This window comes from Galleria mellonella, unplaced genomic scaffold (assembly GCF_026898425.1).
Source record: "Galleria mellonella isolate WM207_F2 unplaced genomic scaffold, CSIRO_AGI_GalMel_v1 utg96, whole genome shotgun sequence".
In the NCBI taxonomy this organism is placed as follows: domain Eukaryota; kingdom Metazoa; phylum Arthropoda; class Insecta; order Lepidoptera; family Pyralidae; genus Galleria; species Galleria mellonella.
Window position 1 is genome coordinate 3,751,121 of NW_026442179.1, and position 1,153,433 is coordinate 4,904,553.

General features: G+C 34.5%; 19 protein-coding genes across 33 annotated transcripts; 8 read left to right on the forward strand and 11 right to left on the reverse strand.

The window, feature by feature from the left end:
• Positions 1-99,932: 99,932 nt before the first annotated feature.
• LOC113523597 (calumenin-B) lies at positions 99,933-110,076 on the reverse strand. The gene is made up of 8 exons (XM_052902792.1): positions 109,941-110,076; positions 109,686-109,814; positions 109,291-109,521; positions 104,758-104,917; positions 103,698-103,824; positions 103,479-103,600; positions 102,863-102,978; positions 99,933-102,133 (listed from the first exon to the last, which is right to left on the reverse strand). Exons 3-8 carry the CDS (start codon positions 109,506-109,508, stop codon positions 101,908-101,910), a joined length of 969 nt encoding a protein of 322 aa, XP_052758752.1. The 5' UTR covers positions 109,509-109,521; positions 109,686-109,814; positions 109,941-110,076; the 3' UTR covers positions 99,933-101,907.
• A 149-nt stretch (positions 110,077-110,225) lies between these two features.
• Positions 110,226-116,603, forward strand: LOC113515337 (ubiquitin carboxyl-terminal hydrolase 46). Its single transcript, XM_052902821.1, has 8 exons — positions 110,226-110,519; positions 110,721-110,801; positions 111,408-111,624; positions 112,311-112,391; positions 113,235-113,428; positions 114,300-114,557; positions 115,023-115,166; positions 116,292-116,603. Exons 1-8 carry the CDS (start codon positions 110,475-110,477, stop codon positions 116,400-116,402), a joined length of 1,131 nt encoding a protein of 376 aa, XP_052758781.1. The 5' UTR covers positions 110,226-110,474; the 3' UTR covers positions 116,403-116,603.
• A 2,724-nt stretch (positions 116,604-119,327) lies between these two features.
• LOC113523427 (60S ribosomal protein L21) lies at positions 119,328-231,593 on the reverse strand. Of its 4 annotated transcripts, XM_052902744.1 has the most exons (4): positions 231,273-231,535; positions 224,323-225,670; positions 120,259-120,395; positions 119,328-119,706 (listed from the first exon to the last, which is right to left on the reverse strand). In XM_052902744.1, exons 2-4 carry the CDS (start codon positions 225,563-225,565, stop codon positions 119,356-119,358), a joined length of 1,731 nt encoding a protein of 576 aa, XP_052758704.1. In that variant the 5' UTR covers positions 225,566-225,670; positions 231,273-231,535; the 3' UTR covers positions 119,328-119,355. The 4 variants fall into 4 exon arrangements, with proteins under 4 accessions (XP_052758704.1, XP_026765203.1, XP_026765204.1 ...); XM_026909402.3 differs by lacking the exons at positions 224,323-225,670; positions 231,273-231,535 and adding an exon at positions 120,595-120,742; XM_026909403.3 differs by lacking the exons at positions 224,323-225,670; positions 231,273-231,535 and adding an exon at positions 120,546-120,610.
• Positions 121,538-129,554, forward strand: LOC113523408 (uncharacterized). The gene is made up of 8 exons (XM_026909370.3): positions 121,538-121,768; positions 121,852-122,258; positions 123,479-123,547; positions 124,147-124,272; positions 125,204-125,381; positions 126,611-126,730; positions 127,513-127,766; positions 128,368-129,554. Exons 1-8 carry the CDS (start codon positions 121,685-121,687, stop codon positions 129,467-129,469), a joined length of 2,340 nt encoding a protein of 779 aa, XP_026765171.2. The 5' UTR covers positions 121,538-121,684; the 3' UTR covers positions 129,470-129,554.
• On the reverse strand, positions 130,936-133,871 carry LOC113523384 (nitric oxide synthase-interacting protein homolog). Of its 2 annotated transcripts, XM_031907631.2 has the most exons (3): positions 133,694-133,871; positions 132,901-133,608; positions 130,936-131,727 (listed from the first exon to the last, which is right to left on the reverse strand). In XM_031907631.2, the coding sequence occupies exons 2-3, from the start codon at positions 133,590-133,592 to the stop codon at positions 131,541-131,543; spliced, it is 879 nt and encodes a 292-aa protein (XP_031763491.1). In that variant the 5' UTR covers positions 133,593-133,608; positions 133,694-133,871; the 3' UTR covers positions 130,936-131,540. The 2 variants fall into 2 exon arrangements, with proteins under 2 accessions (XP_031763491.1, XP_026765138.1); XM_026909337.3 differs by having other exon boundaries at positions 132,901-133,870.
• On the forward strand, positions 135,875-188,892 carry LOC113523594 (uncharacterized). The gene is made up of 21 exons (XM_052902748.1): positions 135,875-136,315; positions 140,446-140,678; positions 143,745-143,933; positions 144,536-144,799; positions 145,285-145,472; positions 156,200-156,382; positions 169,047-169,182; positions 174,772-174,901; positions 175,548-175,680; positions 178,095-178,096; positions 181,279-181,466; positions 182,373-182,549; positions 183,146-183,320; positions 184,117-184,295; positions 184,698-184,765; positions 184,843-184,929; positions 185,329-185,477; positions 185,937-186,093; positions 187,839-188,082; positions 188,391-188,492; positions 188,700-188,892. The coding sequence occupies exons 1-21, from the start codon at positions 136,156-136,158 to the stop codon at positions 188,835-188,837; spliced, it is 3,282 nt and encodes a 1,093-aa protein (XP_052758708.1). The 5' UTR covers positions 135,875-136,155; the 3' UTR covers positions 188,838-188,892.
• On the reverse strand, positions 189,497-191,353 carry LOC113523633 (growth arrest and DNA damage-inducible proteins-interacting protein 1). The gene is made up of 3 exons (XM_026892341.3): positions 190,951-191,353; positions 190,399-190,634; positions 189,497-189,767 (listed from the first exon to the last, which is right to left on the reverse strand). Exons 1-3 carry the CDS (start codon positions 191,252-191,254, stop codon positions 189,564-189,566), a joined length of 744 nt encoding a protein of 247 aa, XP_026748142.2. The 5' UTR covers positions 191,255-191,353; the 3' UTR covers positions 189,497-189,563.
• On the forward strand, positions 191,916-194,307 carry LOC113523617 (phosphatidylinositol N-acetylglucosaminyltransferase subunit A). The gene is made up of 2 exons (XM_026909614.3): positions 191,916-192,119; positions 192,292-194,307. The coding sequence occupies exons 1-2, from the start codon at positions 192,105-192,107 to the stop codon at positions 193,582-193,584; spliced, it is 1,308 nt and encodes a 435-aa protein (XP_026765415.2). The 5' UTR covers positions 191,916-192,104; the 3' UTR covers positions 193,585-194,307.
• LOC113523618 (clathrin light chain) lies at positions 193,614-196,700 on the reverse strand. 2 transcript variants are annotated; one of them, XM_026909616.3, is made up of 6 exons: positions 196,412-196,700; positions 196,115-196,258; positions 195,773-195,884; positions 194,929-194,940; positions 194,152-194,340; positions 193,614-193,892 (listed from the first exon to the last, which is right to left on the reverse strand). In XM_026909616.3, exons 1-6 carry the CDS (start codon positions 196,572-196,574, stop codon positions 193,886-193,888), a joined length of 627 nt encoding a protein of 208 aa, XP_026765417.1. In that variant the 5' UTR covers positions 196,575-196,700; the 3' UTR covers positions 193,614-193,885. The 2 variants fall into 2 exon arrangements, with proteins under 2 accessions (XP_026765417.1, XP_026765418.1); XM_026909617.3 differs by lacking the exon at positions 194,929-194,940 and having other exon boundaries at positions 196,412-196,697.
• On the forward strand, positions 196,761-209,832 carry LOC113523595 (alkylated DNA repair protein alkB homolog 8). 2 transcript variants are annotated; one of them, XM_052902746.1, is made up of 9 exons: positions 196,761-196,927; positions 203,226-203,369; positions 203,730-203,970; positions 205,038-205,361; positions 205,827-205,986; positions 207,008-207,278; positions 208,598-208,753; positions 208,946-209,110; positions 209,404-209,832. In XM_052902746.1, exons 2-9 carry the CDS (start codon positions 203,274-203,276, stop codon positions 209,812-209,814), a joined length of 1,824 nt encoding a protein of 607 aa, XP_052758706.1. In that variant the 5' UTR covers positions 196,761-196,927; positions 203,226-203,273; the 3' UTR covers positions 209,815-209,832. The 2 variants fall into 2 exon arrangements, with proteins under 2 accessions (XP_052758706.1, XP_052758705.1); XM_052902745.1 differs by lacking the exon at positions 196,761-196,927 and adding an exon at positions 202,707-202,776.
• Positions 210,392-216,199, reverse strand: LOC113509139 (TBC1 domain family member 19). The gene is made up of 11 exons (XM_026892442.3): positions 216,016-216,199; positions 215,801-215,935; positions 215,534-215,708; positions 215,355-215,442; positions 215,209-215,269; positions 214,730-214,963; positions 214,211-214,348; positions 213,167-213,329; positions 212,512-212,621; positions 212,023-212,114; positions 210,392-211,415 (listed from the first exon to the last, which is right to left on the reverse strand). Exons 1-11 carry the CDS (start codon positions 216,115-216,117, stop codon positions 211,160-211,162), a joined length of 1,554 nt encoding a protein of 517 aa, XP_026748243.2. The 5' UTR covers positions 216,118-216,199; the 3' UTR covers positions 210,392-211,159.
• On the forward strand, positions 216,527-218,435 carry LOC113523393 (protein yippee-like 5). The gene is made up of 3 exons (XM_026909350.3): positions 216,527-216,751; positions 217,378-217,537; positions 217,917-218,435. Exons 1-3 carry the CDS (start codon positions 216,634-216,636, stop codon positions 218,002-218,004), a joined length of 366 nt encoding a protein of 121 aa, XP_026765151.1. The 5' UTR covers positions 216,527-216,633; the 3' UTR covers positions 218,005-218,435.
• Positions 231,594-231,793: 200 nt separating the features above from the next.
• On the reverse strand, positions 231,794-233,004 carry LOC113523596 (uncharacterized). Its single transcript, XM_026909590.3, has 2 exons — positions 232,660-233,004; positions 231,794-232,134 (listed from the first exon to the last, which is right to left on the reverse strand). The coding sequence occupies exons 1-2, from the start codon at positions 232,855-232,857 to the stop codon at positions 231,895-231,897; spliced, it is 438 nt and encodes a 145-aa protein (XP_026765391.2). The 5' UTR covers positions 232,858-233,004; the 3' UTR covers positions 231,794-231,894.
• Positions 233,005-233,351: 347 nt separating this feature from the next.
• Positions 233,352-244,407, forward strand: LOC116412731 (uncharacterized). The gene is made up of 9 exons (XM_052902747.1): positions 233,352-233,491; positions 233,983-234,243; positions 235,237-235,513; positions 237,299-237,471; positions 238,158-238,206; positions 239,503-239,620; positions 241,096-241,252; positions 243,210-243,391; positions 243,783-244,407. The coding sequence occupies exons 1-9, from the start codon at positions 233,462-233,464 to the stop codon at positions 244,222-244,224; spliced, it is 1,689 nt and encodes a 562-aa protein (XP_052758707.1). The 5' UTR covers positions 233,352-233,461; the 3' UTR covers positions 244,225-244,407.
• Positions 244,408-245,216: 809 nt separating this feature from the next.
• LOC113523315 (arylsulfatase B) lies at positions 245,217-262,003 on the reverse strand. The gene is made up of 12 exons (XM_026909233.3): positions 261,770-262,003; positions 259,117-259,276; positions 257,726-257,885; positions 256,217-256,311; positions 254,948-255,021; positions 253,977-254,130; positions 252,760-252,917; positions 251,837-251,985; positions 249,159-249,301; positions 247,688-247,838; positions 246,694-246,813; positions 245,217-245,428 (listed from the first exon to the last, which is right to left on the reverse strand). Exons 1-12 carry the CDS (start codon positions 261,863-261,865, stop codon positions 245,263-245,265), a joined length of 1,626 nt encoding a protein of 541 aa, XP_026765034.2. The 5' UTR covers positions 261,866-262,003; the 3' UTR covers positions 245,217-245,262.
• Positions 262,004-267,627: 5,624 nt separating this feature from the next.
• Positions 267,628-286,915, reverse strand: LOC113523292 (calnexin). 2 transcript variants are annotated; one of them, XM_026909185.3, is made up of 13 exons: positions 286,757-286,915; positions 286,367-286,465; positions 285,468-285,632; positions 284,382-284,531; positions 280,603-280,811; positions 278,758-278,965; positions 277,845-277,965; positions 277,171-277,313; positions 274,004-274,120; positions 273,152-273,292; positions 270,942-271,064; positions 269,968-270,129; positions 267,628-269,215 (listed from the first exon to the last, which is right to left on the reverse strand). In XM_026909185.3, exons 2-13 carry the CDS (start codon positions 286,463-286,465, stop codon positions 269,147-269,149), a joined length of 1,707 nt encoding a protein of 568 aa, XP_026764986.1. In that variant the 5' UTR covers positions 286,757-286,915; the 3' UTR covers positions 267,628-269,146. The 2 variants fall into 2 exon arrangements, with proteins under 2 accessions (XP_026764986.1, XP_052758740.1); XM_052902780.1 differs by lacking the exon at positions 270,942-271,064 and adding an exon at positions 272,114-272,239.
• A 481-nt stretch (positions 286,916-287,396) lies between these two features.
• LOC113523549 (N-acetylgalactosaminyltransferase 6-like) lies at positions 287,397-310,214 on the forward strand. Of its 5 annotated transcripts, XM_026909536.3 has the most exons (15): positions 287,397-287,536; positions 287,865-287,920; positions 289,564-289,770; positions 294,460-294,511; positions 296,371-296,682; positions 298,006-298,194; positions 298,845-299,022; positions 300,506-300,623; positions 301,916-302,026; positions 302,570-302,728; positions 303,593-303,655; positions 304,831-304,967; positions 305,268-305,379; positions 305,996-306,190; positions 306,747-310,214. In XM_026909536.3, the coding sequence occupies exons 3-14, from the start codon at positions 289,567-289,569 to the stop codon at positions 306,188-306,190; spliced, it is 1,830 nt and encodes a 609-aa protein (XP_026765337.2). In that variant the 5' UTR covers positions 287,397-287,536; positions 287,865-287,920; positions 289,564-289,566; the 3' UTR covers positions 306,747-310,214. The 5 variants fall into 5 exon arrangements, with proteins under 5 accessions (XP_026765337.2, XP_026765336.2, XP_026765338.2 ...); XM_026909535.3 differs by having other exon boundaries at positions 305,996-310,214; XM_026909537.3 differs by having other exon boundaries at positions 287,407-287,532; positions 305,996-310,214.
• A 5,372-nt stretch (positions 310,215-315,586) lies between these two features.
• Positions 315,587-677,838, reverse strand: LOC113523541 (teneurin-m). Of its 4 annotated transcripts, none has more exons than XM_052902788.1 (20): positions 677,604-677,838; positions 601,444-601,488; positions 563,444-563,650; positions 406,585-406,623; positions 337,274-337,435; positions 335,487-335,786; positions 333,609-335,405; positions 332,968-333,245; positions 332,434-332,650; positions 331,563-331,967; positions 330,638-330,973; positions 330,353-330,560; positions 329,829-329,855; positions 328,660-328,876; positions 326,352-326,528; positions 325,017-325,425; positions 324,136-324,397; positions 319,959-323,745; positions 319,505-319,876; positions 315,587-319,132 (listed from the first exon to the last, which is right to left on the reverse strand). In XM_052902788.1, exons 1-20 carry the CDS (start codon positions 677,635-677,637, stop codon positions 318,776-318,778), a joined length of 9,636 nt encoding a protein of 3,211 aa, XP_052758748.1. In that variant the 5' UTR covers positions 677,638-677,838; the 3' UTR covers positions 315,587-318,775. The 4 variants fall into 4 exon arrangements, with proteins under 4 accessions (XP_052758748.1, XP_052758751.1, XP_052758750.1 ...); XM_052902791.1 differs by having other exon boundaries at positions 335,247-335,405; positions 677,604-677,837; XM_052902790.1 differs by lacking the exon at positions 601,444-601,488.
• A 154,477-nt stretch (positions 677,839-832,315) lies between these two features.
• Positions 832,316-833,185, reverse strand: LOC113509897 (uncharacterized). Its single transcript, XM_026893323.2, has one exon. It carries the CDS (start codon positions 833,183-833,185, stop codon positions 832,316-832,318), a length of 870 nt encoding a protein of 289 aa, XP_026749124.2.
• Between the last annotated feature and the right edge of the window lie 320,248 nt (positions 833,186-1,153,433).

Sequence of the window (1,153,433 nt, forward strand, 5' to 3'; positions counted from 1 at the left end):
GTTTTAATTCCATTCTAATTCTAGACTGTGCTTATGTTACGAGTATAAATTAAAGTGTCAATAAATTAACAAGCAAGGCGCACTAAAATAAACGTTAGAATTTATGGTTGGTGCAGACAATATTCGTATACTGGTTGTACATTAGTTTACATTTTGATTTATATGCAAATAAATTTGACTACATCAGTCTGCGGCCGGACTATAAATGAGATGGTCGTGTCAAGCCAATAAAAATAATCGCTTTACAAAGTGGTTGTTGCTCACGCGACATCCTTTATCCGGAATTATTTGTCTCTGTAACACAGTCGTCATTCGGGATAAGCACTTCTGATCGTCGTAATGTATTTATTACCAACAGGTAGTACCTGTTTCCTTCGGTCTTACCCTCGTGACTTATGATAAAAGAACCTGTGTTAGTCCATATTGTAAGCAGATACCTCAGAAAATATTGCGAGAAAAAGTTTTTATGTATGTGAGACTGGTCAGTTATAATTTATTTAAAAATATAATTACTTATAAGTAAAAATAGGTACGTTCTAAATTCAAAATTTCCCTCCACATTTTTTGCGAGAAAAGTGTTTCTAAAACTGGTTCAGATGCTTCATGCATTTGTATAGGGGCTGGTGGAGAGTACTTTGAAAAGATGTAATAAAAATATATTTAATTATGGAACATTTTTTAGTGTCGCAAATTTTCTGAGTGTCCCAGGGTTTACCACAAAAGGTTCAGTTATGGACCCTGTTGGGCAGAGCAAGTAGGAGAGTGGAGGACAACACTTTTTTCACTTTAGAAATAGTCTAAGGATCTGTTACAATATTATCCAGTCATTGAAATTGTATCACGATAGCTACGTATTTTCTTATTATTATTATTATTCATTATTTAAGTATCGGTGTGTATCTATTCATATCGTAATTGTTATTAGTATTATATAGTTATTTAATATATTCTTTCGTTTATAATTATTTATATTCATATTGTAAAATTAATTAATAAATAGTTAATTAACAAAATTTCTGCAATGTCATTTTTAGCTATGTCTTAAATCATTATCAATTTATAATTAATTATTTATATTTATAAATTACAAGACAAATTCTGCTATTATATTGGTATTAGGGATTACAAATTCCTACGCCGCAATTACAATTCTCAATACTGTAATTACAATATCGGATATTGTTATTGGAACTGTGGCCGAAATGAGCCCTTTCTTTCTTATATCACGTAAGTAGTTACAATAAAATCTCCCGTATTGTTTGTTACGCATTTGGGATTCCGCAAAGCAATGCAGCACAGAGCGTTCCGTTATACTAGAGTTATACACAGTGCCGGCTCGAGCAATTGGCAAAATTGTTACATTTCGGGGCCCGTATATTCCCATATTTTTAACTGACTTCAAAAACGAAAACAGCCTCTCATTTTGGTTGTATCTTTCGACCGGTTTCTTTTTTTATGTGTGCGTCTCCATAACTTACATTAATTGGGGGGAAAGGGATTGTTAGTAATGGAGACTAAGAATCCCATTGCTAACAATATACCCAACCAGGTCGACCTCCTCGCGGTTCCCCCTGGTGGACCAACTGACCTGCATTCATTCTCACCTATCATCTTTCACTGGTGCCTCGTCGGTGTAAACCGATAGCGTGGGCGGGGTTATCATTCCATTCTCACTCATTAAAAAAAAACTTACATTAATTACAAACCGATTTGCAAAATTATTTTTTTGTCTAAACAGATATTCTTACAGATTGGCCCCGTAGAAAGTTTATCTAAATCCGTTCAGTAGCTTAGTTTTTAAATCAAAATTAAAAGGTTTTATTACAAATGAATTCAACTTTGTTTTGGAATACAATTTTATATTTATTTATTTATAGGTCCGGAGTGTCATGTTACACAAAGTGTAACATGTATTTTATAATTACAAATAACGTAGGTGAAGTGTCAGAGGTGAATTGTAAAGGGCCCCGACCCTGCAAGTTAACAGGGCCCGCTGCTATTTAATACGAGTACGTCCCTGTGTATACGGTTGCGTTTTATGGCCAGTGTTATAGTAATCCGGCGCATATTTACTTTTATTGCTGCCTCCGAACGCCGTATTTCTTCAAGAGACTCGCGATGGAGAATCGCTGACTGCGTTTGTCCCCCCTTTTTTGCTAGAAACAACGTAAAAGTATAATAATTATTATAGTTCTTACTAATATGGTTTATATATGACTGCGTATATTCTATTTCAGATTTACAGAAAAACTCTTATCTTTGAAAATATATTTTTATTTTTTCATTATGTTAAATAAATTTTATAATATACACTATATTCTACCAGAAAGAAGATATAATGGTCTTCGGAATTGTGCATGGAAAAGATGCATTATGAATGCTCAGAATGTAAGAAATATATGTAAAATTAGTGATCTTTTGCAATCGATTCTCTCTCTCTCTCTACCCCTCAAGAGTTTTGAAGTGAAGATAGATAGACAATTAAATTACCTACGCATATATAATTAATTATTTCAATTTGAAATACTGTTAAATAATTGATATTTAACTGATATTTAATTAAATAATATGTAACTCTATAATTAACTACATTTATATAAAAAAGTCAGAATTATTATAGAATTACTAATAAATTATTTGGACTATAACAATAACACGAAATTACCAAACTATTACGACTTTAGAATTATGTTTTCAGCTATAAAGTCGATCGATTAAAGGGACCTTATAATCGAATTACCTGTTCCGTCACTAAGGTTGGCGCCAAAAAAAACCGAACGTCAAAAAGGAACGTGCGGGAAAATCTTCATTTATACGAGTGTATTGCGTATTAACCCTCCAAAGCTTACGTATCATGGGATTAGGATGGACGAGATAAGAGATAATTCGATACGGGGATTAGTGGCGCGACACTAAATACAGATTACTCTGACGTATGGACGAGCCAGTTTGGGGCAGAGATTTAATATATTATAGTAGATACGTCCCTATTACATGAGTGACACGAATTAGATTAACTTTATGAGGTAAAATAAATAACATATATTTCCTAAATAGAATTCTTATGAAATATTTATATGTAGCAATTTCATCGTAATAAAAGTAGTTAATATTTAAATTGATCTGTACCTGAAGCTTAATACACTATGCTTTAGTAATTCAATCAATAGCCGAATAATTTAACAAAATTGTTTGATCAGAATTATTTTGTTTAATTCCGCTACAATTAGTTTGTCTTCTACTGCTGGCAAGTTACACACATACCAATACTAACGGTAGCGGAATTAAACAAAATAATTCTTATCAAATTACCAGTTATATATACCGCCGTGTATAGGGTAAGGAAAGGTATATTGGTGATAAAAATGAAAAAAACTAATTTTATAAGAATTTTGCAACTAAGCAAAAAGTCACTTTTGTTTTACTGCATTATCTATTATTTGAAGTAAATATTAAGAATAGTTTTAGCAACAAAAATCTAATAACTTTAAGAATAAATCTCAATTTAGTACACAAGAAGCCGAAGGTAAATACATTTGGTGATACTGGGTAGGAAATTTGGTGATAGTATGAAAATCTCTTATAATCAGATATTTTGAACTTAAAATATAAAGTATTTGGTACTTTAATGAATATTATTCCATGCAACTATCACACCTATAATACAGCTGTTCTTCGGGATCAGTATCTTCGATGGGTGCCCAGATCTCGTAGTATGGCGTGAGGCAGTACGAACACTGGATCCATTGCTCCATTTTTTTTTTACATCACATTTCTTGAATTTTACTTTTTTTTGGAGCATCTGTAGGGTTATTGCTCATGTACCTATTCATGCTGTCACGCCAGTAACTTTTAAGTGGCTTAAATAGACCCACGTCAAGAGGCTGCAATAGATGCGTGCAATGAGCTGGGAAAGTAAATAGATAAACTTGGTTATCTTTAGCAACTTTAAGAACGTCTGGTCCAATATGTGCTGAATGTGAGTCCATTAGAAGGACCACAGGATGTTCGGGTGGTATGGAAGTTATATTGAACCATTCTAAAAATATTCCGAATTGATCCATCCTTTGGGTGATAGTTTGATTAATGCGTTGGGAAGAACATCATTTTAAGTGTATCGTTCCACCTAACACTTTTAAATATTATCATAGGAGGAATCCATGTTCCATCTGCGCAAATGCATGCCAACATTGTTTGATTTTGACCTCGTTCAGCGTAGTATCTTTTATAAATATACTTTTTATCAATACCAGTAACAACTTTAGATGGTTTCACTACATAGGACAAGCCAGTCTCGTCACAGTTCCAAATTAGATGTGGTTTGTCCTTGATAGCGAGATTAGTAAGAACATCGTCTAGTTTAAAAAAGAAGTCTTTGATCATTACCTCATTAGCCATAGAAGCCTTATAGGCTGAAAGATTTTCTGGTACACGTAAGCATAAATTGTACCTACATTTAAAGCTGTTCCACCACCATTTGCTTGCAATGCGATTAGCTGGTGGCAAGAAGTTCTCCCGACCAGCCACCTCAGCAAGATCGTAGGCATATTTTCTAATTTGATAAACGGTAAGTCCAAACCCCAATTCTTGCATTTCTATAATATACTTGTAAAGCCTTATCTCTAATTCACAAGGAAATGCATAAGGCCTTCCCATTTTTCTTACAGAATCCTCTTGATTCTCTAGGTATCGCTTTAAGGTGCTCCATGGGACGTCTGCTTCTTTGGAAGCTTTATATATGGTTTTACCTTCATTTCTTACTAAACTGATGGCTTTTTGAAGTTGCTGCTGATTAAATTTTCTATATTTACTCTCTTTTTCCATTGCCAATCTAGAGATATAACAAAAATAGGTTATTTAGTGATATAAAAAAATTATGTATAGGTAATTTGGTGATAAAAAAAAATATACTCAAACTCAAAATAAAGCACATTCACAAATTCCTCAAAATAATACCTTTCGAACTCTATATTAGACTTCCCTAGTTTATTTTTAATATAAGCATAAAATACATCTCAAGTTAACCTCTCAAAAATGTATCCAAAACTTTGGCAAAAACACTAAGAAACAACGGCCACAACTTAAGAAATAAAAACTCACCTTAACTGTGTCACGACTTCACTACAGTTTTTTTTCAATAATCATTAGTTTATTGAAAGATTTTAGTAAGTTTTTACACTGATTCACTAATTTATTTCAGTTAATTTTAACGAAATACATAACGTAGCGCAAACTCAGTAAATAATAGCGCCACTGATGCACAATCAACATTAAAGTTTGTTTACTAAACGCAGGAATCGTGTATCGAAACGGGTAATATATATATATCTTTCTCACTCTCGTAACAACTTGCTAACGCTGCCTCTTGAATGTGCTTGTACAGGTACACGAGTGGTATTCTTTCTAAAAACTATCACCAAATTACTTATATCACCAATATACCTTTCCTTACCCTATATAATCTCAGGCATGGGACATCCCTTTTTTTCTCCTGAGTATTGAGGTGACTAAAGGAATTTAATATTAACTGCAGTTGCCAACCCGCTTGCCAAGCGTTGGGGGAGACTTACGTTCAGCAGTGGACAGTTAACGGCTGATTTGATGATGATATAACCAGTTATATGGACTTTCGCAAGATAACATTTAGTTCAGTAAAATAATATAGTAAATCATACTCGATTATTTATTATTTATTTATAGTTAAAGTTTGTTATTCAAAACGTTTAGTTGTTAAATTTCTTGAACTCAATTACATTAAAAAAAAACAAGCATTAATTTGGAATTTTTTAAACTACTTAAGTTGCTTGCAAATAAGTTGACTGCGCACCTGATGGAAAGTGATAACCGTCACCTATAGATATAAACAGTACCATGGGCTCAACAGAGCACACTATATCGCCCATGATACCCCTAATGCGTTATTATTCCTAAGGACTAAAGTGTTATGCCTCTGTACCCTGTAATTTCATTGCCATATCCCACCCTTCAAACCGAAACACGCCTCCAATTTATTATTTCGCAAATTTTATTAGAAGTAGACATTGCTATCCGTTCTCGGCAAAACAAAATTGTTATCGTGACAATATGACATCTATGATCAATAGTGGCATTTTTAAAACATTTAAAATGACATATGAACTGACGGAAAGCGGTAACTGTCGCCTATATCCGTAAATAAAAAAAAAAGTGAAAGATTTGTAAAGTTCATTTTGCAACAAGCACAAATTTGCTGTGTAATAAAAAGCAAAAATAAACTGCGTTCAATAATCACAAAATTACTATAGGATAAACATAAGAAAAAATCATTATGTTTTGCAAAAAGATAGATAAAATCGATTTAATATGAATGCGTACAAAGCTACAAGTTAAAATTGTCTTACAAAAAAATGTACTTCAATTGTTGCAAACCCCGTTATTTTGATTTCATAACTAAACATAACTGAACCAATTTTGATAAAATGTCATTGGAATCAATGTATAAGTATATCCTTTCAGATAAAAAAAAAACTAACAAACATTTACTGGGTACAGAGGAATAACACCTGAGTCCTTAGGAATGGCAACGCATGGGGGGTATCATGGGCGAAACAGTATAGTCTGTTATGTCCATGGCACTGCTCATGTCTATAGGCGACGGTTATCACTTTACATCAGGTGGGCCGTCAGCTTGTTTGCCATTCTAAGTTGTATAAAAAAAAACACACCCGAATTAAGAACTTGCTTTTTTGAAGTCGGTTAAAACTGCAGATGAATTTACAATCTTATTTTTTTAAAACTCATTGTACACGTAATAATACATTTATCTATGCCGTTGTTTACATTTCAAATCAAAATCAGAGGCCCCACGCGACTGCCGCATGCCGCCGCACGGTATCGGCGCAAAACCCTAAAGACCTAAACTAACAGTGCAAAGTAAATTAGTTAATATAAATTAAAGCGCCGTATATCAGCAAAGCTGTAATTATGCAACCGCACGGCCCATTAATTAATTAGCGAGCAACTTCTCTGTGCACGCGGTAATGTGATATTTGCCGCGCTTGGGGAATCTATATACGACCAATATGTGCTGTCTATACCTGCGTTCTAAATTTAAAATATACCTGTACAGAAAAGAATATGATCTATGTTTTTAATTTTTTTTATTTTTAATTATTAATCTGCTTGCCAGTTGTACAAAGAATATTATGCATGTTTTAAAAATCGAATACGAGTATTTAAAAATACACAGAAAGAACTGTTGAAAACCATATAACGATTATAATGTAAATAAAAAATAATATAAATTTACTAAATATAAAAAGTCCTTATCACATTTATCAAATATTATGGTCGTTATCAAGTACAAAACATAAAAATTAAGTGTATTTCTTAAAAAAAAAGGTAATTTAATGTTGACAAACATAGTATAGAACTGACAAAGAAAAATAAGAAATAACCTTTTATTCATATAAAAATAATCATCAAAATCTATTTAAAATTGGTGTAAAATATGTAACGTATCTACATAAAAATTTATTTCAGTTATTCATATTTGCAACGTAACATGCGAGGTTTTATTACCAATAAGATGATAAACAAGCATACAGCCCGTCTGATGGCAAACAGTTACCGTAACCTATGGACGCCTGTAAGTTAGGGATGTCACGTACGCGTTGTCAACCCTTAAGAAACTTTAATGTAGTATTTTTAAAGAACGCCATACTGTAGTCTCTATCGAAAATCTCGGGAGGGAGCTTATTCGACAGCCTTTGTTTACAAAACGGACTCCAATTATGGTAATTAATACCAACTCTTTTGATTATAGAAATCATTTTTTTTTAATAGATGATAATGGAATTGTAGCCCCACCCGCGCTATCGGTATACACCGGCGGGGCACCAGTGAAGAATGATAGGTGAGAATGAAGTAGTCGTGACGAATTCAACAGGAATTGTTCACGACGGTTTCCAGGGGGAACCACGTGGAGGTCGACCTAATAAGGTATATTGCTAGCAATGGGGCTGTCAAACTCCATTGCTAACAATCCCTTTCCCCCCTATAGAAATCATTATAAAACCGGTATCATAAACAAAACTGGCCGAAACATTGTGTGACAAATAAAAACAAACAAATTCAAATTGCGAACTTTTTTGTTAAGGCGGTTGCAAAGATAAAACCTCACAAGTCCCCCTCCTTTGGTTGCATTAGGGAACTGGAACATTCCGCGATGCAAACGGGTAGCGTGGGACCACTACAGCGAAGTTTAGCCTAATAAAGATAACAAGTGCGTCATCAACACACGCGAGGTATAATTTAAAATGATCTACGCACTCTCCAGTTTTTAGTGAGTCGGAGTTTATAAATGGCATCGGACTCGGGAGAATCTCCGCGTTGCATATACTTACTGACGCTTAAATACAGCGCTTGATGATTATTACGACAGATTTGCATGATTTTTTTTTTTTAAAGAAATGAAATGATATTTATTCGTAAAAAACATAACTGTAGTTTCTTAACTAATATTAATATTATAGTTTTATAAGGGTACAGTAATTATGGTTTTAGAACTGGGCTCCTAAATAGGTTAATATAATAACCTGTGTTAAGGGGCCACAGCCCCAACCCCCTTTAGTATTATGGGAAAAATAATATTGATTTTTTTTATACTACTATGGTGACAAACAAGCATATGGCGCATCCGATGGTAAACGGGGTTACCGTAGCCTATGGATGCCTGTAGCACCAAGGATGTCACGCACACATTTTCGACCCTTATAAAATCTTATTACAAACTTTTTGAAGAACCCCACACTGTAAGCTATAATGTCTAAAAAACCCTCCATATGAAGCTCATTCCACAATCTGAGCGTTCACGGGTCTTCTGAAACCATATGTGAACATTTTGGTTCCAGAATGTGTCATGCGATTGTGAAAGGTAGATGAAAGCATTATATCGGCAAGCTCTTCAAGACACAAGGCGATAGAAGATGCAAAGAGAAGCAAAGTCTCGTCTTAAACTAATGGCTCGATACCAGCTTGGGAAATTGTAATATCTGGGAAATATAATAAATACAAAATGATCATTATTGTCCTTTTAAAAGAGTATTCTCCCAGTATAGAATAAATATTTCCCCCTAAGAAACGAAAAAATATAAAAATAGCAAAAACATTTTAACCTCTTGTGGAAGATGTATGCATTGTATGCATTATATTTTAATATAATGCATTCCACTGTCGAGTTAATACGGATATTACGTGTATGTAAAAAGTGTTTAATAATAACATCATGTTAATTTGGTGAATTAATATAAATAACAGATACCAATAATAATATTTAACACAAAAACTTCCGCTTAGTTCTCGATCTAGCATATTTGCCACTTATTCAATACGAACCACAACTCTTGGGGGGAAAGGGATTGTTAGTAATGGAGACTGAGAATTCCATTGTTAGCAATATACCCAACCAGGTCGACCTCCTCGCGGTTCCCCCTGAAAACTATCATGGTTAGTGATGAATAAATTCATGATGGGCAAACTGGCTTTTCATTCTCATCTATCACCCTTCACTGGGGCACCGCCGGCGTATCCCGTTAGCGCACGCGGGGTTACCATACCATTTCCACCCATTAAAAAAAAATACGAACAACATTTGTCCAGCTTGCGGCCCTAATTCGGTCCCTGTTTAAACTTTATAGAAATAACCGTCACATTCCTTTTAAACTCGAGAATACAACAATTCTTGTGCAAACAGTTTAACGGGCGGTAGATGAATAACAGTCGTTAAAGAAATTTAGTCGATAAAACAACTAGAGTACAGTACATAAAGCTTATTACAGCGGCTGTAAACTTTGTAAAAGATACCTACTCCAATTGTAGTTGATAGTTGTAACTTAATTAATCTTTTAAGGCCTTGTTAGAAGAGGATATCCTTCGAACAGTTTTATTATTACAGTTAATAGACTTGCTAGTTCAAAGTGAAACTTAATACTCGCTTGTCCAGAACAAAATAGATAGGTAAGTTTCAATAAGTTCGCGTTTGAGTTTGTGAAGAATCCTTCAATTTTATTAATATAACTATTAAACGGATTAAAATTTTTCTCCGCAAAGAATATAGCAACTCTTATATCCTGAGAAATTTTATACGAAATTAACTCGTAAATTTAAAATGTCTTACATTTATTATGTTATTATTTGTACATGATACTGTAATTATGTCCCATATAGATACATGGTGAGATTGAAATTATTAGCATACTTATAAAGGGTATTCTATCATTAAAACAAAATATTTTGCTCAAAAAACTATATATTTGTGCACAGCTGGATGCGACGTGTAAGTTAAGAGGTTCAAGGTTTTTCAATTCAATTTTTCAGGTTTGAAATTTTTTATTTTAGACTCAACACAAACACAGTTTTTTTTTTCTTATTATTATGGTACACTTAATTAAACTAGGTGTCATGTCCTCACTAATTGATAAGGGCAATGAGACACCCAATGTGAAAGAAAAAAATATGGTGCATGTGTGTTTATTTTTTTTGGAATTACCTATAATATTTATATATATTAAACAACCCTCTAAATGATTTTATTGATGTGAGGTCATAGGTTGTGTTAATCGTTGCTTTTTTATTATTATTATTATTATTTCAGCTGTTAACTGCCCAATGCTGGACATAATCCTTCCCCATAAGGGGAGATTTGCCAGTAGTTGCCACGCTTGGCAGACGGGTTGACAACTGCAATTAGACTTTAGAGATGTTTTAAAAAGGACGCTGCTACCCATCCCTCGCCCTCCCTTAGTCGTCTGTTACGAAACCCACATGACGAGTTTTCGTTGTTATTCTCATCTGTATAATGTAATTATTTCCAATTATTTAATAATTTCTATACGAAATTGTTTATATTTCGACTTATTATTCGTCATTAAATTGCTGCAGCACATACTGAGTGGTAACCACGTTGGCCATAATAAATGTAAAGTTTTTTTTTTAATTCATAATTTATGTAACTTTTTGTTGTTATCAATAAATGTTTTCTTTCTTTTTTTCTTTATGGTAAATTTATTTATTTATTGTAAAATTAATTAGTAACTAAAAAAAAACTATTCATATAATTTGCCTGCTTATTAGCTGAATATGGAACTACTTATTAAATGAAAACTTTGTATCACCTATTCAGAGCAAATTAAGTATTCTATTCTAATAGGTAGTAAAATTAATTAGTGGTTTAATTAATTAGTTATTAGTACCTATAATTGATAATTTACATAGTGTAAGACGAGTGTAAGAATTATAAACACGTACAGTTTTCATCTTATTATATTTTATTTTATATGTCACATAATAATTTAGAAAAAATAAAATAAAAAGGTATATAAAAAGACTGTTGGTGCCGGTGTCAGCTACAGCGAGTTCATTTGAATTTTATTCATTTACAAATGATATAGAATATTAATATATATTAAAGTTTTACCTACACATTCATATCAACTGTTTTTTTTTTTTATACAACATAGAATGGTAAACAAGCTGACGGCCCACCTGATGGAAAGTGGTAACCGTCGCCTATAGACATGAGCAGTACCATGGATATAACAGAGTATACTGTTTCGCCCATGATACCCCCCATGCGTTGCCATTCCTGAGGACTCAGGTGTTATTCCTCTGTACTTAGTAAATTTTCGCCATATCCCACCCTTCAAATCGAAACACAGCCATGCAAACAACTGCTTCACGGTTGAAACACGAATAGGACAGAGGTACCCAAGCAATCGACTTTAGTACAAAGTCTCCCCCTGGTTATATAGAGATGTTATTGAATACTATATTCAAATGCGATTCGCGCGCTCTCATTGTTCTATCATTTATAAATCGCCACACATTATATCATCATCATCATATCAGCTGTTAACTGTCCACTGCTGAACATTGGCCTCTATTTTTCGCCAGTAGTCGTCACGCTTAGCAGGTGGGTTGACAAACATAGTTGACAAACAAAAACAGCTTTGGTGACTTTTTAAGAGCAACGCTGCTACCCATCCTTCAAGCATTATGTTCCCGTCGCCTTTACAAAACCCGCGGATAATGAAGGGGTTGCCCATTCTATGTCGGGACCATACTGCCATTATATATATAGGTATATAAAGTAATAATGATAATCAATCCAACTCACTGCAGTTGGCGTGAATTTACTGGGTACAGAGGAATAACACCTGAGTCCTCAGGAATGGTGACGCATGGGGGGTATCATGGGCGAAACAGTATACTCTGTTATGTCCATGGTACTGCTCGTGTCTATAGGCGACGGTTACCACTTTCCATCAGGTGGGCCGTCAGCTTGTTTGCCATTCTAAGATGTACAAAAAATAAAATAAAAAAAATATATGTGTACTTCGGAACGATTACACCTATTTAGTTAATTCTTCTTTTGTCACGTTTTTTTCTAATGGATGATAATGGAATGGTAACCCCGCCTGCGCTACTGGTATACAGTTAACCCACCGTCACAAATCTAACAATAAATCAATCACGATTGTTTCCAGGGGGAACCACGAGGAGGTCGACCTGATATATAGTATATTGCTAGCAATAGGGCTACTAATCCTCATTACTAAAAATCCCTTATTTAGAAATAACAGAATTTTCATCGTGCCTCCTATCAAACTGTTTATAATTACTCCTCTCCATTCAAAGGTTACCTGGAAGAGATCGCTTTTAGCGATAAGGTCGCCCATTGTTTTCTCATTGTGATTATTTCTTGTAATTGTTTATATTTATAATAAATTTACTATTGTAATCTTTTGGAGGAAACAATAAAGAGTATCAATCTAGCTATCTATCTATCCCTTCTCCCCCGTACTTGCGTGCGTAATTCATCAGAACTACATATTTATACAAACATGAAAAATATGTTAGAACAAAAATACACCCACGCAAAACCGTGGCGAATTAGTTATAATTAAATATGAACTAAAAAAAAGTCACAATTCAACCTAATTCTACAACACTTAACTATAAACTATGTAAATGCCACAGTTCAGTTTAATTTTGTTTGATCTTAATATATCTTTTAAAAAGTTCGAAAACAATTTCAGAATAAAACACCTACCTGTCCTAAATCATTTTTCTTAAATAATACTAAGTTATTAAAAAATGTATTAAGACTATAAACAAATCCAACGGTACGTGGGTGTGATACACGCCTATTAGGTACTTTATGTAAGATAAATCTAGAAACTTCTCTTGAAATGTAACATAAACCGAAATAGAAATACTATGTTATTAAAATATAAAAATCATATTTCAAAATAATTAAAAAAACTTCGATGTTCTAAAACAAAATAAGTGTCACGGCTTATTCTCGAAATTTCTTTGTAAACCTGAAGATCGCTTCTACTTCGTTTAGGTATGTGTTTTTTTTTTTCATATTTAATTAATCCAAATTGATCCCATATAAAGTGACACAACCAACTTTATTTGTGGCAAAATCAATTACTTTCAATTAAAAAACCCCACTTAATTTGATTTAAACAATCAAACTATTGCATTTTGATAAAATTACTATGGAACTAAACTGAGAGTAGACAAAAAACTAATTATCCTTTGAGATGAAAAAAGAATGGTTAAAATCGGTTTACAACTGGCGGAATTATTAGGTAACAAACCAAGGAAATCACCGTGTAGATCCTGGCATAGAATGGGCCACCCCTTCCTTTCTCATGGGTGACGTATGAGGCGACTAAGGGAACTTAATTATAAAGGGATAGGCAGCAGCGTCCCTTTTAAAACATTACTAAAAGCCTAACTGCGGTTACCAACCCGCCTGCCAAGCGTGGCAACTACTGACAAATCTCCCCTTATGGGGAAGGCTTTTGCATTGGGCAGTAAAAGTGCCAAGTGTGTGTGTGTATGTGTGTGTGTGGCAACTAGTGGCGAAACTCCCCTTCTGGGAAAAGCTTATGTTTAACAGTGGACAGTTAAGAGCTGATATGATGAAACATAAAAAATACCACCGAATTAAGTACCTTCTTCTTTTTTTAAAGTCGGTTGAAAATAGAAACTAAATAAGTATGAGTTTAGGGGACATCATCTGTGGCATACAGTACTCTGTCTACTATTCTAAGCATACAAAGATTATTAGTTTAGTATTCAGTTTATGAAGACTGAAATAAAAACTATCCTAGACTCTACTGTCACAGTATAATGGATCAAGCTTTTATTTCCCAAATCCCATTTTAGCATTAAGTAACGAAACGAAATCGCATAGCATCTGTCGAGTCGCTCGGCTGATGAAGCAAGTTACGTAAACTTATTCGTACATATCACTTAACTTGGCCAGAATGCCAACACAGTTTGAAACTTCCTTAACTTCCACACGTTGCGAGATAAAACGGTTATTTTTAAAGTGCTCCCGTAAAAACATTTTGCATTCCTGTTTACTGTATGGCTGCCACGTTAATTTTATTGCTATTGCCCAAGTTTGTTCTTTGGCGTTTAGCGTTTTACGGAGTTCGGAGAGATTTTGAATATTCTATACGCGAAGTTTTGATCAGATTTCGTGTTTTTCATGAATCATCAATTCGGGATTTGATAGCACTTTTATGTGCTTCTATCGAAAATATTTTTTATTGCAAATGCAGTTTTCAATTTTAACTGACAAGGAAATGGGCAGTTCGTATGTACGTTAAGCCATATACTTGTCAATTTATAATGAACTAGCGACCCTAGCTTCGCGTGGATACACATTATATCACATCACATTAGAAACTTTTAAATTTATCAGTGTTTCTCTACAATATTATGCATATATTATACATATAAATCTTTCTCTTGAATCACTTTATCTATTAAAGAAAACCGCTTCAAAATCCGTTGCGTAGTTTTAAAGATTTAAGCATACATAGGGACGGACAGACAACGACAACGACTTTGTTTTATACTATGTAGTGATTTTGATGATTTTTTTTTATCAAAAAGATAAGTAATTTTGTGAAGGTGAACGTACATTTTTCATGGAACCCAACATACTGCTAAAAGATACGAGTTGACTGAAAGTACATCTTTACATGCATCTCTTAAATCTGTATTTAAATCTTCTGTCCAGAACTAATGTTGTTTTAAATAAGGAAATACAGAGACAACGTAGTTATACCACAAAAGTGTATAATTTCAGTGAAAATTGAATTGTTCGCGCATACTAATTACCTGTCTTTCTCATGAACGCCCCTTAGTTTTCTAAGAAACATCATTACGTTGAAACTTTGTTTTACTTAGCTTTTAACACTTGACATGTTTTAATAAGAACTTTCCAGAATTTAAGATGTAATAAACAATTTTAGAATAAGAAGATTCATCAGAATATTAAAAAGTTAAATGTATTATAACTTATTATTCTTATACTTCGACGAACACAAAAAGAAGCGTCGTAACTTGTGTTTATTTTTCGAAATATATAATTATATAACGTCTAAATGAATTCTAGTTGATAGAAGACGTTTACTCTCTTGGCTTCAAACCTCTGGGGGAAAGGGATTGTTAGTAATAGGGTCAAATAGCCCCGTTACTAACAATATACCTTACCAGGTCGACATCTACGTGGTTCCCCTTGGAAACCTTCGTGGCCAATTCTAGTCGAATTCGTCGATGGAATCGACATTGCTAGCGAGCCCGTGAGTTAGAATGAGTTATCCGACGTTGCTTTCTCATTCTACCTCACGGACCCGCTAGCGATGTCGATTTCATCAACGAATTCGCTAATCACTTGTCTAAAGAACCTGTAGTAAACTTATTATAAACTAGCGACCCTTCCCGGCTTCGCACGAGTGGACATTTTTACATTTTAAAAAGTGGCCATTAAGGCTGCACACGCGGCAAAAGCTTAAAAATGGAGTAACTTCTCCCGTTTTCCCAACATTTCCCTTCACTGCTCTGCTCGTATTGATCGTAGCGTTATGAAAAGTATACTATAACCTGCCCAGGCGTATGAAGAATAATTGTACCAAGTTTTGTTAAAATCCGTCGAGTAGTTTTTGTTTCTATAACAAACATACAGATAGACAGACAAAAATTTTACTGATTGCATTTTTGGCATCCGTATTGATCACTAATCACCCCCTGATAGTTATTTTGGAAATATATTTCATGTACAGAATTAACCTCTCTACAGATTTATTATAAGTATAGATAAATACAAACGATTTCAAGTAATGTTCACACTAAGAAAACAATGGGCGATACACATTACAAGTACTAACTTAAACCATACATAAACATGAAAGATGATGTAATTTTATGTAACTTTTTAGCATTCATCATCATCATATCAGCGGTTGACTAACCACTGTTTTTTTATGCAACTTAGCTAACTAACAAGCTGAGGGCCCACCTGATGCAAAGCGGTAACCGTCGTCTATAGACATGAGCAGTACCATGGACATAACAGAGTATACTGTTTCGCCCATGATACCTCCCATGCGTTGCCATTCCTGAGGACTCAAGTGTTATTCCTCTGTACCCAGTAAATTCACGACATATCCCACCCTTCAAAATCGAAACACAGCCATGCAAACACAACTGCTTCACGGTTGAAACAGACACGTTAGAATGTGATAGAGGTACCCAAGCAAACGACTTTTGTACAAAGTCTCCCTCTGGTAACCTGTAAAAGTTGTAAGTCTCCCTTTTGTACAAATTCTTCAACATAGAACCCCTATAAACTGCCATAAGGAAGTTAAAGCATAAAATTTTCACGGAATCCTAAAAATGAACAAATCACATCAGATCAATACAAAATTTTCCACCAGCGTTATTGAATGAAGAGTCCCACGAACTTACACATACAATATTCGCGCACAGAGGTTTTATTATCAACCATTTGTCATATCTAGGCCGCTCCAACCATTCATTTGGGCCGGGGTTGGAGGGCCAATAACAGTATATCACAGCGCCCTCTTGCGGTCACTCCCGTAACTGTATCTTTGCTGGGTGGTAGCGTATATCAGCCCTGTATCCCTTCCACTGAATCATTGTTGATGATGCCGCATTTATTCCAAGTGGTCGTAGGCGAGAAATAATTTATACTTTAGTACATACATAACCTAGGTACAGTGGTATCTTTAATATGTAATTACTGATATATTGTTAGTCCCGGTATCTGATAGTTACGGAATATTGCCGAGGGTTTGCAATTTACGGACATGTACCTATATATAGTTTTGGACGAATCTATTTATAATTAAACTATTCAAAATAGATATTACATACCTGTCGAAAACTATGTAGATATATCGCCATAGTCGTAGAAAAATTAAAATTAAAATTTCGTTCCACAAAAAAAACTCAACAACTCAAATTGTAACTTTATATGGAACTGATATGATAATTTATAATATGGATTTTAAAATGAATTACAAAAAAAATCGCTTGAGAATTGCAAACTCATCACGTAAAATACATACAAACACATATGGATTTAGCAATCGAGGAGTATGTATGTATTCTCAAAAAATCTTTTATTAACCTCTGCCTTTATGGATTTTAAAATGAATCAAAAAAAATCGCTTGAAAAATGTTACACAAACATCCGTTTTTTATTCTTTTTTATATATAGTTCATATTATGAAGTAATAACACCTTTGGCCCAAAGTCATATTTTCTCAAATAAAAACACTTAATGAATAATTTATAGTTAGAACTGTCCAAATAAAAACAGGAGACTAGTGATTGACTATTGATTTATTCTTTGCTCTATTATACAAATAAAAAATAGTAAAAAAATATATACATTGAGAAACTTGTGTTTTAGAATGCCTATTGCAACAGGATACCCTGTAACAGTGGCATCTAGTGTAGAGATATTTATTTATTTATTTTATTCTTTATTGCACAATAAAACTTTGTACAAATGGCGAGCTTAATGCCATATGGCATTCTCTACCAGCTAACCATTAGGTAAAAACAGAAAGCGTATGAAGGGCAGATGTGGTGAAAAATATGTGATATTTTATTATATTCTGTGGCATTAATTTAAAATAGTCACCAGGACCCGATCTAGGGGTGGCAAATTGAGGGCGGTTAACCGGAAAAAGGGCGGCACATATTATATTTTGCCGAAACGGCAAAATTGTTAAATCGTGCATCGCTAGTCACTCCGTTATCTAGAATGCAAAATGAACTTGTCATCGCAAATCGTAATTTTAAATCTACCCCCAATTATGTTTTATAAGCCGCATTTACTTTAATTAAATACAACATGCACACTTGTTTAATTGCTTTAAAAGCGGCAATTATTAATCAGATAAGTGCTGAAATCATGCGATAAGGCGCCGCAGTTAGCGACACGAAGCGTTATTTTCCGTATTTACTTTATAGAACAATAGCCCGATTTTAAATACAACATTTTGTGGGTCATTCCGTTTGGTGATTATAAATAAAACAATTACAATTAATTGGAGATTATTTTATTTTTTTATTTTGAGTAAAAATAAAATATACCATCAAAACTCGTTCGTTTCAATTTTTCGTACTGGTGAACGAGTGCCGCTTATAAAACCTGATCCGCTTATGGTTACTTTTTTTTTTATACCACTGAGGTGGCAAACAAGCATATGGCCCACCAGATGGTAAGTGGTTACCCTAGCCTATTTACCCCTCTCTTTACCTCTTTGCCTCTTTACCCCCCTTTTGAAGAACCCCATGCTGTAGTCTCTATAATGTGTAATAATCTAGTAGTTACTATAATGTTGTGAGTATACACTTTAAATTTATGCATGCTTTTTAAAATTAATATATATTTAAAAAAAAAAAACAGCATTTCGTATCTATTATATGTATTTAATTTTCCCAATCATAAACTGAGGGCTTGCCATGAAATGCTATTCAATTTTCGGGACCGAATGAAAAACAAATTTAATTTTAAAATTACATAATACATATCGTTACAAAAACATTGAAAATGTTTAAATATCATTCCGTTGGACTTTTATGGTAGGATTTATGACGAACAAAATGTTAAGCTCCGTCTACTGGACCGATTTCGGTATGAACAAAAACACGAAATTAAGTTCGAAAATTCGGAATTTTATTTCATGGTAGATCCCCTGCTTTTAATAATTCTTTTTATAACCGATAGTGTTTACTTCCATGTTAGTAACATATTAATTATATTACAATTAAACTCGCTGTTTCAGACGAATATTTATATAAACTCCCATTATTATATTACGGAACTCTGATTTCGAAGTTCCCAGTTGGAGTTTTCCATTATTTTTACCGGCTTTATTCTTGGAAATTTATTTAATTCGTAATACAGTATTGTAGCAGTTATTTTTAATTTACATACATGGGCTGGCATTTTAATTGAAAGCGGGTAAGCTCAGTGGATTGTCAGGAGTCTTCATTTTTGTGACACGAAATTGCGAGATATGTCGAAGGCACCGATCTAGTTTTGATAGAAATGACATCTACTGTACTTGCATAAGGCCTTGAATACTATAAATAAAATGCCATAATACAAATGCCGAATGGTTCGTGATCATTCGCAACGCTTTCTGTTATATAAAGCACAAGTAAGGTCATATGTGGTCATGGATGACTCCGCTCCATACCTTCTACACAATGTCGATGTTCTGCAGAGACAAGCCAGTATCGTGGAAGATGCTGAGGTGAGCAAAATCCTATATAGTCTACAATTACGAAGAGATGTAGCCTCCCTGAGTGTCTTCTACCACCTATTCCATAGGGCGTGCTCAGAAGAACTTCAGTCCCTTATTCCACCTTCCCCGTTCCGACATCGCATAGCAAAAAATAAAAGCTAGTGACTGCATCCCTACACGTAGAACACACGCGCTCATGTACAAATAAGTTTGGAACTCGTAATATTGTGAAACGGCCTTTCCCTAAATCTTTTAACCTCGAATGCTTCAAACATGGTGTGAAAAAGCACTTAATGCATCGGCATAGTGCGGCCAACAATAGAGAGAAATTATAGTTCCTTATGCCTGCTAACCGAAGTAATTCTGTCGTCAGTTTAGTTTGTCACCTGTTTAGGGAACAAATTATTTATTATTGTTAAAAGTTTCGTAAGCACTTCGTATTCGTAAGCACATCTACACTAATATTATAAAGAGGAAATATTTGTATTTTTGTGTGTATGTATGTTTGTAATGAATAAACTTAAAAACTACTTCGCCGATTTCAAAAATTCTTTCACCATTAGAAAGCTATATCTACCTTAAGTAACATAGGTTATATTTATTGCTAGAAAAGATTAGGGATCCTTACTAAAACTTTAGTAACGTAACTCAAGGTGTAAAGAATGCTATTAAATATCTTTCGTCGCGTGCGCTGCGGAAACTATTGGTGATAGAACAAAAGTATGATCTACAATATTGAAGAAAATATTAATAACTACAAAAAACTTCGCGATATAGTATATGTCCAACTATTATCGTTATGTCACTATTGTGATAATTTTTTAAAATGTTGTAAAAATGCCGGACGGGCCGCTAGTATTTCAATGTAATAACTACCAGTTTAACTTACGTGTAATGAAATCGAGAAAACTCGACTAGTTTCGGGATCAATTCGTGATCCTTAATCATAGGTAAATCATAGTCGAGCTTTCTTGGTCTAATTATACTATTTATTATTATGCCGATTCTAGTATTAAGAATATAAATTCCGTGTCCAAGGCCTTATATAAAGTCTAATTATGACATTCCACTCGCTCATACCGCGCAATATTTTTATTAAGAAATACGTGTCCTGCTGAAAATGCCGTATGAAATTACAGAATTCTTTCACATAAAATGAACCTTACCCCAAGTTCCCATCCTTTTGATTGGGTAGCGGACTGCCGAATTGAATATATGAGTCGTCAGCAATGTTAGGAGGTGAACACAATACACTTGTAATATTTACATATAAGGGTACCCGAAGTAAGGGTACTCTTACATGTAATATTTACAAGTAAGGGTACCCTTACTTGTAAAATAAACTTTACAAGTACGTTTATTTTAAACGAATTTAAATCGAAGAAAATTCTCAATTCAAGTTATATTTATTACGCGGCATTTTCACCAATATTTTTAACCAATTACGGTGAAGCGAAAAGGCGAAGTATGATGATAGTTATTCTAGCAATCGACAATCTATTCCCTTATTGGCTCCATATTAAATTAATGACGATTTTATTCCTTATACGCGGCATAGAATTGGGCTACCCTTTCCTTTCCCGTAGTTGTCGTAAGACATCAAAAACCAAACTGCGGTTATCAATCCACCTGACAGGCGTGGTAACTACTAACTAAATACCTCCAATAGTAAACTACCATAAGAAATGCTCCTGTTCCTTATAGCAGTCCCGTCTATGGGAGAGGCTTATATTTTCCAGTGGATAGTAAACGGCTGAAAAGATGATGATGATGATGATCAAATTATTCCTTCCAATTTTGCATACAGGACTCATAATTTGTATTGTTCTCTCATACAGGCAGGTACCTGCAAATATAACCAATTATTCACTCATAAGGAATTCTAATAGTGAACTTATAATGAAATATGTACACCTATGGAACAATCGCATTATCTAACGAGTGCCTACAACGATGTATCGCGAACGCGCACCGCCTAATTGATCAGCTAATTTGCGTCGCAGGTGTGCGCGCGCCCTTATGAATAACAAACCACTATATGTAATTAATAATTAGAATTATATTACTAAAGTTGCATCCGAGATTATTAAACTATTAATTATGGAAATACAATGTTATTTGCTTGTTCTCATCAGTAGAATTTGGTAATAGTTGAGGGAGCGAAGCAGCAATAATAAACTTAATGCCGCATACAAATACAAGCGAAATTCTAAAAACCGCATTGGAATTAGCAGAGTTACCTTTATATACAGCATGATTATTAACGAAATTCATTCCTTTATTTATTAATTAAACTTATTATGTTTATATATATATATATATATATATATATATATATATATATATATATATATATATATCAATTTTATCAAAGTACTCCCCCTGTGACATAATGCACTTGTGCCAATGCCGTTTCCACTGTGAGAAGGCTCCTTGAAAGTCCTCTGGTTGTAGGTTTCTACTGCCCCGTCGTAGCTTTTTTTATCTCAAATATATAAGTCACACGGGGCCAAATCCGGCGAATAGGGGGGGTGTTCGGTCACCGTAATGGAATTTTTACTCAAAAACTCACGGACAACAAGAGAGGTGTGGGCAGGGGCATTGTCGTGGTGAAAACACGCCCCTCTCGCGCCAATTCTGGACGAACTCGTGCCACACGATTTGAGGCGTCTGAGCACATCGACGTAGAATTTTCCATCAATGTGTGTGTGTGTGCCCTCTCTGAATCTTTTTAGCCACTTGTATATACAGCATCATCCCCATAAACTGTTCTGAGATCGGCAAAAATTTCGGTATTCTTGCCGATTTTATTACGCGCTGCTCTTCAACGGAAGCGGGCTCCATGCCGACGGGGTTTCGTTATAACTTCACAGATGGCGTGACAAGCCAGTTCGCACCGCACGGCGGTCAGACCAGAACTGAAGCATTGTTAGGGACATTAATGGCCTCCCCACTCCTCTTTCTCGCATTCCAGAACACTTTTATACGAACTTTCCGGACAGACCTCGTATATATATATATATATATATATATATTAATATTATATAAAAATATATAAATATATGTATACATAAAACACTAACTAACTATATTTGTATGTTATGTGTGTAAGTATAGTAAGTTATAAACGCTAAGAAACGCACACTACCCACTGCTATTAATGCTCCACTCAGGGTTTTTAAAGTGAAAAATAATTAAATTATATTTTAATATAAATAAATAAATATATATTTTTAATATATGTAATAATGTAATTTATTATACATATTACATATAAATATGTGTGTATGTGTGTGTGTGTGCAGTATGTTATAAACTGGAACCCATAGTTTATCTCCCTAGCCCTCTCAACGTTATTTGATGTAATCAAATCAAAGTATACTCTAATAACTGAACAACCATTAATCTCGAAATAATAAGACCTCTGTCATATCATCTTCGTCTACCCGCATGTTATCGGACGTCATTATATAGACACTAGCTTTCACCCGCGACTTCGTTCGCGTGACTGGAACATTTTTTACTGACCATCGTGATTGGTGAAGACGTTATAAAAAAGCAGTGATAAACAAGTAAATAAACAAACTTTCAGCGGTCTTATAGTTAGGGCAATCTATTACAGATATCCTTGGGGTACATATTAAATGTTGTTGAAGTAGCTAGGCGTGATAATAATGTCTTTATTATAGTAATCTTTTATTAGTAACCAACTGCACTTATATAGAAAAACATTAACAATAATATAACAACCGCTCTTTGGAATCAACTTCCAGAAGCAGTATTTCCGAACCGATACGACAATATAACCTTCAAGAAAAGAGCATATTCCTTTTTAAAAGGCCGGCAGCACACCTGCAATGCCGCTGGTGTTGTGGGTGATCATGGGCTGCGGTAGTCACTTACCATCAGGTGAGCATGCATGCTCGTTTCCCACCTGATTCTAAAAAAAAATCATCAATATAACATTTACAATTACAATCCAATTGTGAATAAATTATAATCTCTAACGATTTTACCAATTATTTGCCTTAGTGCTGTACAAAAGTACCCATCGAATGCTCTTTTCCAATGATTTACTTAATCCAAAATATGATTACTGTATTCTAATTATGGCACTGTTTTCCTGCCCCGGGGCTATCCGTCGGGGGACCCGGCGAAATAATTTCCCCAAATGACGTTTAGCAAGGAAAGCGACGGGAAACGCCCTTAATTGCCCTCTCGCTATATAAATTGGCTGAGTGTGTAACCAGTAGTGGGATGGTTTAAGCGCGTACCATTAGTTCTCGATTTTACCTACGCATCTAGCGTGTGCTAAGATTTATTAGGGATTTTATTGTGTTCTTATATGAGGTAATTTACTTCGACAATTTTCGTTAGTTTTTTTTTTTTATAATATAGAGGACAAACGAGCATGTGGCTCATCTGATGGTAAGTAACTAACTACCACCATCCATGATGACTCCCGCAACACCAGAGGCATAGCATGTTTAAAAGGAATATACTCTTTTCTTAAAGGTTATGATGTCGTATCGGTTCGAAAATACTGCTGTGGAAGTTGATTCCAAAGAGTGGTGGTACATAGAAGAAAGTGCCTTGAAAACTGCACGGTAGAAGACTACTACTCATCTAAAGTCAGTTTTTAGGTAATGACGAAGTTATACGTAAAATTCACTCTAATATTATAGTTTAGTTTAGTAACTAGTTGTATAACCAAATTCATGAAAATCTGTTCAAAACGAGCGAAGATATCGACTAAAAGACCAACAGAAATAATTACACTTTGCAAATTCAAAGAGACGATTGTCCTGCAAAAAACGAAATATGTTAAAAAAATATAGCCAATGTCACTCAGGATAATGAAAGGATTCTAACAATATCCCATTCCTGAGAACTCAGGTGTTATTCCTCTGTACCCTGTAAATTCACGCCAAATCCCACCCTTCAAACCGAAACACAACCATACAAACACAACTGCTTCACGGTTGCAACACGAATGGGACAGAGGTACCCAAGCAATCGACTTTTGTACAACGTCTCCCTCTGGCTATAGCTATTTAGCGACATAAACATCAGTGGGACAGAGATCCATAAGTACACGGCTTTTATACAAATCTGTTTCATGTAAATTCCAAAGAATTACAAAATGTCTACAGAATGCCGAAGCAATTGCTTTTCCAATTTGGCGTATGGAGAACCTTGCCTTAATTCTGATCATAAACTACTTGAAATATATCTGTAGAGAAGCCGTGTGCCCTTACCATTGGGTTTTAGTAATTGTCTAATACAAATTATAAATAATATTAAATTAATAGTTATTAATTAAAATAATAATTATTATTTATTATTAATTAATAATTAATATTAATTAATAATTATTAATTTATTATTAAATATTTTTTTATTACATAATAAAAATTATTATTAACCTGTACTTATAGAAACTGCCGTGTGTGCCCCGGCATAGGATGGGCCATCCCTTCCTTTCCTGTAGGTGTCGTAAGAGGTAACGACAGGAAAGCAGCAATGTCCCTGACTGGATGATGATGAAATCAATAGATATAGATAGAAAAGGAACGAAGACCACACGTTTTGCTAGAATATTGGAAAATTATTTATTTATTTATATCTTTGCACACATTAAAATATGTCCACAGGGCGAACTTAATGCCTAAGAACTCAATGCGAGCGAGTCGCTAGTATTAAAAAAAATATCTACTTATATTTAATTTTCGTCTTTGAATCATGTTTATTGGAATATAGGTAATTTTGTGAAAACATATAATAAACCAAATCGAGTTGCAAAAGTTGTAGGAGGCACTCCTGCAAATGAGGTTTCCTATGAAGCGGGGAACGACCGCGCAATTACCACGCATCAGCGGGGCGCCACACTCGATCGCTGCTCAGGAATTTATAGTCGCTGCGTGCCTGCATCTGAACTCATTCAAACCGAAAAACCTTATCCTGTAAAGATCTAAAGAATCCAACGTAACTAAAGCTGCTATAGAAGGTTAACAAGTTAATTTTACTTCGTAAAAATTAACTTTAATATACAATGTCAATAAATGGCGTAATATTTTAACAAAATGGTAAATTATTTAATTACCATTCGTTGTTATTTAATGTTTATATATATACATTATATTAGTCGTTGTAATATTGTTATTATAGATATATATGACAGTAAATTTACAGGGTAGATAGATATAATTCTTCTCAACTTAGTCCTCAGGAATGGCAACGTATGGAAGCTATCATGGGCGAAACAGTATACTCTGTTATATTCATGTTGCTATTCATGTCTATAGGTGACACTTTCCATTAGATGGGCTGTCAGTTTGTTTTCTATTTTAAGTTTCATAAAAAATAAAAAATACATGACATTAATTACCGGAAAAAAATTATCAAAATCGTTTCACTAGTTTAGATTTTTAAATAAAAATAACTAGTATTGTCACTTTTTTATGTATTGGATTTTTTATTGTTTCTTGAAACACAATCTTAAATTTTTTTTTTTTAATTTATGACAAACATAGATAGATAGATACTCTTTATTGTTTCCTCCAAAAGATTACAATAGTACACTTATTATAAATATAAACAATTATAAGAAATAATCACAATGAAAAAACTATGGGCGACCTTATCGCTTAAAGCGATTTCTTCCAGGCAACCTTTGGATGGAGAGGAGTAATTATAAACAGTTTGATCGGAGGTACGATGAAAATTCTATTAATATGTAGATGTGATATATAGATTTTGTTTCTTATTAGACAGAAGAAAAACGGCAGCTTCAATCATGATTACATTGGGACCGACACGGAACTCTCTCGACTGCAAAAATAATTGTGAAAATTGGTTCAGAATTAGTAACCTAATTGTGTAATAATTTTGTGGCTTGAAAAAAAGATTAAATAGAAAAATTTCTTCTTTGGAAAATGTTGTAAAAGAAATACATCTGTTATTACTGCTCTGCTCTGTTAAATAGATGTCTAGATTTTTATTCCGTAGTCAGTAGTCATATGTTTGAATAATTTAAGAGATTACACGTTTAAGAAATCCATCTTTGTGTCAAAACCACTTATATATATATATATATATATATATATATATATATATATATATATATATATATATATATATATATATATATATAATCATCATCACCTTCCTACCCTTATCCCAAATATTATTTAGGGTCGGCATAATATCGTTTTATCCATATTACTAAAGGATTTGGCTTATAGTTTTACGACCTCCCGCCTGCCTGACGTCAACCCCCTTTGGGAATATATATATATATATATATTTAAGTAAAAAAAGAATTTACCAAATCGGTTCATAACTAACGGAATTATAAGGTATCTAACATAAAAAAAATACAACCAAATTGAATAGGTACCTTCTTTTTGAAGTCGGTGGAAATAAAAACGTTTGCACAAACGATATTCTATAGACAAACAAATAGTTTTATAGTGTAAAACACCACGCAGTTGCGTAAACAAAATATTGTTATTTCAGTTTCATTTTACCTATTATTCAATAAGTTTACAGTTCAAACTTGAATAGAAATAAATATTACACTTATCTCGCTTAGCACATTCCAAACTCGATATAACTTACAAATTGTAAATCGCAATAAATCCTAGAGAAATAAATTTATCTACATTCGTTGAAGTCACGGCAAACGCTGTCAATAAATAAGTTAATATCGCACGTAATACAGTTTGGTAAAACTTCCAATATTGCCCGAATTTCCTGTTTGCTGGCCTGACATTTTAATATGCCGGTGCAGGTGAGGCTAATGCATTTAACCCGACTGCAAGAAGCTTACTTATACACTCGTATTTAAATAAGTTACGGTGGGGGTAAAGAGATTGTTAGTAATGGAGACTGAGAATCCCATTGCTAGCAATATACCCAACCAGGTCGACCTCCTCGCGGTTCCCCTGGAAACTATCATGGTTAATTCCTGATGAATTCATCATGAAGGGCTAATTGGCCTGTTTTCATTCTCATCGATCATCCTTCACTGGTGCTCCGCCAGCGTATCCCGTTAGCGCAGGCGAGGTTACCATATCATTTTCACCCATTAAAAAAAAAAACGTTACGGTCAGAATCTATTCGAATGTGCATTTGTGTTTATTTTTATGCAACTTACGAGTAGAATGGTAAACAAGTCGATGGCGAACTGAAAGGATATACTTACAGGTTGGTCCCATAAAAAACTTTATCAAAATCGCTTCAATAATTTACTTTTTAATAAAAATAACTAGTTTGTCACAATTGAAGTCAATTTCCAACTGAATGCCTAAAAAAAAGGTTCTTAATTCGGTTTTTTTTATGTTGCCTCATAACTCCATCAGTTCTAAACCGATTTGGGAAATTCTGTTCTTATCTAAAAAGATATATTTACATATTGGTCCTATAATAGTTTTATCAAAATCGGTTTAGTAATTTAGTTTTCAAATCAAAATAACTGGTTTTACCACAATTGAAGTCGTTTTTATTTTGACTTTGATTTTAACACAATTTTAATTTACTTTAACAATAATCATTAGGAACAACAGTGATATAAAGGGGGGAGGGGGGTGAAGGATTGTTAATAATGTAGACTACAAGTCCATTGCTAGCAATATAGTCTATCAAATCGACCTACACGTGGTTCCCCCTAGAAACCATCGTGCTGAATTCCTGATGTATTCATCACGATGGACTAACTGACCTGCCTTTTCATCTCACCTATCCTTCACTGGCGCCCAGCCAGCGTGTACCGTTAGCACAAGCAGGGTTACTATTCCTTTATCATCCATAAAAAGAAATGATAGCATGACTTTTTAACGCGTATAAAGTATTCGATTATTTGCAAAGCAAAGTCATAATTGAGATTAAAACAATAACATTTGTAAATAATATTTACATTTATATCAGCAATCTATACATATAATAGAGAGGTCAATTCTGTACATGAAATATATTTCCAAAATAACTATCAGGGGGTGATTAGTGATCGATACTGATGCCAAAAATGCAATTAGTAAAATTTTTGTCTATCTTTCTGTATGTTCGTTATAGAAACAAAAACTACTCGACGGATTTTAACGAAACTTGGTACAATTATTCTTTTCTCAATTATCAATTCTCTTTATACTCCTGGACAGGTTATAGTATACTTTTCATCACGCTACGATCAATAGAAGCAGAGCAGTGAAGGGAAATGTTGGGAAAACGGGAGAAGTTACTCCATGTTTAAGCTTCCGTCGCATGTGCAGCCTTAATGGCCACTTTTTAAAATGTAAAAATGTCCACCCGTGCGACGCCGAGACGGGCCGCTAGTTATTTAATAAAATTATAATATCTGATAATATTGTAATTATAACTTGACCCCCTATTGAAGTGACTTCAAACGGCGCAAAAGTTGAAAACTAATTGCGGACAACATATTATGAAAACATCTCTGAGTAAAAGTCAGCAATCCCCGAGCTCCCTCAGGGTCGCTCCATAATTTCCTATTCATTGAACTTTGTTAAGGTAACGCTCCCATAGGTGGTGGCCTATTTCTAAAGCAATTTTTGGATTTTCGCTTCGAAAGTGACGCTAGTGCACGCATCATAATAATTGAAGTATTTCGAACTCACTTTCTATTTCATAACAAAATTTTTGCTTTATTTTTACGACCCTTAAATGGAAGGATTTTTTTATTTAAAAAGGTATACACAACAGGTTACAATGAATAACATAAATATTAATAGAAAGACAATAGTATGAACTAGATTGAGACCCAGATAGGTGTACACGCAGTATGCTTAAAGCATTTATTTATTTAATTATTTATTGCACAATAAATAATTTGTACAAATGGCGAGTATAATGCCATATGGCATTTTCTACCAACTAACCGTTAAGTAAAAACAGATTTTTTTGTGTCTTTTTGGATTTTTTTTACATTACGCGATTACTTTGCTTTAATAAATTACCTGTCCAGTTAAAAATTATACAAAGTCTCAATTCTTTTAAGATTAAATTACGATCCCTTTTATTGGAGAAATGTTGCTACTCCGTACATAACTTTTGTACTGCTGATTAATGTAAATAATTAAAAGTGAATTTAACATATATATAATATTACGATGAAGTTGACACTGTTTATTGCAGAATTTATTTATTATAATTTATTATTATTATTATAGTTATTGGATGGTTGTAATATTCAAGTTAATGTAATGATTTTTGTATGTTTATCCCTTATTTCAGACACAATGTACATTGTTTTTTGAATAAATTATTAATGACTAAGTCTTAGTTGATTTAGGTAATAATTGTTTTTACAGTGTTTTAAAGTGTTTACACACATGTTAGATCCATATTTATCTTGTGACGATTGAAGACGGCATTTTTCTTTATAACGCAAAGTGCAATATATTGTCCACACTTGATGCATTGAAAAAATTGCAACTTCAATTCTGGCACAACTTGTTGTTTTGATTAAAAAATTAAACTACTAAATCGATTTTAATGTAATTTCTATGGGACCAACCTAAAAGTATCCATTCAGATAAAAAGAGGGTTTTCCAAATCAATTTATAACTAACGGACGGACAGAGTTATGACGTGACAAACAAAAACAAAATACAACCGAAACGAGAATCTTTTTCACCGCCTTCTAAAAAAGAAGATTAACAATCTCCTTGATTATATTTTTTTATGATTTAATTATATTTTTTTTTTTTATGTTTGTTACCTAATAACTATGTCAGTTGTAAACCAATATGTAATTATTTTTTTTTTATCTGAAAAATATATTTACAGATTGGTCCCATAGAGATTTTATCAGAATTACAAAAAAACTAAACTACTAAATAGTTTAGTTTTTAAATAAAAATAACTGATTTGCCTCAAATGAAGTCGATTTTTTTTTTTGTGGAATATATTAATAGAATTATATATTCAATAGAATTTTAAAGTCGCTTGAATATTAAAACTTACTAAAAATAAATAAGGGAATGCAAGAGTATCTAGCATCAGACCGTTATTTATTTTCAGCAAATTGAAAGGAACGAAAGAAAATTTTATCATTGTCTCTCTAAAATTATTACAACTACAAGCTGAAAAAAATTCGTTTCTCGTATGTAAAACTATGAGTCTACCTGTCTATGGAATATATTAGGTCGGGAATTAAAAATTCAATAACTATAATATGGTAGGTTTTTGCCCTTTACTTCATACGCGTAATCCAATAAAATTTCCTTCTAGATTCTGTACAAAATATATTTTTAAGCAATTTTTAAGTTAGACCTTCATAAATAAAATAGTGAAAAACGCGTCCAATTAAGTGCAGTAGTTTTTGCGTAATACCGAAATAAAACATACAGACAAGCGAGTTTTCTGAAAATTTTTGTTTTATCATCTACTATTATTATAGTTATATATACCCGTCGTATTATTTTTTCTTAAATATCTCCTATGCACAGATATCGACTTGTTACAATTTTATTATATTTGTAAGATTCGGAGTCTTCCGTACTAACTTAACAGCCATGTCATGAGTTGCTCAACATGTTTCGAAGTTTAATTAAGAAAAAAATTCACTCCCATTTGACAATAATTTAGGCATCAATTCACATGAATAAATCATTTTTATTTCTCTTGCTATTAAATTTGAATCATGTTCACATATTATTAAAATTCGATATGAAAATATATCGTGAACATGTTGCAATCAGACAGCGCTCCATGCGCCCCCACTCGGTTATAACCCGAGTCCGGATAATCAAATGGAACGTACACGATATGCTAATTCGATGTTTGCTAAATGTAGTGTTGGAATTCAATTCTAGTGGAGCGACTGCGATATCTAGATGGTAGATGCCATATGTCATTTTAACATAATTCTTTGATTCTTTGACGAGCATTACGCACACGTTTGTAGTCAATGGCATGATAATAAAAGAACATGTTTCCTTCTTTTTACAGCTCTCAATAAAAATCATCTTTATATAAAAGTACTAGTTGCTAGCCCCGGCTTTGCATTGATATACTTATGAAGAAAATTAATCCAAATCTTTACTTTATTTTCTTTCAAACAAACCTTGTCCTAACAATTATAAATACGACAAATAAAGAGATAACCAAATTGGTACCGCCGTTCTGAAATGATGCGTTTACAAACATTCGACGTATTCGGTGATGGATTTTAATTGGAAAAAATGGGTTCTAACAGCCCCATTGCTAACAATACACCGTATTAGATCGAATAATTGCTGTGGAATACGTAACGATCCTCACCTATCACCTCTCACTGATGCGCTGCCAGACCAACAGCGTAAACGGAATTACCGTTCTATTCTCACCCATTTTCTCTTTTTTCATTTAAGAGTTTCCTCTTGTCGGTGCAACTAATTCGTGCATCTTGTTCCAGCCAGTTCTATCCCAGGCCATATCCTTAACCTCCCTATACGACATGACACCTAGTGTTTCTTTTATCTGCCCCATGTAGTTATTCCTCGGTCTTCCTCTTACTCTTTTGCCCTCTATTTTTCCTTCTACTATGCTCTTAAATAAATCGTCATATAATGTCATATAAGGTGGCCCAGCATTTTGCCTCTTCTATTCTCTATTTTTTTAATTAATGTTCTTTTCTCGTTCACTCTTTTCACTCGTTCTCTCTTCTCGCCCATTAAACAAATAGATTTTTATTTATAATTTTTTTTTTTATTAGTAAGGATGACCTTAATTACATCACATCACATCAACCCTTAGCTGTCCACTGCTGAACATAGCAACATCCCTCTATTGGGGGGTTTTGCCAGAAATGCTACGCTTGACAAGCAGGTTGGCAACCGCAGTTAGGCCTTGGAGGTGTTTTAAGAAGGACACTGCTGCCCATCCCTCGAATATTAAGTTCCCTTAGTCGCCTCTTGTCTGTCTGTCGCCTCTAGTCTGCTATCGGAGGATTCTTGGATACTTCGGTCATGTTGCTCGACGACAGTCCGACAATCTGGACAAACTAATGGTTGTAGGCAAGATAGAAGGAAAAAAGACCACGCGGACGATCACCTAATCGATGGTCGGACCAAGTAACCGCCGTTACGGGACTGTCAATTGCAGCTGCCCTGCGAGTGGCTGAAGACCGTGCGGAATGGAATAACATCATAAGAGAGGCAACAGACACCTTTCAAGGATACGACCTTCAGTTAGAAAGAGGACGAAAAGAGAGAGAGAGTCGCCTCTTATGACACCCAAGGGCGGTCTATTCTATGCCGGGACCACACGGCAATATCCATAATAGGAATTGATTATTCGGAGCGCAGACTATTGGACACCAGCAATTTTCCAAATAATTGAGTTGCGTGCCATTTATGCAAATCCGTTAATTCATATGTGCTATCAGCAATATTACGGTACTCAGGTCATTCAATTTAATTGTACTGCTGCTACTAACCGTGTCACGGTGGCGCCATCTGCCGTTCGAATTTCTGGAATGTTGTTGTCATCGCTTACCAGATGTTGACTCTATACGCCCTTTAGTGAAGCAAATAATATTTAATTATGAAAATCATTTTATTATATAAAAAAATAACTTGTGTATTTAATATATATTGAATCACAATCAAACTGATAGTTGGAATATATAATATTGTGATATCCCTCATACGTTGCCTATCCTATAAACTAAGATGTTCTGCCTCTGTATCCGGTCTGGTCCGGTATAATTTCACTGTCGCATCCCTCCAAATAAGGGAAATAATAGATTGCTAGTAATAAGGACTAGCAATCCCATTGGGTGGCACTCAATTCTTCCTAGAAAATATTATAATTCATTATTTTGCTGTGTGTGTCCCAGCATAGAATAGCTCACCCCTTCCTTTCCCGTGGGTGTCATAAGAGGCGACTAAGGGATAGCGAGAGACGGGTAACAGCATCCCTCTTAAAATACCTCTAAAAGCCTGACTGCGGTTGCCAACCCGTCTACCAAAACGTGGTAACTACTGGCAAAAATCCACTTATGGAAAAATTTATGTTCGGTAGTGGACAGATAACAGCTGAAATAATAAATAAAAAAAAAATACCATTTCATTATCATTTCTAAAAAAAACCTCCAAACCGTAAACACATGTTTGCATGTCGCAACCAGGTTAATGACAAAAATATAAATCATCCATCAAAAAAACCTTCATAAAAACTCCTTCCAGTAAAACACTGTATAACAACAGTCGGTTATTTCATACATCAGCCATATTGTAAATTAATAAATCAACGTGACGATGGAATATTGTGCACTATTACATAACCGCCATTGTCGTACGTGTATGTAAACAACCATAACTACACATACCATACATACAGCGCACTTGCTAAAGGCGTCGCTTGATTGAAATTTATCGACCTAAATTCTCATTTGTGCCTCCTTGCCTGAACATGCCTGAACCATTCAGGTCTCTGGCCTCGATTTAATCGAAATGTTCCGGTTTAATTTAACTCAAATTAAGGTATATTGTAATAGTAAAAATTAAAATAAAATATTTCACTTTATACAAATTTATTTTATTTATCACATAACATCGATGTGTGGTCATTCAAATTAGTTATTCTTTAGGCGTATAACGAGTCTTCTTTTAAATTGTTTTATATGTTTTGTTCCATTTGTGTTTCAACCGTGAAGCAGTTGTATTTGCATTAAACTTAATGAAAATATAACTCTGTTATGTCCATGGTACTGCTCATGTCTAAAACCAATCAGGTGTGCCGTCTGCTTGTTTGCCATTCTAAGTTATATAAAAAAAAATGTTATGCTTCGATTAAATTTAATGACAATATAAGATAAAAAAAATACAATAAATTGGGTTTCACAAAACAAGAGAACAACAACACGGATGCCTTATAGCACAAGTGTAAAACCTAGTTTAGGTATACAGTGTTCTCACTTTTCAAGGTTGCCTGAAAGAGATCGCTATTTAGCGATAAGGCCGCCTACAGTTTCCTCTTTATCTTATTTTTTTTTTTATTATTTCAGCCGTTAACTGTCCACTTCTGAACATAAGCCTTCCCCATAAGGGAAGTTTTGCCAGTAATTGCCATGCTTGGCAAGCGGGTTAGCAACAGCAGTTAGGCTTTTAGAGGTGTTTTAAGAGGGACACTGTTGACTATCACTCGCCGTTCCTTAGTCGACTCTTACGACACCCATGGGAAGGAAAGGGTGGCCCGTTCTATGCCGGGACCGCACGGTGGCTCTTTATTTTGCTTTTATGTAATTAAGTTTAATCGTTCATTTGTTTATGTACAAATTTTTAATTTTTATAATCTGTATCTTTTTTTTTTTGGAAATAATAAAGATGTAATAGATCCGACCATAGACAATCTACTGATATCCAAAAGTTTTATAGTAGATGGGAAAGGAATATTAGAATGCGGCCAAACAGATCTATTTGCGGTTCCTCAATAAAAACCATCCTGGCTAATTCCTGTGGAATTCGTCACAATGGACTAACTGACCTGTTTTCATCCACACCTATCATCTCTAACTGATGCCCCTCCAGTGTGTACCGACAGCGCAGGCGAGGTTAACATTCCAATTTTTTATGCAACTTAGAATGGCAAATAAGCTGACGACCCACCTGATGGAAAGTGGTAACCGTCGCCTATAGATATGAGCAGTACCATAGACATAACAGAGTATACTGTTTCGCCCATGATACCCCCCATGCGTTGTCATTCCTGAGAGCTCAGGTGTTATTCCTCTGTACCCTGTAAATTCACTGCCATATCCCACCCTTCAAACCAAAACACAGCTATGCCAACACAACTGATTTACGGTAGAAACACGAATAGGACAAAGGCATCCAAGCTATCGACGTTTGTAGAAAATCTCTCCCATTAACACCCATTAAAAAAATAGTATTATAGTATAAATGAAAAATCAATTTATGGATTGAATATTTCAATTTATTATTAATTTGATTTAGAAAATATTTCTATGATAATTTCAACTAAACTTGGTTATCTTTTCATTCATATCAACTACTGTACTAGCCATTTAAAATAGACTAGTCACATAACTCGAAGAACAGACAACCGATAGGGAAGAAGGTTCTTGAATGGAGACCCATTACGGTCAAACACAGTGTATAACAACCTCCAACTAGATGAAGTGACGACCTTAAATGCATTACAGGAATTTGGTGGTTGCAGATGGCTCAGGATCCTATAGAGTCTATTAGTCAGGCCTATCTTCAGCAGTGGACAGATAGCGACTGATATAATGACGACAGATATGATGATACTAGTCATAAATACAAATATTTAGCTATTGTTATCCTCACTAGCCAGTAGCCATCAAGTTCGTACCTGCAAATATCAATTTTACATGAGCAAATTTGATTTACAGAACCAGCTGCGCATAGAAGGCACTTAATTCATCCGAGATGCACCGGTCGGCTCATTAAGATTTATTGAACGCTCCGAGATTAACTTCAGCTTCATTACACGAACTCTGTAAATAAATCAGGTCCAAATAAATGGTAGTATGAATAAGAAATAATAAAATTAACCTTCGCTCTTCTTAGAGATTCATAGACAATTTTACACTACGAATAGACTTTGTATTGTTATTAACCGCCGACGCAAAAGAGTTGTTATATTATTTATTTATTATTTTTGAGAGAAGCTTACAGCTGTAATGACTTAATAATTAATTATACATAATAACAATAAGCTAATTAGAAGCTACCACATATAATTAACGAAAATTAAATTACTTACAGTCTAGATGATAATTAATAAATGTGAAAACACAGGCGAAACGTTGTTAAAAACAATTAATGAATAATTTGCGATGGTTTTTGTTGTATAACTGCTGTTTCTCTTAAATATTGTTAAGACATTACCATGCCCAAATTATTATTAAACTTTGTACAAAAATCGATTGCTTAGGCACCTCTGTCCCATTTGTGTTTCTACTGTGAAACAGCTGTGTTTGCATGGCCGTGTTTCGGTTTGAAGGGTGAGATATGGCGTGAATTTACTGGGTACAGAGGAATAACACCTGAGTCCTCAGGAATGGCAACGCATGGGGGGTATCATAGGCGAAACAGTATACTCTGTTATGTCCATGGTACTGTTCATGTCTATAGGCAACGGTTACGACTTTCGATCAGGTGGGCCGTCAGCTCGTTTGCCATTCTAAGTTGCATAAAAAAATAAAGAAAATATTTAAAAAAAACTATATTAAGAGTCTTAATAGTACCAATAGATACAAAAACGATAGATTTTACTAATTTTGTCCGTTTATCTAGCTTTATATTTGTTCCATTTCGTTCCCAAGTGGTCCAAGCATAGAATAGGCCAATCCTTCCTTTCCCGTGGGTGTCGTAAGAGACGACTAAGGGAGGGCGAGGGATGGGCAGCAGCGTCCCTTTTAAAACATCTCCAAAGCCTCACTGCGGTAGTTATTAATTAATACTTTAACTATTGTCTAAATGTTAGTATGAGTTAGTTTTGTTAATGGATTTGAACCCCTCCTCGGGTGAAGGCTTCCTCCAGTTCTTTCCACTCACCTCTGTCCTTGCCGATAATTTGCCAGTCCTTTCCTGTAAATTCGGTTATGTCATCAGCCCATCGTCTTTTTTGTCTTCCTACTGTTTTTTTTCAATGTTGATAACATATAAAAGAGGGGAGAAAGGATTGTTAGTAATGGGGAGATTAGCCCCATTGCTATTAATATACCTTATCAGGTCGACCTCCACGCGGTTCCCCCAGGAAACCATCGTGACTAATTTATCGTTAAATTCGTCACGAGGGACTAACTGGCCTGCTTTTTCACCTTCACCAATCATTCCTCACTGGTGCCCCGCCTGTGTATACCGATAGCGTAGGCGGCGTTACTATTCCATTATCGTCCATAAAAAAAACGTCTAAAAAAAGCGCAATGATTTACAGTTGTTAACATCATTTTTTATTTAAATTTACATAATACATCAAAGGGCAGATACCTCGCAGACTCAATTTGTAACAACAAACACCCACATACACTTTCCATACAAATTCTCAAAAACAATTCGTTCCACTTGCGCTGTGTTGATTCGACTCTCCCTGTATTTGTACTCTTCGCGAGTTCTTTTGACAAATCTTGCTGCTTGCGTCAACATGTACGTTCAAAAGCTTTGTGAAACAAATAGATTAAGACAGTAGGACTATGCGGGCGGCATATGCCCTCACTGTACGTTCTACAGCGTTATAATTCTAGCAAATTTGTCTTAATGAATTTGTACTAATTACCTTCAATAATATACCTATTTCATTATAACAAACATGGTTATTAATAACTACCTTTGTGCTCGCTACTTCGTATGCATGGTTTTTTTTTATATGCAACTTAGAATAGCACACAAACTGACAGCCCACCTGATGGAAAGTGATAACCGTCGCCTATACCATGAGCAGTACCATGGACATAACAGAGTATACAGTTTCGCTCATGACATCCCCATGCGTTGCCATTCCTGAGGACTCAGATGTTATTCCCCCGTACCCTGTAAATTCAATATATATCTCACCCTTCAAACCGAAATACAGCCATGCAAACACAACTGCTTCACGGTAGAAACACGAATGGGACAGATGTGCCCAAACAAACGACTTTTGTCCAGTCTCCCTCTGGTAAATACATTTGTACTTAGTACATTTGTACAAAGTTTTATTGAGCAGTAAAGGATATAAAAAATTAATAGAAATTTATATGATTGTTTAAAATGTATTTTACATGTATTACTGATATGCCTTGATAAATAAATAAATAGATTTCATTACACCAGTAAAATGAGCGATGATAGATCTAGTCTGATTACATTTGCTTGCGGTCCCAGCCTAAACCTTTGAATTTTTATATTTATATATATTGAAGTTCTTTTAATATTCTTTTGTAGTAATCACGATTTGACAACAAGTGTTCTCTGGAGAGAAAGAGTTAGTTAATAATGAAGTCTAACAGCCACATTACTAGCAATATACCCTATCAGCTCGTACTCTACGCGATTCCCCGTGGAAACCATCGTGATTAGTTCTTGTTAAATTCGTCACAATGGGCTAATTGACCTGCTTTCGTCCTCATCTGTCCTTCGTCACTAGTGCCCTGCCAATATATACCGCAATGCAGGCAAAGTTACCATTCCAATTACACCCATTAAAAAAAACGAGTGTTCCCTGATCTCTGAGCACTGATGAACTTATTTGTTTTAAGTTAATCTAATTTAGCTAAAAATTTAAAAAATAATAATATTAAATGAATAATAATAAATAAATACGTCTGAAAACATTTCTGATATTTTATTGTTAAAAATTTTTGTAAGCGCACATTATATTTTTACGTAATAACTTTCTGGTTTAACTTACGTGTATTATAATTAGATCAAGAAAGTTCGACTAGTTTCAGAACTATTTCATTTTTTTTATGCAACTTAGAATGATAAACAAGCCGACGGCCCACGTGACTGAAAGTGGTAACCGTCACCTATAGACATGAGCGGTACCATGCACATAACAGAGTATACTGTTTCGCCCACAATACCCCCCATGCGTTGCCATTCTTGAGGACTCAGGTGTTATTCCTCCGTACCCTGTAAATTCACTGCCATATCCCACTCTTCAAACCGAAACACAGCCATGCAAACACGACTACTCCACGGTTAAAACACGAATGTGACAAAGGTGCCCAAGTAAAGGACTTTTGTACAAAGTCTCCCTGTGGTGAAAATTTCTGATATTTAGTAAATTTTTACTTTTCTAACATTATAAATAGCTCGCATTAGAACTCGCCCCTCTTTTTACATTTAGAGACTTTTCAGTGGGACCGTTATTTATGGCATAGAATTGGATAAAGCATTACATCATATCGATACATCAGAGGAGCAAGTCATAGACGAATGCTGGTAGTCGTAATGGCATTTCTCTCATGATTTATATCCCCGTCGCACTACCAGGAAGTTCGCAATGAACGACCCGGCCTTTGCAGTGCAAAGCACCGGCCCTTTGTGGATACAAGCATTCGTAGTTTTAGTTGAATTCATGTTTGTACCATGAATATTTTGTTGGTGATTTATATTGTGACTAATTTATAGTTTTATAAAACTAATTTTAAATATTATTCATTAGTTTATTATTAGTAAGTTAACACCTACTTGAAAAGTGAGAAATACACAATTTGTCACACATGAGTGTGATTTTTATTTTTCGATTACAAGTATCATAAAGTGATAAAAAAGTGGAATAGTGATTATATCCATGCAAACGACTTTATTATTGTATTATTATTGTTATTATAGCCTTTATTCTGTTCAACTTGGCCTAATAACAATGCTTTAAAACAAATATAAAATTTAAAAAAAATAAAAAAAAGACAAAAAAACTTATTCTAGAAATTGTTTCTTGTTTATTTTCTGTAGATCCAATCGGCTAAGGCCTCATCCAATCGTTTTCATTCTCGTCTTTCTTGAGGCACATTATCCCATCTTGTGTGGGGCCTGCCTCTTTTCCTTTTGTCTTCCCTGGGATACCACCTTGTTACTTTCTTACTCCAACAATTAATCATCAATCTCATTGAAGTAAACGTCTTTATACAAAATTTTAATTTGTAAGCTACTTCAAAATTAGTTCTTATTTTGTATTTATTTTCATATGTGTATTTTTTACTAGCATTTTCATTTCACAGTTGCTTGATAAAGTGGCTGTATGGTCCCAGCATAGAATAGGCTACTCCTTCTTTCCCGTGGATGTCGTAAGAGGTGAGTAAGGGAGGGCGAAAGATAGGCAGCAGCGAATATCTCTAAAACCTAACTGCGGTTGGCAATCCGCCTGCCAAGCGTGGCAAGTACTGGTAAAAGCCCCCAAGGGGGAGACTTATGTGACAACAGTAAACAATTAAAGGCTGATATGATGATGATGATGATGATGATGATGATGTGAAACAGTGATTTTTACCCATACAAACATTGTACAAAAACCTCTTGTTGATATTACGCAATACAATATTTTGTTAATATCATATTTGCTCTATACTAGAGTTTATATGTGGCCTACAGCAATTTAGATAAACAATAGAAGGTAATTGGGGGATAAGGGTCTGTTAGCAATGGAGTTTGACAGCCCTATTGCTAACAATATTCCTTATTAGGTCGACCTCCACGTGGTTCCCCCTGGAAACCATCGTGAACAAATCTTGTTGAATTCGTCACGGTGGGCTAACTGACCTACTTCATCCTCACCTATCATCCTTCACTGGTGCCCTGCCGGTGTATACCGATAGCGCGAGTGGGGTTACCATTTTATTATCATCCACTAAAAAAAAATAGAAGGTAATTTCGTTTTTAATCAACCTTCGAAAGGAGGATTGGATTATATTTTTTATAAAACCGATATTGATTGTTTTTTTTATGACACAGAAGGCAAACGAGCATGCGGCTCAGCTGATGGTAAGTGTAGTCCTTTACCATGACATGGTGGTGGTCCACCACCCATGATCACCCGCAACACCAGAGGCATTGCAGGTGTACTACCGGCTTACTAAAAGGGAATATGCTCTTTTATTGAAGATTACTGTGTCGTATCTTAATATAATGTAAATCTACATGGTTTATTTATTTATTTATTTATTTAACTCTTTATTGCACCATAAATAAAAATATACAATGACAAGTGAATAATTCAAATGAAATACAGTAACATAAATACAGATTGAAATATACACATAAAGGTACAAAAGGCGGTCTTATCGCTAGGGCAATCTCTTACAGACAACCTTTAGTTAAGGGAGAACAGATAGAAAAGGGCAGGTGGCGCAAGAGTGAATCAACAATTTTCGTGCACAAAATACAAAAACATGTAATGCACAAAAATATCAAATACTCATATATAAGTTCGTCCTGTATTAATTTTGTCACTTTTGAAACCTTCATTTCTTCTCCAGAGCAAAATTACACTTGGTGTTCAAAATTAACCTTTTTATATACTTTGACAATTGTAGTTTTTTATAAAAAAGAATATTTAAAAAACAATTGAAATAGAACAAAAAATACATAATATACTTCAAGTCAACAGACGGTGATTTTATTTACAACTAATATAATAAATAATATAATTAAATACTAAGAACCAGCACATATTACAAACACTTGGCATATCTATTTACATATCTGAGATTTTATATACAAGTCAGTATCTGAAATTTCAATATATAGATTTCAAATGTATATATTTAAGAAACTCTTAATTTGGTGCCAACAAAAGTTGATAATAGTTGTTCTGATCCCAAATTCTATAGTAAATCTGTTACTTATTGACTCACAGATGCAGTAGTATGTGTACAACGTTTGCAAAAGTTTCGAGAAGCGGTCTGCGAGCCCGGGAGAGTTCACGAGACCAATAGACTACATACCTCTAGATGGAGCATCAAATGTTAAAAAGAGCTCAAAATACAGTCAGCCATAACTGTGTTTTAAAGGATTCATATTTTTTGAAGGAAATAAAACACACCATTTTTCTGTGATACAAATAATTTGATTGAAATTAGTCTTTTTTTAATACAGTTTTTTTTTTATTTAATTTCTCGTTTATTGTACGTATATATTGCAAACAAATTAATATATACGTAATAATAAAAGATAGCAGCCACTTTTAACGATTCTAACAATGAATGTTTATATTTAGAGTATATTTATCAATATTTACATGTCATTCATAGTAATCGGTAAAGTCACGTATCATTGTGAAAAACGCATGATCTAACTCTATCCTACTTTTATACATATAGACAAAATAATAAAATAAAACAACACATATAGTGTTGTTTTATTTTTCAACTTAACTTTACACTATACATCTGTCTCACTTATTAGGAAATAACTACTCTCTAGTATCCCCATTCTAAGTTGGCAAGTTTTCGCCAAAACGTTTATTTTAGGGGACTCCATCTAGAAGTATATGATCACTAGACCAACCATATTTAATTTTGCCGTCCCAGCGGATTCGCGTCTTCTCAGACGCGGCCCGATTGCCACAACTTTCATACACCAACTTAATTAGCTGACGGTGACTGCGTATGACACGGACTTGCCCTTAATTTTTAATCGCTGACCTAAAAAAAAAAAAGTTGCGTATGTCTATGGCGTCGTAACTCCTCCAAATATGAGTGAACCTATTTGATGACAAGAATGAAGGACTTCAAGTATAAAAAAAATTATGAATGACCAGCAATCTCTTATTATTACAATAACTTTATTAGCACTCACATTAAATGGTATAAAAACGTTTAACAAAATGTTCTTATTGTATAATTAATAAAAAATAATGGACGATGAGATATTCCTTAGGGCCAAGTGACCTGATTTCATTCTTACCTATCATCTCTCTCTGGTGCTCCGCTAGTATACACCGAAAGTGCGGGCGGAATTATCATTTCATTATCATCCATTTAAAAAAACACAAAACTAAGTAAACGCAATATAAACCTTATCAATTGTAAATATATACATTTAATATTCCGTCCAGAATTCAAGAAAATATCGCCAATCATAGATACAAAAAATACATGCGACATCAGAGGGCCTCAATTTCGTGTTTTTGTTCACACCTAAATCGGGCCAGTAAATGGATCTTGACATTTCGTTCGTCATAAATGCTACCATAAAAGTCCCTAGGAATAATATTTTAATATTTTTAATGTTTTTAAACGGTAAGTATTATGTAATTTTAACATTAAATTTGTGTTTCATTCGGCTCCGAAATTTCGGAAAACATTTCATGGTAGGCCCTCAGAATCTTATTTTCGACTCTCATAAAATTACATTTTCCAATTCCATATTTGTATACGGAAGCCAAATAAACAAATAAAAACAAAAATATATTTAACCAAATTACAGTGAACATGTATTAATTTTGGCTAGTAATCATTTTCATGGTACCAACAGCTTGTAACTCTTCGGGGTCAGTGTGTACGTACATATAATATATCAAACGCGAGGAGTTTATGACATAGCTACAATTAATATCATTAATCAACGGCTTACGGCCGTCAACCGTACACGTGTTAGCGTAATCACATAAAACGTTACGAATCTTTTATGAGAATATTAGTAGTGCATATTGGTATTGCAGACGTTCATAGGCTACGGTAACCGCTTACCATCAAGTGGGCCGTATGCTTGTTTGCCACCTCAGTGGTATAAAAAAAATCAGTACTGTATCTGTAAATTCAGTTGTGTGACTGAAACAAAAAGTATTCCGCGTCCTTATTCATTCCAAATAATACGTATATACCAAATACTAAGGCATAACCATAAATTAAATGGTTAACGTATCAAATGATAACAAAGAATCCATACTTACCAGAGGGAGACTTTGTACAAAAGTCGTTTGCTTGGGCACCTCTGTCCCATTCGTGTCATGCTGTGTTTCGGTTTGAAGGGTGGTATATGGTAGTGAATTTACAGGGTACATAGAAATAACATCTGAACCATCAGGATTGACAACGCATGGGGAGTATCATGGGCGAAACAGTATACTCTGTTATGTCCATGGTACTGCTAATGTCTATAGGCGACGGTTACCACTTTCCATCAGGTGGGCCGTCAGCTTGTTTGCCATTCTAAGTTGTATAAAAAAATATTACTTTCATATTCACAATACTAGTTTTTATCTGCGATTTTGTTCGGATAATAGACCAGGATAAAAATAGCCTATGTTCTTCTTTATTCCAAGTACTACTTGTGCCTAATTTCATGACATTGACTGTGACAATATATAAATGACACTACATAAATGTCCATGTAATCAGTATGTAAAGTATCCTATATTTTAAGATACGAAATAACCTATCCGTGTACCAAATTTCATTTAAATTTGTTTAGTAGCTATTGTGTGCAAGACTAGCAAACATTCATCCATCTATTTATCGATCTTTATAAACTTTCGCATTTTTAATTTGTGAGAATATACTCCTCACAAACTTTCGAGTTTATACTATATATATATATATATATATATATATATATATATATATATATATATATATATATATATATATATATTTAATAAAAGGAGACGGATACCATTTCCCTTCTTAATAACGAAATATTTTTAAAAAGCGAAACTAGCACTAGATACAGATTTTACACATAAGTAAAATCATAACCTTATGTCAAATAATTAAACAACTATAAATCAATACAGCGGTTAATTTATTAAGTTCACAGTTTATGTAATTTGAGTTCCAACTATTTATTATGAAAGTGGCGCCTCGCGAGTATAACTTTGATGCACATAATTCATAACGTCTCAACTACATCAACTTCTGCGGTTGTTACATTAATATTTGATGAGATAAGCCCTTAATGACGACCTTCGGGAGAAACCTTCTCAAAGATATATGTATTAACTTCTTTCAAACTACAGAAACTTGCAAACAAGCTAAATATAAACTACTAGAGATCTGGCCCTCGATTAGACTAGACAAATGGCAAGCGAATCCATCGATAGAATCGATATCGCTGGCGAGTCCGTGAGATAGAATGAGATAGCAACGTCGGATGTCGCTTTTCAACTCATGGACTCGCTTTCGGTAACGATTCCATCGATAGATTCGCTTGCCATTTGTCTAGCTAGGGAGCTGCCTTGGAATTCAGCAGTTTTTTAACCGACTTCAAAGAAAAGGAGGTTCTCGATTCGCTTGTATTTTTTTATGTTTCTTTTTTATGTTGCCCATTACTCCGTCAGTTGTAAACCGATTTAGAATATTCGATTTTTTTTATCTGAAAGGATATATTTACAGATCAGTGCCATAAAAATGTTATCAAAATATCATCAGTTTAAAGTCAGTTTAAAGAAGTTTGCTTTTTAAACAAAATAATTGGATTTGGCACAATGAAAATTAATGTCTTTTTTTATTGTGAAAGACAAGTATTAGAAAATAAGATTATAGTCTAGACACATATTTTGGTTATATTATCACGTCATTAAGTAAATGAAACTACACTCAATGCTGCTATTTCGGCAACTACATTATTTATACACGAACAAAACGTTGCAGTTGTGTGGAACGTTGCATCTGAAGCTGCAAGACATCGACAAACATTTCAGTCAAGTGAAGCCTGAACAGAATCAATATTAACAATGAATGTGGGGCAACAACTATCAAACAGCAAAGCTATATTGCAAATATACGGAATCTGTTGTAGAAACTCCGATTTCATGTAAATATGTAACAATACCTGTACACTATGTTATGGTCCTTCAAACCGAAAGAAAACCGCATCAAAATCCGTTTCGTAGTTTTAAAGATTTAAGCATACATAGGAACGGACAGATAGCGACAGCGACTTTGTTTTATACTATGTAGTGATGATGATGATTCAAACGGGATTGCCTGGATGCCGCGCTGACAGGGTGTACTCCTAACAATAGGAAGTAGAACAAGGTGGAAATAAGTAACAATCTCTTTTTCCTCCTTAATAAAAGGTGAAAGATGAGATATCAGTCATTCCTGTGATACGAGCTTCGCAGCTGAGTACTGTGACCGGGTCGTGGGTTGCCAGTGCGAGGGCGGCCGGCCGTCCGCGCTATCTCGAGACGCCAACTTTTCTCGTTTAAACTTGCTCCCTTTTATCTAGCCGCGAGGGAGCGAACGCCCGTTCGACTTATCGTACACTTTATTAAATTACTTGATAATTTCAATCCCTAACGTCTTGCGTGGCGTGCTGTTTATTCTTTTCGGTGCTCCGAAAACTTATCCAAAACATAAATTTTAATATTTTTTAGTTTAATTAAATTTCAATAACATTTCATTGAACATTATAATAGAAGGTAAGATAGAAGGAAGAAGGGGGAGAGGGAGACCGAGACATAGTTACATCAGGCAGATCAAGGAAGGAGTTGGTGTCGTGTCGTATCAAGAGGTGAAGAGACTCGCTGAAAATCGTAGTGAGTGGCAAGAGCTCCACCGATAAGAGGGCAGCTCTTAAATGGATAGATAGATAGATAGATAGAATTAAATTTCATATGGGATGTGTTTTAGTATTTTTGTTTATTAGACAAATTGAAATTTTTTGCCCAAGTTACTTTTTCATTTAATTTTTAATTTGGATGCCAAACATTCATCCTGCTGTATGAGAAGCAAACAATTTTATACTTAAAATTACTTATTTGTAAAGAAAAATTTGCCGCCTACCTCCATTTTTTTTATTAATACAATAATTATTAAAATATGATGTTCATGTTTACAATAATATTTATATTTATAAAAACTTATATTAAGAGAAAATTATAAGAAATATTAGCAAACCGCGTATACAAGAATTTTAAGAATCTCCAAATCCGGCATGTACCATATATATGAAAAAAGTTATGAAAATGGATAAATCAAAAGATGTTACCAAACAGTTAACAATTTACATAGTGTAGTGGCAACTACTGGCAAAACTCCCCTTATGGGGAAGGCTTAGGCTTATGTCTAGCAGTGGACAGTCAATGGCTGAAATAATAACAAAAATAAAAATAGTGTTAAATACCCGCGCTTTATGAAAAAGTCTTAATCGTAATTGTTGTCTAGTGTTGTCCAATATTTTACTGAATATTATATTTCTTTATTGGCCCGTATAAGATTCACAACAATAGTAGATATGACAAAGACTCCATGATGATAATAAAAAATGTGCCTTTGTCTGTCTCGAAAAAAATTTCTCTCGACCTATATACGAGTACTGAACAGAGGGCCTACCATGAAGTATTTTCCGAAATTTCGGGGACGAACGTAACAGAAATTTGTTGTTAAAATTACATAACACATGCCGTTTAAAATTATTAAAAATATTAAAATATCGTTCCTCTGGACTATTAGGATAAAATTTATGATGAACGAAATGTTAAACTCCATTTACTGGGTCGATTTTGATACGAACAAAAACACGAAATTGAACCCGAAATTTCGGAATTTCATTTCATGGTAGACCACCAGAATATATTGTGAAGACTCGGTCGTTTTTGTGTCCGTGTGTGTACACTCTACTCTACATTTGAATTACATGTATCTGAATTATACTTTAAGGGATAAATCCGCCTGTGTACATTTTTTTATATAACTTTATATCTACAATATATAAAAGTAAATGTGAAAAAGCATATAAATCAATAAATATCTTTTTCAGGGTTCCGTACCACCAAAGGGAAAAACGGAACCCTTATAGGATCACTTCGTTGTCCGTACATCCATCCGTTTGTCGGTCTGTTAAGACCCATTTTTCTTGGGTACGCGTGAAGTTATCAAGTTGAAATTAATATCACATATATTTAAATCTGCAATCTCTTATATCACTATTACAGGAAATGGATTATATAACACATAACCATTTTTTGGAATCAACTTCCAGCAGCAGTATTTCCGAACCGATACGACATCATAACCTTCAAGAAAAGAGTATATTCCTTTTTAAAAGGCCGGCAGCACACCTGCAATGCCGCTGGTGTTGTGGGTGATCATGGGCGGCGGTAGTCACTTACCATCAGGTGAGCCGCATGCTCGTTTGCCCCCTGTGTTGTAAAAAAAAACATTACATAATTTTACGCCGTGTGGCCCCGACATAAAATGGAGATCCCTTCCTTTCCCGTGGGTGTCGTAAGAGCCGACTAAGGGAGCTTAACGGTAAAAGAATGGACACCAAAAACAAACTACGACTGTCGGCCACGCCTGTCAAGCGTGGCAACTACTTGCTAAACCTCCCTTATGGGGAAAGGCCTATGTTCAGCAGTGGACCATTAACAGCGGATTATAATAATAATAATAAACATAAATCTACTTACATGCTACAAGCACGTACTTAATACACCAGTATTTTAGTTTTTTTTAAGCAACTTAGAATGGCTAACAAGCTGACGGCCCACCTGATGGAAAGTGGTAACCGTCGCCTATAGACATGAGCAGTACCATGGATATAACAGAGCATAATATTTCGCCCATGATACCCCCCATGCGTTGCTATTACTGAGGACTCAGGTGTTATTCCTCTGTACCCTGTAAATTCACTGCCATATCCCACCCTTCAAACCGAAACATAGCCACGTGTAACCAATGTACGGAATATTGGCATGCAAGATAGATAAGTAGACACTAATTAAAAAATAATGATTAACTTTGAGATATATAAAATAATACCAAAAGAAGTAAGTAGTACAATAATAGAATATCAGTAATATACGATTCCTCGCTAAATCATTTCAACGTCAATAATATAACTCCGATAAGTAAATCCTACGTCAAATGAGATATCGAGATGAAATTTTATCTTGAGCTTTGAGTACTTTATAATATCGGATCGTCCCTCCCACTTTATCCGAAATCGAATAACTGTCTAGTAATAATAATTTCAGTGCTATCACTAATTTTTAATCCTGCCCTCGATTTTACTGTTTCTTTAATCGATATTTTTGCTAATTTCAAATCGATTTTGATAATGCTTTTTGACAGTTGACATGGTTTTCTCCAGGTACCTATTGATCCTATATATGTCTATCACGATTGTAAAAATATTTATTTTTGCGAAAAATGTGTAATTATCTTGAAGTGTTTTATTTATTTAAATGTAAGCATATTTGTTACTAGCGTAACATTTCAAACATTGGTTATGAAATTTGGATTTTTTTTGATGGGTGAAAATGCTATGTTGACTCCGCCTGCGCTAACGGGATACGCTGGCGGGACACCAGTGAAGGGTGATCGATGAGAATGAAATCAGGCCAGTTAGCCCATCATGATGAATTCATCAGGAATTAACCATGATAGTTTCCAGGAGGAACCGCGAGGAGGTCGACCTGGTTGGGTATATTGCTAGTAATGGGATTCTCAGTCTCCATTACTAACAATCCCTTTCCCCCCTGAAATTTGGATTACTCGTAGTGGTTTGACGGCCATAAATTACCTAGGCTATTGTCCCGGTTTCCAAATTAATATATCCCAGTCACGCAGATTAAGTCACCGGCCCAACTACTATAATCTTACGCTTTGATTACGTTCCTAAATCTATTCCTATCAAAATTTTGTAGAAACTGCAAATTTAAATTTCTATTCTAATCTATTCTAAGAGCCCGAAGCGTATTGTTTCAAAATAATGAAATAAAATATTCAATTATAGAACAACTCGAAGTTATTTTAAAATAATAAAACAGAATATAATATTTAAATATGGAACAATATCACAATTCATCATTCATACCTTTTCAGACTGAGACCCTCAGGGGCATACACGGTAGCTACAGAACAAAAATGTTTTATACGAAAACATCACAATTCATTTCTTTCAAATGAATTTCCACATAACTTAATCGTCATACATACATTCCCACGGTTACTACTCATATTCCCAAACAAATATCCTACAGAACAGAGGGCAAATCAAATTATACATTTTTTCAACTCGGTTTTTTAGATGGAGCCTGTCAGAAGCGTCGGATAGTAAAATTAGAGCATGCCCCGTAATTGTTTGAAGCGAACCCGTCACTTGCAAACACTTGATTACGGGATAACAAAGAAAAATCGCACCTGTTTCTTTGCAATAGATGTGAAAGTTGATGAGTTTTTAAGTTGGCGCTGGTAAACGGAATTAGAACAAAGGGTTGTCACCGGTGGAACGCCGCTCAATAAAGTTTAATCAGGGACGACAACCAAGTGTCGGTACGTTCTCTGTATTTACTACGTACCTACATCTTGTATGCATGTCTCTTAAAGTTACTCTTACGTTACCAGTGGGTTTTAGACGTTCTTTTCAACTTAATTATTTACATACAGGTATTTATGGAAAGTGTATTTCTTCGAATCATTTTTATAACACACGCATGATTACTTGCTCTATGAACACAGGGAGCCATCAAGTATGCGTGCTTACATGATGGGAAGTAACTACCTCCGCCCATGATCACCTGCGACATCGGATTAATTGTAGGTGTGCTGCCGGCCTTTTAAATAAGAATATCTCTTTTCTTGAAGATTACGATATCGTATCCAGTCAGAAATAGCACTGCTGGGATTTGACTCCAAAGCGTGTTTATGCGTGGAAGAAACTGTCTTGAGAAACGTACAATGGAAAATACTCATTCAGATGGTGAGGATGTCAGTTTACGACGGGTTGTGCAATGTTGAAATTTGAGATATAGACTTTATAAATGAAAAAAGGTATTCCTGACAGAGAAAGAATTTACTCGAAGAAAAATCATTGTCGTGGTTATCATTTTCGTAATTTATTTGTTTGGCATACTTATTTCTTTACATACATTGTCATTTTTCGACCTAAAATACTCCCATCAAAGGACGCTAATTTTCACTCTGATTTCACGTATAATACAATCTAAAAACGAAGATGTGATCAAAGTAGCATGCTTACCAAACAGCTAATGCAACCACATCAGATATGCACAAAGACTGTCATCGGCCAACAAACGTTTGGTTCGGTCTGCGGATGTCTGCGTGTCGGCACTAAGTAAACACTGGCCGGCAAATTGACGCTTCGTGCTTGCTCGATACACTGTACAGTTGCACCAAACCGTTCCACTATATACAAATATATATATGTACCTATAGCGTGTCTCAATATGTATATTACTAACTGACCCGGAAAACATGGCTTTCCTCCCTTCCGTTATATTTTAGGATTCTGAACCAATCCTTGAGAACAATTTATTAAAATCACTCGAGATTAGTGTAAACGAACATTTTGTCACGAGATTTATACCAACGTCATGATGTAAGCCATTTACTATCCACTGCTGAACATAAGCCTTCTCCTGAAGAGGAAATTTTGCCAGTAGTTGCCACGCTTGGCAGGCGAGTGTGAAATCGCAGTTAGGCTGTGGTGATGTTTGAAGAAGGACGCTGCTGCCCATCCTTTGACCATTATTGACATCCTCTTAGGACATCTACGAGAGAGGAAGTGTTGTAATAATAATAACGGCAAAAAATGCCGTGACCACACAGCTAAATTTATATATTTCAAGATACTACTAGTACGGTAGATGTAGTATCTAGACCAGAGGGAGACATTGTACAAAAGTTGTTTGCTTGGGCACCTCTGTCTCATTCGCGTTTCTACCGTGAAGCAGTTGTGTTTGCATAACTGTGTTTCGGTTTGAAGGGTGGGATATGACAGTGAATTTACAGGATATAGAGGAATAACACCTGAATCCTGTAGGCCTGTTGCCTTTAGATACTGCTCGTATCTATAGGCGACAATTACCACTTTTCATCAGATGGACAATCAGCTTGTTTGCCATTCTATTGTATAAAAAAAGGTCACTTCTTGACACACTATCTAGTTGACCTTACTCATTTCTATGCAAAAATATTATTAAAATTTTAAATCGTTCAAACAAATATATTTATACATTATTCTCTGCTAGAAATAACCACATCAATGGTTCATACACACATAAGATTGAAATTATTTTAATATTTAGATAACTTACAAGCAGATTTTCCTTCTCTAAATAAATCAATTTTTTGCTCTGCAAAGAAAAATTACTGCTACTATGGTCTTAAAATTAATATGAAATTTTCAATCTGTCCCTATCTTATCAATTTTCAAAAGAAATTATCATAATCAAACTCTAACTACCTAATGGTTATACCATGACTACAATTTAGCCACAAAAATACAAAATAATTATATATATATATATATATATATATATATATATATATATATATATATATATATATATATATATATATATATATATATATAAAGAAAATATAGCTATTACAAAAAAGTTCCAAATCTATACTGCCCTTTTTTACTACAGAGGTTAATAATAATATAATATCTATAATATACTCGTATATCATAATATATTACATTTTACCAAGAAAATTAATTATAATGCAAATGATAACAAAACTTCATTCTCTACGGTATCTACGGCAGTCGCAGAAGCAATTATTTTTATCATAATACTTTGATAGCCGATAATTCCCACGAATCCACCCCAACCGTCAGTTTCCCCTGAATGATCAGTCCCGTCCCATTTGGTTCACTTTTCATTTCACACTTTTAAATATATTCATAAAAAGGAAAAAAAACAAAGAAATAATTTTTATTAAGGTAAACTTTTTCAGCATTTTTGGATAGTCATTTTTATGATTCTACCTTTTATTCAAAATGCAATTTCAGGTAAAAAGAACAGACAAAATACTCAGTTGCAAATTTTTTTTAAATACTTGAATTATATAAAATCATGAATTTGTCTAAGCACCAACTATCAAGCAGCAATAGATATTACTATAAAATTAAGATATTAGCATAAAATTAAGATATTAGCATAATTGTAAATAGAACAAATTAATAAAACAAACAATCAGTAACCAGAGGTAACAAGTCCTTATAGGCAACACTCTTTTACAAGTATGACGGATAAGCCAGCCATCATTGCGCTCAACCATATTTTAGGGAGACTCTGACACCTATCTTAACACCTATATAATTTTAGCTAATATTTACATCTACGAGTATCTCCTTCTTTCAAATTAAGAATTTAGCTTTTAAATAAATTTTGACTACCTTGGAAAATACTAATTTAGAAACTACAAAATTAACAAAATTGTACATTTAATCGAATACATTTCAAAGACGGGAATCGTAAAAATAATTTACTTATTTCAAAGTTAATTTTCTACTCTAAAAGTTTTAAAAATAAAGTAAATATTTCATTGTCAGGAAGGAAGCCCTCTTCATCTTGATTAAGAATAAAATATAATCAATTTATATTTAAAAGAATTAGCAACACATTAACCAAATTGAAATTTATGATTACAAACCGATTTTTGGTCTAACGTAATCCGAAAATCAAATTATGCTTTTTCAACCTACTAATTTTCGATATTGTACCACAAAAAAACAATTATCGTGACTAAATATGTAAGTATGGTTCCTACACCATATTCATAAAAATAATCAAAATATGTTTGGTATGGCATAACCATTTGAATGTCGTAAAAATGCAACAAATAGGGTTTAAAAATCTCCAATTATTGAAGTTCTTAGTGCAAAGAATGTACTTGATACATTCTTCGCATATTCACTTCCACTTTTTGACATCCAATTATGGTACCCTGTATTATATTTCCGATGAAAGTTCTCTCAGCTTATGAAAGGATACAAAATGGGGTTCACCAAACGGTAAGGACCCTGGAGGTCGACATTTCACGCGCGAATCGTTTTCTAATTTTCATTCATTGTTTGAGAGAAATCAGTATTTGATTGCTTCGCAAACACGGCTCACCTTCATTTTTAGTTAATACAGAAGGTTTCGATTCGATGAATTTGTATTAAAATTTTAATTATCCGTTTCGGAGACTCCTTTGATTAATATTAAATGTTCCATTATGAGAACGATTAGCATATACCGCTTTGTCTATTTATGGATGGATATTCATAAATTTTACAACGATAAAAGTTTGTTTGAATCACTTAGTTACGTACCAGCACAGATAATATTATACTATACTAGTAAACCCAAAACCTACGATATATCAACCCACTGCTGGACTTCGGTCTTTTCTTTGAAAGGAAAAATATTTTGACCTATTATTATAACTCTAACTTGGCTTGGAATAAGGATTTTTTAATGTGTAATGGAATAGTAACGATAGATGCTGCACTATGGGAATACGCTAACAGGACACCAGTAAGGAATGATAAGGATGAGGATGAAAGTAACATCGTAACAAATTAAACAAGATGTAACCACGATAATTGTCAGGAGAGGGGAGAGAGCACGTGGAGGCTTTAGTATAGGCTTGCCCTTTAAGAATCATTAATTTTCTATACACTATTGTAACGTAGATTCTATCTTTTTTAAGTCGGAAATACTTTCTAATGAAGCAAGTGACTCCTATAAAACTCAGACCACCTATCTTTCTACCTTTTTCATCTACATATTCTGTTATTTAATTATATGTTTATATTGCTGGAGAAGGATGGAAAAAATTAGCTGGAGGGATCGAATTAGCAATGAGGAGGTCCTGCTTAGGATTAAGGAAAAAAAAAAACAAATTATTAGAATTATTGAGGACAGAAAGGGAAAAATGTTGGGACACTTGATACAATACGACGAACTTATGAACATTATAATAGAAGGTAAGATAGAAGGAAGGAGAGGAAGAGGGAGACTGAGACATAGTTATATCAGGCAGATCAAGGAAGGAGTTGGTGTCGTGTCGTATCAAGAGGTGAAGAGACTCGCTGAAAATCGTAGTGAGTGGCAAGAGCTCCACCGACAAGAGCGCAGCTCTTAATTAGGATAGATAGATAGATAAATCGTATCAATATATTAAGTAATACTATATACTTATTTCTCGGTTTGCCCAATGATTGAGTGGTAGAAAACACCGTCCGGTGTTAAGTCCGCCAAATATACATAAAATTTTATGACATATTAAACATACATACATATCTGTCACATTATTGGAACGCCAAATGCTTCGATTCAAACAAACCTCTTTCGCTTCTTCCACATTCATCAATCTTGTCATACACGCTCGTCGGTTACGGGTACTTTTAATTTGGCCCTTCTTCAGCACGTCGCCTATTTGGTCGACTACCGACATCTCCATTCATTCTTGCTCGATAAATCTCTTTCGTAATTCTTCTTTCATCCATCCTCTCCAAATGACCAAACCAACGCAACATTCCTTTTTCGATTTTGGTCACTACATCGACTTTCAGTCCACACTTCTCTCTAATCACACTGTTTCTTACTCTATCTTTTAAAGTTAAGCTCTCACCTGTACAGCATTTATCTTACTTTCATGCTTCTTCTGCCATACCACGATTCGCTTCCATACATAGTGTTGGTGTCAAACTCCTTGAATTATAGCAAGGCGAGCTTTGCTCGATACATTTTAAAGTTTAAATAAATAAATAAATATTCTAAACTAAGCCTAACTTTTACCCTTAACCCTTATAGTATGTTAAGAACGAAACAGAAAAATGAACAGCGTCGTTCAAGGGGCAATTTTCTTGAAGGAAAACACGCAAGGAGAAAAGTCCAAATAGACGGCCCACACATGTCAGTAGGCAGCCCTCGTCCCCGTCCGGTTATACCGAAATTGTAAATAAAGTGTGAAAATATTTTCGGTCCCGACCCCCGTACGGCGTGCGATGAGGAAACCCAAACCACTATATGAACAAATATACCTATGTATATATAAACACTTTGTTCATAGTTAACATATTTTACTAAACTAAGTGTATATTTTGCGGAAGTCCATATCACTGGTTATTTGATTAAAATTATTTTGTTTAATTCCGCTACCATCAGTATGCGTGTGACTGTCAACACTGGAAGATTGACTACTATTATTATTACCAAAAGTTTTACAACCTTCCATATGAGCCATCAATCTCTGATTTCCATTTTGTCCATGCATATTTTGCTACACGCGTTTCGCCTCTAAACTAGGCATTTTCATTTAACTACAAATTTTCGCAGTTTGAAAGCCGAATTAACACTGAGCTCCGAGCAGCAATCTATTAATTTGTCTGAAGATGCCTCGTTTAAAGGTAAAATACGTATTGCAAAATATGCGTGAACAAAATGGCAGTCGGAGATTAATGGCTAATATGGAAGGTCGTGAAATTTCCGGTAGTAATAATGGTAGTCAATCTTCGTGTGTTGGCAGTCGCACACATACTAACGGTAGCGGAATTAAACAAAATAATTCTAAACAAATAATCAGTCATATTTTAAATGCTTAAATTATGAATAAGAAGTCCTGAAAATTATTTGTGTAGGTTACGGTGGGCGTCATCCTGTATTCTATTATTTTAAATTGTGTATTGTGTTTTGTTCTCCTAGTTGCTTCTTACAACTTCCTGAAAATAAAATAGAATGTTGAAATTTTATCTTCATCTTCCTTTAAATAAATATACATTAAAAATATAACTAAAAACATTCTGTAGTAGGTATATATGTATTTGCAGATAAGTTTTCTAACATAATGACAATCTATTTAGTTGTAAGTTTTCTTGACAAAAATAAATAAATAAATATATAACTCATCCACATATTTAAAAATATTATTTAAAATACTTATGCATTATTGGCTGTAAAGTGTAGGTATTTATAAGATACTAGCTGCTACCCGCAGCTTTGCACGCGTGATGTTGTGTTTTCCATTTAAGTTGAAATATACAAAAAATCGTTACTTAACAAATGCCTACTTTATAAAATAAATTTATATTTTAGCTTTCTAAACTTAATAGACATTTGTCTGTGAGTTGATAGTCAGGACAAACAATTATTTTAGTGTCGATTAATAATGTAAATTATTTTGTCGCGGATTTTTATTTCATTAAAGAAATAAATAATTAAAAAAATATATATTTAATTCCACTATTTTAACTGTAAAATACTGTAAAAGTATACCACTGAATTACATAATGTAGGTTATCATCATAAATAGATTTTACTAAATTACTAAAGTTAGCTAACTCGGAATATACTGGTTGGGCCCATCTGATATCTACGCTGAGATCGGGGTACACTATTGTCTTCCAGATTGGCCTAACCATATAATTTCAGAAGCTTATTGTTACGGTTTTCACAGTAGGAAGGGGATAGCTTTTAATTTTGGCAAGGTTTACATGCTGCTATTGAACGATTTTCACTCCAACTGCATTGGTATTTATATTTATTTTTGCATTTAATATTTCTATAATGAACAGTACGTATTCTGTATACATTTGACTTCCTGGCATAATAAAATAAATAAATATCATCATCTTTATTTCAGCCATTATGTCCACTGCTGGACATAGGCCTCCCCCATAGACTGCCATAAGGAACGGTTCTAAGCCACCTGCATCCACTGACTCACAACATTGCATTTGAGATCGTCACTCCATCTAGTAGAGAGTCGTTCTACACTACATTTGCACGTACGGTGTCGCCACTCAAAAACCTTTCTTCCCCATTAGTTGTCGGTTCTTCGAACTCTGTGACCAGCCCATTGCCATTTCAGTACTTCGGTTCAGAGCTACCTGTTAAAAAGCATCATTGAGGTCATTGTCCATAGTATTCAAATCCTCTAAGGATTCCGCCATAATTACTATGTCATCAGCTTATCGAAGGTGAGTGATTATTATTAGCCATTGATGGTTATAGCGTAATTTTAATAATAATATGCTAGCTGATCCGAATGACGTCGAACCCTATCCAATTTTTTATTTCTTTCGACTTTCCAATTTTGTTACCCCTATTTCAATAATATATTTACATTTTAATGATTTCTCATCTCCATAAATTCAACTTCTGCTGTACTCTGCTGGTTAATATATTACTGATGACAATGACGATGAAATAAGATAGGTAATAATTAACAGTGATTGACGCTAAAGCTGTGTAAGGGTCAAAGCTTTTAGTATTCAAATACTACTTTTTCCGTAAGGAATCTAAAGCAAAAACATCTTTTATCTTAAACTATTAAATTCTCAGGTTTTAACAACGGCACGTCGACAGTCTATTGAAAACTACAGCCCAACTCCATTACCTGATTACTTTTGCCACTTATACTGTTACCACTGTAATTAATTTTAATAAATTACATTTTAATTTCCAGAAACGTCGACTGTGTTTTTCGTCCACTACACATAATTCGTTTATTTAAATAACTTCATTTGCAATATACCGCGAATGTTTTTCGTTTCGTTTTTATTTTGCAAATTCCACCGCATACAAGTACACTGTGCTCCGCATCAGTGTACAAGACAACGACTTCAATTACAACAAAACACACCGATTTTGTAGACACATTAGACTGTAAATATTTAATAAGTTATATCAAACCCTTATGTCTTAGGAGAGATTTTGCCTCACTCTGCATGTTCTACCGCTTGTACAACGGATTGTGCTCAGAGAAATTGTTCAATATGATGCCCACAGCCACTTTTTACCATCGTACGGCTCGCCATCGACAGGGAGTTTACCCTCATACCCTACAGTCTAAATGGTAGCGTACAACGCGGTTTCTGAGATGTTTTCCCACGAACACTCAGGTTACGGAATGAGCTCCCTGTCGAGATTTTCTCAAGAGACTACAGCATGGGGTTCTTCAAAAGGGGGGTAAAGAGGTTTCTTCAGGGTCGGCAACGCACCCGTAATACCTTTGGTATTGCAGGGTTTATAGGCTACGGTAACCGTCTACCGGTGCGCCGTATGCTTGCTTGCCACCTCAATGGTAAAAAAAATTTAGTTTAGAACACTAAATCGTCTATTTACGAGTATATATAAAGTTTTTCTCGTAGCAAGCAAGTAAAACGGCGGCGTTGATCAAAATGAATATGGAACCAATGAGAGAGTAAAAAACAAATTATGGCATAATACTTATAAATGCAAATTAAATAGAATTATTCACAAGCTCTTTGCAGTCGCCATTTTTTATGATTCTCCTGCAGATGTAGCAAAAAAGAAATTATGAATTGAAACCTCTTTTTTGAAGTCGCTTAAATACACACAAATATTCATCATCGCGGTCCAATAAACATGAGAATAAATTAATACCGAGTTGTGATGTAAAGTTACATGAAACATTGCACTTGCCTAAGATGATTTTTAATCTAAATTCCTTCGGAGCCCTTCCTTTGTGCCCTCGAGAGATCGCTCGCCTCTGATCGTGGTACCTACATTATATTGGATCTGAATTTATTCCACTCGAGTTATCAGCTAGACTTTTAAGAAATTTGGCCCGTTTGAAGGGTTGGAGAAGCATTCTATTTCATTACAAATAAAAAGGGGAAAATTTACCTGCTATTCGAAGTTCTTTCATTTTTGAAATTATATACGACGGAATTGTTCTTACGATTTTTTTAAATTATCTATTCTATTATTCTTTAAGGTATATAAATTTGTCTTTACTTTCAAAAGTGTAATTCTCATTCTGGTTATTAAACAAAAAAATAGGTTAAGTAGGTAAATATAATAATCTGTATAAAAATACTGGTAACCTGAATAATTTAGTAATCATACATGGCATGACGAAACTAATGCCAAGCACAAAGTCTTCTAAATATAGACCAGAGGGAGACTTTGTACAAAAGTCGATTGCTTGGGTACCTCTGTCCCATTCGTGTTTCTACCGTGAAGCAGTTGTATTTGCATGGCTGTGTTTCGGTTCGAAGGTTGGGATATGGCTTGAATTTACAGGGTACAGAGGGATAACACCTAAGTCCTCAGGAATGGCAACACATGAGTGGTATCATGGGCGAAACAGAAAACTCTGTTATGTCCATGGTACTGCTCATGTCTATAGGCGACGGTTACCACTTTCCATCATATGGGCCGTCAGCTTGTCATTTTAAGTTGTATATATATATATATATATATATATATATATATATATATATATATATATATATATATATATATATATATATATATATATATATAAGTAAATAAGTCTTCTAAATATCTTACCTTACCTCATATTCGATATGACTTCGCAAGTAGATTGATAACAATTGATAACAATCAAGAATATATCCTGGAAGGTGATAAGCAGCTACCGCAGTTTATAGACTCCCAGCACCAAGAACTTAATATGAACATACAACATACAAGAAGGAAGAAAGGGGTTTTTTTTATGGATGAAAATGGAATGGTAACTCCGCCTGCGCTAACGGAATACGCTAGCGGAGCACCAGTGAAGGGTGATAGATGAGAATGAAAACAGGCCAGTTATCCCATCATGATTAATTCATCAGGAATTAACCATGATAGTTTCCAGGAGGAACCGCGAGGAGGTCGACCTGGTTGGGTATATTACTAGCAATAGGATTCTCAGTCTCCATTACTAACAATCCCTTTCCCCCAGAAAGAAAGGGTGTTACCCTGACAACCATCGTGATTAATTCCTGGTGGATTCATCACGATAGACTAACTGACCTAACTTCATTCTCACCTTACTGACTCGCCAGCCTAAATCAATAACGCAAAACTTTTTTAAACTATAACGTACAACTACTTTACCTACTTATTTATGTAATATACAATTTTATATATTACATACATACTACATTTCATAGAAGGGTCACCATTTAAGACGATTTCGTTTAATTCTATACAATGTAGAGTAAAATCCAAAACGATACAGTGCTTACTTAGTCCTTTCAGCAGTTCGCTTTACTGTTTAGTTTTCTTGAGCGAACGCTAAACTCCAGCACTCCGCTTGGGAGAGGTACAGATACACCCAAAAACACAAATGTTTTTTTTATAAAATACGACATATATTTTTTACAAAAACCCCTACTTTAATTTTCATCACCATCACCATATCAGCCGATAACTGCCCACTGCTGGACATAGGCTTCTCCCATAAGAACGTATTCACGACTTTAATTTTATCAAAATTAATATGAAATGTATAAAAATAAACCTATTAGAGGGCATAGAGAAAGGCAATTAAACATAGACAATAAACTTCCAAACATAAGAAAAACAATCATCTAAGTCATTGACAAAATAAGGAAAAAAACGGCAACCCTCATATGTGCATATCAGTCATAGAAATTGTTGCTAATTAATATTCTTTCCAGAAAGAAAACCAAAGTCAATTAATAAAATCATAATAGGACCAATACAAGTATTTTTTATATAAAAAAAGTAATCATAAAATGAATTTACAATTAAAGAAAATATGTCATCAGTAACGTAGGTAACATATAAACAAAACATTGTCAAACTGTTTGAACTGAGAACCACATTTTAATATAGATTAAACAAGCAATAATATGTATTACTATGTCACCTAATAATACTTATAATTAAAGATTGTGTCCCAAAGGAAAACCGAGTTCAATTTTAGCAAACCAGTTATTATAATAATATTTCTATGAGACCAACTTATAAGTATATCCTTTTAATAAAAGAAGAATTTTCCAAAACGGTTTAAAAATGTCGGAGCTTTGAAATAACAAATATAAAAATACAACCGATTTGAGAACCTCCATCTTTTTGTTCAGTTGAGAATACTATACAGTCAACTAAAAATACCTATAATACTATCCTAAAACTGTATTTAGCTAAAGCACTCTACTCTGGTGACAAGCGTGACAAAGTTAACACGTGATAAACAGTAAACAAAGCACGACAAGACTATAATGTGGACCATTAGCAAATGAGTTTTGTCGCCGAGTGTACTCGCTAAAATGGAGAGAGGGACAGGTGGTACTTTACATAAATGTTTGTTCTCAAGTAGTTAGAAAACATGGGACACTGTGTTGATCTTGGACAGTTCTAGACGGGATAACTCTTATTGAAAACTATGCTTCTTTTATTTGAATAATAACGTGAAATGTATTTGATCTATGTTTATTTCGCACACAAACTGTATTGCTGAATATTTGATGCACACATTACATGTTCTGGATTGTCTTTTTACAAAATTCTATGAAATTAATTAAAGAGAACAATGTTAGTTTCATTAATTTTTTGTATATGTATTTTTTTTTTTATTTAATGTTATTTATGTTTACAGTTTCCTAATCACACATTATATTTAATTTGTATCATCATCATCATGTCAATCTGTGACAGTCCACTGCTAAACGTAAGCCTCCCCATAGTAAGTCTTTTGTTGCCCGTCCCTCGCCCTCCCTTAGTTGTCTCTTGTGACACCCATGAAAAAGGAAGGAGTGGCTTATACTATGCCGACACCACATGAAAAAATATATAAAAACTAAAAGATAGATAATAATAATAAACTCTTTATTGCGCACAGTAGAGATGTATACAAGGAGTATTTATACAGTATGTGCATATACAAAAGGCGGCCTTATCGCTAAAAGCAATCTCTTACAGGCAACCTGGCATAAAGAATGGATAAGTACAGAGAGAAAAAAGTAGATTCAAAGTATCTTTCGGTATCTAATTATAACATTACTGAATTATAACTATTGAATAATAATAAATGAATGAATGAATGAATGGTTTATTTTCTCTTCACAAAAGACAGTATAAGATGTAAGTAGTAATAGATTATATAAAAGAATTTTGTGAGAGACTGGTGCTTGCTATATAATAAGTTTAGTGTATAACTTTATTATTTAAAGTATTAATTTTGCACCTTATACGAGTATGTTACACCTTTTATGTTAACTCTATAAATACCGTCTCCTTCCGGGTTCTAGAGGTTGACTGGAAGAAATCTCTTTAAAGGATAAGTCCACCTGTGTATATTGTGGCATAATCTAATATCTATTTTATAAGTGAATGTATAAAAGCATATAAATAAATCAATAATAAATAATTATATTACTAATTGTGACCACGGTCATTGAAATCTGATTGAAACATTGCAGTAATCCTAAATTGTTATATTTTACCTGAATTATTATAACATTAACCCAAATTTCTATAACTCGTAACTATTCAATATTAATAGTAAAGTCAATATCAAATGTAGCTTACACCCGATACTGTAACTTGAATATTGCAGGGCGTAGTTCACTGCACGAAGTGAGCCCTGAACGTACTAATACCTCAATAAACTGAATAAGCAATAATATTCTTACTATTATAATATTATAAATATGAAAGTGTGTTTGTCTGTTGCCTTATAGCACCTTAATGGCTGCACCAATCATTATCAAATTTGGTATATGGAACGCACTATATGGAATAGAAAAACTTACAGGTTACTTTTTTATCCCTGTCAATAAACATATTCTGATCACGCGATCGACGTCGTGGGTAAAAGCTAGTAGTAAATTATATTTTTGATTTTCCACAATAATAAATAATTTTTATTCATGTAAACTTAATAATAAGCATTTTTGAATAGTCATTTTTTATAAAACTACCGCCTAGTTTAGAATGCAATTTCAAATGAGAAGAACGGGTAAGAAACACAAATTGTTTTTTGATATCATTGCATTTGCAATTGCAATAAATATAAAATAAATGCTTAATCATAATATTACATCCTTACTAATATTGTTAATATCTTTAATTCGTTTAATGACATTTAATAATTTAATTTCATTTAATGTATGATTGCTATTCTACATGTATATTTATATATACATGTATAATAGCAAACAAGCTGACGGCCCACCAGATGGAAAGTGGTAACCGTCGCCTATAGACATGAGCAGTACCGTGGACATAACAGTACACACACATACTGTTTCGCCCATGATACCCCCCATGCGTTGCCATTCCTGAGGACTCAGATGTTATTCCTCTGTACCCTGTAAATTCACACCATATCCCACCATTCAAACCGAAACACAGCCATGCAAACACAACTGCTTCACGGTAGAAACACGAATGGGACAGAGATGCCCAAGCAATCGACTTTTGTACAAAGTCTCCCTTTGTTTTAATATATTTTTTGTAGATGATATAGAAATTGTATAGGTCCCGGCATCGAATAGACCATCCTTTCCTTTCACGTAGGTGTCTTAAAAGGCTACTAAAAGAACTTATGGTGGAAAGGTGGGTAGCAACATCCCTCTTAAATCATCGCCAAAAGTAAGTGCGGTTGCCAACGTGCTTGCCAAGCGTGTCAACTACTGGCAAAACCCCCCTTATGGAAAAGCATGTGTTCAGCTGTGGCCAGTTAACGGCTGGCACGACAATGAAATGGTAACTCGACCTGCGTTGTTGATATTCGCTGACGGGGTATCAGTTACAGATGCAATGAAAGCAGGTCAGTTAGCCCGTCCGAATCAATTCAAGTAGAATTAACCACGACGGTTTCCAGGGAGAACCAAGTAAAGATCGATCTAATAGGGTATTTACACACATTTATTCATTTCCCCAAATTAGATGAAAAGAGATTGTTAGTAGAACACGTATTTGAAGCAGAAACTTCTTTTTAAGTGCTTTATTGTTTTATACAACTTAGAATGGCAAACAAGCTGACGGCCCACCTGATGGAAAGTGGTAACCGTCGCCTATAGACATGAGCAGTACCGTGGACATAACAGAGTATACTGTTTCGCCCATGATACCCCCCATGCGTTGCCATTCCTGTGGACTCAGATGTTATTCTTCTGTACTCTGTAAATTCACTGCCATATCCCACACTTCAAACCTGTTATTTAAATGAAGAATTTAAAATGTTACTTAATATTTTTACATTTCTGAACTGATTTCGATAATTCTTTTTTGCAATCAATAAGGGTTACTCTCTAAAGTCTAAAGCTAGAAAAATATATAGCTATATTAATATAAAATAAAAATCGGTAAAAAAACTTTTAAGTTAAACGGTTTTATTTTATGTGCACTGAAAACTACAAAATAAATAAATAGTTACTTACCTATCAACCTACGTAGGTGATCTCGGTCATTAATATCTCTGATGGTAGTGGTTGTCATAACATGAACCATGTCAGCGGCCGAAAGGCAGTTCATGAGAGAACACTAACACCAGGGTTTGCTTGGTAGGTAAACTAAGCAGCCCGCACTATAACAAGTAGGTATTTTGACCTTCTAGTTCAGAAATATTTTAGTACTAGGCAGAATAGCTTTTAGGCATATTAGACTAAAATAAAAACGTGGGGCCCATTAACTATTTCTGTATTACTTTCTACTATACTAAGTGTGGATTGCATCGACTTATTATAATCGTCATCATCATCATCCTAGCGGTTTATCCCGGTCGCATCCGAAACCTCATAGCTCCGGAGTCCAGGGTCCGCTGAATCGACTTACTATAATCGTAACTGGAGGTTTTGACCATCAATAACCAGCCGTTACGGCTTCACCAGCGAACGCCGAGCTCATGATCTACCAAAGTATAAGATATGCTCTGCTATAGGTATGATTTCAGAGGGGCCCCACGTTTTTATTTTAGTCTAATATGCCTAAAAGCTATTCTGCCTAGTACTAAAATATTTCTGAACTAGAAGGTCAAAATACCTACTTGTTATAGTGCGGGCTGCTTAGTTTACCTACCAAGCAAACCCTGGTGTTAGTGTTCTCTCATGAACTGCCTTTCGGCCGCTGACATGGTTCATGTTATGACAACCACTACCATCAGAGATATTAATGACCGAGATCACCTACGTAGGTTGATAGGTAAGTAACTATTTATTTATTTTGTAGTTTTCAGTGCACATAAAATAAAACCGTTTAACTTAAAAGTTTTTTTACCGATTTTTATTTTCTTGTTTTTAGTATTTAGTGAAATTGTTTACCGAATATCCTCATTTTATTTAATTCATTCAGTGCATCATTATTACATGGTTTCTTACCTGATAATTTAGTACAATCTAATTCCTCAATACATAGCCCTTCCAGAGACTTGACTCGACTTAGAGCCACGTATGCTTGTCCTTCCTCAAACCATTTTGAGCCCAAATATACTACTGCATGGTCGACGGTGCTGCCCTGCATTTTATGGACGGTGAATGCTCATGACAAAACTAAGGGCAACATCCTTTTTTCAGCCGTACCATAATTGAATTTTGCTGGAAACTGTATGGCTTTAGGGTAAATAACGTGCATGCCGTCTGTGCCAAAGTCAATTAAAACTGATGATATATCTGTTTCGTACATTTGGGTTCGACGGAACTGAGGCCAAAAAGGTGTCTGAGTGTCAAGTGTCTGAGAGTCTAGTGTCTGAGTGTCTTGTATCCGAGTGTCCAGTGTCTAGTGTCTAGTGTTTAGTATCTGAATGTCGAGTGTCGAGTGTCTAGTGTCTGAGTGTCGAGTGTCTGAGTGTCTAGTGTCTAGTGTCGAGTGTTTAGTGTCTGAGTGTCGAGTGACGAGTGTCGACTGTCGAGTGTCGAGTGTCTAGTGTCTGAGTGTCTAGTGTCTGAGTGTCTAGTGTCTAGTCTCTAGTGTTTAGTGTCTGAGTGTCGAGTGACGAGTGTCGACTGTCGAGTGTCGACTGTCGAGTGTCTAGTGTCTAGTGTCTAGTGTCTGAGTGTCTAGTGTCTGAGTGTCTAGTGTCTGAGTGTCTAGTGTCAGAGTGTCTAGTGTCTGAGTGTCTGAGTGTCTGAGTGTCTGAGTGTCTGAGTGTCTAGTGTCGAGTGTCTGAGTGTCGAGTGTCTAGTGTCTGAGTGTCTGAGTGTCGAGTGTCGAGTGTCGAGTGTCGAGTGTCAAGTGTCGAGTGTTGAGTGTCTAGTGTCTAGTGTCTGAGTGTCTAGTGTCTGAGTGTCTGAGTGTCGAGTGTCGAGTGTCAAGTGTCGAGTGTCGAGTGTCGAGTGTCAAGTGTCGAGTGTCGAGTGTCAAGTGTCGAGTGTCGAGTGTCGAGTATCGAGTGTCGAGTGTCTAGTGTCAGAGTGTCTAGTGTCTGGGTGTCTGAGTGTCAAGTGTCTGAGAGTCTAGTGTCTGAGTGTCTAGTGTCTGGGTGTCTGAGTGTCGAGTGTCGAGTGTCGAGTGTCGAGTGTCGAGTGTCGAGTGTCAAGTGTCGAGTGTCGAGTGTCGAGTATCGAGTGTCGAGTGTCGAGTATCGAGTGTCGAGTGTCTAGTGTCAGAGTGTCTAGTGTCTGGGTGTCTGAGTGTCAAGTGTCTGAGAGTCTAGTGTCTGAGTGTCTTGTATCCGAGGGTCTAGTGTCTGAGTGTCTAGTGTCTAGTGTCTAGTGTTTAGTGTCTGAGTGTCGAGTGACGAGTGTCGACTGTCGAGTGTCGAGTGTCGAGTGTCTAGTGTCTAGTGTCTGAGTGTCTAGTGTCTGAGTGTCTAGTGTCAGAGTGTCTAGTGTCTGAGTGTCTGAGTGTCTGAGTGTCTGAGTGTCTGAGTGTCGAGTGTCGAGTGTCTGAGTGTCGAGTGTCTAGTGTCTGAGTGTCTGAGTGTCGAGTGTCGAGTGTCGAGTGTCGAGTGTCGAGTGTCGAGTGTCGAGTGTCGAGTGTCGAGTGTCGAGTGTCGAGTATCGAGTGTCGAGTGTCTAGTGTCTGGGTGTCTGAGTGTCCAGTATCTGAGAGTCTAGTGTCTGAGTGTCTTGTATCCGAGGGTCTAGTGTCTGAGTGTCTAGTGTCTGGGTGTCTGAGTGTCTAGTGTCTGGGTGTCTGAGTGTCTAGTGTCTAAGTGTCGAGTGTCGAGTGTCGAGTGTCGAGTGTCAAGTGTCGAGTGTTGAGTGTCGAGTGTTGAGTGTCGAGTGTCTAGTGTCTGAGTGTCTAACGTCTGGGTGTCTGAGTGTCAAGTGTCTGAGAGTCTAGTGTCTGAGTGTCTTGTATCCGAGTGTCTAGTGTCTGAGTGTCTAGTGTCTAAGTGTCGAGTGTCGAGTGTCGAGTGTCGAGTGTCGAGTGTCGAGTGTCGAGTGTCAAGTGTCGAGTGTCGAGTTTCGAGTATCTAGTGTCTGAGTGTCTAGTGTCTGGGTGTCTGAGTGTCAAGTGTCTGAGAGTCTAGTGTCTGAGTGTCTTATATCCGAGTGTCGGAGTGTCTAGTGTCTAGTGTTTAGTATTTGAGTGTCGAGTGTCTGAGTGTCTAGTGTCTAGTGTTTAGTGTCTGATTGTCGAGTGTCGAGTGTCGAGTGTCGGGTGTCGAGTGTCGAGTGTCGAGTGTCGAGTGTCGAGTTTCGAGTGTCTAGTGTCTGAGTGTCTAGTGTCTGGGTGTCTTAGTGTTAAGTGTCTGAGAGTCTAGTGTCTGAGTGTCTTATATCCGAGTGTCGGAGTGTCTAGTGTCTAGTGTTTAGTATTTGAGTGTCGAGTGTCTGAGTGTCGAGTGTCTGAGTGTCTAGTGTCTAGTGTTTAGTGTCTGATTGTCGAGTGTCGAGTGTCGGGTGTCGAGTGTCGGGTGTCGAGTGTCGAGTGTCGAGTGTCGAGTGTCTGAGTGTCTAGTGTCTGGGTGTCTGAGTGTCAAGTGTCTGAGAGTCTAGTGTCTGAGTGTCTTATATCCGAGTGTCGGAGTGTCTAGTGTCTAGTGTTTAGTATTTGAGTGTCGAGTGTCTGAGTGTCTGAGTGTCTAGTGTCCGAGTGTCTAGTGTCTGAGTGTCTTGTATCCGAGTGTCTAGTGTCTGTGCGTCTAGGGTCTGGGTGTCTGAGTGTCTAGTGTCTGAAGGTCTAGCGTCTGAGTGTCTAGTGTCCGAGTGTCTAATGTCTGGGTGTCTCAGTGTAGTCCTATTATTTGATACCCATATTGTGGTGGTTGTGGAAAAATATGTACCTAGTCCGCCATATTGGAACGGCGTCCATCTTGAATTTTAAATTTTGACATAATCATCGTATTTTACTAGTGTAGCCCTTTCATTTGATACCCATATTGCGGGGGTTAAGGAAAAATATGTAATCCGCCATTTTGTATCGGCGGCCATCTTAGATTTATAATGTTATTGATTTTATTATATTGTATTGTCATCTAAATTAAATGTGTGTACCAAATTTCAGATCAATCTGACAACGGGAAGGTGCTTAAATTCCAATTTCTAATTTTGACCCAAATAAATAAATACCGTACAGGTCGAGCTAAATAAAACCGTTTAAAAATAGAATATTTTCAACTGACAACCGAACCTCGAAACAGAGGTTTGTCAGTTGGGAGATTATTTTTTATCAGTGCTTAATCGAAATAAATCCAATACGAACATATATCAACATTACACAATACAGTAATGTTATATTACAACGGTTCCCGAATGAATTCACCGTTCGGTACATTAACTTTGGATAATTTGTAACAATATTTACGAACCAAATTGTAGAGACCATTAAATGTATTTCCACAATACAGCGTTGCGAATTCAAAATCTCTTATTTAATATACATGCTAGGTTCCTTACGAGATTGATAGAAACATAACGTTAACGATTTGTGTCCTTGATACATTTATACTTTTATCTTCGTTCTTCTCAAAGAAAGAAAAGTTCTTAAGTAATGACCTCGTACAGGCAAACGCAGTTGTGGAACGACCCCCAACTAGATGGAGATACGATCTCAAATGCATTGCAGGGAGTCAGTGAATGCAGATGATTCTGCCGTTCCTTATGGCAGTCTATGGGAGAGACCTATGTTCAGCAGTAAACAGATATTAGCTAAGATGATACTTCACGCCATATCCCTTATGGGGTAGGCGAGAATCAAAAACCTCCATCCTTACATATGTACTCCTGCTTCGTGCAATTTCATAACTTGTCTCATGCATAATCGATGCTGGAGACCCTTGACTCCTCTTTTAGAAAGAACACAGTCTGTTCGATCATAATAAATCTAAGTCTACTCTGGTGCCTGTATCTATCCACATTTGTATTGTATATCTGTTCTTTCAACCTTTCTGCTAAGAATACTAAAATTATTGTATATCTATAAAAAACGAAAAAAAAACATGTTTTTCCTGTTTTTTTTTTTTTACAATCATATTCCAGAAAGCGTTTGAAACTATAAAAAAAAAGTTCTAAATTTTAGATATCGATGAATAAAGAGAAAATGTTCCATTTTTTTAACTCCAATACGACCATTATTATCAAAGTTTTTTTGAAAAACCGCTAAAAATTTAAATCTTTTTTTATTCCTTAATTTTTTTCCACTAGTGTACGATATAATTGGTTATGTACCTAAATATGTCTAGTTCTGTTTGTTTGTAAATTGTCACAATATAACACCGGTCTGCCCTCTGACATTGATACTTCTTTCCACTTTGGAAGAGAACTCCTGTAATGTTAAACTCGCTTTTAAACATTTGCTTACCTCTGTCATATTTCTTATGTGTTATTAGTGTATACAATAAAATATAAATAAATTTGAAAAAATCAATTATGATATTATGATATATATATTTAGAGATATATTTTAAACTCGAAAAATCTCTCTCAAGACTGTTCTTTTAGAGCAAAAACTGTCAAAAACTATCAAGTGTCATCCTGTGACGGTTCGCCTATAGTACAATAGGTTTAATACCATATAAGTACATAGAAAAGAAACAGGGGTTCCTATGGGTGACCGCTGCGAAAGCTGAGCTATTTAATATAAACAAACTTTAAAGTCAAGGTTCACAATAGCGTACAGAGAAGACGTTACCATATATGAAATATTGACATACAAGGGAAACTTCTTTGATGTGTTTCCAAAGTGTAGTGGATGTCACAAGAAAATTAAATAAATTAAACAAAAATATATTATATTTTATATATAACCAAATTATAGTTTACCTTTTTATCATCAGGTGTAAAAAAGATACATACAACACAGTTTAATAAGGTTTATGAGAGTCTTTAAAGTTTTATAAATTCGATAATCAATTTAATATAAAATACCAAAATACGTTAACATATAATTAAATTGAATCTAAAGAAAAGTTCAGTTCGAATAATAGGCTAAATCTGATTATTGAAATATCTACCCTTCGGTGACATAATCTATGACGTTATTAGAGAAAGAATAAAAAAAAAAAAAGAGGAGGAGAGACGGCAGATCGGCGGGCGCGCGGGAGTCGCTTTTTAGGAATTGCGCAAGAAAAGAAAAAAAAAAAAAAAGGGGACGGAAAATGGCGCGGGAGTCGTGTTTTAGGGATTGCGCAATAAAATAAAAAAATAACTGGGATAGAGAGCTAGGAGTGACTGGATCTATGAAGGGGTTTAAGATCTTAGTGTATCACTATCGATTAAGTGTGTGAAAAGAGTCAATGGAAGACTGGAGAATCCGGTGAGCTTGTTCCATTTATTACTACGTAGTTAGATTTTTGACTGTGATCACAGGCAAAGTTTATACTTAATATTTTTCCCAACAACTATTAAAATACGTATTTAATCGAGTCCATATACCTTTAGGTAATGCGTATATCGTTAAATGCAATCACATTTGAACAAAGATCTACATCAATATAATTTACGTAATAATAATACATACTTACGTTATTCTACTCATATACAAAATTCAATTATATAGCTGTTTGATAGAAATTCATCGATTTGACTCAATATTCTAATTGTCCAGTTTTGGCAAATACTTATTGAATCAACTATTAAACTATTATAATACTAACTAAATTCATATCTAGTTACTATAAATTATTTATTTATTGAGGATAAATAGACTGAGGTGGCTGTGGTCTGGTCTCATTGCTGGGGAAACAACCATTGATGAGACAGAGGGGTTATTGAGTGGCGACTCTGTATATGCAAGTGTGGTGAGGGCTGCCTCCATTGGTTGGGGTGACTGTTTTATGTGTATTATGGGGACTCGGTGGGTGCAGGAGTTTGGGGCCGTTCCTAGTGGCAGTCTATGGGGAATTGCCTGTGTTCAGTCGTGGATTGGTGATGGTTGAGACGATGATGATGATGGAATAGTTGTATTTATTACACTATTACAGTGTTGATTTGGAACACCTGCTCATGCTTAACGTCTCATGGTAAAGTGTTTTCATACCATTGCTCGGTCAACTGTACTAATGATTCTTTTGTATACTTTTAATTACCCATGATTACATGTGGGAATTTGTTTTACACCAGATGTACAGAGAAACAGCTTAGCTGTTGCAGGTGATTTTATGTGAATGTATTACTTTTAATACATTAATGTGTTAGTAGATAAATTCATGTAACGGTGGGATGTTTATGGTAAACAAGCCTGTATTGTTTAAATAGATATTTTGTCTTGATTTATTATAAACTTTAATATTGATTTTGTTGTAGTAAACAAGCTGATAATAACAATTCTGTATGTATTACTGGTTTCTAATAATATTTAATTATGCTGATATTATGGGTGTGGATTTATTTCCTAATGGTAATAAATGTACTAAAGGATTCTCTGACTATAGTTAATTTTAACTAGGTATGAGATACAGTATAAAATTAGTACTAAATGACAAGTATGAGTTATGTATTTTACTCATATTTAGAAAGGAAGTTGTCCTGGCGATAAGGTTTGTATGTGTGTTGTTTGTTCATGCTATATTGACTAAACAAGTTCAGACAGGGTTAATATTAGTGAATATTTACTGGATTTATATTTAATATACATGTTTTGAATATTTTATGGGAATAGTATGGAGATATACAAGTAGTAAAATATAATATTAGTATTTTATAAATTTAATTATTGAGATATATGTTTATGTCGGACTGTGTCCAAGGAGATATTATCCTATTAATATCAAGTTAGGACAATTACTTTAAATATTAATAAAGCAAACACTAACACTGATTATTCACTTCTTTAATAAATTTACATTAGAGGTTAGGAATCAAATAGATAGCATATTGGGAAAATCTTCACCACACATGTATTTGAGGAATGTTCTTGATAATTAGTACTGTATGTATATATTATTGCAAATACAATTGCAATAAGAATGTTAAACTTCTAATCTTCTGTTCATTCTTGAATTTGAAAGTAAGCTTGGTTACTGATATGAATATAAAACTGCAGCATTACTGGATACTATTAATTATTTCTGGTGTAAACCATGATTATTTATGTCACTGATAATTTAGTTGTATATTACGGTTGATATATGATGATTTTATATTTAATTATATTAAACAAATACAAATAAACAAACTTGCTAGTATTTGTTACGTTGACAGTTGTGATAGATAATCAAAATTCAATTCAATTCATCAATACGTCATTCAATACGTCATTAATGTGACAGATGTCAAACGAAAGGAGATTATACACGTTATGATTCTATATCTAAGTCTATAGAAAATTTATACAATTTTCTGTTATTTTATAATAACTGTGGGGGAAATATTGGAATTATTTATATGAGAAATTTCACTTAAATGATATGATAATTATTTAAAGACCTAATTTCTTAGGGATTTAATCATGATGATTTAAACACTAAAACATTTGTTTATCTGAGAAATCCTCTTAGTAAATAGGTTTACTAAGACACTAAAAGGAAGTAGATATAGTATAACTATAGTACAGCTACAATAATTGTATGGGACTTACTGTCCTTTCTATACAAATATATATTTAATCTATATCTTTCACATTATAATTATGCAATATATTGCCTCTACTACTACAACATACACAAATAGGACTTATTGTCCTTCCTATATACCTATATATAATAATTGACCTGGCACTTTAATGTGTAATTTATCAGTACTTATGACAACAACCAATTAGGACTTATAGTCCTCTCTATAAAGCTACATAATTATTTAATCTGATTATTTCACTATGTGATTAATCAAACCTCTACAAATATTACAAAAGATCTCTATTACTCTCAACACAATAATAGCTTGTTGGACTTAGTGTCCTCAAACTTATAGAAAACCCAACTGGTTATTTCACGAGACGTTGTTAACTTGTGATTAATCAGTGTCTTTTAAAGGACTTATAGTTCCTTTAGATATATCTCTCTGAATAAATAATTGGTTAATTCACAATGTGGCTAATCAACAATAATATTATATATAATTGACTGGACTTATAGTTCATTCAATAGCACTCATTACTTTTAGTAGCTCTCGACCTATGGGTTGGACTACTCATTCTTAGGCTCCGGCCTAATCAACAGATTTAACTTGAACCTTGAGTATTCTTGGTATTAAGTAAATAATATTAAATTGACAATGCTATGTTATGATATAGCAATTATCAACATTATATGGCTTGGCCAATTCCAGGGTGTGGAAGGTATCCCCTATCACACAAATCTTCATCTCTATCGGACTGTCTTTACAGGTGATCTCTAATGTCACATTATAGGGCCGAAGGGTTATGTCCCAACAAAGTAAGTTCTGGTGTCTGGGTGAGCTCGCTTCTTGGTCTGATCTCTTGTGGAGCCGAAGGGAAACCCCCATTGAGTAAGCTCGTAACAGGGTGACGCTGGGAAACAGTTTCGTACTGTTAGTGGGTGATCTCTATGTCGCCATATAGGACTGAAAGGGTCATCGCCCATGAGTAAGCTCTCATGTCGGAGTGATCCTGGGATTTCAGTTCCGATCCTTTTGCCTCTGGCAAACACCAATTTATACTGGAAGCATCGTGGGGCTGGTGGAGCCACTGTAATGTTGAAGTAAATGTACTTATGTTTGGTTTGGAACTGAGAATACTCATTCCCTTATTACCATCAGAGTGCATTAATAAATAGTAATACCCTTCCCTACCTTTTTGGAGGAAGAGTTATAGATAGTTGGAAAGTCTTCCACTGGTCCGGGCGTGTGAGGGGCCCGACCGCTCCCCCATTTTTTTATTATTACAGTTATTCTGTAATTTACTATTAAATTAATATATTATATTCTAACTTCCTAGTTACATGAATTATGAGTATAATTCATTAATTATTCTTAATCCTTAAATATTTATCAATTATCTTCATTATTTAACTCCTATCATATACCAATTAAAGAACCTTTTGGTTATTACACACACAACGGGTCCTACATTACTAGACGATCACACATTTATTTATCTGGCCAAATGATCAAGTGTTCTACTATAAGATCTGTTCAATATTATATGTTTATTGTAAGGATTTATATGATTCATAGGATGTTTAGGGTGTATAAGGCAATATAGGTATGGGATTATATTGAGGGTGTTAGACCATTCTTTAGGGTAGGTTTTCATTATATTTTCATAGATTTCATTAGGTAAAGCCTTCGTAGGCTTTTCTTAGGCTTTGTAGGTTTTCCACGTGTAGGTTAGTTTAGAGGGTAGTTATTATAAGGGGTGCAAAAAGAGGGGACCATCACAATTGGTGCCGTGACCAGGATATAATTGGTTCATGGCTATTTACATATCAGATCAATAAGAACACTTGGTCACAATTGGAGCTTGTGACTTCAGGGATTGGTTATTAAAATATGAAGGAGTATAAAGTTAAACAGTAATATCTGTTAATAGTATAACTCAAAACAACTTTGATGATTATGACTAAATAATTATACCGTCATAGATCTAGGATTTGGACCTAATTTCATGATTTCATGTCTATAGGTAAATAGCCTATTTAACTGTTATCTCATGTTCTTAGAATTTAATTTACCAAATTCATTCAGTGGTTACCTATTGTAGTCGATTATACAACCAATTTACATGATTTGGTTTATATTTTATTTTACTCTATATCAATTGAGTAAATAATATTAAGTATTACACTCATAGGTACATAACAATAGTAGTGAGGATAGCTTACTAGGTTATATTCAGTTCACATTGATCTAATTTTATGCTATAGGACACATTTATTATTCTTTTGCTTCATTAATTCTCAATACTTACTGAACTATTAATTTAACATTATATAAATTTTATAAACAATAATTATCCTATAATGACTTATACATAAAATTTATTAATCTCATTTTATTATTAAAGAAATAATTTAAGATGAATTAATGACATTATTTATTTATGAGAAAATGTCCAATTGACTTTTATTTCATAAACTTTTATGATGCAGTGAAAAAAAAAATATATGATTTGATTTTGATCTAGGATGTTTAAATAGCTTATATAATGTTTTATAGGGGGTTTCAAATTGAAAGTTAAACGTTTCATAAAATATCATTAAGGTTAATTAGGGCCTTTAGTTACTTTATTTGATTACCTAAGTTTGAAAATTTAATTAGGTGTTTTCATGTTGTTAAATTTAATTCCAACAATTTATTAGGATGCTATTATAATATTTTATTTATGGTTCTATACATAATTTCTTTATTCCACTTTACAATTATATTTCAGATTTTATTTGATTATTCGCTTATTTTGACTTAGACACTTATTATAAAAAAAAAAAAAACTTTATACTTATATCACAGGGAGATTTTGTAGGTTATTTATACATATACACTCTTTACATGCCTAAGCATTTTACATACTTAGATGTTGCGCACACTTAGTTTATTTTGCTCTTTGTAATTCCACATAACACAAGACATTTGTATCTTTTTAAATGATAATTTATTGTACAAAATAAATTAATTGATGTATCTAATATAGTTGGTTGTATTTATGTTGGGTTTGCTGTTGTGATCTTTTGGAGGAGGCGGTGGGGGGTGTCTATCTACCTATCTAATGGGGTTACATAATATTTTATTATAAAACTTATTGATCATGTTATTTCTGAGAGTATTAAGAAATAGTCATTGGTAATTTAAGTATATTAAAGGAATTTCTTATAATAAGAGTTTTAAACTATGGGGGCCGTTTGTATTATTTTATGCAACATATTTATAGGAGTTTTAAAATTGGGGGGCCGTGCAAAATTTGTCAGACAGGGGGGCCGGTGGTGATAAATTATTATTTATATAAGCTTTACTTCTATGATTAAAATTAATAAATAAAAATTAAATTAATTTGAATTTTGTTGGGGACTATTATTTTTTATTCAATGAACACTAGGTTATTTCTTAGATGAAATATGTATTTGTGGTTACTTAGACGCTTCATAAAGTTTTATTCGTATTGTTTAAATTTATTTTAACAAATTTATTTGAACATCTTCATTTTAATATTTAATTAACTTGGGATTTTATCTAATCATTTAATTACACTTAGACAATTATTTTATGATTCCTTTTGCATTTATTACATTTTAATGCTTAAATTATTTCACTTCATTTCGCTTTAGGTTTTTTACTTAGGCTCTTTCGCTTGTTGATATGTTATACTCATACATTTAAGCTTTTAATTATGAACTTCCATTTAGATGTTTTAACTCGTATCTTTTAAATAGATACTTTATCTAAATTTACTGATACAAATAACGTATCTATTAGGTTCTTTACTTGAAGCTCTTCACATATTTAGGTTTTATACATTTAGACTCCTCACATACTTAGGCTTTTCATACATTTAGGTTTTATAGACTCCTTTACACACATTTAGGATTGTATATATCATTTATACTGTTTATGACATTGTAATTACATGCATTGAATTTATTACATATAAATAAACGAGTATAAAAATTTTAATTATAAAATTTAATGGATTCACTCTATCATTACAGCGTATGCAAATTAATTATAAATAATTATTTACTAATCTATTCATAAATAAATATTATGCTTAATTATTAATATATTGAGTAGAAATTTTAAGGCTATTCATACACATAACATTCAACAACACATAACTTCGGGTTTAAAGATCTTTTTAATACTTTATTGTTTTGAGTCTTAAGAATGTCAGAGTGTTAGGCTAGTATCGATGAATCAATGAAAAATTTAAATGATGATCTTAAGCTCTGTAAAGTTAAATTATATACACATATGTGAAGTACATTTTTAGGGTTGGAAAAAAAATTGTAACAATAAACTTATCTTGTTGTAATTATCAATCCGGTAAACTCCTTGATAATTAGGGGGCCGGATGTGACGGTTCGCCTATAGTACAATAGGTTTAATACCATATAAGTACATAGAAAAGAAACAGGGGTTCCTATGGGTGACCGCTGCGAAAGCTGAGCTATTTAATATAAACAAACTTTAAAGTCAAGGTTCACAATAGCGTACAGAGAAGACGTTACCATATATGAAATATTGACATAGAAGGGAAACTTCTTTGATGTGTTTCCAAAGTGTAGTGGATGTCACAAGAAAATTAAATAAATTAAACAAAAATATATTATATTTTATATATAACCAAATTATAGTTTACCTTTTTATCATCAGGTGTAAAAAAGATACATACAACACAGTTTAATAAGGTTTATGAGAGTCTTTAAAGTTTTATAAATTCGATAATCAATTTAATATAAAATACCAAAATACGTTAACATATAATTAAATTGAATCTAAAGAAAAGTTCAGTTCGAATAATAGGCTAAATCTGATTATTGAAATATCTACCCTTCGGTGACATAATCTATGACGTTATTAGAGAAAGAATAAAAAAAAAAAAAGAGGAGGAGAGACGGCAGATCGGCGGGCGCGCGGGAGTCGCTTTTTAGGAATTGCGCAAGAAAAGAAAAAAAAAAAAAAAGGGACGGAAAATGGCGCGGGAGTCGTGTTTTAGGGATTGCGCAATAAAATAAAAAAATAACTGGGATAGAGAGCTAGGAGTGACTGGATCTATGAAGGGGTTTAAGATCTTAGTGTATCACTATCGATTAAGTGTGTGAAAAGAGTCAATGGAAGACTGGAGAATCCGGTGAGCTTGTTCCATTTATTACTACGTAGTTAGATTTTTGACTGTGATCACAGGCAAAGTTTATACTTAATATTTTTCCCAACAACTATTAAAATACGTATTTAATCGAGTCCATATACCTTTAGGTAATGCGTATATCGTTAAATGCAATCACATTTGAACAAAGATCTACATCAATATAATTTACGTAATAATAATACATACTTACGTTATTCTACTCATATACAAAATTCAATTATATAGCTGTTTGATAGAAATTCATCGATTTGACTCAATATTCTAATTGTCCAGTTTTGGCAAATACTTATTGAATCAACTATTAAACTATTATAATACTAACTAAATTCATATCTAGTTACTATAAATTATTTATTTATTGAGGATAAATAGACTGAGGTGGCTGTGGTCTGGTCTCATTGCTGGGGAAACAACCATTGATGAGACAGAGGGGTTATTGAGTGGCGACTCTGTATATGCAAGTGTGGTGAGGGCTGCCTCCATTGGTTGGGGTGACTGTTTTATGTGTATTATGGGGACTCGGTGGGTGCAGGAGTTTGGGGCCGTTCCTAGTGGCAGTCTATGGGGAATTGCCTGTGTTCAGTCGTGGATTGGTGATGGTTGAGACGATGATGATGATGGAATAGTTGTATTTATTACACTATTACAGTGTTGATTTGGAACACCTGCTCATGCTTAACGTCTCATGGTAAAGTGTTTTCATACCATTGCTCGGTCAACTGTACTAATGATTCTTTTGTATACTTTTAATTACCCATGATTACATGTGGGAATTTGTTTTACACCAGATGTACAGAGAAACAGCTTAGCTGTTGCAGGTGATTTTATGTGAATGTATTACTTTTAATACATTAATGTGTTAGTAGATAAATTCATGTAACGGTGGGATGTTTATGGTAAACAAGCCTGTATTGTTTAAATAGATATTTTGTCTTGATTTATTATAAACTTTAATATTGATTTTGTTGTAGTAAACAAGCTGATAATAACAATTCTGTATGTATTACTGGTTTCTAATAATATTTAATTATGCTGATATTATGGGTGTGGATTTATTTCCTAATGGTAATAAATGTACTAAAGGATTCTCTGACTATAGTTAATTTTAACTAGGTATGAGATACAGTATAAAATTAGTACTAAATGACAAGTATGAGTTATGTATTTTACTCATATTTAGAAAGGAAGTTGTCCTGGCGATAAGGTTTGTATGTGTGTTGTTTGTTCATGCTATATTGACTAAACAAGTTCAGACAGGGTTAATATTAGTGAATATTTACTGGATTTATATTTAATATACATGTTTTGAATATTTTATGGGAATAGTATGGAGATATACAAGTAGTAAAATATAATATTAGTATTTTATAAATTTAATTATTGAGATATATGTTTATGTCGGACTGTGTCCAAGGAGATATTATCCTATTAATATCAAGTTAGGACAATTACTTTAAATATTAATAAAGCAAACACTAACACTGATTATTCACTTCTTTAATAAATTTACATTAGAGGTTAGGAATCAAATAGATAGCATATTGGGAAAATCTTCACCACACATGTATTTGAGGAATGTTCTTGATAATTAGTACTGTATGTATATATTATTGCAAATACAATTGCAATAAGAATGTTAAACTTCTAATCTTCTGTTCATTCTTGAATTTGAAAGTAAGCTTGGTTACTGATATGAATATAAAACTGCAGCATTACTGGATACTATTAATTATTTCTGGTGTAAACCATGATTATTTATGTCACTGATAATTTAGTTGTATATTACGGTTGATATATGATGATTTTATATTTAATTATATTAAACAAATACAAATAAACAAACTTGCTAGTATTTGTTACGTTGACAGTTGTGATAGATAATCAAAATTCAATTCAATTCATCAATACGTCATTCAATACGTCATTAATGTGACAGATGTCAAACGAAAGGAGATTATACACGTTATGATTCTATATCTAAGTCTATAGAAAATTTATAAAATTTTCTGTTATTTTATAATAACTGTGGGGGAAATATTGGAATTATTTATATGAGAAATTTCACTTAAATGATATGATAATTATTTAAAGACCTAATTTCTTAGGGATTTAATCATGATGATTTAAACACTAAAACATTTGTTTATCTGAGAAATCCTCTTAGTAAATAGGTTTACTAAGACACTAAAAGGAAGTAGATATAGTATAACTATAGTACAGCTACAATAATTGTATGGGACTTACTGTCCTTTCTATACAAATATATATTTAATCTATATCTTTCACATTATAATTATGCAATATATTGCCTCTACTACTACAACATACACAAATAGGACTTATTGTCCTTCCTATATACCTATATATAATAATTGACCTGGCACTTTAATGTGTAATTTATCAGTACTTATGACAACAACCAATTAGGACTTATAGTCCTCTCTATAAAGCTACATAATTATTTAATCTGATTATTTCACTATGTGATTAATCAAACCTCTACAAATATTACAAAAGATCTCTATTACTCTCAACACAATAATAGCTTGTTGGACTTAGTGTCCTCAAACTTATAGAAAACCCAACTGGTTATTTCACGAGACGTTGTTAACTTGTGATTAATCAGTGTCTTTTAAAGGACTTATAGTTCCTTTAGATATATCTCTCTGAATAAATAATTGGTTAATTCACAATGTGGTTAATCAACAATAATATTATATATAATTGACTGGACTTATAGTTCATTCAATAGCACTCATTACTTTTAGTAGCTCTCGACCTATGGGTTGGACTACTCATTCTTAGGCTCCGGCCTAATCAACAGATTTAACTTGAACCTTGAGTATTCTTGGTATTAAGTAAATAATATTAAATTGACAATGCTATGTTATGATATAGCAATTATCAACATTATATGGCTTGGCCAATTCCAGGGTGTGGAAGGTATCCCCTATCACACAAATCTTCATCTCTATCGGACTGTCTTTACAGGTGATCTCTAATGTCACATTATAGGGCCGAAGGGTTATGTCCCAACAAAGTAAGTTCTGGTGTCTGGGTGAGCTCGCTTCTTGGTCTGATCTCTTGTGGAGCCGAAGGGAAACCCCCATTGAGTAAGCTCGTAACAGGGTGACGCTGGGAAACAGTTTCGTACTGTTAGTGGGTGATCTCTATGTCGCCATATAGGACTGAAAGGGTCATCGCCCATGAGTAAGCTCTCATGTCGGAGTGATCCTGGGATTTCAGTTCCGATCCTTTTGCCTCTGGCAAACACCAATTTATACTGGAAGCATCGTGGGGCTGGTGGAGCCACTGTAATGTTGAAGTAAATGTACTTATGTTTGGTTTGGAACTGAGAATACTCATTCCCTTATTACCATCAGAGTGCATTAATAAATAGTAATACCCTTCCCTACCTTTTTGGAGGAAGAGTTATAGATAGTTGGAAAGTCTTCCACTGGTCCGGGCGTGTGAGGGGCCCGACCGCTCCCCCATTTTTTTATTATTACAGTTATTCTGTAATTTACTATTAAATTAATATATTATATTCTAACTTCCTAGTTACATGAATTATGAGTATAATTCATTAATTATTCTTAATCCTTAAATATTTATCAATTATCTTCATTATTTAACTCCTATCATATACCAATTAAAGAACCTTTTGGTTATTACACACACAACGGGTCCTACATTACTAGACGATCACACATTTATTTATCTGGCCAAATGATCAAGTGTTCTACTATAAGATCTGTTCAATATTATATGTTTATTGTAAGGATTTATATGATTCATAGGATGTTTAGGGTGTATAAGGCAATATAGGTATGGGATTATATTGAGGGTGTTAGACCATTCTTTAGGGTAGGTTTTCATTATATTTTCATAGATTTCATTAGGTAAAGCCTTCGTAGGCTTTTCTTAGGCTTTGTAGGTTTTCCACGTGTAGGTTAGTTTAGAGGGTAGTTATTAAAAGGGGTGCAAAGGGGGGGACCATCACAATCCGCACCAAGTCATGAAGGGCAAAATGTAACAAACCCTAACTTTATTGCATATTATACCAACTTAAACTTATTTGCTAAACAAATAAAAAGTTTTACCCTAATAATGACAAAATGTGTAACTTCCAAATTGGAAACCCAATTCAAACCTTCTGTACACGAGACAAAGTTCTGAATGAAGAGTAAAGAAACTAATTGCCAAACCTTGACCATCGAGACAAATAGACGAGATGTAGAACGGAATACCAAGTGAGGGGTCGCTTTCTACGAAAAACGATGTCTTGATTAAGTTGCCTATGTATCTACTAAAAGGTACTACTGTACTTAATATGTTTAGTGTCGAAATTATATATAAAATTAAACGCTTTTTTTTATTTGCTTAAAAAATAAAGTTCGAACTAAAAATTAAACACGGTTTCGATGATGTATTTCCATATACATTGGCAACAGGGATAGCTATCAAGCAGTACGCAACTGAAACGATCAGTTGTAACTCTTTATTATCTTCAAACTACCATAAAATATCCATGTGATAAAAATTATACCATTCTGTCAATATTCATTCAAACATAACTAATACATAATTAAAGATTGTGTTCCACAAAAAATATACTTCAAATGTGACAAAACTAGTTATTTTAATCTAAAAACTAAACTGCTTAACCGATTTTGAAAAAAAAAATCTATGAGACCAATTTGGAATTATGTCCTTTAAGATAAAAAAAAGAATTTCCCAAATCGATTTAAAACTAACGTATTTATGAGGTCAAAACATAAAAAAAAAACGAATTGTAAACTTCTTTCCGAAGAACGTCCTTATTACAATTTTTTGGTATAAATATAACATGAGAACATCTGACGAAATATAGAAACTTACAACAACAATCTAGTTGTACAGAATTAACCAGAACACTTTCAAGAGAAAAAGATAAAACTGGACAGGCTGGAATAACTGAAACTGTTGAATTTATTGCCGGCAATAGTTCTCGAGCCAACTCATACCAGTGACAACGTGACTGCGCGCCTGTTACTTTGTAAGTACGTAGCTACCTAGTACCTAGTACCACACTCGGCACTCTCCTCTAGTGAGAGACCGAATTAAATTTAATTTGGCGCTCGAGGTGTTTCGTAAACATTCGGCTCTCGCTCTAATGAGTTCCTAACTTTGCCTCTTTGTAAGATTAAGCCAAAAATTGTGGAAAACTTCTTCGTCCGTTCCGCGGAGTGCGCCGTTTGACATACATAATATCTAGGGCCAATCCCTACCGTCAAACTTCGCCTTACTTTTTCGTCTGTTTAAGTATGCTTAACGGAATTAGGTCTGGATATTTCTTTCTCTAGTAACCGTGACTTTTAAATCGATTATAATTATATCAGTGAAATAATTTAATTTATCTTTTTTATTTAGATGCTTTTATCCTATAAGGATATACAGCCCCATAATACCATAATCTTAAAAAGTATTTCTTTCACATACTTAATACATTAATACATAAATAAATAATAAATAAAACCTTAGTAGTCTATTTTAGTAGAGGGAATCATTAATACAAAAATATAACTATTAATGATTTTGCCATTTCGCAATGTGGCTCTGCGAGTATATTTGAAAATAAACTAATATCCTGTCTATAAAGATTAAATTTCTGTATCAATGCTTTCCTTTTTGTTTTGTATTTTTAACATTCGGATATCATGTGTTCAACATTATTCAATGGGTTACAAACATCACACTTTGGATTGTTAACTTTTTTCATAAGATATGCGAATTTTATATTTGGGCAATATTTTGAACGTAATCTAAGAGTTATATGTTGTACCTATGTTATTATATTATATTATCAGACAAAGTTCCATAAAGTGTAATACTTGTTTTTATTAATTTTAAAAATTCGAAAGTAAGGTCCAGGATCCTACGTAATAATATTACGATTATAACTACTCGATTGACCTCAATAAAATTTGATAGATATAAATAAATAGTACATGTACATGATATCGTTAAATTTAAAAAAAATAAACTCTAAAAATAATACTCGTTTAATATACGTATACCTCATCATCATATCAGCCGTTAACTGTCTGTTGAACTGCTTGAACTGCTGAACACAGGTCTCCGCTATAAAGGGGGTTTTGCCAGTAATTGCCACGCTTGACAGGCCGGTTGGCAACCGCAGTTAGGCTTTGATGATGTTTTAAGAGGGATGCTGCTGCCCATCTCTCGATCACTTAGTTCCCTAAGTCGCTTCTTAAGACACTGGACAATGGAGTATCGCAGACAAAACAATATTATGTCTATGGTATTACTCATGTCTATAGACGACGGTTGCCACTTTCCATAAGGTGGGCCATCAGCTAGTTTGCCATTTTAAGTTGCATACAAAAAAAAGCCACCGGGAACACAAGGAGTGGCCCATTCACAGCCGGGACCACATATACGTATACCTATTTTGTTTAAATTCCAAATAAAAAAACAATTATGATATATTATTCAGCCAGTGTTTCATAAAGTGCCTCTTCAGTTATTATCTATTCATTCATTCAAATGGAATCCTAAACAATTTTCAAATTATATTTCTATTCAAACTATTCATTCTACAAATTTGTTTCGCCGTCGCGTCTCTTACTTTAGACCAAGTTAAGTGCATTGAATTTTATATTGTAAAGATAACTTTCCACAACTGCAATATCTTGGAGAACTGCAAACAAAAACAACATTTTATGCACAAAGAGTCATAGAGTAAAATACGTGACTAGATAATAGTAGCGACATTGTCCGCATAAATATTTCTATGACCTCACGTTAAAAAGTTTTAAAACCATAATCAAAAACAAAAGTGAATCAATCTCTGCATTTGGATGTTATAATGAAATAGATGCACACACAAACTGAGTAAAAATATGCGAGTTTACTAATCCGAGTACTAATTATTCGACTGAGCAATTAATTCGGATTATTCTTATGATTTTCAAATCATTCGACTACTAGTTTGATTCGACTGTTGATGTCATCCGACTACTAATGTCATTCAATTGCGAATTTCATTCTCTATACGCTTCTACTAATAGCTAAAATCATTAATTAGTAATTGTTGATGTACGACTCGGTACGAACATAGCCGAGTCGATCCGATCGCTGGAATGTCTTTTTTTTTTAATGCGCAAGAGTGTTAACAATTTATATTTAGTAAAAACTAGCAAATTTCGATAGTCATAATTAATGTAAGTAGAAATATTAATAATAATTAATTATTAGAAAAGGACATAATAAAACCGCGTGTTTTTTTTTGGTCGTCACTTGTTATCATTTATTGTAAATGTAGTGGTATGGTAGTAGTGGATACTGAAAAAGAACTTTGTTTAAATTATTCTGATTGATTACTAATTAAGAAAATTATTCAAATTATAAAATTAGTAATTATTCGAATAACAAATTCATTCGGATTCACAATCGGATTACATATTTTTGCTACAGACTTTATTCTTTTATTTCAAATATCGGTATAGAATTTTTTACGACTTCAATTGCATTTATTGTGATTAATTATTAAAGATATATATATATATATATATATATATATATATATATATATATATATATATATATATATATATATATATATATATACGTACGTAGTTCCCCCTGGAAATCATTGTGAACAATTCTTGTTAAATTCGTTAGAATGGGCTAACTGACCTGCTTCATTCTCACCTATCACCTTTCACTGGTGCCCCGCTGGCTAACGGTATAGCGCGGGCAGAGTAACAATTCCATTGTCATCCATTAAAAAAAAAACCCGAACATTCAAACTCACAGACATTACCTCTTTATACTAATAGTATACAATATAATACTATGTATATATGTATATATTGTTCGTGTACTTGTTGAGGCCTATATTGTAATAAATTTCCACATATATGATGGATAAATAGAAATGTATTTAACAATTATCGATAGACTAATTAAAATAGCTGTATGTAAACATATTTAATTAAACATCAAGCCAAAAATACATTATGATACATAACCAGTTAAATCTATTTTAATATTTATCAGCAATTCAACGAGATAACAAAATTACAGCGGGCCGTTTTAAAATCCTTCAGGCGAGGCAAATATTTAACATTTACTGGGAAAATTCATTAAGCCAGTACTAATTAAAGAGCAGTATTGTGGCAAAATTTCACAGCAAGCGTTGTAAATGCGGCAAAACAAATTATAGAAACATATTCGCGCGCTCGTTGTCGAAATGAAGGCGTGAGGCTGTTCATGCCTGATAAATATATTCGTGTTTTCTTTATAAAAAAAGACTAGCTGCTTCCTACGACTCCGTATGTGTAGTTTTAGTAGTTCTGTATTCGTAGGTCTGTTTAAATCTCGTAACATATGAAATTAAATTCGATTTCAAACATTCATGTATCAGTACAAAAGAGCGCGGCCAAACCGAGTCAAGATTCTTCTACCAGAGGGAGACTTTGCACAAAAGTCGTTTGCTTGGACACCTCTATCCCATTCGTGTTTCTATCGTGAAGCAGTTGTGTTTCCATGGCTGTATTTCGGTTTGAAGGGTGGGATATGGCAATGAATTTACAGGGTACAGAAATATAACAACTGAGTCCTCAGGAATGGCAACGCCGTATGTGCCCCGGCATAGAATGAGCGACTTCTTCCTTTTCCGTGGGTGTCGTAAGAGGCGACTAAGGAAGGTCGAGGGATGGGCAGCGGCATCCCTCTTAAAACATCTTTAAAACCTAACTGCGGTTGTCAACCCACCTGTCAAACGTGGCAACTACTGGCAAAACTCTTCTTATAGAGAAGGCTTATGTCCAGCAGTGGACAGTTAACGGCTAGAATAATAAAAAAAATACGTCGTAGGATTTCTTCACATGTAGGTACACGAAACACATTATTATCGTGATCATTTTCAATAAAAACTACGAATTAATGCAGTATTATTTAAACCTCTTTGTTCCCAAAAAAGTACAACCTTGGACTCATTAAATCGATAGTAAACAAGTGTTCATCAATAATAAATCAGGCCTCTTCATTTAAGGTCTTGCCATCATTTTCCGTCAATATCCAAGTACACCATATAGTAAAAAATACATAAAACCATAAAGAACCTCAAATAAAATCCTATGAGAATCCAAACATCTGGTCAAAGTGATAACAGGTAAACAAACATCCTCTTCAGGAAAAGACTCGTTCCTAATATGTAAACACGAACCACGTACATACATACATACATATCTGTCACGCCTGTCTCCCATTAGGGTAGACAGAAACAATGGAACGCCAAATGCTTCGATTCAAACAAACCTCGTTTCACGCTTCACCTCGAACCACGTTTCGTATTAAAAATACTTAAAATACACGATGACAATGTAAACTTAATTCTCAAAAACGAGTACACTTGACAAAATGAAATATTAAACTGTAAATACAAACAATGGTACTGTGGCTTTTACAATCATGTCTCCGTGCGACTGTAGCTAATTTGTGGCGACAGAAACAAATACGAACACATAACTCTTGTAGAAAAATGACGTTGATACACCGCGACGCGAGGGGAGAATTTAATTTCGGAGCCGCTTAAAAACGTGCTGAACGTTCCCAACAAAATGCTATAAACATTCGATAGCTTTTTTTTAATGAATGATAATGGAATGGTAACCCCACCCGTGCCATTGGTATACACCGGCGGGGCACCAGTGAAGGATGATAGGTGAGGATGAAGCAGGTCAGTTGGCCCATCGTGACGAATTCAACAAGAATTGTTCATGATGGTTTCAAGGGGGAACTACGTAGAAGTCGACCTGATAAGACACATAGCAATAAGGTTGTCAAACTCTATTGCTAACAATCCCTTTCCCCCCTAATTCGATGGCTTTTATTATGTTGTTTTCGAAGAACAATGTATTATTTGTTAACATCATAATTGTGGAAAAGAATTCATTTCTTTGTTATGTAGGTCAAGTCCAATTCAAGTTCAAGTCCCATTGCTAGCAATATACCCTGTCAGGTCGACCTCCATGCGGTTTCCTCTGCAAACTATCGTGCTGCGTTCCATGTGTATTCATCACGATGGGCTGACTGACCTGCCTTTTTTCATTATTCACCTATCACCCCTTACTAGTGCCCCGCCAGCGTATACCGATAGCGCAAGCGGGGATACCATTCCATTAATCGTCCATTAAAAAAAAAATACATGTCTCTTATGTAGATATTATAAATAAATATAGATAGTTCTGAAATAGCATATAAGATACTTTTGTACTAATTTATAAGGATAAAATCACGAGATATAACTTAGAGTTAGACTACATTTACACTTTTTACACAAGTTCTATCCCTACCATCTGGATAAATGAATCTCCACCGAGTGTTTCTGAAGAAATCTTCCGCGCACAACCAAAGTGTGGAACCAACTTCCAGCAGTAGTATTTTCGAGCAGACACGACATTGAAACCTTTAAGAAAAGAGCATATTCTGTCTTAAGAGGCTAGTAAAATACCTGCGATGTTTTTGATGTTGCGGGTGCCTATGAACGGCGATAACCGCTTAAAATCAGTTGAACCGCATGTTCGTTTGCCCCCTATATTATAAAAAGAGCGTTCATCACTGAAAAAGATTACAGAAAACTTAAGGTGTTAAAAATAGGTTTACAACAATGAAGTTAAAATCTAGAGCGACAACAAACAAATTGAATCGCTGCGAAGCAACGAAATGCACTGCACAATTGTACGTACTTAAGTTGTGCAGTCCGAATCACATTTACTTACTAGACATAGATACTAACTATGCCGAGAACGACCTAGTTGTAAGTTTCTTTAGTAGGTACTTCATATTAATAAAACTCTGAGTAATCTATTTTATAATACTGAGATATAAAACTACAATGAATCGAAATAGCAACAATTCCGACCATAAATTTGGGATCTAAACAAAAAATAGACACTTGACATTGATAATTGCTTTTTCTCTACCGTAATACATTAACGAAAATAAATTTGATTAACTAATATTATTGAAAATCTTTGTAAGTTTTTTTGGGGTTAATGGGTGATAATGAAATGGTAACCCCACTCGCACTATCGGTATACACCGACGGGGCACCAGTGAAGGATGATAGGTGAGGATGAAGCAGGTCAGTTAGCCTATTGTGACGAATTCAACAAGAATTGTTCACGATGGTTTCCAGGGGAAACCACGTGAAGGTCGACCTAATAGGGTATATTGCTAGCAATCGGGCTATCAAACTCCATTGCTAACAATCCCTTTCCTCCAATCTTTATAAGTTAGAATATACTTATATTACTTCCGCAGATTTTGCTTAATCTATAGAAATAATTAGAAATGGCTTAAGACGCGGGCAACATGGGATACGGTCTCGCGGCCAATTTAGATCAAAGAGACCGATTCTGAGGTGTCATTTTTCTAAATTTATCTCTAAACTCAATCTTAAAATGTAAAAATTCTCCCAAATTATTGTTTTATAGACCATCATAAACTAAAATTATAAAAATCTTGATTTAGAATCTAGTATAAAATTTGTTTCCATGTCCTTAAATTTGTTTTTTTAAATGTCACTTCAGAATCGTTCCCTTAGCTCGCCACTGAAAATAACACAATATTAAAAGTTCAAATCATCTTTATTTAAATAGACTTGTTTACAAACACTTTTAAATTGACATTTCTTTATTGATGCAGGGTTCGAAAAGTTATTATCTGTTGAGAAGAGGCCGCAAGAAACTCAACAGTTACACATTTAAATCTCTGTTAACTTTATAAAGATGAATTGCCTCCATCAAGCACTAACAATCTCCGACATCAACAGAATGATTGCAAATGTCTTAAATACTTAAAATTGTAACAGATTTAAAAATTCTACTACCCGATAATCGACTACTTCAATATAATACCAGGACCTGATTTTAACCTTGTTTTCTTACAAATTATCATCGCGGGTTTCAGATACTGATCTAAAGTGAATACCTCTCAGTTGCCATTCCTGAGGTCTAAAGCAATATACCTCTGCACCTTGTAATTTTACTGACAAATGCAACAAATGAGTGACAATGGCCATCTAACTGTCCGCATTAACCGCAAGTAATAGGTGGCTGTACTCAAGAAGTTGCTCCCAACACAACTGAGACCAACTTCACACTCCCTCGAAACGTTTACCACCTGAGAAGTCGCTCTGCAAGTTTTATTACTTAGAAAACTTCAACGTGAAAAATATAAAGGCAAATTGGAAAGGACTTTTCGTTGGTACATTAAATGCTTTGTACTCGTACAATGAGTATTTCTTTTATTATTATCATACTGTTAAATATGAATATGTATTCTTTAGTATATTTAATAATAAAAGAATCTTAGAAATTATAACGGCTACAATATATTCTGTAATGACCATGGTGCAGTCCATCTCTTACCACTTTCTCATCTGTTACCACTTTCCATCAGGTGGGCCCTTAGCTTGTTTGCCTAAGTTACTTAAAAAGTACTCGCGACTCCAATTTCTAGTGGTGTATGATAAATAGATAGATATGTAGATAATTTTCATTTTTCCTTCAAAAAATTACAGTCCATTACCCTAAGGTTGTCTTGTAAACATTGCTGTCAGCAATAAGGCTGCTTTACAGTTCTTATACAACTGTATCGTTATATTTGTTAATTGTCTTGCTTATTTCCTATATTGTATAATGCAAATAAAGTATACTTATTCATTCATTCATACAGTAGTAAACTTATTATAGATACAAACAATTACAAGAAATGTTCACATTGAGAAAACAATGTGCGGCCTTATCGCTTAAAGCAATCTCTTCCAGACAACCTGTAGTCTGAGGACTAAGCCCTGGTGGTATAATCCTCCGAGTATTCTATCAGGCATTAGAGTCGTGAGTTTTTTACAGCACAATATTAATAAAAATATCTCTTTATATTTGTCGTAAATATATATATATAACTATACATATATAAATATATATAATTATATATATATATATATATATATATATATATATATATATATATATATAAATATATATATATATATAATTGTCGTAAATAAACATAATACTCGGTTTGTTCGCCTTTTATCTTTCATTTTTTAGCAAAATATATTCGTTACGTAGACAGGTGATAAAACATTTGACCTACATGCATAACAGTCGTTAGGTTTCCCCGGTACATATACTTTACTGGTCTCAAGGGTACCTTCGACAGGCGGCTGCTCGTTAAGCCTCTATTTACTGATATTGATACAGCCAACAACCGCTACGATGACAATTACGTGCCTCAGACGTTCGCTGTCCCACCAGAATTATGACTGGTGGAAGAGATAAATTTTTGCTATGCGATTTTAAATTTAGCACCAAGTGTTTCAACTTGATTTCTTCATACGAAGACCTCTGACGTGACTTACTGGAAGTTGGCCTTTTTAAAAAATGATTATGGAAACGTAACCCTGCTTGTGCTGTCGATATGCAATAGCAGAGTACCAACAAGGAAGGATAGAGAGGATGAAATCAGAGAACCTACCACGAAATGGTTTTCCGAAATTTCGGAGTTGAACGAAACAATTCGGTGTTAAAAGTACATGTTGCAAACCATTTAAAAATATTGCAATATCGTTCCTTTAGGCTTTTACAGTAGGATTTATGACAAACAAAATATTAAGCTCCATTTACTGAGCCGATTTCGATATTAATAAAAACACGAAATTAAGTCTAAAAATTTGGAATTTCATTTCATAGTAAATACCCAAGTCAATTGGCTTATCGTAACGAATTCACCAAAAAATAACCACAATGGTTATCTGCGGGGGGAAGGTGGAACGAGAGGTTTTTGTATAGAAGTTGACTCGATCATGCATATTGCTAGCAACTAGCCGCCCGGATAACGACTTTACGTGGTCTCCAAAGCAAAGAGGAAGTAAAAATCATTTTTAAATGATCCGAACATTAATTTATAATTCATAGTTTTAGGGGGAAGGGGGCAAGATTCAATCACAGGATCTAGGGCCGTGAAGGGGATCCAAAAAGAAACAATAGAGTTGCGTGTCAATTTCGAATTTGGCAAATAATAATATAAAAACTATAAATAATATATGTGACCTGATATTTATTTATTTTATTTTTATTACAAACTTTTATTCGCAATGTACGTTAGTTTGTTTAGGTCAAATATTGTAAACTGTATTAGAACCACTTCTTGATATCCGGTTGGTTGGTTGAAATTTTTACCTAAAAATGCATGCACTTAATATTACTTACCTAATATTGTAAATATTTTCAAAATGTGATGGATGGTGTTTATTCTACCAATCATCTTAATTTGTAAATAAATAAGCTTAAAGAATAGGCAACGCCAAAACAAATGGCATAGTGTAAAAATTATCGCAGCCACAAAACGACGCGTATCACGATATTAAGGTTTAAGACATTTATTTCTCTAAAGATTTATAAATAAACCACTTAAATTTTACTAAGTATTATGACAAAATTTGTTTCGAACAAGGTTTTTAAACAGATTTCTTGTATGTATACAAGAAACGAGATTACAAGCAGATAAGTGTATACTCCGTCGACCATATATAAGTGCGGGCGTCGTCGCCAGCTGGCAGCACCGTCGCTTCCAGCCGCCGCGCCAACATCCGCGTCCCAATAATACGGTCGCGACACAACCGCCGAATTTCCCCAGAGCGCTATCCACAACAAGCCACGAAGAAGTATAACCGGAGTGAATGCAAAATGAAAATTATCATACAAATTCTCTTTCTTATATGAACCGAGGTATTACTGTCACAGTGTAAGTATGCAAAAATATGGAAGCAGGACTTCTTTGCCTTTTAGATGTCGGGGCGAAAATACGCGACGGAATATTGGCTACGTATTTCGCACGCGTAAATTTGAAGCATTCGTAATTTGCATTTGTTATGTAAATAATTTGTGGATCCTTTTGTTGGTACCGCTTTCCATTCGGGTAAGATGAGATTTTTTTTCGTGTTACTTCTCCGTTTTAATACATTCTATCTAGCTGTCGATTTACAGTCCTATAACGAGTTAATGCGTGCGACAAGTAATTCGTAATTTCCGAACCGATACGACAACATAACCTTCAAGAAAAGAGTATATTCCTTTTTAAAAGTCCGGCAGCACACCTGCAATGCCGCTGGTGTTGTGGGTGATCATGGGCGGCGGTAGTCACTTACCATCAGGTGAGCCGCATGCTCCTGTGTTGTAAAAAAAAAATTATACGGAGAAGACTGTATCGATATATTTCGTTTGTGCAAACGAAGTCGCGAGTTAAAACTAGTACATAATATGTTTTTATTATTGACTTAGTAGAAACATATATTTTTGTATTATTTTATAGATAAGTAAAATGTTTATTACCTTGTTCAGTTGTGTGCAAAAACAAGCTTACGTGAGTCCCGTTCCCGACGAGCGTCGAGTGTGGCTGTGTGGCGACATGGTTGGTTTCCCTCGTCTAGGGTTATCAAAAGATCTCATAATAATAATTTCTCCACTTAAGGAGTAACATAAGTACGTACTTGTAATAAGTTTATATAATATAATGTATAATATATATAATAAGAATATTTTGACAAATATATTCATGTCTATAGGCGACGGTTACCACTTTTCATCATGCCATTTTAAGTTGTATAAAGATATGTATATATATGTACGTGTGTGTGTGTGTGTGTGTGTGTCTCTCTCTCTCTCTCTGTGTGTGTGTGTGTGTGTGTGTATGTGTGTGTGTGTGTGTATGTATTATGCTATGATTTATGCTACATTTAAAATACCCGCAATTGATAAACGTGTGTAAGAAACATTGATAAATATTGAGGAAGCGAGAGAGGTCTGTTTGAAACGAAGCATTTGGTGTTCCTTCATTTCTGTCTATCCCAATTAGAGACAAACAATACAGATGTATATGTATGTATTTATCATAATAACATCCAGAATCCAAATAGAGTCGAAAGTCGCAAACATTTTAAAAGACAGCCAGTCAAGACTACTCCATTTTCTTTGTTTTTTCATACAGTAGAAAAGTCTGAAATAATACTTATATTTATAATTACGATTACTTATTAGGAGATAAAGACAATTTTATTCCTGCCAATTTATCTCTTCTGGATATCATTCAAAGGCAAGCACAAAAAAAGTCATGCGTGTTACCGTTATGGTATAAAAAGTGGTAATGCCTTTAATAATAGAAACTTCTGACAATGAACATGATCACTGAATATAATCTATACTAACTAATACTACAAATAGAAAATATTTGACTTATTTGTAGTATGTTTGTTTGTTTATTCAAAATCTACTCAATCGATTTTAAAAATCCTTTCATATAAAGAAAACTACATTATCAGCGAGTAACACGTTACATATCATAGTTATAGTATTGTTTACAAAAAAAATTAGAAATACATTACGTACGTACGTAATTACAATAATGTGACCCAAAAATATATATAAATATTAAATACTCATATAAAATGCTTATTACTATACCGGAACGGATCGCTAATAATTAATAAATTAAATTACAATATTGTAATAACAAAGAATGCATGTAAGTATAAGAGGTATAAAATTTTTCGAGTTTAAAATTATTTATTTATTTATTTCTTATTGCATTCCATAATATACTTAGTACATATCATTTCAATTATGGACCCTGTTGGGCACAGCAAGTAGGAGAGAATTTCATTTTTAGTCAACTCGTCATGATTGGGACCTTTAAACTTTTTGGCATTTTACGATCTGTTTCTTTAGAAAAAAATATTTGGCCTTACTGATAGAATATTACTTTAATAGGAATGGAATATTTCTCAACTTCATTTAACTGTCCATTGCTGAATATGGGCTTCCCCCATAAGGGAGGTTTTACCAGTAGTTATCACTCTTAGTATGCAAGTTGATAATCGCAATTAAGCTTTTGTAATGTTTTAAGAGGGACGCTCGACCTTTAAATTAACCAGAGGGAGACTTTGTACAAAAGTCGTTTGCTTGGGTGCCTCTGTCCCATTCGTGTTTCCACCGTAAAGCAATTGTGTTTGCATGGCTGTGTTTCAGTTCCAATGGTGGGATATGGCAGTGAATTTACAGGGTACAGAGGAATAACATCTGAGTCCTCAGGAATGGCAACGCATAGGGGTGCGGTTTGAAAGGTGGGATATGGCGTGAATTTACTTGGTACAGAGGAATTGTTATTGTATTTTTAATGAATGAATGAATGAAGGAAAATGTATAATAATAGGACTCAGGTGTTCCTGAGTCCTCAGGAATGGCAACGCATGGGGGGTATCATGGGCGAAACAGTATACTCTGGTATGTCCATGGTATTGCTCATGTCTATAAGCGACGGTTACCACTTTCCATCATGTGGGCAGTCAGCTTGTTTGCCATTCTAAGTTGTATAAAAAAAACCTTAGTCGCCTCTTAGTGGTGAGACCGTACAACATAAATAAATAACTGAATTAAAATATTCTATTGGTAAGTATGTGACAACCCTAGTGCAGAGAATAGGAAATGAGCGGGAAACCCGATAGCGAACTGATTCAATGAACACACGGAAAATCTTAACTCGCCAATCGTGCTTGCGCTCCTAATGACCAGCCTCGAGCGGCGAACTGTGAAATACTAGACCTGAAAGATCAAGAGTCTAGCAAACTTCGACCTACCTATAACCTGTGCTAACTTCACTATAGTTCGTCACTTCGAATCTTTAATTGATCTTGCAACTTATGTTATCCGGATAGTAATTTCTGTATAGTTTCATTAAAAAGCAAACTATTATTTTTGTATGTAACTTAGAACGGCAAAAAAGCTGACGGCCCACCTGATGGAAAGTGGTAACCTTCGTCTAAAAATATGAACAGCACCGTGGATATAACAGACTATATGCCATTAAAGAATGCTCCGTTGTCTATAGATATAAACACCTGCCTTCGTCATCATCATTATTATATCATCTGTCCACTGCTAAACATAGGCCTACTCCATAAAGGAAGGTTTTGCAGTAGTTGCTACGCTTGGCAGGCAGGTTGAAAACCGCAATTAAGCTTTTGGCTATTCTAGTTTGAAGACCAGATAACTAACGTAATTGTATGACATGTAGTATTATAAAAATACAATTATTAAAAGAAATCTTTAAATATCGTTTTAAAAATTCCAATTATTTAAAATTTAAATCATAATGTCAATATAAAGTTAATATAAAACCCACAAGATGTATCTTATAGATTGCGTTCCATGAGCGATACCATGGACATAACAGAGTTTATGTTTCTCCCATGATACCTACCATGCGTTGCCATTCCTGAGGACTCAGGTGTTATTCCTCTGTAGGTACCCTGTAAATTCACGCCATGTCCCACCCTTCAAACCGAAACACAGCCATGCAAACACAACTGCTTCGCGATAAAAACACAAATGGGACAGAGGTGTCCAAGCAAAGAAAAGAAAAGATCAAAAAAGTTGGTTAGGTTAGATTTGGTTTAGGGAAAGATACAAAAATGATGTTTTATTTTATAAAAACCTCACATTTACCAAATCACATTGATAAATCCTGAGAATTACTGGTGAAACTTAAGATTTATCAATGTACGAGCTTTTACAGTACCACATACAATCAATCTATGCGAAGCCGTGGCGAGTCGCTAGTATTAAATAACTCAATACACGTCAATCAAATACGCTGATTAGTATAAACCGCAATACAAACGTTGGCTTGCAGTAGTATTTATTCTGCGGTTAGGTGCCAATCGACAAACTAGTGCCTCTATAAATAGATTTCCCGTTGCAACTTATTCCCTGTGCAATAAGGTAGAAAATGCATCTGTAATCACGATATGAAACTGCAGGCTTTTACACAGAGAGTTTGGGTTAAATTAATTAATAGGCAGCGTGTACCATTCAAGTATTTCTATAATTTATTCATTTATTTATCATGGATCTTCATGTCGTGCCAATATAGAATAGGCCACCCCTTCCTTTCCCGAGAGTGTTGTAAAAGGCGACAAAGGAAACTTTATGGTCGAGTAATGAACAGTAGCATCCCTTTTAAAACATCACCAAAGGCTAACTGCGATGCCAATCCATTTGCCAAACGTGGCAACTACTAGTAAAACCTCCCTTATGGAGGAGGCCTATATTCAGCAGTGGACAGTTAAATGAAGTTGAAAAAATATTCCATTCCTGTTAAACCAATATTCTACCAGTAAGACCAAATATTTTTTCTCAAAGAAACAGGTCGTAAAATGACAAAAAGTTTATAAGTTCCAATCATGATGAGTTGTCTTAAAATTAAATTATTTTAAAATCGAAAAATTTTAAACCTCTGATACTTACATGCAGTGGCGTGAATTTACTGGGTACAGAGTAATAACACCTGAGTCCTCAGGAATGGCAACGCATGGGGGGTATCATGGGCGAAACAGTATACTCTGTTATGTCCATGGTACTGCTCATGTCTGTAGGCGACGGTTACCACTTTTCATCAGGTGGGCCGCGTCAGCTTGTTTGCCATTCTAAGTTGCATAAAAACAAAGCTGTGAATTATATAGACAAAATATTCTTTGAGAACAATATTCTGTTTCAATGATATACCACTTATAAGTATGCTAACAATTTCGATCTCACCATGTATATGGTACATAATTACAGTATCCTTTACAAACAATAATATCAACGCTGGAAAAACAATCGTCTAAAAACTATAGATTCCGCTGCTGATTTCTGCAGGTTTAAAGTTTTTTAATACTTTGTTTCAAGCAAAAATATAAGGCAGTGTACCACAGTTACCTGCTCTTCGTTAGCCGCAATCTAGAGTTATTAAATGACAATCTATACTTGCGGTCATTTTTCAAGTGTCAAGTGATGACGATACCGGTAAAAGATAGATAGATAAGGATAAATTCAGCTAAGTTGGCTCATCGTGAAGAAATCACAATGGCATCCATTGATTTATGAATGTTATACTCTAAATTCGTCATTTTATCGGTCGATCCGAGACTACGAAACTACTTGAAAAATAAGTAAAACAAAAGATGCAGTCACTCACCTAACTCAACCAGATAATCCCTTATTTCGCTTGGTAGAGCACACAGCCTCTCTGATCTGTGGCTATAAAGTTCTATTGGATGCTTAATTATCGTGTAAGCTCTGGATTTTTATGCTGTCACCGAGATACGGAGGGACAAACAGACTTTTGCGGATATCATAAAAACTACATAAAACCCAAACCGGCCCATAAGATACAGAAAGCACGTAAACTGAGATATTTTTATATATAGCTAGTTAATGTGATCCCATCAATAATATGGTGGATTTATACGTTTCACTACACGTTTATTATTATATAGATTAATATTAAAAATATTGTCATACAATTGTTTTCGATCTCCAACAAACAAAATAAAATTATTTAAAATGCTAGAAATTCTATCACATGTTAGATTCACTAGCGTAATATATAGCTAGATTATCGCGTAATATTTATTTGTTACTAACTTTTATCAACGACTTCGTCCACGTATCTGAGATGTTTACTGACCACGTTAAAAAATACCCTACATCCTTCTCAATCCCATATAGTACGTAGATACCACATTTTAATAATTGATTTTTTTTATATACAACTTAGAATGGCAAACAAGCTGATGGCCCACCTGATGGAAAGTGGTAACCGTCGTCTATAGACATGAACAGTACCATGGACATAACAGAGTATACTGTTTCGCCCATGATTACCCCCATGCGTTGCCATTCCTGAGGACTCAGGTGTTATTCCTCTGTAGCCAGTAAATTAACGCTATATCCCACCCTTCAAACTGAAACACAGCCATGCAAACACAACTGCTTCACGGTTGAAACACGAATGAGACAGAGGTACCCAAGCAATCGACTTTTGTACAGTCTCCCTCTGGTGATTAAAAGTTAAGTCACTATAAGGTAACATACAAACTCACTTTCATATTTCTAATATTACGAGTGGTAAGGATTATAACTGATTAATACGCAAGTTTTAAATTTAAAATATATAGTTCCTCTAACACTAGGTGTCATATCGTATAGGGAGGTCAAAGATATAGCTGGGAATAGAGCTGGCTGGAAGGGAATAAATGAATTAGTTGCACCGACAAGAGGAAACTCTCAAACGAAATAAGAGAGTTCCACTATAAATACTCCAACCAATATCTGTGAATGATGGATGACAAATAAAAAACATATCTAGTTAAAAATGTATTTATTATACTAACTAAAAGTTTCCTATGTTAATTGTACTGGAGAAAAAAAAAAAAATTTAGTTCGGAAATTATAAATTGATTTTAAATCAGTAAGTACATTATTAAACGCTATACATATGATATAATATAAAATATATTAATCTTAAACAATATCTTAATTTTAGAATCACAAATAGAATTTACATTTGGCCATACGTGTAGTTTCCACGGTACCAATATGGTCTAAACATTGCCACTTTCCATCAGGTGATATTAGTGGCTTTGCCTCTCCTTCTGATACTATAAAAAAATATAATTTCTCAGTACAATAGATAAGTAGAGTAGTGAGATTTTAACTGGAAATATAGCTTTGGTCTTGAATGTTAGTAACTAATGACTTACATCTTATTCTATAGATACAAAACGTAAAACAGAAATTCTACAAAACAGTATTATGGCAAGTGTCAGTTGAAATATAGCTAAGTATGTAATGTATTAGCTAAGTATATAATAATTAAATTTAAAATTAATAGAGTACTATTTTATTTGATGCTGCCATTCATTATTTAAACATTATAGTAGACAAATTACAGCTTAAGTATTATCTGAATGATAAATTTGTCGTCATTTCTCATACATACATAAAACGCATACATTCAAAGTATTGTAGTTAATGTATTTATGATTTTTATAAATGGTGCAATAGTTTAAATAAATAAATAGATAAATGATAAAATAAATAGATAAAAATAGGTCTTGATGTATTAAAATATATGAAATATTTGTAAATACCCGAGTTTCTGTTTAAAACAAAATTAATATAATTCTTCCATTATACAGCAATTCATTTATATCGTTTATTGATATATTATCTATTAATGATTTAAAAAATTGCACTCATACAAATTAGGCTCAGTAAAAAATTAAACGCACTTTGTCTTTTCAAATGTACCTATATATAATCATTTCTCATACAATTTATAATGGAATTAATTAGTTCTAAAAACGTCAAAATTATCCAGTAAAAATGCACATTAGAAAATTAACTTCAATAAACATACTTAAGTTAAGTAAAGAAAGATGTGGCATCTGTTTTAAAACACAAATAATCAGATCGATGTATATAGCAAATAGCATATAAAACATTACTTATCAGTCAAATTAATATGCCCACCATTTTTACGCGACCATGCCCACTGCAGCTAGCTTATGCCTATTGACCATTTCCGTCTGTTCTTATAGAAATGTTATTAGAAATATATTATTGTCAAATCCAACCTCAAGACACGATAAGTAGTTAATATAACAATAATAAACAATTACAACATTAATTTAATTTTTCTTTTTAATTATTAATTTTAATAAATAGGGAGAGCACAGTAAGTTAGCTGCCCCTTTTAAAAATTAAAGAAACAATTATGAATATGTATGTTTTTAGTATTATTAATTTATAAAGAAATTTTTACAACTTTTAATTGAATTTCCCAGTAAGAAATGTCTTTATACACATGTATTTTGTGTGCATAAAGTAATTATTTATATTGGCCTTATTCATATATCAACAATGGGGTTGTTCAACTAGTTTCAATTCAGAATGACTCACGATATTTATTATCCCCTATTGTAATTCAATTTATTGCAATTGATATTTTAATATTTCTAATTTATCAACGTTTAAGGAAAAGCAATTTATAACTGAAATTATTGTATTTTTTTTTTCTAATTTCCATATCTCCTTTTCTATGTTACATAAAGAAATAATCGTTACTTGAATGTACTAAAAATTTATCTTAAGATCAAATATGTTTTGATTTTATCGTATTTTGAATAAATCGTGAATGATTTCTTTTTTCAGTAGATACTTATAATATTTTTTTCTGTTTTAGCAGATGTCGGCGGTTAAGCGTAGAATTATCATAAATTCATATAATATACTAACAGAACAGACGGAAATGTATATTAACAATAACTAAAACGGAACTAGAACTCGTCGTGACGAGCTAGTGCTTCACCAAAGTCGGTGGCCTGCGAGCCGACGAACAGGTCGTACTTGTCGAGGATCTCCGCTTTAGTAAGCTTCTCGTCGGCATCGGAGTCCGCCTCGAACACCAGATGGCGCGCTTCGGCCTCCGCGTGGTCGAACTCGGGAGGCGCGATCCACTCCTTCACCTCTCCCTCGTCCATGTACCCATCCTTGTCTGTGTCTCTGTGGATTTTTTCAAATAACAAGTTTAAAAACAGTTTTAATAACAAGCTTTCATAATGATCTCCGCCATCTTGTGATATCAGCCATTTTAGAATGACTTCATATATTTTATAGTTGCCTACTCTTCAATTTCTTTCATTTGATACATAAATATTTTATTATGTATATTCTATTTTCACATCAAGGCCCCTGCAGGATAGATAGAGTACCAAATAACAAAATCTCTCTCTATCCTTATCTATCTTCTTTAAAAATAAAGAGGATGAACCTGATTCATAACTAGACTTATGCACACAAATGATTCTTGTTAGGTTATCTTCAATAAGTCAGTTTATATCCTCTTTCCATACATTGTGATCCCAGCATAGGATGGACCACCCCTGCGGTTATCAACCCTCCTAAATCCTGTAACACTACTAATAAAACACACCCCAAAAGAGGAAACCTATGTTCGACAGTGGACAGTTACCGGCTAAAATATCCCCCCCCCCCCTGTACTGGTGCCCCGCCAACGTATACCAATAGCATAGGCGGCAGGCGGGGTTGCCATTCCATTGTCGGACATTAAACATCTACTTACGCATTATATATGTGTTTTATCAACCTTTCATTTGATTTCATTTGATGTGATAAACACTATCAAAGGCATAATAGACACCTTTGATGTTCAGACATGTTAAATGTTAGTCATTATTAACTTTAATCGTTAATAAATTAATGAATGCCCACCTGTATCCAGTGAACTGCTCCCTTTCCTGCTTGACCCAGTCGGGCTCCTCGCCTTCCTCTCCATCCTCGGGCTTGTACATATCACCAATATACTCCTCAAGAGATATCTTACCGTCCTGGAAAGAAGACATGGTTCTACTAAGTTTTGTTATTCTATCTAAAATGGGGCAGATTTTGAGACATGATTTCTCTAAACGTAGGGTCTACCATAAAATGAATTTCCAAATTTTCGGACTCAATTTCGTGTTTTTGCTCACACTGAAATTTGCCTTGTAGATGTAGCTCGCCATTTCCTTCATCATAACTCCTACCATAAAAGTAGGTTTGTTAGTAGTGGGGTCTAATTTCCCTATTACTAGTAATACACCCTATCAAGTCGACCTCCACGCGCTTCTCCCTGGAAACTACCATGGTTAATTCTTGTGAAATTCATCATGATGGGCCAACTGACCTGCTTCATCCTCACCTATCATCCCAAACTGTTGCCCCACCAGTGTATATTGATAGCTCAGATGTAGTTATCATTTCATTATTACTTATTAAAAAAAACTGCCATCACTAGTATTATTTTTGTTTATTATTATATTATAAAACATTAAAATTCATATGGTCCTACCTTATCCTTGTCAATGTCTTCCAAGGTCTCAAGTACAACAACAGTGTTCATTCCAGGATAATCCTCGGGGTGTAAGAACGCCGCAAACTCTGTCTTGTTTAATGCCTCGTTCTGATCAGCATCTGTAAATGTTATAATTTAGGTATAATATTATGTTACAAAGGATAAACAGAGTTCACTTCGAAATATAGTTATATATATGCTAAAAAAATCTCTTACCGGCATAATGCCACCTCCTCCTGTCTCGTTTCAGTAGAGCAGAATAAGCGAAGCCCTCACTGTCCGGTGATTTAAATTCCTTTTGATCCATTTCATCCAAGAAACCGTACACATTTTTCCTGTATGCCTGTTAAATGAAATTAAACGAATTACAATTTAATCTATCTTCACGCACAATTAATTTAAATATCCACTTTACAACAATCGCAATAGGGGGTAAAGGGGTTGTTAGTAATGGAGTTTGGCAGCCCCATTGTTAGCAATATGCCCTATTAGGTCGACCTCCACGTGGTTCCCCCCGGAAACCATCGTGAACAATTCTTATTGAATTCGTCACGATGGGCTAACTGACCTACTTCATCCTCATCGATCACCCTTCACTGGTGCTCCGCCAGTGTATCCCGTTAGCGCAGGCGGGGTTACCATACCATTTTCACCCATCAAAAAAAAAAAACAATCGTAATAATATTTATTTCACACTAACTTGTTGCCCGTTACTCCGTATATGCGAATACGTACCGGAACAAATATACATACAGACAGAAAAGACTACTAAAAATTATTTTTTGGCATCTATTGGTTTTATTAAGACAACCATTGTCTAGTTATAATTTTTTTTATGGGTGAAAATGGTATGGTAACCCCGCCTGCGCTAACGGAATACGCTGGTGGAGCACCACTGAAGGGTGATAGATGAGAATGAAAACCGGCCAGTTAGCCCACCATGATGTATTCATCAGGAATTAACCATGATAGTTTCCAGGGAGAACCGCGAGGAGGTCGACCTGGTTGGATATATTGCTAGCAATGGGATTCTCAGTCTCCATTACTAACAATCCCTTTCCCCCCAATTTTATTATATTAGGCAGATGTAAGATTATTAGTCAATGTCAAATATCAAATTTAGTTAAGATTGGTACCACTGTTTTTTTTTTCATTTTTTAATAAAAAATATACTTATATTCCAAGTATGCTAAGAAAAAAAAATAAGTTCTAGCATTTTTTTTACAATTTTACCTCCCAATTCGGAATTTGCTGTTGCTGTGGACTGATTACTTACATCCCAGGTGATGGACTCCTCGTTGTTGGGGTTGTGCTGCCGCCAGTGGCGGTCCACGTCTTCGTCGATGTACCGCTTCTGCGTGTACCGGATCCAGTCCTTCAGCTCCACCGGCGTTACGAACCCGTCTTTATCGGTGTCGATCTTGTCCACTATTACGCTAAAATTAAAAATAGTCATTTATTTAGCATTATATACACAGCAACAGATTGGGGGAAAAGGATTGTTAATAAAGGAGGTCTCAAAGCCCTATTCTCTAGCAATATAAGGTATATTGCTAGAGATAGGGCTTTGAGACTAGAGATTAGGTCGGACTGTCCCATTCGTGTTTCAACCGTGAAGCAGTTGTGTTTGCATGGCTGTGTTTCAGTTTGAAGGGTGGGATATGGCGTGAATTTACAGGGTACAGAGGAATAACATCTGAGTTCTCAGGAACAACGCATGGGGGTATCATGGGCGAAACAGTATACTCTGTTATGTCCACGGTACTGCTCATGTCTATAGGCGACGGTTACCACTTTCCATCAGGTGGGCCGTCAGCTTGTTTGCCATTCTAAGTTGTATATAAAAAAAAAGCTTTTCCCCTTGGAAACCATCGTGATTAGTTCTTGCTGAATTCGTCACGATGCCGTAAGCCAACTGACCTGCTTTCACCCTCACCTACCATCCTTCATTGATGCCCTACCAGCGTATTCCGTAAATACAGACGGAGTTACTATACCATTTTCATCCATTAAAAAAAGTACATACAAATAATGGAGTATTATTATAAAAATGCCCAAAAAGTCCATGCATAAAATGCATAAAAATTGAAATGGTCTCCAATCAACATTAGCTGCAGTCTACTGTTAAATTGCAAGTATATAACAGTAACACAAAAAAAAAAAACAATAAAACGGATTGAACAAACAGGTAGATCAGATTTTCCGTGACCTCAATTACCTAATAATTTCATTCCGAGTTCGATTCTCAATCGAGTCAATTTAGGAATCGAACTTTACCAAATCGAGTCGAGCGTGAGTACTCTGGTTTCTTGTAACATAGAGTGTACTCTAGCTTCAAGGCTAGGCAATCAGAAACCATCTCCTATCAAGTTTTACAGACAAGTCAAATAAATATTATAAATGGAAAATTCATAAAGATGTTTAAACGATTGGAAACGGATTTCAATGAAAAAACACAAAATCTCGGTCTTTAAGTCGATTAAAAAAAAATAACACCAATAAACAAAATTAATCCTTACATACATCCTTATTATAAATGTGACAATGAGTTTGTTTGTTTGTTACTTTACAACTCCTTGACAGCTTAATCAACCACTATGAAATTTCATATACACATACATATATGGTATGGGATACACATAGGATACATTTGGAATGAAGAAGGATATAGGCTACTTTTTACCCCGGTAAGTAAACATATTCCGATCACGCGGACAAAGTCGCGGGTAAAAGCTAGTATTCTATATATCCAAGCTATAACAATTGAAGTACGCAATCATTATCATCAATAAACGTCGCCCACACACGAGATCATTGCTGATAACCATATATTAGGGCGTTAAATTATAAATTTAATGGGCGTATAACCGATGTGTTGATCTTTTATTTATTTTTTTATTTTTTATTTTATCAGCCGTTACCTGACCACTGCTGAACATAGCCTCCCCTATAAGGGGAGTTTCGCCAGTAGCTGCCACGATTGGCAAGGGAGTTGGCAACCGCAATTAGGCTTTCGTCATGTTTTAATGCTGCCTATCCCTTGACCAATAAGTTCCCTTAGTCGCCTCTTACGACACCCACGGGAAAGGAAGGGGTGGTATTTCTAGGCATAGACTGGGCCAAACGCCCCCTATAGTGGAAATAATCTATTCTATATCCTACCTTAACATATAGAATATTTTATATACTGCTCCATAGGCAAAACCGCAAGATATAGCTAGTATTTCCAATGTGAAAATGAGTTTGTTTTAAATTGTATGGTATACTCTTAGTATTTGGAATGGAGAAAGACATAAGCTGATTTTATTTCCGTCAATCAAAATATTATCTCGATTACGCAGACAAGTCGCTTAAAAAAATAAGTAATTTAATATTTATCTAAACTTCTGACAAGTTCGGGTCAACAGCTCGTCGCGTATAGAACATTCCAGGCCCAGTTTTTGCAGCGTGTTGATAAATCAGTCGGGGGATATGTGTCACTTTTTAAACTTTATCAATATGCTCATATAACAGAGATAAGAGTCACTGGATAAGACAAGTAATTTAACTAGCTTTTAATAATTACTATCTCAACAATTTGACAATAATTTAAAATCCTATAACTGTATATTTTATCATACAAAAACATATTAAAAATTAAAATTATTTGGAATTACAGTCGTGAACATACATTTTTTTTTTTTTATAAAATCTATAATCAAAGTACATAAGCACATTCAACTCTAATCGAGGCACATCACTATCATGTTCAGCACTACACTAGTTTACTTAGCCCACATTCTATAGCGCGTGGGCGATAAATTCACAGGATACAGATAACTGTCTTAAGATGACGGAAATTTATAATGTAGACATAGAGATAGTTCCATAATCTAAATATAGATCTTACAGAGTTCATTGACACTATAATAATGTTGATGAAGCAATCTCAATCACAAAATAGTTTAGCGCTAGTTTGATAAATGTAAATTGAGGTCAATTCTCAATAATCATTCTCTAAGTTTAAAATGAAAAAGAGAAATATATTCACGGCTGTAATTTGAGATGGGGTTGATAGAGAAATTCTTGTAATAGGAACATTTAATGAATAAGGCCTATTATACACTATATGATTACATACAAGACAAATATGCCTAAATAGTAAAAATATAGTGCATTGGATATTTATTACGTACATTGCGAATTAAATCTGACATATATCTGAATATTTTTTGTTTGACATTCAATTCAATATAATATTTACAATAATAAACCTGATTTGTCTAATGACTTAACTAACTCATGTGCTTAGTCTACATATGGTATATGAACTGTAAAATTATAAAAAAATAGCTATTTAAAAGTGCTTGTAATTAAATTTACTTGAATAAAAAAATATAATTATTATTCATTTAGGACTTTACTATGTCCATATTTGCACAATGCATAATTGAACAGAACTGACAGTGACTGTAATGGCGCTTTATTATTCTTATCACCAGAGAATCGCTCGGAAATTTTAGACTACAATAATCTATAAATTAATTTTTAAATAATAATCTGAAGATATTTCTGAAAACAACAATAAGATTGATCCCAATTAGTATATTATCTGAAACCTAAACCCCAATTATTGGTGAACTTTTTTAAGTTCATCAATTTTTTTTTTGTTTTTCCAGTAGGAATTTCTTGATTCATAAATAATTTAAACAAACTAAGCTGTATATGTTTACTTCCTCCACCAAATATAGTATAATATCCTTGTAAAAAAAACTGTAATAATATTGAAATAGATGGATATATCATTGAGGTGCAATTTTCATAATTGTCCCAATATTGTCATAGGATAATACTAAAATAAAGTGTCTACTGTAATACAAAAAATAATATTACCTGTTTTTCAAAATTTTACACTACAATTTTCATGACTGTACATTCATATATTGGTTTACAGCCTTTGTATTAATTATTTCAAGGTTCATATTTCAGTAATTTCTGATAATAATTTATTGTAGACATATATTCCACAATCAACAGTCATTGTCTATTATTTATTCAGCTGTTCCGAGTTGATTATTATATTGATGAAATTTTTATGACTACAGATCCAAGCAGTAGAGTTGAACAATAGAAAAACATTTATGAACTTGAAATTCCAATTCTGAGTTTTAATCACCTTTACATTCATAACATATACAAAAAGCATTTAAAGTTACATTTAAAACTTACCAATTAAAATTCTAAAAAGTTTATAGTCAATATAGGACAAGGTATGAGAGCATTACAATTCCTACTAAATTTACAAACTATTATTACAATTTACAATTCTTATTTAAATTACTTATATAAAACCATATAAGAATATATAAAAACTTTTTGTTTCTTTAGATATTATATATCAAGCTTTTTTATTTAGTACCGAAAAGTAATAAATCAAAAACTAATTTTCACATCAAATAATACTGCTGGTTAGACATGAACAAGAATATATAAAAACTTTTTGTTTGTTTAGATATATATCAAGCATTTTTATTTAGTACCAAAAAACTCACTTTCACATCAAATTTATAATACTGCTGGTTAGACATGACTTATCGACACTCTATTTTCACTACTTCAATTGTAGATCCTTATTATTGGTATTTTCTATATACCTTATGTAAAGAACCATTTTGTACAACTTTACACATGCAAACATTCATCTGTACCTACAAACACACGGAGTAAACTAGCCATCATTGAAAAGCCAGTTTATTATTTCCCTGCACAATTTGCAAACCCTAGTAATATATTATAATAATAACAATTAAATAATATTTGAAATACTTACCCTAGCCTTCTTTTACTTTCTTCAGGTGGTAACTGATCAAAAGTCTTAGCTTGATCCTCCCCCAAGAATGCGTCGTGGTCGAATTGCTTATTGTGGTGTTCATTCTTGAAGTGTTCCACATCAGATAGGTGATCCATCAGTCTTTTCGTCTCTTCATTAGAAGGCACCCCGGCGAAAACCGCTGACACGGCCAATGCCACAAACAACGATCTCAACATATTTAGTGTTTGTCTGTAAGATAATTTAAATACTTACTTAATTAAATGAAAACTACTGCAAAATATTATAAATACTCAAATTGGAGAGTAGCAGCTAAAAGTGTTTAAGTTCTAAACATTCAATAAAGTTCAGTATAATAAGTTACAGAAAGAAATGTATTATATTTCAATTAATACCTTCCAGAAATCGCCACGTCAACACAGTACACGTAAACTTCCTTCTTCCCGAATACAAACAAAGGAAACGGGGACAAACGAGAGGCGGTTCGCGGGAGGATGCTGGAGCCACAGGAGATGAGGACCGTTCTGAAACAGAATTTACCAGCTAATTTTAAAATTAAATACGAGCAAATGTAATGTGTTACAATTTTAAACACCATAAATATAAAAATAATGAAACTATAATCTTATAAGCAATAGTAAAGTTATTACTCTATATTTAAACTCCAAATGAAAATTAACACAGTCGCTATAAGTTCAGGTTTTCGAATTTTCTGTAAAAGTCATAATATTCTGAACATGTTAGCCACTGACAGCCAATTAGCAAGCTAAACGACAATCTGCTAGTTAAAACATAATGACAGTTGAAGCTGACATTTCTAGATACATAGATTGAGAATAATAGAAACTTTCTGCAGCATTCTTTTCATGACAGAAAAAACCTGTACATAATTATACTATTCTTAAACTATAAATTGTGTGTCCTATCGGGGTAGCATTACTCTTAAAATTGTATGTGATCGTGTAATCATCGCCTAAGATTATCATATCAAGATCCAACACCTAATCAATGTCATTTGACGTCACTAATCTATGGCAATAGATGTTGTGGTTGTTTTGCATATTACCAAAAAGAAATTTTAATTATGTTCCCACTATTAGCTTCGGCATCATTTTAAATTAATAAACAACGCATCCACAATTTATTGCGTGTTCTGTGTATAAGTCGCCAGAAAGAGATTGCCAATGTCAATATGTCAGGATCTCGGCCTTAATTTCCAACAGAGAATGGTGAGAGAAATGCATAATAATTTCTTGCTAATTTCTAATTATAATCAACACACAAACCTCATTATTAATTAGCAGTAAATATGAAATAAGTTCCAAAAAGTTTCGACCAAATTTCGAATCGTTACACATGATCTCTATTGACCTAATCAAAAGCGGCATTTCTAAGAAAAGCATATGATATGAGTTTTGCAAAATTTTCAGGGCGCAAATATATCACAGTTGGAAAGAGATATTGGGTCAGAACAGTTCCCACCAAATGAACATTATTTTGGATTAGTCAATGTAAGTTGTATGACTTTGGATTCATTTATTTTTTATCTTCATCTAGTTTTACGATAAGTAGATAAATAATCGAACATAAATATAGTTGGCGAAATAGATTATCGAGATAAATAGCATACACTTATTCCAATTTTTAAAGAAAATTGATGAAAAGTTTAAATCTGTTTAATAAAATAAATTGCTGTTAATTTGTAAATGCATTAATTAAAAATAGGTGAAATTTTTTTTTAATTGGACTTGTTTTTTGCTAAATACTAAATTGCTTACTATTATAACATTAACATCCACATGACATTCTACTTATCCACAAAAATATTAACAAACTATTATTGAAACATTTTTAAATCAATTACTTTTGTGTTCCATACATAGTACATACTAGGTTGCCTAGTTTTGTAGGTAACAATTATTTATTATAGATAAATATTTTTTCTAGTACAGATAATCTTACATATCCTATAGATATCTTATATTCAGTCAATAAGTGCTTTGATTAAATTTATTACACCTCAAAAATATTTCTTTAAGATTTTATTATACATAAATATTTACATGTCTCGTCTTACTTTTTATGTACTCTTTGTAATAATATTATGCATTTTTCAGTTTGGAAATACTTGTTATAGCAATTCAGTATTACAAGCACTATACTTTTGCCGCCCATTTAGAGAGAAAGTACTTGAATATAAGGCTAAGAATAAGAGAACTAAGGAGACCCTATTAACATGTCTGGCAGACTTATTTTATAGCATCGCCACACAGAAGAAAAAAGTGGGCTCTATTGCACCTAAGAAGTTTATTGCTAGATTAAGGAAGGAAAAAGGTAAAATTGTGTTATTGAGAATATTAAATATACAGAATTAAGTTCATTTATTAGTAGCAACCTGCCTTTGCATATATTTTTTAAATACAGTACTACTTGCTGATAATGTTACTAACTGTAAGGTGAAATAATTTTTAAAAATATATATTTTCTTTTTATCTGTTACAAACAATCAAATCCTTCCTCTTTATGATATTAATTTAGATTATATTTAAAAGCCACATTTCATATGTTAAGCGCCAAGTTTGATTCTTAATCAGACCATTTTAAAAATAAACATTTATAAATATTAGATTTTAATTGAAATGAATGCCTTAAGATATTTGTTGTCTTTCTCATTACACTGGTAATTTATTTATTTAAATAACTTTATTGACTAAAAGGAAATATAGTACAAAAGGTGGACTTAATGCTAGTAGCAAACTCTACCACACATCCTTTAGGATGAATAGTGTTTTATTATTGGAATAAATAAAGAAAATAATAGTTAATAATGTATACTTATACACAATAAATAATATATACATAGATAATGGATTATTCTAATATACATACATAAATATAAAGGTCATTTTCTCTGTGATTACACAATTGCTCTGTGAATTAATTAATTCTGATTATATGGCATATGTAAGTTTATTATTATTGTAAGCACAATAAAAATGTTGATCTTTTTATATTTGCAGAAGAATTTGACAATTATATGCAACAAGATGCCCATGAGTTCCTCAATTTCCTCATAAATCATATTAATGAGATTATTTTAGGTAAATACATTTTTATTATATAATAAATGATAGAATTAAAATCCACTGTCACAAAAGACATTAAAAAAAGCTTATCACATATTAATAATTAAAAAACATATTGCACCTTCATAAGACAACATACAAAAAATTGCAAAATGAATTAAACATGAAGAAGAACAAAGACTCGCAGTAAATACGGGTTATCGTCGCCAAATAGCATTAGTGTCATTTTAGATGAATTTGGTGAATAACACAACATTGAATGTGAAAAAAAAAACATTAAATGGCTGTCCTGTAAAATCACAAAAAGTACAGTTGTACCCTTGTCTTACTGAAGGTGCGATATCTTGATTATTAATATGTATTTTTTTTATATTCCAATTTCATTATTATTATTTTTTTTTATTTTTACTATAAATGCAGGACTGTTTACAAAGTTTGCCAACTTTAAATATAATAATATAAATATATACGGACAAATCACACAGATTGAGCTAGCCCCAAAGTAAGTTCGAGACTTGTGGTATGGGATACTAACTCAACGATACTATATTTATAATAAATACATATATAGATAAACATCCAAGACCCAGGCCAATCAGGAAAAGATCGTTTTCCATCATAACCTGGCCGGGAATCGAACCCGGGGCCTCCACGTCGCAGGCAGGCGTATTGACCGCTGCGCCACGGAGGACGACAGAATTTGTGTATTATTTTTTTTACTGAAATTGTTATTATTATTAATTCGTTGATTGTATCTGATATTGTTTATATGTGAAATTCCTATCATACCTATTCGACACAATGTAATATTGTTATGAATAAATTGAATTGAATTGTAATACTTAATATTTATTTCAGCTGAACGCAATCAAAGTACACTTAAGCTACAAAAGAATACCTCAGGGGAGAATGTGACATGTAACGGCACGGTGCCTCAGAGCGCGGAGCCGACGTGGGTGCACGAGATATTTCAGGGAACGCTCACCAGTGAAACTAGGTGTTTGAATTGTGAAACTGTTAGCAGCAAGGATGAGCATTTTTTTGACTTGCAGGTATGTTGAAACTAGTGACTTCTTTTTTAAATGAACTGGTCCAAGATAGTAAATTTACGAGGATTTAGCTAGGATGATATCCAGAAGGGGTCTTGCAGAGGTCAAACTGATAATGTATATAGCAATGGGGCTAGTTAGGTGGGGTTGGGGGGATTGTTAATAATATGTGCTATGTACAGCAGTGTACCATTAAAGGCAGATATGATGAAGTAAAATATTTGTTCACTTCTAATTAAGAACTTTTACGTGTTTGGAAATGTTATTATATTTGACGTCTTTAGTGGCATAGTTGCTTGCCGTGAGGACTAGATCATTTTAGTAATGTAAGTATTAACATAGTTTTGATGTACACTTCCAAGTACAAAAAATGGACCGAAGTTGTCTAAAATAAATAAACAGTGGTTCAACACCTTATTTCACCTAATGTGTGAACTCAATAATCTATTTTTTTTTATACAACTTAGAATGGCAAACAAGCTGACGACCCACCTGATGGAAAGTGGTAACTGTCGCCTATAGACATGAGCAGTACCATGGACATAACAGAGTATACTATTTCGCCCATGATACCCCCCATATGTTGCCATTCCTAAGGACTCAGGTGTTATTCCTCTGTACCTAGTAAATTCACGCCATATCCCACCCTTCAAACCGAAACACAGCCATGCAAACACAACTGCTTCACGGTTGAAACACGAATGGGACAGAGGTACCCAAGCAATCGACTTTTGTACAAAGTCTCCCTCTGGTATTTGTGTATGTGGTAATTTTTATATATTTTCGAATTCAAAGTATTTAATTCTGTTTATCTGTTCTTCAGTATATTTAAAAAGCAATATAATAGGCATTCTTTTGTAACAATTTCTTCCAGGTGGACGTAGGACAAAACACAAGTATTACACACTGCCTAAAATGCTTCAGTGACACTGAAACGCTTTGCAACGACAACAAATTCAAATGTGACAACTGCAGCAGCTATCAAGAAGCACAGAAGCGTATGCGCGTCAAAAAACTGCCGCTCATCCTCGCGTTGCACCTGAAGAGATTCAAATATATGGAACAGTATAACAGGCACATTAAGGTGTCACATCGAGTCGTGTTCCCGTTGGAATTGAGGCTGTTTAATACCGTAAGTATGGCATCAATGTCCCAAGTTACCAACTTCATAAAATGAAAACCTATTTCCTTGTAATCTTTTGGCGATACTTTGACCACGTAGACTAAGTTGTCCTAAGATTTTTAATTCAATTTGCATCTTCTTTTTTTATTAATATTTTACAGCTCCTATTTAAATTTTGGCAAAATTATAGGTCAGTTTTTTTTTTATTTTAAATATCTACAATATATATATACACATGTATGTATATATTAGTAGTTATATAATAATCCTATCCTTTGTCTTTTTCTCAATGTCATCTACCTGAAGGTTGTCTGAAAGAGATCGCTTAACGATAAGGCCACTTTTTGTATCACGTCTCATTAAAATTGACTGTATTTATTATTTTTATAAATGGTGCAATAAAGTGTAAATAAATAAATGTGGGTTTGAAAGAACAATATTCATAAGTGAAATCCAAAGGTGTTTCCATTACAGTCGGATGATGCTGTGAACCCAGACCGCCTGTATGATTTAGTAGCAGTGGTGGTACACTGTGGCTCTGGTCCCAACCGTGGCCATTACATCAGTATAGTGAAGAGTCATGGCTTCTGGCTGTTATTCGATGATGACATGGTGGATGTGAGTATTATTATTACTCTGCTACAATTTAATATTATACATATATAGTATATTATTACGGCCACTTCGTGCCCCTGTTTCTAACTAAAGGTATCAGATAGATATATGTATATTAATTTATTTGCATCATTTACAGCACACAAATAATATTAGATACATATTTAAAGAAATAAAACAAAACATATATAAAAAAAAAAAAAGAACAAAAGGAAAGTACATAAAGAGTTTACACAATTTCTCATGAGTGCACCACAGTAACGCAAAATGGTCACAACTCAGTTTAACACCTTTACTCTACTTACCCATTGGCTTGAGTATTGTTTTTAATATTATAGATTTTTAAGTTTCCTTTTTATTGTAAAAATTAATAAAGATATATTTGAACCAACTGAAATAAGAATGAAACAACAAAAACACAGTGTTTTTTTTTATATAATTTAGAATGGCAAACAAGCTGACGGCCCACCTGATGAAAAGTGGTAACCGTCGCCTATAAACATGAGCAGTACCATGGACATAACAGAGTATACTGTTTCGCCCATGATACCCCCCATGCGTTGCCATTCCTGAGGACTCAGGTGTTATTCCTCTGTACCCAGTAAATTCACGCCATATCCCACCCTTCAATCCGAAACACAGCCATGCAAACACAACTGTTTCACGGTTGAAACACAAATGGGACAGATATACAAAGGGAAATTTGTATATATATACACTTGAAATAAATTCCTTCATTAGCCATTAAAAAAGAAGTGGATCGTTAAAGCTTGATATGATGATGATGTTTATTTATAAAAATTAAAATAATTATATAAATGATAATATAGTGAGTTCTTGGGGTTACGGGCCAAAGAAAACTTTTTTTTTTTATTGGGGGAATATACTTTTACTGGAGGTAACCATATAAATCGTATCAAACATTGTAGTACACAAAAACATGGACAAACTCAAAATAATCTTACAGACAGTACAGTGTAATTAATAGGCAGAGACAACTCATTCGCTAATCTAGAGTATACAATCATGGTATCGAGCTGGGAGGCGGCGCTAGCGGCCTCTGCTCTCTCGATTACCGAGAGTCTGTAATCGAGTGATTGCTACAATAATAATATCAATTTATTTCAGAAAATCGATGCCTCCGCAATAGAAGACTTCTACGGCCTAACGTCCGATATACAAAAGTCATCTGAAACAGGATATATATTATTTTATCAATCTAGAGATGCTAGTTGTTAAGTTTATTAATATAATAATTTATATTATTTAAGATAGTCACTACGTTAGATCATGTTACATTAATATGCCGCGAATGTTAAAGTTGAAAATGGCATTTATATTATTCTAAAATTGTTTGAATTCATTATTATTCAATTTTTAGATTTCAATCAATTGTAAATACAATTCATTTCAAAATACAAAGTTGTGATCATTCTTCAAGTGGCGTGTCTTGTATTTATTTACCCGAATTTACCCATTTTTCAATTTGGAACAATTATTAATTAGAGGATAAGTACGAACTTTTTATTTAATAATTGCCTCGAATGTAAATGATTTATGTTCCAAGAAAAAAAAGCGACTTTAATTATGGCAATACCAGCTATTCTCTTTAAAAAAACTAAATTAGATTCGATCGATTTAGTAAATCGATTTTGATAATATTTCTATGCGACCAATCTGTAAGCATATTCTTTCAGATAAGAAAACAATTTTCCAAATCGCTTTACAACTGACAGAGTAAGCAAAAATGAGGTAACAAACAAAAAATAAAAGCGAATTGAGAACCTCCTTTCTGAAGTTGGTTGAAAAGTTCTCTGCTGTCTGGATGTTCATTCACGCTAATTTCCGAAACCTCAACGGATTTTAATATCATTTTCTCAATGTGTATTATATGCTCCCAGGTCTAACATAAAAGGTACAGGGGGGAAGGGATTGTTAGTAATGGGGTCTAACAACCCCCTTTCTAACAATATCCTATTCTTTATTTTTATTGTACACAAAACATACTGTTAATTACAATTCATTATAAACATAATGTACAAAGGCGAGCTTATCTCTAATAAGAGATTTCTTCCAGCAAAACCTTTCCATGTTAATTGTGTTATTTTAAAAATAAAAATAGGCAGTTATACGATATGCATATATTGTATAAACGCATAAGTTATGTATACACAAAGAATAATACTAATTACACATTATAAATTACATAAAATACCTTGTAAACATACACATATATTTACACAAACATACATATACACATATATATAAACATATATAAATATACATACACATATACATAATACGTCAGCATAGTGATAAGTAATGCTCTCTTAGACGACGCTTAAACATGCCTATACTTGCTATGTACCGTATAGGTATGTAATATACCCTATCAGGTCGACCTACACGCGGTTCCCCCTGGAAACCATCGTGGTTACTTCTTGTGGACTTGTCACGATGGGCTAACTGACCTGCTTTCATCCTCACCTATCACTCATCACTGGCGCCTCGCCAGCGTACACCATTAGCGCAAGCGGGATTATCTTTCAATTATCATCAATAAAAAAAAAATAGGTTTTAAGTATTTGAATAAACCACGTATCAAGGAACGTACCTGATACTACTGGATTTTAAAAGTTAACACGATACCCAATGGTCAAACCGGTCATCCACTGTCTGTGGGATCATCTAATTTTATTTTCAGCGTAAAAATGGTAACCATAAATATTACAAAGTATTCTATGTAATGCGCAGTACTATATTCACAATTTTTTTTTACTGGGTGGAAATGGTATGGTAACCCCACCTGCGCTAACGGGATACGCTGGCGGAGCACCAATGAAGGGTGATAGATGAGAATGAAAACAGGCCAGTTAGCCCATCATAATGAATTCATTACGAATTAACCATGATAGTTTCCAGGGGGAACCGCGAGGAGGTCGACCTGGTTGGGTATATTGCTAGCAATGGGATTCTAAGTCTCCATTACTAACAATCCCTTTCCCCCATATTCACGACAATTCATAAAAACAAAGATTACTGTTTCCTATCAGATGGGCCGTCAGATTGTTTGCCATTCTAAGTTGCATAAAAAAAATTATTAAGACCATCAGGTGTTTTTTTTTTTTAATATCTCTTATGTACAGACATGATTTAGTTACAATTTTATTATATTAGTAAGTTTTAAATATAATTCGTATTATATTTGAACAGTATTAGTAGAAAGTACTAACCGTCGCCTCTATATATGAGCAATACCATGGACATAACAGAGTATACTGTTTTGCCCATGATACCCCCCATTTGTTGCCGTTCCTGAGGACTAAGGTGTCATTCCTCTGTACACTGTAAATTCACTGCCATATCCCACCCTCCATACCGAAACACAGCCATGCAAACGCAACTGCTTCACGGTAGAACCACGAATGGGACAGAGGTTGGTTACCTCTGTCCCATTCATGTTTCTACCGGATAGCAAACGACTTTTGTACAAAGTCTCCCACTGGTGTAATTCAATAGAATACAATATTTTTCTGAAATTTTGTCTATCTATATGTGTAAGTTCCAGCATCACACAAAAACTACTGCACCGAATCAGATGTAGTTGCCACAGTTATATTTCTAAAGGTACTAACTTAAAATCTGATACATCATGTTCTACCTTGATACACCACCTAGAAGTAGTCTAATTGGTTTTCCTACTTTAGAAATCAACGCGTACAAAGTAACAGGCAAAAGTTAATTCAAACTTTTTCTAAGGCTCAGAAAAAGCTGTTTTATCATGTTTTCTTTTTATGATATACTATGTCTATGAGTAAATATGTCCTAGTGAAGTACAGTAGTATATAACAAATTTTATGTAGTATTTAAGATCCTCTGAATAAATATTATAAACATAAGAAAAAAAAAACAAATTTTATAAGTTTAAAAGAGTCTAATACCTAATTCAATTTTTATAACTATATATCTTAATCGAACTTTGATGTAGTTTAATATGAATAGAATGAAGGTAATTTGAACCCTTAAAAAAGGTTGGCTTCTTTTCTATTCAACCTCATAGGATGGAATGGGATGTAAGTTTTATATAAAAATCGAACATTAAATAGGACTAAAGTTTGGGTTAAATCTAAAATTCGAATAGTAAAAAAAATAATAAAAAATATATATACTTAAAAGTAATTTATTTCAATTTTTAAGCTACAAACTCATATGGGATGGGAGCCAGTAACACTGGTTTCTCTGCACCACTGACGATGTGAGCAGCTTTGGGGGGAGCAGGTTGTCTCTTCAACTTGACGACTTTGTTGGCAGCTTTTGCTTCTTTGAGGAGCCTCTCATTCTCCTTGACTCTCTTCAAGAAGTCCTGTCTGCACTTGGAGTGCTTGACGTGTTCAATGCGGATGTTAATGCGTTTGGGGATGATTCTTCCTCGCACCCTCTTGTTGACAATGACTCCGAGAGCATGTGCTGTTACATTGTAAACTCTACCAGTTTTACCATGATACACTTTGTGTGGCATACCCTTTTGGACTGCACCATTACCCTATAAATAAAAAATTGTATTAATTTCAACTTTTTTAAATTTACCTTAGATCTGATTTACCTGTCTTTTATAAAACATTTATATTTACATTATTTTAATAAATCAATACATTATTCTATAAAGCAGGATCCTATTTATTTATTTAATAATTTATGACTTAATTTCATTTCTGATTTACATTTGTCCCAAGTCAATTATTACAACAGTTAGACTGAATTTGAATAAAAATAACAAAAAAACTGAAATAAAAACTTAAGGCCAAGGTGTCTAGCCAGCATAGTAAATAATAAGCAATATTCTATTCAGAACATTGCTATGGTAATGACAAAGAAACAGTATTATATAGGCAAAGTATTATATAGTCAGCAAAGGTTGTTTGAACTTTATTATATATTATTACTAATAAAAATAAAACATTATCTTGGACTGATTGGGAGAATAATGGATCCCTAGTAATTATACTAATAAGTAAAACTACTAGGAATCCAAGTTTTATTGAGAGGCTCGAACCTAATAAGATCAAATTAGTGTGGAGTGTTCATAAATACACACCCTAATGTCAACGATGTCGCCAATTTTGTACACTTTCATGTACGTGGCGAGAGGAATGGTTCCATGTGTGCGGAACTTGCGGGCGAACAAGTCCCTTGTACCGCGACGGTAACCCTTGGAATTTGTCATCTTCGCGCCTGTAAGAAAAGCAACACGTTACACCAATGTACCATTCGCCACATGTATCCATCATTCATGAAATAACACAATGACCAAAAATATAGAAGCAAACTATATTGCTATATTTTAATTATGGTACAGTACAACTGCAAATACGTAAAACATACAATTTTATTGTATTTTTCACAATTTTAATTATTTTTCTAGTATAATCACCTTGTGTTGCAAAGCTTGACGGATAGAAAAAGAGGTTAGTTTTGGCTAGTGATGTACCAAAGTCGAATCATGCAAACTTGAATTCAGTCTCAAATATTTATAGATACGTCACAATACCCGACACACATGATTTAAAAATATATTTGCGCTAATCGTATATTACAGTTTATTTTAATAAAATTTAATGAAAAAAATTGGAATTATCAGAAAAATACACTATCAACTAATTAACCGTTTTTCGTTGCACTACTATTGGACATTAGCAATAGTTTATGATCACGTTTAACAAGTTTTATTAAAATAGACTCTAATAACATGTTTATCTTAAATATATGTCTTTTTTTATCGTTTCATTCTTTTTTGAAAAATTATTAAATACGTAAAGATTTATTATTTTAAATATAAAATAAGCTTCAGAAGCCAATTGAGAAAATTTTTGTTTCAGATATATGAAGTACGTGAATAACTTTTCAAACACATTAGTACTAATGTCAGTCTTAGAATCGATATAAAAATTATTATTTTTACAAAGATTTAAAATCAGTAAGACGCACATCACTGGTTTGTTTAAGGCCAAAAAGGAAAAGAAGTTGCCAATTTAAAAATATATTTATGATTAAAGGAATTGTTCACATGTAAACAAAATATCTCTTTTAAAATATAAATTTGGTGATAGTGATTAAAAAATAAATTAAGTACATGAAAATAACATGATATTTATTCATATGAGTTTTATTATGAGCTTATTAAGCTATCCTTATATTCAATTACCTATTTTGCTATGCTATAGCAACTTGATTTAGTATAAGAACGACATTGCAACTTGCAAGATAAACTGCATAAATGTGAGTTTTTCTATAATTATGATTCATAGACTAAGAAGAAAAATAATGACATCATAAAATTTCAAATATGGTAACACAAACTATATTTGTGTGTGCTTTAGATCTAAGTCATTATTCTTATCTGTGCTGTGTGTCAATTTGTCAATAGTTATTGTTTGTCGTATAATTTGTAGTATTTTTTATAAATTATCGTAATAAACTGTATTGAAATGCATTTCGGTAATTAAATTAGCAATATATGAAATATGGCTACGTCACAAGAAAATATCGTCATTGATAGTTGTCAATATACACCAGTTTATTTGGTACAAAATCCTGGCGCCATACAGGTAATTATAGCATTTTTGTTTATCTATTTATTGGAGGATCAAAAGTGTTCATACAAATTGATTAATTATTGTTCAACTTGCAGGGGAGGTCGTATGTTGTGACACAAAATACCATCGAAGAACAAAAACCAGTCAGCGATAACCTAAAAAGATTTTACGAGAACAGTGGTATTTTAGAAAACAACATTGCAAATAATGTTGTCAATATATCCAAACCTCGGATTCTCAAGAAACAAGATAACAAAGTGGGGAACAACTTGAAATTGGCAAGTTTCTTGTTGCCTAAAAATGTTCAGACAAACAAACAATATGTACCAATCAACAACATAGTGTTCAAGCCGGTGACGACGACCCCCACTGCTGTTACTACAGTAGTAAACACGGTGCCAAAAGTGACAGTTGAAAGGAAAATAGTTAAAATGAAAAACTTCACAAATGCTCTCAAACCTCCACAAGAAAGAACATTGTCAAAGATAAAACCAAAAGAGAAGTATGTTGTAACTTAATTAAATCATATAGTTTTAATAAGTAACTAATCTGCAATTGTAAACAATTAACAAAAGCAGAGGATCCATTATTCATCTAAAAAAGGTGAATGATATTTACAGTAAAAATTATAATTGCTGTGATATGAATGTTGTATGTAATTGTATTAAAAAATAAAAAAAAAATGCAGCAGTATGTATTATATATGTTGGCTTTTCTCATATTTTAAATTCAGGTGTGCCCAACTAATTTTTGAACTTAATACGAGCCCTTATTCATGAGCACTGTCTATAATTTAATTTAAAACCCGAGTAAAGCTAACATAAATATTTAATAATACAGTATGACTCATGGTAGTTATTTTTCAACAAAAATGCAGCTATTTGAAATTATAGCACACATGTAGTGATGGGTCTAATGGTACCCAGCCAGTTTGGTCTTTCTTTAACACTTATGTTTCATTTTACTATTTGCTTCTTATAAGTTCTTTTAAATGAACATGTGTGTTGTATTGTATTTATTACTCACAAATTGTTGTATTCAAACAAAATATAATAGATTAATATTTCTATGTGTTTAATAAGTAAATAAATATTATGTGTAAAGTGTGTTGCCAAGATTGAATCTTGGCAAAATTTGTAATTATGTATAACTTTTTAAATTAAAAAAAAAACACTCAGTCACTTATTATAAATATTTTTTTAAACGAATGCTAATGGAATGATAATAGGTGGCCCCTGCATTAATAGTATACACTAGTAGTATGGATAATCACATAGACAATGCATTGACATAATTTGTACTCAACTCACTATAAAGCCTTAACTGATGGTGGTGTGATGGGCCAGGTTGTTGAGTTCCCTAAAATATGGTTGACCACTATGATGACTGACTCGTCCATCATACTTGTGAACAAGTGCTACTTGTGTGTGCTAATTTAATGCTAATTAAAATCACAGTACAAATACAAATGTAAAATTATCTTGTAATTAATAATTTGGAAAGAGTAACTGCTGAGTTTTTTACGACTTTTTCTTAGCAGATAACAACATCCCAAACCCTGCAGTACAATCATAAAAAGTTGACGATTTTAAGGTTTAAGGATGAGATAAACAAGTTTATTTGAATAAAGACTATATCTATTCTATGCTAATCCACAGGGATAATTAAAAATTTTCGATTTTAGTTATTCCTAAATAAAATGTAATCTAATGTATTTTGCAGCACACCGAGCCCCACTCCGCCTAAACACACATCAGTTCAGTTATTGAAACTAGGCGAAACATATCACAGGTAAATAAATAATTTATTATACAATATTCCATTGCAGCAACATGAAGTTTAAAATCAATACCATATTCTACTAGTGAAACTGAACATTTTTCCAAAAGAAACAAGGATTTAAAAATAACAAAAAATAATATGTAATTGATTAAATGGATTATTTTCTGGTTTCTTTGGAAAATTCATAATTCATTGTACACAATATTCTCCTTTTGTGTGTATATACTTTATAATACATGTCTAAATATAATGTCCATTATTATGAAAACCCCAATTAGGGTAAATTGAAGTTTTCTGTATTTGTTTGTTTCCTACATTCAGAGTTGTAGTAAATGTTAACTAGACATCGAATTAAGACGTGTAGTACACAGTACTCATACTCATACATGATCAAATGAACCTTGAGTTTGATTTGGCAATAGCCCCAAAAAAATAGTATTTTTTTTATAAAATTCTTAAATTTACCAAACTCATTTTGCGATGCGTATTTTATTTCTATACAAGACACCTTTAGACAAATTAATAAATCACTGCTTTGTGTGTCTGATGAAGATGTAAGCAAATACTTAATGCAAAATGCAAAAAAATATTGTAATATCATGTTGCAGCCTTAATCAACTGAGCGATGAACAGATGAAGATGGTCAACCAAGCGTTGAAAATATTTAGTGATCCAGAAAAAATACCTGTAGAACCAACCTATGATCCAGTAACAAACACACGATTTATATACAAGTAAGTATGTAGTAATTATAGGTAACATCATAAGTATGTTCAGTAAGAAATAAATATTCTTGTTTTACAGGCTGCATTTAGTACTATACTATTATTTGTTTACATATCTTTTACAGTTTAAATACCACAGTGTAAAAGGCTTTCTCCTACTGGGTCCCACAGACATACAAAAAATAGATAAAGCAATTGATTATTTGATTGTTGTTGTAGTAATTCAATTTTTAAAACTAAATTTTTGTTTTATATAAGCAATAACTGAGTTTCTTGCCCTTTCTTTGTAACTGAAATTGCATTCCAATTAAAAACTATGTAGATTCATAAAAAAAATAATGTCAAAGATGTTTATAATTAAATTTAATGAGTGTGCTACACTGGTTGTTCCTTACTATTAAATTCACCGACAACCATACATCTAGCCTGATGCTAAGAGCTTACTATATGATGTAAATACAGAAAAAGTTTTACACTTTCAGTTTTTCTTTTAATTATACAAGTATTATAAAGAGGAAAGATTGTTTGTTTGTTTGTTTGTAATGGATAAATTCGAAAATTGATTTTAAAAATATTTTCACCTATAGAATGCTACTGTCGAGTTATAAGTATAATAATATACAGCCTTTGTGACTATGTATTAATTTAAAAAATTCTACCTACTCATGCCACCCCATTGCTAACTATATACCCAGCCAGGTCGACCTCCTCGCGGTTCCTTCTGGAAACTATCATGGTTAATTCCTGATGAATTCATCATGATGTGCTAACTGGCCTGTTTTCATTCTCATCTATCACCCTTCGCTGGTGCTCCGCCAGCGTATACCGTTAGCGCAGGCGGGGTCACCATTCCATTTTCACCCATCAAAATACAAAAAAATACCTACCCCTGCAAAGCCTAGTGGGATAGTTATTAATAAAATTCTTTAAATTATTTTAGAGTTGTATCTCCAAAAGATTTAACAGTGGTTGGCAAGAATAAATTTGTTATTAAAAATAAGAAGGATGAAGTCAAGAAAGAAGTGAAAAAGGTGCAAAAGATTACAATCGAACCAGAGAAGGAAGTACCGTTGCCCACACAAGAATCAGAAGAAGAGGAACATGGGACGCCAGTGGAAGTGAGTATTTATTCAATGAAAGTCAAGTATTTATTGAATTGAATATGGTCCACCTGATGGTAAGCGGTTACCGTAGCCTATGAACGCGTTGCCGACCCTGAAGAAACCTTTTTACCCCCATTTTGAAGAACCTGCTGTAATCTCTTGGAAAAACCTCGACAGGGAGCTCAATCCATTATATTCCATTGAAATTTATCTGTTAAAGTTGCTTATAGAATGTTTCGTATTATTTTACAAAACGTGTCCATATATTAATTACATATACATTACATACATACATACATTACATTAATGTGGAAGAAGCGGAAGAGGTTTGTTTGAATCGAAGCATTTGGCGTTCCATTGTTTCTACCTACCCTAATGGGAGATAGGCGTGACAGATATGTATGTATGTATGTACATTACAAATATGTTTTACTACTCTATTCTGCTGTTTACATTAATATAATACTTATAAGAAGTGCTTGTCACTATCCAACGCAGTGTCATACTCGCGGCAAATCATCCCCTCCGGTAGCACTAAGGTCATCTCTTCATACGTTTCACTTATGGTGTGGCTGGTGGAATCCTTCACGGGTGGACGAGCCTCGTTCTGATAACTAAGAGATAGAATAAAATATTTTATTATAAAACAATTTTTTTTTAATGGGTGATAATGGAATGGTAACCCCGCCTGCGCTATCGGGATACGCTGCTGGGGCACCAGTGAGGGATGACAGGTGAGGATGAAAAGGCAGGTCAGTTAGCCCGTCGTTACGAATTCCACTAAAATTAATCACGACGGTTTCCAGGGAGGAGGTTTTTCCACGTGGAGGTCGACCAGATAGGGTATATTGCTAAGAATGTATGAATTAGACCCCATTAGTAACAATCCCTTTCCCTCCAAACAAACAATTGTAATCCTTAGAAATATTATAAATGAAAAATGTGAAAATGAGTTTGTTACAAATGTTATGAAATTTTGTATCATCATCATCATCATATCAGCCGTTAACTGTCCACTGCTGGACATAGATCTCCCCACAAAGAGGATTTTGCTAATAGTTGCCACGCTTGGATTGGCAACCGCAATTAAGCTTTCGGTGATATTTTAAGAGGGACTCTGATGCCCATTTTTCGTTCTCCCTTAGTTACCTCTTACAACACTCACGGAAAAGGAAGAAGTGGCTTCTTCTAAGCCCAGACCTCACGGCAAATTTACTATACAAATGTCTATTATATATTTACAGACCAAAGTTACAAGAAGTGGCAGAAAAGTCAAATTTCCAAAGCAAATAGTGCCCGAGAATGCACCACAGAAGCCGAGGAAAAAGAGTGGCACTGTTGTGTCTTGCTTCCAATGTTCTACAGTAAGTCACTTCAGGTCAAACCTTTTACGGAGTAGTGAACAATGTGCCAAAGACATTTTGCAATTGGCATATTTATGATTATTTTCGAGGGAGGGCCAGGACCCTTGAAATAGGCGCATATGTACTATCAGACATGTCTTTACGAAGCTTCGCTCGCACGCTAAGATGGGCACCAGATGATTCTGGGATGGCCACGGCCCGTACAGTCCAACTGACTCCCCCTCTAAATACATCTAAGCTTTTTTTGTTATTGTTGTAACTTTAAGCTTAACTTAACCTTAAGCTTAACTGTCCACTGCTGAACATTGCCTCCCTCATAGGGGGGGGAGGGCAGTTGCAGTTTGACTTTTGGTAATGTTTTAAGATGGTCGTTGCTGGCCATCGCTCCACCATAAGCTTCTGTGGTCGCCTCTTATTCTATACCAGAACCTACATGGCTTTTTGTATTATTAGTACATGCTAATCTACTTACGGGAGGGCTATGCTCGGAGTCTCTGCGTGATAGATCCAAAACGAGGATATCCACAAAAGAACCAAAGTAACCGACATAGCCCGAAGGACAAACAAGCTGAAGTCACAATGGGTTGGTTACATAGCTCGAAGAACCAATAAGCGATGGGGAAGAAAAAATCTTTGTCAGACATGAAGCGATTTTGATGATTCTTTTTTAAAAAAAGGCGGTTATATTCATTATAGTCCTATAATAATTAGATCGAATGAAGCCGATTTTATCATTAATAACACATTATAATACACATGCTATATAACTGTTATTGTTGCAGGAATTCTGCAGTTTGTACAGACTACAAAAACATTATGAAAATCATCCTACCCATATACCTGCTAAGATCCACTCCAACCTATTCCACTGTCTACTGGCCATCATCAAGAGTGGGTCTGAAGAAGATCAAGCTAACATCTTCATTCAACAGTTGGAGCAGCTTATAGAAAAAATCAAATCACTGCTGCCTTGTTTGCTCAAAAAGATTGACGGTTGCGAAGGGAAGTTGTGTACAGTCAATGACGATATTGGCAAGTATGTATCACCAACATGGCTGTACTAAGCCTACTAGTTGTAATTTGTAACTTTACCTGCGTTAGGATATAGGAATCGTATATTAAATCCCTTCAACTGTTTGTGTGGGGGGAAAGGGATTGTTAGTAAGGCAGACTACCAGTCCTATTGCTAGCAATATACCCTGGCAGGTCGACCTCTAAGTGGGTCCCCCTGGCAACTATCGTGCTGAATTCCAGGTCTATTCTTTACGATGGGCTAACTAACCTGCCTTTTCATTGTCACCTATCATCTCTCACTGATGTACCCCCAGCATATACCGTTAGTGCAGGCGGGCTTACCATTCTATTACTATTCATAAAAAAAAACTGTATAATTAACAATCATCCATTTTTTTTGTTAACTATCACATTTGTGACATATATATAGTGATATGTATGTTTTTATGTTTATAAAGATGATAATTATCACTTGCTATTAGATCAAGTCCATCAGCTTGTTTACTGGTGCTGCAAAAAATCAATATGGAAGGAAAGCACAGGGATAATAAAAAAATGTATTAAAAAATATTATCAATAGAAATAATACTATTGAAATTTAATTAATTGTTAATTTTTTTCAGGTTATTTGGCATGAACCCTGGAAAATACAACTTTACAATGGACGCACTCACTTGCGTGAAAGACAAAGATGGATTTTGTAGGCACAACCCTCCCCCAAAACCGAATCAATTCAATGCAGACCTAAGCAAGCCTTCACAGCTTTGGCTATCAAAGCATAATGAAGAAATTGCTAATACAGAGAATGAAGTTGACGACTGTGCAAGAATAAATGCAGTTGATAAATGGCCCACAGCCAGTAAGCGGATATGGAAACTGAAACAGCAGAAATCACAAGAACTAAAAGCAAAAAGAATAAGAATGTCTTCAGAGAGTGATACAGTTATCGAGTTGGGAATGGAAGATTTCATAAACTATAATGCACCAAATGAACAAAGTGCAATAAGGATTTCTCCTAAATCTATAAATATATTAGATAATAGTAGTATAAGCAATGATAAAAATAATGATGATACAGTCCCAAAGGAGTCCAATACTATAGTAGATATGAAAAATAAAAAAGGTCTCCACACACAGTTTCATAGCACACATTTCGATATACGGTCGTCACCTATAAAGCCTTCAGCGGCTGTGTTCAATAAGTTTCAAATTGATCCTGAAAAAATTGCCCAATACAGTAGAGTACAAATGATACGACCTCTAGATCTAGATAAGGAACAAAATGAGACGACCCAACCACAAGATATTGCAATGCAATCAAATGCAGATGAAAATTGTGACCTTCAAGACTTATTAAGGGATGATAGTTTTATAGAGTTATCATGTAAAGAGCCAGTTGTGACAAATGATATCAATTTTCATACAGCTAAAGATTGGGTAATGGATTCTTCGGATGGAAAATCGGACAATTATATGAAATCAGATGGTCTAATAGAACCAAGTTTAATACACGTCAAAGATGATCATCTAGATAAATTGCCTCTGAATAGTGTAAGCCAAAGCGACCACTTGTCTAGTGACAATCGGTTACAAACAGACCAAGGTCAATCAGTATTGAACTTTTTGGAGTCCTTAGGTAATGAGTGCCTATCCTACCCTGAGACTGATATTAAAAATAATACTGTTGATTTTCAATTAGATTTATTTGCATTTCATAATTCATAGTAAATTGAATAAATGTATTTAATTATGTATATGTATTATATTTAATACTATTTTTTAATTAGAACAAAATATAGATATATTATCATTTTGTAGTTTTTGTTTACAACATATATAAATAATAGAACAGTAAAATTCTTTATTTTTGACCACTTCCTATCATCGTACAGCCCACCATCGACAAGGAGTTCAGCGCTTAGAGCCTAGATAGTCACGTACGACGGAGTTTCAGAGATGTTTCCTCCCGCGAACGTTCAGGTTATGTAGTGAGCTTCCTGTTGAGGTTTTTTCAAGAGACATCTTCAAAGAAGGAATAAAAAGTTTTTTTTTTAATGGATAATGAAATAGTAACCCGCCTGTGCTAACGGTATACACTGGCTGGGCACCAGTGAAGAATGAAAGGGCAGGTCAGTTAACCCATGTGATAAGTACACCTGGAATTCAGGCACGATGGTTTCTAGAGATCGATCTGACAGTTTATATTGTTAGCAATGTGACTGATCCGCATTACTAACAATCCCTTTCCCCCAAGGGTAAAGAGGTTTCTTCAGGGTCGCAAACACACGCGTAATGCCCCTGGTATTGCAAGTGTTCATAGGCTACGGTAACCGCTTACCATCGGGGGGAAAGGGATTGTTAGTAATGAAGACTGAGAATCCCATTGCTAGCAATATACCCAACCAGGTCGACCTCCTCGAGGTTCCCCCTGGAAACTATCATGGTTAATTCCTGATGAATTCATCATGATGGGTTAGCTGGCCTGTTTTCATTCTCATCTATCACCCTTCACTGGTGCTCCGCCAGCGTATCTCGTTAGCGCAGGCGAGGTTACCATTCCATTTTCACCCATCAAAAAAAAACCGCTTACCATCAGGTGGGCTGTATGCTTATGAGCCACTTTAGTGGTATAATAAATAAAAGGAAAATTCTGTAATAATAACTTTGGACATATTATGTAGCCCAATCTAGTTTCAAACTTAGCAGACCAAACAAGATATAATTTATTATTAACTAGCCACCCGTCTTGACTTCGCATGCTAGTACAGCATATATGCTTACATACTTAAAATCAATTTATTACGCTAAATATGAATAAGATGGGTATGCAATTAAGATTTAAAAATAAAGGGATTCATCTGAAATGCCATTTAATAAAAACATATATAAGTAATATTTATTTTCAAAATGCATAATGAATTTTATAAAAAGAGAATCAAATGTGGCAATGCTGATATTGGAAAGTTCTGATTGTCGATAGTGACAGAATTATAGGACTTAATTTACATAATTAAGTATAAGTGTTTTATCAGTTTATAGTTTAATAATTTTTACTTACAAAGACTAGTGGCATGGCATATGGCATGCAAATATAATTACCAAATCAGAAGGGTTTTATTTTATTTTTAGTGTTTCCAGTTTCTAGTCTGCAGTTGTAATGATGGCAAATGATTAAAATTATAAGAAACAGGTAATTACAATATTGGATTTATTTTTGCAGTAGTAAGGCAATATGTGTCACATGCCACGTCATTCAATTGTTTTGTCTTCCCACGACCTCTACTAACATTTGAACTTTATGGTATGGTATTAAAGTTCAAATTGTCTTTTAAGTGTCATTATGAATCGTTTGAATGGGAATGTAGAATTGTTGTTTTTAGACATTTTCAGGCAATTTTTAAATTTTTTTCTATGTAAGAACCATCTTCGTTCTTCTAGGAATATTCTTAAAAAAGAATTAGTGAAATCGGTTCTCGAGATTTGCCTTAGCAATACATTCAAGGATTCATTTTTATATTATAGATAATTTAATAATGCTAAAATCGCATTAAAAAGATAAAAAAGATTGATGTTAATTAATTCTGAATTTTTCCAAAATAATTTATTAAATGACCTAATTTTTAACACCAGACACAAGATCAAATTCACAATCTTGTGATAAATATCCACTACTCTCTTAAATTCTCATCATGTCTCACACTTGTATATTCTTAATTAACTCCATTGCACCTTATCATTAACAAAATAAGATCCATTTCTGTTTAAAATTATTAGACTATCAGGTACTTAAATAACTTTAAGCTTGTAAAACAGGCCGTTCATTCTTCCCTTCTAAATTCTGGTTGGTGAGGGCATAACCAGTGCCTCCTCGTTGCATTGGTATGATGTCTTTCTCCTTCAGCTTGTCTCCAGTCAGAGGATGGAGCCAGTCCTTTTTTATGATCTTCTCGACACATTCCATTGTGACAACATGGCCAGTTGTTCTGAAAATTATATATTTAATTTACAGCTTTCTTAGTGTGTGTGTTTGTAGCTAAGAATACATTATGCATCTGTATTAAAGGGCTTAGCATCCTGAAAATTAATTTAATATTGCCCTGTGGTATGGGCCACCCTTTACTTTCGTGAGTGTTGTAAATGGTTACTAAGGGAACTTAATAGGCAAGAAATGGGCAGTAGCATCCCTCTTAAAACATCACCAAAGTCCGACTTGGGTTGCCAACTCATCCTCCAAGTGAGGCAACTACTGGCAAAAACCTTAAGGGGGAGACCTATGTTCAGCAGTGGACAGCTATTAGCTGATAGGATTGAGATTGGGATGCTAATGGTTATCTCTTGGTAAATAAATGGTTCAACTAACAACACCTTAATCCTTAGGAATGACAATGCATAACCCTTTCAGACCCAAGATTTTTTCTTTCAGATTAAATATATTTTCGTGTTTTGGAGTCAAGCCATATTGCCGGCACGCACGAGACTACTGCACCACCTAACTGCTAAAATGATTTCTTATTGGCTGGTTTAAAATCTCACTATCATGTTATTTCAGCTTCGTGTGTAAAAATGAATTGCCTGTGGTTTTAGAATTTTTTAAAGTTACAACTCACACCCGTATCGTTCAGGTCTGAAAGGGATAAGGAGTAGCATGAAATATCTAGTGTTCTATAACATCACAGTGCAGTTCATGTGTATAAATTATAGTCTAAGAGCCCATAACTGCCAGACCTTAGTTATTTTATAAAAGCTGAAAATCTCTTAGTGCATGCTCCTGACACAGGTAGGAATGATAGGCTACTATTATTTGAGACATTATGGCTTTGACAAGTATCAAGTAGCAAAGGTGTATAAAATACACACTTAATATTATTATACAGCATATTAATAACTATATCAGGTATAAACTAAAAAACAATACAAATCTCTTGCCATATGATTATGGCATAGAATAGGTTACCCCTTTTTTCCCATAGGTGTGGTAAGAATTGACTAAGGGAGGGTGAGAGATGAGCAGCAGCGTCCCTATTAAAACATATCTAAAGCCTAACTGCGGTTGCCAGCCCACCTGCCAAGTGTGGCAACTACTGGCAAAACCCCTTAAGGCTTATGTTCAGCAGTGAACAGTTAAAGGCTGATATGATTGATGATATTTATCTCACCTGATAACAGCACAAGGCACTGCATTACTCAAGATGTCATGTGTCACAGGGCACATGTATCTGTTCTCCTTGGCTATAAGTGATTTCTTGTCATCAGGATCATTTACTAGAGTCCATTTCACTTCTATTAGATCCTTCATCTTCAATGGCTTACCACTAATAGGACAGTACACTGTTGAATCCGGTTTCTCAAGTTTAGACACCTTAGCATCAGGAAGCTGAGATGGCACCCAAAAACTAGGAAGTTCCTTGTCTTTGCCATTTGCCAAATTGGAAACCGAGTTAGAAGTGGACGGAGATGCCGAAGACTTAGAAGTGCTATTAGAGGATATATTTTTCTCTCTATTCATGAATTTAATCAAATTTGCCTCTTTCTCTGCTGCTGCTAACTCAGCTTTCTCTGCATCCTCCTTCTTCAATTGTTTTTCATAGTTCTTCAACTTTCGCGTATATTCTGTCTTCTTCGAAACTATGTATTCCAAGATAGCCTCTTTGTCAAACAAGTAACCTTCTTTAGTGACGACTGGATTCCTGCAAGGTTGTAAAGTTAAGCTGCAACAATCGAAGTTCTTCACGGAATCTTTGCCGACTCGCTCACTCTGTGTTCCGTAACCAGAGGCTGCAGCGTCCTTTTTCTTCTCATGGTAGGTGTAGACGGCTCCAGCTGTACAATTCCGTGCATGTCGAGTCATTTTGTTTTACAATTACCTATAATAATGCTTATCCCGTTTATTGATAAATATAAACTGATATATTATTGTTCGAATTATTGCAAAATGATTATAATACCTACTATTAGTTCAGTATTATATTATCGTAATACATTAAGATCCAATTTTAGCAAACTCGCACACAAAATTATGAATAAAAATTCTAACAAAATTTTCAAAATCACAGACTAAAGAAACTGGTTAAAGGCCTATTTAGCCATCATAATATGTGGATTCAGCAATAAATAAAGCAAGTAATTTACAAAAATCGACACTGCCCTTATTTTGACAATACTGGAACATGATCCTATGCATCCACCTTCAAATATTAACATAAAATAAATGAATATTTATTGTTAATGTTAGAAATAAGTTTTTTTCTGTAATTGCTCTTGTATCTCTATCGTACTTTTTATATTGTGTTTATCCCATTCCCTTTCACTATAGAAATATTAGCTGATATCTCAAGCTAAATACCAACAGTTATATAAATATTTAATAATTTTCTATCTATAATTTGGATATAGTTGGCTATTATTAAAGGATTAGCTATTTTACTTATTTGTATAAGTTTATTGTACATTTACATTTGTGTTGTATCAGTCGTTAACTGTCCACTGTTAGATATAGGCTTCCCTCATAAGGTACATTCACATTTAATATAAACTATGTTTTCTTAGTATGTGTTTGTGTGCGTTGCATATCATAAAGGTGACGCAGGGTCGTTCCTTATAGCAGTTTATGGGGGAAATCTAAAGTGTTTAGATTGTGTGTAGATGTTAAAAGTAAGAAAACCATTGAATAAACTATTTATACATATATCAATTTTCAAATTAATTAGACATTTAAGACGAACACGCTACAAAAATCGCATCCAATTTAGTGCAGTAGTGTTGAGAGCGTCACAAGGTATCTATAAATTGATTGCTTTTTTTTTTTTTTTATACAACTTAGAATGGCAAACAAGCTGACGGCCCACCTGATGGAAAGTGGTAACTGTTGCCTATAGACATGAGCAGTACCATGAACATAACAGAGTATACTGTTTCGCTCATGATACCCCCCCTGCGTTGCCATTCCTGAGGACTCAGATGTTATTCCTCTGTACCCTGTAAATTTACGCCATATCCCACCCTTCAAACCGAAACACAGCTATGCAAACACAACTGCTTCACGGTTGAAACACGAATGGGACAGAGGTACCCATGCAATCGACTTTTGTACAAAGTCTCCCTCTGGTGACTTTATATATTTTTGTATTCGTACCTTACAAAGGGATTAATTAGGTTTACGTAATGATTTGTGCGGATTTGTGTGATAATTATTGTTGATTTGTTTTAATTCATACTATGTAGATGGCGCTGTGTTTTAAAACACGCTATAATTTAATCCCCTTAAACTCAGGTTCAAGTATTGCAGATTTGAAATATAAAAACTGAAATAGTGAATTTAGACCATTATTCTAACTTGAAACCCAGTTGAAATTTACGGGAAAATTTTAATATTGTTTTTCCTGTTTTTATTTTCATTTAAAATCAAGTTTCAAGTGATTTATAACAATATGTAAAGAAATAATAACATTTTATAGAGAAATACTATGAAATATCAAAAAATAGCAATGTCATATTCGTATTAAAATCCTACATCATAATCGTATTAAAGTGTGTGTGTGTGTGTGTCAACGCCACAAGTGTACGAAACTACCTACGAAGAAGCTCCGTCGAGTGTGTGCTGTGGGTATTACGCGTCGTGTGTATCGTAAAATTTCAAACACATTGCGCGGCATCAAAACTAAAAATCATTAATTAGATAGACTGTATTACATCTCCGTTGAGTAAATAATCTACCATCTGATTCAGGTTATTCATCTGAATCAGCTGTTTTCATTTTAGCCAACCTGTCCTTCTACCCTGTATACAAAACTTAAATATAATTATAAATAAATATACATACACATATAAATAAATATGGATGTGCATAGAATAATTATTTTAATTAATTATGAAATGTATTGTAAAATCTTCTTTGAGCTATTTTATGATATAATATTTTCAAATTCAGTAAACTAATTGCATAGGATTTATACAATCGCTTTTTGTTCAATGTGACGTGCCGCGAGCAGGTTTGTTAAATACAAAGAACAGATTTATGATTGACATATGACTTCTACTAGGCACTTGACTGAAAACATTAACAATTACTTGACATTTCAACCATGCTAACTATGTTCACTGCTGTTCTGTTAAAGTTGTCATCACAAGGAATCAAAATATAATAAAACAACAACAACGACTACGAAGATAAGACGTGTGCTCTGTTTATTATTATTTTTAAAAACCTATACGGGTATCGAGTTATAAATAATAACAGTTTATCACTTTGTGATTATTCTAATCTTATCGTGTTGATTTATGAATACCTATAATTTTTTTGCATATTAATTTGAACTTCTGTCGTGTTCGTACTATCATTCAAACGTACGTAAAAGAAGACGGTCGTGTTTACCTTATTTTTACGTGAATGTTTTGATGTGATATAAATTATAATGAACTTATCGTTCGCTGGTTGTGGTTTCCTCGGGATCTACCATGTGGGTGTAGCAGTGTGTTTTAAAAAATATGCCCCACATTTGCTACTGGGAAAAATATCTGGCGCCTCTTTTGGCGCTCTCTCTGCCTGTTGCCTATTGTGTGATCTGCCTATCGGTATGTTATTTTTTTTTTACTATTTATTGTAGTCACATACTTTATGTAGAAATAAAAATAAAAGATGCACTATTTTATATTACAATAATGAAAAATGTAGGTACTTGTTGATTTCTCAAAGGTTCAATATTATTGTTTTTGTATTTATAAGGGTTGTATCTTATTTATATGTTATATATTTAAACTATATTACACTAAATTAACATAAACTCTCTAAAAATATCAAATCTACAAACTATATATTTTTCTAAGAGTCCTATTATATAATCATCCATTCAACAAAGGTTTGGCGAAATTTGTATAAAAAAATGAGATTTTATTAATATTTTTAAATAGTTTTATATAATTATGAGATTAAAGTATTTTAAAATCCTGAGATATTATTTTTATAATATAAAGTAGCAAATATTACCATAGCTTGTTCTCTAGTAGCATGTAATTTAATTTAAATCCTTTGTTCTATCTATTCTCTTAATTTGAAACGAACTTTTCTTCATCTAAGATGATCAGCGCAAGATATTTCTGCATTGTTTCATAATTCTGTTTATTTTTTATTGCAAGCTTATTTATATATTAACACTTTATTGCACCGATCTTATTGAATGATTTTCAATAAGCATAGTGTAGTACAAAATGTGGTCTTATTGCTAAGCAATTTGTTTTTGTGGAATTAAACAAAAAAAGTTAATGCAATAATAATATTGAATACTTTTTTTATTACTAATTAGTAATTCATAATTGTAAAGTCATTATTAGGTATACTATAAATATTATATTTTATTCAAATTCATATCCGAATAACAGCTGCTAGTATAGGTAGGTAATTATAAATCTTTTGTTTTCAATGTTTGATTTAATTATAAAAAAAAAATAGTATACTTGCTAAGTTTGAACAATAATAAGTTAAGATTTGTCATATAAAGGAGCCGATACAACAGCTTTTTTATATAATAAATTAATTTACATATAAATTTTTAAAGCTATGGAACACTGGGTAAATTATTTATATTTTAGGGAACTTCACATGAATGTTAGTAAACAAAAATTATTATGATACTTAAATGAGATTTTTCTATTGATTAATTATTTTTGGTCTTATAAATTGTTAAGTATTTTGTTATAAAATAACAAATTTTATTATTGTGTTATTATATACTTAAATAAAAAAAAAAACAAGAATAAATCCTATCTTACTGATGAAATTAAAAACTGATGTAGGTATAGTTTATTTTGTTATACCATCAAAAATATCATTGGGTCTATTTCTAAAATCTATGCAAATAAAGTAGCAGGCAAAAGGCTAGTATAAAAATATAAATAAAAAGATATATATTTTTGAAACCACACCAGTTGTGGTCAGTGCCCTAAGAAGTGGTTTAATATTATTAAATTAACTTCTTAGCAATATTTTTAATAAACATATTTATGCAGTATATATATGATTAGTTACAAATTTCATTAATTTGTTGAATCACTCGAGACTTTTACAAAACCCACTTTGGGAATTGCTAACACAGTACAGATTGTAATTACTGTAATCATACAGTAAATCAAAACTTAATTTGTAGTTATTCTTTAAAATGACTCGACAAATTAAACAAAACAAATCAGGATTTACAACTTTATTTTTAAAAAGATAAAAGCTAAATACCTTGTATAATATGAATAAAAAAACATATTTCACCGACCCCAGATAGGGCATGAAGATGATAATAATTTTATGATACCCATGTATTAACACTAGCATTACATCATCAATTTATCCTGCCAATCAATAAACATGCATTTTGAATGACAGATGTTATAAATATATCTCACTTGTGCATGACACTATAAGGTCATAAATGGTTACATAGTCCAATTATTATATACTCAATGCTAATTATTATAGCTCTTACAAATTGTCCAACTGATAAGCTAGGTAACTGACATACCAATATCTGTGTGAACTTGAAAATATTAATTGATACCTACTTACAGCATTCAACTATATATATGCAGTAATCTAATTACTTTGATCAATTAATTAGTCACATATTTAAGAGAATAATAAACCAGAATAAGCTGGTAGTTTAAAATTAGAACACTGAGTGCATTATGTTTTTTTTTTTTATTTTCTATTCAAATGTCACAGTTCAGTATTCACTTAATAAAAAAATATATTCACAACTCTAATCTCTAATAGAAAATCCAGAGGCATTTGTGAACTGTTGCCATAGTAAACAATTATGATTTCTAGTAAAAGGGATGATACCCCATATGCTGGAGGGAAATGGATTGTCAGTAATGACGACTTGCGGCCCCATTGCTTGAAATAATCCCTGTCAGGACTTCCATGCGGTTCTCTCAGGAAATTTATGTTTTCAATTCCTTATGTATTCATCACGACAGTCCAACTGACCTGCTTTCTACCTTCATTCTCACCTATCATCCCTCACTTGTGCCACGCCTATATAAATCGATAGCGCAAGCGGTGTTATAATTCCATTATCACACATTAAGAAAACCCACAATCCAAAGGGTTTTTCATCCATCTTTTCTATCTAAATATAATAATAATTACTAGACGATATTGCCATGTGGTCTCGGCATAGAATGGGCCACCTCTTCCTTTCCCGTGGATGTCGTAAAAGGCCACTAAGGGTATTTAATAGTCGAGGGACTCTTTAAATATCACTAAAAGCCTAAATGCTTTTGCCAACCCTCCTCCCAAACGTGGCAACTACTGGCGAAACATCTCTTTTTGGGGAACGTCTATGTTCAGCAATGGACAATTAACTGCCGCTATGATGTTGATTATGATGATTAAAATTAGTGATCTTCAAAACTAAAAATGCACTCCTAATATAATGTGAAGTACATAAATGAAAATGACATAATAGACGATTTCGTCGCCCTTATGTCCTTATGTCGCTCTATTGTCTTAAGTGATGCATTGATTTTGGGGCCTTGGTATTCTACCATCGAAATGTAACATTTTTGAACATGCAAATTTATACTTTTTTTTTTATATTATCTAGTGTTGATAGTATTAAATATTCTATTCTTATAAATTCTGAATTTATATCTTACGTATTGTAAGTTCTTATTTTAATGTGCCTAAATTAAGCTAAATAATTCTACGTTCCTTGTTTTTAACACGTAACATTCGGTAGTCTCCTCCTGCCAAGTAAACCTAGTAATCCTAATAGTATGCAAGTACAATAACTGGTACATAAGGACGTATAGATTTACAGACATTGAATTTATAAGGGCATAGAACGCGAGAAACGCTCATGTTTTCTAAAAGGTGCCCAGTTATTTACAACGTATCCGATCTCAACGGCCTCTATCTTTATGTACATATTATGCAGTCCATCTTTGTACTAGTTACAAAATTCCTTTATTGCATAGAAACCAGTTTCGGTGACTGCTTTTTTCAAATTTTGTAAAGCGCAAATAAAAAATGAATATATACAGTAGGTATAGTGTAATAGCTGAATGTCAATCATCTACAGCGATAAACCATACCTGCGCCTGAAACACCTTATACCTATCCTAATTTGACCGGGGAGACATAGGATTGTGGGTAATGGAGACTAACAATCCCATTGCTAGCAATATACGCTATCGGGTTGACCACCACGCAATTCCCACTTGGAAATTTTAGTGATTAATTATTGATGAGTCAACTGACCTGCTTCCATCTTCACTTGTGACCCTTCAATGATGTCTCACTACCATTCCAATACCATCCATTAAAAAATCCTAATTTGACCCAGTTGAAAATCGAAGCCAGGCTAACATAACAATCATTGCGCCACCCAAAACTCTTATTAACAATAATAAAAATCAACGAACTATCTTTTAAGGATATGAAATCAGAGTGGAAAACGAAAGGATAATGACATTTGTCTACTTATTTCTGGTCTTCTGTATGTTTTATTGAAAGCCAGAGATAAATAGAGACCGTACGTCCGTCCATCGTGACATGGCGTGGAACAAATGACTAATAGCTTTTTTAAATGAACAAAATACGTATTTGAAAAATGCAGTAAATTGGGTTAGAACTTTTAGATTACCCAAATGTCTTGCCGACAGAGTCGTCACCGATTTTATGATACGTATTTACGTTAGAATATTGTTTTTAGGTGAACTCACAAGTGATGTCTTGAGAGTTGTCGGCGAAGCGAGGGCAGGCTCACTCGGGCCCTTCAGCCCTTCCTTCAACATACAGAATGTCCTCCTCGAGGGCTTGGAGAGGTACCTGCCACAAGATGTCCACAAGATCGTCAGTGGCAAGCTTCACATATCACTTACGAGGGTGTACGATGGACAGAACGTCATCGTTTCCGAATTCCCGACCAGGGAAGATCTCATGCAGGTTTGTGGTTTCATTTATTACACACATTTACTTGAGAATGACTATAGATACAGAATTTAGCTTGGCACAATTTAATGACTGTTGACCAAGATTTCGTCATTTAGGATAGAAAAAAAATAGATAAAGCACGCACGGGAACAATTTGTAACAGTGACAGTTTCGTCAACGTTATCAAGTCTGTAATTGTGTGAAATTGTATTAGGTACCTACCTACATTTGGTTGCAATCACGTTATGTCTTAACAATAAGAGTCTAGACTAGTACCAATGGTATAGAAAATTCTAGAGTCTTTTAGGGATGTAGCACACACGATAATTTTAGCATCTGAGACGTGCAATTTAATTGCATTTTAGAAGCTCGATGGTGCGTCCGATTACTTAAATTGGCTTGCACGATGAAGTCACTTTTTGGGATTTTTTCAGTGATGGAATCACAGATACGTGTGTTTTTATACCATTATGGAGTAGACACAAAATGTCTATGTTCAGCAATGAAACGTTAGACAGTTTATCCACAGATATCCAGAGATTTATATCTATAACATGGATAGATCAATCGAAACAAGTCTTCAAAAGGTCGTGGTATCGCAATCACTTAGATTATATACATAGATAGAGTGTCTCCATAGAATTGCTTCGAGAAAAGCAGGTCAACTTTTTCATACAATTTTGTGTGATAAATAGTTATGAGTGATCCCTTTATAACTTCTATATTTATTTTGTCTTATAATTTCTGCGTCTTTATAATGCGTAAACACTCATTTATTAAATAATATGTCAAGATACATTTATGCGTAAGTATAATGAATACTTACAAAAAAAAAAAAACGAGTCAGCTAATTTGACAATTGGCTGACAAAAAGTTGACCCGTTTTTGAGACTCGTTGCTCTATTTATATAATCTAAGCCTATCACTACTAACATTGAGTTTGAATTTTTGTTTCCTATTTAGTGATGTATTCTAAATAAATGAATTGCAAAACTAAACGTGATGCAGCATTAGATACAAAATAATTCGACACTTCATTCGATCGTTAAAATCACTTATGCTAAAAACATGTGCTGTGTATGTCTCTTATTCAAGTCCTTGAGAATGTACTCAAAAGATACATTACGACAAAGAATACCTCATGATGACCGGAACATATTTATGAACTTGATTACTGTAATGAAATTGTCACGTTATGATCCACGTGCTCCCTCTTGACGATAACTATTGTTTTATTATACATATTTTTTTATATACAACTTAGAATGGCAAACGAGCTGACGGCCCACCTGATGGAAAGTGGTAATCGTTGCCTATAGACATGAGCAGTACCATGGACATAACAGAGTATACTGTTTCGCCCGTGATACTCCCCATGCGTATACTACTATATATGCAATATACTAGTTATTCGGTACGGCTTTGCACGAGTAGATAGAATTTACGAGGATAATACATAACCTATGTTAGGGGCTTGTAATGTATCTGTCTACAAGTGAAAGATTTTTTTATAATCGGTTATGTTGTTTTTGACTTTGTACATTACAAATGAACAATAAAATCTTACCTTATTTACTATTTCCACTGTTCTATCGATAAACATCCCACTGATGGGCATTTGTGTTAACCTTCTTAATAATAGTTACAATTTTTTTTTTTATTATAATGGCCATAAATTTGTATATTTTATAAAGATTTATGAAAGAGTAATATATAACAAATTGCTTTTGTTTAATGTGAAAGAACTACAGTGTTGATAAGGTTACGATATCTGAAACATTGTTCGCTACTATTAAATATTATCTATTTAATTGTGACGTTTCGATGACCTCGTTGACCTTGCACCAAGAATGTTTTCTTTCAACTTGGCCGCCGTTTCGATCCCCGGGTCGAATACTGATTGCATTTAAAACTTCCGTATTGGAAGTTGTCGAATTTTGTGCGTCATATTTAATACGTACTTACAACGCATATGATCGTATGACACTTGCATAATTAAAAACAATAAAGTTTATTTCGACCAATTATCGTGGGAATGAATTAAAGTAGCTACAAATTTTATATTAAATGAATAATCAAAATTGGCCAGACAAAATTTTCTTTATGCAACATTTTTATTATTATTATTTTTTTACACAACTTAGAATGGCAAACAAGCTGACTGTCCACCTGATGGAAAGTGGTAACCGTTGTCTATAGACATGAGCCGTACCATGGACATAACAGAGTAAACTATTTCGTCCATGATACCCCCCATACGTTGCCATTTCTGAGGAGTCTGTGCCTCTGTACCTAGTAAATTCACGCCATATCCCACCCTTCAAACCGAAACACAGCCATGTAATCACAACTGCTTCACGGTTGGAACATGAATGGGACAGAGGTACCCAAGCAATCGACTTTTGTACAAAGTCTCCCTCTGGTAAATAAGCTGACCCACCTGATGGAAAGTGGTAACCGTCGCCTATAGACATAAGTAGTATCATGGACAGAGCATACTGTTTCGCCCATGGTATCCACATATTGAACGTTATACATAAGTTTACGGTTACATTCGGATATGCTTCCGCCTAGACAAATGGCAAACGAAATTAAGGATAGAATGTGACATTATTTTTATTATTACAAATACACAACAATTTGACATTAATTTTACATTGGACATACTGTTATGGGAGAATTTGGAATAATGGACTTGTAAAACAATATATTTTCTTTTCATTTTCATATATGCACCCTTATTCGTGCAATAAATGATTTGAATTTAATTTTAGAATCGTAATTGCTACAGAGATAGAGTGAGATGGCAACGTGCACTGTCTCGTTCTTTCATCTGTGACCACTGACCCAAACGATTCTATCAGTAGATTTGTTTGCTACTTATCTAGAAGGGATCGTAACGTTAACAGTCAGTTAATTTGGTACTGGCTGGAAACAAAGACTCAAAACCTAAAAAATAAAAAAAAATGAATACGTAAAGCAATCCTTTATTTAGTATCAGTTTAGGCATTATTACTGAATATATTCCTATCAATCAGTCAATTCCCAATATTTTTAATATTCTTTTTTTTTAATTAGGCACTGCTAGCGTCCTGCTTCGTGCCAGTATTCTCTGGGATGCTGCCGCCTCAGTTCCACGGCATTAGGTACATGGATGGCGGTTTCAGCGACAACCTCCCGGTATTAGACGAGAATACCATCACAGTTAGCCCCTTCTGCGGGGAGAGTGATATCTGCCCTAGAGATTTAAGCTCGCAACTGTTTCACGTGAGTGCATATTATTTTGTTTCTTATATTTACTTTTTTTTTTATTAAATGGCGAGGAGGGATCATTTGAATACGTTAGCATAAAATGGCGGAGTGATAAGGCAAAATCTTGTCAAATTTTATATCAAGTTTTTTTTTACCTCTTATTTCCCTAAAGTATTTCAAATATTTACCTCATGAATAAAGCTCACGTAAGGTGGCGAAATGGGTATAATCTCCATGCGTAATTTACTTGATGTTCCTTGTATTTCATAATGTTACACTATAGTTGGTAAATATATAATTTTAAACATTTCCTATCTGGTACAGTTTCTAAGAATGAGAAGAATTTATTACAAATACTCACTCATAATTATATTTCCATTATGACGTAGTATATAATTAATCTGTAATAATAATAAATGTAATACCGTTAATAAAAACAGATAAAAGATAATTTGTAATCTACTAGGTAAATTTAACCAGGATATTATGTTTAATGCATTTAGATTTATTGATGTATGTATGAATGTTGAATGTACTATGTACTCTTATTGGATGCCTAATGTTATAATTATATAATATTATATAAATTTATATATAAGTTATAAATTTTTCAACAGGTAAATTTAGCAAACACGAGCATAGAACTATCGAAGCAGAACATCAACAGATTCGCTCGGATCCTGTTCCCCCCAAAGCCAGAGGTGCTAAGCAACATGTGCAAACAGGGCTTCGATGACGCCCTCCGGTTCCTGCACAGGAACAATATGATCTCGTGCACCAGATGCCTGGCGGTGCAGTCCACATTCCAGTTGCAGGATGTACTAGATGACACCACGTACGAGTATGATCCGGATTGTGAAGAGTGCAAGACTCACAGGCAGGTCGGTTAACTGAATGTGTAACACCATTTATAGTTCACATTATGGTCCCAGTCTCTCTCTTCATTTAAGAGTTTCCTCTTGTCGATGCAACTAATTCATGCATCTTCCTCCAGCCAGCTCTATCCCAGGCCATATCCTTTATCTCCCTATACGACATGACGCCTAGTGTTTCCTTTATCTGTCCCATGTAGTTAATCCTCAGTCTTCCTCTTTTGCCCTCTATCTTGCCCTATTTTGCCCAGTATTGGGCAAAAAATCTTGGAGATGTTTTAAGAGAGAGGCTGCTCTCCATCCCTCGGCCTGTCTTAGTCGCCTCTTGCGACACCCACGGAAAAGGAAGGAGTGACCTATTCTATCCCGGGATCACACCGCAATCCGCAGTAGCATGGTGTTAAGTAATTGATGAATTAGGCAGAATCTTATTCGACAGTATTTACTATTGTATTTCTGAAATATGAACAAAAATATTTATAATTTTGCTTTAGGACGCACTAGTGGACGACCTACCCGACACGGTGATGACAATATTCCAAAACGCCATAGACTCGGCGAACAGCGGTATAGTCAACTGGGTGATGAGACAACGAGCTGTCCGCTACCTCTCCCCGGTGCTGCCTGTGCTGACGCTGCCGTATCGTGTGCCCATCGACGTTATGTATGCTACATTCACCAAGTGAGTGACTCATCCATCTTACTTTTCGTTCTTTGTTATAAATATGTGTCATTTACACCAGAGGTCATCAGTGAGTTCAGTCGTATAATGTGAGGGTACATGGTACTGGATAATAATGGACGGAGGATAATTGACACATACATACACACTCTCACACAAACAATAATAATATACACATAAATTGTTTTGTGCTATTGTCAGAAGAAGCAAGATTTTCACGTCCTATTTGTGTACCTATTGATGTACCGTTTTGTACATCACATAATTTATGATATCCCGTGATAAAAATGGGGGCAGTTGTTTTCGTTTTTATGTTTTTTTTTATATTTTAATATTATAGTCACTAATTAATAAAAGAATTATTAGAAACCCGATCCTAGCTGACAATGACACGGGGCACATCGGGACCATCAAATCTTAATATATATTGAAGTAAAAAAAATGTTTTTATAGATTAAATCTGAAAAATAAAGCAAGACTAAAAACATGATTACTACATTTATAATTTGAGTAGCATCAGTGCCGTAAACAATAATTTTAATTTACGAGGCCGCCAAATTTAACTGCTTGGATCGAAGAAACTAGGCTCGGCGTAGAGGACAGTTTATAAATAGGCCAGGATCTTCAAGGACCTGTGACGTCACTATACAAAATAACTACACAGCAATAAAAATAGTGTATTACCCATTATTTACAAGCAGCGCCCGTTATCGTAGTTGGTAACGCGATAGCGTTTGTTTGTTGACCTTAACACGCGCGGTTAGCTGTATCATCAACACGACTAACACGCCGTCAAACAATAAGGCATTCCTTTATCTGTGTATGTACTAATTATAATTATTATTTGTATATTGTAATAAATAACAATAGGTACCTATTTGTTCACCGTTTTTAATGCAATATTTAGTAAAAAACCACCTTTTTTAATCGATTTAAAAAAAAGAAGGAAGTTTCCAATTCGGTTGTGTTTTTTTTACGTTTGTTACCACATAATTCCGTTAGTTTTTTTTTTTAAATGGATAATAATGGAATGGTAACACTGCCTGAGCTAACTGTATACGCTAGCGGGGCATCAGTGAGGGATGATAGGTGAGGATGAAAAGGCAAGTCAGTTAGCCCTTTCAAGACGAATTCACTTGGACTTGAAAAGGATAGTTTCCAGGAAAACCGCGAGGATGTCAACCCGACAGGGTGTTTGCTAGCAATGGAAATACTAATCCCCATTATTACCAATCCCTTCTCGCTCCAAACGTAACTTCGTTAGTTATAAACCGATTTTAAAAATTCTTTTTTTAACTGAAAGGATGTGTTTACAGACTGGTCCCATAGAAATTTCATCAAAATCGGTTCAGTAGTTTAGTTTTTATGACAAAATAACTGGTTGTGTCACAGTTATAGTCGATTTTTTTTTTGTAAGATACAATCTTTAATTATTTATATAATTAAATTAATTATTTGATTATCAAAAAATGTATGACTTAATAAATTAAATCTTGAAATCTGATGAAATAGTTAATATTTAAATATTTCGAAAAAATAAATAAATACGTAAACATTTGGATTTTCTTAATATTATTAAGCCTACTCAAATCTGTTTCTAAAATATATTATTCGACTATTACTCACTTGAACAAAGTCGAGTAGATTTTGGATTTTGGTACTCTAAAACATTAGACACGACTGTTAGTCAATCAGACAAAGGGCAGTGATTCTGAAATGTCGTTGTTTAATCTTTTTTTAAAGGATGGGATTACAGTTGTTGAACATTTAGATAAACGGTTGCAGATTCAGGGAGCTAACCATGAAATGAAATTCCGAAGTTTCGAACTCAATTTCATGTTTTCTTTCATACCTAATACGGCCCAGTAAATGGAGCTTAACATTTCGTTCAACCATAAAAGTCCAAAGGAATAATATTTTAATGTTTTTAAACGGTAAGTATTATGTAATTTTAACATCAAATTTGTGTTTCGTTCGGCTCCGAAATTTCGGAAAACATTTCATGGTAGGCCCTCAGTAATGTCGTTCTTTGAATTTTTTTTAAATATCAGGTATGATTTTTAGGTATATAAACAAAAGGTGACAGATTCTGTAATGTTCTCTTAAGTTCTTTTTTCCTGAAATGTCTAAAGACAAAGACTGCACAAATAATAGAGATTTTGTACATAGACAACATTTTTTTTTGTGTGATTTGTATATTTTCACAACACCGAAGTTTTTTGTCGAACCTAAGGGGACTCGTAGACGAGATAAATAATTAGAAATACTACCCGTAAATGTAATGTTCCTCGTTTGTGGAGGCCATAAATGAGATTGTGGTTGTGTCTACTGTGTATATATGTACATTATATGTACACTACCTTATCAGATAGATAAAGACAAGAGCTGGCTTGTTCTGAAATATCGTTTCTCCAAAATGTGAGATCTTTTTATCAACCGACTTCGAAAAGTGGGAGGTTTTCAATTCGGTTTTATTATTTTATGTTCATTACCTCACAACTCCCACAGTTATAAACCGATTTCGGATTTTTTTTTTATCCGAAAGGATATACTTACAGATTGGTCGTATTGAAATTTTATTAAAATCACTTCAATAGTTTAATTATTAGACCAAAGTAACTTGTTTTGTCTCTATTAAAATTGTTTTTTTTCCGTGAGACAATTTTTAGTTATGCAACTTAAAATGACTGACAGATCACGTGATGGAAAGTGATAACCGTCAATTATAGACATGAACACCACAGACACAGACGTCACACAATACTCTATGACACCCACGACACGCCTTACGTCATGAGACATGGCCGAATCTGTTAATTAAAAAAAATATTTACAAAGTTTAACATTGATATGTATGTATACATACATTATTACACTAAGCTAAGCCTGTTTTATAGAAAACTAGAATCATATTACCAAAGACTTTAGAATTTTTTTTTATTAATTTAAAAAAAAAATAGATTTTCTAGTAATAAAGAAATACCTCTAAATGTTTACCTCTAAATTTATACAATAATTAAATGAACGGCTAAAACAAATATTAGTCGAACTAATTTTGAAGACGATAGCTCAAGTGCGTTCGCGACATCACGGGTTTCCTTTGTTTTAACATGTTATCACATGTTTGTTTGTTTGTATGTACATACATATATGGTACATCAAATGTTTACATGTCCTCAACATAATCGGTCAGTATTGTTGATTGTGTACTTAACATAGGTACATTTCGTTGTATTACGATTGACCCTAATTCGTGCTATTTATAGATGCTTATAATCTTTACAATGTGTTTATTTATTATTCGAGTATAGTTGATTAATTTTCGTGCGTTCTACTATTTGTGGATATATATATATATATATATATATATATATATATATATATATATATATATATATATATATATATATATATATATAACTCTAGTAAGACATATTTTCCCTTTCTATTTATTATTATATATCTCTCAATTCGGTGTGCCTCCTGGCATAGGCCTCCTCCAGCTCTCTCCACTGAACTCTATCCTCCGCCACTCTACTCCAGTAAGGCCCTAATGTTTGACGGATGTCGTCTATACATCTTGTTTTCGGGCGCCCCTTTCTTCTAGTGTTTTCTCTTGGACACCATAAAGTTACTTGTTTACTCCGTTTGTCAATTTTGCAACGCAGCATATGTCCTGTCCAACCCCATTTCAAATGCTCTATACGTGTTAATATATCTGTAACTTTAGTTGATGATTATCTATCTATAAATTAATAAATAAATAGTGCATGATAGTTCGAATTCCTACAGGAATAAATTGCTGAAACACTTTGTACAATAATCAAATAAAAAGTAACTCTAATTATATATATATATATATATATATATATATATATATATATATATATATATATATATATATATATATATATATATATATATAATTAGAAAAAAGAAATATGAATTCATTATTTGTATATGTAACTGAGTACAAGGATTTTATATAATCGCATAATAGGTATTATATTTATTTTAAACTAAGTATTTATTTAGTATTAAGATAATTAAATATAGCTAATGATTCATATACAAATCAGCTTACGTAATTCAGTTACAGACAAAAGTATATTCAGTATCGATGCAAGATTAAAAATAATTATATATTATTAGTATAAATTATATTATGTAATTATACCTACCGCTTCCAAAAATCATCAACAATATATGTACATACAAGTCATCTGTATGGTTTCAATAAAAAAAAACAATTGGTCTAATAATCGTTTTGTATGTACAAAGTAATAATTTTTATAAAAGACTTTGATTTGAAAAAAAAAGTTGCAAACTCATGAAGTTTAAGAGGGCGCTTCGCAATGTGAGCTATGTGTCATCATAATACGGCACCATATCGTGTACTATTACCATTATACATATCATCTATGATCAGACACATCATCATCTCATCATTATCATCATCTCAACCATCCACTGCTAAACATAGGCATCCCTCATAAACTGTCATTAAGAACGGTTCTGAGCCACCTGCATCCACTGACTTCCTGCAATGCATTTGAGTTCGTCGCTCCATCTAGTGCGGGGTAGTACTACACTGCGTTTGCCCATACGAGGTCGCCACTCATGAACCTTTCTTCCCTATCGATTGTCAGTTCTTCAAGCAATGTGACCAGTATATTGCCACTTCAGCTTGCTTATCCTTCGGGCCATGTCGATGACTTTATGTGTTGGAGCTATATGTAAAAACCCACAATTTAATTTAAAATACAATTAAACAATTTTGAATAGTTTCTAATTTATTGAATTGATTTTAAAAATAATGTACTCGTAGCGACTAAAAGTCTTAAGACAATGTCCTATCTAAAAACCAAAAAACTTTCCAATGTAATTCCAAAAATGTTTATCATTGTCATAATAAAAATATTATTATGCGAAGAAAAAATAAGGCATTATTGCACAATATTTATGTTATAAACACTAGAATTGTGTGCAGAGTGCACTGTAGGTAAATAAACAAATCATTAGGTATATTTATTTACTCTTTATTGCACCACTTAAAGTATAATACTAAACAATATTTATATACATATATGTATATTACATATATATATTATAGTACGCATACTGCCCGCTAATAATTAATGCTGCTTTCCACTCAGGGTTTGCTGGAAGAGAACTCTTACAGAGTTAAGCTCGCCTGTTGTACATCTTTATTATATATATATATATATATATATATATATATATATATATATATATATATATATATATATATATATATAATATGTTGTAATTTTTTGTGTACAATAAAGAATAAATAAATATATTACACATATGAAGTACAAAAGGTGGTCCTATCGCCAAAGCAATCTCTTCCAATTTATGGTTAGATGAGAAAAGAAAATGGCGGTAACTAATAACTTACACCTATCATTATAACAACATTTTACTTTCTCAATCGTTACTCGTATCCTTACTTGCTGTTTACTGTATATATTGTATTTTTTTTTTTTTTTTATTATTATTATATTTTGAGATTACCAAGACACGATGGTTTACAAATATAAATTAGTGAGCCAATTTTACGGAAACAACAAGTTAGAATGACATATTATATATATACAATATTATTATTGCAATAACAGAATTCGAAAAAGGAAATATATATGTTTTTTTATCTTTATGATGTTTCTTTTTGCCATCAGTCATTAAATTAGGTACATCAGTCAAGTGTCAGTCGTGTTACACTCAAACACTTTAACCTCATTATCGTGCATTCAATTAGTTTTATATTTTCGAAGTGATAGGATGATATTACGTCAATGCATTATCATTTTTGTTCTCATTTCGACATAATATTATATTTTAATATTGTGTATATTATGAAGTTTATATATTCACGACTCGATAATTAGGTCACGGCCCGTATATTACGAAATAAATACACTATTGATATGCAGTTGTTGGTCACTTGATGTTGTTTTTTTAATTTTGGAACTCACCATAAACAATTTTGTTTATTCTTATTGAATGAGATCTAAGAAGAAATATGTACTGACAATTATTGTCGCTTTAATTATACATAAATAAAAAATCTGATGAAATAAGATTTTTTTAAATCGATTCACAACTGACGGTGTTATGAAGTAACATATATAACAAAAAATACAACCTCCTTCTTTTTAAAGTCGGTTACTAATACGAAGTCTTTGTTGGCCATCTGGCGCAGACGAGTCGTATAAAAGAGACCTATGGCCTTACATTAGATATGCAATAGAAATGTTTAATAACAATTATAGTGAATAGGTACTTTGTTCGACCTTACATTATGATTACATTAGTCCACAGTGACGTAGAAACCAGAGAAATAAATAAAAAATCTATACAGATGCCTACTCGAACCAGAAGGCGACGTAATTTTCGATAAAAAAAAATAAATAAAAAACAATATAACCATCGATTGAGACGTACAAACTACGATCTTATTTTAATAATACATAAAGGCCTTTGTCCAGTAATTGGAAATAAAAAAAAAAAAACTTTATTTTAATTATCATTACTAAATGAACAAATCATAAATCTTATGTCAAAGGCCAGAAGGTTTTGTTTGCTGATTTCATGCGAATCATAATCAATGGATGTGCTTATCACAATTCGGTCATTTATTAATTTTATTTTGCAGTCGATCTATTCAATGGTGTTGCCAAGCGGGTCCGAATGTAGATTTAGTCTGTAAATGTCAACGGATTTTAAACTATAAGTACTATATTAAAAAAAATGTATATGTACGCTTTTGGTATATAACATATGTAAATGCTTCATCGGTCTTATGGTTTGCGTTTCATTACAAAATCACAAGGTTCAATTTTCGGTCCGAGTATTTTCAAATCAAATTTGTTGTCTTTTATTATTTTATTTTACATAAGTACGTAAAGATTATGTCAACCATCATTGTGGTGAACTCGTGATTTTAATATAGGATATCTTTTCCTACCCGCAAATACCATGACATGAAAAATAACCATGCTACTCATTGCTTTAGTAAATTACTATTATCTCGTTAATAACATTATATTTACCACATATAACATTAAATATACCATAAGTACAATTAACATGAAATGTACTCCAAGTACAAGTAATATTAAATGTACCCCAAGTACAGTTAACATTAAATACACTCAAAGTACAATTAATATTAAATGTACCCCAAGAACAATTAACATTAAATGTACCCCAAGTACAATAAACATTAAATGCATCCCAAGTACAATTGACCTTAAATATACCTCAAATACAATTAACATTAAATGCACTCCAAGTACAATGAATATCAAATGTACCCAAATACAAGTACAAATAATATTAAATGCACCTCAAGTGCAACTAACATTAAATGCATCCCGAGTAGAATTAACATGAAATGTACCCCCAGTAGAATTAACATGAAATGTACCCTGAGTGGAATTAACATTAAATGTATCATAATTAACATTAAATATATCGCAACGCTTTTTTAGTTATGTTGGTGATGTTAAAGTAGAGAAGCATGCCCTGCAATACAAAGTGGTTGGGAATGTGTTCGTGCTTAGGAAGAAGTGTGTCCGCCACAACAACATAATGACTAGGTTAGTTTTGCATACTTTACGGGCTAGCCGGTGGTGGGTCATTGTTTAGGGCATTGTTCACAATCCGTAGGGTTGCCACGCGTATTTAATATTAAAATAAATATCAATTGTCATTACTCAGGGTAATTCTATATAAGGATATGAGTTGGAACAGTAAAATATGCATATATACTTTTTTGAACAAAGTTTAATACGAAATTTTGAAAAACAAAAAAGTTTATATGTTTTTGTATATTTAGCAGACAACGCTTTACTAATAGATATTATAGACCGTACTAAATAAATAAAAGTAAAAAGGTATTACTTTTTATATTGATGAAATGTAATATTTTCAACATTTAACAAAAAAGAATTACCAATTATGCCTGTAAATTTATCGTTGTAAAAAAATAAACAAATTTAGTCCTTTTCTATCTCTAATAATACGTATATACTAAACAAGGATGACTAGATGAACCGTTACGTCGAAACTCAGTTTCACACATTTATACTATACTCGCATATATACATATATGTATAGTACAAAGGTGGCAACCCTAATCCATAATGATGGTGAATGATGAATTTGCTAAAGCCGGTGATGGATGTTGTGTAAGTTTATTTTAATGTGTATTTTGTTAGTACATTATCATAATTCATATCATATCATTAGTGTATTGTAAAAATTTGTTCATAAATTATAAATTACATTATTCCGTGAACACTTCAAACGCAGTCCATTGCTGAATATAGGTCTTAGGGTTCTGTTCTTTGTCAGGCCTCAGATATTCGAGATGTGTTCAAATATATTTCATAATACATAATCGTAACTCAATAACGTGTAATAAGTAACTCCAAAAACTGTATCTTTTCAATCAATGGAATCTAATTTAAAAATAATTTAACTTTAAAATTAAAATTTTGAAATTGATATCACAATAAAATCTTTATTTTTAAGGATATATATGAAATAAATTTCTAATAGATTTAATGTTTTATTATGTTATTATAAAAACAATGGTGTGGTCTGTCCACTCCTTCCTTTCTTGTGATTTGAGGTGATTAAGGAGGTCAAGGGATGGGCAGCAACGTCCCTCTTAAAATATTTGCAAAGCCTAACTGCGGTTATCAATCCACCTGCCAAATGTGGTAACTACTGGTAAAACCCCTCAAGGGGGAGACTTATGTGCAGCAGTGAACAATTAAAAGCTGATATGATGATGATGATATTTATTTTCTGCAACTTAAAATGGCAAACAAGCTGACGGCCCACCTGATGGAAAATGGTAACCGTCGCCTATAGACATGCGCAGTACCATGGAAATAACAGAGTATACTGTTTCGCCCATGATACCCCCACGCGTTGCCATTCCTGAGGACTTAGGTGTTATTCCTCTGTACCCAGTAAATTCACACCATATCCCAACTTCAAACCAAAACACAACCATGCAAACGCAACTGCTTCACGGTAGCAACACAAATGGGACAAAGGTGTCCAAGCAAATGACTTTTGTGCAAAGTCTCCCTCTAGTATAGTAAAAATATAGTCAACGAGAATCATGCCACCCAGAAATTTCCTTTGATAATGCGTTATGTAAGCGCAAATTAATGATTGACGTATTTCTTTAAAAAGTTATCGCACCATTGACGAGACTATCTTATATCGGTTTATTTCCCTAATTCTGACGCAGAAAGAGACGGTTTGTTATAAAATATACTACAATCTTTCATTACAATAACATTTATTATTATAATAACAATGGATTTAATCTAGAAATCCTATCTACGTGTGGCGATACTTTGTTTACATTCGGTCAAGGTTTTGACGACATTATATTAATAAAAAAAAAAAACTATATAATTGGTTTTAATTATTTTACACAATCTACTAACAATGTTTTTGTAGTTATATTTATGATATAACATTTATTTATTATCTATTAGGTATACTTTTTTGAGCATTTATTTAAATGAAATTATTTATTAAAACTATCCGGGTCAAAGGACCAGAAATTCTAATAAATGCATGCATAATATTTGAGCGGTTGTATAAGTTGTTATATCGTTTACGTGCTGTTTTTGTCATGTACATTCATAATGACCATCATTTATAATCGTACAATCATTGTTCTCATTTCGAACGATGACATTGAATCAAGTCAAGGTTACAAGTGCTTCATTGTTTTTAATAATTAAATATTAGTACGTGAATAATAGAAATATGTGTAGTTCGTTTCGTATGCTATTTTTCTAGTATGTTTTTGTAGCGTCTTGCAAAATTTTCTAAATTGACAGAACAATGGAAAAGTATGCGCAAATCTTTGCGAAGATGGCGCCACCTGTTATAAAGTAAACAATAGCAAGTAAAGTTATTGATTAAAGAGATATTTAAAATAATCCATTATGGATTATGAATGAATGTATGAAAACTCGTTATTGCTCCCTTCAAATAATGATGCAGGTTATAAATAATAACAATATGTACACAAATAAAATGAGTATTTAATTACAAAAACTTATTTACATTATGGATTATTTTAAATATCTCGGGAAAATAATGTTTTTAAAGTTTTCTTTTCCTATTAGCCTAAAGCAGAGATTGTTTATTTATGGTATAACACAATGGCGTCCATATCTGCACAAATTGGTTGTGAGTTTCCCTATGATTATAAAATACAGTTGTTAATGTCTTACAACAAATTACAATCATAATAAATGTAATGTAAATATACATACATGTAAATACACTAGTGGAAAAAATTAAGGGATAAAAATAAAACCTAAATATTTGGCGATTTTTCAAATAGCTGTATCTTAGATAAAAAATGGTCGTATTAGAATAAAAAAAGAAGCAATTTAAAGCTTGAAGTTTCACATTTTTGGATCTTAGAAAAAAAGTTCCAAGTAACACGTATCGCACAATCTGAATGAATATTATGAATATTACGCCAAAAATTTTGGCTATTTTTTTTTAATCGTTAATTTTTTTCGGTAGTGTATTTACATGGAAACAAATTTACGAAAAAGATGGGAACTCGAAATAAATATACAGTCGAGCACATAACTACCTTTTTTTAAATTTAAAAAGTATGTAGAGTTTACTGACAAGTGTTCCGTTTTTAGGTTCGTAACATGCACACCTAAGATGAGCAAGTCATTATGGAGCCTCAGCTGGAACCTGTTGCAACAACTGCACGGGTTCGTGTACTCGGCCCAGGACAAGTCGGAAGCCGCCGCCAAGATTTACTACAAGCTCACCATGGACTCCAAGAAGGAGACCAACGAGGGCTACCAGCTGGACAGAAGGTCAGTTCTATATATTTATGTTATCACATAGGTACTAATTGACCCGGCAAATCTTGTCTTACTACCGCCACCTACCGGGTACTTTTTTTTTCTTTTCTGGATAAAAACTATTCCATCTCTCAAGTTGAGGCAATTAGTACACACTTTTTTAAAATTTCATTAAAATCATTCGAGTGGTTTCGGCTATTAGCGTGTCTGAACATCGTGACCCAGGATTTTTATATATCAAAAATTTTAGATAGTGTCAGTAGTTTTATTCAAAAAGGAGATTATAAATTTGAGTATATCTTTTCGTTATCAATTGAACCAATTTTTATGATTCTTTTCGATGAAAGTGTATTCTTATTTGTCATGGAGATGGACCTAACTTTTTACACCAGTTAATCAAGATTAGTATATCTAAGTCACAACGACGAAGTCGCGGGTAAAAACTAGTGTTGTATAAAATAAAGTGCGTATGTATATATTTATTTATTTATTTATTCATTAGTACAAATATGTGTACATGGCGGACTTAATGCTAAAAGCATTCTCTCCCAGTCAACCATAGGGAAGTGTCAGAATACTCGAATGCGGTACTACTAATTATTGATATACATACATACTAAAATTACATATATAAACGAATAAATGTATATAAATAACAAATATACTTACACATATGTATATGACATATACTATATTATACACGAAATTGAGAATAATATAAAGTACTTACTGCTCGGATAAAAATAAAAAGTGAGCGTGAACGCTTTTTTTGAAAGACGGTTTAGTCGGTAGTCTCTTAATGGCATCAGGAAGCGCGTTCCAGAGTCGTGAAGAATGTAGGAGAAAAGAGTTTGAATATATACAGTTTTATTATGATAATTTATGCTATTATTTTTGCAAGCCAATAAAGAGATTATGCTAAAATCCTATATAAAAAGATATATAATATAATATATAAGCTCGAAAGATAAACTTGCACAATCTAACTCGGATTATTTTTAACGTTGTGTAAACCTTGACTTATAATAATATATGACTAAAATTTGTTGGTTAGTTGATTAAAATTATTTTGTTTAATTCTACGTGCGACTGCTAACACTCGAAGACTGACTACCAAAACTATTATCAGAAGTTCTGCAATCTTCCATATTAACTATCAGTCCCCGACCACTATTCAGTCCACACACGTTTTGCGACAAGTCTAATCAACTAACCAGCGATGTGGACTATCGCAACATAACTACTAGTTCAGTAAGATTAGTAAAATTTTCGTTAAAATATGGGGTTTTTGTAGTTTATTTCTAGAACTGTTGACCTGATAATGTCACTGCTCTAACCACCCTTTAAATAGAAACAGCTATTCAAATACAGCTGTTTAGTGACAGAAATACGACATTCTGCCTGCATATACATATTTTCATATAAACTCTCCCTCTGGTTAAACTACGATCTGCATATGTAATTGTTAAAAAAATTACAACTGACTTTAAAAAGACTTTTTTTGATGAGTGAAAATGGTATAGTACCCCCGCCTGCGCAATGGAATTCTCAGTCTCCGTTACTACTAATCCCTCCCCCCCCCCCCCGATGTATATCAGTTTTATCTGGAAGGATATAAAAGGATTGCGGAGTGAAGCAAAAACTTTATCAAAATCGGTCTACTAGATTGGTTTTTAAATTATAATAAATGTTTTTACCTTGATTGAAATGTTAATGAAAAAGAAATTTGCATATATCCTATCTGTTTTCTGTTGGGTGAAAATGGTATGGTAATCCTGTCTGTGCTAACGAGATACGCTGGCGGAGCACCAGTGAAGGGTGATTGATGAAAATGAAAACAGGCCGGTTAGCCCATCATGATGGATTCATCAGGAATTAACTGTGATAGTTTCCAAGGGGAATCGCGAGGAGTTCGACCTGGTTGGGTATATTACTAGCAATAGGATTCTCAATCTCCATTACTAACAATCCCTTTTCCCCCTATCGTATCTGTTGGAGTCCATATTATTTTATTGAAAGTTATTAATTATATTATCTTGGTATTTTCAACTTGTAATTACGATATTAATCCATTTAATATTCCTGTTACGTCTTCTAGGTTTTCGTAGCCAAAGTGATAATTTCATTATGTACGAAAATGATCTGTCTTCAAGGCCCTTACTTTGGTATTAGAAAGAGTCCGAAGACAAAGGACTCACCGAAAGCTTTCACAATGTCATAATTTGCATATTATTGTATGGTTGACAATCAACGTCTTTTTTTTTTTGCTTTTTATTTTTGTGTTTTTGCTAAATTTACTATTGTATCCTTTTCAAGGGAACAACTAACAGTATCTGTGGGTTTTTTCAAAAAAATCTCTTTGTAATTTCCATTCAGGTAGGATTTTTTCTAAAAAAATATTTAATCTGCATTTGAGCTGTTATTTTTTTGTGTTTTTATTTAATTTGCTGTTGTATGTAATATTTTGAAGGAGACAATTAAGAGTATCTACGGGTTTTTACGTCCCTCTTAAAACATCATCAATAGCCAAACTGCGGTTGCCAAGCCTGGCAACTACTAGCAAAATCTCCCTTATGGGGGAGGCTACTTTCAGCAGTGGAATAATCCGAGTTAACCACTATACAACAAAGGGCTTTTACAAAAAAACTCCTTGAAATTTCCATTTTCAGATAGGGTTGTATTTTTCTAAAAAAAAATCATCTACACTCGGGCTAATAGGCTATCATCTAGCGGTTATCATATGAATAATTATTTGATTAAATTGTTTGCTGAAAATTCGCGATCTTATCTTGTATGGGAGGGTTCCGGGTTCTGACACTGCCAATAAATGGCAAGATAAGAGTTTTAATAATACCTACATAGATAATCTGCAAACTTCGATAATATTATTAGGTATTGCGATTTGTTAATATTGTTTGCTAAATGTATGATGTTTCCTTGATTTATGGCTTTAATTTTCTACGTCTTTACACGTATTTCTCCTATTGAGAGAAGGATATAGCTTACTATTTCTCCGCGGGTCAGATGGTTTAGAATAGGGATGGTTTACAGGCCACAATATAATAATTTTTATAACAACGAAAAAAAACTTGGCAGTTACTATGTCACTTTTTGAGAACGTTTAATTTAGTAATATCTCGCAGGTTACGATGCCACTTTTTTGGGAATGTTCATATGCCAATATCTCAGCAGGTTACCGTGCCACTTTTTTTTTAAATACAATTCGATTGACCGTTATTATTTTTTGGATATATGCATATCGAGTACTGGCGTTATCTTGAAAATTATATACTTCATTTATATAATATTCAGTATTACAGTCATATCAGCATAGGCCTCACCCTCGGGGGTTTTGGCAGTAGTGGGCACACTTAGAAAACGAGTTGGTTTTTTTTTTCTTTTTTTTTTATACAACTTAGAATGGGAAACAAGCTGACGGCCCATCTGATGGAAAGTGGTAATCGTCGCCTATAGACATGGGTAGTACCATGGACATTACAGAGTATACTGTTTCGCCCACAATATCCCCGATGCGTTGCCATTCCTGAGGACTCAGATGTTATTCCTCTGTACCCTGTAAATTCACGTCATATCCCACCCTCCAAACAGAAACACAGCCATGCAAACATAACTGCTTCACGATTGAAACACGAATGGGACAGAGGTATCCACGCAAATGACTTTTGTACAAAGTCTCCCTCTAGTGGTCTTGGTATCCGTAGTTAAGCTTTGGTGATGTTTTAAGAGGATCGCTGTTGCCCATCCTTCAGTCATTAAATTCCATTAGTCGCGTCTTACGAAACCCACGGGAAAGGAAGGGGTGACTCCCATACCACCCTTGCCGAGTTTAGTATTCGGAAAGGGTCCTTAAACGACCAGATTCTATAAAGCAGTTAATTTAGTGCAATTATTAGCAAAACTCCTTCCTTTCCCGTGGGTGTCGTAAAAGGCGACTAAGGGAGGGCGAGGGATAGACAGCGGCGACCCTCTTAAAACATCTCCAAATCCTAACTCCGGTTGCCAATCCGCCTGCCAAGCGTAGCAATTACTGGCAAAACCTATCTAAGGCGAGGCTTATATTCAGCAGTGGACAGATAAAGGCTGGTATGATGATGATTAGCAAATTATGGCACGTCTATCACAAATGATCACATGCGAAGTACACATAATAATACGACCTATTCGTAGCTATAAGAGCGTATAAGAGCTAGTTGTGTGCCAGGACAAAACGAGCAGTTTTCTCTTGTTTTTGTAATTGAATGCCGATAAATGGACGCGGATGTTGTGTGTCTGTATTGTTTATTTTAGAAATTATCTAAGATTTATTACATCTATGGATATATTCTCATAAGACTGTGCTTGATGATAATAATACATGAATAGGTATGTTCGGCTGATTATTTTGACCTTACAACCGACTTCAAAAAGAAGGAAGTTCTCAATTTGGCTATAATTCCATCATTTTTAAACTGGAAAGGCCCCCTACCTTGCCTGGTCTATTCTGTACAGGGACCACACGGTACATTATACATATAAAACTTGTCTAATGCATAAAACCAATGTTACTTGGTAGATAGAAAGGTCGTTAAAGATACGAAATCGATTCTCGCGCAACTTTCACTACGCTTATAGCTATAACCGGTTGATTGGGATAGGTACTAATTCTGCATCGCATTTAATCGCTCATACAAAACTTGCTTAAGACTAAAATCAATTGTTTGTATAGATAAATGTGTTATTTGTTACGCAATTTTTTTTTATACAACTTAGAATGGCAAACAAGCTGACGGCCCACCTGATGGAAAGTGGTAACCGTCGCCTATAGACATGAGCAGTACCACGGACATAACAGAGTATACTGTTTCGCCCATGATGCCCCCCATGCGTTGCCATTTGTGAGGACTCAGGTGTTATTCCTCTGTACCCTGTAAATTCACGCCATATCCCACCCTTCAAACCGAAACAAACACAGCAATAAATGGAAGCTTCGATCATTAATTTGGATGGCTATTGTACAGGCATTTTCTTTTTATTTTATTTTATCATAATTTTTAAATCATGCAATCAATAAAAAAATTAAAAACATAGGAAATCAATGGTGTTGACTAGGTTGAGATTAGCCTTGCTAGATCAGATTGGTTTTAAATCGGTACATGAGGTCAAAAAATCGGGATTTTGGGTTGCAGATCGGGACAGTAAACAAAAAACAATGATGATGAACACACATCGATAAATGCCAAAAGTTTGGAGAAAAAGGATTGTTAGTAATGTAGATTGAGAATCCCATTGCTAGCAATATACCCAACCAGGTCGACCTTCTCGCGGTTCTCCCTAGAAACTATCATGGTTAATTCGTGATGAATTCATCATGGTGGGCTAACTGGCCTGTTTTCATTTTCGTCGATCACCCTTCACTGATGCCCCGCCAGCGTATACCGTTAGCGCAGGCGGGGTTACCATTCCATTTTCACCTATCAAAAAAAAAACATACAATACAAAGTAAATAAATAAATACTTGTGTACTCTGTGATGTCTATGATGCTAATTCATCTAGAATGTGTTTGCTTCCAATTTCAAATTGTATAAAAAAATGCATTGCTATTTTATGCAAATGTTGGTAAGACGATTGTACCTACCAACGCAGATGAGTCAGAAAAACTTATCTCTTTTTTTAAATTAACGAACCTGACTTATCGGTGTGTTGTTATTGGTAGATTACAAGAAGGTTGAAGCAGGTCGTGGTATAATTACTATGTGATTATCGGTCATAATCAACATGTTACGTCGTGAGATATGAAACTGGAATAACTGGTACCCGTAATCAGAATGTTACCCGACCCCGTAAAAAGGTTGTGTTTTTGCATATATCTTTACAGTACTAATACAATTATTGTTTTAATGCTTAATAATGGAATTGTATCCTCGCCTATACTATATGTATATCCTAGCGAGGCATCAGTAAGGAATAATAAGCGAAGATGAAAGCAGATCAGTTGGTCATTAGTGGCGAATTCAACAAGAGGGAGACTGTACAAAAGTCGTTTGCTTGGGTACCTCTGTCCCATTCGTGTTTTAACCGTGAAGCAGTTGTGTTTGCATGGCTGTATTTCGGTCTGAAGAGTGGGATATGGCGTAAATTTACTGGGTACAGAGAAATAACACCTGAGTCCTCAGGAATGGCAACGCATAGGGGGTATAATGGGCGAAACAGTATACTCTGTTATGTCCATGATACTGCTCATGTCTATAGGCGACGGCTACCACTTTCCATCAGGTGGGCCGTCAGCTTGTTTGACATTCTAAGTTGTAATAAAAAAAATTAACCACGATGATTTCCAGAGGGAATTGCGTGGAGGTCGACCTAATAGGGTATATTGATAGCAATGTAGAATAACTTCCCCATTACTAACAATCCCTTCCCCACCCCTTAGCAATGGGGTTGTTACACCCCGTCATTAACTATCCTTTTCCTTCCATACATTTACTGTTTACAGTAATGGTACATTGTGTTTCGGGCTGAAGGGTAAGGAAGCTAGCCAAGAATCTAAAAACTTATTTCTCAGTCTTATAATTTTGAAACTTTGTTATGTAGATTAATGAGTCGGTTCATGGGTGATGGTGGGGTTTGTATGAATGGTTCATACATTTATTTTCATCCTAATTCGATTCGATTAATATTCCTTTTTGCGAGTTTAGCGTTTACTGGCGTTTATATTTAGAGCTGTGTACGGATTCCGTTAATTCTTTTATATGTAAGAAAAAACGTGAGCTTATCTTAATCTTAAGATCTTATTTTTTTTAAACATGTGATACGAAAAAGCTATTTATTAAGGTATTAAGATTTTAATTTAAGCTTAAAAATTAATTTTAAAAATAAATATGGACATAACAGCGGTTCAGAATAGGCTTCCAACACATCTAGAATAATGTTTATACTTTGTCATTTGTAAAAAGTTCCAGTGATATTAAAGAATTAGTCATTCGACCTGGTCGATAAAGGTAATTCAAGATCAATGGGACGCGCCAATCGCTCGCACTTTATTTACCTTTCTCACTATCGCGACGGTATGCACAACACTCGTCTGCCACACGCGGCCACGTGCCATCAGTACTGACCTCCCCAATGCAATTGTAAAGTAAATAAATAAATGTCCGTTTGTTTTTATTAAAGACAGACTGTATAAAGTCGTATTAAAGTGTTGGTCTGACATATATTTCTTTCCAAATGATACTAGAATGTATAAATATTTCTTTACTCTGTTACGAAGTATATACATAGCTATTAATAATTTACACTAATAATTCACATATGCTTTATATACAAACCCTATAGACACTTTCTCCTTTCAAGTTCTCAAGGCTGGAAGAAATCCCTTTAAGGGATAAGTCCGCCTGTGTACATTTTTGCTATAACCTAATATCTATACTATAAGTGAAAATACAAAAGCATATAAATAAATAAAAATAAATATAATTGCTGGAAGAGATCGCTTTTAGTGATAAGGTCGCCCATTGTTTTTTTATTATGATTATTTCTTGTAATTGTTTATATTTATAATAAGTTTACTACTGTAATCTTTTGGAGTCAACAATAAAGAGTAACTATCTATCTATTCTAATCAAAATGGCTTACCTGTGGCTAGTATTCTGAGTAATACTATGCAAGCGCTGAAATGGCAGTGAAATTACTGAGTCTTTGATAGTGTTTATTGAAATGTATTCTTATCAAATTTTACTCATCGAAATTGAAGTGGAAACAAGCAGCTGTTAAATTATAGATAAACAGACAAAGGATGCAACATAATGCCCCCTTTACATGTTTACTTTAGCGGGAAATAGGCATAATTGTTTGATAAGCGAATTTATTTAATAAGGCTATTTATTCACGTGTCAACTGTCATTATATTCGTAGAACGAGTCATGCTTAGTTTTAACCGAGGCGTTGTGAGATATATCCACGGCTATTATTGGTTCAAATGGGAATTAACGTCTGTAGTTTTATGGAATGCAATTAGCTTTATTCTTGTATTATAAGAAGGTAGTGCTGCATTTTTTTTTAATGGATGACAATGGAATGGTAACCCCACCCGCGCTATCGGTATACACCGGCGGGGCACCAGTGAAGGATGATAGGTGAGGATGAAGCAGATCAGTTAGCCCATCGTGACGAATTCAACAAGAATTGTTCACGATGGTTTCCAGGGGAAACCACGTGGAGGTCGACCTAATAGGGCATATTGCTAGCAATGGGGCTGTCAAACTCCATTGCTAACAATCCCTTTCCCCCCCAGTAGTGCTGCATTTGCGTATGCGAAAAAAAGCTGTGAAAATACACAATTTCACATTGTTAATTTTCATTAAACTGTTTTTGCCCCCACATAATAAATTAGTAAAGGGACCTATCTCTATAAATGTGTGCGTAAAATAATACATGCGCAGTGCGTAAAAAATCGCTTAAAAATATAATATTTAATATGCGAACTTCCTCGCGATTTTCTTCTCGTATTTGTTTAATTTCATACATTATTCGCAAGTTACAGCAATCTGTAAAATAAATAGCCCTGTAAATTTGCGCAAACGCGGTTTGCACTATAACAACTAGATCAGTAAGTGATTTTAAATACCGTTATTAGTATTGGAGACAAAATCAGTATAAATAAATTAACAGCAATAAACCGTCGTCAGAGGTGAAAAAGGTCACTTCTCACAAAACTGACAACTGTTGAAATGCTCTCTGATGATGCAGACGTTGTTTCGCTACGGTAATAACTTGCCATCAGGTGAGCCGTATGCTTGTTTATCACCTACGTCGCTTATGCTATCAGGCGATGATAAAGCCTGACGTTGTCTAACTAGATCCGGGGTTGTATCGATAAGAAATGTACGTAGGATATTATAGTTTTTTCTAGTTATCTTAAGTAATTATTTTTAAACACATATTATAGGTAAATGATGGTATAATTGTATGTTATTATACCGACATCCGTTTCGTCTTGCGACAAAAAATTGTGACATACATCTTGATAACTAGGTAAATAGTACTGAAACAGTTTCATGTACTCGATATGCTTGATATATTTTTTTACTTAACTTAAAATGGCAAAAAAAAAGACGGCCCACCTGATGAAAAGTGGTAACCGTTGCCTATAGACATGAGCAGTACCATGGACATAACAGAGTATACTGTTTTGCCCATGATACCTCCCATGCGTTGCCATTCCTGAGGGCTCAGGTGTTATTCCTCTGTACCCTGTAAATTCACTGTCATATCCCATCTTCCAAACCGAGGGGAAAGGGTTTGTTAGTAATAGAGACTGAGCATCCCATTGCTAATAATATACCCAACCAGGTCGACCTCCACGGGGTTCTCCCCGGAAACTATCATGGTTAATTCCTGATGAATTCATCATGATGGGCTAACTGGCCTGTTTTCATTATCATCGATCACTCTACACTGGTGCCAGCGTATACCGTTAGCGCAGGAGGGGCTCCCACTCCATTCTCACCCATAAAAAAAATTGTTAAATAAAAAAAAATCAGTTGTAGAACGATTTGGAAAATACTTTTTTTTTTTATTTGACAGGATAAGCTTACAGATAGGTAGCATAGAAATTTTATCAAAATCTATTTAGTAGTTTAGTTTTTAAATCGAAATAACTGGTTTTGTCACAAATGAAGTCTGTTTTTTTTTTCTGGAACACAATTTTTGTTATTGTCAATTAAATAGTAGTCGGCCAGTCTTCTAATTAACCTATAAGGTCAAGAGTTATAATTTCATTCGTCCGTTACTACCATCTTATGTTAATTATAAAAGCTTACGTTATTCACAAAAACAAGTTGGGGAAATTATCGCATACTGTTTGATCTTGGCCATAAATCAGTTCCTTGATGTTCTATATCGTTATTTTTTTAATAATTATTATGTTCAGTGCTGTTCTATAATTTTTTTTCTCTCTCTTTTCATTTAAGAGTTTCCTCTTGTCGGTGCAACTAATTCATGCGTCTTCTTCCAGCCAGCTCTATCCCAGGCCATATCCTTGACATCCCTATACGACATCACACCTAGTGTTTCTTTTATCTGTACCATGTAGTTATTCCTCGGTCTTCCTCTCCTTCTTTTGCCCTCTACTTTTCCTTCCACTATGCTCTTAAAAAAATCTTTGTCGTTTATTTTTTTTTACTTGTCACATTTTTCTTTTTATCGAAGTAACAACGCATAAAGCAAACAAATTAGTTAGATTAAATTTCTTTTTTCTAATAACTAATTTGGAAATAAACATGCCAAGATTCTTTTACGAATGTGCCGAGTATAAAAACGCTGCAATGTTTTGTCAGATTTGTAATGTCACCTTTTTGTTATTTGATTAGAACTATTTTGTTTAATTCCACTAACATTAGATGTATGTGACTTATATATATATATATATATATATATATATATATATATATATATATATATATATATATATATATATATATATATATATATATATATATATATATATATATATATATATATATATATATATATATATATATAATATATATGTGTATATATATATATATATATATATATATTTTTTTTTTTTTTTTATATATGGCAAACAAGCTGACGGCCCACCTGATGGAAAGTGGTAACCGTCGCCTATAGACATGAGCAGTACCATGGACATAACAGAGTATACTGTTTCGCCCATGATACCCCCCATGCGTTGCCATTCCTGAGGACTCAGGTGTTATTCCTCTGTACCCAGTAAATTCACGCCATATCCCACCCTTCAAACCGAAACACAGCCATGCAAACACAACTGCTTCACGGTTGAAACACGAATGGGACAGAGGTACCCAAGCAATCGACTTTTGTACAAAGTCTATCATATAATATATGTATATTACTTTTTTATCTTATTCAACAATAAAATAAAATAGATTAATTATATAAATTGGGATTGATTAACTATTGCATGTATTTATATTTTACTTAAACATGTTTTTTTTTTTCTAAAAAAACTTTAACCTAATCATTTTTAGTTTCGAAATTCTGCATTTATCATGGCTCTCCGTATTCGTGTTCTTTTTTTATTTATTTAATTGTAATATTAGAATAATAAAATTTAGTAAAATCCTGTGTAATTGAAACGATTAATTTATTTAAATGTGAACAATGAATTCACTATAATTCTATTGACATCGGTTTCAATTCATTGACAGCTACTTGATTTACTTCGCTTATCATCGATATTATGACCTCCTTAGCGTTTGAACAACATGTTGTATTTACTTTAGAACAACAACTAAAGCAATAATATATTATTCTTTTGAAATGTCAATAAATGGTAATCAAATGTGTATAGTTTGAATTTCGTACCATAAAAATTTGTATGACATCGACAGGCGAATAATCCGGTCGATTAAGAAAATAATCTTTGTAAGAATTGCATTAAATTCACGAAGAGATCGCGTAACATTAGACATAAAAAATATGCTTGATTTAATAAAAGGATATTTTAAAAGACCAAAAGGTCTTTATTTTTGAATGTTTTGTATTGGGTGATAATGGTATGGTATCCCCGCCCGCGCTATCGGTATACGCTGGTGGGGCATCGTGACGAATTCCACTAAAATTAACCACGATGGTTTCCAGGGGGAACCGCTTGGAGATCGACCTGATAGGCAATGGGTCAATTAGACTCCGTTACTAACAATCTCTTACCCCCCAGTGTGATGGAGTAACAAACATTCATTACAAACTTTCACATATATATATTAATTAATAGGATCTAATTACAATATCTAAGTGTACCAACCGTGCAGGCACCACGAACTCCGGCTTACAGATAAGAACAAAAGTGCGCAGTACTGACGTCATTGTTTATAACTAATATTTTATTGCCGATAACGTTTTCTCCCAGGGTGAGTAACCCCGGCCGCGGTAATTAGTTGAACACTCAATTCCCCTGTTCACGTTATGTTTGCCCAACGTTTCCTGTTCATAGCAATTAGAACGGAAAATACAAGTGGTTACGATGCAAAATCAATTAGGCAATTGTAATTTGCAGATTTTATATGCTGTATTATCATATTATGGACTAGTTTTTAACCGCGGTTTCGTCCGAGATGTTTCACTTTTGCATTTGTAATATAGATATTAATAATATTATCAGTTCGTACATTATAAATCGCTAAGGTCATTTGATTTATTTAATGTAAAATGTTGAAAAATGCCCAATAAAAAGTGAAACATAAAAATATTATAGAATGACATTCTAACGATACATTTGAACTTTTCTATAACAAAATCACTGTAATAAATGTTTAAATTGTATGAAATTGACATAAGCTAGTTATTTTCAATAGTTATGTCAACCATTTTTCAATTACATGTTTTTGTATATATATATATATATAAAATATGCTAGCTACCAGTTAATTTCAATAGCTTATATAGCAACAGTGCGTCAATTTTATACATTTTAACTTTTCTACTATGAATATCGTTAACGTTCCTGTTAACGGTAGTAGAATAGTAACATAGTAGAAAAGTAATAAATTTATTTTCCTTAGATGAAGATATTAATTTTTATTCACTAAATTGTTGCGTATCGGATTCTCCTATCCTTTCTTGTTGGTAAATAGGTTTGCAAAAATATCTAATTATCCATATTTTACATTTCAGACGGGCCAGCCAGCTCCGTGTGACGTACAGCGACCGGCCCGCGCAGGACGACTCTGAGACGTTCGACCATATCCTCAACGTGACGTCGCAAAATGACGCCCTTTTGGCATACTACTATCTGGACAGCGATTACAAGGTTATTATTATAATCTGTCATTTATTATATTATTAGTTTACCGGGCAAACGTTGTTTTACCCCTAACGCCATCTACCGGGTCAATTTGTTAAGGTTAAAGTGTTCTATCCCTCTAGTTGGAGCAAACGATGATGTATTTACAAAATTTCATTAAAATCGGTGGTTTCGGAAAAAGAGTATGGATTTACATTTATCAGAGGGGTACTATGCAAATGTCCTCTGCTGGCATGTCTCTCTCTCTTGTTTTTTTTTTTTTTGTTTTTTTTTTTTCACAGCTATTCAAATTGCCATAAATATTATAATATCGTTTGTCCTCGTTGTAATGTTTTAGATTACAATAAATAACTTGCACCCTGCACTATTGTTACCATCAATAAGACAGTTGTAGCCGACTATGTCGCGAGTGCATACCACACTTGACTTGACCCTCACTATCTGCCGCCAATCGCAAAACAAGTGCTTACGCACGCATCGTGTGATCACTCCCACACACGCACCGTCGTGTGGCTCTCAATGTTATCGGGAACGATATTTTAAACGTCTCTCGTAGTTCGCGTCGTTTCAGCAAATAATTGGTTACTTTTCAATGGTCTTCAAAATAGGTGGAGATTCTTGTACGCACAACAGCCCAAATGAGAGGCTAAGCGCGGAAAATAGAGTCCAATTTACATTTACAAGGAGGAGATTTGTTACTTCAGATCTCCTGTCATTTATTAATCGATTTGGAAAATTATTTTTTTAATTGAAAGAATATACTTTCCGATTGATCGAATAGAAATTTCATCAAAATAAGATTCAATTCATGGTCGCAGTCGTATCACAGCCACTCATGATTAAGGATCACGAATTGATCCCGAAACTAGTGAGTTTTCTCGATGTAATTATTACACGTAAGTTGAACCGGTAGTTTTTACTTTACAATACTTTAAGAATAAAATAAAATCCGTTGATTAGTTTGGTTTTTGAATGAAAAAACTAGTTTTGCCACAAATTGAGTGTTTTTTTTTTTCTACAATATTTATTATTTTTAATAACAACTCACAGTTCACCTGATACATTCCCAAAGAGGGTTGACGTCAGGCAGGCGGCTTGTCGTAAAACTATAAGCTGAATCTTTTTGTAATATGGATAAAAAACATATTACACCAACCCCAAATAAATAGGGATTATGATAGGAAGATGATGGTGGTTCACCTGATAGAGAGTGGCAACTATCCCCTTTATGCATGTACAGCAAAGAATACTCTGTGAAGCCGATAATTTTCCTCTTACTGAGAATTAAGGAACACTACCCATTGTTATCTCTCATACCCATATTGTTTTATACATATTTATCGAAATTGGAAACCTGCAGAAGGAGATAATTTATCCGTCGAGAAAATATCCTTCGTTTACGCTTCATTAGACAGTAATCCTTCGTTATTTTAACATCAAGGCTCTCGTTTTCGAACGAACAATTCATTAAAGGATGTCTGCTGTCTATTTTTTCCTACCTAATTATACTTTTTTTTTATGCAACTTAGAATCGCAAACAATCTGACGGCCCACCTGATGGAAAGTGGTAACCGTCGCCTATAGACATGAGCAGTACCATGAACATAATACCCCTATGAATTACCATTCCTAAAGACTCACGTGTTATTCCTCTGTACCCTGTAAATTCACTGCCATATTCCACCTTTTAAACCGAAACATAGCTATGCAAATACAACTGCTTCAAGGTAGAAACATGAATGGAACAGAGGTGCCCTGGATCTGATCGGATGAATCTGGAACTGTACATGAGCACTTATTATTGAAAATGTTTCTCGACTGTACCTTTGATCGCGATGATGTGTTTAGGCTTATCTGATAAAAGCATTACTATCCATGGGCAAATCCCTCTTATATAAAGATAATAACATACTTAATTCAATATTAACAATGCCTCTATCGGTGTTTATGTCTTTATCGTGTCTCTTATAATTTTAATCTATTTTTGTTTATCTGGATATCTACTTCATGTCCTTTACACGTGGTAACGTTTTGTATGACTAATCAGAATCTAATCGACTGGCTATAAACGATTTCAAATGATAGAATTGTCAGTCATGCTTCGAGAAAAACGGGTTAACTTTTTCATATAATTATGTGTGATAAATAGTTATAATTCCTTCATAACTTCTATATTTATTTTGTGTTATAATTTTTGCATCTATTTAATGCGTAAATACTTAGTTTATTTATTAAATAATATGTTAAGATACATTTTATGCGTAAGTATATAGAACATTGATAAAAAACGGGTATGCTAATATGACAATTAGCTGACAAAAATTTGATCCGTTTTTTAGGCTCGATCTTATATAATCTAAGGTCTATTTGTTAGTGATACAAAAGGCGGCTTTATCTCTTTTTCGCTATCAGACTTTTTTAGTAACATTATGAAATATCTCTAATTATTCCAGATGCCTTTTCAAAAGAATGTAATGATTTTTTTTTAATCATAAAAGGTTTTCAGTGTAGTGTCTTTTATATTACACAATATATTGAATAATTTTTATAAAGTACATCGTGACAATTTCACGTTAATTTTATCATGATTAAAGTGTAACTGATTGCTAAATCAAATCTAAAATTACTTCACAAATATTTATTGTCTCTGCGCAAAGGTTAGAAACATAGTAAAGGTTTTCAATTTAGATCATCTTTTATATTAACAATCTAGAACGTGACAATTTTTAGATCATCAACTGCATCACTGTACTGTATTAATTAATTTTGTCATGTTTGAAATGTAACCTTTTGCTAAATATAATCTAAAATTATTTCACAAATATTTATTGTCTCTGCGCAAAGGTTAGAGTACATAGTAAGAGGCACTTTCACCTCTAGATCATCAAGTGCGTCAAGTGTTAACAGTGCCACGGAACGTGACAATGTCGCGTTTAGATCATCAACTGCACTGCACTGTACTGTATTAATTAATTTTATTATGTTTGAAGTGTAACCTTTTGCTAAACAAAATCTAAAATTATTTCACAAATATTTATTGTCTCTGCGCAAAGGTTAGAGTACATAGTAAAAGGCACTTTCACCTCTAGATCATCAAGTGCGTCAAGTGTTAACAGTGCCACGGAACGTGACAATGTCGCGTTTAGATCATCAACTGCACTGCACTGTATTAAGTATGAGTAATGCGATCTTAACAATATGCGTATGTACTGGTATATTATTTATTCCTTGTAAATATGATAGCGGTGCTTTTGTTTATTGCGATAGCTCGGTGGGTGAGATACGAGTGTACAGTAATTAAATGTGCATTATTCAAGACTCGATAACAGATGCATCTATTTACACGCGTCCAACCCATATCGGACATTTGCACAATTCTATTCTGTCATAACTATAGATAGATTTATGTTCTCATAGTTACGTCAACGTTTGTTGTGATTGAGCTACTTTGTCTATTTGTTTTCCTAGATAGATTATTTCTTTTAAAGTTTGTCAATATTTAATAACACCTTGATTAGTAACGGCGTAGTGCGAATAACAGTTGAGACTAGAATATTCACAATCTTTTCGATTGATCATATTCATGGACTATATTGTCCTTGTGTTCGCTTAGAATGATTTTTTTTATACAACTTAGAATGGCAAACAAGCTGACGGCCCACCTGATGGAAAGTGATAACCGTCGCCTATAGATATGAGCAGTACCACGGTCATAACAGAGTATACTGTTTCGCCTATGATATCTCCCATGCATTGCCTATCCTGAAGAGTAAGGTGTTATGTTTCTGTACCCTGTAAATTCACTGCCATATCCAACCCTTCAAACCCAAACACAGCCATGCAAACACAACTGCTTCACGGCAGAAACACGAATGGAACAGAGGTGCCCAAGTAATCGACTTTTGTACAAAGTCTCCCTCTGGTAAATACTTTATACTATAATAATAGAAAAATTGCTAACAATAGGGCTGTCAAACTTCTTTGACTATTATTATTTGATTGTTAACAATATGCCCTATTAGGTCGACCTCCACGTGGTTCCCCCTGGAAACCATCGTGAACAATTCTTATTGAATTCGTCACGATGGACTAACTGACCTGCTTCATCCTCACCTATCATCCTTCACTGGTGCCCCGCCGGTGTATACCGATAGCGCGGGTGGGGTTACCATTCCATTATCACCCATTAAAAACAATCAATCGTCCATATATACATCCTGACGAACTTTTCTTTCCACGCTAGTATTTCTGGTGCCAAACGAATAAGTACTTGTATTATAGATTTGTGCATTGATACGTCAACGTTGGTTTTTTTTTTTTGATGGATGATAATGGTATGGTAAACCCCGCCTGCGCTAACGGTATACGCTGGCGGGGCACCAGTAAGGGATGATTGGTGAGGATGAAAAGGCAGGTCAGTTAGCCTATCGTGATGAATATACTTGGAATTCAGCACGATGGTTTCCAGGGGAGACCACGGGGAGGACCTGTTAGGGCATATTATTAGCAATGGGACTGATAATCCGCATTACTAACAATCCCTTCCCCCCCGTCAACGTTGGTTAGGTTTATTTAGCTTTGTTTATTTGTACTGTATATTTTTTAAAAACAAATTTACACTTGTTAAATATTAACATATAAGAATACGTATTAAGCATTAGAAAGATAAGAAAATGTTTATAGAAGTGGCTATTCTAATAATCTATTTCTAGTAACACACTTATCTCTCAAAGGAATAAACATGTCATATATTTATATATTATTTATTTTTTCTAGTTTCCTCAATGTTTACCGTATTATCGGTTCCTGTAAAAATATCTCGTGAATTCGTTGTATTTATATAGACATTCGTTAGTCAATGACATGTAAGATATACCAAACTTAAGGCAAATATGAATAGGTTATTCGTGGACTCGTGAGTCTTAGACAACATTGTCGCTTTCCATCAGGTGAGATCGTGATCGCGTAACTCTTCAACAGTAAAAAAATATACAATAGGTTATTCGTTGGCTCACGAGTTCAGTCTTAGACGATATAGTCGCCTTCCATCAAGTGGGATCGTGATCAATCGCGGGATTCTTCAACAGTAAAAAAATATACAATACATTTCAGTTGCTAAAAAAAAATGCCAAATCGATTTCATGTAATGCATTTATCAATGCATAGTGTATAATTTTTTAAAGCAAAATCTTTTGCATCTTTTTAATAGAGTGTTTAATCTGCTATACGGCATTTTTTTGTCATTTTTTCAGCTATGTTTCTAGGAAAGATATTTTGTTTTGTCGGTAGAGCAAATTTTCTTTATTATCCTTTAAATATCATTAATAATATCGATTTCACTTATTATATGTAGACGTTTTAATATTTGATAACTAGCCGATCTGACAGATGGCGTTCTGTCAAAATCTATCGAACTGTGACAGTCCGTTAACGCGCAAAACTGTTTCTATGAGACACAATTTTTTAGGCAATTTTTACATTTTTTTTTTTCATTATAAAAACCTTACCCGGAGCTCAATGTATATTTGAAAAAAATACCAGCCGTATCGGTCCAGCAGCTGTCTTCTTATTTATAATTTATTTTGTCTTTTCCAGATGAAAATGACGGAAATATACGACGTGACGGAGGCAGACACGGACGCGGTGCAATCGCCAACGGAGCGCGCCGTCAACAAGCAGCTCGAGTTCGACAACGACTGGTCCGCGGAGCTCATGGCCGACAATGGTGAGCCACCACCGATAAAATAAATAACCAAAGGCAAATATCATCTGTTACAAGTGTAGTCCCGGCATAGAGTAGGCCTCCCCTTTTTTCCGTGAGTATCGTTAGAGACGACTAAGGGAACTTAATGATAGAGAGCAGTGCCCCTTTGAAAATATCTCTAAAAGCCTAACTACAATTTGGGGGGGAAGGAATTGTTAGTAATGGAGAGGTTAGCCCCCATTGCTATCAATATACCCTATCCGCGCGTGGTTCCCCCTGGAAACCATTGTGACTAAATTCGTCGCGATGGGCTAACTGACATACCTTTTCATCCTTACTAATCATCCCTCATTGGTGCCCCGGCAGTTTATACCAATAGCGCAGGCGGGGTTACCATTCCATTGTCACCCATTAAAAAAAAAGCCTAACTGCAGTTGCCAAGCGTGGCGGCTACTGCCACAACTCCCCTTATGTTCACCAGTAGACAATTAAAAGCTGAAATGATGATGAAAATACTCTATGATGAAATCTAATGTTAAATGTTTGGTTTCTCATAGTAAGAAGCTTCGCCCCTATACCCTTTGAAATAATAAAAAAAATATTTTTTTAATATAAAAAGGACTATTATAACCTTTAGCAAATACTTAATTTATAATTTACATCACAGATGACTTAAACTTGGACGACGATGACGAACTCGACGACAGGAACATCTTCTCTGATCCGGAAAGTGAGTGGACCGGCCGCCATTCGCCGAGCAGCGTCGAGAGCGACGGCGAACAGCCCGAATCAGATCAGAGGTATCACCAACAGATTACCACTATCACATACGCTGATTAATAATATCCGAATTACATTCCCGGAGTGACCCAATGTTAAGAAGAAAATACAGTATAAGACTACATCACAAGCAAACGGACCGCCTGAAGGTTAGCGGTTACCGTAGCAATTGTCTGCAGCGCCAGAGCGTCGGTGATGGCTTAGAAGGGATCTTTTCACACCCCTCGATGATGTCAGCGACGTTAAATGGTAAAATATGGCAAATGTTCAAACAAAGGGGATTTTGGTGCTAAAACTTTAGGCTGATGATTAAATCAATTTGATAGTTGTGATTATTGTCAGTCGTTAGTTGGAGAATAGATATTTCGAATAATCAATCAATTCAACTTTTACATGTAAAAGTGACGGCGTTTCTTTTGAACAACTTTGTGATACTAACAAAATCTTGCTTATTTCTTATTTCTACTAAACAGCTTTTAGATAGATGTATCACGAAAAATAAATAAATAAATAACAAGTTAAATGTGACGTCATTGTAGCTACTGATAGGTGTAACGATATTTTAGTAATTAAAAATAAGATCACTTTTGCTGAACAAGTTTGGAATACTGATAGATGTAACGGAAAAGTGTCTTACTTGTTAAAGATTACATCATATTAGTTAAACAACTTTGTACTAGTAATGAATATAACAAAAGTGTGATCCTAATTAAGAATAATATCACTTTTACTTTACTAGTCTGTATCTCTAATAGAGTTAACGGAAAAAGTGTCTTACTGATCAAACATGATATCACTTTAGCCGAACAAATTTGCTCTACTAACAGATGTAACGGAAAAAGTGTTTGCAGATGGCATCACTTTTATTGAATAGATCTATTAACGGAAAGAAAAATTATGTACTAATTGAAGATGTCTACAAAAAAATATTATCCCAATCATAAATAAACCGAAGGACCAGTAAAATACTTAAATTGAAGGAAGTTGGCGTAAGATTGATTATTTTTAATAATTATTTTTAAGGCACCTAAAATCTCGTCAGACGAGTGTTTTATACCGTTGCTTAACTATTGTATTATTTTAAAACTAAATAAAACAACGGATAATAACGCTCTCCACTGATCTATTGAGTATAATTATATGATTAATCGTACAGACAATAAATGATGATGTGAAAATCCAGACTAAAAAATGCCATAAACAAAAAGTTTTTTTTTTTAAAGGTTTTTATTTTCTTAGGTTTGTAATTTTTTTCTACTAAACAATGCAATTAATTTAAGTACTCTTAACCGGTGTCCAAAACAAGGTATTTTAATGAATTATTACATGAATAGGCATAGGTTTTGAACAATAAAAAAAAAACGATTGCGCCTTTTGACTTTAAAAACAAAAAAGAAATATCAGAAATGGCAGACATATTTATATTATTAATTCAAAAATATGTCTAACATAATCCTTTAACTAAAAGGTCTAAAGTCTAATTTTACATCATAATTTAATACATATTTTAACAAAAATTTTAAAAACTCAAAAGCACTCATATTTGCCCAGTACGCACATACGTTTGATAATATTATAGTATAATAGCTCTGGCGCAATCGGCCAAAAATAAATACCTCTTCATTGATCACCTAAGAAAATAAATTACAAGGATTATAAAGTGATAGTGAAGTAAGGCTCATGGTATATTATTATAAACTTGATATGAAAAATCCCTTACTTATAAAAATCATGGTACACGGTCTAAACATTACCCCCTTATTTATAAATCTATTTTATCTATGGAAACGCTTTGTCTTTTTCTTTTGCGCTTAATTTGAAAGTTATAAAATCCTCTAATAGTTTAGGTTGGTTTGTAGGAGGTTTTATAAATAAGAGGGTAAATCCCCTTATTCTTAAAATTGTCAAACGTCTAATTATAATTGTACGTAATTTCTGTCTTTTCTTTTGAACTAAATTCTTACCCCCCTATTCATAAGGACTAGAACTTTTTACGAATCTATTTTATCTATTACACTGTTTTGTCACTTTCTTTCAAATTGGGAATTTAACTTAAAAGAAAGAGACAAAACAGTTCAATAGCGAAAAGTAGATGAGAGGTTTGACGTTTTATGAATAGAAATAATTTTAAAGATATGGGTTTTCTTGTATGAGGGGTAATTTACGATCGGATGTACTTATTTATCGTTTATAAGTAAGGGGTAAAATGTACTTTATTTTTTAACTATGTGATATCACAATATAGATAGCTAATTATTATTTATAAGGAAATTCATCTACGAACAGATTAATCTTATTGTTTATAGATAAATAGAAATATTTTTGTTACTGTACTTATGTTGTTTGTTATTATATATCAAATAATATAATAAACCAATCCCGCGCTTTTTCCAATCCAAAGATAAATTAATAATAAATATTTTAAGTACTTGAGACGTACTTAGAAAGTTCTTGTTTTTTTTTTTTAGACTTTACGAAGACTTCTATTATTGCGGCCTTTACTGAATATCAGGCTGTATGGCCTAGTTCTTTTGCCTTTCCCGTAGTGGATAAATCAATATGATATTAAAAAAAAAGTATGCAATAGTAGTAATTATTGCAAACTTTTTTTTTTATTTAACATACGAAAGAGCAGAGGTCTAATACTTTTCATGCTTTAAATAATGTTATTACTCTTATTTCCAGTGTTGCCAACATTTTTCCATCTTCTATTCTCTATTCATATTGTTCTTGCCATAAAATCGCCTACTATGTATGTTTTATAGTATTTGTATTTCTTTTTATTTAATGTTTTTATGTACAAATACTTAAATACAACATTGTGTGTATGGCATATCATTTTTAATATGGAAGTCTTCTTAATTTACGATATATAGAATATTTCTATTTATTTCCTAGTTTTAATATTTGTTACCCTTGAGTTACCTTATTGTTTACATTATAATTATTTTACCATGTTGTGAAGGGATATTAGTATTGTTTGTTGGTTATTTACATCGTAATATTTAATGCATAGACTATGTTTAATTTATATTGTATCGATTGATTGGATCGAGAAAAAAAAATATAATCCCATGTGAATAAGTCATGAGCATTACACTTTATTCCAAATACAAATTTCTATTTTAAATTAATAATATTTTGTTGGTAAAATTGAACCTTCATTCCAACTTATATATACCTGCACATATATACTCAGGTCCTTTGTGATTTGTAAATATATGGCTTTAAATATTTTTTTTTAATGTTTTGTATACATACCAAAATTTAAAACATGTGTCTGTCTTGCCAAATTGATTTTATAACACTACATTTAGAATATTAATTTTACAATTATTTGACTTTACAACACGGTGATCCAATCACACTAAAACTAATTTGTATCCGACACGAATGTCACAAAATATTTAAATAAACTTTTCGATATTATAACTTCTTTTATTTTCACTATCATTCCAGAAATAATATGTAGTATTATATTTGGTTTGAATAAGGCAGTTTACTTATATGTCAACCAACAAGCCACGATACGCTTGAAAATATTTTGAAATGCATGATTCTGTAAGCTTTATTTCGATGGTGCACCTACAACAGTCTTACAGTACCGACGTGCTTGGTCCTATTAACAGCAATATTTTACACTAATTATGTATTAATCTTGTACTGTGTACCCTGTAAATTCACTGTCATATCCCACCCTTCAAACCAAAATACAACTGCTTCACGATGGGGGGGGGGGGGATCGCGGGAATCCACGCGATTCCCCCTGGAAACTATCGTGACCAATTTATCATTGATTTCGTCACAATGGGCTAACTGACCGTCACAACTAACTGACCTGCCTTTTCATCCTCACCTATCACCGCTCACTGGTACCCCGATAGTGTATACCGATAGCGCAGGCGGGGTAAGCATGCCATTTTCACGCATAAAAAAAAAAGAAAACTGCTTCACGATAGAAACACGAATGGGACAGAGGTGCAAAAGCAAACAACTTTGTACAAAGTCACCCGAAAATAATAGAAATAATATAATAAAAATCCTCACTAATATTATAAATGTAAAAGTAAGTTCATATATTTGTTCCTTGTAGCATCTTAATCGGTCACCATGAAATTTGTTATATACGTACTATAAACGATGGAGTAGGTTGTGTAGACTTGCGATCGAACTTGCGGATAAACGCTAGTACGATAAAGCACCTCTATAGTTTTGGTGGCTTAATATATTAAAAAAAAAAAAGACAACGTCAATGTCAAACAGATTCCAAATTTGAAACCATCTGTCACTGTATTTTAGAGCTTTATATCATCAAAAATCACATTTATAGACAATTTTTTTTCGCTAACTAAAGCGTACTTACCGACGTTTTCTCGCGATTCAACGTTACCAAATAGTTTTTCGATTTGTTTGTTTTTCATGTTAAGATGGTTGGCAAAGGAATCGAACCGAAAACCAGTCGTATATTCCATCAATGCTATTTGAAGTGTTGCAAATTGCAAAACCTAACTCCCTTGAACAATGTCATCCCATCTGGTAATGGAAAGGTGTTAGACTTTTGTGTGGATAGGATCAAGTATGTTGATTGGCCGCCGATCTTGAATGCACTAAGTTGCGATTTGAGCTTGCATTCTGTTTCAATTAGATGTCGACAGCAGGTTAAAACAGGTGAGAATAGCATTAGAAAACTTTTCTATTTAAAACTTAAACTACTATTCAAATATTATTAAATGAATGAACCTATTTGTGCTATACTTTGAACAACTTATATAAAATAAGGCTGCTTTGATATTGAAAACAATCTTTCATCGGTAACTTTAGCGGTGTATGGTTTCTTTGATGATATGGCAACATCAACAATATTTAATTTGTAATAAAATTTTACTGTATAAAATAATAGCGGAAGAAAAGGTAATGTTTCCTTTTATGTGTCTATGTATGTGTGTGGGGGTAGCAGGCCACAAAAGTAAATTATAGGTATACATATATTTTTTTCTAAACGATATAAATATATGTCACGAACTATAGGAATATCTATGTTAAAAACTATTTGGATATTGTACCAGTGTTGCCATGCAGTCCCAGCATAGAATGGGCTCTTTTCTTTCTCATGGGTGTCGTAAAAGGCAACTAAAGGAATTTAATAGTCGAGAAATGGGCGGTAGAGTTCTTCTTAAAGTATCATCAAAGCATAACTGCAACTCGCTCGCCAGGCGAGGCAATTGGAAAACTCTCCTAATGGGGAAGGCTTATGTTCAGCGACAGACAGTTAACGGCTGATATGACAAAGAAGTGGGCCCGATACCCACATCTTAGAATTATGATGGTTCAAAGTTAAACCTGACCGATTTCCAAGTCTAGTTTAAGCACTTTATATATTTTATCTATCTATCTATCCTATTTAAGAGCTGCGCTCTTGTAGGTGAAGCTCTTGCCACTCACTACGATTTCCAGCGAATCTCTTCACCTCTTGATACGACACGACACCAACTCCTTCTTGATCTGCCTGATGTAACTATGTCTCGGTCTCCCTCTTCCCCTCCTTCCTTCTATCTTACCTTCTATTATCCTTCTATATTTTATAGAAAGCAAAATATTGAAGTAGAATATTTCAACAGTACTGGAACATATAGACTGCGAAAGGTTGGCGAAAACGGTGAATAAGCGCGCGGTGATTCTGACAAACTTTATGCTGTCCAACCTCATGGAAGCGACCTCACAGTTGTTGTCAAACACCACACTGCTGTCTGTACTGTTGTTGGAGGGCCTCCCATTGAAAATTCCGTACTTAAACCCACTGTGCGAGGTAAAATATTTGATAGTTATTTTTATACTACCGGGAATATTGTTACTCGTATGAGTATATACGTGTTGACATTGGAAGACGGTGGTTATTATGGGTCATAAGAATGTTTAACATACGGTCCGACTGATGAATAATGGTAACTGTTACCTATAGACTTGGCAAACACCATATGCACATCCATGTATTATCACTCTCGACTTGGAGACTAGTGCTTTTGTAACGGATAAAGATCGTTAAACTTTCTTATGCAATACATAAAATAGGTTGAGCTTCACGACAGAGGCTTTAAATAAAACCTACACTGGCGTAGTGTAAAATGATTTTGAATAATATTTGAGAATATGCGAACTTCTTCTTCTTGCTTTCCTTCATATACCGTCGGTACAGTGGCGTAACAAAGTAGTGGCAGGGCTGGCAAAATGCAACGGGCCCCCGACCCAAAAGGGCCCCTGAATAAAGATAAAGATAAAGATAAAGATAAATTTATTTGCAAACATGTGAAGAGGCCGCGAGCTCAGCCTTACAAAACATATTAATATTTTGTGAAGATTATATATCTAAATTTTTTTTTTACTTTATACCTGAATACTTTATTTAATTTGAAAAGTTTTTTACCGATAGGGCCCCATCAAAAGAAATTTGCCGCAGGCCCTGTGACATTCAATCCAAACATGGATCTTATACATCTTTTTTGCATCTTAAAAGCCATATCTTTATGGTATAGTTATGCCACTGCGTAGGTATGAAGGGAAGTTGATCGAAGTTTCAAAATATTTGTTTCCAAAAACATCCTTCCTAATTTATAACTCTTTGAATACACCGGATTGTTTTCTTTGGCCTTTCAAAGGAACTTGAATGTTAAAATTCTATTGTATGAGGTGAAGTTAACTACCAGCATTACTACAGGCATTACTAGCTAACAACTCTCTACAACATCTGTATCTACCTCGATGCCTGATCGGCGATGCGGGTTGTCTCGCCGTCTGCAAAGCTGTCAGGTGTCTCCCAAATATATTGACTCTGGATCTCAGTGGGTGTGAACTGACTGCACTCGGGACCGGTTATATAGCTGATTTAATTAAGGTAATGTGTTTATTTAATTTTCCGGTGATTCCAATTCGAATTCCATCTCGTTGGACTAGGTATTTGTTGGTGTCACAAATGCTTTTAAGTTTTTAAGTGATATTTCTAGAAAAACTTGTGAGAATTGCGAGCGCGTGTGTTTGGGTACAAAGTTATTCTCGTAATAGATCTCGGACCTTCAGCCAAGTCATTATTCCTTTTAATCACAGTTCACACCAAGGTGAAAATAAAAAGCATTAATGTTTTTTATTTAGTTAGTTTACTTAGTTAGTACTTTAGTTAACTAACAGAATTTTCAGTATTTTTAAGTAAAAATGTTAAGGATCACTCTGTTCCTCTTAATGCCGCCACTCTTTTTCAACCTCAATGTATCATATCTAAGGAACAAAGTAAAAAGCACCTATATATAGAAAACTCAAAATGAAATCAAGGTAATAGTCTGCTATTATCTTTCTTTTATTGGCAGAAATAAAGATCTTTGCCCAATGGTACAATAATAGCTGTTATAATAAACCAGATACCAGGTACCAGTAAGTATTAGCTATTACTTTAAGAAAAAAATAATATAAAAAAAAACAATCGACAAATATTTTCAGTATCAAAAGATTCACCGTTATAGTGAGAACTGGGCGCACACGCTACGCTATCGACTTCCCGAATTGGATGCGATGGCGGGCCTTCGTCGGATCACTCTCTGCGGTAACTGTCAGCTCGGTGACGTGGGAGTCAGTAGGCTATTTGATGTGCTAGCTGATGACTTGTGGATCAAAGGTGTATATCATAGACTATCAACATATTGCATACAATTGTGCTATCGTTATTAGATGGATTTTTTTTGAGTTTCGATATAAACTTTGCATATATGAGTACTCGTATACTAAATAAGAGTATGCTATAAGTATAATGAAAACAACCAGTCCGATGCCTCCAACATATCCCGAAAATGTTATGAAAATTCGAGACTGCTTGTCTATACTGATTGATAGGGTGGAGCTTTTTAGATAATGTTCTTGTTTAAAATGTAAAGCTTTTTTTTATACAACTTAGAATGGCAAACAAGCTGACGGCCCATCTGATGAAAAGTGGTAACCGTCGCCTATAGACATGAGCAGTACCATGGCCATAACAGAGTATACTGTTTCGCCCATAATACCCCCCATGCGTTTCCATTCCTGAGGACACAGGTGTTATTCCTCCGTACCCAGTAAATTCACGCCATATCCCACCTTTCAAACCGAAACACAGCCATGCAAACACAACTGCTTTACGGTAGAAACACGAATGGGTCAGAGGTACCCAAGCAATTGACTTTTGTACAAAGTCTCCCTCTGGTATAAAAGCTCTTCGAATAAAATATTATTTCTATGATATCACTAAAAGATTAAAGAACTACAATTGCCAACCCGCCTGTAGCAAAATTCCTCTTATTGAGACGAACGATGGAACGGCTGATATGATCATTATGACAATAGTTTTTATGAAAATCTTAAAAGACACATCGGTATTTCCTAACATATCCAATTTTTTATAAGGAAAAACTGATTTTGATACATTGTACTTACCTTAGCATTGGACGTACAAAACTGTGGTCTCCGAGAGCAGTCAGCCATAGATGCGCTGGCAATGATGCGATCTAATACGACACTCGTCGTTTTGGACTTAAGACATAATGCTGATATATCAAACGAATCGCTGTCAAAAGTGAGATCAGCATTAAGGCAAAACGAGAGGGGACTGAGTGGGCAGGTTGGTATCGCAGATTTATTGTAATAAAGAGTTGGTAATGCGGTTATTTTACATTGTGGTTACTTTTTTCTAAGTTCAGAACGAATGATTAGAGGAATACTCGTAAGTTATGGCAAAGTACGTTTACCATGACATCGGCTGTATGCTAGTGACACTTTTTATGCCACTTTTGTTGTATAAAAAAAAAACTGTTTTATATTAGCTCGGTCCCGAGTTGTGCCCCCAAATGAGGGAAAGTCTGATTTAAGTTTTGGATATATCACGAAACAGGATTTAGTTTTGGAGCAGTTAGTTGGCGTAATATTATGAAATTTATTATTAAAAATTATTTAAATAATATTTTTAATACCTAATACTGATATGAAAAGCAATGTTACTAATAAAAGTTATGGCATATTGCAGTACTCGTGGCTTGGTAATGTTAGTGGGATTTCAAGCGATGGCAGAACGGTAAAGACTTTCGTATGCAAGTAAGGGGCATAATATATTTAAAACATAAATAAATATATAGCACCATGAAACTGACTTATATCTTTTACCTGTACAGGAATGGTATGAAGGATAGGATACCGTCCATATCTAAAAATACATCCGTTAAATATACGAACAAATCAAGCAGCGTTAAGAAAGAAAGGTAACTAATTCCGCACAAAAGCGATTTGAAACATAAACATTTTTCTTCGTAACGAGAACTTTTATTGCTCCACAAAGATAAAAGCTCCTTAATTCAAGAATGCACCACCTACTTATTTCTCGGTTTGCCCAATGACTGGTAGAGAGCACCGTTTGGTGTTAAGTTCGCCATATGTACATAGTTTCAATGTGCATTAAAATTTAAATAAATAAAAAAAATGGCAGTTTCAATTGTTATAAAATTAAAATTGGACTAATACGGGAGCAAACCTTATCTATAGCAAAAGGAATTGGCGATATAATCGTGTTACATAGTCACAATAATATTCAGACGAACTGAGTAGCTCCTTTTTTTTTGGAAACCTCTTAAAATTGGATACTAATTACCTACCTGCACTAGAGACTACATGGAAGTGTTGGAAGAACAACTTCAGGAGGAAATGTCGCATCGGCAGCAGTTGGAGGAGCTGAATTTGCAGCTGGTAGACCAAATGAAGCAGTTGAAACAGCAACAGATACGGCTGTGGGCAAACGGTGCTACCTCTTCTGGTATATATTGCAAAATCGAATTGTTGCATAGCCAACTTTACTAAATATAGTAAAAAGCTTTGACTATATTTTTTGATCAACAAAATCTGGCAAACGACTGTTTAATACCTAAAATTTAAATTACTAACTTACTTAAATTATATCACAGTATAAATAATAGTGCTAAAGTAATTGTGTAGAAAAATCTTAAAATAAGAATTCACAGAAATCCCTATAATAATAGTAAGTTTCCAGTGTCAAACGAGGAAGTCTTAGCGGAAAGTAAGAATTCCAAGCGGTTTTTATAAATGAAAAACATACAATGTAACTGATTTGCCTTATATCGGGTAAAAAATGTCTATCTGAAGCAAATGTCATATTTAGGTATATTTTGGTGTTGTTGGATTGTAGCACGTAATCGAGTGTCCGAAATTGTTTTAAATTTTCATATGTCGAAAATAATGAGTCGTATTTCTGCAGGATCAGAGCAATCATTCGAAGCGAGTTCCAGGTCCGGGGGTATATCTAGCAGTTCGGGCTCGACCAGCTCAGTGCCCATCGACCAGAATACCCTTTCGTATATACAACAAGCTTTCAAAGATATTTACATGTTCATTAAGAATAATCAATGCCATGGGTTAGTAAATATTTTACTTATTAATTTTTGTGGAATATAGGTTGGTGTAATAAATAATTCCTGGAATATCAAGTTCGTTTTGAGCAGGACAGTCATGCCCACTACCCTAATAGACTCGTAATATCACACTTTCACGATTTTTTCAGGTTGATAGACTGTATATTTGTATCCAATGTATATTTTTAATATCTACAGATTTAATAATTGATTAGTGTTCGCTTCAAGATTTTGCCCAAGTGGAATTATACACCGTACAAAATCTTGGTCTGGGCATCATATATTTTTTCAGTGTGCAATATCGATGATATCACGACATAATTCAAACGAAGTTATTAGTGAAGGCAATTTAAATAAATTCGGTCACATTACGTCAATGGAAGGCGGAGGCAGCTGCGGTGCTATTAATTAGTTCAAACACTATATAAAATCTTGGTCAGGGCGTCATATATTTTGTAAACATCTCCTTTGTAGGTTGTTTTTTATTATTATTATTTCAGCCATTTTAAGTGTCCACTGCTGGACATAAGCCTGCCCCATAAGGGGAGTTTTGCCACTAGTAGTAGTAGGTGCCACTCTTGACAGGCAGCTAGGCAATAGCAGTTTTTTTAATGAGTGAAAATGGTATGGTAACCCTGCCTGCGCTAACGGGATACGCTGGCGGAGCACCAGTGAAGGGTGATAGATGAGAATGAAAACAGGCCAGTCAGCCCATCATGATGAATTCATCAGGAATTAACCATGATAGTTTCCAGGGAGAACCGCGAGAAGGTCGACCTGGTTGGGTATATTGCTAGTAATGGGATTCTCAGTTTCCATTACTAGCAATCCCTTTCCCTCAGGCAACCGCAGTTAGGTTTTTAGAGATGTTTTAAGAGGGATGTTGCTGCCCATCCTTCGCCTTCTCTTAGTCGCCTTTTATGACACCAACGGGAAAAGAAGGGGTGACCCATTCTATGCCGGGGTACACACGTTTGTAGGAATGCGCTATATCAATCATGGACGAGTTCAAACTTCGACTCGCACTTGACCGATTTTCGGGTGATTATGACCACAACCTTTTTTAAGGGCTGGATTCGTTTGTCTGTTTAATATTTTACACATGTATCAAGAGAATATTTTTTTTATACAACTTAGAATGGCAAATAAGCTGACGGCCCACCTGATGGAAAGTGGTTACTGTCGCCTATAGACATGAGCAGTACCATGGACATAACAGAGTATACTGTTTCGCCCATGATACCTCCTCCCTATTCGTTGCCATTCCTGAGAACTCAGGTGTTATTCCTCTGTACCCAGTAAATTCACGCCATATCCCACCCTTCAAGCCGAAACACAGCTGCTTCACGGTTGAAACACGAATGGGACAGAGGTACCCAAGTAATCGACTTTTGTACAAAGTCTCCCTCTGGTAAATACTTTATACTATAATAATAGAATGATACTTTCTTTAATAAAAAAGGTTTTCTCTCTCGTTGGCCCCATACCGTATCTTAACAAGTCGTTCTTACATCGTAATGTAATACACCTGGAATTCATTCATATTACATTCTGTCATCTATTTTTGTCATAGGTGTATTGTTTGAAGGTTCAACATTGTATCTTTGACTAGAAGCATAATAGGCAGCTAGTATTTAAGTGTCAATAGAGCTAGAGCTAGTTCCTAGTTTTAGAATTGACAAATAGTCTGACTATATAAAAAAACATTCAATATATGAAAATAAATAAATATACGTGTCTGATCCCAGCCAATGCCTCCATGAAGTAAAGAGAAAAGAAACAGAAGAAGAGCAACTAGACACGACCGATCTGACAGGGGAAAAAGAAGTGACAGCGACGGAAGACTTGGCAAGTAAACTCCGCATCAACATCGTGCCGAAGAAGGCACAGAGCGCCCACATGAAGATATTGGAGAACGTAAAGATGAACAAATCAACGAAGAGTGCACATTTACTTGGCGACTCGCAGCATGGTGTAGATAATCTAAAGATGGTACGTATTCATCAGTAGATGGTAATGGTATATTTTTGTACAAAAAACAAAGAAAGCTATACTTTGGTAAAAATTTGCTTCAGAGTTTGACCTTTATAATAAAACAGTGTTTTTGGATTTAGACCTAAGTAAATTTAATTGTACAATAATTTTATACCTAATACAGTTTGATTTTAGTAAAACAGGACACGATTACGACTACGATTGCATATTGCTATTACTATTGCTTATTATTGCTTCTAAGCAAACTAATTTTGTTCACATATATATTAATATTTTTAAAGCTTGTATACAAATGTTTTTTTCAGAAACCAGAAATGTTTGAGAGGCAAATAGGTGATACACAAAATTCTCATATTGAAGAACGAAGTGTGATCGAAGAAATGATGGCCCAAATAAAGTCAAAGAAAGTAAGATTACTTCATTAATCGTTATAAAATTGAAACATCAATACACTCATTCGCATAATATTATTTGCATTAAATACTGTATTTATAGTTGATTTAAAACATTTTTAATATAGCGATTCACAGTTAAAATGCAATACAGAAAAAGGATGGGTTTAAAAATTTTATAAATTATGATTTCCCGCCAAATATTCGTAACTTTTTTAACAGAGTTGCATAGACAAGAGCAGCCCGTGCAGTAGCACAGTGAGCGACTCGTCGGCGACGCTAGTGTGCTCGCCGCGGCGCCAGCCTGATGTCAACCCGCGCGACGTGCTCTACTCCTCCAGCGACGACGATAGCTCCTGATCTTTTGTACATGTTTATTTATAAACAACTTTATGTAGTAAACAAATTGTTTGTACGGACGACTTTGTTTTTGAAATGCCCAACACGTGTTACTTTTATTTTTAACCCTTCTTTGATAATAGTGGAAATTTCCATCATAACATTGAATGCCCAAAAATTATATAAAAGACCAATTTCACTTTACGTTGATCGTGTCTGGATACCTTTTTAATCTCCATTGCAAAAAACAAAACATAGCTGTCAAATTTATTGTTTTAACCATTTTTCTTTAATTTTGAACATGAATTATATCACCTTGATTTATTTCACCAATAAAAAAAATCATGCAAAGAAGGGTTAATAATTGTATAGATGACGATAAGTTTCCTAATCTAAAAAAATTTAATAAAATTAAACCGCTTTTTAAAGATGGAATTAAAAGTGATCCCGTAAATTATAGGCCCATTTCCATTCTTCCCGCACTAAATAAAATTTTTGATAAAATTATGTTGAACCAACTAGTCGGTTATATTAATTTAAATTAATTAATTCACGGTAGTCAGTTTGGTTTTTCTATTGTTTGTAAATGAATGAATAATGTTTGTGATAGCTGCACATCACTCGAGATATTGAACTTTGGATTTGACATATACCAAAATTAGTTTTTTAATACACAAGTAAAAAGTATTAACATCTTTATTTATACACTATATTATCTAACAATTATATAAATTATACAATTAATTACTACTTATTTGTTTGTATTTCAGCATTTTTCTGTTGTAATTTTGCAAGCAACATTTTATCTTTAGCTTCTTTACGGGCTTGCTTCTCAAGTTTCCTCTGTTCTTTCTCCCTCTTGGCCAACATTTCCTGGAACCTCTCATCACGAGGGTCAAGTTTAAATCCAAAGTGCCTTCGAACCTCTTCCACAAGACGCTCTTTCTTTTCCTGTTAAATACCAAACATAAATTTTTGTATGAAAACCATCAAAGAAATATTAAGAAGAAGATATAACAAATTTATGGTATACATACATAGAATATAATTTAGAAATAGGTATTTTAATACAGATAATGAACACTAGTAACCTAGACCATATGCTAAATGATAGATAGTTTTGTTTATGCTTTTATGCCTTATTTCTAAAATAATAAATACAACAAATAAAATAAACATTTAACTAATAACTTAATAGAAATTTTGTGCTGTTTTGTAGTTAGTATTGACACAAATTTATAATTATAAAACCAACTTTTGTTTGAAAAAAAAAATAGTTGAGTTTGTTTACACATTCTTCTTAGCTAAAATTACTTTCTGAATAAAAATGATTCTTTTTATTACCACATTGATATGTTTGTAAATAATGCTGTACTTGCATAATTGTTTTTGTTTGAGATATGATGTTATAGTTAATTAATTGTTAATATTTATTATAAGTACACATTAATTCTAAGGAATGGCAACATTATGAGAATCATAATCTATATTTCATAATTTACTTAGAATCAGGTGAATCTTCAGATCGTTTTTTACTACAAAAAAAAAAAAAAATTAAAAAGTTTTTATTACAACAACTAACCTTGGCTGCTTGTGCTTCAGCAACCTTCTTTGCTAACTTATCTTTAAGCTCTTTCTTCCACTGATCCAACTTCTCATACTTGATGGCTAATTCTTTCTCCCTCTGTTCTATTTTCAACTGTTCTTCTTTTCTCTTTTGTGTGGCAGTTTCTATCATCTCTTTGATTGTGTACGGGAAGGCTACGGATTCATATTCTAGTTTTTCTTGTATCTCATTCTTTGTAGGCCAACATAGACCTGTAAATTAGAGAAACAAACCTCATTTTTTTTTATTTTTATTATTATTTGACAAAAACACAAAGTTACAAATACAAAATACAATGGGCCCCACACTAGGCGAACCTGTATCGTGGGCACCCGACAAAGATTAACAAATCACAATGTGTTATTATAAAAAGTACACACAAGAGAGCATGTTAATACAATTTTGATAGGGAATCAATTTTGTACTTTTATAATAGGTACAAAGTATATAGTTTTTTACGCTACCTACTTTTTGGTAATCACCGATTAGTTAGTTGAAGCAATTTAAGTTTATTGAAAACAAACTTACTTGGATTGACGCCACTAGCGCTTCCATACTTTCCATATACTTTTCTATTGTATTTCAGAGTCAAGTGTGCTAAACTTTTAGGGGTTTCGTATGGTCGACGGCCATTTACAAGGTTATAGTGAGCACTAGACAGCCGAGAGATATTTCTTTTTTTCTCAATCTCGGCCTCCCTAGCTTGCACATCGTCGCTATCGTCTAAGAACACTTGATCATTTTGTTCAATAACTTCAGAAGTTGTAGAAAAACGGCGCAAACTATTAACCAAATTGGCTCTTATAAATTTCGTTGTTACACACAAATTCATTGTTAATTATTTGCAACTACTTTATGGAAAAATATTTTTAGGTTATTTAATTATTTTGACATTTATGGATCTATCAGTGTACCAACCAATGCTACAAAATAAGTAATCACTTACGTATTTTAGGAGACATCAGTATTTTTATACTGACAAAATTAGCAAATGAATCTATGCAACCACCGTTTAATACAATAAAATGAATAAACAAAGTGTTCTAAAACTATTTATGATATACCTCTGCTCAAAATATCAATATGGATCATAAAAATAGAAAAATTAAAAATAGAATTAAAGTTACCAAGAACTGAAATTATTTTTCTGAGACATGGTTTTTTTGTTAGAAGTGACCTTAGAGAAATATTACGGGAGTTATGAATATAAGCAGAGACCGAGTCTCATGTGTCACTATATAAAATAAGTATAGTCGAACAATTTTGCGAATATTAATTTATTTTGCGTTGTCTAGGTGGATTCATTATCTAATTTCGTCAATATAAACATAGTGCCACCTCTTCACTTGCTCCACTACTCAGGCTGTGGCACAGCTGCTGCATCTAAGAATTAAAAAATGTCAGATTGACATTTGACAGAGTTATTATCCATTCCAGACAAATTATCTTCTTGAAGACTGACATTTGACAAACGGAACAAACGTACTAAAAAAAAAAAAAAAAAGTTATTATCCTTACAATCCTTAGACTTATGATTATTCATTGTAATATTTGATGATAATTTATACATTTTATTATTATAATTATTTTTTAAATTTATTCTTTTATTACTTTCTTACATTAATGTTAACATCAGTGATATCACGTATTTTGTATATTTAAAGTTAGGGCAATTTAAAAAGATGCCTACAAGAACTGTGAGTTTCATAATTAAGTACTTACATATTTTCGTAAAAACAGACTACAAAATCAAGTGTCTACTCGTTTATTTCGATTAAAGAACGAATTTTATGAAATTATCATAAAATTCGTTCACTAAGTTCATTTAAAAAATCGAGACGTAATAAATACATCATTTATCTTTTTTAGGAACCGCCAGAAAAGCGGCACGTTATATGCATGGCATCAGATTTCTTTTATCCAAACACTGGGGGTGTGGAAGAGCACATTTATAACTTATCACAATGCCTTATGAAGCGAGGACATAAAGTCGTCGTCATCACACATTCCTATGGTCAGAGAGGTGGTATCCGATATTTGACTGGTGGGCTAAAAGTATACCATTTACCTCTACTTGTAATGTATGCACAATGTGCCCTGCCTACTATGATATGCAATATAGCTCTTATTCGATACATTTTAATACGAGAGTGCATAGAAATAGTTCACGGTCACTCTGCTTTTAGTGTTTTGGGCCATGAAGTATCAATAATAGGCAAATTAATGGGCTTAAAAACAGTATTCACTGACCATAGCCTGTTTGGTTTTGCTGACACATCTGCCGTACTAACCAACAAGTACCTGCAAATGTGTTTATGTGAGTGTGACCATTGCATATGTGTTTCACACACTGGCAAAGAAAATACAGTATTGAGGGCGAAAGTTAAGAATCACAAAGTTTCTGTCATTCCTAATGCTGTTGATGCATATAATTTTATACCTGACCCAAGTCAAAGGGATCCTAATTTTATTACCATAGTTATTGTTTCAAGATTAGTGTACAGGAAAGGTGTAGATTTGATGGCAGCAATAATAGCAGAAATGTGCCCAAAATATCCTAAAGTAAGATTTATTATTGGGGGAGATGGACCTAAAATGTGGCTTTTACAGGAAGTGAGAGAGAAAATGGGATTGCAAGATAGTGTGACATTACTGGGAAGTCTGAAACATTCTGAAGTTAGAGATGTTCTTGTAAAGGGGGATATTTTTTTGAACACGTCTCTAACGGAAGCTTACTGCATGGCCATAGTTGAAGCAGCTGCTTGTGGTTTGAAAGTTGTGTCAACTAAAGTTGGGGGAATTCCTGAAGTATTACCAGAGAGTATGATTTATTTGACAGAACCTAATGTGAGCAGTTTGATTGAAGGAATTGAAAATGCTATGGAAGATATAAGAGAGGGCAAAATCTTATGCCCATATAAATGTAACAATATGGTCAGAACAATGTACAACTGGATGGATGTGACAAGGAGAACTGAAATAGTGTATAATAAGATATCACGAAATAAAAACAACCCATTAGGATATCAATTGCGAAGTTACTTAACAAGTGGTGTTTGGCCATTTATCTTACTTATAAGTTTAATGTATTTACTGCTACAACTTGCAGAAAAAATATACAAAAGGAAACATATTGATATAGCAAGGGATTTGCAATTATAATAAACCAAAGATAAAAAATACACATTCAATATTCTTTTTTGGAATGTTTATTAGATACTATGATCAAAATAAAAACAATTTACTCCAGCTAGTCTTAATGTTAGCCATATTTTTAACTTTAATAAAATAGAAAACAATATTTATGTAATAAACAGCAGTTACATTCCAATATTGCAGATTATAATAATAAGATTATTTTATAAATTATATTTTTATTAGAGAGTACACAATAAGTATATATTTTTCTATGTGATTTTCTCTAAGACTGATATTTATAATATTACCATCATCAACTCTCCATTCAAGCTCTGAAAAGAAAAATACACAAATATAATATAAACAAATGATCTTTTATTGAATTTTTTAAAATATATTTGACCATAAAAAGGGTGTAATAAGGTTTTTTTTTAATTAAGCAACCTTGGTTGAACTAGGGAACAAAATTGAGGGTACAACAAAAGTTAGTAGCCTAAATTTCCCCGATTGAGAATCAAAACCGGGAGCTCATTACAAAAAGCAATGTGTCTATTGCTGCATTATGGAGGTTAACTATAGTAGGAAACTTACACTTTAGTAGTACGTGGGGGGTGTTTGGGTCTGACGCCAGACTGTTTCAGTTGCAGGACGATGGAGCGTAGGCGCGCGACGTCGCGACCTCGCCTAGGCCCGAAGTCGCACAGTTCCGCCACACGGGTCCACTCGTTGCCGTCTTCGACATTCCCCTCTGAACCGCGAGCTAGGGCTCTCTCAGCATTCCTATATAGTCAATGATGTTAGCAATGAAATATTGAATTTGTTAAATGAAATTTTTTACCATATAAATAATGCAATGATATTGAAAATCCCAATGAATAGATGAAAATGGCTATGTTCCATGTGAGAACAATGCTTGCACTGGGGTTGAAAAAATTTGGTATTCTGAAAGTAGAACAAGCAATAGGAATAAGAAGTAATCATTTGCCTTGGTATAACCATATGAGGACCAAGGACAATTTTTGTCTTTGGTCGTGGTAATAGTGAGAAAAGTATTAAGTATGAATATGAATGGAGGTATGACATTGTCAGAAAAAGTGTGAATGCTGAAATGACCAGAAATATAGATGATTGGAAGACTTAAAAATTATATTAAATAGATATTAGATAAGGGACAGAAAGGGAAGTTGACGAAATAAAAACTGGTAATGTGAACAATATAAAATAAAGATATATGTATATTGTAATTCCCATCACCTATCAGAACAAAATTATATATTCTTGTTTTTTAAAAAAAAAATCACAATAGAAAATCAACACAACATCCCTCACCAACCATAGTTTAAAAACACCATTTTATTAAATACTCACTTAGCAGATTCCCTGAGAGTTTGAAAAGAAAATAGAGAAAGATTAATTTATATTGTACACTGGAGGATGTAAGAAATATACAAAATATATGTACAAAAAGATCATTGACAGTATTTTAGAAGATCAGTACAATAAATATTGCTCAATTGATTAGATTCTGAATTGCCAGTTCTCTAAACCTATCTAAACCTTTTAATTTAATTTTAATTTGACAATTTTGTGAAATTACCATTTTTTGGGCCATCATAGATGAAATTAAAATAATTTTCACTTAAATCTACTAGAAATTTAATTCATATTGGTTCTTAGAATAAAGATTTTGGTGTGGCATCAAATTGAAATTTTTATTGCTCCTCCAACTTAACTGTAATATCGTCATAGTCGTAGAATAGTGACGGATCTTTATATGTAATCTTCGTCAGATCCGTCAGAATTCTACGACTATGACGATATGTGATTTTGTATGTGTTGTAACTATGATACCCATTTACATTGGACCCGTTTAAAAGTGTATCTCATGATAGTAAATATCAGGAAAAAAACTAATATTTAAAAATTGATACAGTGCATACATATAATTTATCAATTAAAGAATTTAAATTGTGAAAAGTATCATGACCCATAATAATAATTTGACATAATTAAGTGTAGTGACCTATATATGAGTAGATCAATCTTAACTATTTAAATAATCATAAAAAAGGTACAGAATAGAAAACAAATACAAAATAATAAAGTCAAAACTGCCTCTATTTTAAATTGGTTTATAAATACTTATATTTTACAAATCAGTTGTATAAAAGCCTATGTACATATATTAAAAAATATATAAAATTCATATTACCTATTAGCTGCCTTTGTCTTTGCTATCTGCTCTTCATGTGTCTTGTACCAATCTTCTAGTTCTTTCTTTGCCACCTTCAACATTTCTTCCTTCTTCTTTTCTTCTTCAGCATCTTTATAAAGGAACAGTTATGCAATCATTACTTGATTGGATATCCTATTATAATTAAGAGATAGAAATAAAGTTTCTATTTAAGTATATTGAACAATATATTACATCATTTCCAAAAAAGTAGTTTCATATATATTCTGAAGTTAGATTAACATTAAAGTGGGCATTGTAAATTTTATAAGGGCTATATCATATTACATTAATTATGTACAAATTTTAATTAACGCATACCCTTCTCTTCTAATCTCTTTTTCTGTTCCTCTCGCCAAATTCTGATTTTTTCTGGCTCTTCTCTTTCTTGCCTGAATACTGGGGTTGGTGTAGGTTCTTCTTCCAACAGACCGTTTGAATCGAATGCTGCAGCACTGGGCACTTCTGTTTAAATAATAAATAATCACGATCTTATATATTACTATAATGCAGGTATTGATTAATGACGCATCGGTTTATTGTTTTTACCGTTTTTAAAGAATGTTTTTACCGTTTTTAAAGAAATTCTTCAGAATATAATTTACTAATCGTACAAACCTACAAAATCATCCAGTCCATTAGTAGTGGATGAAACTATTGGGGGCGGAGCACTAGTTTCCAACTCATCTTCAAGACCTGCTAATTGGTTTTGCTCGCGAGCTAAGAACTCTGCTGCTGGGTCTACTTCGGGCTGTACAAAGTTATCGCCGAAATCATCCATTTTATTATATATTTAATAATGCACGAACTGCAATTATGAAAGTAAAAATTAAATTAAAGTGATGAGAATGAAATCAAACAAGCAAGCGAACAGATCTCAGAATGACGTAGAAAATGTACTATTTACTCTATGGGAATGACAAGTCCACATCACAGATCAATTTAAGATTCTAGAGTCTATTTAGTCGATATTAAACACTTCTTACACAAGTGCAGTGACGCTGATTCATAAATTTTTAAACCAATTTAGAGGCTTGTAGTGTTTGTTTGTACCATAAATATAAAATTAAAACCATTAAAGTAGAATTTTAATACTTACATAATGAGTTTTCTTACATTTTATTCGCATTGAATGTAAGTAACGAATTCGTTATCTTTGCTAATGGCTGTAGATATTTTCATTTGAATACATTCACCTCGAAAACTTAAAAATAAATAAGAAAGTAGATGTCGGTCACCTCGGAAAAAAAGCGCGGGAAACGTTTAAAAAAGCGGGAGTGTTTTTTGATCTTCTTTAAATTAATTTTATTTTTATTTATATAAGGATTAGTCTTTTTTATATATTGTGTATTAGATTGTATATTTAATTGTATATTTTGTAGTAATAGTGTTTGTTGCTGTAAATATTGGTAAGTAAATTACCTATATTAACATTATGGATCCACCTATAGACCCTGGGGGGACAACCCCCAGGTGTCTGCAAATATAACTATTCCATTCAATAATAGTTTTGATATATTGGGTGAATCTAGTATGGACACAGATGGTTCTAGCGTTGCAAGTTCTAAACGTAAGCGAGTACGTGGTGAACGTCGCATTTGCAAACATTGCAATAAAAAACGAAGGAGGCACACCAAGGGTCTTGAATCTAAAATTAAAGATAGTGATTGTCAATGTATTGAAGATGAGAATCAAAATCAAGTATCAATACCAGTTGTAAACAATACCGAGTCTGTTAAACCTGCTTCTCCACCCAGTACTTTAAGCAGAACTTTGTACAATGCCGAGGATATAGCACCTTATGTCGTTCATGTACAAAAAAATGAAACACATCCTAATGATAACACTACATTACATCCTATTGCATTTGGTCGCTTTTTACACACTAATAAGATAAATAATATAGTGAATGGTAGCCTCAAAAGAATAGGAAGAAACCGTTTATCGCTTTCTTTCTCAAATTTTGAAAATGCAAATGCATTTTTAAATAATAGTAACTTAGTGACACATAATTTTAAGGCATTTATACCTTCTTTCCATGTAACCCGTATGGGAATTGTGAGGGGTATTCCTAAAGATTGGACAGAAGAGGAAGTAATCCAAAATATATCAGTACCGATAGGTTGTGGGAAAATTCTAAAAACCAGAAGAATAAAGAAAAAGACAATTAATGAAGGACAACCAAGTTTTATTAATACTGAAACCATTGTTATTACTTTTGATGGACAAATATTGCCAAAAAGAGTATTTATGTTTTACACATCATTAACTGTAGATTTGTACATTTACCCTACTATCCAATGCTATAACTGCTGTAGGTTCGGACATGTCAAGATGCAGTGTCGTTCAAATCCTCTGTGTTATAAATGCAGGCAAAATCATACAGGTGATAAATGTGAAGTAGATGAGGAAAATGTTTCTTGTATCTTGTGTAATGGTTCTCATTCAGCAATTAGTAAAAAATGTCCTGAATATGCACGTCAGAAAGCCATTAAAGAAACAATGGCCCATAGTTGTGTTTCTTATGCTGAAGCATCAAAATTTCATCCTCCAACTTCTAAACTATATTCAGATGTATTAACATCATCATCTCCTTCCAATAAATCTCATTTTCAATCTTCTTTCCTTAAAGAGAAATCATCATTACCACATATACAATCATCATATAAAAAAACAGTTACACTTAAACCACGCTCTCCTCAAAAAATACAACAAGGATATGATCGTTCTGCCCATGAAGCCATAGTTAAGGAATATAATATTCCTGCTCCCTCTAATGGTTGTGCATTATCATCAAATAATATTGACAATAATCAATCCATCATTGATATTATTCTCATGCTTATTAAAGTGTTATCGCAATCAAAAATGATACAAACAACTTTACCACCGTCCAACGATGCCATGTACAATGTATTTTCTCAATTATTAACTTCTCACAATGGATTACAAAGTCCAAATAATTCAGTGGAACTGTCGTAGCATAACAAATAAGAAATCAGACTTATTTTATTTGATTAATAAATATAATCCTTTTATAATAGCTCTACAAGAGACTTGGTTAAAGCCAGGATATCCTTTTAGGATTTCAGGCTTTACAAGTCTCCGTGATGATAGAGCTGACGGATATGGCGGTGTTGCCATATTGGTCAAAAACTCCCTTCTTTTTTCTTCTTTTTCGCTTCCTGTATATAGCGGCATTAATGCAGCTGCTATAATTATAAATGGTATCTGTTTTGTTACTTTATATATTCCTGATCCTACATGCCAAATATATTCACAACTAGAACAATTATTTTCAATTTTACCTAAACCTTTTCTCGTAATGGGCGATTTTAATGCTCAGCACCAATCGTGGGGCAGTTCTACTTCTAATTTTTATGGTGGAAAACTCCTGACGATAATTGACACTTACAATTTATGTATTATTAACTCAGATGTACCGACACGTAGAACTGCACCGAATGAAGGGTTTAGTGCTCCTGATATTTCAATATGTTCTTCTGATTTAGCTTCTTCACTGTCGTGGTATCCTCATTCCTCTACCTTCGGAAGCGATCACTTTCCCCTCATTCTTTCTTTTCCAATTTCCATTCCCTCAAGTCGAAAGAGTGGTCCTCGACTTAAATATAATTTATCAAATGTAGACTGGAATATTTACAAACAATATTTAGATAATAAAATATCGGAGTTACCTATTGTTTATCATGGAAATGAACATCAATGTTGTAATGACTTGATAATTAATATGAAGGAGGTTGCTGATTTATTATTTCCTGTTAAAAATAGTGCTTCAGGGAAAATTCCCTCCCCACCTTGGTGGGACAAAGATTGTACGGAAGCAATTAAAAATCGTAAAGAGGCTGAAAAAAATTATAATAATTACATGACATCAGAAAATTTTGAAATTTACACCGCAGTTTTACGTTCTACTCGAAAACTACTGAAAAAAAAGAAATTGGAAGGTTGGAGAAGATTTTGTTCTTCTATCTGTCCAGAAATTAATTCATCAGTCGTTTGGAATAATATTAAAAGATTCAGATCTGCCTTTAGTGATCATACATCACGTTCTGCACTCGATTTAACTTTAGCGAATAAATTTTTAGATCGCCTTGCTCCTAGTTATGTGCCGGAATGCCTTTACAATATTTCTCTATCCGTCTCTGACGAATTATCCGAACTTGAGTCTCCTTTTACTCTTGTAGAACTTAAAGGTGTTCTAGCTTGTATTAAAGACTCTGCACCGGGAGAAGACGGTATACCGTATTCCTTTTTTAAAAATGCTAGCGATGCGAAATTAATTTACTTTTTAAATATAATTAATTCCATAATTATTTCGGGAAATATACCTACTTCATGGAAGTCTCAGATTATTATACCATTTCTAAAGCCTCATAAACCACCTTCTGAACCGTCTTCATACCGTCCTGTTGCACTTTCCTCTGTCTTACTAAAGCTAGCTGAACATTTAGTGAAGAACCGTCTAGAATGGTTTTTAGAAAGTAATAACTTACTATCCCCGAACCAGTTTGGTTTTAGGAAAGGTAAGAGCACCTTAGATAATGTGAGCATTCTTATTTCAGATATTCATATAGCTTTCTCACAAAATTTGTCAATCCTCTCAGCCTTTTTAGATATACTCATAAATTCTGCCTATGATAATGTAATAATTTCTATTTTAAAAACTAAATTACAAGCTTTAAATGTACCGGTAATGCTTTCTAATTTCATTATTAATATTTTATCAGAAAGAACAATACATATGGATCTAGATGAAGATACCAAATTATCTAGAACAGTATGGAAAGGCCTTCCACAAGGATCTGTTCTCAGTCCAATTTTATTCAACATATACACATACGATCTAGAATCATTCCTTGATAAATCCGTCAAAATTTTACAATATGCTGATGATCTCTTATTATATTTTATTGCGAAGTCCATAGAATCTGCTTCTGCCAAATTATCTGATTCATTAGATTTGTTAAAAACGTGGTTAGATGCAAATGGTCTTAATCTTTCTGTAACCAAGAGTAGTGTAGTTTTGTTTTCAAGAATGAGATCACCGCAACAAATTAAGGTGCTTTATGATAACTCATACATTCCTATAAAGACTGAAATTAAATTTTTAGGTATCGTGCTAGATAATAAATTAACAGGTCTGTCCCACTGTAATTATATTTCCACGAAATGTGAGCGTAACCTCAACATTCTTAGGTGCCTTGCTGGAGTTTGGTGGGGAGCACATCCCGTTTCACTAAAACTTGCTTATAATGGTCTTATAAGGAGTGTCATTGATTATGGAACTTTTTTTGTTAGCTCCAGGAAGTTCATTTGCTTTTAAGAAATTGGATTTAATTCAATCAAAGGCCTTGAGGATTATCTCTGGAGCAATGAAATCAAGTCCAATCAATGCTTTACAGCTCGAAATCGGTGATCCACCTTTGGTTTTAAGAAGGCAATATTTATCTGATCGCTTCTTTTTTCGTTGTTTACAATTATCTGATCATCCGCTTATTCAAAAGTTATCTCAACTATATATCTTTATTTCGTCTTCATCTTATTGGAAACATAAAAAACCTCCATGTTTAATACAAAGTTATGAAAAATATAAATCCATAGAATCTCCCACTTTTACATCGTCCTGTTTTCCCATTTATAAATGCTCATATCAATCTTTAGTTTTATCTCCTAATATTAAATATGATTTTGGGTTATCAAAAAATGATTCAGAATTGAATGCCAAATTTATGTTTATAACTGACATTGAATGGAATGAATGGCACTACATCTTTACTGATGCATCAAAACCAGACAATAGCGGTTGTGTAGGTGTGGGTGTGTTTCATTCACAATTTAATATCGTTCAAAAAATTAAACTTCCACCGGAATCTTCAGTTTTTACCGGGGAATGCTATGGTATTTTAAAAGCTGTAGAATATATACTTTTAATGAAATTACATAAGGCAATAGTTTTCACTGACTCTATGAGCTCTTTGCAAGCTCTAGCCAAATATCCGTTTAAATCAAAACCAGTTTATCCCATTATTTGTGACATAAGACAAAGTCTTTATCTTTGCATGTTGAGAGGGTATTCCGTTTCTTTTGCCTGGTTACCAGGACACAGTGGTATTAGCGGCAATGACAAAGCTGACCTTATTGCAAGAGAGGCTGTAACTTGTGGTGATATGTATCCGTATCATAATTACTGTAGTGACCTAGCTTGTCTCCCAAAAATATATTTAAGGTATGCCTGGAAGGAATATTGGGAAAAAACAAGTACAATAAAAGGAAGATTTTATCGCCTTATACAACCCGATATTCCTTTCAAACCATGGTTTTGTAAATTAAGCTTGGAAAGACCGCAACAACTATTATAACTCGTATGCGTCTAGGTCACGTATGCACACCTTCTCATTTATACAAGCTTGGTATTGTACAAAGTTCGTCGTGTAATTGCGGTGCTGAAGTGGCGGACTTGAATCATATATTCTTCTCATGTTCTAAATTTGACCACACCTCCCTTTTTAATCATCTCCGATCCATCCGTGTTCCATTCCCAACTTCTATTCTTACTCTACTTTCTTCCAATGATCCTATTATCTATAAAATACTATCTTCATATATATATGATAACAATATTAAGATTTAGTTATATTACATGAATACATTTATAGTTGCATCAATTGCTTTTCCTATATATTTATAAGTATATTCTCATATGTACAAGTATATCCTTCATATCCTATAAATATCCTAGACCTAATCCTTATCCTTTCTAAATTCGTTTGTGTTAGGTATTTTTATTACTATTATCGTTTCCCCGTTTTGTTCTTGGCAAAATACCCTAATATCGGGGTGAACGCCACAAAAGAAGAAAAAAAAAAAAAAAAAGTAGATGTCAAAAGTGGTTAATTTTTTTTTATCTTTATATGTTTTGTTTGCTTTTTAGTATTTTTTCCTTAATTTTTTGTATAAAATAGGTAAATTAAGATTTATTAATAAAAATAAAAATAACGAATCTGCTTAACTATACCACATTAAATTAACAGTGCCTACATACATACATAGTTTTCCATTAATTGTATCTTGGTTATTTAAAATTTGTATTTGTTTCAAAAAGAGTATTCTGTTGTAAGGCATTCTTTTAAGTCTTAGATCCAATTAATTATACTTTGTAAAAGTAAAATTAAAATTTCCTCAACTTATTATTTCTAAAAAAAAATCTTTTTCAGATTAATACTTAATAAGGTTTTCAGAGAATGAAATTTATATAACATATTTTGTAATTTTGGGAACATTTAAAATGTTTGTCAAAATATTAATTTTAATTTATATATATATTTCAACAAAACCTATGTATTAAAATTGATATGTAGATTGGCAATTATTTATTTTTAGATATTAATTCATATTGTTTTGTCTTTTTCAGCTTCTACATTCTCTGGTGTATTATAATAGAATAGATAAAGTATAGATTATGAATGAAGAAAAGAAAGTTGAACGAAAGAGAAAACGGTTTTCTGCACGCCTGAAAAGCTCAAAAGGGATTATATGCACTGATACACCCGGCCCTGTAAGATTTTTTTATTTTTGAAATTATTTTTAGTATGTAACCCTTCATTCAATAATATTATATAATACAAATATTATTGATTTACTAAGTAGAAAGTTATTATTTCAATCTGTTAATATTTTTTTTATCTTATTTTTATCATATCTATTATAGTCTAATATTTTGAAATGTAGTATATTTGTCTATAACTAAGGTCAGAAGGCGGTGTATATAGTGGGTATAACTTATTTTATTAATTTTTTATTATTTATTTTATTATAAAATTTTTATTAATAAAATTAAATTAATTAAGCTGTTTATGGTAGAAATGTACTACTTCTTAAACAGGATTATTTTATGCTATTATTAATTTATTTTCAGAACATAGTATTATGTAATTCCGGTCAAGCCACCGGCTTGGAAAAATCATTTATAGTTAAACTCATCAAGAGTTTGTCATCTGATATACAAGTTCCTAAGTTCATAGCTGAGAAAGGAGAGTCACACTCATATTTACTGTTCAGCACAACTAAAAATGCTATTTTATTCTATAACACTTTTAATGGCAAAGCCAAAATTGATGAAAATGGTACACCTCTCTATATGAGCTTTGTTGAAAGAGGTAAGATTGTTGTGGTTATACTAATGATTATTGGCACTTGGTGGAAATTTGAACATACATTGATATCGTGAAACACCTCTACTCTTCTGCTATCATTGTGTGGTTTCAGCATAGAATGGGCCATTCCTTTCTTTCCCATGGGTGTTAGAAGATGGGACTAAAGGAACTTAATGATTAAGGGATGGGCATCAGCAGATTTAAGAGGGATCTTAAAATATTACCAAATCCTAACTGTGGTGGCCAAAGCGCCTACCAAGTGTTGCAACTACTGGCAAAATCCTTATGGGGGAGGCTTGTGGTCAGCAGTGGACAGTTAATGGCTGATATGATGATGATGACTTGTACTCTTCCATGATTAATTGTTGTCAAACTGGTCCAGTATTTACTGTAATAGATTGAATTGGAAGGATGCAAATGTTATTATAAAAATATCACATAAATAAATAATTATTATCTATTGACCCTCCACCATAACCTCTCTTCTTAATTAAAATTTTGTAAGAGTGCCAAGCTTCATAAAGTCTTATGAATTAATTTTATAATAAAAATGACACAAGTTGGTGGCCCTCCTGATGGAGATTTTGTACATAAGTTGATTGCTTGGGTACCTCTGTCCCATTCGTGTTTCAACCGTGAAGCAGTTGTGTTTGCATGGCTGTGTTTCGGTTTGAAGGGTGGGATATGGTATGAATTTACTGGGTACAGAGGAATGCGTTGCCATTCCTGAGTCCTCAGGAATGGCAACACATAGGGGGTATCATGGGCGAAACAGTATACTCTGTTATGTCCATGGTACTGCCCATGCCCAGGCGACAGTTACCACTTTCCATCAGGTGGGCCGTCAGCTTGTTTGCTATTCTAAGTTGAATAAAGAAAAATTAGACTTATAGCCTCAATATATAACACTACTCTTAAATTACAACTTCTGAGGACTAAGGTCTCTTGATTATATTGCTCTGAAAATATTGATAATTAATAAAACCTGAAATTTTATAATGCAAAAATATATTTATGTTTATTTAGATTATTAAATATGTTATCATTAATTTTTTCATTAAACATTCCAGTACCAAATAACGAATTTATATGTCAGCATGATAACCCTCAAGGGTTGTTTCTATTGGACAACTTTATTTCAATAGAAGAAGAAGAGCATTTGATAAAATACTTTGATTGGGATGAGGATATAGTGTCTAGCAATCTGAAGAACCGCCAAGTGAAGCATTATGGATATGAGTTCAGATATGGCACTAATGATGTCGATCTCAACTGTCCTCTAGCAGAGAAAATACCAGATGTATGCGATGTGCTCTGGACGAGATTAAAGGAGCATGGGTTCGATGTTGGTGTACCTGATCAGTTAACAGTCAATAAATACAAGCCTGGACAAGGTAGGATCTTTAAAAAGTAACTATTTTTTTTTATTTATTCACATGATTTTATAAAAATATAAAATAATATAACAGTGGTGTCTGTATATATGTTTGTGAAAGTGTCCTGTTCTAACCATATGATTTACTTTTTCATTAAGTTTACATGCTAATATTGTCTAGAAAGCTCATATATACTTTGCATATAATAGTATGGAGTGAATTGGTGGGTCACTAAAACCAATAAAAATTTACTAAATTGCAGCTTACAGATTCAAAGAAATATTGGAGCCTGAAAATGTATTAAGTTATGAGTATTGGATTAACTTAACAAGTTAAATACTCGGTACAGTTGTTTTACAGTAAAAATAAATAATCATTGTCATACACAAATTGCTGTGATGCTCAGTACATAAATTAATTGTTATTTCTAAGTAGAACTTATCATCAGAAATAAAAACAAATGCATAATTTATAATTATACAGGTATACCGTCACATGTGGATCGTCACAGTCCATTTGGCGATACAATATTGTCGCTCTCCCTCGGCTCTGCAGTGGTGATGGATTGGAGACATCACAGCGGCAAAACTGTGCCTGTTTTGGTGGAGCGGAGATGTTTATTGATCATGAAGGATGAAGCCAGGTAATAATGGTTGATAGTTTTTTTATATTATTATATAAATTTATTTAAATTAATTATAACTTATTTATTTATTCATTAGTATATGTGTGTATACAAGGTGGACTGAATGTTAAAAATATTCTCTGTCAGTCATTTTTAGGGAATTGTTAGAATACTTGAATGCAGTACTAGTAATAATTGATATTCATAGAGACAAAGAGAGAAAGAGAGAGAGAGAGGAGAGAGAGCCATATAAATAAATAGAACTAATTATATGGAAGTATAGTGTTGGTACAATCAATTAAGAAACCAAAAAAATTTACAGTTGTAAGAAAATATGTATACAATCGTAAAATTATAGATAGATTTTTTTATTCAATTTAGAATAACAAACAAGCTGACGGCCCACCTGATGGAAAGTGGTACCCGTCGCCTATAGACATAAGCACTACCATGGACATAACAGAGTACACTAATTCGTCCATTATACCCCCCAATGCGTTGCCATTCCTGAGGAATTAGATGTTATTCCTCTGTACCCTGTAAATTCACTGCCATATCCCACTCTTAGTTCCTTAGTTCACCTAGTTCATTATAAAATCCTTAATAATTATAAATGCGAAAGTGAATTGTTTGTTACCTTATAGCGGCTTAACGGCTTAACCAATAACTATGAAATTAAGTATACACGTAGTATATAGGACGGAGAAGGGTATAGGCTACATTTTATCTCGAGTGCGTTTTTCAAGGCACTTTCTTCCACGCACAAACATTCTTTGGAATCAACTTCCAGCAGCAGTATTTCCGAACCGATACGACAACATAACCTTCAAGAAAAGAGTATATTCCTTTTTAAAAGGCCGGCAGCACACCTGCAAGGCCTTTGATGTTGTGGGTGATCATGGGCGGCGGTAGTCACTTACCATCAGGTGAGCCGCATGCTCGTTTGCCCCCTGTGTTGTTAAAAAAAGAGTTAGTGAACATATCCCGATCACGAGAACCAAGTTGCGGGTAAAAGTTAGTATATAATGTTTTTTTACAGGTATGACTGGCAGCATGGTATACAACCACGCACATGGGATCCCATCATCGAAACACGATCAGTACAAATGGGAAATAATGACAAACTCATCAAAGTGGTCACTAGTGATACGGTGGCGAGAGAAACTAGGATATCCTTAACGTTCCGATGGACTAGATCGGGTCCATGCCAGTGTAACTTTAAAACATTATGTGACAGTGTGGAAAAAGGCAATTCTAATGATATAGAAGATGAATTAGCGTCAAATTTGGAGGAATTGCATGTACATAAGGTATGTATAATAGTATGGTAATTTTTTTTTTCTATTTGACTGAGTCAAACTGTTAACTCTAGTTTTTTTTATACAACTTAGAATGGCAAACGAGCTGACGGCCCACCTGATGGAAAGTGGTAACCGTCGCCTATAGACATGAGCAGTACCATGGACATAACAGAGTATACTGTTTCGCCCATGATACCCCCCATGCGTTGCCATTCCTGAGGACTCAGGTGTTATTCCTCTGTACCCTGTTAATTCACGCCATATCCCACCCTTCAAACCGAAAGTAGTAGTTTCGTTGTACAGTCAGCAGTATTAAATCAACCACAATTTCTTACCTCCCTGCCGCTATGACTAGGGTACTGTAACATCTTTCTTTTCATTGCGTGTATGTAAGCTTTTTTTACTTCAGGGAGGGCCCGACTCAAGCTCTTCCCTGGCAATTGCTAGCAATATACCTTGGCAAGTCAGACCACGTAGTCCCGCCTGGAAATCGTGCTGAATTCCTGATGATTACGATGGGCTAACTGACCTGTCTTTTCATCTCGCTTATCATCCCTCACTAGTGCCCCGCCAGCGTATACCGTCAGCGCAGGTGGGGTTACCATTCAATTATCGACCATTAAAAAAAATCATAGTAGCAGGGTAAACAAAACTTCAATAAAACATATTTTGCAAGTATGATCGTCGCCCCTGTCATTAGAGACTGTTGATAAGGCTGTGTACTATTACCGCTATTGTAGAATATGTATAGTCTTAAACGAGGTCATAATAGAACTTATTGGGGGAAAAGGGATTGTTAGTAATGGAGACTGAGAATCCCATTGCTAGCAATATACCCAACCAGGTCGACCTCCTCGCGGTTCCCCCTGGAAACTATCATGGTTAATTCCTGATGAATTCATCATGATGGGCTAACTGGCCTGTTTTCATTCTCATCAATCACCCTTCACTGGTGCTCCGCCAGCGTATCGTCATACCATTTTCACCCATCAAAAAAAAAATAGAACTTACTGAAAACGGCCTCTATACGATAGCTTATGTGAAAATTCTTTGAAGCCGTAAAAAGGTAATTTAAAAAAAAATTCTAAAAAGAAACTCGTGGGTCGTTAGACCACTCAGACAGTAATGCCAATGAGCCTTATTTTACCTGCGCTTAATGATATTAAAATGTTATATTTTCGACTACACTGGTATTATAATGCAATAAGAAATAAATTAAAAAAATATATATATTATTGGTATTATTTACAAGAAAAAAATGTTTGCTTAGTGAATAGTGTTCAATCATTTATTTGAGTAGCCTACAAAAGAGCTCATTCACTTCACAGGTCTACGAACAAATAGCGGGCCACTTTAGCACGACGCGGCATAAGCCATGGCCGAAAGTAGTGGAGTTTCTAGAGGGTTTGCCCCCGGGAGCTGTGTTGCTGGACCTTGGCGCTGGCAACGGGAAGAATATATTGCGGAGAAATGATATTTTACAGGTAGAATACGATTAATATTGATATCAGTTATTAGCTATTTTTTACGCGATTTTGCTTACGTGCATTGGTATATTTTTCATGTATTTTACATATATTTAATATACTTTTAGAATTTGGTACTATTTGCTTGTAATCGCGATACATTGAGTCTTGGAAATAAATTTGGGAATTAAAAATAAATCTTTATTATAGATAGCCGGCGAGCGTAGCAGTGGTCTTCTTAATGAATGCAAACAGTATACGCAAAGCATCCCTGGTGCAGACTGTTTGCGTCTCGATTTGTTATACCCCGGGTTAAAGCATTCATGCGCGGATGTCGTCATATGTATCGCTGTTATTCACCATTTTAGTAGCAAGGTAAGTGTGCAATTTACTAAAATAAAATTATTTATTGTTTATAATTATCCGACTCGAAGGACCATAATAATTTTTCATCATCATCATTGACTTTAGCTGTATATTGGCTTTTCGTCAATTATTTGTATCTAATAGTCTAAAGTATGATCAGGCTCTATGTCATATTTCATTGCATACATGCATTGCATGCATACTTGGCCTTATATGCATGATTGAGAAATAAATGTTCAAGATACTGCAATACCTTCATTATGTATAATTTTAATATGATACCTATTTCTATTTCTTTTCAGGCGAGAAGATTACAAGCGATTTGTGCAATATCCAATCTGTTACGGCCAGGCGGACGCGCGCTTATCACCGTCTGGGCGAAGGATCAAACTAGGTCAAATTACCTTTGCAAGTCCAAACAGAGCCAAACAGAAAACGAGCACCTCATAACAGTTGGTGGTTTAGACTTGCCCATCCACGAAAACAGAACCCAATTCCAACATAACGACTTACTAGTACCGTGGAAACTTAGGAATATTAGTGGAAATAAACTTTCGGACAAGCCGGAAAGCACATTGTTAAGATATTATCACGTTTTCGAAGAAGACGAGTTAAGTAACTTATGCAAAGAAGTACCAGGCTTGTATGTGATTAGTAGTTTTTATGAAGAAGGCAACTGGTGTGTTGTATGTGAAAAAAATATAACAATTTAAATATAACATTGTACTTTATTTTTTTTTAATTTAAAAATACAATTGATCTACAAAATTAAAAAATAAAACGGTCTCTAAAAACACTATACAGAACAATGTGTATAACAATTGTCGCTATAATAATCTGCGTGGATGCTGTATAGACGCTCACACACGCATGCAAAATAGAATGTAATTGTGCGCAATCGCTGTTAGCGAGGTAATTTTGGTCTTTACAGCCTTGTGCTAAAGTTCATAATTGATATTCAACTTTTCATATCTACAGCCACACAATATTGTGCTAGTACTAAATAATAACTCGGTTGTCATTGTGAAATATCTATAAATATGTTTTTTTTTTCTATTTATCAATTTGGTTGTTATGGAGGCAACAGAATCATCTTGGTAAGCACATCTCTATTTTTAAAAGGGTTTATACCGGAAAAGTGGCAGTATACTGCCACTATGCGGAACTATAGTTCCGCCTGCTAAAATACAGATATAATTTAACAATATAAATATTACTCTATGACAATTTAAAATATTAATCATGCAATAAAGTTCACATTGAACTACGACTGTAATTTTGTTATTTGAATGTCCAACCAGAGTTTTACAAACGCGATATAAATGGATATTTCAAAACTCGCGCTCTTGTCGATTTTAAACTGTTATATTACATGTGAATGTGAATCAATATGGCGGACTCAAAATCTGTGCGTCCAATTATCTTTGCTTATTTATTTATATATTTACATCGGTACAAAATACATAATAATATGTAAAAATAAACATTTATTCTGCGTGTATCAAAATATAGCAATAATTTAATAAATTAGTACCTTGTTCTTAAATATTAGTACTGTTGCTTTGTTTATAATCAGATATGATGAAAATAAAAAAAAAATAAGTTTTTTTTTTATACAACTTAGAATGGCAAACAAGCTGACGGTCCACCTGATAGAAAGTGGTAAACGTCGCCTATAGACATGAGCAGTAATATGGACATAACAGAGTATACTGTTTCGCCCATGATACCCCCCATGCGTTGCCATTCCTGAGGACTCAGATGTTATTCCTCTGTACCCTGTAAATTCACGCCAAAAGTACAGTTGACGACGAAATTAGTTGATTCACTTTTGAAATTATACATTATTATTTCACTTTTTACTGAACGTGTCAATCCAATTTTTATTGGGGAAATATACAAGCTATTAATCTACAAAGCTTTGGGGTTTTTTACATACTCTGTCTACTGTATTATATTTACTTAGTTACGTACCTACAGTAACTACGTATTGTCAATCATTACCCATCTCTGTGTACCATTGATGTATTAAGAACTGAATCTAATATCAAGGCTAAACTATGCTTTCATTAACGCCAACTGTAGTAACGGTATAACAGATATAGTAGATAAGTCCGCCAAAACAGCGTCCACGTTTTGCAGCGTGTTCACTTGAAAGATATTCTCCTTTCTGAAGCTGAGTATCGCCAGAGCCAATAGTGGTAGAATTTCTAGACAATCGTAACCGAGGATCGCGTCCCATAGTAACAGCAACTGATCCGGAGGTAGGTGTCCGCTGAACGCCCTCATCAGCCATTTGAATACTACTCGAATACTGAAAAAGTATTTTTTTTTAATTACAATCGTGGGTCTCAGATACGAGAAATGGAGAGGTATACAGTTGGCATGGGTTGACTTTAAAAACTGGATAGATGTCTTCAAATCAAAACTATGTACTGCAGTTTTTGAAAACCAAGGTATTTAACCAATGTGTCCTGCCCATACTCACCTATGGTGCGGAAACATGGATGCTGACCCAGCAAAATATACCAGTTATATCTATACCAGTTGCGTCTGCGTATTGAATTGAAATAAAACATTCTAAAACACATTAGACTTTTAGAGGTTTCTTCAGAGTCGGCAACGCGTGCGTAATACCTCTGGTATTGCAGGCGTTCATAGGCCGTAAGGTACAGACGTAACCGCTTACCATCAGGTGGTATAAAAAAAGAGTATACTTGTTTGCCACCTCAGTGGTATAAAAAAAAAGATTAGAGCTTCATTGTGTTATCTAGAATATCATCTAATTAATTAACAAATTTCATTAAAATCCGTTGAAACGTTTAAATGTAATTGAGTAATAAACTTTAAAACAACGAAATTTTACATATTAGCTACATAGCTTATATGTCACATACTAGGTACATAGCTCATATACTTACGGATTGATATTAATGTTTCTAAAGTGAATCCACAATAAAGGCTCGTTCGCTTCTAATAGTCTCTCATACAGCAGACACAAAGAAACGATACCCTGAAATATGCGAAAAATATGAATCGCTGAAGTCATGACGCTGTATATGTACGAATAATAGTTTCAGATATTTATTTAGATTTTGCAACTTATTTAAACAAGTGTAAAAGTGGTAAATGAATCTATATGATTATATATTATTATTGTAGGTATACTAAAATCTATCCTTAATATATCCATGCGTTAGAACGAGACAGCAACATTCGGTGTCTTGTTTTCTCTTGCATATTTAGTGGACAGTGCAGGATATTTCTATATTGAAAACATTTAAAGGGTAACCCCTAATAATAAGTTTTTCTCTATCATATATATATATATATATATATATATATATATATATATATATATATATATATATATATATCCATTGTACGATAATGGAGTGTTACATACGCACCTGTGGATGTGTGGAGATATAGTGTAGACGGTGCCAATACCGTATATAGAACGCTCGGAAAGTATAGTACAATTGAGCCGGGTCGTCATATAGGTAGCAGAAGGGTGTTGCTGTAACATAGTGGAACGACAATAAAAAATTCTCTTTTAACTAAATTTTTGTTATAAATAAAAATTTGATAGTAAACACATTTTATTTTTTATGTAACTTAGAATGACAAGCAAGCTGACGGCCCACCTGATGGATAGTGGTAACCGTCACCCATAGACATGAGCAGTACCATGAACATAATAAGTAAATAAACTATGTGTGTGTGGTTTCGGCACAGAATGGGCGATCCCTTCCCTTTACATGGGAGTCGTAAGAGGCGACTAAGAGAACTTAATGGACGAAAGATGGGCAGCAGCGACCTTTGAAACGTTACCATCACCATCAGCATATTTGCGGTTGCCAATCCGCTTGCCAAGCATGGCAACTACTGGCAAAACCCCTCAATGAGCAGTCTATAGGGGAGGCCTATGTTCATTAGTGGATATATCCTTATATGAACTGTTAATTGTTCACAAATGATGAGTTTAAACCGATACAGGAATATATAAATGTTTCTATTGTGTGGAGATCGAAGTCGTCGCGACTTCGGAAGGTAAATACTCACCATACATGGTAAAGCCGTGGAAGGGGATAATGCCACTGGGTGGGAACACAGTAACGCTGTCCGCCGACGTCTGCTTGCCCTTTATCGTGACAGTCAGTGGATTGCCAATGCTCCCTTTCAGACTTTGCATTACTTCACAGTCCCTCGAGAAACATAACATAACCTGGAAGTATTGGGGGGAAAGGGATTGTTAGTAATGGAGACTGAGAATCCCATTGCTAGCAATATAGCCAACCAGGTCGATCTCCTCACGGTTCCCCCTGGAAACTATCATGGTTAATTCCTGACGAATTCATCATGATGGACTAACTGACCTGTTTTCATTCTCATCTATCACCCTTCACTGGTGCTCCGCCAGCGTATCCCGTTAGCGCAGGCGGGGTTACCATACCATTTTCACCCATCAAAAAAACCTGGAAATATTTGTACGAATTTCAGCAGTGTTTTTGTTGCAACAAAAAAAAATTAGGATAGATTACTAAAGATTAAATAAATAAAATAAATTAGTTAATCACTAGGTATTCAATAGTCTTAAGTTAGTAATAGTTCAGTATTTTAGTTGTAATAAAATTTAATTAGGATATTCAGCTAGTTTTCCAGACATAGTTTAATTGTTCGGAAGTCAATATCACTTAGCTTTATATGTACTAATCATAGATGTAATACCACAACGTGAGATATTTGTTGTCGTAAGTTCCATTCTGGCTGACATCAAAAACTGTTTGCCAATTTAAATTTCTGATTAACTCTCCGATATTAGGGACCGTTTATACCGTTAACAAATCAAATCAATCCTAGTAACAGCTCTAGTGTTGTCTACTGCATGTTGAATTCTAATGTTCTCGGGATAATGTAAGCGGCTTTTGTATTACGTTCCTTAGGACGGTAGTTGTCAATAGATGTCTCTGATTGGGGATTATAATTAAGAGCTTCGGTACGTTTGTTTTATTTCTTATATAGGTATTTAGCCGCGTTATCCTGTGTAGAGACTGTGTAAGCAGGCTAAGAGCTTTTTTTCAAATCACATTCTAATTTTGAAGTCACCTGATAGAGCATATCTTCAAAAACAAAATATTGGTCGTCATTAGAGGCGGTCAGCTGTACATCTTTGAATATTAATTTGTCTATCATCAAATCAACTTCCAATACACTTTTCTTCAGTTGATTGAAGTATGTTATTTGCTAAAAAGTAAAATACTATATATAAATAGTTCGAACATCGCAAAATTTTAAAAAAATATGAGGCCAAAAACGGGAACAATTAAAACAATTATGAAAATCAGAATTATAAAAATCCGTCTCTTTGGTAATTAGAAATACTGTTAACAAGCCAAATTAATTCAAATGATTGCTGCTACATCCAACTAATGGTTTTATACTTGTCACATTCCAATCGATGGAATGTAAGCATGTCGAATGTCACGTTCACCATAATGGCAATAGTCGACAAATGACTCAAACTATACCATAAGGGATCAAATTGACAATTCTTGAAATCAGCTTCAAATTGGATATATAGATATTACATATAGACACGTACGCACATATATGTGCAATGTGTACCTGTGATTTAACATCGGCGCCGAGCACTTGTGACCAAAGTTTTGCTCGCAAACACTGTGGACTTCCCTTTTTTAGGTATTCCTGTATAACTGGGGCGTATCCGAGTGCTGCTACTCTTTCACCCAGGCCTATACGCTCCGCCTCCAGGGTTGCAAAACCTGGCACAGTACTGGGCATATTTGGATTCACGCCTAGTAACGGCTCGCCGTTAGACCATTCCACATATAATTTACGCTAAAACGACAAAATAAACATTTCATTTTCAATGTAATGATTGAGTCTGTTATATTTAATAATAGACTGAATAATTGGTTTTCTTTTTTTTACGACATACTCAAGACAATAATCCTTCGAGCCGGATAATTGATGTTTAGCATAATTTGCTTAGCATGTGTAAAAAATATATAAAGCTGAAAAATGACTTATTTAGCAGAATTGTGTAAAACTGTATATTATATTTATAACTAATTATTGCTCACCAACTGATCTAATGTTTTGACTTGTAAGGGTAAATGCGCAAACTCCCATTTGGGTTCGTCTCTGAAACATTTAAGTCAAAAATGATGTCAGTTAAAAGATTTATGAACTCCGTAAGTCACTAAATAGAATTTACTTCAAAACTTACTCTCTTGTATAAGGTACGTATCCAGATAATGTTAACAATACTTCCAAAAAATCTTTCGGTGCATATACTGGTCTGTATTTTGATAAATCTGAAATTCATAGTTATGTAATAATGCAAGAATGAATATCAGCGACTTCAATACTTTATCTATTTTTTAACATTTAAAGTTAAGGACTTACCTAGATTACAAGTACTAAGTTCATTCCATTTTTCAGCTAATTCTTCTTGTTCACTTTGTACTCTAATTTTTGCTAATGAAGTCTCAAGATCTGAGCACATTGAATTTAGAGATTTGTGAATTCTTTTTTCCCACTGTGCACTTGCTTTTAGTAACGATGTTAGTGGGTCTAATTTCTAAAAAAAAATATATTTTTGTAACTGGGAACTATAGCAAGTTACATATTGTATTTCGAAATATTTTGATTATTATTAATTATGTTACTTACACCTTGTTTGCTCTGTGTTCGTACCCAGTGGAATACAGTGTTTCTAAGTTTCGTATCTAAACCTTTTTCTTTCATAGCTTGTTGTAAAGTTTGCTTAAAATCTTCTTTTTTTACGTTTGGAGATGAAACTAATTTCTAGGAGCACAAAGCATTTGGTGTTATGTAATAATACCATAAGTGGACACATTAATGATATATGCTTACACTCGACTTACCTGAATATCGCTATAAAATGATTTATATATGGACAGATTTTTTATTTCTTCTGCTAATTTCAGAGCTGTGTGGTGTATGGCTTCTTCTTTTATTCCTTCCATAATAACTAGTTAACAAGATATGTATTTTAATTTTGTAATATAAAGTAACAGGAGAGACTATGTTTACTTTTTATGAGAAATCATACTTAAATTGTGAATTAATGGCTGTTGCCTAAGTAACGTATAAACAGCAGTTCAACAACTGTTGAGTGCTGAAGTAACATATAATTTCAGCAGCTCTACTGTGTGATTAGGCATTGTACTTATTTTTAATGCCCAAACAATATAAATCCAATTTTAACAACAATAATCACATTCAATTTTTTTGGCTGATTGCGGTGTTTCTTTTTCCTATTCACGTATTAAAAAAAAGTTAAAATCCTTTTTTTTTTAACATACCAAAAGGCTAATGTTACTGCCACACGTCACAAAATGTGATATTCTCGTATATATAATGTACTCTGTGATATTGCCACTTACAAACGCCAATGTCAATTGTCAAAGCGCCAGTTGTGAATTTACTTTCATATTGTAAATATTTGTGTTTTGAAAACAAAGAAATCGTATATAATCAAAATGGGCAAAATATTCCTTGACCACATTGGTGGCACTCGATTGTTTTGCTGTGCAGCGTGTGAAGTTAATCTCACTAATCGCGCTGAACTGATTAGCACACGATTTACTGGAGCTACAGGTACGTACAGTCTGATTGACCTTTCTAGAGCCATGATCTACGCAATCTTATATTTACTTTGAATTCAATACCAAATTACTTATTATATCTAGATATATAGATTGTTCTGTTATCTACATTCTTCATATTTTTTATAAATAATAGAAATAAGGTATGTTCACTTTAATGACTATTAAAAACAATCGACTCAGTATCCAAGTACCCCATCTGGGATTTCAGATGGGATACTTGAATCGTGCATTTTAAATCATAATAATCGTACTAGCATATGCCCTGCCACTGTGTACTTCAATCATAGCTTATTCAAGATAAAAAAAAATATACTGTATCTATTAAAATATAAGAATTATACACTTTGTACATTACAGCAAGGTTTCACATGTGGTCACAGTATTAGTACACTCGACATGTGTAAGCTTGTAATATGTAGAAAATATGTAAATCCCACATAAAATATCTTGTAAATGAATCATATAACAAAAATTTTAAAAGAGATTTTCTATCTACCCAGCAAGTGAACTAAAAAAATATTGATTATTTATTTTTATTGCAAATATTACTTTCATTTTACTGGACGACCTGGTTTATATATTTGTTTGTATTAACTATACATTGCTTGTTGACAGGGCGTGCTTTCTTGTTTCACAAAGTAGTGAACCTAGTATACTCGGAAGTACAGGACCGTGTGATGCTGACCGGCCGCCACATGGTGCGTGATGTTTCCTGCAAAAACTGTGGCACAAAGCTTGGATGGGTCTATGAGTTTGCTACAGAGGAGAATCAAAGGTTTGTAAATTTTTTACTTGTAAAATAATTGTCATTCAACTGTACTTTTATGTATGCATATTATTGTACAATGTACATTAACATAAACTTTTTCTAATTTATAATCTTTTTATGTCAATTTGATTGTATTTTTTTTATTTCTTAGATGGTATCTTGCTGATACAATTTTTGTACCCAAAATTAATGTTATTTTTCAATTAAAAAATGTACATTAAAATAGTCTCATTGTTATTTTATTAAAATTAAATTAGTTTTAATAATATTAAAAAAAATATTAGTAAAATGTTAAAAATCATAATAATTTTATTAATGGTTCTATCTTTGATATTTTTTATTGTATGTATAGAAAATAAAGTATATATAATGTAACTTTTTTCAGATATAAAGAAGGCCGTGTTATTCTAGAAAGGGCTCTGGTCATTGAAAGCGATGGTATTGAAGAAATTCAAGTCAATAATGATGATTGATTTTTAAAACACTGTTTATAATTATTTGTTTAATATTTGTTAGTGAACTGACATTAACGAAGTTGTAACATTCAGAATTGTTACTATGGATCCTTCAAGTTATGAAAATAGACCCTGAAGTCTAACTTAAGACCAAGTTAAAAGTTTCACTTGAAAACAAAATTTAAATATCAAACTAACAAAATCTAATTATTGTTTATTTTTTTTTTGATAGAAAATGATTTTGTATAGTGGCAGTTTTATATGTAAAAAATCGTTATATATCCATACTGTGTAGGTATTAGTGTTATTTTCTATATGGTCAAACATTTAGAAAAAAATCAGCAGTTCAATTTGAGGATAAAAAAAAATTGACTACAGTCTCTAATGGGGTATTCAGAGGCCTTTGTGTTTTTGTTTAAAATTATAGTAAAAGAAAGGTAAATTGAAAAGATGTTTTTTATTCTTTGAGTTTTTAGGGGCCCTCAGTAAATCTCAGTTTATTAATTTTCAATCTAAAACGAAGGTTCTCAATTCGGTAGTATTTTTTTTATGTTTGTTACTCATAATTCTGTCATTTCTAAACCAATTTGGAAAATATTTATTTATTGAAAGGAAATGTACTTACAGATGGGTCACATACAAATTGGTCCCATAGAAATTTTATTAGAATTTTTTTTATACAACTTAGAATGGCAAACAAGCTGACGGCCCACCTAGATGGAAAGTGGTAACCGTCGCCTATAGACATGAGCAGTACCATGGACGGTTGAAACATGAATGGGACAGAGGTACCTAAGCAATCGACTTGTGAAAGTGAAAATCTGATATAACGATGATGAAACAATGACTTCATAGATAAATATAATACAAAGGCCTAACCTGGCATGGAAATTTCGTTTGTTTTCATTGAAAATAAAATATAAAGACACTAATAGAATACCATTTATTTTATTTATATAGATAATAAATGAAATTTATAAAGCAGCATAGTTCTATGAGCATAGCTAAGGGCGTGTAAATATTGATTACCACTAGTAAATGTAAAGTAGATCTCACTCAATCCTATTATAAATTTATCTTACCTACTTTAGCCTTTACATATACATATAAGCATTTTCCCTGTAATATCGAACTAAAATAAAAAAAAAAAAACCCTCTGAATCGTTTCCAGTATCTGTCCGCTAATATCAAATAAACCACAAGGCTAATGGAAATATATCTTATCACTTAGGTATTTGAACAAAGGCGTGTTTTAATATATCCAACGACATAGGTAAGTACTATGCGCTAAATAATTGAGTAGGTATACTCGTATTATAAAATCCTCACGTTCCTTAGTATTTATGGCGAAGGCGCATTTTGTATATCGGCATATCTTGTTCTATATATATGTATATATATATTGAATTCTGTTTTGATGGGTGAAAATGGTATGGTAACCCCGCTTACGCTAATGGAATACGCTAACGAGGCACCAGTGAAGGGTGATAGATGAGAATGAAAAGAGGCCAGTTATATTCAATTCTTCATCCGCCCTTGATAATATTATAAATATGACACTATCAAAAGTTTGTTTGTTGCCTTATAGCTCCTTAACTGTTTGATCACTATGAAATTTGGTATACACGTAGGTACTATATATGATGGCGGGGAAATATAGGCTGTCTTTTATTTTAGTCAGTAAACATATCCCGTTCAGGTGGACAAAGTCGCGGGTAAAAGCTACTAAATTATAACATCGAGTATTGGCTTGAAGGAAACCTCGATATCGCCACACAAGAGGGCCTACCATGAAATGAAATCCCGAAGTTTCGGACTCAATTTCGTATTTTTGTTCACACCTAAATCGGCCCAGTAAATGGAGTTTAACGTTTCGTTCGTCGTAAATCTTACCATAAAAGTCCAAAGGAATAATATTTTAATAATCTTAATGTTTTCAGAACGGTAAGTATTATGTAATTTTAAAATCAAATTTGTATTTCGTTGGGCTCCGAAATTTCAGAAAACATTTCATGGTAGACCGTCAGGTTGCCTGGTCTCCAACTGTGACAATGATCAAATAGAAAAATAGAAAGACATACAAATAAATATCACATTTTATTTATTATTATATTGTAACACAACATATATCTTCAGCAGATAACATAAAAACTTCCTTCTATTCGTCATGCAATTATTTAAGCTCAGCTTTACAAATTGGAATACAGTGAAAATAAAATGCCAACAATGTAACGTAATAACGTTTGTCTGTTTGAGCGGTGACCATTGTGTATAACTTCCAATTATCACATACAGTTTATAGTTAACGTGGAAAATTAAATATTAAAAATGTCAAAAGTCAATTATAAGACAATATTCAACGATATATTATATTATATATTCTTTATTGCACTTGAGTAAAAGGTACAGCGATTAGTTTAACTTGTTGGCAAGGGTGGGGTTATCTCTAAAAGAGATCTCTTTCACACAATTCAATGCAGTTAGAGAAAATAATTAACGGGCAATCTAGAGCAGGAAAGGTACAGGTAAAAAGGTATACAAGGTAAATAGAATACAAATAAACATACACATATTGTTAATAAATACATATACATATATATCACATATAATAAGTAAGTGCATAGTATTATTATGTATTAGTTAAAAGGTGAGATTTCAATCTTTGAAGGGAGTAATGGAAGGAAGTATGTGTGAACCTGTGAAAGTAACAAAAAATGAAATGTAATTAATAGGACTTGCAAAGATTTCCATTGTTACCATTCATGATGAGAATGCATGACGTAAATAATATTTTAGTGATATAAATAAATATTTGTCAAATATACTACTTACTTATAAGAGAAATGTAATATATCACTAACGTGTGAAGGGTAATGGTCACTATTCAAACAGACCTTGTGTACAAATGTACTGTCATCTAAAATTTGTTTCATTATTAGTGAAAAGTATCAATATAGATGAAAGTATAAAACTAAGTCATTAGGTCAGAAATTTTGGCGACTGTACACAATATATCTCCTAAGCATATAAACAAAAAAAAAAAATCAATAAAATATCGCACCAAATAGCCCACGATAGCGGGCCAAATACTCCACATAAAGCACCTCATTTTTCATTTTGACAAGAATAGAAAAATCTAAAAACATCTCATTATAAAAGATATTAAATATAAAAAAAAAAATAAAAAAAAAGAACTAGAGATAATTACTCGCAGGTAAAATGGAAATATTTTTTTTTAACAGAATACAAAAGACACTGGAAAGAAGTACAATAATACGTTTGATATAATTGCGTGTTAACATTAGATTTATCTGAATCTTAATTAATTTTAAGGAATCATTGACCAATTTTTTTTTTTTTACTAAAAATGATTATAAATCACTGCCAAAGCTCATAGATTTTAAATTACTTCAAAATAAATATGCATTACATTATCGTTTGGTCTTTGTCTATTTAACATTTTTTACAGATACAGGGTGCAAAAGTTAACAAAGTACGAAAATTTATTTTTATATTATTTCAACCTATGTTCCTTAAAGAAAACTTTCCCGTGTCACAAATATGACCTATGGCTTGAATTTGGAATATTACACCCTGCATATTAAGTAGATACGGTTGCCAGGTTACACCATTTAAGGTAAAAAAAATACCACGTCTAATGTGATTGCTAGCGACCTCTGTACTGCAATGGCTAAATGTATTTAAAAGAATTTAAGTCCCGGTTTTTATATGTATTCGGTTGAAATTTGAAAATATAATGCAGTATGGGAATAGGCGAGCTATGACAAATGACATGATATCCTTAATACAAAACCGAGCTAATCTATTCCGCACATTCGTGCCAACAGGTGTTATTTTTTTTTTAATTAATTAGGATGACAACACCTAGTGATAGGCGAAAGCATAGGCGGATAGTGCTGATTGTAAAGCTGCGACCAAACTAGTGTAATTTGTAGGGTAATGCAACGCGAATAGTATGGAAGAGTATCGTGAATGACCTTGTGTTGGAGCAAACCTGGCGTCTAATGGAACAGTACCAGCGTTGCATGTACTGTTCACGTAGAACACACACTACGAATTACACATGTCTGAACGCACCACAAAATACATTTTAATTTTGACAATTTAGACCAAAGCAACTATTAGCACTCCCAATACTGTTCGCTTCACTCCTATATGCACTTATTTCATGTACAATGTCACAAAATAGATAAGAAAAATATATTGCAAGACGCTTAAAACCAAATGGATATTGTAGTATTATTCAGACAGACATTTAAAAATATACATGAACTTTGTCGTTTCCTTCTAACTGCTATTTCAGTCGATAAAAAGAATATTTACAGTTAGCGTTTGTCTCCATTTTAATACATTACTATATTCATTTGGTTTTGGCTATCTATGTTCCCTTCAGTTGTGTTAGGTTTTAAATTCAAACCATGTGTAAGTAGCGAACAATTATTTGACACATTTAATGTGTACACTGAAGTGTAATTGTTACTTACACATTATATTACAAGTTTTGTTATGGTATTTAAAAAAAAGTTCTATAAAAACTTTATCGAGAAGATAAATATAAATGTGCATGGAGTGGATAGATTATTCCTTTTGTATATATTATTGTGCAGTTTTCTTACTTCATTTTGTCACCATTTAAATAATCCAAAATAAACAGGATATAAGGGAAACATTTTTAGTAAATTGACAATCAGACAGGGATTCGGTTATTCTTTGACTCTGGTTATTTTTTTAAAGTTTCTTAACGTTTGTGTACAGTTTTTCACTATTCTTAAACGTTTCCATTACACCCTTTTTATCATTGCAAGCACATTAAAAATTGTTGAGTAATAAAAAATACATTCTGTCAAATTCAAACTCCATTACGAGATCACATCGAAGCCACCCCCCTGACCTCATGTAGTACCAATTTAAAGCAATAATTTGAAACATTATATCAGGTCTCCATTTTGTTAGAATAATTTAAACAATAGTTCTCAACTATCAACAACTATTATCATTTTAACAACATATATAATTTTCTTTCACTTTGTAAAAACTACCAGTGTGGCATATTCCAATAAAATAATGTAAAATTTATATTTTGAAAATATATGAAATAAAATATTCACATTATGAATGGATCGCTTAATCTAATTAGGGCCTCATTAAATTATAACTACATATACATAATATACTATACAACGATAAAACACCTCATACAATGTAATCACTTTTTTCGTTTTGCATAGGAGAACAAGAGATCACCGCTCTCCTGCATCCTATCCATGAAATAGAAAATATATTTCATTTCATTAAATATATAAATTGATGATTTAATTATTAATAGTAACAGAGATTATTGAAATTTAACAAATTGACTGGCAATAAATTTCGTTTGCAAAATAAATAACTCATTCTATATAGGAGCGTATTGTTCTATGCAAACAATATTTCATTACTTATTTTGGTTTTTGTTTGATAAACAATTCATAGAAATAATTTACGTTTTAAATGATTTATAATAGCAATTTCAAAATCTGTTTGTTATTTTTAATATTACACTATTCAGGTATTTTTTAAAACCCTATCAACGTACCCTACATATTCCCGTTAAATAAAGCTTCTGATATAAATATCTTTTCGCTCTTAGCACGATTCATAAAAACGGCACGATATGGGAGCCCCGGATCCGCGTCGAATCCTGGGCCGGCTCTGGCCCCAGGCCAATCCTCTGTTTCACCGTCTGTATATATTCTAGTACCGCCATGTATATAAATTTGTACTGCGCCTCGTTTTGAACCATACCGGAACGTTGATCCCTTACCATTTGCACAGTGCGGTGTATGTCTATCTCACAGTCGAACCCTTCTTTCCTAATTTGGTCCAAAATCATGTCGATGACGATAAAGGTTCCCGTTCTTCCGATACCCGCTGAACAGTGCACGCACACGACCGCCTGTGCCGGAGGATCGGGCCCAGTCATTATCTGCTTAAGCCTGCAGTTCACGTCTAGCAAAATGTTCAGAACGCGATCCGGTTCCGATGGCACTCCGTGATCAGGCCAGGCCGTGAAATGGAAATGATAAATTGTTCGCTTGGTGTTAGGCTCATCTTTCTTTGTTACCACGAAACGCCGCAAGGTGTAGTCCTGGGTCGAGGACTCAGACTCGTTGAATATGGTATACTTTTTTATGACCTCCGTTTTGTTCAAGTCTGGCCAGTAGCGCTCGCACTTCACTTTACCGCGCTCGATCTCTTTTGTTGTCATTATAATGATTCGAACATCCTCCTGCCATATCATGGACCAGAATTGGTAAATAGTAGTCGATAGGCAGCCTTGTGTTGCTATATAAATTTTATTGTAAACGTTTTCAGCAATGAGACTTTCAGCTTCGACTGGCGACTTTGGAATCGTAGTATTAACATAATTCGGATTTGTTTGCAGGATCGGTTCAAAAGGCGGAATATGTTTTTGGATCCCGTTCCCGTGAGTTTTAGAGCCATCCTTCATTTTCTCCTCCGTTACTACTACGCTCGAATAGATTTGAGATAATGTTTTATCTTTACTTCTACATGGCGTGCTATCTCGTCCAGGCGGTGAGCCGTTTTCGTTGCTACCGTTATTGGAATCCTGGCAATCGGAACTCGAATCGGGTATGTCACATCGAATGTAGTTTGCGTTGATATAGTCAGAACCCGGTGGTCCGTCACTCGGTATATCTTTTAGTACAACCCGAGTATGGTCAAACGGTATGATGTTCTTATATCTGTTTTTTCTAATATTCTCAGGTTTTGAACCTTCCATTCTGTCAAACAGTTGTAAGTTCTCCATCATTTGTAATGTTTCAAACTCTTCCCAGAAACCTTGTTTGTATGCCATGCTCTCAATTGGACCCTCGTTTTCTTTTTGAAGTTGTTTCACGCGTGTATGGAAATGGCGAACTTGAATTCGTGTAGCGTTGAAAGGCTGGATAAGTCGCAACACTTCCCCGGTAGTTTCCACCATGGGATAGTTCCGATAATGCTCTATGAGGCTTACTAAATTATCAAACTGCTGACCTCCACCTACATCGTACTTATTATCATGTCGGCGTATTATCACATGTGTAACACGATCTCTTGTGCGTACAGACAAAACGAAGTCGCCGGGTTGTCGCTGCGACTCTCTGACCAGAAATGAGCCGTTCTTTCCATTCTCTAACATTATTCTCTCCGCTTCTTTGGCGGTCAGTTGTCCGTGGTACCAGCGCTCGGTGGTGGGGTCGGCGCAGTTCAGTGGAGTTTTTAGCCTTATAATATTTCCGTTTTTCTCGCGGAGTTGTCCTTGATTGTCCATATAATACTGCACCAGTTCAGATAGAGTTGCAAACTTCTCGCCGCCGTAAAGGTCGAGGAACTCGCCATTATTTTGAATTTTAATGTGAGTTACCTCGTTTCCTCTTCGCACGGATAGAGTGAAGTCACCCTTGTTACTCATGCTAGGCCTCGCTAAAAAGTATCCATCGCGACCGCACTCCATCAACAGCTTCTCCGCGTCCATACCGTTCAGCGAGGGGTGAAACCATCTTCGGGTGATCATCTTACACTAACAAAAAGCACCAAGTTGTTACAATACCTTAAGTATCTATCAGATTAATGTTCTTCCGTCTTGGTTCTCAACACTCCATACATCCTCTCCACTCATCTGAAAATAATGGAAAAAAAAATAAGTTATTAGATTGTACAACACAATGAAAATATATATGGGAATAAGACTCTAGACGAGTAAAAGGAATAGAAATGAGAATACGTGTGATGAAATATTTGTATGTGTGAATACAAGCGCTCTCCCTGGATACTGCAAACTAAACAAGCACATGGCTCAACTAGGCTTATACCCAAAAAATTTTTGCAGATTTTGTCACAATGAGGAAGAAACGTCGCAGCATTCAATTTGTGGCTGTAGTTCACTCATACATAAACGATATATCTCCTTTGAAAAAATATACTTTATATCCTAGGGAAATAAAAATCATTGCTACAAAAAACATCTTAAAACTCCTATCACTGACAGAAATTAGCAGCGAACTTTAAAAAAAGGGCGAGCACTAAAGATCATAGAAAGGTCACAGTGTCACAGGTTTTTCTTCCTGGATAAAGTTCATCTTTCAGTAATAATAATAAGTGTGATGAATAAAAGAGATGTAAGACACAAGTGTAAATTGGTTCATGAATGATTTGAACTTGATTTTACTGAAAGTGTTAGGAGTAAAAAAAATAGTTTAAAAATTAAATATCTTACGAATTTCTGCCCACGACCTCCCACATAATAGTACATAAGGTTTTAGACAATTTGTTTATTATCTTATTTTGACATTTATTACGCTGTACAACATATGAGTTCTAAGTGGCTATTGTTTCAAACAATAAAGATATTCTATTCATAGCACCAGGAAAAGTTTGTGGCTTTATGTATGTAGGTTTAATAATATTATCATCTTATGTTTCTAATTAACATTATGGTAATTTCGTTGAATTTGTTATTGTGTTAATGAAGATTCATAGGAATTTTTGTTTTATTTTCACAAGGTACCTAAAGATTAAAATACTCGACTGGCCAAGTAGATCGAAAGGGGGCGAAGTGCGAAATGAGTGAGGAAAGTAAAACATTATAGGTAAAAAGAATAAAAGAAATAATATTTAATATTTAACAATATAAATATAAATACCATGTGATAACAGAATAAAACGTGTCACCAGTTCTCATCCTCAGAATGTCGGTTACAACATCGATGAGGTAACTAAGGGAATGCACAAAGATACATCAGTGCAAGAGGAAAATTAAACCAGATTAAAGCAAAATAAAACCCTATTGTAAACTGCCTGGCTAGCGTGGAATAACGCTTTAATAACGCGGTGCGAAGATACCAAGAATCATACATTTTGGTCAGAAGTAGTAAATTACAAATAAAGGGAAAAGTTTAAAACCCGTAATTTTGTAGTTACATAAAAAAAATACAAAATATTTTATAAATTTGTAATAAGGAACCTTTGGTGTGCGAATCTGACTTGAATTTGGCTGGAATTCTTTTTTTTTTTTTAATTAATAGCGTTCTCCAATGTTAGATTCACATTTTATCATTATTCAAGTCAGTTTTTGCGGAGTATAAAACAATTTTTTTGCTTCGCGGAGCAACATACTGCAGACATACGATTCAGTGTTCTAAATTCAAATATTTTCAATCCAATAAGTCTAAATATTTTTTTTTTATTTTGTCTAAGGGCTTTTATTATGCCACTAAAGTATATGTTTAATTACTCGTTTATTAAGAAATAGTTTTTGTTTTTGCATTGCAAAGTACATTTGTTAGAGATTCATCCTATTCCATCGACTGCACACGGTAGTCATTCGAAGCCTTGCATTGTATCATATATCATTTAGTCATTCAATGATGTGGAACTACTATGTAACAAAAGTACGTAGATTTTAATTACTAAACGTGTCACTGAATAGGTAAGTTGACAATAAAATTCTATTAAATTTTCTGTATTTATTTGTTGTCAAAATCCATTAGTGACGTCAAGTTTGCAGAGCAGTGATTTTATGGATGTTATTTAATTTTTTTTTATTTAACAAAAAAAAAGTCTTTATGGTGAAATACGAAAGGTTAATCCAATAGTAAACAATAGACAGGTTAAAATGATAAATATGATTCATTTTAGAGGTTTCGTACCTCGAATGGAAAACGGAACCTTTATAGGATTTGTTTGTTCTATTTATATCGTATATTATGATATTCGGAAGGAAAATCAAAATCTATAGGGTACTTCACGTTGACCTAGAATCATAAAATTTAGGAAGAAGCAATGTCATATAGCAAAAGTAAAGGAATAAAGAAAAGGAAAAAAAGTAAATTTGTGCAGTTATTTCACACAAAAAAATTGATGATTTTGTACGGAAACCTCGTTGCGCGAGTCCGACTCGCACTTGACCGACTTTTTTATACTGTTCCCTACTTCATAATAATTTTGAGAATTCAGAGATTCAGCAAATTAACTCTCAATTCTTACGATTATCTGTATTTTGTAGTATAGATATTTAACACACACACACAAACACACAGAGAAATTATAAAGGCCTGCACATACGATGGACTTTTGTCTGCGGGAAAAAATTCTCATAGTGTGAGCAAAATTACGAATGATTTGTAGAATACAATTTTAGAGGTTTTATTATGGCCGGACTAAAATTTATGGCCAAGATTGTTCGTTGTCGGATTTAAAGAGGCACAAACAGAAAATTTACAGACAAAACGTAGCTTGTGTGTTACATGCATATTATTCATATTTATTACAAAACCTACACAATTTATTAAGCATACTTATTGTCCGGTAGACAGTTTGAGAAGTACTGTTCTGTAGTCACTACTTTCCATGTATTTGCTGGGAGAGCAAGTAATGCTTGCATTGCATAACCAGGATATTTATTTATTTATTTAACTCTTTATTGCACCATAAATAAAAATATACAATGACAAGTGAATAATTCAAATGAAATACAGTAACATAAATACAGATTGAAATATACACATAAAGGTACAAAAGGCGGTCTTATCGCTAGGGCAATCTCTTACAGACAACCTTTAGTTAAGGGAGAACAGATAGAAAAGGGCAGGTGGCGCAAGAGTGAATCAACAATTTTCGTGCATAAAATACAAAAACATGTAATGCACAAAAATATCAAATACATATAATTTATTAAACTACTTACTATAACAATATATATACATACATACATACACATACACATACATATATATATATATATATATACATACATATACACATATAACATACATACAAAATACATACAAAATACATAAACATACACATATAAATACATACATAGCACACACAAGGAAATATGACAAATCTAGTCCAAAAATTACAAAGGAGTGGAAAAGAGTAACTACAGTGAAAGAAAATGTGATTTGACTTGTCCTTTAAACGAAGCCAAGGATTGCGCACTCTGTATAGAGGATTGTGAGTCGACAAGACAAAAGGATCGCGTTATCTACATGTCAATGCAAAGATACTGATATACTTTTTTATTAGGGCGCGTCACACTGTCGCGTTATACCAAGCGAGCCAATAGTCATTGGTAACAGTGCTAGTGGGAAGTGCAATGTTTCCTAGTGTAACCTCAGACACAAGATAAAAAAAATATCTGTTAGAATAAATAATCTATCATATATCCTATACAATATTTAATCTGTATTCAACACTGTCCTTTCTTATCTGTGCCACCCGCTCTCTCTCTTCTCTGCAAACTATGGTGGCTTCCATTCATAATTATAATATTATTAATAAATTATTAATTTGTATATATGAAAACATAATAATAAAGTTGTGGGCTCTGTTGGTGGTTCTGGGCTCCTGCTACTGTTAAACTCAACAATATCCACTACATCTAACTAATGATCTTTAGAATGTAACAGAAAAAATAAATATTTTCACTACACATTTTCTGGCCATTGATGCTAGATGCAGTTTAACAGAAAATATTGTAGTTTTTTTTTATATATTTCTATCTTGAAGACAAAATTATAATGAAACTTATAATGGTTTAAATCCTGCTTTGAACTTAATTTAAGACTGGGCTGAAGGGGATTTTAGCCATCATCAGTCCACTGCTGGATTTAGGCCTCCCTCAAAAGACTGTCATGAATGCCTATACTGAACAGTAAAAAATGGTGATTTTGACATACAACACAAAAAGGTGAAAGTATGTAAAAAAATGCTTTCAAGATAACAAATGTTGTGCTAAAAACAGTAAAGAATAAAGTCATTCTTCAATTGATTGCAAACAAATGTAAATAAACCTTCAAAAATTCCTTAAATGGTGAAGCTAGGTATTTATTATAACAATTGTGTGAAAAATATAAAGAGTATTTCGATTTCTGAATTAATCAAAATTATCATCACATAAATATGCATCAATTAGTAGTGAATTGAATTGGAATTTACAATAAGCAATTAGAATTTCATAGTGATGAAGTATGATATAATAATTTTGTAGCTAAGGACAAAAATAATATATACCAGCTGGGTATTAAAAACATAGCTGGCTCATTTTGTCATTTTGAATATTGGACCACTTACAATATACATACATAAGTAATAAATTAATAAGAATAAATAACCCATCTTGATATAAAAAATAATAATTAATTGTTATTTTGGCAAAAAGTTATACCAGGATATTTACCAAACAAGAGAAGTAGAAAAAAAAAACACACACACACAGTATAAAAAACAAAAAAACATATAGGAATATGAAGATGAGTATGGGAAATATAGGAAATATGTTGTCAAGTGTTTGGATAATTGAGAATGGACCAATTTTATTATTATGATTTTGCAGGAATAGAGCTGGCTGGAGGAAGATGCATGAATTGGTTGCACCGACAAGAGGAAACTCTTAAATGAAAAGAAGATTTTCCAGAAGAGGGAAGGCCTATATCCAGCTATGGAAAATGAATGGCTGAAATTATGGCAATGATAATTTTGGAACAACAGCAAATCTATTAATGGTTAAACATGAAAATATAGTATTCCCATTTAAACGAGTATGGCATCATGTTGTTTATCTTAAGGGGATGCTGTGCTTGCATAGCTCTTTCTATTTGAAGGGTATGGTAGTAAAATAACTGGAAAGTGAGGCATAACACAAAACCTTAAAAAAAGGCCAAGGATGAAGGCTTCATTACGTGATATTGTGATGTGTGTGATTCTAGGTATATAGGTGACAGTTATCACTTTCAATGACATGGGCTATTAGTTTATTTGCCATTCTGAATTACATAGAAAAGTAAATTGTATAAATAATTTGTTTGGGACTTTATGTGATGACAATTAAGTTATGGTATATTAATGTCATATTTATTGAATATTACCTATCTATTAAAAATACACTTAGTCAGACTTTCACTTTATCTTAAATTTACTTGAGTATAAAATATGATTAAACTTACTTTAAAAAACAATTTTAACAAGTATTATGTGAAAAATTTACAACAATTACACTATAATTAAAAATATGTATAAACAATGATACTTAAATACAAAAACTCAACACAAAAGTTTGTATTTAAAATAATTGTATACAATAGTTACTACAACAATATGTATGGATAGGTATATCTATGCACTCGCGTGAAACGCACAAAGGGCCTATCAAGCATAACTCTGGGATAAAATAAAGTAAAATAATGTTGATTACTTTACTAATGACACTCAAAACTTACCTCATAAAGGCACCCGTACTGCGGACTGTACTTCTTACTCTCTAAAATAGGAATTATATGGATCGAAGTGCTGTTGCTATGCTGACTTAAGATTTTTTTTGAAACACGGTTTTCAAGGGCGTATTCTTTACTATTCAGATACACATATACTTTTAGTTAGAGGTAAGGGTCCAACACAAGATTTAATAATGTAATGTAGTGATTAATCAAAATAATTTGAAAAACTAAATTATTTTTGCACAAAAAGGTGAAAAATTAACACGGTCCCTAAGTGCCTGCGGTAATGTCACAAACTTATTTCCATTTGCCTGCCGTCGACTGTCATTTCTGTCAAACTATTCGTGCTGTCAGTTTGACAGCTTTGTACGTACAGAATATTAAAATTTCTGAATAGACAGACATAATAAAGAAGCGCACTATGCTAAACCGATCTCAACCACACACAATATATTATTATGATAGTATAGTGTAACGTATTACATAGTAATACTTCATAACTAAGTATAAAAAAAGGCTGTTAATAATACTTGCTTTTATTTTTAATATAATAATAATATAATAACAAATCCTTTTATTTATTTAATATAATAATAATAAATTAAGAACATATACATGTTAAATATTATTTATTTTCTTCAGGAGATAAAGATTTTTGAGATTTTCCAAAGTAATTTGACAAAACTTTTCTGACTACAATCCTTTTGTTTTGGCCACTTGAACTTTCGCCCTGTGCATTTCCTGATTTATTCCAATGTTCAGCAAAACTTTGCCGTCGAAAAATTTTTCCCAAGGACTGCCATTTTTGCTCCGGAGTGACATCTTTATCTTCGAAATTTTCTTTGCTGCCAGAAGGAACATCTCCCTAAAATTAATACTTTTTTAAAATATATTTTTCTAGAACAACCGAAAGTTAATTTTGTTGAGACACATGCAATGCTGTTTTCTTTATGAAATGGTAACAGACAGAGAAAGGCGTTAGATCAGGATGAAAGGAAAGTTATACTGATCCATTGTGATAAATTTTACAGAAATTAACAACGATGGTTTTTAAATAGAACAGTGTGAATGTCTTGTCTTGTCAGCTTGATAGGGCATCTCCATTGTTAATAATCTTTTCCCCCCTCCGAATGTGGAAGACACATACGTAAGTACTATTGATAAACGCTGGCTAGGCACAGTGAGAGAATGGGTGAGGTGAAAGCAGATCTATTAGAACATCGTGACGAATTTCACAAGAACTAATTAGGGGTAACCGCGTGGAGACCTATTATTAGTAATATACCTTATATGGTATATTACTAATAATAGGGCTGTTAAACCATCCCATTTCACCCACACCTATATAATAAAATATAAATAAGGTATATAACAAAATTATTATTCTTACATCGTTTGATTTAGTTGAACGAAGTTGATTACGAAAGAAGTTAGAAATGGATTTTTTCCATGTTTTTGGATTTTTATACGAATTTAATTCCAAGCTACCAGCACCTTCCACGTGATGTTTTCGATTTTTCTTGCGACATATCTCTTCATCTTTAGTGACATTTTCTTTAACTGGTAACTCGCCATCCGGGCACAACATTTTAATATTCTAGTAAGTACTATTCATAAAGTTTTTACATAAAGAGTTCAAAATGTTTTAAAGTTATCCAATGTATTATTTATTACAACCATAGCCAGCATTTGTTCCAGATGTCAAGTTTGAATTTAGAGCTATGGCTATTTATTTTTATTTTATAATGGACAAATACATTTAGGTTTTATTAATCTAGTTGTAGACCCGTATCACATATTTTGTGAGATTTACTCATCATAAATGAAATTATCTCGCTATGTAAGAATTTAATGTAAATTATTTTTAAAGTAATAATACTTATATAATATTACTGAAATTATGGCCCTCTTAAAACTTTCAAAACGTTACTTTCATAATTATAAGGTAAATGCCAAAATGTAAATGAAGTAAAAAAAAAGTCGAGGAAAAAAAATACATGGAACTAGTAAGATTAATTATTAATATTTTTTACAAAGGCAACACTACTGCAAAAGCGCGGGAAAATAAAAACTAGGTAGTCACATAGTTTGCAGCAATATTTAAATTTATTTATTATTTTACTTTAATTAATTTAAAAGTATTTTTTTTAAATTAGTAGGTATCTAAAGTGATACTAATATTTTATGGTAAGATGACCGCGGCAATGACTTCGGTATCACAAGTAGGTTTTATTTTAATAAACAATGCAAAGGCCTATAATCTCTGAGCTCGTTTCTGTAGTGTCTTTTAATAAATTCATTTCACTAAAATTAAAATTGATAATTTTAGTAAAAGTATTATGTGGTATAACCAGTTTAAAGTATAATTTCACTGTAATACCTAACTGAATTTTAGTTTTCGTAGTGGGTACCTATATATAAAGAAGGCGTTCAGAATCGATCCCACTGACCTATAACATACCACTTATATCAAAACAATACGATATCTATTTCATGTCAACATACCATTTGTGTAATAAGTACAAATGTACTTAAAATTAAAATATATATATTGCCCATTGTTTTCTCATTGTGATTATTTCTTGTAATTATTTATATTTATAATAAGTTTACTATTGTAATCTTTTGGAGGAAACAATAAAGAGTATCTATCTATCTATATATACGAGTTATGGAAATCCGTAATATCTATTACGGATTTAATTCTTTTCAGGCTCTATTAGAGTGGACCAAGGTATTTCCAAAGCAAGTAACTGAAAATTATACTAGTTCCGTCACATTTATGAAACAGCTGACCGTGGTGGCTATCAGTACAATAACTTATTTGAAAAATGCATTTCCTGAAGACAGCTATACGTTGGAACATTTCGGAGGTCTCAAATTAAGAATATTGAAGAAAAAATGTAGAAATGAGCTCGCTCATTTCTTGACTACGGCACTCACACAAGGCTTTGAGGCATTTGATAAGAAATATGTATGTTTCCAAATATTTTATAACATCATTTATGTCTATCATTGCTTTATTTTTTTTCTACCGACTTCAAAAAATAGAAGTTTCTTAATTCGGTTGTAATTTTTTTGTATATTTATTACCTTCTAACTCTGTCATTTGTAAATTTTTCCAGATTATTTTTATTTATCTGAAAAGGCATATTTTCAGACTGGTCTCATAGAAATATTGTTAAAATTGGTTCAGCAATATTAATTAAACTCGTTTTTTTTTAAAGAAAATCTTAAATTTATTAAATTAGTACCTATTTAAATGAAAAACCTTTCCCTGTGAATGGTTACGAAGGGTTCGTATTCTAGATTTCACATGTTCAGCGCAGAAATGAGAATTTACCTTCCATTAGTTCTCGGAAGCCAACATTAATTTGATGTTATGTTGAATAGAAGAATATATATATTTTTTTTATACAACGCAGAATGGCAAGCAAGCTGACGGCCCACCTAATGGAAAGTGGTAACCGTCGCCTATAGACATGAGCAGTACCACAGACATAACAGAGTATACTGTTTCGCCCATTATACCCCCCATGCGTTGCCATTCCTTATGACTTAGAACTCAGATGTTATTTCTCTGTACCCAGTAAATTCACGCCATATCCCACCCTTCAAACCGAAACACAGCAATGCAAACACAGCTGCTTCACGGTAGAAACATAAATGGAACAGAGGTACCCAAGCAATCGACTTTTCTTAATTCAGTACTTAGTTTCTTTTATGTTTGTTACCTCATAGCTTTGTTATTTCTAAACCGATTTGGAAAATTCTTTATTTATCTGAAAGGATATAGTTACAGATTGGTTTCATAGACTATAATTTAGATTTTTTATATTTTAAGTGGTTTAGTTTTAAAATTGAAATGCTTGATTTTGCTACAATTAAAGTTGTTTTTTTTTTTATTTGTGGGACACAATCTCTAGTTATAGATATATGCATTTGTGTTCTATATGTCTAATTACAGTTGCATCAATTAGCACTTTGCTTCTACGAAGGGGAATGTAAAAGCGATAATTTAATAGAATACCACATATTCGAGTACTTGTATCACAATGATGGGGTGAGCATGAATGTACACTCAAAATGTCGGGACAGCGCGAAACGTACCACAAAGTACACTTTGGACAACATACGAGAGAGGACTGTCCACTTGATAAGGGCGTGCGTGGTGTTAATGCAGACGAGTCAGCAGGATCTCACCAGTGATTATGATGTCAGCCTGCGACTTTATTATAATGATGGTACGTAATTGTAAATTTTAATATATTTTTATATAAAATTTCTTATTATTTATTTAAACCTTGTTTTTTTAATTTTACAACAAACTTTTGCTGTATCCAATCGCAATACAAATTTGTATCAGCAAATAAACACAAGTGTACGCCAAGAACAGAAGAAAAAAATAATAGCGAAACAAATAAGTTATATAAAAAAAGACATGTTGTATAAAAACTGAACTTTCGTCTATTAATAGATTTCTCTGTAATCTATACCTAATATAATATCATAATATAATAATTTATTAATTCATTTGTAATGGATAAACTCAAGCACTACTGGGGGGAAAGGGATTGTTAGTAATGGAGACTGAGAATTCCATTGCTAGCAATATACCCAACCAGGTCGACCTCCTCGCGGTTCCCCCTGGAAACTATCATGGTTAATTCCTGATGAATTCATCATGATGGGCTAACTGGCCTGTTTTCATTCTCATCTATCACCCTGCACTGGTGCTCCGCCAACGTATCCCGCTAGCGAAGGCGGGGTTACCATACCATTTTCACCCATAAAAAAAAAAAAAAAACTCAAGCATCACCTAGCAGATTTTAAAAATTCTTTCATATATATATAGAAAGCCATATTATCAGTAAGTAATATAGGCTACATAATAATTTCAAAAATTCTATCTGTGCCAAGTCGGGCCGGATCTCTAGTTCGACTATAAGTTTTTTTGTAATGATTCGAACGATATTTGCTATACCTACAGATGAATCACGTCCTAGATTAACATATAGGATTTTTTTGCCTTCTCACGTGACCGAAGTCTCGGCGTGGTGTCCACCACTACCGACACTATACTTGTATTTAAACAGGAACTTACTTCTATTTATATTATATGATAAAAAGTTTAAAAAGAACCTTCATGATATGTTAATAAATAAATGTTATTATAGCCTAAACGATTATATCAATGATAAAGATAAATAGTCATCATTTGTAAAAAATAATGTCTCATATAAATATATTTTGTTTCACTGTATAACTTTAAACGTTATGTTTTATATACTGTTAACTGTTCCATATATTGTACGCTATATATAGCAGGACATAGAGATACTATTTAATTGATGTAATACCTTAATTTGACCTATGATCCACAATAAAGTCATTTGTATTTGTATTTAAGTATTATTTGTCCTTTGCTCACTGAAAATATGTTGGACATCCTACTATTGTAAACCGAAATGGTCATACGTCGTATGGCTTTTTTAATGGATGATAATGGAATGGCAACCAGTGGTACTGGCGGGGTACCAGTAGGGGATGACAGGTGAGAAACAAAAGGCAGATCAGTTAGCCCATCTCATTCGTGTTTCTACTGTGAAGCAGTTGTATTTGCATGGCTGTGTTTCGGTTTGAAGGGTGGGATATGGCGTGAATTTACAGGGTACAGAGGAATAACATCTGAGTCCTCAGGAATAGCAATGCATGGGGGGTGTCATGGGCGAAACAGTATACTCTGTTAGGTCCATGGTGCTGCTCATGTCTATAGGCGATGGTTACCACTTTCCATCAGGTGGGCCGTCAGCTTGTTTGCCATTTTAAGTTGTATAAAAAAAAGAAAGCCCATTCTGATGAATACACCTGGAATTCAGCGCGATGGTATTCAGGGGGGACCACGTGGAGGTCGACCTGACATGGTATATTGCTAGCAATGGAACTGGTAGTCAGCATTACTAACAATCCCTTCCCCCTGCGCCGTATGGTATGATTCTCGCAGTCATATCACAATTCTTGCCAATTAGATGCCCCAGAAGGCTACCAAGCGCCAGGCTACGTCGCCGAAGGGGAAGACCACTTGCAATCCTCTGCGAGCCTCGGGGAGATTATCCAGCTAGGTTGTGTGGAGACGCCGTTTCACAGCCTCACAGCCAGTTCATTCTTCAGAGACAACATCCGCGCCAGCCATGAAGCTATTGTGAGCAGATTTCTTACTTTGTAGCTTCATAAAAAAAAAATAGTAAAAATTATCAATTGACCGACTGTAATTAAAATAATTTTATTTAATTATATTTTATTGCGTACTAGCTGATGCCCGCGACTTTGTTCGCGTGGTATTTGTTATTTCTGTTTAGTATATATCGATGTATGTACTTACCTATTTATTATGTCTGAGAATACTGGACCAAAATTAACAAATGACGTGTCGTTCTCACTCTTTGTCTTAAATCAAAAAGACTTTACTTAAATAGGTTGTGTACTAAGTTGTATAAGTTACTATAGTTCTTAACTATCCTATGGGAATTATTTAATTTTCCGTTATTAAAAATATCTAAAATTTTGTCTGGCGATATAAGGTACCATCATACAAAACTTCATTTAAATCGGTCCAGTAAACAGTTTCGGAGATTATAGCCCGTACAAACATACAGAAAATAAAAAAAAAAATTAAAAAACTGGATATCTTCTATTTCACTTCTAATATTCCCATGACTCGGTCTATAGCGTTTTTTTCCATGTACAGACATTCTATCTGTACAGTTTTATTATATGTATAGATTTTTATTTAATGTGGAGGAATAAAAAATGTCAAGTATTATTCTTAGTACTCTAAACATAAAAATATACAAATCAGAAATAAACATACCTATGAACCTTTTCCAGCCTTCACCTAACCCGCCGGTGATGACCCAGACTCCGTACGATATTAATGGTAAGCGTATGTTTCTCCAACAATAAGTTGCTTGTTTTTACTTTGAATGAATGAATGAGTGTACTTTATTTGCTTTATACAATAGGTATTGAACAATTTTTAAAGTTCTATCCAAATTAATACTATCGCCTATTCCATTTGTGAAAGATAAAAAAAATATGCAACAGGGTGACGTATGTGACTCAATATGCGTCATTCTATGGTCATTGTAAGGTCGCCAAATGACTAAATAATGACGGCAATAGGAGTCTATTATATTAACATACCGTGCTTCCCGAGAAGAAGATTAGAAGCCAGTAATAAACACCAGTGCAATTATAGTCTGCTTCAATGAATAAGTAACCATGTTACAGAAATTACTCTCTAAATGAAATCTTACTAATGTAATGAAACTGTATATAAATGATGTCTAAGCATGGGAGACATTTGTGAAAATCAATATGAGGTCTCTTAATAAGACCAATATATGCTAAAACGCTATTTTTTAGAAGTTTCGTCTGTTCGAATGAATGAATGAATGAGTATATTTTATTTGCATTATACAATACAGTGAATAAGCAAGACAATTAACAAATGTAACGATACAGTTGTATGAGTACAGTAAGGCGATCTTATTGCTGAGAGCAATCTTTTCAAGACAACCTTAGGGTAATGGACTAATTGTTGTTCAAGTAGGTTGTAGTATCTTGCATATGAGTTCCGGGTTTGTGGTCACTTAGCTACGTTATTGCTGAATATTGCTCAAGCGAGTTATATCCTGCCATATCCCACCCTTCAAACCGAAACCCAGCCATGCAAACACAACTGCTTCACGGTAGAAACACGAATGGGACAGAGGTGTCCAAGCAAACGACTTTTGTACAAAGTCTCCCTCTGTCTGGTAAGTTACTCTCAGACACGTCTTTGTGAAGCTTTGAGTAATTTTGGAGTGATATGTTCGCTTTATCGTCGTCGAGCATGTTAGAATTTAATACGACAAAGTGTGTCTCTGCTGCAGCCACTCGTATTAATTTGGTTTCATTTTTTTACAACAGGGGGTAAATGAGCATGCAGCTCACCTGATGGTACTACCGCCGCCCATGGTCACCCACAACACCAACGGCAATGCAGGTGTGCTGCCGGCCTTTTAAAAACAAATATGCTCTTTTCTTGAAGGTTATGTTGTTGTATCGGTTCGGAAACACTGCTGCTGGAAGTTGATTCCAAAAAGTGTTTGTGCGTGGAGGAAAGTGCTTTGAAATATGTACAATTCTTGTCTTTAACAAAATAAATAATTAAAAAACAAATTTATTATAGATGTAATGCAGAGTGAGACGACTGTATTGCTGTCGGACACCAGCGAGACTTTACTGCGGTGTTCGTGTAACAATTACGACGGGCTCGATGTACACGACACACCGCTACTCACCTGTGTGTAAGTGAAGCTTTTTATATAGGAATGAAACATGCATGTACGAATGGTGAAAGGTAGGGATGGGTAATACTCGTAGGGGGAAAAGGGATTGTTAGTAATGGAGACTAAGAATCCCATTGCTAGCAATATACCCAACCAGGTCGACCTCCTCGCGGTTTCCCCTGGAAACTATCATGATTAATTCCTGATGAATTAATCATGATGGGCTAAGTGGCCTGTTTTTATTCTCATCGATCACCCTTCACTGATGCCCCGTTAGCGTATTCCATTAGCGCAGGCGGGGTTACCACTCCATTTTCATCCAATAAAAAAATACTCGGTACACGAGTATATAAGGAGGAAAGGGATTGTTAGCAATGAAGTTTGACAGCAATAAGCCCTATTAGGTCGACCTCCACGTGGTTCCCCCTGGAAACCGTCGTGAACAATTTTTGTTGAATTCGTCACGATGGGCTAACTGACGGTGTATACCGTTAGCGCAGGTGGGGTTACCATTTCATTATCACCCATTAAAAAAATACTCGTGTATAGCAATATCTATGTATATATTTTAGTTACAATACATATACACTAGTCCAATAACGTATATGTTAAAAGTCTGTTATCCAAAAAATAACGATGCATAACAGACTTTTAACATATTCCAAAATAGATATCCGATCGATATGGGCGATATCGAAATGGATGATGACCTTTTTTCCGCCATCAATGTCCAGAGGAATCTAATATATAAATGTTGGATCGGTATCCATATTAACTATGCAAGATCATGGGTTTTTCACGATCCTGTAGAAACTTTACCATGTCATTCTTATAAAGTCATCATTCCAAAAATCATCTACGAGACACAAATTCCTGTTTCCTTATGTTTTCTCTGTGAAGCAGCTGTACTTGTATGGCCGTTATAGTTTGAAAGGCGAGATATGGCAGGGAAATTACCGGGTACGTGAGCATAACGCCTTGGTCGCAACGTCATCACTCCAAAAGCCATCTAAGAGTCACAAATTCCTGTTTCCTTATGTTTTCTCTGTGAAGCAGCTGTACTTGTATGGCTGTTTTAGTTTGAAAGGCGAGATATGGCAGGGAAATGACCGGGTACGTGAGCATAACGCTTTGATCCCTGGGTGTGGCAATGTATGAGGGGTATCGTAGCCATCATTGCGTATTTTGAAAACTTCATAATGCTTTCGTGACGCCGGTTAGTACTTCTATCAAGTGGGCCAACAGCTTGATTCTCATTTAAATATAAACATCTCTGAAACCGCATTGTACGCGACTATTTAGGCTGTAGGATATGAGAGTGAACTCCCTGTCGATGGGGAGCCGTAAGATAGTAGGAAGTGGCCGTGGGCATCATATTGAACAATTTCTCTGAGCACAATCCATTGTACAAGCGGTAGAATACGCAGAGTGAGGCAAAATCTCTCCTAAGTATACTTATTACTATTCCGTTGTTTCTGTGTAAATGAACACAGTTACTGCAACACGCAACAGCACGCGGTGTGTTTCGGTATACTGGGCGGGGAGGTGGCGCGATTCCGTCGGCACTGCTGCTGCGCCTGCGCAGACGACGACCGCGCACGCACGCCCACAGATCCTAAACTCGTCCATCTCTCCAGGGTGAAGAGGGAGGTAATGGAATTTATCAATAGAGATAAGATGAGATTTTATTCGTAAAAAACTTAACTGTAGTTTCTTAACTAATATTAAACTATAATAAGTTTTAAAAAGGTACAGTAATTGCGGTTTTAGTTAACAGTTTTTTTAATAAAAACCTGATAATGACACATAGGTAGGTATCATTGATTGCAGTGACATAATACCTTAATGGTATCTCATAAGAGACACCATGGGTGTGTAGCGTCTGTAAATAAATATTGTACATATTCATGTCATCGCCGTGTGTGTCCCGGCATAGAATAAGCCATCCCTTCCTTCTCATGGGTGTCGTAAGAGGCGACTAAGGGAGGGCGAGAGATGGGCAGCGCCGTCCCTCTTAAAATACATATTACTAAAAGCCAGAGTCCTCAGGAATGGCAACGCATGTGGGTATTATGGGCGAAACAGTATACTCTGTTATGTCCATGGTACTGCTCATGTCTACAGGCGACGGTTACCACTTTCCATCAGGTGGGCCGGCAGCTTGTTTGCCATTCTAAGTTGTATAAAAAAAAGCCTAACTGCGGTTGCCACTACTAGTAAAACTTCCATTATGAGGAAGGCTTATGTCCAGCAGTGGACTGTTAATGACTGAAATAATAATATTCTCATAGCCACTTGTTATTTCCTTTTCCATCAAGTAGTTTAATTAAATTGTACATAAATATTACGTCTCTTTCTTTCGGATTGGCCAAACAAATATGACAGCGACGTTTTCCTGTTACATTTATTTTCGCTGTCATCCTCTCTCTATCTCGATCGTTCGCCTCCCGCACTCCAAATTTCTGTTTTCCTATATTATTTGCTGTATATTTATTTTGTAAACCTTCTGTATATAATATAATGTAAATAAATAAAGCTAGTTGTTATTTTTTTATACAACTTAGAATGGCAAACAAGCTGCCGGCCCACCTGATGAAAAGTGGTAACCGTCGCCTATAGACATGAGCAGTACCATGGACATAACAGAGTATACTGTTTCGCCCATGATACCCCCCATGCGTTGCTATTTCTGAAGACTCAGGAATGGCAACTTATTTATCCTGAACAGGTATCTCGGACTAAATCTTAATAATAGTTAAGCAATTGTTGATTTCCTACTGTCTCGATTGAAATTGCGACCCGCGTCAACATGAATGTAGATTGAATAATGGATCGAGATTAATGACTAATAGCGAAGGTCATAGAGCTTCCATTAATAGTAGTCAATCTTCAGTATCGAATAATGGTTCGCTATACCCATAGCAATGATAGTCTAATTGAACAAAATAATTTTAATCAACTAACCTTTTTTTTTGCGAAACATAATCTAAAATGTCTGAGGACCTACCATGAAGTGTTTTCCGAAATTTCGGAGACAAACGAAACAGAAATTTGATGTTAGAATTACATAATTTATGCCGTTTGGAGATATTAAATATGTAAAAATATTGTTTCTTTGGACTTTTATGATAGAATGTATGATAAACGAAATGTTAAACTCCATTTATTGGTTAGATTTTGGTATAAACAAAATCACGAAATTGACTCCGAAATTTCGGAATTTCATTTCACGGTAGACCTGCAGATCACGTACTATTTTTATACCACAATGGACAACAAGAGATACAGACATAAAAAAATACTGTTCCAATGTAGTAATCTCTCAGTGCAGAGTTGCCCAAGAAGGAATATATTTTCAGGGTTCATGTATATTTTTTATATATTACTATATTGCCAAATAAGCATACGGCGCGTCTGATGGTAAAGGGGGTTGCCGTAGCGTATGATAATATTAGTTTCATTATTTTACCAAAATAAGTTCTAAGTGCTTGGACAGATACCGATGTATATGGTACTGTCAGCTAGCATCCTTATCCCGTTGTGACACTGGCTATAAATTATGATACAGAAGTCGTGTATTTTTTTTTTAAATATTATCTTGCTTCAGAGTATGTGCATGTTCCGTCGAGCGCTGGCATGGTGCAATGAGTTGGTGGCGGATGCAGGCGGCCTGGTCTCTGTGAGCGCGTCTACATTGACGTCTCAGTTGGCCCTGAGACCGCTATACGGTCCCAAACTCCTGAAGCTATTCGCCTCCTACGGAATCCTTGCACATCAGCCCGAATTAGAGTATGTATAAGAGCTACACAATAACACCAATCATCCTCAAACTAAGATGCTCTGTTTAATGAGAATCTAAGTAATGAATATCTGGAGACATAACTAGCACACTCATACCAGAGCTATGCAGAAAAGTTTGTTTCCTAAAAATCCCGACCGGGAATTGAATCTTGGATCTCATTTATGCTAAGTTTAATTATATTGCTCTGGGCATATTTCGACGGAGTTTAATAAGGAAAAGGTTCATAGTATATTTTTGGATTTATGTTATTTTAGTGAGATTTTTGATATTTGATAATATTTACTCTCAACTTGATCCCAAATTAATAGTGTCGTATTTCGATTTTTATGTCTTAACTGAAATTTTTGATTTTCATAAAAACTACTACTGCATTTACAGCATTTCTACACCGAGGCAAATAAACCAGGATCAACTGAAATTAACAATGGAGAAATTCTTCGACAGCCAAGGTAACATCGTGGATCGACTTCTAGCCGAAACTTTCGGTTCTCAGGAAAGTCAACCGGATCCAGTTGGGGAGGTTCTTGGCCCTTTAGAGAAGGTGAGTCTACAGAATGCCTCTAAACTCGGCAGGGTTATAGACAATCCTATTGATTCACAGCCAAAAGCCGTGGAAAATTCAACCTTGCTGCAATACAAAGAAGCTCTCATATCGAATTACGAAAGAGACAAAGAACTACCTCTGAGCGGCTCCCATAACCCAATAAAAGATGTCGAAAGTCTTGGGAAAAAGACTTATAAGAGAAAATTGAATGAAAACGAAGAAAAACCTAAGCTCAAATCGGGTGTTAGAACAAAGAAAGCCAAGAATAGAGGATGAATGTTAACTGAGAGCTTGTTTTCCCTAAATAATTCACTTTGTTATTTGTTGTTTGTATTGTTCTCCTTATAAGGACATTTGATAACTACTGTTTATTATCCATTTCAAAATGTAAATGTATTTTACTGACCTATTATACTAACTATAGTAGGTAAATAATAATAAAATAATAATATTATTGTAGCATTATTTCCTTTTAAAATACCTACACACGAGTACATCTACTTCTAACTTTACAACGTGTTCCAGTCCGATCAAAGATTCAATACCTATTTCATTTTTACAATTATCAATCTAAGTGCTCGCCAATTATAAAAGCTTATAATTAATTAAATTATTGTTCTCTTATTGTCTCATTGTCATCATCTCTTCTCTTGGTCTGTCGAGGATAAACTTCTCCATTTCAAAATCACAACTTTGCTTGGACTCGTGCGAAGAGCTCGCGAGAAGAACAAAAAGTTCTGTTTGCTAAATATAATTGGCCTAGCTAGATATTCTTTATTACAATATTAAACTTATTATTTTCAAGGAAAGATTACACATATTGGAAGGATGAATGGCAGATTGCATGTAATCATATCAACATCTATTGGAGACAACTGAGTAAGCCAAGGATTTCTTAGAAGCACCCAGCGAGTCTTTTATTATACTAGCTAGGCGATTTGGTGTAGGATTTTATTTCAAATTTGCGTTTCAACTGTTTATTTTTTTTATAATCTCTTGAAACGTACCTTATGGCAGTTTATGGGGGAGGCCTATGTTCAGCAGTGGACAGATAACGGCTGGTATGATGACGACGTTGATGACGAATCTCTTGACTGTACCAGAATATTACGTTAATGCAAAAGAAAGTAAACTCACAATAATAATTGTTTTGCCTTCTGTTGGTACAAAGCAAGTCAGGCGGAATTTTAGAGTACTTTAGTAGACCAAAGCTGTTATAGTAGACTGGGACGTCTAGATGGTTTATGAGTAAAAGAAGAACCTGAACGCAGTTTTTACAAATTTATTATTATGACTGTCGTATTTGTACTATTTTTACAATTCGATAGTGCGAGATCGTTCATAATCACCAAAGTTTACAAATATTCTACTCCAAAACTTGGGATCTCCGTTTAAGTCTAAAGGTTTGTTATTCGGTGGTACCGCTGTGGCGTTCAACCGGTTTAGCTCTTTGAGTAGCCTTTGAAGTACTTCTGGATGTCTGTTGAAAGAAAGAAACCAGGTTATTGTTGGTAGGGAAGTTATTTTCGTCTATTTTTAGTAGTAGTCTGGAAATAAGAACAGCCTCAGCATAGAATAGGCCACCCCTTTCTTTCCCGTGGGTATCGTAAGACCCGACTAAGGGAGGGCGAGGGATGGACAGCAACGTCCCTATTAAAACATCTCTAAAACCTAACTGCGGTTGCCAACCCTCCTGCCAAACGCCGCACCTTATGAAGAAGGCTTATGTCCAGCAGTGGACAGTTAACGGCTGAAATAATAATAACACATGGCGTATCAAAACAAAACATACATCACTTTTAAAGTCATACCTGCAGGAAAACAGCATCCAATTTGGTGTAAAAATTTTTGCGTAACGTCGAAACAAACAAACAACAATTCTAAAAATTTTTGTTTTGGCTTCTAAGAGTACTGTTCTTATTAAGACCTCTCATATAATTTTTTACAGATGTCCACTATTTACAACAGGATTTAATTTTGTTTTTTGCCTTCGAGTTTATAATACACTCTTAATTAAAAGGGGAGATAAGGATTGTTAGTAATGAGATCTAACAATCCCTTACTAGTAATACACCGTAATAGGTCGTCTTCCACGCGGTTGCCCTTGGAAACCATTGTAGTTAATTCACCACAATGGGCTAACTGACCCGTTTCATCTTTACCTATTTCCCCTCGCTGGTGATCCGCCAGCGTTTATCGTTAGCGCAGGCGGGGTTACCATTTCATTATCATCCAATAAAACAATACTCCTGATTGAAACACAATGTCCTATGTATACTATAATTAATACTTCGCAATAGAAATATTTATGAAGGTACTTATTTTAGGATCACGTCGCCGGGTAAGAGTGGGTACCGAGTACTGATTTTTCCATATTACACTGGTATCCTACGACATTAAATATTGTAAATATGATAAAGAAACAATAATAGGCATCATTCATTATCATTATCATCAATTCAGATTATTCATATCGATTTTTGTCATTTCCATTTAAGTCATTTCCATCCATTCAATGTAGTATGTAGGTAGATATTATTTTTGACGATGATATTTTTGCTATTTTTTGGGGGCAGATCTACAGCGCGTTTACTTGTCAAGTATTGGAAACATTTACCCAAGATACTTTAGTACAGGTCTAAAATAATACATAAATTTGAAATTTTAACAGAGTAATATAAAAAAAGTTTTTTTTTTATACTACAGTAGTGGCAAACAAGCGTATAATGAGATAAAGGATCTTACTTATCAGCCAAATTTCTTTGCTCACATGGATCTTCCTCTATATTGAAGAGACATGGCGCTTCCAAGGGCTTGCATTCTATTGGTGAGGCGGGCTCCTTACATTTTACAGTCGCTGCTTCTCTATAACATTAGCATAGGGGATAGACATCCAGCACCAATGCTAGGATTGTAACAATCGATTGACGTACAAATATGTCATAATAGTAGATCTCGTCTTATATGGAGTTTGAAAGCCTATTAGGAGTCACTTCTACTCAGATTGTTTACTCTTATGGCATTGTTTTTAAAACTTGTTTATTTTTTAATTTTATATATATATATATATATATATATATATATATATATATATATATATATATATATATATATATATATGTCTCGCATGAGACGGAATACTGTGACGCAAAGCGCCCTATGACACCAGAAGATTTCTGGACATGTCCGTAGTTGTAGTGGGTAGCATTGAAGGGCAATGCCCTACCTTAAAAGGCCCAATGCTCTACCTTAAAATGAAAGGCTCCAAGAAAATGAGGTGCATTCGCTTTTTCGACTACCAAAAAGTTCTTTTGCCCTACTTTAAACTTAGGTCTAGTTACAGACTTGTTCCCAGTTCAAGTCGGAACAATTGTCGGACTCATGAAGGACACAGATACATATAAAAAGAGAGGGGCGTGAGGACGCAGGCCAAATATAGCCTTGCTTACTATGATTTATTTAATTATTCAAATTTATTTGATCAAATTTTCCTATTATTTTCTCATTGTAATTATTTCTTGTAATTGTTTATATTTATAATAAGTTTACTATTGTAACCTTTTGGAGGAAACAATAAAGAGTATCTATCTATCTATTATTATGGTCTAACTACGGTTGCTAACCCGCTTGCTAAGCGTGGCAACTACTGGCGAAAATCTTCTTAAGAGGAGGCCTTTGTCCAGTAGTGGACAATTTACGTCTGATATGAATGATGAATGAAAATGTCAATAAAACTTACCGCAATTCTTTAATTTTTTCTTTATCCGGCATAAGACCTAATTCTTGTATTGCTCGGCCGGCTAGCCCGTTGTATACGAGCTCGACGTCATAATTGCCTTCCCTACCGTCTGGACCGTACCACGAGTCCCACTTACCGTCGTAATTTGTACCTGAATTATATTACGCAATAATCAATATCTTCTTTTTTATGCTTACTCAGAGTAACAAACAAGCTGACAGTCCAACTGATGGAACAGTACCATGCACATAACATAGTATACTGTTTTGTCCATGAAACCCCCCATGCGTTGCCATTCCTGAGGACTCAGGTGTTATTCCTTCGTGCCCTGTAAATTCATTGCCACATCCCACCCTACAAACCGAAACACAGCCATGCAAACACAACTGCTTCACGGTAAAAATACAAATGGGACAGAGGCATCCAAGCAAACGACTCAAACGACTTTTGTACGAAATCTCCTTCTGGTTTGCGTACGAGGTTTGTCCGGAAAGTACGTATAAAAGTTTTTTAAAAATTTTATTTTACAATTATTCAGGTAAATCAATTTTATCCCCTTCAAAGTACTCCCCCTGTGACATAATGCACTTGTACCAACGCCGTTTCCACTGTTAGAAGGCTACTTGAAAGACCACTGGTGGTAGGTTTCTCAGCTGCCCCGTCGTAGCTTTTTTTATCTCATTTATGTCCCCCAAATGCCGCCCTCGAAGTACCAATTTGGTTTTTGGGAACAAGAAGAAGTCACACGGGGCCAAATCCGGCGAATAGGGGGGGTGTTCGGTCACCGTAATGGAATTTTTACTCAAAAACTCACGGACAACAAGAGAGGTGTGGGCAGGGGCATTGTCGTGGTGAAGAATCCAACGCCCCTCTCGCGCCAATTCTGGACGAACTCGTGCCACACGAGCTTTGAGGCGTCTGAGCACATCGACGTAGAATTTTCCATCAACTGTCTGGCCTGGAGGGACGAATTCTTGATGGACAATCCCCCGAACATCGAAAAAAACAATCAATATTGTCTCGGCCCTCTCTGAATCTTTTTAGCCACTTGTGGACGGTTGGTTCCTTCACAGCATCATCCCCATAAACTGTTCTGAGATCGGCAAAAATTTCACGGCCATTCTTGCCGAGTTTCGAGAGAAACTTGATTACGACGCGCTGCTCTTCAACGGAAGCGGGCTCCATGCCGACGGGGTTTCGTTAAGAGGTAACTTTTGACAAGCCAGTTCGCACCGCACGGCGGTCAGACCAGAACTGAAGCATTGTTAGGGACATAAGGAAGGGGTCCTTTAAACACTTTTATACGAATCCGGACAGACCTCGTATAAGAAGCAGAAGTAAATAATACTTAATTAATGCAATACATTTTGCATCTTCCAGAAAGTTTTTTTTATAGTTAGTTCGTTTTAAAAGAAACATAAATATACATTATATATATAAGTAAATTGTAGGTACATTTACTTTCATTTACCTGTAACAACCTTCCACTGGTCGACAGTAATTGCTCCATTTTTCCAAATATCATCAATATTATGCAACAATGTAGTCCGCTCCGACTTGGAATCTTTAGACAGTGCCTCCCACTGGTCAATGCCATCGATATTTTTAAATACACTGCAAATAAGTACTATTATATATTCTGCGGTAGACAAATGATATATCGAAAAACCATCCAACCAAATTATTAGAATGAAACTACATAAAGCTGTATGAATTGGTGCCTCGATTCACGTATCATAGACATAAAAAAAAAAAAAAAAAACTTAAAAAAGAACCCATCAAAAACAAACAGTAATAGGGGAGAGTCGGATATATTGTACCATTTTTCAGTATCAGCAAAATATCTCGTTTCGCTATTAATTGAGTCAAACTATTTATCCAATGCCAAATTGTTTAGAATCTTGTTTATCATATATCACAAAGTCGACCCCATACTCTTAACCGATTTCTCAAAATATGCGTTTTTGTAAAGGCTTCCGTTTGGAACAATTTACCCGACTAGTCGGTTTAAATGTACCATAGGTGAGGTAAATTGTACCACTAATAGGTAAGGGACATTCAACCATGTTAAATGTTTAATTATTGTATAAAATATTATTAATAGTACACAATATTATTCATGATAATATTTTATTTATTATAAAAAAGTAGTATCAACAAATAAATTACTAAATGAATGAATGTTACTAAGTAACATTTATAACTTAAAAAAAAAAAATTAAACAGAAATATCAAAAACAAAACAAGTTTAAACAATCATCAAACTACCTTAAAATTAAAATACCTTCTTATTTATAAAATTAAATGATTTCTTTTATGAAAACGAAGAAAAAAAAGACAGTTTTAACTTAAAATTTGGTCAATCACTAATTATTTTGTATCAAAGTCTTTGCTCAATTTTACCCTGATTTAATTTAAACAATTGTCACAAATATCTGGATTTGAAGCCCAGTTTTGTTGAAGTAATGACCCTAATAAATAGAACAAATATTTCCCTTATCATCATCGTCGTAGTCGTCTGCCAGCTCTGGAACTACATCCCCAAAAGCTGTCGCAGATTGACGTAGAAGAGATCTTTGTATTTTCTGTTTTTCTAATCTTTTTCTCTGCAATTATATTTTACTTATTTTGTGCTATTCTAAAACTTATTACTTTTTATGGTTTCTTTGACCTGTCGAAAATCTGCTTTCATCGACATTAAATATATTAACAGCTGTTAGGCCATTTACATCAATTATCTTTTCTAGAAGATCATAGAAGCTGTAAACATTTTGTTTATTAAAGCCTTTTACTGTATTTATGAATGTGCTATGCAGGTAAAGGTCTTTAAAAGCGTAAAACCAAGCTTTTCCAGCTATTTTTCTGTTTTTGTTAAATTTGTAAGAAATGTTATGTTTTTCTGTTATATCAAATGCAAATTTTCGGACGTCACTGATAGTTAATTCAAACAATTTTTTTTCTCTGTCAGTCAAAACAGTCTGTTTGACTAGCATATGTTCTAATTCTAAATCGAATGTAGTGGGTCTCGCTTTATGCACAGTTAAACTATAGGGAATCTTATTTTTTGACATGACGTAAAATAGTAGGCTTTAGAACAGAATATCTTGCAGAAATCTGGTTCAAACTAATTTCCTTTTTATATAAAGTCGACAATGCCTTTTCCAAGTCCACTTTATTCCATTTATAATATTTTCTTCGATCACCGTCAATCTAAAAAAACAACTCGTCGGGTAAATTGTACCAGTACAATTTAGATAACTACTAGTAGTACGATTTATAAAACCAAAAGATTTAAATAATATGTATTTATTGCAAAATAATCTCAAAATCTAACGCGTTCATAACTTTATAGTTTGAAAGGTAATTGTAGATATATTCAATAAAAAATACAGCAAAATTATAACTTACCTTTCATCATTGAGTTATATGCTTAGAAACACGCGTCAAAATTTACATCAAACACTAACCAAATCGTATTTTTTTTTTCTTAAATACAATGCAATTGTCAGACGTCATTACAAAACGAAAAGAAGTTGAGGGCACTGTCAGTGCTTAGTTTCGTTTTATCAGAAAAGAAAAATAGTAATGTTTAGTAGGAAATTTTGACATGGTACAAATTATCCGGCAGTACAATATACCCAACTCTCCCCTACTTTGTATATCTGTTTTGGATCTGAACATTTTTGGCGACGTAGTTCTGTTAAAATTGTACGATTAAATTTATTTTCATACATGTAAAATAAAACTAAACAAGGAAATAAATGAACTTTCTGTTTGTTTCATCATATCAGCCTTTAACGGTCCACTGATAAACATAAGCGGTCTCCCTTGGGGGGTTTGCCAGTAGTTGTCACGCTTGGCAAACGGATTGGCAATCGCAGTTAGGCTTTAGATGTTTTAAGAGGGACACTGCTGCCCATCCCTCGTCTATCGCTCGCCATTCTGTTTGTTTAGTTCTATTAAAATCATGCTGCAAATACTAGAACTAAACGAATAAAAAGTTCGTTTTGTTGCCTGCCAAGTGTGGCAACTACTACAAACTACTAAAAAACCCCCCAAGGGGAGGCCTATTTTCAGTAGATTTTTTCTATTTAAAACTATTTAGCAGGTTACTAACTATTTAGCTGGTTAACTATTTAACTATATTACCTGGTGTTCCCTCCCGCTGCACTGTACAGGGTGGGCAGCCAATCAGAAATGTGTAGGAGTTGTGTTGCCACTCGATTCTTGTGCGTCAGCAACGGACTCCATAGAGCACCCGCTCCCCGCAGTCCACCCTCCCATAATGTATTTTTCACCTGTAGTATAAATCAACCCTTGTGAATGTGAATGTGAATGTGAAAAGGACTCCATTTTCCGCGCTTAGCCTCTCATTTGGGCCGTTGTGCATATGAGTCGTGGCTAGTGCAGCCAACCTAGCTCTGCCCAGAAGCGCAGAAGCTTCCTGGGTTCTTCACAGGCCTCACGGAGCGACCTCACCGTTCCGAGGATTTCTAAACGTTGATGGGCCACAGCCTCACATTCCAGGATTACGTGAGCAGCCGTTTCTTCGGCGTCGAAACAGCCTCGACATAGAGGGCTAAATCAACCCTTACATAAGTAAAATAGACGTGTTTGATAATTTTAATATTAATCTGGTAAGTAAACCAGTATTTGATATGAAATACTTTTTACCAGAGGGAGACATTGTACAAAAGTCGTTTGCTTAGGTACCTCTGTCCTATTCGTGTTTCAACTGTGAAGCAGTTGTGTTTGCATGGCTGTGCTTCGGTTTGAAGGGTGGGATATGGCGTGAATTTACAGGGTACAGAGGAATAACACCTGAGTCCTCAGGAATGGCAACGCATGGGGGGTATCATGGGCGAAACAGTATACTCTGTTATGTCCATGGCACTGCTCACGTCTATAGGCGACGGTTACCACTTTCCATCAGTTGGGCCATCAGCTTGTTTGCCATTATAAGTTGTATAAAAAAAGACAATTGAAGCGTATTCCTGTGTGGCCTGGCAAAGAATGGGCCACCTCTCTGGTCTTATCATAGTACGAAAAAAATATAAATAAAAAATTATTACCCCTCTCAATGGGAAGTTAGAAGCTGCGTTACTGTTAAATCCTGCAGCGGCGCCGCCGTTATCTGTACTGAATATGATTATGGAATTCTGCAGTAGACCGTTGGACTGCAGTGAGGATACCACCTCGCCTATTGACTCGTCTAGTTTAGTGAGGACTCCTGCAACGTTCGAAAAAGAAATGTTTTAGAAATTTAAATTCTTTGTGAAGTAATTATTTGTAAATTTAGAGGTAGACTGAATGAAATTCCTCAATGGGTTTTTTTGATGGGTAAAAATGGTGTGGTAACTCCGCCTGCGCTAACGGGATACGCTTGCGGAGCACCAGTGAAGGGTGATAGATGAGAATGAAAACAGGCCAGTTAGCCCATCATGATGAATTCGTCAGGAATTAACCATGATAGTTTCCAGGGAGAACCGCAAGGAGGTCGACATGGTTGGGTATATTGCTAGCAATGGGATTCTCAGTCTCCATTACTAACAATCCCTTTCCCCCCTTCCTCAATGGGTTAAATTCGTCATTGTGTACGAAGAAGATCATTAATTAGACCAGGATGGTTTAAAAAAAATATTGACTTTATTTATACTATTTTATTTATATCACTCATTAACTGTCCGCTGCTGAACATAAGTTTTCCCCATAAGGGGAGTTTTGCCAGTAATTGCCATGCTTGGCAGGCGAGTTGGCAATCGAAGTTTTGTCTTTGGTGGTGTTTTAAGAGAGACTTTGCTGCTCATCCCTCAACCATTAAGTTCTTTTAGTCTCCTTTTACGACACCCATGGGAAAGGATGGGGTGGCTCATTTTAAATCGGGACCATATGGTGGTGTTTATACATGATTCCTCAGAAGTATTCGTTATTTGTATTAAGTACATTTGAAGTTAATTAAGAATAGGTTTTCTCACAAGACAGTCACAAGAGTAGTAAAATGTTTTCTAACGAAAATCCCAATATTATGCCTATGTTAGCATTATCATTTTCCTACCCTTATCCCAATTATTATTTGGGGTCGGCGTAATATGGTTTTATCCATATTACTAAAGGGTTTGGCTTATAGTTTTATGACCGGCCGCCTGCCTAATGTCATCCCTCTTTGGGAATGCATTTGTTGGTGGTTTTCGCCATCTATGTTTTGGAGAAAAAGATTGTGGAAAAAAGAAAGGGAACGTTGGAAATGCGTAAAGTTAGCATCTATAAGAATATCTTCAATATTTCATACCAGCGAACTTTTGCCTCTGCCGGTCCTTGATATACGAGAACTTTTCTATGACGCTCTCTGGCGCTCGTATCGGCTCGTAAGGGTTGCCGCTGTGAACAGCCGAGTGTGCCACCATGAGGAACAGAGGCTGGCTTCGATTGTGGGCCTTTATTATCTGTTCATAGTAAAATCCAAGTGAATATTCTAGTGAAATGTTCTATGCAAGCATATAGCAGCATTATTTTTTACATTGGTGTGCTGTGCTGTTTGCCATATCATTTAGTCGCTTTTTGTGATATAAGTAGACAAAATTAATCATACAAAATACTATCGTTTTGTTCTACATGGGTGATAATGGTATGGTAACCCCGCCTGTGCTAAAGGGATGCGCTGGCGGAGCACTAGTGAAGGGTGATAGATATGAATGAAAACAAGCCAGCTAGCCCATCATGATGAATTCATCAGGAATTAACCATGATAGTTTTCAGGGGGAACCGCGAGGAGGTCGACATGGTTGGGTAAATATACTGATAAATAGAGACTGAGAATCTCATTGCTAGCAATAGCTAGCAATGGGATTCTCAGTCTCCATTACTAACAATCCCTTTCCCCCCGGTGTATACCGTTAGCGTGGATGGGGTTACCACTCCATTATCACCCATTAAAAAAAATACATGAAACGATATGTAATATTATGGTCATTGTCATCTGAGAGTATAGAGGTATCTGATCTATTTATTCAAGTTATTATCAGTATATCGATAATGAATACGTTTTATGTTTGGTACCACGTAACTGGTGTCGACCTCCCCGTGGTCTCTCCTGGAAACCATCGTGCTGAATTCCAAATGTATTCATCACGATGGGCTAACTGACCTGCCTTTTCATCCTCACCTATCATCTATCACTGGTGCCCCGCCAGCGTATACCGTTAGCGCAGGCGGGGTTACCATTCCATTGTCATCCATTAAAAAAAAAAAAAAACCACGTACCTTAGTTGCCTCATCTGTATAAATATCTGTTGCATACACCCCGAATAGGTCATGAGATACCAACGCGTCTGAATCTGTAAGACAAAAAAACATCAGGTTTCACGGTGGAAATATTTGCAGTCGCGATTGTTCAAATATAACGCAATAGTAAACAAAAGCACAGCGAGTTCATTAATCTTCCGTATTTATATAGACATCGAATAAAAAAATAACATAAGTTTTTAAAATAATACCTATAATGCAGTAGAAACGCAGTAGCTCACACGTTCGATTGTATATACCATGTAGGTAGAATCATCCTGCCATCCTATCCTACCATCACAATCATTACTCTTCGAAAAAATTTTTTTTTTTTTTTTTTATACCACTGAGGTGGCAAAGAAGCATACGGCCCATCTGATGGTGAGTGGTTACCGTAGCCTTTGAACCATACCAGGTGTATTAAGTGCGCGTTGTCGACCCTGAAGAAACCTCTTAACCCCCCTTTTGAAGAACCTTTTAAATAGGCTAAGATTAAATTCAAGTCCAGTCTTATTAGTCAAGGTCAGTGAATCAGAGCGAATTAAAAAAAATTTTGGAACCCACTTTAACGAGTTAGATGCAGAACACTAGATCTTAAACCTGGGAACTGAGACATTTAACAGATATTTAAATTTAATAGCTGTTCTTTCTTATGTTATTTTAACCATAACTTAGGCGAGTACATGAAAAATAAATAAACATAAAATAAAAATTGTAACGGGTGAACACGTTATTTATTCGAAAATTATATGTATTACAATATTTAACAACAAAACAGTATTATATCATATCACTAGGACACTCATCGCCTATCTACTCTCTCGTTCGTTAGTCGCGAAATTTCTCGAAGCGCGAGAGGCGCGCTCCTATTGGTCGGTCGACGCGCCTGCGCTGTACGTTTAGATGGGTCTCACGGCGTAGGTATGTACTTACTATGCATGCGTAATATATGCTTTTCGGTGTTACAAAATTTATTTTGCTTTTATGTATTCATTGTCTTTTGCTTTATTATTTCTGCCGTTAACTGTCCACTGCTAGACATAAGCCTTCTCCATAAGGAGAGTTTTACCAGTAATTGCCACACTTGGCAGGTGGGTTGGCAGCCGCAGTCAGGTTTTTAGAGATGTTTAAGAGGGACGCTGCTGTCCATCCTTCGCCTTTCCTTAGTCGCCACTTACGATACCTACGGGAGAGGAAGGGGTGGCCCATTCTATGCCGGGGCACACATGACCAATTTCTCTTGCTTACCTCTTTTAAAATCGAAACCCCAGGATCCACGCTCCACGTTTGTGTGATCATACATGTCTATTTTACCCGTGATGAAGCCAGTGTGGGAATCGAACCTGTAAGATGTTATATTGTCTTTGTAAGCCGGAAGAACTGTGGAGTAGGGGAGCTACGGTAACCACTTACCATCAGGTGGGCTGTATGCTTGTTTGCCACCTCAGTGGTATAAAAAAAATGTTCAGAAGAACCCAATATATAAATATCGGATCGGTATTCATATTTTTTTGTGGTACAATGGAGTGGTGAACCCGCCTGCGCTAACGGTATACGCTGTCAGGTCACCAGTGAGTGATAATAGGTGAGATGGCGATGGATAGAAAAGGCAGATCAGTTTGTCCATCGTGATGAATACACCAAAACTTCAGTACGATAGGTTCTAGTTCACGTGGAGGTAACCTGACAGGCTATATTGCTAGCAATGGGAATGGTAGTTCGCATTACTAACAATCTTTTCCCTCCCCGGGATCCATTTTTTTTATGGGTGTAAATGGTATGGTAACCCCGCCTGCGCTAACGGGATACTCTGGCCGAGCACCAGTGAAGGGTGATAGATGAGAATGAAAACAGGTCAGTTAACCCATCATGATGAATTCATCAGGAATTAACTATGATAGTTTCCAGGAGGAACTGCGAGGAGGTCGACCTGGTTGGGTATATTGCTAGCAATGGGATTCTCAGTCTCCATTACTAAAAATCCCCCCCCCCCCCCCCCCCCCTCCCGGGATCCATATTATCCATGCCTACTGTGATGACGTTATACTACGTCTATGGGAAGAACTAAACTAGTTTTAAGTACCAACTATGGGTTTTGGCATAGTCAATGCCAAAACCTATGAAGAAAACCTAACTCTATGAAGAAAAATAAAAGGAAGTTATTTTATACAAGCGCAAGGCACGTAAGGTAGCACTTGCCGTGAGGTGAGCTGCTTTCTATCTATCTTTCTCGTGAACTAGGCAATCTAATTTAAAACCAATTATTTTATTATTTCAGCCGTTAACTGCCCACTGCTGGACATAAGCTTTCATCAGAAGGGTAGTTTTGCCAGTAGTTGCCACGCTTGGCAGGCGGGTTGGCAACCGCAGTTACCAGAGGGAGATTTTGTGCAAAAGTCGATTGCTTGGGTACCACTGTCCCATTCGTGTTTCAACCGTGAAGCAGTTGTGTTTGCATGGCTGTGTTAGGTTTGAAGGGTGGGATATGTCGTGAATTTACTGGGTACAGAGGAATAACGTCTGAGTCCTCAGGAACGGCAACGCATGGGGGGTATCATGGGCGAGACAGTATACTATGTTATGTCCATGGTACTACTCATGTTTATAGGCGACGATTACCACTTTCCATCAGGTGGGCCGTCAGCTTGTTTGCCATTTTAAGTTGTATAACAAAAAAAAAGATGTTTTAAGAGGGACGCAGCTGCCCATCCCTTGCCAAATTAATATTAAAACCAATATTCAAACAATGATACATACCCTCTATTATACGGCAGGTACTCTTTCTTATAGCTGCCCAAGTGCCATTTACCAATTAAATGCGTCGCGTACCCCAGCTCCTTCAAGTACTGGGGAAGTATTTTCTCTGATAGTGGTAATCCCCTGGGTTCCGCCCCGTAAATGACCCCATGCTGCATTCCTAGAAAATTATGGTGAAAAACTAGTTAGAAATGAGCGAATAAATTGGAAGAAATAGGAAAAGTACTAAATTGTTTTCACTTTATATTATATTTACGCTGTCTGCTGGTAATTAACGCTCCTTTCCATCCAGGGTTTGTTGGAAGAGAACTCTTACAGAGTTAAGCTCGTTTGTTGTACATCTTTATTTAATATATATTATAACAATGCAAATTTTGTGTACAATAAAATATAAATATAAAAGAAAGCGTTTTACTGTTAGCGCTGCTTAATTGGAACGCAGTTAATATACAAGTAATATACTGTTGGACTGTTGATAAAAGCGGTTCGTCATACTCGTGAACGGATACTGCTTGTAGAAACTCTGGTCACTGCAACTGATTTATTCTGTTTCTTAGTATAAAGCTATTGTTTTTGGTCGTATTGTTTAATTGTAAGCTAATACCCTAATTTTTGTGGTACTGCTTGGTACATGGTATACACACAAATTCATGACTTATAAAATTTGACATTTGAAAAACGCAAAAGCTGATTTTAGCCCGTTCTTCTTAATTGAAATTGTATTCCCTATGGAAGACAAAATTATAAAACGACATTGAAAATAGTTAAATAATAATAATAAATAAATAAATCTCTTTATTTTCAGGTATATACCCATAGTTTACAATTACATTATTAATTATACAAACTATTATTCTTTTTAAAAAATACACATTAATTATAAAATACTAATTTAAATTATTTCATTATAAAATCTTTCGTCGTCAGGTATGCAGTGAGGATTACAGTCTCTACAATATGATTACTTGTTGTCATTAATCTTTGATGAAATTTTGCCTTATAATTACGTAAAATAGCAAAAAAATTCATTAACCCTGTTCTCTGCAAACATGCCAGACGCACTACACCGCCATGGCAAGTTGAGCATCACTCGGAATGCGTTATCGTATTGCACACGCAGTGTGTTATAAGCTCTCTTCGTATGACTATACATTTCAATATAAGTTTACTTGAATAAAATGTTTTTTTCTTTCTTTCTTTCTTTCTCATTATTACCATCATTTCAGCCATTATCCGTCTACTGCTGGACACAGGCCTCCCCCATAGACTGCCATAAGGAACGGCCCTCAGTCACCTACATTCATTGACTCCTTGCAATACATTTGAGGTCGAAACTCCTTGCAATACACCTTTCTTCCTCATCGGTTTCATTTGATGTGCAGAAGGAATACCTGTGTGTATAGGATATTTGCCGGTCATGAGCGCTGCCCTGGACGGGGTGCATATTGGCAGCACGTAGTAATTGTGTAGCGCCACTCCGGAGTACGCCAGTGCATCAATGTTCGGCGTCGGTATCTGGTTCGATCCGTGGTAGCCCACATCGTTCCATCCCTTCAACAATAATTTATCTTCAAAGTATTCGTTTTGTAATACTCAGAATGGAAAACAAGCTGATGGTACACGTGGTGGGAAGTGGTAACTACCACCTTTACATGAAGAGTATGGTGTACAAGAATACACTGTCACGACTTGACGACATCTACCAAAATTACTACATCTTAGTAATTTTGGTAGATGTTTTTGGTAGATTTTGGGGTTCTTGTAATGATAATAAATAAATAATAAATTTCAGGATTTTTGTCTGTTTATCTATAGACATCTTGCTATGACCAGATGGAGACTTTGTACAAAAGTCGTTTGCTTGGGCACCTCTGTTCCATTCGTGTTTCTACCGTGAAGCAGTTGTGTTTACATGGCTGTGTTTCGGTTTGAAGGGTGGGATATGGCGTGAATTTACAGGGTATAGAGGAATAACATCTGAGTCCTCAGGAATGGCGACGCATCGGGGGTATCATGGACGAAACAGTATACTCTGTTATATCCATGGTACGTACCACTTTCCATCAGGTGGGCCGTCAGCTTGTTTGCCATTTTAAGTTGTATAAAAAAAACATACCTAACTATGCAAATATATAATATTTAGGTAAGTACTCACGTCATTTGATTAATTAACGGTTGCCATACGACGGTAACTTTGCATAATTGATTATTACAAGTTATAGGCGTAAGTGTTATCAATACAGGTTTCACAAAATTATTATAAGTATTTTTAGGGTTCCACATCAAAACAGTACAAAGGAACCCTTACGGTGCCACTCTGTAGGTACGGCCATCTGTTTATTGTCACATTTATTTAACTCAGGGAGTGAAGGGATTGTTAGTAATGCAGATTAATCAGTCTACTAGACAATCCCATTGCTATCAATATAGCCTGTCAGGTCGACCTCCACGTGGTCCCGCCTGGAAACTATCATGCTGAATTTCTATACATCATGGTGTATTAATCACAATGGACTAACTGATCTGCCTTTTCATTCTCACCTATCATCCATCACTGGTGCTCCGCCAGCGTATACCATTAGGGCAGGCGGAGTTACCATCCATTATCATACATGAATGCTTTAACTCGGTAACTACCTACAGTTGCAGTGGATTTGAAATTTAAAATAGTCTTAAGCATCAATGTATCACACGTATTTTAAAGGAAATGATTAAAATTATATTTTATTTACTTTGTTAATCGGTCCGAAAGTGGTATTAATTTTCTTAGAATGGTCCTAATATTTGTATTAAGGTATCATATAAAGTGGCTTCATCTGACATTTTACAACCGTTTTACAATTATTTACATATCGTGAAGTTTTTGATTTCCCCATCTTTTTCTTGTCGCTGATGTTAGTATGGTGAATAACCGAAAATAATTATAATTTATATCAAAACTAGATAGTTTATAACTAGCACATTTAAAAATTTCAAAAAACAAACTTAATGCGCTCAAAATAAAGTCCCAAAATAAAAAAATCCGAATTTCAATAATTTATATAAAATTTATATTATTATTTTATTTATGTTTAATTTATATTAAATATGAAAGACAATAAACACATATATAGTTAAGATCATTTTATCTATGTACATACATACCTACGGAACCCTCGACGCGTTACTCGTGCCTGACCAATTTTATCCTATTAACATCATAAAGGCGAAAGATTTTGCAATAAATAAGGTTTACTTTCGTTTTAATTCCATATATTTAAATTTCGAATGTTTTAAATTTGTTATCTTTTTTTATTTTTGCAAAGCAAAATTTAAAATTATTATATTGTAATGTAAGTGGTAATATAGGTAATATACGAATAAGGATCGGAGGGAGGGGGGAGAGGAATTGTTAGTAATGAGATTTAACAGCCCCATTGTTGGCAGTACACTCTGTCAGGTCGATCTCCACGCGGATCTCTTTGGAAACCATACTGATTAATTCTTGTTCATTTGGTTACTAGGGGGCAACTGTTCTGTCTTCATCCTCACCTGTCACCCTTCACTGGTGCCCCGCCAGCGTATACAGATAGCGCAGGCGGGGTTATCATTACATTTTCACCTATTAAATAATAAATATACAAGTAGGCACCTACATTCCTGTCTAAAAACATTTATACATATATATATATATATATATATATATCCTTCTTTATCTCAAATAACAAACAGTTTCATTTCATATTTAATATTAGTAACAAAATAAAGATTTGCTGACCGATCTTGTTGATTTTTTTTTTTAAACGAAACGGTTCTCTCTCTTACATTAACATATATAACATATTAACTACATACAGTCTACGTACTTCGTAATCTAACTTCAATCACGTATTTATCTTAAAAAGATTATAAGAAACAATTATGTACCTACTTAGTTAATTTTAAAATATGTATGTAGGTACTATTTATTTGTAATTTTTCATCACCTTAAGTCCCGATATTGAAAAATAATAAATATGTATGTGAAATATGTACTTACCTAAATATAATAAAAACGCTACTTACCAAATCATCAGCAAGGAATAATATTATATTCGGTCTTTGTGCATAATCATCGGCATTACAAGTAACGACAAATAAAATTGAGCACAGGAACAACATGACGCTGCTATGTTTAAAAATATTGTAAGCACTGGGGACCGGTGTCGGTCCAACGGTGAGTCGTGTCTCGTGTAGGTTATCTGTGGCTTATTAGTAGGCAATGAACACGCGCGGTCGTTGGCCAACGACCATATGAGATTAACTATTCAACTTACGAGAATTATGTAGCAGACACATTAATTTGTGTAGCTTAGCAAAGTTTGTATTGGCTATTAATAGATTTACTTACGGTTATGACTTCATTATTTTGAATTGCCCGTTCCATGGAATAGGTAGCTAAATAAGTGGAGAGAAGTAAATACAGGATTTCGAATCGTTAAATACTCGTAGTTTGTTTGTTTGTTGTACCAGAGGGAGACTTTGTCCAAAAGTCGATTGCTTGGGTATCTCTGACCCATTCGTGTTTCAACTGTGAAGCAGTTGTGTTTGCATAGCTGTGTTTCGGTTTGAAGGATGGGATATGGCGTGAATTTACAGGGTACAGAGGAATAACATCTGAGTCCTCAGGAATGGCAACGCATGGGGGTATCATGGGCGAAACAGTATACTCTGTTATGTCCATGGTACTGCTCATGTCTATAGGCGACGGTTACCACTTTCCATCAGGTTGGCCGTCAGCTTGTTTGCCATTTTAAGTTGTATAAAAAAAAAGTTTATCTATCAGCATGATGAAATGTTTTGTAAATAGAAGTTGGTAACTAACTCTCCATGATCTCTTATGAGATTTCCTCATGTTTACATATAGTTATTTTAACTGTTCAAAAGGGTGAGTGTCTCCATTGTTTTTTTTTTATAGGTGATAATGAGATAGTACCCCACCCGCGCTATTGGTATACACCGGCGGGGCACCAGTGAAGGATGATAGGTGAGGATGAAGTAGGTCAGTTAGCCCATCGTAATGAATTCAACAAGAATTGTTCACGATGGTTTCCAGGGGGAATCACGTGGTGGTTGACTTGATATTAATATCTGGCATCATTTTTTGATGGGTGAAAATGGTATGGTAACCCCGCCTGCGCTTACGAGATACGCTGGCGGAGCACCAGTGAAGGGTGATAGATGAGAATGAAAACAGGCTAGTTAGCCCATCATGATAAATTCATCAGGTGGTTGGGTATATTGCTAGCAATGGGATTCTCAGTCTCCATTACTAACAATCCCTTTCCCCCCTAACTCAGATCAGTTAACGCTCCGTTTGTGAATTATATAGGAATTTACTGTCGAAGAAAATGGGATTCTTCAAAAAGGTATATTGATAGCAATGGGGACTAGCCTCTCCATTACTAACAAACCCTTCCTCTCTCGCATCCCAGGTTGACCACTAGACAGTTCTGAGATGGGCACGGAATCAAATATACCTATGATATTTCATGAGCATTACGGCGACACGAGGTAGGTGACAAAGCCACTTTCACATATTAGTATAAATTATTCAAACGGGTATACGTAAATGAACAGAGAAATAAATATATGTATGTAGGTACCTATTACGTGATTCATTCAATGTTGACTTGTAAACATTGTAAGGGGTCACGTCAACTCGACAGCCGGGGACGTAATCGCCCCGTGCTTATTGTTAGTCGAGTTCCATTAAATTTCATTACATACATATACCTCATTGTTGCCTCTTTATATTGCATTTATGTGATGAAGTTTATGTAATTAAGTATTCATTATCTTTTTTTTATGCAACTTAAATAGAATGTCAAACAAGCTGACGGCCCACCTGATGGAAAGTGGCAACCGTCGCCTATAGACACGAGCAGTACCATGGACATAACAGGGTATACTGTTTCGCCCATGATACCTACCATGCGTTGCCATTCCTAAGGACTCAGGTGTTATTCCTATGTACCCTGTAAATTCACTGCCATATCCTATTCTTAAAACCGGGGAAAAGGGATTGTTAGCAATGGTTTTGAGCCCCATTGCTATCAATATGCCCTATTAGGTCGACCTCCACGTGGTTCTCCCTGTATACCATCGTGAACAATTGTTGAATTCGTCACGGTGGGCTAACTGACCTGCTTCATCCTCACCTGTCATCCTTCACTGGTGCCCCGCTGGGTGTATGCCGATAGCGCGGGTGGAGTTACCATTCCATTATAACTCATTAAAAAAAACCTTTAAACCGAAACAACCGCTTCACGGTAGAAACACGAATGGGACAGAGGTGCCCAAGCAAACGACTTTTGTGTACATATTGCCAATCTCTATAACCTGTATCATTCTTTAAAGGGAACAATAGGTTTCATTCATTCATTCATTCATACAAAATCATAATAAAATATAATACAAAATAAAACTAACTCATGTAGTAGAAATAGTTTTTTATTCATGTAAATTACAGTCCATTAACTTGTACCTATTCACACACATATACGCACATACGTTGCGAGAACAAAATGCATCGAATACTATAATATTTAACCTACTGGACCAGCCGTGATGCCACGTCCAAATGACGGGGGTCATGCCTCCTCCACCTTATTACTAATACGTAATATCGTCATAGTCGTAAAATACTGGCGGATCTTTATATGTAATCTTCGTCAGATCCGTCAGTATTCTACGACTGTGACGATATAATGAAAAATAATTGTTACTGATATATGACACATTATATAGAAACATATCATTATGATTTATACCTAAACAGTACTAAGACATTTGTTTTTACAACTGAATAATATTGCAATTAATTTTAAATAGTCCCATAAAAACCGACTACAATTGATTTAAAACTATACTGAATTGATTTTATTGGTCCAATCTGAAAGTACAATATTTTGGAAAAAAAAATTAAATAAATTTACAATTTTTTTTTATACAACTTACAATGGCAAACAAGCTGACGGCCCACCAGATGGAAAGTGGTCACCGTTTTATAGACATGAGCAGTATCATGGACAAACAGAGTATTATGTTTCGCCCATGATGTTTCTGCGCCGCCCATGCGTTGCCATTCCGTGAGGCAAATATTGGAGTTATGAAATATACAAACATAAAAAAAATACAATGACACTAAGAACCTCCACCTTTTTTGAAATCGGTTAAAAAACTATATGCTTTAAGTAATAAAGTACTTATTAAACGAAGCATGACCCTATATACGTAATAGGAATAGAAATAAACCGTATGATCATACAAACATGTATATTATTTATATCTATTTAATATAATTTAAACACTAAACTGAATGGGCCGGTATTTCAAACAATCTGACAACCATACCAATTAGAACAGCTAAGTAAATAAATACAGTTTCACCATCATCATCATAACAATCCCACATCATTCCACTGATGGGCACAGATGTCCCATAATAACCACATTGAACCGATCCTATTCGAGTATACTAGTTACCGTAACGCATATAATGAAATATACAAAATATAATTGCGCCGACTGTACGAAATACCGGCTCTTGTACAGTTGACAAAAAAATATTGGGATACCATGGGAATTTTTATTACAAAGCCTGGATTATGGCAACGTATCGATAATGAGGACTTTACAATTACGTTGGCCCTCGATCCCATAATTTTTTTTTAATATGTGATTCCAAAGAATGCCAACCGTACATATGAACTCCATACATTTAGTTATCTATACAAATCTTTCATCGTCAACATTCGACGAGATTACATTGAAGCATCCGCAAACGATATTAGCGCTCTATCTATAAACAATATGCGAAATGAAAAGCCTTAAACCAAATTGAGATTGCAACGTGAAGCCAAGGGATTTTTCCAAGAGACTACAGCATGGGGCTCTTCAAAAGGGGGGGGGGGGGGGGGGTAAAAAGGTTTCCTCGGGGTCGACAACGCGCGTAATACCCCTGGTATTGCAGGCGTTTGTAGGCTTCGATAACCGTTTACCATCAGATGGGCCGTATGCTTGTTTGCCTCGGTGGTATTTTTTAATACAACTTAGAATGGCAAACAAGCTGACGGCCCACCTGATGTAAAGTAGTAACCGTCGCCCGTAGACATGAGCAGTACCATGGACATAACAGAGTATATTTTTTCGTCCATGATACCCCCCATGCGTTATATGTTGCGTTGCGTTGCGTATAAAAAAAAAAAGCCATAATTAGAAGCTAGATGTGAGGGTGGCAAAAGATAATTTGCTATTATCCATTATATCTATTATTTCTGTCAACTATTTCCATCATGGACCATGTGAGCTGTGACCCTTAATGTGAGGCGAGACGCTGTGATGCAAAACGCTGAGCGCTCCCTGAAGAAGACTTTCGGATGAAGTTGAAACAATTGTCGGAACCACCAACACAAAGGAAATTAATTAATTTCGTTACATATATATATATATATATATATATATATATATATATATATATATATATATATATATATATATATATATATATATATATATATATATATATATATATATATATATATATATATATAATAATAAAACCAATTAGTTTCATTTACAATACTTCTTTTATGTGAGAGGGCGACAACCAAGCATGCAGTTAACCTGATAGTACCGGGGCAGTCGCCAATACATTGCCGGTCTTTGAAAGAGTGTTAAAAAATACATTTACATGCTTCGTGTAGACGAATGTAGTTATTTCTAGTTTTTGCAGTTTTATTCAGTATACAATAGCGAAACTGTATCTACCGATAACTTCAATTGAAATTTGTCTACAGAGCTTGTTTATGAGAAGTGACGTGTAATACGAACGCAGTAAACAGAGGGCCTACCATGAAATGTTTTCCCAAATTTCAGGGCCGAATGAAACACAAATTTCATATTAAAATTACATTTTACATACCGTTTAAAAATATTAAATATGTTCAAATATCGTTGACTTTTTATTAAGCTCCGTTTACTGGACCGATTTCGGTATGAACGAAAATACAAAATTGAGTTCGACAATTCGGAATTTCATGGTACACCCCCTGGGCCTAGATTATCAACACACATACACAGACAGACAAGCTACGTTTACGCATATCTACATATACACATAAGAATCCGCACAATAAAGCTTAAACTGCAATCTCTATTCGGGTTAGTTTTTTTTTTTTTTTTTTTTTTATCAGAACAGCTATAAGATTAAAATTTCAAGACGCAATCAAATATCTTACAACGCTTCAAAATATTTAATCGTACACTTAAAATATAAAAAACAACGCAATTTGTTCACAACATAACAGGACAGAATCTTTGGTGGAACAGAAAAGAAAAACGTTTGATAAGACTTTACCAATAAAAAGTAATAAATATAGAATACAAGTAAGAAAATAACCAAGTATAAATTTAATTATAAAGGAAAAAAAAAATGCAGCAAATTTACGCAGTTTCCTAAGTTCAATCGATAATGGACTTAGATGTGTTGCAGCCAAATTCCTAATTTGCAAATTAAATTCAATAATTAATTTAATATTATTTTAACATAACTGTAATACAAAATAATAAACACTGGATAATGTGTATGGAGACATCAATAGATCCCATAGCAGTGATGTAACTACTGGACATATCGTCCAGACAAGTGGCAGTCGATTCTCTCAATAGAAACTTTATCGCTACCATATGCACGAGATAGAATGGTGGAACAGCACGCGCTGTCTCTTTCTTTCTCATACTTTCGCTAACAAAACCACATCAATTGACAAATTTAAATTGCCACGCATCACACAATAGATGGCGCTGTTGTGATAGTAATATGGGATCTACAATATACCCCATACCAATATAAACCAATCCAATTCAATATAAATAAAATAATACTAACAAATAGAAGAGTAATAGTAATAAATAATCTGATACAACTAGCCTACAGAATGCAATGTGCATGAAACAAAAGAACTTTAAAGCAGACCGCGTCTAAATACTTTGAAAATGCAAACCAAAATGTGCTGCGTTCATTACTTCGCCGATTACGTGCCATGCCTGTTGCACATTGCTGAAAGCATATATTTATATGGCCATCATGCCTTTTACAATAAAGAACCAAAAGGGAGATAACTAACATCTTAATAACAAAACGTAACTGTCAATCTATAAGTATTTAAATGTTGAATCAAATTGAATAATAATAATCCTCCTGCCCTCATCCCAATTATTTGGGGTCAGTGAAATAATTATAAAATTTAAATTAAAAATAATAATAAGAAACTTAAACTTGACTATACTCATATTATGATAAATTACCCCCGTACACGATCATAAATGTCCTTATTATATACAGTTTAGTTTGTTAATAGTTAACCTGTACGACGCTTATCTACTGTTGACCTAAGACTCTATGTATGCTTGTTAAAACTGATTATAAGGGACAAAACCCATTATGATAAATATTAGGGATTATTTCCACCATCAGATCGTATTTTTAATCTTTAAACGATATTAAATCGTGTGCACTGTATTTAAAGTCTATATTACCAAACCACGACCACGGATGTCTTCCACAACACGCGATCGTAACTGAAAGTATGCTGCGACGCGCGATCGGCTCCATTCGTCTGCCGTTGCGTACGCTCAAAGCCGTAGCCGGGCGGGATCACTCTTTTTCTTTACCTCTTGTGTTTTATGATTCTTTAATTAATTAGTTAATGAACCAACAATACTACGTCAACTTCAACCATTTTCAAAAAATAGAATCCGTCAACACGGTAGGAATACAACTGTTTGACTAGGCTCCGAAACGGATATGTCCAAAAGCGACGATACGGAGTCGATCGTATGCATTGACATCCTGCCGGACACGATCGGCTGTCGCCGCATCCATTCGTATCCGATCCGATGTAATGCGAGTCCTTTGGTGGAAATCATCCCGGCATAGAATGGGTCAATTCTTCCTTTTTCCGTGATTCTAGTAAAGAGCGACTAAGGAAACTTAATGGTCAAGGGATGAGAAGCAGCGTCCCTCTTAAGACATCACCAAAGCCTAAGTGCAGTTAAAAAAACTGCACATAAATAATCAGCGTAAACGCTTTTCCCATATAAAAAGAATGCAAATAAAATGTTCTTTTTTATAATGAAAAAAGATCAGTTTAAAATTATAACGTTTTCAATGCAAGAGTTAACATTTCAGACCAACTTTAATCTTAGAACAGTAGTATTACTTACACTAGATGACGCTAGTTTCTATACAGGGGTAATTTAACATCAATTCAGTGTTATAATAAATATGAAATAGCTCCAGGCATGGTTACATACAACGGACGGGAGTAACCAACTGAAGAGATTGCTCTGGTTTGAACCTACTTCGCACTCTCCCTATACAACTATATACGTGGGAGCCTACTCTTTACGGGGCTTCCGTTTCCTCTGGCCGTCGCCGGCGCCCTCTGTGTCCACCAGAGGCGTCGTCTGTAACAATTTAACAATAAGAATAAAAATTTATCCATAATAACAGTAGCCGTGTGGTCCTGCCATAGAATGGGCTACCCCTTCTTTTCCTGTGATGGTCGTAAGATGTGACTATGAAAATTTAATAGTCTAGGCATGGGCGGCAGCGTCTCTCTTAAAACATCACTAAAAGTCAAACTGCAGTTACCAACTCACCTGCCAAACATGGCAACTATTGGCAAAAACCTCCAATGGTTAACTGTCATAAGGAACGCGACCATTATAAAAAATAATAGCCTAGGAAATATTCTCAGTTGTGTTTAATTTAAAAGTAAGCAACACTTAAACTACTGCATGTGCTGTAATACAGTGTAGGCACATGGCCCCCTTTGGAACCCATTGTGATTAATTACTGGTAAATTTGTCACAATAGACCAATCTGGCCTTTATCTTTTTTATCAGAGGGAGTCTTTGTACAAAAGTCGTTTGCTTGGGCACCTCTATCCCATTCGTGTTTCAACCGTAAAGCAATTGTGTTTCGGTTTGAAGGGTGGGATATGGCAATGAATTTACAGGGTATAGAGGAATAAAACCCGAGTCCTCGGGAACAACGCATGGGGAGTATCATGGGCGAAACAGTATACTCTGTTATGCCCATGGCACTGCTCATGCCTATAGTCGACGGTTACTAATTTCCATCAGGTGTACCGTCAGCTTGCTTGCCATTCAAAGTTGCATAAAAAATGTTTTCACTTCATTTAGTAAGTACATACCTCTGCCTCAGTAGCGGAGTCCGGCTGAGTCTCCGGTCCCTCCAGGTCGGCCTTGCTGGCCTTTTCCTGAGGTTCCTCCTCGGCTCCTTCCCCTTCTCCCTCCGACTGATGGGGGTCATCCTCCATCACAGCATCAGTCTTTTTAATATCCGCATCAGAGTCCTAAAGGACATACATAACACAGAAATTATTTTATGCAATTTTATTATTAAAAACAAAGGTATTTATGGACTATGGACATTATTGAGACGTATATAAGAGAAAAAGTTATTGTTAGTAATGGAAATGAATAACCTCATTACTAGGACATTCATTTTACATTCAATCAGGTCGTCCACAACGCAGAGCTAGGGAGGGGGGGCGGGGTGTTAGTAATGGGTCTATAGCGTAAACACTATATATAATGTTAACCTCTATGCAATTCTCTGAACCACGTAGGGTTTGTTGAGTTTGTCACGATTAGTCAACTGGCCACACAATTGCTTTCTTCCTCACCTATCATCCCTCATTGGTGCTCAGAGTATATAGATGGCGCAGCCGTGCAACTCATTAAAAAAGTATCCCACGCGGTTTCTGGGAACCATCGTGGGTAATTCCTGATGAAATAATGACTGACTGATCTCTGCCTACATCCTCATCTATCATCCGTAATTTTTTTTGATGACGATGAAAGCAGGTCTATTAGCCCATCGTGACGAATCTCAGCAGAATTAACCATGCTAGTTTCCAGGGGGAAGCGCGTGGTGGTCGACCTGATAGGGTATATTCCTAGTAATGGAGAAATTAGATCCCATTACTAACAATCCCATTCCCCCCATACGTCATTAGCACCACACTAGTGTATACCGATAGCGCAGGTCCCCACCTGTTACCTACCATGTCAAAAAGCGATGCCATGCTTCGAGAACAACGAATAACGGTAAGAAACTGATCCTAGATGGCGCCACCCTCACACAAATAGTAATAGTACTCACAGATTTGCCGCCGCAGCACAGGTAGGCGAAGAGGCCGACGACGAGGAAGCTGCCGATGATGACCACCGCGTACACCCACGGGTTGTCGCCGGCGAATTTGAGCGCGCGCTCCACCACCGAGTCCTGCAACGGTTAGCTCTGCTACTGCACACTCTAGCTTGCTACGTACACCACTAGCTCACTACCACATCATCGACAGGGAACGAGAAATTCTATAATCTTACAACACCATGTAATTTTAGACATAATATATTTAAATAAATATATCTGTAATTGTAATATATATATATCTGTTAACATCTGTTATATATTTGTTAATGTATATGTTAACAGAGATTTAAAAGAGTAACTGTTGAGTCTCTTGAGGGATCAGCAGGTAACTACTTTCTGGACCCAGCAATAGATTTAAAAAAAAGATTTAAAAGTGTTCGTTGACACGTCTATTTAAATAAAGTTGATTTGAATATATATATACTATATTTTTATATATTATTATACTATATATATTTAAAAGACATCAAATTAAAAGTACCCGTAACCGGCGAGCGTGTACGTAAAGATTGATGAATGCGGAAGAAGCAAAAGAGTTTTGTTTAAATCAAAGCATTTGGCGTTCCATTGTTTCTGCCTACCCTAATGGGAGACAGGTGTTACAGATATGTATGCATGTAATTTTACTGTATAATTTGTTTATTAATATTAACCATTCTATAATGTAAATGTTGACATTGATATCGACATCTTTGGTAATTCTTTAGTGCAGTTTACTAAGCTTATTAATAATATGGATTGGTAACTAGGTCTTCTCTAATTGTATAATTGTTACTTAGTATATATTGACGCTTATCTGTGAGAGCTGTATACACCTTTAATTGATGTGTTCATATGGCCTTAAGCTTGGTAGTGAGGAGTGGGATGTTTTTGTTCAAGTAAACTTAGATTTAAGCATTTTTGAATAGTAGTTTTTCACTTTTTACTTATAACATTGTACGTTGTCTGCTTAATAGTTGTGAGCATATTGTTGGTGTGTCTTTTATAAATAAATAAATAAATAATAGCATTTACGTGATTTATTATAAAATAGAAATAGCGAATTCATTTACAACACTCTTCTAGCGGCAGTATTTAATTTCTAAGCTTTAATAGCTTATTTATTTGAAATAAAATGTGACCTCTCTGGCCCGTTTGACGAGGTAAGCCACGTATATAGATATGGGGATGGCACAGTATACTCCGTATAGAGCCCACCAGCCCGGCTTGTAGTTCATGGCGCGGAGCATGCGGCCCCATAACGTTTTCTATACAAGAACATGTTATCAGTTTAACATAAATATATTTGTATGCTGTGTGGTCCCAGCATAGGATGGGTTACCCCTTCCTTTCCCGTGGGTGTCGTAGGAAGCGACTAACGGAACTTAATTGTTGAGGGATGGGTAGCAGCATCCATCTTAAAACATCACCAAAAGCCATTTGGTTGGTTGGTTGAGGTTGCCAATTCGCTTGTCAAACGTGGTCAACTATTGGCAAAATCTACCCAATGGTAAACTGCCACAAGGAATGGTCCAATTCCTTACAGCGGTCTATGGAGGAGGCCTATGATCAGCAGTGGACAGATAACAGCTGGTACGATGATGAAGATGATGATGATGTACCTACTGTCTATTTATTACTATCAACATAACAACACATTTCATTGGTGGGTTTCTGATGTTTTAGATTTTTTAAATATTTGATATGCAGTGATATAAATGTTTTTAGGCCTCGTGTATTATTCAGACTTATATTACCATAAACAAACACAGACACAGAAAATATTAAAAATAAATTTTGCCAGCTGTTACAATAAAGTGTCTCATTATATTGCTTGAAATAGCATCAGATAGTTTTTTTAAAAGTATGAAGAAGCATCTCAATACTTTTTTACTAGATTATTCAATATGTTAGAGGCTTTCTGTTTTTTTTTTTTTCAAGTTTTAGGTGTCAATAAATCCAACCAATCTACTAGGCAAAGAACATCTGGATCACAACTCACTTGGACCTGAGTTAATATAGAAAAAAAAATCGTTTTTCTAAATTGACCCGTTCACTGCACCACGGTCATTATCTTACAGTCTTTATATCTTTAGACTGTAGTCCTGTACTTATTTGCATAGTATTGTTTATTGTTTATAGGTTACCAATTTAAAATAAAATAAAAATATATTACTTACAGAGTCCCTGGATATCTTGGCGCGTTTCAGCACGAAGGTCTGCTGCGCCCACTGTTCTGCGAGGGCCTCGTCGTCGGTCACGATGAGGTTGTCGAACAGCAGGAGAGGGGACATCGACCATAATTCAAAACCGACCGCGTGCTGGTGAATGGAAATATCATTGTCGATTGTCACATCATGTATATATCAATCTAGTAATGGACACCACTCTTTTATAATGTTCTAATTTAGATAAAATTGGTTTGCATGTCATGTCACCTGTATGCATTAAGATTTTCTTATTTTATTGTTATTTACTGATATTATATATGAAGAGTAAAAATGTTGGAACACTTGATACGACACGACGAACTTATGAACATTATAATGGAAGGTAAGATAGAAAGAAGGAGGGGGAGAGGGAGACCGAGACATAGTTACATCAGGCAGATCAAGAAGGAGTTGGTGTCGTGTCGGATCAAGAGGTGAAGAGACTCGCTGGAAATCGTAGTGAGTAGCAAGAGCTTCACCAACAAGAATGCAGCTCTTAAATAGGATAGATAGATTGTTATTTATATTATTAGAATTTGAGTACATATTTTGCCACCAATTGAATCTTTGAATTAGGAGCGAGTCCATGAGTTGGAATGAGTCACCAGGCGTTGCTATCTCATTCTGTCTCACGGACTCGCTAGCGATGTCGATTCCATCGACGAATTCGCTTGTCACTTGTTTAGAGGCCCAGGTGTAAAAGCCGACTACGAGTATAAAATAACAATTTCAAGTGAAAGGAAACTGGAAATACTAAGAGTAACTTGGGTATAAAACAATTATTAAAAAAAATTTTCTTTCATAATGTTACTGTATACTCACAATGGGCGTCATTCTGAATGGGTGATCATCTTTGAAGTAGTTAGGATTGGGTATCCTGCGAGGAGTCCACTTGCCCTTGTAGTTGGGGTTCGGGATCAGCGGTGCGCGCCAAATGCCCTGTAATTTTTTTTTATACAACTTAGAATGGCAAACAAGCTGACGGCCCATCTAACGAAAAGTGGTAACTGTCGCCTATAGACATGAGCAGTGCCATGGACATAATAGAGTATACTGTTTCACCCATGATATCCCCCATGCGTTGCCATCCCTGAGGACTCAGGTGTTATTCCTCTGTACCCAGTAAATTCACGCCATATCCCACCCTTCAAACCGAAACACAGCTATGCAAACAACTGCTTCACGGTTGAAACACGAATGGGACAGAGGTATCCAAGCAATCGACTTTTGTACAAAGTCTCCCTCTGGTATTACAATAATTCTATGTTATACTTTATTTTTACCATTGTGGTCCCGGCATCGAATACAGCACGCCTTCCATTCCCGTGGGTGTTATAAGAGATGACTAAGGGAACTTAATGGTCAATAAATGGGTAGCAGCGTCCCTCTAAAATCATCATCAGACCCTAACTGTGGTTGCCAATCCGCCTGTCAATCGTGGCAACTAATAACAAAACCACCCTCTTAGGGAAGGCCTATATTTAGTAGAGGACAATAACCAACTGATATGGTGATTAAAATTTATTCTTTTTTTTTTTCATTATACAATTCTTAATATTTTACTTTATACTATCAAATAGGTAATGCAGCAAGGCAGTGATTATAAAGAGTTAATAGTAGCACATGTGAATAAGACAGCTCAACAAGTCGAATGTTATATATATGTATACGAAGTAATTGAAAAGTAAAAAATGTCTCTATTAAATTAGTTGACTAGATAATACGACATCATAACCTTAAAAAAAGAGCATGTTCCTTTTTAAAAGGCCGGCAACACACCTGCAATGCCATTGGTGTTATGAGTGATCATGGGTGGTAGTCACTTACCATCAGCTGAGCCGCATGCTCGTTTGCCCCACGTGTAGAAAAATAATAATAATAAATCATTTAGCTCCTAAGACGGACGATACCGCGGATCCATCTAAATATCGCCCCATCACTTGTCTTACGACAATATATAAGACGTTAACATCCGTTCTGAGCGCTAAGATCTCTCGTCATGTGTACGAGAATAAGATCCTATCTAGCGCCCAGAACGGATGCAGGGGCGGTAGCCGCGGATCGCCGTCCATCTGCTCCTCCCATTGATGCTGTCGCTGGCCACGTGGTCAAGCAATAAACACACACGTCGTATCCAATATTCTCCGCCGCCTGGATAGATTATAAAAAGGCGTTCGATTCCGTGCCCCATTCATGGAATTCGGAGGATACTCGAGCTGTACAAGATCGACGGTACAGTTCGAGTGTTCTTGGAGGCATGCATGAGGCAGTGGACGACGATTGACTATCCAGGGCGAGCGATTGACGGATACCGCTGACCGGATAGAGATAAAGAGAGGAATATTCCAGGGCGATTGTTTGAGTCCACTTTGTTTTGCCTGTCCCTGAATCCACTCAGTACTTTACTGGAGAATTCGGGGACTGGATTTCAGTATCGGAGAGGAGGTACAAGTGTCTCACCTTCTGTACATGGATGACTTGAAACTGCTAGGGAGCATCGAACGCCTGACGGAGCTGCTAAATATCGTAAACGATTATAGCAGCTCTATTAGGATGGCGCTCGGAATAGACAAGTGCGCGGTCCTCCATGTGCAGAGGGGACGGGTCACTCAAACTGAATTTTTATCGCCACAGATCGACGCCTCTAATATTAAAACCCTCTCCGAGGCTGAAACATACCGGTATCTGGGCATGTCACAAAACATCGGTGTGAAGGAGACGGATATGAAACAGTCAGTCCGCGAGGCTTTTTTGCGCGCCTTACAAAGTACTGAAAAGTTCTTTGTCGGGCGCCAATAAAATCCGACTTATAACGGCTGGGTCATACCCGTACTCGTATATATTTACACTTTTGGCGTGCTCAGATGGTCTCAAACCGAACTCGAAATCGGAAATCCGCACAACTATGACCCTCCATAGAATGCATCACCCGAAATCGTCAGTCATGAGGCTGTATATCCCGATTTAAAAAAAGAAAGCTGGTGGTCGAGGCTTGTTAATTTTGTATCATAGCGATTAAGACCATGCACAACCGCGAGATTGACAGCCTCAGGACATATTTTTGGAGAAAAGAGACGAGGGTTTGCATAGAGAGGTCATAGAATGTGACAAAGGATTAAACCCTCTTTCTCTGGCTAAAGAAACTGGCGAAAACCCGAAGTTTTGGGTACCTCTCAGCGGGAGACCGTATGGAAAGAGAAGGAGTTGCACGGAAGGTTCTTCAAAGCCCTTCACGGGCCGTACGTAAACACGAAGACCTCCGTGCACTGGCTACAGTTCGGTGATCTCTTCGGAGAGACCGAGGGTTTTGTCTGTGCAATACAGGATCAGGTGGTTAAGACGAACAATTACCGAAAGCACATTCTGAAGGATGGCACCGAGGACATCTGTCGAGCATGTCGCCATCCCGGAGAGTCACTCAGACATGTGCTTTCGGGTTGTTCAGCTCTTGCCAACACTGAGTACTTGCACAGACACAACCAGGTAGCCAAAATACTCCATCAAGAGCTCGCTCTGAAGTACGGCCTCGCGAATGAGAGGTTGCCGTACTATAAGTATGAGCCCCAGCCGGTCTATCGAAAGCGACAGCGTAAGGTTTTCTACTGGGACCGATCCATCATCACGGACAGGACCTTTCTTGCGAACAAACCTGATATCGTGGTGATGGATCAGGCGGGGTTACCTTTTGATGAGTGTTTTTGGTGGATGTCACCATACCGCATGACGAGAACCTCGTGAAAGCCGAAACCGAGAAGAAGAGAAAATATCTCGACCTGGCTCACGAGGTGACCGAAATGTGGGGGGGTGACATCTACCGAAATCATCCCAATCGTTATGTCGGTGAACGGTCTTATCCCAACCAGTCTCGAACAACAATAATAATAAAAGGATTTGCATATGCACACCATTTTTATATGCAAAAAATCTGCTCATAGCATGTTATTGATCACAGACAATAATGGATATCTAATAATATACGGAAAAAATACCTTGTAGTTGGGGTTGGGAATGGTTGGTGGAGTCCAAGAGCCGCAACCGGGGGCCGCAGCGCAGGCCGGGTTGTCGATGAGGGGCGCCTCCCATTCGCCGTCCATCTCCTCGTCCCAGTCCGATGGCTTCTTCGCGTCCGGGTCTATAGTTACAATAAACACACACACTTGCTAGGTATCCATCCAGTATGTTGGTGGACCATTGTTCAATGTTTTGTTATTATCAAAAAAATTGTTAGTTTAAAAATGGTTCCATCTAGAATTCGTTGATTAATTTTTGGTAATTAATTAACCCAAATACGACGATACGTACCAGAGGGAGACTTTGTACAAAAGTCATTTGCTTGAGCACCTCTGCCCCATTCGTGTTTCTACCGTGAAGCAGTTGTGTTTGCATGGCTGTGTTTCGGTTTGAAGGGTGAGATATGGCGTGAATTTACAGGGTACAGAGGAATAACATCTGAGTCCTCAGGAATGGCAACGCATGGGGGGTATCATGGGGGAAACAGTTTACTCTGTTATGTCTATGGTACTGCTCATGTCTATAGGCGACGGTTACCACTTTCAGGTGGGCCGTCAGCTTGTTTGCCATTCTAAGTTGTAAAAAAAAAAACATTTAAATGAATTCCCTCCCCTTAGGGAGAGGGAATTTATTTGTGGACGGATACACTTACCGGGGATCATTTCAGGTTCATCATCCAGCCATCCGTCTGGTTTGACAGCGTTGGGGTCCACAATCTGCGCGGGCGCATCCTCGTCCCAGTCATCGGGCTTAGTCGCCGTTGGATCTATTATCTGTAATATAATTTTTATATAAATTATGTCGACGCGCAAATACAATACGACGTCCCAATTGATTACAGCATGGGGTTCTTCAAAAGGGGGGTAAAGAGGTTTCTTCAGGGTCGGCAACGCGCGCGTACACTCTGGTATTGCAGGTGTTCATAGATTACGGTAACTGCTTAACATCAGATCGGTCGTATGCTTGTTTGCCACCTCTGTGGTATAAAAAAACTACGATCGATTATGGAGTGAGTGACAAGAGTTCGCAACCCGCAACAGTAACACAGTCTTCAGCAACCGCCACCGAGCAAGGGCGTATATATAATTAAACATACAATTAAACCCAATGTAACAAACTAATAAATTATCTTTCAAACAAGAAAAGACAGGTTATGACTCTACAAGAAGATTGACAGATCAGTTCCTAGTTGGCAGGGAGAATATAATTATTAAAACATTTATGAAGTGCATAAAATAATTTTTATTTTCAACCGATTTAAAAAAAGAAAGTTCTCAATTTGGTCGTATTTCTTTATGTTTATTAGCTCATAACTCTGTTAGTTCTAATCCTATCTAGATTTAGATTTTGTATCTGAAAGGATATACTTACAGATTGGTCACATAGAAATTTTATCAAAATCGGTTAAGTAGTTTTTAGAAAACAATGTTTTTTTATTTTTTTTTTGTGGGACAAAATCTGTGTTTTATAACTGTAGAAGTAACTATTTGTCCTGAGTTCACAGCTAAACCGTTGGACCAATTTTATTGTATTTCTTTTATAAATATTCTTCGGATACACTTTACCTTTTCCCTCTCGTCCCAATCATCAGGCTTCTTGTCGTTGGGGTCATCAATTTCCTCTGGCGGGTTGACTGGTGGGGTGAAGTCCTCAAGCAGGGATCCGGAGTTCACTTCCTTATTGTCAATTAGAATCGTGAACGTGTTGTCCGGACGCACGACCAGCGTGTAGAGATGAGGCTCCTTATCTTTGTAAATGTCTTCTAGACGTTGACTACAATAAATGATAAAATTTATAAGTTGGCATTTGATTTGGGAAACATTACTAATAAAATTGTTAATAGGTAATGGGACAGATTCCAACCTCTTTATTTATAAAAAAAATAAAATAAAAAATAAAACGCCAAAATTCTCATGCATAAACCTATTTTACAATTATAACTGTCACAAAATATATTTTGTTCCCATACATGCCCTTTGAAATTTATAAATTTTAATCATTTTAAATTTCACATTCATTCAATCTCTAATATACGCGATAGATGACAGTAATAATTTTGTAAGGAAGGAGGGGGAAGGGATTACTAGAAATGGGATCTTAAAGTGTCACTGTTAGTAATATCACTCATCAGGACAATCTTCACGCGGTTTTACTTGGTAACCATTGTGGTTAATTGTTGATGAATTCATCATGATGGGCTAACTGGCCTGTTTTCATTCTCATCTATCACCCTTCACTGGTGCCCCGCCAGCGTATCCCGTTAGCGCAGGCGAGGTTACTATTCCATTATCACTCATCAAAAATGGTAACCCCGCCTGCGGTATCGGTATAGTGTTCATCAGGAATTAACCATGATAGTTCCCAGGGGGAACCGCGAGGAGGTAGACCTGGTTTGGTATATGCTAGCAATGGAATTTTTAGTCTCCATTACAACAATCTCTTTCCCCCGGGCAGGGTTACTATTACATGTTCACCAAAAAAAAATAATAATAATAATAATAAAAAAAAGAAGTCATTTCCTAGTATTGGCTCCACTGCCATCAACATATCCTGTTAGGTCAACCTTTTTACAATCCTTCACTAAAAACATGTGGTCACTTTCTGGTATGTGCATTATAATGGACCAGATGTCCTTAATTTATCCGCATTTCCCTAATACTCCACCAATGTATGCCAATAGTGAAGAAGATGGGTTTCATTATCATCATCATCATCATATCAGTCTTTAACTGTTCACTGAACATAAGCCTCCCCCTTGGGGGGTTTTGCCAGTAGTTGTCACGCTTGGCAGGCGGATTAGCAACAGCAGTTAGGCTTTAGAGATGTTTTAAGAGGGACGCTGCTGCCTATTCCTCGCCTTCCCTTAGTCGGCATTTACGACACCCACGGGATAGAAAGGGGTGGCCTATAGTGGGTATACTATGCTGGGACCACACGGCCAATAAAGATGGGTTTACTGGTTCTTTTACATACCATAAAATAAAGTTTCCATCGTCATCTGTTTACGATTTCAAGTTATATTCGCATATGGGGTCAGCTAAGCTGTTGCACGTCGACCCATCGGGATCTTTTGTGCTTCCCCCTGCCTTATACCATCATTTCATAGATCCTTTGTGTTATCTTAACGATATCCCGCGCTTTAAAATATCTGTAGTCCCCTGGCTTTAGATAAGCCGTTCCCTGTAGACTGATACGCATGCTCGCTAACGAATCACAGTTGCACATCAAGTGTTCCATGGATTCCGATTTCTCCCCGCACAGTCTGCACAGTGTGAAAGAAGATAGAACCATCTTGTGTAGTATATGCTTTATTGGCATATGTCCAGTTAAGGCACCCATAATGAGTCTTGCCTGTTGTCTGCCACCGCTGTAGATGAGATACGATTTCAAGTTGATCAGAGAATACTTACGTGGGTTTCTTGCTGTGTTTTTCTTCAATAGTGCCATTCTTGGGATTTTTGTGTCTGAATATAAAATGTAGTTTGTTGTCGTTGCCACACTTGTCGGGTCCGAACATCACGGTATAAGGCGTTTGGTCGTGGAACTTGCGCAAGTCCGCCTTCGTGTTGGTGCCTCTCGATAGAAGTTTGATGTAAGCACCTCCACAGTTTTGACCTTCCTGTAAATATTATGATATATAAAAAAATAAGTGATTTGTACATGTGTCCATTATTTGGATGAGCTTCAAATTGGGATGTAGAGGTATAGAATTTTTTCAAAAATCTCATTTTACTAACAATATATGATAATATTGCTCATTAATTATTTATTCTCCTATAACTTTACAGAAAATAATATAGCATATAGAAGTTATCAAAGAGAAAACAAAAAAAAAGGTAACTAAGGGAACTTATTGGAAGGATGGGCAGCAGCGACCCCTTAAAACATTACTACAACCTAACTGCGATCGCAACTATTGGCAAAACTCCCTTTACGGGGAAGATCTATGTTCAGCAGAGAACAGTTAACGATTGATGTATAATAATAGAAGACATCAATATTAAAGTTTATAGATAGATAGATACTCTTCATCCTTTCCTCCAAAAGATTACAACAGTAAACCTATTATAAATATATACAATTACAAGAAATAATCACAACGAGAAAAACAATGGGCGACCTTATCGCTAAAAGCGATCTCTTCGAGGCAATCTTTGGATGGAAAGGAGTAATTATAAACAGTTTGATTGGAGGCACGATGAAGATCCTATTATTAGTAAATATGGAGATATAATATATGTAATAATGTAAATATATATCCCTACTCACATGCATATAATCATCTACATAAATAAATAAGTATATAAATACTAAATTTATCAACATAATTAAGTCTCTCACAAAGTTCGGAGGGTGAGTGATCAAAATTAAAAAAAAATTCACATAATTAATTAATGTAGGCTAAAGAGATTTTGATGGTAAATAGTTTTGTAGTCTAAGAACTATAAATGTATATATTCTATTAATACAATAAAAGCGAACTTTTTTTTTATACAACTTAGAATGGCAAACAAGCTGACGGCCCACCTGATGGAAAGTGGTAACCGTCGCCTATAGACATGAGCATATATGACATAATAGTGTATACTGTTTCGCCCATGATATTCCCCATATGTTACCTTTTCTGAGGACTCAGGTGTTATTCCTCTGTACCCTGTAATTTCACGCCATATCCCACTCTTCAAACCGAAACACAGTCATGCAAACACAACTGCTTCACGGTTGAAACACGAATGAGACAAAGGTACCCAAGCAAACGACTATTGTACAAAGTCTCCCTCTGAAAAACTCCCTTTGTAACGATGGCTAGATGTTACTTACTTTTTTAAGCGAAAACGAAAAGGATTTGAATTAAATTTGGTACTGATTTCCTTTGTCGCCTACACCTTACAGGAAAATCAGGAATGGTAATTTGAAGGGAATCCAAAGGAAACAATAGAAATGAGTGTCAATTTTGAATTCGGTAAATAATAATATAAAAACTATAAATAATATATGTGGCATGTACTCCAAAGGTAGGTTATCTCTCTCCATTGCTATCTAAGCACATAGGATACTTTATATACTAATCTACGCGGGTGAAGCCGCGGGCTACAGCCAGTATAAGAAAAATAAATAGTCCCAATTCATATGCTGTGTGTGTGTCTATCTAAATGAACTTCAATGACGTCTATGTTATATTTATAAATATGGGGATATATACAGTTCATCCGTAAAATACTGGCCGCGCGCCAACACGTCGGCATTTACGATGTTATTGTGAATAAAACATCTTTTTTTTCCACTAAAAATTTTGTAAACAGTGACACGTTGCTTTCTTTGTGTATTTTCTTTTTATGCGCAGTCATTAAATTATATTAGTATTTTAGAGTCTTTTAAAGGGCAGGCTTAATCTTGTTTACCGTCGCTTTGTGGTTTCTGCCAACACCGAAAGGATAATGAGAACTTTTTTGGTACATTTAAAAATATCTTACATTTATACAAGTAAAAATGCTTCAATGATTTTGCATAACACCGGTTCTTGCGGAGTTGTTTAGAATTCTAATGCTCTTAAAACCCTACGCAAATTAATGCCTCAAATACAAAGGAGTTTCAGTTGCACAGTAGCCAGTTTTTTTTTTAAATAGAATATCAAAATCTCAATGTTCTCAGTGACCCTATTGTAATTACTAGTTCCTTGTTCATAACTATATAAGTATATTAATCAAACAATACTGTTATTCAAATATAAAAATAGACTATAACGCATTAAAGGGAAATTATATTAATAAATAATTGGTGTAAGCAAATGGCGAACGTAAAAATATGCTAGAAATGGTCTTTAGAAAAAAAAAAATATCTGCGACGAAAATTCAAAATAATACTGTGCTACCAAACCATTATCTACAGATTCATCTAAAAGAATATACAACGAAAATTAAAAGTAAACAATAAATAAATGTATTAAAACTTTTGGTATTTGGTATGCGAAACGCCGTGACGCAAAACGCTGAACGCCCCCTGAAGAACACTTACGAATGAAGTCGAAACGATTGCCGGAAACGACAAAAACATAGGGAGTTCACTAATTTTCCATATAAACATAGATATAAATGTTACAAATAATAATTAATACGTATTTCTAATTTTTTATAAAACTTAGAATGGCAAATAAGCTGACGGTCCACCTGATGGAAAGTAGTAACCGTCGTCTATAGACATGAGCAGTAGCATGGACATAACAGAGTATACTCTTTCGATCATGTTATCCCCTATGTGTTACCATTCCTGAGGACTCAGGTGTTATTCTCTGTACACTGTAATTTTACTGCCATATACCACCTTTCAAACCGAAACACAGTCATGCAAACACAACTGCTTTACGGTTGAAACACGAATGGGACAGAGGTGTCCAAGCAAACGACTTTAGTACAAAGTCTCTCACTAGTATGATATAATATACAATACAATTATTATTTTACTTTGTCAAGTACATGTATATGACATACATGTTGGTATATGAAACCTACCTACATATAGTATCTCGCAAGTTTATAAATACTGCCTATTGAGTTTATATGTAGATACAAAAGGTATTAGTCGCGGCTCGCAATAATCTCATTAGTACGCTCGCTGTTACATTTAGAAAGCGGTAATATGTAAAGTATATTAGAATAACAATAGTATAAGTACTATTAAATTTAAATTAAACTCCCAAGTTAGTGATTTACGAATTTTGTCATTACTGTTCTTTGGAATCAGCCTTTATTTTGAAAATCTTAAATTATTCTATAATAAATATGAAAGTTTCTGAGGATGAATGGATGGATGTTACTCTTTTATTAGACATAGTACATTTAAACACACATAATGTTAACAGAGATTTAAAAGAGCAACTGTCGAGTTATTTGCTGGTTCTTCTCAACAAATAACAATTTTCCAAACTCTATAGTAGTTTCATAAAAAAATTACGAGTTAAAAGTGCTTGTCATATACTATATATATAGGTCTATTTGAATAAATATGATATGAATTTATTCAAAGAATGGATTTGAAAGAAATTTGGTACATGGATAAATTATACACTAATACATATTTTAATTTACTATTATTAAAATATTTTATATAAAGACTCCTGTAGGCAAAGTTGGGGATTACAGATACATATGAATATATTAGATAAAGATGTATAAATGATAGATGATAATACCTGCATGGTGACTTCATATTGGACTATAAGTGGTTTGTCTGTGAACTCAAAAGGCTTATCCAATAATGTTGATATGGCAGCATGTTTAGCTTCTGTAGTTAACACTAAACCTAAGTCATTCTTAAGGATTTTCCTTGATGGTGCTTGGATCTGAAATGAAAAATTAATCATTTTCACTCTAATATCTTATTGAATAAGGCTTTCATTTTGGCGCCATAATGCCATATGAATTCTTATATGTTAATTTAAGTAAAATTTGATGTATTCAGGAGTATTGTAAGTTACGTAATAGAGTTGTTTCTAATTGTGGACGACAAAGGAAACCAGGAATGGAAATTGGAAATATGTATATAATAGTCAAAGGAACTTAGAAGACTAGGGCTGTAAAGGGAAGCCAAAAGGAAAACAATAGATATGCGTGTCAATTTCGAATTTGGTAAATAATAATATAGCTATAAATAATATATGTGGCCTGTACTCCACACTAATAATGCTAGACAAGATTATATTGGGTTATCTTGAATTATTAGAATTAAAATACTTATAGAATAAAATTTATTTTTATATTTTACTGTGAATGTTTACTGCCTTATTTTAATGAGAAAAAACAAAAAAAAAGTACATATATTTATTTTTATCTAAACCTAGTTCATACATATATGACTTAACTAATTTATTTAGTTTATAACTTCACCAATGTCTTTTCTAGTGCCCTAGAAAAAAGGATAAGTAAAATTAAGTACTTATCCTTTTTTTTGTAGTGTATATTTTTTAATCTGCCCACACCTTCTCTGCACAATCACAATGATGAATAATCTCATCATTTGCCCCCAATTGTCTTTGGATCTTTTATTACCCTCTGATAATCTCAAACATCTACATGGGAGCGATAATGCTGACACTGAGATCCTATAACCTAGACACTAAATGTTAATACACAGTGATACAATCCCAAATTATGTGTTGTTCTGTTTTATTTATAGAATTTAAAATGCAAAAACACATACAACCTATATCTATCTCTAAATTACCCTTGAGTCTATAATAATGATTAAAATTAAACTAAAGATTTATCAATTCTCTTACCTCCCATTTACCATCATATTTGGCAATATTTTCGTCTACACCCTGTTTCTTTGCTTCTGATTTCACCCACTGTTTTTTGAATGCATTCTCATTATCGAAGTGCTCTGCTAGGTAGACACCTTTTCCACTTATTTGAGGACTGCTATACTGGTCTTCCTCCTCAGTCTGCCAAATGGAAAGATTACATTTTAGAAAATGCTAATGGATACAGCATTGTTTTGTTTCCTACCATCACCTTCCAAATTCATATTCTCTTATTAGAATAACTATCCTATCTTTTATGTTGGAGCAAACATACAACACAAAATTTCATTAAAATTTGCTTACCAGTTTCAGGAATTAGTAAATGAATTAGTCAATGAATATTATGATAAAAGACTATATTATTGCATGTTATCTAACATTATATTGAACCTTTTGTGACAAAGAGAGAATACATTATTCCTATTCATCCTCAGGATATTATTAGAGTCAGTTAAAGAAACAGTTAAATTATTAATACATATAGATTACCCATGCAAGAGAAGACAAAATCGAAATAAAGCCTTAGAGCATTTCATTCAGTATGGCCAAGGAAAAGTAATGTTTTATCCATTTTTTCAACAATGTACATTTTGGTCTGAGGGGTTTAATAAAATAGTAATGGTTGACACAACAGCCAAAGACATAGAATTTCTTGTGTTTATCTTTTTTTCAAATCCTTGGAGATTCATAATTTGTTACAAGTAATAACAAAAAAATTTGTTATAAGTGACTCACAGATTAGAGTTTAATTGTATCATTTGAACATATACTAATATATGATAAAACTGATCTTGATTATACATGATGGAGGTCATTTCATAAGATAAATTTAATTATTGCAAGATATGTAGGTCGAGTAACCTCCATAGACTAACCTCAACGGTAACACCGTCGTCCGTGTTCTCACTGTCGGCTTTCACAGTTCCCACCAGCACCAGTAAGGCACTTAATATAAATATACTATGACGAGCCATCTGAAAGAAATACGTGATTAAAATGTGCAATTCATTAACAGGATTGAGTTTTCACCACGTCCGTAGGAAATATATAAAAGATCACTTTCTTTCTATGTTGACAGGCAAATTACATTAGCGTGAACTGTAGCAATGTGTAACGTAATGTTAATTTAATTTAATAAAAGAAGTAAAAGTTCGACACATCGATAAGCAGAAAAAGGATATCCTCAATTTATTATGGATCGCCGGCACAGCAGTTACGATTATAAATAAAGTTAATATTTATTTATATTAATATTATGCACAAACCTTGGTTTTTTATTAAAAACTTATATTATTGTTGTTAATTATTTTAAATGCTTAATTTAATCGTACATGAAACAAGCAAAGTAAAACACCGATGTCAGCGATGATTTTCGTTTTCCTCTGAAAAATTTCAGCCAATCAAAAACAAACAGTTGTCAAGATGCAATCCAGAATTTTCCGATGCGTTCCAAAATTTACAAAATTAACTCACCATTGGAATGATTACTATGTATTTCGCACAGCTTTGCCCGCGTAATCTACTACATAAAGTATCTTATCTGTTAAGTTAAAAAATCATTTATTCATGTACGAAATTTCATATAAATCAGTCACCTTTAAGCGTAATTGAGTAATAAACATCCAAATTATTTCACGAACTTTCACATTTATAATATTAGTAGATTTATACCTATGTCTCAGAACCGAAAAAGGAAACAAATTCTAGACATTATAATTAAAAAAAATTAGCAAACTTAAATTTAAAAAGGTGAGTCGGTTGAGAATTATTGATAATAATCAAAGACTACTTAGAGAACTCCGTTATAATGATAATGAAAAAAAAGTGTAATGGCAACTCTAATTTAAATTCCACTAAAAACAAAAATCTCTAATTTGTCATATCTGTCAGTCAGTTTGACAGTTGTTGTCAAATGCATAGTCGATGTTAGGTATTAATGCTGGAATTTCCGTACGCCGGACGGACCGAATCTCTACTTAAAAGAGTTTTTAAGAGATTTGCATTAAAAATTATTTTTTAATAATAAACTGCTCATCGATGCGTAGGTATTGAAAGTAACTAATTCTGAAAAAAAAAAAGATTTTATTAGTAAATGTGCTAACAGAATAAGAAGCTGTGATATTTTAATTGCGCAAAGTAAAAATTGGTTGTTTGTGTACTTATTGGTCATTCCGTTTGATATTTGTTTAAGCAGCTGTGTATGATTTACATGTAAATATAGTGTTAATACGGCTACTTATTCAATTAATGAAGTACGTGTTTCTAAGCAATAAGTGATCACTTGTTTTGAATTAATATTTAGATAGAGGCACCGCCTGTATTAATATAGTAATTTTCAACTTCAATTTTATATTTAATTTTGAATATTTTCAGTTTGCTTCTGTGAGATGTCTTGATTTTTATCGACAACCGGTAAAAAATTGTAAATCGTAAGTATCATAATTATCAATTCCTTTTCAATTAAATTGATAAGAAAGATAGGTACCTATCTTTATATTACTATGTGTTATCAGAGATGGATATATACATAACATATTCATGTTCCAGTCATTTGATAAGTGCTATTAAATTAATGGATTTACCTATTGTTTGCTCTCAATAGGTGTAAATTAAAAAAAGATTGAGATATTAGTATATAAAGAAAATATACACTATAATTTCCTTTAAACATATAATACAGTCATAGTTGTATTAAATTACTTAAACAATATAGTGATATTTAATCTATTCTGAACTAATAAACAATTATTGCAAGTGTACCTCAAGGATACCTATTGTTGTAAGTTGTAATAAAAATTCTAATTTTACTTATTGATTAGAAATGATTGACATACAGCATACAAACTTACTTTCACATTTATAATTAGGGTTTGCAATCTTGCATTTCACATTACCATATTTTAGTGATTTTCTACATGTTAATGAGACATGCATAACTCCCATATTTATATGGTAAATTTAGTGAGGAAAATTTTTGAACATTTTAGCAGCAAGAAGGAAAATAGGATAGAAGCATAATAATGTATATATGTAACAAAAATAATATATAATTTATTCTTAATCTTTCTTAGTTAATAACTAAGAATATATCACTTAATTAATAAACACAGTTAATATGTCTTAACACACATAATCTTGTCTGTTTGATTTTTTAAATACTAAGAATTATTTATGTTCTTTTTTTTGTTAAAGTTTTTTTAGTTTTGTTAAATATAAATATTCTACAATATAGGAATTTTTATTTTTGTATATATAAAATTTAAATATATTTTTAGTACATTATATATCAAATAAAAAAAATATTACTTATTTGTAAATATGTTTTATATAATTTTTATGTTTATTTATTAGTTTAAGAATAACACAGACATCATAAAAGATTGAAATTATAAGACAGTAAACTAACTTTACTACTATAACTTTTAATAGAATAACATCTAAAAAAATATCAATTTTTTTAGTTAGTATTAAAAATGTAATGGGTTAAATTTCTTGCAGAAATGACAGTGGGATCCCCCTGTAATTGTAAATTTATAGTACTAGCTGGACATAAAAACGGTATTGCAAACTTTATTTGTAATATTAATAAGGACTAGTTGTATCCTACAGCTTTGCTTTTTATTTATTTATTATTACCTGTAGTTTACAGATGATTAAACTCCAACACACTACAGAATTATGTGAATTAGGATGAAACTATGCTGTCTATTATTCTACAATATATGTTAAGTTAATTTTAAACTTTTACATAGTTTACACATATTTTAAATACACAATTGGGACTTAACATGATGAAAATCCTTTGCAGGTATATAGCACCCACATACTTGCTTTATTGGCGATGTTTGAACATGGATTGCATCATGTCGTGGTCACTATAGGTTTTCATCGTTTAGGTCTCGATTGTATATTTAAAATATATGTTTAGTTAGTTCAAACTTTCGATTATGTCTTTTGATCTCATAATAATGCTTTTTGTGGGAACAGAAAATCATGCAGATTGGATGACTTAAGTTACTTAATGTCAATTAAGGTTTTTAGTATCTATTTATATTATTATGTATTTTTTCAGAACATGGTTGTGTTCAGGCGTCTAATATCACGTCTGCTGAGGACACGGAATCTCCTTATGTTCACAATAATAGTCATATTGCTGTATATAATCAAAACACTAGGCAATCTTGAAGTGCTTGAATCAAAGGCTAACAAACTTATAAATCAATTGAAAGAAAGCCAAAATCCCGGTCAAAATGAACATTTTGTACCAACTAGTTTAAAGGTATGTTATTTTTTATGTAAAATTAAAACAAATAAGAATTCAAGAGCTGACTCATCTGTTATTATCTAGGAAGAATTATGGGAACCATTTTGTTTTACACCTTAATCCCGCTGCAAATGTGTTATTATAGTAAAGCAAGACCAGAAGACTTAAAAGGGTACATTACTTATCATCATTAAAATATAAGACATATGTTAGTGCATTTGATTATAGTATTGAGACTGATGGCAAATAAATTAAAAGAATATTACCATAATTATTTCAGCATTCATTGTGCAACTTTATATAAGTATAGGCTTCCCCAAAAAACAGGCATGAGGAGTTACTATATCTATTGATATATCCAAGGTTGCCATCCTCTGTATTGGTTTTTTAAATGGGCGAGAATGGAATGGTAACCCTGTTTGCATTATTGTAATACGCTGGCTAGGCGAGGATGAAAGCAGATCAGTTAACCCATCATAATAAATTGCATAAGACTTAACCATGATTGTTACTAATAGGAAACTCTGTGGAGGTCTACCTCATAGGGTATATTGCTAGCAATGGGGCTGTTAGACCCATATATTTACAATACCTTCTTCCCTCCTCTAAATAGTGATTGGCCACTTTATATTGCCTTTGTCTGTGTGGTGTTACCATTAATCTATATATCTATATTTATAATAAATCTGTAGAAAGGTCAATTCTGTACATGAAATATATTTCCAAAATAACTATCAGGGGGTGATTATTGATCGATACTGATACCAAAAATGCAATCAGTAAAATTTTTGTCTGTCTGTCTGTCTGTACGAGGTTTGTCCGGAAAGTACGTATAAAAGTTTTTTAAAAATTTTATTTTACAATTATTCAGGTAAATCAATGTTATCCCCTTCAAAGTACTCCCCTGTGACATAATGCACTTGTGCCAACGCCGTTTCCACTGTGAGAAGGCTCCTTGAAAGTCCTCTGGTTGTAGGTTTCTCAGCTGCCCCGTCGTAGCTTTTTTTATCTCATTTATGTCCCCCAAATGCCGCCCCCGAAGTACCAATTTGGTTTTTGGGAACAAGAAGAAGTCACACGGGGCCAAATCCGGCGAATGGGGGGGGTGTTCGGTCACCGTAATGGAATTTTTACTCAAAAACTCACGGACAACAAGAGAGGTGTGGGCAGGGGCATTGTCGTGGTGAAGAATCCAACGATAAGAATTCTGGACGAACTCGTGCCACACGACTGTCTGACCGTTAAACGACGGTCCCCATTAACACAAGTTCGAATTCTTTCCACGTTTTCGTCGGAATGTGAAGTGGAAGGACGTCCTGAACGTGGGTCATCTTGAACGCTTTCTCGGCCCTCTCTGAATCTTTTTAGCCACTTGTGGACGGTTGGTTCCTTCACAGCATCATCCCCATACTGTTCTGAGATAAAATTTAATTCTTGCCGAGTTTCGAGAGAAACTTGATTACGACGCGCTGCTCTTCAACGGAAGCGGGCTCCATGCCGACGGGGTTTCAAGGTAACTTCACAGATGGCGTATTTGTGTGCATTGTTAGGGACATAAGGAAGGGGTCCTGCGCTTACCTGGCCTCCCCACTCCTCTTTCTCGCATTCCAGAACACTTTTATACGAACTTTCCGGACAGACCTCGTATGTTTGTTATAGAAACAAAAACTTGGTACAATTATTCTTCATACTCCTGGGCAGGTTATAGTATACTTTTCATCACGCTACGTTCAGAAGGAGCAGAGCAGTGAAGGGAAATGTTGGTAAAACGGGAGAAGTTACTTCATTTTTAAGCTTCCGTTGCGTGTGCAGCCTTAATGGCCACTTTTTAAAATGTAAAAATGTCCACCCGTGCGAAACCGGGACGGGCCGCTAGTGTTATATAATTGTATTTTACTTGTATGTGTTATGTGGATTTATATAGAACAACTTTTAAACTTAGAACAAATAGGCATTTGTGGCGAAATCACCACATTACATTGAATACCATCATTTTAATTTGATAAGAGAGATCATTTGTGAGCCTATACATGAGTCAATAGTAATGACTCATGTAAATTTATCAATCTTTCCTGTTTTAATTATATAAAATAACTAGCAATCCGCCCCGGCTTCGCACAAGCATAATATTTGTTTGTGTTACTTTTAAACTGTTCTATACATTTAGTATTTTAAGTTTACCGGCTTATTGATTATATATACATACATACATACATACATACATACATACATACATATATATCTGTCACGCCTGTCTCCCATTAGGGTAGGCAGAAACAATGGAATGCCAAATGCTTCGATTCAAACAAACCTCTTTCGCTTCTTCAACATTCATCAATCTTTTCATACACGCTCGCCGGTTACGAGTACTTTTAATTTACCCCTTCTTCAGCACGTCGCCTATTTGGTCAACATACGTCCGTCTAGCGGCCCCTACCGACATTTCCATTCATTCTTGCTCGATAAATCTCTTTCGTAATTCTTCTTTCATCCATCCTCTCCAAATGACCAAACCAACGCAACATTCCTTTTTCGATTTTTGTCACTACATCGTCTTTCAGTCCACACTTCTCTCTAATCACACTATTGATTTTATTTTATACAATATATCATCTTCTGACCAACTGCATTAATTAACATGCTGTAAAAAGTACTATAAGGGTATAGAGGTATAACATCTTAGTCCGGGGGGAAAGTGATTGTTAGCAATGGAGTTTGACAGCCCAATTGCTAGCAATAAGCCTTATTAGGTCGACCATCACGTGGTTCCCCCTGAAAACTATCGTGAACAATTCTTGTTGAATTCGTCATAATGGGCTAACGTACCTGCTTCATCCTCACCTATCATAGGTGAGGATGAAGCAGGTGCCATACCATTATCATTCCATTATCGCCATTAAAAAAATTTAAGTCCTCAAGAATTACAACGCCTGAGGGTTACCATAAGCATCACAGTGTATTTTGCGGTGTCTTTCATGTTTATAGGCGATGATTGCTATTTTCCATCAGGTGGGCCGTCAGCATATTTGCCATTTAAGGATCATTATAAAAAAACTGCATTTGTAATTGATAAAAAAAATTTAATTATATAAAAAAAGATCAAAATTATATATAAAATATTAATGTTATTTCGTAGAGGAAATAGGTATTATTCACATTTCGTTTGTGATTTATGTTATCACATTGTTGATAAGACCTGTCGACAAGCCTGCAAATAATTGTGTAAAAATGCATTTCACAGTTATGTCCACAACAGTTAAAAGTTATGTTGTAATAACAAATTACACACTGGTGACGTAATGTGTAATTAAGCTGAGGCAGCTCTTATTATTTCCCATTACGATAGCCAACGCGCTCCTCACCCTCCCTACCGCGGAATCTTTGTTAAGAGCCCACGCAAATACATCCGCACACCGCACACAGCGTCCCCGCTGGCAGGGACGAAGATCCAATGCGACACGCGGTCCGCGCGCGATTAGGTTTGCGCCCGAGTGCATTCCAACGATTCAGAGTTCCCACCACGACATACCGAACCTTCGCCGTCCCTTGACGGGGGTCGAAGTGCGGTGCCCTAAGCCGAGGTACGAGCCACTCTGGCGCCCTTAGGTGCACGCCGCAGTCCATAAGTAAGAGTCGACATCTCTGTCGCTCCCCTCTCGCGGGCTTGGAGTGCCATCTTTTTTTATTTTTTATACAACTTAGAATGGAACAAGCTGACGGCCCACCTGATGGAAAGTGGTAACCGTCGCCTATAGACATGAGCAGTACCATGGACATAACAGAGTATACTGCTTCGCCCATGATACCCCCCATGCGTTGCCATTCCTGAGGACTCAGGTGTTATTCCTTTGTACCCAATAAATTCACGCCATATCCCACCCTTCAAACCGAAACAGCCATGCAGATACAACTGCTTTCAGTTGAAACACGAATGGGACAGAGGTACCCAAGCAATCGACTTTTGTACAATGTCTCTCTCTGCACTCGCCCCTGCATACAGCAAACATATTCAGAAAAGAAAAGCTCTTATTACTGGCAAAATGTACTGATTGTTTTATTCTTGTTATTTCCTTTAACTAATTCGGTGATGAAATGACGTGCTATAAGTCTGTTTTATGGCGACCATTATCTTGGAGATAAATGCAATAAATGTCCTTAATATTATGATTTTTTACTGTAAATGTGACATTATTGGATTTCTTTGCTTTTTTTTCTTATATACATGGTGTCCGGTAATGAATGGATAATCTTGAAACGTCTTATAGTTCAACTTACCTTACGTTTCGTATTTTTTTTAGGACGGCCATAAGTTGAACTATAAGACGTTTCAAGGTTATCCATTCATTACCGGACACCTGTATAAGTTTGTGAATCTGTATACCTCCATAGATGAGGTCGATCATAGAGGACTTATCTTGTTTTGCCATCCATTGTATCACATGTATCACAAAATAAATAAATATGAATAAATACTATGTAAATGTATATTTTGCATGACCTAATCAATTATAAAATCATTTGGATAACGGCCATAAACTGGGGCCTTGAACTGTCGAGTCCCTGTATACCATTTGAGGTTATTACTATAAGCAATTCCCCAAAGACTTCCAAGTTATATGATTCAAATTAGAATCATAGAAATTGGAAATCTGTCCAAGTTACTTACTAGATAGTACTAAAAAAAATTACTATTTTTTTTTTCAGAAAATAGACTGGCATAATTATCGTCAGATCGAATATGAAAAAGCACGCGATGGTAAGTATTTTTGGTATTGTATTTTCTACATAATTCCTGTAATAAATTCACGAGTTAAAAGGATTTTCATTAATATTATTAACTAGAGGAATACTGGTTTTGTTCACGTTTTTATCTAATCCTATTGGATTTCTCAAAACACTGAGCAAACATTATAAATTTTAGTACTGTAGTAAAAATTGATGTCACAAGAGAAACCGCTCATATACGATTTAAAAGAAATTTAAAGTGTTGATATACCTCCCCATTACATTATATTTATTTATATTTTATAATAATTTGAATACAATTTCCATTATTTATATTATATTATTATTCATATTGTTAATATCTTTACTCATTTAATAATTTAATTATATTTTAATGTTTGTCAAACACAAGGCATGCTGTGGTTGCCTATAAATGTAAGAACGGTGAGATCTGAGCTGCCAGTGTATTGTATTAAAACTTAGCTTTATTGTAGCTGTATCTTATGTTGGTAATCCTGTAAATAAATAAATAAATAAATATTGTAGCTTTAGACAAATCGCGATTAATGTCTTTTTTTTTTAATTGGTAAATTTGTAATGGTAACCCCGCTTGTGCTTCGGTATACACTGGCAGAGCATCAGTGAGGGATGATAGTTGAGAATGAAAGCAGATCAGTTAGCCCATCGTGATGAATACACCTGGGGTTCATCACGATGGTTTCCAGATGGGACTATGTGGAGGTCGACCTGATATTATACTCTATATTGCTAGCAATGGGACTGATAGTTCATTTTACTAGCAATCCCTTCCCCCCTGGTATAGTGGTTTAAGACATTGCTTTATTTTTTAATAGTCTCGGGTTTAATTTTCATAACAATACAAACATTCATCATTATGATAATCAACATATCAGCCGTTAATTGTTCACTGCTAAATATAGGCCTCCCCCTATTGAAGGGGAGGGGGTAAGCCAGTAGTTGCCGTGCTTGGCAGGCGGGTTAGTAACCGCGGTTTTTTTTATTGCATGAAAATGGAGTGATAACCCTGCCTGCGCTAATGGAATACGCTGGCGGGGCACCAGTGAGGGGTGATCGATGAGGATGCAAACAGGCCAGTTAGCCCATCATGATGAATTCATCAGGAATTGACCATGATAGTTTCCAGGGGGAACCGCGAGGAGGTCGACCTGGTTGGGTATATTGCTAGCAATGGGATTCTTCGTACCCATTACTAACAATCCCTTTTCCCCCCTAGTAACCGCGGTTAGGCTTTGGTGATGTTTTAAGAGGGACGCTGCTGCCTATCCCTCGACCATTGAGTTCTTTTAGTCTCTTTTTACACACCCATTTCAAAAACTTGTATTCATGACTATTTGTATTGGTCTCGTTTATATGTATATGTTTACGAAAAAAATGTACGTCTGTATCAGTTGTCTAATACTTATACTATAAGCTTTACTTAGTCTGAGACCAGATGGCGTTGTGTAATATGTCTAAACGATATTTATTTATTAAATACTAGCTTTTAGTATGTAAAGTTAGGGCTAAAACCTTATCTTGTTAATTGGTTAAGTCGTTAAGGTACTATAAGGTAACAAACAATCTTACTTTCACATTTATATTTTTTTTAATGGATGATAATGGAATGGTAACCCCGCCTGCGCTAACGGTATACGCTGGCGGGGCACCAGTGATAGATGATAGGTGAGGATGAAAAGGCAGGTCAGTTAGCCCATCGTGATGAATACATTTGGAATTCAGCACGATGGTTTCCAGGGGAGACCGACCTGTTAGGGTATATTATTAGCAATGGAACTGATAATCCGCATTACTAACAATCCCTTCTCCCCCCATTTATAATATTAGTAAGCATTTAATAAAATGTTGTAGGAATTGGTGAACAAGGCAAACCAGCGCGTCTACCTAAAGAAGACGAGGATTTGGAAAAAGAACTGTACTCTGTGAACGGTTTCAATGGGGCGTTGAGTGACAAGATCCCTTTAAATCGTTCGTTACCGGACATACGTCATCCGGGATGCAAGAAAAAATTGTACATAGAATCCTTACCGACAGTGAGTGTGGTGGTGCCGTTTCACAACGAGCATTGGAGTACGTTGCTAAGGACAGCTTACTCTGTGCTTTACAGATCGCCGGAGCATTTAATAAAAGAGGTTTTTCTAGTCGACGATGCTAGTACGAAAGGTAAGTTGCACGTTGTTTTAAAAATAATCGTAATGTAGTTTTTAAATAGCTGTTCATGTTTTACTGATTACTTCTGTGACATTTACGTACAATTGTATGTATATTTGATGTGACAATTGATTTTTATTGATAATCTAGGCCATGAAATGAAATTACGAATTTTTGTACTCAATTTCGTGTTTTCATTCATACTTAAAATCGTCTCAGTAAATGGAGTATAAAATTTTGCTCATTATAAACTCTAAGCAACTGAGCACAAAGCAAAAAAAAATATTTTTTTTTAATATATTTAAACGACACGTATTATGTAATTTTAACATCAAATTTGTGTTATGTTCGGCTCTGAAATTTTGGAAAATATTTCACAGTATATATATATATATATATATATATATATATATATATATATATATATATATATATATATATATATATATATATATATATATATATATATATATATATATATATATATATATATATATATATATATATATATAACTGTTTCAATATAAAAATTCATAAGAACAGTAATAGTCTTAAAATATTATCCTATTTAACACAATGTAATATTGTTATCGAATAAAAAAATCCTTTTCAAAGTTACGTGTGGGTGACATGACAAATCGTCATAGTCGTAGAATACTGACGGATCTTTATACTCGTATGTAATCTTTGTCAGATCCGTTAGTATTCTATGACTATGACGATATAATTAAAAATAAATTATATACAAACTTAATTATTAATAATTAGCTATATTCCGCGGCTTCGACCGCGTCAATTCGTAAATAAAGCATCCTATGTGCTAAGATAGGATATAACCTATCAATGTATTAAATTTCATTCAAATACGTTCAGTAGTTTTCGCGTGAAAGAGTAACAAATATCCAACCATCCATCTATCATTTTTTTTTATACGACTTAGAATGGCAAACAAGCTGATGACCCACTTGATAGAAAGTGGTAACCGTCGCCTATAGACATAAGCAGTACCATGAACATAACAGTACACACACATATTATTTCGCCCATGATACCCCCCATACGTTGCCATTCCTGAGGATTCAGGTGTTATTCCTCTGTACCCTGTAAATTCACGACATATCCCACCCTTCAAACCGAAACACAGCCATGCAAACACAACTGTTTCACGGTAGAAAATGGACAGGATGGGACAGAGGTACCCAAGCAATCGACTTTTGTACAAAGTCTCCCTCTGGTAGATCTATTGTTAAAAAAATTTTCATTCATTCTATTAACTGGATTTAAGAGTTATGCATTAAAATAATTTCAAATGTATACAAATTGATTTTATTTCAGATTTCCTTAAAGCTCCACTTGATGAGTATCTAGCGAAGAATATGCCGAAAGTGAAAGTGGTTCGTTTGGCGGAGCGTAGTGGATTGATCATAGCGCGGTTGGCCGGCGCCAAGCAGGCTACCTCGGACGTCCTTATATTCCTGGACTCGCACACGGAGGCCAACGTCAATTGGTTGCCACCACTGCTAGGTCTGTGTATGTATTACTATCATATCTTACCATATAAGATACTATAATGGTCACCATTATAATATATTAGTATACTATTCCTTGAAGTGTGAGATATGGTAGTGAAATTACAGGATACTTAGGCATAACACCTTAATAGAATGTCCTATTGTGATATCTTAGAGTGTTAGAAATATAAAATAAAAAAAAAGTATAACGAAAACTTCTATACTGTAATGTTAGTTTTTTAAAAAGTAGATCTGAAAGTCCATTATGATATTTTGGAATCTTAAAAATAACAATTGATTGTCCTACTTTGATATCTTGGATCTTTAAAAAATACAATAAAAAAAAACCATGGACATAATATATTGTTTCGTCCATGATATTCCCGCAGTAAGGGGGAGGGGGGACGAGTTAGTAATGCCGAGTACTAGTCCCATTGCTAGCAAAATACTCTGTTAGGTCGACCTCCACGTGATCCCCCCTGGAAACCATCGTGCTGAATTCCAGGTGTACTCGCCACAATGGGCTAACTGACCTACCTTTTTATCCTCACCTATCATCCCTGACTAGTGCCTCGCCAGCGTATACCGTTAGCGCAGGCGGGGTTGCCATGCCATTATCGTCGTAACATATATATAATCGAGATGTGCCCGTTGCCGTCGCAGAGCCGATCGCGCTGGACTACCGCGCGGTGGTGTGCCCGTTCATCGACGTGGTGGCCTTCGACACGTTCGAGTACCGGGCGCAGGACGAGGGCGCCCGCGGCGCCTTCGACTGGGAGCTGTTCTACAAGCGGCTGCCCGTGCTGCCCGCCGACGAGCGCAACATGCCCGAGCCGTTCGCGTGAGTTTTCTTTTTTTTTCATACAACTTAGAATGGCAAACAAGCTGACGGCCCACTTGATGGAGAGCGGTAACCGTCGCCTATAGACATGAGCAGTACTATGGACATAATAGAGTATACTGTTTCGCCCATGATAGTTACCACCACCCACCCACCCTTCAAACTGAAACACAGCCATGCAAATATAACTGCTTCACGGTAGAAACACGAATGGGACAGAGGTACCCAAGCAATCGACTTTTGTACAAAGTCTCCCTCTGTCAAACAGCAGTCACCTACTTTCATTTTCAATATATATAATAGAAAACAGCGATTAACTACATTCCTTTTCAAATACATATAATAATTATTCACTAAATAATTACTTCCCCTACTTACTTTATTTATGACTATCGAAAATTGGTAATTTTTATAAAATGTAAATTGGCAACACATTAGCCCATTGACAATAATAGACTTTCCAGCGATCGGGTTAACTCGGCTATCTTCGTACCGACTCGTACATCAACAAACTATTAATGAATGATTTTAACTATCAGTAGAAGCGTATAGTAAATGGAATTGGTAATCGAATAACGTTAGTAGCCGAATGACATTAGTAGTCGGATAATTTGAAAATCATTCGATTAATCCGAATGAATGCCTCAGTCGAATAATTAGTAGTCGAATTAGTAAATCCGCGCATCGCTAGTGTAACGTATATTCTAATGCGCGGCCGCTGCCACCCGGGACGGACGCACGGCTCGACGGCCGCTCCGACACCGCATTTAAATCTCTGATATCTTCTAAGATATTAATTTTAATGATAACAGTGTGATTAGAGAGAAGTGTGGACTGAAAGACGATGTAGTGACAAAAATCGAAAAAGGAATGTTGCGTTGGTTTGGTCATTTGGAGAGGATGGATGAAAGAAGAATTACGAAAGAGATTTATCGAGCGAGAATGAATGGAGATGTCGGTAGGGGCCGCTAGACGGACGTATGTTGACCAAATAGGCGACGTGCTGAAGAAGGGCCAAATTAAAAGTACTCGTAACCGGCGAGCGTGTATGAAAAGATTGATGAATGTGGAAGAAGTGAAAGAGGTTTGTTTGAATCGAAGCATTTGGCGTTCCATTGTTTCTGCCTACCCTAATGGGAGACAGGCGTGACAGATATGTATGTATGTATGATATGCTATAAATGACAATTTTGATCTACATTAAATGCACAAAGTATCCACGGTATTTAATTGGATAAGGAATAATACTATATTGTTTAAAATAGCTTCGTAAATAACCGAATTGATTTTTTTATAATACGTAAAAGATAAAAATGCTTACTCTGGGTTATACTTAGGAGATAGACATATTGCACAATTCTGTAGTGAATTGTTTCGATCTATCTCAGTTTTAGCTAGCGTTTGTAATGAAAGCGCACAAAAATATAATTTTTGGGATATATAAATCTATTGAAAAAAAAAATATATATAATTTCGTTGACAGGAGTCCCGTAATGGCCGGCGGTTTGTTCGCAATATCGCGCGCCTTCTTCTGGGAGCTCGGCGGCTACGATCCCGGCCTCGACATCTGGGGTGGAGAGCAATATGAACTCAGTTTCAAGGTAACAAGATTCTAATTGATTTGAAGGGCATCTTGATTTAGATTCTAATCTGTTGAAGAGTCGGCAATTGTAAGGAAAATCGTGCATGAAGTAGAAGAGTTATAACAAGAGTTGATACTAAAGTTTACGGTTGGATGGTACAGAATGCCATCCAGTTTAAAGTAGGTCCTGTATACGATTTTATAGGCTAGTGCCACATTTAGCAGATCTTCGATTGCCGATCTTACGCCGCGGAATTTGTAAGATGAATTACCAACGTCGATTTTCTGTTGACTCATATTGTAAGTATTTTTTTTTTTACAATAGTTTGCTCTTTATGAAGTTTTAAATGAATACAGTACGTTTAAATAGAGTTAAAATAAGTATATATGTATATATACATGTGGCGCAGTGGAGGAATAAAAACAATAATCCAAGCACTTCTTGAATTTATTTTTATAAAAATGTCTTACACATGCGTCGTCGTCGTATTACTCCTCCTCCATCTTACTTTTTCTCCCTATCTCCCTTCCACACACGTCCGTCTCTCTCTCACTCATTCTAGTTCGTAACTATTCACATCTCATACTATCTCGCTTCTACACGTCATACTTACCTACCTTACTTACCGATTCTATCTCACACCCACATACATATTAAGGAGACCGTTCGTCAGGGGCGATATTAACACTGATATTCCGCGTAGATTTCGACAGACAGTACCCAATTTGATGTATTTCACCAGAGGGAGACTTTGTACAAAAGTCGTTTGCTTGTGCACCTCTGTCCCATTCGTGTTTGTACCGTGAAGCAGTTGTGTTTGCATGATCATGTTTCGGTTTGAAGGGTGGGATATGGCAGTGAATTTACAGGGTACACAGGAATAACACCTCAGTCCTTAGGAATAGCAATGCATGGGGAGTATCATGGACGAAACAGTATGCTATGTACGTATGGGGCTATGGAGAGGGTTATGCTCGGAGTCTCTTTGTGTGATAGAATCTGTGATAGGCATATCCGCAAAAGAACCAAAGTAACCGACATAGCCCGAAGGATAAGTAAGCTGAAGTGGCAATGGGTTGGTCACATAGTTTGAAGAACCGACAACCGATAGGGAAGAAAGCTTCTTGAGTGATGGCGACCTCCTACTAGATGGAATGACGACCTCAAATGCATTGCAGGGAGTAAGTGTATGCAGGTGGCTCAGGACCGTTCCTTATGACGGTCTATGGGGGAGGCCTATGTCCAGCAGTGGACGGATAATGGCTGTGATGATGACAGTATTCATAGTTGTGATTGCTGTCGGTTGTTAGATCTGGCAGTGTGGTGGTAAAATGCTGGACGCGCCGTGTTCCCGCGTCGGTCACATCTACCGGAAGTTCGCGCCGTTCCCCAATCCCGGACACGGCGACTTCGTTGGCAAGGTACGTTCCACACACTTTTGGATACAACTGACTTTGTACTTTATTTATGACTATTTAAGGGCTATTTAAGTTCGGTCGGATTATTTTTGTGTATGGAAAAAAAAAAGAACAGGAAAAATACTAGAAATTTTCCGATAAGAATTTACACTAAATATCAATTCAGAATAATGGTCTGAATTAACTGTTTTCGTTTTTGCCAACTTGTTCCTTATACTCTGTATAACTACAAGTAAAACCCGTGCACGAGTAGGGGGGAAAGGGATTGTTAGTAATGGAGATTAAAAATTCCATTGCTAGCAATATACCCAACTAGGTCGACCTCCTCGCGGTTCCCCCTGGGAACTATCATAGTTAATTCCTGATGAATTCATCATGATGGGCTAACTGGCCTGTTTTCATTCTCATCTATCACCCTTCACTGGTGCTCCGCCAGCGTATCCCGCTAGCGTATGCGGGGTTACCTTACCATTTTCATCCACAAAAAAAAAACCCGTGCACGAATATGACGCTTGATCTATCAATTATTTTGCTTAATGACTGCAGAACTACCGTCGCGTGGCCGAAGTATGGATGGACGAGTACGCAGAATATTTGTACTCGCGGCGGCCGCACTACCGGAACATCGATCCTGGAGATCTCACGGAACAGAAGGCCCTTCGAGAACGACTGCACTGTAAACCTTTCAAATGGTTTATGACACAGGTCAGTGTGACAATTTGTTTGTATGTAACTTTGAAAGGAAAACAAGCTGACGGCCCACCTGATGGAATGTAGTAACCTGTCACCTACAGAGGCACGAACAGCATCATGCATATCACAGAATATATTGTACCCAGGGTACCCAACCTTGCTATGGCTGTACAGAATTGCAGAATGCAGAATATTTTATTAAATTAAAACACCTCTGTCACCATGTTGTGTTAACCTAGTTAAGATGGGGGGAAAGGAATTGTTAGCAATGGAGTTCGACAGCCTCATTGCTAGCAGTATGCCCCATTAGGTTAACCTCAACGTGGTTCCCCCTAGAAACCATCATGAACAATTCTTGTTGAATTCGTCACGATGGACTAACTGACCTGCTTCATCCTCATTTATCATCAATCACTGGTACTTCGCTAGTGTATACCGATAGCACAAGCGGGGTAACCATTCCATTATCATCCATTAAAAAAACCCAGTTAAGATGTCAATTGAACTACCCACAACATGGACTCCTTATTTCATGATTTGAATCATAACGTCATAGTCGTAGAATACTGACGGGTATTTATATGTAATCTTTGTCAGATCCGTCAGTATTCTACGACTATGACGATATGTCTCTGTACCGTGTAATTTTATTGCGTTATTCTTCAAAATAAAATGCAGTAATGCATGCTACTTCAGGACAGAAACACGAGTAGGACACAGGTACCTAAGCAGATCTTTGTAAAAAGTCTCTTTCTGTTATCAAATTTGTTATAAAATCGGAAAGTGGTAAAATTAACTCTTAAATAATTTTCATTTAATCATTGTAACATATGTGATTCTATATTGCAGTAAACGTTATATTAATTTTACCACCAGGTGGCGTTTGACCTCCCTTTCCGGTATCCGCCAATAGAACCCAGTCCGTATGCCGAAGGGAAGGTAAGAACAAACTTTTATTTATTATTAATATATAACCATATGGTCCCGGCATAGAATAGGCAGTCCCTGCGTTTCACGTGGGTGTCGTAACAGGCGACTAAGGGAAGGCGAGGGATGGGCAGCAGCGTCTCTTAAAACATCTCCCAAGCTTAACTGCGGCTGCCAGGCGAATTGCCAAGCATGGCAACTATTGGCAAAACCCCCCAAGGCTTATGTTCAGCAGTGGACAGTTAAAGGTTGCTATGAACGTGTTGAATTATTAATATTAATTTATTCACAAAAATTAAAGTATATTTTAACCCGTACTACACTTATCTACAAACTGAAATGTCAAATTATCTTCATTTCTGCCTTCTACCCACATTTAATTATATATTCTGGGGAGAAGGGATTGTTAGTTATGAGGTCTAACAGCCCCATTACTAGCCTAGCCATTATATTCTGTCAGGTCGACCCCCACGTAATTTTGCCATATTTGAAGATGATTCCAGCAGATTGCATTTAATACAATTCGCTTAAATAATATTTAAAGCAATAGGGAAGGAAAATAGCTCTAAATACATGGATTGACTACATAACACGGACTTTACTATAGTTATTGTATATTATATATATATATATATATATATGTTAAATACAACACATCAATTAATTTTAACCATTCAACAAATCGTCATGGATTTTGGTATATATTGTAATGCGGGTTCCTAAAACCGCCACCGCGCAACGGCCGCGAGTAATTCCCCTTTCCGATCGTCCTCCCCGCTCACGTCGCCCTCCCGTGCGCTACCGTTAGCTTAGCGGGGAAAAATGGAATGGTTAGCATTGGAGTTTGATAGCCCCATTGCTAGAAATATGTCTTATTAGGTCGACCTCCACGTGGTTCCCCGTAGAAACCATCGTGAACATTTCTTGTTGAATTCGTCACGATGGGCTAACTGACCTACTTCGTCCTCACCTATCATCCTTCACTGGTGTCCCATCGGTACGAGTATACCGATAGCGTGGGTGGGGCTACCATTCCATTATCATCCATTACAAAAACACCGTTAGCTTAGCGGCGTCGCCGCCGCTGACAGTTACGGACCGGCTGTTGGGGCGTCTCTACGCTACGCACTGCCTACACACTATAATATGTAGTATTTAATATATATAATATAACAATTTCAATACAGATAAAACCGGCATCGAACCCGCAGCTGTGCGTGGACGCTCATCACGGCGATCAGTTGGATAAACTGCACCTGAACACTTGTTCTGACGATATACCCGCCGAGCAACAATTCGTCTTTTCCTGGCATAAAGATATCAAGTATGTAGAAATAATACTAAGTTGAATAAAAAAAAAAGAAGTCCTGTGTGTGTGTGTGTGTGTGTGTGTATTTGTGGGTGTGTGTGTGCGTGGGTGCGTGCGTGCGTGTGTGCGTGCGCGTGCGCGTGCGTGTGTGTGTGTGTATTTTCTATCTCTTCTTTGTCCATTTTCATAACCTTGTCTCGTACATAAATAATTTTCAAGATTTTGAATTCCTCACTTAGACAGAACACTGGATAATGCTCCTATATTTATTTAGTATGTAGTAAAAACATTTCAATAATGATTTGTAAATTATAGGACAAAAAAACGGAACATGTGCTGGGATCTGCCGAATTCGAAGCCCAAGAGTCCAGTTTTACTATTCGGGTGCCACCTGTCTGGTGGGAATCAGTTGTGGAGATACCATACCGTGAGTATAGTCACATATATATATATATATATATATATATATATATATATATATATATATATATATATATATATATATATATATATTAAAGTAATGCCCACTGAGCGTAACTTTAAACCTTCTTTCTTCTAACATATAGTATATATCTGGTATGTATCATTTTTAATATTGTATGAGTGATCTGTTTCACTTCTTTAAGTGTTATATTTAGGTTACATTTTCTTTACCATTTTTCCCGCGACATTCTATTAAATAAACGGATTTTTTTTATATAACTTAGAATGGCAAACAAGCTGACGGCCCACCTGATGGAAAGCGGTAACCGTCGCCTATAGATATGAGCAGTACCATGGACATAACAGAGTATACTGTTTCGCCCATGATACCCCCCATGCGTTGCCATTCCTGAGGACTCACGTGTTATTCCTCGGTATCCAGTAAATTCACGTCATATCCCACCCTTCAAACCGAAACACAGCCATGCAAACACAACTGCTTCACGGTTGAAACACGAATGGGACAGAGGTACACAAGCAATCGACTTTTGTACAAAGTCTCCTTCTGGTAAGTAATTTATAAGACTTAATACGATTCTTCGTCCATAAATCGTTTCCAGGATACGAAGAAATTAACTCAAGGCGCCGGCAACAACTGCTTAGATTGGGACCGTTCCTCGCGCGCCCTCTACATCAACACATGCGAGGACGACAGCGACACCCAGCAGTGGACAGTGGACACCGTCCATCATCACGTCATGGACAAATGGGAGCAGGAGCGGCCGCGGGTCACTGGGCCCCTACCCGATTATTGAGTGAGTGTTATGGTACCCATAAAGTTGACTTTATTTTTTTTATGTAACTTGGAAAGTTTTGCCATAAAGTGTCGATACAAAGTTGAAATTCTGAGAATATTAGATATTCTAGTATTGTATACAAAGAAGGATATACAAGAAATTAAACATTCTATTGGTTTATAGAGATCACAATTACTCTTAAGTGGAATGCATATTTTATGTAACTTGGAATAACAAACAAACTGACGGGCCATTTCAACGAAAGTTGTAATTATTGGCTATAGATACAAACAGAACCGCAAATATGTCAGTGTGATACGCATGGTACCCTTCACGAGTTGTCATTCCTGAGGATTAAAGTGCCTATATAGCTGTAATTGTATAGTTTCATACAAGTAAAGCTACAGCATCCCTTTTAAAATTTAAAAATTTTTGACGCTGCCGCCTATCCCTCGTCTGTTAAATTCCCTTAGTCGCTCCTTACGACACCCACGGGAAAGGAAGGATTAGCCCATTTTATGCCGGGACCGCACTGCAGTAATAATATAATATAATATTATTATTTTGTCCTCAGGAATGGTATCGCATAAAAGGTACCCTGGGTGCCACAGTGTATCCTGTGACATCCATGGTGTTGTTCAGTTTGTACGCTACAGTTACTTTCTATAATGTGGACCGCTAATTGGTGTTATAATAGAAAAGAAAGTGTGAAATAAGAGATTGAAACACGAACAGAAAATTGACGTCAATAAATTTAATCTTGAAAGTGATTATACTAATAGAGACATAATAGACATAACGAAATAGAGAATCAGGCTCAACAGTATTTGCTATCTCATTCTGTCTCATATTTTGAGTGGAGTGTGAGCGAGACAAAAGACATTTAAATAGCTCATACCTATTTACTTACTTAATACTTTACTTAATAACTTTATTTCCTTAAACAAAATTAGCCTGTAGTACAATATAACTATGACCCCACACTAGGCAAAGCGTGTCTCGTGGAAGTTAAATTTAGATTTATTGACTTCAAATTTATGTTCAACATTACAATATTAATGATTTTTAACGAGTACAGTGCAAGGAATCTGACATTCCAGGGCTGACATTAATTAGGCGACTAGATTTTTTAATGTTGACTATATATATATATATATATATATATATATATATATATATGTTTTTTTTAGAGATATAATCTAGTTAGAAATATCCTATTATTAGCTTTCACTGTTATTTAATATGTAGTTATATATATATATATTCATTATGTACAGTCAATACATATCAATAGGAGATATATTTTTATATTATAATAGATTGTGGTAGTTGTGAGAGGCCATCACTCTCCCAGAAGCTAGTCTGTAACGTTAAATAAGGTTTAGAGTTACGTGAATCCTAGTTGTTTATCTGTTTGTTCGTATGTTATATTATTTCTATTTTCTTATTGCATGTCAAGATAAAATTTGACATATGACTCGTAGTGATAGTTGTACAAAATGGAAATTTTTGATAAAAAAAAAATTAATTAAAATACTGAATGTTGATAATTTTTTTTACTGCGTCTAATATTTATAAGTGTTTTCAACTGCTTTTTATATGGCTTTGTACTCGGGCGAGTATGTGCCCTATTTGTTGTGACGTTAAGGTCGAAAATGGTAGCACGACTTGTGAATGTAGGTAAATTAGCTAGGCTATTTCTAGAAACTGTCTTGCAAGATTCCTAACAATATGCATTTAATTTTATTAGTAAATTTGCAATATTGCATTACGATATATGTGTGTATATGCGAATTTATTTTTATTACTTTTACTGTATTAAAATTTAACAGTACGTTTTTATTTTTTTTTGATAAAGTTATAAAAAAAAATGTATATTTTTCTTATGTATTAAAAATATGTCACTCGGTAATTAGTTACTAAAATTCATAATTTCGTCATTTGAAGACAATTTCACACGAAATAAAGACACATTAGCAGCTTTATAGACTTTTACAAATGTATAAGAGAGAAAATCATTACGTTATCTCTGTATTTTTATCTCTTTATTTATTTATTTATTTATCTCTTTATTTATTTATTTATTTATATCTGTCACCTTATACTGCCTTTTGTGAAGAGAAAATAAACCATTCATTTATTCATTCAATTTAAAAGATATTTTAAGATTGCCCGGATTCTGGACCCGTTCAGTGTACACTGTACGTAAAAGAACCAATCCAAAATATTTTCGAATTTAACACGTATTTTTCATAACAATTTTGCTTTGTTTTCTGGGATAAAAACTAACTATTTTAGTCAGCTGTCAAACGCTGACACTTATGCCTGTACCTAACACAGTGTTAAGTCATTTATTAATATAAATTAACTTCAAGGAATACATGAGGCTATAAATTATTTTACTAAACTAGATGTTATTTTGCGGAATTCCATATAGAATTATTTTGTTTAATTCCGCTACCATTAGTATGCGTGTGACTGGCAACACTCGAAAAAAACTCCAGCACGACTGAAAATAAGTCATTCTCAGTTTGGGTACCATCAATCAATCAATCATCTTTATTCATATACATCTGTTACAGATTCTTATGATACGTCAATTTATAATTATAACAATTACTATATAAAATAATATTGATTTAAAAAAACTTACAATAATTACATTTACAGTACAATTCACATTAATACAATATTCAAATCCATGCAGTTTTGTCATATAATTTTATAAAATATTAATTTGCCTGAAGATGTCTCGTTCAGAGCTGAAACATGTCTAGTAAAACTTGCGTGGACGCAATGGCAGTCGGATATCGATGGCTAATATGGGAAGGTTGTGGACTTTCTAGTAATAATAATGGTATTCAATCTTCTAGTGTTGGCAATCGCACACATACTAATTGTAGTGGAATTAAACAATTCTAATCAAATAACCAGCTATAAATTAGTTTTAATTTCCAAAATTGTGCATTAAAAATAAGTTTACCTTAGTTTTAAACTGATGTATTATTTTATTATTTCGTACCGGATATCATTGCAATTTTTGACATAATTGTCAACGCATGCGCAGCACAATGAGGTACGTTTATTTGTATGATTTTGTAATGCCTACTGTGCTTATTTTTTTTTATTTTAACAGCATATAAGTAGTAAAATATAAACTATACATTATTTAAAGTTTTAAACTGAAAAACTGGAATATATTTATATTTTTTAATTTTAATTTAATTTTTGTAATACAACTAAGTACAATAGTGTTATTAACTTAATTTGTCATAACACGAATGTGAAATTATGCAAAAATGATTTCTCGCCAACATTACAATTTATATTATGTTTATTTAATTTTTTATTAATTAAAATATTTAATTTAAACAGGGCAGCATCTGTTAGGTCTTTAGTCAACAATACCTGGATTGAAATGAAAATTAATCGACTTTAAACCTTACTGCGACGTAATTTGGTTTAATCATTATCATCATATCGGCTTAACTGTCCCCTGCTGAGCATAAGCCTTCCCTATAACAGGGGTTTTGCCAGTAGTTGCCACGCCTGGCACGGGGATTGGCAACTGCAGTTAGGATTTGGTGATGCTTTAAGAGGGACGCTGCAGCTCATCCCTCGGCCAATAATATACCTTAGTCACCTCTTATGACACCCATGGGAAAGGAAGGGGAATTTGGTTCAATAATTGGTATATACATACCTTTATATTATTAATAACGGTATTACGTATTAGTGAAAAAAGTATTTAAAATGAATGAGCTCCCTGCCGAGGTTTTCCCAAGAGATTACAGCATGAGGTTCTTCAAAAGGGGGGTAAAGAGGTTTCTTCAGGGTCGGCAACGCGCGCGTAATACCTCTGGTATTGCAGGCGTTCATAGGCTACAGTAACCGCTTACCATCAGGTGGGCCGTCCGCTTACCGCTTACCGCCGTATGCTTGTTTGCCACCTCAGTGGTATAAAAAAAGTATTTAAAAACGATTGCGTAACTAAGTTGCCTTATTAAAAACCCTTGCCTATTTTAATATATGAGTAGTATAATTATAAATTATCTGTCAAATTCTATCGATTGTTATATCTGTATTGAAATATAGACTTTTAAATTTACTTTAGACTTTACCGTAAAGCAAACACAACTGCTTCTCGGTAGAAACACGAATGGGACAGAGGTACCTAAGCAATCGACTTTTGTACAAAGTCTCCCTCTGGCATTGCCATAAGTAATAATATTATTTTTAAAACCGATTTTTTTTTAAATTCATTTATTCACTTCTAACATATTGGGTATTATATGATTCATTAATTTCAAAATATAGTCAATAGGTTGTTTAAAATATTGCTTAGTCAATCGATGTGTTTGTAAGACTTGATTGTTTTTTTTCTAATATATTTGGATTTGTATTATGTATATAGTTATATATTATACTAGCGGCCCGTCCCGGCGTCGCACGGGTGGACATTTTTACATTTTAAAAAGTGGCCATTAAGGCTGCACACGCGATGGAAGCTTAAAAATGGAGTAACTTCTCAAACAAAATGATATGATCCCGTTTTCCCAACATTTCCCTTCACTGCTTTGCTCCTATTGGTCGTAGCGTGATGAAAAGTATACTATAACCTGCCCATGTACAGAATTGACCTCTATTTTACACAGATTTACAGATTATTATACAGATTTATTATAAGTATAGATAGACGAGTCTATTTGTGTCTTACTGTATATATTTCAAATCCATTAATTTTAACCGTTTTGCTTTATGTAGATAAGTACTAAATAACAAAAGAGAAAACTCCCGTTTGTTATAGTCATTTTTTTAGTATAATAAGTAAAGTAATTTAGCATTACCAAATAATTTTTTTTTTCCTTTTAGCAATAGAATTTTACAAAATTGATATTATAATTTTCATATATTTTCTGTAGCCATACAAATCATGCTTGTTATCAGATTACGTCAAAATATAACGTGCACGCGGCCAGTAATACATTCCAGATATGTCTTTCTGTCTCTGTCTTTCACGCAAATGTACTTAATTGATAGATGGAAAGGTAGATTGATTAAATTATCGATTGTCCTTACACAATCATTCATAATAAGAGAAAATGTAAATTTATAAAAGTTTGAATTATACATTCAATATTAGCTTAACTCTTTTATATACAAAAATAATAATAATAAATAAATTCTTTAGTAAAGGTAACTAGGACCTACATAATTTTTATACAATATTTGTATTAAATTATTTACAGTTTTTTTTTTCTAGTTTAATATTACTGTTTGTGTGTAAATTACACTGTTGTACAGAAAAACTGTTACACGATAGCTTTATGTCTGTCAGTTTGTAAGTGATCATATTTGGCACACATTCATGAAAATAAAGGGCATATTACACTGTCTTCTATAGTTTAGGAAATATCTAGTGAGATGTCTATTTGTTTTCAACCACTATTTATGACCCTAATTTATTATTTTATAATATGTACAGATATCGGATAATAATTTACACATAATTATTGGATCACGTGACCGGCGCAGTAATAGTTTTACGTACAAAAACTACATCTACATCGCAAACTCAGTTGTCTATGGTTGCCTTGAACTCTAATTCATAGTATTAGCAATATATTATACTATTTTTACAATCTTGATTTATATTTGTTGGTTTGTTTGTCTTTGACGTCAGTTTCCATTTGTTTAAAAATATGACTGTATTTTACAGTTTTTGTATCAGATTTGTTGTGGGCAATCTGTTAAACGAGTTTATGTTTAAAAATACGACATATCAATAGTTTTATATATATATATATATATATATATATATATATATATATATATATGTATATTTATATATATATATATAGTAACGCAATATAGTACATATTTGACAAAAAGATTTTTTTTATATTTGACTGTATATTTTGTATATTTTTTAAACTACGTTTTTTTTGTTAATTTATTAAAAAGACAGGTTCGAATGATTATTTCTTTATAATTATTGTATAGGTTAAATAAGTATTTATAGTTTTTTGTAATGTATTTTATAATTTGACAAAAAAAATCGTATTAGTTAATTGTTTTATAAAATTAAATAAGTGTTTTTTTTTTTTTTAATAAACGTGTATTGTGTTGTCTGTTTGTATTAAATACAATTATTGTGACAAGTAAATAGCATTTATAGATTTAGTTCAAAGATAGTCCTATTTGAAATAAAGGGTATGAGCATTTATTAATTGAGGCTAAGACGCTTTTATTTGTAACTAAGCAATTTATTGTTAATTTATTTATTTAAAAGTGTATTAAAACAGAATAATTGTCGACTGTAAATTACTGTATATATATATTTGCATACTGTGTGTAAGACTTCATTATATAATAAATATATTTTCTCAAACATGCTTGGAAATGTGAGCATTATTTTGACAATCTTCTTCGAGATAAATCAAAATTGCCGTACTGGCCAGATACATGCGGGCAGCGGCCGGCAAAAGTTGTATGAAAATCCATATTTGTCGTGCCAGATAAATTACTATGTAAACTCATATCTGTCCTGTAATTTAAAAATGAAATGACCTTTTACTTCGAAACATGGCTTCCAAGGAGGTAACAAATAAAAGGGTTTATTTAAATTTCGAACTGGCTCGCAAATAGAAAGCTGTTTATTGAAAAAAAAAAGGAACATGGCGCGTGAAAAATTATAATTGTTCGTTATTCGTCATTGAACTTAAAAAGTTAAATTGTGTTTTTGATTTCAGCGCATTGTTTGAGAAAAGTACTATTTAAGCCTTGGCCAAAACTTGGCATTAATGGACTCACGTATGCGTGCCTCGGCTACGCCCCGGCCTCGGCCCACATTTGCACATTCGTCCATCAATGCCTCAGTTGCTGGCCGCTGCAGTAATGTACTAATAAAGTTAAAGCCTTCGAAGACTGGCAATTAAAATGGTCTAATTTATACGATCCTATGATTTCTTTTTATCCAGTTAAAAAATGAGGAAAAAGAAGAATTAACGATTGTTTTTTGTGTATTTATTACCAATTGTGAAATTATTGCAGTTGATATTTTTTTAATTTTTATTTATCTTGCTAGTCATAAACTGATTGATAACGATGAGAATGATTCCATACTAAAATATAAATATGAAGTAAAATTATTAAAATAGATAATTTTAAATATTATATAGGTCTCTGAAAGTTATTTCTAGTAATGGACATTCTGTATACCTGCTTAATTTCAGTTTAGTGTATTTGAAGTCAACGAATGTGAAAAGGACAAGAAATTAATTGTATTCTACGAGTCAATTGTAATGGATCCTGGTGAATATTTATTGTACTATTAATTGATAGTTATTTTTTTTTTAATGTGACTGTTTTATATCTTTTTTTTTTTAATCGTGAATAGATTTTTTTTTATTTTAGTTTAACAACGTGGTTGCAATAGTGATGATGTAATTGATTTGTAATCACAAGTGATTCCTACATCCATTGCATGTAATTTGCTATGGCCAATTTCAATTAACTTGTACGATACATGTTTTGTGGTATGCCATGTTTTTAAATAAAATTTTATATGTAATGTTAAATATATCTTTGATTGTATGCCATAGTTTATATGTTTCTGGTTTTGCTGTCAGGCTGTGTATCAATATACATAATATATGGAATAAAAATATTTTTATATTGTGACTTAGTAGTTTTTATTTATATATATCTATATCACATAGCTGAAGTGGCAACATAGCTCAAAGAATCGACAAACGATGAGGAAGAAAGGTTCTTCAGTGGCGACCGCGTACGGGTAAACGCTTTGTAGGCCGACCCCCCACTAGATGGAGTGACGACCTTCAGGTCGCCACTCCATCTAGTGGGGGTCCACTCTCCATCGTCGTTTGCTTGTGCACTGTCCCATTCGTGTTTGTTGTGTGATAGGGTGGGATATGGCAGTGAAAATAGGGCTTAGGAATAGCAATGCATGGGGAGTATCATGGGCGAAACAGTATGCTATGTACGTATGGGGCTATGGAGAGGGTTATGCTCGGAGTCTCTTTGTGTGATAGAATCTGAAATAGGGATATCCGCAAAAGAACCAAAGTAACCGACATAACTCGAAGGATAAGCAAGCTGAAGTGGCAATGGGTTGGTCACATAGTTTGAAGAACCGACAACCGATGGGGAAGAAAGCTTCTTGAGTGATGGCGACCTCCTTACTAGATGGAGTGACGACGTTAAATGCATTGCAGGGAGTCAGTGGCTGCAGGTTGTTCCGGACCGTTCTTTATGGCAGTCTATGGGGGAGGCTTGTGTCCAGCAGTGGACGGATAATGGCTGGGATGATGATGATGATGATGATATATGAAATTCATTATATTTTTTTTATTTAATCATTTCAATAACTTTATTGACCAAAATAAAATAAGGTACAAGGGGGAAAAGAGATTGTTAGTAATGAGATCTAATACCCCCTCTCAGGTCGACCTCGACGTGATTCCCCTGGAAACCATCATGGTTAATTCTTGTTGAATTCATCATGGTGGGCTAACTGACCTGCTTTCATCATCATCTATCATCCCTCACTGGTGCCCCGCCAGCGTATACCGATAGCGTCGGCGGGGTTACCATTCCATTATCACCCATTAAAAAAAATAAGGTACAAAAGGTGGACTTAATGCTAGTAGCATTCTCTACCAGTCTATCTTTGGGTTGAACAGTGAATCACGAACGCGGTACTTCATTATTGGAAAAGGTAAAAAAAAATTTTTTTATGTACATATATACATAATAAATTATATAATATACATAAACATAAAGAAATATGCATCTTATATATATATTTTTATACAACTTAGAATGGCAAACAAGCTGACGGCCCACCTGATGGAAAGTGGTAACTGTCGCCTATAGACATGAGCAGTACCATGGACATAACAGAGTATACTGTTTTGCCCATGATACCCCCCATGCGATGCCATTCCTGAGGACTCAGGTGTTATTCCTCTGTACCCAGTAAATTCACGCCATATCTCACCCTTCAAACCGAAACACAGTCATGCAAACACAACTCCTTCACGGTTGAAACACGAATGGGACAGAGGTACCCAAGCAATCGACTTTCTGTTGTTTCTTGTTAACGCAGGCGGGGTTACCATTCCATTTTCACATATCCAAAGCAGTACAATGCCTCCACAGGAACGATATACCATGAGGAGTATCATGGACGTCACAGTAAATTTATTCTATGATGTCTTGGTGCTGTTTATAAGTGACGGTGAACATTTTCCATTATCTTGTTTTCCATTTTAAGTTGTAAAAAACGTTTCACTTTCGACAAGGAAAACTCCTTAGCGATTCATTTAATACAAATAATAATATAAACGTAAGTTAAGGATCAACAGAGGGCGTTGTATTGAAACCAACATGTTTATATTTTAATATTTTATTACATATTCCATTAGAATACTTCTATAATTATTATTGTACATGCTTACATCACCTCTCGTAGCACGCACACGAGCCAAACTAACCGAGTATGACTGTAAACTATCTATACACATTCAAAGATTTCAAGCTAGCACACTGCGCTGTTGCGGGCTACCACACACTAATACAAGTTATAGTGTTAACTGAAAATTACTCACACAAGCACAAACTATTACAAAAAAAAATTAGTTTGCCTATTTTTCAGTGTACCTATAGGTCTTTTCAGGGTTATGGTTATATGGTGGGAGATAGAGTTAAGGGGTAACAGAGTGACCAGTAAAAATACCGAGTAAAATATCTACCTTAAAAAGGTATACATTTTAAGAAAACATACGAGTGTTTTACTGGTTTGGTTCTTTATGGTTATATGGGGTGATAGATTAAATGAGGTTATATTTTTAGGAAAACATGATAGTAGATAGGAAGGTACATTAGGTAGGTAGGAGGTTCTTATGTATAGATAAGTAGGTAAGTTTAATAAATTGCAATAGTTCAATGTTATCAATTAACAAAATTGTTTAAGTATATAAATAGTGGATTATATTCAATGCATATTCAAATCATAGAAATCACATAAAAATAATTTGAGCTGTTATTAATTTTTTTTTTAATATGGACAATTTTTTTTTAAATATTTTTGGTTATTCTTAATATATTTTGATATAAAACACATTTAAACAGGGCATTATTATTTCATAGTTAATTTTTATTTAAAATACATTTATTTTATTTTGTTTGTTATGATAAGTAATTTAATAATAATTCATAGTGTATATAAAATGTAATTGAGACTAAAATATAATAAATAATTACGCAACGTCACAGTGTACAAAGCTTATTGGTGTCTACGCGTCGTTATCTACAGTAGTATAAATTAAATGCAGTACGAGGAATCAGTTCTACTTGTAAATACCGTTTTATCGTGAATTCCGTATCTTTCAAGCTCTCTAAAAATCTAAAAATTGAAGTCTATGGTAAATTGTCGATGGTAGCTAAACGTACACATATTGCATTTAGATTCTGCTGATGAGTAACTCAATTCAAGACATTTTGTGAGCACTCAAATGTTCCGTTGAGTTACTCATAACATTTATATTAGAATTCAGATCTTACAATTCCAGGCTCCATATTTACTGTCGAGTTCGTGTAATAGTATTATAACCTTCCGCCCGAAACAGTTTGATATATTACATTTTTCAGTTACACTAAATTCCTTATGGGTTTACGTTAAAAATAATCAAAGCGTAAAGATATGTACAATATTTTTACAGATTACATCCTCATTAAGTACCTATTTACAAATTAGAATCTTTATACATTATAAAAAAGATAATATACTGCTCTAGTAAATATCACCGCGAAATGAATAACTACATTCACATAGATATATATATATAATATATATATATATATATATTATTAATTTAAATTAAAATACTTATAATTACTAAATAAAGGATAAGACGTATTACATTACAATGTATTGCTTCGTTTAGTCACATTTTGAAAAAATATCACCATCGCATGGGTCTACGCCGCGGACCCGGGAGTTTATATTCCATTTCCCCAATATATTTTATATTTTTGTAAAAATATCCGCTTCATATCACCAACCACTCAGTCAACTAGCATTAATAAGTAATTCTAACACGGAATAGACACCACAATTTAAATGAGACACATTTATGGACATGTACTATTATATATACTACTTTTTTTTAATTACAACTTTTTTTTTTGCTTCTCGCTGACTTATCATTAGGAAATACGAGTCACAAGTCAGCGGCTGACCGTGTGGGCAAGTCTACATCGCACGTGCTGTCTTAATAATAATAATAATAGTAAAAAAAACGTATATATTAATTATTGTTTAGATCTATTATTAATTTGTAAAACCAATTTTGTGCGAACAGTATTTTTCTGATAAAACCTAGAAGAGACTGGCTGCGATGTAGACCTGCCCACACTGTCAATATAAATTAAAAAATAATTCAGTCTCTAAGGAAACATGCGGCTTAATAAGTCAGCAAGAAGTATGACCCTAAACGGTTCAGTAACCGTATGCCCTACTGTTTGATTATTGCACAACACATGCAGAATGTACGTATTAAAGTTTCTGTAAATTTTAATTAATTTATTTATTCGTCTATTTTATTTTACGAGGCCTTGCTACTTTTACTGGATTAGTGTGTCTACTTAGAACTCTGTCGCTCCGAACAAAATCTATTGTTAGAGGGAACTGATTTGAAAATGGAATTCTGCACTCTGCAAATTTAATGCGACAAGGTTCAATGGCAGTACTAGCGAAAATAACGGTTGACGGTTGAGTCAGACGCATGTGGTTTATAAAAAATATAAAATTATTGCTTAAATAGTAATAGTATTGCGAAGTAAAAAAGACCTTAGGTCTAACATTAAAGGAACCACTACAAGAATAAAATATTATTTACAAGTACCTAATATAGAGAAAGAAATATTTGGCTAAAATATGTTTGGGTATACATGATTTTGTGTAAACAATATCCTAAGTGATGTGTACATGGGATTAAATAAAATATTTATAATAAATTAATATCAATTGTGTTTATAAAGTGTGATCGCAATTGAGTATTTTTGGTTCCATTATTATGCTTTGTTTGACATATTGTTTAGATTTATTATTACATATGTTTTTAATTATGACTCGGTACCCTGTTGTGAGGAGTATAAGAGATTCGTTTCAGTCTGACAAATAAGGAGCGAAAATTAATAAGCTAGGATAGGATTAAACATACGCCTAAGTACGTAAACGAAATGAGCTCGCTTGTAAACAATTTTGCTGTAGCCTACATAAACGTAATAAACTCTATCCGTATCATTCAGAGTCAATTTTAATTCTTTCACTTCGATACCTTCAGTTCTAATCTTACATACGAATATCTTCTGAACTACACCGATCACAAGAGCCTTTTCTTTATATTTAGAAACCGTTATCGAGGCAGACCTACGAAAACACTTCAGTCCTATAAAAAACAGTAAGAACTAAAACCCTACCGAGTTTCAGAACGCAAGAACAGCCATCTAGTCGAGTGTGGATCGCGTTTCTCACTTTCTGTGTACAGGCGTTGAGTTATGGCACGTTCAGAAAAATCACGAGCGGTGGCGCGCTCTGCCGCTCTTTCTTCGTTTTCTTCTGCCGTCGCGGACGAACACTATGTTCGCGGGATCGTCCGCTAGTTGTGGGTACTTGGACACCGAGTGGACGTCTCTGGCCGCCCACCCGTCTACGATTCCGTGGGAGATTAGTTCCTCCTTCTCTTCTTCTGTCCAAGATCCTCGGCCTTCCCAGCCAGCGGCGACTAGGGCCTTCTCTCTCTCCCATGCCCTGGCGGCGGCTCGTTTGTGAGCATGTTTTAGCAGTTTAATACGCTCTTGTGTTGGATCGACGCCGTAACGCAGAACTATGACTGCTTGGGCGGAACCTTTGCCAACCGCATGAACACGTACCTGAAAATAGAACATATATTTATAGTTCTTTATGTAAAAAAAGCCAGTTGAAGGGAGGTATTTTTTGTTTTATTTATAAAAGTTTCAAGCTACTTAGTGAGCCATGAAATATGGTACTTTCGATGTTTCTTTGCGTGATAAAATCCAAAACGAGAATATTTTCAAAAGACTAATTTAGTTAGACAAGATGTTAAAGAACTAATCACATAAAAGAACCGATAAATGAAATTTATATAGGTAAACGTAGTGTAAGGTCGCAATTAGTTCAAAACAGTTCTTTATTTCAATCGACAGAGAGTAAGACTTATGAACAGCAGTGTGAATGATTGAAATGATGATGACATTGAATAAGAAAAATACGATTATACTCACCTCCAATCCCTGGTCATTCGTTTCATCTTGTGACACATTGAATTTTCCAGATAACCGCCTTAATTCTTCCATGTCATCTCTGATCTTCAGCGAGTTATCCTTCACAAAGTAGAACACATCTTGATCGTGAATGCTAAAGTGCACATCTAAAAAGTACGAATTGTTGAAGACTGTTGTAATGACGTCTTCAACTACACTGTTGGCGCCATCCGCTACGCTGATAAATGCTTTGCCATCGACCCTCGAGATGAGAACTCCTTCACCGAATACTCCTCGCTTGTAGGACACTCTGGGCAATAGATTCCTTGTTATCGGTTCCATTTTCAGTAATGGAGTAGGCACGAAGTCTATATCCGATAATTTGTCGTTCACCTACAATAAAGTAACAATATATTATATTCATGATTACAAATATATGAAAGAAGAAAATAGGAGATATAGAAATGCATTTTACCTTTTCAATGATACACTGAAGTCCAGACATGACTCCAAAATCGGGGGCCAATTGAGAGGCAGTGACTGATGTCATCGGTTGGAAAATCATATCGGTGATATATTTCGATCCCATCATTTTGTTTAGATCATACCCGTACAGTTGTAACCAGCTTCCCAAGTTAGTCATATACGGAACATTCTGGTTCTTATTTATAGGATCGTTGTTCTTAAATCTGTATATAAATATGTCTGTCGGTAGACTCAGTTTGGTTGCAAGATGTTCCCAGCTCGGCGTCATCCACTGTCCGACCATAGGATCATATAACCTGTTCTCCAGATATATCAGGTTGGTATTGTAGTCAAATACACCGCCGTGGAAGTCCACAGGTACATAGAAACCTGGGTTAGTATCTTTGATGATTTTTCCGAAAGGACTACGTTTTATTTCTTTTACGATTTCACCATTAACGTCAAACACAACTAAAGGTGAACCATTGTGATCTGTAGCGACATAAAACCGTTGATCTTCTGTCTCAATACAAGTCAAGAAATCTCTCTGATCATATAAGAATCGAACGGTCTTCTCGGTCTTGGGATAGTGCATATGTGTTATCAGATTAGGCGTTTGTGGGTTAGTGTAGAAGAACTGAGTAATGTTACTTTTATCATCCTTCCAAGCGACAAGTCTGTTTCTATCATCGTAATAATACCACATCTGGAATTTATCCCTTTCGAACGCATGGATAAATTGACCACGTGAGTTGTACCTGTATTTCTGTTCACCACGCCGAATGACAAAGCCACGGCCGTCATAACTGCTGAATTCTATATCGCCGTATTGAACAACTCTGTCGCCAATATCGTAGCCGAGGTAACGCTTCTCTCCATGTTCGATGACACCAATCACATTACCATTCTCATCGTAAACATATTTCCAGTCGTCTTCGGATCCAACTACTTCCATCAAGTGACCATCATAGTTATAGCTAATTCGTTCATTGGACGAAGTGTCGCCAATCATCATCTTTTTCGTTTTTATCCTATTTCTCACATCATATTCCAATTCAAGGCGGAATACATCAAAGGACTTAATGTTTATTAGTACCGTCTTAATTCTGCCGTGATCGTCGTAATCTGTTATGGTAAAGTACTGCTTGCTGGTATCCTGCATGACTGAACGATTGAAAGTATTCCTGTAAATTCTCAAGTCACTCACTCCTTCAAGAATGCCAAGGTTCTGGTTATATTTCAGTCTGAGTTGGGGCATTTCTTTGCTGTTGATATTAGCATCGATAGTAGAGAGACGTGCGTTACCATCATACTGGTACTTGAAATGGGCGTTGTTGAGTCCACTCTTTGAATTGAACTTCATTTTCTCATCTTTCAGTATGCCCGCGTGATATTTGTAATCTTGTTTCAGTTCATAATCGGGATCGGTGATTTCTACATTTTTAACGAGATGCGTATTTTCGTGGTACACGTATCTTATGGCAGATGCGCCAGCAAGAATGGTTTCTAATTTGCCAGTGCTATCATACACATACAAAATTTTTCCAGACTGATGTGGGAATATTTTTGCTAAGATATGGCCATCATCATTGTACAAAATCTCATAGGGATGTCTATTCATTGGTGAGAAATATTGGTATTTGAAATACCCAAGCGATGTCATAAGGGCAAACGTGTGAATATGGCCTCGAGGTGTAGTAAGATTTTGCAGAGCACCAGAATCGTCATAGTCTAAAAGATAGTCACTACCTCTAGGTGTTGTGACTTTCAATGGCAGACTAGTAAACATATCTCTGAAAGAGTACGCTAAAGATGATCCATCGCCATATCGGATTTCGTGCAACCGTCCTGCTCTATCAAAGCCGTATGTTTCGTTTAGATCTCCCCAACTCCATCTAGTCAGTCTATTAAATCTATCATATTCGAGTTCGACTTCTGCAAATATGCCATTTCGCGGTCCCCATTTGACTGGTCTTGCAGTTCTATCGTATGTGACATTTAGTAGTTCGACTTTATCATCCATGAATACGGCGACAGTAGAGCTATCTCTATCATATTCAAGAGTGAGAAGATTTTCACCATTGACTCTTAATTTCCTGCCTATTTGTGCTACAGCTTTGCTACTCTTTCCTTTATTTGACAGGAGCCTTCGCAAGAAGTATCGCCATTCAAAACGATTTGCCAAATCACCGCCCACTTCCGTCCTTTGTTTAGCTGGTACTGGGTAACTTTCTCCCAAAATAGGGTCAATTTCTGATAGTATAGTGTAAGGAACAGTATCGGTAGATATAACATGACCCCATGGCAAACTGGAAGTAATACTGCCGTCTGTTGAGATTATTGTCTTCTTTTCAGCCTCTCCAACTTTGGTTTTTACTGAAGATCCCTTTATTAGAATTGAGACAGGTTTTCTGTTGTTTTCACTAACAAGAACTGTAGCGCCTTTGAGACTGAGATCGAATGTTAGATTGATGATTCTTCCAGTTGGTGTAACAGCTGATGTTAGTCTGCCAAATTCGTCATATTTGTAGATGTAACTTCTTCCAGTACTATCGTATTTAGCTTTCAATAAACCAGTAGTACCATGATAGTCAAATGTCACATTGAAGTTATCGGGTGTTCTAAGTTCTTGTAACATCTTCATCCTAGACATTTTAAGTCTGCATTTTTGACCTTTGGTATTCTCTATGGAGTTGACAAGACTGGAATAATCTCTGAGAAGGAATACTTTATTTCCAGCTGCATCTGTTACAGTACTAAGTTTTCCATTGCTAGTATTGACAGTGTATGAGAACACGTAGTTATTTTCGCCTGTCAGAATGTTTTTCGTCATTATATGCTGACCAAATCTATTAAAGATGTATGTCTCTTGTGTATCGGGTGAGTATATTTCATATTCTCTTGCTCCACTAGCATCAGGAATACTCGCCATGACAGATCTAATTCTGTAGTTGGCTTGGTCGGCAATATGGACTATACCATCAGGGCTCACGATTACAGCCGATATTGTATTGAATTTTGAGTTAGAAGCTAGGAAGTGATCAGCTTCGAAACAATCACAGCCTCTTTCTAAACAATTACACTTAGACTCAGCACCAGCATACAAAGATATCTTGCCATCAGTGGTGATCAATCGGACTCTATTTATTCTTTGAGAGTCACTTTCAGCAACGTACAAATCTCCAGCTGCACCGAAAGCAATACTCTGTGGCATGACTAATGTAGCATACGTTGCCAACTCCATGTCATATCCACTCATGGGTGATGGACAATGCAGAGGTCTTCCAGCGATAACTTTTACTCGACCATCAGGAGCCATTTGCAAGATCATATGATCATCGATTATATGGAGACTGTTATCCAGTGGGTTGATAGCGAGTTCTGTCGGCCATCGTAAGTGCACTTCCTCAACACTCAATGTACCCTCGCACGGGATTGGTTTCCAATGGGCTCTGTGCATGTGATTACCAATGACGGTGGTTATAATGCCGTCTCGGTCTACCATACGAATGTTTGTCCCGTCAGCGAAGTAAAGGACATTGTCTATTGAAACTGCTACACCTTTGGGATACGCGAGTTTAGCGTCCCTGGCTAATGCACCGTCACCACAGTGTGCTTCGTCGCCTGGTAGACATCGCTCACCAGAACCAACGACTGTCTCCCAGTTGTGTTCAGGGTCACTGTAGTCGTCAGTGTTGCGAACTTTGATAATTTGGTGCGATTCTGGGTCGGAGATGTAGAGGGTACCGTCCAGGGGTGACAGAGCCATATGGTATCGGTAAGAGACGCGGGTGGCACTGGAATGAAAAGAGCAATGTTTCATTAAAAATGTGGTACGCTTATTGTAATAATTTTATAATCATAAAATACTGAAAACTAAAGATTTGTATGATATATCGGTTCTCTCTGTCCATCGCATATCGCTTATTTCTATAAGGGAGCCGATATGTGACGGACAGCGAGATTATAGGTACTAGATTTCCCTAGTACCTAAAATAAAGACAGATTAGTAGATATAAATTTGAGCTCCGTTATTTACTTTGTAGTAAAATTAATATAGAAACGTATTAACTAAACAATTTCTCTTTACGCCAAGTGTCTTACGCGGTAGGCAGAAAATCCAGTTGTGATAAACTACAATGATGAAAAAGGGATTTATTTGTTTGTGCAAAATTCAATTTACTCACTTCAATTTGACCACCGTCCGTACAGTGCCATCTGTGCTGATTTTGCGCACAAGGTTAAAGTCTCCAACGAAGATTGAACCATCGGGAGCAGCGGCCAGCGCCACCGGGGCCAGCAGCCGCTGGCGCGCGGCCGGCCCGCTGCAGTCCGCGCCGGCGCCGCCGCACTCCAGGGCACGCTGTCTTCCGTCACCCATTGTGGTGATAATGAGACGCGGCTTGTGTTTCAAGTAGATATTCGTTCCATCACCCTTTTGGAGGATACCTAAAAGTGTACAGGGGATTAGAAATTTATCCTTTAACAAATCTTAACGTTCTGACAAGCCAATCGAATAGGATCTGAACCAATATCCTTCTGCTATCGGGACTGAAGGTGTTATAGCCTAGGGATGGAGGATATAGCCTATTATCACCATACTTTACCTATTTATACATTAACCTACTTTTTGAAAATGAGTTTGTAAATATATGCGTGATGTTTATGACTTTTATACTGAATAGTTGTAATTTTAATAAAATTTGGTATAGAAATAGAACAAAACCTTGGACTAACACATAGAGAACTTCGTGGTACTTTATATCCTAATTTACACGGGTAAAATTATGATATGCATAGATCTTCATAGATTATTGGTAGTAGTTTTTTTTAATGGATGATAATGAAATGGTAATCACGCCTACGCTGATGGTATACGCTGGCGGGGCACCAGTGAGGGATGATAGGTGAGATGAAAGGGCAGGTCAGCTAGCCCATCATGACAAATTCCACAAAAAATAACTACGATAGTTTCCAGCGGGAACCGCGTGGAGGTCGACCTAATAGGGTATATTGCTTGGTGGTATAATGGTATTGGTGGAAGTAGAACAATATAAGGAAAACATACCTTCATGGAAATTGTATCTGTGGTGGATATCCAGGTTCCATCCGCCGACATCAGATATGCTCATGTCATGTCCACTCAGTTTGGTCGTCTGGACATTCCAGATGATATCTTTGCAATCAGTGTATTGGTACCCGACCTTCACTAGCGCGGTGGTCACCCCGTACACTCTTTGTCTGTAAACATTCAGTCTATTCCAAGGATAGGTGAACTTTATGACTGGATCCGCTTCAAATGTCTTCTCGAAGAGTATCCCTTCAATGGTGATTCTCAAGTGTATTAAAGCAAGTGTCGGTGGCATTTTCTCAGGAGTTAGCTGCAGTTGAATGGTGGAAAGGTAGCCGGCTGCTCTTGAGCTGTGATAGACTAAGTTGAGCCCTGTACCGGGTATCTGTAGACTTTCTTGAACAACCTGGAAATAATACATTGGTAATTATAAAAGCTAATCAATTTTAGAGTACATTTTTAATAAAATTTAGTTTGTATTTGGGCTGCGTATCCAATATAATAAGATCCAGTAACAAATACTCTTGAAATTATTTTAAATGAAGAAAAACATTTTGCTGTTTCATCATCATCATCATCATTATCATACCAGCTATTAACTGAGTTGATTAGAATTGAATTAATTCCGTGCATATGCGTATGATCGTGTGACAACTGACAATCGTTAGTAGAGGCCCTATACATATATAGTACTAACTAATTGGTGATATGAACTTTCATATAATAGCAATAAAATTTAATAAAATACCTGCTTATTTCTGTGAAAAAACAACTTCAATCGTGGACACACACACACACACAAAGCAGTTTTTGTTTTGCTAATCAAAATGACGGGTTCGATCACCACAAAATTAATATGGGACTAACACTGAAAATCAATCAAATAAACCCTATCAATTAAAAAAGATTCGTGACAATTGGTTCAGAATTGGCAATGTAATCGTATAAACATACGAAGCAAGACAAACAAGCAAGTGGTTCATCATATTGTCAAATGTTTATCACCACTCATGACCACCAGCAACATCAGAGAAATTGAAAATATGTTGTCGACCTTTTGAGAATGAAAATGCTCTTTTCTTGAAGGGTTCAATGTCGTATCTGTTCGGAAATACTGTTGCTGGGAACTCGTTCCATATTTTGATTGTACGTAAAAGGAATTGTCTACTTTTTGGAAGTCGTTTTTTTATTGTTAGGGAGACAAATGAGCAGACGGCCCACCTGATGGAAAGCGGCTACCGTCGCCCAAGAACACTTGTAACACGAGAGGAGTTGCTTATGCGTTGCTGAATTGTTGATTTAAAGCTATATGAAAGTTTTAAGCAGCCTTACTTGTGATTCAGCCAATATGGCACTTTTGTCTGGACAAGCGCCCTGGAAGCCGTGCTTCCACGTGGCCAGCACCACCGGTTTCATTGCGTCGTAGTCGTGCGCCAGGCACGCCTGTGGGCCTCCCATACCGCCCTTCTCATCAGATGTCGTCATTACCACCTCATCGATGATCACAACCTGTAAAATTTTATTTCAATGTGTAAAAAATCTATGGACTCAGGTAATAAAGGCACTTAAACTAGAAACATACCAAGCCCTTATTAATATTGTAATTTTGGTTTTGTTTGGTATCTCTTAGCGCCTGAAAGGCTTAATCCAATTACTATGAAATTTGGTATATACGTACTATATGGGATGAAGAAGGCCATAGACTAATTTTTGTTTCGGTCAATCAATATATCCCGGTCACGCGGATGAAATCGCGGGTAAAAGCTAGTTAATATTATAAATGTGAAAGTGAGTAAAATGTTATACCAACTGTCATATAATTTGTCATATAGGTAGTATTTGGGGGATCAAGGAAAAATTTGGTGTTGTGTCGTATCAAAAGGTGAAGAGACTCGCTGAAAATCGTAGTGAGTGGTGAGGGCTCCACCGACAAGAGCGCAGCTCTTAAATAGGATAGATAAGTAGTATTTGGGATGGACAAGGTTCTTTGTGGAATTTATTAATTCATTGGCAAAGCGGGAGAAAAAATTATAAGTGAAATATGGAGAAAACTGGTATTTGGAAATGGACGACGATGAAAATAGGTAATAATGATTGTTGATATTTATTAAATACTGTATATTAATAATATATTTTCGTAGTTAAGTAGGTATAAAATAAGTTACAGGCTGTTAAGTGTTTTTAAGTTTATGAGTTTGTTATCAATGTAAATAAATGTTCAATTTATTACTTAGCCATTTTAGTACTTAGCTTACGAGAGATAATTTCAAGGGTAGTTACTATAAAAATGATTCGTTACACAAACACGAACATTAACTTTGCGACCAAACTCGTAATAAAGCATTATAAAGAAGCAAGTATCCACAATTTATAGTCGGAGTAAAATTAAGTCTTAAAAAATTTAACGTCTACTGCCTACGTTTAATCGTCAGATCGCATGTTTTTCACGAGGCAAAATATGAAACTGTTATACCAAGTTGGACTGAAGTTGTACGTAATAATATACGATTAGGTACTGCTACCTATTTATAACATTTATTATTTAATTGGACGGAATGAAATTATATTTTATTGTTTGTTTTTCGATAAATATAGAAATTCAATTCGGTTATTTTTACTTTACTATTGCGTAGTTTTTAACTGCGACTTTATTCGCGTGACCGAAATATATTGTTTAACCGGTATGAAAAGTAGGCTTTTCCTACGTAAATACTAGCCACATGTGAAACTTAATTTCATAAGGATTATTAATTATCTGTGGGGTTACTCTTGAAATATATTCCAATAGATCGATATTGGGGGGAAAGGGATTGTTAGCAATGGATTTTGACAGCCCCATTGCTAGCAATATGCATTAATAGGTCTACCTCCACGTGGTTCCCCCTGAAAATCATCGTGAACATGACCTGCTTTATCATCACCTATTAACCTTCATTGGTACCCCGCTGGTGTATACCGATAGCGCGGGTGGGGTTACCATTCCATTATCACCCATAAAAAAAAGATCGATATTGGGATTAAAACGTTTCGTACTCTCAAATTGCAACATTAGTGACCTAATGTTACCATCTTAGGTTTCCACACGAAACGTACCAATACAAACTATTGCAAACAGCTCCCAATTGTAACTTAATTCCTAATTCTTATTTCATGAATGCAGTACAAAATTGTCATTAACATTAGATGGGGTTGATATCGATATTAGATTAAAGAGTAGGCCTGCTGTTATTTGGGGTTAAAGTGCCAAGTACCAAACATGTATGTAGTTTAAAGTGTCAAGTACCAAATGTACATTTGGTTTAAAGTGCCAAGTAACAAACAAACAAAACACTTTCATATTTATAATATTAGCTGTGATATAATGTAAGGGTATGAATATGATAAAAGCCTAGATGATATTTTTTCCAGATTACATTTAATATTTCTATATTCTAGAATATAAAAAGGATTTCTCGAAATTTCTTTTGGAACATTTCTTTTGACAGTCGTATTAAATATTATTATTGGGGTTGGTCAGACCAACTAATGCCTTTGCTCTGCTCCAAACGATTACATGACAATTTGGGATGATTTCTATCGAGATGTGTTCCTAGGGCGACTCCTGGTAAAAACTGTGGACTTGTAATATTTTTGTACAAACCTCATTCCAAGGCACGTAAACAACTTGCGAGGAGCGTTTAAAAGGCGCCCTCCCAAAGTGTAGAGTAACTGCTCCGCCTCCGTTCACGAGCAAATCGAACCAGCCGTCTTCCCGCGTCAGAGTGAAGCCCTCGAGAGGGGTGGAGGTGGAAACCCTCACGCCGACCAGTCCCGAGCCGAGAGACGTCACAACACGCCCTCTGATCACCGCTGACCGACTGTAGATGGATCATTTGTGAGTATTTCTCATATATGATGTTAAGTTATTGAGAAGGTGGAAAATAATAAAATTTATATTTAAATCGAATGTAAAAAATATTTAATCACTTTACTTATTACGCATTATTTCTTTGAATAAAATATTATTATTATTATTTTGGATAACGTATTTGTATATTTTAAAGACAGTGAAGTAATTTTTTAAAGTTATGTTTTTGAAATATTGAAGTGTTATTTCGATTATATTAATAATTTAAGAGTTTGTTCTACAAATTGATATTAATCCTGCTAGAATGGAACCAGAACGGGATTAAAACTCGTTTGATGAAGAAAATAATCATCAAAGTCCGTTCAGAATTGACGAAGATATCACAGAACTTACACATAAAAAATATTGAATTAGAAACCTATTTTTGAATAGGTTTTTATTTGCAAACTACTAAATCTAATTTTGCTACTAGAACCTACTTATTAAAGATTAGGAATTTTATGATATTTAAATTGATGCTTTACATTATGTATATGTGAAGAACGATTCATCTAAATGCATTATTGTTGTCTACATCTCAAGTTACTAAAACAGCAACGTGTTTTTTCTTAATCTATTCGAATTCTACATAATTGGAAATTTTATTACACTAGAGACTACCTACATGACTCATATTACTCATATAGGACCAAATATTATAAATATAACAAATAAAAAGCGTATCACAAATTCACAGGACATAATGATAGGTAACTATAATAAGATATTATACATCATACACTACATGCACATGTGGGTACTTCACAAAACAAAATACGAACAATACAATTATAACAATATATAAAGAGTATTTCGCCAATTAAGTATATATATATATATATTATAATCTAATAGGAACCGCTATATATATATTGTGTATTACTAAGCTCAACACACAATCCTAAATTGTTTACAAATCTTACCTCGTGTTGAAGTGATTCCAAAACATACTGCGCAGCGTTAGAAAGATGACAGAAATGACAAAGAATGAGTAAGTACCATCATCGGACAATTTATAGTTAATCTAGAAGGAAACTTAGGGCTTGTTAATAAGAGCAGTTTAGTGAATAAGGTAGGTATTAATCTATTCGCCGATATAAAAATGATAGAACATGCAAGTGCCATTCATTTATATTATTAGTTCGATTTTGGAGTAGTTGAAAATAAATATAAAGATTTTTTCTCGTATATACGTGTGGGAGAAACAAAAAGCAACGTGGAACACTCTTGTAATGTAAATAAAACATGGGAGTTGACTGGGGCACAACATTGCGTATATCTTAATATAACAGATAATGTATTATTTTACAATTAGTACTTGATAATGATATCAAATCCAGGACCAGTTGACAATTATTGTTATGCTTTCACTAATGTCAACTGGTCCTTAGTTAGTCTTTTTAATATAATTATGTCTAACGAGTAACATCCAACATCGAAACCTCACCTTTCGTTGAAGGTCTCCTGTTTGGCGTAATTTTGCAGACTTCCTTCATCAATAAGGAATTTCATTCTTTCGAAGAACGAAGCAGTGATTGCTGGGGGCTGTTTGCGGAGTAGAATATCTGTTGGTTTTGGCGATGACACGCAAAGTTGGCTGCCTTTGCAGGCGGTACTTTGACAGCACTCAGGATCTTCGCAGTCGACTAAACCATCTGAACAAACAAACACGTGAGTATAAAATTTTAAATTAAATATGAAAGCAATGATTTAAATTGAACATTTTCAATACCTTTATCATTGTCTTTAGAATCGTCACAGATTTGTTCTTTCAGTGTAGTGCAGTCCGGTCCATCCCATCCATCGAAGCATTTACATTCCCAATGCCCATCATTTGCTACTCTGCATTGACCATGACCGGCACATCCTCGCGGGCATCCTTCTAAAGTACAATGTCGTCCGTTCCACCCAGATACACATAGACAAGTGCCGTTTTTACATTGCCCATGGTCACTGCAACGGGCATCACAGAGTTTTGAAGTGCAATATTCTCCTGTCCAACCTGGGTCACAAACACAAGATTCTCCAACGCATCTTCCATGGGGACCACAGTCTAGATCGCACACCTCTGCAAAAGAAAATATATAATAAATAAAACTCTTATTAATACTTATAAGCTAATCCAACTCACAGTCAAATTGCTGTCGAGTAATATTGAATCCCATTGTTATTTTATTAGATTGGGGCTATTATTCGTACTTAGGTTACAATAACATCTTTTCAGTAGATAGATCATCTAACTGATTGCCGCCTTATGATGTAAATAAATAATAGTTATTTTACATACAGCTATTGGTTTATTTCTTATTCATTCGTTCGTTTCAATTCTGATTGGCCCATTTCAATAGCCAAACAACTTTCAAAAGAAACTAGGTGCGTACTCTGTTAATAATTTTATTTGACAGTTACCCTACAGAAGTTAATTGAATTGCCTGACATGCAATTTCAACAAGTTAACGCACCTTAAACTGTCATAAACGAATTTGATTTATCGGAACAATTAGGAATATTTAGTATCATTATATGTTTAAATGAGTAAAAAAGACAGTAAAACTGCAAGATTTTTTCCACTGTGCAACCCGAAATTCAAAGTATTCGGGTCAGCACTATAGCGTTATGTGATAATTTACAAAACTTGTCAATACTAATAAGCTTACCTTTTGAGCAATCGTCACCGGACCATCGTACGTGACAACTGCAAGTCTGTGTATCAACGTCGAAGGTACCGTGCCCTGAGCAATCTGGTAGACACTGTAACGCATCTTTATCCATGGTCGCGCAGTCCAACCCCTTCCAGCCCTTTTTGCAGACACAAGTACCCTCGATACAGAATCCGTGGCCCGAACAAGTTGGATGTGGACAGTCAACGTCTCCACAGAATTTGCCCTTATAACCTCGCACACAGGAACATTTTCCATTAACGCAGTGCCCGTGACCATTACAATCAGGCACTTCGCATTCGTCATGTCGCAATGAACATTCCTTTCCTTTCCACCCAGGATTGCACTGGCATTCTCCATTTATATATTCACCACGTTGGCTGCATAAGACTGGGCATACACCTGTAGAAATACAAAAATATAATTAGTATTTCTGACTGTCTTGATCATTGGGTTCATTGGATGACTTGACGATTGACGTTATTTTACCTTATATTTTAACTTTATTCTCGTTTATGCTATGAAAATTTGGATTTGGTCACGATTCGAGTCAATAAAAAATCAGTCAGCTTATGGGGTAATGATGAAAAGATGTCCGTAAATAGAAGATATTTATGAAAATTTTGTATGAGGGTTCTGAACCAGTGCAATAGAAGCCAAAACAATACAGTTTTTTATTTTTTGTGTGTTCACCTGTATATGTGTTTGTTTTCTTAACGAAAAAACTCCTTCAGCAAAGTGAATGTGTTTTTTACAATTGTGTTCTCAATTTAAAATAATCTAGTATTTTATCATGATACACCATTTATTCTGCAATGGTTCTAAAATTGTTGGTAAAAGGTAATAATAAAAATAAAATTAATCTTACTTTCACTACAGTCATCTCCTCCGAAACCTGGTTGACATTGGCAATGACCCATAAGGCACTCTCCTTTGCCTGAGCAACCGTTAGGGCAGTTGTGCGTCATATCTTCAGCTACGAGAGCAATGAACGCGATCTCCTGAGGATCCCCATCGTCGTTGTACAATGACAAAAACCAGTGGCCTTGCTCCATATAATGTGTTACTTCTTTCTTGACAGATGGCTAAAATAAACCATAAAGTATAATTATATAATATTCCTTGTTTATAGATAAATCAGGTTACATCATTTACTCTAGGGAAACTTTGTGCAAAAATCTTCTGCTTGGTTACCTTTGTAACGCCTGTATTTCTGCCATTAAGTTTGTGACATGATTGTTTTATTTTGGGGGTAGACGACAGTTAAGTTACAGGAATGGCAACGCATTATGCTTATGGAGCTTTCATGTTTACTACATGGGTACTATTTTTCATCAGTTAGACCGTAAAATAGTTGATTTTCTAATTTACAAAGAAACACAGAAATATTAAGAACACTTACATGTGATGCCCTTGTACTTCTCGCTTTGAATCCGCTTAGTACTTCCAATATATGATACTGCGTGTGCGTTGGCAGTGCGTTTCGTCTCGCATAGACACCAATTGAAGCTCCTCGTGGGATCATGTAGTCGAATTTCACATAAGATGCTTCTGATTGATAGAATTGCATGTTCCAATAACTATATGGAGGGATTTCTTTTGATAATTTTTCACCTAAAGTAATTTGTTTGAATGTCGTCCCGTCTGGTGGGAACGACTGCGCGGGGAATGTTCGCGCACCTACAATACAAATATTCGATTAGTTTCATAATATATTTAACTTAATATTTCAAGATTTGTAAATCATGCAAATGCGATGATTGTTATTATTATTTTTCATACCTTATAGCAATCTAAATATACTATTATACTACTACTACATTACTTGTCTACCCTTTCTATAATAAAACCCCAGTTTCATAGCTCATGCATTTGAAAAAGCGCTAATAATGTTAAAAAACCCATTGTGATGATCATGCATATTAGTCAGTTAAAACACCATAAAATTGTTCTCGTAAATAGCTCCTGCATAGTGATATAAATGGTGTTGGTTAGTAAATTATTCATTGTTTCGTCGATCGAATTCAATTTCAATGACCTCACCTTCCAATATAAGTATGGGTGGAGGTTTAACCTTTGGACATACACATTTTGGAGCTTCTGTACTACAAGCAACTTCTTCTGTTTGAGTAGGATAGTCGGTGCCGTCGGTAGTTGTAGCTTCTCCCTCAGTACTCGTATCTATACTTACTTCGGCAAAGTCTTCAATTTCAGTTGAAGTTGAAAGTTCCGTTGTACTCGTAATTTCAGGACTTTCGAGAGTTGTACCATTTTTTGGAACCACTGTTGTTTTGTCCATATAATCTTCATAGAAATCATCAGTCGAGTTATCATTACACACGGGGCAAGAACATTCACAACTTCCTCCCCATATACTTTCAGTATCGACTACTTTATCTGATTTAGTGGTGCCTTCGACAATCTTAGGTTTATTGAAATTAGTTGGTGCGGTAGGTTCAGAGTCCATTGGAGTAATTTTTACTGTTGGAATCTCATTACTATCACCAACTGTAGGAACTGTCACTGTTAATGAATAAAGTGGTTTATAAGATGAATTTTCATTGTCATCAGCAGATATTGTTAAGTTAATCAAAACGTGTTTTGGGTTAGAAGTTACATCTGGAACCCTAGACTCAGCAGCAATATTTACAGTAGAAGTTTCATTATTAGATTTCTCTGTTGATGAATTTGTATTGGTTACCACATTGTTAGGATTAGTGACACTCGATGGTGATGATGATGTTGATCCAACATGCTCATGTGTAGTCAATAGAGTTGTAGTGGTGGAATCAGCACTCTCATACGTGGTTTGTTTATTAGTTATTTCAACATTATTATACGTGGTTGGTTTATTTGTATTTGTAGTTAAGGTAGATGTTATTGGTATGGTAGTTGTGGTTATTATTCCTGTTGAACCTAACGTAGTTTCAAGCGAACTGGCTTCAGCTTTGTAACGAAATTTATTAAGATCGTCTTCGTCATTTATCTGTATATGTAACTCTTCATTAACGTCATTCAATTTAGCTAGTAACTTTAGATATTCAAGCTTTAATAGACCGTATGAATATATCGACGGAAATGAATCACTTTGCATAGATTCTGGTTCGTATGCAATACTATTATTGTCGAGTTCCTCATTCAATTCAGCAGCATTATTTATAGAATTTAACGAAGGTTCAATTGGTTCTTCTACAGCCAATTTATTTTTTTCAGTAGGTATGCTAGTGACTGTGCTACCCTTTATGGGAATGATACTTTTATTTGTCATGACATTTTTATAAGTGGTATAAGTTGTTGAAGTTGTAATACTAGGTTCCTTAGTAACTAAATTATCAAACGAAAAGTTTTGATGATTAGTATTATTTACCATTACTTTACCAATATTAGCTGATTCGTTATTAGTATCTTTTATGTTATTGGTCACTGTTATGTTATTAATATTGCTAGACACAAAAGCCGTATTAGACCCCTTCCCATCTTCTTCATTTGGTTGAGTGATGGTAGTTTCATCGGATTGAACCGACGCCACACCATGCACTAAACTAACAGTGTTCACAGAAGGCGTAGTGATTAGTTCATGCATATCTACAGCAGTGGAAGAATCCATGGAAGAAACAGAAGGTGATACAGAAGCATGCCCTTCTACACTTCTACGTGGGCGAGAATGATTTTCCTCTTTACCTGAGCCCGAGGAAGGCGCACTCTGGTGTGGTCTTGTAAGCGATTTGTTACTAGATTCGAGCGTCGTTGCCTTCGACGCTGGAAATACTTCTGTTGATTCACCGACTAGTACTGTACAAGCTTTTGAATTCTGATATGACAAGTTGACGAAATATGAGGCTGTTGACAAAAATATATAATGTGGGTTAATTATCATAAATGTAGTATAGTATCAAACCAACTAATTACTGTTATATTTACCTGACATGTAAGAGGCGATGGCAAATAGAAGAACGAAGAGTATTATGAACACTATTGCGGTACACTTCCAAGAGCATCTAGAAGAGAGGCCTTTCCTGAAGTGGAACCGTGAGGCAGCAGGAGGGAAATGAGAGGCGCGGAGATTGTTACGAACAGGTAGGACGGGCACCGGCGCACCGAACGCCGGGTGAGACCTGTCGCTTCTCTCCATCCTCTCCAAGGTACTTTTGTCTTGTTTCCCTGGACTACTACACGATGAATTCGACTTGTAGTCCATTGACGGATTCTTTTGTATGTCCCCTGAAAATGTGATTATACATTACTTGTAGGGGGATAAGAAAGGGTTTGGATAACTCCTTAAATACTTGGATGTGTTTAGATAAGGGTAGACTTTGATAGTTAAGACAGGTTTAGTGCAAAAATACCAACCTTTTTACAACATTTAAACTGATATATTTGGAAACATGTCCTTATTTCAAGGAACAGTTTCTTACATTGTCAAGTCTACGAAAGCTACGAGTACAATCTGATAAAATATCCGATATTAAGTGATGTAGAACGTAGTTGGAGTTATTTAATATACGCTAGAGAATTTTATCGGGAACATACGTCATTTTACAAATGATAGTCGGTATATATTAATGGAAATAGTTACTGCGATATCGTATGCCATAATAATTTTATACGATAGATATGTTTATGAACGTATATTATTCGAGCATTATATTAACTATAACAAAATCGCTCCGTGTCTTGTCTAAGATAACGATTATTTACTGGATTTACGAAAAACAATATACCATTACGAGTAGTTGCATGTCAGTCAGCAATTAGTACATTTCTTAAACTTTTAGAAAATGCTTTAATAAACATAATCACTATTGTTATACCTTAATTTAAATTAAATATCCTTATATCTTTGTTTAAGGTACTAATATATCGGAATAGAATTAAAGATAACTGCAGACACCTTTTTAAATATTGAAAAAATACACTAGAGAATTTAAAATTTAAATTAACAGGGACATATTGTTCTGCGGGAAAAGACTTCAGTCATAAAGGTACCGATAAACGTCCAGATATTTCGTAGATACTTTATAACGACATTTTTATAAGTACCCTACATAGTAAATATTGCGTGTTTAAATATATAGCCAAAATTACTAGTAGTTTTTGCTTCGTATCAAGCAGTTTTATGTTTCGCAAACAAAGGGGTAGCTTAAATCGTCACAATATTGAAACGGGATTAACTCAGGAATAAACTCTAGTTTGGAAAAATAATTTTGAAAATTGGCTATGTAGATAATTGCGTAGCATAGCCACAAAAATATTCAGACGATTTGATAATGTTCTTTTATAGTAGTCGTTTAAAAACAAATAGATAGTTTGTCAGATTGTTTGACATCCTTAAAAGAATTCATCATCATCATCATATCATTTAAATGTCCACTGCTGAACACAAGCCTCCCCTTTGGGGGATTTAGCCAGTAGTTGCCATGCTTGGCAGGCGGAATGGCAACCGCAGTTAGCATTTGGAGATATTTTAAGAGGGACGTTGCTGTCCATCCCTCGACCTTTCTCAGTCGTCTCTTACGACACCCACTGGAAAGGAAGGGGTGAACTATCCTATGCTATTTCCTAAGCCTTTGATTTTTTAAATTCATGTTTGGATCTTTTAAAATGATTGTTATTTGCTTTGTACTTCTGCTGCCATCATCCAGTAAGCAATGATAAAGGACAGCAGGGCGCCACCTTCACACGAGTACTAATAAAAATAGAAGTGTTACCTGAAGGCACATAGAAGTTTCCCGAGGGCGTACGCACGAGGCATGAGGGCTCGAAGTCGGCCAGGTCAGCGGGATTGCCCGTGATGCGGCCGTTCAGTCGAGACATTGTTGGATTCCGCGGTGGCACATCAGGCGGTAACCGAGAACCCTCCAGAAGACAACCTGCAGACAATAATAGTTTTTATTTAATGTTGGTCATTTAAAATGACTTTGATTTCACTTGTTGCGATGATGCAATTATAGGTATAATTAAATTCTATTATCATTAAAATGCTAAACACGTAATAGTGAAAAAATTTTACTTCATGCGTAACAGTTAAAAAATAAATTTTATATCATCTCATATATGAATAACAAATAAATATTATATAGAAATATTATTAAAATAACAAAAATCATATTTCAATAATTATTGTTTGGAAAATTTTCTGACGCATGACGCTTGAGAAACGGTTTCAAGTTCCGCAAGCTTCAAAAACATTTCAATCACTTAATAATTACTGGAATAATGATTTTCAAATTTAAATAACATTACTACATCAATTCGTAGTATAATAATATTATAATATTACTACATCAATACGTAGTATAATATTACTACATCAATACTTAGCAATGTAACTAATCAAAAATAATAAAAAAAAAATGTTTAAATACTTTATGCTTGAAATTAAATTATTCAATAGAAGTAAAATTCTCCAAATTACGTACAATATGCTTTCTAATATCTCTTTATTAGGAGATCGATACAAAACACGCGGCGTCTTTAGTACCAACTAATCGGCATTAAATCGCTCTAATTAAGTTCCCGAGTGTTCGTAGGTGTATGTAGATGTACAAACCGAGTTAGATTTAATTGTAAACGTAATTTATCTTAATTACCTAGCTCGTATTGTTAGCGCAGCGCAACAAAATTGGAATTTCAGAAAAACTCATAAATAGAATATCTAGTTCATCACAAGATAAATATTCGGAGGACTTAATTCAATTTCGGCTTACTTCAGAAACTCGGTGGACAAAAGTTCTTAAGTTGGAAAGAAAAATAAAAATACATTTTGCCAATAAAGGAGAATGAAACAAATTACGAAGAGAGCAGACTGTATAATGAATGAACATAGTCGAGCGGGCTGCGGGCTTGTTGGAAAATCTCGCGGTATGAATAAATGTGCGTGGGCGTCATTCTTCGCTGGTGAAGGTAAAGGTTGCTTATCTTGCTCCAAAGGCCTATTGGCAGATGTTAACAATGAGGAGGGTTCAAATAGCTTCTTTACATGAACCATAATATGATTAATTTCGTATAACCCGCCATGAAATGTACTTGTGCATTAATATGCCGCTCTTTGTATAAAATGACCAATAAATTCGGCTAGGTATACAAAATGAAACCATACTAGGATTCGTGAAAAGCAAACACACTAAAATACATATTCATGTCATAATATTTATCGTAAACACAACATGTTTCGTGACATATATGTATAAGACCTGGTATAAACTCTCTATATTTCATAATCCCTAAAATTCTCAGTTTCCTGTAATAAATGTTTGGTGGTAACGCTGTGTATCGCAATATGATACGCATCCTACCCTTACATCTATTAACAGTCGAAATATATTGAGATAAAATATTGGATCAAATTACATGTCGATTTATCGAATCGTACTATTAAATATTACCTCGTTTGCATTGTTAAAAGCTACTCAGCTGTGTGCGGTTGGGCAAGAAGCATTCACAGTGGAAAAATTTAATTATTTCTATCCACGAAAATTCACAAGTTGAAATTCAATTAAGGGCGAATATTGCCCACGGTAATTGGTCGTAAACAAATAGCAGCGTGGATCGGCCCATGCAAATGGATCAAAGATCGCGTGTTCCGCTAGTTAGTTATAAAGGAAATATATTAGAACGGGGGCCATTGCTCAAACCGCGGGGCGCGCCGTACGGCTGCAGAGGCCTCTCCCATCGCTAATATAGCCTAATGGAAAATCGAAGTATTATCTGTGGCGCGCGCCCGCCGCGCTCCTCGCGTCTTGTTCCCCGCCTGGCCCACTTCAGCCAACTTTTGATCCTCGACAAATTTTAAGGATTCCTTCGAGCGTTAATTAATTTATTGTAGCGGCCGATGTAGCCGCAAGAAAACTCAATTAATTTTAAAAGGGTTTTTGTGTTGTTTTTTTCACGATCGCCCCCAGTTTCATCGCGGAAAAGAAAATGGTTCTCGATAATATCGTCAGCGGCCCTTTGTGGTCGCGCCCTTTGGAACGATTCTCTCGGCAGTAATTAGAGATTAATGATTTATATATATATACATATTTTCGTTAAAACTGGTCTCAGTGCACGTTCTATATATTAAAAGATCATAAGAAAATTTAGGTAGAACAATTAGCCTGGCAATTGAAACTTTTTCATTCGTACGAAAAAAGTGTTTAAATATACCGGAATAGGGTAATTTGTTGAATAGATCACGAAGCGAGAGGATAAATATATGGAGTCAAACCGGCGGACTAGCCGATCTATCCTGGCTCGTTCATCGCCAATGAAAAACTAAATCACCAGATCCCTCACCTAATTTAAGAGGACAAGTATAGTCATTAATACACATGTCAACCGTCGTGCTACTACAAAATGTGGCCCATTTATATCCCGTCTCGGGCTTGGGAATTATGGTAATCGGACGAGCCGTGTCTTTTGTCTGTAATGGTGGGTAATTACTGAGGCACCTCCGGGGGACACTTCGTCTCCTGGAGGGTGCCCAGGGGCCCGAGAATTCGACACTCGTTACGCGAATCGTCTCAACTTTAAAAAGGGAACGCGATTTTGAACGCCGCCGTGGGATTTGTCTGTGCGTAAAGGAACGAATTTTTTTTACATTTAACTTTCCAGAATTGCCTTTCCAGGGTCGGTCTGCTTTTTGATCTGGTTGTTTTGATAATGAGCAAGGTATGCGGCTTTTTAGAATTCACCGCCGTCATTCTGGCGTGCAGTAATAAAGTTATTTATTAGCTCCTGCATGCATAAAACTGAATAACAATCAGATAGAGACCACTACCCATATTCCGGTTCATTTATTTTTATATTTTTCCAGCCATCTGGCATCAGCTACTGCTTCCCGTTTGGAAGCCGCTATTTTCCTCGCTAGAAAAGCAAACCTCGCTTACTTATTGCAAGATAAAGGGGGTGTGTTTCGGTTCATTTGCGGTCGCGCTCGGCTCGATCAACGTGATTTCTTATTATACTTACCGTGCTATTTAAGGAAGATCTAATATTTCTCTGCACTAATTGTATTATAAGTTTACGAGTATGATCATTTTCATAGTTCTGTTTCAGTATTTACACAAAATGCAATGTTATAAAGAAACTACTGACATTAGAATGCAAACTGTCAAACATATATTTCTTTCCAGGTAGTTTCATAAGTTGAGACGTTGATGCATGAGTTGTGGAAGATGTACATGTGTGAGAGACACACCGACACAAACGGGATACATTTGGGCAATCTCAGAAGCCAAGAGACGTGGCGGCAACACGTGCCCACAATCTTAAACTCGTTATGTGAAACATTCCAGAAGCAATTTAGAATTTACCCCTTATCTTGATTTAAACATGAATGAGTATAGAGACTATACTCACTCTTGTTTTATGATTGATCAATGATATATTAGAATTCTAAAATATTTATGCGCAAAGCCACCAAACGATGTTAATAACAAAAAGGAAAAAATTTAATCGGTAATTTTTTAAACAAGAATTTTTTATATATCTTAAAAAGTGATCGGGTGCGAAGTTAAACATCAATCAAAGATACATATTTTTCTTTTAAAGTTTCCAAATACTTTTTTACAAATTTATAAATCAAATTTTTTTTGTGATAGATTAATAAGAAACATATTGCAATATTTTTTTTTAATAATTATGTACAGAATTATTATTATAACAACATATGAATATGTTACTTTACTTCGCTATGGACGCATTTAAGCCGCTTATTTCCCAATGCAGCGATAACCCAATTTCGATTTTAAATTTAGCATCGAAGTTGGACAGGGTATGGAACCCGGCGAAATATTTATATGAGAGAGCAGCACTGCGATTTATAGTTCAGAAACAATCGGGAACTTGCTCCAGCGTCGTCGTGACTTCGTTTTAATTAGTACCCATTCATCGTGGAACAATTGAGTCCTCGAACAAATCCATTATCGGGAACTTTTCGATAGTCCGAAAGAGGTGTATTCAAAGTTTGCGATTGCGAACCGATCGAATACGGTTGGCCTTTGTGGACCTGCGATTCAGATGTTCCAGCTTGTCCCCTTGACTTTATTTTTAGAAAAAAACAAATAGGCTTTCATCTCTTCATTAGTATTCATTCATTTCAGTTTAATTGTTTTTTTTATAACTTATTTCACGATAAATATCATAGAGTTTACAAGGATATACCAAAATATACAGTACCATTAGCAAAATCCGTTGCTGTTCAAAGGAAGGCCGATATCTCTCTCTTATAAGCAAAATGGTCCCGCGTAATGATATTACCCGTACATTTTAATCGGCGAATTACGGTTGGCCGCATCTGAATGCTATATACATTGATCTTATCATGCAATATGTATTTATCCTATTTATGATTCTAAATATATTAAAATGTATGTATTCTATTTCATACTGCGTTTTCATATATTCAAATGTATCAGCGAACTTTGAAATATTAACAAATCGAATGCTAGGATATGGCGTAGTTTGTTTGCTATATAACAAAAGGCGAATTAATGTAAATACATATATAGAACGAGCAATGTATCATGTCAAGACGCGGCGGCCTGCCATGCTGATAAGATTACCAGACAAAGGAAGTCCACCCATATCACTACCACCACGACCGCTAAATGCGAACCTTCATTTACTACCCTCGACACTTAAGCCAACAATCTCAATTTTAAGTCTAAAGCAGCACAGTTCACATTCTGTTGTACGGTCTTTATTAGTGTCCCGACGTCAACGTCTGCTTCGTTAAAGGACACTCAGCTTTATTTATGTTGACATACTGGCAATGTTACCTTATTTGTAGGTTGCGATCGTCATTGTTTGAATACTGAATTGCACCGTCTGCTTCTATAAATAGAGCTGAAATTGGGCTTTCCGGAGTCCGCATAGATACGTCGCCTTTCGAGAATGTGAACTTTTTCGCCACCGGTTTTAAGGTCGAACATTTCATGATAGGCAGCTATGTGGAGCGGTTAGTTGGGTGGTTTCCGGAGCACGATAAGGAGACGATGTTGCTAAGTCGGTCCGTCACGCGACCTGTCCGCTAATTTATGTTGCGCTGATTTCAGATATAAAGCTAGTGGACGCTACCCTTCCTCTAAGTCAAGTGGAGCCGCTCGTCGCTCGTACAGTAGGAAGTGCTTTTTATAGCCCGTTATGTTAATGCATTGTCTAGGAAGATGTCCGTATAAGTATAAAGTAAAACAAAGATACACTAGAAATCTGCATAGTAACCTCATTATACGACTGTATGTGTATATGTTAGACATTAAAATTATCGCATGAAACTTGACTAAAGAAATTGCACGGCATCTTTTAAAAAGAAGCCTGGACATATCTGATACTGTAGTTGTAACTCTATAAATCATAGTTTCTAATTTCACTTTTAAATTTTCAACGAGAGACTGTTGGTTTATATGGTCTATCGTTGATATGGTAAGCGAATGTGGACTACGAAGTTAGATTGTAGCTGATTGGTGATGGAAAATGCAGTGTTACAGCTCGTTAGAGGGACAGCCGCTTGCCTGCCGTGCCTTCATTAGTGCCTGTGAGTAAATAGAGAAAAAAAAAAACTTACCGACTCGGACTTGTGGATCGTGTTACCACGTAACTGAATATCCGACATCTGCTAATGGTCAAAACAACGTGGAGTTCTAACATTAATCTCACTATCTTATTGTACATATTTCTTTGTCTAAATCCATTAAATTAATTACAGCTATTTGGGGAGCCGACTCTGTATTTATTAGGCTCGTTATCATTCATTGAATCTTCCGATAGAGGAGTAGTACTGGGTAAATTGGAAGAAATGCCGAGACGCCCGCCGTGATAGATGCTCGACTTACACGTAAATGGGGGGCCAAATTAGCTGTCTACTGAAGAATGCAGTTACACTGGTGACTGATTCCCGCCGATGGATTTCAAGGGGAAGGGATTTGGAGTGCGAGCAAGATTCATAGGTGTCATCGGGTCCGACGATAAGGGCACTGAAATTGGGAAATTCCATTCGATATTAGACGAGGTGCAAACTGTGAGAGAATGAAGAACGAGCTCAAATCAACACAGAAACATAGTCGACATAGCTCGTTACGCAGCGTTGTGTCGCCAGATTGTATATACATATTGATTATTTGTCTTCGATAAACCGATTTGTTGAATGTAGCTCTATGTTTGGATAGAAGCTGACGAAAAAGTGGAGACCGATATCTTTATTAGTCGCGGATGACAATAGAAGTCCGGCGGAGCACTTTTGATTCAAGTTGAGCCTGTCAGATGTCCGATAACCGGCTTCGACCCGACTTCATTAACCTTTACCCGTCCGCAGAGGCATTAATTACGCTTAATAGAAACAAACAAAACGAACTCAACAGATAAATGGGCCGAGATAGTTATTTAATTGTCTTATCTGAAGAATGGCGCGAGTCGGCAATCGTCTCCGAAGGAAGCGGGGGGATGGAATAATGCAGATTCATTTGCCGTTTACGTCTTAACTTTTGTCAAAAGTTTCCTTTAGGTATCGGCGCGATTCCCCCTTTCCGCTAATGAACGATTCACAAACGAGATTGGAGCCGTAAATTAATGTTTTGTGTAATTGCTTCAACAACAATGTAATTTGGCGGGCGCAATCAAAGGCGGACCGGTCGCGGGGAAAATATTGATGCGTGCACATTACGGTTTTTTATCAAAAAGATTTGTATGAAGAGTGCGAGTGTGATTCGGGTGCGTAGTAGTTGTGTTTAACATTAGCCGGAATGGAGCATTAATAACCGAGTGTAGTGGACCGGATGTCGAAGACTGTACTCAAATGGTTCTTTTCTCGAAGTAGTTTAAAGGGTAAGGAAATTATTCAATGCAGGAACGTGTCGCAGCACGTGTCCATAGCAGTCATATTTTTCGTTGTCGCTTTTTTCAGGAAGTGTGAGCTCCGCGTGCGGTGATACCCTGATAGAGATTGATGATCTAGCCGCCGCTACCGCCGCGCTCCGCCGTACCCCCTCACAGGTCATTGAGCTTACGCGATTACCCGTCGACCAGAGGGGTTTCGCATATATCCAAATTACATTCGTGATGGACATTTCTTACGTGAATAACTATCAGGATTTTGGTAATAAGCTCTGGGTATAAAGTCTGGTAATCAATAGTTGGCCGGCGCTCTACATTATAAAGCGACGTCGTTTATATTGTACAAAATATATTGTAAATATGTTAGCTTAAATAAAAGCAGTAAAATTCGTGCACAGTTTTATCGCAATCTCGCTGAGTTGTTAGCATGTATGGAAGTAAAATGAATATAAAATATAGGTTGAGCAGTAATAACGTGTTAAATTTAACTTAAAATAATGGTTGCTTAATTACTTTCAGATGTGGATTAATCGCCACTTTAAACCGCATGCATATCACTCATCACGTGCGATGTGCATTTGGTACTGTGGGTAGATGCGTTGTCGCCATCTTGAACCGCGACGAGAGGTATTCGACACGGACTGAGTGGCTCATTCATAGTGCATACAAGAGCTGCCATTGCGTGAAAAAAATGTGCATTTTCTTTACGTAATTGGCCGTGAGCTCTTCTGTGTGCCATTAGTAGTAGAGCCATTGAAGCGTCGAGGCGGCGCAACGGCGTAACGTTATCTCGGGACGTATCGGGGTGATCCAGTGGGTATACTCAATTGCGGCAAAATCATATCGCGTATGAAATAAATCTGCTCAGTGTTCGGATCAGGTTACACCCTCGATTTGTGGTTATTTGCATTTCTGTACAAAATGGCCGCCGCGCCCTGGGAGTTGATGTGACGTTGACAGGTGCGCGCTGTCATGTCGCGTTTTTGTTTTTAATCGGTTTGCCGCGTTCACGATTTGATTGATTGTCACAGTTGCACCCCAGTTTTTGCATCAATATGACAGTTCGACTGGTCTTATGGGAGATAATAATATGTTTGATAATTAAGTGTAGTTTGTTTATAAATATTAAATATGGCGTAAGAATATTTTATATGAATTTCAAAACATTTATTTCATGTTCAAAGATTGGTCATTCACGATTTAAGGTAATCTGAAGTATAATAAATTTGAAATTAGATTTAACATCCATGTTTACAGATAAAAGAAGTACTTTTATAAGTTATCTACCTAGTCCTTATCTTAAAAGCAATCAAATTGTACATTAACGGCTACTAGAATATTTTCTGAAGTTTTCCCTGACGATCCCGGGCACATCCATAGGTCAAGCACACTTCGTCCCTTTATACTCAAATAGATATAATACTGTGTGCATTAGGGAGGGTTGCTTTTCTTCAGAGTTTTTTCCTCGACAAAGACGGCACGGGACCCTTCGACCACCGCTTCCGGTAGGGTTCGCAGGGATCCGCGATTAAACGCATGTCATTTTGATTTATATATGCAATTATTACACATCACACGCCCGCGAGATCGCGGTGCGACCCGCCAGCGGCTATCGACGGACTCATTTGTGAGATTTTATTCGAAGGGTCGCTTGCGTACGAATGAGATGGATTCAATTTATCTATCTATGTCCAAAACAAATAATAATTACCATAATACACGGCTTGCGTTTGCAGACAGTGCAAATATTTGATCCCATCTAATTAATTATTGCACTTTTGTTTGTTAGTTGCGTAAATATTTGGTAGGAGGATATAGAAAAAAGAAAATAAAGCGTAGCGCCAAAGGTCGACATATTGGAGCTCACCGAAAGGGAGAAAAAAAGCGGAATGGTTCGCTACACGGTCAAGCGAGCACTCGAGTTTAAAACCCATTTACAAATGTAAACCGAGCGGCGTTACGCAAACACGGGCTTCGGTCTCGCCGCCACCCATCCATCTTGCGGACCTAACGGCTCCAAATGTAACATTGACGGACGATGGCCCTTCGATATGCGAGATGACACAATGCGATGACCCCGAATCCATTCCTCCTAAGGCCCGAGTAATAGTTTTTTTCCTCACTATCCGTTACTCTCCATATTTTATCGGGCCTCCAGCTTTTTATGAGAGTTATATCGAGTAAGTGTCATGTTACGATTGGTCCTGCGGTGCTTCTATGTGCTTATGTGTACATATTTGATGCAAACGCGAAAAGGATTGATGATCCTTGTCCCATTTTTTGGGATTGACTCGACAATCCATTTATTTTCGGGTCGCGTCAGGGCGGATATGTTTAAGACGGTCCATGACGGTTTATCGAGTGTTACTGACCACGTTCCACGTACTATTCATGTTTGCATCGAACAGTCTATATGGGCTATTTTGTCGCGATCATGTGGTATTAATGACGTCATCCATCACGGGAAGCTGACAGGCGAACGCAGTCGCAATGGATCATGCTTTACTATAAAAGGGATCTTTTGAATTTGCTTTCCAAGCGAATGAACAGTTTCAAATTATAAGTATTTTGGGGTTGGAAAAAAGCTATATTTTCGATTTTTTTTCCCTTCATTTAATATTTTGCTACGTACTATGATGTTACAATTTAATATAGTGATTGAAATGAGGGTAAATGAAAGAAATTACTAAACCAAAATGCAAAATATTGTTACAAATCTTTGATAATAGCTTCAAAATAGTTCAGGAAATAAGTATAGTAATCTAAAAAAATTATTAAGAAAAGAAATATTTCACCAAACATCAAAAATTTCCAGTGATAGGTACTAAACATTATAAAAGATCAAGAATCACAATAACTTTGCCGGTAAGTACAATACAATACATGTCTTTTATTTCATATATTATAATGTGTATCGTAGAAAATGGCTAGACAAAGTCAACAGCTCCCCGGGGAAATCTAAATCTCGCCCCAAATTTAATCATAAGAATAAAAATAGGAGTACCATTAATTAATTTATTTTTTGCTAGTTTGTAAGGATTCGTTTGAGATCTCATATGGATTTAGTGTGCGTTGATATTATATTATATTATTGTGTTTCAATATCTGTTGTATCAGCAATTGTTAGTACTTAACAAAAGATAATAAATAAGGCACGTTAGAGTATTTTAGTTACTAAATTTAGAAAACATCTGTATACATCATACTTTAAAATTATTACCAAAAATATCCATAAAATTTACATAATGTAAAGGAAATAGGTACGCAGTTTATCACTAACTTATTGAGGCATGAAATTACTCGTATATTTGCTAATAAATAACATCTCAATAACTACGAGTACTATTTCAAATACTTGGGATTAATAAATTAGGGTCAAATATAAGGCAAGCAGCATCTAAGCTTATTGATTTGGCATCAAATTGGTAAGCTGAGTCGCGGCTTCGCGGCTAATCCGAATTAGTGATTAACACGATGAGCCGTTTGCCATTTCATGTGCGAAGTGTGAAATAGCTCATTATACAGAGTGAGATAGGCTGCCAATACGAACACTGAAATAAAATAAGATTTTGCTCCGCAGACAACAGCATTTACGATCGTGTCAAAATTAATGTGGGATTAACAAGAAATTGTTAAAAGATTTATCGATTTAAAATTGGCGAAGATAAGTTGGTTGGAAGAGAATACATGAATTCGTTGCTACAAGAGAAAACTGTTAAATAAAATAAAAACAATCGTGGTGTAGAGGAGACAGTAGAAGGATCTATTAATGACGGTAAATAAAAAGTTTCATGTACATGTTTTTTTATAAATTTTTATTCTGGTATACACTTATGAATCATCATCATTTTCCTACCCTTATCCCAATCATTTGGGGTCGGCGTAATATGATTTTATCCATATTACAAAAAGATTTGGTTTTTTAGTTTTACGACCGGCACCTGCTTGACTTACTTACTTGACTTACGAATATGTATAGATATATTCAATTACACCGTTGATAGCTGCAACCGTGTGCCGTTTTAAGCTTAATCTAGTGACTAAATAAAGGTGTGAGTTACGACTGTTCCTGCAGGGATTAAAAAGGATTTTTATATAAATAATGGGCAATAACTGGGCTTGGAGGGTCCCGGCGGAGAAGCATCCCTTGCACCCGGAATTTCATTTGCAAAAATTTCTTTGAGCTAAAAACTTTACGAACTGCGATACCGTGCTGTGAGTGTTCTAAATTGAATTTCTTGATACAATCGGAGGGTCATCTTTGCTCTGCTATTAACTGTTTAGTAGTCCAAGATATATTTTGAGTCATATCACACAACGCTTTTACTGAATTAGACATGTGAAATAAATAAAAATAAATCACTAGTGAAGGACACGAAAAATTCTAAAAGCCTATGAATATTAAATTGATATTCGTTAGATTCTGCGAGGGATTACTGCGTCTAAGTAAATTGAATGCGGTAGCAATAAAATTCGGATATCGAAATTACGCGTCGTCATTTTCATGGAGTATAAGTACATCGGAGGCCCTCATTCGTACGAGATTAATCCTTAGAAGCGTGGGCAAACGAATCTAGAAGACAGCGGTAAGTATCTACACGGGTATTCCATCAGGGCGCGCCGCTTCGCACCTTCGCATTTTTATGTTTTCATAAATTTCCGTTGAGATCAATATTTTATATTCGCGCCCGCACCGTCGTCGTAAATGGGGATTTTTTGCAAGTTCGCAGCGCTCCCCCGGCTTTATTTATTCGGATGTGGCCCTCGCGAGATTCGCCACTTGTACTGTTCGATACATTTTTCATCGGAATAATGTTATCACGTCCTGGTGCTAGCGTCTATGTTGTACGCGATTATGCACATTTTGAGGTGTTGTAAATTGTGAATAGCTATCTATGTGTTTGTTTAATCGGAGTGCTGCTTAGAACTTGAATCTATATTCCACCGTTTTGGTGATATAATTTGATAGCTATTTTATTCTATAGCATTGAGATTTGTGCGACAATTTGACAATTTTTTTCCTTATCGAGTCACGCCAGCGTTGTTGTCACAGGTTGGACCAAGTCCCGTCGACGGACACGCGGCCGACAAATCCAATCGTTGTGAATCCGCAGCACCAACGAGCGTTGATTGGTCGCGACAGTTTACTACCTTAGCCAGTCGGTTTACGAGCTCGCCCGGGGAGGTTTTACGTGATAAGTATTTTTATTTGTTCGAGAGCTCGGATAAACTGAGGTGGCCGAGGATTACTTTACTGTAACACAATCTCTAAGCTTTTAAGGGCACCTGTCACGTCCTCGACCTATATTTTCAGTTTTTTCACCGTTAATTTCAATGGCGTAAGGCCGTTTTTGGATTTATCCTATTACCGTTCCGTTTTGAAGTTTCCAGCGTAACATGTCTGTAAATTAGCATCGATTATTTTTAAAAAGTTAAAATTTAGACTCTAATAATATTTATTTCGATATTATTTCTACGGAGATTTTAGACTGACAGCAGGTAGATTAGATTCTAAATAAATGGGTCGTACCTACATCACGTGTAAAATATGCACTCTCATATCTGTTTGGTCATCATATAACTCGGTAGATGTATGGAAATCAAAATGAGGAAGGTTATCTATTGTTGTGTTCAATAGGATAGGCCGATTCGTACACAAAAGGAGCTTCCACCTTGTGTGAAAGGTCGGTAGCTGGATCGATAACGCTCGGCCGCTGGTCAGGTCCTCACAGAATATACCAAACGGCTGGCCCACCCGCCGGCTCCTCGCTTTGTCCACGCAAAAAATGACCCACTGTGCAACGCCCCGCTGCTAATCCTATTTACTCCAGCAAATAAATTATAGCGGGCGACCACTAATATGTACGGAGCGGTCCCACTGTGATACTAACTAGTTCGAACGTTACGTGTAGGGGATTTGTCACTTGATATAGATTTGTTATGGGAAATTTCTTTCGATACATCCGTAGACATATTCGGATCGCCAAAAACAAGTTTTCTTTATATCGGTCTAGTATCCAGTAGTCTTGATATCGATTCAGGGTCCTAAGTGGCAACATTTGTTGAGAGAAATAAATGTTGGCCAACATTTATTTATGAACAATGATAGAATCTCCGTGGAGTCTGTTTATGATATAAGTAGGCATTTTTCTTGTGGAGTTTTTTCATGAGGATCGTTATGGGTTTTTAAGTGACTTATAAAACTTATAGCGCTTATAGACGTCTACAATACTAGGGATGTAACACGCATTACGTCTTAGGTGTTGCAAGTGTTAAACATTTTTTTAGGTTTTTATTTATTTATTATTCACCTGAAACATGAGATGTAAATTACATATTAAAAGCATATGTTTCGCCATACATAGTCATGCAAATGTTGGGCCCTTAATATTTATTTATTTTACATTATTTTATCATGTCATTTCGATACGTCAATTTTTTTTAAATAATTTGCTTCATTATATACATTTACGTTTTAAAAATAGTTATACATACAATATTCAGTGTTTTAACAACATTGTAGAATTAAAAGAAATAATTTTATGAAGGTATGAGTAATATTTTTAGTCAGTCGTTTCAACATTCATAAAGATTCAAGATAAAAATTCCAATATTAAAATGCGACTATAAATAAAGAATAAAAACATACGGATCGCCGTAAAATTATGATACAGGCATCTGCCTAGTATCTAGTATGTTTGGGGGAAAGGGATTGTTAGTAATGGAGACTGAGAATCCCATTGCTAGCAATATACCCAACTAGGTCGACCTTCTCGCGGTTCCCCCTGGAAACTATCATGGTTAATTCCTGATGAATTTATCGTGATAGGCCAACTGGCCTGTTTTCATTCTCATCTATCACCCTTCACTGGTGCTTTGCCAGCGTATACCGTTAGCGCAGGCGGGGTTACCATACCATTTTCACCCATAAAAAAACTGACTATATAGGCATGTAGAATCGTGTAGCAATGACATTTTTTTTTGGTAATTAGGATATGATGAGGCTGACATATCCTTATAGGATAAAAGCCCATCATGATGAATTCATCAGGAATTAACCATGACAGTTTCCAGGGGGAACCGCGAGGAGGTCGACCTGGTTGGGTATATTGCTAGCAATGGGATTCTCAGTCTCCATTACTAACAATCCCTTTCCCCCCTAACAACGACATTATTATCTATCTGTGAGCTCAAGTCACTTGATATGTCGTTAAATGGGCCTATAACACGACTGAATGTATTTCATATTGACAGCTGTCGTATTCTGATTAGGCAATAACAATGGTCGATAAAGCTATAAATAGGTAAGTGAATATCTCTCGGCGAGCGAACTACATGAAATTGTAAATAAACAAACAATCATATGTTTACATCATTACATTAGCAGGTTATTGACACTTCATATTGATAATGCATGCGATATTTGATATTCGCTAAGAGATAATAATGACTAATTTTGATTGATTGCTATGAAATATACGATTTTGTGGAAGAGTTTATTTATTTGTTTTATCCTTTATTGCTTAATAAAAAATCGTACAAGTGGCGAGCTTAAAGCCTTTATTGAAAATTTATTAACGCCTGGCATTCTCTACCAACTAACCATTAGTTTAAAATAGAAAGCGTTTGATCAAATTTTACATACCAGATAATGTTATATATATATATATATATATATATATATATATATATATATATATATATATATATATATATATATATATATATATATATATATATATATATATTCTTTGCTATTTTTCGTAAATGTTAAGCAAAATTTTTATGTTTGTTAAGGTAATCAGAGGGAGACTTTGTACAAAAATCGATTGCTTGGGTACCTCTGTCCCATTCGTGTTTCAACCGTAAAGCAGTTGTGTTTGCATGATTGTGTTTCGGTTTGAAGGGTGGGATATGGCGTGAATTTACAGAGTACAGAGGAATAACACATGAGTTCTCAGAAATGGCAACGCATGGGGGGTATCATGGGCGAAATAGTATACTCTGTTGTGTCCATGGTACTGCTCATGTCTATAGGCGACGGTTACCACTTTCCATCAGGTGTTTTTGTTTGTTTGCCATTTTAAGTTGTATAAAAAAATGTAATGTAATGTAAAAATGGTAATTAATTAAAATTAAATTATTATAGTACTGATTGTAAACTATGGAAATATACTTGAAACAAAAAAGATTTATTTTTTATTTATTTATAAAATATTAACGCCATGATAGATATATTATATCTATTTAACTATTAAGTAACACATAGAGTTGAATTTGTTGATTCAAGAGAAAATTTATTATTACAATTTTTTTATGCAGTTTGGAATGGTTATGGTAATGGTTTATCTGATGGAATTTGATAACCGTCTCCTATATATTTGGACATTACAGAGTACCCTCATGAGTTGCCATTTCTGAGCATTAAGGTTAATATTATTGCCGCGTATTCCCGGCATAGAATGGGCCACCTTTTTCTTTCTCGTGGGTGTCGTAGGAGGCAACTAAGGGAACTTAATGGTCGATAGATGGACAGCAGCGTCCCTCATAAAACATCAAAGTCTAACTCTGGTTGCTAACCCGATTGCCAACCGTGGTAACTACTGGTAAAACCCTACATTAGGGTTAAGCCTATTTTTAGCAGTGGACAGTAACAGCTGATATCATTAAGTGTAATTATTAAGATTATTATTATTAATAAGGTTATTATACCGCCATAGCTATGTGATTTTACAGCCATACTCTTTAAAATAAATAGCCATACAAACTTAGTTGTGTGTATGCAGAAACACGAGTGAGACGGACGTACCCAAACAGACGACGATTTTGTAGTCTCTATAAAGGTTTCAGTAACAATTATACTTGTATACAAGTACATAATTAAATGAAGTGATGACGATCCATTTAAGGATTCTACAGCACCAAAAAAAAAGTAAAAATAAATAATTCGCAACAATTTCAATAAAGCCACAATTTCACAGGCGCGTTGGCGCGAACTCGCGAGTGTTACAATTTAATAGAACTTCAAAAGGGCTGCTGATTCCACCACAATTCTATCAGCTTAGCACGAGATCCCGAGTATTATGCGTATAAAAAGCGGTTATCGCGAACCGTGCCCCCGGGGGCGGCGATGGCGGGGCGCGAGCGCGGCGGGGGCGATCCGAGCTGGGGAGCGCGCGGATATAGCGCCCTACTATACACCACCTCTCACCATAACTTGTGAGTAACTTTTTCGGTTGTTCTAAGTACATTGCTGTGTTTCCAGTGTGAGCCACACCACTGCTCAGCCTCGACGTTCACTCGGACTGCATACTCACCGGCCGACGTGAACGCCGCTCAAGAAGACATGACATAAGTAATATGCGACGTTATTCTTCTATTGTGCTCAGAATTAGCGATAACACATTGTTCCGTTTCAACAAAACGAAATGAGCGTGCAAACTTTGCAAATATTTCTTACATAGAGCGCGCAATTTAGTGTGAAAATAAAAAAAAAACTGAAATGAAAATAGAGGCAAAAGAAAATGTTGGAGGTTTATATTTATAGTTTCAATTAGCGGGTACTGCATGCGCCGCTCGTTTGCTTCGCTGTGTAATAAAAAAGGAAGGAGCCGAGTTCATTGGGAAAAGAGAACAAGTTGCGAGCGGTTAAAAAATGCCAAGACAAATCCAGTAGTAAATTAACGCACGTATAAAATTCATCGCGCGAAAATTACGACAGTATAAAAGGCGATCGTCAACGGAATTTAATTCGACATTCGCAGCGGAACGCCTCATTTGAACAACAATAATCAACGCGTAAAGCTTTTAATGCGGCCACTTTAAAAAAAAAATGATGCGCGGACGCGGCGCTCTGTGCGCTGGGGAGCAATTAAAATCAAGCAATTTCAGCGCTTCTGATTTAACGGTGACTATTTAGCGACAATTACGTCGCGTCACCGGCCATTGTCCACCGACGTTTAAGTCCGGACTACAATAGCTCCAATCCGACCTCTAACGAAGCGACTTCGGCTATTTCCGTTGTGCTCGGCTTCGCTCAAAGACGCGTAATTTGCGGTCTCGAAAATTGTACTCGGTACGTATTATGGCGACGTCCTCACAAGTTCAGGAGTGCAGTCGTTTGAAAGTGGACCTTTGGCGGGTTAAGTCGAGTTGGCGAACTTTGGCGAGCGGGGCGGGGTTAATTTTCGACTGGCCGCCTGACCCTTATAATATTGGCTCCGATGACTTTTGAAAGAAAACGTCCGAAGCGATGAAGTATCGAGTCAGGATACACGGTTCGTGGAATATTAAATTTGTATTGATGTATATTTACACACGAGGAAACATTGAGTAGGTATTAAAAAAAGTTTTCTAATAAAAAATACGAAACGGAGAACAACGATGAAATATTCAGAAGTTAATTATATCTTCTCAAAGGTTAGCTTATTAGGTACTTTACACACTATTTGCAATTTAAATTACCACTGCAAAAGTAGATGGTAAACAGTAGTATCCCGATATTCGCTAGGCGTAATTACGCATTGACAGAAGCGGGCGAGGCCTTTGTCAGCCGACGCCAATAATGACGGCGTAAACTTTACTAATTTTGCAGCAGACCGCAGAGCTGCAGTACGGCGCAGTGCACACTGTTGCCGTTATTCGTAACTCCAACCAGAAATAACGATTTTAGTAGGAATAAGGAAATAAACGTTTTAAACGTTATTTCCTTATTGTATTATATGGAAATGACGGTTAATAACAAGCCTCTTTTACAAAACAAACATTTTCTTCCAAGAAATTTGTAAGACCGACAATATCAAGATATGAATGAAGCAATTTGTAACGACTTACGTATCGTAAACAAAAGATTGAAGCCGTCTAAAGATAACATTATAAACTACTGTTCCAATACTTTATCTTAAACATAAAAAAGAAGAGTTATAATAAATTTTTGTTCCAAAAACTAAACATCGACTTTAAAATTTGCTAAACCAGTTATTTAGATTTAAAATCTAAACTATTAAATCAATTTTGATTTTCTTTATGAGACCAATCTAAAATAAAATCGGTTTATAAATGATGATATAATAAGGTAGCAAATATAAAAAAAAAAAAAAAACATAAAACAATGCAATCGAATTGAGAACCTCTTTCTTTTTTTTAAATTAGGTTGAAAATTTGTTAAAACCGTCAACAACGTTGGGCGAAGGCACTACATGCATACGGCTTTACAGCGCCACTGTTTCAGATGCGACCTTATTACAAGCGATGGCAATTGGTAGTCAACCGCGCTTGATAAAATGTGTTCGCCGTTTGACAATACGCTCGAAACTTCGCTTATCAGTTGCCTCGTTAAACAACAATGAGCGTGTATGGCACGCTTTGTTGCATTACGACTGTGTGAACTTATCTCAAAGTTTAGAACTTCGTTACAAAGAAAAAAATTAATATTATACATACACATATACATACACTAGCGGATCGCCCCGGCTCCGCACGGTTGTTTTTAAAATTAAATATAGCCTGTGTTATTCGCTGATTGATGATGATGATTTTAAGGATGAAAGAATTTTAAAACAAACAAATATACAAAAAAATCAAATCTTTTCTCTTTATAATATTAATTTAGTGTTGGACAAAATACGAAATACGTCCATTGATCAAAATGTAATATTTTTGGAAAAAAAATGGCTCATTTTTCTTTTAAAAATATCAAAAAAATAATATAATTTTACAAAATTAATATATTCTTTTAAAGCGCCCTTCGAAAATAGATTCTCAATGCGCCCGTTAATTTCTTTGCTTGTATTATATTATATTTAACGTAATAACTTTGTGTTTCTGATTTGATTTTTGCAATAGATAGGGAATTGGAAATTGGGAATATTCAGAAATCTTATTTGTTGTTATGATCACATCATAATAGGAATATATACTTAGGTATATCACGTTTGTAGCCCAAATATGTTTGTGATAGATCAGTCTGTAAGAACATTGTTTTTAATATACAAATTAAGAAAGAATTTGTATCAAAACCGTTAAATTCTTTGAAATGGGGGGGGGGGGAGTGGTTGTTAGTAATGGGGATGCTAGTCCTTATTGCCAACAATGTATCGTGGGCGAAACAGTATACTCTGTTATGTTCATGGTACTGCTCATGTCTATAGGCGACGGTTACCACTATCCATCAGGTGGGCCGTCAGCTTGTTTGCCATTCTAAGTTGTATAAAAAAAATATCAGGTCAACTTTCACGTGGTCTCACCCTGGAAACCATTGTAGTTAATATGTTGTGAATATTCCTATGCCACTGTGTTAGGTTGATTGGAAGAAATCTCTTTTAGAGATAAGTTCGCCTTTGCTAACATTGTTATTAACTTATTGTTGTTACTGTATGTTTTATATATATATATATATATATATATATATATATATATATATATATATATATATATATATAATATATATATATATATATACCACTATGGGCCAACCATACCCACCACCAACCCACATGGGATTTGACTTCATCCTTGTCATTTCATCCTTCACTGATGCCCGCCATGTTACAGCATAAGCGAGAGCAACACTCCATTTTCAACTATTTTTCAACTAATTCACGGATAAAAGAGGATGAAAATGTACGCAGTGTATATTGTTTGGTTTACAATAATAATTTGCAGAGAGAATTTTATTTATCAATATTATTTCCGTATTTACGTTGTCGTTCATCCCATAACTAAGACGTGGACGATGTGTGGTTTGAACCTTAAATAAAAAATATAAAGATTGGATGGATTTGAATCACTGTAAAAGAGATAAAACAAACATGTTAAAAAACAATTATGACAAATAGCGAACTTTAAAACGGAGATTTTCCTATATTTCATTGTTATTAAACAAAATTAAAAAACGTAACATTTGTAACCAGCCAGGAATAAAATTGGTTTTATTTTTAGATGAAAAAAATATAATGTGTATGTTTGTTAGAGAGAGATAGATAGGCAAAACGAAAATTGTATTTAGCTTTATGTATTTTTTTTTTATCATTTATGTTATCTCGCTTTTTATATATCGTATGTTGTAATTTGTGTGCTGTAAGTAATGCAAATAAATTATCTATCTATCTATCTAATTATGTATATATTTTGAATTCTGAATATGTTTGAGATATATTGTGATAAAATAGATAAATTATACTTTATTAAATTATATCATTCGCTTCAAAACAACATATTGTTGACAGATTACGAAAAGAAGAAACTAACGGAACTATTGGAGTCTTAAATATGCAAATATGCTTACACTTACGTTTCAAATAAAATGCATATTAAAAGATAAAAGCAATTTGAAAAGCTGTTCTTGTTTAATATTATTTCAATAGTAGTTCATACCGTCTCTCCGCCTCAGCCCCACTGCAATTAGGGGTGGGTGCTACCCCAAAGTAGTCTTAAAGAGCCTTAGTGACAATAATTGGGATGCACCCGAACTGATTGCTCTAAAGGGTTATTAATTTTTGTCCGCCATTATTCTCGGCGAATGTTGAGGTTGCATTGTTTTCGAGACTTGTAGTAGTAAGGCGATTTCGAATATTTCATTCAATAACTACTTACTTAGTAGTTAACGATATTGTTTCAGATTTTAAAGGTATATTTATAGGCTACATTTACACAAAGACTAATATTAATTAGATAGAGTATCTCCCTAGAAATGTTTCGACATAAAAGACCTATTATATTGTTTTAAGTGACAGCCATTTCGGATATTATACAATTAGTAGTGACAAATAATACGACTCCTGTCTTGACCTATTAACTACATCTAATTATTATTTATATTTTCAGACTTTCTTATTAGTAAGAAAAGACAGCGTTTTAGGATATTTTTTTACACTCGTCGCTTTATCTAAATCTGTCTAATCATTATGCAGCCATATTTTTTTATTAAGTTTCTCATACATTATACAATACATATTATGAGAAACCTCGCGATAAAACGTAGTAAACGTTCTAGATTGAGAGCTAGGAACTTATTAAAGTATTACAATGATTGTGTAAAACATTCTGTTACTAAATCATTCCAAACTATGATAATTAAATTGATATCTATAGACATATCGTCTACGTATCTATTATAGATGTAAGTAAATTAACAGAAACGTAAATGAACAAAGCACTGGTCGAAAATTAAGTAATTAATTATATTTCCCCGTAGTCGCATTAACCTGATTTAGAATCATTAACGCTATACAAGTGTTAGTGGAAAAATAATCGATTTTTTCTTTTTTTTTTACACATACAATGTATTTATACGATTTATACTCGCCACCAACAGGGTTACAACAGTAGTTTACTATATTTATAAAACAGGTGAACTCCCCTGTCGATCGCGAGCTGTACGGTGACAGAAAAAAATAATAGGGTTAAAAAAATGCATTACACTCGTCGAGTTTAATAGGCTTTTTATAATAATATTAACGGACTATTACAGTTTCTTTGGTGGGTATAATTCGTGTAAAGAGGGCTTTTAACCCATTAAAAAAGCTAATCCTTTAAGCAGACAATGTGACCATGTAATTGGTTTTGTATAGAAGATACATTTTGTGTGAACTCATATGTACCGCAGTTTTTTTTTAAAAATTCCTGGACTTTGTTAATAACTTATTGATACAGTAGATATAATTAACCTGTATTTTCTACGTTGTGTGTATGTATTATTTACATTGTGTATGTATTGTTTACATTGTGTGTATTTATTATTTACATTGTGTATATATTATCAACGTTGTGTGTGTGTGTCATCTACATTGTGTGTATGTATTATTTTGTACAGCTTAGCATAGCAAACAAGCTGACAGCCCACCTGATGGAAAGTGGTAAACGACGCCTATAGACATGAGCAGTACCTATTTTATTTACATTATTTATACAGCATTTAAATAGTGTATGTATTATTTACATTCTACATGTATTATCTTAGATAATAATGTAGATCTACATTATGTTTATGTATTATTTACATTGCTCATGTATTTTTTACGTTGTATATATGTATTATCTACGTTATATGTATGTATTATCTATTTGTATATATATATATTATTTACATTGTGTATATGTATTACCTACGTTGTGTGTATGTATTATTTACGTTGTTTACCATATAACCCGTTGGTAGATGCCTTCCTGTAAAAGTTTCATGGACGGGTATCGATGAATTCTTTAAAAGCCCCTATCACAGTTATTTTGAGATGAAATTTCGGTCCGTGCAAAATGTACAACAATCCCTTGTTATTTCGCGATTGAGTTTCAAACCTTGACATACTTTATTCAGTTTCCTCATCCAACACCGGTATCGAGTAGCATGAATACTTATAACAGTTTTCATAATATTCTATCTGGATGGTTTCTTTTCTTTTTTTTTTGTGACTTTTAAAAGAAAGAGGTTCTAATTTTTTTTTGTGATCATATTACGCAATCATGTCGTGAATTCAGAGCAGATTTTCACAGTTCTTTTTTCAATAGATAGTACTTCCTTCTCATTTAGTTTCATAATAAATTTGTAATGATTGAAATTGCGGTTTTATTTTACGGAGAAAAAGAACTGCTAATTGCAAAGCAAAATATACCTATAACGCACGCGATTCCCCATTCTAAATTCAAATAGTTACAATGTAAGTTTACAATTTACAAGTAATTTAAAACTATTAGAAGAACGTACAATTAAATATGTCGTATGTTTAATTTCCCACAATCTTAATAATACCGTCTGCAAGGTTATTCCTCTGTTGTTTATAGAGGCCATAACAATAATTATATAGATATAGAATAATCCGTGCACTTTTTCTTATCTATGTCTGAGCTATCTGTTTCATTGTTTGCTTCTAGGAAATGCCGCAAAAGAGCAGTTTATTCCGGTTTATTCAGTATTTAACTGTAGCAATCACGGACGGAGGCGGTCACGTAAAGAAATGGCTTAGCTGAGATAGAAAGCGAGCTGGCGTTGGCGATTCTAGCTTGGCAAATGTTTGCCACAAAACATAATACACCAAGTATTAAATAGTGCTCGCAAACTATTATGTTTTCCGTATCCGCAAGTTTAATTTGTAAAATGCAACAGTGAATGCGCGTCTGTTTGTAACGTTTTGAACGCTGCAATAATTATTTAGCAATTGTTATACCGTTTCTGATATTATATAATAATATATATTATAAAAATTGGCTTAAATTTCAACAAAATTCGCAGGTGGTTTCCTGTTTTAAAAAGTAATTAAATTTGAAAATTTTAAATTTATATTAATTAATTACTTTACTAAAATTGGTACACAGTTGGTAAAGATATATCATAGATAGAAACAAAATTGGAAAAACCGTTTGAATTAGAAAAATCTCTTTTTTTTTCAAGTACTTTGTATTGATTATTGTTTCATATTAACTATTTCCTATCAATTTAATAGATATCTGAACAGATAGAAACTTAGAAACGACGTAATCCAAAATGTCACGTGAAGACACCAATGCAGATTAGGTTATAGTCACGTCATTGTATCAGTACAAAATGTTCATCAAACAATCGCTGGCAACAAGTCGTGTTGGCGACAAACATTGTATTGGTGTGTTGGCGTATTGGTGCCGAGCGTTTAGTCGGAAACTTGAGACAATAGCGTAGTTGGTACGTCGACGGTCCATAATGCTAAATAATTAATGGATATCTTGCGGTGCCTCCCCTTATATTAAAAGTAGAGACTGCCGCCTCTCTTCTCATTGAGTATAGTTTCGCTGAATAGATCTGCTTTTGAGATACGACAGTTTGACTATCAAATATAATATAACTATTAACTAGTACTAGCCCGTTGCTTCGTACGCGTGGATTGCAGAAGTACGAGTAGGAAAGCCAATCATAGAGACCATTTCTAGGTAGAGTATCAAAATTTTAATTTAGATCTACAGGAATATAACTGTCTACGCTTCGAATCTAGCGCATGACCGTGTACGAGCCTCTCGCGCGTTTAATGTTTGATTGTCAATTTTTAAATTTATTTCCGGACGATTGGCCGCCATTTTTGATTATTGACTTCCATCTTATTTTTTCATTGTCATACAGATAATCAAATAAACGAATCTAACAATTTAATCTTTATATTTTCACAAAAATGTGTTAGAATGGAACATAACTGTGAAAACTGTATCCAATTTAGTTTAATATTTTTAGCGTAATGTAACAACAAACATACACACACACACACATACACATACAATCTAGTAACTATTGTTATAATGTACTTTAGTGTAGTTTATTATTTTTATTTCCTTCTAAATTTTATAATTCTCCAGCCACGACGAATTTATATTGCTAAGTCAGTGAAAACCTATTATTGGCTTTTTATATGGATAAGTTGTTGTTGTTTTGAGCTATAAATTGTAAGCTGTTGGTTTTCCAAGAAATAAATAAATAGACAGACAGAGAAAATTTCTAAAAAAAATATTGTTTTAGCTTGTCATTATTTATTTCTTTGCTTTCATTCATGTACAGATATCGTTTGGTTACAAAATTAATCAAATAATATTATGTATCGATCGATATTCCTATGAAATATAAATATAATAAGTCGAAGTAAAAATATGTAAGACTGGAGACGCAGAAATGTGCTAAATGTCAGCACATTTCTCCATCGGCAGGATGTCATAAAAAGCGACGAGGGGAACATAATAGAAGTTCAAGTTCACAAATATAAGTTCAAGGGAAGGAAAACTCGAAATAAAATTCTACGCCAAGCTGCTTCGCAAGCAGTAGGATAATACCTTCATTTTATAGATAAACTAGCTTTTACCCGCGACTGCGTCCGTGTGACCAGGATATGTTTACTGATCAGGATAAAAAGTTGCTTGTGTTGCTATATATGTTATACGCATGAAAGAAGGAAACTGTTGTTTTATATATTTTGCTTTTTGTTTTTTTGTTGCTTTTTTATTTTTCATTCTTTTATCTCTTTTACTGTGTATTATGTGTATGTTTGTATTGTAAGTTTTTTTTATGGGTGAAAATGGTATGGTAACTCCGCCTGTGCTAACAGGATACGCTGGCGGAGCACCAGTGAAGGGTGATAGATGAGAATGAAAACAGGCCAGTTAGCCCATCATGATGAATTCATGAGGAATTAGCCATAATAGTTTCCAGGGGGAACCGCGAGGAGGTCGACCTGGTTGGGTATATTGCTAGCAATGGGATTCTCAGTCTCCATTACTAACAATCCCTTCCCCTCTTATATATATATATTTTAGACTTATATATATATTATAAGTTTGTATATCACTGTATGTACTATAATTTATATAAAGCGTAATAAATGTGAAAGTATAAGGTTTAGCGGCGCATTAGCTGATGCTAGATATCTGCGGCTTAGGGAAATAGCCGGCCTATAGTGGGCTAGCTGCCGACGGGGGCCGCCTCCCACCGCTGGGTGGCGAAGCTGCATAAATACTTTTTTAATATTCCCGAGCAATATTTTACCATTAAAAATAACAGTATTTATTATAGAAAAATATCTTATTACTGTTTTTGTTTATTAAAATCTAATACAAATATAATTCTTTTTTTTTTTTTACAAAATTCCTTAAATACTAATAACAATTAAAAGTAATCTCCCAACGCACCACACCGAGGCAGCGTACCCAAGATACTGGCAGCATTGCCTCTTTGGATTGCTAAACTTATCTTTTGGGCAAAGTAGCTATCAGCTCTTGGGTCACCAGTAACCTCGATGAGGCGCGCTGCGATCGTATTACTGTAAATACTACTATAATAATAATATTTATAGTAAGTTTAAATTAAATCGACACTCCTTTTTGTTTTCAGATTTAGTACTTACTCGTATGTATATACTAGTGTTTTAGATTTGTCATTATATTTCTTGTTTATCTCCAGGGAATTTTATTAATAATATTTTTGTATTCTCCTACAGCTCGCGCTCGCATTACTGCTGCTTACGATTAAGGGTCCCGAATGGTTCCAAAACTAGTCGAGACCTAATTATAAGTAAGTTCAAACGGTAGTAAAATAACTCTATATTTAAAACACTGTTATTGGCACTGTAAAGGTATTTTGATGTAAAATTTTGCTACATTCCCATTTAATTAGATTAGTTTCATAAATTAACTATTAGAATTATTTTAATGTAATCACTATCAGTTTAACTTGAAAGGTCAGTCAGTGAGGCTCGCGCTCGTATCGCAGTAGCTCATGACTAAGGATCACGAATTGATTCCGAAACTAGTTGAGTTTTTTCTATCTAATTGCACGTAAGTTAAACTAAGTAGACATTACATTTATAGATGTGTTTAAATTCGTTGAGTAAACATAAAATGGCGTGCTTCGATAAAAGAATAAGTTTTAAAAATAAGTTTTTAGTAAGTATACAGTTGAAAATATGAGGGGAACAAATTCAAACTTTTTTAATATCCTATATAAACTGCATTTGGCAATCGTGTACGTGAAATACTCATATCTGTTTAAGTAAACATTGGAGGATATATTTGTTCTAAAGTTTTTAGCCTAGCGTTTCTTTATCCTGTTTCAAACATGAAAGCAATGAGTTATTTTAATGATTACCAGATGGAGACTTTACAAGAGTCGTCTGCTTGGCTAACACATTACCTCTTAGAAATGACAACGCGTCAAAGTTACTGTGGGAATGACAGTATGCTTTATGACGTGCATGGTACTGTTCATATCTACAGACAACGGTCACCATTTTAAATCAAAGGAGAGCAAGTACCAAGTTGAACAAAATGGAATTTTATTTTTATTTTCAAAAACGGTCTTACGCCGTTTCTCGACGCGGACTGGCGGGCAATCGCCTGGCCACAAATAAAGGCATCAATCAACTCGCGTGGCGCGACGAAAGCCTCACCACTTATCTGATGTGGCTGTGCCCTATTTGCTTGCCTACTTATAAGTAATTTCCGTTCATCGATTTGTTTTGTCGACCCGGCAAACGGTAACCGTAAATGAAATGGCTAGAATTTGAATTTGGAAACGAATGTTTTTGTTTTTGTTTTTTTTTTTCTCTTAGTGACGCTAAATACTATTGCCAACTACACGTGAATGTTGTAACAAGCAATTTCCTGAGCTCAAAAAAGTTTTCTTAGACTTTTTTCCAGTGTAAAAAAATATGTTTTCGTAATGTCTCTGACGTTTATTGTTTTTTTTTAATTAAAAGTATTTAGTAATACCGCGGTCGAAAGCAATAAATATTTTTTCTATCTCATTGATAAGTTCTAGATACGAGTATTAACGTGCTTAAACAAACAATCAAATTTTTCCATTATATTAGTATAGATGTAAGAGATGTTTATAGGAAATAAAACAAAAAAATTAAAATAAAGCCTTATACTAGGACGCCTGCCTAACGTGGTAATAGTAGCGTGATAGTACTTCCGTCTATGGGGATAGAATTGGGTTCAGATTATTAGAGGGATCGTAATAGTTTGATGGGTATCTGGTATTATGATATATACAGTCTATCCAATTCGGGACTAGTGTTATAAGCTTAAAAATAGTGTAAGGTTCAAAAATAACATAAATCTTAAACAAGTAGACGAGACAGAGTTACCAAAAGCTCGATAACAATGAGTATAATCTTTTTCACAAATTTTTGGTAATTTGTGGTCGCTACATTTAATACTGCCGTCATATAATTTATAATTTTACCAAATTCTCGACGTTTCACTAAACACTGGGTTTTTTAATGGATGATAATGGAATGATAACTCCGCTTGCGCTAACGGTATACGCTGGCGGAGCACCAGTGAGAATTGATAGGTGAGAATGAAAAGGCAGGCCATGTACATATGAAACTTTTCGAGTGTACTCCAAAAAAAATACCCTCCTTTTTTCGACAGTCGGATAACGAATGGATATTGGGGCGAATTAATTTTCACATAACATTTCTCGTTTACCCTCAATTGGAATTTATCAAAAAAAAAATCCATATCAACATTCAGAACGAGCACTCAAAGGGTTGAATCTGTGCTCATTACGAACTTTTCAACGGTTAATGAAAATCTTATTGGAAGCTGGCAGTACGAGTGCATCGCTCCCCCCCCCCCCTCCAACCCCCTAGCGGATGGAGGGGGCTGAAATGGGCCGGCTAAGTGTATTACAGTCGGATCGCTGCCTTTGATTCGTCACATCAAAGAAGATCCGTTCGTTCGCTGCTAAATCGAATCAGAAGCGCTTTGTTTCTAGACTCCTGTAGGTAAATTTGTAAAGGACTGGGAACTGTGTCTCTAGAACCTCTCAATTTGTGCTACGCTCTGAACGTTTATATGATAGTTCCGATATCTAGTATGATGTATTGGGGTTGTAAAACTACTATGTACATTTATACGTATAATACATGAATAGCAATATATGCAATGTACTTGTGAATAAAGGTGTTCAAAATTGATGAAAATGACACTGTAACATGTATGTAATATGTATACAGCGATTAGTTTAACAACTTGTTTGTTAGCAAGGGTTGGCTTATCTATTAAAAGATCTCTTCCAGCCAACCTAATTGCAGTTAGAGAAAAAAATAATTAGTTTAATCAGGAAATAATGAAAAGAATCACAATGGTTTTCAGGGAAGTCAAACTGTTAAAGCAGTTTGTAAAGCGGTTGTGTTTGCATGGCTGTGTTTCGGTTTGAAGGGTGGGATATGGCGTGAATTTACAGGATACAGAGGAATAACACCTAAGTCCTCAGGAATGGCAACGCATGGAGGGTATCAGAGGCGAAACAGTATACTCTGTTATGTCCATGGTACTGCTCATGTCTATAGGCGACAGTTACTATTTTTCATCAGGTGGGCCGTCAGCTTGTTTGCCATTCTAAGTTGTATAAAAAAACCTACAATAATAAATGACATTATTTTCTTGAAAATAAATATTTTTGAGACTACTATGGCGTACAAGCGGTAATTTTAATTAAATATCTAGAGATCTCCATTTCGATTTATTTAATTCTAAGATAGAGTCCGTATGAGGTGTGCTGAGTCAATTGTTCTTCTTTGAAAGTATGATACCAACTTTTTATTTTTCATAACTACTATGTTATAATAATATAATATTGTCACTATAATATTGTCACTATAATATTGTCACTATAATATTGTCACTCTAAGTTTAATTTAGTTGAATGCAAGTATTAGCGATGTCACGTGCTTTAATTAAATCTTGTTTTCATTTGTGAATACCTGTAATTGACTTTTATTGTTTCTTTGTATCTTTAATGTTATTTTTTTATATTTTTTTTTAATATGAAATTTTATAGCTGTTGATTTTTCTTTAATAAAAAAACAAAATAAATTTATTGGGGATTGCTAGTTTGCTAGTTCTAATAGTGTCGTAGTTCAATTCATTTGTGGTGTCGAGTATCTAAACTCCTATTCTACTACTGTGTGATATCACTTTTAAGGTAATGTCTGCGTTTCATATGATATACATATCAACGTTAATATAACGTTAACATTTTAAAATATATGAGCCATTACAACAAACGTTGTGAATTTCCGCAACTCAATTCGGCTAGTGAATCGATAAGATAGTCGGAGCAAGTTTCGAAGCAGCAATTCACCGGCTCTATTTACCCCAGAGGCCTGTCTGCGCGGCCAATAAAGCAAAGGGGCTAATTCAGCGCCGACGCGCTGGCACCGACCGACATCGGCAGTGTTAAACTAAACCAATATACTTCTTAAAATTACAGCCGCAGCAGCGGAGGGTTATGCAAGCGCACGTGACCCGCAGAGGTTTTGGCAAGCGGCCGGCGGGTTGAGATGCACGCTGACGTCACTGCTGGGTGGTCACAATGCCCACATTGCCGTTGCACCGCCGTCATGATCAAATTTACTTTGGGCGCATTGGACGGTTTCGTGATTTATATTTTTAAATTGCATTTACTTTTGAAATGTTTACGTGGGATGAATTTATTATAAACCTGTATACAATTTATTATAAACAAGTAGTTACGCAAAAAACGACTTTATTCGTGAACGTACTTAAAAAGATGTCGGGTAGATACCTGAAAATAATTTAATTTTTGAATTTGGAATCGCGTGCCTGCAAATAAAAGTTTTGCTCTGCAAAGATATCAGCAACTTTAATAGTGAGAATATTAATTTGGGATTAATAATAGAGCAAATTTAATACACTGTAAAAAAAATTCAAACTTTATTAATATATATGACACGAGTATACGGTGTCGCCCATAATACACTTCACGCGTTGCCATTCTTGAGGACTAAGGTGTTACCCCTCTGCATCCTATAATTTCACTATCCCACCCTTCAAACCGAAACACAGCCATGCAAACACAACTGCTTCACGGCAATACGAATGGGAATATGTGGGGAACAGGCTGTATACTAAAATATATGTTTAACATATTTATTAGGTATCAATATTTTGTCATTTAAACGATAATGTTATCGCACGATATCTTTATGTACTCGTGCAGCATGGAATGATGTTGATGACGGTAATGAACTAGTTTGCCAAAGTATAACGTTGTCTGTTAACTACGTTGTAAAACAAATTTAATATTGTTATTGTAGTCATTACATCAGTATCGGATGGAATAGTAAGGTCATCCATCAAGTTTACTATTGTAATCTTTTGGGGGAAACAATAAAGAGTATTTTTTTTATACAACTTAGAATGGCAAACAAGCTGACGGCTCACCTGATGTAAAGTAGTAATCGTCGCCTATAGACATGAACAGTACCATGGACATAACAGAGTATCTATCTATCTATTTACTTTAATATTAACGCTGCGTACTACCAAGTGTATCTACTTGTAACCAATTCTATAGCGCATCCATATTAAAGTGTGGCGTAGTCGAAACGTTAAATCGCTCCTGAATAGTTTCAACTACAATCGGCTGGCTCCAGCCAAACCCTGTACGTGGTCGGACTATGAATCTTCAATGAGAGATTACACGGAGGCCTAGATCACATACCGATAGATGGAGCGGCAAGGAGAAGAACTAGTTAGTTATGGGAGACTATAACCAGCAATATAACCAACGTGGGTAATTTTTGTTGGGTCAATTGATCTCATTTTCATCTATCTGTGTTTCGGTTTGAAGGTTGGGATATGGCGTGAATTTACTGGGTACAGAGGAATAACACCCGAGTCCTCAGGAATGGCAACGCATGGGGGGTATCATGGACGGAACAGTATACTCTGTTATGTCCATGGTACTGCTCATGTCTGTAGGCGACGGTTACCACTTTCACCATCAGGTGGACCGTCAGCTTGTTTGCCATTCTATATATATATATATATATATATATATATATATATATATATATATACATATATAATGTCCTTTCAGATAAAAAAGAATTTTCACAATCAGTTTAAAACTGACGGAGTTATGAGGTGACAGACATAAAAATATAGACCCTCCTTAAGTTCTCAATTCGGTTTAAAGGACCCAAAAAAAAAAAACGACAATTCAAACTGTTAGCCGTTAGGAAACATTATTTTATAAAAGTAAAAAATATAGTATGAATAATATAAAAAGTTTTTAAATAGTAATACTTAATTTCTAGCTTTTCCCATGTAGCTTTCTTAAAATTTTGAAATTAAGAGGTAAAATTCACATACCATACATTACCATACATCTCAAAGTACATAAGATTATAGTTATGAGCCTACATAAATATATATATATATATATATATATATATATATATATATATGTTTGATTGGAATTAATAAAGGTAACTTTACTCAGTCATTCAGATAATCTCCACTATTGATAAATTACTCTAGACTGATTAATCTGATCAATGGACCTGAAATGGGTTATTTTCGTAAGCTAAATAAGGGTACGAGTCAAGCGAATCGACGGAGTAAATAGTACAGATAAGGTACAAAGTGAGGTATAACTAAATACAATTTATTTATTTATCAACCGACTTCAAAAATAATAGTATTTGCGTAAAAGAGCAATAAATACCCTTCCATCTATCCACCCTTACAAACTTTGATTGGAAGAAGTCCTTTTAAGGTATAACTCCGCCTATGTTCCATTTCAGTCGACTTCAAAAAGAATTCAAAAAGATATTCTCAATTTCGGCTTTTTTTATGTTTGTTACCTCGTAACTCTGTCAGTCTTAAACGGATTTGGATTTTTTTTTTATCTGGAAGAGCATACTTACAGATTAGTCCTACAGAAGTTTTATCAAATTCGGTTCAGTAATTTAGTTTTTCGATCAAAATAACTGGGTTTTTCACAATTGAAACTGTTTTTTTTTTTTGTGGGACATACTTTTTATTATTTAACCATAGGAACGTCGACAGATTATTATTTTTCAGATTACGATTTGATTTATAATACTTAGAATGGCAAATAAGCTAACGGCCCATCCAATTGAAAGTGGTAACCATCGATTCCAGACATGAACCACACCATAAACACTACGATATGCCTTGTGACGCCCATGGTGCCCCTCATACGTTGCCATTCCTGAGGACTCAGGTCTTATTCCTCTGTACCCTGTAAATTCGCGCCATATTCCACCCTTCAAACCGAAACACAGCCATGCAGATACAACTGCTTTCAGTTAAAACACGAATGGGACAGTGGTACCCAAGCAATTGACTTTTGTACAAAGTTTCCCTCTGCAACGCGCACGTGTCATCCTTAGTGGTGGTTATGCTTGTTTGCCTTCGTCGTGGTATAAAAAAGATTCCTTAAAACGCCATAGAACCCTGAGACTGTAGGGATAATGTTCACAATTAAAGCAAAAGAATCGCCATCGCGTCAGACAATTTGTGACTTCTATTAAGTACGCTAATGGACAAAGGGCATCGAGATTTGGTAATCGGTCTTTCTCGCTTTAATTCGACGCTCCCTGTTACAATAGTGTTTAATGGGAGGTTTGTAAGGAATTTTAAGTGCGGCCATTTTGTTTTATACCGCATTTAATTGGCACTGAAGTCGTGGTTTGTCGAATGAATTTTTAAAACGGCCATTTTCTTTTTGTTTGAAAACCTTTCTTCTTTTTACAAATATATAAATAAATACGAAATTCACTTCTTCTTGCATTTATTCTTGGCAGTATGTTTTTTTTTATACAACTTAGAATAGCAAACAAGCTGACGGCCCACCCCATGGAAAGTGGTAACCGTCGCCTATAGACATAAGCAGTACCATGGATATAACAGAGTATACTGTTTCGCCCATAATACCCCCCATGCGTTGTCATTCCTGAGGACTCAGGTGTTATTCCTCTGTACCCTGTAAATTCACGCTATATCCCACCCTTCAAACCGAAACACAGCCATGTAAACATAACTACTTCACGGTTGAAACACGAATGGGACAGAGGTACCCAAGCAAACGACTTTTGTACAAAGTCTCCTTCTGGTAAAGTCTCCCTCTGGTAGGAGTTACGTTTGTAAATTATACTAAAATGAAATAAGTAAAAAATGGTAAGTCGATTATAAAATTAGGTAAATAAGTAGGTAAAATATTTTAAAAACAATAATAATAAACTCTTTATTGCGCACAGTAGAGATGTAACAAGGAGTATTTATACAGAATGTGCGTATATAAAAGACAGCCTTATCGTTAAAAGCAATCTCTTACAGACAAATTTTATTGAACTAGGTGTTATGTTTATTATTCTATGGAAGCCCATATTATTGGTTAGTTGATTAAAATTAAAAATAAATTACATAATCGCAAAACGCGTGTAAATGAAATGGCGGTCGAAGATTTTCTATACAGAAATCGAATTGAATCATTATTAAATTCTTTTAGTTTTTAATAAATAAAAGGATAATAAAGAAAAAAAAACAAATTCCCTAACATATGAAATATTCCTTACACAAATATTTTTGCACAAAACAGTTTAAATATAAAAATACTTAGCTGTTAGCTGTACTACTTTGCCTTTCCCGCGCTTTTTAAAAAAAAGTAAAATATTACAATTATGGCGGCGGGTGAATTAGTGCACCGTTTTACATAATAGCTTGAAAATGTAAAATAGTCTCGTCAACCAATCGGCATCGTAACGGTAATGTTCACGACTACTAGCGATCGTAATAGCAAACCATTTAAACTATATTTTTCCATAAAAATTAAATATGAAACAATTTGAGGACAATTTAAATAACTCTACAACCGTTATAGCTTCTAATGAAGACGAGATATTGTCATACTGCCATATTACCATTTTCCATCAGGTAGGCCGTCAGCTTGTTTGCCATTCTAAGTTACATAAAAAAAAAGTAATCATAACATAGCTATAGAAAATAAGTAAATTACTATAGAATATAACTGACAATAAAAAATACAACTGTTGTTAAGTAATTAATATTATGTGAAGGTAACAACATGTGATGACATGTAGCGTTTAATTATATCGGAACTTCTAAATACCGGCCTGTAATATTGATACAGTCAAGTGGGGCGTTGGGTGTACGTCGTACAAATATGAAATTATGTATTAACGATATAGATATTATTTTCATATATCGTGAGTATTTTATGAAAACAATTGCTTATAGGTAACATTTATTTATTATTAAATTTAAATACTGTATAATTTTTCTTTCAATAACTGGTTGTTGTTGCTGTACGGTTTAGCGTTAGTTAATATATATATATATATATATATATATATATATATATATATATATATATATATATATATATATATATATATATCTATTTGACGTTTGAATTTGCATCAGGCACATTTGCATTAGGCGTGAATCCGTTGGCGTTACCATTTCTAATTCAAGGCTTCTTTAAGGAGAGGGGGCAAACGAGCATGCGGCTCACCTGATTGTAAGTGACTACCGCCGCCCATGATCACCCACAACACCAACGAACTTTTACAATGAATTTAATTAATTCTAAACGAAAGCACTTCGTTACTGCAATCTCAACTAAGTTTTATGGCGACTGTCACTAGGTAATGTTTGGGACAATTCAACGTCAAAAAATCGGTTTCCAAATCGGTTTAAAACTGACGAAGTTATAAGGTAACAATCGTCAAAAAAAACAGCCGAGTTGAGAGTCTCCTACTTTCCAACCGACTTCAAAAAGTTGAGGTCCTCCTTGGTCCACAATTCGGTTGCATTTTTTTTATGTTTGTTACCTTATAACTCCGTCATTTTAAATCGATTTGGAAAATTCATTTTTCATATGACAGGATGTACTTACACATTACTTGTATACAAATTTAATCAAAATTCTAGATTAAAATAATTGTTTTTTTATGAGACATAATTTAAATGATTTTTTTTAAGTTGATTGAAAAAATGAAATAAGTAAGCAAGTACATCATATTTAAAACCTATTTCTCGGAAGCCGGCGAGATTAAAGCTCAAAATGTCACAGATGTGTCACGTGGAACTGTCACAGGCAGGAGTGTTAAAGGCGGATGAGGCTACCGTCTGACGCGACATGGGCACACGTCGCGATAAGCCCCGCACTCTTCTTATCATCTCTCCTTTATATATATATATATATATATATATATATATATATATATATATATATATATATATATATATATATATATATATATATATATATATATATATATATATATATATATATATATATATCGTTTATTTGTTTGTTACTAATCACACACAACATGTACATAAGAATAGATAATACATAAAACAACATAAGATTTATAAAATTGTGTTATTATGTGTGATCTGCAGCAATACAAAAAGGTCGAAGCTCAGCGTGTAACATTGTTCAAGGAACAAAACACTGATTTTCAGCTTTAACCCATTTGAGGGCACGTGAAAATAATAATTAAAATAAAAAGAGCAATATTTTTGGTGATTGTCTGTGCAGTGTGTGTATAATAAAAATAATGTAAATAGTTCAGAGTATAATTTGATATAATTTTAACTGAGTGGTAAGGATAAAGCGAATATATATATATATATATATATATATATATATATATATATATATATATATATATATATATATATGAAATTAATTATACTATCTGTCTATATATAATATTATTGGTGTGTGATCCCGCTATAGAAATATGCTATCCCTTCTTTTCCTTGTATGTCGTCAGAGGAATTTAATGGTAACTTAGTAATGCTTAATTGTTTTAAATATTATTGATACAAGTAAATTATTATATACTGAAATCATGTTATCAAATTTCCGGGAATTATTAATGTTGTCATATAAAATAATTTTAAACTAAATTAAATGCCTTTTCATTTATTAAATACGTATGTTAAAATATTAACGTGGAACTCACGAAGCTACGCGTAATAAAATGTTTCTAGTATATTCCGAGAAAATCAAATAAATTATTAAGAAACGTAAATAGTTTTTTGATATTTTATTCTATTCTCTAACCTAATACTCAATCAGAACTAAATGCTTATCAAACTATTTGGATTGGATGATAATGGAATGGTCATCCCGTCCGCAGGGCAGGTCACTTAGCCCATCGTATTGAATACGCCTAGATTTCAGCACGATAGTTTCCAAAGGAGACCATGTGGAGGTCGACCCGATAGGGTATATTGTTAGCAATGGGACTGGTAGTACGCATTAATAACAATTCCCCTCCCCTCTTTTCCTGAGTTCTGACCCATCTGCATCTGAGGATTAGACAAGAAATTAACATATCCATGCTCATAGGAGTTTAAAAGAGATCCAGCCTTGCAAGCGAGTATGGTTTTTAAAGTAGCTTAAGTTTTAAACGATAACTTTGTAGTGGACAAGAATTTACATTGCGCCACGACGGGCCGAGTGCAGTGGGAAAGTGCACGTACGCCAATGAACATAAAGTCGATTATGTTATAAACTAGCACATCCCGGCGACGGCTACATTACGTTATTCCGTGCAGTTAACTTTTACTGGTGGTTTTTTATCGCGCCATGTTTTTTAACTCGCTACACCGTAGCAAGACGCTACGTAGCATTTGTTTCACGCCTCATTGCATACTGGAGTCTGAAATTCACAATTCTACTGGCGGGAGTAAGTAATTTTTTTTATGGGTGATAAATGAAATAGTACCCCACCCGCGCTATCGGTATAAACCGGCGGGGTACCAGTGAAGGATGATAGGTGAGGATGAAGCAGGTCAGTTAGTCCATCGTGACGAATTCATCAAGAATTGTTCACGATGGTTTCCAGGGGGAACAACGTGGAGGTCGACCTGACAGGGCATAGTGCTGGCAATGGGGCTGTCAAACTCCATTGCCCCCCGGCAGTAAGGTAATTGTAATCATATTTTACTGTCATTATATCAGCCTTTTACTGTCTACTGCTGAACATAAGCCTTCCCCTTTTTTGCCAGTAGTTGCCACGCTTTGCAGGCGGATTGACAACTGCAGTCAGGTTTTAGAGATGTTTTAAGAGGGGCCCTGCTGTCCATCTCTCGTCCTCCCTTAGTCGGCTTTTACGATACCTACGGGAAAGAAAGGTGTGGCCTATTCTATCCCGGGAGCGCACGGGACTACTTATTGACAGTACTTTTTATTGGGGAGAAAGGGATTGTTAGCAATGGAGTTTGTCAGCCCCATTGCTAACAATATACCCTATCAGCTCGACTTTCACGAGGTTTCCCCTGGAAACCATCGTGAATATTTTTTGTTGAATTCATCACGATGGGCTAACTGAGCTGCTTCATCCTCACCTATCACCCCTCACTGGTGCCCCGCCAGTGTATACCGATAGCGCGGGCGGGGTTACTACACCATTATCGCCCATTAAAGAAAAAGTACTTGTTATTAATATGTGTAATAAATTGTTGGTTGGCATGTGTTATTTAATGGGATGGAAATGGAATGGTATTCCCGCTTATGGGTATAGACACCAATGAATGGATGAATTCAACTCAGTTTTAAACACCCGTATTGGTTCCATGTGTACTTTGTGACGACTGAACACAATTATTAATAATAATAATAATTTATCGTGGTGATGGATCGGGCACTTTCAGGGGTGTTTTTGGTGGATGTCACCATACCGCATGACGAGAACCTCGTGAAAGCCGAAACCAAGAAAAAGAGAAAATATTTCGGCTCACGAGGTGACCGAAATGTGGGGGGTGGCGTCCACCGAAATCATTCCAATCGTTATGTCGGTGAACGGTCTTATCCCAACCAGTCTGGAACAACATCTCAGACGGTTGGGATTCCGAGGTGGCTCACTCCCGGGAAAGATGCAGAAAGCGGTGCTCTTAGATTCTGCCCGCATTGTACGCCGGTTTCTCTCCTTGGGGTCCTGAACCCCGGCCGACTGCGCTTCTGCCGAGAGTTAGTTTGCCATCTCCTCACCTTAAGAGAATTTTCTAAAAATTTAAAAAATAATAAAGACATTTCTTATGACTATTAACTGAAGCCGATTTTCTTTGTGGGACACAATATTTAATTATGCTAATACATAATTAGTTGTGTGTGAATGGTGATAGCGACATCGAGCCGGTATCGCTTTGTGGTAACGTCACGTAATTAGGCAATATTAATTAATAATTTCACACAACATATGGACGTTAATATCCTATATTGCATGGTGGTATGGTAATGAGTTTACAGGTATGGCGTATAGTCAGATTCATAGGTGCGGCGGCGGGTTTGATTGTCGACCCAATGTGTATGGGTGTACGGTTTAAAATGTCACGTCGTGTGTGTCCTCTCGTGTTTAATTGTAAATAATATTCATTAGTTGAACCTATGCTTACTGTTTATTATATATATTTATAGCTAACTGTTTGCCCGTTACTTCGCACGCGTGGATTTCAGTAATAAGAGAAATCATTGATACATACCAATTTAAGATGGCGTATCAATGTAACATCAGATTTTAAGATACACCTTCAGGTTTACAAATGTGAAAACCACATTCAATTTGGTGCAGTAATTTGTTTATGCAACTTAGAATGACAAACAAGTTGACGGCCCTCCTGATGGAAAGTGGTAACCGTCGGCTATATAGGCACGAGCAATACCATGGATATAACGATAACGACAGCGTGATGCTGGAACAAATATAGATAGACAGATAGACAAAAATTATAATTGTTTTGGCATTTTATTGTTTTTCTTAAGAACTTTTATATTAATTTTTCTTAAATATCTCTCACGAACAGACATCGTCTAGTAACAATTTTCAACCGACTTTAAAAAAGGAGATTTTCAATTCATTTGTATATTTCTATGTTTATTATCGCATAAATAAGTCCTTCAATTCTGAACCGATTTGGAATTTTTTTTTTATCTAAAGAGATATACTTACAAACTGGTACTTTAATAAGAACATATCTTACTACCTACAAATCTATACGTTGATTCATGTATTACGAGATGTAACACCGTGCTCAGGACAGGTAACGCATGAGTGAGGTTATGGGCGACACAGTAATATCCTGTGTCGCCCTTAGCCACTCATGTCTATTACATGACAGTTACCACTTCCCTATAGGATAGTTTAACAGTTTTTTTTTATTCCAAGTATTAAAAAACCTCACTATTATAAATGTGAAAGTGAATATGTAACCCCTTTGGGCCTTTAATCTATGACAAAACGATATCAAATTTGGCATACATACTATTTATAACAGATAAGTACATATGCTATTTTTAAATCTAGTTAATAAACAAAGTCACGGCTAAAAGCTAGCTATAAATATAAATATTGACAGAAATTGTCCAGAGTACAGAACTAAATCCAAATTGAGTTTAGTACTATTGTAAAATGAAAACGAACCGATCCAAGAGGCCACGGCTCGTCAGTGACCGCAGCCAACATCTCCAAGGAGCTCGTTAGTTGGCAGGCTGATTGCATGTTGACAGGCGGAAGCGATAGCGGAGTATTAGCTTTATGTATCACATGAGTAAACCTATTATTTTATGTATTTTATATTAATCCTATTAATATTACTGTATAAATGTGACTTTTTGTAAGTATGGATGGATCTTTCACGCAAAAAAACTACTAAATGCATTTAAATATCATTTGGTATATGAATAGGTTATATCCTTATTTAGTACCCTATGTATTTATATACGTAATACTGATTCACGTGAACAAAGCCACGGGATATAGTTAGTATTTTAATAATAAAATAATTTACATTGACTAGTAATCTGTCCCGTTTGCGTACTTAATTTTGAAGTTGCAATGAAAATTTTTTTGACAACTTGATTACGGGACACTGAATCTACATATCCAAAATTTTAATGAGATTGTACTGTGCATACCTATAAAATTTTATTAAAGAAATAATATAATGATAGTGAAACCAGTATTAAATTCCGTTGATAGTTTAGTATAAGAGAGCGGAGAAACAAACAGCTACTGTTAGTGACTTTTTTTTATAATATTTAAAGATATTATTATTCTTTATTTATTTATTTAACACTTTATTGCACCAAAATTACAGGATTTGTTGAAGAATTTTCGATAAGTAAAGTGTAATACAAAAGGCGGTCTTATTGCTAAGCAATCTCGTCCAGACAATCGTCTAGAAACAATTTGGGTAGGTATTATTGTAACAAATCACAGCTTATATAAACAGTATGTTAGTTACAAAATTTATTTAAAATTTAACTGCAAAGACTTCAATATGAGCAGTTAAAATATTATTAAAATTGTAGATTACTAAATGAAATATGAGCCGGAAATAAATGGAGTAACTTTAGTGTAAAATTAATCTTTCCGCTCTTCGAACGCTACTAAAGCCTGACCGCGTGTACGGTGGACGATGGCCGCAGACTTGCTGGCTAATGGAAATTGTTTGTGCCGTCAATCTATTTACTGCTTGATAATAAAACGCCTCTTCTGTACACAGTGGGTTAAGCCTATTTCAAATCAATACTTTACCGTGAAATAAAGTGTCACCATTATTAATATTTGAATGAAAAATTATTTTTTATAGGGTTGGTAAAAAATAATACAATTTTTTAGTTAAAATTAATCAAATTTTATTAGAGGGAGGTTTTCGTAAAATAGTCGTATGCATGGGTACCTGTGTCCCAAACATGTTTGCTCTTTGCTTGAAGTAGCTTGGCTGAAGTTTGCAGGTGGAGTAGGATTACAGGGTATGGAGGTATAATACCTAGTATTTAAAAATGGTAACATATTAGCAATACATAGTTTTTTTATGGATGATAATGGAATGGAATCCCCGTTTGCGCTATCTGTATACGCTGGCGGGGCACCAGTGAGGGATGGTTGGTGAGGATGAAAAAGTTGGTCAATTAGCCCGTCGTGATGAATTCAACGATAAATTAGTCACGATGGTTTCTAGGGAAACCGCGTGCAGGTCGACCTGATAAGGTATATTGATAGCGATGAGGACTAACCTCTCCATTACTAACAATTCCTTTCTCTCTAGAATTCCAGTTTATTTTGTGATGCCTATAGTACTGCTGAAGCTGAAGTGGCAATGGTCTGGTCACATAGCTCGAAGAACCGACAACCGATGCGGAAGAAAGGTTCTTGAGTGGCGACCCCGTACGGACAAACGCAGTGTAGGACGACCCCCCACTAGATGGAGTGACGACCTCAAATACATTACACGGAGTCAGTGGATACAGATGGCTTAGGATCGTTCCTTAGGGCAGTCTATGGTAGAAACCATAGACTGCCCTAAGGAACGATCCTAAGTTCTATGTTCAGCTGTGAACAGATAACCTAATATAATAATATATGTGATTACCATTTTCCGTCACGTGAGTCGTCAGCTTATTTGCCATTCTAAGTATCACAAAAAAAAAAGATCCAAATATTGTTTCATCTCTATATAGATACAATGTTGTTTAAATTATTATTGGGAACACAAAGTAAAAACAATGGAACATTGTCGTCAAATCCGAGCACGGCGGCTGTAACGATTTACACCGCGCGGCACGAGTCGACATAAAAATGTAGAATAGAAAGAAACTGCGCGCAGATGGCGCCACGTGAAATATTAAGTGAATTTAAAAAAGCGACCGTTTCGAACACCGACAGTGTAATGGCCCGTGAGAAATTTAGTATTGCGTTCCAGCGATCGGTTCCGTTGTTGGCTGGTTCCCGAACGGTGCAGCTCAGGTACCTACCAATATACGAGTATTTGTTGTCACGTGATAGGGAACAAGTGAGAAATCACCACGATTTGTAACAGTATTATATAGGTATGCGAGAGATTTTATCACAGCAGTGATAAATTATAAAGGTGAAACTTATTTTTTTTAAACAAAAATCATATCTCTCTTAAGGAGAGTAAATGGTAAACTAATCTCCGACAAAAGCAAAAGTACGGCCGGGGTTCAAGGCTTCAGGGAGAAAAATAGCGGCGTACTATGCGGGCAGTATCCAAGAGCACTGCTTTTTTCTTTACTGGGACTGAGCTGCCTCGGAATTTTAAACATCTGTGGTGCTGTTCCAGACTGGTGGAATAAGACAGTTCACTGATAGAACCAAGTTGAGATATTCCCTCTTCTTCTTGGTTTAGACTTTTCATATTATTATTATCTTACTTTGTTTGAAACGCCACTTCATTGTAAACGATATGTCTACACTTCACGTACTCTTCAACTGAAGTTCAAGTTCGTGGTTGGTAATAATCTAACAATAATATAAGAATTTCCGTATGATCCCGTAAAGAATAAGACACCCCTTCTTTTCCCGTGGGTGTCGTAAGAGGCGACTAAGGGAGGACGAGGGATGGGCAGAAGTGTCTCTCTTAAAACATCTCTAAAGCCTTACAACGGTGGCCATCCGCCTGCCAAGTGTGGCAATTACTGGCAAAATCCCTTAAAGAGGGAGGCTTATGTACAGCAGTGGTCAGTAAAAGGCTGATATCATAATGATGATGATGCCGATGATAATAACGAATATATGGATTTAAGATTATTAAAATCGTTATTACTATCATACCAACTGTTAACCGTCCACTGCTGGACATAGGCCTCCTCCTTAAGAGGGGTTAAGCCAGTAGTTGCTACGTTTGGCAGGCTTGTTGACAAATCGCTGTTAGGCTTTGTTGATGTATTAAGAGTTTAAACGGTTTAAATCCCTTATTCGCCTCTTACGACACCCACGGGAAAAAAGAACGGGTCCATTCCATGCCGAGACCATACGGCAATTAATATAAGAATCTAATTGTGCTTGTTGTATTACATTAAACTCATAATAACGAAATTATATAATTTGTTTTGTGACGCTTTTATTTTTACAATTAGTCCCTTCACACCGCCCACTTGTCCAACGGCGCGTCCAGTAATTGAAGTAATTCTAAACACTCGACTTTTATTTTAATATAGTGACGCAAAACGATCGAACTTCAAATTACACTGTTACTTTAAAGAGAGGGGCGAAACAAAACAAGTGTACGATATAATTGCTCCAATTTGGCGGGAGCACAGCTCGCAGATTGCTAATGACGTCACACCTCCTACTTGTCCGCGCCAAAGACGGTTTACACATGACGATTCCGAACTAATAGGGATCTCTCCTTTAGAAATTGAAATAGTTTGTATCACAGTTGGTTAGGTTTGGGTCCCAATACGCTTGTGTTAATTGAGTTTGTAAATAACTCTGTTTCAATTTATTAGAATAGTAATATGTTTTAGTTTTATGATATCATCATATCCTAAAATTTACTAACATCGTTTACTACGAATACACTTTCGTTTGTATATTTTAGTTGATAGTTATTTTGATTTAAAAATTAAACTAATGGAGTGATTTTGTTAAAATTTCTATGAGACTAATATGTAAGTACATCCTTTTAGATAAAAGCATTTTCCAAATCATTTTTTAACTGACAGTGTTATGAGGTAAACAAAAAAGTACAATCGAACTGAATACCTCCTTTTTCGAAGTTGGTTTATAAAAAAATAGAACGAATAACAAACATTCTTTTTTTGGAAGTCGTTTATAAACTGAGAACATCTTTACATTAAGATTATCTACGGTAAGAACAGAGTAAGCATATTTTTCAAAGTATTCAACTACCCTTTGAGTAAACAGAATAAAAATTAACCATTTTGTGGCTGTGTTGTTGTAATATTATATATCATGTATGTATAATCATTATATATTATATGTATAATTAGTTATGTATGTGTTTTTCTACCATCGTACAACTTGCTATTAACAAGGACTTCATCCCTATACCTTAGAGCCCAGATGTTCGCGTATAGCGCGGTTTCATAGATGTTTCCTCCCACGAACGTTCACCTTATGGAATGCTCCCAGTCGAGGTTTTTCCAGGAAAGTATAGGTGTACAATGCCCGCGTAATGCCTCTAGTATTGCAGGAGTTCATTGGTTACGGTAACCGCATACCATCATGGGCCGTACTAGGGCTGTACTAGGGCCGTAGGTACTTTATTTTAGGTGGTATTAAGATAGTTCCTTCGTGCTATTACCCATAATTTGCTTTCAGTTTCTATCCAATGGTTAGTTGATAGAGAATGTCATAAAGCATTTAGCTCGGCAATTTTAAACGTTTCATAGTACAATAGAGTATAAAATAAATAAATTTCTGAATTTCCATTTGCAAATCGTCACGTCCCAGTCTCGTTCGGTGTAAGCCGTCTTAAATGTCACAGCCTAGCCCACAATTAAGGTTCGCTTCAAGTTTTCTTCCGAGTGGAAAATAATTGCGATTGAGTTGCTATCTGACTCCGTCGCGCCACCGACGCCGCCCGTTAATTGGCGCTTACACAGCGAAATCTGCGCGCGACATTACAACAGGCGGCTGTATTGTACTAGATAGATGAACACGTTGCTTCTGTAGGCGACGGACGTCCGGTGGGCTCATTATGATTATTTATTTATTCTTTTTTTTATTTAAGAGTTTCTTCTCGTTCGAAGACAATTTATGTATTCTCTTCCAGCCAGCTCTATTGCAGACAATGTCTTTGATTTCTCTATACGACATTATACCTAGTGTTTTTTTATCTGTCCCATATAGTTATTTTTCGGTCTGCCCCTTGCTCTTTTGCTCTCTATTTTCCTTCTAGTGTAGTCTTTACAAAATGGTCATATAGTTGAAGGTAGTCCAGTATTTTGTTTCTTCTATTTTCTGTTATTTTAATTATCGTTCTTTTCTCATTCACGCTTTTTAAGATTTCCTCGTTCGTTTTTTTTCTGTCCAGTTACTTGTAGTTTATTGTAACAAGTAAAAAGATATGGCAATGTTTATGATTGTAATCTTTGATAGACAGAAGAATTTATTGACCGCAACAAACAAGAAGGCCTGAAGGTTTGGTATGACGTGTGAAAGTACAAGGTACAGAGGCATAACAGACCAAATTCAATTTTTTTTTTGTACAAAAGTCGATTGCTTGAGTACGTCTGTCCCATTAGTGTTTCAAAAGAAGTAAAGAAGTTGTGTTTGCATGGCTGTGTTTCGGTTTGAAGGGTGGGATATGGCGTGAATTTACTGGGTACAGAGGAATAACACCTGAGTCCTCAGGAATGGCAACGCATGGGGGTATCATGGGCGAAACAGTATACTCTGTTATGTCCACGGTACTGCTCATGTCTATAGGCGACGGTTACCACTTTCTATCCGATGGGCCATCAGCTTGTTTGCCATTCTAAGTTGTATAAAAAAAAGTCAGTTTGTTTGCCCTTCTAAGCATCATAAAAAAAAGTTAAAAAGAAATACAACACTAATAATCATTTCAAACGTTTGAAATGGTTATGTTTCGCAGAGCATATTAGAAGCTAACGTGTCAGGAGGTGAGCTCACCGTGGCCTCTCTCGCTAAAACCAGAATTAATAATAGTATATTCCACCACGGGGGTGTCAGTTGGGAGTTTAAATTGATACAATTGATAGGTTCTTGTGTTGCCACTTTCGACACTAACTATGATTGTTAGATTTTTGATGTTCGATTTGATTTAACACTATGATTTGTTGCATTGCAGTTAGCCAGTTAAAAAATAAAATAACAAAATCGACTTCGACCGTACTTGGTCTGTTTGCTTTTTTTACGCTTCATATATAACGCATTTGGCGTCAAGACAATTTGAAATCTGCCGATACCTTATAAATCAATCAATTCATTTGATTTTAACGTAGACAGTATCATAATATTTATAACATATTTACTTTGTATATTTGGATAAATATTTTGTATTGTATTCACGTAGAAAAGGAATTATGGAACATGAGCTCAGGAATAGCAACGCATGTAGGGTATGATGGCCGATACAGTATACTCTGTTATGTCCATTGTACTGTTCATGTCTATAGGCGACGGTTACCACTTTCCATTAGGTGGGCTGTCAGCTTGTTTGTTATTCTAAGTTGCATAAAAAATCACCACCCTCGTAGCGTTAGAATATTTATTATTACTGTAATAAAGTACACTGATGAACTGTTTTATAGTCACATTTGTTTATGAAACTATTTGAATTTAGAACGTGGAATCGCGTGTTTTATTCATTTTAAAATTAGAATTTACTTTTTTTTGCGATACTAAATTCAAGAACAAATTTAGTGATAGATATATTTTAAATGTTAGACTACACATTATTTATAATAAGTTTATTATTGTAATCTTTGGAAGGAAACAATTAAGAGTAGGTATCTATCCATATTTATGTTACGGGATTTTTTGCACTACACGTTGCTATGACAATCGCTTCCTACTTATACAGTCAGTCAATTTGTCTTTGATATTAATAAATTATTTATAGAATATTGTTTATTGATATAGGTAAAAACAATTTTGCTATAAAACACGCTGTTACATTTTATTAATATTCCAGGAAGACTTAATGGTTTATTGGTTTATCCACGCTAATTTATTGGCAACAAGTAAAGATTATTTCTGGACGTACCAGGCCAACCCAAGCGGCACTTAATTAGTAGAAAACTTTGCAGTCATAGACTTACTTTGGGGATGGAGGAGGAGTTGTGGGGGGACGGGGAGGGGTGGCAGGCGGAAGTAGGGGCGAGAGCCTTGATTCTTGACACGCTCGACGCAATCGATCCAAATGTAAATAACTAGACTAACTTTTAGATAATGGAACATTTGATAGGCCGGCCGTGGCAATATACTAGTGTTTACAATAGGGATAACCCTGTTTTTGTTGGTCTATATCTGTTAACTTAATGGTCTAAAGTTTAATTTAATGTAAAGTAAGAATAATTTAAATTAATGGTCGAGAGATGGGCAGCAAAGTTTTTCTTAAAACATTACCAAAGGCTAGCAGCGGTTACCAACTCGCTTGCTAAGAATGGCAACTACTAGCAAAACTCCCTTTACGGGGAAGTCCTGCGTTCAGCAGTGGACAGTTAATATATTTTGTTATAATCTGTAATAGTATATTAATAATATAATAATTTCTATAAAAAAATGTATTAGAGCGAAACTCAAAGATGTATGTATGTATAACGTTAAGCGAAATCATTAGTATACTTTTAACAGAGAGTTCTATCAATGATTTTTAATATTTTCCCAAAAAAAAAAACAGGCAAAGAATTCCAAGCTTCCAGCTTCCTATACGACGAGTAACGTAGCGCGTCCAGCTTTCAAGTTACTTACTGTGTAGGAGAGTCAACTCTTTTTTGTTATTTTAAAGTCCATTTTCCTTATAAAATATATTAATAAATTCTATATCATCTTTAGATAAGTGATGACGAAAGTTTTGTGAACAAATACGCGGTTAGAAGCTATAATTATAAAACAGTATTTCAAATACTTTAATAAATTCTCTATTTTCAACTATTTTTCATATTTTTATGTCAATTCCCCGCAAAATATGACGTTTTATTTTACTGGTTATTGATTTGAATTATTTTGTTTAATTCCACTATCACTAGTACTATATGTGTACACTCGTGGTAGCGGAATTAAACAAAACAATATATTCACCAAGTGTTGCCAGTTATACACATACTAATGGTAGCGGAATTAAACAAAATAATTCTAATCAAATAACCAGTGATATAGACTTCCGTAAAACGCTTAGTTCAGAGAAATCTTTCATTTTGCCAATAAGCAGGGTATTCTTTTTTATTGGTTGTGCATTTATTTTATCTCAACTAAAGTTATTATTTTAGAATAATTTGGAATTACATATTATCATAATTTCAGTCACTTTATCGGGGAGTTGTTTGTACTTGTACATTTTAATACAAATAACTTTATTTTGTTTAAAAAGTGGTATAAAGGATGGTATATAATAATTAAATATTGTTTACATTTTCCCCCAGAATCTAGCATACAAAATTTATTTAATTGTGCTACTATGCTATGCTACTACTGTTTTACTTATATCGTCATATTATATAAATGTAAACATATTTACATATCAGTAATAAATTATATATCTTACAAATTGAGGTAAATTCGGGGGGAAAGGGATTGTTAGTAATAGAGACTGAGAATCCCATTGCTAGCAATATACCCAACCAGGTCGACCACCTCGCGGTTCTCCCTGGAAACAATCATGGTTAATTCCTGATGAATTCATCATGATGGGCTAACTGGCATGTTTTCATTCTCATCTATCACCCTTCACTGGTGCTCCGCCAGCGTATCCCGTTAGCGCAGGTAGGGTTACTATACCATTTTCACCCATTGAAAAAAAAAATTAAGGTAAATTAATTGAGTCACATATTTAAGCTTTAAAACGATTTAAATATTCATCAACTGAGTAAAAACATTTTTCTATCAGCCACCTTTTTAGTTTCTTTTTAAATATATTCAAGGGTAGTGTTTTTAGTTCGTCTGTAATGAAATTTGCAGTCAATATTTTATAGTATTAAAAAATACTTGTGTATCCTGTATCAGTCGATATGCCAATATTGCGTTCTGTTTCCGCCAGATTAACAGCCATTCCTCCTATACCTACTGGGATTATTACATTTTAATCTAGACCCGGAGTTTTGATGACCCCGTAATTCGCGTCGGCTCGTAAAACCGCGGTCGCTGCCCGCACTTGCCTTCACAAACATTTGATCTGTTTGCAAATAACACTTGCGTTGTGATAATGTCTCTTTTGCAAATACAAATAAAGTATATAATTGTCTACACGTATGGGTTTTATGAGTTTTCGTAATTCTTGTAACGTCAACTAAGAATAAGAAATTTCAACTCCGAAATCTTTGATCTACACTGATGAGCCTGTTTGTCATATTTGACAAATCTTAATGTTTTTTTTAACGAATACAACCAATATGTTATAGTCTATAATTTATATTTTTAAGATCATTTTGATGATTTAAATTTCACCAATATATCAACAATATACAACGAATCAGGTTTTCAGTTTTTTTTATATGGGTAAAATAAAAATGGTAGGTGTGCTTGTGCTATCGGTATATACCAGTGAGAGATGATAGGTGAAGATGAAAGCATGCCAGTTGAGCTACCGTCATGAATTCAAGAATTAACTACTATAATTTTTAGGAGAAACCGCGTGGAGGTCGATATAATAGGGCATATTGCTAGTAATGGACCTATTACTCATTACTAACAATCCATTTTGCCCCACCCGGTTCATTCGTTTAGGAGCTATGATGTCCCAGCCAGATATTTACACAGACAGAATTGTTAAAAGTTTGAACTTATAACAATACTCTTTTTATGTCTGGGTTAAGAAACCCTAATAAGCAGTTACCTTTGCCGTAGACTGTACAAAGTTAAATTAAAATTCTGAATACCTAATATCTGATATTAGACAAAGAACGACTTACAGGAAATTGGACTTTCTATTAGTAATATATTGCAATTACCGGTAAGTGGGGTGGAATTTTTTTTATGTAATTTGGAATGGCAAATAGGCTGACGGCCCTCCTGATGGAAAGTGGAACTGTCACCTATAGACATCGATAGCATTAATGGCAATATTATTTATATTATACGTTATATTACACGCTAAACGGTTATTTAAATGACAAAATATCATGTTGTTATTTAATAATAATAATAAAAAAAAATGTGATTATAAATTAATAATAAATTATTTCACTCCTTTTGAAGATATATCTATTTATATTTCCACTAGCGAATGCTCTGACTTTGACGGATTTTTGAAAAAAAAAACAGTCCATGTTAATCTCTGGTAATGTACCTTTCTATAGGAGAAGAGATTTTTAAAGTTTGTCTGCTATTTTTTGAGTTTATTCATTACGAGCAAAAAATTTTATTTTTTCGCTTTATATTCGTATTATAGTAGACTAGCTTTTACCCGTGACTTTGTCCGCGTGACCGGGGTATGTTTACTGAATCGCATAAAAAGTAGCCTGTATCTTTCTCTATTTTTTTTATACCACTTAGGTGGCAAACAAGCATACGGTCCGCCTGATGTTTTCTCCCACGAACACTAAGGTTATGGAATGAGTTTCCGAGGTTTTCCAAGAGACTACAGCATGGATTTCTTCAAAAGAGGAGTAAAGAGGTTTCTTCAAGTTCCGCAACGCGCGCGTAATGCCCCTAGTATTGCAGGCGTTCACAGGCTACGGTAACCGTTTACCATCCTTCTTTATCCCATATATTAGGTGTATACAAAATTTCATGGCGATTTAATTAATTAAGCCATTAAAGCGCTATAAGGTAACAAACAAACTCACTTTCACATTTATAATATGAGTAAGGATTAAATATAGATATCTATGTAGAAGACTTTTGTACAAAGTCTCTGGTAAACTTTGGATTTTGCTCATTACATGTACAATGTGGTCCGATACATTGGTCGCAACAAAGCAACAATTCAGCGACTGGTATTCGAACAAAGATACCAATTACACTCGTCAACGTGAATAAAAGAGCAAGCAAAGTTTCTTATTATTGGAAATCGTTCTGTTTTAACAAAGTACGACTTGAATTGGAAAATGGACTGGATATTCGTTCTCTTCTTAGATTCCTATGCTCGTTTACTAATATGAAAGTTTTATACATGATCATATTTTGCATTGTATGCAGTAGAATTTCGATTATTCGAACATTGATTATCCGAATGTTCGATTATCCGGACTTATTCTCCACGGCTCTAATTACCGATTTAGAAATGGTATTATGTATTAAGTGGGTAAATAGGTATTATGTTATCCATTACCTTTATAGCTTGTAATTTTTTTATATCGTATTGTTTAAAGAACGCATGTAAAACCTTTTACATAATAAAAAAAAATATTTAAATTTTATTATTGTTTAATCTGACTTAGAAATTTATTATCCGGATTATCGATTATACATAATCCTTCTTGTTTTATTTGATTCGGATAATCGAAATTCTACTGCATTTGTTTTACCATGTTTTTGCATAAGTACGTCAGTATACAAGTATTAAGGTAATCAAAGTTTCATATGTGCTGAGTAAGGATGATAGCCATGTGGTCTCGGCATAGAATGGTAATTTGGAAATTTAAACATCACCAAAGTCTGACTGCGGTTGCCAACCTGCCTGCCAAGCGTGGCAACTACTAGCTAACCTCTCTATATGCATACTTTGTATTGTGTAGTGTTGCATCGTATTACAAGTTGTTCTTTTTTTGAAAATTTTAATATTTATTTTTTTATTTTTGGGCATTATAAAACTTTTTTCTAAGAAAAATAAAATTAAGACCCTATTAATGAATAGTAACATTTTTTTTTTAAGAAATAGGTTATGTTAATTAACATACTATACAGGATGCTTATTTTTTAATTTACGCGGGTAAACCGCGAGATACAGTCAGTGGAAAATAAATTGTTAGAAAACGCCATTTGCAGCAAACAAATAAAACACTATAATACTTTTGGAAGTGAATATTAAGTAGGTTGCTCAGAAATACGGCCCAATGTTGATGACAAAGCAAAATTATCCTCCAACTAATATTAATATTACTAGGCGCCTGTTGAGTTGGAACTTCTTAATGGAATACAAAGTTTCCTATGAAACCATTGGAACTCGAAACATTTTTTTTCATTTATTTTAATTTTTAATATATAATTGTATCATTAATAGGCTAAAATGATGATATTATGATATCATTATCATTTCAGACATTAATTGTAAGTCTTAATTTAACCATAAATTCGGGAGTTAGAGCGACCATTTTAAATGCATTGAAGGGAATCAGTAGATACAGATAGCTTTGGACTCTTCCTTATGGTAATCAATGACGAAGGCTTAATATATATTTGTATGTGTATAAATGCAGACTTAGCATTTTAAAGTAGGTTACTATTATAATTTTAATATAATATGCAATTTCATTTTGTATAATATGTAATTTGACTATGTATTGATTAAATCAGGCTGTATGTTTTTCTAAAAACAAATAAATAAATAAGATAATTTTCAGCTTAAGTTGATGGAAGGGACGTCTATGTTTAGTACTGGACAATTAAGCATATATAGTCTATAATCTATACAATTAACGTTTGAAACTATGATCATAGCATTGAACTTAGTTTGTCCAATAACAACGGAAAAAAAAAGAAATGTTACAAGTATAAAAAAAGAAAATTACCAAAACACAGTGTTGCTAGTATAATAATTGTAAATATACCTAAAATCTACGTAATTGTTATAAACATAATTAACTTTAAACTTTTTAATGTGAACGAAAATTTTTGCCAATGAAAAAAATGTTGCGGGTAACAGAAATTTAACTACGTATCTTACTTAGTTAATTGAAACAATTAAACCGAGCGCACGTAATAAAGAGAGGACATAAAAACTCAGTTTTAGTTCGGACAAAAACGTCACCCCCTTTTTCGAATGTAGTAAAAACTTTATACAGTTTTCGTTTAGTAGAATTCTGTGAGAGAGGGACGCGCGATACATCATTATGGCGGTAGTAAAGGACGGCGAATGGATGCCGTGCAATAAAATGTAAGTGGGAATAGTTAAAATCAGCTGTTTGTCGTACAAAGTTACACTGCTACTTACAAAGAATTTGCTATTTTCAACCGACTTCAAAAATGAGATACTTTACAATTCGCCTATATCTTTTCTACTGTTAGTTTGTAATGACATAATTATAAACATTTATAATTGTAAAATATTTTTTTGCAAAAAGTGACAGTTGAGTTTTTTGCCTGTTCTTCTCAGCTAAAATTGCATTTCAAATCAGCGGTAGAAACATAAAAAAATGTCTAATCAAAAACACTTGTAATTAAGTTTTTTTTTTAATACAACTTAGAATGGCAAACAAGCTGACGGCCCACCTGATGGAAAGTGGTAACAGTGGCCTATAGACATGAGCAGTACCATGGAAATAACAGAGTATACTAATTCACTCATGATACCCCCCATGCGTTGCCATTCCTGAGGACTCAGGTGTTATTCCTATGTACCCTGTAAATTCACGCCATATCCCACCCTTCAAACCGAAACACAGCCATGCAAACACAACTGCTTCACGGTTGAAACACGTATGGGACAGAGTTTAAAAATAAAAAAATATTCTTATTGTAAAGTTTTGAAGCGACTTATATGACTTATTACATAAAATCTTCATTACTTCTGTATCGATTTAATAATTTTTTTTTTCTTGATCGAAGTGACTGCTTTTTATAGTGTAAAATTTTTATAATGTATGAATATATATGTATAATACATGTAAACGTATAAACAACGCGATGTTTTTGTTAACTCTGAACGGATTAATTTTTTAATCGTATGCTAAAGTGCGGCACAGTTAGTGCTTAAATGAAGTTATCGAATTATTTCACGTAGTGTGTAAAGTATAAAGCGACCATTGTTTTCATTTGCAAATAATACAATCGTGTAAACAACAGACTTTAATGGCCGCCGCGAACGTTCCGAAACGGATTTCTGTATTTTTAATTGTACGTATTTATGCGAGCCAGCTCGAATGATAATATTATTTTACCGAAGTTCCGAACGAAGTTAGAGTAAGCCGAAGTCGCAAGATAAACTCCGAGTAGAAATCATTCCGATACAACAAAGTTGGAGTTTTTATTTCACCAAACCGAAGAGATTTTTGATCACTTTTTCATTTTATTGGCTATGGATTTTTTATGTGTTCCGTCCGTAATGGAATTATTGAAGTATCTTATCGATCGGCCGAGATATTTAAATGAGTTTGACAATTTCTCAGTTAGAGTCTACTTTTTTTTTATTTCCAAAGACTTTGTTTATTAACTGCGAAAAGTTTGAGTTTTCCTCCGGTCTCTAGATTAGAAAAAAACTCTTGTAATGTAGGAATAACTTTTGGTTTAAACTCATGTTGAAGCTAAAAGTTGAGCATTTTTATGGGCCGTACTTTTGTTTTAGTAATAAAACTCGTAGCTGCCAATATTTAGCACTTAGATGGTACATAAATTAGGTATTATAATTATGTACAATTTAGTTTTTTAAGAAAAGAAAAAAAAATGGAAAGGATAACGTCTATCAGAATAGCTAGTATTTTTTAAATGCCACATAATCACTTCACTCGCCTGGCCCTTAAATTTATTTCATCAAAATACCATCTGGAAGCTTAGAACACCTAGATCTAGAACTTTGCCTAGTCATCATTCAAAATACATTGGACACCAGGCTGCATGGATTTTGTCCTTAGCCTGTAAAAAGTGACCATAGACAAAAAAAAAATAGCAAGTTCAATAACCAAATGTAACAGATAACCCGCTGCCGACTGCCGATAGAGTATCCCCCCAAGAGCAGATACCAACACCCGCAAATTATAAGTGGGCGTACAGCAAACGACTCCTTGGGCGGCCATAATAATATCTTGGAGGGAAAAATGGCGCGAATACGCGGGAGGCAGGGGCGATGTGCGTGCGGCGTATGCTATAGCATGTAGCGGATTTTTAATGGACTGCATAAAAACGGGCATTTTATGTATTTTACTTTTTGTTTATTTGTGAATTTCTGTTGATGATTAAGTGGATTGACGAAGCGTGCATAATTTGCCACTTGCAAGATAAATACAGCAGATTTGTCTTTGTAGCGTGCTTGATTCATTCAAACCGTATGTTCGTTTATGGACCCCGTTAGTGATGGAATATTATACTACTAAATATACTAATGCACTTTTGATAGCACTATTCATGTAAATGGAATGCTAAAGATTATTTATAATATATAATTAATTGTATTTGAGTAATATAATATATAAAAATAAATTATTATAAGGCACGTAAAAGATAAAAGAAAGTAATCATTCAATTATATTTACAAAATTAAATACGTAACATTATAAATGTAAAACTATGTTATTCATATATCTTTACGTAAGATTTGCCGTGTAGTTCAGGCATAGAATAGGCTACCCTTTCCTTTCTCGTGGGTGTCGTAAAAGGCGACTAAGGGAACTTAATGGTTTAGGGATGGACAGCAGCGTCCCTCTTAAAATATAACTAAAACCTAACTGCAGTTGCCAAGTGTGGTAACTACTGGCTAAACCCATCTTACGGGGGAGTCTTATGTTTAGCAGTGGACAGTTAACGGCTGAAATAATAATTATAATAAACAAGAATACATAAAATCTTTTAGAAGATTGACAGATTGCACCAAGCTTCATATTTGATATCTCTTAAGTTGATTTTGTAATAATGCTATTTCGTTTCATACTTTACAACAATCTTCATGTGTCGTCCATTTAATTTCGTTCAATCCTCAGCTAGCACTTTGCACTGCGTTTAGGGGGAGGTACAATATCTCTGGATCTAAATTGACTAGCGCGAACTCTTAAATCGACTGCCGTACATTTTTGCACTACAAGTATTTGTTACGTTAATGCCTTAACACTAACTCGCAGTTCCCGTTTGGGATTCGAACGGATTATAGCGTTCTAGTCTATTTTCAACCGATTTCAAAAAAGCAGCTTCTCAATTCGGTTGTATTTTTTTATGTTTGTGACTTCGTCAGTTCTAAACGGATTTCAAAAACTCTTTTTTCTATCTGAAAGGAGATATTTACACATAGTCTCATAGACATTTTATCAAAACCGGTTCACTTTTTAGATCAAAATAATTGATTTTGTCATAATTAAAGGCGGTTTCTTCTGAGTCACCATTTTTAATTATCTATGTAACTTTATTTTGGACATTTGAGATACCTTATACCATAAGGATCCATTAATGTACTATTATTAGGCACGAAGAAGGTTTTATCATGGGATGAAAATACGCCTACCCTAATGGGAGACAGGCGTGACGGATATGTATGTACGTATGAAAATAGAATGGTAACCCCGCTTGCGCTACTGTTATACGCTGATGGGACACGAATTTAAAAAAAAAACACGATTATCCTGCCAAATACGTATGTGAATCTAAGAACAAGGAATTATATAAGAGTGATAAAATTGTCAATTCCTAGCAGGCTAGTGTATAGAAAATGTCGTATAACCTACGTGTTACGTGTACGTGTCGGCCGTATAACCCTACCAAATTCAGATACAACCAGCTTGCATACTTTCTACATAAACTGTGTCGAATATATAATTTAGTAATGTAAAATTTGCTACTGACAAGTAATTGACATATCAAACATTTACTATTACACTAGGCTGCTATGAATTGAGAAAAAAAGCAACTGATGGTGTACCTATCTTTTGTCTTCTTTTTACTAATTATATTTGCATAAGAAGAAAGGAGGCAACCATATGATTTACAGTTTTTATTTTATCATTATTTTGATCTATTTTTTTTTAGATATGAACTATTAAAAAAACATTGTCATCATATCAGACGATAACTGTCCACTGCTGAACATTGGTCTCTCTCATAAGAGGGGTCATTAAAATAATATAGCTAGTGTCTATATTTTACAGTGATATACGGACATATTTAAATCACAATTCTTAATATAGATACACATGTCTCTGTACTAGCTGTTTTCCGTGGCTTTGCATGCGCGGTCTTATGTTTTCCTATTAAGTCGAAATTTTCAAAAATATTTTCATAGCAGATGTTATGGGATAATAACGGAATGGTAACCCCGCCTGCGCTAACGGTATACACAGGCGGGCCACCAGTGATGGATGATAGGTGAAAATGAAAAGGCAGTTAGCCCACCGTGATGAATACACCTGGTATTCAGCACGTTGGTTTCCAGGTGAAATCACGTGGAGGTCAACCTGATAGGGTATATTGCTAACAATAGGACTGGTAGTTCGCATTACTAACAATCCCTTCTCCTATAGCGGATGTTTACATTATAAAATAGATCTATGTTCCAAATATTCAACTTCCAAGATTTGATAGTTTTAAATGTGTATCAATAGTCGGTCAGGTGGGGGGGGGGGGGGGAGTATTGTAATGGGGTTTGACAGCCCTATTGCTAGCAATATACCTTATCAGGTCGACCTCCACGTGGTTCCCCCTGGAAACCATCGCGGCTAATTCTTGTTAAATTCGTCACTGATCTGCTTCATTTTAACCTATCATCCCTCACTGGTGCCCCACCAGTGTATACCGATAGCGCAAGCGGGGTTATCATTCCATTATTATCTATTAAATAAAAAAAATAGTTAGGACCAACAATTTTAGATTTTTTTAATTTTTTTTTACGTTGTAGGTATTTGAAATTGCGAGAGCGAATATCGGAGTATTAATTTGAAATTTCTCTTACGTATTTCCTTACAAAACGTTAAGGTGGAAATCACCATTTCCAGGTGTCGTTTCGGTGTCTGCACAGCCTATCAGTAGCAGCCATTCGATTCAGATTTGCATGTAAATCGTTCAATTGTAATCCTCGTGAATTTCAGTAGGCGTGTAATGAGCGTTGCTTCTTGAAACTCAACTAATTAATTAGACTATACAGGATAACTTTGTACAGATCCTTCCTAATCTTATAAACATAATAAACGAGAATGTTTGTAAAATTGGATAGATGTTTGTTAATCTTTTACGCAAAAACTACTAAACGGATTTAAATGAATATTGGTACACGGATAGGTTATATCCTAAGTTAGCATATAGGATACCTTTATCATCATCATTATTGTAGCCATTATCTGTCCACTGCTGGACATGGGCCTCTCCCATAGACTGCCATAAGGAACGGTCCTTAGCTACCTGCATTCACTGACTCTTTGCAATGTATTTAAAGTCGTCACTCCATCTAGTGAGAATCGTCCTACAATGCGTTTGCCCGTACGGGGTCTCTAGTCAAGCACCTTTCTTGCCCATCGGTTGTCGGTTCTTCGAGCTATGTGACCAGCTCATAGCTACTTCAGCTTGCTTATTCTTCGGGTTATGTTGGCTACTTTAGTTATTTTGCGGATATTCTCGTTTTGGATTCTATCACACAAAGAAATTCCGAGCATAGCCCGCTGAGTCATTTCAAGCTTTAAGCTAGCTTTAAGCTAGCAATATACCATGCCAGATTGATCTTCACGTGATCCCCCTGGAAACCATCGTGCTGAATCCAAGGTGTATTCATAAAGGTGGGCTAACTGACCTGCCTTTTCATTCTCACCTGTCACCCTTCACTGGTGCCCCGCCAGCGTATACCATTAGCGCGGGCGGGGTTACCATTTCATTATTATCCATTAAAAGTAAAATATATCTACAGTAATTATAATTAAAATACAATATTCCAATGACGGAAATAAAAAAAAGTGTTAAGACGATTAAAAATCTGTAATAACAAAATGGCGCCGATATAAGAAGAACGCCCGACAATAATAAAGTAATTTTTCATTCGCAGTGTCGCCGAAGAAAAACATCCTTTAAAGGCTCGAATGTAAAACGAAAATTCACCGACCATTGTTCTGTGCAACAAAAGTGAACATCGGCCGTGTCAGCGGCGCGGGCGATAAAAAATAATGCAAATTCACTTCAGGCGCCCATCTCTTGGAATAACGCCCGATCGTTACATAGATAACGGAGTTTTTCCGTTAAATCGAGCCTGTTCCGTTCTTAACGACATTGCCCTTCGTTAAACAGAAAAGTGATTCAGGTAGTCGTTTGTGTTGAGACTCTTTTTTCATTTGTAAAAAGCGCTTTAGAGCGCTCCCGTGATGAGATTCTGTATTGTTATTACTTTAAGTTTGGACGATATCGTATTGGGATGTAACGAGCTCGTTTTGTTAAAACTCAAAGCGGGGAGTTTGTGCTGACCTGGAAACTCGTAGCGTAAGTGCCTACTCAGACGTATTTTAATGGTGATCGTAAATAATGCGACTAGCAACAATTTTTGTTAATGCCAAAACGTTTTGGTAATCTCTAGTACATTATGCTTTTTGTGATTGCTTATAAATGTAAGGTTATCGACACTACCACAGACAAAAAAAATACCTACTATTTTTTTGATATTATCTGTTACTTAATTACTTAAGGCCGAGTCACTTCGAATAAAAATCGTTTCTATGAAATCTATGCAACCAGTTCTTTAAATATGAAAACTTCATACTGCTATATAAATAGTTGTACAATACTATGAATACTCATTTAAATTATTTTATTGATACTTCCATGTAGTGCAGTTTCGTTAAAATATGTAAGGGTAGTGGTAACTCAATAAAATAACTTAGTGACAGCATTGTGAAATTAACAAAAAAATTAAAATTGAAATATTTTAAATAAAATAAACATGGTTAACATAGATATTATAGTCTAGTAAGAAACATAATAAATGTCATTTTATATAAAATACTGGACAAGCCTTGTTATATGATATATATACTCATTTTATAATGAGAAAGATTTGTTTTTTGTAATGGATAAACTCAAAAAATTACTCAAATGATTTTAACAATTTTTTCACCTATAGAAAGCTTTACCATTCCAAGTTTTATATGACTTTCGGAAACTCGTATTTACTCGAGCAAAACTAGGCTGGATCGCTAGTAATTCCTGCACAGCCCTGACGGCATATCAGGGAATGTTTTCTAAAATTTCAGGGGCCAAATAAAACACAAATTGAATGTTAAAATTATATGACACCTTTATCTTTCCTTTACACTTTTATGGTATGATTTATAACGAATGAAAGGTTAAACTGTATTTACTGCGCCGATTTTCGTATAAACAAAAACACGAAATTAAATTCGAAAATTCGAAATGTCGTTTTATAGTAGACCCCTGTTCTTTCGTATTACGATATATATTTACGTTCATAATATCGTAGTTATTAATCATATCTGAGTGCCGAGTATCTGCCGCGTCGCCATAAAAGAGATCGCTGTTATTGGGCGATTGTTAGAATCGCCGCTTTTGTGGCCCGCTTTTAAATATGCATAATGAAGGGAAAGCGTTTCTTTATATTGGAACTATGGCCCTTTAGTAATTTATTGGTTTAATATTAATATTCTTGTATGGGAGGGATTGTATATCGAACGTAATATTTGCCTTTAGAATTTCAAAGATTATTTGTATCTAACGATCATAGTAAATAAATTAAATTATTATTAATAAATTAATCATAGTACAAATAATATCTCGAACTGTGATGTATGCATCCTTTTTACACCTGATGATACTATAATTTGGTTATATATAAGATATAATATATTTTTGTTTAATTTATTTAATTTTCTTGGGACATCCACTACACTTTGAAAACACATCAAAGGAGTTTCCCTTCTGTGTCAATATTTCATATATGGGGGTGAACCTTGACTTTAAAGTTTGTTTAAAAATGCAGACTACAGTCCTATTGCTAGCAATATTCCCTTTGTCAGGTTGACCTCCACGCGCTTTCCTCTGGAAACCATCCTGTTGGTTTGCAGGTGTATTCATCACGATGGGTTAACTGGCCTGTCTTTTCATTCTCACCTGTCATCTAGTGCATCGCCAGCGTATACCATTAGCGCTGGCGGGGTTACTATTCCATTGTCATACATTAAAAATAAAACCTATTAATCACTCCTTTAGCGCGGGCGGGGTACCGTTCCATTATCACCCATTAAATAAAAATACCCCGTACGAGCAAACGCAGTGAAGGACGACTCCCCACTAGGTGGACAGACGACCTCAAATGTATTGCAAGGGAGTCGATGCAGGTGGTTTAGGATCGTTTTTTAGTAAGTCTTTTGTTTCTTGGTAGTCTATGGTGGAGATCGATGCCTAGGTTAAACAATAAACAGAAAATGGCTGAGATGATGATCATAACTATATAATACACGTAATAGTACAAATAATAATAATATACAATTAATTATATACCAGTTCTTCACAATACATTAACTTATGTAACCTTCAAAAATAAATATATTAGAATATAATAGATGTACAGCTGGTATTGTGAAGAGAATAAACTTTATTATTATTATAAAAAGAAAATTAATTTAATTTTGTCAGTTATTACAATCAACAATTGTAAAAAAATGTGTGGAGGTCTCACATAAATTTTTGGTGGAGACTGTCACTAGGTAGGTGTATATTGTGCATTATTAGGTGTCAAAAACGAGCAAGTGAAGTGACGGGCAAGTGTTAGTGAGACAAAATTGAAGGTATTAAGTAGTGAGCTATTAGGAAATAATACAGAATCAAACTAAATAGGTAAAAATTTGTATAAACATAAGATTGGACGGATAGGCGTTGAACCGTTGGAGGAAATTATATTTTATTTTATCGAGGAAATTGCAGTTTTTGTAACGTTGAATTGTCCCAGACATTACCTAGTGACAGTCGTCATAAAACTTAGTTGAGATTGCAGTAATGAAGTGCTTTCGTTTAGAATTAATTAAATTCTTTGTAAAAGCTTTGAATTGTAAATGGCAACGCCAACGAATTAACGCCTAATGCAAATGTGCCAAAAAGAAAAAGAGAAATACTTTTTTCGAACGAGTAAGATTATTTAAATAAAGAATATTATTTTCTACTTTATTCCCTTACATTAAAATATATAGATAGAGTGCCTCTCTTCAAACGCTTCGCCAAATTAAACCCAATTTTTTTTTATAAATGTGAGAGTGAATGCGCATCATAGACCATAATGTATAATACTTAAGTGAGTCAACAGTGCGTTATCGAATAATAACAAATAATTATTACTTGCAACACCGAAAATTGGCGCCAACTTTTTTAATTAAAAAAAGTTTTATAACCTTATAACTCAACAACAACTGACTAATTTGTTTTTTTTTTTGTTTGGTTTCTTGACATTGAACGTTTTGATTACAGATATATAATCTAACTCCTTTATTTATAAAAAAAGGTTAGATGTTTAACAAACCTAGACATTTGTACTATTTCTTTAGTTTAAAATGAAAGTAGCAAGACATTGAAAACTTACTAGAAAAGATATTTGAAATACTGTTTATTAAATTAATAATATTTATTTGTATTTTATATACCAAAACGTATAGATTATTGCAATAAAATATCTTCACTACATAGTATAAAACAAAGTCGCTGTCGCTGTCTGCCCGTCCCTATGTATGCTTAAATTTTTAAAACTACGCAATGGATTTTGAAGCGGTTTTTTTAATAGATAAAGTAATTCAAGAGGAAGGTTTATATGTATAATACATGCATGAAATTGTAAATATACTTTCATTTGTTTAGACATGAACAGATGTTAGACTCGTTTTTGTAGTAAGACACTTAAAAATGTATTAAAGACCTGTTTATAGAAAGTTTAATTTATTATCGTAATTGTTAAAATACGTTTAAGTGATGTTTAGCTACTATTAAAGGGGTAAGTCTTCTCATTGGTAACGTTAGACCATCAATTCTGCGTATATTAAAGAACAATTCCTTGAACGTGGCGCACATTAATTTCCCGCACCTATAAGTTTGGCGAACAAACTTGGTTTCTGGCAAACATCGAACTTAGATCTAACTCCTGCTACCGGTGAACAATTGGTAAACACATATAGGCTGACTGGTTATGTAGTAATGAGCTTGTTTCGTAGGTCTAGCGTCAATAAATAGCTGTATTGTGAAGCGAAAGATTTTAGATTGTTGGGACACTAATGACTAACACCTGAGTCCTCAGGAGTTTACCACTCCTGATGCTCCCGCATGGGGGGTATTATGGGGGAAACAGTATACTCTGTTATGTCCATGGTACTGCTCATGTCTATAGGCGACGGTTACCACTTTCCATCAGGTGGAGCGTCAGCTTGTTTGCCATTCTAAGTTGTATAAAAAAAAAACGAATGAAAGTGATTTTTTAATACGTGTTACGTAGCTAGAATTTTACATATTTTTTATTTAAACTTAGTAAAAGTACTTAAGTAGCACTTAAAAACTAACTCCCTTATTTATAAATACTAAAACATCTCACAAACCTTAGATTAGATAGATATAGTGTCCCCATAGAAATACTTCGAGAAAAACGGGTCAACTTTTTCATACAATTTTGCGTTATAAATAATTATGAGTGTTTCCTTTATAACTTCTATATTTATTTTGTCTTATAATTTCTGTGTCTTTTTAATGCGTAAACACTTATTTTATATATTAAATAGTACGTCAAGATACATTTTATGTGTAAGTACGTAGAACACTGATAAAAAAACCACAGTTAGCTGAGAAAAAATTGACCCATTTTTGAGGCTCAATGCTCTATCTATATAATCTAAGCTACAAACCTATTTTGACTACTACATTATTTTGTCATTGTCATTAAAATTAAGATTTTAGCAAAATAGAAAGAGACAAAACAGTCAATAGCTAAAATGGAGTGAAAGCTTTTAGGTTTCAAGTTTTTATGAATAAAGTGGTAAGTAAATATCACAATTATAGATACGTACTAAGTCTTGTAACAGGCTAATGTATGTAGGTTAAGGAAATGTTGTTGTGTGGCGAGCCTGTACAGGCAAATGCAGTGTAGGACGACCCTTTTACACTGCATTTGCACCGTATTAGATGGAGTGATGACCTCAAATGCATTGCAGGTAGTCGGTGGATGCAAGTAGCTCAGGACCGTTCCTTGACTACTTTAGTCTATGGAAGAGGCTGTATGTTCAGTAGCGGACAGACAATGGCCGAGATGATGATGATGATGATGAAGAAAGATCTAAATCTCGTGATTGCAGTAATTTATTTTTGTAAAAAAAGTCTTTTAATTTATCTAAAGAGCATCTAACTATCTATCTATTTATTCTATCCTGTATAGTTATGTATTCCATCGATTAATAGAATGGATGAATTAAACCCTGAAACCGATGTGGGTTCAGTGAGACGAGAAAACTGGCATTAAATAGCTTGGCGGTTGGAAACAGCGTAAGTTAGAGCGAAGCTGCTAACTTGCTCCTCGCGTTTCGAGATTTGGTGAATTATCGAATTTAGTTTGTGATAAGCCAGTCAATTCAATTAGAATTTAGATGCATAGTGCGTTTCAATCAAATTTGACGAACAATGTATAATAATGTCAATTTTATTTTATACAATCGTTATAGTGCTGTATAAAAATTAAAGGATTTTCATAAAAAATATTTCTAAGATAAATTTATTACTGTGAAAAACAATATTAAATTAGAAATTTTATTTATGTAATAAATAATTTTACATATTTGGTTTAGATAATCTAGTTTAACAGCAATTTCTGCGATAAGCTTAAGAATTGTACCGCGTGATTTTATTTAGTTCAAGCATTTACTTTTGGCGGTTTTCAACTGTATTTTTCGTATGTACGTATGTTATACGATATCTTCGCAATTCAAATTAAATCAATTCTGACAAATTTACTCTTAAAATTTGTTAGACTCCTAAAATTTCGGTCTAAATTTCTCTTGTATCAAATTAATTTTGTTATAATTATCAATTACTCGCTATAATATTAAAAAAAAAAAATAGTATGAGACTTTTTTTTATACAAGTTAGAATGGCAAACAAGCTGACGGTCCACCTGATGGAAAGTGGTAACCGTCGCCTATAGACATGAGACTGTCACGTCAGTAACATTTTCGATAATCAGATAAGTGAAAAGGTACCACATTATCACAAACACAAATAATTAAGGTAACACAAAGAAAAAGTCAATTTCAAAAATGGCAACACCGGTTATTTTGATTTAAAAACTAAACTTTTTCTTTTACTATTTATTCTGATTTTAAAAATTAAACTTCTGAACCGATGTTGATAAAATTTCTATTGGAGCAATCTATACGTACATCCTTTGAGATAAAAAAGAGTTTTTCAAATCGGTTTACAATTAAGAGGTAACAAACAAAAAAAAAAAAAACTATCGAATTGAGAATCCCCTTTTTTTTAAAGTCGCTTGAAAAAGGTCAAATATCTATCTATCTTATTTAAGAGCTGCGCTCTTGTCGGTGGAGCTCTTGCCACTCGCTACGATTTCCAGTGAGTCTCTTCACCTCTTGATACGACACGACACCAACTCCTTCCTTGATCTGCCTGATGTAACTATGCCTTGGTCTCCCTCTTCCCCTTCTTCCTTTTATCTTACCTTCCATTATAATGTTCATAAGTTCGTTGTGTCGTATCAGGTGTCCCAAAATTTTTTCCCTTCTGTCCTCAATAGATAACCTTATTTTTTGAAGTTACGTAAAAAATTAATCGGTCGATCTTTACCCCGGAAGAGGGGTAAAACTTGTGAATCGATTTTGCCGCATTGAATACGCAGGTAAGTACGGTCAGCATTAACAGTCGATTAACATTAACAAGAAGATTATATTAAATCTAAAATCTTGTACAAACCTCTTCATCTTGTACCTACGTTAACAATTACAGTATTTTGTCATTTTCATTCTTTAAAAGAAAGAGACAAAACAGTTTAATAGCTAAAATAGGGTTATGAGTTACGTTTGACGTTTTTAAGAATAGGGGGGGGGGGTAAGATTATCAAAATCCCTATACTTTTTAGCATATAAATTGTCATTGTATATGAACAACTAATTCGGATCATTTTTTTTTATAACACAGGGCGCAAACTAGCATGCGGCTCACCTTATAGTAAGTGACAACAGCTGCTCATGATCACATGCAACACCACAGAAATGGCAAGTGTTCTGCTGGCCTTTTGAAAAGGAATACGCTCTTTTCTTGAAGGTTATATACGATTGTCCATCCAAGTCTGGTGCTAATTTTGTCTAATGATTATTTCTTGTAATTGTTTATATTTATAATAAGTTTACTATTGTAATGTTTTGGAGGAAACAATAAAGAGTGTCTATCTATCTATCTATCTACCTAATCTTGCTAAGTTATATATGCAACGGTGTAAAGTTTCGGAAATCTTTACGTATTTATTTATTTATTTATTTATTCATTAGTACAAATAAGTGTACATGGCGGACTTAATGCTAAAAGCATTCTCTCCCAGTCAACCATAGGGAAGTATGAGAATACTTGAATGCGGTACTACTAATTATTGATATACATACATACTAAAATTACATATATAAACGAATAAATATATATGAATAACAAATGTACTTACACATATATGACAAATACTATATTATACACGAATTTGGGAATAATATAAAGCGCTTACTGCTCGGATAAAGATAAAAAGTGAGCGTGAACGCTATATGTGTGCATCGACTGTATTTGCTGACTGTACTTTATATGCAAATACCGTTAATTTATTTGACGAACAGTGAACGTTGCCCGACCGTGCGGGACGAAAGTATGCAATTATTTACTAAAGATGTACGTACTATAAGACTAATATATCCAGGTAGAACAGAATTTTAACGGATTCAATAATAATAATACTCTAAAGGGATGGTCTATTCTATGCCGTATAATCCTGGCATAGAATGGACCATTCCTTCCTTTACCGTGGGTGTCGTGAGAGGCGACTAAAGTAACTTAATAATTTAGAGATGACAGGGATGATAGACAGTTGTGATAGTTATATGTATAACAGTTATTCTATGTTTATATATACATATATAAACATATATATGCATTTATTTATAGTATTTTATATAGCTACTAAAAATAAAATTTATTATTTATCATATTATTTTTGCGAAATATGTTATGCTTATACAAATCCTCTAGATATTTTCTCCCTTTGGGTTCTCAAGGTTGATTGGAAGTAATCCTTAAAAGGGATAAATCTACCTGTGTATATTTTTGTTATAATCTAATACCTATTATATATAAAAAGAGAATGTACAAAAGTAAATAAATAAATAAATGAATGAATGAATGAATAAAGAAATAAATTCATGATAACCAGCCCAACTTATGTATGATCTGAAAGGATATAATTTTTTTTATATCATTGAGGTGGCAAACAAGAATACGGCCCACCTGATGGTAAGTGGTTACCGTAGCCTATGAACACCTGCAATACCAGGATTACAACGCGCGAGTTACCGACTCCGAAGAAACCTCTACCCCCCTTTTGAAGAACCCCATGCTGTAGTCTCTTGGGAAAATCTCGGCAGGGAGCTCATTCCACAACCTGAGTGTTCAACATTTACAAAGTATATAAGTGTCCCTTCCACCCAGTCCATTTTTACACCCGGTACCGTCACATCAGGTGAGTTCCTATCGAGATTCGATCGAGAAATGCAAATTTCTGGGGAACACTCGCCGCGTGCCGGGACGGCTGGATTGTAATAATTCATGATCGATGTTGTACGACGGTCAAGGATTCCAGAAATTTTGAATTAGAATTCGCATTGCCACGATATATAGTGGTGAACACGTACCCTTGGTCTAACAATAATCGAACATATGTATGTCTATTTAAACCATTTGCAAATTTCTAAATCAAAGAGATTCTAAATTCAATCGTGCACTATCTTACGTTTGTATCGTAACAAAAAGTTTTTTTTTTATACCATTAAGGTGGCAAACAAGCATACGGTTCACCTGATGGTAAGCAGTTACTGTAGCCTATGAACGCCAGCAATACCAGGGTATCACGCGCGCATTGTAGACCCCAAAGAAACCTCTTTACAATCCCTTTTGAAGAGTTATTTTGGTTCTACGAGCAATAATGATTATATTATATATAACTTATGTCTAGGTATCATGTGGCTATAGTCATATGAGTTAACTTCATTAATTCAATAAATTAATTAGATTATTAAATAAATATTAATGTACAACTAAATCGTTATGTACAGTTGTAGCTCGTACATCCTGCCAACTCAAGAGAAGAATGTGTACAAAGTATTATAATATAATATAAAATTCCTTTGTATGTTATTTTTTTTTATTGCACTTAGAATGGTAAACAAGCTGATGGCCCACCTGATAGAAAGTGGTAATCGTCACCTATAGACATGAGCAGTACCATGGACATAAAAGAGTATACTGTTTCACCCATGATACTCCCCATGCGTTGCCATTCCTCAGGATTCAGATGTTATTCCTCTGTACCCTGTAATTTCACCGCCATATCCCACCCTTCAATCTGAAACACAGCCATGCAAACACAACTGCTTCACGGTAGAAACACGAATGGGACAGAGGTACTCAAGCAATCGACTTTTGTACAAAGTCTCCCTCTGGTAGTTGGCATCATCTAGAAGTGGTTTAAATTGATTGGCCTCTTTCTAAAAGCCACACGTACAAAGTAGCGGGCAAAGAGATATATTAAAATAAAAATAGTAAGATAAAATTAATTGATATAATTGTTATCACATTTGAAGTCATTGCTTTTCCCTTGCGAAGTAAAACCTAACTTATTTCGAATAATTTTGTTATGACCAAACTATCTTCAGTACGTATTAGAATTTGGTATAAATTATTTCGAAAGTCTGAAAGTTTTAGAATCCTAACATAATTAAAATGATTAAAGCTTTGATGGTAATTGAGGTCATGTAAATATTACAAATACGTAATTTGTGTATTATATATTTGCATTCAATACATTCAAAATTAATTGATTCGTATTGCATGATCCGGTCTCGAGGTTAATCAATACGTACAATTCCTATAACGAGTGTCTGAATCTTGATATATTTCACGACCACCCAAAGTCATTCAAGAATGAAATTCTAAAAATTCTCTCATAATGCTACCATAATTTTTTAACAACTAATAATTTTAATACTGTGTACATAGTTTTTAATTATTCTATATTTTAAGTATCGATTGATGAATGTGGAAGAAGCGAAAGAGGTTTGTTTGAATCGAAGCATTTGGCGTTCCATTGTTTCTGCCTACCCTAATGGGAGACAGGCGTAACAGATATGTATGTATGTATGTATTTTAAGTATTCTTATGTTATCACCTGTATGTTTTTTTTTATTGTTTTCTTGGTGTCAGTTTTGTTAATATGTAATCGATGACTTAAGAAAATGTCGTGTACATCTGTAATTAGTGTAAATGCAAGATGCAAGCCCTGTATATCAATTAAAATTAATGTCTGTATTTACACTTTTAAAATAAATAAATAAAATAAATAAATATTCATTGGGACTCACGTTCGTGATCCGGCCGGTCGTATGTAGATCTCAGCATGCCTGTGAACAATAAAAAAATAATATTGTAATGTTTCTGTTTAGATCGTCATCATCATCATCAAATCAGACGTCATCTGTCCACTGCTGGACATAGGCCTTTCTCTATTTTATTGGCAATTAATGTTTTCACTCTTTCTATTGGGGGTTTTTGCCAGTAGATAGACAGATACTCTTTATTGTTTCCTCCAAAAGATTACAATAGTAAACTTATTATAAATATAAACAATTACAAGAAATAATCACAATGAGAAAACAATAGGCGACCTTATCGCTAAGAGCGATCTCTTCCAGGCAACCTTTGGATAGAGAGAAGTAATTATAAACAGTTTGATCGGAGGCACGATGGAATTCTATTAGATAGATATTCCAGTAGATGCCACAGTTAGGCTTTGATGTTTGAAGATGGATGCCGCTGCCCATCTCTCGACCTCAATGGTCCCTTAGTCGCCTGTTATGATACCTATGGGAACGAAAGGTATGGCCCATTCTATGTTAGGACCACATGACATTGTATTTACATCGAGTGGTCGTGGTTTTTATGGTGATAGTGGATCATCAATGAGGCCTTCCTTCGCGACTGAGGTCCTCGCAATGCGTCTCCATCTCCTTCTGCTCACAGCCGAGCGAGAGCATCCCACAATAGACTGCTGTGTGACCATTTTGATGAGGTCAGTCCATCGTGTTGGTGATCTGCCTCGAGAACGTTTGCCTTGTACTAACCCTTGGACAATTAGACGTTCCATACAATTTTCGAAAAATGTCACAGAACTTGAGAATTCGTGTTTAGATAGAAGTTCCTTTTTTTATACTACTTTGATGGCAAACAAGCCTTATGGCCAGTCTGATAGTAAACGGGGTTACCGTAGCCTATGGACGCCATTATACCAGGAATGACGTTTCTTAAGAAACCTTCTTTAATACGCTTTCTTTAAAGAACCCTATTCCTAATAGACGAATGGTGAAATAAAGATAAAATCTTCATTTAAAGCTGTGTTGAGCAAATAACTGAAGGTTTTGCATCGCAAGAAAACGGAGCTCCGTTGAGTTCGTTGATTTCTATGAAGACTCCTATACCGCCTCGAGTTTATTCGATAAAAAGTAAGATAATAATAATATAATTATTATAGATTTTTTGTGGAGCAAAAATTTACTCTTACTAAAATATGCTTTGCGGAGCAAAATTCATTGCGTCTACGCAACATCTAGTCATTTATCGGCGCGTTTTATTCATTTTAAAATAGGAATAATCCGATTTTTATATAAACAAATATTTTCTTTATTATACTATTATTTTGAAGAGCAAAATTTACTAAGTAACCATCCTAGACAAGGTATAAATAGAATCGCTTCGGTCAGTGTATGCATGAGTAAGAACAAGACAGCGCACGTTCTCCATCTCATTCTGTTTTATCGACTCGCTAGCGATAAAGATTGTATCGATAGTTTCCTTTTTTTTTGATGGGTGAAAATGGTATGGTAACCCCGCCTGCGCTAACGGGATACATTGGCGGAGCACCAGTGAAGGGTGATAGATGAGAATGAAAACAGGCTAGTTAACCCATCATGATGAATTAATCAGGAATTAACCATGATAGTTTCCAGAGAGAACCGCGAGGAGGTCGACCTGGTTGGGTATAAACGATAGTTTTCTTTGTATTTTATCTAGGAAGTTGCATTTAAAAAAAAAACACCCAATATACAAGCGTCGAATAAATTTAAATTAATAGCAGAGTCGAGTGGCAAATTAAATTTTCATTCATCAATTACGACACTTTAGTCATTCATTCATTCATCATTTTACATTCATAAAACTATGTACAGCCGACGACAAAAGCGCGCGCCAATTAGTTTGTTTAACGTGGTATGCTCCCGTTGCCATGGCGACCGGTTCCAACCGACACGTGTTAATTGCACTACTGTACGGCATTTTGTATTATTTAGCACCTTCTGTATAATCTTTTAGTACAATATATGGCTTGAACTCATTCGTTTACGGTATAGATTGATTGTTAAATTTTATTGGTGTGATAGTTGTAATAGCAAAAGGTATAAAAACCTAATTAAAATATGTTCTCACGTTTGCAGAAGAGAGGGAGTTAATGTTTTACAAGTGCACGAATGATATGTAAGTAATTATATATGTTACGATCTTCTAATCAATATGTTTATTTATTTATTTACACTTTATTGCACCAAGTAAAAAGAGAAATAACAAATACAGTAAATATTAATGAGAAGTGATACAAAAGGCGGCCTTATCGCAAAGCAATCTCTTCCAGACAACCTTTGGGTAGAGGACATTGAGAAAAAGACAGAGGGTAGGTGGTGCACTATTATATAAATATTATCACATACACACATATATACATACATACATATATATACATATATAATATATACACAATTAAATATATACATAACATACACATACTTAACAGCACACATACAACAGAAAAAAAAATGTTGGTTAGAAAGCTTAGATTTTTATAAGTTAACGACTCTCAAAGCATGAACATTTTAGTTAATAAGATCGGAGTAGGTAAAAAACAAATTTGGCAAGTGTAAAATGTCAAAATCTTAACTTATATAAAATTTTATAATAATACTTTTAGACTTTCGGCGCTGCATGACTTTGGTATATATATACATATATACAAACTATGGCAAAATCTTGTAAAACATTTGGTATTTTAATTTTTAAACTTCGCAGTAGGGTTATTTGTAATTTTGTCATACGCATTTGTTTATTTATTCTCTGTAAATATTGTGTTATTCTAGAGTACACGTATTAATCTTATGAGAGAAACAAATAGAGTGAATAAGGCGAGCATATATCAGTTAGACATATATAGTAATATCGAAGAAAATATCATACATACACATACATATATTACATACACATACATAATCTTTGACGACCATAGATTAAAAAAAAACTCAAGTTCAAACATCACGAGCATGTCTAAATTAATGTTATCTCACAATGTATTTTTGTATTTGACAATAAATACAAAAACAAGATAAATCTTAATTTTAATATTTAACACTTTTGTGTGTATATGTAGTTTGATACAAAAGAAATACGCAGATAATAGGTACAAAATATCAACAATAGAAATGTGACTTTGACGTAGAGCAATAAGCACGAATTTCACTTAGCAGAAAAAATAATGTCTCCTACATTGAAGACGAATAAATTCGTGATACAGAAATATTATTTTATATCTAGGTATAGAATTACTTTGTTTACCAATGCGTAATAATATTTTTTATGAATAACCAACATGGCGGCATAGTGCGTAGCCTGAGGACTCTTGTGAGAGAGAAAATTTGTTTTGCAAATAACATTCCATTCCGTCGCCAGATGGCGGTGTATATTATTTCATTGTGTGCGCACCATAGACTCGCTCCTTCAATATCGAGGGTGAGAAAATGTGAAAATTCCTTTTCAAAACACCATTGTATGGGATGGATTTAAAGCGCTTGTAGAGTTTATTTTTTAGCGGTTTACGGCGTTAGATTTATATGACTTCTTACACACTTTATATATATTAGTCTCTTTTCAAAGGAGTAGATAGGTAGATGGATACTCTTTAAGCTCTCCTCCATGAGATTAGAATAGTAAACTTATTATAAAAATAAACAATTACAAGAAAATATTACACTGAAAAAACAATGGGCGGCCTTTATCGCTAGGAGCGATTTCTTCCAGGCAACCTTTGGATGGAGAAGAGTAATTATAAACAGTTTGACTGGAGGCACGAAACTGTAATTCTATTATCATTCTATTTGTAACACTGGATATTTTTTCTCAAAGAGATATATGTTTAAAGATGATACAGATTTTCAATACACCTATACTAACATGATATTAACGTATTAGTAAAATACTTTTTAGTTTTATGACCTATATTTACACACACATGTACATACACACACACACACACACACACACACACACACACACACACACACACACACACGCACGCGCGCGCGCACACACACACACACACACACACACACACACACACACACACACACACACACACACACACACGCACGCGCACACACACACACACACATGTTATAAATGACACATATATAGTCACATATTGTTACACAACTTCAAGTGATGATCTGTCATGTATTCATAGTCGTCGAAATGATTTATTTTTTCCCTTTATAAATATTTATATAATATATACATTTTTGTGTTTTACACCTACAATTGGATTTGGTTTTATAAAGAGGGCTACTGCTTTACTAGATTTACATATAAACGGAATTTCAAAAATACATATCATATGTGAGGCATTATTTCTACGGAACCCTATTTATGGGGGAATGAGAAGCAGTCATAAATGCTTGAGCGATTTTTAGAGATTCTAGAACTTCAATTCTTGAAATTCAAGATAAAAGCATATTCCTTTTTAAAAGGCCGGCAGCACACCTGCAATGCCGTTGGTGTTGCGGGTGATCATGGGCGGCGGTAGTCACTTATCCCCTGTGTTGTAAAAAAAAAAAAAAACTAATAAATCGAAAAGCTTTGGATATTTAATTAATTCAAATTATAAAAGTATGAAGTGATTCAACCCTTACTACAAATATGCACTTTACGTAGTCACACACGATCGACAACAAAAAAGGGGAAGCGACAAAAAATCGCCGATATCAGTACAAGTTTGTCGTGCGCCGACGACGTCGTGATCTGTCGCACGTGTCGCTCGATCGGAAGCCGATCCGATAACTGTTTAGTGTTGTCCAATAATCGATGAGAATCGATTATCAATCGAATACCCTTACATAATAAAAAAAATCGTTGTGATATACATAATTTAATAATTGATTCATCATATCAGCCGGTGACTGTCCAATGCTAAACATAGGCGTCCCCCTAAGGGAGTTTTGTTAGTAATTGGCACACTTAACAGGTGGGTTGTTAAGCGCAGTTTTTGGTGATGTTTTAAGACTGACGCTGCCATTAATCCTTCGACCATTAAGTTCCCTTAGTCGCCTCGATTTTACTACACCACGAATCATCTGGACGAGTGGCGGGGGTTTTTGGCCTATTCTATGTCAGGTATTTCCGAACCGATACGACAACATAACCTTCAAGAAAAGAGTATATTCCTTTTTAAAAGGCCGGCAAAGCACACGGTTAATCGATTATTATGTTTGCCCCCTGTACTGAATCGATATTACGATTAAATTTAATTAACTAAAATACTATTCATCGATATCAACAGCAAACACTATCAATTACATATAAATTAATGTAATATATCAGATTGATATACAGCTGCGTCCCTCTTAAAACATGTCTAATAAAATAAATAAATAAATTTAATGATTAGTATCGATACTAGCGGTAGTTCTATCGATATTTTGATTATTCTAATCGATCATTTGATAATCAGCATCACTAATACTATCACGACATTGCGGAACGATTGTTTGATGCTATTTAGTATTCTCTTATAAGACCACGACCTATTAATATCGACGTTGCTACTTGGAACTATAATGTCACTGGCGCTCGAATTTTCTGCCGTTTGACATAAAAATAAACATGGCGGCTGTAAACCGCCATTTTGTGCATAATCTGTATCATTCTTTGAAGCGAACAATAAATACGTTTTCGTTCATTTATTTGTGGAAGTGTTAATAAATTATCAAGTTCTCTATGTAATTAACTAGCGATCCGGCCCGACTTTGTACAAGTAGATAGATTTTTGGACAATAATATACAGCCTATGTTGTAGCTGTCAGATAATGTACGCAGATATAGTAGCTTTCTTTAATTTAAAGAATTTTAAAATCGGTTGAGTAATATTTGAGAGAACATATACTAGAGGGAGACATTGTACAAAAGTCGATTGCTTAGGTACCTCTGTCCCATTCGTGTTTCTACCGTGAAGCAGTTGTGTTTGCATGGCTGTGTTTCGGTTTGAAGGGTGGGATATGGCGTGAATTTACTGGGTACAGAGGAATGACACCTGAGTCCTAAGGTATGGCAACGCATGGGGGGTATTATGGGCGAAACAGTACACTCTGTTATGTCCATGGTACTGCTCATGTCTATAGGCGACGGTTACCACTTTCCATCAGATGGGCCGTTAGCTTGTTTGCCATTCTAAGTTGTATTAAAAAAATCGCATTAAAAAAAAAAAAACAAATGATATGCTTTTGTACAAAGCCTCTCTCTGAGGAATCTGGTAAAAACAGAATATTAATTTAGTACTCCGTTAATTCTCGATAGCCGAGTAACGAAACATCAAAGCGTTTGTATACAAAATATAAATATTTGCAAAGTTATTGTATTGGCATTCTAATTACAATGGAAGTTTCAATTATCTTAATCCCTTATCGAGCTTATTTTAGGTCATAATTTTAGTCCGATCCGCCTAAGTTTTGTGGTTGAAACCCAATAAAAACAAACAACCTGTAATAACATCATTACTAAGCCTGAAAGGTTAGGGGGGAAGGGATTGTTAGCAATGGAGTTTGACAGCCCCATTGCTAGCAATATACCCAACCAGGTCGACCTCCTCGCGGTTCTCCCTGGAAACTATCATGGTTAATTCCTGATGAATTCATCATGATGGGCTAACTGGCCTGTTTTCATTCTCATCTATCACCCTTCACTGGTGCACCGCCAGCGTATCCCGTTAGCGCAGGCGGAGGCTCTTTACCATTTTCAACCATAAAAAAGAAAACATGGTAATACTGTGGGATAAAGATAACTGTAGAATTTAATGTAAATAATAAATTAATCTCTATTTTTTTAATTTAAATAATACAGTTTAATGAATATTAACTATGTGAACTAAATAAATGTTGTAATCTAGTTTAGACTCGGTATCAAATTAATTCAAACCTATAAATTCGGTACAAATAGATCGACTGTCAGAGGTATCTTAATATTAGTTACTAAATTGTCATCTCAGTTCCATTCAAATAAACAAATTTGTTTCATTAATTTTAAAATATACTAATTTTTGTTCATTTAATTTCTAAAGTATATATAGTACTCGTATTGTTTGTTCTCCATTAACTAAAGGTTGCCTGTAAGAAATTGCCCTAGCGATAAGACCACAATCTATTACATTTTATGTCCATAATTTGATATGTTCTCTATTCTATTGTATTTTAATTGAATTTTCTAAATGTCATTTTATATTTCTAGTTGTATTAGGTGTAATAAAAAGTTATAAAAATAAATAAAATATATTTGAAACGTAGTATCTGGTATGCTGGAGTATCTACCGTACTATTGTTTCTGCTTACCCAATGGGAGACGGATTAGATGTATTTTTTTTATAGGTGATAATGAAATAGTGACCCCACCCGCGCTATCGGTTTACATTTACATTGCTAGCATATTGCTAGCAATGGGGCTGTCAAACTCCATTGCTAACAATCCCTTCCCCCCGATTAGATGTGTTTAAATCAGTTAAGAATTATCAAAGTTACAGTGTCACATACATAAAAAAATTAATTAATGTATATCTTCATACTTGAAGTAGATTAAAATCAGAGAGAAAATGTATATGTATTATAAGTTAAAATACCATTAACACGTCACTCTTAAAACATCTCCAGAAGTCTAACTATGATTGCCAACTCGCGTGATATGCGTGACAACTACTGACAAAACCTCCCCAATTGTGGGAGGCCTATGTTCAACAGTCAAGAGTAAACAGCTGATATAATGATGTCGATGATTGACAAATTATTTATTAAATTATGTAGACTCAAATGTCTCCACAGAAAATAATCTGTACAATTCCTCTAAAGGCCGCGCTAAATATTTTCCTAACGGCGTCCTATCCACAGATCAACAAGTAGATAGCCGTTTCACTTGGCGTCGTTTGCCCATGATTTATAACTGTCGCGGACAAACTGACAACGGGGCATTAAATTTTTTTACGACTACACGAAACTGTTGAAAATAAGACTTTTACGAAGGTCTTAGCCAACGAAAGGATATTACTTTTCTAGATTGCGATCTTGGTATACCCTTCGCGTGATATCGGTAAGTGCTAGCCAAGATTTTGAGAGTGATAACGTTTTGTGGCTTACTTAGTTTACGCGTGTAACAACGCAGCTAGACACGCTTAGTGTCAGAATTCGACAGACATACTCTCAGGGGCATATATTAGTAATGTTTCATAATTTCTTGTATATTTATATTGATTTCACTAGCATTACAGTTTTTCGGGGTTGCCTGATCAGCAAATGAACATTGTCAATTTTATATTTCTTTTCTTTTATATTAATACCCGCCCACTATGTACTTTTTATTATAACAGATTGTGAATTGTTAATCTTTGTTGGGTGCCCACGATACAGGTTCTTCTAGTATGGGGCCCATTGTGTCTTGTGTTTTTATCAAATAATAAATTTCTATTTTCTATTTCTAAATTTCTTATTTTGTATAAAACTTTGTCGCTTTTAAAAGGACATAAAAAATAGACATTTGCAGGTAAAAATAGTACAAGTTGGCAAATCACTCGATTGGAAAGTATTAGTGTATCTAGTTTACAGACTTCATAAATTATTATTAAAAATAATTGGATATTAGACATCCTTACTTAATATTATAAATGTGAAAATTAGTTTGTTTGTTTTACCTCTTGGCGCCTAAACGGCTTAACCAATCGCTATCAAATTTGGTATATATGTACTATATGGGATGGAAACGGATATAACCTACTTAGATTTTTATCTCAATCAGCGAACACATTCCAGGTACATGGACGAAATCACGTGTAATAGCTAGTTACATTATAATGCCCATGATATTTCTTAAGTTTACTAACTCTATAATAAAGTGTTAAGTATATTATATATATTTCATATTTCTCATATTTCAGCATTTTTTATGATACTTTAAGATGTAAAAAAGTAGCCTATTTGACGAAAAATAGTTACGTCGACGTTGCCATGTGGAACCGGTATAGAATGTGTTATTCCTCCTTTTTTTCTGGGTATCGTAAATAGCGATCAAGGAAACGTAATGGCTGAGGGATGGGCAGCAGCATATCTCTTGACCCGCCTGCCAAGCGTGGCAACTACTAGCAAAACCCTATGGGGATGCCTATGTTCAGATGCAGACAGTTAAAGGCTGATCGATAGATACGTCGACTATACAAGTAAACTAAAAGTTTTTATTTCTTAAACTAAAATAACGCATTGCTGCATTACAGAAATATGAATTATTTTACGTTACTATCATTTCTTTTAGTTAGATAAGTATATTAATAAAACAGTTGGTGGCATTTAGGGAAGCGCCGCAGAACTGCCGCCAAGTTTCCGCGAAATAAATAATATTCATAAATAGTCGTATTGCTGTATCGTATTTTACATCATGTACATTAAAATAATTAATATAGGCTTGTAAAGGATGACATTATGTTGTACTAATGTTACAAGTAAAATTATACTCTACAAAGGTGGGTGGTCTTAACGGACTTACCTACATCAACACGATTTATTTAACTAAACATTAAAGCGTTAGTATTTGTACTGGGTGCACTGTACCCAGTGACATACCGAGAGAATGCGACTCTCGGTCCATATAAAGTGGCGACTGCTTCCTTAACAGGCCCGCTATATATGGGTATCACTACCAAATACGCGGCGGCGCGGTACAGCTCGCAGCGAACTGGCTATAAGTCCCTGGTAGTTGAAAGTTTTGTGAAATTTAATAGAAAACGAGATATTGTCGCTAACAATGTTAGTTGAGTGGAGTTATGAACCAGTTGAAAGCGGATTACGGACGTACTTTGCGGCGCAATGCGAAGGAATAGGGACCCAATGTCTATGGACATAAGTCTTAAATCATAGATTTACTCACACACCATTTTATATACTTAGAGATTTTTTTACGAAAACTATTGTCAAGTAGATTAGATAGATGGTTAAAAAGACAGCTTAACTCCTTTTTTATGGCAGTTTTTGTAATTTTTTGTAGCCTATATGTTTTATTATGCAACTTAGAGTGGCAAACAAGCTGATGACCCATCTGATGGGAAGTGGTAACCGTCAATTATAGACATGAACATTACCATGAACATCATAGAGTATACTGAGTCGCCAATGATGCTTTTATGCATTGCTATTTCTGAAGATTAAGGCGTCTCTATTCCAGTAATTTTAATTAAACAATTTATAATGTTAATTCATATTTAACTAAAATACTGTGACAATTTCACTACATTTTGTCCAGTCGTTTGTACACGAAACGCTAACACAAGTTTATTTATGTATTTATATATTTATTAATTTAATATATTATATGTATAATTATATGTTTATAATATAATATAAATGTATTAAGTATTACTTTTTATATTTCCTCAATTCAATAATGCACCGCCTACTTATTTCTCTGTTTGCCCAATGGTTGACTGGTTGAAAAAAATCGACTAGTGGTCCGTCATATGTACATAGTTTCATTGTGTGTGTTAATTATATGAGTTACTTTGTATATATGTCAACATATTTATTATTTCTTAGTAGAAACAACTATACTGTTTCCTCCTATTAGTGTACGCATACTGCCCGCTGGTAATTAATGCTCCTTTCCACTCAGGGTTTGCTGGAAGAGAACTCTTACAGAGTTAAGCTCGCCTGTTGTACATCTTTATTTTATATTTATTATATGTTTGTTTGTTTATTTCTTGTATACAATAAAATATAAATAAATAAAGAAATAAAAATAAATAAATAACGTTTTCAGTATCGAGTAACGAACGAGTACATGACTTCTAAATTAAATTTCTAAAAAATATAAAATATTTAATGTAGAATTTTGAGTTGGGCACAATTATATTTTATGTAAAGGTACAGTAGCTAGGGCAGTAGGGTAGACTTAAATTGGAAAAATTTACAACTTAAGATTTACGCAACTTGAGCCGAGTGCTGAGGTATTAGCATTTTAATTACAAGTTGAAAAGTTGCCGCGTTCGACCATTCTTTATAAATCACCTGAATTAACAATTTTTAACGTTTAATACTCCACAAATTAATAATAAAGCTTATTGTAATAAAATAATTACAAAATTGTTATTTGTTAAACTTAGAATGGCAAACAAATTAACAAGCTGACGGCCCACCTAATAGAAAGTGGTAATCGTCGCCTATAGACATGAGCTGTACCATGAACATAACAGAGTGTACTGTTTCGCCCATGATACTCCCTGTACGTTGCCATTCTTGAGGACTCAGATGTTATTTCTCTGTACCTTGTACATTCACTGCCATATATCACCTTTCAACCAAAACATTCATGCAAACACAACTGCTTCACTGTAGAAACACGTATAGTACAGAGGTGCCTAAGAAAACGACTTTTATACAAAGTCTCTCTCTGGTAAATATGTACAATGTATATTGAACAATCGTTACTTATATTAGAGACAAGCTATTCGCCCCAGCTTCGCCTCTAATAGAGAAAATGGATACACGACATTTAAAAATTTTTTTTCATACAAACTTTATCCTTATAAAAACAACAAAAAAATATTTTTTTTATAACAGGGAACAAACGAGCTTGCGGCTCACCTGATGGTAAGTGACTGTACAATTAGAGAAATGGTTGCAACCGCTCAGAAGTAATGCGGTTATGTGATTTTTATTTATATACATATGGCTGTTGGTGTGTATGTCACCTATATGTAAACATTGCATATTAATGGGTCAACTAATTTTGGTACATTTATAGCAAGGAGAACGACACAGGATGTGTTTATCTCAGCCTATCAACATGTTCCGGTCATTCAGATGAGGTCACAAGCAAAGGAAGTAATTTTAAATTTTTGACAAAATAAAGTTTAAACGAAATTTATTGGATCGTATTGAAATGAATATTTTCGATTGAATTATATATATATATATATATATATATATATATATATATATATATATGGCAAATAACTAGTCGTAATTAAAGATAATTAAACAAAGTACAAATATTTTATATAAACTTAATTCATATAATCGTTATAATTAGTTATATAATGAATTAATAATGAATATTATTAGTATGACTATAATTAACCTTGTTAAATATCATAATTAACCTATTTTAGTATTAAACTTCAGTCTCCCATTATCTTATGATTTCCTGGTAATGAAGTAATCTGAACAGCTCAAAGGATATATATATATATATATATATATATATATATATATATATATATATATATATATATATATAACAAATCTGTTAAATTTCTATAATTTTAGTGTTCCAACTTTATCTCTAATTAAGATTTCATAAAAAAAAGAATTCATAAATGATTTAAAAAAAACTCGGTTAAAACTAAATCGGTTTTATAATTTTTTTTCTTTTTTTTTATACAACTTAGAATGGCTAACAAGCTGACGGCCCACCTGATGGAAAGTGGTAACCGTCGCCTATAGACATGAGCAGTGCCATGGACATAACAGAGTATTGTTTCGCCCATGATACCCCCCATGCGTTGCCATTCCTGAGGACTCAGGTGTTATTCCTCTGTACCCTGTAAATTCACGCCATATCCCACCCATCAAACCGAAACACAGTCATGCAAACACAACTGCTTCACGGTAGAAACACAAATGGGACAGAGTTACCCAAGCAATCGACTTTTGTACAAAGTCTCGCTCTAGTAAATTTATACGGGATCAATTTGTAAATATATATTTTTTCAGATAAAAAAAGAATTCTCCAAATCGGTTTACAACTGACGGAGTTATGAGGTTACAAACATAATGAAACTACAACCGAATTGTGTACATCCTTCTTTTGAAAGTCCGTTGAAAAGACGTTAACATCGAATCACAGATAAGGAAGTACCTCTAAAGCATTAACACACGCGTACAGAGTACATACTAGGTATACAGGCATCTATGCTAAGGCATCTGTTAAGTATGAGTCGATGCGGCAAGTCATTTATCTCTGTCAGGAGCCGGTGTGGCCCCGGCTTTACATTAGGCTTGTTGATAGCACAGGGGTTAAGTGAAATGTCTGTCTGCAAAGTATAAATTCGCTTGAAAAAACATATGTACGACTTACTTGGTATATATTGAGGGGATTTATTTAAAACGAAACTAATTGTACCACATTCGAAGGTGGATGAGGATATAAAAGGAATTTTTATTTGTGAATTTGTATTTTTAAGAATTTTTGTCCGTATAAAAATAGCATATTCGTAGCATTTACAACAGAACAAAAAAATAATCTAATTATATGTCTCATAAAAAATGTATTAAATCGGTCATCATCAGGCGGGCCATATGCTTGTTTGGCAAATGGTATCTCCTATAAAAAATATCAAGTTGGTCAAAAACAAATATCATAGAACATTTCATTGATTTTTAGTGTTAAGAATTAAAAATAACAGGTGTTATAGTTATAAAACATTATATACATAATAATAATAATAAAAAGTGTCACACAGTGACATTAATGACTTGATTCACAAACTAGGATACTCTGAGTTATAAGAAACCAGACAACGAAAATTTAGGAGTACAACCAGAGCACCAGAGCCAGTTTAAAAAAATCATAATAAAGTAATTTCATCAAGAAATAACAGTACATAAGTGAATCACAACTGTTATAATCATTATGAGCTACCGTTTTGTAAACTAAATGTGAAACTAAATTATATTTCAAATACTTCCAACAATAAATCTACGAGTCGGTTGTAGACATCTATAATATAATTTTGAATCAATCTCGCAGCGATTTCATTTATAAGCACACACAGCGCCGGCGATGGAATCCAATTCATATTTTTCCTCCAATAACTTTTCTGAGAAATTCCTCGCCGAAGCATTTTTATTATGGCGGAGATGTAGTTAAATTTAATGTTTCCAGTAATTAACGAATCTTAAGGCCCTCGAATATGAGCGCAAGAGGCCCGGCGCTGTAATCGCCCCAGTGTCGCCGCTGGCGCGAGTTATAGGAGGACGCGGGAGCGGAAAGATAGCTTCATTTATATAAGTATATATCCACTATGTCTAAGCTCAGAATGGAAATAAGTTCTTATTACATTTAGCATATATGTACATATAAATAACATACAATACAGCAAAGTTTCCACAAATAAATAAAACATATTTAACATTGGATAGACAGAAATACCAAATACTCATTCAACAATAAAAAGTAAGGCAATATGGTAGAGATAAGGGAATTAAGTAAATACAAATACATACTTCTCAAAGATATTTTCTTTACACAAGGATCTTACAGTTTATTAGATTTATACTAGTAAATTTAATATTACAATTATTGCAACATCTGAATAAAAATTTATTACTAGCATATTTTGTTTTTATATTACTAGTATATTTTTATATTATACATATAATATAGCGTTAGTTACTTGTCAACGTTAGTTAATATTATAAAGATAAATGTTCCGATCATTTTATTAAAAGGAATAAAGATTCATTGCCAAACTTTTTTGCTGTGCATTGAGCAATTTTATTTTCCATTTTTAAAAATAAAAAGTTTTTATAAAATGAAAATTAAGCGAAAACCCTAAGTGCAGTATAAATATCTATTATTGAATTTAAAATGCGGTAAAGTATCACAGTACATATTTCTTTGCTAGAAACTATTGGTACCATTTTATATAATTTATCTATATTCAAGCAAAACCTATTGTAATTTTTTTTAAACATTTTTTTATAATAAGGTTATTCAACGTAAATTTACACGCTCTTTCTTATGACTTGCATCACAATTTTTATAGCTAAAAGTACGGGGGCAGTTTTTCTTGGATTTTTCATACTAACGGAGTGGGGGTAAAGAAAATTAGATATTTTCCTTAGCTTAATGAGGACTTATCGAGGTACTTGGCTCACTGGCTCAAGTGAATCTCACTCAATATCATGCAATTAGTTTCAACGGGTGAGTTTAATATACTTTTTATTTAAACTGTGGTAAATGGGAGATGATAAATGATAACGTAACTCAGGTACTTTATACTATTTACTTAACTATAAAATCTGAAAATTAATGGTTGTTGTAAAAAATAATTATGTTTATTATTTACCAAAAGAATTCGTCATATTGACGATTTCGTTGGCAGTGTATAAATGAAGCTCCAGGTTCGATATTGCTGGAGAGAATTTAGAAAACATTTTGGATAAATTATTGTCTGTGATTTGGGTTTGTTGTTGTTTGTTCTAGTCTGGTATGATTGCCCTTACAAATTATAATATTTTTTTTTACAACACAGAGGGCAAACGAGCATGCGGCTCACCTGATGGTAAGTGACTACCGCCGCCCATGGTCACCCACAACACCAACAGCATTGTCACCAGAGGGAGACTGTGTACAAAAGTCGATTGCTTGGGTACCTCTGTCCTCGTGTTTCAACTGTGAAGCAGTTGTGTTTGCATGGCTGTGTTTCGGTTTGAAGAGTTGGATATGGCGTGAATTTACAGGGTACAGAGGAATAACATCTGAGTTCTCAGGAATGGCAACGCATGGGGGGTATCATGGGCGAAACAGTGTACTCTGTTATGTCTATGGCACTGCTCATGTCTATAGGCGACGGTTACCACTTTCCATCAGGTGGGCCGTCAGCTTGTTTGCCATTCTAAGTTGTATAAAAAAAGGTGTGCTGCCGGCTAATATACTCAATATTATTAAGATTCTCTAATATAATTAAAGTATGTATTTATACTTTCGTACAGGATTCTTATTAAAGGAAATATAACCCACGGAATCCGTTCAAAAGGATACAATTTAAATTTAATCTAGCGAAATACGCCCTCATTCACAATATTAAAATATGATTGCGCATCGGCGGCGAGGGGGTCGCCTGAAAGCAATCAGCATCTGATCACGTGTTCCTTTTGAAATCGGCTTATCTTCGCCTAAGCTTTATCTCAGCTATTTCGCCGCGCAACCTAAACTCGACTGTAATCAAATAGGGTTAAGTAGAATTTCGATTGGAGTCGCCTCATTGAAAGGTTTTGGAGAACCGTAAAATGGCGGTAACGGTCGCCTCACCGAGATGCGTCTTCGACGTTACCTTTGAACGAGTAATTATGGAGGAATTTCGATGGAATTAATACGGATGTAAGCTGCTGTCGCAAAAATGAGATGATCCACTTAATCTCGTAAAAATGAGGTGATCGCATCTTACGCAGGGAGCTGGCAACGTTTTATTTAAAGGTAAGTACTTACCTTTTATATTATCTGAAAAATATTTAATTATCGACTTTGATTTCCACGAAGCTATCTCGAATATCTCGTTCATCAAATATATAAATTTGTAAATAACTCGTGGTAAAGTTTAGAACCGAAATGGATGTGTCTATTTAAGATAGGTACACTATTTGAGACTTTTTGGTTTTCTCTGTCTACTCTTTAAGTAAGATATTAACAATAATCCTATTACTTGGTTACAAATCTTTGTTCGTTTGATTGTGGTTAGGTTATTTATTTATTTACTATACCAGAGGGAGACTTACAAAAGTCGATTGCTTGGGTACCTCTGTCACATTCGTGTTTCTACCGTGAAGCAGTTGTGTTTGCATAGCTGTGTTTCGGTTTGAAGGGTGGGATATGGCGTGAATTTACTGGGTACAAAGGAATAACACCTGAGTCCTCAGGAATGGCAACGCATGGGGGTATCATGGGCGAAACAGTCTACTCTGTTATGTCCATGGTACTGCTCATGTTTATAGGCGACGGTTATCACTTTCCATCAGGTGGGCCGTCAGCTTGTTTGCCATATAAAAACATTCGAGCACACTAACGTCGCCGAAAATTAAATATTATGCTAAATTAATATATGTATATATATATATATATATATATACAACTTAGAATAGCAAACAAGCTGACGGCCCACCTGATGGAAAGTCATAGTAATGGGCTATCGCTTCTTTTCCCATAGGTATCCTAAGAGGCGATTACATAATGAACATAATGGCTAGAGGATGGGCAACAGCGTCCCTTTTAAAACATCACCAACGCTTGAGGTTGCCAAACTGCCTGCCAGGCGTGGCAACTTTTGGCAAAATCACCCAAAGGGGAGGCCTATCAGCAGTGGAAAGTTAACAGCTAATATCGTCATAGTCGTAGAATACTGACGGATCTATATATATAATATTTGTCAGATCCGTCAGTATTCTACGACTATGACGATATGAAGACAGATATTAGGTTATAACGAAAATGTACATAGGCGGACTTATCCTTTAAAGGGATTTTTTGTAGTCACCCTTGAGAACCTGCTATATTTCAAATTTTTAATGCGGAAATGTAGGAGTTTTGACTGAAAAGAGTCTATCTTTGGGGTAGCAACGACAAGAAACAGTTCAAAGATTAATTATTTCTATAGAGTATAAGTAAACAGAGATAGCAATCCAAACAATGTCCCGTGGACGAGCGGGCGGGCACTACAATGGCTTTAAAAAATTCACTAGTTTACTCCACCACACAACGCACGTTTGATATGGAAATGCGCAAGCCTACTCGTTGCGATTTCCCGCGGAATTTATTCAAACGACACCCCCACCGCTCCCCCGCCCCCACTTCGCGCCCCTCACGCACCTGTCTTCACATTTATATGCACATTCAATTGTCGGCACACGAGAGCGACGGACGTTCGCTGGGGACCGCACTCAATCAGAATGAAACAGCTCCGTTATCCTATTGAATCGATTGTTTACGTATTAACTTGTCAATTCGAGATGTATATCTGACGATGACTTGCATCTCGCGTGGAGGGGCAAAGTTAAATTAAGGGTGTTGGAAGATAAATGGAAAAAAAACGCTGTCAGCTGCGTATCCTTTTCATTACTGCTTTCGAAGTGTTCGCGTGCAATAATTGATAGACCATAGTGTTTTCGCTCGTTGTATCGAAGAAACCGTTGCTATTTTCAGAACGTCGTTTAAAATTATTAAGTTCTTATATACGCCATAACTTCAAGCAAATATATTCAAAGGATGGCTGGAATCACGAAAGTGAGCATGTTTTGTACGGCTAATGGTATTGTGGAAATACAAAGCCGATACTTATTACAAAACTGTCAGGTTGCAGTTCAAAATTAAAAATATATATTTATTTTTTTTAATCTTATACCGTGTCATGAATTAAAACAATTTCATTTTCTAATTCAATCATTTCCTAATAATTATTATTATATATATTATTATTATTATTATTATATCCCAGTCCTTTCCGCAACTGCAGTGTCCCCCCCTTTCGTTTCCCACATAAGTCCCTTATTCCCCTCATTCACCAATTTCCTTAACGCTTTTCCAACGTTCCCTTCCTTTTTTCTTCAATCCTTTCCTCCATACCGTAGGTGGCGGAAACCACCAACTAATGCACTCCCAAAGAGTGTTGATGTCAGGCAGGCGGCCGGTCGTAAAACTAAAAACCAAATCTTTTTGTAATATGGATAAAATCATATTACGCCGACCCTAAATGATTGGGATAAGGGTAGGAAGATGATGATATGTTTTTTTTTTATACAACTTAGAATGGCAAACAAGCTGACGGCCCACCTGGTGGAAAGTGGTAACCGTCGCCTATAGACATGAGCAGTACCATGGACATAACAGAGTATACTGTTTCGCCCATGATACTCCCCATGCGTTGCCATTCCTGAGGACTCAGATGTTATTCCTCTGTACCCAGTAAATTCACGACATATCCCACCCTTCAAACCGAAACACAGTCATGCAAACACAACTGCTTCACAGTTGAAACACGAATGGGACAGAGGTACCCAAGCAATCGACTTTTGTACAAAGTCTCTCTCTGTATGCTACATCAGTATGTATATGTATATAAATACATAAAATTAATGATGATAATTGAATATTAAAAATAGATATTGACACCGAAAATAGAGTGCATTCAATAAAATTATGTACTTATATCTAGGTAGTTAATGAATTATGTACTTATATCTAGACATAAGTACATAATAAAATTATGTACTTATATCTAGGTAGTTTCGTTGTGAAATTATATATCGATATGTATTTACTTATAAATTTTATATTATATTTTATATTATGTTTCATATTAATCTACAGATAGGTAATAAGTATCTCCATACAAATGCTGCGTTGGAAACGAATCAACTTTTTTATCCACGCGTGCCTAAATTAGGATGCTAGACATTTGCCATGCTTGGCAGGTAGTTTGGCAACCGCAGTTAGGCTTTGGTGATGTTTTAAAAGTAACGCTGCTGCTTGTATTTTGCCTTCACACTCATGGGAAACGAAGGGGTGGCCTATTCTATGGCGGGACTTCTCGGCCATATTTATTTTATAAAACAAAATATCACCAAGGAGGTATTATTGCATATTGCTAAATGAAGTTATTAAAAAAATCTTTGCAGTCCATCGGCTATGCCTCGAATAGAACGGAAGCGGTGGCGTGTAGGTTAAATATACCAATTATTGCCGGAGTCGGCGCACCTAAATGAAATCCTACCGCAGGTTTATACCTCTTAATTCCTCGTTTTAAATAACAAAAGGCTATTACAGGCGTTTTTCAGTGCCTGGCACCGGGTCGCACACCCCTCGCACCCTCTCTCGGCAAGCACCTATCTAATAGGTTAGGTGGTCGTTTGATATGAATGCTGGGGTTGTTTGAAAAAGCTTTTTGAAAGTTAAAAAGATTAGGTTTCTAATATCGATTACGTCTACAAATAATAAATATGGAGTAAATTTACCTATAGGATTTTTTATATTATATTTGTATTTACGTTAACCAATTTTATGGAGAAGGCTTTTATTTTAACTGTAGTTTATTTATTTAAACTTTAATGCACAATAAAGTTCTATGTATAATTGGCGGACTAAACACCGGACGGTGTTCTCTACCATTGGGCAAACTGAGAAATACGTAGGCGGTGCATTTTTGAAGAGAGAAAAAAGAATAAAGCAATACTTGATAAATTCATATACGAGGTCTGTCCGGAAAGTTCGTATAAAAGTGTTCTGGAATGCGAGAAAGAGGAGTGGGGAGGCCAGGTAAGCGCAGGACCCCTTCCTTATGTCCCTAACAATGCTTCAGTTCTGGTCTGACCGCCGTGCGGTGCGAACTGGCTTGTCACGCCATCTGTGAAGTTACCTCTTAACGAAACCCCGTCGGCATGGAGCCCGCTTCCGTTGAAGAGCAGCGCGTCGTAATCAAGTTTCTCTCGAAACTCGGCAAGAATGGCCGTGAAATTTTTGCCGATCTCAGAACAGTTTATGGGGATGATGCTGTGAAGGAACCAACCGTCCACAAGTGGCTAAAAAGATTCAGAGAGGGCCGAGAAAGCGTTCAAGATGACCCACGTTCAGGACGTCCTTCCACTTCACATTCCGACGAAAACGTGGAAAGAATTCGAACTTGTGTTAATGGGGACCGTCGTTTAACGGTCAGACAGGTGGCTGAAGAGCTTAATTTGGGCAAAACCGTGGTCCACGAAATTCTAAGAAACGAACTTCAAATGAAAAAAATTTGCGCCAAGATCGTTCCCAAGCTTTTGTCCCCGGATCAAAAATCACGAAGAGTTGCTTGCTGTGAGGACTGGTTGGAAGCCGAAGAGAATGGTGACTTTTTGAACCGAGTCATCACTGGAGATGAGTCTTGGTTCTACGAATTTGATGTCGAATTAAAATCCCAAAGCAAAGAGTGGAAGACATCCGGGGAACCACGAACAAAAAAATCAAGAAAATCCCGCTCAAATGTCAAGACAATGTTGATTGTTTTTTTCGATGTTCGGGGGATTGTCCATCAAGAATTCGTCCCTCCAGGCCAGACAGTTGATGGAAAATTCTACGTCGATGTGCTCAGACGCCTCAAAGCTCGTGTGGCACGAGTTCGTCCAGAATTGGCGCGAGAGGGGCGTTGGATTCTTCACCACGACAATGCCCCTGCCCACACCTCTCTTGTTGTCCGTGAGTTTTTGAGTAAAAATTCCATTACGGTGACCGAACACCCCCCCTATTCGCCGGATTTGGCCCCGTGTGACTTCTTCTTGTTCCCAAAAACCAAATTGGTACTTCGGGGGCGGCATTTGGGGGACATAAATGAGATAAAAAAAGCTACGACGGGGCAGCTGAGAAACCTACAACCAGAGGACTTTCAAGGAGCCTTCTCACAGTGGAAACGGCGTTGGCACAAGTGCATTATGTCACAGGGGGAGTACTTTGAAGGGGATAAAATTGATTTACCTGAATAATTGTAAAATAAAATTTTTAAAAAACTTTTATACGTACTTTCCGGACAAACCTCGTAATATAAACATACACATAATATATTAAATAAATAAATATATACATACAATAAATACATATAGTTTATGTGTTTATATTACGTGTTATTTTCATTAACTTAAACTGATTTTAATGATTATTTTTTTAACTAAAAGAGATTATTTTCGTGTTAGTCGTAGATCGTTGGCCGCTACTTAGAGTTTCAGAAGTAGGAAAATGAATAAAATAAACCGCTTGACAATGGCGTATTAAGATATAAAATATATACCAGATTTTAAATTAAGCCTTCAGAAATATGGGGTTCTTCAAAAGAGGTTTCTTCAAGGTCGGCAACACGCGCATTATACCCCTGGTATTGCAGGCGTTCATAGGCTACGGTAACCACTTACCATAAGGTGGGCCGTATGCTTAATTGCCACCTCAGTGGTATAAAAAAATATAACTGTGAAAACTGCATTAAATTTAGTGAAGTACTTTTTGCGTGACGCTTAATAAAACATACAGATAGTCAAAATGTCTACTTCTTTTGCTGTTATTAAATTTTCCTATATGCAATTTTTTTTAATATCTTTCATGTACAGGTAGCGTTTAGTTACAATTTAAATATATTAGATAAGATTATTGTGGAAAAAAAATAAAATGTGTTATTAAAAGAAATTATTTCAATTTATGAAATTTGCAAGAGTCAAAAGTACGTATATTGATGGTAATCTCAACATTTTATTAAAAAACAATGTTATTATGTTTTTCTCCTACGTGCGGCAGCACTGCGCCACGATCTCTTTTACTCTTTTGTAATGTGCTGTAAGCATTGAATATAATTTAATAAATTTGGTATTTTTATTAACATACTGCGACAAATTTCCCGTGTAAAATTGGCCACCTCTTTTTTTTTCCGTGGGTGTTGTAAGAAGCGACTAATGTAGGGCAAGGGATGGGCAACAGCGTCCTTCAGTATCTCCAGAGCCTAACTGCAATCGCCGATCCGTCTGCCAAGCGTGGCAACTGCTGGGAAAACTCTCCTAGGGGAGGCTTACGTTCAGCAGTGGACAGTTAAAGGCTGATATGATAACGATGACAGCGTCAAATTTACAATCCACTATTCACAACTTTTTTTACAAGTATTTGTATATACCAACAAGGAAACTGCAAGGGTGTGGGGTCCTCACACTGAACGGAGGTTCCGCGTGTAAATAGCATGCAGAAAGTTAGAAATCTAAATCTTAGGTTAGAAATCATTACATTCGCGATTTAAAAATGTATAAAAGAAATTGTTTATAACGATTTGTTAAATTTTAATACAAATAAAAAAACTTGTTTTTACAAACTTCAGGATTTTTTTTCGGCGATGGCTAAGTAGTGCGCTCTAGGGTTTCAGTATATAAATACACTCACTGTGTGCTAACTACACGCGGAACCTCCGTTCGATTTGAGAACCCCACACCACCACACCATCCTAAAATAATAATAAGTGTTAAACAAAAGCTTTTAATATTTCTATGACGGTCGTATAGTGAAACAATTTAAATGGGGCGCTGTAACTTCTGATAGGTTAACGTGTTACTCGCGTGATCTAACATTTATTTCTAGTCGCCGAATTGGGACCAAAAATATCTTTTACATACCGAAAATTCCAATCCAAATACCCATTTCGGTGAGTTACCGTCTTAATCACCCGGTCAAGAAGCGGTCGGGGAAAGCTATTCGGAATGCATAATAAAGTAGGCAAAAAAGGTGTTATGGAAAAAAATATGTTCCTTTTTTTTTGTGCCGTCAGCAATTTCACGGCCAGCGTGTTATTTTAACTTTAATGAGAGGTGTTTTATCGAGTAACCCAACGTTATGTTGAGTATCGACAAAACGTGCATACAGTGGCGTGTGATACGAGACATCTGCGCGTTCCACTCGAACGATGTAAATTCGTTTACTGAGAAGAATTTATGACAGTTGATTTTTCTTTAATAATATATTAATTAAGGGGGGAAAGGGATTGTTAGTAATGGAGACTAAGAATCCTATTGCTAGCAATATACCCAACCAGGTCGACCTCCTCGCGATTCTCCCTGGAAACCATCATGGTTAATTCCTGATGAATTACCATACCATTTTCACCCATAAAAAAAAATATATATATTAATTAATAATATACATTTATAATATTTGGCTTAGGCTTTTAAAATTTACTTATAAAGTTGTTTTATAGTCTTAGAACAGTGGTAAAAGTTGTCGAGTTATGTACAGGGCCTCTAGACAAGTAGCAAGCGAATTCGTCGATGGAATCGACATCGCTAGCGAGTCCGTGAGATAGAATGAGATAGCAACGCCGGGTGACTCGTTCCAACTCACGGACTCGCTAGCGATGTCGATTCCATCGACGAATTCGCTTGCCAATTGTCTAGAGGCTTAGTGTATTAATAGTGGCACAATGATGGGCATGAGTTCGATTCTCAGTCGGATGTATGTGGAAAATGTAACTTTGTACATTTGTAGTTTGAGACGGGTTTGTGTCTTCTGTATAATTATACTGTGTCATTCAGGCTCTAAGGGGGGGAGGGGGGTGAACTCCCTGTCGATGGCGAGCTTTACGTTGGGTAGAAAGTGGCATTATGTTAAACAATTCCTCTGAACACAGTCCGTTGTACAAGCGATAGAACATGCAGAGTGAGAAAAATCTCTCCTAAGACTTAAGGGTTCGATAACGTTTGCGAGCCTGGGATCATCGACATACATATGAAGTTAGAACTTACTTCTTTTACAATGTTGTTTTAAAATAGCGACATACTTTTTTTTTAATTGATTGATAATGAAACGGTAACTCCTCTATCGTTAACAGTATATGCTGGCGAGGCACCAATGAGCGATGATAGGATGTGTAAGAATCACCAGTTTTTTTTTTTGATGGGTGAAAATGGAATGGTAACCCCCGCCTGCGCTATCGGGATACGCTGGCGGAGCACTAGTGAAGGGTGATAGATGAGAATGAAAACAGGCCAGTTAGTCCATCATGATGAATTCATCAGGAATTACCCATGATAGTTTCCAGGGGGAACCGCGAGGAGGTCGACCTGGTTGGGTATATTGCTAGCAATAGGATTCTCAGTCTCCATTACTAACAATCCTTTCCCCCCAGAATAGCCAGTTAGTTTATCGTGATGAATACACCTGGAATTCAGCACGATAATTTCCGGGGGAGAACCACATGGAGGTCGATCTGTCAGGGTACTAGCAATGGGATTGGTTCCTAATATTAACAATCCTTTCCCCCGTATTTACGAGTATAGTTCGTAAATAAACATTAAGCCTGCTCTATATATCATGCGAAATACAAGATTGCACTCGACTGATTACAAGACCATTGTCGGGAATGGTTCACGGCGGTCCATAGTCAATAATTCCAATTACGGATACACCTACCAAGCTATGTACCTACTAATAAGTCAAATTGAACAATGGAACGACCACTAATTGCTTGCGAAGATCGATTTACACATAATATATCTAATTATATGTATATATTGGTTTCACTTTAATTCATTACAATTATAGATAATGGTTCGATCGATTTTGACCTTTAAAATTATTACTGTACAGTATAATATTTATCAGAACGAGACTGTACAGAAGTTGTCTGCTTGGCTATCACTGTCCCATTCGTGTTTCAGCCATAAAGCAGTTGTTTTTGCATGGCTATGTTTTGGTTTGAAGGGTTACGCCAATGAAGGTATAGGATATAGGGGCATAACACCTGAGTCCTCAGGAATGGTAACGCGTGAGGGATATCATGAGCGAAACAGTATACTCAGCTATGTCCACGATACTGCTATAGGCGACGGTTGTCACTTTAGGCGGGCCGTCAACTTGTTTGCCATTCTAAGTTGCATAAAAAATATTAAATTACTATGACGATAGTCGAATGTTGATTAAATGTATTTGCGATGGAACTGTACTGAAATATTTATTTGTATAAAGTGAGGACTCCCTATTCATTTATTTGATGGATGTATAAAATATTTTCTCTCTCTTTCTTTCTCTCTCTCTCTCTCTATTATATATATCTCTGTCTATAAATATTCTCTCTCTATTATTGAGTTATTGAATACTGACGATAGCCATTCATAACCGGTGGTGTTTTATCCTGATTGTATGGTACGCACGGATAAGTAATTATTATTTTTTTTATTTTTAAATAACATTTTATTAATGTCCTAGCTGTGTCCCGCGGCTCTGCCCGCGTGAATCAGTACACAAAGTATCCTATGTACTAAGTTAGGATATAAATTATCCGCCTGCGATATTTCATTCAAATCCGTTCAGTAGTTTTTATGTGAAAGAGTAACAAACAAATATCCATCCGTCTATCCATCGTTATAGACTTTTCGCTTTTATTAAATTAATAGGATTACTTATTTCACTACTTAATTCTTGAATGAGCTTTGTGTTTAAAAATGCTAAAAGTAAAAGTAAAGCCAGCAACATACCACCAAAAATAATTTATAATCTCCACGAAGATCTATGTTGTTAATTACGAATGAAATGATTGTCTACTCATTTATGAAGAAAAAATAGAAACTTATAATGACTAGGCTGTATAGGCCATGCTCTTTGTCTGTCCAATTTGGACGAATTTTAAAACAACAACAATATTTATCTATCTAAACGTCAAACTGCCTAACTTTACCTAACCTAAATTATCAATTAAGATTCATATAAAAAAAACATAACATTTGAAATTCGAATACAAACAGTTAGAACGATAAAAGTAAAAACTATTTTTATGAAATCTATGCAACCATTTTTTTCTTTATTGACCACATTATAAAAAGTGTTTGGCACAAAAGGCGGACTTAATGCTATATAGCAATCTATCCCAGTCAACCTATGTCCTTTTTTTCACTTTATGAAAAAAAAAGAAAATCTAAAAATCGTAAGACAATTTTGAGTAGTGTTTTGCCATATTGCTATCGATCTGTCGTTGCATTATTGAGTAGACAACCGGTCTGAGTCGATCGCTGCTCTACAGAAAGCCTATTTACTTGAATTTAGGGTTGTCACCTGTATCAATATTAAACATGTAGATAATGAAAAAAGTATGTATGAAATAAACATTATTAAATTTTACGATGTATTCTAACCATGGCTGTCACAATTATTTATAAATAAACTTATTTTATAAAATAGATGTAATATAATATACTTATATTAATTTAATGCAATAAATAGCTGCCTAGATGCTTTGTTAGCGTGATACATATTTGGCAGGATATAACCTATCTGTGCAACCAACTTTTATTCAAATCAGTTCAGCCGTTTAAACGTGACAGAATAACACATTAACATCTAAATATCTTTATAAACTTTCGCATTTATATTATTAAGAAGTGGAAAGAACTGAGCATAGGTACATCGCTTTTAGAGTGGTCATTTTTGAGTCACAAAGGGGGGTGAAAAAGATTCGAAATAGAAATCGGCAAGGAATGGTCATATTGCATAGACTAATAAATTATACTGTACCGAAATAGATACATAGATGCGACAGAAGTGATAAGTTTGGAACATTTGAATAGTTGGCAACCCTAGTTGGGAACCACTATTTCTGAACTGAGCTGTTTATGGAATCTTTAATAGGATAGAGTATGGGTGACATTTCACGGTGAACGATCGCATATTGTATTGTATTAAACCTTAATTCTATTAGAATTTATCGATCAGAGTTTTGTATGACTACTTGAGGTAACATTCGTGTTTCAACCGTAAAGCAGTTGCTTGCATGGCTGCGTTTCGGTTTGAAGGGTGGGATATGGCGTGAATTTACAGGGTACAGACGAATAACACCTGAGTCCTCAGAAATGGCAACGCATAGGGGGGGGGGGGTAATCATGGGCGAAACAGTATACTCTGTTATGTCCATGGTACTGCTCATGTTTATAGGCGACGGTTACCACTTTCCATCAGGTGGGTCGTCAGCTCGTTTGCTATTCTAAGTCGTATAAAAAAAAAATTAAAAGAAACAAAAATTATAAAACAAAATAAATATACAAGTTATTATTATTATTAACTATTTATCACGTAAAATTGTATGAAAATATTAACCCGCTTTTCTCGAAGCATTTGTATGGAGACACTCTGTTTATAATAATCTAAGGTAGGATACCAATTATTACGATGTAAACTATGAAATATTTTCTATTTGTCAAAAACGGCAAAGGCACGTAGTTATTGAAATAACACTGACTAAATAGCAAGCTAATATTTTCCGTCCGTACAACCTTTGACTTCATTATACAAGAATTTAATAACTCCCCTAGGATACTAGGTGATCAAGGAGAGTGTTTTCATCATGTACTCCTATGATATTATTAAATCCTTTGAATCACATAGAATAAAACTATTATAACTAAAAAACTAATAATAATATTCGAATTAAAATCCAAATTCACTGCCATATCGCACCCTTCAAACCGAAACACAGCCGTGCAAACACAACTGCTTCACAGTTGAAACACGAATGGGACAGAGGTACAATTAGCTGACAAAAAGTTGACCCGTCTTTAAGACTCTATGCTCTATATAATCTAAGTATAGTACATATATATTTATTACTAGTTATGTCTTGTGGCTATGCCCGCCAATTATTATATAAAATATGAAATTATTATAGGATTCTACAATGTGAACTATTATATATTATATAATCTTATGTACTGAGTTAGGATATAACGTATTCGTGTATCAAAATTAATTTAAATTAATCTTTAGCAGTATTTGCGTGATAGTGTAACAAACGTCCATGTATTTTCACAAATTTTTGCATTTATAAAAATAGTATTATTAGAAGCTGTGGTGTAGTGGTGAGCTTGGTCGGTTTCTATGTAAAACTGTTAAGATTCTTATTTTACATTATGATGATGATGGTGATGATGAAGAAAGATATAATTAATATAATAAAATAAAAATTAGAATATCAACTTTTTTAAAGATGGTTAAAAAAGACTGTAATTCTAAATGAAACTTATTTAAGTGACTAATTCAACAACAGACACGTGTGGAGAGTTTGAAACATAATGTCGTTAAATTATAATTTATTTGTAAAACTATTTAAATACTACTGTACTAATATATTTACCCCTTATTTATAAAAAAAAAAACTTTAAACCTTTCATAAACTTATTATAACTATGTAAGCATTTTGTCCTTTTCTTTTGCGTTAAATTCTCAGTTTCAATGAATGTGACTAAATAGTGTAATAGGGGGAAATCAATTGTTAGTAATGGAGACTGAGAATCCCATTGCTAGCAATATACCCAACCAGGTAGACCTCCTCGCGATTCTCCCTGGAAACTATCATGGTTAATTCCTGATGAATTCATCATGATGGGATAACTGACCTGTTTTCATTCTCATCTATCACCCTTCACTGGTGCTCCGCCAGCGTATCCCGTTAGCGCAGGCGTACCATACCATTTTCACCCATTAAAAAAAAAGTGTAATAGTTAAAGTGGGTTTGTAGAAGGTTTTATTGTTTATGAATAAGGGAATTATAGTTTAACAAAACAATATAATTTGAATTAATTACAATTTACGTACATACATTCAGTTTCAAATTGAAATTTTGTTATAAAAAGTTGCGCCAGCTTGAGCGCTCACGATTCAAGCGGCTATCTCTAACGAACCAGTGGTTTATAATGGTCCATATAGGTTTAATAAGGTTGGCAATATGTCGATAATTAGTTGGAAAATATCGACAATCACGTTAACTATTACTAATTAGTGCCAGAGTTCCCAAATGCCTCCAACTATAATGTACACAAAGCCTTTGCAAAACAAAATGACAAATGTTACGGGACTATGTTGTAGCCAGCCGTTTACTGTCCACTGCTGAACATAGCCTCCCACATAAGGGGAGTTTTCCTGTAGTTTCCATGTAGGCGGTTTCGTAACTGCAGTTTGGTTTTTGGTGGTGTTTTAAGAGGGGCGCTGCTGCCCCGTCACTACATCACAAGTTCCCTTAGTTGCCTTTTACGACAGTCATGGGAGAGGAAGGAGTAGCCTATTCTATGGCAGAATCTACATGGTAACATGGGACTATACCAGGGAATATTAATATTCTACATTGGACTAATATATATTCTGTGTTTGACCACTATTTTTGTATATTACTAATGTCTTCTTAAAAGTCTAATTTAAAAACTGTTGTATGTTTTATTTTCATACGCATACTGATACGCATACGATGAAAGCAAGCAAAGCCTGTAAAGAATATTTAGCGTTGCTTCCACAAACAATGATTCAAAGCATAGAAAATTCTTAAACAAACTGTACTGAGAATATAAAGAAAGATAAATATCAAACTAGAAAACGTAATACGAGTTACGATCGACAAAGCTACAACATGGTAAACGTCAAGAGCAATATATCTATCTATAAACGATTTGTTCCATTCGTGTAATCACATCGATATACGATAAATGTTGGAGGCAATTTTGTCGATATCGAGTGTTGTTGAGTACATCACTATTGACAGTGGCGTGTCAGAATTTCGCGAATGCATTACAGCCTTTTGTGGATGTAGGCCAGTGGCTGTTGCAATTACTGAATGCGCGCGCATGTACCTACTGTATAATGTTATAGTATATACAGTGCCTCCGTATATTTCTTTGTGATTTTGTATACGACTGTAGTGATGCCGGCCTTCGTACATTTTATTTTGTACTTGAATGTACATTAGAGATTAGTTTTGTGAGAATTTGTGTTAAAATAATACGTAACTTCTATCGTTATGAGCATATTTTATTTATATGAGTACCCTAAGATACAGATCCGGCTTAGTTTGGGGACTGATGGTAATGCAGACTTTTCTCGTTATATATATATATATATATATATATATGTAATATAATATAAGTATATAATTATGTTTATATGTATATGTATACATACAATTAAATAAAAAAAATAATTGGTTATGTATAATTTTAAGTTTGTATAATTCTTTTTGTTTGCAAATTATTAAAGTATTGTACACTGCTCTATCTGCTGACATTGATGCTCCTCTCCACTTTGGGTGTGCTGGAAAATAACTCTTGTAGGGTTCAACTCGCCTTCATACATTTTATTTCCACTGTCATATTTTTCTGCGTATTATAATCAAATCGGCCGTTAACTGTCCACTGCTGGAGCTCCTCCTATTGGAAGGGTTTGCCAGTAGTTGCCATGCTTGGCAGGTAGGTTGCCAACCGTAATCAGGCCCTGAAGATGTTTTAAGAGGGGCGCTGCTGCCCATCCCTCAACTATCAAGTCCCCTTAGTTGTCTATTACTACACCTATGGAAAAGAAAGGGGTGGATATTTTTAATGGATCATAGATTTTTTTATACAACTTAGAATGGCAAACAAGCTGACGACCTACCCGATGAAAAGTGGTAACCGTCGCCTATAGACATGAGCAGTACCATGGACATAACAGAGTATACTGTTTCGCCCATGATACCCCCACGCGTTGCCATTCCTGAAGACTCAGGTATTATTCCTCTGTACCCTTTAAATTCACGCCATATCCCACCCTTCAAACCGAAACACAGGCATGCAAACACAGCTGCTTTACGGTTGAAACACGAATGCGACAGAGGTACCCAAGCAAACGACATTTGTACAAAGTCTCCCTCTGGTAAATTAATTAAATGTCTCCCATAAAAAAAATCTACTTCGACTGCATCAAAATGATTTATTTTGATTTAAAAACCTAAGTGTAAATGTATCCTTTCGGATTACATTACATTATACTGCTGTAAAAATATTCATCCCTCATTAAATTCAAATTACATCATTGATTTTCATACCGTTTGAACACGCACCTTCTAATTTTCAGTATAAATAATGACGGACAATCGCCTCGAATCCGAGCTATTTACCTTTGTAATACTTGAACATCGACAAAGGTGGCGTAACGAGCTGCTCTGGGGGGCGGCTCGAATTATAAAACTTTGTTGGAGGCAAGTGGCCGCGAGGGGGCGCACCATGCGGGCTTGTTGCACTGCACCAATAAAACTGAATGTACGTACGTACCTTTCCACAGTAACGATCCGTACTAATATTATAAACTAGCTGATGCCTGGGACTTTGTCCGAGTGGTATTTGTTACTCCGTAACAAGTAGTTGTTTAGTAAGTATCAACGTATGTACCTACTTATTTATTATGTCTGGGAATACTGGATTAAAATTAACAAATGCCGTGTGGTTCTCATCCTTAGGACAAAATGATTTAAGTAGGTCGTGTACTAAGCTGTTTAAGTTACTATAGTTTTAAATCGGTCTAACAGTTTTGGAGATTAGTCCGTACAAATAAACAAACAGACGGAGAAACAAAATATTTGCGCGTGCGCGCGTTTGTGTGTGTGAGCGCGTGTGCGCGTGTGCGTGTGCGTGTACGTGTACGTGTGCGTGTGTGTACGTGCGTGCGTGTGTGTGTGTGTATCAGTTTTCCTTTAACCAAAGGTTGTCTGTAAGTGATTGCCCTAGCGATAAGACCGCCTTTTGTACCCTTTATGTATACATTTTGATCTGTATTTTATGCTACTGTATTTCATTTGAATTTTCTAATTGTCATTGTATGTTTTTTATATTTTTGGTGCAGTAAAGAGTTAAATAAATAAACAATATTAAGAAAGGTTAAAATTTGTATCATCATTTGGATATTTCTTATTCAATCATGCTTAAATGACTAAAGGATATTTTATACTTTATACTCGTACAGATTAAACGCAGGTAAAGTCGTGGGATACAAATAGTTCGATGTACACGTAGTATTTGGGGTGGAAAATGAGATAGGTTACAATTTATCCTAGTCAATTATCGCATCCCATTGACGTGAACGAAGTAGTGGGTAAAAAATTGTAAAGGTGACTTAGAGGTTCTGTCACCAGAGGGCGTTACTCTCACATGATTAATAGCACTATTAGAATTTAATTCTAAGTGTTATTTAAATGAAATACTGAATTGGTTGCGTGATTAGATTCGAAGTGAAAAATATTAGATTCAAAATTGGATTCTTAGATAAAGTTAGCTTTATGTCTGTACTTATATACGCGTGTATTTTAAAAGTTTTCTTTATATCACAAAGGTGATAAACAAAAGTATACAGCCTGTCTAATGGTAAACGGTAACTGTAGCCTATGGACGCCTATGAAGTAAGAAAACAAATGAAATAGTCAAGTTCCAGATGGCGTATCAAAGTAAAACATATATCGGATTATAAAGTTAAGACTTTCAGAAAGGCAACTGTGGAAGTCACATTCAATTTGGTGCAGCACTTTTCCCGTGATACTGGAATAAATATACAAATACACAGACAAGATACAAATACAAGACAGATAGACAAAAAAAAAATTTTTTTGGTATCCATATTTTTTTTTTATATTTTCCATGTACAGACATCTAGTTGTAATGTTATTACATTATTAAGACAAAACATATCAGCGCTTTAACAAAGTCAATTGTAAACAAAATAAAGCGGCTATCGAGTGAAGTAAAATAGAAAATATACGAGAAAACAGATTGTAATCTAAGTTTGTGCATTAAGGAGAATGGCCGACCTTGTGGCAAGGGAGCGGCTTGATTAAAAATATACGTATTAGAACCTCCGCTGGGGTTTGTGGAAAATAAAAACGTATTACGTGTATAATATTTGTTAGTTTTTTTTTGTTCAATGTACTGGGTTTTTTTCTTTTGATGGGTGAAAATGGTATGGTAACTCCGCCTGCGTTGACGGAATACGCTGGCGGAGCACCAGTGAAGGGTGATAGATGAGAATGAAAACAGGCCAGTTAGCCCATCATGATTAATTCATCAGGAATTAACCATGATAGTTTCCAGGGAGAATCGCGAGGAGGTCGACCTGGTTGGGTATATTGCTAGCAATGGGATTCTCAGTCTTCATTACTAACAATCCCTTTCCCCCTAATGTACTGGGTTTGGATTCATAAGCACTTGCTGTTGCGCTTTTGGTGTACGCTCGCATATGTCAAGGTTTGCAGTCGATTAGGTAATTATATGGGTAAAGAATTTGGGCTTCATCATTAAGTGGGTGCTGAGAGCATGACTTTTAAGATAACCTTTCTGATGCGGATTGATGGGCGGTGAGTTATCATTAGTTATATCTGTCTACTCCGCGAGGGACCAGGTGTGAAGATAATGTAACAATATCACCGGGAATTAATTATGATGATTGTGAATTTAGATAACTGCGTGGTCTATCTTACAGGGTATGGGGAGTAGTGGGGATTAGAGTCCCCACTACTATTTCTCTCCCGCTACTATTTGGTTTCTGCGTTAATTAAAAAAAGAACTAAAATTAAGAATGATTTAATAATATATATCATATTAGCTGTTAACTGACTATTACCGAATATAGGCCTTCCCCTATTTGGGGGGGGGAGGTTTATTAGTAGTTGCCATATTTGGCAAGAGGGTTGGTAATCGTAGTTATGCTTTGGCCATCTGAAGAAATATTGATAATTTTACAGGTCCATTCTATACTAATGTTTAATAATTACATTTAATGGAATAGTATAAAACAAAGTCGCTGTCGGCTGTCTGTCCGTTATGTATCAACATTAAAACTACTCAACGGATTTTTAAGCGGTTTTTTTTAATAGATAGAGTGATTCAAGAGGAAGATTTATATGTATAATACATGCATAATAGTAGAGAAACACTGATAATTTACAGATTTCTAATGTATATAATTTTAACATTGCATTGAAGCGATAAGTTTAATTATATAATTCTATGAAACCTACATTGGAGGTTAAAAAAGCCACATTATACGAATAATAATAAGTATCATTACCCTCGTATAACCTTCCAAATTAAATAGGCATCTCGCATTGAGGGTGTAATATTAACGGTGCTACCGTTTCATTGGCGGGTTATTCGAAAATCGTGAAAAGCGGTTTTTAACCTATTTGAGAGTACAGTCGTGAAGATATTAAATATTTATTTATTTATTTAATCTTTATTGCACAATAAAACTTTGTACAAGTGGCGAGCTTAACGCCATATGGCATTCTTTACCAGCTAACCATTGGGTAAAAACAGAAAGCGTATGAAGGGTAGATATGGTAAAAGATATGTGGCATAATTATAACAAAATGCTGAAATAATTAATTATACAATATTATATTGATATTTTATACTTTATTAATATTAACCAAAGGTTATCTGGAAGAGACTGCTTAGTGATAAGGTCACCTTTTGTATCACTTGTCATTAGAATTCACTATATTTATTATTTTTATAAGTGGTGCAATAAATTGTAAATAAATAAATATTATTATCATACAGTCTTAATGACTGTATAACAGTCCGCTGCTGAACATAGATCTCCCCTCCCCCCCACTCCTCCATAGGGCGGTATAACTTGTAGTTGAATTTTTATATTGTTTATCGAATAATCTCTAAATAGAAATAAAGTAGTAAGCATAAAAAATAAAGGAAAAAAAACACACACAGATTAAAAAAGTCCTCGCTGCCCATATTTATGGAGGCACCCAATTTTCTTTTTGCACATTTTTTTATCTGTAAAAACAGACGCCAAGAGCCTTTTCCGTTATCTGTAACTCAGTTTGCCCCGCCAAGGACGTCTCACGCAGAAATGTTTATTATTCTTGTGGCGAAAAGAAAAAAAAAAATTGAAATACATACGAATGAGTTTCATTACTTTGTTTTAAGCCGTGGACGAAAATTCGAGTTCTTATTTCAAATTTTGATAAGTAGGTTTATAAAAATATAAGTCGGAGAATGTCAAACGAAAATGAACTCTGTGATAGAGTTACGTTATTATTAAATTTTGAATGCAGTGATAAAATGTTGGTACACAAATCTATCTACGAGTGTAATAAATAATTAAAATGTGTTCCACAATTAAAAAAATTGACTTTAATTGTGACAAAATCGCTTATTTTGGTTTCAACAATAAACCACTGAACTGATTTTGTTTAAATTTATATGGAATCAATAAGCACGTTGTTTCAAATAAAAAAAAAATCCAAATCGGTTTACAACTGACGGAGCTATAAGGTAATATTGAGAACCTCGTTCTTTTTCAAGTCGGTTGAAAATAATATGTATGTAGAAAAGATATAAGGAAAACTTAAATGATGGGTTTTAGTAAATGCAATAGATGACAAAACACTAAATTTGCAATTTCAATGTATTTGTTATGGGAAGCCGTTTTATTACAAACTCTTTATTACAAACAAGTATACATTCCATTTGGACTAGAAGGTCAGGTTACTATTTCAAATTTCAAATCGATACGAGGTCGCCATTTAAGAACCTTTCAACCCCATCGGTTGTCGATATTCAAGCTATGTAACCAGATCATTGGCACTTTAGCTTTGTTATATATGTATTGCTGAACATATGCCAAAAAGGGGATTTTGGAGACTAAAAATCCCATTGCCAGCAATATAGCCAGGTCGACCTTCTCGCGGTTCTCCCTGGAAACTGTCATGGTTAATTTATTATGAATTCATCATGATGGGCTAACTGGCCTGTTTTCATTCTCATCTATCACCCTTCACTGGTGCTCCGCCAGCGTATCGCGTTTGCGCAGGCGGGGTTACCATTCCATTTTCACCCATAAAAAAAACGGGATTTTACCAATAGTTGTCACACTTGGCAGGTGGATTGATAAACGCAGTTTGTCTTTACTGATGTTTTAAGAGGGACACTGCTGCCCATCCCTCGACCATAAAGTTCCCTTGCTTATTTAGCTAACTAAAATTCAAGTCGAGCTCAATGTCAAAAGCAATGCACAATATATTACGTACTAGACGCAAACTGTACTAACGTAGCTGCTCGTAGTGTCGTAGCTGCGTAGCGCCGTAGCAGTGTCGTAGTCCAGTAAGTATGTTTAGTCTCCAAGTTTACGACTCGAACGCCCGGTCGTCGACGTTGTCACTGATTATATTGATAAATCTGTACAACTTGGTTGTTTGTTCAAAACAATACTGTCTCTATGGACTTGTAATTCGGTAATATGTTTATAGATAGATAGATAGATAATTTATTTATATTACTTACAGCACACAAATTACAATATAAACATACACATAATACACATTAAAAGAGATAAAAGATTGAAAATAAAAAAGCAACAAAAAAAAAAAAACAAGAAGCAAAAGCAACAATTTCCTCTTTATTTCTTTCATGATAGGCATTTTTTTTATAAAGTTATAGGCATATTTAATTCCTAATACGAGAATTAAGTGTGTATTTGTTGGTTAGTCGATTAGAATCTTTATGTTTAATTCTGCTATCCTCAGTATGTTTTTTTTATACAACTTAGAATGGCAAACAAGTTGACGGCCCCCCTGATGGAAAGTGGTAACCGTCGCCTGTAGACACGAGCAGTACCATGGACATAACAGAGTATACTGTTTCGCCCATGATACCCCCCATGCGTTGCCATCCTGAGGACTCAGGTGTTATTCCTCTGTACCCAGTAAATTAACGCCACATCTCACCCTTCAAACCGAAACACAGCCATGTAAACACAACTGCTTCACGGTCGAAACACGAATGGGACAGAGGTACCCAAGCAATCGACTTTTGTATGTGTGCGATTGCTAACATTTGTTAATTGACTATTGTTATTATTCGCAGAGTTGTTAGTATTAGTAGATCCGGTATGGTCCCTGCATAGAATGGACCACCCCTTCCTTTCCCGTGGGTGTCGTAAGAGGCGACTAAAGGAGAGCGAGTGATGGGCAGCAGCGTCCCACTTAAAACATCGCCAAAGGCTAACTGCGGTTGCCAAGCGTGGCAATTTCTGGCAAAACTCCTTTAGGGGCAGGCTTCTGTTTAGTAGAGGACAGTTAACAGCTGATATCGTCATAGTCGTAGAATACTGACGGATCTTTATATGTAATCTTTGTCAGATCCGTCAGTATTCTACGACTGTGACGATTTGTTGGTGATAATTATTATTATTAGTGCAAGTAATTTTTATATTTGTTATCAATATCCGACAGAATGTTCTGCCAATTCGAAGGCGTCGAGACTTTCATATAATGTCGTTTTTATATTCCGTTCTATATAACCCTACTTTTCCCTCCTATCTTCGTGAACGTTTTGAATCATGACGTGTCCTCCCGTTCGACGAAATCTCTTATCCTCAAACTCCCTTCACACTCATCTACGCGCTATAGTGGATCTTTTACCGTCCATGCTGCTAGATTGTGGAATTGTGGAATTCTCTTCCCATATCTATCCGTGAGAGTCAATCCCTAAATATTTTTAAGAGTAGACTTAAAGAGCATCTTCTATCTCTATGAACATATATTTATTTATCTATATGTGTAGGTATATTGTATGTATATGTGTATGTATATGTAGGTTTATGCACAGATGTAGGTATATATTTATGTATATGTATGTGTGTATTTGTACTATATAATATAATCTAATTAATTTAATTTTGGCTATTTAAAAATTGTTCTGTAGGACATTGATGCTCCTTTCCACTTTGGGTTTGCTTGAAGAAAACTCTATCAGAGTTAAGCTCGCCTTTGTACTTTTGTTTACCTCTGTCATATTTTTATAACTAATGTGTACAATAAAGTATTAAATAAATAAATAAATAAATAAATGTTTTGAAAATCATTCGAATAATTCGAATGAATCGCTCAATCGAATAATTCCCACTCATTCTTCTTCCTTTTATTTTAAATCCTTTACTGTTCAGACAGTTCGCCTGTGGAACTCTCTACCTACCTCTATTGGGTGCGCTCAAACTCTTACTAGCTTTAAAACCTTACTACCTCTCACTTTAGTACTATTTTCCTGTGTTCTCTCTTCGTTTTCCTTCGTAATTTTTTTTCTGTTGTATGTGTGCTGTTAAGTATGTGTATGTTATGTATATATTTGATTGTGTATATATTACATATGTATGTGTATGTATGTATGTATGTATATGTGTTTGTATATGATAATATTTACATATATAATAGTGCGCCACCTACCCTTTGTCTTTTTCTCAATGTCCTCTACCCAAAGGTTATCTGGAAGAGATTGCTTAGCGATAAGGCCGCCTTTTGTATCACTTCTCATTAATACTTACTGTATTTGTTATTTCTCTTTTCAATTGGTGCAATAAAGTGTAAATAAATAAATAAATAATAGTCGAGTTAGTCATTCACACATCGCTCTTAGAATGACCAATAAGCAGATTGCGTAATTAATAAAATGTGATAACTAACTAAAGCCTACCTACACCTGCACAGGACCATGGGCAGCACCGTATATACTGTGACGCCTTCATCCTATACCCGAGTTTACACTGAATGCATATCACACGAGACAGCTAATTGATCCGCGATACGTGCTAATGCGACGTTACATCCTCACCTTATAGTTGGAACAACGGAATCACTAAACAGGGTGTCCATATTTAATCGGCGAGCGGCGGCCGTATCGGTTTAATGTACGGCAGAATTTATGCATAATTCAGGACGCGGCGGTAACTTGGCGCTGCTTCGTGGCGGGTAATACGAATACGCCCTCTGTACAGTTACACCCACTGTGACATGTTGCAGTGGGAAAAATTAATTATTTGAATACATAAATTGGAGTTGCAGTGTTTATTCTTTATTCACCAGAGGGAGACTTTGTACAAAAGTCTTTTTGAATGGGTACCTCTGTCCCATTCAACAACAATGTTTCAACCGTAAAGCAGTCGTGTTTGCATGGCTGTATTTCGGTTTGAAGGCTCAGTTCTCTGATTGCTCAGCAGCCAGATATTGATATATTTAATGACAAAATTGATATATTTTTAAAAGTTTTTTGTTTAAAATTTTTATGTTTGTAAAATAAACGTATGGCTCACTACACTTTTTGGGATACTGTAGGTGTGGTGAGTAATTTATAAATTAAATAAATAAATGTCAATTGACGGAAAGTCAAATTACGTAAAACAACTGTTAAGAAATAAATTCTCAACTACCCACTAAACGCAGTTGGCATAATAAAAATGATCGTGAAAATAAATATTTGGAATTGACATCTAATGTACAGCATTAACGTGTTTTAAGAGAGATAGTTTACACAAACAAACATTTGCTAGATATAGTTGTATACCAAGTAACCCCCGTACCCTATTCCAGCCATAAATCAAAGCTTAATAATCTCGAACCACATTTTCATTTGTCCAATTCCTGCGTCCTATCAGACCCCTCTCTGGGGTCCAATACGTTAAGGTCACGCCAAGATAGTCAAGTTTTTTCGCGCCACCCAATTTATCTGCAGTCCACGTATTTAATTTGTATATTTTTTTACATTTTGCTGTATGGTTGTATGGAAAACAGAATCTCAAGGGATGATCCCTAGAGGTTTTGTTTACACCGATGACTGCGTGAACGAATAAGGGAAATGTGTAATCATGTAAGTACTTTCAAAATGAATATTTGTTTATTTTATGAATGCATCAGTATTATAAAAAAAAACTCTTATATTTGTAACCAGAGGGAGACTACAAAAATCGATTGCTTGGGTACCTCTGTCCCATTCGTGTTTCTACCGTGAAGCAGTTGTGTTTGCATGGCTGTGTTTCGGTTTGAAGGGTGGGATATGGCGTGAATTTACAGGGTATAGAGGAATAACACCTGAGTCCTCAGGAATGGCAACGCATGGGAGGTATCATGGGTGAAACAGTATAATTTGTTATGTCCATGGTACCGCTCATGTCTATAGGCGACGGTTACCACTTTCCATCAGGTGGGACGTCAGTTTGTTTGCCATTCTAACTTGTATAAAAAAAAGTTTTGTTTCAGTATGCTGATGACTGTACATCTTCCGTGTAGATTATCTAAGTAGACATCTATTATTACAATTAATACGTTTATAACCATAGAATACAATACAAACGAGCTCGCAGTTTGTTCTACATTAAAACAAACAGTTGTCAATTTGACACGCGCCCCGCCGCGCCTCCGTCGCGCCAAGATATTTGCGTTCAATTCTCCGCATATTATACGAAATGTACATCGTGAACACGGTCCTAACTCAATTTATTTAATTAATGCCATACATTACATCGTACCAGTTAACAATTCACTATAAGCATTCACACTTGCGAAGTTCCTCGACGAAATTCTACAATGTCAACAGTGGGCGGTGTTAGCACAGGTACTTTGGTACGTACATTCGTGGTGGTGAGGTGCCGAGTCGCGTGGACGTCTGGTATTTATTTTATTAATAAATATGTTAATACGCTAGGTAAGTGGCACCGCGAGTCTGCATTATTCATCGGTAAAGGTAGCATAGTTGACATAGCCATGGATAGCTAAATGCAAATTCTATTCCGGTAAGATGCGACGTGAATTATCATAATTGTAAGCGAGGTTTTTGTTTCTTCACCTGGGGGGCGCGGGAAGTTTAATCCAAAGTTTGGCGGACAATTTTAGTTTTATATAATGTCATCACACTGCCATTTGCAATTCAGATAGTAGGAAAAGGCGGACGGTGTTGCTGCCACGCTCAACTTTTGCTGCGAGATTTGTTTGAAAAATACACCCGAGTTCCGGATATCTTTTTGGTTTTTGTAATGGCTACATGTCACACGGCGGAGACAAATTGAATTATGTTGTTAATGCGGAATGGTATTGTATAAATTGCTTCACAACGCGATACCCGTAATGTGTTTGTGATGAGTTTTGTTGGATTTAGATTATCAATTCGCAGCAGTTTATCCGATACTCTTTGTGGCTTCAGCTATATGATTGCTTAGCAATAAGACCGCCTTTTGTACTACACTATACTTATTGAAAATTGTTCAACAAATCCTGTAATGTTGGTGCAATAAAGTGTTAAATAAATAAAGAAAATAAAGCTTCTGTTTTGCCAAAGGTTGACTGTGAGAGAATGCTATATAATATTAAATCCGCCTTTTGTACTACATTTTTTGTAATGTGGTCAATAAAGAATAAATAAATAAAAAAAAGCTACTAAACGTACACATATAAATATTAAATTATCTAAGTATTTGTTATTATAATGCATTCATGTACATAGTATAAAGTTGTATGTTGTGTAATGTTCCTATGTAGAGTGAATACATGAAACTATGTACGGGTGTAGCAAAATTATATTGACAGGTAGCTAATATACATGCATTAATGTCAATATAGATGTCAGATTATATTTAATTATTTTTAAATATAATTGTTTGTACTTATCGTACGTAAGATAACCTCGAAATAATTTGCATATTTTTGAAAGAGCGTTCTATCATTAAATTTGGAATATTTTGTCCAAAGAAATATGGGTCGAAAAATAAAAAAAAAACCAAATACCATTGTTTCAAATGAAAACAGCGCGTCCAGTATGAGGTAGGCGAATGATCACCTTAGATAGACCGCGATTAGTAAATTATTTACTTACCAACTTGCAAAATAGTATTACTGTCAGAAACAAAATTTAACCTAGGAGAATATTTTCTCTCCAACCTTGCTATACAACAGTACTTATAATTTGAGAACGAAATGTAAAGTGCCACACACAAGCCAAAGATGTTTAAGTGGCACTAAAAATTCTTAAGTTTATTGTATGTATTTACATAATTTGTAAAAAGGTAGGTAGGTATATTACTATTAGAAATATTGGCCATTTTTGATACACTAGAAAATACTTAAGAAACCTATAACAGTTTGATGGAACATTGGGTATTACCTAAATAGCATTACTAAGGTCATTTCAGAAGCGATAATTTCAACTATATATACTTTTTACTTAGAATTTAAGGTCTTGAAATACATTCTTATTCGGTCCACTTGTATGTAACGACTTACAGTAGCCCAATAAAAACGCTTTCAATTCGACTAGCGCGCGTTCGAATCACCATTTTTACTGTTCGTTGATTGCACGTCAATCGTTTACCGATATTATTTGACTTTTTATAGTGTCATCGCTGTAAATACCTACAGGGTGTTAAAAGGGTCGTACAATCGTAAATACGGGATGTTGGATTGCTCTAAGCCTACCGATCTCGTTTTATGTCACGCTGAATTGTCACTTGTACTTTATTACGCGATATCGTGTTGTTAAGTGGTATATAAAACTTTTTTGATTCCTGTGTTACCTTTTTTAGATTCGTATTGGTAAATGTACTATATGTTAACTTAATATGGCTGTATATATACTTTTAAATTACATAGGTTTTTTTTTGATGGATGAAAATGGTATGGCTACCCCGCCTGCGCTAACGGGATACGCTGGCGGAGCACCAGTGAAGGGTGATAGATGAGAATGGAAACAGGCCAGTTAGCCCATCATGATGAATTCATGATAGTTTCCAGGGAGAACCGCGAGGAGGTCGACCTGGTTGGGTATATTGCTAGCAATGGGATTCTCAGTCTCCATTATTAACAATCCCTTTCCCCCAATCAAATAGGTTAAACTATACTAAATAATATTAAAATTATTATATTTTTAAACAGAACAGAAATACTTTAATTATGACAAAATTACAATGAAATTAACATAAAAGTAAACAGATCCAAGTTTATTGTAAAAAGTATTATCAAAATTGTTTTTTGATGATATCAACCATCGGTAACAGTCCACTGTTGAACATGATCCGATGAGGCGGCCCTTGGCGGGTTTTGCCAACGTTGTTGCCATGCTTGGCAGGCGAATTAGCATCCGTAGTTTGGTTTTGGTGATGTTTTAAGAGGAACACTGCTGCCCATCCCTCGACCATAAACTTCTCTCAGTCACTTATGATATCCACGGAAAAGGAAGAGATAGTCTATTTAACGTCGGGCCCATACGGAAATATGAGTATGTATCCATTCGAAATTGTTTTAAAATACTCCGTTTTTTGACGGAGGACGAAACGTAATAAAAATTTAGTTGCTATTTAAGAAAGAAAGAAAGAAAGAAAGAAAAAACTTTATTTTACAAGAAATATGCGACGGCACCCACACAGGGGTTAAAAAAAAAAAAATCCATATATTAAGAATTATAATAAAGAAACAACACAAAAAAATATTTATAAAAAAATATATATATATATATATATAAAATTAAAAAAGAAAAATAAAACGATTCGTATTATAACAATTTCATCAAAAATGAGTGTGTGTGTGTGCGTGCGTCGCAATACCTGCAAAATGAGGTGCGTGCTCAGCATTATGCTGTAGTGTCAGGGACACTACAGCGCTGATTTTCAGCACGAGCCTCGCCAACCCGCGGGGTCCTAATAATAACAATAATGTTTGAAAACTTGACCAACACAGTGGTGTGCTTAAAGTGTATTGTGTAAAAAATAAAAATAAAATAAATATAATAAATTTGTAGTGGGTATATATTGAATGATAAATTGTGACGTTGTCAATGTTGAATAATAATAATCACACGAAAAACATAAAATACGTATAGAATAAGTATTTTCCTTTTACGTAGTAATACTACAGACGCTAAAGAAACTAAATATCGAATATAGTTGAATCATCCCCACATTCAATCGAGGACCACAAAAACTAGGTAAGTACTTACCTCCTTGAGTTGCAATATGCTCCTCTTGCAATATGCAATATGTCAATAATGTAATCAATAGCAACCAGTAATTAGATAATAATAAAAAATATATTATTGATTGTGTATTATATTAAAGTGAAATAACTGTTCATATATGTATCATAGAACTCCTAGCTGCACCTAATAGGATACTCATTAGAAAGTCTCTGGTAAGGAAGATCCCGGACAGAGACCAGCAATTTAATTGGCTTTTTGTTGGTGTAGATAATATTTTTAGATTACTCTTAAACGTATGTACATTTTTCAGGTTTCGAATTGGTGGAGGAAGATCATTCCAACAGCGAGTGGCAGCGTATTTGAAACTGCCCCTGAAAGCAGCCGTCCTATATCTTGGAATGCTGAGTACATTCACAATTGGACGAACAGCTTCGAACAGCAACGAATTTAAGCTATGTAATAGTACAATAATAGTCAATAGATTAGAAATTAACGTATAAACAATTACTTATTATCCACGCCATTAATTTTTATAACTGTACGAGTAACAATTCCTTTGCCTTTATCATAATATATAAAAAAAAAGAAGTGTTAAAAAGTCTCATACTGTAACGGAAATGTTCGATTTTGGAACGCGACCGCCGCCGGCTGCCAATCAGAGCGGAGGGCGCGCGGCCCGCTTATTTCCGTGGCGCGCGATTTTTTCGCGGCCTGACACGGACAAACTTGAAACATCCATCACGGGTAGTGAGCGCCGCAGAGTTACGAATGTACTGATGTTTTGAAATGTTGATGAAATATGTTTTAAAATGTAGGCACGGGGAGATTTGCGCATGTCCTCTTAAAGACCCCTTTTTGTGAATAATGATGTATATTTGTTTGGCAGTGTATTCGGTTTTCTTTGTCTGAATAAGTAAAAAGGTGTTGAGTCAGTGTTTTCATTGGATCTTCTGTGTGAAGAATCTTAGTGACAAATGCTAATAATTTGCAGTTATATTAACAACTGGAAGGAAATAATCTTATAACGAATTTTAATAAAATCTAATATCTAACCTTCAATATGCACGATGCCTCTAAGTCACCTTATATTTTAAATCTGCGAATTTTTTTTTATAATTATGATCAATGAATACTCATGTTCATTATATGACTTATGCCATTACATTGTCTATTTAGTAAGTAGGTTTTTAGGAAATTTGCGAAAAAAAATTACAAACTCTATATGAGGAATTAAGAACAATAGTATTTATTTAAAAGTAAATAATAAAGCTGATATTGGTACTTCTTATTTATTTATATATTACTTTTATTATATAAACGTATCATGTTTGTTATTTAAAACAACGAATTATAAGTGTTTTGATAATTCTACCTCGAATACTAAATTAAACCAATGTTTTTTGCATACAACCATAAAAGCCGCCTCTGTACTATCGGTTGTCTACATTTGCAGCTACTCTGTGCGAGGAATGTTTTAGCAAATGAGTGTCGACTCGGAGTAGCGAATTCAGGGTACACACGCGCGGCGTGCTAACGTTGCTTCACTCTTTCAATGTGCTGCATTTGTCAAACAGTCAATACTCGGCAGAATTAATTCCGTTTGGAGTTTTGAAAGCCTTTTTACTAACTTTACCCCGTCTTCTATAGGGCCATCAAGAGAATCCGAAACAAATTAGACACCTACTCAGGTGCCCGTGTGAAGTTACGTAATGCGCATACGAGACTCATTTACGTTATTAAAACGTATTCGAATACAATATTTACTCAGTTTGTAGTACATTACATTACATTAACGTACGTAACGTAATCATGAAAAATAAATTTACGGAAATTCATGTATTTTTTTAAAATAAGTCATCAATCAGTCATCAGTCGATTATTATCTATGATTTTACAATAATTTATTTAGTTGTAATCTTAGATTTAAAACTGAGGCAGTATGGATTATGGTCAAGGTCTGTTTAAAACGAAAATAAAAAAAAATGAAGATTTTGTCAGAAAATAATTTCTGTATTATTCAATTTAATATCTAACAGTGTAGAATAAAGTACATTTTGTTTTAATTATATTTCTCTACTTGTAATAAAATATGAGTGAGTGTATAATAAAATGTTGCACTAGAACGTAGGGCAGTGAGAACTTTATTATAAAGTACTGTTTGCCACTTCATTGAACTCTATTATTGGAAGTTACTTTTTGATTTGTGAATGAAAGTTCCGCATATCTATAAAAGGGAAACGTTTTATTAGAAATGACAGTAAAATCATAGATAGGTATGTATAGCCATAAACTATATGGCTGTATAGGTGGAATTCCTTTATCTGTCTTATGATTTTTTTTACATAGTTACTATCAAATTTGGCTTTAATTTTATTCTTTGAAAGAGAATCGTAGTTATCCTTAATCTATATTTACATTGGAGGTGACATGACTATAGCTATAAAGAGACCTGCATCACATCAAAAAATTGTTTGTAGCATATTTATGCAACCATTGAATTAAAAAAAAAAACTACACAAATTTATCGAACAAGGAAATATCGTAAGTAGTTGTGCAAACTATTGCACAAACTAATGAATATCCATTTATTGTATGCGTTGATATTTTTTAAATGGTCACATAGATAGATTTTCCAGTTTGTAGTGTCTACTCTTAAATAGCGTAATGATTATAAATTTACTCTGTAGGGATTCGTATTTTAAAATCTATAAGTTTATAGTACCATAGAAACATTAAAAAATGTTTTTTTATTAAGATTTTATGCTTTAATTTTTCATTTGACTAATTAGAGCCATATTTTATTACGAAAAGTTGTTTTTTTTTCTGTATAATACTCATACTGTTAGTTCTACTTACAAAAAGGCATATTTAAGGAATCTTTGTAAAAATATTGTATAGAACTATAATGTTAATAAATTATTGCCATAAAAGTTCTATAATATAATTAAACAACTCTGTAAAACATTAATTATGAATATTACCGATAAATCGAGTACGAACCTGTAGCGCTAATGAGGGCTCATAGAAATTTATCAAAATGTATAATTATTTATTCACAAGTCCGGTGACCGGTGTTCAGAAGAAATTAGTGGGACTTCAAATAAAGATAGAAAAGCTTTTGTGAACTTTTAATTAGGGATTAATATTAATAATATATTTTTTTTATTAAACTATATATTATATAATATAATTATATGTAGTCCTGACTCTCAGACAAGCGTTAACTGTATGTCAAGAGCCAATACTTTCCCAAGTTACAATTTAGTTACAGTTTCTTTTTTTTTTTTTTATACCACTGAGGTGGCAAACAAGCATACGGCCCACCTGATGGTAAGCGGTTACCGTAGCCTATGAACGCCTGCAATACCAGAGGTATTACGCGCGCGTTGCCGACCCTGAAGAAACCTCTTTACCCCCCTTTTGAAGAACCCCATGCTGTAGTCTCTCGGGAAAACCTCGGCAGGGAGCTCATTCCATAACCTGAGTGTTCGTGGGAGAAAGCATCTCTGAAACCGCGTTGTACGCGACCATTTAGGCTGTAAGGTATGAGGGTGAACTCCCTGTCGATGGCGAGCCGTACGATGATAGAAAGTGGCCGTAGGCATCATATTGAATAATTCCTCTGAGCACAATCCATTGTATACATATACAGATTTACATCAATTATATCATCATCATCATCTCATCAGCCTTTAACTGTCTACTGCTGAACATAAGCCTCCCCCTTGGAGGGTTCTGTCAGTAGTAGCCACGCTTGGCAGGTAGATTGGCAACCACAGTTAGGCTTTACAGATGTTTTAAGAGGGACGCTGCTGCCCATCCCTGCAGATATTCTTACGATATTCCATACATCCAAATTTATTCAGGCATTTAGGAGTTATGGAAGAAAGAAACTCATACCTACATACATGAAATCTGATAACATTATACTTCTTTTATGTACAGTCGTGTAATAATAGTTCTTTGCGTTAAAAATTGCTTTCCATTAAATACAAAATGGAAGGAGAAAACGTTACAAAGCATGACACATGAAATTCACCTTATACGTCCGGGTACGCCTTTGTATTTGAGCCCCGGGTCCGACGACCCTATCTGGCCCTTAATGGCCCACCGACGGAAGGTTAAGGTCCGGCCGAGGGCAATAATTCCAGTTCGATTCCAGTTTATTACGGAACCGGATCAGGCATAATGATGCTACTTACAGAGGATTCTGTGAATTTATCTCCGATAAAGTAAATTCAACTAAATCTAATTTCAAACATCATGTTCATTACTATATCAGTAGTGATTTCAAAATACTATGTGCTTTCTAACTTATGTTAGACCTTCTTCAATTAATATTTTAAAATGCTTCGGAAACAAAACAGATACTTAAGTCATAATGCAATAAATGTTTTTTGTTTTGTACAACTTAGAATGGCAAACAAGCTGACGGCCCTGATGGAAAGTGGTAGCCGTCGTCTATAGACATGAGCAGTACCATGGACATAACAGAGTAAACTGTTTCACCCACGATACCCCCCATGCGTTACCATTCCTGAGGATTCAGGTGTTATTCCTGTGTACCCTGTAAATTCACGCCATATCTCACCGTTCGAGCCGAAAAACAGCCATGCGAACACAACTGCTTCACGGTAGAAACACTAATGGGACAGAGGTGCTCAAGCAAACGACTTTTGTACAATGTCTCCCTGTGGTAATGTGAAACCAATTCAAGAGTAAACAGTTCAAAATCAGCTCCTTCTTGAGAACTATGGTGTTATGTGTTTGTACCCTATAATTTAACTCATATATCCCTTCATTCGAATCAAATCACAGCCTTGTAAGCACAGCTACTTGGCGGTAAAAATATGAGAGCCAAAACGGATGACTTTTATACAATATCTTACTCTGTTATCTTACTTTTATTCCATTCTTACTAACTGTGAAAGAGAAATTGTTTGTTTTTTGTTACCTCTTAGCGCCTTAATAGCTTAACCAATAACTATGAAATTTGTTTTACACATACTACATAGGACGGAGAAGGAAATAGGCTACCCCCAGGTTTTTTATCCCGGTCACGCAGATGTCGCCATTGTAAGTAAGGGATGAAAATCATTTATTTATTAATTATTATATGAACCGTTAACTATCCGCTGGTGAACACAGGCCTTCCCCATAAGGGGGAGGGGGGTTGCCAGTAGTTGCCACGCTTATCAGGCGAGTTGGCAACCGCAGTTAGGTTTTAGACATTTTTTAAGAGGTACGCTGCTGTCCATCCCTTAGTCGCCTCTTACGACACCCACGGGAAAGGAAGGGGTGGCCTATTCTATGCTGGGACCTAAACGGCAATGTTACGGAGTTTAATGCTTTATATTGCGTAATTACTAAAACATTTATATGTATTATTATTTATCAAAGAAGTACTACGTCGCAATCTGAGATACAGCTTCCCGGAAAATGGGATCCCATTCAAAAACAACTCATACAACAAAATCTCAATTATTTCCGACATCCATGTCACATACAATACGAGTCGTCGAGCGGGAGCCAATCAAGTCTCACCAACTCCGAGTAATTAGCAAGTTTTCAACTCGATCGACTCTTAATATTCGCAAACGAAAGTAATCTTATAAGCACTGTTCGTTAAGTCTTTAAAGCAACGCGAAATACACGCGTTCATGTTTTAGGCATTCGATGGGAATTTGTCTTCGGAAAGTTATTAATTGGCGGCACCGGAGCACCGGGAAGTTTAATCGATTGCTTGCTGTTTAGCGGTGCGTCAAATATACTTCATTATCGTGATTACATTTGACGGCAAATGTCCACTACTGAATGTAGGTTTTGCCTGTAGTTGTCTCGCTTGGTAGGTGGGTAGACAACCGCAGTCTTTTTTTTAATGGATGATAATGAAATGGTAAACCCCGTCCGTGCTAACGGTATATACCGACAGGGCCCATAGAGACGAATACATCTAGAATTTAGTACGATGGTTTTCAGGATTACGTGGAGGTCGACCTAGTTAGGTGTATGTAGGTTTGTAGAAGGTTCTAGTTTTTTAAGAATAATGGAGTTAGGTTAGGTTAGGTTAGGTTAGGTGATTACATTTGACGGCAAATGTCCACTACTGAATGTAGGTTTTGCCTGTAGTTGTCTCGCTTGGTAGGTGGGTAGACAACCGCAGTCTTTTTTTTAATGGATGATAATGAAATGGTAAACCCCGTCCGTGCTAACAGTATATACCGACAGGGCCCATAGAGACGAATACATCTAGAATTTAGTACGATGGTTTTCAGGATTACGTGGAGGTCGACCTAGTTAGGTGTATGTAGGTTTGTAGAAGGTTCTAGTTTTTTAAGAATAATGGAGTTAGGTTATACTCGTAATAGTCATAGCTGTATAAATAATTTAATTTTAATTTAATGAAAAAAATGTAAAACACGCCTATTATATATATATACATATATATATATATATATATATATATATATATATATATACATGTGTACTAAAATTAACTAATTTATTTTTTATTGCACAATAAAATTTTGTACAAGTTGCGAGCTTAATGTCATATGTCTAAACTTGAATACAGCTTGTAAAATCGGTCTTCTTATAAAAATCGTTTTTTAGAACATAAGGGGCAAACGAGCATACGGCTCACTTAATGGTAAGTGACTACCGCCGCCCAAGAACACCAGAGGCATTGCAGGTTTGCTGCGGCTCTTTTAAAAAGAAATATGCTATGTTCTTAAACGTTACAATGTTACTTTACGTATTGCCCCCAATCACTCAAAATAATACATATTATATTTCACTTGCAATGGCAAATAGTGTGACATTGATTCATTGCAAGCGAAAATTACTGTAGTTATTTATCACTGTTGGTAACACTGTGAATAAAAATAATAATTTCACTATATGATAATGAATTAAACGTGACAATAAATTCCATGCCTATTTACAACTAAGTTACCTGACGACCGCAGTATTTTCAAATCATCATGTTGCATTGAAATTAACTTCCTTTACCTGAAAATGAAAGAAAAAAACATTTGTTATTTCACAAGCGAGATGTAGACAGTACACGAGCAAATAAAGTTATAATAAAAATACTATTAAAATATGAAATGCATATTTCAATAAAGGTTAAGTGATTGAAAAATTTAAAAGCGAATTTTACTCGAACCCGCATTTAATAATTATAGAAATAAAACTTCCATTCAGTTTTTATAAAATTAAATATTTTTTGGCAAGTGTAAAGTGCTAAATAAATATACGATTCACCTGTTAATCATTATATTAGGTTAAATATATGTATGTATATAGATTAGATATATTGTCGATTATTGTGACAAAAAGATACTGTGTCATGGTTCACAATAATTTATTAATAAAGTTATACGCATATTTCAAATGGCGAATTTTTTCTTACGAAGAAATAAAAAATTGATCAGCCAACTATTGGCTGATGTATATATTTTTTAAATAAGTAATAAATTTAATTCTCGTACACATTTACAAAACTTATAAATGTATATTAGGTGGACTATACTTATCATAGACACCCTATAGTAACGAAAAAAAAAAATAGAAAATATCAAATTTAATAAAAAATAAGTAAAAATATTTAGATCCTAAGTGTGTATCCCAATGTATATGGGCAAAGCCGCGGGCTACAACTATACCGACCACAAAATCCAATGTTATTCTTGCTTATTTATCAATAAAACCCGATATCGAGGGTATTTGGATATAATTTCATTGCATTCACAAAAGAAAAGCGAAAGAAAATTAGGCGGTCCCATTTACGAAAGCTTTTATATGGGTTTTAACGATATTAAACCCCGTTAGCATATTAATAACGAGAAAGGGCTTACAAAATTTCATTTGACGTTAGAAAGCGAACATTTTTATTTGATTGGATTGTACAGAAAAATTGGTTTTTATGCCAAAACATTCGTGCTCACGTTAAACTTTTCTACGACTGAAAGATGAAAGAGGATTTATATCTACAAAAATCTTGATTATCAACGAGGTTTCTTTTTTGATAAAAAAAAAAAAAGTTTATACGAATATTCCGTTTATTGTTCATACTAGAACTAGCAAACTAGTGGTTTGCTCCGGCTTTGCACGGGTGATGCTTTGATGTCCATAACGAGCTGTTAATTTTCTTGGAAAAAAATATATGAGGTTTTTTTTATGTTTAAATTCTCAAAATAGCTTTTTATTATTATTATTTTTATAAACTTTAAACATTTGTTTTGGAATATCGAATTATGTATAAAGGTTAGGTATTATGTGTCATTAAATCTCTAATAATATGTTTATTGAGTTTTATATTATATCATTAATTATAGCTAGCTTTATATCAGTGTTTAGGTAACATAAAATGACAAAAAATTGACGCGCCATCTAGTGACGATTACGATCACTAAATTTAATTTTTTAATTAATTAAACTTTTTGAAAAAAGCAACAGTTTTACTTTACAGCAGGGTACTATTGAAGGTTGATAGGCGAGAAAGAAAACACAGGTCAGTTAGCCCATAGTGATGAACACGTCTGGAATTCAGCACGCTCGGTTTCTATGGGGGGACCACGTGGAGGTCGACCTGACATGGTATATTGCTAGCAATGGGACTGGTAGTCTGCATTACTAACAATCCCTTCCCCCCCTGGTTACAGTAATTAAGGCACTGTAAAGTAACAAACAAATAAACTCAGTGTCACATTTATAATTAGGATATAGTTCAGGGGTTCCTAAACTTATTTGGTCTACTGTCCACTTTGAGAATAAGTCCACTTAAAAACCACTATTACTTCGAATTACAAATCACCCCCCCAAGCATCTATACAATGCAGCCATTTTTTTTTTTGGTTTCTTACCCTTTAGGAAAGGCCCACTTTGGGAAAGGCTAATATAGAACACGATGCTTTTCAAAGCTAACCCCAAACTACAATATAAAACAAATATGACACTCATGAACTGTCAAAAAGTCCTTTCAAAGTATTTCTGTGGCATTGTCACATTTACACGTTACTAATACACAAGTCAAACCCGACATTTTCCAAATCGTTCCGATGCCGACGTCCATCATGTTCGCACAACGAATAATAAATTCACAGTTTTCTATTTTCGTTTATCCAGACCTTTGTAAAGAAGATTGCGACACTGGGAAAAGGTACTGTCCTTACTTTATAGCGGCTATTTATATAACCCTTTATATTGTAAACATTAATAAAAACACACTCTTATCGTCTTTATTTCTAAATAAATAGAGTGCAGAATATGATATTAGATGTGTGAAAAACTGGACGCGCGCTGAAATGGATATAGAGTATTTATATGAAAAGGGTACTGTTTGGCGTTGAAGAGGAAATATTTTAGTGCACTACTTATTTATAATACAGTGTGTCGGTCCGTTTGAAGGGGTTTTTTGTATGGCAGATTAATATAAATATTTATACACTCATATTGTATTATTTGACAGATATATTTGTATTTGTAATATCTAAGTACAAAAACCTTATTGACTGACCAATGTAAAAACAATACCATGTTTTTAGTTAGTTAATCCCAGATGAAGTTGCGAGTATTACTGGATATACCATAAACTGTTACAAGGATAGAGTTAACTTCTTTAATACTGTGCCACCCAAGTGACATTTCAATGCTTATGACAAAATCTATATAGTAGAGCACCTCTCGTCTATTAAGCTGAAGGTAATGTGAGGGCTTTATGACTTGTTAAAATAACTCGATTCACACTTTATGACTTAATTTCAATGATACATTGTTAGTTGGACAAAGTAATGTTAGTGGAGGTACGTAGCTAGTAAAGGGAACGAATGAGCGAACGAGAATTAACGTTTGGTGTTTACAAGCTAACTTGCAACGAAATTTAGTTTTAGTTCGTGGGTTCTGATAACCTGTTGGTTTTTTATTTAAAAATTTTATCTATCTATCTATCCTATTTAAGAGCTGCGCTCTTGTCGGTGGAGCTCTTGCCACTCACTACGATTTTCAGTGAGTCTCTTCACCTTTTGATACGACACGACACCAACTCCTTCCTTGATCTGCTGATGTAACTATATCTCGGTCTTCCTCTCCTACCTTCTATCTTACTTTCCATTATAATGTTCATAAGTTCGTCGTATCTTATCAAGTGTCCCAACATTTTTTACCTTCTGTCCTCAATAGTTCTAATAATTTGTCTTTTTTCCTTAACCCCAAGCAGGACCTCCTTATTGCTAATTTGATCCCTCCAGCTAATTTTCTCCATCCTTCTCCAGCACCACATTTCAAAGGCTCTCAGTTTATCATTTTATAATATTTCATAATTTATTTTATCACTAATACACTAGGCCTTCCATGATACTATATACTAGCACTTTTGTAATTTCTTGTATATATATTATTGCACTTGAAAAAAAAAATACAGCGATTAGTTTAACAACTTGTTCGCAAGGGTGTGGGCTTATCTCTGAAAGAGATCTCTTTCAGTCAACCCAGAGCAGTGAGAAAGAAGACGTTTAGCGGGTAGTCTATTTTACATTCAGCACTTAGATACTGTCCTAGAATAAATATTTAGAATGTTAAAACCAAAAAAAAAGTGAAAAAAAAAATAGGAAGATATGAATACCGTTCTTTAGAAAAAACTGTTATTTTACTATACTTTGAAAGGTTAATCCTTTGTTTTTTTTTTATACAACTTAGAATGGCAAACAAGTCGACGGCCCACCTGATGGAAAATGGTAACCGTCGCCTATAGACATGAGCAGTACCATGGACATAACAGAGTACACTGTTTCGCCCATGATACCTCTCCATGCGTTGCCATTCCTGAGAACTCAAGTGTTATTCCTCTGTACACTGTAAATTTACGCCATATCTCACCCTTCAAACCGAAACATAGCCATGCAAACACAACTGATTTACGGTTGAAATACGAATGGGACAGAGGTACTCAAGCAAACGACTTTGGTACAAAGTCTCCCTCTGGGAAGAACTCTTTTTGTACCCTAATATTCTAATAATATACCTTATCCCAGGATAAATATTTAAGATACCACAAACAAAAAAAAGTAAAATCAAAAAAAAAAAAATAAAAAAAGAATACCGTTCTTTAGAAAAACAGTTATTTTACTATACTTTGTAAAGTCAAGAGAACTACCACCCGCGCCCAGTAAACAAACCCGTCCGCGTAAGTGCCGATATGTTTTCTTTGCATCGTTCAAAGTGCACGGTGCCCAAGTGCTGGGCGCCGCCGCTGTGTTGTTGTAAGTTGGCGACGCATCTACGATGTTTATTTTCCATCCATCGGAACTCGGGGACAGAGCGATGTCGGCTTTAGAAACGGAGAATTTAGGTAAACTAGTTAGTCTATAGCAGCCTTTCCCAAAGTGGGTGATAACGCTCCCTTGTAGGCCTAAAGGGGGGCGGTAAGAGATCCAGAAAAAAAATGATCAATTTACACAATAATTGATTAATTTAATTTAAAGTAATAGTGGTTTTTAAGTAGGTCAAAAAATAGGGGCGCTATAAAACAATTTATTCTCAAAGTGGGCAGTAGACAAAATAAGTTTGGGAACCCCTGGTCTATAGCAAATCCACATACAACACGATCGAATCAAGCACTCAAGGAGTCTGACCAGCTGGTGTACGCTCAAATTTAATGTCGATATTAATCCAATCTATTGCCAATTGGGGGGTAGGGATTGTTAGTAATGGTGAGATTAGTCCTCATTGCTATCAATATACTTTATCAGGTCGACCTCCACGCGGTTCCCTGGAAACTATCGGGACTAATTTATCGTTGAATTTATCACGATGGGCTACCTGACCTGCTTTTTCATCCTCACCTATCACCTCTCACTGGTACCCCGCCAGTATATACCGATAGCGAAGGCGGGGTTACCATGCCATTTTGACCCATTAAAAAAAATCTATTGCCAATAACAATTTGATACTGCACTCACGAAACAACAGTTAGGAATTAGATAAGAAATAGAATGGGTTTACATTGACAATTTACACTAATATCCATCTATTAGAACAATATGGAATCGTTATGTCTCTTCCTCCAGCCAGCTCTATCCCAGGCCATATCCTTGACCTCCCTATACGACACGACACTTAGTGTTTCTTTTATCTGTCCCATGTAGTTATTCCTCGGTCTTCCTCTTCCTCTTTTGCCCTCTATCTTTCCTTCTACTATGCTCTTAAAAAATCATCATGTCGTATAATGTGGCCCAGCATTTTGCCTCTTTTATTCTCTATTATTTTAATTAATGTTCTTTTCTCGTCCACTCTTTATATCGATCTATTGGAATTTATTTCAAGAGCAACCTAACAGATCTCCATTACATGGCAATCAAAAAATAAAAAGAAAAATAGAGCTTTTTTCAATATTTTCTAATGATTATTCATTCGAATTCTACGTACAAAGAGAATGTCAGTTGCTATCTTTAGTCTATGGATTTGCACAGGTCTTTTTTAACCAAGAATTGACTTGTTAGTTATGAATATACAAGGAGATAATAAATGCAAAACTGTATCAAAATATTAATCATTTAAGAGCAATTTGTGTAAATTGATTATTAAAATTGATTTTATTAATACAATACATCGCCATTCACTCTCTCTGTTTAACGTATCTAATAGTTGACCATAGAGAATACTATGAAGCTTTAAGTCCACCCTGTCTGTGAAAATATTTCAATGTGTGAAAAAGAATAAATAAAATTGCATTTGCATGGTTATGTTTCGGTTTGAAGGGTGGGTTACGATAGTAAAGTTACAGGGCAAAGAGGCGTCACACCTTAGTCCTCAGGAATGGCAGTGCGTGAAGGAAATCATGAGCGACACAGTATACTCTGTTATGTCCATAATATTAATATGAACTATTTCAAGTGAAAATTGCCACGTTCCATCAGATGGTCCTTTAGCTTGTTTGCCATTCTAAGTTGCAAAAAAAAATTAAACAATAAATTCTTACTTTTTAAAAAAATAAACACAGAACCATTGTATTGTATTGTAAAAATCTTTATTGTACATAAGTCAGATTAAATACTAGTAAATGATTTAGTATACAATGGCGGACTTATCCCATAAAGGGATCTCTTACAGTCAACCTTTGAGAAGCTGAAAGAAAACTGTAGAATGTATAAACCATAGTAGGTTCTGTAGAGAGAGGAGTTTGTAAACAGCATTTATATAAATAGTTCCAAGCGCAAATAATTTAACGATAATTTTAAATTCGAGTCGAACAATTTAACGAGCATTTTAAATTCGAGCCGTGCAGTTAGCGAACACAACGTGCCGGCCGCGTTTCAATCCTAAATCCAGATATACTCCCACAGCAATGGTCGCTAACAATTTAAAGTTTTGTATTCGAATTAAACGCTCGTTCGTGTTACTTTATATATGCAATAAATGTAAATTATAACTCGCCGATGACTGCTAATTACATTTTAATTAAACCATAAATTAATTTATTAAAAATTTATTAATAAAAAGCTGGATGGGGGCCATATTTCGGCGGCTCAACGAGCCATTCCCTAGTAAATGGCCTTCGAGTGCCCGTTAATTTGGTTAATTGTTGTATTCTTGTTATAAATTCAGGAGATTAAGCGGTTCGCCCGCGGAACGCGCAATGTGCGCGGTGCCTTGCCACCCGCACTGAATAATTTATTTTTAAATTAAATTATATTATATTAAAAATTTATAATAAATATGTCAAATTGATTGATTGACTCGGCATCTTCAGATGTATAAAATAAATTTTCCAATATTAATATATAAAGTAAATAGTTTTTAAATAAAATAATGTACTAATATCAATATGAAATTAACACGGGAATAAACGCTATTAGGTGCAAGAAGAATTATCAAAATCGGTTCAGGATTGGCGATATAATTGTATAAAGCCGCCTAAAAAAAATTCTGCTATTAAATAAAGGGAATTATGGTAAATATTCACATATAAGATTCACTAGATAGAACTGACCTGAAATAAAAGGTGTGAATGAAACAGTATACTCTGTTATGTCCATGGTACTTTTTTTTATGAATGATAATGGAATGGTAACCCCGCCTGCGCTATCGGTATACATTGGCGGGGCACCAGTGAGAGATGATAGGTGAGAATGAAAAAGCAGGTCAATTAGCCCATCGTGATGAATTCACTTAAAATTCAGCACGATGGTTTCCAGGGGGGACCACGTGGAGGTTGAACTTTTTGGGCATATTGCTAACAATGAGACTGGTAGTGCGCATTATTAACAAACCCCCCCCTGTCCATGGTACTGATCATGTCTATAGGCGACGGTTACTACTTTCCATCAGGTGGGCCGTCAGCCTGTTTGCCATTCTAAGTTGTATAAAAAAAATGTATGTATAAATCGCCGTGTGGTCCCTGCATAGAATAGGCCACCCCTTCTTTTCCCGTAAGAGTAGACTAAGGGAGAGCGAGGGATAAGCAGCGTCTCTCTTAAAACATCTCTAAAAACCTATTGCGGTTGCCAATCCGCTTGCCAAGCGTGGCAACTACTAGTAAAACTCCCCTTATGGGCAAGGCTTATATTTAGCAGTGGATAGTTAACGGTTGAAATAATAAAAATAAAAAAAATTTATGAATGCATTCTATAAATAGTATGTACGTAATATAAATACAAGTAATTTGAATTTATACTAATACTTTGTTTTTATTACAGCAAAATACATCCCCTTTTGTTTGTTGACACTTTCCCAAATGCCGGTGCATGTGTTCAAAGCTTGCAACCCTATGTAAAAAAAAAAAAAAAAATAGAAAAAAAAAGAAAAATAATATTTCTCGACTTACACCGAAAGCGTACAACACATTCGCACTCGTAAAACAAAAATAGCGGAATTACATCGTCAAAATATTCTGAGGCGAGAGGGGAGGCTCGCCCAAAAGGATAAACACGTTAAAGGGTACTGTTGACTGTTCGCTATCCACAAAGAAAACACTTATGATTGTACGCGAATGGGGTGATGGGGAGAAGGGGGCAAGAGTCAATCGAAATTTTTGCAAATAGCAGCTGCAAGAAGACGTCGCAACTTGGATGTTCGTTACGCCAAAAGAGTTTATATTACTGTTTTCCCTTTATTTGAATATCGACTTTGACGTTTCATTTTATTGAGGGAGGGTTGGCTAAATCGGAACAATTGAACGCACTAAAGGGTAAATTACACAGATCAATTGGCGCCAAAGGATTTTCTATATTACATTGCGGACTAAATTGTGTCTTAATATTTTTTTTTTATTGTTAGAGAGGAAATGAGCAGACGGTCCACCTGATGTAAAGCGGCTACCGTCGCCCATGAACATCTGCAACTCGACAGGAGTTGCTTGTACGTTGCCGACCTTTTAAATGTTAGTAGACAAGTTTTTTTTAAACATCCCGTACAGTAGTATCTATAAATATATATGTATTTAGGTACTCAGTCGTTTTTGTCTACCCCACAGACTACCTGGCGTGAAGATATATAGATGCTGCTTCTGTTGTAAATAGCAGGATGCAGTAATAAAACATATATGTATTTGAGATATAAAATAATAAATTTAGTGAAAAAAATACGAGACATGTCTTATAAAAATCTGACATAGAACAAACTTAAAAATAATACATTGTTCTAAAAAACCTCAGTGTCAACAGCCAGTATTGAAACTTCAACAGTTTCTGAAGTTCAACTCCTTACATTTGTCTCTAAATTTTAAATTGATAGGTTTATCGATAGCATTAGTTTACGATCCATCAAGAACTAAATTTAACCTAACGAGCGCTTATCGACCGTTGGTTTAACTCAAAACTATTATAAAGTTAGTTTGTATTGGTATTTAAAATAACTATTTCACTGTACCTGTGATATGAAACTGTAATTTTTATAAGCATTATATTATACAACTTAGAATGGCAAATAAGCTGATGGTCCCCCTGATGGAAAGTGGTAATCGTCGCCTATAGACATGAGCAGTACCATGGACATAACAGAGTATACTGTTTCGCCCATGATACCCCCATGCGCTGCCATTCCTAAGGACTCAGATGTTATTCCTCTGTACTCTGTAAATTCACGCCATATCCCACCTTTCAAACCGAAACACAGCCATGCAAACACAACTGCTTCACGGTTGAAACACGAATGGGACAGAGGTACCCAAGCAATCGACTTTTGTACAAAGTCTCCTCTTAGTGATGTTTTAAGAGTGACATTACTGCCAATATCTCGACCATGAAACCTTCTTAGTCGCTTTTTACAAAACCCACGGGAAAGGAAGGGGTGGCACGTTCTATTCCGGGATTACACGGCGTAAATGGAATTGCGTAAATGGAATGGAAAATAAAATATAAAATAATGCAATACAATTTAAATATTTTTATTACACTATCTAAAAACTTACATATAAATTAAGTTCCATATAAAAATAAAATAGTTGTATAAAACATTTTAAATGTTAACTTAAATAAAACACTTCTGTAACAGACGAAAAAATAAAACAAAACGACGGAGAGGGGAAAAAGGAAAACTGTGGATAAACTAGTTTGCGTTTTAAGCAGCTTGCAGTCAAATATATTATACAGAGCTATGGAGCTGCCGCTAGCACAATCGGATAGTCTAGTAAACCTGTAAATTTTTAACATTCCATGTTCTTTTCCTCTATTCCTCACTAATAAAGAGGCAAAAGTACAAAATTAATACAGCCATAAGAATAAAAGGATAAGAGAATGTCAGTTAGATTTGTAAAATTTAACCTAGATTTTAAACTATTTCTTTATACGCTACTAGCGTTGTTACTCGTTGATAATGTGGTTTTCTCTTGGGAAAAAAATGGCGGGAACGGTGAACGGTGAATTTAAATTGAAGAGTAGTTTCAGCATATATGTATATGTACATACGTGATGGAATAATGCATAATTGTTTGTTAGGATTGATTATTCGAGTTACGAGCCTCTTATACACGACTGGCAGAAATAGTCGTAAAAATGGTGACCGAATACCATTAAAGAAAAGAAGAATGTAAAAAATGTAAAAAAATCTGCCCAGGTTGTTTGACAACGTATGAGGCCGTCAGTTTGTTTGTCGTTCTAAGTCTCATATAAGTCTCTAAAAAAAACTTTGTATATATTTGATACCATTGTTTAAAACTTTTTTAAAATATTAATCATCGTACGTAGATACGTTTTACTCATTTTAAAATAAGAATAGTGATTATAATCATTAATTTTTATACGAAAAAATTCACTTCTTGTTTTGCGAAGCAGTGAATTCACATGTTATAAAGGTTCGTTTACTTAGAACAGTTTTTGGCAACGTTCGAGACTAAATGTAAGACACAGACAGAATTAATTTCTATTTTCTAATATTAGCAAAGATGAATTGCTTACGAACGCATTTATTAACATCGTGAGAGCGAGGTGGAGACATAGTGCACCAGTATCTAAGTACTTCGAATTAATTTCAATTCAAATTTTACAAGATTAATTGCAGACGTCTTAATTTGCCAATTCTAGAGTTTGTACATCTAAAATTATTTAGTAATTGTTTATACTTTTATATTTAAATATTCATTTCTTATATTGTTATCTATTTACATAGATAAGACTAAGTTATATTTATTTAATTATATATGAACTATTTATTTTATAACAAGTACGAGAATGCTTGAGTGGCGACCCCGTACGAGCAAACGCAGTGTAGGACGACCCCCCACTAGATGGAGTGACGACCTGAAATGCCTTGCAGGGAGTCAGTGGATGCAGGTGGCTCAGGACCGTTATTTATGGCAGTCTATGGGGGAGACTGATGTCCAGCAGTGGACGGATAATGGCTGAAATGATGATGATGATGATGACGAGAAATCCGCCTTGTGGTTTCGGCATAGAATAGACCACTGCATCCTTTCCCGTTGGTGTCGTAATAGGCGACTAAGGGAACTTAATAGTCAAAAGATATATAGCAGCGTTTTTTTTTTTAAATATAACCAAAGCCTAACAGCAGTTGCCAACCCATCTGCCAAGTGTGGCAACTACTGGCAAAACTCCCCTTTATGGGGGAGGCCTATGTTTAGCAATGAACAGTTAACGGATGATATATTCCATTTTATTCTATTTAAACATGGTAGACCAGTATAGGACTCTTGCGGTACCTTTTTTTTATACAGCTTAGAATGGCAAACAAGCTGACGGCCCACCTGATGGAAAGTGGTAACCGTCGCCTATAGACATGAGCAGTACTATGGACATAACAGAGTATACTGTTTCGCCCATGATACTCCCCAATGCGTTGCCATTAATGAGGACTCAGGTGTTATTCCTCTGTACCCAGTAAATTCACGTCATATCCCACCCTTCAAACCTTTTACATTCTTCTAGATTTATATTTTATGTGTTCACTAAATGATTTATCAACAGTAATTAATTGTGTATTTTAATAACTATTAATATGTATGAATGAGATCACATGAATAATTTAAATATAGAATATTCATAGAGTAACGAGTGGATACGCTTCGGCATTGGTTGCTCATATTTCATCCGAAACAAAAAAAAAATATATATATTTTTAAAAATAGAAGCGTATTAAAATTATTCCAAGTTTGAAAAGTGCGCTATCTAAATTGGATAGGTTTTTAAACAAGCCTCAAGTAGGTAATCAAAATGCTTTCTATGTTGTAAACGTTGCAGTGTTAAAATATTAACATCTCTTATAGAAGACATGTACTAATTTTGTAATAGAATTCTAGCTTGTTAGCGCAAAACGCGCGGCGAATACATACGAGGTACGTGGTCCAATGGTGGACTGTGGGTCCGCAGTTACCGCGAGCGGAACGGTGATAGTTTTATCTTATGATTATGTCAATATGTTTTTTATGTGTATTTATTAATTTTGAATGGAAATATTGTAATAATTAAATAAATAGATACCCTTTATTGTTTCCTCTAAAAGATTACAATAGTTAACTTATTATAAATATAAACAATTACAAGAAATAATCACAATGAGAAAATAGTTACTTTTTATTTTTTAATTGTAATTTGAATTATAAAAAATACACAAAGGAGAGGCACAATGGACGGCTTTAATGCTAAAAGCAATGACAACGGAGCAATTTTTAAAGACTATTTTATTTTGAGTTTCAAAAGAATTCGTTATAAATTTAATACTTTTATCAATCACGAAAAAAAGGTAAAGTATAAATATTATATATATTGTATGATTGAATATATTTTGAAGTGTGAGATTTATTTTTTTCGAGTTGTAAACTGCATATGAGTTCTCAACGAAAAACACATCTGAAGAGAACTCTTTATTACAGTCTGCGTTGAAATATAAATCCTATTATTTGATAAATAAAGTTGATAGTTCAAATAAAACCACCTAACTGTATTATTTCGCTAATAGTCGCACCACAAAACGTGTTCACACCGCACGTACGGTGCCGGAGGCGTCCGTGTATTAAATGGATTACAGACACTGAGATGGGGATATTTTTACTCGTTAATAATTGCAATAGCAACAATATAGCGAGAATATTGTTAGGCCGAAGGTCTCCTGTAATAATTAAACTTCAATAAAATATCCTTATCTAGTTGTAGAAACATGAAGCAGAATTAAATAAAAAAAAAACATTTTAAAAATAGAAAAAATATTGTTTTCTATTTTTAAAAACTGTTTTTTTTTTTTAATAATACTATATAATAATAAAATACTACTTCTAAACATAATGGGATTAAGACTATACCAATGTTACTTGAGAGAAAATAATGATACTATCTACTATTAAAATATATATGGCCAGAAAATAAATATAGAAGCAGGACATATGATCCTCTTACCCAAAGGTGAGAAGTAGATTCATTTAAAAAATAAACCTCTACCAACCAGCTTAATTGACATTGCAAAAATGGGCTAAAATATTGGATTTATGGTAAAACCTACACCCAGTCATGGGACAATAATGAGTAGGGGGGATTTCTTTTTGCAATAAAATGTTATATGGACTTACGAAACTTTTAAAAATAATATCAAAAATAAAAAAAAATACTATTTATAAATGATTCAAAATAAATTTATTTAAACAATGTATTTTTTTTTCTTCGATTAAAACTTTTGATATTAATACATGAGCGCCTTCGAAATTTTATTAGATGACTATTGAAAATCTAGAATTATATATATTTGAATTAATAAATATACTTCCAAGAATAACATAGACAATGTGATGTGTTCACTATTACATATATATTATCTCTTAATAATAAATGTATGTAACTAGTATTGGTAACTAATATACTAGAGGGAGACAAAAGTTGTTTGCTGGGGCATATCTGTCTCATTCGTGTTTCTACCTTGAAGCAGTTATGTTTGCATGGCTGTGTTTCGGTTTGAAGGGTGGGTATGGCAGTGAAATTACAGGGTACAGAGGAATGACACCTGAGTCCTCAGGAATGCCAATGCATGGGAAGCTTCATGGGCAAACAGTATACTCTATTATGTCCATGGTACTGCTCATGTCTATAGGCGACGGTTACCGCTTCCCATCAAGTGGGCCGTCAGCTTTTTTGCCATTTTAAGTTGCATAAAAAAAATTAATTACTCAGTAATTGTAACTGAAACAAGTATTCAAATTTAAACGACATCGTAATTCTCTTTTAACTGTAATAAAAAAAATAAATAAAAAAATGTACTTTCATTTTCTAATCTAAAAGACTTATTTTTGAAACCTAATATAAGAAAGGTTGCGAGCAAACACTGACCTATGAGTAAATAATTTACTGTTTTTTATTTTTTTTTCTAATTTTAGAACATTTTGCGTGATGCCAGAGTGAGTTCTTCTATTTCAACAAGTAAGTACGTTGTATTTAGTAAAACAAATTTTAAACGACAAAAATATTTATAAAACTACTTGATAGCACGAAGAGTGGTGGTCTAAGTTATAACACAGTAGCGTTTTTGAGATACAATTCTTTTTATATTACTAATTTTTTTTTATATATACTTAGTCTGGTAAACAAGTTGGCTCTGATGGTAAATGGTAACCGTCGCCTATAGGCATGCAACAGCATCATGGACATTATGCCTACGTAGTTTCATACCCTGTGATTTCCTGCTCTATCCCATTTTATAAACCGAAACACGATCATGCAAGCATAGTTGCTGCATGGTAAAAATAAACACGAATGGGACAAATACACTCAAGTATACGACTTTAGAAATTTTCCTATGATACTAAAATTATGATAATTTGAGGTTCTAATATAATAAAACCAAAATAAAATTTTATTATAATTATAATTTTTAGCGTATTTTAATATATTATTAAGTAAATATTATTGCTTTATTGCAACGAAATCATCATGCTTATAGCTTTTAATTTAAGTCAAGCAAGAGAGACACGCACTTAAAACTTATTATAAGTAGTAGATTTATTTTGCCTTTTTCATTGTTTTAAAATCTAATATTATAACAAATAAGAACACAAATTCATTGTAATTCAATCCCCGAGAGAATAAAATAGGAATGTTGTTGAAAAAATTAATTATTCCTTAAAAAAATGACTTGTAATAATTGTTCAAAACTGAAATATGAAAATTAAAAAAAAAATAAGAAATCTGTATTTTTAAAAATGTTTGAAGTTAGTTTATAATACCATGTTTCTAGGTAGGTGGGATATGGCAGTGAATTTACTGGGTACAGAGGAACAACACCTGAGTCCTCAGGAATGGTAACACATGGGGGGTATCATGGACGAAACAGTATACTCTGTTATGTGCAACTGTTTATGTCTATAGGCGACGGCTACCACTTTCCATCAAATGGGTCGTGTCAGCTTGTTTACCATTCCAAGTTGCATAAAAAAATAACATAGAAAAATTTGTATACCTATATTGTTGCATATTGTTGATGGCGGTTCTAAAGTTTTTATTATTCAGCCATTTTAACATATCGAGTCACGGCAGCTATATTCAAGGCCTGTTTAATTATAGTGCTTCTAAAAATATACTCTTGTTAGGTAAAAAGCTAACGAAACAAAATAAATGTGAGAAACGTTGTAAAAGACTACATAACAATAAAAAAAAAATATTAAAAAATCTACGATACATGTGGAGATGGCAAAAAATCGACATTTCTAATTTTTTAATTTGTTTTTTCATAATGTTATAGACAAGAAGACCAAGAAGAAGTTATGGCATACGAGAAAAACATTAAAAATTTTAACAAGGCTCTATGAGTTCTAAAAATAAATAGAAATACGTAAGTTTATTTACAAATACTATGCTTAGAGAGATTAATTGAAGTTGTACTAACACAATTGTATTTATTCAATAAAGACGAGAGATAATATGTGATTTAAAACATCATCAATCAATAATAATAATGTTGAATTGGCACACAATGAAAGAGCATTAGCAATTAATCTACTAAGCAATATACCTTAGTGTAGGTAAGTAATCATGTAATGACAAAAAAGTAAAATAACACCGAAAGGGTTATGGCTTAAGTCAGCGTCATTTTAAACTTTTGTGGCTATAAATGAAAAATGTATATTTTGAAAGATCAGCGTAAATGAAACAAATTTTATTATATATATTTATATATGTGTTAATATGTATATATATATGTATATGTGTATGTAGGTATGTATATAAATATAATAATGAGTAGGGATAATATTTATATTATTATATGTATCACATCTCCCATATTTAGAACTAACAAAATTTTTCATCGTGCCTCCCACCAAATTGTTTATAATTACTCCTCTCCATCCAAAGGTTGCCTGGAAGAGATCGCTCTTAGCGATAAGGTCGCCCATTGTTTTCTCATTGTGATTATTTCTTGTAATTGTTTATATTTATAATAAGTTTACTATTGTAATCTTTTGGAGGAAACAATAAAGAGTATCTATCTATCTATCTATCTATGTGAACTTGCTGGATATTTATCAAGACAATCATCAAGATTAGATGCACAGTAAGCCGAGCACAGTAGGTAGTGGATATAGTTGATATAATGACGATAAAAAATATTTTTATTTTGGCAATTGCATCCACTGACATAGACAAAGAGCTTTTGGTAATAATGTCAAATATATTGTTACCGATAGCAGGGATATCAAGATTGTCATCTCCCAAGTTTTGAGTTATCCGTAACATGTAAATAGCATACATTGATATTAATCTATACAAATATAATAAACATAAATATATAATTAAGGAAGTAATACAAAATAGCAATTAAATAATCAGTGGTCATTACAAGAAACAACGATAACACTGGTCCATGAAAAGTAAGTCATCTGTTCAGTGTAGTGTAACATTTAGAAAATTGGATAAGGATCCAAAGATTGGAAAGCAAAAGCATCCCTTTAAATGAACAGTAAATATGGTTACGTGACTGATTTAGACAGTTTGAAAGGTTTAAAAATTGGTTTTAATATTTTAACCATCCGAGAAAGTTATTCAGTTTCATGAATAATTTTACACGATTTAAAAATCGAATGCCCGTTCCATTATACATAGATCTTATTCATGAATATAGGCAATTACCAGTAACGTTATATATTACATTAATATTCACTATTTCAATGGTATATTTATAAAAATGGCATTATTAATGTGCGAAATGGATTCACAAAACAGGGACATCTCCTTTAAGAATTCTCGTCACTCCACAGTGAGGTGCAGCGATCATTATATATTCATAGACGACTGACTGTGAAAGATTCCTTCGGCATCTAGACGGTTTCGTGTTATTTTCAAAAGCATTTTCGCCTTATGGAGTTACCGCAGCGTAATAATATAATGGTCTTGCTTTGAAAAGTCGCGTTTAGCGGTAACTCACTGCAGAATCGGAAATGTTGCGGCATAAAACGTTGGCTGAACCATGATACACCTGTTCAACGAACTTTTAAATAGAGGAGGTTTCCAAATCGACTGCATTTCGTGTAGTGTCTTTGTCAATTTTGAAAGGAATTTGATGATTCTTTTTAACATCAGTTTTAGTCAATTCAGAATAATTTGTCTAAGATTGATGTCGGTAGTAATGACGTTCAAGATAATAATGCAGTTATTGTTGTATTGCGACAAGAGGAAACTCTTAAATGAAAAGAAGATATTATGTTATTTTAAACAAAACTTTCGCAGTGTAGCGTTTTAGTTACAGTATAAAATAAATACGAGATATTGTTGTGAATATAATAAAGACAATGTTGATTATTTCTGCAACATGAACCATACTAAATTGCTATTTTACCAATATTACATTTCCTCCTATTTACACAAAATGATAACTTACGCGAATTCTAAGATTAAAGCTGAACTCGCGAGTAATAATAGACGAAAACATTATATCCCCGTTTCCATTACGAAGCGTTTTACTTGGCACGGATAAATTACACAGTTATGAATAAATTTCACATAAAACTCGGAACTGCACCTTTACATGTCGAAAGGGAGAGGTGTATATGTGGGCAAGGACGAGGAATAGGGACAGAAGATGGGGCGAGTCGTAATCCGAAAATTTCATTAAGAAGTCTGGCGATTCGAACAGTTCGCTGATATCTAGAATATTCGGGCATCCTTATTAAGACGCGAAGCGAAAATTTCTTCCATTCCGCCGGATGATTTTAATATAGTGCCGTTTTAAAGATGCAATTATGAGAGATATCGGTGGCGAACTTTCTGAACGTTTCCCGGTTTTCGATGAGTCGTTAGGACTTGATTAGGTACGGTACGGGCGTTTAATTTACGCTTCACTTGTTTACTCTGAATGTTTTTATTATGAAAACGGTTTTAGGTGTTCAAGATTTAATTGTGATTATTGTTGTTTGTTACCATGTTGTAATTCTTGTTCGTAACATAAAATTTGGTATAACTTTATAATTCTCATCCTCGAGTACCTTAACACTGAAAAATATTAAACCATTCTCTTTTTAGTGTAATTAGCCATTGTGAATTTCCAATTTAACATAAATTCTTAATTATTTCGCTCCATCGTGAAAATGCCTTATCACTCCTTTTACAAAGATCCGCAGGAAAAATTACACAATGTAACACCCCGCCATTAATTTACGGATATAAAGTAATTTTTTTTCGGTTAATCAAAAAACCCGTCGGAGTTTTGAAGAGCCCCTTCGGCAGCATCATTAGCAGCCGCGGTAGGAGCACCGAAGTTGATTTCACTCGAATTTAATTCAATTTACAATTAAAACGTACCCAGTGTTTATTTTTTTTCGGAGCGCTGACTCTAATTTAGGCAATGAGCTTCGACGGAGTTTATTTTTCTATTTTTATTTTGTTTTCGCGTGCCTGTCAGGTGAAGTGTTTTATGTGTTTACACTTGATTGTCTTTCACCGTAATTGAATGCAGATATGTCGATAAAAGAAGTAGGTAAATATGGTGATAGTTAATTATTTGAAATCATTTGAATTTATTCTTCACTAATAATATTTGTAATAGATATGTAAATGTCATAATGTGCAGTAGTTTTACATTGTATGTTTTATATAATTTGTAAGTCAATATGGATACTGTTTATTTATAAGAAAATTCAATTTTTCACCGCATAATTACATTTCTATTTTGTCAAAGGTTGACTGGAAGAGAATGCTATATAGCATTAAGTCCGCCTTTTGTACTAAACATTTTGTGTAATGTGGTAAATAAAGAATAAAGGAAATAGATGTTTATTTGTAAAATTTATTAATAATTATGTTACTTCCGGGCTTATTTGTCAGTTAAGATAGAAACTAAAGTATAAAATAAAAAAAAAAGTTCAAATATTTATCAAACCTCAAAAATCTATTTAACCATTTAATCATAATTGAGCTTTTTCTCGCTACCTTTCGATTAAATAAAAAAATAACTTTTATATCTGTAAGCTTTAATAGTACATTACTAATTAATAAATCTTTAAAATTGATGATGTTGATAATAAATACTTAAAATTAATGACTAGAATAGCAACTTAAGATGAGCTACGAATTCATCAACTGATTTGCGGTATAACATCTAAACCGAACAAACCAACGTCAAAATTAAGCACAAATATGCACACACACGTGCGGGCACTTTGCGTCGACCTCTCATCCTATTAACGAATTATCATATCAAACGACATTCGAAGCATTTGCTATGAAAAAAGAAATAACAATCGTTCAAAACCTTTCATCCTCTTATTAGAGAAGGGGTTACCATATCGTCGACATAATCTTATGTTTCAACGTATACAATTTTGAACCTTAAGTGTGTCGTTTTAAAAGCGATCACGAATGAAAATATAAAATTTGCGGTCGCATAACAAGCTTTGCAATCAAAGGCTCGCCCATTTAAATAAATCTAGATTCGAATTTAGAACTCACAATAGAGTTTTAAGGGTGTAGGGGCCCGAGGCAGAAATTATGAGTGTTGGAGCCCACTGAATTGGGTTACCGATGGCTCGGTAATGAAGTGCTGAACTTTCAGGTCATGTGTGCCGGCGAAGGGAGGGTAATTGCCCTGATATACTGGGCTTCCGAATTCAACCAGCGTTGTACCATGATAATGGCCGTCCGCTATAGTTTTAATCTTCTTTATTGCTGACCCTTTTGCACCGTTCAAAGGAGTTGCCCGTCTGTTATATGATTATGTTACGTACGTTTTTATGTGTCTTCATACGGTCTTCATTTAAGTGCGCTCACATTTATTATTGTTGTCTTGCTTGATTAATGTAACTATGAACTGTTTTAATAGAAGAATAATGAAAATGGACACCATATTAGCAGTTAACTATCAACTGCTGAACATAGGCCTCTTCCATAAGGGTTTGCTAATAGTTATCACGTTTGGCATGCGGAGTGACAATCGCAGTTAGATTTTGGTGATGTTTTAAGACACGCTGCGGGACATTCCTCGGATTAAGTTCCCTTATTGGCCTCTTACGACATCCATAGGAAAGGAAGGGGTGGCCTATTTTATGCCAGTAGTTTATGGCTAAATTAAAAATAATTTGAATAAAGAGAGGAACAGAGAGACAATGGTATTTGTAATTGTCAAGTACAATCTTGTTTAATCATTGCAGATCATGCATGACTCATGATCATGCATTCATCACGACAATTGCATTTTCATGATTTATTTGGAGTTCTCATTACCCATTTGCCGAATCGACACGCGTTCGTGTTAATAGGAGTAATATTATAAAGGAATCACACTTGAGTATTGTGCAGGCAATAGTTTACGCGATAAATCTCATACTAATCTACAATGGGAGATGATTTTTCAAAAGTGAATCGTGGGGTGTGCTCTCGACATAAGCGCAACAATTAATTTTGCGAGCGTATCTCGAGCGTGTGGTGTAAGTTATGAACTGATAACGGGATATACCTGTTACTGACATATTGGAAGATATTTATTTATTTATCTACACTAATATTATAAAGAGGAGAGATTTGTATTTTTGTGTGTATGTATGTTTGTAGTGAATAAATTCAAAAACTAATACGCCGATTTCAAAAATTCTTTCACCATTAGAAAGCTACATTCACCCTGAGTAACATAGGCTGTATTTATTGCTAGAAAAGTTTACGGAGCCTTACTAAAACTTTAGTACCGCAACTTAATAATATAATAATAATATAAGCCTTTATTCAGACAAAATTTTTTTTTTATAACAACTTATTATTTATTTAATTGCTGTTGTCTGTTTGCTTATTAGCAAAGGCCTCCTCCAACTGCCTCCAATGGCAACTTAAGGTGTAAAAAATGCTATAAAATATCTTTGGTCGCGTGCGGAAACTATTGGAGATAGAACAAAAGTATGTTCTACAATATTGAAGAAAACATCAATAACAATAAAAAACTTTTAACTATTATCGTTATGACACAGTAACTACTTTTTAAAATGTTGTAAATATGTACACCCGTGCGAAGCCGGGACGGGCTTTATACATTCATATATGATTCCCAAGAGTCAGACTACCAACTTGTATACTGCCGCATACTCTCACATTGGATGCGTTTATGCAGTTACCTAAACAATTTTCCATTTATTTGGGTAAACAAACAGTGACAAAATAAAGAATAATAAATATCAATCAAAGAAAACATTGTGTAAATTTGCCACCAGCATCGTTTACCAAAGTTTCGATTCGAATATAACACAAATAGCCTAAGCTAAGGTATTCTGTAAAACAATTTATACATAATTTTGAATGATACAAATTTAAAAGGTGAATTTCCTTTGACTTGTTCTCTTGCAAAAGTAAACTGGGGCAAAATGGTGAGACATTAATCTTTAGGCGCACGCGAAAAGTATTGTATAGATTACTTGGGGGACTAAGATGTTTGCCCGGCTTCGTTTGCTAATCAGAGGGGAGAGGGGATAACACGAGCAAATAATGTCTCGCGAGTGACGTCACAGTGCACACCGGCGACTATTTTGTCGCATGTGTATTTGTATGCATTTTTTTAAATGTAAAGACGTACAGGTTAGGCGAGTTAGTTATATGCGTCCTTTGAACTGTAACGACTTTTGATTAGCTAAAAGTAATGAGACTAAAGTGAAGTTTGTTTTCGTAAAGTATAATCATTGCTTTATATTTTCAAGAGGAAGTTTTTATAGTAATATATATTATTGTTATAATTGCATATAATTTTAATTCTTAATAGTAATTTTAACCATTTTATAATATTATAATTATCAAGTAACTAAAACAAGATTACATTACCATTTTACGCACTTAACCACTTTAATCTTAAACTTAAGTTAGTTACGAGTTAGACTGACTTAGTTGTTCTGTGTTTAGCTTCCTTTATAATAAGCCTACAGCTAAAAGAAATAGGAAATAAATGAATGGAAAAAGGCAAGGAAATGAGCGCTATATTGTAATATTAGTAATTACGAGTAGATACTATACAATTTATTTACAAGGCGATATTCAGCAAATACATTTTGCGATTAGTCGCATGCGATTATGCGCAAGTGTGTTCCCGATCCCTACTTCTGCGGTAGGGTTCGGGCGGTGTGTGTAAGAGATTAATCACAGTGCGGTGTAGATACACATTAAAGTAAATTCTAAACAACATGTGTATATAAATTGTCTGTAATGGCCCGCCTTACTCGGGGGATACACTAGACTCATGATGGATAAACTTGGCCAATGACTATGTCCGTAAGTAGGTACAGTTAGGGTTGCCACCGACTAAATGACCGATGACAACACAAGAACTTTGAAAACTCCAAATGTTTGGGTGAAATCGAGTTTTGTTTTAAAAATAGATTTTTCAAAAAGAATACCAATATACTAGTTGTATGCCAGTGTTTTCGTCGCGTGAATTAATTTAAAATTGTTGTATCAGCCGTTAATTGTGCACTGTTGAACATAGCTTTCTTCATAAGGGGAGTTTGCTAGTAGTTGCCATATTTGGCAGGCGGATTAGCAACCGCAGTTTGGCTTTTGGTATTATTTTAAGAGGGCCACTGCTGCCCATCCCTCCACCATAAGCTTCCTTAGTCGCTCCATACGACACTTACGGAAAAGGAAGGGGTGACCTATTTTTATTCCTACACGGCTAAATTAAAAATAAGTTAAATTTTAACTAAAATAGTAATAATATATAAAAGGATATAGTCTATAGGCGCTTATTTGTTATAGAAATTGAGATTAAGTAACAATCATACTGCTTTACAGATTTTTTTTTATAGTTTTTAGGTTTAGTAGTATTTTAGCAAGTTTTTAACCCTCCCTCTTCCTCTCTTGTGATACATATTGATGTATTAAACCTATGCCCTCCTGCCTAACCTAACAAAATCACGTGTAATTTTTTGGCATCAAGTAATGTAAAAAAAAATTTAAAATATTATTTTTAAATATATAGGTATATTTTAATTTCATTATGGAAAATTAAACACGGTAATAAATAGTCCAGGCAGACTGCTTTTCAGTATAGAAATAGTGAGTCCAATGAAAAATAAATACACGTGCTATCTCACTAATTCCCCTCCCCCCGCCCCCCTGTTATTTGATTGATATTTCCCGATTTCTCCAAACCCCCTTCTCTCTTTTCGAGCTTCTCGTGATTAATGGACAACTCCATATTAGTACTATTAGTAGGCTAGTATTTCTCGTATGCTTACTATCTCACTTGATCTTCCATATACCCTGTGGTAGATGTGAAGCTTGTATCGCACATGTGACGCGACGTTGGTTGCATCGTAATTAATATTGACTTGATATTTACACAAAGAGAACATCTGTAATACGTAATTGAAAATCATATAACATATTATATAGATATGTTTAAATTGTCTACACGCAATACTTATAAGTTACAAACAATATCTACAAATTAAATAAAGGACTTAGAGACGATACACAAAGACTTTAAAAGACATTTAGAAAATTTACAGTTTCCATTTTATTCGATTCATAATCACACACATACACACGTAAGCATATACACACGTACACGCGCATATACATGTGTATAGACACACACACACACACACGCACACAATAGTGGTAGAATGACAAAAGTGTTAAAAATATGATAAATATGAAAGAGCGAATTCCAAATCTCTAATAGGTAAATTAAATTGGACATTAGAGTTGTAATGAAATGGATCTAAATAAAAACAACATAAATAGCACGATAAAATATCAACGGCGTCAAATAAAAACAGTATAAAACCTTATTAGATATGAAATCAAAGAGTGTTCTCTGTTCACGCTGTTATTCCACAATTTCTCATTTAGCCACCGACTAAACACGGATGAGTTTGACGCGGCGGCTTCGCAATATCCTGTCACTACATCTGACCTACTTCTGTCCTCATTCGAACACAGTGCCGGCGAATGCCCGCTACCCACAAAAATAACAGCTCAAATCCAAACTGTGTGTCTAACTGGAAAACGCGAGCTCTAAAGTCACTTAAGGCTTTATTGCGAAAGCAATAAAGATCATATTTAACACTGTCAAAGTCCACAACGAAATTAAACCGCCGTAATGAAAGTCAGCCAGACTTTTTGGGTACTATTTGTATTGCAGACTTGATATTTTTTTAAAAGATTCTGCTTGTCAATATTTTAAAAAGTATTTTATTTAGTTTAAAAAATATTATTTCGTTTTACGAATTTATATCCCTTTTCTACTTTATTCCTTTCTATTTTTATTATAATTAAAATATTCTTTCATCTATACAAATTTTCAAATTTAAGATATTAGTATAAAAATCGTTGGTCACAAAATTATATTGTGCATTAATACATAGAATTCTGTTAAATCATGAAATAGTGTTAGCATGTAAGATTTTATATGATCACGAAGCTCTCTGGGGCAATCGCGACCTACTAGGTCAAGGCGTTTGTTTTGGACGTAATCTCGCTGCTTTCAACAATGCTGTACTATTCTCTTGTTTACTAGCTTTCCATTGTCTGCAACAATATGATCATTGTATATTTTATGCTCAGTTTTATTAGATTTTGTAAAAACTATAAACGTACAATTGTTTGTATCAACTTAGAAATTTTATGGTTTCAGAATTCAGTTTTATATATTATATTCTTCATTTTAGCTGACATTACCAGGAAAGCTTCGTTTTAGGTTTTTAACCTTCGTAAGTCATTTAATACCATTATCAATGAAGAAATTTTATTAAAAATACAAAAGACGTGATTACAATTTCATCAATTAGGACTTGATTCTTGATTGTATTCAATAAATATAACTCAATGATGTAATTGAATGCATGTTGCTTGTCAGACCATATTAAGCTTGTAATTGTCAATTAATACGGACGTAGATTGAATAAGTGACGTCTTCCCATATAACTAATTGTTATGTGCCTTTTCTGGATTGCAAATTGGTCTATGGTCTTTTTAATAGTTAACCATAATTAGGGTAGATTGAACAGATAGTCATTGGTCAGGATAATGACAGAAACGGTAACCATATTTTATTTCCCAAAATTAATTCATAGTTTCAAGAACATGTTTTCTTTCTAAATCTTTTGTAATCTTTATACAAAAACCTTTAATGTTTGAGAAAGTAGTGATTGATAATGATTTAGATTTCATTTTGCAAAAAATATAAAGGATTTTAATAGTCAGAAAATCCTAAACTAAAACATACATAATACTAAACATAAAAGAAAAAAGAATTGGTAAAAAGTTTGCGTAATATACACATAAAAAAGAAAACAGACGAATATTGAGCCTCCTCTTTCTTGAGAGAGGTGCTTAAAAAGTTATAATCGACACAGGTATAACAACACCGTGAACTTCATACATCACATCTGTTTATGACGTTGAATTATTGAAGCCCTCATGCGTAGTCGCTTTTAAGGGTATATTGATGTAATCTTAATTCTTAAGACTACGTAGCTACTTATTTTAATCACTGTCACTACAATTTAATGTCTTTCAAGACAATAATTATATATATATATAAAAAAAAAAAACTAGTCTGTTATTTTTATGGTACTGTTCATGTTTACGGCAAAACGCTATCACTTTTGATCAGGTGGGTCGTCATCTATTTTGCTGATCTAAGTTACACAAAAAAAAATACCACCTAAATGAGCAATATTAAATTTCTACAAGTTTCCGCGAGTAGGCTAGACTTGCGAGCATCAGTTTACTTAATTAATTTGTGTATCCAGACAGGCGTTTTTTGGTTATAAGAATTCGAAAAGCTGGTTCATTGTAATTGCGCTTAAATAAAATAATTACAGTGTTATCAGGTGACCCAAATACTATTAAATTAGTCCAAACTGGACGGCTGCACGAATACGTTGCTTTGTTTATTCATTTACCTGTGTCCTACTTAACTGTAAAAGTGATCTGGATTATTGTCTTCATGTTTTGGTGTTTGATTTTCTCAGTATCTCTAATGATTTTTTATGAATTTATGGTAATTAACATGAAGGATAGGCAAACTGAACTGGTAGTGGGCTAGTTACATAGTTTGAAGAACCGATAGCTGATAGGGAAGAAAAATTATTGAGTAGTAAGGATAAACGCAGTTTAGGACGATTTCCCACCGGATGGAGCGACGACTGCAAATACATTGTAAAGAGTCAGTGGATGCGGGTGACTCGAACCCATTCTTTATGGCAGTCTATGGTGGAGGCTTATATTCCGCAGTGGACCTTTAACGGTTGATATGATGATGATGAGCATGTAAATTTTCATTAACCCCTTGTATGCTAATTTTAAACGAGTTCAGTTCGACAGTTACGAAATCTCAAACTTAAGAGACATAAATAGAAATTTATACCCCAATTCTTAGAACTAGCAACAAGTGACAGGTTTAATAAAGAATATAGTCTATTCTGTTATGTCCATAGCATTTTAATAGATGACAGCTACTATGTACAGTACATGTTGAAACAGATTTTTTTTTACAATATCCTACAAATATAACAAATGAAAAAGTCTGTACCTATTTTAGATGTATAAAAGATGTCGCTGAGTTTATTGATCTTCCAATTTGTGTTATTGAATACTACGTCTAATATAACTAGACATTTATCGAATTTCTGTTCCGAAGGATATTTGTGACTCTATTACAATTAGAATGGATTTTTATTAAATTTGTTACGCAGATAGATCATATTGATACATAATAAAATCTAAATTATCTCAACTCGGTAAAGTAAAGAAGCGGGATATAGCTAGTAAAATATGAAATTTAAACTAATTTAAGAGCGACGTTGGTAGTTAGTGAGTAGATAGCGACTTAAATCTCTTAATACCCTCGCGTCGGGGTCCTTATGGAATGTAATAAACACTTAAAAATTCAAAGTCAAGGCATTCTATGAATGTTATCATGAAGCATTACTTTTTACGGCCTAAACACCCTCGATCCCCTTTGAGATTCGTCCGATCGCCTTTAAGAATAAAAATACAAAAAAAAAAATATTTTGTTAGGTTTATTCTACTTGAGTTATCAAAAAGGAAAAAGATAATACTAGAAAAGAGACATGTCGGTCACATATCGACATCTCAGCAATGTATGTAGCTGACAAACATACATATTAGAGGCAGAAGCACAGAAGCGAGCCCTCATCAAATAGGTCATAACAAAAGCTGAATGTAGGTTATGTCTTTTGTCCCTTTGTCGTTTTATTTGCACGTAAATATAGAAAACAAGTAGAGCACGTATAATTAAATAACACAGAATTTGCGGCCCGAGTCAGCACAAGCGTAAAAAGTCAATGAAAGGCATTAAGTACATTCGGGGGCAGGTTCCATAAAATAAGAAAGGTCACGAGTCGCCGACATCCTACAATCGAAATCGATGGAAAGCTACGAAAAATACGGAATTCCAATAACATTACACGCGTACGACTTAACTGCGACAAAATATATGATTGTGAAATGTAACATTTAATTATTAAAGATAAAGTGGATGATTTGTCTTGGATACAATTAATAATATTAAAAATACGTTTGAAATTTAGTTAAATTGATAATAATGATAAAATTATTTACCTTATATTAGACGTTGTACGCTAAATCAGACAGTTTCTAATTACGATACTCATTATGGATAACCATTTTGCTGGTAATGGTTATGAAGTTTCTGCGTATATTAACGTGTAACTAAAACCCTATTATATTTTATAATGTTTAATTAAATATAAATTACAATTTAATAATTTAACTTAGACATAAAATTTAAAATAACATTGGTATGTATATATTTAATATTTTAAAATGAAATGTCAAGTAAGTTTAAAATTGTAAAAAGGCTTTTATATGGATTAAATGCAAGTAGAAAATAGTTAAACTTAAGTCTCTTCGGGTCATTGTTGCCGTTTTAGCTACGCAACTCTTAATGGTATTCATTCTCTTTGTTTAATGGGCGAGTGTGTAGATTGTATGGATGAAAAGTATATTCATATGTTATTAAGGGGTTACGTTAAAAGGGGAACAGTTTAATCGTTCGATATGAGCACTTACTTGATCAAAGTGAAATGACTATTGAAAACTAAACTTACATTGGAACATAACGATGATTAACATTTTTACAATGTTTAGTTTTTAATAAAAATTTAGAATGAAATCCAATTCAATTTATTCGCAACAATATTAAATTGTGTTGAATATTTTTTATAAGTAACAAGAAGATATCATAAAACAACTTTACAATAAAACAGAAAAAGTATGAAACAACAAAATAACTAATAATAATGGTCCAAAAATTGTTCGTAATCGAGAAGTGTTTAGTTTATAAGAGAATATAAAGACTGAAGAAAAAAAAAATATGCGACCAAATTGTCGCAAGTCTGCACAGTGGCTGCCCATTCTTAGCTGCGTGGAATTCTTTTGGTCGGTCATTCGCGTGACCGCTCCGCATTAGAGCAATGAATCAAATTGAATTCGGCCGCTGCTACATCCGCGGGCGAAGGAAGCAGCCGTCGGTCGGTTAATAAATAATCAGTGCTAAATAGTCCAACGATTGAACGCTATGCTAATGGACTCGTGCCTTTGTCTCGATTTCGATTTAGAATTGACCCTTTAAGGGTTATAAATCTATTTGTGGAGGGACTAAGACTATTTGAGCGTATTTCAATTCTCGCTACGACGGCCTTTAGTAGCTGTAGTTTAGAATAATTACGGATTTAACATGTTGTTGATGATGATGATGATGACGATGATGATGACAATTGATGATGATGATGATTTATGTTAGTTTTTTATTATGTCGACATGCTAATTTCACTAACTGCTGCTGCTTAGTTTGCTCTTTGGAAACGATAATGTAGGTATGTTTTTTTATACCACTGAGGTGACAAACAAGTGTACGATCCACCTGATGGCAAGCGGTTACCGTAGCCTATGAACACCTGCAATAAAAGGGACATTCCGCGCGCGTTGCCGACCCTGAAGAAAAACCTCGACAGGGAGCTTATTCCAAAACCTGAGTGTTCGTGAGAGAAAAAAACATGTGAATTACAATTTAATTAACATACATACTTAACATGAAATAAACGTAATAGGAATAAATGAATAGCCTCAAATATAGCGCCATATCTCCCTTCATTACAACGTTTCGCGAACGAAGATCTTTGCAACAAAATATCTATATTGTCGTATAAAATGAAATCTTATTTTAACGCCACTGAGTTGAATTTCATTTGTTAATCCAAGGGATTTCGTTCGTGAATCTTAGTTTAAGCGGGGATAAATATTTCCACTTCGTCTTTTTACATTTCAACCTTGGGTTCTACTATTGGCATTTTTTGCAGTATACTATATATATTATACTAGCGATCCGCCCCGGCTTCGCACGCGTGCACATTACATCACATTAGAAACCTTTAAAATTATCAGTGTTTCTTTACTGTATTATGCATGTATTATACATATAAACCTTCCTCTTGAATCACTCTATCTATTAAAAAAACCGCTTCAAAATCCTTTGTGTAGTTTTAAAGATTTAAGCATACATAGAGACGGACAGACAGCGACAGCGACTTTGTTTTATACTATGTAGTGATGAGGCAGTTTTTGCTATTGGCATTTTTTTATGAGATTGTCTTATTTGTTCTATATCGTTTATATGTTTCGCATAATATTCAATCTATGCCCGATTCCCAATCTTTCTTTCTTTGATATGCATTGAAACCGTCAGAACTGCCAATTTACACAATTCGCCTAAATATACGCTTATTGAATTCACAGAAACATGTCGCTGGGAAAATGAAATTCGTAACGTACGTACATTTGATAATAAAACGATATTGCTATCTGTTCCACACGGAAGGGCACTTTGATACCTAACAGTGGTAATAAAATTCCGCGGTCATATAGGCCCGGTATAATTACGCGGGCGAAACAGGGCGGTAGTAAGGGTTAGGGCGTCCGAAGTTCAAAGTCGGCGTGTGAGAGAATTAATAGGGATATTGTGGCAATAAATACGGAGGCGTCTAGTTTGTGGCCGGCCGCGGTCAGATAAATCAAGCGGGCGAGCGCCGCAAGATGTCCCGTTGTGCAACCCTCCTGTCTCCCTGACTATGGCTTGAGGCACAGGCGGCAGCGGTACGATTGGAGTCAACTGATTACAGCAATAATTGGATCAAATATCTAGGTCTCAATATCAGTATCTTAAACTATATATTTATATAACATCGCAATATAGCATATCGCAATGAATCATAATAGTAATAAACATCCAAAGATCTTTACAAACTGTAATATTAACAACAATAGGAAAAAAATATTTATTTACATATACTTTTGCACAAATTAAAATATGTCTACAGGACGGACTTAATGCCTGATGGTATTTTCTATCAGTCAACTGTTACGCCAAACAGAGGGAGTAAATGGCGGTGTATAGATTAAAAAAAAATGTAAATTAAATAAATATTTTGAGAGACAAATCGTCGTTAATTAATTATAATTTTGTGTTATTATTGATATTATTATAAATATTAATATTTATTGTAACTTTAATGCCTTATATTTTATCATATTAATGCAGACATTGTTTTAAGTATCGCAAGAACGTTCTAAAGTCTTTTGTTAAAATAAATCGCTCTCAGTTCAACACTTGCACCGAGCACATTCGCTTTCGGAGGTAAAACAGCCCTAACTCGAAACACTCGCTTCAAAGGGAGAGTGCTAGGTATCGGACAAGTTATTTCTCGATACGTGTGTTGCATCCAAGTGCAAGTTTAATGGTCACCAACATTAGTTAATTGGTCGTACTTTATAACATTCTGTTTGGTGTAACGCGCTTGTGTGTGGCGACGTTAACGTTAACGTATTTATATGAATCCTCAAAGGAGTCCATGACTTTTCTAGTACAGAAAATGTTTTAGTATGCTTCCGTAGAAATTTCTAGCAATTTAATAGAAGTTTCTTCAGGCTCGTAATACTCCTAGTACTGCAGGCGTTTATAGGCAACGGTAATCATTTACCATCAGGTGGGCCGTATGCTTGTTCGTCAGTGGTATAAAAAAAAACAAGTTTACTAGACTAGACTTACGTAGTGTCTTGTATGTATTGATTATTTGTTTAAATATTGTTTTAACGTTCCAACATACGGCAAGTGGTAATCTCATTTTACATGGTGGTGATACATGGTGTTGTTTATATAATTTACATGGTAATTTATGTTTTTATAACCATGTCATTAGAGAATATTATGGTGGACTTAACACCATATATATTAATATTTACCAGTTAACTGTAGACAGATATAACAGAAAATATAATTGACGGTGCAATGTGACGAGTAAATAAATAGAATAGTTACATCATCATCATCATCATCATCTCAGTCACTATTTATCCCTTGTTGAACATTTGTGTATACGTTTCATATATGGTCTGCGTAAATATGACCATGTCTCCGCTTATAGAACAAAATTGAATTGGCTGCCAATTCGAAGGCGTCGAGACTTTCATATAATGTCGTTTTTATATTCCGTTCTATATAACCCTACTTTTCCCACCTATCTATATGCCTCTCCTATAGACTGCCTTAAGGAATGGTCCTGAGTCATCTGCATTCACTGACTACTTGCAATGCATTTGAGGTTGTCACTTTAATCCATACAAGACCATAGCAACCTATTTACGTTCCATTACTCTTATATAGTCTATTATGACTACCTCGGCCAGATGGTTTGGTATAGTGACTTATTTCGAGTTTACATTTCCTGGTACTGATATTAATAGTTCTGTTTCCTTGTCGACTTTTTCAAATTTTGCGATGCGTTTGACGTCGTCACTCTAGCAGTAGTCCATCTAGTGGGGGTCGTCCTACACTGCGTTTGTATGTACGAGGTCGCCGCTCGAGAACCTTTCTTCTCCATTGGTTGTCGATTTTTCGAGTTATGTGATCAGCCCATTGCCACTTCAGCTCGCTTGCCCTTTTATAATTATATATAATTATACATAATTAAATATGTATAATATTTCCTGGCCATTAAAATCGTAATGCAATCAAGGGATCTGATATCTAATTTCCTATATGGCTAGTTTATCACCGATCGAGACAGAAGAGGTTACAATTTATGTGATAGCAAACCACCTGGGGCCACCCTTCTCGGGGTGACTAATTTATAGTCGGTTAATTTATGTACGATGTTTTGTAGAGTTTTGGGGTCCGAAAGAAATGTTATGGTGTGATTTGCATGTCTCGTGCTAAGTGGCCCTTAGGGTCGGACCGTGGCTGGACCACTTTATTCTTGTCGTTTTGGCAGTGAATAATGGTGTTTTAAAGTCAATGATTGCGTGAGCTAATGGCTTTAAAGTTAATTCTAGACTTTTCGGTGTGTTTCCACTGAGTTACATTGGAAGTTAACGGAGTTTTATTACGATAACTAGCGAGTTATTTATACGTTGGGTTGTTAAACCTACCTGTTTTTTTTTTAATGGATGATAATGAAATGGTAACCCCACCCGCGCTATCGGTATGCACCGGCGGGGCACCAGTGAAGGATGATAGGTGAGTATGAAGTAGGTCAGTTAGCCCATCGTAACGAATTCAACAAGAATTGCTCACGATGGTTTCCAGGGGGAACCACGTGGAGGTCTACCTAATAGGGCATATTGCTAACAATGGGGCTGTCAAACACCATTGCTAACAATCTCATTCCCTCCTAAACCGACCTGTTTTATGCTGTAAAGGTTTTAAGCATATAGCCTTTCTGATGGTAAATAGTTTATGAATACAGAATACGTATATTTATTTATTTCTCTAAACTTTATTGATTATTAAACCGACTAAGGGAGGGTGAGGAATGGCTAGTAGAATCCCTCTAATAACATCTCTAAAACCTGACTGCGGTTGCCAATCCGCCAGCCAAGTGTGGCAACTACTAGCAATACCCCCCAAGGGGGGAGGCTTATGCACAGCAGTGGACAGTAAAGGCTGATATAATCATAATGATGATTAATAAACTATGGTATAAATGATGGACTTTAGGTTCGGCAATGCGAGCGTTATACCTCTAGTATTGCAGGCGTTCATAGGATATAGTAACCGCTTACCATCAGGTGGGCCGCATGCTTGTTTGCTACCTCAATGGCATAAAAAAAGTTTTCTCTACCAGTTACCTTTAGGATGTGCAGATATGATCAATGATGATTTAAAAAATAATTACTACGGATGATGACTTGATGAGTGGCACATGCATATTACAGTGCTTCCACTGCTGGGCTTTCCTTTATTAGGTTCTTAATAAATATAAGTTAACGAACAAAGAAAGGAATTCTAGTAAAAAAATAAATTTCTTTCTTAACTTTTAACTTTTTTCAGATATACACTTTATGTAAGCACGCAACAAGCACTCCATTTTCATCTATTAAAACAGTACCATACTTAAAGGTTACTTAGAACTGTCTAGAATCGACTGTAATTAATATTAACGAGTGGTGAGAAAACTAAAGCTGCTGTCTAGAATTTCTTTTTTTTTTTACTTTTTAATTGCTCAACTTTTAGTTTAGTCATAATTATTGAAAATCTTTTAGCAAATTTTCCAAATTAAAATCAGTCTCCATTTGTAATTATTTGCAGTATCTGAAATATAGTAAATATTAATATCAGAAGAACTGCGATTATGGCTAATTAGAGTTTTTGAACTTCGCGTGCTCTCTCTCGTAAATGAATATTTATATAAATCGGTGTTGCCAGATGCGAAATATGATTTTTATCCAAACCTTAAATATTTTCTCTTAAAACCGATACGATTTCCAGGACTTTTACCTAATCGTTTTTCACCACGTTTTGCCATTTGCCACAAAAAGAACGACGATAAAAACGCTATTTCTTTCGTTTATTTCTTTAGCTTATCTTACTTTTATTATCTCATCCTCATTATTATTATTTTAATCCTATACAACTTACGAGTACCAAAACAGTTAAAAAATATCCAAAATTTCTCCAAACCCATTTTATTTAGCTTTTCTAAGAAAATCTTTTCATAAATTTCATTTCTCCTAAATTACGCAAACAGGCTTTGTACCCAAAATTGCAAAAAAATGTCCAATCTGGCAACATTGACTTCCCATCAAGTGGGCTTGGTTGGTATTCTAAGTTCTATATATTTTTTTTATTTGTATATCTAATATCATCATTAGGTTCAATTAGAAATGTGGAAACTCACAATTATAATTATATGTATCAATGTCAGATTAATTCCAACATTGAAACCCTACAAGTCTTGCCTAGCTGTCCGTTGCCACGCTTCTATTCTGTGTGTCAGGGATTGCTTGTATATAACCTTCATGTAACTTCCCGTTTATCTCACAATTAATTGCTTCAGCCAGCCATTCCGCCATTTTTACCCGGTTCCTGTCAAACCCTAAATTATCTCGAGCCCAAACTGGACACCGGTTAATTATAACTTTATTGCTGACGTAGTCAGTTAAATGTGCACTTCAATTAAGTCTTCAAAATGAAATGAACGTCATTGTTGTTGGTAATTATTTTACGGTTAACCATTATATACGTATGTTCAAAATTAAAAACACTACCTGGAATTTGGTCCTCCTATCATTGATATACAGGAAACCCTAGATTACAGTTTGAGATTCAAGACGGTATAGAAAATAAAGAGTATTTGGTCAAATTTTGCATTGTGTTCTATCTATTGAGTGGCATTTGTAGTCAAACCATTTTATAAAAATATACAGAGTTTTAACAGGTTTTTGTAAAAAGTAATTTTATTATTTTAAGTTATGTTTAATTCCGTTTACATCTTGTCACATTTATAACTTTTTTATGTTTTTAATAAAATTCTGGATAGATCTAAGAACTTCTGTATGGGAATGGGAATCTTGTGTTTTATTGCATATCATTGTTTGTTATTCGTATTGTGATAGTATACATTTCAGTTAATTTTTTTTTTTATTTTGAATTCTTTTTTATTTTTTAGGTCACGAACTATAAAAACTTTTACAATGTTTCGATAACGTTTTGCCCATGGCCAACGATTCAATCTGAAAATGTTGATCAAAAAGTTTGAATGTGGAATTGAAAAACAAATCACGTAGTTTTGGCAACTCGTTTCGAAAGGTAAAAAAAACGAAACATTCGCCGATACAAACAAAGAATCTGTAGGAATTTGACAGACGCACAGATAAAACCAATAAGAGACAAAACTGTAAGAATTGTTTACAGAAAGCAATTTGATCCGTTGTCCTTTTTTAATGGAAAATTCTTTTACCTTAGCGGTGGTATCAGAAAGTTTGGCCGCAAACAACCGTGGAATCACGAAACTTCAAAAGAAATAAGACAAATGAAAAGCCAGCGTCTTAAAGAATGCAACATACTTACAGACAAATACAGAAGATGTGGACAGCGGCACAAATTTGGGGAATGTTGGATTTTTATTACTTATTTTTTGTACTATACGTTAAGAACTAGTTAAAAATTTATTTATAACACAGAGGGCAAACTAGCATGCGTCTGTCTTGATGGTATGCGAATAAATAAATGATCTGAAGGGTCTTATTTATGGTTGTAAATGCAAGATTTACATAGAAAGATATTCTAGTAAGCCTTTATCCAATGAAGACGGTGTAAAAACATTTGATACCAGAGTATGTCGCCGTCACAATAGTAGTAGTAGAAAAAGTAAGAGATAATATGTAACATTATTTCATTCTTCTACTTAATACTGATTTAAATATAAGTTAGAGATTAAACTTAGAGCCTATTAGAAAATTATAGATGATATAATGATTTTACAATGTTGAAGTCAATGCAAAAAATTTTTAGCTTTAGATAGATGAAATCTTATACAGAAATTTAACTACATATGCAACGTAAATAAGTAAAATGAGGTTTATTTTACGTTTTTTAATAAGAATACAAGAATGCGAAACAGCTGCTAAATTAGATTGATTCTAAAAGTTCCCTAGTTTATAATGTCTTATCGTCCTTTCACGAGTGGTCTTAAGACGGGACCGTTTTAGACGTAATACTCACCTACGATTTACGAATTCCAATCGTGTGAAAAAAAAAAACTGCAGAAGTCGAAATTGGAATTGGTAAAACTAATAGAATGGGAACTACACAAAGAGATTCTTTTCACGGACGGACGACGCTGGCCGCGTTGGTTTCATGTGCAGTGACCTTAATACCGTCATGTGAGTAGCCTATGCTCTCTTTTTAATAGTTTTAATACTGCATTCCGTTTCAGTTCCATTGGAATTATTGGAAAATCGCTATCAAAAAGAATAAGTAACAAAAAAGTGTGTTCTATAATTTTAGACCATGATTTTAAACAGGTTAAATTAATAAGAAAAGAAAAAGGAATTCCATTAGCTAGAGTTACTACAATATTAAAAGCGAAGTAATTAAATGAGACGCGTGTAAAATACGGAAGATATTTGTAATATAATTTATTTAATTCCACTAAACAACGGTGAAATTTCAATTTCTTGTAATTAGCACTAGATTACTTATTATTAACACTTCAATATTTAAGCAAAAAATTAAGTAGATGAAAGTAGACCACTAAAAATTACCGGAAAACTTAGTGATTGAGTTAATCCTTACTGATATTATAAATGTAAAAGTGAGTTTATTGATTTATTACTTCATGACACCTTAACGGCTTATCCAATCACCATGACTTTTGGCATACACGTAATGTATGCGATAGAGAAAGATATAGGGTACATTTTTATCCTGGTTAATGAATATCTCGGTTATGCGGATAAAGTCGCGGGTAAAAACTAGTTTCGCATAAGTAATTTCTCACTATACAATCAAATCCATGATTTTATGCAGATACCCCTCTTACTGTTGTATGCGAATACCATTGAAATGTAATATTTTCATTAAATTCACTGGTTTTATCTTACACTTGCTTTTTCCCGCTATCTACGAGTAATATGTGTAGAAGTAGGAAATTCAATGAAAAGATTCTATCGCTTCTATATCAAGATAAAAAACACTAGATTTTAAATTAGATCTTCAATAAAACAGTTGTGAATTTGATGCAGTAGTTTTTACGTGATACTGGAATAAACATACAGATAGTTAGATAGACAGACATAAAATTTCTAAAAAATATTGTTTTGATTTCTATTGGACAAATCAAGACCTGATATTTTTTTACTTAATTAACTCCCATATACAGATGCCATTCTGTTACAATTTTATTGTACTAGTAAGATAAGATGAGATGTACAAAATTATCCAAGTTCAAACATAAGTTCTTCATTAGGTACTTTTTTTGATTATTACACAAGCAAGCTGTTTACGTATTTCGTTTAAATTTGTGATTGAAATGCCTATGATAAGGCTCGTTATACTTATATAAAAGCTACGACCTTGCCTTAAAGTCATATCTTATTAAAGTCGGTAGGTCAAACATAATGTACTTCTAGCTAATATAAATTTAACAAAAACTAAGTAAAAGCCATTTCAATACTTGCCTCCAAGCCTGTGCTGGTTCAAAATGTGATTTACAAAAACTTAAAAGCAAGTGGTAATCTTAAATTATAAAAAGCCTTACATAGTAACAAAAGGGAAAATACAATAAAAAAAGCTGGAGCGTCAGATTTCTTAAAATTGGATAGTACGAAGTTGAAAATCGATCGCAACTGAAGCAACAAAAGGTTACTTCATGTATTCCCTCGCCAGACGTCCTCCGATGAACTTGGAGCGTTTTAAGAGATTTTTCTTGTCTATAACGTCGTCTCATCTCTCCCTTTAGGAACGAACAAGGAAACTTGCTCAACTCCTTTAATCCTGGCAATGTGTTTTGTCGCTGGGAACGCCTATTGTTGCTGGCGAACTTTTTTCTTAAATTTTATTTTGGCTGTATTATTTTTAGTACTTGCGGTATACGAACTGTGACTGGTTTCAGTTTCTAGTAATATTTAGGTACGATTACATACATTCTATTAAAATAAATTTATTTTATCTCAGAATCGTCGTATTTGGTCTACGGCGAGGTTTATTCATCTAGTTAGGACGCTCGCTTTTGAAAACGAATTAGACCCTCTGATTTCGTTATTTTTATTCAGTGGCAAAGTTTGTATTGCTTTTGTTTTGCTTAACTTCGTAGTCTTTTATACATTTAAAGTTGGATGAAGATAACGTTGATGTACCTTTTTATTTGCAGATTTCTATCTCACAGATTCATTGGAAGACTTTTTTGGGCTTTGTTGTTATCGGTAAAAAATGGCTTTTGTTTGCATAGAAACATGAAGATAATGACGTCTTGAATATTTTTTTTATTAAAATTATTGATAATTTGTTAATGTTTGCAATGAAGTTTTTCTTTGTATCATTGTAAATGGAATACAAGTTGACGACCCACCCGATTGAAAGAGGTAAGTTGGTTCTTGAAGGTAAAACACATTATGATGCTTGTATCAGAAATTGCACTAGATATTTTATACTTCAGACAAAGATAATGCTCGGATTATTGCTTCACATCAGAAAAATTTAAGATATTTGTTTTTGAGTGAACTACTCAAAACTTCAAATTAAACCAGTACTTATATCAAATAAAGAACACGATAAGTCGTATTAATATTATTCGACGCGATATAGTTTTGAAGATAGACTGAATTTTTAATGACTTTTTTTCATTGAAAACTAAAAATAATTTCATCGGTTTCACATTTAGAAAGAACTAAAATAGGTATGAAAATAGGAAAAATTTAAACTGGATTTTTCCCTGAAGCAAGTTACTCGTTAGACGAATGGGCTGAGCTCGCGTGTCGGACGCAGGATGTTGTCACCTCCCCCGCCTCTCCGGAGATCTTCCGGACACCCTATTGACCCCTCTCATGGCTGTCGAACGCACCCTATGCCTTCGTTAAAATCACGATAAGGAGTTGTTATATGTACCTTTTAGTCCTTCGAGCCGGATTCCCCTGGTCTTTGTGATTTATCAAAAAAAAAAATCGTTACGTTTTTGTAGAAGTCGTTGTTATGATTGCAAAATTACTTTACGAAGATGAATTACGTTTGGGAATTCTTTGTAAATTGTATTTTAAAAGGTTAGAATATTGCAAATACTGTTTGTCTTAAAGTCAGACTATGTAAATATTCGAGATGGTATGATATGAATGTTAATTCAATGTAAATAGATACTATTAATTTAGATTCAAATGTATTCTTGTTTGTATCGTACGATTATAATCATAAGATAAGAAGTCAATCGTAGGTAGGAGATATGTTACAATACAATATTTACGTAGTATCCATAAAATCAAAGGTCTCCAACTTTATTTAAGCGCAAACACGTTGTTTACTCAAACAAGATATTCTATCGGATTTGCCCTAATCGAAGATATTGTGTTTGTTTTGTACGGTGCGCGTGTACTCGGCCTCTGAAGGTATGTAATAATAAAAGTGTATGACAAATTTATGAATTCTTTGTATGTTCTAGAAATTACCATGTTGCCGCTTGGGATACAGTTGCGGATTTTATTGTAATGAAGTTCTTTAAATGTCACAGTCCTACGTTTTATGGCCAGACACATCTTAGCATCAACGATTTTAATATCCGATGTGTATTGCGAGGGAATTTGCAATATTTAACTGGTTTATGGAAAATAGGAAAATATACTGGCATTTTGTGCCCTGTTCTTATTTATTTTAAAAATATAAAATAGGAATAAAAATTTTTGTGTTGTATAAATTTTAATATTCATTTTGGTAATTCAGTAAAAAGGTTTTTTTTTAATATTAATCATCATCATAATATCATCCATTAACTGTCCACTGCATGAGGCTTTCGCCAATAGTTGCCACGCTTGGCAGGCGGGTTGGCAACTGTAGTTTTTTTTAATGGGAGATAATGGAATGGTAACACCGCTTGCGCTATCGGTATACACCGGCGGGCACCAGTGAGGGATCATAGGTGAGGATGAAACAGGTCAGTTAGCCCATCGTGACGAATTCAGCAAGCATTGTTCACGACCGTTTCCAGGGAGAATCACGTGGAGGTTGACCTAATAGGGAATATTACTAGCAATGGGGCTGTCAAACTCCATTGCTAACAATCCCTTTCCCCCCAGCAACCGCAGTTAAGCTTTTGGTGGTGTTTGAAGAGTCGTTGCCCATCCCTCGACCAGTATGTTTCCTTATTACGACACCCACGGGAAAGAAAAGTCTAGCCAATTTTATGCCGAGACCATATGGCTTTCAGCGAGTAATATTGTTTCAGAAAAGTTTCCTTATAATAAAATATTTAATTATCTAATATTACTTAAGATCAATTTTGTTAGCCTTTATTTTAGATGTTTATTAAATTTTTATCAACAATAACTTTCATTGAGTTATTGAAAATGCAATAGTTATTGGTCCATCGAGCCGGACTTTCACAATTAACGACTTTGCAAATCTATTTAAATAATTCAGGTATTTATGTTTATTATCTATTATTTCTGCTAAGAACCGAATATATAGGAAAAATATAAGAAAAGAAGCCAAGATACTGTGCCGAATGAATACATTCTTGCGAGACGCGGAACCTCTATATAGACATGCTTACATTTATTTCACTCAGTAATAAGGGTCCCGGCGCAATAATAGCCCCAGGGCTGTCACTGGCATGCGAGTCAATACAAGTGCTCATATATACAGGACAACTTTCGATTCTTCGAAACAAAATGAGCCAAGTTGTAACGTAAAAGAAATTGGATTTCGTATTGAATTGACAGGGGGCGGGGCGGGGAGGGATTAGGGCAAACAGGTGAAGGCAGGTCGGGTAAACACTGACTGTCAGTGATCAGCCTAGGGATTAGGATTTAAGGTTTTATTGTAGGTACCGGGTAAATGAACGAAACATGCCGCAGCGGATATTTGTTTTATTTATTTAGAGTCACGTTTTAAAAGCGTTTTGACCCAATGGCTTTGACTGTAAAAGTCGCTCAGTTAGAATTTGACCAACTCTACTGAATTAGTAAAATACTTTATGAATAAAAAATTCCGACTAAGTGATGTAGTGATGGTAACACCTACAATAAACCATATTAATCTGAGTTATGGCGGTAGTCCGCCCCATACTACAATGGATTTTTATATTATTACAGCAACGTCAGTGCCTGTGACTACCATATTAGGGATTTTGGTCATATATTTTTTTTTTACTTGCTTTAGCTTTTAGATACCTTTAATGGAAGGAGCTTAACTTACGTAAGAGCAGAAAAGGAAGGGGAAGACTGAGAAGTAACTACATGGGACAGATAAAGAAAACTCTAGGTGTCATGCCATATAGAGAGGTCAAAGATATGACCTAAAATAGAGCTGGCTGGAAGAGAACACATGAATTAGAGAGACAAGAGGAAACTCTTAAAAAACTAGTAACAAAAGTCGAGAGCAGAGCTATGACAAATAAGTCAAGTACGCAAAACAAATAAATTCATTTTCATATTTATAATATTAGAATTATTTATTGGATATTAAATATTTGCACTTTGCTAAATCTATATTATAATAATAATAATACAATGAGGTACGATTTGACTGTTTGTTTGTAATAGAAAAATTAAAAAAATAATCAAGCGGTTGTTAAAAATTCTTTCATCTATATAAAGCGAGTAATAATATTTTCGAAAATTCTATCTATTCGTGCGAGGCAGGACCGGATCATTAGTACCTATTAGGTATACATATTACATCTACTCTGCTTTCAGTTGGAACATTGCCATCGTCCTGTATTGGGTAATCTCCGCAAATAATTAGTGTATCGACATTAATAGAAGATTTATTGTCATTAAAATAAATAGTTCAAAAATTTGCACCGACTTTTTAGGAGATTATGGATTTATGTTCTTTAAAGCACTGTACTCATTTTGGATTTGGGTGCCGTAAGAGGTGACTAAGGGACTTTAACGGTCGAGACTTGGATAGCAGAGTCCCTTTTTAAAAATCACTAAAACCTAACTGCGGTTGCCAATCCGCCTGCCAAGCGTGGCAACTATTGAGAAAACCCTCCTTTTGGGGGAGGCCTAGTGGACAGTAAACGGCTGATATGACGTGATGATGTCTCATTTCGGAATATAAATGTCAAGTTGAATAATGGTAAAATGTATCTGCCATTGTTAATATTATGCCATCGTAAATTATTATTGTTAATTAATGTTAAATTATAATTGTTATTATTGTTTCTCAGGCATATGGTGTTTGCATGAGAAACATTTTTACATTGGTCATAATTATTTTTGTGTTATTGATTAAGTAGCATGTAAAATGTAAAAAGTTGTAGGTGAATCTTATTAAAATTACAAAATCTGGCCTGACTTCCAAATATATATATATAGAAGAGAGAATTTTTAAAATTGGTGAAGTAGTTTTAGAGTTTACATCCATTGCAAACAAAGAAACAATCAAATCTTTTTTCTTTAAAATATAAATATAGATTAAAAATTTTATGCAAGATAAAAATTTTACATACGATACACGCGGTTCTACATTTGATGACGTCTTAGGAGCGTGTATTAACTTAATCCCATTTTGTTAAATGCATAAGTTCTTAACAGACAAAAGATGAAATCCCAAATAGAATGGCAGACGCTCATGAGTTTAAGAGAGAAATAATAAACAGTGCAGCGACGTCGCGGCAACATTTACATATAAATTCGAAAGACAATCCCGTCGCGGGAATCGAATCGGCACCGCGGAATGGCTTCCGAGAATCCTTCGGACGCGAGATTAAAAGCTCGCAATTATTTATTAAGAATCCTCTCTTTAATTGCAAGTGTTTTTGTATCAAGTTTGTTGTTAACGTACTCGTATACGTAGACGAGCGATTCTTTGTAGCTTTAACAATATTTTTACTTAAGAAGTTCTGAGTAAAATAGATAGATACTCTTTCTTCTTTCCTCCAAAAGGTTACAATAGTAAACTTGTTATAGATACAAATAATTACAAGAAATGATCATAATAAGAAAACAATGGCCAGTCTTATTGCTAAAAGTGATCTCTTACACGCAACTTTTGGATGGAGGGGAGTAATTATAAGCAGTTTCATCGGAGACTCGATGAAAATTTGATTTTTTTTAATAATAATGTATATATTTGACAATTAATTTATAAAAAAAAAATATGTTAATTTTTTGAGGGACACATTCTTCGACATGGCAAAGGTACTTGTGAAAAATTCTATCAATCCATACAAAATAGTTTCTCCAGCAAAGCGATAGATGTCTATTTGAATCGAAGCATTTGGCGAAATGTATGTATGTATTATCAATATTTATAATCGCCTTTTAAGAGATTTTTTTATAAAAACGAGGTTGCTGCGTGCGTTGGATATATTTTTGGCCAGTTTTTTAAAGAGAACTTTCTTGTGACTCATGATTGCACAATTACATAATTATATTGGCGATAAAAATATCTTGTAAACATATGTAAATACTTTATATAGCATTTACGAGCAAATTATCGCTCGTCTACTTGGGTGTCATCGGATAAAAAATATTAATTTCAACTTTCTCTTTGATCATGCCATATTAGGCATTGTCTTGTGACTCGTTTTGTATGGAGTCGCTGTGCGTTTCAACAGTGGAGCAATAACAACGTTTACGGAGACAGGGGACGATTGTTGTGAAATTATATTATGAATCACGCCTTTATAATAGAATGTACAAAATTATGTTATTCTAGTAGAAACTGGTTTTATAATTCTCAAGCCTGATGTTATAAGGTTTCCGCTCATTCTAATTTTCTCTGATTACGCCCAATGTTGACTATACTTTAAAAAAAAAAAAAATAATATTGCTATGGTGGTACATTAAATGGAACACATGTTGTATTTGGAACGAAGAAGTAAATAGGATTTATATAATTTGGCCTGTCAATACATCCCCGCTACGCAGATGAAGCCACGCGCAAAAGCTAGTAAACAATACTTATTTATTTTATTGAACTAGGTGTTATCTTGTAGAAGTTCACATCATTGGTTATTTGATTAGGATTATTTAGTTTAATTCCGCTACCATTAGTATGTGTGTGACTGCCAATACTCGAAGATTGACGGCCACTGTTACTACCTGGAGTTCTACAATCTTTAATACTTCATTACATAATATAATACAAAGTCGCTGTCGCTGTCTGTCCGTCTCTATGTATGCTTAAATCTTTAAAACTACGCAATGGATTTTGAAGCGGTTTTTTTAAATAGATAGAGTGTTTTTTATAGATTAAGAAGGTTTATATGTATAATACAGGCATAATATTGTAGAGAAACATTGATAATTTTAGAGATTTCTAATGTGATGTGTTGTAATGTGCACCCGTGCGAAGCCGGGGCGGGTCGCTAGTTTATAATAATATATATGTCTGTGTGTCCGCACCGCACACGTCAAAGATGGGATTTTCATTAAATCCCATCTGTAGCATGTGACATTGACCTTTTAGTCTCGGGTCAAGTTAGCAGACCACGTTCCGAACACAATATGGCGCGGGAGAGTTCAGTCCTTGCTTGTCGAATGTACTGTACCATTTACTTGGTTAGCGAAGTTTTATGTGTTTGGCCTTAGCACTGTAAGTTTGTATTCCATCTGTATTAGTATTCCCTAGTTTTAACATGTGGTTTTGCGCGTAAATTAGGAAAATGTATCATTTAATTAACTTCGGATAACCTTTTTCAGTTTTATAAAAATCCCGTGTCACGTGTTCGTTCATGATGACCTTTAAAACTACGTAACTAATTTTAAAGAAATTTGCCACATGGTCCCGGCATAGAATGGACCGTCCATTTCTTTTCTATGGGTGTCGTAAGAGGCGACTAAGAGAACTTAATGGTCAAGGGATGGGCAGCAGAGTCCTTGTTAAAACATCACCAAAGCCTAACTGCAGTTGTCAATCCGCCGCACGCATGCGTGGCAACTACTGGCAAACCCCCACTTTATGGGGGAGGCCTATGTTTAGCAGTAGACAGTTAATGCCTGATATGATGTTGATGAATGAACTTTTGCAAACGTGTATTTTTTTTTTAATGAAAATGAAATGGTAACCCCACCTGCGCTAACGGTATACGCTGGCGGGGCACCAGTGAAGGGTGATAGATGAAAATGAAAACAGGCCAGTTAGCCCATCATGGTGAATTCATCAAGAATTAATCATCATAGTTTCCAGGGGGAATCATCTGAAGGTCGACCTGGTTGGGTATATTACTAGCAATGGGATTCTTAGTCTCCATTACTAACAATCCCTTTCCCCCCTGCAAATGTGTATTATTTAATCTAACTTGAGAGCTAGGATAGTATAGTTTTTATCTCAATAAGAAAAAATGGATCTGGTAGGCGTCAGTAGGGGAGAAATGTTTAATTACGCCAAATCAAAACAAATTATACTAAAAAAATTCGTATAATCTGTTTGGATGGACCTTGAAGAAAAAGTAAACAAATTTTATTGAAATAAACAAAAACATTATCTAAATGAAATCAATAATAAATTGAAATATTCAATCAATTATACTATTTTTAATTTACACTACTATTGGACATTAACGGTCTGTCTTATGTTCGGATCAATTACTTGTTTATATTTTCATTAGGTACGTTTTATCGAAACAGATTTTAATAAAGAGAATAATATGAATAAATGAATGAATGCATAAATGAATAAATGGATAAATGAATGAATGATTTTTATTTATTAAATATTGGTGATTGCCAATAGCAGATCATAAAATTAATTACAATTGTTCAGCAATATTTACCATTACATAGATGTATTTCACGCTCACTTTTTTACTTTATCCGAGCAGTAAGTGCTTTATATTATTCTCAATTTTGTGTATAATATAGTATATATCATATATGTGTAAGTATATTTGTTATTCATATATATTTATTCGTTTATATATGTAATTTTAGTATGTATGTATAACAATAATTACTAGTACCGCATTCGAGTATTTTGACACGTCTCTATGGTTGACTGGGAGAGAATGCTTTTAGCATTAAGTCCGCCATGTACACATATTTGTACTAATGAATAAATAAATAAATAAATAAATTTGTAAATGTTTTTTTTACAGTTACTAAAATAATATATAAATAGGTAATAAAATTAAAATAATAAAAATAAATAGGTAATCATAATAACATTAATAAAATTAATTACTTAAGATTAAAAATATGATAATGAGTCATGCTATGTTTTTACATTGTCAAGCAGTATTATAAATTACAATTATTTAAAGTCTTTTACAAAATAGAAACAATTATTAATTAGGTAGTCGAATAGTTTTTTCTTTAATTGTGTGTTGGTCAAACTTTTAATATTATTAGACAATTTATTATATATTTTAATAGCTATGTAATAACTATAGGGAAAGATATATAGATATTTTCAATAGATATATATTTTTCTATTGCGTAGTTATGATATTCAATTCAATTCAATCATTTATTGCTATTTCATGTTGTAACAATATAGGTCTTAAGTTATTAAAAGTAAAGAATCAATATGAACCCTAGAAATATTTTAACAAAATTTTTATATTATATATATGTATCGTCGATTAACATAAAGTAAATAAAACATTATTACATTGAAACAAATAGGTACAAATACAATTAAATTTTTCATTAAAAAATTCATGTAGTGTATAATAACTTTTTGTAATTAAATATTTTTTTAGAGCTATTTTAAATACGTATATGCGATATATGCGTTTATGTGGTATATAGGTAGTACTTATTCGTACCAATTTAGCGTTGTCAATGGTGACATAAGGATGAAATCCGGTATCCGGCGGACTGGGATAGACAAAGTGCTTCCCGTCGCTCCCCGAAGTGTGTAGCGTCTCCGTTATCTGTAACTTATCTCGGCAAAGTTAGGCTTTGTCTCGGCGAATGCGTATCTTTGAGAAATTTCAAATAAGATATAGTTTCAAAAGTGATTTCAGTTACATAGCTCCGTATTCAAACGAGTACATACATCCACCATATTTATATTGTGACGTCATCCAATCTAACTAAATCGGGAATGGATAAAATTTTTAAGTATATAAATTTTATTATTTAGATAGGTTATTTATACAGCGTAGGTGAACATTAAGATAAGAATTTTGAAAAGTTAGCCCCTAAGTGGGAAAACGGGGTTTGAAACTTTACACGTTAAATTTTAGATTTAGGCTCAAAGTTCAAAATAAATTCCACAAGAAATCGTATATGTACTACACGCAAGAGAAATGGCGAGTAAAAACTAGTTAGTTACAAGGTAAAAGTACAAGACGATTTATTATATAACTTTGTCTGTCTAGACATCCATACAGATATAACGTCTCACAGTTTTCACTCTGATACTACAACCAATTATATGGTAGTCATATTTTCACGAACATCCACACCCCCCTTTTTAAAAGCCGGCCCAGCCCGGAAGTGGATGGTCGGGCTAAATTTATGGCCCCGCCGAGGTACCGAGGTTCGAATTGGGGGGTGTAAATTGGTTAATGCAAGGGCCGTGGATATCGTTAGTGGGTTTACATACACACCTACGTGGTATTTGTTAAAATTTTGAATGATATTTGCATATTCATGGCATTATTTTAATGACGATTATAATAGTTAATTATGTTAGCACCATATTGTTGATTAGCGGTTACAATGAGCGGGGAATTTGGGGGTTTAGAACTGTATAACGTTTTATTTTAATACAATAATTGTGAAATTATAAAAAAAAAATTACCTAGCAATAATTTGTCACAACCGTCAGTTTTTAGAATCAAATGCTACATGCATTTTGTTTGGTATGTACTTACGTACAGTACCCGGTAAGTAAATTTTCAATAGAAGACTTTAATTAATTGTCGAGTTAACAAAATTAACTGTAGCTTATATATATATATATATATATATATATATATATATATATATATATATATATATATATAGTCTCAGCTGGTAGTGACTGTTATATGACAGCTTGCATGTGGCAAGCTGTCATATAACATTCACTACCTAACAGCATAAACTATTATTGTGCAATGAAGAATAAGTAAATATGTATAATTTTTAATTATTCTTATGGTGTAGCTATGGTAAAACCTCCTTAATACCACTCGAAACGCTTTACATAGCATTATCAAATATTTCTAGTGACGATAACTTAACTGCGATAACTACAGATTGCATTTAAGTGCTTTACACAGTCTGGGTGCATTTATAATACGAATCTTGTTAATTTACATTTTCATTCTAACAATCGCCTTTCGTTTGGGGCAGCCCCTGTAATTTAAGGTGATTAAAACACTTGTGTACCTACTGTTTGTTTTCATCATACGTTTATATTTATTATGTATTAGCGATCTAGCTCGTCATCGCACGGGTAGATGGCAAAGCAGTTGTGTTTGCATGGCTGTATTTCGGTTTGACGGGTGGGATATGGCGTGAATTTACAGGGTAGAGAGGAATAACACCTGCGTCCTCAGGAATGACAATGCATGGGGGTATCATGGGTGAAACAGTATACTCTGTTATGTCCATAGTACTACTCATGTCTATATGCGACGGTTACCACTTTCCATCAGGTGGGCCGTCAGCTTGTTTGCCATTTTAAGATGTATAAAAAAAGATAGATTTTTTATAACAATATATACACCCTATGTTACTCGCTGAAGGCCGTGTGGTCCCGGTATAGAATAGGCTACTCCTTTTTTCCCGTGGGTGTCGTAAGAGGTGGCTAAGAGAGGACGAGGGATGGACAGCAACGTCCCTTTTAAAAGATCTCTAAAGCCTAACTGCGGTTGCCAATCCGTTTGCCAAACATGGAAACAACTGGTAAAGGCTTATGTTGAGCAGTGAACAATCAAAAACATATATGATGATGATGATGATGACTGGCTGATTTTTTTTTCATCGATGTTTTATCATTGATGAAAAAAAATTTTCGATTCAATAGTCTTTGTGTTTATGCATTTTAATGCATAAATTACAAATACTAGATAGTTTAACTTTTCTTTTTTTTACATTATTTTATTTATTAAGTAATACGTCAAAATATATTTTATGTGTAAATATATAGAATACATATAAAAAAAAAGAAACAGCTAATTTGACAATTAGCTGATAAAAATTTGACTCGTGTTTGAGACTATCGAGTCTATCTATATAATCTATAACCTAATATTATAAATGCGAAAATTTGTAAAGACGTTTGGACGTTTGAATATTATTTAGCAATCTGATTAAAACAAAGATCATTTGATTCACTCATCTCTAATATTATTCCTATGGATATAAAGGAACTTGAACAAATTTAAAATTGGATTACGTAAATGGTTACTTAACAAAAGCTTTTACTCGGTGGCCGAATTATTAAAAAAAAAGGAATAGATAAATATCTAATATAGTTGTTGTCGATGCATAAATTAGTCAGTTCCTACCAAAATGTGACATTTGCATGCTATTCTGTAAATTGCTAAATAGGCTCGAAACTTTATGTAACATAAGACCACCGATACCTACCTATTTAATGCAAATAAATATTATTATTAACTTAAAACTAACACGTCAAAGATTGTGCTTTTCCTTCTTAAGAGAGATCTATAATACACAAATTTTAAAATAATTATTTTAAGATCTACATATAATACACACATTTTAAAATAATTATTTTAAAATGTATGTATTAATTATATATTATTACATTATTATGCTCATTAAATTCCTATGCCCACTAAAAATCCATGTTCTGTCGTCACATAAAATGTACTTTTTATACCCCAATTAATAATGTTACAATTAAAAATTTACAGAAATCCGTTGAGCACCCTCCACTTGGGGTTTTAACAATGCGTGCGTGTGTACCGACGATAGTGAAGTGTTACCTACTTACTTCACTAGTGTGTGTAGATACAGTTCAATATTGAAGTAGAACAATGTTATTTTTTTTTAAACAATAAAGGTGACAAACAAGCATACAGCCCGTCTGGTAAACGGTCACTCTAGCTTATGGGTGCCTGCAACATTAGGAGTGTCACGTGCGCGTTAGCGACCCTGAAGAAACCTAAATGTACCCTTTTTAAAATATATACCTTATACCAAAAAACTCGAAATATAAAAAATACCTAATAGTAGAATCAGCAAACGTTATTCTGCACCCTACTGCCATCTATTGGATCCACTCTTTTTATCGGAATAAAAAATACATATTTATTTATATTAAGTACGTATTAAGTATAAAGGTTCTTTGGTGTTACAAGCTTCCATAGGGTTCGGTATCTCCGTTTACTATCAGGCGGGCTATATGCTTGTTTGCCACCATAGTAGTATTAAAAAAATCATACCATACAGCAGACAAATTTTCACGCTTACCTGAAAAAAAAAAGACAAAATGTTTATTACTTTTTTTTTATATTTTACATATTAATTTAGGGCAACGAACTAGTAAGAGGTTTCCTACCCCGAAACCTTACCCTCACGTTTGATTAATGACAGGCCTAATTGTAAAAATAAAGGGAATATATATCGTGTGTCTACAGCGAACAAGTCGTTTAGAAATTGATTCTTGGGCGTGTGTGAGGGTACATTAATAAAGATTGATAGTATAAAAATTTTTCTATACAAAAAAGCCTAGTCAACGGTACTTAGACTATTTGATATGCATATATAAGTACAGATATGACATGGTTGCTTTCATTTATTTAATCAGAGGGCCTACCATGAAATGTTTTCCGAAATTTCGGAGCCATACGAAACAGAAATTTGATGTTAAAATTACATAATACATGCCGTTTGGAAATATTAAAAATATTAAAATATTGTTACTTTTGACATTTGTGATAGGATGTATGACAAACGAAATGTTAAACTCCATTTATTGTTCCGATTTTGATATAAACAAAAACACGAAATTGAGTCCGAAATTTCGGAATTTCATTTCATGGTAGACCCGCAGCTTTTACTCGCGACTTCGTTTGCTTCTCCATTTAATACGGTACCTGGATACCAAATTTCATATTGATTGGTTAAGTTAAGGCACTAAGTGCTCCTTATTGTTTCTTCCAAAAGATTATTTTCACATTATTTAAAATCATCATTAAGGTCACTGCCCTTATATTGATTAGACCTAGTATCAGTACAATAATAAACGAATATTCAGTAGTTCATAGTATGCATATAGATATATATGTAGGTACATTTTTATACGTAAGTATTAATTAAAGGTTGATTGGTAGAGAAAAAAGAAAGAAAGAAGAAAGCATTAAGTCCGTCTTTCCAATCACATTTTATTGGTTAATAAAATTGAAATAAATAAATAAACAAAATATTCATAGTGGTACACATAGTACAACTATAATATAATATAGTCTATAGGCGACGGTTTTTTTTAAGGGTGATAAAGAAATGGTAACCCCCCCGCGCTATTGGTATACACCAGCGGGGCACCAGGAGGGATGATAGATGAGGATGAAGCAGGTCAGTTAGCCCAACGTGACGAATTCAACAAGAATTGTTCACGATGGTTTCCAGGGGGAACCACGTGGAGGTCGACCTGATATTGCTAGCAATGTCGAACTCCATTGCTAACAGTCCCCCCTATATGTGGTGGGCCGTCAGTTTGTTTGCCATTCTAAGTTGCATAATAAAATGTTTAAAATATGAATATGGATACTTAAAAAAAAACAACAAGTGTGGTATATTATAAAATTTCCAATTTCATACATACATTTTTCATTTCAAAATGACATGGGCATGTATAGAACATGTAATCACCTGTGCCCTATCAAATCAGCAATAGTCCCAATCCAGACATACGTGTAAACAAACGTTGATGCGCGAACGTTACCAGTTTCATGCAATTATCTAATTATCGCGCAGCGCGTCAAATATGGCGCCCAAACATGGCGCTCAAACATGGCGCCGTAGCACGGATTACGTTGTTTGTGTAATTTGTTGAAGTTCAGCTAAGATTCTGTCGCTCGATGCGTACACAGTGTACCACGGTACAAGAGAATTATCATGCAAATTTTGTCTTGTATGAATTTTGGGACGCTAGGCCTGTTACGTAAATTGCAAACAGTTTTGACATTGTAACTATGAAACTAAGGGCTCGTATATTTTTATAAGTTGTCTATGAACTAATTGAAAGAGTTCTTTAGTAAAATAGTTTAAAGAAAGTAATAAAATAAATGTTACATCTGCGATCAGTTAAGAACTATAAGAGCAAATGTGTTGTTTGCGAATAATAACAGAAAATGTGCTCCCTAGCGAAAATGTCTACTCATACAGATTTTTATTAATTTTTTTAGGCTCTAGTCTTTTGTACCTGAATGTTGTGGCGTAAATTATTTATTAATATAATAGTTTTAATTAAAGACTGACTCTTTATATGAGCTTTGAATGAAATAAAATAAGAAAATATTTTCTGAACAGTTTAACCGACTTCAAAAAGAAGGAGGTTCTCAGTACGGTTGTAATTTTTTTTATGTTTGTTACCTCATAATTCCGTCAATTATAAACCAATTTAAAAAGTTCTTTTTTTATTTGAAAGTGAATATTTACAGATTGGTTCCATACAAATTTTATCAAAATCGGTTCAATAGTTTACTTTTTAAATCAAAACGACTGGTTGTGCCACAATGGAAGTCGGTTATTTTATGGGATACAATTTCATTAATTAGGAATTATTAATAGTTGGCAATAATGGCCTTATTCTAAGTATATCTTATTAGGTTGAGCCCAAAACATGGAATTAATACGTCGCGTTGGGCCAACTTACCTGACTTCAATCTATCGTCATTGGAAGCCGGCTAGCAAATACCAATAACGTAAATAAGATTACCATCCAATTTTAATCTACTTGAATAAAATAAAAAATACGGCGAATAAATGAGAAATACATTTTTCTATCGACGACAAGATTTAAGTGGTAGAAAATAATAATAAAAAAAAGAGAAACTTTTACTAATACTAGTAATAGAAAAAAAATAAATTCTAGTACCTATCTACTTGAAAGCGACTAAGCTCCCTATTTCAGAAGAGTTAGACTAGTCACTATTAAACTTTTAATACATATAAAGCCAGACTATAAGTCGGATTATAAAAAAATAAAGGTCGTTTTATCTCTTTTGCTGAAAATATAGGATCTTTACACGTACTTTTCTATTGTATTTATGTTTTAAATACAAAAACTTATAGTTTTACTTTACGAAGCTTAGCAGATTTATAAAGTTTAGGGTTATAATTGAATAACTTGGACCCATATCTCTTGGTAAAGACGTGACTATCTTAAACAATACTGACACTAAACTATGTGTTTATTTTTATTTATTTAGTTAACACTTTATTGCACCAACATAACAGGATTGGGGGGAAAGGGATTGTTAGTAATGGAGACTGAGAATCCCATTGTTAGCAATATATCCAACCAGGTCGACCTCCTCGCGGTTCCCCCTGGAAACTATCATGGTTAATTCCTGATGAATTCATCATGATGGGCTAACTGGCCTGTTTTCATTCTCATCTATCACCCTTCACTGGTGCTCCGCCAGCGTATCCCGTTAGCGCAGGCGGGGTTACAAAATAAAAAAATAAAAAAAAATCATAACAGGATGTGTTGAACAATTTTCAATAAGTATAGTGTAGTACAAAAGGCGATCTTATTGCTAAGCAATCTCTTCCAGACAACCTTTGGGTAGAAAGAATTAAAGCATAAATAGGTAGGTGGCGTATGTACACTGTCAATGACGCTATAAAATAAATATATATTCTTCTTTTTAATTGATATTAAAAAGAAGAAGATTCTCAATTCAAATATATTTTTTTTATGTTTTTTTTTTTATTACCTCCGTCAGTTCTAAACCGATTTCTTATCTTATCTGAAAGGCTACACTTACAGATTGGTGCAATAGAAATTTTTGATGAGAAGATTGATTCTAATATTGCAATAAAATACTTGTGTAGCGCTGAATTTGTATTGTAAAGACATTGTTTTTTTTGTTATACAAATTAACGTGAGCAATAATGTAATGTAATGTAAGAAAGACTCTGTTTTCCGCACTTAGCCTCCCATTTGGGCCGTTGTGCGTGTGAGTCGTGGCTAGTACAGCCAACCTAGCTCCGCCCAGAAGCGCAGAAGCTTCCTGGGTTCTTCACAGGCTTCACGGAGCGACCTCACCGTTCCGAGGATTTCTAAACGTTGATGGGCCACAGCCTCACATTCCAGGATTACGTGAGCAGCCGTTTCTTCAGCGTCGAAACAGCCTCGACATAGAGGGCTGTCTGTGGCTCCTATTGTGTATAAATGTTTGTTTAATGGACAATGACCCGTTATTGTCCCTATCATTATTTTGAGGTTTTTTCTATCTAGATGTAATAAACGGTTTGATAGTCGTTGATTCAACGTAGGTACGGCCAATTTTGATTGTCTGCAATCAGTAGCCTGTATCCATCTTTGGTTTTGTATGTCAGCGGATCTTTGACGAATCCACATTCGAAATTGCGAGAACGGAAGAGGAAGAAGTGGATACGGGCCTACCACCCTCGTTCCTGAGCCTCTTCTAGCCAGTTCGTCTGCGGCATCGTTACCATAAGATCCACTGTGCCCTCTTATCCATTGGAGGATAACTCGGTTATTGGAAGATATCCTATCCAGTGAATGGTGGCATTCAATTATCAATTTGTTGTTTGTCTTGTTGTTTCGTAATGCTTTTAGTACTGCTGCGCTGTCAGATAAGAATCTAATGCTAAAACCATTTATTCCTAGCTTATGTACAGCTGCAGCAGCCTCGGTTATTGCAACACATTCGCATTGGAATATTGAGCTGTGTACGCCAAGCGGTATGTGCACGTTTATATTCAGGTCTAAGGAAAAGACTCCGGCTCCTGAACCGTTCTCGGTTTTGGAGCCATCGGTGTATATGCGTAATTCATGTACACCGGATTGGTCCTTTTCCTCTTCTTGAATTTGTATTTGGTATTTTTTGTTAAATATATAATGATTATGAGTCCTGTCGCACGGAGCCGCAATCAAAGGTTCATATTCGATTGCCTGGTTCAGAATAGAAGTGTGGGGACTGTAGTGATTTTTACCCCATAGATCCAGATGCATTAGTCGGATAGCGGCTAACGCCGCTTCCTGCTGTATGTGCAGGTCTAGGGGTGTTATGTTGAGGGCCAACTCTATTGCTGTTGTAGGAGCTGTTTTCATGCAGCCGCTGACAGAAGAGCAAAACAGTCTCTGAAAGCTTTTTAGTTTGGCGGCGGTGGTCGATAGTTTTGTCCTCGGCCACCAAACCAGTGCACCATAGACCAACATTGGCCTGATTACAGCTCTGTACAGCCATAGAGTTATTTTTGGCGAAAGACCCCATTTGTTTCCTAGCATCTTTTTGCACTGGTAGAATGCAATTGTGCTTTTGTTAAGTTTGTAGTCAAGATGTTTATTCCAAAGCAATTTACTGTCTAGTATTATGCCAAGGTACTTGACTTCTTCCTTAAGTTTCAGTTCCGTATTGAAGAGTTTTGGTAGTCTGTAAGGACATGTAACTCTTCTATTTGTGAACATGATTAATTCTGTTTTTGTAGGATTAACCGAGAGTTCATGCTGTGCGCACCATCTCTCAATTATTTCAAAAGCTACTCTCATGCGATCACACAGAGTACCTTCGAAGCTTCCTGTTAAAAGTACAGCTATATCATCCGCATAACCTACCGTGTAGAGGCTGTTATCGTTAAGCTCTATTATGAGCTCATTTACGACTATATTCCACAATAGTGGTGACAGTACACCGCCTTGTGGACAGCCCCTACCGACGATTCCTCGTGTGGTAGTATTTACAGTAAATTGTATAGCTCGTTGTTTAAGCATGTTATGTATCCATTCTCTAAGTGTTATTTCTACTCCATGTGTAGCTAGTGCCCGACTTATACTGGCAAAGTTTGTTTTGTCGAATGCCCCTTCGATGTCTATAAATGCACCTAAGGTTGGCTGCTTCGATTGCAATGCATTGCCTATTCGGGATACTACGTTATGAAGTGCTGATTCAGTTGACTTGCCTTCACTGTAAGCATGTTGGTTAGGATGTAAAGGTTTGCACAGGGAGACTTGACATCTAATCTCTTTGTCACATAGTCTCTCCAAAGTTTTCAAAAAGAACGAGGTGAGACTGATGGGTCGAAAGGATTTGGCCACAGTGTAATCTCCTCTACCTGGTTTAGGAATAAATATAATTTTTACCTCACGCCATTTCAAAGGTATGTAACGGTGAGCTATGCACGCTCGGAACAGCTGTACTAAGTAGTCAGCTATGACGCTCCCGCTCCATTTCAGAAGGGCTGGAAATATTCCATCCAGGCCTGCCGCTTTAAATGGTAGAAAGGTACTGATTGCCCATAGTAGTTTTTCTTTATCTATAACTCTGTTTGCTACTTCCCAGTCCGAGCTACTGGTTTCCCTTTCCTTGTATGGTTCCCATGACCACTCCGCAGTAGTCTGGAATCCTGGAAAATGTGTGGTTAGTAGCAATTCGGTTGTTTCTGTGTCGTTCTTTGTATAATTATTATCAGGTTTCTTGAGGCAACCTATTGTATGATCTTTCTCATTAGAGAGACATGCTTTTACTTTAATCGCCTGGTTATTGTTTTCTATATTTGTACAAAAACGCCTCCAGCATTCTTGCTTTCTCTGGCGTATGAGTTTCTTATATTGTTTTTTGGATGTTGTGTATTTATTCCAGTCTTCTTGTGACCGTTTGTTCATGGCTATGTTAAACAATTTCCTTAACTTACGACGGTGTCTTTCCAATTTTGGACACCACCAGTGTTGCCTCCCCCCATACTGTGGTGTGGTTAGGGCACAGGACTGTTCATAGCTTGAGGTTAAAATGGACGTGATGTAGTTTGCACTATCGTCCAGATCTGTTACCGCTAAATCGTCTAGTAGTGGCAGTTGATTGTCAAATTTTTCCCTGACCAGTGTAAGAAATTTATGTTGGTCAGTCCTTCGAGGTATACGTCTAGGCTGTGGTTTGGGCAACTCCATATTAATGGAGAATCGAATCTATCTATGATCTGAGCATGATATTTCATTGGATACATGCCAGTCACAAACAGATTCCGAAATACCAACAGTCGTTAGAGTTAAATCTATAATAGTTTGTGATCGAGCGTTTATAAAGGTAGGTTCAGAACCTTTGTTAATTAGAGTAAGGTTATTGCTAAAAATAAAATGCAGCATTTCCTCACCTCTGTTATTGCACTTGCCGTTACCCCAAAGGGTATGATGCGCGTTGGAGTCGGCAGCGATGACCAGATCCGAGCGAATTAACGTGAGCAAACTATATGTTAAATTTAATTTTTATCCATATTATTCACACTATATTTGAAACACAAAGAATGTTATAATATAGTTATTACCCAGATCCTACACCAATAGATGGAATCAAGTGATAAAATAAAACATTTAAAAAAGTCAACTGTTGGCTTACGTATCATTTTTATTGAGTGTTTAAATGTCCAATCTCTTGTTAGAGTGTACAAATGCATAATAATAATATTAATACTATAAAACAAAAAAAAAACTTATTTTGTGATAAAAGTCAATAACAAGAATAACACTAGATTAAAAATTAACACAATTTTTTTTTATTTTTGTCGAAGCATTTATAAAGAGATAGATATTTCATCCGTATGTTATTTATCTAGTTAGAGATTCAGCTTTGAAAATATTTTCTCATCGTAATTAGAGGAACAAAGGCCACTGGACGAGAATGGTGGCCTTTAAAGCACTGATCCTTAAAAAAAAAACTAAGAATTTCTAATTATTCTTGTGAAAAAATTCTTCACGTAACGACTATCCTCATTATAACCGCAATAACCACTTCAAAGCTTACTGATACAGATTTCTTTTTTATTATTTAAGAGGCAAAAGAAATGACGGTCCATTGCGGTATGATATACTCGTAAATAGATGGAGAAACTTATAGAATTTATGTACTTTTAGCTAAAAAGGGACGGTTACATGAATTTACAAGTTAGTTTTTGGATCAAATAAGATTTAAATGACGTCAATTGTTTGAATGTTTAGCTTAACTTTTTTTTTATACCACTGAGGTGGCAAACAAGCATACGGCTCACCTGATGGTAAGTGGTTACCGTAGCCTATGAACACCTGCAATACCAGAGGTATTACGCGTGCGTTGTCGACACTGAATAGAATAGAATAGAATAGAATAGAATAGAATAGAAAATCATTTATTCAAATAAACTTACATTGAAGCACTTTTGAATAGTCATTACATTTTTTTTTAATCTACCGCTTACATTTAATTACCGCTACTGAAGAAACCTCTTTACCCCCCTTTTGAAGAACCCCATGCTGTAGTCTTTTGGGAAAACCACGGCAGGGAGCTCATTCCACAACCTGAGTGTTCGTGGGAGGAAACATCTCTGAAACCGCGCAGTACGCGACCATTGAGGCTTTTGACTGAAAAGCAATTAAGAGATGTATATGTAATTTATATCTATATTATATATATACTACACCATGGGGTTCTTCAAAAGGGGGGTAAAGAGGTTTCTTCAGGGTCGGCAACGCACGCATAATACCTCTGGTATTGCAGGTGTTCATAGGCTACAGTATCCATAGGCTTACCATCAGGTGGGCCGTATGCTTGTTTGCCATCTCAGTGGTATAAAAAAAAACATAGCCGTATGGTCCCGGCATAGAATGGGCTACCTCATTCTTTCTCGTGAATGTCGTAAAAGGCGACTAAGGGAACTTAATATTTAAGTTAAAGTAATATTTTTAGTTAATACTTTCAAGAGACCAGTTTAAGATATGGCATCTGACTTACTGAACTCCACTATAAACACTTCTCGCTTATTATTCCCACCACGCTTTCGAGAGCAGGTGATTGGTCATTTGGAGAGGATGGATGAAAGAAGAATTACGAAAGAGATTTATCGAGCAAGAATGAATGGAGATGTCAGTAGGGGCTGCCCTAGACAGACGTATGTCGACCAAATAGGCGACGTGCTGAAGAAGGGCCAAATTAAAAGTACCCGTAACCGGCGAGCGTGTATGAAAAGATCGATGAATGTGGAAGAAGCGAAAGAGGTTTGTTTGAATCGAAGCATTTGGCATTCCATTGTTTCTGCCTACCCTAATGGGAGATAGACGTGACAGATATGTATGTATGTATGTGAAAATGTCTAACTAGTACTTTCTTCACCTCAGTACTGTACGTACTATTTCAAATTTATCCTGGGCAATTATTTCAGTAGACACGAACGAATCAGATGTCTGACAACAATTTTGTGTGCAATCCATCACCATTCATCAGGGAGGCGCCTGTAGTTGCGACTGACAACACAAGTAACAGAATATTGCGTTTTAACGAACTCGTTTTAGCATTGGTGCCGAAAAAGGCAACTTAGTTGCAAATTACAAGACGAGGATTTGTTTTAAAAGAATCAGTAGTGGTTCACTGTAAAATATGAGTAAGTATCGTTGAATAATGACTATCGTGAGTCATACTGTATTTTATTTATATCGTGGATAACTCACGGTTTTTAATTTGGACTAGTTTAAAACTCAATAGGAGTCCTTATTCATGAGAACGGTTTACGAATTATAAACGTAAATAAAGCTGACGTAAATAATTAAAACTAATATATACTTTCCTCCAACTTTTTTTAAACGCAGTGTAGGACGACTGCCCGCTAGATGGAGTGATCCGCTAGAGACGACCTCAAATGCATTGAGGTCGTCATCTATCAATGCAGGGAGTCAGTGGATGTGGGTGGCTCAGGACTGTCCCTTGTGGCATTCAGAACAAATTATTCAAAATTTACGCTCACCAAGGTGCGGGTAGATACTTATTTTAAAATAAGAATTATTAAAATAGAAAATGATTTTTTGTGGAGTAAAATATCATCATCATTATTTCAGCTATTATTTGTCCACTGCTGTGTCCAGCAGTGGACAAATAATAGCTTCCGGCCTTCCCAAAAGTCCCACAGTCCCTTAGACCTCATACGACTCTTGCATTATTATAGTATTACCTTATTCCTACTTGGTATGTTAATTAGTTAGTTAAATTAATTGTCATATATATATATATATATATATTTGGGTGAAGGCCTCCTCCAAAGATGTCCATTTGCCTTTGTCTTGTGCCATTCGGATCCAGTTAGGACCGGCTGTTCTTTTGATCTCATCTTCCCAACGTGACATTGGTCTTTCCCTGCCTCTTTTGTCTTGTGAGCCTTTCGATAGTTTTTCTTTTACAGTCCATCTCTGGTCTGTGAGTCTCGCTACGTCACCTGTCTTTTTCCACTTTAGTTTTTTTCCACAACTCAAGGCACGAGTTATACACAAAAACTAAAAACACAAATAAAACAAATAAATAAACTTTCACGTTTATAACATTACTAACAATTATATAGTTAACATCGAATATAGTATATCGATTTGTTTCCCTTAAACATAGTTCGTTATCCAAACACGTGTTTAAATTGATTAAGACAGACATACACGTGTTAAACAAGGTGGAAATTAGCTAATGAACTTGGCCTCGACATGTACGCACTGTTTATCGAGTCGAAACATCATGATTAGAGGGTTCAGAACCAGTATTGTACATGCTAATAATATATTTCTAAATCGAGTAATGTCGAAACACCATCTTAATTACTTTCTAAACAATAATTCTTGGAAATAATTTAATTCCTGGCTTCAATAATTCTAATATTAAAAGCCAGGAATTGAATTTTTAATATATACACTGAGTATGGCTTTTCAAACGTTCAGAAATCCTTAGAACAGTGAGCTCCGTGGAGCCTGTAAAGATACCAGGAACTTTTGTGCTTCTACGCGGTGCTTGGCTGGGTGTACTAGCCACGATTCATACGTACAACGGCCCAAATGAGAAGCTTAGCGCAGAAATAAGAGCCCAATTTACATTACATTACATTACACTACCACCCCACAATTTCCTTTCCCGTAGTTGTCGTAAGAGGCGACTAAGGTAACTTAGTGGTTGAGCGATGGACGGCAGCGTCTCTCTTAGAACATCACCAAAGCCTAACTGTAGTTGTCAACTCGTCCACTGCTGAACATTAGCTTTCCTTACTGGATGGTTTTGGCAATAGTTGCCATACTGGCAGGCGGGTTGGAAATCGTAGTTAGACTTTGGTGTTGTTTTAAAAGAGACGCTGCTATTCATATCTCGATCATTAAGTTCTCTTAGTCACCTCTTACGACAGCCACGGGAAAGGAAGAGATGGCCCATTATATGTCGGAGGTACACGGTAGGCGATTTCATTTAAAATATTTAAATTTAGAATGAAATTAATATCGTATGAATAAATGAGTATACTTTATTTGCATTATACATAATAGGAAATAAGCAAAACAATTAATAAATGTAACGATACAGTTGTATAAGTACAGTAAGGCGGTCTTATTGCTGAGAGTAATTTTTTCAAGGCGACCTTAAGGTAATGGACTAACTCTTGTACAAGTAGATATGATAATATTGTATAATAAATAATATTAAAATACTAATATTAAAAGTGTAAATGCACGGATAATATAATACATAAAAATAAATTCGTTTACAAAATGTCCGGGATTTGTTCCCGATACCATATTAAGACGTAGCAACGTGCTTTTCCATTGGTACAAGGGTCATCCGATATGAAATAATTCCGTAAAGGTTTCTATCCACAATATTCTTTATTGCGCCCAACTATGACTCTCTTGAAGATTGCAAGTCTGTTCGTGAGCTCTCGATGTTATGTCGTGACGTTTCTAACTAGCTATCGTCACTGTCAGTTTACATCTATCTATGTATATATGTCTGTACGTACATATATAATAATATTATAAAGAAGAAAGATTTGATTGTTCGCTTGTTTGTAATGGACATCCTTAATAACTACTTAATTTGATTTTTTTAAAATTCATTTACCTATAGAAAGTTACATAATCAGCGAGTAATAATAGCTATTTATTATTAAAAAAATTTAATACTAGAAGCTAATACAATGATTTTTAGAATTTATGTCTGTCTGCACTTTTAGTCCAACGTGCCTTAAAAACTGTATGTTAAATTTAACATTTAGGAGACTGAAATCTGGTGTATGTTTTATCTTGATACATCATCTATCATAAGGCTATGGTAACCACTTACCATCAGGTGGGCCGTATGCTTGTTTGCCACCTAGGTGGTATATAAAAGTCATCTAAATGTGGACTAATTCACTGGTTTTTCTATTACCGAAATCATTGCGTACAAAGTTATGGCTAAATTTATTTTATTTGTTTTACACGAGATTCATTTAGCCGTATTTGAAATTGCTGTTTTTTTTGTAGACTAAGATATATTAATTTATTTATTTATACTTCATTTTACACAAAAATATGACAGAGGTAAGAAAATGTACAAATATAAGCTTAACTCTAAAAGAGCTCCCAAAATGAAAATAAGCATCAATGTCAATTTGTATTTAGTTTTTTTTTTTTTTTAAATTAAAAATACTTGTTATTATGGTGTCATTGTTCTATTATCACATTTTATTAGTATGTGTATCCTATATCCTAAACCCATTTACTATTATAAATGTGAAGTTAAAAAAATATGTAAAATTAAATAAATTTATTCGAAAATCAGAAAATTTAGTGAAAAGTCATAAAAAGTGTTTAAAATCAATTATTACTAGGAAGCAAAAAATTGACTTATCAATAGAATTAAATAATTGTAAAGAAAAAATATATAACAAAGATTTAGAAATAGATGAATTATCACAAAAAATTAAACTATTAGAGAACTCGTTGTCCAATTTATCTTTGAAATACGAATCAGCTAAGAATGAAATACATGAATATCAGTTAGATAATTTAATAAAATTAGGTAACTACAACATGGAGCGGTTTGTTTCTCTTACGGATAGATGTCACTGTAATTCACCAGAGTCTGATAACTATATCCAACCGTCCCACCATAATCAGTTGAACATTGATATCTCATCCGTCACGGAACCAGACGTTTCATGTTTAAGAAAGATAAATCCCCACGAAACGACAAAAGTAAATAAATCAAGTTAGATTAGTTTTTGTTCCTCTTGCTTATTATTGGAAATATGGTACCGGTTGTTAAGCAGTATTGTGGAGTACGTTATAATAATATCACGAGATTGTATCGCGTTATTAATGCGTTCGTTAGTAATAATATTCAAAGCACAGGGACGAGATTGAAATACAAGAGTTGTAAAAGTCCTAATAGTGTTTGCAAGAGTTTCGGGATTACATGACGTCGTACAGCAAAAAGTTCGTTATTTATGAATAGCACTGTACGATACTAGTGTATATAATCAGTGTGAAAGTAACCGATTGTTGTTGGTGTGTAAATCTGTGATTTCTTTGTGACAAAAACTACGTATGTCGCCAACTGTCATAAAAGTAAATAAATGCAGCACTATTATCCATTTACAAATAAACAATAATATTAAAGTCATGAAACCATGTATTTTATTAAATAACAATACATGAAACCATCAGGAGAACAATTGTTTATTCAGATGAATTTGGCAAGGATTTAGGTAGTTTATTATCGAACTGCCTCTCGCAACAAGTAATAAATAATTGTTTTCCGGGATCAGGTATATATAAGATTATAAAAAATATAGTAAATGAAAAATATGATATTCACACGACCCTAGTAATAGCGTTAGGGAATTGTTTGCATATGCGTAAATCTGATATAGTTAATTTAATAAAATCATTATATAATATAGTGGAGCTTGGTATAGGTAAAATATTATTATGCGCATTTCCCTACTCTCAATCCCTGACTAATGAACAGAATAAGTTCATTTATAGTATAAATAATTTAATTTATTCGATGACATATCATTGTAATGATATATTTTATTTTGAAAGTAACAAATTTGTTACAAATTATTATATGACGGGAGGTAATTTTTATCTTCCTAAAAAACAAAAAAAGACTATTGCTAGTTTACTAGCGTATAACATTTATGATCCCATTATAAGTAGTATAACGGGTTTAATTAGTAATATTAGTAATTATACTAATAATGTGACATATGTTAATTTAAACTAACATCTACGACATTGGTTAAGCCACAGGATATGGTCATTATTCATCAAAATATTCGTGGCTTCTCCAGCAAAGAATTAGAATTAAGTCTTTTCTTAGAATCTAACAATGTACGGGTGTTATGTCTGACAGAACATTGGCTTAAACAATATGAAATAATTTGTCCTTTTGAACATTATAATATAGCTAGTTTTTTTGCTAGGAACAATGCCATTCATGGCGGGTCAATTATTATTTTAAAAAATGATGTAGAATATAAAAACCGTCAAGACATTGTAAATATTTCTATTGAGCAAACAATTGAACTATCTTGCGTAGAATTAGTTACTTGTATAATAATTTGCGTTTATCGTCCGCCATCGGCTTGTTTTGATTCTTTTGAACTGGCTATGGAGGAAGCATTGAGACGAGTCGCACGGAGGAATAAAACATTATTTGTATGTGGCGATTTTAATGTTGATTTATTATCGGAATGCTCAATAAGCTTAAGATTGATTAACTTATTTAAATCATTTAATTTGCACAATCTTTTTTTAGAACCCACTAGGGTCGCAGGAAATTCTGCCACTTGTATAGATAATGTTTTTTGTAATTGTGAAGTAAAGGTGAAAATGAATTTCGACTGTCTTGGATCTGATCATTACGGACAAAAAGTTATAATTGAAACTAAGGGATCCAAAGGGACTCAAACAATTACATGCAGACAAATAACACAAAAGAATTTGGCACGTTTTAAAAATAAAATTGAACATAAAATATCTAGTGTCATAGTACCTCAATATGACCCGGACATTGTATGTGAACATATTTTTAATTTAATTGAACATGAAGCTAGCAGTGAATTTAAAACAAAAACATTTTCAACTAGTGTAAAATCAAAGTTTTGTGACTGGGCCACGTTTGGTATTTATAAGTCTAGGGCTAATCTTTACGAACTTTACGAAAAACGAAGCTATATATCCGATCCCTTATTTCATGAACATGTAAAATCTTATTCGAAAATATTTAAAAAGGTTTGTCATACAGCTAAGTCTCTCTATTTAGGTAAAATAATAACTAAATCTAAAGATAAAATAAAAGCCACTTGGAAAGTAATAAATAGCGAAACTGGAAAAGTTAATTTTCAAAATAGCAAAATAGCTTTAAATATTAATAACAAATTGGTAAATTCCGACACAGAGGTCGCGCATACATTCGAATCTTATTTTACTAATATTCCATTAATTACGACACAGGCTCTAAAATCTTCCCCGTCTGCTGCTGAAACTTTACTAACAGACAATGTTAGCAAGTCATCAGCTGTATTTAACTTTAGACATACATCATCAGTAGAAATAATGAAAATATTCAAACAACTTAATAATAAAAAAACAGAGGATCTATGGGGTATATCTGTTAAAATACTGGATAGTATAATGGAAATTATTGCGCCCTCTCTTGCTTTTATTTTCAATAAATGTATAGATGAAGGTAAATTTCCTAACATAATGAAAATTAGTAAAATCATACCGCTTTTTAAATCTGGAGATAGGAGTGACCCAATAAATTATAGACCTATATCCATACTCCCAGCACTCAGTAAAATTATTGAAAAAATAATCCTTATGCAACTTGTCAGTTATTTCAATTTAAATAATTTAATCCACAATAGTCAATTCGGTTTTTCCAAAGGTCGTTCAACTACAGACGCAGGTGCAGAGTTGCTTAGACACGTATTTGCTGCATGGGAAACTAAAATGGATGTGATAGGTGTTTTTTGTGACCTTTCTAAGGCTTTTGATTGCGTTGATCATAATACATTGCTAAAAAAACTTGCTTTTTATGGCGTCAAAGACAATGCTTTAAATTTAATAAAATCTTATCTATCTGATAGAATACAGAAAGTGAAGATTAGCAACGCTACGTCTGACGGGTCACTTGTGCAAATGGGTGTACCTCAAGGATCTATTCTCGGTCCATTTTTATTCCTAGTTTACATTAATGATCTCCCATATGCCATGCAGGATAGATGCGGCATAGTATTGTTTGCAGACGATACTTCATTGATTTTTAAAGTTAATAGAATGACTAATAATTATGACGATGTAAATAGTGCTTTGCGGCGTCTCCTGCACTGGTTTACAACTAACAATCTTATGTTAAACGCAAAAAAAACAAAATGTGTTAATTTCTCTCTATCTAAAAGTTTTAATACTAATTGCAATATTAAATTAAATGACGAATCTCTCGAATTTATAGAATCTACTGTCTTTCTAGGAATCACACTAGATAATAAAACACAATGGGGTGCACAAATTCAAAGCCTTGCAGCGAAACTAAGTTCAGCAGCTTTTGCCGTGCGTAAAGTTAGACAGTACACTGATACTGATACTGCTAGATTAGTCTATTTTAGTTATTTTCATAGTTTACTCTCTTATGGAATATTACTATGGGGAAAAGCGGCAGATATTAAGAATATATTCATATTACAAAAACGTGCCGTTCGAGCGATCTACTGTATGAAGAGTCGTGACTCATTAAGAGAGAAATTCAAAGAGGCAAATATTCTCACCGTTGCTTCTCAATTTATATATTCAAATATTCTATATGTTCATAAAAATCTTGACTTATTTCCAAAAAACAGCAATATTCATAATATTAATACTAGATTTAAAGACAAACTTGCTGTCCCCAAGTATCGTTTAGAAAAAGTTAATAGGTCTTTTATGGGAATAGGTATAAAAATTTACAATAAGATACCAAAGGATATGTTGGAATTACCCTTAAATAAATTCAAAACATCTGTTAAATCATATTTACTGAGCAAAGCCTATTACTCACTAAACGATTACTTGAATGACGAGTGTGCATGGCAATAGTTGTTCATGCACTGAATTTTCATTTAATGTTAGACATAGACACCTATATAAATATACATTGTAAATAAACTGGCTTTAAAAAAAAAAGTAATTCAATTGAGTTTCTTGCCAGTTCTTCTCAATTGGATCTATATACCGAACTGGACGGTAGGGTAAATATAAAATTATAATGTAAAAATTTGACGTTCATAAGCGGCTAAAATGTCCTACATGAATAAATGATTTTTGAATTTGAATTTGAATTTGAATTTACAAATACCTCTACATCGACAAATAATAATTTCACAACTAGATTTCGATAGGTTTACTAGGGTTTATAGGTTTACGTAGCTACGTATCGAAAAGAATTGGCATTGATTTATTATTTGTATCAAGAGATATAGAAAAATTGTGAAAATCTTATTAAAAAAAAGTGGTAGTTATTATACTATACCATACCATGTCAGCCGTCTGCCTGTCCACTGCTGAACATAAATCCCCCTCCCCTTATTTAGAAGGGGGGGGGAGGTTGGTTGCCAGTAGTTGCCTCGCTTGGCAGGTACTTGCACTCCCCCTAGGCTTTGGTGATTTTAAGAGGAACGCTGTCCATCTCTCGACCGTTAAACTCCTTTAGTCGTCTCTCACGACACCCATGGGATGGGAAGATAGTTTTTATAATTCTATTGAGTCGATAAAATCGTAATAAAATATATCGAATCATTAAACCTCAATAACTCGATCCAGACTCGTACTACTATTAGCTCACAGAATAGTCGACAAGTTAAAGTTTTTAATTTCAAATGCAGTAGTAGATCATGTTTGGCAGGTACATTTCTGTATTATATTCCTCATTAAAGATGTTCGAATAAGAAATAGTAGCTTTTATAAATAATTGTACAGTTTCTATTTGCATATTCTCTTTTAAACTGTTGTTGTAAATTCCAAAACGGATTATTGATCTAATCCTCGCAAGAGATGCTGTAGTCGTTTTGTATTTATTTATTGGAAGCAGTCACCGATAATAAACAAACTTTGCTCTTACCAACTTAGATATTTGTATCAAAAACATCCAGAAATACATGGAAGGAATCCCCACAATGAAACATTCCAACAACAAGGGTTACCATCAAAGAACGTGGAACATCAATAATTGTATCATAATTTGAAACGCCTCAAGAAGCAAACGCAAACAGTTTGCTACCTAACATTAACAATTGTCCCCCATTCGATTAAAGATACGAAAATAGAAAAAAAATACTCCCCATCTCTCTATTTCATAATTTGCATCGTAGACGCAAATAAATTTAAAATATTGCCGCGAAACCTTAATTTTCCCCTTCTGATGTACCTATCCATCTTCTGTGACGTTTTAACTGCTGTGGGGCGGGTAACTTTATGAAAACATACAAGTGATGGTAAAATGTAGTCGCAAGGAATGCTCGAGATGAATTCTGCAATTAACTACGGCAAACAACGCGGAAAGGATACTGATAGGAACGATAGGGGTGCAGTAAATAATGCATTAGGCACTTTGAGTAAAAATTTTAATACTATTGTATAATGTAATAAATAAATAAATATATCTTTTTTAACAGATGATTTTATATCAGTTGTTAAAATTAATATTCTCATGAGTGTTGTGAAACCAAAAAATAGTTCACTGGATATTGTCTCATTTACAGTAATACAATAAAATGAACAACGAATTTCTGGATTCGCCATCTAATTTTATCCTCATGCATAAGAATCTACGCAAAATTTTATGACGTCTAGTCAAATATTGCCAGAAAGATATCATCAAACATACTAGATTGTAAAAGGGAATAACCGAATAAAATTTTAAATCGGAAATCAAATAAAATTGCAAATTCCGTGCGCGTCCGATGCGAGGCCCGGATCAGATCGGCTAGTAAGAAGTAATGCACCCACGTTTTTGAATGACAAATACGTCTGATGTTTTTATTGCAATGGGAGCTTCTTGTTTACTGTTTCCGATTGGAGAAGCAAACGATATTCCGGCATTAGTCAATGTTAATGTTGTTTGACGACAGATATAATCATAAGTACTTGTTTGAATTTATGTTTTTTTTTTTAATTAATTACTACTGGTGATATCGTAGATTAAAGTTATTGAAGGATATGCCACTTAACTTGTTAATAACGTTTTGATTGAAGTGTAAATATGTTTAAAAGGTTATGTGTAAAACGAAAGTACTGATAGATTGACGTAATTGAAACCTGTAATAGGTAATTAATAAAGATTTTTTTAACTAATGCAATATTTATAAGAATCTAATGTATAACAATGTTTGAAATACTTTATAAACTAAGAGCCATTGATATGCTTCCTAAGTAAACAGCTATCAACTACTTTAGCTCTTTTGTGAAGTCAACTTTTAGTCTGACTAGAACAGAGAACTATCTGACCCAATCTCGCTGATCAGGCGATATTACGACAAAAAGAGTTTTCATTTTACGATCCCCTCGCAATTGTGAACCAACCTCTATTATAGGAGAGCTTTCAAAATCGCTGATTCGCACTATCTAGCGAACATTATTTTAATAGATTCCAATCTTTTTTGTAATAGCCGGGTTTGTTTGAATTTTATATTTAATAAGGACTCCGTGATATTTCTGTTTGCAGATAAGACTGTTAATATTGAGTATAATACTTGTAGATTTTGTATAAGGATAACGTTTATTTGATTTGGTTTGTCAAATTAAATTAACTTCCAAATTGGACATTTTCAGTTTATATTTTGTAATGTTTTAGATTTATTTTGCTTCTTATATCGTACGATCTGTTAAAAATATAATCTTCTATTTATTCCTGCCATTTTTCCATATCCACTTGCGGTCGGCGTAATATGTTTTTTTCTTCCATTCACATCTATTTGCATCTCATATTACTACTTATTCAACTATAATTAAATATTATTAAGTTCATCTTTAGTTTCACGGTTTTTATTTTTGAACATTTTACCAGAGGGAGACTTTGTACAAAAGTCGTTTGCTTGGGTACCTCTGTCCCATTCTTGTTTCAACCGTGAAGCAGTTGTTTTTGCATGGCTGTGTTTTGGTTTGAGGGGTGGGATATGGCGTGAATTTACAGGGTACAGAGGAATAACATCTGAGTCCTCAGGAATGGCAACGCATGGGGGTATCATGGGCGAAATGGTATGTGTGTGTACTGTTATATGCATGGTACTGATCATGTCTATAGGCGACGGTTACCACTTTCCATCAGGTGGGCCGTCAGCTTGTTTGTCATTCTAAGTCGTATAAAAATAAAAAAAAAATAAAAAAATTATAGTTTTGTTTTAGCTTCTCAAAGGTTGATTGTAAGAGATCCTTCTATGGGATAAGTCCGCCAATGTATATTAAATCTTTTAATGTGTCCAATGTAAATTATGTACAATAAAGATTTTACAATACGATTCATTCCCTTACTGGCCATGTCATCTTTCACACAGCCATCCATCTCTTTTGGTCATATTTTTTTTTATACAACTTAGAATGCCAAACAAGCTGACGGCCCACCTGATGGAAAGTGGTAACCGTTATCTATAGACATGAGCAGTGCCATGGGCATTACAGAGTATACCGTTTCGCCCATAATACCCCCATGCATTGCCATTCCTGAGGACTCAGATGTTATTCCTCTGTACCCAGTAAATTCACCCCATATCCCATCCTTCAAACCAAAACACATGCATGCACAACTGCTTTACGGTTGAAACAAGAATGGGACAGAGGTACCCAAGCAAACGACTTTTGTACAAAGTCTCCCTCTGGGAATGACTTAATATATTATCATTATATTGTAGAAAATATACATTTGCATATTCAGAATCTTGGTATTCACAAGATTGAAATCAAATAACAAAATGTAAATTGTATTAGTATTTTCCAGATAAAATAGATCAATATTGTAATAATTCAATTCTGCGATAGAAAGAGAATATGCCGCTATTATGTAAAGCTGGCAGCCCCCGTAATGTCAGTCGTGATCATATCTCTAGCCACCGTCGGCTACTGACGAACGTGCCGCCTACCGGTCTGAGTGGAACAGTAAGTGCTATGGACTTGCACAGATAGGCACTGGCAAAGCGAAAATTTGAATTTAGAATTCGTAAAAAAAAAAAGAAAAATTGCCAGATATGTAATGTAGTAAAGTTTCTATTCATATTCAGACTTAGATGTTTATAAATTGACTAGCGACTCGCCCCGGTTTCGCATGATTAGATAGAATATTCGAAAATAATAAGTAGCCATAGGCCATATATTACTTTAATTTAAAACATTCGTGTACCTACTGTTTGTTTTCATAATAAGTTAATTTATACTGACTATGTTTACTAATAGCGTTCTGACTCAGCTTCATAAGAGTACATAAAATTTTCGAAAACAATTTGTAGACTATGGTTGCTACCTGATAATGTAATATACTATAGGTGAAAGAATATTTTAAATCAATTAAGTAATTTTTGAGTTTATCCATTACAAATATAGAAAAATCAAATGTATCCTCTTTATATAATTATAGAATTGATAGTTTTTAGATATAAATTTAATTTTATTGACTGAAATCCATATAATATATTTATTTTAAAAATACCTATTTCATAATTATTGCTTTAGATAAGTATTTAAACTACAGACTAGCTCCGAGTGGTAGCTTTGCTCTTGTGAATTAGAAAAAAATTTTTAATCTAAACTATGACCCTTTCTCTGTGCCATTATTGTACTAATCGTGTTGTTTAAGCGTAATTGATTAAAAATTAAAAATAAATACCATACAATAATCTTTGCAAATTTTTATATTTCCAATATTAATAATACTGAAGGCGGCGAATTTAATTTTGGTAACAAAAATAAAGATCCTTGTATACGAATAAATATCTTTAGACATATGTATTATGCAAATATTTTACGGAGATGATATAAAAGAACTACTGTGAAGCAGTTGTGTTTGCATGGCTGTGTTTCGATTTGAAGGGTGGGATATAGCGTGAATTTACAGGGTACAGAGGAATAACACCTGAGTTCTCAGGAATGGCAACGCATGGGGGGTATCATGGGCGAAACAGTATACTCTGTTATATCCATGGTACTGCTCATGTCTATAGGCGACGGTTACCAGTTTCCATCAGGTGGGCCGTCAACTTGTTTGCCATTCAAAGTCGTATAAAAAAAATCTGACTACAAGAAACTGAAAATGAACTGCTGATGTTTACTATATTGATTATTAAAAAGTTCACGTGTATATCTTTTAACAAAGTGAATATGATAGCAATGAAAAATATAAAGCCTTGTATCAAAATAAACTGAATTCTTTCGCTGTTCCCCAGTAGCATCCACGAGCGCCTTGCCCGCGAGCTGGCCAATCAATATACTCGTGCAATTATGTTAATGCACTGCCCACGGCACAGGCGAGCTCGCAATTGAAAAGGCTCAGTCGACCTCTAGGGGCTTATGATAGCCTGGTACCTATGTTGGTTGACGACGTCCGTGGTCAAGACAAAGTCCTGCTTTAGATAAAATGTTAATACAAAGAAACTTTAAAGGGTTCCGTATAAATATAATGTGACTTTTTTTTTAATTATGCAGAAAGGAAGTATCGTAATTCTTTCTTTTTGGGATTTGTTTTTTTATACAACTTAGAATGGCAAACAATTTGACGGCCCACCTGATGGAAAGTGGTAACCGTCGCCTATAGACATGAGCAGTACCATGGACATAACAGAGTATACTGTTTCGCCCATGATACCCCCCATGCGTTGTGAGGACTAGGTATTATTCCTCCGTATCCAGTAAATTCACGCCATATCCCACCCTTCAAACCGAAACACAGCTATGCAAACACAACTGCTTTACGGTTGAAACACGAATGGGACAGAGGTAGCCAAGCAATCGACTTTTGTGCAAAGTCTCCCTCTGGTGAAGTTTTGGGGTTCCTCTACATATTGATGGCAGAGAGAAAGGTCATCACATACATCATTGTAACTACAATACTCCTGTACAACCCAGCACTCCTAATCTCTTGCATTTTGACGTCGAATCAATGTGAAGTTCTTCGGTTACAGTAAAGTTAATGACCTATGTTATTCTTTTAATATCATTAAATTAAGTGATAATTAAGCGTTGGAAGGAAAAGGTTTTTTTTTTTTTTTTTTTTTTTTACAACACAGGGGGCAAAATGCGGCTCACCTGATGGTAAGTGACTACCGCCGCCCATGATCACCCACAACACCAGCGGCATTGCAGGTGTGCTCTTTTAAAAAGGAATATATGGACATAAACTGCTGCTGGAAGTTGATTCCAAAGAATGGTTGTGCGTGGAAGAAAGTGCCTTGAAAAACGCACGGTACTCGTCCAGATGATTGGGATGAAACTTTAGTTTGTCATCGGTGGTGAAAATCAGCAGCAGGTATTTTTTTAATGGACATAAATGGAAGCCTGTCTGTGCTATCAGTATATGCTAGTCATCAGTGAGGGATGATAGATGAGGGTGAAACAAATCAGGTAGCCCATAGTGAAGAATAGATAAAGAATGGATTCCAAGCGATTTCTTAGTCAATCCTGTGGAGGCCTACCTAATATTGCTAGCAGGGGGGAAAGGGATTGTTAGTAATGGAGTCAAATAGCCCTATTACTACCTCCACGTGGTTCCTCCTGGAAAATATCGTGACTAATTTTAGTTTAATTCGTCAGGATGGGCTAACTTACCTACTTTCATCTTCATCTGTCATCCCTCACTGGTGCCCCGCCAGTGTACACCAATAGCGCAGACGGGGTTACTATACCATTATCACCCATTAAAAAACAAAAATATTGCTAGCAATGGGGACATTAGATCGTTATTACTAAACTACATTAACTAATTACAATTTAATTAGTAGAAAGAGGTTAGACAGAGAGATTCAGGTAGACGATTTCACAAGAAATCTCCTTCTCATAAGTAGACAGTCCTGAACTCTAATGATGTCAGCACGAATCAATAGTACCTACATGTAGGTAGGTCAGTGCAAAATTTTCCAGAAAATTTTAATTAAGGCATAAAATTAAAATGCCGACGGTCAGAGACGCGTTGTTGGACAGCTTCGTAATTAAACGTGGGTCAAGGAATTTTCTAGCTTTTTATTAAGGGCTAAGAGTAATTTGTTTTAATTAGAGAGGCTGTAGATGAGTTGAGCTTTGCGTGGTGCCTCGTTGGTTGGGTGAACTATGGGGCACGCAGGCGTCTATATTTACAGCTTATTAGGTGAAATTTGACGTGGAGTAATGGTTTTGACTTGGCATTTGTGAAGTTTTGATACAGCTTTGCATGACAAAAAATATAGTCTATAAAAAGACGAAAAGAAGTTATAATATGATCCAAAACTATGAGTACTTTATAAACTATATCGAAAAAATATAAGTAGTTTTATAGAGGTACTAGTTGTATTTAGTGGCTTTGTCTACATTGATCAGTACATAAAGTATCCTATGTACTACTAAGTTAGGATATAATCTACCCAATATATAATTTACCAGAGGGAGACTTTGTACAAAAGTCAATTGCTTGGGTACCTCTGTCCCATTCGTGTTTCTACCGTGAAGCAGTTGTGTTTACATGGCTGTGTTAACATGGATTGTTAGTAATGGAGACTGAGAATTCCATTGCTAGCAATATACCCAACCAGGTCGACTTTCTCACGGTTCCCCCTGGAAACTATCATGGTTAATTCCTGATGAATCCATCATGATGGGCTAACTGGCCTGTTTTCATTCTCATCTATCACCCTTCACTGGTGCCCCGCCAGCGTATCCAGGGATACCATATCATTTTCACCCATCAAAAAAAAATTGACTATGTACATTTCCGATTATCTGTTGTCTTTTGCTGACAGACAACTACTGAAATGATGATGATGATGATGATTATGATGAAGAATTAATAATATAATAAAACTTAATTAAAATATTACTATAAAAATGAAGTTTGCACTCTTAATAAAAGTATAGAAATGGTTATTCCTGCTTTAAAGTGAAGAATAATGGCCTATAAAGAGTCGGATCATAAACATAACGCTGGGACGTAAGTGTTGCGTGTTATAGATGCAATCTTCTTTTATTTGAAGGAGAATGAACCTAGAATGGCCTGCAGGTGTGATGGCTCGATATAGTAAATCGATCGTCCAGCGAAACCCGTTTATGGATCGGGTTGTTTCCTTACTTGGGTGTTAGTCGATAGAAATTCTGTATCAATTAGTAATCCGCTTGGATAAGTATGTTTTTTTTTTCGTATAACAGATATTTTTTTTACTGATAGGTTAAGTTTCTAAGGGTGAAAGATTTTTTAAAATTGGTTAAGCATTTTTTGAGTGTATCCATTATGAATGAAAGTCAAATATTTTCTCTTTAAAATATTAGTTTAACTAATATAAATTAATAGAAATTCTTGATTATGTGATTTTTACTACTATAATACTGATGAAATTTGAATTTTATTATGGAAAAATTGAATTTATAATTATTTAAATATTGAATTTAATAATTTAATTTAAAGGAAATTTAAATTTTGTAAAAAGTATGTCTAATAATATTATGTCCTATAGCCACTAAAGCATCCCAAACTCGGCTTTACGGTATGTAGATTCAACTGTTTTTTTTTTTTCAAAAAATGTGTCTAGATATGATGATCTGATCTGATCTGATCAAAAAATGTGTCAAAAAATGTGTCTGGAATTGTAAAATCATACACAATTCCAGATATAATGTGTATTGTTTTTTGAATAAATGACTAATAACATAATAATAATTTTATTAAACAAATATTTATTATTTGAAATATTAACAGTGGTAATAATCAGCAGTCAATGACTAACGTGGAATGAATTATCAAACGAGATAACAGACGTTCGAATATCGAACAATGCAAATATACACCAAAACGGTTAAGCTCGAATTATCTCATTTCCAACACAATGCCAGTTATCAAATTAACAATTGACATCGACCGCGTCACATGCAACCATCGAATGAGCGAATGAATGATAAAGGACAAAGGAAGCATACACGAGCATATTTCATCATCTCATTTCTTTCGCGTTCTTGCGATAAAACCCAATACGCGTACCTAGAATATTCATAATACGAAAGATTCGAATTTCGAATTTTAATCAGCGCACAAGTCCTTAAAACCTCTTTTCGTATACGCATTCGTTTACGTTTCCCTCACATTGATAATTCGCTGTCACAATTCGGTTTCCTCCGAGGTTTTTCGTTTAGAGACTCGGTGCGTCGACAAAGCCGTGCTTTGTACAAAAACGTAGAAATTACATTCTGTCTGGATTCGATTCGTAGTAATTGCACATGTAGTGATTCGAATACAAAGGGTCTTTTCGATTTTCGTCTAGAAATCCGTCCCATACGAACGGATCTCGATGTGAACAGACAGCGGCTAGGTTTTAAATCTAATTGAAGAAATAATTGTCTCATAGTACTAGGCAATACTAGTTGTGAATGGAGGAACAATAAAATAGTATGCAACGGAAACAGTATATTTGAACTAACAAAAAGTGTCAGAAAACATACATGAACAAAAAAATGGTAGTTTACGATTCTTTTCCACAAAAATAAAAAAAACGACATACAAAACTAGTTACTTCGGTATCAAAAGTGTACCACTGAATCGATTTTAATAAAATTTCTATGGCACCAATCTGTAAAGATACCCATCTTTTCAGAAAAAAAAAAGATTTTTCCAAATTGGTTTATAACGTATAAAATTGAATTTAGAACCTTCCTTCTTTTGAAAGTCGGTTGAAAAGGAATAATATAAAATACCAGTATATCGCACTCGCACTTGACCGATTTTTTTTATATACCACAAAGGTGGCAAGCAAGCATACAGCCCGTCTGATGGTAAACGGTCACTGTAGCCTATGGACGCTTGCAACACTAGAGGTGTCACGTGCGCGTTACCGATCTTGAAGGAATCATAATAAGTATATCCTTTTTCAAGAACCCCATACTGTAGCCTCTAGGAAAAACTTTGGCAAGGAGCCCATTCCACAGCCTGAGCGCTCGCGGGAGAGGATTTCTTTAAAAGTGCACTGTAGGTGACCATTGGTGTTCAAGCGTGTAAGGATGAATTCCCTGTCGATAGCTAGCAGTTACTTCTACCTCTACTGCTTTTGATTAATAGCTAATGTTACTGGTTTAAACAATATATTGTATTAATTGTGATTATTTCTTGTAATTGTTTATATCTATAATAAGTTTACTATTGTAATCTTTTGGAGGAAACAATAAAGAGTATCTGTCTATATTAAATAAGATAATTTTATTGTATTTTGTAATGATGTAAGCGACGCACCGAGCACCTCGTAATTTGTCATAATTGTAACCACTAGCGCCATCTGTTGGTACTTTGATGGAATTGATGCCGGCGCGCATGCGCCGCGTGAATGTCACGTGACACGTGTGTGCACGAGTTTAGTTTTGTTTTGTGAGTTGTACAAAAAAAAGGTGTCTTGCCAGTGTCCGTCTAATTTTGAAAAAGATCAATACATTTTCCAACAACGGTCTGTTACAATGATAATAAAGTAAATATTAAACTAGAAATTATTTTATATTTTGAACGCTGAATTACCTTAATGGCTGTGTTTTCTTGTAGACTTAAACAAATAGTACATTTAAATGATACCAATTATGTTCGTACCTGTAACAAAAGAAATGAACAATTGAATAATATTGTAAAATTTTCATTTAAGTAAAAGTAAATAATTAACAGGATTGCGTTTTTAGATGGAATATTTTTTTCATTTCAGCGGTTAAACGAAGGTGATTCTAATGTCAAAGGTGAATTAATAATACTTTGTTATATTAAATGTCATTGACCTATGATACTTGGTAAAAGAAAGAGGTGTTTGTTTCGCGTAAAATTTGAACGAAACGATCGTTCGAATTTTACGCGATATTTTTCGTTTTTTTTACGCGACTTTAAGACGAAAAGAGATTTGAAATAATTCTTATTTTTTTGTCTCTGTCACAGATGTATGCTTGTTTACCACCTTTGTTTTATAAAAAAAAACATATAATACTTCTATGTCATGTATATGCGAATTTTTTAACCGACTTCAAAAAATAACGAGGTCCTTAATCCGAGGGTATTATTTTTTTATGTTTGTTACCTCATAACTCACTCAGTTGTAAACCGATTTGGAAAATTATTTTTTTATTTGACAAAATATATGTTCAGATTGGTATTATAGAAATTTTATCAAAATTGGTTAAATAGTTTAGTTTATAAATCAAAATAATCAGTTTTGTCACAATTGAAGTCAGTTTTTTTTTGTGGATCACAATGTTATTAATTTTGTTTTGCACTAAGATATTCCAAAAATATTTATCATGTTTTACGCATTATCTTATGAACATTATATACTATGTTTGCCATTTCCGACAACTGTTTTGACTTCATCCGGATGTCTTCTTTTGTTTCAGGTGCTTCCTCGTCATCAACATCATCTTAGCCATTATCTGTCCACTGCTGAACATAGGTTTCTCCCACAGACTGCCATAAGCAACGGTTCTTAGTACCGGCTCCCTACAATGCATTTGAGACCGTCACTCCATCTAGTGGAGGATCCATTTAGAGGTTCGATATTATTAAGAAAAAGCAGAAGATCTAAAATTAACATAAAATTTTGTGGTAGATATTAAAGGCTGAGGTGTATATTATTGCCTAATAATAGGATATCATAATATTGTTATTAAGTAGAACAACAACTAAATATTATATCTATTATTATCAAACTTGTTGAGAACAAACAATAGAACAAACAATATTACAGGTGTTTCATTAGGCATTAGAAGGTAGATTACCTTCAATCCATAAAGATAATTCTTACAAAAATAACAAATCTTAAGAATTTAAACTGTAATAAATTTAATAAAGGACCGCATAAATGGCTAGTAAATAAATGTTACTATAGTGTCTAGGAATATTTACAAAATATAAAATAATGAAATTTTATAGAAGATTGACTTTTCTGTATTACAATTAACGTTTAAAAATTGACATGGTACTGCTCATGTCTATAGATGACGGTTACCACTTTCCATCAGGTGGGCCGTCAGCTTGTTTGTCATTCTAAGTTGCATAAAAAAAAAACATGGAGCAGGAGATTTCTAGAAAATCGAAGACAATTATCGATATAATAAACAGAATTTATCATAATTTGATTAATTCGCTTCAGATAATAACGGCTATATTGTGCAACGTTAACAGTTATAACGTTAATCGTTAACGATATTGCCCGCGGCTCACACGCGATTAACTGCTACTGGTGATAATATGAATAATTGCGATCTAATTCGGTAACTCGTGTACTTAACACGAGTTTAGGAATATAGCCTATTAGAATAATAACACTTTAGTTATTATCGTTCATTAGAATTAATATCACGGGTCGTATACAATTAATTCTGAAAATAAATGATTTCATTAAAGTGATTATTGCCACTTGGTGAAGTTATGAGCTTATAATTGATAGACGTTGATACGAAAAGTGTAGTGGCAAGATGTTATTATATTTTACTAGCTTTTAACAGCGACTTCGACTGGGTGACTGTGATATGTTTACAAACTAGGATGTGTATACCAAATTTTATTGTGACTGGTAGACAACAAATAAACAAACAAACTCACTTTCACATTTATAATATTAGTAAAGATTTGTGTTACAAAATGAGGTTGGGTTAATATTTTTAACAGCTGTTTCATTAATAAGTATATGGTACTGGCTGTAACCCTTCTTCAAAAAGGGTGTATTAAGGGGGTTTTACCAGTAGTTGCCATGTTTGGCAGGCAGATCGGCAATTGCAGTTAGGCTTTAGAGATGTTATAAGAGGAACAATACTGCTTATCCTTCGCTTTCCTTTAGTCGCCTCTAACAACATCCACGGGAAAGAACGGGATGGCCTATTCTATGCTAGGACCACACGGCACCACTATTACTATATGTTGGATATTACAGTATCACTGTAACTTTTACGAATAGGTCAAGGTTACAGTGAATTTACTTTCATAAAATGTATTAAATATTTCGCTTAATTCACGTCGGAAAAGTAGCAGGTCACAGTTAATAACGCTTCGTTTAACAGTTGTTAAGGATTGTAACAACCGTTTTTCACAACAACGTAACCGTTTTAACAAATCTGCCGATATGCTCGGACCCCTCGGTAGCAACGAAATTCGATCACGCGTCCCATAACCCGAGCTGCGAATTTAGTCGCAGACAATGTCTCAGCGGAAACGGTAAATAAATTGAATGCTTTTTCTAGCGCTCGTAAAACCTTGGGATTTGTTGAAGCGGCTACGTCCGTAGACGGCCGTAAGGTGTTTAAGTTTTCTAAAAAAAAGTATATATACGTATCTGCTTGGGAAATCTTTATTTGCTATTTTGCATTTGGTTGTTTGTTTAGAAACTTTATTTTAGAAAAGATGTATATTAAAATAGAGATATAGAATTATAAGTATTGTTATATTATTGTATTATTTAACATTTTTATTTTATGTAAACAGTCGTGTTGCCGGCAATCGGTGGAATTTTGGATACATTTTTGATATCATTAAAAAAATTTCATACGTTTCATATCTTAGAAAAATATTAGAAAAAAAAAATATATAATTTCAGTATATTTTATTTTATAATATTTTTTTATACAACTTAGAATGGCAAACAAGCTGACGGCCCACCTGATGGAAAGTGGTAACCGTCGCCTATAAACATGAGCCCATGATACCCCCCATTGCGTTGCCATTCCCGAGGACTCAGGTGTTATTCCTCTGTACCTAGTAAATTCACGCCATATTCCACACTTCAAACCGAAACACAGCCATGCAAACACAACTGCTTCACGATTGAAACACGAATGGGACAGAGGTATCCAAGCAATCGACTTTTGTACAAAGTCTCCCTCTGCTCATGTCTGTAAACGGTTACTATTTTCCATCAGGTGGGCCGTCAGCTTGTTTGCCATTCTAAGATGAAAAAAAAATAAATAAAAAAAGTCTATCACGTATCACGTAACATCCATACAATAAAACTTGAAATCAAGTCGAATTGAGAACGGAGACTCTCAAGACGGTCAATAGAATAGAAAGGACTCCTCCATTCTATTCTATTGACCGTCTGTTAGCCAGTCTCGACAGCGATATGTTACCTACTAAAATAATATGGACATTGAATAATGTGAACCTATATCAATACTAAATATTTATAAACATCTGGAAACTTCTATAGGTTAGACAAAGTAAGTGCATTCATATTTTATTAAGCGCCCTTACCTAATGTACCTCCGAAGTCGTGGCCCATGGCGAAATGTTGCCTAAGCAAATGAGTTGGTTATTTATAATTTAATATGCAGTTGATTATAATTCACCGTTAATGATTTATTCATAATCACAGGTTAGTTTAAAAGCTATAAATGTAATGACCAAAGTGAAATGTTGATTACTATGATATTAACATTGTTATATACATAACATGTTTTTTTTGGAGGAAAGGGATTGTTAGTAATGGAATTTGACAGCCCCATTGCTAGCAATATGCCTTATTAGGTCAACATCCACGTGGTTCCCCCTGGAAACCATCGTGAACAATTCTTGTTGAATTCGTCACGATGGGCTAACTGACCTACTGCATCCTCACCTATCATCTTTCACTGGTGCCCCGCCGGTGTATACCAATAGCGCGGGTGAAGTTCCATTCCATTATCATCCATTAAAAAAATCATGTTTTTGTTTTTAACGCGAAAAACAGTTAACGATGTTTTATATTGATGAGAGATGTTACATAGATTTTTGGAGTTAAAATGTGGATTGAAATATTTGCAATTGATTTTGGTTTGTGAAAATCTGGATTTTGCATGGCAACTAAAAACGGTGATTTTGATAGTAAAAAAAAATTGTGTATTACCAAAACGGGAGTGAAAATATTATGAAAACCGGTTCAGATATGAAATTAAATATCTGTGAAAAAACAATGCATATACGTGGAGAACTTCCTCCTTTCTGGATAAAAATTAATATGGAACAAAATGGCAATAAAATATAAAGACTGTTAAAAATTGTTGAAATCGATTTAAAATTGTCGAAGATATCGGGTAACATATAATCATTATTACCATATCAACTGTTTGTTTGGCAATAGTTGCCAAGTTTGGCAAGCGGATTGGTAACCGCAGTTAGGCTTTAGTGATGTTTCAAGAGGGACGCTGTTGCCTATCCCTCGACCATTAAGTAGTCTTAGTCGCCTCTTACGACACCAAGACCAGACGATAACATATAACATATACTAAAATTGATCGTTATTAAATATATATTATAAAACAGTCAAATTCAGAATTTGTATCTATTGGAAATCGCTTGAATATTTCGAGAAAACATTTTTAAAAATAGACGACTAGTAAGTTATAAAGTGTCAAGATGCTACCGGAGCGCAGCATATAGTCTCGATGGTCCAATTAGTCTTCGGATGGCTTCGGCTTGGATCGACAGAGACGTCGATTAGCATCCCACCAGGATTGGAACTTTCAATCTTAATTAATAAAATCAATTTTACCTTCGATTCAATTATGCATTTTGATTAAAATATTGATAACATTTTGGTCGACTTCTCTAAAGACGTTGATGCAGTCAATATTAAACTAGTTCTTTATTTTCTTTTTTTTTTGTATGGGTGAAAATGGAATGGTAACCCCGCCCGCGCTAACGGGATACGCCGGCGGAGAACCAGTGAAGGGTGAAAACAGAGAACGAAAACAGGCCAGTCAGCCCATCATGATGAATTCATCAGGAAGTAATCATGATAGTTTCCAGGGGGAACCGCGAGGAGGACGACCTGGTTGGGTATATTGTTAGCAATGGAATTCTCAGTCTCCATTACTAATAATCTCTTTTCGCCCAGTTCTTTATTTTAGAAACTATTAAAATTTCAGTGGAATTCCCAAAATAAGTAATTTTGTACAAAATTATATGACTTAATCCGAGCTCTGTTGGGGGGAAAGGGATTGTTAATAATGAAGTCTAAAAGCTCTATTGCTAGCAATATTTATCAGGTCGACTTCCACACAATTCCACTCGGAAACTATTGTGGGTAATTTTTGTTGAATTCATTAGGATGAGCTATATGACCTGCATTACCTACCTATTATCATTTTACGGGAATCTACCAGCGTATATGGATAGCGCAAGGAGGGTTACGGATATATTATTACTCACTAAAAACAAAGAAAAAATCCAAGCTCTGTCGGTAATGAATTGATTATGCTTATATTAAATAAGATTGCTACGCTTTATCGGATTATTTAAAAAAAAAATGGTTCCAATAAATGCATTATTAAACAATAAACTGAGTTATAACCCTTATGGCACGTAAGAAAGAAAAAAGAAAAAAAATGTTAGTTTATAATTATATATATATATATATATATATATATATATATATATATATTCTTTATTGCACTAAAACATACAGTAACAACAATAAGTTAATAACAATGTTAGCAAAGGCGAACTTATATTGCTTTTTTGTGTATACATTATTTTATCTCTTACTGTGTATGTCTGTTGTTATTTGTGTGTTGTAAGTAATCCAAATATATTATTATAAAAATTAAATTTATAATAAACATGGCAAAAAAAAGAAAAATGAAGCAATGTTCAAAATAAGGTTCTCAATTTATGTTTTTTTTTTTATGCAACTTAGAATGGCAAACAATCTGACGGCCCACCTGATGGAAATAACAGACATATAGACATAACAGAGAGTACTGTTTCGCCCATGATACCCCCCATGCGTTGCTACTCCTGAGGACTCAGTACCCCTCTGTACCCTAAAAATTCACTACTATATCCCATCCTAAAAACCTAAAAATTCAACAAAAAGTGTTCCAAAATTCTTCGGTGATTTTAAAGTGAATTTTGGTTCAAATACGAGTAAAACTTGTCACGGTCGAAATAGCGGTTTTTCTTGTAAAACTTCTATTTTTAAGCTGTCTTAACTTAATAAATTATGTGGAATTCACATACTTAAAACAAGTTGCTTTGACTTCTACTTTAGAAAGATCGCTTGCATTGGAAGAAGTTTACCAATACCGAAATGTTAAAGTTACAATGTAATAGATATATTTCTTTGTTCTAAAATTAGAAATATTTTCTATCGAACATATAAAATTTCAATATTCTAATACACTTTAATCTACATCAGAAACGTTATTTTCTCGTGGCGTAAAGTGTCGTAAAATCAAAAAAAAAAAATATTGAACGAGAAATATGCTCGCACGAAATTCTGGGCGCCCGGGAGGGACTCCAATCAAATTATCGAAGTTCCGACATAATAAAAGCATACAGAAAAAATATACACGCCATTCTCGGTGAAGGTAAGACGCAGGTCACATCTGCGGGATTAATACGCGGATCTACGAATGTTTTCGTAACTCGTACAAATATTATCTCCTTTGGTCGAATTAGTTTCATCCTGAACAGTAATCCCAAAACGAAAACAGCGTACCTAGTTGTGTATTACCATATTTTCCTCGGGCGTACGGCATTGCATTATTTATTGGGAAAAACTTTATATTTTCACAACATAAGCTAACAGATGCTCGACTCACCTGTGGTCTTGTATACGGGCTATTAACATATCGTGTTTATGCAAAACGGGCCCTACCGCTCGTGCGGTTACGGTGTATATTTGCGTGCGTTCAAATAAGTGAGGTTATGTTTTTGTTTTTATAGCTGTTTATAATCGCTGAGGACGCAAGTCGTCAGTGTAATTCTCGTACCGGCGGATTGTGTCTAGTGAAATGTTTTATTCAAACGTTTAGAATTATCCGCAGTATATTTTTAACGTCTGGAGTTTGTTTATGAATGGTAATAAGCGGCAGGGATAGTGCATCGCGTGTTCTCCCTCCCTTTCTTATCTCGCTTCTGACGCGATTCGGTAATGACTTGAGTTATAGCATTTTAATTTTCCAAAGCAAAGTTACTCGGGAAGTTTTGTTTTCAGTTTTCCTTGATTTATTGTCCGTTCTTTTCGCTGGATGAATTATTCATTTGCAATAAACAGCGTTCTATAGAAATACTTCTGTAACGGACATTAGAAAGTGCATTTTAATTTACTATAGCGTAAAATTGCGTCTTTTAAATTACTGCTGCAGTTTCTTTGATCTGTTCGTGTAATTACTTATCAATAAAACTTTTATAAGTTTATCAAACTCTATCGGTGGCAAAAACATTATTATTTCGTTACTTATATCTTCAGAGTTTTCATTTATTTATTTATATTTATCAATTAAGGGAGTTTTACAGTTTTCCAATTCTCTCCCTTGGCAATAACAATATGTACAATATTTGTAAGTATACCTATTGATACGTACGTGTAATTGTTTATCTGCGACAACTTTATATTTTTTCAATGCATAATTAAATTTCTGTTTTGTTTTGTTTTTTTAAGTTGACTGCGAGAGAATGCTATATATATGTATTAAGTCCGCCTTTTGTAACAGACATTTTTTCAGTAATATGGCCAATAAAGAATAAATAAATAAATACAAACATAATAATATTTATTTATTTGACATTTTCTATATAATGCTCTACTGGATAAATTCCCCTATAGGAGGGGTTTTGCCAGTACTAGTCTGGCAGGCGGGTTGCCGATCGCAGTTAGACTTTGGTGATGATTTAAGAGGGATGCTGCTGCCCATCCCTTAATCATTAAGTTCCCATAGTCGACTCTTGCGACACTTACGGGAAAGGAAGGAGTGGCCCATTCTAAGCCGGGACTACATGGTAGGTTTTTACAACACATAACTGTAATTTATTATATTCTCCTCGTAGATATATTTCTAAGCATCGAAATAGGGGGGGGGGGGAGGGATTGTTAGTAATGCGGACTATTAGTCCCATTGCAAGCAATATACCCTATCAGGTCGACCCCTACGTGGTCCCCTTGTAAACTATCGTGCTGAATTCCAGGTGTATTTTTTTTTTATGAGTGATAATGGTATGGTATCCCTACGCCTGCGCTAACAGGATACGCTGGCGGAGCACCAGTGAAGGGTGATAGATGAGAATGAAAACAGGCCAGTTAGCTCATCATGATGAATTCATCAGGAATTAACCATGATAGTTTCCAGGGAGAACCGCGAGGAGGTCGACCTGGTTGGGTATATTGCTAGCAATGGGATTCTCAGTCTCCATTACTAACAATCCCTTTCTCCCCTCCAGGTTTATTTAACACGATGGGCTAACTGACCTGCCCTTTCATCTTCACTTATCATTCCTCACTGGTGCCCTACCAGCGTATACCGTTAGTGAAGACGGGGTTGCTATTCCATTATTATCCATTCAAAAAAACCATCGAAATATACATTTAACAGTATATAAAAATGCATACACGAATTTTGTGTAGAAAATGCAAGAACCGTACACCGAATCAATGCAAATAAGGCCCATAAGAGCAACGTCCGAACATGTCACAGGAAGCTGGCTGGATGACGTGACGTCACGTCACGTCACGTCACGTCACGTCACCGCCCGTCCCCGGGCGACACGGCTTGTTTACCCCGCGACGTGTTTACATAAGCTAACAGGATTGCTGCAGTCTACTCATTTATTCACACCGGACCCGTCTGCCCTACTTACATTAGCCGGCCAAGTTTTAAAATAAACACGTTCAAAAATTAAAGGTACAAGTGGAATTTGATACGCGAATAATCGTGACTTATATTGTAACAAAATTTATATTGATTGCTAGCAAATCGGCTAGCTGGTCATTTTAATAAGGCCCTCCATAAAAAGGGGGAGGGCTTCAATTCGGTTCTATTTTTTTAATGTTTTTTTTTTTTTAACTCAGTACTCTGCCATTTTTGAAGAGACTTGGAAATTTTTTTTATTTCTTTTTTTAAATTTGACTGAATATATTTTTAGATTGGTTCCATAAAAATTTCATGTAAATCGATTACTAAAAACCAGTTATTTGTATTTTAAATACAAATTACTGCTTTTGTCAGGATTGAAGTCAGTTTTTTTGTAATACAAAGTCCGTATTATATATATATATATATATATATATATATATATATATATATATATATATATATATATATATATTTTGCTATTATATACACACTTTATTTGATATTTCTTTATGTACTGATCGTTTATGGTCTTATATTTTTAAATAAACCTTTTGTAGTTGTTATATTATGTTATATTGTTCTTTGACAATGTCTAGTACACTGACAAGTAACTAAAAGCACGATTCAATTAATTCTATAACTAGCTTTTACCCGTGACTTTGTCCGCGTACCGATCATACCGATTATACCGATCATACGAACAGAGAGTAAAATGAAAATCTGTAACTTTGTCGATTCCGTATAGTACATGTATAATTTTCATAGTGATTGGTCAAACCGTTAAGGCGTTAAGAGATGACAAACAAACAAACTCTAATTTATATTTATGATATAAATAAATATGAAAATATTATAATAGTAAGGCAGCAAGAATAAGGATAATAATAACTGATCAATTAATGAAGGACGAGATGTTTCGCGGAATTTCTATAATTAGTATTTAGTAATTGGATAACAAGAATATATATATATATATATATATATATATATATATATATATATATATATATATATATATATATATATATATATATATATATATAAATCAATTGCTGTTTGTTAATCTCGCTAAAATTAAAAAAAATTACTTAATCGATTGGAATATTTTTGTTTTGTTTTGTTCGTTAAAATACAGGGGTTGTTTAAAAAAAAAAAAGAGTTGTACAATGTTTTTTTTTTGTTCAATGTACTGGGTTTGGATTCCCAAGCACTTGCGGATGCGCTTTTGGTGTACGCTCGCATATGCCAAGGTTTGCAGTCGATTAGGTAATTATATGGGTAAAGAAACATCAGAAATAACCTTTCTGATGCGGATTGATGGGCGGTGAGTTATCATTGTGAATTTCACGATTTATAGGTTAAGCAGTTGATGGAGTCGATAGAAAATTTTTGGAGAAGGTTTGAGACCTTTTGAAGAGGGTGAGTATTGTAGTTGTAAAATGTAAAAGTTCAGCTAAAAAATCGAAATATTAATATAGGTAATTTTGTATGGGAATCGCTACTTCGGAATACTTTTAATAGATGGCGTTGTATGTGATACAAAGTTCATCGGGTCATAAAGTGTCTACAAATATTTTTTAATACAATTTATATATTTTAAGTGATAACCACAGTTGGCGATGTTTTAAGACGGACGCTGCTGCCCATCCCTCGATCATTAAGTTACCTTAGTCATCTCTTACGACACCGACGAGAAAGAAAGGGGTGGCCCATTCTATGTCGGGACCGTACGACATAATTCTATTACAAATTAAAATAATTTATTAATGTTGTATATGTGAAAGTTTATAAGGATGGATATTTGTTACTCTTTCACACGAAAACTACGGAACGGATCTGAATAAAATTTGGTACACTGGTACTATTTTACTACATAGGATACTTAATGTACTAATTCACGCACGTAAAGTCACGGGATACAGCTTCATATCATAACCTTCAAGGAAAGAGCATATTCCTTTTTAAAAGGCCGGCAGCACTCCTGCATTGCTGTTGGTGTTGCGGGTGATCATGGACGGTGGTAGTCACTTACCATCAGGTGAGCCGCATGCTTGTTTTATATATATATATAATTTGTCCACCTACAAGCATTATTATCAAACCATTTCGTCACCGATAAGCCATAGGTAAGCAAAACGAATATATTACACGGACCACGTGCAAACGCGCCCCTCCCTCCCACCCCGTAACACAAACAAAGTAATATTATGGCATAAGATACTTACCGTCGTCTCAAAAGATTATCCCTAACTTGACTTAGATATTTTGATGTTTTACGAACGAAAATTGGTTTTTCCCTTAGCAAAGAAAACCCATTACCGTGGCTCAGGAAGCGCGCTCGTTACTTTGTATCTAATTTGGGATGATCCAGATTTTTCGTTCTTTGCCCGAGGTGTGAGATTGACAGCAACTTAGTAAGGATTCGCTATGTATATTAACCGGTTTACGGGCATCGATGTGGCGGTAATGGGGGGGTGCAATGGAATTTTGATTAAAGGAATACTTATTATTTTCTTGTGATACTTCTTACAAGGTGATATCGTAATTGTTAGCACACTTTTAAGTGAATATTTTTATTAGTGTAATAGATTTTTTCTTAGTAAAATATAAATGGAGAAATAATGACAAAAAAGTATTCTTTCACCTATGGACAGCTTACATTATCAGCGATTAACATAAGCTATATATTGTTACTGAAAATTCTATTTATCCGTGTGAAGCTTGGACTGGATTTCAGTTACGAATAAATATCTCCTTGTAGACATCATAGACACGGGATTCCGTTCTTGTTGATTAATGAGTCATACTGTATTGTAATTATTTATTATGTGAATAAAGTTGACATAAATAATTACAACACGGGATTCAAGGACATAATTACAATGCGTTCTAAATTCAAACGTACAAAACATCCCGTCGTTCACATATTGAGATTTTAAAATAAGAATTGAGATATTAAAATTTTATTACGATTAACTTATTTATTTATTCACGAAGAAAAATCTACTTTTTAAATGAATCTTCAATGAAGTGAATAAAGTCGACATAAATGATTACAATACGGGATTTAGGAAAATAGATAATTGCAATGTATTCTAAATTCAAACGTACTAAATTCAAACGTATGAGATTTTAAATAAGAATGGAGAGATTAAAATTTTATCATGATTTACATTTTAAATTAACCCTCAATGTGGCACACCAAATTGTAAATACAAGGTAGTTTAAGAATAAAACTGAGCGACCATCTTTGCATATCTCCCCACGTTTGTTTCAAAGTACTTTGTCACATTCTCAAGCTAAGTTTTATGTTGTTCTCATTATAATGGGATAGGATTGGACACCCGCGGCGTAGTAATTTGTATGCGAGAAATGTATTTGTTTCGAGTTTGGTCGGTATCCTGTAGTTTTTGGGGGGACAATTTCATTATTCTTCCTATTGAGGTCTTAACTGTGTGATAAAAATAAGAAAAAGAAATTGTAACTATTTGCAATACGCGGCTTTGCTTGCGTATAAGTTAATCTTGAATATACTACATAACACATGTATCAAATTTAATTCATTTTGTTTAGCTGATCAATATCCATCCTTATTTATTTATTACTAGTTTGTTTGTTTTTAAATTTGATATACAGATTGGATAGGATATGGGATAGAGGAGGAAATAGGATACCTATCCTGGTCAATTGAGTGAAGTGATAGGTAAAAGCTAGTTTTTATGTAAATTTTTATTCCGGTTAATGAAAACCGGTCACGTGGACGAAGTCATGGGTAAAAAATACAATACTCATTTAGACATATATGAGTTCTGAAAATGGATGAAACGACAGACAATTTTAATCAGAGGAAGATTTGTACAAAGGTCGTTTGCTTGGGCGCCTCTCCCATTCGTGTTTCTACCGTGAAACAGTTGTGTTTGCATGGATGTGTTTCTGTTTGAAGGGTGGGATAAGGCAGTGAATTTACAGGGTACAAAGGAATAACACCTGAGTCCTCAGGAATGGCAACGCATGGGGGGTATCATGGGCGAAACAGTATACTCTGTTACATCCATGGCACTGCTCACGTCTATAGGCGACGTTTAATACTTTCCATCAGGTGGGCCGTCAGATTGTTTGCCATTCTAAGTAGCATAAAAAAAAGGTACTTGGCACTCAATTCAATATGCCTACCCCGTGAGGGAGCTAGCGTGAAGATAGATAAACATTTTGCAATTGTATTATCGAGCACAATAGATAAACATGACATGACATTATGGAATGATGACATTATATTATATAATACGACAGATGATACCCAACGTGTTTCGCAATACATTTCTTTTCAGCGTCTACACCAGATGTGACTTTATATTCTGATAGAACAGAATAGAATAGAATAGAAATACATATGGTAATGTATATTTAAATAAACTTGTTCAAAATCTATTCTAATAAGGATTTCTTTTTTTATGATTTCCACTATTAAAATGTTTGGTATAATGTTACCTGATATGAAGAACTCATTACGTTTCTTTACTCATTTCACGATGGAGTTTACAACCTCATTTAGGTACGATGACTGATGATGATCTGTCCTATTCGTGTTTTAACCGTGAAGCAGCTGTGTTTGCATGGCTATGTTTCGGTTTGAAGGGTGGGATATGGCGTGAATTTACAGGGTACAGAGAAATAACATCTGAGTCCTCAGGAATGGCAACGCATGGGGGGTATCATGGGCGAAACAGTATACTCTGTTATGTCCATGGTACTGCTCATGTCTATAGGCGACGGTTACTATTATCCATCAGGTGAGCCGTCAGCTTGTTTGCCATTCTAAGTTGTATAAAAAAAAGCAAGAGATACGAGTATATGTAAGGATAGGAGTCTCTGATGCTGAGTTATCTCTGCCTACTTCATAAAAATCTTGGCGTGAAGATAAACAGACAGATAATAAGCTCAATATGAATAGACATTTATTACAATGCAGAATTAAATAAATCCGTAATTCCGTTTTCAATGTAATTCACACATTGTGCAACTGTCGCATGCATGCGTTGCAGCATGGCACTGTGCATGGCAAGTGTAATGAGTTAGACGGCACGTACCGTCTGTGTGGGGGGACATTTTTAACCGACTTTAAAATGGGGAAGCTTAGCTCGACTGTATTTTGTATATTACTGCATCGCTTTTGGTGATATGTTTAACCCTTCTTTGTATAATGGTGGAAATTTCCATCATAACATTGAATGCCCAAAAATTATATAAAAGAACAAGTTCAGTTAAGTGGATCGTGTCTGGATACCTTTTTAATGTCCATTGCAAAAAAAAAACAAAACATAGCTGTCAAATTTATTTTTTTAACCATTTTTCCTTTAATTTTGAACATGAATTATATCACCTTGATTTATTTCACCAATAAAAAAAATCATGCAAAGAAGGGTTAAGTTTATTTTTTTAAAGGTTTGATGTTAGATCTTAACTTTTTATTTATACTACGAGTATTTATACTTATTATTCGTTAATTCTTTATACTCAAAGGTTGTCTGGAAGAGATTGCTTAGCAATTAAACCGCCTTTTGTACTAAACTATACTTATTGAAAATTGTTCAACAAATCCTGTAATGTTGGTGCAATAAAGTGTTAAATAAATAAATAAATATATAAAACATACTCATTTTGTGAAAGCTTAAATTGTTTTTTTTTAATCAATTTATAAATTTTCCGATCTTGTATTGACTGGTTATTAATCACTAACTTTTACCCGCGACTTTGTCCGCGTGACCAGGTTATGTTCACTGGCTGGCACAAAGTATCTTATGTTCTTCTCTATCTCTATTTAAACAGACATACTCGTAAAACAAATGTATTGTGCAAGGATTGAACCCGTGACCATCACGGTCGATTTCTTATTCGATTCGGTCGATTTTGTTCCCTGACTGATCAGGATTGCTTTGGAGCCGCCTTAGCTGTTGCTATATATGCACACCTCCAACTAGATGTACCTATACAGCGATGATTTTCAGGCAGCCCTTTAACTTGTTTAATTTTACCATGCGTGCTGGTCGCCAATACCCATTTCCCGGATTGAAGACTCAATACGCTTAACAATAAATAAATAAAAAAATATGTCCAAAACTACTATATATATATATATATATATATATATATATATATACTATATTTTATGTAATAAAATTACTAATTCTGCGAAACTTAGAGATATTCCAAAGAAATTGGTTGTAATATGATTTCCCTGCTTTCCATACTACACTTTTCAAAATACACTTTCATACAAAAAGTCGGAAGATTAACTCAATTTCCTGGGCTTCGGTTATTCTTTTGTTCAAAGGGAGAGAGAAAAAAAAGTTAAAATTGTAGGAAAAGTACTCAATGAGTTTTAATGGAATCTCCCAAAATTGGATCTCGGCGACTTATTGTTCTATGAATTATGTATGGACAAATTATATTTAAAAAAAATAAAATAACACCCTGTATCTGAACAGCTATGAATATTTTTTAAGAGCTTCCAAAAAGAGGAGGCTCTCGATTTGTATGTATTTTTAAAAATATGTATATGTTTTTGAAACGTTTTTAATGATTATTTTTGCAATCTGGCTATATACAAAATAATAACAAACTAACAACTCCTTTTAACGTCGATTAAAAAAGGAAAACAATATACAAGAATAGGTAATTAATTAACAAACAATGAATTAAATAATGGACATAAGACAAATGTCTAACAAATTTATTTTTAATAGAAAAGTCTACGAATATCTTTTGAAAAAGTTGTGAAAGCAGTTCATCATCTTCATCATCATCACTTTTGATCTCTATCGTTGTTTATTTGTGTTATCGTATTTAATCTATAAGTATGTAGGTTTATTTATATATGTATATTTATATTTGTATGTATGTTTTTATTACATATTTGTATATTTATGTAATATTTGTTTAACGTATTCATGTATGTATGTATATAATCATAATGTGCAGTAGTTCTCCATTGTATGTGTTGTGATTTGTAAGTATATCGATATATATGTGTAAATAATTATTTGCAACAATTTCCATTATCATCCATTAAAAAGAAACGGATAGAGAACCTCTTTTTTGAAGTCGGTTGATAAAATCCGCTACACCCATTTGAGTTTTATACAAAATATACGTGGCTATATACTTCCAACATTCGGCTCGAACTCGAAATACGATGCTTAATTAACTCATCAATACACGTTTTCTTTGAAAACACCATCATCCAAGTTGAAAATCTTTAGGTATTCCGCTAACAGGTTGTAAATACTTACTAGGGTGTGGAACAAGTGTTAGACGACCGGCGATTTAGTCCGCGTCTTATTTTAGTAAAAGTTTACAAATATTGTTAATTTAATTTCAATATTTTATTATATTTACTACTATTGTGAACATTAAAAAAAGTCACGCTCACGCTTGCGTTACATCCGCTCATGATTAAGTGCCTCGAATTGGTCTCGAAACTAGTCGAGCTTTCTCGATTTAATTACATGTAAATGTTTCATTTACAGATAGTTATTACGCTAAAATAAAAAAAAAAATAGCTAAATCTTTACTAAAAAAAGTTTTTTTTCTTTTTAAAATCAGTCTGTGTTATTTATTTATATAGGTCTGCTTTTGTCTATGTAAAAACTTGGATGTTTGTATATTTGTTATCTAATCACGCTTAAATGGCTAAATGGATTTCAATTAAATTTAGTTTACAAATAATAATAATATCCTAGATTTAAATAACGTACTTTAACATGCTTTAACAACTTTTTTTACAAAAAAAGTTACAGAATTATGTTATTTGTTATTTATTATGTTAGAAACATTATTGATTTGGTTAGAAAAAATTATATAAAAATTGTCGTTCGCGAGTCCCACACAGAATCTCCCATGCATTTTCTCCGTTTCCGTAAGAATTCTTTGTGAATACCTTATTAAGAATTTTCTTGTTTAACTTCAGCTTTTCAGTTGTTTTTTGCTTTTATTATAATATCATTTTGATATTTATTCATGTGAACACTTATTTCATTCGTCGACATCTCTTATCACTTGTACCGTCGGGAAAGCGGTTCCCGAGTAGATGTATACTACGGATCCCTCGCCTTATCAGGGGCCCGCAGGCAGTGCGGGCCCCAGCGTATTTTTGTTAACAACTTCTTCTTTGCTGGAATTTTCACTAGAGCTACAGGGTATACTGTGTGAATTGAATTTGATTTCGTTGTTATCGCTTTTTTTTTGGAGCTATTTTGTGTGTGCAAAGGACAAGTTTAATAGAATTTCATTTGATGTATTCATAATGTAACAAACGTCGATAGGAAATTGCTGGCTATTAAAAATATAATTACTTACGTTTGTACTTAAATACGACCAGGGGACATTGATTTTTTTGTCTTTGACAAATAATGGTTTGGTATCAGTCAAATTGGAACTCGAAACAGTTGGACTTTTTTCGGTCGACTTTGAAATTTACTTTTTTAATTCACCAATTTTGTAGTGTCCTTTATGCTATATCGTAGCTAATTCTGTATAGATTTTGACCATTAATGTCGTATTTGTAATACAATTAATAATTTTATTAAGATCGAAGTAGGCTTTTATGGAATAATTGGGCTACAAGCTATGCCGTTTTGTGGAACAACTGGGCTATACGCTATGACGATTTGTGGAACAACTGGGCTATAAGTAATGACGTTTTGTGGAACAACTGGGCTACAAACTATGACGTTTTGTGGAACGACTGGACTACAAGCTATGACGTTTTGCGGAACATCTGGGCTACAACATATGATGTTTTTGTACTCGTAAAGTAATTTACTGTTGTTGATTATAATTATCTACAATATTTTTCTATTTAATCCTTAATATAATGTGAAAGTTTGTAATGATAGAAGGTTTGATGAATGTTTATTACTCTTTCACGCAAAAACTAATGAACACAAAAACTATTTCAATGAAATTTGGTACATGGGTAAGTTTTATTTCAATTTAGCACATAGGATACTTTACGTACTGACGCGTATGGAGTCAATAAATAAAAAAAAAGTACTACATTTTTAAACAGCCTAAAAGAGCTCAAATATTAAAAAAAAAATATCAGGACGTCGCAATACAGTTTGAATACAATTTCGTTCCTATTCTTATATAAAATTTGTATACATATAAATGACAAGCACATCATCACATTTTCGCTACAATTCAGCAACTAATCCGCAAAGTTAGAGAACACACTCACACTTAAACGATATACAGCCCTCAGAAAGTTGGTAACCACCCTTGAAAAAAATGTACACGGTATCTGAGTTAAAAGTACCTTCTTACCAACTCCGACTGGTGAAGAAAAACGAACCTTACACCATTGCAATACCGCTTAACAAAACTGCAAAAGGGGATATCGTTACACTCAAGACAAGGAAATTTCATACAGGGTGTCAAAATTGCCACTTTTGCTTACATCTCTTCGTCCCTTTGTTGTGCATTATCGAAACTCCTTTGTAAAACTATTATTTATTACATTTACGGTGTCTATGCAGATGTTATATGGAAAAATACTTTTTATATACAAGATTTTATACTTAGACCCTGTAATAATATCATACCTATTGATGATCAGAGTCCAATCCTCACAACGAAACACTACTTAAGTGCTATACAAGTATATATCACACTCACTGCCTGGTTCTCAAGCTAGGACATCCTGTGATATGAGATACCAGATAAAGTAAATTTCGAGACATCTCCCAGAACTTTCAGATCTGAGACAATTTACAAAATCGTTTCCTAAATTGACCCGATCAGAAATTGAACTCGGGACGTCATTTACGCAAATCGATATGCTCACCACTGCACCACGAAAGCCGTCATCATTAATGTATTCTCTTGGTGTTTTAATTGTAGCGAAATATAATATTTTAAAGCTACCTCCAAAAAGAGAAATTTATCTATCTTATGTATCTTTATTTTCAACCGACTCCAAAAAGAAAGAGGTTAACAATTTGCTTGTATTTGTGTTTGTTTTTATGTTTGGCAGCTCGTAACTCTGTTAGTTATAAATCAATTTGTAAAAATCTTATTTTATTAGACATCTTATCAAAATCGGTGTAGTTGTTTAGTTTTGCAAGCTGTCAAAATAAAAATGTTTACTTAAGCATTATTTCCGTATCCATTCATAACGATAGAAACTTTTGTTATTCTATCCAAAGTAAAAAGTACTTATTTATAAGCAAAAATCTACTCAAAAATAAAAACATGAGTTTCCACGTTCTAAATTTTTTTCATAGACTAGGATATTATTCAAAACATTTTCACTTTATACTTCTGTGTGTATTGTAAAATATTATTATTCTTTGTACACGTGTATAAATTAGTGTTACACGTGTAAAATGTATTAACTTTATAACTGACGAAGTACCTGTATCTAAATTTATATAAGCTAAACATTAAATTCCAGAATTACACAATTCGTCCCCAATTTAACTTTGAAATTTGTTTTGGTAGTGTTCTCCATTTAATTTTTTAATCATTAATTTAATATTCCTCTTCATTAATTTTTCTCATTTTCTCATCATTAGAGATCGTGACCTCGTGAGGATGTGACTCTTGTCACCATTGCTTTTCAAGTCGTATGGTCTTTAGTCATCCCTATACTAAACACTTTTGGGCATACTTCATCCGGCAGGATTTTTTTACTGTGTTAGTTTATCGTGTCAGTGCTCTTCTTCGACTCCTTTTTTCTCCTACAGTCTCTTTTACCCCTTTCTTCTCCTATATTAATAGTATTTAAATATAACTATCTGTAATACTTAATACAAAAGCTCTATGTTTAGTTATTTTTTTACCATGATTCTACCGTAGTTTGAGAAAGTTGTTATCTGTTGAGAAACTACAGGATTCAACGAAGGAACTGTTATTGAGGTTTAGACATTCCATTTATTCAGTACCCATTTCGACGTTTACATTTGTTCTGTGTTTACACTATTTATTTACGTTTGCAATTTTCTTGATGTTTCTAAAGTTAATAATATTAAATACATTAACATTGGTTATTGTCAGTAAGTACTTAGTGAAATTTTGATATTCATTTATATTAGATATAAACATTTGACCAAGTTTATTTTTATTAATTTTGTGACCTAATTTGACAGTTGGTGTTATTGCCATATGTAGAGAATTAAAAAGCATTTTGGTCATGTGTAAGTTTACAAGTCTCATATTCACTTTGAAATTATAAAACATTCATTGATATATCATTTTTATATTTTAGTAACATTTTTACATAAATTTGCAATTAGTAAATTGTTAATTGTTTAATCATAATTTTATATTTACAAGTCTTTATACCATTTGTTAGATATATTTGAACGTTAAGTAATATTTTCATAATTTGTAAATGTTCCCAAGAAAGATCCGCAAAACTGTATATTTTTAATGGTAATTACGAATTGAATCGACGGAGCCATGAATACATTTGGGACATAAAAAGCACGTGAAAGGCAAACTATTCGGACATAAAACCAGAAGAATGATGTTGCATATATAAAACGCCTCAGTGGTAAAATTTCGACTGGAAATTTTATATATTGTTTTAATATTACGAGTATATAAAATGGTTGCGCTGCGACATATTAAGGTCATAAATTATAATAAAATAGTATAAGATAAACAAATATAGGTATAATAACAGAAAGATAATAGTTGGGGTGAAATATGCACGCTGGTCTGCAAAAATAAATTATTTTATATCATGTATATAAAGGAATGGTAAAGTAGTTAAGGCGAATACTTCAAGATATATTATAGTATCAGTTTTTATGTAATAAAGGATATACATTGAGGATTATTTTAAATAAATTAATAAAATTAATTTGGAATTAAAATGGAACTGGATAAATGTAATTGTAAAAACAAACGGCGGTTTTGATAACAACTTTAACATCATAACGATTCCAAATTGTTATTATCTAAACAACGACTGATAAACACGAGAATTCAGTTCATAATGACGAAACAAATTATGTTTCAAAGGACTCGTCACGGTAAATATCATCAAAGACAAAATTTAGAGCAGAGCCAAAGTAAATTCTGGGGAAACAACTTGAGACAAAGGAGGTTTCGGGACAAATGCTGCCTGCGCTCGACACCGAACGGATGCGAACTATCGACAAGTTGCCAAAGACGGTGCCTCCATGTAGCCTTTCTGCCTTGCCGATATTTTCATTTAAGTTTGAAAATTGCTCGCGCTCGCCAGCGCAACGCGCAAATTGTACTTGTAGGGATCGATAATGGGATTGGAGGTGCGATTTTCTACCGAGATGAACCGCGCGCTGTAAATCTTCGAGATAGAAAAATTTCGGAAATTGTGCAAGAGATTTATCGACGTGCCGTGTGCGAGATGGCAAATTGTTTTTTGATTTCACTTTCTACAGTTGAAGGGTTATGTTTGATGATAAAAACGATGTAGATCTTCATACCAAATATTAAAATATTATGTGCGTAAGAAAAAGAGGGAGGTGATATATAGTTTGCCCTTAATGTGCATATATTATTTTTATTTCGGAGTATTTTACTTTACGACAGTATATTATAGACAGATGAAGGAATGAGAATATGTTGTTTGCGATATATTAGACCACTAAAAACCAATCTAACAAACCAAAATAAATCACATTAAAAGAATTAAATCATGTATCGGACTAAATAAATGTATGTGAATTTATATAGATTTTACATAATTTTTTATACTACTCAAGTAGCAAATAAGCACACGGCCAACCGGATATTAATCAGTTACAGTAGCATAAGCCTGCAGGATTAGGGGTACGACGCGCGCATTGCCGACCCCGAAGAAATGTTTTTACCCTTTTTTGGTAGAACTCTATGCTGTATTCCATAACTTGAACGTTCGTGGGAGGAAGCATCTCTAAAACTGTACAGTATACATTAAAGCCTTGATAGTTGCATTAAGGCTTTAATGTATGGGGGTGAACTTCCTGTCAATGTTCAACCAGACATACTATGATTAGTATATTTATAAATGTAAAATAATCGGAAAATAATAATTATGGATATATCGAACAATAAAAGAAAGTTATACAAAAATAACAATTATTTTATTTTACATAAATTACACAAATGATTAATGTTATCGTGTGGTAAAGTTAAAAAAAAAAAGAAACAATATATTTTCTGTAGAAACCAAAATATCGAGATCATTAGGCAAATTACGGCGAAGATACAAATTGTAACGAAATAAATTTTAATCCAGATTGTACGGTTTTCTTTAAGCACAGACATTTCAAACTGAAGATTATTACGGTTCCATTTCTCAGGCCTTTGAGCCTTTAGAGGGCAAAAGATTTACATAAAAAGAAACTTTTCGTCTCCTAAATTATGATTCAATTAGTATTAAAGGATTGGTCGCTCAAAGGGCTTGTACTTTTTCGGGTCTGTCGAGTCGGTCGACTGATACGAAACTCCTTTGTGCTTTCAACCAAACTAAGGAGGTTGTAGCTTTGTAGCCGAGTTTGCTGTATGAAGGTATCGGCTCAAATAAGAAGCGTTTGTACTTATAGGTAATATTATAAAAGCAGGAGCTAAGCGGAAACGAAAGCATCCATGTTTCGAGTTGTTACGTCTGGGCGTCCCCCAGGGCGCCATTCTAAGCCCATTTCTGTATTACTGCGGTCGCTACCGCTTTCAATTTGTACGGTGGTCAAACGAGCGTGGTAAAGGCCTTCACTTCATTACGCATTAGGGTATTTCTTCCTTCGTCTTCATTGAATCTCATGCTCAGTGTACTGTTAAAACCTTCACTATTGTCGTTTGTAACAAACGTCCGTTGTAATATTTTTTTAATGATTATGTCTACATTTCTGTGGCTATACTCGACTTTTTATTATATTTTCTTTGTTATTTAATCTTGATAATGCGGCATGATTTTTGAGCACATCGCTGACAACATTGCAAACTTTTGTTGAGCCAAGTATCAAAAAATAACATCGTGGTTCGTTTGTCACCTTAATACTAGATATTTGTTAGACTCCAATCCCCTAGATGTTCGGATTAAGTGACGATTTATACATTTTTTTTTCTCTCGACACAACCTCGCGATTATTCCGCTCCGTTCGTAAGTTTGAGATATTCGTCTTAAGGATTAAGGGGTGCTTTCCGGGAACGAAATTTCACGGAATACCCTTGATGGATGAATACAGCAGTCTTAATTCCGCAATTTCGGTGTAAAATAGTAAAAAGACGGAGAACTCGACGTTGACATTAATGACACCATGTTTAATATGAAATTTATTTTATTACATCACTTATGAGAAGATAAGCCTAAGGGAAAAGTAAACATGTGTGTATTCTTTACGCTGAGTGGAATTATAATCATAATTTCATACTTCACATATATTAACATGAATAATTAAATGTTCAGGCATTACACAGTGATTTATGAAACATTATTCTATTTCATAAGACAATTACCGCCCAATGATATGTAATGAAGAGGATTTATTGATATTTGTGTATAATAATTATAATATAATATCTGAGGTTGAAATAGAAATAAATAATTAATTAAGTATTATAATAATTTTTGAATAATATTATTTTTATAACTCTACCACTCAATTCGGAATACAGTTTCAGTCGAGTCAGTAGTCAATAATGGTAAAGAAATTTAATTGTTACATTTTTCAAACAAAAGTTGAATTTTACAAGTTATAAAAAAATTTTTAGTTAAGACTTGTAATTCAACGTAATTTAAAAAAGTAACCAGTCCATAAAAGCAGCATCTGTTCGAGTATGTCAGATGATCTAATCATTATTTGGTTCAACTATAATATACGGAGTCCAGGCTTATCACGCCGCTATCGGCCTGGAAAGTATAGTCAGCAATACTTGCTTCATCAGACTTTGTTAAAAATATTGATAGTGTATTGTCAGCATTACAAGTATATGACAATTAATATATCTTGAAGACAATGGACGAATTAAAAAAAAATTCCAAATAGATCATATTGATTCGAAACACAGCATGCCGCCATATGGAAATTTAAAAAAGGCAGTCATTCATTAAATAAACACGCATTAAATTTAACGAAGCGCTGCCATATTCGTTAACGAATTTCCGGCTTTCATTATGATTATCCCACGGACGCTACCGAAACACTGCAATGAATGCATCCCTTTCAATCTTAGTTCGAAACACAAAGGGCGACAGAGACAGATGTAAGTTCTTATTTCGAAAAAAGAACACTATTAATCCCTCGACGATCCGTCACAAACATGCGTTTAATAGCAGCAATTAAAGGCAACACTCAGGGGCCTACCGAAATATCGCGACATAAAAATGTCGTTGTTACCGCGTATCAAATTATTTAACACATTCGGCAGCGCGGCCCGCTTTTACGACTTGTCGCGCGTTTATGACGACCATCCAAACCGATTTGTGATAAATTTCAGTTTTAAATTTAGAATTTAGTAATGTATTCACATTTTAAATATCGAATCGAAAAAAAAGGTTGACGAATTTAAATCACAGATTTCGAATTTAAATTCTCGATCATTACAGAATACAAGGAAGTATCTGTAGTTTGTGTTTCAAATAGATGTAGTAAGAGTTCTCAAGACTTCATTAGTGTTATTTTGTAAAGGAAACCCCATATTTATTAGAATAATATTTTGTTAAAGGTAACAGGGTAGAGGATACTTATTGATCAGGCATTGTACAGTAAAATATTCTTATAATAGAGTACACTTTCTTTGTCGGATTGGAGATATAAAAAATATAAATAATGTAGGGAAACAAGCGGTAACTACTAAATAGAAATCTATAAAGAATAAGGATTTCTGTACTTTCAAATAAGTGTTTAATAACTTGATAGCAGTAGTATAGGTAAATACTAGATGTGTCTACTGGCTTTGCCCTGATAAATTGTAATAAAAAATATCTAATGTCTTAAGACATACATACTTAAGAAATTCTTCCAGTCATTAAAGCGTGATTAAGTAACAAACATCCGCAATGTTTACACACATTTCTAATATTCGCAAAACCGTCCCATATCACGTTACGTGGAAATATGTACATATGTATCTTCTATAAAGCAGGAATATTTAATGTACACATTTAATACAACACGTCAGAATCAATAGAGATCACATAAATTATTTTAATTAACCCGTGACGTGAAATAAAGTCTATGACATCGGACGACCCGAATTAAAGATTAAACACCACTCCCATTATACCCGGACAAATTATCTCAAATTTGGCGAAACCGTAACACAGACAGAATAAATTCGAGGCCGCAAACAAAGGGCGAGGATGAGTAGACCGCGACACGACAAATGTCGACTAAACGACAAATAAAAGCGGCGATAGTTTAAATTGGTGAACCCAAAAACTGAATGTAAACAAACATCGAACCCAAATTTCGGTGGTAAAGTTTACGGACCAACTGGAAAACATTGAAAACACGCGGCGGGATCGAAAATTTTCGTTTGTAATTTGCGGGCCAAGTTATAACTATCGCTTTGTTGAAGCAACACGTAGAATGTTGCCCGCTAAAAGTAAATATGGCACTTCTGGGAACAATTTGCAATTTTCAAACGCCGTTTGTGAACCGCTCATGTTTTTTAAACTTACATATACAGTAATAACCGGAACGCGAGTTTATTGTGCAAAATAAAATTTGAATTATTTTCGCTACTGAATGCCTCTATTTGTTTCAGATCTGATCTTCCTGCCGTGGCTTTCCCTAGAGACTACAGTATGGGGTTCTTCAAAAAGGGCATTTTAAGGTTTTTTAAAGGTCGGCAAAGCGAGCGTAACATCCCTGTTGTTATCGGCGTCTATAGGCTACGGTAACCCTGTTTACTATCAGACGGGCCGTATACATGTTTGCCATCATAGTAATATAAAAAAGTTTCGTTATTTGAAATTCGAATTATAATATCTTGAGAAGTTGGGATGTCATTCGAGTCAGTGAATACAAGTGGTTAAAGACTGTTTCTAGCAATCTGTGAGGGAAACTTACGTTAAACAGTGAACAATTAACAGCTGAAATGATGACGATGATTATAAATTTGAATTTGTCTATATTAGAAAGAAATAACAAAGCAGTCTAATATGCAAAATAAAATGTCAGGACGAATAAGAATTTCGTGAAATTGGAAACTACACGAAACTTAAAGGTCATTCTTGATCATTTTGTTGAATCTATTAGTATGAAACCCATACACAAACAACTAATGATGTCGTATATAAACAAACAAATTAATAACGATATAAATAATAAAATAATAAAGGACATGCGCAATATGATTAGTTAGTAATTAAACGTATTAAACCGAATAAGCGTTACAAAATGGCAGCGAAGCACAAAATTCAAATGACTCACTAACGCTGTCGGTTTCAATCGGAACATACCGAGAGAATTCTAATTAAATTGCATTCAATGAAATCTAGAACGATTATAGAATCTGATGGTGGGCAAATTAAAGCGGTATTCCCTAGGATTCCCTGTTCAATTTTCATGGAGTGCGACACGATAAAAATCCATTACGGTTTGCGCCGCAAGAGGCCTCTGTGTCACCGAGTTGCTTTGAAAGCTGGATAGCAGATTATCTGGAAGGGACTAAAATATTACTTAAATACTTTTTCGACTGCCAGTTACATTGATTCGAAAACAAAATTAATTTTTAAATTTAGAAGACATAAAAATTATCTTATCAAAAAAGGTTTTGATCGAAAAAAGAATGCGAATTCAAATTATTTTAAATTAGAACATAGAATTACACAAGTGTGTCTACAAGTAAATTTTGTTCGTTGTTTGCTAACAATATTTCGAGTAATTCTGCACTTTCAAAAGGTTTGCTGATAGAGAATGTCATTAGCATCGAGTCCGCCTTTTGTTACGTTTCATTGGTCAATAAAATTTAATTTTCGATTAAAAAAAAAGAGGAGACGTTAATCACATAATGTAATTATAAAAAAATTTGACGATGAAGTTAATTATGCAGAAAACAGCCACGTTATCTGATGATAAGAGAGGGCTATTTTTTGCATAATTAGTTCCTTAGGAATATATTTTTAAAGTCGTTTAATATCGTTAAAATATCATAATATATCTTTGCGGCTTACTGAGAAAAAAGGTTTTAGAAAAATAGCTTATCCAGTGGTATTTAAAAATTGACATCTCGGGTTGAACCATAATGCGATTCCGTAGCAATCACATGCTTCATTTTGCATTCTGGCAAACACTTTTGCCGGCGTATCCTTCGAACTTTGAATACGAGATCCTGTACATAAGTCGATGATAGTGAGCCGATAAATAGTAAATCGTTACAAATAGTATAGGACTAATAGGGATATTCGTTAAATTTTAAGTTAAACTTTACTAATATTATAAATTTAAATTAACAAGCAAATAAATATTATATCAATTTTTAATTTTATGTATTAATAAAAATAATATACTACGTACTTTGACTTAAACGTTTAATTAATAGTCATTTTGCATAATTGTATTTGGTACAGAGAAATACATATTTACGGGGTAAAATTATAATAACCCTATTCGAACTGCTATAATCATAGATTTAAATCAATTTATCTTGACCGTGATATACCATCTAGTCTATTTAATTGATTTTCCCACTTCCAAAATGTACGAAGTCCCAAACAAAAGATAGTTTGGCGATTAAGTTATTTTGTAATCAATTTTATAATAAATTTTACATTTAGCATAGAAAATCTAATGTTTTCAGTAACGAGACCATTGTTGTGAATGTTTCAATCTGGTATTTATTAAATACATCAAAAGGAATCAAGGGAATTGTTTTGATTGGGCCTAAAAGGCCCGTTGTAGAATAGGAAAACAAAATAAACGGCAACTCTAGAGGAACAACTTAGATAGCTTTTGACATACGAAATCGGAAACGTTACTTGTACAAAGACTCCGATTTCGGAGGGCGATTGCGTCGAATCAAAATTACAAGAACGATTTGTATCGGAAGAGGTTTTATTGAGACGCCGAGTTGTTACTAACTTGTATATTTTTTGTTTGTTTTCTCGATAAATTCTGTTCACATGTTGTCTAAAATAAAGAGAACGCTTTGATACGTAAATTTCATTATTGTGAAGTATACTTCTATCAACAATAATAAAATTTATCATCGCTTTCCTATCGAATATACGAAAATTTTCACTACAATGGTTCAACATTTTTTGTCATTTTCAATTCCTTTACAGTATGCTGATGATATTGTTGTAACGGGGACTAAAGAATAATAATATATAAGGATGAGTAATAAATCGTCATGGTAAATTCGATGAGCCAAATAACGTCACTTCACCTTCATCCCTGGTACCCCACGAGTGTATACTGACACAGAAGACGTGCTTACTATTTCAATTTCATTCGTTAAAAATACCAATGTATAATATTTGTGAGCGTTTATTTATTTTACATTTTATTAAAAAAATAATTACCGTTTTGCACGAGTAGAGTGGAGTCCCTCGCGAGCGGCAACTCAGAGTCGGTGAGAGTCGCGTCTGACGCGTTGTCGGACGCGGACGTGGGTGTAGTGGGCGCTGTTGGCGAGTCGGATAGGCCGCGGCTGCGCGTGCGCCGACGACCGCTGCCGTTGCTGGATCCGCTGCCGCTGCCCGAGCCGTACGGGTGCAGCCGGCCCAGGCCTGTGTACAAGTACATTGCAACAGTAAAGATAAAACTGAACTTAGAACAGTCAATCTGCGATTGGACAGAATCTTAAGGTGCCAGAGAGGAAGGAATTGTTAGTAAGGAATCTAATGGCTCATTGTTAGAAATATATTCAAGTCAACCTCCACGTGGTCTAGTAGAATACGACTGTCAGATCTAAATCCACTAGGTCTTCTTAGAAACCTTGGTAATTTCTTTTTAATGAATTTGTCATGATGGACTGATCTAGCTTCATCGTCGTTTGTAATTTTTATAGGTATTCCGCCAGAATATACCAAAGGTACGGGTGGTTTTTGGGGCCAGTGACGACATATATTGTCATTTTCATGTGGTGCTAATTTACAGCTCCAGGTCGGTTACTGCAGATTTCGATAGACATGAATCATCAGATGTGGGCAGTTTAACACGCCAAAAACTGCGATACATTTGTGTAGAAGTGATTATTTTGGCAGCGAGATTTTTATTTTTAATTATTTATAGCTCTCATTATTGATCATACTCTCGCCTGTTGAAGAGCGATGATAAGGTAAAAGATTGACCTTGTAGAACCATATACGACCTATTTACTTTTGTTTGAAGCTGTTCACTTTATGACACCAAATAAGAAATTTTGGTGTCATAGACCTATCTAAATGCTGAAGTGGCAATGCATTGGCGTTGGTCATATTTGTAATAATGGTAGGGAGGAAAGGAGGTGTTAGAGAGAAAAACGTACAGAGAGTGATGGAGCGTGCGGCATTCTCATTTTAGATAGACCCATGATATTATGAAGAAGGTCAGAAGAGGACGCATATGAAAGGCGGATGTACACACACGGCAGAAGGCATTAGAAAAGGTTTACGACCAGCAACAGAAACAGGATAAAATAAATGTAAAAATTACCATATACTCGTATGCTTAGTTAATTTATTTTCAGTTGCCACTATATACATGCTTAATTGCAACAGCGCCCCGAACTACTCAATTTCGGCTTACTCCTGTCTATGCACTCCCTAGTAAGTCTCACTAGTTTAAATGGAATAGTCTCTAGTTTTAACTTTAATCCCGTTGAGGCTTCTAGACTGTCGTATGTTGGTATAATCAAGGGTTATTATGGAAGATGAGATCGATAATAAACTCCAACTGAGAAACTGTTGTGATTTTAATTTTAATACCAATTTATACTATTACTAGATATTTAATTAATATTTGATAGACATTTAGACAGACACAGAACAAAGACTGTGTTTCGAAAAACCAACTACTTCTATTATAATAAATTGTTATGAGATTATTGCGAAATTAAACAATATAGATAGTTTAAATCTAAGAAGAGTACAACGTATCAGATAGAAACAAAGCTTCATAGAAACAAGACTCCAATCAAAGCCCAAAAATACATCACAAATTAACTATACTCATGTAATAAAAAACAACCATTTCACGTTTGCCCCGAAACCCTACATATTACCATATTCTTAATAAATCTCCATTGGTAACAGGAAAAGTATAATATTCCCTTTATCATTTCGTTAAATCAAGACAACGCATGTGAAGCACAAAGAGATGACGTCATACATAAATAAAACAACAAACGAATAAATACGATCGAATATAAGGAGATAACAATAAAATGAGAAACAAAAAGGTAAAGCTCCCGAAAGCAACGAAAAGTATTTCAAATTTAACCAAGATTTTTCCATACATTAAGTATTTGTCTATAGACATCGAGGGGAAATTCTATAAAAATAAATAACAGCGAATCCACATAAAGAAGTAAACATAGAAAGAGCAACCGTAATTAGAAATAATAAGGCTTCGGAACACGACAAAGAGTACAATGAGAAAACTCCAGCTAAAAATTTTAATATAAATGAGGAAAACGCGTTGCTATCTGTGCGATATCTACCAATAGAATCGTTTAGGTATAGAATGAATTGAGAACACAGAAAACATTTACATACTTAAAATAAATACGAGAGGATATGGAAACCATTAGTCTATAAAAATAACGAAAATCATTAGTTTCAAGAATGAAATTGAATATTTTCTTCTCAAATATTTGTAATGTAGTTAATAAAGAATAAATAAACAAATAAAACATAAGTCGAAAACACAGCACGTTCAATTCTCAAGTTAATGTGAGAGGCTTCTGACTGAGTAAAAAATACCCAAGTTTTTTAATTTATAGCAATAATTGGATCTCGCATTTTGATCCTTATGCCTTAGCGTTTCTAAAAACACTTACTTCATGAATTAAATTTTATTTCCAAAATATCAATAAATATTTATCACTTGCTGTATCCCGCGGTATAGTCCATATGAAACTATAATCTATGCATAAATCTAAAACTTGGTCTACTTGTCTAGAGAATTCAAATCAATTCAAAAGCCATTTAAGACATCTAATACATACCACATATAATATAAAAAAAAAACTTGTAATTTTACTAGAAGCAGAATATATAAGGATAAGCAAGCTAAAGTAACAATGGACTAGTCACATAGCTCGAAGGACAACCGATGGGGAAGAAAGGTTCTCGAGTGGCGATCCCACGGGCAAACGCAGTATAGGACGAGCCTCTCATGAATGGAGTGACCTCAAACACATTGGAGGGAGTTAGAGGCTGCAGGTGGCTTAGGACTGTACCTTATGGCAGTCTATGAGGGATGCCTATGTGCAGTAGTGTAGTACTTATTACATAACACCTGTAGAAACAGAAATATAATTTATATAAAACACGGAGACGACGTGCAAATTCACAGCGAAAGATGTAAATTCAAATAAGAATATCAGTGAAATTATGTTTGTCGTGCATATTGTTGGAAAAATTAACTCTACGCATGCTCGAACTGAAAAAATATATAAGGAAAAACACGTTGGAAATGTGACTGGATTTTTTCTACACATTGCTTTACCTGTAATCAGGGTCTCTTTGATGTTTGAGTCTTATTAAGTAATGCTGTGGCTGGCTTCTGTGAGGGAAAAATGCGCCTCTTACGTGTCCTCAAGTTAGCTGATGTTCGATGGAATATTTTTGACTTTATGATGTACGCGCCGAAGTATTAAGAATATTTTCTTCGTTATTCGTACCTTTTTTGTATTATGTATATAAATAAAGATATGGTATATATATAGTTCGCATTTGCATATACATTTTATATAAAATATTAGTAGTAGCTTAGCAGACCAGAGAATAAGACCAGAGGGAGACTATACAAAAGTCGTTTGCTTGGGCACCTCTGTTCCATTCGTGTTTCTACTGTGAATCAGTTTTGTTTGCATGGTTGTGTTTCGGTTTGAAGTTTGTGGAACATGACAGTGAATTTACTGGGTACAGAGGAATAACACCTAAATCCTCAGGAATGGCAACGCATGTTTAGTATCATGGATGTAACAGTATACTCAATTATGCCTATGGTACTGCTCATGTATATAAGCGAGGGTTACCACTTTTCATCAGGTGGTCCGTCAGCTTGTTTGTCATTCTATGTTGCATAAAAAAATAAGCTAGAATATAAATATTTCATCAGAGTGACTTCCAGTCGTTAGTATAACAATGACAACAATACTATTATCTTTTCTATAACTAAATCAGTACATAATGATAAATTTAATTAAAAAGAAAAAGACAATAAAACTAAAATGTTTAAAGCCAAAGATATAAAGAAGATTGGATCAAGTTAAAATGAAGAAAGAAGATATTGAATTATTATTAACAATGCTATAATTAATAAGGCCAATGAAGGAATTATCAAAGGTCAAACAGTTATGTACAAACATACTATATGCTCCATAAGAACAAGGTTCATTTATTATTCAGAATAGAATTGAATAATTCTTCAGTAGTTTGGAACCCCAATTAATCATAATGCTTACAAGGCATAGCTTTGGATCTTTGTATGATTCATTACCAGTATTATGCAAAAAGGATAATAAATTACTACGATCTTGCTATATTTAAAGCACTCGAATATATTACACATATAAGAAAATTGTCTTTATAAGATTTTAAAGAAATTAGTAAGAAAGGAGACTAGCAAATTGGTTGGAATTAAGCAATTTAGAGATTTTAAAAGAACATTTATTACTTTACTATACAAATACATAAAAAGTATGACCCAAAAAATATCTCGTTAAGAATTTCATAAAGCTTAAACTAATAGCTGGGAATATACATAAAATTCTCTTAATCCCAACTAAAGTCTAATCGTATGAGGTCATTAAAGAAAAAAGTATCGGAAAGGAATAAACCGGCCGTGGTGGAGAGCTCTCGGCTCTGAATGAAAACTTTTTAATTTAAGGCAAACATTTCAAGAGGCCAAACTCAAAAGACTCGAAGAAAATAAAATTAGTTTTTATAGGTTTTTATGTACCTCATTACAAGACTTCGTAATTGAGTATAAAGACTGCATGCATATGAAAGATTTTTCAAAGCTTTGAAATAAAATAGCTCGTCTACGCTTTTTGTTGGTTATTAGAAGGAAAGTTTGCAAATTGGTAAATATATTATAGTTTATATATTGACTATTTTTTAATATTGACGGCATTTTATCATATTTTGCTTAAGGACAAAGTTTGAAATAAAAGGAAAATGAATGGTTAAAAGTTCTACCAATTTGTAAATTGCATTTGCCAATCTTGGTCTATCAGTATCGTCATGTATGCGTATTATAAAAGCCATTAATCTCATTAGAGATCAAAGTGCTATTAAATAAAGTATATCATCAAATTAGCCGTTAATTGTCCATTTAACTGCGACACAGAGGCCTCCACCATAAAGCGGGTTTTTCCAATAGTTGCGTCGCTTGGCAGGTGGGTTGGCAACTTGTGGGTTGGCGATTTGTGGGTTGACAACTTGTGGGTTGGCAACTTGGGGGTCGGCAACTTGTGGGTTGGCGACTTGTGGGTTGGCGACTTGTGGGTTGGCGACTTGTGGGTTGGCAACTTGTGGGTTGGAAACTTGTGAGTTGGCAACTTGTGAGTTGGCAACTTTTGGATTGGCAGTTAGGCTTTAATGTTTTAAGAGGTACTCTGCTGCCCATCCTTCAACCATTAAGTTCCCTTAGTTGTTTATTTTAAAACCTACAGGAAAAGAAGTGAAAGCCCATTCTATGCCAGAACTAGATGGCAAAAAAAGTGTATGTATATAAAGTAATTATAAGTAGGAATAGAAAATCTGAGCAAAACAGGCTCGCTAACGAGCAAGCAAGAAATTGCAACTAGAATTCCCAAGATCTAATCAAATAGCCACAAAACTTATTCAATGTGATAATTAAGGACGCGGGCGGTACCCTTCACAAAAGAGGTCCAAACAAAAAGGACAATGAGCTCGTTACAGTACGAGTTGAATTTTTGCTGAGCCTCTCCATCGCTCTAGTGAGATCTTGTTGAAACGACTTCCGGATAAGAAATGCTAATTAATGTTCAAGATAATATTTTGCTTAACAAAGTACTTTACATGTATACAACAAAATATCTTATATGCCTTACAAATTTTACAAATTGTATACCTACTTAGTATTAAATAATTCAAGAAACAGATATACCTGTATAACGTGATTATTTATTTATTTATTATTTTTTTATTTATTATTTATTTATTATATATATATATATATATATATATATATATATATATATATATATATATATATATATATATATATATATAACAATATCTGTTATATATGTTATATATATATATAACAACAATAACTGTTCAATAGTGACGTCACATATTTACCAGAGGAAGACTGTACAAAAGTGATTTGTTTAGCCACCTCTGTACCATTCGTGTTTCTACCGTGAAGCAGTTGTTTGCATGACTGTGTTTCGTTTTGAAGAGTGGGATATAGCAGTGAATTTACAGAGTACAGAGAAATAACACCTGAGTGCTTAGAAATGGCAATGCATGGGGGTATCATGGGCGAAACTGTATACTCTGTTATGTCTGTAGGCGACGGTTACCACTTTCTATAAAGTGGGCCGTCAGCTTGTTTGCCATTCTAAGTCGCATAAAATAAAATCTATAAATCTATCATAATAATAGTAAGAAGTGTTTAATAATAACATAATTGCACTATAGCAAGCCAGGCGAAAATGTCAAATAACAATACTATGAAGTTTGTGCCTATGGTATGTAGAACTCAACAAGTTTGCAACATAATAACGTAAATTCTCCAATAAACCTATTTTAGTTATTGAAGTCTTATTGTGTGTTTATGAATAAAGCTTTATTATAAAAATGTTATTTGTCGTTTTAGATAAAGAACTTTTTAAGCCTATGATAAGATTTTTTTATAAATAAGACTGTTACTGTTTGTTTGAATAAATTTCATCAAAAAGGCTTTAATTTTAGTCTTTATTAATAATTTTTATGAAATATGTTTAATTACTGATTTGTGCTGGAAATTAGTACAGTTTTTAATCTATCTTCTAATGTTATGGAAATATCATTAATTATAAAAAGAAATATGCTTATTACAATAATTTTTGATGGAGTGACTAGAAGCATTTAACAATTGTTGTTTATTTATTTATTTATTTATTTATTGAAAAACCAACAGCTTACAATTTATAGCTTAAAACAATAACAACTTATCCATGAAAAAGCCAATAACAGGTTTTCACTGACTTAGCGATATAAATTTGTCGTGGCTAAAGATGTTATTCTAATGAACATGCACCTTTAACATGATCAAATTTTTCCTAGTACATTTGAATCCAACTGAGCAGGAGATGGATTTACCACCGTCACTAAAATTTAATAAAATAAAATGCGATAACAAAATAAATACCTAAATAACGAAACAGTTACTGGCCACCATTGGACATTCGTTATCATAGAAACCACTGACACATACAAACATTATCTAATGTAATTAAAACAGTCATTAGTAATCTTATGATTCACAAGTAAACAACGCAACACTTATCACGTACGTTCACAGATGAATCTAAATAGAACTAAGTTTTTGCAATCGTAAATTTTGAGATATTCTAGAATTGAGCTAATTGTGTGGGTGTTGGGACTAACATAAATAAAAACATTGCCTGTTTCCGTCGGGCGTGATAAAGCGGTGCGATAACGTGACGCAGGATGTCCGCGGTGATAACTGTCCGAACATTTAATGAAACGCTCTCTTGTATCTAAACTGAAGTGGTCTGTTTTAAATAGCCGCGATGTTACTAAGAATAAATTCAGAACTGAACGACAAATTCTTTCATACTACAACGGCGCTTTATACTCGTATTTTGTTCCGATATGCGATCGAGACGTCAACATTAACGGAATCTTTTTTGTTTGTACATCTTAGTTGTAGCTGTTTTCGATACAGGATTGGGGAATCGATTGTTATTGACATTTTCAACCGATTTTGATAAGAAGGGAGTTCTCAATTCAGTTTATGTTTGTAACATTATAACTCCGTCAGTTCTAAATCTATTTGGAATTTTTTTTTATCTTAAAGTTTATTTTGTGTTTTTAGATCACTGTAGATAGATTTAAGTGGCTTTAAGCGTTTGTAATATAATTTGATAATACTGAATTATTGTAAATTTAAATGGATTCATAGAAATCTAATTGCTTGCAACATTTATTCATCATAAGATTTATGTATATTATTTGCTAGATAAAATTAACTGTAAGTACATTTATGTATTTTGAAAACTAATTATAAACATTTCGAACTTGTTTACTAAATTAGTAAGTTAGAGGAATTTAAAAATATTTTAAAGTAAAGCCGATTTAAATCATTACAATACAGTACAACTCACTATATTTAATTATCTGTTCTCCTTTAACCAAAGGTTGCCCTTAAGAGATTGCCCTAGCGATAAGACCGTCTTTTGTATCTTTATATTTTAATCTGTACTTTATGCTACTGTTTCTCATTTGAACTGTTCTATTGTCAGTGTACATTTTTATATTTCTTGCAATAAAGAGTTAAATAAATAAATAAATCATTATATTACGGTAAAAGTCACTACATATACAATAATAATTTTAATTTTAATATTACAGCGATATTTACGCTTACGTTTAAGGCATACTTGTATAACATATAAAATATAATAATTAAAACATAAAAAATGTATATAAAGTAAAATAATATAGTAAAACATAGTTTTTAGACAAACACAAAAGAACATTATTATAGAATGTTTTTGACTCGGTGCATATTTTGTATTTTGTATTTATTGGAACCATAAAAAATTACAAAAGTAGGGTAGTGTACGATAATAGCCACATTAGTTAAAAATAACTGTGTCGTGGCTATATATATATATATATATATATATATATATATATATATATATAAAATAATTATATGATTAAATTGTAAATTGTTTTGCTTATTTCCTATAATGTGTAATGCAAATAAAGTCTATTCATTCATTCATACTAATATTATCGACAGTTTTATTAAACATGACAAATATCAATCATAGAGCCACGAGTGAGTCATCAAGATAAATTGTTTTGTATGTCGTATTGTAGAATATTATTAATTTTATGGTATTTTATTCTGATTCTCTGTACATATATTAAATATTTACATGAACATTCCATGCCTTACGCCACTCATACCATGCTTTATATTAGAAAATTCTAACCTCTGAATATCAATTTTATATTTTATGGTATTCTCGAAGAAATACTTCGCATTTATATCTCGGTTGTTTTAACATTATTCTAATTTTAATTGACATTTCTTCGGATATGTTATTTTCGTTATATTTATATTAGCTTTCACCCGCGACTTCGTCTGCTTAACCGTCATACGTTTAATGAGATAAAAAAATTGAGATAAAAAGAAAATCATTATTATTATTTCAGCCGTTAACTGTCCATTGGTGAACATAAGCCTTTCCCAATAAGGGAAGTTTTGCCAGTAGTTGCCACGCTTGGCAGGCGGGTTGGCAACCGCAGTTAGGCTTTTAGAGACGTTTTAAGAGGAACGCTGCTGCCCATTCCTCGCCTTCCCTTTGTCGCCTCTTATGACACCCACGGGAAAGGAAGAGGCAGTCTATGCCGTAGATACACTAAATTTGATTGTATTGACATAATGATTGGTTAAACTATTAAGACGCTCTAAGATAACAAATAAACTTACATTCACATTTATAAAATTAGCAAGGTTTTTAAGGAAAATTACGTATAAAGATACATACCAGCACCCGCGTGACGCCACTAGTGTTGTAGGCGTCCATAAATGTTGTAAACGGTTACAGTAGCGTACTGTGACTATTTACCATCATACGGGTCGTATGCTTGTTTGCCACCACCTATGTGGTATAAAAAAACTTACTGTAATTCAATTTAGTCCCCTACTTTAAAAAAAAAAGCAATACACAACAACATTTCGAAAATCCCTTAAAGAACTTCGCTTACAATACAATGAAATTATAATAAAATTCAATCTCACAAAATAGTGAACTCATAAATATACAATTGGCAAGTTGGTTACGTTGCAAAATCACGTCTACACGGGTTACGGGCAAACCCCAGAAGGTTTGCTGTTCAACAAATATACGCGGAATCTTTCCGCACGTATTGTTCACTGTTCGTTACTAGCCCAAAAGGAACTACAATTTGAATCAAAAAAATTCGCACAAACGAACCGGCAAACCTCAAAACCTCGGGGGGAACAACTGTCACAATTTCTCATCCAACAACGAGAAAATCACATATTCAATCATTACCCATGAATTCCCTGTTGAATTGATGAGACTGGAATGTATTTGATATTTTACATTTATGCCGTGTTGTAGTATTTGTTCAGTTTCTCAAGTACTTTTCACCATTTGAAATTTATCAAGCCTGATTAGTTCGGTTGTGCTCGGACCCTTTTCTTTCCGAATGTAAATCAATGTGACTCGCGGAGCCCTCGCTTCATATATAATATTCTAAACACGGTAGCCCGCGTTAAGGCAAACGTAGAAATTTGTCACATGAGCGATGGTTCACCTACGTGTTTCGCCGTCCAAATCCCAAATATAATCCTTTTCCGTGCAAATAAAATACACCTTTATTACTTTAAAGAGAAAATCTTGAATCCTGCGCGGTCTTTATCGGGGATTTCATATTTCATACGTATACGAATAAGGATTATCGCGCGAATTTATATCTTAGCGCTGTAATCGAAGGATCGTTTTCTATTGCGTGTTTTAGCTTGTCTACGAACTGAGTTGTAGTTACGCAGAGTGCGACTGTATGATTTTATGCCAGCAAAAGTAAAGAAGGTTGACAAATAGGTCGGGCGTGCCGATGTTCAGTTTTATTAAAATTAAAATGTTCTATCGTGACATTAATAAAAGGTGGTAAGGTCGGGAATCGCTAGAACGCCACCATTTGGATTTACAGTGGGAACACGGGGATAAGCTGAACATTTTTATTATCATCGCGCTAGTTTATTGCGTCTCGAGCTCGAGTATTAGAAATAATCTTCACTGTAGGGCGTATTTTACAAAACAAAAGCATGACAATTTCATAGTAAAAAAAAACCATCGATCTATCTTCTCGATTAAATTAATACACAAATATATGGCTGTATATATTTCAATGGAGTCTAATATAAATTAGACGGCGACGAGGCGACGATTTCTGCCTTCAATCAGGTGGGCTATCAATTTGTTTGCAGGTTGGGTAATATATAAATTAGAACTTTTCAGTATCATGCAGCATTTATTTAATACACTTAAATGCACGTTACAACATTTATTACAAGTCGAGTAGAAATCGTAGAAACTTGCAAAATTTTCTTAAAAACAACGCGAGCTATAAATCTGTCTAAGTAAAATAACAGAGTCAAAGGGCCTACCCACAATCGTAATTCACATTTTAGTCGTGCAATTTCACCGACAATTTATTCGACATGAACTGTAGTTGTCAAACGCTGACGTTTGCGTATCGAAAGAATAAATGATAGACATAAAAGAGTGACTGAAGACAACAGCCTTAGGTATTGTGGTCACGTATGAGAATGCGCGACTTGGAGGCACAATCTTCAAGGAAAGAATTACATTTATACAAAGGATGAGAAAATCTCAAGTAATTCAATGCATAGGGGTGTAGAAACGCATGCAGATATCAGAAGGGAAACGAACAGAACGTCGTATTTTTTCCCTAATATTTCAAGGAGCGCAGTAACATCGTTGTGAGATTGCTGACATATATTGAAAAGGCATTGTCAAATATTCACAAATTCGAGTAATATTTCTCAGACAACCCCCTAATGTTAGTATCCAATATGTCAAACGATTTATGGAGTAAATTTGTAAGTCTATAGAACTAAAATATTATTGGCCTTTAATTGTTAAGAATGGAATAGAAAGTTTTAAAAAGTCAATATAATGTATAACAGACAAATACTTGTTAGAAATATTAGTTATAATGTTGAAAAACTAAACATCGATAAGCATTTTAATCATTAACATTATGAATGTTCAAATAGTTTTATTTGATACATACAGGCTACCTTTTATCCTGGTCAACCAATATTTATTCATCGGCCTCTCCTAAGAGTTTACGAACATATTCATATCTAGGGTTAATATACAAACTAAAGGTTCTTTGACGAGATAATATAATGCGATGACAGATTATAGATCTAAGGTCCCAAAGGTACAATCGACCACATACCATATAAACACGCAGCAATCTACACAATCATTGCGAATCATCCGAAACTTAGATACGAAAATCCCAACAGCGAGTGTTTGTTTTTGATTTTTGTCTAACGAGACAATGGGGAAATGATGAGGACTGTGCCATACGTCGCCTTTGGGACTTCACCCCATACCATCACCAACGCCCCTCTATTTAGCGGTCAATCGATTTTTAACCTTACCGTGTAGAATATAGAAATTGAAGTTACTTATATCCATATATCAATAAGGATATTTCGTTTTTGAGTCAGTGGCAGATGGCGTCAAACAGGCTACGGTGAGTGACGGCATGCCCCTCGAGGGACCTGGATTGGCCTCACTACTCTATGGGACATCCACTACGTCACTGTGTAGAGACCATTGGACTTTATTGGCATCAAAATACTATTTTTACACTAAACAATTCATTGTTCGTAACTGATGTATTGTCTATAGTATAACTGATAGTTCCAATTACAAAACTACAGCAACGACATCACAAATGTATATAATGGATAAGCAAATCAGCATTAATGAACTCCAAAATTAATAGCATCAGCCACTGCCTAAATTAGTAGATTAGCAAGATCTAACCAAAAACCGATGCGATCCGCTTATATGCCGCTAATTAGATGCTTGTTGTTTACCTTTGTAATGATCTAACATCAAAGTGGTATCTGGGTATAGCCCGTGCAAGTTCCAAAGTGCTGAGGTGGATTGTGAGCTCAAACTTAGTGATTTATTTACGTTGTCGGGTATTGATCGACGGTATATGACGCTGCTACCGTTTGGGGAGAATTTGCTACGAATCGAGGTCAAGTGGATAGGACTTACATCGTTTCGTGTGTGTCAATAAATGTAATGTTGTAAACGTTTATGTATATTTTCGTTGATTTGTTTAGATGCCCTTTTGTACATACGTAAATAGGTAAATTTTGATACAGTTACATTTATAAAACATTATAATTTGATTTATTTGTTACCATCAATTTTATAAATATCATTTACTTAGCCCAATTTCAACATGATAAATCCTATACCACTATTATTCTACATGTAAAACTGTATAACATGCTTCATAAAATGGTTTTTTTTATCATAATTTACATGACTTTATAGTGATCGTAACTGTTTTCTAAACTAAATCAAATTTCATTCAAAAACTAGGTTTAACAGTTTTATAAGAGTACAAATTATACAAACAGTGGGAAAATTCAGTTAGCTGCCTTTAAAAGTTTCTGAAGCTCTAATCCAGTTAGTTGTCCCGCGTGCATGGAATAATGTATAGTTATTTATACTAGAAACAGTGTTTTATATTTATTTTTTCTCTTGCCACATTATGAAAAAGAAAAAGCTATTGCAATATGGTATATGGCTTAGTACAAGTTTTGTATTATCCAAACTGGTGCAATCGATCTATGGGTTTCAGTTGCGTATATATAAAAATTCTGTATATCGGTTTGTCTTGGTTTTATTTCGTAAGTTTAGTATCTCATTAGCAACCCTCGTCGTAGCTACCTTAATGAGACAATGATGTTTAAATAATTTACGCGTGCCGGCTTTACTACTCTCAGCCGCGCATTAAGTGATTGCTTCAGTTGGAGAATAAAGGTTAGTACACTATTCTTTGTAACTGAGCAACTAGGTTACATAAATAGGTTAACTATTTTGGTTATATCATATTTAAATGCCACTGTTATCTCTTTTTATAATATCTTTTAATACATTTTTTAAACTCCATCCAAAAGGTTCTAAATTCCTTTGATTTTTTTAATATGTTATGCGACTACGTTATTTTTTTCTGAAAATATTTTTAGTTTTTTATTCGATATGATTTACTAACGTGTTGGTTGTTTTTTGCTTAAACAAATACTGCTTGTTTAATTATTTTTGGTTATAGTTTATTGCACCATTTATAAAAAAAATAAATAAAGTAAATTTTAATGAGAAGTGATATAAAAGGTGGCCTTATTGTTAAATAATCTCCAAATATCTTTTGGGTAGAAGTTATTTAAAAAAAGCTGTTGTAAAGCAAAATATACTTTACTTGTGTACATATGACATAGTGTTCTAAATTAAAATATTTTCATTGTATCTTTGAGACAGTCATCTTGTTTTGACGTCACTTTTTGCGAAGCAAAATATTTGCATTTTGTTTAATTTAAATTTACATTTAATGTAGTATTTTTTCCACATCATTTACTTTATTTATTCCATGCTGTGTAGCAATCTTCAAAAAAACAATATCAATTCCTTGAAACATGTTGGCAACTTATGACGTCCACCAAGTAATCAAGACGATTGAAATAGAGTGTGTACTTTGTCTGTAAATAACATTTGTGGATGAAGGGAGGACGGATATATTGTTCTAAGGCGCGCATATGCAGCCGTTGAATCTTTATGCTGATAATAATCGTAAAAATTCGACCTAAAATAGACATGAAAAAAGCTTAAATGGAGTTATGACTAAAACAAGAGGCATTTAATTTAATAAGATTCATTTTAGATGAAATAAAAAGTGCACTAATTCATGTAATTCAACATTTACAAATAATAAGACTGATGGTGAAGATGCAATAGTTTTAGCAACAGATACGACAAAAAGCATAGTGAATAATTAAGAGCAAAGATATTAGAGTAAAACATGATAATAATTCTTAGATTAAGTATTTCTTAGAGTTTGAAATAGAAGATGTTTGTCATGAAAGACCTTTCTAACCAATTAATATTAAATGAAATAGTAGCAATTGTTAAGATGATAAAGTTGAAACGAAACATAATAATTAAAACGAAGTATAAACATTCAAATAAAAATAGAACTAATCATAAACTACTAGTTTAGAAGTCTTCAGTTACAGAAAGACTTTTGACATAAAATAAACTTATTATAATCCTGGTTTACATAGAATATTATGTTTAGGTACCAATGTCTAACCAGTATCATGATTTTCAATTTAGTATTGCTTTTTACGTTTACTGTTCATTGAAAAAGTGAATTAATTTTCTTCTTTTGTTTTAAATAGTATTCACTAAATTAAATTTAATAGCACAAATATATGCAAAATACGATTTTCCGCAATGCGGCTATGCAAGTTGAATCCAATGTAACGGAGACTGATCTTACTGTAATTCTGTTTATTAAGTTTTAGTAATTGTAGAATTTAAAGCAAATAAGATTTTGGCTAGTTTTGTACTTAGGGATCTTATATGTCTAAAAGATTTAATTATCTACAAAGATACAACGTTCTCACGACACTAGTCCAGGAATAAATTTTGATATTTTATACGTAAACAAAAAAGAAACGATTTTTATAAAATGTCATCCTTTTGTTTCTGTTTTTTTTTTGTAAAGGTCACACATTAAATAAATTTTGCTGGCCATATTAATCAGGTTATTGTAAACTTGTTGTTTTTATTGAACGAAACATTATTTACCCATATTATCTATTCTTAAGATACCTTTCGATGTAGCAAAGACGAAGTAATTTATATTTCAAGTCGATATATAATTAAATGCCTTTTGCCTCGATAATTTATGATTAATGAGTAACAACAATTATAATTATAATTTAAACAATAATTTTACACTTAATTTCCATTATTAATATATTACAGACAACATTTTGTAGCGTACAGTCAATAAAGTTACCCGATAAATTCAGTAAACAATTCCATAAGCGAGCCATGTGAAGCGGTGCGCGCTGTGTGGTTCCGCTGTCTGTTTCCTTCTTAACAAATTAATATTTGAAGCATAATTTAAATTAGAAACCTATCGAATTGCAGACACAGAATACGAGAGATAAATAATTGAAGTAATTGTCGGGTCGGATCGGGTCAATTAATCATTGGATGCCGACTCGAGCACTAATTTATGCGGCAACCAAATAACGATAATGTCTGTGTACTTTTGTTTCACAGTTTCACAGTACAGCGTCACTCTGTCTAAAAATACTCTAAATAATCTACATAATATGAATGATTTTTAGCAAGTTGTTAGTTTATTATTACCCTTTATATTTATTTTTACTAGAGGGAGACTTTGTACAAAAGTCGTCTGCTTGGGTACATCTGTCTCATTCGTGTTTCAACCATAAAGCAGTTGTGTTTGCATGGCTGTGTTTCGGTTTGAAGGGTGGGATATGGTAGTGAATTTACAAGGTACAGAGGAATAACACCTGAGTCCTCAGGAATGGCAACGTATGGGGGGTATCGTGGCGAAACAGTATATTATGTCCATGGTTCTGCTCATGTCTATAGGCGACGGTTACCACTTTCCATTAGGTGCGCCGTCAGCTTGTTTGCCATTCTAAGTTGCATAAAAAAAGCAGAAGTATTTTAAAAATGCGTTAATCAATTATAATACAAGATTTTAATCTTATTTTTCTTATATTTCAACCTTCTATATTACTCGTAATATAGAAATTTTTGATAGAAGGTTAATGACATACTTTTATTTTTTGCGTCTGTGGTCATTCTAAAATTTTTTTTTTATTTTTTTATTTATACAATATATCTATATATAATTATTATAGCTGTATATGTAACGTCCAATTGCCTTTGTCATTCTGGATCCCGGGATTGTATTCTCTATACTGTATATAGGCCATGTCACAACGTATTTACGGACATACATAATTTAGGCGAAAATGACATTCTTTTTTGGAGATAAACAAAACAGTCTAATCACAAAAATAAAAAAATAAATTAGTTACTAAGCAACATTGAGAGTAATAAAATTGTATCAATCTTAGCTATTGTTTACTCTGTGACTGTATCACAGAATAAATAATAGCAGTACAATCTTAACACGACAATGTAAACAAGAGATATTTATTTTAGTAATAATCGTGTAGTGCTCGTAATCCAGTGCGTGGCGCTGTCACAGTGAAGAGTGATAACTGATCAGGATGGTAATACACATTTGAATTCGTCTCCAATAATCCATTCTTTACTGTCAGTATCATATAGTCTGGAAGCAAACAGCGTTGGTGGGGCAATAAAAATGGGTTAGTTTTATAGAAAAATAAAAATACGATATAAACTTTGCCAGAATTGCTTGATCTATCAATTTTGATTGTATTTGATATATTTAAAGCGTTCCCAGAGATCTTTACCGTCTGGCCATCGAGTATGCAATCGATACATTTAGCAACACTTATATGAACGTTTATTTTTGGTATTGACACAGTTTGAGCGATTCTAATTTGAAACTCTATTTATATTTTGTGTAAGCGCCTAATATTTACGTAGCTGGCTCGGCTTATGCAATGATATGTCGCATATTCCGATCTATTTTTGGAGATTATTTTTAGAGTGTATCTGGCGTATAAAATAAGAAATTGGGTAATATGTAATTAGATTTCATATGTATTTTTTTTATGTGTGAAAATGGTATGGTAACCCCGCCTGCGCTAACGGGATACGTTGGCGGAGCACTAGTGAAGGGTGATAGATGAGAATGAAAACAGGCCAGTTAGCCCATCATGATGAATTCATCAGGAATTAACCATGATAGTTTCCAGGGGGAACCGCGAAGAGGTCGATCTGGTTGGGTATATTGCTAGCAATGGGATTCTCAGTCTCCATCACTAACAATCCCTTTCCTCCCCTTTCATATGTATTTCTTACTTATTGGAGAATTGTTTAATTTTTTTATGCTAATGCTAGCAAATAAGTATACAACTCGTCTAATATTAAACGGGGTTACTGTAATCTATGAACGCCTGTTTTACTAAGGATATCACGCCCATGTTAGTATTTTTTTATTATTATTATTTCAGCCATTAACTGTCCACGGCTGGACATAAGCTTTCCCATAAGAGTTTTGCCAGAAGTCGCCACGCTTGACAGGTGGATTGGCAACCGCAGTTAGGCTTTTAAAGATGTGTTAAGAGGGACGCTGCTGCCTATCTCCCGCCGTCCCTTAGTCGCCTCTTACGACACCCACAGGTAAGGAAGGAGCGGCCCATTTTATGCCGGGGCACATATCATGTGTTTAATATATAAACATGATTCTCAAACTTTCACACTTATAAACGTATTTGTTTTTAATGGATGATAATGGAATGGTAACCCCACCCGCGCTATCGGTATACACCGGCGGGGCACCAGTGAAGGATGATAGGTGAAGATGAAGTAGGTCAGTTAGCCCATCGTGACAAATTCAACAAGAATTGTTCACGATGGTTTCCAGGGGGAATCACGTGGAGGTCGACCTGATAAGGCATATTGCTAGCAATAGGGCTGTCAAACTCCATTACTAACAATCCCTTTCCCCCCATCTATCTATATTTGAACACATGCTTTTAGAGTTTGATATGGCAACAATAAGTTCAAATATAAAAAAAAAATACAACTGAAAAACGTTACTAACAGGTCAACAACCCGCCGAGTTCGGAACAAAATTAGTTGTTTAAAAACTTTCAAAGTTAAGGATAGATAAAATTAAAAATAAAAATAAAAATAAAAAAAAAAACAAAGCGTATTTGGTGTCTAAATTTACATGCACCGAAATTCTCGTAAATATTAGATCAGGCGAGAGTGCGCCTTCTAAAAGCGCACTAAAAAACCTTTGTCTCTGTGCTGAGTTGTGTGCTAGGGCTGTGAGATATGTTAATATTATATCGCATCAGTTTTTTTTAATGGATAATCATAGAACGGTAACCCCGCCTGCGCTATCGGTATACACAGCCGGGCCACCAGTGAGAGATGATCGGTGAAGATGAAAAGGCAGGTCAGTTAGCCCATCGTGATGAATTCAACGATAAATTAGTCACGATGGTTACCAGGGGGAAGCGCGTGGAGGTCGACTTGAATATACCCTATCTATTGATAGCAATGGGGACTAACCTCCCCATTACTAACAATCCCTTCCCCCAGGTACAGACATTGTCTCGTTACAATTTAATTATATTAGTTTTACTAAAACACTATATGTATTTTTTTCAACCCTATTTAGAACAATAAACTGTCGAGGACTCAACTAAGTTGAAACGCCGTTGTAAACTTATATTTATGCGGCTATCTCATCATTTTAAAAATAGACGCCCATATGGCGGTGACTGACAATAATATTAGCTTGTTGAATTATTAAGTACATTTACACAGTAAATTTTACCTATTTCTACTAATACTTATGTTAGTGATGTCTCCATATAAATGCTTCGAGAAAAGCCGGTCAACTTTTTCATACAATTTTGCGTGATAAATAGTTATGAGCGATTCCTTTGTAACTTCTGTATTTATTTTGTTTTATATATTTTTTTACATCTTTTTAATGCGTAAAAACTCATTTCATTTATCAAATAATTGAATATAGATACGTCCATACACATTATGTGCGTAAGTATATAGAAAACTGACAAAAAACGAGTCAGCTAATAATCGATCACATCGATTATTAAGTGACTAGCGAAAATATCAAACTGAACTGTGAACTGAATTGAACTGTGGAGTATCTAATATATATATATATATATATATATATATATATATATATATATATATATATATATATATATAAAGTTGCAAATTGGTTTAGTATTAACGGATATGAGGCAATTATCCTTTCAAAAAAAAAAAAAACAATAAATATCGACGGAGTTACAAGGTAACTAACATAAAAAAAAATGCAACCGAATCTAGAATCTTCCTTTTAAAGTCGGTTGAAAAGTAAAGCAGTGTTACAACAGCTAGGCACAGTGAAATAAACCAAACAGTGTAAGGGGATACAAGTTATACGTTTTCTCAATTCGATTTTATTCGCACTTGGATTCGAAGTAAATACAATTTCCAAGCTTACTTTAAACAATAAATGGAATACAGTTTGAGACGGGACGCTGTAAACTTACTGCTGGGTATCTTTATGACTCTATTTCGTCGATTCAAAAATAAACGTCCATATGTTGGGATGCCGAGAGATAATGACAGCTGCCTTCATTATACACATAGAGGGAGACTTTGTACAAAAGTCGTCTGCTTGGGTACCTCTGTCCCATTCGTGTTTCAACCGTGAAGCAGTTGTGTTTGCAAGGCTGTTTCGGTTTGAAGGGTGGGAATGGCGTGAATTTGCAGGGTACAGAGGAATAATACTTGAGTCCTCAGGAATGGTAATGCATGGGGGGTATCATGGGCGAAACTGTGTACTCAGTTATGTATATGGTACTGCTCATGTCTATAGGCGACGGTTACCACTTTCCATCAGGTGGGCCGTCAGCTTGTTTGCCAATCTAAGTAGCATAAAAAATCATCTAGTTGCATTCCTTACTAATATTATAAATGTGTTAGTGAGTTTATTTACTCGTTTGTTACTTTTTGGCGCATTAACGACTTGGATAAAATGGAATGAAATGAAGAAGGATATAGGTTACTCTTTATCCCGGTCATTGAACGTATTCCGATTTGCGGACGAAGTGGCGGGTAAAAGCTAGTCTTATTACATTAATAAGATTACATCCAAAAGAGGGAGGTTTGGAATTTGTTTGATTTTTTGCAATTAAGATTATGCTCGCGCTCGCGTCACAGTCGCTCATGACTAAGGATCACGACTTGGTGCCGAAACTAGTCGATCTTTTTCAATTTAATTACACGTAAGTTAAACCTGCAGTTCTTACATTACAATTAAGATTACGTTACCAATTTTATATTTATTTCAATTTCGTTTCGCAAATAACAGTTAGTCGCTTTTCGACTCGTCTCACGTTATTATCTATATTTTTATCTAAGGGACCTGTGCAGAAAGCACCTTTTTAGAGTATATTTTTAAATTTTATATTTTTATTTTGTTTTTCGATATCTGACAATGTCATCATTTAGTTATTATATTTGTTCTCTACCACTAGCAGCGACCGTCTTATTATTTCGTAAAAATATACATTCCTTTTTCAAAAGCATATCTCTCGTTTAGAGGAGTTTTGTGTAACTCCAGTATTTAGTATTCCATTTACCAAATAATAATGTGTCACAAAATAATCATACACATCGGATGTGTCAATCGTATAAGAAAATTAGCGAAATATTCGATATCGTTCATCAGAGTACTATTGGGTTTAAGAAGTCGTTGTATGGTTTTGAGATAGAATAAGTTTGGATCATAGCTGTAAACAGTAATGTAATGTACATCTATAAAAACGTTATAACGTTTACTTCTAACTTGCTGCTAAATGATGTTTACAATGTAAGGTTGGCAAACTGCGTATTGATAAATTTTTGTATTGTTTCCTTTTTAATGCTCATTTCTGTTTGCAAACTGTTATTGTAACTTATAACAAATAAATAAATAAATAAAAAAGCAGCGCGTATGCAATAACGGGACGTTCACGACACGGCGACGCGACGACGACGACGTGCAGTGCACAAAACTGCGGCTCTCGTTATCAAAATGTCAGAGTACGTGACGCGTTCTCGCTGCGAACTGTCGACCGGGGACCCATACGCTGTATATTACGTAGCTAAGTTAAGGAACTTGACTGAATTACCTCTAGCTGCAGTTGGTACAGTAACTAGGTCGAGGTTTTTAAATGATCACCAGAGGGAGACTTTGTACAACAGTCGTTTGCTTGGGTACCTCCGTCCCATTCGCGTTGCCATTGCTAGAGACTAAGGTGTTATGACTCTGTACCCTGTAATTTCATTGGCATATCTCACCTTTTAAACCAAAACATAGTCATGTAAATACAACTGCTTCACGGCAGAAACACGAATTGGATAGAAGTAGCCAACTTTTGTACAAAGTCTTGCTTTGGTAAAAGTTTATCTGTCCATTCAATGCTTACATCATATATAATGTAATGAATTTTATAGAGTATTATACTAGATTACTTATTTGTTCGTTTACACACAATACACACAATAGGGGGAAAGGGATTGTTAGTAATGGAGACTGAGAATCCCATTGCTAGCAATATACCCAACCAGGTCAACCTCCTCGTGGTTCTCCCTGGAAACTATCATGGTTAATTCCTGATGAATTCATCATGATGGGCTATCTGACCTGTTTTCATTCTCATCTAACACCCTTCACTGGTGCTCCGCCAGCGTATCCCGTTAGCGCAGGCGGGGTTACCATACCATTTTCACCCATAAAAAAAATACACACAATACATAATACATATAAATTGTAACAGTATATTTATATACATATACTTAAAAAAATATACCTTTCAGTTATCTAACACCAATAATACAAAATCATCTCAGATTGGGAAGAAATTACATTGTGGCAAATGTTTTTATTTAATAAATACTACAAATTTATTGCATGTCTTCGATAGAAGAACAATTCGACTTGAAAACTCATAGACTTGTGGGTAACCTTTTAAAGGCGGTGGACAATGGATGGCTTAGAATGATGATAATGATGGATGCCTGCATTATTAGAGACGCTGTGTTCGTATCACTGTTACCTCAAGTACCATTACATTTGTCCACACAACAAAATGGGTAAGCGATAAATTATGTCAATGACCGTGACACAACAATCGAATACGTTCCAATGACGACGTTCGAAATTCAAAACGTGAGTGATCCGAACGCGACGACGGGCTCGGTTCGAGAATTTGATTTATCGTCTGACTCTTTACTGCATGATGGCTATCACATGTGGCACAGTTTTTTTTTTATGGCAACACTAATTGAGAGTGACAGTTCGAAATTTGATGTATAGTAATTGATTTTACAGGCGACTCGTATATTTCAAACGTGTTTTTTTTTCTTCTGTAACACGAACTGATTGCTCAATGAGAAACAGCCGTTATTCAAATAGCTGAGTCCATTTACAATTGCCTTTTTTGTTATCGAGCCGACCGGATTTTCACTTAAAATATCTGGTGTATGTAATCACAGATGAGTAGTTGTAATTGTTTTGACCAATGTTTCACACACAGATACATCTAATAAACATATTTTGTTTGTAATAATTAAAAGTGAGTATCATAGACAGTGAGTGAGTGAAGTGCTGTGTGATCCTGGCACAGAATGAGCTCTCCTTTTCTTACGCATGTGTCTTAAGAGGCGACTAAGGGAACTTAACGGTCGAGGGACGAGCAGCAGTGTCTATTTTAAAACATCACCAAAGGCTAACAGCACGCTTGAGAACTACTGGCAAAACCCCGTCAATAGGAGGCCTATGTTCTGCAGTTGACAGTCAACAGGTTATATGATGATAATTATGCAGTAAGGATAGAATTTATATGTTTGTAAACGGTCGTTATAAGTACAAGCAAGTTGTCTCAGTGTTGCAAGCGTGTTTAAATATATACACTGCAACATTGATGCAACATGCAACATTCGACTGTCGCTGATTCTTGTGCTATACAAATCTTAAATGAGTTGCACAGTATAAAGTATTTACGTTACTATTAATATGTATTTTAAGCTAGTGCATCGAGCCTACTCTTAAATCTAATTGATCAGTCAATCCCATCTAATATCAATGACAATTTTGTACTACCCTCATGAAATAATAATTAGTAATTAAGTTACAATTGGGTTAGGTTTGCAATAGTTTGCATTGGCAAGTTTCATTAATATGCATCTATCAGAACAGTATGGAAACATTATCTAGTAGCTAGTATTGCAATTCGAGAGTGTGAAACGTTTCAATTCCAATATCGATCTATTGGAATTTATTTCAAAAGTAACTCCACAGATCACCGAAGTAATCTGCAAGGTGAGAGAAAAAAAGAGTGAGATAGAAGTAAGTAAACTGAAACGACTTCTAAAAGGACTGCCTCTAATAATAAAACGATTGAAGAAGAAATGATTTTATGTCATTCAATTATACATACAATTATCATGAAAAAATATACAGACGCCATTGCGACATCTATAAACAAATATGCAAATGAACTAAATGAAATCGAACCGGCAGCCGTTGCAAATTACGAGTATTTAATCACTTTAACGTACCGGGCAATGGATAAAAGCAACAAGAAGAAATTCAGTGAAACAACAGACAGACAAACTGAAGTGGCCGCTTAAGTAATTGTAACATTGGCTTGCATATTCATTATTCAAATAAGTCAGATGTCGTTTGGTTTTTCCTTAAAAAACCGTGTTTGTTTCGCTTCTAAAATCTGGGTTCCGAATTTATGGTTATACTTGGGCAGTGGTAAGATGAATATGTTTTTTTAATGGGTGATAATGGAATGGTAATACCGCGCTATCGGTATACACTAGCGGGGCACCGGTGAAGGATGAAGAAGGTCAGTTAGCTCGTGACGAATTCAACCAGAATTGCTCACGATGGTTTCCATGCGAAAGCACGTGGAGGTTGACCTAATAGGGCATATTGGTAGCAATAGGGCTGTCAAACTCCATTACTAACAATCCATTTTCCCCTAAAATAGATATGTTACAGGAGTATAGATAGTGTGTGCTATGGAATGAGCTTTCTGTCGAGGTTTACTCTAAAGACTACAGTATGGGGGTTTTTCCAAAAGGGCATATCAAGGTTTCTTCAGGGTCGGCAACGCGCACCTAATAGTTCTAGTATTGCAGATGTACATAGGTTCTAGTGACCGTTTACCATCAGACGGGCTGTATGCTTTTTTGCTACCTTCATGCTATAAAAAAATAGTATACGTTATCATGGCACACCCCTCCAACTTTTTATTTCTATGTGTGACCATGTACAGACGTGGTGCTGTGCTTGTGTTTTTCAGAGAGAATTATTCCTTAGTTGAAACCTTGTAAATATTTTTACTCACACATATTTAATTCAGTGGATTTTGGAGAGGCGTGCCAATGTTATTGTAGATAAACTATTAACAGATTGTTTAGATTCGCAAGTTCTGGTCAAATTTATTGACAAGGCTAAAGTGGGTTATTTTTTTTTTAAATAATCTCATCATCTCAGCCATTATCTGTTCACTGCTGAACTTAGACTGCCATAAGGAACGCTCCTGAGCCACCTGCGTCTACTGAATCCAATGTATTTGGGGTCGTCACCCCATCTAGTAGGGAGTCATCCTAAATTGCGTTTGCCCGTACATGGTCGCTACTCAAGAACCCTTCTTTCCCATCAGTTGTCGGTTCTTTGAGCTATGTGACCAGCTAACTAAATAATGTTAATATTAAAATATGTTAGAAATCGTTGTTTCATAAGATAACCAAATGTCGTATAACTTGGGAATGAAAATGTATTATATATACTCTTTAGTTTTTCATCACAAAGAGTTTGTCCTATATCCTATACTCACACTAATGTAGGCCAACAAAATTTCATATGTAAAGTGGTCACTACAACAAGCTTTTGCTAAAATTTTAAAACCAAAACAGAAAGCGCTTGTAAAACGTACAAAATGATCGAACAAAGCCTATCGACTGTACTTTGTTCCGGCGGATTTTATAAAATATTTTCAATACCAAGCGAAATTGGTCAAAAATGACTGGACGACAAGATTATCTCGGATATTCTCGAGTGCAAACAAATATCGACCCAGAAGGAGGATATTAGAGTACATTTTCCTGAAGAGAACACCCGCTTGTTTCTTATAACAGAGGCCTATTGTTCCTGTAATAGAAGTTATTTAGCAATTCGTGTAAGACATAATTTCGACGCTCATATATTTCTGTGAGAATAATATAATAATAACTTAGTGTATTAGGATTATAAGTATATATTACATGTATTTTCACGCCACCATATTTTATTATAGCGTTATCATTTTTATAAATACCAAAATAATTTGAAATTTATCATTTAACTAGCTTTTACCTCTGACTTCGTCCGCGTAACCAATGTTTACTAACCGAGATAAAAAGTAGCTTATATCGTTAATTTCTTTTATGCAACTTAGAATGACAAACAAGCTGACGGCCCACTTGATGGAAAGTGGTAACCGTCGTCTATATGCATGAGCAGTATCATGATACTGTTTCGCCCATGATACCCCCCCATGCATTGCCATTCCTGAGTAATTAAGCTCTTATATCTTTGTACACTATAAATTCACTGCGATATCCCAACCTTCAAAACGAAACACAGTCATGCAAACACAACTGCTTCACGGTCGAAACGCGAATGGGACAAAGGTACCCAAGCAAACGACTTTTGTACAAAGTCTCCTGCTAGTAACCTTTCAACATCCCATATAGTACATGTATACCAAATTGGAAATTAAAAATATTTAATTATTTTAGAACACACAGCTACGCTACACTGGCACGACTACAAGAACACGGACACCACACAAAAATCAAATCAAACACGTGTCTTAAAAAGCCAGGCTTCCAGAATACCAAGTGTTTGGATTGTCCTAAGAAAACAAATCCTAATTTAAAGCTTAGCATTAGTCGTGTTACGAATACGTCCGACATAAAATGAAGTGTTTGTTACTGTTTATGTACAATGCGGGTCGGAATAGGCGATAATGTATTTTTTTTTAATGGATGATAATGGAATGGTAACCCCACCCGCGCTATCGGTATACACCGGCGGGGCACCAGTGAAGGATGATAGGTGAGGATGAAGTAGGTCAGTTGGCCCATCGTGACGAATTCAACAAGAATTGTTCACGATGGTTTCCAGGGGGAACCAAGTGGAGGTCGACCTAATAAGGCATATTGCTAGCAATGGGACTGTCAAACTCCATTACTAACAATCCATTTCCCCCCAAGGCGATAGTGTATTATGAACGACTACAAAAATTGAGTTTCTTCGATCGATTGTATGAAGACACTCGATTGTATGATTACTCTGTCATTTCTGAATAGATTTTTACAATTTATTTATTTATTGACCGCATCCCAACAAACTGTTTAGTACAAATGGAGGATTTAATGCTATATAGCATTCTCCCTCAGTCAACTTTAGGTAAAACGGTTATGGTTAAAGACGTATCTTACATTGACTCACTAATTATATAATGGAGAACTATTACACGTTATGTACATATAAATATACTTACATGAATACATTATAAAAATATTAGTTACATATATAAATATACATATTTCATAAAAAACATACATAATTATATACATTTCTTTTAGCATTCGAAAGATTGGTGTCCGTGTTGATCGTATACAAATTTTGTGATCATTAAAACTGTCACTTTTTTGCGGAGCAAAACTGCTTCTTTTCAAAGTAAAATAGAGACGGTATGAACTCGTGTTCAAACTTGAACTTGCTTTTTGCTCCAAAATTGATTTGTTTAAGTAAGAAAATATACAAAATAGACAAAGTTTAAAACACCAACCTATCAGTAACTGCTACAGTTCCATTTTAGTTTTCTAATAGTTTTATCGCAGACTTGAAACTTTTATCGTTTGAGAGTATAGACGACACAATGCCGCGATATGGACTCTGTCACTGACAAGCGATATGATGCTCTCTTAACGACCACAATTTAGTTCATAAAACAGTGACCGATAAGCAACGAGATAATATAAAAACCTTACATACATTGAGAATAATTTAAACTAGTTTTTATCCGCGACTGCGTCCACGTAACCAGGATATGTTTACGTGCGTGTTTATATGCGTTTATTTTATCGCATAAGCATTGGCTTTGAAGATTTCAATTTAAAAAGGAAAACGCGACAAAACCACGGGCAAGAACTAGTCATGTAATATAGTCACGAAATAAAATTAAACGAATTGAGCCCCTTCTTTTGGAAGTCGCTTAAGCCCGCGAACAGACGGACAACCTACATTATTATAGTTATCCGGGGCCGATTTAGTCCCAGACTGGATAACGAGGGTAACAATGCATCAACTCAATTGATCACCTACAAAAAGGCCGTCCTACGGGATGCGTAAGATGGGATTAGAAACTTTTTCTATCTAAAACTTACACTATAAATCGTCATGGACCAACGAGCCGAAACTATTGCGAACTGGAGTCTCCCTCTATTGACAATTTATGGCAGATTTGCATTATGACTGACTAAATTACTGTTGGAAATGGTGCAAGTTGCTTGCTGAATAGACGTTTAAAATGTATCGAGCGTGGCCTATTCATCTATTGATTTGGGTGAGAGATTAGAAATTGGAGACTATGCTGATGTCACTCGAGGATTGTTTGATACAAATAAAAAACCTAAAAGAAATATATACATAATGGAATTTTCGAAAATAATATGTAGCATATCAGCTGACAATGAAGCTTTCCATGGGTAAAAGAATTTAGTATGAATCCGTTAAGTACTTTTTGAGTTTACCAAAAACAAACAAACAAAAAAGAATCAAATCCCTCCATTTCATATTATTAATAAATATAAGTGTATATATAAAAATTCTTATATATAATTTAAGAGGAGGGGGATAGGGATTGTTAGTAATGGAGACTGAGAATCCCATTGCTAGCAATATACCCAACCAGATCGACCTCCTCGCGGTTCTCCCTGGAAACTATCATACTTAATTCCTGATGAATTCATCATGATGGGCTAACTGGCCTGTTTTCATTCTCATCTATCACCCTTCACTGGTGCTTCACTGGTAGGCGGGGTTACCATACCATTTTTACCTATAAAAAAAATCTAAGAGGAAAGATCTTATAGCTATATATAGTCAAGGAAGTGTGACCACGAATAAAGGAAAATATAAAAAATTCCAACAAACATAATAACGTGAGTCACAATTCGTTTTATATCGAAAACAATTATAATTTGTAAAGCCACAATCGTTATTTAAACACTGATTAATCCTGTTGCTATGCATTTGGGTGGCCATTATGAATTAGAAGCGAATGTAGTCATTAAAAATTAGGTATTTACAGACATTAACAATACACGTTATTGTTAATTAATTGATGTTAATTTATAATACAATACAGAATACAAATATACCTAGAGGAAACAATGCAACGTTGTATAAACAAATGCATTTCAAGGCAATGCCCACTGTGATCGAGTGAGATAAACTGTAGAAGTTAGGGTCATTTTTTTGACTGGTTCTGGATCAGAGAGTCTACCATGAAATATTTTTCGAAATTTCGGGGTCATACGAGACACAAATATGATGTTAATATTACATAATACATATTATTTAAAAATATTAAAAATGTTAAAATATCTCTCCTTTAGATTTTTATGGTTGGATTTCTAAAATGTAAAGCCAAGCCCATTTATTGGGCCAATTTCGATTTGAACGAAAAAACGAAATTGAGCTCGAAAATTCGGAATTTCGTTTCATGGTGGACCCCTTGAACTCTTATTATTTTATATTCTTAAAGCTTATTTTGTGATAATCAGCTCATAATACGTGTAGATGAATAATAAAACATAAAAGTTAAAACATATAAATTTTAACTATAAGAACGTTTTATCACATTTATTCGAATAAAAATTTTGCTTGAAAGAAAAAGACACTGCAAAAGATTTATGACATTTACTCATAAAAACTTTAACCACTTCAGTGGTGCAATAGTAAGCAACCATGTTGCTTTGCTGCTTTAAAGAGAAACTTTTATATATTTATCAATTTAGATAATATAGTAACGCAATAAAACATTCAACCATTGTTTTTATTGCCATTAGGTTTATGTTTATCGGCAACACTTCGTCAGGTGGGCCTTCAGCTTGTTTCAATTCAAGGGAAAAATATTTATAAAAAGAAAAATATTTTTCATTAAACAAAATCAAATTGAATACAGATGTTACGCAACGAACTATCCAAGGACGTGAATAGCATAAAACCACAGAATGACAAGATTAAACCGCAACCAACACATAATACTTCACTCGGTGTCCATCCGATACAAAATCGATGTTAAAAACTCGATTCGAAGTTCATCCGATATAAAATCGATATTGCATCGGTAGTTAGTTACGACAGGAATAAAGTCTTTTAAATATTTGAACAGTGGTATTTGGGGCGCGGTCTAATAATGTTTTACGAAGTTATCAAACGTTACGATAAAGTAGTTATACATTAATGAAGTGATCAAATTAAAAAGAGTAACTGTAAAGTTTCTTATGAGTTTTTCTCAATAAATAACAACATTTCAAACCCATCAGTAGAATTATAAAATTATCGATTTATAAGAGCTTGTGAACAAGTCTTTTTGAATAAAGATAATTTTTATTCTGTTCCATTAGTGTATTTAAAATCTCTTCCAAAGCTGAAATACCGCGTCTGTCACTCAAATGAGTCATTGTTGGCACAGAAGACTAAAGAAAAAAAAAGAAAAAAAAAAACAATAGTAATATTTAAATCAATTCTTAGTTAATATCAAGGACGAGAAAAAGAATTTTTTAATTATTAAACCTGCAAATTTAATTAAACGTTCATCGTTAAAGGCGTTATTTAAAAACCAGTGTTGCTTAGTAGAAACACTGGTTTAAAGGATGTTAAAACTAGATTTAAAAGTACCAGGAGAACAGAAAATTGAAAGAGGTCAACGCACGAATTGACATTTTAAAGTGGAAATTGAGGACAGTGGTAGGTTGCTCATATGTAATTCATCTGAGTTGTTGAATGAGGTAATTGAAAAAATAACTCTAATAGTTATCTATGGTTTAGTTCTAGTCTAGTCACATTGGTAAAGCAATGATGTCCGTTATTCTGACGTCATTATCAAATTGGAGAGCTCACAATCATCGCCTGCGAAGGAAGCCAAAACTATTTTAATGTACTAGGAGATAAGAATATTTAAAGATATCAACGTACGTTTTTGTACGGTTTTACTTCACAGCAGAAATAAACAAGTAAATAGATACAGACGAATCAGGCAAAACTTTAGGGACCACAACGAGAACCAGATCATTGACAAGCATTTCGCAGAATTTAATCGAAATACAAACGGAACTCTAATTAAAAGGTTATTACTCTATATTAATTAATAAACACGGCCGAATTCAACTACTTGAGTTTTCCTTTGAATAAGCGAGTACTAGTGAGTGACAAAGATATCACGATTAAAACAACTCAGTTGAGAAATTGTGATTGCAAATCGAAGTGTATTTATAGTCAGTTTTTAACGAAAATTTAGATTTACAACCAAAAAGATTTAACACTAATATTTGTAAAATGTTTTTAACAATTTATTAAAAACGGATTAAAGGATTGTTGAATTTTTGACGGATTTAAAAAAAAAGAACTTTTGTAACATAAGGTATTACATATAGTAACCCACTCGACGTTATTTACGAACACAAGTATACAATATCCGTAAGAAAAATCGAGAAACATTGCGCCAGTCACGGCACAGTGTGTCGCCGCTCACCCTGCAAGAAAATTGTAGGTCATAAATACGATTCCGGTATCATATCCATATTTCTTGCCTTACTGATTAGATATGGAAAATAATATTTCGCTGGGAAAATAATATCCTGATTTATTCGCACGGGGTAGATAACGGCACGGGAGATGGCCCGTAATGGCTGGAACGGGCCGAAATTGACCGAAATGGGCCGAAACGGGACGCGAGTGGTCTCACCAGGCCGCGTATTTTTACATATTATTTTTGGGGGAAGGCATTAAATTACACTGGATTTTTTGTGGGAGGTTATGAAATACCATATTTTGCAAAGGTGCACGGAATGAGAACGATTCTTGCGTTCAAGAGGCGAGAGAGAAATGAATAATTATACGTATTATCTGCCTTCCTTTGGGGGTATGTTTTTTCGAGGCGTTTGCTTTTTCTCCTTCGTTTTATTTGGCTCTAGGATTTGTACGGTTCGCATTTTTGTTATTTCTTTATTTAAAAAAAAGTTTTTTTTTCTGCAATGTACTCAAATTCCTTTTTGAGGTAAAGATAACAATTAAAATGTTTCGTTTTTTGTTTTGCTTATTTTTTTCTTGAAGCTGAGAGTTCTTTGTGACTATATTTCGGAGCTTGCGACAATTCTAATAGTACATTATCTTGATATATTCATGTTTGCAACGGCCTTTATGCATGTGGTAATATTGCTATATAATGTTTTTAAGTTAATTTTAAAATTTCATTTGGTGATGTATTAAGGTCATGCTACAAATAAAGGATCTTTGACTTTCGTATTTTAATATAAAAAATGTTGATTGGCTACTCAATATTGTTTGGTATAATTATATTAAAAGCAATAGAAGATTAATATGTTACGTGCCTACTATGCTAAATCTGGTCCCTCGTCCTGGACAAAAGGATGTGACAAACAATAAATATAACATTGACAATGTCATTACGTTACTACATATTATAGTCAGGGACGCGGGTGAGGTCATAGGTTGGATTTCGTATTCAATGGTTGATAGTGAGACGAATTCTATATTCTCTGTGTGTCGGCACGCTATAACGCTACGCAATGGTGACAAAACCATAGACAAATTTGTGTTGTATATTCCTAAAATTGTTTAAATAATAACGTTTTGTCCTTACGATAAAATATGCAAAAATAATACTAAAACATAATACGGCAGTATGTGTTAAAATCTTATGCCTTAAAATTGATTGTTAAAATCTTGGTAGGTAATCTTTAGGAAATTCGAAAAATTGTAAATTCGAATTTCGAATACGAAATCAGCTACATTTGATTTTGCTTGCGAAAATGAAACGGCACCGAAAATCGTGCAATCGAATGCATTAGACAGAGATGGACGCGAGAAATCGTTTGTTGGAAGGAGACGAATGCTATGCGGAGTGTCTGAGATGCGAGTGGAATTGCAAATGCGAGCTGGCGAGCAGTAGACCCGATTTACGTCATAGCTTGCTTTTCTTTTGTGATCTGACCGTGCAGAGTTCTGTTTGGTTGACCATTCCTTTACTGGACAGAACTATGTTATATTGAGTTAAAAATATTTCATTCGAAGAATTTAGTTTGTCGCCTATATTTGTATGTGTATTCAGCAAAATAGCCTATTTCTTTTTCTATGTCAAATGCTACCTTTATGTTAGATGCCATGACAAATGGTCGGCGTTAAGACGTAGCAAACAAATAAATATGTTCAAATATTTATGTACGATACTAAAGGACTTTTATAGGATATTGTTTGTTTACTGCGTTAGTATGAACATTAATTTAGTATTTGTAATCTTTACCAATATTATAAACTAGCGGCTCGTCCCGGCGTCGCACGGGTGGTCATTTTTAATATTTCCCTTCACTGCTCTGCTCCTATTGATCGTAGCGTGATGAAAAGTATACTATAACCTGCCCAGGAGTATCAAGAATAATTGGACCAAGTTTCGTTAAAATCCGTCAAGTAGTTTTTGTTTCTATAACGAACACACAGACAGATAGACAAAAATTTTATTGATTGCATTTTTGGCATCAGTATCGATCAATAATCACCCCCTGATAGTTATTTTAGAAATATATTTCATGTACAGAATTGACCTCTCTACAGATTTATTATAAGTATAGATGTGAAAGCGAGTTTGTTTGTTACCTTATTAAGTATTATTGACCTAAACAATAACTATGAAATTTGGTATAATACACGTATTATATGGAATGAAGAAGGTACTTTTTAACTCGATCACAAGGACGAAGTCGTGGGTCGTGGTATTGCTGAATAAAAAACAATAAATACTCAGATATTTAGCATACTTTTTTCATATATTATAGGCATGGACTTATCGAAATAGAGTCATCACTGTGTTATGAATGACATCATTTGCTAAACAATAATTCACTATTAGGTACAAAAATTACATTACATCTGTATCATGCTAATTATAAACATATTGGTTACGTCAATTTCTGGTTAACATCTTATTTGTTTATTATTTTATTTTACTTTTAACATTTGTGAACTCGACTGAGCAGTTCCAGCGTCAAAAATAAGTAACAACAAAATTGAATAAAATAATTTAAGACTGACAGAACTGATTAAAAATATTACTTGGATAATTTGACTCACAAATGCTGGTTAGTAAATAAATAAAAGCATTAAAAAAATATACACGAATATTTTTTGCATTGAGAAAGGCAAAGGATCTTTGCCTATACAGCCGACGTCTCCAGATTATTCTAACAATTTTAAATACTGGTCGTATTTGCTTTAATTGTTGACAGATGTTGATATTAATTGTAAACCTAATTTCTGCGGGGGAAAGGGATTGTTAGTAATGCGGACTATCAGTTCCATTGCTAGCAATACACCCTGTCAGGTCGACCTCCACGTGGTTTCCCCTGGAAACCATCGTGCTGAATTCCAGGTGTATTCATCACGATGGGCTAACTGACCTGTCTTTTCATCCCCATTTATTATCCCTCACTGGTGCCTCGCCAGCGTATACCGTTAGCGCAGGCGGGGTTACCATTCCATTATCATCCATTAAAAAAAAAACCTAATTTCTGCAAGCTAAATCTAAGAACAAGGAATTACATAGAAGGAGAGAGAAAATTGTCAATTCATAGCTGACTAGTGTATAGAAAATGTTATACGGCCGTATAACCCTACCAAATTCAGATACAACCTGCTTGCATACTTTCTACATAAACTGTGTCCAATATATAATCTACGAGTAGTAATGTAAAATTTGTTATTGACAAATAATTGACATATCAAACATTTTTTATACACTAGCCTGTTATGAATTGAGAAAAATAGCAGTTGATGGTGTATCTTTCGTCCTCTTTTTACATAAAAAGAAAGAAGGGAGACTTTGTACAAAAGTCGTTTGCTTGGGCACCTCTGTCCAATTCGTATTTCAACCGTGAAGTGCTGTGTTTGCATGGCTGTGTTTCGGTTTGAAGGGTGGTTTGATATGGCGTGAATTTATAAGGTACAGAGGAATAACATCTGAGTCCTCAGGAATGGCAACGTATGGGGGGTATCATGGGCGAAACAGTATACTCTGTTATGTCTATGGTACTGCTCATGTCTATAGGCGACGGTTACCACTTTCCATCAGGTGGGCCGTCAGCATGTTTGCCATTCTAAGTTGTATAAAAAAAAGGCAATGTATGATTTACATTTTTTATTTTATCATTCTTTCTATGTAATTCTAAATCTTCTTCTTAGAGCTAAATATACTTTATGGTTCAAATAATCGCGGCTATGTTTTTGCTTCCATTAAATGATGAATTCTGTATTTAAAATCTGTGTGCCGATCATAGACTTTTTTGTCTATGAACACATAAATTGAAATGTAATTTAAATTCAATTGACGGTACAAGGTGTAAAGCTCTATAAACCGATAATTTCAATAAACGAAATAAATATATTTCTATAGCATTCGTCGATGTATTTACGAATCGTACAGCGGGGGCGTTAAGTTAGTGGGATAAACTTTATTAATTAAGTTACTAAGTGTCCGTTGAATGCAAACAAGTTTGTTTTTACGTCGCGCGTCGCATTGATCAAAATGAATTCTTGAATTTAAGGATCTGGATTACGCGTGTGTGAGCATTTGTTGGAAATCCTTATCTCTATTGTGGTGGTGTCCGGAGTGTACTCTGATTTTTAGTTGAAGTTATAGTGTGTATATATATATATATATATATATATATATATATATATATATATATATATATATATATATATATATATATATATATGACCGTCGCCTATAGATACGAGCAATACCATGGAAATAAGTATGGAGTATACTGTTACGCCCATGATACCCCCCATGCGTTGCCATTCCTGAGGACTCAGGTGTTCTTCCTCTATACCCTGTAAAGTCACTCTAAATTCTGCAAATGCAGATTTATGGAACGATCAGGTTATAAAATCACTACAAAATAAAACTAACAAACAAAGGAATAATGTAATAATATTATCAGATATATATTATGAATATGTATATATTAATATTCATCTTGGATACCACTTACTCATTTCCTAGAAGGACATTTATGGAGTGTATTTTATGAGTTTACATCCTTTGATCAATAATAATAGAAGGTTACATCATTGAGATTTGATTCAAGGGTAGTGAGTGTGCTCTAAACATACATATTTACATACATACATATGTGGGATCAAGGGTTTACAAAATGAATATTAGCTACTCTGTACTACTATATATTTTAAACTATATATATTTTATTTTACCAGAGGGAGACTTTGTACAAAGGTCGTTTGCTTGGGTACCTCTGTCCCATTCGTGTTTCTACCGTGAAGCAGTTATGTTCGCATGGCTGTGTGTTTCGGTTTGAAGGGTGGGATATGGCGTGAATTTATAGGGTACAGAGGCATAACACCTGAGTCCTCAGGAATAGCAACGCATGGAAGGTTTCATGCGAAACAGTATACTCTGTTATGTCCATGGTACTGCTCATGTCTATAGGCGACAGTTACCACTTTCCATCAGGTGGGCCGTCAGCTTGTTTGCCATTCTACTCGTAAATTACATAAAAAATCTTTTTTCGAAAATTATAAAATAAAACACCATTACAACAACATATTTATCTGTAAGCATACCGTAGTTAGAGTGAGTCTATCTTTTTTTAAACCAATCTAAAAATCTTGCTCACTTATGCTTATTCTTTCACTTCTACATTACGTTACAACAAGTATTGATTTTATTTCATACGTAGATTTTGATGTATTTTTTTTACCACAGAGGGCAAACGCCAAAGCAAACGCAAATGCAAAACGCAAGCCAAGCCACGGTGAGCCGCATTCTCACCTGATGGCATATGACTACCGCCACCAATGCATATATATATATATATATATATATATATATACACACAGAGAGAGACACACACACATTACCATAATATATAATAGAATCCAAAATCTCCACTATTGTAGATAAACATGAGTGTGTTTGTTACTGCTTATCCCGTTAATGGCTCAAGGAATTATTTATTAACTTGGCTTACACGTAGTATTTTGGTTGGAGATGGATATAGGCTTTTTATCCCGGTTACTCCCGTATCTATATTAATAGTGTGTTTTTATACAGATACAGAATTATTTTATTCAGTTTATTACATTACCAGTAAAATTAGTATATTTAGTGAAATTTAATTAAAATCTTTTAAAAATCTATTTTTACTATTACAGTATTATTTCACTTTATTTTATATTGCGCAATTAACGCCAAAGAAAAAAAAAACAATTTAATAGCTAAAGTTTATAAAATGTTAGATCTTTTTATGAATAAGCCTTAATAAAAAAAAATTTAATAAAAATAAAATTATTAGGGGTGGCTAATATATAGCAATATCTATATATTTTACTTACAATATATATATATATATATATATATATATATATATATATATATATATATATATATATATATATATATATATATATATATATATATATATTGGTCCAATAACAAATATATGATAAATAAAAATGAAATTAGATAATAAACTTTTAACATATTCGAAACTAGATATGACCTTCTTTCCGCCATCAACGTCCAGATGAACCCAATATATAAATATCGGATCGGTATCCATATTACCCATGCCTAAAAATTATTAAAACCTTTGGATGTGAGATGTAGATTAACAGAAATATAATTTTCTCAAACATACTTGGAAATGTGAGCATTATTTTGACAATATTCTTCGAGATAAATCAAAATTGCCGTACTGGCCAGATACATGCGGGCAGCGGCCGGCAAAAGTTATATGAAAATCCATATCTGTCGTGTTTTGAGGCCAGATAAATTACTATGTAAACTCATATCTGTCCCGTAATTTAAAAATGGAATGACCTTTTACTTCGAAACATGGCTACCAAGGAGGTAACAAATAAAAGGTTTTATTTAAATTTCGAACTGGCTTGCAAATAGCTGTTTATTTAAAAAAAAACCAAAGAACATTATGGCGCGTGAAAAATTATTATCGTTCGTTATTCGTCATTGAACTTAAAAAGTAAAATTGCGTATTTGATTTCCGCGCATTGTTTGAGAAAAATACTATACAAGCCTTGGCCACAACTAGGCATTGATGGACTAACGTATGTGTGCCTCGGCTACGTCTCGGCCCACATTTGTACGTTCGTCCATCAATGCCTCAGTTGCTGGCCACTGCAGAAATGTACTATTAATGTCAGAAACATAAATTAATGGTAAGGATAAAATAAAACTATAGTACATAAATCTACTGACACTTCTAAGAGCATGCGTCAAGACCAAATTGAATGTACACGAAGCAAAGGAAAAATGTCACGGTGGAAGGAAGTAGCTACTCGTATGCAGGCACTGTCCTAAAATGGAGCAATAATGTCAGAGCAAAATATTTCGACCCGACATAGTAATATAGCACAAAAATAAAATTTCTAACGCTACTCACTTATATAACTATAACTGCAGTCATCTCCATGTTGTTGAGACTCACCTGAAAGGATAAGAAGAAGAATTTAACTATTGTTTTTAACTATAACAACTAAAATTAACTTTTAGTACTTAAAAACTACTTAATCTTATGGAGGAAACACAAAAGAGTATTTATCTATTTATTTCCGGTGTATTCCGAGTAATAACTACGAATATGAAAGTTTTTTTTTTTAATGTAATTTAGAATGGCGAACAAGCTGACGGCCCACCTGATGGAAAGTGGTAGCCCTCACCTATAGACGTGAACAATAACATAGACATAACAGAGTATACTTTGTCGGCCATGATTCTCTTCATGCGTTGCCATTCCGGAGTATTAAGCTGTTATACCTTTGTACTCTAAATTCACTGCCATATCCCACCCTTCAAACCGAAACACAGCCATGCAAACACAACTGCTTCACGGTAGAAACACGAATGGGACAGCAGTGCCCGAACAAACGACTTTTGTACTTGTGCTTGAACAGATTGCTCGCAGCAATAAGACCGTCTTACTGTACTCATACAACTGTATCGTTACATTTATTAATTGTCTTGCTTGTTCCCTATATTGTACAATGCAAATAAAGTATACTCATTCATTCATACATTTTTTGCGATACCTACATACTAATAATGCACAGAAATTTGAAAAGATTGTAGATCATGATTTATTTATTTATTTAGGTATAAAGGAACACCAACAGCATGTTGCATTATAAAATACAGGTATAACAAACATTAAATATAATACAATATTAATGCACACGCCTATTATAGGTATTCACAGCTTTTACTATAACATAGTTATACAGTACAAAATAAAGTAACAATTATAATGAATTAAATAACACTAGACTACAAATATTTTAAAAGTTGCGTTATTAACTATAGAAATATACAAGTAACCTGACGATGATAAACTGAGTCGTGACCAAAATTTTAATTATGAAATTAATCATTACAGCAATGATTGTTAGTATAAAGAGAAAGAAATAAAGGGGGAAAAATGATTTATTGAGTGACAATCCTGATTAATATTACAACAGCTCTAAATAATAATAATAAAAAAAACTTAGTAAAATTACAAAAAAAAAAAAAAACCTACTTAGTACGTGTCCTTTATTCCTTACGGATCTTAGACTACCGTCTTCCGTAGCTATAACTCCTGCCATGCAACAAATAATATATAACAATTTTTAAGATATATTTGAAAGACACACAGAACTTTTTTTTAATCAAACCCAATTTGTATGTTGAACTTAATGCTCGAACCACTACATCAACGAGTCATTATATTCTATTTAAATGAGTCCCCGGAACCGGCGCGCACGCATGACACGAGATATGAAAGCAGATGAAGCAAAACATGTATGTAAGGACATATCTTTTGTATTTGTTCTATGTGAGATCTAATGCGCAAATAGATAGAGAAAATATAATAAAAAATAAAAAAAAAATATATAGCTGTAAACAACACTATCAATAAATAGGTTTTTTTTTTTTATAAAAATACTATTTTGAGAATCTTGTAAAGAAAGATATCACGAAAGGAAGTCTCCTCATTTTATTTAATACGATAACATAAATATGTAAAGCATGACCATGTATGAATGAATGGAGGGGCATTCATGGTATCATCACGACATAACCATAACAGAGAGTGTAAGAACTACTTCATTCATAGCTACGAATAATCGTGACTAAACCACATATATTGTTACACAAAAAAGGTTATATTTAAACAGTGGTTAAAGTTAAGACCATTACGAGAAATGTAAGCAACTTAAACATATGGGACGGTTCATTTCGTCCACAAAAATAAATATTCCTCCACAAAAGTCGAATGATTCTTTTAACATGTACATTATAAGGTTCAAATTTGTACAGAAATATTTTTAAATAATTTTTTTTTTCGAATTACACTATTACTCTCACGAAGTCGCCGTGAGAACACGTGTTCTTTCGACGTTAACAATTATGTGTTCTAAAATTTTGAGGTTAAAGTTTTAATTCGCTTGTTTCGTTGTTGCAACAGCTCTTTACGTCAAAATTCCCGCGCGCGGTCGTCACGGCACATTTGATTTCAATCTGGAACTCCTTAAAATGCCGTAATGGCGTCTTCCTTTTGTTTATCTATAGTATATTTATTGTACTATATACACATACATTTTTACACGTATATAATAAAGATTATTTGATGAAAAAATATCAACATGTATTTTTTTCTGTAGTGTAGTGTGGAGTTACGTCTCAAAGAAATATTATGATTTATGCAATTAGATTCTCATTCTTGAATTTTTATCATATATTTAAATGTACATAAAATATATAAAAAAAAACATAAAGATATTAAATGTTATTACACGAAAAATATCGAATGTCAAAATATTTAAAAAATTAAAACGACGCACCGTGACGAGGTGGTTTTTCAAAGGTTTTCTGTCATAAATAATGACGTAATTCTATACTTTATGGGTCGCGAGGAATTTAATTTTGGCCCTTTATATTTTTGACCACGCTACCCCTCCGCCGGAGCGCGGGGGAGGGAGGAGGGACGAGTTCTTTATCGCGGCCATTGTGGGTGCTAGCACGTACGCATATTAGGATGAAGGTCCTCCAAAAAAGTCGTAAAGAGGTCAAGAGAGGTCGGTACACATTTTATGATGTCCTCTTTGAACTTTTTGTGTATGCAATTGGTACTTTAAGTGTATTAAATGGACATTTAACAAGTATAAATGTAATAAACAGATTACTTCGATATGCAGCAGTGTTTTATTTCAATTAACTGAAGTTGGTTGACAATAATTGTTCGGTTCTGTTCTTGATTTAGAACGTACGTTTACGTTGTTTTGAAAAAGAGAAGACATTTGTGTAATATCAATTTTAAGCCGATACTTATAGATAATTCGTTTATTATTTACAAGAAAAAAAAAATCATAGTTATACTTATAAAAAAAAAAAGATCACGTGAACATGACAGCCTGAATGGAGCTACGTCAAGGTGAACGGATGCGAGTCGATACGGGCGTATTGACGCATCGAGTGCTCTGTGTCTGTGTACACAAAACGTATACGACATGGAGCGTTGAGAATATACCCCTCCTGACGTCATAGCAATAATAACAAGTCTATAGTGCGAATACGAAGTCTAAGGGGGTTATTATATTTTTTTAATGGATGATGATGGCAAGGTAACCCCGCCTGCGCTATTGGTACGCGCTGGCGGGGCACCAGTGAGGGATTATTATAGGTGAGGATGAAAAGGCAGGTTAGTTAGCCTATTGTGATGAGTACACCTGGAATTCAGAACGATGGTTTCTGGTGGGGACCATGTGGGGGACGACTTGACAGAGTATATTGCTAGCAGTGGGACTGGTGATCCGCATTTCTAACAATTACCTCCCCCCCCCCTCTAACCCTAAAGTAATTTTTTTCTGTATTTTCTGTTGTAATTGTGTATTTTTCTGACAATAAATACATTCTATTCTCTTCTATTTTTATGAAATCCACACCAACGAAATAGCGAGCAAAAAAGGTAGTTAATCGAATGAGTATTTTTTTTGATGGGTGAAAATGGTATGGTAACCCCGCCTGCGCTAACGGGATACGTTGGCGGAGCACCAGTGAAGGGTGATAGATGAGAATGAAAACAGGCCAGTTAGCCCATCATGATGAATTCATCAGGAATTAACCATGAGTTTCCAGGGGGAACCGCGAGGAGGTCAACCTGGTTGGGTATATTGCTAGCAATGGGATTCTCAGTCTCCATTGCTAACAATCCCTTTCCCCCCAATCGAATGAGTATTGTTCATATTGTTCAATGTATTTCATGATTCAGTTATTACCAGTTTATTTGGAGCCTTACTGAGGTATATTACAGAGTTTCGTGCCTCAATTCGAACTGTTTGTAATTACTCTTCTCCATCCAAAGGTTGCCTGGAAGAGACCGCTACTGGCGATAAGGTCGCCCATTGTTTTCTCACTGTATTTCTTGTAATTGTTTGTATTTATAATATGTTTACTATTGTAATCTTTTGGAGGAAGCAATAAAGAGTATCTATCTATTTTTGGTGTATTTCGATTAATAATTACGAATTTAATTGTTTTTTATGCAAGATAGAATGGCATACAAGCTGACAGCCCGCCTGATGGAAACAGGTAACCGTCGCCTATAGACATGAGCAGTACCATGGACATAACATACTGTTTCGTTCATGATACCCCCCATGCGTTGCCATTTCTGAGGACTCAGGTGTTATTCCTCTGTACCCTATAAATTCACGCCATATCCCACCCTTCAAGCCGAAACTCAGTGAAATTGTTTATTTGTTTGTCATCTTGTAATGCTTCAACGGTTTTTCCTATTGTCGTCGATATATTTGGTATACGTGTAATATTTTTATTATATTACTTATAGTATTTTTATCCCGGTAAATATATCCCGGTCACGAGGATGAAGCGATGGTCACAGCCACTCGGAACATAAAAGCGTTGATTTCAATCGATCCCTCATTTCGACGAATTCCCATTTACACTGCCCGGCCTTCTGTAAAATATTTAATTTTCACATCATTGAACCAAACGGTTATCTTTTCAATCAGCTGTATCAATATGGTAACTGTTTCATATTTTGTTTTATTTTATTTTATTTTATTCACACATAGTTTACAGTAGTCGAGTAGTCAAATAGTAAATACTATGCCATAGTGAAAGGAGATAAGTATTTTATATTTTTTAAATAGAGGATTTAATTTTTAAATTACAATATTAGTTTTAGTTAATTTTAAACGTTCGTTAACTACACAGTTTAGAAATGCAGGCAATATAGAAGCAATTATGTAGGTGCAATTTACCTGTAAAGGTTTATACATCGCATTAAGTTCCTATTGTGTATTTATCATGTTAGTTCTACAACTATGATCTTGAGAATAAATCAATTATTTTACATTTTACATTAATTACGTACCTTACAATCCTGCCCTCTTCACACTTACCATAATCTACTTATTCTACTCACATCGTAAATTACATATTTTTTTTATGCAACTTACAATGGCAAACAAGCTGACGGCCCACCTGATGGAAAGTGGTAACCGTCGCCTATAGACATGAGCAGGACCATGTCATAACTAAGTATACTGTTTCGCCCATGATACCCCCCATGCGTTGCCATTCCTGAGGACTCAGGTGTTATTCCTCTGTACCCAGTAAATTCACGCCATATCCCACCCTTCAAACCGAAACACAGCCATGCAAACACAACTGCTTTACGGTTGAAACACGAATGGGACAGAGGTACCCAAGCAATCGCCTTTTGTACAAAGTCTCTCTCTGGTATTAAAAATAAATTTTATTCTTAGAATAATGTAATATCGAGTATCGAATATACTCATACCACAAAACCTTGCCCCCTCCCTACCCGTTCCATTCACCCCGCGAATAGTTTTCATTCCACAATTGCATATATCTGCAAACCACTACACTACACTTTAATAGCAATTCTCATAATATGATTCATGCAAACGGACTTATGATACACCATTGGCGGTTACCCGCTTGTCCGAATCAAATATCGAATAGTTGAAACATCGAATATGTAGTTCAAATATCGAATAATGGAAACGTTGTTGGTGTCTTGAATTTCAATTGTGAATATTGTTTCGCACGTGGCGCGGCCGATGACCTTACTGTTTTAACTCGAATCGATTATTTACAAAGTGATCTTATAAGGCCGTTTATATAATCCTTACGATATAAAATTAAATGTGAAAGTGACTTTCTTTGTTTACTCTTGACGCTTTTACGGCAGTTAATTGTTATGTAAAACTGCATACGATTATATAGATAGATTACCATATCTCCATAAAAAATGTTTTGACAAAAAAGGGGCCAATTTTTCATACAATTTTGTGTTATAAACAGTTATGAGTGATTCCTTTACAACTTCTATATTTATTTTGTCTTATTTCTGCATCTTTTTAATGCGTAAACACTCATTCAGTTTATTTAATAATACGTCAAAATATATTTTATACGTAAGTATATAGAACACTGATAAAAAAAACGAGTCAGCTAATTTGATAATTAGCTGACAAGAAGTTGACCCGTTTTTGAGGCTCGATGCTCTATCTATATAATATAAGAGTATTAGCGTAATAAAGATATATTTTATTATTGAAACATAGAATGTTTTTAAGACGGGGAACATGAACACTCCAGCAAGGCGTCACCAGTAGCAGTTGGCGCGAAATCACCTGTCGCTCCCAGACGTTTGAAAATGGTGACTGCTTCGCCTCTTATGTAGCTAGTTTAAGTAAACGATTTCATATACAAAGATTATATAGATAGAGCACAGAGGATCAGAACGATTCTCAATTCGGTTTTTTTTTTTAATTTTGTCATCTCGCAACTTCGTCAGATGTAATTTTGTTTGAATTTTGTTTTTATCAAAAAGGATATACTTACAGATTGGTCCCACAGAAATGTTATAAAGATTGGTACTGTACTTTAGTTTTAAATCAAAATAACTATTTTTGCCACAACTGTAATCGATTTATTTGTGGAACATTCTCTTAATTATTAAACGAGAGAGAAATATTGACTTATATATATTGAAATTTATAAGAAATCGAGAACCAATAGTAGCGTAGTCTGCGTCGGAAGTGGGGAGCGGCGACGTAGCTTCCGCGCTGCACCCGAGTTTTCCTAATGACGCGAATATTTCCCGCCTGACGTTTAATTAACTATCAAAAGTGGATAGAGGGCTGGGGGGGGAGTCTTCTAATGCGTCTAAGGCGTAGCCTTAACACTGTGACGTCGGCTAATGAAATGTCGAAAGCGAATTGCCAAGTTTATGATTTTAAACTCTTTGGGTTCTTTAAAAGACTTCAAAAATTACAAGGTTCCCATTTGGACGCTATTTTTGATGTATATGTTACTTGTCATCTTCTTAAACCTGAGCTAATTTTATTATAAATATTGTTATAATCCACAATTTTCTAATTGTTGATTTTAAATCTGCCGTTCATTGAACCGGTAGTTCATATGGTAACACTGACTTCGCATGGCGTAGAAATTGCGTATTTAACTTTTATTTTATTTTATAACAGGAGGTATTCAATCGTATTCTCCACCTGATGATAAGTTATTACTGCCGCCTATGAGCACCTGAAAAACTGTAAGAATTGCAGACGCCGGCTTTCTACAAAAAAGAATATGCTCTATTCTTGAAGGTTACGATGTCTTATCGTAACTCCAGCTCGCTTCAAAAATTTATTGTAATATTTCATATATATATATATATATATATATATATATATATATATATATATATATATATATATATATATATAATTATTCATATTTAAATAATATTTTAATTTCCACTGTTGTTGGACTTACGTCCGCGTTACACTCTTATAATTTTGTCACGATTGTACCCATTAGATTCTTTACAGAATTACATTTTAAATTAAAAACTTACGCAATCGTTTAAAATACACCCAATCAAATACATTAAAATACTTACTAGTAACTAAGTAATTAATTTACCGTTTAAGAAATACGCCGCATTTTATTTAAAGCCATTTCGTGTATGGACCAAACCATTAGTTTCCATCAAATGTTTAACGAATTCGTAATCACGGTAAACGACATCAATAAATGCAGCTAACCTTATTCGTTATGTTCAAATTTAATTTAATTGAAGTACTATAATTACCTTATAATTATTGGATATATATATTTTTAAATCTATGAAAAAATATTGTAAAAAAAAAGATTTCCATTGTGGTTATTTTCGTTTAAAAATCAAACTCTTGACCCTATTTTGATAAAATTTCTATGAAACTAATCCCGTAAGTATATCCTTTTAGATAAAAAAAAAAAAAGAATTTTCCAAATCGTTTTACAATTGACGGAGGTAGCAAACAAAAAAAGATACAAGCGAACTGTGACCATCTTTTTTTTCGAAATGAGGAAGAAAGCTGGTCAAAGAGTAGATACACGGGATAGGTTTAATCTATGTTTTATGCTCTGCCTAGATGATGGAATAAAATTTCTCTTTGTGTGCTCATGTAATAATATCATCATCATCACCATTTTAGCCATTGTCCATGTGATAATATGATATTTTAAGAGTTGTAAATTTACGCCAACGATTGTCTCCCGTTGGTTGTCCTAGGAAGATGTCTCGAGTTTCCGGTCCTAATTCAAACAGTGCTCTCGAAAACATTACAGGTCTTATTGAGAATTTAAAAAAATATATTTATCATAATCATCATAAAATATCATCTATTAACCATTGCTGAACATAGTCTTTTTTTTTACAACACAGGAGGCAAACGAGCATGCGGCTCACCTGATGGTAAGTGACTACTACCGCCCATGATCACCCACAACACCTACGGCATTGCAGGTGTGCTGCCGGCCTTTTAAAAAGGAATATGCTCTTTTCTTAAAGGTTATGTTGTCGTATCAGTTCGGAAATACTGCTGCTGGCAGTTGGTTCCAAACAGTGATTGTGCGTGAAAGAAATTGCCTTGAAAAACGCACGGTGGAGGACCGCTACTCATCCAGATGGTTGGGATGAAATTTTAGTTTATAGTGGGTTGTACGATGGTGAAAATCAGCAGCAAATATCAATCCGAACAATTCCTCAGAGCACTCCCCATGATAAATTCAGTAGAAGATGCACAGAGATTTCCCTTATTGGGAGGCTATGTCAGTAGTTGTCACGTTTATTAGACATTGGTGATGTCTAAAGAGTAACGATGCTGCCTATCTTCCCACCATTAAAGCTTCTTACGACATTAACGGGAAAGGCAGGAGTGGCTCATTCTATGCCTGGGATATGGGATCACATGGCTGATTAACAAATCACATTAATTGCTTACAGTTACTAACAATATATACGAGTATAAGCCCAGTACGTTTGTGGCCCTTCCCATCGTTTTCTAACATAGGACCTCACGTTTCGCGGTCCGCTACGCACGATCGCCTCCGTGAAGCACCCACAATCTGTTGTATTAGTATAATACAGACTGCGGTTTGCTGATTGGTTTGTTCATCTGCTTGAATACACTCATTTCTACTTTCCTTTAATATAATTTTTTTCAGTTACCGATCGAAAATTGTATTTACAATCATTTGTGTAAATCGCAGTTTGGGTGTCGAACGGTCAACGCTAGGCTTCAAGAAGCGAACTATCAATTTGCCTGAAGATGCCCCATTTTTTTTATGGGTGATAATGGAATGATAACCCCACCCGCACTATGGGTATACACCGGCGGTGCACCAGTGAAAGATGATAGGTCAGGATGAAGCAGGCCAGTTAGCCCATCGTGACGAATTCAACAAGAATTGTTCACGATGGTTTCCAGGGGGAACCACGTGGAGGTCGACCTCGTCGTGCTAACAACCCCTTTCCCCCCAGATGCCCCATTTAGAAGTGATAAGAGGTGAAAGTGAAACATGCGTGAACAAAATGGTAGTCGGAGATCAATGGCTAATATAGAAAGTTGTAGGAAGGGAAGGGATTGTTATTCTAACTGACCCATGGCCAGCAAATAAATAAATAAATACACCCTATCAGTTCGACCTCCACGTGGTTCTCCCTGGAAACCATTGTGGTTAATTTTTGTGGAATTCGTTACGATGGGCTAACTGACCTGCTTTCATCGTCACCTATCGTCCCTCACTGGTGCCCCGCCAGCGTATATCAATAGCGCAGGCGGGGTTACCATTCCATTACCACCCATTAATAAAAAAATATAATAAGTTCTGGTACTTCTGGTAGTAATAGTGATGGTCAATCGAGTGCTAACACTCACATACATACTAATGGTAGCGGAATTTAACAAGTTATTTACTCAAGTTACAGAGTAGTATGTCTTTCTCTGATTCACTATACTCCATATATTAAGACTGATGGCGGTGTAGTGGGTCAGGCTGTTTAGCTCTCTAAAATTATACTCATGAATGGACGCTGCTCGTGAGCACTGGTCTGCTCTATTTTGCTTATTTATTTCATTTTGCATAATACATATAAATCTATTGTAATGCTAATTATACGGTACATAAATCTAAATCAGTGCAGCGACGAGCTATGAGAATTGTCGATGATCCCAGGCTCACAAGCGGTATCGAACCCTTAAGTCTTAGGAGAGATTTGCCTTACTCTGCGTGTTCTACCGCTTATACAACGTATTGTACTCAGAGGAATTATTCAATATGATGCCTACGGCCACTTTCTATCATCGTACGGCTCGCCATCGACAGGAAGTTCACCCTCATACCGTACAGCCTAAATAGTCGCGTACAACGCGGTTTCAGAGATGTTTTCTCTCACGAACACTCAGGTTATGGAATAAACTCCCTGCCGAGGTTTTCTCAAGAGACTACAGCATGGGGTTCTTCAAAAAGGGGGGTAAAGAGGTTTCTTCAGGGTCGGCAACGCACGCGTAATACCTCTGGTATTGCAGGCGTTCATAGGCTACGGTAACCGCTTACCATCAGGTGGGCCGTATGCTTGTTTGCCACCTCAGTGGTATAAAAAAAAATTAGCTTATACACAAATAATTTGAAAAGAGTAACTATTGAGTTTCTTGCAAATAACATTCCAAAATCAGCAGTGGAGCCTCAAAAACACGACGATTTAAAAGAACTTGTAAACAAGCCTATTTGAATATTCTATATCAGATGCTTCATCTAAAGTATAGACGTCTATGTTCTTACTATAATATTAAATACACAAGCAGTTATCTTTAAAATGTGATATCTATTTACGTACTAGTTGTAAGTACAAGCTCATAGTTTATGTGAGTTTAAGTGAACAACACTTCACCATAATAATAAGCCAGTGATCAACTACATCACTCCGCGCCGACACGTCAATATAAAGACAAACACTTGCACGACCTACGAAATGAACTCTCAACTTTGCAACATCTCTTACGCACGTAATAAAGTCGAAAATCCTTCGACGTTTAGACAGTGTGCGTGCAAATTTCTCCAGTGTACATTTTTTGCAAAGTTACGAGTTTTTCTTTAGCTCTTCTGCTGAGGTGTTAAGGCGCATTTTCGTTCGTGCTCATTGTGGAGTTGGTACAAAATGTAAGTTACGTACGGTTGCCTTCACAAAAATAACGAACGACTCCGCCGAGATAGGTATAGTGATCATAATATGAATGGGCCCCGTAGACTATATTATGTAAGAGGTCTTTTGAATGTTTCAAAGGGCTCCCGAAGCGTTTCTAGACGGTTAATTACACGATACGGAAAGTCTGGAGTTTGCCTTCTATAATTCACGTAACTACGTGGTTTTGTGCTTCTGTGGATTTTTACTCTTGGATGGTTTTAACAACTCGTAGCTTGCTTGAATGGTGCTTTTGGTACAATTTATATTTGTAACTAGACTGGTAAATGTTCGCGGCTTCTTTGGAACGTTTCTTTTTTCAATAAACATTCTTAGTCACCATTTCTACATTTAATATATTAGTATTTTATTTCATTAAAATTATTTTGTTTAATTCCGCTACCATTAATCTGTGTGCCGAACGGTTAAAACTAGACTGTGAATAGCGATCTAATAATTTGCCTGAAGATGCCTCATTTAGAGGTAAAACACGTGTCGCAAAATATGCGTGAACAAAATGGCAGTCGGAGAGTGATGGCTAATATTTTTTTTTTTATTTATACAACTTAGAATAGCAAACAAGCTGACGGTCCACCTGATGGAAAGTGGTAACCGTCGCCTATGGACACGAGCAGTACCATGGACATAACAGAGTATACTGTTTCGGCCATGATACCCCCCATGCGTTGCCATCCCTGAGGACTCAGGTGTTATTCCTCTGTACCCAGTAAATTCACGCCATATCCCACCCTTCAAACCGAAACACAGCCATGCAAACACAACTGCTTCACGGTTGAAACACGAATGTTGGTAATCACATTCATACTAATAGTAGCAGAATTAAACAAAATAAAACCAATCAAATAATAAGAAATATATAATCAATGTTCCGAGTGGTCCCGGCATAGAATAGGCCATCCCTTCCTTTCACGTGGGTGTCGTAAAAGGCGATCAAGGGAGGGCGAGAGATGAGCAGCAGTATCCCTCTTAAAACATTTCCAAAGCCTAACTGCGGTTGCCAATCCGCCTGCCAAGCGTGGCTACTGATAAAACCTTCCAAGGCGAAGATTTATGTTCAACAGTGGAGATGTAAAGGCCAATATACGATATGATGATATAATCAACGGTAACCTAAAGGTTTTTAACTTAAAAAAAATAAAAGAATTGACAACCTTCTTGAAGTCGGTTGAAAATTACAAATTTAAATTGGAGACCCTACTTTTCAACCAATACACGGATTTAGCATTCAAATAAAAATCATGTAAAGTACATCTTCAATAAAACTTGTAGTGTATTGTGGATCTATTCAAATATTTTATAGGACAGACAGATATTCTTGAATGTTCACGTAACCAATGGCAGGACCGCAATGCAGGTTCCCACGGCAACAAAGAGCGATGCAGACGCATTACGTTTGAAACGTATCGCCTCACTAGGTGACGGCTACCGGGCGGGCCATGAGGCGGATACTTGTAGCGGACTTGTGATATTATCGAGAAAAAATAATTAAAGAAAATCCGATAGTATTGTAAAAAGGAATTTAATAATTACATAGTTTTTTTATGCAACTTAGAATGACAGAATAATCTGACAATCCACTTGATGGAAACTATAACAGTAACCGTCGTTTATAGACATGAACAGTACCATGGACATAACAAAGTGTACATTATTTTAATCAATTGGTAAGTTAACGGTAATTTCCTAAAGAGGTTTGACGTCAGGCAGGCGGCCGGTCGTAAAACTATAAGCCAAATCTTTTTGTAATATGAATAAAAAATATATTATGTCGACTCCAAATAATAATTGGGATAAGGGTAAAAAGATGATGGTGATGAGTGAGTAAGTTAACGTTAATTTACTAAATAGTTAAATTGAACAAAATTAGTAAATCATCTACATGTTTTAAGAAGTATTTTTATTAAAAAAATCTTTACAAATCTTATAAATGTGAAAGTGAGTTTGTTTGTTACTTTTAGAGTCTTAATTACTCAACAAATCGTATTGAAATTTGGCATACATAATATTCATGTATGGCTTACATTTTGAACATAAAAGGACATACCTAGGCTACTATTGAATTCGGTCAATCAATACATCATAATAAAAAAAAAAATATATAGATTCCATTAAACATTCAGAAGAATATTTATATACTAGTACTTACATCATATACATTGTTTCTGCCTATCCTAATGGGAGACAGGCGTGACAGATATGTATGTATGTATGTATGTACTTACATCAACACCGATTTAATTGAAATTTTATTTTCATAAAAATAATTTTAAAAAATGTACTATTTTTATATAAAAAGAACTTTAGATAATTTCTAGTGAAAAAAAAAAACTATTATATATTATTCAATTACATTATTATTATTATAATCAGTAAAAAAGTTAAAAGACAATGAATTTGTATTAATAATAATTTTCAAAAAACATATACAATTAACAAATTATTTGTTTATTTTATTTATTTATACAGTTAATACCAAAATCTACAGCTCTTTATAAAAACCTTACATGCTAAGTCTCTTATAAATACAGCCAATAACGGATTTTAATTATATAAACAAAAATTACAATTCTAAAACAAGTAAGGCAAGTTAGAGTGGGTATATGTAAGTGATAAAAAAAAAATATACATATAATATTAAAACCATAATCCGCCCCGCTGGCGTCGTGGCCACCTCATGTACACTAGGGTAACAACGCATCGGTAACCATAGTAGATTGACCAATTTATACTGTCTGTATGTGGCCCATTGACCGTGCAATGCTAATTTGTATCTGTACATATATCTTACTGAATTTCACTAGATCCAGATCAATAGTATTATTATTTTACACTTTATTGCACCAGGTAAAAAGAAAAATAACAAATACAGTAAATATTAATGAGAAGTGACACAAAAGGCGGCCTTATCGCTAAGCAATCTCTTCTATTTCTTAAGGGTTGGCAACGCGCGCGTGACATTTTTGATGCTATAGGCGTTGTTAACCCTGTTTAACGCATAAGACGGCCTGTACTTGTTTGCCACCATTGTAGTATACAATTTTTTTTTTATTTATTTTTTTTTTTAATTAGAATAGAATAAATAACCAGAGAGAGTCTGTACAAAAGTTGTTTGTTTGGGCACCTCTGTCTCATTCTAATTTCTGATAGGAAGTAGTTGTGTTTGCGTGGCTGTGTTTCGGTTAAAGGCTGGGATTTGACAGTGAATTTACAAAGTACAGAGGAATAACACCTGAGTCCTCAAGAATGGCAACGCATGGGGGGTATCATGGGCGAAACAGTATACTCTGTTATGTCCATGCTACTGCTCATATCTAAAGGCGACGGTTACCACTTTCCATCAGGTGGGCCGTCAGCTTGTTTGCCATTCTATGTTATATATAAAAATGTGGATTTTTAATAGACTATAATGGAAGGTTAACTTCGCACTAACGGTATACTCCGGAGACACCAGTGAGAGATGATAGGTGAAGATGAAAGCAGATCAGTTAGCTCATCATAATGAAAACACCTATAATTCAGCACGATGGCTTCCATAGGAGCCACCACCAAATAACACTATTGTATTTTACCCAACTCCGATTAATGTGATGTCAATTGATTAAAATAAAAATCAATGTCACTCGAACTATGATATCGGTGAATTTAGATTATATAGATAGAGCATCGAACCTGAAAAACGGGTTAACTTTTTGTCAGCTAATAAGCTCGTTTTTTAACAGTGTTCTATATACTTACGCACACAATATACCTTGATACATCCATATTTATGATTTAATAAATAAAATGAGTTTTTGAGCATTAAAAAAGTGCAAAATTTATATGACAAAATAAATATAAAAGTTATAAAGGAATCACTCATAACTATTTATCAATCACAATTGTATGAAAAAGTTGACCCGTTTTTTTTAGAAGCATTTATATGGAGACACTGTATCTATATACTCTAAGGTACTGCATTATTAATAGTCTTGAAACTATTCCAGTCGGTGACTGTTCATATTGTTTTGTGTCTCACATTGATAGATAGATAGACAGATAGATAAACTTGTATGCTACCAACCTCTTTCAAACCATACATAGTTGTAGAAAAGTAAATAGTGACGTTCTTGACAGTCTTCTTGTCTTAGAAATTTTACCAAACTATATTTTGTATCGCGACTTATTATATCTGGAATTATTTACTGTAAATATTATTAATTATACAATCTCGTACTAAATCTTTCTTTTCCTCACTCCTTCTGAATCTATATATAAATATTATCAAGCCCACGTCTCTACAAACAAACTCACCTCTACAAACTTTTTATTTGAGCCATTTATTGGCACACGTAAATTTACAAATGAGTTTATACAATCAAATTATTTACACTTTTTAAAATATACAACAAAAGATAAAATATGAAAATATGTTTTCGCCATGTGTGTCGCAGTGCCCCAAATAGGCTACAGCTCAGTGATGGTTTTGCTTAAAAGCAAAGCACTGGTTTTCAGCTGCAGCCTGAAGTTAGGCTACACGGACGCGTGCAACAAACCCAGAGTGTAACCTTGCACATTGCTGGTGAAGCAACTTGGATAATTCGTGTGACAATGTTTTTTTTTTTTCAATCTAGTCTTGGGTTGGCTTACAAAGTTAAGGTACTTCCCTTATCAGACTTTGAAGGTAAAATGCCATCGTGTTTCCAAAAAGAAATAAAGCCACATCCGAGTAAATTCGAAAACTAACCGAACAAAGTGCCACAGAGGCGGCGGAACCTGAACATTACGACTTACATAAACTGCGAAACTGTAACTTTTATACCGCTAATAAATCCTGTAACTTTCCAGTTATTTCTAGATATTTCTGGAAAAATTTCCTCCACTGAGCTTTATGCACTCCGTATTGACGTTATTCCTTTCAAATTAGAGTGATAAAGGTTTTATCGCTCGTAAGTGGCAATACCAGGCTTAGGGTTGGCGATCATTTGATATTTTTTTTTATACAACTTAGAATGGCAAACAAGCTGGCGGCCCACCTGATGGAAAGTGGCAACCGTCGCCTATAGACATGAGCAGTACCATGGACATAACAGAGTGATTTTAATGTCTCTTAATTTATGTAACAATTGCAATTATTTACCATACTCTCACGCTGGACCCATTACGAGGTTGTTAGAAAGAATCGAGTACCAAAGGCTTCTGCTCGCACATACATCTCTTGCTTCATTTAAAACTCGTCTCATTCATGCACGTGGGTTCTGGGAATTACCGACATATTTGCTTTTTATGTTATAATTAAAAAAAAAACATGACATATCTATAACTGATGATATATATTCTATACAAATGAATGGATAATATTATTTTACTTTAATAGGAAAACAAAAAAAAAATAATAACATATTCTTCAACGTGTATAAAATTCGAAAAACACGAAATAAAAAAGCACTGCCTGGTAACATCTCGGATAGAAATCGAGAAACTTTCATTAGGACATTTTCAATTTGAAAACAATGTATAATGTTACATAAACATCTAGGTAGACACAATTATGTGACGGCGGAAAATTGAATATACATTTTGGTAACTACATCTTTTATAAAATGTGACAACCCTAAATATTAACATTGGACTGTATTCAGAAAAGGTGAGGTACTTCAAAACTGACCTTAATCATAAGAAAAACGGTATGAGACGAAAAGACATTGAGCTTAGCATAAAAATGGTATCATGAATATCAATTCAAAAAATATGGTCGAATCTAAAATCTTTTCATTTTTAAAAGCGACTGAAAAAAAACACTATTATGTTCTACAAAAAACCGACTTCAATTGTGGCAAGACAGTTATTTTGATTTAAAAACTAAATTACTGAATCGATTTTGTTAAAATTTCCATGAGACTAATCTGTAAATATATCCTTTCAGACAAAAAAGAGGTCAAGTCGGTTTTTAACTGACGGAGTTATGAGGTTTATAACATAAAAAATACAACCGAATTGAAAACACCTGCTTAAAAAATCGGTTGCAAAAACATTATATTACCTAGTAACAGAGGAGCGGGGGGGGGGGGGGTGAGAAATTGTTAATAATGGAGAGCAATAAAACTGTTATCATTGCTATCAGTATACCCTATCGAGGCGACCTCCACGCGGTTCCCCCTGGAAACCATCGTGGTTATTTCTTGTTGAATTCATCACGTTGGGTCAACTGACCTGCTTTCATCCTCACTGTTGACCCGCTAGCGTATACCGATAGCTCAGGCGAGGTTACCACTCCAATTTCACCCATTAAAATGAAAGTACCAAAAAAATCTACATTCGGGGGGAAGTTAGTAACTGACATTAGCAGGGGGCCCCGCTATTCTCAGCCACTAACTTCCCCCAAATATAGATTTCAGATCGAACTCAAAAGAGACCAGTTCGATTAAGCTTTTCGATTCGAGCACAAAGGGTCCGTTAATCTACTCGTGTACAGTGGGATTAAACAGTTTGTATGTTTGTCTGTTATTTGCGTGTAACGTAACTGTTTACACTGCACTCGTTGGTGACGCGACATTGGACTCTTGTATAAATTGTTAAAAGCTACATACATTGTATCGCTGTGTTTTTCCATTTGTGGCAATTAAAATTTTACGGTGGTTCCCTGAGCACGTTGCTTTTAATATGGCTGGATTGATTAATTAACACGTATTATCATACACGTGAGACGATGTTGTTTACGTTTTTATGTATATCATAAATAAGAATGTGAGTTTGTTTGTTTAGTACTTTTTGGCAACTTAGCGGTTCAACCAATTGTTACAAAATTTGGTATACACGTAGTAGTAGTGTTAGTAGTAGATACTCTTTATTGTTTCCTCCGAAGGATTACAATAGTAAATTTATTCTACACGTAGTGTGGGAAAGAGAAGGATAAAGGGTGTCGACTGTTTATTCTCATCAATAAAATATCCTAGTAACGTGGACGCAGTCTCGGGTATAACTTAGTAATTAAATATTGCAGCAACCGAATTACCTTCTTCTTGATTGATTTTTGAAAGGACATTATATTCCCTAGTACCAGGCAAAGAGAGAGAAAGAGGAGACAGAGAAGAGGAAAGGATTTGCTAGTAATGGGATCGCAATATATCAAGTTGACCTCCACGATTTCGAAATTCGTCTGAATTTTTTGCGGTTGGTCCGTTTCAATTCTGTGACGATTAAAGCTACCATTTTGCGAAAATAGAAACAGCATCCCCGATTTTCAAACGTGAGTAAAGATGACATAAATAAACACAACAGAAACTGCTTGTCGTGAAGCAAAATTTACTTGTTATAATTATTTTATTTTCACTTACTTCAAATACGCGATACCACGTTCCGATTTACGAAACTCCAGAATTCTTTTTCCATTCCAATTTACATTAAGACAATCAAAGTCTTTAATAGTAATTACTTATTTTTAATTTCTCCTTTAAAATTTGCTTATCAACCAGCAACAGAAACATCATTTTGATGTAATCAAAACGGCTGTCAGTCATTTGACCCGAAACGCGGCTAAAAGATTAATAATCCAAAACATCCTTAGGCCAAACGGAGAAATTCATAGATAAGGGGAAATGCATAACCTTAGGCGTCGTTTATCTGTACCGAGATACCAACTGGGAACTTAGAACGCAATAGCTCCGGGCTGACGAATAATTTTGTCTTAACGCGTGAGGTGTTTTGCTATAGGCCTCCAATTCCGGTTGCACTATTATGCACCTTATTTGGCTATAATATGGCATCTATTGCTGTGATAGGTGTGTTTATAGTAAAATTTCGTATGCTAGATATGGTATTCAAACTGAACAACTTCAATGTACATTGAACAGTTTACTTGTCAGAATTTTGCATAATATATAGTAAATTACAATACTCGTATATTAAACAGACTGACAAATGGTAATTTATTATATACTCTACTTAATATTAGCAATAATATATTTAAAAGTGATACTTTGTAAAGATATTTAATTTTAATGTAATTACTTAATGTTCTGCTTGCCTCATGGTTGCCTGGTAGAGAACGCCATTAGGTGTTAAGTCCGCCATATGTACACTTACTTATATAATTATGCATTAAAGTTTAAATAAATAAATATTTGGATGTTTGGAATTAAATCATTTCAAAACGACTGTATGTGTTTAAATGTTATCAAATGTGTTTAAGTGACTTCAAAAAGAAGTCTCTCAATTCGGTCTCAATAATTATGCTACTTAGAATGGCAAACAATCTCACGGCCCACCTCATGAAAAGTGGTAACCGTCACCTATAGACATGAGCAGTACTATGGACATAACAGAGTATACTGTTTCGCCCATGATACTCCCCATGCGTTGCCATTCCTGAGGACTAAGGTGTTATTCCTCTGTACCATGTAAATTCACTATCATATCCCACCTTTTAAATCGAGACACAGCCATGCAAACAACTGCTTTACGATTGAAACACGAATGGGGCAGAGGTACCCAAGCAAACAACTTTTGTACAAAGTCTCTTTCTGTTGATACACTTAAATATGAATGTTTCTATTGTACGGGGACTAAAATGGTGACCATTTGAAGGAAAAGTAATTATTTCGAACCTACTACATCACTATGATGGCCAAATTGTATTTAAAAGCAAATAAAATGCAAAGCAAAACACAATAATAAAAAAGAAACCCACTCGAATCTCTGTTCGGGCGGTTCATTTATTTCTCTCTGTTCTGGGAATACCAAGCCGGGTGCGCCGGGGTTAGAATCCCGGTATCGTATGCTCATCCCTGGGGCCCCCATAGTTACTTATAGCGACGAGGATGGGATAAGTTTGACGTATGAATTGTATATTGCAGTCGGTGTCGCTAGTTCAATTTTACATCAAATTCGATTCAATTAATATAATTAATATGATTCAAATTCGTTTAACCCTAATTTTGTATAACGAACAATGAAATCTTCACAAATATTCACAATGTACTTACTGTTTGTTGTTGTTGTGAATGTTTGTGAAAATATTTGGATATCTAGACACATGACAGCGTGTCTAGCCAAGTTCATATTTTACTCAGACAAAGCGGCGAGATGCGCCTAGTTTTACTATTTTATATCTAATAATATAGCACAATAAAAACCTACTTAACTCAAAATTTACAAAACGAATTAAATTATCAGCATATAGAAGTGTATGATAGTCATTTTATTCAATTACATTTTTCTGTAAACTCGACAATAAATTTTAAATGACCCAAACGTGAATTTGAAAAATTCAGTGGATTAGGTTAGATTCGATCTAAGGATCATCGGACCACAGTCAATCTTTATCCGATTGACCTGTCCGTATTTTCAATTAATTTTAGATTGCGTTCCAAAAAAAACTTTAAATTGTGGCATAACCAATAATTTTCATTGAAAATTAAACTATTAAATCGTTTTTGATAAAATCGCTATGGGACCAATCTGTGAGTATAGTCTTCCAGAAAATAAATCTAAATTGACTGAATTATAAGGTAACAAACGCAAAAAATACAACCGAACTGAGAAACTCCTTATCCTTGAAGGAAAAATAAGTGTCATGCTAATTACCTGGTTTTCAAGCGAAGATTGTATTATACCAGTATTATGAGAAACTGGGCAACAGACATCTGGCGGTACAACTAACAACGTTCGAATCTGAGGTAATTTAAAAAAGCCCGTTTTCTAAATTGGCCCAACCGAGGATTGAATTTTGGATATCATGTAGGAAAAGTAACGTGCCCACCTACGGTACGATGGTCGTCTACATTACTTACGTAACAAGTAAAACGAAATCATAATTAGGCACCTACATGGTACGTTGCACTTTTATTTTTATTTTCCGTATCAAATACGCCAGCGGGCCCGGGACCAAGCTAATTGGAGTTCGGGCGAAGATCATAATTCGTAGGCCAAGCCCCATAGATGAAGGGTTAGCAGTTATTTATAACGCAATTAAAATATTCACTGCGCTGTACGATAACGGCGGTGATTCGGAAACACCCTTCGTCCAAATTTTCACTTGACCCTTACGTTGAAGTTACTGTTCAATGAGTTTGAATGTAAACTTTTTAAAATATTTCTGTACAAAAAAAACCTTGTATAAGAGACTAGTTGATTGCCTTCTTTATGGAAAGTTGTGACCGTTATCCGGATTTTAATAATAATGATAGAGGCTATTGTCTTGTCCGAGACACTGTTATGCACGATAATGATTCTAAGTTTAAAAATGACGTCAAAAGTTAATTTTGGTCCGTTGAAGTGTCAGAACTAACAAACTACTAGTTTCTGATGCTTTAATTTAGTTTATATTTATTTCAATTTCTGTGACGGCGTCTTCGTTCCCATGACAGACATAAACATTAGCCTTATGTCCTTCTCTATTACAAATAACACTTGGTTGAACCGTTAAGGTGCCAGTCCCATCACCTTATCCCAATTATTTGGGGTCGACGTAATATGATTTTATTCATATTATACAAGGTTTTGACTATTAGTTTTACGACCGGCCTCCTGCCTAACGGTAACCCTTCTTGAGAATGCATTTGTTAGTGGTATCTGTCACTTACAGTACGAAGGAAAAGATTGAGGAAAAAGGGTAAGGACTTTGGGAGCGGGAAAAGGAAGTTAGTAAAAAAAGAAAGAAGTATTTATGGGGAAAAGGGAAAGAGGAACACTGCAGTTTCGGAGGGGACCTGGAAAGACACTACAGTGGTTCGGGAGGTTGCATACCCGTGTGCGCTTACTCTAGAACCGGACAGATCACTAGACGAGTACATCTTAGAGAAAAGGCTGGTCCATAACAGATAAAGTTCCAAATTTATATTAGTAAAAAATATTACCAATTACTATAGATATATGTTGAAATAAATGTACAGGTATCTGGTATAGAAAACAATATCCTATTCAATATCCGAGCGCGTCACAGATGCTCATGATTAAAGATCACGAATTGATCCTGAAACTAGTCGAGCTTTCTCGATCTAATAACAAGTAAGTTAAATAGGTAGTTATTACATTAAAATAAATGAGATTACATTTCGGACTCGCAAAAACTAAAAACTCCAACCCGTTGGTAATTCCGTTAAAAAATTAGATTCTGCAGCAATAAGCGAAAACCCTTCCGCGAGGGCTCGTTATATCAGTGATTAGTAAACAGGGTCGCAGGGCCTGAGGCAAAAAACAATACGCCACGACTGATGGTGACCATCGCTCACGCGTCTCGTGATTAAGTGGACAATTTGTTGTGGACAAACGCAAGGGGACGCGTGATTGCAGATTTGGCTCATAAAGTTAAGCGGTTTGCTGGCCGGTACGTCGATCGCTCTTGTAATTTCTATATTTCTGATTGTTCATGGTACTTTATGTTTTTCTCTATATCTTCTTCTCTATGGCATTTACTATACTTGCCAAATTTCGCGGCGATTGGAAGGCTTTATTACGGTTAGACGTTACAAATTTTAAATATATCTACTTACTTGGGTTACAAATACTGATTAGACTGTTTGCTTTTGCAATAGCATATGCTGGTGGTCACTCTATTCTCCCAAATTTGAATTTAAAAATGAGTCTGTATTATTGTAAACATGTATAAAATTTTTCTCAAACATGCTTGGAAATGTGAGCATTATTTTGACAATCTTCTTCAAGATAAATCAAAATTGCCGTACTGACCAGATACATGCGGGCAGCGGCCGGCAAAAGTTGTATGAAAATCCATATCTGTCGTGTTTTGCGGCCAGATAAATTACATAGTAATTTATCTGGCCGCATGGCCTGACTCATATCTGTCCTGTAATTTAAAAATGGAATGACCTTTTACTTCGTAACATCGCTACCAAGGAGGTAACTAATAAAAGGTTTTATTTAAATTTCGAACTAGCTTGCAAATAAAAAGCTGTTTATTGAAAAAAAAAAAACAAAGGAACATTAAGGCGCGTGAAAAATTATTATTGTTTGTTATTCGTCGTTGAATTTAAAAAGTAAAATTGTGTTTTTGATTTCCGCGCATTGTTTGAAAAAAGTACTATACAAGCCTTGGCGACAACTAGGCATTGATGAACTCACGTATGTGTGCCTCGGCTACGCCTCGGCCCACATTTACACGTTTGTCCATCAATGCCTCAGTTGCTGGCCGCTGCAGTAATGTACTATATTTGAAAAGAATACGAGCCGAGTCTCATGTCAGTTCTTCTCATCTCGACATCATTCTGAACTGACGGTAGATTTGACATATCATAAGAGTCTGTAATAGACCTACATGAATAAAGATATTTTGATTTTTTTTTTGCTTTTTAAATTTTATTATTCTCTAATCAATATACATTAAGAAAAAAAAATACACACCAAATATACAGTTCTAATTTTTACAATTGTATGTTATTGTACTATATTTTTCTTTTTTAATTATTCTGGTTTAGAATACTTTTTTTTTTCACCGAAGCGTTGATGGAAATGTTATCTAATTCAATTACGTATTCACTTAAAAAATTACATATCTTGACATCTGTCAATCAATACAGATTGGGGTTAAAATGTATTGGTAATACGGTATAGATTGTTTTTCAAAACGTCAGCCAGCACTTTGCCTCATTTTCGACACTGTTGATTATTTTAACAACAAAAATGCATTAGGCTTCTTTCAATCAAAATCAACGAATTATGAGATTGTCAATTCGTGTGTATTTTTCGTGTGTATGTTACACGATATCTTTGGTAATAAAATTCTATGTGAATTTTTTTGTGTTTCAAATATGTAAATAATCAAATTAAATATATTTTCAAATTTTTACGTTCTTATTAAATGACACATGACATTTAAAAAAAAATGGCTTACACAAATCAGTCTGTCTGTCAATCGATGTAACGTAAATTGTAGCATAATTTCAAATTATTTCTAATACCAACCATATTATCATTGTGATAAAATTCATTTTCATTTCAAAATTAGAGTGGATACACTAGCAAAATGTATGACGGATGTCAACTGACCTGTATTGTGTAACGTCTATTTAGGCGCAGTGTATGAGCTGAGAATAGTGCGTGGGACACGGTCGGGCAATTCGTCTGGGACTGGACCAATTTGTTGGAACACTTATGCAATTACAAGATTAAGACTGCTGGGGTGTTTTAGTGAATAATATATGACCAACAAATATAATATATTTCGTATTTAAATAGTCAAAATAATTGAGTATTGCAAATTTATTTTTTCCTCTAAATGTTGGGAGCCAATTACGCTTCACTGTATACTAAGCATAAAGGTAAGTTTTCAGTTTATTTATTTGGTTCACTCTCAAGTTTTTTCTATTCTTATGTGTATTATGAATATTATAATTTTATATTATATGTACAATAGTGGAAATAGGCTGGTCACATAGCTCGAAGAACTGACAATCGATGGGGGAAAAAATGTTCTTGAGTAGCAACCCCGTAGGGGCTAACAGTGTAGGACGACTCTCCCGTTAGATGGAGTGACGACGTAGTGGATGCAAGTGGCTCAGGACCGTTCTTAATGGCAGTCTATTGGGGAGGCCTATGTCCAGCAGTGGACAGATGTGTCAATGGCTGAAATGATAATGATGATCATGTGTAATCATATTAAAGCCTTATATTAAAATTCAACCCATGTAATAAAAAAACTAAACAAGTATTATCCGAGGAAAAAAGCTGTAAAACCTAGATTTGTGACTGTTGTAAAATGTTGTTTTTAATAACAATTTATTTTTTCTCTTTTCTCTACCCAAAGGTTGTCTGGAAGAGATTTCTTTAGCGATATATTTATCTTTGTATTATTCTTTAAATGGAGCAATAAAGAGTAAATTAATAATTTATTTGTTTTTTTTTTGTTGCTTTTTTATTTTCATTTTTTTATCTCTTTTACATTTTACATTTTTTGTATTATCTGTATGTTTTTTATTGTAATTTGTGTGCTGTAAGTAATGTAAATAAATTTTCTATCTATCTATCTATCAAACAAACAATAATACCAAACATCAGTAATCGATTTTAAGTAAATAATATTCATGTAAATCAAAATAATATGCTGTACACATGCTGATAAAGTTATCATTCTTTTATTCAATTTGGTAAAAGAATATCAAGGGGCATAGACCCCACTGTCAAAGATCCTTTATCGTCGCTGTCGACACAATAAAATATAGTGTGTATCTATCCATACATACGTTTCATCACCCCATTTAAACAGGCAGACGTTTGATTAATGGTTCGAAATGGGGGATCAAATTATGCAATATCTAAACCCCATATTTCTAAAAATGATTCAATATAATTTTTTTTCGAGTTTCCCTCCTTTTGTCACTAATGGGCTCTCCCATGTAAGATGCTTATTAATGATGCTTCGGATCACTTCGATTGAAGTGGCCTTTATTAAAATTTTCATGGTGGTTATATGGGTACTCTTAACGATGTCTTTATTTTACAATACTTGATACAAAGAGAGATGAAAAATATTTACTGACATGATTTCCAACTTAGGAGTTTTCCCCCCAAATTTAGGGGGTAAATAAGTGGGATTGGGTTTTTTAAAGATTTTATTTTTAAAGGATTTTTTTACTCGTATTTTATTCTAATTATACATAAAAATAAGAAACATAAAAATAATAAAATGTACAAAGGCGAACTTAACTTAGGCGTCTATAGACAACGGTTAATACTTTCCATCAGGTGGGCCGTTAGCTTGTTTGCCATTCTATGTTGTATAAAAATCTTTAAAAAGACTGCCTTCCAGCAAATCTAAAGTTAAAAATATATATATAAATAACGAAAAATCTGTGATTAGACATATGTCAGACCTATGAGTATATTTTATTTATATGTACATATACAATATTAGTGGAAATTAAAAAGAATATTATAATATAATAATAATAATATATTTATTGAATCCAAAAATACATGTTACAATTTTACATTTGTTCCCAAGACTTCACACTAGGATTCCCTGTGTCGTGAAGTCTTGGGCCCTCTTCTACTTACAAAATTATTAACCAGAGGGAGAATTTGTACAAAAGTCGATTGCTTGGGTACCTCTGTCCCATTCGTGGTTCAACCGTGAAGCAGTTGTGCTTGCATGGCTGTGTTTCGGTTTGAAGGTACATAAACAATTTAGATTTATACACATCTTCGCACACATATTTTGCCCCACATACACATATCCATTTATAAAAGTTTATTTAAATAATTAATTATTATTTATTAAAATTACAGTACATATACATTTAAAAATATAAGAGCTAATGGTAATACATAAAATTCTGTTATATATAAGTGATGTAACAACTATCTTTTTCTTCAAAATCGAAAGCAAAGGAATGGTATATTCTGCCACTGATAGATTCCCAGCATGGTCGAGTAAGGACGAATAAAATTTTACCGAAATTGAATCGGCCGGTGTCGGTAGACCGTAAAATTGGTCGCGCGGCCACTGTGGGTTCCGTACTATCTGCGTTTCCATATACATAAGTTGATTCTTAGTAAAAATGACATTGGTTTCGCCATAAGGTTACAATTTTGTGTGATTAATTCATTTATTTATTTATTTATTCATTTATTTATTGCTATTACATGTTGTAACAAAATTGGTCTTAATTTACTAAAAGTATAGAATCAAACATGAACCCTGAAAGGGCACAGCAATCACATTAATAAATCTTATATAAACTACATAATTAAATTTTTACATTATATATATGTATCGTCGATTAGTATAAAAAATAAAAAAAACAAAAAATCATCATCAAATAAAACAAACAGGCACAAACACAACTAACTTTTTTCCTTGAAAAATTCCTGTAGCGCATAATAACTCTTTGCGATTAAATATTTTTTTAGAGCTATTTTAAACTTTTTAGAATCATCCTCACCTTTTAAGTTAATTGGTATTTTATTGTAAATTTTTATTGACATTGCGTAAGGGCCAGAATGGAATAACTGTAGCTTCGAGAATGGTCTTGCTAATCTACATTGCGGTCGCAATGCCTGAGGGCGGGTATATTGTGGAATAAAATGATCAATGGCTGAAATGATGATGACAATGAACAAAAGTGAAAATGTAACATTTATATATAACTAATTTTTACCCGTGACTTTGTCCACATGTTCCTTCTTTATCCCGAATAGTATGTTTGGCAAACTTTGTGACCATAGGTTAAGTTATTAAAGTAGTTAAAGTTCTAAAATAATATAAGTGGTCTTAAGAAGATTAATAGATGCCCAAACAATAATAATTAAAAATTTTGTCTTTCTATCTGTAAGTTTGTTTCAGCGTTACGAAAAACTACTGCACCAAATTGGACGCGGTTTCCACATGTAACTTAAAATGTCGTGTGTGTTTTATCTTGATACGCCATATAGAAATGGTTTATCTAATGGACTTTCTTATTTCTCCAATCTACATACGAATTTGCGGGCAAAAAGTGAATATATGTATGTACATGATATAAAGTATATAATAAGTGTGCCAGAATCTTTGTAGTAACCTTCGACTTACGTATGTTTTCATCCAATAACGATAGAAGCAAAGATTAGAACTATAACACCCAATCTACATAATAAACAAGCGTCAATTGATGAAGTGATAATTGGTTATTTGAAATGTTGATTCTGTACAAACCAATATTATATTATCCAGACAGAGAGGGCTTATCTTAAAGATCTTCCATTTAGTACAGTAATGAAATGCTTCATGACTGATTTCACTTCATTTGTAAGATTAGCTCTTTATATAGGATTGTAATAAAACAAGCAACATAAACAGTATTTATGTATTACAGATATTTATATGTGTGTGCTCAATAGGAGAAATAGGCTTGAACGAAGCTTATTCCTTTATATAAAATGAACATAATGAAGCGAAGACAATAATGTTAGCATATCAAATAGTCAAAGTTTTAATCGATCAGACTTAATTGGTCATTTAAAAATGGTTTATTTTTCACTAGTTCTGGTTGGTAATTTATAAAATTAATAAACAAATGTGTATCTGAACTTTGCAGGCATAAACTTTAATACCCAGAATCGAGCAAATTTCAAAAAGTTCTTTTTCTAAATTGACCTTACCAAAACATAAAACATAAATTTTTTATCAGATAAAGCATCGAACGAATTATCGTGTGATACTGCTTCAATTTTTACTTTATTTTAATAAAGTATTCCATTCTGAGTTAATATATTAAATATAACTTGACTGCTTACTGAAAGTGAATATTCACAATTTTCTCACGAAGGTTCAGCTTCTATGGTCTGGATAATGCCAATATTAATTTTAAAAGTAAACGGTTAATAAAGCCATCGTCAAAAATTAAGATATATACGTGCTCTCGTAAAGCCGAAGCACGGATAAGTACGTGACTTGATGCAAAGTAAGTCATATCATCTCTCTATTTATACGATCAAAATTTATGACGTTCGGGACAATCCTACCACATTGCCATCACGGTGAGCAAAATTTATGACCCGCTAACTAAATTACCGCCATCGTATAATCAAATCGAGGCATTTTGACATTTGTTGCGTACAGTGTCAATATGTGTCGATATATATCGCCCCTGTAGCCGGAATTGTGCCGATTGTCGCGTCCACTCTCCTGAATTATACATTGCCGAGGCGGCTTGTGATTTAGTGCGATGTTCCGGAGTCCGTCGCTTATGCAGAATATCCGTTATCGTTTACATGCTTACGGGTATTGGACGTGGGTAAACAGGCAGCTTGGTGTTCGGTGAGTTACTGTTTTCCAAATTCGGAAGAATATTGTGTAGGACTGGTTGATGGTTACGACTGATATTAGATGATCGATTATTTACAAATGAAGTTTCTTTATGCAGAGATTTTGTAATAATTTAGTACACAAAATGGAGACTTCGTACAGGTTGTTTATTTCAGCCAGCTTCGCTTCCGTAATTGTCAACCTTAGAATATTGATTCTAATATTGTGAACTTTTTGGGTCGTTTGCCATTTACCATCAAGTAAGCAGTGTTTACTGTTTTACAAGTTTTGTGATATAAAACAATTCATGTAGAATAATATCATTATAGGGTCTTAAATTTTTAACTGTAATTATTTTAAAAGTTTCAACTTTTTCTTGCGATATAATGCATTACAATGTCTCGATATTCCAGAGTATTCGTACAAAAGAAATGTAATTTATACAACTACACCCGCCCATTCAACATTTCGCGTAATAAATATCGCATCCGCCTATCACAGGCTATTTTCCACCCCAGTTTTTCTAAATTAACTGTTACTGTATTGATTCTTTTGGAATCGTCCCAGAAGTCGTTTCAATGGCTACTATTGGACATTAATTCGGCTTCCTCGGGTCCTTTTGTATCTACCCCATTGACAGGAAAAGGTTTCCGTTGCAAAAATCCCAATTTACACATCTAAACTCAGTTTGATGAGTAATCGGAATTGCAAATAGATGTTTTAGTTGCATTGTGTATTTTGTGTGGGAGGGTAGTATTGGATTTTCCTCTATTCTTAAGGAAATCTGAGTAAACATCTTTAGATCCTCTCTACAGAATCCCTTAGAGATTGGGAATTTAGTTTTTCTTTTTTATGTTTAGATAATTTTTGCATGATTATAGAGTGTTTATAATATTAATTTCTATATTATAATAATATAATTATAAATGAATGAATAAAATACAATGACCCTGTGGTTCCGTCATAGAATAGGTCACCTCTTCTTTTCCTGTGGGTGTCGTAAGAGGCGACTAAGGTACGGCGAGGGATATGCAGTAGCTCTTAAAGCATCTCTAAAGCCTACAGTTGCTAATCCGCCTGCCAAGCATGGCAACTGCTGGCAAAATCCCCAAGGCGGAAACTTATGGATAGCAGTGGCCGATTGAAGACCGACAGATTTTAAAATGAGGACGGTCAAAGAAAAATATTCTGATCTACATCTATTGCCTGGGGGGGAAAGGGATTGTTAGTAATGGAGACTAAGAATCCTATTGCTAGCAATATACCCAACCAGGTCGAACCTCCTCGCGGTTCTCCCTGGAAACTATCATGGTTAATTCCTGATGAATTCATCATGATGGGCTAACTGGCCTGTTTTCATTCTTATCTATCACCCTTCACTGGTGCTCCGCCAGCGTATCCCGTTAGCGCAGGCGGAGTTACCATACCATTTTCACCCATCAAAAAAAAAACATCTATTACCTAATCTGGTAATAGATAGATATAAATAAAAATATTTGCTAACTGAATTAGCATAGACATTGCTACATAGCTAAAATGGATGACAATCGATGAGAAGTTAAGGTAAAAAATGTTATAGAAAAGTGAAGTAGTAAGGTTGTCCGTAAGAGACTGCCATAGCGATAAGATCTTTTGTATCTTTATGTATATATTTTAATCTGTACTTTATGTTATTGTATTTCAGTTGAATTTTCTAATTATCATTGTATATTTTTATATTTTTGATGCAACAAATAATTAAATAAATAGATATGTTATCAGTAACATAGAACTACACGTTTTAGCGTGTAACATTTGGATACGGTGGCCTAATTTCAACAGAGCTCAAACGAATGTTTGAAATCAATGTGTAAAGTTACGTAGATCACAGAAGATAGATCGCGGGCCCTTTGAATAACTTCTGTGTCAACATAATCCCCTAGTATTAACAAAATATCTCAGGTAAAGATACGAACCGCCAAAAAAAGCGATCCGAACGATAACCTCAATACTTTTTATTACTTCCGTTATCCTAGAAAGCACTTGGATTGTAAAGGTAAAAAATGTTACTGCATAGACCTATATTTATATTTATATATATAAAAAAAGTAATAACTTAGAGATTAACATGATTAATTTGAGGGTCTGATAACATAAGGATCTTGAAGCTACAATATCATGAACCATAAACGCTGAGTCCTCAGGAATGGCAACGAATGGAGGGTATCATGGGCGAAACAGTATACTCTATTATGTCCATGATACTGCTCATGTCTATAGGCGACAGTTACCACTTTCCATCAGGTGGGCCGTCAGCTTGTTTGCCATTCTAAGTTGTATAAAAAAAAACGGAATTGTTTAACTACTGTTTATAAATAATGCGAAAAGCCAAAAGTTCTATTTCGAAAAATCTTTATAGTTTAGTTTCATTACCATTATGGTTAGCCATTTATTTATTCACGGCTAATCATAAAGCTCTTAGCAAAGCATAGATTACCGCAAAAAATATTATATTTATTTAACATTCATGTTATATCACTAGCGGCCCGTCCCGGCGTCGCACGGGTGGACACTTTTAACATTTCCCTTCACTGCTCTGCTCCTATTGATCGTAGCGTGATGAAAAGTATACTATAACCTGTCTGGGAGTATGAAGAACAATTGTACCAAGTTTTGTTAAAATCCGTCGAGTAGTTTTTGTTTCTATAACGAACATACAGACAGATAGTCAAAAATTTTACTGATTGCATTTTTGGCATCAGTATCGATCACTAATCACCCCCTGATAGTTATTTTGGAAATATATTTCATGTACAGAATTGACCTCTCTACAGATTTATTATAAGTATAGATTATATATCTAGAAAATAAATAAATTAACCTTTCGTATTTACATGAACATCAAAAAAACTTGAAGTATTTTAAGTTCTTGATATCAGAAATTAGCTTAAAAACCAAGTGTAGCGAATATCCTAAGCCTTTCACACGAAAGCGATAGTGGGACGAGCTTTTAAGCTAAAATTATTAAGCTCAACTTGCAACGACGTGTCGTACAGTTAGCAGCAAAAGTAACAGCAAAAGTAATTTTATCTTTCTGGTTTTATGTCAATAACTTAAATGATTAATCTATGTATCATCATTATTACGTCATAATACCCATTGTCCAATGCTGCGTATATATCTTCCCCATAAAGAGATATTAAAGAAAATAATTGATTGGAATTGTTTAATGAAACAGTTATATATATATATATAATGGGTGTCTTAAGAGGCGACTAAGGGGACTTAATGGTCGAGGAATGATAGCAGCAGCATTCTTATGTTGAAAACATTACCAAAGCCTAACTGCGTTTGCCAATCTGCCCGCCAAATATGGCAACTACTACATTAAACAGTGGACAATTAACGGCTGACATTATAATAAAATATATGTATAACGCTGTGACGTAAAGCCTTCGTACATATATATATATATATATATATATATATGTACGTATGTATGTAATAAATGAACGTATGAGTGACTTTGAAATAGGAGTGGGCGGTACATATCACATTTATAAATATTAAATTTTTTATATTATATATAAAAAATAACTTTTACTGATAATACTCGTATATATTATCTAGTAGTCAATCCTCAAATGTTAGCAGTTGCACGTATTAATTGTAGCGAAATATAATAAATCCAATCAACTAACCAGTTATATGGATTCCCACAAAATAACATCTAATTACAATATTTTTTATAGTAAATTTTGATGTTGACTGTACCAGCTTAATGTGCACTTTTGGCATCTATTCACATGTGAGGAATATTGATACTTGTTTTTGTTTTAGCAGCAGATTTAATATAAATTTACTTTATACTTCATTATAAATTTATATTTTATTTATTTATTCATTAGTACATATATGTGTATATGGCGGACTTAATGCTAAAGACATTCTCTTTCAGTCAACTATAGCGAAGTGTTAGAACACTCGAATGCGGTACTAGTAATTATTGATATACGTACATACTAAAATTACATATATAAACGAATAAATATATATAAATAACAAATATACTTACACATATATAATATAACATATACTATATTATACACGAAATTGAGAATAATATAAAGTACTCACTGTATAATGTACGAAATTTGAAATGAAATGAAATGAGTTTATTTGCATTGAACTTTAAAGCGTTTAAAATTATTACAAGCCACGTGGTATTATTTTTGCCTTAAAAGATGTAGGCATGCAAATATTTTACATTTTATATAAAAAAAACAAAACCGGTAAACAAAATTATAATTCATTTACATTATTTAAATTAATGTTACATATTATATGTATATTATAATATAAAAGACTTGACTTTCAAATTAGACGGTCATGTGATTGAACTAGACATCGAACTGCTGATAAAAATAAAATTGTCATATAATATATTTTAGTAAAAGTACAAATATAAATAAATTAGTCGTGAAACAGACGTCGTTCTAATATTAACCGGTAACAATCGTCGCTGTTGCTGAGAAGCAAGAAATTAGAGACAATAACCTATCTACCGGGACAATAGAACAAAACAAGCATTCGCTGAAATAACTGGGGGTGGCAGCCGCTAATTCGTGACTACAGAAATTGGAAGGAGGGTAGTACAATAACAAATATTTTTTGCTGGAAGAGGAAATCGCCGGGTAGAGAATAAGGTGGGCGAGTGACACAAATTGTTACAGCTGTTTGACTTTTCGGAGATCTGATGGAATTTATTTAGTCTTTGCCACTAAATATTAACAGAGAAATAGAAAATCCAGCAAAAGCTGCTGAATTTGTATCGTGCTAAATTGTTATTTAAACCGAAGAGAAACCTACGCGAAAATTGAGTATAGGACTCGATTTGTTTGATACGTATAGGTTTAACTTGTTTACATTCTACACTATCAGTATTTTTTTATCCAACTTAGAATTGCAAACAAGCTGACGGCCCACCTGATGGAAAGTGGTAACCGTCGCCTATAGACATGAGCAATACAATGGACATAACAGAGCATACTGTTTCGCCCATGATACCCTCCATGCTTTGCCATTATTAAGGACTCAGGTGTTATTCCTCTGTACCCTGTAAATTCACGCCATATCCCACCCTTCAAACCGAAACACAGCCATGCAGATACAATTGCCTTATTTCTCATTCACTTCATTGTTATTGGGATAACATACCTTTCTAACAGTGAAAGAATTTTTAAAATCGAATTAACAGTACTGGAGATTATTCTGAACATCCAAATTATCAAATTTTACCTCTTTACGATATTAAGTATAGAAGTATAGATTATGTTTTCTTGTCCTAATGACAAGTACGAAACGATTTTGAGAATTTTCAGAGGTATCTGCTTAAAGTCAAGCAGGCCGATTATTCGATAGCCAATCTCGAAGTACTTTTTTCCTCAGTAAAAAAGCACACGCAACTCAGTAGAACCTAAAAAGGACCTTAATGAACGTTGTTCGATATCGTACAGACGTTAAATGGTTTATTGAACCCACTAATGATAAATGAATTGATTCGATCGACTAGCGAATTGATACTTTACTTAGTCCATCAAACCGCTTTTGCTGGGAATCAATCCAATATATTCGCATGTTACATTTTTTTTCGTGGTTTTATACTGGCCGTTCCGTTTACTCGTTTTATTTCGCCTTTTCTTTACTCTTTGCTTTAGAGTTCTAATGTTTTATTTATGGCTTCAGTTGAAGTAAATTGTGCGAATTTGGGATAAAACTTCTGCGCTCTGTTTTTATTAATATTTGCAATAATTCTGGTTTTGAAATTTAATTTCTGGCAATTTACAACTATATCTCATATTTTGTTTTGCAACACAGGGGGCAAACGAGCATGCGGCTCATCTGATGGTAAGTGACTACCGCCGCCCATGGTCACCCACAACACCAGCAGCATTGCAGGTGTGCTGCCGGCCTTTTAAAAAGGAATATACTCTTTCCTTGAAGGTTATGTTGTCGTATCTGTTCGGAAATACTGCTGCTGGAAGTTGAATCCAAAGAATGGTTGTGCGTGGAAGAAAATGTCTTGAAAAACGCACGGTGGATGACGGCCACTCGTTCAGATGATTGGGATGAAACTTTAGTTTGTGGCGGGTTGTACGGTGGTGAAAATCAGCAGCAGGTATCAATCCGAACAATTCCTCAGAACACTTCCCATGATAAATTCGGTAGAAGATACACAGAGATGCAACATCTCTGCGCAGTTTAAATATGAATATATGTCTATTATTGCTTTATTTTGTTCATGTTTCCCTATGAGTTATTATTTCTACGTTATTTTTTTTTTCTAATTTATAATGTATGTCATATACTCGTAATTCATTACGAATAGTATTAATTTTTCTCTCCCTTAAAACCATCCAATATCATAACCGAAATTCTTCTTCATAATAATTTAATTTCTGTACATAACATGTTCATACCAGGACAATTATATCGTAACTTCGTCATCTAAAGAATGTATCCAGGAATTTTCGATTTCGAACCTCCACTCAAATTACCAAAACAATTGCGATAATTTAATTAAAAGTTCACAACAATTGACTGACGAACGGGATTATTACCTGCAATAATTAATACTAGAATAATGAATGGGGCATTATTTTATTCAGATTAATTAGTTATTCGCAATTTGCTTATCGCATTAATAGAACATCTGTAAGCGCACAAAACAAGTTTTAATAAACGAATTCCCTTTATCCAAAATCGAGTTGCTTATTCAATAAAGCGGCGATTATTGGAAAATTCTTTCGATAGAACCGGCCGCTTTTCAGTACCTCCGGTTTTATGAAAAAGTAAATTTAAATATTAAGTAAGTAATGAACGGAACAAATAAATGAACCGCTCTCGAGAATTTCTTTCATGGACTCCCTTTAAGGCTGCGAGACTTTTAACGAGACCCATTCAAGTGCTTTTCGAACTCTAATAAAAAGATCATAAAAAAGAATTAACAAAGTTCTCTGGGGCTGGCTAGGGGTGGTTACACTGAATTTGTGGCTCACCAATGGCCATACTTAATTGTATGCTAAGACCTACTTAATATTCCATAACAGAACGATCCATTTGTAAGGGACGTAGCCACTGGGTCGTGGAAATCCCTCGTTGGTGAAAAATCAACCGAAAAAGAGGAGCTTACATCATCTAAACAAACGTTATTTGAATAATGCGAAGCGTTCGGGTTTATTTTTGGCAATGAATACCCTTCAACAACAGATTTTGTGTGCCGAACGTGCAAAAAATGTGGACGGATTTTTTCGATTTCATTTGCTGTACTTTCACTTTCCCTTAAAGTAAGTACTGCATTGTTCAATGAATTAACCAAATTGATAATGCATGCAAAGTGAGAATTAGGTTTTTAATTAATTATCGTTATTAATATAAGCTGACGCCTTTTTGCATTTGGCGTAAGCAGGATGGTTTCAGCTTATTCTATTTTTCTATTGTATTATCCTAGTTTTAATTTTATTTTCCTATATTATATATATTGTATTATTATAAGTTACCCACTGTGTATGGCTGTACAAAGCATCTGGAATGTGGTGATAAACGTACCATCATACCTTTATCTACATTTACGAGTATATATCTCTTCATATAGGCTTGTCGAATTTTGGTAACTGGAACATACTCACTTATCAGGTTATAAATTGATTTATGTAGGATACTTTTTAATCCAAATATTACATAGATATATGCCTACCCCGCAAGGAACTTGGCGTAAAGATAAATCAGATTTTATAATAATAATATTTCCTTTATGATGTGAATAATAATTTCTCTCGCTTTGCGGTTGTACTATAATAAATTTATTTCAACCGACTTTAAAAATATGGTTATATTTTTTTATATATGTTACCTTATATCCGTTAATTTTAAACCGATTTTGAATTTTTTTATTTGAAAGTATACTTTATATATTAATAAAAATGATCAAAATCAGTTCTGAAATTTAGTTTTTAAAACAAAATAATTGGTTTTCAAATTGGTTTTCTAACAAAATAATTGTAATAGTTTTTTTTTTTTTTGTAGGATACAATCATTAATTCCATTTATAAATAAATATTGTAAATGGAATCTGACTTTTAGTGTGGATCTAATGTCAAAGTACTTCTATCACTATTTTACTGAACTGTGTGTTATCTTGTAGAAGTCCATATCACTGGTTATATTTGTTTAGAATTATTTTGTTTAATTCCGCTAACATTAATATGTCTGCCAAAATCCGAAGACTGACTTCTATCACTGTCAATTCATAGACCAATGTTCGTTATAAATTCACCTAACCCCTAACCCTCCAAGGGCATTGGCAATTCTCTAGTATTGCTGTCGAACTTTGGGGCTGTTTATATCCAGTCTACTACTTTATATCGTACTATATAAAATTCAGACCGCTAGATGTGGTTCGTAAAACTGGCGATTGCAGGGTTGATGGGCGTTGCATTTCGAATTGAAACTTGATTGGAGTCATTTGTGTGCGATTTTATAATAGAAACATTTTGAGCGTCTCTTAAAATAAAATACTGAATTCATCTGTTTTTTGTTTTTTTTATATAATATATAATAGGCTTGACTTAGAATTAGCCACTGCTTCATTTTTCCTAAGTGTTATAAGAGGTGGCTAAAGGAGCTTATTGGTTGAGGAATGTGCAGTAGCGACCATCTTAAAACATCGCCAAAGTGTAACTGCGATTGACAACCTGCCTGCCAAGCGTGGCAACTGGACTGGACAAACATCCTTATAGGGGAAGGCCTATATTCAGCAGTGGATAGTTAGCCGATATGATAAAAAAAAATAAAAAAAATAAGGACACTTGATGGTACTATCGCCGCCCATGGGCACTCGTAACACTGGAGTAAGGGAACTGAAGACACGGGAAGTATGCTGCCGGCCTTTAAAAAGGAATATGCTCTTTTCTTGAACGTTACGATGTCGTATTGGTTTGTTTGTAATTTGTTATATAGAACATTCCTAATGAATATAGAGTTCTTTAGCAACAATAAAATGACAGATGTATGAAAGGGTTCAGTCTACCGCTTTTTTTGTAATACTTTTGTTGAATCTCGTATTAATTTTGCGACAATTGTAATTTTTAAAGCAGCAAAATTTTACAGTAACTATTGAACGTTGAATGTATTTGTCAGAAGATGATAAACTTTTACGTCCATAATTTGATTTGTACTTTACCCAACTGTATTTTAACTGAATTTTCCAATTGTCATTGTACATTGTTATACATTAGATGCAACAAAGAGTTAAATATATAATAAATAATCACATTTCGAAACAAGAATTTTCGAAATCATAAAAAAATACTATTTCTCTTAGTTCTTATAGGTTTTTTTTTTTTATTTTTTATTAATGGATGATAATGGAATAGTAACCCCACACGCGCTATCGGTATACACCGGCGGGGCACCAGTGAAGAATGATAGGTGAGCATGAAGTAGGTCAGTTAGCCCATCGTGACGAATTCAACAAGAATTGTTCACGATGGTTTCCACGGGGAACCACGTGGAGGTCGACCTAATAAGGCTAATATTGCTAGCAATGGGGCTGTCAAACTCCATTACTAACAATCCCTTTCCTCTTAGTTCTTATAGGTTGTAAACAAGTCTGTTTGAATAAAGACTCATTCTACTTTACACTTTATTTGTATTACACTATTAGACAAAGTTTTATTTATATACATTACATTTAACTACCTGTTGGTCAACATTTTACGTGACCTTACATAATGTCAAGGTCAATCTGTATATAATGATTCATTCGATCGATTTTGTTAAAAACATACACCAGTTAAGTTAATAGCTACCTTTTTTCATGACAAAATAATTAACAAATAAACAAAGAATAACTTCAATTGAACGAAAAAATGAATGTATGAAAACCCTTTATTGTTCCCTTCAATGAATGACGCAGATTATAAATATTAACAATATGTACATAAACAAAATTAATTATGGTAATAGATAAATAGATAGATAACCTTTATTACCAGTATTAAGTAAATAAAAAATTAAAACAACAAAAAGAAAAAAAAAACAATTAATGTTGCTGGTAATAGGAGCCGCCTCAGCTGTTGCTATATATGTACAGCTCCAGCGAGATGTACATATATATACACATATATATATGTTATAATAATACACGAGACAGCAAACAGACAGGCAATAATGATTACTGTTACAGTACTATTTTATTACATACATACATACATACATATCTGTTACCGCTGTCTCCAATTAGGATAGGCAGAAACAATAGAACGTCAACGCTATTTTATTACTTGTACGCTAAAGTTGCTGGTTGTTCTGTTTGAGTTATAGATTGCTATTTGCTTTTCTAATACAGTTGTTTTATTTAATTGTTTTATATACAATAGTAATTTTTTATGTATATATTTATTTATTTAATATATAATATTAGGTATGTGTCTATATTAGTCCAATTACATGTTTATATTATATAAATATATAAAGTATTGCTTTACCTTTCCTCTATTTAATAATGCACTGCCTACGTATTTCTCTGTTTGCCCAATGTTTGACTAGTTGAGAAAACCGTCCGGTGTTAAATCAGCCAAATGTACATAGAATTTTACTGTGCATTAAAGTTCAAATATATAAATAAAGTATATATATTTGAAATTATTAAAATTTTATAGTATTTATCCTTGTGATAAAACGACTTGTTTTTTTCCTGTCCCAAATTACGTATCAGTAGTATTAAAACAATGCTTACGGGACACCAAAATTAAGGACCCCCATTTTATAACGTCATAAACCAATCATAGGGTCATAATTCGCTGGTTAACGTAATCTACACAGTCTGTCGTGCGTTGTTTAATCGTAAAGATAAACTGTTTATTATTTTTTCATTAGACATATAGGGGAGATGTTATGATTACCATAATAAAAGATATGACTGTTAATATTATAATATAACGAGCGACATACTCTCCATTAATTGGGTTAATAGAGTGTAAACCAATTAAAATTTATACACATAACTTATAAATGTAAAACTTTCAAATTTTCACTGTTATCTTTAACTGACTTCTTATTTATTTATTCATTTTTGTGGTACAACAATAAATTACAAACAAATCTTTTAACAATAGAATCCAACAATAGCATTATAAGTTTGCAATCCAATTATAGTTGTACTCAACATTCACAGAGATGTAACAGAATAGGTTGATTTTTAATACAAAAAAAGAATGAATGATTAAAACTACATACAAAATAAGGATCAAAAACAATTATGAACGTTTCTTCACTTCATAAAAGTGAATACAAATATGTTTGCCCTTAAGTTATATTAGATTTCGTATGTTAAATCGTGACCTTGATCGTCGCAACAGGTCCGAATGATTGGCGCGCGTCGATAAATGAATATGTGATAAATTCCTATGAGTGATGATGAATGATGACGATGCACGTACTAAACTGTGCATATGTTATAAACCTACATTATACCGATGCTTGATTACATACATACATACATATCTATCACGCCTGTCTTCCATTAGGGTAGGCAGAAACAATGGAACGCCAAATGCTTCGATTCAAACAAACCTCTTTCGCTTCTTCCACATTCATCAATCTTTTCATACACGCTCGCCGGTTACGGGTACTTTTAATTTGGCCCTTCTTCAGCACGTCGCCTATTTGGTCAACATACGTCCGTCTAGGGCGGGCCCTACCGACATCTCCATTCATTCTTGCTCGATAAATCTCTTTCGTAATTCTTCTTTCATCCATCCTCTCCAAATGACCAAATGCTCGATTACTATTAATATTACCAGAAGTTTTACAATCCTCCATATTAGCCATCAGTTTTCAACCGCCATTCTGTCCATGCACGTTTTGCCACAAGTATTTTACTTTTAAACAAGGCATCTTCAGGTAGGTAGAAATGTTTACTTAGAGCCTAGTGTTAATCGTCCGGCGCCTATACTGTGAAAGATGTATTTTTTAAAATCAAAATACTACTATTTGTAGTAAATCTTCGAGTGTTGCCAGTCATATTAATGGTAGCAGAATTAAATAAAATAATTCTAATCAAATAACTAAAATATAATTTGTAAACATATCAAGTAACAATAAAATAATAATAAATTAAGTTTACAGAAAAGAGTCTGTTATTTGTACATTTGTTTACTTGTTTACATTTTGCGAGTCAATCTATCAGTGTACGAGTGTGTATGTATTAATTTATTACTTGTTTATTGGGCACACTCCTATCTCGAATGCCAATATCATAATCATAAAGTTTGTATGCTTGATTAGAAATTAAGAGGGGACTGTGTGACCCAACACAGCTCGTGTTTATTTTAGGGTTGTTTGTCGGAGGCTTCATTTAGATGACATCCGTTTTTACGGAGCAGTCGCCGGTTGGGATTTGACTATTTATACATTTGCTGGTAAGGTATGTTGTTGGTGTTTCGAGTTTGAGGTTTTTGAATTTTGGACATGAATTAATCGAATCGACAAGAGGAAACTCTTAAATGAAAAAAAGAGACAGAGAGAGTTTTTGACCACTGGATTTTTTATGACACTTTTGATAGTGGATGTGTTTGGGCTTAACTTTGGTTTTTGGGATAATCTTGCAACATTTATATATTTTATCAGGTTTGGTAGATGCCTAATTGGCAGCATAATGAATTGGTAAGACTAGGTATGTACCAATTCAATTCATTCTGATACCAAACAGATGTGTATGAAATATTTTTTTTATACAACTTAGAATGACAAACAAGCTGACGGCCCATCTGATGGAAAGTGGTAACCGTCGCCTATAGACATGAGCAGTACCGTGGACATGACAGAGTATATTGTGTTGCCCATGATACCCCCCATGCGTTGCCATTCCTGAGAACTCAGGTGTTATTCCTCTGTACCCTGTGAATTCACGCTATATCCCACCCTTCTAACAGAAACACAGCCATGCAACACAACTGCTTTACGATTGAAACACGTATGGGACAGAGGTGCTCAACCAAACGACTTATGTACAAAGTCTCCCTCTGGTTAATAATTTTGTAAGTAGAAGAGGGCCCAAGACTTCCCTCTGGTAAAATAGGATATACCTAGTTAAGATAGGAAATAGGTAGTAATAGGATCTAATAACTGCATTGTCAGCAATATATATCCTTTGTACGTACCACGAGTACGTACGATAGGGAGGAAGGGATTGTTAGTAATGCGGATTACCAGTTCCATTGCTAGCAATATACCCTATCAGGTCGACCTCCATGCGGTTCCCATTAGAAACAATCGTAGTTAATTTTTGTCGCATTCATCACGATGGGCCAACTGACCTGCTATCATCTTTACCTGTCACTAGTGCCTTGCCAGTGTATAGTTAGCTAGCTAGCACAGGCGGTGTTACCATTCCATTTTCATCCATTAAAAACATGCACTAATGTATAATTTCGCGAAGTAGTTTATAGCTTAAACTTTTTAAAATTAAATTAGTCTAGTTCAAACCGCCGCGCTGTAGTTCGCACCGGACGTAGGTGGTTTCGGCCGGAACCATGCAACTGGCTCGAGTGAAAACGTTTGATCGCGCCGTGCCACTCGTGTTGCAAACTAAGTAATGGCAAATAAGCGTACGGCTTGTCCGATGGCAAACTATAGTTTACAAATGTCTGTAATCTTGCAACTCCAGGGGTATCATGCGACTCTCTAAAAACTTTACCGCGTTCTAACCTTATTTGTGATACTGTGGTAACATTTATTTTTTATACCACAAAGGTGACAACCATACAGCCCGTCTGATGGAAAACGGTTACTGTAGTTTATTGATACCTGCAACACTAGGGCTGTCACGCGTGCGTTGCTGACCCTTAAGAAGCTCTAATACACCCTTTTTGAAGAATGACATCTTGAAGTAGTAGATGTTGGGTGGAAAGGGATTGTTAGTAATGAGATCTGACAAGGCCATTGTTAGCAATATACTCTAACAGGTTGACCTTCACGTGGTTCACCAAGGAAACCATCGTCGTTGACTTTTGATGAATTCATTACGATGGGCCAAATAACTTGCTTTATCCTCACCTATCATCCCTGACTAGTGTCCCGCCAGAGTATACTAGTAGCGCTGGCGGGGTTACCATTTCATTTTCATCCTTTAAAAAAAAAATAGTAGATGCCTAGGGAAAATGTCGGCAGGGAGCTCATTCCACAGCCTGAGTGTTCGCGGGAGACAATTCCTCTGAAATCACACTGTACGCGATCATTCAGGTTCTAGTGTGTGAGGATGAATTCCCTGTCGATGGCGAGCGGTGTGATTATAAAAAGTGGCTACAAACATCACTTCGAACAATTCCTCAAAACACAATCCGTCATACAAGTGGTAGAACACACAAAGGGAGGCAGTCCATAAAAAGATGTGACATAAATGCATGTATATGGTGATATGTGATTACAGACGATGGTTACCACATTCCATCAGGCGGGCCGCCAGCTTACTCACTATTTTAAATTGAATAAAAATGTCTTCAGGTAAATGTATCCATTTCTATAATATAAACTTCAACAATATCAGTGAAGCAAATGGAAAATATTCTTTAATTCAATAGGCGTAGAGAACAAATTCAGTTTAGCGCGCGTGCTCGTGTTGAAACGGCTTCGACCACACGGGACCCACTGTCTTCTTTTCCCGTGGGGATTTTTCAGAAATCCTTTCCCAGTGAATACTTACGTTACACAAGGAAACTGTGTAAAATACGAGTTTCCTGATTCATTTAGTGTGAAAGTTTATTATTTACTAGCCATTTCCTGTAGCTTTGCTCGCGTGTATGTAAAGTGTATTAGTATGTAGTGTCGTTTGTATAAAGCTTAAATTATATAGGTAGTGTCTTCATAGAAATGCTTCGACAAAAAGGAGTCAAATTTTTCATACAATTTTGCGTGATAATTTTTTTTTTATACAACTTAAAATGGCAAGGAAGCTGACGGCCCACCTGATGGAAAGTGGTAACCGTCGCCTATAGACATGAGCAGTACCATGGACATAACAGAATATACTGATTAGCCCATGATACCCCCCATGCGTTGCCATTCCTGAGGACTCAGGTGTTATTCCTCTGTACCCAGTAAATTCACGCCATATCCCATCCTTCAAACCGAACAACTGTTTCACGGTTAAAACACGAATGGGACAGAGGTGCCCAAGCAATTGACTTTTGTACAGTCTCCCTCTGGTAGTTAGTAATAGTTATGAGTGATTCCTTTATAACTTCTATATTTATTTCGTCTTATAATTTCTGCATCTTTTTAATGCGTAAACATTCATTTTGTTTATTAAATAATACGTCAAGATACATTGTATGCGTAAGTATATAGAACACTGATAAAAATACGTTGACCCGTTTTGCATTATATAAAGTTAGTTAAGACATTATTTGCCGTGTGGTCCCGGCATAGAATAGGCCACCCCTTCCTTTCCCGTGGGTGTCGTAAGAGACGACTAAGGGAGGGCAAGGGATGGGCAGCAGTGTCCCTTTTAAAACATCTCCAAAGCCTAATTGCGGTTGCCAATCCGCCTGCCAAGCGTGGCAACTACTGGCAAAACCCCCCAAGGGGGACACTTATGTTCTGCAGTGATGATGTTACTTCAACGACCAATGGTTTGTTTGACACGAAATATATAATACATACTGAGGGGCAATAAAAAATTTTAGTACATAATATAGACAAATTGGGTGAACAAACAACATAGCTTTTGTATCGACCAATTTTCTCAGCGCCAATAAAAAAAGGATAGGCAAATGTCAATTTGTCCCTCAGATCGTATTGTGTTCAAATTGTCTCGTACATAACATATTTGCATGAGGTAATACACCAATCTTGTATGTGTCAGCTTAGAATACTTTGTAGTTTTCCTACACGATTCTACATATGTTTTTGTTTTTTTTTAAGAGACGAAAATGGAATCACCGCCTTGCACGATCTTGTATGTCACACGTTCCCGGCAGAGTATCCCATCCCATCCTTTCGCGTGGGTGTCGTAAGAGGTGCCTAAGTGAAGGCGAGGGATGGTCAGCATCCTTCTTAAAACATCTCCAAAGCCTAATTACAGTTGCTAATTCGTCTGCCAAGCGTGGCAATTACTGGCATAACCTCCCTAAGGTTAGGGATTTATTTTTGATGGAGTAAAAATGGTATGGTAACGGTAACTCCACCTGCGCTAACGGGATACGCTGGCGGAGAACCAGTGAAGGGTGATAAATGAGAATGAAAACAGGCCAGTTAGCCCATCAGGATAAATTCATCAGGAATTAACCATGATAGTTTCCAGAGGGAACCGCGAGGAGGTCGAACTGATTGGGTATATTGCTAGCAATGGGATTCTTAGTCTCCATTACTAACAATCCCTTTCCCCCCTAAGGGTAGGGTTATGTTCAGCAGTGGATAGTTAAAAGCTGATATGTTGATGATGATGATCTTATCTGTGATGGACATATGGGGATGGAGTCAGGTCAGTTAACCTATCATGATGAAATCACCAGGAAACCACGATGGTTTCTATAGGAAAGACCGCGTGCGAGATAACTTTACATTGTTTATTGCTAGAAATTGTGGATACTATATTCAATTGTTATCAATCCTCTTCCACCCCTAACCACCCGATTAAATTAAATAGAGTAGATATCTAATTGATTTTACATTTCAGGTTGGCCTTGATATTACAGATTTTTGGCACTTAGAGAAACATTAAATCATCATAACTTCAACCAACTTCAAAAAGAAGAAGGTTATTAATTTGCTCGTATTTTTATGTTTGATACCTCATAACTCTTCCAGTTGTAAATCTATTTCGAAAATTCATTTATATATGAAAGGATATTTATAGTTATTTATGTAATATTTTATTATTTTATTTAACTGTATATTTGTTTATGTATTCTAAATATTAATAGTTGTAGCACTTCAGCTACCCGCTAACAACATGCTTTCTTACTGCATTGGGTTGACTGGAAGAGATCTCTGTCAGAGATACGTCCACCCTTGCTCACAATTTTTATAAATGTATTAACAATGTAATTTACAATAAAGAATACATATACTTACAGACTGGTCGCATAGAAATTTTATCAAAATCGATTTAGTACCTTAGTTTTTAGACCAAAATAACTGGTATTGTCACAACTCAGGTAGGTTTTATTATGGGATACATTCTTTAACTGAATATTCTACTGTTGGGAATGGATTAATATTTATAAGAATTTATCTCATTTTTACCATTCTATTCAGGTGACTTGGTATACTGTTTCGAGTTTCCTTTCTCTTGTATTAGTATATACTTATAATGCTTTTTACGATGTCTTTAAAACATTCTGTTTTGTAGGAAAAGACTCGTTCTAAGTTGTGTTTACATCACAAATCTGCTCTAAATATTAAGAATCAGTGGTCATATTTAAAGAGTGGAATGACAAAATAAGTAAAGATACAAATATACATAACAATCGTTTGAAATTAGGTACTTTTTAAAACGCAAAATGTTTAATTAATTATTTATTTTGATAAATGATTGTATATTATATATGTATTAAAGGAGGTTTTATTTATTCCATATTTTTTAGTTTGATTTGTATAATTTTTTTTAATAGGTTCGTATCTCGAGCAGTCGCCATTTGAGATTTTGAGTATATCCATACCATACGCTTAACTCATGCTTACTTTTAGAACTTATTCTTTTGAGACAAAATTTACCTTGCTCAGAAGTTATACATGTTTGAAATACTTTCAATAGTATCTGATGGCTAGTTACGCATTAAAAATGTGATTTCTAAAAGTTTAATGACAAAAATCAATTATGAAAACAATAATTGTCGCCTAACACGAAACGAAGTTATCGGCGTGAATATAATTGTTAAACTGAATCAAATGTACACTTCTAACCTTGCCCCAATTAAACTTCCAATCAACTCCTTCCAGTAAAGTTGACACGCCAACTGACCGTAGACGGCCATCGGTGGCGGTGGCCAGAGTTGACGATTCTCAAGTAAAGCCGAAGTTGGCCGAACACCTCCGAGCGCAGCCGAAGTGGCCGAGCGATCAATACCCCCTGGCACCCGCGCCGCGCTTCAATTCCGGGGGCAAAAGTCACGCCGGTTTCGGGATAGCCGTCGATTTCGGACGGTCAGGCCTCGATTGAGTACGTGTGGCCTTCCACGGAGCGGGGTAGCGCGCTAATGCGGAATTTTGAATTTCGAACTCTGCAATTCCAACGTTCCGCGGCGTTCGATATTTGAAATTAGATTTTTATTTTACACGTTCTTTTTATATTTTTAATTAAAAGTTTTCACACTTTTTAATGGTTTATGATTATTTAAACCGTTTTTGTACTGTGTTAAGATTTATTATTAAACGATTAATCAAGTCGAACGCGAGAGTCATGCTAACATAGATATTCGTTTCTGAATTTAATATTCTCAAATCACTTGTAGTATAACTACCTGTAGAAACATGAAGTACAGTTGTATACGCTGTAGCTGTAATATTATATTAACAATACTTGAATACGGCTATTTAAACTAAATGCGAATAATTAAACCGTTATGAATAGTAATACTCCAACTGTTTGGAATGGATACATACTCGTATATTTTGTTAGTAGTTACTGAAGAATGTCCCACGTAGGTATACAATTCGCTTTCAACGAATATTCAAATTTGTAGGTATTTTATATATAATTCTAAATGCTTAAAAACGTGTAACATTATTTAAATTCTAGAGCAGTAATTAACTGATTAGTAAAGATTAAAGGCTATAATAAATTTTAATTATTTTTTCCAATGATATGAAAAATGATTTTACTACTTAAGTTTATGAATCACAAAAAGAACAGAAATGTCTTCAATTCATCGATTTAAGGAATATATATTTATATTCCATTTTATATTCAATTAATATTTACCAGAGGAAGACTTTGTACAAAAGTCGATTGCTTGGGTACCTCTGTCCCATTCGTGTTTCAACCGTAAAGCAGTTGTGTTTGCATTGCTGTGTTTCGGTTTGAAAGGTGGAATATGGCGTGAATTTACAGGGTACAGAGGAATAACATCCGAGGGGGTTCATGGGCGAAACAGTATACTCTGTTATGTCCATGGTACTGCTCATGTCTATAGGCGACGGTTACCACTACCCATCAGGTGGGCCGTTAGCTTGTTTGCCATTCTAAGTTGTATAAAAAAAAACACTACCTTGAATATTGATTTTTATAATTAAAAAGATATTACAAAAATAGGTTTTCAATGTAATCGTACCTAGTGAAAAATACATCGAAATTGTATAAACATCCTGCAAATTTAAAATCTTTGGTTAATAGAGAACTTACTTACGTTACATATTGTCAATTTATATAAATAACAGTAACTGGGGATTCCCCTTATTGTATAAATAATTTTAAAATAAAATTTATTTACATGACTGCAAGTACATAGTTACTTACTCATGCATAAATACATATCAATTCAGGAAACAAGCCGGGAATGATAAGTTAACATACATACATCCCTGCACCAATGAAAATACGACAATAATAGAGTTGATATTTCTTATATATATATATATATATATATATATATATATATATATAAGGAAGAAGGGGGAGAGGGAGACCGAGACATAGTTACATCAGGCAGATCAAGGAAGGAGTTGGTGTCGTGTCGTATCAAGAGGTGAAGAGACTCGCTGAAAATCGTAGTGAGTGGCAAGAGCTCCACCGACAAGAGCGCAGCTCTTAAATGGATGGATAGATAGATAGGTAGATATATATATATATATATATATATATATATATATATATATATATATATATATTTAGAATTTTTAAATATTTATATAAATTACGTTAATGCACAGTTCAAATAAAAAAATACAATTCGACATAATCCTTATTTTTTTTTATACCACTGAGGTGGCAAACAATATAGGGCATACGGCTAACCTGATGATAAGTGGTTACGGTAGCCTATGAACGCCTGCAATAACAGGGGTATTAAACCCTGTTGCCGACCCTGAAGAAACCTCTTTACCCCGCTTTTAAACATTTATTAATAGTATAAATGTTAAAATATGTTTTTCCGTTTGTTATAACCTTATGAATATTTCTAATCCCAGTTACGCGGACAAAGTTTTGCGTAAAAACCACTAATGTATAAAGTGAAAGCGTAATTATGTATAAGTACAGTAACATTTGCCCGTGACTTCGTACGCGTGGATTTTGGAAGTTTTATCTATTTCATCATCATCATCATCATCATCATTCCAGCCATTATCCGTCCACTGCTGGACAATAGCCTTCCCCATAGACTGTCATAAAGAACGGTCTTGAGCCACCTGCATTCACTGACTCCCTGCAAAACATTTCAGATCGTCACTCCATCTAGTTGGAGGGTCTAGGGGGGAGGGGGGTTTATCCCTTTAGTTGAATTTTCAAAATTCCTTTCTTTTGTTCTCCTACGCTATATAAAGAGCCTATCTGCAAAATATCGATATTTTAAATACAGAAATTTTGGTATTACGCTGATATATGTGTCAGTTAGTCAGTCAGCATCCCCTTTTATATCTAAAGATGAGTGTTGTAGACACAATTTTTGCTCATTTCATTTACATCCTTTACATATTTTTTTGCTCAGTATAATAGCGTAGGTACCCTAAGTATTCGGACAATCGTGTTCGTTGAAATGACGAGATAAAATCGTCGGTCCTTTAATAAAATAGGTCACGGAGCTGAGGAACAAGTCCCGACATTTGGTACAGACGTGCTGAACGTCGAATGCTTTAAGTATATTTTATATTATATAGTACTAGAAGCGTCGGTATATTCTATGTCAGGATATAATCTTTCTTTTTTTCTTTTATACCACTAAGTTGGCAAACAAGCATACAGCCCTTGATGGTAAGTGGTTACCGCAGCTTATGAACGCCTGCAATACTAGGGGTATTACGCGCGCATTACCGACCCTGAAGGAATTTCTTTACCAATCTTTTGAAGATCTATCTATCCGTGTACCAAATTTCATTCAAATCCGTTCAATCGTTTAACTGCGATTGAGTGATAAAGACCCAAAATTCAATCATCCAAATATGTCCACAAATTTTTATAATCTATAACATAATTACGTCATTTAGGTCCCGGCATAGAATGGGCCGTCCCTTCTTTTACCGTGGGTGTCGTAAGAGCTGAGTAAAGGAACTTAACAGTTGAAGGATAGGCAGCAGCGTACCTCCTAAAACATCACTAAAAACCTAACTACGTTTGCCTATACATTTGCTAAGCGTGGCAACTACTGGCAAAGCTCCTCTTCTGAGGAAGGCTTATGTTCAGCAATGGCTGATATGACAATAATGATGATAGTGTCATTATTTCTCATGTCTATAGGCGACGGTTATCACTTTCCATCAGGTGGGCCGTCAGCTTGTTTGCCATTCTAAGTAGTATAAAAAAAAATAGAATTAGTAGGGTAGTACTAGAACTAACTATTGCAGAATTTATTTATTATAATTTATTGTTATTATTATAGTTATTGGATGGTTGTAATATTCAGGTTAATGTAATGATTTTTGTATGTTTATTTATCCCTTATTTCAGACACAATGTACATTGTTTTTTGAATAAATGACTAATAACTATATTATAGTTTATGAAAATTTACTCAAATGTCTACTAGATTCCTAAGATTTTTAAATTTAATAATTCCACTATAACTTCAGAGTTATTGATGAATTTACAACAACGATAAATTTTAAACTGTTCAACATTTAAGACAAAGTTATAGGGAACACACAAACAAATTCACATTTAAATTGTAAAAGAAATGTTAATTTTAAAAAGGTCGCAGTGGATTTTCCTCAACGGAAAATTATGCATAAATTATTTAATAAGAGTCGATAAGACAACTTAATATTTAACGACGTTCATGGCTTACTTGAAAGCCCACGTAGGCCACGGCCTCTGGTATTGGTAGGAAATTGGGAAAAAAAAAATAAGCATAATAATTTTTCTTATCGTGAAATGGAACGCAGAATGGCGCGTAAATTAAAATATGGCCGCAAGCAAATCTTTGTTTGTGGAATAAAGACGGTGTGAACATATTATATATTATGGACTTCCACGGTGCAGTGGTTAGTTTAGCAGGTTACTTGTGGTAGCTTCCTAGTTAAATTCTTATTTGAGTCAATTTCACTATACGTAATACTTTAATTGATACTTTTCTCAATAGGTTTACATTTTTAATTCTATACTTCCATTTGCCTTCAGCATCAGTCTTCTTAATCGTTAGTGTCTGTTACTGATCATGTTTTAAATACATTAATAAAATATTTTTTGCAATCGCTAAGAATTTTTCTCGGTCGTTTTTAAATAAATTTTGTCATAATTACAGCAGGCGATTTTTATTCTTATAGACTAAAATCTACAGATAGGCAGGAAATTCCGCGTTTTAAATTCAAATCTAGTAGTCCACCAGTGTAGTTTGCTTGTTTGAAAATAAAGTGAGATTTTTATTTTATTTTATTTTATTCGATGAAATTATTTTATATAGTATATTATACTCGTCAATTTTATTTTTTTTTTACTTTTAACGTCGCTTTATTTCAGAAGCGATATCTTATTTATTTTTATTGTACATTGTTAGGGAAACTATGTATTTTTTAAATATATACAAAATTAATATACCAATAATATATATCAGCGAAGTTTCCATAAAAATACTGGTATATGAAATAAACGAGAACGGATGGAAAAAAATAAGAGATGTCATATAACAAAAAGAGAAACATAAAAATAACAAAAAAAAACATGTTTTTAATTTTAAGGAAGAATTAATCTACATGTAGTTATACTACATGTTGTTTATTTGTTAAATAATAAATTTTAAATTATTCTGAAATCTGTAAAATTATTAACTAAATCGGTGCTCTGTTTAAAAAAATCTTTAACGAAAATAACATAAGTTACGAATTTAGGAGTCTATGTAGAACATCGCTGCAGGCAAATAATGCGGCCATATAATATCAAGTACTACAAGTGAAGTTGCGGGGACTTTAACTTAACCGTTAACTTGTTTTACACTAACATGTACTAACGTAGTTTCTATGAAAGCAAAACTAGGTTGGAATTTGAATATATTTTTTTATATATTTTACTGAATTTTTTATAACATCATAGTGTTAAATGGTTGAGATGATGAATGAATGAATGGTGAAAAAACCTTTTGTGACGAGAAAAAACTCTTTAAAAAAAGTTTTTTTTATATACAAATTAGAATGGCAAACAAGCTGACAGTCCACCTGATGGAAAGTGGTAACCGTCGCCTATAGACATGAGCAGTGCCATGGACATAACAGAGTATACTGTTTCGCTCATGATACCCCCATGCGTTGCCATTCCTGAGGACTCGGGTGTTGTTCCTCTGTACCCAGTAAATTCACGCCATATCCCACCCTTTAAACCAAAACACAAATGCTTCACGGTTGAAACACGAATGGGACAGAGGTACCCAAGCAATCGACTTTTGTACAAAGTCTCCCTCTGATCCGGTCTCCTCCTTCACTGTTATATCTCTTCAAATTGAAGCACCGCTTACAATTGAAGCTATTTGATAGACAAGTTAGAAGTAATTCCCAGAAGTTGAATGGTAGGGAACGCTTCTAGCATCACATTGGCCTTTTGGGGGAAAATGGATTGTTAGTAATGGGGTCTAACTGACCTATTACTAACAATATACCCTACAAGGTCGACCTCCATGCGGTTTCCCCTAGAAAGTACCGTGGTTAATTCTAATGGAATTTATCACGATGGGCTAACTGACCTACTTTTGTTCCTCTCAGAACATCATCAAAAGCCTAACTGCGGTTGCCAACCCGCTTACCTAACGTGGCAACAACTGACCTGCCTTTTCGTCCTCACCTATCATCACTCACTGGTGCCCCGCCAGCGTATACCGATAGCGCAGGCGGGGTTTTTTTTTTTTAATGGATGATAATGGCATGGTAACCCCACCCGCGCTATTGGTATACACCGGCGGGGCACCAGTGAAGGATGATAGGTGAGGACGAAGTAAGTCAGTTAATCCATCGTGACGTCTTCAACAAGAATTGTTGACAATGGTTACCAGGGGGAGGTCCACGTGGAGGTTGACCTAATAAGCCATATTGCTAGCAATGGGGCGGTCAAACTCCATTCCTAACAATCCCTTTCCCCCTGCGCAGGCGGGGTTACCATTCCATCATCACCCATTAAAAAAATCGGCCTTACGTTCGTTCGGCTCGTGATACTTTTTTTTTAATATTTAAATGTATATTCATTTAAATATATTTTTTTAACAGACCTGTTGATTTTAAAGTTGACAACCCTAAGTTTATCAAACACGTCACAAATGTAAAAGGTAACAGAATATCTCGGTGGGGCAGCATTGTGGGGACTTACTTGGCTTTTCGAAAACTTAAACTTAATAAGTTAAACGCGGTCTCTTATACCACCATAATTCGCTTGAGTGACTTTGGATTATGTGTTTAGTAACAAAATGTAACATAACAACAGACGTTAATTATATGTATTTAATAAAGATTAAGTTACTGCTTAGCTTCTATAATTGTGGTACGGAAAAAATACATAATAAATTTACTAGTATTTTTTTTAAACTTAAAGAGGAAATAAGCATGCGGCTCACCTGATGGTAAATGATTACCACCTCACATAAGCACCCGCAACATACGAGAAATTGCAAATATGCTGTTAGGTCTTTTATTGAAAGTTTCGATGCCGTATCAGTTTGGAAATACTGCTTTTTTTTAATGGGTGAAAATGGAATGATAACCCCGCTTGCATTATCGGCATACGCTGGCGGGGCACCAGTGAGGGATGATTGGTGAGGATGAAAAGGCAGGTCAGTTAGCCCATCTTGACGAATTCAACGATAAATTAGTCACGATGGTTTCCAGAGGCAATCGCGTGGAGGTCGACTTGATAAGGTACATTGATAGCGATGGGGACTAACCTCCCCATTACTACCAATCCCTTCCACCCGTCATTACCGTTTTTCTAATAATAACATAAGAAAGATATTGGAAGATATATAAAGAAAAAATATTGTAAAAATAGAATAATTCCACCAATACACGGGGTGATTATTGAAATTACGTTTCCGGATTACGGATCCGTCATTCGATTTTCAATATCGTATACGTATCGGACGTATGTAGTGACATCGCATCTAATTACGTATAGAATGATGAATCGATTCATCGAAGCGATAAATCGTTTAATATGTCCTATGTAACTTGGTAATAACATGAGAAACATAACAGCAGCTAAAATAAGGCAGGAGGATATGTTGATTTATGTTTTATAGCTTAAAAACTAGACGAATAAAAACAATCCTTATTATACCATTCATAATCGTCATCATTTCAGCCATTATCTGTCCACTGCTGGACTTAAGTTTCGCCCATAGACTGCCATAAGGAACGGTCCTGAACCACCTGCATCCACTGACTCATTGCAATGCATTTCAGGTCGTCACTCCATGACGGTACCAGGTCGCCACTCAAGAACTTTTCTTCCATTATTATATCATTACTACTCTTAGCGACTTAATTGCTTTTTTATGATACTTAGAATGGCAAACAAACTGACGGTCCACCTGATAGCAAGTGGTAACCGTCGCCTATAGACATGAGCAGTACCATGGACATAACAGAGTATACTGTTTAGTCCATGACACTCTCCATGCGTTGCCATTCCTGAGGACTCAGGTGTTATTCCTCTGTACCCTGTAAATTCACTGCCATATCCCACCCTTCGAACCGAAACACAGCCATGCAAACACAACTGCTTCACGGTAGAAACACGAATGGAACAGAGGTGTCCAAGCAAACGACTTTTGTACAAAGTCTCCCTCTGGTTACTTAACCGCTTAGTATGAAATTTCGTATACACGTACTATATAGGCTACTTTTTGCCCCAGTTAGTAGACATAATAATATCTCGGTTACCCGTTAAATGCTAATAATTTTCGTAAATTTTGTGGATCCATAATTTTTGCTTTACACGGTAGCGAACCTAATACTCATAAGCTTATGCTTTGAACCGATACCGATACTAAAACCAATGAGGGAGTAAAAGTCCAGGTATTGAAATTCCCGTCATGCCTGCATTGTAAATTGCGGCACACCGGAGTTCTGTGTGCTACTGGGCTACCTAAGCTTCAACGTGGCGCAAGTGACTAGCGACTGACCATTTGTAAATAAATTAAAGATGTGAAAAAAAACATAGGAATCCAAGAAACGAATAAAAAAATCTTAAATTGCACTTCGAATAATTTGATTTTGAGAAGTCTACCCGTTAAGTGTTTTTTTTTTATATATAATTCGTTTACTGAGAGTTTTTGACTATTAATGGACCGCTATATAAAAGAAGTAAAACCGAAATCCACTAGTATCCTTTTATATTTCCTACTCTATCAGTGAATCTATACCTTATCTTTAAAGAAACATGGTTCAAAACAAATAAAAAAAAATCTTCCATTTTAATTTGACAACTGGATGGACCATGTTAAAGTTACCTAGTGTACCATATCATAGATGTCATTGCCCTCATTTCTTCGTAGTTAAGTAAAAAAAAAACAATGAAGAGAAAACACTGATTTTTCCTAATTTCAAAATAAGATATAAAAAGTAAAACCGATTTCAGAATCTCGAAATCTTCGTTGGGCTGCTCGCAACATACAAAGAAATAATTGCTTGTTTGTAATCAATTAAAAGAATTATATTAAAATAAATGTTATAAGTATACAATAAGTACATTTTTTTATACAACTTAGAATGACAAACAAGCTGACGGCCCACCTGATGAAAAGTGTTAACCGTCGGCTGTAGACATGAGCAGTACTATGGGCATAACAGAGTCTACCGTTTCGCCCATGATACCCCCATGCGTTGCCATTCCTGAGGACTCAGATGTTATTTCTCTGTATCCTGTAAATTCACTGCCATATCTCATCCTTTAAACCAAAACAAATATTCATTCATTCATTCATACAAAATATTCATTTAAACACAGCCATGCAAACATAACTGCTTCACTGTTGAAACACGAATGGGACAGAGGTACCTAAGCAAATGACTTTTGTACAAAGTCCCTCTTAATTAAGGTATCTTAACTTTATTACACATTTAAATAAATATAAAAAAATAATAAGTAATATTACGCTTGAGGCTTATCACTTGTACTCTACACAAGTTAGACGTTTCATATAACTATATGGAGTCCACACAACGGTTCTTGATTTGAGGATTATAAAATTCTCTTTTGAACTTGCACAAAGTTTCGTTCTATAGACAATTTATTGTTCTAATATTGCTAGCAATCTCTTTATGTATCAGTTTCGATCGTGGGGTGAGTAGGATGGTTAGGTACTAAGGGGTCAAATTTTCAGGGGTCAGTGGGCAGTAGGTATATAGTGAATCTGTAGTATAATTCTTCCAAAAGATGTTCTGAATTTGATTCTCGTTTGAGACAATGAATTAATGAATGAATATTTACCTTATTATAACCAACATGGATTCCATTTAATATTGACCTGTAAATGTATCTCTTATGGATTTTTAAAATTAAATTTAAAATTTTTCAACCAATTTAAAAATAAAAGGTTCAACTTGAAATCCACTATAATATTGTTTTATGCAATATTTTCGCCAAATCTGAATTGATTTTGGAACTTCTTATTTGAAATAAAAAAAAATTAATAAATTTATATTAACCCTAATACTATGAGTAAGGAGGGAAAGGGATTGTTAGTAATGGAGACTGAGAATCCTATTGCTAGCAATATACCCAACCAGGTCGAACTCCACGCGGTTCCCCATGGAAACTATCATGGTTAATTCCTGATGAATTCATCACGATGAGCTAACTGGCCTGTTTTCATTAGCGCATCCCGTTAGCGCGGGCGGGGTTACCATTCCATTTTCACCCATTAAAAAAGAAAAAAATACTAGGAGTAATTCGGTTAAGATTATTTGGTTTTGTGTGTTTAATCTGTAAATAAAGAACGGTTGTATAGCTAATGTTTTTACTAGGATTTACCTCCAGTGTTTCTTCTATTTTCTTACAATTACAAAGCTAGTTTGAGGACAAATCAATAAGGAATCATGAAGGACAAATCAATTGTCTGTCATTTATTATGTCATTAGGAGAATCATTAATTAGGTGTATCGAATGATTCGTTATTTTCGACAACGTAAAATTTGAGTAATTTAGTTCTAAATAGATAATTATTTAATGAATTATTTAAAGCAACAACTGGGGTAAGTCATTGTTATTTCTAATTCAAGTATACGTTAATACCCATACTTCAACTATTTTACACGTTAGTATAGTTTTTTGCTTGTGTTGCTGTGTTTCACAAAAAAAAAAAGACTCAATGTGGCAAAATCGGTTGTTTGATTAAAAATTGAACTAATGAAGTGATTTTAATAAAATTTCCATGAAAAAAATCTGTAAGTATATCCTTTCAGATAAAAAAGAAAAGATTTTCCAAATTGGTTTAGAACTGATCGAGTTAGAAGGTAATAAACAGAAAAAAAATACAACCGAATTTGAAACCACTTTTTTAAAGTCGGTTGAAGGGAGCAGTTTTCAATTTGTATCATCGTTAATAATATTATAAATAAATATAAATATTTTAAGAAATACTTTGGTGAGCCAGTCATTTTGCTGTGTTAGTTAGTACAAATAATGTATTATATAGATATTCTATTTTAAAAATTTAATGTGTGTGAATTTTGGTGTTGTGTCGTATCAAGAGATGAAGAGACTCGCTGAAAATCGTAGTGAGTGGCAAGAGCTCCACCGACAAGAGCGCAGCTCTTAAATAGGATAGATAGATAGAAAATTTAATATATGGACCATATTTTATTTATTCTAGATAAAATATAAATTCTTATTCATAATGTTTTACTGAGCTGGCATGTTAAATAAATATTAACAGACTCACACAGTAGGTACGTAAGTACTAATGGTAGAGGAATTAAACGAAATAATTCTAATAAAGTAACCAGTTCTAATATATACAAAATTTGCAAAGCGATGGAATAATAATAGCTGTGAGTAATATACTAAAATATATTTACTTTACTAAAACTTATGTAATAAGCATACAGCTCACCTGATGGTAAACGGTTACCGTAGCCTATGCATGCCTGCAATACCTTTTTTTTAAAGACAATAATAGCCCATTGTGAGAAATACACCTGTGATTCAGTACGATGGCTTCCAGGGAGGACTACATGAAGAGTGACCTGACAGGGTATATTGCTAGCAATGGGACTGGTAGGCCGCATTACTAACAATCCCCCACCCCCTGCAATGAATGAAGAACCCCATACTGTAGTCTCTTGGGAAAACTCGACTCTATTTACAGTATGAAAAAAAAAATTCTCCAAATTGGAACTAAAATTAACAACAGATAAAACATAATCTCGACACGCGCCGATTGTCGCTCAGCGGACGAATCTCACAAATTCATGACAAACAGACAGATGTACGCAACGTCTTCGGAAACCGCTTAATCCCCGAAATAATGACAGAGCCCAGTCAGGAAACCGGTTTACAAACCCGTAAATAACTCATTGGGAAAATGGACTGGAATAACTTAAAAATAAATGAATGTTTCCATTCTCGCTTAGAAATTGTTCTTGAAATCTATTCGTTGCTAATTCAATTCATCCTATATTTATTGTGAGCCGTTATGAAGGAGTTTGATAGAAGGATAGAATTGTCCCATTTCGGCCGAGAATCGAGATTTCAATTCGTAGAAACTGGAATAGTTAAAGCAATTATGATATTTCTATTTCACTGGCATTAATTTACATAAAACTAGATTTTATTTAGAGAGCGAATTCACACATTTACCGCGTGTAGGTTATTTTTTTGACTGTATGAAGATGAAATAGTAACTCCGCCTGCCCCATCGCTATACGCGTGCGGGGTACCAATGAGAGATGACAGGTGAAGATGAAAGCAGGTCAGTTGGCTATTCGATACGAATTCATAAAGAATTCACCAAGATGATTGCTAGAGGGAACCCCATGGTCGACCCGTTAGTGTATATTGCTAGCAATGGTGTTGTTAGATCCCATTACTAACAATCTCTTTTCTCCCACCTATAGACTATTTAAAATTTGCCGTCCCTAACGCTTCTGCAATTCGATACTCTAGTTTCATATTAATTACGTAACATTTTTTTGTCAACGAAACCGTAACTTTTGGCCTCAAATTTTTAAGGCAGTATTAAGTGGGGCAGACCTCTGCCTGTCTGTACATAATACCTATACAGATGTCGGTCTCAGAACCACTGAAAATATATTAGACTTACGAAATTATTCGTGGGGTGAGTGGGTCGTTGCGAGCTAATATTTTGGGGGTCATTGTGCCCGAGAGTCAAACAACTTTGTACTCGTATAGTCTTCCCCCTGTTGTAGTTGCCACCGTGACCCAAATACGATAAAAAAAATATTATGCATCGTAAAGCCGTTGCATTTTTCATACGGATCGCTCGGGGGCCTTAATACTGGAATGTAGGACAGCGTTATCGTATCCATGACTGTTTGGAATAAAAAATTCCCGGTAAATTTCCCGGGAACACGTGTGTCGCGACATATACGGCGATATGTCAATTTCGGCTGCTCCGTACACCACCCCCGGCCCTTTTAGTTTTCGTTTGGACAGTTTATCTAAACGTTGAATTTGGTTGGATGCGAAAAAAAAATGCACCGCATTTTTTTGGATGACGTTTTAAAATCTACTGTATTTATTCTCGTTGTTCTTAGTAACTTAGTATTGTCTTTTAATATTTTACAATGCGGATACAAACATCAGGGTTGCCATATGCGATTTTCACCTATTACCAAAAAGTTGAATATTTTTTTCTCCAAATCTATTTTCAGGAATTTTATCCAATCAGAAAGTTGTATCGTTTTTTCATTACGTTTTGCCATGTGCCACAAAATGAACGACAAAAATTAACATAATTACAGTAAAATATATGTCGACCTTATATATCAATACAGAGTTTACAAGTACTAAAACTATTACCCGAAATCTCCAAAACAAATCGGCAAATTTCTCCAAGTCTCCATTTTACTTTCTTACAAAAATTTCTCCAAAATTTCACGAATTAATTTTTTGCAATTTCTATTCAAAATCCAATCTGGCAATGAAAAACCACATTTTACTCCGCAAAAAAGTTATTCAATCGAATTTTGGATATCTTAAAAACAAGACTCTGCTCCATAGGGTTAAAAAACTAATACAAGATATGACCAACATCGGAGTAACTTCTATTGACCGCAAAAAGAATTACAAAAATCGTCTAATTACTGGCAACATTCCTTTTATAACATAGCCAAAAAATATTTAAAATAAATATTACTTAAAAAAAAACACGTCAAAAAAATCGCAAAATCCGAAAACAAGAAGACACTACCAAGTTATCAAGTCACCATTTCATTACCCCACGAAGACAATTAGTATTTTCACTATTCGCGTCAATTAATTAACGTCACCGACTGAAGATAATCCCATCAGATCTGCGCTTAATGTAATTAAAAAGAGATAACCGAGATACATTCTCTGTTGAATATTATCTTTAACTTTGAAGTTATTTCGGTGAGCAAGTTAGTGAAACAAGTTGTCTGTGTGTCACGCTATATAATTACACTCCTAATGATTCGATGTCGCGAAAATTCCAAGCGAAATGATATTTTCAAAGCTCTAATGGCTTACAAAGTGTCGTGCTGTCATTCTGTGTGCGCGGTGCTTATATTTAGCGCTGTTAGCGCTTTATTGGCGAAAATTTTGATTCGGGACGCGAGTTGAGAGTACGTCGCGACGAGGTGTGCTGACGACTACTCGACTAAATAGATCACTTCATTATAACTCTCCGAGATATAAAAGCCGGATTCATAGATTTATTTTATCATTAAAAATTTTATGCAACAAAATTGTATTGAATTTAAATTAAAAAAATAATATTACTGAATTGTCATAAATAATAATAACAATTACAATAATTATAATAATACACCGTGTGGTCTCGGCGTAGAATGAGTCACCCCTTCCTTTCCCGTAGGTGTCGTAAGAGGCGAGTAAGAGAACTTAATGATTGAGGGATGGGAAGCAGCATCCCACTTAAAACATCACCCCTCCTGTCGACCGTAGCAACTATTGGCAAAGCCCTTATAGAGGAGGCCTATGTTAAGAGTGGACATTGTTTTTATACCACTGAGGTGGCAAACAAGCATACGGCCCACCTGATGGTAAGCGGTTACCGTAGCCTATGAACACCTGCAATATCAGAGGTATTACGCGCGCGTTGCCGACCCTGAAGAAACCTCTTTACCCCTCTTTTGAAGAACCCCATGCTGTAGGCTCTTGGGAAAACCTCGGCTTTTTAACGGCTGATATGATGATGAATTATTTATAAATTAACAAATCCATTCTTACATTTAAAAAATGTCAAGGATTTTTTTTGGAAATTATTAAACAACGTCAAGCTTCGCTGTAAACGCATAACAAACGTGCCGAAGTAATATAACTCAATGCTATACAAGGAATAATCCATGTTTAAACCCGGCTTACAAATATAACGTCTCTGCATTCAATTGTCGGTCGTCCAAAGAGACACGCATTCAGCGCTTCGTAGTCCATTAGTCTTGATCAGTATTCGACAATGGGTCAGATTCACACCCGCTTGACGGAATGTCGTCTCATTTATTTTAATAACATTGTTGTAGTGAACAGCACCGTTCCTTAACCTATTTACGTCCCACCGCTGGGCGTCACCACCAAATAGGACCTACAAGTAAGGAGACATTGTTAGACTACCAGTCCTGTTGCTAGCAATATACCTTGGCAGGTCGATCTTCACGTGGTCTCCCCAAAAAACCGTCGTGTATTCATCACGACAAGCCAACTGACCCCGCTTTCATTTTCACCTATCATCCGTCACTGGTGCCCCGCCCGTGTATATCGATAGAGCAATCGGGGTTACAATTCTATTTTCATGGGGGAAAGGGATTGTTAGCAATGGAGTTTGACAGCCCCATTGCTAGCAATATGCCTTATCAGGTCGACCTCCACGTGGTTCCCCCTGGAAACTATCGTGACCAATTCTTGTTGAATTCGTCACGATGGGCTAACTGACCTGCTTCATACTCACCTATCATCCTTCACTGGTGCCCCGCCGGTGTATACCGATAGCGCGGGTGGGGTTACCATTCCATTATCATCCATTAAAAAAATCAATTTTTATCCATTAAAAAAAAATAACCTACTATGTATTATTCCTTGTAGTTCCCACATAGAATAGATACTTGAAATTTTTTTACTTACAGTTTAGTTTTGTTAATTAAACATTATTATCATATCTACTTGTACAACAATTAGTCCATTACCCTAAGGTTGTCTTGAAAAGATTGCTCTCAGCAATAAGACCGCTTTACTGTACTCATACAACTGTATCTTTACATTTAATAATTGTCTTGCTTATTCCATATATTGATTGTATAATGCAAATAAAGTATACTCATTCATTTATTCATTCAAAGAGACGAAATTTCTAAAAAATATTGTTTTAGAATCTATTGGTATTATTGAAAGCCAAAATATTATTTTTTCTTAAATATCTCCCATGTATGTATCCTACGTAAGATTTCATTTAGAGAGCAAATTCTGTAACAAAGTTACTTATTCATTGAAGCAGACTATAATTGCACTGGTGTTTATTACTGGCTTCTAATTTTCTTCTCAGGAAGCATGGTGATATAATCGACTTCTATCGCCGTCATTATTTAGTCATTTGGCGACCTTACAATGACCATAGAATGACGTGTATTGAGTCGCAGACGTCAGTCACCCTGTTCCATATTTTTTCTCTTTCACAAATAGAATAGGCGATAGTATTAATCTGGATAGAACTTTAAAAGTTAGAATTACAAATTTAAATTTAGAATTATATACAATTATATACTTAACTATTTAATTGAACTACCACATTAGGCTTAACTTTTACTAATAGTACTGAAATGTCAGTGGCCACGAGGACTTGGAAAGTTGTTCAAACGATTATAGAACTTTGTAACTCGTCACAAAGTCTTACTGGTAACATATGTCCAATATTATTTATGCATCAGAAGTTTCGTTTAATCTCTCTTGCATGTAGTGATGTGCTGAGATAGTCTTATTCGAGTACAGACTCGATAACACGGAACTCGGATACACGGTATTCGAATACAGGTTTCGAGTGCTTACGGTACTTAAATATTATTCGAGAGTAAGTCATATTTTTTCTGTTTTCGTTTAAGCATGTTATATATTCTTTAAGTAAAGTAAAATTAATAGTGTAACAAACATAAATCAACTAAAAAAGCATTCGATCGTGATAAAGAACTACAACATTCGTACAAGTATTTGAGTACTTGACCGAGTCATTAGACTCGAGCTGGATCAGAATCTTTTTTTAAAAAGTGCCAAAATCATCGAATACTCAAGTATTATTTCGAGTTTTAAAATTTGAATCAGGTTTAGATTTTTCTTGGATAATTATCAAAATACTCGAATACTCATATACTTTTCGGAGTCTTTTGAATCGAATTAGGCTTCGACTCCTTTTAATGACTACCAAAAATACTCGAATACTCAAATACTATTTCGAGTTCTTAGACTCGAATTAGGATTCGATATATTTTTAACGAATACCAAAAAAGGCGGACTCTGCACACCACTTGGTGTGATCCAGTTGGCTCGAATTTGGTTTGTTCACGCGTTATGAAACTAAATACGAGTGTACGAGTGTATGTACGGTTTCGATAACATTGCATTTGTAACTGTCGCCAGGTTTGGTCGGCTTTTACCTCTTTGGTGAGTTAAGGCTTATGACTCGATATTTACACAATTGTGACCCCTATAAGGTATTCTCGTGATGACAAGATTTACAGATCTTTTCCATATATAAAAATATTGATTGATCTTTTTTCTCACCTCTTTTTTTTCTTTGCGTAATTACTTTTTACTTTTTGGTCACGAGGTATCAGTTATATATTATATAAACAACTTTATTATACAAAATAACTCTCTGGTAATAACTGCTCGTAGTTACTAAAAGAAAATATTAAAAACCGAGTCCAGATTATGTCAGTCACCTGTCTATTCATCGGAGGTTTCAATTTCCTTGATCGTCCGTTATGGTGATGTGGACGAAGTGAGAGAATTATAATAGTAATAAATATTGCACGTTACATCCAGCGCCATCTATTTTTAAACTAAGCATAGCATGTACTAAACAACTGGTAGAAATAACTACATAAAAATGCTACTAAACCATTAGTTTTTAAAAAAAATTGTAGCTAAACAATTAGTAACCTCCTCCCTCTCTCAGGAATTTAGTAATGCGTGCACATAATTAGTAAATTATAAAATACATGTGTATATTTAAAAATCTTTTTTTTTGTTTGTTTTGTATAATTAGTACCGGTGATGTGGTTATGTCATTGTTATTTATAATTTAACTTAATTAATAGATATAATGACCATTGTCAGCTCCACTTCTCGCCAATATTTGCATGTTTATATACTTTCTCTCTTTATATAGCAATCTGTAGTTAACGTTGTTGGTAGTACTATTAATCACATTTAAATGTAATCTTATTATAATTATATATTGTATTACTGTTTGTAAACTTTAATAAAATAAAAAAAAATACTTATTGTTGTAAACATATGTATAGATAAGTACATTAGTCAATTGTTAATTGTAAAAAAATCAGTTATTCTGGGCTAAAAATAAAAAATTAAACAACTGAATCGATTTTTATTCCATGGGACCAATCTGAAAGTATATACATTTAGATAAAAAAAAATCCAAATCGGTTTACAACTGACAGAGTTATGAGGTAACAAACATTAAAAAAAAAAAACAAATAGAACCTAATTGAGAACTTCATTCTTTTCAAAGTCGGTTGAAAATCAAATTTTATATACAATGTATGTACACAATGAAAACACTCACCCGCAAAACAGATCATCTTGCATGAGTTCGTGTACAAAGAAAAGAAAAAGAAATTCCATTGTGACGGTGAAAGCAAAACAAAAAATAAAAAAAAAAAAAAAATAAAAAAAATGTTAAGAACACACGTAGGTATACAGAATTATAGCTGAAGAACATTTATGAAATAGAAGTGAAACCGTTATTAATACGGCGTCTCTGTTCGTATTTCCATCGAAATAAATTACAACGGTGAACGCATTAATTTCGGCAAAGAATTAAATTGAACGTAGCAGAAGGAAGATACTTGTGCGCGGAGCAACCACTCTCCCGTAGTTACATTGAAGCGATTTCATTTTAGTACGAAATACATTTGGATGGAAGATAACACGCTATATGAACTACGAACAGATTTGAAGATAAAACCGAGTGTATCATTTTCCAAGAATAAATTTTGGTAAACGCCAAATATAAAATAAAACGTAGGCACAGTGTTTCGTGTGTCCACAGTTTAAGGATATTAATACTTATTATACTCGTATACAGTAGATCCAGTCCTTACATATATTCTGATTGAACCTCTTTCAAAAACAAAAGATATTTCGTATAAAACAATTCAGTGTGAGCCTCTTCTGATACCTTGAGTTTTAAATAGTAAATGAAATAGAAGTACATTTATGAAATAGAAGTACATTTATGAAATAGAAGTACATTTATGAAATAGAAGACACACAGCCTCACAGACATATATGACATAAAAAAAATATAAACCTAAACTGTATGAATACCTAGTAAACAGAACATACTATTCAATTGACGATTTCCTTCAAGATAAATGTAATAAATTTTCATAATTATATTTTTTTACTATAAATGTGACATTGCTGATTTTTCTTTTTATAGAATATAAATTTTTTCTTATGTACTTGTAAATTTGTATACCTCGATAGATGGGGTTGATCATAGAGGACTTATATTGTTTTACCATCCATTGTTACCTATGTATCACAAAATAAATAAATAAATAAGTAAGTTTACTCTGTTATGTCCATAGTACTGCTCATGTCTATAGGCAACGGTTACTACTTTCCATCAGGTGGGCCGTCAACTTGTTTGCCCTTCTAAGTTGTATAATAAAAATATACAAAATGTAAATTATACAAAAAAAAAAATCCCATTCGGTAGCTTCCCTCCAATTTCGCATTTAAGTATTTAACTTTTCGTGAATCTGAGACGGTTGAAGAAATTGTTTTTTCACGTGTTTATACGGAAAGTAATCTAAAGCGATGATTTTGAGACACGTCGCCTGTTTGCCGAAGCAAAGTGAAGCGACTTCGGAATATTCAGCGGAATTAATTTTGTACGAGCGTACTTACACCGTGTGATGTACGATCGATGGGTGTTTACTTAAACTTACTTACAGCGACGGCTTTTATTTCGTCTACGGCAATGTTAAGTTTTTAACCGACTTCAAAAAGGATGTTCTCAATTCAATTTGTATTTCTTTCTTTTATACAACTTAGAATGACAAACAAGCTGACGGCCCACCTGATGGAAAGTGGTGTTACGGTTTGAAGGGTGGGGTATGGCAGTGAATTTACTGGGTACAGAGGAATAACATCTGAGTCCTAAGGAATGGCAACGCATGGGGGGTGTCATGGGCGAAAGTTACCACTTATTATAAAGTACATATATATATATATATATATATATATATATATATATATATGTGTGTGTGTGTGTGCATGTGTGTGTGTGTGTATAACGGGAATTGTTTGGATATAATATCTAATAAAAAAAAAAACAGTAATATTATAAATGTGAAAACGTCAAAGTTTGTTTATTACCTTTTAACGGCTTAAAGATCCAACAGATTTTCTTAAAATTTAGTACAGATGTAGTATTTGGGACGTAGAAGGGCATGAGCTACTTTCCCTCAGCCAATCAACATATCCCGGGCACGCGTACAAAGTAGCTGGTAAAAACTAGTATGCCAACATTACAAATATATTACAACTACAAAGATATTGTATTTGGCCACAACAGAATATCAGTGTTTTGCTCTTTTAAGGGCAAAGCAATAAACTGAGCTGTGACCATTTTGTGTTACTATGGCACACGCATGAAGGAATGGTAACAAAGGAGATTATTAGATTATGTATTTTGTTTTTGTTTTTTTTTTTATTTGTGTTTTTTTTATTTTTATTCTTGTGTCTCTTTTGCTGTGTATTACGTGTATGTTTTTTTTTTTTGTAATTTGTGTGCTGTAAGTAATGTAAATAAATTGTCTATCTATCTATCTATTATTCAGAAATATCCACTTTGAAAACAAGGAGAAAATATCTCACAGTGGCAGAAGACAGATTCAACAATAAAATATGTTTGTAAAGGGCGAACGATACATTTGCGGGCACTTTAAATTTATCTGAACATATCGTGATGAATAGAATACATCAATCACAACACATTGTTGTTTATATAAAAAAATAAAATACAACGTTTGTTGTATTTTGTTTTTTTTTATATAAGATAAGATAAGATGAAGATATATTTATTTAACAAGGTAAGTTTGTATTTTTTTTTATTGGATGAAAATGGAATGGTAACCCCGCCTGCGCTAACGGGATACGCTGGCGGGGCACCAATGAATGGTGATCTATGAGGACGAAAACAGGCCAGTTAGCCCATCATGGTGAATTCATCTGGAATTAATCATGATAGTTTCCAGGAGGAACCGCGAGGAGGTCGACCTGGTTGGGTATATTGCTAGCAATGGGATTCTCAGTCTCTATTACTAACAATCCCTTTCCTCCCAGTATGTTTGTATAAGCACAGAATTTATCATTAATTCCCACACTAGGCTGAGCCTGTCCTGTAGGAAGCAGTACGCGTGTTATCATATACAGACATACAGGCATACAGATATTAAACACAGGCTTTTTAGCTGTACTCACAATTCTGCAACTAATTTGTATAATGCAATTATTTATTAATTATTTCATTTAGATCTCACCACCAATACACATGTATGAATAAGTATTATGAATGTGTGTGTGTGTATGTGTGTGTGTGTGTGTATGTGGTGTGTGTGTGTATGTGTGTGTGTGTGTGTGTGTGTGTGTGTGTGTGTGTGTGTGTGTGTGTGTGTGTGTGTGTGTGTGTGTGTGTGTGTGTGTGTGTGTGTGTGTATGTGTGTGTGTGTGTGTTTTTTTTGTGTGTGAAAAATAAATGAATACAATATAATAAAATCGTAACTGATCGCTGTCTGTATGTAGGTACATGGAAGATGTATAAGACAAACTTTAATAAGCGGGGCTTTATGAACGTAGTGGAACCCGAAACAATAATTTTTAGAATTTTTATCTGTTTGTTTGTACGTTTGTACCCGCTAATCTCAGAAACGGCTTAACCGATTTGAATGCGGTTTTCACTAATGCATTGAAGTTTACTCCATTTCACATTTAGTGTTCGATTTATGATGGTATTAGGTACGTAATTATTATTTAAGTATATAATACAATATAAGACCTGACTAATGAAGAGTTCCAATGGGAATAATATACGGGAACTACATAGAAGCGGGTAACACCGCGGGAAACTGCTAGTACCTACATATATATTATATCACTAATAAAATAGTAACTGGAAATAAAAGTAATTATTTGAGGGAAGGGATTGTTAGCAATGGAATTTGACAGCCCCATTGCTAGCAATGTGCCCTATTAGGTCGACCTCCACGTGGTTCTCCCTGGCAACTATCGTGAACAATTCTTGTTGTATTCGTCACGATGGGCTAACTGATCTGCTTCTTCCTCACCTATCATCCTTCACTGGTGTCCCGCCGGTGTATACCGATAGCGCGGGTGGGGTTACCATTCCATTATTACTCATTAAAAAAAAGGTAATTACTTACTAATATGTGTGCCAAAATTATTAAATAGTTGTTTCTTTTCTGCTTATTGCCTTGTTTACATTAAAAAATTGCATGGAATCACTTTTTATGAATATTAATAATTCAATTTACTTATAAATTGTGAAAAGTGAAGAAAACTAAACAATTCAAATACCTATTTGTCATTTCTACTTTATTTTTTTTATAATCACTTTTAAATTGTAACTTTCCAGTCTTTAAATTGGATTAAAACCAATCAATTTGACCGGTAAAGCCGTAACATTAATTACAATCAGGAAAAAAACAGTAAAGGATAATCCTAATAGGCTATTATTAGGAGCACAGAAGAGGTGTTCATTCCACTTGGTTCTATTAAAAAAGGGCCATCCTTAAGGGTAACAGATCCAATTGTCTGCGCGGGGAAATTAAATAAAATCCGAATAGGTAAATAAATTAATCAGGTCAGCGTTGTCTTAAAACATTTTAGTGAATACAGATCTTGAGATCTATTGATCACTCAATAGGGACCTCGCTTGACGGGACCCGAGACGTTGATTTATTTAGGGGACGTTTTGCAGGTACCCTGTTACAGAGGGAGTGAGATTTTGTCGTTGAGATGTACGATTTTGCAGTTATTTGATATATTGTATATATATATATATATATATATATATATATATATATATATATATATATATATATATATATATATATATATATATATATATATATATATATATATATATATTTATATTTGTATAAAAGAGGATGCCGACTGATTGAATGGCCCGTATGACAACGCACAGCCGAAACCACTGAATCTAGAATCATGATATGTTCTTTAGTGTAGGTGAACGATAAGAGAGAAATTTTGAAAATTCAGCCTCTAAGGAAGTAAAAGACTACGTGTACGAAGTCGGGGAAAAAAGATAGTTAATAAATAATATTTAGTGATTCAGCCAGACTTCGCGCGAATAAATAGAAGTTTCCAAAATAATATATTAGCGTTTGTAATTCACTAATAACATAGTTTTTTATTGGCGAAAGAATTTTTTACAATAGGTTGATAAGTTTTATAGTTTATCTATTACAAACAAACAATCAAAACTTTACTCTTTATAATATAAATATGGAAGTGAGAAACAGCCAGACCAATATAAAAATTACTCATAAAAAATCGTGAATACAACGTATAGATGAGTATCGATCCCGCAACCATTAGCAGGCAAGGTAAGTAAAAATTGTTACCTAGTATGTGTAAATAAAAATATTTTATATGAAATAGAATTCAAATTAAGAACAGTGATTTCATTTCACAAAAGCACAGCTCCGCTACCCGTCCATAGATGGCGTTAGTTGTATCGTACATACTATAGTTAGCGGTTGCATCGGCGGCGCCGGCGCACGCGTGTCCAATGCCCGGGCCATTCATTTCATTCTGTCGTTCTTTTTTTCATCTCACAACCCAATTCCATTCTTATATCCGAGAATAATCGTCAAAGGGACCGTTTGGTTACGAACTAAAGACGTTATAAAAAAAAAAAAAAAAAAAAAAAAAAAAATTCGTGAGTGTATTTCGTGAGTGAAAAAGTATTTCGTGAGTGTAGAAAAAAGTTTACAGCTACTTTATAGCTTTTGATGCGTTGCTATTAAGTTTTTTGTATGAATTGTATTATGAACGGAATTATACGTAAAAATTGACCAGTTTCGTTGAGCGTTATTCATTTTTTTTTATTATTAAATTCGTATTGATAGATGAATAATAAAATGCTATTGATAATCTATATTGTGATTCAACGGTATTTGTAAACAGAAGTAGGAACTTTCATTAACTAGACCATCGCAAACTTTTTCGTTTGTTTACGAGCGTAATAGAGTTTTTCATTACATTTAAATAATGTAATTCTATTATTAATCACAAGTCTGATTTCTTGTTTACAACGATTAAGTAAGCTACGAAGTATTGTGCACTTATTTTTTCTATATTTCTTACTAACTCTCAGAGGAAACAGTCTATAAATTTCATTAATTGGATAAACGGAACAGGTCCGCTGCTTCTAATATTGAATTTGAATATGGTCGTTGAAATTTAGATAAGTTTCGTTAATTCGATACATTAAAATATCTCCAATTACAATTATTTGTGTATTTATTTATCTAAAATCTTCAAAAGTAATTATAATAATCATGCAGCATAAACACGCTCAATTTTACGGAGTTTAAAATAAAGGCGTCTATAAAAATCATTGCTCAAACTTCGTTCAATGAAATTTTTGTTTTAAAACGAATTAGTTTGTCAAACTTCGGTCGGGTGGCCCTCGATGAAGAAATATCAATTCCTGAACGACAGCTAATAAATTATTATTAATCTTTAATCTATATTTATTACCTGAGCAATCAAGTATGCTTAAGAGCCTTTTACCAAATGTGGTTCATCAATCAATACTAACGTAGCAACGTAAGCCGCACCGAATATGATAATGAGAATATTACCTATTCACGGGCTTATTGTCCCGGAAAATTGAAAAATAGTATCGGCCCGGGCTTATATGTGATTCATTTATTCATTGAAACATATGGCTGGAACAATGCGAGGTAATATGCTGTTTATGAAATAGTATTTAGGTCTGATAAACTGACTGCAGATTCGAATGGACTTTGGGATGCAAATGAAATATTTATATATATATATATAGTATCGGAATAGAGAAGCCGTATTAATCCCAGGCTGTGATGTAATTGTATATGAATCTAAAACAATATCATCGATTTCCTTCAAAGTTAGAAAGTTTAATAATAGAGATAGTAGAATGTATTTATATACACAGGGAAGATTGAAAAGCTACAATTTTATAAAGATCGAAATAGAACCGTTAATCACTTTAATAACTAAGGTATGAAGGTTTACAAACTAAGGTATGAAGTAAATATATAAATGACCAGCACTTTTATAGTATTACATTCGTCGCATCCTTTAGGTATTTGCACATTTAAGAATTTAAAATGTTATTTGTCTCGAAACTGTAATTTCACTATTTCTTTACCCTAAATATCTAAATACAACACAATATCTTAGATATTGATAGTTAATTGTAAACATTTTGGTTTTGATTAGGATTTCGAAATTGCATTCAAGAATTCTGTCGTTTAACCTGTTATCACCGTTGAATTTTATTGTCTGTAATATGTATTGTAAATCAATATAAAGAAATATGAAGAAATAGTTAAACAAAAAGATCCAATTACAGATTGTCTCTTAGACAAGATGAACGAATACAATATGAAGAAATAGATAAAATAAAATGTTCTACTAATAGATAATGTAGAGAGAAGACGAGAACAGCTGTGTAATTATGTGTCCAATTGTAAACAACAAAGATTTCGAAATTGCATTCAAGAATTCTGTCGTCTAACCTGTTATCACCGTTGAATTTTATTGTCTGTAATATGTATTGTAAATTAATATAAAGAAATACGAAGAAATAGTTAAACAAAAAGATCCAATTACAGATTGTCTCTTAGACAAGATGACCGAATACAATATGAAGAAATAGATAAAATAAAATGTTCTACTAAAAGATAATGTAGAGAAAAGACGAGAACAGCTGTGTAATTATGTGTCCAATTGTAAACAACAAAGATAATCAAACAATATGATTACGCAACGCACAAAATATTAAACATATGTGTAGTTTTAGCATATACCTAAGCTCGTTTACACACTCAAATCACACTTTGCAAGCACATGTTGGAAGTTCATGTTATTAAACGTTATCAGGATGATTGATGCTTAACCCAATTTCGCAGCACAGATGCCACCCACCCGATACCGAACTACCGTATTTAGTAATAATGCGCCTCTCTAATTATGGGTAATTAGCGGCATATCGACAATACTTAATTAACCGATCGTTAAATTAATTACTACTATAGACGCTACAACGATATTATAAGCGTGACAAACTATGAAAATCCTATTTTACATGCCGATTGTAATATTTCATTTCCCGAATTAGGTTAATCAAAATTTCTTATAAGAAATGACTTAATAATTTTAGTTTTACTATAATTTCACGATCACGATATACTTATCGTATTATTATTGCGTTTTTGGTAAATTGTTTATTATACTCTAAAAGTTTACTAAATTAATCTATTAAATTTTTCTTTATGAAAGAAGGCTGTTGTACAAAATATATCGAGTTGCACATCTGTGGCATAGCGCAAATGTTCTCTTAAAGATAAATTATAAATTTCACCTGTGTCAACGAATACTAACAACAATATAACTACTGATTAAATTCTGCAAATAATTAAATAAACTTATATACAGACGATCAAAAATAGCAGTGGCTTGTTGCCTCTTAAAATAAATATTTTAGTTGCGAATAAATTGAAACGGACACGAACACAGCGTTCTCTTTCGCAATTGCACGAGCCTGGCCATAACGAAATATATGGACATCAGTCCAAAATAGGAAATGCAACTCCACTGAAAGTGGCAGCTTGGAAATTTATGCCCAACAATCGCGTAAGAGTATCGCAATAAACTTTACAAAAAAGCCATAAGCCAGCCGGGGGTCCTTTAAAACCAATTTGTCCCGAGTTTACGATCGCGGTTAACGTATCAAACAATGAGCGAAAGTATTGTGTTTTTATACCGTTTAAGTTTGATCGTTTACCTACCCATAACTCTTTTATTGGCCTCAATAAAATTTGTATCTTTAAATGCATCTCCAAATCGTTTCCCTAGCTCTTCATCCGTATCAAATTCGTTATCGATTTCGTATTGTGTAAGTATTTTTACATCGTATGTAATAACGTTTCGTGGAAACCTTTAATTACAAGATGATTTTATATGGCCCTCTCGGAACGTAATGTTTGGACATAACATGTAATTATTATTGGGAAGAGTTCGAGCATATTGTTGTAACTTTGTAGGCAATTAGGGCGAGTCGTTTTTGTCTCCAATGACATTGTGTTTCTGGGAAGGTTGTTGTTTGTTTAACACACGTGGGAGTTCCTTCGTGTTGTCTTTTGAGTGCCGTTTTGGATGCATGTGTCGACCTCGAGTTAAATTAACCGGAAACTTAAGGGGAAATAGTTAAGATTCCGTGCAGGTCTGTTGCAGTCACTCAGAAAGTTAAACATGCCACCCTGTTATTTACAAACTATCGCTCAAAATAAACGGGGAATGGGAATTTGGGAAACAATCGTGATCGAATTCAATTTACTAGAAATAGTGTGCACGAAAGGAAAATATTGATGGGAATAAAAGAAAAACAAACAACGTTCAAGTTTCAATACATAATAGTTGTATATTACTTTTTAATACATCAGAACTTCAGAAATCATCACAAATCTTGATTGCTATTACATAAAAAGTGTTCGAGTGCCAGTAGCCAACAATGTAATCGATAAAGATGGATTCTATTAAAAACAGGTTAGAATAACAACAATACGATCGGAATGACACAGCGGCTTTGCAGTGTCAAGATTCAAACAAAGCCCCGTCCCAAAGCTGGTTCAGAAAAAGAAATAGACGTGTGTAAGAATAGTAGAGATGTAAATTACGTAAAAACTGAATATAAACGGGCGGGCCCAGTATCTTTTGATAGTATAATGGGGACGTGCGTGCCACAGATGGAGTCGGAGGGATCGCACGGGTGGTCCACCGTGGTTAGACTATTTAAATATTTTTTTTTTCTTATTATTTGCCATCAGTGTTTGGTGATTTATATTTGTTTAACACGAAGGTGTTGGGACAACAAGGTGTGATTTGTTGACTCTTTATTGGCTATCGATTACACTGCCCTCGTTATTCTAGATTTTTTATTTTTGTTTTCTTTACAAATATCTTCTAAGTTCTTTTTACTTTGAATTATCACTTTTAATCAACATTAACCAATACACCGGTTAGTTATTAATCAATTTTTTATATCAGTATTCATGTTATTAAATACCATCCCAGTAATTATTAACCTTTCGATTAAGGAAAATTAATTGGATACTTGCTTATTAGTTTAGTTTTCGTGCTCATATAGGTACTAGCAATTAATTTAGTTATTGGAAGTAATACAAGAAGATTTATTGAACACCTTTACAATATCGCTAAGAATTTCAATAATCCACACTAGGAATTGGCAAACACTTTTTTTTTTTAAATTTTTCGTAATAAACCTTTTTTAGAACACTATATAAATTACATTATAAGTGTACTTTAGTGACAACAAATTCATTTCTGATATATTTTCAAGTTTATTTTAAATTTATAAACAGTAACAGATTAAGACTTAAGAGCAATCAATTTGAATGATTCTCAACAAATCGTATCGTTACATTCAAACGTTGGCCCTTTACAGTTCTAATTGGACGAATCATCGTCAATTTAAGCTTTATTCTCGTCAGTTATCTTAGTAAATAAATTGTTCACTTATCCAACTTATGTTTGTATAACTTGTTCGAATCACAAATATCCACAAATAATTCCATTTTATATTTCCAATTGTAGGACGTACGAATGGGATCATTATTGGATCTATCAGTCAGGTTCACTGACTCGAGTTATTGTGGTACGGTTTCGTAAGTGATTGTGTTCTCGTGTTCAGATTTCCTTCTATTAACTCGTTGTGCTTTACAGTTTAATAATTGTTTGCTTCGTATTTATAGATTTTAGGATACTTTTTTGATTTTTTGTTATTTCACACATAACAACAGATTTTCACAATTTCAAATTTGGAGGACAATCTTTATACACTTCTAAACTGCAGCTATGACACAATTGTATGTTTTCGTCGCTTATAAGTTTTGAAGAAAACTTTTAGATTCTGAGGAAAAATTAGGCATGTAATGAAGTCCAATAATAATTTTATTTTCCAAAACTGAAAATAATAATTCAATAGTATTAAGAATTTTTTATTAGGTTTTGGATCAGCCTTGATATTACTCGATTTTAACACTTTAATAACATACAAGAGTTCGTTAATTTCCAATCTGTATTCGGCTACACAACTTAAATATAAATTCTGATATAAATATTATTCATTGATATTTAAATTTCCATTCTGATGCCCACTGATTTTTGCATCGACGATTCGAAACAAATTAATCTCGAATGATGAGATCAACGGTCGAATGCTACCCTCACTGTTATCATATATATGGAAATGCCGCAACCATGTTCCATTAAACGCATATAAAGCCTCTGACCGCAGTGCGTTACTTTACCGTTTATATCACAATACCTTGGGCAATCCAAAACACAAACACTTACGTTGATCGAAGAAGCAGCGATCCAGACCATTCATAACGTTGCTAACAACCGCATAGTGCACTAAAACACACTTATGTTACGTTCACAACTTGCACTTAGTGACGTCACACTCAAAACAAATCACAGCGTATGCGTTCTCACTCGGTCACTGCACAACGTCAGGGCGGGTGCTAAGGTTATAAGGAGATGTTAAGGGCGTGTTGCCGATTCGGCGGTCGGCGCGCGACTGAGTGCGCGCGGCGCCACTAGGAGGGGTGGGGACAGCCGGGACGCGGGCGGGGGTGCGTGCGTTCGGAATCCACTTCCCACGTGGTCGGCAGCCGTCCCTTTCTTGCAGGATGGGTTAGCTTTTTAAAAGCACGGCCCGTCGACGCATCGATACGCCCGGGGCGATGTTTTGCTGTAACCTTGTTTATATGCACTGCAGCTAATAATAACACGCGAATAACACTCAAGTGCGCGCTTGTTTTGTTTTTTTTTTTTTATTGTATGTATGTTACAGTTAAGTGGCGAGCTAAGTTCCGATGTTTGTTTTCGCACTTCCGATACATTCGCACCCGGGTGTATCCTGTTTTGTAAATAAAGTATTCACCTCTGTAGGATTATTTTATTTGTGTTTTATAAATTGTTTTAATTGTTTTAAACAAAAAAAATTACGTTGTAATTCTAATTAAATTAGTCAAAAGTCACCAGCCATCTCTTTGACTTACATATCATTTACGTTTATACGTAATATATATATTACTAAAACAAAACAAATAAATAAAGAAATAGAAACACAGAAACACACAAACGAAGCAACTAAAATGAGAGCTTGTAAAAAAAAAAAATAAAGCAAATCTATTATATTTCACTTTCTATCAAGTGGTTTTTTTTTTTTTTTTATATACAACTTAGAATGGCAAACAAGCTGACGGCTCACCTGATGGAAAGTGGTAATCGTCGCCTATAGACATGAGCAGTACCATGGACATAACAGAGTATACTGTTTCGCCCATGCGTTGCCATTCCTGAGGACTCAGGTGTTATTCCTCTGTACCCAGTAAATTCACGCTATATCCCACCCTTCAAACCGAAACACAGCCATGCAAACACAACTGCTTCACGGTTGAAACACGAATGGGACAGAGGTACCCAAGCAATCGACTTTTGTACAAAGTCTCCCTCTGGTAAGGTTCTAGCTAATACGATCTCTAAACTTAAAAACAGGAGTATAATAATGAAAATATTTTACATTGTAATACGACATCTTATTACAGTATCAGCACTGGAATTCAATATAACCTATAACTAACGTGTGGGTTTGATTCCGTCGTAAATCACAAAATATTACGTCGTAAAACGTGGAATACTTCTAATAATGTACGCAAAAAAGCTTTTTTTTTTATTATTTTTTATGATGTAAATCCCCATAACTGAATGGAAAAAGATAACTTCCATCAGGGGCATGTAAGACAAAAGGGTGTGGATGGACGAATCAAAAACGTTAATGTATTTCTTGAAATAGCTATTTCGGTCGCAGCCTACACCGGTCTTATCGCGTTGTCACTCATCACGGGGGATTACAACTTGTTTTTCTTTTACTTTTTAACTTAACTCCAAAACTCGAGTTGAGTCATAGTTGAAAACTTTTTAAGTATCCATACATTCGATATTGATTTACGATAGGTAAAAGTTTTTGTCCAAAACACCATTTTAAGTTCTGCATCTGTGCACATGTGTTCTTTTTTTTCTGTACAAGCAAAAAGTAGTACGTCGTACACGTTCTTTAGTGATTTGTAAACGGATATGTTGCTGAGATTGTGCCTTTAATTGTCAAAGCAAAAAATGACAGCAGTGAAAAATGGCGTTAGCAATCGAGGGGTCAGGTTATAACAATTGTTCGAAGTTTAAAAATGCTGTACGTTTTTATACCGGAGGGAGATTAGACCATGCAACATCGTACACGCAATCTATTTTGTAGCAGAAATAAGCATTGTGGATGATTTTAATAAAGTCGCCATCAAAGCGAATATCTATCTATCTACTGAGACAATTAAGGCAGTGAGAATGAAATTTCAGAGTACTGTGAATCATATTTTTATACCAGAGGGAGACTATACAAAAGTTGATTGCTTGGGTACCTCTATCTCGTTCGTGTTTCAACCGTGAAGCAGTTGTGTTTGCATGGTTGTGTTTCGGTTTGAAGGGTGGGATATGGCGTGAGTTTACAGGATACAGAGGAATAACACCTGAGCCCTCAGGAATGGCAACGCATGGGGGGTATCATGGGCGAAACAGTATACTCTGTTATGTCCATGGTACTGCTCGTGTCTATCGGCGACGATTACCACTTTCCATCAGGTGGGCCGTCAGCTTGTTTGCCATTCTAAGTTGTATATAAAAAAAAGCTTCTTAGTACGGTAGCATTTTTTAATTTTATTACCGCGGTACTCTTGTTTTTTAAAAACAGATTTGAAATGTAAAATTCTTTCTTATTGTCTGAAAGTATATACTTTTACATTTGTCTACTAGAAATTTCATCGAAATCCGGTCTTAATAGTTTGTTTTTTAAATTAAAATAACTGGTTGTCCCCTTATTAACGTCGGTGCTTTTTTCGTATACGAGTATATTGTTGCCAATTTTGTTTATTGTTAAGTTTGTTGAATAAAATAGAGAATAGAATAGAAATAATCTCTATTCTAATGAATTTGTTGACAAAGAGCTTGTCATTCTTTCAAATTGACATTTTTTGGGGGATAGGAGTTTGTTAGCAATGCGGACTACCGGTTACATTGCTAGCAATATACCCTATCAGACCGATCTCCATGTGGTGCCCCCTGGAAACCATCGTGTTAAATTCCAGATGTATTCCGCACGATGGGCTAACTGACCTGCCTTTACATTCTCACCTATCATCCCTCACTGGTGCCCCGCCAGCGTATACCGTTAGCGCAGGCGGGGTTACCATTCCATTGTCATCCACTAAAAAAATCGTCATTTTTTTATACAACTTAGAATGGCAAACAAGCTGACGGCCCACCTGATGGAAAGTGGTAACCGTCGCCTATAGACATGAGCAGTACCATGGACATAACAGATTATGCTGTTTCGCCCATGATACTCCCCATGCGTTGCCATTCCTGAGGACTCAGGTGTTATTCCTCTGTACCCAGTAAATTCACGCCATATCCCACCCTTCAAACCAAAACACAGCCATGCAAACACAGCTGCTTCACGGTAGAAACACGAATGGGACAGAGGTACCCAAGCAATCGACTTTTGTACTAAGTCTCCCTCCCTCCCTCTTTTATGATTTCTACTGTTCGGTTCGGAATATTATTATCTGCTGAGAAGAACTCGCGAAAAACTCAACAGTTACCCTTTTCAATTTCTTTATGTATTACTTAAAGATAATTTTACATTTGTATGGCTACCGGTACTGGAGTCTCTTTGCAATGGGCTGGTCACATAGCTCGAAGAAACGACAACCGATGGGGAAGAAAGGTTCTTGAGTGGCGACCGCGTACGGGTAAACGCAGTGTATGACGACCCCCCCTCCCCTTCACTATATGGAGTGACGACCTGAAATGGATTGCAGGGAGTAAGTGGATATGGCTCATGACCGTTCTTTATGGCAGTCTATGGGGGAGGCTTATGTCCAGCAGTGGACGGATGATGGCTGAAATGATGATAAGTACTGTGATTTTAATTAGCACTGAGTTCTATTTATATATGTATTATTCAGATTTTCAAATGTATTATGCGAGGTTCAGCAAACAATTAATATGTCTATTTGCATTATAATGGCCATGTTATTATAGACATAGTATATTTAAAAAAATACACACAATGTTAACAGAGTTTTAAAAGAGTAACTGTTGAGTTTCTTGCGGGCTCTTCACAACAGATAACAACTTTCCGAAGCTTGCAGTAGATTAAAAAAAAATGACGATTCAAAAGTGCTTATAAATAAGTCTATTTGAATAAAGATGAATTTGTTTTTTATTTTTTTTTGGAAGAGAAATTTGAATTTTGAATTTGAATGTTGGTGTGGGTAGAAACTCCCACGTATGTATTAAGTGAAGCTGTTGCAAAATATTTTTCTCTTATGTTAATAATATACGATTATAATACTTAATATATATATATATATATATATATATATTTTACCCCCGTTTAGGTGTAGTCGTATATTTCTGTAAAATAAAGTTTCTTTCTTTCTTTATGATACAAGCTTAGAATAATTTGAGAAAAGTTAACGCTGTCTAATAAATCCATGATTGGTTTATTAAAAAAAAAAAAACTTTAATTGTGACAAAACCAGTTACTTTTGATTTAAAACTTTAAACTACTAAACTAATTTTAATAAAATTTCTACAGGACTAATCTGTAAATATATCCTTTCAAATAAAAAAAAAATAGTTTTCCAAATCGGTTTAGAAATGACGAAGTTATTAGGTAACAAATTTAAAAAAGAAACAATCGAATTGAAAACCACCTTCGCGAGGTCGGTTGAAACAGTAAATATGTTTTAACCATACGTACTGCATGATCGTATCATTGGTCTAATCGAGAACTTCTTCAGTTTTATAAGTCGGTTAAAAATAACAGACGGCTATTAAAAAACCGACACAAACCACCCACTTACAAAGTCCATATTCATATTTAGCTTAGACTACATTATCTTTATTTTCATTCAAGAGGCAAAACAACCTCGAGTGTCCCAGATCATTCTCCTCTAGACATCGAATAACTTATTTATAGCCCCCGTTATTTCTGTCAATTAAAACCACTTAGCAAAACCATCAATGTGAAACGCCATTAGGATACCGATGTGAAGTAACGCACGGGACAAACGCGTTTAATCTAATAAATAAACAACAGTGGGACATCTCACGCGGAGCGATTAAGGGGTTAACTGCGTACTGCATGCCACTCTTTTTTTTTTAATGGCTGATAATGGAATGGTAACCCCACCCGCGCTATCGGTATACACCGGCGAGGCACCAGTGAAGGATGATAGGTGAGGATGAAGCAGGCTAGTTAGCCCATCGTGTCGAATTCAACAAGAATTGTTCATGATAGTTTCCAGGGGGAACCACGTGGAGGTCGACCTAATAGGGTATATTGCTAGCAATGGGGCTGTCAAACCCCTTAATGAGCTCGACTTACAACCACATTTAAACATACAGGGAGGAAAAGACTGTTAGTATTGGGATTCTAATAGCTCCATTGCTAGCAATAGGGCGATCTCTAAGTGGTTCCCCCCGGAAACTATCTTGATTATTTTTTTATGAATTCGTCACTATGGGTCAACTGACCTGCTTGATCCTCACCTATCATCTCTCACTGGTGCCCCGCCAGCGTATACCGATAGCGCAGGCGGTGTTACCATTCCATTACCACCCATAAAAAAGGACCTAAAGATATACATGAAGTTGTATCACTACATAGTATAAAACAAAGTCGCTTTCCGTCTGTCTGTCCCTATGTATACTTAGATCTTTAAAACTACGCAACGGATTTTGATGTGTTTTTTTTTTAAATAGATAGAGTGATCCAAAAGGAAGATTTATATGTATAATACATGCATAATACAGTAGAGAAACACTGATAATTTTAGAGGTTTCTAATAATGATGCGATGTAATGTGCACCCGTGCGAAGCCGGGGCGGGTCGCTAGTATATGTATATGACGAAGAATAGATAGTTGGTTTATTTCCTCACAGACTATTTAGACTAACTTTCGGCGTCAACTATTAGAACGCCGGCGCTGAGCAACGCTGGGGACAAATGTGTGTAATCTAATAAATAAACAGTGGTGGAACATCTTACGTGAAGCGATTAAAGGGTTAACTGTACTCTGAGCGTTCTACGTATTCACAAATTGTATAAATACTAGCTTTTACCTGCGACTCTGTTCGTGTTAACGGGATATATTTACTGAGTGGCATAAAAAGTAACCCATGTCCTTCTAAATCCTATATGGACATAGGATATATGAATATAGGATAGGATATATATATATATATATATATATATATATATATATATATATATATATATATATATATATATATATATATATATATATATATATATATATATATATATATATATATATATATATATATATATATATATATATATATATATATATATATATATATATATATATATATATATATATATATATATATATATATATACACATATATATATATATATATACCCCTTTGGATTGGATCCCTTCTTTCTATATCAATATATTTATATATAATATTTTTACTATGAAATAGTTTTAAACTAACTGCGTTTATTGACTTCCTAAAAAACATTTTATGTCATCGCGCTATGATAATAGGGCTTATTTTCTATTAAATTTTGCCAACCAAACTTTGTTCCCAAGTAAATGTGTGCCACTGTAATGTATTTTGTAAATAATATGTACCAGTAGCATGGACAAGTTAAAAGTAACATAAGTTTAGAGCACTTAAAGGAAACTAATAATTGTACTTACTAACTTGTTGGTTAGGTTAATACATTAACTATGATAATGCGGTATTAAATTTTACATAAAATATAACTGGATTCAATGTAGTGGTAGTTCGTATGAAGTTGGAATTGGATATTCCAATTACGGTTCAATTAAATATTGTTTTAAATAACTAGTACATACCCGCGGCTTTCCCCTTGTGGATACTTAATAATAAATGTGAAAGTGGCGTTGTTTGTTACACCAATAACTTTTAGTTTGATATATACGAGAACGTACGATAGGGAGGAAGGGATTGTTAGTAACGCGGACTACCAGTTCCATTGCTAGCAATATACCATATCAGGTCGACCTCCACGCGTTCCCCCTTAGAAACCAGGTGTATTAAACACGATGGGCCAACTAACCTACCTTTTCATTCTCCCTTGTTACCACTCAGTGGTGCCCCGCCAGTGTATACCGTTAACGCGGGCGGGGTTGCCATTCCATTAAAAAAAACCGTTGAAGTACATACGATACTTTGGGGGGAAGGGATCGTTAGTAATGCGGGCTACCAGTCCCATTGCTAGCAATATACCCTGTCAGGTCGACCTCCACGCGGTTCCTTCTAGAAACCATCATGCTGAGTTCCATGTGTATTCATCACGATGGGCTGACTGACTTGCCTTTTTTCATTATTCACCTATCACCCCTCACTGGTGCCCCGCCTGTGTACACCGATAGCGCAGGCGGGGTTACCATTCCATTAATCATCCATTAAAAAAAAAGTACATAAGATACTATAAATATATCTCAAATATAGCATGATATAAGATTTAGATTACTTCTAATGGCGGTGAATCAAATCATTTTGATTATGGACGAAGTTGCGTGTAAAAATACTCTTAACTCAATTTTGTTCCCACCATGTGATACGGTACAGAATGGGCCACCCCCTCCTTTTCCGCGAGTGTCATAAGAGGCGATTAAGAGAAATCCACTCTATGGAATCAACTTCCAGCAGCAGTATTTCCGAACCGATACGACATCGTAACCTTCAAGAAAAAAGCATATATGAACATATATTCCTTTTTAAAAGGCCGGCAGCACACCTGCAATGGGGTTGGTGTTGTGGGTGATCATGGGCGGCGGTAGTCACTTACCATCAGGTGAGCCGCATGCTCGTTTGCCCCCTGTGTTGTAAAAAAAAGGGACTTAATGATCGAGGGGTGAGCAGCAGCGTCTTGAAACATCACCAAAGCCTAACTGCGGTTGCCAACCTGCCTGCCAAGCATGTCAACTATTGACAAAACCTTCCCTTATGGGAGAGGCCTATGTTCAGCAGTCAACGGCTGGTATGTTGATGATGACGACGTATTATCTTAATTTACACTATTTATATGCATTACATTCATTTACACTATTAATTTACACTATTTATATGCAGTACATTCATTTATAGTATAGATATTAGGTTATAGCAAAAATGTAGACGGGCGAACTTATCCCTTAAAGGGATTTCTTCCAGTCAACCTTGAGAGCTTGAACCAGTTCATTGAGCAGATCCAAATGGCTCCAAATCGATACCTGCTGCTGTTTTTCACCATCGTACAACCCGCCACAAACTAAAGTTTCATCCCAACCATCTGAACGAGTGGCGGTCTTCCACCGTGCGTTTTTCAAGGCATTTTCTTCCACGCACAACCATTCTTTGGAATCAACTTCCAGCAGCAGTATTTCCGAACCGATACGACAACATAACCTTCAAGAAAAGAGTATATTCCTTTTTAAAAGGCCGGCAGCATACCTGCAATGCCGCTGGTGTTGTGGGTGATCATGGGCGGCGTTAGTCACTTACCATCAGGTGAGCCGCATGTTCGTTTGCCCCCTGTGTTGTACAAAAAAAAACTTGAAAGGAGAAATCGTCTATATATATATATATATATATATATATATATATAGCTATGATTATAACCTTTTTTAATAAACCGTAAAGTTATGTGTACAGTACAGTACAAATATATACTGCAATTATAGGGTACATCAAAGCAAAAAACTGTCGTACAATTCAAATGAGACAGTCTACGTAGGCCATACAAATCACGTATCGCGCACAACTATCTATTTAACAATACTATTAATATATAAATATATAGAGATTGTGCATTATAGATATATATCACAATTTGTAGCTTAATCTAGCGTGACGCGAACGATATATCACAAAGGATCGCTGCATACTGGAGCGTGGAGATTCAATCGATTCATGTTCTACGTACGGCCAGCGGAACGAACGAAATTTAAACTAGACTATTTGATTGTTACAGACGATCGATATCAAAGGTATATTTCTAGAATTTTCTTAGAATTCTCAGCTTAATGAATACATAAGGGTGACTGCTCTTTGCTGTTGGAGTTTCTCGTGTTTATGATTTTTTTCTTTTATACAACTTAGAATGGCAAACAAGCTGATGGCCCACCTGATGGAAAGTGGTAACCGTCGCCTATAGACATGAGCAGTACCATGGACATAATAGAGTATACTGTTTCGCCCATGATACCCGCCATGCGTTGCCATTCCTGAGGACTCAGGTGTTATTCCTCTGTACCCTGTAAATTCACGCCATATCCCACCCTTCAAACCGAAATACAGCCATGCATACACAACTGCATTACGGTTGAAACACGAATGGGACAGCGGTACACAAGCAAACGACTTTTGTACAAAGTCTCCCTCTGGTATAACATAATAAAAATACCATCGAATCGAGAACCTTCTACTTTTTTGAAATCGGTTGTGAATGGAGTCCGTAGGTGGCGGTAGGGGCGACAGTTAGCCGGGTCAGCTCGTTATATATAGACTTTAATATCAGTGCAATAGAGTACTTTATCCCGCCCACATGTTAACAAATTAATCTAACAACTTAATAAAAATGTCATCAACCATAATAATCGAGTTATTAAATTCAAAGGTTCTATTTATTAATTTTATTTTTAGCATCTTCCGTTGTCTATTAATAAATGCACAATATCTTAACTAATATTATATATGTGAAAGTTTGTTTGTTTGTTACATTTGCACACCTAAACCGCTGTATCGATAATGATGAATTTTCTGTACAGTGTCTTATGGTGTGGCCAGTCATTCGTTTATTTATATTTTCACTGATATCTATTAAAACAGATTCTTGTATTATAGATTTTTTGTGCACCTTAGAATGGCAAACAAGCTGACGGTCCACCTGATGGAAAGTGGTAATCGTCGCCTATAGACATGAGCAGTACCATGGACATAACAGAGTATACTGTTTCGCCCATGATACCCCCCATGCGTTGCCATTCCTGAGGACTAAGGTGTTATTCCTCTGTGCCCTGTAAATTCAATGCCATATCTTACACTTCAAACCGAAACAGTAATACATGTATTATCATCATTATCATAGCTGTCTACTGTTCTGTGCTGAAAATAGGCCTTACCAAAAGGAGGGTTTTTTTAGTAGTTACCATGCTAGGCAGGCAAATTGGCAACTGCAATTAGTCTTTGGTGATGTTTTGAGACAGACGTCTGCCTATTCCTCAATCAACGAATAACACTTGGGTCGACGACAAAAGTAATGATAAAGGCGACGGTTACCATTTTCCATCAGGTGGACCGTCAGCTTGTTTGCCATTCTAAGTTGTATAAAAAAAAATCAAGTTTCCTTAGTCGCCTCTTACGACACCCATGAGAAAGGAAGGGATGGCCTATTTTATACCGGGTTCAAACTGCAAGATCCTACAACCATAATACTCTAAATGATGTCCAATACGTATTGCAAATCATCGTTACCTCATATCGATGATTTCGATGTACTATCTACCCTTTCTATGAAGTTGTATTTATACAGATCCGAATCACACATCAGCAGCCTTAACCCCACACATTAGTGCAATAAACTCGACAATAACTTAATTCCAAGCAATGAAGGGCGATTCCCTTGACGATCCTTACGTCTCCGTTAGGGATGACAATAGTTGGAAGTTTAATGTAATTAGAACGATCGATCGGTGGGGTGTGTGGCGGCCCTAACTTGACGTCCAAGGATAGTGCGGCGTCGAATTGTCAAATGCGAAATATTAGCACGAATTAAAGTGAACTGTGGGCGGTGTGTTACTCTTAAAATAAATTCCTATAGATCAGTATTGGAATTAAGACGTTTTCGAGTTACGGCGCTAGCGACATAACGGTACAATCTTAGATTAATAATAATAATAAAGATTTATTGCACATAAAAATATACAGTCATGGGCTTACAGAAATTTCAAAGTGTGTATAAAATGTAGCATTATAACCAGCACATGAGTGTCTAAACTAGGCCTAGCCTGTATCTTAGACACCGATGCCTTCTATTTTATACATATTTTCGTGCAGTTTTGCTATATTAAAGCGATAGTACAAGATTCAGTAAACAACATGTTTATACAGATAGAGCAACCAGTCTCAAAAAACGCGTCAATTTTTTCTCAGCTAATTGTCACAGCTAGTTGTTAGCTCAATAAAAGTTGACTTCATTAAATTAAAAAGATACAAAAGTCATAAAACAAAGTAAATATAGAAGTTACAAAGGAAACACACATTTATCACGCAAAATTGTATGAAAAAATTTACCTGCTTTTTTCAAAACATTTGTATGGAGACAATCTATTTATACCAGAGGGAGACTTTATACAAAAATCGTTTGCATAGGCACCTCTGTCCCATTCGTGTTTCAACCGCAAAAGCAGTTGTGTTTGCATGGCTGTGTTTCGGTTTGAAGGATAGGATATGGCGTGAATTTACTGGGTACAGAGGAATAACACCTGAGTCCTCAGGAATGGCAACGCATGGGGGGTATCATGGGCGAAACAGTATACTCTGTTACGTCCATGGTACTGTTCATGTCTATAGGCGACGGTTACCACTTTCCATCAGCTTGTTTGCCATTCTAAGTTGTATAAATATAATTTTAAAGGTTCAATAATATTCTGATAGTGTAACTTAACAATACAAACTATTGCCAATCGATTTCAATACTAACCTTAATTCCTGGTTGTTGTTTTATTTCACGAGTTCAGTACAAAATTGTCATTCGTAATAGATTTGATTGATCGATCTTAGATTCAAGATTAGACCTGCAGATTTGGATAAGTGAAATTTTTCAAAGCAAGACAGACTGTCGTTCTTTTGAACTGTTTTAAAAGGAGCAGGTATTCAATTGTAATTTTTTATGTATGAATAATATTTATCGATCAACTTCACAAAGTATTTTTTTTTATACAACTTAGAATGGCAAACAAGCTGACGGCGCACCTGATGGAAAGTGGTAACCGTCGCCTATAGACATGAACAGTACCGTGGACATAAGGCTCTCGATTCGGTTGTATTTTTATTTATTATATATGTTTTTGTACATTTAGTTTTTATATGTTTTACTTTTTTATGTTTTAACCATATAACTCCGTTAGTTGCAAACCGATTTAGTTTTTTTTTGTATCGATATGCTTACAGATTAGTTGCCATAGAAGTTTTATCAAAATCAGTTTAATAGTTTAGTTTATAAATCGAAATAACAAAATAACTGAAGAGTTAATAATTACTATACAACACAGAATTCGAAAAGCCTCGTCGCCTATAGACATAAACAACATCATAATTTCAAAGAATATACTGTGACCCCTTGGCACCCTTTTACCTCCGTAAACATACTGTAATCTTATTGCCATATCTAATCTTTTAAATCGAAATATACCTATGGGAGCATAGCGTATGTAGAGAGGTGGTAGAAACACGAATGGTATGAATATGATGTAATTTTGAAATTTACGATTTTGGAATTAAAAATAGACCTATAGTTTTTACGCTATTCTCTAAAACAATATTATATTATGAAAAAAAATGTTAATACTTTTTTTTCATTAAATTACATTATTTACAATGTTACTCGTACGTCATATTAAAATTAAAAACATAATAAACTACAAAAATTTTTAAACACTAGAATTAAAATGTAAATAACAAAACACGTTCCTTTTATCCGCACAACAATGTTACACGAATTAAAGAATAAATTGAATTATTTTTTCTGCATGGCAACTTTAGCTCACTCGCGTCACACGGTCGCAGGGCGCCGCGCCGCGTAGACGTCACATGCAAATGTCACCATTGAAAATAAGAAAATGCGACAACGAAATTTTATTTCCTCACCAGATTTTATTATACGTTTTCGACGTGCTCGTGACACAACGCTGATTGTATTGCCGGTTGTAAAAATTCTAACGTCTAGATTTTTCGACGCGTTTCCAGCGTGACGTTCCCGACTTCATTATTGGATTTCATTGGAAATTTTTAGGTGAAATATTGAAATATAAATGTTAAGGGTGGATAATATGTAGTAATATCTATATATTTCAGTAACAATAACTTTATACTGGTCCAATAAGGAATATGTCAAAGGATTATTATCCAAAAAAAAAAATATTGGATAACAGACTTTTAACATATTCTAAAATAGATGTCCGACCGATTTGGGCGATATCGACATGGATATTGACTTTTTTTCCGGTATCAATGTCCAGAACCCAATATATAGATATCGGATCGGTATCCATATTGCCCCATGCCTAGTAAATGACAACATTGTAAATATTCATAAGTTAATTATATTTGTGGGTTACAAAATATTATTTGTGAATTTAATCTTATTTATTGTTCATATGTTATTTGTATTTGTTCAATAAACTGTGACAAGTGTTTAATGAATGAATATGCAATTACCGGATGAAATAGCTATGTTTTATAATATTTATTATTAATAAAAAACAAACTTACTGGGTACGGAGGAATAACACCTGAGCCCTCAGGAATGGCAACGCATGGTACTGCTCATGTCTATAGGCGACGGTTACCACTTTCCATCAGGTGGGCCGTCAGCTTGTTTGCAATTCTAAGTTGTATAAAAAAAAAACATTACAATAAAAATACAACTGCAACCACAGGCGGGGTGATCGGAGATACTTTGGTTCAGCTGATATTACATAATATATACATACACTCGAAAACAAGTAGATTTTTGTCTTTCAAGAGTGTCATTATATTTATGATACGTGTCTAGTTTTGTCCCACGACCTGTAGCTATTGTTAGTTGGTGTAGTGAACCAATTTCCCACTATTACTCGAACATAATAACATGTTATTTTTAAAGTTAAATATCAGAACAAAAATTCTATGTTATGGCAACACCAGTGTAAACCAGTTTACTTGACAAGAAGTTTTTCGAACGTAATTTTTCTTTTTTTTTTATAAGCTCGATTTATGACCAGCACTAGATTGACGGCTTCAAATGCTTTGTAGGGAGTCAGTGGATGCAGGTAGCTCAGGACCGTTCTTTACAGCAGTCTATGATGATGATGATGACCAGTATAGAGTATAAGGAACTCTCTAAGTGAACCCTACTTACTATTGCACCATGATGTCTCTTGTATTTTTATTAATTACTAATATACCATCTGAGTCCTCAGGAATGACAACGCATGGGGGTATCATGGGCGAAACAGTATACTCTGTTATGTCTATGCTACTGCTCATGTCTATAGGCGACGGTTACCACTTTCCATCAGGTGGACCTTCAGCTTGTTTGCCCTTCTAAGTTGTATAAAAAATACCGTCTGGTTTCGCATAAAAAATAGATAATGAACTATTCTCAGACCTACCGAGTATACATATAACATTTCATTTAAGTCGGCTAAGCGTTTCTGAGAAGTTGTCAACTAATACTGTGGCACGAGCATATATATTTATTTATTTGTTATAAGTTACAATAACAGTTTGCAAACAGAAATGAACCATTAAAAAGAAAACAATACAAAAATTTATCAATACGTAGTTTGCCAACCTTACATTGTAAACATAATTTAACAGTAAGTTAGAAGTAAACGTTAAAACGCTTTTATAGATGTACATCACATTACTGATTACAATTGCGAACTTATTCTATCCAAAAAAAATCCAAACTTATTTTATCTCAAAACCATACAACGACCTCTTAAACCCAATAGTACTCTGATGTGATATGAAAGATATCGATATATATATATATATATATATATATATATATATATATATATATATATATAATATATACATATATACATATATATATATATATATATACATATATATATATATATATATATATACATATATATATCAGATTACAGTAAACGTAAAGGAAATATGTACATTACCATAAAAATTACATGTGGGCGATGTCTTTGGTGTTACCTGTAAAGAAAAACATTTATTAATACATTTGAATTAGTTCATTTCCAATTCAGTTTCGCCTTTAAGAGGGCTGTTGTCTCAGAAAAAACATTTTGACTGGAGAATTGCTGAACAGTGTGCGTAGAGACGTTGATACAATAATGATGTTTTCTTTTTTTTTTAAGGCATAGAATATTGTCTGTGGGTGTAAGTATGTATGTACATAACAACAAAAACTGTATCGAAAGACGACGGGTATATTATAAAATAATTAGACTTTTTTATTCCAGGGAGAGAAATGTACAATGCGGGCAGAATCTAAGAACACCACTTTCTGCATCTGTCCCTAGAGTGAGCCGCCTTGGAATCCCAACCGTCTGAGATATTGTTCCAGACTGGCTGGGATAAGACCGTTCACCGACAAAACGATTGGAATGATTTCGGTGGACGTCACCTCCCACATTGCGGTCACCTCGTGAGCCAAGTCGAGATATTTATTATTATTTTTTTTTATTATTGTATCCATATAATGTTTGATTTTTAATTTTTGGTCATTGGTAAATCTGTAAAACTCACCAAAAACATTTATATATATATATATATATATATATATATATATATATATATATATATATATATATATATATATATATATATATATATATATATATGACATACTCTTAAACATGGCATATTTAATCTTACTAATAACATCATCATCACCATCATCATATCAGCCTTTAACTGTGCACTGCTGAACATAAGCCTTTTGGAGGCTTTTGCCAGTGGTTGCCACCTTTAGCAGGCGGGTTGGCATTCACATTTAGGCTTTGAAGATATTTTAAGATGGATGCTGCTGGCCATCTTTCGCCCTCCCTTACTCGACTCATACGACACCCACGGGAAAGGAAGGGGTGGTCTATTCTATGCCGAGACCACACAGACACATACATACATACATACATATCTGTCACGCCTAGAAATATAAAAAAAACATTTAATTAATAAAAATTAAATTTTTTAATATTTTAATTTAATAACTACCGAGCACGAGTTTGACTCGCGTCACAGTCACTCATGACTAAGGATCACGAATTGATTCCGAAACTAGTCGAACTTTTTCGATCTAATTATACGTAAGTTAAACCGGTAGTTATTACATTAAAATACCTATATAATGTATGCTTAGGAAACCTTTAACAATATATTTTTTTAATAGTTTATATTTTAGTTTATTTTTATTGACTGTACACGATCTACCTCTATGATTGGAAGCACCTATTATTGTTCTAATAAAAAATCAATTAACCAACCGTTTTGCAGTCATTGTCCCTGTCCATGTAATTACGCGCACGACACCATAGATTACCTATACGATACAACACAGCTTTGTCATAGTAAATAATGAATGGGCGCAAATACGTAACGCAATCTATCATGTACGGTCAGCATACAAAATCTATGATTCTTTTTTTTAATGTGTGATAATGGAATGATAACCCCGTTTGCGCTATCGGTACGAGTATACGCTGGCGGGGCGCCAGTGAGGGGTGATAGGTGACGATGAAAGCAGACAAGTTAGCCCATCGTGACGAATTCCACTAGAATTAACCACGATGGTTTCCAGGGAGAACCACGTGGAGGTCGACCTGATAGGGCATATTGCTAGCAATGGGGCTGCAACTCCATTGCTAACAACCCCTTTTCCCCCTTGTGCATGTAGATCATGCACGGGCTGTTTAATGACCACGTAACTTTAGACTTAATACAATTAAATACACATAATATTAATAGAGATTTAGAAGAGTAGAACTATTGTTATTCTTGTCGGATCTTCTCAGCAGATAACATTATTCCCTACCCAGCATAAAATTCATATAAATAACTCTTTAAAGTGTGTGTATAATAAATATATTTGAATAAATAAATAAATATATATTTTTTATACAACTTAGAATCATGACTCTCTGACTCATTGCAAGCAATACACCCTGTATTGCTTGCAATGAGTCAGTTAGATCCAATTACTATCAATCCCTTTCCCCCCAATCTATGATACTTACTCGTTCAAATTCAAATCATTTTTATTCAAATAGACTTGTTAACAAGCACTTTTAAATCGTCATTGTTTTTTTTAATCCACTGCAGGGTTTTTAAAGTTGTTATCTGTTTGTTACGTTAAAAAGAAAAAATATACTCACAATCGTTATAAATGGATGAATGGGATAAAGGATATAGAGGCTAGAATGATCATAAACATTTGTATATAATATTTAAAAAGGCCACATTTCGCCGAGCATTAGAATCCAACGTTCAAATGTGACTTATTTCTGCTACTAGTTTAATTAAAATAAATAAATTAATAAATAGTTGTCACACCACAAAGGTATGGAATTATTTTCTCCTCATTTTTGAATGATTTTTAATAAATATAACCATATAGAGATACATAAAAATAATAATATTAAAATTTTAAAATAACTTATTCGTTCTAAAATGAGTAAGGTTATTTTTTGAACAAAAAATATTTTTATATCTATTTTAATGGCTAAAAATAGTCATAAATTTGTTTCTTAAAAATAGACATAATTTACGTTGCCTCAATAATAATAGTTAAGACAGGAGAAATCCTATTGAATTGAAATCGCGAAGAATTGGCAAAGATTTCGTTCAACAACGAATTACTTAAAAATATTTCGTTAATTTTATCTGCTGACTGTACATTTGTTCATTTATTATTAGTTCATCGAGAACTGCCCCCAATAGCCGACGACCATTAACAAATATATATTAATGGGAAACATATGGGTATGTAATATTTGCCTAATTAATGAATGGCTGTAATAGTTTTTAAATACAATTAAAGCATATTTTGAATTATGAAAACGGTGAGCATACCAATATTAAGGGGACAGGAGGGGAGGAGGTGGGGAGCAAAGAGATTAGTTTATAGTGGAATCGAACAGTTTCATTGCTAGCAATACATTATATACCCTTTAAGGTCGACTTTCAAGTTCAACTTCCTCTAGAAACCAACGTGGTTAATTCTTCTTGAATTTATTACGATGGTCCAACCGACCTGCTTTCATTCTCACTTATCATCTCTCACTGATGTCTCGCCAACATATACTAATAAAGTAGCTGCTTGGATACTTCTGTCTCGTTCGTGTTTCTACCGTGAAGCAGTTGTGTTTACTTGGCTGTAATATGGCATTCGTTTCAAGAGTGGAATATGGCAGTGAAATTACAGGGTACAGAGGCATAAATAACATCTTAGTCCTCAGGAATGGCAATGCATGAGGGGTATCATGGGTCACATAGTATACTCTGTTATGCCCATGGTACTGTTTATATCTATAGGCGACGGTTACCACTTTTCATTAAAAACTCACTGGCTTGATGGTCATTCTAAATTGCATATAAAAATATATAGAATTCCAAAAAGAAAAATCAGAAAACCGAATAGAAACGTTCGAAATTCAAAATTCAAGATTTAAAACAATATCATAAAACACACGTATCCCACAAACATTATCACATAATTCCGTTTCATCCGTTGAAAACATTACTCAATAAACTTACGAACTCTCTCCAACTAAAAGTCATTAAAATTATCGCCTAAGTTTCTCCCGCGCTCGTGGGGGCCCGAATAAATTCTTAACAGGACTCCGAACACTCTATTTATCATGTTTTATATATCTCGGAACAAATGATACCGTTTCGAGTTCACATTTCTTAATAAAGTTTACAGATTCTTTCCTCTGGCAGTTTAGTAAATCGACTTACAGATTTTAATGAATGAATTAATGAATGAAAATTTATTTCATATAATCCACAACACTTACATATACTTAGATTGTAAGTAAAGATTATAATATAAAAAAAAATAGAAAAAAAAGTTTACATTTATATATAAAGAGTAGTTAAAATCAGTCAGTGTTAAGGACATGAAAACGTATGCTAATTCAGCTTAAAGTTCCTGCAGAAGCAGAAACGCTGATTTTCAATTAGCACCTTGTCACCTAGCCCGGCCCATGAAGATCATAAATTAAAGTTTAGAGTAATATAATACACAAACATGCGCAAAACAATAGGTAAAGAACAGAAAATGTCAGTAAAAACAATAATACCAAAAGAGAAACAAGAACAAAAAAAGTTTTCGACCCTATGTGTAGAATAAAGCAAGTATCCAAGCTTTGAAAGTGGCTATACGGTTTAAACCTGTTTAACTACGTCGAAACTAACAGGTGGGTTATGATTTTGACCAATATGTTTGCTTGGGGGAGGGGAGGAGAGGTTACTAGTAACGCAGACTACCAGTCCTTTTGCTAGAAATGAACACTAAGAGGTCGACCTCCACGTGCCCTTGTTTGGAAAAAATTTTTGCAATATATCTTTTTTTAATCTCTGCATGGTTGTAATAAGCACTAGTGGGGGTACAGGCTAGTAATGAGATCAACCAACAGACCCATTACTAGTAACCTTAACAGATCGATCTCCACGCGGTTCCCTCTGGAAACCATCGTGATAAATTTTTGATAAATTCATCACGATGGGCCAACTGACTTGTTTCATCCTCACCTATCATCCCTCACTGGTAGCCCACCAGTGTATCGCAAAAGCGCAGGCAGAGTGACCATTCCATTTTCATCCATTAAAAAAATAAGCACTATTGCTTACACACAATAACTTGAAAGTGGTAATCGTCGTCTATAAACATGAACTGCCATGGACATAACCACTCTTTGGAATCAACTTCCAGCAGCAGTGTTTCCGAATGTCTTTGGTGTTGTGGGTGATTGTGGGTGGCAATGCAAGTGTACTGCCGACCTTTTAAAATGAAATATGCTCTTTTCTTGAAGGTTATTATGTCGTATCGGTTCGGAAATACTGCTGTTGGAAGTTGATTCCAAAGAGTGCTTGTGCGTGGTGGAAAGTGCCTTGAAAAACGCATGGTGGAGGACCGCCACTCGTTCAGATGGTTGGGACGAAACTTTACTTTATGGCGGGTTGTACGGTGGTGAAAATCAGCAGTAGGTATCAATCCGGACAATACAATCATATTTTATAACGAACACTTATTAATGCTGCGTACGTACATACATTACAAAAACGAAGTTTGATATTTATTTACGAAAGTAAAGAGAAATCAGCTCGCGCCTGCCCCGGGAAGTTGTATTCGACGTCGGAAAATGTATATTTCTTGTAGTGCTGCAAGTTTGTCTAACTTGCGAGTTGCAGAGCGAGCAGCGGAAAGAAGGGGGTTTGGTGACGAGCGGTGGCGGTAAAGGAAGCGGATTTTAAAACCTAATGTAAAATAAAAAGGAAGGGCGACTTTGTACAAAAGTCGTTTGCTTGGGCACCTCTCGTGTTTCTATCGTGAAGCAGTCGTGTTTGCATGGCTGTTGTGTTTCGGTTTAAAGGGTGGGATATGGCAGTGAATTTACAGGGTACAGAGGAATAACACCTGAGTCCTCAGGAATAGCAACACATGCGGGGAATCATGGGCGAAACAGTACACTCTGTTATGTACACGTTACTGCTCATGTCTATAGGCGACGGTTACCACTTTCCATCAGGTGGGCCGTCAGCTTGTTTGCTATTCTAAGATAAATAAAAAAAAATGAATTTACTACGCGAAATCATCAATTTCATATTTATATGCGATCGGCTGGTATGATGACGATGATTTTTTTTATACAACAACTATGACGTTTACATATAGAGTTTTCTTCATAAAAGGTAGTTTTTTGCATCGTAAATTGTTACTACATCGATATAGTATTAACAATACTTTAGAATAATTTCTGAAGATTATTTAATTATTAAATTTTCTGAAGGTTATTTAACGCTTCGAAAACAAAATGCAGACTTTGTTCTTTAACAAATCACTTTAAAGTTAATATTTCATTTAAGATGGCATCTTGAAAATGAAATAAAGCTATATTATTGAAGTTTTTTCATTCAAAAATGATACTTAGTAATCATTATACGACAATCTTGTTTTTATTTGATTTAAAAAACAGAGTTTAATTAGCTTTTATGTATATTTCAGTGAAAGTATGCTCGAGGTTATAATAAAAACTCAATGTTTAATTATTAACTTCACAGTTCACGTAATTCTTAGAAGGTTCAAGTGTCCAACACTTTGGGGTATCGTTAATAAGTTTACTTTGTCCATTATGTACATGGATATAAAAAGATAATCGCTAGATTCACATTCCGTGTAAATATTACACTCAAGAGTATTCCGAAATAAAATAAGTTATTAATATAATAGGAACAGACATGTGTAGAAGTGATAATTTACTGCAAAAATAAAACCCTGTATTTAGATATCACATTCTTGTCATTTTAGTAACAGTCGTTACGGTTACAAAGATAACTGAACGATTCAAAATGTGTGTATAAATTGTTATTCCTTAAGCACTTTTTTTTCAGTACCATTTGTTACTCTTTGAACATGTATCTTGGGTTTTTTGTAGAACAATGATCATATATTAAAAATGTGTCATTAAGCTAACCCTAATTTGGTAATGAAAAAGCGAGGTCTCATAATACAAGTGAGTGACCCAATCTTTTGGAGACCCCAATCTTTTGTTTAGGTACAAGAGGTACAAAATAATTCGTGTACTTTTTTTATCCTTATTTAAATAATTGGTGGTTTAAATGGCATGCTATGTAAAATGCATCCCTTGTAACCCCTAATTATATTTGTCACTTCAGTAGGTTAATATTTAACTGACCTTAAATATGAGGATTCTCAATTCGACTGATTTATCGAATATGGTTTTTACTGGGGGGAAAAGGGATTGTTAGTAATGGAGATTAAGAATCCCATTGCTAGCAATATATCCAACCAGGTCGACCTCCTCGCGGTTCCCCCTGGAAACTAACATGATTAATTCCTGATGAATTCATCATGATGGGCTACCTGGCCTGTTTTCATCCTCATCGATCACCCTTCACTGGTGCTCCGCCAGCGTATCCCATTAGCGCAGGCGGGGCTACCACTCCATTTTCATCCAATAAAAAAAAAATATGGTTTTTACTATACTAACTACATAGGTAAAGGTTAGTTAGTGTGAGTTAGTTATTTATATATACATATATTTTTACTTAACAATGTTTTTAACGTTGTGCTACCCTTCTTATATTTAATATTATCGTACTTCAGTTAAATCTTCAATTATGATCACGTATTAAATACTGTAAATAAATTATGTGAAAGGCGAGCCAGTGCATGTAGATAAAGTAGCCATCTTTCTAGCATACTGATACCTAAATATAAAAGTGCATTATAAATTAATAATGTATATATATATATATATATATATATATATATATATATATATATATATATATATATATATATATATATATATATATAATATTGAGTAGGGATATATATTTAAATTATTACATGTATCACATCTCCATATTTAGAAATAATAGAATTTTCCTCGTGCCTCCGATCAAATTGTTTATAATTACTCATCTCCATCCAAAGGTTTTTTTTTAATGGATGAAAATGGAATGGTCACCTGCGCTATCGGGATACGCTGGCGGTGCACCAGCGAGGGATGATTAATGATCGTGATGAATTCATCAAAAATTAATCACGATGGTTTCCAGGGGGAACCGCGTAGAGGTCGACCTGTTAGGGTATATTGCTAGTAATGGGTCTGTTGGATCTCACTACTAACAATCCCTGTCCCCCCCCTCCCACCAAAGGTTGCCTGGAAGAGGTCGCTTTTAGCGATAAGATCGCTTATTGTTTTCTCATTGTGATTATTTCTTGTAATTGTTTATATTTATAATAATTTTACTATTGTAATCTTTTAGAGGAAACAATAAGGTGTATCTATCTATCTATTTATCTAAATAAATAAAATTAATTCGCCAATCCGCTTCCCCGTATCCAATAAGTCCTCACCGCACACATACCCACCATCTCTTTTCTTTACAAAACTGGAGCGCTCTGTGTTTGGAACATTCTAAGTGAAACCCCCTTTTAGATGCTTTTGACAACAAAAGTTTCAATTTTTAAGTATTATAGCTATAAGTTTTACCGTATTATTTGTACTATTTAACCGTGAGAGATTAGCGTGTTTAAGCCAGTTGGCTGTTGTTATGTTAGCCGTTTAGTTTATGAAATATCCTGGAATTAGATCTTTAGATACCGCGTAAATATAAAAATATATGTTATTGGCGACCGGCCGATGCAAACTCTTTAGACATTATTGTACTTTTTTTTATACATTTACTTTTAGAATGTTCTTATTATTTGTAATTTCAATTTTATATTTTTTGACATATATCAATCATATTGTTGTACTCTGTTCCTTGCTTGCCGTTTAATACATTTATATCGCTACTAAATTCCGTGTCTACATCATTTCATCACCTCATCACAGTCCACCGCTCCGTAACATACGTTAATATAAAAATATAAAATATTAAAGGATATGTGCTAATTATTTAATTGATTACTACAGGGAGACTTTGTACAAAAGTCGTTTGCTTGGCTACCTCTGTCCCATTCGTTTTTCTACCGTGAAGCAGTTGTGTTTGTATAGCTGTGTTTCGGTTCGAAGGGTGGGATATGGCAGTGAATTTACAGGGTACAGAGGAATAACATCTGAGTCCTCAAAAATGGCAACGTATGGGAGGCATCATGACCGAAACAGTATACTCTGTTATGTCCATGTTACCGCTTATGTCTATAGGCGACGGTTACCACTTTCCATCAGGTGGGCCGTCAGCTTGTTTGCCATTCTAAGTTGCTTAAAAAAATATGTGCAAAATTTTTTATGCTTCTTAGAATGGCAAACAAGTCGACAGCCTCCGAGGTATTCCCTAGAGACTACAGTGTAGGCTTCTTCTTATAGAATGACATCCTTGGTGTTGCAGGCATCTATAGGCTGATCATTTACCATCAGACTGGATGTACTTATATGCTTGTTTGCCTCTTTCGTAGTATAAAAAAAATATTATATTCATCAATTAAAAAACGCATATAGTCAGTGAGATGCGACCACAGTCACACACAAACGAACACAAAACGCGAACGATGTAATCGCATTCGATGGCCACAGGCTCGCTCTTTGAACCGGCCGCCGCTTTTGAAGTTACCGAGCGGACAGTGCAAGCACACTTCACTACGCCGCCTCTCACACCGTAGCGTAACGCGTTCTTATATTTATTTAATTATAAAAAACTTAAAGCTACTTAGATGCTATCTTGATAAATTAGAAAGATCGTTTATCTTCGGAATCATTCGATTAGTTTCGAATTTGATAGAAGTCTAAAGTTATAAACCGACTTCAAAAGGAAGGAGGGTCTCGATTCGGTTGTAATTTTTTATGTTTGTTACCTCATATCACCGTCAGTTATAAACCAATTTGGTAAATTCTCTTTTTTATTTGAAAGGAGGACGGATTAGCCCCATAGATTTATCAAAATGGTTTCAGTATTTTAGTCTTTAAATTAAAATAATTGGTTTTGTCACAACTGAGGTAGTTTTTTTGTGGAACACGATTTTAATTTTATTTAGACATAGATATATTGTTAAGATGTTCCACTTTGAAATTAATTGACTAGTTTAGGATTCGATAGATTTTTTTTTCTTTATACTACTTAGAATGGCAAACAAGCTGATGGCCCACCTGATGGAAAGTGGTAACCGTCGCCTATAGACATGAGCAGTACCATGGACATAATAGAGTATACTGTTTCGCCCATGATACCCCCCATGCGTTGCCATTCCTGAGGACTCAGGAATTTGTCTACTTGTCGGATAATCCCCAAAGTAAATACGTAAGTAAAGCCGATATTCGATTATTTACAAATTTGGGATGGTACAGAAGATAATAAAGATAAAAGTGACGTTTTAAATTTTGCAGAATTAAACGTAATTTTTTTGCGAACACAAGAAGAATTTGAAATGTACTGACTTGATAGCGTCTGTGAGGTTAAATTTTTTTCATGTATTTCAGGAGGAAATTTTTAGAAAACTAAACTACATATTTAAGCAGTTCCTTAAAACGACAAATTCTTTTTACACTAAAATAAATGAAATAACCGACAAATTGAATTATTCAATCAACTAATCTATTTTTTGTTTGTATTAGTATTGGACATCAACAGATTGTCTATAGATAGGTCAGATATTATTTTGTTGACATAGTTATTGAATTGTATTGAAATTAATTCTTTTATTTTAATTTACTTTAACCCTTAATTTGATATTGTCTCTTACACCGAACATAAACTGTAAAAAAATCTAAGTTATTCAAATTTTACAATATTGTTTTATTACCTTACTTTAGCAATGTCCGCTACAGAGGGCATGTATTACATGTATTTCTCAAAAAGGGAAAAACATGTTTTTTTTTTATTATTTTTTACAAAGTTCTACATCCTAAAATATATAAATAGTAAACACAGCCATAACATAAATAAGTGAAATTTCCACAATGAACTAATCAAATAAACGAGAGCAGATAATTATCATAAATATATGTATATATATGATTTTTTCCTCTCTATTGAATCTCTATATCCTCTCTAACGTGTAACGTGTAAACTATAAGTATACACTCTGGGGTTATGAAAACGGTGTAACAGTACGTTCCTATCGAGCGCGCGCCTCAACGTCTATTTTTACACTGTCAGTCTGATGGCCCTCAAGGTGCACAGCTATAGTACTGTTCTCAGTTTTTTTTCTAATTAAGATCCGAGGTTTCCGTTCGGTGTTTTTTCAACTAGCGTTTTGTACCTGCCTGTTTTGTATCATGAAATTTGTTGTTACCGCCTGTTCACTTTAATTAGACAAATTTGATTTTTAATGTAATTGACGGGTGAGCGATTCGTTGTTGTGATTTTGAGTTGCTTCTCGCTATTATCAGTTGATTGTTGTTATTTTATCAAAATCTTATCAGTAACCGTTAGGTGCATAAGATATAAGAAATGTACATAAAAAATATATATACTGTTCATTTGTACTTGGGCATGTGTAGATTTATTTGGATTTGTTTTTGAAATTTTCTTGAGAGTCTCATTGAAATTACGTTGGATATCTTTAAAGGTCGTCTTCGGCTAAGCTTGCCCGTACGGGGTCGCCACTCAAGAATCTTTCTTCCCCTTCGGTTGTCGGTTCTTCGAGCTATGTATAACATGTCACATATCTAAAAGTATTTTAAACGTAAAAACTACATAGTAATTATATTAGAAAACATGATTAAAAATTTATTTAGAATGTCTTTTATCAACATAATAACAGACAAACCTCATATCTCGTTATATATACAGCGTTTGAAGTTAAAAATGTAAAAATGCTTGAATTAAATATCAAGTTACCACTTATTTGAAATATAAATAGACTGTTTAGAATGGTTTATAAAATAGTCACCTTTTAAGTGGCGGTGTTACGCCCCATTAGTAAAAAAGTATGCGCCCATAATGATTCGGATATTTCTGTTTTAATAATTAATTTCTATTAATAAGCATTGGATGGGAGGTGATTTTTAAAGTTGATAGTTACAGATGGCGCTCGTGAATGGCGTATGCTTAGATTATATAGGTAGTTTCTCCATAGAAATTCTTCGAGAGAAGCGGGTCAATTTTTTCATACAATTTTGCGTGATAAATAGTTACGAGTGATTCCTTTATAACTTCTATATTTTATTTTGTCTAAATAAAATAATAGTATATAAATTCTGCATCTTTTTAATGTGTAAACACTCATTTTATTTATTAAACAATACGTGAAGATACATTTTATGTGTAAGTATATAAAATAGTGATAAAAAAATATAGTCATCTAATTGTCAAATTAGCTTACTCAATTTTTTTATCACAAAAGTTGACCTGTTTTTGAGGCTAGATGCTCTATCTATATTATCTAAGGATGTATGGTATGAATGTTGGAATGAAGTAATGAATCTGTTGAGGTAAGTTTAAAAAATATATAAACTTTTTTATAATGGTTTTTGGGATCAATCTGTAAGTATATCCTTTCAGATAAAAAAAAAAAGAATGTTCCAAATCGGTTTACAATTAATGGAGTTATGATCTTTTTATACAACATAGAATGGCAAACAAGCTGACGGCCCACCTGATGGAAAGTGGTAACCGTCGCCTATAGACATGAGCAGTACTATGGACATAACAGAGTATACTGATATCCATGATATCTACTATGCGCTGTCATTCCTGAGGAATCAGGTGTTATTCCTCTGTACCCTGCAGATTCACTGCCATATCCCACCCTTCAAACCGTAACATAGCCATGCAAACACAATTGCTTCACGGTAGAAACACGAATGGGATAGTGGTGTTCAAACAAAATACTTTTGTACAAAGTCTCTCTGGTAAAAAGATAACAAACATAAAAAAAATACAACCGAATTGAGAACCTCTTTTTTAAAGTCGGTTGATAAATATAAACATATGTAATGTATCAGTAAAATTATTACCAAATTAAAATACAAATGCGTCGTCCAAACAAAACCAAAACATTGACAAAAACCATATCTCTATGGTGGTACACTTAAAAATTACTCTTTCAAATCGATCATAGTAGAACAAAGGATGTGTAAGGATAACGGTGTGGTATACAGAGAAATATTAATTATTACTTACGTACAGACAGACGCGGTCGTAGTGGCAACACGATTTGAAAATTGAACCCTATTCACAGGTATTATACGGTTAGAATTTAACGGTAATGTTGTTAGACAACAGAAACATTGTTACGAGAGTTAATAACGAAAAGAATCTTGGGACCATTACTTCTGTATAGGCACTGTTCACACCTACTGTACAATTTTATTAATCCATACCTTTTAACATTTTTTTTTATACAATTTAGAATGGCAAACAAACTGACGGCCCACCAGATGGAAAGTGGTAACCGTCGCCTATAGGCATGAACAGAGTGTACTGTCTCGCCCATGATATCTCCCATGCGTTGCCATTCCTGAGGACTCAGGTGTTATTCCTCTGTACCCTGTACATTCGCGCCATATTCCACCCTTCGAACCGAAACACAGCCATGCAAATACAACTACTTTACGGTTGAAACACGAATGGGACAGAGGTACCCAAGCACATGACTTTGTACAAAGTCTCCCTCTGGTGAGCATGAACATATGAGTTAGGATTAAAAGTACATATTATACTAAAATTGTTATGTATATTACCTTTGTTTTGTATATGCATTTTTTTCTCTTTTTACTGTGTATATCTGTTGTTATTTGTGTGCTGTAAGTAATGCAAATAAATTATATGTCTGTCTATGTAAATACTGTAATTTTTACAATTAAAATATAGTAAACATTTACAAAATTGTTAATAATTAAAATTTTCGTTGATAATAGTTTTTAATAAATTATTGTAAAGATAATTAATTGTTCATATACGTAAATATATACACATACAATAAATACATATGTATAAACATACGTGTAAATATTTTCTTTTGTTAAATAAAAATGTGCTCAGTAAACTTTTGAAAATAAAAACAAAATATTACTCAGCCATAATCTTAAAACAGAAACAATAAATTAAAAAAAAAAGTTTTACAAACAGTTTACAAGTTTTCTTTCGATATTTACTTAATACTTTACAAGTGGCAACGCATTCTTTGCTCTCTTATTTACACGATGACGATAATGTGTTTAGCTAATAGCCACTTGACATACACTAGCCATATTTATACACATACAAAGTTTGTCAAATATTTGCATACAGTTATCAGTTTAACTTCATACTGTTGTATGTTGGTTAAGTGTAAATAAATAAATACTATGATACATATACGTAATCAAATAAAAAACATGGCGAATAAATTGTTACAAATTTTTTTACAAAATATTAAACGAAGTTTCGTAATAAATGATTTTTTATTTTTGCTGTATAAAGAAGTCAAAGTCAGAGAGAGTTTAGTATGGCCATACTATATAGTGTAATGTCATCCTTACTAATATTGTAAATGTATAAATGAGTTTGTTTGTTTGTTACTTTCAGTATACAGATACTATATGGGAAGGAGAAGGACATAAGCTACTTTATCTAATCTGTGCATCGCGGTCACACGAAGTTGCGGGTAAAAGTTACTAGTATTTTAATAAATAAGGTATGTAAATTTAATAATAATAAAAAAGAACATAGATTTTAACAGAAAATGGTCAATGCACTGCCTACCTATTTCTTTAACTGCCCAATGGTTAACTATTAAAAATATACAGTCCTGTATTAAATCCGCAAAATGAGCATATATTTACGTTGTGCATTAAAGTTTATATCATTATCAATACATAGAATAAAATCGTAACTGGTCGCTGTCTGTACATGGAAGATATATAGGAAAAACTATTATAGGGGGCTTTATGAACGCAATAGAACCCAAAGCAATGATTTTTAGAATTTTTATCTGTTTGTCTGTACATTTGTGCGCGTTAATCTCAGAAACGACTTAACCGATTTGAATGCAGTTTCCATTAATGCGTTGTGGTTTATTCCATTTAACATTTAGTATTTGTTTTATTTCAATCGGTTCATTAATAAAAAAGTTATATCAATCTAAAGAATCACATATAAAATGCTATAAAATAACCGATCGAGTGAATTGGCTGCAACTTTACGAAGGTAGATTATATTTTATCTCGTAGGATATTTTATGTAGCGATTCACGCGTATATACGCACGATTTATATATTTATTAGTTTAATATAAACATACTATGTATATTTATTTATATGAACATGTATTGTACGTGATTTATATGTGTATATATATTGTAAGTATACTATTCTATATGTTTGTATGTTTATTTATCATAAATTGTTATCTTTCAAAATATTTAATTTACAATTTTTTTTAATCTATGCACCGCTATTTACTCTCCCTCTGTTTAGCGTAACTGTTGACTGGTAGAGAATGCCATCAGGCATTAAGTCCGTCCTGTAGACATTTTCTAACGTGTGCAAAAGTATAAATGAATACGCGCGTAGTAAATAAATAAAAATTTATCCCTGCATTCGCTGTGAACGTGCGTTTATACCAGCCATCCCACACGTTCGTTCGATAGAGAACAAATGAATGCACCTATTTCTATACTGGTCGATCCTTCATTTTGATTAATTGTTTGTTGCTCGCCGGCCATTGTTGGCGTTTATCTTACTACGATTTAGTTGTAATGTCGGTTTAAAACGAGCTAATGTATTATTGGATAAATGGGATTCTTGCTTTGCCGGTGTCATAATTTCTTGTTAAGGATGCAACAATTTAAAATAATAATAATTAAACGAATTTAACTGTCATAGCAGTTGTGGTTATATGTCGACTTTTTTTTTAATTTTTAAATTAAGAAAGTTGTTTTTTTTTTATGAATTATAATGGAATGGTAACGCGTGTGTGCTAACGGTATACGCTGGCGGGGCACCAGTGAGGGATGATAGGTGAGAATGAAAGGCAGATCAGTTAGGTCATCGTGATGAGTACACCAGAAAATTGTACAAAAGTCGATTGCTTGGGTACCTCTGTGCCATTCGTGTTTCTACCGTGAAGCAGTTGTGTTTGCATGGCTGTGTTTCGGTTTAAAGGGTGGGATATGGCGTGAATTTACTGGGTACAGAGGAATAACACCTGAGTCCTCAGGAATGGCACCGCATGGTGGGTATCATGGGTGAAACAGTAGGGGGAACGACGTGGAGGACGACTTGACAGGGTATATTGCTAGCAATGGGACTGATAATCCGCATTACTAACTATCCCTTTCCCCCTGAAAAGGCAGGTCAGTTAGCCCATCGTGATGAATACACTTGGAATTCAGCACGACAGTTTCCAGGGGGGACCACGTGGAGGTCGATCTGTTAGTGTATATTGTTAGCAATGACTAGTACTACTAGTCTAGTAGTAGTAGTACTAGTCATTGTAGTAATCCGCATTACTAACAAACCCTTTCCTTACCAATTAAGCAAGTTTAGTAATGTACTTTAGTAATATTACTAACACTATGTTAGTAAGCAGTAACTGCTTAATTATGGATAATGGAATTCTAACAACCCTATTTCAATTGTTTATGCAAAGGGAATACTAGAGAGGGATGATAGATGAGGACGAAGTCAGGTCAGTGATGAATTCATCACGAATTAACCAATCTGGTTTCCTGAGGGTACCGAGTGGAGGTCGACTTGACAGATAATTCCTTCCTCTTGCCTCACTTATTGGTGAATTAATTTATTACTTACCTATTCATAATACTATAGTTTCATCTACTGAATCGATCAATGCATATAATAAAATCATAACTGGTCGCTGTCTGTACATAGAAGATATATAAGAATACTATTATAGGGAGGCTTCATTAACGCAATAGAAATCCGATTTAGAATTTTTGTCCGTTTGTCTGTACGTTTGTGCACGCTAATTTCAGAAACTTAACACGCTAATCTCTAGTGTTTGTTTTATTACAATTAGTTTATAAATAAAAAAAGTTATATCAATCTAAAGAATCACATATAAAATGCTATAAAATAACAGAACAGTTGAATTGGCTGAAAGTTTATGAAGGTATTTTTTTTAATGGATGATAATGAAATGGTGACTCCGCCTGCGCTATCGGTATACACTGGCGGAGCACCAGTGAGAGATGATTGGTGAGGATGAAAAGGCAGGTCAGTTAGCCCATCGTGACGAATTTAACGATAAATAAGTCACGATGGTTTCCAGGGGGAACCGCGTGGAGGTCGACCTGGTAGGGTATATTGATAGCAAGTTGAACTAACCTCCCCATTACTAACAATCCCTTTCCCCCCTTATGAAGGTATTAGGTACATAATTATTTAAGTATATAATACAATGTAAGACCGGATTCATGAAGAGTTCCAATAGGAACGATATACGGGAATTACATAGTTAGAAGCGGGCAACGCTGTGGGAAACGAATAGTATTTGAGTACATATATCATAATAAGTAAATAACTAAAATATAGGAGAACATAACTATCGGTAGTATCTAATTATCAATATGATATTATATGTGTATAGATAGATAGATAGATAGATAATTTATTTCCATTATTTACAGCACACAAATTACAATAAAAAAAAAACATACACATAATACACAGTAAAAGTGATAAAAGAATGAAAATAAAAAAGCACAAATAAAAAAAAAAACAAAAAAAAAACAAAATATATAAACTATATACAAAGTATATATGTATGTATAATTGTATGTATTTTTTTTATACAACTTAGAATGGCAAACAAGCTGACGGCCCACCTGATGGAAAGTGGTAACCGTCGCCTATAGACATGAACAGTACCATGGACATAACAGAGTATATTGTTTCGCCCATGATACCCCCCATGCGTTGCCATTCCTGGGGATTCAGATGTTATTCCTCCGTACCCAGTAAATTCACGCCATATCCCACCCTTCAAACCGAAACACAGCCATGCAAACACAACCGCTTCACGGTAGAAACACGAATGGGACAGAGATACCCAAGCAATTGACTTTTGTACAAAGTCTCCCTCTGGTAGATATGTGTGTGTGTGTGAGTATATATGTATGTATGTATGTACCAAATGTAAGCCCAAATGATAGCTTCTTACCTTTTTATTTAGTATATTATCTAAGAAATAATTCTTGCCAATTTGAAAAAACCCATTTGCATTTTTGTTGTTCGTTAAGAGAGGGCCTGGCTGAATACCAGCGCTGTGCAGCTGTACAAATTGCACTGGGGCACTCGCAGCATCAGCTTAGCCAGTTCCTTTTACCTAATACGAGATTCTTCTTATATATGTATTTTCTGTTGTAATTGTGTTCTTCTGGCAATAAATATTTTCTATTCTGTTCTATTCTATTCTAATTAGAAAGAAAGAAAGAAAGAAAGAAACTTTATTTTACAAGAAATATGCGACGACACCCACACAGGGGTTAAAAAAATCCATATATTAAGAATTATAATAAAGAAACAACACAAAAAATATTTATAAAAAAATATATATATATAAAATTAAAAAAGAAAAATAAAACGATTCGTATTATAACAATTTCATCAAAAATGAGTGTGTGTGTGCGTGCGTTGCAATACCTGCAAAATAATTCTTCTATTACAAAAGCTAGTTTCCTATACAATTGTACCTAAGAAGTAGTACTTTTTCTTTTCATTCCTTTCAATAAAATGTTGGCGTAGGACATTTCATAGACTAGCCGAGCTCGCAGTAACAAATCCATCTATAAACTTCTCACAATGGCATCCAATGATGTGGTAAAAAGCAATGTAAAGTTTTCTCCCACATTTGTGCTATTGTGTTTATTATTGTGAGAGAGAAGGGAAGGAATTGTTAAAAGGGCTAGCGACACTATTGCTAGCAGTACACCTGTTCAGGCCGGCCATCCTCGCGGTCCATTCTCGAAACCAATGTGCCTAATGAACGTGAACTCATCATGATAGGCTAACTGATCAGCGTTTTCGTCCCTATCTATCAAGCCTCGTTAGTATCCCGCCAGCGTATATCGTTAGCGCAGGCGAAGTTACCATTCTATTATTACTTATTAAAAAAAAAACCACAATTTTTTTTTTATACCACAGGTGGCAAACAAGCATACGGCCCACCTGATGGTAAGTGTTTACCGTAGCCTATGAACGCCTGCAATACCAGAGGTACCAGAGGTACGCGCGCATTGCCGATCCTGAAGAAACCTCTTTACCCCCCTTTTGAAGAACCCCATGCTGTAGTCTCTCGGGAAAACCTCGGCAGGGAGCTCATTCCATAACCTGAGTGTTCGCGGGAGAAAGCATCTCTGAAACCGCTTTGTACGCGACCATTCAGGCTGTAAGGTATGAGGGTGAACTCCCTGTCGATGGCGAGCCGTACGATGATAGAATTATTTAATTAATTTATCAAACTAAGAAACTTTCTTTAAAGTTACTTAAAAAATTGGTATATAATTACATTTTATAAAATGAATTATGACATATATGTTGCTACAAATATTGAATGAATTCCTTGCAAATGTTTGTGAAAACATACGTAACTATATATACTGATTCACATGAGTGTAAATACATTTTATAGTATAAATGTAAATGTGTATAAATAATGAAATTTTACGTTTCACTATTTATCAAATAAGTGAGAGAGTGTACGAGAAAAATATATTGGGACTGTTGTATATATTGTATTGCTGTTATATGTTTAACATATATTTCTTTCTATTGATACTCCGAATAAATGAAAAAAAAACCTGCAATTGCATTGAATTAGTTCTGATAATAAAATTTTTATTCCTGTAAAAAAATGTGAATATGGAACGTCCTTATTCCTATAACTAAAGTGATTTTTATTGCAAGATAATTCAGAAATAAAATATTAAAAAAAAAAGGGAAGAAAGATTCTCGAAACAAATAATAAACAGTACAGTTTCTTTCCAGTTCAGTCAATTGATTGTTTAAAATTAATTCTAAGTCTATTACCTGGGGGGAAAGGGATTGTTAGTGATGGAGACTGAGAATCCCATTGCTAGCAATATACTCAACCAGGTCGACCTCCTCGCGGTTCCCCCTGGAAACTATCATGGTTAATTCCTGATGGATTCATCATGATGGGCTAACTGGCCTGTTTTCATTCTCATCTATCACCCTTCACTGGTGCTCCGCCAGCGTATTCCGTTAGCGCAGGCGGAGTTACGATACCATTTTCACCAATAAAAAAAAAAGTCTATTACCTAACTATAAAGTAAACAACTTACGAATCTTATTATTATTTATTTATTAAAATATCGAGTTAACAGGTGCTACTACGTAAGAACTTAAAGGCGAATTCTTCGTATTTACAAACAAAAAGGCTACCTACTTATTATGAAACTTGACGTCCAATCAAGACGTTCTCTTCTATATCTTTGTGAGTTACAAATTATTTTAGTACAAGTTAATTAACGTCTCTGAAGTAACGTGTATAATGTAAGAAGTTTTTTTTTTTTTTTATAAATGAAGTCTTTTTTATGGAACATGGAATGACAGCCCATCTGCAGGTCTACTGTTGAATCTAATATCCATATTAATCCAATGTATTTTTTTTTAATTGATGATTTTTTTTTTGATGGGTGATAATGGTATGGTAACACCGCCTGCGCTAACGGGATACGCTAGCGGAGCACCAGAAGGGTGATAGATGAGAATGAAAACAGGCCAGTTGCGCTAACTGGCCTGTTTATGATGAATTATGATGAATTCATCAGGAATTAACCATGATAGTTTCCAGGGAGAACCACGAGGAGATCAACCTGGTTGGGTATATTGCTAGCAATGGGATTTTCAATCTCCATTACTAACAATCCCTTTCCTCCTTAATTGATAATATTGGGATGGTTAGGTAGCCACACTTACTGTACTTGTGCTACACTGTATACACTGGCGGGGCACCAGTAAGGGGTGATAAGTGAGGATGAAAAGGCAGGACAGTTAGTCTATCACGATGAATACACTAAGAATTCAGCAGAATGGTTTCTAGGGGGAGCAGTGCCATGGACAGAACAGAGTATACTGTTTCGTGGTACTTTCCAACCATGGCTATTCCTGAGGACTAAGGTGTTTCCCCTGTACTCTGATTCAACTGTCATATTCCATCCTTCAAACCGAAACATAGCCATGCAAACAACTGCTTCACGGTAGAAACACGAATGGGACAGAGTTACCCAAGCAATCGACTTTTGTACAAAGTCTCCCTCTGGTAACTTAAACAACTGGTAAACTAAACAATCAGCTTGTTTACTTGCAAAATATTCTTAAAGTTTGTTAAACTATGCGTAACTTGATTAGCGGACAGCCAAAAAATTATGATATTTACCACAGTTAGTAAACATCGGCCTCGTTTTTAAAATGTGAAAGAAAAAATTGAATCAGCAATTTGCGCTGTGATAACCAATACCGATGTAATTACACGTTGAATTCTTGTAACAAGATGGCGGTCAGTGTGTTCCAACATGTAAACACAAACATAGAAATGAATTTTTTTTAATGGGTGACGATGAAATGGTTATTTGTATTTTTTTTTTATTTTTAAATTAAGAAAGTTTTTTTTTACAATCCGTAATCGAATGGTAATCCCGTCTGCGCTAACGGTTTACATGGCGGGGCACCAGTGAGAGATGATAGGTGAGAATGAAGACAGGTCAGTTAGCCTATCGTGATGAATACACTTGGAATTCAGCACGATGGTTTCCAGGGGGACCATGTTGAGGTATATTGCTAACAATGGGGCCCTTAGTCTCCATTAAATTTGCCCACGAACGCTCAGGTTATGGTATGAATTCCCTCTCGAGGTCTATCCATGAGACTACAGCATGGGGTTCTTCAAAAAATAGGTAAAGAGGTTTCTTCAGGGTCGGCAACGCGCACGTAATACCCCTGGTATTGCAAACGTTCATAGGCTACGGTAACCGCTCACCATCAGGTGGGCCGTATGCTTGTTTACCATCTCAGTGGTTTGAAAATCAATTATTGCGTGATAGATATATCTTAAAACTTTGGCATTTCTCATGTTAATAGCCTCAGAATCAGCGGAAAAATAATTCAAAATTGGCTTAAAATTTACTTATATAGTATTGCAGGCGTTTGTAGGCTACGGTAACCGCTCATCATCAGGCGCGCCATACGCTTGTTTGTCATCTCAGTGGTACAATAAAAAATGACTTTTAAGTTCGAACACAAACAGTTCATATTCCAATTACAGAGGGCAGATACAGAGTTTATTTTTTTCCAATTTATTCGGACAAACAACTCGACCATTAAGCGACCGAGTAAACGTCGTTGCATTGTTAGGAGTATCAGATAAGAGCAATTTAAACTGATAAACTGGACTAGGGACAGTGTTTAGTTTGCGTAACTGGTACATTGACTTTTTGTTTTTGCACCATTAATAGTTTTGTGAATTTGTTGTGGAGCAAAATAGCAAGAAGTTGCTTTCGAAGATTTTGAATTCGATTTTCGGGTAAGACAATTTACATGATATTTTCAATTGTGTTTGTTACCTTCAACATAATATTTACAGTTCACCTCATTGCCTCTGAATACCCCATTAGGGATTATAGTCGTGAATATCCAGCAGCAGTATTTCCGAACCGATACGACATCATAAACTTTAGGAAAAGAGCATATTCCTTTTTAAAAGGTCGGCAGTACACCTGCAATGCCTTTAGCGTTATGGGTGATCATGGGCGGTGGTAGTCACTTACCATAGGTGAGTCGCAAGCTCGTTTGCCCCCTGTATTGTAAAAAAAAAGGTATGAATACTGTAACAGTGTTTTACAGTTACTTTAATTGCAACATTTGTTTGCAAATTAACTGTTTTATTATGCAAAGTTCTTAAAATCGCAATTAGGCATAATTCTTCTTAGAAAATATTTCGCTCAACAATAATAAATCCGCAGTTACGCACAATAATTCAGCTTGATTTACATCTTGCGCACGCGCAGCGTCGTGTATTTCTTTGTTTTAACAAGACGCTCAAATGGGCATTGAATTTAAAACAAACCACTTGTAGGTCACCAACCACACTGCGTATGTGCCACACGAATGAACCACTAGAGCTGACAGTTTAATAACAGAGTACACATTTATTTGATAAGTTTGTTTAAAATATTACATTCCTAACGAAATGTATTAAAAACTTATATTTATATAAACAATAAATGTAAATAAATATACAATTCTAAACAACTGAGAAATTGACTCTTCAAATTTTGTAATAGTTTTTAAATTGATACTTTCACTTTTAATTGTGGCAATTTTGTATTTAGTGTTAGTTCTTTTTTTATTTTGTTTTTAGTTTTTCTTTTATTTTGATCGGTGTAACTTAAGTGTAACCACTTAGCCAATACCTATACAAAATAAAAATACCTAGGTATTTTACTACTACAAAATAAATTATAACTGAAAGTTTAGTTTATCCACTAAAATAATCGCCATTTAAAGTTGCAAATTACATAAATTGTCTTTAATTATCTTTACAGTTAGGATTGTCACGTGTATTTTTTTTTAATTTTTTAAGCATAAATAAATTAATAAATAAAAGAAAGAAAGCATTACTGTACTTACACGATTGTATCGTTTTTATTTGTTAACTGTCTTACTTATTTCCTATATTGTATAATGCAAATAAAGTCTACCTCTTTCATTCATTCATTCAAAGAAAGAATGAATGAATGATTTAATAAAATAACCATTAAAAGAGTAAATAACAACTTGACAGCTCTATCAATTTATTTGCACGCGGTATTTATAACTGCATGTTATTCAAACAGTAACACATTGTTTTAGCGTTTTCCATTAAGGTCAGGCCGTGTTAGTACAGTGTCCATTTGGACAATGAACTTCAGTTATATCTGTTACGCATTATCATAATCAGTGACTTTTAACATCGCGACTGGCATATTATTATCATCTAATCAATGATTGTCATGACGGCCTCATATGGGACACTAGCTTTTACCCGCGACTTCGTCTACATGCATGGATTATGTTGAAGGATCGGGTTAATTGCAGTTTATATGTTTCGCTATCTCGAATAGGGTTTAGTAAATTACACGATGAACGCTTCAGCTTCAGTTTAAGCGTCAAGAAGTAACATACAAATACACGTTCATATTTGTAATATTGGTAATACGAATTTATGTATGCATGTATCATCATCATCATCATCATCATCAGCATCATCATCATCATCACATCACCTCTTAACTGTCCACTGCTGAACATAGGCTTCCCCCTTGGAGGGTTTTGTCAGTAGTTGCTAAGCTAGGTGGGTAATCATTATAATGTTAACCGTTAACTGTCCACTGTTCACACTCCCAAGGGGAGGTCCTTGGGGGGTTTTGGAGTAGTTGTGAAGCGTGGTAACTATTGGCAAAACCTTCCAAGGGGGAGGCTTATGTTCAACAGTATACAGTTTTTTTTATGCAACTTAGAATGGCAAACAAGCTGACGGCCCACCTGATGGAAAGTGTTAACCGTCGCCTATAAACATGAGCAGTACCATGGACATAACAGAGTATACTGTTTCGCCCATAATACCCCCTATGCGTTGCCATTCCTGAGGCCTGAGATGTTATTCCTCTGTACCCTGTAAATTCACGCCATAGTGGGATATGGCGTGAATTTAAACCGAAACACAGCTATGCAAACACAACTGAAACACGAAACACGAATGGGACAGAGGTACCCAAGCAATCGACTTTTGTACAAAGTCTTCCTCTGGTAAAAAAGTATATAATTAACGGCTGTATCATCATCATTTTAAAATTCTACCTGGACACATTATTGCGAACATTCCATTAATATTGCAAAAGTATTTGAAACGAGATAAACCATTTTTTTTTTCGGAATAACACAAAATGCCTTATCCTTATTTATGCGAGTAAGGTCGTGATTTACAAAAAGGTTGTGTCCCACTAGAAACAGATTTTATTTATGACAAAACTTTATCGATTTTGATAAAATTTGTATGGAATCAATCTGTTAGCCTTTCAGTTAAAAAAATCCAAATAAGTTTAGAACTAACGAAGTTATGAGGTAACAAACGTAAATAACTACCAGAGGGAGACTTAAATAACTACCAGACACCAACTGCCTGACTGTCTGCCAATCTGCCTGCCAAGCGTGGCAACTATTACCAGAACCCCCTTTATGGGGAACGCCTACGTCCAGCAGTGGACAGTCAACGGCTGATATAATAACAAACACATACTAGAACAAAACTGCGGGTTAAAGCTAGTTTTAAATAAATCCTCATAAAGAATTGTTTGTTATTCAAACTACAAAGTTTTCGTGATTTACAGCGACAGGCATTTTGTGTAATATTGTCTCTTAAGAATAACTTTCAGACAAAAGGTGCGTGGGTGAACTGAGTCACGGATTGTGGCGAGTGGAGAAATTATGTACAGTGCGTTCACACCCCTACACTAGCTATATGTATATATATTTAAAAAGAAACTAAAAATATGGCTGATAGAAAAATGTTTTTACTCAGTTGATGAATATTTAAATCATTTTAAAGCTTAAATATGTGACTCAATTAATTTACCTTAATTTGTAAGCTTTTCTTTTTACAACACAGGGGGCAAACGAGCATGCGGCTCACCTGGTGGTAAGTGACTACCGCCGCCCATGATCACCCACAACACCAGCGGCATTGCAGGTGTGCTGATTCTATATAATTTATTACTGATTTGTAAATATGTTGACATTTATATAATATGACGATATAAGTAATTTTTTTTATATAACTTAGAACGGCAAATAAGCTGACGGCGTACCTGATGGAAAGTGATAACCGTCACTTATAGACATGAGCAGTACCATGGACTTAACAGAGTATACTGTTTTGCCTATGATACCCCCCATGCGGTGCCATTCCTGAGGACTTAGGTGTTATTCCTTTGTACCCTGTAAATTTACTATCATATCCCACCCTTCAAACCGAAACACAGCCATGCAGACAACTGCTTTACGGTTGAAACACGAATGGGACAAAGGTACACAAGCAATTGACTTTTGTACAAAGTTTCCTACTGGTAAAATGTATTCAAATTATATTTCTTCGAATAGACTTGTTTACAAGCACTTTTAAATCGTAATTTTTTTTAAATCTACTGCACTTTTCGTAAAGTTGTTTCATGTTGAGAAGAGTACTCTTTCAGAATCTCTGTTAACGGTTTACCGGTTTAATTTACATGTAATTAGATCGAAAAAATGGACTAGTTTCGGAATCAATTCGTAATCCTTAGTCATGAGCGACAGTCAGACTCGTGCACTGTTTATATTTTGTTTTCAGTTAGTTGCTTTTCCAAATATGAATATTTTCGTAAACATAGACATCATATTTTTATTGTTATAAATGTTTTAATGAAAAATATATCAAAGTAGAACAGCTTACCTTATAATAAAAAATAAAAAAATTAGAGATCCCTAAGAAAATTACATTGTATGTCAAAATATAAAAAAATTTGCTTATTAAAGTTAGTATGAAATACTAATTTATCTGTGTACCTATCCGTGTGAAGCCGACGTGAATCACTAGTATCTGATAATATCTTTCTTTCTTTTCACTTTTATCACAGACTCGTAATCATTACTCGTATTTAATTATTTTGCAGTATTTAATAGCATATAATTATGTTTATTTTACATGAAAGGTTCCCATTTAATTAAAAATAACAAGGAACAAGAGATATAGGGAAAAGTATTTTGTATCGATTAGTTCATTTAATTAATGCACACACTTTAAGGAGAAGCGACTCTTGTGTACTTTCGAGATATTGTTTTGAAATGAATAATAAATTGTCCATTTTCAATGCTTACTGTAACACGTTATGGTAATAATATTGTAGTAGACAAAAAGAAATTGTTTAGGATTATTTGTTTTATCTTATATATAAAATTCTCATGTCACGGTGTTTGTTACCAATACCAAACTCCTCCGAAACGGCTTTACCGATATTTATGAAATTTTGTGTGCATATTAGGTAGGTCTGAGAATCGGCTAACATCTATTTTTCATACCCGTAAGTGACAAGGGTGACCCACCCCAAAATATTTTTTTTTATTATTTCACTAATTTTTTTTTTTATTTTTATTTTATTATAATTTAGCATTGAAAAATACATACTACTTTAAATTTTCATCGTTTTACGATCAACCCCTGTATTTTAATCGCGACTTTTTTATTTCCTAATAAGTGGTAAAACAACGTTTACGGGGTCAGCTAGTTTATTTATAAAAATTCAGTACAAAAGGCGGTCTTAATGCTATATAGCATTCTCTCCGAGACAACCTTTAGTAAAACAGAAATATAATTATGCGGTGAAAAAATGAAAATTGTTCCATATTGACTTACATATTTAATAATACATACATATAAATATACTTACATGAGTAGATTTTTTTATGCTATATAGAATAGCGAATAAGCTGACGGCCCACCTGATGGAAAGTGGTAATTGTCGCCTATAGACATGAACAGTATCATGGACATAACAGAGTATACTGTTTTGCCCATGATAGGGGGATACCCTGTAAATTCACTGTCGTATCCCTTCACTTCAGGAATAGCAACGCATGGGAGGTATCATGGGCGAAACAGTACACTCTGTTATGGTCCTGCTCATATCTATAGATATGAGCAAGCCTATAGGCTTGTTTACGGATGGTTACCACTTTCCATCAGGTGGGCCGTCAGCTTGTTTGCCATTCTAAGCTGCATAAAAAAAATATACTCTAAAATTTTTTTAAATCAAATGACTAAATTTAATTCTTAGTAAATATTTATATAATATTTAATTTACATTGCTACAAAGTTCTCAAAAACAACAATAATGGCTATTCTTTTGTACCTTGAATAAAATATCTTAATTAATTAAAAAAAAAATTAATTGAATCCCTTTTGTGCAAAATTAATAATTATTCACTTTAAACTTAGTTTACATAAAAGAGTTTTTATTGAGATCTTTTAAGTTTGCTTTTACTATTAAATTAACGTTTAGTGATCATTTTTAGCTTATAACAAGTTTTCAATACACACATAATTTATTGAATCCCTTTTGTTTTTAAATCAATCTTTATTCGCCTTAACCTCACCTCCCGTACAGTATCTGCCCACGCTTGTAAATACACGGCTCCTAATTAACGGAGACATCGTTTTGTAGTATTATAATTTATATAGAAACACATATAAATTCTTGCCCATTTCTTCCGTGGAAAAGGCAAGGTGTAATTAGATCGAAATAGAAGTAATTTTTGACACTTCAGTTTTTCGTTATGATAGAGTGTGAAAGAAAAAAAAATAAGCAGTATTTATCAATGTATATAAATGTTACTGTAAAAGCCCGCATATTGGTAAATTTTAAATATTACTGTTGGAGTTTTAATACTGGCTGTTGACACTGAGGTTTTTCAGAACAATGTATTATTTGTAAGTTTGTTCTATGTCAGATTTTTATAATATCCATCAGTTTTACGCGCGCCTGACCTGTGCTATGCGCGTGGAATCGACGAGTCACGAATATTTGCCATTCAAATAAAGAATACGTAATAAACAACGGTTGTTTCAAAAAAAGAACCAATCATTACGAGGCGCGTACGCTGTCAGAGTAGTGAGGTGCCTGTATGGTATCTGGCGATATGGTGCGATATCATCTATGGTACCATAGATACTATCCAAGTACAGAGATCTGTTGCCTCGATACACGGGCTAAACAATTAGAAGCCATTAGACAGATCGATCGGGTACCGTTTCGTTGGTTATACTGAGGGAGTGTCACACCGTAGTGTAATTTACTGGCTTTACTTTAATATTAGTGAGATTAAAAAAATACAAATAGGTTTTTATAAAAAAAAAATCAGTCACAAAATTAATATTGACCAATAATTTCAGTGTTCTTATTTTAAAATTAATAAAAGTCATCGATAGAGAAATTAGATTTAAAATGTTTGAATTTAGAACGTGGAATCGCATGTCATCGATTAAAGACTGTTAGATGTTTAGATTTATTTTATGTAAAACTAAAATATGATTTATCATATTACGAGTATAAGTAATTAGTGTAGCCCTTTAATATAATACAAGCTCTATTCTTGAAGGTTTTAAGTCGAATTTAGAATTTGATTTCTCAAACACGAAATTTATTTGCAAATAGACATATCTTTTTTTTTTTAAAGAGTAAAAGAGTACTCTATAAAAAATTCTTTATTTCTTTTCACTATAGACTAGATATAATATATATGTTACTTTCATATACATCTAAATTTATTAGTATTAAGGGAGGGTGAGCCATGGGCAGCAGCGACCCTCTTAAAACATCTCTAAAGCCTAACTGCGGTTGTCAGTCCGCTTACCAAACGTGGCAACTACTGCCAACCCCCTTCCCCCCAAGGGGAAGGCTTATGTTCAGCAACGGATAGTTTAAGGCTGATATGATGATGATAATGTTGTAGTAGATGTTTGTTACTCTTTCACGCAAAAACTACTGAATCTTAGTACACGAATATGTTATATTCTAACTTAAGAATAGGATAATTTAAATATACAGTATATACAGTAGTTCTTACTAATATTATAAATGTAAAAGTCAGTTTGTTTATTACATCTTAGCGCCTCAACGTCTTAACCAATCACTATAAAATTTCATATGTTACATGTATTATTATATTACGGATACAGAAACATATAGGCTACTATTTATCCCGATCAGTAAACATATCTCTGTCATACGAACGAAGTTACGTTTATAAACAATGTATGTATAAACAACAAATGACAAGAGATGCAACGGTGTAATTGAGTTCTCTAGCCAGGAGAGGTTACCCGGTTCAGGCGCGATCGTATCGCCGTTCTGGTATTTTTAGTGGTTACCATAAGAGCAGTTTAATGAGCCAAGTATTTTGGGCGGCTTCGGTTAATACAACGATAAGAACTATGGAACCTATATGGGACTTTTTACCGTTACGAGGGTGTGACGCTCGTAAAAATTGGTGATCGTAATGCCATGTGTAGGTGGAGTGATCGAGTTATTTCTGGTTTACACCAGTCTCACAGCATTCGACAGATATAATATGGGACAATCCGATTTATTTGTCTAACTAGTTTTTACTTGTCAAGGTTACAAGTAAAAACTAGAGACTCCATGTGCAGAGTTGAGCAAAATACAATCGTCTTTTATTAAAATACAATTTATAAAAATACGATCTCATGTGTATTTAAAATATTACTATTACCAGAGGGAACCTTTGTACAAGTCGTTTGCTTGGGCATATCTGTCCCATTCGTGTTTCTACCGTGAAGACGTTGCTTGCATGGCTGTTTTGGTTTGAAGGGTGGGATATGGCAGTGAATTTACAGGTTACAGAGGAATAACACCTGAGTCTTCAAGAATGGCAACGCATGGGGGTATCATGGACGAAACCGTATACTCTGTTATGTCCATGGTACTGCTTAAGTCTACAGGCGACAGTTATTACTTTCCATCAGATGGGCCGTCAGCTTGTTTGCCATTCTAAATTACATAATAAAATATATATTTTATTTTTATAAATAAAATATTTTTAAGTCGTCTATTTGAAATATAAAATACAAAATACAATCTAATCCAGCCGAGCATATTAATCAGTAAAAGAAAAAAATGCTTTCATGAATATGATATTTTGCTTACGAATGTTATTGAGCATTATTTCTGCACACACCCACAAATAAGATCGCCGAATGAAGGTTAAATGTATTTATGTTAAAAAGTATTTTAATCTCATAAGTATTTTAAATACTAACTACAAAATATCTCAACGTCAGGTATTTAATATACGAATTACAAATTTAATATATATTAATTAAATAGAATTAAAATTATTTATATAAATTATATATACATAAATTTAATATATATACATAAATTTTATATATATTAATTAATTAAAAAAAATTAAATATATAATAATTATCAAATATGTATTTTATATTTTCTATTACGTATTTTAATATATTGTTCAGTATTCGAATTACTCGTACCAATTCGAATACTGTCCAGTTCTGTCCATATGATCGAGATATATCGATTAATTTAAATAAAACGTAACCTTTGTCCTTCTTCATCTCAAATACGATAGCATGTGTATGCTAAACTGTGTGACTGTTTGTGATTGGTCGAGCTGTTAAGGTGCTAAGAGGTTACAAACAAACTCACTTTCATATTTATAATATCGACTGTATCTCGTGGCTGTGTCCGCTATAGTCTATTCATGTTTTTTTTTTTATACAACTTAGAATGGCAAACAAGCTGACAGTCCACCTGATGGAAAGTGGTAACTGTCGCCTATAGACATGAGCAGTACCATGGACATGACAGAGTATACTGTTTCGCCCATGATACCCCCATGCGTTGCCATTCCTGAGGACTCAGGTGTTATTCCTTTGTACCCAGTAAATTCACGTCATATCCCACCTTTCAAACCGAAACACAGCCATGCAAACACAACTGTTTCGCGGTTGAAACACGAATGGGACAGAGGTACTCAAGTAATCGACTTTTGTACAAAGTCTCCCTCTGGTAGTATCAAAATTAATTTGAATCTGTTTAGTAGTTTTTGCGTGAAAGAGTAACAAACATACATTCATACATACATTCTTACGGCAATGAAATTACAGGATACAGAGGAATAACACCTTAGTCTTTATGAGTGACACAGTATACTCTGTTATGTCGATGGCATTATTCATGTCTATAGGCAACGGTTAACACTTTCCATCAGGTGAGCCGTCAGTTTATTTAAAATTATATTATAAGTTGCATAAAAGATATAAATAAAAAAAAAATATTTATTTGGGCTGAATTTATTTAAAAAACGTCCCGTGTCCCAGTATCCAGGGACACGGGACAAATAGCCCAGCCCAGGTGGGTAAACACTACTTATTTTAATGCTGTTACCACACAGGATTCCAGTTGAAAAAGAACGCCAACGAAATTTGCATCCGCATACAGTGTAAATTTATTATTCAATTCGTACACCGAAATCAATTTCAGGTGTCCACTGTCCAATGTAGGTTTTATGGCTCAATTAATTTTATTTTAATGTAGCATCAGAAAAACAAATACCTGTATAACACCGGTTATTAACTGACAATTAATAGTAACCTTATTACTATTTTATTAACTACATAGATAGATTTTACCAGAAGAAGACTTTGTACAAAAGTCGATTGCTTGGGTACCTCTGTCGCATTCTTGTTTCAACCGTGAAGCAGTTGTGTTTGCATGGCTGTGTTTCGGTTTGAAGGACGGGATATGGCGTGAATTTACTGGGTACAGAGGAATAATACCTGAGTCCTCAGGAATGGCAACGCATAGGGGGTATCATGGATGAAACAATATACTCTGTTATGTCCATGGTACTGCTCATGTCTATAGGCGACGGTTACCGCTATCCATCATGTGGGGAATCAGCTTATTTGCCATTCTAAGTTGCATAAAAAAAGGTTATATTGGAAAAAATATTAGCTTCAGTACATTGATATAAAACACCCTTTAAATGACGTAAACGATTTTTACATCATCCCTGTACACACAAATTAGTACCTACGTCACTCACAAATTATTTTTGCATATTTAATACCGAATCACATTGTTCGACAGATGGACAGGTGTACCCCACGACAGTGCAATCCACTCGAAAATGCATTTTATGCTCGCATCAATAAGAGTCAATTTCGGATACTGACCAATTAGGTCATTGTAAACAGATATGGAAATTTCAATTTACTGCCCATTGGTATTGGGAATATCGAGAGATATTATTTGAAATTGTCGAATTAATAATTATTATCGCTAAAAATCATATTCATAATTTAAATTAAGAATTAAAAATCGAATGTAAACATCCCTATTCTAACTTTTATCAAATTATTATATTAAATAATAATAGATGCGTACTTAAAGGAATATATGTATAATTAAAAAAAAGTTACAAAACACTGGCCGTTAACAAAAAAAAAAAATAGAAACTAGCGAATTCTCGTTTATAAATAACACTGGCCATTAACATAATTTACTTACATCCAACATAAACGACAAACGGGCAATTCGAAATTTAAATAAACGAGTGACAATCAAATCAAATTAGGCGAAACTGTTGGACGGGGCGATGGTAAAATGCGTTGTAATTGCGTCTATTACTGAGCCGGCGAGTGGCAACCCTGCAATTATCGTGTCTGTCCATCTGTAATCGTGAGTTGGTTGTTTTATACTACGTTTACCTGACGCCTGTTGAACTTTGACACGCGAGAAATTGATGTGTTGTTTGGTTATTCCGATTCACGTATGCTAGATAGAGAATTGGCGGGAAAAGAAAAAGTTAACAATATATGTATTTTTTTATACAACTTAGAATGGGAATGGCAAACAAGTTGACGGCCCACCTGATGGAAAGTGGTAACCGTAGCCTGTAGACATTAGCAGTACCGTGGACATAACAGAGTATACTGTTTCGTTTGTTTTTGTTTGTTTTGTTTGTTTTATTAAATATATTAATAAAATCTAACAGTACATCTTCAAAATGTATGTATACGACTAATATCAAAAATTTTTAACCGACTTTCAAAATATAGAAAGTTTTCAATTCAGTTGTCTGTCCCATTCGTGTTTCAACCGTGAAGCAGCTGTGTTTGCATGGCTGTGTTTCGATTTGAAGAGTGGGATATGGCTGGGTGAATTTACTGGGGACATAGGAATAACACCTAAGTCCTCAGGAATGGCAACGCATGGGGGGTATCATGGGCGAAACAGTATACTCTGTTATGTCCATGGTACTGCTCATGTCTATAGGCGACGGTTACCACTTTCCATCAGGTGGGCCGTCAGCTTGTTTGCCATTCTAAGTTGTATAAAAAAAATCTTTATTAAATTCTTTCACTGGCCAATTTTGCCAGGTTGTTGAAGTCCGGTATTTTGCGCCTTTTCAAACGTGCCACACAGTCCAGTAATGTCAAATGTACCGCAAGTTTATTCGGATGAATTTCCAGCTTAGCTTTATACTTTCCATAAATGTTTGAGATTTCTTCCTTTACAGACTTCATTTGGAGAATTCCATGAACCTCTGAATTACGAACGAACTAAGATGCATTGCATATTTGATTTAAGATATAGTTCTGGGTTGTTTAAATTTTATTTATGTTAAAAGTGCTTGCATAAACCCCAAAATTGGGCCCATAGGTCCATATCGATTTAAGGATGGTATTACATATGAATAGCTTATTATCAGTTGATAATTTTGAACTCTAATAATATGATTACATTTATTTTAACTGGACATAAGCCTCCCCCATAGACTGCCATAGAGAACGGTCCTGAACCACCTGCGTCTACTGACACCCTGCAATGCATTTCAAGTCGTCACTCCATCTAGTGGAGGGTCGTCCTACACTGCGTTTACCCATACGTGGTCGCCACTCAAGAGCCTTTCTTCCTCATGGGTTGTCGGTCGAACGATAGTATATGATTACATAGATACAATTTGAAAATAAGGACGCGACCGAATGTAATTCTAAAACTCCCAACAATTCGGACCGTATTCAATTTGTCGACTCGTTCACGCAGATAACGGGAACGTATCGATTTAAAATCGTCAAACACTGTAATTCGATTGACAAAAACTAATCGCCAATCATTTTGTACGTTGGGCCGATCAAAACGCTTACATAACTTTACAATGCAGCATAGTTCAAACCGATTTAGTAATTTATTTAGTTATAGCGAATAATTTATTAAAAAAATACTCCATTCAATAAAAATTGATATTTTTTTTTGTATTGTATTCAGATAAGTTTAAATTACTGTGTCATTATATTAAAATTATTTGTCACTCTGTTAAATAACTAAATTACATATTTTATTTAGTAAAATGGCAAATCTTTTTACAGTCAAACAACTGAATAATAAAATTATAATCGATTTTAATAGAATAATTTATTTAGGATACGAAATGAAACCAAGGCGTAACTTAGTCCTCAAAAATGGTAATGCATGATGGGTACTTTTTTTTGATGGGTGAAAATGCTATGGTAACCCCGCTGTGCTAACGGGATACGCTGGCGGAGCACCAGTGAAGTCGATAGATGATAATAATGAATTCCATCAGGAATTAACCATGATAGTTTCCAGGGAGAATCGCGAGGAGGTTCGACCTGGTTGGGTATATTGCTAGCAATGGGATTTTCAGTCCCCATTACTAACAATCCCTTTCCCCCCGCATGAAGTGTACTGTTACAGAGTAGGTATTCTATGATATCTTTACATGTGAAGATTACCACTTTTCATAGATGGAGTTTGGCATTCTAAAAGATATAAAAATAAATAAAGAATCGTGGTCATCGACTCGATTATATAATCGAATCAAACCAGATCAATTGTTAATAATATTTTTAGTCGAAAAATATATTAATTTTTTTTTTATTTTTTAACAACATATTTTACATACATTATTAATTTATGCTTCCAACCGCTTCTAAAATAGTTATTAGCATAAGATTCATTAGTACAATAAAATTATTCTATTACAACCTGTATGCTCTTACACGAGCGAGTTTAACTACTAAATCAATCGCCACTTGACAAAATACTAAACTAATGCGAACTAGGCTTTAGAGTGGCTAAATAAATTAAACGCTGCAATAATTACTATGATCGATAATTGAATTTCGACGTTATGAATAGTGAGAGAAAGTTCAAAATAACTGTTATGATACTTGCGCTTGGTGTGTCAACAGCAGTTTTGATATTTACAATGGCACTGTCATTATAAATGAGATGAATGATTCGGTAACAACTGTTTTTGCTCCACAATTTGTTCTACACCTATACGTTGCATATCAGGCAGTTCGAAGCATGGGAAATGATAGTGACAATACTGAATATATACTCAAGAACTTTCTTATGTAGCATTTTTTTAATGGGTAAGGATGAAATGGCAACCCCGTTTGCGCTATAAGTATACGCTGGCGAGGCACCAGTAAGAGATGATAAGTGAGGATGAAACAGGTCAGTTGGCCCATCGTGACAAATTTAACAAGAATTATTCACAATGGTTTCCAGGGGAAACCAAGTGGAGATCGACTTGATAGGTAATATTGCTAGCAACGGGGCTGTCAAAACTCCATTGCTAACAATCCTTTTCCCACCCCTTATGTAGCATTACATATGTATCTTTGTAACGTTACAGTTTATATATAATAACATGCTTGCTTCTGTTCAGGTATGGCGAAGGTTTTTTTAATGGGTGATAATGAAATGGTAATCCCGTCTGCGCTGTCGGTATGTGCTGGAGAGGCACCAGTGAGGGATGATAGATGAGAATGAAACAGGTCACTTGGCCTATAGTGACGAATTCATAAAAAAATAACTAAGATGGTTTCCAGGGAGAATCGAATGGAGGTCGTCCTGATAAGGTATATTGCTTATTATGCAGTTGTTAGATTCCTCAATACTGACAATCCCTTTCCCTCCTCTGGCGAAGGTTAATAGTTCCTACTTTCTAACACAGGTAGAGCATTAGCTTGGTTATCATTTTAAACAGCGTAAAGGATCGATTAGGTGCATGTGATATTTCTTATGTTTGTTTTGGTGCTTTTAGTAGCTCATCATCAGCCGTATTATACCATTTATCACTTCTCATGTACAAAATTCAAATATAGAATTATCGAATAACGAACGTTTCCAAAAAAGTGAGGCATACCAAAATGGCCGCAGCAACCGCCGTGGCCATTTCACCATGAAACGCGGTATCATTTAATTTACTCCTAATTACTGGACGCTGCCGTACCACTACGCAGCGTTAATACGCCAATAAGTGAAACATGTAAATTATTGGAGGAGGTAAAAGCGAAAGAACCTTTACATACTGTTGAAGGTAATTTTAAGAAAAAAAAAATAAAAACGCCAAGTAGATCCCGGCATAGAATGCCTTCCTTTTCCGTGAGTGTTGTAAGAGTCGACTAAGGGATGGTATGGTCCAGGTATGGACAGCAGAGTCCCTCTTAAAACATCGTCAAAGGTCTGACTGCGGTTACCAGCCCTCCAGCCAAGCGTGGCAACTACTGGCAAAATTTCACTTATGGGGAAGGCTTATATTCAGCAGTGGACAGTTAATGGCTGATAAAATAATAATAAAAAAATCACAAAAAAATCTATTATGGTAAAACCAATTATTTTGTTTTAAAATCTACTGAACTGACGTGTTCAAATTTCTATGGGACCTAACTGTAAGTATATCCTTTCAGGTGACAAAAGAATTTTCTAAGTTGGTTTATTAAATGACGGAGTCATGAGCTAGCAAACATAAAAAAATTCAAACCGAATACAAAACCTCCTTCTTTTTTGGCAAAACAATATTTATGTGTATTCCGGCCAACGTAGCCGACACTCAGTATCCACTGTAACAAATTAATTGCAACATCAGCAAACGACAAAAAAAAAAGAAAAAAAAAATAGGCCCTAAAACCTTGAAGTTGCTGTTTCTCTTCTTATGTTGAACCAATGGCAGCCTGAATATATTCGGACCAAAACTTCTTACGCGGATATTGTTTGAGGTATACTTAATAACCATAATTCTTCCGAAAATTTTATGCAGTTTCTAAAGAATGGTAATGCATTTGGGGTATCAGAGTCATCCCAGAATACACTTTGTGATATTCACGGTGCTAACCATGTTTTTAGGCAACATTCACACTTACCATCAGAAGGGTCGTCAGTTTATTTGTCATTTTAAGTATTACATGTAAAAATATTGGATCATGTTCCAAAGTTATTTATATATATATATATATATATATATATATATATATATATATATATATATATATATATATATATATATATATCTCTGTCAGCTATCTTTACTGATATTATCGCAGGTTTAAAAAGTTGTTATAGAAGTAATCTGCAAAAAATTTAACAATTGCTTTTCTCGAAAGCGTCTATCATTACTCAGTTTTTTTATTTCAGTTTTTCTGGTTGATATCTCAATGTGTTTTGTTGGTGATGAAAGCCCTATTCAAAACTTTAATTTCTCGAAGCATCTAATATATCATTAATCATCGTTTTAGCCAATCATTGGCCAACATGTCAGCACATAGAATATTTCGCATTTAATTCTCCCGCAAAGCAGCTTGTTTACATGTTTTATTCCGGTATATTGGGATGTTTTTTTATGATTCTGGTATAAGGATAGTGAATAATGATTGACAACCTTATGATTTATGGTACAGTGCAGTAGTAGTGCTTGTCTTGTATGAGAGGTCCCTGGTTTGATTACTGTTTCGGATTTTGGTATTCTGAACTGTCCTCCCAGATGTTCGTGGTGCAATTTATCAGACCACCGAATATTTTAGCTCGGGCTAGTCAGTTAGTGTAATTATATATCTTGCTTCTTCTTCTTCTTATATATTCGGTTTGAAGAATGAAATAAATGGTAGTGAAACTGTTACATCACATATTTAAGCACCTGTGATGTCTTTGACATTTGGGACATTACTGGAGTATGAAATTATTAGAATGAGGTCTTGTCAATTAACCTATTGTGGTGAATTCTATAGGAATTAACCATGGTTTTAATAGGTACCATGATGAGTTTGACATATTCTTTCTCTCCAATCTTTGGTGTTGCAGGTGTCCATGAGTTTGATAATTGCTTGCAAAGCTTCATGTAAGCATGTATTTTGAAGCTTGGCATTTTTTTTTGCCCCCCGTAGGAGTGTAGCTTGTTTCCGGATATTAATTTCCAAGTTTTTTAGCTAATTTAATTTCCTTCTAAATTTTCCTCACTCTTTACTATGTTCCCTTCATTCCTCATTTTCATTCCATTTTTTCCCATTTGTGAAGCATGGCATTTAGCTGCTTTGTTTGATAATAATAATATAGCCTTTTATTCAGATCCATATTACAATTACGTGAAAAAAAAATCAATACAGGGAAAACTTACACATAATGTAAACCTTAACTTAATCTTTTATTTGAATTTTACTTATTTTTTGCAGATCTTTGCAGACAAGTCGGCTAAGGCTTCCTCAAACTTTTTCCACTCATTTCTAGCTGCTTTGTTTCATCATTAATTCAGCCACTATCAGTCCACTGTTGGACATAAGCCTTCCCCATAGACCGCCATACAGAACGGTCCTGAGCCACCTGAATTCACTGACTCCGTGCAATGCATTTCAGATCGTCATTCCATCTAGTGGAGAGGGGTCGTCCTACACTGCGTTTGCCCATATGAGGTCGCCACTCAAAGAAAAGTTTCTTTCCCATCGGTTGTCGGTTCTTCGAGCTATGTGACCAGCCCATTACCACTTCAGCTTGCTTATCCTGCATTGTTTACTTGTACAATAAAAAAGAGCTATGAATAAAAATATAATGGCAACAGATACCTCATCCATAGTCGACATAATCTTTATTCAGTGAAGCCCAACATAACATTATTGAGTGGCGATGCTACTATCGGCTTAACTGAGTTAATTACTGAACGGATTGAAATGTCCTTATACAGCGATGTGTTGTTAGCCACGGCTGGATCGCTCAGCTGTGAGATAACGCAATGGATACGCAATAACAATGGCAAATGCCACTCATGATTTCTTCTTCTTCTTATTCAATGCAAAATCCATGGCTATTTCTAATGTCTTTGAGGAAAGAAGAATGTTCCCAATTCGAATGTTTTTTTATGTTTGTTACCTTAAAACTTTGTTATTCAAAAACCGATTTGGAGAAATATTTTATTTCTGAAAGGATCTACTTATAGATTAGTCCCATTGAAATTTTATCAAAATCGGTCCAGTAGCTTAATTTTTAAATCAAAATAAGTAGTATTGCCATCTCCGAAGTCGTTTTATTTATAGAAAAAAATACTTATTGTATTACAGGCAATAATATCACATACTGTGATATGTGGCAAATGCTGTGGGCAAATTACTCTTTACGATTAATCACATGGTGTAAAGTTAGGAAAATAAATTCAAAAGTATTTAGAAAATATAATAGTTTCAAAAATAATATGTTATACATACGTATATACATATATTATGTTATACATACATATGTATAAACATTTTTTTAAATTCATTTCCATATCTTTTAATATTCTTTCAACTAGTAAATGGAACTAAATAGACACAATATAATGACTGAGAAAATAATTAATAAATTTATTTTATTTTCTATTTATTTTATTTATTTATTTATCGGTACATCAATAGTGTTATACATAGTTTGTTTTGTTTTACAACACATAAAAAATGTACACATCATTGGCTGTATAATAATCATGGAATAAAATATAGAATTATTTAACGTTTAACTACTTATCTATACTAGAAATTAATTTATCACAACTCCAGCTGTCATTTTTATAGAAACATCATCGGAATAGAAAAGTCAAGAGCGTTCACTCACTAGACGCAATCACGACGAGGAAAGCGCATTACACTTTTATAAAAATGACGCTATCAAGCTCGCCCCTCCGACAAGGTGTTGGGGGCACAAATAATTTATTACCTTCCCCGACCACAGACAACATAAGCCGCGAGAAAAATAAGCAAACTATCCACTTAAAAAGAAGTAACCGTCTCCTTGAGACGTTCACAAGCGAAATCATACCTTTATTCAACGGTTCAAATTCAAAAGTCAACCGTTTGAATGCGACATTGGGTCTTTTTTGCGGCGCGGAGACAACATAGTTTTCTACAAAGGGGTATAAATTTCGTGTGCAACCAGGACCGGGGTGTGTCGCGTCGGCCTTATTTAATTTCGTAATAAATTGCAATAATTGCATTAGTCGAGCCAGCGGCGAAATAAATCAGACTGTGTACACTCCACTTGAAGTTAGTCTTGAAATAACGACAAGCCTTTACGGTCCAAACCATTTGATAATTTTGCTCATTATAAAAGTAAAGTGTATATCTTTTTCCTTTATACAACTTAGAAGTCGCATAAAAAAAATTAATAAAAAAAATTATGTCATATATAAAATTAAGCACCACATCGTCAGTTAGTCCAGGGGTTGGCAACCTTTCGAGTCGGAAGAGTAAAAAATCAGAATTTACAAAATTTTACTTTTTATAGAGCCACAATTTTTTTTTGTGCTTGTATAAATAAAGTTTGGTGCTCTTTAATCAACTCAGAACGATTTTTTTTTATAAAACAAAATAATAATTGCGTATAAAACGAAAGAGCTGAAGCTTCACATCCAAAGAGTCACATGCAGCTCACGAGCCGCAGGTTGCCGACCCCTGGGTTAGTCAACTATTAAAAGCAATGATAAAATCTATAAGATATTTAATAAAAACAATCATAAAACATTTAAGACAGACGAAGTCGTATTTTCCAAATAATAATTTATTTACAAGAAACAAACCGGTCAGATTTCACTTTGAAAAGCAGCCGAAACCACAGCTATAAATATAACAAGTTTACTAAATAATTACCAAAGAGATCCTCTGATTACAAGAAGTACTAAACAGCTCCTGCAAATCGTTGCCATTTCACGTTACAAAAGGCACTTGATATACCGTAACGTATTTTGCTTTAAGTCACCTTATACTCAAGTACACACGGAATTTCAACCAAATTGTACATAATTAATTAACACGGAATTTCTCATTCGACAAACAAATTTTCCCGCGCAAAAAATAATGAAAAAGAGTTAATATTAATTAGAAACCTTAAAATGCTGTCAATATTTAATACTTTAACAGTTGGGGAAGAAAGATTCTTGAGTGTCGACCTTTGGCTCATAAAAATGTTCAAACATCAGCTGACGCGTGGTCGTTTACTGTTTGTTTTAAAATAAGAGTACTTACTGAGATTATTAGTCGAAATTAATTTTGTCATAATAAATGTTACCGTTTTTCTTCAAAAAGGACTTCTTGAATTCGTTTGTATTTTTCTTAATGTTTGTTACCTCATAACTACGTCATAATCAATTTAGAAAATGCTTTTTTTTATATAATATAAAAGGATATATTTATAGGTTGAATGAAGTTTAATCAAAATCAGTACAGTAGTTTAGTTTTTATATTTTGCCACAATTGAAGTAGTTTTTTTTTGTGGAAAACAATCTTAATTATTTTGACACAGCAAAATTAATTTGTATTCTCCCTATCTATCTATCCTATTTAAGAGCTGCGCTCTTGTCGGTGGAGCTCTTGCCACTCACTACGATTTTCAGCGAGTCTCTTCATCTCTTGATACGACATGACACCAACTCCTTCCTTGATCTGCCTGATGTAACTATGTCTCGGTCTCCCTCTTCCCCTCCTTCCTTCTATCTTACCTTTCTATTATAATGTTCATAAGTTCGTCGTGTCGTATCAAGTGTCCCAACATTTTTCCCCTTCTATCCTCAATAGTTCTAATAATGTGATTATAATTATTTTATTTATTTATTTATTATCGGTTTTTTTTTGTGGAAAACAATCTCAATTATTTTGACACAGCGAAATTAATTTGTAATCTCCCATGTGATTATAATTATTTCATTTATTTATTTTTATTTATTTATTATTACTTGCAGTTTACAGATGATTAAACTCCAACATACTTACAACTTACTATTACATTAACTTATTATTACATATTTATAATTTTTGTATATTTCAAATTATATTTTTACATTTTATAATTATATTTTATACAAACTAACTCTGCAATTACGTATATTTCGATTGAGAAACAACAGACTACCTTGTGCCCCTCTACGGCTTCGGAGTTGCGATGATTCGATTAAGCCAGCACTAGATTAGTACGACCCCGATTATTCGTACATGGAAAAACAATTAAGGAAAATAGAGAACAATGACACCGTATAAAGTTTGGCTTTGTTTTCTGTATCTTGCGGTGGGCGGGCCGACCTGAGGGTTCGTTAAGACCGGAGATAGGTATTTGGGGGGTTGAATGTGGACTGTTAGCTTGAAATTTATTGTTTTTAGATAAGCGAAAATAGGGATTAGTGCAAGGGTTGGCTCATAATGAACTATCATAGGGTTTGCCTTCACGCATCTGTTTAGTGTAGTTGCATTATATTTATTACCCATCTGGCGGGGTGGTGAGATATTTACTGCTTTTGTAAGCGCTGGATCTATTCTCGCTGCTGAAAGGGGGTTTTAATTTAATTACACATGATTATTTATGTTTTTGAATATCGTTTATATGACACTTTTTATAGGATTTTAAAAAAGGATTTAGATTTTTGTGTTTATTATGGTTATTTTTTTATTTTATTTGCTTTATTTCTATGTTAATTCCATAAGATTTTTAAGAATTTGATCGACATTGAAGACGGATTTTTATTTATAGGTCAAAATATTAGTATTCTGACACTTCCCTATGGTTGACTGGGAGAAAATGCTTTTAGCATTAAGTCCGCATATTTGTACTAATGAATAAATAAATAAAAACTAAATAAATATAAAAAATTTTTATACAACTTAGAATGGCAAACAAGCTGACGGCCCACCTGATGGAAAGTGGTAACCGTCGCCTATAGACATGAGCAGTACCATGGATATAACAGAGTATACTGTTTGTTGGTACAGAAGAATAACACCTGAGTTCTCAGGGATGGCAACGCATGGGGGGTATTATGGGCAAAACAATATACTCAATTGTGTTCATAGTACTGTTCATGTCTATAGGCGACGGTTATCACTTTCTATCATGCGGGCTGTTAGCTTGTTTGCCATTCTAAGTTGCGTAAAAAAGGTTATATTGGAAAAAATATTAGCTTCAGTACATATATATATACCCTTTAAATGACGTAAACGATTTTTACATTATCCCTGTACACACAAATTAGTACCTACGTCACTCACAAATTATTTTTGCATATTTAATACCGAATGGGGGGGGGGGGGTGTCATGGGCAAAACAGTATGTTATGTTATGTTCATGGTACTGCTCATGTATATAGGCGACGGTTACCAGTTTCCATCAGGTGAGCCGTCAGCTTGTTTGCCATTCTAAGTTGCATAAAAAAAGCGTATATTTTAATACATAAGGCCGTATGTATTAAAATATACGCTGGATTGGATGTGGAGCTACCACTCTAAATGTGTGATTGTAACTAATTTTATAAATTCTATTGTAGCCAACTTCCAAAACACCGAACACATTAATTCTATAGGAAACAATAAAAACACGATGTTAAACACCCGTTTCACGTTAAAATTTATGCGTTGCCCGACTGAGAGGTGAAATGGGCGTATTGTATTAGCTCAAATTCTCACTTACACTATGTCAGTACAGGCCTCGGGCGAGACTAAATATTACATTATGAATATCTCGCATTCAACGAACACGACGACTATTTGCTATAGATATAATGGTGGGTAGACAAGGCAATATGATTACTAATGAACTAGTGTTCACCCGTGACTTCCCGTGACTACAGCATGGGGTTCTTGATAAGGGGTGTAAAGAGGTTTCTTCAGGGTCGGCAACGCATGTGTAATAAGTAGTGCAGGCGTTAATAGGCTACGGTAACCGCTTATTATCAGGTCGACGTGAACTGATTACGTTTATTGACAAGGATAAAAAATAACCTATCTCTTTCTTTGTCTCTTATAGTACATGTACACTAAATTTAATAGTGATTGGTTAAGCCGTTTAGGCGTTAAGCGGTTACAAATACACTTTCACATTTTTTTTATACCATTGAGGTGGCAAACAAGCATACGGCCCACCTGATGGTAAACGGTATTACGCGCGCGTTGCCGACCCTGAAGAAACTTCTTTACCTCTCTTTTGAAGAACCTCATGCTGAAACGAAACATAGCCATGCAAATACAACTGCTTCACGATTGAAACACGAATGGGACAGAGGCACCCAAGCTATCGACTTTTGTACAAAATTATGCCTATTACCTTTTTCTATTTTAATAGCTAACATCAGTCATCATGGAATGTATTCACGTAGTATTTGGCACGGAGAAGCGCATAGGCTACTTTTTATTCTGACCACGCGAATTTGAGGTCACAGCTAGTCAACTAAATTTGGGAACATAATACTGGATGATTTCACTTAGACCTTAAGATATAATAGTAATAAAAGGGGGGAAAGGGATTGTTAGTAATGGAGTTTGACAGCCCCATTTCTAGCAATATGCCTTATTAGGTCGACCTCTACGTGGTTCCCCCTGGAAACCATCGTGAACAATTCTTGTTGAATTTGTCACGATGGGCTAACTGACCTGCTTCATCCTCACCTATCATCCTTCACTGGTGCCCCGCCGGTGTATACCGATAGCGCGGGTGGGGTTACCATTCCATTATCATCCATTAAAAAAAAATAGTAATAAAAGTTCAAAATAATTATATAAGTCTCTCAAGGTACATGCAATGAGTGGAAATATAAAAATATTTTCTGAATTTTTTCGTTACGTTCGTACACTCCTCCTCCATACACTCCATTTAAAAAAAAAATCTAATTCAATCGATTTACATTCCTCGCTGATTTGGAGGTAGTTATTTTATTTATAATTCATTGTTCATCTCATTGGTGTTTTTTTTTTTTTTAATTATTATGTATGTAAAGTATTAATGCTTCAACATTTTTTTATATATTTTAACCCATGTTTTTACTAATAAGATGATACTTCAAATATGGCGTGAAAAGATTTCTTTATGAAGTACATAGCTCTAGATTATAAAGTATATAGATAAGCAAAAAAGAGAGGAGACATAATAACATTATCTGTTAAAGCGAGATAGAAAAGCGGGATATTAATTTACATAATATATACTCTAAGTTGATTTACCGGGAATATTAACAAAACAAATACTTATTAATTTTAAATTATGAAATGTAATTCATTTCAGGTGTCTATAGATGGTAAAATTAAATGTGCTAAACCTAAATAAATCAGGTAAATATATCACAAAATTGTACATTTTTAATATAATTATTGAAATCGAAATGAAATATTACAAAACGATCAGAAATAATTTGTCCAGGAATTAGTAGAAAAAAATATATTTAATTAAATGTAAATAAATTTCTAAACGCAATAGAATCGAAATTAAAAATAATAACAAATACATGAATTTTTACTATAATTTGCTTTCCATACAAATTCAGTATCATCACGTGTACACATTTTCAAAACACTTTCCTTGTCACGTTTTTGTGACAGAATAGCTTGTTTAGTCTAGTAAATTATTACTAGTAATTATTACTACGTTTGTAACTATAGCAGACATCAACTGGATACGGTAGCAGACAGCCATCAGGCGAGACATATGCCTGTTAAGCTATAATACGTCGAGTAACTCGTCGAGTGACCACAGAGTATTTGTGTTCAGACGTTTTTTGTTTCAATTGAGTATTTTTGTATTATTTTTTGTTTAATATTTTTGTGTAATATTCCTTTATGTATATTATTGTACTCATGCTTTCCTGGGTGAGCGTATTGGAAGACTGTGAGGCTCACCCAGTGGATGTAATAAATAAATAAATAAATAATAAATATTTCTCATGTCAGTGATATAAAGGAGTTCATCCTCATGTCCTACAGCTTCAATGGTCGCGTACTGCGCGGTTTCAGAGATGTTTCCTCCCACGAACACTCAGGTTGTGGAATGAGCTCCCTGCCGAGGTTTCCCCAAGAGACTACAGCATGGGGTTCTTCAAAAGGGGGATAAAGAGGTTTCTTCGGGGTCGGCAACGCACGCGTAATACCTCTGGTATTGCAAGTGTTCATAGGCTACGGTAACCACTTACCATCAGGTGGACCGTATGCTTGTTTGCCACCTCAGTGGTATAAAAAAAAATAAAGGAAAAAATACTAAGCATTATAATGACTCACCCATTGTGCTATAAGGAAAAACAATAATAAATTGAAATCCTTTTGGAAATTGTAAAGTATGTACGAGTGGATAACGAAAGTTCAATAGCAACGAATCCAGTCATCACACGAATTCTGCTTCGCATACTAATCACTACGCTACGGATCCACTAACTATGATGTACTGGAAGCGACAGTTATGTATTATCGAAAGAATAGTTATATATATATATATATATATATTCTTTACATTAAAACATACAATAACAACAATAATATCGAAAGAATAATTAAATATATATTATTTATTGCCCTAAAATATACAGTAACAAGAATAAGTTAATAACAATGTTAGCAAAGGCGAACTTATCTCTAAAAGAGATTTCTTCCAGTCACCCTAACACAGTGGCATAGGAAGTAGGGAGTGGGCAGTAGTAGTGCTAAACAGAAGTTAGAATAAATATTTACATAAATTATAAATAATTTTATATATATATATATATATATATATATATATATATATATATATATATATATATATATATATATATATATATTTGAAAAATACAATATGAATATATATATATGAATATAAACCTACATAAATAAGAATATATATATACATATACATATTTTAAATACAACACATAAATATCAAATAAAAGTATAAATATATTTAAACAAAAATAATTTATATTTAAACAAAATTGTTTGTTTGTTTATTTATTTATTATTATTATTGTTCTTTTTTTAGATTTAGACTTTAATTGAACTGAATTTAATGGATTAACAAATCAGTATGTAATGTAATTAATGTAATGTATTTAAGTATAAATTAAAAAAAATCTTAATCGCTAAATGTTATTACAATGTATGTGAATTATTTCATGACAAAATTTGACAAAACCAATATTTATTTATATTTATTAACATCATTGTGACATCGTTTTTTATTCTTGCCTGACAATTACTATTTTTTTTAATGTATTTCAAATAAGAATGTGATAACAATTAATGGTATAAAATGGACTTGATGTATAAAGTGAACTATCTGTGTAACTACATATGTTTGTATGCCATACAGGCTAAACATGTCGAACGATATTGTATTGTCAATATCTGCATGTATTTATACGCATGTTTTACAAATAAATAAATATTGAATCTTGAATATGGAATTTGGTTTACACATACCTCAATGGTAAAAAAAGCTAGCATGTAAATAAACCTTGTCTATTGCAAAAATAAATCTCGTAATATTTTAGAATTAATAAAGATGTCGTGTAACAATTACGCCACGAAGATCGTCGATGGATTTATTCTATACCTCTTTAGTTTAACTAACATATCGATAGGAAATTATTTTTTTACGATACTTTGAATGGCAAGTAAAGCAGTTGAAGCAAATGAAGCAGTTGTGTTTGCATGGCTGTGTTTCGGTTTGAAGGGTGGGATATGGCATGAATTTACTGGGTACAGAGGAATAACACCTGAGTCCTCAGGAATGGCAACGCATGGGAGGTATCATGGGCGAAATAGTATACTCTGTTATGTCCATGGTACTACTTATGTCTATAGATGACGATTACCACTTTCCATCAGGTAGACCGTCAGCTTATTTGCCATTCTAAGTTGTATAAAAAGGCTGACGGCCCACCTAATGAAAAATAGTGGAGGGTAAGAGATTGTTGGTAATGCAGACTTCCAGTGTTTTTGCTAACAATTTACTCTTTTAGGTCGTTACACGTAGCTCCCTTTGGAAACGATAGTACTGAATTGCAAGTGTATTCATTACGATGGGCTAACTGGCCTGCCATTTTATCCTCACCTATCAGACCTCACCAGTACCCCGCTAGCGTATACCGTTAGCACAGGCGGGGTTATCATTCTCTCCATTCTCTTCCATAAAAAAAAATGGAACATAGGAACTGTCACTTATGGACATGAACAGCACAATGAAAACCTCAGAGAGTATACTCTGATACCCATGATATCCTTCAAATGTTGCCATTACATTATTGGAATAATAAAAATTGGCAAAAAATATTACCTATACGAAAATATCACTTCCAGTGATAATTTTATTTAATACTTCTTTGTTTTTATTCAAGAATCTGTATGGATAGATCGGACGGCCGAGCATTGTTCTTGTTCGAGTAACACGATAATCGATTTATCGGAAATCACATCTCTGTAGGTGTTCATGCGATTGTATATTTTTAAATGGATAATATGAAATTATGGCAGTCTTATGGCGGTCTGTGGGGGAGGCCTATGTTTAACGGTGGACGATCTTTATATGTAATATTCGTCAGATCCGTCAGTATTCTACAACTATGACGATATGTCTCATCTAAAATCGTGACAGGAATCAATGTTTTTCAACTGGCTGTATGTTGTATGGCGTTTCCTTATTTTTTTTTTATACAACTTAGAATGGCATACAAGCTGACGGCCCACCTGATATAAAGTGGTAACCGTCGCCTATAGACATGAGCAGTACCATAGACATAACAGAGTGTACTGTTTCGCCCATAATACCCCCCATGCGTTGTCATTCCTGAGGACTCAGGTGTTATTCCTCCGTACCCAGTAAATTCACACCATCCTTCAAACCGAAATAAAGCTATGTAAACACAACTGCTTCACGGTAGAAACACGAATGGGACAGAGATACCCAAGCAATCGACTTTTGTACAAAATCTCCCTCTGGTGAGGTCGTCACTCCATCTAGTGAATTGATCCGATTTGAAACCAAACACAACACTATGGCTGTCAATTGACGGTTACCATAGCCTATGAATGCCTGCAATACCAGGGGTAAATACCTGCAATGCAGGAAGTAATTTTCAATACTTGTTTACATGGAAAAATATAGGAATCCTCTGAGAAATATTAAATAAATCCGCCCATTACAAAATTAGTACGAAGTACTTAAACGCGAACTCTCCTCAAAACTTCCATCATCCGAGCTATTTCATAACCCAATTTGGGACCTTACTTAACCAAGTTCCGTAACGATCATCCATAGTTTTAAAGTAACTTTGAAATTAATCGATGCGGTCATTCAAGCGTGAAGTTATGAGAATTAGTCGAGTACAGACAGACCGACACACGCACACACGTATAATGTTATATGTACGCTGCATGTTGTGGTGTAAATGGAGAGCGATAGCGATTTTAAGCGACATCATGGTGAAAAATTCCCACAAATTAAATTTTTCTCTTTAAACTATAGAATTTAAAATATATATTTGTCTTTGTCTAAATATATGTCTTTTCAATAAAAAAGGGGCTTAAAATAAAAATCGATTAAAATTTAAATTCTATTTAATGACTTTGATATAAGAAAACTTATTATACTAGTTGTATTTTGCAGTTTCGTCTGTATAAACTACTATAAGTATATATAAATTATCCTATGATAAGTTATGATAGAACCTATTCTTGCATCGAATTACATTCAAATCTGTTTAGTAGTTTTTGTGTAAAGAGCATTAAATTTTAACAAACCTTTGTCATTTATAACAGTAGTAGCATTAGAAAGACTACAAGAAGGAGCTTTTCAATTTGATTGTATTTTTTTTATGTTTGCTAATGTAAACAGATTTTAAAAATTCTTTTTTCTTTTAAAAGGATATATTTACTGATTTACAGATAACCCGTCGCAAATTAAAGTTCCATCCCAACCATCTCGATGAGTGGCGGTCCTCCACCGTGCGTTTTTCAAGGCACTCTCTTCTACGCACAAGTACGCTTTGAGATCGACTTTAAGCAGCGGTATTTCCGAACCGATACGACATTATGACCTTCAAAAAAAGCATACTTCTTTTTAAAAGGCCGGCAGCACCACCAGAGGCGTTGCAGGTGAGCACTGGCGGCGGTAGTGACTTACCATCAAGTGAGTCGCATGCTCGTTTGTTCTTTGTGCTATAAAAAAAGATTGGCCTATAGAAATTTTATCAAAATCGATTCAGCAGTTTAGTTTTTAAATAAAACACACTTATTCTTTATCTCGCGATCATCTTATCAAATAGAACAATCAAAGTCCAACAATAACCGTTTGAACCAATTAATATCGCTTCCTTGACTTCGACGAATTAAGCAGCTCCAAGTCATATAAATCGAATAAATATACTTAGTACAGACATAATATTTATGTATTTCATTAATTTTATATAATTTACAGCAAAACTTTCAATAAGTATAATAGTACAAGTGAGGAAACTTAAAGGTCGACGAATGGACAACAGCGTCCTTTTTTAAATATCACCAAAAGCCTAACTGCGGTTGTCTACCCAGCTGCCAAGCGTAGCAACTACTGGAAAAACCCCCCAAATGGAGGACGCCAATATTAGCAATAGATAGTAAATGTCTGATATAATAATAGTGCCAATACAAGAGGAAACTATCATGTCTGATGAATTTTTGTTAAGCAGTTTATTTCTGGTGGACTCCCGTCTTTACCATTTTCATCCATAAAAAAAATAGTAACAGAGGCGGTTTAGAAGATCTCTTATGAAATTAAATAATTAATGGATAGGTGATGTGTTAAAGAAAATGTGATATTCAATACTCCACAAGGCCTATAAGTAAAATATCTGATTATAATTTGTAAAGGCTAATGTTGTCTAAGATGCTTACAATAGCTGACAGCGCACCTGATGGAAACTGGTAATCGTCACCAATAGATATGAACAGCACAATGCCTATAGTAGAATATACCAGAGGGAGACTTTGTACAAAAGTCGTTTGCTTGGGTACCTCCGTCCCATTCGTGTTTTAATCGTAAAGCAGTTGTGTTTGCATGGCTGTGTTTCGGTTTAAAGGATGGGATATGGCATGAACTTATAATATAAGCTGATTTATGGCAGAAACGCGTGTGGAACAAAGATACCCAAGCAGACTTTTGTACAGAATGTAATAAATTTAATAACTTATAATACTATGTTAATTTAGATCTCTCTTTTCATTTAAAAGTTTCTTCTAGTCGGTGCAACTAATTATTGCATTTTTTTCCAGCCAGCTCTATCCCAGGCCATATCCTTGACCTCCCTATTCGACATGACACCTAATGCTTCCTTTATCTGTCCCATGTAGTCTCTAGGCCTTCCTCTTCCTCTGTTTCCCTCTATTTTTCCTTCTACAATGCTCTTTAAAAAATCGTCATATTGTATAAAGTGGCCCAGCATTTTGTCTCTTCTATTCATTTTATATTTTTATAGTATAATTTTACATTACGATAGATCAAAGAGATATAGTGAAAAAATAAATTTTTATTTAATACAACTAAAATTAATTATAATTAAAGCTCGATATAAAGCGACCCCTGTGTATATTGTAACTGAATTTTTTTTAACAAAACCTAGTATCTTTTTAATAAAATATTAGCCATTTAAAATTCTCGGTTCCCAAAACACTGAAAAAAAAATAGCTTTCAGTTAATAATTAACTTTGTGTTCATATTTTAAATGACTAAAGCAGATAATCTAATTCTATAGAGTTTTTTAGATTTCTACTTAGATATTCGTTAGATACTACAATATATGAAATTATGTTTTAATTTAAACAGTTTAATTTTATGATAGCACTAAATTATTATATGTATATATATATATCTGTCACGCCTGTCTTCCATTGAGGTAGGCAGAAACAATGCCAAATAAATGCTTTGTGTCGAACAGACCTCTTTCGCTTCCTCCACAATACGTAATTCTAAATTATTATTATTTATTTCTGCTTGTTTACCACATCAGTTATATTAAAACAAAAATATTTGAGAGGAACGACACGATCGTTTCGATCATTTGTCGTAATACGGCACTTTTATCGTATACTTTTACGCGTGCGTTGCCGATATATCATCAGTCTCTTGGGAAAATCTCATCATCATCATGATCTCAGCGCAGTACGCGACCATAATCTCGATCCACTGCTGAACATAATTGAACAATTCCCTGAGCACAATCCATTGTACAGGCGGTAGAACACGCAGAGTGAGCCCATAAACTGCCATAAGGAACGCTCCTGAGCCACCTGTATCCACTAACTTCCTGCAATATATTTGAGGTCGTCACCCCATCCAGTGGGAGTCTTTCTATACTGCATTTGCCCGTACAAGGTCGCCACCCAAGAACTTTTCACCCCACTTTACCGATAAATGTCTTCATACAATTATACACGTGACGTGAGTAGATATAATATTAAATAAAAATCTACGCAATTGTATGGAAACGTATTTGAATGTAATCAGATATTAAATATATTAAAATATACAGACAGAAATGACTATATTATAAGTTTTCGTTTTAGCTATTCTATGTACGGAACCAATAAAGGCCAGCAGAAGATACCGGATATCAAATAATGGTATCAATAGTAAGAAACAATAGAATCTAAGCTATAATACCGAAACTGATCCCACATACCTAATTTCCAACCCACCTGGACATACAATGGGCGGTTAACAATCTAATAACATTTTTAGGGTTACGCTCTAACACCGCGTATTCATTAAACTAAACATGTATAATACTTGTAGGGTATTTTTTTTATATAGGTGATAAAGAAATGGTGATCTCACCCGCGCTATCGGTTTACGCTGATAGCTGACCAGTGAAGGATGATAGACGAGGATGAAACAGGTCGGTTAGCCCATCGTGACGAATTCAACGAGAATTGTTCACGATGGTTTCCAGGAAGAATCACACGGAAATTGACCTGATATTGCTAGCAATGAGGCTGTCAAAATTCTTTGCTAACAATCCTTTCCCCCCTACTTGTAGGGTATTTACGAATAGGTTAAGTAGGTATTTTTTTTGTGGATGAAAATGGAATGGTAACCCCGTCTGCGCTATCGATATACACTGGCGGAGAACCAGTGAGGGATGACAAGTGAAGACGAAGCAGATCAGTTAGCCCATCGTGACAAATCCACCAATGGATCAGCCGCGATGGTTTCCAGGGAGAACCGCTAGGAGGACTACCTGATAGGGTATATTGCTAGTAATAAGATTGCCAATCCCCATTACTAACACTCTCTCTCCTCCTATCCCGATACATCATATTAGTCAATTACTGCCCGCTGCTGAATATAAGCCTCTCACTTGAGGCTGTTGCCAGTAGTTGCCATGCTTGTCAAGTGGGTTGGCAACCGCAGTTAGGCTTAGGTGATATTTTAAGAGGGACGCTGCTCCCCGTTCCTAATATATTGCTCTCTGTTGCTATTTACTAGCAATTACACCCAGTTTCGCACGGGTATATAGAACTTTCAAAAATAATATACGTATGTTAGTTCTTGATAATGTAATTTTCTATCTAATTAAAAGAATTTTAAAAATTGATTAAGATTACCTCTTTATATTTTCTTTTTATACAACTTAGAATGGCAAACAAGCTGACGGCCCATCTGATGGAAAGTGGTAACCGTCGCCTATAGACATGAGCAGTACCATGGACATAACAGAGTATACTGTTTCGCCCATGATACCCCCCCATGCGTCATGCGTTGCCATTCCTGAGGACTCAGATGTTATTTCTCTGTACCCAGTAAATTCACGCCATATCCTACCCTTCAAACCGAAACACAGCCATGCAAACACAATTGCTTCACGGTTGAAACACGAATGGGACAGAGGTATCCAAGCAATCGATTTTTGTACAAAGTCTCCATCTGGTGAATTTATTAGTTATAATATTAGTATTAAAGATTGAGTATCTATTTCTTTTTAAAGTCAGTTAAAAATTTTATTATACGGAACACACGCTCGCATATCACTTTCGGTTACCAAAATTGTGTATATACCTTTGCACGACAGTCAAGCATGTTCCGAGAACAAACATACATGTGGAACGACGATCACGGGCATTCAATGCAAATTCGAATATGAAACATCGAGAGAGAGAGAGGGCTATTCATTATCTGTAATCGATTACACACAAGAATCGGGACATCTTAATGCAACACTCTTCAAGTATTCGATTAAGTTTTTGTGCAATCATCACTTTTAAGGCTTGTTAAGGTGTTTTCAAAATTTACATTTTAAATTTACGCGCAGAGATAAGAGAAGACAAATGCGTATAATTTTCATAGATTATAATATTATCGCGTCTCAGCAATCACGTTGGCAGATTGCCTTTGTAACGGTGTATGAGAGAAAATTGAATGGAAAGTTTAATGGAAATGTTTGTGTGATAATTTAAAATCGGCAAAAATTAGCGATTGCTGTGTGATCCTAATATAGAATAGGCCATGGCGCTTAATAATACTTATATAAACTTTTTTATTTATGATTTATGAACCGATTGAAATAAAAGAAACAATGTTAAGTGGAGCAAACCGCAACATACTAGTGAATCCGCATTCAAATCGGTTAAGCCGTGTCTGAAATTAGTGTGCACAAAATTACAGACAAATAGACAAAAATTCTGTCAAAATATAATAGTTTTTTTTATATATGTTCCATATAAAGACAGCGACCAGTTGCAATTTTATTACATGTATTAATACATTTTTAATTTACTCACATTTATAATATTAGTGCTTAACCAAATGAATTATTTACAAAGTATATTACACTTTTTTAAACACGATACTGGAACAAACACTATTAATTAGACCTAATATATACATCGGTAGCAAAGTGGCTGTTAGACCCATTGCTATCAATCCTTTCCCCCCAAAATTAGGGTAAGCTTAGAATAGCCAATTATGATCAAATCATTCTATTTGAGACAGGATCTATCTAAATGTGGATGATATTTTAAATGTGTAAATTGGTAGTATTTTTTTTTTTTACAACACAGGGGGCAAACGAGCATGCGGCTCACCTGACGGTAAGTGACTACCGCCGCCCATGATCACCAACAACACCAGCGGCATTGCAGGTGTGCTGCCGGCCTTTTTAAATATAAACTGCGTTCTTTTAATTTAGAATCTCTAGAATCGAATACCTGAGGATATTTTGGATCTAGCTTTTATTAAATTTAAAACTGTTATTAGGAAATACTTAGTGAAAAAAGTTTATTACACACTAAACCATTATTTGAATGACTAACGTGTATGGTGTTAGTCGATCATGCACGAGCTTTTTAATGACTGTATAGTTTCACACATTGTATATTTAAATGAATAAAGGCGAGGGACGGGCAGCAGCGTTCCTCTTAAAACATCTCCAAAGCCTCATTGTGGTTGCTAATCTGCCTGCCAAGCATAGCAACTACTGGCAAACCCCTCCCCTTATGTCCAGCAGTGGACAGTTAAAGGTTGAAGTGATGATTTTTTTATATGCAACTTAGAATGGCAAACAAGCTGACGGCCCACCTGATGGAAAGTGGTAACCGTCGCCTATAGACATGAGCAGTACCATGGACATAACAGAGTATACTGTTTCGCCCATGATACCCCTCATGCGTTGCCATTACTGAGGACTCAGGTGTTATTCCTCTGTACCCTGTAAATTCACGCCATATCCCACCCTTCAAACCGAAACACAGCCATGCAAACACAACAGCTTTACGGTTGAAACACGAATGGGATAGAGATACCCAAGCAATCGACTTTTGTACAAAGTCTCCGTCTGGTAATGATGATATTTAAATAAATACATATAATTGTAACAGAGATACAAAAGAGTAACTGTTGACTTTCTTGCGGGTTCTTTCTTCTCAATAGTTAACAACATTCCGAACTCTGCTATATAGATTTATAAAAAAGTGACTATTTAATAGTGCTTTTTAATAAAGTCTATTTGTATAAAGTTTATTTGAATTTGAATTCATGTCAATACGAGTAGAAGTTCACGGCGTTCTAATTTTTATTTTATGTCCGTCCCATAAGAAATATAGCGTGAAGATAGCCATACGATACATACATACATACATATCTGTCACGCTTATCTCCCATTAGGGTAGGCAGAAACAATGGAACGCCAAACGCTTCGATTCAAACAAACCTCTTTCGCTTCTTCCACATTCATCAATCTTTTCATACACGCTCGCCGGTTACGGGTACTTTTAATTTGGCCCTTCTTCAGCACGTCGCCTATTTGGTCGACACACGTCCGTCTAGGGCGGCCCCTACCGACATCTCCATTCATTCTTGCTCGATAAATCCCTTTCGTAATTCTTCTTTCATCCATCCTCTCCAAATGACCAAACCAACGCAACATTCCTTTTTCGATATTTTTACGATAATATTTTATTATTATATTATAAACGGACTAAATTAGTAAACACAATGGTGTACGATAGGAATCATCTTAACATAGTGGTACGAACACGCGATCACATTATCCATTACACGCTGTCAACTGTGACGAATGACAGTATTACAACAAACAATACCAATATACTAACACACAAACCCACTGCACCGGCGAACAAAACAAAAGCACACGTAACACTCAAAACGTAAAGACCATAATCGAATACAAAAAAGGTCGTGCAGTGATAAATATAAAATACTCGAACCGTCACTAAATGAACTATGAAGTTGTTCGAAAATGGTACCAGACAGAGATCTGTAACAAAATGTATTGAGATAATGCAATACACGCATTTACGTGGGACGCTGAGGCGATCGTATAATAGTTTTTGTTTGTACGCTACGGCTGCTGTGCCGAATTGGACATTTCAAATTATTACCAGGTTTTATTTACTTATTGACTCTAGCGCCACCTACGCACTTCTATTTGTTCTCCTTTAACCAAAGGTTGTCTGTAAGAGATTGCACTAGCGATAAGACTGCCTTTTGCACCTTTATGTGTATATTTTAATCTGTCCTTTATGGTACTGTATTTCACTTGAATTGTTATTGTATATTTTTATGTTTATGGTGCAATAGTCAAATAAATAAATAAATTTATCTCAACAATAATATTAAGACATGTCTTAAGCAAGTATTATAGTATAAAGGTTCATTATCTCAGCTCATAATATAGGTTGTGAATTCGATACTATGCGATGTTAAAATATTACATAAAGTATTTGAGAGCGTTTTAGAATTTTAGACTATAAAACTTTTAAAGAGCAAAGTTTTTAATGAGTATAATACTTTTTTATTACTTTTTATATTGCCAAAATTTCAAAATAATTACTTATTAGTCTAGTAGTATAAGTACTGGCTCGGAATATTGAAGTATAAAGTTTGATCTCTAAGTAAAAAAGTATAAAAAAAATACTTGAACACTTTAGCTTTTCCTTCGCTATAGTTGAAACGCGCAAAGTAACTCATTTCCCCAAATTACATAAGTCAAAGACTAAATAAGAAAAGTTTCATAATAAAAACAACCTAACTGTACTCGTAAATGTGTAGATTGACGAAACTTGAAGTGAATATCGTGTATTAGCAAAAATGAGGATGACTACAAGTAATATAATAAACTTAAATGAGACTGTACCATAAAATATTAACATTTAAACTAAACACAACCCATTAACTAATTATGAAATCACAAAAACTACTTTACTTATAAGATTAAATTTTACCATCCATATTCCTTTGATGTATACATTTACTAAGAAAATGTTTAGGAAATTTTAACGGAATTAGCATATATTAGATTTAGTATTAGTGAAAATATGGAAAATAGATACGAAATATCATAAATGTACATTAATTATCACTTTTCCATTGGTAAGACTGTTTCACAGATCAGATGGATTTTTTCTAAGTCACCTACATCCTGGTTTACATTCTGTAATATAATCTAGGTCTCTTTAAGGTATTTCTGCTATATTTAAACTAAAAATTCATGAAGAAATTATTGATTTAGTTTACAGCCAATGTGAATGTGAAGATTTGTTACTATATTATATTTTTACTTGAATATGTAGTATGTCCGTATATTGCTGTGTGGTTCCGGCAGAAAATAGGCCAGTCTTTCCTTTTCCGCGGGTGTCTTAAGAAACAACTAAAGAAGGGCAAGGGATGGGCAGCGGCGTTCCTCTTAAAACAACTTTAAAGCCTGACTGCGGTAGTCAATCCACCTGCTAAGTGTAGCAATTACTGGCAAAATCCCCCAAGGGGGAGGCTTATGGTCAGTAGTGGACAGTTAAAGGCTGGTATGATGATAATGATGGTATTATATAGGATCATACCATACCATCATCATCATCAGTATGAATACGTAAAGATCAAGAAGATTTGCAATTTATTCAAAAGATTGAGAGACGATTTGAGATACAGAATGAGAAACGGATGAAATAATTTGATTTAAAAGAACATTATGAAATAAAAATTAATATAGTTAAAAAAAAAACATGACAGATTTGAGAATTTTCATACAAGTTTGTATGTCTAAAATGAGTTTATAAGGATTTATAAAAAAATATTTAATTTTTATTTTATTATAATAAAAAATAACAATAAATATGAAAGAATAAATATTAAGAAATGTAGACAATTTGTTAAAAGATGTATAATTTTGAAATGACTACCACATCAACTATCGATGCATCGCGTGGGGCATTAAAGTGTCCGGTGTCGACGAACATTTACATTCCTTTTATTTGTTTGTCCGTTTGTGCGTTTGTTACGTAGGCCGAATGTCTTTTTCACAAACGGTTTAAGTGAAAAGCAGGAATCAATATTTCATATTATTAAATTTTATCGAAATTGTTTGAATTTAATTTTTATAATTTATCTTATTTTTTATTTCGACCTTGAAACAAGAAAATTCTCAATTGTTATGTAATTAATTTTAATAAATATTTTTAATTTGTTCGTAAATTATTTTTTCTGAAGGACAACGATTCCTTCTATATTTATTTAGGAACTTTTAATTCCATAATGATTCCAGTAATTCAATAAAGATTTTCTATGTTGTTTTTGACATATTAAGCGCTGAGCCAGAAAGACATATTGCCTCTTTGGACACGTCTTTTATCGAGCTAAATAAAATTTCTTTATATCAGTTTTATAGATAAATCGATAATATATATGTTCGCTTTGATCCAAATATTAGCGTATGCCAATCAATTATTTGTGTTTAATTTAAGAATTTAATTTATGTTTAACTGTTTTAAAATGACATAAGTAAGTCATAATTTCAAAATATTTTAATTCAGTATTTTCGATATTCACTTCAACTGTATAATAATAATAAATAATAATAAATTTTATTTGCTTTGATAAGGTGATAATAAAGTTCTTATTGGATAACTAAACAGTCCCATATACAGCTAGTAGAAAGCATGCAAATTATGATTTACGCTTTTTATTAATAAAAGTAGCAATAATTAATTATATTGTATGTTATTCCCAACACATGTACAGATTATTAACCGATTTTAATGACTTTTTTATCTACAGGGACTAGTTCCACACGAAATATTTTTTTTCTAAAATTGTAGTTTTTTTTTTAAAGTAATAATAGTAATTTGTTTTAATTTACAATCAATATCTACGAATCAATATTTTAACAAAGAAATACGGTGTTGTAATCGCTTCCCTCTCGTAACTCAACGACCTAAGATTGTATGTCGAAGGAGAATTGATGATAAAATTAACTATTTTAATGGCTTGTGAGTTTTGTTGTGTTGGAGCGGGGGCGGTGGTTTTAATTGATGAAGATGAAGCATCGTGTGTATGCAGTCCGTATCAGGTGATGGTATGATGATTCGATTTAACTGGATTATAATGATTTTTTGAATGATGGAATTTTTCAATAAATAATTTAAGTTTAATTTACCAGAGGGAGACTTTGTACAAAAGTCGATTGCTTGGGTACCTCTGTCCCATTTGTGTTTCAACTTCTAAATTTCTGTTAATATTATGTGTATGTATGTATTTAATTGTACTATGTCTAAAATTACATGGTCATTAAAAAGCCCGTGCATGATCGACTAACATCATGCACGTTTGTTATTCAAGTAATCATTTAGTGTATATATATATATATATATATATAATACTAGAATAATGGCATATTTCTTTATCTATCTATTACTATATTATTTTATGTATCTTTAAAGGTATATTTATTATACTTATTTACTTGTATGCTGTTCGTGTAGAGCCGTTATTACTTCTTACCTGAAACAAATAGTAAAATTCATTAAAATATATTTATTAAATAAATAGAAATAATATCAAATAAGCAAATATTAAAGTCTAATTAAAGTCGAATAATACCTAAATGTATATAGGGGAAAGGGATTCTTAATAATGGAGTCTAACTGACCCATTGCCAGCAATACACCCTATCAGGTCGACCTCCACGCGGTTCCACCTGGAAACCATCGTGGTTAATTCTAGTGGAATTCGTTACGAAGGGCTAACTGACCTGCTTTCATCGTTACTTATCATCGGTCACTGGTGCCCCGCCAGCGTATACCGATAGCGCAGGCGGAGTTACTATTCCATTATCACCCATTGAAAAAAAATGTATATATATATACACATATATATATATATATATATATATTATTTGTTTTATAAGTATTGTAGTCCAATAACAGCTATCTATTAAAGGACCAGACATTATCATGTTGAGAGTTCAAAATGTTATCATTATGCGAATGTACGTACGCAATAGTTATAACAAATTCTGAATCACGACGTGGAAACAATGGGCAGTTTGGTACACGAACTGAGAGTATTGTCTTTGTCTAAAAACACGCGGATAAATACATCATTGATAATGCTCATGGCCTGAGATGAATCAGAAAACTGTTCAATACAATGGACACGGCAATATGGGGATATTTATTTGTTTCCTATAGCCGAGATGTTTATGTAACAATGCCCGTGTTTTGAACATAGTACGTGTTTACGTGATACGATATTAATTTTGTTTTTTTTTTATTTATACAACTTAGAATGGCAAAAAAGCTGACGGTCCACCTGATGGAAAGTGGTAACCGTCGCCTACAGACATGGGCAGTCCATGGACATAACAGAGTATACTGTTTCGCTCATGATACCCCCCATGCGTTGCCATTCCTGAGGACACAGGTGTTATTCCTCTGTACCCAGTAAATTCACGCAACATCCCATCCTTCAAACCGAAACACAGTCATGCAAACACAACTGCTTCACGTTTGAAATATAAGAATACAAGTGAAATGAACAAGACGTTGACAAGCGATTTAATAACGAATTTGAAATCGATTAAATAGTTATAACTATATAAATGGCTAAAGGAACATAATTTTTATAATATAAAATAAAAACTTTTATATGTTTAACCACGATCGATAGTCAGAAATTGAATTTGCATGCTATATGACTTTAGCAATGCATGTGCACTCTTAAATGTTATTAAAACATCATTGTTTACCATGTTTTACGCAAATTAATATATATTTATTATTATTATATTTTAAATTTACGATATCTCGGCTTAAAACCGGTTTTACAGGTGTACACGGGCCTAAGCCAAGTGCATAACTGTGTGCTATGTTTTTTATATAAATGTAATTTGTCTGGTAGTCTGTTGTATTATTATTATTATTATGAATATTGCAGAGATTTTTTTTAATGGATGATAATGGAATAGTAACCCCACCTGCACTAACGGTATACGCTGGCGGGGCACCAGTGAGAGATGATAGGTGAAAATGAAAGAGCAGGTCAGTTAGCCCACCGTAAAGAATAAATACACTTGGAATTCACCACGATGGTTTCCAGGAAGAACCACGGGGAGGTCGACCTGATAGGGTATATTGTAAGCAATGGGACTAGTAATCCCCCTCCCCCCTATTGCAGAGATTAGCGTTGATCTAATATTGATACATTATAAAACCATTTAAGCGCAATAATTGTGGATGACTTTCGAATTATAAATGCCATTCAATAAACTCACGCATCAGGGTATGGATGAACTATCACTTTGGATTTGGGACCGCATTAATACCGTTACATTGGAAATATATTTTGGAGGCACACGGCATGAAAGTTTGGCGAGTTTTTTTTTTTTTTTTGTGAAGGAGTACATAAATATGTACGGATGCAGTTTAAATCGTAAATTGTCAATTTTACCTTACTATTTGGCGTCAATTGCATCGTTAGCTGTTACTTTGATTTATTTGTTTAATTTATTATTTGTTTAGTTGTATGTTTTAAAATATTATTTGTATCTAAATTACATTGTGTAATTTAACTACTATTAGATTCAAAGCTATAATTTTTCAAAGCAATTTTTGTTTGTGATCAAGCGTTGAAATTAATATTAGCTGTTAAGTGTCCTTTATTGAACATAGGCTTCTTCCATAAAGAGAGGTTTTTGCCAGTAGTTGCTACGCCTAGCAGGTGATTGGCAACCGCAGTTCGGCTTTTGTAATGTTTTAAGAGTATTCAAAATAAAGCCTTAATCCCTTTGTAATAAAACGCAGATTGTTTACAATATTGGAGTCCGTCATTATTATTTTTCTCCCACCTTAGTTTAACAAATAAAAAAGTACTGACCGAATGGAGGCGTGTGCGTGGACGCTTGTTCCTGTAAAATAAACGTAATTTGTGTGGTTTAAACTGTATGTGCCCTGAAGAACCTGTAAGAATCTGTGTGTGCGTGCATATAGGAGTTAAGGAAGAACTGCCGATCACCTACAACAGAAAAACTCACGAAGCCGATGCCAGGTTAGTCCTCCTCGACATACAGAATCTTTCCCTTATAAAATACTTCCACTGCGGTGTTTTACCTTAAACAAACAGGGACGCTGCTACTCATCCCTTGAAAATTAAGTTTCTTTGGTCGCCTCTTACGACACCCACGGGCAAGGAAGATTTGACCTACTTTAAACCGGGACTACATGGCTAATTTAAGAGTTAATCAAAAATATTTTTGGGATGTCAAGTGATTAATATGAAAACAGCAAATTAATACATACATACATATCTGTCACGCCTCTCTCCCATTAGGGTAGGCAGAAACAATGGAACGCCAAATGTTTCGTTTCAAACAAACCTCTTTCGCTTCCTCCACATTCATCAATCTTTTCATACACGCTCGCCGGTTACGAGTACTTTTAATTTGGCCCTAGTTCAGCACGTCGCCTATTTGGTCGACATACGTCCGTCTAAGGCGGCCCCTACCAACATCTCCATTCATTCTTGCTCGATAAATCTCTTTCGTAATTCTTCTTTCATCCATCCTCTCCAAATGACCAAACCAACGCAACATTCCTTGAAATTAAATTAATTCCAGTAAATTAACTATATATAATTAACATATACTGAGAATATATCTTCCCACCACTTTGTAGAGGATTGACTATCTAACGTTGATTATTAGCTTGTATAAGATTTGTGGGAAACCGCAATGTCATTTCAGATTTAGACTGCATGCGACATTGGTCGATACTGATCAATAGCTATAAACAATACTAGTAGATATATTTAATACTTTCAAAACTTCTTTATACGCAATGTTGTCAAATGGAATGAAAAATTGGATCGTACATCAAAATAAAGAGTCAACAAAATATTTATATTGCATAGAATTGCGATAAATTAGAGATTGGACTGTATCAAATCTTGGCATTATTGAAGAATGTTCTTTTGTCGTCAAATAAATTTACAGATTGATCATATGTTATTTTAAATTTCGTTTGCATTTTGAAATGTTGAGGTTTTTTCTTAATAAGTTAGTTTGTTTTAAATTATACATTTTACTTGCCTACTTGATAGGTTAATATCAACTTTTTCTTATACATCAAATATATCCACGGTATCTCATATTGTTAGTATATTGAATATGTCATATTGAATAGACCACCCCTTCCTTTCCGTGGATGTCGTAATAAACGATTGAGGGAACTTAATGGATAGGCAGCAGCGTCCCTCTTCAAACATCTCAACGCTTAACTGCTATTGCCAAGCGTTGCAACTACCGGCAGAACCCATCAATAGAGGGATTTAGCATTTTATGTTCAGCAGCGGACAATTAACAGCTGATATAATGGTCGTTAGTCACGAGGACTGATTACCATCATTGCTTGTAAATTCTTCAAAAGTCGATTGCTTAGCACCTCTGTCCCATTCGTGTTTCTCGTGAAACAGTTGTGTTTGCATAATGTGTTTGATATGATACAGGGTACAGAGGAATAATATTTTAGTCCTCAGGAATGGCAATGGGGGGTATTATGGGCGAAACAGTATACTCTGTTATGTCCATGGTACTGCTTATGTCTATAGGCGACGGTTACCACTTTCCATCAAATGGGCCATCAGCTTGTTTACCATTTCTCATTTAAATTTCTCATTTATCATTCCTTGCTGATAAAAATTATTGTCATCAATTTTCGGAATCAAACCTAGTTTAGAGTGTTTGTAATTTTTAGGTTTTCGCAATGTAATTATGCTCTTTAAGTCTTCAATAGGAACAATGGTATTATTACCATCAGGAAGTTTGTCGATAATGTAATCTGTATGTACCCTCGGTTGCTCACGATATGACTCAGCACAAACTAACTCGCAGTTTGGAGGGTGCGACGCGAAATTTCACATTAATGGCGAGTTATAAAATCGATCTTTCATTAAGTCCAACTTGCTCGTTTTAGTTTGTCATTATTATGTTTGTGGTAATAAAAGTAATTAATAAAGTATCTCTTTACAGCTCAATGGCTATTAAACTATTTATATTTTTTATTCATTAGTGATTAGGGTCATTATTGTGATTTAAAAACAAGACAAGACGAAATTACAATGATTACTGTGTATTTTTATTTTGATACATACACAGTTTTGCTAAAGATTTCTTGGTCCATTTGTGTTGGTTTCTTGATGTTTTTAAGGTTTTGTAAACGTTACTTTTAGAATATCCTATTTTATTTAATTACTAGCTGTTGCTTGCGACTTCGTCCGCGTTTCCGTTGTTTTTCGTAAAATAAGTAGCCTATGTCCTTCCTCACGGTTCAGTGGTTTTGACGTAACAGTCACATTTCCCTTCACTGCTCTGCTCCTATTGATCGTAGCGTGATGAAAAGTAAACTATAACCTGCCCAGGAGTATGAAGAATAATTGTACTAAGTTTCGTTAAAATCCGTCGAGTAGTTGTTGTTTCTATAACGAACATACAGACAGAGAGACAGACAAAAATTTTACCGATTGCATTTTTGGCATCAGTATTGATTACTAATCACCCCCTGATAGTTATTTTGGAAATATATTTCATGTAAAGAATTGACCTCTCTACAGATTTATTATAAGTATAGATTTTAATTTATTAGCAATTTGTGATTGGTCTTATCCTTAGATACACAGTAGATGACTTTAAGATCCAAAATAGATACATATATCAAAAAATAAATATTCCTTCTAGAATCGAAGAATCCCAATTATTTAAACCACTAGCTATATCCCGTGGCTCCGCTCGCGTAAATCAATACATAAAATATCCTATGTATTAAGATATAACCTATCCATGTATTAAGTTTTATTCAAATCCACTGAAAAACTTTTGCGTGAAAGAGTAACATATATCTATCTATCCATCGTTACAATTTTTTGAATGTAATATATATATATATATATATATATATATATATATATATATGCATATATATATATATATATATATATATATATATATATATATATATATATATATATATATATATATATATATATATATATATATATATATATATATATATATATATATATATATATATATATATATATATATATATATATATATATATATATATATATATATATATATATATATACAATACTTTTTTTAATGGATGATAGTGGTATAGTAACCCCGCTTGCGCTATCGGTATACATTGATATTGGCGGGGCACTAGTGAGGGATGATAATTGAAAATGAAAGAGCAGCTTAGTTAACCCATCGTGATAAATACACCTGGAATTCAGCATGATGGTTTCCAGGGGGGACCACGTGGAAGTCGACCTGATGGGGATATTGCTAGCAATGGGATTGGTAGCCCATATTACTAACAATCCCTTCCCCCTACTAAAGGGGGTTGGGGCTGTGGCCCCTTAACACAGGTTATTATATTAACCTATTTAGGAGTCCATTTCTAAAACCACGACTACTGTATCTATTTAAAACTATAATATTAATATTAGTAAGAAACTACAGTTATGTTTTTACGAACAAAATTCATATATACATATACATATTCTTAAATGTAATTTTAAATTGATATAAAAGAACATTCATGAAACTATTTATTTATACTGTGCCGTTATCGTCGCCATTGCAGTAGCTTATGGTTTCTCTTTTTAAACTGGCTCTTATTAAATTTGAGAGAGCTGCAACAACCCTTGAGATTAGAGGGGTAAGGTTTTATTAGGGGCGAGTAACGAGTGTCGATAAGGAGGCATAATGCCCCTCGACAGTGGGTTTGGTCTAATGTACAGGCGGAGGCGGATATCTTTGTAGAAATAATGTTATCAATAGTTGATTTGAATACCACTATATCATTATCATTTAAGCCATTATCCGTCCACTGCTGGACATAAGCCTCCCCCATAGACTACCATAAAGAACGGTCCTGTGCTACCTGCATCCATTGACTCTCTGCAATGCATTTCAGATCGTCACTCCATCTAGTGGGAGGTCGTGCTACACTGCGGTTGTCGGTTCTTTGAGCTATGGTACCAGCTCATTGCCACTTCAGCTTGCTTATCTTTCAGGCTGCTACTATGTACTTTGGAACAAATTCGTATGCGTGGAAAATAAAATAAAAAATTAGTCACTGTTTAATTTAACCTCTTAAAGATTACCTTAATAAGAAATGTTTCTGACGTGTATTTACTGATTGTGATCTCAGTCGCTTACAATGACGATTATATATTTTGCCGTATTTGGTATATAGTTGATAGTTTTTGTTATATTTAATGCTAAAGTTTTTATTTACCATACTTAGAACAAAAATGGTTTGCATTGTAATGTAGGCATGGATATTTAATTTTAATCTATTAACAAAAATCTGTATTTTCTTTAATGAGTATTTTGAATCATACATTGTAATATTATAATTTTATATTGTTTTTTTTTACAAAAAAAACCGACTTTAACTATGTCAAAACTAGTTATTTTGATTTCAAAATTAAATCATAAAAAAAAAACTAATAAATCGATTTCGATAAAATTTCTATTGAACCAATCTGTATGTATATACTATAGATAAAAAAAATAGTTTTGTAACTAACGGAGTAAATATAAAAAAAAAAAAATGAAAAGACCCAATACTAAATTACATAAACAGTTTTAGCATGACTTTTAAAAGAAGTAACATTTTTAATAATTACCTTGTTTTGATAAATCGCTTCCTGTTAATGTTTGTACCACGCATAGGGGGGTAAACCATCCACTGTTTAATCTTCAGTTCAATCTTGACTTAAATGAACACCTACAGGGCTAGTATCGATTGTTAGATAGTGCAAATCCACTGGTCTCCTAATGAATTGATTTGGCACGCTGTTCCCATCAATTAGTAATGGTATAGGCAGCGAGTTTTTCAATGAAAACGCAATGTTCTCAAAGGGCAGAAGGGGTGAAATCTAATTATTTATTTATAATGTTTTATGTTGTTACTTTCTGTTTCTTTGAAGTCGAATCCGTTGTACAAATTGCAACTAATGTTGACAGGGATAATATTGTAATTTTTGTTATGGAATTATTTTGCCATGCAAACGATGGTGCAGTTTCTGTTTGTTGAGGAAGCAAAAATATAGCGTGTTATCTTACCTTTTATTTTTCAAAATATAGTGGGAGGTGGCTAAGAGAACAGATTTGTTGGATCAACCGTTAACTGTTCACGACTGAATATAGCCTGCTCCATAAGGGGGGTTTGCCAGTAGCTGCTACACTTAGCAGGTGAGTTGGCAAACGCAGTTTGATTTTGATGATGTTTTAAAAGGGATGCTGCTGCCAATCTCTCCACTATCGGCTCCCTTAGTCGCCTCTTACGACATTCACGAGGAAAGAAGGAGTAGCCTAGTCTATGCCGGGGCCTACACGGCTAAGAGAATACCAATTAAATTTGATTGTCAAGAGGAGGAATCATTGAAATGAAACCTCACATCAACCAGTTTGATCATTGCAGTGTAACAGATGGTGGTCAGACGGGACTATTAAAAAGTAGGCTATCATTTTTATAAGGATTTTCTAAATTATTATGGTGATCATCATCAGTCGTTAATTGTCCACTGCTGAACATAGGCCTCCCCCAAAAAGTGGGGTTTGCCAATGGATGCCATGCCTGGCAGGTAGGTTCGCAATCGTATTTAGCCTTTAGTAATGTATTAATAGTAAAGATGTTGCCCATCCTTCGTTCATTAAGTTCCCATAGTCGCCTTTAACGATACACACGGGAAAGGAAGGAGTGGCCCATTCCATGTCAGGATCACACGATGTTCTTATGGCGAAAAATATTTAAATTTATAAAACTTAATTACTGACGTTACTAATGATCATTTCTCTTTCCTTCTTGTAACCACAAGATTGATACAAAGTATCTATATAGACGTGAAGTAAATTTATGATTGGAGGCTGACCCTTGACTTCTAGATAGACCAGATAACATTGTACACACAGCTGAGATGCTATCGGCCGTACTTAGACGCGAAATTGATGGATCACCTCTGGTATTAATACTTAATGAATCACGATTAATAATATATGACTATTTTTATACATATACAAACGGCAAATAATAAATGACTTTTTTTTATATAAATGGTAAACAGGTTGTCAGTCCATTTGATGGAAAGTGACAACTGTCACCTGTGAACTTTAACAGAACTGCAAATATTAAGCCCGAATTTATGGATATCAAATACATTACAAATGCAACAGTAAAATTGATAAAATACATCTCAATCTAGACAGGATCTCAGTGAAGATTACAATGAACCAGTAACAGGAAACTGACATATTTTTCGCTCACATCAGAAAATATTGTCAACCGTAATCCATAGATGCGTGAGCCTAAAAGGCCTGAAGAAGTGATAAATCGCAACTTATCAGGGCATTGATAGCATACGAATTTATGGTATGTTTTGGGGAAGGATGCATTTGCCGTGTGTTTTTTTTTCTGAAAGACAGGGGCTGAGGCGTATAAAGATGATAAGACGCTATTACAGATAGGCAAGGGGTATAATGTTAGGGGTTTTTTTAGTGTTATTTCAAGTAAAGTGCTTTGAAATGTGAAGAAGGCATGCGATGGGGATCACTTGGTAGCAAATCAATATGTGCTTACGCCACGATTTGGTTAAGTAATTGGTTTGATACACCGTATTTGCTTTCCCTTCCCTTTTGAGATTGAATGGAGGTTATTTTCATGTTTACTTCAATCATGATATCGTTGGTAAGCCACATAAATTGGATAGGCACTGGCCTTTGTATATTAATTTTAGAATATTAAATTTAAGAATCGTAATGAGTTTACGACTTTTAGACTTTTTTTTTCTATTCTTTGATAATTAAATTAGAAGATTGATTGGAAATTCCGAAGACAAGTTGTTTTATTACCTTATAAAGATCTTAATAGTTGGATATACAAATTTTCGAACGAAATAAATCATAATACAAATACATAAATACAAGTATATGCAAAACTGAATAAACCATAAATTTGTAGTTACATCCCAAAACATTTTGAAAATCGTTTTTTTATTCTTTCTAATTTTACACCAATTTGGTCACTTTCATATGTTGTATCGCTATGTGGGATTTTTTGTAAAATATTTTATTCACCAGCTGTTTCTATGTTTTAATCTTACAAGTAATGTGTTTTAAAAATAAAAGACGGTATTAAGACAGAAATTTCAGTGAAATGAAATTCGACGCAACCAATTCTAGTTCACAAACAACACCTAGTGCCCGAACTGCTTGGCAGTAAAACTGCGGGTGGTCATAAAATAAAAAGTGTTTACTTGCCCCGAAGATAACCGGGAACAAAGTTCCTTGATAAGTTTTTATTTCCTTAGGGGAGCGAGCAGGTAAGGCAGTTGACGGGGGTATTACACGAATTAGTTCAAGCGACGAAATCCTATAGCTGTTTTGAATTGCAAATGACCTTTGGAAATTCACTGGGTGATCAAAAATGCACAATTGATACAGATAATATCTTTAATTTTTTTTTACTAATGAAAAGGTCCCGCGGTTGATCACGATCTCACCGGATGGGAAGTAATGATGTGGTCTGAGATGGGGCAAGTGGGCCCACGAATAGCCTATTCACATTTGCTTTAAATAGTTACAGATTACGGATGGAAAAACATATGCAGGGAGAAAGTTCCACGCCTTGGCCGTACGCATTATGAAGGCATACGCAAAGCGTTTTGTGCCTATAAAAGGCACGTTTACGACGTAAGGGTGAAGGTTCTCGCCCTGTCTGGTTGTCCGACGATAATATTATTGTTGAAAATTAATCATGTGTTGACACATATATATTTTTAAGAACTTATATAGTGATTCTGCGGTCAATCCTTACTAATATATTAAACGTGAAAGGGAATTTGTTAGTTACAACTTGGCGCTTTATAAATTTGGTAACACGTATTATTTGGGTTGGACAATGACATGGGCTACTTTTTATATCGAAAAACGTAATACTGTATTCGTAAACAATGTCACAGTAAAAAGCTAGTTCGATGTAAAACTGACGCGAACAAATTACCAAGAAAAGCAGTACATAGTCTCATAAATGCTTATTTATTAAGATCTTATTATAAAGATGTCAACTTGAAATGTGTCTGGTCAGATCTCGAGGTTGACGCAAGCAGACAATTTTTCGCGTTCATTAAGCCAAGAGGACACGGAGAATGTCAGATAATTCGTACCTGGGCGTATGAATCATTTTAAGTGTCCCGCACGGAACGCTGGCGCCGACCGCAAAACTTCCTACAATGGCCAATAAACACGCCATAAAATATGAAAGGCCGTACTAAAAATGCCATTATTGTTTGCTAAATGTCCACCTTTTGTTAAATGAAGCTGTCAAATGTTTTGCGTTCGTGTGCCGTACAGACTAAGGGTTAAATTTTAGGATTGCGATCGTAATTCTTTTATGACGCTGTTAAAATCTTTGTGTACATATTCCGATTTATAGAGACAACATAATTATCACATCAATGGCCAATTTGTGTAAACTAATCTATTTCAATATCAATTTTCACCGTCAAATATTATGAAAGTATCGTAAATTCGTGGCAACCGCTAAGAGAGAACTGTTACTACGAATTAATGGTAATATCGAGACTGGCCAACTGTTATTAGTACCTTCAGTAGTTGCCAAGGTGTTCCACCCCTCAATAAATCTTGTCTAATTTGTGTGTAATTACAGGACGGTACAGTTCTCGTTGTAACAAGGAGTGCGTACCAGCGGGGAGTCAGCGGCACGTGCTTATGCGTGCCTCGATCGAATATTATACAAAAAAGGCTTTTAGTATAATTTGATAGTATTGAAAATGCGATCTTATTTATAGCACTAAGGAGCTTAGAGTTGAATGTAAAAACTTATGAAATATTAAACAAAGGTATTATTGAAATAGATTTCACTAATATCAATGCTATCATAAAGGTTTAAGGTAGAAATTGCTGTAGCAAAGTAAATAGTTTTAACGATCTAGCTCAAGTTTGAATCGCTATAAAATAGAGTTGCAAAGTAACGTGCCGAAAGTTCGATGTTAAAATATAGTAATGTGTTCTTTGACCCCTTGTTGAGATGATAATAATTTTAATAAAGAAACTAGAGGGGTGCACTATTTCAAATGAATTAAAGTTGCATTATTATTTACTAAACAATGATTCCATGTTTTGGGGTACAAGTACATGGAATGTTATATTACGAAAATAAAATTGATCATTTGAAAATTAAACTGTACGATGAATATTATATTGCTTGTAATATTTGAAAATCGTTAGAATGCTTTTAGCGAACTATATAGCGTTTTGCAAAGTGCATGCGGTCGTAAAACAGCTATAAGCTGTATTTTAGAATATATTACATCAAACAAACTTTTCATTGATGAGTCATGAAGTTAAGTATGCGAGGCGAGCCAGATGGCTTTAGTCTTTTTGCTCTAAGCCCTTTCATCCCCACATAATTAGCAGTGTATAGTGCACGCAACAAATAAATCTTCACAGGCTGCAATTGCCATTTGAGTAGTGCGAATAAATCTGTGCCATGCTTTATGTTTTTGTCGCCAAACTATATATCCTGTTCCCATTTGCACAACGCATTCAAATATGAGTCTTAATGAATTAACAAATACTGTTGCAACTCAATCGAGAAACAAACCGGCACACTTGTATTGGAACCCCAAAAAATTCGTTTCGAGTGTCGATGCGAAACTGTACACCATTTACGGGCTTGATTGAAATTTCGCAATCAACAGGGGGACTGCTATGATGAAATTATTCGTGTATATTTTTTGGCCAGACTAGCTGAGGTTATTCCATTATAATGGCCCTTCGGAATAGAAAATTTACGGGGGATTTAAGATTCTAATCTGGGGCCACTCGGTTGTTCAAAGTGATTATTCCAGAGATAACGCCCCGAGCGGAGTGGGTCGTCCCACGCGGTATGGTGCGATACACGCTCACTTGTATAATGCTGTTTTCCTATCGTCCGTTGTCGTGTCTTACCCGGCTTTGTCTTCGACTATTGTTTAAATATATTCAAGTGAAAAATATAATATATTTTGATTTATCTGTTTATGTTGTTACATTACATACATACTCTTATTGGTATATGCTGAATAAATGGTTTTCTTTCTTCTTACACATCTGTTTCCGTATCATAACAATTTTTGTATTTTATTTTAAGTTATTGTTAATTACACTTTTAATACTTAAATAGATTAGTGCAGTTCCTAAAATATTGTTATTAGAATACTGATTAGGTATTATTTAGTCTTACATCTCTTTTCTATTAGCTGGGGTATTTAATATCTACTCCTTTAGTACTATAACCTATTGCTTTGTCTATCTAGGTGAATAGGTTATGAAGTTCAGTTCTCCATGTTGCCACTTTATTTTTTCTCGTGAGAATGCTTGCCGAGAGGACTAAATCATTATTAGTAATTAAGTATTAACATAGTTTTTAAGTACACCTACTAACAAAAATGGACCCAAGTTGTCTAAAATAAATAATAATATCTGTTTTTATTGAATAATAAATTACGTTTAGTTAAATTTACTAGCCATCAAACTAGGTCGAGCCTCTTAATGGATAGTTAAATCTTTTGACTTAAATATTTATAAAAGACGTTACAATATCGAATATAAATACACTCAAATTTGCAATGTCCAAGGTACTTGGATGTGGTGCAACATAGTTAAATATGGGTCACATTTTTTTTTTATGATTGAGATTTTTTTTTATGTAACTTTGAATGGCAAACAAGCTGACAATATTTTAATATTTTATCTCATGTTACCTTATTAGCTTTTTCAAAGTACATATGTGTTAAATATTTACTTTTTGATGTCATGATGTTATGGTATGGTTTTATTAATATTACTGCATTAAGATGCATTGCGACAAGAAGAGACTGTGTAGATAATAAATCTTATAAAGTATCGTTATCAGATCATAACGTATGTTATTATCTGATAACAATGACTGTTATGATGATACATTCGTTTTCAATTTCATTATCAATAGTGTTATTCGATACTGAAATCGAATCCAACATTGGATTTTTGACAATATTAATGTCATTTTATCTTAGTAATATAACAAATTTGTATTTAGATGATTTCTGATCTGTACATGGAAAATATTTAAGAACAATTAATATCAGGAATCTTAATAAAACTAATAGATTTCAAAATAATATTTTTAGAAATTTTGTCTGTCTGTATGTTTGTTTTGGTATCGTGGAAGAACTGCTGCACCTTTCATAATTCCGTTCCCCAAGGTCTATATTAAAATTTGGTACTTTATTTATTTTGATATGCCATCTAAATGTGATTTATTTGATTGATTTTTCGACTTTTGAATCAAATGCGTATGAAGTAGCGAGCAATAAGGTACTCTATATATGTATGTATATATACAATTTGTATTGCATGTTGTTGGATCGTAAGATTTTGTTTTATATTCACGATTAGAAAACGATAGTCTTGTCTGTAGTACAGTTGAACACGTAAATTCGCTTTACCCTTCTAATTTAAGGGTTAGAAAAATCGGTCAATTGTGAGTTGTGAGTGTAAGTCGTGGCTTATTGTACCTATTGAATTTGTGTATTTGCCCTAGATCTTTTATGGGACAAATAGAAATAAATAAGTGTTAATAACCTGTAACATATCTTTATTATATTTTATTAAACTATCTGAATGAAAAAATCTTTACTTACTACTAGATTTATGATAAATACAATTACATGTGTGATTTTAAATAGACGATATAACAGATCGGATGAAAATAGTTTGTTATAGAAATAAGCAAAAAAAAAAGGTATATATAGTTAAACGTAATTGCGTATTATATCTTAAACTGTCTTACTGAGTCTGAGAAATAGACATGCCCATATTTTATGCATAAAACTTGAATGTTTGTACAATAGAATCTTAGCAATAAAAAGTTGATAAAAAATATTTTAACTTACCCAGTGACTACCAGGTAGAGAATTTATTTATTTATATTTACACTAATGGGAGATAGGCGTAACAGATATGAATGTATAATGTATTTATACTTTAAAAAAAAAAAAAAACAAAAACAGTCACAGTGCGAAGTGATACAAAATGCGGCCTTATTGCTAAGCGATCTCTAAATTTTAAACCTTAAATCCTATACTATTACCATCCGTTTATGTTTTTGATATTTGTATTTTTGTAAAATGCAATTATCTTTTTATATACAGTAGTGAACATATTCTGAGAAATGCTCTAAATCCGGATACCTAGATTAATTGTAGATCACTGGACTGGATTATCAATAAGTGTATATATATATATATATATATATATATATATATATATATATATATATATATATATATATATATATATATATATATATATATATACACAGGGGGCAAACGAGCATGCGGCTCACCTGATGGTAAGTGACTACCGCTGCCCATGGTCACCCATAACACCTACGGCACTGCAGGTGTGCTGCCGGCCTTTTAAAAAGGAATATGCTCTTATGGTACAAAAGGCGATTTAATTGCTGAGCAGTCTCTTCCAAACAACCTTTAAGTAGAAGGAATTAAAGAATGAATGGGTAAGTAGTGGTCAGTTAAAAAAATATAAAGCTAAATATTACTATATTAATACATAAATAAATAAATATGATATCAATACTTGCAATTATCAACATAACGCTAACATAGTGCAACTTTGAAAAGAATAAAATATTTTACACTATGACAGATATTGTAATTTGTTTGTTCGCGAGATTCCTTTCATTACGCGTCCGTGCTCCATAAAATATGCATTTGAAATGAGAAAAATGTGTCGCAGAGTTGCGAACGCGGGTAGCTGTAACAAAAAGTCCTATATCCGATAGTGCTCGTTATGAATACGACCTTGACGCCTTGTAAATAAGTTGGGATAGGCTTGACGTTTAGATTAGTATTTACGCTGTACGGCTCGAATGTGACAAAGATTCATAATCTCGGCTTCCACTATGAGTAATACCCACGTCGTCTATTCACATTAGTTTTCAAAATAAACATCTATACGAATCTCGTGGAATAAGTACATATATTGTAATATATTATTGTTACTACCACATGGTAGCCGGGAAGATGGAGCGAGGAAGGCCTATGTCTACCTTTTACCATTAGTGAAAGTAGGTTGTATTAATAATAATAAGTAACCTTCTTGGACGAAACTTAGATCCCTTATGTTATTAGAAACCGAACAACGTAGGTACTTAGTTCTTGTAACAGAACTTAGAACACTTTATTGACTATCATAGTAGCTGTTTCCTGCGGGTTTTCCTGCGTGAATCCTTATTGAATAATGTTATAAATGTGAATGTGAGTTTGTCTGCCTGTTACCTCATAATGACATAACCGCTTAACCGATTAGTATGGGGGGAAAAGGGATTGTTAGTAATGGGGATTAGTAACCCGGTCGATCAGATCGACCTCCTCGTGGTCCCCTCTATAGACCATAGTGATTAATTTATTGTTAGATTCGTCACGATGGGCTAACTGACATGCTTCATCCTCACCTATCATCCCTCACACGACCAGAACTAGAATACAGAACGCACAGTGTGATTTCATAGGAGCTTCCTCCCGTGAATACTCAGGTTGTGGAATGATCTTCCTGTCCACGCTTTCCCTAGAGACTACAACATAGGGTTCTTCAAAAAGTGGTTATAAAGTTTTCTCAAGGGTTGGCAACATGCGAATGATAGCCCTGGTGTTACAGACGTTAATAGGTTACGGTAGTTTCGTTTACCATCAGATGAGCCGTATGCTTGTTTGTTATAGCTATATAAAAAAAAAAAACTGGATAGCAGAAATAAAAAAATTAAAGTAATTGTTGTTTTGAAGTTTAATATGGAAGAATTGAAAAACTTTGTTTTAAACGGAGCATTTATCGTTCACTGTGCCTGTCTACCCTCTAAGGAAGACAGCCGTGATATATATATATATATATATAAAAGTATCGTACATAAATATACAGGTCTCATATTTTTAATAACAAATATGTGGTCTTAATGTAGACTTTGGAACTAAATTATGAAGTCTTTTAGAAAATATTTTAATGATATTCCCTTAATGCTACTTAATATTGGTATTAATATGAAGTACGTAGTTAAAGATCCAATAAAATATACTTAGAAACAGAAACCAAAATGGTTTGGTCCAACTGCCAGCGTTACTTGTAGTTCATACAAAACATTAATTTAATTGATCAAATATTTAAATATTTTTGTGTCATTTATTTATAAATAAATTTATAAATAAATAACACAAAAATATCTAATATATAAAATTCTCGTGTCGCGGTGTTTGTTACCAAACTCCACCGAGACGGCTTTACCGATTTTTATGAAATTTTGTGTACATATCCAGTAGGTCTGAAAATCGGCCAACATCTATTTTTGATACCCCTCATTGATATAGGTGACCCACTCCAAAACATTTTTTTTTTTAATTTTATTATGATTTAGCATTGAAAATACATACAACTTTAAATTTTCACACTTTTACGATCAACCACTATTTTTTAATCGCGATTTTTATATGCCGCAATAAGGTTGCAAGGTGGCAATCAAATATAATAATTGTAGTACCAGAAATTTTCATGTAGAGTTCTAAAAATAATGTATATGGCAAAACAACATTTGCCAAGTCAGTTACTTTTTATATATTAATTAATTACTACTGAATGAATGAATGAAAATTTATTTCATATAATCCACAACACTTACATATACTTAGATTGCATGTAATAACAACATTAAAAAATATAATATAATAAAAAAAGTTTACATTTACTACCCATAATTTAAATTTGATAATTAAAATACATATTATATTATCGTACATATTATTGTATATTATAATATCATGAACATGTTTTATTACAAAAATAAACAAGTGAAATATTTTTAAATTAACAATTATACATTTTATAGTAATTTACAAATTTCTAAATTCACTTTTAATTTTGTTCACTGACTAGTAATTAAGGATTACAAATGTATTAATAAATTATGCAAACTTCTTAAAATAATTCATCCTCTATTTAAATAAATTATAAATTTTATAATAATTAATTTTAAAATTACTATGAATTTCTCAATTCACTTTTAATTTTGTAGATTGACCACTTTTTAAGGATTAAAAATGTCTCAATTTATTTATCGCCAATATTGAGACCTTACAACATAAGTATGTTCTATATAAGGTTTTAATACTTCCAAGAGTCGATTGTGGAGTCCCTTAACTTGTTTTAGAGATGGCAATAAATATAGATAATACCAGCTACCGTCGACCGTCCTGGATGGTGAGGTTGTACCGTCCAATCGGATTAAATAGTGCTAGCGAAGGTATATTGGAATAATAATAATACAATAGAAATGTAAGCTTGCAAACCTATGAGTTGAATTGAAGTTGCTTTAAAGTTGTATTGGTCTGGGCATGTTCTATGTATTACAAATAAAATGTATCTCTTTATCCTAGGGGGGAAGGGATTGTTAGTAATTCGGATTATCAGTTCAATTGCTAACAATATACCATAACAGGTCGACCTCCCTGTGGTTCCTCCTAAAAACCATCGTGCCGAATTCCAAGTATAACTCATCACGATGGGCTAACTGACCTGCCCTTACATTCTCACGTATCATACCTCACTGGTGCCCCGCCAGCGTATACCGTAAGCGCAGGCGGGGTTACAATTCCATTAAAAAAAACACCTCAATGTCCATATCATTTATTTACTCATAGCACAAAAGGTCCTACTTAGTTTTTGGATAGATGGCGTTGTAAAATATATCACGTACCTATATCTTTAAGAGCGTAATACTAACACATTTTATACTTCTTTAAATAATTACTCCCACATTGGAATCCCGTTATAATACCTAATTATGTTAGAAAAAGCTCTAATTCTCGTTATAAATAATGTTTATCCTTAGAAAGCAATAAGATAGGTGCGTAATGGCCGGGTTGATTTGTAAGTAAGAATTATAATGTTTAAGCCGAGAAGCGGCCGGGTCTTGGCTCACACACGTGACGTTGTTTTGACGCACTCCGTAACGACTGTTCGATTAATTCTTTTTCTCAAACATGCTTGGAAATGTGAGTATTATTTTGACAATCTTCTTTGAGATAATACCAGATATTACCAGAGGGAGACTTTGTACAAAAGTCGATTGCTTGGGTACCTCTGTCCCATTCGTGTTTCAACCGTGAAGCAGTTGTGTTTGCATGGCTGTGTTTCGGTTTGAAGGGTGGGATATGGCGTGAATTTACTGGGTACAGAGAAATAACACCTGAGTCCTCAGGAATGACAACGCATGGGGGGTATCATGGGCGAAACAGTATACTCTGTTATGTGCATGGTACTGCTCATGTCTATAGGCGACGGTTACCACTTTCCATCAGGTGGGCCGTCAGCTTGTTTGCCATTCTAAGTTGTATAAAAAAAAAAAGATAAATCAAAATTGCCGTACTGGCCAGATACATGCGGGCAGCGGCCGGCAAAAGTTGTATAAAAATCCATATCTGTCGTGTTTTGCGGCCAGATAAATTACTATGTAAACTCATATCTGTCCTGTAATTTAAAAATGGAATGACCTTTTACTTCGAAACATGGCTACCAAGGAGGTAATTAATAAAAGGTTTTATTTAAATTTTAAACTGGCTTGTAAACAGAAAGCTGTTTATTGAAAAAAAAAAAAACAAAAGAACATTATGGCGCATGAAAAATTATTATTGTTCATTATTCATCATTGAACTTAAAAAGTAAAATCGTGTTTTTGATTTCCGCACATTGTTTGAGAAAAGTACTATACAAGCCTTGGCCTTGTTTCAATTGTTATCATATTAAGTTCGTTAACAAATTCGATGGTTTTCTCAGCCGTGTGTCACAACACCTAAGCTCACGCTATAATGGCTTAACTTCGGATATGTATACAATAATTGAGGCTCCATCGGACCATTTTAAATTCAGTAGCTAATGTATGGTGTATTGTGGTAGGTTAGCTGTGGAATGTCCAGTTGAAGAGTTAGTTGACTTTACCAAATAATAATTATATAGTTTTTTTATTGTTGTACAGCAGGGGTCTCCAAACTTTGAAGACTTATGACCAGAATGACTTTTCCAGTATGTTCCAAAGGGCCAAAACAGGTCTATAGGTGACGGCTAACACGTTCCAAGTTGTATAAAAATTAATATACACAACAAAAGTATAGACGAGTCGAGAATTTTTTCTTTCAGTCACTGTGTCAAACGTAGTACTCGTATACCATAGAATTAAGGTTAAAACATCACCTCCCCTTTATACGTAGTCGGTTAATTAATCAGGTACCCATTTAATTTCGAACTGTCCACTAATTATTGAAAGTTCCAACAACAAGCAACTGTTACAGCGTTTTCATGGGCGTAATTGAAAATAAACAGTGCGTAATCTGGAAACATGTTTTATTCATGGTGTTCCGTCCGTCCGTCCGTTGGTTCTTAAATAGGGTGAATGTCCTGTCGCTTGGCGCTGCAAGTGACTTGGCTTTTTTACTGTATCTTACATTTTTAGGGTTCCTTAAGTAAAGTAAGGTGAATGTAAATTATTGTTTCTATTAATTTTATACCATTTAATTGTTTAATAATTTAATTCTATTTTAATAATTTTTTTTTTAAACACGAAGCATGCTGTGGTTGCCTTTAAATGTAAGAACAGTAAGCCATAATCCACTAGTGTAATGTATCGAAATGTTTCGCTGTATCCGATACGACAACATAACCTTCAAGAAAAGAGCATATTCCTTTTTAAAAGTCCGGCAGCACACCTGCAATGCCGTAGGTGTTGTGGGTGACCATGGGCGGCAGTAGTCACTTACCATCAGGTGAGCCGCATGCTCGTTTGCTCCCTGTATTGTAAAAAAATCTGATGTTGGGGATCCTAAATAAATGAATAAATAGTTGGAACAGAACCCTTGTAATATCATTTCTTTGATTATTTTGTAAGTACTGTTTTCTTTAATTGAATGATTGGCCAGAAATGAAGTGTAATGTACTAAAGGTTCATGTTAGAGAGTATTTTTCCATCATCATCATCGTCACCATCATATCAACTGATAACTGTCCATTGCTGAACATAGATTTCCCTCATGAGTTTGGCTAATAGTTGCCACGCTTGGCAGGCGAGTTGGCAACCGCAGTTAGACCTTTGATAATGTTTTATGAGTATTTATTTATTCTACTATAATTTATAAATTTCTGAACAGTATTTTTTTTTTAATAAAAACATGATAAAAAAGCATATAGCCCGTATGATCAACGGTGACTGTAGACTATAAAGCCTGCAACAGTAGGAATGTAACATGCACTGTATGACTCTGAAGAAAATTGAAGAGTCTAGGGAAATGATGTATGGCGTAAAATAATTACATCATCCTTAGTGACAATAGTTATAATTTTTTTTTCAGGTTAGTTCGTTTTTAGTAGGACATTTTTATTTTTTTAATTTGCGGAGTAAAATGGGTCAAAAAACCAACAACCCCCATTGCTAGCTTTTTTTTATGTGTGATAATGAAATGGTAACCCTGCCCGCGCTATCGGTATACACCGGCGGGGCACCAGTGAAGGATGATAGGTTAGGATGAAGCAGGTCAGTTAGCCTATCGTGACGAATTCAACGAGAATTGTCCACGATGGTTTCCAGGGGGAACCACGTGGAGGTCGACCTAATAGGGCATATTGCTAGCAATGGGGTTGTCAAAATCCATTGCTAACAGTCCCTTCCCCCCCATTGCTAGCTGTATACCTTGTCAGGTCGACCTCCACATGGCTCCCCCTGGAAACCATCGTGCTGAATTGTAGGTGAATTAATCACGACGAGCTAACTGGTCTACCTTTTCATTCTAAGTTATCATCCCTCACTAGTACGCCACCAGTGCATATCGTTAGCACAGGCAAAGTAACTATTCTATTATTATTTATTAAATAAAATACTAGGTTATAGCCTCTTCCAAAGAAGAGACAGCTATGCCCAATAGTGGGATATTAATGGGTTATAAAAGCGAGTAAGCGAACTGTATCTTGTTGCTTCATTGATAAAGTGTAAAAACAAAAAAAAACATACATCAACATGTTCATATAATTAGTTTAATAAACCGGTTCAAAATTGTTTAGTGCAAACTATAACTAAATTCGCAATTATCTCAGTTCCATACCAAAATCACGGCCGCCATTACCACTGGTGTATTTCTCACGGGGAAACTGTCTGCTTTGCCCTGAACATGGATGCGAGAAAATAATAATGGATATGGTACTTATATATGAATCAATTTGATACGGACTTTGTGCAGAATTAGTCTGCACGAGTACCTTTGTTTGGCAGATATTTCAGAGGGTAATCGAGTATGCAACTCACCTGATGGTAAGTGACTACCTACACCCATGAACACTCGCAACACCAGAGGCATTGAAGGCGTGCTGCCGGCCTTTTGAAAAGGGATATACTTTTTTCTTAAAAGTTACGATGTTGTATCAGTTTGGAAATACTGCTGCTGGAAATTGATACCAAAGCGTGATTGTGGGTAGAAGAAAGTGCCTGGAGTCATAATACCTAATTTCTGAAGAATTATACCGCATGTTAATTTTACTTGTATATAAATTTCCATCATCAGCTGATTAGATAATTATTTAAAAATTTTTGGACAATAACTGTAATTCTATTACAACTATAACATATATTAACTTTATTATAATGTTACACATACTATAATTGTGAAAATTTTTAGTATTTTAGATGTCTGTATGTTTGTTACACAATAACGCTGAAAAGTTATTGAGTAACAAACATACAATAACAACATATTCATTATGCAACTTGAATTAGCAAACAATCTGACGGCCCACCTGGTAGAAAGTACAACTGTCGCCTACAGATATGGACAGTACCATAAACATAATATATTATACTACCTATGATACACCCCATGCGTTGCCATTCCTGGGGCCTAAGGTGTTATGCCTCTATACCTTGAAATTTCATTGCCGTATTCCATTATTCAAACTGAAACACAGCCGGGGGGAAAGGGATTGTTAGTAATGCAGACTGAGAATCCCATTGCTAACAATATACCCAACCAGGTCGACCTCCTCGCGATTCCTCCTGGAAACCATCATGTTTAATTCTTGTCGAATTAATCATGGTGGGCCAACTGACCTGCATTAATTCTCACCTATCATCTTCCACTGGTGCCTCGCCGGTGTATACCGATAGCGCGCGCGGGGTTACCATTCCATTTTCACCAATTAAAAAAAAAACTGACAAACACAGCCACGCACAAACAATTGCTTCACGATAGAGACCGAAATGAAACAGAGATCCCAAGTAGACGATTTTTATACAGTTTCCGTTTGGTGATCTGAATGAAATTGTTATTATAGGTTATATTTCAACATAACATGTAAGATATTTTCTCTATTGATGAAAATCAGGTAGTTATTAATATTGGCTTTACTCAATTAAATACTTCGGAATTGCTCGACTAGTAATCTAAAGATTCCTTGTGTAAAATAAATATCTTTAAATATAACGAAGCAAAATCGGCGTGCACACAAGAGGAGAATTATAAAAGTGGACGAAGCATCTTGAACAATGAAGCATTCTCGCTATTCACTCCGTCAAGGAGTTGACTTGAAGATAGATTTCACATAATGACAAATAGTTTTGTTCCTACCACATCCATGATTCGGAACTCCTTCAGAGATCTATGAAGGCAGTAAATTCCTGCCTCAGGCTCACAGAAAAAGTATATTTACCCCAGGAGAGGCGCGTGATCCGACAATTTACCGTCCAACGGGTGTTTTACTGCAATTTGAGTCGGTATTTTGACCAGAAAACCGATTTTATTGGCTATTTTTAAAATGGCATTAGCTACGTACAGCCTAGACTGTTATCCTAGTTACAACGTCGCCAGATTGGGTATTTTTACGCAATTATGGGTAAAAATTTTTTGTTCGCAAAATTTTAGAGAAACTAAAATCTTCGAGAAATTTGGGTAAGTCTTTTGGCAACTCTGGTAGTTATAAACTGTATAGTGGTATATAAAATATTTGAACGAAGGTAGCAAAGAAAGATGAGATAAGATATTCCTTATCTTAAAAGTAGAACACATACGGAAAGGTTGCCATTGTGTGATCCCAATATAGAATAGGCTACCACTTCCTTTCCATTGGGTGTCGTAAGAGGCGACTAAGGGAGGGCAAGGGATGGCCAGCAGCGTCGCTTTTAAAACATCTCCAAAGCCTAACTGCGGTTGCCAATCCGCCTTCAAAGCATGGCAACTATTGTCCAAACCCTTCAAGGGAGAGGCTTATGTATGGCAGTGGACAGTTAAAGACTGAAACAATGATGATACGGAAGCCTGTTTTAATGAAAGTTTGTAATTAGGTAAAAGTAAAGGAAATCGTATCGATTTGAAAAAAAAAATTGACGTATGGGTAAAAATTTAAAATCGTAACTGGCAACACAGCCTAGTTATCTATCCATCAATATACGAGAATATAAAATTAGAAGTTGCAACTTTTAAGCGAATTTATAAAGGAGGTTCCTTACTTCTTCCCCGTTATAATAAAAAATATATGCTCACGACTACTATCCCTAATGGTGTAGGTGTTTTAGTTATATCACTCGATATGCCCAAATTTCACCGAATATTTTAATAAGCCTTGAGGCAGCGGGAGATCTTACTCGATTTAGTTTGATTTGTTACTGAAGTTTTCTATCACCGGTCATTGCTGTCATCATCATCATCATCACCATATCAGCTGTCTACTCTCATTTGTAGAGCGTTGTTCCCTTTCCCACCAAAAAGGGGTTTTGACAGTAGATGCCACGCTCGGCAGCCGTAGTTAAGCTTTGTTGATGTTCTAAGAGGGACGCTGCTGTCCGCCGCCAAGCGTGACAACTACTGGTAAATTCTCCTTATGGGGAAGGCTTATGTTCAGCAGTGGACAGTTAATGGCTAATAAGATGATGATGAAAGCTACTTCATCAACGAGTAACTAGGCTATATATAACTTTCGAAAACTCTATCTGCGCGAAGCTGCGGCGGATTCCTAATGCCATTATATTTGGCAATTGTGAACCGATTTGAATAATGTCTTCTGCAATCGATAGACTAATTATGGATACACACAATTAGTTAAATTCATTTATTTATATTTATTATTATTATATTTTTGTTTTAGAATTCTCGCGACTGGCTTTTGGCTCTAGGCCACAAAAGAATATCAGTGTTTTGCTCTTTTGAGAGCAAAGCTAAACTGATAAAAAATTATGTTACCTCTTTTATATATTTTCTTTTTTTTCTGTATATATAGTTTTATTTCTTTTTTTTTTTATTATGTACCAATATCTAATGCTTTTTGTGTGCTGTGAGTGATGCAAATAAATTATCTGTCTAAATCATCTTTGCTTCCGTGTTAGTCCTGTATTAATTTTTTTAACATTCAAATATTTTTTTTTATTATTATTATTTCTTCTAATAGCTAAAAAATAGATAAAAGATTATTTTAGTCAAGTACAATTCGTACAAAATATTTCCACGAATTGAATGAATATGCACTTTGAAATTTACTGATATAAGACACAAAATGCAACGCAATTTGCGTGAGGCCGAATGTTTCTCTGACAAATTGTGGAACCGGTCGTGATGTTGCGAATAATTTTCATAATTCTTGATGGACGTCGAATATTCTAGTCTATTCGTGACCACAGTAACTGCAGTATCCGAACGAGAGATAAATAATAATGTAGAAAACTTTGTGAAACGTGAGAAAAACCGGTTCAATGGTTTGTTCTTTTGACGATTGACGAATTTTAGAGGTAAGAAGTTTATTTAGAGATGAATCGGTCTTGTAATTTACTTCCAAAAGGTTTGGAATTCGTTTGTATTTTTTGTGTGTGTATATTGTGCAATATCTTCGAGACTGATGCACTGATTTTGTGATTTAATTTGTTTTTCACATTCTCTCTTTGTTATGTAAGACTCCCAGTACTCGAAGATTGACTATTATTATTAATATCAGAAGTTTTACAACTTTCCTATTAGCCATCAATCTCCGACTGCCATTTCGTCCACGCACGTTTTGCGACACATGCTTAATCCAAATTGTCAAATGGTTAACACTACGCTTCGAGCAAGGATCTATTAATTTGTCTGAAGATGCCTCGTTTAGGTTTACATTTACATTCACTTAAAACTAATTCCTTTTCAAAATGTAATAATTTATTTATTTATTTATTAAACTTTAATACACCTAGATAGTGGAAATGTTAGAGTTAACACCATATGGCGTCATCTACCAGTTGGCCGTAACAGAAAATATAATTACCGTGAATTATGTTTTCTGCATGTTGTTTGTTTAAGGTAAAACGCCGCAGTGGAAGCGTTTTATAAGGGAAAGATTCTGTCTGTCGAGGAGGACTAACCTGGCATCGGCTTCGTGAGTTTTTCTGCTGTAGGTGATCGGCAGTTCTTCCACACAAACAGTTTAAAACACACAAATTCCATTTACATTTTATTTGTTAAACTAAGGTGGGAGAAAAATAATAATGACGGACTCCAATATTGTAAACAATCTGTGGTTTATTCCAAAGGGATTAAGGCTTTATTTTGAACATTGTTTATTCTTTATTGTATGTACATATTGTAAAAAAAATATATTATGTTTTCTCTCTTTTACATTGCTAATCTCAATAATCAATAATCATATTTATAATTAGATTCATATTGTATTTGTCGCGATAAATAAAAATTTGAGGGCAAAAAAAGATGTTGTTATGAATCTAGATATAAAAATAATTTAGTGCAAACTACTTCAAAATTAAATCTCTAGATGCTATCTTGAATAATTAACAATTAATTGCCAAATAACATAAAAATAAAAAAATAAGTATTAATTTTTTTTTTATTTTGTGTGTGTTTTTCTTTTATTTTAATTTATCAGCATGCTAAGACAGTGTCTAATTAATAAAGCCTATTGACTATTTTATTTATTAATTTTATTGATTGTTCTATTGACGGGTTAGATACCCGATAATAAATTAATACAATGTCTGCCTCCCTCCGCTAGTTGTTATGCCTAACATAATAATAAATAAATAAAAGCTTGATTGCCATTCTAAGTTGCATAAAATATACATTTTTGTTAAATCAATTTACTTTAGGTACTTATTCACACTTACTCGTAGATATGACATAGACTCGGGAAGCAGACTTTTAGGTGATTTGTCGTATATTTTTTTTATTTATTTATTCTTTATTGCACAATAAACCTTTGTACAAATGGTGAGCTCAATGCCATATGGCATTCTCTACCAACTAACTAATTAATAAAAATTTTTATATTATTAATTAATTTTTTTTTTAATATAAAATTTTCACTTGGCGTATTTACTAAACAACTTTGCCGGTGTAGTGGTTGAACACACTAACTCATCTTCCAAAGTCACGGATTCGATTCTCGCACAATAAAAACATTTGTATTAAGTATATCTCTTTGTATATATATAATTATTCTTATCTATTGTCTATTTACTCATAGTATAAATTCTGCTTAGTTTATGACAAAATTATTTGAGAATAATTACAATTACAATGAAACATACATTCAAAAAATCTTTTCAATACAAGCAAGTAAAGTTATCATTCATTCATAATACTGTTTTGAATTACAAAGAACAGATTGTTTTAAAAAGCCTAAGATAGAGAATATTTCTACTGTATCTATCTATCAATACTCTAGTTATTCCTTGTGCACAATACAAGCATTTTGAATGGCCTTGGACCGTCCCCAAATGAGACAAGCCGCCGCTGCGCCCCGGCGATTTAATTAAAACGTACAACTAAATACCCGGTGTTAATTGTTAATAACGATGAATAAAGGGAGGAAATTATATTATCTGTTTAGATAATTTCATATTTAAACTGCTATATATATATAGTACATAACTGCAGCGGCCAGCAACTGAGGCATTGATGGACGAACGTGCAAATGTGGGCCGAGGTGCAGCCGAGGCACACATACCTGAGTCCATCAATGCCTAGTTGTGGCCAAGGCTTGTATAGTACTTTTCTCAAACAATGCGCGGAAATCAAAAATACAATTTTACTTTTTAAATTCAATGACGAATAACGAACAATAATAATTTTTCACGCGCCATAATGTTCCTTTGTTTTTTTTTTTTCAATAAACAGCTTTTTATTTGTAAGCCAGTTTGAAATTTAAATAAAACCTTTTATTAGTTATCTCCTTGGTAGCCATGTTTCGAAGTAAAAGGTCATTCCATTTTTAAATTACAGGACAGATATGAGTTTACATAGTAATTTATCTGGCCGCAAAACGAGACAGATATAGATTTTCATATTACTTTTGCCGGCCGCTGCCCGCATGTATCTGGCCAGTACGGCAATTTTGATTTATCTCAAAGAAGATTGTCAAAATAATGTTCACATTTCCAAGCATGTCGTCAATAGTCACGTCGAAAAAAACAAACAATACTAGTAACCCACCCAGTATCGCACGGGTAGATAGATAGATAAGATAGAAAGATATTGTATTTTATATTAACTTTAGGAATCTATTAATTACTGAAATCTATTTTTTTTTTAATAATATATAGCCCATGTTATTAATGGCCGAATGTTCCTGGCATAGAATAGGTCACCCCCTCATTTTCTTTAGGTGTCGTAAGAGGCGGCTACGGGAACTTAATAATCGAGCGATGGGCAGCAGCGTCCCTCTCAAAACATCTATAAAGCTAACTGCACTTGCCAATCCGCTTGCCAAGCGTGGCAACTACTGGCAAATCTCCCCTTATGGGAAAAGTTTTAGTTCACCAGTGGACAGTTAATGGCTAAATTATTAATATAATGTAGTTTTATTATTGGGAAATAATTTTTAAAATCAGTTGAGCAGTGTTTTAGTTTATCTATTAAAAACAAACCATATATACAAAAAATCTAATGTTTCTTCTTTACATATTAGGACAGATAATGAATGGGAAAATATCAGTATATTTTTGTATGTTTACATCAATCACAATCGCTAAAATAACTGAGTATTTATGAATCATTGATCGAGTTACTGCGTATTATGTTACATATACCCATTAATGTATAAACACTGTATGGTAGAGATAAGAGCAAAACCACAACAGTGGCGTTTATTAAAACTTTATCGTATTCTAGGAAAAAAAAAATAATACAATTACTTGTTAGTTTAACTAACAATAACTAGCAAATAAACTATGATGATAAATACTAGCTTTACCTGCGACTTCGTTCAGGATGAACTCATTCTAAACATAGGACATGGGTTATTTATCCCAGTACGATTGTTATTTCTTCTATTATGCCAACAATTTTTAAATTATTCTCTAACTATCTTTTATCCATGACTTCGTCTGTGTCTAATTTAATTTAATTATCATTATTAATATAGATTTGTGATATAGTCCCGGCATAGAATGGGCCCACACCTTCCTTCTCTTGTAAGTATCATAAGAGATGATTAAAGAAATTTAATAGTTGAGGAGTATGTAGAAATGTCCCTTTTAAAATATCACTAAAGCCTAACTGCGATTGTCAATTCGTCTGCCAAGTATGGTGAGTATTGGCAAAACCCTAATGAAGGAGTGGCTCCTATGTTCAACAGTGGAGAGTTAACGTCTGATATGATGATGACGATGATGATGATGATAAATTTAGATTAAAACATATCCAGTTTAAAGTAATCCAACATCTCGATATTAATAAATATTTCATTGATGTACTAAACAAATTTAATGATTCATTCATACTGTTATGAAATGTAATCTATGTTTGTGTTTCGGAACGCAACTTACGAGCTGTCAGTTTAGAATCGTTAGAAAGTGTAACATGTCGTTCATTCAGTTAAAAATAAATTAAAGTAGAAACCTTAACAAATGAGATCCATTTCTTTAAACCTCAACACATATATTTTCGATCAAAGATCAATTGGCGGCGATGAATCGAGAGTAAATAGATTAAATTTAATCTCATTGTTTCCAAAACATTCACCTTACTACAATAAACATTGCCTGCAAACAAATCAACAGAAAATATTAAAACAAAACAACAACAACAATAATTGAGGGCGCATTACTATGTAATAATACCGGGCCAAAGTATCAGGCGAACAAACAAAACGCGGGGCTACAATGGAAAATCAGAGGGAAATCTTCAAATGTGCGCCTCAAAGTTGCCAAAGTACACTAAACTGAGCAGCACACCCGAAAATGAGGCGAAATCAAATATAAAATGAGTAAGACAAACAAACCTGCAGCAAAATGGTGGACCTTACAATTCTTGACCCTTTTTACGTTGTGGCAACAATGGCCGCTTATGCCTATTACATATTCCGATGCAAATAATTCTCACGAGCCGGCGAGAAATAATTGAAAAGGTCTCGCCTGGTGAAATACGCGTGGGCGTGGTGGCTTCAAGGTCTGTGCCGCACTGTACATTGCCCTGTCAACTCATAGATTTTATGTGTTATGAATTCAAATTGAATATATTCTTGTGTTTTTAGCGACTTCAAAAGAGGACTCCTTTTTCTCTCTCTCAATTCGGTTGAATATTTTTATATTTGTTACCTCAGAACTCTGTTTTCAATTCAGTTCTTATTTCTAAAGTCGATTAAAAAGTTCCACTATCAACCCCCCTCCTTTCCTTTCTCTCAATTCGGTTGTATATTTTTATGTTTAGTACCTTAGAATTCCGTTTACAATTCATTTTTTATTTCTGAAGTCAGTTAAAAAGCTCCACTACCCTCCCCTCCTCCATTCCATAAACATTTTTTCAAACAATAATACCTACATGAATAATTAACATTATAAATTTTTATTTGAACTTAAATGTAGTTAGTTAATAATTCCGACATATCGTACATTCAGTGCCCTATATGAATATTAATGAGCAATATCAAGCAACAAAAAAGGGTTTTCTGCACGTAAAAGTAGAAATGGAAGGTCTAACTACATAGGTACAAGCGTCCATCAAGTCCACACAGTAAATTAATATGGCTCATTAAAATTACAGATAGAGAATATTTATTCATAATTCTAGAAATTTATTCATAATTCTACATAATTTGAAATATCAACATTCATAATAACTTATAGTAGTATGTTAATTTTAGTAAAAGAGATATTAATTTATTATGACAAACTAGAGATACGACCTGGCGCCGCACGTCTATATAGGAATTTTGGATATACCATATTTGCTGAATATAGGTCTCCCATTATTGGGGAATTTTGCCAGCAGTCACTATCCTTGGCAAGTGGGTTAGCGACTAGATTTTGGTAATATTTTAATAGGGACGCTTCTGCTCATCCCTCGTCCATTAAGTCCCCTTAGTCTCTTATGACACCCGTGGAAAAGAAAATAGTCTCTCATTCTATGCCGGAACTACATGGTAATATTTATTCATAATTCTACATGTATTCATAATTGTACATAATTTGGCATGCTAACATTCATAATAACTAGCAGTCGTATATTAAGTATAGAAAATGAGATTATGATACACTATTTTAATTCGATTGATTTTATTAAATAGATAAAATTATGTATAGCCTATGTTATTCGCTTATAATGTAGCTGAGTTGTGGCCATTTTGCATTACTGTTGCACACGCATGAAGAAAAAAATTTTATTATGCATTCTGATTTTGTTTTTGGTTTTTTTTTTTTCTTTTGTACATGTATCGTTTTTTATCTTTTTTCACTTTGCTTTTGTATCTTTTGCTGTTTGTGTGCTGTAAGTGATGCAAATAAATTATCTATCTATCTATCTATCTATCTTTCTAAATGTGAAACAATTTTTAAAATTATTTTAGTAATTTTTGAATTAATCCATTTTAAAGAAGGAAATAAACAAACGTTTTCAATAAAAATCAAGTACGTATGTACTATTTACGTGCAAAAATTTTACATCGCTTTAAGTCATGATAGTGTATTTAAAATAATCAAATTATTAGTTTAGACAAATATCTAAAATTAATTCATAAGATTAAACTCGTAGGTCAATTTGATATTACTTTTTATATTATTAATATAATAACATTGTTAAGAGACTATGTCTGTATATTGAAGATATTTATGTATGATTGATATAGAAATAAAAAAAAAAAATTAATAACAGCAATAGAAGCTGAAACAATGATTTTAAAAAAATTCTGTCTGTCTGTCCATATTTTTGTTCCGTTATCAAACAAGAACTGTTGCACTAAATTGAATGCAGTTTTCGCAGTTGTATTTTTGAAGTCTAAATTAAAATCTAGAGTTTATTTCGTCTTGATACTTTTATTAGATACGAGTATATATTTACAATGAAATTGCGGGCAAAAGTATCAAACAATTTTATACTTGGACACGATTAACTGTAAGTCCGTCAAATATGGCCTCCGATCAAACAGTTTATTCGAATTATTAAATTATTGTTATATTTATGTTAATCTAAAGGTTGCTTGAAAGAGATCGCTTTTAGCGATCAACCCGTCTATTTTCTCAGTGAGAAAAAAGATCATTTCTTGTAATTGTTTGTATCTATAATAATAGATATAAAAAACTTTTACAACTGTAATCTTTTAAAGAAAACAATAAAGAGTGTCTTTCTATCTGTAACTTACAGTATTGAATTAATCATTCGTGATTCTACCATGAAGCAGTTGTGTTTGCATGGCTGTGTTTCGGTTTGAAGGGTGGGATATGTCGTAAACTTACTGGTTACAAAGGAATAACACCTGAGTCCTCAGGAATGGCAACGCATGGGGAGTATTATGGGCGAAACAGTATACTCTGTTGTGTCCATGGTACTGCTCATGTCTATAGGCGACGGTTACCACTTTCCGTCAGGTAGGCCGTCATAAAAAAATCTAGTTGAACAATTTTTAGTACAAATCAAATTAGTTTAGCTTTTTTTTAACTTTTTTTTTTTAAATTAAAAAAAAAACAAAGCATCACCAAAATTTCCCTTTGCCCACCCACAGCTACTAACAAGAGTACACGAATGGTTGCTCAAGTGCTTAATATCTGGGATTCCTTACTTACACGGCCAGGGTAATTTGACCTCGATGCTCGGTAAGCGATCCATCGCTTGTACCGTCCACGGTGAGCACTCGAGACGGGTGGGAGGTCAGGATAGCCTGGCGATGCTGGGGAGCTCGCAGTTACTACGAACGATAAACTTCGCGTCTCGTGAAGAGTGAGAGCGTTTAAATTGTCGACGCTCGACGCTGCTAACCGTACATTCTTAAGGTTAGGAGGGACAGCAAAAAAATCTTTATGCGCCTAATTCTTAAGTTTTCATGACACTTCTTGTCAGAGGTGAGGTGATAGGACGTTGGTCTTGATTCTGCCCATAACAGCTTCAGACAGATTTTGCGGAGCAAAATAGTGTAGTGGCAATTCTAGTTACAATTACAACAAATTATATAATTAAAGTAGTGATCCCCAAAAAAAATTACGTCAATTATTACGAAAAACCCTTGTCGTTAAAACGTTGTCTGCAATTGTCCAAATAATATTAAAAATACGTAATATAAAGGTATGTTCAGCAGTGGACGATTAAAGGCTGATATGATGTAGAAATGATGTGAAAGCAAAATGCAATACAATTGATATTGTATCCAAGTGTACATTTACAAACAACCTATGGGCGTACAATCCATAGAGAATCAATCCCATAAAATAAAAATTCTACATAACTTTTTTTACAAACCGTACCAACTAAACAAGTATTTTAATCAACAAAATAAATGTTGCAATTAAATAAGTGATTAAGGTGCACTATACCTATCATATATTACATCTCAAGTAGCGACTTCTACAGTTGGGAAGGGTAGGATACCCTCCCCCTATTTGGGAATACACCCCGAGATGGGTGGGGGGGACAAAATTAAACATTTCGGAGCTCTAACGGGTTACGTGTGTGACGTCCTTAACACCCGTGTGTGAAGCATAAAGCCGAACTGGATGCGCCATAAAGGCAAAGCAGGGTGTATACATGCGTAAGACGCGAGTATAAATGTTTTGTTATACGTGTCGAGTGGTATTTTCCTTGTATAAAACTTATAATCTGGAATTGACCTTTGAACATTTTGTAATTTTTTATTTTTAATTAACCTGTTATATGTACTTACTGTTTTATTTCGTAGTAATTCGCTCTTGTGCAATTTTAATTAAAGTGTATAAATTTGGAATTTATATTTAGTTAATAAGTTATTAGATTTAATTATGTTTTTTTTATACAACTTAGAATGGCAAACAAGCTGGCGGCCCACCTGATGGAAAGTGGTAACCGTCGCCTATAGACATGAGCAGTACCATGGACATAACAGAGTATACTGTTTCGCCCATGATACCCCCCCATGCGTTGCCATTCCTGAGGACTCAGGTGTTTTTCTCTGTACCCAGTAAATTCACGCCATATGCCACCCTTCAAACTTAAACACAGCCATGCAAACACAACTGCTTCACGGTTGAAACACGAATGGGACAGAGGTACCCAAGTAATCGACTTTTGTAGAAAGTCTCTCTCTGATTGTATGTAGGGTTTTGTATCAGTGCTATGATAAATTATATATTTTTACGTTATGAAACTAAAGTAACTAAATTAAACTAACTATACTTTTGAAAATTAAAGATATAAGTATTTCATAGTTCTTAATACTTACCTATGTTTCTTATTTTTACACTGTTTATTAACTTTTATGAGAGAAGGGAATTGACAGGACCTTTTAGGTAAACTATGATTATTTACTTGTGTTATTCCAACGTATCAACTAGATTACATTGGCCGTGATGTCGAGTAGATCGATACAGCGCTATCATGTTCCCATTTCCATTATTTCTTACCAGCTGTTGTAATTATATACATAATTATTATTCTTTCACTTCCCATATTAATTTCAATTTTGTAGATTACGTTCTACCCTCAAATTGAATATAAAAAATCGAATCTGAGATTTATAACAATACTTTCAACTAAATATATCCAATTACAAGAAGAAGTCCTATCCAGTGCGTATTTATGTCTTTGTAAATTAATGTATACATTATATTTGTATGTTCATTTCGCTAGAGAGATGTTATTAGAAATTCAGATTTTAGGTGTATGTAGGTACCGTTTAGTTTTTATGGTCCCCATGTAATCGTCACGGGTTGTCTTTATGAAGGCATTATAAAGCTGCTTGATTAAATATAATTCTGAGTAGGATTTTGGCTGTATGATAACGCTGTTCCGGTTTCGGTATTACGTTGCCTTCTCAGTTAAAGTGTTTGGAAGTGACAAGGCATGAGATGCGGGTTCTAATCCTGTAGATTTTCGGGGAATCCCGAATACGGAATATTGTTTTAGCAAAGTTTTTTTTTTATTATTTGTTACAATAAATGAGCTTTCAGCTGTAATAATTGTATGAGTTGATATTTATAACTAGCTATTAGTCCCGACTTCATACGTTTTTGTTTTTAATAAATTACAAACTATGTTACTCGCTGAGAATGCAACTTTGTACAGGTCTAAGTTTTTTAAAATCATTTAAGTAATTATTGATTGATGTGTAATATAAAAGAATATACAAAAAAAGCCAAATCATTCTCCTTTATTATATCCATTGTCCAACCGTTGAACAGAGCGGAACTCCCAGCCGTATCAAGAGTGAACAAGTATAGTAAACCACGTGGTCATTATATAAAATATATCACAATTATTGTTGATGGAAGTCCTAAAGAAGCTATATTTAAATAAGTGTCAATGGACTAACAGAAGTTGGGTATTTATGTTATATTATTTGTTATATATCAAATATAAAGTAAAATAAGTAAATATATGATTTAATAGTATGATATCTAAATTAAATGAACTATGTGAACTTGTGCTTTATTTCTATTTATTACTAAGAGGCTTACAACCTCTATATTGCTAAAGAATATACCATATATTATATACATGTAAAGTTACAATTACGTAATTAAATTAGTATATAAATCTATTACCCTACAGATATTTTTTTTTAATTAAAAGTTAATTATACTTATAAAAACTTGACAGGAGAGTAGGTAACAGCAGTTAGGCTTTGGTGTTGTTTTAAGATGGACGCTGTTGCTTAACCTTTCCACTATTTTCCTCTTATTGCAAGATTCATTCATACCCAGAATCAAAACGATAAATAGATTGCTAGCAATAAATTGCCATTTCAATGCTTCATATTCACTGATTCACAAATGACCACCGATAAGGAAACAAAAATTCAAATATAGTCCAAATTTCAAACAATTCCATTAAAATACTAATGTTCTTAACTGTAGGGACGCTCCGGCAAACGAGGTTGCTTGAAATTTACCTAACCCAGTACTGGCCAGTCGGCCGGACAAAAGCCGAGTTTAGCATTACAAAACTACCAAATACAGTGTACCACAGAGCACATCAGGGCGTAGCGGGAAGAACGCCGCCCTAACTGGGCCGGCTTAATTTGGGTCCCAATACAATTTTGCGGGTGGATGCATTTTGAATTTATAACTAGCAAATTGGTTGGTCCAATTTGTGTGTTGGATATCTTAGATTAATTGGCCAGTGACCGTGACAATTTGGGCACCCACCGTTTGAAGTTTTGTCGTGTGACGAGCGAAACTTAGTGCTGGCAACGTTAAGACTCTCTCTCTGTTTATATCTGAAACTAGTTTCACAAAATCAGTAACCTCTTTGTGAAGTTGGACTCAAGAAAATTATAGTCGAACTCAACTTTTCGATTCCATTTCACATTGTAAGAATTAATTTTGAATTTTCAGGAACTTTAATAATTTTACTATATTGAGATATCAATGTTAAAAATAACCAGAGGGAGACTTTGTACAAAAGTCGATTGCTTGGATACCTCTGTCCCATTCGTATTTTAACCGTGAAGTAGTTTTGTTTGCACGGCTGTATTTCGGTTTGAAGGGTGGGATATGGCGTGAATTTACTGGGTACAGAGGAATAACACCTGAGTCCTCAGGAATGGCAATGCATGGGGGGTATCATGGGCAAAACAGTATATTCTGTTATGTCCATGGTACTGCTCATGTCTATAGGCGACGGTTATCACTTTCCGTCAGGTGGACCGTCAGCTTGTTTGCCATTCTAATTTGTATAAAAAAAAGTAACTAATAATATTTTAATAGACTACCGACTAAACCGTCTTTCAAAAAAAACATTCATGCTCACTTTTTTACTTTATCCGAGCAGTAAGGGCTTTATATTATTCTCAATTTTGTGTATAATATAGTATATTTTATATATGTGTAAGTATATTTGTTATGTATATATATTAATTAGTTTATATATGTAATTTTAGTATGTATGTAGGTATATATCAATAATTAGTAGTACCGCATTCGAGTATTCTGCCACTTCCCTATGATTGACTAGGAGAGAATGCTTTTATCATTAAGTCCGCCATGTACACATATACGTACTAATGAATAAACAAATAAATAAAACTTTAAATCTAATAATAGATAAATTAAAATATATGACCGTTTGTACAACGGAATGTGTTCAGAGGAAATCGCATACAGCGCGGTTTTAGAGATATTTCCTCCCACGAACGCTCAGGTTATGGAATGAGCCAGGGACGACAACGACAGGGAGTCGAGGTTTTTCCAAGAAATTACAGCGTGGGTTTCTTCAAAAAAGGAATAAAGATGTTCCTTCAGGTTTGGCAACCGCACGCAATGCCCCTGGTATTGCATATTAAATATTAGTAAGATTAAAGCTATGTTAATATTTTATTATTATTATATGTTAATATTTAATATTATTTTTATTATATATATGTATATCATTTTTGTATAAAATCGTTCGGTATGTTGCAGGAATGGAGTTCACTTATAGGCAGTCCAGTGTACTCATAATCACGTCCAAGATGCTGTCAGTTTTGCTAACAAGAAATAACAGCTTTGTCTTATTGACGTTGTTATACTTATATTTAAGTCAAAACTAGAATAACAATACAGTAGACCTTTCCCTATCATCATCATCATCATCATCATCATCTCTGCCATTATCTGTCCACTGCTGTACATAAGCCTCGCCTATATATTGTCATAAAGAATGGCTCTGAGCTACCTGCATCCACTGATCTTTGCTTAGTAGTGATAAATACTGCAGGGAGCCGAAATGAACTCAAATACAAAACTGAAGCCACCATTGCTATCGTTTGCATAAAAAAAAAAACTGACAGTCAAAGAAAAAAAGCACAGAAACATCTACACAGCTTATTAAAACACCGTCACCGAGTCCCTTGAAACTGCTTTTAAACGACCATCTCGAGTTACGACGCAAAAACTAATCCGTAAAGCAAAACAAAGTGAGCGACAAGTTAAAAAATTTCACCCTCCACGTCGGAGATAAGAAAAAGGAATTATGCCGCGAACTTCTCTGAAAAAAGTTTGCTCGTCACTATCTGCTCGGTTGGATTAGGGAACAAATGTCCAAGTTCGTGCAATTTTTGTGATGGCCGACTATTCTTTATTCGTATACCGACAAAAGGAGCTAATCCAAAATTTGAAACTTGTACGCAACGAACGAAACCGTAAGTTCGTGTGGTAGCGTTAGAAGATTTTTAATTTTAGAACCAGTCTTTATTAGTCCAATTTGAATAATACGTATCACAGCTTTTTGGTAGGAAACCAATCAATTATATTTCTTCTAGATGGCGTATTTATATAAAACTTACACCAGATTTTAAATTATATCTTTAGAATTGCAAATATGAAATTCGCATCCAATTTGGTGTAGTAGTTTGTGCGTGATATTGGAATAAACATAGAAATAGACAGGTTTTCTCAATTTTTTTATATCATATCTATTTTTCTTAAATATCTTCTATGTACAAACATCGTCTAGTTAAAATTTTATTATATTCATGTTCGAAAGAACATGGTATATAGTTGAGTAACGCCATTTTAGTGCTTTTTCCTTTCATTTTTGTTTATTGTTAAATGTTTCTTGTTATTAAGCATTTGAAATTAAGCATTAAATAAATATTTCTTTCTTTCGTTCTTTCTTTCTTTCTATATTAGTAACATTAAAGAACATGATGACATGATGTCCTAACTAGGTACGAACTTCGAACTACTCCTGAACAAGTAAAACAAATCTATTATCGGATACGTCATTATTATTGCCTGCATATGAAAGAACAAGACAATAGATGTCGCTGTCTCGTTCTATCAGATGCATGCGGTAACGACAACGGATCTAGCAAAAGATTCATTTTCTGCTTCTCTCTCGTCACATCGCTCGTACTGAGATGTAAATACAGTGTTTTGTGTAGAAATAAAAGATTTTTTCTTTACAAAACTAAAGTAAATACAAAAATTATATAGACTTGTGAGTTATATTACGAGGAAATTGGAAAATGTGTCTCTTGATCTTAATTCTTTTAAGACGTTCTCCCCAAAATGGATTCTTGGAAAATCTCAATTACTTGAACATATATAGGTAAATAAATTGATGAATGTTTACATTTTTTTTTCTTTTATATATACCGTCATTTTTATCTAATGAATATTTTTATAGTTGTTAATTTTCTGGGCTTGGCTATATTTTCTAATCTTCTTTGAGTAATGCTTAGAAAATTGTACTAAGAATATATACATTGTAAGGATAACCTCAACTTAATATTGTAACCAAAATTAATAATTATTATGGTAAAAGAACAAGAAAATATTTAGTTCCAAAATATATAATGTATTACCGAGAAACATATGATTATTAATTAATGTCACGATAAAATATTTTAAAAGAAAAGTCAAATTTTTTTTTATAGAACGGTATTAGATTTAATTTGGATGGTGAATGTTGTGGATGAAGTGGATGTTACTGGTATGCGTGTATATTCATACCAGTAACATCCACTTATATGCATGCATGCATACCAGTATATGCATGTATATATATGTGTATATATGCATATCTGTGTATATATATGTATAAAGATGTAAGTTTAGTATATAGAATTAGGATATAAGTTTATAATTGTTTAAAAAGCTGTATGTACAAGAGCGCAAAGCTGCAGACAAACTGCAATGCAGTTTCTCAGCACTAAGAATATATACCGTCTATGTAACTGTTTACTTGAAATAAATAAATAATCATTTCTTTAGTAATTCTTATGTAAATGTAACAGCTAACTCATATATATGTATATAAAAAATATATGTTTGATAAACTTCAAAATAAGGCCTGTTATTATGTAAAAGAGTATATCAATGATAAAACTTCTAGTCCTGTCCTAATAAGATGTCTATCTCTCTCATTATAATGTCTGAAAAGTGCTTAAAAAGTGTAAACGTGTCTATCTTATGCTATCAACCTTTAACTGTCTATTGCTGAACATAAGCCTTCCCACTTGGGGAGTTTTGCCAATAGTTGCCATGCTTGGGAGAAGGATTGGCAACCTCAGTAAGACTTTGGAGATGTCTTTAGAAGGACGCTGCTGCTCTTCCCTCGACCTCCCTTAGTCGCCTCTTACGACACCCACGGGAAAGAAAGAGGTGGCCTATTCTATGCCGGAACCACATGGCTATACCTATGTGTCTATTTGTACTATATTTGATACAATTTGTACTATGTTAGAGTAATGTAGAATGGGAGAGGCAAAATGCTGGGCCACCTTATACGGCATGACGATTTTTTTAAGAGCATAGTAGAAGGAAAAATAGAGGGCAAAAGAGGAAGAGGAAGACCGAGGAATAACTACATGGGACAGATAAAAGAAACACTAGGTGTCATGTCGTATAGGGAGGTCAAGGATATGGTCTGGGATAGAGCTGGCTAGAGGAAGATGCATGAATTAGTTGCACCGACAAGAGGAAACACTTAAATGAAAAGAAGAGTTATGTAATAAATAAATAAATAATTAAAATCAATAATGTTACATCTTGAAACTTTTCAACAAACATTTGAAAGTTTGAACTTTGTAAACTTTCTATTTAGATAAGGAAGGATTTATTTAACACAATTATTTCAAACACGACCAAATTGGATCAAACAAAACAAATGCATTAACCGAGACGGGTCGCAATTATAACAATACAAACAAAAGGTCCAAAGTCGGCTTTGGCGGTACTTCCCTTACGAAATCACTTAGTAAAACCAATGCTGTCACTTTCCAGCCCAGACGTGATGGTCACCTAAAACATTTCTGTACTTACTTTGTATGGACATTGGAAAATATATTTTACGTCGTGCAAATTAAAGTTTTAATTCCATTCGACCTTCCAGTTGGGGTTGAAATTTTCGAATTTAGACTTTAAGCCGATTTTGTTAAGGCTTATTATAATAAGAGAGCTTTTAAGGGGATCGTTTCAATGAAAATTTTGGACGATTAAGAAGAGGAAAGTGACCGTTGCTAATTTGGAAGGGTTGTGATGCAATAAAGTGACTTGCTAGTAAAGTATATTTATAACTAAAGTTTTTATTAAACATGCCTTTTGTACCATTTTGATGGCGTGTTTAAACAGACGTTTGTATTCAATGATCTTTTTTTTTTATTTGACTGTTTCATTTTTATTTCTAATGAGAAATAATTAATAATAAAAATAGTGAATTATTCAAACAAATAGTATGTCGTTAAGTACATGCACTTATAAAAATAAGTCAGAATTTAATTGTGTTTTGAACTTATTAGATTAGATAGATAGATAATTTATTTACATTACTTACAGCACACAAATTACAATAAAAAAAAAAAAACAATAAACTAAACATATAAACTAACAATCTCCTTTCTTTCTTTTCCTTCATACGTGTGCCATAGTAACACAAAATGGTCACAACTCAGTTTATTGCTTTGCCCTTAAAAGAGCAAAACACTGATATTCTGTTGTGGCCAAGAGTCAGTTGCAGTCACTCCTCATTTAAAATAACAATAAAAAGAAATATAAATAAACTGCATTGTATGTGTCCATTACATTCGCCTACATTTGATATTATATTCTAAAGAAATAAATAAATAACAGATACCATTAGATGATGAGATTTTAGTAGTAAATGCACAGTTTAATTTTCTGTTAGCCTCATGTTTGCCTGACAGAGACCTTATATAATTGTGCATTGTGTTTAAAGAAATAACAAATATTTCTGCCTTTAGCAATTCACTGATTTGACAGATATAAAGTAACAGCTTAATTTGGGATATAGGAAATTTAATGTAATTATGTATAAATCCCATTAATATAAGTTAATATTTGTAAAACCTAATTGTAAATGCTTTAAAAAATATAACATACAAATAAACTATAAAGTCGAGTTTGCAACCACTAACAAACCACCACTTAAACCTCAAAACTGACAGCAATAAACTTAAAATATGGCTGGAAACACGTGTTTTGCTAGACCACCCCGGTGTCTACTGAATTGTCTGTTTTTATGAACTTTTTTTTACAAATTACACATACATGTGTTTTGCTGATAACTCAATTCTATTTAAACATTACGATCACGACAAGATCACGATTCGACGAAACGACAAATTATAGATTCTTCCTTCTTATTATCTTATTAAAAGTAGTGATAATTTTTATTATTATATATTCTTTATTGCACTAAAACATACAGTAACAACAATAAGTTAATAACAATGTTAGCAAAGGTGAACTTATCTCTAAAAGAGATCTCTTCCAGTCAACCTAACACAGTGGCATAGGAAGTAGTGAGTGGGCAGTAATAGTGCTAAACAGAAATTAAAATAAATATTTACATAAATAATAAATCTATTATATATATATATATATATATATATATATATATATATATATATATATGTATATATATATAATTCAGAATTATTTTGTTTAATTCCGCTACCATTAGACTGCGTGCAACTGCCAACTTTTAAAAATTCACTGTTATTATTAATTGAAGGCAGTCATTATAATGAAATTGCTAGGAATTAATCATGGTTTCCAATCGATTCTAATAAGAACTGTATGTAAGTCGACCTGAAAGATTTTTTAAACCATTGAGGAGGAACGGTTTCCGGTAGCCTATGAACGCTTGCAATATCAGGAAGGGACGTTACTGTCACTCAAAAAAGCCATATTGTAGTCTTTAGGGAAAAGTAGGGGAGCTTAACATAAGCCTCTCCTAGAAAAGTTTTGCCAGTAGTTGCCACGTTCAGCAGGCGGATTGGCAGCCGCAGTTAGGTTTTGAAGACGTTTTAAGAGGGATGCTGTTGCCCATCCCTTATCTTCCCTTAGTCGCCTCTTACGGTACCCACGGAAAAGGTGGCCAATTCTATGCCTGGACTACACGGTTACGGTTACAGTTGATAGACAGTTAGGTAATTGTTGCTTGTTATTGTGATTTAGTATTATTTACTTGTTTTCAAATAATTGGACAAAATTCTGCAAGAAGATTGTGATGGTATTTAGTGATAGAAGGAGAACAAGCTTTAAAATTCTAGAATATAGTGTTACTTAAAGCATATTACTAACAATACCTTTGGCTTATTTTTAGAATTTGATACTTTACACATAATTTACAAGTATTATTATAATCCTTTTTATTATTGAAATTATATACATTCTTTATTGCACTTACAACATATGCGACGATTAGTTTAACAACTTGTTAGCAAGGAAGGACTTATCTCTGAAAGAGATCTCTTTCAGCCAACCCAGTTTAGTTAGAAAGAAAATAATTTAATTTGGGTAATCCAGTGCAGGAAAGGTACCAGTGAAAATAATGTAAATACAACAAACACTATTGTGAATAAATATATAAATAAATAAATACGTAAATAAGTAAATAGATAAATATATATACATATGTATAAGTGCATAGAATTATCATGTACAATTAATTAAAAGATGTGATTTCAGTCTTCTCTTGAAGAAAGTAAAGGAAGAAGAATTATACAATGTTTTAAAATTATATTATAATATTTTTTAATTATATATTATAACTACAATGGCAAATAACATTGACATCGACTGGAATCTCAAGAAGTAATCTAAAAATGGTTGAAATAAGTAAAAAAAAAATTAGACATTTATAACGTATCACGCAAGTCGTTACGTGTAAATGGACTCGCCACTATTAGTTGGAATCGTATTTTAAGTAGCTCTGATTTATGGTTTAACTTCTGATGGCTTAAGCAAGTGGCACTTGAAGCCTGCTACGTGACGTTTCAATGTAGTTTGAGAGTACAAATATTGCAGAAAAGATGAGAACCGTAGGATGTTTTATCAAATAATATAGTGGTTTAATTTTATTTGTGTAAAATACACAAATTAAAGTTACATAACACTATAATACGTGGCATAACATCTGAGTCCTCAGGAATGGTAACGCATGGGGGGTATCATGGGCGAAACAGTATACTTTGTTATGTCTATGGTACTGCTCATGTCTATAGGCGACGGTTACCACTTTCCATTAGGTGGGCCGTCAGCTTGTTTGCCATTCTAAGTTGCATAAAAATACATATAAATAGTACCAGAGGGAGACTTTGTACAAAAGTCGATTGCTTGGGTATCTCTGTCCCATTCGTGTTTCAACCGTGAAGTAGTTGTGTTTGCATGGCTGTGTTTCGGTTTGATGGGTGGGATATGGCGTAAATTTACTGGGTACAGAGGAACAACGCCTGAGTCCTCAGGAATGGCAACGCTTGGGGGGTATCATGGGCGAAACAGTATACTCTGTTATGTCCATGGTACTGCTCATGTTTATAGGCGACGGTTACCACTTTCGATCAGGTGGGCCGTCAGCTTGTTTGCCATTCTAAGTTGTATAAAAAAAAATCACCAATAATTTTATACAAATAAAATCATCTACGAGTACATTGCTTACTTCATTATCTTCTATAATATTTACTAGTCCCATAACATTCGACTGTGTACTTATAGAACGCAAATATAACAACCTCATTTCGAATTTTATTACGGGCAACATTAGTCCGACCTTCGGCCGAGAAGCAATAAAGGAAGTTATCAATGACCATCACTCACTCGGATTACACATGTGACGCTATTCGCTACTACTAGAAGTTGTTTTTTATTAGCTATAAAAGGAGTTTTTACACTGGCCTGCATTGTCGTACACTGGTTTATATCTTCACTATATTTGCAATCTGTATTCAATGAAATTTTGTATGGTAAACAAGTTGATAGATCACTTAACGGAAAGTGGGTATTGTCGTCTATAGTAATGAATGAAATAGCAGCACCTGAGTTTCTTGCCCGTTTTTCTTGGCTGAAATTGCTTTCTGAATGGGGCGGTAATGAAAAAAATGACTATTCAAAAATGCTTAAATTTAAGTTTACTTGAATAAAAATATTTTTTTTCTTCCTTATTTCGATACACTGCACTGGGGACATTATAAAAAACTCTTTCGAGCCTATCCGTTACTAAAAGACATGGGTAATATAGACCATCATTATCATTGCCTTGTCTTTTCCCATCTATTTTCGGTCGGCGCAGTACGTCTTCTTCCATAAAATCCGTGTCAGCTGTCATTTCCGAGCTCACTCCTCTTTGAATAGGTAACCGATCCGATATCTATATATTAGGTTCTTCTGGATAATGATGGTGGAAAAAGGTCATCACATTGTCCATATCAGTCGGATATCTATTTTCCAATATGCTTGAAGTCTATTATCCATATTATTTATTGGTTAACAGTCCTTTAACATTTTTTCCCGTATATATATATATATATATATATATATATATATATATATATATATATATATATATATATATATATATATATATATATATATACACAATATTTATATAATTATCGGTAAACTGCCACCAGAAAACGGCAATTTCACGTTGCGAATAGAAATAACCGAGCAAAAAAAAAAATGGCAAGATAATAAACAATAAATTCCATTGTTGCATCACTCAAATATAACTCTGCCATACATACGTCCCCATAGAAGTGATAAATCTTCTCAACATCCAATTGTCCGCAAGTAGGTCATCTTCATCTGATTGTCCCCCTTCCACCTATTTACTGCCTTGTCTCGTCTATTTGAGTTTTTTTCCGTTTCAATTTTCCTTTGTTCCCTTTTTGTATTAAGTTGTTTTGTGCCATCTTTGATTTTTCTATATTCCCAAGTAGACGATTTGGCCATTTGGAACGCTTTGTGTATGGGCCTGAGAGATTTGATTCGGTTTCATAATGCAACATGGCGGAAGTGGGAACGTGATGTATCAATAATTAATTTACACATCGAATCCAATATTAGTAAATTTAAAAACTACAGTTATGTTTTTGCGAATAAATCTGATTTCATTTCATTTCACTCATCAGCTTAGAGGATACAAATGTATTTAGATTTTGCAGTGCAAATATAAATATATTACTTTAATTAAGACAAAATTAAGTTTTACATCTTTTTAGATAAAAAAAAAGAATTTTCGAGATCGGTTAATGTCCGATAAAGTTTACAAACATAGAAAGAAGACAATCGAATTGTAAACCTCTTCCTTTTTTGAAGTTGGTAAAAAGATATGTTAATGTATATACGCAATATATGTGTTATTTATCTGTATATATATATATATATATATGTATTTATATCTCACGGTTATTTGCACCCTTTTGTTTTGTTTTTCAATATTTTTATAACACTTATACTTTAATTATTTTTAAAACTTATGTTTATATTACTTTCTGTTATACATGCATATGTATAATGTTATATATATAATTCTCTTAAATAATTATCAATAAATAATTAAAGTTACCTCATTCGCTAACACATACAAATAATATAGATGTAAAATGCATTTAGAAGCCATAATACCAAAATAAAGCAGGCGCCTTAATCCAATCACAAACTATTTGACAGTGGTCTGCATTTCGTGTACTTTAGTGGTCACCTCGGAAACCATAATCCTCGTAACAAGCGCTTCTAAAGGAAGCGGTCCAAAGTACAGAAATATTCTGATTAAATAAATTAAATGTTAATTTTATTTATTTATTTATTTATATATGTATGCTTTTCTACATTCACTTTTAATATAGATATTAGGATTATAACAAAAATGTATTTATTTTTTAGAGGTATAGTCCCGGTATAGAATAGCCCATTCCTTCCTATCCTGAGGGTGTTGTAAAAGCCGACTAAGGGAGGGCGAGGGATGGGCAGCATCATCCCTTTTAAAACTGCAGTCGCCAATCCGCCTGCCAAGCGTGGAAATTACTGACAAAACCCCCCAAGGGGGAGTCTTATGTTTAGCAGTGGACAGACAATGGGTGAGACGATTGTGATTTTTACCTAATTAAAAAAAAAAATAAAAAACAATAAAAACTAGTTCCAGTTGACGTATAAAGATAGAAAAATGCAACGGTATTTTGTATTAGACCTACAAAAACACAACTGTGCAAACAACATTCAATTCACTGCCAGTATTTTTTTCATGATGTCGTATAAATAGACAGACAGATAAAAACTCTAAAAAAAAATATTATTTTGTCCTCTATTGTTCATAATAAAAAAAAGAGTAACTTACGTGAATTTTTCACATCTTCTATGTACAGACATTGTCTAGTCACAATTTTATTATAATAGATAAGTTAAAGGAAACACTAGGTGTCGTGTCGTATAGAGAGGTCAAAGATATGGCCTGGAATATACCTGAAAGAGAATAAATGTTAGTATTTACTTGAATCGACAACCGATAGGGAAGAAAGATTTTTGAGTGGCGACCCCGTATGGGCAAAAGCAACCTAGAACAACTCCACTAGATGGAATGACTTCAAATGCAAGGAGTCAGTGGATGCACGTAGCTCAGGTCTATTACTTATGGCAGTCTGTGAGGGAGGTCTGTGTCCAGCAGTGGACGAATAATAATAAATAAAATAATTGTTAGTTGTTTAGAAAAAAAAGGGAACTCTTAAATGAAATGAGGATGTAAGATTAGATTATAGTGATTAATTCTTATTACAATGAGAACAGAGCAACTAAACAAATTGGACAGTCTATCATACGAACTAGACGACACGCCTTCACAATCCGGTACCGGTGTTGTGATCGTCGAAAGGGCATAGTATATGTGACGCGGCACAGTAATAAATCTTAATGGAGACAGTATACGAGACGTCGTGCGAATTGTCTGAGATATGAATGCTTGCAGGATGAGCTTTTGTAGGAGTCAAGGTCTTGTTTTCTTGTATGATATTTATTTATTAGGAAGACCAACCACAAAATTGATAATAACCGAGTGGACAAGCTTAGTACGTTATTTTGATCCACAATTTGATTGCTGGTTTTTTAATAGATTATAATGGAATGGTAGCTTTGCCTGCGCTGTCAGTAGACGCTGGAGAGGCACCAATGAGGGATGATAGGTGAGAATGAAAAGGCAGATTAGTTAATCCATCGTGTTGAATAAATCTGGAATTCGGCAAGATGATTTCTAATGGAAATCATGTGGACGTCGAACTGACAGGGTATGTTGGTAGCAATGGGACCGATAATCTGTATTTCTAACAAACCTTTTCATCAGACAATCTCAGTACGTTACTTTGAGTAAATGAGGTCCAGGATTCGATTTCCAATCAGGCCAATTTAGGAAATGAAGTTTTCTTAATTAATCCGGGTTTGGGCCTACTGGACTATACGCCCAGATGTAAGTCACCTGGTCCCTCAAAACGCAAGGTTTCTTAGTTTGTGCAAGCGAATTTTTATTTTTTTTTAATTTATTTATAAAGGACAATAATATGAACAAAATACAAACTTAAAAAAAAAATGCTAAATTCAAATCATCTTTATTCAAATAGACTTCTTTACAAGCACTTTTAAATTGTTACTTTTTATATGTACAAGATCAATTTCAAATTCAAATTCAAATTCAAAAATCATTTATTCATGTAGGACATTTTAGCCGCTTATGAACGTCAAATTTTTACATTATAATTTTATATTTACCCTACCGTCCAGTTCGGTATATAGATCCAATTGAGAAGAACTGGCAAGAAACTCAATTGAATTACTTTTTTTTTTAAAGCCAGTTTATTTACAATGTATATTTATATAGGTGTCTATGTCTAACATTAAATGAAAATTCAGTGCATGAACAACTATTGCCATGCACACTCGTCATTCAAGTAATCGTTTAGTGAGTAATAGGCTTTGCTCAGTAAATATGATTTAACAGATGTTTTGAATTTATTTAAGGGTAATTCCAACATATCCTTTGGTATCTTATTGTAAATTTTTATACCTATTCCCATAAAAGACCTATTAACTTTTTCTAAACGATACTTGGGGACAGCAAGTTTGTCTTTAAATCTAGTATTAATATTATGAATATTGCTGTTTTTTGGAAATAAGTCAAGATTTTTATGAACATATAGAATATTTGAATATATAAATTGAGAAGCAACGGTGAGAATATTTGCCTCTTTGAATTTCTCTCTTAATGAGTCACGACTCTTTATACAGTAGATCGCTCGAACGGCACGTTTTTGTAATATGAATATATTCTTAATATCTGCCGCTTTTCCCCATAGTAATATTCCATAAGAGAGTAAACTATGAAAATAACTAAAATAGACTAATCTAGCAGTATCAGTATCAGTGTACTGTCTAACTTTACGCACGGCAAAAGCTGCTGAACTTAGTTTCGCTGCAAGGCTTTGAATTTGTGCACCCCATTGTGTTTTATTATCTAGTGTGATTCCTAGAAAGACAGTAGATTCTATAAATTCGAGAGATTCGTCATTTAATTTAATATTGCAATTAGTATTAAAACTTTTAGATAGAGAGAAATTAACACATTTTGTTTTTTTAGCGTTTAACATAAGATTGTTAGTTGTAAACCAGTGCAGGAGACGCCGCAAAGCACTATTTACATCGTCATAATTATTAGTCATTCTATTAACTTTAAAAATCAATGAAGTATCGTCTGCAAACAATACTATGCCGCATCTATCCTGCATGGCATATGGGAGAACATTAATGTAAACTAGGAATAAAAATGGACCGAGAATAGATCCTTGAGGTACACCCATTTGCACAAGTGACCCGTCAGACGTAGCGTTGCTAATCTTCACTTTCTGTATTCTATCAGATAGATAAGATTTTATTAAATTTAAAGCATTGTCTTTGACGCCATAAAAAGCAAGTTTTTTTAGCAATGTATTATGATCAACGCAATCAAAAGCCTTAGAAAGGTCACAAAAAACACCTATCACATCCATTTTAGTTTCCCATGCAGCAAATACGTGTCTAAGCAACTCTGCACCTGCGTCTGTAGTTGAACGACCTTTGGAAAAACCGAATTGACTATTGTGGATTAAATTATTTAAATTGAAATAACTGACAAGTTGCATAAGGATTATTTTTTCAAAAATTTTACTGAGTGCTGGGAGTATGGATATAGGTCTATAATTTATTGGGTCACTCCTATCTCCAGATTTAAAAAGCGATCGACAAACTACAAGATGTTTTGTAAACATTTTTATTAGATTGTAATATATTTGAATTTATAATGCAAAATCTTGTTTCTACAAGTAGATTTTACTTTGCAGCAAACAGTTTTTCGCTTAGTAATAAGAAATAACAGCTTCAATAACCACTTATTCAATATGGAATCAATAAAATAGAAAATTCTAACTATTATAAAATGAACTGTCGAAATCGATTTTGAATTCATGACATAATTATGTAATATTGTAAAAAAAAAATACCATTTGGGAACCTTCTTTCTTTGGAAGCCATTTAAAAATGCATCGATAAATGGGACATGGGAGTAAGTCTTTTGGATTAAAACAAAATTGGTGTGTGATCTTGGCATAGAATGGACCACACTTTTCTTTCCCGTGGGAGTTGTAGGAAGCGACTAAGGAAACTTAACAATCATTAAAAGCCTAACTGCGGTTGCCAACCCGCTTACCTATCGTGGCAACAACTGGCAGACCATGACTTTATCACGATGGGCTAACTGACCTGCCTTCGTCATCATCTATCATCATTCACTGGTGCTCCGCCAGCGTATACCGTTAGCGCAGGCGGGGTTACCATACCAGTATCATCCATTAAAAAAAAGAAAAAAAATACTGGCAAACCTCTCGTATTTGGAAGGTCTATATTCAGCAGTGGACAGTTGACGGCTGATATGATGATGATGATGATTATTATATAATATAATATTTGTTTAAATTTGTTTAATTTTGTTTAAATTAGTATTGTCCAATTTTGTGTTTCCTTTACTTGTATTTTATTTGTGCAAATTTTAGTGGCTGCCAAATTACTATTTAAGTATATATTTATGTATATAATTATGTATTGTTATATATATATATATATAAGTATATAATTATGTATTGTTCTAACTGTTTGTTTGCCTGAAGTAAATAAATAAATAAACAATAGTAATATAGAGAATTTATGACACTTAAAAAAAATGAAAACTCCAAAAATAAGCATAGGATCAGGTAGAAAGTAAAACCTTTCTATCAGAAAATAAATGTCGATTCGAAATTTAAAAAGATTAATAAATAAAGATCATCTTTTTCAAAGTTGGTTTAAAATGAAAATAAGCGTTTAACATAACAATTATTAAGCAGCCATTCTCTTGTTACATGAGTCAGCGGGCGCCAAGCAAGCGTCCGGTTCAGGGAGGGAACCCATTTCATTTGGTATTAGACTTGATGGCTTGGATTTCTTGCCTTGAAATTTTCTCGTCAGACATAATTAATAGGGCGACTCGCTTATTAGTATGCTTCATTGGCCGACCCAATATTAGGGCCCCTGGTTTATCCGACTGACAGGGATTTGCTGAATGTTCAAATTGGAATTTTAGAGAAATTCGATCAAGTTTCGGATTATAATGTTCTCGGCCCATTTATTTGCAATGCTAGTACATTTCATAGAACTATGTATTAGGTATAAAATCTTTTGAGCGCCTTTAAAAAGGATTAAATTTTTTGTGTGCGAAAAATTTGTTGATTCTGGACCGATTTTGTTATCAGTAAGAAGTAAAAATAATATAATTTCTATATTATATACTTTTTTTATATATCACTGAGGTAGCAATCAAGTATACGGCCGACCTGATGGTAAGCGGTTACCGTAGCCTATGAACGCTTGCAATACCAGGGGTATTACGCGCGCGTTGCTGATTCTGAAGAAACCTCTTTACTCAACTTTCGAAGAACCCTATGCTGTAGTCTCTTGACAAAATCTCGGCATGGAGCTCATTCCATAACCTGAGCGTTCGTGGGAAAAAAATATCTCTGAAACCGCGTTGTCCGCGACCATTTAGAATGTAGACTAAAATATCTATATATGTATAGTTACTGTGGTGATTTGTTTTAATCATATATATAATTTATATATTATTAAATATATTATAAATTTTATGATCTAACGCTGCTTAGTAGTTTTCATTCACACAAATTCATTATTTACACAGTTAAACTTTTTGAAAAAAGCAACAGCTGAGTTTCTTGTCCGTTCTTCTTGGCTGAAATAGCATTCCAAATGGGCGGTAATGAAAAAATGACTATTCAAAAAAGTTTAAATCTAATTTTACTTGAATATAAAGATTTCATTCTTTCTTGCAACCACAACACATGTATAAGTTAGCTTTTTTGTCCATTTTGAATACACAGATAAAATAATTGTATTAGGATCTTTCTAATCTATAGTAAAATAGTGGTCTCTTTTTTCATATCACCCTAAAATTTTAGGGATCCGTTCGATGATCCCAAAAACAGCAATACAGATCGTACGTGAGATGCTTGGGCTCTGATATCTAAATTATGGGTGAGTTTTAAAACGGCTCCCCTCCTATACCGGGGCACTGTCCGTGATTATGTTGACCTCTCATAAAAATTGTTTTTAACTTTACGGCTACCTACATTTTTTATAAGCGAATCCATTTTATGTGCTTAAAGGGCCGTAATATTTGTACGTAGCATGTATAATAACAACTTTTAGAGTGCCTCCTTATGTTATATTCACGAGGCTAATGTACATTTGAAATTATCTTCACGCTAAATCTTCGACGAGGTAGGCAGGAAGGACCGGCAAAACAAACATTTCTTATGCATACAGACTAGTTTCGGAGACTCTCTACTCTTTCATGGGATAGTTGCATAGTTAATCTATAAGTTAGTTTAGGCTTTTCTGATATTTATTTTACTCTTTATTGCACTGCAAATATTAAAATATACAATGACAATTAGAAAGTTCGGGGGGGAGAAGGGATTGTTAGTAATGTAAAATAATCAGCCTCATTGCTAGCAATATACCCTGTCAGGTTGGCTTTTACGTGGTTCTCCATGGAAACCATTGTGCTGATTTCTAAGTGTATTCGTCACGATCTGCCTTTTCATTCTCACCCATTAGCCATCACTGGTGCTCCACCAGCGTATACGGATGGCGCAGGCGGAGTTACCATTCCATTATAATCTATTAAAAAAAAAAATTAGAAAGTTTAAGTAAAATACAATAGCATAAAGTGGAGATCAAAATATACGTAAAGGCGGCCTCTTCGCTAGGGCAATCTCTTACAGACGATCTTTGGTTGATGGAGAACAGGCAGAATTATTGCATTATTACATTAAAACGTATTTTGTTCTGTTACTAATCCATGACCTCCCAATGGTGAGCAAAGGTCTCCCCATCTCCATCCACTTTCTATTTAAGAACCAAAACCTAATTTAATAAAATTTCTTGAAAGATCAAACCAATCCCCTCCAATGCACTACTTACTATATTACTTTACGATATGATCTGGTAGCCTTACTCCGTAAATTCTACGCAATATTCGCATTTCGATTCTATTTATTTTACTTCCTTTCTCTTTTTTATACTCCAATTTAAGTCTTGCCTGCAACTTTCTATTCTTTTTGGAAGTAGAAAAATCAAATTAAATAGACTACTTTTAGATAGCATATCAAGATAAAACAAACCTACACCAAATTTTATATTCGACTTTCAGAAAATCTACATTCAATTTAGTGCAGTCATTTTAACTGAATTGGTAACAGAGATATAGATTTTATATATATATATATATATATATATATATATATATATATATATATATATATATATATATATATATATATATATATATATATATATATATAAGTAACCTGAATAAGTATACTTAATAAGTGGAACTTAAAAATACATAAGAATAAGTACATGTATGATAATATATATATATATATATATATATATATATATATATATATATATATATATATATATATATATATATATATATATATATATATATATATATATAAATATAATATGTCAAATTATCAAGATATACATATATAATATTAATCATGCAAAATATCTCGCCACGTGGTACCTTAATTAAACTTTACTCGCACTCGGAGATTCAATTAGACCTAATATTGACATTAGACTTAGCGGGACCCACCGCTCCAACTGAAGGATCAACACCTAACATTAGCATACTTGATTAAAAGGCCTCCCCACTACGGTTGTTAACTCGTAAATGTCAAATGTATAACATATCATAAATCATCTTACAATTACAGTACAGTTGTGAACGTAAGCGGAACGAGTATACAGCCTTGGGGAACACCATGGAAAAGAAACTTTAAATCTTAAGCATAAGATGCAATTCATGTTTGTATCGGATGAGAATTTAGGCCATTCTCCTATAGTGCATGGTCGTGCAAGCGTAGCCGAAAGCCAGTAAGTACTGAATCAGCACCTAGGTGCTGCTCGTACAGCGAAGTTGCACAAAGTGGCGGAGAGGCTATGATTTATAGTTCAATTACGTACCGCTCATCGGCCTCTGCTGATATAGTTAATTAATAAGTAATTGTTCTATATTTTCCGTATAGATTATTGAAAGTGATCATTAATCGTTATTTATGTACGGAGTTATTTTTATTGTTATCTCCTATATATATAATTACTAGTTCTAACCTGCGACTTTGTCCGCGGGATGTGTTCAATAAATAGTTATCTATAACGCTCTCCGTCCCATATAAAGTTACATAGTGATCGGTTAATCCTTCTTTGTATAATGGTGGAAATTTCCATCATAACATTGAATGCTCAGAAATTATATAAAAGAACGATTTCACTTTAAGTTGATCGTATCTGGATACCTTTTTAATGTTCATTGCAGAAAAATAACCTTAGCTGTCAAATTTATTTTTTTAACCATTTTTCCTTTATTTTTGAACATTAATTATATCACCTTGACTTATTACACCAATTAAAATAATTACCATGCTAAGAAGGGTTAAGCTATTAAGGCGCTATAAGAAAATAAACAAATAAACAAACTAAGTTTCAAATTTATAATATTATATAGTAAGGATATGAATTAATTTCACAATAATAACTATTGTACTGTACGTGAGTAAAGTCGACATAAACATTTACAAATGATTTGCTCTTTGATAAAATTCAAATATTTGAATACTTTTTTTTGTTTGCAGTAATATAAAGGTGTCAAAAAAAGCGGAATAATCTTAATTTTCTGCTGATAATGAAAAAAAAATATTTGTATAATTTCGCTACCATTAATGTGTGTAACTCCCAACATTAGAAAATTGGAAAAACCCAGAAGTGTAGAACTTCTGGGTTTTTCCAAATTATTAAACCATCTTTATTAGTCATCAATCTCCGAATGCTATTTTGTCCACGCACGTTTTGCCAAGTGCTTCGTCTCTATACGAGACATCTTCAGGCAAATTATTAGATCGCTGCTCGGAGTCTAGCGTTAACCATTCGACATCTAAACTGCAAAAAAAAATCAGTTTGAATAATTAAGTAATCTATGTTATAAATGTAAAAATAAGTTTATATTTTCCTCTCTCTCAGCGTTTACTATCCGATCTATCTGTTCACGCGAGGTTAAACTATTCCATTCTAAAGGCAAAATTATATCACTATAATTCCTCTCAATCTATACACGTATTTAAAAACTAATATTTATTTAGGCACGGAATATGTAAACAGTTTAAAATATACCACTTTCCAAAAGGGACTGATGTATATTAACGTGCGATGAGATTGACATATCTAAAATGGACAAAAATCCTTAAATAAACTGTGATAAGAAAGTGATATTTCGTTAATAATAATAAATGGTTAGGCTTCCCTTTGTACATTAAGTTACCTCTGTTATATTCTTATAACTGATGTGTACAATAAAAAAATTAAGTAAATAAATAAATATTTAATAATTAAGGAATCTATGTATTATTAGTACATGAAGCAAAAACTTTGTAACTCAATTTACGAAAATGGTGCGGCCGGAGGAGTATGAAATTTGACACACTTATAGTTTATATAGAGAAAGTGTATGGAATGCTATTTTTTTTAATTATGCATAAACAATACATTAAACTAAAAAAAAAAAAAAAACATTACATACACTACTATGTATTTGACATACACACGCATATATACTCTTTTGTTTATTGTTAAAGTCTGTGATCAAATTGAGAATAGATTATTGTTTGCCTTTAATATTATATGCCTATAGTCTTACTGAATTTCAAACATAATTTAAAAAAAAAAAACATTTATTACAATATAATGTATGGTCCAATTTTGACCACTGGATGCCCACTAGTATAAATAATCAACAAGTTAAGCCAAAAAGTTAAACGTTACAAAGCAAAATTTAGTTTCGCCTAGTCAATTAGTACATGAAAGAACGTCAGACATTATGTCTCACTTGCTCTCGAAGCAATAAAAACTAGTGGAACGCAATCTGCTCCCGGCCCTGATGAATAGTACGCGCAGCCAATAATTATTCGCATCCGTAAGGGTTGCTTTTGTTTTAACTGCCCCCCAACTTCTCCCCTCCACTTCAGACCCCCTCTCGAGATGCGATGGCCCTTTTCTATAGTGGTATTAGTTAATTGAGTGTTATATAGTTTGTTTTAACTGCGTGTACTTTGTTTTAATTGTGGTATTATCAATATGTAAGTGTTTTGAAAGTAGAATCGATGGGGAACTCTGTTTTTTTTGGAAGCAACCTCGAATAAGTAAACATAGTGTAGTAAATAATGTTTCATGTTTTAAAAATGAAAACGTGATGGTAACTCTGCTTGCACTGTTTATTTACGTTGGCAGGGAAACAGGTGAAGATGAAATCAGGTTTCTTTTTAAATAGATGATAATGAAATGGCAACCCCGCCAGTACTATCAGTTTACATTGGGAGGTACCAGTAAGGGATGATAGGTGAGGATGAAAGCAGGTATTTGACCTATCGTGATGAATACTTTATGAAGAAATCATGATACTTTCCAGAAGGAACCTTATAAAGTTTTTCAAGACACTTTCTTTCACGCACAACCACTTTTTGGAATCAATTTCCAGTAGCAGTATTTTCAAACCGATACGACATCATAACCTTCAAATGCGTATTCCTTTTTAAAAGGCCGGCAGCACACCTACAAGGCCTTTGATGTTATGGGTGATCATGGGCAGCGGTAGTCACCATCCAGTGAGTCGCATGCTCGTCTGCCCCCAGTGTTCTAAAAAGAAGATGAAGGAAGAGGTCATTAACCCCTTTTCCTCCAAAGATCGTTTCTTAAAATGACCCGCTTACGAGAAAAGAAGGGATAGCTTATACTATGCCAGGCGGCAAATTCAAAGCAATGAATCGCCATAAAGATCTATAATTAGTTTATGGAAACCCTAATAAAATCCACAAAATATTGTCCAAGTGTCAAGAAATTTCAGAGGATTAATTAAAAATAGGAACAAAAACCACACAACCATATCATTTTTAGACCACCCATTAAATTTATAAACTAATAATATAGCAATCTTCATCGGAAGTTGTAACATATTCAACTCCACTTAAGATTGTGTAGTAAAAAACAATTAGCAAACCCATATAGATATTCAACTCTATTCTCGAATACTTACAGCTGATTTTTGCATGCAAATTTAAATTACTAATACACATCTAGACAATATTATCAATACTAAAAACGCGCATTCGATCAACAACTTTATTTTGTTAAATATAAAGTGCTTTATGGCATGTTATCAATTCCCACTGCGGCGATGTGACTGAGCACAGTTTCAGCGAATCTACGCAACAAATGTCATAGTGTCATTTTATGTTTAACCCATCACATAAACATATTAAGTTTATTCGACGTTTAACCTTAAATCGTTCTATAAAACCGCCTCAAAAGAGATCTAAAAGAGATCACACCTAAGCCACTTTGTTCTCAGGAAACGTCAAAGATGACGCAACAAAAACAGTTGTGTTATTCCACGTGTTGTAGGCAAGTAATTTGCCTACTTAGTTTATTTACCATATGGTAATTAGGTTTTTGTTGGGTTTCGTTACAGTATTAACATATTTGAGCTCATAAATTAATTTTATAATAATAAATATATATATATATTAATTTTGTGTTAAGGAATTTTGTATTTTTAAGAGACTGAACATACAAGTAATTGTTGTTTGAAGTACTTTCATTAAAGTAGATACTGGATAGTAGTATAATTTTATTTCGTAAATAAATATATAATTTACTGTTTTAATCTTTTATTAGTTTTAATTAAAAATTAAATCTTCCGTGTTGTCCCGGCATAGAATAGGCCACCCCTTCCTTTCCCGTGGGTGTCGTAAGAATCGACAAAGGGAAGGCGACGGATGGGCAGCAGCGTCGCTCTTAAAACATCTCTAAAGCCTAACTACGATTGCCAACCCGCCTGCCCAACGTGGCAACTACTGGCAAATCCCTTCAAGGAGCAGGCTTATGTTCAGCAGTGGACAGTTAAAAGCTGATGATGATGATGATGAAATTTTAAGCCGTTTCAAACTGTTTTATTTCATTAATATTATATATGAGTTTTGAATATTTGTCACTCAATTATACTAGTACATAGCCAAGTGGATAAGGATGGAGGTTTGTACATACTTTCACTAGAGTCCCAAATTAACACATAGAGTACTTTATTTGCAAATTCACACGAGTAAAGCTGAGTGATTCAGTTAGTATAAAATATCAAACACTTAAATTTCTACATTTTTAATTAGATATCTTCTTTAATTATAATAAATTCGTTACAAATGTAAAACAATTGTTAAAATTTATGGTATTACCTTCAGAAATGCTATTTATTAGTGGGTACAAATACATATAAAATGATTTCTGTATTCTATTTTAAATATTCTTTGGTGTAAATGGCGTCGCGTTGTTCAAAGTTGTCAAGGTAGGATGTTAAGCTTCAAGTTATGGAGTTATCATTGACTAGGTGCTGTTATCTACTTTTTATGTTTAAGGTATGAGGTGAGTCAACATGAAAAAATTTTGACGGGTAAAAAATGGCGGTATGAATATAGTAGACACTTGTATGTTGACGATATTGTTTGAGTCATTTGTATGGACGATTAACATTCTTCGAGTTTTAAGTGTTGTCTTATCTTTTACTAATAATATTGGTAATAATGGTTTATATATATACTAGCCGTTTCCTGCAGCGTTGCCCGCTTCTAACTATGTAGTTCCCGTATATCATTCCCATTGGAAGTCTTCACGAATGCGATCCTATATTGTATTTTATACTTAAATGATAATTACGTACCTAATACTTTCATAAAGTTCCAGCCAATTCAACTGATCGGTTATTTTATAGCATTTTATATATGTTTTTTTTTTAGATTAATATAACTTTTTTATTTATATAAATCGATTAAAAAAAACAAACACTGAATATTAAGTTGAGCAAAACGCAATGCATAAGTGAAAACCGTGTTCAAATCGGTTAAGCCGATTTGAACAAACAGACAAAAATTATAAAAATCATTGTTTTCAGGTTCTTTTGCGTTATAGTAATAATCTTTGGCGTGAATTTACTGGGTACAGAGTAATAACACCTGAGTCCTCAGGAATGGCTACGTATGGGGGGTATCATGGACGAAACAGTATACCCTGTTATGTCCATGGTACTGCTCATGTCTATAGGCGACGGTTACCACTTTTCATCAGGTGGGCCGTCAGCTTGTTTGCCATTCTAAGCTGTATAAAAAAAAATCTAATAACAGTTTTTCTTATATATCTTTCATGTACAGAGAGCGACCAGTTACGATTTTATAAATACGTATCGATTATGCCTTATCACATTTCATCAAGCCAACAACAATACGGTCGAATCAAGAATCTGCCCTTGTTTTGGCGTCGGTTAAAATACTGTAATCTGTAACAAGTTCGCCAGCTTCAGCTTGAGTTTGCGGTCAAAGCTCTCATTGTTCCCGTAAATGAGTGTTATTCTTTTATTGCGGAGACAAAGGCGGCACTTAGCCTCCAAAGCGTGCCGCCAATATTTATACAACCTTCGCTCGTGCCCTCCTCGGGTGATAGCGACTCTTTGGACGGGCGATAGCGAGATGATACTTTTAAAGTTAATTAAGAAAAGGCTACCAGAGGGAGACTTTGTACAAAAGTCGATTGCTTGGGTACCTCTGTCCTATTCGTGTTTTTACCGTGAAGCAGTTGTGTTTCAGTTTGAAGGGTGGGATATGGCGTGAATTTACTGGGTACAGAGGAGTAACACCTGAATCCTCAGGTATGGCAACGTTTGGGGGGTATCATGAGCGAAACTGTTTGTGTACTGTTATGTCCATGGTACTGCTCATGTCTATAGGCGACGGTTACCACTTTCAATCCGCCTGCCAAGCGTGGTAACTACTGGCAATACTCCCCTAAGGGGGAGGTTTATGTTCAGTAGTGGACAGTTAAAGACTGACATGATAAACAATATACATAATATCATCTTTTTGGCTTAGCACTTAATTCTAGCTAGATATAGTTAGAATTAGCTTTTTTTGCTCTTTCTTCCTTTTTTATGCAACTTAAAATGGTAAACAAGCTAACGGTCCATCTGATGGAAAGTTGTAACCGTCGCTTATAGACATGCATATAACAGAGTATGCTGTTTCGCTCATGATTACCCCCTATGCGTTGCCATTCCTGAGGACTCAGGTGTTATTCCTCAAACATTCCTTTTGTAAACATGTGTGTTATTTGCCTTATATAAGATATCTCCCATATTTTCTGTCACAATTTTAGCCAGCATCTTCTGACCGTAATATTTATCTGTTTCATTTAGCTATATTTGTTTATTATAATTATTTAACTGCAAATTTTACTTGGAAGAAAAATATTTTTCGTAGTTACTACGATCTTTGCAATAACCAGGCAAAAAGTTGAGGCAGATCCTGCATACCTTCCTGACTATATAGATACAGGGTGAAATCAAAATATTTTTTTAAGGATTTTTTTTTAAACTACAAAGAAGCAAGCATACAGTTCATCTGATAATAAATGGTCACTGTAGTTTATGGACACTTGTAACATTAGGCTCACGTAGGTGTTGCTGATTCTAAAGAAGTTTAAATACGTCCTCTTTAAAAAACCTAGTTGTCTTATTAGTTTAAAAGAAGATATTAGTTCTAAAAAGAAAGCATGGACTTTCTATAAATAACGTGGAATGGAACATGGAACTAATAACTCTACAGTCCACACTCTCAACACCAACTATCAAGTTAGTGGGAAATGTGGGAGTTCCAAATATTTTGTCCTTTTTAGATTCGTGTTTTTTTTTTCAGTGAATATTTATTTTTATTAATAAAATAATAATAAATCACAACATCTATTTCACCTTGTATATTTATTTTTAAGTAACTGTCCATGATACTGTTTATATAGATGACGGTTACCACTTTCCATCAGGTGGACTGTGAACTTGTTTGCCATTCTAAGTATCATAAAATAAACGTTTCCGCTGTCTTCCACATAATGTATCCATATCCGAACCCTAACATCCGAGAAGCGGCTCTTGATTATATAAGAAAACGTTCGATGCTCCATTGTTGTATGAGGGTAGTTGCAAGTTGTTTCAAGTGTTGGCGGTACCAACATTACGCGGGCTTCTTACGCCTTGTTTATATACAAAACATCGCTACTGTATAATGTTTACATAGACTGATCGATAGTCATAATATTTGATATAGTAGTCGAGTCCCATATTTCTGCCGCCGTTTCTGTGTTTAATGGACGAAAATGGAATGGTAACCCTACCCGCTATTGGATTACCGAAGAGGGATGATAGGTGAGGATAAAGTTAGGTTATTTTGGCCAATCGCGACGAATTTACTAGGAATCAACGACGATTGAATCCAACTATACTGCGTGATGGTCGACTTGACATTTTTTAATTTTTATACAACTTAGAATGGCAAACAAGCTGACGGCCCACCTGATGGAAAGTGGTAACCGTCGCCTATAGACACGAGCAGTACCATGGACATAACAGAGTATACTGTTTTGCCCATGATACCCCTCGTGCGTTGCCATTCCTGAGGACTCAAGTGTTATTCCTCTGTACCCTGTAAATTCACGCCTTATCCCACCCTTCAAACCGAAGCACAGCCATGCAAACACAACTGCTTCACGGTTGAAACACGAATCGGACAGAGGTGCCTAAGCAAACGACTTTTGTACAAAGTCTTCCTCTGGTGTTATTCATATATTTGATTTTTATGGGACAAAAATGGAATGGTAAATAGTATGACGTATGATGGTTTTATAAGTTTATGCAAGCGGGGTAGTAGTGAGAGGAGTGAGTTTACTTCGATCCAAGCTGTGTGGTCCCGGTATAGAATGGGCCACCGCTTCCCTTTCCGTGGGTGTTTTTAGAGGTGACTAAGTAAACTTAATGGTTGAAGAATATAGCTCTTAAAACTCTTAAAATATCACGCAAAGTCTATCTGCGGTTGCCAACCCGCCTGCCAAACGTGGCAACTACTGGCATAACTCACTAAGACGGAGGCCTATGTTTAGCAGTCGATAGCTAATGGCTTATATGATGATGATGAACATGGAAGTAAATCCTATTAAATGCAGAAACAAATAAAAAAAAAACAATCTAGAACCTTCTTCTTTTGGAAACCGTTTTAAAATAAATATTATTCCATTTTCAAAATCACAACACGTGACGGTAAAAACAAATTAAAACAGACCCTGTAAAATCTTGACCCATACACAACACTTAGAAATAACAGCACCCATGGGAGCTCTTAATCACCATAGCTATTTCACTTTAAATTTTAAGGGTAAGTGTCCCCTTTTTATTGAAATGTCAAAACGCAAATGGCAGACTGTTCGAAGCAATTGCGTATGCCTTGTAAAGGTGAGACGTGGCGTGTTTTTAAATTTAATATGTAGCCGTCACGTTATCACGCGTTTTAACCGACTTCAAAAAAGAGAAGTCGAAACAAAACTCTACCGTTGGTGAAGTACTCGTATCGTATCTTTACAATAATAGTCGTAGATTGTGTCCCACAAAAAACCGACTTTAATATTTTTGTTTTTATTCAACTTAGAATGGTAAACAAGCTGACGGCCTACCTGATGAAAAGTGGTAACCGTCGCCTATAGACATGAGCAGTACCATGGACATAACAGAGTATACTGTTTTGCCCATAATACCCCCCATGCTTTGCCATTCCTGAGGACTCAGGTGTTATTCCTCTGTGCCCTGTAAATTCACGCCATATGCCACCCTTCAAACCGAAACACATCCATGCAAACACAACTACTTTACGGTTGAAATGGGACAGAGGTGCCCAAGCAAACGACTTTTGTAGAAAGTCTCCCTCTGGTGATACTGACAAAACCAGTTATTTTGATTTAAGAACTAAATTACTGAACCGATTTTGATAAAATTTCTATGGGACCAATTTGTAAGTATATTCAATCAAATAAAAAAAAAAATTTTCAAATCGATTTGCACTAACGGAGTTATGAGGTAATAAATAAACAAAAAAATATAACCGAATTGGGAACCATGCCCTTTTTTAAAGTCAGTTAAAAATCAGATTAAAACCAGCGAATTTATTTATTTATTTATTACATCCACTGAGTGAGCCTTACAGTCTTCCAATACGCTCACCCAGCTCGCGTTACATACAAACAAAACTACTGTCGAATGAATATCCTCCATATTTGTGGAAATAAATAAAAAAATTGTATTTTTAATATATTTTTTTTTTAATAATTATTACAAGATACAAGCTTGCATGCCTAGTGTGTGATTATAAATCACACACTAGGCATGCAAGCTTGTATCTTGTAAATTGATCATCGATGTAAAATGTCTTGGCAAATTAATATCATTTAATGCAAAATTTCATAAAAATCTCTCCTACTATATTAAAATTACTATCGCCTATTTATAAAGGTACAAAATCGTATTACGTATTTATAACAGTCAATTTAATATTCGGTCCAAAACAAATCAGGTGGTAAACGAAAAGTAAAACTTGCGAATTTGCTTGACTGAAGCCAGTGGGGTGCAAGGCGAGTGCGTTGACCTTTAGGGTTGCCCACGGCCCATCTATGGGTGACCGATGAACTGGACTGGACAGATAACGTGGGGAGGTGAGATTTTGAATTATATGTATATGTATAGACCTTCGGAAAAAGTAATTTATTGATGGGTCAATTAATTAGGTTTAATTGTAGATTAGTTTATTTAGAATTATTTTGTTTGATTTTTTTTATACAACTTGAACGAATGGCTAACAAGCTGACGGCCCACCTGTAGGAAAGTGGTAACCGTCGCCTATAGACATGAGCAGTACAATGGACATAACAGAGTATACTGTTTCGCCCATGATACCCCCCATGTATATAGCTTGTAGCTTGTAGAGATATTTTAAGAGGGACGCTGCTGCCCATACCTAAGACTATTAAGTTCCCTTAATCACCCCTTACTACACTCATGGGAAAGAAAGTGATAGGCCATTCTACATTCACACGGTAATCTAAAAATCTAATACTATCGATGTAAGAAACATTTTTTGTGCATTTTGTATTTTATGCACGAAAAATTATTAACTGACTCTTGCGCCACCTACCTACTTCTATCTGTTCTCCTTTAACCAAAGGTTGTCTGTAAGAGATTGCCCTAGCGATAAGACCGCCCTTTGTACCTTTATGTGTATATTTCAATCTGTATTTATGTTACCGTATTTCACTAGAATTTTTCAATTGTCATTGTATATTTTGTCTGTGGTGCAATAAAGAGTTAAATAAATAAATTTGTCAAATGTTGCCATCGTGGTGAACACAGCAGGTTCATCATGCCCATATTTCTCTAAACATAGCATTAATATCTGATCTGGTACGAGACGAGCCTACCGCTGCCACTCGGATTAATTTGATCTGTTACAGATGTTTCTCATCACTGGAAAGTACGTTGCAACACACAAAGTTTTTGTAGATTCATTCAAAAACACAAATAAGTACTTACAAATCACATTGTTATTGTTATTCAAAAATCTTCTTTGTTGTGTAATGTAAACTTACCTGAAAATAAAAAAAATATATATATATTAATTTATACAGGTACATAAAATATCTTATGTAAAAAACTTACGATAGAATCGAGTAACATAATAATTTTTATAAACGACAAATAAAAAGTTGCATTCAACTTTTTATTTGAATGCGCCTTCATCATTGTGAAGGCGCTTTTTTATCTTAAATCGAATGTAATTTTAGTATTAGGAGTGCGTATATATATATATATATATATATATATATATATATATATATATATATATATATATATATATATATATATATATATATATATATATATATATATATAATATATATATATATATATATAATATATATATATATATATATATATATATATAATATATATATATCTATCTTTATATCATAGTTACATTATCTGTATACTGTTTCAATAATAAATACGTTTAAAGTCTGTGGTTCAAAAAATAATATTGGATAACAGACCAATATATAGATATCGAATCAGTAATATGGTTACCGATGCCATACTTTGCTAATAATATTTTGATACAACCGAGAATGGTAAACTTGCTGATAGTGATGGAATGTGGTAACCGTCGTCTACAAACATGGATAATAAGAATACACTGTGATTTTTATGGTAACATTTATAGGTTTGTTTTATGGATTTTAATGTAATGGTAATTCTTTCTTCGCTATTGGTGTACACTGGTGAGTTTTTTTTTTGTTGGGTGAAAATGGTATAGTAACCCCGCCTGCGCTAACGGGATACGCTGGCTACAAGTAGATGAGAATGAAAAAGATTAGCCCATCATGATGAATTTTATGGAATTAACATTGATAGTTTTCAGGGGGATGGATTTTAATGTAATGGGATTCTCTTTCTCCATTACTATCGATGTACCCCCCACACTGGTGAGTTACCAGTGAGGGATGAAAGATGAGGATGAAAGCAGGTCATTTGGCTCATCGTGATGAATGCATAAAAAATTAACCACGTTGGTTTGACCGTGTGGAGGCTTTTTTTTTTAATGGATGATAATGGAATGGTAACTCCGCCTACGTAAGCGACACATGCTCGCGGTACTAGGGAATCATGATAGGTGAGGATGAAGTCACAGGTCAGGCAAATTGTGACGAATTGCATAAAAGAATATCAAGCTGAGCTAATTAATCAGTGAGAAATGATAGGTGAGAATGAAAAAGCAAGCCAGTTAGTCCACAGTGATGAATACATCGGGAACTCAGCACGATGGTTTCCAGGGGGGAGCACGTGGAGGTCGACCTGACAGAGTATATTGCTAGCAATGATACTGGTAGTCCGGATAACTAATAATCCCCCTCCCCCAAAGCGTGGAGGTTGACATTATAAGGTATTTTGCGGGTTGTCGACTCTGAAGAAACCTTAACAAGCCCTTGTCAAAGAACCAACCTGATGGTAAGTAATGACTGTTATTTATCTTTTAGTCAATTTGGATGATTCCACTTTTAAATGTTAAACTACTACGTTAATTTCACGATAGATGTCGCTGTTTTATTTTTTGGAAAATAAAATTTTAAATTAAAAACTTGCTCATTCCTAAATGGTCTCTAAACAGTTCTGAGTATTGAGATGGCCGTGGGAGAAGTCACCTGTTCGCCATTGGACCCCTGAAATCTCCGCTCGGGTGCCCACAGCACCCAGCTTATTGGTTTAATTATTCACCAAAACGCTTAGGACTTCGATTAAAAACTTTGCGTTAAGCGGTTTTTGGGAACTTTCCATTTTTGTCGGGAGATTAGAGATCGTTTGATACGGTTCGCTCGGCGCGCGACTCCGTTTGCGCGGTTTAGGCAATGGATGTACACACATACACACATACTTTTTGACGTCAAAAAACTATACAGAATGAGACCAAAAGGTACGTAAAGAATTTATCGATGCCATATTCTATGATGATAATTAATCATCATCATCATGTAAATCGATACCGATAGCACGGGCGTGGTTACCATTCCATTTTCATCTATGAAAAAAAACCGTCGTTAGGCTTTTGTGTTGTTTTAGGAAGGAGGCTGTTGCCTATCTTTCTATTATTAAGTTCCCTTAGTCGCCTCTTATGAGACTCACGAGAAAGGAAGGGGTGGCCTAGTTTATGCCGGGGCCACGTGCCCATATTAATAGTAATACACCAATAAATCTAATACTTACATAATTTAATTTAAATCAAATCATCCATACATATAATAAAATTGTAACTGGTCGCTTTCTGTATATGAAACATATATAAGAAATACTATTGTAGGGAGGCTTTATGAACGCAATAGAACCCAGAACAATGATTTTTAGAATTTACTTTTGTTTGTCTGTTTGTCTAACCGATTTTAATGCGGTTTTCTCTAATGCGTTGCGGTTTGCTCCACTTAACATTTAGTGTTTATTTCATTTCAATCGGTTCATAAATAAAAAAGTTATATCAATCTAAGGAATCACATATAAAATGCTATAAAATAACCGATCAGTTGAATTGGCTGAAACTTTATAAAGGTATTAGGTACGTAATTATCATTTAAGTATATAATACAATGTAAGACCGGATTCATGAAGAGTTCCAATGGGAATGATATATGGGAACTATATAGTTAGAAGCAGGCAACGCTGCGAGAAACGGCTAGTAGACTAATAAATCTAATACTTACGTCATTTAAAATATTATTATTAATTTAAATCAAATAAATATTTGTATTAAAACACCAATATACGTTTTACATTTTTATTCTCAGTAAATAGCTTTACATACGTTCAAAGATGTGGAACAAACTCACTTTATGCATTTCATACGTCTGCCTTCAATTCCATGACCTAGTTTTCTAACATCGTTTTTCAACAAAAAAATGCTATTATATGTGAAATATTTAAACCGGCCAGCTGGCTAGCGTTAGTACAACTAACCTATTTCCAGGTTCGTATCAAGTAGCCATTTTAGGGTTCCGTTCTCCTTTTAAAACTTATATAATTTCGAAATCTGCCTATAAGCACCAGATCTCATCTGATATTAGTGCGATGAACCTGTTGGTATCATTACAAGCCGCTGCTTCATTATCTGATGGTTTTAGGTTCGATTCCTTCACATTTTTTTAAACTACTATGTTGGCAAGCATACGGCTCGTCTAATGGTAAATGGAATTACCGTACCCTACAGACGTCTGTAATGCAAGTTCGCCGATCCTTAAGGAACCTTATTACGCCATTTTTGAGGAACCTCAAGCCCAAAGTGCAATACAAAAAATTGTATTTATAAGTATTATTTGTTTGTATTGGCATATCTGTCAGTTGTCTTGTTTGTTTGTTTGTTTTTTGTTTCTTTTCTTGTTGTATATAATACAATGTAAGACCGGATTCATGAAGAGTTCCAATGGGAATAATATACGGGAACTACATAATTAGAAGCGGGCAACGCCGCGGGAAACGGCTAGTATTTACATATAATTTTGTGAAGCAAAGGACTTGCTTCTGGACCTTACTTAAACAAATGCAAGTTTCAAAAGCGAATCTCAATTTTCAATTTAGGACATTCCATTTACAAAATGTTTCAACCAAAAATCGAACGTAGCTCCTCATTTATGCGAAGTGTTGCTCCAAAGCAGTATACTAGGGGTGTCCAAATGGATGGCTGGAGGGAGATAGCTAGATACGGCGGTAAAGCGAAACCGTATTAAAATTTCATAGAGGGACGCGTTTAATTCAAAGTCAAAATTATGTATTGCTTCCTGCGATATTGAATTTAATGCATTATAAGTGCATCCAATCTGATGCGTGACAGGCATAGCACACCTTTGAATTGTAACTTGATCTAGTGATCAAAGTGATAGTTGCATGGTAAAATTTTGTACAAATCACCAGCATTCGCAATCGGGTAAAGCCGGACTTTGATGGAATTTTTATTATTTATTTACTCTTTATTGCATCGCATATTAGACTTATAAAGTTCAAAAGTCTTACTGCCAAAGCAATATCTTCCAGACAACCTTTGTGTAGGGGGGGGGGAAGGGATTGTTAGTAATGGAGACTGAGAATCCCATTGCTAGCAATATACCCAACTAGGTTGACCTTCACGCGGTTCTCCCTGGAAACTATCACGGTTAATTCCTGTTGAATTCATCATGATGGGCTAACTGGCCTGTTTTCATTCTCATCTATCACCCTTCACTGGTGCTCCGCCAGCGTATCCCGTTAGCGCAGGCGTTACCTTACCATTTTCACCCATCAAAAAAAAACCTTTGTGTAGGGAAGAAAAGAAAAATACGGCTGCTATTTGAATAATTTAAAAGAATGAAAAAATAATAAAAAAACCCTCATGTTAATAAAATATATTTAAATAATCATATGCCTATCTTTTATATATATTAGTTTTCAATCATAAAAAGGTAAAACAACTGCAAATGAAAATAGTAAGAAAAAAAAAAATTGCAGTAAAATAGAAACCATTTTACATAGCTAGCCTCGAGCGTTCCGGGTTTGTAAATTCATTTGTCGAACTATTCGTTTGTCGATTTGCGGGTTAGCGAAAGTGTTTGCCCATTTCACCCTTTACACCGACATATTTTCATATTCCCTAGTGGGAAATGTATCTATAAATTTTGTATCAGTCGATAAAATTAAAGCTATGAAACTATATACGTTTATAAAAAGACATAGTCTGAGTGTTTAGGTTATGGTCCCAAATTTGCGTTGCCTGTTACAATGACCTGTTTTTTTAAACATTTAAAAAAGGACCACTGCAACATTATGTAAAATATACATGGATAATAGCGACCCTATATGGGTAAATGCAGTGTAGGACGACCCCCCCCCCCATTAGTTAATTGTATAATGGCTTCTTACAGCCTTAGTTAGTTAAGTCTGCCATTTACACTTTTTAAGTGCCTTAAAGTTTAATAAATAAATTATAGCTTCTTACAGCCTTAGTTAGTTAAGTCTGCCATTTACACTTTTTAAGTGTCTTATAAGTTTAATAAATAAATTATAGCTTCTTACAGCCTTAGTTAAGTCTGACATTTACACTTTTTAAGTGTCTTAAAGTTTAATAAATAAATTATAGCTTCTTACAGCCTTAGTTAGTTAAGTCTGCCATTTACACTTTTTAAGTGTCTTATAAGTTTAATAAATAAATTATAGCTTCTTACAGCCTTAGTTAGTTAAGTCTGACATTTACACTTTCTAGGTGTTTTAAAGTTTAATAAAAAATTTAGTTTCTTACAGCTTTAGTTAAGTCTGCCATTTACACTTACTAGGTGTCTTAAAGTTTATTGAATAAATTTAGCTTCTTACAGCCTTAGTTAGTTAAGTCTGCCATTTACATTTTCTAGGTATCTTAAAGTTTCATAAATAAATTATAGCTTCTTACAGCCTTAGTAAGCTCGATTGGTTGGGTATTGCCATTACTAACCTGATGCATTATTAAATTTATTTAATCGAAATGAGCGTAACTTTCTTCATAAAATCCCTAGATGCTACGTGCTACAAATAAAAAAATCGAATTCGCACATAGATTGCCTGTACTCGAACGACTTTATTACGCTGCCTGGTGCGAAATTGCGAAAACATCCTAAAATATGCGTAAAATTTCCAGTGAGCGTAAAATTTCAATCAACCATTTATACATATGCAAAACGCGCGCTCCCCAGAGTGGGGGGTCACGTGTGAGCCGGATACGAGTATAGGCCACTGTTTTGTATTAAAACATAGGCCGCGCAATAGGATATAGGCAATTATGTTATATCAAAGAAAAAATGTACGTCTACATTGAACCTTTTTACTGATGCTAAAAGTTTAATCAACAGTGTACCTACATCTTTTTATTATTTTCTATATGTCTTCTATTTTTTTTTATTTATTTAATGTAGAATGACAATCAAGCAAATGGGACTCCTGATGGAAAGTGGTAACCGTCGCGTATTTTAAATATATGGGGGAGAAAAAGGATTGTTAGTATTGAGGTGTTTTGGCACCATTGCTAGCAATGTACCCTGTCAAGTCGACCTCCGCGTGGACCCCCCTGGAAACCATCGTGCTGAATTCCTGGTGTATTCATCGCGATGGACCTGCCTTTTTATCTCACCTAGCATCACTCACTAGTGCTAGCAGTATACTCTGCCAGGTCGACCTGCGCGCGGTTCCCCCTGGAAACCAATGTGATCAAGTCTTGCTGAATTTGTCACAATGGGCTAACTGACCTGCTTTCATCCTCACCTATCATCACTCACTGGTCCTCCCCCCCCCCCCCTTCCCAGTATATACCGATAGCGTAGGCTGGGTTACCATTCCATTTTCGTCCACTAAGACATCCAAGAGAAGATCTCTAACTTAGTCATCACAGTGAACTGACTGACGGAATAAAAATCCACTATATAAATACACAAATAAATAATTATATATATATAAAACAAATAAATCGTCACTTTCGGCAATAAAGTCATAAAACAAAAAGTTACCTTTTTTAGTTTTAAATTCTGGATGTTTTCTCTCATTCAAGTAGAAACAGTAATAAATTAAAGTCGAATTGCTTGGAAGCGAGTTAACGGCGGCGCAGAATGAAAACTACCCTATTAAGAAACGGTGGAAGTTAAAAATAAATATGAAGTACATTGGGTCTTATATTAACATTTTCATTGTTTCACCCCCTCCCCCCCTCGCCCTCCCCACAGGGCAACTTATATTAAACCGTTGAGGGACATTACAACTTATAACACTTGAAGGTGAAGTTGGTATAACAGTTGGCACCCTTGTTTTACATGCGATCTTATTATCAACGTGGTAAGATTGAAATTTGAATGCGCTCCGATTATTTGGCACCGCAGTATTGAAGGCATCTTTGCATACACAAGGGATGCGCCCTCTGTCCCCTCACGGCTGTCGACGTAATTTTTTTAATCATTCTTTATATTCGTATTAATTTAGTTAACGACGCGATCTCAGCTGGAAGTTTTTTGGACGCGTCGCCGTGTTTCCAATGAATAAAGAATGAGTGCCTGTAATTTGGTATTGGCTTGATGGTTTGGAAAATTGGAGTGTACAATGAGATTAATGCGTATGCCTAATATAGGATTTTTACCATCGTTATTTCTGCCTAACGCCACTATTATGGAAAACTTTTTTTCTACTAAATTGGTAAAAAAGAAACCGTACATCTGTCCGTCTGTTACAGTGATATATTTCAACAGCTGTTAACACTGTCTTTTACAATATTTACTAAGATTACAAAATGCAATTTTTCAAACTGTTTTTTTTTTTGTTATTTGAATTAAATTTGGTTTATGGATAGACCATTTTTCTTGTTTAATACATAGATTTTTTTTATATTAATACATTCTGTTAGGAGTTATGAGATACAGTTAACTTGTAACAGTTTAGTTAAATATTGTTAATAAAAGATTATTATTATTACAATTAAAAAATAAAATAGAATAGAAATAAAAAAAAATAATAAAAACTCAAAACAAATATATAAAAAAAAACTTTTTCAATTTATTGTTTATATTTTGTTCTAATAAATCTATATACATTATTATACATGTTGATTTTTATTATTTTTATTTTTTTTAATTGTTATTTCAGAATAAATCTTGGGTTTTATACCACAAAGCTGGCAAATAAGCATACACCCCGTCTGATGGTAAACAGTCACTGTAGCCTATGGACGTCTGTAACACCAGAGGTGTCACGTGTGCAATGTCAACCCTGGAGAAATATTATTTTTGAAGACCTGCTGCAATTTCTAGGAAAACTGTATTACTTCGATCCAAGCCGTGTGGTCCCGGCATAGAATAAGCCACCAGAATAAGGGAACTTAATGGTCGAGGGATACGCAGCAGCGTCCCTCTTAAATCATCTCTAAAAGCCTAACTGTGGTTGCCAACCTGTCTACCAAACGTGGCAACTACTGGCAACTCCCCTTATGGAGAAGTCTCATGTCCAGCAGTGGATTACAGTATACAATTAATGGCTGAAATGTATAAAAAAAAAATGTAAATTTACTTAAAATATATGACAATTATTGTTTTAAATCATGATACAGTAGTCGCTTCAGGAGACATCGAACACAAATATACCCCATGTTCTATGGTGGCATTGCAGGATACTAATAAAAATAAAATTTGCAATTTTCTCCCATCAAGCCGAACACTGCCATAACTTTTGCCATGAAATTAACGTACAATAGCAATATATTTAGTAGCGTCATGTACTTGTAGGTTTTATTGTGATTTCTTTTAACGGTTACAGTGCCGCTACCAACTTTTTTTTTTGATGGGTGAAAATGCTATGGTAACCCTGCCTGCGCTAACAGGATACGCTGGCGGAGCACCAGTGAAGGGTGATAGATGAGAATGAAAACAGGCCAGTTAAGCCCATCATGATGAATTCATCAGGAATTAACCATGATAGTTTCCAGGGAGAACCGCGAGGAGGTCAACCTAGTTGGCTATATTGCTAGCAATGGGATTCTCAGTCTCCATTACTAACAATCCCTTCCCCCCCCCCCCCGGTTACCATCTTGAAAAGCGTAATAAATGATACTGAAATTAATTGGTATTTTTAATTAATTAATTTATATGTTTTTGTACATTCACTTCTAGTATAAATATTAGGCTTTTTTATACAACTTAGAATGGAAAACGAGCTGACGGTCCACCTGATGGAAAGTGGTAACCGTCGCCTATAGACATGAGCAGTACCATGGACATAACAGAGTATACTGTTTCGTCCATGATAACTCCAATGCGTTGCCATTCCTGAGGACTCAGGTGTTATTTCCTTGTACCCTGTAAATTCACTGCCATATCCCACTCTACATACTGAAACACAGCCATGCAAACACAACTGCTTTACGGTAGAAACAAAAATGTACACACATATTTTGAGTATTAGACATGTACAAAATAAATATAAAACTTCTTTATTTAAATTTATTTAAAAATATTTTACCAGTGCCTACTTCGTGGCGACTGGCCTTTCCATCTTGATTATTTGTTTAATACACTTCTAGCAAATTTCCGTGTTGCTAGCAACGGAGGGGGCCTAATGTGATTTTTATTCAATTCAAATTTAAGGTGAAGCTGCGCTAATTCGTAAGCTTGGGAGCTTTATAAATATTATCGAGTCCAAAATCATAAGAGGAGCGGATATTATAAAAAAATATTATAACAGTGTTTTTTATATGTATTTCATCTATAGGCATTAATTTCTGTATACATACATATATGTATGTATATAAATAAATACCATTGGACATATTATATAATGCAATCTAATCTAATCAATCTAATGTAATGAAACTAAAAAGAGCTTGTACTGTGGGTATTAGATAACTGATATACGTACTCATTTATTGTAACTAATATACATATAAAATACCCATAGCGATACAAACAGTCATTCTCATGAATATAAATGTATATATATAACAAGATATAACACAATACTGATTTTTTTTTAATTTTTGTGTAAAAACAACTAAACAATAATTTAACTTAGGGCAATATTTCTAACAATTGGATAGGTAGATTTTATTATGTTAAAAAATTTAATACCTAGTTTTCGACTGAGAAATGCAAAATCCGACTTGTAGAGTGTAATTTCTGAAATTTACTTGATTGAATTGATTGAAATCAATTAGATTGTATTTTAATTATATTATTATTATTTATATATTATTTTATAATATTAGGAAAGTGTAGCCTACAGTGTCCTTGAAAAATTTAAGCTGAATTTTTCGTGACAATTTTCGAATTGATAAGTTGAAATGGTAAGGAGCATAATGAAAATTTTTATGTCACTCTCATATAAAACTGACGACTATCAGTTATATATAAAAGTGCTGACTAACACAGTACGACTAACAACAAATAACAATAAAATAAAAAACGCTACCGCTCATGACATTCTCCGTCTCGTTACTGCGAACGTACCAGGGGAAATTCTTGAGGTGTTGTTTACCCTTAAGGCGATTTGCCCAAGTATCTGTTAAGAAGATAATTAGAAAAGTTTTTCAATTAGTTTAATTTCGTTGTAAGTTGGTAAAGATTTTTGAAGCTTACGTCCGAACGCTGTGCGTGTCTTGTAAATTTTTACAAGTTATACACACCTACTTATTTTCATAAAATTTTAAAGCTACTTAAATATGAGAAATATTGATGATCCGCTACCAACTGCAACTGTGGATGATGACATTTTATGTATTTAACTCTAACAGTTACGCCAAGTGCCGAGGTTTTCCCAAGAGACTAGAGCGTGTGGTTCTTCAAAAGAGGGGTAAAGAGGTTTCTTCAGGGTCGGCAACGCGCGCGTAATACCTCTGGTATTGCAGGCGTTCATAAGCAATGGTAACCGCTTAACATCAGATCGGCGGTATGCTTGTTTACCATCTCAGTGGTATAAAAAAAAATTAAACAAGAAATACTAGATGTCGCTAGAATCGAAATTTGCAGCTTTTGTTAATTAAATTGATGTAAAATTTTTATATTGGCGCGTCGTTTTTATAATTATGTACTAATGTGAAAAGACTGATACTTCACGATCTATTTCTGAATAAATTATAACTCAAATAATCGCAACGTTTTTTCCTAGTATATGTTTTTTTACAAAGTTGTACAATACAAAAGAATAAAGACAAAACTTATAATAAATTATTACTATTTCGGGGAAGCAAAAATAAAACCACTCGCCAATTTAGAAATTTTGCCCCAAATTAACTTTAATTATAAAATAATCAACAAAAACCACAAATCGCGATACTAGCGCCATCTAGTTCCTATACGATTTTGTTTAATGATCACATTAAGAAACCGCTAACAACTCAATTTGCTAATGTGTAATAGTCCAAATACTATTTTTTTAATGGGTGATAATGAAAAATGAAAAAAATGAAAAAATGAAAAATATTTATTTCGTAACAAAATTGATACAATACTAAGATCGTTGTTGTGACCTTCTAGTAAGTGTTATCACCTGTATCAGAAGGTCACGCTCCTCCATAACCATGCAAATACATAAATCATAGTACCATGAAATTAAGACATAAACATTATCTAATATTAGTAATAAGTATATCTAAATGCATGCATGCGTGTGTGTGCATGCATACATGTGTGTGTGTGTGTGTGTGTGTGTGTGTGTGTGTGTGTGTGTGTGTGTGTGTGTGTGTGTGTGTGTGTGTGTGTGTGTGTGTGTGTGTGTGTGTTTATGTATGCGTGCGTGTGAGTGTATGTGTGCATGTACGTGCGCCATGTACCAACTGTTGTGTGGTGTGTATGTTGTATGAGTGTTTGTGTAGTTTTACGCTAATCTGTATTGTTAAGATTTTTTAAAAAGTAACTCATCAATATTTTAATATTTGAAAAGTTCTTCTGTTTCGTGGTAATTTAAAGTTTTTAACCATTTAGTAATTACATCTTTACAATCAAATTTGTTTAGTTTATAGATATTTAATTTATTATTTAATAACTTGTATAAATGTGTTGATTGTTTACTATATTGTCGCATAGCAAAACTTGTCCTAACGTTATTTTCCATCAGAGTTATGTTTTTCCTACGTTTTAATAAATAAGAAAAGTCTAGTCCTACACTTTTGTGTCTTTTTAAAGTTGCATATAGTATATAAATCCTTCTTACTGACAATAAATCACACTCTTGATAAAGTTTGTCAGTGGGATAAATACGTGGTTTAGAGTAGGCCAGTTTTAGAAGAGCTCTTTGGGATCTTTCCACTTCTAAAAATTTTACTTTAGTAGCTCCACCCCATACAGGAATACAATACATCAATATAGATTGCGCTAGGGATATATATATTGATCTGATCAAAAATTTGGATGCCACATAACGCAGCTTAATAAAAATCCAAATTAGCTTTCGGACTCTAGTGCTGACTGCTTCTAAATGAGAATGCCAAGATAAGTGCTGGTCCATGTGTATACCAAGATATTTAATAGAAGTAGTTTTATCAATAGATGGACATAAACAGTCATCATTTACTTTATTGCAATTGTAAGAATGAATGATAATTTGAAATTCTGGTGATGGTTGCGTTGATTTATTTATGGTATAACATATATATTTCGATTTTAGAGAGTTTAGAGTAAGTAAATTATTTTTTAGCCAAAGATCAATTATAGTTAGTCCTTTTTGAGTATTCGTACGAATGGAATTCCATGTTTTGCCAGTAAAAACAATGGCGGTGTCATCAGCATATGAAAAGATCTTGGCATTATTTAATTGTATGTTTAGCAAATCGTTTATATAAATCAAGAAGAGCGTAGGCCCGAGCACACTTCCCTGAGGAACACCAAAATCTACATTGCAGTATTCACTAGTATACTTATCAATCTTAACGCATTGTTTCCTGTTTGTTAAATAATCACTAAGTAGAGCCAAAGGTACACCCCTTATACCGATCCGTTCCATTTTTTGTACAAGAATGGGGACAGAGACAGTATCAAATGCCTTTTTTAGATCTAAGAATACCGTGAGACATTTATTTCCTTTATCTAGTTGGTCTACTATTAAAGTTGTTAAAGCTGTTACAGCATCCTCCGTAGATATATTTTGTCTAAAACCAAACTGACAGTCCGATATGATATTGTATTTATTAAGATAGCTAATAATTCGTTTATTAATAATTTTTTCCATGATTTTTGAAAAAGCTGTTAATACAGATATAGGTCTATAATTGTTAACGTCGTCTCTGTCACCACTCTTGTACACAGGTGTTACAATAGCTTTTTTAAGAGATACAGGAAAAATACCTTTCCCAAAACAAAGATTAATTAGGTGAGTTATAACTGGTACTAGTACGTCCTTGGCCAGTTTTAGAAATGCTGTAGGGATTGCATCCCAACCAGAAGCACTTGAAGATTTCAAATTCATAAGGGTATTCTCAACTTCAACTTTATCAGTATCTAATAAAACAAAAGATGAAGTCTGACTACAATGAACATCATTATATTGTTCACTCACAGCATCAGAGTTAGTTGGAAGCATTATATACGAAGCTAGATCCTTTCCAATATTTGCAAAAAAAGTATTTACCGAATTAACTGAATCAATATTAGTTTGTTTTAAATTGAGTAGTGATGAATTGTCAGTATTACGTTGTTTTTGATTAGTTATAGTTTTGATAGTATTCCAGAGTTGTTTAGGATTTTTAATCGACATTTCTAATAAATGTTTTTCATAGATTCTTTTGAGCTTTTTTAATAGATTATTACAGTAATTACGATAGCGTCTATATGTTATTTTTAGTATTTCATTCTCAGGTTCTTTACGTAGCTTTATTTGCATTTTGTTTCTATTTCGGATACAACGAAGTATACCCGGTGTTATCCATGGCTTGATAATACGCTTCTTTTTAGAAATAGGTATAGTTTTAGTATTTTCTTGCAACGATTCCGAAACTATTTTAATGAGTAAGTCTATCAATAAATTAGGATTGTCGCAAAATAGCAACTGAGAGATATTTTTATTTTTCAGACTTTTTAAAGCTTTGCCGAAATCAGTAGATATAGTATTTTTAGTAGCAGTAAAACTTGGTTTATGAAGTGATATAACTAGAACAATCATTGCGTGGTCAGTTACGGTGGTATTTAAGACAGCAATTTTAGCACTTGTAATACTCGTATTTAGTTTAACCATGAAATGGTCCAAACAGGTCCCCTGTCTAGTAGGTAACTTATGTCCAGGCATAATTCCAAAAGATGCTAGCATATTAAGATAAGAGTGTCTATTATTTCGTTCATAAGATGCTTCATTATCTTTATTTAATAAATTTATATTTATATCTCCAACCAGAGTAATTGATTTATGGTTTTTCATAGTTTCTAAATGTAAGCTTAATGAATTTATGAATGATGCAGCATTATTGACTGATGGGGATCTGTAAATACCCAAGATACTATGGTTATGAACATCAATCTGAAGACACGATGCATCCTGCAACTTTATTTCTTTAGTATTTACTTTAAGTGTATTTTTAATAAATGCAACAACACCGTCATTTTGGTTAAGGTTTACCGTGGTTACATATGCAGAGTAACCTTCAAGAATAGGAACAGGCTTATCCTGTTGCAATCTGCATTCAGTCAAAACCACGACATCCGGTTGGAACTTAAGCAAAGCAAAATTAACAATTAAGTCGTCCAAGTTCCTATATACGCTTCTAATATTTTGAGAAATGATCGAGATATCATTATTTTTAACTTGAATATAACTATGTAGATCCTCAATCTCACAATTTATAGCTGATGCGATTTCTAAATTGTCTAAATCAGTTATTGTATTAAGATTATCCATAATTAAACTTTTTCAGTAAAATTGCTTTAATAAATCTAAATGTTTTCAACGTTGTAATAATATTTGATATTAGTAATAAATAAAAGTTAATTGATTGTAAAGATAAGATTGTAACATATACGAGTACAGGCATATTTGTATAAGATTGATAAAATAAGTAAAAGTTGTGAGTGTGTGTATTATTGTATAATGAAAAGTATGTAAGAGTATATAAATTTTTTACATTTTTATAAAAAATGTTATATCGAAACTTGTTTATATTAACTAGTCAAGAAGCATTCATAAGTTGGTTGCATTGAGCTTCTGACTTGAGAGTAATGATTGGCGAGTTTTCGTCCCGTCTAATATATACTTTCCCATAGGCCGTCCAACAAAATTTGTATTTTTTACTTTTGACGAGATCCCGAGCCAAATAGTGCAAGCGAGCTCCTTTACTTGTTAGATTTTCGGATATATAGATCGGTACATCCTCGTTCCTATGGAAACCTAAATGTTTTGCCATAAGCTTTGTTTTGTTTTTAACATTATACATTTTAGACATTTTCATGAGATCTATCTTAACAAAACTAGAAGAAGTTTCAACCACAATAGGGGTGTTCTTCAATCCATCCTTTTTGCCACGAACTCTGTAAATATCAGTAATATCTCTCCTTGAGATTTCACAACCTACGGTTTTTGATAGGTGGATTACCATGTCTACAAGATCTTCCCTTGTTTCACTCTCTTTTCGAGGTACATTTTTCAGCTCAAAGTTTTGTTTGCGACTTAACATCTGCTGATCCTCAATTCTATTTTCAAGTAGAGTAATATATTCACTGTCCTTCCTTCTTTGTAATTCTAAAGAATCGATTTTAGCGTTCAACTGTTTATTTTGTTCCGTAAGAAAATTGATAGACTCCAAAATTCCTTGATTTGTTTCTTGTACCTCCTTGAAGCTTGATAGCATTTGGCTAATTTTTGCATCAGAATTAGCAAAAAGAGCAGCCATCGACTTCATCATTTCATCCTTGAAAGCTGTAAGATCTGACATACCAATAATATCTTCCTCTCGTGATCTCTTTCTACGGGTCATAAGGAAATTTGTAGGAGTCAAATGTATGTCCGGCTCCGAAAAGGACTTTTCCAGAGAAACATTCATAGTAGATTAAAAAAAAAAAAAAAAAATGTATCTGCAGATTACAACAATTATAAACAGATGTTAGGTGACTAGGTGAATAGCTGTAGTATAGTTAGCTAAGGTGCAATTAGCCTCCTCCTTCTTGCTGTACTCCTATTATTTTATATAGAATTTATTAGAGAAAATTCAATTTAAAACAAATATGAACAACCAAGTAAAGTTCTGTGGTACGTCTACTCTTGACTATGGGAGTTTTTATTTATGTTGCTGGCAACCCCAATGCTGACACTGAAATAAGACGTTCAGTTGGTACCTCGTATTTGGCGAGTTTATTATTTATGAAAATGGCGGTATTTTGACTTTTTCAGTTTATGAAGACGACAAATAATCTTAAGTTTTTCTAATTAAATTCGTCACTGGCACTGTGATCACAACTTCTGTATGTTTGCCAAGCTTAGCTTTACTGGAATTGCACTTTATAGTAAGCAGTTTTTACTATTTTACACTGTTACTGAATTTTTTCACGGAGCACTCTGACGTACGTATTATCACTTTATACACCGGAAACGGAAAGGATGGAATGGTAACTCCACCCGCGTGAACGGTATACACTGGGAGGCACCAGTGAAGGATAATAGGTGAGGATGAAGCAGGTCAGTTAGCCCATCGTGACAAATTCAACAAGAATTGTTCACGACGGTTTCCAGGGGGAACCACGTAGAGATCGACCTAATACTGTCAGACTCCATTGCTAACAATCCCTTTCCCCCTAGTCCAAATATTATTAGGTTAACTCTTTTTTTTTTTTATATTTTTTTTTATACCACTGAGGTGGCAAACAAGCATACGGCCCACCTGATGGTAAGCGGTTACCGTAGCCTATGAACGCCTGCAATACCAGAGGTATTACGCGCGCGTTGCCGACCCTGAAGAAACCTCTTTACCCCCCTTTTGAAGAACCCCATGCTGTAGTCTCTCGGGAAAACCTCGGCAGGGAGCTCATTCCATAACCTGAGTGTTCGTGGGAGAAAGCATCTCTGAAACCGCGTTGTACGCGACCATTTAGGCTGTAAGGTATGAGGGTGAACTCCCCGCCGATGGCGAGCCGTACGATGATAGAAAGTGGCCGTAGGCATCATATTGAATAATTCCTCTGAGCACAATCCGTTGTATAAGCGGTAGAACACGCAGAGTGAGGCAAAATCTCTCCTAAGACTTAAGGGTTCGATACCGCTTGCAAGCATGGGATCATCGACAATTCTCATAGCTCGTCGTTGCACTGAGTCGAAGGGTTCAAGCTGGTATCTAGGTGCTCCCGCCCATAAGTGACAGCAATACTCCATATGGGGCCGGATTTGCGATTTGTAAAGTATTAGTCGCTGATCCGGCGTGAAGTAATGCTTCGCTCTATTGAGCACACCGAGTTTTTTGGATGCCAGCTTCACCTTATCTTCGAGGTGGCCACGGAACTGTACGTCACTAGAGATGTTGACACCAAGGATCCCAATGCTTTTAGAGATTTAACTCATTCGAGTTATACAGAAAACTCAAATAGTTAACATAAACAAGAGTTTTACTGGAAACCTTCCGTAAAAGATTTATTCGAATCATTGATTCGGAAAAATATTGTTAGCGCAAGCAAATATGATACGTGAAAGTATTAAATTTAATTAAAACAACCACTATGAAACCGACATGTGGTGGTAAATAATGCAAGAACATGCATACAGGCGGTTTGTTTGCTTACGGATTATTTTCACATTTATCTTCCTTTTTTAGGGTTCCTTATCTCAAAAGGAAACACAGAACCCTTCATCATTCTGTTGTCCATCTGTCTGACTGCATGTCGAGACCTTTTTTTCTCAGGGACGCATGGAGGTGTCAACTTAAAATTATTATAAATTTTTTTTATACAACTTAGAATGGCAAACAAGCTGACGGCCCACCTGATGGTAAGTGGTAACCGTCGCCTATAGACATGACCAGTACCATGGACATAACAGAGTATATTGTTTCGCACATGATACCCCCCATGCGTTGCCATTCCTGAGGACTCATGTGTCATTCCTCTGTACCCAGTAAATTCACGCCATATCCCACCCTTCAAACCGAAACGCAGCCATGCAAACACAACTGCTTCACGGTTGAAACACAAATGGGACAGAGGTACCCAAGCCATCGACTTTTGTACAAATTCTCCCACTGGTAAACGAGTATACGAGTATACATCCTTTAAAATTGTTTAAAAAAATCAAATTTCAACTCAATCAAAACATATGGCCGTTTATATTGAACATTTTGACATTTGCAAGAGATATAGGGTCCTTATAGGGTCTGTCCCATTTATTTAGAGTAAGAAAATTTGACAAGTAAAGGTAAAAAAAATTAGAAAATCTAAATTTCTAGTTACTACAACCACCTATCCGTTAGGTTGTAATGATGACGGCGGTAATGATGATTTATAATAATGATTACATTTAAAGTTTAAAATATCGCGAAATGTCTTTAAATCACAATCGCGGTTAAGCCGCTTTTCTTTCGACCCTCTTTTGTCACGTGACGTCGCGCAACAGCTGTGCACTAGAAGAAATGCACACGCACTGTTGCCGTTTGCAGTTTTGCATAATATTACGAGATATATTGTTTTTTCTTTGCATTTCCAATGGGGAATGCGTAACATGTGACTCTGTTTAATTAAATTTTATTATTAAGTACACATGTTTGGTTCATGGTGTTTTATTATACGTACTATGACAGACAGTAATGAAAAGTAACATGCTTACGTTTAAGTTACATTATTGATTCTTTTGTGTTTCATTCATAAACAATAACTATTTTTTTTCGTCTATTCAAAAATGCACCGCCTACGTATTTATCGGTTTGCCCAATGGTTGACTGGTAGAGAACACCGTCCGGTGTTAAGTCCGCCAAATGTACATAGAATTTATAGAATTTTACTGTGAATATTTTTTTTCAATTTAGTTTAGTTGAGTTTTAGTTAGTTTAGTTAACTTAATAACCTAGTTGTTATTAGAATTAAGCTAACATAAAAAACCCTTCTTTCATCTCATAATAATCTAATGTTACATAATTATGAGTGGATAACTCAAAATATTTTATCTAGTATTTCTTTTAGTCAAAAAAGACATAAACAAATAAATAGCTTGTTTGGTATATTAGTTAAATTTAATATATTTTAATTAGCTTTTACCAGTGACTTCGTCCGTGTGACCGGGATATATTTTTTTTACAACGCAGAAAGCAAACGAGCATGCGGTTCACCTGATGGTAAGTGACTACCGTCGCTCATGTCAGGTCTCCTTTTACCTCTTAATATGTTTTTGTACATTCACATACTGTGTAGATAGGTTATTGCAATATATATATATATATATATATATATATATATATATATATATATATATATATATATATATATATATATATATATAATAACATAATAATGCAATAATAATAATAACAATATATATATATATATATAATAACTATTATACCTTTTACTTAGTGGCTCTTAATATTAAGTTCCAGTTGTGGTACCAAGAGTTGGCTAAACGACCAGTCAGCGAGCGAATCACTTTCACCTTATTTGCAACTACTGCCCCATGAAGACCCGTTCGTGCCCGCACCAAAACTATTAGCGTAACTTGCCGCCCATTGCTGATCCAAATAGCAGCGGCCTAAACCGGCGAATTATTGGAACATAACAAAATATGACCGGCGGGTTTACCTCCATAAATCGGTTTACATATGCAATAAAGTAATGAGATTTAACCCTCCCATTCGCGTTTACGACATACCCACGCTGTCCAGATAGATCAAATAAATATGTTTTTTTTTCTTGTATAGAAACTTTTGTTGGGAACACACGAGAAAATGATGGCGTTTAAAGTTATAAGATTTTTTTTTTATTTTTACGTGTATCCATGACGGGAGTCAGTGTATGTAGGTAGCTCAGGGCCGTTCCTTATGACAGTCTATGGAGGAGGCCTACGTTCAGCAGTAGAGAGAGACTTTGTACAAAAGTCGATTGCTTGGGTACCTCTGTCTCATTCGTGTTTCAACCGTAAAGCAGTTGTGTCTGCATGGCTGTGTTTCGGTTTGAAGGGTGGGATATGGCGTGAATTTACTGGGTACGGAGGAATAACACCTGAGTCCTCAGGAATGGCAACGCATGGGGGGGTATCATAGGTAAAACAGTATACTCTGTTATGTCCATGGTACTGCTCATGTCTATAGGCGACGGTTACCACTTTCCATCAGGTGGGCCGTCAGCTTGTTTGCTATTCTAAGTTCAATAAACCTCTGTCTCATTCGTGTTTCAACCGTAAAACAGTTGTGTCTGTATGACTGTGTTTCGGTTTGAAGGGTGGGATATGGCGTGAATTTACTGGGTACAGAGGAATAACACCTGAGTCCTCAGGAATGGCAACGCATGGGGGTATCATGGGCGAACAGTATACTCTGTTATATCAGTGGTACTGCTTATGTCTATAGGCGACGGTTACCAGTTTCCATCAGGTGTGCCGTCAGCTTGTTTGCCATTCTAAGTTGAATAAAAAAAAATTTTTACTGTCATGATTACGATGATGTATATTTATATTTTTATACAATTAAATAAATAAATTTAAATACAATATTCTTTACCTATCCCAATAATGTAATACCGCATTCGTGACGCCCCATTCACGCCAAAGGTTGACTGGTAGAAAATGCTATCAGCATTAAGTCTGCCTTTTGTACCATATTTTCTTTTGATCAATAGACTATTTAATTAAAACATACATCAAATACATATATATATATTTAAATTCTTATTGCACTTGTAAATTACATTGTTAATGCATTTATAAATATTGTGAGCAAGGGTGGACTTATCTCTGACAGAGATCTTTTCCAGTCAACCCAATGTAGTTAGAAAACATGTTGCTAGCGGGCAGTGCAAGTGCTACAACTATTAAGATTTAGTGTACATAAACAAATATACAGTTAAATAAAATATTAAGATACATAATAAAATATTACAATACATATACTATAAATAAATATAATATCTACCTACTTATACAATGTATGTTAAAATAAATGAATATACTACCTACAATAGAAATTATATATATATATATATATATATATATATATATATATATATATATATATATATATATATATATATATCTTGTTTTTGCTTTTTTTTTTTAATAAGACAATAGATTAATTAAAATATTCTACAGATAATTTAAAAACGCAGCGCAACCAATACACATATATCGCCAGTACCTTTTTAGTTCATATCGACAAAACTTGATTGACGTATTTAGGGAGGGCATTCCATTCCGGAGAATTTGTTTAGATCTGTCAATGGCGCGAGCAAATATTAAGAAATGCCTCGTCTCCATTCACGCTGGCTCTCAGGTTATCAGATGATTAATTTCCAAAGTACATTGGCGCAGTAATGGTATTGAGTTTTCAACGACGCACGCTGGATTTTGGATTTTGTGATTTTTTGATTCATTAGTTTTAGATCGAGGGTAGAGAATTGATAATCTAAATAATAGATTTCCAAATGTCACATTGTTGTTATTATTATAACAGGTTAATCTATCGTTTTTTTATGCCACTGGTGTGGTATACATAGCATACGGCCCACCTGATGGTAAGCAAGTACTGTGCCTTATGAACGCCTACAATACCAGGGGCATTACGCGCACGCGCTGATTCTAGAGAAGAAATTAATTAGTCTTTTGTATACGTAGATAAATTCAATGCAATCAAGTAACTAAATAATTTAAAAGTATTCCCAAAAAAACCGCTTTCAAATGTGGTTAAGTTTCTTCAAATTAAAACTAAACAAGTAAACTGATTAAAAAAAACTATGGGACCAATCTAAAACTATATCCTTTCAATTGTAAAAGTAATTTTCTATATAAATTTATAATTATTGGAGTTATGAGGTAACAAACATAAAAATAAATACAACCGAATTGAATACCTCTTCCGTTTTTGGAAGTCGGTTTAAAAATTGATTTTCATATTTTACTCTATCTAAACCTGAAGAGTTACGTTAAATTAATGGAACATGCGAAGTCAGGACGAGTCTCTAGTTCACTATAGACACTTTTGAAGGTACATAATAAAAGGAACAGCTTTTTTTAATGGAATCACCAATATTCGAATTCCACGGATCATTTCCCTCTATTACAATGGCCTAATTTTCTAAATCTCAGCCGGAGTATGGCGTAAGAGCGAAAGTGGAATCTACCCTCATTCGTATTCCGCAGTCGTGTACAGATGTTAATCTGTACCGCACGAGCTCCGGAACTCAGTTTGGCGCAATAAAAACTGTCACTATATTTATTTACGAGGCTATAAACAAGATGGAGGTGGTATTGTAGGCGCCGGCGCAAGCCGCTGACTGACCTTCCTTTGATTAAACACATCTCAGGGTGCAACAGTAGACATAAGGTTTGGGTAATATATAGGTATGGCATCTATATACTAGTTCAATAACGAATATGTTAAAAGCCTCCAAATCCAATCCAAAAAATAAAATTGGATAACAAATTTTTTCGAAAATAGATGTCCGATCGTTATAGGTGATATTGAAATGGGTGATGACCTTGTTTTGCCCATCAATATTCAGAGAAGCCCAATATATAGATGTCGGATCGGTATCCAGATTACACATGCCTAGTAAACAATGGTTAGTTTGTATGATAATGAATGTAGTATGGAATCGAAATTATTGGCATTCTTTGAAGAGAGAGAGTACTACTAACTATTCTGTCTGTATAACTTCTATTCTATTAGTACATAAGAGAGTATTTTAGGTAGGAGAAGAAATTGTTAGAAATGGGATCTACCAGTCCCATTGCTAGTAATATAACCTTTCACGTCGACTTCCACGCAGTTCTCTCTGGAAACCATCGTTTTGCTTCTAGGTCAATTCATCTGCTTTTGTTTCTCACTTATCTCGTTATCTCTGATTGGTGCCCCATCTTTAGCGCAAACGGGGCAATTCCATTAACACCCATTATAAAATAGAGGATTTAACGACAACAATTCCACCACTCATATTTGTATTTGATTTATTTATTTATTAGTACAAATATGTGTACATGGCGGGCTTAATGATAAATGCATTCTCTCCCAGTCAACCATAGGAAAGTGTCAGAATACTCGAATGCGGTAAATTATACATATATATATATATATATATATATATATATATATATATATATATATATATATATATATATATATATATATATATAACAAATATACTTACACATTTATGTCATATACTATATTATACACGAAATTGAGAATAATATAAAGCACTTACTGCTCGGATAAAATAAAAAAGTGAGTGTGAACATTTTTTTTTTAAAGACGGTTTAGTCGGTAGTCTCTTAATGGCATCAGGAAGCGCGTTCCAGAGTCGTGAAGAATGTAAGAATTTGCGTGTAATTTGCACAAATATATAATACAAGTGGAGGAAACAGAAAATTAAACAATATCATTGAAAACTACAGCAACATTGTTAATACTATACATACTAACAGGACTAGTTATTAACTCCAGTAAGGGAGACTACATTTTCGGTTATTTCCTTAAAAGGATATTTACCTCTCTTAAAAGATATAAATGATTTAATTTCACCCTGTTTTATATAAGCTGGCTTAGCTTTACTTAGTCGCGTCCCTCAACTTTGCCGCGGGAGCCCTGTTCTTTTGAAAATTTTGGGAATAGGAACGCATCAGAGTAACAATCGCTGTGTCGCTGTGGCCATGCTGCTGCGTATTCTGCAGTGTTCATGATACTGTATACATGTCTATAGGCGACGGTTATCACTTTCCATGTGATGGAATATCGGGTTATTTGATAACAATCTTTTTACCTGGTACTTCCTACGTATAGACTATGGAAATAGGAAAATGTCTACTTTTAGGTAGTATATCAAGATAAAACATATAGTTGATATTAAGCTAAACATTCAGAGAAACAATTGTGAAAATTGCATCCAATTTGGTGTAGTAGTTTTTGCATAATGCTAAAACAAACAAACGTATTTTTTTTTTCAATTTTATTGTATTGGCATATAAGTATTTGTCTTATATATTTTTTCCTAAATATCTACCATATATGGACACAGTCTAGTTACAATTTTAATATATTAGTAAGATTATATGGTCCATAAAAAATGACATATAAATGATGAGGACAATGATACCGCTAATGACTATAGGCGACGGTTACCACTTTCTGTAAGGTGGGCCGTCAGCTTGTTTGCCATTCTAAGTTACATAAAAAAAATAAACATAGCCGTAGTGAGAGCTAGTAAAGAATGCTAAAACTCTTCTAACTTGAGAAGTAGAGAAGAAAGTTGTATCATGTGATTTTACTTTTAAATCACGACAAATTGTACGAGCAGTTCACATCGGGAGGTAATATTGCTCTCCGGAGGGTGATTTCGAAACTCATGCACCCCTTCAGGGTCGGTATATTCAAGTTTTTAGGCTTAAGTTACTTTTTCCTGTGTTCGGCCTTATGGGGACACCATGGTGACGAAATTGTTAGAAATCAGAGATATTGTCTATTATGATTTATAAGAGAATTAACGGAATCATTTAGATAAAATACAGTAATTTATATGAATACAGAGGAATAACACCTGAGTCCTCAGGAATGGCAACGCATGGGGGGTATTATGGGTGAAACAGTGTGCTCTGTTGTGTCCATGGTGCTGCTTATGTCTATAGGCGACGGTTACCACTTTCCATCAGGTGGGCCGTCAGCTTGTTTGCCATTCTAAGTTGTACTTTGTTATAACTCTATGGTGGGTATCGTAAGAGGTGAGTAAGGGAACTTAATGGTCGAGAAATGGGCAGCAGCGTCCCTCTTAAAACATCACCAGAGGCCTAACTGCATTTACCAACCCACTTGCCAAGTATGGCAACTACTGGCAAAACCCCCGGTGAGGGAGCCTATTTCAGCAATATATATATGTATATATAATTATGGAGCTTAGGGGGAAAGGGATTGTTAGTAATGGAGACTGAGAAACCCATTGCTAGCAATATAATATAACCAGGTCGACCTCCTCGCAGTTCTCCCTGGAAACTATCATGGTTAATTCCTGATGAATTCATCATGATTATTAAATGCTTAATAACTAACAACTAAAGCCACCATATCCATAAGCAGATCCAGCATGATCGCTTTAATTCCCGTCTCTTACAAAACATATTACCAAATGTTATGAAGTTAAGAAACACGATTTATTCCAGAAGCGATTTGTAAGCTGCGATAATGAATAATTAATTTAAAATGGCGCCACAGACGCGAATGGGATCTAAACTACCCTAAAATACTCCGTAATACTATATCTCTACCCTCAAATGTTTCGAACGCGAAAACAATATAAAGTCACTGCATTAAATCTAAGGGGTATAGCCACAGAGATGATTCGCGTAGAGCAGACAAATCTATTCTGTTCATTTATTTATTTGTAAAAGAAAAATGAACACTTATTTATATAAAAAAAAAAATAACTACAAAATAACAACATTGAGATTATTTACAGGTTTTCACTAATAGAAATATATATTTAGTATGAATCTCATAATTATATAAAGCCACGGTTATTTGTAAAGGTCAGATAATTTATTTCTTAATTCATATATGTGTAGTTGGATCTAAAATATACCTATATATTATACATCCACCATTTTTCACTTTTTCATGTACGTTTTACAATTATACTTCCTTATAACTAACTCTATATTTATATTATCACTTTTAAAAGAATAATATGTTTTCAATGTGTTCAATTACAATTGATTTAATGAATGTGTGTGTAGCGTGAATTTACTGGGTACAGAGGAATAACACCTGAGTCCTCAGGAATGGCAACGCATGGGGGTATCATGGGCGAAACAGTATACTCTGTTATTTCCATGGTACTGCTCATGTCTATAGGCGACGGTTACCACTTTCCATCAGGTTGGCCGTCAGCTGGTTTGCCATTCTAAGTTGTATAAAATAAAAAAAAAAGTTGATTTAATTATATTTATTATGACTATGTATGTCACGGCGGCCTTTAGTTAAGGCAACACTTTATAATTTAACCACAATCATGTATTTAAATATACAGATAAATAAATAAACAGATGTCCGCTCTATACATTCAACCATGTAAGTACACCTGATTCCGCCCGCATTGTGGGGTTAGAAGTTTTTATGTGCAAAGCTTGGAAGTGACTTTGTTGTGTAAATACCATATATATACCTATATATTTAAGGTCTATCTTTTTAGCTGATCTCTTGATGTTTAATTGGGCTCCCCAGGTCGCAAGTTCAAATCCCAAACCTGTGGATTTTTAAAATTTAGGTTTGAATCATTTAAAAACAATTACTTTCTTTGCTTTTAGACTGCACGTATAGCAGTCGTCTGGTAACCAATATTGAAGGCTTTCATATAAAAAACTTGACACCAGAGGGCAATATCCACAATACGAGTAATAGTTTTAAATTGATTTTCACCGATTTTCAAAAGACGGAGGTTCTCAATTCGGCTGTATTTTTTTATGTTTATTACCTCATAACTCTGTCAGTTCTAAACCGATTTGGAAAATTCTTTTTTTATATTAAAGGATATACTTACAGATTGATTCCATAGAAATTTTATTAAAATCGATTAAGTAGTTTACGTTTTAAATTAAAAATAACTAGTTTTGTCAGAGTTGAAGTTGGTTGTTTTGCGAGATGCAATCTTATATGATATTAAACGATCGTTTAAAATTGAACCAATCGAGAATTTAAATAGGAACTTTATAATTTTTTACGCGACTTCGAAGACGACTTGATGGTGCACTTTTGAAAAGTGGTAATCGTTCTTTACACACATGAACACTAAGTACTATGAGCACTACGTAATATACGTTGTGATACCCATGGTACTCCTCATGCGTTGCCATTACTCTCTCTGTACCATGTAATCTAATATAAAACGACATACAAATCTAGCCCTATACATATACCTTAAAAATTCGAACCCACACAAAACAAGTTCCGCTTCAATAGATCGCGTTCAAGACCTCCCCTATGTTGGCACAAAAAAAAAAATACAAAATCTTTTAAACTTCGTAAATAGTTGAGACATATATTTAAGGTTCGAATCTGTCGTCGGGTGAGCCGCTCGTGCGTGGTTTGGGGTTCCGCATGTCCTTTTCACCCCAACTTCGTTGTGGGGTAGACGAGACGCAGGAAATATTCTATGACTCGTAAATATTATACTGAGTCGGCATGTTGGCAATTAGTTTATTTTATTTTTGACACAATAGATTTATTATTCATATATTAAACTTATATTCATTACCGATAGATGGCGCTGTTTCGAAATAAGTAAATACAACAAAAACATATTATAATTTCAGTAGTTATTTAAGAATAGATATATAGTTTTAATATTAATACTTATTTTTTATTAATCTTAAAGATTTTTTTATTAAATATATGGTATATTGCCGTCTACTCTCAAAGTAAGTTAAGATTTTGCGTTATGTTTACAACGAATGAATATATAAATGAATGAATGAACAAATGAAAATTTACAAGGGAATTATTATTTAGTTATAAATAAATTTAACTTTAAATACGTATTTAATGCTAACCTGCTTGCTAAGCGTGGCAACTACTAGCAAAAGCCATCTTATGGGGGAGGCTTTGTTCGACAATAGACAGTTAGCGGTTGACACAATATCATATTTAATGCGTGTATTATATACCGAAAATATAAAGACTGAAACATACATAATTCATGTACAAATATTTGTGATGCACTAAAATCGAAACTGTGGCTTGCCAAGCGTGATAACTACAAACAAAACCTCCCAAGGGGGAGGCCTGTAGATTTTTTTATACGACTTAGAATGGCAAACAAGCTGACGGCCCACCTGATGGAAAGTGGTAACCGTCGCCTATAGACATGAGCAGTACCATGGACATAACAGAGTATACTGTTTCGCGCATGATACCACCCATGCGTTGCCATTCCTAAGGACTCGGATGTTATTCCTCTGTACCCTGTAAATTCACGCCATATCCCACTCTTCAAACCGAAACACAGCCATGCAAACACAACTGCTTCACGGTAGAAACACGAATGGGACAGAGGTACCCAAGCAATCGAATTTTGTACAAAGTCTCCCTCTGGTAAAGAGTGCTCAGTAATCGACAGGTAACGGCCGATATCATGACGATGATGATATACAAACATACATTAGACATTATTAAAAAATGAACATAACTTTAAAAAATAAATCATACATTCAATTGTTACACTAACATAGTGGAGTCATAAATAAAATAAGGCACGCTACACATTACCCGAAATCACGTAATATTTATGTGTCACCGAGTCAGACACATAAAAATGTGAAATTATTGGCGTATGTATGTATGTTACACGCACGCCGACACCGTCCAATAAACGCGCGAGTTACAAATAATATTTTTATGGGTGGCGATAAAATCGCGATTCTATCGGTTTTAATGTGGAAATCGGCGAGCTGGGCGTTTTATGTCTTGATAATTCGCTTTGACGCGAGCTAGCGCGGTGCGTTCCGACCCGTGAGCTTATCTAATAACATATTTTACATACATTATTATCCTCGCATTGTATCTTAAAGTACACTAATATAAATAAATATATATATGCATAATAAATAAGTATATGCATAGATATTTTTTTATATCACTGAGGTGGCAAACAAGCATATGTTCCACCTGATGGTAATTGGCTACAGTAGCTTTTGAACACCTGCAATACAAGAGGTATTACGCGTGTGTTGCCGACCCTTAAGAAACCTCTTTATCCCCTTTTTGAAAAACCCATGCTATAGGCTCTTGGGAAAACCTCGACAGGGAGCTCACAGACAGACAGAATATAATGTAATTAATTTAATTTTGTCTGTTTAAAAATTGACACAATATTGTACACCGCTCTACCCGCTGACATTGATGCTCCTTTCCACTTTGGGTGTTGCTAGAAGAGAATTCTATTAGCGTTAGCTCCCCTTTGTACATTTGATCACCATTGTCATATTGTTATAACTGGTGTGTACAATAAAGAATTAAATAAATAAATATATACAAGTACATTTTGCAGCGTAAAGAGGCGAATTGAATTTCTCGCCAATCTGTAGGGTTTGTTCTCTTACTAGCTATATCTCATAGTCCTGTGAGAATTAGTACATAATGTATCCTATGTATTAAGTTAGGATATATCCTACCCGTGTACCAAATTTCATTCAAATCCATTTAGTAGTTATTGCGTGAAAGAGTAACAAACATTCATCTATCCATACATGGTCTATATACAAGCACCGGAGAATTTTTTGTATTAAATTGTAAAATCTTTATTGTACATAATTTATATTGAATGCATTAAAAGATTTGATATACAATGGCGGACTTATCCCATAAAGAGATCTCTTACAGTCAACCTTTGAGAAGCTGAAAGAAAACTGTAAAATATACAGAGGTAAAAACCGTACAGTTAAAGATAAACTCAATAATATCTAGTTAATTTATACAAACTGTCACATTTATATGTAACATTAATATGATTTACATATATATTTATTATTTACATATACACCTAGTAACGGAAGTGCTATGACACGGAAACGTCATACTTATCAATCAATGTAACTGGATCGAACCAGTTCGACGTGCAGGTACAGACACAATGGAATGACTTGTGCATGGCGCGTGAATGCTTTCTGTCCAGTCATCGAGATACCCGGTAACAGGTGAACCTGTCTGTGCTTCGTTCGAATTCTATATTTGTGTTTAGTGTTACGGTCAAGTCACATAAGAACTTGCACGTTTTGCGGATCTACTCGTATTAAAATAATATAATTTACTGATGCAATAGATTATTTTAAATAATAAACATGGAAAATAACTGATAAATAACACAATAAGTATAGTTTTTGAGTAAACACAAATCAGCGGCTACAGATAACATTACTGATGTTCAAGTTACTAAGTACCTTACCCAGCAAAGAACTAAAAAGAGTTTGTCTACAGGTAGAGAAAAAGCGAAAACCTAGTAAAATTAATTAATCGAATTGTTTTTTTCATTATATATATTTAAGTCCACTTTATAATTCGTTAAATGTGTGGCCATTCTCTGATTTTAGTTTTTCTCTTAGGCAATATACAACTGGATCTAACCATTGTCTACAGAGGAATAACACCTGAGTCCTCAGGGATGGCAACGCATGGGGGGTATCATGGGCGAAACAGTATACTCTGTTATGTTCATGGTACTGCTCGTGTCTATAGGCGATGGTTACCACTTTCCATCAGGTGGGCCGTCAGCTTGTTTGCCATTCTAGGTTATGTAAAAAAAATGTATTTATATACCATTATTTTGGTTAAATATATTATAGTTATTAGTGTGTACTTCTATGTCATGTCTTCATGTCTTTGTTCATAGCTGAAACTATGTTCCTGATTATGGGGTGGGCACCAGAAAATATTGCGTTGTTGAATGTCCTCCTTTGAGCACGCCTATGATCATGGTATCTGTACTTAACTATATCTATCCTTCCACTTTAGCATCGGACAAGTTGTCCAGTAATGCAAACGGGTCACAGTGTCATATTATTGTCTAGCAAACAGTCAGAGATATTACTGGCAACTACATATGCCAGTAGCGACGGCAAAGTTGTCAAGTAGACTGAACAGAACACAGATGGGAGTCAGTGCATGATTATTGACACTCTCGCAGTATTGTACAGCGGGCGGTCAGTAAACATGATTTGTAGGAATGACGATCAATGACAACGGTAGAACATGAAATGATATTTGATTCGAAATAACATGATTTTATAGCTTATTTTGTCTTTATACAAGTTAAATAAATTTTGATTTAATTTTTAAAGTTAGACTCATATTAAAACTATCTTGAATTAGTTTATAAAATATCTATAATATAATTAATTAATTTTATTCAAAATCTTAGAGCTATTAAAGAAATATTCAAAATTTCATACTTACAATATTAGCAAATAAACATTTGAAATAATAGCAATATATAGAAAACAATAAGATTAATAAAAAAAATCCTAGCAATATTAAAGATAAATATTATAAAGATATATAAACGCACTCACGCAAGCATACGCACATGCATGTACACACACATACGCACGCACGCATACACACTCACACACACACACACACACACACACACACACACACACACACACACACACACACACACACACACACACACACACACACACACACACACACACACGCACGCACGCACGCACGCACACGCACACGCACACACACGCACGCACACACATACATTTACACACGATCATTTATTTGCATAAAAATAGGTATTTAGTTACATGATATTATATATAAAAATTAGTTTACTTCGCTATATTTCGCTGTTATTGGCTATACAAACATTATAAAACTCCTCACGGACGTTTTTAAATACAACATCAATTGTCTAACTCATCGACCCGGTCAACAAAGATACAAATATTTAAAATTAAATGAAATTTCGATAATACGAGATCCAGTTTATCTTTAACACAGATCAGATTCGTAACTATAATGAGATGGGATCGAATACAAAAACCACAAAAATTTTGTACCGGAGTCATATCAATTACTTACGGATATCTGACCTCTTGTTAAGGCGCAGCGCGACTTATTGAAGATTTTATAACTTAACTAGATTTTGCTCCGTTACTTTGTATGCGTCGCTTTGATAAGTACGAAAACCGTATCTTTATTCTATATTTATAACACAGGGGGCAAACGAGTATGTAGCTCACTTGACGGTAAGTGATTACCGCCGTCCATAATCACCCACAACACCAACAGCATTGCAGGTATGCTGCCAGTCTCTTAAAAAGGTATATGCTCTTTTCTTGAAGGTTATGATGTCGTATCGGTTCGGAAATACCGCTGCTGGCAGTTGATTCTAATTGATTGATTTTGTTGATTGATGTTTAAATGTTTACCACTCTTAAATCCCATTAAATGTAAAAGTAATGAAATTACCTGTTTAATTTACGTGTGATTTGGTCGAGAACGCTCGACTAGTTTCTGGACCATTCGGGATTCTTAGTCTTGAGCGACTATGCTGCGACTATGAGACTAAAAGTAAGGGTGCCGAATGGTCCCGAAAACAGTACAGCTTTCTTGACCAAATTTAAAGACCGAAAGTCGATCAAAGTTATTACATTAAAACGTAATGTAAAATTACGAAATTTTTAATATTAAAAACGTAAAAATTTGTAACTATAGATGAATGGGTGGATGTTTGATACTCTTTCACAGAAAAACTATTGAACAGATTTGAATGCAATTTGGCACACAAATAGGTTATCTCCTAGTTTAATACATAAGATACTTTGTGTACCTATTCATGCGGGTAAATATAATTTAAATATTTTTTATTCAAATGAACTTGTTTACTTACAAGCATAAATCTACTGCAGGGTTGGAAAGGTTGTTATCTGATGAGAAGAGCCCGCAAGAAACTCAACAGTTAGTCTTTAAAATTTCTGTTAACACACACACACACATACATATTATAAGTACACATTTATTTAAATATACTATATCTAAAATAACATGGTCACTAACTACTAAAAAGCTCATTAAAGACATAGGATACAGCAAATAGATGAATAGATTTGAATGTAATTTAGTGTAAAGAAAGAATTCTAAATTACTCTAATTCACGCGAGCAACACAACAAAATAAGTCTAGTTTAAATATAAATCTTTCCACATGTATTCAGCAAATAAAATCTATACACTACTCGGTTTTTTTTTATTGGATGAAAATGGAATGGTACCCCGCCCGCGCTAACGGGATACGCTGGCGGGGCACCAGTGAAGGGTGATCGATGAGAATGAAAACAGGCCAGTTAGCTCATCATTATGAATTCATCTGGCATTAATCGTGATAGTTTCTAGGGGGAACCGCGAGGAGGTCGACCTGATTGGGTATATTGTTAACAATGGGATTCTCAGTCTCCATTACTAACAATCCTTTTCCCCCCACACTACTCGGTTAAAAGAACAAAAACATTTCAGATGCGTTAATAGAAATAACTAAGCTACGTTTTTCTTTAACTTTTTTAATTTCGCGGCGTATTAACAACAAAACTGCCTGTTAATAGAATTTTGAAGTGTAATTTAATCCGCCACGAAACAAACGACGGTTCTCACGAACAAAAACATCGGTTAGACATATTCTCTATTCACAAACACAATAGCTTTGTTATAATTTTGTCTTACATGTGTTTGAAAGGCGACTGGTGCATTTAATATGTTCCTATCTATCCTTATATTGTCTATTGCGAGAAAGGCCTGTATCACTAGCCTATCTCTTCTTTTCATTTAAGAGTTTCCTCTTGTCGGTGCAACTTGATTCATGCATCTTCTTCCAGCCAACTCTATCCCAGGCCATATTCTTGACTTCCCTATACGACATGACACCTAGTTTTTCTTTTATCTGTCCCATGTAGTTATTCCTCGGTCTTCCTCTTCCTCTTTTGCCCTCTATTTTTCCTTCTACTATGCTCTTAAAAAATCGTCATGTCGTATAATGTGGCCCAGCATTTTGCCTCTTCTATTCTCTATTATTTTAATTTATGTTCTTTTCTCGTTCACTCTTTTCAAGACTTCCTCATTCGTTAGTTTTTCTGTCCAGCTTATCCTTTCCATTCTCCTCCATGTCCACATTTCGAATGCTTCAAGCATCTTTCTTTCCTTCTGCGTCATTGTCTATGTTTCAGATCCATATAAGGCTATGCTCCAAATATAAGTTTTTATAAATTTCTTAAGGATTATTTTGGATATTTTTAATGTAAATATATGCTAGCCTATCACTATAGGCTAGTAATACAGGTCTCTATTTTAAAATAACTTCAAATGATAGTAGATTCTTATTCAAAGTGGTGGTCCATTCTACGCCAGGACCACACGGCTTCGTCACTTAACGTAGTGTAAACAGGTCTCTAGCAATGGGTATATTGCTAGCAATGGGATTCTCAGTCACCATTAATAACAATCCCTTTCCCGTACATCTCCATATTTAGAAATAATAGAATTTTCATCATGCTTCCGTTCAAACTGTTTGTAATTACTCCTCTCCATCCAAAGGTTGCCTGGAAGAGATCGCTTTCAGCGATAAGGTCGCCCATTGTTTTCTCATTGTGATTATTTCTTGTAATTGTTTATATCTATAATAAGTTTACTATTGTAATCTTTTGGAGGAAACAATAAAAAGTATCTATCTATCTATCTAATTCTAGACAGTTCACGTGTATGCTTCAAACAAAGAGATACAGTAGCATTATTCACAACAATAAATAAAGCACAAAACACATGAGGAATTGCAAGTATACCCCTGGGTGTCTCATTATTTTAATAGTATAAATCTCAAAACGACACGGCGAAATATACCTTATTCCAGAGACAAAGAGTTTAAATTTATTTAAACAGCAATTTAAGAAATTCAGTATAAACCAACTGGAGATTTTGTTTCGGAAAATGGTCTGTATTGTGATTGGTGTAAAGGCGTTATTCGTTTGTATGTAACGTGACTGTTTGGCGGTTGACCATTATGGAGACCGCACATCGTGTCTTGACGCCTACTCTCTTCATTATTCGATTGCTCAAACAAGATTTCGTTTTATTATATTAATTAAGCTAGCTGTAACCCGTACATTTGCTTATGTGGAATTTTTAAGGAATGAAAATGGAATAGTAACCCGCCTGCGGTAACGGTATACGCTGGGGAGGAAGAGGGGGGGGGGGAAGATTGGCAATAATGGGGATTAGTATCCCCATTGCTAGCAATGCACCCTGTCAGGTTGACCTCCTCGCGGTTCTCTCTAGAAACCATCGTGTTCAATTCCAAGTAAATACGTCACGATGGGCTAACTGACCTGTCTTTTCATCCTCACTTATCATCCCTCACTGGTGCCCCGGCAGCGTATACCGTTACCGCAGGCGAGGTTACCATACCATTATTATTCATTCGAAACACGCTGGCGGAGTACCAGTGAGTGTTGACTCACTGGTACTCACTCGTGTTGAAAAGAGAAACAACAAAAAAAATGAAAAAAAATACCAACACAATGTTAAAAATTATCAACAAACTAAGGATATCTATAGATTAAAGATTCTATTTATCTTGCAGTTGAAAGACAAAAGAAAAATCAGTATTTAATATTTTACAATAGATAGGATTTGTAAAGACAGAAAGATAGATGTCAGATAAACTAAAACTCCAAACGTCACAAAGCCTCTAAATTATGCAAACGAAAAAGAGTCTTAATATTATATTGACGTAAAAATTGTTGGCGCGGTTAAAAGAAGGTAGCGGAATGAATCGCTACACTACTCCCCCTCCGAGCTCGCAACTAAGGGCTACAGTTAACAGTGAAACGCACTGCACGACCACTTCTGGTTCTACGTACTGCATCTTTCTCCAAGAGGACAGGTGGAATGGTTGTATTTGTTTGTTCCTTAACCATGTATGCAGGATGCTACATGCTAATCGCTACACTTAATAATAATACTTCTATATAGTTATTAATTTGCTGTGTGGTCCCGGTATAGAATGGGCCACCCCTTCCTTTCCCGTGGGCGTTGTGAGAGGCGATTAAGGGATCTTAATTGTTGAGGAATGGGCAGCAGCAGCCTTCCTTAAAACATCACCAAAGTTCGACTGCGGTTGTCAACCCGCCCGCTAAGCGTGGCAATTGCTGGCAAAATCTTCCATATTAGGGGTTAGCCTGTGTTCAGCTGCAGCCAGTAAGGGCTGATATCACCATCCTAGTCTTTAAATCAAAGTCTCATTTCTTTTTTTTACCAAGAATTCTCGCGGCTGCCTTTTGGCTACAACAAAATATAAATGTATTTTGGGGGCTCTTTCGAGGGCAAATCAGTAAACTGAGGTGTGACCATTTTGTGTTACTATTTTTTTTTATACCACTGAGGTGGCAAACAAGCATACGGTCCACTTGATGGTAAGTGGTTACCGTAGCCTATGAATACCTGCAATACCAGAGGTTTTACGCGTGCGTTGCCGACCCTGAAGAAACCTCTTTACCCCTCTTTTGAAGAACCCCATGCTGTAGGCTCTTGGGAAAACCTCGGCAGGGAGCTCATTTCATAACCTGAACGTTCGTGGGAGGAAACGTCTCTGAAACCGCGCTGTACGTGACCATTAAGGCTGTAGGGTATGAGGCTGAACTTCCTGTCGATGGCGAGCCGTACGATGGTAGAAAGTGGCCGTAGACATCATATTGAACAATTACTCTGAGCACAATTCGTTGTACAAGCACACGCAGAAGCACGGTAGAACACGCAGAGTGAGGCAAAATCTCTGCTAAAACTTAAGGGTTTGGCACACTCACGAAAAAACATGTTACCTCTTTTACGTACTTTTTTTTTTGTCTGCTTTTTTAAGTATGCACCAATATCTAATGTTATTTGTGTCCTGTAAGTGAAACAATTAATTTATATATCTATTTATTTATCTAAATAAATAATTTCACACTATAAAACGATCACCCTTGACCGCTGAACTAATAAAATCCACCGCACCAAACATCAATTTATTTTCCCAGCCACCCGCCATGTTTGTAATGAAACCGTCATGTTAAAATAAACTTGTCTGTTTGTTTGTTATCCCTCAACTACGCACCTGTTAGTCGAAAGCGTGAATGAAAACTTAATTCGGATCTGTTTAATTAGTTTTTTCAAGGAATACTAATTAACGCCTTTTAGTTTATTAAGTGAAAATCCGGCGAATTAAATATTTTAAGGTTTTAATATAAAAATGATAGTGTTTTTTTTATATTGATAACTTTGTTGTTTCTATCTGATCAACTAGTCAATCTCGTGGCTTTTTCTGCTTTTAACTGTCCACTGTGGAACATAATCCTACCCCTTGAGGGGTTTTGCCAGTAGTTGCTACGTTTGGCAGACGGGCAGATATGTTTTTTTTTTTATGGGTGAAAATGGTATGGTAACCCCGCCTGCGCTAACGGGATACGCTGGCGGAGCACCAGTGAAGGGTGATAGATGAGAACGAAAACAGGCCTGTTAGCCCATCATGATGAATTCATCAGGAATTAACCATGATAGATTCCAGGGGGCACCGCGAGGAGGTCGACCTGTTTGGGTATATTGCTAGCAGTGGGATTCTCAGTTTACATTACTAACAATCCATTTCCCCCGGGCAGATATGTTGGCAACCGAGGTTTTGTGATGTTGCTGCTGCCCATCTCTTATATATATAATGTATATTTAAGAAAGAGTTAAAATTATATCACCCCGACCGAACAACAGCACTTACCTGTAAACAAAAAAAAAGAATCATAAAAATATGATATTTATAACAATAAATTAAAAAAAAAATAGGTAAGTAACTAATTTATCTTCAGAAAATAACTAAAAAAGAACCTCACCCCATCGTGAAATAATTTAAAAAGAAAAAACCGATTTAAATTCATCAAACCATAATCGTGACAATTAAAAAACATTTAAACAACTTTACGAACTCTCATATCTATTATTAGTAGGATTAATAGTATAAAAATATATAAAAAAAATAATAATAATATGGCGGACACATTTTCTACCATTATGACGCAAATCCTATAATATAGAAGCGAGCATTACTTGCATTTACTCATTGTACCACTGATTCACCCCTACTATTGTTAACTCATATTCATACATGTCATATTAACACATATTGTTGGAAGTGACAATGGAGCGTAGTCGACGGATTTAAAACACAGTAGATTTTTTTGTTCTTTATTTATAATTTACCATTCAGTTTAGATTTAGGTATCAGTTTTTTTTTTATAGGTGATAATGAAATAGTAACCCCACCCGCGCCACCGGTATACACCGGCGGGGCACCAGTGAGGGATGATAGATGAGGATGAAACAGGTCAGTTAGCCCAACGTGACGAATTCAACGAGAATTAATCACGATGGTTTCCAGGGGGAACCACGTGGAGGTTGACTTGATAGGGCACATTGCTAGCAATGGGGCTGTCAAACTCCATTGCTAACAATCCCTTTTTCCTCCATTTAGGTATCAGTTAGAAACTTTGCCGCGTAGTCCCAGTATAGAATAGGCCACTCCTTACTTTCCCGTGGGTGTCGTAAGAGGCGACTAAGAGAGGGCGAGGGATGGGCAGCAGCGTTCCTCTTAAAAGATCTCCAAATCCTTATTGCCAATTCGCCTGTCAAGCTTGGCAACTACTGGCAAAACTTTCCTTTTGATCTCATATTAAGTTTGTCATGACAATTTTTTATTTGTGGAATAAATAACATGGAACTAACATAAGAGTGAATCGTATCGATTACAAAAGATGTCAAAATCGTTTTTTTTTTTTTTAAATACACAGGATTTATTAGCAAATATATCATACATATATAGATACAATATATTTATTACATATTTTTATTATTAAAAAAAGTAGGAAACATTAGGCACTTCTTAGAAAAACTATATTTTTGTCAGACAATAATGGGTCGTTCACGCGTTACCGTGTAGGATGACTTGCAATTTGAGCGCTAGTCCTTGCTTCCTGCGGTCAGCGCTAGTCAGGGGAGGGAATAAATTTGAATTATGGTAATTATTACATTTTGTAGCTATTCTATTCATTGGAGAAGGATACGCCCAATACCTTACAGTGTCATAGAAGAACCGTCTCCTATAGACATGAGCAGTACCATGGACACAACAGAGTATACTGTTTCGTCCATGATACACCCCATGCGTTGCCATTCGTGAGGACTAAGGTGTTATTCCTCTGTACTGTCCTTTGACCACCATCAAGAAATCTTAATGCACTTTTCTTGAACAACCCTATATTGAAGTCTCTCTAAACTTCAGCAGGGAGGTCATTCTACAGCCTGAGCGCAGGAGAAAACTCTAAAACTACACTGTATGTGACTATTTAGGTTCTAACTTATAAAGATGAATTCTTTGTCGATGACGAGCGGCATGATAATAAAAGGTGGCTGTGGGCATCATTACGAACAATTTCTCAAGAAAACAATCCGTTATACCAGCGATAGACACACAAAGAGAGGCAAAGTCTCGCTTAAGACTTAAGGACTTGATATTACCTGTGAGCTTCTAAGACTTAGTTGTATTTTTGTTATCAAATAGTTTATTATAAATCAATATTTCTAATAAAAATAGTGTTTGAAAGCCTGAATGATGATTAGGAATTATGTGCGATTAATATATAAGCTTAAAATACCTTTAATATGTATAATAATATGGTAAGTACCTTTTATCGAATAAAAACAAATGTAAAAACTTGCAAACCCAACGACTACACTATTACAATCGCCCCTAACATCGCTAATCGAAAGAGACTACGATTAATTACGTCCAGATTAACCGATTCCAGAGACTTTTCGCAATCCACATTGCACAGGGCAATTAGATGAATAGATGCGAGCACTCGCTTGAAATTCGATTATGTGGTCGTTCCGAGTCTCGACGCACGTTGGAAAGTAATTTGAGTAGACTTTCGAGTAACAGTATTAAGGGTCTTTTTCTAAATTTAAATTTAGAACTACTCGTTTTTGAATTTTTTTTTTAATAAATAATAATAGTAGTTACCAGGATTTTGTTGTTGATTAAATATTTATATATTTGTAAATTAAAATTGAGAACTACTCGTTCTTTAATTTTTTTTAATAAATAATAATGGTAGTTACCAGGATTTTGTTGTTGATTAAATATTTATATATTTGTAAATTAAAATTTAGAACTACTCGTTCTTTGATTTTTTTTAATAAATAATAATGGTAGTTACCAGGATTTTGTTGTTGATTAAATATTTATATATTTGTAAATTAAAATTTAGAACTACTCGTTCTTTGAATTTTTTTTTAATAAATAATAATGGTAGTTACCAGGATTTTGTTGTTGATTAAATATTTATAAATTTGTAAAAGCTATAAAATGATGATGAATTTTTATGAAAAAAAAAAAACTTTTTTTAAGCAGAGTAAACCCATATAGTACCACGTCTAAGTAATAAATAAAATACCAGCTTAGTCATATACCAGAACTTGCTCGTAAAATGAATTACAAATTAACCTACTTATGATGCAATTTATTTATAAACAAATTGTACAGAGGAATAACACCCGAGTCCTCAGGAATGGCAACGCATGGGGGTACCATGGGCGAAACAGTATATTCTGTTATGTCCATGGTACTGCTCATGTCTATAGGCGACGGTTACCACTTTCCATCAGGTGGGCCGTCAGCTTGTTTGCCATTCTATGATGTATAAAAAAAATCTTACAAAAAAATAAATCTAAAAAAATATCATCATATCAACCGTTAACTGACCACTCTTAAACATAGAGCTCCTTCAAAGACTGTCATAAAGAATAGTCCCGAATCATCTGCATCCACTGATTCCTTGCAATGTACAAGTGTTTGAGGTCATCGCTCTATCTGGTGTGTGTCTTCTTATATTGCGTTTACTTATACGGGGTCAATACACAAAAGCCTTTCTTCCTCATCGTTTGTTTTTTTTTTTATTTTTTTATGCAATTTAGAATGGCAAATGAGCTAACGGCCCACCTGATAGAAAGTGATAACTGTCACTTATAGACATGAGCATAACATGACATAACAGAGTATACTGTTTCGCCCATGATACCCCCCATGCGTTGCCATTCCTGAGGACTCAGGTGTTATTCCTCTGTACCCAGTAAATTCACGCCATATCCCACCCTTCAAACCGAAACACAGCCATGCAAACACAGCTGCTTCACGGTTGAAACACGAATGGGACAGAGGTACCCAAACAATCGACTTTTGTACAAAGACTCCCTCTGGTAGTTTAGCATTGTAAGTTGCAAAAAAAAATTCTATTGTATTGTATAATCTTTATTGTACATAATTTATATTGGACACATTAAAAGATTTAATATACAATGGCAGACTTATCCCATAAAGGGATCTCTTACGGTCAACTTTTGAGAAGCTAAAAGAAAAAATATTAAAAAAAATTAAAATCAAATTTATTAACTTTCATTCAGAAAAAAAACAAATCCCAAATCAGTTGCCAGTCGGAGAAAATAATCACACATTAAACAGAAAAATACAGTCGAATTTAACCTCATTTTTTGAAGTCACTTATAAACGTAGACAAAGGTCTTTGTAGTAAAAGCAACATGCATTCGAACCACACATTCCGCGGCCGAATATAAATACCACAGACGAGAAAATACAAAAATAGCCCACAAAGAGTATGGGAATAAAGCGCCGAATTTATAGATTCATTATAGACGTGGAGCGGTGTACCTCGCATCGACGTACACGTGTCGTAGGCTTACAAAGAATAACTTTATTATTATTAATTTTTTTGAAAAATTCACATCTCCCCTCTTAACGAGAGAAGATGGCAAACTAACCCCCGGCATAAGCACAGTTGGCCAAGGTTCAGGGCCCCAGGGAGAGAAATCGGCGTACAATGCGGGCAGAATCTAAGAGCACCGCTTTCTGCATCTTTCCCGAAAGTGAGTCGGGGTAATATTATTATTACTTCAGTTATCAACTGTCCACTGCTGGACATAAGCCTTCCCACAAGGGGAGTTTTGTCAGTAGTTGCCACGCTTATCAGGCGGATTGGCAACCGCAGTTGGGCTTTTAGAGATGTTTTAAAAGGGACGCTGCTGCCTGTCTCTCGTTCTTTCTTAGTCGACACTTATTAATTTATTTGTTATAAGTTACAATAACAGTTTGCAAACAGAAATGAACCATTAAAAAGAAAACAATACAAAAATTTATCAATACGTAGTTTGCCAACCTTACATTGTTGACATCATTTAGCAGCAAGTTAGAAGTAAACGTTATAACGTTTTTATAGATGTACATTACATTACTGATTACAGTTATGATCCAAAACTATTCTATCTCAAAACCATACAACGACCTCTTAAACCCAATAGTACTCTGATGAACGATATCGAATTTTTCGTTAATTTTGTTATACGATTGACACATCCGATGAATGGAATTATTATGTGAGACATTATTATTGGTGAATGGACACACACTGGATAGGAAGGGATAGCCTATTCTTTGCCGGGACCATACTTAGTGTACTTTGCGGCATCTGAAATAATATTTTTATGCCCTAGTATTAACTGATGCATGCAAAGTTGATGGACAAATATTATGGAATAACTTTCATTGGATAAAAATATTTTTATATACGTATATTGTTATATTATTTTCACTGAATAAAATCGAAATGATTTTATTCATAAAATTTACGAGATCGTTCTTGTTAAAGAAATAAACGGATTATGGATATGCTAAAAATACAAGAACTCACGTTACCTATGCGTTGTGTGTAGGCGTCGCGCTACACCCACGGAAATATTACTAAATCTGAATGCGATAAGGTTGAAAATGGCTTGCACTTAATAATACAGGATTAAGTTACTTGTAGGTACAATATGGTATTGTTGCTCGCTTGTAAGTCTACTTAATATGGTCAATTTCTTGAAATGAATGTTCGAGAGTACAGCGAGTATGTTCATGCATAGGTCATTGCACGTGTATGTATGTAGTTTTTTTTTACTATTTTTATTACTTATCGTTTTTTACTATTTTTATTATGACCTTGTGGCGCAGCGATAGACACATTGCTTCACGGAATGAGGTCTTAGGTACAATTCTCGGTCGAGTCAATTTTGCGGCTTTTCTAAATTGGCTCGGATTTGGGTGTTTTTGGACTGTTCTCTTAGACATTCGTTGCTTGATTCATCATAATATAATATACTAGTTGGATGATCAGGCAGTTGTTGTGTGTGATTTTGTATTATAGTATAATACTACAAATTTGGGGGGAAAGGGATTGTTAGTAATGGAGACTGAGAATCCTATTGCTAGCAATATACCCAACTAGGTCGACATCCTCGCGGTTCTCCCTGGAAACTATCATGGTTAATTCCTGTTGAATTCATCATGATGGGCTAACTTGCCTGTTTTTATTCTCATCTATCACTCTTTACTGGTGCTCCGCCAGCGTATCCCGTTAGCGTAGGCGGGATTACCATACCATTTGCACACATAAAAAAAAAAAAAAACTACAAATTTATATATACTAAAATAAAATTCAACGAGAATTAACTACGATGGTTTCAAGAGGGAATCGCGTGAAGGTCGACCTGATATTGGCAACTTTTAAACCCCATTACTAATGTTACCTTTCCCCCTTGATCTTAAATCTAGGTAGGTAGTATATATATTAAACGTTGACATTATTAATTTTTTTTTTTTAATTAAAAAACATTTACCAGAGGAAGACTTTGACAAAAGTCGATTGCTTGGGTACCTCTGTCCCATTCGTGTTTCAACCGTGAAGCAGTTGTATTTGCATGGCTGTGTTTCGGTTTGAAGGGTTTGAAAGGATATGGTGCGAATTTACACATTTGGGTACAGAGGAATAATACCTGAGTTCTCAGGAATGGCAACGCATGGGGGGTACCATGGGCGAAACAGTATACTCTGTAATTTCCATGGTACTACTTGTGTCTATAGGCGACGGTTACCACTTTCCATCAGGTGGGCCGTCAGCTTGTTTGCCATTCTAAGTTGTATAAAAAAAAATGTCAAGTGTAAAATGTAAAAAAAACATTGTCAGCGTCTCACGACGACTTGTTCATTATAAGTATTTTAGAATTTTTAATATTGATAGTAGTTTGATTTTACAAGAGTTCCTTGAGTAATATAGATCCTCAATTTCCCAAAATCCCACGGGAAAGAGAGATAATGGGCTCTGTGTAGATGGAGGTACAGAATTTCCTTTCTAGTCAGTATTATGTGTTAAAATTGCAAAAGAATAATAAGAAATATATTGTACCAGCTTTTACCCGCGACTTCGTCCGTACGACTAGTACATGTTAAGGATATAAGTAGTCTATGTCTCTCTTCATCTCCCAAACTATATACATACCAAATATCGTGATAATTTATTGAGCGGTTAAAGCAACAAGGTAACGAGTAAAAATTTCGCTTTAAATTAACTGACATAGATATTAAGGAATAATAACGATTTAGACTCCATACTTTTTTATTATTATAATCAAGGAGCTATCGTTTCTATTCTTTTTTTTTTATACACAACTTAGAATGGCAAACAAGCTGACGGCCCACCTGATGGAAAGTGGTAACCGTCGCCTATAGACATGGGCAGCACCATAGACATAACAGAGTATACTGTTTCGTCCATGATACCCCCCATGCGTTGCCATTCCTGAGGACTCAGGTGTTATTCCTGTGTACCCAGTAAATTCACGTCATATTATATTCAAGTATATAAGAATGTTAAATATATTTATATAAAATATCTAAGGTTTTCTTAAAAAGGTAGCCAAATGTAGTTGTGTCCGTCGAAATTAGGAAGACGTATTTTAGGAAATCTACTTATCGAATAAATTCGATTATATAATTCCGTATACATAGTTCATCTCTATATAAACGAACGAATGAACGATCTATTAACCTCACAATACGGGCTGATTACTTTCTTTGGGGCAAGCGGAATCATTCATATCCGTCGCTTCGTGTCCGGAAGTGACGAATATTTTATCGTGAAGAAAAATGCCGGATGCGATGCGCACAGGTGTGATTATTGGGTTGTAGCTGCTTTCAATATATCCACATCACATATTCCTCATATTTCACGTGCGATGTGCAAAACAAGCGTCTCGTTTCTTTGAGGCTGACAGCCGGAATGTCAAAATGATGTGTTATCTTATATATAAAATTCTCGTGTCGCGGTGTTTGTTACCAAACTCCTCCGAAACGGCTTCACCGATTTTTATGAAATTTTGTGTGCATATTGGGTAGGTCTGAGAATCGGCCAACATCTATTCTTCATACCCCTCAATGATAAGGGTGACCCTCCCCAAAAAATTGTTTTTTTATTTTTTTAACAAATTTTTCCATTTTTATTTTATTATGATTTAGCATTGAAAAATAGATACAACTTTAAATTTTCATCGTTTTACGATCAACCCCTGTCTTTTAATCGCGATTTTTATATTTCGCAATAAGTGGTAAAACAACGTTTACGGGGTCAGTTAGTTTTCTTATATAATTCTTATCAATTCATCTATTTCGTCGTCTATTAACAGTTTTATTTATTTATTTATTTATAAAAGACACACCAACAATATGCTCACAACTATTAAGCAGACAATGTAGAATGTTATAAGTAAGTAAAAAGTGAAAAACTACTATTCAAAAATGCTTAAATCTAAGTTTACTTGAACAAAAACATCTCACTCCTCACTACCAAGCTTAAGGCCATTGAATTAATTATCGATATTTAGTGGTTCCAAAGGTCAAGGGTTTGAACCCTGTGTAATACAGTTTTTTTTTACGTTTATGATGACCATTTTTTTCAAAGAACATATTTAAATATACCTACTTGTTCTAGACAACTGACATGATACAGTGTTGCTTATTTTCGGTATAGATGGCGCTGTGTACAATATACTATTGCATAGTATGAATTTACTTTAATGTTTACAAAATAAAATTGTTATTATCATTACAATGAAAAATTTAAAGGACTTTATAAAGAAAATTAATTTAAAAAAGATTTTGTTCACTTAAGCACCAGTCATGGGACAGATAAAGGAAACACTAGGCGTCATGTCGTGTAGGGAAATAAAGGTTATGGCCTGGGATAGAGCTGGCTGGAGGAAGATGCATGAATTAGTTGCACCGACGAGAGGAAACTCTTAAATGAAAAGAGAAGCATCAGTGTAATAATATTTAACTACGTAAACATTAATTCTGAATACTTATCTAGTATTATTGTTATTACAACCGGTTTAACTTACGTGTAATTTAGTCGAGAAAGCTCAACTAGTTTCAGGACAATTCGGGACCTTAATTCAGCGGCTGTAACCTGAATGCGAGCTTATTAAGAGACCCGAATGAACCCGAAACTAGTCAAGCTTTTACGACCAAATTACAAGTAAGTTAAATCGGAGTTATTACATTAAATAATAATGTAAACTTACGAAACTTATCTAGTTAATTATGTTGCTACTTTTGATACTAAATCGCAAAGCAAAAAGTATTACAATTGTATATAAATTTATAAAAAAAAGTACAGAAGAAACAACCAGTCATCTTTCTTTTTATTTGTAAACCCAGCATCTAGGTTTACAAATAAAAAAATACATACCAATACAATGTAAACATTTTCGGGCGTAGTGAATTTGCATTTTAATGGAGATCCGCGTGTACGTAACAAGTTTAACTAATAGCCGTGAAATGAGGGCGGTGCCGGGAGGCAAGTACAGTGTTTTATAGAAAAAATATCGGACAAGTCGAACTATTATATTAAAACAACTGTATCCCGCGGCTTTACTTGAGAATGTTGTGGTGGTGGTGTTATTTAATAAGCTGCCTAAGGAATTAAAGTCACTGAATGATTTAAATATCTTTAGGACAAAACTGAAGTCATTACTGCTGGAAAGGTTACAGACACCTTTCAATTGACGAATTATAATTATAGTAAATTTGAATATATACCTATATTGTTTATGTTAAGAGATGACTAAGTGACTGTAATATTTGTTTTATGCTTGATTTAATTTATATTTTATGTACTGTATGAAATTATTGTATTTACTATAACATTCAAATACAAATTTTTATTTATGAATAAATAAAATAAAAATAATAAGAATAAAAGACCGGTAGTACATCTGCAATGTCTCTGGTGATACGGGTGATTGTGGGCGACGGTAATCACTTACCATCAGGCGAGCCACATATTGTATATACTATGTTGTATATATATTTAGATAGATACTCTTTATTGTTTTTAAAAATATATTAAAAAAATATATAAATATATATTATATATATAAACTACGTTCTTTTTATTTAGAATCCATAGATGTTTCGTAATATGTCTAGATCCCTTATATCTTAGTTTTTGTCCATTGTATATATATATATATATATATATATATATATATATATATATATATATATAATCTGAGTATCATTTTCTATTTTTTGTATTATTCCTGTCTGCGGTCGACTGGTAGACAACACCATATGGTGTTAAGTCTGCCATAATAAATAAATAAATATAATTAATGAATAGTGTGTCCGGATTATATTTTTAAAGAATGTCTGTATCAAAATAAAAGATTACACTGGGAAAACAATGGGTCACAGTTATGTACCTAATAATAAATATAAAAGCTCAAATAACAAATACGTATTAATACATCGCGTAACATATTCACACAAAAAAACACAATCGAAATTAGATCTTCATCCTTTTCCAAGTCGGTTGGAACGTAACAAACGGTAACAGGATAGAGAAACACCGACCAAAATATTTTTCCTCAATTTTATTAAAGAGGGACATTAAAACATAACTGCTCAGTAAGCATACAAATAGCAAACACGTTTAAACGGTTTCAAAACAAAAACATACCAAATAATGCCACATTAACATCAAAAGTAAACACGGAGCTCACCTAATTTAAGAACAAACTGTTTTCACGTCGCAGAACCAACGAGAATGCATCCGAAAATATGTTTTTCCAACAAAAGGACGGGTCGGATGCAGTTATCATATGGTTGTGCACAGCGTGCAATATGCCAAGATAGCGGGTCGGACAGCTTTATGTGGTACAGAGAACATGCAGTGCAGATGGGACACTAGTTTAAAAATTTTTGAATTTACCTATTATCTCATAATATAAGGGATGAACGAGTATATTGGTCTCTTGATGACAAGTGACTACAGCTATCCATAGGTACCTGCAATATCAGAGAAATTGCCAGTGTGTTGCCAGGCTTTAAAACTTTTTTGTTACAACACAGGGACAAACGAGCATGCGGCTTACCTGATGGTAAGTGACTACCGCCGCCCATGATCATCCATAACACCTTTTGCTCTTTTCTTGAAGGTTTTTTTTTATACAACTTAGAATAGCAAACAAGCTGACAGCGTACCTGATGGAAAGTGGTAACCGTCGCCGTATAAAAATATACAATGACAACTGAACAATTGAAATGAAATACAGTGATATAAATTACAGATTAAAATATATACCTAAGTTAAAGGTATAAAAAGCGGTTTTATTACTAAAGCAATCTCTTACATACGACCTTTGGTTAAAAGAGAACGTATTTATTGAAGTGGTTTATTTACAAATTCTTGATTTATTACCACTTAAAGTGTATTTTTTTTTCTTTGTTTTTTGAGATTATTGTTAATCGAAAGTTTTTTTTATACAACTTTGAATGGCAAACAAGCTGGCGGCCCACCTGATGAAAAGTGGTAACTGTCGCCTTTAAATATGAGCAGTACAATGGACATAACAGAGTATACTGTTTCACCCATGATACCCCCCATGCGTTGCCATTCTTGAGGACTCAGGTGTTATTCCTCTGTACCCTGTAAATTCACGCTATATCCCACCTTTCAAACCGTAACACAGCCATGCAAACAGAACTGCTTCACGGTAGAAACACGAATGAGGAGAGAGAGGTACCCAAGTAATCGATTTTTGTACAAAGTCTCCCTGTAGTAAATGTTAAGGTAATGGTAATGTAATGTTATGTTCTGAGAGGGCATGTTGCTTGTTAAAATTTATATTTAGCATAAAAAGTAGATGTAAATATTTTGAATCCCCTAGACCTTGTTGCTTACATAATATACTCAAAAAGATTGACGTTAAAATATGATAAACATAGTAAAAAGAAAACATGTAATTTTAAATAGGTACTTAGGGCGGAAGGGATTGTTAGTAATGCGGATTATCAGTCCCATTGTTGACAATATACCCTAACAGGTCGACCTCCCCGTGGCCCCCCTGGAATCGTGCTGAATTCCAAGTGTATTCATCGCGATGGGCTAACTGACCTGCCTTTTCATCCTCATCTGTCACCCCTCACTGGTGTACAGCGTATACCGTTAGCGCAGGCGGGGTTACCATTCCATTATCAATTATTAAAAAAAAAAAATACTTAAACAGGTATTCTTATACCTCATGAAACACACATCAACTTTAAACAAACATCATCAACAAGGAAACATCAAATTTAAATATACATACATACATATCTGTCACGCCTGTCTCCCATTAGGGTAGGCAGAAACAATGGAACGGCAAATGCTTCGATTCAAACAAACCTCTTTCGCTCTTTGTCAAATTTAAATAACTAATAATATATTAAATAAGATTGTTTGTTGTCACATACTTATCAATTTGTCACGCTTCAGTGAGTAAATTTGAGTGAAATTATGTATCCGCATGGACAAAATCGAAAAAAGTAACTAATGTAGGTAACTCATTACTCATTAATATTAAATGAATTACTATTGTAATCCCTCATCGTTTATTTTAAAGAAAAATTTTCTAAGAAAAATCTACAGAACGCCATTTGAACGCAACGTTAAAGGTCAAGTAAGGTCATATTGACCTCTTCTTTGATCTATCTTTTAATAGAAGGTTAGCGGTTTCGAGTGGTCTAATTTGGTCTCCATACATTCACAATTTTATTTATTTTGTCAATGTACATTTCTCTCGAGGATGCTAGACCGTCTTTTCCTTACAGATTTGTTTACACACTTGTTGATCCGTGACGTGGCCCAAACACTTCAGAATTCCTTTCTCAACTATTTTTTAAATATAGATGTAGCATCGCATGACTCGAACTATTAAATAGCTATGAAAATAGTTTAAATCTCGTTTTTTTTTTAACACTAGCCCTTCTAGATATATAAAACCATTTACTAGATTTTAAGTCAAACATTCATGAAAATATTTGTGAAAAATGCATTCTATTTAGTGTAGTAGGTTTTTACATGATACTGGAGTAAATATACAGACTGACAGACAGACAGATAAAATTTGTAAACATTATTATGTTGGTATCTACTGAGATATCGTGACATAGGATTCTCATATTTAATATATTAATGTAGTTTCCTCTCTGACATCTCACGTGAATTTCTTATCAGTGGCAAGCTGTATGATGGTAGAAAGTGGTCGTGGGCATCACGTTGAACAATTCCTCTGAGTACAGTCTATTGTACAAGTGGTGAAACATGCAGTATGGGCGAAATCTCACTTAAGATTTAAGGTTTTAATACAGCTTTTGGGGGGGAAAGGGATTGTTAGTGATGGAGACAGAATCCCATTGCTAGCAATATACCTAACCAGGTCGACCTCCTCGCGGTTCCCCCTGGAAACTATCATGGTTAATTCCTGATGAATTCATCATGATGGGCTAACTGGTCTGTTTTCATTCTCATATATCATCCTTCACTGGTGCTCCGCCAGCGTATCCCGTTACCGCAGGCGGGGTTACCATACCATTTTCACCCATAAAAAAAATACAGCTTTTGACAGATACTACAGGTTTACAACCCGGGGCCATCGACACTTCTCATAGTAATTCATTCAAGTTTGAATATTAAATAAAATATTTGCAAAACCTAATCCACCTTGCATATCTGTTATTTTTTATTCTTTATTTCAACAAAAGAAACTTTCTACTTCTTATTAAGTACATTTTGCGAAGCACTGGGTGATTGTTCTGCCAAGATTAGAATACGGAGTATCCATGTAGCGAGACTCACCTACTGTGTAAACAAGAAAGAGTGAGCACACAGAAATGTGTTTGACATTCGTTTCCCTGTTTCCCACATGTCAACTTAATACCAGTGTTTGGGGCAACATATTTATTTGTTTATTGTTATGCCTGTAAAGGCATAATGGCTTTGCCTGGGGAAAACGGGATTGTCAGTAATGAGGTCTAATAGCCCCATTGCTAGCAATAGACTTTCTCAGGTCGATTTCCACGCAGTTCCCCCTGGAAAACATCATGATTATTTTTTGTCGAATTCATCATGATGGGCTAACTGACCTGCCTTCATTTTCACCTATCGTCTTCCACTGTTACCTCGTCGGTGTATATCGATAGTGCAGATGGGATTACCTTTCTATTTTCACCTATTTAAAAAAAGGCTTTTTCTGCACATTTTACAGATTTTAAAAAATTTTGTTCGTATGCATAGCTAATAACCATTCTGATTGCTTCGCCATAGTCAAGTATATATTAATATATGATATACAAGTAGTATGATTCAAATATATTAAGTATATTCAAATCTTATATTAAACAATTTTTATGTAAGAAAGCCTATTACAGGATAGACGAATTCATAGATGACAACATATCAAGTAAATAATTAGTTTATATATATAATTTTATTTTCTCATTGCTTTCTTGATTTAATTGATTAATTTTAGAAATATGAAAAGACGCATGCATTCTTATGTAAAATTGAATACTATAACTATGTGTGTGTATGTATGTATGTATATGTATGTGTGTATATATATATATATATATATATATATATATATATATATATATATATATATATATATATATATATATATATATATATATATATATATATATATATATATATATATATATATATATATATATATATATTATTCTGCTAAAAAGACTTTTTGTGTGTGTATATATTTTATATATATATATATGTGTGTATATATATCTATATATAAGTATATAATAATAGGATATATATTTTCATTGTGTATCATATTTCTATATTAAGAAATAATAAAATTTCATCGTTTATAACTGTTTATAATTACTCCTCTCCACCAATGGTTGCCTGGAAGAGATCGCTTTTAGCGATAAGGTCGCCCATTGTTTTCTCATTGTGATTATTTTTTGCAATTGTTTATATTTATAATAAGTTTACTATTGTAATCTTTTGGGAGGAAACAATAAGGAGTATCTATCTTTTTAATTTAAATAACAAATGCAAAAGTTTATAACAATGGATGAATGGATGTTTATTACCCTTCCATGTAAATACAATTTACATTACATGGAATGAAACTTAGCATATAGGATAATTTATATACTGATTTACGCGGGTAAAGCTACAGGATATAGCTAGTATCTTATAAATCAAGTTAAAAATTCATGTCTTTTTTATGTCTGTTCCATATATACATTATTATTATTATATTAAAAACTAAATTTCAAAAGAAATATTACAAAAAATATAGTAGAGTTAAATAAGAGTACGGGAAAAGGGCATTGGCTGGAAGATAGTACAGCTTAAGTGGTATTAGGCGGGTCACACACTCGCAAATGACTATCATTGTAACACTGGTCGTGAGTGTGAGTGTATGAATAAATATTGTATTCCTTTGAATGGATAACATTATATATATATATATATATATATATATATATATATATATATATATATATATATATATATATATATATATATATAAATTATTTTTGCTGCGTGATCTGCATAGAATAGGCCTCCCCTTCTATAATATAATAATAATAGATGATACTTCCTAATAGTAGAGTCGTAAGAGGCGACTAAAGGAGGGCAAAAGGGCGAGATGGCAATGGGCAGCAGCAGCCCTTTTAAAACATCTCCAAGCCCTAACTGCGGTTGCCAATCCAAAATCCTGGCAAAACTGCCCAAAGGGAAGGCTTGTGTTTAGCAGTGGACAGTTAAATGCTGATATGATGATTTATTTATTTATATATTATAATATATGTTAAAAAAAAAAACACAAAAAAACACAACGTGTCTACAATACGTCTGTCATTGCAATGCCTAATAAATTAAGCATTTACAGTAAATTTAATATTGTTTTTTCTTAAAGAAATAAAATATGAATGTAATAATCAATTGTAAATCTAATCTAATTTGTATTTATGTTACTGTATTTCACTTGTCATTGTATATTTTTGTTAATGGTGCAATAGAGAGTTAAATAAATAAATAAACTGTACCTAATTATAAATTAACTCTCTTAATAACATAATTTAATTCAACGTCTACTAACATACAAATAAATAACTCCCGCCCACTCGAATCCACGTGTGGTCATATTGTTAAGAGCGTACAATTTATTGCGCGCGCAATTACAACATGGCGGACAAAAATTGCGCGCGCGCACGACAAAAGCCTGTCAACGGGACGTCGGCGTATGCGCCGCGCGACACACTGACATGTTTACGATACTGTTTGTTGCGTTTAATTAGATATGGAAGAATTTACGGTTCTAATCATTATAAATGAATTTACACGTGTTTCAATATTGGCTTAAGTCTTAAGTAAACTCGATTGATTTAGCGATTTGTTGATTTTGTTGTTCCGCTTTAGCTCGAACCATGATTGAGTAATTATTATCAATTTTAAAATATTTATACACTGAAAAAATTCAAAGTGATATAAGAAATTTTGAAAAAAAGAAGTTACTGGCTACTCAAACAATAAAATTATTAAAAAAAAGTACGCGACAACCGATTCTATTTTCATCCATATTAACTAATATGGATGAAAATGGAATTGGAGCTCCGCCTACGCTATCGGTATATATTAGAGGGGCACCAACCAGTAAGAAGTGATAGAAGGATGTAAGTCCAGAGGGAGACTTTGTACAAAAGTCGATTGCTTGGGTACCTCTGTCCCATTCGTGTTTCTACCGTGAAGCAGCTGTGTTTGCATGGCTGTGTTTCTGTTTGAAGGGTGGGATATGGCGTGAATTTACAAGGTACAGAGGAATAACATCTGAGTCTTCAGGAATGGCAACGCATGGGGAGTATCATGGGCGAAACAGTATACTCTGTTATGTCCATGGTACTGCTCATGTCTATAGGCGACGGTTACCACTTTCCATCAGATGGGCCGTCAGCTTGTTGGCCATTCTAAGTTGTATAAAAAAGTCTATCTTAATGAATTTACGAATCGTCCATGATAGTTTCCCGAGGGAACAGCGTAAAAGTCGACCTGATAGGGTATATTACTAGTAATGAGACCACTAGATTCAATTAACAACAACCCTTTTCTTCTCTGACTAACCCATTAGGAATATTTTCTTTAGAACATGTTCATTTTTTAACAATGTATATCTATATATAAAATTTTTCATTAAACATATAGTATAACTTTATCTACATATATCTTTCATCGAGTGTGCTCTGGCATAGAATTGGCCACCCCTTCCTTTCCCATGTGTGTCTTAAGAGGAGACTAAGGGAGGGCGAGGGATGGGCAGCAGCGACCCTCTTAAAACATCTCTAAAAGCCTAACTTCGATTGCCAACCCGCCTGCCAAGCATGGCAACTACTGGCAAAACTACCCTTATGGGGAAGGCTTATGTCAAGCAGTGGACAGTTAACGGCTGAAATAATAATATATATTTATACGGAATTTAAGCTTCCTGTTATACATATATACAGACCCTATTAGGAATCATATTTATGAGCATTTTTTTGTACTGACATCTGTTATATGACATTGCCCGTACAACCACTGTTCATACGTTTGTTTAACCATCTGTATTCTGTCAGAAGGGTATCGTAAAAAAACTTAAGGGTTTGGTGAACGTGTGTAAATAGAGAATGGTAATTTTGTATTACAAATAGTGTGTCTGTCACAATGTTTTTGAAAGTGTTTTGATAAATGAGACGTTCTTTCTTGATTAGATGCATCTGTATACTACAAATGCTCTTAATCTTAAAGGGTTGCTTTGTTTGACTTATCAACCCCTTTAGAAATTTATTTGACAAAAAACCTTGTATTTGTTTCCTATGTTTAATTTTTACATTTGTTCATCTACAGATTTCATGACTGTGTTTCAGTTTGAAGGGTGGAATATGGCGTGAATTTACTGGGTACAGAGAAATAACACCTGAGTCCTCAGGAATGGCAACGCGTTGGGCGTTTCATGAGCGAAAAAGTATACTCTGTTATGTCCATGGTACTGGTCATGTCTATAGGCGACGGTTACCACTTTCCATCAGGTTGTTTGCCATTCTGGGCTTGTTTGAAATTCTAGAATTATTTAAAAAAAAACTAAATAAATGAACATAAAATATTGATGTTTTCAGACAAAATCATTGGACTTTGGTGACGATTATCAATGGATGGGACTGGTAACCCTGTCTGCGCTAACGGTATACGCTGGCGGGGCACCAGTGAGGAATGATAGGTGAGAATGAAAACTAGCCCACCCATCAGATCGACTATTCTTTGGTGACCGATCGACTTAGTTACCTCTTATGACACCCACGGGAAAGGAAGGGCTAGCCCATTCTATACCGGGACCACAAGAGGTTTACATGGCTAGTTTTAAAGATATACATCTAGTAATGTTATTGCCAGTAAACTTTAAAGCGAGCACTCTGCGGTTAATAAAGATTACTGTACGTTCAGTTTAGATAAAATGTTTATTTGGCTTAAACCATTCGGTAACCAAATGCGGCTTCCTGATTTATTCCTATTTATAAAAAAAATATATCGAAATAATTATAAAAGAAATATTGTCACGGCTGTTTTTCTTGTAGATGGGGTGGACAGAATTGTTTTGTTAACTGTCAAATCTGTGACGTACTTAAATTTAAATCTATATGAGCTTATTACAAAAATAATCAGACAAACACAAAAAAATAAACAAATGTCCTCTACCCAAAGGTTGTCGGGAAGAGATTGCTTAGCGATAAGGCCGCCTTTTGTATCACTTCTCATTAATATTTACTGTATTTGTTATTTCTCTTGTTACTTGGTGCAATAAAGTGTAAATAAATAAATAAAATAATATGCATGTTACTGTAAATGTCATTTATATAAAAATAAGTCTAAATTACATTAATATACATATATAATATAAATAATAATATCAATCAATACATATACATAATAAAATCGTAACTGGTCGCTGTCTGTACATGGAAGATATATAAGAAAAACAATTACACATATAGGGGACTTTATAAACGCAATAGAACCCAAAAGTATATCAAATGTGTTAAGATTGAACTTTTTTCATGAAACAAAATCTTAGAAGATCATTATTCTTATCATCAGTCAGTCATCGTTCTCTGTTATCCATTATAAGTGGCAATAGGCTGGTCATGTTGCTCAAAGAATCGTCAACCTTTGGAAATGAAAGGTTCTTGAGTGGTACAGGCAAACGTAGTGTAGGACAACCTCCCACTGGATGGAGTGATGACCTCAAATGCATTACAAGGAGTCAGTGGATGCATGTGGTTCAGGACTGGTCCTTATGGCGGTTTATAAGGGAGGCTAGTGTCCAGCAGTGGACGGAAGCTGAAATTTTCAGATAAAAAAACGGCAAACATCAAAATTATATACATTTTGTATTTTATTATTATTATTTTTTACAACTTAGAATGGCAAACAAGCTGACGACCCACCTGATGGAAAATGGTAACCGTCGCCTATAGACATGAGCAGTACCATGGACATAACAGAGTGTACTGTTTCGCCCATGATACTCTCCATGCGTTGCCATTCCTGAGGACTCAGGTGTTATTCCTCGGTACCCAGTAAATTCACGCCATATTCCACCCTTCAAACCGAAACAGCCATGCAAACACAGCTGCTTCACCGTTGAAACACGAATGGGACAGAGGTACCCAAGCAATCGACTTTTGTATAAAGTCTCCCTCTCCTCTTGTATCTACCGCACTCACGTCTGTAGCAAAAAATCTATTCATAGCAAAACTTTGGACAAGTCCCTGCGGAGAGAGCCGCCGTATCCGATGACCGTATCGAAGTCGCTCACAAAAAAGTAATATATATATATATATATAAAAAAAACGAACTATCCAGTTACACTTACGATTCCGTACGTGTAATGTAAACGATCCTCGGATGGCCGGTGTTAGAGCGAGACAACATAGCCATCTCTTTCAATTAGCGTCTTGCCGAATTGAAATACGAGATGAGTACTGTGACCAAATATGGCGCGAATATTGGATATTTCCTGGCTGGCTGTGTGTTTTATATGAATTTTTAAGACTTCCAAATAAAGGAGTTTATGAATTCTTTTTATTATGGCCATAATTTACATTTATAATGCCACAGTGAAATGTTCCTTTTTTTGTAATTATATTAATAAGCGAAAGTTTGTAAGGTTGTTTGTTTTTTGCACTTTTACCTAAAGATTATATATCCCTTTCAGACCCAAGATTTTTTTCTTTCAGATTAAATATATTTTCGTGTTTTGGAGCCAAGCCATCTTGCCGGCACGCACGAGACTACTGCACCACCTAACCGCTAAAACGATTTCTTATTGGCTGGTTTAGAATCTCTCTATTATGTTATTTCAGCTTGCATAAAAATAAATTGCGCGCGGTTTTAGAATTTTTTAAAGTTGCAACTCACGCCCGTATCGTTCAGGTCTGAAAGGGATAATGAATTTGTATTAAATTTTGTATACAGATAGGTTACATCGTAACTAAACATATAGGATACTTTATATACTAATTCACACGACAAAACCGTGGTACATAATTTACATTTATAATATTTTAAGACACTTACAAAAGATTTTCATACTTTCTTTTTACAATCTAGGATAGGAATAAGGTAGGATAGAGTTTACTTCTATTTTAGTTCTATATTAAAATTGTGACAATAATTAGTATTCAATGTACAAACATTCTATGTATATATTATTAATATATATACTTATTCATATATTAGTTTTATTTCCATAAAAAAAATGTTAGTTAAGTATTGAGACTCTGAACCGTAGTTAAGTATTAAGCTGTCACTACTCTAGCTAGTATATATTTTTATACTATTATATAATATTATAAAGAGAAAGATTTAATTTTTTTTATGTTTGTTTATTTACAATGGATTTCAAAAAAATTGTGAAATTGTAAATTTTACAAATTACACTTTCACCTATAAAAAGTTACATTATCAGCGAATAACACAGATTATAATTATATTATAAAAAAAAATAGGAATCCCTACGGAAAGTTACCAACATGTAAGTTAAGGTATCAAAAAAATCCTATTGAAGCTAATATAACGACACTAATTTGTCTTTCTATTTACAAGCATCTACCAATCCGAAGTCGATGCGGATTTCCACGAAAAAAATATAATAGAAACATTTTGATACTCTCCCAAAAAATACAAAATTTTGTGGTCACAGTATTGAATAGACTTCGTTTTTACAGACGGCCGTTTACTGTACAATGAAAGGAACGTATCGGTTACAATATAATAACTATTTTGGTACAAAAAAATGTGGGTTACACGCACTGCCGGTTCCGTATGTGACTGACATTTCTTAGAGCGGGTAGTTTATTAAACTGGACACGATGTTTGTTGTTTCTCAAAATATATAATCCTTTATTTTTTATGCGACATAGAAACGGAAAAGGGATCTTAGTAATGGGAATTTAACAGGCTTATTGCTAGCAATATACCCTATTGGGGGGAAGGGATTGTTAGCAATGTGGACTACCAGTTCCATTGCCAGCAATATCAAGTCAACCTCCACATTGACCCTCTGGAAACCATCGTGTTGAATTCCAGGTGTATTTATCACTATGGGCTAACTGACCTGGCTTTTCATCCTCACCTATCATCCCTCACTGGTGCCCCGCCGGTGTATACCGTTAGCGCAGGCGGGGTGTATTGCTAACAATGGGTCAATTAGGGGGGAAAAGGATTGTTAGCAATGGAGTTTGACAGCCTTATTGCTAGCAATATACCATATTAGGTCGACCTTCACGTGGTTCTCCCTGAAAACCATCGTGAACAATTCTTGTTGAATTCGTCACGATGGGCTAACTGATTTGCTTCTTTTTCACTTATCATCCTTCATTGATGCCCCGCCGGTGGCGCGGGTGGGGTTACCATTCCATTATCATCCATATAAAAAAATGGGTCAGTTAGACTCTATTACTAACAGTCCGTTTTCCACCCAGTAAGTACGTACTATGTTAATATAAAAGTATCCAGAGATAAAATTATGGGCGAAACAATAACAGACGCGTCTGATAAACATAATAAAATTAATAAACACTTTTTTTTATTTCCAAGGTTATGATCTTAGAGACTCATCAATACACATCATGCTGCATCCCCTTTTTAAGCTCTTCATCAGGACAGTGATCCACAGCGGCGCTGCTGAAAATATTCGGAATTCAATAAACCGGTTTGGAAAGCCAGTAGAAGCCGAAAGGCGGCGAGCCGGCCATAAATAATATCGACGTGTACCCAACCGAGTCTGGGTAGCGTCTTATTTCGCCACATTTCAAAATTAGCGAGCGATACCGCCATAAAACATGACCGTCCATCGCCCATAAAACTGGTGGGATTTATACCGACTCGAGTTTAATGCCTACTTTCGCATCTATCGCTCGACGAGCGTGATCTTGTACATTGTTTTCCTTTATTGCCATTTAATTGTTTATAAAATTAATTGTGTTGCTGTCATTAAGTTATAATATAAAATTTTTGAATGGATTTCCGTAAGACTTGAATATTTCTGGTATGATTCACTTGTAAAATGAGCAATATACTCGTATTTAATGGCTGGATATTAATAAAATTGACTGCTGCATGTGGATTTTATAAGAACTTTCAAGCCAAACTTCTGATGAATGTAATGTATACAGTATGACAGTTAATACAGACACAAATGTTTACCATTTTTCATTTCTTTTACAGTATCATTTAAGCATTTAGTTAGATATATATATATATATATAAGTAGATAAGCTATTTATTTGCATCATTAAAATCATGAGGTAAATTGATGTATATAAATTAAAACTCCAAATAAGGTAAATTAGTTAAATTTTTCATACCATCAATAATATACATCGCAATAATACAGTTCGTCATAGTCGTAGAATACTGACGGATCTGACAAATATTACATATATAGATCCGTCAGTATTCTACGACTCTGACGAGTTGGGCTGTAATAGCTTAGTGATTGGTTTGCTAAAAAGAAAAAAATAATTTTTAGCTGCAGCCCTAAGTCAAGGTTGTTGCAAACGTAAGCAAAAATATTGGATAATGCATATAATAAGATCTATAAAAAGATACTAAAATAATTTTAAATCACATCGTTATCTTACCAGAGAGAGACTTTGCACAAAAGTCGTTTGCTTGGGTACGTCTGTCCCATTCGAGTTTCTACCGTGAAGCAGTTGTGTTTCATGGCTGTGTTTCGATTTGAGGGTGGAATATGGCACAGAGGAATAACACCAGAGAAATAACCTAACCAGAAATCGCGACGCATCAAGAGTATCATGGGCAAAACAGTATAGTCTGTTATATCCACGGTACTGCTCGTGTCTATAGGCGACGGTTACCACTTTCCATCAGGTGGGCCGTCAGCTTGTTTGCTATTCTTAAATTGAATAAAAATTTTTTTTAATGTAATAAACATACTACCCGTCTAACTTACGTGCAATTAGATCGAGAAAGCTCAACTAGTTTCGGGATCAATTCGTGATCCTTAATCATGATATTATCATTATATATAACAGCCATTATGTGCCCACTGCTGAATACAGTCCTCCCCCTATTGGAGGATTTTAGGTTTTAGTATTGGTAATTGCAATTAGGCTTTGATGATGTTTTAAGATGGACGCTGCTGCCCATCTTTCGATCATTAAGTTCCCATAATCGTTTCTTACGACTCACAGAAAAGGAAAGAGTGACACATTTAATGCTGGAAACGTAGGGCTTAAAATAATTATGCACATTCTTACAAAATAAGTAAATATACGGAATCCTTTATTTATTGTAAGAAAAGCGTCACTTTAGCACGCAAACGTAATGCGACAGTTTTATTATGCTAAAACTCATTTTCAACCATTATTGTATAAAAATCCGTGCAGCAAAAAGTCTTAAAGCAAGTATATTTAAATTAGAGCGGATTAGTGAGAAGTTAATACTCGATCTCTGTTTCCGCATTGCAGTACGAACCGGATTCAGTTGGTGTTGCATCGGATTGAACTGGTTCAAGTTGGAAATTTGTTTGCGAAATGCTTCATTTGGATACTAAGTTTTCTTGTGAGTATTATTTTTAATCGTCGTTAAAACCATTGAAGCAGTGAGTCTTTATATTTAAGACTTAACACGATGCAGTTATAAGGTAAATAATAGTTAAGTTTTTTTTTACAACACAGGGGGCAAATGAGTATGCGGCTCACCTAATGGTAAGTGACTACCGCCGCCCATGATCACCCATAACACCAACGGCATTGCAAGTGCGCTGCTGGCGTTTTAAAAAGGAATATGCTCTTTTCTTGAAGGTTATAATGTTGTATCGGTTCGGAAATACTACTGCTGGAAGTTGATTCCAAAGAGTAGTTGTGCGTGGAAGAAAGTGCCTTGACTAACGCACGGAGGACTGCCACTTATCCAGATGATTGGTATGGAATTTTATTTATGGCGTGTTGTACGGTGGTGAAAATCAGCAGCAAGTATCAATCCGAACAATTCCTCAGAACACTCCCCATGATAAATTCGGTAGAAGATGCACAGAGATGCAACATCTCTACGCAGTTTCAGTGGGTCGAGTCGGACAGCAAGGCACTGATCATCAATAATTCGAGCCGCCCGATTTTGAATGCGGTCTAACGGATGGAGCTGGTACTGTGGCGCTCCTGTCTATATGATGTCATGTCATATGACGTCTCAAATACGAATTTAAATATGTGCAAAGTCTGTAAAAGTTTAAAATTAACCTTTTTGGTAACGTTTGGTTTCTGCAAAACAAATAGCATGAAGATTCCGTTTTGTTTCTACATGTATACTAACTAGGTGATCAAAGAATGCAAGAGCAAAATAACTCTAAATAAAATTGTACTATTCGTATCCTGCATATAGGTTTATTCGTCCCGTTTTCATGTCCAATAGTGAGGATTTAATGAGTTCTTGTAATGGTGAAGGAAAATTTCCCGTGGGTGTCGTAAGAAGCGACTAAGGTAGGGCGAGGGATGGGCAACAGCGTCCCTTTTAAACATGTCTTAAGATGTTAAAGAGACATCTTAAGAGATGTTTAAGAGGGATGCTGTTGCCAATCCGCTCGCCAAGCATGGAAACTAGTGGCAGAACTTTTTTTTTATACAACTTAGAATGGCTAACGAGCTGATGGCCCACCTGATGGAAAGTGGTAACCGTCGCCTATAGACATGAGCAGTACCATAGACATAACAGAGTATACAGTTTCGCCCATGATACCCCCATGCATTGCATTCCTGAGGACTCAGGTGTTATTCCTCTGTACCCAGTAAATTCACGCCATATCCTACCCTTCAAATCGAAACACAGCCATACAAACACAACTGCTTTGCGGTAGAAACACGAATGGAACAGAGGTACCCAAGCAAACCACTTTCGCACAAAGTCTCCCTCTAGTCAGCAGTGAACAGTTAAAAGCTGATATGATTATGATGATGATGTAAACATCGTATTATATAAATAGATAATAGGCGCCACTTTCCATTCACCAAGGGTTTTTTTTTTTTTTTTTTTTTTTTTACAACACAGGGGGCAAACGAGCATGCGGCTCACCTGATGGTAAGTGACTACCGCCGCCCATGATCACCCACAACACCAGCGGCATTGCAGGTGTGCTGCCGGCCTTTTAAAAAGGAATATACTCTTTTCTTGAAGGTTATGTTGTCGTATCGGTTCGGAAATACTGCTGCTGGAAGTTGATTCCAAAGAATGGTTGTGCGTGGAAGAAAGTGCCTTGAAAAACGCACGGTGGAAGACCGCCACTCGTCCAGATGATTGGGATGAAACTTTAGTTTGTGGCGGGTTGTACGGTGGTGAAAATCAGCAGCAGGTATCAATCCGAACAATTCCTCAGAACACTCCCCATGATAAATTCGGTAGAAGATGCACAGAGACGCAACATCTCTGCGCAGTTTCAATGGGTCAAGTCGGACAGTAAGGCGTTGACTATCGATAATTCGAGCCGCCCGACTTTGAATGCGGTCTAACGGAAGGAGTTGGTACTGTGGCGCTCCTGCCCACAGGTGAGAACAGTATTCCATATGCGGCCTGACTTGGGCTTTATATAATTTCAGGCGGTGTTCTGGCATGAAATATCGTCTCACCCTATTGAGCACTCCTAACTTTTTGGAAGCTATCTTAGCCTTCTCCTCCAGATGACCGCAAAACTAGTTAGGTACCGTTAGTTATTTAGATCCCAAGTAGAAAAAAAATGGCTTAGCGATAGAAGCACTTATATTATAGTATCCTTGCTACTAGCCATACTAACAAGTATGGCTTGTAGTGTAAAAAAAAAAACGTAAAAAAATTGCATCACCCAGTAAAATTAATTTAAACGTTTACTTTCACAAAGAAAACGTTCCGACTCCACCGTATATTGTCATTGGGCTGAACTCCCGCTGAACTTATATTATGCGGCAGTTTTTTTGTTTATATGTAACCGTAGTTTATGGTACAGAACTTTGCTCTTTTATATGCACGCTGGAGTTTCGCAGTTGCCGGCAACCCTAGTTGTAAATACAGCAAATTCCAAGTTTTGTGAAAAACTGCGCCAAGTTCGCTCGCTGCCTGTTTCTCTTTTCATGAAATAATGTTTTGTTAAAAAAGAATTCTTGTGTTGGAGACATTGTTCAGATATGTAAGATAATCAGCGAGTTCATGTAAATCTGTCATGTTGTTAGGTAGTAATATTACAAAATAATATTTTAGAAAGTCGCTTTGCTTCGCTCCTGTAGTAGAAATGATCTAATATAAATTGAGTTAAATTTGAGTATTAACATTTATATAATTCTTTTAATAATCGTTTTTGGCTCGACTCAGGAATTGAATATAGATACCAGGAGTTTGGATTAATGAAGTTCAAAGTAATAACCTATATTAGCTTGTACTGTACTAACTGTAGTATTCACTATTAAATCAAGAAAAGCAATCCAATCCTTCTTCATTAAAAAAATAAAATTATGATGTTTTTGCCTCGTTATTATCTCGTTAGCATAATTCCCTCAAAATACATAATGAAATAATTATCTTAAAGCATCTTCTTTAATCATATCATAGCGTGAAATCGTTGTAATTAATAAATTATGTTACAATCCCCTTATCTCTAAAAATCACTGGCTTCGTAAAACGCGTAAAAACACATCAGTGAAATTTATAGATTTAAAAAATATTAATTATGAACTTTACCCACTACACTATAAGACTTAAAATGGACTTTGGAACCTTTATTTTTTTTTATAACGTCATAATTGAACGATTTCTTAAAGAGACGTGATACAAAAATAGGAAGTTATTCATTTTAAATGTTTTTCACTCTTTCTTTTATTGTTTGAAGACGAAGACAGCGAGATTGGTAAGCAATGTGTTGTCATTGTTAATTAACATCAGTGAGCTTAAGGGGCAGTCGCGAGCTGTGATAAGGGAATGATATAATTGTGAAATTTATAAAAGTGTAGTAGTATTAGGAAATTTAAATTATTATTTATCTATATAGTCGTAAATGATTACGAGTATTAAACGCTGATTGTTGGTAAATGCATTACTTTGGAATAAATAGATTGTTGTAACGTTTGTCCTAAAGATCTTTAAAGAAAAAAAAAATGAAATTGAACAAGTCAATGCGAAAAATGCATAAAAAATTGCAAGATAACGTTTGTTGTTGTAACTAACAGCACCAGTTAAATTAAGAGTATTTTTTTTTTCACTTTAATGAATTATTTTGCAGTCACTAGGAATTGAATAATTAAGACAAAAAACGGACAAATATACAAACATATCTCATATTAACCATAAACATGTTACATTCCATTTTCGTACAATTAAATGTTTAAATTTATTCAGTAGCTTATTGGCAAAAACAAATGTATTTTTATTAGATACTATTTGTTTTTTTTCTGATGAGTGATAATGGAATGGTAACTCTGTATATAACCGGTATACTGGCGAGGAACCAGGGAAGGTGAAAATAGAAGTAAGTTCCAGCTAATCCATCGTGACGAACTCGACAATAATTAACCATGGTTTCCATGGAGAATCGCGTGGAAGTCCATCTAATATATATATATTGCTGGTAATAAGGTGCTAGTTTCTTTTCCTAATAATTACTTCTCCCTCCACTCTAATATCATCTGTTCGCCTGAATGAATCAGTATATAAAGAGCCCTATTAAGTAATCTACCTATATACAAAACATTTACAACCGTTTAAATGTTTAAATGTGACCGAATAACAGATGCACTAACAACAAAATGTCTACCAACTTTAATATTAATAATACCAGTAACTAGTAATCAATAATACTCTTCAATTATATTTCCCCTCTCACCGTACTGGTTACGCTTCAAACTCTTTTCTTCTACATTCTTCACGACTCTGGAACGCGCTTCCTGATGCCATTAAGAGACTACCGACTAAACCGTCTTTCAAAAAAAGCGTTCACGCTCACTTTTTATCTTTATTCGAGCAGTAAGTGCTTTATATTATTCTCAATTTCGTGTATAATATAGTATATATCATATATGTATAAGTATATTTGTTATTCATATATATTTATTCGTTTATATATGTAATTTTAGTATGTATGTATATCAATAATTACTAGTACCTCATTCGAGTATTCTGACACTTGCCTATGGTTGACTGGGAGAGAATGCTTTTACCATTAAGTTCGCCATGTACACATATTTGTAATAATGAATAAATAAATAAAAAAAAAACTAGTAAAATTAATACTCGTATTAATAAGTCTTCCCCTTAACATAAAGGCTGCTTCACACGACCGCAACGAGACAAGGGTAGGCGTATCATTAACGGCCACTCTGCATTTTTTTGCTGTTCCAAAATCGTTTTTAATTGTGCCCACATGTCGTCAATATCGGATAGATAGATCTGCCGAGATCTTAGATTGTTTTATTCCACACGTTCCCCGCTTTTGTTGTAATTGGATGTAATTAATGAACGTTTTTTTTTTTCGCTTTTGATATGCTGTTAACTCGATTTGGTAATTTTAGTTCTTTTTTTTTTATAAAGTTAAAATTTATGAACACATTTGGGTTAATAGGTAAGCTTTTTATTTTATAGTCAATATAATTTCTGTTTAGAAAATATCGCTATTAAGACGTTGCGGGTCATTCAACAACGATAGGTGAATACACAGTTAGGTAAACTGCTATGGTTACTTGTTTATTTTTACCTTTACTATAAAGAACATCTTTCTCTCTCTTCAGTGGTACACTCTTGACAGAGTGGTCGTGGTTTTCACAATGACAGTGGATCGTCGATGAGGCTCTCCTTCGCGATTGAGGTCCTCGCAATATGTCTCCATCTACTTCTTTTCGCCGCCGAGCGAGAGCATTCCACAATAGACTGCTGTGTGGCCGTTTTGATGAGGTCAGTCCATCGCGTTGGCGATATACCCTGAGAACGTTTGCCTTGTACCATTACTTGGACAATTAGACGTTCCATACAATCGTCATTCCGGATGATATGGCCGAAGTACTTGAGAATTCGTATACGAACAGTTGACGACAATCTCTCTCTGATTTTCAGTTCGTAAAGAATGTAAACGTTAGTTCGAAAGGCAGTCCAAGGTATTTGCAGCAGTCGTCGCCTACACCACATCTCTAGAGCATCAATTTTTCGGCGTTCTTGTTGCCTGATCGTCCAAGTTTCTGCACTATACAGAAAAATTGGAAAGACCAAACTCCTTATTATATGCGTTTTGGTGTTCTTTGTAATATTGCGGTTCTTCCAGACAAAGAACATAGTGTAAAGATAAAGAAAGAATCTACTAGCGCCTGCTAGTAGATCCTATAGAAATAGAGTAGTAGTATCTGAAAGCCTATTATCTAATAGGCTTTCATAGTACGAGAATAATAATTATTTAATTTTTTAAAGTGGTCTCTTTTCCAACGAGTCTTAGTAATAAAAAATATTTCTTTTTTTACTTTTAATTTTTATTTACAATAGCTTATTATTATAATCATCATCACATCGGCCGTTAACTGTCCACTATTGGACATAGACCTTCCCTTATTGGAAGGTTTTGTCAGTAGTTGCCATACTTGACAGGCGGTTTGGCAACTGCAGTTAGGCTTTGGCGATGTTTAAAGACGCTGCTGCCCATTCTTTATTTGCAATTAAATAATACTAATACAGAGACAATTTTTGAATGTTTTAATAATTTCTTATAGATAAGAAATATTAGAAAATGCATGTGTAAAAACTATTAAAAAAAAACATATATTTCCATATCAAAGAGTTATTGTATAATCATTATCAAATGCATTTATGTGTCTATTGCGTATATGTATGTCATTGTTACATTGTCTGTAACAATTAGCACAAAACACATGTAACCAGATAAATTTACAATAGAACAAAATCAGAGCGAGGAACATAAAATATGGTCTGTTAGTTACTCTACATGTAAATTATCTGTAACACCTTTTTATGGAAGGTGGCATTAGATAAATAAATAGGCCGAAGCGATTTTGTTGTAAACTGTAAAAAAAAAAAATGCTTACGACCGTAATCTCTGTCGAAGTATAGTCTCAATGGGATTTTTCAAACAGGATGTAATAAGGTTTCTTAAGGGTTGGCAAATCGCATGACATCCCTGATACTAGTTGTAAACATTTGTCAAATGGCCTGACAGAGAATCGAACTTGGGGTCTTAAAGTGAATAAATTGAGTGACTTGTAGTGTACGTGTAGTAACAAATAATAAGTTCAGATTATTTAATAGTTCGTTCGTTCGTCTTATGGGCATAGTAACTTAATTAAAGCCTTTTACCTGATCAATTCACTTACATCCACCATGCGAATTAATTAATTAGCTAATAAATTTAAGTGCCTTTCTTTCTATAGAATTCCAAAATTAACAAACCCATTTCGACATTCGTAAATACGAATGAAATGTTTCACATCTTTACTTATCTAAATATCACTTTAAACGCATTACCATAATTCGATGGAATAACCTGTGAATTGAAGAGGGCCACGCGCTTCACAATTACTGGCGTGCCACTATAAAAAAAAATATTGTTAAAAGAGATTTTAATCGTATAAAAACGACATATTTTTACTATCGTCCGACACGGTGCACAATGCAAAATGATCTCTGCCACTAACGCAATAAGGACCGTTGCTGCATTAAAAACCCGTATAGAGTTACCCGCGCGGCAATTTACGAGAATCGACCGAGTCACAGATAATTAAATAACAAAAAGTGTTTGAACAAAAAGTTGATTTATTTAGTGTTTAAAACGGGCGCGAGTGTGGCGCAGCCTTTACTGTAAAGGGATGTATTTTCATTCATAATCACTTGATTACGTTAACATTAAAATGTACATGGTTTTTTTTTTCTTTTTTGCTCGTTTTTGTTTCGATGTCGACACATTGAGTTTACAATTTATAAAGAAGCGTTGTTTTTGTAAATTACGTTTTTTCCATAAATAGATTTTATAAATAGCTGTATATATTTATATAGCTAATAAATAATAGCTATAAATAGCTGGTTAAAAATTTCACTATAGTTTTGATAAAATTACTTCAGTGTCATCTTTAAATTTAATCAGTACGATAAAAAATAATCATTAAAATCGATTTAAAATTAACAAGCTTAAAAGTATAACCTACACTACACAGTACGAAGTGTGTATATAACTAATATAAATTGGCACTGTTGTTATATATACAGGTTGGTCTTTTTTTTTGAAATAGTACTTTTTTTAATGAATATTTTTATTAATAAACGCTATATAAAGAATGCGTTTAAGAAGAAAAAAATTCTGAAACCCTTCTAATGAGTAGTAATTATTAGTAAATTACGAAGTGTATTGTTCATAAGCCTTTCTTCATATCAACGGCTTGACCAATTGTCATGAAATTTAGCATACACATAACATTTGGTATACAGATACACAGCCTACCCTTTTAATCCCGGTTACTCGGACAAGACCCCATGCACAGCTAGTAATATAATATATTATTTCCCTGCCCTAGTTATTGGAAATATATATTTTATCCACTAAAGGCAAATTTATCAAATACTGCCGTCCATTTTGCAGTAAAATTAAATCCGAAAACAATGCTGCCATATTATAAGTATCATTCTCTCCATTGACCAAAAAACCTTTAGAGGTGATTGTTATAGGTGTTGAGTTACAAGCGCTAGCGATTTTAGTAGCGATAATAATATTATCATATCAGCTTTTAATAGTCCATTGCTGAATATAAACCTCCCCCTAGAGGGGTTTTGCCAGTAGTTGCCACGCGCATGCTTTGAAAATGTTTTAAGAGGGACGCAGCTGCCCATCCTTCTTCTTCCTTTAGTCGTTAAAAAATAAGTCGAATACATAACCTCCCCATTTTTTTAAATCGGTTAAAGCCCAAAATAACCGTTTCTTATTATCTGCTCCACATCTATACAAAAAAATAAGCATCGAATTGCCACCACCTTTTTATAAGTCGGTCAAAAGTCCAAATTCTCATTACCTGTTCCACGCTCATTACGCATTCCCGAGCATTCGGTAATAATTTATTTATACGTTTATTATTAGCCACCACCTTGTTTTAAATCGGTCGAAGGTCCAAATTCTCATTACCTGTTCCACGCTCATTACGCATTCCCGAGCACTCGGTAATAATTTACTTATACGTTTATTATTAGCCACCACCTTTTTCTAAGTCGGTCGAAAGTCCAAATTCTCATTACCTGTTCCACGCTCATTACGCATTCCCGAGCATTCGGTAATAATTTACTTATACGTTTATTATTAGCCACCACCTTTTTCTAAGTCGGTCGAAAGTCCAAATTCTCATTACCTGTTCCACGCTCATTACGCATTCCCGAGCATTCGGTAATAATTTACTTATACGTTTATTATTAGCCACCACCTTTTTCTAAGTCGGTCGAAAGTCCAAATTCTCATTACCTGTTCCACGCTCATTACGCAATCCCGAGCACTCGGTAATAATTTACTTATACGTTTATTATATACAGCGTGTTTTATTCGAGCGCGAAATAATTTAACAATGCGGATTAAAAATTGACACAGTTTATTCATTGAGCGAACGATTGTCCGACTAACTGTAAACCTGAGGGAGTATTATTATATTTACTAGCGACCCGCTCCGGATTCGCACGGGTACAATGCTGTTACTAAATATACCTAGCTACTACCATAAAAGGACCATATTGATCTATATTAAATGGGACCAGAGGGAGATTTTGTACAAAAGTCGATTGCTTGGGTATCTCTGTCTCATTCGTGTTTCTACCGTGAAGCAATTGTGTTTGCATAGCTGTGTTTCGGTTTAAAGGGTGGGATATGGCGTGAATTTACTGGGCACAGAGGAATAACACCTGAGTCCTCAGGAATGGCAACGCATGGGGGGTATCATGGGCGAAACAGTATACTCTGTTATGTCCATAGTACTGCTCATGTCTATAGCCGACGGTTACCATTTTCGATCAGGTGGGCCGTCAGCTTGTTTGCCATTAAAAAAAATACATATTAACCTTTCTCTTCAATCACTCTATTAAAAAAACCGCTTCAAAATCCGTTGCGTAGTTTTAAAGATTTAAACATACATAGGGACGGACAGACTTTGTTTTATTCTATGTAATGATAATCATTAAAATACTATACGGAATATATAAGTATGTTGTTAGCAAGGGTGGACTTATCTCTGACAGAGATCTCTTCCATTCAACCCAATGCAGTTAGAAAGCATGTTGTTTTCATATTTAGCGTTATGTAAGTTTATGCATGCAGTTTCCCTGAAAACTATCATGGCTGATTCTTGGCGAATTCATTATCGTGGATCGGTTAACCTGCTTTCATTGTTGGGAGGAAGGGATTATTAGTAATACGGACAGTTCCATTGCTAGCAATATACCCTGTCACCTCCATGTGGTTCTCCCTGAAAATCATCATGCTGAATTCCGAGTGTATTCATCACGATGTGCTAACTGACCTGCCTTTTCAATCTCCCCTATCATCCCTCACTGGCGCCCCGCCAACGTGTACCGTTAGTGTAAGTTCCATTGTCATCTACTAAAAAAACCTGCTTCCATTCTCATCTATTACCCCTTACTTTCTCCTCGTCATCATATACCGACATATGAAGGTGAGGTAACCGTTCCACTAGGGGATTGTTAGCAATGGGGAATTGCTATGAATATACCCTATCAGATCGACCTCCACGCGGTTCCCCCTGGAAACTATCGTGACTAATTTATCACTGAATTAGTCACAATGAGCTAACTGACCTGCCTTTTCATCCTCACCTATCACCTCTCACTGGTACCTCGCCAGTATATACCGATAGTGCAGTCGAGGTTACCATGCCATTTTTACCCATAAAAAAATATTTCACTAACATTCCATTAACTAAAAAAAGACTTTGTGTACAACGAAGGTGGCCTAAAAATAGTTGATACAATATGGCGCCGCCTTATTCTACAATAGAAATAAAGACATTCCCAAAAGCAGCGGTAGAAATTAATGTGACTCACGCTAACGAGCCAGTATTAAGGTAACAACATAATTTGATTAATATTTTGAAAGCGTTTATAAATCTCCCATACGTACAGTCGTGTACAAAAATAAAAAAAAATATATAGAAGAGGTATTATTACTAAATACTAGTGTCCGACTGAACTTTCGGTTTCGGTTTTGGCTAGTTTTGGCCAGAAATTCTACTTTCGGCCATAGTTTCGGTTTCGGTCAAAAATTAGCCGAAACTTGCGGCCGCGCCGAAACTTTGTGTGTGTGATTGTGTTGTGTGTGTGTGTGTCTAATTGAAAATTGTTTTTTTTTTAAGTTTACTTACAAGAGTAAGTCATAATTTTAACCCATTTTTAACTATAAATATATATGACATATTTGTTACATACTTTAATTAGTATTTATTATTACCCTTTAACTATCTGTGTGTTTCTGTAAATAATTGTGTAAAAAATATACCAGATTTCAGTATAGAAGAGAAATTTTAAACATGTTTCACTAAGTTTCGGTTTCGGCCGAAACTGAGACCAAGGCCGAAAGTTTAGATTCGGTTTCGGTTTCGGCTGTAAAACCTGTTTCGATCGGACACTACTATATACATTTAATATATTGGTGTGTATTTTATTTCTTTTTATTGCAGTGCATCCACAATATTTACAGCAATATCGACAGATGTTTTCTATGCCATTAGACGTGAACGGATCGCATTTCTATAATTCGTATTTCTACCGTGAAGCAGTTATGTTTGCATAACTATGTTTAAATTTGAAGGATGGGATATGGCAGTGATTTTACACGGTACAGAGAAATAACACCTGAGTCCTCAGCAATGGCATTGCATGGGAGTATCATGGGCGAAAGAGTATACTCTTTTATTTCCATGGTACTGCTCATGTCTATAGGCAACGGTTACTACTTTCCATCAGGTAGGCCGTCAGCTTGTTTGCCATTCTAAGTTGTATAAAAAAATCTTATTGTAATAAAGTCACGATGGGCTAACTGAGCTGCTTTAATTCTCACTTATTATTGCTCACTGGTGCCCCGCTAGCTTAGGCAAGGTTCATTCATATCATTCCCTTACTATCCATAAAAGAAATATACAATGAAAGATTAAATTTAATTAAAACATGCACTTAATATCACCGTATAGCCCCGGCATAGAATGGGCCACCCCTTCCTTTCCCGTGGGTATCGTAAGAATCGACTAAGGGAGGATGAGAGATGGGCAGCAGCGTCCCTCTTAAAATATCTCCAAAGTCCAAATCCCTATAACCCCGATCCATCGCGACGTACCGACTCTTCGCTGTCCCTCGACGGGGGTCGAAGTGCGGTGGCCTGAGCCGAGGTCTGAGAGGTCCGAGTCACTCAGTCACCCTTGGGCGTACGCCGCAGTCTAACAGAAAGAGCTGACGCCTATCGTCGCTCTTCTCTCGCGGGCTTTGAGTGCAGTCTGCACTTTGCCGTTGCCAATCCGCCTGCTGGCGTGGCAACTATTGGCTAAACACCCCAAGTGTGAGGTTTATGTTCAGCAGTGAACTGTTAAAGGCTGATATGATGATACACTCAATGTCGTTTATTTTTACCATACTATGTACGAGCAATAGTACATTACTGCAGCGGCCAGCAACTGAGGCATTGATGAACGAACGTGCAAATGTTGGCCGAGGCGCAGCCGAGGTAAACGTAAAAGTAAAAGATCATTCCATTTTTAAATTACAAGACAGATATGTGATTACATAATTTAATTGGCCGCAAAACACGACAGATATAGATTTTCATACAATTTTGCCGGCCGTTGCCCGCATGTATTTGGCCAGTACGGCAATTTTGATTTATCTCTAAGAAGATTGACAAAATAATGTTCACATTTCCAAGCATGTTTGTAAAAATAATATTGTCGGTGACTGTACACACTGAATTTTACAACCATCCATATTTAACAGGTAAATATAACTCAAACCGGGCACTAACACGTTCACCTATTAGTGCGACTTCTTTATTATCCACTATAAAAACTAATTGATGTATTACAATACCCGAATTAGTGTGTCCCTTTACGATCTATTCGTCTATCTGTGAACCGTCAATTTACGGCATTACATAATTTTACAAGTACCCATTTTATTTATGTTAGTGTTAAGTTGTTTAATTGATTTTTTTTTCTTCACGTTGACGATAGTTAATTTCTACGCGTAGATTCTTTTTATGGATGATAATGGAATGGTAACCCCGCTTGCGCTATCGGTATACACTGGCGGGGCACCAGTGAGGGATAACAGGTGAAGATGAAGCAGGTCAGTTAGTCCACGGTGACGAATCAAACAATAAATCAATCACGATGGTTTCCAAAGGGAACCACAAGGAAATCGATCTGATATGTAGCCTATAGACGCCTGCAATACTAGGGGTGTCACGTGCATGTTGCCGACCCTGAAGAAACCTTAATATACCTTTTTACGTGTGAAAGAGTAACAAATATTCATCTTTACCAGAGTGAGACTTTGTACAAAAGTCGATTGCTTGGGTACCTCTGTTCCATTCGTGTTTCAACCGTGAAGCAGTTGTGTTTGCATGGCTGTGTTTCGGTTTGAAGGGTGGGATATGGCGTGAATTTACTGGGTACAGAGGAATAACACCTGAGTCCTCAGGAATAGCAACGCATGGGGGGTATCATGGGCGAAACAGTATACTCTGTTATGTCCATGGTACTGCTCACGTCTATAGGCGACGGTTACCACTTTACATCAGATGGGCCGTCAGCTTGTTTGCCATTCTAAGTTGTATAAAAAAAAAATCTACCCATGCGAAGCCGGGGCGGATCACTTAGCTGTATATAAAAATATTTCCTAAAAATATCTAAATGACAGTAAAATCCGTAGCTGACAAAGTCCATTGGGCGCTTTGGAAGTAAGTAGAAAAACAAAGATTCGCCCAGCGACTTATTTGTTCTATTTATATACAACTCATGTAATATTTTAGAAGATGACCGAAAAAACAAATTCTCTTTCAAGTGTCTCTTTGTCGTAATTGATTTGATTACACCTACACCCTCATTAGTCGGGGCTCACATCTTTTCATGACAGTCTCATTAAAGTTGGGGCCCACTTGCATTTTTCCTAATGAACTTTATAAGGCATCAAATTAAAAAAAAACAACTCACCCGAAGACTTAAACATTATTTCCAGAATGAGAAATATATTTTGTTGTTGGCTAATTAGTTTAGACGCCGGCCGGGTCACCTTAACAGAATTAAGTTTGTTTGTTTGACTATTAAGAACGTACCTAGCAAATTGTATTGTGTTCGTAAGCAAATTGAATTAAGTTGAACTTCAAAAGGCGGGCGCAGTGTTTAACTTGCATTTTCTTCAAAAACAGCACGCAGTGGAAACTTATCGCGAAGCTTTACTGGTTCAAATTTGTAATTTTTTTTTTATACGTCTGAGGTGGTAAAGAAGCATACGGTCCACCTAATAGTAAGCGGCTACCGTAGCCTATGAACGTCTGCAATACCAGGGGAATTACGCGCGTGTTATTACCAGAGGGAGACTTGGTACAAAAGTCGATTGCTTGGGTACCTCTATTCCATTCGTGTTTCAACCGTGAAGCAGTTGTGTTTGCATAGCTGTGTTTCGGTTTGAAGGGTGGGATATGGCGTAAATTTACAGGGTACAGAGGAATAACATCTGAGTCCTCAGGAATGGCAACGCGTGGGAGGTATCATGGGCGAAACAGTATACTCTGTTATGTCCATGGCACTGCTCATGTCTCTAGGCGACGGTTACCACTTTCCATCAGGTGGGCCGTCAGCTTGTTTGCCATTCTAAGTTGTATATAAAAAAAAGTGTTGCCGCCCTTAAAGAAACCTCTTTATCCGCCTTTTGAAGGGAAAACCTCGGCAGGGAGCTCATTCTATAACCTAAGCGTTCGTGGGAGAAAATATCTCTAAAATCACGTTGCAATAAATGTTAATGTTATATTTAATGTTGAAATGACTTCGAATAATAGTCCAAAACTGGTGGTCTATTTTTAGTCCATCAAAAATAACTTCAGTTGTACTGTTATTTACGTAGAATTATGGAGTATTTTCTGAATTTTAATTCTAAATATAAGAGTTCACGTCAAGGCTGTTTTTCTAGGACTTCTCGGAATTGTCTTTACCTATTCGAGTACCATAATATTAATAATAAAAATTTGGTCTTAATCAGGATGGAACCGCACCTCACTTTACCTCGGATCCTTCAAATGTAGCGTGAAAAAGTACTTAGTGAATTGTCATACTTAATGGTTGAGGGATCAGGCAGCGTCCCTCTTAAAGCATCACCAATGCTAACTGCGTTTACATACCCGATTGCTAAATGTAGTAACTATTGGCAAAATCCTCCAATCGAGGGAGGTCTGTGTTGAACAGCGAACAGTTGACGACTGTTTTGATGAACCCTCATAATGCAGTCAACTGTTGTGAGTAAATCATTCCATTTTTGGTTGATCATATTCATGAACCATATTGTCTCTTTTCGCTCTGTAGGAATGATCACATATTGTAGTAATCATTGGTGTTTTTTAAGAGAGTATTCTATCAGTGATATTGAATATTTTTCGCAAAATGTTCATCTTTGAAAAACTAAAAACCAAATCTTTTTGTAATATGAATAAAATCATATTACGCCGACCCCAAATGATTGGGATAAGGGTAGGAAGATGATGTTGATGATGTTCGTCTTTGAAAAACGACTTTAGAATTTTAGCCTTTTCTAATTTAGTATGGATATCATGCAGGATTAACAAGAATACTCTTGTTAATCCTGCATGATATTCCTGAAGACTATGGCTTTACATTCCCTACCAAATAGGACAGAGAACTCAAGCAGACGACTACAAACCTGCAAGTACTGTTTCAATTTAAAAGCACGTGTGGGAAGGAGGTATTCTAGTAGACGACTTCTGCATCAAGCCTCCCTTTTGTACCTAGCAGGAGCACGTTACAAATTGAAATCAAAATTAGAGCGTCCACAAATGGCCGACGTATCAGTCAGTCGGACTTAGTCAACTGACCGGCCGGGCTCGAGTATTCATTGTTTGCACCAAACAATGGATGCACGTTGGAACGTCGAGAATCTGCCTTTCGGATCGCTCGTTATACTCCAGTTATATTGAAGTGTAGGTAAATTAACATGGCCTTAAAACAAGCGGTTGTAGCCGAGAACGTTGAGTTAGTATAGAGATTGTCGAGCTGATGCCTCTGAGTATAATGGACATGGAATTGATTGCTGTTTTTAATCCATTATTATTGATTTCGCGGAATCGAACGGAGACAAGTAATTGCCTATGCCCTTTTCTATTCCATTTGGTGTGTGCTTATCAAATTTCATTATGTTCAGTTGAGCTGTTAAGATGCTAAAAGGTATTATACAATTAAAGTCAGTTTCAAATTTAGGTTATTAATGTTAATTAATTAATGGTCGAGGAATGGGCAGCAGCTCCACCTCTTGAAATAATAACAAATCCAAACTGCAGTTGACAATTCATCTACCAAGAGTGGCAACTACTGGCAAAGGCCAGAGGGAGACTTTGTACAAAAGTCGATTGCTTACCTCTATCCCATTCGTGTTTCAACCGTAAAGCAGTTGTGTTTGCATGGCTGTGTTTCGGTTTGAAGGGTGGAATAGGGCGTGAATTTACTGGGTACGGAGGAATAACACCTGAGTCCTTAGGAATGGCAACGCATGGGGGTATCATGGGCGAAAACGTGTACTCTGTTATATCCATAGTACTGTTCATATCTATAGGCGACGGTTATCACTTTCCATCGGGTGGGCCGTCAGCTTGTTTGCCATTCTAAGTTGTATAATATACAACATATCAAGTAAATAATTAGTTTATTAGCATACAACGTTATAATTTTTTTTTTTCATTGCTTTCTTGATTTAATTGATTAATTTTAGAAATATGAAAGCGTAGCGGTTTTTTGTATTAATTGCCGCATGCATTCTTATGTAAAATGTGAATACTATAACTATCAGATGGCAATTGTGAGTAGCTTTGACGTGGTCTAGTGTTTTGAGTAGTCATGCTCACTAAAATGTCCAGACTTGTGGCGGCGTGGTGGGCCGGGTCATTGGGCTCCCTAAAATATGGTCGAGCGCAGTGATGGCTGGCTCATCCGTCATACTCGTGAACGGGTGCTGCTTGTAGGGACTGGTCTGCTCTAATCACTATGACTGATTTCCTCTTATTAATTGTTTTACCAGTTGGTTATGTATTCAATTTTTTTTTTCTTTTTGAGTATTTAATTGAATTAGTGCTAATTGGTGGTTTGTATTCACACAATTAAACTTAAAAATGTAAAATAATAATAAAATTATTTAAAAGAGCATCACGCAAGTTTCTTGCTCGTTCTTCTTGTGATGAGACAGCTTTCCGAACGAGCGGTAAATTAAAAAAAATGTAATGACTTTTCAAAAGTGCTTCAATGTAAGTTTATTTGAATAAATGATTTCTATTCTATTCTATTCTATTCTATAAAAAAAACCTGTTATGGGGGAGGCTTATGTTCAGCAGTGGACAATTAACAGCTGAAATAATGAATAATAGTAGTAGCTGAAGTGAGTATTCTTACAGTGGTATATCTAGGAACACACTTAGCGAGACATGAAGGGGGATATGAGAGGAAATTTTTTCATCGAGCTGTCAGAATGTAAATTTTTTAAACCTATTACTTAGGAACATTTAAGTTAGACGACCTCTGTAGTTCTAAAATACTGGCAGTAACATCCTTAAAGACAGAGATTTTTCAACTTTGTTTACCTATTTATAGTCTATAAGAGATACTTTCCATCAGGTGGGCCGTCAGCTTCTTTACCATTCTCAGTTTGATAAAAAAATTTTAAACTGCATCGCGTGGTTGCAATAAATCCAATCCAGATGTAAACAAAAAAAAAAAAAACATATTCAAAATGTTTTAATTACAGTTTAAATATTTTACCTTTATTAACTCAAACTCACAGCAGACTAATAAAGTTTCTTGAACTCTTTTATAATATAGTACTCACGCACTGAGTAAGAAACCGGGAAAGATCACTGACCCCTATCGCCGAAATAAAATAAAAATTGAATTCAAAAGTTTCAGTCAAACAAACCAGGACTAGGTATTTAATTAAAAAGAAAAAAAAAGGTAAAAGTTGTTCCTCTTTTAATTAAATACCTACTTTTACTTGGTATCGAAGCTATCTAGGTTCACGTTTCAAGGCCCGACCGTATCGAGCAAATATCTTAGAGTATTACTTATTCAGACCTCAATACAAAGTGGACTCCATACGTTCCGATTCATTCCCTTCCACTAATATGAACATTGCTACTCTATCTATCATTTGTATCCAAGTACTAGTTGCCGTGTGGTCCCGGCATAGAATAGACCGCCCCTTCCTTTCCCGTGGGTGTCATAAGAGTCGACTATGGGAGGGCGAGGGAAGGGCAGTAGCGTCTCTTATAAAACCTCTCTAAAGCCGAACTGCGGTTTTTAAGTGATGAAAATGGCATGGTAACCCCGCCTGCGCTAATGGTATACACTGGCGGGGTACCAGTGATAGGTGATAGGTTTTTTTTTATACAACTTAGAATGGCAAACAAGCTGACGGTCCACCTGATGGAAAGTGGTAACCGTGTAACCGACATGAGCAGTACCATGGACATAACAGAGTATACTGTTTCACCCATGATACCCCCCATGCGTTGCCATTCCTGAGGACTTAGGTGTTATTCCTCTGTACCCTGTAATATCACGTCATATCTCACCCTTCATATCGAAACATAGCCATGGAAACACAGCTGCTTCACGGTTGAAACACGAATGGGACAGAGATACCCAAGCAATCGACTTTTGTACAAAGTCTCCAGAGGTACTCTTTTTCATACAATTTTGCGTGATAAATATTTACAATATGAATGTTTCCTTTATAACTTTTATTATTATATTATATTATAATTATTGCATTTTTTATATGCATAAAACTCATTTTATTTATTAAATAAATTAATATAGATACGCCAAGATACATTATGTGGGTAAGTATATAGAACATTGATAGAAAATGAGTCAGCTAATTTGACAACTAGCTGACAAAAAGTTGACCTGTATTTGAGAGTCGATGCTCTATCTATATAATCAAAACATACACATAGATCGATAAAAAACAAAAGTATTTGTAAATAGCTTACATTTTAAATATTTGAATTTAGAACGTGGAATACCGAATTTACATTTGTCTTCGCATTGGGTGTTTTTCTTTATAAAAAAACTTTGTCACTCTTGTAAATAGGTACGTCAACGCGTAACAGAATAAAGATACATCAATAAGAGAATAGAATCGAATCGTTTATTTGTTATGTAGCTTATCATCGAATCAAATACGATTGATCGATCGCTCAGCCGCCTAATCAATCACCGCGTCCAATTTGACGCGAGCTGCCGTAAATAATACAATAGTTGGATATCATTTGGAGAATTTAACTGGATCCTCTTTAGGGGATTTGATATGTTTTATTGAACGTATATATCATAAATCAATTGTAGATAAAATCTTTATGTAAGTACTTATTTACAATTTAGGAAATGTAGATATTTTTCAATAAAATTACAAAATTTTGTGACAAAAGTTAAGTGACATTCAAAAGAGATGAGAAATTAGTCATTCGGTATAATATTCTTTCTGTGTTGTAATTTATTTAAAAAAAAGTGACCTTTAAGGTTTTTCAGGGTTGGCAACACACTTGTGACAGCCCTAGTGTTGCAGGTGTCCGTAGACTGTAGCATATATGGTAAACGATTACTACAGTGACATTAAATCGGTTGTAGCCTTCTTTGGCACCTTTATGGTATAAAAAAAGAACATATTTTTTTTACAAACGAAACCGAATATTTCGGAAGCACAATTAAAAAAGTTACCATTGGGTCGATTCAGGCGGGGACTTCAGAACGGCAGGGTCTCTTGGCAATACAACAATTTAGCAGACCGTCGCTCATAAAGCGGGGGCCGCTTTCAGCATTTATTTTTATTAGCACCAAGACTGGCAACTTTCATTATAACATTGCCGAATTAAGGGCCCGGCGAGATTGCCGTAAGGGCGCCGACTTGTTACGGCGACTTAAATCTAACAAGAGAGTTTTATATCGGAATTTTAGTGTGAAACACAAAGGCTAAGGGCCTCGTTACCGGAGGCAAATTGCCGTCATCTGCATAAGTAATTGTTACTTGCGATAAAATGGCACCGGCCCTTGGACTACGAGGTCGCTGTTAGACCTTCATTTTTTACCCAATTGCCTAAAAAAAAAGCGGGTAATGTTTCATGGTTGACATGTAATGTTTGTCTGCTTAATACTTTGTTCATTAACAAAATTAAGACTAGAAACTCACCTAAATTGTAGTCGATTTTAATAGGACTCCAAAACCAAGTGTTGTTATAACGGGTGAGTAATATATATCTATATATTCTGATTACAATATCCTATATATTGGTCCAACAATAACGAATATTATCATGTCAGACTTTAACTATCCACTGCTGAACATAAGCCTCCCCTTGAGGGGTTATGCCAGTAGTTGCCACGCTTGGCAGACGGATTGGCAAACGCAGGCTTTGAAGATGTTTTAATAGGGACGCTGCTACCCATTCTTCGCCATTCCTTAGTCGCTTCTTACGAAACTCACGGGAAAGGAAGGGGTGACCTATTCTATACCGGAACAACTACTAACTATTTACAATACAATATCGAAATAAATAATCTAAATGAAATGAATCCGGTCTATATGTGAGATTTCGAAATGGATAATGACGAATTTTCGTATTTTTACCGTGAAGCAGTTGTGTTTGCATGGGTGTGTTTCGGTTTGAAGGGTGGGATATGGCAGTGAATTTACACGGTACAGAGGAATAACACCTGAGTCCTCAGGAACGGCAACGCATTGGGGGTATCATGGGCGAAACGGTATACTCTGTTATGTCCATGGTTATTGCTCATGTCTATAGGCGACGGTTACCACGGAAAAAAATAAGTGTCTACAATTAAGGAAAATGAATTGAAGCTTTAGCGCATTAAGTGTTGGAGGGCGGGGGGGGGGGGGGGGGTATTTGTCGTGTTGCTGTTTTCGGCACTGGATTCGAATCCGTTGACGTTTTGAAAGATTGCCACTCTAATATTTACGGGGTTTAATTTGTTTGAGGGCGCGCGATCAATTGATGGAGGGATTGTCGTGTTTACGACGAGCCCTCCGTTCAGCGATTCGACGCCACCTCGCCTTAAAACGTGCAACGGTCTTACCTGAAACAAATGATAAATATTTATTAGAAAGTACGTAGTATTTCTGTTCTTTCTTTTTATACCACAAAAATGGCAAATGGTTACCACTAGACTGTTACTGTTTTTTTTTAATGGATGATAATGGAATGGTAACCCCACTCGCGCTATCGGTATACACCGGCGGGGCACCAGTGAAGGATGATAGGTGAGGATGGAGCAGGCTAGTTAGCCCATCGTAACGATTTTAACAAGAATTGTTCATGATGTTTTCCAAGGGGAAATCAGGTGGAGGTCGACCTAATAGGGCATATTGCTAGCCTAGCAATGGTGCTGTCAAAATCCATCGCTAACAATCCCTTTCCCCCAATTTCTGTGTTAGAGGTAGTAGTGTTACCGTCACTGTGGTTATCATGTTTGGCAGGCAGATATCAGGGTCAGAAACGCGCGCGTAATACCCCTGACATTGCAGGCGTTCATAGGCTATGGTAATCACTTACCATCAGGTGGGCTGTATGCTTGATTGCCACCTCAATGGTATAAAAAAAAAAGATTGGCAACCGCAATTAGGATTTGGTGGTGTTTCAAAAGGTACGCTGCTATCAACCCCTCGACCATTCAATTCTCTTAGTCGTCTCGTAAGACATCCATGAGAGAGGAACGGGTTGCCCATTCTATGCCGGGACCACACGGCATGCAGTTATAATAGATAAATAAAAATTATATTTTTTATTACATACATACCATACATACATATCTGTCACGCCTGTCTCCCATTAGGGTAGGGTTATTTTTTATTAAATTTCCAAATTTATTTTTTATTAAAAATCCAGGTTGTCTGTAAGAGATTGCTTTTAGCGATAAGGCCGCCTTTTGTATATGCACATTCTGTATAAATACTCCTTGTATACATCTCTACTGTGCGCAATAAAGAGTTTATTATTATTTTTTAAATTTCACTAAAATTCTCATCTCCCCTCTTAAGGAGAGGAGATGGCAACTAACCCCCGGCAGAAGCACAGTCGGCCGGGGTTCAGGGCCCCAGGGAGAGAAACCGGCGTACAATGCGGGCAGAATCTAAGAGCACCGCTTTCTGCATCTTTCCCGGGAGTGACGGGAATCCCAACCGTCTGAGATGTTGTTCCAGACTGGTTGGGATAAGACCGTTCACCGACATAACGATTGGGATGATTTCAGTAGATGTCACCCCCCACATTTCGGTCACCTCGTGAGCCAGGTCGAGATATTTTCTCTTCTTCTCGGTTTCGGCTTTCACGAGGTTCTCGTCATGCGGTATGGTGACATCCACCAAAAACTGCTCGAGATGCCCGATCCATCACCACGATATCAGGTTTGTTCGCAAGAACGGTCCTGTCCGTGATGATGGATCGGTCCCAGTAGAGCCTTACGCTGTCGCTTTCGAGGACCGGCTGGGGCTCGTACTTATAGTACGGCAACCTCTCATTCGCGAGGCCGTACTTCAGAGCTAGCTCTTGATGGAGTATTTTGGCTGTGGTTGTGTCTGTGCAAGTACTCAGTGTTGGCAAGAGCTGAACAACCCGAAAGCACATGTCTGAGTGACTCTCCGGGATGGCGACATGCCCGACAGATGTCCTCAGTACCATCCTTCAGAATGTGCTTTCGGTAATTGTTCGTCTTAACCACCTGATCCTGTATTGCACAGACAAAACCCTCGGTCTCTCCGAAGAGATCACCGAACTGTAGCCAGTGCACGGAGGTCTTCGTGTTTACGTACGGCCCGTGAAGGGCTTTGAAGAACCTTCCGTGCAACTCCTTCTCTTTCCATACGGCCTCCCGCTGAGAGGTACCCAAAACTTCGGGTTTTCGCCAGTCCTCTTTAGCCAGAGAAAGAGGGGTGAATCCTTTGTCACATTCTATGACCTCTCTATGCAAACCCTCGTCTATTTTCTCCAGAAAATATGTCCTGAGGCTGTCAACCTCGCGGTTGTGCATGGTCTTAACACTTAACAAAATCGACCACCAGCCTTTAGCGGGATATACAGCCTCATGACTGATGATTTCGGGTGATGCATTCTATGGAGGGTCATAGTTGTGTGTTGGACTTTCCGATCCAGGGCTTCGAGATCGTTGACGTTTTGAGACCATCTGAGCACGCCTAAAAGTGTTTACGGGTAATTTGTTATAAGCGCGCGATTTTATTGGCGCCCGACAAAGAACTTTTCAGTACTCTTGTAAGGCGCGCAAAAAATTCCTCGCGGACTGACTGTTTCATATCCGTCTCCTTCACACCGATGTTTTGTGACATGCCCAGATACCGGTATGTTTCAGCCTCGGAGAGGGTTTTAATATTAGAGGGATCTGTGGCGATCCCTTCAGTTTGAGTGTTCTTTCCTCTGCACATGGAGGACCGCGCACTTGTCTATTCCGAGCGCCATCCTAATAGAGCTGCTATAATCGTTTACGATATTTAGCAGCTCCGTCAGGCGTTCGACGCTCGGAGCTAGCAGTTTCAAGTCATCCATGTACAGAAGGTGAGACACTCGTGTACCTCCTCTCCGATACTGAAATCCAGTCCCCGAATTCTCCAGTAAAGTACTGAGTGGATTCAGGGACAGGCAAAACCAAAGTGGACTCAAACAATCGCCCTGGAATATTCCCCTCTTTATCTCTATCCGGTCAGCGGTATCCGTCAATCGCTCGCCCTGGATAGTCAGGATCGTCGTCCACTGCCCCATGCATGCCTCCAAGAACACTCGAACTGTACCGTCGATCTTGTACAGCTCGAGTATCCTCCGGAGCCATGAATGGGGCACGGAATCGAACGCCTTTTTATAATCTATCCAGGCGGCGGAGAAATTCCGATGGTTCCGCTTGACCACGTGGCCAGCGACAGCATCAATGAGGAGCAGCTCCTTCGATATTGCATCCGTTCTGAGCGCTAGATAGGATCTTATTCTCGTACACATGACGAGAGATCTTAGCGCTCAGAACGGATGTTAACGTCTTATATATTGTCGTAAGACAAGTGATGGGGCGATATTTAGATGGATCCGCGGTATCGTCCGTCTTAGGAGCTAAATGAGTGATCCCGGTTGTAAGGAAGTTCGGGAGCGTCCTGTTTTCGAGGGCACTCTGGAATTGCACGGCTAAGGTCGCATGGCTGGCCGAGAACGCCTTTAACCAGGAGAGCTGCAATCCGTCGATCCCCGGACTTTTCCAGTTCGGAGCCCGACGGATCGCGGCAACCACGTCTTCCTCCGTAATGGCAATGGCGTTCATCGGCGTTATTCGAGCACATGCTTCCTCAACATCGTGCATCCATGCGCCCTCCTCATGTTCCACAGGTTCAGACCACAGCTGTCTCCAGAAGGCGACGAAATTGGCTGTTTCGGGTCTTTGTCCTGTTGTAGTTTTGGGCGCTCCAAGTTCCTATAAAACTTCCGTTGATCACTCATAAAGAGGCGATTCTGTTGATACCTCTCAACCCTCTCAGAGTACCGTCGGAGTCGCTTCCCCCATGCAGCGATCTTCTGCTTCAGTTCATCTATGCGCTCCGTAAGTTTGTGCCCGAAGTCCGGCTGGAACAGACGTACACCTGTCCCAAAAATTATTATTATTAAATTTTATTTAATCATAAAATATCACGATATCAATGAATTTAAAGAAATCACGTGTTTATTATATATATTATATTATATTTTTTTTTAAAAGGCCGGCAGCACACCTGCAATACCGTTAGTGCTGTGGGTGATCATGGGCGGCGGTAGTCACTTACCATCAGGTGAGCAGCATGCTCGTTTGCCCCGTGTGTTGCAAAAAATGTATATACACATATTATTCGTAAATTTTTATATAAAAGAGTTGGTGTAAAATTATTTACTTTTAATTTTTTACTCATCAATATATAAAAGGCTTTTATCAACTTCTGGTCGTAACTTTTGAATATTTATTAAAGCTGACAGGTTGGTGAATAATATATTTTTTTATACGTACATTTTAACACATTTTTAAGTTTTCACATCGGCGTCTGTGTATCGCAGTCAATTTGTAGAATTTGGCTGCATTGGCCGACTTGGTTTTATAAAATGGATCCATTTTTAGGGTTCCGTACTGAATCGTACAATCCATTTTTTTATTTGAATTAGTTTTAGAAACCAAGACACTAATTTAAGCTACTATAATATATATATTTACTTATATCGTATATATATATATATATATATATATTTACTTTGATTATAAATAGTTTTTTTTTTAATAATTCCATTTTTAAAACGGATAGCCATTATTTAAAGCGACGAATTCATAAAAAAAAACTTAGCTTAGTGACGACATTTTAGTGATTTTCTTTTCCTTTTTATTTAAAAAAAAAAAAAAACAAAAAATTATTAAATGTTTGTTTTTCAAATAAATTTATAAAATCATCATCATCATTTCAGCCATCATCCGTCCACTGCTGGACACAAGCCTCCCCCATAGACTGCACTAAAGAACGGTCCTGAACCACCTGCATCCACTGACTCCCTGCAATGCGTTTCAGGTCGTCACTCCATCTAGTGGTGGGTCGTCCTACACTGCTTTTGCTCATACGCGGTCGCTACTAATGTCTAATGGACATAAAATTAAGTATATAGAACAAAATTAAGAGATTAATTTTATCTCTTAGCATTACATTAATATTTCTTTTCTTCTTTCTTTCTTTCTTTCTATAAACTGATTGCAAGATATATGTCTACTATAAATGAAGTTGTAAACAATTTTATTACTTTATTTACAAATCACGTATAAAACAAACCCATTTTAGTAAACCATTTTATAAATAATTTAAAAAATTAAAAATAAACCATTTAATAAACATTTATTTATTTAAAATATATAAATTTAAAATAACTATTTATCAGATATTATTTATTGGGAATAGGAAACAAGCTAATGAAGAAAACTCATTGGGTACAGATCCCATAGTTTATATTACTAATGGTTTATACCCATACAAAGTCAGGCTATTACACTAGTGATATATGGATCCGATCAGCACACGATTCCGATCCGGAGTGGTTCGTGCCCTTCGCGGCTCCTATCATAATAGCTGAGGAGTGACCTCCGAGATCGCGGGTCAAGGTGCCAAAGGGTTCAGTGTACGGCGCATTGATAGCTGTGGTACAGACAGAAAAAAAAATGACAAATAAAAATGTCATTTATAATTAGTGACCGACTGAAACAGGTTTTACAGCCGAAACCGAAACCGAAACCGAACTTTCGGCCTTGATCTCAATTTCGGCCGATACCGAAACTTACTGAAAGATATTTTAAATTTCTCTTCTATACTGAAGTCTAGTGTATTTTTTACACAATTATTTACACAAACACACAGAGACACAAAGGGTAACAAATAATACTAATTAAAGTATGTAACAAATATGTCATATATATTTAACGTAAAAACATTTTAAAACTATGACTTACTCTTGAAAGTGACCTTAAAAAGAAAACAACTTTCAGTTAAATACACACACAACACAAACATACACACAAAATGTCGATTAATTTTTGGCCGAAACCGAAACTAAGGCCGAAAGTAGACGAAACCGAAACCGAAAGTTCGGTCAGACACTATTTATAATATAACAATAATATTACATTATTGTAATATTAATTATATATGCATTAATATGACAATTATTATTAATGGCTGAGATGATGATGATGATGATGAACTATCTATCCTATTTAAGAGCTGCGCTCTTGTCGGTGGAGCTCTTGCCTCTCACTACGATTTTCAGCGAGTCTCTTCACCTCTTGATACGACACGACACCAATTCCTTCCTTGATCTGCCTGATGTAACTATGCCTTGGTCTCCCTTTTCCTCTCCTTCTTTAGCTATTACAATTTTATTTTGGGTAATAAAATTAGTACAGATAAGATAGGATTATCATCACACTTACCAGAGCCTTTGTACAAAAGTCGTTTGCTTGGATACCTCTGTCCCATTCGTGTTTCAACCGTAAAGCAGTTGTATTCGCATGGCTGTGTTTCGGTTTGAAGGGTGCGATATGGCGTTAATTTATAGGGTACAGAGGAATAACACCCGAGTCCTCAGGAATGGCAACGTATAGGGGTATAATAGGCGAAACAGTATACTCTGTGATGTCCATTGTACTACTCATATCTATAGGCGACAGTTGTCACTTTTCATCAGGTGGGCCGCCAGCTTGTTTGCCATTCTAAGTTGTATAAAAAAAAACTTTCGATGAACAATAGTCTCAAAAAACAAAAAAAAAAAATACACTGTATATAGTAATAAATCAAGAATTTATAAATAAACCACTTCTGTCTGTTCTCCTTTAACCAAAGGTCGTCTGTAAGAGATTGCTCTAGTAATAAAACCGCTTTTTATACCTTTATGTATATATTTTAATCTGTAATTTATGTTACTGTATTTCATTTCAATTGTCATTGTATATTTTTATATTTCTGACGTAATAAATGAAAGGTCTAGTATATCAAAATATTATATTATTTGACGACCTCCGTAATGCAGTGGAGGATACGTTGCTTTGCGTAAATGAGGTCTAGGGTTCGATTTTCGGCCAAGCTAGTTTAGGAAAGAAATCTGAATTAGCTCGGGCCTGAGTACTCGGGGTTGTGCTTCAAGATTTTCGTTGCCTGGTTCCTCATAACACGAGGCATCTTAGCTTGAAAATCGGGCATTTGGTACGTTTATGTGACGCTTACATTATTCTTATCCCGGGGTAAATTTCTAAGAGCCTAAAGTGATCAAACACAACTAAAAATAAAAAAACAATAAAAACATCCTTTTTTTATTTATTTTTTTATACTACTGAGGTGGCAAACAAGCATACGGCCCACCTGATGGTAAGTGGCAACATCAAAACAATTGTCGAAAACAAAAGATATAGTAAATGAATGAAATAAGCTAAATTTAATAAATTAACTGATTCAAAAGTCATCGATTCATTACACAGCGTTCAACTTAAATACATTGAACTTAAAATACCTATACATACGTGTATAATATTAAACACATTTCTATTGAAATGTAAATGAAAATATCTTTAAATAAAATATAAATGAATGAAATAAAATATATTTTAGTGAAAGAACTCGTATTTCCAATAATATAAAGACTACATTTTAAGCAGATTGGATGGATTCGCATTCTTTTTTTCCCCGCTTTATTCTATTTAGGCAATCGAAATAATATTATAGAAGCTCTTTAGATGATTCTGGATTATAAATGGTCGGCCTGAAAAGGTTTCAATTTGATGATATTTTTTATTTAATGAAAAAAGTTGTATATTGCATATGCCACAGATATTCATACTATATTTGCAATTTGCCCCTGTTAAATATAAGTCTTCCACTATTGGTGGGGTTTTGCCAGTAGTTGCCACGCTTGGCAAGCTATGATACTATACACAGATATCCATGATTTGTCTTAAATTTTTAGACGACGACGACCTTATACATTGATAATTTTGGTGGTATAGCATTTTATCACACCAATCTCACCTACAGATGGTAACGGGTTCTATTGGAGGGCGGGGGGGGGGGGGGGGGGGATTGTTAGCAATGGAGTTTGACAGCCCTATTGCTAGCAATATGTTCCATCAAGTCAACCTCCACGGGGTTCCTCCTGGAAATCCTCGTGAACAATTCTTGTTGAATTTGTTACGATGGGCTAACAGACCTGATTTATCCTCACCTATCATCCTTCACTGGTGCCCCTCTGGTGTATACCGATAGCGCGGGTGGGGGTTACTATTTCATTATCACCTATAAAAAAACGGGTTCTATTTTTGCACAATATTAAATAACTCTAAATTCTTTATATATGTATAATTATGTATGTATTTAAAAAAAAAAGGTCAAATTCGTTTGAAATTAGACAGAAGTATGATAAGATTGCATAAAATTCTTTAAAGATAGTGAAAATTTAATCAAAATCAAGTAATAGCGAATAAATAAATTAATTAATAAATATATAATAAATAAATTAATCACGACAAGATGAATAAGAAGTAAATGAATGAAGAAATAAATGAATAATTAATAAACAATATTCCGATTCCTGGTAACGGTGACTTTGGGAATTAACTTTTCTAATTTGCTTCGGATTAGGTGTTCATGACTGTGTCCTCGGATATTTGTCTGGTTTCTTTGTAGTAGTAGATAATGATGTTGTCGGAAATTAGTATTTATGTCAAGTGTCATCAGAAATGACTGTAAAGAATTTTATTTTCTTCACTTGTACTAAATATCTGTGCTAACAAGGCTGTAAAATTATTTAATTGTTACAATTGTATTGTTAAATTTGTCCATTTGCCATTAATAAATAAATATTTATTTTAAATTATCAATGCACTAGTAAGATTAACCTTCTGGCCGGGCATCCCGCGATTTCCGCGTGCAGTACCTACTAGTTTAATTTTACGCATCCCGCGATTTCGACGTGCTCGCACTTTTTTTATGTTTATTGACGTTGCTATCCCGCGATTTTTGTTTTGGTAGATTGATATTGTTTCTTTGAATCTCGCTAGATGGCTACATACTCGTGCTGCTATTTGTTGTCAAAACGATGTGCGAAAATTATGCGAAAAAAAAATACGCGGTCAGAGGGTTCATATACAAAATTATTAACGTCGTTAAATTAACAAAAAAAAAAACAATTTGTCTTTATATAACCGATTAAAACTAATATCAGAAAAAGGTTTTCTAATTCGAGTGGACTTCTTTTAATTATTAATCGAAATTTTAAGCAATTGTCAATTGATTTTAATATTGTTCGATTATTCTATTTTTGGTAAAATATTAATGCAGTTATTGTTATGCAGTCAGTACTTGTGATCGAGTAAAGTGCGATGCAGCGTTGTTATTGCAACGAGTTAATTTATGCGGAGAGCTGGTATCGATTCATCGAACCTTGTTCCCTGTCGCATTATATTGTTATTCATACATATTGTACTTGCATACGATATATATATATATACTAGCTGACCCAGCAAACGTTGTTTTGTCATATACATTATTTGGAGAATATTTTTTTAGTCCATTAAAAAAAAATTGTGGAGGGTCGCTCTTATCATTGAGGGGTATGAAAAATAGATGTTGGCCGATTCTCAGACCTACCCAATATGCACACAAAATTTTATAAAAATCGGTAAAGCCGTTTCGGAGGAGTTTGGTAACAAACACCGTGACACGAATTTTATATATATTTTATATATAAATTATATATATATATATATATATATATATATATATATATATATATATAAATGATTATGTATAGACTCAAATATTGTATGTAAATCTTTATAAATAACATGGATAAGTGATGTATTTCAACTACATAAAAAAATCTACCAAAAAAAAAAAAAAAATATATATATATATATATATATATGTGTTTTAATTTAATTTTAAAACTTAATGCGACGTTATTACTAATAAACAGTACTTCATTGTCGTGATCTTAACCATTATCTGTCCACTATTGAACCTAGGCCTTCCCCATTGATTACAAGCAATGGTCTTGAGCTTAAATCCACGGACTCTCTGCCATGCATTTGTAAATAACGTAGAGTCTTTTCCACCTGAAATAAGTACGCGTATACCAAATTTCATAGTGATTAATAAAGCCTATAACGCACTATAGGAAAACAAACAAACAAACATACTTTCACATTTATAATACACACTGTATTAGTGGAGATTTTAATAAAATTTATTATTTTCAAAATATTTTACTTTTAACAACTTTTTCCTTTGAAAATTTATAAATAAAAGACATATAAATCAGTATTTCTCATCTGTCTATAGCAAGTTTAACTTTTCTGTGGTGAGACCGTTAATTTAACTGACACCCAAAGCTTCTAATTCCAGGTTAGATTTGAACTCACATAAGTCGACGCGTTAATCCACTAGACAACGGCACTCTCTTACAACTGTAATTACTTCATTTTCTGAATCCCACCTTGTTAACGAAGTGCAAGGTGCACTCCTCCCGTAATCCTCGGGGAATCGGCACTTGAAGGGATACGTGACGTCATCGCCTCCATTTTTATTATTACTGCCCACCCCTCTAATGTCAGGGGTGTGGTAAGTGGCCTGTAATTGTATGGCAGAACTTAGATTAGCTTTTTAATTCGATGGATTTATTATAGTGTTTTATGTTAAGGAGATATTATTTTTGTGGCTTTAAATTTTATTTTTAGGAAGTTATAGGAAAGTGAGTATGTAACATAACATAGTACGATGGATAATCGATAATTCGTAAATTAAATTTCATACAAATTTTCAATGTTTATGTGAAAGAGTAACATACATCTATCCGTCTGTCGTTACAAAATTTCGCCTTTATTATATTAATAGAATATTATTTAAGTTACTTAAGTTATTACTTAAGTAACTTAAAAGATATGACTTACACACAAACGATTAAATATGTTTACCATTCTCCGTCCATTTTGGCAATAATGAATTTTTAACTCTAAAAATAGTATAAAAGAGTCTGAAATAAAAATTCTTAAAATTCGACCCGTAAAGTCAAAATCCAGTGAACTTAATCTTAAAATACGAATACATATAATAAAGTTCCCTAAACGTGATGTGTAAATTTCGAGACACGGCAGCCATAAATACGGTGTCCGTTTTTAACTCATAAATTCAAAAATTCTTGTACACGTCACTTTGAAATAAAGTTGTAGCTGCTTAGAATAAAGCCTACGTTGAGAGTCCTCGGATATATAAAGACGAGGTTATTGTTTCGGAGTGGGTATGTTTTAAGGAAATTGCTTTTGGAAGATCTGACATAACATTTTTTTTTACTACTCGAAAACTAGCTGACGGCTCATCTGATGAAAATAACTGTTGATTGAACAGTTTTAGTGATGCAGTAAAAAGATGTTATGAGACAGGCGGGATACGTTTTATTCTATTTCATCATCATCTATTTTTCATCATCATTCTATGTCATCATCATCATATAAGCCATTAACTGTCCATTGCTGAATATGTTTTCCCCATGTAGTTTTTTTTTATACAACTTAGAATCTGACGGCCCACCTGATGAAAAGTGGTAACCGTCGCCTATAGACATTTAGCAGTACCATGGACATAACAGAGTATACTGTTTCGCCCATGATACCCCCCATGCGTTGCCATTCCTAAGGACTCAGGTGTTATTCCTCTGTACCCAGTAAATTCACGCCATTTCCCACCCTTCAAACCGAAACACAGCCATGCAGACACAACTGCTTCACGGTTGAAACACGAATGGGACAGAGGTACCCAAGCAATCGACTTTTGTACAAAGTCTCCCTCTGGTAAAGTTGCCACGCTTGGCAGTTGAGTAGGCAATCATAGTTAGAATTTGGTGATGTTTTAAGAGAGACGCTGCTGTCAATCTCTCAACTATTAAGTTTCTTAGTCACCTCTTACGAGAAAAGTAAGGGAAGCTCATTCTATGCCGGACCAAATGGCATCATTCTATTTAACGTGGGCAAATTCATGGAAATCCTTAATATTTTTATGATACTCTGAATGGTAAACATACTGACGGTTAACCTGATAAAAAATGGTAATTGTTACCTACAAATAACAGCACTGTGTAGAACACAGGAAACAGGAGGAACGGATTGTTAGTAATGGGGAGGTTAGTCCCCATTGCTATGAATACACCCTATTAGGTCGACCTCCACGCGGTTGCCCTGGAAACTGTCGTGACCAATTTATCGTTGAATTCGTCACGACGGGCTAACTGATCTGTCTTTTTCATCCTCACCTATCACCTCTCATTGGTACCCCGCCAGTGTAACCCGATAGCGCAGGCGGAGTTACCATGCTATTTTCACCCATTAAAAAAAACACAGGAAACACTGTGACGCTCACGATATTCCATATCTATTGCTGTGAGGTTTATGGTGTTATGAGCCCGTACCTTGTAATCTTACTACCATATCTCACCTGTCAAACTGAAACACAACCATGGATAGCTGTTTCACGGCACAAACATGGGTGAGTTACATCTGATGTACAAAATAAACGTTATGTTTGTGATTTTTAATGATATTCCAGTAAATATTATAAATATAATGACACTGAGACAACTTAAGAGTACATTGTACTTGGCTTTTGGACAAGTGTTATTATTCAATTAAGGACATTTTTTTTTTACAATGAGCAAACAAGCTGACGGCCCACCTGATGGAAATACGTTTTATTCTATTTCATCATCATCTATTTTTCATCATCATTCAAACCGAAACACAGCCATGCAAACACAATGTCATCATCATCACTTTTGTATAAGCCTAATTAACTAGAAAAAAATCCACTTTATCCATTGCTGAATGAATATGGCTGTGTTTCGGTTTGAAGGGTAGGATATTGTGGTCCCGGCATAGAATGAGCTTCCCCTACTTTTCCCGTAAGAGGTGACTAAGAAACTTAATAGTTGAGAGATTGACAACAGCGTCTCTCTTAAAACATCACCAAATTCTAACTATGATTGCCTACTCACCTGCCAAGCTTGGCAACTTTACCAGAGCCTCTATTCCATTCGTGTTTCAACCGTGAAGCAGTTGTGTTTGCATAGCTGTGTTTCGGTTTGAAGGGTGGGATATGGCGTAAATTTACAGGGTACAGAGGAATAACACCTGAGTCCTCAGGAATGACAACGCATGGGGGGTATCATGTGCGAAACAGTACACTCTGTTATGTCCATGGTACTGCTCATGTCTAAAGGCGACGGTTACCACTTTCTATTAAGTGGGCCGTGTACTTGTTATCATTTCAATGGTATAAAAAAATGATATTTGGATATTTGTCTTAGTTACTCAATCACTCTTCAACGGCTGAACGGTTTTGGATAAAATTTTACATACGGTTAGTTTATATTCTAACTGGATTCATAGCACATTTTATATACAGACGTAAGCAGTAAAATCCGCGAGAAATCGCTAGTATTTGAATACATTTTAAAATGCTTACCCCACATTGGGGAATCTCCAGATTGAAGATTTTATTGCCAAGTCCAGCTGTCGCCGGCGACATTGTCCGCAAGGATCTGATTCATGTAATAGAAAGGACTTACTTTATTTTAATGGTCTCGACTTTTCAATCCCTTTTGAATTACCAAGATAAATATGGTCTAATTTTTTTTAATGGGTGAAAATGGTATGGTAACCCCGCCTGCGCTAACGGGATATGCTGGCGGAGCACCAGTGAAAGGTGATAGATGAGAATGAAAACAGGCCAGTTAGCCCATCATAATGAATTCATCAGGAATTAACCATGATAGTTTCCAGGGAGAACCGCGAGGAGGTCGACCTGGTTGGGTATATTGCTAGCAATGCGATTCTCAGTCTCCATTACTAACAATCCGTTTCCCCCCATATATGGCTTATATTAACTGATGACGAATAATTATAATTTTTTCAAAAGTGGATAGAACTAAAGTGATGGATAATCCCTTTAATAGTCCAAGGGATTTATTATGAGCCCTTAAAAACTATAAAACCTAAGTTTTACAGCTTAATTTATCGATTTTAAAGTCGGTTGAAAATTAAATTACTGGAACAATTTTCATAGATATTTCCATAGGATAAATCTAAAAGTATATTCTTTGAAAGAAATATTTTTATTCAAGTGAACAACATTTTTTAATAGTCATTTTTTATTACTGAAATAAATAAATACATACATACATACATAGATATACAGGGTAGGCAGAAGCAATGGAACGAATAAATAAAGACTTTTCTATATATATATATATGCGTGCAATGAGAATGTCTATGAGAGTGGCCTATATTTAGCAGTGACCAACTATTGTCTGATGAAGATGATTGTAACCCTCTCATTTGGGGGGAAAGGGATTGTTAGCTATAGAGCTTTGACAGCCTCATACCTAGCAATATACCCTATTAGGTCGACGTCCACGTGGTTCACCCTGGAAACCATCATCCATTATCACCTATTAAAAAAACTCTTTCAGTTTAGAAGTCCCTTATAAAAATATCTATCGCAATAATTCATACGCTTTCTGTTTTTACCTAATGGTTAGCTGGTAGAGAATGTCATATGGCATTAAGCTCGCCATTTATAAAAAGTTTTATTGTGCAATAAAGAATAAATAAATAAATAATTTGTATTTAGCTTTATTTAGCTTTCAAAATTTACCCTATACACACATAACAATGCTGTATCACACATATATGAGAGACAGTCAAGAAAAAGCGAACTGTATGATAAATTACCGCGTAATACACAGGATTACCGTAATAAATGATCTGCGGATACGGTCTTAAGACATCCATCCGTGTTTTAATGTTGCTGTCTGTACGTCAATCCATCAAAATCTAAGGAGGCATTTCACGGAGGTTTTATACAATGATATAATTAAAGTAGACAGATTCTGAAATATTTTAACCTGTTTAGGTTAAATAATTGTACTTAATAATAATATTAAATGTCTGTAAAGATATTTGAATATTTTAAAGTTTATAATTATCTAATACGACATGACGATTTTTTAAAGAACATAGTAGAAAAAAAATAGAGGGCAAAAGAGGAAGAGGAAGACCGAGGAATAACTACATGGGACAGATAAAGGAAACACTAGGTGTCACGTCGTATAGGGAGGTCAAGGATATGGCCTGGGATAGAGCTGACTGGAAGAAGATGCATGAATTAGTTGCACCGACAAGAGGAAACTCTTAAATGAAAAGATGAACGTTAATAAATCAGTCGCCAGGTTCAGGCCAGCTTGTTCTTTTCAGCTGTTTTTTTTTTTAATAGGGGTCTACCAAGTGTATTTACTAAAACAAGAAAGTAAAATATTTGGATCATCGTGATAATATCCAAGTAAAGGAGTAATAAAATAAACCCGTTAAAATTACAGTTAAAATTAAAGTGATTATATCAGCTGTTACTGTCCACTGCTGAGCATTTTTTTTTTTTTTTTTTTTTTTTACAACACAGGGGGCAAACGAGCATGCGGCTCACCTGATGGTAAGTGACTACCGCCGCCCATGATCACCCACAACACCAGCGGCATTGCAGGTGTGCTGCCGGCCTTTTAAAAAGGAATATACTCTTTTCTTGAAGGTTATGTTGTCGTATCGGTTCGGAAATACTGCTGCTGGAAGTTGATTCCAAAGAATGGTTGTGCGTGGAAGAAAGTGCCTTGAAAAACGCACGGTGGAAGACCGCCACTCGTCCAGATGATTGGGATGAAACTTTAGTTTGTGGCGGGTTGTACGGTGGTGAAAATCAGCAGCAGGTATCAATTATCAGAACACTCCCCATGATAAATTCGGTAGAAGATGCACAGAGATGCAACATCTCTGCGCAGTTTCAGTGGGTCGAGTCGGACATAAGGCGTTGACTATCGATAATTCGAGCCGCCCGACTTTGAATGCGGTCTAACGGAAGGAGTTGGTACTGTGGCGCTCCTGCCCACAGGTGAGAACAGTATTCCATATGCTGCCTGACTTGGGCTTTATATAATTTCAGGCGGTGTTCTGGCATGAAATATCGTCTCACCCTATTGAGTACTCCTAACTTTTTGGAAGCTATCTTAGCCTTCTCCTCCAGATGACCGCAAAACTGGACGTCGCAAGATATATCAACGCCCAGAATTCCTAGACTCGACTTTTTATCAAGGGAAGTGCCCTGAAAGTGAGGAGATACGACAAAGTAAACGCGCAGACTTGTGTCTTTTTGGGGTTAAATTGGACAAGATTTTGTTCACCCCAGATCGAAACTTGATGGAGTGAAGTTTCGATTTCAGACACAAGTCTATTCCGGCACTCATCGGTATGTGCCCGCGAGATCTTTGCATGACCGGTATATAATGTATCTCCTGTACTGTCGTCTGCATAGCAATGAATATTACTTATCTGTAACATATCATTGATATGCAGAAGAAACAGAGTCGGAGATAGTACAGACACCAGCATTCAAAGGTTTTAAATCAGAGCATGCTCCGTCGACTACGACTTTAATGCTACGTTCCTTGAGAAAACTGGCGACCCAAATGCACAGTCTCGCAGGCAACCCAAATGAAGGTAGCTTTGAAAGCAGCGCTCTATGCCACACCCGATCAAAGGCCTTCGCGATATCCAGACTAACTGCTAAGGCTCTCCCTTACTCTCGATTGCCACTGCCCATCGGTGTGTTAATAAAAGATCACCAGCCGAATAGCCGTACTGGCGATCACAGAAGGTACCGGAGCAGTTGACGGTTAATGATGGATTCCATAACCTTCGAAATAAGGAAGTGATAGCTATTTTAACTCCCTGTTTAGGGATCGGATGCACCAGAGCAGTCTTCCAAAACTTTGGGACTATGCCCGATTAATAATAATATTATTGGAGGAATCGACTTATCTCGAGGGAGAAAAAGATGATTTGAATTTAATGTCAGGCATAGAGCTCCTACAACACGTGATTTTGATTTCATCCCGTCATCCAATGTCGAGTTTGACGCAAAGATGGATCCAAGAAGATCGGCCTTTTCCTTAGCGTTCTGGGCCAACGAGTCATCCTTTTTGGAAAAGATGACACAGAAATTCCCTTGTGCAGCTTTGGCAAGTAGAAAAAAAAGTCCCAGAGGGCAAACTAGCCAATCTCTTGCCAATTCTACTGATATGCTCTGACTTCGCTGTGGCTATAACTCTTTTGAAAGACCTAGAGGCAGAGTTATACTTCTTTTGAGAACTGGTGTTAGGATCTCGCGACGCCACACCTTTAGCCCATAGGAAGCACTCCTGTTTCAGACGAGATAGGCTCCATACCAGGCACCACAGAGTTAAATAACTGAAGCACCACATCAGCAATGGAATCGGCAATGGCGTCAGGATCATCCAGTGTGTCCATGGGTAAGATGCGAAAAAAATCCGCATCTCATCCCAGTCCGCTGACCTGTAGTGCCAGACACGACGTCCCCGTGGAACGTGGTGGAATCGGACTCATGAGAGCTGGCTCGCTCCGCACCAGGACTGATGCGGAGCTTCGACGGAAATCACATAGTTGTCTGGGTGGGTGGTCAGCAGAAGGTCCAACAGTGAAGGTGAATGGTCCAACACATCAGGTATTCGCGTAGTCGAGGAAACAAGCTGCGTCAGACCAAATGAGAAAGACGTGAACAAGCCATTCGGTATGGTGGGCATTAAAATCGCCAAGAATCACGACTTCAGCGGAAGGAATCTGTTCGAGCAGGGAATCTGTAGCCATTTGGACGTGCTCAATGAGTTGGTCGGTTTCGATGTTACCGCTGTGGGACCTGTATAGGCATGCATTTCATTGCAGTCTACGCGCAGCCACAAAATAGACAGGTCCGTACCTTCAAGAGTCTACCGACAGCAGATATCCTCTCTGACATACTACCGGCACGCGAAACAAAACAATGTTCAAGTTTAAATGAAGTTTCGTTTGGAGAGGATATCTGTGTCTCCGTTAGAAAGAGCAATGCCGGCCGCGCCGTTTCTAGGTGGTGGTGGACAGCGTTTAGGTTAGAATGTAATCTGATATTGCAGAAGCTACATTGAGCGAAGGGGATGCCGTAGAAATCTTGCTCCGTTTGCCCTTGGTTCCAAAGAGCGGAATTTTGCCCCCCCAGAATACGCAGGGCAGCCCGAATTCTCCAGCAACATAAACCTCCCTGGGGTATGCTATTTTTTTTTAATTCCAATGGTTGCGTGTTGTAAGATAGGGGGACGGGGTTGGGGAAAGGATTTTTAAAATTAAAGTACGGATTATATCTTAGCGTCGGTATTCTGTGAGGGTGTTACTCCCCGGTCGAGCCGGCCCATTCATGCTGCAATACCATATGGTATTACAGCGTGGCTCTACCACCTACAAAATAGCCTCCTCCTATTGGGGAGTTTTGCCAGCAGTTGCCACACTTGGCAGGTGGGTTGGCAACATCAGTTAGCCTTTGGTAATATTCTAAGAGAGACGCTGCTGCTCATTTCTCGACTGTTAAGTTCCCTTAATCATCTTTTACTACGAGAAAGGAAAGGATGGCCCCTTTCTGTGCGGGAAATGGTTAAATTAAAGTTAAAATTTAAATAGATGAATAAAATGATTAATTACTACAATTACAAGTTTACAGCTTTTAGTAAAATTCACACCAACACACTAAGCTATGTAGCTCACCTAGTTTCAAAGAAAACTAAAACTGCCTTAGAGCTGGCAACGAATTTAATCAGAAAGAATAATAAATTGAGTTGGAAACTCAGCTAAGTGACTTTTCTAATAGGAACGAATCGTACAATTAGGTATAAACATTTTTTTTTTTATGCAACTTATAATGGCAAACAAGCTGACGGCCCACCTGATGGAAAGTGGTAACTGTCGCCTATAGACACGAGTAGTACCATGGGCAGAACAGAGTATACTGTTTCGTCCATGATACCCCCCATGCGTTGCCATTTCTGAGGACTCAGGTGTTATTCCTCTGTACTAATACTGTATGTCTCAATTGAATCAAGGTCACTCCTTCTAGACATTCTTCACTACATTTACCGATTAGAGAACAGATAGAGTGTTGCTGGCCTTCTGGTCATGATTTTCAATGTTACTAGAAAATAGAATTTGTGATTTTTTTCTAGAATTCTCCTTTTTTTACATAACAGGGGGCAAACGAGCATGTGACTCACCTGATTGTAAGTGACTACCGCCGCCCATGATCACCCACAACACCAGAGGTATTGCAGGTGTGCTGCTAGTCTTTTAAAAAGGAATATGCTCTTTTCTTGAAAGTTATGATGTCGTATCGGTTCGGAAATACTGCTACTGGAAGTTGATTCCAAAGAAGAAAGTGCCTCTCCTTTAGTAAGTCGTCTAAATACTTCCTTGAACATATGACAGTATTATCCCAATAACTGAGAGAATTGTCCATTTCGAGGGGCACAATACTTGATAGAAATAAAATAACAAAGCTACCCATATAATATAGGAATCATAACGTAATCGGATCACAGTACTTGTCCATTTAAGATATCTGGAAAAAAACTGGTCGTAGCAAAAACAACCTAAAAGTCATGCGATTAAATATAAAAATTAAATGAATGTAATAGAGGGATTATTGCAGATGCATTTTTTTTTAAGCTAAGTTGACAGTTTAAGGAACTAATACCTCATTAATATAGAGGACAATGCACGTAGACATGTTAGGGACTTTTCAAAAAAAAATCTCACGACGACAAAATACTTTGAGTCGTCGATATCAATATTGTTACAGGGTTGATACTAAAATAAAGTATCATTATGTGATTTTTTTCTGTATTTTTGCATTTTTTTTATTTTATTGCTTATAAATTAATAAACATTTGAGTTCAAGTTTGTAATCCTGTGAATGTTTGTATTTTTTTTACTTTGTATGTTTGTATTTATTTCAATATTTATATGTTTACAGGATTTATGTATTTTGTTTAATTTATATGTGTAGTTTGTATTATTACTTGTGTATGCATATCTTACAAATATGTTTATACAATGTACACAAATTGTATGACTGGCTTTTTTATTTTTAAATATCATTCAATTCACATAAAAAGGTTTGCTGGAAAGAAATCTCTTATTAGAGATAAGCTCGCCTTTGTACATAATGTTTAAAATTATTTGTTCTTAACAATATGTTTGTGTACAATGAAGAATAAAAATTTTAGTAAAACAAAAATGTAGAAAATAAATTATCCAATCGCAATGAATGTATTAAAATTCAGTACTTAATTCGGTTATATTTTTTATGTCAAAACTCTGTTAGTTATAAACCGGTTTGATTTTTTTTTATCTGAAAGGATATATTTAGAGATTAGTTCTATAGAAGTTTTATCAAAGTCAGTTAAAAAATATAGTTTTAAATCAATATATTTTATAATCATAGAATTATTAGCGAAGAGTTTGTGAACTAAGAATAGCAGACAGTCTATCTAGATATTATGAATCTAGTAGGATGGAATATTGATGAGAAAAAAAAGTCTATTTGCTTTAATAAACAGACTACATTTATATATTTCTAGTTTTGGACAGCCCTACCAACTGTTTTATTGTCGTCTATCGAAGGGCGACGATCTCCTTTAGAAATTACCCCGACATTGTATGGATTTCATGCACCGTTCGCTTTCAATTATAGGAGACCGCCTCGGGAGCATTTTTTAAATTTCCCAGCATCTCTCGTATCGGTGGATTGTTAATCGAGGTGGCACGGCCACCATTAGTGAAATTATTCTTCTGTTCACGTATTTACTATTAATTCGAATTATTTTGTCAATTTTATCTCGGAGCTATAAATACCACCATTATCATTTATTTATTTATTTATTTATTTATTTATTTTGTGATACATAGGTAACAATGGATGGTAAAACAATATAAGTCCTCTATGATCAACCCCATCTATCGAGGTATACAAATTTACAATCATGATTAGCCTATTGCTGTTCAGGGGTTTCCAAGGCACGCTACTGAGCACGACCTTCGAGTCTTCGCTGTCAGTTATTACCCGTAACCCTATGAATGTGGTCGCTTTATTTAGGGACAGGTCATCTCACACCATGTTTGACAAAACATGCTCCACATCACCATCATCTCGCCATAGTCGTAGAATACTGACGGATCTATATATATGTAATCTTTGTCAGATCCGTCAGTATTCTACGACTATGACGATCTCAGCTATTATCAATCCACTGCTGAATATCCTCATAAAATTATTTCACATTTTGTCAAAAAAATCCTAACCATCCATATACAATACGACACGACATGGGCGACCACCCGACCTCGCATACAATTAAGTTTGCCGACACAAACGTGAACTATACCGTGTCAATGTGGAATGACCTTTCCTTAGACGAGTTTCCTTCATCCTATAACCTCAGATCTTTCCAACGTAATGTGAAAAAGTACTTAGTAACCCGGCATAGTGCAATCAACCGTTGAGAGTAAATCATTCTCCTTTCGGTTGATCGTATTCATGGACTATCTTGTCTCTGTGTTCGCTCAGGATGATGTGGTTACATGTCGTAATATTTGTTTTTTTTAGCAGACAAGCTGACAGCCCACCTGATGGAAAGTGGTAACCATGTGGTAACGTCGCCTATAGATATGAGCAGTACCATGGACATAACAGAGTGTACTGTTTCGCCCACGATATTCCCCCTGCGTTGCCATTCTTGAGGACTCAGGTATTATTCCTCTGTACCCTGCAAATTCACGCCATATCGCACCCTTCAAACCGAAACACAGCCATGCGAATACAACTGCTTTACGGTTGAAACATGAATGGGACAGACGTGCCTAAGCTTTTGTACAAAGTCTCCCTCTGGTAAATAAATGAAAATAGATTTTATGTCTTTATAAAGTTAAGTAAAAATTAAAATAACAATCTATGGCCTTGTCGCCTCGATGTTAAATTTGCGAATCTACAATTGCAAGATTTTGCTCGAACTGTGCAATTTTGTCGATTCACAATAAGTTTTTATGGTGATTAGTGGATATTTCTAGGTTATTCTATTAAAATTTCTATTGCAAATTGTAAAAAAAAAACACACACAATTGTACGTGTACCTATTTTTTTATATTCACTTATGGTAGAATCGTTATTAATTATGTTTAGTAAAAAAGAGCTTACACTAGAAAAAAGAATAATCCCCGCTATTTTTAGATGGCGTCAAAAAGTACAAGGTTCTTAATACATCTGCATTTTTAAGGAAGTTCCAAAAGGAGGTTGTAATTTTTTTTTACAACTTACAATGGCAAACAAGCTGACGGCCCACCTGATGGAAAGTGGTAACCGTTGCCTATATATATGAGCAGTACCATGGACATAATAGTGTATACTGTTTCATCCATGATACCCCCCATGCGTTGCCATTCTTCTGTTTTGTGACCACATGTTTTTTATGCTTGTTACCTCATAACTCGCTCAATTATAAACCAATTTAGAGAATTCATGTTTCATTTGAAAAAATATACTCTCAGATTGGTTTCATAGAAATTTCACCACAATCGGTTCAGCAATTTAGTTTTCAAATCAAAGTTACCGTTTTAGCAACAATTGAAGTCGGTTTCTTATGGAAGACAAAACCTTAAATAATTTTCCTGGCTATATCATTTCACTGCGTAGAATTATGGATCGATTTCGATGATTATTTTTTAACCGATAGAGTTTACTTCCATGTTGGTGCATATTAAATTTGTGATGTTAGAATCTGTACTATTAGCTGTTTGTTCAGAAGCAAAATCTACATGCAGACACATGATTTCAACTTTCTAATTCAAATACATAACTGTAACATGTTTATGAAATGTTTATTTTCTAATAAATGTGTTTACGATTAAAATCATAGTTTTTAGAAGGTTTGTTAGTAATAGGGTCTATTAGCATTGCTAGCAAGATATCCTGTCAGGTCGACCTCCACGCGATTCCCCTTTAAAAACCATCATATAAAGTACCATGTTCGTGATTTTCTGTTCATCCCAAAGATTGAGTAGTAGAGAATGCTATTAGCACTAAGTCTGCCTTTAAAATATGGTAATATTTTATTTTGGTCAATAAAGTTTTTTAAATAAACATAAATCATTCTTGTGGAATTCGTCATGATGGGCTAACAGATCAGCCTGTTCATCCTTAAACTATCATCTCTCGCTGGTGCCTCGCCAGCATATGTCAATAGCGTAGACGAGTTTACCATTTCATTTACATCTATTAAATAAACATTTTAGTTTACTGTGTAGTAAAACGTACCTATTTTATACAAAATTCCTCGGAATAGGATAACGTTTTACATTCAGTGGTAGAAATTTATAAAAATACTTCCAATTTTGATTCGAAATTGCATCAAACCACAAATGACCTCGTATTTTCCCCGATGGCAAAGCGTAATCAGCGAGGATACAGCAAAAACTGATGGCGAGCGAGAGCTGAAATTTTCGAGATCGCATCTCCTGATGCGGTATGGTCAGCAGATGTGTTATATAATTTGTTTCAATTAAACTTAATATGAAAGAAAACACATAATTGACCATAGATAACCATAGATAGGATAGACCATAGAAAAGAGAGTCTGCTGACACCCAATAGTTTTTTTTTATACAACTTAGAATGGCAAACAAGCTGACGGCCCACCTGATGGAAAGTGGTAACCGTCGCCTATAGGCATGAGCAGTACAATGGACATAACATAGTATACTGTTTCGCCCATGATACCCCCCCATGCGTTGCCATTCCTCAGGACTCAGGTGTTATTTCTCTGTACCCAGTAAATTCACGCCATATCCTACCCTTCAACTAAACACAGCCATGCAAACACAGTTGCTTCACGGTTGAAACACGAATAGGACAGAGGTACCCAAGCAATCGACTTTTGTACAAAGTCTCCCTCTGGTATATATATAGTATATTATTATTATTATTATTGCACTAAAATATACAGTAACAATAATAAGTTAATAACAATGTTAGCAAAGCCGAACTTATCTCTAAAAGAGATTTCTTCCAGTCAACCTAACACAGTGGCATAGGAACTAGTAAGTGTACAAATATAAGTATGTTAGTATAAAAATAGTAGTATAAATATAAAACCAATTAATGAATTATTTTGTTTAGTTACTAATTTCATTTAAAATGTTTCAATGAAAATTTCTACAGTACTACAGTAAAAGTAAGTACAGGAGATTTCGTTGAAAGAGTTGTCTCTCTTTCCATTTGAAGGGTAAGATATGGCAATAAAATTACAGTGTACAGAGACATAACGCCTTAGTCCTTAGGAATGGCAATGCAAGAAAAGTATCATGGACGATACAATATACAATATTATATCCATGGTACTGTTCATGTCTATAGGCGAAGGTTACTACTTTCCATCAAGCGAGCTGTTAGCTTGTTTGCCTTTCTAAGTTGCATGAAAAAAGTTGGTTATCTTTTAGTAAGCTCTGAACTGCCTTGATAGTGGGATATGACAGTGGTGTTATAGGGTATGGAGACCTTACTCCTCAGGAATGGCAACACGTATGTGTACCACATACCATATGGATTAACTAGTATTCTATAGTCTGTCAGATCAGTTGTAAGATTTTTCATTATACCATCGATATTTCTCAAAAACTAAGGAAACTTGATGCTAAAGAAATGGACAGCAGCGTTCTTCATAGAACGTCAACAAAACCTAACTGAGGTTGCCAATCCGCCTGCTAAGCATGACAACTACTAACACCCCTCCTTCCTCCAAGGTGACAGCAGTTAACGAATGTATATAGGTTATATCCTAACATAACACTGTAAACTATGGAAAAAGCTAGTTAAAACTATGAAAAATAATTGGTTTGGTTTTGTTGTTTAATTAAAAAGAAAATAATAATAATAAACAATCAAACACGCTGTCTTTTGATTTAATGAAACGATTACAGAACTAAGTGCATTGAAAAATGCATGTATGCGTTTTATAACATATTTGCTGATCGTACAGCGGTGGCGGCGGCTCGGAGTGTTTTCATTTAAAATATCATTAGTATGTCAGACTAATACGACGTTAATTGGACACGCCACTCAGCTCGGCCTCTGAAAAACTAAGCGTTAAGATATATTACTCGGCTGGATCTCTTATACCGGAATGAACTTTTACCTATAAAGAGAATATCTATGCGGTATTGAGATTTTTTTTTATACAACTTAGAATGGCAAACAAACTGACGGCCCACCTGATGGAAATTAGTAACCTACGCCTATAGACATGAGCAGTATCGTGGACATAACAGAGTATACTCTTTCGCCCATGATACCCCCCATGCGTTGCCATTCCTGAGGACTCAGATTTTATTCCTCTGTACCCAGTAAATTCACGCCATAGCCTACCCTTCCAACCGAAACACAGTCATGCAAACACAACTGCTTTACGGTTGAAACACGAATGGGACAGAGGTACCCAAGCAATCGACTTTTGTACAAAGTCTCCCTCTGGAAACATTATACTGCCTATTTGCTACGTTATCACGAGTCGTATCAGCCGTCACCTGTCCATTGCTGAATACAGGCCTCCTGCTAAGGGAGATTTGCCAGTAGTTGCCACGTTTAGTAGGCGGGTTTTTTTTAAATGGATGATAATGTAATGGTAACCCCGCCTGCGCTATCGTTATACGCTGGCGGGGCACCAGTGAGGGATGATAGGTGAGGATGAAAAGACAGGTCAGTTATCCCATCGTAATGAATTCGACAGGAAATAAACACGATGACTTTCAGGGGGAACTGCGTGGAGGTCGACCTGATTACATACTGTATTGCTAGCAATGGGTCAGTTAGACCTCATTACTAACAATCCCTTCCCCCTCTTTAGTAGGCGGGTTGGCTGATAGCATTATGAACCGCGACAGTCGGGAGACCGCGTGGACATTCACCTAATAAAGTAACTTTTAGCAACGGGGAAGCTAGTCCCCATTATTAAACATCCCTTCCACCGGGCAAAGAATGTTGTGTTCAAGATAATCGATATGGTTTTTACGAGCGTCGGTAAGCCGCCTGTGAAATCCAAATATTACGGGTATATTAAAATTTATAGTAAGATCAGTCATTACCTATAATTTACTGTCACGATACGAGCGATTGCCAAGAATGACCATCTGTTGTGTTTGGATGGCTGTGTTTCGGTTTGAAGGGTGGGATATGGCGTGAATTTACTGGGTACAGAGGAATAACACCCGAGTCCTCAGGAATGGCAACGCATGGGGTGTATCATGGGCGAAACAGTATACTCTGTTATGTTCATGGTACTGCTCATGTCTATAGGCGACGGTTACCACTTTCCATCAGGTGGGCCGTCAGCTTGTTTGCCATTCTAAGTTGTATAAAAAAAAAGTTACAGTTAATAAAAACACGATTGGAACCAAATTACCCAAGCAAATGATTGTTGTATAAAGTCTAGTGAGGCAGAAACCAGAATAGGACTTAGGTACTCAAGCAAGTGACTTTTGTACAAAGTACCCTTCTGTTGAACATAGATAAAGGTTGTAAAAATAAGTGAAAAATATTCAGTTTAAACCCTACATCGACAGCTCAAAATACGAGATATTGTTCATCGTTTTATACCGTCAAGGTTAATGCAAAATAAAAAATCAAACCGCATATTACGGAGTACCCGTCGATCACCGATTGGCCACAGTATTACCATAAGTGGACCATAAGGAGGTTACACCACATTGTTACCAGTAATGACGATAACTGTTGGCAAATTGCCGACAATGGCTGTCTATTATCTGTGATCCCTAGTTAAGGTGACTGGAAGGTCGTGAGGAAAAGCTCCGAGATGTAGGTGAATCTTGAGGAGATCTCGAAATGTTTGGGTTAATCCGATTTTATCTAATGTAACGTCTTACATTTACTTTTGAACTTTTATAATTTTAATTTTATCTTACTAGAAGGAGACTTTGTACAAAAGTCGTTTGCTTGGGTACCTCTGTCTCATTCGTGTTTCAATCGTGAAGCTGTTGTGTTTGCATGGCTGTGTTTCGGTTTGAAGGGTGGGATATGGCAGTGAATTTACAGAGTACAGAGGATTAACACCTTAGTGCTCAGGAATGGCAACGCATGGGGGGGTATCATGGGCGAAACAGTATGCTCTGTTATGTCCATAGTACTGCTCATGTCTATAGGCGACGTTTATCGTTTTTCATCAGGTGGGGCATCAGCTTGTTTGCCATTCTAAGTTGCATAGAAAAAATACTAACATAAATTTTTAAGTAGACGAGGTCTGCCTATACATGGGAGATATTGTTAAAAAAGGATGTAAGGGATTTTATATAAGCAATAGAAGTCAAAGTAATACTTTTTAGAAATTTTGCTTGTTGTCTGTTTGTCTGTATGTTTGTTACGTCATCAAATAAAAACTACTACACCAAATTGAATGTGGATTTAACTGTTGTATTCCCGAATGTATAATTTAAACACTGATGTAAGTTTTATTTTAATACGACAACTAGAAGCGGTATTTTTCATTAGTTTCTCTTTTGTTTTTCCTTAAATCCGCATGTACGAAGTAACAAGCAAAAAGCTAGCATTATATAAAAGTATCGTGTAACGATGTTAATTCAAGCTAATCTTCCATATCTTTTAAAAGATTTTGATGAAAACTGAATCTGCATTTTAAACTACAACTTGAGAGATAGGACAGTTTTTTATCCCGATAAGATGTGTAAAAAAATCGGTTAAGTGTGAGTTCCTCTCACTCGCCGAGGGTTCTGTACATAAATTATTTACATATTTTTTATTGCTAAAAACTTTCTACAAGTGGCGAGCTTAATGCCATATGGCATTCTCTACAAGTTAACCATTAGGTAAAAACGTAAAGCGTATGAAGGGCAGAAGTGGTGAAAAATATGTAATACTAGTGACTCGTCCCGGCGTCGCACGGGTGGACATTTTTAACATTTCCCTTCACTGTTCTGCTCCTCTTGATCGTAGCGTGATGAAAAGTATACTATAACCTGCCCAGGAATATGAAGAATAATTGTACCAAGTTTCGTTAAAATCCGTCGAGTAGTTTTTGTTTCTATAACGAACATACAGGCAGACAGACAGCCAAAAATTTTACTGATTGCATTTTTAACATCAGTATCGATCACTAATCACCGCCTGATAGTTATTTTGGAAATATATTTCATGTACAGATATGACCTCTCTACAGATTTATTATAAGTAATAGATAATTAAATTAGTCTCTAAGGGTTTTATTTCATCAGTTATTATCCGTCCACTGCTGAACTTAAGCCTCCCTCACAGACTACCACGAGGAACGGTCCTGAGCCACCTGTATTCATTAACTTCTTGCAATGCATTTGATGTCTTCACTTCATCTAGTGGAGGGTCGTCTTACACTGCGTTTACTTGTAAGGAGTCGCTACTAACAATAACCTTCCTTCCTGATCGGTTGTCGGTTCTTCGAATGTAACCATTCCGTTATCACTTCAAATCGCTTATAATTCGGGCTATATCGGTCACTTTCTATAGATATTCCCCTTTCGAATTCTGTTGCGCAATAAAACTCTGAGCACATTCCTCTTTATAGCTCGCTGAGCAACTTGAAGCTTTTGCATACAGACAACTATGTAGGACCGTATTAATAAAATATTTATAACTAATCTAACTGTATAAATATAAATCTCGAACAACCCGACACAAACTAAAATTCCTAAGATAAGTGGCGATCTTCCACCGTGCGTTTTTCAAGGCACTGTCTTCCACGCACAACAATTCTTTGAAATCAACTTCCAGCAGCAGTATTTCTGAATCGATACGACATCATAACTTTCAAGAAAAGATCATATTCCTTTTTAAAAGACTAGCAGCACACCTGCAATGCCTCTGGTGTTGTGGGTGATCATGGGCGGCGGTAGTCACTTACCATCAGGTGAGCCGCATGCTCGGTTGCCTCCTATGTTATCTTTAAAACCAATCGATAACTAATATCTAGTGTTCTCGAGTGTCGTTTGTTTAACCTTACAATTTGGGGGGAAGGGATTATTAACAATGGAGTTTGACAGCCTCATTGCTAGCAATATGCCCTATTAGGTTGACCTCTACGTGGTTCCCCCTGGAAACCATCGTGAACAATTCGTGTTGAATTCGTCACGATGGGCTAACTGACCTGCTTCATCCTCACCTATCATCCTTCACTGGTGCACCGCCGGTGTATACTAATAGCGCGGGTAGGGTTGCCATTCCATCCATTAAAAAAAAAACCTTACAATATGCACTACTGAACCCAAACCAATACAAGTGCGTAGTAACAAGACAGTTACACGAGTTGATTTTTCTAAGAACACAATGGTTTATATGTGACTCAGTGTTAATTAACATGCACAGACATACAAATCCGGTACCTGTCTATTTGATGAATGATTCCACTTGACAGTTCCGCGGTAATGGATATATTTTTGTATGATTCACTTGGGAAAGATCGACCGCTTTACAAAAAAAAAAAAGAAAATAATAAGAACACCTATACATGATGAAATAATCATTTATTAATATTTAAAATTCTCTGTGACGCAGTGTAGGAACATTGCTTCATGTAATAAACTCCTGGGTTAAATTTTTTAGCCAATTTAAAAACGAAACTGTCTAAACTATCACATACAATACAATACAAGGTTGACTGGGAGAGAATGCTATATAGTATTAAGTCCGCCTTTTGTACCAGACATTTTTTTTTTGTAATGTGGTCAATAAAGAATAAATAAATAAAATAAATAAAAAATACAAATGTTTACAACAAAATGACAAATACGTTAAAATTTAGATAAGTTGATGGCTCGCCGGAAAGTGGTAATCCTCTTTCATTATATCATTCATTCCAATTCATCCTGCTTGTAACACAGTATTGGTCGTCACTCTCAGTGGTTTAAAAACCATAATCTATATAGTAGATAGAACGTAATGACTCCATATAACAAATACAATGCAATAAGAAATTATTGTGTCTTACTAAATACGTTATAATTTAGAAAAGTTGATGGCTCGTGGGATAAAAAGTGGTAATCCTCTTCCATTAAATCATTCATTCCAATCCATCCTGCTTGTAACACAATATTGGTCGTCACTCTCAGTGGTTTAAAAACCATACCCTACATAGTACATAGGACGCAACGACACCATATACGAATGTTTACAATGCAATAACAAATTATCGTGCGTTACCACCGGCGGCACGCTAAAGCGTTTAAATAAATGATTAATTATGTTCGCGACACCATACAGACCGCTACATTAATCAAAACAACCACAGCGCGTGCTCCATTTCGCAATTTCCACGTAAATAGTATTAAAATGTGAAGGATGCGTTTTTAATCATATAGGTTTGACGAGGCACGATGCGCAAAAGACTTTCAAAATTGTACAAGCAATATTAATAAATAATATGAATACACATAGTTTTCTACGATAAAAAAAATATTACTTTTACTTTTTTTGTAATCAATCGATTTAAAAAAGAAGGAGATTCTTAATTCGGACTTTTTTTTTATTTGTTACATCATAATTCTGTCGGTTCTATACCGATTTGAAATTTTATTAAAATTAGTTCTGTAGTTTAGTTCTTAGGTCAAAATATTTGATTTTGTCACAACTGAAGTCGGGTTTTTCGACGGACACAGTCTTTAATTATTATTGTTTCACAGTAGTATTACATATATTTGCTTACGTAAAGAGATACATCTAATTACAAACACGTGTACGTTTTTAATTTTCATAATTTTATTAAAATTATTTCATGTCTTTACTAATATGATAAACTTAGAAAATTGCTTAGCGTATGCGGGACTAGATGGCGCTGTTTAATATTTCCAGAGATTATATTAAATTATTGGTTCTGTGTAATAAAATAGATCAAAATAATTATCAATCATTGTATTAAACGTTAGGGTTAAGTTGTGACGTTAAATCGAGGCACATCTCAATATTGATTGGCCATTAAAGAATCTGGAATATCTAAAGTTGTTCATTACTTAATCACGCCAATCATCTGCCGAAAGAGTAAGTTTGATTGATGTTCTGGCGGAGGCCGGTCGTGACCCGTGATTATTACCGGTTCTTGGAAGGGTTGAGGTACTTTCATAAAACGCCATGCAAAGATTGGTTTTCGATCAAGCGTTTACAAAGTTACGGTAATTAGTAAGCGGTTGTAATTTTTATTTGTTTGATTTATAAACATGAATTTTGAATTATGATGTTTTTTGTACAATTCGGCTCAGTGGATGCAGGTGACTCAGGATCGTCTCCTATGGCAGTCTATGAGAGAGCCCTACTTTCAATGGTGAGCAGATAATGCCTGAAATGATGATGTAATAGCAAACAAGCTCAAGGACCTCATGATAAAAAGAGAAATGGAAAGGGGACTCTAGAACACAGAATAGATTGTAATCCCATGCCATTTCTGAAGACTAAGATTTTATGTGTCCTTACCATGTAATTTCCACGGAACGGAGGCATAAAATAATAAGGACTAGCGATCCCATTACCAGCAATAAACCCTATGAGGTACCTTCTCGCGACCCGACATCATTATTAATTTCTGATGAATTTGTCACGATGGGTCAATTGACCTGGTTTCATTGCGCAGGCGGAGATTTCCGCCCATTTTTATCCTTAAAAAACCTGTCGTATAATTCTCTTCAACAATTACTATATTACGTTGTAGAAAAAAAAGCAGAAACTTTGTTGTAAACTTTCATATAGCGATAAACAATGAGATGTTTTTATATATGTGATGGAAACAAAAATAAGAATCACTGATATCTTCAGATGCACACCTGCTACGAATCATCACGGGCTCTATGAGCTTCAGCCCATAGTGCGAGATGAGAGCTATGATGCCCCCATCTGAAGAAGACTTACGAATGTTCATAAATATCACGTTTTTCAAATATTTTTAAATATCACGTCACATATTTTCATTATCATCATCATATCAGCCGTTAATTGTCCATTGCTGATCATAGACCCCCCCCCCCCCCCCTATTGCGGTTTTACCAATAGATAGACCATCGCGTAAGGGATCATTCTAAACTTTGTATGATAATGCTATACGACAAACTTTCATCCTTGTGAATTGTTGATACTTTGAGCTATATGAGCAGTCAATTGCCACTTCATCTTGTTTATCTTTCAAGTTATATCGGTCACTTAGATTTTTCTGTAAATATTCTCATTGTGAACTTTATGTCGCAGCGAAACTCCGAGCATAGCCTTCTGCCTTAGCTCACCAATCAACCAGCGGATCCCTTAAAGTTCGGTGTATAAAGATACATCTAGCAACTAACTTTGAGTATAAATATTTAAATAAATTATATTCACATAGATACATAAGAATTCTCTTTCTGTCTTCTCTGCTGCATTGTTTATTTTCTGAATCCTGCAGAGGATAAACAAATAGGCCTTCATCATCACGTTCTAATTTTAATCAAGTTTTTCTTGGAATATGAGAAATTTCATCGCTCCCATTAAATTACGAAACTAAATCAATACATTCAAAACTTTAAAATTTAAACAAAGCGAGTCCAAATTAATCTAATAATCATTTCCAATCCCATCAGAGCGGTAGATAATTGACAACTGGAAAAGAATCCAACGGTGTTCAACGGAAACGGAAAACAAAAAGGGTATACTTCAAATTAAAGTCGCACCCTTCAATCTTCCAGTAGAATAAATGAATGCCAGTCATCTCGGTCCGCAAATTTGATTACATCATCTCCCCGCCGGTCTTTTTTTTACGCAAAATGGATTAACATTCATTTACCGGTCGGGCTCATTTTGTGAGACTTATTTCTTTGTTAAAAAGAACAATAAGTAGGTGGGGTATTAATAAAAAAAGAAGTTTTGTCCTGTAAGGCTTGTGTTAATGTACTTCGTAGGCTTAAAGGGAACACAGATATTGTTAATTGTTATTTTATTAATTTTTAATAACACAAGAGTCAAACGAGAATATGGCTCACCTGATGATAAGTGATTACGACACCTATGAGTACACGCAACACCAGAGGAATTGTAAAGGTGCTACCAGCCTTTTAAAAGGAATACTAGCTTTTACCAGCGACTTCATCGGTGTGACCAGGATATGTTTACTGAGTGTGATGAAAAGTGGACTATATCTTTCTATATCCGAAATAGTATGTGTATATCAAGATACATAGTCATTGGTTAAATCGTTAAATAAACTTACTTTCACATTTTTAATATTATTATAGTAATAATTATATGTTTTCGAGCGGGGAACCAATATTTAGTTCTTAATGAACGTACTGCGGGCTGGTTCAAATTATCAAAGATGTACGTTAAGAAGGACAAAGGCTGAACTTTAGCTGTGACTTAGTAAGTTGCATTCACCAGTACCTCTGTATCTCTGCTGGCGATATTCCTTGCGTCCAGGTTCTTGCAACGCTTCTTCTCGGCCAAAGGTTGTCTCCGTCTTGGGATTAGCGGATGTAGACGTATCAGCGGTGTATCACGGTCCATCCAGTGTAGATGGATGATAGAAAAACGAAAGACAATCGGCTACAATGATTGGAATGGGATTGTTAGCAATGGAGTTTGACAGCCCTATTGCTAGCAATATTAGGTCTACCTTCGCGTAGTTCCCCCTGGAAACCATCGTGAACAATTCTTGTTGAATTCGTCGCGACGGGCTAACTGACCTACTTCATCCTCATCTACTATCCTTTACTGGAGCTCTGCCGGTGTATACCAATAGCGTGGGTGGAATTGCTAATCCATTGTCACCCATTAAAAAAACGCACGACCATTGTAAGATCATTGAATGATTATGAATACTACGAAGAATCTTTCCGAAATTGCCACGAGAATGTAAAATGACGGTTGAAACCACACGCAATAGTTAGTGCTGCATAATCAAAACGATGACCTAATTTTGAAACGGTAATAAATGGATGGACGTGCTTAAATCACAAAAATCTGATACTAAATTTTCAAATGTCAAACAGGTTTTACATCAGCGCGTTTCGTTTAGTTTTTATTTTAAGAAATCTAACACACCAGTTTAGACATAACATTTTCCAAGTCCGTTATCTATTTTGATAATTTTTCTACAATTAAGTTTATTTCTGTATTAATCTCATGTTTTTTTTTTGATGGGTGAAAATGGTATGGTAACCTTGCCTGCGTTAACGGCATACGCTGGCGGAGCACCAGTGAAGGGTGATAGATGAGAATGAAAACAGGCCAGTTAGCCCATCATGATGAATTCATCAGGAATTAACCATGATAGTTTCCAGGGGGAACCGCGAGGAGATCGACCTTGTTGGGTATATTGCTAGCAATGGGATTCTCAGTCTCCATTACTAATAATCCCTTTCCACCCTATTAGTCTCTAGATTTTGGATATTTTCTACTAGTAATATTTTATACTAACTTTTATCTGCGTCTTTGTCCATGATCCGGTAATGTTGATTAAACAAAATAAACAGTATCCTATGTCGTTCCTTCTATGAATTTTCTTAATGATCGGTCGAACCGTTAAGGCGCTAAGAAGTAACAAACAAAGAAACACTTATAAATAAACTCACTTTAACATATAATTTTTTTAATGGGTAAAAAAAAAGAAATGGTAACCCCGCCTGCGCTAATGGTATAGACCAACAGAGCATCAATGTGGAATGATAGGTGATGATGAAAAGGCAAGTCAGTAAGCCCATCATGATGAATAAGCCTGGAATGCAGCTCGATGGTTTCCACGTGGAGATCGACCTGGTTAGGTATATTGCTAACAATGGGGCTCTTAGTCTCCATTACTATCAATCCCACCCCCCCTTACATATTATTAAGCATAACCAAAACTACTTATAAGCTGTTAAAAATATATAGCCGTGTGATCCCGGAATAAAATAGGTCACTCCTTCCTTATCTGTAGGTGTTGTAAGACGCACCAGAGGGAGACTTTGTACAAAAGTCGATTGCTTGGGTACCTCTGTCCCATTTGTCTTTCTACCGTGAAGCAGTTGTGTTTGCATGGCTGTGTTTCGGTTTGAAGGATGGGATATGGCGTGAATTTACAGGGTACAGAGGAATAACACCTGAGTCCTCAGGAATGGCAACGCATGAGTGTATCATGAGCGAAACAGTATACCCTGTTATGTCTATGGTACTGCTCATGTCTATAGACGACGGTTACCACTTTTCATCAGGTGGGCTGTCAGCTTGTTTGCCATTCCAAGTCCTATAAAAAAAGGCGACTGAGGAATCTTAATAGTCGAGGAATGGGCAGCAGAGTTCCTCTTAAAACATCAACAGGTCTAATTGCAGTTGCCAATCTACCTGCCAATGTGGAAAGCGTGTCGTACTGGCGAAGTTCCCATGGGCAGTCTATATACAAGTAGGAGGCCTATTCTCAAACAGTTTTTAACGTGGGTGTCGTAAGAGGCGACTAAGGGAACTTAATGTTCGAGGGATGGACAGCAACGTCCTTCTTAAAATATCTTCAAGACCTAACTGCGGTTACCAACTCGCTGCCAAGAGTGGCAACTCCTGGCAACCCTTTCTCCCAAAATGCAGTAAGTAGTCTGTGTTATATATATATATATATATATATATATATATATATATATATATATATATATATATATATATATATATATATATATATATATATACAATATTGCATAGTCTCTATGCATTCTCGATGCTTTTTCGTTGGTTATACAATACTTTCTATTTGGCCTCCCCTCAGACGATAGATAAAACGGCGAATTGGCCAATGTAACGTCGTCATACAATATTTTTAATATATTTTGAGCAGCATACTGTCCATGTTATCTTATTTGGAATTTCAATATTAGACAATCTGAAGAAGATCTGGTATTTGATAGCGAAATTTTACTTTAATATTTTATGGCAAAATCTGTTTCTATCATGTAAGTACTAAGTATATTAATTGTAATATTATAATAATAATGGCACGAAGGATAAGCAAGCTGAAGTGGTGATAAGCTGGTCACATAGCTCAAATAACCGACAATCGATGCGAAGAAAGGTTCTTGAGTGGCGACCCTGTATGTGCAAACGCAGTATAGATCACCACTAGTGTACAAATATGTATTATTGAATTTACATATAATTATAATATATTAATTAATTAGTTTATTATTAAAATTAATTCTTAATAACTTATTATTTTATGTAACCTGCATATTGAATTTGACCATCATTCAACCCGCCACAAACTAAAGTTCCATCCCAACCATCTGGATGAGTGGCGGTTCTCCACAGTGCATTTTTCAAGGCACTCTCTTCCACGCACAACTACGCTTTAAAATAAACTTCCAGCAGCAATATTTCCGTTCATATTGCTTTTTTAAAAATAAATATGTTCTTATGCAATTCACAATACACACATGCAATTCCTGGTATGTTGCAGGTGATCATTTACCATCAGGTGAGCTGCATAACTCGTTTGCTTTCTGTGTTATAGAAAATAAATAATTTATTTATTATCCAAAAATCATTACTTAATTCATGTTTGACTGAGAGAGAAGGTCATTCAATATCAAATATTGAATCATGTATTATGAGTAATCAATAAAGTTATTATAAAACAAAGAATAAAAAAATATAAAAAGTGTTATAAACATTTAAAATACGAAATAATATTGTAGGCTATATTTTACAAACAGGACTTATGGATTTGTAAAACAAACAGAAAAATATACATATCTTTTACGTATCATCACAAAATTTATCAGCGATCCAGCAATTGTTTATATTCCATGGATTGTATAAAAAAAATACTCATATAATTTTACAGAATTGAATAAATAATAATTAAAGACGAATCGAGAGACGCCTCCTATTGAAAGTCACTTAAAAGGACAACGAATAAAGGTCACACGAGTACAAGGTCAAACGATATATACTACACTCAATAAAGCATCACATTTCCTGTCTCCAAATAAATTCTCTTCTAATATTTGAACCGAAAATATATTTCTTAGGATAGATCTTTTTCATTTCCGCAAATCATTTTTCTCCAAATAAATGTAAGTACCTACTTTTATAGCCTGTTCAGGATCCAGTAACATGAACACTTTCTATGATATTAAAAAAAAGAAAAAGAGAAAGAAAAAAAAATGCTAGACTATTATTGTAGTAATTTATGAATTATTAATGGCGATATGAAATGCTGTGGTCTTTGTAACTTATTTTCTTTTTAGAATTAGAAAAAAATCAATTTTTTGGTGGTGATAAAATTTTCGTGACTTCAACTATATATATATATATATATATATATATATATATATATATATATATATATATATATATATATATATATATATATATATATATATATATGTATATATCTATATTCTGAAGCATGAAGAAAAAAAATTTTATTATGCATTCTGATTTTGTTTTTGGTTTCTTTTTTAATCTTTTGTACATGTATCTTTTTTTATCTTTTTTCACTTTGCTTTTGTGTCTTTTGCTGTTTGTGTGCTGTAAGTGATGCAAATAAATTATCTATCTATCTATCTATCTATAGACACTTTCTCCTTTCGGGTACTCAAGGTTGACTGAAAGAAATCCCTTTAAGGGATAAGTCCGCCTGTGTACATTTTTGTTATAACCTAACATAATAACAGATACTATAAGTAATAAAGCATATAAATAAGTTTTATTCATCAATGTATTTTATCATTTTTAATATTGCCATTTCGTTTTATTTTTGTAAAGAGAACGTTCTTTTTATATATATTTAATAAAACATTCTGCACGGACAAAGTCACGGAAATCAGTGAAGAATGAAACACCAAATAAATGAGTGGCCACCGTCGAAAACTTATATAGTGAATAATCACGTTCCATCAAAATATACATTTTAAACGTTCAAGAAAAATTACAGTGCACGATGCAAACTGACGTAGGTACGTAGCCATCAAATCTTAACTGCAGGTGAGGCGACAAATTACAGATATTCGGTAGCGATCGATACCGACGCTGCTGGAGAGTGATCGATTAAAATCGATATCGATATAATTTTTCTTGCAACTTAAAATGGCATGTTTGCCATTGCTGATAGCCGACTAGATGGAAAAAGGTAATAATTGTCGCTTATAGGGATAAAAAATATATTAGGCATCTAAAAAAAGGAAAAATTAAAAATATCTTTCGTTTTTTATTTATATTTTTATTACATATTTATAAATGTCAAAAAAAAATTATATATATGGATCTGCCCCCCTGTTAGCACCCTTAGTCGCCCCTCTTACGATAGCCATGGCAAAGGAAGGGGTAGATAAACACATTATATTTTAATCTAATAACGACATGATTAACTTATGTATATTTTATTTGGTGATGTTTTAACCATGAGACTTTAAGCTGCCCATGTCACGAGCGCGAGCATTAAGTTCTCTTAATCGTTTAGTTAAGGATCATTATTACATTAAAATAAATTTTAATTTACTTTTTTATTTTAATAATGTAATTATATATCTATATTCTAAAGATACTCTCTATTTTATATATAACTATAGATATTCGTTTCATATTATTATGTCTGTCACGTTTCGCAATTTTATAACAACAATCCGGTAACAACAATAAGAACAAAAAAAAATTATTAACGAATTAAAGTCGTTCGGAATCGATCGAATCGGTATTCCGACAGCACCCTAATTATGCGTCCCCAAGCGTATCGAGTGGTATTTAATTTATGTGATTACGAAACCCTTCCGCCGCCATTTTGGAACAGATGAGCGCGCGCGCAGCCGTTACGGTACTCACCTGTCAACCTGACGTTTCAACGAACGCAACGAGACAGCCATTTTGCATCTCAATTTAATGTCAGACATTAATCGCGATTGGTAATAAGCGATACATATTATTGTGTTTTCAAATTGTTTCCAAGGAAAATAATGTCAAAAATTACATGATTTTTGTTCATGTTGTATCATTGAAACGTGTTAATGATTAAATAACATGGGATTTGAATCTAGACTAAGCCTAAAAAAGATCAATCGATCGATTGTATCTAGGCTCGATTTAAAAAACACCAATGGAGTTGGACTGTGCGTTGAATTTTTTCCCTTATACATTTATGCATGAGGACTAAATTGACAAGTGTTCTTTTATACCGGTTATTCGCTGGTTTGTTATTGGCTCGTATATAACCATTTACCATTCCGACCATTTGCTATCATATTTTAAAACTACGCAGAGCTTTTATTTCAGATGCTAAATATAAAACCTCACTTCCTTACTAACCTACTAAAGTCCTTATAATAAATATTTCATTGTAATATCAACATTTAAGCTTTAATTTTAAAGATAGGTTTACAAAAATGTCTCACTCAAAAGCCCTGATTATGGTATTTTTAGATAATTACTCTGAGAAATAAATTATTTTAAGTAAAAATAATATGTCTATATTAACAAGGGCCCTCACTTGACACTACTAGGAATTAGACTTATGCCCAAAAAGTGTTTGCATATTTTGGCACAATTAGGAAGAAACGCCGCAGCACTGAATGTGTGGCTGCAGCCCACTCATACATAAACTATATATCTCCTTTGGAAAACACACTTTATATCCTGAGGTGATAAAAACATTGCTACAAAAACCATCTTAAAATTCTTATCACTGCTGGGAATTAGCAGCGAAGTTTAAAAAAGAGCGAGCATAAAAGATCACGGTAAGGTCGCAGTGTCACAGGTTTTTGTGCCTGAAAAAGCCTGTCTTTCAATAATAATAATAATAGAGAAATATTGTTGCAAAATCCACCTTAATTTTTAAATTTAAATGCACTATCATGTGTCTACAATAAATTAGATCTATTATTGGAACAGTCGCGACGATGTACAAAAATCGTTTGCTTGAGCACCTCTGTCCCATTCGTGTTTCAACCGTGAAGCAGTTGTGTTTGCATGGCTATGTTACGGTTTGAAGGGTGGGATATGGCAGTGAATTTACAGGGTATAGAGGAATAACACCTGAGTCCTCAGGAATGGCAACGCATACGTAGTATCATGGGCGAAACAGTATTCTCTGTTCTGCCCATAGGCGACGGTTACCACTTTCCATCAGGTGGGCTGTCAGTTTGCTTGCGAATCTAAGTTGCATAAAAAAAAGATGTTTTACAAATTCCCCTCTCTGAATGGCAAACTGTGTAACTCGAATTTGTGACGTATAAAGGTATTCGGAGGCATTATTCAAATGGTGCACTATCTATCAACGTCGCGGACTATTACGCCGTCTGCGCCGTCCGTTGCAGGTGTCGTGTTGACGTATTGAATGCCATATGTGTTATTTGACGGTGTTTTTCCATTTCTATTCATACAGCCTTCAGATTTATAACAGATTCAGATTTGCAATAGCGGCGTGGTGTGCCGAGTTGCTAGGTTTATGTGTTTGAACACAACAGTGGTTGGTTCATCCGTCATACTCGTGAACGCGTGTTTCTAATAGAGACTGGTCTGTTCAAAATTATTAGTATTTTTTTTTTGTTTATTGCTTTTTATCAATATGAAGTTTGTTATAGTTTTTGGATCCATTAACTTTTTGGTGGGAATTCAAATTTTATTTGAAAAAAAGCAATAGCAACGACTACATAACCTTCAAGGAAAGAGCATAATCCTTTTTATAAGGCTGGCAGCACACCTGCAATGCCGTAGGTGTTGTGGGTGACCATGGGCGGCGGTAGTCACTTCGCATCAGGTGAGCCGCATGATCGTTTGTCCTCTCTTGTAAAAAAAAAAGCTGAGTCTCATGCCCGTTATTCTCAGCTAACATCGTATTCTGAGTAGACGGTAAATTCATAAAAAAAAATAATATTCAAAGTGCTTATAAAATATAAATTATGTTTTAAAATATAATTGAAACTAGATGAACGTCCCAACTTTACATTATTAATACACTTTTTAAATACTCTGTATGATTTTTCGAATATTTTCTATTATACAAACCTTCTGGCAATTACAAATAAAATAAATTAAGGCTGTATTCCACAAAAAAGACCAATTGTAGCATAAACTACTGAACCGATTTTGATAAAATTTCTATGGGGCCAAACTGTAAGTATAGACTTTAAATAAAAAATAAGTACAAACTTGCTAATAAAAATACAGCCAAATTTAAGAACTCGAATTTGAAATTGGTTGAAACTGACTTATACCACTTGTTACAGAAACAGAATAATTAATTCAAAATTGTTTACGTTCGAATCTTATCCTCGTATGTGGGTAGGAGGTCATGATTGCACGGAAAATGTGTACCAGACAAGCTTTCATTATGTCTGCCGATACTCGGTTAGCTGGACTGGTGATTTGCTACGACGAACTTATTTATTTATTTAATAGACGTTACACTGTTATACGATACATAAATGTTGGCAAATTGTTAAAGCAAGAATAAGAAATACAGCCATTTTATTTTCACAAAATATACATTTAGAGTGAAGTAATAAATTATGGATCCACGTACATTACTGTATTACAGATAGTGTACACACAATAAATAGTTGACTTAATTCATTTTTTTTTTTTTGTAAAATATTTATTTATTTATTCTTTATTGATTACATTACAGAAAAAAATGTCTGGTACAAAAAGGTGGACTTAATACTATATAGCATTCTCTTCCAGTCAACCTTGATTTGAATATTGACCTAAAACTAAATATTATTGATATAAGCTTTTAGCAAATCATCATATCAGTTTATAATTGTCCACTGTTGAACATAAGCCTCCCCATGGGAGATTTTGCTAGTAGTTGCCACCACCGCCAGTAGTTGCAATCGCAGTTACCAGTAAATAATAACAATAAATATTTCATTATGCACAGAAAATAAATTTTCAATCATTTTTGGATAATGTATCTTTAATATTATCCAAAAATGAATAAATAAAAGTAGAGTCATTGCTTACATACAATCCAAATGTATTCGCAGTATGATTTCTTTTTAAATCAATCAATAAAACAAAATTTTACATTACATTTTGTTTAAAATCTCTTCAGACCTTTACCGGCTACAAGTTTAGATGATACTAGCACATTCAATTTACACACATGTACTTACTAAATAGTTCTGGCGTCGTTTTCAAATAGTATTCATTACTCCTCTATTCAACGTTGCATTCAATTCGATGCCACTGTGAAGCGCTACTTTAATTTGCACATTCGGCGTAGATAGGCCGCACCGCTCTCGCGTGTTGCGCTCGCGTGACAGTCTAGCAACGCTTTTATGCGTTTTCATACTGTAAGCTGCTTCGTAACCTATATACAGCAAGTGGCTGAGGGTTTTGTTGGCAAGGCTTTATAGTAATGTTGGTAAAGCTCTGTGTCACAATCTATACATTTATAGTAGAGTACGTTAAGTCGTGTAGTCCCGATACAAAATGGGCCATCCCTTCCTTTCTCGTAGGGGTCGTATGAGACGAGTAAGGGAAGTTAATAGTCGAGGGATGGGCAACAGTGTTCCTCTTTAAAAACTATCAATGCCTAACAGCAGTTGCCAACTCGCCTGCCAAGCGTGGCAACTACTGGTAAAATTCCCATTTATGGGGGAGTCCTGGTACATTAGAAAGTGCTGTGTAGTAAGTATGTACTTAAGATGTTCCAAATTCAGTTTTTAAATAACTCAATTTGGAAAATGGCATTTCATTAAAAATATTAATTTAATTTTAAACGGTGTCAATATAAGTTTATATCTTTTATTTAATTGATTAAAACGCTTAATGGATGGCATAGTATTTTTACCTGCGTCATTGGCATATACTACGGGATAATAAAATTTCAGAGTAATTATTAAATTGAGTAGTAATTAAATTGACTTAGCTCCGATTAAAATAACTTCAAATCATTTGTAATAATTATTGTAATACCAATATTATTGTAAATAGTTATAATTAATTTGTAAATAAATTATATTTGATTCAATTAATTACTTTTGCATTCGTCTGAATTGTGTGTCGATTGGAACGTTTCCGCGCGTTCTGTTTCTTTTCAAATTCAAATTTCGAATTCACAACGGACAACAGACGTGAACGACAACACTGGCCGTTTGAATAGTGACGCGTATCGGGCCCGTTGAATCGATTATTCGAATGAGCTGTCTATCTGATTGTACTCGATCTCGTACGAGCTCGTGTCTCATTCGGAGGAAATATTCAATGGACTGAGTGATGTGTTATTCTGTTGTCATTGCGAATGAGTCGCATATTGTAAAGATATAAAGGAGTCTTACTTTTGTCTGTAGTTAGTGATGAAGTAAGAATATAACATGTCACCACTCTTGTCAATTTTGGGATATCTATAAACGTGTAGGAACACTTTCTGTCTTTATCTAATACTTAGCTGGTAGAGAATGCCATGTGGCATTGAGCTCCCCACTTGTACGAAGTTTTATTATGCAATAAAGAATATATAAATAAATATCGTGAGAGGCAACTAGGAAGGAGAATGGAAACTCAAAATAAAAAATATATATACTAAGCCACTTGACTAGTATGATAATAGAAACATATTTCCTGCTTTTACTTTTATTAATTTAGAATTTTTTTTTTGATATTTATTTTAGTATTTAATGCAGTGTATTATTGTGTTGGTCTCATATTTAAATTATGAGTATCAGCTATTTTTTTTTTATTTATTTCAAGTAATCAGTTACATAGACAGTATATATTCTTAGTGCCGCGAAACTGCATTGCAGTTTGTCTGCAGCTTTGCGCTCTTGTATATACAGCTTTTTAAACATCGTCTATCGAATTTATCATGGAGAGTGCTCTGAGGAATTCTTCGGATTGACACTTGCTGTTGATTTTCACCATCGTACTACCCGCTATAAACTAAAATTTCATCCCATTTGGACGAGTGGCGGTCCTCCACGAGTGTATATATATATATATATATATATATATATATATATATATATATATATATATATATATATATATATATATATATATATATATATATATATATATATATATAATGAAAAAAATCCATTAGCTATTAAAGCGTATTCAAATCCATAAATTTAACAATACTAATGAACTATTTAGTCGACTATATAACGAACAATCGCTATTGTGTATTTTAACATAATACCTACCTATAGATACAATTGATAATTTGCGTCCATATATAATTGTATGTGAGAGTAATCTCTCATCAAACGGCCTAGCGGTTTGAGATCCCATTAGGATAATGGCGCGCTATAGCTGGCTAATGGTCGAGTATTCAGCTATTTCATTCACTCATTCTGTCGTTCTTTCCATTCACATATTCGGTCACGATCGTGTGTATTCGAAATAGGCATACAGTTAGGTAGAATATCGGAAACTGATTGCCAATTGATTCATTTAATTACATTTACAAAACTGATATGAAATTTATAGTTAGTCAAAATTTAAAGTTATTTTTTTTTATAGAATTGGAAGCTAATCTTCTGATGTCCAATTTGATAGAAAGTGGTAACGTTCTCTTCTAAATATGAATAGGTCTATGGACATAACAAAATATACAGTGACGCCTATGGCTCTTTTTTTTATAGCTGATTATGGAATGGTAACCCCGCCTGCGACAATAGTATACGGTGGCGGGACACCCAGTGAGAGGTGATATATATATATATATATATATATATATATATATATATATATATTCAGTAAACACGAAATATAAAAATGGTTTAAAACGATGAAAATTTAAAGTTGTATGTATTTTTCAATGCTAAATCATATTAAAATAAAAATAAAAAAATTTGTCATAAATATAAAAAAAAATTTTTAGGTGTGAGCTTTATGTATATATATATATATATATATATATATATATATATATATATATATATATATATATATATATATAAAAGTATTATGTATGTGATTCGAATTTGATGTCGAATTAAAATCCCAAAGCAAAGAGTGGAAGACATCCGGGAACCACGTCAAGTGCTCAAATGTCAAGACAATGTTGATTGTTTTTTTATTGAAATATAAGAAATGCAACAGAAATTTGTTTTAGCACCTCTCTTGTTGTCCGTGAGTTTTTGAGTAAAAATTCCATTACGGTGACCGAACACCCCCCCCTATTCGCCGGATTTGGCCCCGTGTGACTTCTTCTTTTTTTATTAAACAGATACAGGGGGAGTACTTTGAAGGGGATAAAATTGATTTACCTGAATAATTGTAAAATAAAATTTTTAAAAAACTTTTAACGTACTTTCCGGACACCTTTTTCATTCGCCGCAGCATTTTTTTTTAAACAGATACCAGCGCCATAATAATAACGCATTTAACTAGAAAATCCAGCATTAGCTCTAAACTATAGCCGTCAGCCATCAAACCAGGTATATCCATAATATTCCATAAACGGACCGCGGCGCGGCTAGCTCGCAGCGCAGTTTACAGAATAGCAATGCACATAAACAAATTTCTATCTTACATTGTTAGAATAGAATCGATAATAGCTTTAGCAAATTCAAAATGCCCGTTGAAGGGGCACTTGCCTTTCAAAATCAAATAGGACCGTTTAAATTTAGAAATCGCCTGGACATTGAAATATGCTTGCATTAGCAAAAATTGTGATCTTTAAAAATATAACACTAAGGTTCAAAATTGAAAAACGTTTTGAAGGTTCGAATGGATATTATTTTTTTCTTAAGCGGCATTTTTCCAGCCAGAACTATGCTTTAGTGCTCTCGTACGTTTAAGCTAACATTTGTATTTCGAACTTTACTAATATTCCAAATTTAAAAATTATTTGAGTATTCTGGCGCCAAAAGTGTGGAATGACAACAAATAAAATTTATCTGATAGACGGCGGTAGGTCAGAGCGAATGTTACGTTAATTTTCTAATATGTTCGACGAAATATGGGCAATTCAAGAGTTACATTCACTATAAGGGCAATAGTTGATAAATGCTTTGTACTTTAGGAATTATGATCATAAATATAACTTATTTTTACTTTATATACTTACAATTGCTTCATTATTAACGAAAAGAAGTATATATGTGGGTACCTGGAACGAGAAAAAAAGACAAATTTAATATTTTCTACTATGTATATTTATATTCATTCCATTCTTGTTTCTACCGTGAAGCAGTTGTGTTTGCATGGCTGTGTTTCGGTTTGAAGGGTGGGATATGGCGTGAATTTACTGGGTACAGAGGGATAACACCTGAGTCCTCAGGAATGGCAACGCATGGGGAGTATCACGGGCGAAACAGTATACTCTGACATATCCATGGTACTGCTCATGTTTATAGGCGACGGTTACCACTTTCCATCAGGTGGGCCGTCTGCTTGTTTGCCATTCTATGTTATATATAAAAAATAAATATTTTTATCTATGTTGGTGATAACGAAATCGTACCTACCGATTTATTTAAAAAAAAAATAGTTAAGTAGTTTTTTTTACCCAGCATTCTTTATAGAGTAAAGAGGGTAAAAATATACGTCTAAAATATCACATTCGATGTGTTATAATAAAGTCATGTCATGTTACTAACACTATGCCATAAAAAGTTATGACCGTCAACAAATTGCACTTGGTGGAGTTTCGTATGACATGCGCCATATATATGTAGTAAGGCTGTATGTGCTCTATAGCCTTACTCGTTAATGGCATTATCATTTAAACAAAAAAAAAATTTGTTTAAAAAAATTTAAAGTAACAATTAAATTTATTGGTTTATTATTTTATTTTGTTCAAACAAAATTAATTTATGAACAATTTAAATCGTCATCGTCATATCAGCCTTTAACTGTCCACAGCTGAACATAAGCTTCCCCCTTGGGGGGTTTTGCCAGTAGTTGCCACGCTTGGCAAGCGGATTTAATGAATGAATGAATGAATAGATAGATAGATAGATAGATACTCTTTATTGTTTCCTCCAAAAGATTACAATAGTAAACTTATTATAAATATAAACAATTACAAGAAATAATCACAATGAGAAAACAATGGGCGACCTTATCGCTAATAGCGATCTCTTCCAGGCAACCTTTGGATAAATGAATATTTATTTGCAAAAAACATGGTAAATATACATGTGTTAAAATAATATTAAGTCCACATATTTGGCATTGGATATATTTTGATTGCCAACCGCAGTTAGGCTTTGGAGATGTTGTAAGAGGGACGCTACTGCTCATCCCTCGCCCTTCTTTAGTCGCCTATTATGACGCCCACGGGAAAGGGGTGGCCTATGACTATCCTATGACAGGACCACACGGTTTTTGATATATATATATATATATAACAATTTGAATATACTATGGTAAATAGAAATCGTTAAATGTATGTGTGCGTGTTTGTATGTATGTGTGTAAACTAAGAATCTTCCCATGCTATAGAATATATTAAAAAGTTAAAAAAAAAGATTGTGTTTAAAAAAAAATCGACCGTTATTTTAATTTAAAATTAAATCTATTGAACCAATTGATATATTTCTATGGAAACAATCTCTCAGTATATCTTTTCAGGTAAAACTATATTAATAAGAGATCTCTTCCAGTCAACCCAGGTGTAGTTAGAGAGAAAATAATTTGGGTAATTCAGTGCAGGAAAGGTACCGGTAAAAATAATGTAAATGCAACAAACACAAATTATGAATAAATAAATAAATAAATATATAATAAATAATAAAAATAATATATCTTTAGAGATAAAAATAGAATTTTCCAAAACAGTATATATGGACGGAGTTATGAGGTAATAAATATATTAAAAGAAATATACAACCGAATTTAAAATCTCCCTTTTTTATGAGGTAAAAATTACAAATATTGACTGCTTTTACAAGCTGGATGTTACTTTTTAATTATCATTTTTCCTATTATTAACTGACTTCAAGAAATGAGGGGATTCTCGATTCGTTTGTATTTTTTTATATTTGTTAATTCATAACTCCGATTTGGAAATTTATTTTTTTCTGCATAAAATATAAAGAATATCATTTCAAGTTGGTCAGAAATTTACAGATTGATCAGAAATTTTTATTTATTTAATTTTATTTATTTATCTATTTTTTATTTATAAGTTGGTCAAAATCGGTGCAGCATTTTAGTTTTTAAATTAAAATAACTGAGTTTTCTATACTAATGTTGATTTTTTTTTACTTCAATCAGGGCCAAATCATATATTATAATTTAAATAAAAAAACCCACTTAATTTGATTTAAATAAATAAACAAATAAAATAAATAATTAAAAAGTTAACTACTGAATCGATTTTGATAAAATTTCTTTTGTTAATATTTTTTCGCCACAATTAAAGTCGGTTATTTTTTTATGAAAATTACAAATTACAATCTTAAATTTTTGTTTCATCGCCCTTTAACTTTTTAATAATTTGAAAAAGAATATTTTAATCTAGATTCTAGAATGTAATCAATGTGTAAACTAGTCTCTATTTAGATGAATTCAAAGTTCATTATCGGAATATCTGAAAGTAGCCAGAGCGGATGACTGGTCACAGAATACAAATCCAGCGCCCCAACCGGACTTGCTCGTATGTATTATGCCATTTCTTCATTACCGCGTTATTGCTGTCATAAGTTGTGCCTAACGTCGCACTAAGCTTTATTATACTGGCACTGCCTTTATTAACTGTGGCATTTATTTGTATGGCAATCACCGTTGTATATTTTATCTGCTTTCGTTATTATGACTCTATACTTGTTATAGTTTATTTCTTTTTATTCTGTATTGGAAAAAAAATTATAACGAATTAGTTAATTTTGAGTATATTTGAACATTTACATAGGAAGATTACGGGGACCAGCTGTTCACACCCGAAGAGCTCCGAACGCCATTTTTCTTATCTGTGACGATGTCCTAAGGGCTATTATACATAGATACATACATATCTGTCACGCCTGTCTCCCATTAGGGTAGGCAGAAACAATGGAACGCCAAATGCTTCGATTCAAACAAACCTCTTTCGCTTCTTCCACATTCATCGATCTTTTCATACACGCTCGCCGGTTACGGGTACTTTTAATTTGGCCTTTCTTCAGCACGTCGCCTATTTGCTTAACATACGTCCGTCTAGGGCGGTCCTCACCGACATCTCCATTCATTCTTGCTCGATATATCTCTCTCGTAATTCTTCTTTCATCTATCCTCTCGAAATGGCCAAATCAACGCAACATTCCTTTTTCGATTTTTGTCACTACATCGTCTTTCAGTACACATTTATTTATTACTTTTTTTTGTTCTTAAATATCTCCCATGTATCAACATCATGCAGTTTCACTTTTGTTATATGTCTATATATGTTTTATATATTTTTTCACATACTAATCATAGTATATAATATATAATATTAGATAAGAATATACTGTTGCAGAAATTTCCCGACGCCCATTTTATTTTTCTCCAACCCAACAATTCCGGGGGGAAAGGGAGTGTTAGTAATGGAGACTGAGAATCCCATTGCTAGCAATATACTCAACCAGGTCGACCTCCTCGCGGTTCTCCCTGGAAACTATCATGGCTAATTTCTAATGAATTCATCATGATGGGCCAACTGGCCTGTTTTCATTCTCATCTATCACCCTTCACTGGTGCTCCGCCAGCGTATTCCGTTAGCGCAGGCGGGGTTACCATTACATTTTCACCCATCAAAAAAAACCCAACAATTCCACTTTTCTAAAATTTTACCGACACAATTATTTTATCTAAAATAGCAAAAAAGAAAACACCCCAAAATGGCAACACTAAAAATAACGTCCGCTATTTCGGACCACTCGCCGTCTGACGTTAGCTTTTTATAATTCACATTTTCCCTCATATGGATCAATAATTTTAATTAAATTCCCTAATAAATAAAATTCTTTTACTTTTTTTTATTTATTAAAATGTTTTCCTTAATAAATTCCTGACGTAGGTATATGAAAAAAAAAACATCTTGACGTGTTATTAAACACTTAAACGAGGATGACTTAATTCAAAAGTTCTTCAAAAACCTCTGTAACTTTTGATTTCTGTCGACATGAAGATGAGTTTGCAGTAAATTTATTAAGTAAACAAGCGTATGTGTATATTTATTATTATTTATTTACGTATTATTATTATTATTTCAGCCATTAACTGTCCACTGCTGGACTTAAGCCTTCCCTACAAGAGGAGTTTTGCCAGTAGTTGCCACGCTTGGCAAGCTCGTTGGTAATTGCAGTTAGGGTTTTAGAGATTGTTTAAGAGGGACGCTGTTGCCAATCCCTCGCTCTCCCTTAGTCGCCTTCTACGACACCCACGGGAAAGAAAGAGGTATTCTATACCATATCCCATTCTATACCGGGAAACACACGGCTGTAGATGTACACAGTTACTTTTTATTGTATTATATGTTTAATTTTAACTACATATTATTGAATCTTTAACTGTACAGTTTTTACCCTTGAACATTTTATAGTTTTCTTTCAGCTTCTCTCAAAGGTTGACTGTAAAAGATCCCTTTATGGAATAAATCTACCATACATACATACATACATACATATCTGTCACGCCTGTCTCCCATTAGGGTAGGCAGAAACAATGGAACGCCAAATGCCTCGATTCAAATAAACCTCTTTCGCTTCTTCCACATTCATCAATCGCTGGTTACGGGTACTTTTAATTTGGCCCTTCTTCAGCACGTCGCCTATTTGGTCGACATACGTCCGTCCAGGGCGGCCCCTACCGACATCTCCATCCATTCTTGCTCGATAAATCTCTTTCTACCATTGTATATTAAATCTTTTAATATGTCCAAGGTAAATTATGTACAATAAAGATTTGACAATACAGTAAAAATTTCTGTTCAATATGTTAGAATTTAATTTTAAAAAACATTTGAACTTGCAAATGTATGTTATAAGGCATGATAATATTATTCTCAGGCCCAGTTTCAGGGTCGCGTACAACTTGTAAATTACAACTGACGTGCCTTAAACTCGCTATCTCTGACGAGCTACAAAATAATGAGTCATATGTACAAGAAACAACGAAGCAAGTTTCTAAATGGAATATAAATTTATATATATAGTATAACAAGATAGTAAATTTTTTACTGGGAAAATTATATTTTAGTTCAGTGTAGAGAGATGAATTTAGTGTTAGAATTAATATAAATCAATTCTGTAATAGATTTAAATAAAAAATATTACTTTTTTTTAAATCTATTACATAATTGTATTATTATATAATTGTGTAATTTTAATTTTTATATTATTTTGTCATATTAACATGTATAATTTATATTTTATTTCTTAAAAAGATTGTATCTAATGAATAATATTATTAAATGAAAAGTTTGTTTAGTGTATGTTTTTTTTTTTTATACTACTTAGAATGGCAAACAAGCTGACGGCCCACCTGATGGAAAGTGGTAACCGTCACCTATAGACATGACCAGTACCATGGATATAACAGAGTATACTGTTTCACCCATGATACCTCCCATGCGTTGCCATTCCTGAGGACTCAGGTGTTATTCCTCTGTACCCAGTAAATTCACGCCATATCCTACCCTTCGAACCGCAACACAGCCATGCAAACACAACTGCTTCACGGTAGAAACACGAATGGGACAGAGATACCCAAGCAATCGACTTTTGTACAAAGTCTCCCTCTGGTCCATAATTTAGAGTAATTATTGTTTTATTAACTATCATAAAATTAAAATATAATAATTTTGACATTATTACAAAATTGAGTCATATTGCTCCTTACCATAAATTACGCTGTGATGTCGAAATTCAATCTTAATTTAAAAGACACAACGCCTCAGAATCGATACCAAAATCCAGTCGTCGTATCATATTACATTTTTTTTGTTTGTTTAATGCTTATATCCAGCAGTGGACAGTTTTTTTTTTTTTATTTATAACACACGGGGCAAACGAGCATGCGACTCACCTGATGGTAAGTGACTACCGCCGCCCATGATCACCCGCAACATCAAAGGCATCGCAGGTATACTGCCAGTAGTTTAAAAAGAAATATGCTCTTCTCTTGAACTTCTTTCGATGTCGCATCGATTCGAGAATATTGTTGCTGGAAGTTGACTCCAAAGAGTGGTTGTGCGTGAAAGTGCCTTGAAAAAAAATTTACTAGGTCGATTTCGGTAAAAACAAAAGCATGACATTGGGCCCGAAAATTCGTAATTCTTTTTCATAACAGACTCCTGTTTTCGCATACTGCAACCAATAGTGTTTAATATCTCAAAGTATTTCCATGTCTTCGTATAATAAAATATGTACAAATCCATTAATATTTTACTAACTCAGTGACTCGAAAGCGCGAACTGCAGGTGAATAAATCTCTCTTCTAGGCAAAATGCCTCAGGCCCGGGCATCGAACCTGTGCTTGTAAATATCGTTATTAAATACTGTAATTATTAATTTATAATATAATAAGCGGTTTAGTGGTTGGTTTGCTTCGTGCAAATGAGTTACTTGGTTCGATTCTCGATTCGCAACTTAGGAAACAAATGCTTCTGAATTGGTTCGTACTTGAGCATTCTAGTTGCTGTACCCTAATATCGGTTGTCGGGTTCCTTATAATACAGGGTGTCCTACTTTGTGGACCAAGCATTGGTGTAATTGTACGGCATTTAATTATAAATTTTACAATTATTTATGTGAAAGGGGGAAAGGGATTGTTAGTACTGAGGTTTAACAGGCCCATTGTTAGCAATACACGCTATCAGGTCTACCTCCACGCGGTTCCCCTTGGAATTTATAGTGGTTAATTCTTGTTCAATTGGTCACTATGGGCCAACTGGCCTGTCTTTATCCTTGCCTGTCACCCTTCACTGGTGGCCCGCGAGCGTATACCCTCTGATTTTAAGTATATTCAGACTATATATATATATATATATATATATATATATATATATATATAATGAGTAGGGGTATAATATTTGCATTATTGCATGGATTATATCTCCATATGCATTTAAAAAGAGAATTTTCATCGCGCCTCCGATCAAACTGTTTATAATTATTCCTCTCCATCCAAAGGTTGCCTGGAAGAGATCGCTCTTAGCGATAAGGTCGCCCAATGTTTTCTCATTGTGATTATTTCTTGTAATTATTTATATTTATAATAAGTTTACTATTGTAATGTTTTGGAGGAAACAATAAAGAGTATATAGGTATCTATTATAATTCTTTTGTTATATAAGTTTTTTTTTCTCTTTTACATTAATTTTTTTCAATAATTACCTATATTTTTTTTTTACGAAGCAAACAAACATCGAGAGAAACAAACAAAAGGGGCAAACGAGCATCACCTGATGGTAAGTGACTACCGCCGCCCATGATCACCCACAACACCAGCGGCATTGCAGGTGTGCTGCCGGCCTTTTAAAAAGGAATATACTTTTTTCTTGAAGGTTATGTTGTCGTATCGGTACGGAAATACTGCTGCTGGAAGTTGATTCCAAAGAATGGTTGTGCGTGGAAGAAAGTGCCTTGAAAAACGCATATATTCAATAGGTGCACAATTGAAATATTTAAATATTAGATTATTAATTCTTATTATATTTAAAACTATATTATATAATAATTAACTAATGCTGACAGTCCAAAATACTCAGCATCTCTTTATACTTATTTTAATTTCTTTATAAAATTACACATGCCAAGGTTTTCTCAAGAGATTACATGGGGTTCTTCGATAGGGGGGTGAAGAGGTTTCAGGTAAAGAGGTATTGCAGGCGTTCATAAGCTACAGTAATCGCTTACTATCAGATGGGCTGTATGCTTGTTTGTCACCTCAGTAGTATAAAAAAAACTCAATTATATCTTGTGTCCGATGAATTTATTTTTTTATATTTTTTTGCAATTTTCAAAATTAAATATATTCGACGAGACTCGTTTTAAAGGCTTACTTTGGATATAACATTCCTACAGCTTTACCCAGGATCGGTGCACTCAGGCAGTAACCGAGGGTGTTATTCCGCACAATTTAAAAATTTATCAAATCGGCGGTAAAGAAAATATCTAGTGTAGTCCAGGAGACGTGGACCCATTTTTTTTTTTGTAAAGTTTAATATATTTAGATAGATAAATTAGATAGATATTTTTCCCCTAGAAACTATAGCATAGGATTCTTCAAAAAAGGCATATTAAGTCTCTTAAGAGGCGGCAACACGCGCTTAACATCCCTGGTGTTACAGGTAGTAACCTCATTTACCATTAGATGGGCCGTATGCTTTTTTTCCATCAAAGTATTATAAAAATTGCATATATGATCAAAAACTAATGCTAGTTTGAAATTAGTTTCTCATTAAAAGCTTATAGCATTACACATACGGTATATCTGTTAATAATAATTGGTTACTATAGCCAATGAACATTTGCGTCTCTAATAAAACTGTCCCCAATAAAAGTTTTAAAATTTTATTTGATAAACTCTATGCAGTATTAACCTCTTTTTGAATAACTTTCACAACCTAGTCAAAGAACAAGAACTAAACAACGTTAAAAGACAGGAAACTTGAAGATACATCTAATCGAAAATGGTAACTGACACTTACAACATAAACAGTCATATTTGCCATATAAAAGAGAGTTAGTTCACTAGCTTATTATTTTTATTATTATAAAAGTGTCAAATTTACTAAATACTATTGCAGAACTGTGTTTTCTGTAAAAAATTGTACCCATTTGTAGAGGTCATTGAAATTTGACGAGGCTGATTGTTGTATTTATTGGATCCTATCTCCTAGACTAATTGCACCTCAGTGCCGTATAGACATAGGATCGACTATAAGCTGTAAAAACAGGAGTGTTTTTGGGGGTGGTCAGAGATTTACAACCTTTCAAGTGGGTGCCTAATAGACGTATATTGCTTTGCGGTCCAATTTATTGACTATATTTCTTTTGTTTTCGAGAATTTATCGTCAGGTGTTCAGTAGATCGACCTTTTTAGTGTTTTTAATGCACCTTTTGATATTCTTTATGTTCTTATTACTGACGATGCAAGTTTTAGAATGAAGTTTCTCACCGACATGTTCATAAATATTACTAATATTGGTCTTGATGTAATGTAATTTAGTCGAGAAACCTCGACTAGTTTTGAGTCTATGCACTCGCGTTACAGCCGCTCATGACTAAGGGTCCCGGATGGTTACGAAACTAGTCGAGCTTTCTCGGCTAAAGTACATGTAAGTTAATCTGTGTTGTAAAAAAAAATTTTTCTTACATTAAAATAAAATGTGTACTTACGAAAATTTAAACAATAAAATATTAGCCTTTTAAATATTACCTTTTTTTTTTCTTTACCCTATTAATATTATGAATATGTGATTTTGTGACGGTGGATAAATCGATGTTTGTTACTATTTCACGCAAATACTACTAAACAGATTTGAATGATATTAGGTACATGGTTAGATTATATTCTAACTTTGCCTATAGGAGGGTTTAAGAGGGACGCTGCTGCCTAGTCACTTCCCTTAGTCAGTTCTTGCGATAGATATATATATATATATATATATATATATATATATATATATAATATCAGTGCCAACTGAGTAGGCAATTATTTTATTCATACATACATACATATCTGTCACGCCTGTCTCCCATTAGGGTAGGCAGAAACAAAAATTCATACTCAGTTTGTATAACTATTGTATGAATAAAAAGGCCATATTTTAATCAATCAAATATTTACATTTAATTTTTACTTTGTATTTTATTTATCATTATCATTGTTTTGTTTTCTTTCCTCTTGTTTGTTCGTATTTTTTTTTTTGGTTAACTCCTATTTTAGTCGCTTTGTGTACAGCGCCTTTTATCTATATTTTAGCAATACACCCCCCAGAGTTTGACAGCCCCATTGCTAGCAATGTGCCCTATGAGGTCGACCTCCACACGGTTCCCCCAGGAAACCATCGTGGTTAAATCTAATGGAATTCATCACGATGGGCTAACTAACCTGCTTTCATCGTCACCTATCATCCCTCACTGGCGCCCCGCCAGCGTATACCGATAGCGCAAGCAAGGGTTACCATTCCATTATCATCCATTAAAACAACTGTCTCACAGTTCTCACACAAATCGTCATCACGCCATCAGCCACCGCTCTCCGCATTTATAAAGACATTAAAATAATGATGCGCTCGCATCATCGTTCGGAAATTAACAAAAAGAAGCGAGCACTTTTTTCATTAAAAAGTGATTACAGTGATGTATGCGCAGGCATATTGTTACTGTATTATGTTTTGTATGTAAAACATTATTGTGTATTTATTTATTGGTTTAACTCTTTATTTTTTATTTTATTTTATTTATTCTTTATTGACCACATTGCAAAAAAATGTCTGGTACAAAAGGCGGACTTAATACTATATAGCATTCTCTCGCAGTCAACCTTTGGCAAAACAGAAATTTTAAAAAATTACAACAAATACAGTGGAGAACTACTGCACATTATGATTATATACATACATACATGAATACGTTAAACAAATATTACATAAATATACAAATATGTAATAAAAACATACATACATACAAATATAAATATACATATATAAATATACCTACATACTTATAGATTCATTGTTGTGCACTACTCTTTGCATGATGCTAAAACAAATATACAAACAAACAGACAGATAGATTGATAAAATTTAAAAAAAAATACTATTTTGACTTCTATTGCTCCTATTAAAATCTCTAATATTTTTTTTTTTAATATCTCTCGTGTACAGACTAATTCCAGTGACAATTTTATTATTTTATTTTTGTTTTATTTATTAAATTATTATATTATTAAAATAACATTATACATTGTATTTATAACATAACGTCTCCTATGTGCCACACAAACTTAATACATTTCAATATATAGGCACAACAATAACAACAAAAACGGAATGAAGCCGTAAAAATCTTTGGACGCACGAGAAAGGCGTACAAACTAAGTCAATCCACAGTCCCTACGCACCGTTCTCTCGTTTAGTAAAAGATTTACCCTACAGATAGATCTTACTGGAAACCCTTTTCAGTCGTTTTATGTCCCTAATTCTGTCCTAACAGCGTTGAAACGTAACAAGTCTTGCTAGGTACACGATCGCGAGGCCAAATCGAACTCAATGGTGAATGTGACAACCCTAGTTTTGCTGATTGCTAAAATGCAATTGGTCGTTATTACCGAATGTAATAAGGTTCCTTTTGGTACAATAACGCTTTTGTAAATGTGACGTGTTAACATAGTTCCTTGGGTGCGTTCAAAAGTTTCATGTTTGGATTCTGCCATTTTTCTCTCCCCCTTGCTATTCGATGGAGTTTTTTTGAATCATTCACGAGGTTATTTGCTTTGTATTAAGCTGATTAACTTTGGCATGAAGACGTATAAAGTGAACGAATTATTTCTATGGAACAATTTGAGTTGATTAAGAAGGCTTTTTTATTCACATCGGATGTGTTCTAAGTAAAAGATTTACATATTTTTTTTTATGGGTGATAATGGAATGGTACCTCACCCGCGCTATCGGTATACACCGACGGGGCACCAGTGAAGGATAGTAGGTGAGGATAAAGCAGGACAGTTAGCCCATCGTGACGAATTCAACAACAATTGTTCACGATGGTTTCCAGGGGGAACCACGTGGAGGTCGACCTGATAGGGCATATTGCTAGCAATGGGGCTGTCAAACTTTATTGCTATATATTACCCCTTTCCCGCCTAAGTTTTGCATATTAAGTAAGTTTCACATTAATCGTATTATTTGTGTAACTGCAAAATGCAGTCTAGTGCACAATCTTTGTTGCATATAAATATATAGCTTGAAATGGTTTGCGGATTACCGAAATTAATGGGATATTTTCCGCGACTTGGTCTTTCTTGAGTTTTTGAATGAATGAGGATTTATATACGGCTTCGCACGGGTGGTCATTGATACACTATTTTAAAAAGTGATTATTGTCGTAAGAGACGACTATGGGAACTTAATCATCGAGGGATGAGCAGCAGCGTCCCTCTTAAAACAACACCAAAAGCCTAACTGCGGTTGCTAGGGGGAAGGGATTGTTAGTAATGGAGACTGAGAATCCCATTGCTAGCAATATACCCAACCAGGGCGACCTCCTCGCGGTTCCCCCTGGAAACTATCATGGTTAATTCCTGATGAATTCATCATGATTGGCTAACTGGCCTGTTTTCATTCTCATCTATCACCCTTCACTGGTGCTCCGCCAGCGTATCCCGTTAGCGCAGGCAGGGTTACCATACCATTTTCCATTCTAAAGAAACTGATTTTGCAATAGATTTTTTTTTCATTTTTTGAGGGAAATTGTAAGACTATATTTAACACTACGGTAGGACTACGAGCGAAACCGCGGGGTACAACTTGTTTCTGTATAAATCTGTAACAATCTAACAATTAACTACTAACAGCAGTAATAAAAGCAATCACATTTCCTACCATTGGTAGGAAAAAAATGGTAATAAAACGGACAAAGGTAGGTAACGATTGCAGTTTTTTACTCAACCATGCCCTCCAATTACTCAGTCCAATTAAATCGCATTTTGGCGCATTCGTGGTGTATCGTTCGATTGATTTTGCTCGTTTGTTTCATTTATCATACATCAAAATAATTTATCGTAAGCTACTGTATGAATTTAAAGGCAGTATTTAATTTATCTACAATATTTTTAATAATTCACGGCACTACACATTCACAATTGTACAACACACACACACACACACACACACACACACACACACACACACACATATAAATATATATAGTCCCTGTAAATGACTAACTACGGGACATATATGGAGACGCCTGCCCTCTGGTGTGAATGCAGTGCAACAAGATAGTGTGTGACTTTGACGCGGGAAAAGAAACATCGACCTGCACGACAGTTTTTAAAAATATTAATAATCTACGGTTTATTTGAGGTGACTTTAGGTATTATTTATTGTTTCTATTGTTTATCTATGTGTACACATAAATCGAGGAAAAATAGGCAACGATAACGCGAATTACGGGAGCTCTGAACCAGCAACCTAAGTGTGAGATGAAGTAGGCGATGAAAGTAAATATTCCATCGAAATTTCTTTATATAACAGATGGTAACAATGTAACCTAGGGTAACACTAAGAATTCACGCTGTACAAGCACGAATCCATCGTTATGAGCACGATGGGCTTACCCATAGACTTTATAGAGAACGATGATTATCATGTTATTAGCCGTTGACTATCCACACTATCCACTCCCCCTATCTTTTCCAGTTGTTGCCACGCTTGGCAGGCGGATTGGTAACCGCAGTTAGGTTTTAGTGAAATTTTAAGAAGAACGCCGCTGCCCATTCCAAGAAACATTAAGTTATTTTAGTGGCCTCGTACGCCACCCACGAGAAAAGTGGTAACCCATTTTATGCTGGGACTACATGACAAATTAAGTGTACATATATATTATATCATAAATACACCAGGATTCGTTACTATTAAGGAAACAAAGCATTATCATATTAAACTTATTACAAAATTAAACAAAAACTCAAAATCCTAATTTAACCACTGGACCAGTGTGGAAATATTTGATTGATTTATTGTACAAAGATTTTTTTTTTTACAAAGAAGTCATTTATTACCAACAAACAAAATAAGTCTTGTAATCTCGGGAAACAGTTAAGAGAGAATTTTAAAAAAATTTACCCCCCAAGGGGTGAATAGGGTATTAAGGTTTGTATGTAAAATTTATTAGAAATCGTGCTGGGCACATAAATAATTCTTTTAGTCTTTTATCCTATCTCAACTAACCATATAAGGTAACACAAAATACATACAAACGTATTATGACAACGGTAAAATCTTCAACATTGACATCTCGCCCGCTATCAATCTTCGCAACCACATCCATCTCAGCTCAGTAATTATTAGCGCTGGAAGCCGACCGGCCCGCTCTAATTGGCTCTATCCTTCACGCGCCGTAACACGGGGGGTGAATAGGGATCTGTCAGTGGCAAAAGCTATTTGGTCAAACGTGTGTAGGTAATGACTGGATTATGTGTTCAGGTGTTAGTTTTTATTGGACGGGAAGAGGGCAAATATAAGGGGTAAATTTTAACAAAATATATAGTGTACTAGGCGATGGTAACAAGATTAGTACGAGAATAACATAGGAGTAAAGTCTATTGATTGTAAAACGAATCATCAAAACTGGTAAAACTGTTTTTTTTTATATACTAATAAAAAAATATGTGTAACTACTACATGTCTGTGTGGTCCTGGCATAGAATAGGCCAATCCTTATTTTCCCGTAGGTGTCGTAAGAGGCGACAAAAGAAGTGCGAGGGATGGGCAGCAGCGTCTCTCTTAAATATCCCTAAAGACTATTTTTTTTTTATACAACTTAGAATGGCAAACAAGCTGACGGCCCACCTGATGGAAAGTGGTAACCATCGCCTATAGACATGAGCAGTACCATGGATATAACAGAGTATACTGTTTCGCCCATGATACCCCCCATGTGTTACCATTCCTGAGGACTCAGGTGTTATTCCTCTGTACCCTGTAAATTGCGGTTGTCTATCCTGCCAAGCGTGGCAACTACTGAAAAAATCCCCCAATGGGAACCCTATTATCAGCAGTGGACGGTTAAGGACTAATATAATGATGTATAACTATTGTAATCATTTTAATAGTACAAAATTATATTAGAATTCCACTAATATAAAATAATTTGAAGGTTTGAAATAGATAAAATTAAAATTTTAAATAATTACGTTTCAACGGTTTATGGCGTCTGTAAATAAATATTGTAAATATTCATTTCATAACCACTTGTCAACATCTTTACTTTCTTTTCCATCAAGTAGGTTAATTTAATTGTATATAGATATTTCACCTCTTTCTATCTTTCGCACTGGACATACAGACATGACAGCGACGTTTACTTCTCACATTCATTTCTGCTGTCATTCTCTCATTATATGAAAATCAATAATATAATCAAGTTAGTTGTTATTTATTTCCTCCAAACAACTACATTGGTTTAAATTTAGTACACGTATAGACAGAGGGAGACTTTGTACAAAACTCGATTGCTTGGGTACCTCTGTCCCATTCGTGTTTCAACCGTGAAGCAGTTTCGTTTGCATGGCTGTGTTTCGGTTTAAAGAGTGAGATATGACGTGAATTTACTGGGTACAGAGGAATAACACCTGAGTCCTCAGGAATGGCAACGCATGGGGGGTATCATGGGTGAAACAGTATACTCTGTTAAGTCCACGGTACTGCTCATGTCTATAGGCGACAGTTATCACTTTCCATCAGGTGGACCGTCAGCTTGTTTGCCATTCTAAGTTGTATAAAAAAAAGACTGTGTTATTTACTAATGCAAAGGATACTTCTTATACTAATTTATGTGGATAAAGCTGCTGGTAGATCCATAAATCTAAACAACATTATCAAAATCACCCCGAAGGCACTAAAATAACTTATTCGCCTACAATGGACGAGTAAAACAACTGAAGTTAGTTCCCGATCCGACCCTAATAAATTAGTTTATATTATTATGAGCTCGGTAAAGATTTCAATAAACTATAAAATGTAATTGAACTTCAACAATTAGGTAACAAATAATGGAAACGTGGATAAAGATTAAAAAAAATTGGTTATGGAACTTACAGTTTATGTTCAATCGAACCAATGGGCATTATTAACAAACAAACATCCTTATAAATTTTGAAAATTACTATACTAATTCACTGTCTGTGATTTTTTTTATACAACTTAGAATGGCAAACAAGCTGACGGCCCACCTGATGGAAAGTGGTAACCGTCGCCTATATACATGAGCAGTACCGTGGACATAACAGAGTATACTGTTTCGCCCATGATACCCTCCGTGCGTTGCCATTCCTGAGGACTCAAAATAAACAGAAATTTCAATAAAGAACGTGAAACAAGTTACAAGCATTTTTAATAATAGGTATTGTACAGTCGATTCAAAACATTAATAGGATTTGGAAAATGTAAAAAAAAATAGGATTATTCACCAAAAAAGACGCACGAAAAAGCATACAATAAGCTCGTAAACAGGCAAATATGTAAATAGCCAATGGGTCAGTTAGACCCCGATTGAGAAATTAATTATCTGTCGAATGTACCGCCATCTGCCACATCAATATTCAATCCGATTGGGACCAATAGGACTTGTGGTCGTGGACCAATTTACTCTGACCCCATTTATGTGATTATTATACCCCGTGTTCGGAGGTAGCTATCCAGGCGGGGGAGGATGGAAGGGTTAAGTGAAACTGGCTGGAAATTTGGCTGTCGATTTACTCGGCATTTGGTATTATTAGGTCGCTACTTTATGGTAGCAGTGTAGGGTTTATAATGGAAATTCCGCGTTGGATGTGTTTTGCAAATGACCTACAAACCGACTTTTTCCCGTTTAATTTTGTGTTGAATTTTTAAGATGAGATTATTGTTGACTTATGGGTTAGCTGTATACAAAATACAGTCAACTTTTTTATGAATTAAATTAAACATTTTCATTTTTTTTTGGTGGGTGAAAATGGTACGGTAACCCCACCTTCGCTTATGGGATACGCTGGGGGGGCACCAGTGAAGGGTGATAGATGAGAATGAAAACAGGCCAGTTAGCCTATCATGATGAATTCATCAGGAATTAACCATGATAGTTTCTAGGGGGAACCGCGAGTAGGTCGACCTGGTTGGGTATATTGCTAGCAATGGGATTCTCAGTCTCCATTACTAATAATCCCTTTCCTCAAAATGTACTCATATCTCCAAAAATAAACTTGGTTTAAGAAATGAGGAAATATTTTGATGCTTCCATACTAACACCATCAATCGTCCATCGGTCAGGTTAGTATGAAAAGCACAATTTTTTTTATCACCTTTCGAGCCATATTTTAAAAACGAAATATTTTTCACTTTCACTGAACATTTTCTCAAAATAGACATGAATTGTTTTCACTAATATAGGTCGTGTTTATTGTACGAACACTTCTAGTTTTGTATCTGGTGTAAAATAAGGATATATATCATACATGAAATGAAATGAAATGAATGTGAACAATAACGAGTGAACAATGACTAAATCATCCTCAATGACTCACGCACTCGACCTAAGACAACAGAACGATGTTTTGTTTAACAATTAGATATTAAACTGAGTCATTACACTACTTGTTAGAATATGGATGAGATAGGATGAATAAGTGTAAGCAAAACCACAAATACACGTACAAATTTCTTCGCTAGAAAAACAACTTTCACTGTGAACTCACGCACACACGCCCGCGTACACACACGCCCGCGTACACACACACACACACACACACACACACACACACACACACACACACAAACACAGACTTACATACACATATACAGATAACGCACGCACGCACACACACACAAACGCACACACACGCACACACGCACACACACACACACACACACACAGAGAGAGAGAGAGATAGAGAGAGACGCACGCACACACACACAAAGAGAAATGTTTGATATATACACTGTATTTATTAATATACTAGTATATTATACGTATGCATATTTGAATTTAAAACGCGAATTAGCGTATTTACATGTAGAATTTGCTTCACCAAGAACAGCTTTTTTTATGTCTGTAAAGAAAATCGGCTATAATCATCACAGAATTAATATGATACAAACATGGAAGTAAACCCTACAAATTGCAAAAAGAACGATGAAAATCGATCAAGAACTGATAACGTATTCGAGTAAAGTACTCGCAAAATTTCGGACGTTTTAAAGTCGCTTAAAAAGTTTTTCCTTTTTGTACATCGAACCCTTATTAGAACTTTAAATCGTTCCCAAACCATGTGAGTAGAGATCTTAAATTAACCGAGGACTACAAAAATCGCCATGATACACCATAGATATGTCCGCACTATTACGTACAACTCTATATAAGGTACATACTCATGCATATTGCATAAGGGATCATCACGAGCGTTTAGTGTTGAGGGCAGTGCACACTGTCCGTCCGGTTCGGTACCGGACCTGTCATTTTCTATGCAGATGCGTAATTGATTTAAGGGTGTGAGTATGTGACAATTTGTGTTTGTAATGTGAGGGAACTGTAAACTAAACTAGAAGCTCGCGAACAGAGGATCGAGTATGGTCGGACTCTTGTATTAATTTTAAAACTAGTGGACGGTCCAATAATAATTTGACGGCAAATACGATGAATAGACGTAGAACTTAGATAAATACAATATATACTCGTAACAATGGTTTATGGTAAAATATAAAAATGATATTTAATTGTATGAGTTACTTATATATGTATGTCAACATATTTATTATTTTTTAATAGAAACATCTGTAATGTTTCCTTCTATTATTGTACGCACACTGCCCGCTTGTAATTAATGCTCCTTTCCACTCAGGGTTTGCTGGAAGAGAACTCTTACAGAGTTAAGCTCGCCTGTTGTACATCCTTATTTTATATATATTATATGTTGTAATTTTTTGTGTACAATAAAGAATAAATAAACAATAAATAAAAATATTTGTGAAATAATGTATTATTTAATAGTTAAACAGATCTATAACAACCTATCTATCTTTATGCTAATATATTTATGTGTATGATATTTATTATTGTCAGTATATATTATTGAAGTATTTTTTTTTGTGTAAAGCCATCACTACTCTTAAACGATTTCTGCTTTTATCTATTGGTTAGCTAGTAGAGAACGCCATACGGTATTAAGCTTCCCATTTGTACAAATTATATTATACAAAAAATAATGAAGAAATTAAATTATATAAAAGAATATAAATTAAATAAGAATCTTAACATTTAACACACATTTTGATACAAAACCCATAAATCAATTTTTCTAAGCTGTATATGAAAACTATCAGAGGTCTCTTTCTGCTATCATTACCATATGTTTGGAAAATTAACTATTCGATAACAATTTTCTATCGGTCAACTAATTCAGTTGGCTTTTTAAATTCTAGTAGTATAAATAAGCCGACATAACTTTGACTATATAAAATTAGGATAAAATATACTAAGTTTATGTGTGTATTTTATTTTAATGTTAAGTCATTTCAAGTAAGATAAGTATGTTTGAGCAATAAACACTTAATCGTAAAGTATCCGTATATCTTTATAAAATTTCTTTTTTATAGTAAGACGTGAAGTACCTGTGCTTGCGTAGATAGGTACGTTTTGGTTTGAAGTGTGAGATATGGTGAAATTACAGGATGTGGAGATATATTACAATAATCTTCAGGAATAGCAACGTACTCTATGATGTTTGTAGTGCTATTAATGTCTAATAGGCAATGGTTACTACTTCCCATCAGGTGATCTGTTAGCTTACTTGCTATTACTTACTTGCTAAGTTGCATAAAAAAGAGTGCAATCTCTAATGCGTTACTAATATAATAAAATTATAATTAAACGATGTTTGTACCCATATTGGAGATATTTGAGAAAATTTTATATGAGGTGTCTTAATTAAGATGCAATAGAAGCCAAAATAATATTTTTTTAGAAATATTTCAGTCTTTTTGTATATCTGTTCCGGCATTGCGAAAAATTATTGCACCAAATGGAATGTGGTTTTCACAGGTGTATTCCAGAAGGTATAACATAAAAACTGGTGTACGTTTTATTTTGATACACCATCTAGAAGTGGTTTTGTTGGTATTTTAACTTTTGTAAGCCATGCGTACGGAGTAGCGAACAAATAGCAAGTATGCATTAAAAACGGAACGAATCATCTTCCGGTTAACACGGTCATTGCGACAAGTGTACAAGCCACTTTAAACGTAATATGCGTCGCAGCGGAGAAACGCATCCGGTCATATTTCGACCGGTATTAAGAGTTATTGCCGCATTTTTATTCATGGAACAATTTTAGAAATCCTTTCTTCCATTTTTTGGATTCGAGGGCTATGTAGGGTGACCGCAGCGGACGAGAATATTTGGTAATAAACGTGAAATTTCCGTGATGCCATTTTATTATTATACCTACATTTATATTTAAGGATATAGTAATAATAATTCTAATAATACGTATCGTTACTAATATATACTACGTAAGAGCCGTACAATGGAGGGCAAGGAATGGGCAATAGCGTCCCTCTTAAAACATCTGTAAAGTCTGACTGCGGTTACTAATCCGCCTAGCAAATGTGTTACTAAAGGGAGACTTTGTACAAAAGTCGTTTGCTTGGGTACCTCTGTCCCATTCGTGATTTAACCGTAGAGCAGTTGTGTTTGCATGGCTGTGTTTCGGTTTGAAGGGTGGGATATGGCGTGAATTTACAGGGTACAGGGGAATAACACCTGAGTCCTCAAGAATAGCAACACATGGGGGGTATCACAGGCGAAACAGTATACTCTATTATGTCTCTGGTACTGCTCATGTCTATAGGCGACGGTTACCACTTACCATCAGGTGGTCCGTCAGCTTTTTTGCCATTCTACAATAAGTTGTATAAAAAAAATGTGGCAAAACTACCCAAAGGGGAGAGGCTTATGTTCAGCGGTGAACAGTTAAAGGCTGATGATGATGATGATGATGATGATGAATTTATCTAGGAAAAAATTAAAACCATAACTATTAGAAATTAGTTTTATACCTTTAACGAATTTTATCAACGAATTAGACATCGAATTAATATTCAATCAGTACATAGCAATAACCCTTCACTTGGCTCACCAATTTCGATCAAACTAGTGTTGGGGCCCAAAGTACCCATAGTTTCACCCTTGCCCCTTGCCATATGTTATTACTTACGTTTAACCGTTGGATAACTCAATATAGGGGACTAAACGGTTTAAGATCAACCGATGGCTTTACAAGTTTCGACATTGGCTGCTCTTGATTAATTCCAAGAGCGTAAATTTGCTTAAAATTAAATCCGTATTGTTTTAAGTTATTATTATTATTATCATTGTTAAACTATATCCCTTTTTTAACCGATACATGTCGAGTAGTACTCTGTAAAAGTAATAAGGTTTAAAACGGCAGTTTTTAATGTTGGCCACATTGGAGATTATGTCCTTACTTAGTAATGTTGGTAGATCTCGAGGCATTAAACCGTCTAAATGGGAAGGTGTTGAATTCAGAATGGAATGCAGCCCTCTTGTTATTCAGGCCTGTGCTGACTACGAGCAAACTGCGGCCGATTGGTACGCGAACCGAATATTTAATTCAGTCGACCATATGATGTTTAAATGTTTAAATATCTACTATTTAATAAATCCATAAGAAACACGGTGTTTTAGATGACAAATAAATATGTCTGTCAGTGTCATCGTTATAATATTATAAATTTGAATTTTTTTTTATGTATGGAATGATGGATGCTTGAATGGACTGTTACTCTTTTATGCAAAAATTACTTAACGGATTTAAATGAAATTTGATACGCACCTGCGTATAAGCTAAGTAAGAAAATGACATATCTAGGTTATTTCCCAAGAAGAAGATAACATACCTAGGTTATATCCCAAGAAAAAGATAACATACTTAGGTTATTCCCTAATTTAGTTCATAGGACAATTTATGTCTTGATTCACTTGAATGAAGCTATGTTATTACAGCCAGTATTATAAATATGATAGTTGTAATTTGTTGTATGGGTAAATGGATGTAAGTTTGTTACTCTTTCATGCCAAAAATATTGAATAGATTTATATGACATTTGGTACACGGGTAGATTATACTCGTATCTTAACTTAGCACATAGGATATTTATGTACCGATTAATGTGGACAGAGTTGCGGTATACAGCTAGTATTTTTATATAACTTTAAATAGTAACAAGCTAATAATTTTTACTCCTATACAGAGATAAAAATTTATAATTTCTGATTTAATGAAAATTGAATAATAAAATGCAACTTCATAGAAAAATATATATTCATAGGACAAATCCTATCGTTTGTAAATACAATTGCCCTGCCCTGCCAAATATGTATTAATAAAGTGTAACCTGGTTCCATCAAAAGACCGGTGTGAACAACACGCAATTACCTACTGTTGTTAAACAGCTAACTTGAGGTCAAATAGCCCCATTACTAGCGATATACCCTGTCAGGTCGACCTTCACGCGGTTCCCCCTGGAAACCATCGTGGCTAATTCTAGTTGAATTCATCACGATGGGCTAACTGACCTGCTTTTATCCTCATCAGTCATCTATCACTGGTGCCTCGCCAGTGTATACCGATAGCGCAGACTGGGTTACCATACCATTGCCACACATTAAAAAAAACAGCTAACTTAAGGCGAGTAGTCCCGTCCCTGAGTACGAAAAATTGTATGCCAGACCAACCCTCGCGTACCTAATTGTGAATCCTCAAAAATTTGAGATCATCTGCTCTACAAAAGAAATATCTAGTGTCACTCAGGATGATGTATCCATACATTAAAATTTATTATTTTTATTCAGACATTTAAAAGTTAATTCTGGAATAAAAAATCGTGCCGTTACCGTGTGGTCCCAGTATAGAATGACCCACCCCTTCCTTTCCCGTGGGTGTCGTAAGAGAATGGTCAAGGGATGGGCAGCAGCGTCTCACTTAAAACATCGCCAAAGCCTATATACGGTTGCCAACCTTTATGTAAGAGATCTATGTTCAGCAGTGAACAATTAATAGCTGATATCATGATGATGATGATGATGATGATGATGATGATGATGATGATGATGAAAGATATCCACATTCATGAATTCCTTTCTTAGACAGTTGAAGTAATAATAAGTAGCAATATAGGTTATAGTGTATTCTATGGTATTCCAGGTTCATGTCTGTAGGTAACCTATACCATTTTCCATCAGGCGGACCGTCAGCTTGTTTGTCATTATATGTTGCATAAAAATATCCTCATACAATCCTGTTCACTGCAAACTTTATATAAGTACTAAATCGGTAACAAATTAATTGTTATTTACTCATGCTATAGTAATTTAAACCCTATTGTCGATCATTAATGAACAAAATAAATATACGAAGGTATTTCAGTATAGTAATGTGTGTGCACATGTCGGCAGCTTTGTAGTGTACCTACACCGGTTGTCAGCATTGGTATGTGCATTTGAATTTACTCGACATTAAAAAAAATACCTCAAGAAAAATTTATAGCTTATTAGTATTAATTAAAATTAATAATAGCTAAGACCGTGACTTTGCCTGCGAGGTATGTATACTGAGTGACAGGGTTAAATATGTATAGTCTATATCCAGATATATTGTCAAATACTGTGAGTATGAAAATTGTGATAATTGATTAGGGAGGGAGACTTTGTACAAAAGTCGATTGCTTGGGTACCTTTTTCCCATTCGTGTTTCTACCGTGAAGCAGTTGCGTTTGCATGGCTGTGTTTCGGTTTGAAGGGTGGGATATGGCGTGGATTTACTGGGTACAGAGGAATAACACCTGAGTCCTCAGGAATGGCAACGCATGGGGGGTATCGTGGGCGAAACAGTATACTCTGTTATGTCCATGATACTGCTCATGTCTATAGGCGACGGTTACCACTTTCCATCAGATGGGCTATCAGCTTGTTTGCCATTCTAAGTAGTATAAAAAAAAATCACATTTTCCAATCGACTTCAAAAAGTAGGAGATCCTTAACTCGTTTTTTTTTTGTTTAATTCCTCATAACTCCGTCAGTTAAAAATCGTTTGTATTTTTTTTTATCAGAACGAATATACTCACATATTGGTCACATGGAAATTTTATCAAAATCCGTTCAGTAATTTAATTGATAAATCAAAATAACTAGTTTTGCCACAATGGAAGTCGGATTATCTGCGGAACACAATCTTTATTATGCAAATGACGATTAGTATATGAATAATCAAACATCAGTATGAAAAGTTCTTTATTTTGGACTGGTATTGGATCCAATCTCAGAATCCCGCTCCGCCCGCTGACTTGTTACCGCTTCAAACACTATTTGGCTAGTTAATTTAAACGTTTTATCCCACAAAAGTATATGGTAACATAGAAACAACACTTATCACGGAAAGAATTATCAAAATAGATTTCGAATAACTAAATATCGCGTAACATATATTCCAAAACACATAGACACATTGAGTACCTCCTCTTTGTAAAGTCACTTCTTGGATCTTACAAAATATATATTTTTTAATGGATGATAATGGAATGGTAATCCCATCCGCGCTATCGGTATACACCGTCGGGGCACCAGTAAAAGATGATAGGTGAGGATGAAGTAGGTTAGTTAACACATCGTGACGAATTCAACAAGAATTGTTCATGATGGTTTCCAGGCGTAACCACGTGGAAGTTGACCTAATAAGGCATATTGCTAGCAATGGGGCTGCCAAACTCCATTACTAACAATCCCTTTCCCACCCTACAAAATATAGTTAGGCACCCATATATTTTTCAGAACACAATCTCTTTCGAGAGACACTCAAATAATTCTAAATTGAACAGCGCCAATAATAGTAGCATTTACCTCGGCGCATTAAACTTGCATGCATACCTCAGTAACGAGATCATAACGTATTTATTGGGACACAGCAGCCGGAGTTATCTGGAACCGATGCAGTGGAATCGCGGTCGCCCGACTAACTTATTCATGGGGCCAAGTTCGCCGAAACGGAGTTTCTTTGATGGACACCCATTTTGGGATTCCATACATCGTTGTTTGAGCATGGAGTGTAGTAATGTATTTCGATGTATGGACTGGATATATCTTCATTGTTGAAGTCTTAACTGTAATACAAACTGGGCCACCTTTAGCTTTGCCTGGTGCCCCTGAGGAGATTTTTGACGATAGGAAGTGCCCCTTCGTAACGAAAAATAAAATCACCATATGACCTTCTAAATCTCAAGTCGCTTAGATTTCAACTTCTCTGATATCATCCGACCATCTTCCCTAAGACCAGTATTGGATTCAAATACAGGATTCTTTATGATTATTACACATTGGTTGTCATTCCTGATGACTAAAATGACCGAGTAGTCCCAGTATAGAATAGGCCACCCCTTCATTTCCCGTGGTAAGTACGCAGAGAACTTTTGTACATTTCATAAATTTTTATATATATATTTTTACCCCACTTAAAATGGCAAACAAGCTACCAGCCCACAGGAAAATAATAACCGTCGCCTATAGACATGAGCAGTACCATGGACATAACAGAATATACTGTTTCGCCCATGATATCCCCTATGCGTTGCCATTCCCGAGGACTAAAGTGTTATGCCTCTGTACCTTATAAATTCACTGTTATATCCCACCTTTCAAATCGAAACACAGTCATGCAAAGACAACTGCTTCTCGGTGGAAACATGAAGGTACCCAAGCAAACGACTTTTGTACAGTCTGCCTCTGGTAAAGAAAAAAAAGTCCCTCTGATTATGTGGTAACGGGAGACCTCTCTCATTGGTAGAAACCAGAGGGAGACTTTGTACAAAAGTCGATTGCTTGGGTACTTCTGTCCCATTCGTGTTTCAACCGTGAAGCAGCTGTGTTTGCATGGCTGTGTTTCGGTTTGAAGGGTGGGGTATGGCAGTGAATTTACAGGGTACAGAGGAATAACACCTGAGTCCTCAGGAATGGCAACGCATGGGGGGTATCATGGGCGAAACAGTGTGCTCTGTTGTGTCCATGGTGCTGCTCATGTCTATAGGCCACGGTTATAATTTTCCATCAGGTGGACCGTCAGCTTGTTTGCCATTCTAAGTTGTATAAAAAACCAAAGAAACATTATTAAAAACTGACATTTATACATTATGTCGATCACGCTTTTGACCGTTTTTTTTTTTTCTATTATTTAAAGATGTTTGAGCACGTAGTACGTAGCTAGTATTTATGTAGCTAAATCTATTGTATTCAACGACAACACAAAACCAGTGGTACAGAGCGGCAAGCGCCGAACGAATTTTAATGTACGCCTTCAAAGAAGATACACGGCCAACTCGAATAGACGGAGAGCTGATGTGGAAAAAAATATGTATTAATTTTTTTGGAAAAGATTTTAAAAATATTTTTTTATTCTATTCTTATTATACTCTTTTTGTTTTTATTTTGCTCGAGGAAGAAAATACCACCAGACACTATCTGGTTCTCTCTCAATCGCGCGAAAGTAGTAAGGTATTTTTTTAAAGGATTATAATAGAATGGCTACCCCGTCTGCGCTAACGATATACGCTCGCGGGGCACCAGTGAGGGATGATAGATGAGAATGAACAAGCAGAACAGTTAGGGCATCGTGATAAATACACCTGGCATTCAGCATGATGGTTTCCAGGGGGAATTTCGTGGAGGTCGATCTTACAGGGTATATAGCTAGAGTCCTAGGTATATAGCTTCCTTCAGCAGTAAGGTGTTTGTTGATATTATATATGTATATTATGCCCTTGCTTTTATTTTCTCTGTTAGGCAATATCTATTCCAATACACTGAAACAATTTTTATAATAATAACAGTTTGTAGGCTTTACTATATTGATCCCATTAGCTATCTTCATATCTAACTACCTACTGCTAACTACTACCTATTGCTATAAAGACGGTGATACCCAGCATCGGATGCCAAGAGTTTCTAGGCCACCTAATTAATATACAACGACTTCTGACTTCGTTTAACAAACAATAATTTCACATATCCTACGAAGCCTAAACTAAATGGAAATTAAATTATCCAAACATGAATTTGGTAAAATAAAGGTTTAGGCTGGAATTCTATCTCGAGATCTCCGACTCACAGTTGCCCGAACTGTCACCGAATTTACTATATGGTAAATTATTATCATCGCCTCCCTGCCTATGCCACCTTCGAGGAAGTGAAATAGTCTCATACCACTGTGATTTATACTCACTCGTCCGTTTTCCACAATTACTTTCGCTTTTTCGCCGCCGAATAATACAAGAGAAATGTACTGAGGATATATAGTGGATGAAATATTCGCATACGCTCTTTTGTTGTTATATTTTTAAGCGACTTCCAAACGCAGGGACTATATATATATATATATATATATATATATATATATATATATATATATATATATATTATTATGTTGTACAGGCATCGAACCAGCTACCATCGGATGGCGAAGCAGACCACGCTCCACACACAAAACCATCACTCCTTAATATAACGAGCTGCATTTCGTACCGGTCCGGCCGCAAGCGTTGTGGCATTAGTCAAACTTTTTGTTTATAAACGAAGATATATGCACGCCACGCGCATGCGCGAGCACGATTTTTAACCAGCCCCGTCAGAAATTAATGAGTTACCATCCCATTTAGCTGTTGGCCCGTGAAATTTGATTGGTTTTTATTTTTAGTGGACGCGAGTCGTGAGGGGAAACTGTTAGAATGTTTTGTCAGGCAAATGTTAAATGTTGCAGTCAAGATTTCAGTTTGTTTTGAAATATGTATGTCACAGCTGTAATTGACTTTCGGTCCAGGAAAGTGTTTATTTTATACTATTTCGGAATGACAAACAACGTGACCGTTCACTTGATGGAAAATGCTTTTTTTATGCGTGAAGATCGAATGGTAACCCCGTCTGCAGGGGGAAAGGGATTATTAGTAACGCGGACTAACAGTCCCATTGCTAGCAATATGCCCCAAAAGGTCGACCTCCAATGTAGTCCCCCCTGGAAACTATTATGCTGAATTCTAGGTGTATTCATCACGATGGGCTAACTGACCTGCCCTTTCATTCTTACCTACTAACGGTGGAGTAATCATTCTATTATCATCAATAAAAAAAAAACCGTCTGCACTATCGGTATACACAGGCGGGTAAGGGTGGGCAATACGAGTATATAGCAATATATATATATATTTTTACAATATCTATACATTGGTCCTATAAGATTGATGAATGTGGAAGAAGCGAAAGAGGTTTGTTTGAATCGAAGCATTTGGCGTTCCATTGTTTCTGCCTACCCTAATGGGAGACAGGCGTGACAGATATGTATCTATGTATGTATGTATGGTCCTATAACGGATATGTTAGATTGTTATCCAAAAAATTACATTAGATAATTTAAAAGTCTGTAACTTTTAACAAATTTTAAAATAGATATCCGAGCGATATGGGTGATATCGAAATGGGCGATGACCCTTTTTCTACATCAATGTCTCGAAGAACCCAATATATAGATATCGGATCGGTATCTATATAAGTAATATGTTACCCACACCTACTGGCGGGACACCAGTAAAGGATGATAGATGCTCATTTATCATCCTTCACTGGTGCATCCTTCACAGACCTGCTCAGGTCTGTTGACTGATCAAAACAGATTCAACAAGAGTCAACCACGATGGTATCTAGGTAGAACCGCATGGAGATCCGTCTGATAGGGTATATTGCTAGTAATGGGGCTGTTATACCCTTTAATGGAGAGTGGAACGTAGTCTCTGGTGGAGAATACAAGTCTAGGGAAAACCAGAAGAAAAAAGCAGAAGAAAAATCCTCTGAAATTGTTTTACGTTCATTTATATTCTAACGCAGCGATTCCTAAAGTGGGGTTCTTTTTTATACAACTTAGAATGGCAAACAAGCTGACGGCCCACCTGATGGAAAGTGGTAACCGTCGCCTATACACATGAACAGTACTATGGACATAACAGAGTATACTGTTTCGCCCACTATACACCCCATGCGTTGCCATTCCTGAGGGCTCAGGTGTTATTCCTCTATACCATGTAAATGACCCGGTAATGGGTTCCGTGGGACTTAGGGGTTCCGTAAAAAAGCAGTTCGATGATAAAAGGTTACGAAGATTATTTTAAATTTATAAGTACGGATTATCTATATCAGATTCTCATCCGACTCTTCTATAGACATACTTTCAAAACCAAATTGTTTAAGTAGCGTCAGCACAAAAATGAAACAGTCAAAGGCGAAAAGCGTGAAGGCAGAGTCGGTGCGCTGCCGAGCAATTAATAAGTTTCGGACGGAGCGCGCCGGCCGAGACCGGACGTCCGGCATGCAGTGTCACATTGTACCGACAGCAAAACAGGACTTCCACTCGAAAAGTAATAAATATTCCATTTTCCGCTTTAGTTAGTTTCAAACGTAAAAGCGATAATTTGTACTAATCATTTCAAATATTGTATTTAATTATAATACACATTTCAGAATAAAGTATTTCTAAATTTGCGGTAACTCTTACGGCGCGCGTGAGGCGTGATTAACAGTACGTTGAAAAAACTTCCCTTCCTTTCCCGTGAGCTTCGTTAAGGAAAGAAAGAAAGAAAGAAAGAAGAAAGAAAGAAACTTTATTCTACAGAAGTATGCGACAACACCCACACAGGAGTTAAAAAAAATAAATTCATATATTAAGAATTATAACAACGAAACTACACACAATATTTATATATATGAATATATAAAAAAGAATATAAAATTATAAAAGAAAAAAAAAAAACTTAAGGGCGACTAAAGGAACTTAATGGCCGAGAAATTGGCACCAGCATCCCACTTTAGACATCACTAAAAGCCTAAATGCCCTTGCCAACCCGCCTAAATGTGGTAGCTACTGACAAATCTCCCTTTATGGCTTAGCAGTGGCCATGTAATGACTAACATAATAATAATAATATACAGCGTCATCTGCTTTCAAATTAAGCACGTATTTAACGTACATCGTGTGAGAATAAAAACAGCAATAAATAAAAGCCCAAAGAATAAACAAGCTAAAGTAGCAATGGTTTGTGTCACATAGCTTGAGAACTGATGGGGAAGAAAGTTTCTTGAGGCAATGCAGTGTCGAACGACTCCCCACTAGATTTTTTTTACAACACAGGGGGCAAACGATCATGCGTCTCACCTGATGGTAAGTGACTACCGCCGCCCATGGTCACCCACTACACCTACGGCATTGTAGGTGTGCTGCCGGCCTTTTAAAAAGGAATATGCTGTTTTCTTGAAGGTTATGTTGTCGTATCGGTTTGGAAATACTGCTGCTGGAAGTTGATTCCAAAGAGTGATTGTGCGTGGGAGAAAGTGTCGACCTCAAATACATTTTAGGAAGTCAATGGATGCAGGCGGCTCAGTACCATTCCTTATGGTAGTCTAAGGAGGAGGCCTATGACAGATAACAGCTGATGACGATGATGAATGGACGTAAAACAGTGAATTTTAATTATATTCATGACGTTTGTAAACTATTTTGTAGACGGTACAAATGTTTCAAAGTGGCAGTGGCAGAGTCAACAAAAGGCCCTTGGGGTTTCCCGACACCATAACTTCACAACCTCAGTGTCCCCCGCCTAGTCCTGTCCTGCCCTGTCCTGTTTCGTCCGGTCACTTTGTAACGCGTGGTCACTGTGTTATTCGAAACTTGAATACTGGTAAATTCATTCGAATAAGATATATAGTGGTACATATATAATTAAGTGTAAAAAAAAAAATATGAATATTAGTTAATAATAAAATCAAATACTCAATGTTAAGCTATAATAAAAAAAATTAATTAATTAATTAATTAATTAATATAATTAAAAAAAATTTAATTGTACGGTTATTACCTTTGTACATTCTACAGTTTTCTTTCAGCTTCTCAAAGGTCGACTGTAAGAGATCCCTTTATGGGATAAGTCCGCCATTGTATATTAAATCATTTACCAGTGTTTAATCTGAGTTATGTACAATAAAGATTTTACAATACAATACAATAAAAAAAATGTGTCCCACAAAAAAAAATCGAATTCACTTGTGGCAAATACGGTTATTTTAATTTAAAAACTAAAAGCCTGAGTCGATCTTGAGGACATTTCTATGAAAATAATCTGAAAGTATTCCTTTTCCACTGTGAAGCAGTTGTGTTTGCATGGCTGTATTTCGGTTTGAAGGGTGGAATATGGCGTGAATTTACAGGGTACAGAGGAAGAACACATGCGTCCTCAGGAATGGCAACGCATGGGGGTATCATGGGCGAAACAGTATACTCTGTTATGTCCATGGTACTGCTCATGTCTATAGGCGACGGTTACCACTTTCCATCAGGTGGGCCGCCAGCTTGTTTGCCATTCTAAGTTGTATAAAAAAATCATAATTATGTTATAGGTACGCTGTGTGAAAAAACATGTATACACATATGTTAAGAAAAAGTAAATATGTACTAAATGTAATAAAATTTTATTACCACTCCGTAATAAAGCACTACTTAGGGCCGTATAAAAATTGATGTTCTGTTTCACAGCGTGATATCGCATAAATATTTTTCTCAAATACCAGATCACTTTACTCATGATAAGTTAACGGCTACTCGAATTAACTGTAACTTTGAAACCTCACATTGGTTCCAGTAATTAAATACACAAATGTATAATTCAGTTCATTATTTTTTTTTTTATTTCGGTACAAGCAGTTATTACAAAAAAAATATATATTGTTACAATTTTTTTTATATTATATAAAAATAGACAACGAGTACATAAATATATATAATAGTAGAAATCTATGTATTGTAGTTAATTGACGAAATTGAACTATACGCGTACAAAGTAAGTATATAGGAAAATAAAATCAATTATTTATTGCATTTTCTTGTTGTTAAGCATTACGGGGTCAGTATCAACAAGTACCCTGGCAGGGGACAGTAATCACATTAATAAATGTTACATAAAATGCATTATGAATATTTAAGAATCTATTGTTAATAAGTACGACATCATAACCTCCAAGAACAGAGCATATTCCTTTTTAAAAGGCCGGCAGCACACCTGCAATGCCGTTGGTGTTGTGAGTGATCATGGGCGGCTGTAGTCACTTACCATCAGGTGAGCCGCATGCTCGTTTGCCCCCTGTGTTGTAAAATAAAAGTAGATTTTTCCCAAAAAAAAAAACCTATTACAAAGACTTCAATAGTGGAAAAATCTGTTATTTTAATTTTATTGTATAAGACCAATCTGAAAGTGTATTGTTTCAGATAAAAAAATATCAAAACTGGTTTATAAATGATGGAATTCTGAGGTACCATTAAAAAAAAATGAGAATCACCCTATTTTTAAAGTCGGTTGAGAGGAAAAAAAAACAATCCACCTTTAGCAGAAATAAATAGATCAATCTTAAATAGTGATTAAAAAATCACCAATCAAACACGAATAAAACTTAACCCTTTAAACAAACATTCAAATTAAGTAAACACAGTCTACAAAAATTAACCAGCCAATGCCGTGTAGATAAATAATTCTACAACAATCCGACGTTGTTCAAGTGAATTGCGACCTTACGACCAGTGAGTTAGTGCCATTATCGAGCCACCGCTACCTAGATAGTAATTCTAACGACTCAATTAACCCGACATTAGTGTCAACTGACAGGGCGAACACACCTCGTTAAGGCTTTTGTTCTACCGTACTAGAGAAGCGATAGATATATATATATATATATACACTATGATTTTTATTTTCTCTTCTAAAGCAGTAAACGAAAATCAATATAAAGTTCTGATATTTAGAATTATGAGTATTTTTATGTCCGTTCTTTAATAAATTTACAAATAAATAATGAAAAAGAACAGATTTTATTTAAAATAAAGTAATGGTCGAAGTCACGAACATGATAGACGCAATTCCATTTTTTTTTAAGAAATTTATGTAAAATTAAAAGATAGCTTTGCAAATTAAAACCACTATGTGCGATAGAAACTAATGTAATGTTTTTAAATGATGCTTTTAAGGAAAATATAATAATATTAATAACATTTAATTCATAAAAATAATTAATAGTTGTTTTGATAGCTTCCACTAAGTTAAAAGACTTAATTAGGTACTATTTGATTAATACTAGCTATATCCCACGGCTTCACCCACGTGTATAATTATATACGGCACCCTACATACTAATTTAGAATATAACCTATCCATAAACCAAATTTCATTCCAATTCGTTCAGTAGTTTTTACGTGAAAGAGTGACAAACATCCATCTATCCAACCAATCGTTCTTTTCAAACGTTAAAATCTTTTCTAAAATTCGTTACAAACTTTTGCACTTATTATATTTATTTATTTACTTATTTATTCTTTATTGACCACATTACAAAAAAAAAATGTTTAGTACAAAAGGCGGATTTAATACTACATAGCATTCTCTTTCAGTTAACTTTTGGCGAAACAGAAATTTAATTATGCGGTAAAAAAATTGAAAATTGTTGTAGATAAACAATCACACGTACGTATCCATATGCTTACAAATCAGAAATAAATAACAAGTCATTAAAAATTATATATTTTTTATATTATATCGCAACCACTGGTACACCTGTCTACATCGCAAATCAATGTAAAAACAGTCATTAAATAGTTAACGATAATTTAACATGGACTCATGTAATGTCCATAATCGGACACTGGACCTTTTATGGTCGCTCCGCACGCAATTTTCACTTCTATTTCCAACTTAATTCGTAAATGATACAATTGTTATGTCAATCTTGTAAACTTTTACTAAACTGTAATTATCTATACTTATAATAACTGTCAGGGGATGATTAGTGATTGATACTGATGCCAAAAATGCAATCAGTAAAATTTTTGTCTGTCTGTCTGTACGTTCGTTATAGAAACAAAAACTACTCGAAGGATTTTAACGAATCTTGGTACATTTATTCTTCATACTCCTGGGCAGGTTATAGTATACTTTTCATCACGCTACGATCAATAGGAGCAGAGCAGTGAAGGGAAATGTTGGGAAAACGGAAGAAGTTACTCCATTTTTAAGCTTCTGTCGCGTGTGCAGCCTTAATGGCCACTTTTTAAAATGTAAAAATGTTCACCCGTGCGACGCCGGGACGGGCCGCTAGTATTATATTTGAATATTTGTCTTCGAGTCATCGTAACTTTGCGCTTAAGGTGCATTCATAACTTCAGTTTTACTAAGTGTGGCAACTTTGCGATTTTTAATTGTTAATTGCGGGCAATTTTCAAAAACAACTTAAAAATTTTTAGTGCTTTTAATTGATTTTTTTTTTAAATGTTCCGATAACGAAAGTTAAACACAAATTAAGTTGTATATAAATCTACTAATAAAAACATTGCTCCTGCTATGTATTTTTATATAAAATATTAATGTTTTGCTTTTGAATTTATTTTTTAATTAACTGAATAATTTTATGAATGAATGAAGACTCTTTACTGTTTCCTTTAAAAATGCTACAGATAATAAAAATCAACAATACGTATTTATACTTAATTACATAAAGTTAATTATATATATTTTTTTTTCATTTTTCATCAAATTTTCAGCGACAGTTTCATAAACGAAAGAATAAAAAAAAAGAATACAAAAATACCTATATTGCCAACAACAAAAAGAATTATAATTGTTAATAAAAGAAAAATAAATTTCATAAGTATATTATTGCATGATTGGCAACTATTGGTAAAATTCCTAATAGTTGCCAATCATGGCAACAATTGGGACTTATGGGGAAGGCTTATAAACTGCTAAATAGTGGACAGTTAACCTTCTAAATGATAATGATGACTGTTACATGATGAACATTTTTATTCTTAATTTTATTAATAGACGAAAAAGAAAACAGAAGCAAGTAGAAATAAAATTTACCACTAACACTTCGATTATATTAGAAGAGGTATCATGTACGAAACAGGGGGCCTACCATGAAGTGTTTTCCGAAATTTCGGAGCCAAACGAAACACAAATTTGATGTTAAAATTACATAATACATGCCGTTTGGAAATATTGGATGTATGACGAACGAAATGTTAAACTCCATTTATTGGTCCGATTTTGGTATAAACAAAAACACGAAATTAAGTCCGAAATTTCGGAATTTCATTTCATAGTAGACCCGCGACGGTTACCACTCTCCATCGGGTAGGCCGACAGCTCGTTTACCATTCTAAGTTGTATATAAAAAAAAAAAGAATAAACAGCAAAACCATGTAACCCTAATTTGTACTATATACTAGTAAAACCAATCTCGACCTCGAATCTCACATAAATTTCCTACAACCCATTTGATACAATCCATGTACTAATAAAACTTGTCCTATAAATCATTCGATATCTTAAGAAGCAAATTTTTCCGACAACTCAAATACATAATTCATGTTAGTATATTGATAATCAGTAGCTCTTTGCAGGCGCCCCGGGCGAAATAGATACGGTAGAAATAATAGTCCAACTTTTATCTAGAGAGACAAGGGAGCGAGGCTTTATCCGTGAAATTCTCTTTCAAATTACCGTGCTAGTGCAAGTTTTTATCGCCACCTCTAGGCTACGGACCTTCATAATCAATAAAGAGTGGCTACTATGTGACTAACGGCGTTTCGCTCGCCACCCAAAGTGATGTAAGTCGAAAATTGCAATTGTCCAATACCATTAGAGGAATTTAGCACTTTTGAGATCAGTGAGTGAAAATTAATATTTACTAATAAAAGCTAATACAGTTGTTGAAATATATTTTGCTTCATATTATTATGCATGTCTATGTTGCCAGTTATATAAACTGTGATAACTTATGTTTCTCGACTCATCAGCCGACTTCAAAAAAGTTGGAGATTCGTTATTAGGCTGTATTTTTTATTTTTGTTACATCATAACTCCATCTACACTAATATTATAATAAGGTTTGTATTTTTGTGTATATGTACGTTTGTAATGAATAAACTCAAAAACTACTATGCCGATTTCATAAATTCGTTCACCATTAGAAAGCTACATTCACCCTGAGTAACATAAGCTATATTTATTGCTAGAAAAAATTAGAGATCCTTACTAAAACTTTAGTAACGTAACTTAAGGTGTAAGAAAAATACTATAAAATATCTTTCGTCGCGTGCGATGCGGGAACTATTGGTGATAGAACAAAAGTATGTTCTACAATATTGAAGAAAATATCAATAACTACAAAAAACTTCTGAATACTATATATCCAACTATTATCGTTATGTCACAATAATCACTTTTTGAAATGTTGTAAAAATGTCCACCCGTGCGAAGCCGGGACGGGCTACTAGTTATTACATATTTTAAAAAAAATAAATTTATTTTACTAACGATGACCTTATTATGGAGATTTAAAAATAAGAAAAATGTTACTGTCACCTTGTCAAACCTGAAACTGCTGTTTCAATTTTTAAAAAAGTTTATAGAAGTAACTACTTTAGGTTAATACATATTTGTACTAAAATGGGTATTTTTAATGAAGATAATTTAATAGGTATATAAAAAATAACAATCATCCGAGTGTATGTCCCGGTTGCATCCTAATTGGAGCCCAGGGTACGCTTGCAAGCGACACCATATGTGACTTGACAAGATCAGCTTTCTACAAGAGCGACTGCCGTCTGACCTCTTAACTTAAAAAGGAGAAAGCTTTCCCATTATATGGGTGCTTGTAGGTACATACGCCTTTAAATTTCTTCTCTAGCGTATGCAGGTTTCCTCACGATGTTTTCCTTCACCGTTTAAAGCGAGTGATAATTTAGAAAAATTGCTAAATCCGTACATGAGTTAGAAAATATGGTAACTCATTGGTACAGGTCCCAGCCGTTACTCGAACCAAGACCCTCATGCACGAGAGTCCGGTACAAATACCGCTGGGCTATCACCGCTTTTTACTTTTAATAGGTAGACAAAATAGATAAAGATATATTTATTTAACAAAGTATGTTTGTATAAGCACAGAATTTATCATTGCTTCCTACACTAGGCTGAGCCTGTCCTGTAAGAAGCAGTACTCGTGTTATCATATACGTGCATACAGACATAAACATAGGCTTTCTAATAGTACTGATAATTGTTTACCTACTAATTTATATAAAGCAATTATTTTTATTTAGATCTTAACACAAATTTTTTTTATACAACTTAGAATGGCAAACAAGCTGACGGCCCACCTGATGGAAAGTAGTAACCGTCGCCTATAGACATGAGCAGTACCATGGACGTAACAGAGTATACTGTTTCGACCATGATACCCGCCATGCGTTGCCATTCCTGAGGACTCAGGTATTATTCCTCTGTACCCAGTAAATTCACGCCATATCCCACCCTTTAAACCGAAACGCAGCCATGCAAACACAACTGCTTCACGGTAGAAACACGAATGAGATTTTTTATATTTATTTTTAATTTCACTTTTGATACTAGATTACTAAACATTATGTATTTATTTATTTATTCATTAGTACAAATATGTGTACATGACGGACTTAATGCTAAAAGCATTCTCTCCCAGTCAACCATAGGGAAGTGTCAGAATACTCGAATGCGGTACTAGTAATTATTGATATACATGCATTGTTTATTACGTATTTGGGTAAATTTTTCAATTTTACGTTAATTATTGCAATTAATTTTAGGAAGTATAACACAGTTTCGTTAACTTAAGTTTATTATAAGTCGTAAAGAGTAATAAACAAAAATGGTAAACATTTTTTTTTTCTGAAAATCACGTTAAATATTTCTTTCCATGTAAAACAAAATAATTCTTGTACAAAAAATAATGCAAGCCGCACTGACCCACTTACTTGCCTTGTTCTATTTCCTTATTATCTTCTAAATGTACTGTAGTTAGAAAAGAAAGAAATTTCACCATCCGAGTGTATGTTTAGCGTTATCTCCTTGAACTCGTGAGTGCAAAACGTTTTTGTTAGAATTTGGGTTATCACATTTTACTACACTGGGCCGTCGGACCCCGGCGATCTGATAGGCTTCTTGCCAGTAGCTAAACTTGGCTCACTAACAAATATGACTGCATATACTGGCTGTAGGTTCACCATAATTACGTGAAAATTGTGTACTACGAATAAAAGTTCTACGGAAAATAAGAATATTCGAAATAAAAATCTATAGACGCCATCTAGCGTGATAAATATACATTAATATCTTTATTTTATGAGAAGAGATCCTTGTCCAATAGTGAGGTATTATGATGTTTTAATACCATTATTATGAATAAACTAGAGAAAAATTTAAGAAATATACAAAAATAGGACAAATTTTGGAGTTCATACCTTGTAAAAAAGACACAAGTAAAAAATAAATTGGTTTCTTTAAATACTAGGAGGGGGGTAAAGAGGTTTTTTCGGGGTCGGCAACGCACGCGCAATACCTCTGGTATTGCTGGTGTTCATAGGCTACGGTAACCACTTACCATCGGGTGGGTTGCATGCTTGTTTGCCACCTCAGTGGTATAAAAAAAATATATTTTTTTACAACACAAAGGGCAAACGAGCATGCGGCTCACCTGATGGTAAGTGTCAACCGCCGCCCATTGTCACCCACAACACCAACGGCATTGCAGGTGTGCTGCCGGCTTTTTAAAAAGGAATATGCTCTTTTCTTGAAGGCTATGTTGTCGTATATATAATAATTACACTGGCCTCTACAGAAGTTATGGTAACCCTACAATCTGAACTGTCGTACTCTTTTAATGTTCTTACATTCCACATTAAATACGCGGCAAGGGTTGCCAAATTGGATCATATTGGTTTCATGGTACGACTTTAATTTTGCTCGGATTCTGCGGTTAATTTTTCTTTTTATTTTCATCTCGTACCCTTATCTCACTAGATTGGTATGGATGCCAAATTGGCGGCATAGATATTAATTATTTGTAATGTCAGACAATTAATTATTTTTATCATGTCTCATAAATTATGATGCTTCATAAGATTTATTTACGTTTTAACATTTGAATATAATTAATTAATTATTTATACAAATTAATTATATACAAAATTTTATGTATATTATATACAAATATGTAAAAAATGTAATCTCTCTATTATGTACATCTTACATCTATGTTTTTATTTATACAACTTAGAATGGCAAACAAGCTGACGGCCCACCTGATGGAAAGTGGTAACCGTCGCCTATAGACATGAACAGTACCATGGATATAACAGAGTATATTGTTTCGCCCATGAGACCTCCCATGCGTTGCCATTCCTGAGGACTCAGGTGTTATTCCTCTGTGCCCTGTAAATTCACTGCTATATCTCACCCTTCAAACCGAAACACAGTCATACAAACACACCCGTAATGCAAATAAATTATCTGTCAATCTATCTATCTATCTATATATACGTATCACACAACAATATTAGTATATGTGTCAAACTCTGAAGAAATACGTGTGCAGTGAGTAATGGAGTAGAAAAGGCCATAAACAATGTCGTCCATTGTGCCGCGTGACAATAGCGCACGTCGTGTGTACATACACTATTAACTAATAAAGATGCACGTTCACGTACAAAATATTTAGTAATGGATATGGCATTAAAAATTAAAGTGAAATGATATTTATTTTGCAGTGAATATGGTTCACAATGGGATGGAAATAATGATCTTAAGTAGCGTTCACATTCAGCCAGCTTGGCAAGCGACATAATTTTAAATGCAACAGAAACGGAAACCAGAGGGAGACTTTGTACAAAAGTCGATTGATGGGGTACCTCTGTCCGATTCGTGTTTCAACCGTGAAGCAGTTGTGTTTGCATGGCTGTGTTTCGGTTTGAAGGGTGGGATATGGCGTGAATTTACTGGGTACAGAGGAATAACACCTGAGTCTTGGAATGGTAACGCATGGGGGGTATCATGGACGAAAAAGTATACTCTGTTATGTCCATGGTACTGCTCATGTCTATAGGCGACGGTTACCACTTTCCAACAGGTGGGCCGTCAGCTTTTTTGCCATTCTAAATTGTATAAAAAAAAATCCTTATTCATTAAAATCCGACAAAAGCGCAGCTCTTAAATAGGATAGATAGATAAAATACACGAAGCTCCTCCAACATTTTCTACCTCCGTGCCAATACTGAATCAACCATTCGAATCGCATACTTTATGGGTATGTAACGGTGTCTTTACCTATTGTCCATACAGTTTAATGAATTTACACGTGTGTAACGGAGTTATACGATAGGAACTGTCAATTTTGAATGTCGAAATGCAAATTGAAGGTTGCACCTACTTACTTAATTACTGTGTACATCGGATTGAAACAGAGTAGTTATTCAATTTGTCTTTATTTTTTACTAGCTGAATCCCACAGCTTTACCCGCGTGTATCAGTACTTAAAATATCATATGTAGTAACTTATGATGACGACCCCACCCCCCACTAGATGGAGTGACGATCTCAAATACCAGAGCAAACGACTATGTACAAAAGTCGTTTGCTTGGCCACCTCTGTCCCATTCGTGTTTCTACCGTGAAGCATTTTTGTTTGCATGGCTGTGTTTTGGTTTGAAAGGTAGGATATGACAGTGAATTTACAGGGTACGGAGGAATAACGCTTGAGTCCTCAAGAATGGCAACGCATGGGAGTATCATGGGCGAAACAGTATACTCTATTATGTTCATGGTACTGCTCATGTCTATAGGCGACGGTTACCACTTTCCATTACGTGGGCCGTTAGCTTGTTTACCATTCTAAGTTGTATAAAAAAAATATAGTGTAGGGGGTTAGGACATGCAGGTAGCTCAGAATCGTTCCTTTTGAATAATCAGTCTAAAGATATATAATGGCTGAGATGACAATTAGAAACAAACAATCAATCTTTAAAATATTAGTATAGATTAGTTTTTCAAGGCATTTTCTTCCACGCACAACCACTCTTTGGAATCAACTTCCAGCAGCAGTATTTCCGAACCGATACGACAACATAACCTTCAAGAGCATATTGCTTTTTAAAAGGCCGGCAGCACACCTGCAATGCCGTAGGTGTTGTGGGTGATCATGGGCGGCGGTAGTCACTTACCATCAGGTGAGCAGCATGCTCGTTTGCCCCCTGTGTTATAAAAAAATATAGATTAGGAAGACAGTAACTTGTTAGTCTGTTATTTCAATGCCTTTAAACGGTTCATTATTTTACTAAACAGATTCACAGTTGTATAATAGTAACATAGCCGTACTTTGTGGGTGTAAATCTACACAGCTATAAGCTGGGTGTCGTCTGGCGCGGCGTCGAGTAGTTGCAATGGTGCTCTGTTTACACTCTACTGTACATACAGTAGATATATTCTTATCTTTATTTATTATTAACTTCAAAAAAAAGAACGTTCTCCATTCGGTTACATATATTTTTAATTAATGAATGAGTATACATTATTTACATTATACAATATAGGTAATAAGCAAGATAACAAACACAACAATACAATTGTATGAGTACAGTAAGGCGGTCTTATTGCTGAGAGCAATCTTTTCAAGACAACCTTAAGGTAATGGACTAATTGTTGTACAAGTAGGCATGATAGTACTGTATAATTAAGAAAGTACTTTATCAAATAAAAAAATTAAATTATTAACTATATTGCAATTAATGTTTGTTACCTTATATCTCTGTCAGTTTAAACCGATTTGGAAAATTCCTTTTTTATCTATAATAATAAGTACGTACGTACTTTTTTGGATAGAAAGACATAAGCTATATTTTGTTTCAGTTCATAAGTACTGGTCATGCGAATCAAGTCAAGAGTAATTTCTAGTTACCTATATTTATGTCCAACTTAGTACATATTTGAATTTATGTACGTTAGTGATATACTTACGATTGTTTTAACTTTTCATACACTAATCTTAGCAAAATACTGGGAATTTTACTTTTTAAACCGGCATTCAGTATCTCAACGCATCCTAAAGTTTAATTGTTAGAAAATTACTATAACATTAAGTCCGTCTTTTGTATCATATTTTATTAGTTAATAAAGTTTAAATAAATAGCAAAATTTCGTAATACTACAAAAATATGCGAGACAATGATATCTACTAAGACAAACAAGAAATACTTTTTAAAAAATTAGATCAAGGATTTGATCATTCTCTTAGGAAAATACAATTATTTATCAGAAAGAAAAATTTGTGAAATTTTTTACATTCATATAGGAATAAAAAAATTATGGAGATGAAACTGTTACTAAAAGCTATCGGAATTAAAGAGGAAATCTATACTTCTTGATATTTACTAGACGATATACGACAAGAAAAGTTAATTGCTGGTATTACAATGACATTCTCTTCCTATCCGACTGTCACTTAAGCAACTACGGGACAAACGTACAGTTATTTACTTCGATCAATTCGTAACTAGCTTCAGTACTAATTATCTAAAATAACAACATTTATTTTTAAATTTAAGCGACTTTAAAATTATTAATAATTTTGACTGCTTTAGGATTTCTATATAGGTATTTGACCTTGATATGGATTCATAAAGATTTCACGTTACTTAAATTCACAACTGTGTTTGTTTATTACCTCTTACTTTACGAACAGTCTAGTAGTAATTATGAGCAATTAAACTAAATAATCAACTTAAGGCAAGTGGCAAGCACACTATCTCGTGACAACGCGTCATATAAGCGCGTCTCGTCACTCAGTGGCACTCAATAATGCATGTGCAGAGCCTACGTTCCGCTTTCATGATACACAGAAAAATGCATCGCACCGACAACGTTGTTTTGGGTGAATATCAGCAGAGCCCTGTTTGATGGATGGCCATAGTTCATTGTTGTTTATATACTAGCTTTTACTCGTGACTTTGTCTGCGTGACCAAGATAAGCAGTCTATGTCCTTCTCCGTACATACATACAGATCTGTCACACCTGTCTCCCATTAGGGTAAGCAGAAACAATGGAACGCCAAATGCTTCGATTCACACAAATCTCTTTCGCTTCTTCCACATTCATCAATCTTTTTATACACGCTCGCCGGTTACGGGTACTTTTAATTTGGCCCTTCTTCAGCTCGTCGCCTATTTGGTCAACATACGTCCATCTAAGGCAGCCCCTACCGACATCTCCACTCATTCTTGCTCGATAAATCTCTATCGTAATTCTTCTTTCATCCATCCTCTCCAAATGGCCAAACTAAGGTAACGTTCTTTTTTCGATTTTTGTCATTACATCGTCTTCAGTCCACACTTCTCTCTAATCACACAGCTTCTTACTTTATCTTTTACGTTCTTCTCCATCTCTCATACAGTATGTGATTATCAATTTTTATAATGGTTCGCCCAGAAACTACGGCACCTGGAGATTACAAACAAAGATACTGAAAAATTTATAATATAATTTATTTATTTACACTTTATTGCATCATTTGTAAAATAGTAAATGTAGTTAATTTTAATGAGAAGTGACACAAAAGGCGGCCTTATCGCTAAGCAATCTCTTCCAACCAATCTTTGGGTAGAGGACATTGAAAAAAAGATAAAGGGTAGGTGGCAATATGCTCTATTAGGTCGACCTCCACTTAGTTTTCCCTGGAAACTATCGTGAACAATTCTTGTTGAATTCGTCACGTTGGGCTAACTGACTTGCTTCATTTTTTTTTATACAACTTAAAATGGCAAACAATCTGACGATCCATCTGATGGAAACTGGTAACTGTCGCCTATAGACATGAGCAATACCCTAGACATAACAGAGTATACTGTTTCGCCCATGATACCCCCATGCGTTGCCATTCCTGAGGACTCAGGTATTATTCCTCTGTACCCTGTAAATTCACGCCATATCCCAACCTTCAAACCGAAACACAGCCATGCAAACACAGCTGCTTCACGGATGAAACACGAATAGGACAGAGGTACCCAAGCAATTGACTTTGTACAAAGTCTCCCTCTGGTATAACATCCTCACCATCTGGTATATCATTCATCACTGGTGCCCCGCCGGTTAATACTGATAGCGCGGGTGGAATTACCATTCCATTATCACCCAATAAAAAAATCTTTACATAGCTATATTTATAGAATACAACCTTGAACCTGTGTACTCAACAGGCACTTTTCACACCCGCGCTAGACTGTCTCGAGAGGTTCACTTCACACCATAAGCGACCTACAGGTCCTATAGATAATAAAACCACGACGCCGGTGATTCTTATCGGTCAACGGGGTGGAAAGTGCTTTTTAAACGCAAACTTTACTTTGTTATTAAGTGGTGTGTTCATAGGACAATTTTTCATAGGTATATACCATATATATATATATATATATATATATATATATATATATATATATATATATATATATATATATATATATATATATATGTATGTATGCTAAGTTTTACCAGGGAGATTTTGTACAAAAGTCGATTGCTTGGGTACCTCTGTCCCATTCGTGTTTCTATCGTGAAGCAATTATGTTTGAATGGCTGTGTTTCGGTTTAAAGGGTGGGATATGGCGTGAATTTACAGGGTACATAGGAATAACATCTGAGTCCTCAGGAATGACAACGCATGGGGGGTATCATGGGCGAAACAGTATACTCTGTTATGTCCATGGTACTGCTCATGTCTATAGGCGACGGTTACCACTTTCCATCAGGTGGGCCGTCAGCTTGTTTGCCATTCTAAGTTGTATAAAAAAAAAAAATAAGCGCAAATCTCGAGAACAACTGAACCGATTTTGCTAATTCTTGTTTTACAATATTCCTTTTGAAGTATGAGAATGATTCTTAAGACGAGAAAAATTTAAAAAAATGTCTGATAACGTCTAAAAACAATACTTTTCTATACTACCATACAAACTTAAACTTTAATACCATAACATTAAGTTAAAATGTTAGTCGAGAGGTTTTGGGAATGCAAAACAATTGAGTGACGTAGCGCGGCGTGTTTTTTAATTTTTATTTTTTGACATAATTTTTGACTCATTAACTTTCTTTTACCCGGCGTCCCGAATAGCAGAATAAGTAATAAAATATAATAAATACTAAAAAATTAAAAGAATTGACTGTTAGGCGGTACGATGTTGGCGGGATGAGCTAGTGTTTAATAAAAAAAAGTTGAAATAGCAAACAAGCTAAACTATGGCGGTAGAACTATACAAAAATACTATTTTACTAAGCTTGTAGTTAAGTTTACTTGAATAAACAATTTAAGATTACGTATCAGACAAAATCAACTTGAATAATAACAAAGCCAGTTATTTTCAATTAAAAAACTAAACTATTAAATCGATATTGTTAGAACTTAAATGAAAACTAATCTGAAAGTATATTCTTTAAGTAAAAAATATTAAGAATTTTCCAAATTGGTTCATTAATTACTGACGGCCCGTCCCGGCTTCGCACGGGTGGACATTTTTACAACATTTTACACTTTTTAACATAATATCTTTCGAATGTAATACACCTACGATTTGAAAAATTCAAAAAGTAATCTGTAGGTATTGAAACGGTAATAAGGATTAATAAATAGCTATGAATAACATGTACAACGTGACAGTGTTTTTTTTTTATTTCTATGACTTATTAGATTCGTAATATCTATTGAATGGAATAGCCGATTTGAACAATTCAAAAAGTAGTCTACATAAATTGAAACAATATGATATATTTGGATAAGGATTTAAATAGAAGTGTGAATAACATGGTATAATTTTGGTTGGTATTTCTATCAACTTTTCAAATGTAAAAAATGGTTATTGTGACATAACGATAATAGTTGGACATATAGTTTCGTGAAGTTTTTTGTAGTTATTGATATTTTCTCCAATATTGTAGAACATACTTTTGTTGTATCACCAATAGTTTTCGCAGCGCACGCGATGAAAGATATTTTAGAGCATTTTTTACACCTTGAGTTCCGTTACTAAAGTTTTAGTAAGGATCTCTAATCTTTTCTAGCAATAAATATAGCCTCTGTTACTCAGGGTGAATGTAGCTTTCTGGTGGTGAAAGAATTTTTGAAATCAGCAAAGTAGTTTTCGAGTTTATTCATTACAAACGTAGATACACACAAAAATACAAATCTTATTATAATATTAGTGTAGATGGAGTTATGACGTAACAAAGATAAAAAATACAACCTAATAGCGAATCTCCAACTTTTTTGAAGTCGGCTGATGAGTCGAGAAACAAAAGTTATCGCAGCTTGTATAACTGGCAACATAGTCATGCATAATAATATGAAGCGGCGAACAAAATACAGACCGAGGGTGGGAAATGACAAATTGTCATGTAATTAGAAAATGTGTACGGCGATTAAAACTAAATATTCACCATGCTGAGCCATTAGGGGTGTTTAACTTTGCCGCTATGATGTTATTAATAGCAGGTATTAAATCCCAATCTCACAGTGATGGTGGGGCGATAGAAACATACTGATTTGTATAAAAAGCCTAAAAATGCTTAATAATAAAAAAAAAATATAATACAAAAATACAAAAATTTTCTCTTTTTTTTATGCAGCTTAGAATGGCACACAAGCTGACGCGGCGCAAGACGGAAAGTGGTAACCATCGCCTATAGACATGAGCAGTACCATGGCCACAACAGCGTATACTGTTTCGCCCGTGATACCTCCAATGCGTTGCCATTCCTGAGGACTCAGGCGTTATTCCTCTGTACCCTGTAAATTCACTGCAATATCGCACCCTTCAAACCAAAACACAGCCATGCAAACACAACTGCTTCACGGTAGAAACACGAATGAGACAGAGGTGCCCAAGCAAACGACTTTTGTACAAAGTCTCCCTCTGGTAAACTGCATTAGGTTGGTTGGAAGAGATTTCTTCTAGAGATAAGCCCTCCCTTATTAACAAGCTGTTAAACTAATCGCTAATATATATATATATATATATATATATATATATATAATACACCTTCTAGGTGTATTAAAGTTAATAAATAAATACTTTACAAAAGTGAGTTTCCTTGTTTGTTTGTTACCTTACAGCACCTTAATAATTTAATTAATTACTATGAAATTTGTTACATAAATACAATATAGTGAAGGATTTATGTGATATATACAAAAGATATAAGTTACATTTTGTCCAGACCAATAAACATATCTCAGATATGCGAACGAAGTAGCGGGTAAAGCTAGTCTAGACCATCGATAGCATTTATCTAATTAATCTTAACACCTAGTCAAATCAATAGCACTTAGATATTGAGCTATAGAATTCCTTGGTCGAGCTACCCTAACAAAAGGACTCGCTTCCAACCGCTTACCCTTGGCTGGGGTTGTTTTGGACGTGATCAGCGCCTGATTGCACCCCCCCCCCCCCCTCATCCTCTCAGCAGAGCAGACAAGCACCCCCTTCCTTAAATATCTAGTTTGCAGTTCACATTCACGGAATAAAACTTGTTTTGTAAACCAAGCGAAAATATTTGGGTTCGATGTAATTACTAAATATATGTAAATTTAGTTTTGCAATAAACGATATCTTGTTTTTAGACTCATAAAAAGAAGAGAGGTTCAATCGTCATTAAATTAAAATGTGACCAAATCGGAAGTAATATTTATCCATTGAAAAAAAATCACGAAAATCAGTATAGAATTGACGTAGTAATTATATAATATATTTGCAAAAAAATTTAATGAATTGAGAACATGCTTTCTCTTCAAAAAAGCCTTACATTTTCTAAAATGGGAGATTTTAAAATTTAGATGAGTATTTTATTTTTTTATCCTATATTGTATTACCTTCATATTTTATATTTTTCAATAAAAATTATTTATATTATATATATTTTATTTATTATTTTTGGAATTTTGTACATCCCAATAAGAGAATGAACATTTGACCACTCATTATAAAATTATATATATATATATATATATATATATATATATATATATATATATATATATATATATATATATATATATATATATATACATATATACACATAATATATATACACAAACAATTTTAATCCTTCCTTGCATAATGGTGGAAATTTCCATCATAACATTGAATGCCCAAAAATTATATAAAAAAACAATTTCACTTTAAGTTGACCGTGTCTGGATACCTTTTTAATGTCCATTGCAAAAAAAAACCATAGCTGTAAAATTTTTTTTTAACCATTTTTCCTTTAACTTTAAACATGAATTATATCCACCTTGATTTATTTCACCAATAAAAAAAATCATGCAAAGAAGGGTTAATATTTGCACTATAGCTTTCGGTGTGTTCAGACCTACTACCACCCTCTAATTGTCACAATATCTCCCCTGAATTGTGTGAAATCAACCAGACCGCCGCTCGTCTGGCCGGCACCTGGTTAGCAGAGCGTGATACTACCTGTCACTGTGTCGGCGTAACCGTTTTATTTAGACCTAACAATTACGAGTTGATTTTAACGAGATAGGATTAATTTGGTTAGGCTACAATTTGATATTGAAAATTTTCACTTTGAAAATCTTCTTGTAAGGAGCGAAAGAGAAATTATTAGAATCCTTTGATTAAGTTTTTTTTTTTAATTATATATAATGTTTATTTGAGCAGGTCGTCATCTTCTTAATTTGCTTATTTATCTGGTTAGCAGATTTATTTCGTCAGATATCTAAAAATTTTACAACTTTGTCTTTTACGTATACATGTGCGCAGTATTTATATATATGTATGTATGTGTGTGTATGCATGTATATATATATATATATATATATATATATATATATATATATATATATATATATATAACACATTTAAAACTGGAAATAGAATTTCATCGTGCCATCAATCAAACTGTTTAAAATTACTCCTCTCCATCCAAAGGTTGCCTGGAAGAGATCGCTTTCAGCGATAAGGTCGCCCATTGTTTTCTCATTGCGATTATTTCTTGTAATTGTTTATATTTATAATAAGTTTACTATTGTAATCTTTTGGAGGAAACAATATATATATATATATATATATATATATATATATATATATATATATATATATATATAATATGTATAATATTATATATACTTTAGTAAAGTAATAATATATTAATTCTATGGATTTACTGCGTCTATATTCCTTTACAGAAACTTTATTACATATTACTTACTTGTAAATTTATACTATTTTATTAATTATAATTAATATACTTACCTTGCGTATAGTGCATAATATTATGAACAGGGTGTGGCCATCGGCGCTCCAGTTTTCAGATATGACCACAAAATACACCACTCACCTGAAAAAAAAAAACAAAATTAAGGTTATTTTGTATTTATATACTGTATGCCATATAATCCGCCATTTGCATTTTCTAGGTGTATTAAAATTTAATAAATAAATATATTGAAAAACCAATTTTTACTAGAGGGAGACTTTGTACAAAAGTCGTTTGCTTGGGCACCTCTGTCTTATTCGTGTTTCTACCGTGAAGCAGTTGTGTTTGCATGGCTGTGTTTCGGTTTGAAGGGTGGGATATGGCAGTGAATTTACAGGGTACAGTGCAATAATACCTGAGTCCTCAGGAATGTCAACGCATGGGGGGTATCATGGGCGAAACAGTATGCTCTGTTACGTCCATGGTACTGCTCATGTCTATAGGCGACGGTTACCACTTTCCATCAGGTGGGCCGTCAGCTTGTTTGCCATTCTAAGTTGCATAAAAATAAAATATAGTATTTGAATTAAATCTATCAAATTATAGTCTTTTATTTGTATAAATAATGGACAATTATCCATACAAACAGAATACCTGGCAGCAGTAACAATCAGGTGCGCTGGAGCCAAGTGGAACGCGTAAATATTGCAAAATACAAAGTTATCGATACCGTTAAACCGTCTTTATTGACTGGCGTTCACAACACTATTATAACGAAATACGGGCCCGAGCAATCAATGAATTTTAAACTCCAACACAACGTGGTAAAGTTGATATTCAAATGGGTTATGAAGAGTTTTGCTGGGCTGGGGCTAACGTTGGTTTTACAGTAACGACACCGCGACAGACCGACGTGTATGGCATGCGTTTAATATAGTTAATCGATATATTGATATGACATAGTAACATTTAACTGTCCAATGCTGAACATGAGCCTCTCCTTGGGGGGTTTTGCTAGTACTTGCTACGCTTGGCAGACGGATTGGCAACCGCAGTTAGGCTTTATAGAACTTTTAAGAGGGATGCTGCTGCCCATCCCTTGCCCTCCCTTAGTCGCCTCTTACGACACCCACGGGAAAGGAAGGGGTGGCCTATTATATACTGGGACCACACGGTATGGTTTCAACTTTACTGATTTTTTACGCTGAAACATCAAATCCCTAAGAATTATAAAGGATTTAAATAAAATCATAATTCGTCATCATCATTTCAGCCATTATTCGTCCACTGCTGGACATAGGCCTCCCCATAGACTGCCGTTGGAATAGTCCTCAGCCACCTGTATCCCCTGACTCTCTGCAATGTATTTAAGATCGTTACTCCATCTAGTGGGGGGTCGTCTTACACTGCGTTTGCTCGTTCTGGATCGCCATTCAAGAATTTTTCTTCCCCATCGGTTATCGATTCTTTGAGCTATGCGACCAGTAATGGACTGGCTCTTCAGCTTAAATAAAACAACTTAAAATAGACGACATAAATAGTTTACGAAACATCTTATGGGAAAACATCAAATATCCCATGAACAGCTATAGCGCTGCATCTCAAAGAGCCTGCTACATAATTTCCAATCCCAGGAGGATACTCTCGGATATAGAAACAAGGCATCCTCCAATAAACATCAAGCAACTTTCCATTCTGAAGGACTCGACAATCTAATTTAACTTGTCCTCGGCGAAGCGGACTTGGCAAAAATTCATTATTAATACACCGAACTTATTTTGTGTGGTCCCAGTGCAAGCGATTGAAGTTAACCAATTTAAATGAGGAAAGAAGAGATTGATAGTAACGCGGGTTAGCAACCTCATTGCTAGCAATATAGGGTAGGTCGATCTCATTGTGGTTCTCTCAGGAAACCATCGTAATTGATTTATTGTTGAATTCATCACGATGGACCAACTGACGAGCTTCAGCCTCACCTATCACCTCTCACTGCTGAGCTAAAAGAGTAACTGTTGAGTTTCTCGCGGGTTTCTTATCAGCAAGGTTTTTACTATTTCATTATATCATTAAAACCAAAAAAAACGTTCACGCTCACTTTTTTACTTTATCCGAGCAGTAAGTACTTTATATTATTCTCAATTTTGTGTATAATATAGTATATATTATATGTGTGTAAGTATATTTGTTATTTATATATATTTATTCGTTTACATATGGTATTTCAGTATGTATGTATATCAATAATTACTAGTACCGCATTCGAGTATTCTGACACGTCCCTATGGTTGACTGGGAGAGAATGATTTTAGCATTAATTCCGCCATGTACACATATACGTACTAATGAATAAATAAATAAATAAATAAAACCAAACTCGCTAGTACTGGCACCTTGATCATGGAATTATAAGCTGCGCGGACATTGAGCGGAGTTCTAGTAATCCTATTATAAAATAGTCTCTACGATATATAATTGTTATATGAACAATTGAAAAAATCGGTTTCATTATACTTGATAATATTATAAATAGGAAAGTATGTTTGTTTGTTCGCTTGTTAGTTTATTACCTGATAGCGCTTTAACAACTTAACCGATCGTTATGGGGGGGAAAGGGATTGTTAGTAATGGAGACTGAGAATCCCATTGCTAGCAATATACCCAACCAGGTCGACCTCCTCGCGCTTCAAACCGAAACACAGCCATGCAAACAAAACTGCTTCACGGTTGAAACACGAATGGGACAGAGGTACCCAAGCAATCGACTTTTGTACAAAGTCTCCCTTTGGTAATAGAGACTTGATGGCTGATTGTAAAATGTTTTTGTATCAAGTGTTAATATTATTGAGATCGCTGTTTCTAAGAAACAGTTGAAGATTCCAAATAACAAAAAAAAAAAAAATAGACTAAAAATAAATCTTCGTACAATCCTATCGAATAAAACTTGAGAAAATTTTAGACAACGATATTATATTCAAAATAATATGTCAAAATCAAAACGCAATTCCCCCGGCTGAGGCGCACTTGGTGGAACACATCGCTATGTGGTGATCCATCACGCAAATCACCCCTTACGGGATACCGCGCGATATTTGAAATAACTTTGAGTATTTTACAATCGTATAATTTCGTACAAAACTAATTTTAGCCGATACAGTATCAATTTAATAAATTATGGTATGTTGCCGTGTGGTCCCGTCGTAGAATAGGCCACCCCTTCCTTTCTAGTGGTGTCGTAAAAAGCGACTAAAGGAGGTCGAGGAATGGGCAGCAGCATCCCTCTTAAAACATTTTCCAAACCTAACTTTGTCTGCCATACATGGTAACTACTAGCAAAACCTCCCAAGGGGAGGTTTATGTTCTGCAATTAAAGGCTAATATTGATGATTTAATAATTGTAGTATATTTTTTTAAACAACTTAGAATGGCAAACAAGCTGACGACCCACCTGATGGAAAGTGGTAACCGTCGCCTATAGACATGAGCAGTACCATGGACATAATAGAGTATACTGTTTCGTCCATGATACCCCCATGCGTTGCCATTCCTGAGGACTCAGGTGTTATTCCTCCGTACCCAGTAAATTCACGCCATATCCCACCCTTCAAACCGAAACACAGCCATGCAAACATAACTGATTCACGATTGAAACACGAATGGGACAGAGGTACCCAAGCAATCGACTTTTGTATAATTTGTACATAAAATTGCAATTTAAGTAAAACAACTGGCTCGATGTAAATAATACTAGTTATATTATATACGTGATTATGTAGTCGAACTTTAGTGACAATACGTCACTGTTACTATGAACTAGATATAGTTGGGGGTAGGAGGAACTTTGTAATGGAACAATGCAACCTCATCGAATTTCGGCTTGTTTTGTGTGCCGACAAGTCGCGGGCTGATAGAAGTCGATCTGAGTTTAGTCATATATCTTAATAATATCCCAGAATATCATTAGATCTACATATAAAACCTCATTCTTAAACAAACCCTAAATTTAATTATTGACAATATTTAATTATATTAATTAGATTGACCTGTTTTAGAGCATCGAGCCTCAAAAACGGGTCAACTTATATCAGTTAATTGTCAAATTAGCTGTAATTGTTAGTAATGGGGTCTAATTGACCCATTGCTAGCAATACACCCCATCAAGTCGACCTCCATGCGGTTCCCTCTGGAAACCGTCGTGATTAATTCTAGTGGAATTCGCCACGATGGGCTAACTGACCTGCCTTTTCATTCTCACCTGTCATCCCTCACTGGTGCACCGCCAGCGTATCCCGATAGCGTAGGCGGGGTTACTATTCCATTCTCATCCATTAAAAGAAAATAGTCTGAAATGAGCTATCGTTAAGTAATAAAGTTAATAAACTAGTCATAGATAGCGTAACAGCTACATTTGAAAGCACACATTCATCCGAATGTACAATAATACCGACAATTAGTCGTCTCGCCGAAGCCCTTCAACTTAAGCTGCTGCTAGACGCCTCCGACGCCAGTTTTATTTCGTCTATATCTATATCCAGTGAATAATGTACCACTGGATGAGACAAGAGGCATAAGACTCACTTTTTTATACCACTGAGGTGGCAAACAAGTATGCCAATAGAGTCTATATGTTTTTAATTTGTTAAATTGGAATTGTTAAAAACATGACTCACTTTTTGTTTTTTATAAAACAAGACTTTTATGTAAAAATAAAAATGTTTAATATATTACCCAAAACAATAACACAATTGTCAGGAAATAAATTTAAAAATAATATAATGACATTTTTAGCAACATTCTTTTCACAACGTGACTGAATATCTGAATGACAATTTTAAATTATGACATATTTTATTTATTTATTTTTAATTGTAATAAATCTGACCTTTCCAATTTTAAAACATGTAATCTTTATTATTGACATGTATTTACCATTATATTAATATGTATTGTAATAAATTTATAGTGTTACTTTTTCCTTTATATTTCATATGTTGTTATTTATTATTTTTGCATTATTTATTATATAATTTAAAAATCATATTATAAATATTGAATTGCCATTGTGTAACAAAAACTTTTACATTGATTAATAAAGAAAGTTGAATAAGAATAACACCTTGTGCTAAAACAGAGGTAAAAACCTTTTTCTGAATATATATGACCTTCCAGACCATGTCATCCGCCATTAATTTTTTTTTATTACATACTCGTATTAACTATTTCAATGTGATATTAATATTTTATAAAATCTATGTCTATATTCAAAGCATAGAGATAATTGAATGGGAGAAGAGGTATTACGATATATTGTTTCTGACATGAGGTGGAAAAAGTGAGGTAATTTTTTCAGAGCACCTGTTCTAATTTCGAATTTCTAATTTCCAACATTTTTTTTGTTTGGATAAATAATAGACAATTTTCAACAAAATTTATTTAATCAACCTAATATTTTATCTGTGTAAACAACGATCCATTATCTATCAATAGAAACCTTATATTTTTCTTAGATCTAATCTATTTTTAACTACGTATAGAAAGAATCATTGTATTCCTTGAATTCTTGTTGTAACTCGTGTACAAACGATTGTATGGCTTCTGCAAAGCTACATGTTTCTATTATCTCGTAGTTAACTTATATGTACTGGTTGACAATTATTTCGAAATTATTTAAAGACAAGATAGTCATTTTTGTGTTATTTTTATCTTTGTTTCGTGCAGTGAACTCGCCTATTATCACATCTTTTGCGCATTTAAAATTTTATACTATTTGGCGTGAATTTACAGGGTACGGAGGAATAACATCTGAGTCCTCAGGAATGGCAACGTATGGGGGGTATTATGGGCGAAACAGGTATACTCTGTTATGTCCATGGTACTGCTCATGTCTATAGGCGACGGTTACCACTTTCCATCGGGTGGGCCGTCAGCTTGTTTGCCATTCTAAGTTGTATAAAAAAAAATATTTTGAAATTTCTTGAGTATATAAAATGAATATTATTATTGTATGGTAACAGTAATTAGTAGTTACAGAATTACACTAATCAATTAGTTCTCAAGTTAGATTAATTTGTAATTACCAGAGGGAGACTTTGTACGAAAGTCGATTGCGTGGGTACCTCTGTCCCATTCGTGTTTCAACCGTGAAGCAGTTGTGTTTGCATGGCTGTGTTTCGGTTTGAAGGGTGGGATATGGCAACGCATGGGGGGTATCATGGGCGAAACAGTATACTCTGTTATGTCCATGGTACTGCTCATGTCTATAGGCGACGGTTATCACTTTCCATCAGGTGGGCCGTCAGCTTGTTTGCCATTCTAAGTTGTATAAAAAAAAAAAAAATTGTATTATGGGAAATCCAATAATGAAAGTATTTGATGGCACATCCCAAAATACACAGAGCCGAAAAGTTAATATCCTAAATTGACTCTACTGAGAATCGACGTGAAAGCTACGTGCCTACTTTTGAGCTACGAAGGTCATTAAAAATAAAATTGATACATACAACATATAAGATTACATTATATTAATTAAAATTAAAAAAATTGTTTTTTTTTTATATTTGTAAATAATACAAGATTTAGAAATATTTACAAGTGTTAACGTTTAGGATAAAAAAAAAAAACTTCTATAATAATTATTTTTATAAGACAAATAAATAATCTATAAACCTAAATTGAATTGAAAAATCGATACAAAAAATCAGTTTCAAAGATTCATGAAAATACACTGTAAAAAGTCACTTACTTGCTAACAAAGCCTTTCAAACATTACCCTCTAATAGACTGTATGCTATCTTATCGCATGCCCTTCTAACATTACGTCTTTTCAGTTTAAACCGTAAGGCCCTTTATGAATGCGGCGATCCGTCAATACAAAACAGCGTTGCCAGATTGGGTATTTTTTCCAAATTTTGAGTAGCAATTTTGAAAAAACCAAATTCTTCGAGAAATTTTTGGTAAAAAGTGAAATGTGCTTTAAGTAAATATTAGTATTTTTTTTTTCTAGATAGTTATGGTACTTGTAAAGTGTGTAGAAACATAAAAATATAAGAAAGAAATATTTTTATTCTAGTAAACTTAGATTTAAGTATTTTTTCATTACCGCCCATTCGGAACGCAATTTCAGCCAAGAAGAATGGACAAGAAACTCGGCTGGTGCATTTTTCAAAATGTTTAACAATATATGTACATAATGAATTTGTATGAATACAAACTACTTAGCAGTATCAGATCATAAAATTTAAAATATAACAATTTTATTAAAACAAATCAATAAAAAAACGCAATAAAATATATGGAGGGAACAGAACAGAAGTTGAGATGAAAGAAGAAGAGGGTAAAATAGTTTTTTAAAGTCTTAGAATTCGTATCGATTTAGAAAAAAAAAAAACATTTGACATATGGTTAAAAATCAAAAATCCCATCTGGCAACCCACATACAAAGACAGTTGATGTAAGTAGTTAAGCACCCATTTTTACTATGCCTGCCCTATCATTATAGCAAACTCTTCAGTCTGAAACTTTATGAGGTATACAACTAGTAATATAATGGCCGACTATTACACAGTAACGTAGCATAGAAGGCGGAAAGGGATTGTTAGTAATGGAGTTTGACAGCCCCATTGTTAGCAATATGCCCTATTAGGTCCACGTGGTTCCCCCTGGAATCCATCGTCAACAATTCATATTGAATTTGTCACGATGGGCTAACTGATCTGCTTCATCCTCATCTATCTTCTTTCACTGGTGCCCCGCCGGTGTATACAGATAGCGCGGGTGAGATTACCATTCCATTATCATCCATTCAAAAAAACGTAGCTTAGATTTATGTAATTACAATAAAATACAATTATTTTGTACTATTAATGTGGAGGAAGCTGGGAAGACATATTAAGATAGAAGAAAATGACTACTTGTGGCCGCTACTTACCTCAAAATTATCCCTAAGTAAGATCAGAGATTTTGGAACCCTTTTCCAATCATTTATTTATTTGGTAAACACGACAGATAAAAATCAATAATATGCATAGACAATTATAGACACGCAAGACATTGGACAAGATTGACATCCTAAAACGTATTAACACAACATGATAGAAAGATAGATAATTTATTTGCATTACTCACAGCACACCAATTATAATAGACATAGATATACCTACATAAAAAAAGCGAAATAAGAGAAATGATTAAAACAAAATTAATGAGATGCAGTTTATTTCAATTCAATTTATATTATTTTATGTGGATTACGTACACATAAACACACAACACACACGCGCACACACGCACATGTACACATACACACACACTCACACGCGTACGCATTCATGCACCGACTCGCATGCACTCGCTCACCTTTCACTTACCCTTTCACCCATACTAGTACATACATACCGTCGCCTATAGACATGAGCAGTATCATGGACATAACAGAGTATACTGTTTCGCCCATGATACCCTCCATGCGTTGCCATTCCTGAGGACTCAGATGTTATTCCTCTGTACCCTGTAAATTCACGTCATATCCCACCCTTCAAACCGAAACACAGCCATGCAAACACAACTGCTTCACGGTTGAAACACGAATGGGACAGAGGTAGTCAAGCAATCGACTTTTGTACAAAGTCTCCCTCTGGTAACCTTATCTGATCGTAGAATTACACGTCAGTGTAAAAGCGGCCTCCGTCGAGCGCCTAACAAACATTCACTTTATAGAGGCCTGTTTGTCCTCGGCTTGTTGTCTCCTAGCCCTGATTGCTTGTACAGGCTCGCTGGTAAGATGTTTTGTTTGTGCTATTCTAACTGTAGTGTTTTGTGGCGCGTCGATTAACAAGTGACAATTTATCGAAGTCTACAAATTTTCGTGGATTGTCATTTTAAATTGTTTCCATTTTTAATAGCTTTTTTTCTGCTACTTCGTTCGTGGACTTCAGAAGTATAAACCATTTATAGGCTTCCCCCATGAGGAGGGTTTTGTCAGTATTTGCCAAGCTTAGAAGGCAGGTAGGTAAACGCAGTTAGGCTTTGGTGATGTTTTAAGAGGGACACTGCTGCTCATTTCTGGACAATTAAGTTCTCTTAGTCGCCTTTTATGACACTTACAAAAAAGGAATGGGTAGGTCATTCAATGCCGGAACCACACGGCTATATATGGAGACAAAGAATGGTGCTTTGGAATCGATTCTTATATTTCACAGCTAAAAAATTACAAGAGTTTAAAAATTGCTTTACGTAATCTATGTTTACAATTAAAATTAACTTGGTATAATCCTTCGAATTGAATAGGTATCTCGCGCTTAGAGTGTAATATCGACTGACTAGTATAATTTCATGGGCGGATTATACCAGAGGAAGACTTATACAAAAGTCGATTGCTTGGGTACCTCTGTCCCATTCGTGTTTCTACCGTGAAGCAGTTGTGTTTGCATGGCTGTGTTTCGGTTTGAAGGGTGGGATATGGCGTGAATTTACTGGGTACGGAGGAATAACACCTGAGTCCTCAGGAATGGCAACGCATGGGGGGTATCATGGGCAAAACAGTATACTCTATTATGTCCACGGTACTGCTCATGTCTATAGGCGACGGTTACCACTTTCCATCAGGTGGGCCGTCAGCTTGTTTGCCATTCTAAGTTGTATAAAAAAAATTCTTATTAATATTGTAAAATCTGAAAATGAGTTTATCTGTTTGTTACTTTCATCATCTCAACCGTTAACTGTCGGGGGAAAATGATTAGTAATGGGATCTAATGAACCCATTGCTAGCATCACACTCTATCAGGTCAACCTCCACGTGGTTCCCCCTGGAAACTATCGTGAAAAATTCTTGTTGAATTTGTCAAGATGGGCTAACTGACCTGCTTCATCCTCATCTATCATCCTTCACTGGTGCACCGCCGGTGTATACCGATAGCACAGGCGGGGTTACCATTCCATTATCACCCATTAAAAAAACAGTTAACTGTCCACTGCCGAATATAAGCCTTCCGCATAAGGTTTTTTTTTATGCAACTTAGAATGGCAAACAAGCTGACGGCCCACCTGATGGAAAGTAGTAACCGTCGCCTATAGATACGAGCAGTACCATGGACATAACAGAGTAAACTGTTTCGCCCATGATACCCCCCATGCGTTGCCATTCCTAAGGACTCAGATGTTATTTCTCTGTACCCTGTAATTCACACCATATCCCACCCTTCAAACCGAAACACAGCCATGCAAACACAACTGCTTCACGGTAGAAACACGAATAGGACAGAGGTACCCACACAAAGTCGCGTGTAAAAACTATTGTTAGTATAGTTTTGAGACTATCTTAGTTGTACTCGTATTATGCATCAGGTGGTAATCTTGAGTATCATTTTTGACATCGCACACACGTTCACATTGAATAATGTTCGTACAGCAAATGTGTTTGCCATTTCTTTTTCGCGGTAGTACGTCATTGGTGTCTTACATATGTTGTTTGGTACAATTTATGACCGGACGCGATAATAAAATAACACTCACTAATTACACAATCAAAAAGTTTCATAAAGTGTGATTTAACATATTAAATAAAATTAATTAAAATGGAATATAATTAATTAATTATTTTTTATACAACTTAGAATGGCAAACAAGCTGACGGCCCACCTGATGGAAAGTGGTAACCGTCGCCTATAGACATGAGCAGTACCATGGACATAATAGACTATACTGTTTCGTCCATGATACCCCCCATGCGTTGCCATTCCTGAGGACTCAGGTGTTATTCCTCGGTACCCAGTAAATTCACGCTATATCGCACCCTTCAAACCGAAACACAGCCATGCAAACACAACTGCTTCACGGTTAAAACACGAATGGGACTGAGGTACCCAAGCAATCGACTTTTGTACAAAGTTTCCTCTGGTTAAATTTTATTCTTTAATTCCGAGCGAACAAATTCTAATATTATGAAGTGATCTCTATCAATTATTATTATATTTAACTTTATGCACGCTTGTAAATTTTTTGATATAATGTGTCAGGTATATATAGAAAATTAAGTGGACGAAACGTCATTAAAAACAATCACTTACGCGTTACTTCTTTATTTATTCTTTATTGACCACGTTACAAAAAAATGTCCGGTACAAAAGGCGGACTTAATACTATATAGCATTCTCTCCCAGTCAACCTTTATTATGATTCATTTATATTTATGAAAATTAAATAAACGACTGGAAATAAATTATTAATATTTACAAAATTAACAACACGTCCAAACACTGAAATTCTTTACTATTGGTATATATTTCCTCTTAGAAAAATTTGTTGCTTACTAAATGTTAAATAAAATTTTACAAATGCTCGATATGCAATATTTTTAATAAAACATATGATTCTGCACCCTGACAATATTAAAACTACATGAATCGACGCCACCTCCTGTGACTTGCGACATGCCCAAAGTACCCAAGTAAAAGTTGCTATTTTTCCCATCTTAAAGGCTTCTAATATCGCAGTTCCCCGCCTCAGGCCGGTTGTCATTTGTCTGCTGCTCGTAGGCAAACTTCGGCTCAGTGTTTGAAAGCACTACATTATATCCGTCCTTCTTTATCGTCTTCGTCTTTGTGTGCTAGTGATGGGATTGTACTCGATAAAATCAATATGTATTTTTTTTTATTTTAAGTGTATTAGACAATAAAATTTAAATGAAATATAATTTTTTAATTTAAAGCATTTTAAATGAATTTTGGATAAATATTGCTATAGATAAGGAGACAGATAAAAGGAAGTGGAAAAAGTTGGAGGAAGCTTTTACTCTTAGGGACCACAAAAGTGGAGAAGAAGCTATAATAATAATAAACTGTAATTTATACTTAAAAAGGTAAGTTTCATAACTTAGTTAATAAAATATCTCAGAAAGTGACTGTACAAAAGTTATTTGCATGGATACCTAAGGAGGTATCCATGCAATGTATAGGAAGGCCTATTCAAGAGTCTGCTGGTAGAGCAGGTGTTTTTAGGGCTTTTTTTTTTCAGTTTAAATGGTGAGATATAGCAGTGATTTTACAGTGTATGGAGGTACATTATTTAATAGTCAGGAATGGCAAAACAGGAGTGTCATAATAGTAGGTGGTTTCTGTGATGTTCGTGGTACTGTTCTTGTATTAAGGAGACGATTAACATTGTCCATTAAATGGACTATCAGCTTGTTTGCTATTTTAAGTTTCACAAAATAACTCCTTTTTTGAATAATATAAAGTCCCGAAGAAAAGAGCAGTATTTTTTATTTATTTATTTATTTTTATTTTGCATTCGGTTAATATTTTACTAAATGTAAAGAATTATTTACTATACTTAGAATAAAAAAGAATTTCAGGCCAGTAAGATGAAATATTTTATTTTTTTAATATACCTACAATTTTTTTCAATTCCATATTTTCTTTTGAAAATCAAGTAATATCTGTAAGATCTTGATTAAAATTGTTCATTGTATTGTATTAATAGCGTGGGTTGCTATTCTTTGGTGTCTCTGGTTTACAGGCTTTCTTAATTGTAAACAAAGGCCTCTGATGTGGTTTACCGAGTGACGTCTTTTCATAAATAAATTTTCGTGTGAAATATAACAATTCATTCAGAGTTACAAGCACCATACATACATTTTGTACAATGTATGGTATTATATAATACCACTTACTAATAAAAAAATGGTATATGTACCAAAATTTATATCTATACACTTATTAAATTTTGTTTGAAGTTTAAGTCATAGGCTTTATTATTCAAACAGGTAGAAATAAAAAATATTTTAAATGTTCAAATAAAGTTTAAAATTTTTACCATAAACAGCTACTTTTATCAAATTGTAACCAAATCAATATTAACTAGGAATTTTATTGTTCTTATTTTAAAATAAATACATCGCACTGATGTATGTACATGATATTTCATACACATATTTAAAATATATTTGAATTTAAGGATCGTGTATTAAATACATAAAAAGCATATTGTTGTGCAAAATTAGTGGCAAAATAAAAACAAAATCAATAAAGCATTAATAAGAGAACACTATTGATTGCAAAAAGATAATTTCAAATTGCTTTACAATTGTTGACGATGTACCGTTAATACAACGTACAATAAATAAATTATGCGCTACAAAAAAAATACTTCAGTTATGCCAAAACCAGTTATTTTGATTTAAAAACGAAACTCCTGATCCGATTTTGAAAAAAAAATCTATAGAATCAATCTGTAAGCGTATTCTTTCAGATAAAGAAAGAATTTTCCAAATTTGTTTACAACTGTCAGAGTTATAAGATTACAAACATTAAAAAAATTATACTCGTAATATAATTCGTACTCGTACTCGTAAGAAACATTAAAATTTTGTATTGCTATGGCATACGCACAAAAGGAATAAATTAAATTTCTTCTTTTATGTACTTTTTTTTGTGTATGTATTATTTTATTTCGCTGTTTTGTTTTTTGTGCTCTAAGTAATGTATTATTTGTTTATTTATTTATTTATTTAATAAGGTTCACATACAACTTTTACATTTTACATGCAACTTAATAACACAAAAAATAATTTTGCCTAATGTAAAAGTCTTTTACAGGCAAACACCACATGCACTAGTATAATATATAATAAATTATTAACAATGACAATAAGACTATTTGAATAATATATGTAATAAGAATGTAAACAAAATTATAATCGTATATCTATCTAAAAAATTACAATCCAATCGAGACCCTCCTTCTTTTTGATATCGATTGAAAATACAGACGATTAAAGAACGTGCTTTGAATAGTTATTAAAACAGTAACTAAAATAGTCTCCCTATTTTAGTTATTGTTTTCGTTGTATCGATATCGACATATAAATCAGGGTAGCACTATTTGGAAAGCAAGACTCGGCACTTCCTTACACGGCAAGGATCTCTTTTTAATACCGCATTTAAACTTCTTATATAAGGAACTGAGGAAATACGCCGAGCGTGTCCACGTGGCATGTATAAACTTACACATCTCTTCGCCCACTTGTGCTTGCGAAGCAAATCTTTAAAGATATTTACAATAACATAAAATATCCACTTAACTACTGAACCTAGGCCTCCCCCATAGACTGCCATAAGGAACGGTCCTGAGCTACTTGCATCCATTGACATTTCATGGTATATTGTTAGCAAAAGAGTTACTGGTTTTTGTGAAACTTTTTTTTACAACACACGGGGCAAACGAGCATACGGCTCACCTGATGCTAAGTGACTACCGCCGCCCATGATCACCCACAACACCAATGGTATTACAGGTGTGCTGCCGGCCTTTTAAAAAGGAATATGTTCTTGTCGAAGGCGAAACTGTCTTACAAGTATGGAGTTTTTTTTATTGCGTGACAATTGTAGCCTTGTCTGCTATAAGTATATACTGACGAGACACTAGTGAGGAATGATAGGTGAGGATGAAAGCAGCTCAGTTAGCTGGTTAAGAACTAATCAGGATGATTACCAAGAGAACCGCATGGAAGTCGACCTGAGATATATTGCTAGAAATAAGACCCTAGTCTCCGCTACTAACATCCCCTTCCCTTTTTTATGTATTATGTTAGATTATTAAGAACTTTCTATCCTTATTCCATTGATATGAATCTTGAAGTTGGTAAAATATACTTTTATCCATATTACCCAAGGTTTTGGCTTTTATTTTTTTTATACCACTGAGATGCTAAACAAAAATACGACCCACATGATGGTAAGACATAGCGAAGCCTTAGCATGAAGCATTAGGTGAGAGTTGCTGAACCTAAAGAAACTTCTTTACCCCTTTTTTGAAGAAACTAATGCTGTGGTGTCTCGGAAAAACTTCGACTTATTCTATAAGCTAAGCGTTTATGGGAGAAAACATCTCTGAAACCGCACTGTACGTCACCATCCAGATTCTAAGACATGGACGTGAACTCCATGTCAACGACAAGCTGTACGATGGTAGAATATGGCATATTTTACCGTACGTTAGATATACATCGCTAATGTGCAAAATACCCAACAGAACTATACATTTCACTAGCTATCGTGCAATCCAAATCGGGCAGGTGAACTTTAAAATCAGCGCACGAAATGTAGTTTGATCCGCCACCGGTGGGGTTCCGTAGCAAAAACAATAACTGTCATAAATCAAGGGTAAACTTTATTAAGCTGCCTTGCGCCGCGAGAACTCCACCGAAACAGCAAACAGTGTTGTTTCCTTGCCATTTTTGTTGGTCGTACGTAGGTACATTGAAATTTATTGGAGCATGCAATTGTATAAAGTTTTAGATAATCTTTACTATTTCTAATATTATAAACTGGAGATAAGGGATTGTTAGTCAGGTGTCTAAGTGACCAGCTATTGCTAGCAATATACCCTGGTCGACCTCAGCGTGGTTCCCCCTGGAAACTATCATGGTTAGTTTCTGATGAATTCATTATGATAGGCTAACTGGCCTGTTTTCATTCTCATCTATCACTTTTCACTGGTGCTCTGCCAGCGTATCACGTTAGCGCAGGCGGGGTTACCATTCCATTTTTACCCATCAAAAAAAATATTATAAACTGGGAAAAAGGGATTATTAGTTATGGGGTCTAACTGACCCATTGCTAGCACTATACCCTGACAGGTCCACTTCCTCGTAATTCTCCTAGAAACCATTGTAGCTAATTCTAGTGAAATTATCACGATAGGGTAACTGACCTGCTTTCATCGTCACCTATCATCCCTCACTGGTGCCCCGCCAGCGTATAACAATAGCGCGGGTGGGGCTACCCTTCCATTATCACCTATTAAAACAATATTAATAACTTTTTAAAGGGGAAAGGAATTGTTAATAATGGAGTGTAATTGACCCATTGCTAGCAATGACTATTCTGACAGGTTGACCTCATCGTAGTTCCTCCTGGAAACCATCGTGATTGATGTTTTAGAGAAGATAAGTGATGCTACCTACATTTAATTACGTTTATAGTATCACCACCAAAGTTATAAACTTAAATATATGTGTTTATTATGGATACTATAATGTCTTTTATAAATAGGGAGAGACTTTGTACAAAAGTCGATTGCTTGGGTACCTCTGTCCCATTCGTGTTTTTACCGTGAAGCAGTTGTGTTTACATGGCTGTGTTTCAATTTGAAGGGTGTGATATGGCGTGTATTTACAGGGTACAGAGGAATAACATCTGAGTCCTCAGGAATGCTAACGCATGCGGGGTATCATGGACGAAATAGTATATGTCTCTGTTATGTCCATGGTACTGCTCATGTCTATAGGCGACGGTTACCACTTTCCATCAGGTAGGCCGTAAGCTTGTTTGCCATTCTAAGTTGAATATATATAAAAAAAATATATAAGTCAAAGATAACTATTTAACTATCTACTGAGATACAAGCTCGGTTTCGACAGTACTTAACTAGTAGGTTTTATTATTTAATTAGTTAAACCTACTAGTTAAGTACTGTCGAAACCGAGCTTGTATCTCAGTAGATAGTTAAATAGTTATCTTTGACTTATATATTTTTTTTAATTATAATTATTTAATTATATAATTTATTTACGAAAGACAGTTATTTAAAAACTTCTTATATATCTTACAAAAGCACTTTACATAATAGTGTTTGCAAAGGTACAAAAAACTAACTAGTTTCTTTTAAAAATTTTAATTCAGCTAAGAAATGAGGAATTTCCCTCGCAAGCGCGAGGTTTCTCAACAACTCTCCTGGGGAAAGTCAACCCCGTAAGAACGTCTGTGCGCCTTGCTGAATTAACTCGAGAATTCTTTGATGCTAAAAAAAATAGTTGGCGAGATTTTTGTAAATTCAATGAAATACCTACCATGTTAGGAAATGTTGTGTATGTTTTTAATACTAGCTATATTCCGCGGCTTTGCCCGCGTGTAACAATATATAAAGTATATGTTTTAAGATAGATGTGTAATAATAATTTACATTTAAAATGTTTATAAAGTTGGTTTGGTGGAGGGATAAGGACTTTCAGTAATGGGGACGCTGATGCCCATTGCTAGCAATATAAATGTCATGTTGATGCTAGCTGTTAGCAATTTATATAGTCATACAAATATCAGGTAGACCTCCACGCGGTCTCTTCGGGGAGCCATTATTGTTAATTCCTATCATATACGATAGTTCATCTGATCTGACTTCGTCATCAGTGATACAACATTCATTGGTGACCTACTACAGTATACCATTAGAATAGGCGGATGCATCATTCCATCATCAAAAAGGGATACTTTCGGGTTCTCAAGGTTGACTGGAAGAAATCCCTTCAAGGAATAAGTGTGTACATTTTTGTTATAACCCAATGTCTATATTAAAAGTGAATGTACAAAAGCATATTCGTATAAATAAATAAATAAAAAAAGGTAGAACACTTTATTATGAAGTAATAAAAAATCGTCCAAAACCCCATTGACAGTACCACAAGCCCATACAATATTCAGGGGATCGCATTATGCAGTAAGAGTGGAAGTCGCAAAATCAATATAGCTTTTGTACTATGAAAGATTTTCTTCATAAATATTTAAAGGCAAGACGACTTCGCCGCATTTCGGTTGAACATATGTTTTTTTTTTTTTCGATGCGAACGTCTCTCTATCATTATATGGATTATCCACATAAACAGCTTTAGTGTGAGTTTGTGTCACGGAAAATGAGAGATCTAAATATGGATATTACTGTGTTCTGTTATAAAAGATGCCTATAAAGCGTAAATTACAAATCGGTTATAAAGTTTGAGCAAAAAATTGTACGTAATTTTTCGATCGTAAATTCTATCCATTGCGTTTTAGATGGTCTATACACCGGTGCTAGAAATAAAAAATAACGAAATAAAATCGTAAACTTATAAGACCTTTAAATTAAAGAAATAATCGGTATATCGTCCCAGAAGTTACGAATAAATTGGTATACATATCTAAGAGGAAATAAATAAGATTGTCTCATAAAAAAGAAGACAAAACTAGTTTCGATAAAATTTTTTTTGGATTTGTATATCCTTTCAGATACAAAACGAATTTTTCAAATGAGTTTAAAACTGATGGAGTTATAAGGTAACAAAATTAAGAAAAAAAATTGAATTGGAAACCTTCCTCTTTTTTAAGTCGGTTGAAAATTGATATGTGCAGTTTCAAATATACCTTACTATTGTTATAAACGTGAAAGTGAGTTTATTTTCTGTTTGTGTGTTACCTGTGGCATCTACTTGAATTTTAGGAAATCGTCATGAAATTTGGCATGGAAACGAACATAGACTTTTTGTCCTAGTAAACATATCTCATCCACAGGGACGAGGCCAAAGATGAAAATTAGTAAAGTATAGATAAGAGAACTACACAATCGGACTAATCGCCTAGCCCTTAAGTTAGGGTACCTTACGTAATGACAAAGAAGCTAAAAAACATCAGGCCAAAACATTCAAGTCCAAGATAATTTAGAAAATTTTATTGCTTAAATTGTCCCGACTGAGAATTGAGTTAAGAACCTTATTTACACAAAACAAAGTAGGTACTTACTTCTGTGCTATATGCATAACTTTCATGTCTTACAAAGAAATCGCAATATCTGAGTTACAATTTGAATACCTTTCTCGCTTTTCATACCTTTTTAAATCTTCAGCATTAATTTGTATTTACATAACGAAATGTAAATCTACTTTTCACACTTCCAGAGAGTTTATAACTTCCGCTAATCTACGTCCTTGTGACTTTATTCAGTTTGTACCCACCCCGGGCGCAACTGGACTGAACCGGTTTGATCCAGTTCGATCTAGTCCCTTGACAGGCTCCCATAAATATCCGTCGCCTTCTACTGAGTGAAGCTTGATTTCCCTGAGGTCGGACTCAAGAAATCACCTAGATTTGTACTTGGTGTGAACTTGACACACTTGTTGCCTAGCAACGAGCTCAAGGTCAAAAGTAAAATAAAGATACGCCTCTTTTAATAGACTGTCTTCACGCTAGGTACTTTACAGAGTAAACACAGAGAATCCATGGTCAAAAAACTTCATCCTTAAACGAATTTTTTGCTTCATCTATTTTTGTAACTCAATGATGAGTTCTGGAGAGTCACTACGTAAGCAATATGTGGATTAAGGAACACTTCTATTGTTTATAGTTTTCATATCATATCTAAAATTATTAAATTCGAAATTGACATATCTTTCTTCTGTTTTTTTCGGTTACCCTTTCACGGTCCTAATTTCCTAAGTTTCTTTCTTTTAATATATATGTTTTCGATATTTCTGATAGGGAGGAGGAAGGATTGCTTATGAAGACTAGTTCCCATCGCTAGCAATTTCCTTCATTAGCTCGACTTCCCTACGGTTCCTGTTGTAAACCATCGTGATTAATTAATACAGGATTCGCTACGATAGGCCAATTGACCTGATTTAATTCTCATAATTTTATACTCCATTGATAACCACTATTATATACCTTTAGCATAAATACCAATCCATCTCTAATCATTAAAAAATTTTGCATTCCATGCTGCACAGATGTGAAATAAACTTCCTATTTAAACTTTACATTTCAACATTGAAAATCGTACCTCTATTGGTTCCTTCAAAAGAAGCTTAAAACGCATTATCTTTCTACTCTTACTTGATTATTACTACTATCATTGTATTCTCATTTATTTAATATATATACATTTATTAGTATTGTTTATTTCAAATATAGATATAATGATATAATATTTTTTAAATTCTGTTTTGAACAACTGCTGTTCAAGCACTATTACCTATGCCACTGTGTTAGTTTAACTGGAAGAGATCTCTTTAATAAACAAGTTCATATTTGCTAACATTGTTTCTAAATGTTATAATTATTGTATATTTTAGTCCAATAAAGAATATTTATTAAAAATCTACGTTTTTTTTTATCAACAAACACTATCGCGAAAATGATGTGACCTAAAAGTTAATTAATTGCAGTTTTTCTAACATTGACTAATAGTCTCCACTCGATGTTAATCAGCGTCTCTAAATGTTGACTGAAGAGTTTCAAAACTTAATTAGAAAGTTGAAAACGTCCGCTCACTCGACACGGGAACAAGTTTTGGCAACGCAAACCGAGTTACGCTTGTTTACAGCTCAAGATGCGATTAGGACTCCTTAACAAATGTATAAGGACAGCCGATTCCCGTGACTCACTCGCGTGAAATCCTCTGTTTTTTGTTCCCTTAGAAATTAGTCTATCAGTAATGAAACAGGTAAATTTCAACTTTGTAGTTGAAGTATGTTTTAATGAAATAATTTACATTTCGGCAACACAAACCGAGTTACAGCTTGTTTACAGCGCAAGATGTAATAAGGGCTCCTTAATAAATGTAGAAGGTCAGCTTTTTCCCACGGCTCCCTCCGTGAGAATCTTCTGGTCTTTATTATCTTAGATCCTAAAAATAAAGTCTATAAGTAATCGTTTAGCTAAATTTTAGCTTCGCAGTTTAAGTACATTTTAAGGAAACAATTTTTGACAAAGCCAACCGAATTACGCTTGTTTACAGCTTAAAATTCGACTTAGGTTCTTCAGGAAATATAAAAAGATAGCTATTTGCCGCAGCTTTACATGAGTGATACCCGTGAAAAGGAGACGAAATTTAAACTCTACGTATTCTGTTAATACCTACATAAAAATTAACGGAACATGATTTAAACATATTTTTTTTAGAAACACAGTATTATACTTTTAAATATCACAGAAGTTTTCAATCTCTACTAGTAAATTTTGCGATTGAACCCAGAATCCGGAAATTACCAATTCTAACCACTGTACCAGTGGCGTTAACAAACACTGACAAATTAGACTTGTCGATATACCGACATCACGTATCTGTCGTTCGGTCGAGTCGTTCGTGGCTAAAACCACGGTATGGGCGATAAAAACGGTACGTCCGTTTCCGGACCACCAGTGACTGTGGCGTGGATTAAAAGGAGAATAATAATCTATTCCGAGTTTTATACGAACAATGGCTTATAGCATGCATGTGAATTGTTCCACATATTACGTGGCCAGGAAAAATTATAATCTAGAATACAATCAATCTGGGGGTATTTAAATTGCGATTTGTTAAAGAAACTAATTTAGTACGTAGCGTTTAATGATTCAACGCCTTGCATCTATTTGTGCAAAATATTTATAACGTGTTGACGCAAGCATGCAAACAAAATTTGTTTTAATGAAATATCATATTTTAGACGATATGTAATGTGAAATACTTGTAACGTGTGGGCACAAGCATACCCCAGAATCAATTTATATTAATCAAATGTCACCAGTTTAGATTATATACACTTACATGTAATAAAATCATCAAAAATATAAATTATACATTATTTAGTATTGAAAAGTTATTCCTTTTTTTAAATCTGTAAAATACGCAACAAATCTGATGTTACAATACCTTGTACCTATGTGAAATACTTGTAATGTGTAGGCTCAAGTACGCCAACAGAATTAATTTATATTAATCGAATGTCACCAGTTCAGACTAAATACACTTATACGTAATAAAATCATTAAAAATATAAATTGTACATTATTTAGTATTGAAAAGTTATTCCTTTTTTGAAATCTGAAAAATACGCAACAAATCTGATGTAACAATACCTTGTACCTATATCTGTGTGAAATACTTGTAACGTGTAGGCACAAGCATGCCAACAGAATTAATTTATATTAATCGAATGTCACCAGTTCAGATTAAATACACTTGTACATAATAAAATCATTAATTATATAAATTATACATTATTAAGTAGTATTGAAAAGTTATTCCTTATTTGAAATCTGAAAAATACGCAACAAATCCGATGTAACAATACCTTATATATATTCTATCTGTGTGAAATACTTGTAACGAGTAGGCACAAGCACGCCAACAGAATTAATTTATATTAATCGAATGCCACCAGTTCGGATTACACGCGTCACCTCTAATGAAATCATTAATAATGACATGACAGCGACGCGGAACTCGCAATATACCTATAAGCAGGTACTTGCTATTAGGTGAATGTCATTACTTCGTTCTTCTTGACTTTGAAAATCCTTTACGATTTGTAATGAGTTACTGTGAAAATGTATAATAAATAAATGAATAACACAAAAGATATTATATATATATATATATATATATATATCCTTTTTTTTCTCAATATTCTGTACCTAAAAGTTGTCTGGAAGAGATTGCTAAGGTCGTCTTTGTATCACATGCAATCAAATGTAAGTAAATAAATAAAATATATAAATAGATTAAAAGGATTTTTTTTGCAATAAACTTCGGGGATTTAATAATTATACCTACTCGCTACGTAGCATCTAAAAATGTGGCTATAAAAAAAAACTAATTAAAAAAAAATGGTCGTGGAATTCCCCAAAACAGTATTCCTTTATGGAAATCCACGCAACATTTGACTGGCGGGGGCAACAACGAAACAGCCATTATTGAATCGAGTCGACCGGCTCCGTACACGGTCACGTAGGTGTGCGCCGCGGTGTACGTTAATATGTCGTACGTGTGCAGCTTGCCTAATGTCCGCTTATAAAACGTGTAGTGCACTCGCGACTTTATTCTCCTTTTGATTGTGTCGACGTGTGCGCCGTGACGTCACGTCTGTGTACGGATTGCCTTTGCGATTTTTTGTTTGGCTAGTTGAATAGAAACTACGGGGAGATGGGGGATCTTAATTTAGGGGTGGACATTTTCGTCCCTATATAAAAAGTAAAATTGAAGTGAATTCACTATTCATGTAGGGTCGTATTTGTTTATTAGGCGATTTTAAATGTTAACAGTAATAGTTGTATTTTGAATGTTACTTTTGGGAATACTTATTAGCAGGAATATATACACACACGCACACATACATGCGCGCATGCACACGCATACGCACACACACACACGCAAATGCGCGCACACGCGCTCGCGCGCGCATGCACACACACACACACGCGCGCGCCAGTTTACACACATTCTATGCTACGATTATAAATATTCATTACCTGATTTTTTTTTTACTTTTACATATTTAACTACTTCAATACTATTTAGTTATTATTATTTTTTGTATTAATTATTTTTTAACCCCTGTGTAGGGATTGTTGCATGTTTGTGCAAAATGTAATTTCTTTCTTTCCAAATTTAAAATAGTTTTTTGCTCACTACTTCGTGTACGAAAAATCAATGATACAGATCACTTTTAAATGAAGTATGAAAATGAAATAAACACCAGACTTTAATTAGACATTTAATAATACAGCTGTGGAAATCGCATCTAATTTGGTGAAGTAATTTTTGCATAATATTAATTTCAAAATTATTATATATTATTGTTTTGACAACTGAATTTTCATACTTCTTAAATAATAATCATTCCATGTTAACACCACCAAAACCTAACTGTGCCAACCCGCCTGCCAAGCGTAGTAAGTATTAAACAATAGTGAATAGCTAAGTCTCGGTTTGCTAGCAATGGAACTGGTAGTCCGCACTATTAACAACCCCCCCCCCTCCTCTACATCAAAGTATATTAGGAATATCCTTGCCCTAATCCAACGTATATCATTAATATATTTTATTTCTTATTTCCTTAACTAAAAGCGAAGCGTTAAGTCACAGAGTAAAAATCGGAAATCCCCGTCATGACACCTAGTGATTTATAGCAAGACCGATAGCGGCTATCGGCGGCGCCATCTTGCATACTTGAGCACGTTACTTTTGAATATTGTCCTGTAAAACGACCGTCTTAGGGGGAATATGTTAAACAGGCAACGGGAAATGGTGAAGAAGTGCGAAGACCTTTGAAGCTACCAAATGGGGCTGTGTTATGAGACGGTCAATATAACGTAAGGTTTTTTTTTATGGATGATAATGGAATGATAACCCCGCCTGTTCTAACGGTATACGTTGGCGGAACACCAATGAGGGATGATAGGAGGATAAAGCAGGTCAGTTAGCCCACTGTTATGAATACAATGGAATTCAGCACGATGGTTTCCAGGGAAGACCACGTGGTAGTCGACCTGACAGGGTATATTGCTAGGAATGGATCTGGTAGTCCGCATCATTTACTATCCCTTTCTCTCCCACCTATAACGTAAATTTGTAAATTTGTATGTGTAACGATAATTAGTTACTTCGTCAATTCAACTTGTCTATAGATCTATTGATGGATGTCGTAACAGGCGACTAAAGAAACTTAATAGTCGAAGAATGGGCAACAGTGCCCCTCTTAAAACATCATCAAAGCCTAACTGCGGTTACCGATCCACCTGCCAAGCGTAGCAATTGTTTTTTTTATGCAACTTAGAATGGCAAACAAGCTGACGGTCCACCTGATGGAAAGTGGTAACCGTCGCCTATGGACATGAGCAGTACCATGCACATAACAGAGTATACTATTTCGCCCATGATAGTCTTCATACGTTGCCACTTCTTAGGACTCAGATGTTATTCCTCTGTACCCGATAAGTTCACTGCCATATTCCACCCTTCAAACCGAAACACAGCCAAAACTTTACCAGAGGGAGACTTTGTATAAAAGTCGATTGCTTGGGTACCTCTGTCTTATTCGTGTTTCAACCGCGAAGCAGTTGTGTTTGCATGGGTGTGTTTCGGTTTGAAGGGTGGGATATGGCGTGAATTTACTGGGTACAGAGGAATAACACCTGAGTCCTCAAGAATGGCAACGCATGGGGGATATCATGAGCGAAACAGTATACTCTGTTATGTTCATGGTACTGTTCATGTCTATAGGCGACGGTTACCACTTTCCATCAGGTGGGCCGTCAACTTGTTTGCCATTCTAAGTTGTATAAAAAAAAAAACTACTGGCAAAATCTCCAAGAGGAGACTTATGTTCAGCAGTGGGCAGTTAAAGGCTAAACATGATCGTGGTACGATGGTTTACTGTTATTATTATTTGTAAACAATTTTCAAATCGCATACATTCTCCCTACATGTCGTTTTCGCACTCCCTCAATATTTCCATCAATCACTGTTATCAATTTCTTTCAAAGCTTATTTATATACAAAAGGGACGTTTACCTAAATGGGCACGGGCTACGTTCACATCAAATATTAGCATGAACCTTCGGCTATCAAATAGTGAATAATATATTTCATTTTGTCTAACATTATTGGATTATTTTAGTTTTTTTTTTATACCACTGAGGTGGAAAAAAAGCATACGGTCCACCTGATGGTAAGCGGTTACCGTAGCCTATGGACGCCTGCAATACCATAGGTATTAGTTGATAATAAACACTTTTTACTAGAGGGAGACTTTATACAAAAGTCGTTTGCTTTTAGGTACCTCTGTCTCGTTCGTGTTTCTAACGTAAAGCAGTTATGTTTGCATGACTGTGTTTCGGTTTGAAGGGTGGGATATGGCAGTGAATTTACAGGCTACAGAGAAATAACACCTGAGGCCTTAGGAATGGCAACTCATGGGGGGGTAGTACGGACGAAACAGTATACTCTGATATGTCCATGGTACTGCTCAAGTTTATAGGCGACAGTTACCACTATCAATCAGGTGGGCTGTCAGCTTTCCCATTCTAAGTTGCATAAAGAAAACACGTGAATATGCAAATTTGTTCATTCATAGTTCTGTATATTTAAATGTTACGTAGTTACTGTCTATAAATTATTTAAAATTGTATTTCACTAAAAAACGGACTTAAAGGAACGAGTGGACCATTCTATCGACCGAGACCTACACAGCTATCAATTTGTAAACTATTTTAATATTTCTTTTAATCAAAGCTCGATTGTTCACTTCGTATTAATAAAAATTGGTCTTCGCTTATAAAAGGGATTAAGTAAAGTAGCACAAGAAGTTACAAATAACGTTGCTACAATATGGAGCGGTCCACAATTACACGTCTTTGTCAACAGCTTTTACAAAGGTGCACGAGCCACAGTCATCCATAACCCAATGAACATAACCATCCAAGAACACCAAAGTCCAAACGAACTACTAGAGAAATCGAAACTAACACGCAAACTCATAAAGCTCAATTTTGAATGTGGACATAATTGAGAATTAAGACCATTCTTACATTAAAAGTAACTGCCAAGTGTCAAACGGTCACTATTATGACGCGATAGAGAAATATCGGCGACTTAGACACGCTCCATCGGGCCTTTTTAAGTTCGCTTGCTGTTGCCTAAGAACTGGGCTTCATTATTTAGATTCAGTTGTGTCGAATATTTCTCCGAGTTCCATGTAATTACTGTTAAGAATTCTGGGTCATTGAATTTATTTTACTTAGTCAACTTTGTGGGTTAGCGGTATAATTGTTTAGAAAGCAAATCAAAGTTTGGAATACAGTCATCATTTGATGTTCATTTAAAAACAAACCGACAAACCCTCATGTAAATATATATAGCAATTCATCATCATCGTCATATCAGCCTTTAATTGTCCACTGCTGAAATGAAGTCTACCTTTTGGGGGGTTTTGCCAGTAATTGTCACGCTTGGCAGACGAATTGGCAACCGTAGTCAGGTTTAAGAGAGATTTTAAGAAGGGCACTGCTACTCATCCTTCGCCTTTTCTTAGTCGGCTCTTCCAACACCCAAGAGAAAAGAAATGGTGGCCTATTTCTGCTGGGATCATACGGCCCATGTAGTTAGTAATTATATTGTAACAATACTATATAATTCGGAAACCATAAAAATGTTAGGTGAAGAAAGCTTATGAAACATGGTTAGGAAATGAGCTCCTTGTCAAGATTTTTCCATGAGACTACAGCATGGGGTTCGTCAAAAAAGGAATAAAGAGGTTTCTTCAGAGTCGGCAATGAACACGTAATGCTCTTGGTATTGCAGGTAATGGTAATGCTCTAGGCTACGGTAACCATTTACCATCAAATGGGCTATATGCTTGTTTGCCACCTCAGTGGTATGAAAAAAATATATGATACAAAAGTGGAAGAGCTAATATTTAGAAAGCCTGTCCGTTTGTTTACCGTTCTAAGTAGCTTAAAAAGATCCTAATTTGTGTAATTATAAGAGAATGAACTATGTGCTTTTAATATCCATAGATTTGATCATAATAAAGTGTCTTCGGAACTAATTTCAAAACATAATGTAAGCTATGAAGTGAATAAAGCAAAAGATATGTACAAAGATGCAATCTTTTGACAGTCAGATTTATCAGCTTACCCCATAAAGAAGTTGTCGTGAAGACAGATTATAAAAATAATCTTGAAGATTGCAAAAAATATTATTTGAACAAAATCATTTTCCAGTTTAATAAACAGAGATTTCAAAGAGCCAGGATCCTCTTCGAATTATAAATAAATTTATTTCCGCGCACAACTTCCTATCACTGGGCACCCTTTGTTTTGTTGCAAATTAAATTAAGATTTCGCCCAAGACCAAGGGCAAGAATTTACAAGCAAGGATTCACAGTTCTTAACTGGCATTTTGATGCTGACTGGTACTGATCCTTATTAGGTTTAGTATGGAACGAGGGGTAAGAGTGACAAAATAAATTCGGCATGACAGGGGTGATTCAGGGCTATTGTCAACAGGGGTATAGCCGTGTCCCATTCAAGGTCCTAGTGTCCCCTTTGATGACGTTAGTTCGCGTCGGATGCACAAAGACATCACGCTAAGTATATTGTAGCAATTGGAGTATTCTACAAATATTTAGGTTGGCACCGGATTTGTTTTTCTGGAATTATTTTGTTTTTTTTTTTATGTTATATTTTAATAATTTAGCACTTCCTTGTTGTCTATGTTTGTAAATATAAAAATAAGAATGCATTTCAATATTTGATTGTTAGTGTTGTTTTTGGGTGCATTATTATTATCAGGTACAACATTGGACATTTGATTACTGAAACAATGACGATATCATTTATAATCTAGATTTAGACAATTTTTTTCCGTGTCATCTTTTCTTGTAACTGTTTATATTTATAATTGTGTAATATTATTATTATTAATAACTGTAATAGAAGTTCCAGGTTATACTTGTACTAGAAAATGTTATAAAGATTCATCATCATCATCATCATCATCATATCAACCGTTAACTGTCTACTGCTGAACATAGGCCTCCTCCATAAGAGAGATTTTACCAGTAGTTTTCTTGCTTGGTACGCGCGTTGGCAATTGCCGTTAGGCTTTGGTAATATTTTAAGAGGGACGCTGCTGTCCATCTCTCGACCGTTTAGTTTCCTTAGTCGTCCTTTGGACACTTATGGGAAAGAAAAGAGTGGCCTACTCTATGCCGAGACTACACGATGATTATAAAGGCTACTATTAATTATGAAGAGAGAATAAATTGTCAATTAATGGTTACTTTTTTGTTTTAGAAATTTAATGCTATTTATGCTTTGACGCAGTCTGGCGTTAAAAGACAGCTTCGTTCTTACATAGAATACGTGGGTGTGACAACAGTATCCTGAATATTTTTAGAAATAAATTAGATAGTCCTCTCATGAGAATGCTTGCCGAGAGGACTGAATCATTATTAGTAATAAAGTATTAACATAGTTTTTAAGTATATTTACTAACAAAAATGGATCCAAGGTAAAATAAATTAATAAAAAAATTTTTTAAGATATAATATCATTGAAATCACTCTAAAAGCTAAAAGTTCATTGTAAATTTTTTATACAATTATTAAACTTCCACATTGTAAGCTTAAGTTAGTTTGTAGTATATTAAAATTTACATTATCTTTCGAAATATATAAAACCCTATGTTGTGCAGCGTTTGGTTCATATTTGTGTAATATTTTACCTCTATTTGGGGCAGTTTTGTATAGCAGCTGTCTGGTGTAACTGGACACTTTGCCGGAGGCACGAAGTATAGACCGAAGTTGACACCACGACTGTTTACCAGTCTCCTCAAAACAGAATCTCATGTTTCAACCTCATTCAGTAATTTAGACAGTGTTATTTTAAGTAATTGGCTACAATATTGGTAGTTGATGGTGACATTTTGCCCAAGCATTAGTGTTATTAATTAAAAGCAATTAAAGAGAACATTCAAAGCACGATCGAAATTTCTATACTGTTGCTAATGAAACTAAACAAATCCTTATTAATTGGAATTTAGAATTCTACTAATTATAAAAATATAATTTAAATAAATTATTACTCAAACATTTGAATGAAAATTAGTACAGAGACGGAATTTACTGGAATTACCAAGTATCATACGTGGAAAAAGTTAATAGCTAGTTTAGTAAAACCTAACCTTTTATTTAACAATTTTATTTTTAAAATTTTTATGGTTTTAGTTTCTCTTATATTTTGTTCTTGTTACACTAAATGCTCATATTACAGATTTATACATAAAGAAATTTATTTGCAATTCAACGTTATACAAATCAATAAAATATTGTAACGGTGTTCCACCATAACCGGTGAGTTACCGTGTTTAATTACATTTTCCCAATTGTACACTTCACCCTTCAAATGGCAAGATATCGTGGGGAGCGCGCACTCACAAAAAATGTCAGGAATCGATAATTCTTTTAAGGGAACCGGAATTGGCATTTGTCGGTCGGCTTGCGTTCCGAAAAACTCATCAAGCGCAAACCGATACCATTCTTCACACCTGATGCGCCACATTCAAGTTCAAATACACCAATATAACGGCTCTACGATAGTGCTGTGCTGAGTCAGCCTTTTTTGGTATTCGAGTTCAAATCGAAATTTAGATACAGCATTAAACTGTGGGGAAAGAGTTGTAATTATAATGTAGAAAAGGCTTTCAGGTTGCAATAAAGAGCAATTAGAACTACCGCTCGAATTCCGCAGTGGTAGACTTTTTTTACATAATATAGCATTCTTACTGTACCTAGTTTATATATATTGATTGTGGTTATAGAATATATTAAAAATAGTCTGCCAAGAAATGAAATGAGAAAAAATGTTTAAATCCTGACTCGAATCTGAGGACTCGAACGAGTACTTAAGTATTTGTATTCAAGTACATCTCGACTGTAATTGGACTCAACTCGAATGTTTTTTATTAATCGATTTCTGAAGCTTATTTTTTAATAAATAACATTTATAATAACTTTTGACAATTAAGAGAAAAATTAATAGAACAATGAAACAGAAATAAAAATTTATAACAAATATATAATAATTATTCGAGTACCTCAAGTACTCGAATTCTGTATTCGAGTCACCCTGACTGGGTATATCACTACACTAGGGACCCCTCTCACCCCTAGCATATCGAATGAAATTTATTTCTAATTCCAACAGCAAATTGTCGCGGTTGCTATAGTGACTTGCGATGATTTATCCACGTCGACATGTCTCTGCCCATTGTTCTCCGTACGTAAGGGATTTAATATATCAAATTTTCTTTTGTTGTTGACTACGTTAGATATTCGCGAGCACGATGATTTCATAAGAGAACATTTTGTTTGTATGCAAAGTTGAGGAGACGATTAATTGTTTGATGTGATTGTTCCAACAGACATCGTTTTCTTTGCTCTCACAAAATACTGTTTAATTTTTCTATTGTATAAATATATATGTATTAATTTTAGTTTATATATTTACTAATAGTGATACTAAAATAGTTTGTTATTGATATTATTCTATCAATTTGTTTATTTGATAATACATATCGTAAAACATTTACATTATTGTTGTTGAAATTCGATACGCACGTTACTTGTTTTATGACAGAATTCTTAGTAAACAATGAAAGCTGCTACGGAACATATTGAAAGAATACAATAGAATAAAACAATGATACATGAAAGAAACCACTAAACGATTCCGAAAACAGAACACGTCTACAATCCGGAGTATCCGCGCCATGCATCGTCTTCAGAGAGACCGAAAAAACCTCGGAATTTGATCGATTGCCTGCTTCCTTATTAGTGTTTGTACAGTAACGAACGAATATTTCGCCTGAGCGTTCCTTAAACGTTTATTTTCGTATTACACTTGCGTTGATGACGTCCTGTCCACGAGTGGCTTTATAAAAATAAACCCTATCGTCGAAGTTGTTAGGGAGTGATTTACAATGCCGATGAATTCGAAAACCCGAACTCCTCGTCAAGTACGCAATACTTAGATAGGATAAAACAGACAGGAATTTCTTATCCCGTCAACGCCGGTTATAAATGATCTCCTCAGCAAACCCTTCGCTGACACTAAAGCTTTTAGACCCATGTTCTGCCATCCCTGGTTTTTCCCTTAAAACAAAACTTTGGAAAATATTGTGCGGTAACTTTGTGCTAGACTTAACGGCTTGGGTAATTTATAACCCGGCTCGGTTCTCACAATACCTCGGCAACAATAAGAGAAAATGTTTACTTGTAGATACGCGTATTTTTATTGACTTGTGAACATTTATAGGCCTTGACCCGATAATGGTTCTACAGCGGCTTCAGTTGGAACATCGTAAGTACTTTCACAAAACTAAAAGGTTTGTATTAAATGCATAAGATTGATTTGCTTCGTGCAAAAAAAAAAACTATATATATATATATATATATATATATATATATATATATATATATATTTAGTGGTAAAAAATCTATAATACTGTTCATATCTATAGACGACGGTTACTACTTTACATCAACAATAAATTATAATAAAATTAGAAATATTTGAAACATGGAATGGCAGTATTGGGTTATTTTCTTTGGCTTGATTTATTTTATGGTTTAGTTATCTGAGTTTCGAGTCGTTTGCTTATTTATTTGACGACTTCTCCCCGTTAAGGTATACGAGCTTGGCGTGAAGGTATTCATCATCACCATCTTCATCTCAGCTATTAACCGTCCACTACTAAATATAGGTCCTGAGCCACCTGCATCCACTGAGTCTCTACAATGCATTTGAAGTGGTCACTTCATCTAGTGGTAGGTCGTGGGGGGAAAGAATTGTTAGTAATGGGGAACTTAGTCTCTATTGCTATCAATATACCTATATATATATGCTATGAATATCAGGTCGACCTCTATGCGGTTCCCCCTGGAAACTATCGTGACTAATTTATCGTTTAATTCGTCACGATGGGCTAACTGACCTGCCTTTTCATTCTCACCTATCACCTCACTGGTACCCCGCCAGTTTACACCGGTAGCGCTGGTGGGGTCACTTTGCCAGTTTCAGCCATTAAAAAAAAGTGGAAGGTCGTCCTACACTGCGTTTGCCCATACAGGGTCGCCACTCAAGAACCTTTCCTTCCCGTCAGTTTTTGGTTCTTCGTGCTATGTGAATTTTGAAATACTATATGTAATAAATACTAATTGTTGACAAATTGCATCAATATACATAAGTACGCCATTCACGATCCTAAATTTTATCCCATCAATCAAAACACAAAATAGTTCATACAAACTATAATGGCATCGTTCATAATTTGTGCCGATATCGGAGAAACTATAAATTATGGGAAGCAATCAATCACCTAAGCGACACTGTTTTAAATTAAGCCCCAGTCCGAAATAGGGTTCGGATTTAACACAATCCGGGGCCCAATTCGGTCCTCAGTGAAACCGCATCGGTCTAAAAGCTGTACTATTTGCGTATCGGATCGTGTCAATGGCTTAATCTGTTTTATATAGGGCTTCATTTGCGAATCGTAATAGTTTTTGATGTGCGCTATATATATTTATTTATATATTCTTTAAGCCTAAGTCTGGTTTTTTTTTAATGGATGATAATGGTATGGTAACCCCGTCTGCGCTATCGGTATATACTGGCGGGGCACCAGTGATAGATGACTGATGGGGATGAAAACAAGTCAGTTTCCAGAAGAAACCACGTGGAAATCGATCTGACAGGGTATATTGCTAGTATAACTAACAATCCCATCCCCCCGCTTAACTACAGTTACCAATCCAATTTCCAACTCAATGGTATACTGTTATCGCGGGTGGTTTTGCCATTCCATTATCATCCATTAAAAAAAAGGCCATGGGATGTCTATATACAGCAGTGGACAACTGGTGCGAATGAAAAAAAAAAAAAAAAAATATATATATATATATATATATATATATATAAAATTAGCAATTCAAAGAGGTAATGCTGCCAGTTAAGTAAACTTAACTAAAAGTTCAAGAAATCCTATAAATACTAGTTTAACAACACTTACTTCCCAAACGTGGCGAACTCAACGAATAACGTTAAAATCCATAATGGGGGATAGAAAAAAACACAGAGGTCACACCTCCCACTGTTACGTACCTGAAAAGGAAAGCAAAACATTAGACGTTAGGTAACAAATGCACTGACCTACGTGAGGTGAAAGAAATAAACAAAAAAGTAAACGCCCGCCATCCGACGCAAGAAGAAAAACGATAAATTTTGTTAAAACGCCTACAAAAACGCGGTACGGTGCACAAAGCGGGCCATTGTCGGGGCGACGCGACGTCGAACGATTCTTTTTCACATGAAACTATTTCGGTTTATATTTATTTTTGTTTTTTCCAAATATTTATTTTTATTTATTCATTAGTACATATATATATGTACATGGCGGACTTAATGCTAAAAGCATTCTCTCCCAGTCAACCATAGAGACGTGTTAGAATACTCGAATGCGGTACTAGTAATTATTGATATACATACATACTAAAATATTATCATATTATATTTCTTTATTAACCAATGTAACACTTTTTGTTACATAATGGCAAGTCAATATTTACATTATTATTTTTAAATGAATAACAATTATAACATTAACACTCAAGGTTTGCCGGAAGAGGGCTCTTACAGAGTTAAGCTCACCTGTTGTACATCTTTATTCAAAATAAAATATAACAATGTAATTTTTGTGTACAATAAAGTAAAAATAAATAAAATAAACATTTGAAATGTAAAATAAAAAAAAACATTGTAAATTAATTACAATATACATATAATGGTAATTACATGTCAGTAATAAAGATTACAAGTTTTAAAATTGGAAATGTCAGACTTATTACAATTAAAAATAAATAAGTAAAATATGTCATAATTTAAAATTGGCACTCAGGTATTTGGTCACGTTGTAAAAAGGATGTTGCTCAAAATATGTTTTTATTTTATTTTTAAATTTATTTCTTATAATAAGACTGAGAGGGAGACTTTGTACAAAAGTCGATTGCTTGGATACCTCTGTTCCATTCGTGTTTATACCGTGAAACATTTATGTTTGCATGGCTCTGTTTCGGTTTGAAAGGTGGGATATGGCAGTGGATTTACAGGGTACAGAGGAACAAAACCTAAGTCCTCAGGAATGGTAACGCATGAGGGGTATCATGGGCGAAATAGTATACTCTGTTATGTCTCTGTCTATAGGCGACGGTTACCACTTCTCATCAGGTGGGCCGTCAGCTTGTTTGCAATTCTAAGTTGCATAAAAAAACTTTATACGTTTTATAAACATGTCTAGTAGAAACTAGGACTTTTTTATTAGCGTCCAAATATCCGAAACTCACAGAATTATAATGGTTATAAATGAATGGTTATAATGTATTTAAAAAATAATACGAACGAGAATGAATGAATGAATGAATGAAAACTCTTTATAGTTTCCTTCAAAGAATGATGCAAATTACAAAGATTAAAAAAGTGAACGGAATTGGAATTTAAAATAATGATAGATTTTAACCCTTCTTTGCATGATTTTTTTATTGGTGAAATAAATCAAGGTGGCGCATAGGTCTGCAGCGCCCACAAGGGGGCGTTATCGCCCACTTTGGGAAAGGCTGGTTTAGACGTTAAATTGTCAAGAGGTAACAAACAAACAAACTCACTTTTACATTTATTTATAATATTAGTTAGAATTGATGTAGTCGCACATTTAAGTTAGTGAATGGTGTTCCTACACACTAATTAACCTTCGTTCCGCTACGCATAAATCGACTCGAACTACATTCTTCTTCGTTATTTCGGAATTCTTACACAATTTTTTTCGGAATACTTAGATATCTGTTCTATTTTTGGAATACCACAATACGTGTAGTACAAAGAATTAATGTGTATATATATATATATATATATATATATATTTCTTAGATTATATAGATAGAGTATCTAGTCTCAAAAACAGGTCGACTTTTTATCAGCTAATTGTCAAATTAGCAGACTCTTTTTTTATAAATATACTACCATATACTTAAGCACATAATGTATCTTGACGTATCTATATTTAAATAATAAATAAAATTAGTTTTTACGCATTAAAAAGATGTAAAAGTTATAAATTAAACACTCATAACTATTTATCTCGCAAAAATGTATGAAAAAGCTGAAAATAGAGATATATATAATTACGATTTTTAGAAAGATTATATGCAAGGTGATTATGCAACCATCAATAATTTAAGGTTCAAGAAGGGTCAAGATATGTACTCCTTTACTCATTACTTGAAACCTATAAAAGTAGATACTCGAGACTCGTACTGTTGATTTGAAGGTCATCATAAAAAAAACTAGCAACAGATGGAGTAACTCATAGATACCATGAAATAGCAAGTATCCATCAGGCTGAAGAAGATCACCGTACCACAACTCCTTACTATTTTTTTTATATCACTGAGGTGGCAAACAAGCATACGGCCCACCTGATGGTAAGCGGTTACCGTAGCCTATGAACGCCTGCAATACCAGAGGTATTGCGCGTGCGTTGCCGACCCTGAAATAAACCTCTTAACCCCCCTTTTGAAGAACCCCATGCTGTAGTCTTTTTGAAAAACCTCGGCAGGGAGCTCATTCCATAACCTGAGTGTTAATAAGATCTATCATCATTACTTATCCTTATGATATCATATGAAACCATGCATCCATCAGGATGAAGGAGATAAGACTCAAACCACCATACCAGAACTCTTAATTATCTCTAACACATCATGAGAAATCATGCATCTATCAGGTTAAAGAACATATGACCCAGGCCAACACACTACAACCTTTTACTCAGGGGGGAAAGGGATTGCTAATAATGGAAACCCCGTAACTGTCCCATTGCTAGTAATACATCCTATAAGGTCGACCTTTACTAGGTTCCCCGGGAAACAATCGTGGTTAATTCTAGTGGAATTCGTCACGATGGGCTAACTGACCTGCTTTCATCGTCACCTACCATTCCTCACTGGTGTTCCGTCAGCGTATACCGATAGCGCAGGTGGGGTTACCATTTCATTATCACCCATTAAAAAAACGTTTTACTTGGCTGAAGGATAGCATAAAAAACCCTATATTTATTAGGATGAAGAAGATAAGACTTAGGCCACCATACCACGACTCCTTTCTTATCTCTTGAGACCACAAGTAATGGTAGAGATAGGTATAAAGTAATCTTGCAATTTGCACGAGCCATCTAACGGGTAAGATAACGAAAGTATCTGCATTCAAGATATTTTATTACCTCAATAAGAGGAAAAGAAACTGGGCAAGCGTGACTGCTGCCCTTCGAGGGTGCAATCAAAAAGCAGTGTTTGAGCACCCGACGTGTCCTCACGACCAATTAGCTACGGTACCGTGCCACATAAATTGTGTCAAACAGCACCATTCTACATTGTTTAAGATATTACGGTGCTAGATGTGGCTGGAAATATCTGGACGAAACTAGCGCAAACTGGATTTGTCCAGATTTTTTGGCTTGATTGATTTGTTTTTTGGCTTCTAGAGACTTCGTTTGCGTACGGTGAATTACGTATAAATTTTGTATGTTTTTTTTAATATTTCAGCCATTACCTGTCCACTGCTGGACATAAGCTTTCTCCATGAGAAGAGTTTTATAGTAGTTGCCATGCTTGGCAGGCGGGTTAGCAACTGCAGTTAGGCTTTTAGAGATGTCTTAAGAGGGACGCTGCTGCCCATCCCTCGCACTCAGTCGCCTCTTACGACATCTACGGGAAAGGAACGGGTGGCCCATTTTATGCCGGGGTACACTCGGTGGCATAAATCACGTATACTTGATAAGAATTCACATTCTTCTACGAGTTATAAAATATTTAAATATTTGTTTTTACGGCAGAGACCAGTTTCTCTTTTCTTTATTTATGGAATAGACAATGGAATTATGTCGTCTGCACTATTGGAATACGCTGTATACCGGCGACTGATGGTGGAAGTGGAAAAAATTAGTTCAGCCAAATCATTGTGATCAATTTATCGTAAAACGTAATCAGTATAGTTTCCAGTGGGAACTACATAAAGTTTGACTTAACAGGGTTTTATCTCAGCCTGTCGACTGCTGGCCATCTTGGTGCTGCTGGTCATCTTGAGCCACCTGCATCCATTGACTCCTTGCATTTGATAAGGTTTCCGAACTACTAGTTACTAATAATTGCTTCACCATAGAAATAGATTACAGTTCACGTAAGCCCATTCCAGCGTCTTTACACCCACGTTGGCAGTTACAGTCCCGTCGCCGCTCCTGGCAAGAGTTCATTATCACAAATAAAGTGAAGAGCCTTTTTGTTTTTATTGCTTGAGCAACTGCAATCTAGAAGTGTATTACTCTGGAAACTGTGTCAAGAGCTCAAAGCGAATGTGTGCCAATGCAGTATTGTTTACTTGTGACGATATAATATTGTATTAAATAAAGATGCTTCTCCTTGATAATACTGATAGTGGAGGAATGGTTTCTTTTATTGTGCTACTTGGACGAATGAAATGTCGTGATGTTTTTCTTTTATTTTCTTTTTTTTTCCTTTCAATTCTGTTGCAGCAGTTAATACAATTATTTTATGTCCATTGCCTAAGCGACCCGCAAAAAAAAAAACCATCTATTGTATATAAGAGTATATCTTTTTTAACTGCGTTTAGTTCCATTTTTAAATGATTTAAAAATAACAGGGAATTTCTAGTCTCATATTAATTTTATAATGAATGAAGCAAGTTGCGAAACAAAATTTTTATGAAGACACGCGATTTTGCTTTCTATTGAAATATTTTTAATGTACATAGTTGCACATGAGCATCATGTGTTCGCAACTAAATTAACTATAAGCAGAACTGTTTTAAAAGAAGAATTTATATTAAAACATAAATAGAAAATATCATTGAATGGAACAGGCAGTGCACTTACAGGGTACAGAGGAATAACACCTGAGTCAACAGGAATGGTAACGCGTGGGGGGTATCATGGGTGAAACAGTATACTCTGTTATGTCCATAGTACTACTCATGTCTATAGGCGACGGTTACCATTTTCCATCAGGTGGGCCGTCAGCTTGTTTGCCAGTCTAAGTTGTATAAAAAAAGAAAAGTTTATGTATCTAATCATCAGCAAAATATTATATACAACTACCTACTACTACTAATATGGACTATCACAAAATAATTATTATTAATGACTAGAGGGAGACTTTGTACAAAAGTCATTTGCACAAAGTCTCCCTCTTTTGGGTTTCTCTGTCCTATTCGTGTTTCTACCATGAAACATTTGGGTTCGCATGAATGGTTTCGGTTTTAAGGGTGAGATATTGCAGTGAATTTACAGGATATAGAGGTATAACACCTTAATTCTCAGAAATGGTATCACATATAGGGAGTATTGAGGGTAAAACAGTATACTCTGTTATGTCCATGGTACTGCTCCTGTATAGGGGACGGTTATCACTTCTCATCAAGTGGACATTCTAAAGGAAAAAAATATTATCGTTCAGGAATCAAACCTGAACTTATCACAATTAATAAAATATTAGACAAATGACTAGAGGAAAATAGAGAAATTGAAAGATTAATTGATATAGCTTCACAATTTAATGGCAATGATTAATTAATTTATGGATTAAACAAAAAAAAAAGGAGATAAATAATTAAAAATGGATGACTCTCGAAACGTCCCGTGCTCCTCAAAAGATAATGAGTCGATTGACCTAAATTTTCTCCTGGAATATTGAGAAAAATAGGTCAAACGACCGAGCGGAGTCATCGGAAGTCTAAATCCTTTACAATGCTCGCGGGACGAACTGCTCAGTAAGTTGAGGGACGAATTAACAAGGGATTTAATGTTACCACGTTTCGTGAACGAATGTCAACGTATCGCATAGCAAATGTATTCATATTTGTTAATTATATGTAGATAGATATTAATTATATATATATATATATAAAAATATATATATATATATATATATATATATATATATACATATATATAAAACATAATCGAATTGAGGACCTCCTTTATTGAAGTCGATTGAAAACTAATAAAAACGGCGCTGGTAGAAGAGGAGAGCAGCGACAATAATAAAACAATATATCGAGGGAGGCTTACCAGTATAACTTCTTAAGACGTACACAATATACGATAATATGTCAAGCAAGACAAAAACATAATAAAGTATCAAAAAGACATATTCAAAATATAAAAATATAAATCTAAAAAGGTAAACTGATATAAAAAAGAGGTCTGTCGCCAACATGGCGCGAAGACACATTAAGAAGGTACTCGATTTTGAATTCACTTAAAAACAATCTATTACCTGTTATTATTATAATCCATTGACGCCCTACAATGCATTTCAAGTTGTCACTCCACCTAGTGGGGGGTCGTCCTACACTCCATTTGTCTGTATACGGTCGCCACTCAAAAACCTTTCTTCCCCATCGGTTGTCGGTTCTTCGAACTATGTGACCGGCTCATTGCCACTTCAGCTTGCTTATCCTTCGGCGTATATAGGTTATTTTGATTCTTTTGCGGATATCTTCGTTTTGGAATCCCGATCATAGCCCTCTCCATAGCCAAGCTGGTATAATACATACATATACATATCCGTCACGCCTGTCTCCCATTAGGGTAGGCAGAAACAATGGAACGCCAAATGCTTCGATTCAAACAAACCTCTTTCGCTTCTTCCACATTCATCGAACTTTTCATACACGCTCGCCGGTTACGGGTCCTTTTAATTTAACCCTTCTTCAGCACGTCGCCTATTTGGTCGACATACGTCCGTCTAGGGCGGCCCCTACCGACATCTCCATTCATTCTTGCTCCATAAAACTCTTTCGTAATTCTTTTTTCATCCATCCTCTCCAAATGACCAAAGCAACGCAACATTCCTTTTTCGATTTTTGTCACTACATCGTCTTTCAGTCCACACTTCTCTCTAATTACACTGTTTCTTACTCTGTCTTTTAATGTAATATTAAACTTTTTACATATTAAATAAGAAGTATATAGTTTTATCTTAGGAATTTCCAATTAACCTAATGTTAAGGAGTTAGTTCAATTTACTCCCGTTCCATTATTCAATGGGAAGGGATCCAAGAAAATTACTTACAATAAATTGATACATACATACACGTCTCATCCAATCACATATAATACTTGGCTCTCCTACCGTTGCATTCCCCATAATAGTTCTTTTATTAATTCGCAATATTTAGGGGAGACTGGATAATTTCTACAGGATGTCCCCCTGGCACTATCGTTGTATTACAACACGAGGTACGTTCAATCAACGGACATTCACTGAATAGATATTTGATATATTATTATATATACAGGATGAAATAAAAATTCTTGGCCAGTTTACCAGAGGGAGACTTTGTACAAAAGTCGTTTGTTTAGGTACCTCTGTCCCATTCGTTTTTCAACCGTGAAGCAGTTGTGTTTGCATGGCTGTGTTTCGGTTTGAAGGGTGAGTTATGGCAGTGAATTTACTGAGTACAGAGGAATAACACTTGAGTCCTCAGGAATGGCAATACATGGGGGGTGTTATGAGCGAAACAGTATACTTTGTTATGCCCATGGTACTGCTCATGTCTATAGGCGACGGTTACTACTTTTCATCAGGTGGGCCGTCAGCTTGTTTGCCATTCTAAGTTGTATAAAAAAAAGCCATATATAAAGTATAGAATCAAATCCATGGCATAGATTATATTAAGATAACCGTTTCGTGAATCGAAAATTCAATTAAGATTGTGTACCATCATAAAACCGACTTCAATTATGATAAAACTAGTTTTTTTGATTTGAAATATTTTTTTTATACCACTGAGGTGGCAAACAAACAAGCCCACCTGATGGTAAGTGGTTACTGTAACCTAAGAACGCCTGCAATACCTGGGATATTACGCGCGCGTTGCCGACCTTGACGAAACCTATTTACCCCCCTTTTGAAGAACCCCATGCTGTAGTCTCTTGGAAAAACCTCGGCAGGTAGCTTATTCCATAACCCGAGTGTTCGTGGGTGACAACATCTCTGAAACTGCGTTTTACGCAACTATATAGGCTGTAGGGTATGAGGATGAACTCCCTGTCGATGGCGAGCCTTACGATGGTAGGAAGTGGTCGTAGGCATCATATTGAACATTTCTCTGAGCGTAATCCGTTGTACAAGCGGTAGAATACGCAGAGTGAGCCAAAATCTAAATTACTGTACTGATTTGGATGTAATTTCTATGAGACTAATCCGAAAGGAAGAATCCGAAAGACTAACTAATTATTTCAGATAAAAAAAGAATTTACCAAACTACTCGTAGTTTACAAATGACAGAGTTAACAAATAAAAAAATACAACCTAATTCAGAAGCTAAACTTTTTTTAAAGTCAGTTTTATAACTGACTTCCCTCCCTTAAAATGACACTAACAAATTTGAATTCACCATGTACGTATTAGAGAATAATAATATGTCTGTATTGAACAAATATAATGGGATATGAATAATTTAGCTTCAACAACGCAAGCTCGATATGTCTTGTTACCGTGGGAATTCCTGTGCCATATTATATATATTTTACATTAAACAAGAATGGTGTAGTTTGATATTGAAAAAAAAAAACAGTTTTTATTGGTTCATTTATTATATATATTTATGTTATAAATTTAGATTATATAGACAAAGCATCGAGCCTCAAAAATGGGTCAATTTTTTGTCAGCTAATTTTCGAATTAGCTTTTGTGTAGTGTTCTATACACTTACGCATTAAATGAATTTCGACTCATTATTTAATAAATAAAATTAGTGTTTACACATTAAAAAAATGTAGAAATTATAATACAAAACAAATATTGAAGTTATAAAGGATTCACTCAATACTATTTATCATGCAAAATCGTATGAAAAAATTTACCTGTTTCTCGAAGTATTTCTATGGAGATACTCTATTTATATAATCTATCTAATAAATAAGCATTATATGGAAAGGCTGTTCATTATGACAGTCTATTGGGGAGGTCTATGTTCAGCAGTGAACAGATAATGGCCGAGATATATATATATATATATATATATATATATATATATATATATATATATATATATATATATATATATATATATATGGTCCAGTTATTTAAAATATATATATATATATGTTATAAAAGTTTGTTAAACCAAACGATAAATACATAAACAGACTTGTAATGCCACAATTGAAGTCATTTTTTGTAATTTTCAAATTATTTATTAAATTAGTATATGAATTTTCTTGTCGTTTTTGAATTTTTGATTCGCGAAATTCTGTCCTAACATATTACATACTATATTTCGATGCCACTTGTATAATTGAATGAAACATCTCTCAATTTAAACACGACCTCCAAATCAGATAATCCCAACAGTCGCAACTATGAAAACAAACTGCGCGCAGTACCTACGTCTATCTAATTAAGCAGCCAAAGGATTAATGGAGTGACAATAATCTTATGGCATCACGTCCGATAGGGCAAAGGATAATCCCGAATTTAATCAGCAGTCTCCCGCGTCCCTTATAAAACGAGCCGGGCTGGGTTACTGAGTTTCGGGGGCAGGATTGCGGTGAACCAACTGAGAGAATTAGACTGATGACTGTAATTTCATATGTTGATGATTTTTAACCGATTTTATGCTGAACTTCACCACCGAAAAAATTTTGAAAAATGCTAGGACAAGGATGAAGAAAATTTGCTGGAGAGATCGAATTAGCGATGAGTAGATCCTGCTAAGGGTTAAAGAAAAGAGACAAATTATTAGAACTATTGAGGACAGGAGGGGGGAAATGTTGGGACACTTGATACGACACGACGAACTTACGAACATTATAATAGACAGTAAGATAGAAGGAAAGAAGGGAAGAGGGAGATCGAGGCATAGTTACATCAGGCAGATCAAGGAAGGAGTTGGTGTCGTGTCGTATCAAGAGGTGAAGAGACTTGCTAAAAATCATAGTGAATGGAAGACAAGAGCTCAGCTCTCAAACAGGTTAGATAGATAGGTCTAAAACCCACTGTGCCGTGAGGTTCTGACACAAAATTGGCTACCCCTTCCTTTTCCGTGAGTGTCGTAAGAGGCAAGTATGAGAACTTAATAGTCTAGGAATTGGGAGTAGCGCCCCTGTTAACTATACCACCAAAATCTATCTGCGGTTGCCGACCCGCCAGAAAACTAGGGAAAGCCACACGCTTTCAACAATGGACACTTAATGACTGATACATATATAGGGTATATATATATATATATATATAATAACCTACTAACTAAAGTTTCGTCCTGACTGTCTAGACCAGCGTTTCCTAAAGTGGATTCCGCGAAACCTAGGGGTTCCGTAAAAAAGTCGTAAGGGTTCCACAAAAAGATTAATACAGTGAAACAATTTCATTCTTCACATTAGAAATTAAAGAAAACTATAATAAAGTGCTATACTTTTAAAATATTTCTAATACCTAAAAGCTATTGTTTTTATTTAAATTACTAGATGTTGCTCGCGACTTCGTCCGCGTTTTCGTCGTTTTTCGTAAAATAAGTAGCCTATGTCCTTCCTCACGGTTCAGTGGTTTTGATGTAACAGACACATTTCCCTTTACTGCTCTGCTCCTATTGATCGTAGCGTGATGAAAATTAAATACTATAACCTGCCCAGGAGTATGAAGAATAATTGTACCAAGTTTCGTTAAAATCCGTCGAGTAGTTTTTGTTTCTATAACGAACATACAGACAGAGAGACAGACAAAAATTTTACTGATTGCATTTTTAGCATCAGTATCGATCACTTATCACCCGCTGATAGTTATTTTGGAAATATATTTCATGTACAGAATTGACCTCTCTACAGATTTATTATAAGTATAGAAGATAGGTATAGATGGTGGTCTTTTTATTTTATTATCGTTTGATATGGGGTTCTATAAAATAAAAGATATTTGGTGGGCGTTCTGTTATCTTAAAAGTTTAGGAACCCTTGCTCTTGATAATAGGGGGATATTTTACTGTGCATTTTTTAAGCTACTTTTCTATGGATTATACTTTGGAATTAATTAAAAGGCTGCACCTTATTCCTACAATGTTTCACCCGAATGGGCGTCGCTAGTCACTATCAGCTCTTCGTAGGTCTATTTTATAAAAAAAACGGTTTTTTTTTTATACAACTTAGAATAGCAAATAAGCTGACGGCCCACCTGATGGAAAGTGGTAACCGTCGCCTAGAGACATGAGCAGTACCATGGACATAACAGAGTATACTGTTTCGCCCATGATACCTCCCATGCGTTGCCATTCCTGTGGACTCAGGTGTTATTGCTCTGTACCCTGTAAATTCGCGCCATATCCCACCCTTCAAACCGGAACACAGCTATGCAAACACAAGTGCTTCATGGTTGAAACATGAATGGGACAGAGGTACCCAAGCAATCGACTTTTGTACAAAGTCTCCCTCTGGTAAACGTCTACTGAAGATCGAGAAAGATGACCTTACCTTTAAATTACAATGGCATAATTGTGATAAGAATAAACGAGACACTAAGGTGAATTTTCTACAATACTCACATCAGCCATTATTGTTATTCCTTACGTGTTATTTTTTTTAATCTAATTGTTATAATTTCCTATAACTTGACATAAAACGAATTTGAATCGTATTTCTATCAATTTTAGTATATTTATTGGTTAAATTATCACTTTTGGGGGGGTCTAGTTGACCCATTGCCAATACACCCTGTCAGGTCGACCTCCACGCGGTTCCTCCTGGAAACCATCGTGGTTAATCATAGTGAAATTCGTCACGATGGGCTAACTGACCTGCTTTCATCGTCACCTACCATCCTTCACTGGTGGGCACCAGTGAGGGATGATAGGGCCGCCAGCGTATACCGATAGCGCAGGCAGAGTTACCATTCCATTATCACCCATTAAAAAAAAAATATCACTTTTCATGATTGTGGAATTAATTGTTATAATGCCAAAATTTTTTTTATACTACTGAGGTGGCAAACGAGCATATGGCCCACCTGATGGTGAGCGGTTACCGTAGCCTATGTACGCCTGCAATACCTAACCTAACCTAACCATTCCTTTACTCAATTAAACCTAGAAATTTAAATTTATGGATAAAATTGTACATACATACATATACATATTTGTCACGCCTGTCTCCCATTAGGGTAGGCAGAAACAATGGAACGCCAAATGCTTCGATTCAAACATACCTCTTTCGCTAAAAAAGAAAATTAAAATATAAAATAAAAAAAAATATATATATAAAATAAAGAAATAAAGATAAAATTGTCTACATCTTATATAGGGTAGGCAGGGAGTATCAGAAGAAGAAGAATTTATTAGATTTTTTTTTTCTTTTTCATAGAAGAATAAATAGAAAGAATCATACATTTTTTATATTACTCTGAGCTAAATAATCGATAACATTTACCGTGGAATGTCTATATATAATAATATATTTCATATATTTTCAATAGCCAATAAATTGTCAATTTAATAGACTATCAATGAATTGGAATCGCATTCCAATTGCTGGAATTCGATGTGGTGATACTGAACATCGTTACTGAATTCAATATTCAGGTAAATTATTAATAAAAAAAAATTGAAAAAGTACAATGTTATATAATAAATAAATTATTGGAAAGCCAGATATTTATTACAGGTAATTGGCATTCCTTTTTTAAGTTTATTTATGTATCTACTCGTATCTTCTCCTGGCGTGAAGATATCTTTACAGATTAGGTAAACGGAACAAAATACATAAACCAAACTAATCCATTGTACTTATAAATTGTATGTTAATTTTTTCTTTCAACCGACTTAAAAAAACGGAGGTTCTCAATTCGATTGTATTTTTTGATGTTTCTTTTTTATGTTCCTCATAAGTCCATCATTTGTAAATCGATTTGAAGAAATATTTTTTTTTTATAGAAATTTTATTAAAATAAGTTCCGTAGTTTAGTTTTAAAATCAAAATTACTGGTTTTGTCACAACTGAAATCGACTTTATTTTGTCTGGAACACAGTCTTAATTAGTTTTTTGTCTTTATTACTATCCAAGTGCGTAAGAGGTTTGTTTGAATCGAAGTATTTGGCGTTCCATTGTTTCTGCCTACCATAATGGGAGACAGGCGTGACAGATATGTATGTATGTATGTACTATCTAAGTCTGTACATTAAAAAGAATAGTAATCAATAATAATTTTTATGGAGAGTACAATGTTTAACGAGTATAAATATTTAATATTATAATGCAATTTGCTATTATTGTTACTGTTGGTTTTTACATAATACTCTACAATTGTTAGTTTTGTACTTTGTATTGAATTTTAGATTGCATTTCGTTTGTTTTACACGCTGACGTAGACCTTGCACTACTTCGAATTAGATCTGAATTTGCTTAATCAAGAAACGTTGATGATAGAATCGATACAAAATACGATGCGACAAACACAATGATTAGTTGCAAATCGCTCGACGGAATCATTAAAATTGTAACATAATAATAAAGGGGTCTTTTTATAATAAGTCTCGTATGAGGGGGCCCATTGTATATTGTCAGAGGCAGGGTAATTTACAGAATGTACCCTGGTGGGGCTCGATCGCGAGGGTCCATGTTTGGTGCCCGGTAAATAGTTACAATTTTACATTGTACAGAAGAAAAAAAAATTATTATAATTTGTCAGATATTTTACAAAGGCCCCGCGGCGTACCGTAAAAATCATAATTCCAAGCTGCCAAGGGCAGGAGAAGAAATTATATGGCTTAATTAAATTCTCTGTATTTACCTATATCAAAGTGTATAGCTGTGAAATTTATTAAAAATGCCCGTTACCGGGAAGATGTAAATCTGTAAAGCCAACGGTATTAATGCCTATTTTTATCCTGTTTCGGATAAAAGACGCCAAAATGTACGGTGGGTAAATTATTAAATAAGAAAAGACACAGTTAACTTTAATTTTTGTAGCAACTACAAAGGGAGAATTTTTTTTTCTCGAATATTTATGGTGTTCTCTATTTAAATATTCAATAATTGAATTACTTTTGAATTGATAATTACTGCGTGAAACTGTATCTTTGAATAGTATATTCTGCCTGTGAAACTGAACATTTTAACAGATTTATAGGATGGGAATCGACAAAAAGTTAGTCTCTCATACTAACTTAATGACTGAAAACTTATAAGTGGCTTTTTAACCAACTTCAAATAGAAGGTAGATCCATAAAGGAATAACTATTCAAAACTACTTATAATGAACGTTAATTTAATAAAAAATAAATATAAAAAAGGCAGATTCTGAATTCGATTGTATTTTAAGTTTTTAACTTATAACCCCATCAGTTATAAACCGATTTAAAACTTTTTTTCTCTAACCTTTCAGATTCAGTGTATGTTAATACATTCATATATTGGTCTCATAAAAATTTAATCAAAATCGGTTCAGTAAGTTAGTTTTTAAATCAAAATAACCGATTCACAATCGAAGTCTCTTTATTTTGTGTAACTGATATGTCTTAAGGATGGTTCGCGAATAAATAACATCTGGTATGAAAGAATAGTGGTTTATTACTAACTGCGCAACAATTCCGCCATTACTAATATGTATGTAGGTATATATAATTATGCTACATTATTATTAAAAGAGGGTAGCAGATACATTAGTAACACAATTTTATTATGGTTTTTCGAACCATAGTTTCATTGAGAAACATACTGAAAAATTGATATAAAAGAATAATTTTGATTTCAATTAATAGATAGAAATTCACTTCCCACATTTTCTTTATATTTTTGTAGTAGTGATTTTCTTTTAAGAGTTAACTTAGTAATAAGTCCATAATATTGAAACTGCAGTCTTCCTGTATGGACATTACACTATCTTCTCCGTTTGATACTTATTGGCTTAATACTTGGATATAAATAATAATTAAACATAGAACATTCTGTAATATATATGGTGTTGTACTTTTCTATGGACCATGGTTATCACTTTAGGTCTATCATCAGCTATAGAAAAATATAGTGTCATTTGCGTCTTAAAATCTACTTCGGACATTGTCATGGTATATATATATAGTGGCTTATACATAGGATATGTTTTTAAATATCCAAAAAAAAAACTTAGTGAAATTAATCAAACTGTAAAGTGGCGCTGTCTGATTACTTTTTTTTTATAATAAATTACTGACAGAATATACAGATATGACAGTCAAAAAATTTATTGGGAAACTTTACAACTGGCTTACTGAGAAATATTTTTACTCATTTGAAGACTGTTTTAATGTAAAATTTTAAGGACAAGTTCCGAATTAAATATTTGCACGCTACACGGTTAAATACAGAGATCCTCTTTTTAACATTAAATACTAAATTAATAACCTGTTTTCAAGTAAATAAAGTTATATCATTCATTAAATTATCATTAAATTGTCATTAGCAATAGATTTGGTTTGAGATCGATGTTGGATTCAAGAGTTATCCTACTGTTTGTTTGTTTGTTTATTAATTATTATTATAATTTAATTGCTTTCTATTTGTATACAATTGTTATTTTCTTTTGTTTGTTTTGTTTTGATTTCTTTTGTTCTTGTTTTGTGTGCTACTGTGTGGGCCGCATGCTTCTTCGATTAAATTATTTCTTTCTTTAATTATTGTTCATTCATTCAATCATTATCAATCATTTATTTGAATTCAGAATTCGATAAAACATAAGCCTAATATAGAATGGACGTGTAGATCAATCGAAAGAGAAGAATAGAAATAAATATTTATTATTTCAGGCGTTAACTGTCCACTGCTGGACGTAAGTCTTCCCCATAAGGAGAGTATTGCCAGTAGGTGCTACGTTTGGCAAACGGATTGACAACCGCCGTTAGGTTTTTAGAGATGTTTTAAGAGAGACGCTGTTGTCCATCCCTCGCCCTCTCTTAGTCGGCTCTTACGACACCCACGGGAAAGGTGGGGGCGGCCCATTCTATGCCGGGACCACACATGGTGATATTGATAAATTCTTTAATTACGTAAACAATGTCGCAGTGTAAAACTAATATTAATACATATTCATGTAATTCAGGCATTAGCTATAAAAATATACCCACCATGTTCTTTTAAAATAGCATTTTAATATACGAAACATTTTGCTCGTCAAAGGAAAAATCACACAGAATCAAATTACCTAATCTGACATCTCGAATCTCTATATTAAATTCCGGAAATTATATTCTATTCGAGTTTGTAAATAATGAATGTTTACGTAATCCCCTTGTATGATATCAAATAGACATATCACGACCTGTTTTTGAACTACGATAATATAGCTGTACAAATATGCCTATTTACAAAACGTTTACTATCCAAATATAATTTATATTTCATTATTTCTTTTTGCTCAAAACTCGGGTTATATCTGCAGCGGCATCTTGATATATACAGATAGATAGATAGATACTCTTTATTGTTTCCTCCAGAAGATTACAATAGTAAACTTATTATAGATACAAACAATTACAACAAATAATCACAGTCAAAAACAATGGGCGACCGTATCACTAAAAGCGATCTCTTCCAGGCAACCTTTGGATGGAGAGGAATAATTATAAACGGTTTGATCGGAGGCAAAATAAAATTTTTCTATTTCTAAATATGAAAATATAATAATGTAAATATATATCCCGTAATATTTCGTAAGCTAGCTATAGTTCTTACACTGATCTTTATAGAGGTGCTGCTTGTTCCCATAAAATGAGCGGGATGTCTATAGAACTTTTCTCGTCTTCGAAGACATAAGAAGACACATGGCAACATATGGAGGGTATCATGGGCGAAACAGTATACTCTGTTATCTCTGTTATGTCCACTTTCCATCAGGTGGACTGTCAGCTTGTTTGCTATTCTACGTTACATAAAAAAAAAACATAATATCCATAGAAAAACCAAAATCAATAAACAAGACTTCAAAAATATTGTAGATGCTGCAGTAATGTGAATATTCAAAGTACCTATGGCGATGAGAAATAAATTATAACATATGGTGATTCTGTATACACAGTTGTTTTAATTAAAGAAATAAACATAATTTATCAGTCAGTTTATGTTACTAAAATTGTCATTTACAACATGACATAATATGGGGAGACATTACTAAACCAGTTAAAGTGGCTCCCTATCCGACTTCGACGTGATATGCACATCCTTTCTTTCCTTCATAACATACTTAATAACCCCAATTCTCCATCGTACCAATCCGTCCTAAACAATCCTGTCAACTTCAGTCCAGGATTCTCGACCTGTAGCACTTCAGCTACCCGCTAACAACATGCTTTCTAACTGCATTCGGTTGACTGGAAAAGATCTCTGTCAGAGATAAGTCCACCCATGCTCACAATATTTATAAATACATTAACAATGTAATTTTCAAGTGCAATAAAGAATATATAATTTATGATTATATTCACATACTATGGTATCTCGATTTCATATGCTCTGCCTGACAGAAAACAACTACTGCTGTCAACAGATGCTTGAATGATAAAAATTCGAAAGTTGCCAACCCTTGCAACTTAAAGATCTTTAATCCCAATACCCAGTAAGTTCACTCTCATGTTAATTCTCCATTTTAAAATTCCTACTGCGTAACATATCATATAGACACAATTAGTAAATAAATTAATAAACATGTAAACTACTTTAAAATTTTCTAGAGATTTTATTAGATTTAGATTAAAAATTTAGATTAAAGGTTGTGCCACACCAAAAATTTACTTCAATTGACACAAAAACTTGAATATTTTGATTTAAAAACTAAGCTACTGCATCGATTTCAATAAAAAATTTATGAGACCAAACTGTAGGAATACCCTTTTAAATGAAGAAAGAATTTTGTACATCGGTTCAGAACTGACGGATTTATATGAAAAAAAAAAACATAAAAATAATACAAACGAAAAGAGAACCTACTTCCATTTGAAGACGGTTTAAGACATAAGTTGTTTTATAACCTGGTTATTACCAGATATCAAAATCGGCGTTTAGTAATTATATCTGGCAATCTATAGGCTCATGCTGGATACAAATTGTGCCGGGACTTAAGGTCCGTTGACAGCGTGATATAAAGGCGCGAATGATGGATCGCCGGCGTGTCATCGCTGCTACAAATAGGGGTCGCCCATTCAACGCCGCTCGTTATTGTGTTAAAATCAATTTGGCTCATCCCTATCGCGTGTGAATAGTAATGAAACACGTTTGCAAAATGATGTTTATCGATATCGATAATGAGGCGTTCTTTTTTTGTCATGACTAATTTTACGAAATTATCATACCAATTTGAAACTCGATTCGTGTAGCTGTAATGTGCATTGACAAGGATAAAATATTCTTCATTTCATATTAGCTATTAACTGTCCATTGCTAAATATAGATTTCCAATTATTAGGAGGAGAGGGGGGGGGGGGCTTTATTGATATTTAAAGAGGGACACTGCTGTTCATTTCTCGACTATTAAGTTTCTTTAGTGGCTTCTTATGATACCCACGAGAAATGAAGGAGTGACCCACTTTATGACGGAATTACACTACGAATTCCATAAGAATTTATGACAGTTGTGAAGGGACTTTTTTATAGTTCCTTTTGCTACTGGATACAGGTGTCGGGATGCCTGTAGGGCATGGTGTATGGTGGTACATAGTGTGTTAATTAGCAATTTAAGCACAATATTGGAGGAGCGTGAGGAAGGTAGGTGGACGGGAGAAGATTGCAACAAAATAAGTATGCAGTCGGTCTCCGAACTGACAACTTCCACCGTCTACCGGTTCCCACTTCGACGGTCGACCAATCATCATCGGTCGCAAGAAATAACGTAAGACGGCTGTGAAGGCGTAACAATATTGTAGGGTGTCCATTGCATTAGAAAGATTGAGAGAGGCTTGAGAGTGGCAGATGAGTACAGCAGTTGGGAACAGCGAAGAAGGAGAAGAATGGTCGACTACCTAAATAAACAAATTGATACTTACTTACAATACTAGTAAAGATTAACAGAATTCCAGTGTTATTACAATCTTGAATTGGAATTATCTGTTTGTTTGAAAATTTTATATTCTGAAGAAAGTTATTAATATTAATATTTTCTGTAACAAAAATTATTGAACTAGAACTTAGAACTGAATTTGAATTTATTCAGAAATATAAATATTAAATTAAGAATTTTGTAGACAGATTATGTAAGATAAGAAAGATGGTCTATAGACACTATAATCACGTTTCGAATTTGGTTTAAGCATGATTGTCTCAATAATAAAGCATTGAGTTTATGAATTAGATTTTTTAGTAAATTTTATATGAGAGCATACAAGAATATTAATGATTCTTTAATATGTGCATAATGATGAATTTAAAAATTGTTTTATATATAATTTTTATTCATAATTCTTAACCTTTATTTGAAGAGCTTGCCTTTTAAATCAGGCAAGGCTTTAAACGCCTAAATCGCTGAAATAACTGTGATGAATTTTAGTACAGATAGATATGAGATAGATGTGATCATGAAGATGGTTATAGGCTACTTTTTTTTTAATTTTTGCATAATTATCGTTTATAATTTATAATTAATGTATACTATATTTTATTTCTCTTTATAACAATTTCATCTGTACCTACACCAATAACCAGAATTATTGAACAAAAGCAATATTAACGAGCGAAGCCGCGGATAAAAGCTAGTATTACCTACGATTTTCACTCGTACCTACAATATTATAAATGAATTTACAAGACATTATTACATATTTCGATATTCTTTTTTTTATTTATATAATTATCGATATTCTATTTACACATCACTATAAAACTAACGTCTGTCCAGTAGAAGAATAGTGTTGGGGACTTCCACCCCACTGATTGACAATAAGCAAGGCAAAGCGATATTGTAACAAAAGTCATGTAACCCGAAATCTGCTAATTTGAGACGAATCTATTTTTTTATTATTTACTCTTTTTTTTTCATTCCGAAGGGTGTTCGGTTGCAATTTAATAGGGATTCACTGTGTTGATTTCACACAGCCCGGTGTACTGGAAGGGGTAATTTTGTATGTTAATTTGGCTCGCCGTATTTTCGCCCTCGACTGCGTTGATTAACTACCGGTTTTCTTGTTCAATTTTTCTATTCGACTCTATTTTTTTTTTTTTTTGAATCTATGTTTAATTTGGGATTTTTGTTTTTAACAAAATGTCAATCCCATAAAATCTAAACAAGTTATCTATTATTATAATTATGACTAAACAATACTATTTACTAATTCACATAAGCAATTTTGGTAGTAAAATTGCTTTGTGCTTAAGTGAATTATTCGGCTCCGTCAAAGTTAAAAAAGCACAAATGATGATTAATGTAAAAAAAAAAAAATGTAGACATAATTATTATTGATACTTCAATATGAAATAGAAAGCGATGGGTGATGAAACATAACTTTAATTAATGTAAACTAACCATATAAAGTGATCAAAATAAAATTTCTTTAAATTATCAATGCAATAAATACGAAATTTTGTTTTTAAGTTTAGATCGAGGGATATTTGTTACTCTTTCAAGCAAAAACTACTCAACGAATTTGAGTGAAATGTGGTACACGGGTAGGTTGTATTCCAACTTAGTACACAGTACTTACTTAGTTGCTTACTACTGATTCACGCGAGCAAAGCCGCGGTATACTGCTAGTATGTTTTAAATTAATACATTTTTCATAAGTCGAAATAAAACAAAAACCAATGACGTCATCCAACTCTCTAATTTCTACAGCTAACTTAATGTAAGTGCTTATAGATTGTGGTAATTATTTACCATCAGGCGGACCGTATGCTTCTTCACTGTGCATTTTGTTTAAAAAAGTTTTAAATAGTTATTATATTTTTTTTATGCAACTTAGAATGGCAAACAAGTCCACCACCAGTTGGAAAGTGGCAACCGTCGCCTATAGACATGAGCAGTACCATGGACATAACAGAGTATACTATCCCGCCCATGATACCCCCCATGCGTTGCCATTCCTGAGGACTCAGGTGTTATTCCTCTATACCTACTGTAAACTCACTGCCATATCCCACCCTTAAAACCGAAACACAGCCATGCAAACAACTGCTTCACGGTAAAAACACGAATGGGACAGAGGTACTCAAGCAAACGACTTTTGTACAAAGTCTCCCTCTGGTAAGTCAATAACAACTATTAAGATAAACTTATCAACGTACTTATATATATATATAAAACGCAAACGACTGTCATTATATAAACAGAAATCCATTTAAAAAATAAACTAGACAATACCTGTATAAATATAGCTGTCACTCTCGTTCCACTGTTATTTATTTAACATCGGAGGGAATTGGTGAAAGCGTTAGGTTTTCTATAATAATTCATTTGAATCGCTCCTGCAATCGAGTGCAGAAATAACACGACTTGTTTGATAGCTTTCATCTAAGTGTTTCTTGAATTTTGAACAAATTATATTAGTATTTTAGATATATTATTAAGTAGAGAGACGAATTATTTGCATTCGCGAAAAATATTCTGAAAATTATTTAAGAGTACATTTTTAGGGTTCCGTACGTTCAATGGAAAAACGGAAGCCTTGTAGGATCACTTCGTTGTCCGTTCGTCCGTCTGTGAAAGGCCTTTTTTTTTTTTTAAATGCGTGTAAGTATCAAATTGGAATTAATATCAGCATACTCAGATCTGCAAACTGTTAAAGCAGTAAAAAAATCCAGCTTCTAAATCAAAAGATAGGGCCGTTTATCTTCCATTTACATCGCATATTTTGACATTCACAAAAGGAATCAAAACTCGTGAAATTTAGCAAAAAGTAATGTCATGTAGCACGAGTAAAGGAAAAAATCCGAAAATCGTAAATTTGTAGTTATTTCGTGAATTTACAGGGAACAGAGGAATAACACCTGAGTCCTCAGGAATGGCAACGCATGGGGGGTATCATGGGCGAAACAGTATACTCTTTTATGTCCATGGTACTGCTCATGTCTATAGACAACGGTTAAAATTTTACATCAGGTGGGCCGCCAGCTTGTTTGTCATTCTAAGTTGTATAAAAAAATTCACAAAAAAAACATTAAACTTGATGACTTTGTACGGAACCCTTATTACGCGAGTCTGACTCGCAATTGACCGGCTTTTTTTTTCTTAATTTCAATTTAATACCGTCTACTACATTAAGATTTATGTGCATAGATTGAAAACTATTCCATTTACGAAGTCCGTTCTAGAAATTACCATGTAATAATAGATAATATTTCTCTTAAATTGAATTATATAATTTAATTTAAGATTTCTATATTTATTCGAAAGTTTTATTACATTTATGAAAGACATTTTCAAAGTTACAGTTAAAATAATAGATTTATAATAAATCTTCATAAATTAGATAGATTACATGTAATCAATACTGACGTATATAAGCGAGCGAGGAAACAATAAAGAAGCGTAAATACTCACATCTGGAGGGATCTTATTATTTCCTGTCATATATATATATATATATATATATATATATATATACCACATTTTAAACAATCAATACAAAGATGATATCAATTAATACATATAATAAAATCGAAACTGATCGCTGTTTGTACATAAAAGATATATAAGAAAAACTATTATAGGAGGGGGGGGGGGGGAGGGGCTTTATGAACGCAACAGAACCCAAAACAATGATTTTTAGAATTTTTGTCTGTTTCTCTGTAAATTTGTGCATGCTAATCTCTGAAACAACTTAACCGATTTAAATGCGATTTTCACTAATGCGTTGCGATTTACTTCACTTAAAAATTTGTGTTTGTTTTATTTCAATCAGTTCATAAATAAATAAGTTATATTAATCTAAAGAATCACATATAAAAATGCTATAAAATAACCGATCAGCTGAATTGGCTGAAACATTATAAAGGTATTAGGTACGTAATTATCATTTAAGTATATAATACGATATAAGATTGGATTCATGAATGGTTCCAATTGAAATGATATACGGGAACTACACAGAAGCGGGCAACGCCGCGGGTAACGCCTAGTTAAAAATATATATCATTATTTTCTTTCTTTCTTTTAAATATTTTTTTTTTATTAATATACATTAGTATGTATGTAGACAAGGCAAAGAGCATTATCTTACAATTTATTTGAGGGTACTGAAAAACAAGTGTTCGTAAAAATTTATTGGGGCTAAAATAAAAAGATATTGCCATATTTTGTACTGAAATATAAACGGTACAATACAATATTACTTTAGAAAAGGGGGATCTTCAAAATTTGTAGATAGAACTAACAGAGGTACGAGTGCGCGTTTCCATTTTCACACGATATTTCATGAAAAAAGGTATTAACAAAGAGTGTAAAAAAATCACTACGGGAATCACTATTTTTGTGTTAAAGGAAAAAAAATCCGTTTATATTTAACACGTTAGAGACCGCATGCCCACCGGTGGGTTAAATCCGCAACAACACTACCAGCCCGCGTGCCACGGCTGGGCATGTTTTACTTGGGGACCGCTAGTACACCATGTTGATTGGCATGATTTATATATAATTTGTGTATAGGACCTCTAGACAAATGGCAAGCGAATTCGTCGATGGAATCGACATCGCTAGCAAGTCCGTGAGTCGGAATGAGTCATCCGGCATTGCTATCTCATTCTGTATCACGGACTCGCTAGCGATATCGATTCCATAGACGAATTTGGCTTGCCACTTGTCTAGAGGGTCTGTAGTCGATTCGTCGCTCCCTCGAAGAGATACTGCATATAGCGGACTTATTGTACACTAAAAAATATTTAAAAAATAGTATAAGTAATTAACAATAAAAAAAATGCCGGTCCATATGTGAGAAATACGAATTTGTAATGGAGTCTTCAACGTGTTAAGACAAAATTATATTATATGAACTAAATATATCTAATTTTACAGTTAGAGCTCTAATTTTTTTATGCAACTTAAAATGGCAAACAATCTGACGGCCCACCTGATGGAAAGTGGTAACCGTCGCCTACAGAATTGAACAGAGGGCCGACCATGGAATGTTTTCCGAAATTTCGGAACTAAACGAAACACAAATTTGATGTTAAAATTACATAATACATGCCATTTGGAAATATTAAAAATATTAAAATATTGTTCCTTTGGACTTTTTCGATAGGATGTATGACGAACGAAATGTTAAACTCCATTTATTGGTCCGATTTTGATATAAACAAAAACACGAAGTTGAGTTTGAAATTTCGGAATTTCATTTCATGGTAGACCCTCAGTACTATGAGCATAGCTGTATACACAAGTTTTGCCCATCTGATATCCCTCATGTATTGACATTCTTGAAAGCTATGTGAAATAATTTGATTCAATTATTTATAGAAATTGTATTAAACATTTTCAGACATTAAAATTGAATTGTGCTTAGATATATATATAGAAATGATTAGCGGAGGTACATTCAAATAAAAGCGAGAATGTAATGTATTCCAAATAATAATTACATTATTTTAATATTAAACATCTTATTTTTTAAATAAACACCTATTATTGAAATAAAAATACACGCCTAGTTTATTTACTAAACATGTCGAAAATAAAAAAAAATCGTTCAACAAATTCATTTGACGTGTCACGGTAAACAATGGAGCCGTGCACGTCCGCCGAGCCGTCAGCAAATATTTGCCTAGTAGAATCATCCGCGAGTAAAGCCGACGCTCTCTATGTAATATCGTGATGGATGACGTCACGTTTATCTTGACTTACTGTTATAAAGGCAGGGGTGACAGTGGCCGGGGCTTTTTAAAACATCGATTAGATAGCAATTACGCGTTAGGGTATTTACGTTAAAAAAAAATGGGAAAATAACTATAATAGGAGGGTGACTGTACAAAACTCATCTGTAGGGGTATCTCTATCCTATTTTCTGTAGAATTATAAAAAAAAAAATACATTGTGAATATTTATAATTATTTATGTCTATCCATTTATATTTTACTAGCTTTTAATCGCAAGTTGCATGATCGAGATATACTTACCGGATCGATAAAAAGTAGCATGCACAAAAAAACCAACTTCAGTTGTGATAAAACCAGTTATTTTGATAACAGAATTAAACTACAAAAATAGTTTTGATAAAATTTCAATGGGACCAATCTATAAGCATATCCTTTTAGATAAAAAAAAGAATTTTCCAAATCAGTTTAGAACTAACGGTGTTATGAAATAAGTAACGTGTTTATTACATTATTATTATTACATCGCTGCTGAACATAGAGGTTTGCCAGGAGAAGAAGAAAGAGGCGACTAAGGGGCCCATCCTTCGACCATTAAGTTGGTCGAAGGATGGGCAGCAGGGTCCCTCTTAAAATATCACCAAAAGCGTAATTGCGGTTGCCAACCCGCCTGCCAAGTGTGGCAACTACTGCAAAACCCCAAAGGGGAGGCCAGTGTTTAATGGAGATCACTTGTTAATGAAGAAGTGATCTTCAGGTAAATTTTTAAATCGCTACTCGGAGCCTAGTGTTAACCGTTCGACACCCAAACTTCACAGGGGGGAAAGGGATTGTTAGTAGGGGGGGAAAGGGATTGTTAGTAATGGAGACTGAGAATCCCATTGCTAGCAACCAGGTCGACCTCCTCGCGGTTCCCCCTGGAAACTATCATGGTTAATTCCTGATGAATTCATCATGATGAGCCAACTAACCTGCATTCATTCTCACCTATCATGTTCCACTAGTGCCTCGTCGGTGTATACCGATAGCGCGGGCGGGGTTACCAATCCATTTTCAACCATGGTTACCATTAGAAAAAAAAACACTTCGCAGTACTATGATAATGCCTAGTTCAATTAAATATTTGACACAAGTAAAGATTACCAAAAAACCCAATCTCCAACCCGTAGTTCCTTGTAATAACAGCATACACTAGACACAAGTATAAACGTATCTGATTCAAAGTCTAGCACAATGAGCCTTCCAAGCCGTGTCTAACATGGGACGGGCAGCGGCGTGGAAAATGCGCCGTTTGCAAATGAAGACCGCGCCGAAAGCCTGTCGCGAGCAAGAGAAATTATATTATATTATATTACTGTACATGTACTAATAAAAATAGATATCTTAAATGTTTATATAATAATAATTTTTTTTTTATACAACCTAGAATGGCAAACAAGCTGACGGCCCACCTGATGAAAAGTGGTAATCGTCGCCTACAGACATGAGCAGTGCCATGGACATAACAGAGTATACTGTTTCGCCCATGATACCCCCCATGCGTTGCCATTCCTGAGAACTCAGATGTTATTCCCCTGTACCCTGTAAATTCACGCCATATCCCACCCTTCAAACCGAAACACAGCCATGCAAATACAACTGCTTCACGGTTGAAACACGAATGGGACAGAGGTATATAATAATAATCTCTGGAATTCAGTTCCTAATAACTTAAAGATGGCGCAATCGCTGAAATCTTTTAAGGCAGCAGGTATCATAAAATTTTATTCTGAAAATCCCTCTTCATTGAGCCAATTGTGAATATATGTATTTGTTATGTATAAATGTATGTGTATGTAGGAGTGTATATATGTGTGTATATATATATATATGTGTATGTGTATAAGTTTTTATTTATTAATGTTATATTATTACTCATGTACTTTTATTATTTACATATGTAGGTATATAGAGCTGTTTTTATTGTATTATATATTCAATTTTTTTACTGGGTATTATTTAGTTTATCTTTAATTGTACGGTTATTACCCTTATACATTCTACAGTTTTCTTTCAGCTTCTCAAAGGTTGACTGTAAAAGATCCCTTTATGGGATAAGTCCGCCATTGTATATTACATAATTTACCAGTGTTTAATCTGAGTTATGTACAATAAAGATTTTTACAATACAATACAATACGAGTACAATACAATAATGTATATTTCTTGTAATTGTTTGTATTTTATAATAAGTTTACTATTGTAATCTTTTGGAGGAAACAATAAAGGGTATCTGTCTTTCCATCTACAATAAGTTTTATTAAACATTTATATGTTAATTTTATTACTAATACATATTAGGGTTTTTTTTTTTTTATTTTTCGTTTATCTTAATTATACAATACCTACTTGTACAACAATTAGTCCGTTACCTTAAGGTTGTCTAAAGCAATAAGACCGCCTTACAGTGCTTATACAATTGTATCACACCAAATGATTGGGATAAGGGTAGGAAGGTGGTGATGAAAGTCAGTTTTTTGTGGAACTCAATCTCATATTATAATAACCTGAATTAAAAAATTTTGACAAAATATTCCTGGATATTTACATTCGATTGGTCAATTATTAACTGGCAAATCGCAGGTACAATGCTTAATTGATAATAATGTAATGATCTTTGAGTGACAGTCGACAGTTCCCAGGGCGCCCTTTGTGCGCACGCCGCGTGTAAACATGATCACGTTAGTGCTCAATAGGCATGCCATGGTAGTCATTACAACATTACCAGAGGGAGACTTTGTACAAAAGTCGATTGCTTGGGCACCTCTGTCCCATTCGTGTTTCAACCGTGAAGCAGTTGTGTTTGCATGGCTGTTTCAGTTTGAAGGGTGGGATATGGCATGAATTTACTGGGTACAGAGGAATAACACTTGAGTCCTCAGGAATGGCAACGCATGGGGGGTATCATGGGCGAAACAGTATACTCTGTTATGTCCATGGTACCGCTCATATCTATAGGCGACGGTTATCACTTTTCATCAGGTGGACCGTCAGCTTGTTTGCCATTCTGAGTTATATAAAAAAAAAACAAAAAAAATTAACGTACTGTACAAAACAGATTCTTTGACATCATCATAATCATCATCATCATATCAGCCGTTAACTGTCTACTATCGAATATATGTTTTTTTTTGATGGGTGAAAATGGTATGGTAACCCCGCCTGCGCTAACGGGATACGTTGGCAGAGCACCAGTGAAGGGTGATAGATGAGAATGAAAACAGGCCAGTAAGCCCATCATGATGAATTCATCAGGAATTAACCATGATAGTTTCCAGGGGGAACCGCGAGGAGGTCGACCTGGTTGAGTATATTGCTAGCAATGGGATTTTTAGTCTCCATTACTAACAATCCTTTTCTCCTACCGAATATAGATTGGCTAGTAGTTGCCATGCTTGGTGAGTTGGCAACCGCAGTCAGGCTTTGTTGGCGTTTTAATAGGGACAATGCTGCCCATCCCTCGCCCTCCCTTAGTCGCTTCTTACGACAGCCACGGGAAAGGAAAGGTGGCTTATCCTGTACCGGGACCACACAGCAAATGTCGAATGGCATATTTATTATTTATTCATTCAAGATCCATTGGAAAAATAAATATAAATATTTAGACGCTGTATTTGCACTTAAACGATATTGTATCGTGCAGACTGTAGCTGTGTATGTATGGTATGTATGTATGTTTGTATGTACAATCGCTCCGCACCGTCAGTTCAATCATGTAATGGATCGCCAGTGCGTAGGTACCTCCGCTGCTCCTCAATACCATATCTCCCATTCATAAAGTAAAAGTATCCAGTAATTTTTTTCACTACTATCACAGATTGGAAACAGGTAACCGAACATTCCCGATATTCAGAAGCGATGAATTAAAACCGCGTATCTGATGATATTTTCGATGGAAAGCATTACAGCTTTATGGCAGCGCTTTGGAAATTGTCGAACTTGTTGTTCAAGTAGATGTTTGGTAACATTTTTTTTTCTTCTGTACCGTAATTTGGAGAAGTTAAATAAAATTTGCGATATATGTATAGTGACGGTTGACCATCAAAACTTCCTAAGTAGCATTTATAAAATAGCTGTCAACTATCAAAACCTCCTAACTGGCATTTATAAAATAGCTGTAGTTTTTTTATAACTTAAGTAAGTTAAACAGTTCTTTCCAATAGATATCAAAAAGAAGGAGATTTTCAATTTGGTTGTATTTTCTGTTTTTTTTTTTTTATATTTATTACTTCATAACTCTATTATTCCTAAACAGATTCGGAATATTTTTTTTTTATCTAAAAGGATATACTTGTAATAATATAATTGCAGATTGGTTCCACAGAAATATTAACAAAATCGGTTTAGTAGTTTAGTTTTTGAATCAAAATAACTAGTTTAATCATAGTTGAAGCCGGTTTCTTATAGGACACGATATTTAATCATCTATAATACTCATAGAAATAATTTTACATCAATATTTAAAATTTATATTAAAACTAATTAAGAATAAAATCACAGTTAAAATGTGTCTAAGACTTCTTTAAAATTCGGCGTGTTAAGAGATTTTTGCAGTTAGCTGTATAACCCTTTCAGACCTGAACGATACGGGCGTGAGTTGCAACTTTAAAAAATTCTAAAACCGCGCGCAATTAATTTTTACGCACGAAACTGAAATAACATGATAGTGAGATTCTAAATCAGCCAATAAGAAATCATTTTAGCGGTTAGGTGGTGCAGTAGTCTCGTGCGTGCCGGCAAGATGGCTTGCCTCCAAAACACGAAAATTAATTTAATTTGAAAGAAAAAAACTCTTGGGTCTGAAAGGGCTAAGCAATAAGCGTAACAATTAAGTAAAAATTAAATTCTCTAATAGACAATCAAGTAATTTGTAGTCCTAACGAAGGTCTTTTTAAAAAGTTTAAAATTAATTTCAGATATATATTTTTAACAAAGATAACTAAAACTGTCATAGAAACAGTTAAAAGTGAATAATAATCAAAATAATTCGCGGTTTCAGAGATGTTTTCTCTAACGAACGCTTAGGTTATGGAATGAGCTCCCAGCCGAGGTTTTCCCAAGAGACTACAGCATAGGTTTCTTCAAAAGAGGGGTAAAGAGGTTTCTTCAGGGCCGGCAACACGCGTAACACCTCTGGTATTGCAGGCGTTCATAGGCTACGGTAACTGCTTACCATCAGGCGAGCCGTATGCTTGTTTGCCACCTCAGTGGTATAAAAAAAAGGTGTTCATAGGCTACGGTAACCGCTTACCGTCAGGTGGGCCGTATGCTTGTTTGCCACCTCAGTGGTATAAAAAAAAGGTGTTCATAGGCTACGGTAACCGCTTACCATCAGGTGGGCCGTATGCTTGTTTGCCACCTCAGTGGTATAAAAAAAATAATCAAAATATAAAATTCCCATTTTATTTTTTGCCATAAATGTATGCACTATTTCACTGTGCATTCAAATTAATGATTGAAATAGTCAAATGCTCTTGTCTCGCTGTATGAATAGGGCTGCCAATTGTAACAAAAATAATTAATTAAATAAACACATTTTTGGTGATAAATGTTTTACAAATATTTTTGGAATTCGGGCATATTTTTTTAAATTTTTTTTATGCGACTTGGAATAGCATACAAGCTGACAACCCACCTGATGGAAAGTGATAACCGTCGACTATAAACATGTGCAGTACCATGGACATAACAGAGTATACTGTTTCGCCCATAATACCTCCCATGCGTTACCATTCCTGAGGACTGAGGTACCTCTGTACCCTGTAAATTCACCGCCATATCCCACCCTTCAAACCGAAACACAACTGCTTCACGATAGAAATATGAATGGGATAAAGGTGCCCAAGCAAACTTTTGTACAAAGTCTCCCTCTGGTAAATATATAAACGTATATACAAAGGCGTTTCCTTCATCTGTGTATTATTATATTTGCGAAAGTTATTAATACATTATCTCTTTAAAATAATGTTTTTCTTTACCCTTTTTCTTGACTTTTCTTGACCCTCCACTGCTGAACATAAACCTCCTCCTTGGGGGGTTTTGCCAGTAGTTACCATGCTTCACCAGAGGGAGACTTTGTACAAAAGTCGATTGCTTGGGTACCTCTGTCCCATTCGTGTTTCTACCGTGAAACAGTTGTGTTTGCATGGCTGTGTTTCGATTTGAAGGGTGGGATATGGCGTGAATTTACAGGGTATAGAGGAATAACATCCGAGTCCTCAGGAATGGCAACGCAAGGGGGGTATCATGGGCGAAACAGTATACTCTGTTACGTCCATGTTACTGCACATGTTTATAGGCGATGTTTACCACTTTCCATCAGGTGGGCCGTCAGCTTGTTTGCCATTCTAAGTTGTATAGAAAAAAATGCTTGGCAGGCGGATTAGCAACCGCAGTTAGGCTTTGGAGATATTTTAAGAGGGACGCTGCTGTCCATCCCTCGTCCTCCCTTAGTCGTCTCTTACAACGGGAAAGGAAATAGTTGCCTATTCTATACCAAGACCGCACGGCAACTCCTTTTTTTTTACAACACAGGGGGCAAACGAGCATGCGGCTCACCTGATGGTAAGTAACTACCGCCGCCCATGATCACCCACAACACCAGCGGCATTGCAGGTGTGCTGCCGGCCTTTTAAAAAGGAATATACTCTTTTCTTGAAGGTTATGTTGTCGTATCGGTTCGGAAATACTGCTGCTGGAAGTTGATTCCAAAGAATGGTTGTGCGTGGAAGAAAGTGCCTTGAAAAACGCACGGTGGAGGACCGCCACTCGTCCAGATAGTTGGGATGAAACTTTAGTTTGTGGCGGGTTGTACGGTGGTGAAAATCAGCAGCAGGTATCAATCCGAACAATTCCTCCAAACTTTACTTTACTTACTGATATTTGTAAATATTTTATTATAAATTCAATAAAAAATTAATTAAACTACGATTAAATATTTAATAAACTACAAGTATTACTCGTTCTGTAAACATTCCAACGTAAATACGAGCACAGTAATTATTTTTAAAATATTAAATTTAAATTAATATAGAAAAATCCGTACAGTTGGTAACCCTAGATGTTTATGTATTTGGCGTTTATGAATAACTATTTCGAATGAATGAGTTTTGGTATGGCTTTGGAGATATAGAAATATTTATAAAGCGAATGTTGGTTTTAGGATCAACAAGTGAATATTAATTCATAAGTCGAGTTAGTGCTTTTTTAAATATTATTGTTTCACTAGTAAAAAGCTGGACAGTATGTTAGTTGGTGACAGAAAATATTATATGTGTACGGGGTGAGGGTGGGGGGGGATGTTTGTAATGTGGATTACCAATCCCATTGCTTGCAATACACACTATTAGATCGACTGCCACGTGGCCCCTCTTAGAAACCATTGTGCTGAGGGGGAAAGGGATTGTTAGTAATGGAGACTGAGAATCCCATTGCTAGCAATATACCCAACCAGGTCGACCTCCTCGCGGTTCCCCCTGGAAACTATCATGGTTAATTCCTGATGAATTCATCATGATGGGCTAACTGGCCTGTTTCCATTCTCATCTATCACCCTTCACTGGTGCCCCGCCAGCGTATCCCGTTAGCGCAGTCGGGGTTACCATACCATTTTCATCCATAAAAAAAAACCATTGTGCTGAATTCGCGATGGTTCATCGTGGTGAACTAACTAATCTGCGTTTCCATTTCACCTGTCATTACTCACTGGTGTCACAGTATACCCAGTGATACCCATGATACACATTCGTTGCTAAAGGCAGCACTCTGGTCACATGGTTCTGTTTGAAACATAGTCGTGAACTGCGATTATGAATAAGGGCTGCTTTTGAGTTCGAAACAAATAATATATAAATAGTTACAATACAGTATGACTCACAATACTATCGTATCAGCCTTTTTCTGTCCACTGCTTTACATACGCCTTGGGAGATTTTGCCAGTAGATGCCATACTTGGCATGCGGATTGGCAACCACAGACAGGCTTTGGAGATGTTTTAAGAGGGACACTGCTGCCTATCCCTGCCTATCTATTCCTTGCCTTCCTTTGTCGCCTCTTACGACACCCACGGGAAAGGAAGGGGTGACCCCTATTCTATGCCGAGACCACACGGCCTGACTCACAATATTTCTCTCTCAAGACACAATATTTATAGATAGACAGATAGATAGATAGATAATTTATTTGCATTACTTACAGCACACAAACAACAATAGACATAAATGCACAGTGACAAAAATACATGTGCTAAAAATTAAAAAAAAATTAAAACAAAATGCATAAAATAAGTAACAATTTTTTTCTTTCATGCGTGTGCCACAGTAATACAAAATGGTCACAGCTTATTGCTTTGCCTTAAAAACAGCAAAACACTGATATTCTGTTGTGGCCAGTAGTAAGCCGCGAAATTCCATAGAAAAAAATAATAAATAAAAAAAAGTAATACAAAATATAGATAAAATACATTGTGTGTGTTAATTATATTCGCTATTATTTAATATTTTATTCTAATTAATAAAAAAATATTATTAAATTTATATTATAATAATATCAGTATTAAATCTTAATAAACATGACACGACAATTAATACGTCCCAATTCTAATCTATGTAAAACTTAGCATTGTACATATATACAACGTGGTTAAATTTAATGATAAATGACCAGCGATCTAACACGGGAAGTTAGGTAACAACTTAACGAGATTCTCAAACTTTGAACCGAGTTAAATGTACTTCTACTTACAATATGATCGAGTTCATAAAACTTTGAGATGACATGGAGTGTTTTCTAGAATCATGATAGTAAAGTGGGCCTTAGGGAGTTTCAGACTTGTTTCTATGTTATTAGGGATTGATTTGGGACCTTATTAGACTTCTCACTTAAGACGTTACACAAATGTTAATAGCTGTGTTATTATAATTGATAATGTCGATTTACGTAAATAAGAGTACACCTATCCCCCGATTTACACGATACTTGTTTTACATGTATACAATCGTGGTGGCGCTGGCCTCACGTAAACAATATCGTCCGTGAAAATAATGTTTTAATAATATCTAAAATAATAATTAAGTCATTAATATACTAAATACAAGAAGAACTAAGTGTATTTTAACTGAGATAATGTTATCCAGGTGAAATAACATCGTCATTGTCTAAAAATAGTAAAAATAAAAAATATTCAAGTTGTAACGACGATAAAAATTTAAACCACGAGTGAACAATTTATACCGAAGTGTAATGAAAATGTGTAGTATGTGGATTAAAATTGCCAATAATCTATTTTAGTGAAATTTACATTATCAAATTGAAATATTATTATCAGAAAATGAATAAATTATGTACGGGTCAAAATGAACAGTGATTATGTGACTACCCACCTTCTTCTTTTTTTTTAAAAAGTGATTTATTTGAAATTATTGATGAACGAATCTCTTTCTATAATACTTGAATATACTTAATACACTTAATTTTGATAAGTTATAAGCAAGTAATATTAGCGTGGTGTCGATAAGTTGCACTTTGTATGGACGTCATCCTCTAGTCTGCTTGAACTATTATTATTGTTTTTTTTTTTTTTCTTTTTTTTACTTTTTATTTACGTGTACGCAAATTGATTGGTTTTATTTTTATTTGAATATCAAGATAATGAATTTTTTGGAAAATGTTACTTTTCGACGGCAACGAACTCAATCGGATTCATGTAATACTAGTGGAATTGAACAAATATCAGAAACACTTAATGAATCAACCAACAGTTTACCTAATTTTTCAGATACTGAAAATGAAAATGATGTGATTCAAAGGCTGAAAATACAGATTGATAAGTTATCATTAGAATTAAGATCTGCTCACAAAGAAATCGAAACATTATCGTTACAAAATACATCTCTCAAACGGATAAATGATAGGCTACAGAAAAATAATGATCTACTTAAAAAAGTAACAGATAGTCCTGTTTCTAAAGCAAAATCACCTGCACAAAGGAAGGTACTAAAATTTAATACATGGAATAAGCAAACCCAAACAGAACACTTTACCACAGAAAATATGGTTCAGAATGCCGTAGAGAAAAGAAATAATTGCAGTGATAATGAAAACATATTACAGTTAACAATTAATAGACATGAAATTTTAGATCAACAACTAGAAAAACAAACAGTCAAACACAAACTATGTATTTTGAGTTCCAATAATACTAATAATATATTATTAAAAACAGAAAATACATTTGAAACCTTTGATATATGTCACTATGTAACACCAAATTGTGGAATAAAAGTACTTTTGAATGGAATAAGTATGAAGCTAAAGGATTTTACAATGGAAGATTTCTGTATTATATTAATTGGGGACGAAGACTTCAAAACGACAAATGACAACTTTAATCTCATTTTTTATATTAGAAATATGCTTAGGGAATTAGAACATACAAACATAATAATATGCTTACCAACTTTTAGATGTAATAATTTTTCAAATATGTTTAATTGGAGAATTGAAAATTTTAATAGTTTATTGCATTTGGACTCCCTAACATATGAATACGCATACATTCTCGACTCTAATCTTAATTTATCATATGGACATAGAATGTTCCATATACATAGTACTGGTTGCATAAATGATTACGGGATTCGAGTTGTTTTCAAAGATCTGTATAATTTAGTAAAAACTTTGCAATTACAAAATAACTCTGACTTGTCATTGAACAATAAATATGTAAGCGACAATATTGATTGTAAGAATGAACATCAATCAGAAAAAAAGTTTTTTCGATGACAATTTTCTATACATATTACATCAGAATATAGCAGGCTTAATTAATAAATCTGACCTTTTGTCTGTTTGTATAGATGAACTCTTAGAAAAAAATTTAAATGTTGATATTATATGTATAACAGAGCATTTTATTATGGCTGGATATGAGAAGTTCTTTTATATACCAAATTTCCATATGGCTACTTGCTTTAGTAGAAAAGGTAGTAAGAGGGGTGGAACATGTATCCTGATAAAAAATGGACATCAGTGGAAATCACTGCCTAAAATAACTGAACTTTCCATATCAGAAGTATTTGAATGTTGTGCAGTTGAGTTAGTCGCTCATGATACTGTTATTGTATGTATATATAGAGTTCCAAAAGCAAATAATTTAGATATATTTTTTCAAAAACTAAATAATATATTGGAAGTAATTTGTAAAAAAAGTCGTAAAAACATAATTATTGCAGGTGACTTTAACATTGATGTATTGAAAAAGAACGATCTCACCTTAGAATTTGAATGTCTACTTTCAACTTATAATCTCAAATTAGAAATTCGCCAACCCACGAGATTAAAAAGTCAAACATGTATTGATAATTTTGCTCACAATTTAGGAAATAAGTGTAGATCAGAAATTATAGATTTTGCACTATCTGATCATACATCTCAGTTATTAAAATGTCGAATAAAAAGAACATTTACGAGTATCAAATATTGGCGCATTAAACGACGTGACTTTAGCAAGGATAACATGACAAAATTTATAGATTGCTTAAAATTCTACAATTTTTCTGACATTTATGATACTAATGACGCAAATGAAGCCTTTAATATTTTTTTTGACCATTTTAAACTTTTTTATGACTTATGCTTTCCAAATAAACTTATTACTAAGAAACCGTTTAAAAAGCCAAAGTGGATATCGCGTGGAATTAAAGCTTGCTGTAGAAAGAAAAGGAAACTTCTATGGGATTATAGATTTAATCCAAACGATACAAGCAAAGACGCCTTACAAAAATATTCTAGAAAACTTAAAAAAATTATTAACCTAACTCAACGTTCACAAAATAGTCATAAGATAAATATGTCATCGAATAAAACTAAAGCGACTTGGCAAATAATAAATAAAAACAAACAAAGTATAGCTAGGAGTTCCATGCATTTAGTAAAAAAAGAAGGCAAAATTATCTGTGACCCACAGGCCATATGTAATGCTTTTAATAACTTTATTATCGACAAAGTTACACCTATACTGAACTCAGGAAATAAGGTTACGAGTACTATAAAAACAAGTAAAAATTCAATATTTATGGCGCCTAGTTTACCCCATGATATATTAAAAATTATAACACACTTAAAAAACACTAGCAGTGTTGGCATTGACGAAATATCTACAAAAGTTGTAAAAGCTGCTTCAACATACATAGCCTCACATCTTAGCTATATTATCAATCTCAGTATAAGTTCAGGTACTTTTCCTAAAATTTTAAAAACTACAATTGTAAGACCAATATTTAAAAAAGGGGATAAATATTCAATGGAATGTTATAGACCAATTGCATTGCCTACAACATTTTCAAAAATTTTTGAAAAATACATATATTTACAAATATACGAGTACTTTGAAAAACAAAATCTATTCACATCAGATCAGAAAGGATTTAGACGCAACAAAGACATTAACTTAGCAATTTATGATTTCTTGTACACTGTTTTGACAAATATGGATAAAAGTACACCGGTTTGCTCCATTTACTGTGATATGACTCAAGCTTTTGATTACGTAGACCATAATATTTTACTTCAAAAATTATATGTATATGGAATCAGGGGTAATGTTTTAAATTTACTAAAGTCTTACCTTACTGACAGGAAACAATGTACTCAAATAAATAAAATAAATAATAGAACCAAACTTGAAGAAAATTATATTTCTGACCAGAGAACTGTCTTGTATGGTGTTCCCCAGGGTAGTGTTATGGGTCCATTGTTGTTTATTATATATATAAATGATCTACCCAAAATAACAAAGCAACCTATGTCACTTTTTGCTGATGACAGTACAGTAACAATAGAATGCCAAAGTATTGATGAGTATGAAAATGATGTAAACCAAGCTTTGAAGAATATAGTTAAATGGTTGAATAATAATAATCTAAAAATAAATATTAATAAAACACATATAATGCATTTGTCAAAGAACTTCTTTAAATACTATTGGTGCTTGTTACCTTAATAGTGATATTAAAATTGTAGAGAATACCAAATTCCTAGGTATTATAATAGACAATAAATTAAACTGGAAAGATCATATAGATGAATTATCCAAGAAATTGAGTTCTTCGGCTTATGCTTTAAATAAATTGTCTCCTACAGTAAATGAATCAGCGCTCATTACAGCGTATCATGGTATTACTGCTTCAAATTTACGGTATGGCATAATATTTTGGGGAAATTCAACGAAGAAAGAATTTGTATTTAAAGCTCAAAAAAGGTGCATAAGAGCCATGTTTAATCTTAAAAATACTGATAGTTGTATGCCGTATTTCAAACAGTATAATATATTGACAGTACCTTCATTGTACATATTTGAAGTGTGTGTATTTGTTAAAACTAATAAGAATTTATTTCCACGACTTTCAGAAATTGTTAAACGCAATCGACGTGATAATGATAAGTTATATCTAAAAAAATCTAGTACAAAACTTATGCACGATAGTATATTATGTATGGCACCAAAAATCTATAATAAAATACCAAAATCTATAAAGGATGCACCAACTAATGTATTTAAGTATAAATTAAAAAAATTCTTAATTGATAAATGTTATTACAATGTATGTGAATTCTTTAATGATAAAATCTGACAAAACGAATATTTATTTATAGTTATTAACTTAAAAAAAAAATAAAGTTCCATAATTATATTTTTTTACTATAAATGTGGCATTGCTGATTTTTCTTTTTATATAAATGTGACATTGCTGATTTTTCTTTTTATATAATATAAATGTTTTCCTATATAATTGTAAATTTGTATACCTCGATAGATGGGGTTGATTATAGAGGACTTATATTGTTTTACCATCCATTGTTACCTATGTATCACAAAATAAATAAATAAATAAATAAATAAATACACGTTTTCGCTTTTACACGGTTTTCCAAATAAGTTTTTTTTTTTTTGTTTTTATCGCACTCTACTAAATGCTACTGTGTTTGAACACGTGCTCAATATGAAGAAGTTCACAAAGATCTTACAAAAAATTCGAAGCAATTGTTAATAACCGATTTTATTACCACCTCTCAGAATGTAAATATTTCTGCTTCAAACATCGAATCGGCACAAATAACTTCGAGTGATGACAGTGAATTCCAACCTTCGATTGCGAAAAAAAGAATGAGAGTAATTTCTGATAGTGATGAAGGATAATAAAACACCTTTGGGTTTATTTTTTGTTCTTCTGTTTAATGTATTGTAATTAAATAAAAAAACAGTGTTTCCGTAATATATTACATATTTTAACCTGTCAATGCATTTTATTTTTATTTCTGTGTACACCTAAAAATATTTTAAATAGTTTTGACTTGAAAATTTTTAATTTTCGATTTACACGTTTTTCTCAGGAACGTATCTACCGTGTAAATCGGGGGATAGGTGTAAATAATAAATTAATGCATTTAAAAATGATATTACAGAAAGATTTCCAACCTGGAATCCATCATACTGAATTCCAGATGTATTCATCACGATGGGCAAATTGACCTGCCTTTTTATCCTCACCTATCATCTCTTACTGGTGCCTCGCCAGCGTATACTGTCAACGCAGGCGAGGTTATCATTTCATTATCATACATACATACATACATACATACATACATACATACATACATACATACATACATACATACATACATACATACATACATATCGGTCAACTGTCGGTCTCCCATTAGGGAAGGCAGAAACAATGGAACGCCAAATGCTTCGATTCAAAAAAACCTCTTTCGCTTCTTCCACATTCATCAATCTTTTCATACACGCTCGCCGGTTACGGGTACTTTTAATTTGGCCCTTCTTCAGCACGTCGCCTATTTGGTCAACATACGTCCGTCTAGGGCGGCCCCTACCGACATCTCCATTCATTCTTGCTCGATAAATCTCTTTCTGAATTCTTCTTTCATCCATCCTCTCCAAATGACCAAACCAACGCAACATTCCATTATCATCCATTAAAAAACGTATAAGTTCTTTTCCATTCATGTCCATGGTAAACAAACGAAACCGGCGGTTCGACATAGTCCATCAAATCCATCAATTGTACCATTCAGAGCGCCGTGCACCGATATGTTCATTAAACCGATTCATCAAACACATATCTGGCAAACAAAGATTACGACATCTCGTGTTGATACAGACTCCGTTCACAAACATCCGATAGGCAATATATCCGATATGTCTATGGTATGTCGCCGTTATTGCGGAATTAATGTCACGATATTACCAGTTTCATTACTGTAAACATTATTTTGAAATACTGTCAATGTTCAGGCATATGGAGTTATTGAATACGGTTAAATTTTCCTTTTGCATTGATTCCATTTTCTATCGTATATTTTCATTCGTATCCGATATTCCTTTTACGTAGTGACACCCTATCCCTTTCCGTTAACTCCTTTAACCACCCAAGAATCCTTCCAAAAATTTCTCAGACCAGAGGGAGACTTTGTACAAAAGTCGATTGCTTGGATACCTCTGTCCAATTCGTGTTTCAACCGTGAAGCAGTTTTGTTTGCATGGCTGTGTTTCGGTTTGAAGGGTGGGATATGGCGTGAATTTACTGGGTACAGAGGAATAACACCTGAGTCCTCAGGAATGGCAACGCATGGGGGGTATCATGGGCAAAACAGTATTCTCTGTTACTTCCATGGTACTGCTCATGTCTATAGGCGATGGTTATCACTTTCCATCAGGTGGACCGTCAGCTTGTTTGCCATTCTAAGTTGTATAAAAAAAAATCTGTTACCAACCCGCTTGTCCTACTTATGGTCATAAACTCTCTAATAAAAAGAACCAATAATGTGTGGCCTTAAGGAGCCATTGGAGAAGGCCTATATCTAGCAATGAATAGATACCTGATGGAGTGATTAATGATCATTTATCTCTAAAATTCTTTAAAAATTCACCTGAAAATACTTTCAAAATTTTCTGTCACCAACCCGTTTACCAGCATGATCATTTATAGTCATAAATTTTTCAATAAAAAGGACCAATATTATGTGGCCTTTGGAAGGCATTCGAAGGTCTACCATATATCCACCAATGGATAGATATGGGATAAAATGATGATTGATCACTTTCTTTCTAAGATAAATGAAATGATAGATGATTAAAAAAGAAATGAAAAGAAATTGTGATCACAGATGGTAAAATATTTCACATTATTCAAGGGCTTGGAATAATATTAAGTATTTTTTTTTTTTCTTTCGTTATAAAAAATTCGGTATATATATTTTAGCAGTATTCGTATAATAATATAAGAAATCTTTGAAAGATCTCCTTACTGTCTTCTATACCACTTACTGTTTTTTATGGAGCTTTTTTAAACAATTTTTTTTATTTTTCCTAATTTTAATTTTTTAAACTCATTCTTTCATACAAACTTTGTCCTATTAATTACAAAGATAATAAAACAAGAATCACCCAAATAGATGCATCCGTTCTGAAGTGAAGCTCATACATGTATTCAGTAATTGATTTTTATTTATATATAGATAGATAGGTCGTGTGATCCTGACATAGAATAGGCTACCCCTTTCTTTCTCGTGCACATCGTATGAGGCGACTATGAGAGGGCGAGGGATGGGCAGCAGCGTCCCTCTTAAAACATCTCCAATGCCTAACCGCGGTTGCCAAACCCTTGCCAAGTGTGGAAACTACTAGCAAAACCCCTCCAAGAGGGAGGCTTATGTAGCAATGGATAGTTAAAGGAAGATATGATGATCACGATGAGATAGTACAGGAAACCTAATATTTTTGGCGTTTTCCGTCTATTTCACATGTCTAGTTCAAATTGCACGGGACATATATTTTCTTTTGTGTTTCGGATTCAGGTATTTCCAATACGTTTTGGAAATGTATTGTGTTTGACGTTTAATCCATCACAATCGTTCGCATGTGTTAGCAATGACTAATGTCTCCTTAATCTATTGCTGGCATACGAATATAGTTAAGCGCGAATCGGAAAAAGCAACTCAGTTATTTAGTTTTAAAAAGAATTGTCACCTTTTCTAATTCTGACTCAAAATTTCTGTGGGGTTCATCGTCATCATGTCAGCCATTATCCGTCCAGTGTTGGACATAAGCCTCCCTCATAGACTGCCATAAGGAACGGTCCTGAGCCTCCTACACCCACTGATTCCCTACAATGCATTCGAGGTCTTCACTCCATCTAGTTGCATATTAGTGCAACTTGCCAATTCAAATTATAGCCAACAGAACCCAATATTAACTTAATTAAAATGCAGTACAAAATTGTCATCGACATTAAACTGGATTTAGACCAATAATTAATTCAAGAGCAGACTTATAACAATGCCTCTCTTATTATATATATTTATACAACTCGAACTCGAGGATACTATAAATATTTTAGTACCTTGCTATATTAAATTATTAGCATAAATCGTTAAAAATCTATTGTTCTTTGAGAATTGTCATAGTGACAAAGTTCCAGTGAAAATGAAGCATGCATTATATAATACTTAAATAGTTGTTTTGTAAAAGTTAGGTTTTTTTATACAACTTACAATGGCAAACAAGGTGACGGCCCATCTGATGGAAAGTAGTAACCGTTGCCTATATTTATTATATAAATTATACCGTAAAACAGTTATGTTTGCATGTCTGTTTTTCGGTTTGAAGGGCGGGATATGGCAGTGAATTTACAGGGTACAGAGGAATAACACCCGAGTCCTCTGGAATGGCAACGCATGGGAGGTATCATGGGCGAAGCGGTATACTCTGTTATGTTCATGGTACTGCTCATGTCTATAGGCGACGGTTACCACTTTTCATCCAGGTGGGCCGTCAGCTTGTTTGCCATTCTAAGTTGCATAAAAAACCTAACTTTTACAAAACAACTGTTTAAGTATAATGCATGCTTCATTTTCATTGGAACTTTGTCACTATGACAATTTCGGAAGATCAATAGATTTTAAACGATTTATGCTAATAATTTAATATAGCAAAATACTAAAATATTTATAGTATCCTCGAGTGGCGATGAAAGACCGTAACATATCTATTGTTTGTCCATTTCTAAATCAAACATCGCCATATATAAAAGCGGCGGTTGGACAAATAGAGAGTGCAAATATGCCGAGGTCTCCTTGCATAAACCGAATACATACAAATATTTTAACTATTTAATAATAAAATACGTGGATATTCACAAAGTATTATGTTTAAAACAGTTTTATTTTTAATTCCTCAATAAAAAAAGTAATAAATTTATTATACAATAATCTGTGTTTTACTGAACATAGGCCTGCCCCATAGACTGCCATAAAGAACGGTAAAGCTGTGGCTTTACCGTTCTCTGTCATATACTGTCAGAACATCAAAATTAAAAACTGGAATAAACCCTATTAGTAGCGGGGGGAAAGGGATTGTTAGTAATGGAGACTGAGAATCCCATTGCTAGCAATATACCCAACCAGGTCGACCTCCTGACGGTTCTCCCTGGAAACTATCATGGTTAATTCCTGATTCATGATGGGCTAACTGGCCTGTTTTCATTCTCATCTATCACCCTTCACTGGTGCTCCGCCAGCGTATCCCGTTAGCGCAGGCGAGGTACCATACCATTTTCACCCATAAAAAAAACCCTATTAGTATCAAAAAAATAATTTAAAATTGTTTCAAAATCAAAACACATCGGCTAACTTTAGATCTTACTAGTTTTATTTCGCGGTTTCATCTGCGTAAATCAATAAGTATATAAGGTGTCCTGTGTACTAAATTAGGATATAACCTACCCGTGTGCTAAATTCTATTCAAAGCTGTTTAGTAGTTTTTGCGTGAAAGAATAATAAACATCCATCCATTTGCCCCTCCATATTTCGTTGTTACAAACTTTCGCAATTACAATATTAATCGGACGATTTTGGATGGAATGATAATTATCAAAGATCCAAAATCATCAATTGACATTTTTTTTTATATATATAGTTTTATCTTTTATATATTTATATAACATTTTAAGTATTTATTTTTATATTATGTGTTTGCTTTTAATGAATTACTCAAGCTGTGCACATAAAGTAATTGGATTATAACCTAGCTGAATCACAAATGTATTTATTACTTAAGTTTTTTTATGGTTGTAATCTGTTTTATGTGCCAATAAAATAAAAATAAAAAAATAAATCGACTGTAATTTATTTACAAAAAAATAAATAAATAAATAACAAAGCGCGTCACTTATCTATGTTACAAGTAAAAAATATTGCAATTTGATATCCCTATTTACAGGCATATCGACTAATCACGTAAGTCTACGTATAGTCTATGGTACAAAGCCACCAGAGGGAGACTTTGTACAAAAGTCGATTGCTTGGGTACCTCTGTCGCATTCGTGTTTCAGCCGTGAAGCAGTTGTGTTTGCATGGCTGTGTTTCGGTTTGAAGGGTGCGATATGGCGTGAATTTACTGGGTACAGAGGAATAACACCTGAGTCCTTAGTAATGGCAACGCATGGAGGGTATCATGGGCGAAACAGTATACTCTGTTATGTTCATGGTACTGCTCATGTCTATAGGCGACGGTTACCACTTTCCATCAGGTGGGCCGTCAGCTTGTTTGCCATTCTAAGTTGTATAAAAAAATCAAATTCACTCACACAAGAATACAAAAAGTTAGGTCATCTCTGGCGAAGCGTTTCTATAGAGACAATCTATTATTAAAAAGATTAAGGATATATAGGTACATAAAAAAATAAACACGGTAACAAAGTCGCTTCTAAACAATTCAAGGAGGACTAAATATATAGCTGACCTATTTGGTACAGAATTAACACTTAATTTGGCAAAAGTTGGCACGAGGTCGCCAACTGGGTAAAGAGGCTTTTGGCATACTTAAGATATACGCCAATTCACAACCAAGTTAGCAAGTTGTACAAATTCTTACCTATATGGATATATATACTTGTCAGATCTAACGTTATGATTTTTTTTTATAATGTAGGGGTAAACGAGTATAAGGCTCACCTGATGGTAAGTGATTATCGACGCAATGTGTTGCCGGCCTTTTAGGAAGGAATATGCTCTTCTCTTGAAGGCTTTAATGTCACATTTGTTACGAAATAATAATCTATGTTTTAAATTTAATAGCTTTACATACATACATACAATGTAACTGAAGGATTTTTAAGAAAGCGTAATGAAATAAATACATACTGACATCACATTAATGTAACAAAACTAAAAACAAAAACATGAAAATAAAAAATTTGCTAAAAATAAATTAGTTAATCATGCATTACGAGTACTATCATTGCATGAGAATAAATATCACAAAACACTCAGTGATACAGTGGTGTATTTGATTACTCTATCACGTCTACAGTGATGCTCTTGTTTATAGGTGACAGTTACCGCCATCTATCGAGTGGTCTGTCAGTTACTGTGCCATTCAAAGTATTATAGATTAATCATGACAATCGACTAAGAATAAAAAAAAATAACTCCTCCATAAAAATAACAAGACTCAATTAACCATGACATAAATAATATAGGACGAATATGGAAGGTACACTTGATGGGATTGTAAAAATAATTATCAAAGTGTATTAAGAGTTAGAATGCCGTGTAGTTCCGCCATAGAATGGACCACTTATTTCCTTTCACGTGGATATCGTAAGAGGCGACTAAGGGAACTTATTGAGGAATGGGCAGCAGCGTCCCTATTAAAATATCTCTAAAGGCTAACTACTGTTGCCAACCCGTCTGCCAAGGGTGGCATCTACTGACAATACCTTCCTATATGAGTGAGGCCTTTTTTTTATGGTTTGCGGTACAGTATTTAAGGCATCCCGTCCTCGCTACTGGATACGGGTGACGGAATGCCTATACAAGAGGGCACATGGCGGGCGCAGTTTAGACGCAACATTTGAGGAGCATTAGGAAGGTAATACGGCCGGATACTGCAACAAATGTGTATGTGGTCGGCCCTCGAACTGGCGATCTCTGCTGTCTACTATGAGTGAGGCCTATGTACAACAGTGTGCAGTTGATGACGGATGTGATGATGATGATGATGATTTAGAATTGATGAAGATATCACTGAATGTGGTTAAAAAAATGTGGTACAAAGTTGCATATCTTCATCAGAACAAACAAAGAACGCGGCGTTTCGAAGTCAATTATAAACCGCAAGATCAGTAGACTAATTCATCTTTAGTCGAACATAAGCTGTATATGTTTTTTTTGGAAATAAGTCATATAAATCAACGGCGCTATTTCTTACTGGCGACTCGTGACATCTCATCTTCATTCACAGTTCCTCTCCGTGCATTGGCAAACGTTCAAGTACAGTCAACTACATTATAATGTTGCAATCTTAATAAAATATAAAGTATTGTGCGGTCAACCATTGAGAGTAGGGTGTTCTCTTTTCGGTTGGTTGTATTTATGGACCATGTCGTTTCTGTGTTCACTCAGGATAATGTGGTCATATGTCATGTTATAATAAAAAAAAAAATATGATGTCCCCATCCAAATTGACGAAATAAGTCAAATATTTCTGAGTCAATGTTAATTATGTTACTACATAGTTTACTTTGTTGTAAACTAGATGGCGCTGGGTATTATGTCTTAGGATATTTATTATTATTATATATTTATATTATATATTAACATAAGGTAAACATACGTTTTCTTATAAGTCGCATTTTAAAAAATATATATTTTGGATGTCGGCAATTACAAAAATAAATTGAAGTGGACTTCATACGTGATGAAGAAATGATCCCGACTGATTAAACAAAAAATGCCATATCTTGACCATTCACCACCGACATATTTAACACTAATTTCCAAGATAACCTGGTCTATTAAAAGAGAAACATATAAATTCTTACGTATATGTCTTTACCCGTAGCTGAAAGTTCCTCTCCTGATCTTGGAGTGGGCACTAGAAAATTCTGTGGTGGGCATAGTACGCCCGGCCCACCCTTAAATATGCCTATGCAAGTGACCGTGGAAAGTAGTTTCAGTCAAGGAAACCCTTTGACCTGCAGTCGACTATGACTGATGATGATGATGATATTTTCAACCGACTTCAAAAGAAGGAGGTTCTCAATTCGGTCATATTTTTTTATGTTTGTTATCTCATGGCTCCGTCAGTTGTAATCCAATTTGAAAAATTCTTTGATAATCTCAAAGAATATACTTTCATATATTTTACATATAAATTTAATCAAAATCGGTTCAGTAGTTAGTTTTTAAATTAAAATAACATATTTAACCAAAATTCAAGTCAGTTTTTTTGTGGACCACAACTTAATTATTTTATACTCTTCGATCAAAATATTTATATCAAAATAATCTTACAAAAATATTTAATTTTATAAATTGATAATAATTATGGTTAGATTAATAGTATTTCTTTTAATAATGCATCATAATTATCCACCTGATTGTACCATTCTTTCATAAAGCTCGTGTGTATCGGACAGCTGTTATATCTGTCTTTTTCTACCATTACGGCGATATATAGAGATGGAAGTATCTGATGCAGTGGAGATAACACGAATATGTTGCGACAGGATGTGACGTCATCCTATATTTCTGTCATTGTTTACGCAAAGAGATACCATTACTTGTGGAATTGGAAAGATTTTATTGGCATTCGAGAAAAATACTGTAGACAAAATATACTTTTAACTAGAGGTGGAAGGAGAATATATATCTATATCTGTTTATTTTAATTATAATATATATATATATATATATATATATATATATATATATATATATATATATATATATATATATATATATATATATATATATATATATATATATATATATATATATATATATATCTCGGTATACGAGTATAGGATATCAAAATGGACAAAGATCTAAATTTTAAACAATATATATGTATGTTAGAAAACATAGTTCCTAATCCAAATTTAAAAATTTTACCTGATCTGGGAAATTTATTTATTTTTATTTAATTTAAACACTTGAAACACTAATGTGCGTTATGTTTTGATTAAAAAAATATATGTCAAAGTTTAACTAAACGTCAATTTACTGACAAAATTTTCTATTAATATAATCTAAGGTCACAGATATTAGGTTTTCCCTAGAGGATACAGTATGGGGTTTTTTAAAATGGGTATATTAAGGTTTCTAAGGGTCTTTTTTTATGGGTGAAAATGGAATGGTAACCCCGCCTGCGCTAACGGGATACACTGGCGGGGCACCAGTGAAGGGTGATCGATGAGAATGAAAATAGGCCAGTTAGCCCATCATGATGAATTCATCAGGAATTAACCATGATAGTTTCCAGGGAGAACCGCGAGGAGGTCGACCTGGTTGGGTATATTGCTAGCAAAGGGATTCTCAGTCTCCAATACTAACAATCCCTTTCCCCCCGGTTTCTTAGGGTCGTCAACGCGCACGTGACACCTCTAGTGTTGCAAGCGTCCGTAGGCGACAGTGACCGTTTTTCATTAGACGGGTTGTATGTTATTTGCTACTTTCATGTTAAATAAAAAAAAAAAGATATAGGTAGGCAAGTAAATACTTAATCATACAAAAAAATCACTTGCCCTTAGGAATGACCCACTGGGTTAACCATTTTTCACCTCCTATCTTTATGGGCGGTGGCCAACAAAATAAACTTACGCAATTTTGTAATAAATAATAAACCTGGAGTCCGACTGAACTGAACTGTTATAGGGTTTAATTAATCCCGGGAAACGGGAACGTGTCCCGGACAATTTATTGCCATAATTTACGAGGAGTCCTGGAAAAAAGGGAATACAAATACGGCATAATGTGGAGATGGAATTAGCCGAGTTGGTTATGGTAATTGTGGTGATACGGGACGTGGAATGAAGTTCTAATATCGAATATACGAGAGAGATTTTATATATGAAGCGGGAATCGGTAAGCTTAGACCTCAGAAATGTTTTAAAAAGTCGACGGATGAATGCCTATTTTTTATTACAACTTAAAATGCAAACAAGCTGAAGGCCTACTTAAAGGGAAGTTATAGAATGAGCTCCCTGCCGAGGTTGTCCCAAGAGACTACAGCATGGGGTTATTCAAAAAGGTAAAGAGGTTTCTTCAGGGTCGGCAACGTGCGCGTAATACCTCTGGTATTGCAGGCGTTCATAGGCAACGGTAACCGCTTACCGTATGCTTGTTTGCCACCTCAGTGGTATAAAAAAAAAATCATCGCGCGTTATAACACTATAAACAATATAGACTGTGTTCATTATAAAACCCATGGTAACCTTAAGCGTTCCTGAAGACTAAGCTGTTAAAAACTCAATGCCAAATTTTATACAAAGTACCATTATTTAACTTCATACATTTATATCAGAAGATTGACGGACATAGATCGACAGGGAGAACAATATAGAATACCAGGGGGGAAAAGAGATTGTTAGTAATGGAGACTAAGAATCCCATTGCTAGCAATATATCCAACCAGGTCGACCTCCTCGCGGTTCCCACTGGAAACTATCATGATTAATTCCTGATGAATTCATCATTATGGGCTAACTGGCCTGTTTTCATCCTCATTGATCACCCTTCACTGTTACCCCGCCAGCGTATTCCATTAGCGCAGGCGGGGTTACCACTCCATTTTCATCCAATAAAATATATATATATATACCTACTCCCCCCTTGTTAATGGTTGCCACACTTGGCAGACGCAACCGCAATTAGGGTTTGGAGATGTTTTAAAAGAGAACTGCTGCTCATCACTTGCCTTTCCTTAGCCTCTTACGACACCCACGTGAAAGGAAAAAGTGGCCTATTCTATAAGTTGCTGTATATATTATATGAAAATAATATATACAGTAAATTTTCTCGCGCTGTTAAAGTAATGTTAAAGTAAGTGCTGTGAATACCTATAATAGGCGTGTGCATTAATATTGTATTATATGTAATGTTTGTTATACCTATATGTTATAATGCAATATGTTGTTGGTGTTCTTTTAAATAAATAAATTATTATTTAAATTATTAATGTAAAGTAATATAAAAGATGACCTTATCGTTAAGTAATCTCTTCGAAACATGCTATTTATTTTATCCCTCTATTACAATTTGCATTAGCTAAATATGTCGTTCGCAAATCTTTACAAAAGAATAAAGATGCAAATTCCGAGTTAAAAGAGCATAGGGTGTAAATCAAATGCATTGGTTGAATACTCGGGCGCATGATTCACATAATAACAAATGGTGTTAAGGTAGAACATCCAGTAGAACTAAATAAATTTGTTATTTAAGAAGCTCTAAAAAGATCTGGAAGTGCTCCTCTGTATAAAATAATCTTTTTGGTAGCGTATTAAATATAGTTATTTAAATACTAGATAGATTTTTTTATGCAATTTAGAATGGCAAACAAGCTGATGGCCCACCTGATGGAAAGTGGTAACCGTCGCCTATAGACATAACAAAGACTGTTTTGCCCATGATACCCTCCCTGCGTTGCCATTTCTGAGGACTAAGGTGTTATTAATCTGCACCCTGTAAATTCACTGCCATATCCCACCCTTCAAACCAAAACAGCTATGCAAATACAATTGTTTCAAGATAAAAACACGAATGAGACAGAGTTATCCAAGCAAACTACTTTTGTACAAAATCTCCCTCAGGTAAAATAACGTGAGAAAAGACATTTTACGAAAAAAAAAAACCTATATCTTGTCAAAAAACCAGTTTAACTTTCAATTTCTATTAAAAATATGTCGCAAAATATATTGTATTTGCGATATTTGTTTTGAGAGAGACGCTTATTCTAACATTTACACAATAAAAATCATGTTTTCATAGATGTTTAGTGGAAAAACACTGTTATACGATAAATAACATTTAGGTATTTGAAAGGTTATTAAATTTGATTTGAAAAATTACATTAGCCAATAAACAGTTTTATCTGTTAATATAAAAAATTAGAAAAAAACACAATTAAATTGAATTGAAGACGTATTTATCTATTTATTCCATTACTGTTAGGTGGATTTATACTACATAGACAAATATAGAACAAATTGATATATATGTACCTTTTAGGCTTTGCAATGGAAGCAAGATAATTAGACATCTTATTAGAACAGGACTAGAGGTTTACATCACTGGAAAACACTTTTACAAGATAATAAGCTTTATTTTGTATTTTTTTTTTAATAATCTAACAATTTAGTAAGTAACTGTGACGATTAACACGATGAAGGAAATAATGAAGGAAAGGAAGAAAGAAAGAAAGGAGGAAATAAAGAAATTTTACCACATGCTGTCTTCAAAACTATAACTATAGTCGTGCCACCTTAATGTTTTGTGTGGCGTCATAAAGTTGCAATATTGAGATCACTTAGCATGCGCTGATCATGCGACCAATTGGGTGGCGGGCAACATACGAGTATGTGTTTATGTTTCGTTTTTATTGCAGTTTGCGTGCATTGCTCTGCGAGTACCCCACCTAATATACTGGCGTGAATATATTTAGCAATTAGTATATGTCAAACAAACAACATAGCTACATAACTTTTAGCATTTTAATGATCAACGTAGTTGGGATAAAATAATAATAGGGTAAAAAAAATCTATTGTGGCAAAACCAAAGTTTTGATTTAAAAGCTAAATTACTGAACTGATTTTGGTGGAATTTTTATAAAGTAAATTTGTAAGTATATCCTTTTAGATAAAAGAAGAATTTTCCAAATCGGTTTACAAGTTACGAAGTTATGAACTAACCTAAAAGCAAACACAAACGAATTGATAACTTCCTTCTGTTTGAAGTCGGTCGAAAAAGAACTCGATTATTCTTTTTGCAACTTTTTGACAATTTATATATGTTTAAATTTTATATTATTCATCGTTAGTACACAACAAGTTTCTTAATTACTTTTATTTTATTAATCTTATAAGAAGAAAATTTAAAAAAAGGGTGGGATATGGCGTGAATTTACTGGGTACAGAGAATTAACAACTGAGTCCTCAGAAATAGCAACACATGGGCGAAACAGTATACTCTGTTATGTCCATGGTACTGCTCATGTCTATAGGCAACGGTTACCACTTTCCATCAGGTGGGCCGTCAGCTTGTTTGCCATTCTAAGTTGTATAAAAAAAAATTTACTAACATATTTCGAATAGAATACAAGTTAAACTTTACGTGTTAGTAAAGTTCAATAAATATATATTTATTTTAAAATTAAACACAAAGAAACAAAAACTACCCTTTTATATTGTTATATATGTAGATACAACATTATCTGAAAAATCAGTTCAGGGTACGATAGGGCTGATATTACATACCTGAAGAGCAGGGGAAGGGATTGTTAGTAATGCAAACTACCATTCCCATGGCTAGCAACATACCCCTATCAGATCGTTTATTGACTGATAATAAAATCTAATATTATAAAGGGGAAATTATGATTTTTTTTTTTTGTTTTTTAATGAGTAAACTCAAAAAATACTCAATCTATTTAAAAAATTCTTCCATCTATAGAAAGCTACTTTATCAGCCAGTAACATGGACTTTTTTTTATTAAAAAATACACGTAAAGTCGGGCAGTTTACTAGTATATAATTAAGCTATCATGACATATCCACACGGCTCCAAATGAGACCGTAAAATCTCATAACATTTGTTACGTCGCATGGCAACACCCGCTGTTACCAGCACTTCACGTAGTCGAGGGCGACCACTGTTTAATTATAAAACAAAATTATCGCATTAATATCATATTCGAACAATATTATGGACTAACTAGTGACACAGCCTAATTTCGAACGTATAAATAATGTATATATCTCTAATTATTTGGAAAATAAAAATATAACCCATGTTTATCATAACTTTTTTTACGCAATAAAACAATAAATAAATCTTTTAAAAAATTCATATATATTATATATATATATATATATATATATATATATATATATATATATATATATATATATATATATAATTTAAAGTATACCTTCTATATATACGTAGTATCATAAGGTAAACAAACACGAGAATGTGTTCCACAAAAAAAACCGACTTCAAATATGGCAAAATCAATTATTTGAACTTAAAAACCAAATTATTGACTGATTTTGATAAAATTTCAATGGAACCAATCAGTAATTCTTAAAATAAAGGAAATATTTTTTCAAATCGGTTTATAGTTATAGTGTCAGTTGACAAAGTTATGGGGTAGCAAACATAAAAAAATACAACCGAATAGAGAACTCCCTTCTTACTAAAGTCGGTTAAAAATAATCTAAAAACTAGTCATTGTTAAATTAAGTGTACCGTTTCAAAATAATTTAATGAAAATATTCTGTAAATAACATTTAAAAATAATGGTGTAATAACTAATTGAATGAATAAGTCACAAACAAAATTTCAAAACAAAATATAAATAATGTTGTTAAGCCATATATATCAATTATCTACAACTTTGTATGTATCCTTTTTTTTTTTCTATATAATCATTTCATCACTATCTCATTTCATCTCTCTATATACTTATTTTATACGCGTATGGTTCAATTTTGTCAATTAACTAAACAGATTTCTACTATTGTATATACTCGTATTTCGGTACTTGTTGTCTATATAGCATAAAAAAAAGTAACTATATATTTTTTGTAATGACTGTTTGTACTGTTATAACATAAAATAAATAGACAGATACAAATTAAAAGAATACATCTATGTGCATGTATAGTTGTGTTCTTTTAATAAATTGTGTTTGCCTATTTATTTAGTTAAACAAAAATAGGCAGACACAAATTAAAAGAATACATCTATGTACATGTATAGTTGTGTTCTTTTAATTTGTGTCTGCCTATTTATTTATTTTATTTTATTTCGGTCGTCATACGTCGCTAGCATAGGTGTTCATAATTTTGTGTAATATATATTCCGCTGAAAAATAAATATTCCATTTATATATCTATAAAAAAGAGCAATTATTTGTAAAAGTAATTAAATATAATCTAACATCTAAATTGACATTAATGCATGTATATTAGCTATCTATAGATTAAATGTTACTACACCCAAACTGAGTTTATGTACTTACTCTATGTAAGAACATTATAACCACTCTAAATTATGTACATGAATAAATAAATATATTTTTCTAATTCTGAGAAATAATGAATTCCTAAATAATAAAGATAACTTAAAATAATTTGTTTTAATTTACTAATGTAACAGCGTGTAGACAGTTGAGCTATTTTACAGCTTTTTTTTTATAAAATATTTAGTATAACTTTTAAATTTCATTTATGAAATAAATTGACCATATTGTTACTCTGAAAGTATTCTTTTTTTTATAAAAAACTAATCGATTCGATCGTATTTAAAAGCTATCCTTTGAAGTTCTAACAAAAGTTACATAGCAGAACGAACGTTGTTCAAATCTCCAAATAACTTAATGAAACAAATCGCTAAACTTCATTCTCTAAATACTACTTACCTACCACAAATCAATATTCTGTCCACAATCTGTAATTCAAATCACAAGTATACAAATTTTACTATTTGTATAGGTATAAAAAACAATGAAACAACAAAAAAAAAACGTAAACGCGAACCCGGCGCAAACGTAAGAGTCAGCTGTTCCGCGTCCGTCACTAGTTCATTCAACTTCTAAAAATAAAATCATACGTTCACATCCAATGGTTATTACGCGATCACAACACTCTAGTTACGGAAAGTTTATGAGGCTTCGCAGGCGGGTGGACCACGCGGCGTGAGCCGGTACACTGACGCCCGCCCAAGCCGGCCGCGTACTGAACGTAAATTTTCACGCCACTGAAAATTTTATTCAGCCACCAGTGCCTTATCTCACCCGTTACCAAACTTGAACGCGAACGGTGTGGAGACGTTTCCATATAATTATTGCGTATTGCATTTGTTTGCGAGTACGTTTTATCTATGCTAATGTCGAGGTACTGTGCGTACCGTTTGTATTCGTAAGTTGGGCGAAATTATTGCACGCCCCAAACCGACAAATACGGGGAAATCCTGGGTGTTATGCGAGTGCTTACATGATCGTCTCGCGTATCAGACGACTTGAATGTACAAGTCCTTTGGAGAAGTTTGCTCGCTTTATTTGTATGTAAAATTGTTGGCATTATCTTTCACTTGACTTTGAATATTCTGCCTATAGTATGTACGAGTATATCTAACAATCCCTTCCCCCCAGCTAATACAGTTAGTATTAACTGTATTAGCTGGGAGGGAAGGGATTGTTAGATATATATACTATCAGTCCCATTGCTAGTAATATACCCTATCAGGTCGATCTCCCCGCGATCCCTCCAGGAAACCATCGTGCTGAATTCCAGGTGTATTCATCACGATGGGCTAACTGACTTGTCTTTTCATCCTCACCTATCTTTCCTCGCTGGTGCTTCGCCAGCGTATACCGTTAGCGCAGGCGAGGTTACCATTCCATCATCATCCATTAAAAAAAAAACTGTATTAGCTTTTCTCGTATTAATTAGAATAAAAACTACCACCAGAAGGAAGCTTTGTGCAAAAGTCGTTTGCTTGGGTTCCTCTGTCCCATCCGTGTTTCAACTGTGAAGCAATTAGTTTGCATTGCTGTGTTTCGGTTTGAAGGGTGGGATATGGCAGTGAATTTACAGGGTACAGAGAATAACACCTTAGTTCCCAAAAATAAATTGCAACGCATGGGAGGTATCATGGGTAAAATAATATACTCTGTTATGTCCATGGTACTGCTCATGCCTATAGGCGACAGGTACCACACTCCATCAGGTAAGCTATCAGCTTGTTGCCTAAAAAAATCTAAACTGTTTACCAAATTTCATACAAATCCGCCCAGCCGTTGCGTGACTGAGTTACATAAACACCTAAATCTCTTTACAAAGTTACCCATAATATTAGTAATATTAAGTTATTATTTACTAAGTACATTACTAAAGCATATAAGTAGTTAAGCCGTGTGGTCCCGGTATAGAATAGGTCACCTCTTCCTTTCTCGTCGTCGTAAGAGGCGACTAAGAAAAGGCGAGGGATGGGCAGCAGCGTCCCTCTAAAAACGTCGATTGCCAACCCGCCTGCCTAGCATAGCAAAATCTCCCCTTGGGAGAGGAGTATGTCCAGCAGTGGACGGTGAAAGGATGATATGATGATAATGATGGTAATATATAAACAGAAAGCTACATTATCATAGTATAATATGATGCTTACGGGAAAAGAAAAAGTGGCCCATTCTATGCCGGGACCACACATGGCGAGTATATATATATATATACTAGCGACCCGCCCCGGCTTCGCACAGGTGCACATTACATCACATCACATTAGAAACCTTTAAAATTATCAGTATTTCCCTACAATATTTTGCTTGTATTATACATATAAACCTTCCTCTTGAATCACTCTATCTATTAAAAAAAATCTGCTTCAAAATCCGTTGCATAGTTTTACAGATTTAAGCATACATAGGGACGGACAGACAGCGACAGCGACTTTGTTTTTTACTATGTATGTATGTATATATAAATATATATAGTATAAAACATAGCTATATATATAATAGCATATATATAACAATATAGCTTTTATTCAGATCAACTTAACACTGCCTTTAAAAACCAACACAAAATTTTAAAAAACTTAATAAAACAAAATAACTTATTCCAGTAGTTGCTTCTTGCTTATTTTCTGAAGATCCCTTTGCCAATAGGCAATGGCCTCTTCCAAAATTTTTTTATACCAGTGTCTTAATTAATAAAAAAAAAAAAAAATACGGAACTCGGGTGTAACTTTTGAACTGGTTCGCGGCTCGCGTGCCCCTGGCTCGCCTATCCATCACTCAGATAACGTGAACAAATACTTTGCACATTAGCATAAACCCTAGAAATTGTTTTCAACACCGTCTAGAATAACAATTAGGGTGTCGGCTAATTTATACTTCGGTCACGCCACTCACTCTCGGCTGACATTACGAGATTTTGTGGCAGTATGAGATAAATACCAATTGAAGACTGTACAGGAGTCATCTGCTTGGCCACGTCTGTCCCACCCGTGTTTCTGCTCACGAGCAGCTGTGCTATACAGCCGTTTCTTTTTGAAGCATGCCACCGTTAGGGTTCCGTGACAAAATAGTACAAAGAAACCCTTATAGTGCGAATGTCCAAGTGCGAGTGGTCATCTTACACTATGTTTGGCCTTACGCAGTCTCCACTCGATAACATTTTTTCCCCATTGGTTATTTGTGAACTGATTATAATAAAGAAAACGCCGGTTCGTGTTGAAAAGTTATACTGACAGTTTATATCAAAAAAAAAAAATTAATAATTAAAAGAATACAATATTGGAAATACAAATTACAAAGGAGTTTGTAACACGGGCTATGTCGGTCACTTTGGTTTTTCTGCAGATATTTTCATTTTGGATTCTCTCTTGCAAAGATACTTTATGATAAAAAAAGATTTTATAGACTTGGATGGATACACCCATTTTAAATTCTATCACGTAAATTAATTCCGAGTATAGCCCTCTCCATAGTTCGTTAAGTAACATGAAGTTTTTACATACTGGCAATCGTGTAAGCTCATTTTTCGGTTCCGTATGTCATCACTGGCAACACGCATTTATTAAAGATCTGCGTCTTCAAACTTTTAAGTATTTTGAGGTATATGTGAACAATACAGAAAAATATATAATATTTCTAATAAACAAAATTTTTTGAGGTTATCGAAAAATCTCAAAAAAAGACATCCTAGTTATGCGGTCCAGTTTTTAATCACAGTTATAGCATTAAATAAGAAATTCTGAACTGCAATATCAATAATCATAAATATTGAGAATCTATTTCATACAAAAACACAATAAAATATGAAACACATATGTGCAGAAGGAAAATTTATTTCTTTTATTTCCTATTTTGTGCGGAACCCTCGGCACGGATGCGAGTTCAACTCGCATTTCGACGGTTTCGTTTTTATCTTTATATATATATATATATATATATGTAGGTGGTTTAATTTGATCGACCACTATAATTCTTACTTGTACAATGAAGCAACCACACGTTCGTTGTCATATTTCAGTCCGAAGTGTAGATCAAATTTTATTTCTTACAGAATACAATTTTACTTCTTCCTTAATTTTACTTCTTACTTACGGCTCGCCATCGACAGGGAGTTCACCCTCATACCTTACAGCCTAAATAGTCGCGTACAACGCGGTTTCAGAGATGTTTTCTCCCACGAACACTCAGGTTACGGAATGAGCTCCCTGCCGAGGTTTTCCCAAGAGACTACAGCATGCGGTTCTTCAAAAGGGGGGTAAAGAGGTTTCTTCCTATAGTATATAGTATCTTCTCCAGTAGTCCTATGGATGAACGCATGAGAGGCCCCACTAGTATAACAATCTCGATGATGCAAATAATATTATGTGGCTACAGTAAATGACTAGAGGGAGACTTTGTACAAACACCTCTGTCCCATTCGTGTTTCTACCATGAAGGAGTTGTGTTTACACGACTGTGTTTCGGTTTGAAGGGTGGAATATGGCAGTAAATTTACAGGGTACAGAGGAATAACACCTGAGTTCTAAGGAATGACAACGCATGGGAGGTCTTATGTCTATAGGCGACGGTTACCACTTTCCAATAGATGGGCCGTCAGCTTGTTGGTCATTCTAAGAAGCATAAAAAAAGGTGGGCAAAGATCTCCTCCACCGTATGAGTGTCTGACGCACAGCGTCGGTGAGGCCGTTTCAGAAAGCAATAGTTGCATTTAAAAGAGACTGGTTTGAGACGCAGAACAGGATGTTTTGGAAAGGGATGGAGGAGACCTATGCTCAGCTATGGGATACCACGAGTTAATAATAGAATAGCAGGGATAATTTAAAAAAATATTGTTTGAACACGCTAATCTCAGGAACTGAGAGGAAAGGGATTGTTAGTAACGAAGTTCAACAGCCCCACTGAACTACTCTATCAAGTCGACCTCCACGTGGTTCCCCCTGGAAACTATCATGGTTAATTCTTGTGGAATTCGTCACGAGTCAGACATTGACTGACTTGTTTTCATCCTCACTTATCATCTCTCACTGGTCACGTGTTTGTATATACCGCAGAGAGCGATATAGAGCAGGCGGGGTTATCATTCCATTTTCACCCATAAAAAACTCAGGAATTACCAGTTGGATTAAAATAATTATTTATACATTTGATAGCTTATTTTTTGAGAAAGATCATAGATTATTTAACATTACGATACGACTATAGGCGAAGCCACGATATACAGCTAGTATTTTATAACGTAACGGAAGGACTATCTAAAATTCTCATGGGAATGTAATAGCTTCGCATGAGTAAAGACAGTGGAATCAGCCAGTTTATAACAAAACCTTAATTTTCACGTACAAAACACGAATGCAGTGTTTAGCGTGACACCTCGCTGTAGACTTGCCACTGATAACGTTTTACTGCAAAATTTAAAATGCAAAATAACGTACCTAATGCAAAGCATAACGGTCACTTGATAGCGGCCAGTTAGTGTAAACTTGACTAGTTATATTACAGTGCACAACTAAATACTTTTGACTTGAGTTATTTTTAGTTATTTATTTATTCATTAAAAATAATTACAACATTATGACAGCAAAAACCAAATGAATGTTATAAACCTAGTGTGCTAACATACAAAATTATAATAAGAGTATTTAACTCGACTCCAGATATTTGTGAGCCGCTTCTAATATCTTTGGCAGGCTACTTATCTTACGATACCCATGAAAAGGAAAAAAGTAGTCTATTTTTTTTTTAATGAATGATAATGGAATAATAACCCCACCCGCGCTATACACTGGCGGGGCACCAGTGAAGAATGATAGGTAAGGATGAAGCAGGTCAGTTAGCCCATCGTGACGAATTCAACAAGAATTGTTCACGATGGTTTCCAGAAGGAACCATTTGGAGGTCGACCTAATAAGGCATATTGCTAGCAATGGGGCTGTCAAACTCCATTGCTAACAATCCCTTTCCCCCAAAGTAGCCTATTCTACGCTGGGACCATACAGCAAAAAAGTTATCAGTATAAATAAGAAATTTAGATATATAAGAATCTATTTATTATCTCAAGGTTAAAATGGCGGTAGAGGGAGATATTGCGCACCAAATTTTTGAATTCCAGCACAAAATAGACGAGTTGCACCGTTATCTTTAATCTTTCTTTAACTAAGCCCTAAACACTGGATTTAGACTAGCACCGAGGTCAACATGGCAACACGCGTGTTCATGGCGCCGCGGCAGTTTGCACGTATATTTACGGTTACAACATTAATGACTTAATTATTAAAGTTGATTATGTATTTGACCGCTTTATTTACACATTAAAATTTCATTGCCTACGAAGAATTATTTAAACTTTGTAAAGATATAGGAAAAGTATGTAAAACGTTTTTTTTATGCAACTTAGAATAGCAAACAAGCTGACGCCCCACCTGATGGAAAGTGGTAACCATCGCCTATACAAATGAACAGTAACATGGACGTAACAGAGTATACTGTTTCACTCATGATTCCCATGATACCAGAGAATTCAGGTGTTATTCCTCTATACCCTGTAAATTCACTGCCATATCCCACCCTTCAAAGTGAAACACAGCCATGCGAACACAACTGCTTCACGGTAAAAACACGAATGGGACAGAGGTGCCCAAGCAAACGATTTTTGTACAATCTCCCTCTGGTACGTTGTTGAAATCAAAGTTTTTATAAAGTAAGTGGCAAAGAAGCATATTCTGATGGCAAGCAGTTACCATCTCCTACCGATACATTCTTAAATTACGATGCATCTTCATATTTCTCAGTATTAATATATTGAGATTAAAACAATTATGTCAATGCCATTTTGCCAGAAAAAGACTTTGTTTAAAAGTCATCTTTTTTATAGCATTAAGATGGCAAATAAGCGTACGGCCCCCCTGATGGCAAGCGATTACCGTAGCCTATGAACGCTTGCAATACCAGGAGCATTACGTGCGCGTTGCCAACCCTGAAGTAACCTCTTTATTCCTTTTTTGAAGAACCCTATGCTATAGTCTTTTGAGAAACTATTTTAAACAAAAATACATTATCCAAGTACGTTTGCTTGGTGAAAGAAATATGTAAGATATATCATGCAATATATATGTACATGCCGTGGTCCAGGCGGTGAATGAGTCATCTCTTTCTTTCCTGTAGATGTCTTAAGAGATGACAACGAGAACTATGGTATGGTGGTAGAGCGATGGACAGTAGCATCTGTTTTAAAACATCATCAAAAGCATAACTGCGGTTGCCAATACATCTGCCAAGTGTGGCTACTACTGGCAAAGCTTCCTAAAAGAAGGAGGCCTATGTTAAGCTGTAGACAGTTATCATAGATCGTGTAATATACAGGTAAACGCAGTGTAGCATGACCTCCTACTAGATGGAGTGACGACCTGAAATGCGTTGTAGGGAGTCAGTGGATGCAGGTGGCTCAGGACCGTTCATTATGGCAATCTATGTGGAAGGCTTATGTTCAGCAGTGAACGGGTAATGGCTGAAATGATGATGATGATGATGTAATATACAGATGACTTCATCAAAGTCTCTTTCTATTGTTTATTTACTTTGAACTTTTTATGAGACATCATGCAAGGAAAAAAATTTGAATCGCTTCTTTGATTTTCGAATGCAAAACTTTAAAGAACACTGTACATAGCCGAGCAAACTGTTGGTCTTTTAAACTTTATCAAATGATAAATTGCAAGCCGAGTTTAATCCAATACCGTCTTTATTTCCAATAAAGTAAGATTTATTATAACACCAAGATATCAGTGCAGATGCCCTATTTTTCAACCTCAAGGAGCTCCTATGAGCGTCATCTCACATTTTATGGGCAATTAAACTAGCAGTTAACAAAGACCCGTTTGTCTTAATAAAGCGTGTAAAACGAGACGGCCAACCTTCGGTTAAGTCATGTTTAACAATTACTCGATAATGTGGGATAGTGGATTCGTTGTTTAAACATTTACGAGGGCAAACTTGTTCCAATTCTATGATCTAACGTAATTATATAAACTTCGTAGGCCACTAAAATATTTGTTTTTTGTGTATAAAATTTTGCAGTAGCGTCTCTGTGTGATGATGCAATAAGAATACAGTGTGTCAATGCCACTACTCTTTCTCATTCTCGTAAAGTCGTAAAAGACAACCAGAGAAATTAAATATTTTATACGTATACAGAGTATAAAATTAATATAAGAGAAGAATAAAAATCGGTAAAAAAACTTTTAAGTTAAACGGTTTTATTTTATGTGCACTGAAAACTACAAAATAAATAAATAGTTACTTACCTATCAACCTACGTAGGTGATCTCGGTCATTAATATCTCTGATGGTAGTGGTTGTCATAACATGAACCATGTCAGCGGCCGAAAGGCAGTTCATGAGAGAACACTAACACCAGGGTTTGCTTGGTAGGTAAACTAAGCAGCCCGCACTATAACAAGTAGGTATTTTGACCTTCTAGTTCAGAAATATTTTAGTACTAGGCAGAATAGCTTTTAGGCATATTAGACTAAAATAAAAACGTGGGGCCCATTAACTATTTCTGTATTACTTTCTACTATACTAAGTGTGGATTGCATCGACTTATTATAATCGTCATCATCATCATCCTAGCGGTTTATCCCGGTCGCATCCGAAACCTCATAGCTCCGGAGTCCAGGATCCGCTGAATCGACTTACTATAATCGTAACTGGAGGTTTTGACCATCAATAACCAGCCGTTACGGCTTCACCAGCGAACGTGGCGAGCTTCACGAGCGAGCTCATGATCTACCAAAGTATAAGATATGCTCTGCTATAGGTATGATTTCAGAGGGGCCCCACGTTTTTATTTTAGTCTAATATGCCTAAAAGCTATTCTGCCTAGTACTAAAATATTTCTGAACTAGAAGGTCAAAATACCTACTTGTTATAGTGCGGGCTGCTTAGTTTACCTACCAAGCAAACCCTGGTGTTAGTGTTCTCTCATGAACTGCCTTTCGGCCGCTGACATGGTTCATGTTATGACAACCACTACCATCAGAGATATTAATGACCGAGATCACCTACGTAGGTTAATAGGTAAGTAACTATTTATTTATTTTGTAGTTTTCAGTGCACATAAAATAAAACCGTTTAACTTAAAAGTTTTTTTACCGATTTTTATTTTCTTGTTTTTAGTATTTAGTGAAATTGTTTACCGAATATTCCTCATTCTATTTAATTCATTCAGTGCATCATTATTACATGGTTTCTTACCTGATAATTTAGTACAATCTAATTCCTCAATACATAGCCCTTCCAGAGACTTGACTCGACTTAGAGCCACGTATGCTTGTCCTTCCTCAAACCATTTTGAGCCCAAATATACTACTACATGGTCGACGGTGCTGCCCTGCATTTTATGGACGGTGAATGCTCATGACAAAACTAAGGGCAACATCCTTTTTTCAGCCGTACCATAATTGAATTTTGCTGGAAACTGTATGGCTTTAGGGTAAATAACGTGCATGCCGTCTCTGCCAAAGTCAATTAAAACTGATGATATATCTGTTTCGTACATTTGGGTTCGACGGAACTGAGGCCAAAAAGGTGTCTGAGTGTCAAGTGTCTGAGAGTCTAGTGTCTGAGTGTCTTGTATCCGAGTGTCCAGTGTCTGAGTGTCTAGTGTCTAGTGTTTAGTATCTGAGTGTCGAGTGTCGAGTGTCTAGTGTCTGAGTGTCTAGTGTCTGAGTGTCGAGTGTCTAAGTGTCTAGTGTCTAGTGTTTAGTGTCTGATTGTCGAGTGTCGAGTGTCGAGTGTCGGGTGTCGAGTGTCGAATGTCGAGTGTCGAGTGACGTCGAGTGTCGAGTGTCTGAGTGTCTAGTGTCTGGTGTTTAGTGTCTGAGTGTCTAGTGTCGAGTGTCAGAGTGTCTAGTGTCTGGGTGTCTGAGTGTCAAGTGTCTGAGTGTCTAGTGTCTGAGTGTCTTGTATCCGAGTGTCCAGTGTCTGAGTGTCTAGTGTCTGGATGTCTGAGTGTCTAGTGTCTAGTGTCTAGTGTTTAGTGTCCGAGTGTCGAGTGTCGAGTGTCGAGTGTCTAGTGACGAGTGTCTAGTGTCTAGTGTCTGAGTGTCGAGTGTCTGAGTGTCTTGTGTCTAAGTGTCGAGTGTCGAGTGTCGAGTGTCGAGTGTCGAGTGTCGAGTGTCGAGTGTCGAGTGTCGAGTGTCGAGTGTTAAGTGTTGAGTGTCGAGTTTCGAGTGTCTAATGTCCGAGTGTCTAGTGTCTGAGTGTCTAGTGTCTGGGTGTCTGAGTGTCAAGTGTCTGAGAGTCTAGTGTCTGAGTGTCTTATATCCGAGTGTCGGAGTGTCTAGTGTCTAGTGTTTAGTATTTGAGTGTCGAGTGTCGAGTGTCGAGTGTCTAGTGTCTGAGTGTCGAGTGTCTAAGTGTCTAGTGTCTAATGTCTAGTGTTTAGTGTCGAGTGTCGAGTGTCGAGTGTCGAGTGTCGAGTGTCGAGTGTCGGGTGTCGAGTGTCAAGTGTCGAGTGTGGAGTGTCAGAGTGTCTAGTGTCTGGGTGTCTGAGTGTCAAGTGTCTGAGAGTCTAGTGTCTGAGTGTCTTGTATCCGAGTGTCCAGTGTCTGAGTGTCTAGTGTCTAGATGTCTGAGTGTCTAGTGTCTAGTGTTTAGTATCTGAGTGTCGAGTGTCAAGTGTCGAGTGTCTAGTATCTGAGTGTCGAGTGTCTGAGTGTCTAGTGTCTATTGTTTAGTGTCTGAGTGTCGAGTGTCGAGTGTCGAGTGTCGAGTGTCGAGTTTCGAGTATCTAGTGTCTGAGTGTCTAGTGTCTAGGTGTCTGAGTGTCAAGTGTCTGAGAGTCTAGTGTCTGAGTGTCTTATATCCGAGTGTCGGAGTGTCTAGTGTCTAGTGTTTAGTATTTGAGTGTCGAGTGTCGAGTGTCTAGTGTCTGAGTGTCGAGTGTCTGAGTGTCTAGTGTCTAGTGTCTGAGTGTCTTATATCCGAGTGTCGGAGTGTCTAGTGTCTAGTGTTTAGTATTTGAGTGTCGAGTGTCGAGTGTCGAGTGTCTAGTGTCTGAGTGTCGAGTGTCTGAGTGTCTAGTGTCTAGTGTTTAGTGTCTGAGTGTCGAGTGTCGAGTGTCGAGTGTCGAGTGACGAGTGTCTAGTGTCTAGTGTCTGAGTGTCGAGTGTCTGAGTGTCGAGTGTCTGAGTGTCTTGTGTCTGGTGTTTAGTGTCTGAGTGTCGAGTGTCGAGTGTCGAGTGTCGAGTGTCGAGTGTCTAGTGTCTGAGTGTCTAGTGTCCGAGTGTCTAGTGTCTAAGTGTCTTGTATCCGAGTGTCTAGTGTCTGTGTGTCTAGGGTCTGAGTGTCTGAGTGTCTAGTGTCTGAGGGTCTAGCGTCTGAGTGTCTAGTGTCGAGTGTCGAGTGTCAAGTGTCGAGTGTCGAGTTTCGAGTGTCTAGTGTCTGAGTGTCTAGTGTCTGGGTGTCTGAGTGTCAAGTGTCTGAGAGTCTAGTGTCTGAGTGTCGAGTGTCTGAGTGTCTAGTGTCTAGTGTCTAGTGTTTAGTGTCTGAGTGTCGAGTGTCAAGTGTCGAGTGTCGGGTGTCGAGTGTCGAGTGTCGAGTGTCGAGTGTCGAGTGACGTCGAGTGTCGAGTGTCTGAGTGTCTAGTGTCTGGTGTTTAGTGTCTGAGTGTCGAGTGTCGAGTGTCAGAGTGTCTAGTGTCTATTGGGTGTCTGAGTGTCAAGTGTCTGAGAGTCTAGTGTATGAGTGTCTTGTATCCGAGTGTCCAGTGTCTGAGTGTCTAGTGTCTGGATGTCTGAGTGTCTAGTGTCTAGTGTTTAGTATCTGAGTGTCGAGTGTCGAGTGTCGAGTGTCGAGTGTCGAGTGTCTAGTGTCTGAGTGTCGAGTGTCTGAGTGTCTAGTGTCTAGTGTTTAGTGTCTGAGTGTCGAGTGTCGAGTGTCGAGTGTCGAGTGTCGAGTGTCGAGTGTCTAGTGACAAGTGTCTAGTGACGAGTGTCTAGTATCTAGTGTCTGAGTGTCGAGTGTCTGAGTGTCTAGTGTCTAGTGTTTAGTGTCTGAGTGTCGAGTGTCGAGTGTCGAGTGTCGAGTGTCGAGTGTCGAGTGTCGAGTGTCGAGTGTCGAGTGTCGAGTGTCGAGTGTCTAGTGACGAGTGTCTAGTGACGAGTGTCTAGTATCTAGTGTCTGAGTGTCGAGTGTCTGAGTGTCTTGTGTCTGGTGTTTAGTGTCTGAGTGTCGAGTGTCGAGTGTCGAGTGTCTTGTATCTGAGTGTCTAGTGTCCGAGTGTCTAGTGTCTAAGTGTCTTGTATTCGAGTGTCTAGTGTCTGTGTGTCTAGGGTCTGAGTGTCTGAGTGTCTAGTGTCTGAGGGTCTAGCGTCTGAGTGTCTAGTGTCCGAGTGTCTAGTGTCTGGGTGTCTCAGTGTAGTCCTATTATTTGATACCCATATTGTGGTGGTTGTGGAAAAATATGTACCTAGTCCGCCATATTGGAACGGCGTCCATCTTGAATTTTAAATTTTGACATAATCATCGTGTTTTACTAGTGTAGCCCTTTCATTTGATACCCATATTGCGGGGGTTAAGGAAAAATATGTAATCCGCCATTTTGTATCGGCGGCCATCTTAGATTTATAATGTTATTGATTTTATTATATTGTATTGTCATCTAAATTAAATGTGTGTACCAAATTTCAGATCAATCTGACAACGGAAAGGTGCTTAAATTCCAATTTCTAATTTTGACCCAAATAAATAAATACCGTACAAGTTGAGCTAAATAAAACCGTTTAAAAATAGGTAATATATATGTGTATGTGTCAAATATAGGCACATTTTTTTAATTAGTATTGAGAAATAATTCTTGTAAGAAGTAATTTACAGTGATACCCTGCACTTTGGTTGTTTTGTTAAGAGAGGGACTGGCTGAAAACCAGCGCTGTGCAGCTGTTCACATTGCGTTGGAACACTCGCAGCATCAGCTGAGCCGGTTCCTTTTGCCGAGTATGGGACACTTTTTGTATATGTTATTTATATTTTATATTGTAATTGTATGGCAATAAATGTTTCTATTCTATTCTAAAAACCAAGATTTTCCTGAAAACTGTCTGATTCATTTAAAAAAATTTTTATGCAACCTAGAATGACAAATAACACGCCCCACCTAATGGGAAAAAAGGAGTAACCGTCGCCTATAGACACGAAGAAAGGTGTCGTAAGAGGCGACTAAGAGAGGACGAAGGATGGGCAGCAGCGTCCTCCAAACATCTCCAAAGCTTGATTGCGGTTGCCAATCTGCCTGCCAAGCTGACAAAATGTACAGTTCATTGGTAACTTACAATTCTATTATATTAGAAAGGATTTTAAGAACAGTGGCGTCTTGATTAGAATTAGGATTGCTATCCGTCCAGATTTCCCCGGATTTGTCCTAATTTAGAGGGCATCCAGGGAGCGTCAGAATGGGGCGTAATTTAAAGTTTTGGGCGTAATTCTGTTTTATTAGGTGCATTTAAAATGATGATAAAAGATGACTAAATTTAATTTTAAGGTCTGAAAATAAATAACTGACTATTTTTAAAAAACCTGTAGATGAGTCCGGGCTATGATCTCCAAATTTCGGGGTTTTCATGCGTCTTGTCTTGGTTGACAAATTTTAGAGATAACAACCCTAGGTAGAATAAAACCCTTTGCATATAATACGCGGCTACCAACGATTCAGAGACAATGTACTATACAAAATCAAAGAGAAATCGAGGCAATACTTATTGTAAATTGAATGAGGAGTGGTCGTACAAGTATGGTAATGGTTGGACATAAAGAAGCGGTTTGTATGGTGCCGCATCGTTGGACGTTGGTGCATATAGTTAATATATAAGACCATTCAATATTTGGATATGTTATCTGTATCAACTTAACTTGTAACTTTGGGAACAGAGGTACCCAAGCAATCGATTTTTGTACAAAGTCTCCCTCTTGTAAAACTAACTGTTGCTTCCAAAGTGCCGCATCCCATTTTTATCAAATCGACACATCCAGTATGGTTGCAACGACTTTTTGCAGCATCCAGAGCAGATGTTGCTTTGTTTATGGAGTCTGCCCCGCGTAACGGGGTTTACGCTTTTTACTGCATTTATAAAGCGAAAAAAAAAGTCATTTATTCCTATTACTGCAAATTTATGGGCATTTTTTTACTTTGGATCAATTAATCATCTTAATATGCTTTATCTGGAGATATTTCCTTAATTTTCTCTATTTTTGTTTTCTAGCTTTTCATTGTATTGTATTGTATTGTAAAATATTTATTATACATAACTCAGATTAAAAACTGGTAAATGATTTAATATACAATGGCGGACTTATCCCATAAAGGGATCTTTTACAGTCAACCTTTGAGAAGCTGAAAGAAAACTGTAGAATGTATAAGGGTAATAACTGTACAATTAAACTAAATATTACCCAGTAAAAAAATTGAATATATAATATAATAAAAACAGCTCTATATGCCTACATATGTAAATAATAAAAGTACATGAGTAATAATATAACATTAATACATAAATAAATAAAAACTTACACACATACACACATATATATATATATATATATATATATATATATATATATATATATATATATATATATATATATATATATATATATATATATATATATACATATATACACTCATACATACACATATATATACATAACAAATACATATATTCATAATTGGCTCAATGAATTCATTATCATCATATTAACTTTTAACTGTCCATTACTGTATATAAGCCTCCCCTTAGGGGGTTTTGCCAGTAGTTGCCACGCTTTGTAGACAAGTTGGAAACCGCAGTTAGACTTTGAAAATGTTTTAAGAGGGACACTGCTGCCCATCCCTAGACCTTAGTCGCCTCTTACGACAACCATGGGAAAGATAGGGGTGGCCCCAGATTAAGGCACCCTTATTTTCCTTACTAACATAACAATATATTTATGATATCAATCATAAAAATCTTTGCTTACTGATATTTTTTTATACAACTTAGAATGGCAAACAATCTGACGGCCCACCTGATGGAAAGTAGTAATCGTCGCCTATAGACATGAGCATTACTATGGACATAACAGAGTATACTGTTTCGCCCATGATACTCCCCATGCATTGCCATTCCTGAGGACTCAGGTTTTATTTCTCTGTACCCTGTAAATTCACGCCATATCCCACTCTTCAAACCGAAACACAGCCATGCAAACACAACTGATTCACGGTAAAAACACGAATGGGACAGAGGTACCCAACCAAGCGACTTTTGTATAAAGTCTCCATCTGGTATGAAGAAGTAAATAGAATAGAAGACAAAACAATAATTTTTACAATTTTTTCTGCCCGATTATCCGAATGTCTGTTCTGGCATTACGTAAAAATTACTACACCAAATTGTGTGCGGTTTTCACTTTTATATTCCAGAACATCACATTTAAAAACTGGTATATATTATATCTTATATACCATCTAGAAGTTGCTTATTTCACTCTTCCCACTTTTGAAATCCACACGTATGAAGAAGGCAAAAAGAAGTTTGTAGTAAGAATGGAGAAGAACATGAGCTACTTTATGTTAACTACCCACATTTGTAAATTAAATTAATTACAAAAAAACTAAAACTATTTAAAATAAAGTCAATTTAATAATTAGATAATGTGAGATTAATTATCCGACGTATTACCACATGTGCACTCGCGTATCGAAGTCATAAAGGTTGGTGCACACCTCGGTAAATGCGCCGGACGGTTAAATACGGCACCGACTCGGTCCCTTTACGGCGTCTCCGAGTGTCTACTACCGCAACATATACTTGTAGATACAGGCTGCTTTGAGATTTTCTTTTGGTGTATGATTATTTATTTGTAGATGGAAATTAACAGCTGGTACAAATAACAGTAGAGTTTTAATATAATATGAGTAATAATTGGTTTAACTTACGTATAATTTGGTCGAAAAAGCTCAGCTGTGACGCCAGCGTAAGCCTACTGTATCAAGCTTAGGCTAAGCCTGATACAGTCATATCATATCGAACCTAACATCATCAAAGCTGCTCATGACTAAGGCTGCCAGATTGTCATGAAACTAGTCGGGCTTTCTCGATTAAATTGGATGTAAGTTAAATTAGTAGTTATTATTATTAATTATTTTTTTAAATACAGGGGATCAACGAGCATGCAGCTCACCTGATGGTAAGTGACTATCACCACCTATGAGTACCTACAACACCAGAAGCATTGCAGGCGTGTTGAATTTTTCTATGTCGTATCCGTTCGTTCTGAACAGGAAATATTGCTGCAAAATACCAGTAGCAGGTTTGCTGCCTGCCTTTTAAGTATTTTTTTTATTTTATCACATTAAAATTAGTGTTTTGGTATTTTTTTTTTCTGTTTCTTAATTGGATAAGAAATCTTCTTTGTAATACAATCATATGTGAGATTTGTTTGTGCATACGAAGAACGAGTATGACGTGTGCTAGTATCACAGTAATAAAGATGAATGAAAAAAGAGAAATGGCGGCATCGCAAATTCATTGTTATCGTGTTCGAAACAAATTTTTTACAAACAAATAAAATAAATCAATACAGTCGAAAAAATCCTTTTTTCTGTTAAATCCTGATCCCTCAGGTAAACAAGGAACACTCTATATTTAGAATCCAAGTTAGACGTACCATCAAAAACGTCTCACGACTCTCCCGGCAGCTCTAACTATTATATAATCTCGATTACAATAAACCAACCCGGTTATATTACGGTTGTAATAACACCGCGCCGGTCGTGTGCGCGCACCTTTACGACAGGCTCGCCATCCTTGTGTGAACTGTTTTATGCGAGATTCAAATCAAACAATTACCGTAATTTGCTGCTGTATCTCTAACTTCGGTCCGGCTGCTTATTATCAACTTTCAAAGTTGACAGGTTTAGGTCACGTGATTAAAAATGACCAGAGGGCCCACCATGAAATGTTTTCCGAAATTTCGGAGCCAAACGAAACAGTAATTCGATGTTAAAATTACATAATACATGCCGTTTGGAAATATTAAAAATGTTAAAATATTATTCCTTTGGACTTTTATGACAGGATGTATGACGAACGAAATGTTAAACTCCATTAATTGGTCCGATTTCGGTATGAACAAAAACACGAAATTAAGTCCGAAATTTCGGAATTTCATTTCATGGTAGACCCGCTGTTTTGAATTTAGAATCGAATTTCAAATTAATCTGACAAGTTTAAACGCTTATAATAAGTTTCCTAGACTCATACATATTAAAAATGGTTATGAACTCTTGGTGACCTCCTTGGTGGTCCAACGGCTTAACACACCGCTTTACCGGGGGGAAAGGGATTGTTAATAATGGGGACTGAGAATCCCATTGCTAGCAATATACACAACCAGGTCGACCTCCTAGCGGTTCCCCCTGGAAACTATCATGATTCCTGATGAATTCATCATGATAGGCTAACTGGCCTATTTTCATTCTCATCTATCACGCTTCACTGGTGCTCCGCCAGCGTATCCCGTTAGTGCAGGCGGGGTTACCATGCCATTTTCACCCATCAATAATTATCATCAATCATCAATAATTAAATTATTATGAAATGAAAAGAATTAATATTGCTAGAATGTTGGTAGCTTTAGATGATTTCCCGTATACATTTTACCTCCAGGTCGGCGTGAAAAATAATAACAATATTATTAATAATAAGATTGTATATACATATGAAAACAGGCCAATTAGCCTATCATGATGAATTCATCAGGAATTAACCATGATAGTTTCCAGGGAGAACCGCGAGGAGGTCGACCTGGTTGGGTATATTGCTAGCAATGGGATTTTCAGTCTCCATTACTAACAATCCCTTGCCCCCCATGTACATATTGTTAATCTTTATAAATTGTATCATTCTTTGAAAGGAACAATAAAGAGTTTAATTCATTCATCCTAGTAGTTTGAGGATGATAACGGAATGGTAACCCCAGCTGCGCTATCGGTATACACTGCCGGGGCACCAGTGAGGGATGATAAGTGAAAATGAAAGAATAGGCCAGTTAGCCCATCGTGATAAATACACCTGGAATTCAGCACGATGGTTTCCAGGGGGAACCACGTGGAGGTCGACCTGACGGGGTATATTGCTAGCAATAGGACTGGTAATCCGCATTACCATTAATCCCTCCCCCTTCCCCATTCATTTGTAGTTTTGAAATATATTTTTACAATCGACTTGAACTTAAATTCAAAATATCTTCAAATCCACGTCTCTAGTTATCCTGGTCTCTGACATTCCACAAAGTCCTCGAGGCGCGCTCGTTAAGTAATTATCGTTAGTTTCTAGAACGGGGCGGGGGGGGGGGAGATGTAGGTGTGTTTGCAAAAGACCATTGTTTATAGTGGCCGACAATAAACCGAATGGCCCAGGGTGAACTAGCGACTAAGCAGGGGGATGCCGCATTCTTTGTAGCGTTTAGATGTTAGAACTTGTGCAACAAAGTGTGAATTAAAAGCTAGAATGCAATTGTTTAATTTGACTGCATCTTCAAATTAGTTTTCTGTTTATTAATATAATAATAATAATATAATTTATTTCATGATAAATACGGTACACAGATGGTAGTAATAATATGTAAGGAACAGTACCAGAGGGAGACTTTATACAAAAGTCGATTGCTTGGGAACCTCTGTCCCATTCGTGTCTCAACCGTGAAGCAGTTGTGTTTGCATGACTGTGTTTCGGTTTGAAGGGTGGGATATGGCGTGAATTTACTGAGTACAGAGGAATAACACCCGAGTCCTCAGGAATGGCAACGCATGGGGGTATCATGGACGAAACAGTATACTCTGTTATGTCCACGATACTGCTCATGTCTATAGGCGTAGGTTACCAATTTCCATCAGGTGGACCGTTAGCTTGTTTGCCATTCTAAGTTGAATAAAAAAAAAAATTTTCTACCACGAAGGTGCAAAACAAGCATACAACCTGTCTGATGGCAAACGATCACTGTAGCCTACGAACGCTTTCAATACCAGACGTGTCACGTGCGCGTTGCCAACTTTGAAGAAACTTTAATATACCCTTTTCGAAAAACGCCTTAATGTAGTTTCTATGTTTATTTATTTTTGTTGACTCATGATACTACATAGGTATATAGAGAGAGTTATCCCATAATTGAGTTAGAGCCCGACGATGGAACAATAATCTCGCCAGGCGAATTATCTCACTTTAATTCCAGCTGGCAACACGCACTATCATTGTCTGACATCACGAGGTATGCCTAGAGCGGCCATTGTCTTCGCATCCATTGTCTCTGGCAGTCTAGGTGTCGAGAGCGAACGTGCAAAAAAAAATCTACAGATTTTAAAGGAATTTAATTGAATAAATTTCATCTGAGAGCTTATGTCCGTTGGATTGAAAATTAAATTCAGTAAAATATATTTGATATTAATTCTACAAGTATTATATATATGTATAGGTAGAATAAATATAATATTAAAAAGACAAGAGATTTGACGCTTTATTTGTAGTAGATAAACTAAAAAAAATAGATAGTATAATATTAAAAAGTGAGGTAAAAAGGAAGGAGGTATGGGGCATCTATGCATGCATATATGGTGATGGGCAGCAGCGACCCTCTTAAAACATCACCAAAAGTCAAACTGCGTTTGCCAATCCAAAAAGTGGCACCTACTGGCAAAACTCCCCTTATAGGGGAGACTATTTATTATTACTATGTATTATTATATTTGTATAATAACAACATGGGCTGAATTTAAAAAAAAAACCGAAGGGACCAATCTGAACCTAACAAAAACACTTTCAGGTAAAATCGGTTTAAAGGGTGGAATATGGTAGTGTATTTACAGGGTACAGAGGAATGTGTTGCCATTAAAAATTATACTTACTATTTAGTCCTATAGAAATTATATCAAAATCCGTTTAATCGTTTTTAAATCAAAATAAGAAATAAAAAAAAAGTAAAATTAAAGTTTTTGTTTTTTCAAACACACTTATTTTTATTAGTGTACATCAAATATTCTCATCCTCTCATACCATATCTCAACTCATCCCTTTTAAAGATACGTAAAAACACAGCATTAATTACCATTACCAACTCGTCCATCATTAAGACGACTGTCTAATTATTTTTTTTCAATTACCTTTGACATACTTCAGTTTGATTTATCAAAGCTGATTCGATGGAAATAGCGTTAATTGCTAATTAAACCTTGTAATTGGCAACGTTTTCCATTAGATATTAATTGTGACTCGTGCAAAATGAATTGTGAGATTTTACTCATTGATATTTATGCTTGTTTCATTATAAAATGTATCTCTCATTGTCATATGTTATTTACAACTGACTCAAGAAAGCTACCTATTTCTTAATTCGGTTATACGAATATTTTGTATATTCGTTATGTCATATCTCCTTTTGTAAAGCGATTTGAAATATTTTTTTTTATGAAACTTAGAATAGCAAACAAGCTGACGGCCCACCTGATGGAAAGTGGTAACCGTCGCCGATAGACATGAGCAGTACTATGGATGTTATGTCCATAGTATGGTACGAGTATACTGTTTCGCTCATGATACCCCCCATGCGTTGCCATTCCTGAGGACTCAGGTGTTATTCCGCCGTACTCAATAAATTCACGCCATATCCCACCCTTTAAACCGAAATACAGCCATGCAAACTCAACTTTATTTATTTATTATATTTAATTCTTACTGAAAATGCCGTTAGTATATATATATGTATATATATATATTCTATTTCAATTGTTTATAAATTTTCTTTTTTATAAAAAAAAACTACAATTGTAGTAAATGTAAAAAGTTTCGTTTTGAACAAAGCTGATGTAAACCACTGTACTGTAAAGTTATAATTATATTATTAATACTATATGCCAGGTTCTCATATATTATTAACTTGTAACCCGATTTTAGTAGTCTTCAAAACAGGGCCTTAATTAAATAAGTCTAGGATTAATTTGTTAACAGATTTTGAATTATACTCGGAATTAACAGCTGTCATCTTACTCTATATATTTTACTGAGTTTAATGTGTTTATATACTCAAAATAATTAATTGGAATTACCCAATTAATTATATTTATATTAATTATTTATATATTAATACTAGAAGCTTACGTTTTACGTACTTTTTTTATTTCACTTTATACGTAGCGAAGCACGTAAAAAAAAATTTTTACATCAATAACGCTGACGATTTGCTTCAATCGAAGTACGTCCAAAATGAAGTGACCACACGAATAACATAACAACATGTTTGTACTGTCGACACCGAAAAATGTTTCAATTTGACAGCACAATCCCCGTCTTAAAAAAAGTTTGACTTTGACACAAAAATCCCCATTAAACAAAATGATCCGCCATTTGTTGAATTCATTTGTTATGAATGAAAAACCGCTAGACCAATTTTGTGCAAACTTCACATAAACCATCTACTAAATAGTCCGAACAAAGCCTAAACATTTGGTTCGGACAGGTGAGCCCGTTCTTGAGTTATACAAATTTTAAAACATGAATTGCTTCAATCGTACGAAAATGTAGGATGCAGAATGTCTCTTAAAACCCATTTTCTAAACTGTCATTTAGACTTTTTTCCTGATAATCTTGGCGTAGTGAGTGGTGAACTAGGAGAGAGGTTTCATCAGGATGTACGAACGACAGAAATAAGATGTCAAGGATGACGAGATCCAGCTATGACGGCAGATTTTTATTGGTTCTTCAAAAAAGAAGATACAAAGTCACACAAAAGGCAAAGGAGAAGTCATTAACCAAATAAAACCTGTATTTTTAAGCTTAAAATATTTTATAATAGTGGACAATTTGAAATTAATGCTATTATGTTAAAATTTGTTATGTTACTAATTTATATAAATTGTTCAAACATCAATATATATATATACACTTACGTGTATGTCATTATTGTGTAAGTACTATTAGTACATGCAACGACCCATATGCGCCTACGCATCAATTGTGATCGATTTAAACTCTTGATCATAGCAAGTCTGTTGATTGAGACTATAAAAAATTAGGTCAATGACCTCTTTCACAATTCTACACCTACTGTACATGTATAATAGGAAATTGAAATAAAAATAGAACCAATACAGATATATACGTTGTTCTTATAAAGAAATTATATTAACATTATAAATACAAAAGTTTGTAAAGATTGATAGATGAATGCTTGTTGAACCAGAGTTTGTATTACCAGAGGGAGACTTTGTACAAAAGTCGATTGCTTGGGTACCTCTGTCCCATCGGTGTTTCAACCGTGAAGCAGTTATGTTTACGTGTACAAGCTGGCCCACCTCATGGAAAGTGGTAACCGTCGCCTATAGATATGTACAGTACCGTGGACATAACAGAGTATACTGTTTTGCCCATGATACCCCCCATGCGTTGCCATTCCTGAGGACTCAGGTGTTATTCCTCTGTACAGTGTAAATTCACTGCCATATCCTACCCTTCAAACCGAAACACAGCCATACAAACACAACTGTTTCACGGTAGAAATACGAATGGGACAGAGGTACTCAAACAAAAGGCTTTTGTACAAAATCTTCCTTTGATTATTTACTGTAGCCACATAATTTTATTTATACACTAAATATATGTTTCCATAAACAATATCACACATTAAAAGGTTATAAAAACAATGACGTTAAACGCCAGGATAGTGAAATGCTTTTACGAAAGCAAACTAAACGTCCATAATGAGTCGGCGACCACAGAGGAAGCCGCCATTTTGTCGGGCGTTCAATTAAATAAATTTGTACCTTTATGTGGTGTTTATTCAAATTGTTTCACGATTGAGGGTATTATATTAGTGGATGGCGAGTTCCAGACGTCGAAACACTGCAGCGTTTTCCACTTCAAAGAATTTATGACATAGTTGTAATAAAATAAAAGTTATTTGCGTTTACGCTCACTTTTTTACTTTATCCAAGCAGTAAGTGCTTTATATTATTCTCAATTTCGTGTATAATATAGTATATGTTACATATGTGTAAGTATGTTTGTTATTTATATATATTCATTCGTTTATATATGTAATTTTAGTATGTATGTATATCAATAATTAGTAGTATACCGCATTCGAGTATTCTGACACTTCCCTATGGTTGACTGGGAGAGAATGCTTTTAGCACTAAGTCCGCCATGTACACATATTTATACTAATGAATAAATAAATAAATAAATAAATTTGACAGGTGACGACCGCCATATTTATTTTCTATTGCTATTACCTAGTACCCCTTAGCCGGGGGAAAGGGATCGTTAGTAATGCGGGCTACCAGTCCCATTGATACCCTGTCAGGTCGACCTCCACGCGGTTCCCCCTGGAAACCATCGTGCTGAATTCCAGGTGTATTCATCACGATGGGCTGACTGATTTGCTTTTTTCATTATTCACCTATCATCCTTCACTGGTGCCCCGCCAGCGTATACCGTTAGCGTAGGCGGAGTTACCATTCCATTAATCATGCATTAAAAGTACTCCTTAGCCCAGCGCTAGCAATATCGATCAGGTCGACCTCTAGGTGGTTTCCCCTGGAAACCGGAAATAGTCGTTAATTCTTGTCCAATTGATCACTATGGGCCAACTGACCTGCCTTTATCCTTGCCTGTCACCCTTCACTGGTACCCTGCCAGCGTATACTAAAATGAGTGTTTACGCATTAAAAAGATGCAGAATATATAAGAGAAAATAAATATAAGTTATAAAGGAATCACTCATAAGTATTTATCATGCAAAATTGTATGAAAAAGTTGACTCGTAAACACTCGAAGCATTTCTATGGAGACTATTTATATAATCCAAGCCCTTTGCTTAAAACACGATTCATATAAATACCTCATACACATTAATAACTATTTTTGCGACTATCAAAAATTTGTTGCAATTAAAAATTGATATATTATAAAAGATTTTTTTATATGACTAAGAATGGCACAAACTGACGGCCCACCTGATGGAAAGTGGTAACCGTTGCCTGTAGACATGAGCAGTACCATGGACATAACAGAGTATACTGTTTCGCCCATGATACCCCTGAGATGCGTTGCCAATCCTGAGGACTCAGGTGTTATTCCTCTGTACCTTTCAAACCGAAACACAGCCATGCAAACACAACTGCTTTACGGTTGAAACACGAATTGGACAGAGGTACTCAAGCAAACGACTTTTGTACAAAGTCTCCCTTTAGTAAGAATCTATCTATCAAAAACACGTGAGCAAATCTGCGGTATACACCCAATTCTTAATAAAATAGATTAAGGACCTTATCGGAACACTTCCACGACCATACAAAGAGTAATAATGCAATTACAATGATGTATTAGACGATTAATCACCGATTGCCTGGCTCGATGATAGTTCCACTGATAACGTATCGGCGCCCATCGGTTGAGCAATTTTGGATGCACCATTTGTACATGTCCGTATAACAGATACAGTGTTGTAGGCTATCAATAAAGACATATGGCGGTGGCTATGAGACGAGCGAGTGGATTGTTAAGCATATTTTTTTATACAACTTAAAATGGCAAACAAGCTGACGGCCCACCTGATGGAAAGTGGTAACCGTCGCCTATAGACATGAGCAGTACCATGGACGTAACAGTGTATACTGTTTCGCCCATGATACCCCCCCATGCATTGCCATTCCTGAGGACTCAGGTGTTATTCCTCTGTACCCAATAAATTCACGCCATATCCCACCCTTTAAACCGAAACATAGCCATGCAAACACAACTGCATCACGGTTGAAACACGAATGAATGTATATATATATATATATATATATATATATATATATATATATATATATATATATATATATATATAAATGCAAAACTTTATGAGGATGGATGCAGGTGGGCCAGAACCGTTCCTTATGACAGTCTATGGGAGTGGCCTATGTCCAGCAGTGGACAGATAACGGCTGGTTATCATCATGATAATGATAAGGATAGATAGATCTGTACTTGCCATGCTTGGCAAGCGGATTGGAAACCGCAGTTAGGCTTCGAAGAGATGTTATATATGTACCTTGCTAATTGTTGTAAATTACCTGTAAACACCAAATATACATAGCGTGATAGTAATCTGTCGATAGCCAACAGCTTATTATGACAGATGTATGCGTAGCTGTCTATCACGCTGTCTCTGTTAATGCCATTTTCTATATATGTATATGTTATACAATATCTATATAGATATAACCTACCTAATATTACCTACATATATAAATGTTTTCTCTTTTTTGGCTCTGTTTTTTGTTTTTTTAATCTCTGAAAAATAATATAACATTTATTATATAAATTTTGTTGTGGGTTGCCCCTATGCCCCCTGTGTTGTGTTGTAAATGTGTTGTAAAAAAAAGTAGATAGGTATTATATTTATTTATAGTATATGTATCTATGTAATATTTTATTTAACTGTATATTTATTTATGTATTCTAAATATTAATAATTGTAGCACTTCAGCTGCCCGCTAACGACATGCTTTCTTACTGCATTGGGTTGACTGGAAGAGATCTCTGTCAGAGATAAGTCCACCCTTGCTCACAATGAATGAATGAATGAATGAATGGTTTATTTTCTCTTCACAAAAGGTGGAATAAAGTAACAACATGAGGTACAATTTGAAATGAAGACCAGTTTTGTGAGAGACTGGTGCTTGCGGTAGGTTTAGAAGAACCTGTGTTACAAGTCACCAGTGCTCCATCTCCATGGACTACACAAATACAAGGCAACAATATTTATAAATGCATTATATTACATGTAGTTTACAAGTGCAATAAAGAATATATATAAAACTTTGTTTTACTGAACAAGGTGTTATTTTTTTCATTGATGGGTGAAAATGGTATGGTAACCCAGCCTGCGCTAACGGGATACGCTGGCGGAGCACCAGTGAAGGGTGATAGATGAGAATGAAAACAGGCCAGTTAGCCCATCATGATGAATTCATCAGGAATTAACCATGATAGTTTCCAGGAGGAACCGCGAGGAGGTCGACCTGGTTGGGTATATTGCTAGCAATGGGATTGCTAGCAATATACCCAACCAGGTCGACCTCCCAACATCGAACAAGGTGTTATCTTGCGGAAGTCCGTATCAATGGTTATTTAATTACAATTAATTTGTTTAATTCCGCTACCATTAGTATGTGTGTGAGTGCCAACTTTTAAAGATTGACCACTATTGCTATCAAAACTTCCACAATCTTTCATATTAGCCATCAATCTCCGACCGTTATTTAGTCCACGCACGTTTTCCGCCGTATGTTTCACCTCTAAATGAGGTACTTTCAGGCAAATTATTATATCTCTGTTCGGAGCCTAATGTTAACCGTTCAGCACCTAAACTGCGATATACGTAACTTTACTAGCTGTATCCCTCGACTTCGTCCACATGAGTTAATATATATGTAGCCTATTGTCAGTATATAAACCATTTAGGTTAATAATATAGCTTTTTACATATAAAAGAATTTTCAAAAACGGTCCAATTATTTTTGAGTTTATCACACAAACTTTCGCATTGTAGGAAATAGAATACAATATAAATGTATCCCCATATTCATAAAAACTAAATCCCCTTACTAATTTATTTTAAATATTATACTATTTTTTATAATATTTTATTGATATTATTGTTCTTTCAAAAGCTACGAGGTCGGAAATCAAACACGTTGAATAGAAATCTTTGACCCAACGTTGATAGAGATGCAGCAATAAAGCTTATCTCATTACACGGAACTTCACACAATCCGTGTTCTAAATATCTTATCTTTTAACGGGTATTCTGGAGGTTCTCTTATCAATGGACAAGAGGCTGTGTTTTGGAGCTCCGAAGTAGGCGATTCGATGGGTGTTTTTACTAAACCAAACCTAACCTAACAGGAAGGGTTTGTTAGTAATGCTAGTTATTAGTAGTCTAATCCCATTGCTAGCAATATACCCTATCAGGTCGACCTCCACGTGGTTCCCCTGGAGACCAGCGTGTTGAATTCCAGGTGTATTTATCACAATGAGCTAACTGACCTGCCTTTTTATTGTCTCCTATGGTATCCCGTCAGCGTATTCCGTTAACGCGGGCGGAGCTAATACTCCATTGTCATCTGTTAAAAAAAAAATTAACCTAACATTACACAATTGGGGGGAAAGGGATTGTTAGTAATGGAGACTAAAAATCCCACTGCTAGCAATATACCCAACCAGGTCGACCTCCTCGCGGTTCCCCCTGGAAACTATCATGATTAATTCCTGATGAATTCATCATGATGGGCTAACTGGCCTGTTTTCATTCTCATAAATCACCCTTCACTGGTGCTCCGCCAGCGTATCCCGTTAGCGCAGGCGGAGTTACCATTCCATTTACACCCATAAAAAAAAGAAAAAAAAAGAAAAAAAAAACATTACACAATTTAATTTTTTACCATCGCTATATAATAAGTAAGTATAATATATTAAAAAGTAAAAAAAAACCCAAGCTTTAATCATAATAAAACCAATTATTTAGATTTGAAAACTGAACTACAGCACCAATTTTGATAGTGTACAAGAAAACAATCTAAAAAGTAAATAAAAAAATCCAAATTTATATAGAGGTTTATAAATGACGGAGTTACGGTTATCCGGATTTTCGATTATACGGACTTGAGTATTCCGTATGATCGAAAATCCGGATAATCGATTTCAAAGTCGAATCAAACAATACATAATTAAATTTTAGTATTTTTTTTTTACGTAAAGGGTTTTACATATGTCATTTAGTCAATACGAAAAAAAAAAACGAGATAAAATGATAGTAGATTATATAATACCTATTTACTCAATTAATACATAATACTATTTCTAAATCCGGTAATTAGAGCCGTGAAGAATAAGTTCGGATAATCAATGTTTGGATAATCGAGATTCTACTGTAGGTACCTACCAATATTATCGAGTGGTTAAAAAATTTCGAATCGAATCAAGAATCTGATTTTAATACATATTGTTTAAAAATTATACAGCCAATTACATCTATTTTATATATAAATAATGAGTATATTTCGAATTGCTTTTATGGAGAATGTAAAATTACAAAACATTTGTTCACTCACAACTACCAATATAACTGTACATGAATCAAATATCTAAAATAAAATGTTCCACAATCGAATACAGTTTAAATAAACATTTTGTGTTCGAATAAAATGTAAAAAAAAATACTAATAAAAAGTATACATTAGTGTTCATTGAATTATTAATGTTATAAATCATCAAAATCTTAAGTCAATTCGTTAACATGACAGGCACAATTCAAAACAAGTTGTGTTAGTGCCGTGCGCGCATAATTCCGTCGACTGGCGAAAGAAAAAAAAAGCAAATGAAACGTTTATTGATCACGACAGATGACGCTACTGTCTAATACAAATCAAAAAGAATCTTCTATTTCATAACAGGTTTGACTTTAAATCTAATTGTAAGTTGACAGAGTTTAAATTTGTTTGTGTTTTAGTTAATAAGCTTAATGTGTTAGAGCAATGAATCAAATTAAACTGAATGCAACGTAATCGTTCTTGGCTGGTAAGCGACGAGTGCATTCGTTTCGACGCCATATTTGATAAATGCATTTTGACAGTCACGTTGCTTGTTTGTTTATTTTTTTATTAAATTCTTAGGTCAAATGAGTACATTTAGAAAATTTATCTCTCTACAAGATTCGCCAAAAACAGTTCAATGTGTCTGTGATTTTTTTAAATTATTTTTTATTACAGTCTACGCTTACATGATTCATCAGAGTATATTCGTCAGTACATGAATATGTTTTTTAAACAAGTGTATTTTTCTTCATGAATAAGAAAAGATAAATTTCAAAATATTTATAACCAGTGTCAGGTGAATTGCATATTCATTTTCCTTCAATCTTATATAAAAAAAAATAGTTTTTGTATGATATCGGAACAAACATACAGATAGACAGGTACACACAAAATTTCTAAGAATTATTATTTTGACTTATACTGCTTTCTAATATTACTCCTTATATTATTTTTTCTTAAATATCTCCCATAAAGAGGCATCGTCTCGTTACCAATTAACTATATTAGTAAGAGTAAGATAGGAGTATATTATATACTCCTCATATATTATATAATTTTCTTAAATATCTCGCATATAAAGACTTCGTCTTGTTACAAATTTAATGTATTAGAAATAGTAAGATAGGAATATATTATATACGCCTCATATATAATTTTCTTAAATATCTCCCATATAAAGACTTCGTCTTGTTACAATTTTACTATATTAGAAAGAGTAAGATAGGAGTATATTATATACGCCTCATATATAATTTTCTAAAATATCTCGCATATAAAGACTTCGTCTTGTTACAAATTTAATGTATTAGAAAGAGTAAGATAGGAGTATATTATATACGCCTCATATATAATTTTCTTAAATATCTCCCATATAAAGGCATCGTCTCTGTCGCAAATTTACTATGTTAGTAAGAGTAAGATTATCTTAAATTTCACGATAAGTACCGCTACTACAGACTAAAAATCGAGGTACTTTAATATACTTTAACCCTATTTCCTCGTTGTGAAGTGCCATTAAAAGTTTAAGCTCCTGGCCTAGTGTAGTCTCGGGGCCGACAGAGCTGCTCTGTTTTATAGCCGGATTTATTGGCATTGTAAATAAGTTGAACGCCTTATTACAGAGACAATTTGAAAGGTAACTTTTGTGCTTAGTCGTTGACTGCCTAATTGTTTATATAGTAATATTACAAAAGAAACTGTGGTATTATTAAATGTTACACTGTTACTAGCTTTTACACGTGACTTCGTCCACGGATAAATGCTAGTTTTTATCAATATTTCAATAACAGACAATGAAATAATGTTAGTGAAAGCTTCAGATTTATCCCAGCCATATCTACCGATCTCAATTTGTTTTGAACGAAACCCTACTCAGGGTTCTGTGAGATAAATGTGCACTCTTGAACTTTGACATGCGAGGCTACAAGGAAATCAATGATTTTTCAATTTTTTTGGATATTTTTTTGAAAAGGGAGGTAATCGAGTATGCAGCTCACCTGATAGTGACTACCGCCACCCACGAGTACCTGCAACACTTCTGTCTTTTAAAAAGGAATATGCTCTAATAGCTAAAATGATGACGATGATGCTGTAGCTTTATTTCTCTGATCGTTTTCTGATTTTGTAATCATCTTAACATCGTGATCGGGTCCAGTGACGTGTTTTGGGAGAGGCCTATGTCCAGCAGTGGACTGCAGCAGGTTCTTTATGATACTGCTTAGATGCGAACATCTTGAAGACATATCTACTTAGAAATACTGCAGCTGGGAGTTGATTCCAAAGTGTCACTGAGATGGAATGTCAAGTGTCGGGATGGAAAGAGTTCCCATTTATGTTCACATTTCGTCGTAAACTAGAAAGTTTATGGCGGAATATAAATTTAGTATTAATATTTATTGACCCGTCCCGACTTTAAACGGGTTAGAAGAAAGCACACTGCAGTAGAATAAACACCCAAACGGACAATTATTTATTTGATAGCAAATAAAAAATAACAGTCGAATTGAAAATGTCCTTCTTTTTGGCGCCTTTTAAAAGTGGCAATCTACCATATTCGGACTTAGGTATATTAAATTAAAATCAAGTAGTAACTTAAATGTCCAGAAGTAGTATGCGGGGGTTGGTAGAAAGCACCCTGCAGTATGAGTAAATAAAGTCCTAAATTAATAATTTCATATTTGGTAACTAATTAAAAAAAAAATTAATATAAATTTCCTTATCACAATCAATCATATTAAAATATAGTAGTAATAACTTAAAACAAAACCGGGCAACGAACTTCTACAAATATGTATATATGTGTATTTTCTATCGCTTTTAAAAAATAAAAAAAAATCTCAATAGATATCATAAAGTTTATTATCAAAAATTATTAGACCTAGTATACACAAGTGACATTTGTCACTGTGACAATTTCCTCACCGTGCTCTAATTAAAAAAAAAAAAACTAAACAATATTCAAAGACTATGCAAATATATAAATATTTAATTAATTAATTTTTATTCCTAAACATATAATGAAATATATTTTACTTGAAATATATATACTTTTGTATAAAACATGCGAAAGTTTAACAACAATTGCCTCGTGTACATGTATATTACATATGTCCGTTACACATTAGTTTAATATTCTTCTAAACTCCCAGTGATGCGACGCTTCGAATAAATCTCCATCGAATTTATTTTGTGAATATATACCCTTCAATAATAATCATAATATTGTTTGGTATACAAATTGGGAATTTGTAATTGACTAAATAATGTATGGGGCAAAAATTTTATATTTTTAAATTATTCTATATATAAGGTAGATAGATATATAAGAGCATATTCCTTTTTAAAAGGCCGGCAGCACACCTGCAATGCTGTTAGTGTTGTGGGTGATCATGGGCGACGGTAGTCACTTACCATCAGGTGAGCCGCATGTTCGTTTGCGCTGTGTTGTAAAAAAAAATATCAGTGACGAATTTGTCACGATGACAAATATCACCTGTGTGAACTGGCTCTAATATTTATTATTATTATTATTTTAATTGGTTTCATTGTTTAAAAATGAAGTTAATTTATTCTGTGAATAAGTTCTCCAACGTCAATTAACATTTCATGACTGATGAACGTAATGAATAAAACTTAGCATTTGTTGATTCGAGATTAATTATGTTTTTACTAATTCACCTTTCAAGAAACCATTGAACCTTAGCGGACGATTAATCATTTTCAAAATTTCCTTAACTGATCTAAAGGTACAATTAGCTTTTCTGAAGTTAAATTAGTCTTGTAATTATTCTGTTGTAGCTTGGTTGTGAAATAATTGTATTATATTTGATATATTTGATTGACTTGGCAATGGTTGATAATAACAGAAGTAAGGGAATGACCTTGACCTCGTGTACCAAATAGAGAGACAAAGGGTCGTATAGAGTATACAACCGTATACAGTATAGATAATATACAGTAGAATCATTATCATCATCAGCCTTAAATGTTTACTGCTGGACATAGTCCATAATATATATATATATATATATATATATATATATATATATATATATATATATATATATATATATATATATATATATATATATATATATATTATGTTAAATAAATTATGGGACCAATCTGTAAGTGTTTTCTCTCAGATAAAAAGAATTTTCCAAATCGTTATAACTGATGAAGTTATGAGGTAACAAATATAAAAAATACAACCGTATAGATAATGCCCTTCTTTTAGAAGTCGGTTGATATTTAAATGAAAAATAAATATTTTATATAGACACACAAACAACATAATTATGTCTACTAATAGTAAAGTTATAAAAAGTAAACCATTTACAAAATCTTTTTTCTACTTTTTCTATTTTATTTTACTGATAATTTTTTCTTTTATCAATTTCTAAAGCAAAAATTTCACAGTAAGAGACTATAAAACAATCTTTATAAATAGAACACACTAGCGCTACAAGACTTGACGGTGAAACATATAACTACAAAGTTTGTTTCCTTCTATTCATCAACAGATGCCGCTACCATTTGAGTCTAATAATATTGAACTTTACAGATTACTTAAAAATAGGAATATTTTAGTGGAAAATAGTAACTACAACTATTATCTGTATTTAGAATTAACATTGCTATGTTTTAGTTTAAAGGGCAGCGAAATTACTGAGTATGGAGGTCTGACACCTTAGTTCTCAGGAACGTAAGTTTTTACCAGAGTGAGACTTTGTACAAAAGTCGATTGCTTGGGTACCTCTGTCCCATTCGTGTTTCAACTGTGAAGCAGCTGTGTTTGCATGGCTGTGTTTCGGTTTGAAGGGTGGGATATGGCGTGAATTTACTGGGTACAGAGGAATAACACCTGAGTCCTCAGGAAAGGCAACGCATGGGAGGTATCATAGGCGAAACAGTATTTTTTGTTTTTTTTTTTCCACTGAGGTGGCAAACAAGCATACGGCCCACCTGATGGTAAGTGGTTACCGTAGCCTATGAACACCTGCAATACCAGAGGTATTACTCGTGCGTTGCCGACCCTGAAGAAACCTCTTTACCCCTCTTTTGAAGAACCCCATGCTGTAATCTCTTGGGAAAATCTCGGCAGAGAGCTCGTTCCACAACTTGAGTGTTCATGGGAGGAAACATCTCTGAAACCGCGCAGTACGCGACCATTGAGGCTGTAGGACATGAGGATGAACTCCCTGTCGATGGCGAGCCGTACGATGGTAGAAAGTGGCTGTGGGCATCATATTGAACAATTCCTCTGAGCACAATCCATTGTACAGGCAGTAGAACACGCAGAGTGAGGCAAAATCTCTCATAAGATTTAAGGGTTCGATACCGCCTGTGAGCCTGGGATCATCGACAATTCTCATAGCTCGTATAAGTATACTCTGTTATGTCCACGGTACTGGTCATGTCTATAGGCGACGGTTACCACTTTCCATCAGGTGGGCCGTCAGCTTGTTTGCCATTCTAAGTTGTATAAAAAAAAATGTAAGGTACTTTTTTTGAATGGATGATAATGAAATGGTAACCCCGCCTGCGCTAACGGAATACGCTAGCGGGGCACCTGTGAGGGATGATAGGTGAGAATGAAAAAGCAAGTCAGTTTACTCATCGTGAGGAATACGCCTGGAATTTAGCACGATAGTTTCCAGAAGGGACCACGTGGAGGTCGACATGACAGGGTATATTGCTAACAATGGAACTAGTCCGTATTACTAACAATCCCTTCCCTCCCTTGTAAGATACTTTGATGAGAGATGGCATGGTAACCCCGCTTGCACTATCGGTATACGCTGGCGGGATATCATCAGTCAATGATGACAGGTGAGGATGAAAGCAGATCAGTTGGCCCATCATAAAAACCCACAAAAAAAAACTGACTTCAATTGTGACAAAACCAGTCGTTTTGACTTAAAAACAAAACTACTGTATCGATTTTAATAAAATTTCTACGAAATCAATCCATAAGTATATCCTTTCGGATAAAAAAAAGTATTCTCCAAATACGTTGTAACAAACAGAAAAAAATCCAACCGAATTGGAAACCTTCTTTCTGAAGTCGGTTAAAAAATAAAAAAAATAATAGGCAGTGTACGAAATACGCTACAAATCTTTTCAAAACCATAATTACCAGTCAATAATTACCAGAGAGCTTCGATTTAACATTTAATATTTCTAATTGTATAATTTACGTTTTTCCACGAGTGCGTCCCTGAAACTTCATCCCTCCCGTTTGGGGGGTGCCTGCTTACATGAATATGTACGAGGGAAGCACACCTGCCGTGTCCTCAAAACTTCGTTAGTACTTTAAAATTTAAACAGTTGAACGTTTTAATTTTTTTCATATATATTTTTTTAATTATGACATTATTAATTCTGTGTTTGAAGTCTCGCATTGTAAGACTCGTGGCTTTTAAGAGACGGGGATTAATAATCATGTAGCCAAATGAGAATCATTTCCAGGTAAAGAATTCTCTTTTGCACAAAAGCCTATATAATGTAGCCTATGTTGAAGGTATTCGTAGGCTGGGTTAACCGTAAAAGACGGTATAAAAACTTTGATGAAAAAGTTTATAACTAACAACCTGTAATTATCACAGTATTCACAATAAATAATTTATTCATTTATTCGTTCGTTCGTTTATTAATTAATTCGTTCATTAATTAATTCGTTCATTCGTTCGTCCGTTCATTCATTAATTCGTTCGTCCGTTCATTAATTAATTCGTTCATTCGTTCGTCCGTTCATTAATTAATTCGTTCATTCGTTCGTCCGTTCATTAATTAATTCGTTCATTCGTTCGTCCGTTCATTCATTAATTCGTTCGTCCGTTCATTAATTAATTCGTTCATTCGTTCGTCCGTTCATTAATTAATTCGTTCATTCGTTCGTCCGTTCATTCATTAATTTGTTCATTCGTTCGTCCGTTCATTTATTCGTTCTTTCGTTCGTTCTTTCGTTCGTTCATTGGTTCGTTCTTTCGTTCGTTCTTTCGTTCGTTCTTTCGCTCGTTCTTCCGTTCATTCGTAGAATAATTCACATTACGCTAAATGGTCACGTTAGTTAAAATGGACCACTTACAAAGTGATTTTAAAATAATCAGAAAACGAACAGTTCCGAGCTAACTGTTTAACATAGCATCCACTCGTTGATCATAAAACTGGGGAAATTAATCCTAGTTCCCACTAACTGTAGTTAAGATGAGAAAAAAAACGCAGTTCCGATAGTGCAAACTTTGTTGCCGGCCGGGCGCAGTTAGCGAGGGTAAGTGCTCGTTACTAATTTATTTTTTTATCTTCACCTCGTTGGCAAGCTTTTGAATTAAGATCTAAATTATCCGCTAGATGTATGAACAAAGAAACCGGTTTGCTATCTTAATAAAGGAAAAGGTAATAACTGGTCATAGATTCTTTTATGCAATCTAGAATGGTAAACATTCCCATATATCACCTTTTAAACCGAAACACAGCCATGCAAGCATAAATATTTCACGATAGAAACACGAATGGGACAGAGAAATTATGTACCTGAACAAGTGTGAGGAGAGAATAATCATTTTTAAATGTTGGCAGTCGCACGCATTCTGATGGTAGCGGAATTAAACAAAATAATTCTAATCGACGAACTAGTGATATAGACTATCCCATAAAATCAAGCGTAAGCCTGTTTTACTGAATTACAGTAAAAGAGGTTTTTTTTATACCACTGACGTAGCAAACAAGCATACGGCCCACCTAATGGTAAGCGGTTACCGTAGCCTATGAACGCCTGCAATACCAGAGGTATTACGCGCGCGTTGCCGACCCTGAAGAAACCTTTTTATCCCCCTTTTGAAGAACCCCATGCTGTAATCTCTTGGGAAAACCTCGGCGGGGAGCTCATTCCATAATCTGAGGTTATGCTTGGATTTTCTTTGCGTGACAGAATCTAAAATGATCATATCCGCATATGAACTGAAGTAACCAACATAAACCGAAAAATAAGAGATTTGAACTAACAACGAACTGGTCATACTCATAGAGTTCGAAGAACCGACAACGGATGGGAAAGAAAGTTTCAAAACGCAGTGTAGGTCAATCCCACACTAAAAGGAGTGACGACCTTAGAATTATTGCGAGGAGCCATTGGACGCAGGTGGCTCAGGATCGTTTCTTATAGCAATCAATGGGGGAGTCCCACGTACAGCAGTGGACAGTTAAAAGCTGATGTGATGATGATGATAAAATAAATCAATTAGGTTTTTTATTTTGCTTAACATTAGTCGATTATTCTTCGGTGATATATGTATATGTGCAGCCAGCCTCATCACTTAGCAATACAAAGTTATGGTACAAGTGATGGGTTATTGGCGGAATTAAGATAAATATTTTTTTTTTCTTTTAACTACATACATATATACATATCTGTTATGCCTGTCTCCTATTAGGGTAGGCAGAAACAATGGATCGCCAAATGCTTCGATTCAGATAAACCTCTTTCGCTTCTTCCACATTCGTTAAGCTTTTCATACACGCTCGCCGGTTACGGGTACTTTTAATTTGGCCCTTCTTCAGCACGTCGCCTATTTGGTCGACATACGTTCTAGGGCGGTCCCTACCGATATCTCCATTCATTCTTGCTCGGTAAATCTTCTTAGTAATTTTTTTTCTAGCTCTAATAATATATTTATTATTCATAAATTCTTCTTTCATCCATCCTCTCTAAATGAGCAAACCAACGCAATATTCCGGTATTATTATTATTAGTATAGTATAGTATTTTCAGTTTTTGAGACTGCATTGTCTTTCAGTCCACACTTCTCTCTTATCTCACACTGTTTCTATTTTTTACTAAAACACATCAATTTCCTTAAATAACTCATAGTTTACATTGTATATGTATATATGGGTTAACTGACCTGCTTTCATCGTCACCTATCATCCCTCACTGGTGCCACGTCAGCATATACCAATAGCGTGGGCGGAGTTACCATTCTATTATCACCGATTAAAAAAAACACCTAGTAATAATAATAAAATTATTAGTTGTATAGTTTTCATTGTTTACGGTTAGATGGCGCTGTATAATAATATATAAAGGTATTTAACCGCTTATGCCTTACACCGCATCAGAAGCAAAGCCTAAAACCTGGAACAGTGCCACCAAGGCAGGTTATTAACACTACGGGCGCACTTGGCAGCCGCCGGTGTGACAAATGAAGCAGGCATATTATGAAGAAACTGCCATATTTAGAACTTATATTGTGGACTTACTGCATTTACTGGATTTATTGGTTTATTCGATTTAGGCGAATAAATAATCGATATTAATATAAGAAGAAATCGAACAAATTAAAAACCTTTAAAAGGAATGGCTACCAGTAAGACTGCATCATTTACTCGATGTATTTCTATTTGAATGCAAAACCTCCCTTATGGGGGAGACCAATGTCCAGCAGTGGACAGTTTTTTTTTGATGGATGATAATGGAATGGTAACCCCGCCTGCGCTCAGTATACACTAGCGGGGCACCAGTGAGAGATGATTGGTGAGGATGAAAAGGCAGGTCAGTTAGCCCATCGTGACGAATTCAACGATAAATTAGTCACGATGGTTTCCAGGGGGAACCGCGTGGAGGTCGACCTGATAAGGTGTATTGATAGCGATGGGGACTAACCTCCCGATTACTAACAATCCCTTCCCCCCCAGCAGTGGACAGTTAATAGCTGATATGACGATGAAGGTATTGATACCAGAGCTTTGTGTACGACCAGAGGGAAACTGTATAAAAGTCGTTTGCTTGGATACCCCTGTCCCATTCGTGTTTCTACCATAAAGTAGTTGTGTTTGCATGGCTGTGTTTCGATTTGAAGGGTGGGATGTGGAAGTGAATTTACAGGGTACAGAGGAATAATACCTAAGTCCTTAGGAATGGCAACGCATGGGTAATATCATGGGCGAAACAGTATACTCTGTTATGTCCATGGTACTGCTCATGTCTAGAGGCGACGGTTACCACTTTCCATCAGGTGGGCCGTCAGCTTGTTTGCCATTCTAAGTTGTATAAACATTTTTTTAAATATAATTACACTTGCTCGTTTTTATATCCAGAGCAATAATGATTATCCTTACTAATGTTACAAATGTTGAATGTTAGTTTGTTTGTTACCTTATAGCGCCTTAATGACATGTATTGAGTGTCGTAAGAGGCGACTATGGGAAGGCGAGGGATGGGCAGCAGCGTCCTTCTTAAAACACTTCCAAAGTTTCTACTGCAATTGCTAATCTGCCTGCCAAGCGTGGCAACTACTGTCAACCCCCCCCCCCAAGAGGGAGGCTCGTGTTCAGCAGTGGACAGTTAAAAGTGTATGATGATGAAGTTATGGTGTGGTATATGGGATGAAGATAGGCAATCAATGAATTTAAATAAAATAGTTATATTCTAACTTAACATATAAGATATGAACTTTATATGCATGTTTACTTTGTATGCATGCGGGCAAAGCCACGGGCAACAGCTACTAAATATATAACTTCTGAAATTTGGTCGTAGTTTTTGAAATTATTTTTTTTATTTTTAATTATATTTTTTATAACTAAAACTGACGATAGATGCTCCAGTACAGAAAAAAAATACGAAAGCAGTAATTTAAAAAGCCATCATAACTCAGGAGAACACATTACGCCACTTAACTACGGCGTCGGCTGGCCGGGATTACAACCGGGATCAACGAGTGCTATTCCCGTAGTGTCGGCAGTTGAGCCATTGGATCCTGTTTATTGGCCATTAGCCGGAGTTAGTATGCTTAACTTTGTGTATAGTTTGTTCGAAATGGTCATAACAATAAATAGTTTGTGTGGACATTTTTAGATTAAGAATGATTATAATGTTTAATCTGTCTAGCAAACCTGTCATTTAAAAAGTTCTTGGCATTATGGCATTATGTTCAAGGTCACTGTTACTGTCAAAAAATATGTAATTCTAAATTTGAAATTATGAATTTTCAGCCAAATAGAATATTAATAATTACCCCACATCACGTACATAGAACACTGAATGTCAAAAACCTGTCAACATTTAGTCAGCTAAATTGACATTTGGCTGATTCAATTTGACACATTTTTTTTTAATTATGACAAAAAGCAAAATTAATTCAATACTGCTATTAATTAGATTAAAAATTTCCCAGACCAAGTCGATCTTTTTATTTTAAACTAGGAACTATTTCTTCAGATATTAAATAAATAAACATATGTTCGTATTGGTTGGTATATACAAATTAATATACGAGTACACAAATGTATGTTATATATTATAAATATATGTTATATATATAATAATTAAAACGACGGCCATTTTCAATTAAATTTTGCGACATTTTTATTTTTCAAGTTAAACTAAAAATTTATTTTCTCCCATGTACTAAGTAAAAAATGTACATTATGGTAACACTATTCACGCACACATAGACAAAATAATTAATCTGTTTTAGTGAAGCATTAGTATGGAGATACACTATATAATCCAATAAATTTATTTAGTAACTGTATAAGAAATTTAAAAACAAACACTCTAAATATGAAAAAAATTACTAACAAGCATTAATGGAATCAGTAGTAGTTGAAATAAAACTTAAGGTAAATAGCATTTAGTAATATCTTACTATATCTATATAAAAGGATGAATGAATGAATAAGTACGTACCTATACCTTATTTATATTATACATTTTAGGAAATAAGCACGAGAAATAATTAATATAACGATACAGTTGTATAAGTACAGTAAGACGGTCTTATTGCCGAGAGCAATCTTTTCAAGACAACCTTAGGGTAACGGACTAATTGTTGTACAAGTAGGTATTATAATATTGTATAATTAAGGAAGTTTGAAATAACAGCGTAAAACATTAAGGAAAATAATTATAAATATCTACGTATTAATTATAAAAAGTATTTCAAGAAGTTAAAATTGTATAGTTTATAAAGTTGACAGTAAACTATTATTTGTCTTGTGTCACTGTCCTGTCTCTGTTTTACGACAATTTTAAGACACAGTAATTCAAACTAAGGCCGTAATTAAACCTTGACTTAGACCCTTAAACATGCACCACTGAATTCATAGTTAAAACACCTCTAAAATACATTAAAAGTAAACTATCACTAAGGCAGGAAACGGGCAGGAAACGTCGGGGTCCAGTAATCAAAGACGCGTAAAATTTGTGAGATTATCTTGGCAAGAACTTTCTTTATAGGTATAGGAGGTAAAAATACTGGATTGGCCAATAAGAGGATTTAATTCATTTTATATTCTATGATTACTAGTGACAATTTTTATATGTAAATAAATATGAAACATGATTGAGGGTAAGATATATTTATATAAACTAAAATGTGTGTAAGCAATATGCCCCGATATATATAAAAAGTAATTCAAAATTTTAGTTTAGTAGTGTAGTTTTAATTTGTATAAAACTGCATATAAATACTACAATTGCAGGATTCTCAGCAGACAGAGGAGACTTTGTACAAAAGTCGATTGCTTAGGTTCTCTGTCTCATTCGTGTTTTACCCGTGAAGCAGTTGTGTTTGCATGGCTGTGTTTCGGTTTGAAGGGTGGGATATGGCGTGAATTTACTGGGTACAGAAGAATAACACCTTAGTCCTCAGGAATGGCAACGCATGTGTGTTATCAGTCATGGGCGAAACGGTGTACTCAGTTGTGTCCATGGTACTGCTCATGTCTATAGGCGACGGTTACTACTTTCCATCAGGTGGGCCGTCAGCTTGTTTGCCATTCTAAGTTGTATAAAAAAAAAGACAACAACATTCTTAATTCAACAGAGCAATCATAAAAAATTACGATTTAAAAGAGCTTGTAAACAATAGTGTAACTTAGAATGGCAAGCAATCTAACCGTCCACCTGATGGAAAGCTGTAACCGTACTTATTGGCTTATGCTAAAGTCATATCTAGTCATTCATGACTATCTGTTCTCGCATTATGTACAGCAAGATTATTGCGTAGAACTTAGTTCCTTCCTTACTATTTGTGGAGATGTTTATAGCCCATTAGAGCGAGAAAACTAGCCGTTACAGTAATGAAAACGGAGTGGACTGCCGTCTAATTATCATGGGATAATCTGAGGCTGAGGGGATGTTAAGGTCCGGGGGATTACTGTATAGTATACCAGTTACTATATTATGTCTGTTAATATTATAAACTATAAACTTAAGTAATGACTTCAGATAAGGAAAACAGGATGAGTCTCTAGTACGTTATGATCAGTCTAACAACGCTTGATCGTAAATCAGTGAGTGCAAAGATGTAATTCTAATATAAGTTACATCAAATTCTTGAATTTTTTCTTTCATATGACCACATCTCTCGCTAGGTTCTCGAGGTGCTAAAATATCACTGCATTTTTCTTTATTTTTCGAACAAACATACAGCCTATCTGATGGTAAATGGGGTTACCGTAGCCTTTGAACGCCTGTAAACACCAAGGATGTCACGCGCGTGTTGTCGACACTTAAAAAATCTTAATATGCCCTTTTTGAAGAACCTGTATTATAAGGAACCAATCAATGAGCATGATAAATTACACCCAGAACAACCACATTCGAGCTAAATCAGAAGAGTTCGTTTCCTAAATTGGCCCGACCAGCATTTAAATCTGAAGCCTCATTTACGTAAAGCAAATTATGGATCTTAAATTCATATTTGGATCATATTACAAGGATAAATGGCGACTTCGATCGTGATTTTAAATACGAGATGTTTGGTAAATATATTACATGAGCAGCATTTGAATTTAGAATGATGTTTCGAAATATCGTTTAGAAAAAGTTAAAACGTATAATGTACTGTATAATGCAAATAAAAGTACACTCATTCGTTTATAGAATAATTTTTAAAGACAGTTTTTGATTATACTTAGGTTAAAACTTAATCCATTAAGCACAAAACTTAGGTATTTTGCAAACGCCCCTTTTGATAGATTAACGATTCAAATTACTTTTAAAATCAATCGTTTCTGATCTTTACATTTTATTGGACAACCTCTTGTCAAAAATCAATTACAGTACTTTAGTTTCAAACTTCGATGAAAATAGATTGAATGATATTGGCTATGTGCTTACTAAGTATTCTTAAGATTTTCAATTTTAGCTATAGTTTGCTTTTAAACTTAAATAGAAATTGAAGTGAAGCTATTTGGATGTCATATTTCAATATTAACGTCGACGATTGCAAATTCATTAATAACTATCGAAAAATCCCTTAACATTTGACTTAACTTGACTTAAGTTGACATTCTGGGCACGGTCTCTCTCCATAAGATAATATAGTACTAGACTATTAGAGATTATTATATGTTGTTTAGGTTTAAAATATATTTTTAAAATCAGACTAGTTTAAGATGTAAACCTTGTCTTTAAAGAAGGAATATAATGCCTATGTTCAGCAATGAGCAAATAATGGCTGAGATGATGATGATGATGATGATATAATCACACTAATCATCTGGTCCTCAAGCTGTAAAAAAACTTAGTTGCATGGAATCAGGTATCGTATATTTTGGAGCACATTACAGAATACTCAAACCAAATAAGAAAAATTGGTTACCAAAATTAGCATGACCGAATTTCACATTAGGTATATGCTCTTTTAAAAAAAAATCGTATCTATTTGGTTATATTACTATAAAGAATTACATATACTTCCAAAATTTTTAACCTTACACAATTGCATGGTGTATTCTCTTATCACGTCGTGCTTTTCTCGAAATATATTACCATTTTCGATCCATGGTTGTTTAGGATTTCAACTCCACTAATAATATACCCAATTTTTAAGCAACAGAGAAACATACAAATTTATTTCTATTTCACCAATATACTATTTCACCCATATACATATATAAGTAGATACAAACTAAACATTAACAAGTGATATAGCTATATTACATTAAAACTCGTTTAGTGCAATCTTATCTCTTGTAATCCGGACATCGTTTCCCGTACTAGGTCTAAACAACGCTGATATAGTGGAGGTCGTTTTGTTGGATTAACCGGGATCCCACTAGCTGAATATACGTTAATTTCCATTTAAGATACGTATTTATGCTTGCGTTGGTCTTTTAGAGCAATAGGTAATTTAGAAGCCAGTTATAATGGTAATGATTTGTAACAACCATCAAATTTAGTCTCGAAAAATCGAAAATGATCTAAGTGATGGAACTCTTCCCAAAAAGAGGGTGCTTTCAATTCTTATTTATTTTTTGTGTATATAATAATAAATAATAATAATAAATAGATTTATGTTTTCTTCACAATTCATTAAACCGAAATACAAAAAGCCATGCTTATATTAAGGTAATCAAATTATAAATGTAATTGTGAGAGACTGGTGCCTGAGATAGGTATAAGAATACCTGTATTACAGGTCACCAGTGCCTCACTCCGCAGGATTACTTACTAAGTACTTGTAATATAATAAGTGAATTCAATGTAATAAATATAATTTATAGGAAGAGATAATTAATTATAATTTAATCTAGAAGTTGTGTGTGTGTGTGTGTGACATACATATAAATACATACACATACATATAAAAATACAAACGATAATGTCAGAAATCTTATGTCGTTTTTGATAATTCTTACTGCATTCGATAAGGTTCATTTTCATGATGATATAATCTTAATTTTATCACTATTGGTCAATTAAATTGAATCAGTCTTAATACAATGTTGGAATCATCAATACCTATCATTTAGAAATTTTCGAAACCAGTTTTAAATTTGCATACAAAAAATTGAGAATCTCAACCATTTTGAATGTGGTTGATGAATCCAGCTGCTGCAATACAACCCAGCTCATTATCCGATGTAAAACAATTTCATAATTAAATTGTAAAGTTGCACAGTGAAGTTGTCTGAATCAACTATAATTTAATTCTTATCTACTATCTTAACCTCGGCTAGCACTAATTCCATTAGACCAGTTACCCGCAGTCGCTTCACTAATTTGCTTAAATAGGGCTCTTTTTACAGATATAGTTTTAGATTAATTGAAACTGTTGGTTCTTGTTTTGTAAGTACGGTAACTCATGTAGTAACTCATGGAGAAACAGAGTATACTATTTCGCTCATGATACCCCCCATGCATTGCCATTCCTGAGGACTCGGGTGTTATTCCTCTGTACCCAGTAAATTCACGCCATATCCCACCCTTCAAACTGAAACACAGCTATGCAAACACAACTGCTTCACGGTTAAAACACGAATGGGACAGAGGTACCCAAGCAATCGACTTTTGTACAATACTTAAAATATATAAGTAATAATTATATCAATAATGTATATCACAGAGTTGGTGGTATGGTCCCGGAATAGAATACGCCACTCCTTCCTTTCTCATGGGTATCGTAAGAGACAGAACTCCTCCATAGACTGCCAAGAGACACGGTCCCAAACCATCTACATTGACTGACTCCCTGCAATGGATTTGAGGTCGTCATTCCATCTTGTACTGTAATTACTTGTACTTAAGAATCTTTTTTCCCTGTCGGAATAATAAGTCTTGTTAATGTACTATCATTTATTATCACGTAATTTTAAGAACTAACCTAGCATTGAGACGATACTAGGAGCAACTTTTCTGTCGCTTCATCGTAAGACCATGTGTAGAGTTTCATTCATCCACTTATATATTCTGTAGCTTCTTCGATACTTTAGTTCAGTTCAGTTCGGGCTAATTTTAAACCGTTTATTTACTGTTCACTGCAAACAATTCAAAGAAGTTCCCAACTTCAATTTCTGGCTCAAGGTGACACCCGGAAAGAATAACAGAACAGTCTGTCGCTACTCGCTAGTCAAAACTGAAAATTATGAAGTCAGCTCGTCCAAGTTTACGAACTGCAACGCCAGATGGCGGTCGGGAATTAAAACAATACCGCCTCGAGAACAAACACACAAAGTTGCTGTGATGTTGCGAACTTTGAATGAGCCGGATCGTGATTTTTGGTGGACTTGAATGTCGAGCCCGTGGGCTGTGACGTAAATTAGTGTAGCCTCGTTAGCTTGTTCAAAAATAAATAACGTTAACATTATTATTTATCGGGTTTAACTAATTATGGGATAGTCATTAGTTTTGGGCTGAATAGAAATTTAGTTTGAAACTGGTCGGACAATCCTCTAGAGTAACAGCTCCTGCCCTTATACTTGAGCACAAGTCATAGCGGTGTCGCAGTTAATAACCAAGAAAAGGTGATATAATTCTTTTTTCTGTGTAACTCTCGATAGTTGTTATTCGTCAAAAATATTATCAAAAATATCAACAATCATTCATAATTTATAAAAAAATACGTTACAAGATATTTTCAAAGTGTAAGTGTATATTAAAAGTTCCACTAAGTGTCAGCGATTACCAGTATTAACATAAAAACAACACTAAGAATATGTTCCACATGAAATAACAAATCAAAAATGTCTACACGTCTGGACGTCAAGGTATATTACATATTTCTTTATAATACACTGTATTAAAAAGAAATAGGTAACATATATCTAGAGTATGCAGAATACCTAGACCCAAGCCAATGCAGAAATTGTTCGTTAAGTTTTAGTTGATCTTAAAAATTGCAATGGAAATGTGAAAATCCATAGAATAGATGAAGTTACTGAGATAAATTGAAGGTAAAAAAAAATTAGTCGAATTGACAGCCATCTTTGTTTGGAAGCAAGTTAAATAGTGTCAAAATTAATATTGATTAAAAATGTCACATTCTTAATTTGAAATTTACTGCATAAAGTGCATCGAAGACCGACTGGCTGTTTCGTGAAAAAATTAGATTTCAAATATTTGAATTTAGAACGCGGAATCGGATTTTACTCCGCGACGAGCAGACACATTTGCATTGCGAATGTATGGATCTCTGGTTATGTACTAGCGACAGTCAACGGTCACACGGTTTGTGTATGAAGTTTGAAAGAAATTGTGAAGTGTACTAATAGTTAGGTACATCGTTGTCATTGTCATCATCATCAGCTTTCTGCTATCTACTGCTGGACATAGGTTTCTTCCAAAGCGTGCCATTGAATTCGATATTCGGCTCTTTGCGTCCAGTTTTTGCCAGCCCCCCTACACATGTAACAACATACGTAAGATAGCTGATAGAAACTGGAGTGACAACTCCACCAAGCCATAGGTGCCAGTAATGAAAACTAAAAGTTCCATTGTTATCAATAAACCCCATCAGGTCGATCTCAACGTGTTTGCATCTGGAAACCTTCACAGTGAGTTCTTGATAAATTCGTCACTATAGTACAACTAATCTACTTTTAGCCTCACTGGTGCCAGGTTAGAGCATACCTATAGCGTAGTTTACTATACCAAAATTATCTATTAATAAAAAATCCTAGGTCGTGCTACACAATTACTTGCCGATTCGCAGTCTTTTTTTTATACAACTTAGAATGGCCAACAAGCTGACGGCCCACCTGATGGGAAGTGGTAACCGTCGCCTATAGACATGAGCAGTACCATGGACATAACAGAGTATACTGTTTCGCCCATGATACCCCCCATGCGTTGTCATTCCTGAGGACTCAGGTGTTATTCCTCTGTACCCAGTAAATTCACGCCATATCGCACCTTTCAAACCGAACACAGCCATGCAAACAACTGCTTCACGTTTGAAACATGAATGGGACAGAGGTACCCAAGCAATCGACTTTTGTACAAAGTCTCCACTCACAGAACACGTCTGTACGCACCAATCATGTGCATTATCAAAAAAGATTGATACACTACTCGCACTCGGAAAACCTCGTTCGAAAACACCATTCAAATCCATTGAAACACACTCGACTTTTTAATTCAATGTGACTTGTTTTGATGTACTTTAGAGAGAGCGAGATAGAAAAGTTAACGAGCTACTATCCATTGAAAATGAACCACGAACACCGAGAATGTTCTTGTGAACGCGGCTCTAGTTAAGGCGGCCACGTTACCTTTTCAACCTTTCCAGGGCTGCCACTTTGCACGGTGTAGTTGCCTTAGCTACACTAATTATGTTAAAAACAACACTCTACCGCTCAAAGCCCGACTGCGAGTGTTAAAACTTGACCTACATCCCTGTTATTGATGCTTAAATATAGCTATAATATTTTTTGTTTGCTATTATAAGTTGTTTACTATTACCAGAGGGAGACTTTGTACAAAAGTCGATTGCTTGGGTACCTCTGTCCCATTCGTGTTTCAACCGTGAAGCAGTTGTGTTTGTATGGCTGTGTTTCGGTTTGAAGGGTGGGATATGGCGTGAATTTACTGGGTACAGAGGAATAACACCTGAGCCCTCAGGAATAGCAACGCATGGGGGTATATCATGGGCGAAACAGTATACTCTGTTATGTCCATGGTACTGCTCATGTCTATAGGCGACGGTTATCACTTTCCATCAGGTGGGCCGTCAGCTTGTTTGTCATTCTAAGTTTTAAAAAAAATATATTATAAATAAAAAGTACATATTTATTATTTATAATATAATAAGTAATCATTAATTAATTCAGTTACAATATTTATTATACAGCAATTGATTCTTAATTCATGCAGGTAAAGCCATGAGATATAGTTAGCAGCTAGTTTAGAGTTTAAAGTATTAAGGTATGCTTCATCTGTATATATATAAATTAATTAAAAGCAAACTTTTAAATATCCAATTTTTTTTATAATAGGTTAAAATTGGATGGTAATACTGCCAGCGCTATCGATATACGCTGGCGGTATCACCATCAAGTAACTGATGATAGGTGAGGATGAAACTAGACCAGGTGGCTGATCATGATGAATTTACCAGCAAATAACCGTGATGGTTTCCAGAGAACCTGATAGGGTATATGATATTTGCTAACAATGGGACCGGTAGTCTTCATAACTGATAGTCATTTTACGCCAATTACCAAATATTACAAATATTTACATGAAAATATTTCTAATATTTGATATAAATTTACATATTAATATCATGGGGCCTTTAAAATTTTATCTAAAAAATCTATTAACACTATTACCTGATGACGTTGGTAGTGAAATAAATTTGTAATTACATTTTAAAATTAAATTTTTAAAATCAAGCCAGCTCCATGCAGAAGTTAATTTTAACGGTACACCTACTCCACAGGTAAAAGCCGCGTATGAATAATAAAACATCATCAACTATTTACCGGGTCTGTTTAATCCCCAAGACATTCATTACGGGGCTGGACGGCTACCATTTTCTTTTTAATCAATCGTAACTGTCAAAGACACGTCTCTTTTTAGTCTGGGATGCAATTAAAAATTGCTTTGTACGCTGGTGCCGAGTGTGTCCCGGCCTTTACGAGATAAACGCGCGAAACCAACTGTAGGAGCTTGGCGCCTTAATTAAATTTTAAATTTCGAACATTCACGCGCCATGACGACGTGAGAATGGGAAGGATTGTCTCAATAGTAAGTATTCGACTAAGATTTAAATTAATTCATTAAATATTTATATCATTTCAACCAGCATCTATCCACTACTGGATATAGGTATTTCCCAATGTCTTCCAACATGCGAGATTCTCCGCTGTTTCCACTGGGAGCCACACATTATTGGTCCTTTCCATCGGACAGTTTAGATTTTGAAATTTTGGTTTTTTAAAGGAGTTTAGGAAAGGGATAGGATGTCACTATGTGAGAATTTGTGGGATACAATAGAGATAGTTATGGTCTTCGAGAGCACGTACCCATATTCATAGGAAAAATAAACCCATTAGAGATATAATTTAAATATATGACACAGAGGAATAACACGATAATTCTCGTGAACGTAACGCAAAATATATCGTTGGCATGTTCATAGGCAACGTTCATACCCAGATAGTAACTGGTAACCGTTAAACTGATAGGTCGTCTGGTTACCACTTTAGTCTCATAAAAAAACGGTTACATTTTTAAACGATTTTTATGCGAAGAAGTTATCGATTCATCTGTATATATAAGATGTAATTTAATAAATAATGCCAACAATAATACATTATTGTTGGCATTATTTAATAAATTACATCCTTAAAAATTATTATTTTAATATTTTGATAATTCTATTACAATTTACAGGATTTACTTCCTTATAAATCTCATATTAAGTTTCTTTTTCTTTGCCAAGCATAATCTCGTTTCCTTTAATGTAAAGCCTTCGGTACGTTTTATTTATTTTAAAATAACATTTATAGTCCATTTTTATTTCATTACAATTGTATTGTAGGGAAAAAACACATGTAACCTTATGGGATTCCTTATAAATAAAAGAGTCTTATATATCACATGAGGTATGTGGCAACTTATAAGAAGAATTATAGGCCCCATAGTATATTATGTCCATGGCTCATTATTTCCACATCATAAAGAGGTAAAACACAAACAAAAAAACCAAATTTTAGATGTAAAATATCAGTAAGTACACTTGACAATTTTTTTGTTCACAATTGTAAATTGATATATTTTTTTAAACAACTTAGAATGGCAAACAAGCTGAAGGCCCACATGATGGAAAGTGGCAACCGTCGCCAATAGACATGAGCAATACCATGGACATAACAGAGTATACTGTTTCGCCCATGATATCCCCTATGCGTTGCTATTCTTGAGGACTCAGATGTTATTCCTCTGCACCCTGTAAATTCACGCCATGTCCCACCCTTCAAACCGAAACACAGCCATGCAAACACATCTGCTTTACGGTTGAAACACGAATGGGATAGAGGTACTTAACCAAACGACTTTTGTACAAAGTCTCCCTCAGGTACTGGAATGAGAAAGTGTAATAATAACTGGGGGGAAAGGGATTATTAGTATCACCATTTCATTATCATCCATTAAAAAAAAGTGTATAAATAACTAGTAAGAAATCTCACAGTTTCTTCCGCCTTAAAATGTCTTACCATTACTTTAACAACTTCATCTATTCCCAATGAGAAGGATAAAGCCAGTCCGATGACGCTTACTCGTGCAAGATGCATTTCCCTCGTCTCGATGTGTAATACCTACTCAGATACCATTGGAGTGGGGGGGGGGAAGGATTGTAGTATGTCATTATACTTGAAAATACATAGTTTTTTTTTATGGGTAAAAATGGTACGGTAACCCCGCCTGCGCTAACGGGATACGCTGGCGGAGCACCAGTGAAGGGTGATCGATGAGGATGAAAACAGGCCAGTTAGCCCATCGTTATGAATTCATCAGGAATTAACCATGATAGTTTCCAGGGGGAACCGCGAGGAGGTCGACCTGGTTGGGTATATTGCTAGCAATGGGATTCTTAGTCTCCATTACTAACAATCCCTTTCCCCCCAATACATAGTATTAATGGGAATTGTATTGTAATTGTAATTTATTAAACCAATATTATTCTTTATTCTTTATTGTACACAAAACATACTGTTAATCACAATTCATTATAAACATAATGTACAAAGGCGAGCTTATCTCTAATAAGAGATTTCTTCCAGCAAAACCTTTTCATGTAGATTGTGTTATTTTAAAAATAAAAATAGGCAGTCATACAATCTGCATATATTGTATAAACGCATAAGTTATGTATACACAACTATTATTTTATATTAATAATTAATATAATTATTAAATGACATATCATTAATGTCTGTAACACATGTATATGAATAAAGATGGTTTGATTGTGCAATTACTAATGATTACTATTCTAATTGTCTTAGTAAATTTGTTTGTTTGTTACCTCTTAACATATTACGCACATATTTTAGTACTACTTACATATAATATACTTAAGAGTATACTCTGTTATGTCCATGGTACTGCTCATGTCTATAGGCGACGGTTACCACTTTCCATCAGGTGGGCCGTCAGCTTGTTTGCCATTCTAAGTTGTATAAAAAAAAATCAATTTTATATTTTTTTGATCATGTTGTTGTTCTGTTCCTTTCTCTCTGTTAATACATTTGTTTTGCCACTAAATTCCGTGTCTAAATCATTTCATCACCTCATCACAGTCCACTGCTCCGTAATAGATTGGCTATGTAAACACCATCCGAGCACTCTAACGCCAACAGCAGCAGACAATTAATTAAATAATAATAATCATCATCATCATCATATCGGCTGATGCCTGCTGCTGATTTTCACCACCATACAACCCGCCATAAACTAAAGTTTCATCCCAATCATCTGGACGAGTGGCGGTCTTCCACCGTGCGTTTTTCAAGGCACTTTCTTCCACGCACAACCATTCTTTGGAATCAACTTCCAGCAGCAGTATTTCCGAACCGATACGACAACATAACCTTCAAGAAAAGAGTATATTCCTTTTTAAAAGGCCGGCAGCACACCTGTAATGCCGCTGGTGTTGTGGGTGATCATGGGCGGCGGTAGTCACTTACCATCAGGTGAGCTGCATGCTCGTTTGCCCCCTGTGTTGTAAAAAAAAAGCCTTTGACTGTCCACTGCTGAACATAATCCTCCCCCTAGGGGGGTTTTGCCAGTAGTTGCCACGATTGGCAGGCGAATTGGCAACCGCAGTTAGGCTTTGGATATGTTTCAAGAGGAACGCAGCTGCCCATCCCTCGCCCTTCCTTAGTCGACTCTTACCACACTCACGGGAAAGGAAGGGGTAGCCTTTTCTATACAGTGATTACACGGTATCAGTTAATAATAGTGGAGTCAAAACTGTCGCTGTGACCGAAAACGGTCAGGATTCATCATCATCATCACAACTCAATCTATGGTCATGCAAACGAAGCCACTTGTAGAAAGTAGTATTAAAATATTTCCAAACATTATTATTTCTGCTAAAAACACGCCGTAACTTACTCTGTAGAAAAAATCGAAAGGAAATCCTTTTTAGACTAAATATGAATAGTCAGAATTCAAAGCAGAACCGAATACATACGCCGCATTAATGTTGGCAACACTGAATACGTATTCCAGTTACGTACATGTGTTTCTAAAGCCGTGAAAGACTTGCGAGTTACAATGAGAAAAAAATATGTTTAAAAAAGACGCGGAAAAATAGAAATTCTGATTTTTATTCATGTTGAGTTTACGTAACATGATTTTTGGCGTCAAGTATTTGTGTTTCTAGAACTAGGCTGGATTTGAGGAATAGACTTTAGTTTTTTTTTTTAAGGTAGTCCGCATACAGTTATAAAACGCCATATGTTGCTATACCTAGGACACATAATGGAGAATAGAAAATACAGTCTTCTGCAGCTGATAACACAGGAAAAGATCCAAGGTTACCGAAGATCGGGAAGACGGACATAATTGTGTTATGTCCATGGTACTGCTCATGTCTATAGGCGACGGTTACCACTTTCCATCAGGTGGGCCGTCAGCTTGTTCGCCATTATAAGTTGTATAAAAAAAAAAGACGCCGAATTTCCTGTTCCGAAAATAAATTTATTAAAGTTCGAAATGAGCACCAGTTTATAGGCAACGCTCACCACTTTCCATGATATGGGCCGTAAGCTTGTTGGTCATTCTAAGTTGCATAAAAAATATTTTTTCTGCGATTTTTTATGCAAATTTAGGCAACCTTCGCAATTAAAAAAAAAGGAAAATAAACAAATAGATCTTAAAAATCTACTATCTATCTATAACATATGTTAAAATTTTAGACGAATTGTAAACAAGATGGAGTGACTATCTCTAATAGATTGTTCAGAGTCAATAAATACAGATGACGCAGGATTCTACTTTATGATAGTCTATTGAATAGGTTTTCATATACAGATACTTCATCTATGTCTTATATGTCAAGACCACCTGTCACAGTTCTTCATGATCCGTTAGAGAGCTTGCGATATAACTCTTTAGAAAAACGCTCACGTATACAATAATTTCACGTGCCGAGTCAGAAAGAATGGCGGCAAAAATTGCTCGCACAATTGTAGTCCGTCGATGGTAAATGAGATGCAGTAACACAAATCACTGGTAGTGGACCACCCGTGCCAATGATACTGTTATTTGGGGTTCTATTCCATAAATTACAATCATTATCGCCATCATATTAGCATTATTGGGGGGGGGGGGGGGGGGGGCAAGGGCCAGTAGTTGCCACTCTTGGCAGGCAGGTCACCAACCGCAGTTAGGTTTTAGTGATGTTTAAAAAGGGACGCTGCTGCCTATCTCTCGATCATTAAATTTCTTTAGTGGTCTCTTACGACAACCACGGGAAAGGAAAGAGTGGTCCATTCTATGCTGAAACCACACGGCGAATATATATCAATTGGAATATTTAATGATAAATTTATTAATTTTGACAAAAACTGACTTTAGTATTCCAAAAAATAATTAAACCTTTCGTCCAAGTTGTCGGTTATAAATCGATATTAAATTAAGAAACCACCAAATGCTAAACTGTGGTTGCCAACCCGTCTGCCAAGCGTCCCAACCACTAGCAAAATCCTATCAATGGTAAATTGCCATAAGGAACGGCCCTGTCCCTTATGGCAGTCTCTAGAGAAGACCTATGTTGAGCAGTGAACAAATAATCGCTGATATGATGATGACGATGATGAAATTAAGAAGGAAATAATAAAAAAAAAAACAACAGAAATTGCAAAAATTGCAATATAGCAGTGCAATAAGAAATCTATAAATTCAAACCTTCCTAGGAAATAGAACGTTATGTTTCATTAAAATTGTCTTTATAACGAAACCTCTACGGAACCCGACCGCTTACGACACAGAACACGCTTGCCGGCGCCGTGTCTTATTGTTTCGCGCGCACTATTATTATTTCGCCTTTTGATTTGTAGCCATTTTGTCCGTTGAACGTGATAAATGCACTGTAATCGTTGAAACTCGAATAATAATATGAAAGTACCAATCGGCTGAACATTATATTTATTGGACATGATTTGGTAGTGTCAATGAGAAGTACCAGAGGGAGACTTTGTACAAAAGTCGATTGCTTTTTCTAGAGGTACCCCTCTGTCCCATTCGTGTTTCAACCATGAAGCAGTTGTTTGCATGGTTGTGTTTCGGTTTGAAGGGTGGGATATGACGTGATTTTACTGCGTACAGAGGAATAACACCTAAGTCCTCAGGAATGACAACGCATGGGGGGTATCATAGGCGAAACAGTATACTCTGTTATGTCCATGGTACTGCTCATGTCTATAGGCGACGGTTACCACTTTCGTGGCCGTCAGCTTGTTTGCCATTCTAAGTTGTATATAAAAAAAAGTCGTACAAGTTTAATTTGCTTTATAAAGTAAATTTATAATATAGTTGTGTTTTTTTTCTTCAATGCATGATAATGAAATGGTAACCCCGCCTGCGCTAACGGTATACGCTGGCGGGGCACCAGTGAGGGATGATAGGTGAGGATGAGAAGGCAGGTCAGTTAGACCACCGTGATGAATACATCTGGAATTCAGCACGATGGTTTTCAAGGGGAACCATGTGGAGGTCGACCTGATAGGGTATATTGCTAGCAATGGGACTGATAGTCCACATTACTAACGCCCAATATAGTTGTGTTTGCATGGCTGTGTTTCGGTTTGATAGGTGGAATATGGTACTGAATTTACAGGGTATAGAGAAATAACACCTGAGTCCTCAGGAATGGCAACGCATGTGGGGTATCATGGGCGAAACAGTATACTCTGTTATGTCCATGGTACTGCTCATGTCTATAGGTGACGGTCACCACTTTCCATCAGATGGACCGTCAGCTTATTTGGCATTCTAAGTTGCATAAAAAATTCAAATTTTACATTACACTACTTAATTTACTTCAGTAATCAGATAAGAACAGGAACCAAATCTTAAAGCGAGCAAATCACGACGCCGCGCTCCGTCTAACCCGTAAATGACGCGTTCGGTCCCAAAGGCCCCGCTCTTAAAACTTGGTCGAAACTTTTGCTACAGAATATATTTTCCTCCACGCCTTATTAATAAAGACCTGGTGATTAGTAACTTTTGATTCCGACTGCTGGAGTCTCTCCGATGAGGAGCAATTATTCGACACATTGATTTATTGTTCCGCCCCCAACTTCGAAACGAATCGTCCTCACAAAGTTTTGCGACCCTTGGTTTAAGAGAGTATTTTCATTGGACGACACGACAGCGATATCTCCGTCGACTTTACGTCGCCAGCGATATAAACGAATAGCCAAAAATTTTTTATGCTTTGTATCAATTTTCATTTTTGACGTGTTTAGTGACGTAAAAGGCAAACAACGACCTCTGCAGAACGATTAAGGTACTAAAATTGCTAATACAAATCGTTTATATCTATTTTTTTACGCCACTTAGAATAGCAGATAAGCTGATAGCCCACTTCATGGAAAATAGTGACCGTCGCCTATAAACATGAATAGTACTATGAACATAACAGAGTATGCTGTATCATCCATGATACGTATGCATTGCCATTCCTAAAGACTAAGGTGACTGAGAATCCCATTGCTAGGAATATACCCAACCAGGTCGACCTTCTCGCGGTTCCCCCTGGAAACAATCATGGTTAATTCCTGATGAATTCATCATGATGGGCTAACTGGCTTGTTTTCATTCTCATCTATCACCCTTCACTGGTGCTCCGCCAGCATATCCCGTTAGCGCAAGCGGGGTTACCATACCATTTTCACCCACCAAAAAAAAACTAAGGTGTTATTCCTCTGTACTTTGTGATTTAATTGCCATGTTTCACTCTTCAAAACTACTACCACGTGATCGGTATTGGCGATGTTCTCTAACAGTTTAACCATTGGGAAGCAATCATGCTATGTAATACCATTATTTTTAAAAACTAGCAAAAGAATCATGAAATGATCGTGCTATTTATTAAATAAGTAATAAGAACTAAAATAAATTAATACTATTATATCATATTTGGAAATGATTTTGAAATATTAAAAGTAAATAACAGTGAATAAAATGTAATATTTTATAAGGGAGGTAAATAAACGCGATCATTTAGACAAACTATGATAATTTTATCTGAACTATCTCGACGTTTCGACCAGATAACACCAGCTGTGGTGACGAGTAAATAAGTTAGTGAATAAAACAAATAAAGCAGTCAATTTGTTTTACGAGATAGCATAAAAGCATAGAACTACCTATGGAATATAGAGTAATTACGTCGCATATTTTTCATTATATTGGGACAGTTTTATGTGGAGTAGATACAATCGAAGTGTCACTATACCGATGTCATATCAGGCAGTAAAAAAGCATGATAGTACTAGTAGACACATTAAGTATCCGATCTCGATGTCGTGTCGGCGAATGAAAGAATGCCCTAACGGTGATTTCGGTCGTATAAAATATTGGGCGAGATGCTTTAATAACTTTCTTGGCTGATAGAGAACTCGCTATCTCGCCCTGTGATAAGGCACGTCTCAACAATGAGGGACATTTTTGTTTCTTGTGTTTTATCTTTATACCTTTTCCATATTTCGACGAAGTTGTTAATGTCAGAGTTTGAATTGGCGAATTTTTACCAAAGTTCTATCCATTTTGCTTTCGTACTTATGTCGTTAGAATTTCTGATACAAAATTTATACTTGATTTTGTAAACACTCATTCCAATATTTTTTACTGAAAAGCATGCTTATATAACTCCAAATGAAATGCTCTATTAGCTATTTATTTATCATTCACTTGAAACATGACATTCAAGATATATGAAATACATATAAAAAGCGTAAGCAAATGTTTCGCCATACACAGGCATATAACCGTTAGATCTGGGTGGAAAGGGATTGTTAGTAATGGATTCTAACAGCCCTATTGCTAGCAACATACCCTATCAGCTCGATCTCCACGCGGTTACCCCAGGAAACCATCATCATTAATTTATCGTTGAATTCGTCACGTTGGGCTAACTGACCTGCCTTTTCATCCTCACCAATCGTCTCTCACTTTACTATGGTTTACTATTCCATTATCACCCATTAAAAAACTGTTAGGTCTTTTATACTATTTATGTTTCCATTATTTCAGTCATTTATTTGTTACTTTGAAATTTTCTCAATACTCATTAATGATATGTTTTGACCTTGAAGTTCAGTACAGGATCTAAGTTTATAAATTGGCTATGAGGTCAAAAACACACTTGATATAGCTCCGGCTATTATGGGAAAAAAATACATATATGTATTGGGATTGCTAAGAAATATTAAGTACATTTGAGCCTAAATATAAAACATGACAGGATGCAAGGCGTGGCTCGCTTTGTCTCGTATCAATGCATATACTTTATGAACGACCCTTAGATTTAAGGCGAAGAGCTTTATCGTGGACTAAAAAACTTTCTATGTTATCGGTAAAAAAATATAGACGAAGGAGAAATCAGGGTAATTCAGGAGAAATCAGGGCTCATCATGACGAATTCATTAAAAATTATCACCAACATGGTTTCCGGGGGACACCGCGTGGAGGTCAACCTGGTTATATTATATATTACTATAACCCCATATTCTAAGCATACTCACTCTCTAACGAAAATAATAATAATAATTCCCAATCACTTACACCATAGTTTAAAACGTATAGGTTTACGAATGAATCTCTACATCTCCCTACAAAAGGCTGCCATATTAAATACTTGCAGAATAGTCAGAAAGTTCTTAGATATAGATGAGGATGAAGTAGCTACCCGTCATACACAAGCATAACCTTCCATACAAACATACACACTGCACCTACTTCGTCACGTACCCGTAAGTGTAGTATAATTACCAACGCTAAAAGTTGAGAAATTTTAAAGACAAATAAAAATGAGCTCCCTGCCGAGGAGACTTGAGAACCCTCTGCTGTAGTCTCTTTTCCAAGAGAATACAGCAGAGGGTTCTTCAAAAGGGGGGTAAAGAGGTTTCTTTAGAGTCGGCAACGCGCGCGTTCATGGGCTACGGTAACCACTTGTCATCGGGTGAGCCGTATGCTTGTTTGCCACTTCAGTGGTATAAAAAAATTCTTTATTTAGAACAAAAACATTAGTAAAATATTTTTGAAAAATGATGGTATCCGTAGAAGTTAAAACTGTGTAGTAATGAGCACTAATTAACCGAAATAAAAGGTAGTGGTAACTTTTCCATATTAAATAATATAAATAATGTATGATGTTTGCTTAAATAAATAAAAGAACAAGGTAGTGTTTTTTTTTATACAACTTAGAATGGCAAACAAGCTGACGACCTACCTGATGGAAAGTGGTAACCGTCGCCTATAGACATGAGCAGCACCGTGGACATAACAGAGTGTACTGTTTCGCCCACGATACCCCCATGCGTTGCCATTCCTGAGGACTCAGGTGTTATTCCTGTGTACCCTGTAAATTCACGCCATATCCCACCCTTCAAACCGAAACACAGCCATGCAAACACAACTGCTTCAAGGTTGAAATACGAATGGGACAGAGGTACCCAAGCAATCGACTTTTGTACAAACTGTGAAACTCCCAGTGTAACATCTCCCTAAAACATTGTATTTAACCCGAACAACAATTGATGTTACAACACAGAAAAATACAACAAAAGCCGTCTCCGTGGAGGGTGTTATACTCTTAACAAGACACGCATCCATCCATAGTGTTCCGGGGAACAATGCAACAGCCACATTATCTATGCAAGACATCGCGGGTCAGCGCGAGCCACAAAAACGAACAAAAGCCGTCTACGGCAACGATGCAACTTTTAATATTTTGAACTGGCAACAATGCACGACTGGATGCCTTGTCGCCTCGGAACGGAGGTATGAAGGATTATAAATTCACCTGTGGGAATATTGTTTAATTTAACCGGAACAACTTAAATTAAATTCTAGTAAAGGACATAAAATTTACTTTTAGCCGACTAACGAAAAAGGAATGTAATGTGTTTCAAGTTTATTGAAACACATTACATTCCTTTTTCGTTTTTTAAACACAATTTAACACAACTTAAAAAAACACAATATATATATATATATATATATATATATATATATATATATATATATATATATATATATATATATATATATATATATATATATATATGGAATGGACTCAAATAATCATTAACTCTTCTTTGTAATGTGGGGGGAAGGGATTGTTAGTAATGGAGACTGAAAATCCCATTGCTAGAAATATACCCAACCAGATCGACCTCCTCGCGGTTCCTCCTGGAAACCATCATGGTTAATTCCTGATGAATTCATCATGATGGGCTAACTGGCCTGTTTTCATTCTCATCGATCACCCTTCACTGGTGCTCCGCCAGCATATTAAGTTAGCGCAGGCGGCGTTACCATATCATTTTCACCCATCAAAAAAAAACCCTTCTTTGTCTTTGTCTTTTTTTTATTGGTGAAATAAGTCAAGGTGATATAATTAATGTTCAAAATTAAAGGAAAAATGGTTAAAAAAATAAATTTGACAGCTATGTTTTTTTTTTCTGTAATGGACATTATAAAGGTATCCAGACACGATCAACTTAAAGTAAACTCGTTCTTTTATATAATTTCTGAGCATTCAATGTTATGATGCAAATTTCCACCATTATACAAGGAAGAATTAAAATTGACTAACGTAATTTATGAATGGCCGCTGATTCGCGCGGAAAAGTCGCGGATAACTTGTAATTATTTTCATAAATCAGATATCAAGATCCAATAAAATTAATCCGAACACAATAAAGTTAATACAATACACGATACAATCAGATAGGTGTATAAACGTAACAAATACTGGTGAGCGACGAGATACTAATTACGGGCTCGTTCCGACCCGCCCCGCCTGTGAAGGGTTAAGCTCAGCTATTTTTATCTCTTTGTTACTTTTATCGAAGCTATTTGTTTTAATTAATATCGATTAATAATGTAATTCCGCCATAAAATAGAGTAACACAATATATTTCGTGTTAATACACCGTATAAATTGTCTCGTTTCAAATTCGCGTGGTGTTTGTTAATTAGACGGGTTAAGGATTAAGCTCGATTTTATTATATTAATAAGCTTATATATATATATATATATATATGTATATATATATATATATATATAAAGGCATGCAGCACACCTGTAATGACGTTGGTGTCACTTACTATCAGGTGAGCCGCATGCTCGTTTGTCCCCTATGTTGTAAATAGATATCTGATTTAGTACTATAAACCTGAAACCACAACTACTTAATCCCGAAAATAGACAAGTACGACATACACTCAGTTGGGTGGACGCCTTTACAAATACCATTTATCAAATCCAAATATATCTTTGGACCGTCTACCGACAAATATTAATTTAAACAGAAATAAATACCAAATGAGTTCAGATGTGATTTGTCGCCGACCTCATATTGCCCTCTCACATTTTATAAGTGACTTTCTAACTGTAGTCATATACTGGTAAATGTACCAAAATAGCACCAAAGGATATGATCGTTCATTAGTTTAGCTATTATACCATCCCTTTACAAAGTGGATGGAAAAATTTATTATGTATGTATATTTTTAATATTTTCAACCGACTTCAAATAAGGAGGTTTCTATTCTATTTTTTTTTATATTTATTACCTCAAAACTTCGTTACTCATAAACTGATTTGAAAAATCATTTTTTGAATAATTTAATTAAAATCGATTCAGTAGTTTAATTTATAAATTAAAATAATTCAATTTGCCGTAGTCGATGCCAGTTTTTTTTAATTGAAATATTATTATAAAGTTAATTTCGAAACTAATAATTAAAGAAAATTAAAAATTCATTCGCAATAAAATTTTATGACGAATGAAACTGCTGTCTTTCTTTATACCTAGTATAAAAAACTGCTTTTCCAATTGTATGTATAATATAAAAACAAAACTGCTTGCCACAAAGTAAAATTTACAATAAATAAGTTGATGAGACAACAATTATAGGTTTTGTTCGATCTATTGTATATTAACTGGACCTATTTCAGATTTTTTTGAACACCACTGTAAATTAATGATACCTATTATCACCTATTAATTCCTCTCTTTTCGTGACTAGAGAAAGTAGACGAAACATTATCTGGGAAATCAGTATCATAGGTATTTAGTATCACAGGGTATCATAGGGCTGATATACCTGAGGAAGGTATAAAGCCTTAAAACTAAAAAAAAAATAAAAATTCAGTATTCTACATTCAAATGTTTGCAATAAAGCGTCTATGAAATATCTTTTTTTTTGTGGAGCAAAATGTGCCCATTTGTAACCTAGTGATCTGGGGGGGAAGGGATTGTTATTAACGCGAACTACCAGTCTCAATGCTAGCATTATACCCTAATAGGTCGACCTCCACACAGTCTCCCCTAGAATCACTAGTAATATCATCCTGCTGAATTCCAGATATATGTATATTGCAGGTGTTCATAGGCTACGGTAACCACTTACCATCAGGTGGGCCATATGCTTGTTTGCCACCTCAGTGGTATAAAAAAAAATCCCTCACTGGTACCCCGCCGATGTGTACCGATAGCGCAGGCGAGGTTACCGTTCCATTATCATCCATTAAAAACAAAAACCTAGTGTTCCACTTTCTGTAAACTATAGAAAATAAGTAATAAAACTTACATTTCTAAAATCATTATGACCACAATATAAACAGCTAACATCGCGAGTGGCAATTTAAAAATAGATTAACAAACTAATGGACCGGCGTGATGGATAAGACGGGCGTTATGCGTTAAATTATGTCCCATAACTGGAGTAGATAATAACAACATGGCTTTTTTCTCGCTTCCTGCCAGCGATGATCTATTTGTTCGGGCGACAAACCACTTTTTTTTTCGTTTTCTACAACGTGTCCTCTAAATAGATATGCGTCAGATCCATTGCGTCAAGGATCACGTTATACTCGTAGTATGTTTACAGTTAATAAATGTTTTAAAATCACTTGCCAAGTCATTATAATTATTATAGAAATAACATAAAGATGTCTAAATATGGAATTAAGAGTGATTGTGTCACGAAATGGAGAAACCACTTTGAAAACTGTTCAGGTTCAAAGGGGATATGGTATTAAACTATACAGCAAATGCCTTCATTAATACCCTGGTTTCAAACAAAAAGTCTTTCAAGATCGTATTTGGTGATAGCGTTCAGGATGCGATCTGGTCATATTCCACTCAACAAATTTTATCATCTTATAGGAATTAAACAATCACCAAATTGTATGTATTGTGACAAAGTGGAAGACCTTCTACATTTGCTGGTGAAATGTGTCCGGAATTGTAACCTGAAACAGCGGATTTTGGGCGATATGCCATTATATAACGGTAATGTCAATTTAATACTGGGTCAACCTGGCAGTCGCAATGCAAGACGGCTATATCTGTGGGTAAAGGTGGCCCTGACGGACTGACAGACTGACTTTCAGACAATCCCTATGAGGCTGGCATAGTCACTCCGGTGTACTAAGGCCTCAACAAAAATTCGATTAAAAAAAATATATGGAAACAGTCATTATAAACTTTGATAGATAATTGATTAGATAATAATTTATAACAAAGTTGTTGAATAGCTGCTTCTATAGACTCTATCTAAAATAACTAACTTAGTTTTACGTGAGATCCCACAACTTTTTGTAATGGAAGAACTCCGTTGTAAGACTTGGCATATTTTTGTACAATTTATGTTTTTGATGGGATATGTTTATCGTGGGCTCATCAATAATTATGTATGTCTGATATAATATACGCTGGCTGGACACCAGTAAGTGATGAAAGGTGATAATCAAATTAGGTCAATTGGCCCATTATGAACCGCGGTGATTTCAAGAAGGAACTGCATGGAGGTCGTCCTGACAGGGTATGTTGTAAGCAATCAAACTATTAGTCCTCATTTCTTATAATTCCTGTTTCTTTTACAATGTAGGGTTATGAGAAATAGTTAATATATTACAGATAAGATGACACTCAAGTCACTTAAAAAATATATGTTTAATATATTATCAAACAAAACGAATATAAGATAATCTTTTAATATTGAAAGAAAATCAGACAAATATTAAAAGAAGATGAGAAAAATATTACATATAATTAAAAAAAGTAAATTAGGTAATTATTAAAAACAAATCTATATAATACATTGTAAAAAAAACAATCGACGACGGTATAATTATTAAAAGTAAGTTCTTTTTTTAAAGTAACCGTAAATTTTAAAAATAAAACTGCATCTAACTCTGACGTGTATACTTTATGCTAATCATTCGTCAAACAATACAACTCTTAATGTCCTGGTGACCTCCCAATCCTATTGTAAACTGCATCTATTACAAAGCAGTTAGATACAAAGGAATAATACAGGTCAGACGAGGATCGAGAGTTCAGATTGTTCCTCACAATATTGCTTGACAACGTATGGATTTTTTTTTTATTTCATTGTGTTATTGTAAAGATGAATAGATGGTAGTCAATTGATCATATTTTTATGTATCTAAAAGATCTTATTTTAGTAAATTGTCCGCATTCTTTGTAGAAGTCATGGGCCACACGATCGACCTTAGCGATAAAAAAATTTTAATTTTCCATAATAATAGGGCGAATTCAGCTGTTATTGTAGTATGAAAGGCTCAAGATATTTTCAACCCGTATATCATTGGAAGAATTTGTCACCGTTTATACTATTAACGTGCTTGTTCTTGTTTTATGTAGGTAAAACTAGAAGTGCCTAAATTTCGTCAAACATATTAGAATCTAAAATTACAGGAGGGTGAACCTATTGCCTTTAGTTGGATTAATTTGCTTTGTTTATCGTGTTTTCCATTAGTAGCAGATTTACATATTTACCACCTTTATTTTTTAAGCTATTTAAACTTTGCCATTCCTGGCGACCGCTATAATATGATATCCCAATTCGTAATTATATTAGTTACATATTTTTCAATGAAAAGGCAACTGTATTAAAAAAAAATAACCCAAATTATCCGCCCGCTACCTTAGACTCCAACCTATTCATACTGCTGGTAAATTCACTACCATTTTTCATTATTAGTCAGAAGTATAAATTGACACACAAAATTTGTCACTTAGATTCTAACTTACATTATGTACGAACTGTAACATGGAATAGCATACTACTAGGGAACTACACTCCAAAATCATTATCATTATATCATTAACCCTCCAATGGTGAACATAAGCTTCCCCTTCGAGGATTTGCCAGTAGTTGCTACGCTTGGTAGTTTGACAACTATAGTTAAGCTTTAGTGATGTTTTAAGGAGGACGTTGTTTCCCATCCTTCAACCATAATATTCCTTTTGTCCTTTCTACGGCACCCACAGAAAAAGAAACTTAAGCAGAAGGTGACCTATTCTATGCTAAGAGGACACTGTATATGTGACTCCATGATATTAATTAATTATAAGAATTTGTATTCTAAACTTTAATTACATAAATAAATCAATTTAAATCACATTTGTTATTAGCCATTAACTGTCCACTGATGAACATAGGCTTCCTCCTTGGGGGATTTTGCAAGTAGTCGTCTTGCTTGGCAAGCAGGCTGGCAACCGCAGTAAAGCTGTAATGTTTTAAGAGGTTTTAAGAAGGACGCTGCTTCCCATCCCTCAATTATAAAATCCCTTTGTCTCTTTTACGGCACCCACAGAATAAGAAGCCTTAGCAGGTGGCCTATCTGTGCCAAGAGGACACAGTATGCGAGATTCCATCATTTTATTTATTTATTTATTCTTTATTGTACACAAAAAATTACAAACATATAATATATATAAAATAAAGATGTACAACAGGCGAGCATAACTCTGTAAGAGTTCTCTTCTAGCAAACCCTAAGTAGAAAGAAGCATTAATTACCAACGAGCAGTGTGCGTACAATAATAGGGGGAAACAGTATAGTTGTTAATTAATTGTAAGAATTTTTATTTTAAACTTTAATTACATACATACATACATATCTGTCACGCCTGTCTCCCATTAGGGTAGGCAGAAACAATGGAACGCCAAATGCTTCGATTCAAACAAACCTCTTTCGCTTCTTCCACTTTAATAACATATATAAATCAATTCCAACCACACGTCACGCCGACAGAACAAACAACAACCTATATTATTTTTATTAGTTTAATTCCAAAACTCGACATCAAACATAGTGGAAACTTCGAAGGCAACTTTCGTCCCAGTTTCAAATTGTAATGCGAACGGCCCCGGGCGATTCGTTCCAACTACTGTATAATGTACGTTAGTTATTCAATAACTTCGTTGTTTACGTATTTCGCATTTCGGTGTTGCCGGTTGATGAATAAATTTGATTATAATAGATTACAAACTTGCCAGTGTGAGAAATTGTTGATTTGGGTACTGTTCGGCTTTGTTGACAATTAAGAAAAAAAAAACGATAATATGTTATATATTTTTCTTTTATTATTAATTATATAATTCTTATTTGAGATCTTGAAAAATTATATTTTGCAATTTTTTAGAGAGGTTTCTCTCTAAAAAATTGCAAAATAAAACTTTTATTTTTATTATTTGTACGTATTGATGTACGCATAAGCAAATTTCTCAAGCACTTTTAATTTAATGGATCTAATACTTTATACCTATATTTGTGGTGAATAAAAATAAACTTTTAACCATAATTTTTACATATTGTCATAGTATTTATACATAATTAATTGTTTCATAAAGAAAAACCGACTTCAATTGTGCTTGCCACAATTGCTTGTCTATTCTTTCGATTAAACACTAAACTACAGAATCGATATTGACTAAATTTCTATAAAAACAATATATAAGTATGTATGTATATCCTTTCAGATAAAAGTGAAATTTTCAAATCAATGTAAGGTAACAAACATGAAATAAAAACACTCAAATTGAGAACTTCTTTCTTTTTGACGTTAATTAAAAAAGTAAATATTAAAATGTTTTATCATAGAAGTTTATGATAATCCTGCATAAATAAATGTATTATATAAATTATTCTGATTTATATTAATTAATTTTTTATATCTTCGAAATTAGTCGAAATCACAAATATCATGTTAAGACAATTTGAGTCAAACGTAAAACTGTCACACGTCCGAACACAATTCTGTCAAGAAATTAACACCTCATTCGATTTGTCACCAGTGAGTCATAAATTACACTAAATTACGACGTCTCACAACTAATGCTATTAATATGTCGGTCTATATGTCAATATTATCACTCTTCAGTAACATATACAGTAAGGATAGTTGCAAAAAGTCAACTGTGTATTTTAATTTTATAGATACAACATTTAAATAGGAAAATTAAAAATTTGTGTCAAAAAAATAAGTAAACCCTTGTCGATTAAAAAAGATTTTTTGAAGACGGTTTAGAATTAGTGGAGATAACGTGAAACATACAAATGTTTTTGTTAAAATACATTTTAAATAATTTTTTTTCTACATCTCCGAAAGTATTCATATTTTACACCATTTTTAAAGATACTGTACAATAACTAGGCTCAAAATGAAACATTTTCTTCTAAATTATCTACTTAATAGAATATGTGATAATGTATTTTATTAAACTAGGTCTAATCTTGCAAAGGTCCATATTACTTGTTATTTGATTAAAATTATTTTGTTTAATTCCGCTACCGTTAGTATTGGCAGTCGCACACATACTAATGGTTGCGGAATAAAACAAAATAACTTTAATAAACAGTTATATCAATGCTCGCAACAAACAGAATTAATATGTTATTCACATTTTAGTAATCATATATTAAAGCTAGCAATTTTAAATGTACGGTCGATAATTTAGTTTAGAACAATCATGGGCAAGATCATCATTAGCTATTCAACTAATTATCGTAGGGTTGGCACAATAGCAGGAAGTGCGGCGTGTTGAAGTGGGCGACTCATACGATTATCATGGATTGAGTCATCAAGCGAGAATTGGGTATGCAATGTATGGCTTTTAAACACCTTGATTGAAGAAATTAAATTGTTAATATATAAAAAGAAGAATTACGAAAGAGATTTATCGAGCAAGAATGAATGTAGATGTCGGTAGGTACCGCCCTAGACGGACGTATGTTGACCAAATAGGCGACGTGCTGTAGAAGGGCCAAATTAAAAGTACTCGTAACCGGCGAGCGGGTATGAAAAGATTGATGAATGTGGAAGAAGCGAAAGAGATTTGTTTGGATCGAAGCATTTGGCGTTCCATAGTTTCTGCCTACCCTAATGGGAGACAGGCGTGACAGATATGTATGTATGTATGTATAGTTCAAAATTATCAACAATTCCATCAACAATTTCTTGTGTTAAGGTTACTTACTTTTTAACTATAGAAGACAGATACGATACAATAAGACCGCCTTATGTACTACACTATAGTTATTGAAAATTGTTTAACAAATCCTGTAATGTTGGTGCAATAAAGTGTTAAATTAAATTAAATTTAAATTAAATTTTGATAGCTTTTACATGCGTTTTCTGATATTACTCTAAATGAATTAAATATTTTAAGTCGCTTTCAAAAGAATGCAATCTTCAATTTATCTGTACATAGTTTTAGTTTGAATAAATTTTATATATTTATCCCACATAAATCAATATAAATGTTGTGAGATTTGAAGCTGCTGTTTTTGTTTTCAGACTAAAAGATTGCCTAATGTAAAAAAAACATATGAAAATACATGAAGACACGTGAAGACACTTCATACATCTTTAGATATGGCGACACATGATCCACGTTCTAAAGTCAAATATTTAAATGTATTGTATTTAAGAAAAATGTTGTCATTCATTAGTTTCATTTTTATAAAACGGTTTATATTAAACTAAATAAAAAAAGGAGGTACTCGATTCGATTCCATATTTTTTATGCTTGTAACCTCATAACTGTGTTATTTATGAATCGATTTAGAAAACTCTTTTTGTATCTTAAATAATATACTGTCCAGATTGATCATTAAAATCCGTTCAGCAATTTAGTTTTTAAACCGAAATACAATTTTTAACCATAATTAAAGTTTTTTTTTTTCTGTGGAACAAAAACTTTATGGATGAATGAATAGGGAACTACTTAATTTGAATGGTTATTCCTCGTCTATTCTATTAAGTATCTACATCTTAACACGCGATTGTATCGCTAAATTCAAATCAGCGGACACATTGCTGACTTGGATCACATTCGTCAAGTGCCACCGTCAACTAAACCAGCTATATATGCCATGTCGCCCATAAATCTAAAGCAATCGGACGAAGATCAATTGCGACAATATGCTGTGTTGTGTAGTTTGGCAAATTTGGTTAAATGGTAGCCTATGTTGCCTGAAATTTTGCCAAAAATTAATTTATGTGGGAATACTTTAAAAATAGTTAATAAATTTAAATATCTTGGACATATGTTGACAGAAGATCTGAAAGATGATAGCGATCTGGAGAGACAAAGGCGTAACATTGCATGTAGAAGCAATATGCTGGCTAGACGATTTAATCACTGTTCGAAGCTAGTCAAATTGACATTGTTTAAGTCTTATTGTCAGGCTTTCTACACCAGCCAGTTATGGTATAGTTATACGAAAAGGGCTTATAACACACTGCGTGTGCAATAGAATAACGCATTCCGAGCGATGCTCAACTTGCCATGGCGGTGTAGTGCGTCTGGCATGTTTGCAGAGAACAGGGTTAATGATTTTTTTGCTATTTTACGTAATTATAAGGCAAAATTTCATGACAGATTAATGACAACAAGTAATAATATTGTAAAGACTGTATTTCTCACAGCATACCTGACGACAAGAGATTTTATAACGAAATAATTTAAATTGGTATTTTATAATTGATGTATATTTTAAAAATAATAATAACAATTTATTTAATTAATAATATAAAAATGTTAACTATGGGTATATACCTGAAAATAAAGAGATTTATTATTATTATTATTATATTATTAACTATCTACAATGTAACTAATACTTCCATATTTATGTGACAATGTTGTGTTTAACTCATATTTATTTATTTATTTATTTATTCATCTATATCTTCTTCTATCTATACTTATAATAAATCTGTAGAGAGGTCAATTCTGTACATGAAATATATTTCCAAAATAACTATCAGCGAGTGATTAGTGATCGATACTGATGCCAAAAATGCAATCTGTAAAATTTTTGTCCGTCTGTCTATATGTTCGTTATAGAAACAAAAACTATTCGACGGATTTTAACGAAACTTGGAACAATTATTTTTCATACTCCTGGGCAGGTTATAGTATACTTTTCATCACGCTACGATCAATAGGAGCAGAGCAGTGAAGGGAAATGTTGAGAAAACGGAAGAAGTTACTCCATTTTTAAGCTACCGTCGTGTGTGCAGCCTTAATGGCCACTTTTTAAAATGTAAAAATGTCCACCCGTGCAAAGCCGGGACGGGCCGCTAGTTAGTACATATATTACATGTGTACAAGGCGGACTTAATGCTAAAAACATTCTCTCCCAGTCAACCATAGGCAAGTGTCAGAATACTCGAATGTGGTATTTGTAATTATTAATATACATACATACTAAAATTTACATAGATATTTATTTATTTATTTATAGCAAGGCAACAGATTACAAATTAATACATTTATAAAATAAATATTACATAAAGCGGCATTAAATTTGCACTCCAATAACTGCTCTGCATAACATTCAATATTATATACATTAAAAGAATGACGGCTATAAATTTAAAGTAACAAATTGGCAGCCTTAATGTAACATTGCAAGGATTGTTGGAAGATATCAAGGTCCTTGCATACATTGTTATATTTTCTGCACATGCGGATAATTGGATTGTGATACGATACATTATTATTACAAATCGGTATATAAAATAATTTTTGTATTCTTTTATTACTTGTACGAAATGAAACAACAAATAAATATATATAAATAACAAATATACTTAATAACACATATATCGAATATTATAAATAATTGTATAACAAAATAATTATATACTTGCCAAGTACTTTTTTACTACGAACGCAACTGATGTGAAAGTAGAATGAAAAAATACATAAAAAACGTATGAGATTAGGTATTAAACTCCTGGATGGACTACCAAACGGATGTCCAGACACAGGCAAAAGTGCCTTCTTAGAGTTACGGGCGACGTGACGCCGCCAGGGCGAGCGGCCCCCGGGGAAATATGTTGTATCTGTTTTGGGTACAGACGTACGCGGAATACAGAGTCATCTGAATCTATGACATTTTTTTTTTGTATTTATAATAATAGTATCGCTTTTGTAAACAGGAACATTTTTTTAATAGCACTAAAGTGGCAAACAAGCATACGGCCCACCTGATGATAAGCGGTCACATCGTTGCCTTTTCTGAGAATTAAGCCTTTCTGTTATTTCACTATCATATGCTTAGTTAACCCTTGCATAGGCCCATTACCAGCAATACACCCTGTCAGGTCGACCTCCACGTGGTCCCCCCTGGAAACCATCGTGGTTAATTCTAGTTGAATTCGTCAGGATGGGATAACTGATCTGCTTTCGTACTCATCTATCATCTCCCACTGGTGCCCATATCGTTATCACTCATTAAAAAAAATCCCTTGCACACATAAACATAGACAAGTACAACTTCTTTACAGCAAAAACACGTGTCATCATGATGATGATGATGATCATCATCATCATCATCATCATCGTCATATCAGCCGTTATCTGTCCACTACTGAACGTAGACCCCCTTTATAGACTGCTGTAAAAAAAGGGACTGTTCCTTATAGCAGTTTACCATTAGGAGGGTTGTTAGTAGTTACCACGCTTGGCAAGCGGATTGGCATCCGTAGTTTAGCTTTTGCTGATGTTTTAAGACGGACGCTGCTACCCATCTCTCGACTATTAAGTTTCCTTAGTTTTACGATACTCGAAAGCAATAGGTGGCCCTTTCTATGCCAGGACCACACGGATAGAAAAACACGGATGGGTCAGAAATAATCAAGCAGACGACTTTCGTAAAATGTACCCCTAGATGGTGATTTTACGTATTTCAATAATTTTGTAGATTTTTATTATTTTTAGTTATTTTTAACCCCTGTATGTACCTATCGTATATCTGTGCAAAATAATGTTTCTTTTTTCCTTCTTCCTCTCTATCTCTCTCTCTCTCTCTTTTTCTCTATATCTTTCTTTCATTTTTTATTACCAAAACTAATATTTTTCTTTTTTATATAAATAAATGTTTACCATTCAAATATGTGGTACCCTGTATATATTTTATATTATGGAAAGCAAGCAGAATTTGCTTTAACACTTCACTTGGAAAAATATATCGTCGCAATACGAAAATATTATACTTAGCATACGCTTGCAGGAAGATATTTTAAATTTTCCAGCGCGCGACAATTTGGTGCAGAATTACAGATCGTGAGCCGCTCGTCGGTCGGTCGCTATTCATATTTGTGATCTATCGAAATATGAAATATTTTATCGAATTCGGCACACAAATCTTTTGATATGTTAAAGGTGGTGACATTCTATTTACTGGACTGGACTGTTACTTTGCCCGATGAAGAAATATTACTGATATTATAAACTGGCTATTTCTCGTTGTACACAAAATAAAGCACTGAACTATGGAAGAGCGCCCTCTGGTGTCGAAATGAAAAAAAAAACCAGTAATGTCGAATCGTTATGCACGCGACAACGGACACCATCAACACTTGAGGGGCCTCGCGCCGCTGCATGCGCGTCCACCGGACGGCCGTCCCACGCCTAGGGACCTCCTGTGCACAGGCGAATAGTGATCGTGATTGCCTCGTCTACCAGTACGACGACTTACCTACCCTTTTTCCCCATTTCCCTTCTTCTTTCTCATTCCCTCCTCTCGCCCGTTCCAAGTGTGTAATTATATCCCCCGCGTCCAAGCGGGGGGAGGGCCGACACACTTCTTGTGTCGACCCTTACTAACACAACTTATTATATATCACTAACATCTATTATATATATCTGGGAACGGGCGAGAGGGGAGAATTACAATATTAAAAATATTATATATTATAAAAAATAAAAAATATATAAAAATATATAAAAAAAAAAAAAAAAAAAAAAAATATATATATATATATATATATATATATATATATATATATATATATATATATACAAGAAGAAAGAAGAAGAAGCCACAACAAAGAAGACACCACGCCGGCATACACAGACCACCAGTGTATGCCGGCTCAAAACCCAGTGACCCGGAGGTAGTTGCCTCCGGAGATGCAGCCGGGGTAAAGGGGTTTACCCCGAGACCCCTACCTCACCCGCCTATACTATTAAAGGCGGGCAAGAAGACCCGGATGATGATGAAAGTTTTTAGCGTACATAACAAATAAAACTTTTTGACAGCGCCATCTGTTATTAACCTTAGGTACTAAAGTAGACTATCAATGCAATGTTAATTACAAATTTAAATACTCTCTATTAACCCTCTGATCGGTAGTCTAATTTTACGCACCCCGCGATTTCGACGTGCTCGCATTTGTTATGTTTATTGACGTTGTTATCCCGCGATTTTTGTTTTGGTAGATTGATATTGTTTCTCAGAATCTCTAAAAAAAAAAAACACTTTAATTCTAATCAAAATATGGAAAAAAAAACACTGAAGTCAACCTTTCTTATATATATATATATATAATATTAAATTAAATTTATTACATTGAAAAAAAAACACTGAAGTCAACCTTTCTTATATATATATATATATATATATATATATATATATATATATATATATATATATATAATATTAAATTAAATTTATTACATTTACTGGAAGAGAACTCTTTTGGAATTCAGTTCGCCTTTGTACATTTGCTTAACTCAGTCATACTTTTATAATAATACATAAATGTATAATAAAATATAAAT

Coding starts and splice junctions, on each gene's coding strand:
- LOC113523597 (XM_052902792.1), bottom strand. CDS start 109,508: ATGTTGAGATCGTTGTTTGTGGCATTGGCCGTGTCAGCGGTTTTCGCC. Junction 103,825..104,757: donor AGGAGTCCATCACCTGGGAT/GTAAGTAATCAG, acceptor TTCATTTAACAG/GCATACAGGAAAAATGTGTA. Junction 103,601..103,697: donor GAGGAGGTGGCATTATGCCG/GTAAGAGATTTT, acceptor TAACATTTACAG/ATGCTGATCAGAACGAGGCA.
- LOC113515337 (XM_052902821.1), top strand. CDS start 110,475: ATGTCAATATGTCAGGATCTCGGCCTTAATTTCCAACAGAGAATG. Junction 112,392..113,234: donor TATTAATGAGATTATTTTAG/GTAAATACATTT, acceptor TATTTATTTCAG/CTGAACGCAATCAAAGTACA. Junction 114,558..115,022: donor AATTGAGGCTGTTTAATACC/GTAAGTATGGCA, acceptor TTTCCATTACAG/TCGGATGATGCTGTGAACCC.
- LOC113523408 (XM_026909370.3), top strand. CDS start 121,685: ATGGCTACGTCACAAGAAAATATCGTCATTGATAGTTGTCAATATACA. Junction 125,382..126,610: donor AACATGGGACGCCAGTGGAA/GTGAGTATTTAT, acceptor ATATATTTACAG/ACCAAAGTTACAAGAAGTGG. Junction 127,767..128,367: donor GTCAATGACGATATTGGCAA/GTATGTATCACC, acceptor AATTTTTTTCAG/GTTATTTGGCATGAACCCTG.
- LOC113523384 (XM_031907631.2), bottom strand. CDS start 133,592: ATGACTCGACATGCACGGAATTGTACAGCTGGAGCCGTCTACACCTAC. Junction 131,728..132,900: donor GTGCCTTGTGCTGTTATCAG/GTGAGATAAATA, acceptor TATAATTTTCAG/AACAACTGGCCATGTTGTCA.
- LOC113523594 (XM_052902748.1), top strand. CDS start 136,156: ATGAACTTATCGTTCGCTGGTTGTGGTTTCCTCGGGATCTACCATGTG. Junction 145,473..156,199: donor ATGTATGCTACATTCACCAA/GTGAGTGACTCA, acceptor TTCCGTTTTTAG/GTTCGTAACATGCACACCTA. Junction 181,467..182,372: donor ACTTAAACCCACTGTGCGAG/GTAAAATATTTG, acceptor GCATTACTACAG/GCATTACTAGCTAACAACTC.
- LOC113523633 (XM_026892341.3), bottom strand. CDS start 191,254: ATGAATTTGTGTGTAACAACGAAATTTATAAGAGCCAATTTGGTTAAT. Junction 190,635..190,950: donor CGCTAGTGGCGTCAATCCAA/GTAAGTTTGTTT, acceptor TCTAATTTACAG/GTCTATGTTGGCCTACAAAG. Junction 189,768..190,398: donor CTGAAGCACAAGCAGCCAAG/GTTAGTTGTTGT, acceptor GGTATTTAACAG/GAAAAGAAAGAGCGTCTTGT.
- LOC113523618 (XM_026909616.3), bottom strand. CDS start 196,574: ATGGATGATTTCGGCGATAACTTTGTACAGCCCGAAGTAGACCCAGCA. Junction 196,259..196,411: donor TGGACTGGATGATTTTGTAG/GTTTGTACGATT, acceptor TTATTTAAACAG/AAGTGCCCAGTGCTGCAGCA. Junction 195,885..196,114: donor AAAGAGATTAGAAGAGAAGG/GTATGCGTTAAT, acceptor TCCTTTATAAAG/ATGCTGAAGAAGAAAAGAAG.
- LOC113523595 (XM_052902746.1), top strand. CDS start 203,274: ATGAATGAAGAAAAGAAAGTTGAACGAAAGAGAAAACGGTTTTCTGCA. Junction 203,971..205,037: donor TATGAGCTTTGTTGAAAGAG/GTAAGATTGTTG, acceptor TAAACATTCCAG/TACCAAATAACGAATTTATA. Junction 208,754..208,945: donor GGAGAAATGATATTTTACAG/GTAGAATACGAT, acceptor TCTTTATTATAG/ATAGCCGGCGAGCGTAGCAG.
- LOC113509139 (XM_026892442.3), bottom strand. CDS start 216,117: ATGGAAGGAATAAAAGAAGAAGCCATACACCACACAGCTCTGAAATTA. Junction 215,709..215,800: donor GAACACAGAGCAAACAAGGT/GTAAGTAACATA, acceptor ATTTTTTTTTAG/AAATTAGACCCACTAACATC. Junction 215,270..215,354: donor TACGTACCTTATACAAGAGA/GTAAGTTTTGAA, acceptor TAAATGTTTCAG/AGACGAACCCAAATGGGAGT.
- LOC113523393 (XM_026909350.3), top strand. CDS start 216,634: ATGGGCAAAATATTCCTTGACCACATTGGTGGCACTCGATTGTTTTGC. Junction 216,752..217,377: donor ACGATTTACTGGAGCTACAG/GTACGTACAGTC, acceptor GCTTGTTGACAG/GGCGTGCTTTCTTGTTTCAC. Junction 217,538..217,916: donor GCTACAGAGGAGAATCAAAG/GTTTGTAAATTT, acceptor AACTTTTTTCAG/ATATAAAGAAGGCCGTGTTA.
- LOC113523427 (XM_026909241.3), bottom strand. CDS start 225,565: ATGATCACCCGAAGATGGTTTCACCCCTCGCTGAACGGTATGGACGCG.
- LOC113523596 (XM_026909590.3), bottom strand. CDS start 232,857: ATGTTGTGCCCGGATGGCGAGTTACCAGTTAAAGAAAATGTCACTAAA. Junction 232,135..232,659: donor GTTCAACTAAATCAAACGAT/GTAAGAATAATA, acceptor TATTAATTTTAG/GGAGATGTTCCTTCTGGCAG.
- LOC116412731 (XM_052902747.1), top strand. CDS start 233,462: ATGACCGCGGCAATGACTTCGGTATCACAA. Junction 237,472..238,157: donor GCGCCAGCCATGAAGCTATT/GTGAGCAGATTT, acceptor AACCTTTTCCAG/CCTTCACCTAACCCGCCGGT. Junction 238,207..239,502: donor GACTCCGTACGATATTAATG/GTAAGCGTATGT, acceptor AATTTATTATAG/ATGTAATGCAGAGTGAGACG.
- LOC113523315 (XM_026909233.3), bottom strand. CDS start 261,865: ATGTTGTTCCTGTGCTCAATTTTATTTGTCGTTACTTGTAATGCCGAT. Junction 247,839..249,158: donor CCAGTGGAAGGTTGTTACAG/GTAAATGAAAGT, acceptor AATATAATTCAG/GTACAAATTACGACGGTAAG. Junction 246,814..247,687: donor GAAAAAATTAAAGAATTGCG/GTAAGTTTTATT, acceptor CTAATGTTATAG/AGAAGCAGCGACTGTAAAAT.
- LOC113523292 (XM_052902780.1), bottom strand. CDS start 286,465: ATGGCTCGTCATAGTATATTTATATTAAGTGCCTTACTGGTGCTGGTG. Junction 284,532..285,467: donor AATATGATGGTAAATGGGAG/GTAAGAGAATTG, acceptor TTTTCATTTCAG/ATCCAAGCACCATCAAGGAA. Junction 272,240..273,151: donor CCAAGATATCCAGGGACTCT/GTAAGTAATATA, acceptor GTTCTTGTATAG/AAAACGTTATGGGGCCGCAT.
- LOC113523549 (XM_026909535.3), top strand. CDS start 289,567: ATGGTTGTGTTCAGGCGTCTAATATCACGTCTGCTGAGGACACGGAAT. Junction 294,512..296,370: donor ATATGAAAAAGCACGCGATG/GTAAGTATTTTT, acceptor AAAATGTTGTAG/GAATTGGTGAACAAGGCAAA. Junction 305,380..305,995: donor AGTTGTGGAGATACCATACC/GTGAGTATAGTC, acceptor AATCGTTTCCAG/GATACGAAGAAATTAACTCA.
- LOC113523541 (XM_052902788.1), bottom strand. CDS start 677,637: ATGAATGGTCTGGATCGCTGCTTCTTCGATCAAC. Junction 329,856..330,352: donor CAGGAGACCTTCAACGAAAG/GTGAGGTTTCGA, acceptor AACGCTGCGCAG/TATGTTTTGGAATCACTTCA. Junction 328,877..329,828: donor TGGAATCACTTCAACACGAG/GTAAGATTTGTA, acceptor ATCCATCTACAG/TCGGTCAGCGGTGATCAGAG.
- LOC113509897 (XM_026893323.2), bottom strand. CDS start 833,185: ATGAATGTTTCTCTGGAAAAGTCCTTTTCGGAGCCGGACATACATTTG.